The following is a 994,806-nucleotide window of genomic DNA, read 5'->3' as shown; positions in this document are numbered from 1 at the left end:
GCTTAATTAATTCTCTAAAATCCTTTAGCGTGTGAAATATTCGTTTAATTATAACCGGTATTATTATATCAATATTTCGAAATGAGAATATAGCAGTGCAACGTGAAAATGATGAAACCGATCCTATTTACAAAATCAAGTTAATTTTTATAACTGAATCATAACTTTTCCTCGCTGTACTTTCGATTAAAATGCATTTACATAGTACTGCCAAATGTAATTGTATACCTCCGAAATTGGAAATTTTTAATAAAATTGCTCGAGTTAGTTTAGCGAAAAAGTACATACAGTTTCTGTTGAAAAGTTCGTTCCAATTGGTTTACTATGTACGTTAAATTGTCTAAATTACCATTGAACGATTACTTGTTTCAACGTAGACTCGGCTGAAAGTGTTGAAAGTATCTAATTGTTTGATAAAATTTTATAAAGAATGATTTATTCAACTTCCGATATTTTACTTTATTCTAACTTTGAACTTACGTTACTGTTCCTACGTTGTTGCGTAGCTACTTCTTATTTCCGATATACATAAATATTATAAATAATATAATACTTATACACATAAATACTATGTACTGTATCGAATTTCATATTTCGTTATGAATCGTTTAAAACGTATCGTTCGAATTTGTGAATTTGAGAGTTTCCAGTAGTAGGCGGACGTGTGCATAATATATAAAAAGCGTAAGATCAGTCATGTCTGTCAGACATGTTTCAGTCGTTATTTGCACGGAACGCAGTTGAGGAATGCGTTCAATTTCCTTTACGTGCCACCTGGAAGCATTTCAGTGGGAAGATTCTTCAAGGAGCTTTCGTTTTTCGGTCCACAGAGCTTCGAAGTTACGGAAACCGTTCAGGGATCGTTTAGAACTCATCAATCCAGCTCTAGAATTACGGTTGGAAACTTTGGAAAGCTGAGAATTTAATTATTGAAGAAATTTAATTTGTATATCGAGTATACTCCTCGGTGATCCGGCTTTAGCGTCGGCAAATGAAATATTTTTCATTTTATCGATGCAGACAACTTTCATCTGTACGTGAAATTAGTTTCCTACTTTGTGCGCTCTACTTCTCTTTTCGTAAATTTTAATATCTATGTTTAGTATAATATTCGATAAAAATTTACTCTGCTCTTCGCCGTTTTCATCTTCTAATTATATTATAAATCTATTGTTTTGTTCGCGTCATACGTGCTTTGTATTCTAAAACACGTATTAGGGTATTTATTAGAACTTTTCAATAAATGTAACGAATAGGAGTGCACTGGAACTGGAATAAACCGTGACATTTCGTATTTGGTCATAGATATTCGAATTGTGCTGTCTAATCGAGCTTGCTAAGACAGCGATATAAGAGAAGCATGGCAAATATACGCTTTGTACAACGCTGAGAATCTATTAGTGGAACTTGTTATTAAATCCTTGGGGCAAGCAATCTCGCCTAAATGGCAACCACATATGTTTCCTTTCACGAATTCACTACACAACGTAGCTTCAAGACTTACTGTAAGATCTTAAGCGTAGAAACAAAACGATTGACATGACTGCGGCATGCTGTTAAATTGCGTGTTGAAATCCCGTGCAATTGCCGCTGTATGACCTGTGACCTGTGAACGTTGTGATCCAATACACATCGATATTTTCTAAGTAAAGATCTTTCGGTTTTGAAAATTTTGTTAATTAAAGGAAGTAGATGTATCGTACATTTCTTATTGCTAGAGTTTGTCTTACATTCAACTGTTTTACAGGATATTATGTGATAGTATTCTATTAGTAGGATGATATCCAAAGGCACGTTTAGATCAAACGAGCAAGAACACGAAACGAGAGCAAAAACATGCGCTCGTGCTCACGTAGTGTACTTGACCATCCAGCAATCTGCTCGTAAACTCATTTACACAGCTCAATCTTTTACGATGAACGCGAGCGAACGATTCGGCGAACAAACGCTAAATGGCAAAACAACGAATGGCTCGTTTATACTTTAGTTTTATTAAAGCGAAGGAAGAACGAGCATTCCCTCGCTAGATCTTTAAGTGCATCTTTAGAAATAATTTTAATCGTCGCGGAAACGCAGCCAAATTCTCTGAAACGTTAAAATTATCCACAGGAATGTGTGATACTAGTTGGTAGAGCGCCTCGTAACTTTGCTTCGCTATGTTCTAGCAATTATAACGTTAAGGTTTCCATGTAGTTCGCGAAGCCGATCATAATAGCAAATAATTATGATACCATTGCATCAATTATAATTTCATTAATTATATTCAACGTCATGTTAATTAAATAAATCGTAAATTGGATTGAACGGACAATTGGAATTTTTGGAAATGTTAGAAATCTAATATACATAATTCGCCAACTCTGATATTTCGGAATTAGCGATGTGACTGTAATTGGAAATCTTTTCGCGACAGAATCGAACGCTAAGATGTGGTTTTAAATAAAGCTGTTATCCCTGCAATAGTAATTTCGTCTGAATTCATTCGGTGCTAGTGCGGCGAGTTACTGTGGCTTTTCGTTGGTTGCCAGAAATCTCAAAGTTGCATATATATATAACGCAGAATAGTTTGTTCTCTGTTTCCGCCTGGAATACTTTCTGCATAGTTCTGGCGAATTACGCCGGCTTGTAATAGGTACAGCCAACAGTGCGATTTAAATAGTTTGAAAAGATTTCCCTTGGAAAAATTGGATAAGAGCTTCCTTAGCATTCCCTTTGATGGTCTCGTGCTTTGCACTCTGTCCAGTCTTACATCTACCGTCTCCTTGAATCACCATTTTCTGCTTCTATCTCTTTTCCTTTTCACAGTCGTTTCCCATTTTACCTTTGTAAGTATTTCTTTTTTGGTATTACGCGAAGAAAGAACGAACCGAATTGTAGTTGAGGTTCATGGAATGTAAGGGATGTATAAAAATAGATAAATTGGAGATATCTAATCGAACTGATAGGCGTACAGGATGTACAGTGACTATAAAAGGTATTTGTACATGCCCTTATTTTCCAATAAAGCGTCTTTTCTTAGCAGGTCTTACTTTTCGTTTTCACAATATCGTTTTGCTGTAGCCACATGAAAGTATTGCTAAATTGCACGAAATCTAATCTACTTGAATTGAATTAATTGCTAATATAAATTCTATGATAAATACAACGGTGTATAAATACCTTTTATCATCTCAGTATATAAATTGTACGCTTTAAATTCGTTCGATTTACTCGATGCGAAAGCATGTACGTTGTTAAGTAAGTAAGTCTTCTCACACTGATACATAAGTTATCGCGAATTTTCTCTTCCTCGTTTTATGTATAATTACGTTTTCCATAAATAAACGCAATGTGCTTTATTATCGCCCATCTGTCAGCTCGCACACGTATAGTCGTCGTACACATATGTTTATCTAAAATTGAACAAATAGCCACCAAATTAATTAAGCATATATATAATCCCAGACAAATTTATGATTAAATTTGATTCCATTACACATACGTTACAATTATCTTTCGATGTTTATACCACATCTAAACGACTGGTATTTCATCGAAATATCCCAATAATTTAACGAAAGCCTGTTGTCCAATTAAATACTAATTTAATGAAAAGAAGTTGTTGGAGAAACTTTGCACTTCATCGAGTCAATTGTGAAAGGCTCGTTTCTTTTTCTTAGAATTCAATGGTATTGTATGACACGGAATCGTAGATCTTCTGACAGTCGATTAAATGTCATCGCTGGAAATAAAAGTGGAGATCGGTTGTGTAACGTTACCAATGACTGATCTTTGCAGGTAGCGATCGGTTTAATGGATAAATTTTTCCCCCGAGTGATTTTAGCGGCGCAACCAATGTGGATAGCTTCGACTTTCTGCGAGTGCATTCTGGGTAGGTAATTTTTTCCGGCACGTCGAGCGTTTGCAGGCTGGCTCGAATTGAACTGGGAATTACGCGGCCCCCAATTAAATTTCTCCATTGGTCCGCCAGTGTGATTCGAAATCGATACTACGTACCTCGAGTGACATCGTGTAATAATGTCGATGAGCTGACTCGTCGGGTACGAACATGTGAGAAGAAAAAAAAATGGAGAGAGACGGAGTCAGAGACAAAGATGGAACGAGAGAATTTTTCTCTCGGCCCGGGAAATCTTCAGTGTTGATGTCGAATGGAAATTCTGTAATAGTCTTGTCGAGCCACGGTTTTTCGGTTCATTGAAAATTTCTAATGTTCGTCACGCCGTGATTGCAGTCTGATTTTAATATTAGTGAAACCTTTTTAGGGATAAGCGTGATAAACGCGATCACGTTGAAGAAACCGCATTGCGGTTTGCAATGTTGCCATCCAATAGAAAATTTATTTGTGATGCTTCAAGGAAGATCTAGCATTTCTCCCTTTCTTTTTGTTTTCAAGAATATGAGAATTTCGTCAACTTTGTAATACGTTTAAGAAGTATTGTTAATCTTCCATACGTATTGTGTTTATTTTCTATCCACTAATACGTAAAATTAATCGATTATTTTTCTGATAAATAAAGGTATAAAACGATATAGTCCACTGGATTACAAACAGGGACAGTTGTATAATTTTGTTTTCACTTTACTGCTGACAATCGAATTGCTTATTGCGGAAATAATTCAATGCCGTTCCAAAATAAAATTATCGGAGATACAGAAGGGTGTCGTTGAAATTAATTGTTCGTAACGAAACGTGCTTAAGTTATATTATGGCATATTTAATTACACCACGTTATAATCGTAATAATAATCGCATCATATATTAATTTTACCATCCGGTAGAATCAATTGATTTCTTCGAAAGCTAAATACGATATAATTGGAATATTTAAAAAGAAAAAAGCATCGTAAACAGCCGCTAAGGCACGAAGCGAAAATTAAGACATTTTAACTGAAGACGAAGACTTTCGCGTTAACTAGGATTTTATGAAATTATGATATTTATGTTTGTCAGAATAATATATTTATGCGACTGCCCTTCCTTCCGTAGAATGAATGTTTCTCGTTACAACGTGATGCAACTCCGTTGGACGGTTCTATTACTAATTTAACTTCCGACAGTACGCCGCCAGCGGCGAAGTTAAATCGAACCCGAATGAAGGTCTTCAGCGCGTTGCTGCCACAACGACGAGAATTCAGTCAGACCATTAGAATGAAAACCTCAGAGTTCGTTATGGTTGCAAGAAAGAAAGGAAAAGATTTTTGGCGACAGGCGCTTTCAATACTTGTTGACGTTTTATCCATTTCCGCTGCGTAATCTGACACTTTTCTCTGCTTGTAAAACACCGGTGTATGTATATTTGACAAATGTCAGAAACGAAACAAATAATTTTTCACAAATTTCTAGTAACATCAAATTTTTCCCGAATATTTTAAGATTAATGAAAATCGTTCCAACGATTCTTTCTCCATATTTAGCATGTTGTCAACCAAGATGGTTATCGATGATTCACTGTTACGCCCCGAGGTTTACTATAGGCCGTGTTCCTAACCGTCTTCCTTGGTAACACGGTATCGCAGACAGATCGTCTTACATGGCCGGCGAAATATAGCCAAAGTAGCGATAAACGCACAGCTGTCGTCAAGTAGTGAGTTCTAGAAACATCGATTCGCCTTTGGTTCGTTATTTTACACAAAGAAGGTGGCATACGTGATCATAAGCGCGAACGGTTGCGAGACCCGAGCGTGGTGGGGGTCGTCTGCCAGAGAAGACAAAGGAAAAAATTGAAGGGCAGTTAGTATCACTTGAGGATTCAAACGGAATGCATCGAGAGGTTTAGACGAATAAAATCCAGGTCGCTTAGTCTAACGAATACATCGAGAAATATCATAAAGTCGGGTCGAATTGTAATAACAAACTAATTGTATCATCGATAAATCATTTGTAACGTGTTTATTATAATTTTAAACATTGTTGGAGATAGAAGCTTATATTAACCCTGTTAATTCAGTGTTACAATCATTTGAACTACCTCTGTTATCCTAATCGAAACAGGGGAACGACTGATTCGTGACGTCGATTATCTGAATCGTAGCGAGAATTTACGCCTCTCGCTGACGCGTTTTCCTCGCGAACGGTCGTAACATTCACGCTACTAAGTTTATAAGAAAATTATACCAAATTTTTGAGATGATTAAAATAAGATAAATTTCATGGACTAACAAATTTTCAACAATGTGTATGATTTAGATAATATCGTTAGAAAGAAGTTCACACATACAACGTAATATCTTGTAAAAATATATAAAATTCGTCTGGCAGTCGACGTGTTAAAATCGTTTGCTGCAGAGAACGAATTGGAACAGGACGATGACACGCAGCTTTCGGACATGAGTTTTGAGCGTGTTCTTCGATGTTTCTCAGTCGTCTGAGAAATAACAGACTATTTCATCTTAACACGAGCGCGAGATTTTACGGATTGCCCTAAACATCATCGTAACGCATGTTACGAGAATTTCATCGTTGTTGCGCGAAATTGGACACTTGTTGATTCATCCTTTATCAATAGCAGTCGTTCACAGATTCGCTTTTTTACTTACACGATCAACGAGCAATTATGCGGCCTACGCGCTAGGAGATTGAAAATAGGAAAGGATAAAAAGTATACTGCAGTACATTATACTGATAACGTTCTCGTACTCGTTGTCCAACGTGTTATATTCGCAAGTTTCGCGTAATTGAATTCGACGTTCGCGATAGCTGGCGAAACTTTGTGATTTATAATCGGGGCGGGTCGCAATGTTTTAGACGAAAAAGAGACAAGAGGAAATTGTTAATGGTTGGACGCGAACGTTCGCACGACCATCGGGGAAACCGCTTTTCGCAACAACTCGACAATCGAACAACTCGAAGAGCTAAAATCTGCGCGACAAAGGCTAGTTTGGTGTAACTCCTTTAAATGAAAATTCAATTCTCGTCAAAGGTTGTCGCTTTTTATGTCTCCGCTTAACGATTTCTCTTTGACGCGGTTTTCCATATGCATTTGTTATACGTTCAGACCGTTTTGCAAGGCTGCGGTCGACGATAAGTTGGAGTTGTTAACATACCATAAACTACAACCAAGGGAATATCGACTTTTTACAGAAACTCGCCATGTATCGTGTAACAATTAAAATCTTATGATTATAATCGATTAATTAAGACTACTCGTTAGCTTTGAACTTTCGACGATAAGAATATGATTATGAAACAATTGGATATTCTACGAAAAATGCAATACGAACCGTAGGGTGAAAGGAACAACGCGGAAAATTCTCATTGGAATTTTTTGAAATTTAGATTTTGGCACGATCTAGACAGATCGTTAACAGGACGAAAAAGTTTTTGGCATCGTTCCCTCGTAAATCAATGACGCTAATGCCTGGATTACCGTGGGCTCCACTTGTAGGGTGTTAATGTAACGGTTGTTACAATATATGCAATAGAGATTCAGCAGTGGCGCTTACTTAGCTTGTACAGTTTTCGATTTGCATATATAGACAAGCGCCCTCTTTCCATGTTCATCTGGAATTCGTGTATTTTTAGTCATACGCGCGTAGCTTTAAAAGTTGCTAATTTTTGCTGATCGCAGGATATTTCTACCTTATCTGCGTAAGTAGTTTCACTGAAATTTAACGAAACGACGAAACGCAAACTTTGCGTTTGGTGTCGCGAAGCGCGATACGAAGGACTGTTTTATTTGGATAATACGTCTTTTTATTGATCAAAGAACGTGTTCGATTCGATATCTTGGTAATCTTAATGTCTCATAACGTACAAGCTGCGATGAAACTCGATATCGATGTTTCGTAAATTTTTGAAAAAAGATTTCGCTGTCGACGGCGGAAGTTTCTTTAAAGCAGGCAGAGAATGTGCGAGGATCAATCTGGCTAACACGGTTCGCCATTCTTCGATTCGTCCTGGCTGATCCATCAGGAACCGTGAAATTCGTCCTCCCGCAAAGAAGGAGCTTAATCCAAATTGAAGAATAATATCGCTGGTTAATCCTGGCCCGAGGAGCCAGGAGAGATTCGTGAGAAGAAAGCCGCTGAAACACCGACCGGGAATACGAATATCTCGCGGATTTAAATATTTCGAAATGGCAAGCAGACGTTCGACACGAACAGAGTGAAACGACGAGTATGGTCGAAACGACGATAAGCGTTTCTCGTCGGCCTACTCTTTATTCTTCCCATGGCTCTATTCAGTTTTCTTTTGCTTGCTTCCGCGACACCGTTCGTCTGTTTAAAACCATCTTTAACGATCTTATCTCCCCGGAGCTTATAAACGGTTCCGAAGCTTTAATCGAAATGCCCTTTACCCTGCATTTCCCTGTAAACGACCCTCTGAAGCGGATGAAAAGTGTCATTTGCGTTTAAAGAGGATCGTAATCAAGTGAACACATTTCCCTCGTACAGATATGCATGGTTAAAACTGATTTTAATTCGTTGTACGATAATTTTGCTTCGCTATTTGCCTGTCTTCCACGTATTAATGTGCTTCGCGTATTATTACGTCGTGTTATTGATTGCGTCGCATGATTTTGCAATTACATTTACATGTGATTATGGAGACGCGTCTTTATTTAAGTCATGTTTAACAATACAATTTCATTCTACGACGAGTCGCAAAATTATTCGCATGGATACGCCAGTATCTATAACCGCACTGGAAATATTCGCTATATTACTTGAATATTAAACGCATTACGGCTAGCTACCTCTCTTATTCGCTACTTACGAACGAAAATTACAGAGATTAATATTATAAACATCGATGCTTTCGAATTGCTGGAAATAAACCGATATACAAAGGAAAGGGAGGAAAATTCAGGGGAAATTGCTCGGTAACTCGGATATCACCCTTTTGCTTCGTACTTTTACAGAAGATTCTGCGTGTATGAATACTTTGCCTCGGCTCCTATTAAAGAAACTTCCGCCGTGCTAATGGAATCCTTTTCTCTTCTTTTTTTTTTTTTTTTTTTTTTTATTTTACAAAACACCATATTGTGTTTGATTAGAGCTTGTACGTTATTAGTAGATTGCGGATTTTTATGCAAATTTATATTTTTAAGGATGTATGTAATTAAGAAGGAAATCATGTAAGTGTAATAGAAAGCACTATAATTTGGACATTTCATACATTTCTTTTATATTATGTTCATTCTGTGGAAATTTATACTTTGAAATTTCCTACGAATAAATGAAAATTCGCAGTCTAGTTATTAGAAATTATGATTGGGAAAGCATCGAATCAGTTACGCAGAATACCACCAGTCATTCCCGGACGTGTCATGTGCGTTCTATATCGGCATCAAAGTTATAAGAGCGGAGACCTATAAAGTAGTTCCGTGTTATTGGCGTCGCAAGCCTCTGATCTTTGTGGAACATTAAAACGTGCTTGACGCTGGCATTAAAAGCGTTTTTTGCGAGATTTATGAGGACTTTGGGGGATATAACACGTTTAATGTTATTGTAATGTTCTATTATTTTTTGTTCGGCTCTTTGAAATATATCGCGTCTGAAGAAACGAACTTTTGGTTCAGAGTACTTTCGATATTATATCGTGTTTTACTTTGAAGTAAAACGCAAGAAAGAGAGATAGGTTGAATAGCACTTGAGAAAAAATTGGTTTGAAATTAAGTTTAAAGAAGAAAAATAGAAAGATGACATATTTTTTAAAGAGTTCGAATAATTAATTAACATATTTGTCTCATTTTTTCTCGAATATATACTATGGTTTCCTTTAACATCATACATTCGTTTGATAAACGTCGTAGAATTTTCTTTGAGGAAAAACATGCTACTCGGACAAAAAGGATAGGTAATATTGCTTGCACGAGAAGTATTTGTGAGTAAAAACAAAGAAGAAAATGAACAATTTTCACATTTCGTTCATATAAAAATTTCCTATTAAGCTACGACTTATTTACCATATGTCAAAAATTTGTGTAAACTGCGTTCAATAAAGATTGGCTGTTTAATTCTAAACGACGCTACTGAAATCAATATTTTTATTGCCTGTGAAAATATGAAACTTAAACGGACAAATAGTGGTATGGAGAATTGCGTCGCGGTTAAGTTACAGCATGTGATACTATTATACCGGAGTTATTATTCCATACCAAACTATTCACGGAACTGTGGGTCCTGCTGTAAGTATAGGTGACTACTAAACAAGTTAGAGGACACAGTTCGGAGGTCCACCGCGAATTACCAACTCGATCCCAAATATCAGAAACGCAAAATTGCCTTCTACCTGTTGTATTCGCGATAACGACGTTTCTCTTGGATGATAATTTAAATTTCGGTGAAATTCCCCGCGTTCTAGTGGTCGATATTGTCCGATCGGAATTTCTCCAGCATTTTTCCTACCTTATTAAAGTACTTTCTATAGTTGCGCGATGCGACAAGAATGTATTAATTCACGGAAGTTGGACATACATTTTTAGTTGAAATAATAGCCACGGTACGAAGATAATATAGATATTTAATTTCAGTTTTCCTCTCTTTACGATCTTTTTTTCGTTAGACCCTTTAATCTTCATTTCCGATGCCCCTCTTTATACGACGTAAAAATTTTTACGATAATTTATTACCTTGAAATTTTAGACGACCTAATTCCCTTTTCTGGGATTGATAATAAATTTCTCTAAATTTGACAAATTATTTCCGTCGTCTTAATCAATTCCGGCCAGTTATTGACTTAACACACTTTCTTACTTCGTCGCAAATCTATGGGGCGTGAGAAGATAATAAACAATAGCATTTTTTGGCAAATAAAAATGAAAAAGACTACTTAAAAGAGAAACGTAGAGAAAATTCAACGTTATACGTATTTTTGTTATTTCTTGCTCGTGCCTGGTGCCCTTTTTCCTACTTCTGTCGCAGTTCTTTACGAATATCCGTAATAAGTTATCCTTTTTTTATTATTCTCGCGTTCGCTTAATTCTTTTTATTATAGTCGACGAGTCTGTAGTTTCGGTTTTCTCTGTAGAACAAAACATCTTTCCACTCCGTCTGGTCGCGAAGTAGCTGGAAGCGAGAAACCCGGCGATAATTTGTCGCGAGGATCTTTGCGAGGGCCATTCTTCTTTTCTTGCAATTTTAAATGTTTCGCGACGTATTTCTTCGTGGTTTCTACTGCTTACGCTAATAAAACCACCAAGTGTCATTTTAAGCCCTTTTCGTCCAAGCGACTTAAGTAAAAAGAAAGGGGAAAGAAAGAGGGCGCGGGAAGGCAACGAGGAAGGATGGACAAAACGAAAAATGAGTAGGAAGAAGCCGACGACATTGCACCTGAATGTTCGGGAGAAAATTTATAATATTCCGTTGTATTTCATTAGGGTATTCTTTCGGGGTTTTACGACGTTTTCCCATGGCGACGGTAAATCGTTCGACGCCATGGAAATTACTGTTCAGAACTATAAAACGTGACGACAGAACGTGACACGTGCTCAACGAGTTTATTTTATAACTAACGTAAATGGATCTTTAGTCGTGGTTTCTACGCGCTCGACCGTCCGCGATATTGCCAGTACGCAAAAAATTTTTATTAGTTGCGCGATAACTCACCGGGAAAATTCACTTCTAAAACGTTTACGGAACGAGCTACCTAAATATACGCTATTAAATTTCATCGTTGCTCAACTTCTTGCATTTAATGGTGAATACTTCGAACGAAAGAAACAACGCATACCTTCCTTTCTGTAGCTTCTGTAGCTGTAGATTTCAAAGAAATTCCTACCGATTTTGTATAATTGTTACGCCGCTAGTTCGACAGAAATTCGAGCAATAGGAGCAATGAAATTCTTGTTAATATCGACAACGGATGTTCATGGTTGAGGAGTTGGCTTCGCGTTCTTGTATCTCCATTAACAAATCCAGGGATGAGAACGCTAATATCGCTCATTAAGCTCAGAAGGAATAACGAGATTAAAATTTTAACAAGCTTAACATGCGCATGGATGCGGTGGTAAATTAATTGTAAAGTTCATCGAGAGGAATTCTCGTTTAATATTCGGCTGGTTGGCCGGCCATGCGTCTGTTTGTAAAAAGGGACAGTTCAATTTTCACGGATAAGTGATCCGCGTACGATGTGCAATTGTCTCGCACGTTCAAGCTAAAACTTGGGATTACGGAAAATTGAATAATACAAGCGTTAGGATTTGTTCAAGCAACGATCGTCATACATGCTTAGAGTTTAATATCATCCTACGTAAACACGAGATTTTTATTGCGACGTTGAATGTATGAGTTCTTTGTTTGTCTTAAGGATATCTTTGTATAAATTCCAAGCCGCAGTTCGAAATATTTTTGAGGTTCCCCTTTCCATGAATATCCTAACACCTATGTGCAAATAGAAGCATACATACTTTCTAGAGAATTAATTCGATCAATTTTCCCAAGAAACAAGTTCGTTCCTCTCGCACGTAGCGAAGCTTCCGCGAGTCCACTCGTTTCCATCGATGGCCTCCGAGCAAACTTCTCCCATGGACGTTATATTTGCGTTTCTTCAACATATTTGTGTTTCGACAACACGGAGAGGGAGAGAGACACGAAATTCCTGCACGCGGCGTGGATATTCTCTCCAATGCACCCGTAGGACGGGAAACTCGTGCGCGCGAATCCACAGGAATTATTGTAGCGACGATAAATGGCGGCGCGCCTTGCTTTTCCTCGGGCGGCGAGGCGCGAGTGTATCTCGTAAGTGATTTACATCGTTCCCCAATTTCGGGTCTTTGCAGTAAGTACACTTAGGGACGTTATTCTATCTCTCGCTCTCTACCGAGCCGCTGGGTGCTGGCAGCAGTGGCGGCGACGCGGGGTGCCGTGCATTCTGCAGGCTGCTGTTTCGCAAGCACACCGAGTGGAGCGTTGGGTGTTGGGCGGCGGAAGGCGGAAGGTGGTCGTGATAACGGCCTCGAGGAGCTGGAGATTCGGGTGCGCGTAGCGCATGGAAGAGGGTTGGTTGCTCGGAGGGTTGTAGGGTGGTAGATTGCTCCCACCGCCGTTGGGTTTCTTGTAAGCCGGTAATCTTCGGTAAGTAACAAAACACGTGGCTGAGCTTAGGACCCCGGCACTCGAGAAATTCTCTTGGCAGCTCTATGCATGTATATCGGTCTGTCGTAATGCGGCATTTGACATCGCTCGCGTATAAAGATTTCTACACGTTCGCTGCTCGAGATTCTTTTCTTGCTCGCGGAGACATCGCGAATCGCGACGCGCCAGTGGATTTACATTGATAATTAGACTACGGATTTTTATGGAAATTGATATTTTCATAGTTACAAGTAACGAAGTAGAACTTACGTAGAGATTCGTTTTAATTATTCGTGAAAATTGTAACGACTACTCTGGATATTTTATATTGTTTACCATGTAATATGCATTCTGTGCGTGTTTGTATGTTTAAATTTCTCAGAGATGCATAGAAATCCGCAATCTACCGATCACTCTATTAGCGTCGGTCTTACGAATTGCTTTTTAACGTTTTATTTATTTGTTGCAGTATCGAGATGATATTTTCGTTGTGGGAATATACACAGAATATAGAATTAGTTTTTACTCCGTGTAAAATGTTTGTTTAATGTTAGGACAATGCTATTGAGCAGAAGCTCCTACTGTTGACGCGTAAAAGATGAAACGTGATATCGAAAAAGCACAGGTTCGATAGCCAGCGAACTAACAGCAGCAAGGTAGTAGGTTCCTAGACAACAACGTATTCGAAACATGTTTCAATTCGAAACATATATGTAGAATATAGAGTATCTAGAGGAAGGGTTGGAGGCAGCAGGGGTACGAAGAGCGACGAATTAATCCTCCGCTGTTGGTATTAAAACCGAATGTATTTATAACTCCTAAACCGTTGTGCTTCCTAAAGGAATCCTCCGTGCAGTTTCCAAGTTCTCTTGCACTTCTAGGAACGTTGTCTGTTTATTTGGAACGCGAGATTTATCACCTCGTTCGAATTTTATACCTTCGCTCTCTCAGCTCTGTTTTATACGATATAATGATTAATGTCACGCGACAAGAATATAACTTTTCGAATAGAACAGGAGAAGAGTATTGACTGTTAGCCTATCTTTTATAGAAATACGATATCTCGGCGGAAAGGATACTAATTAGCGGGAACAAAATTTTCCGTCATTCGCATATTATCGTAGTCTTTGAGGCAAAAAACATTTTCTTTTGTGAAATATTACGAAGCTAACGAAAACAACTACATAATCTATCCGTTCGATTTTCGACCGCGTGATATTGAAAAGGATTAACTTGCAAATAATGGATGCGCAATGTGCAATGAACGCGCTTTGGCGAAAGTTGCGTTTGTCAAGTTACCGTGGGTATAAATACGTGGCGTTGTTTTATTTATACAAGTATCGTGTTTCGGTTTACCAATTAAGGCGAAGAACAATTTATCATCATATTTATATTCGTTTTAATGATCGTAAAAATATGGTAGCAAAATATGAAACATGAATCGATTGATATCGATACCGGTCTGACTTTCGGCACAAAAGTAAAAGCAAAATGTAAGTTCATTTTATAGGAGAACAAATAAAAAAATCACGATTCCCAATTACTAATTTTTGTCACAGCGTGATAATTTGATCCACGTTCGTGGAAATAGAGCGCTATCAGTGTCTCGTATTTCCCGTAATTATAGACAAAAGCTCGCAAATAACGATGTAAATGGCGCATGATTATAACCGAGGCTTCGTGCATCACTTATAATGTGAAAGAGGAATGAAACTGTTGGTAAAGAGGCAACACAGTGGGTGATGCTAGGTACAACAGTAAACACGACAGATTATCCAGGCCATTGCTTAGTAAATCTAGCAGATCCTAGCAAATTGTGCTCGTTTCTCAGATTTGGTGTATACTGGTCTGATATTTAAACGGGACGACTGATCCGGCAACATGAACAAGATTCTACGTATAAACAGTAACGACTCGTTTAATGAGGGAGATCGTTAATCAAATATCTGGTAACCATTGCATTGTGCTCGTGTGCATGCATTGAAAAGTCTTAGAGAACGGCTACGTTTAACGAGTTGCTGTTGAAGATATTAAATTCAGTCGGTTTTCAATCAGCGATCGTAAATTGCCAAAGTGAATACGGATCGCATTCAATTTTTGTCGGTTCTCGTTGAAATCAACATTTTCCAATTTTTCAGCGACTTTTTGTTCGCTCGCGAATACACGTAATTTTGCGCTATTCATTATTTACACGTTTCTAATTTTGTCAAACGCTATGAAATAATTAACCATGTAATTAAATCGCGAATCTTTTCATTTTTCATCGAGTCAAAATTTGCGTTGGAAATGTTTTCACAGCGATGAAAGGATCCTCGGGATAATAACGGAGTAATTTGTTTTTAACAAGATTCCTCTCATCAAGTCCTGTATGCTCCTCTTTTTTCTTTCTTTTTTTTTATTTCACAAATGTATCACATTCGTGCCGTGACGAATTGAGATTCATTATTAAAACAAGCCTTTTTTTTTTTTTTAATTTGCGTTCAGTAAGAAACTGTCATAATTAAAACTAGATTTGTTTTCTGTCACAATTTGGTATCTACTTTAATTGCGGGTTTATAAATTGGCATAACAATCTACTATCCGCGATACGAATGCAAATTAGAACGATATGGAGGTTACCCGTCAACTATCAGATTATCTTGAAAACTTTCCACAGTTTTTCCACAAAATGTTAATACTAATATCGAGTGCCCAGATAGTTGACTTAAAACGAGAATGGAAGGACGACGAAGGAAGACAAAACGTGCCATTAGTACAATCGTTACTATTGCTATCGACCTATCATTGACGATGGATACATACTTTCAGTTCCTTCTCCATCTCTAACTTCTTCGCTCTCTTATACTCGCGGATCACTTCCCGAAATCGTTCGAAGCCTTCGAGCTCGTGTTCGAGCGGTGTTTGAATGCCGGAATCAATTGCGTTAGAGATTACCGCGTTTGATTCAATTCCTAGTTCTGGCTGAGCTTAATTTATTATCGTTCTGCCTAACGCTCGAACTGTTTGGTCATGGACTTTGGCTTCGTCGTGGGTTGTACGTGTTTCTGTGTACATTTACAAGCTCGCATGGATACACGTACGATTTATAATCGCGTAAAACGTGTTGTTAACCCGGCAGGTTACGTGTTAGAATTCGCACACGATCATTTTTTCAACACAGATCATGGTAAATCGGGGTTTCATTACCTGCGATACACGATGACTCGCGAAGTGTACTTCGTACAGTTACTGTAGAAAATTGTTACGTATGTAAAACATTTTGAAATTTCACGAGCACTATAACGAAATGCGATTGCCGTGTTTATGTTTAGCAAAAAAATTACCTACGCAGTATGAATAATCAGGTTAAACGTGTAATAAATGTTAAAGGTGGACTGAACACCGAGACTCATTAATATTGTGGATAATTACTCGTTTAAATGCATACTTTTTCATCTCTACAAAATATATACTTGCATTAAATATAACCTTTATGGACATTTTTAGAATCGTTTAAAAACCAATACAATCGTAATAGTCGGGTGTGATTGTGATGCAAGTAAAATTTCAAAATGTTTAGTATACCAATCAAATACTATAAGTGTACGAATACCTTCGAATGAGTTACTGTACGTTAAAAAGATAGCTTTCACAAAAATCTATAAAATCTACTTCACAAGTACAAAATCTATTTTTCTACAAAGTATAAGAAAGGATCAGCTGTTTGATATCCTATTTACGTATAGAAACACCAATACATTCTTCTTACAAAAGAATACCGAGCTTGATGCGTTCTATGTATTTTGCCAAGGGCAAAACGGGCGCCACTGAGAAACACGAGTTAAAAGTTCTTGCAATTGTAAAAGCTTTGAAGAAGTTTCGTCTTTACTCGCTAGGTATTCCCTTCAAGATCGTAACTGATTGCGAGGTGCTTTTGCTCGCAACATATAACCCGAAGAAGTTTGCTTCTTCAAAAGTATGATTATAAATATACTAGAGCATGAACTAACGATAACGAGCATTTTGCTATTGATCAAGAACGACACCAATACATCAGTAACTTACAATAGCGAGATATAGTATAGAGTATAGGCTATACAGCACGTGAAAAGACAAGCCACGAAGTTCGGCAGTTCTCCACCGAATTATTTCCAATTGAAACAACAATTTTAACTTCAAAGACACCGCAAGGTATTATTGCTATCGAAAAGGCATTTAACGTAGTTCGATTGAAGGCAGCATGCTAAAAGGAAATGGTCATCTAGAAAGGTTAAATCAAATACTGAACGCTGCATTCAAAGAATCGTATCGTTGTCTAATTCAGTAGAATAGACCAACAAAGCTTTTACCATGTACTTTGAAATTTCCACGCACTTACGAAGAAGTGATAAGATTAAATTGTACCTAATATCTAATTTCGCGACCAAGTGAATTTTTAGTTTCTTTGATAAGTCGGATAATTCGATTGTATGTAGACTTTTGTGATCGTTCGTATACGTAGAAAATTGAAATAATTTTTTTAGAAACAGAGTTACATTCCATCATACATCAAGACGTTAACATTTTGCCTACGCTTTCGAAAACTCCCACCGGCCTCCCATATTCGTACCTGGAACTTTCATAGTATCAACTCGTTGGGAATGGGATGAAAAATTTTTCATAGTTTGCCCAAAAGTTCTTCCACACTTACATATTTCACTGAATTCGGAGCGGGATCTACGCCATTCTTACGCCTTATACAGTTATATCCCTGTTAGAGTTTCGTAGCTAAGTTGCTCGGTTGATAAGTTGCTGTAATATTTTCTTGTTTTACGTAGGTTGAAAAGTCTCCTCTGGTTTAATGTCATCGTGGTTTAGCAACGTCGACTTTATCTCAGCGTTTGATACTAATGAAGCATCTCTATTATATCGACATACCTATACAGATATAGCTATGGTCTCGCGTCGTGCTTAACATAGCATTTTCTCCGCCAGTCTTTCGAATCTAACAAGTTCAGACTCGTGTCCGTTGTTTGTATTGACTGTTTCTCGATATGCCAGGACGAACTACTCCCACCCACAGTTCTTCGTATCTTCCCTATGGATTTACTTCGGACGGTGTATTCGAGCTGTTTTCTCCGCTTTGATAAATTTTGTTCTCTGCATTTTTCCAATATTCTTTTCTGCAAGCTTCAGTATCCTTCTAGCAGGAAAATAACTATATCTAATAAGGGACATACTGTTTCTTCTCGATTAAACTTTTCCAATTTTTGCAATATATTACTTAAAGAAAGAAAATTACTTAAAGAAAGACATTCTTTGTATGGAAAATTACGATAATCGTCGTTCGATGGCTATTGTCTGTGTCTGAACATTTTTTTGAACGTTTTTACGACGAAGAACGAATCGATCGAAGTTCCTCATTTCTTTTTTCAACGAACTGTATCAGGATGAGTTAGAATGAAATTTTGCTCCACACGCATCTGTAATACATTTCTATCAAGCTTCGTTGGCTTTTTTTTTTGCATAACATTCAATCGAGGTACCATCATTTCCATTGGAAATTTTAGATATTTTATCAATTTTGAAAAATATTTTATCGATGCTGTTTCCTTTACTCTCGTTTGTTCTTCTGTCTGTTATCTCTCTCGAACAACAGAGCAATCAACTTTCCATCCGTCGTTTCTTCTTAATAACGAAAAATTTCATGTAAACCATGAATAGTTCCAACGCATTAATAACAAGCCGGAATATTCAGAATAAACGTCCATCTTACAGGTAATGCATTGTTCGGTGTACCGTGTTCCAATAATCGTTTCCCGATGAAGATCGATTCACGCACAATCGACGCTATGGTACAATGAACGGCGTTTCGTTCGATATTAATTCTCCAGCGTTTAATTTCTATACGATGCGAATTTCGAGCGTCAAAGTTGGTACGACCTTGGAAAGTGCATAATAAGAAGAGATCGGTGAGAAGGACAAAGGATGATTTTATGTCTACCGTTCTATTCGCAACCGATGGAAAGCGGAAGTTGTTCGTACGGCGTCCGCTGGAATAGCGCGGGTCGAGAGGTTGACGCGAAGTCCCAGCAATTAACACGAACGTTTAATTAAGCATCCCCTAGCTAGGTGCACGTAGACGCTGTTATTCTCACATACCTAAAGCAGAGATATATCGTTACTACTAACAATTATTCTAGCCCGAAAGCTAGGTAGAAAGGGAGCAAGTCTATCTTAGGGGCGTCGGAATTAATAGCGGGACGCAAGTTCCATTCCGCTTTGTATTTATCTAAGCGTGCTTCTTATAAGTGAACATCCACCCTCGTTGTTCGCCTCTATCCTGACCGACCGGGAAGGTGCTACCTTAGACCATTCGACGCCAGCTCAGATACTTATCGGCTCGTTTCCCTCAATGCTATCGAGCCAGGCTACATTCCATCGTAATAGCGTTACATTTTTCAAATCCTTTTGGATGGATAAATAATTCAACGCCATTTCGTTAAATACCTTATTCGTACATTCTATCTACACTGGCTCGTAAAAGTATTCGTGCAACTGTTACCGTAGAAAACTGTTACGCGTGTACGTGGTGCGTGTGTACGAAACATTATGAAATTTCATCTGTGCTATAATATAAGACGCGACTGTCACGATTAAGTTGACAAAATTTGAAGCCATTGTGAAAAAATATATAGAATTTGGTGCTAGATATTTACTTCATACTTCTATTTAATAAAAATTTACTTTACGTTATATTATGTTTAGTATAGTTGTAATTTCGACCAATCGCGGGGAGACGTAATCGCAAGGAGAGACGTCAACGGGGGTCGTAAATCCCCGTTACGATTATAACAATCGACACCACGAATTGATCGATCCCCTGATTTCCGTTGAGATAATAGGGGTGATTGAGGTTGTATAACCCTGGGATTCACAGAATTATAAATTATATATTTCCAGCACTTAGATTACACTGACGTAGAGAAATAAGCAATTAACAACTTGTCGCACGAAGCTAAGATAGATATATGCGTTAGAGCAGGGCTCTTATAATTAGATTTAGTGTATTAGTGGACGTAGCACTATGAGATTTAGGAGAGGAAATGTATGCTCGACAATACCGAGACCGGCTCTCGCGTTATGCTTAGACTGCCCCGCTGGGCATTAGCGTATACTTAGTAGTTGACTTTTCCACCGATGTAGAAGAAGTGAAGTTGAGTGACGATGCTGTGTCCGAGGAAAGCTAAGGATGGGTGTGTCTAGCGCACGGGACCATCGGATTTGTTGGTGCCGATGTTATTTAGGAGAGTGAGGGAATAGGCTTCGTTTTTAATTGGTTAAACGAAGGGTCTTAACTGCCCTCGAGAGAAAGTGGTTAGTGGGAGGAAAGTTGCAGCGTGCGTGAGAAAAACCAACTTTCCCTTGTCCAGCCGTGGTAGACAATAGTGTTTAGAAATTCCTCGGAACCAGATGTTTGTTTTGTTTAAAGGACCTTTGCAGGCAAGTGACTCGGGTTTATGACGGATGCTTAAGGCTATTGAGGGTACGCCGTACGGAAGAGCGGACATCTGGTGTCCGTCTGGCCCGCGGTGTGTGACCTGGGCCAGGCAGAGAGTCGCCCGGCGTAACAATAGTTATAACAAAAGTTTACTAATACGTTCGGAAAAAGTATCGGTAAGTGTACGAACGCTTTCGTGAACAACTGTATATTTTGTTATATTTGAAATAAGGAAACGATCGATAAAAATTCGACAAGATAAGGCGAGATAATTTATTAAATTCATACTTGAATTGATAATCCAGTGACTTTTGTTATTTAAAGTGATTGCAAATACCATAGGGCCTTTTACGTCTCGTAGTCGAGGATATTCCGCAAGAGAAATATAGTGCCTTTTTAACGTGGCATCTGAGGGTTGAAAAGCGGTTGTCACGCTAATTGCATCACGTATTTCCATCCCGCATGCCTTAGAGGCAGAATACCATTTTAATTACTCCAGCAATTCTGCTTTCGTTATCAGCATCCAGTTGCGAAAGTTCGTATTTAGAAGAACGTTTTTATATTTGATTTAGCGTATAGCGAGATAAAAATTAATGTTAGTCTGTTAACGTTTTTAACAAGTTTGAATTCTTTCATCCGTTATTTATTAAACGATTATTCAGAAGATAAAATTACACGATTGTCTGGTCTGAGTAATTATGCAGAGGAATTAATATTAAATATAGTTGTTGTGAAATCGAAAAATAAAGAAAGAATTATTTCGCATTTCGTACTTTACATGAAAATACAAATATCTTTCTGTAATGTTATACACATACACTTTTAATATTCTATAATCATTAGAAATTCCACGAGGACATTTCGTTCGGTATAATTAGTAAAAGTGTGGCTGCGTCTTCCAATTACAATTGTCTCTTTTATCACGTTCATCCTCGTATTCACCGAAAATCATACAAGAGACGTTCCTTGCTAAGTAAATTTCCTCTAATTTATAAATTATAATTGGAGAGCGAGGTTTGTCTTGAAACGTATATTAATTATAAAATAGCGGTCGAAATTAAATTTGAGAAACCATCAAACGAAGTGGTAATGCATCTGTTTTATTTCTTGACACCAGTTTTAATTAAATTTGAATACTACTTCATTAAATTAAGACTTGTGTACATTTATATGTGTTTTAAATAATTATTCCACCGAAATTCTAATTTATTCATAATTCTTCGTTATATATCTAGAGACGCGTTAAAAGTATAAATAAACGATGCTATTGGGTTGGCAACTAAGTGATTGCGGATTTTGTCATTAGGTGGTTGCCAACCCAATACATCAAACGATGTTATACGATTTAAATATGTATATTACCATCGGCATGTTACATGTTTTTGTCGGTAAATTTTCCCAGACAATGTTAAATCGATAGATCGTAGATTTATCTATCCGTTATTACCTAATAAACCGACGTAATAATTTGTTCGCTGATTATATACTAAATCGTACATTTATGGGAGCATTGTTCAACGTATCCAATTTAATCCTCGATAAATAGATACGAGTGCCATGGCGCAAAATCATTGGGAATTAATTGCGCTGTGTTAAATTGAAATAACATTAAAAAATTGATAATACAATTTAACTTAATCTCCCGTGGTGTCGTATTGCGCGCTTCAATTTCGTTCCATTCAAACGTTCACTCAACAATTTCGAAACTACAAAAGATCAGTTGGCCACTTTGCAGCTCGTTATTCGAAATTCGTTACGATTCACGCAACTTTGCAGGGAAAAATGATTTTCTTCGTTTCCTTTTTCTTCTTCGACGTTATATCGCCATGTAAATTATTGGCTCGCAACGAAATACTCGTTGCGTCTACTCCGTTTCGTCGGAACGAAATACTCGTTAATTTATTAATGGAATACTTAACGTCGTATGATTTACCTGCTAAATTACGACGTTTGATTTAGTTGGGGTGTAAAATAAGATTCTCCACTGATTTATGGGCTAACGCAGTACTGTTTGTGCAAAGTACAATACTCGCTTTGCGCGAAATCGCATCAACAGAACGTGATTTGGCAAACAGAATAAACGATAATGCGATAACGCAGAATGGCTGGCGAGAGATTGTTATCCTCTCTCCCCTCTTTCTCTCTCTCTTTCATCTATCTACGTTTCGTACGTTTGATACGTTAAGATATCGTACACGAGTTTGAATAATGAAATGAAATATGAAAATTTCCCCGTACAATTTATTTCATCTCTAAAACATCTTCTGGTCAGTGCATTTAATGTAAATGGTGTAGCGTTTCTTGAATACGGCAGGGTGTACATACTAACAGTAAGCAGAGGGAGAACGCAGCTCCGATTTGGCATTTCGATCCCCTTGATCCTGGTCGATCCTTCATTCAGATACACAGCTCTGATACGGCCGGATATCCTGTGCGCGTTATGGACAGGCTGATCCTGACACACGATGCGCATTACGCAGGGGAACTGTTCCCGTGCTTTGTACAACCGACGATGGCTATTCACCGCGATCTCTTACGCGTTCTCAATGAAACTGATTACGGTAGTAGCCCGATAGGATCAGAAAATTGCAGCCGCGTCTTTATATAACGCAGTTACAAAATCGCTTAAAGACTCTATGTACAGTGGCTTACGAAAGTAGTCGTATACTTGTCAACACCTTTTTTGAACCTATTATATGTCTTACATTATGCGTTTCGAGATTTCATTAGCAGTGAAACGATATTCAATTATCGTGATTATGTTGGTAAACTTTTAAATAATTTTGAAAATGTATGCACAAGTTACAAGATAGTATATATTTTCTAGAGATCATAAAAGTGCTCAAGCAAGCAACCGTCCACGATATTAAGAAGTCTCATATATTCAATAAGATCGTATATTAACATTTGTAATTCTTACCGTCCACTAATTTTTTTTATCAAATATAAGCTTGCGATTAATATCTCGCTGCAACTATAAATATTTTCAGATTGGATTCAAATTTTGTCAATATGGATACCAATCGTGTCTGATTATGATACTAATGAAATTTCAATATGTTTTATGTAACATGCACAGTATGTATGGTTAGATACACGAGAAAATTTTTTATAGTAAGCTTGTAATAAATATCTTACAATTTCTATGTACGCTTTCAGATTCGTTTCAAATTTGACCAACTATTACAATTACCTGTAACAACGTTATACTAGCAATGAAATTTTCAAATATTTTGTATAACACGTTCGTAAAAGATTCCTATTAGCGTTCAGATACTTTCACGAGCCACTGTAAATGCCGTTGAACCGTAAAACGTATCAATGATGTTGCCGATTTACTTAGGCTGTGTAATTTGAAAATGGATTTAAACATCGATGCAGCAATTTGATTGCCAAGTTTGCGATATAGTTAGATACATGCATCGATTTGAATTACTTCCTACCGCTTTGGCGATATTAATGTGGTAGCGTTAATGTCATCGTATGCGGTGATACTTGCGCGTAACGTTATTAATACGGTAATCTTATTATTGCAGTGATGTGATTAATGCTGCATTAGTGAAATCCGATTAAGATTTATTAGGTGCGACATCAAATGTGAGTATTACTGTGAAATATTCGACTGGTCTGTATCTATTCCATCATAAATGCTATTTGTTACACGTCTTGTTCTTCTTTCTTCTATTTTATAATTCTAATTACGATACTTCAAATTTACAAGAATTTGATCGTGCTTCGACTTATCATCGAATATCGGACATTTTAATAAAGCGAAGTATTTGTTTGAAATGTATCATTTAAAATACAGAAAATGTAACGAGTTATTATCGATGGCATATCGCTTACCATTCTTGCAGCAAAAAATTGATAGTTTCCCGTATTATCTCGCTTATCATAAATAATTTTGTAGAAAATACATGATGGATGACAACAGTGAGATAAGCAGCTTTCACTCTCTGACAGAGCCTCTCCAAGATGTGTTATAGATAATAAACTAAGTAAGTAGCTTTGTCGTTCCGCCAGTGTTCGTTATTCTGCTGGTGACACATTAGGATAGTAATCTCCACTGTGAGCTATAATCTTCAATTAGTTTAAGTGGATCAGGCTTCTTATCTTCGTGGTCGTGTAAAATCTTCGATTTTACATTAATTTAAACGTTTCAAGATTTTTAGATCTTAACTTTCAAAGATAGTCGCTTGAGAATTTATTTAATATTAGTTACTCGTTTGATGGATTATCTGGAAAAGTGCAAGTACTCCGAGCAGCGTTCTTTGATAGTATTCGTTTTTCTTTTACACACTATTGCGTGTAATCGATTGTATTCATCTATTCGTTATATTCGAAGAGATCGAAGATATTCGTTCGTTTCGATGCGATGTCTCGATAGTCGAATCATATCGTCTCCTCAAATTTCCTCGCTGTTATTCGCCATGGACGTGTTAGCCGAAAATTTAAAACGCCTCCATCCTTAAAAATCATCTCACGAAGTGATAGAAAGAAAAAGTGGCATAAACAACGCTTTATTCATAGTTTCGATCATCGGTATTTTCGTTGTTTCAGCCAGCACATTTGGGGAATATTTTTTATTGCTTTTACGCTATTCCATGTTTCACCTGAAATCATTTTTACGAGAAATTGCTTCCCATCGATAACCTTTATGCTTCAAGATTTCCCGGAACAAGTCGTAAAGGTACATGCATCGAACAACTAAGAGTTTCAGTTTGGCACGTTTCTGTTTTCGCAACGACTGGTTTTTTTCGACCATTCTCATATTAAATACCCAAGTTGGGATGAAATTACTCCCCGGCCTATCGTAAAATGGCCTTTATTGCTCGTTTACTGTTGGTTAGTCTTGGAAACACGATACTCCGTAGTCTCAGCACGACACCGGAAAGCTTAGCATCGTCTTTGCCATTCCCTTAGGCTCCACCTTTTTCCCACTTTTATGAAACAATATGTAACTTTGTATAATGCTACGCTAGCTTTCGTCGTCTTATTTATGGGTCAAGGATTTATCCTGGCTTCCAGATGAAGGAGAGCAGGCTGAATCGAAAAAGAAGTGGGAATTTATGCGAGGATGTTGTTATCTTTAATTCTTCTCTCTCTCTCTTTCACTTCCTTTCTCCTTGTCTCTCTCTTTTCTATTGAAATTTATTATGCAATTTTAAATACGATAATGGACGTAACAGCAGTCAGTCACTAAATAACGAGTGCTGTAACTATTAATAAGAGAGATAACTGTTGAGGTTATTCGATGTGTAAACAGAGAAAATTCGTGGATAAATTGTAAGGCAGAAAATATATTTAAATAGAAGTGTAATTATAAGTAAGAATACAATTTGAGCTGGTCCAGATCCGCACGCTGGCTGTGTTGCCCAATAACTGAAAAACCCCGAAGCCAACGTCACCTGTCTACTGTTTATAGTCTGACTTCGTTGCAGTCTTTTGTCTACGCGCTGTCGATGGCTTCAGTGCTTGAGAAAACTAAAAAAAACCAGATGTAGAGTTTTCTTAGAAGTGGTAACCACTTCAACAATAACACTCAGTCATAATTTTTCTTTAGCCGTAGTGCCGTCTCAACTCCGGACTTCGAATGAATCAGATTCCTGTTACTTTCTTTTGGCCAAAAATTCGACAACTTAATACGCGTCAGAACATTGCCAAAGCGTTTAGTTACAACAAGTTAAAGTTCTTTAGTAGCAATCGAGTTTCTTCCTCCGCGATTATTAATCCTTATTAATTCTTTCATGGTATCGCGTATAAATCATTAACGTGCAATTCTGCTGGGAAATAGATCTTTACAGATCCAGATAAAGAAGCAGCAATGTTTCACTACGATCTTCACAGTAAGCATAAATTTATCTTCAGAAAATAAAGCATTACGAAACCTTTTCTCGTTTCGTGTGCCTTCGACTTTGATCATCCGAGACTTTGAAGCAGTGGCTTCGTAACATACAGATAGCATTCTTCGAATCCAGATAAAATGAGTAATAAGTGGCAGGAAGGTGAGTCTATTTTGTTAGTCGGGCAAGTTGGACGCGTCAAAGAGACCCAAGGTGAACCTCAAAGTACTTTATCGAATGGTAAGAAAGTGGCGATATAGGAGAAGGAACGCAAAGGGTCATCGATGGGTTGCGAAGAGTGCCGATATGAAGAAAGGATGTAGATAAGGAAAGGAGGATGAGAGAAAACGAATTTTATAGGAGAAAGAATCGCACATTAGTTCCACGACATTGGCTTTCAGATAGCTCCTTTGCTACGTGCAGTTGCCTCGAAATTAAATATCCTTAGTCATGTACAGTGTTCGAAATATTACATTTTTCTTTACGAACGTGTCACAGAGAAGTTAAGGATATATCAAGTCGAGTAATAAGTTCGTTCATCTGACGCTCACGTATATCGAAGAATGTTATAAAAATTGTTTAACGAATACAAAAGTACAGGTATTTGGATTTTCTAACGATGAATGTACAGTGGCTACAAAAAGAATTGGCAGATCATCGTATTTATTGTAGCATTTCGCAGTATATTGGTAACTGGTGGTACAAGCAGAAAGGGGGTGATTCTACGCGAAAAAAGAAGTTGAAAATATAGAATAAAAATTTTTCGTTTGAGGCTTTGTTTTCGAGAAAATCAACTCGTACGTATATTATCGTATTATTATAGATTTAGTATCATTTAGAAAGTACACTCATATGACTACAAAAACTTGATGCCTAGTATGAAAATGAAATATAGAAATTGATAAAAAACTCTTCGTTGGAAAATAAGTGTGCGTGTCTCGATAGCTCTGTAGCCGCTGAGGTGGGATAAATAAACTATTCCTTGATAGTTAGATTTTATGTGAAAGTAAGGTAAGATAAAGAGACGAGCTGTTTTAAAAAAACTGCGAATAAATTTATTGTTCAACCTGATACTTCGTAGAGTTGATAAATTTCAACGTTACACCCCTCAGTTTCTAATTTCTATCATTTTGTATGACACTTTATTCGATATCGAAGAGAGATCGAGCCTGATAAATTACACTCGCAATTTACTATTATTATCAGTCACGTTCGTAATTCTTAATTTGTGGAAACCGAAGTTGGACGTTATCGTTCTTTCGAAGAACATCTTTGTCTTTCGATCGTTGGAAACAGTCGTAAGCGCGTTTCTTGTCGCGATACCGACGTTACCGTAAGTGTACTCGAACAGACGGATATAAAGTCGAAACAATTGCTTTTTACGATGAGTACGTTCCTGGAATATCGGCAGCGAACGAGCTTGTTGCCCCCATAATGTTCCGGTATCTGTTTCAGCTTCATTATCCATTCGTTTCTAAAGCGGCCGAGTACTTTCCTACTCTCTGTTTACCGAATGTTCTCCACCTATTTATGACATCACGTGCTTGTGATTAATTTAACGGCACAGTTTCGACGACGTTTCGCGAATGCCAAACACCCGAGTACCGTAAGATCGCCTTATTGTTTTTTCCGGTTGGTGATACCATTAAGTTCGCGATAGGTGAAGATGGACGAACCGGGGAAAACATTTAACGAGTATCATCAACTCGAGTATCGGTACTTGTGATGATAGAGCCGGATAACAAAACGAAGATTAATTTAATGGAGAAGACGAGTATAATAGACGAATTTTTTTGACGTATTAGATGGAATTTATAAGCGCGCGGTGTTACGATAGAGACTTCGCGTTAGATTTCAACTTATCAAGTTCCCTATGTAATATTTCGCAACATGATACACGTGTAATATACGATCGGAATTATATGACATTTGATAAATAATTATTATAAATTACTTATATTTTATCGCATATTTTGTCAAAAGATATTTAAAAATAAACCGCTATTATATTTTGTAGTGTCAATAATAATACTTTGTTACGAAAGAATAAAACAATATTCACTGGAAAATTAACGCTCTGGTAGCGCCATTCTTTCTCATGGGGTAATTAACGAGTGTGAAAGCCCCGTTAAAAAACTTCATCGGAGAACTTTCCACCGCTTGTTTCCTCGGATCGTTCCTTTTCCTTTTGTAACTTTTTGCTCCCCGTTGTTGCTAATGAATCCAGCCGAAAACCCCCTCCGTGTTAGCGATAACATCCGAGCGTCCGTCTTACGGTTTTCGGCGAAATCGTTTTCATTTAACAGCGCGAATATCTACAGTGTGAATCGTAGTACAGAGGAAGAAAAGGGGGAGATTATTTTAATCCTGGTTATAAAACGTATAAAAGGGGAAGGATCGAATTCGAATGGCTTAAAAGGCGACTTTATAGGTGGGAACCACGGTAAGCAAACTAAAGGAAAGATAAGCAGTTAATCCATTACCGGTTAATTGAAGTGAATGTGAAGTATCTCCAGTTCGCCTCCGCCGGTTCGTCGCAGAATCCGCGAAGGTAGCAGGCCCAGGGAGCCAGAGTTAATTTATAAAACAAAGAGTAACTATAATTATTATCGCAGTGCCGGACGAGAAAGGGCTGAGGTGAAATTGTGGCCAGAGGTGGGGCACGATGGTAAAATGGTAGGAGGTCGTGGTGCTCTCTGCCAATTAAAACTTACGAACTCGAGCCAGTTTCTAGCTATCTCCCTTCCTCGTCGTTTTCACCCCTCCGTGTTCTCTGTCCCCGTCGCTTCTCTTTCTCGTTTTCTAATCGGTTTTCGAGACTTGCGCCAGGATCTAGCGCCCGGCCTATCGATGTCTCGTTATAGTAGTTTAACTTTAATTGCGCCCTTCCACCGTTCGATGCTGCCTCACAACCGGATGCTGCTTCCAATGTACACTTCCGTCGCCCGGGGTACGGCAACGCTTTATGAGGGCTGATGTCGAACGTTAAGCTGATTGGAGTTTCCGCATAAAAATCTGACTGTCGAGTGAACCACGTTGCAGTTAGGATACTATGCAGCTTGTTTATTATCGAACTCTAATAACGAGTTTCAAGCTAAACTCCAACTAAAATGTTTGCCGAAGTTTTAATGGAACTCTCGTTTGATCGATGTGTTTGACAGAAATCGAGGATATACTTTCTTCTGTTGAATCTCGGTTCATCTAACTTTCGGATTCCATGTACAGTAGAGCCTTGTCCGAACGGAATGTTTCCTGCTAACAGATGCTTTCTCGCTATCGTTATAAATAATAATTTCTTGTTTAATCGATACGGTGAATGAACCGGTTTAATGGAGGATGAACTGTTTACACCGCGGTCACCGAACGTTGAAATAGTGGACGTTGCAGCGTCCATCGAAGCGTAACATTGTAATGCATACTAGCAGTCATACAAGCTACGTCCGTCAAATTTGACGTTCGTTGTAGCGGCGATAACAAACGACAAACGTTCGACGTTTGTCAACCTATCTGCACGGACCTTGTTGCATTTTACCTATTTTTACGGATTTAGCCGCGCGAACGGTAAATTCATATTCGTTCTCAGGAAACTTTGATGCTACATGGCGCGCTATTTTTTTGAGCTATATAGACGATACATCATAGTACAATTTTATTCGCAATGAATGCTACTTTTTCAATGATAGTTTATCACATAGTAGTTTATCTTTGGCAGATTAATTGAAACATATTTCGTGGATAAATGCAGGCAAAACTGATGGACCGTCACGAGTTATCCAACGTTATTTCGCAAATGTTCAAAATTTATTGGAAACAAGTTTGGTGAATTTTCAAGTTCATAAAGTTAGAAGAGATCCAAAATTCTAAGTTCTAAGAAGTTCGAACAGCTTCGAAGATTAAAACTGCGCAGTTCAGAAAGTTCGCCAAAGTTGAAAACCCATTTGATTACACGAGCTAATCAAAAATGATCTTTACGTAGCGATTTCTATCTAATCTCTTTGTGTTTTGTGTTACAGAACATACTGACAAGTAGAATGAGACTCTAAGCTGCGATTATTCTTAACGAAAGACGTAAGTATTAAACCCATACGTAGATCTCAACAACGTGTTTTCGAAGTAGTGTTTAGCCTCGATAAAATATTAAAATATAACAGATATAACGCAAGTCTAATTGCATTTATCGACATATAATTGCATAATTAAGGATTGTTAATGATTAGGATAAGATTTCTTTTAAACGAATGCAGTAAATATCATCTTGTAGAGTAGTGGAAAATAATCGGAAGAAAGTTTAACCAAGAAAGTGCAGACAAGCTATTTTACCTTGCTTACCAAGTTTACGAGAGATGTAGAATAAGCTATCTCCCATAATCCTTCCTTCATTAGTTGGGATCTCTTGATGATTTAAACTTTGCATATTAGAACGACGCCTTAATAATCTCAATTCCTTGTACCATGTTAATGTGCAAATTTTTCTTTTATAAACTATTACTTCGAAAGGCACGATCCAGCGTAGAATATATACAACAATAGGATATATGTATGGTATATATTCGAAAATCAATTTAAACGAGTTATAATATGTTGTTTTACGTAATTATGTTGCTCACGAAAAAGCCAACCATTTCAGTTCGATTTTACTGTAGTTTTCAAATTAAAAATGTGTTTTGCCAAAAATAAGCAAGTGTGGGAACACTTTTGAACGATACTGTATATTCGCTACCATATGCGATAGAAGGTTGGTTGCACTCTCATCTTATAACTAAAAACCCGCCAAAGTGCAATTACTGTAACTGTATTCTGTCCGCAGATTATTCTCTTAATTGTAGTAGCGTCTCCCGATGTAGAATTAAATTCGATGTTTCAAATGAGATTCAGACGCGTAAAAATCATAAAAATCAACGTGAACATTTTCTTCATTTTCTCAAAGATATTCATCTGTATCACCAGTTACGATATTGTAACATACCGACTTGGTTCTAACTTACACTATATCCCGTTAATCTAACTTCAGATTAGTCGTACTGTATCGTACTCCAATTGTACCATATAGACGCTATAACTTATGTTTGTAACTTGCCTTGTTCCATTTTACACTTCGTTGTTTTCTATATTCCTGTTATGTATTTTGTCAGTCGCAGTTGCTAATAATCACGAAGATACCACCTTAATTAAAATAAATAATAATAATAAAGTTGGTGGATACAGGCAAATGAACGTATAAGGTTTTCATTTTCCCTTTTCCTCGGATCGATTTCAATCGCGTGGCTATTGGTGATTCCAATACGGTGGAACATCGAGCGTAAATCAAAGACACATCCGGGCCCGATTATATTCGACAGAGGCTCCCTCGATTTCTTCCGACAGCGACGGTTCTGTCCTCGTTCTAGTTTTGTCCCGGGGATCCATCGTCGGCAGGAAGCAATTCGTAGTTTTCCAATCAGAGAACGAGACAGCCGCGCTCATTTTCCAGGGAGTACGCGAGTTGCATTATATCTGGAAACCGGAAGCGGTCGATCAGAGAAGACCGCGGTAGAACTCCCAAGCTGAAGAGAAACCCCGCACGTTTCTCGTTCCCGTTTTCTTTTCCCGCGGGAACGCTATCCGTGATATTATCTCTATTGTTCCTTTAATCGAGAAAATCAAGCTTTTTTTCGGCCGGTCGGTATTTCTATGTCAAGCGGTGAATTGGCTCTTTCGTCGATTAATAGTCCTGTACGTTACGAAGGTATGCGTAACTGATTGTTGGCAAGCGGCTTAAGCACGGGTACGGTGATTATTCGATGATTTCTTACGCGTTTATGCGAAATTTAGAGATGCAAAAACAAGATACGAAGAATGCGTACAGCGGCTCAAAAATGTATCGACGTTCCTATTTTCTAACGAAACGCTTTCTCGTGAGGCTCTACGTTTCGTTTTCATGATATCAAATGTTTGTATTCGTATAAGACGTACTACACTAAATAATATGAAACTTAATATAGCTGAATCCTATTCGTTAGTATAGTATCATGCTATGATAAGTACAGTGGTGTGACAATACTTTTCGTAGCCAGCGTATAACGTGTAACGATACACGAAATATGCAAAGCAGAGCAGCGGTTATAATTTTTAACGATTAAAACGAGTTTCTGTTTAAGTTCCACTTCTTTGGTTGCGTTCATGAAACTATCAATTTACATAAATGTTGGCAAGCGATTACAACTTAATATTTGTTTGTAAATGTTAGATATCTTTTTAGTTTTGTTTCTTGCTACAGCAACCATGCTTTATCGACTTTACGCTACAAAAACAATAAGTTAAGCATTTCGTTATATCGTTGCTGATACTTGAGAAAATTCGCTCGGAACTTAGAAAGATCCGCAGGTAAGAAGAGCTTGGTTTTGCCGTGAATGCACGTGATCTGTACTAAAGTTGTGCAAGTTGTATAAATATCAGATATAGTTGTGTGCACACTGTGTTCGATGGTTAAATCGACAAACTTTGCCAGAATATTCGAGAAATCGTTGGAAACGAAAGACGTTTTACAAACGATGGATCGGTTCAGCTCTGTTAACGAAATATGGATCGATATGCCGATACTTTGCAGTTATCGGGTTAGGAGATTATATTCTCGTTCTGATTGAAACGAGCTGTTCTTGTTTGCAGTGTTTGTGTTCTATAGCGATAAGAGTAAAATATTGACTTAGCTAATGATGTCCTTATGCAAGGCAGCGGTGCTAACATCGTCACTTACTCCACTCGTCCTTTAAGTACTCGCGATGTCGCACCGAGGAGAGTGTGCCGCGCAGTTTGGCATAAGTTCGTCGAGTTTTCCATTCCAGATATACAGCTGTTGCAACTGAAATGAAATTTCAGAGTCTCTCTATATTTGCTTTATAATTTATTTGTATCAAACTAGTTCGATCCTGGACTTTAAACTTTCACCGTGGTTAGATGGCGTATTTCTGATTTTTCCAACTTCGATCGTGTTTTTGCTGGTACGTTGCATTTTATTCTGATGTTTTTCGGAACTGTCTTGAAAAGGTAGACTGGAACGTTAACGAAACGGTGGGAATGGAACGCAAAATATTAACGAAAATACGATGTAAAGTATAATTCTTAGTATAATTCTACTTTATAATTTTTCCATATGCACTTTGAACAAAATAGGCTCAAGATTACGTTTTCGCACGGTCGTGCCAACATTTGATACCGATATTTCTTTTCCATTGTTCAGCAGCGGAAGACGAGAGAATCTTCGCTGTCCTTTTTTGTCGATCGTTCGTTATAGCGATTCAGTCAGCGGAATCGGTTTCCAACTCATTTCAACCGATAAAAAATTCCGAGTGAAAAATCGTAGCCGCCTAAAAAGCTGAGGTATTTGCATTTTGATTTTTTTATGCCGCGCCTGCAATTTCACGCTCGTGTTTCGGAATAGACTATTCTGTTGTCATATTGCACGTTCAAAAGGTACCAACAATATGCCAATCGTTTCGTATTTCCTTTGAATGATATCGCGTATTCTGTCGCCTTTTTTTTCAAATTTCGTTCCTATGTATTTTAGGGAAATTAGAAGATGGGCACTTCACAGTCTGTAGGAATATTACGATACTTCATGATGCGATAATAAATTGGAGAAAGAGACATTTTCTCTTTCCAATCGTTGCACCCTTGCATATCATGTCACCGCGATAATAGTTATTAATATTAATAACAAATGAAGTTGAAAATCCCATTGAACGTAACATTATTTTATCATCTGATGAAACGAAATCTCTGAGAGACAGTTGTTTTGCTTACAGGATATCACGTATCTGGTCGTATAATAAAACAAAAAGATCTTTTCAGGTCAACTTTTTTTCAAAAAAACGGAGGTCCGAATAAAAAAATGGTATTCAACGGTATCAATTTGTTCTTTTCACCCAGAATCAACCCTTTTCAGGGATGCACTTGTTACACGATACCCTTTGCGTATCACTGGGATACCTTGTATTATAAAAGCAAAAACTCCAATTTCTTGTTAAAGTTCTAGAGTATCGTATAAATTCTAAACGGCGTTAATAACTTTAAATAAAGCATAGCACGAGCTATTAATTTTGTCATTTCATTAGTAATTCCTATTTCAGTAGAATGATATATTTTCTCTGTTTCCATTGTGACAGAAAACGTGAAAAATATTGTCTCTAAGTATTCTTGAAAAGAAGTATATATATACAGGGTGGTTGGTAACTGGTGGTACAAGCGGAAAGGGGGTGATTCTACGCGAAAAAAGAAGTCGAAAATATAGAATAAAAATTTTTCGTTCGAGGCTTTGATTTCGAGAAAATCGACTTTGAATTTTCGCTCGGTACGCGTGCACTTTATCACGTCTCGTTATAACGGATCGTTGTCTCGATGGAAAAATTAAAAAAAAATTTTTTATTCTATATTTTCGACTTCTTTTTTCGCGTAGAATCACCCCCTTTCCGCTTATATCACCAGTTACCAACCACCCTGTATAATATATGAAATATATAAAATATATATAAAATCACCAGCAACTATGCCATCAATCGATTTAATTATTTTCATTGAAATAATTCCAATGCCGATTACTCGATCGGTGAAAGTATTTCTTCGGCGAAAATCGAGGCCCGATAGATTTATCGCGCGTCGCTTTAAATCCTGCATCGCAAATCCCTCTTCGAACGACAATTGATCGAGCCCAGTTTCATCTGCGATAAAACTTTTAGCAATAAAGTTTGCGTCGGTAAGAGGTAGTCCATGAAGCAGGCGATACGAAAGAGTGAAGCGGCTAAAATGAAATTCTATACGTATGTACACGTGGAGGATGGGGCTGTGGTGATAAACGCGTTAGACAGAAGCAATTGGAATCCAAAGTGTTCCATCTGAGTTCTCCTACCGAACGACCATAACCTCGTTTCCGGAGATAATGTGTGGCTTGCCTTCGACTATTCTCGAAATTGTCGTGTATCGTGTTCTGATCCTGGCCCGCAGTGCCTCGAATAACCATTGTCGGCGATCCGCACTGTTCGCGAAATTTCCTAATACGTGGATCGTGTGGCCCTTTCATCGGTTACGCTCTACAAACGAGTTTTGCTAATAATGGAAAAGTCCAGTCTAGAGGAAATATCGGCGATATATTTTTATTTTTCGACAACGTTATTGGAGCAGCTTGTGGAACATAATAGAACGGTTTTCTGACGGAATCTACTGCCGTCTCTGTGAAGTGAAAAATGAGATAAATAAGACGTTTAAGTTGCTTGAAAAAATTACGAGCATTCGAACACTCCTGGGAACTTTTTACGTATATACTGTACGTACAAAACATTTGGAAATCCATTAGCTTTGCGACGGGACACGGATATCGTAATTGTATTGACAAAATTTGAAACGAATCTGACAATGTATATAAAAGTTTCAGGAAATTTTCTGAAAGCATACATTTCGCAAAAATTACCGAAACATTAAAACAGTTAATTATTCGATATATTAATGAGCCACGATATTTAGCGAGGATATCATCAACGCTGATCGTATGTTTCAAACTATTATTTATTAATGCTGTATACTAATTTTTCACTAAGTACGCGTTTGCGATAAATCGTCTCGTTACTTTTCTATACATTTTCGAATTAGTTTCAAATCTTATTGTTATAATTACGATAGCCGTGTCTCATTACAGTGTTAACAAATTTTTCAAAGAGTTTCGTACGACACGCGTGACGTGTTTATAAAAATTTTCCGTGCTAACTGTTCGAATACTTTCGTGTGCTACTGTATACCTTCCGAGTGCTTCGTAAAACCTTCTGAAAAATATTTATTCATAAGGCAGCAATCGCTTTTAATTCAATTGGAAAAGTTTGCTTCCTTTTATAAAATCTTTCTTAGTAATGTATACGAGTTCGAGCCACATTTGAGTCAAGAGAAACGAAAGGTAGATTGGAGCTACTAAAGGTAGTTGAAGTACTTTCGTCGATTACGAAAATTCCCGGTACAGGTTGCACGAATCGTCGTAGATGTATAGTTTGTCTGAAAGTTCCGAATACCGGGCGGGATTAACGAAGAACTTACACGAAAGGTTAATAATTTCACAATAGGGTTCGGCATTCCTCGCCTTGTCCCATAGTTTTGCCTCGTTACCATGCAAACTAATCCGAGCTATCATACCGTTTAGCCTCGTTAGTTGTAGCTCGACGAAAAAAGCATCGTTTACCTTGGAAAATCGGTCGCTTAGTTTTTTTACGACGCGTACGGTAAACTTCATTACTATCCGAAAAGTTGCTGCGACACGTTGCAAATTTCTATGAGTTCGTTTTTAGAAAATACCGATTCGGGAAATTCCTGCTATTGATTATTTCCTTTTCGTGAAAAAGAAGTATTTACAGATACCTAAAAGATTTTCTCAGATTTCATAACTCTCTTAGATGCGCTGAAACTACTTGGAACTTTTCTAAAATCTTCTCAGATTTTCCGATAGGATTCTTGGACGTTCGAGACTACCCTTAAGGGTCTATCAATGTTCCATATTTTGCGTGTATTGAACGAATTCTTGAATCTCTGCGAAACTAAATCTCGCTTATTCAGCCTTTCATTTTCTGCCACTCAGTTATTCAAGACTCGGTTATTTTTTAATTAAAGATGTAGTTGATTCGCAGGCATTTCATCTTTTGCGTCGAACGAGACTCAGAAATTGCGTTTCTAATTAGCGATACATACGTAAGTTCTCGTGCCGACATTACGGCGTAATGCGTTCAACATCGAGAGGCATTCCTCTATTGCTATTCATACGTCTTTCGACGTCTGCTTAGAAATTAATAAGCATAGCATCGACTTATTCGAGCGAGACTAAGCAACGGGATAACATGCTGTTGCTACGACCGTGTGGCAAATATTTCCCTTCATACGTAATTTCTCCTAAAGATGCTTAGTCCGAGGAAATATGCGTATAAATCAAACCTTGACAAATTAAATGATCAGGTAATGAAGATAATACAGGTATCACCGAAGTTCCTTTAAATATATAGCTTGTTTACAGAAAGATATAGAAGTGAAATACAACGATTGATGAAGGAAAATTTTTAATCGATATTGCTATGAATCTTATTATCTTTTGTACTAAAAATTCTTTTATCATATTGGTAACAATCATCTATTTTGTAGCCTACGTTATATTTACTCATTGCTCTTATCAAATACGAATTCATTTCGTAAAATTGCCTGGTCTTTTTATGCTTCTCATATAATTTCGTAAATGTTCTTTTTCCCGCCACTATACACAAGGTACTATAGTTCGTTTAGACTTTGTCGATAGCTACTTGCACTACCTATCTACTTATTTCTGTCGCCGTCCGTGGATACGATATAACCGAAATGGAGGAGTTTGTAACGCCGTAAATAATAAAAGTACCATTGGCTGTGGTGATCGTTTGTTATTATGAGTATTTCGACACGTTTTGTAGGCATTCGACTTGGAGCTCCGTTCGAGAATTTATATATCCTGGGTTGGCCGTTTCGCGGACGTAGCTCGATTGTGGCAACATAAGTTACCAGCGGAGAAACTTGGCCAATAAATAATTCTTTGGTAAGGTGTCCGCTACTCGAGCGGAGACGGAGCGGAATACGCGAGGGGTGGCTAGCTGGTTGGCTAGCGAAACGATACGATGGCGAGGGCGTATCGAGAATAAAAAGAGCGGCGGAGGGGAGAGAAATAAGGAAATAAGAAATTCGACGGGAGCGTGGCAACAACAAGGGCAACAACAATAAATAGGACGATGGATTTCGTACGCGATGCCGCGAGTTTCCACGCCGCTTTTATATAAATAACCCGGAGACGAAGGTTCAATGTTGCTCGTAAAACTGAATTATGTTCTCCTTTTCCCTGCCTTTTCCATTTCCTTCGTATTTTCCTCCTGTTACTCAGACTCATCCGTGATTGTTACCCGCTGGGTTTGTGATTATTCTGTGTGTGGCCGAGTAGATGCGAATTACGTGTCTCTTTCTTTACGAGAGTGATTTATAGTATCTTAGAAAATGCTGGTTTCTAAGTAAATGCTGAATCGAACTTTCTACGATATGGAATGTAAATATGTATGATATATATCGTTCAATCGATCGATCAATATCAATGATATCGATGATAAATTTAATAAACGATCCGCTTATTCGTAACACTTATTGGGAAATTGGGATAGATTTTGTACCTCGATCAGTATCTTACGCTACAAGATGCATGTAATGCAAATGGAATAACACATTCAGCGATAACATAATCAGACAGTAAAATCAGCGAAGAGGATCCAGTTTGTATTAAATATCAGGAGGTGTCCCAATACTCTGTACTTGAACATCTGACTTGGAAACTCGAAGGTCTCGTATTCCCCTTGTTAGCCCAATTAGTCGTTGTACAAAGCCCCGTGAATAAAATGTTTTCGCTTGAGAGATAAACGAAGTATGCACATCGCTGCCTTCGGTGCTTCTATGGGTGAAAAGTCTGCTTTTCAAAGCGGCTTTAAGTGAACATTGATAGACATCCATTCATGGACACTGTTTCACGATAGCGTATTTTACTCCTATATTGTGTAGCAAGTTTTCGATAAATTTCAGCTTTCGATATACCTTCGAGGTACAAAATATGAATCACAGGAAAGCTGTTCTTCCTCCAATAATGGTGCAGCCATTTTGATGTTTCTATACGCAATTCCGATATATAATACGTACTCGATAATCGTAATTGAATATGCGCCTCCTTGACGATGTAATCGCTGAACGAGAAAGTATATAAATTGAAGCGAGAGGGCGTTAACGAGATACGTCTTCTTTTAAGATTTCGTTCTTGAATCTCGTCACCGAAATAGGCGATCCATTATTCATTGGAAACTCGAATTTTTACGACATAGTTTGTGGAATATTTGGCTAAAAGAATTTGGATCGGTGCATAAGATCGACTAGGACGAGATAGAAAAAGTAGAATATTCGGGTTGGCGTGACGAAGCCGTTTCGCATAGACGCGTAGACGAGTTTCGCATCGACTGACACCAGCCCGGAGTAATAGATTCCTTTCTCATTCTGTGCTCGTTACGGCATCACGATATCGTTCCTCTTCTTCCGCTTTTCCACAGCGAGATGAGCCGTGCTGTACATCGGTTGGAGTGCAGAATCACCATCGTAAAAACTAGTCGTTCCCTTCAATGCGCATTTGTCAGCTGAAGATGCAGGCAGCATTGTCGAGTTTGCAACGCTCTATTGTTTGCGTACCCTTGTTTCAGAATGAGAAGCTTCATAGAGCGTAGAGACGTTGGCGAACATTACATTTCTGATACTGTAATCTCGTTTCGCGAGCAACTCTCGCGAAACAGCTTCGCGTTCGAGAGGCAAATTATACAATAATCGATGGTTTATTATTTAATAACGTTCAAAGAGAAAACAGAACGCTAGCAAACGACTATTTAGCCGTGTAGAAAACGGCAACTCGAAACGCTCGAGTTTGTTGAAAATCACGATATTGTTACAAACGACGACCAACGATGCGTTAACGCGCATCGTTTCCGTTTTATTTTCGCTTTCAGTGCGTTTGAAGCACAGCACCGGGGCAATATCAGCTAAATTAATCATGTTATAAATTAGGCTGCACAATTTCCTTGTGTAAATGCGTTTCAAAGTAATTTCTTATTCAGCGTGTAGAATTACGAGAATAACGAAGTCTGAATGTAGTTTTGGAACGAAGCGTTCTAATTGCGCGAGAATAATCGGAATACTTTGTTTCAGTCATTTTAATTTCTGCTTTGCATAAAGGAATATTTCGCAGAAAGTATGATACGAATGTAACATCGAACGAATAACGGATGTAAATTTGTAATTAATTAAATATAACAATTTGAAATTTCAAACAGAGGCTTAGCCGCATAAGTTGCGACTTAGAGAAGTCTTTGGCGTCGTAATAAACTCTACGAGCAAATTTCCACACGATCGCGAGAATTTCATCGCGCTATTTACAAGTTTGACGAAGGTCCGCGCGAACTGTCCGCAGATTTTAGCTCGGCGCTGATACAACCGAGAATAAAAGCGAGGAAACGGCATCCAGCTGGATTAAGCCGTCGAATTAAAAGGAACGACGTGGCAAGTTCGCGAGGAATTATCTAAACCTCTAATCTGTATTTCGACGAACTTTCCAGTGAAATCGTTGCTAGCGTTCATCAGTCTAGTGTAGGACAAACATTTCGAGGTAAAGATGTACAAGAAAGGGAAGGAAAGCTCGTAACAGGAGATTTCCATTTAGAGAGATTTTCACGAAACCTCTGGGGCTGATATCAAACTGTAAGGGCTCACGCGAAATAACACGGTTGGAAAGCGTTTCTTTCCAAATCTAGAATCGTTGTCCGGACAGATTGCGTGAACCTCATCGCCTTTGTGTTAGAGAAATTTCCTACATCGTCCGTCTGTGTAAACAGTTTAGATAGAGGAAATATTTCGGTTCCCAATTTGTTAGCTTTAATAGAAGACAATTGCGAATAGGCATCAGGTTTCGTCTTACGACGATGTTGCTTTACTCTTGTAATTTCTATAAAAATGGAACGTTGGATACTCGAATATTTGTGCAAGAAAAAGGTATAAAAGAATAAAAATAATGGCCGGCAGTGTATTTTATAGCGTCGATGATAATCACCGTTCAAGATATTTAGAAATGTCAAGCGTGTCGATTAAATACGACCGTATCACAGATTACTAAATCTTCGATAATGCGTCACGTAACAACCTAGTGGACTATCTCGTGTGATTAATTCGCCATAATTCGCGTATAAACCGCGTATTAAACGAGACTACGGATGTGTAAGCGAGTACGTGGCACAACGTGCACACCTTAAAATCTATGAACCCATAAATTTATCTTGTGGGGCAAAAAATACGTAGCCCTTGATTCCAAGGCATTATGTCGTAAACGGTTCTATCGCAAAATCTTCAAATCGTAAATGTAAGAGTGTAGGCGGTATTCATAAAAGCGGAGTTCGCTGCTTACGGAAATTGTAGCGCTGTTCGGATACGTGTCCCTCGAACAGGTTGAACGTTGGCCAGGGGTGAGTTTCAAAGGGCGGTTCGAGTCCATTTATTATCCCCATTATCATGCCAGTGAACTCTGTCTCTCTATTCCCGGGGGAATAAGCTATGCGTCTATAGATATAGTATCGCGTTAGCCCTTTTCTCTCGACAATGCTGCCGTTCGTAGCTTGTTTCGTTGTCGAAGTATAATCAACAGTGTCGATACTCTGGCACCATGTTCGATCAAGTTTTGCCAACCGATTCCTGGTACACTCTATTCTCCGTAGTTCGATGACACGAGAGCTTTCTCGCTATTTAATGCCTTCTGAACGATGGTAATTTGCTTGGCAATCGCTAAAATTTACAATGGGATTGTATTAACCGTAATTAAAGGACTTATTGTTTCCATAAATGCCGATATAAATGCTGTGTAATTTATTCGTTATTTCGTTTTCTTTATTAGGAATTGTAGTTTTATTTTCTTTATATGTATTTCTTTCTTCTTTCGATTTCATATGTAATTATTAGATGACGGATTTTTACGAATTTATGGAAAATTTAGAGACGTCAAGATTTACATAACGCATCCGATACATCGAAGTATATGAAATATTCAGAGTAACATAAGACTCGTTACATTTTTTATTAATTTCCATCATGAAAATACGAATTTACATAAAAATCTGCGGTCTAATGTTTATCTTTTAATAAATAGAACGAATGACGCGACTTACTCCTTTCGACTTATTTATGTAACGTCTGGTTAATTTCCCGAGTTTTCCATAAAAACCTGTACAGCCACGGAACCATTTCGTTTTATTACTTCCGAGAGAACGAGCTTATGAGTTTATGTGAAATCATAAATTGGACGGACAAAGCTTCCCTCCGGTAAAGTATTGACGAGTTACCGTGTATTGTGTGTCTAAATAAATTCTTGAGCGATAGAATTGTTTGATAAATAAATGAATATTTCTCGTACACGAATACCAGTTGCATACGTACTATCGATAAAGATCTATAGGTTTATTCAATTTATAAATCGTTGGTTCGTCTATTGTTAAGGAACTTGATCTGATAATACAACATACTATGAAAATTCCTTCAACGAGCGCAGATTCAGCCTTTGATGTTTAAGAAATGTAATTCTCTCTCTCTCTCTCTCTCTTTCTCTCTCTCTGGGCAAATCTAATTAACATAACGCATTCTTTTCTTGGAATCAAGACAGCCCCACAGACAAGCGCTTTAATATCGCATTTCGCGCGTCTCTGACACAATCCGAAAGTCCCGTATGAACAGCTAATATATACAACAGTGCGTGAAGTTCGTCTATCGACTAATTTACTATCATATCATAGTACATGTGGAAACGTCGCGCGAATCAAATTTGATTGTACACCTGTTGTGAACCACCACGTACTCTGGTAATACCGAGCATAGTAGGAAATGGGATATCACTCGCTGAAAACGTCTTGTGTATCGAAAGATTCAGTCGAGGAGAAAAATAAATAGAGAGGCAATTGCAATTACGTATTAATGAAGTTTAATCGAACTAGCACCAGTGTTATGTGCTTAAATTTGATTTACTCTATTTCCTTACTTTAGTAATAATAATTGAATATATTATATTTATAATTTAATTTATAATTATAATATTCATATTTAGAATTTATATAATTTATATTTGTATTTTCGTGCAAACAAGTCATACTTAACGAAACTTCATTGATATCTGGTTTCTGTATATGTACCTCTAATAGATCTTTCTTGAAACATTGACATGATTTTCATATTAACGTAATTCTTATGCGCCAGGAATCACAGTGAACTAGCTTAAGAAGTATGTTCCGGTATATTCGAGTAAAAGAATAGATTTTCGCAAGGAACGTTCTTCTTTGGGAAATGTCCAGTGGTAATTCTCATCGAGGGTATTTCTATGGCATTTTCTCTAGCAAAGTGAAAGCTCGAATAAATTTTTCACCCGGGGCATAAATATTTCTTATTCAATTCGATTCACTGGTTTAATACCGTCGCGCCAAGTCTTCCAAAGTGAATTACAGTTAACATTTCCCTATCGATCCGCCGAGTGTAATAAATCCCCCTTTTTTGTACTGTCTGCAAAGGGATGCATCCCGAAAGCGATGGAAGATAAAATATCCGCGGAAGTTTCTGTCTCATTACCGATAAAAGGAGACACGAATGGCGGCACATTTGCGAAGGTACTGGCCTGGAGGAAGCTCCGGTGAATAAAATAAAGGGAGCAATAGGGCCGTGGTGATTGGCTCGTTGAAACAGCGGTATGGGTGAAACCGTTCGATGGAAATTGCCGGTAGCAGCGTAACGCCAAGCTAAATTAATAATTTTCCCTGGCTCCAGTACCCAACATTTCGATAATATAGAAAATTTATAACGTCGCGTAAACCACGCTTTTTCGCCGTACAGCCCTTTCTTCGCTACTTCCATTGCGCTTTTACGAGGCTAGCCAGCTATCGACCACGTGAAAACTTCGTGTTCACCATTTACGCCTATCTTTACGACTTTCTTCCGTCCGATCACGATAGCCGTCATCATGATCTTCAGTAAAACTACATGTTCAAAAATTAAAGAATTTCTTCCTTGTTAGGGACACTGTAATCAGTGGAAGACAGGTTCGAGTATAATACTACGTAGATAGTAGGTTTGCAGTATTTCTCCAATTCTATCGTCAGTTCAATTTATTGATTAATTTATTGAATATATGTACAACTTGAATAGTTTATAAATAACAATAAAATACATTTACGAAATTAGAAGGTTCATTTCGGGGAAATATTTCGCGTTCTATTTATTACAGTGTTAGGAGAAATTTAGAAGTTTTATGACGAACGATAAAAAAATGTGCTTCGGAGGTCAATGAAAATTTGTATTTAAATAGTTTCGCCTCTTCTTCGTGGAAGATATCTTTTTAAATTTCCAAGATAAGCTCGATAATTAGTCTCAGTAAACTACTCATTATGATCAATTTAGGCGAATGAAATCGACGTGCTAGTACAGGTGCTGGTACAAATGAGACCGTTTAAGGTTAAGCAGCATCATTAAAAGAAGTCAATAATCGCGAGGCTTTTTGCACGTCCGTGTCGTGCAATCTAGCGTTAACCTTTTAACGACACAAATTTTCTTCGCGTTTCTCCATGGCCGTGTTATTTTTCTGTTATCGAACAAATATACCGCGAACATATCACTGTTATTTCGTTAAACGTTGCAACAGGGCGAGCAAATTTCCTATCGTCGGTAATCTATTACAACCTGCTTGTCAGAAAAAAACATGCCTGTGGTACATGCGAAGTTGCACTTGCTTTGTTTCGGATAACAGCGACGAAACCACAGAAAATATACATCATGGAATAAAAAGTATTTTCATGTATGAAGCGGTAAATTTAAGGTAAGTCATCGAATAAAAGAGTTTCAATAAATATACAACCGTAGTTATACATGTATCTCGTAACTTTTTTTTTCGTTTTTTCGTTTTTAATTCGTTTTTGTATTTTTTATTACATCGAATAGCAAGTTTTATTACATAAAATCTATCTATTCATTTATCTCGCTTCTTTAAAAATATACATACATGTATTTATCCTTCATCGAAAAATTCAAATACGTATATTTTTACATTGTTTAAACAATGTTTATAAACTTACTTATTACCTTAGGAGGAACAAACTTATTACCTTAAAAAACTTTAATTCAAACATACGTATTAATATGTCTTGTTCTTAAGTAGTAAGACCATACAGTAGTAAGACTATACGATTAGCTCAGACAATGTTCAATCGGACCTCAGTTCTAGTTTCTACTATTAAATGATTTGAGTCACTGTAATATAACGACACGAGCATAAATATAAGGTGACCTATTTTTAATATGTTGTACAAAAACTATCTGCCATTAGTATATCAGTTTTTTCATTACGCTGATGGAACCCGCTTATGTTATTCTTATTCGTCATAAAACTTCCACCTCCACGTGTTCCGCGTACCAAATATTTCTCTATTTTACACATCCCATAATGTTCATCCTGACTGGTTGTTTTCTGAACGGTTGTTGCCATTACTCGTTGTTCCTGTCCTCTCCTTTACGGTTCATCTCTCCGGTTTTGCCACACGTTCGCCAGTTCTTCAGCTCGCTGTGCACGTGGCGCTGAAATTTATCCCCTAGTAAAGTGACTCTATGCGAACAGCTAGCTGACATTAAGTATTATGAAGGGCCCGTGATGCATGCGTGCATCAGCTATATCTAACGTGAAACAATAAATTGTGCAATTTAATCGTGGCGCGAAGGAATTCCGATTACGCGGCTTCATTACTTTACGAAGGAAAAAGGCGAGGAATATACCCTTGGCTCCGTTGCTCTCGTCGTACCTTATCTTATTCATCTGTTTATTACTCGATCCTGCAAATTTGCCATTACTCTCGCGAAGCCAGTCCGGTAAAATCACCGTGAATGCAACTTTGTTGAAACATCGTTCGCGAAGTTAAACAAAGTCCGGTTTTAAATTTCTAATTTACGTTACTTGAATGGATCATTTGAAGAATCTCCTTGTGCTTGGAAGGTTAAGATCTCCGAGGAAAGAAACTGAATTTCTTCTTACTTCGGTGTCCATCTTGAACGATTCTTCGTGAAGAAACTTTAATCTGCGTTTCTGTTGGTTTACCGTTCGTTTTTATCGCTTTGATAAATTCTCACGTTTAATACTTGGTAGAAAAGCTCGTATGAGTTACGATTAATTTACGCCTCATCTCAACATCCTGTGTTTATGTTGCAAAAGTTTGTTTACTCGATATTATATCCTGAGTCAAGAAAAGATGTTAATAAACATAGTTAGGAACTGCTGATTAGGAGATTAGAGAGCGTCGGGATGAGGAAGGTAGATTCTTGTCAGGCCTCGGGCGATATGCTTGCACGCATTCCCCTATTATTTAATTCAAGCACAACGAGTTTAACAAAGTTCAATATTTCTAATAAGGAACATTTTTCTTCAAAGCACCCTGTCACTTGCAGATGTCGCGAATCGTAATAATTTCATTGTATCGATATATTGATTGTAAAATCTAATCGAGAACGAGGCTTTGAAAAATCCGAGAAACAAAGCCTCGGACAAATCAAACTTATCCGATACGTCTGATTTACTTTTCATCGACAGTGTCATTTCCGTCATGTCGTCATCTTTGTCTTTACGTTTCCAGCGTAGTCGATATTTCATCGTTCCAGATCTAGAAAAATGTAGATAGAAAAATTTAAATAGAAGAAATCAAATAAACGAGTTTATTTAAAATGTCAGGCACTCGTATACAAGTTGAACACAACTGCGACAATCCCTTTGTAAAAATATACTTGCGTGACTCTTGGTGTTCAAAGTTTGCGAAAGCGCGAAGATCCGTTTTGTCGACATAATCGGCAGACTTGTGACGCAACTTTTCTCATAAACGATCACCTTCAGCCGACCACGGAGCGGATAGTTGAAAAGGTATTGAAAAGGCGCGAAGTTCATATACACGTGCAAAGATCCACGTTGGCATTGGCCACCACGTCGGCAGTTTTTCCGTTGCGCGTTGCCATTGTTCTTCGTCTTCGTCTCTTTTCTTTGGCTCGTTCCCTAGATCCATCTTTTTTCTCTGACTTTCTCTTTGTCCATCTTTTTTCCTGCCCGAAACCCTCCTGTATACATGGTGGCAGAATTTATTCTCCTGTAAAATAGCCGGCCGTGAACATCGGCCTGGCAGCAGTACCGCGTGCAATTATGTAAAAACTATGCTAATAGAAATTGCATAGAAAAATCCATTTATAGCGGCGGGCAAGAGCGGCTAGGCTGTTCGTAAGGGGTACAGGAAGAAAGGGGATCGGACGATCCCTACCCAACGAAAGGGGTAAGGGTTTCGGTGTAATGAAAAAAACTGGCGAAATTATGCAAATACGATAATGTATGCAAAATGGACTGAATACCGGTTAAACTTGCTGGAATCGATATGCGCCTTTCACAGCTTTTGTTTCTTCTCGCCATTGGCTATTTCTTCTCATTCGGTATTTAACGTCCAGCCGTTTTATAATACGCGCTACTTTTCATTTATTTATTCAACACATGCAGATTTGTGGCAAATGAGAAATACACGTGCGTAAATGTCCGATAATGTCGTTTTGTGATTATCAATACAAATGGACATCACGGGGATTCGTTTCATTTATTAAAAATTCTAACATGTACTCTACTTTGGATCACTCGTATACTTCTGTATGGTATGGGTCTTTATTATTTTGTGTAATTTTGTGTAAATTCATAGAAATCCGTAATTACGATAAATTATACACGACAAAATTGGCGAGCAATTTTCTTTTTAATTGAAACGATATTCGCATATTCGTCGAACAACAAGAATTGTAGGATAAGGATTCGGGTAATAAAAGTTTTGACGTATAATTATCAACTAGTTGTCGGACTTCTCAAAGATTTCTTTAAAATTGTACTGCACGGAACAACGTAAAAGGAAATCTGAAGAGGCTAAGTCTGGGAAGTACGTCGGTTGTAATACGACTTCCCATTGTGGCTCTATTAGCGTTAACCGAGTGCTATTATAACATGGAAACTAGCATTATCGTGTTGTAGGATTATTTGATCCAGTTCTTTTTACACAACATTCAATTTCTCGTTAAAACCGCATCGTTTGTCAACTACGTAGGTTTACACTGACATTCTGACCTTGTTATAGAAGCTCATAGTACATAATCTCATGCATATTCCATTAAATACATATACAAGAGTACCTTGTGACCATAGATGTTTCATCTTGGCTGTGACACAGAACGTTCACCAGGATTTAGCCATGATCTGTTGCGATTAGAATTGTTATGGAAAATCCGTTTTTTGTGGTCAACCACGGTTTGATACAAAAAGGATTTATGCTTGTATCGATTCAAAAGTGTAAGAGAATTTTGTCAATTTTATTGGTTCTAGGACGATTTCTCATCCCGCACAAGCGTCTAGTTTTTTTGAAAATCTGACTAATACAGAATCTTTGGCTAATTGCACGCTCTGTCCAATTGAAGCACCTTCGACAATCTTTTATTTTACGATCGCCTGATTCTACGATGACCTGGAAGATTCAGATTTTAAAACGTGGAGAATTCTAAAATTGCGCAAACTTTCGGTTATTGTCCCTTCACCGCATCTTCTATAAATAATTGTTGCCGTTTTATAGCAGCAGCTTCGTAATTTCACTGTATCAACAAAAATATCGTTCGGAGATAATTCAAAACGTGTTTGCCTCGGTCGTATTCTCGACATTGTACAGAGAGGAATTTTCGTTACCTACATGCTTCAAGATTACTATGTGAAATAAATGATACCGCATTCCACGACGTGCAGAAAAAGGACGGAAGAAAAATTCCGAGCATTCGGTGTGTTCAGGCTGCGTTTTCACAGAAGACGTACTTCGCTTCAGTGCTGCATTCATAACGAAGTGTTAAGCCAGACGCTCTGAACAGACGTTCGAGATGAGCACTTGTAACGCGACTTCCGTAACAGTATGTAAGTACTAAATAGCGAACGTTGCTCGAGTCTACTAGCGAAACTCGTGTCAAACTTTTCATTGGAAACAGCGAAGAAACGAACCGACTAATTTATAAACGCGTTTCTACCGTTTGCTTTTGCCAGATCTCGTAGGTTTACAATTCTGCAATTACCGAGTACATTTTCAGGCAACTCGACTCGATATGCCAGTATACACTGATAAGAGCGTTATCGTGGGATTCGTTAAGGCAACTGGCCAGACTAGTGTAAATTTACAAACGTTGTTCGCGTGCAGTTTTCATTGTAAATAAACACATAACAAAAACGGCAATGAGAAAATAGATACCACCAGGCTGCGATGTACAGAGAGCACGTTTACACGTGGCACGTCGAGCTTTGCGAAGAAGTTCGCACGCTCACCGTGTAATGGACGATTATAAGCATGAATATGTAAATGGCATTTAGGGTGCAAACGGTCTTCAATGCCAGTAGCACGCGCTCGTACTTCAGCTCTTTCATGGCGTTGCACCTTAATAACGTCACCTTAGTCACATGCTTGATGTACGTCGTGTTCGCCCCGCCACTGAATGAAGAATGGCCGACCATATGGAAAATTTTCACGATTTTTTCCATCTCTGAACATGTACGGGGAAAATGAGGGATAAAACGTGATTTTAGACAGTTTGTTGAACGATTTCTCGCACGAACATTTAAAACTAAGATAATCGTTCGTACGATCAAACGAGATAATTTCATATATTCGAGTTAAACACAGTTTCGTCTTCCACAAGCGCCTACTTCTAACTCGTCGAATAAATTAATAGAAAATATTTCAGCGTTTAATAGTTTCCGAAGCTGCACTTTGGGAGTGTAATTGCTCCTAATCTTCGTTCCTGCGTCGTTAACATACCTTGCCTTGAAAGGGGAGGGAAGGTGGTGCAACTACTTGCCCTGTATCCGGTTGTAGACAGAACTTCGATAACGATATGCAGTTTCCTATAGATTCCAACTCTTCGTCAAGCGCATCAATTTCCATGAATCGTTATTCAATTCGAAGTCCTATATTCGGCGAATAAATCTAAATTCCGTCGTATTAAAACTTTCATCGTAACTGATAAATACGTATCAATCGTATTATTCCAATTATTATTAATTAAATGTCGCAGTTTGGAAGTTCTACCTTCAAGTTGGTAACTCTGTTTGATAGAATTTCAACATCTGGAATTCGAATCTCAGCTTGTTTCGTATTTTACACAAAATTGCAAACTGTCCCGTGTTCGTTGCGAATACATCGTAACGTTTTAAGATTATCCCGCTACGTCCAAGTTTCGGAGTTTTAATTCGAATCATCAGCGAAAGGTCGTGAAGTACAACTTAATTCGACGTGATCCCGTGGGCTAGTTACGGTTGAACTAATTTCGAAGGAACGGACTTATCGCTGTTGAACTGGCTCGTTGGAGCAAACCTTTAACCGAGATGCCCTCGCAGTTTCTTCCGACATTACTGAAAACGAAATAAAACGAAAACGGTGTTCGAGAAGAGCCGGTACTTTCACATGATTACGTCCAGCTTGTGCCCACTTGAGTTGCTTAATTAACTCCCTTATCCTTCGTAAATGTCAAGAGGACAATACTTGGAGAATCGTATTCCCATTGTCTTGGTAATTTTACAAGACCACGTGTCTTTTATGACTCTGGATTTCGAACTACTCTCTACGTCGAGTTCTGCTTGCTTTTCAACGGTTGAATGTCTTCATCTGTCTATGAAGAACATCCTATGTAATTGCCTCTCATAAAACATATAATGGTTATTAAGTAATTACAAGTATAATTGCTCGCTCTTCGATAAAATAAATTTAGTCGTTAAATGTTTAATTTAAATAAAAAATATTCTTTAGGAGAGACAAACATCTACATCTTTGTTCCTTACAATATCACTGCCATTATTATACAGCTTTATCGTTTAATGCAGAAGGACTTTTGATATTACGTAGAAAACATTCGAATTAATTTTTTTTTGTTTTTTAAAGAATATATTCTAATTTATATTCTCTTTTGGTCCTATTTGAATAGTTAAAATCAAATCATGTAAAATAGCGCGTAAGCGAAAAGTTAGAAGAATGCACGATTGAATATTATTGATTCGTACTACTGATTCGTAGAAAGTGCACTGCGTGATATTCTATAGTCAGATAAATGTTACGATCCTACGTAAAATATTAACAACGTGTCGAGTAATTCGTTTTCTGTACACTCGGTCTATTGGAACATTTTGGTCTAATAACGTTGGAAATTTATAATTAACAGAAATGGCGAAGTATCGATGCTTGGCGGGTTAGGATGCAGCAACGACGCCGTTTGAAAAGGCAGTTTGTGAAAGGACTTCGACAGAATAAAAAGTAACGAGGGTGACATTCGCCGCAAAGGGTCAAAGCATCCTTGCTATTGCGAAAGTAGAATAGGACCATGTCTGTCTGCGTGACAACGAATATCCTTCGAGGGAAGGAAAATGTCAGACCTCGTCTAGACGAAACCTTCACGAGAAATATACGACGCTCGTTTCATTCATTTACAAAATGTCTTCCTCCTTTATTCATGGAGAATTTCACTGAAAATTTGTGCTGAAATACGCTGTCTTACTTTTGTTTAAATTTACGATTAAATTTATATTTAGCTAGTGGTTAACGGCAACGAGCGTATTAGTTTCGTGGAATCCGAGAGAATTCAAATATTCGAATTATGGTGAGCAACTTACAACAGAGAAACTCTATATAGCGTAACAAAATTACTACGTTAATAAGTAATGTTTTAATGTATATATTTCTGTGATAGTATAGCGTCAGGTTTTTCCATAGAAAATGTACACGCAACAATAAAGAGAACGTTTTTGCCTTATGGCTTCAGCTAAAAACGCGATACCCGATCACAATTTTTTTCGTCGGCGGCAGCGTATGTGCGTACGCATAGATCTACGCGCAAAACGGGATTATATGTAATTTGCTGCGAGGACGGTCACACGCGTTCCGATGGATTCCAGGGATTTACATGTATCATCGAAGCGAGAAATAATCGCACTTTGTAAAACTTCGATGTATACCTGGAATGAACTGTATTTTATCCTCTTTTTATGTTTTTTTTTAAATACTTCTCGCTTTCATCCTCTGGTTTGATTTGCATTTAAAAGAGTCACACGCGTCGGACAAAATATTCATTACACGCTTTTGTATGTGTAAATTAATTCATATCCTGGTAATATTAATAACTCTGTATATTGATTCTTATCATCCTACTGACAATCTATATCTCTACCTGTATCACCATTTTAAATTCGCGAAATTTCTTTAATTATCAATTATGATGTATCGTATTAAAGATATTTTGGTTCAGTCAAAGATTCGATATACGAAAATACATTTTTAAGAGGTACTACATACTAGATTTCCAAGTTTATCGAATTGTACGGAACTGAGAGTCGTGGATGCATCAAACTGTCACTTAATAAAGCTCTATTGGTTTACCTCAAATTATCTCCCTGGAAACTCGATGCGGGAGTATCGAAGGTTCCCAATTGTAGCGGCTATCGTTAATTGAATGGAGTATTAGCTCCATCAAGAATTCAGTTGAATGACACGTAGCTATTAGGCATTGATGTCAGTTCAATAGCGATACATCCATTGTGGCTTTTTTCACAGTCTTTGCTATACGATCTAAACGCGAAACGTTGTTATATATTTCATTACTGTCTTAAGTAAGTAAGCGGTTTTATCGAAGAAATAGTTAAGAAATAAGGGGATTAACAAAGAGACCAGCATCGCTTATGCTCCTCTAAATAGAATTCGATACGTTCATTCGGAAGTTATTGCACGTTCTACGTGTCCATCCATTCACGATATTTTAGTTATATAAAAATCTACTGCTCTCTTCATATTCCGTCAGTGATATCGCCAATTCCGACGTACGGTAAAAATTGTTGCTTCAGTTCGGCTGAAAATGAATTAACGCGATTCTGTGCACGCACTAACGAACTGTGCGCGAGCTTTTCTTTATCGGTCGACTATTGATTCACGAAACGACAGGCCAATACCGTTCATATCCGTAGTGCAACTCAGACCGGCGTTCCTGTCCGCTTTCCAGGGAATTCGCGGGAATTCGCATTGCACGGTTTCGCGGTATATCGGCGATTTACGAGGCGCCAGAACTTCGACTTTCTCTCTCTTTCTCTTCGCAGCGCACTAGCACGGTGTAACGTACAGTTTGCGTGGGAGAGCCACGGAAAGAGGAACCAGTAGTCGGACAATGGGCAATTTTCCGTACAGACGAGAAGTTTCGTGGTGGGCCTTGGCGACGATTAGATAGGCGTCGGTGTAATGGCGGCAGGTCCAATCTGCATTTGTAATGACGAACGTGGAAGGTGACACAGTGTCTGACCTCGGTGCAGGGACATCGGCCATCTATTAACCCCTAGGGCCACACGAACCCTGCCTGAGTCGTCTGCTTCTCTGTCACGGGGAACCACCCCGGGCAACCCGGTCCGTTCCAACCCTGTTCGCTACCGCGGCCTCTTAACGACCCCCTCCCCCTCCCAACTACCGCCATCGTTCACCATTCTCCGGCTACAATCCTGTCTTCCAAAGGCTCCACGTATATTCGTTACTAGAATATGCGCGTCTCCTCTGTACTTCGAACGCTTTCCATTAAATACATTGGTCCTCTCTTTGTTACCTTGCGTTCGTGTAATTGGCAAACATTTCCACCGGCGATGATACGACACGTGGAATCTCGGAAAGAGCGAGAGAGAAAAGATTCGAGTGGAATAAAACGATAGCTTTGAATATTTTAGAAAATTGCTAAATAGATGTAGTTGATCTATTACAGTATAAAAAATGTCTCATTATCAAGATGTATCGGAAAATGGGCTGAAATAATAGAACGTCTCAGATAGAAAATTATTAATTAAATACATCTGCGTCAAGTTTGTATATTACAATTACATTTTTAGTTACCGATACAATTTTATTTGTGCAGGTAAATTATTGCGACAGGCGTACTTTTTCATTTGGACGAAGCTCGAACGATATTGATTTATCGTTGAAGTTGGCGGTAATTCTGTCTACGCTACGAACGACCGTAATGAGATTTTACCAATGCCAGATTTCCATGTATTCGACCAAAAGGCGATATCAATTAATTATTATCCTTGCTATTGGATTGCGCTTCTGCAAGTTTACTACCACGCACGATCTCTGATCCTCGAATCTCGGATCCTTTGGTATTCACCGCGAATTCGCAAGTTAAACTGAGCCCTTACGTCCGTTTCTCCGCAAAGCTCGCATGATCGTGCACGAATATCGCTTATACCTATCGGTTGCCACCGATAGAGGACATATGAATTAATGAGAGGAATAATCGACATGGAAACGAATTATTAATTTTGAGTCGTAACACTGATATATATAATATACAATAATACTCATATAAATAGAGTAAATTCATGAAGAATATCCGTTTCCTTATAATTTACTTACGACATTTAATATATCATCTCCGAGATTGTGAACGACTATTACCGAGAACTACGGAGAAAATTCTTTTATTAGAAGAGTTAAAAATAACAATTCTAACACCTGTAGCTCATAATAACATATATAGCACCGATTTGACTGTTTTATAATGTAAGCAATCGAATCGGACAACAATTCGTTCTATGTTGCTAATTATTATCCGTAATTTCAGTATCGTAATTCGGTATAATTGATTCGAAAAGGACTGCGCAAATATACACGTAGACGATATATAATGACAATACGCTTTTCTTATTGTTCTGTGGTTACAGTGGTCGTGGATAGATGTTCCTTTAATTAAGGTTTTATCTGCAATCTATTTTGATTCCTCTGTTTACGTTCGGTGTAATCACTGAATTGCGTTAATTAAGTAACCAATCATAGATATTAACAGACCCACGTTATGCAATTATAGTTACATAACATTAAATATCGTACATGTTGGTGTTCGCTTATTTGCTTGCAACAAAGTTGTAAGACGAAGACCCAAACAACCAAAGAAAGAAGAAAAAAATCGTTCAAAACGTATACTTTTACATTCATCTTAACTTTCATTTACGATTATACATTATGATTCAAATGTTAAGGTTTCTCATTCGAATGCGTAAATAATTTAATTTTTTGTGTTTCGAGGAGAAAGTTCATTGTGATTCCGAAGCACAGAATTCAGAGCAGCTTCTCGTAGATAATCGATGGAAATGTCGAAGAGACGATCGTTATGGTAGATCGTTTGGCTCTGTGCCCCGCGTCATTTGCGTTTAGTTAAAGGATCTACGGAAAGCTCTGGTGTCCTTTAATACATTAGAAAGTATAATGCTTATGTTTTATAGATACCGCGTAGGCAATACATACGTGTACAAACACATATGCGGAAGTCAGTTTTGTGGTATGCGATTTTTGACTCTATGTACACGAATGACGTAGCTTCGTACGCTGATCAATTTGCGTTATTTCTTTCCACATTTTTCTTCTCGTTTCAGCTTTGCTTCGAAAGAAAATTTACATATGTCAGATATAAACGTATTTATGTATTATAGATCTATATGCATGTGGACACTTGCATGCAAAGATGTTACCGCATTTATGCAAATGAAATTTGTTTCGCTACCGTGATAAAATTTGTCTCTTTTAATTAACTTTAATTAATTCTTCCTTGTACGTTATATTTTACGTCATTATTTGTTCTGTTAACTACTATACTCTTTAAATGCAATATACGCTGTTTAAAGGAAATAGTATGGAATCCCGATATATGCACAATATTTTCATACTGGTTTTATAACAATACCTAGTTGTACGTTTTAATTACGGTATGAAACTTTAACTAGGTCAGTTTTAGCAATATGTAGTTAGTTTTCGCAACATACATGAAATCGCAAACATCGTTCCAATATTTGTTAAAATCAAATCATTTTTAACGTGAATAATTTGTTCGAAGGTTCTTTCGTATGATTTTAATCCTTCCATTGCACTCGTCAAAATAAACTAAATGTAGCGTATCAAATAATTTATGATATAAAATTAAATTACCTTCGATTATCGTATAAACTTCCAGAGTATCGTTTTTCTCGATGCAAATAATACTCGACGAACTTTGATTTTGCAAAGTGACACAGCAACGTTCCACGGCGTTAAGATGAAACATCGAAGGCGGAGTTGAGCAGCCCTCATCAGGACCAGTATTGCCATGATAGCACAGTTACTCGTCAAATATTTACCGTAGGTGATGCTGGCACAGAGGGATCTTCTGATCCTCACGATACACCAGGTCAGGAGAAGGGAAGATAAAGTTGCATAAAATATATTTCATCGACTATTATCCTTTCTTATATTTCCTACATACGTATCGTTGCACTAATTTCATTTAACTTGGACAAATAATTTTAAAATATCGTTTACTATACAGCATACGATATTTTTTATGAAATGTCCAATTCTCGAAGAATCATCAAATCACAAAGGTTCCTGGTTTCATCCTAAACAGACGTTATATTATCGACGAGTATGTTGAATCGGTTTGATCGTATCGAGATATCGCGTCGAATTCGTGCTTTGAGTATATTGAGGTAGTACATGATGTCTAAATAGGGTGAATGACGTAGATTTGTACGAGTAAACCGCGGGAACCGCAAGGTGCGTTTGATTATCGTAAATAACCGTGTTTCTCGTTATCGAATAAATGGCAGACTTCAAAGCAACGACGAGGTGATAGATAGAAAAATGGCCATGCAGTTTGGGTCGAATGGACAGGTGTCTAGACATTAAACATTCGGAGTCCGTTTCGGTCCGTTCTATGAGCGTCCACAAGCAAAGGACTTTGAAGTGTACAAAGGTCGCGCACCTTACACGAACGTGGTACAGTGCGTTGATTGGAGGGATCAAAGCCAGTACGGTGAGCTAGTATTTAATCATCCAACCGCTGAAGAATACATCTACTGCCAATTGAAACCTCTGTCAGAGTTCAACACGTTTTTCACGTTGCCTCTTTCTTCCATTTTTTCATCTTTGCTCCTTTCCGCCATTATGCACGTGTTTGCTCTTACATTCGATCGTTTTTATCTGTTGAAGAGATTAGTTGAAATAAACCGAGCCACAAAAGGTGATACAAGAATGAAAGTGAATAATCTATATATTATTTATGATTTATTGCTATTGTGTGACGTTACGATAATATTATTCAAAGATTTACACAAAGCATATGTCACGTTATATCGATTATTCACATATAGTATATATATATATTTAAATTGTCAACATATGTAATTGTACGTTGTTTGCGGAAACATTACTGTTACTCGTGTACACATGCGAACGTATATGCACGCGTATGAATATATGGATCAATGTATTCTATTCTTATAATGTCAACACCTACTTTCGTATATACTTAATTGCACACATGCGTTGTTGCGTTATTAAGTGCATACAAATATGTTGGAATGTTCGGTATTAAAGGAACATTGTCATTTCTCACAATATTCTGCCACTTTGTCGTACAGGTATTTCACGAGTTTCAACGTTGAAGTGCACTACTACGATTTTCGTATTAATTATTCTCGATTATCGGAAATTCATAAATTTTACGTCATACGTTTTCCGAATACCTTGCATCGTATCGCGCTTCTATAGCACTCTTTCTCCGTCCATTTCGATAAAAATAGAATGATACTCGTTATGAAAAGTACTTTGAAAGTGCAAGGAGAACGAGTAATTCGCATTGGCCTGCATATTCCCTCTGTTATCAGGTCCGCTTTTTACATGTTCAACTGGCGGGGATCGCATCAGCGTTTCGGCTTTCATTTACGCGCGCAAGCGTACTATTAGGTTAAAATTTACGACAAAGTTCGGACAGATACGGCTGCCGTTTCATTGAACTTCAGCATCGGCATCGATGATGGTTAAGCTGGACGGTCATTGGCACAGCGAGCGACAATGAATTTTACGCACGGTGAAATCGTTTGTCTGCACGGCCAGATTCGGTACTTGATTCGGAGGTAGGAAACCACCTTTTTTGCCTCTGCCTTTCGTCTCTTTCAAGTTCCTCCTTTTTTTCTTTTTCACCCAGCGAAAAATACCGTTCGCTAGCCATTGGCTAGCGCGCCCGTAAATTGGTTACCGGACTTCTCTGCGTCGAGAATTCGAGCTTTCGACACCCACAGACTCTAGTGGACAGGTAAACTGTGGACTCATTGTTCTGTTTTATCGATTCACGGATTTCTGTCACCTTCTGAGACTTTGTAGAATAAATTTCTCACAGTTTACACGATAGGATCAAAATTGGCAAAGAAGCGCGGAATATTTGCAGTAATGTTCAAATAGAAATAGAAGTAGTTAGATGGAACGATTCGTTTAGCTGCATTTGATATTTGTATTTCTATTCATTACTAATTCCGCTAGCAGTCGATAAATTTAACAACAAATTGCATTCGACCGAGGCCGTGTGAAAGTACTCATCGATTATGAGATTTTGCCTTTCTTTCGATAGTAGAACGTAGAAGCAGTTCTTGTCGATACTGTGAAACAATGTTCAAACGTGAGGTATTCGGCTCGTTATTCAAAAAGAGAAAAGAGTATAAAAGACTTAAGAAAAAAAGGTTTTATTAACGCCATTGCGAAATGGTAGGAAAGTAATCAGGGGATCAACGTCGCATCGTGGGATTCTTTTGTAAGCACGTCCGCAGCAAGCACAATTAATAAAACAGAAGTAGTGGCGTAAAGCCACGATCGAGAATTATATTTCCACCGATTAATTATGTTGTGGCGACACCGTGAACCCCGTCTATCCGCCCATCGATCTTCGTGCACGTTCGGCGACGTCCGGCAGCGATCGTCCGGATTCGCGGGTAACTCGCAAGCGCTGAAAGGGCGGTGGGGCTCGCGAAGTTTCGGTTGCGGCGCTTTCGTTCATTCGTCGTTCTGCGCCCGGTGCGCATGATTATCGTGAATACGTGTGTTCGCGGTTCGGTTTTAACGTGTGTCGCGTGTTACCCTGCACGATCGATCGTCTCTGAAAATAATAGTACTCGTAAAATTGATTCTTGATCGTCGACGTAAGAACCATTACCATCGTGTCAAAGAAAAGTGCATCGTTCAGAGGTGAAAGGACAATTCGAACGTGAAAAGTGTTCGGAACGATATCTGGTTTGAGGTTATAGTGTTAGGCAGCGTATTTCGATAAGGAAGGTGCAAGGATCGGGATCTTCGAGTTATATATCGTATAGTGATTTTGAATGAATTTCGACGTATTATCGATCGAATGGATGATACGAAACAGTAAGATAAGTGCGTACGAAGGACGAGAATATTGACGTGCTGGCGCAATGTGATTTTTTCAAATACAGGAAATGCCGCGATTCCGTTGGGCATTGTGAAAGGTCAGGTTAGTTGCGAGCGATCGACGCGAGTACTTTGAAGATCACGTGTTCAGTGTGAAGTTACATGTATATGAATTGTTCGTGTTAGATTTGAATGCGCGTCCCTCTGTGTTTTGCGACAAGTACGTTCTCGAAAAGAAGAATCCTGAATCTGGAAACAATCCAATTGAAGTTAATACCATTGCATGTAACAAGTCGACCGAGCGGATTCACAGTAATTCAACTCGGCGTATAGCGCGACGTACAAAGCCAGACACCGTGTTTCAAACGTCGCATATGCAAGTTCATTTTAATTAATCATTCTTCTTTAGTTTTTGTACGCGTATCGCAATTCCATTATTAATATTTTGAATTATTTTTTCGCAGAAAGGTATCGCACGTTCTCCAATTAACCCCAAAATCCACTCAAACGTGACCTCAATAACCAAATTGAAACGCGAGATCATTTGAAGTCTTTCTCGCAATTTCTCTCGTAATATAATTATTTGCATGTATTTCTCGAGTAATTTAACATTGTCCTTCCAAATTCATTCGCTTCATACGTTGTGTTTTGTGTTACGTGTTTCCTTTGTTTTTTCTCGTTTCGAGATGTAGCTATAAACGTTTTATTTCAAATGCTTTGGAATTAAAATTCTCAAGCAAGGAAATTCTTTGTTCGCGATGTGTTCCGTATAAACAATGATAATGTAATACAGATGAATATTCATCACGACAGATGAAATGTTTTAGACTTCCGCGGACCATCGTTCTTTTGCTTCTTCGCGAATGAAACCGACCACCTCTAACACGTAGGTATTTCATAAAACGTCGCTCCATCTTGCTTTCGAGTAAACCGATCTTGCTGATATTTACAAAAGATCGGGTTTTGCGATCGATAGAATACTGCAACAAGGAAGTACCGTCGGAAAATCGAGGAGATAAAAAATGATAAACATGGAGGAAAACGAATTTAAACATGACGATTTCTGGATAAATTTATTATTTCGGTTTATTATTAAGCTTGAAACAGAATACTGTGCTTTCAATTTCACACGCTATTTCGTTATTTTCAATTAACAGAAAAGTCATTAGTCGTTGGTCGGAAATTGTTATTTTTAGCAATAGAAATATATTTTATTCGAACAAAAGCTGATAGCTTAGCTTGATTAAATCTTAATAGATAGATAGATAGAAATGTTTACAAATTTCAAAAATTAAGAGGTCAGATTCTTCGAAGTGGACCAGTAATTTATAATTAAGATAGTTAATTAGCATCGCTGCTCTAGCATGAATTTATAAAACACCCTTCAATTACAGCAACGAATCTCGTTCGTTGTCTCATGTAAAGTCAAATCGAGCGGTACAATTTGTAATTAGATTCAAGAATGATCGTTTGTACGCTTTGTGTCGTGCGCTGTGATTCTAAATCTGAAAATATCGCGTTTGAAAATTAATTAAAAGGATTGACATCGTATCGAATGGTATCGTTTAAATACGCGTTCGTTCCGATTTGCACTAGGAAGATTGGCAATTTAGCAAACCGTTTCGTAGATATTCAGCGGGATTCGTTCGACTTTAACTGCTGCAGGGATCTCGATTAAAACGGAGCCACGTAACTGGTCTGCTTCCAAGCTTTAGAACACTTTGAAATGTCGCAAGAAATGAGCTCGAGCCTGTAGAAACGCGGACAGTGTCGCGGCATTTATATCCGGGACGTAGAAGAATAAAAGAAAAATTCATTTAAATTCGCGCGCTAAGTGACCTCGTTTCCACTTTTCGTCAACCATCCTTCTTTTTTTCTTTTTCATGAATTTATTCTGTCATTCTTTCGAATAAGAGCATATTTTGCGCATGATTGGCTGTAATTGGGAAATAAAATCGAACAACGCGTATAGCGATCTTTCCATTTATTACGTTCGTATTCTGAATTTAAGCTTCGAGTGGCATTTACGCATTGGTTGTATTTATTCTCAATTAGTGACGTCCTTGACCACGTTTTTGTGTAAACGTTCCACAAAGCGTCACGGCGTAGCTGTAGCAATACACACGGACAATAGAATTTAAATAAACATCGTTAATCAGTTGGTGTATCAGTGTAATGTCGTGTAACGAAGTGTAAACAACAAGTTTGCGAAACATCGACTGCCTTCGATGAATTTGTACACCGGTAACTGGATTACAGCGAAACATGTTTGTGTTTCGTTGAAGAAATTAGATTATCACGGGAGAAACTCATCTACGAATTAGCGAACCATTCAACCCATTGGTGATTTCGACGGATTGAATACTCGTCGTTCCAGAGTTGGTAAGTTTATAGATTATATGCTTGTTTTTAATATGATAGAGATTGATACCGATAGAGACGCGTGTAAAAGCCACCGCTTCTAATATTCTTTCATACTGAATCTTCTTTCTCGCACGCTAATTACCAAGCAGTTTTAGTATAAGATTAAGTATAATTGGAAAACCGAAGGGATATAACAAAGTTATGATATTCCGTTTTATGATATTAAGAGACTCTTGGTTATACCGAAGTTGCTTGAACTCATAGCGTATTACTCGACTGAATATTCCAGCTTCAATCTCTGTACATCAAAGGACTTTGGTTGATACATATTTTGCTACGGTTCTTTCATACCTTCTTTAATGAGATAATAAAATTTAGTACGCGTTATTTTAGGAAGATTTATTGCTATGAACTTACAGTCACGTTCAATTTTACACTATATATATGTATATATATATAGTGTCATTCATTTTGTGTAAAATAAATCATATAGTGTAAAATATAAAAGATCATTTTGTTGCCAACAGGATGTAAGAATTCGTCAGTGATATATTTTTCAGTATATGGAAATGAAAAAAATAGTCAGTAAATTTCAATTCGTTGTTATTTCGAAATAAATAACAATAAATAAATTAACGAACGAGATATATATATATATATATATATATATATATATATATATATCGAGGGAAAACTTTTTTAGCAAGTTTTATCATGATTTACTAGTTCCACTAGATATCTTGTTCGTTATTTTATTTATTGTCATATATTTCGAAATAACGACGAATTGAAATTTATTGACTATTTTCTTGACTTTCATATACTGAAAAATATATCACTGACGAATTCTTACATCCTGTTGGCAACAAAATGATCTTCTTCAAGGTATAAGCACACGCAGTAGCATACGAAATATGAACACAACGACTAATAGAATTTTTCTTTATGCATCGACCTTCTCTCGTACGAGAGATTTTTATTTTCATTGCTAATTGCTTATCTTTTGTGTACGCGAACGGGGAAATCGTTAAAAGTTAATGTAACAGGAACTGCATGAAGCGTAAAATCAAGCTTCGACGATATCTATGCGTATTTCAATCGATATGTAGCATAGTGAAGCGGGTTCAAAAAGAAGACAGCTTGATCGACGTAAAATGTATAAAAATGCAAAACCTTCTGGTGCACGACATGCTTTTCGTTGAAACGTTGAAACGAGGTTTTTCAAAAAAGAGAAGAAAAAAAAAGGGAAAAGGATAGAGAAGAATTTATCGTGTTTTGACCAAATACATTTGCGCCTGGCGCGAGCTGCATTTTTGACGTGCCTCCAAGACGATTTTCATTGAGATCGAATGTGTGAAATATTCATGTCCCTGGAGAGAAATAAAATCCATTTTACGTAGAGCGTCGCAAAACCGAATTTTTCTTCGCTTCTTTTCTCTTTTTCAGAAACTTTTGGGAAAATTAAATACGTTACTTATCTGGCGCTAGTCCCTCGGTTTGTCAGTGCCCCTTTAATGGAAAGAGTTCTTTAAAACCGGGTTAATGTGATCTTAATTAGTTGCATTTCATAAGTGCGCCTGTAAATGCGTAGATACTGAATAAAAGAGAAATAGGTAAACACAGGGCGCGGATAATTATAAAGGCTTAAGCTTTTACTCGAATACGGTCGTCGAGAAAGCTGCCTACGATTGCGGACTTTTTATCAGACGCACGCTACAAAATATTATTTTTCGGCTGCGTTTCCAAGTATAGACAAATAAATGAAATATTCACCGAGTATAATAAATAAAACTATCGTAAATAGATAAAAATAGTAAGCGATAAATAATATAATATAGCTAGATAAATGAAGTTTTTGCGATAAATAATATAAATCTACGAGTTAAAAGAATCACAGGAACAACGCGTACAGATTAATTCTTCGTGATTATAATTCGTTTCGGGGAATATACCTATAATACAATGAGAAACTATGAAGCGAGATAGATGATAAGGAACGTTAAAAGTGGCGCGAATATAAGCACAGATATGCGAAACTTCGAAGCGTGATTCGGCCAAGGTGTAGGAAATGAAGCATACAGAAGCCGGAGTACAGAACGTGCCAAGACTGTTTCGAAAGAGTTACTGGCAATGCTAATATCGGTAATACCAATACCAACCATGCAACCGTCGCGGTATTTCGACCCTAAAGCTACTGCAACCGTGCACTGGAATATGTCCAACGGATATACTTCAAGCTAGTCTTCTGTTTCCGGAGACTAGGCGATTGTTAAAGACAGAGCTGAATACGCGTGATGTACGATTGCTCTACGAGCAATCCGAATTAGACTTGTTTTATTTGCATTTCCTTTATCCTGGAAATTAAAGAAATTTTCATCAGGCTAAGAAATAGGTGTTATAAAGATTTAGATCGTTGAAAATTCTTGTTCGCGTATTAATCGCCGTACTATACCTACGTGAAAGAATACACGGCTATTATGTATAATATATCGTTTAGTTTAGAGTACTGGCACTCCAGCTTTGTCAGTTGTACGCAACTACGTTTTGAAATGCAATAAACTACAGGTGCAACGTATTTTCGCATATATTTTTGCGCATAATAAAAAAGTTACAAAGAGTTTGGGGTATTTCATTTTCGTATACTTGAGTTTCGGAGAAGTTCTTTGGCGAGATAAAACATTCGCATGAGATATGGCAAAGAAGTTGTACTATGGAGACGCAGCCAGTATTCATTTTCACGTTCCATTTCCTGATACTCGCTGCATAAGATGCTTTCAAGGGCCATTCAAAGTTTCTGAACATTGCGCTTCTCGTCACACTTTCTCGGTGAAAATAATCCAATTCGATAGCTCCGCGTCATTGATGTAATATCGTTGTCGAAGATATGGGCGTTTTTAATAAAATTATGCCAATTGTATCGCGCTCACATATTTATAGTTACCAAAGTTGCATCTGTCGTCGACGTTTCTCGCAAATTTTTTTTAATGAAATATTTAACGCGACTATGATTTTTAACTTTTATCAGGCAATAAATTACGTAAAATTACTTAACGCAGGAAGATAATTGACTATTGGGCATGATCAACGATAAAACGCAAGAGTAAGTCATTTCCTTCTTCATTTCACATATGGTGCTAGCTGCGTCACATAGGTGCTATAGCTCTCATCACGATATTCCGTTTTCATACAGAATCATAAAAGTACGATTATTAAATCAATATTATTGACATATTATTATTAGACATACTCTACTGTCTATGTACCACAGAACACTTTCTACACTTAGGATACATGCAAATAGATGTTAAAATTACAAGATCAACTTGATCCTTAGTAACCATATGTATCACAAGAAAACTATTTTACGCTACGACCGAAGCCTTTGTTCCCTGTTCTATTGTTAAAACTTGTATTAAAAGTTGCCAACTGTCCTGTGATTTGTGGACGGAGGTGTACGTACTTGTTACTTTATGTCCACGTGTTGTAGAAACTATATATAGCGATAGTCGTTTTGTGGCTTTTAACGGAACAAACAGCGACAAATAGGACTTGATTTAATTTCACTCAGTGTTTTGCGAATGTCCCACGCTGACCAGGACTGAAATTTTCGAGTGACAGCAGGCCAATTTTCAGGAGGGTTCGCCGAGTGGACGACAAACACGCTCTTTTGAATTTCCCTGCCGTTTCCATTCTACGAAGGATAGCGCCGGTAAGCATCTCGACCGACCGCTCCGCTGTTCGGATTTCAGCTTTTCGGATATAGCGAAGTTCATTGACAACGAGCCTCGAGTTGTTTATCTGTTCCGATCTCTGATCCTTTCGCGATTTCTGATATCGCGTTATGCCCTCCCCTGAACTTTTCACGTTCACTGACCTCATAAATCTTGTCTTTTTCACGTAGGAAACGTTAATAAGGATCAGCGGACACACTTTGTCATGTTCGTTGCACGTATAACGGCATTACTTCGTTAGGCTTTTAATGAGAAATTGCGCGTCGACGCGAACACGTGTAATACGATCAATATTTGCGCGAGATCAAAGATCCATTTGAACCCTTTTAAAGGGTAGAATAAATAACAAAACAAAATGAACTGGTAAAAACTTCTTTTCCACGAAACTTTGATGCTTATCGAACTTTAAAAAATGTGCATTCGTGGAAGATTAAATGTTAATCAAGGAAATAGAAGAAGGCATGGAGGGAGGCGATATAAACGCGAAATATTCAAATAACCCGAGACTCTCTAAGATCGTAACTAAAGCGGGATGGAATCATCTTCGTGGAAAATAATAGGCAAGATCACGGAATGATTGGCGTATAGCTTCATTGCTGTCTATCTGATCGATCGTACGCGTTAGACGTCACTTTTGTTCGGTCAAATACATAGCAGCTATAGGTAGGTATAGAAAGGTAGAATCCGTGCGGTAAATGTTGGTGGGTACGTTGGAGAATAACGGAGAGGAAATACGAGGACCTGGGATATCGGGTTGACACGGGAGGAAGGATTTTAATATAAAGTGCCAAGCGTTCCGAGTCCTCGGTTCCAAAGCCTCGACCAGGTTTTGACAGGCGAAAGCGTTCCCGCGTTGGTCGGATCTAGTTTCTTTTCCTTGTCTGTCTTCGATTCCTCGCATCCCTTTTATCACCGTCGTACCAACTCGATTTACGACGTACATAATTAGCGGATTACCAGCCACGTTCTCGCACTTCGTTCGAAAAATACAACGCTTATTGTAACGTCGTTGAAAAATTATTACGCCATTCGAATGCTCGAAACGACGTCTATCAAATTCGATACACGTTTGTAAACAGTAGCTGGGAGATCGTCTCTTTCGAGTAAGAACTTGTATACGTGTACTGTTTCTATAAAATGGTGTACACACAGCACGCAATAAATACGATAATGCACCTAGCTTTTATGGTTAACCTTTACAGCTTCTGCATCAAGCATTTTAAGCAAGAAGAGTCGCTCGTAAAAATCCTCGGATCTAGAGTTTAAACTGGGAAACGTATCCGCGCTTCTGTAACGTTTCCGAACGTAGCCGTAGCCGAAGCTTCGATGTTTGAAATGTTGGATCAATCTTTTTTTTTTTCCAGTTGATTAGCGAATTATTATTCTTCATTTCACTGAGAAACATAGCTCGTAGCGTCCTCCTCGTCTCTTATCTTCAGTTCATTTTCTTTATCTTCGTGCATCGTCTCTTTCCGGATAGCAATCGTCGTTTCCTAATCCTCGATACTTGCTCGCAATCCATCCACGGATCTGGTCTTTCTTCGTCCGATCGATCCACTTATTTTCCATTCCTTGTTGGGGCATGCTCTTCACCTTGCTTCGTTTCACCCAAGTCGATCTCGAAGCGATCTCTACGACGAGTTTCCGTTCGACTTCTGCTATCTTCATCCCGGCTCGACGCCTTCGGGGCTCGATAGCTCGGCCACTCTGAATTACCAATGAACATTCCGATCACGTTGTGCCGCGCATGCTTCTCGCGTTGAACGTTGGCCGAGCGGAGGCCGCTGTAAAAAACAAAGATCGACAAATGGAAAAAAATGCACGGGAGAGAAACGGGTGGCGTGGAAACGCCGGTTAATTCGATTCCGCAATCTGGTATATCTGTTTTTTAATCGAACTTTTTGGCCATGTAACTTTTACCATGGCGTGCGTGCTTCTCTGCGCGTTCAACACACGGCCATGTAGCCAGTTGCGCGACAAGCCAGTGAAACACGGTCGTTTTTCCCCTCAAATCGAGCACCGTTAGCCGAAATAAGATTTTTCGAGTAAAAGCGTCACGTTGAAAACACGAACGAAATTCGAATACGGCGAACCGATGGCGTGATTTGTTAATTGGTTCGCGTTTCTTCGAATATTCTCGCACACCTTGTTTTTTACGCATTCGCTGCCTAAATCGCGCGTACACCACTATAAATGGTGTTTCGTGCTTTTTTCAATACGTTCACTGTGTAAGACGCGTGCTCGAGTCGAGTTCTCTTTTCGATTTTTTTGGAAAAGAACGTGTCTGACAACGACAGTCCGCTATCGCTATAATATTTATAATTCCCTTCTTTCGTGTAGCAGTTGAAAGCGATATAGCGAGGTCGTAAAATCTGCCAGGCATTAAAGTTTACACGTTTGATGGCCGAAACACGCAAGTCGAGATATTTTAAGGAAGAGTTTGGTTTCGTTCAGAGCCGTTCCATGTCAATTGAGAACTACGTATTTCTGTCTTTCTATTCGTACGTAGATCGGCGGCAAAGAGTAGCTCGGCAGCTTTAGTCACGAGATGCGTCAGCCCTGAGTGTAACTAGATCAATCGGTATCATCGTTTAATGTTTCAATTTATAATCTCGCTATATATAGCCTACAACTGCACCTTGTACGCATATAGATTCGTAGTTGATACCGTATCTGTATCGTTTGTATTGAAATTCGTAACTGATATCGTCGTCGATTTACGTACTTCATCCGGAACATCGTTGCGAATAAAAACATTTAGCTGGCTCGTAAATGGATTTTTGTTAGATCCGGACACCGTGGACATACGAAATATACTTCTGAATAATGCGCAGTGACCTGGAGTTGCGGACACGGGAGGAAAGAGGAGCAGCAGGTGCACGGAATGTTTCCCTTGAAAAGAACGAAGTTTCCTATTAAAAATTCATTTTTCATCGGAAATCGAAACTGCTAAAAATTCGTCCGGTGTTCGTACGCTTTCCTGTATGTTACTGGCGCTTCGACGCGAGACACAGGAAGAGGAGCGGAGGAGGCGGAAGTAGAGGAAGAAAGGCAAACTTCTCTCTTTTCCACGCCGACGTTTCCTCAATTTCTGTGCCACGCCATGCACCTGCTTACCTGTTACCACATTCCTTTTCTCTCTCCATAACCGATCGCGAAAGCCTATTTTTCACCGATAAAAATCAATGGCACATTTTCGCGCGGCTCGTACGCCAGACACGTCGACATAAAAAGCACTTTCCCCACGAAGCCCCCCGTATTCGTTGGATCCCGTAAGGCGCTTAACCTCTTGACTTTCGTCGCCGTTCTATAGAGGCGCATGGTTTTGCTTCTTCGCGTCGTCGTTTCGTTTTCTTTTTCTTTTGCCGCGTTTTCGGCTTCCTTTCACGAAGATGCCTACCAGTGGCACTCGACCAAACGATGTACGATTCGCGTTCTCACGTGCTTCGTCCCTAGTTTGTCAGCAGCAAAGGAACCTCTAGGCACCGATGATTCTTCATCCTTTCGTGCCTCGGAAAAAGCGACGTTCGCTTTCTTTGATCTTTTCAAACTGTGTATCGCGTGTCTCGTCGTGTACTTCTGTTTCGATGATTATTCATTTCTTCTATAAATATGACAAATAAAAGTTCTACATTCTGAAACCTAGTTTACGGAAGAATTATTTTTTTATGAAATACAAATCCATTCGTTAATGGAATGTAAATTAAATCGACGAATTCAAAGGAACGGAGTATCGTAAAATTACATGATACGGTTACCATTGAAATAAGAGACCGCGGAAAGTGAGACACGTAACGTATTAATGTTCAACAGGTGAAACAGTTTAGCATTGTCCTCCGTGCATAAATTTTCGTAAACGTAACATAGCTTCTCGTTTTGTCAAGTATATTTTTAATTATGTTTATCTCGTACAGTTTCACGGTTTAAGGTCAGTTTTCCCTGTGCTCGCACATCTACCGTTTTAAACCCCTTTTTGTACAGACATCGTATTCGGTTACGACGTAAACGGCGAGGCAAATTATCGGCGAAGTATCGGTCATTTCGCAATATTGCGCTTCGCCCCTAATCGAGTTCGATCGCCGCGAATGGTTTCTTCGTCTCGTAACAATTTCAAGTTTTCACGATAAGCTCTGGTGTTCCGTTCGTTTTTCAAAGTACGCGCCGAAATGTTTGGAGCTGGTTTTGTTACATATTTTCGCTCGTACGGTGCTTGAGATCGTGTGTCAGCGTGCAGGCTGAATACTTGTCGACTTTTCGGGCGAACGTATTGCCAGGTCAGGGGTTGTCCTCTAGCGGGGGCTGAGCTGCGGCAAATTTTCCGCAAATTTGCCAGGAAATACTCTTTCTAGTCGGCAAAGGGGCGGCCCGTTGGCCAGGATGCCTGGACTTCAATTAAATTCCTGAAAGTTCTCAAGTCCACCGCGTGGTCGCGACGCGGTCGCGGACCGTCCATCCGACGGGAAATTTAATTAAAAAAGTGCAAACACGCAATTTTTTCAAAGTTCTCGCAAATAATTGCTCCTTGACGTTTGAAAGGAGATGCCGGCGCTTTGTTTGCACGCTGGTCAAATGATATCTCACAGGGATAACGTCTAATCTAAAGTCTATCCGATTCTTACCTTCCTAGCCTCGTGTGCTTTTACGTTCTCCAGGACAAGTTTTTCCTTGCGGTTCCGCTGAGAATGTCGCTAGTAAAATTTGTCTTGGTAGCGAGTAAGCAAGCACACAATTCCGGCAAACAAATCGCTTTCAATCATTCTACCGTGTATATTAATATTTGAAGTGTTCAAAATAATAGGACTATAGTACGTCCAGGCGAGTAATCGATTAATATGCTCGCGAACATTTGCAAACACTTTGCGTTGAAATATGTCGAAAACAAGGGCGTAAGCCTTTGCAGGTATTCGTCGATGTGGAAGACAATATAGAGTCATTTGTCTTTACTGAACGCACACAAACGCAAGCGACCATTTTCTTTAATGTATCGGCATTACTCCGACGCTCGTAAACGTTCGCGATTATTTGCTGTCCATCGCGTGTTTCCTGTTTCTATCGAAGTAAATTGCCATTAACGAACGTTCGCAAACATTTTGTTCGACCGATAGATACCTAGCTTTCGAGACTATATTATTGACACCATTTGTTTGCCCATGTCGTTAGCAAATACGACGTATCTATAATTTCTACGTTATCCTCTTTTAAACGAGATACTTTAAATTCCATTGTTTCATACGCAAGTCATTTCATTTACATTATTCGTACGTATACGATGGTGCTCTGATGCGGTTCGGTCGATCGATTCGCGTCGTGTCACCGCCGAGTCTTTCTGTCTTTAATTCCAGCTACTCGAACAGAGGGTAATTGCCATTCAAGGTACGTGTAACGCTTCTGTTTGGTTGTAAAACAATAAGACGCATCGCTGGAGAAAGTTCAACGATCAAGTCCGTTAGCTGGTCTCACTTTCGAACTTTTTGCAGAAAGATGTCGTTCGAGCACTTAACTAAATTTGTGGTCCGACGACTACCAACTTGGCCTCAACCTGGTAAACTTACTGCACGAGTTTAAAGATGTGTTAATTTAGACACGTTTCGAGGTTAGACTAGTCGTCGATAGGATTATTTAACTAACTAAACTGAACAAAAAGGCTCGAAACTACTTTTCGCTCTAGTTCGGAAGATTATGCGAGCGTAACATCGTACACGTAATAAATCCCATTGCGTAATCGCGATGGCATAAAGTCCGATAGAATAGAGACGCGATGGTGTAAGTGCCATTCGCTGTGATCGACGAGGATAATAAAACACGACAGAAAAGGGAAAAAATCGTTGGGAACCGATAACGATTTTATATGGAGTGGTAGAGATGCGAGCGATAGGACGTTTTCGTCGATGAATTTTGCGCGGAAACGTTTGAAATAGGCCGCATTCAATCCAGCCGTAGCGGGAATATTTTCCTTAACGTCCATCCGTAATGTCGATGAAACGGAAAGTTTGAAAGCAATGGCCCGATCGACGAGCGCTCCTTTAAACGCTCGCGAGATTCGTCCGCGAAATTTTCGCAAAATTGCACACTTCGCTTGGTTTTGCCTACTTTTCTCTCTTTCCCTCTCTCTCTCCCTCTCTCTCTCTCTCTCTTTCTCTCGTCCAAAGTCCTCGGGCGCCCAGAAAACTTTTATTTATTTATCCGCGTCACACACAGCGATACGGTTCGTCCTCGAGGAATATTATTAAAGCTGCCGGGGCTCCTGTTTGACTTGGAATGGCTGCCGTTGCTCGCTCGCGGGGTCTCCAAACTTTATTTGTATTCTGGCCGCGTTTCACCGCGACGCAATACGTCGAATGAGTGCGAAACAAGCTATACGAATTGACAACTGGGTTAGATACACCGACTGGTAACGAGCCGCCGTAATGCACGTGCAACCGCACACGAATCTACGTGACGCCTACCATCGGTTTATATTGGCAAGGCGCGCGCGATTCCGCGTCATATCGTGCGCGTTGTCGCGCCAATCACCCGCACCTAACGCTGCTGATCGCTGATCACGCGGCTATTGTTCCCGCTGGATAAAAGTAATTGCCCCCACCGAGAATTGCCGGCGATTCGTTAAAAGTAATTGTTTGCGCCGCTTTTCACGCTGGACCAAGCTAATTGCTTGTAAGATATATTTTTACCCGTGATTGGCCGTACGTACCATCGATTTTCACGAGTCAAAGGGAACGATCTCGAGGTATTATCTTTTATCGTTGGCCATTACGTTAAGTGCTTAGGCATATCGATCGCGCAACGATGGAATCTGCTTTGTTCTCTCTCTCTTTCTCTCTCTTTTTTTTCTTTTTCAATTTTGTCTCTTTTTTCATTTTATAATAAGTACGCACTTGGAATCTTGTTTCGAAGTCAAAGCTTAAATAACCGTGGAAACGTGCTTGAGCAATTAAAGGCTGCCTTTATGCATGGGTTTTTGAATACTTGAGAAGAAACGCATTTTAAGTTTCATAGGAGGAAGTGGATCCTTTGAAACACGACAAGGAAGTGCTTCAAGTGTACGCGCGCGTCCAAAAATGTGTTCCCCACGGCGCGGAAAGTGTACGTCATAACCCGTTCTGTAACGTGAGAAAGTAAATAAAATGTTTTATGCAAACGCGCGTGTAGTTACCCTGTTCGCTGTGCGCGTGTCACATTCGTTGCCCTCTGTCTCGTATTTCTTTGAAGCTTCGTCCCTTAAATCGCGCAATTACTTGCAGTAAAATATTTTTCCGTCCTTCTCACATACGGTCTCGCTAGTTGCTTGTTAGCGATCCGACACCACTCTGCTGTTGCCGATTATTAGCAACAGCGGAATGTCCATGAGGATTTCTTCACATGCAAAAAAAAAAAAAGAAAAATTTCGTTCGTGAAACTTGGAATTCCGATTAATTTTACCAAACTCTACGAATCAATGACGACGAACGAATGTGTACAATTTCCGAAGTATCGACCGCTTTTTTTCGTATAGAATTTTACGTTTATGATCGGTCGAACATCGATAGCACAGTTATCTAGAAACTTTAATATTCAAGTTGACGATCGAAATACATAGACCCGCGTTGTTATTAAATTCTCGAGCAACCGCTGGAAAAGTTGTAACAGTTAACTATTCCGAAGTTTTCGGTGAAAGATTTAAAGCGAAGTTTCGCCGCTAATAGCTTGCATCGGAACACGTTGTTTACGGTTCAAGCAAGAATCCTATTTGCATGATCAACTATGTGAATTAACCGCTTGATTACGACCGTAGTAGCTGTGATTCGTAAAACACGTTCCCGAGTCCGTACGATACTTGGGCTCTCGCAACTTTGTCATTGTTTCGCGTGCAATTTTAAGCCTATGTGAACAATACTGGAATATTGACGGTCCCATGATTCTGGCTCGTCGTGGTTTGTCTTCAATAGACGGCGTTTGACGATGCTGTTTCCACGTACTCTGCGTTTGACGAGTATACTCGTCGTCGCGTACTTTTCGCCACACGTTTTAGGCACACACTTTCGAAACAGGTCTCAACAGCTAACTGTTAACAGCTAACAGTTAATAATATATTCGTTCGATCGATTTTAGAGATTACGTTGGTCATACGGGCTACCTCTCAAGGCTTGTGGTTTACGGCCATGTTGTTTCACGATTCAGGAAGTAGCTAACGATACATTGAATTGCTACGCAAGCCTGAAATTTACATCGCGTTGCTTCCTGGTTGTGTAGCAGCGTGCGTGTCTTTACAACATTTGCACGACGGAATTAATGATGATCGTTGACAAGTTCCGTTGAACACGATAGCTTAAATTAGAGACAGCAGGTTTCATAGTGTCATTCATTGGATTATACCTCGATAAGCTACAAATAATATAAATAGTAGAGAAAATAGGGAAAATATTTTGAGTTAGTTTGAGATCGTTTGACTCGGAAGAAGCAGAGTTTCGACTATTCAATGTATACAGGATGGCTGGTAACTGGCGGTACAAGCGGAAAGAAGGTGATTCTACGCGAAAAAAGAAGTCGAAAATATAGAATAAAAGTTTTTCGTTCGAGGCTTTGTTTTCGAGAAAATCGACTTTGAATTTTCGCTCGGTACGCGAGCCACCCTGCATATTATTTATTATTTCTCAGTTGAATTTTCATTATGCCATCGACGAACGCAGTATTAGATAGTTGTAAACGTATGCGGTCAACTTGTACGAAATTCGTTTATTTAACTTTCTACGTTTTTAGTTGCACCAAGGTAACGATTTGATCGACTTACTGCAACTTGTACAGCGAGTTCTCGTACCGTTGTTGGAACATCCGTTTCTATCTTGGTCTTTAAAACATCGTTATCCAGAGACCTGTCCTGTTCACGAACTCTCTGTTCTTTAAGACGATATCGGATGTAGCACATCCTTGGCCACATGCGGGTTTAATGTTTCTTGCTAGTCATGTTTTTTGAAATATTGCTAGAGATTATATCGTCTTTCGTGAAATATTAATAGTCTCGTGTTCGATGATATATTTTGTAACATTATACTTTATAGTTTACGGAATTTGCATATTAAGAGATTTATAGCGGAATATGTATAGTGAAATACGAGCTGCAGTAACTATATCAAAAAGGTACAAAATTGAGGTATTATATCATAGAATTAATACAAGATAAAATTCACTGATTGATGGGTGGATTAAGTGAACTGACGCAGTAACAAATGCCTACATCATCCTGCACGCGTACGTATGGCATTTGCTTTAAATTTGTTACTCAAGTGCATACTGTCGTGTCACGCTTATCGGCCATGAGTAATGCGATTCGATATTGACGTTTATATCAATGTCGCAGACTTGATCGGAATTAAAAGAATTCGACTTTCTCAAGAATTAAACGTTCCCCGACGCGTTATTTCGTTCCATGTCCTCTTAGTTGTATACGTTTTTCATTTTTCATTTCACGTGTATGTATGCGAATATTGTAACACGTAGTGAATCGATAATTTGCATGGAAAATGTGTGTAATTCGTGCAAGACAAGATTCGATCACATTTAGTAGCATCTCAAGAATACTTAACGATTTGATTATTCTTTGGAGAACCACGGACGGAATGATCGCGGTGCGTGTATGAAATTAGAGTAAACATTGTTTATATGTGCTATTATTTGTTAATTATTCATAGAGGCAAAGGATTAGAGGAAATATCAATTCTCTCTAATCGAAAATTTCATGAGGCCATTTTCGATACGCAGGCGTAATGTTTAATCTACAATTTTTTCTACAGAACGTCGCGTAGAATGACTTACGTCTTCAAATTGTCATAATATTTTTCTCTACGACTTGTACGAGTTAAGCTGCTGCCCATGTATCGTTCGATTTCAGGATACCTGCGCACCCCGCTGCTTAGGCTGACCTACTTACGTTCGTGTAAGGAGGTTTGCTCGCGTGCAGGAGTATTTTGGCCGATTTCTAATTGCCAATAACTGAAAAACTAAGCCGAAAACGCAATCTTTTTATCCTTGATTTTCGTCTTATTTCAGCTTCAAGAACCGCCCTTTAAATTTTCTGATTTAATATACCGAGTATATTAGAATCTTCATCACTGCAGTCCAGCGTGGTATCTTCTCAACAAAAATATTATACTATATGCGTCTGAAATTTGCAATTGAGTTACGCTAGTAGCGGCAATTTCGATATAGTATCTCTTTTGAATACTTTTTGCTCAAAAACGCGGATGTTAACATGGTTCTATAAATTCCTGCAACTTGATTACTTTCTGACCGCAGTTTCATCGAATCCTTTGCAGCGTGGTACTGCATGTGCGTAACTATATTTTGAATGCATTGCAACGGTGCACATTGAAATTGTGGCTGTATGCGATTCGGGTTTCCAGCTACGTGGGAACGCACTCTACGAATAAAGTTAGAAATTCATAGCTGCAATGTTATTCGGGGAATTTGGGGGGGAGTAGATCGAGAACGGAGAACAATGGCAGGTTACGAGTAATCTTCTATATTGTCACTTCTCGCTTTAATCTTGAATCATCGCGATCTTTCCTTATTTGAAATTAGCATTTAAGTATTAAGCAAACAGTTTCTTACAGTTCTCTCAGAGTGGTCGTACGTTCTCAGATAAACAGCTAGGTAAAAGCTGGTACAGTCGAAAGAATCTTATCGTTAAAGTGTTAGTTTCCAATTGGGAAGGAAATGAGAATTCTTTATGGAAAGTTATAATTAAAGAAGGTAGTTTTCGTTTAATCAAGAAGTTCTTTCTCTGCTTGTCGTTGTGTTGAAATAAAGCTATATAGTTTGTAACGAATTAATCTTATCGCCGATCTGCTATCCGTTTAACGATGTATTCGTTGAACTTTCGATGAATTTTCGTATGAAAATGAGAGGCGATGATAAATAGCAAATGGATTTTCAAAATCAGTGTAAAACTCAATAAAAAAAAAAAAGCGAAGCAAGTATTTATCTTAACGTCGATAATGCGATAATAACGATAAGCAATCGGTAGTAGCAAGTCAAGGTCAGATGTCAAGCAGTTATACACAATGCATTCCTTTGTCACAAGCTAAATTCTACAAAGAGAGTTTCCTCTGTTTCTCTCGTTTTCTCTGAATGCGCTCGACACAATTTTTCCGATTCCACGTTTCAGTGGTTCTCAACTCGCCGCTAATAATATAGCTTGCTCGAACAGCCTCAACCAGCTGTACGAAATTCCTCTGTGTTTTGTGCCGTTGCTGGAGAGGCAACGTATTGTTAACCTTTCTGAGCGCATACAGGTCGGTACTCTGACCACTGCCCTCATCTCGGTCTTGAAAAGAAAACAGCAGGAATACGACCGTTAAATTAGTCAGGTCTTTCATTATTAGATTACTTCCAAGTTACCGTTCCTTCCTGACGGAACGAGGACGTTGTGTTTTGCTCGTGAACGTAATCGGATAAGTGGTTGTTTTGAATTGTTCAAGCAAGCAGCATTACGAATTAAAGAAACGAGGAACAAAATTCGATAATTTCGTTGGACCGAAGAAAATTGCAAATTAAATATCGCGTTAACGCTATAATTCTTCTCTTGGACGGCTCTCGCGTTATTATCTGAGAAACGGACAGTTTTGTCGAATTTTAGATTTTTAACTTTGCGAGGGACACCAGATTTTAAACACGAATCACGACATATTCGTGATTTATCAGGCTTCGATCGCGTTATTCAATACGTTGCGCTTTGTTTCGACGTTTCGCGTACATTTCACTTGAACTTTTCAGGGCTAACCCGAAGGAAGATCTTTTTAAACCCGAAGCATTGTCGCAAATATGTCAATTTTAATGATATTTACACACGAAATGTGCCTCGTTTGAAAACTTATTGTCAGCCGCGCCATAAACTCGAGAACAGAGAAGTCATTTATACGTATTATATCGTTTGCGTTTTTCTCAATTCTTCGATTACGATTCTTGGTTTACGATTAAAGGCTGCTGTTTTGCATTAGATATATCACGACGTGTAGTTTTCGACGTATAACCTTGAGTAGGATACGTAGGGCGTAGTATCAATCGTAGCATAAACCTGAGCTTACCTTGCTACGCTTGTCTCTGAACCACTACGAGCAAATTCCAGATTACCCTACGCCTCGGATAACATTTACATATGGCATACATTTGCCGTTCCAAACCAGCAGGCAGAGGATCTCCGTCGTTGCGGACCCACAACGATACAAATTTTGGTGAATAGGAATCATGCAGAATAACCGCAAGGTTAGCTTTCAAGACAATTGGCAGAGACATAAACGATATATAATATAAAACAGTATGATATAAATGGTGCGCAAATCTGTCCGTTCTCAAGTTTATGGCGTGTCTAACAACAAGTTTCCAAATGTAACATATTTCGTCTATAATATCGCGATAATCGAATACGTACAAGGAAAATCACACTGGAACTCCAAATAAAATGAAACAAATGGTCGATAAATCGTGTATTTTATATCGTTCATTCGATGAAACAAGTTGTTGAAAATTAATTTGATAAACAATGTTCGCGGCGAAGAAGATTAGCTCAGGCTTTATAACTTGCAGGGTACAAATACACTGGCGGCTTAAAGTTTTCAACGAGTTCGATATCTGTTACGGATTCGTAGATTAATCGAGATGAAGCGAGAATTTTGCACGGCTTTTAATTTTTTACGGTTGATATATTTCGATGTTTAAAAATTATACGGTTCGTACGTTAAAGATAATAATACAATGCCCAGAAAGCTTCAAACAGAACATCGCTGTAACATTTGAAAATTAAAAACATAAAATCCGGTATACGCGGGGGATTTCATTTTCAAAGAGCTCTCTGCGAAGAAAAATACGCAAGGCATTTTCAACTAATATTTTTGTGCTAATAAGTGTTCATGGAAATTAAACGCTCTAATTCCCCATCCAAACTTAATTTACAAATGCGAACAAGCAAGATACAGGATAAAATGAAATTTACCATATTAATTTTAAGTACAAAGTACGCGATTCTTTTAACAGTTACAATATTTTACTATTTAACAAACTACTTCAACAGTTTTCAAACTTTATCTTTCCAAAAGCAAGGTCCGCTTGTAAAAATGTTATTCCAATGTTGGTATTTCGATTTATTCTTGCGTGAAAAATCGCTCCTCCATTGTACCACATTCCACCGCCAATAACTACAAAGAATTTTTGAAGATATACAATATTATATAATTTTTATTATATAATTGTAGATATACAATAAAAAATAAAGAACATACAATTTGGCAAGTATGTGATGGATAAATCGGCAAAATAGACCGGCACTTTTCGCTGTAATTGGAGTAACACAAAAAAAGACTGAATTAATGAAACTAATTGTTAATTGAAATTATCGATAACAGTGCTAATTAAACGATACGTTCAATGATAATATGCTTCGTCGCACTCTTTTCACGGCAGTGAAGCCGATTCTATAAATTGCAGATAATTAAATGCCTTCTGCTACGATGTCTTTTTTTACGCGAGGAAATTCTCATGGACACCTCGCCGCTCTTCTGGGAAGCGACGGGGTAGTGCCTAACTTGCTAACTAAAACCCCACGGTGGCCTACCTGACGCTTAACAGAGTTGCCCCGGGACCTCTTTCGAATTGCTGCCGGAGCACTCCTGCGTCTTCTCCCATTCTGAGGAAGCCATTCCTCAGGTTTAGTTTGGCCATAGAGAGGGGTCACCCCTTTCAACACTATCTCCTGGGCCGTCGTGCAAGTCCGAGGAGGACCTAGGGCGCAAGGCCGCCGAGAGAAGTTCTCTCTGCCCGTTCCTTTGCGAGCATTACTTCTTCTCAATAGGAGCGGACTGCGAGCAATTCCTGTTGCCCTCTCAGCATCTTCCACAACTGACGGAGGGTCCGAACTCTTGCCAATCGTTAGTCGCGGGACATGGCAGGAAGCCTCTCACACCGGAAAAAACTCCAGCGTGTGCTGGGCCGTGTCCTCGGGCTCTCCGCAGTGGTGACAGGTGCTCGTCACCTCTCTTCCAATTTTCTGTAGGTACCAATTGTCGTGTTGAAACGTGCGGGAACGTGAACCGAGATACGAGGCAGACACATTGAACATGTTTTTCTATTATTCACAACTAACTCGAAAATCGAAGCCGATAGAACGTATGTTCGTACGACGCTTTTTCTCCTTTTTTTTTTTTTTACTTATTTTAACGTACGTTCATCTCGTGAAATATAGGCATGCATTTATGAAGCATCCTGCGCACGGAGGAAACAATCGTCGATTGCTCGCCGTAGATTTCGGCTTCCTCTAACAGGCGTGGCCCCGAAGCACAGCCAGCAAATTTCCGATTACCCTAGCCGGGCTAACATTTACATACGCCATACATTTGCCTCTCTATGTAGCGATCTGTAGGAAATCGCGGGGGCTCGCGTTGACCTCCATCGAGGAGAATCCTCTAGGAATCAAGACTACAGGCATCCATTCAGTCTGCACACCATTGGAACTGTCTGTGGCCAACAAAAATACCAAAACGTTTTATCGCTACGATAAATGGCAAAGCTGTATCGAGCTCGCAAATTACCAGGTTCTCGCCAGACGTTGCGATTTTCATTCTTTTTCTTCGTTGTTTCCGTCTTACGGAAACGCTTTCCCCTTTCATTGTGCAAACTTGGTTCTCCGACTGTCGATATTGTGAAAACGTTATTCCTCCTCGCGTAGCTTAAAAAAACATGCGCCAATTCGTCGATCGCGATGCACCGTCGTTGCACGATAAAACGTCTCGCAAAATTCGGGAGGCTGCAGGATGTTTCCTTCCTGGGAAAACTCCGCGCTACTTTGCTGTTGGGATTTCATTGATAATTAATGTGTTCACGCACGTACAACACCTTTGACGAATAAGCGCAGAAGCTGTACCTTCATCGCACCGCTTGCTGTCCTATGAATCTGGAAGAATACAGGAACCCGCGGCAGTCTGGAAATCTGTTGATCTGATCCCTTACGATCTGAAAATACCCTCCAGGCTTAGTACGCGCCAGACTTCTGCTATTTTCATCCTCATTTCGCTATCACGCTTCCAGTGACCGTACGATCACACTTTCTCCCTCTATACCATATTTTTAGAAATTCCGTCTCGCGTGACTTTCTGTCCAGTCATCGCTTACCCTACACATTGGTCTTTAAACGTATCATTTACCTTACAGCTCTTCGTAGCTTGAGCTATAGGAGCTCCTAAAGTCTCCAATCCATTACAGACATCCGTCTGAACAATACAAAAAAGAAAGTTGCCGTCAGTCCGAAAATTGCCGTCAATCGATTCATTTATTTCTTCAGGACGGTCAGTTACAGTTTTACAATTAATTTCGCATACAGTTTCATAATTAATTTCATACACAGTTTCTATTCCACGTAACTCGGTTCTCTTTTCTCGTCCAAACACTATTTTAATCAGAGACTATTTCAACGAACATATTTCGTATTCTTTATATAAATAGTAAATAAATAAATCTAATACCTACGAATTTCCGACTCACGATTTCAGAATGTTATCACGAGGACAGGGTTACCACGGGAACATCGAAGTTTGCTGAGGCAGTTAAAAGTTGGGCGGCGACGGTAGAGCCGGAATAGTTCGGTTACAGCCGAAAATGGCAATAAAATCTCGCGCGGCACTCGCGCCTAGGATGATTTATCCCTAACGAATTCGAAGATTCGGCTTTCTTGCTTGTGACGGTTCGACCGTTAAGATAACTGGCTTAATTGCCTCGTTCGCTGTGGTTCGCTCCCGGAGAGGCGAAATTGAAGACGACGAAGTTAGACGCTAACGAGCTTTGCGATCGGTTTCCTGCGTTTCCTGGCGAATTTTAGTTCTATATTCTAGAGTTGGGTCTCGTCATTGGATATATCTATCCTCCACTTTGATTTTGCATGTGTGTGGTTTCTTTTCTTTTCTTTTCTTTTTCTTTTGGCAAGACTGTATGTTTCTTTTTAACTTGAGAAACTACTGCACGATTAATTCGTTAAACAAATTTGTACGCCGAGACGCGACAATTGGCGAAATTATAAAAATTCTATGCATCGAAAGCGAAGCTTGGAACGTTGGAGAAATTGAAAAGCGAGTGGGACGATAGAGTGAAACGCGAGACAGATAATCGCGTGAAACGAGAAAGCGAAGCGAGGCAAATCGCGAGGACAAAAGACCGGGCCTTAGATTGAGTGCGAACTCGCTAAACAGACTGCGGCAAGTTGCCGCGTACACCTTCCTTCTATCTCGCCTTCCTGGTCTTCTCGCGTCAGGCGCATTTGCATTTGAAATCGAGATGAACCTTTGGATAAAAGGAACGCCCCGTTCCACCGTTATCTTCAAACACTCGTTTACTTGTATCGTGTGAAAGAAGGGGCCAGGAACGCTCGGTGTGGCCAGAGAACGAGAAAACACGAAGACAAAGAGGGATGAACGGCGTGGCTCGGAGACAGAGGAGACTGCGGAAATTTCGCAACTTTTCCCTGGCGCGACTATCCGCGCTGTAACTCGTACAGGTTTTCGCGAGCTCAACCTGCGCAGACTCTTCGAAGAAAGCAAGCAGACTGCACCCTATTGTTTAGCGCGGGAATGGATGCGAGCTTGGTGGAATACAAAATAGAGACGTGACCTACCTCGATCTTCGGAAGCGTCGATAGAGCCAGAGGTGATGAAATGGTGGAAGGAACGCTGCCAGATAAGAAGAAGAAAAAAAAAAAAATAAAGAAAGAGATCGGGGGAAGAACGCGTCGTGATGACGACACTCCGACGCATAACGTAAGATTCAGCAGTGAATATCGTTGTTCGTGATCGGACGGTGAAAGATATTGAGAAGCGATTTCGTTTTATGCTTAGATATCTTTTCTCAATTTTAAAACGTTACGGTGTGTTGGAATTTCATCGATGGTGTGCACATGTACACGTATAATACTCGCATTTTTATTGTATCTTGCTTGCTGAATCTGGAAAAACGCAGGAGCTGCGTCGTTCCGAAAATAGCGGTCAACCAACTCACAGCCACGCTCCGGAATAATTTTAACCCCGCTGTTCTTCTTGTTGCTTCTTCGCGTTTACATCTTTCCACGTTTGCATTTTTTTTCACGCGTATGTTTTTTCAGATATCTTTGTTCTTGGTTATTTTTACTCGTAAAAAGTATGGTGCACGCGAAAGACGATGAAATTATAGCGGACGTTGGGATCAAATATTTAAAAACTGTTTATATTCGAGCAGTATTTGTTAAGATGTGGCATCAATTTCGGGTCATACAGATCGGAGGAGAACAGCTGGATTAAATACAGTTTCGCAAATGATTTCACGCACACAGTTTCGCTCCATACCCAGTTTCCTTTCATCGTGCAAACACTATTTACGGAGAATTCCATTCCACTCACATTTTCTGTTCGTTATACCGTATAAATACAATAAAGAAATGCAACGCGGTGTGTCGACGTTGAGTTTGTACGAGTCATTTTTCGCGTTAAAAACCGACATTACCCGGGCGACAATCGACGACAGTACAATTGCATATCGACAAGCGTTTCCGTGGTGCGAAAAATCATTGGATTTCGACGGAGAATCGCGGCAAACCGAAAGTTGCTTGATAGAAGCTCCAGCAACTAAACCAATAAACGGTGGAAAATAGAAAAACGCGGGAGTTCGCAAAGTATCGTGTTCGATCTTAAAACTGAATGGAACGCTGATGAAAATCGTCAGGGGTGGTGGTTGCTGAGAGTAAACCGATTCCACAGGGGAAGGTAAAAGAGCCGAGGATATAAGAAGATGAAGAAAAGGGTAGAAAGATTTGGCAACAGAGGCGCGGATAAATAAAAGCGAGAGAAAGAAACGGCATGGAGGACTGTGCCAGAGTATACAACTACGTGTCGGGAAAGAAAATGAAGAGAGTCGAGTCTGCGCGGCTTCGTATCTGTTGTTCAAGCTACCGTAGAATCTAATGACGCGAAATTCCGGTTGCATTCGCACCGGTTTGAAGTTTTATCATTCGACTTGGCTGGAAATTTTTGAGCGATCGTTTCTCTGGCGCGCTCTGCGTGCAAACCTTCTTCCGCTCTCTTTGCTCTACCTTCTTTGCTCGTTGATGTTCTTTGACTGTTCGCTAGCCGTGATTGCTTCGTTGCGCTTGCTCTTTGCCGAGAAAGAGGAACGGAACGTCGCTGTTGGCGTAGCAGATCGAAAGGGAATGGCACGACTGACCAACTGTGGCTCAACGTTCAAATATTATAATGCTCATCGAGTGGTTTGTCGATCGAGAAACTCGCTTCAAAGCGCTGGCAAGTGTGGCGATAAATTCTGTTGATTTTAACGGCACTACCGGCAGGTAGCGATGCGAAATATCGCAAGGGAAAATAAAATTCCCCGACTATTCTGAGAGCTTTTATATGAAACGAGTTTTTTTCTCCTTGTCTGTAATAGCTTCGCTGTATTGTTTTTGACTCTAGTTCATAGAATAGAACGACGATATAAATTTCGAGCAATCGTGCGCGAAACTACAGACAGGAATCAGAATGCAGTTACAATAACGTTGTAAATTGAAAAAGAGGTCTGTGCACGAAATCGTTCGTGCTCAACATACATCCTAGAGCTGCAATCAACCGCACGGTCGTGTAACAGCGCTTTGCATGCAAGAAATTGGATCGCTGCAAAAGGTAATCTGATTCCGACCCTAAAAGAATGTCGTTAAAATCCTTTATTTCGCGCTGTCGTGCTACTAATCGCTTTATATCTAGACTCGCATCAGCATGCGACTGGCAACAATTTCCTTCCTTGAAACGCGTTGATATCTTACCACTGTTTCTTCCATGCTGGCTAGTAAAACCCTTATTTTCGACACAATGCAAATGAGCAATTAACGTAATTAGTTACATGTTGGAGATGGATATACGGCAAAATAGTTGTTAGCCTCTAAAAAGATATTGAAACATTATTCGAGAGATTTGTGATTTGAAAAGTCGGATAGACCATTGGAGAAAACAGTCGATCGAAAACAGTTTCTTCTGAGAGATTTTGTAACGGCAAGCATGAACATTTGTAATAATTTACTACATAAGTCGTAAGCTCTGTACTAGACTTAACTAGTAACTGTTATGGGTTGCCTTTCGATCGATTAATCTGTCGTCCGCAATTAACGAGAAACTTTTTTAATTAAATGAACCTTCACTTATAATTAATTTTCAACGTCTTACGATGAATACACGTTTTTCTCCTGTTGGTCTTCTTATTAGTTTCCGACGATTTATTTTCACGGTTCTTGATTACTTCTTAATCATTTCGCTGTGCAATTAATAATCAACTTTATAAACAGATTTTATCGTTCACCGTGAAAAGCAAGAATTTAATAATGAACAGTATGCACTTAATGCAAAATTTTAATAACGTATATTTAATCTTCAGCCGATGCAACAAACATTAAACAGTTTCCAATAATTTATAGATTTATATTTCAAAATGTCTGATCAATTTCATTTATTCACTTATGCCTAGCAATGTGCGATTAGATGTAGTAAGAATCGATGCGTATCGCGTAAGTAGAACGCTGCGTCAGTGATATAAGTCAACGTCTTATCAGTCATGTTGTATACCGCATTTATCAGGCATTGCGTTTCACGTTGGTCGAACGAAAAATTCTTGGAATGGAATGAAAAGACACTCTGTATAGTTTGCAGACAATTTTTATATTCCAATATAACGTATCAAAGCTATTATAGCGTCATACTCTTCTTCGCGAAGACTCGCAAAAGATATTCACCAGCGGTTTCTTCGACGTCCTCGTCTCGCAAGAATTTCTTTTCAGCGGGAAATTTTTTAACCGTGGAAATAAATGGAAGTCAGAGACAACTAAATCTAGCGAGGAAGGCGGATGTCGCAATAAATTGTACTTCGTTCATTTTGTACCTTGGAAGCTTGTACAAAGACGTTCGTTACCTCTCTAGAAGACGACTTTTCTTCGTTTTGTTAAATCTACGTCGATCGTTTCTAATCGTCGTAGCAAATATAACCTCACGACACAGGTTAATTTTCTCTAGCTCCTTCTCGTAGTTTGCTCTTAACTGACCTTATTCTCGAGTACATACTGTCACCTACTCCTCAGAAATACGCGCACAGTTCCTTACGAAACTAACCAGCTCTCTGGGCTGGCGCAACACTAAATAAATCAGAATTAAACACTGGAGCTAGCAAAATATTCAAATTTCACTCCAACGTGTCTATACACTTTAGACAAATACGTTCCAAAACCGTAACAAAACGCATTTCGATAAATGTTAGATCGATTAATAAATTTATTGGCGTTTCCTTGCAAGAACACAGGGGACGTGTTATTGCTTTCGTACAAAATGCGTCGGGAAGTACTTGATTTATCCCATCCGACTGTAAATGCATATACACCTGTGTGTTTAGGAAGATAATGTTCCGAGTTGCGTCAGCGGTTCGTGAACGTTACATTTCAGTCCTTCGAGACAGACACGAAACTCTGCCCTGTTCCATTAATCATCGTGAAACCTTAAAATCTAAAATAAATATAAGTCTTCCATAAAAAATTGCAATATATATATATATATATATCTTTAGATTCTTGAAATAATTTTTACATTTCTTGAAACTTTACATTAGTAGAAAGCCAGCGAATTTATTACTCCGTTCACTATATAATCATCAGCGTGCAAAATAATAGAAAGAAACGGCGATATCCACCCGCAATTACGTAACAATCAGCTAATGCACAATTCATTGGAATCTCTCTCACTTTTCTCGTTACCAATATTCCATACTCGCTAAGTCCGAGCACGTTCTTCCATCCGCCAATCCTATCGCGTTGTTTCTCCCGATGAATACGAGCAACGCATTAGTCCCGGAAGGCTGCATAATTACAAATGACGAAACTATTACGAGGTTCGCTGGAACTTTTGCGCGAACCAAGAGCCGAAAGCTCGACTATTCGCCGGTGTATGTAACGTGCACAGATACAACGCGCGTACAGGTACACGTACACGTACGCTGGACGAGCAGGACCTCAAGCTGACAAATTGTTATCGCGACGTTTCCAGGATAACGAAATACATAATTCAGCCAGCGTTAGTGGCGCGGAACATTCAGACGCCTCTAGGCTATTGTCGAAACGCTCGGCGCGACACGCTGCAACGAACGAAGGATTTTGTATCGTGGATTTTGTCAACGTTGCGTTGGTCGGGGGCGAATACGTCCAAAGTTTAACTGACAGCCGTTCAAGATGCGTATAGGAGATGGAAGAGGCGACGACGAGCACCAAAGCGTCCCGTCGTCAACACCAACGACGAAACCGCTCTAACACGGAATTAATTAATCATTTATTTAAGGACGGCAAAGAAGCGGCCGGTCGATGAATAAACGAGTCACCAGATTTATTAAAATATTACCGGATCGAATCGACTCTGTTGGAAATTGTTAATTTCTGCTGGAAATAGAATTTCCGATTGACCGTTGGGCTGCGTTCGAAGTATCGTAGATGGAGCGAAGTTTGCTTTCGAGAGATTTAATCGATCGTTTATTTATTCAGGCAGCGATGGAAATTGGTCGGAGCGGGAAATAATATTACGCGTAGATGTTGGTCTCCCTTTGCCATTTAATGTCTTTGACATCAGAAATGGGTTGTCGCCTAAATTTCGTGCTGGATACGGTGCATCTTACAACGACGTTCGTTGTTCCCTCGAAACCGCAATGTCAGACTCGCGCAGCGTCAAATAGAATTGTCGAAAGAATTTTTAAAGAGAGGAGGGGGCCGAAGAAATCCTCGCGTCGTACGTACAACGAGAGAAAAAAAGTGGAATTCCTGTCAAACGTCAAAGCGGAAATTATTTTTCGACGTCGTCCGCTAGGATGTTTCTTCTTCGCGTGACGTAAATGTGGCGGAAAAGCTGGCACGAAAAGACGCGGAATAAAGTGAAACGGTAGCGGGATACCTCATTCTCGGAATTTTCGGAAGCATTTCCGAGAACACACGTTCGAGCTTACTCGCTTCATTCCTTCGTTCTGCTCTGTCAAATTATTCAATTCATTTCCGCGCGGCTTCCAACTAACTCGAACTCCTCCGATTGTCTCCCACCCGCCTCCCTTCTTTCTCCTCGTGACTTTCAGCCCACACCAGTGACGTCCAACTTAAATTCAGATTTGCCCTTTCATCACGGATTTCACGTTATCGCTGTTATCGGAACAATGCCGAAGAGGTTGCTTCGTGTTCCACATGGAAAATAGACCGCACATAACTAATGCATTTCGGGTTCGTTGTCCTCGCGTTGCTTCGTTTCATCGATATGTGTATTCCGGATTTCTTTCCTTTAATACTTTAATATCCGCGATTTAATAAACGTTTCGTTATCGGAGGGATAATAAACGCAATTTTTTTCGTGTAAATATCTCTTATTATTTCGCGGAGTTTTTCTGCATTTATTTTTAAATTTATTTTTCTTTTTTTTAACATTTTAGCACACTATCTATTTTCTCTTAGCGTTCCGCGAACCCTCAGTTTATTTCGCAATAATATTCATGCAACGTGTAAGCGTTAGTCGAATATTTTTCTCAAGTATCTCGCTAATCGAAAATTCAGCGCTGATGGTCTTTTACTGTATTATTCACAGAATTTTCAATGGATAATTTGCAAGGGATTTTCGTCCGCTTTTGTACAGTGTCTGAAACGAACAGTGCATCGCGGTGATATACCGAGGTAATAGAGTTTCACCGTGTGTGTATATTTGAAGCATGCGAACGCGAATTGAGTTTGATCGGTGATAGTAATCAATTACTCGTGAAAGTAATTAATCACGATATAATCTTTTGACAATGAAACGCACAATCTCTTGTTTACGTACGGAAACCTCGACATTTTGTTTGAAATTCGTATTATGCGCTAAAAATACCCCTTTTATTTAATATATTCCGAGATAGTAAGGATTCATAGTGCACCGGGCGTATAACAATGAAGCAAATATTACCAGGGAGAGAATTTCTGATTGACGGTGCAGATGATATACGAGTTTCCTAACAAGATATCCTGTTGTTTCACGATGAATCGCGCAGATATTTGAATCGAAACGAGATTCCCTGGAATTTCGGTCGATGGTTGCATTCAAGGGGAACTGTAAATAGTTAGCGAGAACACGAGCGTTGTTTCCCGGAGAAAACTTAAAACGACTGCATCAGATCGAGTATAAACGAACTTTTTCCTATCGCCAATGTATACCGCGCTAATTATAGTTGACCAATAAATTCTAGTTAACCGGTCTTCCCAATTAAATTAATTATTTCTCACAGTTTTCGAACAATTGTCAAAAGGGAACGAATATCTTATAGGAATATCGTGACAGAGTATGTCTGTCCTGGAACGAATAAACGAAACATACATATACATATTTCAGGTCATCGAACGTTGCAAATAAAAGGAGATCGAGGTATAGGAACTGTTTTACAGGAACGGTTAAGCAACAAAAAGATCGAGGTAAATGGATAATTCCTCCAAGAGAGTGGTAGTTAACGGATGAAAAAAAATTCCAATTCGAAAGATATGAAAGCGGTTTTTCGTTTGGCCCGTGTAAATAACTGCGTCTGATTTATGGAGCGCATCACAGTGTAATTTAGGATAGGCGAGCTCAGCTTCTCCGTTGGGCGTAAAATACATACCGCGGAGAGGCTGCTCCTCGAAGCATGTTCACTCATTACCGTGACTTAAGGAGAAGCGAAGCCCGGGTAAAGGCGAAATTGAGTGAAACGAGATTAAAACTCGGAACGAAATACTGTGTAAATTCATTGCTTCGGGTGTCTGGCTCGATGAAAGGAGCGACCGTTGCACGCGGAGCAAGGAATTTCTGATAGCGTTAAAATGCACGTAACGAGCGCTCTGCTAGCTTCCCGTGTACCCTTCGTTGCCTTCATACCGCTCTCCTCTTTCAGCTTTTCTCCGTTGCGCGCGCGGTTCCTTCGATTGCTCGTTTTCTTTAATCGACGGATCCCTTGCAGTGGCTCACGGCTCAACGACGAACGCCTATTTCATTCGCCGGCTGCATTTAGTTTTTTCCCCTCCCCGTCAAGCATCGACTGTTTCAGTGTAAATTACATACATCACGGATATCTTCCGCTTCATCCAGTGTCCAGAGAATCGAAATTAAAAAGGAGCAAAGATCCATACATTTACGCGAAGTATCGCGCGTTTCTTTCCACCAGGAAAGATGCTCCACCGATATATCTTGATCTTTCGATACAAGTTTCGCTACTCTTTCGTCTTTAAAACGAAGCAACGATATCGTCGTTGTACGAAATGGCAACGACATTAGAAGTCGTCTATCGCTGTATGCGCGTGTCATTTTTATTTCGATTACGTAAAACACGGAGGTTGCGCGAGTCTGACGTTGTTTGTGCGTAAATTAAAAATATTTGGCTCGTTGTGGCTCGCAGAGTGAACGTGGTAATTGAATCGAGCAAAGCACGGAACAAATGAAATATCCGTTTTATTTCTGTTGCGCGTGGCTGCCACGCTCTGAAAATTCCAGCAGCTTCGCTTTCTCTGCAATTATACGTATACGCGATACTTTTCTGGCAATGGAGAACACAACTTACTTGCAACGCGTGTCTCGTTATATATCATAACGGCCGTGCAAACCTACCAAAGTGAAATACGAAGTTTCGCGAAGTTCCAAATCCCGCATGGAACGCTAACTACGTGAAATGTTTTCACTTGAAGCTCGAAAAACGGCGACAAGAATGTACTTGTTTCGCTTCGAGTGTGGGTTTATCGTTTTACCGGCGAGAGAATGAAACCGAACGTTTAAAATTTACGGCGCTCTATAGTTTTTACATCGATGGGAAATTTATACTTTACGTCGAATTCGAAAATGATAGGATAAATAAATGAATAACATTTCCAATTTTTACGGGAGGGCAGTGGAGTGGTCGTGAAACTGGAAGGTGATCGATTTCGAAGCAATCACCTTTAATGTTCGTACTCGATTCACTCGGAGTAAACTGTAATGGATGTGCTCGTCGATGTCTTTTAGAACTTAACACACCACCATTGATCAATAAAGCCCAGCTGCCATTAATGTCTAACCGAAAGCATCGAAATTTTTACGCTCCGTTCCCACATTTATCGTTATTAAGTTTTTTAATCCCGCACATATCGATGTAAATAGAATTAATTTCCACGTTCGAATAAAACGCATTAAATACGAACGTAAATATAAATTGACTTCTTTAATCATTTACCAAAGTAGAACGAATAACATTTTTTTCTCTTTTAGAAACGTTCGAGTAAATTTTAATTACGCGCGAAAATCGTGTTGCGTGTTGTGTCCTTACAAGGACTTCTGTTCACGCGAAAGTAACTATATTTTGTAAATATAACACGGAAATGTAGAAGATATAAAATAAAAAAAGGAAAGAAAGAAAATAAATGTCGAAAAATTTAATACAGCGGTACTCTGTTTTATATTTCTTACTGTACTAACATTTTGACTAAATTTCGTGCAGTATCCTATCGATTCGAGCGCGATCGAAATAATTTCGATAAACTATTTCTATTCCTTTTGCAATTTAACAAAGGGATGTCGAAATTGCAACTTCTTTTTGCAAAGCAGCTGTAATTCGGAATATATTTCTTATTCCATTGATATAACGATTCTGTCAAAGCGTTATTTTACGGTGTGCTTTAACGTAGAAATGTACGTGTGTGAATGTATGAAGGAATAAAAGGAGCGTTAGAAGTTCGGTACGGCGGCAATTTAGAACGTCCAAAGATAATGAAATGAAACAGAAAAGGACAAGGAAATTCCGCGCATGCAGGAAGTTGAAAGAAATGAAAAAAGGATGTGAAATGGGAGAGAAGAGCAGTGTCTGTATTAAGATAAGTGAGACTGGAATGGCTATTTGAAGAATGTTATTTGGAATACAGTTCTCGAATGCGAGTTCTCCGGATGTAAAAAATTTGTCACCATGTTTTGTTGCCTAAAAATGTCTTCTTGAATCATTTGTTGCCCATTTTGACGTAAACAGCATCGTGAAAAGGAAAAATCATCCTACAGGGAATGTTCGTGAATTTACAAAAAAAATTCAAGCCTTTGGGTAACGTAGACGTATATTTATTGTAATATTTAATAATTGAAAAAAGAAACGAATATGAAACGTTACATCGTACTCAATTTATTAAAAATAGGTAATGTACGCGTACAACATGTAAAATATAAACAACACGGGGAATTCAACAACTGCGACGTGCATAGTACAATTTTAATCTCTCTGTTTCTGAGTCAAAAAACTACATATCTGACGTTTCATGTCCGAGAGGTTTAATTAACTCCGTCAAAGAGCAGCAAGATTACTATTGCAAACGATCTCTGACAATTTTCAAACTCGACAGTATGAAAAATGTTGCACTTCAATCTCAAAGAATATGCCACACAATTTTCACGGTTATGTCGACAGGGGGGAAAAAAACGTCGCCGTTTGGCTGTCGCGAAATGTAGCGCCGTTTATTTTAATTGCAATAAAACGAATGGCTACTACTTCGTATTTAGATGAATAGATACCGTCGCGAATATACGCATATTCTGTTGCTGTTGCTGCTACTAAAAGTAAGATTATATCTGTCTGTTTAAAATGCGTATAAACTAGAATAATTTGAAATTATATCGGAGCGTAGCGAGTTGGAAGCAAAGTCGCGAGGTATCATCGATCTTGCCTTCAAATATTGTGCTTTAAATCCACGAGCGAATACGCTACAGAGGAAATGAATTTAGCTGAGAGAGTTAATGAACATCATATGGATCCCGGTGCACTTACAACCGCAAAATCAATTAGCAACGAATATAGCACTTGGCATCTAGGCCCTTCGTATAAAGGATCGTTCAAGGGTTATTACTAGAAGATCATAAATTGATAATATTATCTTCAGCGAGATATTCGAAGAGATGATTGCTGGCATTAACCCTGCGTTATGATCTTTGAATAATTACAGCGTGCATATTTTATTACGTATCCGTCTAATCCAATATTTCCACTGTTTCGTGTTCGCCTGTAATATCGACGAATTTCAGAATTATCATTCATACTCGTTCAACTTTACTTTCTCCTCTTCTTATTCTCATATACGTAGCGAGCTTCGTACTCTCTCTCTCTCTCTCTCTCTCTCTCGCAATAATCAGCAAATTACTCACGAAACGATAGACGGTGCGAAATGATCGATCTCCATTCGTACGGCTTTCATGGACATATCGAGCCTAGTCCTTTCTAAGGGAAGTCGATTTATGCGCGCTTGTAATTTTCATACGGGCATTGCGCACGCCGGTAGACGACGAAAGTTGGAAAATATCGACGCGCAGACGACCGAGGGTTATCGGTGGACGCGCGAGCTGACCCTGCAGGTTCTCGTGAATTCGCTAAAAGCTCGCCACGCTACCGCTTGTAATGCCTCCCGACACCTTAGATTGATTAAGCGGCAGACGGGTCGTTGCGCGGCAGCCAGCCCGCTGCTAAATGTCTCGCATCTGTCACCGAGCTTTTCTACGTTCGAGACGAGGCGAGGTGAAACGGGGAGAGGCGTGAAGAGGCGAAGCGAAGCGAAGCGAAGCAGGCGAGGTTCCCGCGTGCACTTACACGCTCGCATGTCATCTCGTCGAGGACCAAATCCAACAACCGGAGGAAAACGTACTTTGGTTGCATTCGCGGCCATTCTTCAGGCTGCCTGGCCACCCTGTTCGGACTGCCAGGCATCCAAGAAAATTTTCTCGCCGAGACGTCGACGCTGTTTCGAGCGTGCTACGCGAAATTGCGGGGCAATTGCACGCCCTTAGCTGCTACACGATTCTATTACGTGTTAGACTGCTATCCCGCGAGCTTTCGGTACCGTGAAACGCGGAATTATGTCCATTTACGTGAGACGATTCCTCAGTCGGGCTACATTATGTTTTAAAATTCGTTTTCTCCACTGGAGTGTCTTTCAAAGACTTTTAATAATAATTCCCGAACGTTTGAACGTGTCTTATTTCGTTTAAATGCCAAACGTTGTATATTTTACATATATTGTCGTTTCTAAGATTAGGTAACGGAATATTTAGAAATATTAGCTAGAACGTTGATAACATCTGCTCGCCGATATAACGCATGGAACTTGAACAGTCCTGCAGCCGAAGCCATAAGCTGCCAACCCCCGGACGTTGAGTTGGCAACATCTGTAGCCAAATTCCGAATCATTACCGCGGATGTGAGGAATTCACAACTCTGTGCTCCCAAAAGGAAATCGTTTGTAAAATCTGTCTGCATGGTAATGGTATTTCGTGTGTCTGTACGGTATAAATGTATTTTCTGTTTTCGTACGACCAATGTTAGTTTGAATCGCGTAGAATTCATTTTTTCTACGTATAAAACGTCGGAGGAAATCCAGTCGAACTAACTTTTTCTACGACTACGCGTATGAAACTTGATTAAATTTGTCAAAGCTTTAATTGCGATCTCGATTTCATTGTAAATCAGAGACGACCAGAATTTTGATCTTGAATTCTGTGAGAAGTTATTTGCTGGGTGAAAGCAGGGTAAAATGGATCTGTGCTCGCTTTTACAAGAATAATTTATACCATTCGCTCAGAGATATTTAATCTATGTTTGTAGTAAGATATCGACTAGTTTAATATAAAATAGCTTTGATAGCAAGGTAATATCTGTGACTATCACCGCTAAGTCTTCTTTTCTATGGGATTTTATCAGAGATTGAAGCGCGATTATATATTGTATTTTGAACAACGAGAAATTACACGAAGTAAAGTAGCAAAAATTTCGGAGAGTTCGTACCTCTGTGATCTAGTTAAAAATATAATTAACAAACATATAATGAACAGTTTTAGATCGATCAGCAACTTATCAAACCTATAATCTTCAATTAGGAAAAAGTATTTCGTTTTGGACTCAATTTCCAGTTAATACGTACACATCGCCGCAGTTGCCATTGGGCCAAAGTGGGAAGATGAAGAGGGCGAAGAAAAGTGAAACGGAGCAGAAAAGAATAAATTTTTCTCACGTTGAGGTCGTTTCCAATTTCGTGAATGTTTCGCCGCGTGCTGAATCGTCAAACAGCAAGCTTTAGCAGCAATTCAGTCAACGCTATTTGTCATTCTCCGGCTCTTTTTTCGTCCTTTGAATACCTCTTCCTCTGAGATCGGTTACTCGATCAAATACACGTTCGACGATTGAAAACACAGGCAAAACGAATTTTCCTCGCCGAATTCGAAATATGTATATTCGTATTATAAGAGATTGATCATTTTGATTCGATCAGTTTGTTTCCACTCTCGCCTTCTACGTACCAAATACAGAGAATTTAACACGAAAATAGAGATTCGTCCAAAGGATCTCTTTCATCGCTTTTCAACATCCTCGAGTCCGTTAATTACACAGCTTTTCCTAAAACTATCGAGCCAACGTATTCCGCGATTAGGCGTTCTATAGCTGGTAAAATAGCATCCGGAAGAACAAAGCAACGAGACGATTTGCTTTCTGCTGAAACTATAACTCTACGCGGTGCGATTTCACTCGGTAACAATTCAGTTCTCTGTGAAATCAACGAAAGGGGTTATCGGGAGTCGGCTAGTGGAACGGGTTTTCAAAACTCTGCTCACTTTCTACTCGGCTCGGTCATAAATTTTCATTGAAAAGTAACTTCCTAGACCAGGTTCCACGCGCTGGCTTTGCCACGGGATTACCGTGGCCCGTTTCTCTCATTGTTTTCATGACGTTACCATGATGGAAAGCAGGGCGGAGGAAGGACCGACTACGTCGAAGAATCGTCGTCTGTCCGAAGTTTCGCCAACCCCTTTCTGTCTCCCTTCGGTCGCAAGCGATTGTTCTCGAGCAGCGCCATAGAAAGCAACCAACCTCGGTGTCTCCTTCCTTTTTCACTTAAGTAATGGCTTGCCTCTGTTGCAATTTCTGGCTAATGGAACGATATCGTAGTTTTTCTGTTGACCCGTTCCGCGAACTCGAACGCGAGCGCGCAATGCGACGCACTACCGGACCACGTGGGGGGCTCTATCAGCATCGATGCTCTCGTTCGCTGTCTCTCTGTCTCTCTCTCTCTCTCTCTCTTTCTCTCTCTCTCTCGCTCTTCAGCCCGCGCACTATCCGTTTTCGAGTAATTGTTTCGTCGCGCTGTATGCAAATGTCTGCGAGCGAGGCCCGCATTTAACAAATTGCGAACCGGTTGCGCAAATTTTTTACTCAAGCAGCCTGAAGGACCGGGGTCAGAGGTGTGTAGGACGTATCTGTAGGTCTTTTAATTTCACACTTTTCATCATTTCCTTCTCTAAGCTATCATCGAATAAAACGGTCGCGTTGAAATTGATTTTTCTCGTTTCTGGTTTCTGGTCGCTCTTGTTTTGTCTGATTTCAAAATAACGCTTATAGTGTCCGATCGATAAATTTCTCATTGCTGTAGGTACGCGCAAACGCGAAGCAAATTTTTCAAGTGAATTTTTGCTACATGAAGTAATCCGTTTGTTTTTCCTCTTTTTAATTTTTTTTTTTTTTTTTTTTTTTTTTGAGGTAAATCCAAACACGAAATCGGAACTATAAGAGGATTTTAGTCGAGGTTTTAGTGTATTACGATGCAATAGCAGGTGCAAAATATTTGAAGTAATCGAGATTGGGATTGGTTATAAATACGACTAGGAAGATCCATATAGGTAGCGCATAGTACAGTAACTTTAGTATTTGAACGATATTAAATTTGCGATGAACAAACTTTTTACAAGTGACATTTTTCAACCGATATCGTACCGAGCTGCACGATGTATGGCAATTCACTGAAGCGAAGGTCTTCAATTTATCCGCTTCGAGATCAACTGAAACGTAAACGTCGTCGCGTACGAAACGCTAACAACCGCATCAATATTCCTGGAGAACGCGTAAACATATCGCGCGTGAATCAAACAGTTTGCAGTATATCCGCGTAGGATATCGCCAAGCGCGAGTCGTATTGGAATCTGCCTCGGTGTTCAACACAATCGTCGTCCGGGATATTAGTGTTCGTCATTGAACCGGGTTTGTACGGCGAACCGTCGCTTAAGGAACGTTAATCAGGACGATTCAGCGTGTAATTCGAATTCAGGCACATTCAATTCCGGGACGGATTGTCCGTGGCCGAAGCACCGTCCCGACGCAAACAACGGTGTGGGCGTCGGTCGATTCCTGCCGAAAATTAGAACGTCTCTTCTCCGTTGACTACGTCGTAGCTCGCGTGACGTTTATGGGATTTGTAACGTTCTGCTAGAGGCAGTATTACAAACGGTGACGTAGCATACCTATACAGCTGCTTGGTCATCCCACCTAAGCTCCTAACCCATCATCTTATATACGTTGCTCTATCCTGACAGTATCCTCGTGTATGTACGTCTGTGACAAACCACGCGCTGATAGCCGGACAATAAATTGTTCATATCAGCGGCCGTCAGTGACGTTCTGCCTTGACGAAAGCTTCTAAGCTCTCAGTGAAACAGGTTTTAATTGTTCACGCTTGCCGTTCGTTTCGTATTTGAAGGTCTTTGAACGATCGCCAAAGATTTAAAAAATCGTCAATGGCGTTCAAAGAAAATTCGAAGCTGCGACAGAACTCGATTTGTCGGAAACTTGCCGAAGGGCAAACAGTTTATGTAATTTTAGTCCATTAAGTTTCTCTATTATTTGTTATTTTTCGTTCGCATGATACGAGCTCACGATCGGACAAATAAATTCAGCCAGTGAAGGTCCGGTTAAACGGGCATTAATTAAAACTTCGTTTCGATAAACGAAGTTCTACTGTACGTTCGTTGTAAGAGAAATGTATTATTTTATTACGATCGGCGTCAGTAATGGTCGATTTAATTGGAAATAATTTAACGAACTAATAAAGCGGTATTTTTTTGTTCACTTTACGCATACGTTCATGATAAAAGAAACGACCTGTTAAATATATAATTACGAAATTTGTATTTCGAGCGTGCTTTTAATTAACGGCATAGTAGCCTGAATGGCGTAAAAATTAAAGTAGCTTACCAGCTTGTGCACGACATCATCCGGTGAAACTATTATTTAGAGCACTTTTGTACACGAAAAACACGGTTGTTCCCGGGTGGAATTATTTCTCGTTAATTTTTTAGAGGCGCTGGCCGTGGTTGTAACGAAGGGAAAATTTCTCCGCGACATTTTCACTGTACAAAAAACTACGCTGGTGTTGATCCAGAATAATTTGACACGGTCCTTTGCCGCTTCTTGTTAGCGTTTCAGGTCTCGTTTTTCTTCCATTTTCTGCTTCGTTGTCCAGAGTGTCCAGCAACCGAAGGATTTTTATATCGATAAACGACACGAAACTGGATTTTCATGAAATCGACTTCCCGCCGGAAATTGAACGATCCCTATCGATTTCCATCGTTCGCGCGCTTTAACTTTAACGTTTTCCAGTTAATTCTGTCTGCCGTGGATCGCGCCCATTCTGCCCGCGTGATTGAATAATTGCTTATTCGAGCGATCTGACGAGCATTGGATCAATTGCACGTTGCCGTATTTTCATGAAGCGTATCACGTTGTATCGTAAACGAAAGCTTGGCGATACTCTTATCCAATTAACTGGACCGTTGCATTCGTCTGGCGCGATTTTATATTTATAGAACGTTGTAGTCTGATTCATGAGAATCATGAAAATCACGCCTGATCAAGTTTACGTTAAAGGAAGGTAACAACGTGCGCTTTAATGACTTTTCTCCGTCAAAATTATCATCTAAATTTAAAACAATTTCAATGAAGCTTTTACACTTGTTTCTGCCCCCTCGTCTGTATAAAATGTATAACAAAATGTCAAGATACGAAATAACGTGGACGCGGCTAAAAATATTCTAGAAGTAACAAGAAACTTCCATTTAATATGGAAATAACTTTGAAAAGATCGATCGTACATTTTATATTTGTTATTATTATGTCATTTTTTAAATTATTATTTATTATATTATGTAATCGTTGTGTCCCTTTGGAGAAGACATCCGAGTTGTTTGTTAGATTTACGATGTTCCCTCGGGCGGGTCAGCAAAGGGGAATGCAAAGGGTTAATTTGTAGAATTAACGGAATAGTCGAAGTTTCGTCTGGCACCTCAATTGCAATTGACGTATCGCAAACCCTTGGAATGTCGAACTTAGCGGTGCATCATTACCTTGAGCTTTCTCTAACTCGGATGACCTGTGCTCCGCGCCAACATCCTCAGGGTGATGTTTTCCCGGTCGTCGCCAATGTTTAAGAAGTTAACTAATTCTTCGTCTGTCAGCGCTCAGCCACTTCTCCGGCTAGGAATTTGGTGCATTCTATCCTCGTGGAAAAGGATGGAGGACGACAAACTCTAGAGACACTTAGACATAGTTGTTCAAACCCTGGAGCAGATCGCATCGAATTTCAATCGCTAAATTGTACTCGCACGCTGTCACACAAATCGCTTTGAAAGTCGCGTACCGCTAAGTTATTTTTTCTTCTTTTAGATCTCACATTGAATATCCTGCGACGAGGTAGCGATCCTCGATACTATTGCGCAAGTATGTTGCTACTTCTTCCTTCGTACGTTTTTCTTATATCTCGTTTGTAATCAACGTTCAGAGAATCTGCACGAATTGAAAGACGCGTGCCTGATCGCTATGGAAAGAATCGCGGGGGAAAGGAACGGGAATTTCTAAGTTCGATTATAGTCGGCAACGTGGCGTCGTCGCTTTGGCGAGCCTGTACAGGTTGCAATCAGGACACAAGAGAAGCTCGATTGAGATTGACTGGATTTAAGGATCATTAGTAGACGCGCAGCTACACGTAGGTAGATGAGTAAGCTGATTGAGTTTATCGGATCGGCGAATTGCCAAGCGACTCCTTCGCGAAAAGGAGTCTCTTCCATTTCCTATTCTTGCCCGTTTTACGATTAGTCCTTGCCGACCGTTTCGTTTCTCTTTTCTCTGCCGCTCCCCTCTCTTTATCCGTGTCTTCCCGATAAAAGTTCAATAATCCCGCGGACTCGATGTAATCCAGCACCGTCGATAATCCCGGCTTTCGTTAATTTATTATTCACCGGACGGTGTACCGGTCGGTCGAGCACTTTACACTTCCACTTGAATCGAGTGGAACGAATGGTCTCGCTAAATTGCATAAAGAGAGGCTACTTCGTTGTACCTTTTCTCCATTTTTATTGCGATAACTTCTTCTCTCGGAGGAACAACCTCCTCCTTTCTTTCGTTCTGTCGTTTCAAGACGCCGTATTCTCGATGGTCGTTCACCTTTAATTAGTATACCTATCTCTTCACCGATATTCCTGCAGTTATATCATCGAGTTTGTTGTACGCGTGACTTCGTGGACAGAGCAAATATACGATCGTAACTTTTGATATCTTTTTTTTTTCTTTTTTGCAAATATGAAAGTAGTTCGATGGTCATCGTAAATTTAAAGGCAGCTTCGCTCGTACAATGTCCCGTTTGTGTGTACAGTGGTCGAACAAAGGAGATTCAATAGAACGCCGCAGAGGATTTTTTTCTTTGTGAGAATTGTTTTATAAGTTACAAGTTTTGTACTTCAAACGGCCGTGCTTTCTATGCGTTTAACAAGTAGAAAAAACAAATATGAAAACACCAAGCAACGAATTTGATTTCACGTTTATGCTCGTGCAGTACTTGCGTACCGCTATGGCATCGAGGCAAGAGTCGGCTGAACAAAGAGAGTTCAAAAGCTACGTAAATATAGAATTACGGATCACGCACGAAGGGGAATTTATATCGTTTAATTACACACATTGTAATAAAATAATGTTCGTATTATTGCTTTGTACAAGCTGTTTTAATTTACTGGAAACAGTCGAGCAAATATCAGGTATTGTTGAACGAGAACGCGTTTTTCTCTTGGTACGTTCTATCAGTTACAGCAGAAATATTTTTATGACAGATATGATGGAAGCGAGCAAAAATAAATGACGTGCCGTTCCGCGCCGCACCTTATATTCTACAGCTCGAAACGAGAAGGGAAACAAAATGTTTCTTTTCGTTTCGTTTGTTACCGATCTATTCGGTTTAATTAAACTTTCAATTTCTGCACCTGTGGTGTGCTTTCGTTCCGATCCTTCCGTTTCGATCGCACGTTCGAAGCAATTAAACAATCGCCATCAAATTTCCATTCAGAACATCCGGAAAAACACTTTATTATCAGCGTCGAATTAAACGAACTGGCGTTGTTACGATTATCCAATTATCCGTTCATTTTCTACTTTAGTATCAGTCGCTTTATGATGTATTCAGGTTTCACGCAACTTGACTTAACGTTGAGTATCCTTATTCAGAGGTTAACGAATCTATTAGGTTGTCCGAAAAGTTTCTTTCGCTTTATGAGGAAATAATAGACGCACAACGTTTTTTGTTTTATATTATTTTGTCGAATTACCTACGATCCATTTTCTTCTGTTGAGACAAACACCACGATGTTTCACAGACTTGGTTTCACGTTTGTACGAAGGTGTACTGTTGTAAAAAATACGTTTGCGAATGAAAGGTACTTTTCGAGCAACCTAATAGAATACGAGATACTAAGCGTCGAGAACCAATATCACGAAAATGATACTAACGATCATAGTGTCAAATGATAACAGATATCGTACGTATAGCGAGAGTAAAAAATGAGTATACACTTCGAAGGCGTGAAATTTATTAAAAAATTCTTACGCGTATGTTGCATAAATTGAAAATTCATTGAGAAGCTATAAAGTATGAAAATAAAGTAGAAATATAAATTAACAGTAAAATAGCATAACGCAGTAATAGTAAAAGATCTTCTTTAAACATCGCCGAAAACATTTTCTTCTGCTGCCACCACTTTTCGAAATATTTGCAACGATAGATTCAAATTCTGTAAGCGGTACATCAGAATGTTCCAAATGAAACTTCGCAAGCATCTAATCCATCCAGCTGATCTATCTAGGCCAAGAACGCAGATTTTAAGAACCCAGAACAAATCTTCGCGTTGTAACGTAGACCGCCGTGGGAGTTGCGTGAACGTAATTCTCGCGAATTATGTACCTCGGTCGTTTGTACGAGTACATATTTATCGGTACACGCGAGAGGAAGCGAAAAGTGCTCTCTCTTTGTACGCACAATTTTTAAAACTACCTACGAAGCTCTTACGGTCTCGTAAACAAGCACAGTTATCTCACGGTTGCCTCTCTAATTTTGTCCCGCTACGTGTATGTGTACAAGCGAACCAAGCCACTGTGTGTCGCAGCTTGCGCGCGAGTATGCAGCTTGCAGAGCGACTTTATTGTTTATCGTGGAGTCTACGACGAGGGAGGGTCGCGCAATGATGGCTGTTCAGTGTTCTCCTTCTATCGCTTTTCTCCGCGTTCGTTTCCAATGCTGGAAATTGAAGAGGACGCGCTGCAAACGCATCCTCGATCCCAGGGAATTAGCTTTCACCAAGTGTTTTTGAAAGTCTCGCCAGAGAGAAGACCGTCCGTGTCTGCCATCTATTTTCTTCGTTTTTACAATATGCTTTTCAGCGTTGACGCATGAAGAAGATAGTCGTATTGTTTACCTTTTTGTAGTCGATTTCGATGTTAGAAAACATGTACGAGTCGTAGAAGTAAAAAGAGTCGATTTTTACCATCTATTTTCTTCGTTTTTACTTTACTTTGTACCTTAGCGCGTACTTTCACATTCTTCGTTATGGGTGTGAACCCGAATGCGACACGTGAACTAAAAATCTCAAAGTTATGAAGGAATATATCATAGTAATCCATGTTACGCGCGTATGTAATGTTTCGCAACATAAAGAAGCATGTTGTACGACAATCTTTCGTTGGCATACAGCGTTGTATGAGACGAAACTAAGATTCGCAGGGAACGTGTTAAGCGGAGAAATATAATTAGAAATATAATTAGAGAGTATCAGCGATCTGATAAATTTGATTATCTTTGCTTCGTGACTCGTAAGGAAAATTTGATTGAATTTAATTCACGTCATTTAATCGTTGTAACATCAACTGCAATTGCATTCTCGCACTTAGGGGGTTATTACTATGGATATACGTCACTTAGCGAACATGTAACAATAGTAAAGTGCTGGCAGCGAACGTGAATTTGTAATTCAAATTGTCTCTTTCGTGCTCTGGCTGAGCAGTCGTGTGACGTGGAAAAGGTAAACAGCGCTGGTTGTCTGGTGAAAATGTACCTAAAGTGAGTTCTAATATAGTGAAATCCTTGATACTTTGTTTGCAACATAATGGAACAGCCGTGTAACCGAGTGCACTTGAAGCTTTTTGAAAATTTGGAACGTCCGAGCACGGAAGTCGTTTCGTGCACGAGTGGAAAATTTCGAATCCTTGAACGAAACCAAGAACCGTTTCATGTTTTTCAGCTGTACAACTTCCAACTAAGACTCAATTCCACTAAAAAGTTTCTAATACTTCAACGGAGTTAAGAATGCTTCGAAGAATTTCGTAATCCATAGCCATGTCGATGAAGAATTCCTTTGAACAAGGGAAGAAGATCGTCTTTTGATAATACGCGTTTGAATAATTAGATCTTTTGTCAGAAATTCGCCGCGAAGATGCCGCGTTTTCTTTTAATTGTAATTTCGATCGCGTTTCTTTGTAATTCGCGATCCTATCAAAGTTAAGCCGCGTTATACAACAAATATCGATATCGTTAACGACAGCAACGTTCGAATTCTTTGGAACAACAACACTTTGGATTGGAAAATTCTGGCAAATTTACAGATCAGTGGTAATGGAAGGGATTGGTTATCCCCGGTTTCACCGATCGGCCAGCGTGTCCGTTTCATTTATGACAGTAGCCGCGCATCTGTCTGCGCTGGATTTTTCGAATCGCGTGGTAGAAGCTCTTTACGAGGCTTTCGCTCGAATGGGCAATTATACTTTCGGCTACGAATGAAACGACCGCGTCAAACTGTCGGCTAGCGTCGAATTGGTTGCGTATGGCCAACGCTGAACGCCGATTTACTTGGCTGTTTTACGCGACTCCACGCATTCCAACTTAATTGGACAATTTAATGAAACGTTGGCCTCTGTCGATGCAAACAATACCTGAATTATAGCTTGTATCGTGTTAATTAAATTTTCTTACTCTCTCCACGTTTTTGACTTATCGCCGCCGTAAAATTGCCCCCCAGATGGACGATACTTTTCCATTAACATTGATGGATCAAAAGCTTTCTGATATGCATCGTTTATTTTCATTGGGAAATAGCAATATCGATGTTCTCGAAATCAGCTGGATTAAACGTGTAGGTTCGTTTTTATGAAGAAACGAACGGATGAATTCGTAATAGTCGGTTGTATCAAAATCAGTATAAGTACAAGAGATAGTGTATAATCCTATAAATGTATAGTATAACAGATAAAAAGAAAGAAAGATAGTGTATAAATATAACAATAATCCTAGAGAAGCATGTTTATACATTTGTATGGACGGATGTTACCGCAAACAGTAGTTAACCTTCTGATGTAATTCCGGCTGAGAATTACGAGAATCGGCAATAACAAACTGTCTCGATTTCGTTTGCCTCTAGACCTTGCAAACCAAAACAGTCGTTAGTATATAAAGGCACAATAATATAGGCTAAATATAAATTTCCGTTGACTTTTTCTTGTGCCGCTACATCAGCCCAATGGTAACGTTTTTGTTTTCTTTTTAATTTTGTGTTTTGTTTCTTTTTACAGAGGTTGTCGCGTACATACGGTCGAACGACTTTGCTCGTTACGTCGCAAAATATTTTCATGTCGTGGTCGGACAAACGTACCTTTTTTCATGTGCCAGAATTGACGATTTCACGTAAGTTGGTATCTTTTTTTTTTTTTTATGTGACCGCGAGAATTCGGCGGTTTATGGATTTCCCTATCGTTTCGATGCAAGGTAAAGCATCGGCCACATTATTGTTTAGGCCTTTTATATATCGGATATCGGTTGTGAATTGCCCGATATAATCTATATGTCCGAATTGGCGCGGCGAACACTTGTCGAGATGTTGGTTAAACGCGTACGTGAAGGGTTTGTGGTCAGTAAAAATCACGTAATTTCTCCCTTCCACGGCAAGTAGTTCGCGATCGTATGAGCTGTATTTTGTAATATAGGGAGTCAGGGAATTTGTAACGAATCCCAGTGGCTGCCACGCGTTGTTCACACGCTGCTGCAGAACCGCTCCTATGACGTAATCGGACGCGTCTTTCACGAGGTTGAACAGCTCGTCTGGTGCCGGATGCGCTAACATCGTGGCGTCAGTGGGGATGCGTTTCGACTCGCGGAAGGCGTTTTCGACTTGCTCCGACAACGTGAACGACCACGTTCGAGACGCCGCCGATTATTGAGGCTCAGCCTGGCGTGCACCGTGTCCTGGTCACGGTTTTGTCGTTCGCTGTCCGTGGCGTCCGTCGTGCTTACGTCCTTGTTGGTACTCGTCATTTTAACGCAACACGTTCACCTTTTTTTCGCTTTTGATCACGTCATGATCACCAATTTGAGGTGTTTTAAACGTGTAGATAGATTTAATAATGCAACGAGAGGATGAATTCGTAATAGTCAGTTGTATTATATCGACGAACGTTACGACAAGAAGTTAAAAGTTAAAGTTTTTATGTAACTCCGGCCGAAGGTTAAAAATAACGGCAATAACAATCTGTTCCGATTTCGTTTGCGTGTTTCGTTTCGACATTGTCAACCGAAACAATCGTTAGCATTCAAGGGCACAATGATATAGGTCTCTGTCAGATTCGAATTTTCCGTCGACTGTTTCTACGCTCATGTGCCGCTATGGTATAAATTCCAGCGACTGTCTGCGATGTTTGTCAGAGCGCGTATTGGTGTGGTCGCGAACAAGTGTGAAAGTGCTCTGGCCTAGTCATCAATCATGGACTCCGAAACAAATCCTACGTACGTGATACTTACCATCTTCATTGTCACTTAATTAACGGTTTGTGTCATAAACAACAATGTAGAAAGTCGCAAAAATTCACTAATTTCGTCAAGTTTCGCTGCTTCTCCGCCGAAAGTCCATTTCGATGTTTACGACACGTTTCATTTAATTCACATCGTAAGACCTAAAAACTTACCAACTTACCAACTTCGGCCGTTCGTCGCTTCTCAAGCGGGATCGAGAATCATCGAGTTACCACTTGGAGGCGCATACTTCGATAACACGAGCTGCGTCGTGTGGAGAGACTGGTTTCGCAGTATCATTAGCGAAACGGAGTCGGAAATGGATCTCACAACGTTTTGGATGCTTGCCGAGCCGGATGATGTCGGAGGACTGGGTGGACTATCGACTCTGAAAGACGTTTTTCGAGCTCGAAGATGGAAACGGCAAATGGACACGGGTAAGGCTATTCCGCCGAACTAAACGGGAAGCAACCTCGGCAATCGAGCGTATGAATCCCGTTGCTTGGACGTTGTGTTAGATTGGCGCGTTAAAAAATTTGAAAATTCCAGTAAATCCGTCTTGAACGGATAAGAAGGACACGAAGCGGAAGAAGTGGCGAAGGTTTGGACGGCGAGACGGTACTAAAATTCTTCGTGCCTCGAGGGTCGTTCTTCGACGTTTGCAGTATGGCGTTGGCTTGCTCCTCAAGACCACCAGCTGTCTCCATAGGATGGAAACGAGTCCCCGGGGATCCATCGAGGCGGCTTGCCAACCAATGGAAAATATTTTCTCCTCTATCTATGTCGGGGAAAGTTTATCGTTCGTTACCAGCGAATGGTTCCACCCCGGACGTCGTTCGTTGGCACGGCTGCTTGGACGTTTGACGAGCTGTTTGTTGGTTTGATACTTCCCCGCCGACGTCGTTGCTTCTCAAACCAGGTGAAATAGCAACTTACGTATCTTTATAGGTTTGTATAGGAGTTAATCATTGTTCGCATTATGTAAATTTATTTCATTTTATTAAGGGTTAGCATAGCTTATCTACCTCAGCTATATTTTGACAAACGAGATGTATCTTTTTACAGAACGTATCGAACTCCACAATTTATATCTCTGTAGGATCGTTTGTTAATATTTATTGTTGGTATTACGTTTTATTTCAAGGAAGAATATAAGTATCTTTCGAAACTGTAGCATCGGGATAACAGGGATAAGATAAATCTTAAATATGTACTTCGTAGGATCCTATATTGTCAGCACAGATTTCTGCTTTACTTGTAAATATCGCGATTTAAAGCGGACGAGATTTAGACCATCGAGTTCGTTTCTGGTTAAAAGTGTTTATAGACTTTCGCGAGGTCTGGTTGATCAAACCATTTACACAGTTAATCTGTGTATTCCAGGAACGGAGCTACTTAGAGATTTCTGAAGGTTCGAAAACGTGGAAACTTCGATCGAATCGTTTGACCGAACGCAGTTTAATGATCAGTATTAATCACAGAAAAATAGTCATATGTACATTTTCATATATTTTCTATATTTAAATATTAGTACAAAATCTGTTATCGCGCACTGTTATTTATTTTATATAGCTTTACAATGCACATAATTAGAAAATAATATAATTTAAAATAATACTTTGTAACATAAATATGGTGCTTCTAATTATGTTGTGTGAAATGAATAAGTGTAAATATTAGAAGCTAATTATAATCTGATGTAAAAGAAAGAAAGAAATGAACACAATTGAGGAAGAGCAATATGTCTACATATATATATATATATATATATATATATATATATATATATATATATATATAGAATAATGATATTTTGTCTGTAAGGTTCGAAAACTTGGAAACTTTGATCGAATCGTTTGACAGAATGGAGTTTAACGGCACGTACTAATCACAGAGCTAGTCATATGTACATTTTCATATTACTTTCTTTATTCAAATATTAGTACAAAATCTGTTATAGCGCACTGTTATTTATTTTATATAGTTTTTTACAATGCACATAATCAGAAAATAATATACCTTAAAATAATACTTTGTAACATAAATATGGTGCTTCTAATTATGTTGTGTGAAATGAATAAGTGTAAATATTAGGAGGTAATTATAATGTGATGTGAAAGAAACACAGACGTGAACATAATTGAGGAAGGCCAATATGTCTACATATATATATATATATATATATATATATAGGTAGAATAATGATATTTTGTCTGTAAGGTTCGAAAACTTGGAAACTTTGATCGAATCGTTTGACAGAATGGAGTTTAACGGCACGTACTAATCACAAAGCTAGTCATATGTACATTTTCATATACTTTCTTTATTTAGATATTAAATAAATATAAATATAAATATTAAATATTTAAATATTAAAATAATATACGTTAAAATAATACTTTGTAACATAAACATAATGCTTCTAATTATGTCGTGTGAAATGAATAAGTGAAAATATTAGAAAGTAATTATAATCTGATATGAAAGAAAGAAAGAAAGAAATGAACACAATTGAGGAAGAGCAATATGTCTACATATATATTTAGGTAGAATAATGATATTTTGCCTGTAAGAACATGTGCTGACTTATCATTTCACACAATTAGTACTTCGTAATTTGTAGAATTATATGTCGATCGAAGTAAATTACTTACTAAATGGGTAGCTGTCAGAGTTAAAAACACGTAACGAAGTATAGGCAGGGTTTATTGTCACAGGCTCGCGATCTTTGCTACACTTATGTCGTTGCGAATTGCATTTTTAACGGTACCTTTCTGTTCCTCCGTTTCTTTTAGATTTTTGGGTTTTGCATTGGGAACATTTTTCTTCCAACTTCGCAGCGGGCTTCGTAACTTTAAAGTCGTAATTTTCAAATCGCCGCACTCGCTTATCATTTTTTGACTGCTCGACGCGATGAGCTGCATTGATGAGCTGGTCAAAAGAAGTTATCGAGTTTCTGGAAATCTTCTTCTGAATCTGTGACTTCAATAACAAATAAATTATGTCGATGTGCACTCTTTTGGGTGAGGCCGAGGAAGTTCGGCGAAAAGAGCTTGTTTTTGCGTGATAAATATTTCGGTTGAAATATACGCATCCTTTTTTACAGTCGATTTTTTACGGTCGAATGTAAGGTTTCTTTATAGGCCGAAGGTTTTCCTGGCAAAAATGTTTCTTGTAACATTCTTGAAGCTTCTAACTATATGTAAACGTCCTCTTTCACTTCGGCGCACCATGTAGCGGCTTCCTCTTCCAGTAAAAGAGATAGTTCGTGCAGAGCTGTTTCATCGTTGATTCCCTCGACATCCTTGAAGTAGTTTCTGATTCCTTTTGTTATACAGGAACTGCTCGATTTGTAAGTGGTTGCTATTTCGCTAACAGCTACCATAGTTCCAATTTTTTATGCAGGAAATGTCCTTTATATACGTTTTCTTTCTCCGAAACTTCGTCGGTCAATTAAAAATTTGTGCGAACCCTAATTGAACCTTCTGTAGGTTGTTCGATCCGCTTAGATACTAGTGCAAGTACGTTCTTCGATTTGTACGTTAACGACAGTTAACAGGAAAATATTCGGACATTAGCATTATTTTCATTTGTACGTTTTGTTCTTGAAATAAACGCGAATAAACCAAAAATATTTTGTGGGATATTAAAATACAGTATACAAAGTGAGACCAGGCAACTGATACACCTGTTAAGGGGTGATTCTATGTAAAATTATAAAGTCTTGTCAAATGTTCAAACTCGATTTTCTCGGAAGCGAAACGACGTATGAAAAAATTTTATTGTACATTTCCGATTTATTGTCTCACGTGTCCGGTCTCACGCTATGTAGATATCAGAAAGAAGTTTTACTTGAAACAATATGTTGTTTAAATATTAAAAGAAAAGTTTATAACGATCAGAAAAATCTCACAGATAAGGAGGTAGAAGCTTCGTTTAAAAGAAAGAAGAAATAAAAACCATTGTTTCGTGAATAATTAGTGTTTTTTCATAAACAATTGAATTTGTGTCAGGGTACATTATGCAGAGCGACTAGGTCGAGCTTCACGATATGTCAAAGGGAACACTAGGGCCCTTTGGGAGGATCTCGTCCGAATAATGGGAATGACGACCGATTAATTGTGAGAAATACAGCCGCGATCAATTATAGAGAATTGTTAAGGAAATCGAGGAATTGTTAAGGAAATGTCGAGGATTTGGGAATACAAGTTATTGACTATATTTCATACACTACAGTTATACATCTATATTACACTCTAAAGAACGTCTTGCACGCACGCTTGTCGCCAACCGATTCTAGATTCTTCCTAGATTCTAGATTCTAGATTCTCCTTCATCCTAGATTCTTCTAACATCTGGCAACAGTCTTTTGTCTCCACTAAGACCTTGACGCCCTCTAACCCTTACACACACACTCTCATGTACAGTGTAAATGTATCACTTCCCTAACAAGAATATGAACAACACGACGAATATCTTATATCCTACATATTAAGTTAAATTATACGAAAAATATACATAAAAATATGTTTGTTATAAGGGGGCACGAATAAACTTTGTATAGTTTAATTCAAGTTACATGCTATACGTATACTACTCCATTAATTACAGCAAAACTGTAGATATTCAAAACCAGGACTAAATGATAGACAGTCGTGTATTAACTACGGCAACCTATAGTTTTCAAATAATACAGATAAATCCTTTTCTAGCTTCTAACATTCCCCGGCTGTACTTTTTCCAAGTTTTATACATTTTGAAATTTTATCGAGATATTTTGTGAAAGAAATTTATTATTATCATATTTTATTATTAATTTTTAAATTTATTATTATTATTATTATTTAAGAAGTATTATAATTACTTCGGATACCCGAAGGAATCATGTAATACAAGGGTTTAACAGGGAGTATTAACCACTTACGCCTCTGATAAACCGATTACAATAGATCGTTATTCAGAATAACCTAAGAAGCACTATATACCAAGGTTTCCATGTTCAATCTTTGTTGAGAAGCAGGGGTATATTAAATATCCCTATATGTTATACAAATTATTATACCAGTATACCAAATATACTATATCGACCAGATTCCTTTTCCAAAGCGACGACGAAATTATTTTATTATATTTAACATTTATTAATATTAATATTATTAAGAAATAATAATAATATTAATATAATTAATATTATTAAGAAATGTATTTAATAGAAATCATCTAACACTGACGAAACTTTCCGTTTTGTTGTTGTTGTTGCGAACTATTGTTATTATAATAGCTGTGAACTATTTCCATAATTAAAAAATCCATAGGTGTTTTGGATAGGCGATGCTGAACACCGAATAAATCGCAAACGTGCTCGTAATTGATAAGCATCTTCGTCGAATAATTAGTGGGATCGCGGAGAAAAATTGAACGCATTTAGTAATAAATTCGTGGGCAATGATTTCGAACGGACGCATATTCCTTCCGCGTTCGCAGATAATGCGTATAGCGTTTTCATTTTATTTCGAATAACGATTTCAACCGCTGCCTCGTATCGGTAAAGCATCAAATTTGCCCGATGTTTACACACAGGTTGACCGTACTCGCAGTGACTTTGGATAACCGTTATATTTAACAATAAAAATAGCGCGGTGTCCGCCATTAGTTTGAGCATCACGTAATGCTCGCACGGTGTAAATATTGTTCGCGTTATTCTTTGAAAAAAACCATTTGTCATTTTAATTTCCATTTCATAATAAAGCGAAACTCTGTCGAACGTTTGCCAGTTAGCTTAAACAAAAGTCAGACAAAAATTAGACGATCGATAAAATTTATTCGTCGTTTGTCGTTTGCAGCGAGAACGTGATCTTAAAATTTTCTGATTTCGATTTGATCGTCGAGTTTAAAGTTCTTTCGGTTCTCGATCTCGTGATTTTGATAAATTGCCGACGTTTTCGTTTAATCGTCATTCCGATCCCTTTCGAAACAGCAACACGCTTATGATAGCTTTATGCGACAGCTAAATTTGAACTTTATTGTCGTAACCATCGCTATCGTCATTATCATCATGGCTTAACTGATTGTGGTTGCACAAACGTAACGTGATGCTTTCATCAACCTATGTAAATCGTACATTACTCGTAATACCATAGACTGCAGTTTAACGTTCAACAACTATATGTAGGTACTTTGGAATAATAACGCTATGTTTGGCAATAAATTCCGTTGCTGTTATTACTTAAGAGACACATGCGCGTATGTAATTCGTGTTTATAATCTCCTAAAGTATTTCGTCGTTTGCGATAGCATACATTTTTACTTGAAAAGTTAAAAATTAATTGAAAAATTACGCGAAAAGATCAATTATTTCGGTATACATGAATACAAAATTCAATGAATATTTATTAGAATATTGAAAGACTCGTTTCATTTTTAAAACATCGTCGCGAGCTAAAGGATCTCCTTCTGTATATATTTAAATATTCGTGAATTCATAGGAAGAAGCTTTGAATCGTGTTATGCGTAATATTTAATAAGCTTTATTCCGTGGCGATAACATTGAATTTTTAAGTATCTTGTTCAATGATGGTGGGAAATATTCTTAATACAAAGTTAAGTACGGCTAATAGATCGTAGTACATAATGAAGCAACGTATTCTACATCGTGAGTGATGAATTGCTTCGTACGCTAAGTATCACACGTAGCCCATTAATACAAATCATTGCGGCATCTATAATTATCTCCAGTAACCAACCGTCCGTCAAGGCAAAGCTATTGTTTCAGCAAGGCCAATCTTGTGCCTATCTAACCGTTTCTCTCCTGTACCTTGCTCTTGTCCGGATCATGTTGCACTCACTGTAGAACCCATTGATTTTCAGGATGTCGGACATAGCTCTCGGTCACCCGCAAATAAACCTAATCACCACTAGGATGTTCTGAATTGTCAAGCCACCTTCAACACTAGTAGCGTCGAGTCCGAAATTAAATTAGTGTTGCAATCGTCAAGACGATACCTGTTGTTGATAACGTCCATGATCGTCGTTTAATTTGTCATTTCTGATTGAGATATGTATTTTGGGTTTATTTCGAGTCGAGAAGTCGAAATGATAAACAACGTACAGCGGCTACGAAAAGTATTACGCGTACTCGATCAGATTTGAATGTCATTTATCTGAAAATTATTTTCTCTCGTTTCGATCGTTCATAGGATCTCTTCGTTTATGCCGCGAAGTACTCTCTATAAAATTGTAAACTGTGCATTTTGAATTATTTCGAAAGCTACGTCAAAGTATCGTTTGCCTTTTTTCTTAAACGAATGGGATTTGTATGGACGTACTTGCATACGCGTGTAAGATAATAATTACAATTGACGCGATTACGCTGGATACATTTTACCAGATAAGTCACAGAAGCTAACGAAAATCAGATACAGCGATAGATTAATCTTATGCTCTTTGACTTTCACATGCGCTTGAGTCTTATCTGACATTCTGTACTTCTTCTTGTTTTAATCCGCTTACACGTTTGTGGGAAAGATGTACATACGTTTAATATGTATCTACTAGGAAATATAGCTCTGTTTCGTGGATGCATCAGATTACACTGATTCTGGAAGTACAATCCCTGAGTATTACAGTAATATCAGTGTACCAAGTATAAACGTAACAAATTTTTCAGCTATGAGTTTAATTCGGAGTGTATAATAATATTAGACCTGCATCGAGTGCTCTACCGATAAATCTAGACCATATGTCATTGAGTAAACCAAATAGAATTATGTCGATATATCATAATCTTGATCATAGTTCTTTTTAGATCATAGTAGCTTAAGAGCTAAGGGATTGAGGAATACTAAAAAATTACATACTATTTATTCTTCTATTAAACGAGTAATTTATTTACGAATTCATTTACAAACTCTAAAAATAAATGTTAAAACAACCAATACATCAGATTATTTCTAAGTACGGTGCATGAAAGTACAGATCAAGTACTTTCGCACTAAAATTTAAAAATCTACAAACTTCGTCTCGTGAATGTCTCGATCACGCAATAGATTAATTAGTAGGTTAATTATATTAATTACGTTAACTCTGAAAGTATGATCGTATTCGTCGATACATTTAAACAGATCGATACAATAGTCAATTCAATACAATTCATGCGAACTAGTCCATTTCGGTTTACATTCGGAGTAACTAAACCGGACGATCGATCAAGTCTGTCTAGAGGTCATCGAGGCTAGAAGCATTCTCGCTGCCAACATTGTTTACGTTCTTAATAACTTTTGAATTCTCTAACAGTGGACCACTGGTAACAACTGGGTTCAATTTCCGATTAATAATTACCGAAGCGTCGCACGCCAAGAAATAAAATTGCGAAGGGATAACTTTCTTCTTGGCGAAACGATTCACGTCGCAGGTGACGATGGTGTCCGCTGCGTGTAACTCGGGACACGGGTACACGTGCAGACCAAAGGCAACTTCTCAAAAAGGAAACATGGACTTCCTGGCTGCTCGTTCCTTGTAACAATGTCTTCTCGTCTCACCGGGATCTTTACGCTTTTCCACAGTAATGAGGGTAGATGGGGTACTGGAACGAGTAGATTTAATTTCCCTCGGTCCTTATACCCATCTTTCTCGTCTTTGCCAAGAGCTCGCAGTGGCAGTTACGTCGTCCTGCGCCTTTCCTCGTCTAATTGCTCTCCGGATCACAGCACCGTTGTCTTTCAAAGGCAGCCACCTTTGTTGCCGATCGTTTTCGATTTTTCCCATGGTTCTTCGGCATCCGTATCGTTAAAGCGGTATTGTATCACTGGTATCGTTCCATAGTCGGATCAGAGAAACGTGTAGACAGATTTTGAGAATCTAATAAAGATCATTTCGACTCGGTGAGTCCCGAATGATCGTTAATTACATCGATAATTCGTTGATAATTGGTTAATAACCGATTGAAAACTGGTTGATACCTGGTTGATAACTGGTCGACAACTGACCAGAAGCATTACCGAGATGCTTATGCTTATGGAAATTATTCTATAAATGGTATGAGCTGAGGTTAAAATCATCTAACGGAGTACGGGAAGTGTTTGGTGTCGGCAGGATATATTCCCTGTGACGGTCGACACGTCTACGTCGCCTACTTTTGTATTTATAACAGTCCACTTCGCGACTTCTCCCACTTTCGTCAAATTCTCTGTAGTGTGTGCAGAATTTTGTTGGTTTCCCAGAGGATATTAATGAATTAAAGCCGTATCTCTCAAATCGTTGCAGTCTCCTTTTATATCTCGAATATTCCACGCGACGAGCTGCGCAGATCAGCTGATCGAAAGTAACTATCGTCTCTCTTGGTATTTTCTTCCGGACTTTCGACTTCAGTAATGAATAGATCATGTCGATCTGAACTTCTTCGGAGTGGGTTCGAGGAAGTTCGTCGAAAAGAGCCCGTTTTTGTTTAATGAACATTTCTGTTGGAATATGATCATCCTGTTTTACGGAGAATATTTGGTGGTATATCTCGTATGGTTGTCTTTTGATCGAGAACTTTCGTTGTAATAGTTTTAAAGCTTCGGACCATATGTGAACATCCCTTTTCATATTGGCCCACCATATAGCGGCTTCTCCTTCCAGTAAAAGAGATAGTTCTTGCAAAGCTGTTTCATCTTTGATTCCCTCTATATCCTTATACAGCGTGATATTTAAGATGAAGTTGTCCACGTCGTGTGCATCTCCATTGAACCGTGCTGTATAACCTACGAAACTACCGACTTTTGGCGCTGTCGATGGTTGTAGTGTCATGGCTCTGGTCATGAAACGGGATAGCTGGTCCTCTTGCATATCGCGGTTCGTGGCTACGCCCAAATTTGCCTAAAAAAAGAATTTCTCTGGTAATTATATGTTTCCATCTTTGAAAACTCGTAATTTTCTAACAACTTAATTTTGTAAATACCTCGCCAAAACTCTTAAATGGCTCCGCGAAACTAGCAAATACCTGCGAAGCAGAATCCTGTTCCATTTGCTCCTCAACATCCATGATCGTTGCTCGAAGAAATTTCTGATTGTTTTCTTTATATAAAAATTGCTCGATTTGAAAGCGGTTGCTATTCACTGACTGCTACGGTCAATCCAATTTCTTATGCAGGAAACGTCCTTTATATACGTTTCCTTTTCCTGAAAATTCGTCGGTCAATTAGAAATTTGTGCGAACCCCAATTGAACCTTTCGTAGTGCAAGTACGTTCTTTGATTTGTACGTTAACGATAGGTAACAGGAAAATATTCGGACATTAGCATTATTTTCATTAGCATTTTTACGTTTTGTTTTTGAAATGAACGTGAATAAAAGCAAAAATATTTTGTGGTATATTAAAATACAGTATACAAAGTGAGACCAGGCAAGTGATACATATTGTTAAGGGGTGATTCTATGTAAAATAATTAGTCAGATCGCGGAGAAAAATTGAACGCGTTTCATAATAAATTTGTGGGTAATGATTTCGAACGGACGCATATTCCTTCCGCGTTCGCAGATAATGCGTATAGCGTTTTCATTTTATTTCGAATAACGATTTCAACCGTTGCCTCGTATCGGCGATTTAATATTCTTGACTTAATCCTCGCGCGAGCATGAATAGTGAATAGTAGGAAGTAATAACTGTTCCTCCGAAAGTTTCTTGAATCTCTTTTTCAAATCTGGTGTACGAGTAGCGTTGTTCGTAACTCTGTTTCGTAGACAAAATTCACTCCCGCTTATTTTATTATTTCGTCATCGATCGTACTCTGAAAGAATCGAGTTGCTCGACGTGCGATTACTCGAGGGAGTTGGCGTGTCCTCTACGCGGCTGTCAAGAATATGCGAACCTACGTGACCATGTTTCGGTGGATCTTTGTAAACACGTTCTATTTACTTTTCTCGCGGTTCCCGAAGCTTCTCAGATGCTCGGCCGTACAGGCCATAACTCGGTTTCATGATCAAATTGTCTACCCTTCGTAGAATGTGATTCACGCGGGAGAAACGTAATGTAACTCTCGGATCAGTGGCTACCGGGGAAGAATCTTCGTCATCCACGCGTGGAAAAAGTTGGAGCCACTGGACACGTGTTACGAGCCTGCGTTTTTGAAACTTTCGCTCCACCCCTCCCCCTCCCCCTCCCCCGAATCGGACACACGGAACGGCGCGCCGGACGACAAATGAACGAACTTTTTGCTTCCGAGGACAGATAGGTCTTCTCGGCTGGAAGCTTATCGCCTCTTCCGCTCTGCATCTGTTTCCAGGGCTGTCTTACTTTTTTCACTATTTTTTCGTGTCATTTGTTGTTGGATCTTGGCACAAAACTAATATTCGTTGCGCACATATACGCGGATGTCGTATAGGTATTTATGAATTTCATACGCTTCTTCTCCTTTAGACGGATTTTCACTCGCAACACACTTTTTCGCTCGTTGCAATATGTTTGCGCTGGAATGCGTCGATCGATAGGGTTCGTTTATTTTTGCTGCTACGTTAGGTTCTAAACGAAGTTGTGTGGCATTTGACTTTACTTGAAAAGTATGGGCGTAAAGGCGTGACCGTGGATGTACCAGGTAAACAATGTCGGCAGCAAGTGCGGGATAAGAGCGAGACGCGAGAGTACGAAGTATGAAAACAGACGCGAGTGGTAATAGCGAGAAGTCGTCGAGTGAGTTGTAACGGCACGGGTATACGAACGAAGAACGAAGTTTGATTTAGAAGCTTTCGAGTCTTTATCTCGTTAAAGCAGAGATAAGATCTTAACGGAGACGTTAACGTCGACAAGAGTTCTAACGCATCTGATCCTAACTTGTTACTAATTTTTCTTGAGAACTGTTTCCTTAGTTGTGTCAATTTCGTAACACCTCCACGATAACTATATTTCCCATCGTTGCGAGAATTTATAGGCGCAAGAGAGATCGAATAAACCAGAATTCTAGGAATTTTGATTTTACCAATAAATACATGGTCGAATAATCAACAGAAACAAGATGTTTGAAGCAATAAACCGTACGAGTACGAGATTTCTTGTCTTTGTTGCAAACGTGTTGTCGCAGTCGCGGCTTTGTTTAAAACTGAGAGAATAAAAGGGATTACAATTTCGAGATGCATATGGAACGTACGAGCGTAGCGCGTATTTGCGCGTACGTAACGTTAACATTTTTCCGTGCTTTTATTCAAATCCGACATCAACGTCCAACGATACGATACAGTTGATTCGCCATGTAACGTTGGAATCTAAACGTTGGAAACGTCGAAAAATCGACCGATTTTTCAGCCGAACGTTTCAGAAACCGTCAGTCATGACGCGCAGTTATCATCTGATTGTCAGACTGATCGATAGAGCAGAAGCAACAATATCTCCGCAGACTGACCGGATTTCCTCTAAACGGACCGCGACGGATAATCGGGCCGATCGACAGGCAGCCAGACCTGCCAGCTAGGAATTCGAATCGCGGTGGTACATATTCGCGATTCGATCGTCGAGAGATTCCAGTCGGTACTTCCAGTCGTTCCAGTTAGTCGATGCTGGAGAGTAGAACGTTGCCACGCTGCCATTCGTCTGGTATTTGGTCAGGGCTTCTCGTTCGGTCGCGGCTTACACTTGCAAATGTATTCGTAGCTGGCCCTGGCATTAGCGCCGACCAGTGCGTTCAAATTGTTCTCCGAACTGTCACAGCTGTCGCGTTTCGTCGCGTCGTCGCCAGATATGGGTGAGAGGAAAGCGACGAAGGGTATCATCGGATACCTCCGTCCGCCTGCTTATATTCGAACGCGAACGCGAACCACCGAGAAGAGCAAATCCTGGCTTATCCTTCAGACGGATTATGAATTAGAGAGATGAACGAGAGATTTACCGAACCGGAGTTTTCTCCTCGCGCTATTTACCGACTCGTCGGGGTGACCCTTGTCATCGAGATTGCCAACCGACGAGAAAACTCGAGTGGAGTAGTGCCGACGATATTTTTACGTCGTTTTTGGATCGTTACATCTCTGCCAATGAAGCAAATACGTTACACGATCGATAAATTTGAACTGCGAAATTTTCTTGCTATAACTTTATCAATAAAATGTGTTTAATAAATAGGAAAAATAACGAAAACGAAAAAACGATACAAAATAGCAGGTTAGATTCTATTTTAAGAAATAACCAGAAGTCACGTTCTTATCACGAATATCATGTATGAGAACCATTTCTGGAGATCTATTTTGGGTTAGTGCTCTTCTTCTACAACTCCTCGTTGGATTTCTTGACGAGCCTCTTTTCCTCGGTTCTCATTACCTGTTTTTATTCTACCCTCCCAACGTCAGTAACTTGTTAGACCATTGTTGTTGTCGCGGCATGATATTTTTTAACAATCGCATTTACGTACTGTATGCGAGAAGAAAATCTCTTTAGTGGTTTAAATAACGCTGGTAATAACACCCCTTCGTATCGTAGTAAATATCAAGTTTTGGCCGTGCAACGTATCTCTTGAAGGAGTCGTTAAACCGCAACATAGACAGGCGATGTTCTAATCCGATCCTATTAAGTTCCTTCGTATTATGCTGGCATGCGTTCAAGAAGAACGAAACCTCGACGGTTTCACGACGCGGTTCATCGAGGTTCGGTCAGGGTCGATATTAGCGGTCTCATGAAATTTACGACCGATAGAAAATTTTGTGCCTTCGGTCTGGCACTGGGCCCGCGTAACGCGAAACTACACCGAGATGGAAGCAATCCCTTACGCCGCTACTTACTTTTACGAGTTCGAATGCGAGTGGCGCGATTCTCAAAATCAAAGTTTATTCTTCTCTCGCGGCATACCGCGTCGCGTCATTCGTCTACGATCTACGAATTTTCGCGAGATATCCTTCATTTTCTACCTTTCGATAGACAAACACGCTTGGAAGGTACGCTCCGCGAGGATTTTCCCTTGCCGAAGATTCTCGTCGATGAATAACAACTGGAAAAAGGTTAGCGGATTCCAGCGAGGTGAAGGTGAACGTCTCCGAAGAGAACGTTTCGTCGCGTTTGCTTTAAATTTACGTAAGATTGGATTGCCAGCGTTCCGGTTGAAAGACACTGAAATTCACGCTGAAGCAGTCCGGTCCAATCAGAAACTTTCTCACTTGATCCGAACGCTTAACCGTTACAACCCTGATGAAACGATCCGAGAAGTTTTACATCCGAAACATTTCACCGGCATTTTTCCTGGCTCAGGCGATCAGGTTGGATGATCTAGCACTTCCGTTGGCAGATTCTATAGAGCCGTGAGAGAATCCATTCGCTTAATGCTCGTTCGCTCGCTCTGTCGCCTTCCTTCCTGTTCTATTCCACGAATCGCGGCAACCTGCAGGCGCGTCTCCTACTTCTTCGCCACGTTCGTTTTCCCTTTCTCGGAGTTATCAGCAACTTTCCACTTTAACTAACAACAATTCGGCAAGCAAACAATTAAGCTTCCTCCGCGGAACGGAAAGTTGGCGCGTCGTCGCGTCGCGTCGCGTCGCGTTGAGTCGAGTCGAGTCGCGATGGAGTTCCGTTTGTCAGCCGGTGTGGCCGTGTCACAAAGGACCGGAGTGCACGAAATTAAAGTATTAACGAGCCACGACGTTTTCCCGTGGGTTCTCCACCTAGATAAGACACTGACAGACAGAAACTAGTTTCGTGACTCAACTTGCCTCCACTAAAACTTAACCTCCGGCTGGACCTGAATTCTTCATGAGACCCGATAGCATCGTAAGTTGTCGAGATCTTATGCACCGCTGTTCTAGACGGCAGTTAGGCTTATCTGCATCCAGAATTGATAATGGCCAATCGAACTTGCGCCACGCCGCGTCTTCCACGGAATATGTGCTCCGGTTGAATTTGAATTATCGCCACGCTAACGTTTTATGAAGCCATTACAGTTACCTCGGTTGATTGGCGATCTTACAACGATGCATCGATTTCATAGCGATTAAAATTAATTTGGTACCTTAGAACGATAATCTAGTCGGTGAATACGATAAAGATATGGTTCTGTTAGAATCCAATGACGTGATTTCCAACGACTAGCGATAGGGTAGCGATATTTTTCTCGATCGAGTAGCACGGTGTCCGATATGACGTAAATGGCGCGCATGGATGTTCGATCAACCGGCTTGTAACGAACCAACTAATTCGGCCGGCTTATCGTTGATACCGTAAACCTCAAACCTCAATCGTCGTATGAAAGTTACAAATAACCGTCCGATCGTCCCGCGTACAGCAGTCGAGATCGATCGGTGGCGATGCGCCGCATTATGCACTTCCGTAAACAAGTTCTCATTAAAGGGACCAGGGAATAATTTTCGAAATCGTTGAATGGCAAGCGATGCAACCGACGTAATCTACGGCTGAATCAGAGACGTTGGTGATGTACGATTGTTATGGTATTATCGCGAGTGCAACCATTAGCCGCGGATCAATTGCATTCGAGTAAGTCCAATCGGTGATTACGAGCTCGCATGGAAACTGCGCAATCCTAGTATGATCCGACGGAATGCCGGTAATTCCCAGGATGCGCTTCCATCGTTCCACTCTGCATACTGACTGAGCGTTCGATTCGCAAGTTTGCCCGGTTTTCGTTCGTTCCTGTTTCTCCGAATCGATCACTTTCGAGCTCTGGCAATCGTATTCGCCAGCGGATGATGCCTGCGAGCACGCTGGCCGCGATGCCGCCATTAAAGATCGTCTATAGTGCTAAACATCGACGCGGCGTACGACGCGACGTTGGAGATATATCGCGTATCCTAGTCTCGAGTGAAACGGTGCCGTTTTAATGCCTCCATCGACGCAGGATCGACAACGCGATGTCACTCGTACCGATATTGAACACTGGAAACTTCCGACTGCTTCTATTTACCGCGATCCATCCGCGGTATATAACTAAACAGAAACTCATCGGACAAGACAGACGCGCTTATTCCGGTGCGCGAATATGAATCATCGAAGCAAGCAATCGCGTACGATTCAAACAGATCTAGCGCCAGTTACGAAAAACTTTCACGGTATAACCATTTACGTGTAACCAGATGCTTCCCTGCTTATTTATCATTCTTGTTGGTAATCCGGTGCGCGACGATAAACGAAGGGGTCTGGAGGCAATTTTTCAGCGTTACCTTGTTCGTAGTTAAGAAACTCGTATTTTACAATTAGAGTTCGAGACGAAATACGCGTTGTAATAGGGAGATACGCAGCAACATGATAATATAGACGATATACGCATTGGAATGGCAGAGCTTCCTACGCATGTACGTCGAGATAGATCTATAACTTTATAGAATATTCGATAGATAGATTCTATAACTTTATCATTCAGAGTTGTTTATCTTGCAAATTCTAGTTTACAAATTTTTCAAGAGATCGTGTTTCCATATTACGACGCTTTAAGGATGAGAGTGCAAGTACGGTACGTCACTATCTTCAACGAGGGTTGAATAAGCCATTACTCGAAGCGTATTATCCTTTTCCGTTAATTAAAATCTACGTAATGCGCCGGCTCTGTTCTCTCGTTTCTCGTAGATGATTCATGTATTATTCGGCTAGAAGAGGCGGGTTGCACGGCAGAGGCACAAGGATTTCAACGTTGCGGCGGTGGTGCGCGATAATTGAATCACGCGATATAAGGCTGTACTTATGGCTTGTCGACGTTCGCCACAATAGCTGCTTGTAATGTTGACCTATAGGAGCTTCCGTTTCTTTGAACTTATTTACTCGCTGTATACAATGGCGTTTGTATCCTCTATAAGTGGCTTTTCACCGGGCACGTTTAGACGAGCGCGAGCGACGCGACAGGGGGAAACGGATGTAGCGTAATTGAATGCGAATACATGGTCGAAGATTCTCCTCCGATCTTTCTGATTTCCGGCAGACTTGCGTTTATGTCTCTAACAAAAACTTGAAGGACTATTCCCGAACACCGCTTTGCCAAACGACAGAGATCATCGAGAATCATATTCTCCCCTTTTATTCTTCTTGTCGTATGTGTTATCCCTTCTTTCTTTTTTTTTTTTTTTTTTTCGTTTGTTCGTCAATGCAAACCGTATTCGTCGAACCATATACACTTTCGAGATCCTCGTCCCATGGCTAAACGTCGCATGGCGAGGTGGATGTTAGCCGATTTAATTGGTAAAAATTAATTCTGTTATTTTTGTCGGTGATTATCGATCTATTTGTGATAACATTTAGACGGTATAAGGACAGTAAATCAGTATGATCAGTTTCTTACAGTTCAATCGTTACTACATGTAACTAAATATAATTACGTGTACGTATATATAAAATAGGTTTCATTTATTTATTAAATTTAACGTATTAAAAAATTTATGTTTAATTTCCTTCGGTCTGCTCCAAGTATTCTTCGCAGTTTAAAATGTAATACTTGACAAATTCTAATCTTTCGTTAATATTATTATCTCGTTCTCTGCTACGTTATATCAACGACTATTTGTTATAATCATAACGATTATAGGAACACGCGATACACGCGATTACATGGAAAATTATTTTCCCCATCTTGTAACGTTAAAACCTTCCTTTTGCCTGCAGCGGCTTTTACAAAACTGTCGATTGGCTAGATCGAGCAAATGCTCCCACTGTGTGTCGTTACTGCACGTCGGTCTTAGAAACGAGAGATTAATTGATCTTCCTTTATCCGAACTGCCTCCTCCATGGGCCACTACTTACGCTCGGCTGGCGACGGTCTACGGCAAATCGCGGAGGGCAAAGTGAAATAGAAGTTCCATTTCTCAAGTTCGATGCATCATAGGTTTGATTTATAGCGTGGAGATCGCGGATGCTGGGGATGATAAGTTGACGGGCGTTACATCGTAGCGTCATAGGTTGAACGGCAGCGATCTACGCGAGAATTGGAAATCCTAGTCGCGTTGCAGTTCCACGAAGATAACGCGGAACAAAGAAGAACAAAAAGACCGTCGGATAGTGCTGCGTTCGATACGCCAATAATTTTCGCTACGTTGCGTACGCGTCCATTGATACGAGCAAAACGTCTAGTGTTTGCCTATCAATAGGCGGCCGATATAACGGCAAACTAGTAGGTTGAACGGCGGTATCGTTGGAACCACGCGTTTGTCCACTAATTCCTGTGATTTTCTAATTATTACAAAATATTTGCTACGGAAAGTTATAAGCTAAGTTCTCTTGGCTAAGCTAAATTTTGTACAATCATTTATCGAGAGCAAAATTCAGTAGACAGATAGTGGAAGTAGATATCGTACTTAATGGAGTTCGCAAAAATATAAATGTAACTTTAATTATTTTCCAAATAATGTAGAATAAGGATATATATCTAAGCAAATAACACTAGTACTAGTTCGATCGAATTTCATAGATGTTTGCGCTACTTGTCGATTTATTGCTGTCCCCGACTGTACATTGAAACTGAATTTCGATCGTCGATGTGGTGGTAATAGTATGATTTGACCACAGCTAACACAGTTAACAGTAAGGTTTACTCGTGTGCAAGGGCCACATATCGAGATAATTACTTTTAACGTGGTGATTAATTCTACAAGATATAACGCTGCAATTACTATCAAGTAGGTAGCCGACCAGACTCGAATTAGTTACTCCATTGCGTATTCGTGGTTGCTTCGGATTGTAAAACTTAGCAGCGTGCTTCATTGTACGCGCAATCTTGAAAATAATTGATATACCGTTTCTGTGTTATAGACGTGGACAATAAGAATTATAATTTATCCATGGGAGGGTAGTTTGGTAAAGTTCTCGAGAATCGAGCGACTAGGGCGAAACGTACCTAAACGCGAAGCGAGACGGGTAGAAAGCGAACGGGAGGAGCGAAAGGAATTAACAGCACGACGAACAGTTAATTGTTCGGCCGCGAACAAAATGCAGTTAAAATTTTCTCGCGCGGTCAGCACTTTCTGCAATACGCGCCAGGAGGACGCGAAATAATTCAACTGCTTGCATAATTAGCTCGGCCGGTTAGATTTAACGAGGGCAATAACGCTACTACCTCGTTCTACGACCACTTAGAATATTAAACGATAAAGCACTGACAAGTCCACTTTCGCACCGATAGCTACCGCCTCGTGTTCACCGACGCGAGCCGCTTGTCGCTTTGATCTCTAATAAATTTTCTCGGAAACATTGTACGTAACGTGGAGTCTGCGTTTTTAACGACGTAACTACGGTAGAGCTTACACAGAGCGATCGTCGCCTTTTAGAAGTCGAAAAGGAAATTTACGAACGTTATTCGTGATATTGTAGGAAGGATGATTTATTCGCGCCATCGTAACGATGGTTCTTCCTCTCGTTGTTTTTCTCTTTAGGTATGTTAACGCGAGAACTTGATACTTGGACCTGTGATAAAATGTCAGAAAAGGGGTGCACGCAATGCGAGTTCTGCGTTTTTACGACTTAATTACGACAGAGGGTAGATTATATCTGCCACCTTCGTAAACTGCTAAAAAGGTTTAAGAGGTGGTGTTTGTAACTTTATAACGGCCGTTAAATTCTTCGTTTACATCGCCTTTTATTTTGTTTTTACGTTGCTTTGACTTTTCCTATATTTCAGTTTACGTTCGTACGAAATTCTCCTAGATATTTTGTCGTCGACGTTTCTTCGGAAAACGCGATACTGTAGAACGAGAACGTTAGTTCTCGAAATAACTTTTATCTTTTTTGCTTTACACGAACATTTGATATATTTGTTTTATGAATATTCGGTAATTATGGTTTGATGTTATTCGAAACATGTAATTTTGTTTCTCCATTGTGTGCTCCTCTAAAGCTTTTAATCGTAATTATAAAAAGCACGAAAACCTGACCGTTGTTAACATTAATAGCAACTGTAATTATTAGAATAAATATGGTTTGCAAATCAAACAATATTTGCATATTATTCGTTGCACGTTGCAAGATATCAAGCAGAAATATCGGTTTCATTACGATTCCCTTAATACGATATAACAAGAAAAACCGTCTGGAAAATAAGCGAACGTACTCTTGAAAGGAAATTTGATTTAGAATTAAGTACAGTGTTTTTCTTTCATCAATCATGTATTATAATATGATTTTAAACTAGCATGTAATGTTCGCTATCGCAACGTTTACTGGTTTCATGTTAATAACTCTTTATCGCTTCTCTCGCGCCGCGAGCCACAATCTCACGCAGTTTTCCTGTTCCTATTCCGTGTAATATTTAATGTTTAAAGAAATTTCCAGAAGTTTCCTAGCTACGTGCCTTATCTTGCCTCTCGATTCTCGTTTTTTAACTCTGTTCCGCATCTCACAGTCTCATCTACTTAACTAAGCTAAAAAAAGAATTTCACCAGAAGGTTCGTACGAGTCGTTTCAGACTTCGTCATGATGAATAAAAGAGCTTGTTAAATAGTGGAAAAATTATAAAATATACACCTTGTCTCGTATCTTGTACGAAGCGTGACAGAATTCTTCTTTATATTATTTAACGCGTTAACGTTTCATCGAAAGTTTGCCTTTACCAAACGAAAGACGATCGTCCTTTGCGTAAAAAATTAAATCAATTTTTATACGTCTTTTCTTCGTTTACATCGATCCGTTATAATTTGATTTCTGTTCTATTTGCTCGATTATGTAATTTCTCTCATATTATGTAATTTCTTCGTTTACATCGATCCGTTATAATCTGAATTTTGTTCTATTTGCTCGATTATGTAATTTCTCTCATAAGGGATTTTGGAATGATAAGACTCTCTAATTTCAAAAGGATTCCGTGTTATAATAATACACTCGGGGTTTCTTTTTCTTTTCTCTTTTCAGATGTAGATTGGATCGAGGAATTAAACCGTGGCATTTAAAGAGCTCCGCGCAGAAGGGAAAAGAATCGAAAGTTCTTCCTATAAAAGACGTTCTTTCGATAGGGAAAAGGCGATCAAACGTAGGATAATGCGAAATATATCAGTCCACGTTTAAATGAAATATTTTCCACGCTGTCTAAATACGCAAATATTCCTTTAACATCGGTCGAACAATTGTATATTTTCTTTGTTAAATATTTAGAAATTGTTATAAATAACGGAGCAAAAATTGAAAAATGCTGTGCGCACTTTTATCTGCTGATCGTTTGTGCAGTCATTGTAAATAAAAGCTAACCGGAAATTATCTAAAATACTGCAGCGAAAGCTACTGTATGTGCTTGGCGATATTAATTGACAGGTCGATATCTGCAAATGAAAATTAATTTTATGTCGTTTCGCAAATACACAACTTTTATCGCCTGCGCGTACGCGAATATATAAAAATATCTCGATGAAACTCCGAGCTTAAAAATCAACAATACGCATTTCATGCAGAATCGTTCTATAGACATGCCATTTCCTGTGGCGTTTCAGCGAGCTAGCACTAAATAGTTGAACTAAATTAGATTAACGACGTATCGAGAAATCGCGTCGCTTCCTCTATTAACTCGTTCCCTATTATGCTTGTTGCAGACTCTCACACGGCTGCCACGTGAAATTGAGATTTCCCGTGACCGTTTGCATTTCTAACTGCACTCTATGCAAATTGCAAGCCAGTCGCGTGTCGTTTCAGATATCAGGCTTAAACCGTTGTGTGTTAATTCGCAACGGGGCGTACAAGTGTCTGTGTTTATTAGCCCCGGAACTTATCAGCGGTAATGTTGCACGGCGATTGTTAGTGCTGGGCTTATTTCCAACTTGCGTTCCCCTTTCTTTTCTCCTCTTCTTATTTTTCTTATTCCATGCTCTCCTTTTTTTCATCGTCGTCTACCCGATAAGAAGCCAGCGTTCTATCATCGTAATAACGCTGGTTCGCGTATCGTGCGTTTTTTCTCCGCGACAGATCAATTTGCAGACCGCCTGCTGGTTGCCCGATTCAGCCGAGGAAAAGAACCGCGCAAAAAGCTGGTTACACTTGCCATCGATCGATATTAACGCTAAATGCAGCCGCTCGCGTCGACCTCCGTGCCATTCAAAACTCTCCATTTTTTTCGCCAACTCCGATAAGATTACCGCGAACCAGCCAACTTCCAGCTCGGCCCGATTAGCCTAAATTAGCGGTGCTGAAGTTGGCGATCCTGGTAGTATTTTTCGATATCCACGGCATTTGTTTCCGTTTTCCACGGACGTTTAAAAGTTCTCTTTCTTCTCTACAATAGAACGCGTTTCTGCTCGACCAGATGGTTTATAAATTCTTGAAATTTATTTCCTACTTTATGGAATAACTCTGAACGTCTATTTAAGAAAATTATATATCGTCTACGTATGTTACGTACTAGATTCCACGTTGATCGCGTACAATAGATCGTTCGAAGGAATTATTTCATGGTTCGAAAATTCTATTGGTTGATAGCTGATAGACGAATTTATTCGAGAATAAAATCGTCCGATATCTACGGGTTTTGGCTCGTATTACTTTCGGGTGTTTGTCTACATTCTAGAGCAATAGTTGAAATATCGATATCCTGAAATTCGAGAGTTTTCCCTTTCCTATCACGTTCGAGAATTATACGCGTTTATGATACTTTGCTGTATCCTGTGCGTGCTGTTCTTCAATTACTCATTGGCAAGAATTATACTACGAAAACACGAGAGTTTCTCTGACAAGAGTTTCGTTGGAGGATAAAGATCTGTGCCGATGCTGTTTGCAATCGTCGTAAAGGCAAAAGCAAAGCCAATTTTGCGCTAGCGTGTTGATTAATTTCCAAGTAATCTCTATGTACCTCTAAGCGACTTCATGCGGCTTCCTAGAAACGCGGCATGGTCTTACGTATCAATTTTAAGCCGAACAAATTAGAACGACACACGCGAGACTTGGATAAACTTGCTCCATTCTTTACTCGCGTTTGATAACACCTTAGCACTCCATCATCGTAATGACGTTCTCACGTACCAAAGGCTAAACCACGTATCTCTGACGGAAACTAATTTGCACGTAACTGCGTGCTTCTCTTATCGAACCAACGGGGAACAGTAAAAGGCCGATTACGCTTTCTTGAAACTGATATCGCCGATGTGGAGTGCATCCACGAAGCCCGATGTATTATTCAGGACGATGCCTTTTTTTACATAATTTGACCGAAAGAAATATGTCCATAAAGTTGTTTGATCGAGGCGAGGAAAAAGAGCCGATCTATGTAGCCAGGGTTGGTCGGAGTACCTATATACCGTACGTCGATAAAGCACCAACGCGCGTATAGCGTTTGAAGAAAGTTGTAAAGTCAAATTTTCCTTTTTAGCGAATTACGAATTTATTGTCTTTCCCGTTTCGTAGCATTTTTATGTTATTCTTTGAGAGATTCGTTATTTTTGCTGGCTTGCGACGGTTTCATATTTTATATATTATTTATTTTATCCTGATGCCATGATCGAGTATCATGTTGCATCGGTAGAACAAGGTGGACGATGCTTTTTCTTTGATGATCTTAACGAAGAATGAAATTAAATCGAAATGCTTCTTCGTAGTAACATTTCTCCTTTTTTTACGCTCGACATTCTGAAGCGTTTTACATATTTTACTTGTTTTACGTTTCCTACGGACTCTATAGTCATAATGATATATAGGGTGATTAGTAACTGGTGGTACAAGCAGAAAGGGGGTGATTCTACGCGAAAAAAGAAGTCGAAAATATAGAATAAAAATTTTTCGTTCGAGGCTTTATTTTCGAGAAAATCGACTTTGAATTTTCGCTCGGTACGCGTGTAGTACGTTATAACGGATCTCACTGTAGATCGTTGTCTCGATGGAAAAATTAAAAAAAAAGAAATTAAAAAAAATTTTTATTCTATATTTTTTACTTCTTTTTTTCGCGTAGAATCACCCCCTTTCCGCTTGTACCGCCAATTACCAACTACCCTGTATATCTCGTTGTAACAATCGCGTCGAATGGAAAATTAAACGCGCGCGAAGAATTCGGATCGATCTCTTTATCAAACAAACTGTAGCTGCGCAATCTTGTCGTCGTTGCGGTGAAAATGACGCCGATCGGGGGAAAATAACGACGCGAATTCAAATACGGTAGTTCAAAAGACTGTTTTGAATTTCGATTAATTGCGGGACGTAGTAGCCGCGTATTGGTTACCAACACCTACATTCTCAATCACGCGCAACTTCTGTTGTCGCTAATTATCGTTCATTGTCAGTCGCTGATAATTACGATTAAAACCGTCTCTTTCATTAGTAGCGAAATATGCTTGTTTAGTTGGATCAATAAGTACCACGGTAAATTTGCACTTTTCCGTAATTACAATTCACTCGTGTGAAGCCAGGCGACAATTTTTATCCCATGGCAAACTAGAATTTGCAAACAGGACCAAGATTCTGCAAATATTTTCACGCTGCTTTCGGCATTATTTTGTATCGATGTATTCGAGTAAAGTTAAGTTCAGTTCACTGATCGAAACAAACGAGCGTTCGTGCAAACGATATTTCCGGGATTTCTAAATAGTTAAATTTTTCGTGATGTTTGTCGTTGATTCTTGGTAATTGCTAGCGACGATCTTGCAAAATTTTAAGTCTACGTTTTCTTCTTTCGGGAACGCGCAAACGTTCATTTTCCTATCCACTCGTTTGTGGTTCGATGGTGGTCGAAATGACACGAAAGATAAATAGAGCCGCGAAAACGTTACCAAAGAAAAAAATGCGAAAATTCTGGCCGACGAAGATCGTTGCATTGATTGTCTCGGCTATTCAAGATCTTCGCGAGACAAAGGGATCAACGCCTAGCAAAATTATTGGCTATATCAGTTATGGTTCTAACGTGGACGATGGGAAGGTTAAGCGACAAGTGAGTTTATAATCGGAGATATAATAAAAATGATATATTATAGTAACCGATATAAAAACTGTAATATATTAACCGTGCTATCGAAAAGAATCGAACCGTTATATTACGCGTTTTTTTTTTATTATTTCTGCTTGAATCGGGTTTGTTTAAATAATACGTTACTCGCTGACCGAACATTGTACTACGGAGAGTTACGATCGCCTGTAATGTTTCATACGTATAATATTTTATATTATACTTTCAAGTTAAACGAGAAAGTTCGAGTTCCTGCGATATAGATTTTCATTTAACTCGTTCAACGATGTTTCATACCCACCCTTGATTTACGTTTGCTTAATTAAAGGTAAAATCAGTCTTGAAAAGAGGTTTAAAATACGGTATACTAAGAAGGTACCGAGGGCACTATTTCCTTCCTACCTGCGACGAATTAGACCGTGCAAATCGTATCGCCTTGAGATTTGCTAAATTACCGTTGCCCTCTGCATATTCCACGAAATCGAACGTGCTATTTCCCGGTAAAATCGCACCAATGGCAAGTCAGAGAAAGACGGGCAAGTCTACCGCAAAATTGCGAAGAACGAAACGACTTGGGAAACCTCGTCCAATATTAATCTCTCCTACCACTAGTTTAACGAACGCAGTTTGCAACGCTGACGAATTATGAACAATGGGTCGAAATATTTACTAGAAAATTAAAGGAGAGCGTTGTTTGTCCGTTACCATAACGAAAAATCTGCGATGTTAATAATTGTATCGTTCTATCGTAACCATTTTTTCACGGATCAATAGTTGTAAAAATTGTTGAATAATTGAAATATATTGGATGGAATTTTGCTCGTATAAATAACTCGATAAGCGTCTGAATTTTTTCGTATTTTGTTAATTAGTTGTTTCATATAGTATCTGTATTGGAAAAGCCACAGTACAATAAGTTTTAATAAATCTTTGAATTTAATATGCTGATAATAGATTTGAAAATAGTAATATTATCTGTCTAAAATTTATTTGAAATTGTAACCGCGGTAACATTTTTACAACGTTGTCCGTTACCTACTCATTAAAAAATGTTGGTTTAATTATATTGCAAATTGAATGCTTGCTACTGTAATGAAAACTTGTACATCACAGATCTCATTAAAAGTATTGAAACGAAACTGCAATAGAATGTGCGTTGTTTTGAATGTATTAAATGCGTAATTGGAAAAATAAATTACTATATGAAAAACGTAATCTCTAATTGTCGTCTTTTTATCAATCGATGGTATTATCGATCGATATTGATATCGATCGATATCTTCTTTCAGGTATATACGTGAAAGCTCATTTAACTCTCAACTAGTAAACTATTAATATGTTTCCCTAACTAATATAAACACAACAATTTGAATTTGCAAACAAAGCCGTTACCACAAGTATCATTTGTTGCCTGACACGCATTCTCGCAGTATACAAAGTTAACCACTTGCCGCGCACGTCCGAATGTTTTTGTTCCAAAATTGCCAACGACGTGTTATAAATATATCAGAACAAATTTTACAAAGTGCATGTATTGCTAATTATTATTAAAAACGTGGAAAGGTGTCTGCTAGTAACTACTAGTTATTTACTAGTCTTACAACCATGCAAATGGGGTATTTTTCAAGGAATATGTCACCCGCAAAGAAGTTAAAAAAAATCCACAAAGAATGCAAGACAGTCAGATACCTGGGCATGACCTTGGACAGGAGACTAACCTTAAAAAACCACTTTACAGACAAAACGAAGCACCTAAAGGACAAACTCAAAAAATTCTATTGGCTCACTGACCGACGCTCCAAACTAAACACACAGAATATAATTATCCTCTATAAGACCGTAATAAAACCTGTCTGGACCTACGGAATCCAACTATGGGCAACAGCAAGTAATTCCAACATTGAAATACTTTAACGCTTCCAATCGAAAACTCTAGGATCCATTATAGATGCACCCTGGTATGTCACCAACGAACTAATACATCGCGACCTCAAGATACCAACAGCCAAAGAGGAAATAGCAAAATATAGCGACAGATATAGCAAAAGAGTCAACAAACATCGAAACCCCCTAATTACTGGACTACTTGATACGTCGGACCAGATCCGCAGGCTGAAGAGACACTACCCGCTAGACCTAAACGCTAGATTCAATTAGTTATCTAAATTAATTAATATTTACTTATTTATAATACATACTTATAAATTATACTTATCTATAATAAGTATTAACGTATTATAAATAATTAGCCCCATGTCATTGCGCCATGCCAGAAAAAATTACTGAAAATTCTCAACGCGAGAATTGATTGTAAATTTTAATAAATAAAAAGAAAAAAAGAATGCAAGGAATGACTTGCAGCGTTACATCCAGAATGCCTCGAAATATACCATGTTACGTCGGGCGACACTCTACTTAGACCAGGCCACGCATCGCGGGCAAGATGGGAACCAGATGTCCGCTCATCCTTACTGCGTAATCTCAATAGTCTCAAAGACACATCATAACACATCTCAAGAACTTGCTAGCTAAGGTCCTTCAGACCGAACGAACATTTCTTTATTGAATCGTTTCTAAAGCTTATTGTTACTACGGGAAAGTTAGTTTTCTCAGATATGATGCTTCCCACTAGCAACTCTTTCCCCCCGGGGCGGTTAGCACCCTTTCTCAACCCAACCAACCTAGAAAATGAACCAACTGACAGGCAAATCTTCCCCTCACTCATAGTCAACATGTCATTATCGGGCTTCTATACTTAAATCAACCACTTAACTTGTACATACGCGTCAGTGTAATTATCATACCTTCTTTACAAAGTTGTTGGAATAAACATTAAGTTATACCTGTTAATTCAGTGTAATCTCAATTGAACCACCGCTATTATCCTAACCGAAATAGGGGATCGATCATTTCGTGGCGTCGATTATCTAATCGTAACGGGAATTTACGACTCCCGTTGACGTGCTTTCTCGCGATCGCGTCTCTCCGCGAGTGGTCGAAACATACCATATTGTACAAAATTATTAATAAACAAAATTAGCATTCGTATCTGTGCATAATTTTCTGTGGAAGACTCTACCGAGTAAACAATCAAACTCAGGCAAACAATAACTGATAATAGCAAAAAAAAAAGCGCGTTGCAAAAATCAAAAAGAAAGATCACCCCGTTCGATCACGCAGCGATGTACTTTACAGAGGGGAAATCTCCCTGTTCGGTCGGCTAAGTGTTAAGTAACGCTTCACGACAAGTTACAGTGTAGCGTTCTGGCACGCGCACCTGTAACTTCTTTGCGAAAGCAAGTGGTTAAATGCAGTGCAAACGTAGCGTGAACGCATCATAATAAAATTATTTCGTAGTAATTACGAAGTAAAATTCGAAATTAGGGGACATCTTATCGAGAACAAGAGAATAGACATGGAAGTTGAAGAAAGACCAGCCATTTAAAAGATTTCATTGTTGGAAAGATTTCGATGCTTTAGGAGACTAAGTAAAGTGGCTAGCGATCCTAGATAGAAATAGAGAACGCCGATGAAACGGATGAATCGTTTTCTATTACGATATATCGATCGGGCACGTCCCGGTTGGTCCGCGTTTCTTTTGCTTCTTCGTTCGGCACGCGGTCGGAGAATTAAGCGAAATGAGGAACGAGCATTTTTCGTAGATTGCATCGAGCGCGGAGGCGGTGGCGGTCGACCGGTTGTGCGCCATTTATAAAACTTTCGAGCGCGTTATCCGACCCGATAAACTTAATAGCTTCCCAAATTTACGAGATTTGGCATAACGTTGGGGAAAATTTCGGACCGCTGCGTTGGCGCGACTGTATTCTTAACTCGCTATACTCCAATTTGCGTATTTTCTTATTCGAACAACTTTATGTAGGTGCTATCACGCGGACGAACTCTTAACGATAGGTATACCGTGTTTGTAAAATAAGAAAATTAATTACTAAAAGGTTAGTAAATAAGAAATAATACGAAATTCACTACTACTACTTTAGAAATCTTATATTCTCTCCTCGGTGCGTGATCTCTAAGAGTTATTTTAAGTTTAAAAACTTTTAATTTTAATTTTATACAATTTTTTTTTATTATAATTTAACCGGAAGCAATGGTTATTTAACGTAAACTAAATGCAGTAATGTCATATAACTAAAACAACTTAAATGGATGGTCTACAACTCAACTCACAATTTACAATGAATAACTTGGTAACTTAAAAATTGCTACTTACAGCGATATAATCACTCGTGTACAGCTAGTACTCGTGCAGTTATTCTCAGAAATTATCGTTAATGCAATGCCCACGATACTGTCCACAATACTCTCTTCACTACTGTTTATCACACTACTTTCAATACTATTTGCAAGATTCTCTACAGCACTGGTCACTATTGCTTCACCTATGAGACTGTCTCAAAGACTCTTCACCACTGTAAGGGCTACCTTACTTATATACCTTGTTACCCCCAGCATGTACACGAATTTGGTTGGCTCATTGCTAGGTACGCCTTCTTTACTTACCCTTTCTATTGAAAGACAGGTATAAGGCCCATTGGTGCCTCCCACCTTTCAGTACATCCCTTCATACCGGGTTTTCCAGTAATTTTCCCCCAAACTACGTTATAGTGTGTAGGTCAGTAGTAGAACATGTAATAAATGGTAACAGTCATGTTTTAATGAATTTATCTCATCCCCCCCCCTCATTTATCCCCGTGGTACTCAAGCGAGATTTCGCGCGATTCACTTATTTTTTGCGATTATCAATTATTTCATATTGTTTCTTCGCATTGCTAAATAATTGTTCTATGTTGTTACGTTCCGGGACCTACTATGAATCATAATCCATCCCTCAGTCAACATGGTGACTATCCATATAAACGTGCTTATTCGGATCTGCAACAATTCTAAAAAATTTAATAAAGAAATAATTTCGATCTCGGATATGGACCATGTTACGGCGGTTCTCAGAAATTTGGTCGATCTGGCTGCCAAAAAAATAGCAAAAAGTTATTAACGATAAAGGGAAATTATTTCTATCATTGAACTGTTTTCGTTCTTTTTAAATGAAACTTTGATTATACCCAAAAGTCGGAAAAAATTGCACACCTGCAAATGAAACAAAGCTAGCATTGAACAAATACTTCCCATATGTCATACATTTAAGCCTTGTTATACACTTAAGACGATCCTTGTTACATCAACGCTTTCAGCACTTTCATTGCTTCGTACCTACAATACATAGGAATTTTCCCCGATACTACACAATTTAAATAAATGAATCATATTTCAACATATCTATACATTTTACCGAAGATCGAAATCAAAGTTTTATCATGTATAAATACTTTCTTAACCACTGTAATTAATTTTATAGTAGAGGGAATATTAAAGTATTTAATTTAGCGTTGTTCACGGTCCTTTCCATTAAATTCGATTATATATTCTTTTATTATTTTAATTCAATTCAAATATATACAGGGTGGTTGGTAACTGGTAGTACAAGCGGAAAGGGGGTGATTCTACGCGAAAAAAGAAGTCGAAAATATAGAAAAAAGATTTTTTAATTTTTTTTTTTTTAATTTTTCCATCGAGACAACGATCTACAGTGAGATCCGTTATAACGAGACGTGATGAAGTGCACGCCTACCGAGCGAAAATTCAAAGTACATTTTCTCAAAAACAAAGCCTTAAACGAAAAATTTTTATTCTATATTTCAGACTTCTTTTTCTGCGTAGAATCACCCCTTTTCCACTTGTACCACCAGTTACCAACCACTCTGTATATTTTACAGACAATAGATAATACAAAGCTTGTTACAGTGCAAATTGTAGCGTTGAGATGAATTTAATTTTGTAGTCATACGGTTTTATTTCGCAGAATATAACGGCTATTTAGTATGTGAGAAACGGTTTTCCAATAATATCCAGCTGAAGTATGTAAGTGAATATTTCTCTGATAATTATATCACTTTCATTACTGTACCATTAGGCTAGTACAATTCTTGATTTCATATAGTCGTCGCTATTGTTCGGGATTTGGAGTGGCCGTCCGTAACTCGGACAGCACCTCACTTATTTTTGGCAAAATTCGAATTTCCATTAACTTATTATAAATAATTAGCCATGTCGCTGCGCCACGCCAGAAAAAATTGCTGAATATTCTCAATGCGAGAATTGATTGTAAATTTTTATAAATAAATAAAAAAAAAGAAATCCAAATTTCCTACCTAGCAAGTTGCAAACTTTACAATGGGGACTGCGTCGGCAGATAAATTTGGGTAAGCACTAGAGTACACATCTGGTATGAATTAGTGACGTCTCAGAATATACCTCCACAAGGGTACGCAATTAGAAGGATACACAATTACAACAAGATTAGAAAGGTTTTCATCCCATAAAGACCATTGAAATAAAGGAAACCCGGGGCCGCTTTCTAACCTATGACTTTTCATGAAACATGCATACGATATATTCTTCGATACTTACTTATAGTTTGCTTTCTTTCTTTTTTTTTCTAAGAAATATTTATAGTCTGTCCCGCCTACCACGGGCGGTCAATTTGACCGCTCGATAAAATATTTTGCAATAAATAAATGCAATCAACACAAAGAAAAGGCTATGTCAAGGTCAGATGATAAACAAAATCAGTAATAACAAATAACTGTTACGTCTATAACCTTGTCTTAAACCATCCCTCGATGAAGATAACCACCAGGTGTCAAAACTCAGGCTCATAATAGTCCATAAATAAAATTTAGCATCTTTTACTGTCAATTGCTAAGAACATTCTAAAATTCGAGAAGTTTCTTAGGGTCGTTGCCCATTCCGATGAAACAAAAGAAAAGCGGGTTTTTCCCACGGTCAACGGCACCTTCGAGTAATTGCACCTTCGAGTAACCGTTAGTGGACGGCCAGCACCTATCAATATTTTCATATAATTGTCGCCGTCACAGACCATATTCTTGCTTGCTATCGTCCTTTCCATTAGAATATATCTCATTTTGTTAGTAAAAAAAAAAGAAAATAAAGTTTATAATATTTTTAACGATATGTCAGGTGCGACAGCATATGCTAAACAGCATATAATAAAAGGACAAGCAAAGACGGTATTTTATCTTATCATTGATCACCGTATAAGGAATCATATGATAAAATATACGGAAGAAAAAGCATTTAGAATATCGGGGACTAAGTGGAAACTAGATACAACAAAATTATATCCAGATTGCCTGACCTACCATAAACACCTGGTCGGGGAGCTAGGCGGCCCTGCACGGCAGCCCCGGGGTGGGGCGTGATGTGCGGTGGCCGTTGGTAAGTACGACGCTACCCTGCGTCCCCCCACAACTCGAGGGGCGTCCCTCGCCCCCCACGAAGGACGCCCCTCGGGTTGTGGGGGGACGCAGGGTAGCCTCGTACTTACCGACGGCCACCGCACATCCACTTAGGGTGTCCATGAGGATTTCGCCATGTAAGAAAAAAAAAAAAAAGAAAGATGCAATAAAATTAGATGCATTTATTGCTCTGCTATATGTCCGCGGTGCATATGAGGCAAAGAATTTAGATGTCTCATATTTGTGAAATAAAATTTGGGGTGCTGCATTTTTTTAAAAGCAACGAGCAGGAATGATTTTGCTGGAATTACGAGGTTTATACGATTTGATAAGAAGAGCGAAAAACGCGAACGTTTACGAACCAATAAATTCGCAATGGTATCTACAGTATGGAATTTATAGAGAGGCAATTTATAGAGAATTCACAAAATTGTTGTAAACCTGGTGCATACGTTATTGTTATATCGATAACCTGACTGATGGTCACCTAGTTGAGAATTCGCAACAGCTATCGATATTGGAATTTCAAAGTTGTTCGTAAAGTAATTCGTAAAAATATGAAAATAAAAATGAAATATTTTAAACGATTCCTAAAATAATCAGTCAATGGTCCCTCTTCAAACTGTTTTACCTATCAATTGAAAGAACGTTATAAATTTAGATAGAGCGTGTTTTAATTGAGAAAAACGTTACATTATACAAACTGAAGACGAGTGCTATAACAACATTGTTCTTTTATTAAACCGCGTTAACGGAAGGCTGCCTTTAATTATGAAATTCAACGTTGAAGCGTATACTTTCACGGAATAGAGGATCAAGTTACACTTTCGGTTCAACATGGCGATACCAAACGCAGCATTGAAATTTCAAAGAGTAGCAACTGAGTTTTTTTTTACAAGAGAACGAGTTGCAATAAAATTTCAAAGACTCGTAGAGAACATTTGAGCGCCGAAGTAAAATTAAATATCGTACCTGTTGGAATACAACGATATTAATCGCATACAGATGAGGTGATTGATCGAACGGATCTTTCCCTTCGTTGCGCAGCGATATCCCTACTAGCGTGCGTTCGTGAGATGTACCGCTGCGGCTAGCACGTGCACGCTCTTTCGAGAATTCGTACGAGACGGCGTAACGCTTTGTATCGAGAAGCTGCTAGAATCTTCCGTGGCATGTGACGTCACACAGACATTTACGCAGGTCACACTTTTTACTGCATAGGGAGTGGGTGTTAGGTCAAAATCTTTTCAAGGACCATGGGTCACTAAGTCCAGTCAGTCTGAGAATAACTAGCCAACTGTCTATATTCCACAACACACTTATATTTCCTGTAATAATTGTTTAATAAATATCGCATAATATTATTTCAACACAAACATTGCGTCTTCCGCAGATTATTAATCTTAATTTCGAGATTAAATTTTAACAGTACCTATAGATATGTACAGCGCGCTGTAACGACCGAAGGAAAGCTTAAAGAATGAAAATGGGCCAAAACGCTGTAATTTTACAAAGTTGAATTGTAAATGAAAAGGGGAACGAATGTATAATATAATCATAAGCATCAATTTTAAACTTTCTTCTATCCGCCACTGCATGTATAATGTATATGCATATGTATGTATGTATGATATCGTAACTGTGCGATACGAAACAGAAGAGTTACTACTGATATCCTGTAATTAAAATTTTACCAAAATAAATAATTTCTTTATTTGTTGCAAGATGAAACGGTTCTGAGCAAACTCCGAATATGACAAAGAAAAATATTTCGTGTCTTATGCTTGGTATAATTTCACTCTAAATATCTTTCATCGTCCGGATGTTCCTTTTACTCAGAAATTGAGTTCGCGGTCAAGCTAAATCGATAAGCATCGCTGTAAATGTTTCTGTTTTTCTTCGCACGTTAAAAGGGCTTGAGGGAATATCTTGCATCCGCCATTTCGAGAGAATAATGCTGGTATTTTTCATCAGTTCTTCAGAGACAGACTATTCTCAAGTGCAAAATTTCCATTTTTCTCTTTTTTCTCCTGAAACGAATTAAAATATCTATTCTCTCGACAGCAAAAATGATACGCGTTAAGAAAATCGATAGACTATCACGCTTTTAATTTTTCCACAAGCTAACGAATTCGATTTTGCAATAGCTTCGGTGATTTTTGTTCCTTCGTCTGTATCATTATCCGCAAATAACGCGAAAGCAGCGACAAAGTAAAATTCAGTCGCGACATTATTGAAATTATCCGAGGGAACAGAAAAATAAATTCAACGACATCCGGGGACGTACGAAAGAAGAAGAGGCGACGAGATGCGCTGTATTTTGGTTAAACCCGTAGCTACTTCTACGTTCTATTTAGACTTGGAGCGTTCCTGTCGAATAAAATCCGTACATGTCAAAAGCAGGAAATACTTGGGAGAATTTTCGTGCTCGCTCTCGAAAGGATATTGCATGCGGAAAATGACCAATGGTGGTACGAACACGCCGCTATGACTGCTAGTTGCAGAGGACTGTGGGGTATCAGACGGGCGAAGTGAATAGCATTAGTGTGAACTCCAGGGCGCTCGGTGGTTCCGCAACTGCAATTGCGTGGCTCGTATCGATCGATGTAATTCTGACTCATCTAGCTTTTGTTCCGGCAAGAAGACTATTGTGCCGGCTTTTCTCCGCCTCTTAATTCGATTTTCTCTCTTACGATAGTTTTACCGAAATATCTACGGTCATGTTTTATCAGTCGTCTTTTGGCGGTATTCGTCAAAAATTCTTGTAGATCAACATAAAAAAAAGTGGTAAATCATACAAATACATTACCGATCTCGCTATCGAAACAATATAATGGAAAACTTTGAAGAAATTGGCTAGTAGTCTTGAGAAGAGATTAAAGGAAACGCGTCGTTGGGGTTCTCGTTACGAGATTCGAATGTAGCAACTCTTTGAGATACCGGTTTAGTCTGTGAAATACGTCACATTCCGATTGCTAATAAAGATACAATATATCAAATGAAAATTTCGCACGATTGCTTAACGCGTTGAACGGCGAATCATTTTCACGTGATTTTCGATTCGAGCTATGCAGGCCATGAATAGCCAACCGTATTGTTCGTTTTATACGTATTAATTATGCATCGACCGATTGTATTCTCAAGCATCTCCGGGTCAAGTTTTGTTTTACGCGGAATGATTAGAGCGGCGTAGAGGAAAAGTGCAGCGTACGCGGCATTCAACGTGTCAAATGGGAAGTAAATATCGCAATTAAACGGAAAGAAATGCATACGCTAGGAATAAGCGGAGATTCCGAATAATCAATCGATAGCTTGCCGGCATTAAAGACGTCGCTATTAATCGCGAGATTCCTTTGAACGACGTAATTCAGTGTTTCAAATTAATAAATGCTGGAACAGAGTTCGTGGAGTTTCTAACAGCGTTGCAGAGTTCTCACAGATGCAACAATATGGTTCACGCTAAGTAATGGAATTCTAACTGGCTGGGAACGCGTTGCGCCCCAAAGACGGTTGTCTTGCATTTCATAAAAGCCATATCTCCGAAGTAGGAACGCGTGTTTGTCTGTGGATTTTGGTTGCTCAGAAAGTCCACCCGCGGTAAATATCGATAAATATCGTTGCATAAGAATTTATTTTTCGCTTTAATAAAGCATGTTCACGCGATTATGCAACGTGTTATAAACATCAATGAAAAGATCTTAAGTTCGCAAATTCTGTTTTAATAGAAAAGAGAATTTTCGCGTTCCCTCTGTCTGCATTTAAATGCAAAGTCCGGCGCTAATTGCTCCACGTTTAAATGCAAAACTGCATTAGACGCGTGGAAGGATGAAAACTCTTTCCCATCTAATAATCCATTTGCTTCTTAATATTGTTTCGATGATAACAATGCAAACATAGGCTGTTCAAAATCGAGCTGTGCTATCGAATACTTATACATATTTCAAAGACGATTTTCTTCATTTTCCGATATTAATTGAGAAAGTGTAATCGGGTCGATTATAAAATACAAAATGTATGACGTGGGTGTGTTTACGATGCGTTAATTAGTGCTATATGAGCAACGCGATTAAGCTTTAATTCGTCTTTTGTTTACGTACACAGAGGAGCGATCGCGTACTGCATCGAATGGTTCATAGGGAGCTCTCACAATGGAATAGAATGGGATAGTGATCGCATTATTGTCGTAATTGTGTCTGATCAAAAGCTATTGCTCTGATTTCAAGTAATTCTATAATTTATCTCGTTGATCGGTACGACTTTCCTTGGTACGAACGTGAATCAGGTATTAATTTATTCATTTCTTCGTAAAACGACAATATTTTCTATAGCGCGTAACTATGTACGTATTATAATATTTGATGCTTACGTGAAACTAATTCAGTTGCGTAAAACGCTTTGATAGACCTTTCCAAGATATTCAAGCCCAGTTTTAATCTTGAAACGTTTGCCTCGAGGATTGCCAATTTACTCGGTCAAATTATATTTTCAATTATCTTTTTTATTTAATTTTTTACCTTCTTTGGTTAAACAAATTGCTTGCTTTCAGCAAAACGAGAAAGAAGAAAATTAAACGAAATACGAAGCAGATAACCGTGACTTCCTACAATCGCATCTTTATTTAAACGAATTCCGTTGTTTCGGAATCTTGTCTCGAAACTTATCCAGAAGCTCATCCCTCTATTTACTGAAACTACGTAATTTCAGTGAACATAAATAGATATTCCCTTTCTTAGCAAATTCAATATTGTCTACAACAAAACCCAACTTCTCATACTAAATTCCTTTATTCTAGCTGACAATCGCGTTAACAAAACGGACGTGAAGTTAAGATTTATTACTATATATATATAACAAGAAAAGTTGTACTTATCAACATGAGAACAAGACGCATGGAAATATACTTTCTGCCTGATAAAAGTGTGTAATTGCAAAAACACTGGCTCACGCGGTTTCTTGAATCACGAAACCTTTCTCATCTCTCGCTCTCTCTCTCTCTCTCTCTCTCTCTTTCTCTTTCTGCTTCTCGGAACTTATTTTTTAATTAAGGATTTAATTAACGTTGTAATTTTACGATGCATCTCTCGAGAGAATTATTCGGAACGTAATTGTGGAAAGTGAGGCGAGTATTTTCGCGTCCAAGACCTTGGTCCATAGGTTCGAGGGAGGAAGTTCATCGTGATTCATTAAACGCGAGAATATGCGTTGCGCTTCGCGAAGTAAAAATTGCGCGGCAAGGAAATTGCATAGAGAAAACCGAGTCACGTTTTCTTCGAAGACGTAGCGGCATAGTAAACTACGGAACTTTATTGACAACTTAATCGCATCGGTTGTTAATAGTTTTCGTTTCCCGAAACTTCTCAAAAATTCCAAACTTTTAACAACATTTTACGTCTAGCGAACCATCGTCTTAAGCTAAGAAAACGAAAACTAAGTGCAATCGATCTTTTATTTCCATCTTTTCAATGTTCAATGGTATTTCGAAACGATGTCTTTGTTTGTAGACACGTATTAAGCGAAAGTATTGAACCGTGAATGCTTTTAACGTTCAAGGTGGACGTACATTATCAATACAGAGTAATATTATGTTTAGTTCATTTATTTGTACTGTTTAATATTCATTAAGAAAAGAAGACACTGAATCAGCGTATGGATAGCATTACATGGGGTAAATCCGCTTTCTTGTCTAACATTTTTCTTTTATTTATTTATTTACATCTTACAATTTGTCCAGTAGAACATTTGGTAAAATATTATAGCTTAGTGATATAGTAATATAACATGTGGATGGCTACCTCCAGTGGGATACCATCTTCGACTGTTTAACATTTGTACAGTCTTAGGGACCATAAATATGAAATGACTAAGTTTTAGGATGGGACTGCAATAAAGGTAAGGAAACAATTGGGTTTACGTAGAGGATTACGGGAGGTAACTAACGGTACAAATCCGAGTATTTTTCTATAGAAACAAATACGCGCAGATGTTCGATTTTCCTGCGTACAACAAATTAGTTTCGCAATATTCACGTATAGATGAAACGAGGTGTTCACAAATCAATGTGGTTGATTGCATTTTTTGAAACTTTTACAATTTTTGTACCAAGCATTTTTTACTGAAGCTTATGTTACATAATTACATCGATTTTCGTTGCGTTTTATTTTGTGGAGTCAAATTGGAGTGATTTGGAAAATAACCGACTCGAACAATTAACTAATCAAATAATATAGATAAATAAATAACGAAATTGAACGCCGAAATGCGGATATAGAATAAAATCTCGACGAATGAAATACAATTAATTAAGAACTTTGTTGCCACTGGTAAATTAAAAATATCGACCGCATGTTACGTTTCATTTAGTTTTCCACGGTTGATACGTGATATCTCTGCAAAATAAAAAAAGATTCCAGTGTATCATTACATGTAATACCTTCCGCTATTTTCTGCCTTCCTTCCGCTCTCCCACTTTTATTTTTCTTCTTTTTTTTTTATATGTTTTTTAATAACATCATAATAACGACGACACGTAAACGCAGTCTCGTGTCTAACGGCGAACGCTTTTTGTTGTATACTCAAAGGCCGTTCTTCCATTGCAGTGTTCGTACGTGTAATGACATTCCAGAATGTAATTTACGGCCGTGTGCGGCTTGCAAGCCCGGCATTTTTGCTTTTTGCGCTTCGTGTCAGAACTGTTCGCGTTTCATAGTTTTAAAGGTCGGATGCAAAAATATTTTTCGTTAGTTATTTCTTTAGGGTGCGTTTGTGTGTGTATTTGTCTGTACATACTGGTTTCGAAGTACACAGAATGCAAAGGAAGAAATAAAGGAGAGGAGGAAAAGAGGAGACCGCTTTGAAGCAGGGTTGTTCTAAACGTAACGAGACGGGCGAATAAAATTAATTATCTTTTTTATTTATACTCGACACTGTTCATTCTCTTTAATTAACAATTTCATTGCTACGGAATATACAGTCGGCGAAACAAGCGTCATCGCTTAATGGAATATACGAAACGAAATGCGCGCTTTTTGGCAGAAATCTATTAGAAACACGGTTGCATAATGCATCGCTGCTTTATTTCTCTGGTGGCTGAGTGTACATTGCCACGGTTACATATGTAAAAATGTATATAATGTGCGCTCCTACATTGGCATGCACCATGCCACTATGTGCCGTTTTATTATACGGTCTACGCATACCGGATACATGCTAGCCGAAGATGGAAATTTTCTGTTATCCACAAAGACTAGACTAGACTGGCCGTGGTTCACGGTGTCTCGCTAGATAACGAAATTTCCCTCTGTATTTCATATCAGAAATATATTTATATAGGTCTGTCTTTTAGCAGGATTTCAATATCTTTGAACTATCAAACTTTATGGTTGATTCATGCAAAAAAAGATCTCTCCATTGTAGTAATTCTTTCAGAGGTTTCTGATGTCATTGCTTTATTCTTCGCCTAGTGTATTATATTTTATTTCAGCATCGTTTCGAAACTGTTGACATATTTTTTTTTTTTTTTTTTTTTTTTTGTAGAAAGGAATTACTTTCGTAAATATAAAAAAAAAAATTTCTACGTCTGGTGATTCATGCGCAGCGAACGACGTGTCTTCAAAGAAAAACCATTGACAATTTTAGTATTTCTGGCACGGATACGCAGCTGGCTATGAAAATTTCAAGATCTTAGTTCATCAGGCGGTAAGCTTATTTAAGGAACACGCATTTCGTAGTCAAAAATCCAGCGTTCCAGCGTGAAAAGCGCAAGCCATGGTTGGTTGCTAATTCGAATTTCCTTTCTCATTCTGGCTGGGCAGCGGGTACTTTGTACGCAACAACACTCGTTACCTCTCTGCGCTCGTATTTCGTCCTTCTTCGACCTGCATCCTTCTCTTTCATTCCCACGCAAGCCGCTAAAATTAAAGCGCTCTGGTGTAATGAAGTTAAGGTTTCGGCACATTCCTCCATTTTGCCTTCACCGTTGCCGCGGAATGAACAAGAAACCAGCTAGAAGAACCTGGATAAAGAAACGGGAAATTGTAGGCAAAAGACAGAGTTAACTTTAGGATAGCGTTTATATCCCGCCGACTGGAAGCGGGATATCCTCCTCGAAGCGGTACATTCGTCAAGTTGTGGTCACCTAACCGTGTTACCTCGTCTCGTCCGCCACTGTTAGCTTTGCCAATTTGCTATTTTTCTTTTTTCTTTTGATTGCCACGCGAATATACAGACTGGGAATTTTGATGAATTTGCAGCAAATTTGAAAACGCAAAATCCACATAATATAAAAAAATATCTAGGTAAAAATATCTAGTAATATACTTGTATAATACTTGGTAGACGAAACGGTACACCAACAGTATCCCAGTATTCCACCGTGGTTCTACCATTTTAATTATATTCTGAAAAATAAAAATTTGCATAAAAATACGCGTTCTACTTCTATACGTTTTACCCTGGCAGCCGCAATAGTTTGAAATACGCTATACCGTAACATTTCATTTTTGCAAGATATTCTATTTGCGTGCTTTTTTCCCCCGTCGATATTACCTAAGTTATTCACGTTGTTGAAAATTTGTTACTCCAAGAAATTTATTTTAATCATCCTAAAAACTGTAGTAACGTGGACTATCGATGGCCACCGTAATAGTTAACGTTGTTAAACGATGGAGGACGAGGTCGAGGGGAAAATTCTTCGTACAGGTTGATCATAAAATGTGTTCAGATAACCGACAGAAACGAAGACTGTAAGGCTCTTAAAGTTTTTAAAGACTGACGTTCATTTTCGCGTTATAAATGGCCCTTTTAATGCTTCACATTTTTCTACGGATTCTCCGATTTTCAGTCAACTACTTACTAAACAATCTAGAACAAAAATATTAGAAAACCTTCTTAAACTCTATTATGTTTCACTGTGAATTTCTATTTCCGTTTCGTTAAAATTTCCTTAGTAATATTCGTTTATTTTTACATAGAAACAAACTTCGCGAATTCAAGGCACATATTTGAAAGAAACAACCGATAAAAATACACGAAAGAAATCGGGGTTACAGGTAAAACCATAAAGAAATATACAGTTAGGGTTCTTAGAGGAAGCCGTACTACGGCAGGTTAGTAATGTATAGTTAAGCGTCGGTACGAACACAGAATGACTCCGACCACTTTCTAAATTCTCTTAAGCCGGGTAAGTGAAAAAGGGGAAGACCGAAGAAGTACTTTCGTGATTTGTTAATACCCACTGGATTTTATGGTGGATTTAGCAGAGAATGTTTCTTAGTGATTTATGTTCGATTGTGCACCACGAAGTTACTGCATTTCTTGCGCCGTCCTACTACATGTAACGAAATAAAATGCTTTTAATGATCAGTGCAAGTACATTTAAGGAAGTGTACTCATCGACCGTTCATCTATCCGTTTGGTCGACTTCCTATTTAAAAATTCGTTCGCAGGTAACGAGTTCGTTGAGTCGAGATGGAAGCCACTCGGATAAATTTTGTTCGATTGAATTTCAATTCTTTACTTGATTTAAGCCATTTCTACAATTCCAAATTCGTTGGCTGCGATTGATCGATTCATTCGCTCGTAAAATTTGGGAACATACGGGTAACGATGAATGCTACCGAGCCAGATCGCAGAAATATTTGAAAAAGATAAAGAGATGCGCGTGATCGGTTTCCCGCAGAATATTCGGTTCGCTAGCCAAGAGCGAACGCAACGGAGAGACGAACGTCTCGACAAAAACAGGAATAATTGCCACGTGACATGAGATACCGATGTCAGTCGGAAGTGGGGTAGTTTTCCGGAAGAGTTGAAATGCGGTGAACGGTGACGCGAACGAAAGCAGAAATCGAAAATATAAACCGGGTTCCATAAGTCAGGCTGGCGGACGTGGTCGACGCGGTACGTCGATGCATTACATAGCGCGTCCCGTAAAAAGGATCGATGCTGCGGCTGCCTCTCAAGGGGTTGTAGTTAGTGGCGTAATTTTGCCGGAAACGGGTGCGTCGTTTCCCGCGGCGAATCACATTTGTCAACCGGTTGTTTTCGTTGCTCCATTTTTCGCAGAGTCCAGCCTACTCTACTCTACTCCACTCTACTCTACTGTACTCTACTCTACTCTACTCTACTCTACTCTACTCTACTCTACTCTACTCTACTCTACTCTACTCTACTCTACTCTACTCTACTCTACTCTACTCTACTCTATTCTCCTCTGGTATGACCCAGTGTGCTCAGCTCTACTGAGCTCTGGTTTTGGTCTGCCAGCTCGCTTTGCCTCGCTCCGTACCGATTCATTGCGCTCGTCTTGAAAAGGCAGCTGACCTGGCCTTTCTTTCTTTCTGTCGGAGGGATATAATAATTCTACATTTTGCCGGCGCGTCGACGTCGCCGCGAGGAATAAAACATCGGCAGCAGCAGCCGACCAACCAAATCGACTTTCCGATCTCGCTCATCTATCCAAGGGGAGATCGATTGGCTGCATTTCGGCCGCGGGCAGAAAACCACGCGAAACTCGCTGCCATTAAATAAACACTGACTGCTTTATGCGGCACTGATCACTTTTTCCCCGGGCCAACCCAGCCCGGGATAAATTTACGTTCGTTCGTGAATCGGTCGCACAGCCGTACCATTTCGCGAACACCAGATTTTAACCGTTGATTTATTCGATTCTCATTTGAACAGCCGCTGCTGCTCTCGCTAGGTGTGCACGAAGTTAAAGGTAACCCGGCCCAACTTACCAAACGTATTGCACGAACGTTTAACTGCTGAACGCTTTGACGAATGTTCGATACGTGCGCGAAAGTGATCGCTATGCCTGAAATCTCCGGCCAGAACGCAGCTTTACACGCAGAACGCTGGTGAAATTTCGGAACGATCGCTGGAAGAGCGATTCCTTTCGCACAAATAAATCAGCAATTGCGAAATACTCCTTTTTCTTCGAGCGAGTATTTGTTTTTTTTCTTTTTCTTTTTTTTTCTTTTTGGAGTGGAAACGTTGTCGAAAGACCGACTTGGATATCGTATTTTCTTCCGATTCTTTTTATATATTGTTGCTTTATTCTTTTTACAGTTGCTTCTTTTTAATTACTTGGTTCTATAATATCGTTGTTGCTTGAAATACATTTCCAGGCTATACCTTTGTCCCACTGTAATTTTTTTCCTCGTGAAAATTCAATTAAGCAAGCATGTTAATTTTTAATTATGTCGTCATCAAAAATTCTTCCATTTAATAATTGGATACGAGTTAATTCGCCTGCCCCTATTTCGCACCTTCTTTCATTGTCGAAATAATCGACGTTGCCACGTTTCGTATTTTAATATGTAAATTTGAATTTGTAATTTAAATTAACTTAAAATTAACTTGACACCGGTGGAACTGAAGTTACTCTTATGGACACATTATTTGAAAATTATTCATCCGATTGAGATGAACTTTTTGTCACGAATAAAGCATACGATGTATATTAACGAAGCGGTAAAATTATATGAATATCTTCTGGCAGAATGTGCGATGAAATAAATAAAACGAGTAGCAGTGTTAATAAAATTTCGCTTAGGTGTTCGAACGCTACGTAAAAATACTTTTAACTATCGCTTCAGTGAAAATCATAATTTCACGATTTAGTTAGAAACCAGGAAAAAGTTGTGCAACTTGATAAATGTTTCATACGCGTGCATTATTTATCATGGACTATTTAATTTTTCATCGAGTATTTAAAGCTCGGAGAAAAGAGATTTTTGTCAATACTCGAATCTACCATTATTGTTAATATTATATACAACTATTTACCTATTCGATTTATTTCATCCAACATTGGAAGTTGAGGGAAAATGTTTCAGCGTGAAACTGCTTGTAACGTTATAATTATATTTACCTAAGAAAATGAAATATCTCGCTAGTTAAAAATTGGCTTATTACAGATATTATGTCAAATATTTTTTTAAGTAATTGGCAATTTCTTATTAAAAAGCAAACTATTCGAATATAGGCAGTTCTTCATAAATAAAGAGGAGCAAATTGAAGGAAAATTTTTCTATAAAGGTATGTTATACGAGACGTCTGAATTGAAACCGAGTTGTATGCGAGTCTTTCGAGCAGAAATTTAAAACTACTTTGCTGAAATATTCTCTCTGCCACGATAGCCTTGTAACGCGTGATAAAGGTAGATCTCCTCGTTAAAGTATGAAAGGCCACGATCCTTTCATGACACAAAATTGTTCTGTTCGCTAACAGATGAAAGGTAATTCAGAAGATTCGTGTTTTCGCGCGTTTTCTTTCTTTTTTTTTTCTTTCTCTCTCTTTCTCTATACGAACGTGACAGTGATAACTGTCACGAGCGCACGGTTATTCGATGCACGAAACGGTTACAAGATATCGCACGGACGGCTCTTGTTAATCCAATATGTACATTTACGACATAAATCAGACAAGCCAGCAAGCGGGTGATATTTTCTTCGATAGTGAAAAATGAAACACACTCCGTAAATGAGATATCGAACAAAGCTGCAGCAGAAAGCAGAAATGCCGCGAAAACGCTGACAGAGATTCATGACTGCGTTGAAAAGAACGAACAATTAGTCGGCTACGTTCCGCGATAAAATATCTGTTGGCAACTGATACGTTTTCTACCAATTAATTCGCGAATTTTGGATTATTTATCATGCCGTGTTCTAGCTTTCAAGCACCAACTATAAATTTCACTGCGGCTAGGCTGTATTTCCATAAAAGTGATTAACATTTTCAAGCTAACGCAACACGACGTGCCATCGTTATCGAATATCATCTCGGTCGCATATATCACTTCTCCAAAATCCACCCGTTTACGACGAAACATTGATTTCTTCTAGTAAACATATAAGTCGAAAATAACCTTCCACTTTGACGTATCCGTAGTACGTATTTATCAAATTTTTAATCAATAATTTATTTAGCGAGCGAGTAATTTTTTCCATTTCCGTAAAAACTATCGATCATGTTCTACTTAAACTGTTATCTTTCGTGTCACCTAAATATCAAGAGGATTCGATGCCGTTTCGCCAGATCATCAGGAACTCGAAAACTTTTCCAACGGACCGAACAAAAATAATTAGCCGTTAATGAACGAGTTCTTCTAGTCGTGATTCTCGTTTGACTCGGTCTGATTCTCGTTCTCAAAGGAATTTCGAATGTTTCATGCTGTCGAACAAATTGCGATCAAAGGTTTGCCAATCCGCTTTTGTAAGTGTTTTCACAGATCTGTTTGACGGTTAACTTTTACTTATATCATGCATTTGATTATCGTGATTTGCATGTTTATCAATGCACGATGTTTATTCAGCTCTTTTTTAAAGTGTGAGCGTAAAAAATCCATCACCCTCTACCTGTTATACGGCGTAATTTCCTTGCAGCATTTTCACAAGCAACTTAACCACAACTTTATTAACTATCTTGTTATGACGTTTTGCATTAAAAAGTTGATCCATTTCCCATGGCGCGGATAAAGCTTCCTCTTACAAACTTCCTACTTGTTTACGGTTAGAATAAAAAAGTTTAAGATTCTATTAATACAAGCTTAAGAACGTGTTGATATGATTTGCGGAAGAACGAAACACTCGCACGCTTCGTTCGCGTATTTTAACGAAGACACGAGCAACAAGAGTAAACATTTAATTCTCAGTATCGATTCGTTCGGTCTGCATTGAAAATTTCAATGATATTCGACGCTTTTTGGTTTAACCGATTTATCTTCTCTTACATAAATGTAGCTAGCCACGCACGATAGTATCGCACATCATTGTCTCTATTTTACACGTGCAAATAAAATAAAACAAAGTAGGTCGACCTATATTCCGTCCGGCTGAATTATTCGAAACAGTTTACAGGCACGGGTTTAACATACTTCGCGTCGCAAACATTTACACGAAATAAATAAAAGCCATGGAAATCTATCGATATACAGTGTGCCCGAAGTTTTCTTCTGACCCGACAGTTCGTTATTATTTCGTATTTTTATCGTAAATTTTTAACGAAGCGTTTGTTCATAGAATATGCTAGTACCATTTGGCAGAAAAAACTGGAACACGCTGTATGATTTATAGCGATTTTTGCAGATTTAAATAACTTAAAGAATATTAAACGATTTAAAAATTTGCAATCAACGTTTTATTCTATTATCCTTGAGGCGAGAATTTGAGCAGGATTACCCAGAATTCTGTAAATTTAATCAGTAGGATAGTTTCTTTCGTCGATATTTCACCGTCACTTTTCCATTAGACGAGAATATAGAATTTTCGATAAGCGATGATCGGTTACGAATACGATAAAAAGGTGTAAAAAGGTATGAATCTACTTGACAAGGAAAGTGCTAGCGGATTAGACGTCGAGAGTATTGTACAGATTAATTACGAAGCCATTGGAGAACAAGTTTCGATAGATCATGCTGTATAATTAATCGTTCTTGCTCTGAAAAGACGAGACGAGATTCTTGAAAGTAACGATTCCTCTGTTCTACGTTAATTACACAGCATTCATTAGTTAAATGGGAATTTGGTTCATTGTTTTCTTATCACTTTGAACGGTTCGCCTCTGCTGCAAACCGGAATGATTTTCAATTCTTTTGGACTCGATCGACTGTCTGGATTGCTATTTGCTTTCCATTAAAGGAAAATTCACTTTTCATGGTAGTCTACGTGATTTCTCGTAATAAAATAGATTAAAAATATACACGTTTCTATCTCTGTGAAAAAATTTACCGCATTTCCATGGAGTCTCTCTCAAAAAATGAGCTACAGTTTTTCTATATGTAAAGTAATATTTTCGAAAGAAAATGGCTCGTACGGCGAAGTGAAAGATGATAAAGGGAAAGGGAATTGACAGAGAAAATATTACCTTAAAATATTACGTAAACACATTGCGACGACAAACATTCTTACATAGGTTCTTTGAAATTGAAGTTATGCTTTGCCGCCTTAAATTTCATATTCACTGTTTTCAAGTATTTGCAAGTAGTAGCGCCAGCATCCGAGTTTTCGTCACAATCAACCCAGTATATATTATGTGTTAATATAAGAAAATAATGTTATATCATCGCCAAATAAATGCAAATATCCAAAAAGGTAGACGCGAAATCTTGACAATATCATACCATACGTTATACGATATCTGGACTGCGTTCCATCCACATCTTCGCTGGAGAACCGCGCAAACTGTAACAATATCAAACGCACGATTGTCTCTTAAATCGTCTGCCTGTAGGATTCTTTGAATTTCACGAATAATAAAGACACCAAGATAATAGCCTTTCGAACCCTCGCTGTAATATTATAAAGTCAATCGTTCGTTCGAATAGAATGACCGTTTGTACGATCGCGAATGACCAACGAGAGATTTTTCTAACGTGTTTCGTCTGCCTTTGTGTCTAGAACGATTCGTAGACCGCGTCGTTCGGTTGACTGACGTGCAAAATCAATCTTTTAGGAACGTCTCGCATTTTTATTCGTTTATTCGGGCTGGCACGGAGGACGATGTATCGCAACTGAGGCGCGCGAGGCAGCAGACGAGAGGAAAGAAAAATGCTCGCTCGGACGGCGCACCGGGATCTCGAGGAATTCCGCAATGTCAGGAGGATTCCTGCGGGACCCCCGGAGTCACCCAATCCGCGAGAATATTCCCCGATAAAATATTCTTAACTGAGCGCGCAGTCGTGTTTGCGCAAAGGGCGGTGGCCTGCTCGACTCAAGACATTCGACCGTGCGCCTCCTTTTCGTCTCCTTTTTCTATCGGTTATTCGATCCTTATCTTCCTTCAGTTTCTAGATTACGCGGCATCAACTGGAGAACCTTGCACGGAGAACGCGAACCTTCCGTGAGAACGGAATTCCAATCCAATGAATTTATCGCTTTCCATTTGACACTGCTTCGATCTCATTCTCATTCTCCTGGCAAGCACCAGATTTATTTGCTTTTCGTTTATTAAAAAATATTCTTCCATCGAATCGGTATCTCGTACTTGGTTGATTATACTTACACCACTATGTTATAAACAGTAGAAACTCGTTCATGCGGGCCACTAATAATAATAATGTTAGAATTTAATCTCGAAATTAAGATTAATAATCTGCGGAAGACACAATGTTTGTGTTGAAATAATATTACGTGGTATTTATTAAACAAAAATTACAGGAAATATAAGTGAGCGTTGTAGAATGTTGACAGTTGGCTATTTATTCTCAGGCTGACTGGACTTAGTGACCCATGGTCCTTGAAAAGATTTTAAACCCCCACTCTCTATGCAGTAAAGAGTGCGACCTGAGTAGATGTCTGTGTGACGTCACATGCCAAGGAACCTTTTAGCAGCTTCTCGATACAAGGCGCTGCGCCGTCAAGGTGCGATACCGACGTGCCCAATGTTCCATCAATATCCTTACGCTTCTTCCGCCGAATTCTCGGAAGAGCCTGCACGCGCCAGCCGCCGCGGTACGTCTAACGAACGTACGCTAGTGGGGATATCGTTGGGCAACGAAGGGAAGAATCCGTTCGATCAATCACCTCATCTGTATGCGATTAATATCGTTGTATTCCAACAAATAGTAACAATCGATTGTACAAGCGGTTATTACCGAGTCTCTATTATTCAAACTACGACCGAGAATAATTTTGTAATACGCGCAAACACTTATTCTTGTAACGAATGTACAGGGTGGTTGGTAACTGGCGGTACAAGCGGGAAGGGGGTGATTCTACGCGAAAAAAGAAGTCGAAAATATAGAATAAAAATTTTTTTTTATTTTTTTTTTAATTTTTCCATCGAGACAACGATCTACAGTGAGATCCGTTATAACGTACCGCGCGCGTACCGAGCGAAAATTCAAAGTCAATTTTCTCGAAAACAAAGCCTCGAACGAAAAATTTGTATTCTATATGTCGGAGACGAAAGGACGCCGGAGCCGTCCCTCTGGAACTTCGGGAAAATCCGTAAAATTGCAACTAAAGTTTACAGTCGTAATTAAACAATTTGCCGTCATCCTGCCCAATTGTACTTGTTTCCGATTTGTGATAATGAACTTGGGCTTAAGGCGACCACCAGTCGCCGAACGTAGCCGCGGTCAACGGGACGGGCGTTCCGTCCAACAAAGGCGCGGAGTTACAGTATGACCCTCATTAAAAGAAATACCCATAGAGGTACTTGACAGTAAAACATTCCAACGGTCCCTTCGGGCAATGAATACCAGATGTGGAGGCACGTACACAGCACAAGCCCAGCCAGCCTGGAGACCCGCTATAAAACCTGGGTCTTCGGCAATTAAGATTTTTGCAAACGGACAGGCAGCTTTTGTCCCAAATCGATCAATCGACAGCGACGCCGATCGGAGGAGCTGGCGTACCTAGATACACTACCAGAGGTTGTCTCGGTGGTGACGTTGGGACGAACATTCATTCCTTCGGGAGATCTCATCGACGAAGGGACCAACACCCCTTGATCCGCGAGTAGTACACGTTCGAGTCAGTGTCAGTCTATCTCTCCTCCCGTTGACCGCGGATTCGTTACCGGACCTAAGACCAACGTCGCTAACATCGCAAGTGCCCAATCACCGCTGTTGATTGTCGAATCAGTGGTGTCCCCCCTCGTAGCATCAGGCCGCGTCTTCGTTATCACACAACGATGGCCAACTCCAAGGGAGGTCTATCAAACGCCCACAACCCTGTTCCTGACTCTTCTCCGACATATATTTTCGACTTCTTTTTTCGCGTAGAATCGCCCCCTTTCCGCTTGTACCACCAATTAACAACCACCCTGTATATCACTATATTAACGAGTATATTCTATAAGGTTGTTTAGTTTCATTCGATATAAATTCTCTGTCAAAGAAGGAACAATCGCAATCGTGGCACTGAAATTTCAATATGTAGATATGAGTCTGAAGATGAAAAAATGCATATAATATATAGAAATGTGTAAAGTATTCAAAATAGAGTATTTGTTATAATATTTGATGGCGGATGAAACAAATTTCTATTTAAATTTCATTTGTTTAGTTATGTTCGTAAAAATAAAATAATGCATAGAAACCTGTAATTTACTAGTATTTACTGGAACTAATAAGAAGAGCCGGAGAGGAAGAGATAACAATCAGAGCTATTCGGTTTTCCGAACTGTCTTGTCCAGGTAAACTGTCTGTTCGGATAAACGGCGCTTTACTGTACTTCTTCTTTAAATCTATTTTTCACGTAAAAATTTTTAATTAAACGTTCGCTTGTACCAAATTGCTCCTTCTATGTTATTAAGACCGTTATAAAGGCTGGAGGGTCAGCACATTCCGCCAGCAGACGCGTTTATAATTTATAATACCTAAATGTCGAGCAGTCGCATGCAACAAATTTTCGCTCTCAAGCGTGGAATAATCTAGGATCCAACTTTCTCCAGCCACCTAAAATTCCCAACCACTGTCGTATAAACAACAGTCAACTACTCCTTACCACTACCTACGTCCCAGACAACCGATGGAAACATTCGTAATTTTGCTATGTAAAAAGCTTTTTACTTTCTCGGGATAGAATGTAATTTAATTTTGAAGCATTCAAACGTTTACGATGAGTAAACGACATATTCGTGATTCCTCGCGTCTCCATCATAATAAATTGCGCTTTGTCTCAATGTTTCGCGCACATTCCTAGCTAGACCTAAAGAATGTAAATATTTACCGAAGAGCTAAATAATTCCGTCAGGATATTTTAAGGACATTTAAAGTATCTAAATACAGATATTCTTTATTACAATATTTACATTACATACATTATTACAATACATTTAATACATTATTACAATATTTACAAGTCTCTCGCTCTCTCCCTCCCCCTCTCTCTCTTTATATACCATGACCTACGCCCTTTGTATTATCTCGCATATCATGCTGCATTGTGCCTTCGTTTTCCTACAGGTAAGCGCTTGTAGCTTCGGAGGTTTGGAGAGCAAAGGTTGCGCCTGATCGGTTTTTTATCTGAACCCGACAACGTCTACGCTCGTGCAAATTTAAACAGAATTGAACTGAAGTTAAAGAATGTCGAGGAAACGTTGAAACAGAGCGCCGATAAAAACACGATTGACAACCGGAGAGCCGCAAGTATGTAATTTAGTTTACGGCGTGAATGCATTTTAGCGAGTCAGGTCTGACTTTTTATACTTCGTATCACTAGCAAGTTAAACCAGTGGAACGGCAAAAATCGATTGGCCGTCGGGAATGGAAACAGGTGATATATCAAATGTCGGATTACCGATGGTAATAAAAAAGCACGAGGATCGGAGAAACGGAAAAAGAAAAAACTATAGCAAGAGAAATGTCTTAAGAATACGAAAAGACGTTTGCTTTCCGTCAAAGCGTTCCACGTTTTTGCTTCTCCGTGAACGTCGGCTTTTGTCTGGTCGCAGCAATGTTTGATTGTATTCGACGAGGAACGCGGAAAGGCAAATGCAGCGAGGAAGAAAGAAAGAGAGCAACTCGCTGGAAAATGGTCCTCGTTCTCTGCGAGTCGTGGTGTTTTTATTGGCTTTATCGACAATTTTCCGCCTCGACTTACCAACCAAATTGTCTATTATGTCGAACGCCAGGTAGTTGTGGACATTACAACGTGAAAACCGGCGAGGAGGCATAGTTGTCAGCGAAGGATGATGGCGAATTCGTACGAGCGAACAATGCAACGAGAAACGCGACTATGACATTTTTGTAGGATCAAATTTTTATTCTTCCACGCGGAAACACTTGAAATATTCGTGAAAGAACGTTGATCGAATAACAGCTGCAAATATCGAACATGGAAAATTGAATTTACAAACGTTGCGGTAGTTATGCGAATTCATAGAATCGGGTGTCAAATTAATTTCCCGCTAAAAATTATACGCAGTAGAACCACGTGCGTAAATAAGAGAATAAAATTCGATCGTTTTTATTAAGCGTACGTAAATAGTAGTTTTTAACACGAACCCATTGCTACTCGCGTTTATATCTTTCATTAATAATTTTATCAAATCGCACCAATAGCATTTTCGTAATTTGCATTGTTAAACGGTTGATTGATGTTTAATTTAAAAATGAAATTAAAAGCAAGCTCTGAAGAGCGAGACCAACCAATGAAACGAAACGATATAATCGCTTGGTTATACAAATTAAAATGTACGAACCATGAGTTATTAGCATCGAAATTCAATTTTTCATGATATTGAGGTGGCGTTAAACGTGTTAGGTTATTAAGGAGACGAGTGGTAAAATGTAATGGTCGATGTATTTTAAAAGCACTTTGAATACAAATACAGAGATAGTGTATGTCGATCGCAACTGTCTCTCGCTCGATTCTATCGTAGAACTCGCTCTGATAATTCGCTATGCTGATCGCTATGAAGACTCTCGTAATGATACTGACTGATAATACTCGATGAGGATATTGATACTGATTTCTAGAGAGCATGTTCGTCTATTTACAACTACAGTTGTTGTTACAAAAGTTCGAATGTAATTCCGGTTGGCGATTACAAATAACGATGATAATTCTTTGATCTGGAGTTCATTATTTTTTGAAACTATCAGATCGAAATAGCGTTAACACTCTAAGGCACTAGAATATTTTAAATTCTAATTCCAAATTCCAAGTTTCATCAGTTCGTGCAACGATAGAAAGATCGACGAATCGATCTCGATAATAATTACAGCAATTGACAAATGACTCGTCGAGACTACATCGAAACGTCACTGAAGTTAAAAGAGGACAATTTTAGAAGCGTCGTAGCAGCGAGATAAAAGATTTTCATGAAAATTCCGTAAAGAGCTCGGTAAATCGATATTATTTTCTTTGTTAAATTGGTTTTCAGGAATAAAGCACAGCTCGTTAGAATAATCGTGGAACGTTCGTGAGGCAGAACGATAGAACAGAAGTCACATACGCAGCATCTGTCAGTGACTCGGTCGGCCGAAAATGCTCGCTCGTTTCTCGGACGAATCGTTTGCGGCTTATTAGCTTCTGTTCCCGCGCTATTCGTTTCTGTCAAGTACGAATGGGTCCCCTACTTGATAAATTATCCTGCAATTTCGGAAATCGTTTTCATCAGTAGCAGTCTATCGCCAACACTTCGACTGCACAACCGTTAAATTGCTAGAGGTGTTTTAAGTGTACACACGAGGCCAGCGAACAAGCTGTACGGTGCATACAGAACAACACGAGAATTGCTTCATTATCGCTGTTTATTCACCGCTCGGAAAATAACTCTATTCAAAGGATGAGTAACACGGTTTCTACGGCAAACAGCCGCTGACAAATCGAGCCTTTGTTTTCCATCGTTGTCGATCTCGGTCATATTTTGTCTAAAAACTTGAACGTTATTGTCTCTCGATTGAGTTCGTTTCTGCAGTTTTCTATTCGATCGACTGCTAATAATCGTGCAAGATGACAATCGAGTACGTTTCGCCCTATATCCTCGTTAATTAACGTGAAATCGTTGTTAGCGTTTCTCAACCTCGTGCCATTTATCAACTTTGTGTTTACGTTGTCGGCAAACGTAAAATTAGTCATCACTTGAGAAACGAGTTTTAATCGTCGGTCGAGCGTACTCTCTTTACATTATTAGCCAATATAAAACATTTGTAGAACGCGATTTCAAAGAATTTGAAGTAATCGAATATTTAATTGGCCGTGTACGTTGTTATTCGATGATTAGTAAGGAAAGTCCATCGAATTCGACATATCGTGGATGCTTCACGAAGAAAGGTATCTCGTGCTTCATCCACAGCGAATTATACTTATACTGACGTTTATTCGTCCATGTTCAAAAATGATTTTGCTTGTTCGGGAAAATGGAACAGGTTTTAATTAGCGTATCGATGATAGGCAACGGTTGATCATTTCGAACAAAATAGATAGCTGCGTAACGTGTAAGATTTCGCTGGTATTTCATCGGCGATGGTATTGTAATGATATTACGGCAGCGGGAAGTCGGCGAGTACCGGTGGAGATGACGAATCACGGTATGGAAGCAGACAGGAATATGTTTCGGGTGTTCGTTTATGTAAATTGCCACTTACCGAGGAAATCGTTTGCGGGCTCTATTACCGCGGAATAAAATACATAACGAGGCGGCAGGTAGAAACGAGCAGACCAAGGAAGAACGTGAATACGCCTGGCAGAAACCTACACTGAACGGAGAACACGAGGCCGTGTGTACAGAGTGTGTTTCACGAGCTGTATAATGAGCAGACATTGGGAGGTTTTCTCATTCGATAATACCTCTGAGTGAATAATTTTCATTTTAAAGGGGAACCCAGTCATTTTGTTCTTTTCTTCTTCTCGGCCGTTTTAACAGGGACTAAATCCTAGAATGAGCTTTATAAAGCAACTAAATTTATCCAACACCTAACGGATATCACGTTTCAGAGAAATTAAATACTCGTTTCTTTCAGCAATTATACCACACACAGGATCTCACGTTCTCCAGTGGCTCATTGTAGATCACTGAAACGCTATAAACGCATGCATAACGAGTAAACATCGAGAGATCTTTCTTCGTTCGACGATACTTCCTCTCGGCGAATGATCTTCGTTTTAAAGGTGATTTCGTTCTTCTCTTTCCCCCGGCCGTCCTAACAGGACCTAAATTTTACGACGAGCTTTATGAAGTAACTTTTCGTCAACAACTAACGGATATTATATTTCAGAGAAACGAATGATCCGTTTCCTGCTGCAATTACGCTATACACGCAATCTCAGGTTTTTAGCGGCTTATTGTAGATCACGGAAACGCTATCGCAGCCGATGTTCTTGCATTGCTAGCTATATCCTTAGCAGCCGCAGAGTCATAAATCATGGTTGCATTCAAGCTTGTCCCTTGCGATAGACCGACCTTCCACGAAAGGACAAGTTGAATCCCTTCTCGAGCAATTACGTTTCTGGAAATCCAAGGTGATGAGCTTCTAAGGTGATGAAGTTACACGCTGAAAACGATGCAATTTGCCGCTACTACGAGAGAAGACGCGAACCAGCGTAATAGTTATCCGCCAAACAATTATCGTTGTAGAAAATTAATGACGAGTTTTCGATGCTCGAAACGTATCAAATCGCGAAGGTTGAAATCGATACGGGAAGGTTCTATATATACAAATTGTCGTTCTCAACAGGTGTCGTGTAATTATTTCAAATGAATTAAGTTAACGATCGTTAGCGTGTCTTTGGTATCGTGTACCGAGTAGAAATGAATTCGATTAACGTCGATTCGATCCGTCACGATACGACATGCATATTCATTGATGCAACGCCCATCGCGGAAAGATGCGACACGATGATAGGTTCGTAGGTGAATTCCGCGAAATTGCAATGCCACTGACAAAATGGAGCGATGGTATTTTATCCGACGCGTTCGCGAATACGAGGAGCGAACGGACGAGGATCGCTCGTATATCCGTCTCTTCAGGAAACAGCTAGATGTATACTCGAAAAATTGCAAATAACAACGCTCGTTGTCGAGGAAAATACTATATTTCGCTACGTTTTCGAATTTGCGAATGTACTCGTTTTTGTACACGGTTAGAAATGTTTCTTCGTTATTTTTGTTCAAATCCGATAGAGTTCAGTTTTTAATAGAACGTGTACCTATGTTCGGTAGAATTTAGCGTAGATTTATTTTTCCAAGCGCTTTTACGCAAGAGGCTATTCTGTTAAAACAATTTCACAAAGTATTTTATGCGCTGTGAAAGTTGGAACGGTTCACCGGGCTCGCGCCACGTCAAAAATCGAGATCCGTTTCGTCGTTTATCTTTTGACGAATAACACGTTACACCCGGCCACTTATTTCATCCTTCAGACAGTCTGTACTCATTCATCAACTTTCACAAAACATGATATGTTATCCTTCCCTGACATTTTTACGTTTCAAGGACCTCGCAATTTTATCGAGTGGCTGGAATGTGTCATCTTCCGGTGTAGAAGCTTGTCACGGACACACAATTTTCCATAGTACTTCCATTGCCCTCTTGTTTAGAACAAATTTATGGATGAAGTCGATATTAATGATAATCAAATGCACATAATTCCTCTCGCCGACCAGAGGTCGTGACTGCGCTTTAATAATTTTCTGACACCATTTTGTTCCGTCGACGTACGTCGAGACGACGATAGTGTAAATTTTCATTAATATATCAACACAAAGGTACAAAAATGAAACTTGTAAACGTTGCGACAATAAAAAATTATAGTCCGTCCCGATGAAAAATGTACGTTTAAACATGCTCGCGCCTCGTTTCATCTCGAATATTAACCGATAAATATTATCGCAAAGAAATCAGCAATTATTCTTCACAAATTGTACGTGAAACATCGAATTACAACACCGTTTTTAAGTATACCAGCAGATATCAGTTGGTCGCTGTTCCATTTAAATGGAAACCTCTATCGTGGAAATTTATACATTCGTAGAACCGGATGAAAAATAATTATCTCGCGCGGTAGGAAGAGAAACAGTGGGACGAAATAAAAAAGAATTGATAGCGAATTTTTAATTCGATTTTGAACACGCTTTCTATTTAAAAAACGATAAATATCGATACATAGGAAAGTGTACAGTTAAACGCCAACGAATTCGACAATGTTGCTCGTATTTCCGAAACGTTCGCCGAAAGAGAAATTACACGCGAGTTGCCGCATAATTTCGTGTAACGAGCGGAAAGTATAGCCTTTGATGTGAGCGGAATAGCGTACGAGACAAGAGGTAGCCAGGCCACAAAAGGAATAAAAAGGCTAAATAGAGGGGAGGCTGCGCTAAGACTTAACCCTTATGTTAAGTTTATGAGAGGGCAGGCTGCAAGCACTGGAAATAGGTGCGCGAGGTCGAGGGAAAAACGCGTAGACGCGCCCCACCGACGGGGAGTTAAGCTGGTGTAAGCTGCCTGCGAAATTATGAGAGGGATAATGCTCCGAGATCTCTTCTGGAGAGATAGTCGCGACTGGAATGTGGCACGTGCCACATACTTTTACCACTTTGGACAATAACCGGAGCTTGAATTTATTTTCTAACATTATTTTACCGACTCTTTTCTCGCTGGCGCATCTGAATTACGGAAACCAGGCTTCACCTTTTCCAGCTAACCGGTTCCAATTTTATCGTATTCCTTGATACTGCCACTATCTACGGGAACGATAAACGTGAATAATAGAAAGCCAGATATCCGACGTATTTCAACAAAATCACTATCGCGTGAAGTACGATAGGGTTCATGTAACAGACATCTTTATTGTACGATGATATCGTGACGATACCATTACACGATTATTTTTATGATTTCGATATTTCCTTTCGTATATTCGATGTAACATTCAATTTTTGCAAACTGTTACATAGGGTGTCCTGCCTGCAAAATGCAATCTGAACGTCTTCTTTGCTTTCAATATGATGTTTGTTATAGGAAACGTGTATTCTTTTTATTGCATCTTGCGGCAGACGAGAAAATACATTCGAATACTTTGAGGTGATCATGAACATCAAAAGAACGATGATATTGTAAGATAGTGTTGTTGAATTGTAGGTATGTGAAGTCGCGGTTTATGTTATTAAACGTTCAAAGCGATGATTTTTCGTTTTTAATCTTACCGATTTGTCTTTAGCTTTTTAATTGTTTTCATGTACGATGAACGCGATTTGCGATTGACAAATCGTTCTTTCTACAGCCATGTAGCTTCTTTTGTGCACTCGACATTTTGCCTCGACATAGATGTAAATCAGATCAAATCTCTCTTGTTTCGAATAATTATCTATCGCGGAACGTTTACCGATACAGTAACGATCGCTATGTAATCAGCTAGCTAGAGAATGGCCCTTGTTTATATCTGTTGATAAACGTAAATTAATGCATTCAATAATTCATTGTTCTCCACTCTCTTTACCAACGAACATCATTTCGAACATTTAATAACCTAAATCGTAAGCCCACGTACCATCCAAATATTGCCCTACAGTATCATCGTTTTAGTATTCAAAATCATCCGAGCATATTCGGATCTATTTTCTCGTCTGCAATTTGCTACGAGATGCAATAGAAAAAAAATACACGTTGCCTGTAGAAAGAATGACAACGATCTCGAAAATCTAAAAAAAGAAAGAGTTTTTCTTCCATGGTGTTCCTCTCCGGAAATCCTTTAAATCTTGCTACAGACATTTTCCATGACGATGAAGACCAAGGAGACGTTCAAACGGCCTCTTTCAGCTAAAATTATAGCTATAGAAAATTTTTGGTCCATTTTGTCTTATTTTAATCGCTCTAAAACATTCGGCAACACGAGGGTCATCGACGACCGTCGTGGTAGTCAACGCGTCAAGCGACGAAGGATAAGGTCCAGGGGAAAATTCCTTGCAGAAGTTAATCATGAAATATATTTCAATAATGGACAGTAGCGAACTGTACGACTGAAGTAGTAAAAAAGTAACGAAAATCTTTTCTTTCCATACTAAAATTAATAATCAACATTCGCGAATATCGCTGTTGGATTTGAACCTTCTCAAAACGATCGTGAAACGATCGATGGTCGGGTACGGTTTATATTGTCGGAGTTAGTACCGCGCCAGCGGAATTCCGAAACGGCTCGTATATTTTTTCATTCGCCGTATCTATAGCTCTGTACTGGAAAGGCCGCAGCATCTTGCGACGATAGCAGCGTAAATCGCGTTCATCGTATCGCGATAACGCGTTGCTACGATCGCGTTCAACGTTTATCTACGAATTCAAGATGTCGAAGCCGGTGGAAAATTCTATTACGGAAGATTTCTACGTTACAAATACAGCGGCTAGCATGCAGATTGACTTTAACTAGCCTCGCTTAATGAAACAGTCCTGTGGCTAATCGTGTCAATAAGAGGGATCCTATGGCGTTAGTAGGCAATTGTTATGGTTATTGTGTCGAGTTTCCTCGATGAAATTGTCTATTCATGCAAATGAAACTGACTAGAATAATCTTCGGACGATAATCGTCCTCGTGAATTTCAGTTCAGAACGTATATTATCGTAATTATATATATCGCTAAGTATATAGAGGATATTAATTGAAAGCCGCGTAAAATAAAAGATCATTATGATTAGAATTTAGTCTTATGGAAATACGTATCTACGACATTAAAAAGGAGCACCTGAAGCTATTTACGATCGATCATCGATTTATCATATATGCAAATTCAATTTGATCGTTATACTCGTATAAGGAAACTTTTATTCCCGTATAAACTGAAGAACGATTAATTATTTCTCAGATATTAATCGCGTTTGTAGCACCATTTGTTTTCCGTTCGTTCGCGCGAGATTTAAACATTTTATCCTAATTATTCGCCGATCAAAGAGCTCGTTTTGTTACCTTTGATATTATTCACCGTTTAATCTAATCGTGTGAATTTTCTGAAAAGCAGCAAGGATTAAGCGACGGGGGCGATTGGCAATCAATTACAAACGGCAATCATCGCGCGATTACTTGCACCACCAGACGCGAGATCGTTCTCATATAAATCACGCGACAGCCTCAGCCGAAATGGGAAGCTATGAAATCGCTGGCCATGCTGTCTTGCATGTATGTACCCGCCCCTCTATCCGATTTACGGATCTCCGTTCCGTTATCCGCCTCCCCTTACTTTAGTATCTGGCTCCTTCTCACTTTCGCCTGTACAACGGAGAAACCGAGGAACCGCAGATTCCAAGCCTGCATTGACGAGACGTCAGCCCCAGATGCTACCTTCCCTTGTACCGATTCCACCCCTAATTTCTGTCAACGTAGCGCCAACGTCGAATCCGATTAGATTGTTGTCATTAGTTTCGGACAACTGGCAATTCGAAGATTATTTTAGGTTTACACCGAACCTTGCTTTAACTATAATATTTTCTGCCTATACTTTATTGCCGTCTCCAAGGAATCCATTAAAATCAGCAGATGTTCGTATTATTTATGAATTTTGTATTTATGAATTTCTTTGCTTTGCAAGTTCACGCTGCTTTAAAAGACATCGTGTTACGAGTGGTTGAATTCTACTCGACAGTCACTTTCGACATAGAAAAATATATATGACGTTCCATTCAAAAAGTTGCATTCGTTCTATTCGCGTTTCCGAAAAACATCGGAAACGTGAAAGATTGACGCGCATTGTGTCACGTCGTTCGGAAAATATCGTAAAGCTCTTTCCTCTTTCGTTCCTTTCCCGTACTTATCGTTTATCGTAGAAACGGTAACCAACGATGATACGAAAATCATGTACATCGTCTCCCATCGGAATTCGAAATATTTTTCCACAGATTCATTGCCCTGGTTGTGCGGTTCAATTTTTTCGAGTCGCAGGATCGTGTTAAGCCATAATTGCAGCGTTATTAGTCTCGAACCGTACCGTATGACGCTCGAGGCGAATTTTTTCCCTCCAGCGTTCAGCAATTAACTTCTACGATCAATGGAACAAGTGTACCGCGTGAAACGTGCAAAACGATCTAATTATCATTATACTGAAAATCCACTATCTCCGTTTTCATAGTTCCCATTCACCGGTACTAATTACCGGTGATTCAACCGCACGTTACGCAGCCCCTGTATTCGTTCGAAAGGAGACGCGCTCAAGGGAAAGCTTTTCTCCAGCGATTTCGCGACAGAGACGTTTTCGACCGGCTGGAAACTAGACGCGGCTCGTTTCGACAATGAGGAGAAGCCGAATAATGGCCGTGGCACGGCCCTTTTTTCATCTGTGCAATCACGGCGATCGATTAACACGGACGCGCGTTGGTGTCTGGCTGTCCTCTGCGGAACAGCGCTATAAATTTTCTCTGTGCTGCGCTTCGACGGGGAATTCAATTTTCTTCCTGACGAACAACTACATTTCCCTCTCTGGGCCTTGTTATTTTTATTTCCCATTCTTCTGGCGTTTCTTTTCCCTAACTTGACGAAGAATTTTTTTTAGAATACCCACGAATTCATGAATAATTTAGGCAGGCGAATCTGTAACGGTTAATATTCTTTTTGCTGCGATTTTTTAGTTTAGTTCTTAAAACCGTTCTTACGGAATTTAATCGTCGATTTGATAATCGCACTTGTACAGTACGAAAATGAATTAATTTCAAAACGATTCAAACGTTGCTTCGCTGGTTATTTACGCTTTTATAATTATTCGTTTTATTATTTATAGTTAGGACGAATATTTCCCGTCGTATTTACAGTTGTTTTCATCGTTAACTCGAAACAGCATAAATCACACTGCCTGATTTATAAGCTTCATTTTTAGCTTCTCTGATTAAAATTGGTTTTTGTCTGCCTAACTATCATGTTGTTTCCGAAACGTTTTACTAGCATCGCGTGGCACGCCATTTTGAAAATATTATTTTATTTATCATGTCTGTCTAACCAACGTTGAATTTCCTCGGGGTATTTTCGTGTAACAAAGATATCGATTTTCCGAATTAACCGCATTAAAGCATAGTTCTAGGGAAACATTTTATCTCGTTTCAATCTGCAACAAAGCAACGTTTTCTACAAATAGCTGCATGTACAAATCGTAGAAGAGAATCGAGTGTACGTGCATCGAAGAATATAATTGGATCGAAAACGTATCGAGAACATAGTAGGATTAAATTCTTCTAGAAATTGCAATTATGTATATCATTGTTGCCTCCTCATCCATTTCTATAATTATCTATTATAAAATAAAGTTAGATTTTCCATCGTTATATCCTATAAAATCACATCTTAGATCCTTTTACTAAATTCTTCTAACAATGCTGACTTTTTCGTCTATTTCCGCGTACCGAAGCAATTTTTCATTCTTTCCACGTTTTTGTTGAAATTTTGCTTTGCTTCAAAGAATTAAAGTAACGCACAGCGATAAAAGCTATTGGATGATATTCTAGAAACTCGGAAGGTTGTTCAAGAATTTCTGGAGATTTTTTTAAAACGCAAAAACCTAAAAAGCCGCAAAGTTTTAAACGCCTCAGTATGCGCTAGTAAAACCAAAGTTGCAGACGGAAGGATAATTACCAATTATCGAGTTAAGTTAGATTCGCCATTGTTACATAGTTAATCTACAAAAAATAAAATTTCACGCCCGTTTACTAAATTCGCCTAACAATCACGACTATATCGTCGTTACTTTTTCGTCTATTTCTATAATTACCCTTGATAACAGAGTAAAATTAGATTCGTCATTATCACGTTCCATGAAACGAGTCTCAGAGCCGCCTTAGCGTGTCACATCGACCTCTTAATTTCCATTAGAAGGAAAAGTGAGCACAATAAATTGCTCTCGGTTGGTATCTCGACGTTACACCCTGACGTAAAACATTGAAGCGCCGTGATACATCTTAACACACTCCTGAATGCGTTCCATGAATTACGAGGAAACAATTATTATCAGGCCACGACAAAGAGTTAAATCTCGCAGTGCACTTTTGTCCTCCTAAGTCGCGCAAACGTCCTTTCAAGAGGCCATGAGCCATTTCCTCTTGGTCTTTCGTCTTAACTGAACAAAAAAGCTATTTGCATCGCATAAAAGACCGGCTTGATGGAAGGTGCAAATAGGATGAAGATAAGGGCCGTCATTAGCCAGGCTAGAAACAAGTTCGTGGAAAAAGTAAGAGGCAGAAAGTAGGGAAAATAAAATTTCTTCCACGATTATGGTGTATTCCCATATAAGCGATCTTATCGTGTCTGGTCAGGTTTAGCGACTGCTGCATACTTTAGGACCATCCACCGAATTTTTCGATGATACCTTTTTATCGCGCGATACATTTCAGCGGAGGTTCGTGACCGATATACATACTCGAGTCACGCGCCTGGAAAGTTTCAATTTTGATCCTAACACACTTTTTTCACGGCCTTTCTTGCGTCTCTGTGCCTCCGACGCCTAACGTGTTACAGTTTTATCGCGTTATAGTTGTTCCAAATCTTGCAGCGACTTACTTTTGGGACGTAAACATAAAACTATGGGAGATGAATAAAAAAAAAAAAAATATTTGGCGATGATGAAGCTGTTTACGAAAGATTTGTTTTATCGTCATTTAGAAAAGTGAAGATATTGAGAAGACATTCCCGTAATATTATGCAGTAAGTGGACAAGTATAACACCTGTCGATAAAAGTTTATCGAATATTCTTTTATCGAAGGTATCGGCTTCTTGGAATAGTTTATGCAGCAGTTGATCGGAAAAGCATCCTTTCAGCGAAACGCCTTTGGATCACATTTTACCGAGTGGTCAGTAAGGGCCAGTGGTCCGGAAAAATACTTTGAGACGCGAAGATGGTTGGTATGCAGCCAAACTGCGAGAGTTTCGTATGCGGCTCGCACTATACACTTCTCTAGTACTTTAAAGTACGAGCAACACAGTCCATGACTCCTTAACTACGAAAAACGGTACAAACTCGCACACCATGTTGAAAGTTTTGCAAAGGCAATTGAGAATTCTCGACAAAACTCACGAGACGTGTAACAGAGACGGAGAAGCGCGGATAATTTTTTGTATCAACTGCGGAAGAGATTTTTTTTTCTTCCTTCGATATCGGTTACTCGTTAGCACGTTGTATTTCATCGTCCAATTGCGTTTATATTCTTTCAAATCGTAACAATTATTCGATTCCGTGTGAGAGCCGGATATTAATTGTATAGAACGTGGCTACGTTTCGAGCATCTTTCCGTTGTCAAAAACACGCGAATCGCGGTCTTGTTTCCTAAGGCTGCTTTAATCGATTCGTTAAACTCGGTAAAAATTCGTCTCTCTGGCTGCGACACGATCTTTTCATGTCAGGCATCGATTTTCTCGTTGCAACATGACGCCCTCGATAATAAAACGGTCTCTTCAACTTTTTTCCACTCGACCAGGCATTCCGCCCTCTTCGTTCTTCTAGCTGCTGAATAAGCTGAAGTTAAATAATGATTCCGGGAACAGGACACGCTCGCTCAGCCACATCTTCGAATAATATAACGGGTCTGTCGCTGAACGATGAACCAATAATTTCGGATTGCTGTACCGTGTGCGAGTGTGGAGTGTCGTCTCTTCCTTGCAAGGATTCTCCGCTCGTACCGTGACGGTCTTTTCCTTTAAAACCCTGTCTCGGCAAATACCGAGTACGGCCTTTTCCACCGATACGAGTTTTCGCCTATCCTTCGTACCCGTTCGCCTATTTCCAGTCAATAGGATTCGTCCACCCTCGTTACACGACACACCGAGGGTAAAGCTGATCGAGGTGAAGAACGACTTTCGCCAAGGACAATGTTGTCATTTTTCTTCGTCGAGCCAAGAAATTGATTACTTTCATATCCGTGCATAATAAATCGCGGGTTAAGCTCCGTTCCCGGGTGTCTAATGCCGTAACATTCTTTACAATTGTAAACGAAAACAGATGGTCTTCGTTTTTTAAATCAGGCGTCGTACTAGGAACATGGTTGCGAGAGGATTGAAACGAATCGAACGACCGTGTCGTTAAATGATAGAGCACGGAACTTTATTGGCAACAACACTGAAAGAAAAGCCGTAATATAAATGTGAAATATGAAGTCTTGATATAGCTAAGGTATACTAATAATCGAAACTGTTGTAAAAGATGTATACTCTAAGTTGTAATTTATTGCCAATGCTATATTAGCAACTGTAAATCAATGTGACAGCGCGCATCGTTTTAATAATCCTTCCACGCACGTTATATAATGCAGAGAATCAGGAAGAAGCGTTCCTTAAATTTTGCTTATGGGGTGCGTTACCATAACAACGCCGCTATCAATCATTCGGACATAATCTGGGTAACATCCTGAATAATTCCGGAAAATGGAATCTCTACCAGATGTGGCCCAATCTTTTAAATTTACCGTAATAATTGTGCACTGAAACAAAAAAAAAAAAAAAAAATATACATATATATGTATATATATGAAGTTTTGCAATACAATTTTAGTACGTAACGTGGATTTTAGTAACGCAAGTAAATTAAGAGTAACTTTGAGTCCTTCGTATTCCTATTCTTTTACTTTATCCAATCCGCGTATCATAGATAACACGCAATTTCTTCTTGATAGAATTTTCTTTTAACGATCTTTGATGTTTCCAGTCACGTTCAGCCCATACAAAATTTCATTACAACAAATGTTCACGAAGGAAGCGATAGTTGCGCTACATATCGTTCTCAAACGCATTATCCATCCTCTATATCCTCGCAATATTTATTCCACTGTAGCCTTCCACTCAGCTCTCCCTTAGCATGGGAATAAATTCGTCTGCAACTAACACGAGGGTCGACAGTGTGGTCGACAAAGTGCGAAAATCGATTTTCCGCACCCTACCACGAATGAAAACTTCCGGCCTTTAAAGAGTCTCATTATTTTCCTGCCAGGAACGATCGTTCCTAGTCGAATTCGACCACCCTCATCTCTCTTTCTCTCTCCCTTCGCCAGTTCTCGTCGACGCCGAGAGATCGAGGGACGTGGACCGACGTGGAGGGGGATGAGATTGATAAATTATCGGCTTGAAAAATGCAAAACCGATACTCCCACACCCGCCATGACTGCAAGCTTATATACGTACACGGTTGAGTGGTTGTTTTGTGTGCGTGCGTCCGCGCGCGCGTCCGCATAACCCAGCGTGCGAGAGTAAGTTGCCTGTGCGATGAATTCAGGCGAACTCGTGTTCTGCACATAAATTCCGACGCGCTGCCGCGTCGGCTGTCATACGAAGGCGCGTTGAAAAACTACAGGCTGTATCACCAGTGCATCCTTCATTTTTTTCACCCTAACACGCTGTGTTGCCGTGGTTGAACGTTGGCTGACTTGGAGCACACTGACGATCGGGCCGTGAATTAAAATATTGTTGCCGAATTTTCGCAGCCGACACTATATAAAATACCAAAGATTTTTGCGCTTTTTGCATTCGCCACTGCTTACTCCGATTGGAATTTCAAGTTTCCAGCTACGGTCTCTCCATTCCAAGCGCACAAATTTCACGTTTCAACGTCGATCTTGCTCTGTGAATGCTTTCCTGTCGCCATTCGACGGCTGATAAAAACCAAACTATTCCATGCAATCTGCATTTTTCCTGTAATCACTGTTATAAATAGGATACGAAATGTTGGCGTTAAAATTTCGCGAGAACGGCGAAACTTGGGGATCGTGGACGGGAAAGCAAAACAAAAAGTGAATTAAACGCGGAAATGCGCACCGCTCAGAATGGCGCATGTGCATACAACCAAGATTGAAAGCTCAGGAATACGCTGATTTATAAAACGCCGCGGTAGAACGGAACGCTGTTCTCTATGTTGTTAATGGTTCTCCGTAATTTGTATAAATTGCCGGGAAATTTATGTTTTTCCGTCGGTTCCCCGACCGGAGAACGCTTTATTTAATCGAACGAAAACTCATTTTCTCTATCCGCGTTTTATTGTTCGTGTTCCGTTGTTCGTGTTCCGTTGTCCGCATCGTGCTATGTCGTTTATCATTGTTTTCCTATCGCCGCTTATTAGCCAGGTGGAGATAGGAGAGAAGCTAAAGTGAACGTTTATTCGTTCTTTCGAGAGGAATCATTACGATGTTCTTAATTAATAAATATCTCGTATCCATCTCCTATGCATTTTTATACGATGAAATTATTCGGTTGAAATGAGCAAATAAGGATGGAAAACCCATATTTCAATAAATAATGAAAACACAGGCACAGACGTGAATTTGGAAATATACGAAATATTTGATAAAACAGACAGTTTGTACGAACAGAGTATGATTAAATTATTAAAACCGTTATGGCGCATATTAAATAAAAAATGAAGAAGTTATTCGCGAGATGATTATATTGGAAGAACAAATTACGTATTAATTTATTCCAGAAATAATTGAATATTTTTGTACTTTGAATACGAATAAAATAATAATCATTGTTATCGCATAATCAACGATCATAATAATAATCACAGGCGGAGATGATTCTTTTTAATATAAATATTGACGATAATTCGCGTTGCGTCGAATAATTCTCTAGAATTTTCGTGCATAATATTTCACCTCTGAATTTTACCGCTCCCTTTAACGTACGAAATATTTCATGCGTAGAAATTTCAGTTTTAATACTGCAAATAACGCAGAGAAATTGCGCAACGCACTTTTACAAATATTTCTTCCGCGCGTTTGTTACCAGGCAAAGAAATGGAACGGGTTACGTAAATAGGGCAAAGTGCGTGTGCATCGTTACGTAGATCAGAAAGATATCAAAGGAACAGTTGGAAAGCTTCATCGATACCGCTCTTTCGTATCGTAGCTGCATTATGAACGTATCACCGTTCATGTCAGAACCCTTGGCTTCGAATTCTCCTCTGCCGTTCATCGCAATAAAAGGCACTGAGCTCCTTTTAGTCTTCGAGTATCGATACGTTGAAAAAGAGCGCGCTGAAGATCGTTTATTGTTTCATTGTCAGGAAGCAGTGATACAAATATGGTGGAACGAATAATCGATAACGGTTACTGGTTGTACTCTAAAGCACAAATAATCTAAGTTGAACGATTAAATAAGTTAATCACTTAATTTATTTAAACGCTATAATCAACGAAAAGGAATCTTTGAATCTTCAGCCTCAAAATCTCTTGGCGCAACTAAACGTACTAAAACTCCAATTTTTTACACATAAAATCATCGTGTTGACACAACCGTGAGTCCAACACCGATCGAGAAATAGTTCACGATACTCAACGATTATATCGTATTTTGCAGTTTGATTTGCAGTTTGATTGATCTGTCATAACAGATGACAGATTATTCGATATTCTTGCAAACTCGTCAAATACGTACAACCAATGTACTTGAATTCCTAATATGGTTAACACGAATTTTCAAACATTTTTCATTGTGGGTTTCAACCTGGTTAAATATACTACTGTAACGCAATGCAGATCTCCGATGTCTGCAAACTACATTCGGTAAACAAATTTACTAGAACCTTAAAATTATAACACGTTACGCTGACAATGATAAATATAGCTTTCAGGGCAAGTTTTACTACATTCTTAAGCTTCGTACATCCACGAACGTTGTCTGCGGACAATCCGCGCATACGGTTGTCCAATATCCGTGTTCAAGCCTGTACTGATATCTCAACGTCCCTGCTCGTCCAACTGCGTAAACTCGCGATCATCATTTATACGACATATACGTGTAGTTTTCGGTCGATGAAGAAATAGACGAGGAAGATTAACGGAATGTTTCTAGATCTGCAAATTATCGAGAACATTTTATTAATTCTGTTACCATTTATGAATTTCTATAGTTCTATCTTACTCCGGTTCTAGCAGATAGAAAGAGTTTTTAACGTTTCAAGAAGATGTTTAATAAATGTGAAAATTAAAACGAGATATCATGCGATAATCAATAAGATTATTTTTCATATTTTGTTCAAACTGCCAAGGTGCTGTTTAACGTAAGAAACCTATAGTTGAGTAAAAAATGAGCAAAAAAACGTAACATAGTTAATATGAGAAAGGAGTCTGTATAAGCTAAATGTAGACGAGGAGAGAAAGAGAACAGTCTCGAGTTTTTCTAGTAAAAATTTGTCATCTCGTTATTTCCTGTCCGATCAATCGTTCTTTCCACGAGGTTTATGTGGCATGCGAAGCACACGAGGACGGACAAGAGACACGCGTTGCTCGACGGTGCTATTCACGTTCGATCATGCAGTTAGAGGCTGCATTCGTAGGTGATAACCGAATCGAATGAAACGCGACGTAATTCGATTTTCCTGGTGCTCGTTGAAGCGGTTTTCTAGTCCTTCTATTGGACAGTGTTTCCTGTACGACGATCTGTGTACACACCGATACCGACGTTCTCTCATAACTCATAGTTACGACCTACCAGAGGAGATAATAACTCTAAAACTCTTGTTTATGCCTCTGCGAGCGATTTGCCTAGTGAATCATGGTTAATTTTGATAAACACCAACAGAGTGTATTTCTCCGATAACAGGCTTGATTTGTATCCTTTTATTACACTGATTGATCGCGTTCGCCGCATTAGTCGTTTATATTATCCCGGATATATCGGAAATTAAATCGCTTTCTGAAAAGAAATCTGACGTTTGAATCGCGGTCGTGTTTGCGTGATATAATTTTCGGTGAAACGTACGTTTTGCCGTAGCCGTCTGACGTGCCGTTGCACCTAAGATGAAACATCCGATTAAAAAAAAAAAAAAAAGAAAGGAAAGAAAAGGAAAACGTAGCTCCGAGTACGCGTACATCATCTCCTGTTTGGATTTCAATTTTCTCAACCTTCAACGTTCTTAATTAATTGAACATTTAATATCAAAGGTCGTAATTCGCGTCTAATTCAATTCGCTTTCCTTTTGCTCGCTATCAATTTCGTTCAATGCATTCGAACTTAAAACGTACTCATTACATTTAACCTAATCGTCAAATCCTTGAACTATTTTCGCTTGGCTCGCAAAACGCCGGTATAATTAATGAGACGCGGCAATAACACAAGGAATGAATTATATAAAGGAACCAATTGAAAATTTAGCAAGTCGTACAGCGTGACTGCTCGTTGAAATTCTAAAGCCTTTGACGAAGGTCGCGTACCGGTGAAACGAAGTAACGTCAAACGTCATCAAGGTGTTTGTCGGTCTAATTTCACGCACCCTACGCAAATAGCCTTTTATCTCAAAGAAAATGCGCTATTTTCGTAAAATTGAGAAGCCAATACGGCCAATACACGATGAACGTCTAAAGCGATGCACGTCCAAAGAAGCTAATAATAACGCCGGATATCATCGTGAAAGTTTATCGGATGCTACAACTATGATGTATATCGCGTCAGCCACGTAGATGGATCTTTGCCCCAGATTCCTCCTCGGCTCGCTCATTAACGCCGAAAAATTTCAAGTGGTTAAATTTCAATGTAACGAGGCATTTATGATTTCTCATTCGGTGAATCTTATTAAAACAGCTTTTTGTAGTTCAAGTATTATACAGCTATCGTACGGTTATCCTGCCTTTTCAATTCTACGAGAAAATGAATAGTACGGTAGTCCGCAATAATTACAAGGATTTAAATGATGTAGCTGAACTTCTACTGTTTAAAGCGTGTATACGTAGCGAAGTAAATTAAACTTTTCTGCAGTTCGCGTTGTGTGACTATTCTGTCTTTAAAGTCCCGTTACAAATCCACGAGCAATGTCGGCTGCGTTTTCAGTGAAACTCGAGTCTCGCTGAATGGCAAGTATGTAGTTCAACTATAATGGTACGTGCAACAAACTGTACCGTTCTCTTGGACGCGCGCAAAGCTCTAGAAAAGGGTGGTTTAAAAAGGGATGCTCGATAAAATTTAACAATTTTCTTATGATACCGAGTTTATATCACCGAGAACGAAGAGCCACGAGAGTTTTGCTCCGAACGAAAAAGGTGAAAATCGATAGCACGCAGGTCACATCGATGCTACGAAATCCTTGAAAGCTCCGAATCGCGCAATCACGCAACAACGCGAATGCAACTTACATCGCGGTCGATTACACGCGATATCGTAAAACTTTGGAACAGTGGCGCGCGTACGGCAGAATGCATGGTAACAGTTGACACAGTTTTTGCTAGGCACTCTGGTATGGTGGGTCAGTGAGTTCGCAACAAAAACGAGCACTATGGTCGCCGGTGTCCGCGCTTGGTGTCAGACCGCAACAAAACCAATGCCTCGAAAACAGTTTCGCCTAAAGTGAGCGATGAAACGAAACACGCTTCCGTTGATAACGACCGCTTCAAAACAAAATACCGAGGCGCAGGAATATCACAAGCCACTTGCAGCTGTCTCCGCCACTCGAGCCTCTAAAGGACTCTATCGAGCGTCCCTCTTTCTTCTCTTTCTCTTTCTCTCTCTCCCCCTCTCTCTCTCTCTTCTCACCTGTAATTCATCCACGCAGTTTGCACCGGAGGGAACTCGAATTTATGTCTAGGTCGTCCTGTTGAGAAAACTGCGCGCGATAAATTTGCCCTTCTTAAGTGCTTTAAACGTCACTCGACGCTAGATTAAGTTGCGCATGAAACAAAAGGAAGCTTCGAGCAGCCGAGCGAAGGTAAAATGAGAATGAGTAAACAGAAAGGCTTTAGTCGTTTATTTTTATGGTCGTTACGCGTTTATAGTAATTTTGAAAAGTTATCGACGGGACGGTATGATTAGTTTTCAATATCTTCCAAGGGATTATTATAGCAATTCAACAGACGGAACTGTATTTGGACGAGCAGTTCGTGTAACTGGAACTCACGTAAGAAATAACGTAGAGAAATACGCTGTCAACTGTACGTATTAGAAGAGCTATCGATACTTCGTACAAATCGAATGCTTCTCACGGTTTCCATTTCCTATTTATTTTATTCTAAATTTGTTATTTCATACGCGTCGCACGTGTCGTATGTCGTAGAGTACCGAATAAAGTTATTTTTGTGTAGGTTGAAGTTAGCTCCAATTCGAACCGGAGGGTTTCAAACTTGGAAATCTGTGAAATTACGGCAAAAGGAAAAAGAAATGTAAACGGTCTCTCGTTTTTCTCAAAAATATGCAAATCTTTCTTCGATACGATATTGTTTTAAGTCCGTGGATCCGCTTAAGATTCGCTAACTTGCTGGACTTTCCGAGAATTCCTGGAGAAAATTGAACTATTTCTCCGCGTTGTCATTCTCTATGCTCTTTCAACGGGCTGCCTTTCAGATATTTCCAGGTCTTTAGGATTTAAGACAGCCCCGGCTTGTCGAGTGTGTCCTTACGATTGTTATTTCAAGACCGTCCAAAGCAATCGTGTTCGTGTTATTTCAGGACCTCGGCTTCCTGGCTTCGGTCTCCTAGAAAACCTCGTGATATTTCCACCATTCGAGTCTTTGTTTGCCACAGAGATATTTTCGTTTCCAAATCGGAAGTGGAAGTGAATGTCGCATTATCCTGTAATAAATTATTCCTTCTCCCTTTATGGTCGCGATACTTCATAAATTTTGTATTACACAAATAGGAAATTATTGGTATTAATTACCTAATGATTAATTATTAATCATCTTGTACTATTCTATTATATCATATGACGTTTTATACAAAATTCGGTCAATTTCATTCGAGGGGGAAGAATTCAATTTCGAAATAGACACGCGTGTATTTCTCCTTCGTTACGTTCTCCTGCCCGAAAATTCAACGCTGCCTGAGATTCTTGGATCACGTACTACGCATTGAAATAATTTCTGAAATCCGATTACGACGTGCGTACTGTACGCACGGTTTGAACGTGGTAGCGCACCTTAATCCTACGAGCGCGTCATGCCGTTTAGCACCATGTATTTGCAGGTAATCGGATCGATCTTACGGGGTCACGTAGGCAGATTTCAATTTTATCGCCTTTCCAGTATTCCCGTTTGAATTAGTCATTAACACATTTGCCGCCACCAACGCATACAGCTGTCTTGAAGTACGTTGCTTCGCCTTACAGATTACGTATATTCCCTTTTATCAGAAATGTCTTTACATCAAATAATAACGTTTCTTCTAACGCACTGTCCATTGTTCCTTTCGTCTTTCCATTATCCTCGGTTGAAACGCGTGAAATGAAACGCTCGACAAAATATTTAAAAAATGTCGATTAAGGAAGATTGAAAACTGTTTTAAAGTATTGTAACAGCGCAGCTAACTGGAATAATTGGATGCACGATAAGCTTCTTGGTTAATACGATACAACTAATTATTATTAAGTGTACTTTACCTAGAATGTTTGATTACATAGTCGGTATTACGGCGTGCGTGATCACTATTAATATCATTGACCATGCAGAACCGTTCGTCAGAATAATATAGTGGAACACAGAGCTCGTGTTACGATCAAATTAACAACTATTAGTGATAATTACGATAATTGACGACATAGTTGTTGATGTAGTCAGTGATTAGGAAGAAACGATAGTAATTCAACTACCATTGCTGCGCGATTATATATCCTACTCTCGTATTTTGATATCCGAATCCGTTAGATGAAATTACACTTAATCGCTAATGGAATTCATTATCTATTTACTATTCTATTCATATCTATCATATTCTATTTACTATTTACCACGTTTCCGCGATTAAGCGTTTATTATATTCGTATCTCTTAGAAATTACTTCGTCTTTCTTTTTTTTTTTTTTGTTTTTGATACTGTCTAAATATTTTATTCCGCAATCACTATCGTACAAAGTAACAAAAAAATGTAACAAAGGTACTGAATTTGAAATTCGTTTTTAAAATCCGACTAAAATACACGACGAAACCACAGATAATCGTAAAATTTTTAATTGCTCTTTCAAAAATACAAACTTGATATGCTTTTATTAAAAAATAGCTGGGCAAAACCCTTTGCAGAATGAACATCGTTGTGCAATTTTTATTGTTGCGTTACAATCACAGACCTATCGTTTCGCTGAATATAGTTGCAACAAATCAGATCAAGTTACAATCGACGATATTGAAAACTATTACGTCGAAGAGGAATTTATCAACTTGTTATTAGTAATACTGGATAAGATACGTGTTAATTAAAATTGACGAATTATCGAAAGAAGCTGCGCAATGCTACAACGAGAAACTTACACGCCACACACGTGTACGTTATATTCCTATACACACTCGCATCAGTCAATCAATCATGTCAGCAGCAGAGCTTGCTGCACAACGTGTATTGGTTTTTTCCCTCGAACCACACTTTGCCTATCCTGCACCGTCATCTTATTTATAGCATTTCAATCTCGCTTCTCAATAATTGACGTACACTATAATTCAGGTCTACTGTGTATTTTTCTACGTAGCTGACGAATATTAACCTGCCGTTCTCGATGAAACTCTATTTTAGGTCAAGCGGTATTTCGACATTGATAGATAAGGTGCGATAATTGCTGTTATACTCTTACATGCTCCTTGATAACGATTACTCTACTTTGATTATTTTATATATTTTTTGCATATTACGTATGTGCATTTTTTGCGCTTTTGAAACCTTCCAACTTGCCATGAACGCATACAAATCCTCGGTCTACTTGTAAGTTACGATCTTGTAGATTATTTTCTTCGGAATTTATCAGTCTGATTTTACAATTTTAACAGCCATGTATACCTAGCGTAAGTGTAATAAGTATCCAGTAACTCACAAACGTCGGTATAAGTAGAATTTCGCCCTTTTCGCGATGTTCGCTGCTGCAATGCAAAGTACATTGGCGCGTGAATCATGCAACAGAAATGGCCGGTAATTCATCGGGCCGTTATGTAGGGCGACGTAAATCGAGAAGATTGTGACAATGAATCAGCGCAGCTTTATGGCTCTCCATGTAATTAAGTCGTATCCGATAAGCATTAAGTATGCAAACGCGAAGCAAATCCACATTTCGTGCCACTATTCGCCGCTTGTAATCGGATCATCCCGCCTTGAATCCTACGCGATTCGTTCGACCCTTGTAAATTTTCCCCTTCGATCTTAATTCCACATTCTTTTTCGTTCATTTTCCATGGTTGCACGTGAAATGTCGGTTTCCCTGAATTTCAGATTCCTAAGCTTAAACGTACCAATAAATATCACACTTTAAATCTGAGCAGCAAGTAAGCACGGTAAATATTGAATTTCAGATGATAAATCTGATATTTGATTGTCAGGGATTCCACTAAAGGTTCAGCTATTAGGTTGTCCGAAAAGTGTCTTTCTTTTACAGACACGTCTTTTACAACGACGTATCTTTATACAAACATAAAACCTAATCTGTCGAACGTTGTGATTTTTATTTTGATAGAACAAAATGGATCCTTCCTTATAAAACGAAAGAAACTTTTCGGACGACCTAACAGTTTCTCATGAAAGTATACGAACGGTTAGGAGAGAATTTTTTGATGAATATGTACATTATACGGAACGTTCGGAGATTTCGTTACAGAGCTAATAAATTTTAAGATATCCTGTACAATAAACGAAAGGTTTCTAAAAGTGTTAGAATACTTTGGCCAACCACTCTATCTACATATGCTTCGTTGCCCGTTGTGTCAACTCGTTTATTGAATTATGTTGCACGAGCTTCGAATGTACCTAGTTCATAATGTAAAGCTACATAAGTACTTGTTTGAGACGAATGTTGCAAACTAGTTGGCCAAGTGGACTCTCTATACTTGGATAATCCTTCCAAGCCTGTGAACATCCTGTTTACTTTGATAGTTGGAAGTTGGAAGTGTAGTAGTGGCGTTACAAGTCATTGGAGATATTAGGTCGAAGGATAAATAAATATTTATCTCTATACGTATTAACGCTTCTTTTTATTAAAATTAATTCCGTAAAATTCATAATTATGGTTACTAATTTTCTCTAATTAATCAGTTTTTTTCCCCATATTTTTCAGGGAATTGATTACGTGTCTGCTTGGAAAAGGATCCGTATTAATAGACTCACGGAATGGTAAGTTCCCACGGCTTTTAATTTCGCGAAGTAACGAGGCTTTAATTCATAAAGGGTTGCCTCCAACTGGCTGGGACTTTAACGAGGACATTAAAGTGGTTTCGAGTCATGCCGGAACTGGTACGCATTCCGTCCTTCAGGGAGGCTGCCAGCTGTTAAACATTGCACGGAAGAATTTTTTAACATGACGAACGAACTCCTTTAATTTCATGTAATGAAATGCGTGAACTGTTACTCCAAATTAAAACTGCTTCCGCGTTATCTCGCGAATTGTTAGCAGTTTCTGCCGCTTTTGAATCTCATCTAGCTCGCCGTTCCGCTTTATTTTCACGAAATTCTAGTTGGCGAAAAAAATTGTCCCCGATGTTATTATAAAAATGTTCGCTTTCTCGAATTACCCACCCTATTTAAAAATTCATGTATTTACACGCTCGATATTTCAAGGTTTATCGATCCTATCAATTTTATATCGTCTTTAAAGTTAGCAAAAGTTACGCGGGCTATATCGAAGCTCGTAACTTTTTCTCCTAGTACGTTATACCTTTTCTGCGGTACGCCGGTCGAGAAACAAGTTCATTGGAGAAACAAAATTTTTATCTCGAGTTTTTATTTCATTATATTCGCGAAATGATTACGAACTCGTGACAAGAAGTTTGATGAAAGCAGCCCGTAACTCGGCGCAAGTTAGAGAGAGGCTGCCTAGAGATGAAACCATCTAGAAATTAACCTACTTAAAACTACTAACGATAGATCGTAATTCTTGCTTTCTCAAAGTGACACCGTTCCTATCGAATATAAACTTCTCCATTAATGCTTCGGTACATTGATTAACGAACGAGTATACACTGTATACAACATAACGACCGCTAAAAGAGAGCGTCGCGCCGGAAATGGAAAGTTTCAACGTTATTAAGAAAATTACATTAGATAGAATTACGGTGATGAAATATTCGTCCTTCTCCTTCGATAAGCTCTGTACTTTGCGCTTTATTCGTTTTCCAGTGAAAACCATTTTCAGAGGTAGGAATAATTGGCTTGGTAATAACATATAACGCGATTATGTAGATACAAGGTGTGTAAAACAGAGGTAAATGACGTTATTTTATCCATGATGTTAGAACGCAATAAAAATAACGATTTATGAAAATAATAATTTCGCCTGGTTGTCGATAAAGAGGTACAGATTTGGAAAACGATGCAGTGCTATTAGTACTTTGCTATTTAATCTGATATATTATGGCTTGTAATTAATAATACGTAACCTGTCTCATTCTTCTTATTCCTATGGCCATGGTTTTAATTTATAGTTATTAAAAAAGCGATACAATGTATTTCATTCGTGAGATATTTATTTATTTATTTTTAATTTTCTCTGTGGCGCTTTATACCTATCAGCACGGTATTCTAAAATGCTTCGGGCGGTGATGACGCTTAGACAGACAGCAGGAAATAATTTGCGCCGCGTGTATCCGTAAAATACGACTCTAGAGATGCGCGCAGCTTACCGTTGCGAGTCGATGCTTATCAACAATTGTCGTTAACTATGTCGTAACTTGGTATTCCCAAACGTTGGGCACCGGTAAATTACCAATTGCTACGCATTAGTGACGTAAACTTCTCCCACGGGTGCATAGAAGTGCTCCCCTTAGCGAACAATAATGAGGCCAATGAATGCGACAGTAGCACCTTGCCAATGTGTTCCTGTTGTTATTTTCATTTTCTTTGAATACGCAATTTAACCAGTGGCACACTCGCTACTATCCATCAAGCGATTAAAAAATTGAAAAACGTGAAGCATGAAACCGTATAAATGTCCAAAGAACCAAATTTTTCGATTAATCTACAATCTAATCGTCTTCGTCACCTTCCGTTGCACGTCCCTAATTTAATTGGATTCATACTTTATAATGGTAGCTCGTTTACTAGAAGACACGATGTGGCCACGAACACCGGTTTCGCAAATAGCAGTTGAAATTACACGCGGTCGTGCAATTACAAGGGTTAAGACGTTTCCTGTAACTGTGTTCTTGCAGTCAGTCGTATAGCAGCAACCTCTTAAAGGCGACGAACAATTAGTTTCGACCGTTCGGATGTTGATTCAACGTTACGTACCGAAGTCGGTCTTCTTCCATTCAGCCTGCGACATCGACGTCTACCTGTTCCTTTCTCGCTTGTTCCTTTCTTTCCCATTTCTCCGTATCCTCTATTTTACTCCGTTACTCTTTCTTCGTGCAGCTTCGACCGCCTTTTCCATCGGCTTGACTCCACCGGAAGTACGCCGAGGCTGACCCACATTCGACAACAATGGCCACACTCAACTGGCTGCACTCGCCTCAATCGTCGTAGCCTAGGCAGAAGTTGCCTCGTTTCGGTCTCGATTTTCCAAACGACTTTCCATTCTCTCTTCCTCTCTTTTTCTCTCCTTCTATTTCTTTCTTGTCCCTCGTTTTCACTCCCTAAGGCTACTCGCATTCCTATTTTTCAATAATTTCAAGCGCGCCTCCACCTAATTTCAATCTTTTCTTCATCGGCAACGAACTTCCTCCGCCTGTTGAAGAATTGATTTCATCCTGGGTCGCTGGAAATCGGAAGTTCCACTTTAAAGCCATTCATCGTGTCCGCGGGAAGTTTTCTGATCGATGGCGTTGCTTATTACCCATGTAGATGCACGGACTACCCGCAATTAAAATTGAAAAGATGTGATCTAAATTTAATAGATGATATTTCGATGAAAATTGCTACCAGGTTGTTAGTCGGTCGTCGTGCTTTAACATTCATTAGCGATGACAGTTACTTTTCTGTGAATCAATCATTTTGTGAACGATGGTTGACACTTGACGTCGAATCTATCAACTTGTTAGGCTCGATAGACGAATTTTGTATTCTACCAAATGATTTTATATCACGGAGAGAAATAGTGGATTTTCTTAATATTGAAAACTATGTCTTCTCTATGTTCGATTAAAGGGTTTCTACGATCGTTCGCATCATCGGTTAGCATTTCAATCGATTCATAATAAAAACGAGAATAACAATTCTTCTCGATACGCAATACTCGTTTCCCTTTGTGTAAAACTTTTATCGTGATGATCGATAGTCGTCGTATTATCGCTAATTTATCGAACGGAGTTGTCATTCATTTTGTCAAGATAATGGACGTTTCATTGTACTCGGTTATGCTTGATACTATACCGCATATTTAACTATATCGTTAACGTGATTTTACTTTTATACTATTTTTAAGTTAATATAAGTTTACTATATAAAGTTTGTAAAATATTTTCTCAACTCTCAGTTTTCCCAAATGTTCTCTCTCGATACTAAATGCCATTGTAGAAAAAAACATTCGGCGTAACGAAGAATCTTCGATGTGTATTCTATTGTAGTATATATTATTTACATCTGACACACACTCACACACGCTCTTTGTACTTAATTTTCAATTAGCAATTTAGTTTAACGAGTCTGGGAAACGGTTACAACTGTTCAATAAAGCAAGAAAATCGACGATATAGTTTCACACCTGCATTAAACATTTTTGGAACATAGAAGAGGAGAATGCCGAGGATTTCGTGGTAATACATCAGTGTGTCAAGCGCTTAACATCTTCATCCTCTAAATTATCCTTTCCCACTTCTCCATTTCCATTTTCCCTTTCATTGTTCCGGTTACTGTTATTCCCTTTCGTCCTTTTTTGTTTTCGTTCCATTCTATTCTACATGTCTCTTCTTCTTCTTTGAACTTTTCATCTTTCTCCGTTTTATCTATCGCGTACGTACCCGTTCCTTTCCATTCCGCCCCTCGTTTTCTCTTTTATTCTCTTACCACCGTTAGATTAAACCTATCGCTTCTTGTTCATTACTCTACCATTGCCTCATACCATCGCTACTTGCCGCAATTCTCACAGCACATTTCTATCAAACAACGATAACCCAAAAATTTCGGTACACTTATGGTATACTCGTACCTCTCGAACCTTTCTTTTGCTACACGACGCTACTCATCGACACCATAGAAAGGCCCTGTCGCAATTCACCAAAGGCCAGTCTTGGTGTATTCTCACGTGGAATAAAATTACGAAAATGATAATTTTTGAACGATCAGCGAACAGCAGTTAATTTCTCATAACCTTTCGTAACGGTAGACCGCAGTCCTGGTACACCCGCGGCGTATAATCTTCGTTCGTTTGCGCACGAACGCAAGGAACAACATTTGGAACGAGACAGGGACGCGGTCGAATACACGTGCTGATGAAGCACGGTGTAGCGTTGATTAAAGAACTGCTGGTATGTTTCGCAGACGCGGACGATGTTCCGAAAATAACATTCTAAGCGTTCTGAAATACGTCGTGTTGGGTAGAGAGGCAGTAAATTATCGCGGCGAGAACGCGGCGTTATTCGGCGACGAGAGATACCCGTTTCAGGTAAAGCAAACGCAGTCAATTTCACAATCTAGTCGATCTGCCGGTGACTCAGCTACGAGTCCGCGTCGTTTCGTCTTATCAACGGTATTTTTCGCGCGCTTCGAGTGTCGTCGAATTAAATTTCACATCATACGTCGTAAATTGGCTGGCTTCGCCCCGTTACCGCGTCCATTCGGAACGCGAATTTATCGTTCCATTAATTTGACATTTAATTTTCCACGATAACGACGGCGTTCGCGCAATTTCTGTCTGATGCCCGGTTGCTGGCGGCCACTTCTGAATTACTCCTACCGAATTTGTCGCCGACAATTCGTTGGCCGTGCAATTTCGTTTCGCCGTATTATCGATGTAGCCTCCGCGCCCTGGAATACAGCTGACTCTTTGAATTTACCTTGGCTGCCCGCTCCACGACGCCCCCAACCCTTCACCTCGTCCCCTATACTCCCTTTCCCCTAAACCTTGCTCTTCGTCCCGCTTGTCACCCGGCAAATCCTCGTTTTATGATTACGATCTTTCGCGCGGACTTTCGCCATTCTCGTTAATTATCGCGGCCTGCGTACTTTCCGTGACACACATTTCCATCGCGTCGAATTATTTTGTTCGACGAATTGGAACCATACGGGAAACGGAATTTCAATTACCTACATCCTCGGAAATGAACTTTCAGCTACCTATACACCGTTGTTGTTCAACGCACTGCCCGGAGCTACGTTTATTTGCTTTATCGAAATTTATTACATTCCTGTAGAATTTCGTTTATCTTACTCGAGCAATATCTGCCGTGATAAAGTACAGTTAATATCGCGCAATGAAAATTGATTAACATATTTACGCGTTTTAAGTGGGTAGACGTGAAATTTCAACAGGGGGTGTTTATTCAAATTTCAAAAGCGATGCTCGAATATCTTTTAGTAGAACAAATATCGATATCAAACGATGAAATTTACTTTTTTTAGTTGGATCGTCTGCGTTTCGTGTTGTTGAAGTTGTGTGCGTGTTTCAGCGACAAAAACTTTCCTCGAAAGTGGAGCAAATAACGTTCATCGTAGCCAGTTCCAAGTATATTAATACAGTTTTATATTTAACTTTGTAAAATTTTGTATGCAAATACACGCAACTAGTTCACGTTCGACGATACATGTCGTATAAAGGAAACGGCATTAAAGTAGAAGCATTCCGATATTTGCTTTACGAGCGATATATCGCAAATCTCTTTCACTGTTACCACGCACAATAGTAGAACTTACTTATTTATACTTTTCCTCTTTGTTACTTATACTATTCTTTACAATTGTATTACTATTATGTTCCACTGCTTTCGTTGATTATTTAATTGTATTTTATAAATAACTCCATGGATCAGATTCGAATTTTTTCTCTTCTTTCTTCTCGACTTTCTTACTAAATTCGTCAAAAGCTTCTTTGCCGAAATTTACGATTCGCTACATTCTTACAACATTTACAAATATTTTCTGCTTATTCTTAACCATTATTTAGCGCCAATACATAATTCCGACGTCGGTTAATTAACGTCGTTTCTTTCCCAAAATTTTAGGACATTCCAACCTACTATTAAGTCGTACACGAAAATTTACGACGTTTGCTTTTCTTGGAACTCGGTTCACTCGTAAATTTTCTACCTACCTTTCGCCATCGCAACTTCAGTGTCGATTTAATTAACCTTTCAACGTAAACGAGTCGGAATGATTCGTACAATCGGGACGAGGCATAGACGCGACAGTGGCGGTGGAAAAGTTGCACCCCGAAAGCGGAGAAACGCGTATACTCGGAGTTTCTTGTCGCCAGTTCAACGCAATGTCGCGCTGCAGTCGAAGAGACTAGCGGCAGCGTTTCGTGTGCGGAATTGTTCGTGACTTTGCCACGAACTCTGGCAGTCGGGAGCACGTCCCCGTGAAATGATCACCGCGATTCGAGACGTGATCCGAGAGCCGAGAAGCTTCGCTATGGTTCTCCTTAAATTTTCCCTACTTTTCGTCCGTCGATGTTCGTTCAGTTTTATAGTCGTCCTGACGCGACCCGCTTTCACTCGCGAAATCCTGCCAATGGCTACGTGTGGTCATCGAAATCTCTGTGACCGACTCATCGACAAACTGTCGAATTGAAAATGGTTCGAATCATTTGGGAAAAACAGCTCTTTTTAAGCAATTATCGAACGATCGCGCTATATTCGTTGTGCTTCTTCATTCATTTAGCGACATCGGTGTGTACTGAACGAAGGACATATGTAAATACTAATTATATATGATATATGTAAATATGTAAATATTTAGTCACAAAAGTCTACATGCCCATCGTGAACATGGAACGTAATAGTAAAAACGTTAGCTTCGCTCTGTATGGCGCGCGTATTGTTAAAATGTAACGTAGTTAGTTCATTTTCAATTTTATTAATAAAAGAGAAGTAAAAAAAAGATCCGAAATAGAGTGTTGCAAAAATTACGCACGCCTATTGTGTGTACATGAAGTCATAGAAATAGTATTTTCTTTGATAAGTGAATTAAGTAAAATTGGATAAATGATGGAAAGTTAAAGTTAAGTAAAATAATAATAGAGAGCTTCACATTGTATTCACATTCATATAGAGTGGATTAATATCAGGTATATTTAAGGTATATAATTGCTTCTTTCTTTCTAGTCAGCTATTTTGGGTAAATAAAATAGGAACATTGGAAAATATTTCGAAGCAGAAAATGAATTCTGTTTCCTATGAAAGTTTTAATAACTTATCCAGGTGTTCCGTTTTATTCGTAAATAATGTTCTCTAAATTGCAAGTACAGAATGTTTAAAAATTCGCTCATTATCGTCCGATGCATTCATTATAAAACTGCGCTTTAAATAATAGGTAACGTTAAAAGCGCTTGAAACGTAAATTACACGTATAACCTATATTTTTTATACCTTTTAACAGCTAAATTTTTCAAGTTTTCCTCCGCAACCAACCTTTCCCGAACGACGTATTCTATTAGTTATTATTGCATGATAGATATCTCGATATGGCGAAATATTATCCACAGTATAACGTTTATAAATATTTACAGAGAAGTTTTTATTTTATTTCTTCTTTGCTCTTCAATTATAACAATAAACCTATGAATTTCAATTCAATTTGCGTTCGTTACTTTTTATTCGGCAATTGTATAGATGGAATGATCGATTGAAATTTGTGGACGATGTTAACGAATTTGTGTGAATGAAATGTTGCCTGTTCGGGAAATATCAGATTTACAACACGCCGATGATTTTTCTATATTTATAATTCTGGTGCTTCCGATCGTTTGACATTTTTTTTGGCGGGCGTGGATTAAAAATCACGATTTGTCCCGTTATTTTTTTCTTCTTTTTTTTTTTTTTGTTCGACGCAAATGGATGTTAGCGTTTAATGAATTCTGTGTGTTGAAACATGGACAAGATTTCGGACGCAAAAGTTGGAGGATCGTAACAGGAAGTACACAAACGAATATAATTGATTGAAATTCGAGGACGTTTAATTACAATAGGTAAGAATTTTTCGCGACTCGTCGACGATATTACGATATGGCAAACGCTTCGAACCCGAGGGAGTTCTCATAATGACATAAATGTTTCAGTTTTCCGTGGTGCGAGGAAAATTCGAAAATTCCACGATAATAGGACGCGACGATGCATGTCCATGCATTGTAAATTTAATACAAGTTTTATGCGTGAAATTAAAATTTTGATTAAACGTTGAATCGTTCCGGGAACGCAACACAGACGAAACCAAGCTACGTACCACTGAAAACGTAATGTTTTGATTAATATTTATTAGCCTGTCCTGAAATATCTACAATCGATAATATTCAAACTCAGAGTAAAATCGATCGATATGATATATTTACTCGCTTGGTGATATTCTTTCTCTCGTCGTTTCGTTCTCATCGAAGAATAGGTACACAGCGATTATTATAATTGTTTCGCGTGTTTTTCGCTATTCTGTGTTTCTGCTAATTATCCAAAAGCTCGCATACGATGTACGTAAAGTTCTATCAATTTGCGAAATTCGGCCCCTAGAATTGTATTCTAATAGAATTCTTGTTAATAAATACAAATAAAGGGTACAATCACGCTATCACCGGCGACTATCGAGTGAGAACAAACGTTCTAAACTAACAATAAAAATTCTCTTTTGTTTTGTGTATCCCAGGCGCTCGAACGAAAGGGGAACTATATGATACACTGAAAAGAATAACCGCGTCTGGGGAATACAAAGGACGTAAAGCCATCTTCAAAGACTTCGCCCAAAACTGGGTCGTACTCGTTACACGTTCGATTGATTTGCAGCTTCGCGCTTATTTGGTAAGCCCTTTTCTCCTTTCTGTTTGCTATCCTTTCGTACTGTCCCACCCTAATTTTACTTTACTGACAAGGAACACTTGAAAGGAATCTTGCCAACTTTCGTAGAATGTCGTTAAAAGCGAATTGTTTGTTATCAAACTATTTAATTGAATGGTGCAAAACGATGTAACAAGTAGACCGAGGATTTTTATGCAAATTAAATCTACGCTATCAAATATCGTAGAAAGCGTGTATTTTATATCGTTTCCTACTATATCGTTCGCAGTATGATAATAACTATTCGAAAATGAATTCTAAAACTTGGCCATTTCATTTTATTTAAACCTCGTTATTTCGTTATTGAACATGTCGACCGCCATGCGAATTTTGTAGACGTATTTTGTTTCCTGGGAGCCTCGGCAGATTGAAATATACTGCACCGTAACATTTAATTTTTGCAAGATGTTATATATCGTATTTGCACACTTTTTCTCTGGCAATGTTTGTTAAGTTATTCGCATCGTTGACCATTTTTTAGCAAACGAAGTTGACCTTATTTCGGATATTCTAAACGATTTAGTAACATGGGTAATCGATGACCACCGTGCCATCCAACGTCTCAAACTTCGTTATTCATTTTCTATTCTTTTCTTTTTTTTATGTGTGTTTTTACTACTGTCAATTTTTCTTCGTACACGTTTCTATTACCTCGATTCGATTTTTCTTGCGCACCGTGTAAGAACTTGGCTGGAAGTTGAATGTGCGTTTCTATCTGGCAGCTGGTTTCCGGGATGCTGATACGAAAAAAGTCTGACGTTGTCGCGACGCCGCGTTTTTCCATCGAACGACACATTGGCACCGAACACGCAGATTTCCGGTTACCGCTGATTAATCTATGCATTGTACCAAACTGCTGGACCGTTCCAACTGGATTTAGTTACGACAATAAAATTCCATTTCAATTGAAAATAATACCTGCCCATCGGGACTCGGACCATCAACATTATCGATTAATAATTAATCGACTTGAAACGCGTGGCTCAAAATGCTATCGTGCCGATTAATCGTGGAATATATATTTTCAGGATGACTTTTCAACGAGCTTCCGTTTAAACATCGCGTTCACGGCTTAATTTAATGACCTCTACACTCGACAATGCGAAAAGGGATTAACGTTATCTCATCAAACTTGCTGACAGACAAAATGTCTCGCTCGACTCGCGCACACATCGTGTTTCGCTTTATTATCTTGACAGATTTTTACTCTGTTTGTTTATTGCAAACGATCTTTCCGCTACGAGTCATTTAAAGCGGTTCATCAAGCAGCTGACTTTCAATGGAGTTTCGACAAAGCTTTCATGACCGTAAACCGAATTCCCTTGTAACAAATCCATCGACATTGACAGTTTCACCAGCACGTATACCACCGTTGGTTGGTTTCCAAGTTAGTTTCGGGCACGTACAGCGTATAACTTTAAAGTAGCTGCTATTAATACAGGATTCAGTCGTTTTTCAAACGGTTTCTCGGTTCCTGGAAGGCACGAGCGAGGTTGTAGAAACGGGAGTTTCAGCAACCACCTTGTGTATTACACATTATTCGTATGTGACGTGACGTATAAATTTCTCGTCCAAACATCAGCCATAATTCCATACGCATTCGCGTGTTGTAACGTTACCAGACAATCGTAGAGAATTATATTCCAAAGTAAAGTATATATATGTGGGATAGTGTAACGTCAGGGAAGGACGTGGCGTGAGGGGAATTGTTTATTAACGTTGTCAAGATATGTTAATGTTGTCAAGCAGTGTTGTGAGCGTTACCAAGGTATGAGCAAAATAGGGATAAGGGAAAGGTATAAGGGAAGGTATAAGGGAAAAATGAGCATGGAAAATGCTGTCAGAGTTGAATTTATCGTGGTCGTGTGAAGTTCGTTGTGTTGTTGTGTCGTAGAATTAGTGAGAAACGAATACGCGAAACGCGGTATTATATTCGATTTCGTGTGAGTGCAACGATATTGTATTTATCATACTGTTTTCTATAAACTTATAATATAATATTCCTACATATACATATAGTATAGTAAATAACGGAAGTTTTCAATAAATGAAGCATTTTATTATAAATTTTATAATAAAAAACTTAGATAAAGTAAATTTTATAAAAAGTATGTGATTATTAATCGAGTGTCGCGTGTTAGACTTGCTTTGCTTTCATTATATACACATGCACGTTTCTTTTCCTCTAATTTATGAATTGACAATGTTTTATGCGTGAACCTGGCTGATTGCAAAGCTGTCCTGACGCGAAACGATGATTGAATACCGTTTATTTACTTCAGCAGTTATGGCCACCGTCCTAATTAATATTCATACGTCTAGGCGCATAAATCACGTTATGTGAATCACTCTATTACAATTCGGCCGTATACTTGCTATTCATGACCCTGAGTCGCAATCAATATAACTCAATTGTCGTATTTCATCGATTCTTCGAAATACCAATTGCGCGTCACGATAATTTCCATCTGCGCGTTGTGGAAATATTTTCCCCATTATACAGTCAATCACGAAACTCTACATACGAATTTTGTGTATTCGACGTGCCGAAGGAACTAAAAACGTGATTTGTCGCAAAATTATTTATTCCATTGTTATTAACGTTTTTCTACAGATGATTAAACCAAATAAAAACATTTAATTCGCTAAGATTCTCGGGATAACGTTGCATCGGAAATTACAAAATCCTTTAGTGTTTTCTACGCTACGAAGATGGCAGGATATTAATACAATACGAATCCTATTATTTTCGTGATTTCACGTCGACGTATTTTATATTCTTTTCCTTCTTCTTTCTAAGTAAAGGTGGTAGATTTGGACGATATATGTATTTCGTAACGCGTGCAGAAAATCCGTGGGACTAACATTCTTGTCACGGTATTTTATATTCAAGGAACGTACATGAACCGTAAACTTTTGTGACCAACTGTATACATCGTCCTCAGTCCTCAACCCGAAATCCAATGAAACAAAAACGACAAAAATTCCAAGTATACGCAAAACGTTATCGACAGTCTCATCGCGCGAAATCGAACGCTTAATTGAAAACGAATGCCGAAGAATTATCAGGTAAAATAACGTGCGGACTTTGGAAGCGAGTGAGAAGAGGAATTTCAAAGCGTAACGCAGCCGATTTACGAAACGGGCGTAGTTTCACGGCGAAACGATCGCGAAAAGCATGGATAACATTCTATCACGGTGTTCTGCTCGCGATAGTTGGGAAAGTGAACGAGACTTTACAGGTACTTCACTGGATAAGTGGGATTCCGCGCATTTCTTCGGCAACCCCTTCCGGGGTTGCTCGAACATTGTAAAATGCCTTCCGAGTTTCGACGTTGCCACGATTTATTTATTCGCGCTGGTAAAATCTGCCGGAATAGAGGACAGACGATGCTAGCCACTTTTTCATTTTCCTCGGCAAACTTTTCACGCGATCCTGCAGGAAATTGTCGACCGGTAAGTCCGAGCGTTCCTTTCGTTTTCCTCTTTTCGCTGGAGTTCCCTCGTCATTGCCCGTTTCTCGAACTTTGGATCGTGACGATCTTTTATCACATCTCGTGATAGAAATAAAAATACGCTGCCTTTTGTCCCCTTTAGAAAACTCTTGCCATAGGAGGGACGAGAGATTCGCGAGGCATAGGGCAGACTGGAGCGTTAAATTAGCATCACAAAGGCTGGCGACAGTTTCCGAACAGGTCGGGCGAATCTTGGTCGGCTGATAACGAAGGAATACGTAAACGCGTTAGAAGCAAACCTCTATTATCCGAATAGCCAACCATCCGAACGTTCCATTATCCGAACATTCAATTATCCTAACGCTTCTGCAGCGTCATATTCTATGTTCCCTGGAAACGGAAACATTACTCATAGTTTTGATTGCAGTCTGTGTGTACACAATTTAATATGAATTCTCCTAGTCGGATGTAATAGAATGGATTCTACTCAACAAATGACAACTTAACCGACGAATACACCGAGGGTAATATCGTATACTACCTATGCTTCGAATTATCAACCTACGTACAAACTATGGTAGCAGGTTTAATAATTATTATATATTATTCATTTGCAAGTACCAAAAAGCAGTCAATACGATCGAAAATATTCTGACGTGGAAATTAGAAATTTCAGGGATGGTTTCCAGTGGTTATGGTTCAGAGTGTTGGATAGCTTTCTTAAATTAACAAATGAAAATATCGAGTCGATATAGAAGGACCGCGGAGACTATCATTTAATAATGTTAAGCACTTTCCTAGTTTTGTAATTAATACGAGAAAATTGAGAAGTTTCTTTTCGTAGAAATTTTCAGTATCAAGCACCTTTCGGTACTTCGCCGTGTGAGACGAACTTCGATATCAGAGCGTAAAGAAAATAAACGTTGCGAAATGAAATTTTCTCTATCCTGTGGTAGACATATCAATTTCTTATCAATGTTCGCATCGTAATTAAATTCCGGTAAATTATCCGACATACTGGAATTCGTAGCTGACAAATGTGAAAAATCTGCTTTCTCCTGTTAAGACGAAAATGCAATATTATCTCGCGGTAAATTTTTTTTTACGACTTTAAGCAAGTTCTTTATGTACGATCCTGTATCCGAATTGCTTTTCTTTCTCGGAAACTTCTTTTAAGACTATCTGTTCTAGCGAAATTACTTTGTACCCATAAAACTAGACCATACATTATTCCGATAACGTCGAAACACATCCTAACTAATGCAAAGCAACGAGGAAAGTAATTAATTTTAAGTTTTATGATCTTTAAAAGCCACGCTAAGATCATTCGTTCTATTATTTAATTTCTCTCCAGTCATTAGATTGCCGACCTTTATCCACCTACGAGAAATTTGAAAATGCAAAAATGGGTAAAATGCAAATAATTTGTAAAAATGTATAACATACCTCGAATATGATAATAGTCTTTGTGATATCTAACAGGAAAATCAAGTTTCTATCTCCGTCTTCTTAATTATATTCATGAAAATGTGAATTTGCATAAAAATCTGCAGTCCACTTATCATCAGTCAGCTTAAACTAAGAGAACGTTTACCATCTAATTCACATATTTGAAATTTGCGTCGTTAATTCGTGTAAGGAGATTGCGGCATCGGTTCCCTGCATTCCGAATGACGAATTTCAGTAACGAATAGAAGTTTCTGAAACTGGCAGTGATTTCGGGGTTACAAAAGGATCAGAGTCTGCAAATAAACTCGAAACCGTTCGTGAAACGGATCCTTCGGCCTCGAAGTGGTTTCGAGTACTCGAGATTTCTCTTCGCAATAGTGAAATATCGATTCCACCTCGGAGTAATGGAATTCCGGAGGTAAATTTATGAGCAACCGGCCAAACGCACCAGTTGGACAGTGACTTAGAAATGGAAGCTTCCTCTAAAGAACGACATGGTCACTGTAAAAACTACGTCCTGTATTCCGAATAATTTAAGAGAATATAAGAAAAAAATTTTCCGGATAATTCGAGAAAACACTAAGAAGCGAAAAGATCGCTTCTTGAAAAAGATCCTTTGATATGTTGATAGATGCTATTTTATAATTTCACCCGAAGGAAATCAATTTGTAGCGGTGACTCGCGAAAGTATTTGAACGCTTATCGCAGAAAATCTTTATGCTCACGTTGCATGCGTCACGTAAGAAATTACAAATTTTCATTGGCGTTATAACGAGACACGCCTATCACGATTGATATTTTGAATTTTTATTCGTTGAATATCGAGGATTATGAATATAATGCGAAATATATATTTACATTTAATATTTTATAACTTTCATATATATTTTCTGATATGTTGGAAACTTTATCAATGTAATCATAATACTCGTGTCTCGTTACAATGTTAACGAAATTGCAAAATGTTTCTTATAACGCACGCGATTTATTCGTAAAAAAGTATCTATCTGTAAGAGTTTGAATAGTATAATAATATAAGTATAATAGTATAATATAGTAGATCTATAGTATATTTCCAAACAAAGAATTGCGATTTCTTAGATATGCACGGTACGAGAAGGAAATAAATTTCGGACTGGGAACGCTTCCAAATTTGAATTTCCACGATGTAGAGGCTTGAATGAAAATTATTCATACCTTGGGAAGCAAACTTGCTAACTTCTCGTTTGCGTTCGAAGCAAGTTTCTTATCCTTGGTTCTTCGTTGTTAAAAGTTCCGTATAAACGCGAAAGAATACGATTGTTCTAGATTATAAAGTTATCCGCCCTTCCGTTTTCTACGCCACATTTAATTCCGTTTCGATCGCGTGTTATCGCGCTTGATGAGCTTGTATTTATTTACGATTCCAATTACGAGAATTAATGTTTGTCTTTACGCGTGATAAAACTTGAGCGAAAGAGCCGGACGAAAGGCATAATTTAAATTCATAACGTCATCGATGCGATGCGTATTAATATCAGACTGTTTCAACAGCCAATTTTGGTTCGTCGAAAATACCTAATTTTCACGTAGAATACATACAGATTAATTTTCGTCCGATCTAATTTTATTTATTAATTCCGGCGTCGAATTCAACGATCGTAAGAAAAACATTTTATTTCGAAACACAAAGTGCGATAGTTGTTAGTCAAATTCGAATTTTCTGTGACAGTCGCATATTCATGGCATAAATTTGAATATTCAGTTTTCGAGGGTATTTCTAGGAAACTTACGAGAATAGTGTTGAAACACTACCAGTGCAACTAGCTAACAAGTAGCAAGATTCATCGACCAAATGGACATCGTATTTGCCTTTGGTCCCGTGTTAATCTTTCGGTATTAAGCACAGGTTGCGGTTTAATATCCTGTTTTTGCGGCGTACTATCACAGAACGATCGATATCCAGAAGCTTGTGTACTCTATACTGTTTATAATAAGATATCGAGACCCGTTACTTGTATCGTATTTGACTTATCAGTAGTACAACTCAAGCATTCCCGACTTTATAGAATTTCGGTAAGTTGAGAAAGTTCTCTGCTACGTAACATCGATGGATGCTTCTTGATATTAACAAATAGTCAATTTCGTGTAAGAGATAATCATATATTATTTCAATTTTATATATGTAAATTACAAAATTCTTCAATTAATCGAAACATTGCATTTGGTTTAGTAACGACATCCGCTTTTATATAATTTGACTAAATTGAAGAAGTTTCTCCACGTGTACGTAAAATCGATGGATCGTTCTGTATATCAAACGATTGACAATTTTATACAACTAATAATCGTATGTTATTTAAATCTCGTATATAAACTATAAAATTATTCAGTTAGTTAAAATATTGTCAAACAGAAATCGCACGTAAAAGCTAGAAATATTGGCCACCTGATCAATTGCGTTTCATAAATCTTCATTTGAAATAGCCGTTCAATCTTTGGTCAACAAATTCCAGTCATCAAAGTAAATAATTTCAGTAATACGCGAAGCTTTCAATATCTATTGGTGGAAGGATCGCAGACGATGTCCGGAATGGCCCACAAATTGTTCCCATTTTTCGACCGATAATCAAGCTATAAATTTCACGGTCTTTCGCTTATTTTCGGCTCATCGGCAGACAGCAGAAACAAACTTAATAATTACGGCTGTGTGAGCGACGCGTGTACTTTTCGCAGCGGATGTCCACCGCTTTTACGAATGCCAGAATTAATCGCTACTATCGACGCAATTAACCGCCTCGCTACGAGCCGCGTAAATGTTTTTTGATAATAGTTTAATCCTCTGGAGCCGTTAATTAAACGATTTCTCGATACGCAAGCGCGAAAATTCCGATTCCGTGGCGTAATTTCGTTGCCGGCAACCAAAAAGGGAGACTAAAATTCGCAAATATCTTGCGGGCTTATTAATATTTACATTACCGCAAAATAATGCAAGACTATTTGCCAAATTATCGCACGAAATTACATATTTGCCGAATTAACGTGACCCAATTATCGCAGTCGATAACGAAATAGAATGTAAATGAACGAACAGGCCGAGTAAAACAATTTCTGAGATGTTGTTCGCGTTGAAATTAAATTCAATCGCGAGATCTGTTATTCCGTCGTTGTAGGAATCGTACGTTGTAGAAACGGTGCCAACTCCTACGCAGTTTAATAATATGATTGATATCTTCTATACAGGACACGGGAAACGGTGACCAACCTCAGAAACAAACCAAACAAACTCGTTTGAACCAGTTTTCATTTCACAGTTCGTTGATATACGCCGTTTTCTGTGACAGGGATTTTTGGATACACTTGGAAAACTAATTCTTTACTTGCAGAGATTCGTTTCTATGTTATCGATTTTATTTTGAGATTGGATTGTTCGCAATGATGGTAAGAAAATTTAAAAAAAATCGAAGGATAACGTGTTTCAATAGAATTAACATTTTATCAAATAACATACGCATCGTTACTTTCAGTGGCATTTTTACCATTTATCGGTGGCTTCGCAATTTTGCTAAATACACAGTACACAGTACGTCAATTGTCAAAAATATTACGGACTTTTCGAATAGACTAGTAGAAAACGTTGTTACACGTCACGGTTTTCCGTGACTGTTTTCACGAAATTGTATCGATCGGATATATTTTTCTGTAGCGTACGGTTGGTTTCGTAATGGAATTACCAGATTTTCGACTTCTTTTAGAATTATTCTTATTTAGAATTATAAAACACTATTGTTACGATGGCGAAATGGGCGTGAGTTTCTCTTGTAACAGCTAAAAGGATCGTAACACGTATTTTCAACGAACTGTTAATTAAGACGAACGTTTCTGCTCTTAATTAAGAGTAATACAGTTGAACACAATAAAGAACAAAAACCATTGGAGTTTTCATTGCTAATAAGGGTTGCCCACTCCGAGGATTCAAAAAACGAGCCGTATATGCTGAACGAATTCTTCATTTTCTCTTTAATTTCCATTCTTTTCTCTGTATTTCTGTGCAAAATATTAACCCATCGACGTTAAAACTCGAATAATCACATTACACGCTGTCGAAATTTTCGCAATGCAGCAACGTCATGGCACGAACGTTGTCAATTAACGATTTAGTAATAATTTAAACAATTTTCGTATTGCATTTCGTGATAAATTCCCCTCTGACGGATTCTTTTAATCGCCAAATATGTATTGTCAAACTGTCCTCTATTTTCGTACACTGTTCGTACAATGAATAAATCTGACGTATTACGTCAACCGAATATGCTTTCTATCGCTAAATATGTTTCGATAATTTTTACTTAACGAACTGCGTCATTATTGCAGTGGAAAATGAATCCGTTAACAATAATCCGTTTACACGTATTTATTAATATGTTGCTTTGTAAAATACAAGTATCTATTGCCATTTATTTTTCTCCCAGTGAACTCTGTGCCTGTTTTCTCAAATCATGCATTCGTTTTATCATCGAGATTTTACCATTTCTTTTCATAAATTGTAACAATAATGAGGAAAAACATCTGGTACGAGTTAAATTTCTCCTCACCAGTGAATAGAACATCCCACCCCCCTCCCCCTCCTTTTCTTCCTTTGTTGCATCCATTGCTTTGCACATTGTTCATTGTAAAAGTTGTTCTTTGTGTCGCTTTATTAATAGAGAGTTTCGTTTTTGAAATTTTTCGCCTGCGCTTCAACAAATTGTAGATACATTTCCGTCTTCTTTCGATTGTTCTCGAAATTGTGAAAATAGTTCAATTTGGATTTTTCGACCCGATGAACCTCGTAATGTCCGTTTCGTTGAATGTATTTCCGCGAAAAAGATACAACAAGACGGAAGGTAAAACAATGCAGCATACATCGTCCATTGTAAACTCAAAAGAAAATGAGTTTCCTCGCTGGTAATTACTAGACTGCGAATTTTTATGCATTTATGGAAAACGTGGAGATGCAAAAATACGCCCAGTGCGTATAATGTACGACGATATATTATCCAAAGTAGATTACTAATTACGATATTTAATAGACGAAGCACGCTTGTATTTAGATTTCGTTTCTCTAGTTCGTAACGTTCGTAAAAATATAAAAATGGATATGAATCCGGAATCTGTTAATTACTCCTTTTGCGATGTTTTTTTGTTCACTAACTGACACGTCACAAACTACCGAAGCTTGTCCGATTAAATTCGCTGTTATTCTACTTATCGTTAGCACAGAAGAAAGCGAAACTCAACTATCAGGTTGTCCGAAAAGTTTCTTTCGCTTTATGAGGAAATAATAGACGCACAAGGTTTTTTGTTTTATATTATTTTGTCGAATTACGTACGATCCATTTCGTTTCGTTCTGAGATAAACACCGCGACATTTCACAGACTTGGTTTCACGTTTGTACGAAGGTGCACTGTTGTAAAAAATACACAAAAAGAAAGACACTTTTCGGACAATCTAATACAAAATATTTGAACCAATCGTTTACAATGTCTCGGAACGTGTAGACAACCACGAATTAGAAGCTTGGCCACGGTCGAACGAGGTGAATGTTCTCGCATAGCAGGATTTGCGATAAATTCTCCCTTTCATTGGGAAAGAAATCGCGTGGTGAGTGTTAGTCGAGTCTTCTATACCATTAGAAGATTCATTGTATTTCTTTCCTTGCCGCCCACTCGGCGTTACGTCCGTCGTTAATCTTCTGAGAAACTCTGGGGGGATTCATTAACTATAGCGAACATCCGCCAGTCACTGGAGGCAGTCCAGAAATCAGGGTATATATGAGTTTTTCCACGCTCGCCAGCCCAAAGAGACTAAACTCTCGCTACTCCTTGTTTCTCTCGCTTCAACACCGTACATCCTGCTTTTCCTCGCTTTCTTACGAAACCAATTGCCAGCGAAGGAGCGCAAAACTTTCGGAATAATCGAATTCTCCTCGCCGTTTCTTCGCGTTTTTTGCGCGCTGGCCCCATTTCGGCGCTATATTTTCCACGGAACTGCGTTTCGCTGACGAAATTTCTGTATTCAGGAAACGTGATGTTAATTCCACCGAGTTCATGAAATCTCCTCCCATTATATTTTATTATATCATATCGTACTTTATATAATATTTTATGCGTCATATCCTCATATCCCTGTCGTATTATATTTTTTATTCGTTATTTGAAATAACCTTTTAATCAAAAACTAAGACGACTACACGGAGAAATTGATGAGAGTTTCGTTTTAAACAGCGCTTATTCTTATCTTTTCGTTTAACTTGAAACTACGACCGAAGAAAGAGTTTAGTGGGCAAGACAACTTTCGGCAAGAAATGAAATAGTTATAGTCTTTTAATGGAAATTTCAACACCAAGCTCTCTACAAAGACGATAAGGATTTCGCTAATGAGCGAGATCCTTGAAACTTGCAGCTACAACTTGTAAGTTACAAGATTCTTACAATAACCGAGTGAAACATGATCGTTATCGCAGGGGATGCTTTTTATTGGTCCTTCGCGCTGTCCAATTCATCGGCGATCTAACGAGGAACCAGCTTGAATTAATTCTTTCTTCTTGCTTCTGTCCATTTACAATTCGTCTCGAGGCAATTCGCCAACTTTGTCGATCGAGTAGGGGACGTTACTCGAATTGCAGCGAATAAACGCAACTTTTATCGACGATAGTTGCGAGTAATTGGTAATACTTTTTCTTATTTTAACGACGGATTACTTATTCATTGTAGTTTCATTGAAAATTCTTTCGCAGTTTTAGAATGTAATTAAAACTGAAGATAATGAAAGGCGATCTTAACACAGCTAGTTGCATTTTGCGTAATTAATTCGCATTACAAAACCAAAAACGTTCCCATTCTAGCTGCACGTTAACTTATTCTATGAATATGAAAGCGTCGAGGAAATAAAAAAGATGCAAAGTGAGAAGAGAAGTGCAAGCATCGCATCTGATAAACCTTCATGCTCTTGAGAAGAGAAGTTGAAATTTTTGTAGTAGAATGAATTTAATTAAAACGTAGGTTTCTGCAACATAATATCCGATTTACAGACCTCGTTGTTGCATCTGAAAAATTCATACGAGTGTAACTTCCGAAGGAAATGAGATCCGAAAACTTCACAAATTAGAGCTACCTGGGCAAAGTTCTGCTAATTTATCTCATCGTCCTTCAAAAATTGATTACGAATTTCTTATAATTCTCTTTTCATTCCTTGTCACGCAATATCCTATTAATTTCTGTTATTTTATCGTCGTGTATCATTCCGTTAAACGAAACTTTGTCGAACGAGTCGTCGTTTGAATCTGCAAACTGGAATTTCCTAAGAGAAAAATATCGTAATTTTTCACCGCATAAAGTCGTTTGAAACTCTTTTCTCGTGTTCGCTATAATTAGAGTCACCCTTGTCGAAGTTTAACTATACCAGTGATCTTTAATTCAGACGAAAAACTGAGTTCGTGAGGGTCGTACAGGGCGCACGGGAAGAAAACCTGAAAGAATGCAAGTAGGAAGCGGCGAAAAACGTAGGCTGACGATGTCGATCCAAGAGACTAATCAAGTCCGACGGAGCCTTCGCTCGTTCCTTATGCGTTGCTCGTTCGCATAAACGCTTCGTTGCACGTTCGTGTTATTAATTACGGTCTCTCCTCGTCCCTCCGATGCTTCAGCCTGTTTTTAGTTTTAACGTAGTTTAGTTAACACGTGACGACGTTGCGAACAAAATACAGTTCATAGAACGACGATACCAAAAACGCCGATGTCCAAGCTTCAGCAACGAAAATTAAAAAAAAAAAAAAGGAAAACAAATCTCGTTTTTTGAATTTCACGTTCCAGCGATTCTCCGTCAACGTTCTTGTCGTCGAATTCATTTGACGCGAAAGTAACGAGGTAAACGCTATAAATCAACGAGCGCTTTTCCATTTTCGCAGCGGTGTTTTTCGCTGGTACGTCTGAATGTAAGTTACTGGCGTTATAATATCTGCAAAAAATCCATCCACCCCGCGGAAAAGCTGGGAAATAGTGACAATGTCATTGGAATTAATGTGGACGAGACAGGTACCGGCCGGAGTTCATTTATTGTCTGTAAAAGCTCTCTATTCGTCATTGTCGTATATACGGTCAAAACAATGTACGCATTCAGCGAGGCCGTGAGGGGCGTGATGGGAGCATGGGAAATGGTCCAGGTCGGTGGAACAGGGATTGTACGATGATAAATAAATCAACGAATCGCCAGGCGGACCCTTGCGATCCTTCTTCACGGTGAAGCACGCGCGTTTATTAACGGGCCGACAATTTTTTTTCAACTCCTGCAATCTGTTGGTCCCTTGAAACCGATGAGCCACGTTCGAAGAAAAATGTACAGTAAAACGCTGCTATCAGCGTTGACCTACGGTTATCTATTTCAGTTCCGCTTGAATATTATTCGCGCTATGTTATCTCGTTGCGGTATTCTAAATACTCGGTCGACGGTATAGTTGACATTATTCTTTAAAAATAGTCTTTTTCGGAAATAGAGTTTTAACAGATAAGAAGAGATTTTCGAGGGAAATCCTTGGAAGTTTGGTGGAAGGGAAAAAGTTTTTTCCGTGGTAACCAACGAATATACACCGAACGTAATTAAATTACAAACCACTTAACTTGTTGCTGAACTTGAGATTAATCCGAGATTACTTTGCAGCGGAGAAACAGTATTATTCTATTACCCCGTTATTGTTTCCTTTATCTTGCATGCAATCGTGTTGGTTTCACGATGTATGGTAATTGAACAACACCGGCTACTTTGCACGCCGCTTATAATCCGTTTTTTCTTAAGACGAGCTTAAGCGCTTCTGCTCGCCTAAAAGCTAAATACCAGAAGGGGAAAGGAATTCAAATTAATTCGGTGAATAAATTAAAGTGTTTCTAAGGAGGCTAATACGATTCGATTTAACATTCATCCGTAATCTATATATAAACATCGTGTATCCAAAATACAATCTGTTTTCTCATTAGCTCTGAAATTACATTGAAGAGGGATCATAAATCATTGGAGTGGGAAAAGTCACGTACAAAATGGCAATTCGCTGGAAGAATGACGAACAATCGTAAGTTGGTTGGATGCCGCGACAAATTTCGCTGCATGTTTCATCAAATTGCCACGTAGGAAAGATGCAAGTTGCTTTCCGATCTTCAACCTAAATTCACTTCGCCTGCTTCTCTCCGGCCCCTGGATTCGCTCGATCCCTTCATCTTGTCGCGTCTCCTTAATTCTGCAGGGGCGTTGCAGTAGAAAGTTTTGCTGGCAAAGCCAGACCAGCTTCTCGAGCGTTTATTTTTGGATCCTTCAACCTTCGTCGCGTTCCGTGTTCCCTCTTTCTTTACTGTTTGCTAAATCCGTAATAACGATGCGCCCCGTTTGAAGTACTCGTCTTAAACCATTTCATACGGAAGTCCTTTTTCCGGCCGGAATACGTGGCGAGCTAGAATACCCGACATAACCTTTCGAACAACTTTGCCAGCAACTTTCTGAAAAACACATTTATAAACTCTTAGCTGGAGTCTGCTATCGCGCCTCTCTCTATTATTCGATATGATGAACGCGAGAACGTTTGTGGCCTCGACTGTTTTCCTCCTTTTACTCGTCTTCTACTGGCTCTCGCTTCGGACGATATTCTCCTCCGCTCGTGTTTCTTTATTAGCACGCTTCGAGAGTCCGCCCTTTGAGACTCGCTTTAGACTCTTTTTCTCCAACTTTTCTGCTCGCTGAAGATTTCCCTTTGCATCGCCGCATCTTGCTTACACATGCATTGCTTCGAGAAGATGCAGGCCGTCGAGTGGTTTGCCGCTCGGTTCTCTTCCTTTCCAATCCTAGAATATCGTTTCTTCGCGGTTGTAAATTTTCCAGAGACCGAACGAAGCAGAATCTTTTGTTCCGACAAAGACGAATACCTCAATTCTATTTTGACCCCTTTGCATCTGCACGAAAGCGGATGTCGCACGAAATAGTCTTTACTCATTTAGGTATCTTGGTCGAACAGTTTCCTTACGACTTCGAGCTGTTGGTTCGATGCTTCTTTGCACGCCTCCTACGTCTTTCCGTTACTAAAATTTCTACGAAATTTCATTTCTACGAAAGGAATGTCATACTTATAATGTCGGGTTTCCATTGACACGATTTATAGAACAATCGTAAACCAGAAACAGTGTTTTTCAAGTATACGTTCTACTTTCCGCATTGTCGACGGCAACTATTCACTTTCCGTTTCTTTTCTGTTTCATTTCGACAACCATTTTCGTTCTCGCGATAACAAGATGTTCTTTCTTCGTTGCGAACATCGTCGGAAGTTTCGCTAGTGAAAAATGCTTAGAGTCGCGTGAAAAACAAACGGGAACAAGCGTTTCTTATCTTCGGTTCGAGAAGAATGCTGGCCGGAAATTCAATTCCAACCATACCATCGCGATCTCGCGTAATACCCGCTTCAAGACCGGCTGAATGTTAACGCCTCAACAACTAGCAGGAACTCTCGTGGTCTCTGTTCATCCCCCTTGCGTTGTAAGAGACTTAGCAAGGCGAAACGTTAGCGCGACGCCGGACAGAGGCGAATTCCGCAGCTGATTAAGGGAATTAGGCGGCCGTTCCAGCGAGTCCTGCGGACTCCATTTAACCGAGCTGCAACTGGAACTCGTGCCGCGTCACTATTCATCGTCTACCGCTACGGTTCTCCAACTATTCCCGAAGCGACAGGTGCCAGTTGTTGGATAAGCTGCGCCGTTTGAGCAACCGCCGACGAATGGACCATAATTCTCGCGGGGCTCCATGCCAGAGAGATTCGTCCCGCGGATCCTTATAGATTCATCGATCCTTTTGTACGATATTCCTCCCGAAGTTTATCAGAGACGATCGTATCCCGGTCGTACGACGTGCCAAAACTTTACGACTACTACGTGGCGACGTCGTGTCCGAATTGCGTTCATAGAACTTCGGGTTACCGTCGAGGTACATACCTGAAACTCGGATATAAAATCCAAGTCGTCGTTTCCAGCATCATCGTCGGTAGCATCAAAAAATCGTTGATGTACAAATTCTTCTAATTTTATCCGTCACAAAAATGCACTATCTTTTACAAGGAAATTCTTTCTCGGCCATGTGATAAAATATTTCTCTTTTCTAATTCTAATGTTACTTCTTATAGTTTTGACACGATATGATGCGAAGCACGAGATAAGCAGCGAATGAAAGCAAGTGTTTTTATAAATACGAAAACGTTATCGTTTGTTAGTAGAAAAAATGTGTTAAAGATGGTTGGTTGTTAAGTACGTGTTTGTGATAAGAACGTCTATATATTTTTCGGTATTTTCGCGCTCCTTTATTCCTCACGTTTTAATCGTCTGTGCGTAACTTGCGCGAGCAATTGCAATAAACTGCTATTAAGTTTGAGAAAATTGAGGATTAACGGTAATTATCAATTAATTATTCGTACGTTTACTTAATTGATCGATGAACAACTAATACTGGAGAGATCAGCTGATATTGGACAGGTGAGCTAATAGTGGAGACGCGAACTAATATCCAAAAGGTATTCAAAGTTTTGGAATCTCGACTCGCCGTCCATCGGTGGTATCCCTTCGCATTAATTTGTCCGACGTAACAAGTAATGAATCCATGCAGGGGCATGAGTTATTGCATAAGCTCGTCCAACGTATCCCAAACAATGTCCCTACTCTCGGCAAACACAAATCTCTACGTTGTCACGACCCTCGAGGTCCATTAAAGTAACCATCATCGCCCTCGACGGATATCCCAACCGGTCGAAATGGATCTCTACGTTGGCCACGTTCTGTCTCGCCGATATCAAAAGCACACCGCAAAACTAGCTTCACAATTAGTCGCGAACCAAAGCACGCGTTGATGCTGGCTGCTGGTCTGGCTATTCCGCGAGCTACGCCCAGAAAGCGTCCAGGATCCCGGGATTTCCATGTAATTGCATTTGCGTCATCCCAACGGGGCCATGAAACGAGAATGCCATTATCCAGCCTGAACTTGTCCGAAACCGCGTGCGAATGAATCTAAGGTAAACGATGGTCTAGAGCGGTAAACGCGGCCTGGGAACCTCACTGAGCCAGCAACGCATCAATTTCATCGCGCCGACATGATCCTTCGGTCTCTAGCTTCGATAGCACTGATTGGAGTTTGACTTGCAGCGGGAGTCAACATTACGATTCGCTTGGAATCGTAGAAAGGAAATCTGCTAAGCTGCTTTGACGGAAGATAAATTAGTTGGCAAATTATAAGTAGGAAAATTCAGCACGACTTCGTTCTTTATTGCAGCTATGGTAGAATATCGCGACACGATAAAATTTGGTTTTAAAAGTCAGCGTACAATGGGAAGAATTTTCTTTTTTTAATTTGAGGAGATCGATATATTAGGTCGTCCGAAAAGTCTCTTTCGTTTTATAAGGAAATAATGCATGCACGACGTTTTATATTATTTTATATTATTTTATCGAATTACGTATGATCTATTTTGTTCTATCAAAATGAAGATCACGACGTTCGACAGATTACGTTTCATGTTTGTATAAAGATGCGTCGTTGTAGTAAAAGACGTGTCTGTAAAAGAAAGACATTTTTCGGACAACCTGATACTTGTTGTTAGCTCATCTGGTTATCAAGGTATAGTAAGATAGGGAAATATCTAGAACATTGATCATGAGATTATTGCGAGTGATTCCATTAGCGTGTCATTAATTCATATATTCTTAGTAACAAGCAAAGATCGTTGATAAAAATCGATCAAAATGTGTGGTGAACCATATGGGAAGTTATGTAGATGTATACTTATTCCGAAGGTTGTAACGCAAACTGGTAAAAAATTCACCGAATAAAAAGAGGAGACGATACAAAAGCGAACATCGTATTATAATATCACGTTTTTTTAGAACGTGATTTCAGAGGATTTAAAAATATATTTACCCATTGTGCTTTATCTTTGAAAATACATTATTCGGTATTTATTAACTATCTCAAAAAAATATCGTACAGCTTTGGTCAGTTTTTCCAGTTATTTTTGAATTGTTTGGCTGAACAACGCACGTGTATTTCACATCGTCCGAAAGCTTTTTCCATGCTCATACGATAATACATTTTTCATTTATTCTGCTTTTCCGTTGTCCATTCTGTCTCAGCAGATAAAGTTTCGAAATGAAAAATATTTTCTGCGACATCGTAATATATCGATCGAAAGGTATGGCTAATTCCTTAAATAAAATTTTACTTCCACGAATTATTAATATCAACGTATACTATCAAACGTTTATTCAGATAATCAGAAATTTAACGTAGGTCGCGTTTATTACTCGCAACCAGAATGAAAAAAATACTTACGGTAAAAGTTTCGGTATGCGGCTCGCTCATAAAACTAGGTTGAACAGTGAAATAACCGAGTAAGAATACAACTGCGCATGTTATGCGTATAATATTAGTGCGGAATTTTTCCAACGTCCAACAAACACTGCAACTACGTACAAGTTAAAATTGAACAAGTTTTTACCGTTCCACGCAGCCGAAACTGAAATTTAGTTCTAAAATATCGTTCAATAGTTATTTCACGTTCTCTCTACGGTCCATGGATGTCGATACGCGTGTTATTCGTTCAAGTTATGGGATATTTTGTTGTAAATTATTAGCGAAAAAGGACCAAGGAGCGCGATATCTTTTGTACAGGTTATTGCATCCAACGTATTGAGTTTCGTACTGCTGCAAGCATTTAAAAGATTAGTTTTATACGCGCACTTTTGTACGCGAAACCGTATTTTATGTAAAAAATATCCTTTTCAATTTCTCGATGTGCGTTAATCGAATTGTCGCGCATAACTTCGGATCGGATTTTGATCACCTACGATGCTAATACTATAGCTATATAAGTAATTTCCGCGCGACGATTGCTTGAAAATTGGAAATATTAAAATGAAAATATTTCGTTCGATATCGATTCGAGAAAAGATCGAAACGCGATGGAATTTATTCGCGTGGCGACGCCGCAAAATTAAGCAGCTAATTTATGAACAGAATTCGGCCACAACCTTTATGCAAACACTTCCCATCAGCTATTTAACCGAGGCAGATTAGCATACCGAAATAAAATTACCATCTCGCTCGTCGGGTGTTTCCCGCGTGAAACTTTTTCGATCCTTAGGGGCGGTCGAACTTTCATCCAGCCTGGGATACCGTTTCTTTGCCGCGCCGATATCTCTTCTGCAAGTTCGCTGGGAACTACGGAAACGAGCATGAAAAAAGAAAAGAACAGGATGAACCTTCGGTAAAAGTGATAAAAGAAGGAAAGAAACCGCGCAACGAAAATCTGGAAAAGTTGTAGCTTCTGGGCTTTCCGATCTCCATTTTCGATCTTCTTCTTCTTCTTCGTTTTCTCTGGCGTTTCGTGGTAATTAGCGATCGGAGATCCGTAGGGAGGTAATTATACTCTGGCTGATTGCAACAGCAACGTTGGAATGGCGCCATTACGTGTTGCGCAATTGCCACCTTCTCCTTCCGTTCTTCTCGACGTTCTCGCCGACGCATTCCGCAGCCCCCTTCGTTTCTATCGCGGCTCAAAGAAACGAAGTAAACACTCGGAACGACGCGAGCTACGGCCTTTTGTCGCCGCGAAACCACGCTGCTCGGGGAGATGACAAAGCTCGCCGTACCGCGTTGCTGCACGAAAAAAAGAAAATCTCGTTGCAACAATTAACTCTTTGTCGGATGTCGCTACAGTGACGCCATTCAGAATTTGTCTTCGATCGGTAAATACGTATTAAGATAGTTGCCTGGCGCGTATGACACCGAAGAAAAATATGCCGACTACAAAAGGTAAACGCAGCAGTTATCAACGTTTACGACGAATTCCTCGATGTTTTTAACGATGCGCGTAAAAGAATTGTTATTTCGCTCGAGAATCAACTGCACCTGGACACTACATAGAAGCAGGTACGATTCATTAAAACGGGTTTATCGTGAGGATTATCGAGATCGCTTTTCCCATGGCAATGTGTTTTTGATGGATGTACTCTCATCGAATAACTTGTCGCCGTACGGTCCGATTGAATTTTTGCGTATTGACGATTTTCACGTGACCGATGATGTCGAAACTCAGTGTGACAAATTATCAGTAGATTGGCTTTCAATGGAAAGACTGATAGAAGTGTCATCGGTGAGGCGGTTGTCGCTATTTCACAATCAATTTACCGTCGTTCAAAAGCCATTTTATTGCTGCAATCCATATATTGCTCGTGTCTCCGAAAGTTTACAAGCGAGAGAAAAGAGATTGGAAAGTAGAGCGAAGAAAAACCATTATTAATCGGCGGCACGACGTGACAGACCTGAAACACTTTTGTTGGTCGATCGCTTATGAAAATTGTAACTGCGACAATGAAATGCCGATCTCCTGGGATTTTCGCACGCAAATTTTCTACCGCGAAACATATTCAGATCTTCTTCCTCTTAACGGCAGAATAAGACGAATATTCGTTAATTTTCTTCCATCAGCTTGCGATAAGTCCGTATGAATCCCGGTTCGAGCAAATAGGCAGGAAATCCACTTATTCTCGGGAATAGCCTCTCGGTAATGGAATGTAGCATACTCTGTTCACGTTTCACGCAGAAAGCGCCAGCTTTCTTTCCGCGAATCATGGACCGAAGAATTTAATCGAGCCTTGACTAGTCGAGGTTTGCGGTAATGGCGCCGCGAAGCAAATGGCAGACAGATAAGTCGAAGATTCAAAGAGGAGACGAAGAACGTGACGAGACGAGGGAAAAAGAGGAAAGAAATACACAGGAGCGGAATGTCGAAGCCGAAAGAGAACGGAAGAAAAACGAGGCAGAGGATGAACGGATATCGCGTCGACGATCTTATTAGAGATCCTTCAGCGTGGTCTGCCAAACGAGTTATTTAAGTTGGATGGGAAAGAGAGCAGACGAGCGAAGGAAATGAAGACGATGATGAAGATAAAGGAGAACGGAAAGACGGAGAAACGGAATTAAAGCTTGCCGATGATGGGGGCGAGCTCGTATCATAAAGAGGCGAGGCTCTTTCCTGTCTGCGTCTCTTTATCAGCGCCACCGTTTTAAGGGATATATTAATTAAGAAGCTGTATGATTTAATAACGTCGCAATTACCGAAGTAGCTTGCTCGACCGCTATAACGTATACCGGTTCAGCCTCTACCTCGAGATTCCTTTGGCCAATCTTCATGCAAATTGCTGCCTTGCGAATCTCCCAAGGCTTAGAAACAACCTAAGTGCCCGCTGCACCTGTTGTTAAGTTTGTATACTACGACTCGTCTTATTTTGCCATCATCTTCGATTTCTCAATTCTAAGGGTAAACTTTAGAAGTGTTTGTTTTCTTTAATCCTTCAGCCATGCACGATTTTTATATATCTATACATCTAATTTATTTAGAGTTTATTTATTTGTATAGATCTATCACAAGGAGGTCCTTGCTTCGATACAAAAATCGCAAAGGGAAATTAACAGATCGACTAGATATTATTTATTGACAGAATAAGTAGAGGTGATTTCACGTGATAAATCTATACAAATAAATAAATTCTAAGTAAATTAGAGGTATAGATATATAAAAATCGTGCATGGCTGAAGGATTAAAGGAAACAAACACTCCTAAAGTTTATCCTTAGAATTGAGAGATCGAGGATGGTGGCAAGATAAGACGAATCGAAGTATACATACTTAACACTTAAACAGCGGACACTTAGGTTGTTTCTAAGTCTTGGGAGATTCGCAAAGTAGCAATTTGCATAACAGGCGTCCACCGTGACTAAAAAATGTAATATCGCTAACGCCTTTCTGCGACATTATCCTTTGGATTTTTACGCTTTTGTTGTCTTCTTTTATTTTCTATTTACATCTTCAATCGCGATACGATATTCGCACTCGACGATTAACATTTTTCACATTGACGATGGATTGCTCTTTTAATTCTTCGGAAGCTGTATTAATGCGACGAAGCAGCTGTTACCGTGTTATATTCAATTTGGGAGTCGCATAAACGAAGTACCCGAATTCGACGTTAATCCGTAATTCGCTTTCATGCATAATCTGTCGCTTTATATCAGAACAATAGACAAAACATCGATGATGCTCCATGCGATTTACTTGAAGCTTTAAATTTATGTATAATAAACGTCATTTCATGGTGCGTTTAACCACTGAATTCTGAAAGATATAATAAACGTCGAACAATACATTTTGTGCGATTAATATGATTTTCAGAAGCTATAACGAAGTTACGTATGGTATTAGAACATAGCTCTCCATCGTGTTCACGGAGTTCGTTAAAATTACATCTTTCATGGTATTGGTAAAAGTTCATTAAAATGTTCGTTAAAAAAGTTCATTATAATACTTTCAACATTTTTCATCGGTATACAGCGTGTAATTGTTATACGACGGTAGCTATTATATTTTTCGGTACGATATGTGTTATTGAAATCGTGTACAAAAAGGATGAAAACGAAAATGAAAAATCTCATTAAAATATCATCCACTATTTTTCATGAAAATGCAATTTCACCTTCCTGTGTCATGAAATACGATGAGAATGAAAAATAGCGAGTTCGTTTTAAAACATGTCAATTGGAACTTTCATCTTGATGATTAAAAATTCGTTGTATTAACGAAACGCGTATAACGATTACTATTGTTAATAAAGATTTCTCTTAAAATGTATGGTGAATTTTCAAATGTATATGAACATTATCCGGGATATTTTGACATTTAAAATTCAGTCACTCGCGATAAACATCCATCTCGGATAACGTAACTAGCGATATTAATAAAGAGATTATATTGATTAAATCGCGTGTATAATTCGTACGTAAAATAGGCGAATATCTCGTGGAAATATCTTCCATATTAACGATACGCGCAAAACCTTCGTGATATACACGATGGCGCCTAAAACAGAATTGTTTCGTGCTCAATCGAGGATATTGGAGATGCAACGGATACAAAGGTCTTGTTATAATGACAATGAAACGTCGCAACGAGCTTTCCAAAGATCAAGGCGCACGACAATGAGGTTGCGAACGAAGCCATGGAGATCAAACAGGAGCAGCAGGCCGACGCATCGAATTCAAGAACCGTCTCCTCCAGGCACAGACAGCCAGCCTTTCTCCAACAGAGAGCGAAGTAAATCATCCGGGTCTTAAACGAATCGCGGTCGAGGAGATTCTAGATGAGGTTAGCCAAGAAAAGACAAACCATCGCCGTCTCGGCTAGCAGACTAGAGGAATCCATGGATTAACCTCACCCAGCCTTTCCCCACCTTTCCACGCTATACCTTCCTCACGGCAACCATGCTTCCTTATCCGTCGTACTAATATTGGCGCAGCAAACTGTTTGGGCCACAAGAGAAGAAGCTGAATAGCGTCTGTTACATCCTGCTTCTCCCGTAGGACCTGTACGCCCTCCGCGGGATTCGCACAAACCACTTCTCCCGTTCCGCTTCAACCTTATGGTCCTCTCGATGTCTTCTAACAGAGAACTTGTTCTCTCTCTATCTCTATCTATCTATCTTTTTCTCTTGCCTCGATGCCCTTAAGTTCCGCAAAGTGAAATTTACAGCGTACTCGATGGCGTGTTCCGTGCATGGAGTTCGCTATAGAGGGCGTTAGAATCTTGCTTAATATTCTGCAAGGTCCCTTGGGTCATCTTACCTTCACAAAGGTGGCTGAACTAAACGTGACTGGTGACGGGAAGAATCTGTCGCGAGTGCGGTAAGATTTCGAGTACACGCGCTTTCGAAATTTTCCAACGCACACGTGAGCCACGATCCTCAACGTCCCAATTATTTGGAGAATGGATTAGTTTGAAATACGAGCCGCTCGCAGGCCAAAGTGGTTAATTTCGCTTTTCGAAGTTGTTTAACCCTCGGTGCGAAAACATTTGATCGATGATTATCCGCGATAATTTCATCAATTTTCTCTAGTTCTTGTATCGTGCAGTGAACCGAGTTGGCAAATAAGCGGCTCGTATTTTACTAGGTAAGGAACGAACAAGGATGAAAATAAATTGACGAAGAAATATTACAGAAGGTAACGCTAGTCTCTCCCTTTCTCCCTCTTCTCTCTCCCTCTCTCTCTCTCTCTCTCTCTCTCTCTCTCTGCGTTAGCAAAAAAATTCGAGGACTGTTTTCTGCGAGAAAAGGACTTTATCGTAGATATAAAAATCGTTGTAGGAGTAGAATTTCCTCGGAGATTCGAAGAAGATATTTGCGGGCTTCGAGATAATGGACGCCGATATAACGAAGGCAATTTTATTAAAACGTCGAAGCACGCGATTCGATTTATGGCGCAATTCAAACTCTTCCCGCGACGCTTTATGCGGTGACCGCGGGAGTTAATTTCAGAAGATTTTCAATAGCCCGATTTACGAACGGTCGGGACGAATTTACGCGCGACTCTATTTGAAAATTGCATCGCAGAAGTTGAAAACACGAGCACCGAAGGAATCTCGGTAGCTTGGAAAGAAAAAGGAGAAAATTCGACGAGGCAACATTCTCGCGTTGTTCTTAGCGTTTCGATCACAGCGATTCCTTTGAAAGGAATCGGAATTCCTTCCTTGGCGGTGGGTTCTAAGCAGGAATAATCCTGAAATAATTAACAGCATGGAATTCGATGAGGAGGCTTTTGATCGAACGAGCTTACGTGCGTAGAATATGCGGCAGGTACAAGGTCGATAAAAAGAGGCTGATAAAGGCGCATAAAGGGAGAGGAGCTTTGCCTGGTTCAATCTCCTCGTATGGAAACTGATATTCTATAAAGCGTCGTGCTGCAGTACACTCTTTCAGTCCTTTGGAAAACGCATCTGTAATGCATGATGACAAAGAAAGGGGATTACGTCAAGGGGGAGGGGAAAAAAATAAAATGAAACGAATAACGATAGCAGCCGGAGAGATGCGCTGTACACTCTCTTTTCACTTCTCCTTTCTCTCCCGTCAGGCTAACCTCTTTCTTCCCCTTTCTATTGTTACGTAGACATCGTTTTCTCGCTTATTTACGTGCCTTTCGGACAGTTTTATTCGCTTTTAGTCTTTCTGCAAATTGGAGTAGCCACTTCGTTTCATGCACGTGTATACCACTGTCCTTCGTTTTATCCTTTTCCCTTCCTCTCTCTCTCTCTTTCTCTCCTTTGCATCTACTTTCCTAGCCTTGTTACTGCTTCTCGTGCCGCACCTCGGATGCTGTTTGTTATTTGCTTATCTTACCGTCGCCATTCGTCCCCATTTTCTCCACTTTATTATACTTTTTCTGCGTATCAAAGGGGAAAAGAAACGGCGACACGCTAAGTTGAGCGTTGAAACATTTGCTGGCAGAATAACAGGACAACTACTGAAATTTTCAACGTCGGAAATTTCGGATATTTGCCTTATTTATTACACGATTAAAGCGCGTATAAGTCTGAACGACAAGTTCTTCGCATTTCGTGACACGAATAATGTACGTGACGAACGTGAAGATTGGTATAGCCGAATATGCCCGGTGTCCTATTTTTAATCAGCACGAGAGAACGGTGTCAAGATTATTGGTTGTATTACAGAGCGAATTAAATAATCAGGTTGCGGATTTTTATGCAGATTCCTTTGTCAAATCAATACCTTCGTACCATTTGCTTAATTCCTTTATGCAAAGAGTAAGATCTAGATTTACCTACTAAATATCATAAAGAATATTATACTTCGAATGTTTTGATATGTTTCTGTATTTTTTATATCTTTCAATTTCTCATAATTGCATAAAAATATACGATCTGTAAATTATGTTTACCGCGTTTCAATGGAATTCCACGACGACTAGTTCTTCTTCCAATTGACAATAAGTTTACAGACGCGAAGACATATCCAATAAAAATTCGTTTCTACGTTCACGCATTGATAAGATGATAATGTTCTCATACATTAGTAAATGTATTGTAGACGATAAGACAATTCGTTGTTGTAACATATTCCGATCAGCCGCTCTAAATGGACTTGTAGTATACATTTCAACTGCAGACGCACGCGTGCACACTTATGCAACGGATGTGACATTATATCCAGTATTGAGTAAATACATGCGTCGGTGACACGCCTCGCTCAATGTACGGTTCGTCGATGTACCGTTGCGAGTTATTATGTGACTCGTATAAACCCATACCAATGTACCTGGCCACCTATGTATGTTCGCCCTATGCTCGAAATTTGGGAATGCTCGTAATGTACCACGTGCAACTACCGGTACAATCGCTGAGACGGGGCTCGACGTGTGGCCATAGAGAGGTTAGACAGAATCGTATTGTGCAACGCGCAGACTGCGCTAAATTCAAATACACGCCAACCGAATTTCGTTCTGGCTGCGAACAAGCTCGGTTTCCTAGCATCGCGTAGTAAAATCTAAAAATTCTCTTCATCCCGTTTAACGCGTTGATTGCCACGCGAATTTTATATATCTTGCCGTGGCAGCTGAAATACACCGAAATATACGTACTACAACGTAACATTTCATTTTTGCGTATTTTTTCTCTCACTATGTTATCCGGATCGTTCGCGTTATTTATCATTTTTTAAGCGGTGGAATTATCTCATTATGATCATCCTAAATTTAGTAACGTGAGTCATCGATCACCACTGTGGCAGTCAACGTGTTTAGAATATACTTAATTATACCTCGATTATTAAACGTTGGTAAATTATATTTTCCTTGGAAAAGAAAACAACGAATCTTTCTGGACGACATCGCGGAGAAATTTTCCCAGTTATTACTTAAGAAGTATCTCGATTCATGAAGAACAAATGGCACAATAGGTATTGAATAATAAAAACTAAACGTTCTCTTCATTTCATTAAAAAAGTCAGATTTTAATTTACATCTTGATTATAAAATGTTTGTATATAAATCGTCCGAGTTGTTTCAGTTACATCCTGTATATTACATTTTCTGTAAAACGCTTCTTAGCAAAGGAAACAACAAATCATCCTGGACGGCATTGTCAAGATATTTCTCGAGTTGTTAACTCGGAAACATCCTGATTCAACGAGAAAGAGGTACAAGCGGTATTCGAGTCTTTAACGCGTTGCCGACCCTTGTCAGTTTTCCTTTATTTCGGTCGATCTTTCTTCCGCAACGATCATCCCTCGCTCTTCGCTCGCGGGATTTCGCTTCACGTTTACACGACGTGGTAAATAAGGATTTAGTCGATTCGCCACCTTGATCTCGCTATCTGAACGGCTGGAAGCAGCTAAAAGTTTCTATGATAAACGATTCTGTCTCGATGTTAAAAACTACCCGACCCTCGCCGGTTCCTCCTTTCTCTTCCGAGTTTCACGCTTATCGTTGTTTCGTTCGTTTTCCATCAACTTGTCGAGCATGAAAAATTACCGAAAAGCACACGAAGGACTTTGCCAGTACGTTTGCTAAACAAGCTATTAAATCTGGTAATCCGGAGTTGGAAAATTTTCTCAATTTCCAAAATGCTATTCCAATCATAGCTGAATGCCGTGCGAGATTAATATTTGCCAAATTTCAAAATTTCGATTTGACTTTGCAAAAGTTAGTTCTTCGAGCAATTTTCGAAATTTCAGAGTTCGAGTTTCTATTAGTTGCTTTGGGTCCATACCTTTCCTTCCGTTTTGGTAATTTACCTTCCCTTCATATTCCATAAATCGGTTCTATCACAGTTAGCGGTATATATCTGAACATATTGCCGGATTTAAGCGAATAGATTTCGCAACTAAGGTACAAGACGATAGATTGATCAAATAAAAAGATGTTTCCCATTCTTTCCTAACAAATATTGAAATAATTTATTGTCTAGGGAATTTCATAATTTCTTTTTTCCAAGACGAGAAAACAATAGTCGTTCCGATTTATACTTTTTCCGATAGTAAGTTCGCTAATGGTTTTATCATGTTTTCATAAAAAGAAATCCATTTCCAAATTAACGGTTGGTAGCAGCTGCCACTCATACGGTGAATCGCACGAACCACTTTAATAAAATAAAGTAACTGGAGATATCCTTAAGTGGAACGCCAATACATAGCGCGAGTGAAATATCCGTATCATTTGACCGACACTTATTCGTCTTGATTTCCTTCCGTCGTAGAAACGATTCTCGTTCCATGGTGGTAACATCCGTCACAAACAAGCCGTAAACTACGTACGTGGTTGCCTAGCCGACTGGGCAATTGGTACAGTGAAAACTAAGTTAGACTCGAAGGTCCTCGAAATGGAGTTACCTTTACAAACCCAGTCGTGGTCAGTGTCAGTACTCGCAATCCGCTTGTTCTGACGTATTAGCGAAACATAAGCATTCTACAAATTTTGAGACGGCTAATGTTTCGTCGTTAATTGCTCTAGAAATATCCTCGTTAGAACTGTCGCGGCTTCATTTATTACTCTTCACATTTATAGCATTGCTTTACTATTTATTCGAAATATTCTTTTGCGTTCTTTCATACACTTTTCATAATACACTCGTACTTTTTACTTTTATTTTAGAGTTTGACACGGCATATCACTTTCATTCGAAGCTGTACGGGTACAAGAATTTGTAAAATACCTTCAATTAGAAAATCCGAAAAATCTCGTCCCTTATCTCCACGGATACGTGTTTTAATCTCGAACTCTTTAACTGGAAAACGATCTTGAGAACGTCGGACGCGTAATAACGGCAGAAGACTAAAGATGGAATTAATTCGATGTAAATACCCGGGATAGATCATCGGGAATAGCTTCCGAGCGAGCGGATGCGCAAAGTCGGTGTTCCGACACTCGAGCGATCACGATCCCCTAATGAACAGGTCCGTAAAATCGACGAGGGTGAAATGATCCCTAAACGATGAACGGCATTCGCGAGGCATTCTCGGCACGAGGGTGGCCGAAGCATCGGTATTCATCCTTCGGCACGTATCCGTCGGAGTAGATTGACCTCCTGAGAAAAATCACGGCTCGTGTCCGTGACTATATTCCGACGATCTCCACTCGACTTTCTACTCGAAACGGTCGAGCTCTTGCTCGTCGAAGACCGCACGCGGTCTGCCGTGACTCTTTTAGCGATTCAATTTTCTTAGGATAGCGGACACGTCGCATAGCTCGGAATTGACTGAATAAGATATACTCGTCCTGAATCGAGAAGCTAGAAGCTAGAAGCGCGGAATGAAAGGGCTTGAATAGGCCCTTGCCCGAGGTATCATCGTACTTATTCGCCATGGAATCGGTCACGAGGCACGAAGCCAGCCTAGAATTTACCGCTTACTCGACCGTTTTAAATCCTTCTGGCGGACGAGCACCGACCATTTGCCCTTTACTTCGTCAGCCGTTTTTCACCCTCCGTTCGCCGATTCTTCTTCAGTTCCGACGTCGCGCCACTCGAACGCCCGACGACGAATTGCCGAGCCCGCTTCGCTTCCGCCTTGTTCTCGCTCGATTAATATTCCTGCGAAGCGCGAGACTCCAGGAAACGACGTCGCGCTTCTTTTTGCCATCCCCCGCCGATCCTGCAAGTCGGATGAAATCCCGACCTCATTACTAATCGGTCCTGTGAAAGTCGGTAATGGATTCAGGGGTCGCGGCGGGACGCGCTCCTGCTATGAATATTAAGTCTCAGATTTTCGGAAGACATTCCCGACCGCACCTCCACGATGATCCGCAGAGTCGAATAATTTTGTGGTTCGCACGTTTTCATTCAGAAATTTGCTCCATCGTGCTGCGGAATTTGAACCTTCGATTAAGATTAATTTCGCAAGCATCTGCTGTTCTTGCTACGTACGATCAATGGCATACTTCTAAATCTTCTTCTAAATCTACACGCTTCTAAATCTTGCTCGATAGTAAGTCGTTTCAAGTTCGATCGTTCGACTCCTCGTGCCCGTTTTATTTCATTTCACGATCGGACAGAAATTACTTCAAGTACGTATTAATTATCGTATTATACGCCGATACTAGGGAGTTTTCCTCGGCTACGAATACTAATACCTACGTAAAACGTATGTAAGCGTTGATTGATTATGGCATTTATGGATAGGCTAATGGATAGTTTAAAACTCAGCACTTGTAAAGCTATTTTGAATGCTTCATCAATAACGTCGTTATATCATAACGTAGCGACGTGTTTAATTTATCGGTTATATCTATATAATTTACACGTGTGTATGTTTATCGTAAACAGTTGTTACATACTAAACGCGTGGAAAACGCGTGACGTTGAGTAAAAGTCTCTGATGACGTGACTAACTTTCACGTAGTATTTTTTCCAACCTATGGAATCGTTTATGTTTTGACGTAAACGTGGTGAAAATCGGAGAGCCCTGCGAAGATACGCGATTATGCGATGTATATGTAAAGTTTCGAGTTTATCTAGAATGGCGAGGTAACAAATCATTTAAGTACATTACAACGCAATTAACGATTATCCGAATAATAACATTTTGATAAACGGCGACATGGCGAGCCCTTGATACGCGCACCGATGTAAAATCCATTAAACCAGTGAAAATTTGCGCTCAACTATGGCGATTGATAGAAGGCTTGAAATAATTATAAATCGATATTAAAATTTCACGATATTAGTGTTTGGAAATTAAGCAGCTTTTATCGAAGAGCAGGTTCGTTTGTCTACGTTAAAGATCAATTACCTTCGTCTGTTAAACGATAAACGAATCGTGTTTACTATTGAAAATTCATCTAATAAAAAATTACGCTATATAGAAGAGACGCCTCGGCAGATATTTGTTCATATTTTGCGATACAATTTGCCCGGTTATTAAACTTAAAATACGTTCCTTCGAACAACCGAGAATTTACTTGAAAATGATATTCATATTGATAGGAAACAGGAATTTCGAAGCAGATGTATTTTCTGCCTCGACGATCGAATGTACGTATAGCCTCGTAAATTACAACTTTACGCTCTTATGATTTCCCTAGATACGTTTATAGAGTTGTCGATACGCAGTCCGTGAATTATCGATACGTATTCACGGACCGCTTTAAACTGTATAATGTCTCCAATTAAAAACCAATCCGTTATGTTTCGCTGCGCAATCGATTTTATTTTTAAATCCTATATTTCGAAATTGCTCGCCTCGTCATCGAAATTTAAGAAATGTTATATTTCACGATAGAATGAGAATTCTCACGGGATCATTTGCCGAAATTGCTCAAAAATAAAAGCCGCTACGAACAGATAAAAATCGAGAGTGTTTTAGCGAAGTTATATAGGTAGGTGAATGCAATATCTCAAGCGTAACACATGGCGTATTATAAAGTCATAAAGGTTATTCAATTTCCCTTCAAGACACAAATGCAGTTCAAATAACTTTGATGTAGAAATTATTTCATGTACATAAATTCTCTGTACGATGTCGACTTCGAAATATTGCAAGAGAACGAGTGTAGCTTTAAATGGAGATACTTTCCACCAGTAAACTACTTTATCGTATCACCTATGCGATATAACCGCATGAAATTAAATTAATTTCCTCTCCCTACGAAAAGTATTTCTACGTTGTTGTATTCGCTATTGCATTTATATACTATTTAATTAAGTCTGTGTATATTAAATTTCGTATCATTTATGGATATACAAATGTTATGCTACTCGAGTAAAATATGGAATCTGATAAGAACACGCTTCATTGGAAAATAAAAGTACGTACTGTTAAAGTATAGAGAGGATTTGGAAAAACAAATAGTTTCAAATTTATTTACAAATTATTCAGCTCTCCGAAGGACTCGATAATCTACTCGCTTTGTTTGTTTGTTTTTTTCTGATTTCTTCTAATCACTCTTAATGGCTTTTTAATAACTTCTAACCCATTTTAATCGCTTTTGTCTCAACTAAAACTTGGACGTCCTTCAATGCTCACATACACTTTCACACGTTCAGTATAAATTTTTTTTTTCATTTATTTATTTGGATTTTACAATTTGTCCAGTAGGACATTTGGTAAAATATTATAGCGGTATACTAATATAACATGTGGGTGGCTACCCCCAGCGGGGTACCATCATCGTGTTTGTTAGGTTATGTCCTTTGTGAGATCTGTTGGGTGTTTCCTTTTTAATCTTCTTTTTATGCTTGATGTGTCGACCGTTTCCGCTGCCAGCCGGTTTGGGTGCGTTGCTAGTTCAGTATAAATGTACCATTTATTTACAAGTACCCTTTATAGCCACTGTATCGAGAGCCATTCTCCGATTACCAAGAACTATTGGCACGAAAAATTGCAAACATTTCCTTATCCTCGTCTTCTAATAATATACGTTATTTAAAAATACATTTCTTTCCTACATTTCGTGTAAACCGTAGGTAAAATGCTGAGATAAATCACGGCAGACTAAAACCGCGAATAGAGGCGACGAAGCAAGCTGTCCCTGGCGATTAAATATCCATTAGTCGGATCCAATCGGTAAGAGAACGAATTACATTGAAGGACGCGTTTCGCGAGGAATCGTACGTGCGATGTCACGGTTGTTAAGAGAATACTTTTGCCGGTGAAAGCCGTGGATGGTAAGATAGGTGGTGCAATAAATGTCACTACGGACAGAGCTTAAGGCTGACCATCACGGGCCGTTTGCCAAACGAACTTCTATCTTTAGTTTTGTCGATCGTTTTGCTCGTTTAGCAGGATCCAGGCCAGCTTTCTTGGCATTCGAAGCACCATATCCACCCTCTTTCGTCCAAGTATCGTTAGCATCGTCGCATCGAGGACACGTTCGTCTCACACCCTTAGGCTTAGTTTCGAAAGCTCTGGCTGTCGTCTGGAAAACACAAACCTCGCAGGAACGACCGCCAGCATCGTCAGGATACGGGCATCCGTTTCTCCAGTTTCTGGTCGAGCTAACCTCCCGATTCTATTTCGCTGTATCTTCAGTTGAACGTAAAGTTCGTGGCATCCGGTTCGTAAAGGAACTCAGTAAACTGTCGAGTTGCAAATTCGTATCGTCATGCCAAACGTGCTGGTCCGAAATCCGAACGAAACTATCCTACGGCTCGCCCGACACGTTCCAAAACGTTCGCCTCGCACGTGTATTTAACGAATTACTTGCTAGTTTGTTTTAATTTCGTTAACGTCTCTACCTGTACGTTTGCTTTCACTTCTCGAGGCGCGTTTCGGTTCGTTGCTGTTCGACTGTGAATATCGAGCTGTGATTCCTGCTATTTTCCAAACATTGTTATTTGCTAGGTTAGACGCACGCTCGGGAATTATCGGATTAACGCGCTTCATTCGTTCGCTCTATTTAGAACTTTTCTATTGTGATAAATTTGAAACGCAACGGAGAGGCAAAGCAACAGGGGAAACGAAGTCTGCAGATTATAATGGAACTTTCCTCCACCCGTATTCCAGTTATTGCAAAACTCTAATAAATTGTACTATTCCATTTTACTTTTCTAAAAACTTTATTTAGCGTTTTACGTTGTGAGGCACCTACGAGCTGGATTAACAGATTTGTAATTAAAAACAAACGAAGAACGAAACGAGCGGAAAGCATTGAATTTAAGTTAACGTGACAGCACTTATGGTCGCCAGTATACGATTTAATATTTTTACGTTTCACTCGTTGGAAGATATGACTGCAAGGACTGCAACATTTTTATATGTTACAAACACTTCAAGGGCATCGTGCAACGAGAATTTTTCTCCGAAGAACGATCAGTATGCAGCGAGGCTTTCAACCATACGTCTTACTTTGAATTTGTACCAAACTCTAAGGAGTTTCAAAGTTAAACGATCGAACTTTACTGCTATGTTCTACGAGTAAAAATAGGAAAAAATGTGTAAACGTAGATCCGGAAACGTCCTACTAAAAACTTGTAACGAGGATATTAAGCGCGAAAATACTGTTGGAAGGATGAGCGAGTATCGTAGAATAATTTGTCTGCTGTTTATGCTAAAAGCGAATCGATAAAGATGCTCGCTGAGGTGAGAATCAGGAGTAAAATACTCGCGGGAAATGTCAGATATCGAGCATGCTTGTTTTAGAGTGTCTCCGTAGCAGAGCATCTCAATAAGTATTTCTGACATATCACGTCTCAGGAGAGGATCCGACAATTCAAGTATATACTTGAGAACATTGCTTTCAAAACAGAAACTTCGATTTATCGACTATAAACTCCTCTGTGTTATCGTTCCATCTTCAAGAATGCTCACTTCTCTTATAATACAAACTTGTTAGGATATAACCAGCGATTTATCTTGGAAATTTCAATTCCGCGAGACTACAGGTTACATGTTGCTAAAGTCGCGAAGCCGTTTATATTGATAATTTAAAAAAATATTTAATTTGAAATCTATCTCTTTGCGAACTAATAAAGTATAGTCGCGTGAAAATTTCATTGAGCTATCTATGTTACGTAAGTGTTCGCCATTCTCAGCCTCTCAAAGTTCAGCTCCTAAGAACATTCTCCATGACAGTATCTGTCACTAACTTCCGCATTTCGGCTCGAATATTCTCTTTCAGCTACTCGATGGCCCTTAAGTTTATTTACGTATTTACACGTTGTCCTTGAGGCAACCTAAATGGAAAAAATCAGGAGCTGTCAAGTCCATCGATCGAAAGGTTTGATTGAAACTCAATTTCTGGAAATAGAACTTTATAATCTCAATTCGTCGAATAACGCCGTAACCTCCCATAATCGATCTTGCAGGTACAACTTCAGAAGTTCTCGAACGAAAGAAAAGAAATTCAATTAAAAAATATTATGAATACTTCTACCGATCTTTTCACGACTTCTGCACCACCCTGTTTATTTCAGCCTCTGAAACACGCGTTTCATGCCATGTATTTCCTTTTATTTGGTTTTCATTTCCAATTAAAATATTTCTTGAATCGAACTAATCGGGTTTTAGTACATGCAACTTATTGCCTCTCCAAGTTATGGAACCGTCTCGTAATGTTTCGCCGTTTACGTTCTATTTAACTAGTAATATAAAATTCGATTGAAAATTAATGATCAGTGTTCTTTCTTCTCTTTTTTTCGTTAACGTCGAATAAAATTAAAAATGTATGGATCTACGAATAAGCTTTGAACATACAGGTAAGTAATATTTATACGAATTTCGAAGTTGAAGGGTCGAATGTTTTTCGTACGACACAAGGTCCATACATTGGCTTTTCCATTACTATTTTTTACACAGCCAGCTAACGTCCGTTCCAGTTTTCGAGCAATTTTGGACTGTTTTGTCATTCGCGCATGTTGCTTGCTTCCCGTTACTCGTTTGTCATTTTACTTGTGCCAGAAATGTTTGACGTCAATGGCGATCTGAAATCCGAAAATTTTTGTTATTTCCAACGCGATACCATAGCCGTCGTCGAACGCTGGGAAAAACAATACTCGCGCCGTTTCAACGATTTTGACTTCCCTGAATTCGATATCAAAATAATCAAGCGTCTCTATCGTATTTCGTTTCTACTCGAAGCTTCGTACGCTACTTTCACCGAATCGCATCGGTGAAATGTTCATCAGAGAGCAGCATAGCGCTTCTCAAGAAGGAGTTCGACTAAACTTCGAGCTGCGCGATCGAATTTGTGAGAGGCTACCGCCGCTGGAAAAATTCGTAGAATCGTCGAATCGAATGACAATGGGCGAACGTGAACCGGTAGGAAAGTCGAACTGCGGCAAAGGTCTGGGGACCCGGAATTACAGTTTCGAAGGAGAGTAAAGCGAGTCGAATCCTCTTCTTCGCCACTCCCCCCATCTCCTTTACGTTCGTTTTGCAGGCTTGTCCCCAACGAGCGACGGCTTGTTTGTCGCAAGATGTCGACCGGATTTGTAAACCACCCTGTTCGAATCGACCGAATTATTCCTGGAACCGCGAGATAATTAAGGAAGTTTCACCGAGGACAATCCGTCTTGGCTGACTGCTTCTGTGGACTCGTCCCGTTGGAAAAGGGGTTGAGAAGACAGACTGGTTCGTAGCGATCTACGATCAACACTCTCTCTTTCGTCCCCCGCCCTCTGTTTCTCTTCTTCGCTCTCTCTCTCTCTCTCTCTCTTTCCTTCTTCCTCTGTCTTATCTTTCCCTTTCGCTCCTACCGTCTGGATGAACACCCCGTTCGATACGTCTTCTCGTTTGGCTAGCTTCGATCTACCAAGGGACAGGCGAGACGTGCTCGCGTCAAGAACTTCTTGAGATCTGCCTCGAACAATACTATACCTTAGTCCTTACTCGTGCACCTTGCAATTTCGCCTTGCAACTTTCTTGTATAGAAGAGGAAGGAGACCGACCGAGTCTGTGAAACGCAGAGTTCTGGTATTATGGTTTCACGGTAAAACATAGTGTGTCAAGCGTTTGATGAATTGTGATGGAAAATTGTGAGAAGTTCCCTTGGAAATTTAACTCTGTTTACAGGGAAATGAATGCGAATAAGTTGGACGTAGTTGGCGCGCTGTGTTCAGTTTGGATATGGCGAAACGGATATAGAAATAATTTTCAGTTTATTTTGTATTAATTGAAATAAATGATGATCCGCCAGCGATAAGTAGACCGTGGATTTTTACGAAAATATATATTTCTCAGAATGTAGTTTAAAAAGTAGAATATCGGTGGAAAATTGTTCTACCAAGTGATACAGAAAGCATTACGCTTTGAATATTTTATACATTTTTTTTATATTATGTGCATTTTGTGTAATTTTACGCTTTAAAATTTCCTATATGTAGATGCATAAAAATTCACAGTCCAGCGATAAGACTACGTAATATGCAATTTCCAATTATTCTTTGTGTTACTTTATTTTAGGTTACGTTATTTCCAGCACGATTGCCTTCGAATTTCTCCCGTTTCGCTCATCAAAGTTTCTCCGTTTTAAATGAACCCGTACAAAATTTACATTAAATACTAGGTTTCCCAGCGGAGGAAAAAAGAGAGCTAAATGCGACTCCGTCCGCTATTCTTGGTAAAAATGCAAACCAAGAAGCGCCGTTTCTGTGCGTGGGTGTATAAAAAAACAGGAGGTTATGGAGGTCGTGGTGGCATCAAAGTATGACCGAAGTACCTCCATCCTCGGTCTCGTTTATGGTCGAGCGTCTCGGAACCACAGAGTGCATCGTATAAGTGGTGACGGAAAAGGGAAATTTCATTTTGTATGGCGTCGTTTTCTTTTCCCATCCCGCTGTCCCTTTCTCACCGAAATTATCTGCGAACCGCTCTACACGCAGCGCTCTTTGCTCGTTAAAGCGGAATATCGAGCTGCATGCAACCTCTGCCTCTCGTTGGTTTTACACACGCGCACATGTTCACCTATCTACACACACTTGAAAAATCTTTGTACTGTTTGGCGACAAGATTTTAATATTATAGATGAGTAAAAAGCATAACGGCTTACGAAGTGTCTGTATAATGTTATTAAATCTACGAATAAAAATAAGAAGAAGAGACGTTGTACGCGTAGAAATAAGTTCAATGGAAGCAAAAGGGATGCATGGTGAAATATTAATTAATACTTTGAGTAACTATGACATGGATATTATGGAGAAAATTATCTCTATCAGGCCTGTAAGTACGAAACCGGAATTTGCCTATAGATGACCCCAGCTGATAATGTAGTTATCACTAAACTGCGTCATTGATGGCTTACTCACCAGACTTGGCTCCGTCCGATTACTATTTATTTGCATCGATAGGACACGCACTTTTTGACCAGCACTTCACTTCTTACGAAAATGTACGAAAATAGCTCGATGACTGGTTTGCCTCAAAAGAGCGGCAGTTTTTTTGGCGTGGCATCCACCAATTGCCAGACAGGTGGGAAAAATGTATAGCTAGCGATGGGCAATACTTCGAATAAAATATTTTTAATTATTTTCATACAATAAACGTGTAAAATTTTTTATACAAAGATTCTGGTTTCATATTTACACGCCTGGTATTTGTACGATCAAAAATCGAGATTTAGAAATCATTTTACGAATGCAGAATGACTGCATTTTTTTAGGGTTGTACAACCCCTGCACGTTCAATAGTAATAAATGTATTGCAAATAACAAATTAAGGGCACGCAATTTCGCCAACACGTGGGTTGCTCTCTTAGTGTACTCAAGTAAACTCTTCGAAAAGTACTTCGGATAATATTAACACGATAATTTCCACGATGATCATCAATGATCTACGTTCTATTAAATTATCTCAAAAATGATTAAAATACGACTAATTGAATTAAATACGACAAAATATTTTCAACGCTATGAGTGAGCTAGAGAACAGTTCCAGAGAGAATGCAATATTGTATTTTTCAAGAAATAAATGTTAAGGTGTAATATATTTCAATTTATTACAACTTCTATGGTGAAATACGTACAAAATATGTATAAAATTGCGTGACAGTCAAGGTAACTTGCCGCGCGGAGGTCATAATATCAGCGTCAAAGACTACGCATCGAAACAGAAAATGATGCTTCCGATAGAAATTTGCATGAAAAACATGACGTTAACCTTAATTGATCACTTCGGAGCGTTAAAACTAGCGTTTCAAACGAATAGACAGAGATATTGCATTTTACGCTTTATCACCCGTGCCTTTATCCCGTCAAGCTTCTTCCGCGTTTCATATTCCTTTCCTTGCCCACACCCATCATCCATTTTCCACGTTTATTTCTTTTTTCAAATATCGTAAAGGTTCATGCTTCGCGACTCCTGTTGCCCGTTTCACGCCCTCTCACCTTACGTTCTCCTATTTTCCCCTGTTTTTTTTTTTCTCCACCGCTTCAACGTTAGACGATTTCATAGAGACGCGTCGCACACGCTAACGTTCACCAGTTGTTCGACGCATCGTATTTCTGTCGCTGACAATAATTTCCATAATGTCGCGACCGTTCTTCTCCAGGAAACGTTGCCACTTTGAATCCATGAATTTCTGTGGCAATTTTTCCGCCGAATCGACCGCGTAGTTAAGATAATTTCAACTACAAGCACAGTGAACGAAGCGGAATGTGTCTTTACACATTCACGTTAGCAATTACATATTTCACTGCCAAAATGTTTCAGATTGAAATTCCTCGCTCGATTTATGGTATTTACAAACGTAAACTGTGGATGAGAAAATTTGTATAATTCGACGATACGTAAAGCGGGCGTTTTTCAATGAAAACCAAATACGTTCTCGAAAGAAATACCGTGCAAGAGAGAATCTTGGCAATGAAATCAAATATTGGATTGCTTTTATGGTATTGAAACAAGACGATAAAAAAGGAAGCTACCACTCTCTGTCGTACCATTTACGAATACCAAACTCTTTGGTTAACGATATTTTTCAATATTTTTTTATTAAATCCATATTAGCGATAAAACAGAAACGCAATTATTTCGCATCTTTCTAAACAGGCTCCTCTTATAATAGTATTAACTCTGATGCGATCCTCGACTTCCTTATACCTTAATCTTACCATTGTGTTAATAGAATAAAAGGTTTACAACTACTTAAGAAAATAATCGTAAGCAAAATATAATAATCGTCACGCATACGAATAACGATTCTTTCTTGTTTTCCTCAAACTTGAGACATTTTCTGGTACACGATAGAAAATTACGATTTGACTGAAAAAACGCAATAGGCTTAAAAAGAAACTCGTGGAAGATTTATCTGGATACATAAAGTTACGGTTCCCTATGTTATCGTACAAACACGACGTCTATTCTCGTACGCATGTTCCGAAACAACGTAACCCTGTCGCGAGGGTGAATATATTTACCAGCGAGCCTCTTTTAATCCAAATTTATAGTGACGTCACTATCACGTTACTTCTCGTGTCACTAGCTCGATTTCAACCGATCATACCCATTACTATTACTGTCACGGTATTTCATTGCGAACCGTCTTATCCTCTGTTGCTGCGGTAACGCGAATCAGTCTTAAAGCTTCCTGTTTTCCTATCCGACCACGGAGCCTCTTCCTTTGTAACGGCAACGCGAGCGAATTATTGCCCGCGTTTTTATTGCACGAGCTATTGCGTGTATGAAGACCGAGTCGGAAGACAACAAATTTTCTTTCGTATCTTTCCAGACGGGCTAGCAGGAAATGGGAAGCGAAGCTTTTGAAAAATAACTCGAGGCATTGCGGTGCTCCGGGAATCCCGTGACTCAACCATTCCATTGTCCGAAGAAGCCAGTAACAGCCGAAGGAGACGCAGGTATTTTTCAAGATTTTCCCAGTTCTGTTTTTCCCCTGTCTAGCCGCCGTTGTTCTTCTGCCAACGTTTTTCGTCGCCATCGTTCCACAGGTGCGGCCTTAAAAGTAAAGTCTTTCCGGTAACGTTAACCTCTTTCGTGCGGCGCTCGCTTGCCGCTTAGCACCGTTTGATACTCGATGGAACGAATCGTGATACTTTCTTCAACCGATCGAAATTCAATAATTATTTTTAAGTTGAGAAGTTTCGCAAGAGTTGATAGAACGAAACGTCCAGAACGACTAACCAGGAGGATATAAACAGTCGACTAAAGTGAACCGTAGTCTGCATAGCCGCGTTTACATTAGACAACTACAGTTGAAACAACCAATCAAAGATAGACGAACCAGCTATCCCTGATCGAACGATCGGAAGCTGCGTCAACTTGGTTGACGCTGTGTTTACACGGACGAATTTAAACTGTCTAACGTCGATCGACTCAGTTGCTCGATCAAAAGTTGCAGGACATAAACGAGGTTCCCGTAGGATGCGTTTGATGATCGCCGAATTTAGTCGACCGTCGATTATAATCGACGCTCGTACCAATCAGATTAAAACGGATCGGTACCGTTCGAAATGCCGCTCGTTTCGAGCGAGTAGATCGAGGAACGCAATAAACCAGCCTCTCAGCGATCGGTATTTAGAAGAAAGTATCGGTGAGATCGATCAGCGAAATTTTATTAGACCGTTCTCGGTAGATTGATCACAGGTCATATGACCATTTATTGTCCGTCGAAACAAAGTGATTCGGTCAGGACGAAAGTAGAGCGAAGCGTGAATGACATGCTCTGCAGAGTGGAATAAATTCGAACCTTTTGATCGCTGGCGCTTCTTTTATTCGTTCGATCGTTAAGGTGGTCGATTCGAAACGGATCGCTGGACACCCGCCCGATTTTCGTTTCTCCTTTTTTTTTCCGTGTTCATATCGCGACCGCTTCTGAAATTTAATCGCAGAGACCATTCTCTCAGTAATAGCGTCCTTCGTTTTTTTCATCGTGAACGAGCCGATTCTTGAACAATTTTGTTCCTCGTACCGTTGAATATATAACCAACCATCCCGCGTAAAGAAAAGTCACGAATTCTATTTAACGAATATTAATCTGCATCGAAAACTTTGTTACTAGATGTATGACGCTGAATATCTTTTATCTGGACACCCGTTATCGAAGCGTTTTATACCCGTACGTTTCTACATTTATAGGAAAAAGAGATGCAAGAATAAATGGAATATCCAAATTGGAGAATCGCGTAGAGTTGGAAACGATGGAACGGTATACAGGGAAAGAACAGTGCAGTCAAGGAAAATACATACCGCTCTCTATGAGATGATATTATTTCTTAAGATCTTACTTCGAATAACGCATTCCTTTGCCTAATCACCTTTTTACATCTCTATTGTATTTGCTAATCAAATTTGACCAAATATTTTAAAGAAATCCTACGTAGATTTCCATGAAATTTTCTTTAAAAATCGAACTAAACGGGAAATATCTGGAAACGTCAATGATTGGTAAGATAGTTACTATCGGAAATACGGCGTTCGATTGAGTAGCCGGATGCAGAGATGGTAACACGTGCAGAACGTATCAACGCATATCTTGGACAGTTCTATTTGTATTCATAGCCGATATGTTTCTTTTCCTTCTATTCGCGTTCAATACACTCCGGTCAGGAAAATAGGACCGCGTGAAACTCAACCGACATTTCGAGGCATTGTAGCTGAACGGGCACGACGCAAACTGAATACCACTCTAATGCCTACTCGAAACCTTGATACTGGTATTTACATGGATCCTACGAAAGCTTGGAGTCGATTCGATAGACATTCATGGCCGTGGCAATCGAACGTGTAACTATTCACGGGGGCTACCAACGGTCCGGTATTATCTTGACTGTTCGCCCCTCTCCGCTCGTGCCAACGATCCGAATATTCGATAGCGAAGAGATAGACCTCTTATGTTACTTTCTTTTTTGCCTATTCCATAGGTTTTCCATTGCGAAATTTTAACTTCGAATTATACGTTTCCATTTACCGTTCCAATCGATCCAACTTTTTAACCAGGAGTTTCAACTTCTTCAAAAGTTGATAGCGATAGATACTATTAAATATTATTAGTGAAATTAATAAGGAGATTAATTTTAAGGATAGGACCATTTGTTTAGCGAGTTTAGTCAGCGCGTAAATCACCAGTACTAATCGGCGGATTGCGATTTTTTATGCAAATTAATGTTTAATATTTATGAATATAAGAAAAGAAATACAACTTTATCGGTTTGTCGGTTAGAAAATTGTAACCAATACATGGGCGTAATTTTATGCGCGTAAATGCGTAAAAAGCAACGATCCATTCATTAGCTATGCTAAACTTGATCTTTTCATTGGCGAAAGCTACAGTGTTCTATATATTAGACGTTATCATAATTATTCGCGGCTGAGACTCCATAAACTGCTTTGGTTCGCAGGTTTTGGTTAACATTCCCTAGAGTGCGGGCGCTGTCAGAACTCGGCTAATTTAGCGAAATTAGACGTTGCCCGTTTTCAAACGGCACGGTACGAATGAGAATGGAAACGGAAACGTATGCATCGACTGAACCAACGGCTCCGTCGAACTTTTATCATAATTTTCTATTCGTGGTTCGTCAACGACCGCTCGGCTAGGTATCGTGACTCGAAGAACGGCTGGTGAAAAAAAAAAATAGTATTTTATGTGGTGCACGCGCGCCCGGAAACTGGATTCTCGCTGCAGGCTCTTTTTTATTCGTGCATCCGTGCTAACTTTTTACGAGGCTCACGAAGAATGGCTTCCGCCGCGATAAAATTCACGCGTCTAACTGTCCGTCTTTGTTTCCCGTCGTAGTCGTACGCCTGTTTTCTATGTACAGTTTCACACGCACACGCCGCGCGTTATGACATTCGAATCTTTCTTCTCGTTTTGTAAGAATCGTTCGCTAATCTAATATTAGGTCGTCGGAAAAGTTTCTTTCGTTTCGTAAGGCGATAATAGATGAGCAACAATTTTTGTTTTATATTATTTTATCGAATTAGGTATGATCAATTTCGTTCTAATTCTATTATTATGTTCGTGCATAATTCAATAAACTAGTATAAAACAAGAAACATTGTGCGTCTATTATTTCTTTATAAAACGAAAGAAACATTTCGGACAACCTCGCTCTTGAGAATAAGCCCGCGTTCTTCTGATAAATTCCGATTACTATCGCAAGAGTTGTTCTTTATCGATTCTTTATCAATTTCATATTTTTATTAACATAACTAAAAAAAATACAAACTTATACAGGGTGGTTGGTAACTGGTGGTAAGGGGGTGATTCTACGCGAAAAAAGAAGTCGAAAATATAGAATAAAAATTTTTCGTTCGAGGCTTTGTTTTCGAGAAAATCGACTTTGAATTTTTGCTCGGTACGCGTGCACTTTATCGCGTCTCGTTATAACGGATCTCACTGTAGATCGTTGTCTCGATGGAAAAATTAAAAAAAAAAGTAAAAAAATTTTATTCTATATTTTCGACTTCTTTTTTCACGTAGAATCACCCCCTTTCCGCTTGTACCACCAGTTACCAACCACCCTGTATAAAGATTTATTTCGTATACCTCATTCTGAATATAATTTATATTTTTGCATATTACGTGCATTTTCTAGATTTTTGCACTTTAAAGCTTCCCATAGATACATAAAAATCCACAATCTACTGACAAGAAACAGGAACCACGTATGATTCGTCGATTGAAAAAATCTATGAAACACAATTTAGTCAAAAATATTCTTAATTGTATGTGAGGATTTTCTTGTAGTCTTTCCAGTCTCGTACATCGCACAATGCCATAATTTACTAATATTTATATTAGTACAATCCTAACAGTTCTCTGCACATCGCTAGGAGTATGCCTCAATTTTCTATGCAGATTCGCAATAGAGTTTCTCGAATAGAATTCGCAAAGTAAACGAGATACTTTAAACTGCGAACAAGCAACGTTTTGTATACAACAGCAAAAATATTCGTATGTGTGTAAAATACGCTGTGAGGGGCAATATATTTCAAGAACACGCGAAGTACTACGATACGAGAAGTGCATAAAGTATAGTTCTGAATTCACACCTGGGTATCTTGGTTTTGTTCAAAATATACACGTACTTTTCGCGCACATAAGAGAAAAGCAAAGTGACGCATATATATGATGAATGGTAGAACACAAAAGCAAAATAGCAGCCGGAAAAATTTTAACAGTTTTGGTTTAGTTTTCGCATGAACTCTCTATTACTTTTCCCATTTCTTGCTTTTTCTAACGCGATGAACGTGCATTTGCTTCGATTTGGAGAGATCTCGAGTCGATGTTGCTTCTAAATGTGATCCTTCGATCGTATTTCGTATTTTCGTATCTGTGGTTTCGCGTGAGTTTTCTTACAAAAAAAAAAAAAAAAAAAAGAGGAGAAAAACGACAATAAAAATAGAATCAAGTTTTCCTTCACCGCACAAATTTGAATAGATTAGACTCGTTCAGGACAGGAAAGTGGCTCAAAAGATTATACTGCGGCATTAGTGCCAGGATTTACTGGCAGCCGCCATTTGCAGAGGGGAGGCTGTGTAACAACCATAATAAAATGACCAACTGACCACCGTAAGAGGGTCGTCTGGCAGGATTTCCGGATACATTTTCGGCTAATCTGGAAAATGGCTTCGTGGCACTTGAGCAACGTTACGAACGTTTCAGTTTTCATCGTATTTTCGTTAGATCTGTTTCGTACTCGTTAAGGATATGTATGCCAGTTTTTCGTGTATATATGTGTGTGTGCATTTAAACGTATTCGATATTCAATCGGAAAGAAATTCTTCTCAAAATGATACTGAGCAGGTAAAATCAATTTTTAAAAAATAGTCTCTTTGACCCTTTCATGCTCGATGTTTTTACACATTAACTTACTGTCTAAACTATATTTCCTTTGCGCTTAGAACTGTCTCGTTAGGATCGTATTATCGATTCTTTTGTGTTACAAATATCGATACAATAATCTTTTCAGCGTAAACAGAATTCATAATGAAGTTTAATTCGTGCTAACGTTTCAATGGCGAAATTGCTTATACGTATACAACTTGAATCTTCGGTGTAATACATTGGGTAGGACCACCTTGTTCCTTTAACATATGCAAGAAAACGTGGACAAAACTTGGTGAATGAATTATGTTAATTACATGACTTGTCTAAGCTAAATTACATATTCCAAGTTGCCGTAAATTCGTTAATTAAAGGCGGACCGTAAGCACAAACACGTAATATGCAACGTGTACCCGTTCTTGGAACTGCAGCGGTAAATCTTAAGTTAGATAAGTGAAACTCCTATGTACCTTTAACGCTAATAAGACGACTCCTTAACTGAACAATAACATTTACAGTAGATGTTAGGAATTCATACGTGCTTTTGCTGTTGCTTCCAAGTTGCGAGTATGAAAACGTCTTGGCAAAGTTGATAAAAGAAACGAGGTTGTCGCTAAAATCTAAAGTATTTGATTCTATTTATTATTCTAAAATCATATATAATTTATTTAAAATATATTTGAAATATATATAATTTATTTAAAATTATACAAAGTTATAATAGACAACATTTAATCGATCTTCAAGTAGGCTGATATTTATTATTATTGCGGTTTATTAAATATATCGGAAATGTCAGTTAACACTAGAGCGGTCAAAATTGTTGAGGTTGATTGATAGAATGAGTGGCTGAATTTGTAGTAGAAAAATATATTGAAATAAGTACAGGTATAGTGTATGCTAATCCAGATCCTCACTCTTACAGTGTTACAATACAATAGAAGAAGCTATGACAGGGAACACGTTCATATGTTTATAGTAAAGGACATTAGCAAAAACTTAATCTTGTAGTTCTAGCTAAAGGCTACAAGAAACAACAATAGAAATCTACTTATAGTTCTTTTGTTTCTAGACCTTGTAACCCAAAACGTAGTTTGTTGAGGTAATTATTTTAACAAAAATGACTAATTTGTGAATTTTTATAATAATTTTGTAAGTCCAAAACGGCGCATTTTTTAGATTCTGAATGATTCTTTTGATTCTTTTACTTTGAATTACGTATTTTTTATGTATCTTCCATCGTAATTTCTTTCGTATAAGTCTTGTATCTTAATCGTCGATAATTCTGGTCTTAAACTCTTTCCAATTTAATTCATTTCCATAAGATTGTAAATCTTCGCAGCACGTAGAAACTTCCAGAACCTATTTGCACCATCTATTTGCAATAATTTCTGCTTCGATATCGTGTGTGTACGCCGTATCGAAAAATTTCTAAATACATACATTATCAACAAAACCGGACACCCGTTACGCTGATGCTGTTTAACAATACAAAATATTTATTTCGATATAAATATCGCCTGATACCAGTGACCATAAGTATTCCGGATACTTTCGCGATTCGTCGTAAATATGCAACATAAGCCATAGAGGGCTGTTGACCATCCATGAATTTTCCGACGATATTCGCTTAGTTTTCCTTGTGCGTTTTCGACAAACTTTCCTAGACACCGTGTATCCCCGTGACACCGATATATGTATAAAGCGGAGCGGCTTTCCACGGCCATAAATTTCGCGAGAAATTTCGAAATCTTTGACAAAGTTTCTAGCGGCGTGTCGCTCGAGTTCCGCCTGTGAAATAAAAAGAGGTCAGATAATGCATAAGGTTTTTCAGGCTGGAGAAACGGGTGGCGTCCTCTCTCATTATTCTTGGTTCGGCCCGTGGGAAAATATTTGAATACTCTCGGCTTATCGTCGACTTTCACCTTCCGTAATATTACCTACCAATGAAGTTGGGGAAAGAGAGAGAGAGAGAGAGAGAGAGAGAGAGAGAGAGAGAGAAAGAGAGAAGAAAGGGAGGAACGGCAGAAGACGGACAACCAGATAGATTTACGACGACCGATTTGTCGGGGGAAAAGTTGTTCGTCTCTTGGCACGGACCACGCTCACCCCAGCCACCTCTAATGGACGCATTTTGAAATAACGAGCAAACAAAAACGAGAATGCATTTGCTTTTATGACTACCATCTGTCGCACCGACGACGATTTTTATTGAAAATTTCACGCTTTGAGGAGGAGGCGAACGGTAGTTGCAGTTTAATAAAAGCTACCCAATATTCAGCTTTCCCTATACTAGCAACATAAGGTGATGAATTCGACGCGAATGCCAGAGGGAACAGCTATTTCATTATAACCGAGATATTGTATCGAATTCCATTATTGTTTCCAGACTTGATATTTGTTTCTTACGTTTATTCGTGAATTTTGTATACATTGGTAATCTACCATTGGTAAAATAGCGTTAAAGTTCCGTACATGTATATAGAGGTATACATGAAAGTCTACGCTCATCTATAGAATTTAGTGTGTCTGACTTAGCGAAGAGATTGAAAGTGCACTTTGTCAGAAAATTATTTATCCTTATCACGAAAATCTGCAGAAATTACGAGATCATTAATTTCTTTGACTCTAAAGAGGTAACAGAATATTATTGACGCTATATAATATTAATCCTACTATTTTTATGATTTCATATAAATGCCAAGTGTATTGTAATCTTCGTAACATTGCAGCTTTTTACTCCTTTTTTCTTAATGACGAAAGTGAATAAATTGTGTTACATCTGAACAATCTGTGGCTTAATGTGCCAAAAATATTCGTAAAGCGAATTTTATATTTAAGCGATGTATGCAGATTTTTGCGACTGATTTGCAAATACGATTACCAAGATATACTAAAAGTTAATAAAGTTAGAATATAAAAGTTCACGGGGAAGAGACTGAAAAGCACCCAGTAAACTCGTGTCGTTCCTCGATTAATTACCTGTAGATAAGTATGCCGTGATTTATAGAACAAAGAGCAAGCAGATATTCCAACTTCTTTTTCTTCCTAACCACGATATAAAATTATAAATCTCGTATCCGACGTTTTATGGAAGAAAAACTGTAGATCGTCGCTAATTACCCAGAACGGTGTTCCGCTGATAAAATTTGAAATTCCTTATCTGAATCTGACGTCTGGCGGTGTGGCCAACGTAATACACGAGTAAACAGGGGTTAGGTTAACCAGGAAATTGCCTCTCACCCAGCAGACAGGTGTTTCCTGTCAGTCAGTAACGTCTCTGATGATTTCTAATCGCATCGGCGACATTTCCGATTAAGTTCACAGACTGTCGCTTTCTGATATCGATTTTATACTCAATATTATATCGCGTGACCATTCGGTGACGTAAGTTACATAATTGATCGTTCACACTCGATAACTTGTACTATCTACGGACTTGTACTATCATTGCAACACCTTTCTACGTTCCATTCAAGAATCTTGTTTTCTCGAAGACCGTTGGTACAGAATTTTCAATCTTTAAACATCCACTTGATCTTGATTAACTCGAACATCGCTAATTTAGAATTTGGGAGTTTCCAAAAATCCGCTTATCTCGATTAAAATACGAACAGTTAATTTGCAAGATCATTTTTGAAATCTCACGTATTATTTTATTAATTGTTAAATAGATATTCTTATGGTTATGCGATTAACTAGTTTTCCTGTTCGTCGGCGTGATTCCACGTACCTGGAATATAGTGGTGCGTCATGGGATTGTTTGCTTCTTTATGAAGTAGCTAGGTGGTTGTGAAGTAGTTCGATGATTTATTAAGCACCATCCTAAGAATGTGTTACGAACTCTCCGAACTTTAAGCATATAGTAATTTTGCAATGCTAGATCAGATTGGAATATCACACAAGAGTGCATCCCACGTATGTTTTATATACATAGAAGCATACTGGTTTCTTAGTGAGCTATTTGAATATTAAAGAGTAGATAGTGGAAGCCAGAGCGGAGAATATATTTGTAGAAGCGAAGAGAACTACTTTGGGGAATGTGTTTTTTGATATGTATACTTCTGTGGTTGCGAGATTGGAAGGTTCGTTATACTTTTGGTCACTGTAATTGCTAAAAGTATTGCCGTGCCACGGTATACTTTAGGTCGTAGAAGACAGATAAATCCAACTTCTTTTTTCCGCAGTTTATAGACGAAGTACAAAAACTTTTACGTAATGTGGAATATCGATAGAATTAAAATTTTCAGTTAACGACTTCTTTTGGTCGGCCATGTGGTTAATTTCTGAAGTTTATACTTTACAATGGCGAATGGCACACTCTCCTTTAAGTACATAGATATATCTATTCTCCAGGATATGTTAGAATCGAATATCACTGTGATCCGTTCTTAATAAAAAAATAATTGGAGAATTCGGAAACGCGTGATACAATTTCGATATGATGGTTGATTAAGCTATGAAAGGTAACAAGGAAGAAACTTCGATAAATTATGTCGAGTCGAGCTGGAATAGATCGTGGAACGTAGATTTCTAATTTCAACAATGAAAATGCAAGCAGAACGTAATTACGATTTACTATCGCTGCTAACAGACCCCGTAAATAAATTCCAAGACGAAAGTTTCCGAGATGAAATTAGCATCTACTAGACAGAATTAATTTAACCGGCAGTCCGTTAGATATTCTCGCTAGTCGTCGGGAAAAGATGGTTTCGAATTATATATTCCGACTGACTCGTACATGCAGCAAACATCTTGCAAATGCGACAATTATTATTGCATAAAGCGCAAAATCTATTTTATTTTCGTGCTGCTTTGACATTACAAATGTCGCGAAATCGAGCAATAACGTTATAAGCTATAGTTAAATTTGCCTACTAAAATTTAAAATACTACAAAATTTAAAATATTTTTACGCATAAGATAGCTATAATATTTCGGTATATAAAATAGGTACAATATTTGAAATAGACGAATTTAAACGAAGTGTACATAATCGACGTGGCAATATACGTCTGTTACTGCGGCGTCTATACACAGTGTACACACCGAAACGTCGTTTAATCGACTCTAATCAAGCGTAATCGAGTGAACATCGGTCCACACCGAACTGAACGTTCCCACGGGGTAAAATATTTTGAGAATAAGATTAACGAGAAGCAAACATGAGGTGTAATTAGAACGTTTTAACGACCAAAAACGCCCGAATCTACATTACATTTAGTACATGGCAACCTGATTGCTAGAATTTTCGAGGAGAAATTTGCGCGCAGTAATTTTTTATAGGGGAAGAATTCTCGCGCGAAATGTGTGCTACGTTACACGGTAAGTACTACCGTTCTTCGTATATACTTGCGTGGCACGTTTTTATAGAAAGTGTAATCACGCGAAACTCGAGGCAGGTTTAATTAAGACTAATTTAGTGTTCTTAAATTTTTAATGACGCGTTTACGAAAATTGCGCACATTTCCAAGTTAAAATTACTCGAAGATCTCTAGTTTCGTATTTTACGCAGTCGAAAGTTCATCGTTATCGTGTAATAACTTGGGATTATTTTAAGCTACTAATTATTGAAATCGAATAACGATGCTTTAATATCGGCAATGTTTCTGTATAGCTTCCATTGTGAATTCTGAATAAAATTATGAAAGTTTTGATACGATAGTTAATTTCAAAAATTGGACAGTGGGATTTTAATATCGGTAATGTTTCTGTACACTGTTCATTATAGGATCTCCGTAAAACTATGAGAGGCTTCGTACGATAATTATTGATTTCAAAAATTGCACAATGAAATTTTAATATCGGTAATGTATTTCTTTACCGTACATTATAGAATCGCAGTGAAATGAATTATGAAAATCTTGATACGATAACTCGAGCATTATATCGTATTAAAGATCAGCCATATTAATAACTACTATTATCAAGTTTGGACCGATAGATAAGCCAAGGATAAGAGAACAGCTCCGATGGTGACTCTTCGGACTAAACCAGATCACCATACCTCAAGTAGTTCCGGTAAGTCACTCACAGCCATTGCCCTTTGTGAGCCTAAGTAGCCATAACTCAAACTACAGGCTATATCACTTGGTAATATCCTGGTAATAAATTAAATCAGCGAAGATAATCCAGATGGACTCGGTTCAGGACCTATAGAGTTAGCCAGCGGTCGATATCGTAATGAAGAGTTTAACGTTTAGATGCAATGTCCCTTAACTTCTCGTATTCAAGTGTTATTCGTAATTAATGAATTACCATAAATCAAATTTACTATATCGCCAATATTGTAACATAGGAAAAGAAAGCAACTTTTTAAGTATATAAATTTATTATATAGGCTCAGCTTTGTTCTGAAGCTTCATCATGAATCTACACTCTGAAATAAGTATAAAATGTCCTATGAACGTATGTAATCTGATTATGAGTTTTCGAACTATTGATGATTATCGAAAATGTTCATAGATTCGTTATGTATTAATTTATTGAAACAAATAAAAATATTGGACGAGTTTTGTTCTTCTGAAAGATTAAAACTTCAGAGATTGCAGTCTTCCAGTAACGTTACTAAAATTTGTCTCGTCTTCTTGAAATATGTATTCGGAGCAACTGTACATTCGAAGGATCCAGGTCAATTGAGTTTCTTGGTAATTAAAGCTTCGTCTGATCTTTCGTGATTTCAAGCTTACATACGTTCTTGGCTCTATCATGTTGCAAGCGATAGAACGCGATGCTCCCTTACGTACACTTAAGCGCAAGCATACCTGTAAAATGATACAGATTCAGCTGTTCGCTATACAACTACGTAGACTGATATATGCGTACACAAAGGCGAAGATCTATGTACTACACATATACTCACCTAACAATGGGTACATAATAGATACGCGGTCGTCTATGAACGCATAAATCTTACGTGTATATTTGCCGAGGCAATACCACCGCTATAAACAGAGTTGTAGGCCACGACCCTTTCAGTTCGTTGTAGTATAAATTATACCCAATTTTATTACATCCAATTTTATTAGCATATAATATATATATATATTATATATTTGTTATTATATACGATATATAATTTATTATATATGTCATTATCTTGTTACATTTTTAATTATTTAATTTGTACTTTAACTTTTTTTTAATAGTTCTTTAATTGGAACTAGAATTTAGAGAATCTGTTATAACAGAGGGAATCTAATTTGTTGTATGTAAAAAGTTAGAAAATGACAGTATGTGTAATTTTAAATCTAAAAACTGTGAAGTTTTAAAATTACGAGAGTATAAAGATGCGAAAGAATATAGGAAATCTAGAATTCCATAGAGAAACTCGAACAACACGAAGCACGAATGTAATAAAATTACTTACACTTCTTCAAAATTTTACGTCATACGAGACATAAGATTTGGGAACTTCAAAGAATTTTATCCCTTGTTTTCAAGAAATCATATCTTTCAGACTGAGATCTTGCTTACTTCCATTTCTTAAACATCGACACAATTTGCAAACAACTGTTACAAAAATTCACCTCTGCGCAACTGTTTTTACGAAAATAGTGCAATGTACGTACATTTTTAATATCTTTGATCGGGAATTGCTAGATTAAAGGGTTACAATATAGAAATTTAGAAGAACGTATTATATCTGTTCTATCTTTCAGTAAAAATTGTCGTTCGTTCTAAGTGTTGTTTCTGCTCATGAATTTTACATCATTGTACCATTGAAAGCGATGCTATAAGACCATGAAAGCATTAAAATTCGAAACTTGCGATTTATTGCCACGTCTACTTATTTCGCCAGATTTAGCTGTCACTGACTTCCATCTGTTCCACAGTTGAAAAATCCCCTGCTAGAAGGAAATTCTCGTCAGATAAGGAAGTTAGGGAAATCGTTGGTGAATATTTTGTACCTTTTCACGAACTGAAGCGATGAGGTATTTATATTAAATTCTTGTAATATTGTAACAAAGCCAAATTATTTAGCTGACGTACCAAGCAATTTTCATAACGTGCTATAATATTCTATAATATTTTACTATGCAATAACATTTTATATTTAAGGCATGCATACACACTTTTACGATCGACTATAACTTCCTATGCCATTCCTGTCTATTCAAAGTAAATTCTTATAATAATAAAGTCAAGTTAATCAGCTAATATACCAAGCAATTTGCATAACGTAATAGGAAATTGCTTATGGCCTAATCGACTTCCTCTACATTAACTCGTAGGAAATAATGGCGCGATGCACGTGGAAAATGAATATCGCGCGCGTTAAATTGTTGCCGTTCCCGTGACCTACAAGAACGTCGGATACACGTCAGCTTCGTGTCTGTAGCATGAAACGCGCAAGTGATTTCTCACATCAGCGTATTTTTTCCGCGAGATACGATGTCCTCGTTCGTCTCTCGCAATTCACGCGTATAATCACGCACGCTGAGGAAAAGGAGGAATATTCAAAACATCGTTGCATCGATCGCGACTGATATTACGTTGTTCTCTCTGGCATGGCTTAGCGGAATCAGGCTGCAAACCGGTTACCGTGAACGCGGAAAGGAATTATTCAGAAAGACAAAGGAAAGGGGAAAGCGCGCGACGATTCAAGACGAAAGTTCGGGAAATGAGAGGAACCCTTTGAGAAAAAGAACGAGGGACATGTGAATTATAAAGAGCGCACCGGTTATTGTCCCGATTCTCTCGTTCGAAGGCTTAGCGTTTCAATGCTTTTATCGTCGTAGGCACGAAGACCTGCGGCGAACCGCGAGATTTTAACGATGATATTGTAGTTGTTGCTCTTTATGTTTGCTTAGTACAGGCTAAGCGTTCATCGTTGTCCGCGATTCGTCCTACTTATTCGATCTAATCCCCTTTAAAAGATAGGAAGCTGAGTGTTGCTTGCTTCGTCAATTCGCGATGGAACTAACGCGTTATCGTAAACATTTTGTCCTTGATTGAAAGAAATGATGCGATTGTTCTTCGTACAACGATAGAATCGTGGCAGACATATTTTTCGAAATAATTTCATCGAGATAAAATTAATCGTTAAGAAGAATGATAACATGAAGTTGTAATCTTCGTTTGAGTAAAAGATATATCGAGCTATCTCAAAAGTTTCTTTCGTTTTTGTAAGGAAATAATAGACGCATAATATTTTTTGTTTTATATTATTTTATTGAATTACGTATGATCCATTTTGTTCGATATAAATCGGAGTCAATTTTTTCGCGTATTGAAAGTCCAGTAAATTTCGTGCACTTTAAAGAGAAATATTCAACCCGTGAAATTTTCCTAAAATATTCCATGACGCAAGTACTTTTGCGTTTCTGGGCACAGGAAAAATTTTCATCCGGCGAAACTTCCGATTGAAATTAAAGCGAATGTTCCGTAAGAAGCCATTAAATGCCTGCAATTCCCGAGGGAATTTTTTCACGGTTTCGCATACAGAGATTTTTCAACACCGTTCTCGAGATTTTCCTGTATCGCTGGAAACAGCCTCTAAGGAAACCGGAGGCCGATCTTCTGTGTTACGAACTTACGTTAACCCTGGCTGGCTGGGTACCGTACACCGTAGATAACTACCGTAGTAGTATCTCGCAAGTAGTTCCAATAAAAACTTTCCTCGGAAGCCTCCCTTCATCCATCGTATATAGATCTTGTTCCATTTCGCGTAAAAAGAATTCTACCTTTCACTATTTCCGATCCGCGCCGCGCGATTCTGCACGAACTTTTTAATTCGTCTCCACGCGAGAAACCAACCTCACTCCTCTTATACTCTGCATCTCGTATTTCCTCTTTGACGTCGTTTCCGGTTTACTAAAATGCCGACGCTTCACTGCATTCCGATTCCCGACTCTTTGACCCTTCTTGGATAAAATTGTTACCGAACAAGTAATTGCTGTTCGCCTAGGATATTTTATTTTTGCAATATATGTGCATACATAGGGTGTTCAGTAATTGGCGATGGTACAATCGAGCGCAGAGTGATTCTTGATAAAAAAATAAGTCGAAAATTTAGGACGAAGTTGTCCGCATGCATTTTGCATGTGGGGCTTCGTTTTTGAGGAAAAGTATCTTGAAAAAAATGCCACACTGTTTCTGATCGTTTTGTACCTATAAACTCGTAATATTTTTGCATTAAATTATTATGCTATCCTTATAGTGCATTTTTCTTTATTCTTCGAAAACAAAAACACCGGTGGTTTTTACTTCTCCGAGTTTGAAAACTTTATTCCACAGTTTCGACTTTTTTTCACGAAAAATCACCAGTTGCTGAATAGATTGTGCCGTCAGTTATACGACACCCTATAGGTATACTACTCCGATTAGGAGATAATCTATTTGAAAACTCGCATCGACGCGACAGTACGAAGTATTTTTCTGAAAAGTTTCCTAATATTCGAAAGTCGAACGAAATCTAGAAAATATATTTCGCGTATTCGCAGACGTAGGGTTGTTTCGGGAAACTTGGGCGCCGCGTTTTGCTGCTGCTGTTAAAATCGAACGCTATTCAAATGTAATGAATCGAGAAGCCAGCGCAAGTCCGATAAACATTTGCGCTCTTAATTAGTTTCCAATTAGTTTTCTCAGAATTCACTTTGAAGCAAATGTTTAATCGAACGTTTAATGAAATTCGTATCAAGTGAAGATGCCCGTTTTCTGGTCAATGACTGGAAATTGATGGCCGTCTCTCGTGTCCATAAGGGGGACACGTCAGTAAGGAGAAAAAATATTTTTCGTGTACATAGCGTTAGAACCAAAGAACTTTTGACATGGAAATATTACCGGGCTGGACGAGAAAAATGAGAATGGTGTACAGGATGCGCCATTAAAATCGCATTTATTTATTGAAGCCACCGATGCGACGTGACGTCGGTCTCTTTCTTCTCCTACTCATTTTCAGGCGAACGCTACCGCGATATCGTATTGTTACTGGCGTGTCTATATATTCAGATACGATCATTATTGTATTGTTATCGTTCGTTTATTTTGGATTCTATACAAATTTCGTTTGGACCTGTAGGAATGCATTTGGAAAAATTTATCGTAACAAGGAAAGAATTCAACGTTCCGTTGGTATCGCGCGAAGAGGAAAATATCGTAGGTTTTCAGAAATAAAATCTCTTTCGGTATAATTATTTCCAGATATAAATTAACATATAAATTATTTAAATATATATTAATATTGTAATATCTTTGTAATCCACTGATTATAAATGGAATATTTAGTTCATCGATCGATTGTTAATCGCAGCGATTTCAATCGTCCTCCGCGTTTCAGCGTACTTTCTTAAAATTTTTAAAACAAGATTTAATTTTCTTAATTTGAAGACGAGTTTCTCTGTCTACCAGTTCCTTCCGCGTTTTATTAAAACCAAGGCCGAGATTAGCGCTCATCAGCCTTCGACATCCATCGCTGCAGATGCATTAAGGCTTTCAATTAAGAAGTTTTAATGACCAATTAAATATGACAATGCTGATGTCGGTTCAGATATCGTTATCTTAAGATTCATTCGCAAATGATATATAACATCAAGCTGCGGTGAAACATATTCGTTTTAATACTTTTTTCTTTAATGCTTTTCAAGTTCGATTCTTATTGTCAGTATATATTTTCGAACGAAGGAGAATGTTTTTGAAAACCTTCTCCGTAGTAGAATTTTTAAAGAACCAAGCAATATATTTGACGTTAAATGAGTATGTATCAAACAATGAATATCATTTTTTATGAATGTCATTTAAAAACAAGGTTCATCCCTTAATTACTCACTCAATTATATGAACAGGCCAAGAGAAGTGCTTTATATAGAACAAATGGATTGAAACCCTGTTTGTTGAACCAAGAATAACAATATGATATGCTGAATATTTTAATTGCCAATATCTGGAACTCACGCAAATGAGGACAGCAATATTACGCTAATGAATATTGGGGAATAAAATCGTTGACCTTAATTACTCGAGGAGTAATCAACAATAAAACAGAGAGGGAACGTTTCCATTGGAATTGCTCTTGTATCAACGTTCGCCATTGTGAAATTGCTTTTATTCAGTGCGACCTATGCATAGATCACCTAATTATTATCATGAATTTCGTTTAATCATTTCGAATAATTGTCACAAATCAAAGTATAGTATTTTGGATCATTATATTCTGTATAAACACAAAAATCTGACAAATAATAATTCTTCCTTATCGCGACTGATAGAAATAATTCTTTCACTGATGATCTTGCACGAATACAAAATCATGGTCGTTCCTTCGTAGTTCTAAACAAATTGTCGTATCTTATACGAGACCAACAAGTGTCCGCGTATTTATGACCCCATGTACGAGTTAAATATAGTCGATACAAAGAGTACCATAATTTTACAAAACAGGATAATCGTATTTGACAAGAGCAACGAATAAATATATCTAACACGTATCGCAAAATAAGCGACTGTCAGAAACACTGATGAAAAATAGCGAATACAAAGAGATAACGATACGCGCATGTATGATACCCAAATAAATTACTTGGCGACTTTAAACTTTCTTTTGTCCACTTAGTTGCGAGTATATCGAGTATCGTAGGAAGCGCAAAAAAAAGATTATATCGATCGACGTGAAGTTACTGAAGAAAATTGTCTAGAAGGTAGAGCACCGTTTCAAGGCGCTATACACACGCAATATTCTCCATGTAAATCGCAACAGGATTTCCCTTATCGTACGATACAATGGGAGTATAGTATCGAGGATGTTATCCAGGTTCTTTCGCGAGAAAAAGCATCGCGAGGTCAGCATCCCTGGAAAGAGAATATTCATCTTGCCGAGTTCCTTTTGCATCTCCATTTGCTCGCGCGTCTGCAGATGGATTTTCATCTGCTCGTCTGTGATACTCCGCCAAGAATATACCTGTAGGTACAAAGGATCCCGTGTGCATCGTTTGACCAATTACAGCGAAACGGAAACAGAACTTCCCACCGGTAATGTAATTCCTCGTCGCTTGGCGTTTGAGTTCCCTTGCAAGCCGCCGAGTAATTATCGCGGTGGAAACCTGTTAGGTTTTCGTTGTTGCGACCAGTCGTAACTTTCGCGCGGCTATTGACGTCGGTTTAATTAATAATCTAGTAATGGGAAATCGATTTCTTCCCACCGCGTTATCTGACGTAGTAAAACGTTCAACGTAATAGAACGTAATTAACCCATTAGCGTACAATTCCTTTTTCCTCTTGAACAGTAAAAAACGCGCAATTTTCCTTCCAGCGGATTTATTTCTTCGATATATAATAATTAGACCTCGTATATTTATGCAAGTTCGCGTTCTTACGGATATAATTGAAAACTTGGATATAAAAGACTGTTTATCTATTATATAATACAATATCAAATTATTATAAAGGGTACTATAGTCTGGATACTTTATATATCGTTGTATGTTGTGCCAATTCTATGTTAGGTTAATTCTGTGTGAGCATGAGCGTTAAGGGGTGTTTTATTAACGTAATAATAAAGTGATATTAATTCTGTTCGATTCTTTATGGCGATATTTCTAATTTGTTAATAGTTTGCAAACCTTCGGCCGAGACTGTGTATTTTTAATATGAATTCTCATTTTCGAGTCGATCAAAGTGAAATACTTTTCGGAAATTTAGAAAAGACGAAACGTATAGTGATTGTTGTAGGATCGTGAATGAAACGATATCGAGGAGGAAATGCGAAAATTTGATATACCGGTTTTGATTTTCGATCCATCGTGCCAAGGGACGTAAAGTTTAGTTGAAACTCTGTCTTGTTGCTAAATTCTATTTAGCTTGGTGAACTATGCATGGGCATAGACAGGAATGTTATACCCTTGTTTCGAAAAGGACACGTTGAAAGCGGTCACGTAACAACTGGGAAAATTGATTTTAGACACTTGGTCGATCAAAATTATTTCACAGGCATTTTGACTTTCAATTAGCTCGTGCAACAACTGCAGATATCTTCCAACTAATCTGCATCTATAGTGGCTGGAAAAAGTATTTATACACCGTTACATTTATTATATCATCTACATACTAATTACATAGCTCCAAGTATATTACATTTCGCATCATTTAATGGTACTTTCGTATGACTACAAAAATTCTACACTATATGAAAATTATATGAAAATTAAATGTAGAAGCAGGTAAAAAAGAAAAAAAAACATTTCGTTGAGAAACGAATGTGTGCGCAAGTACTTTCTGTGCTCACTGTACCTTACTTTTATCCTCGATATCTTTAATCGAATGAAAATGTCGACCAATGGAACGTCCCACTGGGAAATATGAAGTTTCCTAAACAACATTTGCAGATTTGGACACAAAAAAATTAAACACTTCGAAATTTCCTGAAGGAAATATCTGGAAAATTAAAGTAAAGTGTTATGGACAGAGTATGGAAATATCGAGACAATAATCAAATAGAAAATTACAATGAAATTGTATAGACAATGTTTCCCACATTGGCCATTGAAATTCGCATTTGAACTGTATCCAACGTTTCGAACAGGTTGGTTCGTGGAGAATTAGCTCCCGAAATGGCACCTAAGAATCAGTTTTCTCGATTTCAAACGCGATATAAAGGGATTAATTTCGACTACGTGGCGAATTCAATTACTCCGTACAGAGAATCGCAACCATTTATGGATACGGCCGAGTCTTGAATTTCACGTCCCTTTTCATCGTCTAAAGTTTTCTCGCTATATCGTACGTTAGCTCGATCTCTTTTTCGTCTCGAAAGTATCAGAGCATCTTTTCACCGGATGCTATCACTTGCACGACCAACGATAACATTCACGCAATCGTTGCCTTCGCAACAGTTTCTTTTCCAAAACGTTGAACATTCGTCCAATTTGTACGGTACAACGTGAGATCCGCTTAAAGCTATGGTTGTGACCATTGCCGTAGACGTTTCTTTTTTCCCCTTTATACAGATACATGCTTACTCGTGTTACTTTCTTTCCTAAGGCTGGTAGGTAGTTCGAAACTCCGACGGTGTGTGGTACTATGCGAGTTGACGGGCCTGGACGAAGGGCCGAAAATGCAGCAAGCAATTCGAAAGCGGATTAAATAACGAAATCCAAGCGGATTTCCGACGAACTCTCGCAGCGAGAAACGCTCATTCCTGAATCATGCGGACGTTCGTTTCGATCCCGCTTTTCCTGATGTCCCGCTATTTTCATTAGAAACGAATTGTTTAAACGTCTTTCTAAAATTTATTCGCGGGAGATGTCAGCGAAATCGCGCGAGATGTTTGGACATTGCTTTTAAAAAAGAACGACGATATATCTTGGACACTGCTTTTAAAACAAAACTATAAAATATCTCGAACATTGCTTAAAAAAAAGAAAAAACCATAAAATACCCTGGACATCGCTTTTAAAAAAGCGATAAAATATCTCCTTTCGAAACTAAAGACTTTCCAGAAAAGTTAAAGCTTTCGATGCTTTTTTATTCGGTTATACAGAAGAAATCTCGTCTACTTATTCCGCTAATAATTATATCTACATATTCTGTCGATTTCGGCTTTTGTTTTTGATATTAAGGGTTTCCTTATCAGATATACATTTGGCGCGCGCTTTTGCACGGAAAAATATGAAAATTGCCGGCGGTTGACGGATTAAGAAGTCTTTCTTGAAGTAGAATGCGCGGACTCGTATCAAACCGAGGGATTTAAATTCAAAACCTTTATCATATACTGAAAACCGTGGGAAGACATGAAAAGTTGTAACTGTATCTAGAATTTGTATGAAATATCTGTATTTGAAATTTTCTTAACTCTAAAGCATTCTCTGTGAGGTAGGAATAATGGCGTAATTGAAATGGCTTTTCTGGAAACGTGCCAGTCGCGGAAATCTGAGAAATTCTTTCGCTGGCACTGCGAGTTCCGTGTACAATAAACACGGATCTGCAAAACGACCAACGCTGGTTTCAAAACTAAATGGACGAAGTTGCGTTAAGTAATTAGTAATCACATTTAGCGAGCTAATACCGAACTTACCGTGACTTATCGCTATCGGCAATGTTCTATCGTTTATTCGGAAAATAACGTTTCATGACGCTACCCGTTTCTCATCTCGTCTGGTATCGGATGCCATTTGTTTTTCATACCATTTTTCCACTATCCACTCGATTTTGCTTCGAGTTGCGATAACAATACCGATAAGTATAATTCGTCGAACAACGAGGATCAATGGCCGGTAATGAAACAAAATCGAGCCCAAGAGATACGTGAAACGATTTAATAAATCTACCGTGCACTTTTAACTTATTTATTTTTTATTTATGCGCACTGGTTACACGCGCGAATAACCCTGATTTTCGGGATAACGAGGTTGTGAGCCAGTGCCAGTAATAAGACCCTCGAAATAGTGTTGTATATCAAGAAGGATGCCTTCGTTATTCCGCCGTTATGGGTTTTGTTCTTCTAACGAGGCCAAGTAATCTGTCCATCGTACTCCTCCCCGTACGGCTCTCGGATTCGTCTTAGACGCGATCTTCTACTTTATCGCGATAGAAAGGGAATTCTCGTGAACTCTAACGAGACCCACAACCATTCGACTGCGCTTAACGATGTATCTATGGATGGATTTTCTTCGTGTGAGAAACAGACAAACTACGAAGCTTAAAAACGAAAGAAGATAGCGTTGTCGATGAATTGGGAATTGAAATGGAACTACCGAGAGGAAACATAAATATTGCAGGAATTTACGACGTTTATAAATAGATGGATGGATGTTTCATCGTACGTATTTCTGTGACGGCCTGCTCGTTAGATATCTCGAACGTGTCACAGTCCAGAGAAATTGTTTTCCTCTTAATGAAAGGAATTTACACAAACTCTTCTAAAGCGTACTCGAATTTCATCGATATTCAATCTAGCCAATCGATCTATATTCTTTTCTCGATACTAGGAATACGAACGCGTCAGTGCATTACAAATGTAATAATGTTAGGGGAATTGTTCCGTTGCACATTGCAGAGAAGAAATTCGAATCGTCCAAGTAGAGGAAAGAATGTAACGAATTCGCATCGAGTTTAGAATCAAATTATTCGAGCGAGCTGCACTCTCGGAGGAAGAAAGGAATCAGGAAACAGCAACGTAGTTACGAAACAACGTGATTCGCATAATTTATTGTTAGATTCGACCGGGCTCCAGTTAATTACATACCTGGTACTGGCGGAGGCTGTTGAATCGAAACGTTCCCCTAGACTCTAGCCGTCTACAGTTTCGCTCGACTACTTTCAACGGACGTTCCTGTTTGAAATATGAAGAGGTTGTTGGGAAGTTACAAGGACGCGCCAAGTGCGCCACCTTTCACCTTCTGTTCCGCTACATTTCGCAGCCTAGAAAGTTATATTCACTGCCAAGAATGGTTTTATCCTCGCCAATTTCGAAGACACGATATTCCGGTACTTAAACCGACTCCTGAAGAATGAACGTCGTCCTAACAAGAAGTCTAAGTTACTCTGGTGGCGTGTCTCAATTCGTAAACAGCTTTAAAACTATGACTGTCAGAAGTTGAACGATTTGTCGTTTTAAGCACGTTCTTAATAAAGCTTAATGGAGCTTAATAAAACTTCGTTCGAACATAGCGGGGTAAATGAAGCTTGTAGAAGACTGACATTGGTTTCAGAGAAACTATCTTTTTAATTCTACGTTATTTATCGCGAGATAAAACTAAAAAGGATCTCTATTATTTTTATAAATATAAAAGAAATTCTATACGCAAGCTGCAGATGTTAAAAAAGTACAGGGGTGGTTTTGGGCGACATTTTTTTCTAAAAATGACACGCTATTATATATATATTTTTTGTTTATCTCTGGCGACGTAGTACCTGCATGTTTGGAGCTTAAAAAATTTTAATGATCTACAGTTGTGGAAATGAGCAACGCCCGAAAGATAAAATGTACGACTGATGTGTGCACGTGATGTTTGAATACACGCGTTCGCCGATTTCAGAGAAAATGAAAAATGATCTCGCGGCTTTTACGAAACGAATGCATATGGAGAAGTTTTATAGGTTAATGGTTATAAAAATATTACCTTTTCCAAAAGAAAAAGCGCTTAATCGATTTTATCATTAATCCCGTACGACGTACATTGCTCGCTTACAAAGAAAATTCAACTTGCGTGCACTGTTGGAGAGAAAACGGAAACGAAGGAATCGTTAAAGGTTGCGAAAGTTCATGAGAGATCAAAAGAAAAGAGGTGCTGTTAGCCTGAGGCACGATTACTCTCTCAACAAGTAAGGAGAATTACCCAGCCGCGTTTCTTGCCAGGCCTTTCTGTCACGAAAAACTTATACGATCAACTCACGGTTCGTACATCGTCTTAAAAAGCACGTGCACTCCTTATTTTTCTGCCCTCTATTAACCAGTTAATAGCTGACTGTTTTTTAAGAAGAAGAACATAGCGGCATCGTTGAAAGGGATTATCGATCGATAACGGAGAATTTAATTTCACGCGAAGCTACCAAAAAATTTAAATGTTTATTACTAGATTACCGATATTTATGGAAATTCATACTGTTACGAATATAATCTAGAAAATGCAACCTAGATAGAAAATTGTTTTAGCTACTAAATAATATAACCAGTGTTATGTTTTGAATATTTTATACATTTTTGCATATTATGCAGGTTCTGTGTATTTTTGCATCTATAAACTTTCGCAGCAGTGCATAAAATCCCATGGGCTAGTTATTAATGTGCTTTAATATATTCGTGTTCTATGGAAATACGCGCTACAAAATAATTTTAACGTTTTCAAAAGATTTCATACGTCTGGTTCGTTTGTATTTCATATGGTTCCTGACGATTTTAAAGGTTCACGGTATCAGAATCGAACGAAAAAAAGGCAAGCAAAATCGAAACAAACGACGTTATCAACTGATTTCGGACAACTATTTCGAAAATCCAATGAGAATTACAACGTGCTCCAGACACGGCTCTGTTTATTCAACGATTGCGCAACATTCAGCCGGAAAAATCGATTTCGCCGGTGTTGTGTATGCGACATTCACCTGGAATTGCGTCGAGTGCATGGCATAACGTGGCAAATATAAATTTTCAATTATTCTACGTCCTATCGAATTACTTTCCTCCATATCGGACAAACTTCCTACAATCTCGGATACCGCGACATCCTGCCGTCAAATCAATAATATTTACGTTAATGAGAAATTCGGAGACTTCTGTAGGAAGGTGGAAGATATTACGAAGCTGTCTATTCCTTCCTTCGGGAAACGAAATAATGCGACCTAGAAGCTGCTCGATCGATATCGGGGAGAAACAGGAAAATTGTTCTACCTCCTTGTCAGAATCCGAGTCTCGGATTATCGATAAATTTGTTACCTAAGAAACGGAGCGCGGATTTTCATGCTGATTCGTATTATTCGAAATATAATTAGAAGAGTAGAGACTCGAGTAAGATTGTTTTACCTATCAAGTATCGTAGAGCGTACTATATCTCGGCTAGTTCGCATGTTTTTTCATATCGCGAACATTCTCTGCAATTTTGCAGTTTCAAATTTCTTATTAATCCGTGAAAATCCATAATTTACTAATAAATCTCAATACCTGTGAATTATTGAATAAAGATAAAACAAGCTCGAGATGCGCACCAGTTTCACGAAGCGTTAGAAATTTAATAAGTTCGACAAGCTTTAACGAAGTTTCGAGTCTATGAGATTCCGAACATGTATTACAAGCTACAATCTTTGTACTGTTATACCGCGACGATTACACGACGCGACGACGCCACAAGGCTGTCCGTACTCTGCATATCAAACTAAAGCAGTACAGTCGGTTTTTGTTTGAAGCAAAGTTCGCTGAAATAAGCGTAGTAAGCGAATTTACGAGATTATTCCACGTACTTTGTTAAAAGTCAAAACAACGCAGGAATCGACGATGATAACTTTCCACGTGTTTTCACTGTCGCAATCAAATGAAATATCTGATTTCTCGCGATCGGAACTGTTTTATCCTTCAACAGGGTAGCGATATGGTTGCTTAAGTATCAATGAACGTATATTTCTCACCATTTTTCCTGAGAAATATTGTACGACTTACGCGACCCACATGGCTAAAGTTTGTCGCACGGAAAGGCAAAAATTGATTGGTTAGTTAAATTTTTTTATATTATCACTGTAGTGTACGCAAAGATTTGAAAATCATACACGAGGTAATACGAGGTATTGGTAATAGAATAGTTGAAGTAGTATCGCAAGATAAAATTCACTTTTCACGTATTTCCAGCGTTGGCAGTTTCGGTTCGTTGGACCTTTTCCTGTTGAAACTTATTCCTGTGGGAAATCGAATTTGTCGTTCATGGGCACGTGTACTTTGAACCCGAGAAAGGATTAAGAGCCGGAAGTGACGGTCTCGAAAAGTAAACGACGTCGTGTTCTTGAGGAAGGATGGAAAAAGTTTATCTTCGGTGGTTCGTCGAGTGAAAATTCAGTTTCGTGTAACGCGTTTAAGGAATCTCTCAGGCGAAATGTCGGCCCCTTTATGACGTTCAGAACTTTTTCCCTTTCAGCTCAACTGTGTGACCGCTCCTTAATTGCTTCATGAATGTTTAATTAATTAATTAGGCCTGTTGATAGTTCAAAGCCAGGCTAAATTAAAGTCGCGTTGCAAGAGTTGCTGGATTATTGAGTTTAAATCATGCAGAAAAAATATATATAACAAAGTTTGGATTAACTTTACGTTTAAAAAAATCTAGAAATTTTCTGTCGTCGATCATCGTTGAAATAAGATCATCTTTGCTATCTCACTACTTCTTCTCTAAGTTTTAGAGGTTGGTATCCATAGGGAAAATCTTGTACTTTGGGTTATATAACGAACATACAACATCAATCGTTCTATTATTATCATTTTCAAAGCTCCACGATATTAAACGCAAAATAGAACTACCGTTCGAACTCTATGTATTTTACAATAATTATAACCTGCTATCCGTACTTTCTCGTAACTCGATTAGTTTTAGTAAAAAAAATCGTGCTATTTTCCGATTAATATTTCGTATATTCATCAAGAAGTGATGAAATTAACGATAATTATTGGATGCCTGTAGTATGAAACTAAACAGAATTTCAATTTGTGTGCGTTGTTTATCAATATTTCTCGATTCGATAATATTAACATGAGAATTACATTATTCATATCCGTGTTTCATATTAATGATTTTAGGGATAATCGTATAATAATAAACGATCCTATAAATTCAATGGAAAAATGACGAATGTCAAGATACGTTTTTTTTACTATAAATCTAGTATTTTGTAAATTATATTAAAATATGTTGGACCATATTTTGTTATTTCAAATGATAACACTTCTGAAAATAATTATTAAATTGTCCACGATATTGGACAAGAATATCGAAAGAAAGACGTTAAAAGGTATCGGGAACTTGTCAGGGCATCGAGCTTTGTGGTTAAATTTGCAAAGTAGTTGGCAGAAGTTCACGGGAATCGCAGAGATTCGTTTTAATTTTGGACAAGCCGAAGGTCCTTTGGTATGCAGAATCTTGAATCGAGCTTAACCAGAGTGTCGTTGCTGCCGAAGGAACGAAATTTCACGAGTCGAGTTTCTCTGAAAAATTCAAACCAGAACGGGGATGATCGTCGTTGATATATTAACCGGGTTTCAATCTAAAATAATCTTTGCGACATCGAATCAATTTTCCTCCAATTCGTCTTGCAATTCTTCTCCTGTTTCTACGTTTCAAGCATGAAATCTATACTCAGCTACATATCTCGAAATATTCTTATTATTCAGTTCCATCGTAGATTTAGGGGAATTGCGTCGATTCTAAAAATAATCGAGTAACAATAATGATTTTCTATCTCAAACTGACGTACTGAAACGTTTAGTCGTTTGACTCTTCTACCGAGCTCAGGGTACATATATCCGCTTAAAATTAATTTAACAAATTAATCGTCAAAAATATTATAAAAGAAAGACTCTCTTCGTTCCTACAAATAATCGAGTAACAATATTTTTTTGTTTCAAACAAAAATCCTCAAAGATTCGCTGCTCTCAGTTATTCCATTTTTCTAGCAAACCGAGGATATATCTACTTAAAATTAATTTAACAAGTTTTTCAGTTTGTCACCTATTTTGTTCGCGACATTCTATTATTTCATGCCGTTTCACCGTGGAAAGTACGGCGACATTTCCCGAGTTAAGAGATAACTCGTCTCATTTATGAAAAAACTTTAAAGTACTACTTTGTGTTGGTGGTCAGATTGCAGAGAGTTACGCATTCACATCGCCGGTTCCTTCGCTTTTTCTTTTTCTCACCGAGCATCACTTGCACCGTGTCCTCCATCGGTGTTATGTAAATAATCTGAATATCTCTTTTTCACCGACGCCTGATATATTGTTTGCTTATTCGTGCCTCCGTATTTTGCATGTTTTACAATTTCTGTTCGCATCTTTGTTTTCGCATCCGGCCGTGTATTTACATTGCATATAAATCATATGCGCTCAAATGTTTGGCCTGTTGATTTTATTTCCATGTTGCACTGTTATTAAATTCTCCAAAGCAAAGGAACGAAATATCGTAAGCAACGTTTTCCTCTCAATGCGAGGTAATCTTGAAATTTACAAAAATATAAGAGAAAGGAAAAAATATCTTGCCAGGGCGGGACATATAACGTTAATGGGCTAATAAATTTCTACAAATCCTCATTAGAGAAACCAACGTAAATACAAGAAGCTTTTACATGAAACGAGATGTTTAATTTATAAATTACGTCTGACATGAACAGTAATGTTTGAACTGCAAATTATATTACAATTTCTTTAATGTAAAGAGATATCTAATTTATAAGGTATATATGATATTAATAATGATATTTGAACTATAAACTATATCGGTACAATGTTCATATTCTCTGGCATAACGTCGACTGCTCCTTTCAGCTGCTCTCAGATGTGTACAATTCTTTAACAGTGGAAATAATTCGCATCGCGATGTTTGCTTAATCCATTGGTATGCAGCAGTCAGCTGACTCGACGAGAGGATAGTGGAATGCTGAGTTCTGCAAACACGATTACGTTCGTGAGGATTATTACAGAAATAACTTAGCCACAGGTTACCTGATACTTACGTATTTCATTCACTTAATGTAATCGTCATTTTTTGAATCCTGAAAAATCCAACGAAAAAGATTATTCTCTTGAATCTTTTATTTTCTTACGGGATGATCTTATGCTTTTTAACTCGTTATAACCGACTTGCAGCCGGACCAGAATGATGATTTAACAATTCCAATGTATACTTTTAAGATGATTCAACATTTAACAACGATATATCTACGAATTAATATTTAATAACATAGCTCTGACTCGATTCTTATTTGAACTTCAATTAGATTCAACAAAATATCTTGTTTTTAATCTGTAGAGTTTTTACCTATTTACATTGCCCCGTCAGAAATTCTGAGATTAAAATTCTTCAAATCCGTTAATAACTTCGCAGATTTAATAACTTTCTGATATTGGTAAAGGAACATTCATAACTAGTTAGGAAGTTGCTGGTTATTACGTAAGGAAGCACGATCCAGCTAAGTTTTACCAAAGGATCAGACTAGCTGTTGATAATCCCCTTACGTTCGGTCTTAATCTGATTCGCTTTTTAAATCACAAGCTAATTATAATCGTTCCCGTATCCTGGATCTTCGCGCGCCAAAAGTACAAAACATTGCATATTACGTCTAATGGAAAAAACTAAGCGTTCGATATCAATTTTCTAGAATTTCCTGTCATCGGTCGAGGCAAGAACGTTTTCCTGTTTTTAAAAGTTTCTTTAAACCATCGCACAGAGAAGAGGAAAAAAGCTGACAGGATCTTATCGTCGGTCCTTTTGTTTTCTTCGCGATGGATATAGAGACCTCACCGGTGTCTTTAGAGCCGAAGAAAAGCGGCCGTGACAGCAAGTAATTTCTATGGTTAACTGTGGCAAGAAATCCGTAGGTACGTAGCTGTCCGTGACATTTAGTTCGCGTTAGCCGCGCAACTTTTATTACAAAGCGTGAAAAGTAAATAAGTTTCCGTGTTATTCATAGCAAGTGCATTTCAGTAATATATGCGGTGTCGGACGTTTAACAATCATAATAATTTATGAGACCATAGATGAAACCGCCGGTGGAAAGTTTAACGCGGCGTTAAAACGAGTTCTCTTATTACGATGTGATGTTATTTATTGGAAAATAAAACGAGGCCCAAGTCGCGCCTCGTGCTCATTTCTTCCGCTGTGACGCCAACTTCCTTTTTATCGTCTTCTCCGTGAAAACTGCTGCCATACGGTTTGTTATAACGTCAGAGTTCGCGTATATTTTTATATACTTTTACTTGGCGGCGAACGGTAATTAGCCTAATAAGAAGGAAAATAATGTTACAATTTATCGTAACATTAGAAATACAGTGGCGTGAAAATATTTCTGGCCGGAATAAATTCTTAACATTATATTCGAAAGTCTATATGTAAAAGAATTTTTAATGATGTTGAGTATAAGACTATGACAAACAAAAGAAAATAGCATAATACGCGAACACGGTTACATAGTTGTACAGTATTACTTAAAATTCTTGGAAATATCGCTTTCGAAATGTAAAGTGAAATATAAATATCCGTCTGGAAACTTGCGCACACGCCTGTATTTCAATTTCTTTAAATTTCTCGAAATTTCTAAAAAAAATTGTAGAATCCAAGTGGAGGAAATAGCGACGAGAAAAGATACTAAACGAGTCCTCAGAGTTTGCTTTCGTAGTCACAATTTTAGAAAACAGAATTCGATAATGCGGATCGTTTGAACAAGATGGCAAATGAAATGTTGCGTTTAACGCAAGGTTGGCCTTTGATGAGTTCAGTTCCTCTAATCTTAAATGTTTGAAATTTTTCATTGATAATCCTTTAGATGGCAGATTATTGCGTGAAATTAAAATTGATAAACTCATTTTATAATTTTCGTTGAGAGGATACAGTGTTGATGGAAAATAGCCAAATACACTGTAAGATAAGGACGAAGAAAGAATTTCTGTTTTAAGATTTCTCTAATACCCTAGAAATCCGGGACATAAATTTACGTTTCCATGTAATTAAAGCAAACCAAGAGCAAATGTATATCTTGGTGCAACATCGTAACGTGTGTTCGTTATCTTATGGTTAAAGCAAGCTTGCTAGAGTTCGTCTTCTGCAGACTTTATTCGCAAAAGCTAATACGATATGTTATTTCTGTGTTACCAATTGATCTTATGTTTATTCAAACATCTCATTGTCAGCCGTGCTATAGAACATGTTGGAAACAAACGTAATTCTCGGAAGTCAAACTGATCAACTTCGCCATCTATTAATTTGTTAACCTCATTACATAAACGTACGATTAATATTCATTTCTCAAGAAACAAATAACTTACTGGCATAAGTTTGTTGATAGTAAGAAAACCGTCTATAATGATGGTATACTCTAAGGTAAATTTGAAAAACAGTATCTGTAACACCATCATTTTCTCTTTAATACTTTTTAGCTTCTAATGTTGACCAATGTGAACGGTTCAAATATAAATCGTTCAAAGATAATATTTCTTCGTCAGACGATCGAAAATATCTGAGAAATGGTAACGACCGACACGATAAACTCTCTTTATATTTATATTTGCCAAGAGAGATATTCGCTTGGAAAGACAATATTTCTCTATGCAAGAAAGAAGAGGAATGTTCACTTTCTACAGGACGGTTGGTAAAATTTCTTCAGACCCTTTGGAAAAGTGTGAGCGGCACTGAAAGTCTTCAGAAGTAAAACTCGAGGAAAGTGATTATGACTTTTGATGGCCCGTGAAAGTTCGGGCATCAACAATAATTTTAACTTTGCCACGAGAATGGCAAAAGTTAGCGTGTTTTCTCAAACATGAGATTACATTGACCTGGTCGCTCGCGAGTATTCGATTCCCACTTTCCATGGAAATGTGATATCATTCGCATTCACATACTTAGCAACGAAACCACCTGCTAAAATAAAGCAAAGCAAAGAAATCCATAACGCTTATCGGCTGTTTGTTATTTCGACCGACAAGAAAAATAATGTTACTCGTCTCGATTAATTCGTAATGAAACGAACCTTCGTCCTTGATATAAGATGAACCTTTCTTCTCTCAATTTTATTTTTATTCCTTGTTTGTTTCTATTCCAAAATTGTTCCCACGAAATACGTCATTTTGACGATTATCAGGATGTTTGTAAGCTTGCGAAATCCAATGGTTAGGAAATGTCGCGTTCTGAGCGTAGATTTGAAGTACTAGAAAAGTTGGCTGGCCACTTTTGATTTATCTGTTGCTGCGGTCGAGCTGCCACGATTCCCGGACAACTTCTACCGAAAATAAAGAAGCGCGATTTCTCCTTCTTACCGCGACGTCCGACTATGTATCGACGGTTAGACGTTCGATATTTTTTGCGCGTATAAATGGATGCGTTTTATTTCCTCTGTAAAATATTTTCACAGTTTCGTTCACGATTTTTGAAAAGATTATTCAGAAACCAAACCGCTTGAAAAATTTAAACTCTCTGGTAATGCTTCGAACAACAATATGACAGGTTGAACGAGCTCGTGTTTGGATTCGTATCGCAATCTCTCCATCCATTTGCAATATTTTCATGAATATGTAATAACACGTGTTAAAATTGTGATTTTAACTTCCGACATAGGCAGACAAAGGAAGGTTTCAACGTGGCATCATAAAAGGGACGAATATCGTGGTATTAAAACAGATCGAATCAGTTACACTCTGAAACTACATTATTTAACTTTCGACAAGTTTCAGCTCTAAATCATTCAAATTTGCACGCAGTTTAGTAAAAGTTAGGTACTATTGGTCGTCCGAAAAGTTTCTTTCGTTTTATAGGGAAATAATAGATGCACAACATTTTTCGTTTTATATTATTTTATCGAGTCACGTATGATTCATTTTGTTCTATCAAGATAAAGATCACAACGTTTGACAGATTAGGTTTCACGTTTGTATAAAGATGCATCGTTGTAAAAGACTTGTCTGGAAAAGAAAGACACTTTTCACAACAACCTGATATAACAAAGAACGCACACTGTCGTTAAACAGTCAGGTAATTTCTAAAGAATGTACTGTTACTCGTCTTAACATTCGGGCACTGCAATATGTTTTAATTTATTGATTTATACCTCATCAAATTATGTTACAAATCTATGATACAAATCGGAACATAAAATTCCTAGGAATTCTATTACATCTGAATATTTAATAGAAATCATTTCATTTGAGAGACTCGATGGTTCGACATTTTTAGTAACAGAATATTTCGCACGAAAGTAATATGTTTATTTCTCAAATCATCCGATCGTATCTACCTCGCAATAGATTGAGAAGTGTCGTTTACGTGTAAAAATAGACTCGTACGTGCAATCACATTTTCAATATCGGTCGTGATTAACTGGATGTCTGAATTCCTATGCAACGTGGCTGAGAAAAATTGTTCGATAACGTCGGAATTATTGACACGCGAGTAGCTTGGAAAATAATAAAAGTTGGAGCAGAGAGAGAGAGAGAGAGAGAAAGAAAGAGAGCCAAGTCTGTATACAATTCTCTCAATACAAACGCGGCCGCGTTTCCAGTCGAAGAATCCGGGATATCTAGTGTCCACTCGATCACCGGTGAACTTTTCCACGGCTTCTATTTTTTGCGAAACTTTCTTGCCCTCCCCTTTGGCGGACTTGGTTCGAACTTTCCTCGGAAGAAGAGACCGCCGGGCTTAGCATCCAAAAGCGGGGCAAACGTAAGCAGAAAATACGAGAAGGAAGTCGATGCTGCAGAGAATCGCGAAAAGTTCATTCTGTGCCAATAAGAATGCATCTCGAGATTCGACAAGAGTCTGTATCGGTGAGGTTGCATAACTAACGAGTATCCCCCATCGTAAATCGGGCCGAACTTCGAGTCGGTTTTGTCAGAAAGACCAGGTGAAGATGAAGGCTGAAATTAATTTAAATATGGAAATTCTAGTTCTCATCTTACTCCTTTTTTCTTTTCTTTTTTTTCTTTTTTTTCGTTTTTCCTCCGAGTCGAGAAGATTTGTACCAGGTATTAGGTTGTCCGAAAAGTTTCTTTCGTTTTATAAGATGATAATAGACGAACAATAATTTCTTGTATTATTTTATTGAATTAGGTGTGATCCATTTCGTTCTATTTCTATTATTATATTCGTACATAATTCAATAAACTAATATAAAACAAAAAATATTGTGCGTCTATTATTTCCTTATAAAACGAAAGAAACATTTCGGACAACCTAATATATATGTAATAAAACACTAACAATAAGAGTGTCGATTAATCTGGATTAATATATTACGGTATTTACATGTGACAGTGGATACAGCAGAACAGATCGGGATCAATTATGATCTTTTGTTAGAAGATTTTAATGAAAAAAAAAACATTTTTGGAGATTGCACTAAACCAATGCTAAGAGTATTATAACAAAATCCGAAACAAATATAGGATTATTCGTTTACGATACAGAAGATCATTCAATTGATAGTTTTCGATTAAATGGAATGTTCGCGGTACGTAGCTTATCTGATGTAAATGCACATCGAAAATAGCCAGGATGAACAATATCAATTTCTTACAACACCAGATATACGCGTTTAGATGTACGCGTTTAAAGTAGCTGAAGACATCGCGACGCACCGATATTTTTTCATTGAACTTTCGACTCGTTGTGCAAATTATACCTGGCGTGGTTCCGTGACAAAATTGTAGCTCAAAGCCATCGCAGAAAAATAGTGAGTTGTTAGCTTAAGGAGCGAAGCTTCCAAAACTATTGGAACTTGGAAAAAATAATGACCCGGCCGGCAAAGACGAACACTACGAGAAAGAAACAAAGGAGGACCGGCGGCGTTTCGATAACTCAGCCTCACTTATCCAAATGGGAAAGAAGTCGTCAAAGGCGAGAAAGGGGAGAGAGAGAGAGAGAAAAAAAGAAAGAAAGATTAAAAGTATGAGAATGCAAAATGGACGGGAGCGGAGAGCAGAGGGTAAAGTTAAGTAAGGAGCTCGCTGAAAGAAGACGGAATTTTATTAAAATATTTAAGTAGCGAATCGCATTAGGGAAATGGCGACACTATTGTTCGCCTGAAATCTCATTATGGTCGAACGCTCGGCGAGGGTGAAACCTCGGCATACGAACTTTTCCATAGAAGTGGGAAGAACTAGCGCGACCTCGCTTAAGGGAGAACAGCCGAAGAAAGAGAAGAAGAAAGAAAAGGTGGGAATAGGTCACTCCGTCAAAATTTCCGGGGAATCGCGTGTCTCTTATGGGTTCCTCGCTCGAAGGTTTAAGGTGCTTTCCGTGTACTTACTTGCCTAGAGAAACTTGCTAATCTCCAACTCCCAAAGCATCATCGAGACTTGGATTAATTTATTGTCTCATTCAGACACCGAGAACTGTGATAACGGTAAGCATGGCTTAACCAACTTCTCCGAGGAAGCAGATGCAAATTTTAACGGTTAAACGTTTGTCCGTTATTAAATAGATCTTAGACCTTTGTTTATTCCATACAATTGAAATCGTATTACGTCTCAAATACAGCCTCGTATTAATACAGACTCTATTGTACAGAGTGTGCCAGGAGGAAACCGAATAACTTTGCCGGTATGTTTGAGTAGGTCATTCCGAATGAAACCAGATCATATACGTACACTATGGATGTTGGTTGATTCGATCTTCAGATAATAATCATTTACTTTGCTCAAGTATCACGCACAATCACCGGATTTAACGCCTTTCGGTTACTTCTCCTAGGATTATATGAAAACAATAGAAACTCAGAGACCAGAAACCAGAAACGCGCGAAGAACTGATACGAGCAATACGCGCTGCAAGAAGCTGCAGAAATAGCGGCATCAGAAATGGGATTGAGAATGGTCAATAAAACTTCGAATGGATTTGTGTTTACGGGAAGAAGGTCGTCACTTTGAGCACCTCCTTTAGCTTATGATAAAAGAGGATAAGAAATATATGAACAATAATAAAAAATTACTGTTCTACTGCAATTATGTGAATGTAAAATTTATTTGTTGGAATAAGCGAAAAACAGGCGAACCAAAACCCATAGTTTATGCAACTTCTTTTCACTCAGAATGACCTAGCAAACATACTGGTAAAATTATTCGGTTTCCTCCTGGGACACGCGGTATATGAAAAAGAGAATTTTCTACTAACTTCTAAACTGTACAGTCAGGGATAAAATCTATGAAATAAAAGAGACTGCCGTCTCGAAGCCGGAAAATTGAACGTACGAAATAAAATCTTAATATTCGCGAAAATAAATTGTAAGGTACTCGGTTAAAAATCTCAATTTCTCGGAAACTGCTGGAAACTTAATAAAATTTTCAAATACCAACGAAAATACGATCTCGCCCTGTGCGAGAAATTTCATCCGAATTACTTCCACTCTAGCTAATTCTCTCGGAATTGACGGTTCGTTATATACCTCTAACGTCGATCGATTTAATAAAAGATGCCTTATCGATGTTCGCGGATCTTACACTTTTCCCGTTCAAGTGGAACTCGATATTGAAACGATGCCCGTAATCGTAAGGAGAATCAATGGAAATATTTCGAACGATGGAAACATGTAGATTCTTCTCTGGTAACCGCTATACGTACAGTTAGACGTTTATCGTAAAACGTACACTGTCGGCCATAAATATTAAGTCACTTGCTCGTTACGTTTATTGAAAAAGTTCAACAAATCTTCCGTTCTTTGGTGTTTTACGCGAAGAGGCAATTAAAATCACGAAGGGGATAAAAGTAGTGAAAAATATCCGATTTGTTCTAAACGTCAGCAGAGAGTTTGATACTTATGGTTGACAGCGTAAACCATGGAAGGCATAGAATTTGACGGTGTTGGAAACAAAGGCGATCGATCGATATCGCTTTATCTGAAAAGTATCGGATAGAAATCGACAAGTGAAAATGGCAATTTAATTCAACGATCGACCAATCGGACTATCAGCCTGAATTCTATTCAACGTGTACACGGTTTTGCCCGTAGGCCAACTGCATGATCATAATCAAGAAGCCAGGTACGTAATCCTGCGGAACCGGTGCCCTATGTACACACCAGTTTACTCCGAACAAAGCATAAATCACAAAGCGCCGAACATTCGTTATACGGTATGCGGACCATGAAATACACGGACTCCCCGTTTCTCTGCGCGTTTATGTGCACACGCACGTAGTTATGCCCAGTATCTCTGTACATGGAGTGCGTTACGCTCAGCCAAGCAAATTCATCCGATTGGATTCAGAATTATTCGTAGCAACAAAGGAGTCAGTAACTAAACGGAGAATGACTGGGCGTATCGTTGATTTTTATCAATTTTCACAAAACAATGCGAAGCATGTTACTGTAGCTTCTTGCGGCGATGCTGAATTTAACTCTTCGTCCGAATTACAAATCTTTCGGGCGTAACAACTCGCAGTGGTTTATGAGGCTATTCGAACACGTACACTATGTACATATTGTTATTATAATGTTAATTATCATTGTAAAATAATTGTACAATCGCCAACAATAATTGTGACTATTTTTCTTTTGATGATCTTTGCGAAGCGTATGTATCCAAGAAATATCTTGCATCTTCGATGTTCATTCTTAGATCCGTTTCATATTTCATCGATGTAATCATAGCCGTGTCTCGTTACAGAGCTAACAAAATTTCAAAATATTTTGTCCACTATATTCGCAAAAAGTTTCTATAGATATTCGAATACTATCGCGAACGACTGTATTTCATTTCGAAAGAAGAGGGTTGAGTAACTGTTTCCATGCGAGTGCTTACGCACCTATGATATTCTCCAGCAACGATTGTATCAATGGTTAAAGCAATTATACGATTTAGCGAATAATTCAAGAAAGAAATAATGGTACACGCTGTAAGAGGTTGAATTATTAGATCCCAGAATAGTTATTAAATTAGTGATTCGTTGGCAAACATTTGGACACTCAGCGAGGTACACGTAGATCAAAGCAGCAGTGATCTGCAACAAACGGAAATTAGTGCGTTCAAGTGGAAATCTGACGCTGACTTCTCCGGTCGCCTTGCACCAATTATACCTTTCTAAGAGGATCACGAAAGTGCATGCCTTCTACAAACCGATCCTTTGTGCTGGAAACAATAACAACTCACCGCAGTTATCCAATTCTCTGTTGGATGGGTGAATAATCAAATTACAGTGTTATTTGGATTTCCTTGTTTCCGCATGCTGTGAGACGAAACACTTGGTTATTCGGTTAACCATTAATTAATATCCAACAGAACGTGCTCTCTGTATGTTACAATTTTCCAATGGAAAAAGTTAATTCTTCTCTTGTTCTCTTGATTAATCTCTCTTGAACGTTTGTGTTCGTTAGTGTCACGTCAACAAATGGATTTCGTTCGGATCGTATTTTAGAATCAGAGTTATTATATTATTTATCGGCCGAGTCTCGTATATTTTATTTAGAAACGTGTAATTAAAATCTGTCTTCGGCAATCTATATTCAATTAAACAAAATGGATAAATTTACGATCGTTTTATCGCGTACAAAACTGGTACCTACCGTTTTCCAATAACAACTATAAATTTATCGTCAACGTAATAACTATTCATGTTATACTTTTCAAAATAGAGGAAAATACATCGGCGGCGTGTGTATGCGAGAAAAGTGCGAAATAGGAAAATATCGTTTAAAATATCGCCAATCATCGATGAATTTGACCGCCGTGAAACGAACTTGTATTATTTTTATAAATCCGGCTTAGCCGAAGCGTAAAATTGGCCATTACAAAACGTCCCTCGACATTCGTTTTTCATATTAACTTTGTTCTACTGATTTCATTAACGAAGTTAACGCTGCTTCACGTATGATGAGACAGGAAAGCGAAGCGTGCTTGATTATCGATCGCTTAAATGAACTGTAAACGTTTACCAAAGTATTTTAGCTAATTTCGTGAACGTTTTCCGACACTTCTCAAAGCGTGCTCGCTGAAGTGCCTCTGAAAATGCAAGATTAATTGCAAGGTTAATAAACTAAAGGTGCATGTATAATGTTAAAACACTGAAAGCTGTAATTAGATTGTAAATGAAGTGGGAGTGTTTGAAAGGCATTTATAAAAATTGACTGGTCAACGAGCTTTTATTTCAAACTGTTATTAGAAGTCAACGAAAAGATTCGGTTCTTGTATTAAACGCTATTTCTAAAATATTCAATTTATGCTTTAAGATAAAATTTTGTTCGAAGGTTTCTTGATAAATAGTCTTCGAAAAATATAACTTTCGACGTATCATATCCATTTTTTATATCGTAGAATGATAATTTTATAGAGCGACGAATAAAAAGTAAAGAAAATTTCAGGTTTCGAATTCCACAACTGCAATTACCACGGACAATTTTTCACCGTGGATAGTCTGCGACACGACATTTCAGTACAGTGTCGTCGGCGACGTTTAAATCCCATTTATTTGATTGCTTCTCGTTTAATTGAGCTATCCCTCGCAAAATAGGATTTCGCCAAATGGATTTTCTCGTTGAAACCTTAAAAAGTGCGCGTTTATATGCGAGAAACGTGGTCGGAGAAATCGATTGAAAATCAAATGTTCGTCTGACCGTCAAGGTAGAGATATGCCCTTTTCATTCCTTTTCAACGCGTTACTGGGATATCGTTTGACTGTTGGAGTTGTCTCGGATGAAATCAATATAGCGAAAGGCATTCTTATGGAATAGCACGAGACGCTTCGAACAATACCGCATAGAAAGTCACGAATTTAAAATTGCTGACTTAACCGAGCTATTTCCATCGGTTTTACTGTTTCTTAATTTAACATTTGTATGTTAATTTAAGTATTATCTTAGTCGGTAAAAATCAGTTTACATAAAAATATTCTGCTTCTTGGAGACTTTTTCAAGGAAGAATATTAAGTGAATAAAAAGTAGAGAAAATATAGAAAATGAAACGTAAACGAAATAGAATAAGATAGAAAAGAATCTTTCTTGATATTATATGAAATTAATACATACGGATTTATATATTTTTATGATAGAAATTTCAAAACTTTCAACTTTCGATAATGAGAATGCTAATTGATTAAACTTAATTATACCAACATGCATAATCATCGATAGGAATTTTCAAATCTCTATCTGTATTCGTATGAACAGTTCGAAGTTCAGAAATTATGGTATATATTTCTCTAAAAAATATTCTAGTTAAGAAAGCAAACTTTGTAGCGGAATTCAGGCGCGACATAATTATTAATTAGCTTTTAATTAGTACAATACACACAGCCTTGTAATTTGCAAAGGTCAGAAGAAACATGTAGGGTAGTTGCGTTAGAGTAAATAATGTAGCACGTAGAAGAGTGCTCTTCATTAAAATTTCAATGGGAAGTCCTTTTGAAATTATGGAATTTCGTTTTAAGCATTTTTTCATGCTTTGTCCACGAATCGAGATAATGGACTTCCCGTTCACGTGAAATGAGGGAAAGCAGCATTGCTTCTTTCACTGCGTCTTCTCTCTCTCTCTCTCTCATTAGCATTCGTAACGCAATACTTCTGACTGGACTCACTCATTTCTCTTGCACTTTACCGTCTCTCTTTTCCGTTCTACTCTCGGACGAACTTCTGGTTCGCGTCAATTAAGAAAGAATTTGAGACTGTACCAGACTTTTTTTCTTATCCTCGTCAACTTCAAACGAACAGCAAAATTATTTAAGTCTTTTTATCTCTGACCGTCCACCGCTTCCGAACGCCTTATTTCAATCCTCGATCGATATAAAATAAGCGTTCGCCTGAAAATGCAACCTGGAATGCGCAATTATATTCGGCAGATTGTATCAATATTAGATCGTTTAATTAATTTCTTTATGAATATTGAATCTAGGCCAAATTGCACGCAGAGGTAATCAAGTTCTAGCGTCGCATATGTAATCCGCGTTCGCGTAAATTAAAAGCGATCGCTAGTTTAATATTTAATCGTTAAACCTGTTTTTATCGTTTCTTCTTTTGCCTAACATTTGCTAATATATCTGACAATAATTGTTAAATGATTATTAATTTTTGAACGATATGGAGATTTCAGGCATAGAATTATTATGTTATAATATTCTACGTACTTTGATTATACATTGTGCGTGGGAATTGACGTCTAAGACACGGGTGTGCACGTTTTGGACAGCTATACGCCTGTGTGAGATATAGACATGCAGGTTATTACGTTATTAGTATATTAAAGCGGTTAAACAATGTACGTCAAACACGTATATATGTAACATTGGTATAAATACAAACATAAATTTAATTAAATTAAATCAATTTAATATTAGGTTAAGTAAAAAGTTCTGAGCGTTTTTCGCTAGATGTCTTTAGTGAGCCATATCTCACGATGTGCACATCGCATCGAGTCATAGTATACACCGATTTCAAGGTGATATTACGCATCAAAAAGGTTCTTTGTCAGTTTTGTGTTCGGTGAAGCCAGTTGTGTGTTACAGCGTTCGAAAATGGAGATAAAAAAAGAGAAAATTCGATACATTCTTCAGTACCACTACGACCAAGGTGAAAAGGCGGAGCAGGCGGCCAAAAAAATTTGTGCTGTTTATGGACCCAGTACAGTATCGAATGCAACAGCAAAGCGGTGGTTCCAACGATTCCGTTCTGGTAATATGGACGTCGAAGATGAGGCACGCTCTGGTAGGCCAATCGTCGAAAATGTGGATAAAATCATGGAAATCGTCGAGTCGGACCGGCATGTGAGCACTTATTCCATTGCCCAGGAACTGAAGATTAGCCAGAAAACCGTTTGGAACCATTTGCATAAGGCTGGTCTCAAGAAGAAGCTCGACGTATGGGTGCCACATGAATTGACGCAAAAGAACCTTTTGGACCGAATTGATGCCTGCGATTCTTTGTTGAGACGTAACGAAATCGACCCATTTTTGAAGCGGATGGTGACTGGCGATGAAAAATGGGTCACATACGAGAACAACAGCCGAAAAAGATCGTGGTCCAATCGCGGTGGGCCGGCCCAAACGATCGCCAAGCGTGGATTAACGGCCAAGAAGGTTTTATTGTGTGTTTGGTGGGATTGGAAGGGAATCATCCATTATGAGCTGCTCCCATCGGGGCAAACACTTAATTCGGACCTCTATTGTCAACAACTGACCAGACTGAAGCAGGCGATCGACCAGAAGCGGCCAGAATTGGCCAATAGGAAAGGTGTTGTGTTCCATCAAGACAACGCCAGGCCGCACACATCTTTAACGACGCGTCAGAAGCTCCGAGAGCTTGGCTGGGAGGTTCTATCGCATCCGCCGTACAGTCCAGACCTGGCACCAAGCGATTATCACCTTTTTAAGTTTTTGCAAAATTTTCTTGATGGTACAAAACTGGCCTCAAGAGAGGCTTGTGAAAATGAGCTGGTCAAGTTTTTTACCAATAGGGACGAGGACTTCTTCAACCGCGGAATTATGAAATTGCCTTCAAAATGGACAAAAGTAATCGAACAAAACGGCGCATATTTAATCTAAATCGAATAATCTTGACTATGTTAATTTCATCGTCGAAATAAAGCGAAAAAGCGCTCAGAACTTTTTACTTCACCTAATAATACAATATTATATTATGTTACACGTATAATGCAATAGCTCATATTTGATTGAATACCACGTACAAACGAAGCTATTTTTGCGAATGAAAAGCCCATTATTGTACGAATATCGTAAAACACATTAAAGCATACAGCATCGCTAACTTTTTCCAATTCGTTGTGTTCGTTTGCAAGGTGTTTCGACAATTACCTGAAAAGCTTACACGAAACTGAAATGGAAACTATCGAACATTAAATAAAGCGTCAATGAGAAAATTTCTTTCGAAAGTCCGTAAGAACCAGGGCAAAGATATTTTTCAAGATATTACTGTATCGATAAACCAAAATACTTAGATCATTTTTAATTACCTCCATATACGGATTTCGGATTGATTTCAAATTTCACTAATACAATCACGATAATCGTGCCTCGTTGCGATACCAACGAAATTTCGCAAACGTTCTATAATCCCCGTAATACGTTAAAATTGAATATATAAAAATTGTCCATGGCGAGCGTTCGAATACTTTGACCAGCTACCATATGCCATTGCGCTTATTTAACGATCCAAGCCCACAAACGAGAATGATAATGACACGAACAGCGATGTGGAAGCACTGTTGCGTCATCTATTACGAAGGACGATCGTTTCACATGATATTTTATTACCGTTGCAGCAAACGAAGTCCGGAAGAGCCAACCTTCGGTACGCGAGCAAGCTAGAATTGGTTAGAGAGCTTTGCACACCGTGGCGAAAGTTTTGTCGATGTCAGGCAACTTCCGGTGAAGTTGCCGCGCGACATTGGCGCTCCGTGTTCCCTGGATCGTCGAACCATTTAATAGACTTACGTTTACACTCATCTCTATAGACACTGGGAGAGAAAGAGACGCACGGAACGGTGGAATATGCATGGGCTTAAATGGCAGGTTGATACTGTAACATATAGCTCAAAGCTAGCTCAAACGCAAAATTGCTCGTCTGATGGAGAGGAATCGTACTCGGATGCTGGTTCGGTAACGATCCCGTTTACCGAACAGTCTCACAAGTAACGAGCAACTCTCTTTTGATCGTTTGGATTTTGTTGCGGATGATGGGCTGCATGTTACGCTAGAACAAAGTTGAGTCTTATTATTGGAGTTGCGAAGGTGATTAACGGAAGTTTAGGGAGTTGCTCGTGTTTCAAATTCGATAATAGCTACCAACTGTTTGCAGAATCTTTTCTATGCATTGTATTCGTACACGTGTTTATAAAATTGTTTGAACATTTACTATAGAAAACATTGGCGTATATACTGTGTGTGTTGTACGAAACGTTTCGAAGTTACGTTGAAACCAAGCTGAAAATGTACATATCGCAGAAGCTACAAAATATTTCATGCAAACATGTATTTAGTAAAAATTAATATACAGCACGAATAGCTATTTCAAGCATATTTTGCAACAATGTAGGTAGTTGGCTGTTTAAGTGGTTTTGTGGTCTCTACAAACTATGTATTTACTTGCACAAAATAGCTTGTAGCTTCCGTGTACATTTTCGCATCTGTTTCAGACTTTACCGATATAATCATGACGGTCTAGTCTGATCGTTACGAAATGTTTCGTGTAATGTACATGACATCTTCGTAAAATATCGCTACATCTGTTGAAATACTTTCGTGAGCTACCGTGTGTTGGCAAATACAATTAGTCAAAAAAGAATACGTTGATTGCACGTTCACTTACAAAATATCTTGCTGACTGGATGCAGTCGCGACAGGATGTGAACGCAGAGTTTTTACTGTCCGGCAACGATTTTGCCGCGCAAGTATCGCAAACTGAGTTCGCAGGAATCCCGCTACGCTGCTATGCGGTCGGTGTTAATGCAGTCCGCAACAAATGACAAACAACAAGCTGCGTCAACGCGGCTAGGCGGCCGCAGGAGCAAAATTCGCGACGATGCGACGCAACTCGGCTCGGCTCGGCTCCGCTTACCAGCGACATGGATGCACAAACAAGAGTGAGAAGACCTCGATTTTGGCGGGAGAAAGGGAAACGAATAGGTTGAGGGTTACCCATGCAACGTGTAAACGCGCGCACCCTGGAAATTTGCAAGTAAATGGCAATTAATCAGTGTCCGTATGAATGGGCCGGCGCCGTTAATTTGTCATTTCGCGCCGCGACAATTTGTATGTGACTGTCAACATCGTCGAGTTCGACCTCGTGCCATGCTCGCAATAATATATAATACGTATAGAAATATATATCTGTGTACGTATGTGAGTGTAAATAATATATGCACGTATTCGCGCGTCTTTTGCACGTGTCGGAGGACAACGCGCAATTTTTTGATCGAAATTTCCCGATATGAATGAAAGTATCGATAGCGTGTTAGGAAGATTTGTTAACACGTTGACAACCACGCGAATTTTATGAAGCTCTAGAAACAGCAATAAATTGAGATATAACGTAAGTACTACACCGTGGCGTTTAATTTTCGCGAAACATTATATCGTATTTGCGTGCTTTTTCTTTTGACTATGTCATTACGGTGGCTGCCGATGATATTCGTATACTTTTTCTGAACTAATTACACGCGTTGTACGAAACATTTTAAAATCTCATTGGCATCGTAATGACACCCTATTACCATGATCATATCGATACAATTTTTAACGATTTTAAAAATGTATACCCCAGTTGCAAAATATTTTGTTGTTATTTCTATACTCAGAGGTAAGATCAGAATAGTTGTTATTTTATTGAATGGATAAATCTATCACACCGTTCTGAGATAAAAAAACCTTTATTGCACGCGCTTACAGAAAAACTAGGGATAAAAACGAAAGGGCAGCCTATCGATTAAATCTATCAATTGTAATTAGGATAATCCTCTGGTTACTATTTCTTATAACTAACGCATCTGCATATGGATGGCGAGCACGAACTCACGTTGTCATTTTCAACGTATTTAATACAGATATATATTTTGTAGAGATCAGAAAAATATTTAAACACGCAATCGTTCATAATATTAATAAGTCTCGGTATTCCGTGAAATCATTTTAAATATCTTTTATACGTTTGAAGCAATTATTCATGCGATATATTAATTTTTCACCAACTGTAAGCTTGCAGTGAGTATCTTGCAAATTTTATGTAGACTTTCAGATCGAGTTCAAATTTTGCCAACGTAATTATAGCAGTCGCGTCTCATTACAGCGTTAATTTTCATTCAACAATTTATTACGGTATAAACCTAAAAGCGTTTTCCGACAAGAGTACGAATATTTTTGCCATCCATTGTCGGTCATTCGTATCGTTGAGAATTACCAGGTTCATGAAGTTTATCTCACTTTGATCGCTGCAGAAAATTTAGTAATAATAAATTTAGGCTACCGATGATAACCATGACAGTCAATATGCGAATCTAATGAAACATCATCGATTAAATTCTGACTGTTATGATCCATGTGTGGCAAGTTTAACGTTATAAAATATTCTGCAAAAGTGGTTTGGAAGATATATGTGTGTCAGGAAATATTAATTCAGTAGCTGAGCTGGCTTTAACACGCCAGTTCACCACCTACACGTTCACGTCGATGCACGGTCCTGGTTTCACGGCTGTTGACTCGGTTTACGCGGTAATGCAATAAATATTTTTGTAACTCCGAACACGCGGAATCGTTTGAAATCGCAATAACAGGCCAAGTAGCTGACGATACGTGGGAAAAGTTGAAAACGAAGTTTTACAGGCAACAGGGACGCTCGTTTCTATAAATTTTTCGTCGAATATCAGTAAATATACATCTCTATCTGGTTATTCCGTGAAAACTTCATCGCGTCCTCTGAATTCCTGATCAAACGCTTTTTCTACGGACGACGGAGAGAATCGATCCACCGGGTAGGATTATGTTCAAATACCTTGAATAAGAAGAAATTCACGTCACTAGTTTGGTAGAAGTTGCCTCTCTTCCCTGCGAGATCGTCGGGTTTCTTTATTTTCGAAATTATAGAAGACGCGTCCATTGATTTTCTCGAACGTGAAACGCTCGATGGAAAGAAAAACGATAGGAAGGATATTTGAAATGTTGGTTCTCTGGATAAAATTTCTACTTCGTAAGGAACCTTGCTCGGAACGTAGCTAGGATTTTCACCGAATTTATGTGCGCACGTTTACGTTTCTATTTTTACACGAATCTGATGGTTTATTGTTCCTCGGCGTTATTTGTCGCAGCGAAAAGCGTTGAAAGGAATGAAATCTCTTAATCCTCTGGACACATCTTAGAAAGTATTTCTATGTAAAATTGTAATATTTGTGTATAATTCCTTTCGAAGTAGAACGGGGCTTGTTAAGAGAAAGGGTAGAATTATGATTTTACAATTGGCCAGTTGCCTATAATGAAAAGTCAATCTCTTTCTTAAGCGAGTGAATTGAAATTACATTTTCCTCGACATTCGTCTCGTTGACATTAAAGTATAAGAGTATAATATCGTTGAGTAAGTAATAATGAGCTTTCTTTCATCGCATTTTATCTCAACAAGCAATGGAGAACGATATTAATAGGTACAAATTCATTTCTTTCCCGATTATGATCTCGGCGATATTACTGCGATAGAAAAGAAAAGCCAAAATAATAAATATGTACAAATAAAAAAAATTGTTAAATAAGAATTACCGTTTTAACAAGCCGTTTTAAGGATTGTTCTAAAAACAATTCGCCATTCGCTGGTAATTTCTCTGCTTCTCTGTTCCTTCGATGAAACTTTCCTGTTCCCTCTTCTTTCGCCAATTCGGTTTTTTTCTCTGCTTTTGCGGTACTTTCCGTCGGTGGAACGACAAAATGAAAGTTTCACAGCGGGTGAAATCGTTCAAGTGTCTCGTACAGCGCTTTTCGCGCTTCGAGTGAACAGAAAAGCTTCGATAAAGTTTCGAGATATTTCGAAATCGTTCCCACCTATCGTATAGACGTTAAGAGCGAAGAAAATCGCGAATCGTACGCTTCGAATTGCGAGGGGTAAAATACGTCATTATCTACGATTACGGATATCGCAGCTTGAACGACATCTTTGGAACATCGTTTCCGAGAACGAAATCAATGTTCCGATGTTGTAATACATACTCTATAATCGTGGAATATGAAATCTCCGATTTAGAATAATTTCATTGAGATTCGATTCTTCGTATATTCTTCAATAACAGCATTTTTCTCATTCGATATTTAGTCGACTAGTATGACAGATCATTTCGATGAAATTCGAACAGCTGAAACAGCCTGTATAAATAGTTCATTGGTACGATAGTTATTATTATTACATCGGGGATTTTTATGCAAGTTCGTGCTTGTATTAACATAACAAAGAAAACTTGGTCTACGTAAACATTTATCTCGCCCATTAAATATCAATAACAAGCACCTACCTAACTCTGAATATTTTTTTTTTTTTTTATGTTTTTACACATTACGTGGATTTTATACGTTCTAGAAAATACTTCGCATTAAATATTTTTTATGTTTATACATAAAAAACATACATTTTTGTGATTTTACATTTTTCACGAACGAATAAAAATCCGCGGTCTAAATAGTTCATCGGTATAATATTTATTATTGAAACTAAAACGGGGTCGATGTGATTCTCACGTTTTATATTTCGTGAAAATAACAAGCTTTCTTATTTAATCACGAGTCTGAATAGGATTTCCAATAGATTTCCACGATTCGTACCATGTTTCCTTCTTTTTGACCGTGCTCCTTGTTTAACCACGACTCTAATCCGTACGTGTACAATTCTAATAGGAGTGCAATTAGAATATTCGATATACTTAATGGCGTTATTCAAACTGCGGCTTGAATCGGCGTTAACAACAGCGCCAGCTATAAACAGAATCCGATTCAGCCGGGTCTATCGTCAGCGTTTCCCGAGCGTCTGTGTTACCGCGCAGCGATTCTCCCGTTATATAGGAAAATCTAATTAATTTCCGTTTTGTAATGCCGAATTAACGAATTTCTCGGTGGTGGCGTCGTAACGAGCCTGGACCTGGTGGCGCGCGGCTTCAAACGCAATCCGGAGCACGTAATTCGGCTTACTTCCGCTAATGAAGGAGGCCTGCAGCGACACAAGCGAACGCATGGACGTAGGTCAATTTCGACGTTGCATCTAGAATAATATGAGCAACGGAGCTCTGAGAGACGACGAATCGATCCACGTGCCGGACAATTCGAATTCATTCGGTTAATTCCACCGGCTGATTCGGCAGGTTTGCACGGCCAGGGGTCCTCTGCAAACGAGAGCAAATTATTGTCATACCGACGATAATTGAGCATAGCCTGCTAATAAACTGAACCGAATTGCCGACTCTTCGCGAGCGGCCGGGATTCGACCAATTGTGGCCACCGACCGAGACTCCCGCCGTCCAATAACACTCTCTCCCCGTTTATAGTAAACGCCGCGTTGCGTTTACATCAGAAATTACCGGGCCGATTTGCCCGCCCCATAAACGGGAAATACCACTTAAATGGAAAAACCTGCCACGGAACGCGTTCCCTCTTTTGTTGTTGTTCGTTACAACGATGCAGATCGAATGATCGGATTCCAATCTTGTTTAATATCTCCGGTCGTTTTCGTTATCGAAATTGCGGAGTTAGGAAACTCGATAGCGTCCTAATCTTGGAAGTTTCACCAGATTCGTAACAAGGCTGCGCATTTCCGTGCAAATTCATATTTTTGTGAATATAGTAATTAGGAAAATGGAACCCAATTAGAAGATGTTTTATCTATCGACCATTACAGGAAGCGCTATACTTTGGATATTTTATAGGTAGATAATATCTTCGGTGTTTTGACTTGTTGAGGTTGTCTGATTGAAGAACGAGTGGATGAATTTGTAATAGAAAAGTATATTGAAATAATTAAACATATAAGTATAAGTATAATGTATAAGTTATATGCTGATTCAGATCCTTACTTTCTTAGTGTTACTAGACAATGAAATGATAGGGAGCACGTTCATATATTTATAGCAAAAGGACATTACCAAAAAAGTTAAGCTCATAGCTTTGGCTAGAGACTACAGGGAACATAAATAGAAATCTGTTTATTAGTTCTTTCCTTCCTAGACCTTGCAATCCAAAACATAATGTATATTCAAGGGTACAATAATATGCACCTTTTCTTATTTAGAATATTTCTGCGTAATAGCAGTCTCCAGGTCACGGATTAATACATAAATAAAGATGTAGAGTTTTTCTTGAAGTAGTTACTTCAACATGACTATTTTCCTTGCGAATTACACGGGATTCAGCTTTTTTTGTCTATTTTTTCCACTATTCCTACTTTATACCTGGTAATTGATTGCTATATTATACAGGGTGGTTGGTAACTGGTGGTACAAGCGGTGATTCTACGCGAAAAAAGAAGTCGAAAATATAGAATAAAAATTTTTCGTTCGAGGCTTTGTTTTCGAGAAAATCGACTTTGAATTTTCGCTCGGTACGCGTGCACTTTATCACGTCTCGTTATAACGGATCTCACTGTAGATCGTTGTCTCGATGGAAAAATTTAAAAAAAGAAAGAAAAAGAAATTAAAAAAAAATTTTATTCTATATTTCCGACTTCTTTTCTCGCGTAGAATCACCCCCTTTCCGCTTGTACCACCAGTTACCAACCACCCTGTATATTCGCTCTCTAGCAACGATTAGAATACGAATCAATCATCTTCTGTTGACCTGTAGATACCTATTTATACTGAATCTAAACATATTAACTTGGTCTATCACACCGATAACTATGATAAACTACAATTCTATTATACTTTATAGCGCAAGTAAACTTTTAGAAACTTAACATTAACCAAACAGTTTAACCACTAATCAATATTATTTTGGATACCCTATATATGTCTTCGTATTATCTGTCTTCATATTTCAAATCTTCTATAAATACATAAAAATCCGCAGTTTATTCACGATGGTACGTGCAATATTATCTTTTCAAATCAAAGATAGAAAAGTTTCTGAATACAAAGGGGCAATAGAAAATCATGATATTTTTGGTGAAAAATTGATAGAATTATTTCTATTCATATGGAATTAAGCGGGAAATAGAATTATAATCCAAATACATTAATACCTTCGGATCAGTAGCCTTTAGAATGTCGCTATACATTATGAAATCAGCCACGTGTTAAGTGGTTTCGACTGTAGACTGTCGAGTACTCAAATAATCTGCTGAAACGTTTATCAACAAAATTCAGTTACCGATTATGTGTCGATACGAATAGAGGTAACGCACACGATAAACTGACGTGGTTTGGCAACTCTTTGTAATAGAACTAATAGCGATAGTCACTGTCGCTTGACAAGATCCAGCGCGCATTAATGTGACATCGACGAGCGGTCGGCCAATAATATCACGTTTACATGCTACAACGTAACATCCGTGTGTAATGTAGCGCGCCGATGGTAAATAGTATAACATTTATACCGGCAATTAACTTCTAATTAGTCTGGTACTACACACACGCGCCGGTTTACATTTACGCTGCCCCTCTAATCTATACCATGTACAACTTCTTTTCATAAGCTTCACATACGTATCGCGATTCTTGAAAATGAGGCAAATTACCTTCCTTTTTCGATGCGGTATAAAAGAATCTCACGCAATACGATTAACTTCGTTTTACAAAATATTCAAGTTAGAAAATTTACCGCAAATATTCAGACGTCAAACCATTGCGCGAGACACAGCCATGCAATCATTTTTAATCAATATTTTGTACTGATAAACAATCACGTTTTCGCGTTCACAAAATCAATCGTCCTCTTTCGTTTATTATCTTCTATTTTGCATTTTATCCTATCAATTTAGTATTTGTTTATTAATATTATGGTATTGGACTGTAGATATTATAGATGCAAAAAAAGAAAGGAAATATATTACTACAGAGGCAAGGAACAATATTTCGTTGAAAAAAGTTGTACATTTTTACAACATTCCAAAGAATTTCATAAATTCCACATAAATTCCTCATAAATTCCAATTTATTTCATAAATTCAATACAAATCGATATTTATCAGTTTGAACGGAATTGTACATAGGTACGTCTGTTCGTCGAGAGCTGACGAGAATCTTAACCAGACAGGAATCCGGAAAAAATTGGAACGAGTTTTCAGGACGAAGTAAGCTTCCTTGCATCGCTAATTTTGGAAAATACGAGCATACGCTCTCGTCTGATGCCATCGCGTAACCGCATTCTCTAACAAGCTAAATCGAGAAAGGACTCTCCCGAACGGATACGCCTTCGCAAGTATCGTTGGTTACGTACAGAAGGGAATTTCATCTCGGAACACAAATTTCAACCTTGTTCCATTTTGTAGCGTTACACATCGGTTCGTTGTGCCCATATTCACCAGGTTGTGTACGAGAAAGCAAGCACACCATTTTGAAAGAATGTCATAAGTCGTAGATTATTTTTTTTTTTTTTTCACGCTCCGCAACCATCTTGTGTGCCATGCTGTTATCTCCGCTTCTATTATCTTTGCTCTTTTCTGCTTTTCTTTATGCCGTTTCCTGAATGTCGCGTCATTGTCCTTTTCATTTTAACCGAAGAGCATCCCATCTTTTGTTCTTTCGACAAATTTTTAAAGGATTTATTTTCTTCTGCAATCTCCGAATTCATTTTACCTCCAGACTTTTTTTGCACATCGTAATGACGAATAAAAACTAAGAAACATAATAATTCTTACTCTATTGCCCCCTTATTTTGTGTTTTCGACATCCACGTAGGTCCTGTTATTTTATCCGAGAGATTACGAATAGGGCAAGAAATCTGGATTACCGCGAACGTAAATATCAATTTTCACGTAACGGAATGCAAATTATCGTTCTCGTAACCTGGAATTATTACGCACGCGTTTATATAAAGATTCAACGCGTAACGCACTTTCCTCCTGAATCGTCTCGTTTTCCTCCGATTTTAAAGAAGAAAATAAAATACGTCTACAATATTTTATATAAAATCATTTGCTTGAACAAGTTTCTCGTGCCTGAAAACCATATTTCCGTATCTCGATTTATTTTTGTCATATTCGAGGATATTTTCGTCGAGTATCTATTACCTACACGCTTGCAAATATTCCGCCAAGTATAACGCAAGTATTCCACTTCGCATTGTAGTTGAAGTTGGCCTGAAACCTCGCTTCGAAATTCACAGAAAACCGTGTCCTGGCCGAGAGCACGAAGATCCGTGGTCGCGAACACAATAATGGATCAATACCACTTACCTAACGCTACATTGTTCGTGGTTCTCGGTTCTTCCGAATAACCCAACTGTCTCTGTCTCCTTTTATTTCATACGCGGTTGTGTCCGCCGTTTAGAAGCTTGAAAACAGAGGAACGGCTACGTGAAACAACAGAAATTGTCTGCAAGTTGCGACACTTTTTCTCGAGGTTGTTCCACCTGCTTATGGCTTTCGCACACGTGTAAATGCACGGTACGGTGTACGTGCGGAAATATCGATGCGCTCGTGTGCACCGAAACGATGGTGATAAAGTTTGGCAAACAGCTGCGAGGAATGTATCGTCGTTATTTGTCCAAGTGCGATAGTTTTTTGTCGTTCCTTTCCCAGTCGACGTCTAACGATGTTTCATCACGTTCAGTTCTTGTTCGAATGCCTCTGAGGTTAACCGAATGGACTTTCGTAAAAAGGTTACAAATGCAAGTACTTCGAGTAACGACTCGTTTGGGCTTGGTTTATCAATCGAACTGGGTGCATCCGACGACTCTTGATCGACCCAAAATTCCGTTCCTGTTGGAGCGTTCTTAACAATCATTCGTAGAAATTTATTTAATATTTTTTAAATTTACGTTTTAACCAGTAATTTAATTCTGCTTAAAGAGATCTGTTCTTTCTCTTAATTGTTCTCTTAGCGAAGCGTTCTTATCGAAGTCGGAATGTTCTTTGTAATTATTACTATCAGGAATTTGTATTACGTTTAATCGGTAATTTAATTTTATTCAGAGAAATTAATTCTTTACATTTTTTAGATAATCTGTTCTTTCGCCGAAGCATTCGTCGAAGCGTTCTTTATCAATATTCGTAGGAATTTAAATTACATTTGATCGGTAGTTTACTTTTGTTTAAAAATATTTCTTTCTTTCACGGTTTAGATATTCTGCTCTTTTGTTGAAGTTTTTATCGATGTGTTCTTAACGATTGTTAGTAGATATTTTTACATTACATTCAATTGATTTAACTTTAATTTATTTTAACTTAATTTCATTTTGTTTAAAGGGATTTATCATTTTCGCTTTTTAGATAATCTGTTCTTTTTCTCTGGGCGGATGCATAATGCGCCTCGTCGAAAGGCAGGCTGTATGTCGCTAATTTGAATTGTAGAATTCCCGTAATTAACGACACCTCAGCATCATGCATCTACATTCAAGGACTGTAGCTCACGTGCTGATGTCGTTAGCTCTACGAGCAAGATTATAACACGGCAATTGCCAATGAACAGGCGACGACGCGACGCGTCCCTAATTAGTTCGAGAATCTTGATTAAAGGTCGTAGTCTTTCAGATTGTCACAGCTGCAAGCATCGTCGATAACAATTGAAAAATCGGCCGCTTTGTTTGAAACTCTTTTTCATTTTCTTATCACAAGCGCACATTATCTAGTTTCTAAACGCCTTATTTATTAAAACCTTAAATAATCTTAAATATTAAAACAGCTACTACGTTACATTTGCTGGAAAATTTCAATGAATTTTACTTTTTTTTTTTTTTTGGTATTTTACATCAAGAGCAGATATGATGCGAACAAAACCGTAAAATACTAAAATAAGTAAAAAATAAAAGTAGTAGAAAACATTCAATTTGTACCATCAACGGGCACCGTAATTATGGTCGACAGCGTATTTTAATAGATTTTTAATGATTAGATTCGGAACAATCGTATTAACGTCATCGACGAAAAACGGTTTAACAAAAGCGTTGAAGCAGGAAATATGGAAATAATTCGGAGAAAATCTTATGAAACACAATAAGTGCTTTAAATTCAAAACGGGCCACGTTGTATCACCATGTGTATACCCTATTTTCCATTGATCCCGACTAGTTTGAATATCATGACGGTGCCAGCTTAATGAAATTTTCGAATGCCTGTATTGCCACTGCCATAAATTTTCCATCGCCGACTGTGATTTCGTTGGTCGCTGTACGAAATCGTACAAATTTGAAGGGAAATCGAGACAAAAGCTAATATTACTCCATTTTCGTTTTATCGTATGGAAGCGGAACATCGAAGGCTACTACGAATTTATCACATCTATAATTTATTGATTCGCATAAATGTTTATTTCACACGAGTCCAGATAACCGAGAAATTTATTCATTCTTTAATTGGTTTATTTTTTTAGCACGCGATATTTTATTAAAATTAACAATTCTTTCCTTCGAATCTTTCCACGTTTAATAAAATATTCTCAGTCGTTTTTAAATTTAATCAAAAGAAATTTTCCTATTCTCTCCTATCGGTAGAGAATGATATTTCGGATACGATGCTGTCGTAAGTTTATCACAATAAAAATAGATAGAGGGAAGACTGGCAGCCAGCCGGATATCGAATTCCGTATAGTCAGCAGATAGGGGTTTAAAAAGTCGTATCGCGTGCTCATAAACCAAAGTTATTTTGACACTTACCTGGCGTTGCTCTATTTGCTAGAAAATTTGCTCCACTTTGCTTAGCGAGAAATTACCTCTCTTTCTCTCTCGGCTCTCTGTCATCCTCTATCTGTGTTCACCACCCCCGAAGCCACCAGCATCCACCTCGCATCTCAGCCTCATCCAATTCCCATTGCTTGTAGTGGTGCGACGCGGCTATTCGAGCAAAAGCGACCGGGTAAATATCTTGCAGTGACGGTAAACGGAATTGAATAAACATTTTTCAGCAAATAGAACCGACAATGGTACGAATTTAAAAGTCGCTGAGACGAGCACAGGTGGTTCTCCCGCCAGCGTAGAAGCGCCGAACGGAGAAATTGCATTTCACCCTTCTTGCTTCCCTTCTATCGTCTACCAGCTATGCCGTCTTCCCCTTTCCGTGCCTTTCACCTTTCTTTCCACCTTTCGTTTTTCTTTTGCACGCGCGGTCACCGCCGGTTCCCTTTCCGTTTCCGCGAACGACGCCAACCCCCATAAAGTCACACGGCCATGATTCTCAACGATGAACTGGTCGGTCGGTGCACTCGACACTCTGAGCCAGTTATCTCCCGATTCTCGCTGGAAATTGGTTATAAATGCTAATGTACGAGCCAGCTGCGGCGCAATCTCCGATGGTGGAAGCTCTCGGAGGTAAAACGCAGCCGACGTGCAATTTTAAGGTCGGTACGTCGTGGCATTCGTCGCGTCGAAAGACGAATACTCGACTGTTGGCGAAGGAAGCGGAGGTGTTCGGAGGTGCGCTCCAATTTAGGAAGTTAGGAAAGTATGCTGGGATCGCTTTGCGTACGAGAGAGAGGCAGTGTTAACAAAATGTCGAAGCGAATGCCAAGGATAGCTATCCTTGTTACGTAAGTTGTCTGAAAGAACATCCGGAGATCTAAGAACAAGGGCGAGGAATTTAGAAATTTCGCCAGCAAGATGAATATCGAACGAAGTTACAAAAAATTGATAAGTACGTGCTTTGATAAAAATAGATGTTAACGTCGAGAAATGTATTATATTATTTCCATGTGAACAACGTTCCACGTCGTATTTTGCACCTAACTGTGCGAAGAACGCAAGGTGCATCGTTAGAACGACGAAATGATGTAGATATCATTAGTCGAATTGCGGAGTTTTACTCGCTTGTGAAAAATTTGTAGATGTAAAAATCCATAGAATGCACGTAATATGCAAAAATATATATTCAAAGTACAGTAACCTTTATAACGTTTAACGGACAAAATAATTCTTTTATCGAAGTTGTAGTTTCTCGATTATATTGAGAAAAATATGTATTCGCACAAATGTCCACGACGTAATTATTATATAGCCGAGAAATAACTCTGGCGAAATAAAAATCGTGCACCGATTTGGTCGACAAAAATTGCACGTTCAGGGGTTAAAGCTTTGTAAAAGGTGTTACGAATCCCATAAATCAATGTAAATAACCCTGAATCGTTTGGCCGTGGTTCGACTAGGTCCTGAGCCGCGATAAACCATAAAATTGGAACGAGTCGTCTTCGATCGTTCGCAATAAAGGAAGGAGGAAGGAAAAGGGCAAGAAACTATCGCTCGTTTACGAGGATACACAAGGATGTTCGTAAACGGGCTGTAAAGGCAGAAAACGAAGAGAAAAGCGAGAGAATAGGTGTGGAACGGGTTGGAAATCGGAACGGAAGTGGAAAAGGTGAGGATCCATGGAAGCGCCGTCGCGGGGGCCGATTTACGATCGCGAGTCTGCTTCGATAGTTTGTTCTCAAGGCAGACCGTTTCTCCGCCTGTAAAAAGCAAGATCGAGAACATCGATCAGGACAGACTATAAATTAGCATCGAGTTAGTATCCGACGAGTTCAAATTCATTGTCTCTTCTTTTATGTTTGCGGGATCGGGTTTCGATGTGTTTGTGGTCGTTTGTTTGCTCGGAACGCGAATCGGTAACTGGATGCGGCCAATTTTCCTGTTCAAATACGGCTGCGCGTGTCTGCGAATGCTCGGTTGTGAACTACATTGGTTTCCAGGTGCCGAGTAGAAAAGAAGCCTGGCGAACGCTAAATCCTTGGAAACCTTTCTCTACGGGTATCGGGATTTTCAAAAACCGAGGTTTTCAGAAGAAAACCAGCGAAACAGGTTTTATCGCTGGTATCGAATTTTGAAAGGTTCGGCTCACGCGCGTCGAAAGCACAGAGGAATCGAGGGAATAACATTACTACTGCTAACTAGCTCGAATCTCTCCCTTAAACGATCGCGATAGGAAAATCGAAAAGTCGAAGAATCTTTTTACTCGTCGTCGATCTATTTGCTTACGAGGTAAAATTACTTTTTAACCTTTTTTTTTGTTGCGAACTTAGATTTTTATATTTGACCGTATCTATGAATAGACTGTATCTGTATACTAAATAGCAGTACTAAATTTTACCTGATATTTACTAAGCATTCCGATACATCCTGTAATATATATTTTAGAGAAATACATAATTTTTAGCATTCGCCTCTTATTAGGTTTATAAAATTTGTCTTTGAAATTGGTTTTCCAATAATCTGCATTAATTTCCCAAAGCTGTTATTCCTGATTTCAAGTGGCGTTCGCTCATCGATTCGTTAAGTTCGTTCCATCGCTTCTCGATAGAGATTAATTCAAGAGATTGTATCGAGATTAATATCAACGAGATTACCAGTGATTTTTATCGCGAAAATGACGAATAATTTTTCATCGTTTTCCAACGGAATGTAATGTCTGACAAATCAGCTTCGTACTTCCTCCAATTAGATAAAAACGAAGGTAGTAGATAAAGGGAAACTGCTAAAGATCGGTGCAACGTAACTTCATAGACTGTATCTTTTTTTTTTTCTTTTTTGACGGCTGTACCGGCCGTATCACATTTCGGGAAGAATCAGAGATCCAACACTAGCCACAATGGGTTCGATATACCGGAGAAGACAGTTGAATTCGAGGTGGACGCCGGACGTTGAATTATCGAGGCAGGCCCTTTGGGAAATCGTGGAGGAGTTCTTTGGAATTTCTGTTGCCTCGTGTGCCTCCTTCGGTTACCGGAGAACCTTCCAGCGGAGGGACCATAATCGATGATCATCCTCAAATCCACTAATACAGAACTCGCGAGATCGTACAAAAGAAAGCGTAGGAAGGTTGCCAGATAAAAATGGAGGGAAGTACGGCCGGCATGGTGAATCAAGGGAGAGGAAAAGTCGATTCGTCTTAAACGGAAACCGTGACGGGTATAGCGCGATTTCTCCAGGCTTCGACATCCATAAATGCATCGCAAGATCAACCGGTTTAAAGCCCTTGGAGTTCTTGATATCCACGCGTGATTCAGGATCTGTGAGCGACTCGATGTTCAGTGATATTTAAATTCGAAGATTCCACGGAAGATTTTGTACCTTATACAGAAATGTATAGCGACGGTTCTGGCGTCACTGTTGAAATCTAGGAACGCTTCCGTGGTATTTTTAATATCGTCGTAACACAGAGCTATCGAAATTCTTCGACGATCGCAGCGAGGATCGCAGCAACAACATTTTGAATAAAGGCGAATAATAAAATCGTGATATTAATAATCGACAGAATCACGGCTTTATCGCTGATAGTTGCGTACGCGCGTCTCTTTCTACGACGAAAATATACGCTATTGAAAGGAAACGTAATCCAAACGGAAATATATTTAATGTATTTATTGATTTGTAATTTTATCATTTAGTTTCGTTTCTCGATAAAAGCCTCTTAGAAGCCAAACTGATCAACTACGCTTATTATAGGGTTTATCCATTTTCGCATTATCCAGATACGGAATTATTATTCATGGTTATTTTTATAAATTTATTCAACGAGATAACACGAATAATCGTAAATTCTAAGGAAGAATTAAAAAATAATATTTTCGATTCTCATTCTTCTATGCGTTTTAATTTATGGGGTCGGTCAACATAGATGTAGACGACTCGTATATTGAAACATTAAGCGTTTTAACAGCACTCTGCTGCAGAACAAAGAAAAGCAAGTATAAAATCCATTCAACGAATTCAACCTTCTTGCTTTTGTTTGCAGATTACCTCGATCGTGCGAGAGGAAAACGTCGCCAGGTTCGCGCGTCGCGGTCCGCTGATTTATTCGCCAGGCTCTGGAATGAATACACGAGGATGGCACGGCGTACAGGACACGAGCAAATTAGCGGATCGAGTGTGACCGAGTTAAGCGGCTTTTCGCGGTGAGTTTTGCTCCTGCACGTGAGCCGACGATGCGTTAAATCGACGAGCTACGACCGGACGAACGAGACTAGAAGGAAAAAGGAGGAAGCAAGAAATAAATAAATGCAACGAGGATGATAAACTATAACGACGCGCATCGTGAAAGATTCGTGCGAAACGCAGGACCACGCAGTCGCGAAATGCATCGAGAATACTTATTCCGGAGATCTTGTTTGTCAGAATGAAGCCTTGAAGTTGTCATCCACTTGCTTGCCGGTTGCGTTTCCGTCTGCATCTCGCGGCTCTACTTGCAGCTACGTTTCCTCTTTTCCATCTTTTCTTCGCGGACGAGAGCGAAGAAGAGCGAGAAACGAGAGAGCGAGAGAAGAGAGAGAATGGGAAAAGCAGGAACTGATAGCTTTACATTCAACCGGTACGAAGAAAAGTTTAAGTGACTCATGCAGACACTCTTGGAATTCACTCTACGCCGTTATTTAAGTTTCCATTTTACCGCTAACAGAGAAAAAGGCGTCGCCGTCGTCGTCGTCGTCGTCGTCGTCGTGTAGGGGAAGTGCTCCTACGTGTGTCACAGTGTCGTGGTTTCCGTTCGTGACACCGGATCGGATTTAATCGATTGGTACGCGCGTCGTCGAGAGACAACTCGATACTGTACGAACATCGCCTCTTCTCCACGAGACTCGAACGAGAGAGTTTCAAAATTGAAATTGTTTAACGACGTATCAAAGACAGGAGGGACCACCGAAGGAAAAATTGGTCGCAAAGGATAATCGCAAATTGCAGGCAAGCACGGTAAAACATCGCCTAACCGATGGCAAGATGTTGAAATTGAACAACGCTCTTAAGGCTCGTAAAGCAGAATTATGCGTTGCATAACGTCGGCGGATTCTTTAATAAGATCGAGTTCGACGTTATTGCACCGGCACCCATAAATATCTCTTAAACGTATGCGTACCTTAAGAGGGCAATATCCCCGAAAACGAGGATCGAGCCTTTCGATTTCGTTCTCGATAGAGAGCCTCATCCCGAGGTAGAACTAATATCCCAGAAAATATCTCAAACATCGATTTTGTCCATAGAATTCCGGGCCGCGTTCCAGTCAGGACAGCCGTCCTCTAGAAAAATGACGGGAGTGCCCGGTTCGCATACGATCGAACGTTCCCTCGGATCCTACGAAATCCCTTCGTGATCTGCTTCCGTCGAACGACCATTTTCTAAGAGGATAATAAAAATTGGCGGTGACCGTAATCGGAGTATCCCGTCATCCCGTCACGACTGTCCTTTTATTTCGAAAGTAGCAACTTTCGAGCCTGGTTTAAACGTTTCTGTCATAAACATTTCAGCGCGAGTCGTTCACAGCGTTCTGCCGTACCGCGTGCCCAATGGAGTGTTTCGAACCGCGACTCGTTCGCAACGAAGAATCCGACACTTCGACGACTTTTATTTACGCGATACCGTTAAAAGGAATGGATTCGCGGAGATCGCGCAGACGATCGCGCAGAAAATCGTCGAGAAAGCTATCCACGATCAATGTCAACGACTCGATCGCCTCCAAGTAAATTGCCCGACTCGAGTATGCCCACCGAGTCGTTCGTATTTTTAGGAGAAAAAATCGGCCCGACAACCTACCGGATGATCTCTAGTTGGTATCGAACACAAATATAAGAAAGGAGAGACGATCGTTTTACTCTTACCGTGGAGGAGTGACGTTACGACTCTCACGCGAGGTCAGCTCGAGGGATTTCGAAGAAGATTAGAAGGCCGTTCTTATCTCCCTATTTCTCTTCCTCGCCATCGGTTCCCTCTATCAGCGACCTGAGCTGACAAATGCGAACGACAGGCCGTGCTAAGGTACAGTTCGACAAATGATAGTCAGAGGACAGAATTGGGTGATCCGGTAGGAAGGGAAAAAATAGAATGGAGAAGGACAGCGCGAGACATTACAGAGCTTACGAGGGCTTCAAGCCCGCGAACAATGGCAATACATCGTCCTTGAAGAGGTCCACATCGGACCGCTCGAAAACACATCCGTCGAGACAAGTGAGGTGCCTTTGCTTCGGCGGAGTGCCGGACAAGGCCAGCCAGCACTCCTTTCTCAAAGGTTGTATTATAAACCTTGGAATATGTGCCCTCCTCGTGGCTTACACTTTACTGGGTAGCTTCATCTTCCTTGCCATCGAGGGCGGTACCGATGCCGGGATACAACAAAGGACACTTGCTACCACAATAGCAGAGAATCAGCCTACCAGACGGAATACCACCGCTTGGCTAAAGCAAGTGAGTGCACAACTATTGATTTCCACCCGGCGGTTTTTCTTCCCTTTTTTTCCTCCCGCTTTTTTCTTTTTTTTTTCATTTTGCCTTTCATTGTTGCATTTTTACGGTTCACATGGCTTGAATATTTGTCACTTGCCACGTAACGATTCACGCTGTTACGAACGAACGCTCTTTCTCTCGAGCTATGTTTCATAAATTAAAGCGAAATAAATCTTATATTACTTGCTATTACGACCGTTTCAAACCATTTTGTTGCTTTCCATTCTATAGATTTCAGAGAAATTTTTTCATGATATCGGAATTTTTGCCCATCCACCTATTTTGTACAAAATATTTTTTACTGAAAAATACACAGGCAATAAATCGAGTGGTTAACGGTAAAGATAAAATCGAAAAGACTTTACCGAAAAATCATCCAATTAGCAATTGATCTTTCTTTTGAAAAGAACCATATCCGCGTTTGAATCAATGCCATTGCATTAACGTTGCTCGCGTGTAGTATCGGTGATGACGCGCTGCTTCAAATAAGCATGACGGTATTTGATTTTTTCCCCAATTATCGCTTAAGCGAAACGGTAACGAATTTCGACTTATCGTTGCATCTTTGATCAGAATCCCGTTTTCCTACCTGAGATGACCTCAGTGAACCTGAATCAATCGAATTATCGGTGCGTTCTAGCGTTGGTGCTCCGTTTCAACGAAGTTTTATCGATTGGTCGTCGCCAACTAGTTTCTTCCTTCTTTAAAGTGATACTCGTTCCGTAGAGTCTTCTGGGTGGAAAAGATATTTCCAGTTTCTCTTCGTTTTATCCATATCTATCATGCGCTGTTATTCTTCGACGCTGATAAATTCCAATGAAAATTTTTCTTCCACGCGATTGTTCCTTTCCTTAAATCTGCAACGTTGCGTAAGCGCGTACGTACTTGAAACATATTTTCGCCAAATCGTATTTGTATTATTTTAACGAGGATATTTTTTCTTTTCTTTTGCTATTAAGGTTAATCACGAAGCACGAGCGAAGACGGTGGAAAACATATGGATAATTACGGAGAGTTTGAATATTCTTTACCGTGAGAACTGGACGAGGCTGGCTGCCCAGGAAATCGCACGTTTTCAGGATCAACTGGTGAAGAGGATCACCGAAGACATGATGGCGACCCAGAACGCCGGAACATATGTCGGAAGTTCCACTAGTGATACCGTGACAGAAAGACGGATACCGGAATACGAGTGGAACTTCGCCAAAGCCTTTTTATATTCTCTCACGGTGCTGACGACGATCGGTAAGTGTTTCAAGTAGAATTATACGACGTTATAAGTACGCTTTGATTTTTATCCAGAATACGTGACATACGATATTAATATTTGTTGCGTCGATTCTATATGTGTATTTATATTACATTGATACAATAGCTAGAACGATGAGATCAAGTATGACACAAGTAGAACATTGGCCAACTAGATTTTAATCCTCTATGAGTATTTCAGGATAATTTTGCCAGAGATTTCTCATTCTCGAAAAATCATTTTTCTTGGTTTGTAATTTTCATGTTTTAGGTTGCCCGAAAAGTTTCTTTCGTTTTATAAGGAAATAATAGACGGACAATATTTTTTGTTTTATATTAATTTATTGAATTATGCATGAACATGATAATAGAAATATAACGAAATGGATCATATCTAATTCAACAAAATAATACAAGAAATTGTTGTTCGTCTATTATCATCTTATAAAACAAAAGAAACTTTTCGGACAACTTAATAGAATGTAATCTCATGCATTAACAATTCATTATACATAAATACATTTGCGTCGTAGATACATAAGTAGGACACATGGTACTTTCCTAGCTATCACGAAGAATTTCTCTACTTTGAAGACTTATACCACGCGTTAAATCAAAAACGTGTTACTACAATTTTCGACTTCCAGTCATCGATTTTTCATAGTAACGATCGATACGTCTGATCGACGACCAATCCCGTATATGTCTAGAGTTTTGCGCGTAACAAAGACCAAATACCTGTTCGACAACTGAGAAAATATATCGTGCAATAACGTATGCAGTTACTCGCTTTTGACTTTATCTATGCGGTCGTAAAGTCGCTTTGGTAACTTATCATCGATCTCTAGTCTCTGGTATGGCTAAATTTTATGAAAGATTCCAGTTATTCGTCTACCACGGCGCAGATTTAAATTAGCAGAGTACGAAGATACGGTACGCTATAAATCTGACAAAGCAAATTTAAACGCAAGCCGATTCCTTATCGCACGGCTCTGTTGTAAAATCTTTTACTGTTCACCTATAAAACGTTTCGAGTCTGACGGTAGCTAAGCGAAATTACATCAGGTCAAAGTACTGCGCGAGATAAAAATCAGAACATTGATCGAGCAGCGAGAGTTGCAAATCCAAGATGCAAAGGCAACATCGCGATTCCAAAATTCGCAAATGACGAAGTATCTTACATTGCACAATTTCTGCGTATCGTCGCTTGACACATTAAGGGCCAAAGATTTGTTGACGCAACGTTTCGTTCGTAATTTTTCTCCGATCGATTTACGTTATTCAGATCTGTTTCTCTAACCTAATGGCTGTGAAAAGGGATCCCTTTGCAAATAGTATTTTTTGCCACTGTTTCTTCTGTCTAGATTGTTCAATTGCACGAGATTTAACCCCTTAACCTACAACTACGGGCATAGCCCGTGGTACGATGATCGTGCCGAGCGTATATATTACGGGCATAGCCTGTAGTAGATAATCGGACCAAACGTAAATATTACGGGCATAGCCCGCAGTACGATGATCGGGCCAAATATAATATACAGGGTGGTTGGTAACTGCTGGTACAAGCGGAAAGGGGATGATTCTATATTTTCGACTTCTTTTTTCGCGTAGAATCACCCCCTTTCCGCTTGTACCACCAGTTACCAACCACCCTGTATAATAGCTTGTTTACATTTTCGGCCCAAAATTCTCGAACGTAAATCGTAGGTTAGGAGGTTAAAGAAGTTGAAATATGTATAGTATTATGATCTCGCGTATTACGTATTTCTTGATCCCTAATAGATAAAGACATTGACTGCCACGCCAATTTTATATATTTTGTTGTAACAATAGATTCCTACACCGTGAAACGTCTAATTTTAGCCAAACATTACACCGACAATGTTATCTAAGTCATTCGTCGCATTGAAAATTGTTTAGTCCGTGAAACTTATCCTATTTTGATTATCCTAAAAAAAAAAACATCACGATATGATAATCAACGTGTTAAATCTTTTATCTGGAAATATTAGGTTGGCAACTAAGTGATTGCGGATTTTGTCATTAGGCGATATTAGGGTTGGCAGTCACTTAGTTGCCAAGCCAATATAAGTCCCCGTATTTATGTAAGTTAATTCTTGACACGCTCCGAACGAACGTAAGCGAGATTCACGAGTCCACAAAATTCGGAAATAACGTAGCCACGGTGTACGGAACGTTGCGCGCATTCCGTTAAAAATGAAGTATAATTTGCAATCGGAAGCTACATTAAAACATAAGGGCGAAAAAATTTCGACGCGTCAGATCGGTCTTGGCATCAATCGAAACAGCGAGCATCGAGATTTCGCGGATGATATCTCTGTTTGAAGGTAACACGCTCTCTCGTAAATACAAAATGAAACGACAGAGAATTTTACATTCGAACGATTCCTGATAAAACGTATCGGTTTCGCGCGCGGAAAACGCGACAGACATGCGGCGAAGGGATACGGGGATGGAGGCAGGAGAAAAAAATAGGATAGAAGCAACAAGAGTCGGTGGTTACGAGGTCGAAAGGGTGAACCAGAGGCCGGTATAGCGAGCATCAATTTTCAAGGCAAACAAAGTCCAACATTAACGTGTAATGGCCGTGCCGTGGACTGGACTACTGTTGTCCGCTTTACATGTCAGAATACTCGGCATACATATACGCAAACCGACAATTCCAAATCGTTCGACTTGCCGGCGTTCGAACCGAGTGACGTCACGTCCGATCGTTTACTCTGGTTATTACTGAAACAGATTGGAAGTCTATGAGTTTTGTGGATATTGCAAAAAAGGGGAGAGAAAGAGAGGGAGCAGGAGGAACAAGAGGGAAAAGTAAATAAAAGAGTCGCGAAATGAGTGAACCGTACGCGCAGCAATAATCAGGTAGGATACGGAACAGCTTATCAAATTATTCTTCCTGTAGCCATATGTCTCTCATTTTCTTCTTTTCTTCTTTTTTTTTTTTTTTTTTAATGTATTGGCGATTTCTTTCACGACGAAAATTCGATAATACGCGATGTAATTAAAACTTTTATCGGTGCAGCATCATATGCTACTGTTCAGAAGTGTCAATCAATTGAAAAGGTTTTTGTAGTATCCATACTTTCGAGGCAATATCTGACACATATCAATATCAGCGTCCTGAAATATCAAATTCGAGTATTTGCGATTTTATCAAGCCATGATTTTCAATCGGGGCTCAAATATTTTTCAAACATGTAATATCTGACTATTTAGTTAAGAGCACTGACCTCTTTTCCCCTCGGATTGTCAAACAATAATAATAATAGCTATCCGGCGTGAATGTGTCATCTTGAACCAAATATGATATACCTTTTGGTCTACCACGGAAATTACGCGTGTCGTGGGATGAAAAAATTTGGAAATCGCTGTTGTAAAGCATCAAACCAATACATAAAGTATCGATAATTTTGTTAGGTAATAAACAGAGATATCGATACTTCCATGAAGTATCAACTATACATATTGACTCGATGTTTGTATCGGTTTGCTATTGCTCGGAAAACATTCGTATTGAAAATTGATATCAGTAATCCGAAAGTTACGATATCTTCCGATATTTCTCGCGCAGTTGTTGAAACATCATCGATATGTGTCGGTATCGATTCGATGGTTGTTTACGAACGGTAGTGCGAGCCTGATGAAATTTATACCATGTTTGGTTTAATCGTTAGCGTGATGTCCGTTAGCATCGAATTAACGTTCGAATGCCATTTGGCGAAGGGAAGGTGTTCTTTAGAGATTGGCGGGGCGGCGGGGTCCGGTCGACTTTAAAATACGTATAACCTGCACACTGAATGATTCGCGTTTTAAAAAGCGTAGATTTTTGTTGCACCGAGAGGTGATTGAAGCTGAATGGGTTCTGTGCCGTGAAATCCCGGCGAGAACTATCGTTTTTGTAGTCGCTGGGTATTGAGTCATTGAAAACGTGCTCGTTCTTTTTTTGTTTTCAGCCTTTTTACGTTGTTGGGATGGCTGTTCATTTAACGCATAGGTTTGATGGTCAAATGAAGAGGATTTTTTTGTACAATTAGCTATGTACTTGGCCGAAATTCGGAATCGTATATAGATAATATGCGATATTTATTTCTTTCGTTTATTATATGATATCCATTTTTTAAATTAATTATGATAAATAAATCGTTGAAGACAGAATTGATTCAATTCTGGATACTTGCAATAAATTGCGAGACCATTGCACTATTGCAATAGAAAAAAAGGATGTTTTGTGGAACATTAAACTTGGAATGATCAATATGGTGGATGAAGCGAAATAAATTATCGATGATCATAAATCATGCAGAAACAAAAGAGAACGCTTTATCGTTCAAATAATTTTTATCGAAGCTTTTGATCTAAAGCGGAGATGGGATACAGGTATGGCAAAATATAAATTCTTATCTTTTATAAATGTTTCAGTTTCGTATTTTCACGATTTATCGCGTATCGCCTTGTTTTCCCATTCAATTTCTCAATCGAGCATCTCTTTTACAGATATCCATTGCTATTCGAACTCAGCTTGTTTTCGTAGGTTTGTTTCAACGAAGAACAGTTTCATTCCGATCTACGACCAATTCAAAAATATCTACCATTTTTTTCAAATACGTCTACCAGTTGTTTCGCCAACAAATTTTAGTTTCGCAATCACGCAATTCGTGTTTACGAGCCTTTTCAGACTTTATATTTCAAAACCGAATTTTTCCACCGTGATCGGGATTTGCAACATACCGTAAACCAACATGGCACGTATAAAACAAATTTCAATGACTATACGCAGCGTTCAAAATCGCCGGAACAAAAATTTAAAAACTTATTCCATTTAAAAACGTTTGATAAATGTCGCTTCGACGTGTCCATTTTTAACACCTACTATCTACAAACGTTATTAATGGAAACATGTAAAATTTCCGATCTTCGAAGTCAGTTTTAAAACATTAAAGATTCACATTGTCAAAGATTCATTAATGACTTTCTGATGTTAGCCAAGCGTTTCATCCGACTACCACCTTTGTATCAGTTCGTAAATTCTTTTATTTCCATTGCCTCTAATTTACTCTTTTCTCTTTTTCTTCCTTCCTTCTCATTCAGCTTCCTTTAAACGACTCTTCAATTTTTTTCTCTTTCTGCTCTCAACTCCTATTCCTTTCTTTTTATCCTTTTCTCTGGCTATAGATCATCTTTTAATCTTTTGTCGATCTTTTGTATAACTCCTAACTTCGCTATCTTTATTTCCTGTTTTCCAAATGAAAAGAGTCAACTTAGTAGTCGCATTTGGCAGCAATATTTAGAAGCAATAAAATAAATAAATAAATAAGTAGCGCCGATATACTAGGTCGCTTAGAGTAAAGGTGCAGCGTAGGTTTGTATTATCTATACCCAAATGCTGCATAGTCATCACATTAATTATAAACACGTTATCTCGCCTTTGAATTTCCAGACCCCCCAAGAGTAGAGTTATAAATACAGTTATAAATACTCGTTACGTTACAGACCTCAGGCAAATCTATGACACCTATGAGATCGTAAATTTAAATATGCATTTTCAAACATATACATGGCGAACAAACATAAGCATCAAGAGGAAAAGTATTTAAGAATTAAATTCCAGTCTATCTTCGTCATGACGGTTGCAAATCGCAGAGAAGCAAGCGGAAGTAGTCTAGGAACAATTTACTGAAAAAGGAAACGTCACAGGAAATTAATTCGTTTCCAGAATTCTCCAACTTATCGGCTCTACTTTCGTTCATGTCCGCCACCTTCCTGTACCGGAAACCACTCAACTTCTTGTCAGCAATGGTGTCCGGCCGTAGTTTGTCTCTTTCTCTTCTAACTTTTTCAATAGCTTCCAGTTAATTACTGTGGGCATCGTGGAATTTTGCATCGACCTGCTCGAGCGCAAGTATAATGGTCGAAACGAGCGTCGCTACCTGCGAGATTTCGATACAGTATAACGTCGATAAAACATATTTAATCTTATAGAACACACGTTGAGCCTGAGAGACCTATGTCGTTTTGTTTTATGATACGAAATGTGCATTGCTCTAACTACACCCTTTTACTCGAATGTATTGAACAGTTAATACTAATAAAAAAATATATATCTTTGCATTTTGACGGTTATTTTCCACGCGAAGACCGATAAAATAATAACCGAGGAGAGACGAGTAATAAACTTATCAGGCTTGACACGTGCACCATAGAGTTAACAAGTTTGTATCGTGCGTGCCAAGTCATGGGTAACGTGAAATTGAAAATGGGAAATCACGTTACGTTTATTGTGAAAAACCTTTATTCCCATTGCGTACAACTATTCCGAGACGCGATAAATATTTTCCTTTTCCATTTCAAAAGCTCATAACTTAACACGTACTCTGTTTACTTGGGGGGTTTGGAAATATCGGTCTTGATATGTACGTAGCTAATATTTCTAGGTGCCAGAAGTGAACTTGCAAGCTTTACACGTAGGAAGTAATGTCCAGCGTGTATGTATTATTAACACCAATAAACCTGTCTGCTGTGCCGGATATGATTAAATCAGTTCGACAAAAAAAGCTATTCACCGAGGTTCGCGAGAACAGCATCGAGTGCTTTTCGGTGATAGTACGTTGAAATCTGGCGCCTGATGGCCGATGAAAAAGGTTGGAGATAGACACGGTACATTCTCTGGATGAGCTAGGACTCGCGTAATACGTACGACCGCATTCAAGAAACTTGACAAACCTGCGCTTAAAACGACTTTATTTATTTTCTTCCTTTTTTTTTTTCTTATCTTTACTCGTAGAATATGCTATTACTACCTCGTGCAAAGAACCTGAGACACCCTGTACGTTTCATGCAGTTTTTCTCGAGTTTCAACCATATTTTAATCTTCTTAAAATGTCAGCGCGTAGATAAACTACTTTTAAAACGCTTATGAAATTAAAGATTTCATTATGAAAGTACGATAAACTAAATGTTCTGGCAAAAGGTACGCGTCGTTCGTGCGAAAAATTGCGTTAAGTGCATGAGCTGGTTGATAAAGGGAAGGATAAACGGAATAAACGAAACAGAGCAATTTGTATTTGCGTGTAGCAATTAATTATGTCCTCGAGAACAGTTGAGCGGGAACATAGTCGGTGTTATTTGTCGCATAGCCGGCAGCCATCGCTAAAGTAACTCCTACTTTTCCCGGGAAAAGTTTTCGTTGACGGGGGCCGCCACGGTGTCGTCTTCGCTCAGAGTAACGAACTTTTTAATTGGTTGCTGCTCTACTCGAAAAACTCGATCGTTTTCCGTGTCCCAACGACGAGTGGCTGCCTATGAAACGATACAAAGCGAGTCTCATAACGAGAACTTATAAGTCTGTTTAATAAATAAAGTTTTGATACGATTCACAGCGCGTATGATTATGCCGTTGCTTCCACGTTACTTTCGCCATAACTTCTGCAATTACCCGATTTTTCATCCGGCTGAAGGAACCGCTGCAACGAGTTTGGATCCGGTAAATTTCTTACGAATCGCTAAAAAGTATCACGGTGAAGTCGAATGAAAAAATAAGACGCATTTGAAAAAATGATTACGTTGTTCGTTGACACATGGCGAGTTAATAGAACACGATGGTAAATCAAAAGTATTACGCGTACAAACATAACGCAAACTATTCATAATTTTTTATTCTGAGAAATTCACGCGGTACACAATGTATTCCAATGAGCGAAGTCGCTCGTACTTTACCTCGCGATACGAATTACGACACGCATTTATCTAAATTAGAAGTTTACTTTTGAAAATTACTCTCACGATATTTACGCGCCATTTAAAGCGCTAATTATCCTGCTCTTCGAGTTTCCAACGATCGATCAACCTGTGAAACAATTGCCAAGCGTAAACAATGTTTCATCGTGCTATTTCCGGTGACGGTCTCATTCAGACACTTTATCGATCCGCGGTACGCAAGACGAGCCGCACCCACGATGCATCCGGGCGAAACATTTCGTTTCTCGTGGTACTGAGAATTTTCCATAATTATTCGAGACCCGAAGGAAAGCCAGTTTTCGGTTCACAAAAAGATTTCGACGGCGGGAAGTTGACATTCCATTAAAGGCGCATAGTCAGGCAAACAGGCCCCTGGCGTTGTAAACGGCTACGAAGACCGGGTTCGTTCTTTAAACACGTCTTCGTTCCCATCTTACTCGCTATGTTTCGTGCTATTCACGTCTTTCAAACTTTTGTCCATTTCAATTTCGAATTTTGAGAGACTTCGATATCACGTAATTAGCGATTGCAAGATACGCTTAACGCTGTTACTTCTCGCACTGTTTTACAGTCGACCCTCCTCTAGAAACCATGCTAAGCTTATCAGATCATGTTACATAGAATCGTGTAGCAATTTTTGCAACATGTTATATCGATACCTTCTTCAATTATAAGATGATCGAGTCTAAATGTTTTCGTGGCTGGTGTCACGTTCGTATGATTTTGCTTGCCAGTGATTATGGTAGCGAACAGAGGCTACAAACGGTATCGATATGCAACCTTATTTTTCAACGAAGCGTTCATTTTCATATTTCTCATATTTCATATTTTTCTATATTTCATTTCCATAGCATCAAATTTTTGTAATCGTATAGAAACAACTACGAAATTACGTGAAATTTAATATTCTTTGGCCTAATTAATTAGTCTGCGAAGGATATAATAAATACAGTAGTGTGCCGATACTTTTTCTAACCATTTGTACAAGTCGCGTAAAAATTATTGCAAAATAAAACAGATGTTTGCGGAACACTGAGAAAAGGCAGAGTTGTGTCAATAAATTACTTTTAACTTCTATATTCATTTACAGATTCCTTTCAATTTTTATCGATATAATCCCTTGCTCGTTACGATATAATGAGATTTCAAAGTGTTCTGTATAATATGCATATTATATATAATTTAATAACGTAAAAAGTTTCTGAAATCGAAATCATCCGTTTGTACTTGTCGATACAAAGCCGTATGAATATTTCGTCGATTACCTCTTTATAGTCTAGACTTACGTAGTCAGAAAATAGTCTGAGCGGTGCTGCTGGACCAGGACCAAGAGGCGAAGTATACAGATCCGGAGGATCAAACTCGATTTTTATCCCCGTCGTAAGATACTCGTTGCATATCACTTATTCCGTATTCTTAGTCCACTTTATCGGCGAGGATTCTCGAAATGGAATTTTCAGGATCAAATATCTCATCCTTTTCGTCAATGGCACGTGCATGACAAAGTCCCAAAGATCTACCACGTGTTTATCTGCAAGATTGATATTTTCATGGAAGTAAAAGCTATTGTCGATAGATCCTACGAAGTTCTCGATTTACTCGAATTTTACTGGCAGAGCGATCCCTTTTGTTATTTTTTTGAACGTAACATTTCGTTAGTTTCGATAGGAAGAAATATAAACTGAGAACTACAGAAGAGAGCAACTTGTAGATATTAGGTTGTCCCAAAAGTTTCTTTCGTTTTATGGGCTGATGATATAAAACAGAAATTCTTGTTCATCTATTGTTTTATTGAATTGATCCATTTCGTTATATTTCTATTATTATGTTCGTATATAATTCGATAAACTAATATAAAACAAAAAATATTCTGCGTCTATTATTTCCTTGTAAAACGAAAGAAACTTTTCGGACCACCTAATATTATGGTAAAAAATATGTTAATAAAAAGTGTAGTACGTATTAATATAATTGAACTGATACGACGAAATAGGACACGTTCGAAGTTGTTCGATTTTCAGGATGTAATATAATATTGTATTTGGTTGATAGTAAATTACTATTAGCTGGAAAAATCTAAATCGAATGTCAGAGTGACCGAGGGATCCAAAGCGTAAAATACTTCAGCTTTCGCGGATCCAGCAGGATTTTATCCTCTCTAAGCTCGAGCATCACCTATTCATGTATTTTTTCCACTGTGTCTACTTCACGTGCACGTTCTCTAACATAGAATTTCAAGCACTTCTATTGAAAACTGTTTGACAGTATCCAATTTTCAAAAAATACTTTATTTCGCGTAAACAAACATTTTACTCTGAAATAAATATTCCAAAGCGAATTTCAATTATAATCAACGGCTATGAATTTAAGAACTAACGACACAGGGATAGAATTTCCTTCCAACCAAGTACGTCGAATTTAAGCGAAATTCCTTGTGGCTCTAGCAAAACTTTCGGACCCTCGAAAAATCCCGGTGATGCATATGTATGTGTACCGAAATATTTTTCTCTTATAAGTTGTTTCTCCCAACAACGCAAAACGAAGAAAGAAAGGGCTTACATTTTCTTCTCGAAATATTCCACGCGAAAATATTTTCTAGAAATATTTTAGTCGCAATCAGCCGTGTTGCTTGTCGGGCATAGAATAGCTGCGATCCGCGCGATTTCAGGTTTTATCGTGACCAGTCCCTTTCGTCCTGGACGATCTTCGAAGAAACGATAGTCGAAGGAAAAGTCCATTAATCATCTTGCGTGGTTACTTTCGCGTCATCGTAATCTCCGTTCTTTCGTTACCCTGTTCGCCATCAAAGTAGTCGCCGTATTCTTGTTGACCTTTTTGGCTCGCGTATCCCAGCTTCTTCTGCAGCACGTCCCACTTTTTCCTCTTTACTCCCATTCTTTTTGTCAGGGACACTAGCATTTTGCACTGGCAGTATAATTTCTTTCCGCGTTTCCCGTCGACCCGTGCGTTTCACTTCGAAAGAACGCGGGAATAGAAAACGAAAGGGACGTAGTAGGCGAGACATTGTGAGAACGACGATGGAAACACGATGCCAGGAACGCAACGCCAGCGGAGGTGCCGACGATGTCGACGGCGTCGACCACCGAGGATCGAGTCACGCGTTCGCGAGAAGACCAAAGGCAGCTTTTCATACCCGGCAGTATCGCGAATTTTAATCAGAGGACTCGAGGCGTCCTAAGACGACCGGGACTTTCGACTTTTCCGCGACTCGTTAATGGATTGCTAGACGAGAAGAGGTCGCAGACTAATCGCAATTTCGTTCTTCGTTTCGGGCCACGTTAGCTTGTCGACCTCTTTTGTTTCCGTTGCCCGCCTCTGTAAACCATGCCTTTTCTCAACACGGCTGATCGCACTTCAATATTGCAAATCGGTGCTTGGCCCGGGATCGCCTGTATCGTGGAAAACTCAATAGCAACGAAGAATTGGAAAATAGTCAACGCTCTATAAAAGAACGAAAACTACGAATTAAGGGAATAGGATGGGGAAATTGAGAAGTATCGAGTGCTTAAGAAAGAATCGCGAGTTTGCAGGAACAAAACGAGGAGGAATCGAGCTAAAATTTCCAAGATTTTCCAAGAGTGGAAAGATTTATTTCGAAATTTTAGGCGAGATAGTTCGTTTTGCGTATAAAAATCTAATAAAAATAACGAAAAAGCTCTGTATCTGTTTAATAACTTCAAACAGTGGTTTGTTCGAAGGAAAAGGGAAATATAACGATAAAAAGTAATTGGTATTATGTACGTTTAAAACACTTGATTATTATTGCTTCGTTCCTTTGTTTCGTATCGCGAGCATTAATCAAGTTCGATAAAACTGGAACGAAGTAGGTAAAGGGAAGAGAAAGGAGTTTGAAGGGATCGTTGAGAAGTCTCGAGATGGCAAAGAGGTCTTTCGCTCCTTCTTTTCGTGTTTCGTTGGATTCGAATCACGCCTGTCTCCTTCTCGTCTTTGCTCATTCTTTTTCTTACTTTTTCTTTCGTGCACTGTTCGGTTCGCTTCTTGTCTTTCAGGTATTGCGGCACGTCAGCTTCTTCAGACGTTCTCTACACTATCCTTTCCCCCATTCTTTCACCCCTCGCTACCGTAAAATTGCTATTTTCATTTTCTATTTTCTCTGGCACCTGCAACGAAGCGATACAACCGCGGATTCTAACCGATCTCCGATTTTACGTGCGCCGATAGACGTTCCGCGTAATTCCAAACGCTTTCTTTCTTCTTACAGCTAATGAAAATAATTGTATATCCTAATCGTGTTACAAGTTGCAGCGTTATCATCCTCGATATAGCGGTACGATGAAATTACGAAGGAAATTACGAAGAATTAGAATATGTATCGATTTCTTGAAAAATGAATAGATCGAAATTTACTTCCGATCGAAAGGTACTTCGTGAAAGGGCACGTCCTGTGTCCGAAAACATCAAAAATTTCTTCCCTGGAACGTGAGATAAAAGCTAGTGAATGAGCCGCACGTTGCTCTTTCGAAAGAATCGATCTAAAGGTAAAAGCAAAGACACGAAAACCAGCTCTTCGTGGTAAAAATATGAAGTTTGTCAACGCGTACGAAAAATAGACGATCGAATACTGGAAAGGAATCGTACACTCTGATGAAACAAAAGCTCTTAAATGAAAAATCCTAGAATTAATATTTGTTTTATCTACGCTGACTATTGGCTCACGATAGAATCGCCAAAGGTAACATCGATTGTCTATCAAAATTTCTCCGGCATTCGTAAAATCGTCTCTCATTCTCCACGCGTATCTCCACAGCTATAGACCATTGATCAAAGGGGAAATTGCTCTTTATAGTCAGACACTCGTATATGAGAAAACGTCGACGCGCGAGAAGCTAGCGAATAAATGTAATAAAACATAATGAAACCCGTGACACGCTGACCATTCCGAAAACGTTGACACTTTTATTTTCCATTCGCGTGGTGGCAAAGTATTTCAGGATCTTCGTCTAGCGTCGTGGTGATAGTAGTACATATCCGTCGACGTCAACGTCAAACGCCACGAGAAGATGGATTTCCTCTTTCTCTTTCTATACTTCGGCAACGGGAATGGTAATATGTACGAATGATCGATCGTTGCCAGAGTGGAATTGTGCACCTCGCAGGATATATTTTTTAATCTCGTTTCCCCTTCCCTATCCCCCGTCATCTTCTCTATCGCAGCCGCCTTAACGTCTTCTTTCTTTACGACGTGTCTAGCCGTAGATAACTTTCCGATTACGCGTCCTCTTCCAAAGGATCGCGCCTCGTAAATTCTACATAGAATAGATGAAACGAACGGCCTCGAAATATATTTCTTGTAATCTACTCTGTCTCGTAAAATGTACGCGGTTCGTGTGGCATTTTGCGCGATCCTAGCGATTTTTCTCGCTTCTGTCGCAACTATTCGATAGCTACGAACAAGAAAATTTCTTTCGATCTTCCCTTTCCTACACGTTCGCCTTTTTTCCCAATCTTTTTTCCTCTTTTCGCTCCTTTTTACGTATATCTCCGCTCGTCGTTCTCTCTTCGGTTCCCAACTTTTGTTTGCTCCTAAAAAGACACGAATAGGTAAAGTTGTAACAGCACGACGAGAACGTTGTTGTAAGCACGGTGCAAATAAACTTTGTTTGCCGAAGAAATCGAAGTTTAATGGAACGCCTTCGCGCTGTGCGCACGCATGAAACATAGCAATATCGCGAGTTTATTTGATATAATTCCAGGATATGCGAAAGATGAAAGGACGATTCTTTGATCGAAGGCTGAATCGAAATTTTCGTGACTCGTCAATAATTAACGACTAAAGATTAACGATACGATCGTTCCATCGTTACAAACGAACAAACTGCAAGTATACGCATCCATCATAATGCAATAGTAATAGCATCATAAATTATCGAAATACAGCATCGATTGTTTTTCAATCGGCGAATGAAACCGCGAACGTTTGTCACTCTCGTTTTAAAGGAATCCAACGATAAATTTCAAGTTACTTTGGTAATTGATGGACGATCATGAAAATACAATTTACGGGAATAACGTTCCTGGACAAACAAGTGCTTTAAAACAGATGGAAGGACAAGCGAACATTGCTTTGTAGAAAAATTGCCATAGGGTTGAACGATGTCGGAGAGAGGAAAACGAGTAGAAAATGAAGATAGTCGTCTTTGATTAATGTCATGGACTTCTCGCGAAAGAATGTGGAACAACGCTTGGCGCGAAAACGCGTTGCTATTTAATTCTAATAAATTTCCAAGTTAACTTATCCTGAAATTGTTTATTACGATTCCGTTTCCAAGAAAAATACTCCTTTTTATTGATATCACAAACAGAGAGTTTTATGAATATAATTTAAAAACTGCAACCTGAATAGAAATTTGTTTTACCTGCTAAATATGACAAATACTACATTTCGCATATTTGATACATTTTTGCCTACTATGTGCATTCTGTGCGTGCATCGAACCTCTAAATTTCCAATAAACGCGTAAAAGTCTACAGGATAATTATAAGAAAAAGGAAAAGTAGTTTGCAGTTAGACGTTAAATATAACATTGTGCATACGTTTTAACTTCAACATATGTAGGTTGATTTAAACTTCGTTAAAATTTCTGTACGCGTGAGAACACTTAACTATCATTCATTATAATCCGCGGACGTAAGACCGGAATATAGTGGGCACGCAATAACTCAAATTATACGGCCATAAAATATCGTAATAATCTTGCGAGGATAAGTTTCCTGATATCGATATAAATATCATAGCCCGTATTATACGGCACACAAGCCTGTATAATACCATAAAAATTATTGCAAGCAAATCCAGCAACTGCCGCGTAATACCATAACAGTATATTTTACAAAAATAGGCAGCCTCGTGGATACAGCTGCATTCCAACGGACGCATTAACCATCCATCTAAATGCTTTATTTCTTCGTGTAATCTTCCCCATAAAAACTTTACCGTGTAATCCGGCCAGTTTCCCCTAACGTTTCGCACAGACGGCGCTACCCTTCCCTTGACTTTTTTAACTGCATTAGCGAACAATGGCCGTACAAATTCATAAACAATGAACCGATACGTTCGAAGGATAGACGTACGGTATACCGTGCACAAGAATTATTCCAAATATCTTTAATCCAATTTTATTCTCCGATCTTGTCTCGAGGATTCATAAACGTAAGAAAACGTAAAAAATTTCGTTGATAGACGTCGATAGAAAGAATAGTTAGCGTTGATTAAGACAAATAAAAAAGCAATAATTCAAAGTGGATAAAAGTGGATCCTGCAGATTACGTGTTGTCGATAAGCGTGTCCGTTCAACGTTAAAATGTTCGAACGATCGAAATATGCGTTCCCATTCTAATAGTTTCTATAGATTTTTCGAAGTGTTGGTTATTTGTTAGAGATAAATATGAAACTCGAGTGATTCAGACGTATTCGACGTTTCAGTTTAAATATAACGGAGGAGAAATAACGTCGTTTCATCCCAGGTATGGCAAGAAGCGAAGAATTAACAATAAACAAACATTCCTCGACTGTAACTTCAAAAATGTATAAAAAATATCGATCTTTTAATTGAATTGCACCAGGCATGTTTTTTTACACCAGGAGCTTTCAGTTCGATTTTACGCAAAATTACAACTATACAAATTTTTACTTTTCCATTTTTTTTTTTTTTTTTTTTTTTTTTTTGTAAAATGTTTGCTTCTCTCGCGAGTATAAAATATATGACAAATTGGAAAGAATTTCATCATTATGTTTCATACGTTCCGGTTAAAAATTCGATTCGATGTCGATATCGGAGCAATTTCAAAATACCGCTATCGTTTACGTCCAACGTTTCGATCAATTTCGCCTCAAGTGGTAGCCGTGGTCAAATGGTTGAAAGGGAAGAAAAGGAGTAGCAATTGAAGCTGATAATGCAAATGCGCGTGAAACTGAGAGGAGAAGGAAACTTCCAAGGTGAGATTCGGTAAGCAACAGTACCACCGGAAGTCCTACGGATACGATACTGCCGGAAATATCGTCGAAATATGCTAAGAGCCGACCAGGCCGCCTTCACGGTCTTAGCATAACAACGGCCTGGCATTCGGCGCAAAACTTCTGAATATGCAAGAGGCAGTCAGCCCCTGGAATTAAAACGAGATCCACCTTCGTTCTCGTTCCTTCTGTTTCTCACTCTCGTTTCCTGTCGCGTTGTTTCGGCGTGGCCGCGAAACATCGAAACGTATCGACGAAATATCTCTCGCTGCTTGTCGGCACCTCGCTAAGAACGCCAATCTCACGCCACCAGCAACTCAAAGAGCACCACTTGCTTCGGATATTGTTCACCTAAGTGAGATAAACGGCAAGCACCGAGTCTGAATAATTTTCGTTCCGTTTACTCAACCGTCTGATATTAGCCTCCGATGGACGTATCTTTCGTTTTTATGGAATTAAAAGTACTACTTGTCAAAATTGTAACAGTAATTTATTTATAATTCGTCTAAATTAGAATGTTGAACGTCAAAAACCAAAATGAACGTAACTCCAGTTTTTCTTATTCATCAATTTCATTACGTTAGGTAATACGATTATCGTTGAAAAGAATTTGTATTTGTAACGTGGCTCTTTTTTAATGTTTGATATGTACGTAGAGTTTTAAAAAAGACTTGATAAGGATCAAACGAAAAATGAAAAGCTTATTTTTCTGTCTGCAACGAGCAACAAACAAAGATTCTTACTTTATTAAGTGTCATGCCTTTCCATCGAATTTGCATGGGAACTAGCTCGGCTCCACCCTGCGCGGCTTTCGCCGTTCAAAAGAAGCGCAAATAAGGTTGTGAAGTTGCACACGGCCAACGGTGAAGAAGTCGAACGAGACTACGTGGAACCGGCACCGTGAGTTTACAGCCATTAACATGGCAATGGCGATTGTTACGGCACACTGGTTCGTTGGCATGGTCGAACGACAACTTTGTCCTGGACGACGACGGCTGCGGCTGCGAGAACGTAGAACTTGTACACCCTAGGGAATACATTAGCCGTAATCTCCACCTTCGCCCTGGAAAATAGCGCCTCCGCCATACCTACCACGTTCCTATACTTGAATATCCAAGCCATAATTTGGTTCTGAAAAGTTTCTTCTTTTATTGCATGGAAACGATATTCTAAGTTTAAACTAGCTAGACTCAAAGACGGTTGATCGAATGTTGCGTAATTGAATCGCGTTTCGTTAGAAACGAACAAATGTCTAGAAATTATAATACTTTCATAGAATCGTTATTCGGTCAACCATAATTTCATCGAGACAGACAATAAGAGTATTTTGCTGAAACATTCGAGTTTAACAATTTCTGTGAAAGTTGAATAGTTCGAGTAATTTAATTCCAACTGCTCGGTGACAAACGTAGATAACTTGGCCTTAGATCGAAAGAGGTCTTCAAAACTTCTACCTTAAAAAAGCTGTAAAAACTTTGCGCGAATTTCTGAATCCATGAAATTTCCCAACTTTTAATCCTGACCTTTGCCGTTCCGCGACAAAGTACATGGCTCGATTAATCGTATCTCCTGAGAACTTAAATCAACTCTATGTGAAAGAAACGCTGCATACGATGGCTACAAAAGGTATTTCTACCTACTCTTATTTTTCAACTATGCGCCTTTTTCTAGCTGGTTTTACCTTTCATCTTCACAGTATCAATCTTTTGTGAATGTACCTCTAAATGACACGATATTTAATACACTGGAACCTAATTAACTAGTACATACATAGGTGCTATACTAAATACGATGACGTTCGAATGTTTCTTTGCATATTATTTATTACTCCAGTATGAACTTTGCAAGCAACCAATAGTTTCATCGATCGATATCCAAAGGCTGGAAATATCCAAGAGTATAGTCATTCTGTTAGAAAATTGATAGTACATTATCTGGAAATTACACGTTCCAGATACAGTCGGAAACGTATTCTCGGTGTGCATCAGTATAAAAGAGCCGCGACGTCGCCTGGCCCAGATTTTTACTCATCCGTATTTCGAACTCGGTAGGAGAATTATCGGCCGTGTCCCCAATTTATAGACGGCTAATAAAACCGTATGTCGAGCTCCAAGTAATTGGAAGACCGAACAATAAAAATGAATGGGTTTGTTAAAAACCGCGGCTGAAAAATATATGTTCGGGGAGAAGCTGGTGCTTCGAAGCGACATTTCAAATGCAGATCAGTACCGGATGTAGATCCAAATGAACCAATCTGCCAATGACGCAATCCTGTGGCGACGTTGACGTATAACCACTGTTCGAAATGCGTTTTTTCTACGAGCTGGTTCCGCCGATTAAAAAATTTTTATCGTCGGATGCTGGGTTTATGAGCGCACTCATAGAACACACCTGCCAGAAAATGCGTTGCGCTGAAAGCCGAATGTCAGGATTCGTAGTAATTCCGTTTGTCTATTCTGTTTGGTAATCTCTCTTCTTCTTTTTTTTTTTTTTTTTTTTGCTTTTTGCAAATTTTTGACGAGAATAAAGATACGTTTGAAAAAGACGAATCTTTTCTAGATGACCGTTGTAAAATAATTTCAACGCTTTCTCTTTATGCTTGGACATTTGTCGGTGCGTATAGTGGCGGACGGAAGAAAATGAAAAAGTAGGTGATAAGGAAAGATAGGACAATTTTACAAGATGAAATTGTAATTGAGGAAAACAGCAAACAGATGTAATACTAGGATAGATAACTATTATCAAGTTTGTTAAAAGTGTCTACTAATCATACTCCCAGGCATCAGGTTTACTTCACAAACCGAGATCCTTTTTATGTCCAAGCAAATGTGAAGAGTGTGGGTTCCTCGCAAACAAGCAGGTAACGTACGTTTGATCTGCTTTGTAAAAAAAGTTGCAGGATGGGTAACTGGTGTTTTAATCTCAATTTAGAAGGTTTCCAAGAATTTTTTCCAAGATTTCTTACCCACTGAAAAACGTGTCGGACATGGATGACCCTCGTTTACGGTTCGTGATAACCGTAAAAACGTTTACGGTATAAAATTTAGACTTTCCTTTATTTGCCACTGTATGTAAGTGTACGATATTTGCTTGGGAAACAAGCCGAATAGGACAATAAAAAACCAATGATTTCATGACGACTCTTATGAAGTAAGTATAAATTCAATATACAAGTTTACTGCCATAGTTCCAAGGGATTTCCGCTGGAAGAAATAGAAAGAAACGAGGGGAAACGAAAAACACATTCGTTCGCGGTTCTTCTCGTATAAAGTTCATTGGCTAAATAAAAATATATTATTAGACGGAAGCGTTAGCCGTAATTTGCCACGGACTCTTCTTTCGTCGAACTTTTGTCGTTGTGAACATAAACGGAGAATGAGTTACAATAGAAGGGACGAGGAAGAAATATCGCGTCTGTTTCTTATTCCGTTCACGGCCAGTCTCAATCTAGAACAGCGTCGGACCGACACAACCAAAGGGACCGAAGAATCGAAACCACGACCCGATAAACTTCCAAGGCGAATGCTTCCTTAATGCTCGAGATACACCGTCGGTCTGGAAGTTATATCGTGGCTCTGCGAAAATAAACTCACCCCTTTCTCGCGACTCGCCGCATTGATGGCGCCTAACCCCTCGATCCATTCAGTTGCGACTAGTCTGGTCACCCGTCCTCTTCCAATGCGAAATATTCTTTTGTTCGCGAAAACATACCGAGTTGTGTAACGATACACTTCTCGTTACAATATTACGTGTCTTGCAATTTTATTCAAATCACTGGACTGCGGATTTTTATGCAAATGTGGGGAATTTGAACAAGAATGCACGCATTGCATATAACGCATAAAAATATACGAAATATCTGAAGCAGAGTACTCGTTACGATACTAAGTGGATAAAGCGAATCTCTGGTTAGATTCCTTTTGTTTAATTGTATTCGTAAAAATGTAATTTTGTATAAATATCTACAGTCTACCAATTATTCTCTGGTTGACTACGGATTTTTAAGGAAATTCATATTTTTGAGAATACGGTTAAACATGTATACAAATATCATACAAAGACACCATACTTTGGATATTTTATACGTTCTTCGTGCATTCCGTGGAATTTTACACTTTCACGTTTCCTATGAATGCAAATAAAAAGCTGTGGTCCACTTTTTAGAATTCGTCGGACGAGATTTTCACGCTGTTTCGCTCTGAAATGTTTGGACTGTCTGAACTTGGATTGTTTAAAGGTTTCATTATGTTGTTTCGGGATACTAACCTTTAACGTTTGTCGTCGGTAAAAGAAGATATTGGTTAACTTTTCAGCAAACTTTTCGCCAGCGAATTGTATTATATTATATATAAATATTAAATATCGTTGTGAACTTATTGTGAATTTATTATGCGATCTAATGCTTGAGGGAGGTGGCGCGAGCACGATGGTGAAATATGAAATAACGTTCTGAAACCAGATGAAGTTGTGTGTCTTTGGACGAACAGCGGCGGAATGGTCGAACAGGGTAAACGATTCACGGCGAACAGCAAAGTGGACAGAAAAACAGGAAAAGACAGGAGATAGCGGGAAGAACGGTGAACGAAGCGTGTGGTAATAATTCGGGGCACGTCCCACCGATGGATTCGCATAGATAACTCGAAACCTGTAATTACCTGTCCGATACAAAATCGATGTCAAAGCGAAAAGACTGGGGACACGGAGGTCGTGAGTGGACGTGATCGAGAACAAACACTGGGCGCGAGAGTTCGAGAGGAACGAATGTACGTGATTTGCTATTCCGACAGTCGAGCATCGGCGTGCTTTCACGACCCTACAGATTTTTCGTAGAGGGATTATTGAAGCACTTTCGGAAGGGTGAAGTGTTGTAGCAGTGTATGCGATCAATTGATGGTATTACGTATTGCCTCTTTGAGGCAAACGCGCCACATAGCTAGTCAATGCCGGAATCGAGAGAAAAGTGATGCGAGAAAATCTAAATTAACCCGGGGGTAACAATTTACCAGACTGTGAAATTGATAAAGAAAAAAAAACAGCTTTCATGTGAAAGGTATTACAGAGAAAGAGAGAGAGAAGAGGAGGACAGAGGGAGAAAGAGGGAGGGAGGGAGGGGAAGAGAGAGAGAGAGGAATTATGGGAAAAGCGTTTCGAACACTTCATACCATTTATTTATTATTCTTTGTTTTTTACTGGTTTTCATATCTCATAGTTGCAACATGTCGACTAAAGCTTCGATTCGATTCCGATACTTAAGCATTTGGTTTGTACCTTTTACACAATTTACGTGACGTGAAATATTTGGAACGGAGGTCTTGAAATATTTATTAAAGAGAGATGCAATTTTTGTTGAAAATGAAACAAGTCTAGCAAAAGCTTTATCAGAATTTTAGGTATATCGAACTTGCAGGTATTGCAGCTTTTTTTGCATAAAAATAAATGTTTATGCGAGTGAATGGAATGGAAACGAGCGGTACTTATTGCTTTTTAAAAGTTTACTAGCTAGTGGATTATAACGTTGAACATCGCAAATATAATAATATTATGTACTTCGTATTATCGACATCGAAGTAACAATCATGAAGCATCAAAGAAGAATCGTTCGATTTCGTTATATCAATCACCGTAATCCGCGTCGGACGTTAAAGAATGAACATTCTCTTAGACATCTTTTTCTCCGGCTGTATCCGACTATCTTCCCGATGGATCTTCGATTTCCGCTTCCTTTTTCGTTTCACCACGCAGAAAAGAAAGTTCAATTGATATTATCGATTACTGCAGGATCACCAACGAGATCAGACTTTTCCATTGAAAAGTGGATACTTCTAACTTCTATCGTTCTTCGTTTACGAAATAAATACTCGTTTGTCGCTACTCTTCTATTCCTCAATTTTTCATACCGTTTTCAAATTTGCCGTGTTCGCTTTAATCCCGCCACGATCGTATTTTTCGTTTAACAACAAAACCGTTTGGCCACGCCGTTTTTATTTTTGTATCGTTATTAACTTTATTCGAAATGAAATCAATTTTCCTCCTACAGGTTCGTAAATGGAACGTAAATAAATAACTAACCTCGAAATGAAGTTAATTAATCCCTAAATAAATTTGATTAATCGAAACAATTTCCACCTGTCGAAATTCTATGATATTCCATTGACAGTTACAATTCATCGACGAATTTCGAATACGATCTCATGAAATTACGAATACATTGTTTTACGTCGAATCCTGGATAACGATCACTTGGCATCAGCGTGATAATAATTAATGAACGAATCATGCTTTGAACTCTGGTAATTACGCTATAATTGCACTAATTGTTCCGTAGCAACTCATAATGAGATTTGCTCGCCAGACTAGTTACTAACCTCCGATTGATTTGCACGAATTCATCCATTCGAAATCATCGACCTATTCGAATCTCCTAATCGGACAAATGTATCGGTTATATTATAAATATCAAATTCCGTCCACTGTTTCTTGTTCTATTCGGAAGTTCGTTAACTATGCGAAAGAAAAGATAATTTCCTTCGTCTGTTTTTAAAACTGGACATTTTCGTGTTGGATTCAACATAGTTGTAAAGATAGGATTGAAACTCTTGTGAAAACAATTGTTTCGAAGAACATTTATTGGTATAAAGCTTCTATGAAAATAATTATAATTAATTTTTATTTCTACATGGGCGTTACAAAGTTTCTGACGTTTAGTTAAATAAATAAGATTATTACACAACATGCAGATAAAGTGGCTGCGGAAGTTCAAATATTTGCTGTAAACTTGAGTAAATGTTACATGTTTGTGGCTTTTGCTAATTATTCCCATAATTAACGTCTTCGCTGCAGAAGACGTACCAACTGAACTTCATCCGCAAACACGAATGTTTTCTATCTAGAAGCGTTAGAGATCATTCTATATGTATTTATAAACGTTTCGAACTGTGTACGAATGATTATTGCTTAAATGCAAATGCAAAAACGAAGTAACATGTGGTGAAATTTCTACTTAGAATTTTACGAAAAGAAAGGACGGCGTATTTTATTTCTTTGAATTTAATTCATTTATAATTTTATGAAACGCGAGAAACAAAAGAATCTCTTTGAAATTCTCAGAATAACAACGATGGTGCGGAGAAAAATACAAAAGAATAGGAACCTTTATTTCGAAAGCGGTTCCACTTTATTCCATGCGGAGTAAAATTCAGCAAAACTTTTGTGCGAAGCGACTTTATTGTCTTTAGCAAACCTTATACTTGCTAGTTTTATGTTCCACGAATAATCAAGATACGTATTTCTTATTTGCTTTGATAGAATTCCAACTGTATCTATTTCAATATAAAAACAATATCTACCAATTCGACGAGTCATTGGCAAAGTTCGAATAAAATTTGTTCATACTCTTCCGCAAGTAGCAACACTTACTTTTATGATTTTACGATTTTTCACTGTAAAACTTTCTATTTCATCTACTCTTTATCTTCTAGACTACAGATTTTTATATATTTATGGCAAATTTGATAGTAGAAAAATGAACACGCATAGAATATACGAAAATATACCAAATATCCAAAGTGTAGAGTTATAATATTTAGTAGATGAAACTTTCTATTCACGTTCCATTTCTTTATGTCGAGGAAAATATAAAAAATCATGGAAACCCGCATTCTACTTATCTCTATTCGCAAAACAAAATTTTACTTAACCCCTATAGTCACTTTAATTATTCTTAATATATCCTCGTTTGCGAGATAAGGCGAAGGCAGCACCGAAAAGTTTCTACGTGGAAGCGAATCGGTTCAAGTAGAGAAATTTCAGAAAATTTACATTGCGGTAAGTCCCGGTAGACAGTGAATATTATCCCGTAGCGAAAATGAGAGGTTGCTCTGCCTCGTTTCGGTTAGGTTCCTTCTTTGCGTTCGACGGTCTCCGCGGGATACCTTGAAGCGATGACACGTCAAAAACTCGCTGGATATTTGCTCGTGGCAAATATACCAAAGCTGGTACTGCCATGACGATTTTCGTGGCTATGCCTAGCAAGGGAAGTTTTACAGTGAGAAGTCATTAGAAAGTCTCCGAGGACGAGTGAAACAATTGTAGTCAATAACCCAAAGAACTCGCTCTCTGCGCAGACTGCTAAATGCAACATTTTACTGTTTTCGTAGCACCTCCGGGGTAGCTTCTGTATAGAATGAAATTGATCTTTCGCAAACAAACGGAGAAATTCATTTTCTGGTAATCTTGTACAATTTTCATGGACTAAACGATGACTATTCGCTCCTTCCTTGTCGAATAATGTTTACTTACTGTGATATTTCGTTCGATTTAAGTATTCACGATTAACAAGAACGAACAGTGTCTCTGTTATCGATTTAACTCTCGTGTCTGTATGAGACAGCTAAACACTTTTAACACATTTTTTATAAGAAAGATCTTTTTTTATTTTCAGTTCTTTATTTGTACCCTTTATACATAATCTTCGCAAGCAGTTTTATATCAAATAAATAACATTTGGCTTTCGCTACATTAAGCGACAAGCACTGTAGAAGCCATGTGCATTGTTATTATTATATAAGAAAGATAATCGTGTTTTCCTATTCATAGAACCACTCGCTCTCTTTCACTTCCTACCTCGTATTTTGTATCTCATCGTATTCGAAATGCAAGATATGAAATTAGGATTATAATAAAATATTACTAGTATACAGATAAAAAAAAGCAATTCAGCTAAGAAGATCGTGCATTTTGGACCGGTTATATTTTTCGAAAAAAATTGTACGTTAAAGGGTTAGAAGATCTTGCGATAGATGTGCAATCTAATGATAGAAACAGCATGAATCTTGCGTGTGTATACGTTGTCACACGAGGGATAAATAAAACGTGGTCTATTTTCTCGCGATGCACCCGTCAAAAGATTCTCCTCGGTTATTCAATTTGCTCCGACGACGCGTATTCGCCCGGCCCATAAATAATCATGAAACAACGTAGCGGCACGTAAAGAGCCGGCCAGTTTTTCCCACGAACGTTTAATCCTCGCGCATCGATAGTTCCGCGTACAAACGAGCTTGTGACACGACGCGTGTATCGCTCGTTGTTTAATCGCTTTCGCGCCGTTTTCAGGCTGTAATAAAGCGCGAAACCCGATTAACTCCGATACGGACCGATACAGAGATCATTCCTGATTTTTCGCGACTCGACTAAGCTGACCGAAACCTGGTGCGCAATGCGAACGAGAAATAAGAACGGATTCGCTGCGTTTACGCGCACGCGATGACAACGTTCACCAAGGTAATGAGGTACGGATAATTAAGCTCACCCTTTCGCGGACCTTCTTTTGTCCTGTGTACTTTCAAAATGATAGCAGACGTCGAGCAACGCATTGTACACGCGTTCCCTGTATTTTCCATGTTTTTCGTTATTGCATAATCGATTGTTACGTGTATTGTTACGATTGAAGAATTTTAAGACGAAATGAAACAAGTTTCTTTTTAATTAATCCCCTTATTTTATAGAATTTCATCATCTCGTCCCTTCATTCGGTTTCGTTTCGTCGTTGTTGTTTCTTTTTTCGTTGTTTCTTCAAGTACAATGTTCGCGTTCTCTATTAAAGAACAATTCACTCGTCTAACTCAGTGCACATTGGCGTTCAATGAATATACCCGAAACCAGTCCTACCAAGCTAACATTGTTCTGTCGTGGAATCTACGTTGCGACAGTAGCAAGCATAATCAACCGCTCAGCAAGTTCAACAAGCGATACTCGACAAATACATATTAATTATTGCTCCATATTCCCCATCTGCACCGTCTCCAATTCGATTGCCCACATAAATTCTGCATCGCAATAATGACCGCATAGGCCCCAGAATTCCACTATTCGGCTGACTTGTCATTCTCGTGATATACGTATTAATAGTATACAACGTGCTTAATGAACGATACACGCAATTTTGCTACGCCCAATACTGTTTCTCGTTAGAGGATTTCGAAATACTATGACGCGTCATTCTTTTTTCTTATTTGTCGTTATTTTAGTTTGATCTATCAACGTGTACATGTGTAACGATGTTGCGTATAATGTATATAACGTAATGATGCCTCTTAACCCCTTAACCTACAACCACGGGCATAGCCCGTGGTACGATGATACGAGCTAAACGTAAATATTACGGGCATTCTCAAACGTAAATCGTAGGTTAAGGGGTTAAAGGGAAGAAAGGAAGATATACGAAATCATTGAGAAGTTACGTGACAAAATATTAAAGATCCATTTAACGGCATTCGTTGGCATCGGCAGGAAGACGGAAGAAAGTTTGAAAAAAGTATAGTCAAACGGAATATACTCTCGAAGCAAATCGTTAACCGTTGCCAAGTGAAATATTTTTCACCTTAACAGCTATCAAATGCAGGCTTCTCCTTCTCGTTCCTAAGGCCTCAGCTTGGCTTAGCAACGCTGTGGCCTGTGCATCCTTAGAATAGGTAAAGCTCGCCAGGTTCAATGGAAAAGCACAAAGTAACGGAAATCGTTAACTTTGATGCCAATTTTCAAAGAGTTCCATTCGGGGTGAAAAGAGTGAACGCTATCGCTCGTACGGAAGAACACAACGCATTATGTCTTTTAAAACCTTCATAGTATTCCACGTTTTGTGCACGGTATCGCTTACCCTTCTTTCCACGTTGTGCCACGTCCTCGTTTAAAACACGGAACGATTTCGTAATTTCAAAAATTCCCTTTTTTCTATTTTCGGATTAGATGGAACTTTTCACCGAATCGCTATTCTACCTCTAAAAATACTATTGTTCATTTGTGCATATGTACATATATTTGTGTTTATTTATTTACTTATTTATTCATTTGTACTGCATTTATGTTTTATTTATTTTTGCAAATATAAATTCCCATAAATATTTACGGTCAAATGATAAAAATTAATTTTAATAACAAACACTTAGTAAGATTAAACTTTCGAAATATTTTTAAATAGAAAAAACACAGAAATACACATATATACATAAATATATTGCATGCAGACCTAGATATCGCGCAAGATCGATACAAAATATTCTGACCGAATTGCAACTCAAGATCGACGTAACGATCATCCTTCGCAGTAGCATCGATTGTCTGCTCAAAGAAAATAGGTCACGAATCGGTACGATAACGAGCGACATTATTTATTTTCAAATGGAATACTCCGGCTAGCCAATAGTTTTCTGCTGGAAACATTGCACTGGAAGCCCTAGTCGCAGATGGATGCTGCAAACATTCTACTGACATAGCAATGCGTTTCTATCAGAAGCTACACGCGTGTAAATTCAAATTTCCTACGAGCAAAATACACGGCTACCAGGTGAAAACTATGTCCATGACAACAACAACAACAACAACAACAACAACAGCAATAACGTACGTGAGAATATCGTCAAAATATGTGACGTAATAATATACCCGGAAGAGACAGAGTCGTGAATCAAATCCAGGATTAAAGCTCGACAAAATACAACACAATGTTGCATTTTTGTATCGATAATTTCAATGTGGCGCAGTCGCAGTCTACTTAAAAAAATACAAATTTAGCAAGAAGGAAAATATTAGCTGAAGCTTAATGATCGACTTCTTCGCGTTTTAACCTGAATTTTCAAACAGACTTTTTTTGTACGCATTCAGCGCCTTCGATTAATTCTCTTCTATTCGCATCGATCGATTCGATAATACGAAAGAGATACTATAACCGCGTCGTAGAAACGATAACATTTCTCAAGACAATAATCGTAAGCTATGGGACCGGAATTTTTATCCTGACGATAAAGAAATGCGATCGTTGCATGAACAGAAAGAAATCTTTGAAAGATTCGCACAGCAATCCCAAGTCTGACAGGTTCGATTCTCCTTCCGTCGATCGACACGAGATAGCAAGCGGAAAGCAAAGTGTGAACGCATCGTATCACCTTTCGTCGTGTGGGTTGTAGGTGAAGGTTAGAATCTCGACGGCCGAGCCGAAGGGTGGAAGAGAAAGGACGATGTGTAACAAGACAATCCAATATCCTAGCACCAGAAACGCCTCCGGAACTGACAGCTCTACTAGCTAGATGGAGGTTTTACCCTGCCACTCTGTTAACACCGACGTTGTCCTTTGTCATGTGTAAGCTTGCTCGAATCCTGATTAACAACCTGTCCTTGCTTACAAAATATCGAATCTGAATCGATAATAGCGATTTAAATTCTGTTGTCGTATAGCGACCGATAGAAAAGAAACCTATTTATATTTAACACGTCGACTGTCAAGTGAGTTTTATATATTTTGCCCTGAGAGTCGCGATAGTTTGGAATATAATAATAATGTTTAAGTTTTTGCAAAATATTATTATTATATTTGATATACCTTTTCTCTAACGATCGTGTTATCCACGAATGTCGACAATTTTTTAGCTTACAAACTTTATCTTATTTTAAAAATTTTAGTAAAATACCAATGTCTACCGTAAATACTAATACAAATAATTTAATTTCAAAGTTTTCCCGTTTCTCGTAATATTGCTTGAAAATATGGTTGCCGGTATACGTGATTGGAACGAGATACGCAAACACGAAGGCAACGCTTCCACTTTTCTTCTCGCGTCATACCCCGGCAACCAGTTAACCGAGGAACGTACGTGAATTTTCATAAAAATTAATGTCAATCCACAGGGCTCGTTTTAGGAAAGCTCCGACGGGCTCCGTGGCCTCTTTCCATTCATGCCAACAGCCCACCTCGTAATCACGTAGAACGACCTAACCTGGGACGACCTGTACTAACGTTACTGCCTCTCCTCTTTTTATCCCGCGTCTGAAAAATCGAGAAATATTCATCCCGAATGTATTATATGTGTGGATGACGGGAGTAGGTAAAAATGTCTTGTTTCTTGAGCACTTTAAAAATTTTGCTTCGATAAAAAAATCTGTTTTAGCTGATTTCACATTTTTCCATCGCGTTTCCCCGTGGAATTCAGAAGCTCGATCTTTTATTCGCTTAATTGTAAACACGATTTCGTTGGTCGAAATACGATCAGATTGATACATTTACCATAAATTTCAATTTATTCGAAAAAATGAAAAATAATTTTTATGAAAATCAAACACAGCGATAGACTAAAAATTTCAACATTCTGCTTTCTTTATTTTTTTACCTCGGAAGATAAAAAATAATTTTAACGAACATCAAGCACAGTGATATACTAGAAATTTCAATATTATTTTTCAATTTATTTTAAAGAGTAAAAAATAATCTCGACGAAAGTCGACCGCACCGATATAATAAACTACTTATTTCTTTATACTGAATTTAGTTCGTACGATTTCGTATCGTTGCACCAGTTGTACATAAATTCAGAGAGACAAAACCCGGTTGAACGTGGACAGATGGAAAGCGGAGAGAGGAATCGCGCTAATAGAAATGAGGTGAAATTAATTTATCACGCTCTAACAAACTCTCGAATCAAATAATACGAAATAAGGATTATATAGGTATAGAGGAGTGGTGGTCAGAGAGGAAATTAATCCGGTAAATCAAAGTGAGAGTCAAAGAGCCACAGGAGTGACAGAAGTGGGCGAAGTTAGGGGCGAAGGGTAGATAGGGGTGAGGCAAAGAAAGACAAAGGATAGGAGTAGGTTGAGTAGAAGGGGTTATTGGTATTATAGGTCCCTTTAGTTCTCCATTACCGTGGCGTAAGGTTATAAAACTTATTGGATGATAAAACGAGGGCATACCTATTCTCGTTGAAAATGCATCTTCGGTGAGTCACCGTTTGTGTCCGTTTCCGCGGCAGTTGTATGGTACCGCGTACTCAGTATGTGTGCTGATAATATTGATTCCGTGACAGGTTGCGTTCTGTATGATTTATCAGTTACGAGGTTGGATCATTCATCAATTCGCAATAGAAACTAAATTGTACGCGGTATTGTAATAATTATTCACGTATAAATAGATTAACAATCCTACCGTTCCATGATATTAACTCGTCGTACGAGAGAGATAGTAATCGAATAAAGAAGAAACACATTTTCGATTAAACTTCTAGAACTCTCTCTGAAACACTAGTGGGAAAAAGTTCTTCTACGCATTACAGTTTTCAAATTACAAATCAATTTCGTATCGGAAATGAAATACTTATTGATGTACAAATATTAGGTTGTCTCGAAAGTTTTATAAGGGAATGAGGGAATAAGGGAGGTACATGACATTTTTTGGTTTACATTATTTTATTTAATTATGTACGATCCATTTTATTCTATTACTACAAAATGGATCGTATAATAATTATCACGCATAATTCAATGGGACAACCTAATAGATCAGCTGTTCTACCGCTACGCTATATTAATTCATCGTAGATGAAGAATGATACCAAATGTTGAAGAAGAAAAGTGCAGGTATTGATTTAAAATTAAACTTCCGAATCTCTTGCTAAAATACTAAAGTTAGCGAATTAGAATTTTTTCGTTGCATTCGCTCGCGTTAAAACCGAAATGTTAGACATCCGGCCCCCAAACCGTTTCCTGTTGCATATTGTTAAAAGGGGCACGGTGACAGGTACAGTACACGGAACGCAAATAGCCGGACACAAATTCGAGACACTAAGAGGGGTTGGAAACATAGCAATGTAGGTCCGTGTTCTATGTTACTTGGACAGTACGACACGGTCTAGCTGCACAAGTTTTCTGCGAAGCGACAAACCTTGGTAGAAAACCTACACGTACCAAAGCAACATCTAACTTTCCGGGGAATTTCTGTTCCCTTCTTTTTTCACAGACAGAATAACATTCACTTTTTTCGTATTAATTATAACCAATAATTAACTGTACGTTTTATCTGTTTCCGGATCGCTGTATTCCTTTTCCTTTGCCATTCCATTTTCACTTGCAGGCAACTCGTAACAAATTGGAAGCTTTGCGACTCTCAGCAAGCCGACTTTTGCCGGACTGAAATATCTAAAGCAAATAAATCATCGGCCGCTATTGTTCGAAAACTACCGGAACGCGCAACTCAAAATTCAAATCGCCGACATTCGGCTACATACTAAGCGCAATTGATCGACGACACGCGCGACCCCCAGTGTCCAATTCCAATACATTTGACGTCGCGCGTGATTGTCTTTCCCCGGTGCAAACGTTCTCGTGAACCGAACGAACGAATGATCTTTGATCCGGCGTTCTTCGTTTCAAAAATAGCCCGATTTATCGGAGGCAATTCGAAGACCGAGCGGAACATCGATAAATCTAGAAAGAAGGGAAACGGAAGCGATACGATCGAGGCGTCCACGGACGCCTTTCTCCCATTATTCGGACACGGTGACGCGATAGAGACGAGGAAGAAACAGAGAAGAAGCAAGTAAAAGGAAAAGAGAGGAAGATTTGCCAGTTTTTGTATCCAGTTCGCGGGGTTAAAACCTATTTTCCGTGAATACGCGGAGTTTATTGACTGTCGCAAATCGCGTAGCTGAGCCCCTTGCTTGGCCCGTCGTGGTTATTGAGTTCGACCTGTTCTCGCCTATATACGTATACACACCGACGTCGACGCATACGTGTGTCCATAAGTAACGCACGTACGAGTCAGGCCCATAGCCGTGCGAGCATTACGACCACACGCTCAACTACTGACATTACGGTCACGTAGCAATATTCAAATAAACCGCGGTAGAAAGCAACGTGGCATAATAAGTTTCCCCCTCCGTCCATGCTATTCCATCCCCATTCGTCTCTTTTTCGTACCCCTTCGCTCTCCTCGCCCCTTGCGAGAAAGAATAATCAAGCCAGGCTGTACGTCCGGACCGGTGAAGTTTCCGATGGAAAACGGAGAAATATTACGATCTTCGACGTGTACAGGCGCTAGCTGTGGAAGCTTCAAGATTTTGGAAGGAAATTACTCGCAACTGATTTATAACACGGTACGCATTTTCGCGCTGGGCAGGCCCATTATTGCAGTATGGAAATTGCTTTACGCAAGCGTTGTTCAATGAATCGCCAAACTGGAGGCCTGAATGGAAGGCAATCTAATTGGTTTTATTAGAAGACGTTGATCGAACTAGGTAAATGATCTCTTGTCGATTATCAAAACTAGATCGAAGAACGTTTCGCGTATCGAACGCGTTAGCATTCGCACGTAATACCATCGCTCTATTTGTCGTTTTGTATAAGAGAGGGTGGTTTAAATGTCGGTTAAATGTTCGTGTTCCTTATTCTAGGAAAATAGATTATCGTATAATGTGAACCATTTATCGAGATTCGAAAATACGTAGATAATTTCTAACTAACGGTAAAATTTGTTCGTGCAATAGACTTTCAACTAAGAAATTTGTCTTTTTCTTTGTATCTTTCAACAATATCTGCTGCAAGTAATACGAATACTTGTACAATTTCATAATTTGTATTCTTTTCTCTGTGAAAAGTTACGAGTGGTGCTTCATCAAGACGATTATTCTCTTTTCGTGACGCGTTAAATTTCTTGCCGTGTTATAAAAATGCGTCGTTAGGAAGAAACTGTTTACGTATCTTTAAGCTACGGTGAACGGTTCATATTTTCATAGAATAAGCAACGCGACATTTAGATCATCGCTTCTTGCACAAAACAACGAATATATATAATGGTACTGCACCAAATATAGTAATGGTGCTGTTTCAAAATATTAATGCGAATAACTGTATCTATACAGTCGGTCGTTCGATTTTTGTAAGAGCAATTAGAGTGGGTAGAGATAATTTATTTGACGTTCTATTAACCAGGTATCCTTTGAAGAAAAAGCAGTATAACGATAGATGGTTGGTCGTTGTATGGATCGTACAGGTGCCGATAATTCTGTACGACTAGCGAGCGACGAGATAAAATGCGACAGTGCCTTGCCTCATGCAACGAATTAAATGGCAGGCCAGCCGCTCCGACGCAGATTGGAAAATTCGGAGCGCGGCGTGTACATTTCTCAGCCAATGTCAAATACACTGTCGGCATACGCGAAGGTAAACAAAAAAAATAGCGCGTGGGATCAAAACGAATTTCTGGTCCAGTCAAAATGATTTGAGCGAACGGTGTCGCTCTTGTCGTAACTCTATTTTCTTCTTTTTTCTTTTTACTTGCGACAGTTCTTTTCTTTTTTTCTCGACCCAATTCTTTCCATTGGTGGTCGCATTTAGTTCGAACACACTAACCTCGGATAATTTATTCATTGAACGTGACCAGTATTGTCGAAACATCAGTGGGCGCGTCATTTAACCGATTGCTAAATCGTGCTGTCGCGTCCGATCCAAAATAGAACTTGAAATAAAATCGAAAATAAAATTTTTAATCGCGGAAACCGGAAACCCTGCTGCTGCTACTACCGGAATTTAAATAACTTAATAACATTATACCATTTAGAGTACGTGGAGCCGCGAATTTTAAACAGATATATGTATATCAGATCGTAAAATCTCTACTCGTAGCATAACGTTCTATTGTGTTGAACAAAACGTTATCGAGAATGGTCGTTCTATGTACAGTTATTCAACTAGAATTAAATTACGAGCACGAGCGGTACGTGCGAAATCTTGTTTAAAATCTAGAAACTTAACAACCTTCTTGAATTAAATTTTGAGAAGTGATTAAATAAAATTAGTATCTTAAAATTATCGTAAAAATTAACATCTTATCATGCATCGGATAGCTTCCACGAAATATAATTAAACGAATCTCGTATATACGTTTCCGTTCTCCTCTTATCGATAGATGACTGTCTTCAGATTTTGCTGCTGTGTGCCAGCACATCGAAACCATCCGTGACTCTCGCATGCTTCGCATCGCTAATTGGATAGCGTTCTTAATTAAATTCTGTCGATTCATCGAAAATACGCGTGGTTATCGTCCCAATCGCGCCTGAATTTCGCATTCAGCGAATGATGCGTTTCACGATTTTACAAAAGTTCTGACTATTCCCCATTTTTACATGGAATAGCCGCGACTAGTATAGGTGCCGTTAGTATCAAAGGCTATCGTGGCGTCAAATAAATCAGGGCTAGCCTTTTGTATTGTAAAAGAATTTACGTATGGTAAAGACAGACACTTCTGCGCTCTGTTCGAAAACTCTCTTTGATCTACGTATTCATTGGATCGCGTGCAATCGTATGAATTGATGAAAGGGGAGAAAAATTGAAAAACGAAATACGGCGTACAATGCTTCGAAATACAATTAGAGAGGACCGGTTTTACGCTGTTCGTAATAACGAACGTTTTATTCGTTCCTTTTTCCTGGATACGTTTCTCACGATTCAATTTGCGTTAGGGGTTTGTTGTTAGATTTTGACCAGGGATCCACAGGCTCATAGATCAATCTGCGGTCGAAATATCATCGAAGGCGGCAGAAACAATGATGGAAACGACAAAAATCGTTGGAAGAACGAATAAAAAGTTATTGAGACGTATTGAAAGGTATCGCGATTTTTTAGAGTTGCGTAAAATGTAGAAACTTTTTAATATTTTAAATGTAAAAGATTTTAATATTTATATCTTAATAGCTCGTAATTTTTTAGATGAAATACTTTTAATCTGATATTTTAAATATACTGTATCGTGATCGTCAATTGTATAACTCGTTCGTCTTGGTGCTCGAAGCGAACGCTCTAAGCTAAGAGAAGCCACTTTTACTTTGAAACTCGGTTGCATGATCGGTTTGATAACCAGCGCCGCTTACAGTCGTTATCTTCTGCTTGAAAACCTCTTTTGCAAAAAGAACTCAGACAAGATAGTCTTTAGCGAGCTTACGTTTTTACGACGCATGCGGGTAGAATACAGCTTACGCCTTTACGTATAATCCCCTGTTTAGCCGGAAGGAGATTTGCCTTGAATATCACAGCATCGTATAAAAGCAGACGTACTCTTCAGACTTAGCTTTGCAATCTCGTATCGTATATCGTGATGTAAAGACCAAAAGTTACTTTACATCTCCGAACATTATATATACAATACCGCATCGGTAATATTAATTTGCATCGGTTGTTAAATTTGTACTGCGTCTTGTTTCGATGATGCAATGGAGGGCAAAAGAAAGATTAGAAAAAAATAGTTGTGATCGACGAAAAATATTAAATTACGAATAGGTGTAACGTAGATAACTGTTATCAACATGGTAAAACATAGTATCTAGTACAACAGAGTTGCTATTAATACAGCGTAGTTATTATAAACAAAATGAATTTTAATATTCGTCCCTGATGAATAATTTTCCCTGAATCGTTTCAAAAATATATTCTTTCGGAAGTCTATTATAACGAGCATCTCAACTCAATTAGTAACATAAACATATGTTGAAAAATTGATCATCGCGTGTCACATAGATTATTGACTGCATACGCGTGTACGACGTAAAATATTTTTTTTTTTTTATCTTTTTAGGTGGTTGTTTCTTGCTTTACGAGGAACTGGTAATGGGCAATATTTTCATAGCCACGTATTCACGTAATACAACTCATGCCATATTCCTGTCGGAAAAAAGTCTGCAAAAATTTCCGTCCAGCTTGCATTTCCTACGAAGCGTTGTGAAAAAGAAGCGAAAATATTTTCGATAGCGAAACTCGTTCGACGATAATGAACTTAATAATTCAATCGTATATTTGATGGGAACGATTTCTTCACGAGTAAGTAGCACTGAATATCAAGCGAATTAAATTACTAGAGGCTACCTTTCGATAAATTATCCTTTCGTACATAAATTAATAACTAAAATAACAAACAAGTTACAGGGGGAATAACAGTAGGATAACATAAAGTAGGATAAGATAAGTTAAGCTAGCTGTAACAAGTACCAGAGGAATAAGTGTTATAGTGTAAAAGAAAAATGGTATTGTTGTGCTGTGTAGAACCGAAAGACAAAATTTAAATAAAGTAATAATAAAAACTAACAGGTTACAAAGAAAATAAGAATGAAATACAACCATATCTATAAAGATCGGTATACTGCGGACTTTTACGCATTTATGCAAAATTTAGATGAAAAAATGTACAAGATGTACATAATATACAAAAATATACGTATGAAATGTTAAGGTTGACTGATAGAGTGGATGAATTTGTAATAGAAAAATATATTGAAATAAGTATAAGTATAAATACAGATATAGTGTATGCTGATATACAGATATACAGATATACTGATATGCAGATCATCACTCTTACAGTGTTTCGGTACAATAGAAGAAGCTATGATAGAGAACACGTTCCTATGTTTATGTCAAAGGACATTACCAAAAAGTTAACTTTGTGGTTCTAGCTGAAGGCTACAAGAAGCAGCAATAGAAATCTACTTATACTTCTTTTGTTTCTAGACCTTGTAACCCAAAACATAATTTATATTCAAGGGCACAATAATATGGACCTCTCCATACTTCGAATATTTTTGTTTCTCTTCGTAACAGCGTTCTCCAGGTCACAGATATACGAAAAGTAAAGATGTAGAGTTTTTCTTGAAGTAATTACTTCAACATGAAATATCCAAAATACAGTATTTATTTCGATGAACGAATTTCTGTCAATGTATCGTTATTTAAATTCTATCGGTAAAATTATGAATTTGAATAAATATTCGCTATCTCAAATGATCAGTTTGAAATCACGAAAAGCTTTAATTCACGGATAAAAAAAAGTCAATAGAATGGGAGACAAATACTTGTTCAAAGATAATTATAGATATCCGAGAGCTATGGAAAGAGCGGTTTGCTAAAAGCGTCCTACGCTTTTGATAACTGGAGTTTGAAGTTCAATAAAAGTGGTTCGCTGGACGATGTTTGTTCTCAACAAGTGCGACTATAGTTTGTCAGCTTTTCATATTTTCTTGTGGGACTGTGTTTCGATCTCTCCCTGGAGAGCGAAGGACGAGTAAACTTTCGGCAAAAAGAAAGAGGACAAGTAGTTGCTACCACGTGGTTAGACAGCGAGTTAAATAGAGAAAAGTTGGTTTTAGGAAAAGCCACCAAGATTCTCTGTATATTTGTATTATCTCTAGCTTGGCGACACTTTAACTAAGTTCTAGGTATTGATCAGCGTGTGCTTTACTTAGAAAATTATCTTGCCTTAGGTTTCGCAGCTTCCCATTAAAATCTTCTGGAAACATGCGACTCAAAGACAACAGCTTTCAGAGACTTAAATTAACATGGCCAATGTTTATCAAGCGCAGAATGTCAAACAACAGCGACAAAGAAACGTTCCATTTTCTGTGATAAATAGATCGTGCGTATCTATGCAGATACAAATTTACTTACACACTATAAATATCGTAATACTCTACGTTGGATATTTTATATATTTTGAATTATTCTACGCATTCTATGTATTATGTATCTCGCATAAATGCATAAAAATTCGCAGCCTGGCGATGAGGAATTAGTTAAGAATTACTCACCGTATGGTTTTACAGTATAAAGCGTGTTACAGCGGGGTTCGCGAACTATGAACTAGAAAAACATAAACGATCTGACAGGAACGATGATTTTTCTCAACATTTTTCGCAGTGTTTTAGATCTCTGCGCCAAACTGTTTTTTCCGTTGGGAGAAAATTTTTCCTGTTTTTTCAATCACAGATTTTCTCACAGCTGTTGTCAAAAAACAACTTGCAAATCATCTACACAAACACAGTTTATTAATCTGCTTGCATAGCGTTTCAACTTACAAACTACGCGTTCCTGTGTACGAAAGCAATTTGTAACATTTGCAGTTTTCGGAAAACACACAAGTATCAAACGACGTAATATCGCGTTTTTCTTTTTAAATCTTTCATCAAAGTTTCGCAGTTTAGCCGCTGCAACGTAAATATCTTAAAACAAAAACACAAAATTAAGTAGAATAATAAGAAACAGTAACAAACACGTGTATATTCTCTTTCGACTTTTCTGTTTCATACAAAATATCGTTAAGAGAAAATCACAACGAAAAGATCATTACACATAAATTGTTCACTATTAGTGTAGATGATGTTTAATAAAAAGAGATACGCACAGTGGTTCGTGAAAGTATTCGAGAACCTACCACGGAATTTCTTTATGAATCTATTATACGCATTATGTGAAATTTCGTTAATGCTCTAACGAGACAAGACTATCATGATTATAATAGTAACATTCGAAGCTAATCGAAAACGTATACAAAATCTACAAGACATTTACTACAAACTTAGTGAAAAATTATTATACGATATGAACCTCAAACGCGTAATTAATGGCAAAAATGGCCTCACTAAATAATATACTAAATAATTAATACAGCGAATAATTGTTCGTTCAAATACTTTGACGATCTTTGCGAAGTGTATGTTCCCAATAAATATCTCGTAACTTCTACGTACATTTTCAGATCTGTTTAAAAATTTACCGATACAATCACGCTGAGATTTGAAAATATTTTGTCAGATATATACATAAGAAGCTTCCAGAGATACTCGAACACTTGCACGAGCTTCTATATATCAAAAGCGTCGACGTGCACATTAAAACGAATACCGTGGAAATATTACAGCTTGCAATTTATTCCAAGTAGGCGTTAGCTTCTAGAAAGGGACGACCCAATCACGAAATAATTAGGCACTAAAGCGGCTTGCCTATTACACGAAGGGTAATATAATTAATGCCGATATTATACCTCGCACCCGTTCACTCGCACCCCGGCAGGGTTCTCTCCTCATATTCCCGGGAGATCCTGAAAATAAAATCCCAGGGATCATCCGGCCAGCCTCGTATGTATACAGAGAGGACGCCTGGCCCAGCGGCAAGCTTTTGCTGGATTTACGAGTGGATATTATGCAGATGGTACTTGTGGTAAACGTACTGACAGTGTAGTACTGCACGGATGAAAAAACAAAACTAGGGCGAGAATTAATTGATTTGCTTGTACGCTGTGGTTCGTAAATTGATATCTTTTCTTCTTAAAAATATTATATATATGCGTGTGTGTGTGTGTGTATATATCGACAGGTCGTATTTTATTCGACGGAAAAGATCGGGAGAAATTGTTTGAGTTTACGAATCTTAAAATCGATAGCGGCTAAAGAAAAATGTTGATATTAGAAAATCATTTTTTCGATGCTTCTCGTATAATTTGGATTTGGATTATATCGAAAGATTAATTTTTCAGAGAAATATCTTGTCGAATAAGTTGTGGAAACATTTTAGGCAGAAACGTGAGGGAATTAATATGCCTTTTACGTCCAACACGGTATAGAAACTGGACGCGTTAATTAGCCTGTGTAACGCGCCAATTTGTTTCAGTTTGCGCGACAAGTGAGCAAATTTTAATTATAAAGTAGACATTGTGTGGAAGAGTTTAATTGTTCTTTGGCTGGAAAAATTATCCAGTGGACTTCGTACCGTTTAGTTTCGCCACGTTTCGTTACACTAACGGCATCGTATTATCATAAATCCCATTTCCCCGCGTTAATTCAGTCCCTCGGGCGTGATATTCGGATGCAAACACACAAACCCGTCTAATTACAGAATGTATAGAAAAAAGGAACTTGTCGCGAAAATGAATTTTGTCCGCTTGAACCCAGCGATATTCAACGAACGATAGAAAATTCGGAGTTGTTTGACCACCTGTCCCGAGTACATTGCAAACACAAATACAAACCGGGTCGATTGCTTCTCACACAAAACAATTTGTCGACAGACGAAAATCAAAAAATATTTTTTCTATTTTACTTTAGAGTACAAACACTGCTTGATTTAGAGGACAAATAACATTCAACAATCCATTGATATTTTCTTTAAATCATTCCGATACATCGATAGGACGTCATTTGTATTCGAAATGCGGGTTAAACTTAAAGTATCGTTCCTGTATTAAAATATCAAAATCCTGCTACTGAAATAACCATATTGGAAAATTACAGAATGTTTACCACGAACTTGTTATGCTTTGGTTATTGCGAACTCTTTACATTCAGAATTTGAAAAAAGCGTTTCATTAAAAAGGAAACAACCAAAATACGTTTGCCAATTTGTTGTCTCTCTCTCTCTCTCTCTCTCTCTTTCCTTTCACAAACCGCTACAGCTTCCTGCGGATTTATGATTGTAATTCAGAGTAAAAAATTATTTTGGAACGCGTTTACCCATAGCATACAGATATATTTACGGCTGGCGTGGTAAACATTTTTACGTGTATACAAATGTAATACACTAGCGAACAATATAACATTCTAAACGCGTTTTCATAGTTTATCGAACAGTCGACGTTGAACAAAAAGTAATCCATATAATCTAATTACGTTATTTGATTAAAATTATGATAGCCTATCGGTATTTTTAATCCTCCATTTACAGGTCATCGTCAAGCTGAAATTTATCGTATGTTGTTTAATTTAATTCTACCCTTAAATCAAACGCTGAAAGTAATATATTTAAAGGCGAAGTGATAATGGTATTTAAGAGTGATTTAATTTTAGTATACAAATCGGTGTTGGCCTCTGATATACTGATCGTTAATTACACGCAGTATCGGATTAAATCTGCGACAAATTTGATTTCCCATCGAATTCGTTGGTTTTTAATACCTCATCCATTTATAAGCATTCATAGTGCAATATCAGTGGAGTTTTATTTGCACAAAAATACGGGAAAATCAATTTATTCTTCGATAAAAATCAAATATACATAAGGTACGGATAGAATAAAAATTCAGTGGAGAAAAAAGATATTTTAAATCTAATAGCTAGAAAATTACGAAAGAGTTTCGGTCCTTTCCAATCGGAGTAAATGTGTCAGTAGAAATTTCTATAAAACAATTAATTTCATAAACTATGGCAGCTTACATCTGGCGGAAGAAAATAAATGATTGACGCTTCAAATAACAAATTCAAGTTTCTGCAACGTCAGCTATTAATTCGTTGACAGTTAAAATTGATGAAATATTTTAACAACGAAACAAACAAAAAGGTCATAACGGGGGGCAAAACTGTGCAATTACTTTCTCGTACGAGAACAAATAAAATAAATACTGTTTAAATGGAACCCGTTATGTGCCTATTAAAATACTTAACATGTACGCTATTTTTAATAATGTCAAATTTCCTTTACAAAAAACATTTTTCTTCAAAATCATCTGATCCTTATTCGTAAGACAATACATTCTTTTTATATTTTTTTTTTTTTTTCTAAGGGTTCTTACATCTCTTCTTGAATTCGTATAGAAAAATCAATAATCTAGCAGAGAATAATCAAGCACGAGGAGAACGCTACAAACGTTCGATTTGCAAGTATGCGATAACTGGAAATGCTTTCACGAGAGCTATTCAGAAGCATTCTTAGGCAATTCGGAACAGTAAATATCATATAGAGAACGGAACAGTTTCCAACGCAAGACGATTTCCGTGTTTTCTGCACGAATGCTTTCTGGCTGCTGTAATTTTGCAACAGCACGTTCCATGCCATAGATTATAAATGTATTTTCAGGAACGAGTCGGTGATTCCTTCTATGTACTGGCAACATTGTTTTTACGTTATACCTTTAACCCTTGTACTTTGCAATCTCGTTCTTTTATGTAGCTTGCTCCACGGTTTTGATCGAGAGGGGTGTTTATTTTATACGTTTCAGTTGAACGTGTTTCGCACGAGTAACAATTATTAACGAACGTACTACTCGATAGAACTTAACCCAGATCATTTCTTCCAATAGTATGCGTTGTAACTACATTAAAAAAAAAATAAAAATAAAAGAAAAAAATACATATTCGACAAAATGGCTTTGCGAGGAGGATTAATAATCCATTTATTTAAAAAATAATACTTGATTAAAATGTACAAATTCGCTGCCATGTCGGATATTATTTTCAATTAATATTTGTAATCATGTTATACAATATTTTCGTAAATAAATATTTTGTACGTGTTTATTTAGAAATATTTATGTGCTATACATTTATTTGTTACTAACGCTATTTCTATATTATTTTACCACGAAATTACTTCGACGTTATCGCTTGTCAAAATAATTTCAACGCAGATTATGAAATTCAATAGGTTGTCGCTAGGAGGTACGCTATAAATATTTAACGTTTGAAAATCAGCTGTATCCTTGCAATATCATTTTCACGACGGTGACTTATGTTGCTTTAAAAAAATTGAAGTCTCTTTTTGTCTGTATACATGTGCGCTGATATAGAATTTCATTGACCCAGCTGGAACAAAACCTAGTTCACAACTCCGGTATAGTGCGCAGGCAGTAAATATACTTCGAGAGACAGTAACGATCGTTTGTCGGTTGCTGCGATTTCTAAGGCCATAAATATCGTCCTTGAACGTTTCCACGTCAGTAATCGTTGATCTGGATCGCACTAACCCTCCTCAATTTGTTCTTTAACGATCACCGTGGAAAAGTTATCACGGAAAGTAATTTGCCATTAGCGTCCTGCTCCAACTATACGTTACTGAAGTCTAAAACGAAACACACCGGTAAAGTAGTGCAACACGCTCGCAAAAGGGAACAACGACCACTGAGTATCGTGCATGACAAATTTAATTATTTCGAAATAGCGAGATATAATATTTAATGCATGACTGATGCATAATTTCGTACTCCTACCTCGAGGAATAATACCGTGTCGACGTTACTATTAATAATATCGACACATGACCGCCGCAGCTGCATTTGCAGCAGCTTCTGACGGAGACTAATGAACAGCAAGGGAAGAAGATGAACCGAGAGAGTTCCGAGAAGATCGATTTATTCTTATTACGAGGAGAACTTGTTTCGGTGTGGTGGACTACCGTTGGCTATGACATTCGGGTGTCGATCATTACTAAAGGCTACGAACATCTTCGTAAAGCTCAATAGCAACTGTAACGCTTATTTGATAGAAATACCAAGTAGAAATTATGAGAACGTATTGCCATTGAAGTAATTTTTAAATTATAAGCTTGAGGAAAAACATGTAATTTGCGAAGAGCGAACGTTATTTGCTATTTCCAATATCTACTGAAATTGTGAAAAGTTTCCATTGCAAGGCAAGATCCGCTCGTTGCTGATAACGTGAAAGGAAAACGGTACCGGGAGTTTCTCTTCTATTGAAAATGAAGCTGGTTAGAAAATGCCCGAAAATTGTAGATAATTACGTGGAACCTGGGTACAGAATGCGTGATATTTCATTCACTAAATAAATGTATATTTTCAACCATTTTCACGCAGAACAGTATGTATTCAAACTCTAGGAGTTTCCTTCGTAAAATCCTACGATCGTCGTATAACGTGAAATATTACGTGAAAATTCCTTCATTATAGCAAGGATCAACATTCGACAGAACCGTTTAATCGTAATGGAAGAAGATCAAGCCCGTTCTACAGCTTTTCTCGTACATACAAGTCGAGTAAATGGAAGGTGCGAAATATTGAGCTGCAAGTGATAATTCCCCCTCGCCGTTTAATTCCATCTAAGCCGGAATGAAGGTCGTTCGTATGAGAAAGTTTCAAGGGGAAGGTGTAGTAGAGTAGTTGCTGGAGGATAGTTTACACTGTCGACAGGCGACGCGATGGTGGTAAGAAAATGTCGTCTTGGGAAGGTGACAGATGAAAGGGTGCAAGAGGGAAGTATTAGGCAGAGACTTATTGTTCCAGTAATTAGTACCAATAGCAACCTCTCGGTGACACGAGGGAGAACGAAACGAAGTAGAGACTATCTCTAAGGTGTGGCTCGAGAAGAGCTCGAGAAGATTCCGTGTCGGTAAACATACAGACAGTAAATTTTTCTGAAATTCCACGGAATTTTCCTGCGCTCTTCGAGATTCTCGCCGACATCCGGTGACGCTTCTTATTACGTGGAGGAACGTGAAATTCATGGCTGTCGTTTAATTCCACGTGTTTTATTACGTCGCTCGTACCATTCTATATTTCTCTTTCAATTGTTTTATCGCTTTTAATATCGAAACGCGATTCTTCTTTTCGAGACTATTGCCGGCAACACGCGTGCTGCCACGCGATGAATATAATTTCAAAAATAACGTATTAACCCGACTCGTGTTCATTTTCCATCAGTGTTGGAGCACGGCTTCTCCGCGTATGGTAAACTCTCTCACATTCGCTTCATTCCCGGCGAGATTAATCGTTACAACTTTCTATAAGATCGATCTCGATAAACCGGCCCTTATTAAACCACATGTTAACTAATCTTGGACAAGATCCAAATTTATATGTAATAAACGATTCCTCTTCTCGCGAGTCCCGATATAGGTTAGAATATAACACGATATCTTTCGTGAAACTTTCTTGGTCACCGTCCAAATTTCCGCGACATACTCACGATGTCTCTAGAATTATTAACCTATTCGTATTTCACGGATGTAGATATCTTCTGTCTATCTTGCTGCACCCCACCGTACTCCCTCGAGAAGCCACGGATTACATAAATTTTATCCTCTCTTTCCTACCGTTTATATTCTTCCGCTTTTTACCAGCTCGCAGAATGTTGCAGACTCGTTTCTCGCCAGTCTATCTCCGATCTCGTCCGTATTTCGTAAAAAGTCGGCAATTTGCTTCGGCCCGTTCACTCGTAAAACGCTTGCTGCCGGTGTGAAAATCGCCACAATAACGGCAACCCCATAGCCGCCTGCGATGTATGTAGCTCCGAATAGCTTTCCACGTGATTTATACTCCGAACCTATCCCATCCTTATTCCCTTAGCTCGTTGTACTGTCGCGACTGTCGGCTTGCATTTACGTCAAATGAAAACGCCTTACGTGACGGAAGAGGAAACAATTAAAGACACATATGGTTTTCTTCTCCTTTCTCTCTTTTCGGTAGTATGTTGGAAGAATATTTTTATTATTTTATCTATATCTTAACCGAATTTTATTTTTCTATATCGTTACTGTCTAGAAATTCTACTTTATTCGAAGTCTTAGATTGGTCTTCGCTTAGTTCCGTAGCATACCGTTTCATCAGAATCTTGTTACCAAAGCTTCTATAAGTAATTTTCTTAAGTCATAATTTTATCGATCTGAAAGCATACAAGCTAGGAAATACATCGAGGTATCGGACGAGTCCCGAATGATTTATATTTTAACCCTATCGTCGACTTTATCCTTCGCCGTGACACCTTCAACACGTTCAGCCGAAGGACGTGCGTTTCCACGAAGTATGTACGTCTTGGCTGCCTGGGCGCGGCATAAGCCAACGTGCAAGATATATTTTATGGGGTAACATTTCCTTGACAGTGTCGGCGTGTAGAAGCAAAAGTATCTCATACATCAAGGCTGTGCATCATCTCAAACATTCTCTGTACTTCTTTCACATCTTTTCTATTTCATTTTATTCCTTGATTTTTATGGCTTTTTGTCTACTTCTTGAGTACTTCCATATTTTTCCTCTTTTCTTCTTTTTTTTTCTTCTTGCGTTCCTTTCTTCTTCTTTTCTACGCTTTATCGCCGCCTTTTTCATCCTTTACGTTTTCTTCGTTTTTCTCAATTCTTCCTCATACGACGTTTCCCTCGCTCTTGCGTTCACAGAACCCTTTTCATTTTTCCTTTTCGTCTCTTTCAGTTTTATTCACTTTACCACTTACATTCACTTCCTATTTACTTTTTTACCTTCTGTTTTTATCCATTTCCTTTCCGCGCCACTTTCTGTACGTATCTATTTACTTTAAAGACTCCAGCATCTAGTAGTTTCACAAACAGAAAATCCAACCTTGCGTATCGTGGCCCTCATTCAGCACGCATATTCCAGAGGCTAATCTTCTACACCGATTTACCGCGTTATAAAGGTAATATCACTTTTTCGTGGCAAGAATCTGACCTTTGGATTTCACTCTACGTTCCTTCTAACGTCCGAGAGCGTAACGTACTTTGCTTCTTGATTGCCCTGAATGGTAAAGCCAAGTCTCTGTCGAAAATGAACTCAACTCTCAAAGGAGAAAGTTTTAATTCGTTTGATCTTCCGTTTCTGAACGGTTAGTGCTCGTTAACATTAATCCAGCAAAAGGTATTAGTCGAGCATGTAGCTTCTTTCAATTTTCTTGTAACAGAAAAATGATGGGGGATATTTTCAGGAAGTAAAAGTGATTGCGGTGTATAAAGTAAAGCGAGGTGTATATGTACTTACATGAAGTACATAGCAACTTTAAAGAATAAATTTTATTAATTTAACCTAAGACTATAAACAGGTTTCCCTGGAGACCACATTTTAGAACTGCTCCAAGTCGCTGAATATTACATGTGTGCAACTAAAATTTATAACGGACATCCTGAGCAAATTGTAAAAGGTTATAATTAATTCAAGCTTGGTCTAAAAGTCCTTCATAAGACATTTAATCCTCGTCACAAAATCACTCTTTGGCTTGCTTTCCCCTTAACCTGACAAGGTTTTACCCCAGCTGTACCTTCGCAACGAGATAACCGTATTTTGTAATATCAAGCAATTTCTTTATTCTCCCCTTCTGTGTATCTTTTACCTCGAGAATGTTCCCTGTCCAATTCCTTTGAAACAATGGAGGCCCAAGCCTCAACGAAGCAAAGATGGCGCGAGGCCAAAGCACAGAGACCCAAAGGACCAGAAGTGCTATAAATGTGGAAAACGAGGCCACATGTCGTACCACTGACAAGAGGGAAGGGGAGATAACGAGGAGCAAAACCAAAGAGACAAAAGGGAGAGAGAATCAGAAGACAAATCGGGGTCCAAGGGCCTTATCACTACGTTAGCTTTATCGTCTACCAGCCACATGGGAAGGGACAGGATCAGCTAGCTTCACTCGGGGGCCTCAAGTCACATGACTCCGGACAGGCATCGGTTCGTGGACTTCGTGCCTGCAACTGGACAGATCAGGATTGGTAAGGGATACCTGGAGATCAAGGGAAAAGAAACGATCGTCGTGAAGATGACTAAGGCCTGTGGCGGGTCGATCCTTGTCGAACGCCCTGTGGGTACCTGAATTAGATGTGAATCAATCAAACAATTGGCAATTCTTGACGTGGTTACCCTAACCTCAACCTAACCCCAATCTAATACGTATTATGCCCGTTCTCCTAATACGGGTTATGCCCGATCACCTAATACGGGCAACGCCCCATACGGGCCATGCCCCAAACGGGCTATACACGATTCGGGCAATGCCCTATTAGGGCTATGCCCCAATCGAGCAATGCCCCATTCGGACTATGCTCCAATCGGGCTGTGCCCGACACGGGCTATGCCCCACTAGGGCTATGCCCCACTAGGGCTATGCCCCACTCGGGCTGTGCCCCTCCCAGGCTATGCCCCATTAGGGCTATGCCCCTCCCAGGCTATGCCCCATTTGGGCTATGCCCGTTCACCTAATACGGATTATGCCCTATCACGTAATACCAGCTACGTCCCATACGGGCTATGCCCGTTCATCTAATACGGGCTATGCCCATAGTTGTAGGTTAAAGGGTTTTTTGAGTTTTGTGTTTTCTGAGATTATCCGAGAAGAGACCACGTCATGGTCGACCAGAAGGGAATAGGTGATGTGGACAAGGATATGAAGCCGATCCTGAGAAAGCGGAATTATGAATATTGGAAGACAATGACGGAATCCTGGTTAGTTTTCCTGGGCTGCTGGAAAGCAGTAGAGCCAGGATTTACGGCAGCAGAAAGGTTGAGACCAGAATGCATGAGAATCGACAACAAGGCACGTGCGTACATTTTCCGGCATGTTCGCCCCGAGTATCTCGGGGATATTAGGACCTTGAAAACAGCGAGGGAATGCTGGAAAGCACTAGAAGACGTCCATGGGAGATCCTCGTCGATGGACATCGTTTTATACATGCCGGAACTGGGAACTATGGAGAAGACCCCCAGCATGGATATCTCCACATACTGCGGGAGGATCCACGACCTATGCGACAAGTTGTCCAGCGTAAGATTACAACTTGTCCTTTCCTTACAAGTTGTCCAACAATTTCTAAAAAATTTAAATGGACGCGTTTTTAAGCACACCAAGAATTTTACCGAGATATTCGGTTGTCCGAAAAGTGTCTTTCCTTTACAGACACGTCTTTTACAACGACGCACCTTTTTACAAATATGAAACCTAATCTGTCGAACGTTGTAATCTTTATCTTGATAGAACAAAATGTATCATACGTAATTCGATAAAATAATATAAAACGGGAAGTGTTGTGCATCCATTATTTCCTTATAAAACGAAAGAAACTTTTCGGACGACCTAATAATGTCTGCAAAATATTGCATTCGCTCACTTTTCTCCGACGATCTTATGTAAACCACGATTGTGAAAATTTGTCAGTCCACAAAACTTACCTTACTTTAATCGTTCTAACAGATTTAATAACGCGGTCCACCGATGACCGCCGATGATCGCCGTGACAGTCGACGCGTTGATCGAAATATTCTAGAAATCGTTAGGAAGATAGTGAGCAGAATTAAAAAATTCCTTCGTAGTATAAAAAGCGGGTTGCTTCAGCGCGAAGAGCAATTTTACAAGATACGACCTAATACCGCCGTTACTAGCAAGCCGACAACCGATAGATGGTCAAGAAACTCTCACAGAGAGATACGAGCCGTACATTCTCTCATCCCCTCGCCCTGGTTGGTCGGATCAGGAAATCAATATAAATCACCTGTCCGCAAACAGCTCGACCAAAGTTGGCTCGGAATCGAAGCGCACACATCTTGAATCGCGCAGCAGCGGCTCACAACTAAATAACATGCTCGCCAGCCGGCTGCTAGACGATACAGCAGCCGCTGTCCCAGATCGTAATATCGCTTTAATTATGTGCGCCGTATTTGCGCCAGGCCGCGTTATTAATTTCGGGTCCTCGCGTAGAGAGACTTAGCGTTACGACCTCGGGGGATACGTCGGGGATCCCGACGAACCTGTACCACGGAATGGCGTCGACAACCGGGACAAGGGGCGATCGGGGACAAGGGATAAACGAAAGGGGGTTGCTAGCTTCTCTCTCAGGATGCTAGTCGGTTGCGCACAACGCGCGATGCGTTCGCCTAACACGGTACACGGCTCATCCTCGAGATGTTATTGCACGACGAAAGAGGCACGTCCTGCTGTATGCAAATTATTTCGAGCGGTAAATTAAACAGCTGAAAACCGGCACGTAAATAAGTCGACTGCGTCAACGAAACTCGTTGGCTCTTTCTTGCGCGCACGCGTTCCCTCGCCTCACCTCGCCTCGACCACCAACATAAATCATCGCGTACGAGTGGATTCTGATTGCGAGAAACAGCGCGCTGATATTCCGGATGTATTCTCGGAAATGAGTTTTTCGGCCTGGTATTGTTTCGTCGACGAGCCAGGACCACGGGCTACCATCATCCGGAAGAAAAGCTCCACCATCGATATCAAACGCCAGTTTTATGGTCATTGCAAAGTCGCTCGTTTTCTTCTTCTTCATAGATTATTTACGTGTTCCAGTGAAGGTATAATTTATTCGTACGTATTCAAGAGATAAAACGAAATGCTCGTGTTAAGTGATTAATAACAGTAAAATGCACTGCGCTTGCTTATTTCTTGAGAAGGTATGGTTGGCTTGCTGTATTACGAACAAGTTAAATGGCAAAGATTTGGTCGCTTGTGATCGTCATATCTGCGTGTAACAGAAAATTATTTATAAGACGGTTTAACGGATTCTTGAAAATGCGATAACGAAACTGAAATTTGTAATTGCCAAGCTCTATAAAATAATTTTGCTATTTAGCAAACTCTTCGGCTGCAGATTTCTTGATTTTCTAATCATAAGCCAGATAAAGAAGTACTTCTTAATGTGATAGGAAGATTGTCGATATTGATACAGTCAGCGGTGAATAAATTGCAAATATATGTACTAGTACTGGTACAATATATAGCAAAATGTATTATTGCCATGTTATTTAAAAAGTAGGTAGCTACGATTTATGATACGATGATAATAATAAGATAACAAGTGTTATTTCCAGTTAATAATTCCTCGTTAATTTGCTCAGTTTGATAACATTCACCTAATGTTACTACAAATCGATCATAATGCCAGGATCGATTGTTCTGCGGAAGATGCGTTTAATAACAAACTCTTATGTTTCCTCGCACGCAATCTACTTTCCCCACAGACCTATTCAACTCATTTAAACCCTGTAACAGTCCGTGCCGCCTAGAATTAGACTCCATCAATTAAAGCATTATTCTCCATGCGAAACTTTTCCTCCCTAGCGTAATCTCTTCTGCGTAAAACACGAAATGACTGCTATCCATTCTCCGAACGGCATTTCCACTTTCCGCGGTAACACGGTTCCACACATAGCTTCCTCTAATCCTAATTTATTCTCCTTTGCTCCAGTTATGAAACTTGTAAAAAAGAAAAGGGCTGAGTTGGAAGATTTTCTCTTCTAATTGACGCATTAGATCGCCGCTTTGCTTTGTAGCAATCTTAGCATTCAACTTTTTCTTCCAAGATTATTCTCAATCTCCGTTAACAGCGAAGACTGTTGTTAATTACAATCGCGCATTTGCAATTTTATTTAGAAACCAATTAGAGATGAATTTTTATCAATGTAACAAATGATTGTCTATTCTCTGATATTACATCGTTTTGATTGCGTGTTGCGAAGTCAATAATTATGCTGGGAGATGAAGGTTTCGTTGCACGGAGCATTCCATGAACTATAAAAAAAAGACTATAAAAAAGGCCATAAAAAAACCTGGAAGGGTGAAAATTTGTACAAAGCACGACACCTTTTTGCCAAAGCACGTCGCGTATACAAGTTAAAGACGATACGTCGATAGTATCGTAAGCGAGTAAGCGAGACACGCGAATTATTATGCTTTCGCTGCTGATCGTACAGACGTAAATTAGTCAGAAGCCTAATCAACGGTGTGTAGCCAACATTTATTATTTCTTACCGATGTAATTTCTGTTCGTTTTCCAGACAGTTTGGTCGGCCATCTCGCGGAAAATGCAGCCGCGGATTGCGGTCATCGTGCAAAATAAATAATCCCCGGAGTCTCTCTTCCGTTTCTCGTTCCGTTCCGCTTCGCGTGCTCCGTGTCTGTTACCTTTTTTATCGTGATACCGTCATCTCGTTACATCGTCCAGGTTTATCCTCCCTCTCTATATTCCACTTTTCCCTTTTATACGTTGCTGGATGTAATATGCTGTCGTTGAAAAGCGACGAATGAAAAGTTGTTTCCTCGTTTGCCGGGATTCTGGCGAGAAAAATACTTTGACAGCTATGGAAGAATAACAGCCTTTCGAAAGTAAAGGAACAATCGTCCATAGACTTGCGTTTCTAACCAGATAAACAGTCGACGTTGTTAGATAGCGAGAATCCCGTGAAAAGAGAATTTCACGCAATCCCACCTATTCACGGATGATACTTTTGAAATAAGAAAAAGAGAGAAACCGACGTTAATTTATTGGCGAACTGAAGGTGGCAATTAATAACACGAGATATTACCCTACGAACTCCAAAGCAAACTACGACGAAGATTAAAGTTTAAAGACCTCGAAGGTACTTTTTTTTACAGGCAATTTATGCTATATTTATTTAGCCGATGATGGCGTTCACTCATGCATCTTATAGCCTGTCTCGTCACCTGGTAATTCAGAGTATTTTTCCCAGTAGCACAAACAGACGATCTTTACATGACGACGCTGATGCGATTTTAATACGATTTCAGTAGAAATACCGGAGATTCATCGCACGAAGTAAAGCGTTTCGTTGTTTCTGTTATTTCGAGGAATAAATATGGTGCAACTTTTCGTAGGACGAAACAATTTGTAGATTAAAATTTTAGTAGTCATTATGAGCAAATAGTAAGAAACTTTTTTATTGAAACTTAAACAAGTAATCGGAAAGCTAGCGTGGTAATACCATATAGACTAGCGTACTAAAACACAGCGTATCGTAATTTCAATGGAGATAAAGATCGATCATATTAATAACGTAATTCGCAATTATAGCGTTAGCGGCCAATTAACCTAATAGATCCTATTACGAGCAATTATGAGAATCCACTCTAAATTCGCTAATGGTACACAACCGTAAAATGATAAGTACGAAATCAACTATCCTGTGGAAAGAAACTAAGAAAGACAGAACGAGCAAGAATTTGTGGAAACAATTTTAAAATAAAAATTTCGTTTGTCCATTTATGCGTGACATTTATTTTGCCCTACTTTCGTATTAAGTTATTAAGAGATACACGTTCCAAATGATTAAATCGAACGTATAATAAATACATGTGTGTAACGAAAGCTAAATGCTTCTGCAGCTCTTTTAAAATACATTAATAATATTTTGATTACAACCGTAAATTAATATGGCATAAATGCTGAAGTATTCACACATGTTAAAACGAGGACACATCTAGCGACTAAATAGCAGCTATTTCACTCGACGTTGCATTTCGAAACGTTCCACTTGAAGTTCAATTAAAACGTTCATGCTCTCTTGAACTCGTGTCGAAACGAAACATTCAGGCAGCCATCATTACTATCGTATCACGATTTACGACGATGCTTTCGAGTTCTTCGAAGGAGTCATTAACGGATGAAAACTTTCGGTTGGCGTAACATTTACGAAAGGTGGCGAAACTTGCAGATCTATTTAGCGCGCATTACAGAGATGCAGCACAACGTCAGGAGCAGTAGTTGTTGCGAACTTTACTTCGCAACATCGTGTCATCCTGTTTTCCACAACGTTTCCGGAGTTTGATTATCGATACGTAGCACGCAACTTGGCGTAAGAACGTTTAATTGATTTCTCATCGTACGTTGTTACTGTCGACTAAATATCGTTGATCGTTAATTTGCAAATATGGAATAAAACTTGCGTATTAATTCACAACTCTTGCGTAGCGTCATTTACAGTCTGCACATTGTATTTAAAGATATATCTTGTACACGGATACGCGTTAATTATCTCTCGTTAACGATATAATTTTAACGTTGTTAGTTAAAAAATTATATGACTCGTTCTCCCAATTTATATTTGTCTGTTAATATAAAACTGGCATGATGGTAAAAAATCACTTGCTATTTTCATTTGAAAACGCGCGATTCATTTTCGATAATCGAAGATTGAAGCAAAATTGCTGAAAGTTCGAGGAACTAACACTTTCTCGATAATTACGGCATTTGTACTTAAAACTGAAAGCAGACGTTCGACTTATTGTTAGCTAAGTAGAATGTCTTGAACTTTCTGTGCTTTACGAGATCCTGCAGCATAGTGGCATCCAATCGGAGTATTTTCTTCTAACACCTTCGCATTTATAAAGGATCAAGATGCTTGTCAAAGCTGATTTATTCGATGCACAAGTTTTACACAAAAAAATCTTAAAACTTTGTTTTATTCCCTCTGTTAAAAAGAATCGATAACGATGACACAGATTTATAAGATGCAATGACATTAGATATTAAAAGAATTACTATAAAACCGAAAACTCTTATTGAGTTAGGATACCGTTGCATAAATAAAACGCTTTTCAACAATTTCACTTTTTCAACGATATTATAAAAAATCTATTTATAGTTTATTATCTGAGAAATCTTTGTTACTTCGAAATAGGTGAGAGTCTAACTAATTGTCAGACATAACCAAGTCATCGTAAACAAGTTTCTTGAACTTGGACTTGAATTTAAACGGACCAAACAGCTTATCGAACTTGAACATGTTCACGCGAATTTCTCGAGTCCCGCTTCGTATCGTATCAAACAGAAACGAACCTGTCTCATTAACATTTAACTTCTTTTACCATAACCGATCTTAGTATCGTACAACGTGGACTTGGCATTTTATTACCAACTATGTTCATTTATTTGTGTATATCAAATATTCTTAAATTAATTTTAATTTATATATATATATATATATATATATATATATATATATATATTTATTAGTTCTAATAGGGTGTGATTATTTAAAAAGAAAAGTATTTGTTTGCGATATGCATTTATCTGCTGGCGAATCGATAACTTTCAAAACTTTACGCCAAGTTTTTCTACTAACACACTTGCGAAGTCTGTTGCGTGACTTTAATCAGAAAATCTGCATAAATATGCATAGCATCTCATATGTATTCAGCTCGCATTAAGAAAATCGGATATGAATATGCGTCGCTCGACGAACATTAAGTTTCTTCAACACCTCTGATTAACACGCGAACCCTTTCAATCTAACAATAATTACGGCATTAACATACGCGGCAAGGAAGAATAATTAAAGCGTTTCGACGCGTAAAAATAACGTAAAAATTGTATCGGAATTCCCACGACCAACATCGTACGTCGATTCGCATAAAGAAATTTCTCAAGATGCCTAAAATTTCCATTGTCTTCGTACTATTGAACGTCACAGATTGTTTTCAATATCTTTTCCGAACGATCCCACTGCGTTACCGGTTCCCGCACAGACGCAATATCGAATATTTTAATAAAAGATGGCCCTCCTTTTCCTACATTTTCGCGATTTGAATAGCGAGCACGTAACTCGCTCCGCTACTGCAAAGAAACTTCGAAACAGAGAAGAACTGACGATAGAATTCGTCGGCCAGATATAAACTTGGATATTAAACCTTCGCATTGTTTCTTTTTTATTTTTTTAATTCGCGTTCCGATTACTCGAAGATCTCAATTTATACATCACATACAGTAGCTAGTAAAGATATTTATATTAATTAATTAGATCCAAGTACATCAAGTTTCGTACAACTTGTACTTTCGTATTGATACCTTTATATATTAGTAAAATATAAAAATTGAATTTTTATGGCTACGAAAATGAAATTAAAAATACGTCTCGCATATTCCGCACGTTCTTCGTTTTATCTCTAAATATTCTGTGATAATCTGGGATTTTACGTTGGATATCTTGATCGTTCCAAAGTAAATACCTAAATCAACGACAACACTGTGATTAGCCAAACGATAAGTTCCAACGTCCGATCGATATCTCGAATCTAAGAAACATATCCAATATGAACGATGGACAGATTCGTTCCACCAACCGAATGCCCCGAGTCCATACTATTGCCACTAGACCAATAAAACTGGAGCTGACAATCTGGCGTGGTCTCTAACAAATGGTAACAGATAACAGGTACGAAAAGGGTCACACCATCGTGAATGATAAGGCGAAACGACAGTGACGAATAGGCTTTCGCGTAGTTTCGCGAGGTTTCTACGACTACAGTTCCATCGACGATGCACTCGAAGCCGCTATCATGCACGGTCCACAGCAATTCCAATAGGCGATCCATTATCTTAAGCGGCGTCAGCCCGATCGATTCGCGCCTCCGCTTTTTCCAACTTCGTTCCTCACCTATCGGAAAATGTCTAGCCTTTTTCCCTCCGGCTCTTCATTTTCACCGACCACTATATTTTTTTCGACCAGCTTACGAGATATTAACCGACATTCGCTCGCGAATATTTCGCTCTCTATGTAAATTTAAACACCCATTTCGTGACCTCTGTTACCTGATATTACGATTAATTGTCGGTAGAAACGGCTGGCGATATCAAATTATTGAACTTTCATGAGGTTCTATCCTGAAAAGAGCGAGTATCGTTTTTAAGCAGACCAAAGGACGTGAAAATGATGTAACGGTGGATAATTGTATGTTATATGTTTCTCTTTTCTTAACCCTTAGATTTCATTCTGTTTGTTATGCTTTCTATATTAATAGAAAGGATTAATCGATTCGATTCTTTCAGATTAAAACGAACGAGGATTTCCATTGAAACGACTAACGATGTTGTTGCAGGTTGCGGCAGCATAGCTCCAAAATCCACGTGGGGTAAAATCGCGACCACGGGCTACGCTAGTCTGGGTATTCCTTTGACCTTGGTTTACTTATCAAGTGCCGGAGGCCTTTTATCCAGATGCGCCAGAGGTGTTTTCACTCGTGCTCTTTGTTGCTGCCTTTGTTCGAATTGTGGCTATTGTTGCTACGATGAACGAAGAATGGAGGTGAGTGCGTAAATCGTAATCGTTTCTCGAGTCGAATTCTTTTATATCTCGAGGGGAGAAAGGCGAGAAAAGTATCGCGGTAGATTTTCGTAAAGCGATACAGGGTCAACGTTTCACAGAGATATTGCCGAAGTAAATAGAAAAGTGTCTGCCTTTTGTCAATCTTAAAAATTGCTTTGAAATTGGCGTGAATGCAGGAGAAAGAAAGGCGAATGAGAAAGAAACGGCAGCAGGAGGAACTGGCGCAGCAGCAGCAGCAATTGCAGTTGCAGGAACCCTTTTACGTTCGTGCGAACGCGTCAACGTTTACGAGCACAGTGGAAATTAAGACCAGCCCGAAGGACGAAGTGTCGAGTCTTGGCTCTGGTGACAGACCCAACGTTACTATACTCGCACCAATCAGCATTTGTCTGGGTGCAATGCTCTGCTACATTGTGGCAGGAGCTTTTACTCTGCACAAGTTAGACGGCTGGTCCTTTGTGGGTACGTGAAAAAGAGATTTCTCTTAAAAGATTTATGCTTTAACCGCACTTTTAAAGTCCCATCATCTATATGTATACCAGTAATGTATAATTTTATACCAGCAACGTATAATTTATATGTACATACAGGGTGGTTGGTAACTGGTGGTACGAGCGGAAAGGGGGTGATTCTACGTGAAAAAAGAAGTCGAAAATATAGAATAAACATTTTTCGTTTGAGGCTTTGTTTTCGAGAAAATCGACTTTGAATTTTCGCTCGGTACGCGTGCGGTACGTTATAACGGATCTCACTGTAGATCGTTGTCTCGATGGAAAAATTTAAAAAAAAAAATTAAAAAAATTTTTATTCTATATTTTCGACTTCTTTTTTCACGTAGAATCACCCCCTTTCCGCTCGTACCACCAGTTACCAACCACCCTGTATAATGAATTACACGGCTACTTTTAATTCGATGAAAAGTTTTTCGTACCGAAAATAATCATCGAAATGAACCAATTTGTTCAGATACGATCGTACATTTAATTGAAAATTATGTTGTAAAAATTGTTCACCTAATTGAATTACATCCTACAAGCGTACGATCTAATATCGATATACGTAGCTCGGTATTATATAACTAAAGTTGGTGTTTCGTGTTTAACTGTAGATGCGAGTTACTTCTGCTTCATGAGCCTGAGCACGATCGGGTTCGGTGATATGGTTCCCGGTTCCTATCCCCGCCAAAGCCTTTACGAGTCGAGGAATGTAACCATTTGGTTCTGTTCTTTCTACATAATGTCTGGAATGGCGCTGACTGCGATGTGCTTCAACATCCTGCACGATGAAATCGTTCACAGGCTTAGTCATCAGTCGGAGAAACAAGAACCAGTGAAAGCCAGCCCGAGTGTGGACGAACTATCGAGCGATCCTCTCACATTAACCTCGTGACAATTTCCGTCTGGCAACTTGTGCCACAGGAACGGCACCGATGACAACGATATATGTGGAACAGAACCGCCAACCAACTTGTTCACCCATGAGAACGAAATTAATATCCTAAAGGATTCTTTCAATCAGGTAGACGTCACTAGAGACTGCAAGCCAATTTTGAAACTCGAGGATCACGTTCCGCCGATTCCTGGTGTCTACATGTTGCCGAAGGTCGACGAAGAGGTTGAAGAAAACACCGAAATGTAAAACTTTGTCTTCTCGTAGTGAGAAAAGTATGTTGCATAGAAATAACGAAGCAAAGGACGACCTGTTTAGATAGGTTCGTTCTCGAGAACGCTCTCGTGGAACACGACGTTGTTCGAGATTGATAGGTACCCTTAATACATCGTATATATTATAAATAGAGAGGTAATCATTCAATCACAGTGACATAGTGTGCGCTTCGACGATTGACGGGGAAATTGGATGAAACGCTTTCATCGATACGACCGTCGATACCGGTTTCGAGGTTGATTTATTTCGAAAATAGTAACTCGTTATCCTCTATATATTTTTTCTCTTTCTTTTCATAAATTAACGTTTTCGTAACAGGAACTGATGCTTCGCACGTAGGAAGATCCTTTGGTTGAAAAACGTTTCCAGTTATTCGTTCGAAGAAATAGATATATCGTTAGCGATCGATGGACTGTCTTCGCGTAGAGTTGCCGGGATTTAATGTTATTCGGTGCAAACGAATATTTATGCGTACGAAGTACGACATAAATGAGGTGTTTTAAATCTTCGTCGCACACGATAGATGCGGCAATTTCAAAGAAAGTACGCGACGATGTTCGAAAAACGGTTGGAATGTCGTTTCCAATATTAACGAGACGAAAGAGATTCTCAGTTTAAGACAAACGAACGAATTAACGTTATTTTCCTGTGATTTATTTCGCACTTTTTTTCCTCTAGAATAAATACGTATAATACGTGTAATTTCGAACGCTGTCAATTATAAAAATTAGTATTGGATGAAAACCAATGTCGCAAATAAATATGTATTTGCGAGAGAAGTTTAACGAATTAGCAAACTTTCTTTCCGTAAAAATATGTTAAATGTTGAAAAACATTTTACTCGATTCGATAAACAAAGCGAGCGAAATAATGGTAACGTAAATGAGATTGGTCCAATTCGACGAGATATATAATACATATGCTTGTATATATCAAGTTTAATAAGACCAGCAATTACATTATGCGAGTTCTAAGTAAGATATCCTCGGGATATACGAAGTGTTTCCTAAATGTTCTAGGAAATTCCTAAACTTCCTGCAGACGTTCCTACGTTAATTCTGGTTTACTCTTAATGAACATTCATCCCATATTAGTAGAATGTGAAATCCGTGTTTTCGTCTAAACAGCTATCGAATATAAGAATAAACGGAAAAGAGAGGATTATTTTGCAAATACATATATCGAATAATATAAGATTGTACATATACATGCAACACCAACAGATACATACTTGTAAATATATTTTGGTTCTTTGGTCTAATAAGAAAGCAACATGGGATCAGAAATACAGTTTCTCGCGTCTCTTATTCAGCAGTCTCGATAATTTCTATGATTTATTTATGACTTGGAAATGACATTCTAACTTATTATGAGATCGACTTAATATTTCTACACACCTATTTAGATAGAAATTCGTAACAGTTTTTATATTTCTGCATTTAAACGCTCATAAAATAAACACATTCTTGTCCATAATGTATCTGAATGGATTGATGCGTCTAGTCGTGTAGTGCATAATGAAACTTTCATTCATACGTCACTCTTTTATACATGTATTGCACCATCATTGATCAATTATTCATACGCTAACAATTCTTTCATAACGACACTGCCAAAATAAGTAAGTATTACCCAGGAAAATTGATATAAAAATAAGTAAATCGTTATATATATATATATACATACATATATCTGTAAGTATATTTTATGACAAACACATTTTTCTAAAAGAACCGGACGATGTTTCAATGTAAGTTTAACTTTTGTACATATCTATTTTATTGTCGACTTTTACTGGAACTATTCTATATCTTTTAATATTTCGAACGATTATTTATGCGATGATTTTACAAAACCAGGTAATACTTTGAAAGATAAACGCCAATTGTTTTTAACGTACCATCGTGCGGCCATTGACTAGACGCAGAAATCAATCGAACGAAAATCATATTTGAATTCTGTGCTCAAGAACAATAACTAAAATACTGTTGCGATTAGGCACTAATTTTTAAGAGTATCGCATATAAAACTATTCACACTGTTTAATATCGGTATATTCGTGATAGAGTATGAGATTATGGAGTGCGTAATGTATAGCTGTAAATTAGCTGTAAAATATTACTCTCGTCAAGTATCGAGCAGACTTTAAAAAAATATAAAGCACTTACAGGTTGCTCTCTTCTGCGTAAGAAAACAGTTCTTTGTACTATTGCACGTCATAGTTACGCCATACCAGATAAGCATAATTTACATTTGTTAATTAAACTCGTTTAGTTAATATCAAAAAATGGAAGCTATCGGGATGATCGATCGCTAGAATTGTTTCCAAGATTATGAATTATTCATAACAAATAACTATTCACATATGCATGTGTCGTATGCACGTTCAAGCCTCTGAATCTCGTATGTTTTATTCAGATATTTTATTTAAATATTAAACAAAACACAACATAGCTACGTTATAAAAACTTGTATATAACGAAATACTCTACTCGACGAAAGAACTGAATAATCTGGCCTGCAAAAGATCGAACCGCAACCAAACTAACGCATAGTCTGCTCTGTACCAGCGACGAATGAACCGCGTGCAGTAGCAACCTACACGAGTGTTTTTCTGTTTCTTGTAACATATCATAAGATGTAAGAACGTTAAAAGTTAAAAGTTTTTACGCTGAAAAAAAGAGAGGGGAAACTGGAACGATCGACGAACAATAACGTTGAAACTACGAATTCCGAATCGCACGTTCTGGTTGCGCAACAAATAGACAAGCGAGTTTCGTAACGTTGTCTAATGACAATCGATATTATCTTGAGCAGTTGCCTAGAGTTATCGTTATCACTTTGTTGGTGATTCGATAGAGAATCGTGGACGGTAGCCAAGACAAAGTTTGCTTTGGTGTTTGCACCGGACCATCCAGCCATCGATCCAACCTGGCTGACCGAGCAAACTTCCTCGCACTCGTTCCATTCATTTTGAAGGGCCACACGCGTTTCTCCAAGCTGACGCTTGGACAATTTGTTGCGGCAAACCACTTGTAACTTTTCTTCGATTTGTATGACCTTTGGATATACATATTATTGAACGTACCGATAATTTCATCTAATACTAAATATAATAAAAAAAAAAAGTAGTCCTGCAGAAAGTTAGATGGAATTAAAAATTACATCAACGAGTTCTTTTCCTTTTGTTATATTATAGTAGAATGTTTTGATGGAATAACAATTTCTTGAACGATAAATATTGCCATCGGTGAAATCGTACACAATTACAGTTGGTTTGATAGAGAAGAAATAAAATGCGCGTAGTACTCGAAGCGAAAGTTAAGAAGATGATAAGACCAAGGAAGAATTTACAGACCAGTTGTACCCATTCGTAAATTATATAAAATTTGATACCAGAACGTAAGGAAGCACGTTTCACAAAGTATACCACGAACTTTCAGTTCTATGAATCAAAGATTTACATATACAGTTTCATACTTCGTATTAAAATTATACAACAAATATTCCACGAAGATAGCAATTTCATTAAAAAATTCCTTTCTTAAGTTTTATTGCCGTTGTTTCTTTCTGCTCATCGAAACGTTAAAAAGAAAGAGATCTTATTTTGTTTCTTCGTCTCTTTACCTTATCTCTGAGAACTAACATAAAAATTCAATTATGAAGTTTACAAGGTAATAGCTTACAAAGAGAAGCAATTTGCTTCGTGTGACGCTATCTTCAGCTTCAATGTGAATTCCCATTAGAGAAATCTCCAATTCGACTTTTCTTATTTTATAAGATTTTCCTCTTATGTGTCTCCTGATTTCACGCCCTTGCGTTCTGGTTTCTCTCCTCATTCCTCAGGGAAATATGACTCGACTCAAAGTACTCGTCGACCACCACGAAACTTTAGTACGACAGTTTGCGAGAGAAAAAAAAAAGAACATGTTCAACGGATTTCTGATTAATAAACCGCAGTTTCTCCAAGAAAAAAGAAAGAAAGAGATGACAGAGATTTGATGCTTTGTCAATCAATTTCACGTATTTGATACTTTTGTTACGTGCACTTAAAACGATATAATAATCTGCATTGATAATTTATTAAACATTCGAATTCAAAGTTTTCGAAAACATTCATCTGTACCATTGAATTCCATTGATGGTCATATTTAACGAATAATACTGTCAATGAGTATAAAGTCAATTACACCGCAACATATTCTCAATTAATAACAAACGAGTTTATACAAAAGGGCTCTTGAATCTCCTAGAATGGTACTTGCAAATTGCTTTGTATCTCTATACAAATGAACGAAAGTTTCTGTAAAAACCAGTGAAATCAAAATGATAAAGGACGAAAAATATTCATTTCGTTTCTTCGATAACGATAACGTGTGTCGTATAGGATTATAACTAATTTGCATATTTTCTGCGAACTAGAATTTTCAAAAGGAACACGTAATACCAAAGTACACGTTCGTCGATTGCTCAAACGAGGAATTAACTAAACCATTAGCGATAGGAAGAACATTGAAAAGTAGAAAAAGAATGGAAATGGCTGATTCAATGTTCGCGTTTGTCGAATCGGCGGGATTTGCTTCTGCCGTCCTTCCGTACTAGCGAATCCTATACAAAATTGCAACGTAATTGTAATTCGAACGCAGCTACACGTTTCTACGAGCGAAACTCGATCTTCGAAAATATCATTTAATTAATATGAAAATGTCATGAAAAATGGTAATTGGAATGAACGAACATGTCGCTAATAGAGACCCCTAAGAATCGAGCGACGTGGCTGAACTTTTCTATATTACCTTGTATATAATATTAAACGTTGTACGATATTAATACCGACAGTTAACGTTTAATGTTAGAAGAGTACTATTGAAACATTAGAATTTCTATTTTCACTCTCGATCGACTTTGTCCAAATAAGAGTTGCACGTTTCTAAGCGTGAATCGCTATACGCTACACCCGAGAAATTAAGAGAACGACAAACACGATAGGAAATATCATTGGAGATTTCTCGTACACGATAATCATGATCCGAAGAAATAGTTACGTGCACTTCGTAGCAGTTTTGTATTATCTGTTCCCACCTGGAATGTAAATCTTTGTATAGTGAAACTTGCGTGTCATAATTTTTATTGGCGAAGATTAAATGGAAAAATTTTCTTTATTTTCTGTCTCGCCGTGGCAGAATTGGTGATGTGTGTACGTATGATACGCGTGTATGTGTATGTGCGCATTCTCGAATAACAAATTTGCGACAAGTTTATTTGATTAGCAAATTTTACATCTCAAATTAACGAAAGTCAAAGTAAAAGAGCAGCTACGTTTTCTTTGTACTATTGTTCTTCTCAAGTTTATGCATTCGTTTGTGATTCTCAAAGTTTATGCATTCGTAATAATCTATTTTGTTTATTAACAAATGAGAAATGTATTCGTTCTTTACTTCTACATCACTTTTATGTTTCAGCTTTCCGATGAGACTGTTTGTAACGATGTTTCTTCGATTTTTTGAAAAGTATACATGTAAAAAGATATGAGAGGAAAGAGCGTGTGCGAAAAAAAGAGAAATAGAACGTGACAAACAACAGGAGAACCGAGGAGTACCATGAACCTATCGTTTGAATTGGTGTCATGTAACAAATATAAGAATCAATTAATACTTTGTAAATAGTTAAGAAATTGGACACTATGGAAGTGCATTCATCGTCACTGTAAAATACATGAAAAAAACGAATTGCTGGATATTGTACGTCTGTATAACCGTTTGTCGGACAATGTATCTTATATTACAGAATAATAAAACAAAAAAGACTTATCAAAATCTTAATTTCCTCTTTTAAACTGATTGCCCTTCCCTTCATAAAGGAACGAAAAGTTAAAATTGAAATGTTAATGCAAGCTGCCAAAATCGCGTAATACAAGAAATCGTTAATTCAATCTATATAGACGTACATTTTAGACGCGTAATATACATACGTATGAATCTTTATTTCTTCTACGCTGATAATTTACGATTTCATAATCGTATACACAAACCTTTAGACCGCTGGACATGAAGAAATATTTCATTATCACGTCTATTCTGTCCTTCATCGATGACCGCAATATTTTGTATTTACTTCTAATTGCATCAGCTTCCATGTTTGAATTGAATATGCGACACTTTATGGAATTCCGTTTGGTTGAACCTGTCGCGTATTTGTATTTATTTGAACCATATAATTGAAATTAATATAATAAGAACTTGCCAAGAGAATTCTCTTTACTACTTACGATTTCTCGTTCATATAATAGCAGTTCACGTTCAAACAAAATGAATTCGATGATTGGAAGTTTCTTTAATCTTGTTTAAACGGAATAATTACTACACTCGACGAGATCGTTTGATTTTTTCCCCTAATCATCATTTCTATATTCTAGAGGGCGTAATAAAACCTCTGAATGGTCGATATTGTAGAACACATGATACGGTATACCGTAGTCGTACCAGAATCGATTCAATTACTCGTCGGTAATGTAACTCCTATATTCGCCGTGGCATATCGTAGAGGGCGTAAACAGCTCTCTAATCTTTTCCGAGATCGGTATTTTAGAACGTGGAACAAGTCCCACATAATGTCAGATCTATATTATATTTTAGTCAATGGTTAAATATAAATGATTTTACAATTAAAATAGTTTCCTTAACAACCGACAGCCGTTTAATCTTGTCCTGTACCTATACTTACTATTTCGAAATCTATTATTTTTCTTTAACAATACTATTTAATATCTTTCAGTGACACTAACTTAGAAAACATAATATTACATAATTCTATTAATTTTCTATTTACTTACATAGTTCTGTTTATTTATTTATGAAGCGAATTTAATTATGTGACTTTACTTACTGATTATTTTGTGATTAATTACTGTAACATACTTATTAAATGGCTCAAAACATAGTAATTAGTAATCATCAATTAATGAATATAAATTATATAAATAAATAGTAACTAAAATCTGATATGAAATATTTATTTACAATAATTTAGTTGTATAAAAATCTCGAAAATCTAATATTTCTATTGTTATACTTCCTATAAATATAATAGAATAACTTAAATGTACATATATCTCTACAGGAAGAATTCATTGATATTGAAAATCATGCACATAAATCCTATTAGGATTCAAGATCAAAAACGGAGAGAAAATTAAAAACACACAGAAAAAATATATTTTGTTTCCTTGATAAATGTAGTGTCATATGTACAATGCCATTATTGATTATATAAATTAGTCTTGGTGTTGTCTTCATTTTGTTTGTTTCTGAAGTACTATTCTGGAGTTTTCCACTTTTTTTTCTTTTGTAATTTAATATATTTGTATTTTAAAATATCAACTTTAAACTCTACTTTAACAATTCCTTTACCCAAATTGAATAATTCAAAACGAATTGCTCTTCATCCAATAAACAATGGACTTGTTATAAACTTGATTGAGCATATAAAGGAATAGGAATGAGAGACTGTTTTTACTTAATGATCATGACAATGTAATGATGCATATTCGGGTGACATCATGACATCTACCATTCCTTTTTATGCTCATCCATTGATACGCCTCCAGGACCTAAAGATACTATCATTAAAAGGCCACCAATCACTGATAATGTCTGTAAAAATTGAGATATATATTTAACACTTTTAATTGATAACATTGATAAAGGTAACAATGGTTGAATTTTACCTGGAAAAAGTCATATTTAAGGAAGTCCCTAAGAGCCTTATACTCTGGAATGGTCCACCATGCATTATGGTAAAGGTTCAGTGCAGATAATATTAAGACAAGTAACAATGCACTGAGTTTGGTTTTATATCCAATAGTGACTAATACCATCAAACTGCTTCCAAGAATATCTTGCATGATTTGGAGGAATGATATTTCGAAGCGAATTAACGTGGTAAACATAAACGCTAATAAAATTCTACCAGCTAATTGCAAGAGATTTTTAGGTTTATTATCTCCAAGACTTGGTACACCAGCAAATAATGATCTTCCTTCTACTCTTGATTCAGCCAGAACCAGAAGGAGTGCTCCTATCAATGCTAGGTTTCTAAATAGAAATGTTACGTCCCACAAAATATTGTAAGCCAGTGTCTGGAGAACTACTATGAAAAACAAGATTCCACAAGCAATGCTGACTTTCCATCTTCCAATAACCATGACACAACCACCAAGTTGTCCAATTAAATTAATCAAGACAAACATTGTAGCTAAGACTGTACCACAATTCCAACTACTGTTCATAAAATCTTTCTGTTCTGACCATTGAAACCACATTCTCAATCCATCTTCCAAAAATGTGGCTATAAGACATAATCTTGCAAGAGTTGGCAGTATATGCTTTCCATTGCGAATTACCTATTGTTAAAAAAGAATAATAAGTGAATAAATAATTCATACTTAAACATACTAATATATATATGTCTTGAAATCTTTTATTTCTCATTAGTATTTTACATATTTGTCAATATTGCATAAAGCAAACTAAATAAATTTATACAGAATAAATAAATATTTCTTACAGATTTAATGTTATTAACAAAAGTATCATATAAATAGAAAAATGAAGTAAGGTTAAACATTAATGTTCTAGATAACTTTTAATCTTTATTATCTCAATTTATTTAAACTAAATTGTTCACCTAATCAAATCGGTGAAAGCAACGGAATTCGTAACAGACACGTACATATATCCTTAAAAATCCTGATGCATAACCTTTAATTTTATAAGGTAGAGACAACAATGTAGGAAAGTTTACAATATTCAGCAATATTAAAAAAGCCTTATATTAACAAATAATCAGGAATAAAAAAAATGTAAATTAAAATATGTGAATGTACATAAGAATCGTGTCACGATGACGTTGACAGGAGTACATCTGTGCTCCTACAGGATTTCTATGGGTGTTCTATTACGAGTTCCTTTGCAGTAGCAGACTTATTCGTAAAAGAGAAATAAATCAAGCACGGTGGCCTGTAAATTCACCTGATCTGCGATTTCTTCCGCTTTTGAGATCACCTCCTGCGAGATCAGCATCTTGTTTTATTTAAAAATCAAAAAAGTACCCATACACTAACATATACACACGTGCGCGCACGCAAGTGATACCGATAGAAACGACTAGACGAAGACAGAGAAGAAGAGGGAGAGACAGAGAAAATCAGAGAAACACGGAACAACTAGGCTTACTGCTCTACACGACTGTATAAATGGTATTCTCACAAGTCTTCTGAATGATGTGGAGTTCGAAGTACGCGTCACTTCCGGCATACGTGGTCGGACAATACATTCCGTGATGTTTTTTGAAAGTACAAAAATCAATTACTTAAATTATATGTATTTTTGATTTTCTGAAAGTTACCTGTTATTACTTGCCATCATTTTCTAATTTTATTCTTCTCTTTTAAAAACCGTTAATTTTTAACGATATTTGTTTCGTATTTCGAATACTTATACCACTATCGATGACATAACCATCTGATTTTAAGAATATTACTAAATAAATAAATTTTGATGATATAAGTCAATGAAATCAAACTGCAGAATTTATTTGTACTAATAATACGATTGGTTGTAAAATGTTCTTTTATTTTTATGTTTCTATCCCAATTGAACAATTTTGTTTATCATACATAATTGTGATTGTTTAGAATTAAATATTTTATATATTACAATATAAAATTCGCGCCCACTTTTAAGCTGAAAATACAATTCTGTTGATATACTCCATTTTTATTGAGATGTGTATATACACTAAAATAATGTGCATGTATATTAACCTGTATATCTTTAAAATATGATATATTTTTCAAACGTATGTAAAATGTTTATAAAAAATATGCATATGTCGTCTTCCAAATTATCCAGCATTAAAAAGCCATCATAAAGATTTCATTGAAGAAATTATAATTTTTGATAGATTATAAAGGTTAAAAATATTAATTGCATTTTTATGTACAGTATTTAGATCGTAATTGTTTGATTTTGCTAATTAAGTATAGTGTTTTTTTAACCATAAAATCAAATTTGTATGCACTGTGAAAAGAAGTTTCAATTTAGAACTGAACCATATGAAAATACTACCGAAGCGCCATTGTAATCATGCGTTGACAACTGGAACTAGTGCATAGACCTTTGTAAATGTAGGATATGTTTTTTATTGTGTTATGTTGTGTAAAGGTAAAAAAATAAATTCAAGATATATCAAAGTGGATGAAAGATGTGTAACATTATTGAAGAATTAAAATTCGAATGATTTCGGAACATATTGTGTCTGATATCAATAATATTTTACATCGTAAAAAGAAAATAAAATTTTTTATAAAACATGTTACTGTTACGATTTATTTTTCGTATTACTCAAATAACATTTATAGAACTAGTTTCATAATCAGAAATACTGCAATTATTTACAATACGTTTAAGCGAGGTAATAAAAAATATAATTTTCACTTAGAGCATGTTGTAAATAGATTTTGGATATTCCACGTTCTTTTCACACAAGGACAACTATTGGTACCTCTAGGGAAGTTATATTTTATTTAAGTTATTATTTTTTATGAGAATTTTTGTTCAGAAATTTTATATCAATTTAATCTTCTATTTCATACATATTGTATCATAATTAACAAAATTAATTAATTGCCATTAAAGATGCATGCCGTAGCTTTATTCTTTATTCCAGAGTGATCAGCATGGCACAAAAAGAAACTACTAATCTAATTAGAGAAGATTTTGATGCTGGCCCATCGAGCTATGATGAAATTATTCCTGGTTTGTTTCTTGGGAATCTTACAGCTGCTACAGATATCGAATGGTTAAAGGAAACTAAAATAAATTATATACTCACAGTAGATTCATGTCCACTTCCAAGAAAAATCCAAGGACTTCTACCAAATTTGATTATAAAATACATACAAGTTACTGATATGCCACGCGAAGATCTTTTAACTCACTTTGAAGATTCTTATGAGTTTATAGATCATTCTCTACAGCAGAATGAAAAAATTTTGGTACACTGCTATTTTGGTATTTCTAGATCAGCTACAATCGTTATTGCATATTTAATGAAAAAATATAAAAAAAGTTTCTACGATGCGTTTGAAGCAGTAAAAGAAAAGAGACGCTTTGTGGGACCTAACGCTGGTTTTTTAGCACAGTTGAAGCTTTATGAAGAAATGGGTTTTGGAGTAGATAATACTAACGTACAATTCAAAATGTATAAATTACAAATTGCAGGTGATAAGATGCGAAAGGCGAAAATTTTACCACAAAATTGTGCAGATTTGATAAAATCAGATCCTGCTCTTGCTACGGTACATCCAGAGCCAACAGTATATCGCTGTAAAAAGTGTAGAAGAATCATAGCAAGTGCTAGCAATGTTTTGCCACATATGCCAAACGAAAGACAAATCTGGAGACATATAAGTACAAGAAAAGCGTCGCGCGAATTGTTGGAACCGCTACAGAAACGAGAGCAGCAACCTGCAGAATTTTGTACAAAAATATTGTTTGTGGAGCCGCTAGCTTGGATGCCTGATATAACGCACAATGTCGAGGGGAAATTGAATTGTCCAAAATGTAATACAAAGCTAGGCTCTTTTAGTTGGATAGCGGGTAGTCAATGTCCATGTGGCAGCAAAATAGCACCTGCATTTTATTTGGTTCCTTCAAAAGTAGATTGGAGCAATGCTGTGCAAAATGTACAAGTAACTGTATAGTACTAAACTGTATCTCTATAATTAAGATCTTTTGGACGGATGACTAGGATGTAATAACTAATATGTAAGAAGAAATTTTTGGAATCTTTTTACGTGGTTCTAGCTCGATTAACGTTATAATATACGTGTGACCAATGTACTTAGGAAATTTATATTCTAATTTTGTGCCAATGTTCTTACATTATATGTGAACATATTCGTTTTACGACTATAACTTTACATATTTCTTGCCGCAACGAGTACACGACCCGTTCTTCCACAGAAAGAGATCGATCATTGTATTTATACATCTTGCTTTTTTCTATGATTAACATACATAATATAATAACATTGTAGACTAACATATAACATTTCCTGTATAGATGTCTTGTATTAAGCAGATAATACATAGATGATTTTTATTATTTATTAAGCTATTTCAGTTCTACAAAATAACGTTTCGAGTTATTTCCATTACCCTGTATTTCGTGCTTAAATCCTAATTTCTATGCAACCATGTTCGATCTGTTGGTCCTTTATATTATATCAACTTCTTTTTCTTACATTGACTTAAACGATGCCGTTAAAATCTTTGGTATTTTATAAATCGCTATCACTTGAAATTTAAAAAGGGATATTATTATGCAAAGAGAGAGTGGGAGAGAGAAAGCTACATGCTTGCGTGCATGGCAGAATACGCGGTTCCGTATGGATGTGCTCTGAATCGTAACGCGTTTAAACTGCTCATCGTAGATCCTTCGAGTCCCCCGTGAATTTCTGTTTGATGATACGGAGGAAGATTGACATTTCCTAAATTTCCATTGATAAATCCATGGCAGGTAGAAGCTTGCATAGAGGTATAGTGTTGCGACGATCTCCAGTATTCGCTGTAGGGATACTGCGCTACCTGAGAAGTCTGTAGAGTATCCGAGTTGTTTTCCTGCGTGTGCGTTATTCTGATAGGTCGTAAAGGTAAAGTGGTTTCCACTTCTCTGTTCGAGGAAACGCCTCGGTTAATAGCAGAACTCCTTTCGTTTCGGCGAAACTTGGCGCGTCTATTTTGAAACCATACCTATGAGTAAAATTTCCAAATGTTCAGTTTCGCGAGAGTATTTATACTAGTAAAAATATTTTGCTTCGCCGAGATCGAAGAAAATCGCGTCTATTTGAGATCGTCGAGGTTCGTATCTTGAAACAGATAGAGGCAACATTTTTACGAAAATATTTTAATTAAAGGCCATGAAACGAAAATATCATTGTGGTAAGCTGTAATTGTCGAACGAAGAGAAAAAAGAGAAGAAGAAACGAACGGACATAAGAAGGGATGCGGCAAGTGAAGACGGGACAGCGTGACGGCTCCTGGCAACCGTACAGTCCACGGCAGACAGACGAATGGACAGACATCAGCGGGAGACGAGGGACGTAGCAGCAGCACCAGTAGTGGATGGATCGACTCGTGTAAACGAAAAGTGTGCTTTCTGCACAACCGTGTAAGAGTCACCACACACGTGCTAGATACGCGACGTATCGTACAGCATACGTCGTATGCCAAGCACAGATGCCGCTGGAACGACGCAACTATCCTGCCAAGCTAATCATAGCTCCTTGCCCCTGACAACCTGTCTCCTCTGATTTTCTGCTTAGCTATCCGCGGCGACCTCCATCCTCTTTCCTTCCTTTTTTTCACTTTTTCTTCTTCTCTTTCCTATACCTCCGTCTGCCTGTCTGCCTTCCTTCTAACGTTGCCCACCATAATCCCAAGAAACATGTGTGAACTTGGCCCACCAAGCGATACGATACTTTTTCTCCTTTACATGCTACCACGATACTTTTTCTCTTCCACAAAGCAAAAATCATCATCGAATGCCTCTACTGTACTTGAAAATACATCTTTCTTTTCTTATTCCATTCAGTTCTTTTCTTACTTTCAAGTTCAAAGATGCTGTTGCCATTACCTGCACTCTGGCTTCCGATAGAGATACACGCGTTGCAAGTTCTTCTCGAACGAAAGCATCCGGATAATGCGTCCTTTCAAACACCCTCTCCAACGCGGCTAATTGTTGCGCCGAGAATGTTGTCCTACTCCTTCTGGGTCGCCTACACGTAGGTGTCGTGGAACTTTCGTTGCACTCTGTAAAATATAAGCGTATCATTTGCCACAATCACTTTATCGCAATGACTTCATCTACAATACGCCGGTCAAACTGTTACACCGATTGCCTAAATTGTTATTTGCGCGGAGTTACTTGGAAGAAAGTGAAAATTCGAGTGAAATATTTCAAGATGCTGTCCGCGATAGGCAAGTAACGCTTCTAAAAAGGAAAAAGAGCAAAGAAGAGAAGCAGCACAGGCGCGGCTATTCTTGAATGACTTCACTGTACTTGAGCATTCATCAAAGCGGTATAATCTGAACAGCATGACTGGAAATGCGTGATTTCGATGGAATCAAGCTCATCGTGGATCGTGGATTAAACGTGAAAACTCGTCATGCGTGTACACGCGGGCCTGCCTCTCAGCGAAACGCGCGATCACGAATCGCGTTTAATTTTCTACGTTTCGTTACATAAGCGTTTGTACGAATCCTAACGTCTCGATCGCGAATACCCTGGATTCTTACCTAACGAATTAGTTGGTGTCGACAGTAAGCGCGAGACCGTGAAATCTTGCGGAGTATGAGGATTCGTCATTTGTGAAACTATCACGCTGTTGTTTTCTTCTTGTCCCGAATTTGCACACAACATTGTTCTCTTTTCGTTTAAGAAATAAACCTCTTTAGTCGAATAGCGATGGACGAACGAATCGAATCGAATCGAATAGATAAATTACGAGCTTCGATTATTGCACAAATATATTTCTTATTCTTAAAATTGATTACTTGAACATATTGAAGTAAATACGCGATAATGTTGTAGATGAGTTGCTTAAAACATTGTTAGATAACATTTCCTGCTCCCTAATTTTCAGTTTAGAAACAAATGTTTTATGAATTAATCAGGCTGTTCATTCAAGACGTAACAATTATTTATGAACGCCGAAGACCGAATGCGTAGTTTTTTCCTGAAAATCTTGGTCGAAGCGTGGCAGAGTAATTAAGGCTCATGCCACGTGCCAATCGGCTCAATGTGGTTCCAATGTGCTTGAAGAACTTTTTATACTTTTCCAGCAAATATTACGCTCCTTTATCGTTGCCCTATTCGGTTTAAATCTTTTAAGCAATTAAAATATCAGAATAACGACCAACAATGTTTTCAATATTTTAACACTAACATTTACATTTGTTAGGTGCTTTTCACAGTAAAAATTTTCGTAGTGAATTTTTATCGAGTATATTATCAACGGCTGCGATCATGGTCGTTACGATCAATTATAATTCGTTTCAGTTTCTGCGGGTCTTGCAAGAAAGGGGTAACTCAGGTCGAAACGCGTATACCTGTACCTTTCTTTTTTCTTTTGCATCGAATGCCAACTAGGAATATGTAAATTAGATAATATAAAAACGAACCGTATACTGCTCCAATTATCGTATTATACGAACATCAAATTCCTCCTCGTAGGATCCGCACTTACTCTAAATCGATTCTTTATGCTAACAGTATATAATAAATGTACATTTTGTCACTCGGTGCTTGGCGATGAAAGCGTTTCGCTGTAGGTCTATAAATCAATTGCTCTTTTGGACGTTTTACGATCTTGTGACATTAATCGTCGATCATTTGAATAGCAAGGAATATCTCTCGTGAGCGCAAAGGCTCGGATGAATCTATAAGCGTGTATTATATCTAATACAATATCTAACAAGCGCGTCTGATTTAACGAATTGTAAAGACTGTTCTATTTCAATCCTTTCGAATAAAATTCGCAGTAACTGTCATTGTACGGATAGATGATAGTATCCAAGAAAGTCTTCGTCACGAGCACTCTGTACGGACAAGATCGTTTTGAACGAACGTTCTCGACGATAAGATTCGTTTCCAACGACGATGTTGCCAAAAGATTAACGTTGTCCCGTACGTAAACGAAAATATACGTATACATGCGACGATCACCCACTATAAAATTGCGAAGCGTGTTCGATCGCGGTAACGTTTCGTTCAAGTTCGAGCGTTGGTTTCATCCGAATCACGCGTAAATCACAACTAGCCGATCGACTTTGCCGGAAGATCGTTTCGTGAAACCGTGAAACGAAGCCATCGTATTAGTTGATGCGGCGAGATGCCAACTGACTTGGCCGAGTTAAAACGTACTTGAAGATCCTCCTCAGCCTCTTCATTTGTCTTTCCTCTTCGTTCATTCTCCTCCCGCCCTCTTGCGTGCCCCTCGTTCTGTCGCTCCTTCCTCTTCTCTCATTTCGCATCTCGTTCTTCCTTTTACGCAGGGAGACACGCACGCAGGAGAGGAGAGAAATAGAGAATTTTAAGAGTAGGTGGAGATTTCCTCGGCAAGCTCCACCTTCATTAGATGCTCATTGGTTTCTAAACGGTAGCACGGCTTTCCGATGTTTTCTGGATGCAACCCCTGGCAATTTAAAAGTACGTACGCGTGCGTTGTCTGTTATCCAGAAATTTTTCCATCGTCGGAACGATAATTTTATTTTCTAAAAAGTGGCAATGAATCTCGTTGCAAGTTTTCGCAATGAATTTGCGAAAGGAACGGACCATTCCCGGTTCGTTTGCATCGAATCACATCGGTCGATTAAATTCTATAAATTGATCGATAAACATATAGTGACATACAGTATAAGCGCGGCGTTTTGATATTACAAGAAGAGAGAATAAGCAAGAGGCGCCGGCGTCATGATGGTTTCGATTTTCAGGGACACGCTAAACTACGCTTCTTTATGCGCCGGAACATTGGTCTTGTTCATAGCCGCGGCTTGACTCTCGTTACACAAGGGTGTCGAGTAACAATTTCGCCCTAACGCGAGTTCCCCATCCTTCCCCTTATTCCCGACTTTCTTCTACTTTCTTCTTCGAAAGTAACAATTTCTTGCTCCCTACTCCTGATTCGAATTAACCGAATTACCAAGCTTTTTCATCTTTGCGTAACGACTACTCGCTGAAGAAACGGATATCTCAAATTTTACGACGATTCTTCTTTTTCTTGTATTTTTACAACATTCATAAAAATGATATAACAGTCTGCATTCTTTTGATGTTTGAACCGCCGACGGCAACCGCGTCGTAACAGCGCAGTGTCGTGAAAATCGCGAGACTAATCGCAGAACTCGAGCTATTGGTTATTGGAGAATTCAATGGACAAGAAGGGGAGGAATTCGAGAAGAAAAGACAGTACAGCTTTATCGAGAAAATGCTGCGAAAATCAATGAAAAAGTGTTGCAGTACGAAGTGGCGACAGCTGACCGCGTTATATCTATACCTCGACGTAGAACGAGCGTTCCCGGCTCTCAGCAACAATTATATTCCCGGCGATTTTATTTATACGAGGCTTTTACGAGCGCAGTCATTCTTGCTGTCAACCGTGCTGGCCCAATAAAACGCGACCGTGCATCCGTTCTTTCGCTACCCACTTTCCACGTTCGCTTAGACCGAACTATTTCCCTCGAAATAAACGGCAAACCACATTATGCGTCGCGTTCGTGAATTCAACGATTTGATTCAACGATATTCGTTTTACAAGACGGAGATCGCGCGATATTTAAAAGTATGCTCGCGATTCTCGAATCGTCGGCTGCAGCTAAATCAAAAAGTATTCGACGTCTCGTAGTCGGAATGAAAAAGAATAAAAAAGAAAAAAAAATGGGAGGGAGGGAAACGAAGGAATCTCGCGAGTCAGGAGACCGGCAATAAAATAGTCAGAGGTTCGTTTTTGGTGTTCCAGTCGCGATGAGACGGACGGGTGCGTCGCGACGCGGTGACACGTACACGTCGCACGTCGCGCGACGCCTAAGGAAAATTATGAGCCAAGCCTGGACACTTCACCGTGCCTTTGTCATCCTCTTTATCTTCGCGAGACTACCCGCGACTACGACACACGGTAACTCCTCTCTCTGCTTTGTTCTCTTTCATTCTCACCCCTTTTTGTTTTCTTCCCTCTTCTTCTTTTTCTACGCCCGCAAACCAGTAACCGCGATGGAGTTTACAAATCCACGAAAGAACTTGAAATTCTTCACGATGCACTTTTCTGGTATTTTCGTAATGCGATGCGCGACGATGAACGACTCGAGAAATCCGTCTCTTGGATGCGAACAATTTCTGCTAAGATTTCGACAAGCAATGCTTCGCACGCCTAAATATACAGGCTATGCTTGTTTGCGTATTTGAGAAGAAATTCGATGCTAGAAAATCCTATGATCAATCCAGTTCTATTAGAAACGCGTGGATTTTAGGCGATCGTAAGAGATCTCGGCATGCGTCAAGACGGATCAGTGTCCGACGTTGTGTAACGCAAAGAGGGGAAATCACAGATGCAGTTTTGACCACCGTGACAGTGATCGTTGCTTGACAACTCCCGAAATAGCTTCCATATGTGTACTTTGGAGAAATAGTCTTCACGGTATTTTCCATATATTTCCATATTCTTGGTTGCCCTTTCTTTCTTCACGGCCCGCCGTGCAACAATTATGTCGCCTGGCACTTGCACCACGCGATCAACTTCTTCGTATCTACATAAGTTTCTTGACACATATGTTACGTAAACGATTTTGACCACGATGAGAATATGAAATTGGCTCGACTTCCCGTTGTATGAGAGTGCAACGCGTACTTTGCGTTTATACTGTATTATATTTTCCACTTTCTTTCTCCCTTGACTTTTGATCGTCCACGAACATAACTGTCGACTTTTTCCATGTTTCTTCTTCGCTTACTCCACGTGTTTCGTGTTTGTCACTATTTTAAACTCGCTTCTGTAAGTTCACAAGCTTTGTTCTAAAGCGTATCTCGAATACCAACGTATCACGAATTTCCAAGCCCCCTCGGGTTTATCGAAATTCTGGAAATTTTCATAATCGCGATCAGCTACTGTAATTCATCCGTGTCCGCGAGAATCCGTTTTGCTTAGGCCATTTCTAAAGCGATTTTTATCCCACGGGGAGAAAACTCGTGAATTTACGATAATCACCTGACGACCAACTTTCAACTTCCGAATTCTTTTTTGAAATCTGCCTCTCGTCGGCCGAGTACGAGTGTCGAAGGGTGACACTTAACGTCCCGTGACGCCTTAAATCTACCTATAGAAGGAGATTCTCGTTTGGTAGCGAGGAGAGGACAAACAACTCGCCGAAAACCACGGAAAGCAAAAACGCTGCGATAGTGGTCATCGGGCACCGTGAAGACATTCGATTAACAGCGATGAAAAGAGATTCGGGGGTCTGCGAGACGGATTTCGTACTTCTTGACTAAGCGACGGTTACGTTCTCATCGGAGGAGACGACGACTGTCACGGTATTTGCGGTCAGGTTGCCACGAAATTGTCAACGGAGTCGAAAGGGAAAGTGTATAACACGATAACGACGAATGTTTCAAAGGAAAACGAGAAAGACTCGAACGTGGTCTGTCGGAGGAAGAAACATATCATGCTTCGGTTTCTTCGGTTCGTTCGAGCAATTACAAGGGTCGTGCGTCATTCTTGCCAATTAGGCGGAGGAAGCGTCGACGATGCAGTGGAAAAGCCGCTGTTTCAACGTTTACTCTCTTTTCTTCTCCCTCTACCGATTTTCTTGCTCGCTCCTCTGACGACTGGAAGAAGATAATTTTACTCGTGCTACCCCCTGGTCCGAGATCTGTCATCGGTTATGTTCCTCTATGCGGAGACAACCCGCCGTTTCTGTTTTTCTCCTTCGAGCATCATCGAGCTTTTATTATTCTACCTTATAGACGATAATTGCCAATGGATGAAAAACGTGAACGACGTAAGAATATAAGACCTGCGGTTCAAAGTAAAAGCGTCAACGACGCTTAGAGGCGCTAACGATCGTTAAAGACTACTTCTGGACCGACGAAACGTTGAAAGCAAAACGCATCGGCGCTTTGCTTAAACGTAAAGGGTTAACATTTCGTGGAACGAAGGAAACGTCATTCTGGCTGGGCAACCGGCGTTCATCCGCGGCGGCACTGGGAGGCACGAAAATCCCCCTTTGGTTAACAGAGCGTGATCCCCATTACCCGTCGTGCCACCCGCTCCATCGCCATGCCACCGGTCACAAGTAAATTACGCATTCATGCTATTCCAAGTTGGATTACATTGCTCATTGTAATGTATGTCAAGGGTTGACCATCTCGACTGACGCAGGAGGGGGTGACTGCGCCTGGAACAACGCAAGGGTCAACGTGGTGGTTAGCAGACCCCTCTGGACTTTGGTCTGCCTATCTAATTACACCTTCTTATCATTAGCGTTTATCCTGTCAACGTTATTATAATTACGTAACTACGAATTTATTATTCATGACGGAACGTTGACAGTTACCGTGTGTACAAGATAGACGCATGGGGTAATTTCAAGGATAATAGCCAGGCCAGCGATGAAAAGAATTCGACGGGCAAAAGTTGATCGACGATCGACGGGTCGCGAATCTTCGTCAGCCAGTTTTCCATCTTTCCAGTTTTGCCTCGAAATTTTACACGTTCGTCGAATCAAGACGCACCACTGCTTTTTCTCCTGCCATATTTTCATATTATGTGGCAATATTTTCATTCTTTTTGATATTTATTTGGACCGTCAGACTCAATCGATTACTCGTCGCCCAACCTTTGCTAATACAGCGCCATATGGCGCAACTGAGCGAGATGTTGCGAAATCATTGCCCTTAATTTTTTGGACATAATCGATTGCGAGCGCGCATTCAATGGATAATGGAAGACTGATCGGAGTTAGCTTTTTCAATGCAGTCACTGGTTTCGTTTCGTTACGGTACTCCGATCGAATAAATTACTCTCTGGTGACTGGTGTATTTTTTCTGAATCCAAGCGCGTTGCTTTCGAGCGTGATAGCGAACGATAATGACATAAAGTTTCTCGATGATTCGAACGAACGCGTGCGAGATAACGGTAAAACGACGATTCGACGTGTTACAACCTAAGTCTTCGTTAACGTTTGATCTATGATGCGTTTGCCAACTTTCCACCGCTTCCACTGGTTTACGAACTCGTACGAAGCTCGTCGTAAATTCTAATTACAAAGAGATTCCTTTGCGAATCTCGATCCAGCTGTTCCTAGGATTTGCTTGGTTTTCAGAATTTCGAAGGGAAGAAGACAGCAGAGGAGATAGAGATGAAAGAAAATGGTAACACGTAGGACTTTATATACGGGGATAATACGATACAATGACGATGAATAGCCAAATCGACAATGAAAGATTTGATTCGAGAATAAGGGCTCATTATCGCGTTTTGGCTCCTTCTACATGTCGGATCTCCCGCGGAGAGCGTCAACTATTTTTCGACCTGCCCTTTCATACGGTTTCTTCCTTCTCCCAAACAACTTTCCTGTCCCTGCTCGCTTACCAGTAAATTTTTCTTGCGATTTACGCGCAGCGGGATCGTGACGTCTATCTAATCTTCTCTAACTAGGAGAAAAAAAAATTGACAAATTGGGTGATACTTGCTTTAATCTCACTCGATAACGACGCTTCCCTACGACCTGTTTTCCCATACACTCGTCCTTCGATCAGCCTTTCTTGGTCATGTGGTTATTCTATTGCCATCACTGAACTCTTGCCAGTAACCCAGTTGAGATTAAATTTATGGTCAATCCTCCAGCATCCTCTTAAACGGTGATTATATTCTATACCGCGTGAGCTGAAATCTCCTCATCTTGCGTAGATTCTATCTACAAAGTCTAGAATATATAGAATGTTTATTTCTTAAGAGCAGAAGTTTATATTCTCACAAAACTTGGAAATAAAACACGACAAAAATTGCAAGAGGTTCGTTCATCCTTTTGTACGACAAGCTTCTTATGTATAATAGTTTCGTTTGGAGGCAAGACGAGAGGAACCCACGAGGAACCGTAATATCTGTTGGCGGTACAATCGAATGATTTTGTTCTTCTTGTTTGTTCGAGAGGTGATACGGTTCGCGGCGCTTCTCCCGGTTGCATTTTATTTTCGTAACGGAAGCAGAATCCTCGTGTTCGTAAGTCGAGAGAGATGCTCCCATGGGAGAGTTAGCTTTGCTAACCGTCTCCTTCGATATATCCCGTGGCAGGGAGAAAAAGAGAGAAAGAGAGAGAGAAAGAGACCCGCACGTGTGCTACTCGACTAGCCGGATTTTTTCTATCTTTTCCACGAATTAACTTTACTTGAAATGGCGAAACGAATGTCGAACAGGCAATATATAACAGTAAATAGTTTTAAATGGAAATATTATGTAAGAATTACAGGGATATAAGATGAGAGATAAGGAAAGATAAGATGAATATAGTATGGTTTCAAGTTCACCTGTTACTAAGGCTGTATGCATTTTCGCTTTCAAAGATACACGTAATATTTCCCAGATCATTTTCGAAAATTGGCCTCATAGATTGACTTTGAATAGGTTCTTTCTTGCTCAACCCTTTGATCGCGAACGAGGTCCAGACTCTCAAGGAACATGAAAAGCACGAAGAGGGGTCGATAATATCTTCACAACTGGGACAGTATTTGAAAACAACCCCCATGAACGAGCTCTCGAGTCTCTTCAGGAAACCCTACTGCTTTTGTGACTACTGGGATGTACAGAACCGTTTCATAGACAAATTCTTCCTGCGAAATCAGGGTTCGCGGATATTAAAGGGGTTGATGAAACGTTCGAACCCTGTTCGAACGATCATCGAGACATCCCTTGCGACCAACTGAAAAACGATTCCTCGTGCTCCGATCAAATTTCCGAGACAATTTTTATATTAACGGCAACACGGTGACATTTCACGCGCAAGCATAATCTACCATGCGATCTTGATTATTCTATCAATATCTTCGCTGACAGATCAACATTTTTCATATTTCCTTAATATAATTCTCGATACAAAATTCATATGGTCATTCGTGTTTACTATGAAAGTTTACTATGAAAACTCGCCTGTTTTATCAATATCTTTACTGGGTAAAGGCTAAAAGTCTCACGTACTTTATTAACATAATTTTCGATAAAAAATTCATAAAGCCATTCATATTGCGGAAGGGTTAAATGACGCTGTTTGTCGTTCGAGGAGGAAGGATTGCAATCTGGTCACTTTATTCGCGAAACGTTGCCGACTCTTTTGAAAAATAAGCCTCTCAGCCGATTACGCGACACGTTTTACGAACATAAATGCACGTTGCCTCCGCCCCTCCCTCCAAAGCCACAACCGATTTAACCGATAAGGGGGTCGAAACACTTTCGTGCATGGAACTCTAATCTCTCGATCGCAACAAATACCGCCGCCGTTCCCTCCTTTTGACTTTCTATCCAAATTCATTTAATCGAAACACCGGCCGCTTGACTCGTAATGGGCGTACATGGGCCCTGCGAGTCGAAGCTATCTCGCTTGTTCCACGGTAGGATAGGTCGATGGAACCTTTACGTTCCAGAGAATGCCGCGCATAAATTAGGATCGATCGACGTTGCCGCAGCTACGATGGATTAACGTGGTTAATACTGGAACGAAGCATGAATCAGGATTACCACCTGCCACGATTTATGACCACGTGCATTGTTCTGTTACACGCTACTTTTTGGCAAGAGGAAAGACCGAGATCGTGCATGAATATTCAATTTCATCGACGGCTGGTCACAGCTCTGATCGACCTGTGTTTTACATTTTTGATATCGCGTTTTGATTAGTTTCACACACAACGGTTTCACTCTTTGATAAAACGCGTCCTGGGAACATGACGAAATTTTATCTCGTTTATCTTATTTATAGACACGAGTTAATGCACAGCTTCGGATATACGAACTTACAACTGAGCCTGTACTATCAGCTGCTATTTTCTATTGTAACGACCAACTGTTACCGGGTCTACTCAATTATCCGAATTACTTTGTCTCTTGTTCTCGTGTCTCTGTCCACATAAACGAGATTCCGCGTGTATTTTCATCTGGAAGTTTTCTACAACGATGTCACGATCGACGATAGTTCACGGTAGAAACTCATGATCGTTCTTGTATTTTCTCAATACGCGAGCGAAAGTAAGATCATAATTCCAGAAGGTTCGATTCGGGTGTCAAGGGTGGCGGTGAAAGTAAGAGACAATAAGTTAGGAAAAAAATGTTGCGCAGGCAGTAGAATGGCGCCTGCCTCCTGGAAAAGAAATCCTTCGGTCGGCTTAACGGCTTAGAAATAACGATACAATAGCCGATTACAGTGGCAAAGGGAACTCCTATCTCCCCCGTATTGGGCTTCTAATAAATACTTCTGCGACCTTTTTCTCTCAGTTGTCTCGTTCCCATCGTGACATGTTTATTGCCACGTAACTCTTAATCAGAACCGGCTAATTGATCTTTTTCCATAGCTAACTTGTACGATCTCTGAGAATTTACTATCGTTGGACAGGATAGAAATGCAAATTACGCCTTTCCCTGGTAATTTATCGATCGGTATAAAGAAAAAAGCAAGGAAAATCGTCGTGTTCTATGATAATAATTCTCTAGCGCAGCTGTCTTTGTATTCTTTAGGTTGCTCGCGTGTGTGTCATTTCCGCAGCTGCCATATTAATTATTCTAGATTTTTCGTCGATGTTTAGTTTGTGGAATGTTGCTACCAAGACAACGAAACGTTTCGGTTTATTATCGAGACCATACGGAGATCGTAACAAAAAGCGAGAAAGATTGGGTCAGTTTCGTTCAAACGACATCTTCAATGGAACGTATGATTGAAGAATTTATACCAGCTTTATGGAGAGAAATTTCTTACAAAGATGTCAATCAAATCGTCGCCTCGCCCCAAAGTATAGGAGGATTAGATCGGTTTCGGAAAATAAAATACGATATCGGGTAGGTCTCTGGTGACCTATAGCTCGCGTGCTGTTAATTCGAATAGCAAGAAAGCTAAACAAGAACGTGTTTAGCGGGGCTTTCACTACGAAGGACGAAATACCGTTTAATGGGACGTGCTTTTCGATAGGTGCATGATGGACGTGGGAATTTAAAAAGTTATATTTCTATAAGCTCGAACGTGTCAAAGAAGAAAGAGAGGGGAAATAAAAATAGAAAGATACAGAGGAAGAGAACAAGAGGAAGAAAGAAAGAATGCGAAGCGGAAGAAAACGAGGTTTCTCCCTTCTATCGGTCCCATTCGCCTACTCTTGAAAAAAATCTCGTCGATTCGTTTCCAGTCGCACGATTCCGGACAATCGCGCCTCGCTCTAATTTGGCAAAGGTAGGTACCTTCTGCTCCCGCTTCAGGAAACTTGAGAAAAACTAGGGTGAATCATCGAGGTGTGTGTCCTCTTGCGGAGGTTTTTTTCGAAGCATAGGAAATTCGAGGCAAAAAATCTATTTTAGAACGAGGTTTCTTTCCCCTTTTCTCGTGTCAAACGAGAGGGGTAGAGTCGTTAGAATCGCTTTGTCGAACGCATAAGACGATGTCACAGGTATTTTCGTGCAATTTTTCTTAAACCATTGACCGTTGTTTATGATCGATCGAAGAGAAACCTACATAATTATACTGTTTTAGAACGACAAAAGTGATTCTTCAATTCGTTATGCCTCCATCCCGTCCGTCTTCAAAACTGTCCTTTTTCCAATTATCTCTTTTTTCTATCTAATTAAAAGATTGCTCTATTGCATTGACGATTTATAAATATTTATGTACGATTAAACGCGTGGATTCTAAAAATACGATAATCCGAAAGCGAACATATTTCGTTTAACCCTGCAGCCGCGTAAGTCGTAAGTTGATAATCAAAAATATTTCCATTTCCTATATAAAATATTTCTCCACCTATTTTGACTTTCTTTTTATTGCATTAAAAGTCCCCTAATGACAAACTTGTGCATGATGCAAATATAAAATATGGAAGTCACCATGAGCTGGATGAGCGCCCGTATTTATAAAAGTTCCTCGATTTCATTTCAAAGTATCTAATTACTTGGCCTGAACCAGGTGCATCAGAGTTTATACATCCGATTCATAGATACGTTTCCCTCCCTTATTCGTTGCTACACGTTATCGACTGGGCTTTAATTACGAGTCAAGGGTTCTCGTCTCTTGAGCTTCTTTGTTCGATCTTGAAACGCGTGGCTACGCGTCGTGCATAAGAGCAAAAGAAATAAGCCGTCTCTAATTACGAGCGAGGATATGCGGGACCTTGTGTCCGCATCGACATTCGCCAGCCAGTAATGAAACCGCTTTATTCTTCGGGATCCCTGTTCGATATTCTTTCTTGCACGCTTCGCTCTTATGTAAAAACTCATACAAGCACCTACAAACGCAGCTGTCCCGCAGCTATGAAACCGTGAAACGGTTCCAATTTCGTTTCAACGTTTTCCTCTACTTTTGCCCTCTCTTCTCGTGGCTTCTCTCATGCGAGTCATCCGACAGTTTTCGACTTTCCAGTAGGAGACAAGGAAATACTCTTTGTGTAAATAGCATCTCGCCACTCACTTTCCCGGAGAAGATTCCAGATAAAAATGAAAAGTACCACACGATAGAGATGTCTTTACGCTTTCGCGTTTTACTTATGGCAATTTGCGCGGGTACTGCAGAAAAATGGAAACGACTGCCTCGAAGTTTAGATACTTGCAAATTCTCGAAAGAAGTTACGAAGAGTAGCGAGAAAGACTTGGCTATGAAAAATATTGACACACCGCTCTATTTATCGTAGCGTTTACAAAGCGATTAATCATTTAATAGTACTTTTTATCTAATTACAAAAATGTTATACTACGAAAATGGAATGTATAGAACCTGATAAAAGAAAAAAAAACGATTCATTAGAAAGTAAGGGTATGCGCCAATATCTTTTATAGCTGCTGTAAATATCGCTTTTTTGAAGAAGTTGTCAGCTGTAGAAAGGAACTTGTTGGATCTATAAAAGGAACTTCCATAGACGGACCTATAGAAGCAGCCGAGATCGAGCGACTCGTGCCCGAAAAAATAAGACGAATACGTTGTCGTAATTGGACCGTGCGTCTTTGAAGCAAGGAGCAGAGGTCCCTCAGCACGCGCGGGGGAGTACACAAAAGAATCGGATTGTTCTCTCAAGAGCTGTTGTATCGAAAGGCGGCTGCTTCTCTTAAAAGTAACGGCCGGAAGATTGTCACGTGCCTGAGAAAAATTCCTCCTTTCTACCGGTGTGTATTGACAACGCTCGTTACCAGAAACTATGTTTGTCGAATAATTTTGCTGACAGCGCAAGTGGTTCCTTCTCTTTTCGAAGGAATATCGAGCGATTGTGTAAATACCGAACATTTGCGGTATACCTCAGATTCATCGGCCCTGACCAGAAAAGGCTTTCAACGCGGACGTGTCTGTGTAAGATATACGTAGGTATACCTTTACCTGGTCCATCGAGGGGTCGAACCTTAAGGCTCTCTATGGAGAAAACAACCGTGAGATTAGAAATCACGCGACGGACCTACCACTCTGACGTGGGTTCGTTGTAACTTTGTAAACAGATCGCGTTGATACCTTTCTCTTGCACGAGCCACAGATGCATTCAAAACGGCAACGGGTGCTACGCGTACTGAATTGCACAGAGTACATGCGATAAATCGTTCAGATTGTAATCTAACTTCCTGCTCGAAACCCTAGGTGATCTCGATTGCTATATTCCGTCGAGTGGTTAAACGTTTCGTGCATGCAAAAATAACTGCACGTTTGTTTCTTCTCGCAAAAAGTCACCCTTATCTGATCCGTTCAGGACCAAAGTGCTAATTATTCCAGTTTGCCAAATTTTTTAAACTAACGCGTCAAAGCATATGTCACAGGCACAAGTGTCTAAATTTTGATCAACAGGATAAGCACGCTAATATTTTCTACAATGCTGTCTTTTGTTCATGATTCTGACGATTCAAATCGATCTCACCTCTTTTTCGCTCCCTTGCCTGAGATCTGAATATCACTTTAAAGCTAATAATTCTGACTTACACTATTTTGCCCATCAAAGATATAATCTCGTCAATTTCTCCTATTTTACGATCTATAGGGTTCCCACAATTTAACCGATTCGCCGAATAAGCAGCTCACTTACCCAGGGTTTCCTTCCTCTTTTGTAAATATTATCTCCGATCTTTGTCGTTCGTGACTTTGCACGGTAGTTGAACAAATTGGTGAGAAGATCATGAAATTAAATAAGAAATACGATAATCTGTGATACAGTATGGCAACAAGGTTCCTACCTAGAAAATGTTTATCGGCGTCCCGTTATCGGTCGCTAACATTCCGATGGTTCACAATCCTGAAACACCCACCAGCACCTTCGAGCCGCGGATCATCGAACGTCTACCTGGGGCGAGTGGAGTGGCTGGCGTGGATCAGGTCACGGCTTCAGAGTGGGGATATGAGTATAGTACAGACTGTATAGAGCAAGAGACAGCCGGTCTCTCCTGTTTCGTAGCCTCACCTAGGGACCCTTTCCTACATAAGGCCCACGTCCTCACCCCACCACGTCAGTAGAGAACCAGCCGTTGAAGTGCCACGATCCGACACCTCTTCGCCGCGTTGCTGCACCTTTCGTTTCCTCGCGATCCGCGTTTTCTCTTCGTCAGCGTCGATAGTTTCCTCTTATCACTAACGTGGATTATGTGCTGCGACGCTGAAATCTGTGTACGAAAAAAGTGACTGATACCGGAGCTGATTTTGGATGTACGAGTCGAATCCTGCTGCTCAAGGACACACGGTGAATAGCTTCTCTTTTTTGTGCCGGTACCAGATCTTCCAGGAGGCGGCCTTTCTTTACGAACAAAGTTGCCAGATATTTCCGTTCGAGTAGTCTGGCTTCGAACAGGCTGAATTTTTTGAAATTAACAGCGATGGATAAAAGAAAGTTTAAAAATGTCAATAACTTTTGTACTAAACATTTTCGACTATATTGGTGACAGTTAGATGTACGTTATATTCATTCGCTACTCTTGTAGAATATAATTCCATTTTGGAAAATTATGGTACTTTTTCGTATCATTTCGATCTTGAACTTTCTTTTGTTTGCCGCTATAGTCTCGAGTAACTTGAAAAATGTTGCACGTTTTGCATACGAGGATCTTATGCAACGATCGATGTTTATCGTTTATGGAATTCGATGGTATTTTCTTCAATTAGTATCTCGTTTTTAACATATGTTTTAGAAGTGGATGTTTCTCTTCGAATCAATCGAAGACATTTCGGTAACCGCGATATCAGACGATTCCGAATTGTTAACGACTTGAATCAATAACTACTCTTCTATAAATATAATGATTATCGTCATTTCCTACCGAAGAAGGAAGACTTCTTACGTGTGTCAGTCTTTAACAGAATAATTGCGCGTAATTTATTTATTTTTATTTATACTACTTAGACGTACTCATAATTGATTTCCACTACGTCCAAGTTCTATGGATAAAGTTCGAAGATGGTTTATTGGAAATCATCTGAAGTGATTTATAAGACTCTAAAGAAAAACGAAAAGAGGAGGAAGTACCGTGACTTTGTCTCCTAAACATAAGAATAATTAAAAAAATCTCGCTGCGACTAACGAAACTGTTTGATCAATGCAAAAAATAGGCAAACGATTAATCGCGAAGAGGTTCGAATCGAATGAAATCGGAATACAAGTAGAAGCGCGATCCAACAAAAGGGTTAAGGTCATTCTTACGTAGCTGCAATCGAATTTGGTAGCTCCTTGGACAAAGTCAAGTACTCTCTCGAACGCTGTGATGTTAGAAGCTCGTCTAATTGTAAGACTGCACGATCCGGTAGTACGAGTCGCTTGGTTAGTGCACTGTAAAGCGACGGCGAATGAGAGAAATGGAAAAAAAGAAGGAAAGTGACCGCGCGTGGCTCCGGTCGGTACATCTGTCAAAGAATGGAAAAAGAGAGAAGAACCGAGGAAAGAGGTTGGAAGAGAGGAGGAATAAGAAGAAGAAGGATAAAAAAAACACTGAAAGGGACTCGTAACGAAGGAACCAGCAAAGCTAGTCGTGGGTCCTATACAAACTTTCCTGTCGAAGTTCCAGGGACCCCGTGGGTCCACCTCGAGGAACCTTTTCTCGAGGATCCCTCTATTTAAATGGCCAGGCGTTTGTTCACCAGGACTCGTTTCGTTCTATTGTTCCCGCCTTATTTTCGAGGCGCGTCCTGAATGTCCGCAGCCTGCTTTAGCCCGTCGCTAAAGGGTAAGCGGTTACGAAACGTGGTCCCGACTTCCTTTACAATTTGCAAATTTCCAGTTTAATTTCAATTCGCCATTAACCAAACGCGTTTCTTTTGTTGTCTATTCCGTCGTTGATATCCTTCTATTTCTTATTCCTTGCGCCCAGGGCGGACCGTTTTTTTCTTTTGCTGGAACCGACTCTTTCATCGTCGAATCAAAGATGTGTGAGATTGGATCTGAGAGTTGCCGGTATCGTCTATGCAAATAGTCCACGCTATTGCCAAGACGACCTTAGAATTTAATGGGAGGAACGTAACCACGTGCAGTGGAGAAGCAGAAACCCCAAGTGTATAAACAAAGACTATCCACCCCTGTAGGATACTGAAGGTCGATCGGTGGTGACTAAGACTGTGGATGTTTACGTTTATGCAAATAAGCAGAAATAGGCAAGCGCATATGCAAATACAGAAATGTATAAAATATCATGGATATTGGAATTCACATTACGTTTAAAAGATAGATATGCCTACTTTTGTTCAAGTGTCTGTAAAAAACGAATTTGTATAAATATCCGCCGTCTGGTTGCAACGACAGATGAAAAATCGGAAAGCACAAAGCTGCAAGATCGCAGTGGTACCTATATTACGTAAGTTTGCGATCTCGAAGGGAAGGAAATGCAGCAGAGAAAATCGGAAACAGGAGGAAGGACAAAACCCGGGACAGGTGTGCTTCGAAATAGAGCGCGAACCGAAAGTCTGTCTTCTGGACGCGTTTCCTCTCCAGGTTTCCCGGCCCTGCTCTGATTCTTCGATCTCCCTTCCTTCCTTCGATCTTGTTCGTCTCGCTCTGTTGCCAAAAACCGAGTACGTCGGTGCTGTGAATGCGCGTTTGATTGTCCTCGACTGGCTCTCTTATGAAATCCCCCTGACCCCTTGGTTTAGTCGTTTCTTCTTTCTTGCCTCGTGCATCCGCTCGTCTCTCTCACCTTACTCGTTCCCTCCCCACCGAGAACTATGCTCGACGAGACACGGGACCATTTCGAGAGAAACGTCACCAGCAAAAGGTGTGTCTGGGGTCAATTCAATATAAATCAGAACCGAGTCTCGGAGCTAAGCTAAGCCGAGCGAAGAGCGCGGATGAAGCCGAAGAAGAAAAAGGAAGGCTCGACGGATGGGAAGGGGAAGGGGGTGTTCGCTACGATGAATAGACTATTTTTAGGGAGCGCTCACGATCTGTACGCAGCCCGTATACTCTTTGTGCGTGTAGCTGTCGCGTTAGTGTGTTTGCGACGTTTTCAAAAGGGATTAGGTACCAAGTGCTCACCTGCCCTTCCTTCGTTTTTCGTCTTCCTCTTACTTCTTCTACACACGCGGATATCTCTGTCACGGTGCAACTCCGAGCTTCTTGGCAACGACTTTCCCTTTATCTTTCGAATCCACGATTTTTATCTTCCACGTTGGAACGATCATCTTCCTGTTCGGTTGTCTCGAGTATCTTCGCGCGCGGAACACCGAAGAGAGGTTCGTTGCAAATCGCACGCAAACGTTTTCAGTGATTTTCTCTGCGACCAGGGAAGCGAGTTGATATCTCTCTTGAAATCATACCCATTGCACGATCTTCGAAATTATCGGGTCCATTGGGTCGAACGAATGTGCCGCGATTTATTTCGCAAGAACGAGTAGCATCGGTTCTTCCGTGGATGTCCCTTCATGCGTGGAAGGGGGCTGTCCCGATCGAGACTCGTGCTAAGAATCTTGGTGTTTCTTGTTTTCCTCGGGGCTGCTCGCGAAAGGAGCCGAATCGTGACCGTTAATGCCTTCTTCTTTATTCTCCTCGAGCCGTGAATAATCGCATTGTGCCAGCGGTTTTCGCGATGCATCTGTTTCGCGTTTCACGCGAATTAATCGCGCGGCTGGCGACGGCGGTAAATAGGGGGACTCCCAGCTGATTTTGTATTGCCTTCGCGTTATCTCATTCCCATTACCCTGTTTCGTCTGCTGCGACTCTCGGTGTTGTTCAGTGACGTGCGAAATCCTTTCGAATGTAAAGTACATCGAAACACGTTTAAACGAAGCGTATTATCGATTCCATTCGAATGTGGCGCGAAGATTCGCTAGATGGACGATAATAAAGAAATCAGGTCGGTAGATAATAAAGGGGACTCGGACCTCTTCGGTTAATTCTCATCCTCGAGAAGAGTTCAATGTCGAAGTCGTTAAAAACAGCTTTTACAGCATACATTAAGGAAAAGAGGGGTCTGGCGTGCTTGTAAGCATGTTAAGGTTTTTAACCGTCGCTCTATTTTATTCCTTTCCTCGGTTGAAGGAAAGTGCTCAGCTCGATCCTGTCTTGTTCTTCGCGGGGTCTATGCAGAGGGTTAGGTAAGGGAGTCCGTATAAGTAAGGGGGCGCAAAAAAGGATTAAACCTGATCGGAGGGGCCACCCAGCCACCCCTCTCCTTTTTACATTTAGGATACGATCCAAGAACGTAGCAAGTATCGACGACCTGGCGCGGATGCTTTACAACCTATAAAAGCGACAGATATGGGTCATGTTTTATCCAAACTGCGCGGACTAAAGCGCCTGGAACAATTTAATGTTATAGTTTCCCACTTGCTACTCGTTCATCGAACGAAAACACCTTCCCCGAAATTACCTCGTTCCGTTCGTACGATGATTTAACTCTTCGCTTTAAGGAAGTTACGATCCCGGATTTTAAACTTTCACGATGCTTAGACGACGTATTTGTGGTTCTTCGAGTTTCGCCCGTGTTCTTGTTGGTACGTTTTTTGGGGCTGCCCCGAAGAAGCGAATTGAAATGTTTGTGAAACTTCGGAAGAAACCGCAACGTGTTAATAAAAGCACGAGCGAGACCCGGAAAACCACAAATACCTTAATGCAAGGCACACTCAATATTTCGTCCTAATTGCTTCATACTCATCAAGCTACTTTCGAACAGTGTTCGTAATTTCGATCTGCCTTTATATTTTGGTTAAATCAAGTCGATATATTTTTATTAAATCAAGACGTGTTATCGAGTACAACGTTATAACGTACTTTCCGAGTAAGGGTCCGACTAAATCAGAGTATATTTCAACATCCCTCATCGAACCCCTTTTTTCAGCACTTGTTTCCTTTGGTTCACAGTACGCGTTAGCTTCGAACAACGAAAGTCTCCTTCCTATGGCGGTCATTTGTCGTTTGACCACATATATCGGCGATCGTTAGATGAGACGATAAGAGCTACAGGTGAACTGTAAGTCCCCTTTTCTAGACGCAGCGCCCCGCAAGCACTTAAGATTTATCTTTGACTTGTAATTACGTCACGAGCTTGCAGCTGCTTATTAAGGGGTCAGAATATATATTTTTTGCAATCAGTTGTGTTTTCACCGCAGAGTATATCAGATTCTTCGTACAAATGATAATGTATCTGCTGATTCTTTAGAATAAAAATATGCTTCTGTATGCTATACACTATCAGCCACGAGTGTTCTACTCGTTCAATGTATTGGAAAAATAACAAACCTTACTTTACTTAGTATTTAACACTACGCACACGTGGTGCAAACACTAACAGTTTTATAGTGAAATGCCCGGAAAATAAAATCGGTGGAAGATTCAATTTGTAAGAAATTCAGTTTTCAATGTTCGATTTGTACCAAATATCGTTCTTGTGGTTTGATACTTATGGCTGGCAGTGTATATAATGGTTCTATTCGTTTCCGCGAATACTATGTTAAAACACAAGGACGCATTTCTAATAAAAAGCATACGCAAACAGCTTAACCGAAGTTTCAAGCTGCCGTGTCGCCTTCCACTCGAAGCACAATCGAGAAACACGACCTAGATCGCAGGTGCAGCGCGCTCGACGACTTTGTAATTACATTCGAGATTCATTGCTAGTGCAAATCGCAGGGCATTATGCAAAGAGCATAACGCACATACCGCTTTCCGTTTCTTGTTCAGCTCCGTATGTACGCCGTCTGGAACATACGAAACGTTTTAAAGGTTCCGCGCGTGTCGCGCGACTGGTTTTCTTCCCTTAAAACATTCGACCAGACCGCGTGTGCAATCTTTAAAAACGTATCGTCGGTTAAATCCTTGGAAGCGCTTCTTCAATACGTTCCGGTTGTACTTTTCAACCGATTCGAACGTAAGGGTCGTCTCCCGTTTTTAATCTCCCAATCGCAAACGCTCAAGGAGAACCAGTTGCGCTTTCGTCGCAACTTCTTTGCTTCCACTTTAGCAAGTATCGAGTTAATTATTTAAACATAAGCACAGAATGCTTAATGTAGCGTTCGCGTTGTTTCTCACGATGGCGGAGGCAATATCGCGAGCTTAACGCTCGTTGCGCGCGAAATACAGTAGACGTACGAGACAGGGTCGCGAAAGATACCGAACGTAATACGTTAAAGCAAGACGGCTGAAAATAAGCGAAGATAACGATCGTGTTTCGTTGACGGTGTTTCGACACCAAGCGAACTATCGTGCTTTGCGGGACCAGATGGAAGGCACGCTATACGTGATCGCCACCATATGGGCAGGTGCCCATGCTGTTTTACCAGCGACCGTATATACGTAGCCGAGGGGTTGCACATAACGTTGCACATGTACGTGTACAAGCACGAGAACGTGACGCTGCACGGAGAACGCACAGGTAGACCAGGTCTCGAAAGTACGTGAACGCGCGTATAGTGGAAAAGTGCGTGTTACGATAGAAGAACGCGTGCGTGGCATGGCAACAGACTGTATGTAAATGAATGCATTTTTATACCTAATTCACAATACAGTACGCCCCACCCTGCAGAAGGAACCGTTAAAAGTGAAAACCCAATACGTACTGCTACTGCTGCTGCTGACACTTTTCTGTTACACTTGCTTCCAACGTTAGAAACTTGCAACAACGTAACACACATTTTACGTTGTTAACAAGATTAGTTACACGCTACTTTCTACACATACCTCTGTACCTACACTCGCACTAAATGATTCACGAACGTATTGGAAGATTTATCGCAGAAAACTTTTGCGCAAACTTCATTAACTTTTACACGTGCTTCGCTAATGAGTCGTAGAAATAAAGGAAATTGCGGAGGAGCAAGGGAGGAATTCGAGTTGTGCTAACAGAGCGAAAGTCAATCGTTCTAATCGAATCAATGATTACTTGGTTCAGCGAATTTTGGACGGACAGCCTTCTCCATGTCATCGATTCCATTTGTTCGTTAGTTCCATCGCTTTAGTTTGGCAAATCTCTTTTACTACGAGCAACACTGCATGTGCCTATGAATAGTCTTAGCCTGGCATTTAACCGTTCGTTAAGGCAAGCGTTAAGTCGTGAAATAGAATCAGGTGTATGGGTTTCACCTGTTTTACTGTTTCCCGTATGCCATGACAGGTGCATCTGCTAGTTTCGTCACTGTTTTTCTGTTGTTCTTCTGGTTTTTCTCTCTTCTTTCCTTTTTTTTGTCACCACTTTTGACCTGTTGTCCAATTAAAACCGGACATTTATTTTCGGCAGCCCGTATGGTTGATACAATTCTACCGACACCCTCCTTCTTCCTGCGATTGTATCCCTTTAACGCAAGATCGTGCGATATCCTGTTTCTTTGCGTCACGTGCACGCCTTACGTAATTTCTCCTTCATATTCACGTGCAATCTGAATAACTGAAAAATTCATACTCTCTGGGATAAAAAAATTTTGCAAAAATGTTCGATTTGACGGATTTATTTGTCGATGTTTGATCTAATCTAATTTTATTCCAATAACTTTTATCTAATCCGACTTCTCTTCCATGTTCGCGAAGAATCCGTGTAATCGAAAAATACATAAAATTCAGTGGAACATTTTGATTGTTAAAAATAAATTTCGTTTTATCGACGACAGTCTGAAATTCTGCAGTATCGTTTGGTTTCGTGTATGTAATCGAAACGGCGGTCGTCCGTGGTTCAGTATCGCGGTTAAATCGATAAAGTTGTTGTAAGCTTTTTAGCGGAAGGGTGGAAAGGGTTAGACGCGTTCCGCTTAGTTAGGGATTTGCTTTTTGCCTTTAGAGATGCTGAAGTGGACGGTTTCGAGATCATTGTCAGCGAGCAGCTCGACGCCTCACGGTCCACCTAACTTGAACAAGGCGCCCCGTAGGCCTTTTCGAGATCTATCTAACACGCCTCCCGCTGCTGGGACGAAAACTCGGGGTGTACCTGGTCAAAATGCCGAAAATATATCGGCGAGAACGACGCCGGTTCGTCGAAGAAGATGCAGGAGCCACGGTAGCGACCTGAGAACGTACTTTCAGGTATCGAACTCGTCTCATTCGAATTTTTATTTGTCGCGTCTATCCTGTTCCTTCTCAATAAAGTCTCGTTTCCACCGAAGAATCGACATCGAGTAACTTTTTGTTGCTTCAGTGCGAACAAAATGTTTCTATAAGATGCTATTTGTTGAAAATATCTCGGCACACGTAGCAACAAGAGAAGAAGACAATGTTGCTCGATGTGACTTCGGCAGAGACGACGCTTTATGAAGCGACATCGCTGAAAATCACGACCCAGATTTTGCGTGGAAAATTAAGAGGTGGAAAATAGAAGTTGGAAGGCGAGATAAGCCGTATCGTTTGGTTTCAGGCAACGAAGCCTAATTTGCGCGCGAACAAACGTCAATCGATGTCACAGCAACCGGGGAAATCATCGATCTCGGAGAGTTTTTATCAAAGCACGCCAAGGGTCGACGCCGATATCGGCCCGTTAACGTTTTTTCCCCCGGGCAGCAAGTGCTCGACAGCTCTGACCCTGCCAACCGATCCGGCGCTCTTTATGAAAACTAGAACAAAGAATTTCCAAAGTGACAACGAGCTACCACAAAACATCGTGAACGAGGCCAGGGCGAATCTCCAATCGCACGTCTCTGACTTTTTTCAACAAATTTCGATGGCCACCAGCCCCGAAGACGTGATGGAGGCTGAGTCCGTACCCTTCTCGAACAATCGAGTTTATTCTCAGAACGAGAGGAAAACAAAGTTCGCGGATTGTTCGAAAATATCATATTTACCGAAACTGGCGAAGATCACGAAAATTCACGCTCGATGCAAGACACCGTACCACAGCAAGACTTCCTCTGCTGTGAACTCTTTGAAAGGCAATGGTCATAGTCAAACGCCCTTAGCTGGGAAACTTTCGAATCTGGCTATCGACCAAGACTTACCTAAATTTGAGAACATGGACAACGCGGTTACGGAAGTTCTCAACAGGTAAGAGACTCGTAAAACTTTGGACTTCGCAGGTCCTCTGTTACCCAAAATCCCTTTTCAACGTTCTTTGTTACTTTTCTATTTACTGTCTTCTTTTTTTTTTTATCTTTTATTATCATCCTTGTCGTCCAGGGAGCAGGAAATAAATTTTACTGGCAAAACCGTGGCGGAAATTCTTTTGGGAGACGTGGAAGAAAGGAAGAAGGTTCTCGGGAGTAGTTGCGAGGAAGAAAACTTCTCCGCATCCGATCATACTTACGAGACGATCGTGGAACGAGACGAAACCGTGGCCGAGGAAGCTACGACTCACAACGATAGTTCCATCTCTTCGGCTAGTCAACTGTTGGAGGATCCATCGCCGATGTCTTGGGCGTTTACCTCGCCTACGAACGATCTCGATGGAGAATTCACTTTGAAGAGACAGCGAGGCATACGGAGGAAGCGGCATCGGAAGGATACCGAGAAAATCTCCGATGGAAAGCGAGCAAAGAGACGATCGTCTAGTCACAGCCCGTCCACTGGCACGAAATCAGCAACCACGCAAAACACCTTGATGGAAGCTGTGAATCCAAACGTGAAGAAACTCGCCTTGGAGACCGACTTGGACACTACTTTGGACGAGAAATGCGTGTTCGAACCGAAAGGTCTGTTCTGTGAACTCGACGATCGCAAGGACGAGGAAGTTGGAAAGAAAGCGAATACTTGGGATCTGGATAGTCCAAAATCGACTCTTACCGATGACTTTCATAGTTCGAAATCGTTTCTGAACTCGGTGTCCAACACACCGGAGACTCCGCTGGTCGCGACTGTCAGACGATGCCTCAAGTTCAGCCCGGAAAGCGAACCTCCGAGACAAAATTGTCACGGATCGATCGAGATCGAGTATTCCGTCGTGGGCGATCAAATACACGTTCGAGGTAAGTATAGGAAATCAAGGGGAAGATAGTTGTTGGAAGGTTTCTCGTTTCAGGCACGCATAGGTTACGCTATACTTTGTACGTTTATTTTGATAAAATTCGAATCGCGCGAGTAAATCTCCGAAGAAGTAACGATCAAACCCATGAGATACATTAATCTTATCGGAAAGAAATTCACGAGGGTATCCGCGCCGCGAAGACGTCCCTGAAACAATGTTGCGAAAAGGCATGCGCCAGTCACGTGCCACGAGAGGGGGTGTTTCAGTTGGCACCCCGCGATAGACGACTGTGCCAGTAACCCACAGACCCTCCTGGCAATTGGCTCCCGGTTAGTAAGCCTACCAACATTGATTCTTCGCGGTACACATCCTTGCGTAAACAAGCCTCGAAAAATCTCCGAGACTTGCCCTTCTTCAGCTTCTTCGTTCACACGCTTCCGAGTACCTAAATTCTGCTAAGAAATTTCGTTGAACCATCGTGCTGTAGCTTGCCAATCACATCGATTTTCCAATCGGTTCGTATCTTTTGTTTCTCGTATCCGTTCGTTTGGCAGAACGAGGAGGAATCACTCGGAGTGGAAGCGTGTTGCAGCAAGTAGAGGAGTGCCGCATTGGTCAGGCACCAGCGATGCGCGTAGTGCGTGCAACGGAACGGTCAGCCGGAAGGAGAACGAGTCCTCGTTCGTTCCAACTTCTTTCACCCCCTTCCGTGAACGATACGTTCTCTAATAACTCGAATATCGTACGCGGTTCAAGCGTGTGACCGATCTCGCGACAGAAAACATAAAGACGATCGAAAAAGGCTGGTGCCCTGACGAGACTGTCTTTTTATTTCGTGCAGTGATAAGGTGCAAGGACCTACGGAGGGCATACGAGGGTCCAGTTCACGCTTACGTGAAGGCGAGTTTGAAGAATACGAACGGTGAGGGAGTGGTGAAGAGAACAGCGGTACACAGAGCCACACCGAATCCCGTTTTCCACGAGACCTTGATACTACCCTGCCCGGTGAACAACAATCACTACACCAGCAAGCCCACGTCCCTGGACATCGCGGTCTGGCACAGGGATCGTCGTGCAAGGTGAGCATGCTCGAAAAAGAAAGTGTGCACGTAGTAAAAGAGGGGCTCGGAGGTTGAGATAGCAGACGTAGCCTCGTCGTAGACGGTCGAAACGTGCTCGACCCCGGAACGATTTGCTGTCGGTTTGTCGGCTGCCGGGAATCGACACGCGAGCCGTTCTCTCTTTCTCTCTCTGTCTGTCTGTCTGTCTGTCTGTCTCTCTCTCTCTCTCTTTCGAGAACATCTTCGCGTTATTCTCAACGTTGCCTTGACTCATAATCGCACGATTCGCTATCGTGCCTTTCGACTATCCGGTAACACTTTCCAAATGATAATCGGTTAACCCGGTAACGATAGTTAGTGCCGCTTCGTACACGGCGCGAGATACTAATCTCACGCAATCCACCTTTGCGTGCATTCCGGCAGAATGTTTGGGAATATTTATAGAACGTTCGCCATCAAGTTTCCAGAAAGGAGTAACGTCAGTTATATGGTTAGACGCGTCGTCGAATATTCATATTAGAATCTCCTGCATGCTGTTCGTGTGCAACGATACATGGATGCACGCGTTTATCAGTGGCGTAGCTACAACGAAAAAGTGTCCTGTCGATGTTCGTCAAAGACATTGATCGTCTATATTCTCCTACCACGACGAATTAAAAATTCATACGAACGAACAAATACAACGGACGAAGCCGTTTCCACGAAGGGACAATCAAGCGACTGTATCATTCCGCGATGAAAAGGCACAGAAGTAGGCGCTGTCTCTGAGGAAAAAATATTGAGGTCAAGAACTACGGCTTGGTCTCGTTAGTGGAAGACGAACGAGCTAAGCAACCCTGCTCCCAATGTTCTCGGCCATCCTATCGCGTCTCCTTTTTAAACGCGATTCGAAACTCTTTACTTCGTTTTTATTATCTTCGAATACAATCGTTCGACGTTCGAATTTCTGCAAAGTAAGATTATGTCGCCACACGATGGCCACGTTCGGGTGGAAATACGATAATTTACCGGTCGATAAGAGACAGCTCGAATCCAGATAATTTTACGTGGGTTCGGAAGCAACGGTCCATCCGAATATCAAAACGAATTTCTGGGCTATGTGCGGATTTCTTGCGGTAGGAGGGGAATCGATTCTCTGGAAGCATGCGCACCGTGTTCACCACGTGCACTCGCGAACATCCGCGCGTCTCTGTAATGGTATACGGGAAACAACACAGAAACTGTCTGCCTTTTCCTTTTCCCTCTACCTAATGTAAATAGTTAAAACTTGTACGTGTGTGTGTGTGTGTGTATGTGCGCCGTTTATCTAGCGACTACACAGTCGTCTGTCGTACGTTTCGACTAACACCGATACTGCTGTCCAATGCAAGCTGATACACGATACACCAATAAGATACACGACGCTGTGTACACATAGCCAATATAACACGCGTATATTCACGCATGTTTTCGTTTTTCGCATTTCAGACGTAGCGAGCTGCTGGGCTGTATGACTCTACCCCTACCTCTGTCTCAAGATAAGGTAAATATGTCTGAACGTTTTAATTTTTTAATCGCAAGCTACGTATTTACGGAGATAGGTTCGAATCGGTTGCACTCGGTTTAAGACGGAAGAAACACGAAAATAACGTTCGGATTTGATAGCGTCACGGCAAGGAGGAAGTTTAATACGTGACTGTACGTCAGCTGTTTGCTAGGATTTGTAAGTCTTCCTGGCTTAAGGTCAGGGCTAAGCTCGTTACGAAGCAAGTAAGTGGAACGTTGCCTGGCAAAGATTCACTTGCGCTTTGACCTCGTTAAAGGTGGCAGGTGGCAGGTGTCGTCGCGATATCTCGCTAATTTAATCGAAATCGTTCGTTTACGTTGTTCCACGACACGCGAGCAAGAGATGATCGTGGTGGCCATTTACTGTGTGGTATTCTTCGTGGTTGGAGTTTTGCTGAAAATATTCATGTTCTGTTGAGAGGAAGAGAACGTATCGGCGACGGGGTTGAATTTTTGTCGTTTAATTTAGTTTACAGTCGCGTATTAATCGTCGATGGGGATGGATTTTCGGTTTAAAATACGATTTCACGCCCTAGAGAGAGAACTCGTAATAAAGATTCGCGGAAAGTTTCTATCGCGAATTAACATCGTGTTGGTGTTCACGGTAACTTGGATCGAGACGCAAACATACGAATCGTCGTATTTTCGATAATTTACGTTTCACTGAACGACTATTCATTTTTAGGAAGCGACATGGCATCCGCTAGAGGCAGGAACCGGTCGGAACACGAGCAACCCTTATGCCGGTTTGCCACAAGATTGCGGAGTTTCGCCACCCCTGTCGAAGGACGGAGAGCCAGATAATAATAATTCAGGAGCGGAAGACCTGACGTATTTGAGGCATCTCGAATTAGAGCCTATCGATCCTTTGACTGGCTTACCCCTGCATCCGGGTTTTACTGCTAGAGGCGGCAGAACACCATGCACCGTTACGAGGAGACTGATAAGGCAAACTGCGGCTAATCAGGTGAGTTTCTTTTTTCCTTTCGCAACAACGTGTCTTCCATCTGCACGATTATACAGAGAGACCTGTCTCCACTACACGACGATGTACATATCGGAAAGTTATAGTCGTTTCACGCAATTACCCCAACAGAATCACAGGGGTCCTCTTACTAGCAGGGTTTAAGTAGGCCTTTTCTGAAAGTCTGCTTTGTCCACGGCATTAGCTAAACGAGTCTCGTGCCGAGCTCTGTCGAAACTCTCTCCTTTGTAGCAAACGCGTGGAAAGCCCTCCCATGGCTCTTCGATATTTCTTCCGATCGTTATTATTTCCCCTGTACCCGTCCTTTTCTAACACTTTTGACAGAACGTTTCTTCCACTGTAGGTTCCATGGGGATTTTCGCTCTCCTGGGGAAGACCGCCCCGCGTGGAACGCGTGGACCCTGGCAGCCCGGCGGAACGATCCGGTCTGAGGCCAGGTGATCACGTAGTCTTCGTCGATATGACGAACGTAGTGACGCGATCACGGGAAGAGATTCTTGGACTGATCCAGGCGGCCACGAATCAACTGATTTTGGAAGTTTATCGTAAGGGCAACGTTCATTCGTCGATGCACCGGCCTAACTCGATGAACGTTAGTCTGCAGCAATCGATCGGTGGCGGACATCATGCGGTTGCGTTTAACGCCGAGGTCGGTACAGGCGTCCTAGTCTGAACATAGCAAACTCGTATCGAAGTTGTTTCGTTCGAATGATCGGAGGACGATTTGCTCGGATATGCGCGGTCGAAAAGGCTTTGGTTGCTCGTGATTTCGCTTGACTTACTTTTACTTTTCATATCATTCTTCCATTCGCGGTTTCGACTAGATTAATGGACTTTGTTGAAATCGCAGAGTAGCGTTGATCAAAATGTTTTGCGTGCTAGTTTAATAAGTTGTATCGAATTGAAAATTCGCTTTGAATTCGAATCGATCGGATGTTACCTACTCCTTGAACGAAGTTCTCGCAAGCCGCAGCGGGCTGCATTTTCTTTCGAGCTTATTTTTATGTTTCACGTTGCACGCCATGTCGCGCGATACTCGTGTACATTCTTTTCCGTGACTATCTTGTATTTTGCTGCGAACGCGTAATGTATAGCGCGTGTCCGTTTCCTTTGTCGGTGGACACGGTTAAGTTATGATACAGTTATGTTTTATTATGTAACTTGAACGGTTGTCTTTCTTTTTTTTGTTGCTCAACAAGTTCTGTTTAAAAGCATTTCTCGTATTTTATTTATTTATTTCATCCCTATCCCCTTAATGCTAAGACACGTCTTGCGTTGCGTCGTCTGAACAATCCGATTGGAGATACATAGAATCCGCTTGCAGAGCATGAACCGAGAACAACGATAGATTTACGTAAAAATTGTCTGCATGCGATGCCGCACAATTGCAAACCTTTTCCTCGTTTAAAATCGAACGAATGCCACGGCTTTTGCGATTGAACGCGTTCAGGTGTTTCCAAACCTCGCCCCGGATGCACCACCGGAGGAGGAGTTGTCCGTGCGTGAAACACGGTACTGGGGAATCCTGAAAAGCGGTCAAACGCGTTTTCTGGCGCCTTTAGCCGAGAGACGCGATGTTCTCTCCGCGGCGGATTACTTGATCCTCTTCCAAAATCTCGACGAGTTGCTCAAGATCTCCGAGGAAATTCGAGACGAAGGTGGCGGAGTCGAGAGTTACTTGTGTAGAGTTCCAAGAATCACCGCTGCCTATAGAAGATACTTAAGCGGGTTACAACGCGCGTGTTGCCTGTTGGTCGCCCTTAGACGAAACACGGCATTCGCGAAGCTCGTCTGCGAGCCTGCTGTACCGCACAAGAGACGACCCGATTTGACGGGTGTCTTGCTCTTGCCTCTGGAGCATTACAGGTTCGTTTCAAATTCATAAATCCTCGTATGCTTGAAATCTTGCTCGCTATACGTCGTGTATTCGTTCGAAATGTCCTTAGAGAGATGACGAGACTGTTGGGTCTGGCATCGCCAAGGAATTGCCAGCAAGCCAGAGATCTATCTCAGGGATACAGAGAAGCGACGGCTAACGCCGGTGTGATGGAACCACCGCGCGATACCGGTAGACCTTTGCTCAGTCTGCAAGAAGTTGAATCTCGACTGGTTTTCGCGAGATGCAAACCGTTCACGTTGGCCATGCCCGGTAGACAATGGTGCGTCTTGAAAAAGTATCGAAAAGATCAGAATGAGGCTGTGGTTACAGTGGTTAAATGTTCCGAAGTACCGTCGCTCTGACGAACGATACGCCTGAAGATAAGTAAAGAATAAGAAACCAAATGTATACGTATATTCGTCAGAATCTATATACACACGGTGCGTTTATTATTTATCATTTGTTATAGCATTCACATATCAATCAATTAGATTGAAGTATATCAAACCATCTAGTAGTATTTTCATACGACTACAGGAATTTGATATTATGATAAATAAAAAATACTTTTTCTAACTATTATACCTCATTGTTGTAGTATATTCGCCAATACACGTAACCACAGCCTGAAAGTGGCTCTGGCATCGTATAAAAGATTACGTGCATCTTCGCAGGTTATTCGGTGGTGCGCTCGCAAAAGTGGAGGGTCGAGCACGACTGCAACCCTCATGGGCCTTACTTCTCACCGACCTTCTCGTATTCGCTCGGGTTTCCCGAGATCGCGTTCTATTCGTAACCGAAGAGCCTCTACGACTATCGAACATCGCCGAGGCTTGTTTCACCGTCCGCAAAAGACCCACTGAATTTCGACTGCAAATCGCTATCAATCCTTCCGGAAGCTCGGAGAACGGTCACGTGGAGGTGAATAGCGGTGGCTGCAGCCCTCACAGTCGTCCGCGACGACGAGTTTTAGTTTTGCGTGCACCGACACCAGAACTGAAGGCCGTTTGGCACAATCTTCTTCAGCGACAGATGTAAGTAGCCTTTACTCGCATCGAGATGCGCAAGTTTCGAGGAATTCTGATAGGTACGATTCACGGACAGTTTGAATAGCTTTTTAAAGGAACGCTATAAAGATATGGTTTACCGTCACGTACCATGTTCAGAGCTCAACGAGACTCCGACAAGCTCGTCACATCGAAACGTTCGGTAGTTTCGCTTGTCTGTACTAATTCGTTATATTTTAGAATCTATGTAAATACAGGCTATGGTGGAACACCGAGTCAGGACAGTCCAGAAGAAAGTCCCATCACCGGTAGCAATTTCACCAACGCAGCGATTAGGGAGCCTACGGAAAGTTCGCAAGTGAGTAAACGAATGATAAACAATTGAGGATTAACTCGAAATCGAGTAAATTATTTACGTATTCTCAATTCGGACAGACTACCAGGGAGTCGCAGAAACAGGACGAGGAAAAGGAATCGCGCTCCGTTGACAGTATTGACAGTATCGTCAAAAGTTCAACGGGAGACAATCATCTGGCGCAATGGGTGCGCAATTCCCATCAAATTCCTCCACCGGATAACGAGGAAGTTCCTATCGAGGAATGGACGGCCGAGGAGTTGGCGGCACGTGCCCCGAAAGAAACCAGCAACGAGCCGAGTCGAGAACGAACCGCGACAGCGGAGGATGTTGTAACGGAAATAATGAGTTCGGATATAGAGCAACAGAGTACAGCTTCGAGCGCGAGCCTCAGTACCGTCAAATCCAACAGCGTAAACACGAAGAAAAATGGCAGCCTCGCATCTTCCAAGGAAAATTCCACCAGCTCGATCAACATTTGCAGACGATGTCACAGGTAATAGGAAAATAGATTTTGCTGAAGAACTCAAAATGATAGAAATAAGTAGTAAATGAAATGTCCACTGATAGACGCGCGTGCAATTGTAGATCGGGTTGTCCAACACCGCCTTTGACGAGAGATCCGTTTTCCCCGTTGCCTCCGAAGATCTCAGTTGTCCCGCCAACGCCTGACTTCTGCACCAGGCATCGACTTAGAAATGGATTGCACGATAGCCCAGGAAGGAACAGCCCATCTTACACTCCGGCCGATGGCAACACAGAAGATGGGAGCGAAGACGACCTTGATTGCGATGGCGAGCCACCGTACAGGTAAAGTTTAACGCGAAAGCAAGTTCGAAAGATCGTTCGATGATAATGGTATTTCGTGAATTTCCAGAGTTCTAAGAAGATTCGGTACGGTGAGCAGTTTGGATCAGGACGACGAGCTCGAAGAGCAAGCAGACGATGACAATCGAGATTCCGAGTCTCCACCTACGGGTTTAAGAGCGTGGACGGCTCGAGCAAGCAGTTACGTAGTCAGTAAGAGATCATCGTTACTGGAACAACTCGGCGAAGGCATAGGTGGATACCTTCTTCAATCTCCGGTCCCCCCTGAAAGAACGGAATTTTCGTTGGACCCGAACGACGAGGAAGGAACGACGTCCGGAGCTACCTCGGGGGACGATATCTGGGGAACTCCAACCTCTGGCGGCCCCGACGACGAAAGCTTCACCGCGAGCTCGGTAATGATACAAACCATTTTACGGTAATACGATAGCATTCGAAGGTATCGCTAGGAACACGACCGATTCAACGACACGAAAGATTCCCGAGTCTGATTGAAAATCGATTACGCGCGCGCGATATTCTTACTTTCTCTTCAGCTTCGCTTCTTTCGCCGATCTCACGGCTTTTGTAAAAGCTTGTCACTTACATTATACCGCAAAACAGTCGATGGTCGTATTGCGATCTAAAACCGTGGGAGGTTAAAAAGAGACCGTTTGTATTTTCATTCAGTTTCAATTAAAGTAAATAACGGGATCGAACGAGGCAATAAAATTAGAGGAAGAGAAAGAGAGAGAGAGAGAGAGAGAGTAAACGATTTAAATCAGTTAGTAAGAGACAAAAATTAGTTGGTAAGCTTCGCACGCATCTGCATGACAATGCTTGCCCTTTTGTTTGCAAAGAATCACTAGCCCCAACTGTGCCTGACTTCCCTAGCCGCCGCCCATCGGTTCAGGCAACGTCGTTACTTTTGGCGAAGATAACTACGGCCTAAACCTGTCGGTGGAGGACGAGGTCGACCAGGAGTCTGAGAACGACGACTGCAATTTGTCGGAACTGAACATGGATCAGTTACTCGGCAGTGGAAGTCTCAGCTCGCTGCGGTGTTTCCTGGGCAGGCAAAGGTTAGAGCCACTCCCGGAGGAGGAAGATTCGTCTGGAAGCGCGAAGGATCAAGTCGGATGGTGGTGACAGCGGTTTCAAACGGCGACGTCGAAGAACGTCGGCATGAGTTCCGATGGGAATGACAGGGATCGTATCTTCGCCAGATTGAGCCAGGAGGATGAAGAGTTCCGGAGAAAGATAGTGAATCTTCATAGAAAGTTGTCGGACGTCGAAGATACTTGCACGACCGAGGTTACGTCGTCGGATATTTCGAAGGAGGCGGAACGTTTGAAGGAACTGGAATCGGTCGCGCGAAGGGCGGAGGAGACTAGAGAGAGCAGAAATGCCGAAAGAATCGAAGCCGAACAAGCAGAGAGGGAAGGATATTTGTCGGCGGAACTCAGAGACACGAGGGATCGTCGATATACACACGAGCGAAGAAGACGGATGGAATTGTTCGGAATTCGACGAAAAACAGGCAAACTCGACGAGGATTCGGAAGATCAGAACGACACCAGCCCTTCTAGAACGGAGAAAAATTTCTTATACAGATTGAGAATAAAACGACGCAGCATGAAGCTGTTTAGTTTCTTAAGCGGAAAGGCCGCGGATAGATCGCAAGAAGAACGTGCCGCGAGACTACTAAGGATGTATATGCCTGAAAAGGGATCCAAAGCACAAAACACTATTTCTATTCATCATACGTCCAGAGACAGACGATTTTGGAAACTGCGAAGTCGAAGACGAACAAATTCCTCTTAAATGCAAAGAGATGTGCCACCTTCGGAGAACGGTCGATACAGGAAGGAGAAAGGAAACGATAGAACAATCGCCGTTTCTTTGTTATTAGAATTTCCAGTATTCGAGTTATCGAAGTTTTTTGAATTCTATTTAAGCACGTACAAGTTCAGACTTGTTTTCATAGAATCTAGCGTAACGATACGAAAGGTTAGGTTTACAATTTCGAGTCTAGACTATTTCTTCGTCTCGTAAACGATTTCAAAGTACGCCCCGGTACTTTCGTCGAAAACGATTAGTCGAGTAAAAAGTTGCAGAACGCGAGAGTCGCGTTCCGTATTGTAGCGTGCTTGTCAGATTTTTAACGGAACGATTTTTTTCAAGAGATTTAAAACGGTCTAGTGAAACGTTTTCGATATATATATCTTTAAGATGTTTCGTTTAAAGCGTAAGACTGCTCGTCGATCTAGTCTCGCTCATTAAAATATAGACGAAGTTTGTTTCATTTTTGGAACACTGTATCTCAGTAGGTCCGCACGACTGACGCAAAGCGGCACTCATCTTCCACCATAGATCTTGCTCGAACATACGAAACCAAAAGAAATTGTAAAAAAATAAAAAAAAAGTGGAAAAAAATTGAAATTTTAACATTACTGTTGGTAGGTTGTAACATGGCCAAGTGGCTGTAATCAATATACAAAATAAAGTATATTATTTGTTCACTGGCTGTTTCCCTATTTCCACTCCTGCGGTATCTTACGATAGCATAATTTTAATATTGATTTATGAATTACTGATTTATTTTTTACGTATAATACTTGGTTTTCATGGTAATCCAGCAATATAAAGTATCCAATTTTCTAGTATTGTAAATTGTTCCATTTTTGTCTATACATATATGTACAGGGTGATTTTTCTGTTAATTAAATCAAAGTAATAAAAATTTTACTTATTTTAACAACAAAGAATATCTTTATTTATTTAAAGAATATAAATAATCGTGTTACTAGTGAAATCTGCTGCAAATTATTTGCAAAGTGTTCTCTAATTGAATAAAGAAAACTAAGATTTATACGACGCGATGTGGCGATCAACGTATTTACAGTCAGTTGCATGTTGTATTTTAGTTTCACAGTACCGTGAGTAGTGAGAGGTTATAATCATAAGAGAATCATTTATTAAAGGCATAGTGACTAAAAGTATGACAATAGTAACGCGAATTATATTGAAATTGAGTGCTGCAACTGGCGTAGGTTTTGCTGGTTGGTGTTTGGGGAAGTTTTCAGAACAGAAACGACATTTGAATGCAGATATAAAAAACAGTGGAAGTCATATTATTTCGAATGTAAACATCAAAGAAATGCCCGGTTTACCTTTATTTGGAACTGTTTCTGCAGCAGTTCCTATGGAAGTTGATACAAATATGGGTTCAAAATTGTCATCGACAGCTACAAGAGTATCAGAAGTAAGTTATTTCAGTCATACTTAACCTCGATAAGTAAAGATAAACAGTATGAAAAAATTTACCTTTATTACATTTACCGCTTATTATGATAATGCTATTTTTTTCTATTCTGTTACTCACGGTTTATTTATGAAATCCTGTAGAATAAAAAAGGAAAAGTAAAAGTAAAATGATTTTCATTTTTTACAGATTATGAAGTATGGTTTCCCTGGATTGGATCATGTTAGATCTTACGAAGATTTTGTCCTTTCTTATGATAGAAGAAATAGGGTAGCTCATTGGGTCTTTGAACACTTAAATAAAGATAGGTTACAACCCAATGAGGAGATATCACGTAGTAAGTGTGAATTCAAACCTGATCCAAGTATACATCCTTTTTTTAGGTAAATATTTGGAGTTTCAAACTATATAGAATATTTTTTAATTAATGTTTTAATAATTTTATTGATAATCAGATCAGAAAATCATGATTACAAAGGCAGTGGATACGATCGTGGACATTTAGCAGCAGCTGGGAATCACAAGTGTGCTCAAAGTCACATAGATCAGACATTTTTCCTAACGAACATGGCACCGCAAGTAGGTGTGGGTTTCAATAGGGATTCTTGGAATAGATTGGAAAAATATGTTAGGCACTTAACCAAAGTTTATAAGGATGTATATGTTTGTACTGGTCCTTTATATTTGCCAAAGTGAGCAAAACTTTGTTACTCTGTGTAATTTTCTTTTTTTAAATATTTCAATTAAATACACGATGATTACAGAATAGAGGCTAATGGGAAAAAATATGTTCGATATGAAGTTATTGGCACAAATCATGTAGCAGTACCTACTCATTTTTATAAAATAGTTGTTGGCGAAACATATGATTCTAAATTAGAAATGGAAGCATTTGTAATGCCAAATACTCCTATAGATGACAGTGTACCTCTAACAAATTTCCAGGTAAATTAATAATATATCAAAATCAGAATTTTATGATATATCCTATATGAATAATCGTGATATATATATCGTGACAGGTACCACCAGAAAGTATAGAACGGGCTGCTGGACTTTTATTTTTTGATAAGATCTCACGTGATAAATTAAGTAAAATAAATGGAAAAAGTATTCGATAACCACAACACGAAGGTAAGGGGCAAAAATTGAAATAGATAGAATATTCTATTTCATCTGAATTTTGTAGATACATGAAATTAATTTAATTGAGAGTAAATATATATTTACAAAATAGAAGAGATTTTAGTAAATGATAATATGTATTTACCGATCACTTAAACATCTCTTTAAAAAAAAATTGTACCTGAAAATTTTAAACCTTTTATGTATCCCCTATATAGTAACAAATGTACATATAGAAATATACTTTGTATGACTTGTATATGAACTCTTTCTATATGTATTTTATAAAAAGGGAAGATAAATACTATGTTGAAATATTTAAATTTTTATTGTTTTTGTACATTTAGTTTAAATTGTAATAATTATTTATGCACAATATTGCATGTTGTCACAAAATAAGTACTCACGTGAAAAGCGCATGCACACGTAATTTTTAGTACTCAAAATTTCAGTCTTGCAGAAAACATTAATGATATTCACTTTATAATACACATTGAACAAAAGTTATTCTTCATAACTTACAATAAAAGTGATTACTCCTATCATTTCAAGTATAAATTCTCCACATAATTGTGTTTTTGATTGATACCACATTATATGTATAATGCAGCGATTACTATAGTGGATACATCATTCACATCGTGATACTACGATACATGCTTAAAACAAGCATGCTTAGTATTCTGCAATTATTTCAATACATATTCTCTGATTAAAAATTCTTTTTCTACGATGCACACATCAATACGATAAATAGACATTTCTGCTAATCTCGGTCCTATAAGACGAAAGGATAGTACACCTTGGTCAGTATATATGAAAAACATAGTACCAACAATATGTTAACTCTCATTTCTGTAAAGAATAATTATTCTTGGCTATTGAAAAACGATGACACAGTTTTTATTTACGGTTGTATCGTTTATATTTTAATAGACAAGAAAATTCTTCGCTATTACTTTGGTCGTGGTATTAAGTAATTACATACAAAATAATTCATCATTAAATACTATATTCATAATATAAAATGCTAATGGTAGAATCATTATTGATATTTTCAACGTATCTAATCTATGTACAAATTGAACCAGCACAACGTGTCGATACTGACGAGCGAGTAAATGCACGTACAGTGATTAACGCGTAGCGTGATAACTACCCTTTACAACAATGAAGTCCAAGTTTTTCTCGCGAGTAAACTGGATAGCTTCTACTCCCACGTATCATCTTTTTGTTTTAACAGCGAGGTAGAAAAAGAGGAGCCATATATAGATTTCCTGATCTCTTAATGAACTCCCGTTTTTCTATAATGACAACACGTGAAAGGAAACAAGATCGCGTAAAGGATTCTATCTGTGAACAGCGTTGCTTTACAATATTTTTACAAAGTTCCGGCATCTTCACGACGATTCAAATAATAAAAACACTACGCTGTATTGATATTTAACAGTATTTGTATCATGATTGCCCAAAGTTTAACGAGTAAAACAGTAGTAATGAATATCATTATGCTTTAGAGATCTCGATGTAACGTCTGTGTTCAACACAATTTTGCAATGTACATTTTCGATGCTTTAAATTTACCGCTTATAAATAAAAGCTTTAAGTAGGATCAATTAGGCACTAAAATGGACGGGTTTCGTTTCTTAGGAGCTTCTTCCGAGTATTGCTTAAGTTAAGGACACTTAATGAAGTTTTAAGTACACTTTGTATAACTATATGATTTGTTCAAACCAACAGCACGATTAATATATAAATTCTATGGTACATTTCTCATCTCACTGCTCGCGATAAATTTTTTTCTTTTTTTAAATTCTTTTCTCAATAATTTTCTTGTATATCCCATTTTGACTTCTACCTTATAATCAACTTTTAATTTTACAGGCAGTTTTAATACGTTTCATCTTCAGCGTCGCTTTCGGATGTCTTCAAATCAGTTATCATGTCCCAAATTGCTCATTCAACTCCTTATGTCAATGTGACAGCTGCGTGATATGGTAGCATGGACTAGAAAACGCGCGATGAAACCCCGTATATTTTCATTGATCGTTTGGAAGCAGTTTCGCCGTGAGAACAACACTCCTTTCTCTCTTTAAACAACAAATACTGCGATAACGATGCATATTCCCGGCAGACTAGGATTTTTCGAGACGCGAAACATTCATGCTATGTTCCACCGTCACGAAATAAATTCTTAGATTAATCTCTCTTCCGGTGGTGGCTTCATCACATTGTCCATTTCTACACGCGGATTACTGAATTCTTGAGCGCTTGGACTGTATGTTCCTCGAGTAGCACGTTTCTTTCTAGCCATCATGAATAACGCAACTAAAGAACCTGCTGCAATAATGAACAGGCATCCGACGATAGGACCAACGATTACCGCTATATCGAGCGCTTGACTACCCAAAAAGTTTTCCGTCTAAAATAGAACACAACATTTATCGCTCGTAATTGTATGTGAAAGAAATTATTATTCTAAAATATTAGAATGTACCTCTGTACAGTTTTGTCCGGTATAGTCCGGTGTGCATTGACACTTGTAACCGCCGTCATCTCCACATTTGCACGTACCTCCATTTTGACAATAATCCTGTTAAGGGAAGGAATGTGAGATATAAGAAAACTAATCGTCGGTGTAGCGAGTAAGAGAAATTATCCGAGAAACAGTACCGCTCTACAAGGATCCATCATTCCGCAATTGTATCCGCAATAACCTGGATCGCAAATGCACTGGTAAGTTCCTGGTAAATTTTCGCACCGTCCCTGACCACAATCGGTCGTTGACAGTACACATTCGTCTATATCAAACGAACAATCCTGTCCTATATAACCGGTGTCGTTACAATCACACACGAAACTATCTACACCGTCGTAGCATTTTCCATCGTTTTTGCATGGTATATTTCCTTCTGCATCTGGCGCGCAGTCATCTATATTAATCTCGCAATACGGTCCAGAATAGCCGGGTAGACAAGTACATCGAGGTGTCTAGTAATTTAAAGTAATAGATTATTACATATTACAAACAATTATACATTAAATCATAGAGGATGAGGGAATAAAAGTATTCGTTTTTATAAGACGAATAAAACTCTCATTGTATAAGCCTGATATGCTATATACCTGATGCAAGTAATCGCATCTACCGCCGTTTTGGCACTTTCGTGCAATGCAATAAGGAGTATCACAGATTGAACCTTCGTAACCAGTCGTACAAGTACAAGTGAAGTTGTCGCTAGTTTGTGGATTTACAATATCTGCGCAACTACCACCGTTTTTGCAAGGTTGATTTTCACAAGTAATTAGACGAAAGTTCTCACATCTCTCGCCAGTAAATTGATCTGGACATTCGCAACGGAAATACCCAGGAAGATTTATACATACACCGTCGTGCTGACAAGGGCTAAGGGTTACGCACTCGTTTATGTCACTGTCGCATCTGAAATAAAGATAAGCACCTAAGATAGCGTAAATTTAGTTTTTTCTGATTTTCGATAAGAAACGAGTGTATTGGAATTTGATATAATAGATTATGTTATATACTAACAACCATCCCTGCCAGCCGCTATTACACACACACGTATAATTAGCGATTCCATCGATGCATGTTGCTCCATTCTTGCATTTATTATCGATACATTCGTCGATGTTAAGGGAACAATCGTCTTTTGCGTATCCAGCCGGGCATTCGCAAATGTAACTGTTTGCTTTATCAAAACAGTAGCCGTCATTTTTGCAATCGGAGTCGAAGCAAAGTTGACAGCCAATACTGTCATGATACGTTGAATTATTTTCTTGTAATGCTAAGTATTCTAAGGGTGTAAAATTGGCGTTTTGATATACTTCTTCGTACGTGAAGTAATGCAAAAGCATACTACCAATTCTTACTTCACCCAAGCATCCTTTAAAAGCTTCTCCTATAAAATAGAAGACGTATTTTCTAGTCACAATGCAAATAAAAATATATAATAAATATTACGTAAATATTACGCGTATAATTAAAAAATATTTATGTACGCTAATATATTACCTGACATTACATTGTAAGGCGGAGAAGCGGTGGTCAATGTACGTTCAGTAAAATCTATCGAATTTTCATTAATACCGCTTTTATTTTCTAGGATCTGTTTCCCAGGGCCGATCGTTATGTAACTATGTTTATTCGATAAAACAGAGCCGAGTCCACCAAGAGTGACCGTTCCGGTAATTAATAAATCATACCACAAAAGAAAACTAAAGTTCGGGCTAACGTGCGATGCATATTCGTCGTTGGAATTTGCATATCCGCATTCCATAGAATTATTGCTCAACCTTAATACGATAGACGTCCAATTACCATCAGGTTCGGCTTTACCAAACGTTAGTATTCCTTGATTCTGCAAGTTCAAGCGCCAAGATACCGTAACCTTGTCCTTGTAAACGGAAACGGTAAAATGCTGATCGCCTATACGAGGCGCAATATGCATTAACGTGCCACCGGTATTCGATCGATACGTAATCTGAATGGTATCGATCGTCGAGTCGGTCACATTTTTCTCTTCAACCTGATTATAAACGTAGGTGAAAGAAGTCGTGACACCGTTAAAAGTAGCATTAGCGATGCACTCGTAACCATCGTCTAGATTTTGACATTTCGATCCAGAAGGACAGTCCTGCAGTTGACAGAATTCCATTTCCTGGCAAGTTTTGCCGGTATATCCTCGTGGACATTGACACCAAAAGTCGTTCCACGTAACGTGGCAAGTTCCATTGTGATCGCATGGACTACTCACGCATACGTTGTCGGATATCACACCCTTAAGAATTTTGTCATTATCGAAAGTCACGTTACCAAATTGTATTGGGGTGGGAATATCGTTTGCCTATAAAATATTTTTTTATATTACCGCTAAAATATTGTACTGTAATTTATCACGTGCGATATAATTTTTAGCGAAATTTTGTAATATCGTATCACGCAGATCGAATTGAAAAACGTATCGTTACCTTTAGAGGAAAGAATTCGACCACCATAGTCTCAATGCCATTCGATATTTGAACGTCTTGAATGATTCCTTTGAAGTTAACTTGCGGTACTTGCGGTACTTCTATCTGGCGATTGTCAACTTGCCGTATGTATCTGGATGCTTGTGGCATGCCACCCAAGTATAGTACAGTTACGTTCAATTGACCGGACGCGCTGATAGTTTTTCGGAAATATTCGGTACCGTTAATCTTCACTTGCACCAATGTTACGTTTCTAATTACTTGTATTAGATGATTGTTTCCATCGTTTAATTTTACACCGCCAACGGTGTATGCCTCTGAACCGTTAAATTGAATCCTAACGAGTAATTCGCCTCCTTCTAGTTGAGCTGCTATATAAGTTTTCTCCTGAGGTTTAAGATCCGTTTGTGGATTCGGTTCTGTTCCTAGATAAAATATATCACCCCTATCTTGTCTCGTGCGAATGAACATGGAAATATCGACGATCGATCTAACTGCTCGTCTAGCCATATCGGACACTTTTACGGTTACGTATCCGTTTGTGATATTCTCATATCCGAACGTCGCTGCTGTCATGTTGTATTGACAGGTATGGCCAAGATATGGTCTCTCACATTTACAGGAAAAGTCACGCCACCTGTCCGTGCAGTGGCCACCGTTTTTACAACGATTTGGCGAACATTGGGCTTCGCGAGGACATCCTGGCTCAACGTCCTCCATGTATACGGTTTTTGATGAGGTACCAGAGTACACCTGAATTATGACAATTAGGAAATTTTTCATAATTTTGATAAGCTCGTACGACAAATATTTCTTACTTAATATCTTAATTTAAAATTCCATAAATTCAATGTATTTTAATGTGACTACGTATATCGTTTATGATCAGAAGATATCGAACGTACCCACTCTCCGTTAATGACTACATCCTCGGTGCAACCCACAAAGAAAGATGGGCCATGGGTTAACCGCCGCAGATAATTGGTCGTACCGCCGACATAAGTCATCGGGAAAGATGTATGATTTGAATTGGAACCTTCGTTTAGACTAATGGGATAGATCGTTTGTTCCTCGTTAGCCGAGAGTACTAGATGCGTAGCGTTGATCGCTACAAACACTTTTTGCCAAGTGGAGTCGTTCAATTCACTGCCGATAAATACGCCCTCCCATTTGTTCAGAAGGCTCGAGTGCAAATTTAGCTTGCCATTAACGAGTTCAAGGATATAAAACGTCGAGCCCTTTCCGATGGCCAGTAATCCATTTGGTAGAGTCGTTCGAAAGCGAAATTGTATGTCGTATCCTTCGTCTCGAGTGGTATTCACTAAAACGTATGAGCTGCCGTTCAAAGACATTGTCGTTACCTATGAAAAAAAAAACAAAAGGAAACGGTATGAATTGGAAGCCAGCAGAAAATTGCGACCTGTACGTTTACGCACCTTCTTCTGTGTCGCGTATTCATGCGTAAGGCAATACAAGGAGCGTGATCAAGTGAGATAAGCGATGAATTTAAGAAATCGAAACAACTTGTGAATTTGCAGGAAGAAAAGAAATGGCAAGTCAAAATACGTAAATATAAACGATGCTTACGTAGTCGCAAATTTCTCCGTGATATCCATTCGGGCAGGTACAGTTGAATTTATGTATCGTTTCATCGACGAGGTATGGCCAACAAGTTCCACCGTTTTGACAAGCATTTCCTTGACAACCGATCAGCTCTACCGAACAATTTTTACCACCGTATTCTGGCTCACAAGTGCAGGTGTAATCAGCTCTTCCATCGGTACACACGCCGTGCTCGCAGGGTGAATATCTTTTACACTCGTCGATATCGTGTTGACAATGATCGCCTTCATATCCCTCGTCACATTCGCAAGTGTAACCACCAATACGGTCTACGCAGGTTCCAGCTTGGCATGGATTACTATCGCACTCGTTGATATTTACTTCGCAGTTTTTCCCCGTAACACCTTGTACGCAAAGACATTCGTATCTGAAAATAAATTGTCAAAAGTACAGTTAGTTCTTCTTTCTTCGGATTATTGATTATTCTTTGTCCTTTTACTTCGAGTATCACGATGCTTACCCACTCGCATTCGCATAGCTGAACTCTTGGTTGAATATCGAAGGTAACGTCAACGCGTCACTCTTGTACAATTCCATGTTAGATCTTTCCAAGCAAGTACCATTATACTGACAAGGTGAACTCTCGCATTCGTTTATATCGACTTCGCAATTTTTGCCAGTATAGCCGGCGTAACACTGGCATTTGTAATTCTTGACATCGTCTATGCAATGAGCACCGTTCACACAGGGTCCTGACCGGCAGTCGTCGATATTTTTCTCACAATGTACACCCTCAAAACCGGTGTCGGCACAGTCACAGGTGTAATTGTTTATACCGTCTATACATTGGCCATGATTTAAACAGGGCAATGGTTCACAATCGTCGATATTTATCTCACAGTTTAATCCACGGAAACCAGGTGAACAAATACACATGTAACTAGCGATCTCATCGACGCAGGTTGCCCCGTTTAAACAAGGATTGCTTTCGCATTCGTTCACATCCACGTCGCATGTTTTCCCGGAATAACCAGCTGGACACTGACACTCGAACGTGTTAATACCATCGATACACGTAGCGTTATTTTTACACGGACCGCATAAGCATTCGTCAATGTCGATGTCGCAGTGATCTCCGGAAAATCCCGGTCTGCAGAAGCAATTATAGCTGCCATTTGTATTCACGCAAATACCGTTGTTACATAATGAGCTACCTTCTACCTCGCATTCGTTCACATCCTCCTCGCAAAATTTTCCTATGAATTTGAGTAATCGATTAGTGGCTACCAGTTAATCGACGATCGAATGGAAAGCTTGAACAAGGCTCTAGAGCACATTTGGCACATTTTTGGGGGGAAACCAGGTTGTTTCGCGAGCCCAACTCCTAACGCGTTTCTTGTGTTCGACGCGTATATTAAAACGAACGACAGGGACTGTAGGACCGTGCTTTGCTATTAATTCAACCATTGACCAAAATGTGCCATCGATCCTTGTTCGAGATTTCACTTCTCAATTTAACATATGAAAATTGAGGAAAATAATTACATCAACAAAAACTTCTTATTGAATTTGAATAAAATATATCTTGTATAAATTCTGTTTAATAAAATGTACCTTTGAAACCATCTCTGCATTTGCATTCAAAACCCTGTTCTCCGCGATCGATACACGTGCCGCTGTTACAAGGTTTCGTCGCGCAATGGTCAACGATAAGGGTACAATTGGGATCTCTGTAACCCTCGCGACATTTACACTCGTAACCAGCGATACCATCAACGCAAACTTTCCCATCAGGGCATAGCACATCGACGCAATCGTCCACATTCACGTCACAAATCTTGCCTTCAAAGCCGCGAGGGCACTCGCAAACGAATTCTCGTCGAGACCTTGGTATCAGCGTGCAATTCCCATTATTCTGGCAAGGATTTGACGCGCACGCATTGTACTCGCGTTCGCAATTTTCATCCATGAAGTCTTTCGTACAGTTGCATATGTATCCATTGATTCGATCGATACAAGTACCACCGTTTTGACAAGGTTGTGATAAGCACTCGTCCACATTGATCTGACAATTTTTACCTAGTGACATTAAGATTGGTTTTATTAAACGATATTTGTGTTCCGTTTATAGAACAATTTAAAAGCAAATAACAGGTATTTCGTTCGCTTGTGACAAAGTTCCGTCGTTTAGAAAATAAGAAATATCTGTTATTTGCATTCTCGATTCATCCTCTCCACTCTAGATAGCGAAATTAAAATTAAAATATAACGTAGAGATAATTCGCGGATGATTCGTTCGTTGATGGAGGAATAAGCGCGAGTAGTTAGAATATCCAATCCTTGATGCAGAGTAGATGAAACAAATTCGAGCGGCAATGGATGAATGTCAGTCACGCATTACGTATATGGTAAAACGAGTATTATCGTAGAATTTGACAAGCAAAGCTTCGTGCAAGAGTTCGCGAATAAATTGATTACCAGTGTATCCTGGAAGACATTGACAGTAGTAGCTATTCTGTTGATCGATGCAGATGCCGCCGTTACGACAGGGATCACTGGAGCACTCGTCGACGTCGATGGAACACTCGGGGCCTGTCCATCCTGGCTCGCAGGTGCAATAATAACCGCCGGGCTGTTCGAAGCGAGACGTAACAAACAAAGCAAGAGGCCACATAGAGATATATTCGACGGGACGCGGTTGATTAATCGGCTGGGTGTGCATGCAAAGCGATTTGCAAATGTCTGACTCACATAATCGTGACAAGCGGAAGCTTGTTTGCAAGGTAGATCGCGACAAGTGATCGGATCCTTGCATTGAGGTCCTGTCCAAAATCTTGGGCACTGACACATAACACCAAAACGCGTCTCGAGGCAACTGCCTCCGTTGTAGCAAGCGGAACACCAATCAGAGGCGGGTGATAGACATGTCGTTCCTAATGGTCCACGCGTTACGCAAAGACAATACGAAACATTTAACAAAGAAATACGAAAAAGGATTAGTGAAGTAAAGGAGACGATGATCTAGAGAGACGTTAATCACGATACAAACGTATTCTCGACAACAACAATTTTACGTAATTTTCCACTTTCGGTTAAAATAGACTTTATTCTGGATAAAACAGACGTAACAGACGCACACGGTGAGCGTAACGATGACGTAAATGGTGATAGCGATTAACAGACCGCGGATGTTTGTGCATTTACGTGCAACTCGATTATGCAAAAAATCTATAAAATAGTCAAACTTTGCGTACTCGTTATGATATTTGGTAAACGATAAACAAATTTCTCGCGTAGAATCTAATTGGAAAATATGAATTTGCATAAACATCGGTAGTCTGGTTTAAATTCGTTTTAAAAAAAAAAAAAAAAAAAAAAAAAGAACGAACGAATTCCTTTATACATTGAGATTTCAACACATTCGTTATATTTACAATTTCAAGCTGTGTCTTACGCTTTCACTAATAGGAATTTAATCTATTACTCACCTTTCCATTCCGGCGGACAAGTACAGTTGAATCCGTCTTTGTTACTTGAGCATACTCCGCCATTACTACATGGATTACTGGCACAATAATTGATGGTGCAGTTCGGAGGATTGCCCATGAATCCAGGATTACAGACGCATTGTGGCCCATGTGCGTCTTCTACACAGATGCTATTCGGCGGGCATGCCGCGTTCTCGCACAAACTCTTAAGCTCGCAGTGTCGACCGGCGTATCCGGATGGACAATTACAATGATAGGAACCAACGTCGTCCACGCAATCGGCATCGTGCATGCAAGGATTCGACAAGCACTCGTTTAAGTTCAATTCACAATTTTGACCCTCGAAACCGTTCGGACAGTGACAGATGTAGCCACCGTAATTATCATAGCACACGCCGTTATTCAAGCAGGGATTCGCCAAGCATTCGTCGATGTCAATTTCGCAATTACCACCTTCGTATCTGTAATAGGATGAAAACGATTAATAATTCGCTATAATTTTTCTGCCTCGACAGGTTTATCTTTCAACCGTTACAAAACGGTTGTTGATTAGATATCGAATACATGCATATATCGAAGATAATTACATTTTTCTACTAAGCGTGTGGGTTCTCATTCGAACATTAAAACTGTGGAACTTGGTTCGTTCATTTTTTGTATCTAATACGTTTATTATATACTAACAATAAGATGTTATTTCTCTTCTTTAGGTCTTGAAAGTTTCAAGCTTGTATTTCTGAACGTGTATGATGCGAAATGTACCAATGTATTTTATACATTCCAAAGAGATCACGTTTTTCGAAGCGTCGATAAAAGAATTATTGCCAGACGGTGCAGAGAAATGTGCAAATAAATCGACAAGGAATTTAATCGGTAGTTTCATAATGTACAGTGTACTACAGAGATGACAAACTAAAACGAGAGTATACGTAAACTGCTTGAGACTTTCCCACGAGTTATTTAATACGACGTAAACGCCAGAGACGTACCCCGTTCTATCGCATATGCAGGTATAATTGTTGATACCATCGATGCAAACTCCACCGTGTCTGCAAGGATTCGGTGAGCATTCGTTAAAATTGGTTTCGCAATTTTTCCCCGTCCAACCAGGCAGACACTCGCACTTATATTCGCTTTCGGTGAGCGCTATGCAAACACCTTCGTTTCTGCATGGACTTTGTTCGCAAAGTCGTACACCGAGCTGCGATTCGCAGTAAATTCCGGTAAAGCCTGGCTTGCAGGTACAGCTAAAGTCCCCTTTCGAGTCTTCGTTGCATGTGCCACCGTTGCGGCAAGGGCTGCTCATGCATGGCGGACCTGACAAATTTTATACAGATAAAATACTTTAGCATTTATCGGGAAACAGCGATTCTAATAGCTCTAATAGCGAAAGAGTGTGACGCCAGTGCTCCCGAAATCCAAACGCCTGTTGTCAGATAAAAGAGCCCATAATAAAAGAAAACGCGATAGGATTGGCAACTCGAAACTTATATTTGACAAGCAGATAGGAATGTTAGTATACAGTTCTTATTTATAGAAACCCCGGCAAATGTATGGTGTTCCAGGTAGTTAGTGTCTTCGGCATGCTAATTTTCTTTAGCTCGTGATTGAAATAAAATAACGTGGAACGAGATGTTCGAGCAGAATATCCACCGTGCAAACCCGTTTCTTATAAACACTCGGCTTTAATTGGGAATTAAAGACGTGTTATTCGTGATATGTGATTCGTCGCGATATTCTGTGTATGTATGTCATTCAAAAAAGGCAGACAGATGATGAAATTCATGCAAAGATTATAGACGAAAGTTAAAAAAGAGAATTCATGGCCGACTGAATCGTAATCGATATTTCAAAGCTTAATTTAGACATTAATATTTCCAATCACGATTGTATTATAAAAGGAACAAACAACGAGAAACTAAAATAAATACAACACGATTCGTTACGATGTGTTTAACCGTGGACTTGCTTTTCAAAATTTCTATGCTAAGCAACGTAATTCTATTTACGGTGAAGATATTACGATTGTAATTTATGATAACGCGTATTTCTACAAGGCCATGGATCTATTTCTATCTTTCGCTCTGTGCCAGAATCCCGTATTCGACGTCAATGTCTACCGTTGTCAATTTGACAGTTGTTGCCGGAATATCGGGCGTAACAGTGACACTCGTAACGATCCTGCCGTGACACGCATTTACCATGCATCATGCATGGCTCGTGATGGCAGAAATCCATGGTGGTGATTGCACTTGATCCTACACCACCGTTAAGTCCGCTCGTACCACCTGAAAGTTTCGTAGGAAAATCTGCCATGCAATCTGCTACTTGTATCATAAATCGCACATACGACCTCACATACGAGTAGTCTGAGAGTTTACGCAGGAACCAACTAAATATACGTGATTTTCACTCCGAAAGGTGTGCAGTGATCCAAAAATCTACGGCTTAGTACTGGATTTTTCGTCTACGGAAATTCTATTCTGTGGTTCAATTGCTCGATTCCGCTTGTAATTGAACCAAACAAAGGAAAATGTGTTATTTCGCACGTATTTAGTATCTAGTCAATTTCTACATTCTCAATATCTTTCTTCCTTACTCGGCAAGACATCCTAAATATTATAAATATTAATATTCGTTTGAAAGAACGTTGAAATCCTTACATCCTTTGTTCTCCGCAGGACAGGGGCCAAAGATAGCTCCGTTATTGATGGAATCGTTAAAAAGAATACCAGGACCTTGGAGGATACATCCTCTGAACGCTTCTCCCACGATAAGGGAGCCATTCATATCGTAATCGGGCAGCGTAAGGATCGCAGCATTGTACGTTGCATTAGCAATTACCTAAACAGAATCAGTCAAAAAATCAGCGTTGTAACGAGAGATAAGAATATAGCTTTGGAGTCTCAGATCCGCCAAAGAGGTAAAAATTACTTTTTTAATTACTCTTTTTAAAAAAGAAAAAAAAACGTAAGTCGAATGATCTCGACAATGGAAGGGGAGAGTAAAAAACATTTTTTAAGATCACGTTTTTCATTTCATAAAGTTTCGAAAACATCGATGTACGACTTCAATGGGAAACATTATAATTCAAGCTTTTAATATATCATAATAATTTAATCTTTTAATTTAATTGATCGTCAAATCGTTGAATTTATTAAACAGATATAATTCGTCGCTAGATATGGGAAATTTATTATAACGAGGATTCTTTTATCTTGAAAAAAGTGTTGATTACCTGCGTGTGTCCTGCTGCGTTTAAAGTGAGATTTCCGAGTCTAAAGAGGATATTGACGTTGTGCCAAACATTATTCAGTAATCTGGCGTTTAGCCTCGCTTTGTATCGTTGTTGATCGATGATGGCCGCGAACAGAAGTCCATCCGGGGTCACTTCCAGACTAATCGAATCCTCGTTGTATTTCTGCATGAAAAGTCGACCTCCTTCGCATGTTCGAAAACTCAAACCGCTATGCCCATGCACGGACACGAACGAGCTCAGTTTGAGGAACGCCGACCCATTGAAATAGGCTTCCCTGGAACGTTCATCGTAGTTTTTGTGTCTGGAATCTTGCGGCGCTTCGTCGGTGACTACTAATAAGCTCGTAAGTACTAGAACATCAAGTAGTAAAACGAAATATATTACGTTACCTGCATAAAATTTCTTTCGTGGTAATAAGAAATATAATAACTTTTATAACGGGGAATAGAAATTGTACGTCTTTCAGTATGTCAGATATCGTAGATATTCGAACATTTACAGATATTGACCGAAAGTAGGAAAGGAAGGACGGTGTAACCGATTATGTGAGTGTTCCAATTTCTGTTATCGCTATTAACTATGTAGGTTGAAATTTCGGTAAGATAATGTACGCTTGTATTGGATTCTAATCGACATGTGTACACGAAAGATTTGATTTCTCTGCTCACTGAAACGTTCAATTTAGGTTACTGAATTGCATCCTCTTCGATAAACTAGTCGAATGGTTGTTCGAATTCCTAGTTTTATTCGATATTGAACGAATTCCATATATTTAGTTACACTTTTTTCTTTATCCGAGTTCTGGTTTATTTACGACGTTTCTTTTTATATCTCTGTAGCTTGCGTGGCCTCGTGCTATAGAATATTTATTAAGAGAGTAAGTTTTCCAATTTAAGCTTTATCATTAGGTATTTTAAAAATACAAACATCCGTAACTTTCCAAGCAAGGCGGTTGATGAAGTCCACTGCACCCACAGGAGGATCGATGGTAACCAATAAATAATGCATGAGATGCATCTGCACGCCCTCGTAAGGTTGTATAGTTAGGAGAGACTCGTTTAAGGTGGACATTACGGTTATACACCGGCGAAAATTCGTCGAAATCACGAACCTTGGTTAATTACTACTACAACGTATTGATTATTCACGCGGAATGTTTATCACGTGAAAAATAAATTTCAGAACAGATAAAACAGATATTTTCCATTTATTTATTTATATATATATATATACATATCGCTATATTATATTTATATATAATCATCATCATTTATTTATATATGTAGATAAATTATGTTTAGATAAACTAATCCAGGTAAATGGAATTAATCGCACTTTTTTTGAAATTAAAGTGCGCATGTTACACGCCAGGTTGCCATGGGAAAACAGAATTTAAGATAACATTATAATTCGATAGAGTTAACGTCGCGTATCTGGCCTTGTCTGCCTACACTTTGAAATAATTCAATACATACATCCTTCGAATGTATCGAGTACATGGAAAAAAATTAAATGTTACTCGAATGACTAATAATGGGAAAAAGGCAAAAGTGTGTTGGAGTGCGATTACATAGTGAGAGAGTTTGTTGGAAAGGAAAAAATGGCATACACCTGGTATGAACCTATGTACGTACACGATCGTAGAAAGAAATCATAAACGATTTATAAAGAACACGATGATAATAGTTCTTACTTCTTACATTGTCAATAATTAGGAAAATTCCGAAGTATCTTTTCTTATATTTAACGGTACAATTAACAAGTTATTTTACGTGTATACAGCGAAATTGATCAATCGTAAGTTTTATGACAACCGATAATAATATGGAAATTATTCGAAGTGAGATCGGTTCCAATACATACATATATACATATATATGTTAACTGATAAAAGTACTTCGCTGTATGCTGTCTCCTCTGTATTTTCATAAGACCTTGAATAACACGTCTCTGATGAACTATTCTTTCGTACGATCGTTCCCTAATTTACATATTCTGATGTTGACATAATAAACAGAAACGTTGTATCTCGCACAGAATTGCCGGTGTTATCATGATATTTCAGTGAACGTCGTTAATGAATTGCAGAACAGCTTGATCGAAATATCTATGTCTATATATAGCGTCGTTACGAAGATAACTTTGGGATAAAAAATGAAAATTTACGTAAGCACAGACAAAAAAAAAAAAAAAAAATAGAAGAAGAAATATCAAAGTGGCGGTTAAATCATCGTAATCGTAACAAAATTATTCATGCTCGAATCTAAGGAAGCAACAGTAAGGTATCTTTAATTAAGATTCATATCGTGCTGGCTCCTAGAGTTTTTCCACGATTCCTCTCGCATGAGCGCACGCGACGCGTTCGAGAATGAATACATGGCAGGAACTCACGAGTTTGCGTGATTGGCATATAAAATACGCACAGAGAAGACAGTTGTACTTTACGTATGTTGTCTTAGACACAATGGGGAACACACCGTGATGTGAACAATTGCAACGATGTAGACTTGAGAACATTGAGAAAAATCATGGAAAGTATAGTTAATTCTATAATATGTTCGAACGTTACTATATTATAGGAATATTCCCAATTTCTTATATATCTTAGTTGTAATTGGCGATTATCGTTAGAGATAGAGATAATTAGCAATTATACTAATCGGTACTTTTGTCCGATAAAAATGAATTCGATAAAAGTTGCCTACGACTATAGCATTAGAAATGCTACTTTACTCAATTTCTAAAAAAAAAAAAAAGAAAAAAAGAAAAAAAGAAAAGAAAAGGAAGAAAAAGTTGCAAAACGAGATCTAATTACTTGATATCTTGAAGTGGATGTTACTCCGATTATACCGTATAAGTAGAAACGGTTTATGGAAACTACTGATCGTGAGACAACGCAGAAAACAACCGGAAGTAACTTCCTTTTCTTTAGAACGACGAGACGCAACGACAAATATGGTGACGTGCCTCTGGTTTTGCAGGTCTCAACTCAACGATGAATCGATAGAAAGACGTTCTGTTTCGTGACTATGCAGGCGTTGAAGTCTCTTCTCCGCGCAGATCAACGGAGGAAGATTTCTCAGAAATTCGTCGGGTATTTGTCACACTTCTGAAGTTGAATGATTCAGAATAGAATATCGCTAGAGAGTAGCGATTGAAATAAAAAGAAAGAACTATAATATAAGCAAAAATGTAACCAAGACGTTTATCAAGATTATTATTATCGAACCTTTTCCCATAATTTCAAAATATCGAGTCGATTAATTTTTGATACAAATAAAATTAGAAATTAAATGTATCTAGCTATTCGAACGCTATACATAAAAGTGACGCGCTATCGTTAATTTTACGTTATAAATCCGATAGCTTTTTTATTACTTCGATTGAATAATATTTGGATCAACCGTAATTGACTAACTATATCTACCGTTTCAAAATACCTATTAGTTGTTCAAGCAACAACAAATCATTAAGATTAAGAAGAAAATGATTTATCTACTTTATATATTAGAAAGGAGTTTACTGTTAGAAAGCATAACGGATCGGACAGGCTACGTAAAATTTCACGATTCGTTTGGCATCTCGATGATTGGAAGAATTCCTTCTTATTAACAGCAAGCATGTTTTGTTACAACGAGTTGCAACAATTTGTGAAATACATTCTATGCGTCATAAAATATTTTATTTCTTCTGTCAAAGTAATGATCGACAAACGTGAAAACCCATTAAGGATTATACAATGTCCAACTAATTAAACCGACTAATAGATTCCTATTATGCGAGCATACCAATAGAATTTCTTAACACGGTGAATATCTTTGTTGGTATGTATTCACATATGAGTACAATATTATGTGACTCAACGGCTTAGCGAGTCTTGCCACGCCTTCGTTGGTCACGAGTAACTTTCTTTGTTGCTTTGTAGGAAGCTACTTATTCGAGATACTGTATACTAATACTCGTAAAGTAATAGATGCAACGATAGTAAATATGTAGTACAAGAAGAGTGGGTTAAGCAACAGACAAGTGGAAAATAAAATATACACGATGTAACGCGTGCCGATAGATTATCTCTTTTTATTACAGTAAATACGTCGAACGCGAGTTTAATTATTTAAAATAAATATTTATGACGAAAGGCTTAAATTCAGTGACGCAGAGAGATGCAATTATTCGAAGAAATAGTATTTTACAAGCCACCGCTACTCTGCTACGATTCTAAATACTTTTTTCGTTTAATTTTAAAATAAGTACGACTTAATAATCCAGAAGTTACTTTAGTATGTTGTTAATGTATTTACGCTTTAATCACGAATTGTTTCATAACGTGATATTATGGTTGAATAATGTGATTGATAATTTTATTAAGAAGCAGGTACGAGCTGTGATGAATTTCAACAAACAGAATTTATCGCGGCGTGCACTCGGTACGTATAGTGGTCGCGTGAGTTGTTTTACTAACAAACCCGTATCTTAGCCTCTCTTTTTGTTCGACGATCTTCTTGTACTTCGTAATTTGCCAATCATGCATGAACAGTGTAATATTTAATATTAGTTTAATCCCTGTAAAGTCACGCACGATACGAGTAATAGCAATTTGTTATAGTAGTATATACTAGAAAATAGTAAATATTTGTTTGAATCGTTGAATCGTAATTGAAATATCAATAATTTCTATACGCAAGTAACGAATAGTAGAAAAAATGTATTGTACGCACGATTCGTACTCATCTATCGTAAAACGAATGCTGATAGAGGAGAACATTATGTGTCGTTAACGTCAAAAAACAGGTTATGGTTTCGATGACTCACTGTCTCGGCTTTGTAATATGTAGATGCAAAGAACTCTTCGTCCCGATCTCCACCGGTTATACTTTCAACGTAATCGTTGAATTCCTATACGTGGTTGGATCGAAAGACATCATTTGCGGTTTATTTTTACCTTTCGACAAGACGAGAATCAACCGCTTTCCTTTAAGAATAGAGGTGTAGCCGAATGAGGATTTATTCGAAACTGTTTAACCTCGTGGCTCACTTACGACTTGTAGAGCACAGAAATCCAATTAGGGAAGAAAGAGTCTTTTATTTCAAGGATGAGATGCAAACGTATGTAGAACGGACTATTCGCCTAATAGAAAATTCATAGACAAACGTAATTAACATCTAAATAGCCGGTTTTTACGTTTGCAAGTTGTAGCATTTTCGTATTAAATCGCTACGCGAATTTTTGCTATCGATATTTTAACGTAAAAAAGTCAACGTGAGTGGAAAAAAGGTTAAAGATGTACGAAGGATTATTTTCTGATTCAAAGTCTGTTGATGTAAATTGATGGTGTAACCGTGTATTATCGAAATAATTTAACGATAAACTGTCGATTGTAACGATAATAGGTATTTTCGTTTTAATTGAACTGATTTCAGTTCGCTTTGAAGCGATCTTCGTTTTTGAACGCACACACATTTTAACGCAAACGGATGTCATATGCACGTAACACTCCATCATGTTCGTAACAAAACAAAAATCTATTTCTTAACAACCCGAGTTGATGAAAACCAATTTTTCCTGACACAAAAATGTTGAACGACAAACATACAAGGGATTATAATTGAGTGCAACCGTGGCTTAAATATCGCGTCAAGTTTTTCACGTAGCTATGAAATTTATATAAAAACCGCGTACAGATCAATCTTCTTTATTTTTTATTTACAGTTTTCATTATAATACACCAGTTTTTTATATTTTCCGTTATACATAATTGTATTTCCTAAAAAGATGATAAGCGTTTCCATTCATTTTCGTTCGCCCGTATTCGCTCTGTACAGATATCTCGACATAACATAGCCGTGTACACTTACGCCCACCGTCCGATATATGCAATTTCAGTTCGCTACAATCTACAATCGTGGTCTCGTATTCGATCGGCGGAACCATAGGGTTTAAGTTCACCAGATTCTGAAAATTACCATTGCTCTTACTTAATGGGATGCTCCGGTATTCGCAGAGTACTCATTTTCTACAAAATCCAATCGTAAATGTCGAAGTTCAAATTTTACATAGCGGTACGGTTGTACAGACCGGCTGAAAAATTTTCACGGAAACACGAAAAGCGGACAATAGAGGATGGAATCCTCTTCTGAAAAAGTTCGTTTCTCTTTTTCGACCCTATGGGGAAACGGACCTTGAAAATTTCTCTGCTTTGTAATCGTACGACGATTTCGAAAACACCCTGTGTAGAGGCGACGTTGAAAAGTATAGGAGAGGTAGTAGGACAGGTAGTAGGACAGGTAGTTACAGTGAAAATCAGTGTAGGTTTTGCTAACTGAACGTAGATGGTTCCCACGGACCATAGATCCTCGCCTTCGGGCTCTTTCAGAGGAAAATTACCGATACGTCAAACAAGAATGTATTATACAATTTTCTGCGAGAAATTTCCATTCTCGTCTTCGCTTTCTCGTACCATTTCCTTTTCCATATCTTTATCAATCGATTTAGCAATCATCCCGTAACTCCACTAATTTGAGAAACGAATTGAATTTACAGACTAATTACCTCGAAACTTTAACTTAATCACGTTTCATTATCTCTAAACCAACACGAAGATTCTAAGTATTTGTGTTAGAGCAAAGATAGCAAACGATAACGAAGAAATTATCAAGAGCTCGGAACCGCTAGGACTTTCGACTTTATTTCAAAGGTTCTACCTGAGCACTTTCAATGCGCAAGCTGCGCCGTAGAATTTTACGTAACGTCATGCCTCGCTCATACTTGGAAATGACTGGCGATGGCCTTGCGCGACAGGCTCCGCCATTGATCAGACTCGCCAAATTTCAAGGAAAGGAACACGTCGTGCTGAACGTTAATTTCACCTTCCGGGTTACGCCTGTTTTGTCGGTGGAAAATGCATTCCTATCGGATTACGTTGGCATACCGTGCTGCTGTGATCGGTTCTATAGATCGGTGAATGGGTTTCATTCATTTGAACAGTGGTTCTCACGGGATCCGCTATGTTTCCGAGGTATGTAGAGACCAGATGTCAGGATAAAGCGAAACCACCGTCAAGAGGGAGGAGAATTGTCGACACGGTGAGAGACAGACTCAAAGAATAGGAGAGGCCTTTGAGCAAGCGAGAGGGAGAGACGGTGGATTTCGAAATGACAGAAAAGGGAGTATAGAGGATTAATAGAGAAGGAAGGAGAATAGAGGGCGAGAAAGGAAGAAAAGGCGAGGAGTACCGCAAGTAGATTCCGCGTGTATAATGACAGGCAACTGCATTTTCAATCGCGTTCTCCTGCATAAAAATGCTCGAGACCGACGTGCGCTGAACTTTATCGTGTGTACACAATTTTCCATGAGTGGACGCGCCTTTGATTGACATGCATCGATTGCATAATACAACGCATGGTCGCGCATTGACGTTTAAGAAAGGATTGGATGAAAAATAGAGGAAAAAATATACGCTTGAAAAATTCGATAACGTCATATTCGTTTTTGGGAAATATGCCTGGTTTATTCGATATTTCTATCGAGTTGTTAATTATTTATTGTTTATTAATACAGCCATATATTTATATATATTCGATAACGATAACCATGCATTATTATTGGATATTGTGAATTATAAATCTGGTCGATGGAAATGCAACGGTACATGGAATACATTAATCGCCTTTGTGCAAGTTTCATTAATAAGTCTTTCGTTCTCTCTTTTCAATAAAATCTGTGACAAATTATGATTTTCTATTGTTAATGGAGAAAAGTAAATGTGTTAAACACGAGTTTTACGTGTAGAAAGCGAAACTAGATAAAGACATAGGTGACGCTAATTTTGTCTTTTAATTTCACCTTTTAACGTAGGAATCTGTCAACGGCAACTCCGTAAATTGTAAAGAATCTTTTTCGAAATCTATGTTTGTTTATTACTCAATTTTATTTAATTAATTCTCTTCGATCGATTTTACTCGCATGTATTATTGTTAAAATAGAAATAACGTGTAATTATGAAATACGCGACGCTCAAGTTGCGAAGCAAAGGCAACTTTCTCAACAATTTGTGAGAAAACTGCGCCTTTGGGAATTCGTAATCAGCTTATGGAATATCTTTGCCGATCTAAAATGTACACCTTTCTATTAATATTTTCCTCGTTTCATACATTTTTTAAGCTATACTTTGCCATGTTTAATACCCTTTTAAAGAGTTAAATAACGTGTATAATTAACGCTGAATGCAGTCTTATAAACACGATCGTTACAAAATTTAATGAATTTACTTTGGAAACTGCCAGGTGCACGCTCGCCAAGGAACGCTTTGAAAACACATTCACACATCCAAATACATACGTGCGATGAATACAGCACGGTCTATGTTACATTAGATAATAACAATTTCTTTAACTACAGAATGAAACTATCGCCGCTAGTCTAAGCAATAGCTTGAGATAATACTTCTAGAAATGCGTACGCGATTCGGACGAACTTACTATTCTCATCGAAATATATTTTAACAGAAGCTCTCATCGACTAACTTTACTTTCAGATCGTCCATAGTTATTGTCATTATCGGCCGTTAAAAAAAATTAACGTGATTATATCTGACAAAGACTTTTCTATCGCAGGGAGAAGTCTCGAACCTTTTGATGTTCGCTCGACGACTGATTGAAACCGATCATCAACGGTTCGATATCGAAGAACGTTTAGATTATCGGCGCTCGGTCGGCCACGAACGCCGATCACTGAAACGAGTCCTCGAGGAAGGTTTTCGCGTTTTATCGTCCACACTATCTTCTCAACGATTGCCAGATTGTGGGAAGAAATCCCTCGAGGATCAAAACTATAGATCGATTTGCGCAAAATAGAAACAAGATGAAACTTATGAGAAAAATGTCTGTCGTCGAGAAGCAGATTGGAATAACGACCTTGGTATACTGCAGCGTGCATGGTTACAATGCTGAGCGAAAGGCGCGTTACTAGAGCTTCCGGTTCTCTGTGATGTCTCGAGAGCACGTTTCGAGCAACGCTGCGTATATTCGCTGCACGACATCTCCCTTTCGTAACGGTATAAACTTTTACCACAGCTTCTCAGGATCATCGGTGTGGATCAGTGACCGACCCGACGCCACGACAACGACCCATGAAATCGCTGCCTGGTCGAAGGCTCGACCAGAACACTGTCGCGTACACTCCGGGGTTGTAACCATGAAGGTTACACACTTTGGATTCCTCGTTTCTCTTCTTTTTCTGCATTTCAATATGCCATACAGCCCGGATTTCATTGAAACTTTTACGTCCCGGATTCATTCGCAAGACAACTAAGCGAAGCCACGTTATTCTGTTTTAAGCTTAGTAGCTTTTAGAACTTTTTTTACTCGCAGTACGATTTCAAGGATGAAGTTTTAGTCGAGTTGACGAACAATTACGTTCATTATGATGGTTTTCGGAACTTGAGAGAAGCGACGATAACTATATAACGTAAGTTTAAATGGACGTGTGAATATTATCTTTAACGTAGAATGTCCAGGTGATTGTCATTATTAAAGCGTTGCTAATTCGCGATATAATTATCGTAAAGCAATTTTTATCTTCAATTACGTTTCGTGCTAAGAATCTTCAACTTTACTTTCACCTACTTATTAATACATAAATGTTCGGAACATGATTTTACACCGTGTATGCGTTACATAAACCGTTGTTTTCTAGTTATTCACCTTTACAGATTAGCCGATAGAACGAAGAAAACGGTAAGTCCTTATTTTCACAGTTATGCTTTTTAAACGTTGAATCAATCTCCATATGTAATATACCTGTATCTCTTAACAAGCGTGGAGGAAACGCTCGATATACGAAGATCTACACGTGTTAAAAACTTGGAACTAAAACTAAAGAAAAGGAAAAAACGAATGGAATATATGTATAAATGTTCTAATTAATAATTCGCTGTAGAATAACATAAGTAACAGTGTACAACTTTCTACGTGAAAAAATATTTGAATTTATATTTGAGATACATTCGAGATATATCAGAGATAAATTTAACAAAGCAGATGGAAGAGAATGATCGTCTGTCTGAAATTTCAGCGCTGATATTTTAATCATACGCCGAAGGCATAACTCTCGTAACGTGCCAATTATTCTAGCGAAGAAGAAGAATAAAACCAAGGTATAATAATGCCAAGATTTGGACTGGTTGGCTAAATCGCGAGCGTATTGAAATAATACCTTCCATATACATATACGCGCCACGTACCACGTACCATTGTCTTCTGCCTCACCTTTAAAAACGACACGCTCTGAAAAAAAAGCTATTCCGAGTGTGTGACACTCGAACGAAGAATGACACGGGAACTAAGGGAAAAAAGGGTGTCGTTTCTTACATATGAGAGACTTGCATTTTAAACGGCGACCGCTTTGCATTATGTATAGGCGAAATTTTACAACGATAAAAACCCCACATGCGATCGTTGATCATTGTAATTTATTTCTCTCGGTTGACCGACATTATGTTAGTTAATTTAAAAGTGGGTAGTAAGTGAATGAATTTAGATTACGGTAAAATTATAAGTTTGTAACTTGATAGTACGTTTCTCGATTTAATAACCATCTTAATATATGGCGGCAACTATCAAGTATCAGTTTGATATAAATAAACACGTAAGTACGATTAGTACAACTACAGAAAGCATAAAGTATAATTAGTAACAAGTAATCGCGAGTGTAAACGAAGAAATATGATGAACGACAGATTCGAAGCTAATACATACGTATATATGCATGTATGTATATATATGTTATACGGAACGTATAAATGAAATACCCAAGTGTGTGCTTTATTTGAAAAGTGTGACACGCGATGAATGGAATTCGCGAAAATCGTTTTATGAATTTATCTGAATGTGAAGTTTCGTTGAATAGAATTCACAAAGGAAATCTGTGAAAGTATCGGTTTTCCAAGTGAAACATATCAACACACATACGTGCATATGCGTTCCGCGAATAACAAAGCTACTTCGGTCGATGTAGAAAGTTCGCGTAGGGCTTCAGTTTGAATGGGCACCGTTTTCTGTAGGGTATTAAATGGGATACGACTGTCTCGTAATATCGATAGAAAGCTAATATGCTATCGCAAATTATATGAATTTTAGTTATCGAACAACCGATACGATTATACAATCGATTATACAATTTGCACACGTATCGCGTCTTTTTTTTTCAGTTCTAGCTGTAAATCCTTCGTCTGATAAAATCTGGCACAGGGTTGTGCAGAAGAAAAAGTGGCACAAGGATACGCAGAACTCGGTATTTTTTCTTTTTTTTTTTTTTTTTGTATTCGTGCGCCTCATTTCGCGTTTGACGAAAGGAAAAAAAACAGAATAGTTGGAAATCTTGCTTGATTTTCCAACCACGTCGACGCTTCGGTCAACGTAAACGGAAACTCAACGGTACGAGACGCTATTGCCCTACTTTAATACGGTTAAATCATAAAACCAGTCTTCCTATTGTTAGAAAAATTAGAGCCGCAATGAGTCACGATACCAAGATGCCTTCTGGGTTTCACGCGGTTTATCTAAATGCACGCAAAACGCATTTACATTTCAATGGCGTATTCGTAGGTAATCCTAAGAGCCTACAGAAATTCCTTTGAATTGATAAGGAGAATCCAACAGCCGCTTCAATAGAATTTCTTCGTTACGAGACATACCTGTTTATACGTTCGTTCAAGAGAAACCAATTTGGTATATGACACGCGTAAAGGTGTGAACTTTGCTTGTGTCGTATCACACGAAAGTAGCTATATTTTCATCTTTGTAAAACGATAAGCGTATCTGAAGCTGAACTGTAAGGCCTGATACGTATAACAGGCACGTGTTGTTTTGTAGCCTAACAATATATGTTTAGATTTAGAGAACGAGATCGTACCATGACGCAATGTATACTATTCAATCACATGTTAATCCGTTTTTCAATAAAATGAACGTAAATCAAGAGCAATCGATCGCGACGATATCTCTGTTTTTTGTTAAATTACAGAATCGGTGTAATTTAAAGATAGAAATGAAGTTTAATATAATTAATAGACGATTGATTAATTAAGTAATTTGTTTTCACGGTACAGTACGTGATTTGTAAGAAATCTTTTAGGCGATAAATTTCATTCACAAGTTTATCGACGATTGGATGCATTACAAGAGGAAATCGGAGCGAAACAATTGTTATACAGGCATAAGATTGAAATGAGCGTCGCCCTAATACCGCAGGTTTCGATAACATTTTCTGTACATATACATTTCTGTATGTACATTCTGTACATTTTCTGTTTCTACAACGTTGCTCGGTGTGCGATGCGGGTCGATGGAAATTATTTCGTGTGTTGCACATTTACGTCGCGACGCCACGTACATCAGCATAATTGCTATACGTAGACGAGTTATGTGGTCTGGTTGAATCCAACGAATCGCAAGAGGCACAAATATGTAATTACTGTGGCGAGAGAATTATTTAATAATTAAGTGAACGGACAAATACGTAAATTGTAGAAAAACGATCAAATACAATAAGTCGAACATCTACCCGTCGAAACTGTTTCATTGACATTAATAAACTAGTGTCACGATTACGACCAAATCATTTTGTAGAGAAAGAAGTTTTTCTGATCGCAACTTTGTGACGAATATTGGTTTAATAGTTTCGAAGGAGGATATGTAACAACATGGAGCATTTAATTTAATTTATTTAGCATTTAATTTATGTAGAGCTGAAAAGAATTATCAGAGAAAATTGAATGGGTTAAAAATTAATTCTTCTTTTTTTTTTGCACTACTTTGATAGGCATCGGGTCACTTTATATAGGTATAACATGCAAGTGATTCATATCGAGTTACAGAAGGAGCGATCTCATATAATATTTCAACTCATTCGTTTCGTATTAGCAATGATATTTCCTCTTGAATTGAATATAAATTACGAGAGCGCCTCGAAATTGCATTATATTTAATTCTCGAAAAAAACAAGATATTCCCAATTTTCTAATCAACCTAAATTCAGTGTACAAATAATATTTCTTACTTTTATCTATGATAGTGGCAACTGCATAGTACGAGAGACGTTTCTACGAAAATTTAAAGCCTGGTTTCCCTCTTGAGACATAGAAAAACAAGATTACGAATAATGCCATCGAAAGTCCAGGGACAAGAAAGTAGAGAAGACAATAATACTAAATGTAGCACATGGCCTCTGAGAACCTCTCTAGTGTCCTGTCCCCGTGAAGAAAAACCTTTTCCGAAACTGAAGAACCATTCAAGATTTGTCTAGTGCTTCATTCTGATGATAACCAGACGACTGGGGCTATCGATGCACGAAGCGCATCTAAGTAAGCGCGTTTCTAAGTAAGATTTACAAGATTTTCAAATACATGTCCAAATTTCGAGATCTTCAAGTTCTTACGTATTTAACGCAATACGAATATTATCGAAGAAATAAAATCGTACGTTATTACTTTAATGTATAATATTATTGTTTAAGGATCAACGATGACATATTTTTTTTGGTTACAAATGTTCGTTTCAGTAACGTTAATAGAACGTAAAATAAGGTATAATAAAAGTTGTTTGGAGCATAATAACGAGGAAACGGTTTACCTCGTACAAAGCGTATAAGGAAGCCAGAGAATCCAGGAAGTAATGACTAATACAGTTACAGTAAAGTTAATCAAACCTACCGTTAAAGGAACGTAACTTGGGTATTCTACGACATTCTACACGTTACTGTAATAACAAGGGCATCGGTATTGCTACTGATATATAAAAAGATCAACGATATTCGTCGACTGATACGCAGTAAGTATTGCGTGAAAAATTCCTTAGAGGTATCGGAGGAAGAACAGAAAAAAAGGAAGAAGAAGAATCGCAAGGAAACATCCTGGGAAAGATACGAGGATAAAGCCAGGAATAAAGAATAGGAAAACTACCACTGCATGTACACGTAATAGTAACCATTTGAAACGTCATTAAAAAAGTAATCTGGAATGTTAAAAAGTAAAAAAGATGAAAATCAAAGACAAGCATGGAATCCGTGTCACCAATTACATCGAGTTCTTCATTAGCGTAACTTATGTCAGCGACAATATCTAATCATCGTGGCAAAGCCACATACGAAATGAACATAGAGGTGAAATAAAATAGCCAGAACTACGTTCTCTCTATTCGTTGCGCTTCGATGACCCCGAAAAAATGCAATCTGCTGGAATGTTGAAGTTGCATTCGACGAATGCATGTAACACCAAAGAAGGAGCCCAATGCACATGGAATCAGCTAATTCGAATTATATCGAACGGTATCCAGCTTCGAAAATCTTCCACACGTTAATACAGAAATAATAAGTCGGATGATCGTCGTTCGTTAATGTCGAAGCATTGTTGAAACCGACACTAATGAATCCGTGAAAACGAACCATAAATTATCGCTTCAGCTGATAAAACATTTTCGTATCATCTTTATCTTCGTACTCGATAAAAAGAATTGGATTGTTGAGAATTTCCCGATTAAAATGCACGTATCTCCGTTTATTTATTTCCACATTTATTTCAATTTCTATTGCGAGTTAAATAAAAGTAATTTCGTTAATACTCGGCTAATGGGAAATCTTTAAATGCTTCAACTGGAATTTAAACGTATTAACTGTTTCTAATTATAGTTATGAGCCATTATCATTCAAATATATTATCTCGCGTCGATAAATAACATTTTTTCTTATAAAGACAATGGTATCGTTCTAACCAAATTCACTCTTTCTTTATCGATCCTTTAATGTCCGTAAGTACCATACAATACATACGCAAGAATGTTTATCAGTTTCTTGCTTGTACTACCTCAAAGAATTAGAAGAGATGAGAGACTCGATAACAACGATTTGTTCCATACATTAGTCACAACAGAGAAGCAGATACTATACGTTTTCTTTTAGAAACGAAATAGCTTCGTTTCCTTTAACGATTCAATGGTAATCGCTTTTTCAAGGAGTACGTTATTTTTCGTCAAATTACTCGAAGCAAATGCGGTCGAATGTAGCGTCGCGTCGGCTGCGGAAGAAACGGTCGCGGTAAAATTTCTCAGACGTTGAATAAAACGATGCACTTGTTACGGAATCTACTCCACTCTTTTTACGCTGACGATAAGAAGAAAGGAAAAATGATTATGGCTAGCATCGTCCGGCAGGTATAACGACGAATGTGGAACCTCTGTTCTGCGCAGTAGGTTTGCATGTATAGAGTATATAAAATGCGTGTGTCGTTTGAGGCACGCACCTGAGCGTGAAGCGAGGGACCAACGTTAATGCACCGACCTGGCTTCCACCTGCGCTAGACGAGTCGAAATGTTTTTCCTTTACTAAGAAATCCGTAGGTACGCCGATCCTTTGGACGCCGTGTACTTAGGCACGATCCCTCAATGAGAGAAAATGCATTCCAGCCAAAAATTCTGACCGCCATAAATTTCCTATGTTATAGACATGCGCATAAAATATTCCTAACGATTCGCGTTAATCTCGAGAATCGCTCAAGCTAATTAGCATTAATCGAGAGCAAAAAGCGTAGAAACTGACTCCGTTCTTGCGGCGCTAGACGCTGTTTTCAGTTAGCGAAGACTTTTAAAAGCTTTCACGAATGAAATTACGAACACAAGAGATGATATAAAGGGAAAGTAACCTAGAATACTCGAGACTAATTAATAAGCGTGATAAAATTTCGTATAGGATAAAACTGCGCTACGTTTTTACGCGTAAAGGAATAGCAAAGGGAAGCGGTTGAACAACGCAAGATATCGCGATTGTAAGACGATCGATATCCTACTGGTCTGTTTTACGAATACGACATCATACAGGTATATCGAGGCATGAACTTTTCCCTTGTTAGATGCGTCTTTCACGTGCCGATAATTACGCGTGCAACATTCTAATGCTTGGATTAATAGGTTTGATTTGTGAAACAGAAATAGCGTCTTACGTGTCTTTCCGTGATTACTTCGGTTGTTAATAGGCTACCTGGTCATTGCACCAACATTATCGACCAGACACTCGTAATTCCGTATTTCCTTCTTTTACTTATGAAGCGCTATAGCCAGCGATCGAGTAAATCGAAATAATATTTCAGAGCTAAGAATCACAAGAGGAAACTTGGACGCTGTTTGATGCCGGATGCTGGAGACTTCAACACGCCGAGCAAGATCCAGCGATCGTTATTTTACATATAATGCATTTAATTCTATTCAATAGCAAATATATATATATATTTATATATATATAGGTATATATACCTATACAACTGTATACAAGTTACGAAAGCAATACATGAAGAAGAACAACAAAGAGGAGGAATATTTGAAAGATACCTAGACAAATGTCCGACAAGTTCGAGGAAAGGAAGGCTTAAAGGTACGTAGAATTCATAAGAAGCGAGAAGACGTTTATTTTAGTCTATCCTGGTGTAGATAAAGCAGTAACAGTACTTCAGGTAGACTGTAGACGATCAGGTGTGCGGAACGGTTTGGCAGGGCGGTCTCCCCACCTGTCACGAATTCAATGCTACTGAGTTCATCGTTTGCGTTGATCCACGTAGAAATTTGAACGACAACGCAGCATAGGTTACCCGCCACTAGATCAAAAAATCAATACACGATCGAAAACAGTTTATTTATTCGTACGGCGTTCAGCGATTTAATTTAACTCGATAAAATTGAAAGGTTTGACGTTCTGCGTTCTAGATCTTGGGTCGTAAAGCGAGTTGCAGGGGCCGTAGCGACAAGCAGAGAGAAACACGGAGTAAGAAACGACGCGCGAATGGCGAACATGCCCGGGGCCTTACTCACCTGCCACGACGTATCGCGCCCGCATTGTCGTTGACCGGTCTAAAGATCTGCAATCGAACTCGAGGACACCCGCACTTACGGCGTCTCTTGTTGCACATTCACTCGCGAGACATCCTCGGTCACCGCACTCGTCCCTTTTATTTTACAGTGATTTAGGAAAGACGCACGCTTTTGCTTTTCACGCACTATAGAGCGGCACTGGTCGCTTCGCTCCTTCACGTAATACATCCACCCGCACCGACTATGACCGTCGAGAAACACACACCGAGCGAGACTGCGGCGGCTCTTCTGGAGAACGTTCGGTTGCTATTGTGAAATCTCCCTCCATCGACTCTGAGCACCATCGCCACGGCACTAGCATGCTACGGCCCTGTGTCGTTACCAACACCGGCTGGATCGCTTCTATGTCTATCTTTCTCTTGATCCTACTGCCAGGTGCGGACCAATCGATCGAACTCTGACAATTTTTCAATGCATTTTAATCCAAATTCAGTATAATTGGATATCGTAGTATGCCACATCAATAATATACAAGTTTTGAATATTACGATTAATATACATGAAAATATCTTACGAATTATTATGAAATTATCAATGCATATTTTCATATTTGTTTTTAAACGATTATAGTTGTATGAAGCATTACTCGGGTACGAGATACTAATATAAAAATTGGATATTTCGGTGAAATAGAAAATCCTGTTGTAAAAATGTGAGTATAAGCATAATTACTTATCTTAAAACAATTCAGATATCACTTCACATTAAATAAGAGTTTTTACCTTGTTTGATAAGTTTCAACGTTTAAAAATATGTTTATTGATATGTACAATAGAAGTAAGAAAATGATATGAGATCCTAGTTATTTGTTTTGAAATGAAAATAAAAAAAAACACCTCTTACCGTGACAATGCCGTTAGACATTGCCGTGACCAGGATTCGAACCTGGGTTACTACGGCCACAACGTAGGGTCCTAACCACTAGACGATCACGGCTAACAGAGGACTTGTAAAACGTTTCTTTTTGGATAGTTTTATATGTTACAACAATACGATCTTAAACTCTTTTATATATTTCGTATTACAAATTATTTAATATGATTATTGGATTACTCTAGGATACTTAATAATAATATTAAGTAAAATAAGCGAATGGTGATAGTGACTATGACTTTTGAAGATTATATTGCCCTCTATGTATACGCTTACAATCATCATATCTTACCGACTGATTTTTAAATTGTTATTATCTTTACTATATCTTATATAATTTAAAAAAGAAACTATTACAAAAGATCAAGTGAATTATCCTTGCTTTTTAAAATACTGTAATTTATTAAGATATTTTCGATAATTAAATTATATATTTGTTAATAATTGTTAATACTATTATAAGCCTAAATATTATGCATTAGTTTTTCAACTACAATTTGTAATATATTTAATTGTTTAATATAATTATATATTTACTGAAATAGAATATAATAGATAATGCATTTTGCAGGGGAATAAGTCATAAATACGCATGTTTATATAATGAAATAATAATTAGTTGTAATTACGTTAATAAGGAGTAATCTGCTCGGTTATTCATTTTTGTCCCACCCTTTTAGTTTCTTTACACTTCCGGTTCCGATCTTCCGGTTTCTCTCTGACAAGCTACTTTTCTTATATTGCTTATATGTCGAATTTGGCAGTTCAAACTATTTTGCGCGCAGAAAACAAAATCAGTGTGTTACGATACAAACGAAAAGCATAAAAAATTGTATGAGACTTAGATATAACGGAAAAGGGAATTCTGTTCGTGTAATACGAAAGCGAGATTTCTCGCTTTTATTATCTAGTATTCACGTCATGGTTGCTATGAAAATGTCACTTCACTGGTGATTCATTTGTTCATTAGCTGGCATTTCTTCTGTTTTTTAATAGAACATAATGTAAGTACATACAGACTGTTTCATTGTTATCAAATTTGAATTACGAATAAGTAACGTTGTGTATTGTATTAGTGTTTATTTGTGTGCTGTATTTGTGTACATAGTGATGTAGTTAAAGAAGGTTAAGTAGGTTAGAAAGGAGAATAAATATTCCTGTTATCAAAATGTTACATTTATAAAAACTGTTACGTGTAATGAAAAGTAAAAGAGTCTTGAAATATCTAAAATTTTATAGGTTTATTCCTATATTTATATACAACTTTCGTTGTTAAACATTTACCACGATGAAATAACAGGAAATCTTTATTTATAACTCCATCGAAAATATTTTTCGTTCGCGTAATCGATAATTAATGACAGTAAAACAGCTTTTTGTACGTATTTTTCGTAATTTATACTACATAAAATAGTAATTTTCGTAATTTTATGAGAAATATAATTATCTTATAATTGTACAATGCAACCTCTTGTTACTCCAATATCTTATCATTCCAATAACATTATTTATACTAAAAACATTTTATATTTAGGATGATGGAAGAACCATTGAGTCAAGGTGCTTCACCATCTGGTGATAGTAATTTTTCTGGAAGCGGAGAATTAAGTTCCACTACTATAATGAGTATAGATGAAAGAATGTTGGATGTTAGCTCACGGCATTCTTTAAATGTTCTTAGAACACCTCCAACCAAGAAGGCAAAACGAGTGAGATTTTTTAGAAATGGAGATAAATTTTATACTGGTATTGTGATGGCTGTGACTCCAGAAAGATATCGCAGTTTTGATAGTTTAGCATCGGATTTAACAAGAGCTTTAATATCAAGCGTGACTCTACCTAATGGTGTTAGAGCAATTTATACTATGGATGGGAAAAAAGTTCAAAGTATTAATGATTTAGAAGATGGTAAATGTTATGTGGTTTCTGGCCAAGGAGAAATTTTTAAGAAAGTGGAATATTCATCTACCAAAGTAAGAAGAGGTAGTTCTTTATCTGGATTACCTCAATCCCCAGCAGGTACTGGTAGACAAATAAGTGCAATACCACTGTGCGTAAAAGCAAAAATAGTCACTTTAATAAGACATGGTACAAAACCTCGTAAAGTTGTACGTCTTTTACTAAATAAAAGAAATGCTCCAAGCTTAGAACATGCAATGGAAGCAATTACGGAAGCTGTTAAGTTAGATTCTGGAGCAGTAAGAAAAGTCTATACACTCTCAGGGCAACAAGTTACCTCATTGGAACAATTTTTTGAAAATGATGATATCTTTATAGCTTATGGGCCTGAGAAGTCAAATCAGGAAGATTTTGAATTAGATTTTGAAGAATCTAAGAGTGTGCAAAGCTTCCGAAGATGTCCATGGACATCAAAGAGACAAATTGGTCCAATGCCAAGAATGCCACGTAAATCTGGAAAAAAAGTGCTTACTACACCTCAAGTGAGGACACCGAGTCCTTCTTCGTTAATATTACCACAACCACTACGTTTACACTATGCAGTAGGACATGTAATTGGAGAAGGTAACTTTGCAATTGTTAGGCATTGCTCTCATAAGTGAGTATTATAAGAAATTGTAGAATATTAATAGCTAAAAATAATAAAAAATCTATCTAAAAATATTTTATAGATCTACAGGTGCAGAATACGCAATGAAAATTGTAGATAAGTATAAATGTCAAGGTAAAGAAACAATGTGGGCAAGCGAAGTATCAATTTTACGACAAGTTTGTCATCCAAATATTATTAATTTAATCGCGGAACAAGAAACTACTGATCAACTGTTTTTAGTCATGGAGCTTGTAAAAGTACATTTGTTCACAAATATTTCTATTTTAAATATCAAAAATTGAAATTTATATCAAGAGAATACTCCGAATTTGCGTTATTTTAGGGTGGTGATTTGTTTGATGCTATTGCTGCAGCAACAAAATTTTCCGAAAGTGAGGCTAGTGTAATGATTGGACATTTAACATCTGCATTAGCTTACTTGCATTCACACCAAATAGTACACCGTGATGTTAAACCTGAAAACCTTTTAGTTGAAATGGATGGAAATCATGTTAGATGTTTAAAGTTATGCGATTTTGGACTTGCTCAAGTTGTAAGGGAACCTTTGTACACAGTTTGTGGTACACCTACTTATGTAGCACCAGAAATACTTGCAGAAACAGGATATGGTTTGAAAGTAAATTTATTTTCTAATTAGATATATACAATTTATTAATATAATTTTAGAAATATGAAAGACAAAATAAATTTATACCATTTTAGATTGATGTATGGGCAGCTGGAGTAATACTGTATATCTTACTTTGTGGCTTTCCACCATTTGCTTCTCCTGAAAATAAGCAAGAAGAATTATTTGAGCGTATTTTAAGCGGCCAGTATGACTTTAGATCTCCATTTTGGGATGAGATTTCAGATTCTGCTAAACAATTAATATCGAATATGCTCCAAACACAACCTGAACTGAGATTTAGTGCAGAAGATGTACTTGATCATCCATGGCTAGCGGTAATTGTCATTATATATTCTATAATAGAAAATTTATTTTATTATCTTGCATGGCTTACCATATTTTTTTTTTTAATTGATATAAGATCGTACTAGTAGTAGCCACATGGAGAATTCTTCTTTTGATTATATACATATACAATTTTTTAATTATTTATAATTTCTTATCAATTTGCTTATTAATTATAAATTCACTGCCATGCAAAATATGCTCACTTACTATATGGCTTCATTCTTAGTTACTTGAACACAATGCTAGGAAGGCTTCTGTAGTGGTTTGCTGTATCTGTAGCAGTGCTTTTGTTTTTCTTTTGTCCCGCCTCTGTATATCAGCAGAGCTTTCTAGGCGAACAGACCACAGCATCAACACCTACCAACGCGCCGGAGCAACACTGGTATCAGCGTGAGCCGATAAAGTTGGCAATTTTTGAATTTGACTTCTTCAAAAATCCAGTTCAGGGTGATAATTCGCAAGATGAAGTTCGTGATGCTCCTGATAGCAGGACAAATGTTAAAAACAACCGGAGTGAAGTTTTATCATCAATCGAATCAAACAGCATTGATTTATTTTACAACAAAGTTCAGAAAAATTAAGTTATGCCGAAGTTGATTTTTATAACAGAAACTCAAATGATAAGACTTGTGTCTTCAGTCAATCAATGAACGATCTTATGAACAATTTAAATAAAAACCAAGTTTACTCTACCATTTAAAAATCATCGCATAGTAAAACTTGTTTGAACAGTATTCAGATGGTTAATTCAGTGTTATTAGATAGCTATTAAAATACTCTTAGAATTCAAATTATCGTGAATTGTGAAGATAATTCACTTCAAGAACATATGTCTACTTCCAATAGAAAATAAACTAATTTCTTTACAAGAATTCATAATATTTCACGTATTATGTTGAATATATGAATCAGCAGCATACCTTTAAAAAACTTAGTTCAACTAATTTTGTGACAATAGGACAGAAATATAAGTAGGAACGTCTATGAAAATTTAACGACTTGTGAAAATATTGCTCCAACTCTTAAAAGCTAAGATGTAAAAAACCTATCATAGTTTTTTAATTAATTGGTAATTTAATTAGTAGTAATAGCGATAACACGGTTAAGCAACTTTGCAACTATTCAATGTTACATGAAAACAAAGATCAAGTTCTGAACTCCAAGATCAAGTGAAAATTCTGGAAATGCTAGTTTCTATTGTGATCAAGAACCGGAAAATGATAGTGTGTGTGATCTACATGAAACTAGGTGTGTAAATGAAGTTTTATAGTTGAATCATACAAAAAGTCTTTTTTATAAGCATGAAAAGTAAACAACAGAAGTATCACAAGCTCCAACAATTACACACAATTATCACAAGTTCTAAGTAATGTACAACAGCTCCCAAAAGAATTCGAACGCCTACATTTGCGACTTTCAACGAGCAAAATATATGTTAAAGTGAAACACTTGAGACAATACTGAATTTTTTTAATCTGGAGATTATATCAGTAAAATTATGAAATATTTTAACGATATACACAGTGCATTTATTACAAACACGATTCATCTGTGGATCATAAAAGTATTCACACGTACAAACGCATGCATATATTACCATTGACTATGTATTATCTTATATTAACATTTAGTTCTTTCACCTCTGGCTGTAACAATATCTTTAACTTTGTTTTCTATACTATGAAGTAATTTTTTGCGATATTTACAATAGAATTCCATATTTTTATAAATCTTTCTTTGAATACTTCTTTCCTATTTATTATACATATAATTATGTAATGACCTACTGATTTCAGACCATAAATGTTATTTATAATCAATGTCTGGGTTTTATGAGTATTTAGGATGCAGGGTATATTATGTAGTATCTATTCTTTTAAGATTCAGTCCGTATGCCTCGGAAGTAAGAATGTATTAATAAGCCTAATTTTTCTGCACTCTGTTTTAGACTCTCTTAACATATATGTAAATATGTATTTCTTAAAAATTCCATCGATAAATAATAAATTTCCAGTACCATTGGCTGCCACACGACCTCGCACCATGACAGAATCATCTCCATGCTTTACTGTTCGACGTAAGTTTCGTATTTCTATTTCGATATTCGATTTTCTTTACGTATAATTGCATTCATCTATTAAAAAATGTTAGATTTACTTTCGTTCGTTTTCACTGCTGTGATTCCAACTTCTTCGTACTCGTAGCTTCTGCAGTTCGATAAGTACACGTAAGAATAATACGGAATTAGCTAAACATAAACGATTTTTTACTTTGTCATAGAGATTCGTTGTAAACATAGCTTAATTCTAAGCGTTCGAATACTTTTGTGATCTATCAATAGGTATAACACTGAATGCTGAGAAGATGACTAGGCAAAGAAGTGCGGATCTGATTGGTCATTTCTGATAGACTCAATAACACCTACCGATCTGTGCTTGTAATTACCATACTGTAAATATTGTATATGTCATTAAATTGAATTCTAATTTTACCGATATAATTTTGAGATTTCCCTTTTGCTACAGATATATTGCATTGAATACGTGCTCCAGTTTAATGTATACACATGTTTCCTGGTTAAAACTTAAGCATTCGAATACTTTCGTGAGTCATTGTATTTCAAACCTTAGAAACAGTTTATCAAAGCGATATTCAAATATGAAATAGCCAAAAAGTAATGTAAATCCAAGAACTGCTGGAAGAAATAAAAAGTTTAATCGTTTTTCATCGTACCACACAGTAGAGAATTTGGAATTCGTTGTAAGCGAGAGAGTGACTCCTTATTATCAGAGTGTGTAGAAAATGTTTTTCTACATATGGATTGTGAGATGAAAAACGGAGAGAGAAAGGTATGGAAACTAAGAAAAATATATATGCAAGATTAATCAGAAATATAATGAAACATCGTTAGGTATAAATAGATAGAAAGACGACGTTACAACATAGAATTCAATTACAAGAAAAATATAAAATGTCGAAGGTCAGTTTTAGATAGTACAGCAGCTGCCAGTAGATGCAAGTTGAGCAAGCAGTGTGTTCACATCAGATTTAACATTGTAAATCCAATTTTAACGACCGATAGAAGAATATTATCGTAATTAGATATATTTATACGATAAAATACGAATTATATACGTGAAAATTATCGCGGAACTAATCCGTTGAAGAGTCCAAAGTTTTAAGTAATAATTACTTTAACGTAAGTGCACAAAGTCGATTTAACCAAGGAGGTGACGTCATTTGTTCGTAGCTCTCGAAGACATTGATCGCGAATCAATAATTCAGATTAGAACAGGTGAGCATCACACATAAACAAGACATGCCAAATGCATTTAAGTAGCTTATCTTATATTTGATATCTATTGTATGTAGTTCAAGTATTGAATTAAACTATATGTAGAAATTGCTTTATCCTTATCAAGTTGTAAGTAATTAGAGGAACATTAGTGAGGCGAAAATCGTATCGATAATAGAAAAATCCTTGTGACAAGTGACAGAGGGCGACAGTGCGAGAAATTACGAATATTTGTGTAGCTTGTTGCATATGCTTGCTCAAAGGTAATTCAACTATCGCTAGGATAAATATTTTTATAAAGCATCGCGCGTGAGGTATTATTAAGAGCAATAAAAGCGAAGCTGGTGATAATTAGATCAAGGAACCTTAGAAAACATAGTATTGGGTATGATAATCAGTAAAGAAGAATTTATTCGATACATAATGCTTTTCATATGAAATTATTTTTGTAGAAATTACGTATAGTAAATTTTACGTGCATTTTTCTCCCTTTGTCGCTTGATGATACTTTTGTAGTTACCCCGCTACAATTTCCATATTTTTTAATGGAATCATTACTATGTACTATAACGATGTACATATATAATAAGTAAGAAGTTTATAAAATATTATTTATATATATATATAAGCATTACCATTATTGCTATTCATTTTCATAATTTGTATTGTACGTATGAAAAATTAATTTATCACAATACTTCATACTACAATCGATTTATATATCGTACTTTTTTATCGTTAGCACGATTAATTCGTACATGTATACGCGGTATTATACAGATCAATGCTGTCCATGGTTGAAGCTCCTCGCGTGGCTTTGTCCCATCTTCCGCGCTATCGCCATGAACTAACGAAAGAAATCAGAGAAAAGAAACCGAACAGACTTAGTACGATCCTTGTCATTTTTCATAAATCTCGTTCGTAAACTAAACCATGAAACTTTGATTTTTGCGGGAAGCATTTGTATCAGATGCGTGTGTATAGTGCATCGGTTAGGCGTCCCTGTATCATAGTGACAAAGTCAAAGCAGGAGAGACTCTCCAAGCTTCGTAGCTTATCGTGGACAGCATTGGACGTAGATTATAGAAATTTAGAAGTGATTTATGCCAAATATCAGATGGATTATTTATATTACTACGTACATGTATAAGTATTTACATACAAGATAAATCCCGTATCGACATTTGTTGCTACATTCTTTACTTCTTTTTCATTTTTGTCGCTATATATACATACATATATATACATCTATTACATATACGCGTATATTTTCGACTTGTCTGTAAATTGTACTCTTCTTATTTCTGTCAGAAAAATGAATTAAAGCAACAAATATGATAAAAAGTGACCAAATAATAAGCTTGATTCATAATCACTTTGAAAACCATATTTCGTAAAATATGTTTATAAAATATATTTATCTTTATACAGCAAGGTATCGTACTTTGAGCGTGGATATCGTTGTTCGTCCAAGTACAAAGAGTTGTGAAATTATACGGTTAGTGAATTTGCAAAAATCTTGCGACGACGATCGCCAGCTATATCTGATGCTCGTAAGGGACGAGTCACTCCGAGCGGAAGTGCCGGTACGCGACGCTGACGATCAGTATAGCGAGTTCAGTAGTAGGCTCGCGCGCCTACCGTGAGGGTGGCTGCTCGGCACGCAGCCTGCAGCTCGCCTTTCTCGTGTTTCTCTCCTGTTCCATTACTATCGTTTTTTTCTTTTTTTTATCGATACAAGCCGTCCTTTATATTAACAACATGTTTTCCAATGGATAAACTTTCTGTTAAACCGTTAACTAAACATATCGTAACAAGTGCGTGTGTGCATCGAAGTGTGTTTAGAAAAATTAATACATATCAACGATAGCTGACGAAACAAAGTTCACTGTGTAGTGTAAATTAGCATCGACGCTGCTCTGATCAGGTGAGAAATTAATCAAATACAAATTTTAATAATGTTTTCAGCGAAATTAGTAGACATTTACTTTCTTATCTCTGTTAGTTGCCTTCGAACAAAGTTCTTTTTTTTTTTGTATATTACGACTATTGATGCACCTTAACGACTTTGAGATTATTTTATATATATATGTATGAAGATTAAGTAATAATTGCTTATAAAAATATGTAATTAGGTTAAATATTTACGCCTATATCCGTATTATATCTCGTTTTGTATTTTTCTATTTTTCTATTTAATGTTTAAATTCAATTTCAATACTCGATATTAATCTATCAATAATTTAGTTTGATTTCCATAGATATACTAATTTTTAATTGGTATTCTCACCGCGCTTTCCTGAGTCAAAAGTCATTTATTTTACTCTCGAACTTAAGCTTGATTTAAATAGTTGGTACTGTAAAAATACTGTTACGCTCTGATTAGCATGCAATATCGATTAATGTTAACGGTCACAGTATGAAATCTACTATCAGAATAGAAGCGTACATTTTTCTGATGTTGCGAGATGCGTAGTTTTGAATTATTTTTACTTCAATATCGCGTATTGTGTATTAATTTAGGGTATTTAATTTATCTTTATCATTGTATTTTACTTTCTATGTTACGATTTATTATCCTCGAAAGAATATATCTCGAACGAAAGCAAATAATTTTGCAAATAAATGTACTTATATGTAACGACAATTGGTCGAGCGCAGAAAAGATATTTTATATGCTTGAATTTTACAAACCTGAAGAAGTATTTAGTATTTAGTCACGAAGTGCAACACGATCCTTATTCCGTGCTGGATTAACTGTTCCAAAGTTTGAAAGAAACGCTGGTAATTTGCCAACGTATTCTTTTCCTCTACTATTAAAAATGAATGTATGGTATTCGGTGATCACGATCGTTTCATCGTTTTATTCAACAGCTTTGTCGTTATTGAATCTGAAGGCGATCGATCTCGCCAAATTTGGCGAATTCTCAACACGGTGTACAGCCTTTTTTCATGTCAATGACGTTTTCGTGAGGTAATTGCATATACACGCACGCACTTATATAAATACAACACTGGCAGAAGATATTTCGTGTTCACTCTCTTCTTCGCTCGTTAAATTCTCGTTTCGTAATCTCTTATTCAGCCAATTGTAATAATTATGCAAAATTAAAGGTGTACCGAGCTCTTTGTTCTTTAAGGTTTGTGACTCGCGTAAGATGTTTGCGTAGAAATTTCTGTTCTATTTCATAGCGAAGCTTTCGACGTAAAATACGTTCTCACTTCTGGCTTATGTTTGGTTTAGGCGGAGTTAACGTTTGATCCGTAAGCAGTACGTAAACAAACTTCAAAATAATCATACAAGCTTATCGCTTATCAGGTACACAGAAGCGTAGATGCAGGTCACGTTTGTTTTTGCACGTTCACCGAACGTAAATACGTAGTCGACTTGGCCTTGCCTCTGCATTTCGTGTTTAAAAGAAACGTGCTACAACGTATCGAACTACACGCAATTTTTTTATCAATATTTAAAATAGCGGATTAATCGTTTGGCCGATCGAAACGTTCTCAATTACTGTTTTGTAAATTTTCATTCGTGTCGAAAGTCATTCGCCAAGCAGATTTCGTAATCCCGAATGACGCGGAACATTAAAAAATATTCATCTTTTATCGTACTGCTTGCGTACGAATTTAAAATACAATACGTGTTATTGTTATCATTTTTTCCTCGTAATACACGTTCATTTACACTAATTCGAAATTACTTTGACGAAAGACGACGAATAGACCGCAACTGATGTTCATTATCAGACGAATAGACGCGATTCTTGCAAACGTTTGTCCTACTTTCTTAAATTACATATCTGCGAATCAGCCTTTCATCTACGCTGTATTATCCTGATCATATTAGAGTCATACTAGAGTTTTAATTATCCGCAATAGTATCTCAGAGACAAGCTACAAGTTCTGTGTACATAGTCGAAGAAATCAAAGTAGCAGGCCCGATCGTGTCCAGTTGGAGAAGAACACGGCGCGCTCTTCCGGCATGGTACTCGACGCGGACATTTAACGCATCAGCGTTAATTTGTTAGCCTGACTGTTAGTTAGGTTTGGTTAGCGTGCCTGCCGTGCGTATTTAACGCGCACGCATTAAACACATTCAGAGTGATGAATGTTCTAGCATTCGTTTCCCGTATAATTGCCAGAGTAACATCTCTGTGCCTTTGTTTTCTCCTTTTCCCCCGAGCGCTGTACTTCGTCTCGTGTGTTTTTTTCACTTTTCGTCTTATCTGCTCGGACAAGAATCTGTTAGGCTAAAACTATCTTCCTTTCGTTAGCTTTTATTCTTTCTTGGATAATGAAATGTCATTTTACTACTGCATTTTACCTTTGTTGCACCTTTCTAACAGATTTGATGAATTTTACAACTTATATATTTCGCGACAAAGGAAGTAGATTGAACAATTTTACGAGTTCGTCGTATCGGAACGATACGTCGTATAATAATTTTACGATAGTTTTATTAGATTGTCTAAAGTTATTGCATCTAACTACAGTGCTGCAGCAGGCAAAACGTATCGTAAAAATGTCTCATTGTTTCGAAGAGAATTCACGTATGTAATCATAAAATACGCCATGATACGGATAACGGTATTCGTGTTTTATGGGATTCGCGTTGTGGATGGCCAAAGGTTGTGATGATTTATCTGGTTTGGGATCTTCGCGATCCCGAACCCTACGCTCGTAATCATTGTTTCGGGCCATATTCTCGGCTATCTTTTCAATATCCGAAAAAAATTGCGATACTCGGACACTTAAACGGCATAATGGAGAGTGCACGGAAACTGTCGTGCAGACGATCCACGGTGCCGATAGCGAAAGAACACGGCCAATAACATCGTTAGACCGGTCAAGCTGGTAAAATGTCGTTGAATTACATTCGACATTTTTCAGATTCCAGTGCTCAACTTTTAATCCCGACGATTTTTCTTCTGTAAGAACGTGTGACGTTTCCTTAAAGACTTAAACTTTGTTTCTGGCTTCGAATACAGCTTCCTAATAATGTTCCTTAAATCGATCATCGATGTGTTTCCAAGACTACTGCTCGATCACGTTGATCGTCGAATTCATCACGATTGGCTGTAACAAATTTATCGTCGATAATCTGTCCTGCGAGTCCATGAGAAAAATGACTTAGATCGCTCACGTTATCCAACATTTCCGTGGCGCGCACCTTCATAAATCACCTTTCATCATTTCTTTCAACATGTTGCGTTCTATGTACACGCATTTAAGAGTCTGTATCAACGACAACGGCATACATAATGAGACGCATAAACAATGGGTAAATGCTTTTTCGTTCTCGCTCCCTCACTGTGGTCGGCGCTGCACAGTGGAGATACAAAGGCTGCTCGACCGACAACGGCACTTTATGGGGCTCATAAAGCGATAAAGACATCCGTACAAATGTACACGCTTCGGATGTCGTGTAACACACCATGCACTTCCGCGCTATCTCACCTGAGAAATGTTCTTGTAAGAAGAGTGTGTCTCGTGTTTTTAGCTTGGCCGGAGTAAATGGACTAGAAACGTAGGTGCACGTAGGGAGAACGGTTTGGAGAAATGGAAGTATCTCGATGTGAGATTCTTAATCGTATCAAAGAGGTAACAATATCTTTCGTACGGTCGTTTTCCTTTAACGAAGTTTTCCGTAAGTATCGTAAGTAATTAAGTACCGCGCGTAATTGATATCGTAAACGATAACAGGAATATTTCCGTGACAATCTCAAAGGAAAGAGCTTAGAGTTTCGAACGAAATGCAGCTTTTTTTACTATCGTATATGAAGCTATATGGGAAACTACGGCGTTGAAAGAAGCATTGGGCTATAAAAAGAAGTGGTACAGAACGAAATTTGAAGGCGAAATAACCAAAAGGAATTTTTCGAGTACAAAAGGTCAACGAGTTTGGCTTGCTTGACCCCGCTATTAAATCATACAAGAAAAGATTCCTTCGTTGGTGGTCTTCGTATCGTCCAGTTTTATTAATGGTGAGCTCGCCGAGAACAATCTTGCGGAGTTATCGCGTTTATTTATACGTAGGTATTCGCTAAATTCGATGTTCATATTCGATAAAATACTACTGGACAGCGACGATAAATTAACCGCTCGATGCTTTTGTTGGAATACAACTCGTATATATTGTAAAATGTCAAAACGATGCTTATATAAATATTCAAACTGATACTTATCGTAACTAACGTACGGAAAGAAGTATAATTTTCAGTGTAGTTAAGCGTTCGTTAGTAGCGTAGTTAAGATCAAAGCTTCTCGCTGGATGCAACGCATCGACCATGTTTTGCATTTCCGAATATCTCAACGGGGTGCAACAGAGTTTGTGGGATCACGGTACGGGACATTGCGTGTGTCGCGGCATAATCGTAGAGACTGCTGGGACTAAATACAAAGGCTAGTCAAGATTGAGATAGAGCGTAATTTACTCACTCCGACGACTCTTAATCGTTTGCGTTACTACTTGTCGCGTACTTAAGATCGACGGTGTCATCCGAAATGCTACTTTACCGTGTCATATTTTGTTTCTTTTTTCTCTATTTTATCCTTCACGTAAGAAACATATTCCAGCTTAATATGAACATTTTTATTAAGAGAGGAGAAGAAACGTTAATTTTCCAAGACGTTGGTAATTTTCTTTATACGCTTTATACGACCGGTTCCATTCATCGTGATTAATGCAATAAATTTTCGATGGTAGCAAAATATTGGAATCTGTCGTTTCGGATCTCGGTGACACGTAACGGATGAGATTACTCGGAATTTATTAGCAACCACCCTGCTGCTTCCAAATTGTGCCGGGTGTCAAATCGAATTTCCTCGGTTACATCCGGCTAGTGAATCACCATTTCCCAACATGAACACCGTAGTCTGTTTCCTTCTTTCCCCCTTGTTTTTATATCTTCGCGTCCAGATTTTTCTTTTCTATCCGCTAATCTCTAGGTTTAAATAAACTCCTTGGAATAGTGAACTGCCCGTGTAAGATTTGTCGAAGAAAAGGTCGAAGAAAGAAGAGGAGGCGAAGGAGTTTGGAATAGGGCGTGTTGTAGGTCCGTAGGTAGATAAATGGCCCGCTCTGCTGAACTTCTCTGATAGAGATATTAATCTTTCTCAAGGAATCTTCTCCTCCGTTATATCGTCGCTCTCCGTCCTTCAGCGTTGACCAATATCCTTGTCCTCCTCTGCCATCTTCGGTAATATCGTTATCCGTCTTTCCAAATCTTTCGTCTCTCTTTCGGACGTTCCGCATGCTCGTAAGCTATCTCTCTCTATTTTTCGCAAGTACAACGGTATGAAAAGTAGAATACCATATGTCCATGTCAGAGGGGAGGAACTCGAGACACGACAGGCGGATCGGGCAACCTTGTTCCTAAAAGTCAATCCTCAAAGACTTCCATCGTGCAAATAACTTTTGTTTACCGTGTTCTCGTATGTATGACGGTCCGATTTTTCATACGTGTTAGATTTAAAGCGTACGCGTGTTTTCTTAAAAAAAAAGCGATAACTCAGCATTGGTAAAGTAGCGTTAACAAAAGATTTGTAGGCCTTTCGGTGGGAAGAAGATATCGCAATCTTGTGCCGTTAAGGAAACTTGAAAGTCGCTTATGTAATACTTTTCATTCATTGCTGTTCGTATATACAAGATGGTCGCATGAAACGATTGTATCTCTCCTTTTATGGTTCGTACAAAAGCTACAAAGGCGCGTGCAAATGTTTCTTTACCATTAACGCGTGATACCATCGTAGAACAAATTTTTGCATACGGATATCGGAAAAACGTTGGAACAACGAACCGTATAATATATTTTAATTGTCTGCAAAGTAAAGCTCCTAAGTATTAATAAAACGTGAGTGAGCAGCGGTTTTCTCCAATGTCCAGGATATGTATCCGGTGGGTGATTATAGCGGTGGGCATTGGTGTTGCGTTGTTCGTGACGCAGCGGTGTCGTTATAGGCAGGTGTGAGGAGGTCCATGGTTTCCACACATGGAAATAAATGCACTGCGTTAATACATACGTACGCACGAGTACACGGTAGTAGTGGGCAGAATGCGTGTGCGCACACGCGTGCGAAAACGCATAAATATACAAGAGAAACACGTTCACCTACACTATCGCGCGTCGGTGAACGACTAAGTGGGAACAATATAGTGTTCCATGGGGATGCATGGTGTGGCACAGAGCGTGGAATCGCCGAGGTGGGGACAGATCGATAGCAAAAGGGGCCTTCCAGACCTTATGGTGCCTCCTCCACCTCCTATTCCTCCTTCTCTTCCTGTTCGTTCTCTACCTTGTTCCGTTCTATGAAATTAACGTCCGTTTGTATCCTAGTTTTTCCAAGTTTCCAGAGCATTCTGCTCGATCGTGTTCGATCAGTGTGCAATCGAATGCCACTGTTAAATTACGTTCGCGTATAAAATTCACATACGCTCTCGCGAATGGTACTATTTCTAGTCTGTTTGGCGAGATTTGAAGAAAATTCAACTCTTTTTACCGTAATTATAAATATTGTATTACTAGAATTTCCAACGTTTACGCGTATTATATCTTTTAACGCCTAAATTTCATTCCTTGAGAACGTTTTGAAATTATTAAAGAGCAATTTTGTCAATTGTCGAAATCCTCAGATGTTTCCAAACGAAGTTAACTCTATCGATGCTTGATAGAAATGATAATTGCACGAGCTTATAGTTTTAAGAAAATAACGGTGTGACCGTTGGGTCTACAGGAGGTTACATGAGAAACGATCTGGTATCCAATGGCGTGCCAAGGGAACGGGGTTCGGATATAGTGATTAAAGCGATACTTCCGCTGGTCGTTATCGAGCCGCGAAGATAGCATCGCGGTTCTCGATCACTGTCAGGACGCGAACCCCCCCGACACCATACCAGAAAATCCCCATACCGATGTACTACTGTTATGGGAATCTCCTTAAATTCCAAACTTGGCTTCTTTGCCTCGCCGTTTGTTTGTCGGTGAACTTTCTAATTAATGGGAACACGCGTTATCTATTCGCGGTGTGTTTTACACGCTCTTAAACGATTTTTTATCGAGGGAAAGGAACAGGTAATTAGAACGTTGAGTTCGATATATTTTATCTTCTAGGAAAATTTACCATTGTAAAAAACGTTCATTAAATGATTGGATTGTTGACCTTATCGTAACAATGTAAATATGCGTACGCCAGCGATTTAAAGCAGAGGCGAATGTACATGTTGCAATAAACTCGTACGATTTCATGGCGTACGAGCAATTAAACTTGCCGAGGCCTTGATCACCTCTGTTAATGAGAATTGCACTCGAGACTGGAATATTTTACTTTCTACTGTTTTATTCCACCGGTCAATTGAGCGTAACGATGTTTCGGTATATCGCTACCATAATAATTAAGTATTTCTTTTGCAGAGACTAATTGGTTTCACGTTATTTTAATCGATCCGTATAATTGCACAGACCGTAATTAAGCAAGAGAGGTATTCATTCGCAATATCATATAAAAATCATACTTTATCTTATAAAACGATCATATTTCTATTTATTTATAATCGTATTTATACCTTACTTACTGTAACTTCTCTATGTTGTTTATTGTTTGTCTAATACGTGTGTACTACGATCCACAAAACCATAAAATAGACGCCGTAACTAATCTTTCGACACGCTATTAGTCTATTTACGACGCTATAATATGTATCTGAAGTTGTACAACGCATCCAGGGGTGGTAAGACTGTGGAAACAACGAAGAGGAGGGGTGCAAACATACGAAGCACGTTCTCGTGCGCAAGAAGCGGAAGCTGATAGAGAGAGAGAGAGAGAGAGATAGAATGTATTAAAATATGAGAGTACTTGGTCAGCGGCCGCGTGTACGCGCGTTCAACAGTTCGAACATCGGAGTTTATGGTGTGCAGTATCATGGGAGGCAGGGTAGGCGGGTGTCGAGCCTCATTAGACAGCACGAGACCCCGTGCATCGTGAGGGGTTGCCGCATGGGACTCGATGGAAGTGCGTACGACGAACCGGAAACTAACGACGTTACCCCCTCTATCCTATCGACCTTTCTTTTGCGCTTACGTTTTCGATTCTTGTGTTCGATCGACAGATGTACATCATGGAAGAGAATCGTTTGTTTTAAGGGTTTACCCGTGAATCGACGCGCGGTCAAACACGATAAAAAGCGAATAATATAGCAGTCTTCGTCTGGTCTTCGTCTCTTTCTATTGGGGAATTTCAAGCGCCAACCAGACGAATGTTGTTATTTCTGTCTGTAATTTAAATACATCGCATTTAAATACATCGACGTTTGTAATTAAATAAAATCAAGATACGATTATACGAAAAATCATTTAAGAAGCTTCTTGTATTATCGATTAACGCATTCCTTTATTAATATTTTTGTTACTTCGACATTCGAAATATAATTTGGTATTCAGGCTTAGCGTATATAATGTCGCATATAGCGACGGACAGCATCCATAGAGAGCTTATGCGCGCTTATGCGTTCGAATATAATGTAAGAGATTTGGGCGTAATATCGGAGGTTGTAAATAGGCGCGATAGCAAATTGGCGAGTTCATTTGTCGTGTATTAACGGTGTTTATACTCGCAGCCTGCGGGGACAACGCGATCGTCGTTAATCACGACAAATTCGCCGTGATTAATTATGCTTTTCGCTCGATTAGCTTTCCGTATCGCGAGAGTGCTCCCTCTGTCTCTTTCGGTTGTTGAATATTCGTCCTCTCCGATTTTTCTTCGTCTCTCTTTCTCTCTACGCGGTACTCCTCTCCCTATCCTTCTTCCTTAACCCCTGTTTTCCCTCTCTCTCTTTTGTCAACGAATAATCGGCGAACGCCGCGTTTTGTCGTCCAACGATCAGACCCTCGACGCTCGCGTTTCACCTCTGTTTTATTCCGAGTTGAAAGAGCGCGCGATGTTATCCTTGAACAAGACTTCAAGTATCGTAAAAGGCGCGGCTCTCTTTGATGATCCACGAACGATCGCGGCAAACCCAATTGCTTTCGTTATCGATCAGACTTTTGCAGGTTTAAGACCGTCGTTTGTTGGAGGCTCCTCTCTTTATAATTTATAATTTACGAGGTCTTCGGCAAGCTTAATCTCTTCGTCGTTATGCATCCTCATTGTTATGTCATGTTCTTTATCGCGTAACCAAATATTTGTTTTTTTACGTTTGATATTGTTTTTCAATCAATTACATTCGCGAATATAGCACGGACGAAGAAATCGTGTTTTCGATGGAAACAACGAATACACGAAAGATAGTTGGCTACTCGAGCGATATATTCGATGGATTTTCGTTCTAGAAGAATATCAGGAAAACAAGGTGGTTCTCGAAAGAGACGAGAAACTTCGTCCCTTCGACCGGATGTGTCATTTGGTACCTGGGTCACGTAGCTCTTCGTATTGACAGGCCGACCAGCCAACCAGCCACCCTCTACCCTTCTCTCGTCTGCTCCGACTCTTGTTTCAGGCCTAGCTTTATCCAGATTCCGCGGAACAATTGCGTCCTCTTTTTGCTTTCGCAGGATAACGCAGAGGATTATTGCTCGTTCTACTTACTCTTATCACTAGTCGAGATTTTTATATTGTTTGAAATCTATGTTAAGAAAGAATCAAATGTGTGTGTGTGTGTGTGTGAGTAAATTTGTAGACCACTTTATATTAATTTAGTATATAAGACATTTAAATATTTTGCTTAAATTTCCCCTGCTTCTACTTGTTCTACTAAATTTAACTTTCGTTACGCGTATCAAAGCAGAGTAAGTAACGCTTAGTTCTGTTTGCTTACAGAGTATTTAGTGTAGCAGATATGGTACAGCGATGAGCCTGCAGGCACAGGCTCAAGCACAACGCTCTGCGAGGTACTCCCCTCAGGAGACCATCAAGGTAAGAAATTACGTTTATATCGACTTTTCTCCTAGCCATGTTCGCGATGGTAAAGTCAGAATGTCGAATATCACGACAAAGATTCAATCGTGTCAGTGCGACGTAAAATCAGGAGGATGAACAAGCTTGTCAGTCGATCGACACTTCGAAAAAGTAGAAATATCAGTTTAATCATCGAGATTAAAGAACATGTTTACGATTATTCCAGCCAAATTGGAAACAATAGCTCCGACGCAAATTACATTCGTTTTCCTCGACGAGTTTTAACGTAATTAACACGAACACTCTGTTCGGTGGTTGGTATCGTCACTACGTTGACTACAATTCAGTCCTCTCCTCGTTCATCATTGGGGTTAATCCTGTACGTGTTCGAGTGTACGCGACCTTGTATTACTTCCTGCGTACTCTGAATTCTGGTTTGACGGAGCATCGGAGGGGAAAAGAGTTTGTAATTTCGTGGCTATAATTATTGGTGTGAACATGGAATTCCACGCTATTGTACGCTGCTGAGGAATTCGCAGAAAAATTTAGCGGACGCTCCAAAAATGTGGATCGTTTTGATCGATTTCAAACGACTTTCGAATACACCTCGAATAGTATTTGTCGTTTAAAATAGCGCGTAGAAATTGATTATCGAATCCGTGATTCTTTCTTTTTCTCCTTTTTTTTTGTAGCTGTCCATTACCGGATTCCATTAGAAATTATCCATTTGTTTTGGAGACGAAATATTTAGTCTCCGTTTGCTGCGCACACGGAAGGTGGAATTTAACGGAATTAAGTTTCTTCTTTCCTACAGCTGTAACGCAATTAACAGAGGGATATTCTTATGCGATAATGTCTGGCCGTTAACTACGTTCCCATCCCTTTCTTAACGTTAATCTCCAGTCTAAACGGTTAATACCGTGCGCCCTTTATTTTAATTCTCCAGACTTACGGAAAAACTCTGTCTTTCTGCTGCTACTCACAGCAAACCAACATTTATATAATTGAAATTCTTCATCGCGATAACGCATCCATTGTTATTAAAATTAGGATTAGTGTATTTAGTGTATTAGTGTATTAGTGTATTAAAATTTGTATTAGTGTATTAGGATGAGAATATTATATCGTACAATATACTGCACATATTTGTCTATTACATAAACTTGTAAACCGACTAATCGGATGAATAATAATCACCAATACACATACAACCCTTTAAATTGATAACAAACAGAGATGCATGGTAAGATATAAATTGCGCGCAAAAGTTGCCGATTATTATATGTTAAACCTTCATAGATTTACAATTAAGCCCGCATAGTGCCATTTTCTTTTATTTTACACGCTATACGACTGTTTATACGTGCAATATGTTACGAAGACTTTTATCGCTTTCCAACGGTGTACACGGCAAAGAGAGAGAGAGAGAGAGAGAGAGAGAGAGAGAGAGAGAAAGAGAGAGTGAAAGAGAAGGAAGAAAAAAAGGAGAGAACGCGGGAATTCTCCGCAATGGCATGGAGGTACCAAGCATAATTTTCCACATGAATGCACTGCCGACTCGTCGCTTTTTCCTAATGACTGTCTTAATTAATATCCACCTAGGCGCGGTTGCGTCGAGCTGTCTGTACGCGATCGCGACCTTGTCGTCCCCTCTTCGTACCACGGATAATTTTCCGCGCGAATGACCGAACTTCACTCTCGTTCGTCGTCGGCGAGCCGTTGGCCGTCCTCGCTGCTCTTTTTTCCACCTTCTGCGTTCGACGTCAGTCGGTGTCGAGGGCCTTTACACGACTCAAGCAGACCTCGTGCGGATGACAAAATGCTAAAATTGCCGCGCTTCCGTGACGCTGTTCTATCGCGCCATTCAAAGCGATTATCGATCTTTCGATAAATATTCCATTAAAATTAGAAGTTGGCCTCTGAACTTTGAACAATTGACTCGCATCTTTAGATTCGAAATTTTCACGATGTTCGTTGGACGAATTGTATCTGTGCTTCTTTGAGTATCAATCGCGTTTCGCGAGAGCGTGGTGAGCTTCGTCGTGGTTCATTGAAACATTCGCGAAACGCAGGAATAAAATGCAACGTATTATCAAAAGCACGATGGAAACTCGAAGAACTGGAAATATGTGTGTCGTTCATTTGCATCGTTAACGTTACTTAACGTACCGGACGTATGCTTGTAAACGAAAGAATATTTAGAGCATCGAAAGAAACAGGTTGTTGAGAGTACAAAACGGTGTATGGGAAGTACGAGCAAGCAGGGAATGTTTGCTCTCAGCTGTGTGCCAACTCGTTCGCTGCTTGTACGCTCTCAATACGCGTAACTGATTTCTGCCATGGAAAAGAAGCTAAACCCAGTTTACCTTAATTTATATCCGCAGAGTTATTCGTTAAAGATATCAAATAACGATTCGTAAGAATACCTTCGCGTTATTATAGTCTATGGGTTGGTAAAACAGTAAAGAAGAAACGTAAATTAATTTTTGCGGAGTTTGAAAAATCAACGAACCTTTGAACGTATCACTTCTCTGCTAAACCGACGATACGATTCGTACATTCGATCGACGCGAGAATAAATCAAAAGAACGCTTTCAGTCGGCCCTCAAAATTGACAATTTTTTAGATACAGCGGCTACAGAAAGTATTTGCACGTATTTTCCAATAAAACGGTTTTTTCATCAGGATCCACGTTTCATTTTCGTAGTATGAAATCTTTGCAAATGTGTGAAAGTACTACTAAACGATACGCAATTTAATATACTCGGATCTGATTAATTAGTATGTAAATACTACGATAAACACGATGACGAGCAAATACTTTTCTTAATCACCGTACGTCACTCTTCCGGTGATCTTAACGATAGGTCCATCTACCATACCAACCATAGGTCCATCGTACCGACGATAGATGCGAAAGTGAAACGAAATTATGGTCTCAGCGGATGTTCTTTTCCGGGAGACAAAAGCGTGTGGCTAACTGGTCTCAGCAAAGCTGCCGCTAAATGGTCGAGGTTTTCCAGCGGTGGTTTCGTTCCCTACTCCTCTCGGACGAGTGGTAAGCTACACAGACGAAGACGAAGAGATTTTGGGTGTCGAGTGAGCCACGCCCCGGCCATGAGGACGAGATGATACCATTTTGCAACCCTCTTGGTAGCTGGCTGAATCCCTCGGGACCACCTCCGTCCCTCCGTTGCGTAGATAATTAAAGATACAACGCCTACCTCTCGCAACACGCCGAAGAGAGGGCATTCTCTGCTGCAAGATCCGGCAACACTCGGAGGGTGAGAAAGCGCTAAATTGGCTTACGCGCGCAGAATCTTGCCATGCGTCATACAACGTGCCTTTACCGCGAAAACTTCTGCCTGGATGAAGATTCCACGCTGCGGCTTTCCCAAAATCCCTGTCGAATTTTCGCTGCCTCGGTCGATTATTTCTTTTGCTAAATTTACCGAAAAATACGTAGATGCGTACGACGAAGCTCTGTCTCCTCTTGCGACATAGAAACGGTTGGCAAAAGTGATCGCTGCCTTTCGAGGGGTTATCTGTACATTTTAGTATGCTGGGCTGTATTAAACCGACATGCTTTCTCGTCTGTTTCTGTTTCGTTCTATACGAAGGTTTTGCGAACTTAATTGACTCGTAGACAATTCAATTATTTTTTGAAAATTAACACGCGAAGTTCTCTTGGAAAATATTTACGTCAGAAATATCGATTTCTTAAAAGAGTTCGCACAACTTTATGGATTTGTCAGATATTGCTCATATCTCTGGATCAAATGAATCGCTCCCTTTTTTAGCTACGTTGTATTAAAGTACACCCTCTCAACCACTAAATAACATCAAAATCGGGAAATCAGGCAAATTATACTTATCTATATTGTAATCTTTATTTATTGAAAGTTAAGTCCTAGTTGAAAAGGAAAGAATCTATAAAAATACTCGGATATTCACCGTTGTAACTTACAAACTGTTACCGATCACGAAAAATATCATCAAAATATATTTCAACAAAGCCCGTCTTTCTTGCAAGAGGTGTCCCTTCGTTCAAGTCTGTCAAGTATTCGTTCCGTACCTACATGCGAAATGTCAGTAGACTATCGTCAGACTATCTATCGTACGCGAATATTGCCAGTTCCATAGTCTTAGAGGATAGGAAGAATATACGCTTAATGGAGAATGGAGAATGGAGAAACGCACCGTAAGATCTCGCGAGTGTCAACGTAAAAATTATTGCATAAGGGAGAGGAACGTGGGGTGAAAAGCCGACTTGGGGATGCGTACCTTGCCTCGTGTGAATGCCCTTCGAGCGTATTTGCACGGTCAGGCATCGATTAGCCATTCGAGGATCGACCTAACCATCGTTCCGGAATTGCCTCGATATCTCCGTGAATGCTTCTCTCAGGCACTCTGCCCCCGATGCGAGTTTCTCGCAACATATTGAGCACACACAGAACAGGAGGGTGGTTATCGTTGTAGCATCGATATCGCGAATACGACTCGAGATATCGTCATGAGACAATTTCATACGACTGTTCGTTTCGCTTCGATTAGAGTCAAGTTTTATTTCTGTGGACGCGCGGATCGTTCCACGACGAGACGCTCTCCTCGAATACGAGAATTCTCTAGAAGTAAAGTTTCATTTTCGGCTTCCAGTTTTCGTTCAACGCAACACTTAATAACCGTCGAGACAGAGTCTGCAGTCCTGTTACCAAAATTATTAACTAGCGGGCTATGGATTAAGTTGGAGCTGCTTCCAGAGGATCTACGAAGATATATTTAACCTCGTAGATGATAGGTCTTCCGATTATGGAATTTATGAATATCTTAGTCAACGTGCGTGAACATTTGTCGTCGAATTTTAACCGCTGATTATGGAAATTAAACACTTAGCGCTAGAATTATCGACGATTAAACGTATAAGACTTTGAATCAACTACAAAATAATACACTCGAGGCAAGCTTTTACCCATATACTATGTACAATACAATAATAACTAACACGTTTAATATTTTAGAAAAAGTCGTTGAAAATCCCGAAACTGCACCGTTGTAAATCTATGATATCGTTATGAAAAATTATAAATTGGTCATGTCGGGGCTAGTAGTTCTGGCGTTAAATTCTCCTCTGGCTGAATAAATATAAGACATGTTCTGTAATCTATGAAAACGATTTTTGAAGAAATGCGATTTATAGAACCATCTGAACGAAGGTTTGAGGTTATTTTTTAAATCGTGTACACAAAAGTAGGGAAGTTGAGGAGTGGCGAGATAAGGTGCTCCCCAAGTTTTTCGCGTTGCCGAATTTTCCGCGCCCATGCCCACGTGCCACGATAAGCCTTTAATCGAAGATTAATATTACCGGGGTTGTTTGGTAGAACCCCTGTCACGCATCGCGATTAAGGGCAGACCTTACGTGCCGTGAGCTATTCTTTCTCTCTTCTGCAGATTTCTTTCTACATTTGCCTTTCTTTACGTTTCTTTCGGCGTATCATAAATACGCAATATCCTTTCCTCGTCTTCTAACCTTTATTTTCTTAAATTTTTATACATATGTTTCGTCCGAAAAGTTTCTTTCGTTTTATAAGGAAATAATGGACGCACAATATTTCTCGTTTTATATTATTTTATCGAATTACGTACGATCCATTTGGTTCTATCAAAATAAAGATCACAACGTTCGGCAGATTAGGTTTCATGTTTGTATAAAAATACGTCGTTGTAAACGACGTGTGTGTAAGAGAAGGATATTTTTCGAACTTAATACATATATCGGCTCATTCGTCGAAAGTTCTGTCTGTCTGTTTTTAATCAGAAGTTTGACATGGAAAGAGAGAAAAGCATTATGAGTTCAACCATCAACGTATTGCTTTTAGATCTTTATCGCAATTCCTGCTAATATACAGGGTGGTTGATAACTGGTGGTACAAGCGGAAAGGGGGTGATTCTACGCGAAAAAAGAAGTCGAAGATATAGAATAAAAATTTTTCGTTTGAGGCTTTGTTTTCGAGAAAATCGACTTTGAATTTTCACTGTAGATCGTTGTCTCGATGGAAAAATTAAAAAAAAAAATTTAAAAAAATTTTTATTCTATATTTTCGACTTCTTTTTTCGCGTAGAATCACCCCCTTTCCGCTTGTACCACCAGTTATCAACCACCCTGTAGATAATTTCAGGATCATTCTACTCGTGTCGTTTTAGTGACACGCGATCTTACTATCTTTTTCAATAAAAAACAAACAGTTCCTGAGCTAAGAAAATTTTCTTATCTTAAATGTTTTTTTTTTTTTATTAAATGTATTTCGATGGCAGTTTCGTTTAAAGTGCCGATTTACAACGAGAAATAGTTGTCACGAAACTAGCACATTTCCTCTGGTAATTTGAATATCAGGCTCGTAGGAACGAGAGATATATAAGGAAATTCCGGTATCGCGATAGGTGAATAAAGGCGGTCGTAAATCAAAAGTCGATATTAATTGCCATATCAACACTAGGGAGACATGTTTACATATGCACCCCGGGTATTTCACTAATTATTCCCTTCTTAAATATCTCATAAATCATCGTGCAATTAGTGATAAGTACTTACGTGTAGAATTGTACGACGTATTTACGTGAAACTAGACACTGACTGTAGGACACGTAATGACACTATTACGGTTAATGTGTACGTCCTTGAAATTTCGATCAAAGGCTTTTCGTGTCCCTAATATCACTCGTTATCGTATTACCTCCTCTAGGGGCCAAAGCATAAGAAGGAAATTGAACTCACATCGAACTAGTAGTTAAATAACGATCAAATATCGTGCACGAAAATCTTTCCGTGCGTATAACTTAATTTATACGTATAATTATGCGTGTGAAAATTTAATATACCTAAGTAATTCTCCAACGCTCGAAGATAAACGACAATCGTTTATAAAGCGAGGAGAAACGCATCGATTATGAATAATTAGTTGTTGCGAATAAAAAATATCGTCTCGCTTCGCTCGAACAGCTGAATAACAGATTCAGTGAATTTTAACTCGCAATGGAATTACTAAGTAAACTTTACCCATGAAACCTTCGAATCTTCCGAATTTGATCGTTCCATTACCCCCCTCTCGACTTAGTCAAGGTTACGAAGTTCTAAACTTATCGCGCTATCGAGTCTTCTTTACCCCTTTACCCTGGCGCGCGGCACATTATTATGCATCCCCACGCTACCAAACTACAACTTTAATCATATTAAAACTAACGTCGGCCCCTTAACATGATAATATTATGAATATTACTCGGAATTAGGATAAACTTCGAAGTAGATCGAACATCAACCCTCCAATCTCTTTCGACAGATTCTTGTAACTTCTCGTTAAACGTATGTCTATCGGTACAACGTGATTTCTTTTGATTGCGAAGTTGTAAGAAAGCGTTGTTGATATATGGAACCTCGAAAGTTCTCCAACCTAAGCCCTCTTTCGCTCGCACTTTCCTCCTCGATTTCTTCCACTCTTTTCTGTTCTCACTTTCGTTGTCGTAAGAATTGAGAATCAATACCAGTGGAGTTTCTGCAACTTTACGCGAGGACTGCGGGGGAGGGGGAGGGGGTGGGACCACCCGTGCTTCTAGAATTCGGGGCAGGGGGGGGTGTTTCCAGGATATTTATGTGACAGCAGCTGTAACGTTCCAACCCCAGGGCTCGTTGGCTGGTTGGCTCAGGCTGTTTCAAATTCTAAGCCCTAATACCGCTTCTTTGGGGTACCTCGGGAAATATCGCGGGCCAAAGCAAGAAAAAAGAAAGATTCCACGTGCTACTCACCCCAGCGTGACATTATTTTGCTAAGAATGTATTGGAGAACCGCATATTTCTAGCTCTTAGGGGGGCCGTTAGTAAATCATCGTAGATAATTTCTGCCGCGATATATTAACCTTTGTCGTGATCCTGAAATTTACCGCAGTGATGTTATATTGCATCGTAAATAGAAATGATGCGACGACAATTTGACGAAAATTGTTGCACGATACAAAGGAAAACTAGCGTCCTGAATAATTGTAATTCTAATATTTTACGTCGTAATGTACATTTAGGCAAACGATTATAAAATCTGTCTCGTAAATGAGGCGGAACGAGCGAAGTGTTATGTAGTTGTTATATACTGTCGATGTTCAGTGTACTTGTGTACCTTATGTACGACCTGTTCATAATTTTCAATTAAAAGTAATAGCAAAGATAATGGCGAACCCATGTATAGCGATATATTCGTAAAGGGAGAACAGCGCTTTGAGTCTCGATTGGGAAAATTTACTGTAAGTGTTTCGTATTCTATTTCACGCTTATAGAACCGACGCTTCTCAGTATTGTACAATAAGTTGTTGTAATCTAAAAATCACATTTATCGAATTATCGATGAGATTGTATATCGACAATATCGTATGGACGCTCGTTACGATGGTCGAACAAGGAGAACAAGTAGTATAAGTTAATCTATAGTCAGACGTCCAACGATAAATCACCCATTGTCTATACTAGTAAGTAGAAAATATTGGCAATGAAAATAATTATCTACAACGGTAGTAATATCGTTTCATTTTGTCATCGTTCGAGATGAAACAAGAGGGGCAAAAAATGAGAGAATGTAGGGAATTAATAAAAAACCAGGTTGTCGTTATCAACGGTTACACATACGCATGAATTATCGTATCGCTTTGTGCAACAGAAAGTAACGAGCAAAAAGCGGTCTGCGTGTAAATTCTCGAAAGTTTTGCTGGAAGGCGAAGGGAGAGCTAGTGAAGGCATGCGTGATACTATGTAACGTAAGGGTAGAGAGTCGAGAGGGGTATGAAAGGCAAAGGAAAGATAGTGGCCAGCCATAAAACCGAACGATACTGTCCTTTCCCATGTTATAACGAGTCTTCGATACTCGAGTTTCGTTTACCCACTTGTTCGCGTGTTAATGACCATTGGAGAACACGAAATGAAAAATTGAATATTAGTGGCAGATAAACACGCTACAGGATCAGGGATCAAGATCAATTAATTCTCGGCGGTTTCTGACGACGGCATCGACGTACACGTGCGTGAGCGCAATCTTGTTCAAACAATTAGTCTTTCTGCGAGACGTTGAAACGCACGGTTGTTCCTTTGAAATGCTCGTCGGAGGAAATGAGTGCGCGCATTTAGGCCGATAATATTCTTTCACCGATCTTACCATGCCGGAACGTTGACAATAAAATTATTATTCTATGAATTTGTTGTCGTTCAAATATTAAAGTTTATTGTATAAACTAAAATATGTTGAAATTCTTTTTCAAAATACGTTATCCAACATCGACCAGAGCTTCGTTGACGGCTTCCGATGCTAAAGCGAGAAAAAAAGCGCTACAGGACGATTAATCTTGTCACGGTTAATTTCGTTTTAATTCGTCCGGCGATTCAACCGTAAATCAAACGGTATGTCTAGGTTCGTGATATCAAACGGGACGGAATTCGTCAACACCGGATCCGCGACTGCTAATGCGGTTTCCTCCGTCACAGGGAGCGGAAAGTGAAACGAAACGTCCTGGTGAATAAGCGAAACGAGAGAAAAAGCAAAAGCTGGCGACACGCGGAACGATCCCCTTGAAAGTTTAAAGTCAACTTTCGCTTTTCCAGCGTCGATCCGCTGGTAATGCCCTCCTGCTCGGCGTGCCGTTCTCCATTCCCCTATCTCCAGGAGTCAAGGTAATACTCGGCCGCAATAAACGCGGCTCACGGACTAAACTTTTCCTGGAACGGGACGCGCATGATCTAACAGCCACGTGGGAAAATCCGCCCCCTCGCTTCGTGCCGTTTCGTCGACGTGAAAACGCTGTATCGCGAGGGGGCGCATCGTTTTCTGCCGTTTCATAGAACAGGACCGTTTCCTCTTTTTCCCTCTTTTTTTTTATTCCTCTCTCGAGTACGTGACCGAGAATTCAGATGTGATTTCACTTTGGCACTAGGCTTAGGCGCTAACAGATCCTTTCAACCGATCCTTGTAATGTATTTTTTAGAAACTCGTCCAGTCTTATCTTCATCTGTTAACTATTATTTCATCGTATTTTAATATGGTAGATTATCGTTAAAATCTGTTACTTATTCGTTAATACGATTTATCTGATAATTAATCGAGTTTATGTGAACGTTGCGTCATAGATTTCTAGCTTGACAACGTCACGTGTCTGAGTCACCATCGTACTTCCTTTGCAGTATGCATATTATATTCGACCTACATTTCTATATGGATAGAGAAAGAACGATAGTTATGACAAAATTGCTTTCTGCCAGATGGTATTCTATGACGTGCTCCTTTTTTGGGAAACCCGCAGGTAGTTTGAACGTGGAGGGTGCGCGCGTGCGGGACAAAAGTTTCTCGGTGCTTCGAATTAATGGCAAATCCATAGTGGGAGCAGAGCGCGCGTAAGCTCGGTCCGACCTTGCCTCGTAAGCGCGATCTTCCGCTCGTGTTTAGTGCTTCGAAAGCTCCATCTCTCGAGATACGTCGGTAAACTACGTCGGAAACTTAACTCTCTTCTGCACGAGCGTAGCTTATCCATCGAGCTTTTGACCGTCGTCGATAAACGTGTTTCACATGGAATGATCATATTTTGAAATTACATGGTCCATAATAAAAATAGACTGCGAATGTTTACCCGAATTTATATTTTTAACAAGATAACTAAACAGAGATTTGTTTCATCTGTTAAATATCGTAACGAGTTCTTTGATTGGGATATCTTATATATTTTTGGATATCATGCGCATCGTGTACATTTTTGCATCGTCGAATTTCCCATAATCGCGTAAAAGTTCGCAGTTTTACAATAAACAAAAGCAAATCAATTTCACAAAAATGTAACCAGCATGTTTGCTTCGTTAAATCGAAACACGTTAATAATATTCGTTTGTCGCTATTGCAAACTTCATAACTAAATTACCCAAGATTTTATTATTATCATCGATCAATGAACTTTGAAGGAACAAAGTTTCTTGTGCAACAATCTGGTACCGGAGATCTACGGTCTTAAACACGTCAGCCTAATTATTCCGATCGTGATGTATCATTCTAATCACGTACAAAGGGTGCAGCCTGGAAGGCACGTCTCCTATTAAGGCTCGTTTGCCTCCCAGATTCAATTTACTCGTTCGATCACGGCAATATTGTAGTTGGAATTGTATAATATTCGATGCGTTTACGCGAGCAAAGCATGAGGCTAAATGATGCATGCACGCGTGCACAGCTTAAGCTGATTCAAGGGGATGAGAAGGGGAGGGAATTGGCAAGCGATGCAGAGTATCACGGGGGATGCTTATTCCTGTGTGCAACACACGGGGGTGCAAGCTTAATCTTCGGACGAGCCAGGCGGGTAACCTATAACGGGATGTGTCGGGATTATAAGTTGTAAGCTCCGACCCGCGAAATCCCATTCGTTAATACACGAGCTTGTGGTCAACCCGCAAGTGGATCGAGATTTTTTGTTGTTCGACTAGCTCTCTTTTGCGTGCGAACCTCGGGGATTATCTTCATCGCGACAGCGTTGATGAAAGTATTAAGCAATTTTAATGATAAATTTCTCAGCGGCGTTTAATTCTTTAACCCTTAAGCGCATGATCTTCTCCAAATGGATTGAACGTTTCTTGAATCGATCGGGTAACAATAAAATATTTTAAAAGGAATAACAATGATAAAAAAAAATAAGACGAATAATAAAACAGATGGTTATACAAAATGATTATATGTACTTATATTATATTATGTGATTGTATAACAGCTAAGAGTAATTTGTTTCGTGGATAGAGCTGGAAAATTAAGTTAACGCATTCAACCTTAGAGGGAAAGAAACGAATCCATGTCTAGACGAAGAAGGGTTGGCTTATTCTCAAAAGTAATGATTTAAGACCTATTTGGCACGGATCGTTTATTTCCTGAAAACTCGAGGCCAGGAGGACTTTGTTTCAGTGGGGAGGTTTGATTCATTCTTGGAGTATGACTAGCTTCCTCAGTATGAGTCACGTTTTCAATTAAAAATTACTGTTCTGACATTATGGAGATTAAACCATCTTGTTAAATTTCTTTTTAATTAGAAAGAACATATTCCTTTCGTCATATTAAAAAAAAAAAAAAAAAATGATAACGAGCTACTGTTTGTTTCATGAATCTATTCGAGATATACTATGGTTTCTCATATTTGTGGATTACATTTTATGATGTTTCTGTCCCCGTGATCGGGGAATGGCAATGGACGTAGTTTGATGGAGGAGACCACGATGTTGGCGCTGAAGGTCCATTATGCTACCGCGATCCCTCGCAAAATCGACGTCAAAATATATCCCACGCAATCCTGCGTAGCATGAACCCTTCATTTTCAACGCTTAAGCGCGCATACCGAATTTCCAATATTTTTCATTAAACTTATGCTTTGACCGATAATAATTACATATATACTACTATATCATCTAGGCTTTAAATAAAGAGAAATATAATTTGAAATCGTTAATCATACGACAAACAACATTTTACGAAATTAGAAGAAAACAATTGTTCATAAAACTAACGTTAAAACATTTTAAGATATTACGCGTTTATACATATAGTTAAAAATGCACCAATGCAATTTACAAAACGTGTCCGTATCGGTCTCCTATTTTTACGGTCCAGATGAAGAGTTAGGGGATGTGTCTTGTGGTGACTGGTTCGTGGTATGGGGTTTCAAGACCCTGTTACGGCTGTCGGATAGACCGATGAGATTTTATCCAAATGATATTCATGAGCAGCGCGCATTACGCTACGAAAACAATAAGATGGAACCCGTCGGATAAGCAGAAGTATCTATTATCACTGACTCAACTAACGATAACATACTTTTAAAACCGCATTCGAATACTGAGATTTCTTATTTGATCTTCCCTTGCGTTTTAATATATTTACATTTTGACATACTTTGATTGGAACAAAATCTCATTAATTAAACACACAAAAGGAAAGGTAAAATATAAATATTTATTGCGTACATCTAATTGTGTATATCTATACGTATATACTCATTCTTTACATTTGATTTTCACGAACGTCATAACGAAATTCACACATCTCTTTTTCATCAGTTTTTGTTCTCGTTGATTAGAATCTCCATTATGCTCTGTCAAATAAAATTGTTTCTATTCCATTGCGCACCGCCTAGATATAACAGTAAGCGTTTCTCTCAACACATGTTTGAACGAAAGGGTTTGTATAGCGGTAGACGGACGTGTCTTGTGGAATTCATAACAACGTATTGGTAAGAACGAGTGTTGCTCGTTGCAATATGGTACGATCATGCACCAACCCCGTAGCCGAATGTAATTAGTTTTTAGCCCCAAAGCTATGATAGGGGGCTGGACTAGGCGCCTAGGGTCCCATGGACTTTTCCATGTGCACCCACTTATACTCCTAGCGCCCGATCTAACGCTGGAGGGTGGTTGTGTGCCTAGGGGTGGTTTCAGTTTGCCCGAGGCACCCTCGGCAAGTGCATCTATTGTCTGAGTGCAAGAACCCAAAAATACGCTTATCTGTTTCATTGACGGCCGAGTCGAACTTCGTGATTCCTTTCAACGCCTCTGGTAGACGAGTTTTTACGTTCTTTCGCCTTTTTCTTTCGATTACTCGCGCTCTTACTGCTTCGGTATTTATAGAGTTTCTAGAGTGTGAAGCAAAGCGAATTAAAGTGATTGGATATCTGTATGTGATCGATACTGTGAGTTCTCTTTTTCAAAGGGAATTAAGAAGTCGAAGTTAGTGATGGACTAAATCTGCTTTGTAATTAAGTGAAACGTCGAATGGAATAAAAGTGAAAAGTAATTTACTTGATTATAAATATGACGGTGTTTCGGGATATCTTTCGTAGTAACTGTGATTACCGTGCTTGATAAGAATAAAGATGGGAAAGTGTCAGCAGAATTTCCGTTTTGATACGGATATCAAGTAATTAATGTGATTAAATTATTCCCTAATTACCGGCTACATATTTTTCCTTTCGTTTAATTTTGTTTCGAAGGTGCGATAACTTTGAGAAAGTTATAATGGCTATTCAAACGTTATGTTATTTATTTTTACACAGTTTCTCATTGAACATAAAATTACCTAAGCGTCATCAGAACTTCCGATTCGATACAGACATAAAATAAAGTAATACGTTAGTGATAATCAAATATGGAAAAAGATATTAACATGTCGTCAAAGAGAAGAACTTTCCACGTGGATTGGGATTCTCCCAGTCATGAAACCGGTACTGTAAAAAGGAGGCCCACGTCCTTGAATACATCGGTTCCGATCTCGAGCAATTGCTTTGAAAATGTAGAATATTACGAAGTAAAAGATTGTATTGGTGGTTACGGCCTAAGGCTTCTAAAATCGTTCGATAGCCGATTGCTAGGATATGAGAACGTCGTATCCGAATTCTTTTCAAGCAAGCGCAGATCAAACGAAATGGAAGATACCGCCATTAAAGATAATGGAAACGGTTTAGAGCACCCTCGTTCTTGCGCAACCCCTTGCGAGGGAGATACGCGTAGAAAGAACGAAGATGCTGAAAAATTTCAGGATTTGCCATCTAATATAAAATCTTTCAGCGAGGAACGAAATTTACCTTGCAACTGGATCGAAGAAACATTATCATGTTCGTATAATTCACTTTTAGAGAATTCGAATGACACAACGAAAGAAGAAAGTACGGAATTTATTAGCAAAATAAGAAAGCACGTGGAAACTCAAGAAGACAGTGCCAATAAAATTAAAAGTATCAGAATGGAAGATTCTATTAATTCATTATTTGAATTAACCGTAACAAATGACATAGAGGATTCAGGCCAAGAGTTGTCGAACGAAAGTTCGAAAGTTAATACAAAGAAGGATTTTGATTTGAAGTTATATCGAGAATCTTTCGAATGGAAATCAAAGGTATCGAAAGTTATGAAGGTTTCCGGAGCGAAGCGGAAGTTAGATACGATCAAGACAAAAAGTTTGATTCCAAAAGCAAGACCGAAGAAACAGATTTCGAATGGACGAGGTCTTGTAAATTCTAGTTCGGAAAGTTCGGGCATAGGTTCCCCTCTGTCGCCTTTATCGCCGTTAAAGGATACATCGACTAACGTAAAGGATATATCAGCAACTTCGATCAAGAGCAGTGGCAGCAAAAGTTCCGGATTCGGATCTCCAGATTCACCGTTGTCCCCGGAGAGTCAGAAATATACAGCGTTTTACTTGATTGAGGAGCAATTGGAAAAATTGCGAAACTGCCCTTGCGAGAAACGACAAGCTCGGGTAAACTTTTTCTTTTCTACAATTTACATATCAAGTATCGTTATTGTCGTTCATTAATTGTAATTAGAAACTGAGTAAATTCTAACCTTTATGAGATGTATGTTTGCAGTAGATACCTTGCAATTTCCATATTTACGTAATATACATCTTGGAATTTGTTTCAAAACATTGTCAATATAACATTCGCGATGTTATTATAAGGTTTCTGAAAGTTTTATATAACACAAATAGCATGTTCGTTAAAAGTTCCCCGTTAAAAATAGTCAAACGCTTCTATGAGTCACTATACCTACATGTATAGTTATACAATCGTAACAATATATTCCACGAAGTGAAGATCTACGAACGTTTAGCCAATTGTACGTCACGAAAAATCGGAAGGTCTAGTAATACTTACGGAGACAGCTATAAATCTTATGAGTCACGTTCCAGGGGCGAAGCAAGTCCCGTGGGTGTGCAACCACGTGGTGCAAAGGAATTACGTTCACCCTCTTTCGACGATGCGTTTCTCCACAAGCTACGGCGCGGCGCGATCATATGCGTGTAAAGCGTGCGTGCTTCTCATTCATGAGGATGGTTCCTCGCTAGCGTTAACCTTGCATTCCTGTTTCTTTCTGCTAGACCCTTCACGAGATCCGACATACCGTTCAAGCTTCCCATTAAAGAGAAAGGCTATTAGTGTTGTTATTTCTTACCGAGGGATGGCGACACTTCACACTTCGTAAATACGTATACGTTACACACTATCGGTCTAAGATATATTCGATAAAACAAAAAATAAATAAATTTGTTTGAGATTGCTTAAACGGTGTGCTAAATTAATTATATTTTATCAGACCCTTGCACATTTTCAATAACGTTTCAGTTATGAGAAGAAAATAAGTCGAATATGAGCTTACCTAAGCATATTGAATTCGAATCACGTATGGTTTCCCGCGAAATTAATATCTTCAAAATCGAATAGATCCTCGATACGGCGTCAGTAGTCGATAGAGATTGGTTTTCGTCGAGTATGGAAGGAAGCAATTCCCTCCTAAGACGTTTGTCCTGCTCGTAAGGAATTCGAATATCCTTCTTAGGTGAACCGAGCTCATCGACCATTTATTCCGCGTGGTTCACCACCCTCAGTCGCGAAACCACGTACGGGAGATATAACGCGGTTATTCGTGCACCGTCCAAATGTGCCACGGCATTCTTTTTCTTTCGAGTGATATCGACTCTGTAGGCGAATCTCCTTCTTTTATTTCCTGTTTCGTATTTGTTGAGCCCTCGGGACGATTATAACTAAACCTTCGTGTGCCGGAGTAGAGACAGGTAAGATCAACTAGTCACGAGAGCTTTCTGTATAAGGGAATACATCTTTTTATTCGTACACTTTCAAACTTGTCACGAATGTTGTACCAGCTTGTGCAATGTTTTATCGTTTAAATTAATCATCAAGAGTTATTAAATTATTCTCGTTTTCTTCGCTACTAACGATAAGAAATGTATGTATTACATTGACGTAATCTTGTTTTATGCATCCTAACCTTTAACGTTTCTATCTATTTATGCAACAAATTTCTAACTTCGTCGATGCTAAAGATATCTGTACTAAAGAGATTTATTGATTTATATGAAATATTTATCCGGAATTTGAATATCATCAATTAAATTCCGAGCTATTTTTAATTTTCAGCTTGAAACAAAAGTCTGTTATAATTATGTATCTACTAAATAGAACGCCATCGGCTGCGCGCGCATTTCACATATATCTACATCTTTATCGAAAGTAACGTTTTGAACGAAACATTTTTATTTAACATTTTTTAATTACTTTTATATTTATATGTTCAAATATTAAGTTATCTTTTATATTTCCATAGTTCTTAATAATAATGTTAACTGGTTTTTATCGTGTTTATCGTCATGTTATACATATAAGGTATCATTGTTGTTTGAACCAGTACAACAAAGATTCAGTTTAAATAAAATGATTTGGCAACGAAATTGCAATTGAAACGATAAAGATATAATACCGCGTATATTATGCGTTCAACAAGTTGTAGAACGAGTATTACTAGACAAGTAGTTCACTGGATTGATCTAATGGGTTCATTAAGTATAACGTATAAAAACCAGTTAAATAATCGATGCTTCTATCGATGAAAGTTTCGATCGAACGAAAGCGAATGAGGATCGTATATGAGGGGTCTTTGTGTACAGAGGGATTCACTTTCATGTGGAAAAAGTGATTCGTAATAATCCCGAAGCCAGTGACATGGCAATAACGTTTTCCGTAAGCCACCCTTTGCGTAGTCGGAAGTTGGTAGCGGTTGTCATCGGCTTCTCGATAATTTCCATGTTTCTTCGACTGTGTAGGCAGTGCTTTCTAATCGAAATAATTGGGAGCCCCTGATCCAAAGGGCTAAGCCACAGGGTCGTTGGTCTGCGTTATTATATTGAATTCGTGGAAACGAGAAAGTAAGTCGCCGGGAAGGCCATTGAATGGGAAACTAGAAATCGGGAAGCAGACAAGCATAAGCTTGGTGTGGCTTTATTAATTATTTCGAGGGCTCTCTTTAATCACCCCTTCGCCACCATGTGTGCCTATACAGATGCGAAGGTATCGATTTTTTTTGTTTACTGATAAAAGAAACTTGCTATATTATAAATTTTTTTGCTATCATGAAATTTTTATAATACTTTTTCCTCGCTACTATTCGTCGTTAGTCCTGTAAAGTTTCTTCTAACAATACCCATTTTAATGAAAAATTTCATAACAAAGTGTTTGAATAAAAAATAGAGTGGACCTTTGATAAAACCATAAAGCCATAAAGTTCAAATTAATATTATTAATAACCTAATATTTAAAAAAAACTAATTAACAAACTTATAGTTTAATAAAGTAATATATCAATGATTAATAAACTAATACTTTATTGCGTGAAAATATCTTTATTTTTCTAATTCGTATTGAAATAACAACATTATCTCTGTCTATAAATCGTATTGGGTCGTACAGTTAACCCTACTCGCGTAACTAGGAAATCTGGTTAGATGGTCATGGGTTACTTATCATGCATCCAAAATCTTCTGGTGCGCTGAGCATTCGCTATCAATATGTAGATCCAGTCAGGGTTACGGTTTGCTTGCACTGTACCGACACTCGTCACGTTGTCGTACGAAGGGGGACTTCTTCGAGGGTGGAACGTTTTCATGTACCTTTTCCATACCGACGCCGATTCCACAGTCATCACCAGGAGACCAACAGCCTTCTCTTTTTTCTCGAGTGCTTTTATAATATTCACCCCCGTGTACACACGCCTCGCTTGTGATTTTTCTTGCTCGAACCCCTCTCGAAAATAGCACCGACGCGACGATCGGAGATCGGGGAAACCACCTTTCGATATTGACCCTTGAAGCTTTTGTCGGTCTCCTTATCGCGGTTTTTCCTCTCGCCAACAGGAACCGCGAAAAATAAGTATGTACCTAGACGTTTTAGAATGGTGCTTTCTTACAAGTATGTCGTCGATCTTTCGATTTCTTTAACAACTCGGTATAATAGAGGAACATCGTTGCGGTGCTTCTTATATGATAAAAAGAAAGAGCATACAGAGGAGAACGATTTCCAACGCTAGAATTTGTAATACATGGTAAACATTTAAATTATCTTTGCAGTTTAGAGATAAGAAAATATGAGTGGGAAGAGCTTTGTTTTTACGCAATGTTTGCTAATATCATCGGGTAACACTTTTTCTTTTTGCATTGAAACGAAGTTTTGAATTAATACGAACATAAAAGAGTAGGTTTTTTTAGAACCATTTATTTTAGTTAGTTTGATTTTAATAAACCAATTTTTTGAACTATTATAAGCTGAATGTTTTTTTTCGTTTCTCAAGGCGAACTATTAAATTCTGTACGTACGTATTACTTTTTGATATTCGTCAAATATACAGGGTGGTTGTTAACTGGTGGTACAAGCCGAAAGGGGAGATTCTACGCCAAAAAAGAAGTCGAAAATATAGAATAAAAATTTTTTTTTAATTTTTCCATCGAGACAACGATCTACAGTGAGATCCGTTATAACGTACCGCACGCGTACCGAGCGAAAGTTCAAAGTCGATTTTCTCGAAAACAAAGCCTCGAACGAAAAATTTTTATTCTATGTTTTCGACTTCTTTTTTCGCGTAGAATCACCCGCTTTCCGCTTGTACCACCAGTTACCAACCACCCTGTATAGCAAAGCAAAATTGAAGCAAAATTAAAAGAGAATAAACACACGGATATGTAACTTCTACGTCATACAACGTATAGGGAATCGATGAGGCTATCGTATTCCCACGTTGTTCAAAGGAATTCGTAGTCAGCTATTACCTGGCACGTGCGTGAAAATTCGGTAGAAAGGTGTCAAGTAACTTTGTAAAGTTACTGGTTGGAAATTTCGTGGCAGTGCCGTAAGTGAAATAATTGCGGCTTCTCGCCGCTTCTCATTTGGTCGCGCTTCGCCGTGCGAACATTGTTGTAGATTCGATGACGCGATGTGCGCCCGCGCACAAGCGCGCCACGGTTACGTCGTCCTGTGGCGCATCGGACGCTTTGAAACACCGTCAGTCCTGCCGAGGATCCTTCTAAGGGTGCTCGTTCTATACACTTGGAGGATCGTACGATATAATTTCCAAAAGACGGTTCGCGATTTCGTTCCTTCGTTACTCCTCCTTCGTGCAAAGAAACGTTTTCCTAGGTCATTGTATAGTTCTCTCTTCTCTTTTTCGCGAAGTATGTCCATTTATATACATGAAACTGATAATTGATTCTCTTTGAGAACATCATCGATGAAATTTTTATAAATATAATTTATCGACCTTTATATGTGTGCAATATTATTTTTACACTTTCATAGAATAATCATGACACGCGTATACGTGAGATAGCAAGAGATAAAAAATTGTGTGAGTGAAGAATTAGAACGACAGCAGGAAAAAAGACGAATGGAACGTTCGAAAAAGCAAGCACAAAGTATCGATGATTTATCGGGAAATTTTCAGTGGTTCGAAACGATTTTTGCCACGTTGCAATGTGGTCACGATGTCCGGTGCATCAGGACTCAAGCCATCCGTGATATTACCTAGGAACAATAACGGCGCGAGGAGTAAAATTTGCAAATTGACTTCGCCGAAATCTCTGATATCGCCTTTAACTGGAAATTCGTCGAAGAAGTCGCAAGAATCCGCCACGGATTCTCCATCGTCCAGTCCCGCCAAGTCTTCCGTGTCGTCGACATCGCCACGTCGAAGTGTTCAAAGCGTGGAATCCAGTAAAAAGTCGCCTAAAAGATATTTGCAGCAGGAGGAGCGACAGCAAACGTCGCAGGTGCAACCGTATTGTCCGAAAGCTTCTCCGAAACGTTCACCTAGGAGATACATATCTGTGTTTGAGGAAGATTTTCTACAAGACGAGATGGTTCTCGGGCTTCGTGTCTCTTCCACGGGTGGTGGAAACGAGCCAGGAATGTCGTTTTTAGAATTCGAGTCGCTTTACACGTTAGAAAAGGAGTTGATGCAATCGCGACAAGATGTAGGTCAAGTGGACGACAAGTGCATCTTTGGTGGGTGGTTTGGTAGACGAGGCCTTTACACCGAGCTACCCGAACCGCTGTACCAACAAGCGATCGCCGCGGCAACTACTACATCATCCCAGATCCCAACAGAGGGATTCAGCTTCGCACCTGGGTGGTCCCTGAATGTTGAACACTTCTATCAGTGGCAGAATCGGGGCAAAACTACGCAGCAGGTATTGAATTTTCCAAAATTCCAACGTTATTCGAAACGTTCTCGAGAAGACGCGATGTTAATACGAACGAGAAGAATGAACAGGCTGTACGATTTCATAAAATTAAAGACCAAAAGATTGATACACCATGTACGTACGATGTGAATAAGTCTCATCCATATTCGATAAATCAATATCTTTGCTTCACATGTATGGAGTTATTTGATTGGTTTTAACATACTGTATATACTATCTAGATCATTTCTATCGCGTATCTTCTGGATTACTTGTATTTCATCGTTGCTAATTTTCCGGATAAGTAAATCTATGCGTATCTATACCTTATGGAAGAAGTTATAAAAGTATTTGGAAAACGGAAAGCTATAATTGACGCGGTTACCCGAATTCTGGAATTGGAAATGAGCTGTCAAGAGCACACGTCGTCGTTTGTCTCTTCGCCGGGCTAGAGGTTGATGCGCGAGATCCCGTTTGCTGTGGGTCGCGTTACGAATTAATTGAAAAACGAAAGCAATCTCGCCAAAGCTTGCCGTCAGTCGCGCACGAATTGCGAACTCGAATACATTTAACGCGAATCGCTTCTCTCTTCTGTTATTCTATTTGTTCCTTTTGCCTCTCTGGCTGCGCGCTTAGTTATCCGTATTTATGCGTGACATTTTCCGTGTTACCTCCTCGATTTCGATTCCGCGCGTTATTCGTCTCGTTTCCCCCATTCTATTCATTTCCTTTTTCCTTTTTTTTCTTTCTTTTTTTTTTTGTTTTCCACTGGCCCTCCATCTTTCTGCTGGCTGTTGCTCATTGGTTATTCGTACCCTCTCTTCCTCCGTATCGCTCTATCTCTATCCGTTGGCCAGTCCGTTTCCTGTTCTCTTTCGCGTTTCATCCCTCGAGGCAGATTCGAGCAAGAACCGATTTTCACGTCCCTCATCGAGCTAATTTCGGCAACCAAGCTGCAAATTTGCGGTACGACGCTATCGAGTTTTACTTCATTTCACTTGTGCCGCGGGCAATTTATACGATGGTACTTTGTTCTCGTCATTTTCGGCCTGGAATTGATAAAAGTGATGGGACGTTCGGCCTCTGCGATTTACGAGTTCCTCTCTGCACCGTGATTGCACTTCGATTTGAAATATTTAGCGGGTAAAGCTCCGGTCAAATTTGCTAAATAATCGTCTTTTTTCACAATCAACGACTCGTTATTCACGTTATTCGAAATAAATTTATTCACAGTTATATCCTGCATTTTACTCCAGGTGATAAAAATGCACCGTGTACTACGAACCAGGGTAAAAGTGTAGTTTCTTAAAAATATCAAGCGATTTGATTCGATCGAAATCGAGTTGTTCTTATTTTCTCAATTTTTAATTTTAATTTCCTCTACATCATTGGCAATTTTTCGACAAAGGAAATTTAAAGATTCTCAAAAAGAGGAGCGGTTGGTGAGATTATCGAATACGTTGCCCGGGGGTGTGAAGGTGCTTTGATCACCCCCAGAATCCTAAGTTTCACGTCTCGATTTGCTCTCTCACGGTGTTTACTTTAAGGGATGCCACTGGCTACCAGCATCTTTCGGTACGAAGGAGGACTGCACTTCTCTTCCTTATATATATTGCAAGGGAATTGCTCTTTGTTCCTCTCTGGGCCGACGAACGAGGATGAAGTTGTTTTCATTACCGGAAAGTTTCACAGCCGGATCGTTCCTGTGATCAAAGGAGAAATTGACTTTGTTTATTAACCGTCACGACCCTGCTCTGCTTTAAAGTAATTAGCGGAATATGTGCGAAACACATTGAGGAAATCACAGCGTAATTCTGGCTACAAAGGAACGCGGGGTGATAATACAAACTCTATAATACCAAGTGCTTTATATTATACTTTGTAGTAGACAGAAAGTTAAAAGCAGCCACAGTTAGCTTTTTAGTATACTGATATCCGTTACGATAATGACAATAATAGTGATAATGATATAACAATTTTCGTTAATTTGGATAATTTTTAGTTAAATTTGTAGTTACAGTTTTAATTTTTCTAATATTCGTCGATACTCTTCTTCGTTTCTGAAAAAGATGCTTTCTTTTTTATCAGTTCCGATGATCATCTATTTGATGTAAAATTTTGTTTCGAAAATCAGACAGAAATGATAGATGTATCGCGTTTATTTCACAGGTTTGTGAAAACAATACGTGATCACGCTGTAGTGATCGATGATGGGATTACACGGCAAAGTACACAGGTGTTTCGTTGTACACTGTACGCTGTACACGTTCAGAAAGGCGTGACTGAAGAGGGTGGGATAAAAAGAAATAAAGGAAAAAAACGCGTGCATTGGATGTTGGTCGAATGCCAGATCATCGAAACGTAAATTACCGGTAGTAGAAGAGGAAAAGCAGAATTTGTAGGGTATAGAATCGTTGGAATATCTGCCTCTTCCGGTCGATTACACCAAACAATATGCTCGCTTGTGTATCTGTTTAATCGCTGCACTTACTTACAGCAGTGTAATTTAACGCGTGTTGGGAAAGTACGCATTGCGCTTTGTACTATGTACAAGGTAGATATATGTAGGTAATAATTGTAAGATAACAGGTTCAATGCCTCCTACTGACTTTTGGTCTATACTGAATCCAACGATGAGGACGAACGAGTATCAAATTTTCGATTAATCTATCAATTATTCGAAATTATTGAATTTCATTGATCAACATAAATATTTGCTGCTGTACTATCAGAACGTTTTATTACGTTACGTCACGATATATATATTAAAATATTATAAAATGTTATTATACAAAGTATCGTATAAAATCATCGAAATCGAAACGTTTTACTTTTTCTTACTGTAGGAAATAAATGTCACGATTGCTAGTAGTGATATTTATCGAGACTGTAATGTCGTGTGTCAGCTACATAGACGCCTTTAGGAATTTATATCTACAAGTATAAAGAACCATGAGTCAGCGAGAACCAACGATTGAATTAAAGATCTATTTTGTCGGTAAGATAGTTGAACAGGCAGAGATATGCGCTTTGCCTTGGGGTAGGTTCGCTCCCGTCGAGTTCAGCCGAGTTACATGTAGGTACGTGCTTACGCGACCTAAATCATTTATCGTCCAATTGCCAATTTGCAGCCCCAGGAAAATTGCTTTGCCACCAGGGTATCCACCCTCTTTCTGCGTGCTTCGTTCCTCTTATTCTTCTTTTCTATTTATGGAATTTCATCTTCTTCCTCTTCCAATTTTTCATTTTCGAACGGTAATAAATATTTTCGTGAATTTCGTTTCTTATTATTTATATTATAAGCTTGCTCTTAAAAAGTTCGAGGTTTCTTCGAATACAATGCACGTTAAAATTTCTCCGCTCAGGAAGAAAAGGATTCTAAAGGTTAAGATAGGTCGACGCGATAGAATAAACTCGTGGTTAATAGCTAATGTAATTCACCACGTGGTTCGCATTTCCAGTTCCTCCGATTTTTAAATGCCACGCTTTCCACGAAGAAATTGAAAACAAACTACCGTCGATAAATTCTTTTAACAACACTAGCAAATATATGAAAATCACTAACTTTACAATCGAATAACATACGTGGATACAACCCTTCAGATTCCATTTACTGATAGTCTACCTCGTTCCAATATTTTCCAATGTTCACAATGTTTCGCTAGAATCCATGTCAAAAATAGGAAAGTAAAGCCGTTTTACTTTTATTTGATGTGTGTAACGCGTAATGTTTTTCTTTCTGTGTTCGACCCAACGTTGTCAGCCAGAACATACAAATATCCGTAATCCTTGTGTATTATCCGTGATACGTTCCACGTCTATAGAAGCGAGGCAACGAGCTCGAAAAAATAATCGAGAAATATGCGCGCCAGAGGATGTCCTGATGAAATAAATACTCGTACGTCACTGGTATGCACCGCTTCCGGACTATAAATTTCGTATCGATATCGGATGTCCCTTTGGGCTATCGTATCTCATTCGTTGTCCCGATTGTTCATCCTTTCGTTTTCTTTTTTCTTTCCTTTTTTCAATGTTGTTCGCACTTTGTTACCGTGCAACTGGAAGAGTAGAGGGTTAGTTTTCGTTGAACGAGGAATGGCAACGCGATCGAATTTCCCGTTGAAGCCAGTTTTAGTTAGTCACTGAATCGTCTCGTAATCTTTGAAATTCGATCTTCGTAAACGGATTATTCGTCAAATTATAACAATGATAATATATCGGTGAAGTTTCCCGGAGAATAGAATTAGTATTTTTGTTTCGCGAATACAAAGTTCAACGTCAAAAATATAATCAAATTGCAAAAAGAATATTAGTGACATGGCCATATCAATGCTCAACGAACTGTGCTATAACCTTTGTATATGCAACGAACGATGTAGAGATTTTCGTAAAATATTGCATTTTATGTACGATTCAACTTCAACTTTTACAGTACTGCCAACGTAGTTTTCACTTTGTGCTTCTGCGGTTGTTCTTTGAGGGCATTTTATATCGCTGGAAAAGCGGAGGCACGTACTTTAAGAGAGTCGTGACGTGTCACGTGATGAGAATATAACGTTCGTTTCACGTCACAGTACGCCCTTCGTTTACGTAGCGAAGCAGAAGAGGGGACCCTTCCCTCCCTCTTTAGGGTAAGAAAATGTCCTTGTAGAATGGCACTACTCCGCGCTTAGATCTTGACGAAAGCATCTGCAATAGTGAGCAATAATGTCAAATCTCTTGGAAAGATTCAATGAAGAATTCTAGCAAATTAACAGCACTTTCCATTGTCCCCTAGTTAATACCCAATTGTATTTTAAAATTTATTAGACGTTGCAACTTTCTTCAGTCTGACAAGCAATCTCGTATATGTCAATTTACTTCAATGAAAGTGAAGGAAATTAAAAGCTGAATAAAGCTTCGATGTCCTTATTTAAAGTGGATACAAGTAAAATCTTTATGTCATTACAAACATTGAATGATACTAATGAATAATTAAAATGACAGATAAGCAATTAAAATAAGTGTATCCGTCAATTAGCCGGCTTGTTGACTATCGCCGAGTTCCAGCCATTCAGACATGAATCAGAACGGGGTGTGTCATCAATCGGCAATTAAAGAGTGACACGTTCTTTCCCCGAATGACGACGAGTTCGTTTACTCGGTGATGCAGAAGGGAGGATCCTTCCTCTTCTGGTATGTCCTGAGGGCAAAGGGGGGCGCAGTAAAATGCCGGTGCTACTCTCGAATCAGACACGAGCATTAGATCTGGTTCCCGCAGCGTGGCAACCCTCAACAAACGTCGAAGCTCGTTAGAGCTTTTTGGAGTAAGTTAGCAAGCGTGTCTGTGCGCGTCTTCCATACAACTGACGATACGTGAGACGAAAGAATTATTGCAATTTCGGCGTGACGCTCGTCGAATTCGTAATGTCGTGCGCGGCTCCTTTCCGCGAACGGCACGCGTCTGCCGTACAGATTCGAGCAGAATAGTAGATCCGACTCTCCACCGCGAGATTTCTAACTGCTTGACAGGAATTTATATCAATTTTTAAGCTGCCTGAAATCGTACGGGTTGAATAGCCCGACTACCTGGAATCGTGGATTTGTAACGTTATTCTAAGAATCAGGGACATAACAAATCGGCAGAAGTAAAAATAGAAAGACGAATACGCTTATCTTTCTTTTTTTTTTCTTATCAGTGGATTGTCCCTATACGGACTGTCGCGGGTTTCATATTTATTTATTTCTTCGTTGTACGAAGGATTAACCGCGGCAAAATTAGCCTTCTAGTGCAATCAGATACTATACACTATCGTCATAGATTTACATGATTCATTAGAGATGTCAATTTAAGAGTTCGCGTTTACGAAACGGCAGCTCCGATATTTAAATTCCAGCTATTTATTCGAAGAAAATGAAAGGTGTATGTTTCATATTCAAAAGTGCGAAAGTTTATTACTACGAATTTATAATGTGCATGAAGAAATAATTTGTATAATTCTAACTTAATTTTCGTTTTACTCAAAACTATCGGAAACTGCTCATTATGACAGGCCCTTCAGTTACAAAAGAGAAGTTTCGTTTCATTTACGTTTAGTTTCAATGCTTATCTAAATTTTATAAAGAATTCCCCTGATCTTCTCGCCTGTCAGATATTCTATCATTTTTCGCGAATCGGTCCACGCCAGAAATCGCTCGCGCTCTCTTCGTTCCGGAGAACGATCGAGAAATAAATAACAGGAACAGGATCTAACAGAAGCGATGAAAAGGTTACACGTTCTCGGTACGAGCGCATGTGGGACCAAGCAAGGAGTCGTCCCATGAGCGAAAGTATTGTCGCCACTCGTTTTCGCGGCTACACGCGTACACGTGCGCCGTAAAGCAGCTTAAGGATCGTTAAGACGGCCTCGTGTGGGCTAGTTCTCGCACAGGATGCCCACACGATGCGCACAATGTACAATAGCAGGGTAGGGCCTGGTTGCATCGTTGGTTACAGCCTGTGATCCAGGTATATTTAGCTCGCGTGCATCGTAATGACGCGTAGGTGTAACTCATTCATAAAACATAAACCATGTGGCGCCGTTCGAGCCGATAAAAAGAAGAGGAGACGTTGATTTTTGCCGCTGTTTGGGGGAATTAAGACGATTATTGTCAACTCGATCGCTAGATGTTTACGATTGTATATCGCGATTTAGGGTGGTTGGATCTCGACTTCTGAAAGTTCAGGTGTCTGAAAGTTAGCCTCCCGAGAAACTTATAATTAATGTTATATGATAGTACTCTCGATAGTTTCGGTGAATTAATGTTGTCGAGTTTAACTAACGTGCTATTGAAGTATGTTTATTAATTTGGCGTAACTATGCTTCATAAGGTATATTATTCTAGTTTGAAACGAATGAGAAGAATATAGCGAAAAGAATTATACTGGAAACATAAATACCTTGTTCAGTACCTAAAAACATAAATATCTTGGTCGGTTTGCAGTAAAAATATTTCAATTTGTTCAAGCATACAAATTAAAAAGCTTAACCTTTCGGTCGAGCGTAAATGATTATCTCGTATTCTTCGTGTCTGAAGAATGCTTATAGTACGAGGTAAAGCGAGAGAAACACGAGACAAATGATATACGCAATCTCCGTTGCAGAGGGTTATAATTCTTATTGGATTGCCCGTAAGGTGGACCACCGAGTCTCGAAAATAAGTCGTAAAAGTGGACAAGGACTCAGATACGGGTTTCATGAAAGTTGCCGCGTAAAAATAACTTGTTCCTTCCGGATTTTCGTAGTCATGACAACGAGTTTCCTCGAATCTCGAGAGGGTACGATACGTTTTATGCCACACTGCAGGACACGTACACTTCTCATCCTGAGGAAAGAGGGTGCATCCTCCGTTCGTTCGTTCGTTCTTTGGGGGACGATAACTCGGTTACGAAGGTTCTCAACTCGAGCAACTTTAATTTCTGTCAGGTATCAAATAGGAAAAAATATTACCATCAATTTTAGTTCTTTTGCAATTTTATCATGCACGATTCAATATCGTTTTTTAAATTGTAGCAATTCTCTTCACGAATAGCATAATTTTATTAGATAAAATCATAACACTTCCGTCTTAGAAAGTGGTTCACTTTTGCAATTAATTTTTGCAAATATCTAAAAGTAGATAATCTTTTAGACATATCACTAGCAAGCCAACGTGTACGTTGCATTTGGATTATCATAGCTTTGGATAGCTTTCGAGGGAAGAAGAGTGGAGTAACTAAAATAAATAGAAGGAAAAGTGACGATTCGTCCATATTTTGGTTTCCTTGATTTGCAAATAAAGCGAGGGGTCTTTGCGAATATGCGCGGCAACGTATACAGGGAGAAATGGTAAATATAGAAATAAAAGGTAGAACGAAAGGGAAAAATGGGCACTGACAGAGGGTGGGTCAGCACGTGGTTCATTTGCAACGAGTAGTTCAGAGAGAAAGAAAAATTCAGGGCGATGACCGTAGGAAAACAAAGAGAACAACGAGCACCAAGTGCAGCTTTCGTATGTGCATAAATTTTAACGTCTGCACGGCTTCCCCGCGCATTTATCACCCAAATAGAATTTTTACGATTAATGAACGCACTTCTAATTATCTCTCTTTTTATGTACTCGAACGTACGAATTGAACCTGTGTATACGTAAAAGCAATTTATCCACCGTTAAATTGAATACACTTGCTTGTAAATTTCAGATAATGTTTGATTTATACCGAATATAAATAAAATTAATTCATAAAACTCATCTCAATATTTTATTGCTCAAAATGTTGTCCTCCCTTTTTTTTATCATTTACTCATTTACTTTTTTGTATCGTTTATTTCGTTCTTCTCTTTATGGCTTACGGTTTATATCTTGTCTTGTCTCCTTTTACACCTACAGTTATACAAAGTTAATTGACTCGGGATGGTAGAAGCGCGCCATATTCTCTTTTTAATTAGCTCATCTGTATGACAATCACTTAAAATAATATTCAGTGAAATGGAATTTTATCGAAATTAATATATAGCGCGATTCCTAAACCATTTTTCACAGACCAAAAGAAACGAATCTATTTCGCATTATCTTCCGAAATTACACTCATTTACGTGTAGATTGCTTCCGTGTTCGCTATCGGTTCGCTCGATAAACATTTTTTCCAGGTTCGGTAATCAACGTCATATCGGACAAAGAGGATAATTTTATCTCGTTCAGAGGATTATTTGTTCACGATCGTTACTCCGCCCTACCACCCTCTGTCGCTCTGCAACGTCTTTTTCATTTCGACTGACTGGCCCGTCTCGATATCGTGGCCAAGGCAAACCTAATTTCATCGCCCCATTCTCTTGGCGCCCATCGAGTAGCCCCTTCATAATCGGACGACAAAGGCGGAGCCACCCCTTTTCCGCCTTTCAATCTCTCTCTTTCAACTCGCACTCTCTTTCTCTCTGTCTGTCTCTCTGTCTCTCTGTCTGTCTCTCTCTCTCTCTCTCTCTGTTCGTCCATTCTATGCCCATACGTATCCTCTTTCCTCTTTCGCACTCTCGTTCTCTCTCACGAAAGGATCAGTCCAGTATCCATTTTTGCAAAAGTGGCATATATGAAGCATCCCCTAAATTTTGAGGGAGTCACCAGTTTCGCTACTGCCTTTTAACGATTTCATTTACCCGCTATGATTCTTGAAACGATGGGGAGCAGAGGTGTCATTGCGGCCCGGTTTCATGTATTCGGGATCGACCGTGTCAAGAGCGAAATTCATTTGTACCGCCAGGTTGACGTTTCAAAGTGGAAACTGGAAAATTTCGTTTGTATTATTTCGACGTGGGGGAGAAACGCATCTGGCCATTTTAAACGGAAACTTGTTAAATCCATACTACGTATCTTCTTTCGTTAAATATTGATCGTAAGTTATCAATGAAAAGTCGAAATGTTTTGCATTCGAAGCGACGAGTTTTCTCGTAAATAAAACTAATCACGCGAAACATCTGTCGTTTTGCAACAAACAATTGTAATTGCAATTTTTCAAAGAAAATTATTGTTTAGCGAATTATGAACTTTTTGTCTCATCTGTTACGTACCAATTTCATTTATTCCTCGAGAAACTCTATTACTCTTGGCTTGGAATTTCTCTCGTCAAATACATTTCTTAGTTCTCACGATGCACTTCAAGCATCGTTGTCAATCAATACAGTGAATCGAAGTGTTTTAGCGATTTTAACAAAGAATTAAACAAATCAAAATATTCTTTCCTCGTTGCTGATATCTCCTGCGCTGATATCTCGCGATAGTTAAGCCTCGAGACATTCTGAATAAGCTCTTCTCATATTTGCTTCAATATCAGCCGAAAGAAAATTTATATCGCTACATGATGGAAGCGCGTGGAAAGTTGACTATGGCGCATCGTAAATCAGGCACACGTATGATGAGAATGAGTCACAGGAATGAAAGGGAGGATCGGGTGCATTGACACGGCCGTTGTTATTTATCGTTCGAACGAAATTTATCGTTGGTTAAGATATCTTTGAAAGCAGAAACGCATGAGCAATTACCTAGACGGCGAGCCTGGGAACCGTGTACGCAGGGCTGATCGATATTCGACTTGGCGTCGATTATCGTGCAGGTTGCCACGGGTAGGTGCGTATAGGCGCGTTAAAAGGCAACACGATGGCCGGCATTACAATTAATGATGGTGCTCGTATGTGAATCGTACGGAATAGCAATCGATAGTACAGCACCTGTCAAGAATGCTCAAGGTTACCCTCATCGCTGTCATTGTCCACACGGCGAAATTCCCGCCGGGTTTCCCGGTCCTCCTCTTTTTCAATCGGCCGCCGACAAAACAACCAACGATGCCCATTTGCATTTAATGGGTTTTGCTAGTTTGAAAATTAAAATGAGACGCTTGTCAACCGGTGCGATAGCAACGTTAATATTTGCACAATCGAGCTGATTATTTCGCGCCTAGTTGTACGAGTTGTATTCGGAAGCCACATCGGTCAACTCCATAAATCGAAAAGTATAGAGAATCGATGGTGTTATATAACACTGTTTATCTTTCATTTCTTTTGGAATTCATTTCTCGAGATTTTATTATTTTTTAGGAAATAAATGAAAACTGGAGTTGATCAGTTTTTTGGCTTTTGAAAGGCTCGTATCAAAAACGATAATCTCATGAATTTAGCAGTGAATACACATTCGTATTCTTCGTACGAAATGTGTAGCTTATTTTACAAGTACGAGCGCACACGCGTTATGACGTACCTGAATAAATAATTCGATATAAAAAAATCTATTGATTCTAAAAGAAAGGTAATTAAATTTTTTCATGTTAAAAGACTAATGGTACGAATCTAAGCGTGAAACAGTAAGTAAAATGCGAGTGTAATCCAAATCAAAATAAAGCCAGCGAATTTGGCGTAAGTCAAGAAATAGAGCGGCATTTTTACAGTTTTACGAGCGGCCAAACTAATCGGCAATCTAAGATCGTTTATTGACGAATTTATAGCTTTTTCTCGATTCTGTTAATTTACGGAACAATAGCCACGCAGCGCCGTTTGCTCATTGTACTCTGTTTCCAGTTAAGTTGAATTAAAACGACTTATAATCGAGCTCTCGTCTCGAGATCCTCTCTTCTCCCTTTTTCTCTCTAGCTACTTTCGTTCCTATTTTCATCCCTCGTCCACGTCGCGTTATTTTCGCTCGAACAGAAAAGATATTATCTTCTTGGAAGACGATGGGATCCGCAGTAATTTTTATTAGCTTCTCCTTATGCGATTAGTTTTCCCTACCTTATTAACATTCGCTTGAACTTTTATCTTTTTCAAATTTTCTTGTCGAATCGACTAGCATTCTATTCTTAAAACAATTCCTATCTTCTAAATCACTTTATTAAAAATGGTAATTACGTTACACCTTTTATTATAAAGACATCATTGCCGGGATAATTAAATAACTAAATAAGAAAACACGAGTTGACTTCTACATTACAGAGACTCGATCATAAATTCGTAAAGTAGAATATAATCGTAACTTGATTTACACAACTTGAGGAAATATAAAACACAGATAATATTAATCACATTTACAACATTTCGATTAACATTTCACTTCCGCGTGTCCAACCACAATGGATACAGTTACTTCGAATTACTCACCAATTGTTATCGTCGATTCATTCTGAGAAAACGTTCACGCTGCTGCCTGTATTTCATTTCTTTCAACGTACGAAAGTTGTATTCACTGTCTGATAGAAACTACTCGCAATAATTGCTCAGGAAATCCCGTGTCGCGTCGAACGCTCGACAAAAGGAAACCGAATGTAACAACGTTCGGTCGAAAGAGAAGAATGGGACGCAGCAACGAGATAGAATTGAAGCATTAAAAAGGAAAAAGAGAAAAAAACGATGAAGAAGCGGCGGAAAAAGGGTGTGAGAGAGGAAGATGGAAGGAGAAGGAGCGAGAGTACGTACGCATAGAGAAGTGTGCGCGACGCGCGTATTCAGTTACGTCCGGTGCGTCGCGCCGTCGAGACGCGCCGTTTCGGCAACAAGTTTCGTCCGCGTGCGCTTCACGATGCGTTTCCACGCGTGTTTTCGTTGTCTCGTGGTTACCTTCGCAACTTTGCTTGACAAACTACATCAACTACACAATCATCGACGATTACTTTTCGTTTCTGTCAAACGATTATTAATTAGCTATTAATTAACAACGAAAAGAAAAAGGCGAATAAAGATCTGGTGGTCGTTAGTAGATCGAAGAGACGTACAGTGTCGATGAAGTTTCTAGAATTCTTGAATGAAGGTATTAAAGGAGGGATAACGAATGAACAACAGACGAATATTATTCTGTTGGATTTCTTTCGTTAATTTCTAAAGTGATTGGATAATAATATAGCAGCGAAAAAGGCACAAGTGGATTACCGTTTCTGTTTACATGGGGTGGCGACGGTCAGCAAAATTGAATAATTGGATAATACGAAATGGGATAAGTTGGAGTGGTTGAAGTCTTTCTGCGGTGCTCTTAAAACAATGCGCGACTTAGTTGCCGCTACTTGAGAAGCGTCATCGATCGTTTCTCATTCGACGCTCAGAGATCTCCCGATTCTATCGGTTCGCCATTCTCCTGGAGAACCGACCAAGTGCTATTTCATTTAATTTCGCCGTGTCTCGCTTTTCATCGAGCGCAAATAGTTTGGCAGTTCTTCCTTCGAAAACTTTAAAAGTGTTCTGGGAACGATAAAAAATATGAGAAGTATCAAGGCCGAGTGATTGAATGACAAAGAACTTGTAACGATAAAACTTGAAATCTTTCCGTAAAACGGATATAAATCGTTTAATGGTTGTGATAATGGTTAGTCTTGAAATTAGTTGAGTTTGCTGGTTGATGTTTATTTCGTCCAAGAGTTAATCGTTATAATACCGTAATTAATCGTTGTATTAGTCCTATCAGTTGGCTTATCAAATTTTTATCAAGCAGTAAAAATTTGTATAGAAGCTGAAGCTGTAATTTTAATCGATCGAAGCTCAGTTGCGCTCCTTTCGCTTTCGTAAAGAAAGAAAATTGTGAGAACGTAGACGAGAGTGTAACCTCGACAGAGCTTTGAACTTGTATATTGTTCGCATCGTTACACGTTGCTTGTTGCACGTCTGATGCACCACCGATGCGGTTCTAAGTGCACGAAGTCGAAAGAAACGTGACGACACGCCTCGTGAGACACGCACGTGCATCGAGGACAGCGAGATCGTTCCATTAATAGATGGAGAAACACGACCGATCGATCGTCTAGGCATGTTGATCGGTCAGAACCAAATATTTCGAGCAGACTCCTAAAGGGACCGTATTGTGCTTCAAAAATTAATTACTGCACTATTACGCACAGGCAATTATCGAACATATCCCATAGCTCGATTGTGTCAGTTTAATTATTAGTTTCGTGTATTGTTACAAAACGAAAGGTGAAAGGTACAAAGAATGACAGGAGTGTTTGTGCCGGACAAACGAAGCTTTATCGAGGTCCAATCAGCGTGAATTTAACGCGACGTGCTAATGATTTATAGCCGACTGTGTCCCGTAATGAAAATTGGTGGCACCTAATCATTACGTTGGTAAATCGTTACAAATATGCCGTTAATCGACAGGAAATCATATCGCGATTCGAAGATCAGCACGGATGACGAATGTTAAGTGTAATTACGGCCAGTAGTTCCACGAGGTTACATCGTTGGAGTGTTCGTGGCGCTCAATTCGAAGCGATAATTAGTGATTCCATGGTGAAGTCCCGGTATAGTGCGTGAATTAATGCGATTTGGATGACGTTAACGACTGTTGGCATCGACGTCATGGCGTGTATTAGAGCACCAAGATCCGTCTGTGGATCGACCGACGACATCAAGGCTGATTCGACCCGCAATGTCATACAGGTACCAGGCCTCTGTTATCGCGCACGCATGCCGATGTCTACTCGAGTAAACTGCGAATTTGTAAAGCGTCCGCGGTTCCATTGTGTCCGTCCCCGAAACGCCAGGTGCGATCATAGAACCATCAGATGTACGATTCGGCTGCTATATCGTCTTATCTATATCATATTTTTTTATATTTTTGATGATGAATATATTGTGATGAAATATTCGTAGGGAAATTCGTAATAAGATATTTTCTTCAAATAATCATGATAAATTCTACGAGAATATATGTTTGCTATACATTGTAGGGGTAGCGAAGTACCGTAAAAAATTGAAGTACTATTGTCACAAACTGTTCTCTTTTCGGTTCTCTCTCTCTCTCTCTCTTTCTTCTCGGTATATTCTGTATTGGAAAAAACGAAAGCGCGTAAAGAATGGTTCTCGTTTGTATACCGATTAGAGAGCGTGAAAGACACGTGCTCTATTTGCGAGTCACCAAATTGCTCGTTTCAAAGGTAGATATACTCGTGAAACTAGCCTCGCGAGTTTCCAAGTAACGAAATCGTTACTGGAAATCGCCGGCCAACCTATAAAGCTGCTCGCTAGGGTTCTGTGTAATAATGAAAATTAGAATCTGCGTGGTGACCCGAAATTATGAAGGAAGTTCATCCTGCTTCTCTCTTTGCTACGTTCAAAAATAATACGGTGTCTCGACTGGTTCGGGGTTAAGACGTGTGTGTTCCCGCGCTCGAATACACGTCAGAAGTACACCAGTCACACACGAGGCACACGAACATTTTCGTTAGCGCACGCACATAGACGAAACGAACGTGCACAGTGTTGAACTGGTAGACGAATCGTGTATGTAAATATACGCGTGTCTCTGTAGAATACGAATGCGCGCACATGCGTGCATCAACTCATAGGTGCAAACAGAGAAACACAATTTCACGTTAATGTGTGTGTGCGTGTGCGTACGCGCGCCAGCGTGTTGTGTGTGTGTAGACACAGGCACATTCATTTACGCGGGCTAACAGAGGAGAGGACCAATGTACGTGTCTCTGTATGTGTGTCTATTCGCGTGTGTATGTATACGTATGATTCGGTACGCACGGTGACTAATTCCTTTCCACCGTCAAGCTCCATCCTCTCCCGACCTATCTCCTTGTCTGGCCAGTTCTATTCTTCCTATTCGCCTCTTCTTTCTCCTCGAGCGTCTCTCGGGATTTTACACGCGAAAAATATCGGTGTACAGCCAAAACAATAAACTCTCGGTGCATCTATCCCGACGGGATACCCTTTCGCGATTTGCCTTTTCTTTTCAGAGGAAAGAAGCTCGACTGCGGGACCGGCCTTTTCTTTATACACTGCACCGCGGAGGAGATTTTCGCTCTTGGCGAAGGAAAGAGTGTAGAGCGCGCCTTCCGGCTGCTCGAGGTGATTAGGAACAGTTCTTGAGAGTGTACGTGTCGACTGAAGGAAGTCTTAATTGACTGTTTCGGTGCTTTTTCAACGTGTGTCCTTCGTTAAGATAATGGCAAAATAATAGACGGATATAAATGGACACGTGGAAATATAAATTTTTTGGCCACCGTTTTCTTTGATTAATTAAAGGTATGAGAAATTTTAAAGGAATTTCATAGAAGTTTCATAGGGGAATAAATTTTACGTTTAATTGGCCGTTCATCGCTTTTACGATATCTTACGAACGGAGTTAGGTTCCTTGTCTTAGTGAATTACGGTTCCCTATGTAATCGATGGTTTAATTACTTTTCGCTTATAACTTCGGTACGTGGTAAATGATCTTTGTAGCTTTGCATTTTGTAGCTTTTTATTATGCGCAGCAGTCGTGCGAGCGATGTAATCGATTGGAATTCCGATTTCATGAAATTCAACGAAATCAATTATCATTAAGTACGCAGAGGTTGATTTAATCGTAATGTCTCTGATAGACAGAACGCACCTGCAACTCAAACGCGTTGCTCGTAAAGTATCGCTCTGTAGGCAGAACGATAAAACTATGCATAGCTTGCAAACAGGGGGCTATATACATACTTGGATAGGCTTTGCGTGCACCGCAGTTAATAAACGTAAGTGTGCGCCTACATGGTTGCAATAGGCAAGAGATAACGTTTCTATATCGGCTGACGTGCGAACGCGTGATTAGAATACGAATGAAAATATCGTGCTCCTTTTGATGATGATGACGAAAATCTATGGACAGACCGTCCAATTTTGACGTCAGATTTCTATCACTGTGCTATAAATTATATTTATAATATAGCAGATCGGTAACGTTATACATTTTTTAACATATCCTTATTCGCTACAAAATTATTATTTTCAAATTTTATTTTGGTTTTTTTTGTTAAGCAACCAGTGTAATCCGCATACACGTGCAGTCCGTAATCTCTATAGTTCTTATTGAAATTCTATAAATACGTATATTAATTGGCGAAAAATTTATTTTGATTTGTAGAAACGAGATTGTATCAGACATTGAATTAACTTGTTAAATTTAAAAACACCATATCAAATTAACGTGAACTATTTTTTGTGCAGATCTATACCGACTGGGCGAATTACTATTTGGAGAGAGGTGGGTGCAAGAGAAGGGTGACAGATCTTCAGTCGGACCTTTGTGACGGTGTTCTTCTAGCTGACCTAGTTGAAGCAGTCAGTAAGTGAATTCCATTATTACATTGATAACCGTACATTTGGAAGTCAATGAGATTGGTGCCAATAATAAAGTGGCAAGTAACAGTACTCAATGGCCGAATCGTTTATGGTATTGGACAGTTACCCATAACACATAAATCGTCAGTAAAGTCGTTAGTTCGTGGGGTAACGTGGTCACGTGCTATACGCGAACACCATATGTGATGTACCTCGATAAATTCACGATTTGCTGCCCGTTAACCAGCAGAGGACATCTTTGTATTAATTATCGTATATTTCTCGTTGCAGCCAATCAAAAGGTGATTGACGTAAATAGAAAGCCGAGGAACGCTCAACAAATGGTAAGCTTCTTTTTACAAATTTTTGCGCGTCTACAGTTCTAGACTATTATACAGTGGCTATGAAACATTGATACGTCATTCGAATTATAGTATTGCCTTTATACACAAATTAATTAGATCCAAGTAAACGAAATTTCCTGTCGTTTAATGGTACTTCGATATGATTACACAAATTTGATACTGTGGAAATGAAATGTAAAACCTGATAAAAAAGAATCACTTTATTGGAAAATAAAAGTATGTGTCGATATTTTTTTCTAGCCATCGTAGATTGGTTTCATAATTAATTACTGGAGAAATGTGAATCAATTTCTGTGTACTCTGTCTGTCTGGGCATTAATATCACTCAAAATAACGCGTAATGATTCCTAAGATTGGTAACGTTTATCCGCTTATCGGCGGATGTTAAAGTATTATTTTTGGAATATTTCATACGTAGAAGGAAAGTACAAAAACTTTAGCGTGAAGCGAATGAGACTCGATCACCACAGCATGCAGACGTTTACGACTTGTCTTTTAAAAATAGAAAGCCTATAACTGCATTCGGGGTACATAGATAAAATCTGGACGAATGTGCCACTCATCTGCAGTTGCGCCATAGAAATATAAAATATTAATTCTACTTGTAAAGAAAAGAAAGATTTCTATATTATATTTTCATTTCGTAATACGTTTTTTAGAATGTTATATTCTTTAAATTTGCTTCGATATTATCGTTTATTCGACTCAATGAATTTGTTATTTTCATTGTGAGAAATCTGAGAAAAATCGCCATGGTCTCAGATACAATTTTTGATACTTTATAAAGTAACCCAATTATTCTATAATATAAGGCATCGCAGAATATTTTTAATGATTTGAATTCGATCAAAAACTATGTGTACTATGTTTCACGACAAGAATACGCGATTACCTTATCGAGTCAAAAGCCTATTAGAAACGTTGTTGTGATCTTCTTAGTCAGATTGGTTAGTCGTTGCATCTTGGATCTCGCTACTTTTCAATTCTAATGTCGAAGCCGTAGCGAAAGGACTAAGGGAAAGATCGGAGAAATGTGAATGGACAGACGAAGTGAGTACAGACGAGCATTTTATGAATCCCAACTACATCTCGGTGAAAACGAGCTGTGTCACATCCGGATAGAGCGACAAAGTCGAGTTGCACTTTGTGGGATAATGCCTCGTCGTGTTTTCTATTTGCATAATCTCGATAGAATGTGGTGCAGGTCGAAGATGACCGAAGATAACATTTGTAATGTAAAGTAGCAACTACGTATCTCGAAAAAGGTTGTATATTTCTAATAATCCGATTTGTGATAAATTACATTTACAAATTATAATTTCTTCAATGTGAAGACAAAAGGAAAAGTGTTAGGATGAAAGGTTTATGTTCACGGTAATTCTGTTTAATTAAATATTTTAGCAACGAGTTTATTTTATATCTTGCTTGAATCGGAGATTTTATGTTTGATACTTCCACGTTTAATATCATCGTTTAACGTCTGAGTACACTGTTCTTGGTAATTGTACAATAGACGAAAATTACATAAATTAATATACTAACTCGGTTGGTCCTTAATTCTAACGAGGCCATTTCCCATTTTCATAACCAGAGTCAATGGTTCGTTGTAGCTTGGTATCTTAAATGGCTCATTGTCAGCCGGAGTCAGCTGCGTTTAAACATCTCGCGTAGTTTCGCGATTTTAATGGATTTTATTTCTAACAAGCAGTACTTGTCCTGCGACAATAGAAAGAGGAATAATCTTCGCGATGTAATTACGTAATAATAGTTATATCCGCGTAGATGTGTAGGCGTAATAGGTAGTGCCTGTGACTGTGTCCAATCCATAATTAGTACGTGATCTTCGCTGTACGATGTAAGAAGTGATTTAAGTAATGCGAAACTTACAAAGCATCAAATTAGTTATATCTTATTATAGTCGCAAATATTTGTAAAAATCTTTTAATATGTAACTATGCGTCTACCTATACGATTTAACGTACTTCTCGCGAAAGATATGGATAGTTTCTATCAGAAAATGTGAAGAGCTAAATGTTAGAAAATTTAATTTGTTTCGGTCAGTACGTGTCTCGCCTGCCGATAGTGTCAAAAATTGTCTTTACAGAGTTTAGGAAGTTGTTCGATGTTCAACATATTACTTAACCATTCGATGACCTAGTAAAGTTGCAGCAAAGTTACTTTAAACGTCTTAGAATAGAGCTCTCGGGTAATCTCTTTAAAACTTTTTCAACGTTCATGCCAACATGACGTCTAGCCTAAATATTCACAAATAGCATCTACCTCAGAAGATGTTTGGTTGGAAACTTAATTAAACGAGGATCATTTCCTCAAATCGTTCCACTTATCGATGCTATTTAAAAATATTATTAACAAAGAAAACTACAATTGATTCATTGCCACAAATATTTTACGCAGTACATTTTGGGAATTTTCCGAAAATTCTGCTACCCTTTGCTATACTAAACGAGCGCGATCCGTGGCAGACGTACGCTTTCCAATTTCGCGGTGTCGAGGGTGGACGAAGGAAAGAAGAAGGGCTCCGGTCTATAATTAAAGCAACGAGGTTGCGTCTGTGCTCGGTGCCACGCGGCTATACGTGTACACACGAAAACGTGCCCAAATGTAACGCGTATACGCGTTGAGGTATATGCACGGCAAAGCGCGAAACCCGAATCACGTGTTTTTCTTCAAGGTTCGCTCACGCAGCACGCGACTTACAGCACGTCACTTTACAGGCCACAGTAACTCCTGCGACACGTCCCAGTCGTAAACCAAAGGGAACGCGTACTTTCTAAGCTTTTTCCACGATAAACAGGAAACCGTTGATTGCTCCAAACCTATGTTCTAGTTTGTCAGTTAAACTTTGCGTGTCTCGCCAAATCATTGTTCCAAATTTAAATTATCCTCGTTAAAAGAGGATTACTCCACGGTGCTTCGTTATAGTTACCATAGGCATTCTAATTTCCGAATAATATAATCTATTTTTCTTTTTATATTTTCTAACATTTTCGATATAGAATATTCGTAAAAGTATAATAAATTTTATATAGGATATCTATAAGAGAGTAATATTATAAGATTTTTTGATAATGTTTATATCGAAGGAAGTTATATCACTGGTTCTTGTCACTTTTCAATATAAATGTAAAACAAACCGTACACAGACCTAATATTGTTCAAGGCAGGGCTCTTATCACGAAGGATAAACACGATATACAAATAGGGAAACTTTGATAAATAATGGGATCGGTGTTTTTAAAAAGGAAAGAGCGAATTTGTTTTCTTTCAAGAAGTTATTGTTTCCTTTTTATCGCGAGATTAGTCAAGTGAAAGAGGTTGGTGTTGTTTTTAAAAGAGTCATCGACCAAACCGGAATCGGTGGCTAGCATCGCATCTCTGACCATCCGAGCCGGTCCATCGAGATCTATTTCTATTTCACGGAGAGTCCACTCCCGTGAGTGTGAGTCATTCGGCGTATACGTTATTAGTCAACCAGCCGTCTTTTAACGATACCGCGCTAATAAATTATAAATATAAGCAACGCTTTAGAAATAAATAAATGGATTACGTTACGGTAGCTATGAGAAAACTTTATTAGAGAAGCGCGGCTCCGCTTTGATAGCCATAAAAATATCACATTTTACAAGCTCGCGTTAACTACGGTAATTGATAATTAAAGTCTTCTACTTCTTTATATCGTTCATCGTATTTTTCTCCTGAGAAACGTGTTAGTCTTTTACGACGGGATTCTGAGGAAGCTTAACAAAGACTAGTTCAATCATGAACGTTCTAAGAAAGTAATACGAAAGTTTATTACATGAAACTTTATAGAATGTGGTTATTTGAAACAAACCTTTTCTATAAAATCTATATAATTGAAACGGTATATATTTGGTATGCAACGGTGTAAATTCTTGAAGAATTATAGTGATAATACACGATACGACATTATTATCAAAATAATAATTAATTTTGCGAACAGCATACGTATAGATGAAAGATAATTTGATAAACGTTATTTCGTAAATATTTGAAGTAATAGTTAATCGAATAGCTTTGTTACGAAAGAATATGGACAAAAACCACATCCAAGTGCAAATATACTTACCCAATCGCCCGTATGTCCTTGTCTAGCAAGTCAACGAAAATGCTCGCCACAGGTGTCCCAGATATAGACGCGATATTTACACGGCAGGTTGGAAGAGAGATCGAGAGAACAGCAGAGAAACATGGGTGTGGTTTCCTGGGAAGAAATTTTGGTTGGAAATGGTTCTTCCTCTTCCTTTGGAAATAAAGTAATTTACGGTGCAACGTTCAAACAAATGTACACTGGCAACTATATTCTTCGTGAAATAGTTTAGACTTGAACAATGTTCAATTTCTTTTCGTTCATATTTACTTTTCGGTCAATTATTACTAGTCTTAGTGTTCGCATACGGGATATATTGATAGTATGTGGCTAGCTAATCATTACAAAGGAACGTGGGAATGAGAAAAATGTGAAGAAGAACTAGGCATTGCACCCACACAACATGCAATTTCCAACTATCCTTCTCGTCATCTTTCTCGGCTATAATTCTATCTCCTGTTCTTTGGTTAATTAGTGTCCAGCAGAGCAAGATTCCTCTTTGTAAGAGCTCATCTGTCAGCTTCTATTGGTTGTCACGCGAACCTCTATAAATTTTCTTTGTCTACAAATTAAAACTTCTTCGGTCATAACTCCTATGCAGTTTTACTTAGTGTCTGAACAAATAGCAATAAAGATGAAACGTCCAGTTTTCGCAAGAAAACTCTCACGTGCTGATCAAATATTTCGCGATAAGATACGCTTGGTATTTCGTAATGTTTTCTAGGGCGTTGAACGCAACTTCGAGATATGTCAGATATGTACAGACCCTTGCAGTTAACAGATAAGTGTGTCTACTTTAATCTAGTTGTCAATTGTAATTGATGTAACACTGACTTTGATATTAATCGAATATATTTCATCGTCATCAAACTTTAAATCTTTGCTGAGAAATTTTCCTGGTGCCGCAAAATACGAACCCTCGTAAATAAAATAAGCGACGTCGAAGCTAGTTTCTGGCAACTCATGCAAAATGCACGCAGGGTAGAAAACGCGTTGACCGCTCTCGGCTCATGAATTTCCATCCAATTTACTTGGTTATTGTGTGTCGTAGGAGTTACTCCTTGCAGGATCCGGTCCGAGAGGGTGGTCCTGTTTTCCTATGCTCTCTTTTTCCCACGAAAGTACAACATCAAATTAGGGAATATTTCAGAACTTCACAATGTAACTGCATATCGAGTAAAATGGAAACCTCATTGGCTTTCCAAATTGCCCGTGTATTATGCTGCAATCCTTACAAATAAACGGAAACTAGTTGTCGGAATTCATGATAATTTTCGAATAAAAAGAACAGCAAAATATTGCCAGAGCCATTTTGCACAATCGAACTAATACTGTTAGTAAAATCTTACAGCAACAAATTTGATAATAACGGCAATAAATTTGATAAATGTCTACAAGTGAATTCGATAAATTACGAGACAACCGATTTTCCTATTCGGCGTGAAATTGTAAAATCGTACAACGTAAGATCTAAAGTTCAGAAATTGTACGTTGTAAACTGAACGACGGAAATCCACGCTCCAAAACTCGTCACTTGTCGATTCGCTATTACTATTTAACAAAGTATTGTGCAAGAGGGTCCCAGTATTGCGCTTCATCGGATCGAAAATGTCTTCTACCGTTCATAAAGGCTATATATAGGGAAGCTTCTATCGAAACCCATGTCGAGAAAGCTTTGGAAACGCGCGAAGTAGTCGAACCTTTCATCGGCAAGGACCGCAGTTACCGTAGCAAATTGCAAATACCGTGAAAGATTTCGATGATAAAAAAAGGTAAAGAGGGATAAGACCTCAAAAGTTTCGGCTCGTTATTTTTATGGCAAACTGCTTCATCGCGGTACGAACTGACCCCACGTTACGAGCACCGGCCACGTGGATACCTGCTTTTAAGGCTCGTATACGCAACCAGCTACTACTCCACTCCCACTACCTGCTTATTTCTACTTCCCACTTTTATCCGCCGTCTCCTTCTTTCTCCGCATCCTGCTAACATACACTCTTCCATCTCCCAACCCGACCAATTGCGGTGTAGCTTACCTCTACCTCGTGTCTGCGTTCTCTGTCTCTTGTCGGTTAGTGTCTCACGAGTGATCCGGTAGCGTGGATGCTGTGCCGATCTCGCTGGAAACTTTGCGTCGTGCCGGGAAACGCATACGCGATATGTATCTTTGAGAAAGTTATACAGAATGTAATAAAATAATATCGTCAGTTTTAACGGACATACATTGTCCGAATTGAGTTTCACGTAACTGGTATTCCCTCTTTTTTTTTTTTCTTTTTAGATTTCATAATAAGTTTTACAGTGAGTGATCTTTGAACGTCGGTTAGTTGGAAAATTATCGATATTTTCTTATCTGTTACGTGTCGTTAACGTTTAAGAAGGACTACCGTTGTAAAAATGTTTGACGGCGACAAATTTGGAAATTAGATAGTGCTTGTTCGATGCTGTATTTTTACAAGATATCGAGAATTAATGGTAATAGCAAGAGCAAATAGTAAGAGCAAATAGCAAAAGCAAATAGCAAAAATACATTCGGACTCGGCTACTGGATGCGTTATATCTGTGGCCTCTATCTATCATCAAGTAGTACCCGACGAGTGGTGGTCTGTTAGTACGGATGCTGCAACAGTTTCCCGAGTTATATTTTCGCGCCAGTGTCGGTAAACACGAGATATCGTACGAGAGTGTTCTTGAAGTTTCAGAATTGAATGAAACAGCGCAGTAAAGAGAGACGAGTAAAATCGAATATCCTGTAAATGAAATACTCGAATTAACCACGAAGGATTAAAAATAAGGGGCCAGTTGAAATGAAAATTTATGTCACGAGATTCTAAATATCGTTGGATTTAAAAAAAGAAAAACAGCATCTGGACGCGTTTTCGTTGGATGGATATTTCGTTTCACGTTACAACTCCAATTTTTCTGCGTTGCGCGAGATAAATGAAACTCGCTGGAGGAAGACGTAGGTCAAATGGAAAAGGATGGACCTTGGATTTTTGTAATCCTCGTAACGTGAATGGTATTACGTTTTATGTTCGCGATAAAATTTTCAGCCCTTGCTGAAACGACGTTGACAAATGGAACCATTTCACTCGATACTAGAAGAGATGTTTCGGGAAGGAAGCTCAAGAACGAGGAAGATTTGATACTCAAGCTCGTAACGCCTTAACGCTGTAACATAGAAACGATTCGATCAAAATGAAATATCAAAGAATCGTCAGAAGACGAAAAACGTGACGAGGATGAGAAACGATGGGAGATCGTACGAAATGTATAATCGAGGGTGCGCGATATTTAGTACGGTGTTCATGGTGTAAAGGATACTTTGAAAACGATACGACGATCAATCGTCCTGTTTCTCGTGACGCGGGTTTGTTCGCGTTGGCTTGCCACCTTATTCGATCTCTCGACGAGGAACTCTCTTTAAGGGACCACGGTTCCAGTGTCCCAGAACAAAGAGAGGTTATTGCTATAAAAGAGAAAGAGAGAAGGAAGCAAAACGTCCGAGAATCTCCTTAAGAAGGTTTATAAATAGGCATGGCCAGTCGAAGCGATATTTTCGCTCTCTCGGTGAAGCGACAATGAATTGGTCACGACCACTGTGACGATAAATGCCCTTCGTGGCTACTCCTTAACAAGATTCGCTGCAAACTACGAACGAAATAACGATTTTCGATGCACAACGTAGAAATCGAAGCCTGTAGTTGCGAAAGAGCGTGTTGAAATTTCTTATTATTTCGAGTCGAACGTAGTTCGCGGAGAAATCCGTTGCGATTGTTTTGACAGTGTGCGTTCGTAAATTCTTAAACTGTTGTCGTTCGCGAATTATACAACGGTGATTCAAGAACAGCTTCAGTGGATCGAAATAGACTTTGATCTCCGTAAAGTGTCTCTATTGTCGCCACGATGGATATCTGGAATCGGAAAAAGTTTGACGTACGAATCGAGCACGATAAAGAGTTCTTTGACGCTAACAGGTAAATTTTTTTCTTAGTTTCGATATTTAAATTACCGAATGTATAGCATCGGCGCTGTAAGGAAATAAGCTTCTATTACTTAGAATGTTAGGTAAAATAGAATTACGTTATGGCGAATAACATATTCGCCGTGGACGATAATGACGATTCTTAACGAAGTTGTCCGTTTCTGCCTCGACCTTAGCCAGATCTGACACGATCGCATGTGCAGCGGTCGAACGACAGGAAAGTGTTTGCTCCGCGTCATTGAGCTGGTCGTACAATTTTAATTCCACTGGTAATAGAAATAATTAGCGTCGTCAAGACCGTAATTTCAATTTAAATCTCTATGCCACATACCGAGAGTAAGACTCGAGCAAGAGAGACCTGGGATTTCGAGGCAAACGAAATAATACGAAATAAGTGGGTCGCTCTTAATCTTCGCGCAGCCTTACTCCGCTCGTTGCAATTAAACAAGAAACGTTATCATTTTTATTAATTTAAATAAATGTTCCTTCGTTGCTAATCCTTGAAACTGAAATTATTAAGAGCTTATTTGACGAATAAGCTGTTCGTCTTATTACACGTGTTCGTTAAATGTTTGCCATCGCGTTGGAGATTTACTCGAAGAATGTCGAAGCTACATTATTCGACGTTAGTATTTAATCGTCGACAGTAAACATACGAACGATCGGTATTTCTGTACCATCGAGTCGCTGCTTCAAATGAACGTAAAATAAATTACATAACCGCAGCGAGTGTCGCACAGGTCGCTCGTCCGTGTGCAGATTAATCTGCGTGTTCGTGCTTCTCGTCGAAAGACTGGCATACCTATTGCACTTATACGATCTTACGTAAGTGATCCTACTTCCGTCGTTCCAAGGACTTAATGCTACGTAAGGATCACCTGGGATCGGAAGAAATAATATCTTCAAATGGAATGAAAAAAAAAAAAGAAAAATGATATCGTTACATATAACGACAGGGTATATAACCATCAGGCGATCCTTATGCATCATTAAATTCTTGGAAGGATGGAAGTAGGGTCGCTATAATAAGTGATAGAACTTTCAACGAAAGAGTTTACAACTCGACGTAAACTTGGAACGATAAGCCTACTTACTGTAAAAGTCAGGAACGAAAAGTACCCAATTTCTTGAACGCTTGTAAGACAAGGAACCGGAAAGATACGGAAGAGACATTAACAGATTTATTATTTGGTAACCTCGTTATTCGTATGAAAAAAATCTTAACGCGATCGTGATTATTTTGTAATAGTTACAAAAAGATGGAACAAAAAGAGGCGGGATAGAAAAGGAAAAGAAGGTTACGACCGACATCGATGAACAACGCGTCAACTTTTACTCGGTTAGGCTGCGGTTTTACTTTTTACGTTGCAACAACAACGGCCTTCAGAAACGCCGGTCGCGTTGAAACGAATTCCAGCGCTTCCGGTATTCTTGGGCGGGAAACGTTCACGCTACGAAGCGAACGACACAGCGGTTTCGAGCTGTCTGAAACACAGTCACGTTTCTTTAGATCAGCTCTTTCGAAACGATTGTATTGTACGTACACACGTATTATTCCCGTGCCTCTGAATATTCACATAAACACAAATACGCACAAGTTCGTGCATATTCCTATTTAATTTTCACATCGGTATATGTGTCAACGTATAAGATGAAATATGATAGGATTTTAGAAGGTGCATTCATTACTTGGGCGTTTTACGCGGATGCTTGTTTTCCAGGTAAAATGTACGATAACCCTGTACATATACGCGAACATATCTGGTTTCTGGTATGTATCTACGGTTATTACGAACGTGCCAGAAGAGCAATTCTGTACGACGATTATTCGAAATAACAGCGTAAATGCAAATGAGAATAACTTGCACGTTAAATGATATTCGGCGTATTTCAATTTATAGTATTATTAGAGTGCTATGCGCAGTGTATCTAATGACGTTATGCAGATATAATCTTTATCGTCTCGGGACTTGTTTCAACGTCATAAAAATTATGACAGACAATTCGACTAGACATGTTTTTAGTTGCACATTCCGTGAAACGGGGATAAAATTAACGCCCGTTCTTTGGATCATTTTCGACCGAATCGAGTTTCTCTATCGTTGGAAAATTTCTTAAATTTTTCGACAGATAAGAAAGAACCGTTATCGATATGATTTTTTTGATAAAAGCCCTCAATTCGGTTGAAACGAAAACGAATTTGAGACATAAAAAATTGCAGGATCGCAACAAGATTGAAGTGTAGAAATTGTGTGAAGCCAGTGTTTTAATTTAATTAATTATACCCAAGCGTAAATTGAACGATATAATAAAAACGAAGTTAACGACGAGTACGACGATACTTTTTATAGCAGCGGTCGTGGCAAAGAATAAAAGGGGAAAATCAACGAAAGCGCGGTTAAATGTTATTCGCCACGCATTATTTCTACAGGTTGAACATTTTCATGGGTGGCGGAAACGCGAAGCGCAGCCAGCTTTTAACGCGTTTGTGTTGGCCTGTGAGCGCGATGCAATTTCATTGAAATTTGTTGGATAGGTCGGTTGCAAATTTTTCGTCAGGCCGGGGCCGCGGGGCAATCGTGGACAGAAACGAAACTCGAGTGCAATTAGTCAGACTATGGCTCATCGACTCGCGGTATTTTACACAGGTGTGCACGTACGCGGAATTGCGGCGGCCGCGTGCATCGATGCATGATCGTCGAATCGCTCCTCTTTCTCTCCTATCTGTATTTTCAACGAAAAGCAACTCTTGCGTTCGTGTTACCAACGAATTAGTATCTCGTTAACACGGCATCCCGTGTTCGCGTCGTTGTGTCCTTGCGCCTCCTGCGTGCATGTATTGTTTGCGCTCGTTACATTTATACCGAAACCTGGAAAAATATCGTACGAAATTACCGCTATCTCGTTGAAATATCGCTTTAATACGGCTAACGTAACAGCTAACGCGGGAGAAATAACAAAACTCGCAGCTTTCGAATAATTGTTGCAACAAATATTATTTAGCGAATATTTTTTAGCTATGTATCTTTCCAGAGCGCAGGTAGGCTACGCTGTTCGACTGAAATCTTTCTCGTTAAAGAAATTTCTCGTAGTTGCATCGATCAGTTATTTAAAAAGGAATTAAACTCCTGTGAGTTCACCTGCTGATAATTATAGATGAATTAGTAATTGTAGAAAAGATATACACAGATATTTCTGTGTTTTCTCGTAAACTTCTTTGAAAAGAGATACAGCGTTTGTGAAATAAGAATTGGAGCATGCACTTCGTTATTAGGTTTTCGCGAGACTAAACGAAGCATAACAGCGGCACCTTGTTAAGAAACAGAACATAAAGTAAAGTTCTCGAAGAATCGTGCAAACAGACGTAGACAATGACTTTACAGCGTGTTTGTAGGCGTTAAACAGCCGTGGCTTCGTCATATTGTACAAAAATCCGGTGTCGCCTAGTAACAATGCTCACGCGTGCTTTTTACGTGCATTGTTGTCGACACGCGTTGAAAGCGCGGTAGGAAAAACGCTATGACGTCGTTGACGAATGAGGAAGAAAGGCTGCAAAGCCCTGTGACGGGAAATGCGAACGAAAAAAAGAACGAGAATAGGAGAGAACGAAGCGGCGCCGGAACACTTCGCGTCTGCTGCATCGAATGCGTACGAGCATTTTAAACCTCAATGAAAGTCAGAGGAAAACGCGTCTCGATCGCTATACCTGTAACATTGTTTCGCTGTATGAATCGCAAAGTGTAAAACAATAGTACGAGTCCAAACGGAAAACGTTCGATCGCTACCTTCGTTATATTTCAAGTTTGAAAAATAAGATTCTGAAATCCTTGAAAATTTATCGCATTTTTATCATATCATGTTCGTCGATATTAAATTATGTTATTATTAGACGGAATAAATTTCTAAATTTCGTTCGTTTAATGAAAAAGTTAACATTGTATAAAGAATGACAAATCCTTTTATTGCGGTCGTTACTAAAGGGTTAAAATCCTCGAAGAACAGCAGGAGGGCGTTTACCAGACTTTCTTGAACTTGGTCACAGACGTAATAAAGTGACGAAGTTACGATCTTCGCCATACTCTTTAAGCCAACTGTCGCAGGGGTGGCGGCATACTTAAATGGCTGGAAGCTTAAAGCGTTAATAGTTGCGTACGAAGAAATATTTCCACGTCGTCGCGCAGCAACGTTGCTCAGATACGTATCGTCCATCGCTATTATTCATACAGTATATCAGATCTCTTTGCTATTACGTATACATATATGTACATACGTCTGTTCCATCTCGAGATCTCCTTCGGTCCCGTTCCGTTCGTGTCGCTCTTAACGATCCAACCAATCAATCGAGATTCCGCATAATCGTTGGCTACATTGCGTATGCATCCCCATTTTCGGTCCCGTTACGCTCCTCTTCCCATCTTTCGTTCTTTCTTCGTTCTTCTCCTTTCCCGCCTCTCTCTTTCTCTCTCTGTCTCTGTCTCTCTCTCTCTCTTTGTAATTTTACTGGGCGGACGCTGAAATTCACACGAGAAGCCAGCCAACGAGAGAAAAAAGAATTCCTGAGCCGCGTAAGCCAGTTCGTAAAGCTGCTTAATACGAGCCATTAAGGTGACAAATTCCAGGAATCATAATAATTCTTTATCGTTGACAAGAAAAAAAAAGCATAATAAAAGGGTGGTTTTATAGCTCGTCACGAACACTTACTTGGTACTTGCTTCTGTGTCGGAAAGTTAAGTGAAAGTCCGAGTTGCGTCAGTCGAATATACAAAATTCATTGTCCTATCGAGACCAGCACGAAATTATGATAATGCACAAGTGTAATTACGTATCTCACATAATAGTATACTCTGCATGTGAATGTTACTTAAGATGGCAATCACTGTAATAAGTGTTTCAGATATTATTTTTAAGATATCCTTTTAGCACGTTATAACTTCAGCTGGTCTCGTATCAGAGATGTAGTGAACGTATCGAATGCATTTTATGTGTTAAATACCAGAGTCATTTAGCACATGGGTATTTTTCTAGAACTGATTTTAGCATTTCTTTCGAGCATTTATTTCCAACTAATTCGCGATAATGTATAATACAATGAGAGAAGTAGTACGAATGATTCAGAGATAAGTAATTCCACTGGAAGAAACGGTGTCTATCTCGCGAAAGAAGTTTTTCAGTTTTCGTTAATGGAAATGTGAAAGTTTAATGTGTTCACGAAACGCATTGGATATGATTCAACGACCGATTGCGTAATTTCGTCGTGTGAACAATCGTCCGGGTGCTCACGGTGCGTTTGCATATCTCTCGCGAATCAAGCGGTTTCAGCTTCGTACGTATGTGTGTAACCACAGGAACATTAACAGAATTGAATGATATGTGTAAATTGTGCTGACGGACGATCGAACGATTAACAATAATTTGGTCAGCGCGATGATTTCGTCATTATCGTATCGTTGTCCTTGAAGGAAATTTCGCCTGATAAAATGCCTTGCATTCGCCGTATGACATTTATATTTTTATACTAAAAATATTCAAATTGATTTGTTTCGAGATTCTTATCAATATTCGCATGTTCTACAACGACGATTAAAACTTCTACTAAATATTCCCTGCTTCGAAATCGAACGAAGGTTCGAAGAATAATTTACACAGGTGTGAAAATGCAGTTTTATGATTTTGCAATACTCTTCCTAAGAAATTGGACGCTTTGTAATCCGCCAAGTACTGTCTGCGATCTTTTCTTAGTATCGTTCAGCTGGCCAAGGTGAATCGAATTCGCGCACTTGCGCGGCCGCTGGCTGATCCAGGAAAACCTGATAAAGTAACGCGAGCCGTTCAAGAAGGCCCAACCGATTACGGAGCCCAAGGCGATTATTAGCTGCCGCTCGATATTCCTTTTTTTTCGCCGCCGAGCCGCCCATTTTTTCTCGCAGATTACGCCATCACCGTTATGCACATTCCATGAATTCCATGGGTCGTTGGGATCGTTAAACCCGTCTCTTCTCTGCCTCCGTCACCTAGATCGATTCGCTAGCCCCCGTATTCCATTCGATGACTCACATCGAGGAAACAAAGAAAGTAAATTGGTCTTTCTTTTGTCTAAGTCTAATATAGGATACGTAGCTGTTATTACGTATCGAGTATTTATTAAGCAAGTGATACAGAGCGTTCGACCGAGATCACCATGAGCTGTGTCAAATAGAGGATATGGAGAAGCGTGTAGCTTATGACAGTGACACCTGCGGTTACAACCTGAGAAAAATTAGCCGTAAGAAATTTAATGCAGGGCACGAGTTTCGCAAGTCTGGTTTCGCGTTGCATTACTATGTGGAACTGTTCGTATGTAAAGTACTGTAACGACCACAAAGCTCGTATAAATTTAACTCGTCAGTGTTTGAGCATGATTAGTATCGTTTCTATTTGCAGAGTCCACTATTCTTCGTAAATATTACAACGAACCATGAATTTTCTATTATTATTTAATTAACATCCGGTGTTTCGATCCTGAATTGATTATACGTTCTCGCATATAAATTTGATGAAATGCTAAGTAAACAATAGTCCAAATGAACTGTGCAATCGATTCGCACTCGCTTGCTTACTGTTACCTGCCAACAGTGTTTCCTACGGTACGATTGCCAACTTGATAAGCTTCGAGCACACGGAATGAAAGTTATTCTTTGCAAATTAAGTATTTCCCACGCATAGTTACACGCATAGCATGCAATTTAGCGATATTAATGACTAAGAAAATTTCAAACAAGACAAATTTATCGTGTAATTAGTAAATCCATCTCGTAGCTTATATTTGCATCTCCGTCGTTCGCTCTTAACGTCGATTTTCTTTTAATCGCACGTTTAGAAGCAATATACCGTGGAATTTGAATTTTTTGGTAATTGGTTGAGTCGATATGCGGCGACAATTATGCTCCTTGTTCGATCAATGTGTTTTAGAAACGCTTATGTAGTTACCGATGATAGTTACCTTCTAATTAGCAGGATAATCGTTTAACATTTTCATTTCCCATGTTGAAAAGGCCCGAATATAGGCATTGTCTCAGGAAATGGGTTAGACCTGTTAGGAATCTCCCCGTTGCTCGAATGCAACTCACGTGAAATCGTCTGGCAGGAGCTTCGCGGAAACTCAACCTGAATTCCAATTCTCTAACCTATTCAGCGAGACAACCACCGTATCGTTAGTTCCAACGTAATTATCCATTTAATCCATTTAATCGAATTACACGTTTCGATACCTTTATTTTAGATTTCTCTTAATTGGCAAGAGCATTCTCTTCGATCGAAGATATCGATTTTCTACGATAGATATTCACGTATGTTTGGAGTTTAATAAATTGAACTTTTTTTGTAAGAAATTTGTGCAACACTATTTTGATCCGAGAAAACTGTAGTCTTTTGTAAGTAATAGTAACGTACGAGTATTCACGAGTACGAGTATAAATGAAAAATATTTGAAATCCTACGTACCTTAACGTGTAGCGAAATATCGTGGAATGAATTTATTATTTTCTTTGTTTTCTCCGGGTAGGGAATCAAAGCAAACGCCAACGGCAATTTTCCAAGTGGAGAGTACGAGCGTTTCAAACGACTGGGACAAGCACGCGAGAAATGTCTTTCTCCCTGATATTTGCATGTTCATATCTCTCGATATCCTTTGCCGATCACACTGTAAAATTCTGTCGCTCGAACTTTGAATTTCTGTTGTCGGCTTATGCAAATGAACGCAAGCCATCGTTTCACCGTTTAGATATTCATATAACTATTTATGAGACAATTTGTCTCGCAGAATTTCCTTTACTCCTAGAAATTGCTATATTTCCTAGCACGGTAGCAAATTTATACATTAATATAAATAGTTACTCCATAAAATACTCCATGAAACGATGTAATAAAGTTGTATATCGCAATAATACCAATTCTTGTTGTAGGTCGTTCGATAAATATAATAAAAAATTTTTTATTAACGAATATCATTGACGCAAGTTGAGTGTATATAATTAACTGTCCTCTCTTTTTATTTTTTTTTTTTTTTTGGACTATCAAATGTCACACGTAAATGTCATACTGGGCTCTTTCGAATTCTTAACGTTATATAACGTTATACATATTTTTGTATACTGAATCCATCAACGTTATACTTTCCACGTGTACAATGGATCTTTTTGTGTATTTTCTTGTAGCTACTATGCTTGCATAATTCCTTCAACAAGTGCAACTCATCGACGATTTTTCGATGACTTTGCAACAGCTCTCCCTCTCTTTCTTCTCTCTCTCTCTCTCTCTCTTTCTTTCTCTTCTCCCAATCATAACGTACTTTCGAAGACTTGAGACAGCCAACAGACTATTTTGCCACGTGCTAACGTACGCCCAAATCTCTACGTGACATCACGTATACTAATTTCTGCGGATATTTTTAAAATTATCCCCAGATCGTAGTTAATACACTAGGATGAACGTCCGATCTCTTGCGATCGATCCTTAGGCACTTTGCCACGCAGTCTACGGCTACGACACAGTTTGACTCGCGCTTATCGTATATCACAATTGTAGTGTTTTCACTGGGTATAGCTTAGATAGCTTCGATGTTATATTTTTAGAAAAAGAGGAAATAACCGCGATCGCTGTGCTGTTCGTTCGCGTTTCCTCTTCCCCTTTTTCACTTCCTTACTCTCACGGTAATTATGAAACAAGGTCTGCATGCAACAGCGACTTGAAAAAGCACATGGCCCGTGACAAGAAAAGCCGGCCTATATCCGACAGATAAATGCGATGGCTGTTTAGCACCGAGGAAAGTCCCGAAGGCACGAGCCATCTCTAAAAATAATCGGTCTATCGGCTTCTTGTGTACCACGAAGCACCGAGATTAGGGGTAGTCCCTGCGCGTCAGCCAACTTTTCTTCCGTTTATGGAGTCAATAAAACGGGAAAGTTACAACTGCCGAACTTTATAATATCGTCTTTTTACGATCGTCGAGTGAGAGTTTACCAACCACTTGGATAAACAAGAAGGTGACGCGATAAGTGGAAAATTATTCAAGAAAAGAATTCTCGACTAGCGTAATAAATTTGTTCGACTTTGTTAAACGTATTATAGCGAATTTTTGAACGAACGTTCGAATATAAGAAAACGAATGTTCCACGATTCGTATATCAATTGTACGAGAGGATGACGTATATCGCTATTCCAGTCAACGATTTGTCAGTACATAATTTATATCGCTTGGTAACTAGCATTTTGACTTGCACGACTTATACCTGTACAGCGTATATGAACCAGGTATAATACTTTATGTTCATAAAATTTGTTATACCGTTAACGCGGCATTGCATAAGACGTAATTATGTCATGTTGCGAGATGCGCACTTAAGTGATTTATAGTTTGATTAAAAACACAGAGCGCTGGAAAAGGTAACCGCATCGAGTGCCCGATGGCTATTACGAAAAGGAACTTGTTACGTTAAGGACAAGAAACTTTTGCATCTTGAAATATCTTGATAACTGCCGCACCGTACACGCGTATAAAGAGAGCAATATTTCCTTTTCGTCGACAAGCTACGGGGAGTTTCGGTTTAACGGTACTATCGTCTTGTCAGTGGTAAAATTGACAGTCGAACAGATCCATTAAAATGATAACGTAAATAAGAGACTTTAACGAACGACTATCGATAAGCAAATTTCTCCTTCTATTCGATAAGGATCAAGAGAATTGTATCGTGCCGTTCCATATTAAACGATATTTAACGAGGCACGAAGTATTATTCTTTAATCGTCCGTTTGCGCTATTCATGGGAACCCATATCTTTTAAATTGGTAATTAATTTTTGATCTATTCTTTGATATCTTTGTTCGTTAATAACTTTGTCGCCAATAAAATTGCATTCCTATGATATAGTGTAAATTAATATAATTCCTCGGCGATACAAAGATAAGGGAAATATGTTATATATATATATATATTAAACAGATACTTTGTTCCAAGAAGTTTGCTTATTCTGCAAGAACGATCTCAAGCCTTTCGCAGAGTCTTCTCGTGTAAGCAAAAAATTGGTGGTATGGTTAATCGTGACTGTAGCTTTCTTTCTTCGATCACTTTTTTGTGTCCTACCAAAATATATCTCTCCGTTGAGCCCTGATATAAAAGAGTATTCGAATATTGAAACGATATTTGAATATCGGATAGCGAGACGCGTATTTACATTTTCACAGAAGAAATGTAATATAATTTTCATACGTAAAGAGCAAACACGTAAGATTCCATCGCCAGACTGTCCGGTCTCTGACAGCAAGTATCATTAAATTACATTACAAGTCGTTCTATTCCATTTCACCGGACGTTTTCTTATTCAGCGATTCGTCGCACGATTTAATCGTGTTAACTGGACACTACGAATTCAAACGTTCATTGTGTTAACTCTTGGGCCCGGTGATGGCGTTCAGCCAAATAAAAGACGGTCACTTCGGTAATTTTCATCTTTAAATGCCACAGTACACACGCGATCTATCATCGCGAAAATAGCATGTGTCTTACTCGTTACAAAGCGTTCTATAAGCTGCGGCAAAATTTGCAAATTATAAAAATTCAAATATTTATATTTCTTTTAATTATATAACGTTAGAGCTTTCGTTGTTCCATTACAAGTAGGCAAAAAGTGGATAAAATTGTTACCCTGCTGCTTGTTTAATGTACGTGTCAGAAATGATTATAGTAGCACGATAAATCGTGTCTTTACATGGAAAATACGATGTTGGTGATTAAAGTTTTGCTACATGTTTTACGATTGGACCAGGCACATCGCTAATAATCAGGTACTGACGGGTGTTCTGATCCGGAACCAAAGAAACCTCGAAAGTAACGTGTAGCTTTAGGCGACATCGCAAGAGCAGGGATCAGCCAAAGGCATAAACCTTGTCGGCGCAATTCATCGTTGAAATCCTGTCGCTGTTGAAAACGACGTTTCAACGTTGAAAATGTTGGGGACGGTTCGTGCAAAGATCGTACGAAACAATTCTCGTTTAAACCTCCATATAATAATTAAATATATACCAAAGAGTATTAAGTATCTATTAACGTTGATCGCTAAATAATATAACTGCTGATATTTATAATCGTCGAAGCGTCATGCCGTGAGACTTTTATCTCTAAACAAATTCTTATCAAGTACCCAACAAATTATATTTAAACGGTGAATCAATATTTTTGACGATAGCCTATCGATTTAAGGAAGCACTTTATTTTGCAAGATATCTCCATTTGGCACTTTGTGAAAATACAAGTATAACAGAGCGTAGTAAATATTCCGCTCGTCTTTTTCGATAACTCGTTAATCCATTAAAGGGACAACGTTGCGTTAACAACGTTTTATTTATAACTTTTTCTCCGTTACTCTGCATTGAATTCTGCTTTTTAAGAGTGTGATTGCAAAAAGAAATTCGAACGACCATTATATCTTGTTCCATCGACACTTGTATCATACGACACTATGATAAACTCGAATTATGAAAATCTTGTTCGTATTCTGAATCGATGCCGTTGCGTTTACTTTAAAGCGTTGTCTCAATGCTTGCACCTTTAATGGGCCAAAACCTCGGGAACCTTGTGAACGCAGTGTATAAGTTTCCAATTAAATCAACGAGGAAGATCACAGTGGAAACTGGTCTGTCAATGTGACTCAACCGATCATCCGTGTAAATCTGATTTTTACGTGGATCGTGGCTACCACTTATCGTTCCAACGAGGATCTCTATTCCACTCACGTATCCGCGAGATGCATTCAACGAAAAACGGAAGGACAGGGGAAAAAATGAAATTATCTCTCTGCGAGTTTCGATTTCTGAAGCGCCGATGCCGCCAAGCGACGACACCGGTTCCCCACGTCAGATATCAGATCCTCCTCGTCGGTTTCTTGCGCAATCGGCTCCTTCGACTTTTGTCTCGTACGATCGCGCGACGCGTAGGTATACCAAGCGTGCGCTCCATAAGGGTGTGTCGATAAACCCATATTTGAAGTATGTAATGAACTTGCTTGTAATAAAAAAAAAAGAGACGAAAAAGGTCAGTTGGAAAATTGGTTGAGTCAGCTTCTTGTTGTGCCACGATAAAAGAATCTCGAACGTGAGATTCGTTCGTATCAAGTATAATTAAACGAAGGCGATGTTTGACTTTGATCGTCGATGAAAAAGGCAGATTGGAAATTGAGATTTAAAATACGATATGCATATTCATGACGTAAAATGAACTCGATCGACAAGGGTATAGTATCAATTTCTTATTTTTCCATGTAGAAAGATGTAAGAAAATCTGTTGCTGGAGTAACGTCGTAATCTGTTTCGATCGATCGTTATAAATTAAGATCAAATTATAGTTAGAAATGAAACGAAGACTAAGATTAATAATAATTAACGAAACCGTCTGATAAATTAAGAAACCATCGTATTACGTTCGACGATCGCAGTAAATTAAATCACGAGAGTCATGAAAATGGTTTTATAAAAGATATAGTAACAGATATAGGAAGGTCCATAGAAATAAATAAAAGCTGGATCGAGTAAACGAGCGCGCAAGATGTAGCAAGAAATCGGTAGATTGGCGATACGCATGAAATCGAAAGCCGAAGAGAGACAGGCTACGAAGACGTTTCTTACGTTTCTTCTTTTTCGTTTCCTTGTTGTGTAGCGGAGAGGCGAGGACGTTACCATAAGGAGACATCTCTTGCCATCTTTGGCTCTGTAGCCGTTCTCCTTCCTCGAGCACGGTTTCTGAATTACAAACCTGATTCAATGTACACGCCATTCGGCCGATTTGAGGGACACGTAGCATCGTCGATCCGTTGATTGCATCTACCAATGGACTCGGTTAATTGGATACGCGTGATTCGATGGGAATTTTGACTCAGCCTGCGTTGCTCGCCATCGATATTCGTCATACGAATGGCGCAAGCTATTCTTAATACAGCGCGCGTAATACCATTTCACGGCTTTCCTTCGGTTTTATAGTTAGGCATAGTTGGAGCAAGTACGTCCAAAAATATGTCAGCTATTCGAGCTATGCGTCGAAACGACTTCGATCATCTGAGCCTTTCTCGTACAACAAGTTTCCAACTAACAACGTTAGTGAAATTACAACAAACGAGTGGCGTTCGATTTCTCTAGAAACAAATAACTCACTTTCGTAAGATTACCCATCGTAGTAAAAAGTGCATCATCGTCGCTTTTCTCTGCTTTCCAATGTACTCAGTTCGTCGATATTGCTTCCAAGCGATTCATGTACATCGCGAGCTTAGATTCGTAGTACAGACAAAGTCGGGGAAACTCTGTGGCTCAAAATACGACGAAAATCAAGAATAAGTAAATCGCGTCGAAAGTTTCATTCTCGAGGCCAAATTTTCTCCAAAACGAGACTTCGAGCGAAACAAATCTTATTCCACATCTTCGACTTATCTTCGCTTTATCCGTAGAGTAACGTCCCGCCAATTATCCATTGCTATCGAATCGTATGTGATACACGTATCTAAAAAGTGGTAGTTTGGAGAATCGAAGGAATTGGAAGAAAATATCCAACGATCAACGTGGAGAATAGAACAACCTGTTGGATGCACCTTCGACCCTTTATTAGGAAGCACGATGTCTCCCTTAAGAGCAACGTTTTCTTTTTTCGCTGTCGAAGGTTCGCACGAGTACACGTTCGACGGAGACGGTCGACGACATAGACAGAGAAATGCATTAAAAAGCGCCATCGCCATTTACGGCTGTCATCTCGCGTGGATAACCCGTGAGTGCTCCGAGAGGGTTCCGATGTGTCGCGTTGCGATCTCGTGGACGACGCAAATCTGTACCGCGTGTATTCACAAAGGTCTGCGTCAACTTCGACAAAAGCTCGCAACCCTTTATCTTGTCGAGTCTTACTTTCGATTGAGATTTCATTTCAAAGCTTCGTCGTTAATGGAGTCTGATAAGGGTTTGGGGAACGTGCGTTCCTCCGAAACGAGGTTTCAATGGTTGCTCAGCATCAAAGACTGTTTGATTTATTTGTTGCTAGAAGATTAATGATTCATCGTCGCTTGGAAATTCTGCGCTATTGAACATCCTATGGTTAAAAGTATTTCTCTTGATTGGGAATGTAAAAAGAAGGACAAATGGAAATTTGGAAACGTATACCGCGTATACGATTAGACCATGAATTCTTATGCAAATGGTTACGCATACAAGTCTCGAAAGGACTAGAATTAAAATAGACATTCGTTTCACCTACTAACAGTCCTGGATGTTTTCCCTTCTTTTACACCTTTAAATTTCTCGTAAATGCATGAAAAACCTTCGCAATCTACGTATAATATAGTTACGATAGAAGATCGATTCTTCGAAATACGTATCGGATGTCAAAGGAGAAATAAATTCTCGATAGAGCCCAAAAGATCTTCCGTCAATTTTCCATTGTTTGCTATTTCAATTCTTTGATTACACGTTATGTACGCCCGAGTACACGATAGAGTCTATAATTTCATAAAAATAGTAAATGAAGATATATGAAAATTACGAAAGAGAAGGATAAAATGGGAATAAAAGGTAGGCAAAAGTAAGAGCATGTTCTGTCAATTACTCGATCCACGTTTTCACGGTTTTCCTGAATTCTGTTTCTCTGTCGGATGTCCGCGGGCATGGCACCCCATCGTTGTTGGTCGCATGTAGCTCGTACGAACACACAGGCAATCTAGTTGTTACCTACGCGTGGGCACCCAGGGTATTGTCGGGTGAGTCATCTCTCTCTCTACCATAGCTCGTGTATACCTCTCACCACCCCGTGTGTGCAGCGTGTGCAGTATAGTACGGTTTGTTTTCTGGGTAAAAGCCGGAGCCGCCGTGGCTCTTAAGAACAATGGAAACAAAAGAGGCAGGCCGGCACGCGTGCTAGCACAAGGTAGCCATGGTCACGGCGGTCACGTTTCGTAGAATGTTGTGTCGTATATGTACACCGTGCTGCCGCGTCCTTTATGTACACCTACACCACGCTCCTGTACCTTCCTCGCGTTGCTCTACCCTCGAAACTATGTACGCCGATATGCACCAGTCACCTCGATACGTCTACCGTGTCTTGGATTCTCGACTATTGCTCCCAAACGACACCAGAGACGACGTTAACCCGTACTTTCCTCTCACTTTCCCCTTTCGTGTGGTTTACGTCCATTCTATTGACTTGGCAACTAAGTGATTGCGGTTTTTGTCATTAGATGCTATTGAGAAAATCCGCGATCGCTTAATTGCCAAGCCAATAGATGGAACGTTCGACACTTTTGCTACCGCTTATGGCGGAATATTAATTTTTCACGAAATGTACGAAATAGATATATGTTTGGTTACGTTTTGTATCGTTGTTCAACTCGTAAATATCGTGCGAGTAGAATTTACTTTGGTGGAAATGCATAGATTAATTTTTAATCCTTGGTTTCTTACTCGAATCGTTGATAATCGAGGCAACGTAAATTGTACACTTTTTCGTTGTAAATTACATATTTCATCTCGCTTTCTCTACTTAATATACTCGTGCTTTCTCAAGTTTCACGAGAAAAGTATGTATATAAATTAATGCAACGTAAATTCTTCGTTATTTTATTGTTAATTACTTGGTTTCTTTCGTTTCTTACTTTCCCTATTTTGCATAGTACTTTCGTCGATTTAACGAAAGAAGTAAGAAATCTGACGACTACGAAAGAAATCCATTTGAAGTAAAGAGCTTAGAGCGTCAACCGATATTTCAGTCCCATTGAACTGTCACGTCAGTCATCAGAGATCTTTTCTCTCGCAGTTGTGAATCCAATTACAAACGGAATGTAAGACCACAGTCCTAGATAATGTTTCAACATCAACTGGATCGAATTCTGCATCGACATCCTTCACCGCGCCAAATTTAATATTGGATGAGGCGAATTTAAATTGAAAGCGCGCGTTACGCAACTGTCTTTCGACTTAGGCCACCGACTAGCTACGGGCATATCCTTGGGGATCTGTTGAAAGGAAGGAAAAAAAGAAAGAAATTTTCGATCGATTCGCATGGTGTACACGAGTACACATCGGTTCATAGCGTGATCGATGACGAGGTTTTACGTGTGTTGCGCAGGTCGAGAACGTGAGCCTGTGCGTAGGAGCGCTCCGAGCTCTTGGGGCGGACGTGGGCTCCGTGAATCCTGGCGAATTGGCTGCAGGATCAACCCTCTGGCCGGTCCTCGCCCTTCTTTTCGCCCTCTCGCGATACAAGCAGAGAGCCAAACAGCTTCAAGACATGCCTAGGTAAGTTTCAACGCAGATTCCTTCTTACCGACTGTCAATGTAGATAATCCCAGTGGTTTGTATCTACCGCGGATAAGTTAGATTTCCTGTACTAACAGTCGATAACTGCGTGTCGTATCGATTGCAGATAAATTCGGAATTATCGAAACGTTACCATCAAACGCAAAGGAAGAATGTCTTCTAAAAAGGATAATGCACGTAGTTCTTTAATATATTTTTAACTGATTTGATTGGATATCGAATACATTTCGTTTATAGATTTCGCCAATGATTTTTAGCCTCGTTTCGAAGGTAAACTGTACATCCAAATTTTCCGATACGATCGACCAGTAGCTTCCAGTAGATGGCCTTCTTTCCTTTCGCCTTTCTTATCGTTAGAAAGAAATACGACGAACAATTTCCACGTTACAAACGTCACTGTAGCACGAAACTACGAAAATATTCGTTATATTTGTAAAGTTACATGTTTGTTAATTTAGAAGACAGGAAATCGCATAAAAGACATTTGTATCGAGCTCTCTCGTATCGAGAGGTAAATTTTCAGTGACCATCGGCGTTCAATCTCAATTTCAATTTTCATCTCATCGTTATCGATCGGCATACATCGCGATAAGTAAACGTTCGTGTCGTGCCTTCGACTCATTACGGGAAAATTTTCGCGCACTTAGATCTCATCGTACTTTTATTCTTGGCGAGTTCGAATCGATACCGACGTCCCGTCAGACGAACGACCTGACGGCGTGCTCATTAACGTCCGCGTTAATCAAGCTGTACGCGTGCTCACACCACCGAACGAACGCGAATATCACGCTATATACATGCAGGAAGTGGCACGACTGTGTTTTACACAGCTGTATTTCGCGTAGTAACGTAATTGCGGGCTCCTCGGAGTTTCAAATATTTTAATTACTCCCGTCCGCGGTTAATTGCTCCCGCGGCTCGCCAGAGTATACCAAGGAGCCCCACTGACTTGCCGTTTTTCTTAATTCGCGTTTCCCGTGAGTCGCGACTGTCAAGGTCGTTATTTTTAAACCCACGCGCAAACTCACGCCTACGCGGGGCAGACTTTTCGCGGAGGTTGTGCTTTTCACCGAACGAACGAGACGATATTAATCTTCGTTACGTATCCCGGCGACAATTTTTCCTACGGTTGCTCGATATTTCAAACCGGCCGTTTTAAGAAACTTCGTATTACGACGTCGCTCGTAATTTGCATTTCCGTCTTTATCGGAAAATCGATAGCGTTCGAATAGAAACGTTTATTTCTCTCTTTTCTCTATTTGCATCCGAAAAATCGTACTCGCGCCACTCACGTGCAAGATAGTTGAAACGAATTAATGAAAAATCGTAACGTTCGAGCAAAATGGAAGAAGAAGGATCCCGCAGGGAAATTCGTGGCGAGTGGAATGCGAGGTTCGTCGTCTAATGGACCGTGTAACGATTCTTCGGCGGAATGGAGAAACGTAAACCGTCGGAACCTTTAGGAACGCTCGACATTAACATATTAACAATGCTCCATTATGCCCACGACTGAGTGTAGACCGTGGTCGTTGTGTTACGCTCGCCACACAATATAACCACACGTATACATCGAAACTCCCCCCGCAACACAAACCAGCCAACGTGGGTGTATTATGGCTCTGGCCCGTATAACAAGAATATAACGGGTAACCAAAAAATTCTATTCCATATTTTCCAGCCGATATATTACCCGTCACGAAAGCTCCTTAAATAAGAATTCTGTCCTTTCCATATACCCTTTGATCTTTCTGCTACTTGGTTCGTACTTTCTAAATATTTACAAATATCTCGTTTGGCAGCATCTCGTACGAACAAGACAAGTAGAGGAAACGTACGTCTGTTATTCAGGCGAGTTTCGGTTCATCGACTTGAAACTCTCGGTCGTTGCTTGTCAATTCGACGCGTTACGACAAATACCCTGGCACGATGCTGATGCGGCAAATTTTGCGTTTGCACAAAATTTGATATCTTTTATTTGTAATTAAAGAATATGCAAAGTTGTGATCTGATACAGCAGGGTATCACGTGTATGTGAATTTCTTGTCAAAGGCAATATATTTACACGCTTGTTATATTTACAAACATTTACGAACTCTCGAGTAGTATGTTTCCATACGTAACACATAATGTGCTCTTTCAAACAAGCTTGCACGAAGCTTATTAATCGACCTAATCCATCTAATGTTTGTTTGACGCTAAGGGGCCGGCGAGGATCAAGTATAACAACTAAAGTATCCGAAACGTAAACTAATAATTCTATACCGTACTTCTAAAAACACACACAGCAACAAAAAAAAAAAAAATAATCGATATAATCGATTAATTTAATCAGGAAAAATTCACTGGTCTGGCGAAACCGTGTTACTCCGCTACGATATACGATACCAATGCGTGGATGGGAGGCATGCAAACTATCGTCGTTGGCTATCGGTACGAACCCATGAAACCGTACGAGACGTTCGAATCTGTAATTAAGTGGACTTCTCGAGCCACTCTGTAGAAAGCTACTCGTGCACCGTTTATACGATTTGTACACACGCTTGCGTGCAAGTAGAGGAGACACGCGCTCAACTCTTTGCGTACGAGGCTCATACTGGCGTACACAGGGTGTATTGTCGAGTCTCGGTACAATACTGTGCGCGTGCACGTGCTCCAGCTATGCCAGCATTATCATAAAAATGATTGAAAAATCCAGAATGGTAAGCGCTCGTGTGGGATTGGCCGGCTCTTACGGAAGTGGTGCGGTGCGATTGGTCGCATGGATGCAGTGGGGAAATCCACGGAGGCTGTGGGGTACTGGTGTATAGAAGATAAAGGGAGAGTGAGAGGAAGAGAGAGAGAGAGAGAGAGAGAGAACGACGAACAGCACGGGAAGGCGAAGAGAGCGAAACGCGGTTGTCGGACGATTCGAGGGCGAAGAACGAAGAGGGGTTCATGGGGGTGAAAGCGAACAGACGAGGAGGGATGAACCTGGGCTTTCGCGTCGTGAAGAATAGAGAGGGTGGAGAATGGAAGGAGAGAAGAAGACAGAACGGAAGATAGAGAGAACACGAACGGAGAAGCTTGGTGCGAGGACGAAGGAGAAACGGATAGATAGGAATATTGCGAAGAAGAGATGAAACGTGTATACCAGAGACCCTGCTAAAGGGAAGGTATATCGCATCTGTATGGGGATCCAGAGAAGAGAAAGGGAGGAAGAACGAACGAGAGAGTCTGGGGTAACCAGAAGCGGGGAAGAGAACAGGGAACAGAAAATGAGAGAGAGAGAGAGAGAGAGAGAACGCGATGGGGATTGCTCGAATGAATAGTGGGGGCAAGGGCGAGAGAGGGAGAGAGCGAAAGAGAGAAGCCACGTGCTATGGGAACAGGAATGGTTCTCTCTCGGCGGGCCTCAGTTTGAAACGGGCCATCAACGATGCCTACACACCATGGCCACAGTATGACCGTGGAACAGCTCGCCATAAGGCATCGTCGTTGCTTCGGTGGAAGTGTAGTGTAGTGAACGAGGTTCCGTTCGGGACAACCGCTTTCGATTCCTGTTTCTGTTCGTGGATCGTGCGAATCGAGAGAACTGGCCCACGTAAACAAAGAGCGAAACAACACGTTGAGAAATATGCTTGCTTCGGAAAGGATCCGTACGTCGATTCGTTTCGAGAATATTGGGTCGATGTGCGCGATGATCCGCTCACGGTTCTCACGGTTGCACCGAGACAACGAGATCGACGGTTCGACGATCGATTCGTAGCGGCTGATCGAGAAACAATGAGATGGTTTTTGCCAAACAAATTGCAAAACGATGTACGGTTGCGTGCGCAACGACGCTTCCTGAAATGTTGTTTGCTTGGTCGCTAAGGGAATCAACATCGCTCCGTTAATAACCGGTTCATCGAGAGATAAATATAGTAACCGCTTCGAGAAAATCGGTAAAGATGTACCGGTTGTCGTCGGTGGTTCTCTGGAATTAGCGACTCGAGCGAAACCGCAGGATCGCCAGCTTCGACCGACCATGCGATTCGTTACATCCAGAGATTTACGGATGAGAGTAATTATAAATTACGAGCGCGGCTAAAGTCGTAAAATCGTTTATCAACGGTCGAATGAACGGCGATGATGGATTCGCGTGAATCCCACTAATCGCAGCAAACGGTGCTGTATATTTGCGCGAACGCAGCCAACGTATATGAATCAAGATGCAGGAAACGAATCATAAAGCCTAACAATAGTGTAACGGTGTAAGAAGAAATCGTAAGCGTGCGAATCGTCGATTCGACGAACCTAAACGAAAGATCGAAGTTAAAGGCGAAAGATATCGCGAGCGATATCGAACGACGAACCGAATGAATCACAGCCGGCCGCGATTCTCTTTCCGATCGCGTTCTTCCTCCGCGTTCATCGATCCACACACGCGACAGAGAATTTGGCAAAGAGCGACGCGACCGAACGTTCGTTTTTCGAACAAGTTGAAACGTTGCTAAAAGCTGTCCCTACCTATTTGTTTATTTACCAAAGCGAGCGCGTTGCGTTGCGTCGCGTCGCGTCTACCGGTTGATTCATCGGGACACTTTTGACCGTCAGAAGTGTCAGTGCACGCAAGAAGTGCTACTATTTCGGATCGCGCGGAGACACGACCGAACTAGCCTGGAAATCGCTGCAAAATGGGAAACAGCGGAAGTAGCGGCGGGGCCAGCAGGAAGGCACGCAGCTTGCCAAATTCACCGGAAGCGCACAGGTATCGTTCTTCGTGATTCGATTTCAGTTTCTCGACCCTTTCGCCGCCACTTCTCCCGATACTTCCACCAACCGAAAACCGGTTATTTCGTTTGCGAATCTTTCCCACCTCCTTCCTCGCGTTTCCTCCGATTTTTCTTTGTGAATTCCAACCAAGCCGGATTCCAAATAAATTATGTACGACGTGTTTAAATATCTTTGTTCGCTTCGGCTCACGATCGGCTAACGCGATGCCTCCTCGACCGAATAGATTACCATGCGATCTTACGTATGTATAATACATACTTAGTTTGCGGATTGAACTTTCACGATGACCGCCTTGCAAGCCCAAGTGTGTTCTATGTTTCCACGCGGCTTCTGGATTTCACGATCTACCCGTATCACGGCAACGAATACGTCTTGTGGTTCGGATTAACTATAGCCTTCGAACGTTAAACGTTTTACGACTAACATTTACGCGAATTGCAGCATGGTGAATTTATTACGACAAGAAGGAAAACGACCTGCTCCTCGTAAACGATACTCTGTTTGAATTCCATTTGTCTGGACTCGTCGGAAGTCAAATAGTTTGTACCGATGATTTTCAAGCTTTTCTATCTCACAACGCGTAAACTAATTACTAAAATTCGACCGCACCCACGAGATACCTCGTATTTGCTTCAACACGGAGCGCTCACACCGGACGACCGTATACGTGGTTTTTACTTGATCATCCAATGGAGAAAACGTCAGTGTCTCTGACTAAACAATCGAGTATTGCGTGTTTGAAAAATTCTTGCGACACGCCAGTCGCAAATCGCGGGTTTATACGATAAGAGTTCATCGATTCTTCGCGTTGCCTATAATTTTTCGCTCGAGTAACAGCAGATAACTCGAGTAACTCGAGTAACAAAATATACGAATCGGTAGCAACTAAATTTTCGAGTATCGAGAAGTATTCTCGTAGAGCTAAGTGATCTTAGAGAAGAGCGAACGGAAAGAACTGTAAAAATGAGAATCACCCGGCGTGTATAATTACGCGATACAGACGAATAAGACATGCTCGGTCACGATCTATATTGAGAGAGGAAAAATTCAAAACCAGATACCCCGCCTCGTGTTCCGAGTGGCCATCGCCACGGGGCCCCGAAGACCGGTTAGGCCTTGACTGCAGGTCGCACCTCGACACCTTCTGTACGAGAACCTCCGACGCGAACACGCGATTCGATGAGAACATTCTGTCACGGCATCTTTCCAATTGTAGATCACCTGCGTTTCACACGAGCGACAAAAAAAAAAGAAAAAAGAAGAAACTTCTATACTGTTATTTCTTAGCAAAGAGGATCTTTCTGTCGATCGACGCCAATGTCCGTTGCCAGTATTCGCGTTGCAAATCATCGTTAATAAAAGGATAGGACAGACATTGAATATTCTCCGACGATCGATATCCGATTACCGAACAAACGTTGAAACGTGAAAATCCAGTTTGGATTAAGAATATTGCGCGTACAGTATGTGCGCGCAAAATGAAGTGGCGTAGAACGAACTGTAATCTAGAATTAATTTCATCCTTTAATTGATTTCTTGCTTTACAAAGGACATTCGTTTCAACGCAACGCTGTATTTTTAGTTGCGTCGATCAACCAACTACATTATTCTTACGCTTCTTCGAAAAAATATCTGTCTCTTAACACGCGTGAAACGACTTCTGTCACGTGTATAACAAATCGTACGTCGACCATAATGTTCCGTTATCTATTCGAAACATTTTTACGATACTTCTGGTGTTCTCGCAGTGCTCACGTAATACGAACAATAACGTTACGTCGAAATTGCTTCGATCGTTGTTACACTTACCTAGAAAAATCTTGTTTAACAAACAATTGGTTGCAACGATGTTTGTCGATATAAATCTGAACCAAAGTATATCGTCGAAAATAATAATAATAATAATAATAATAATAATAATAAGAACGATAATAATAATGATGATGATGGTGATGGTGATAATAATAATAATAAAAATAGCTATAACTTGTACGTTCGATCAAAACGTTAACGTTATAGCAGCTTAGAAAGACGATTCTGAGACGAGCCGAATTCGGGGGTGAAAAAAAGCTTAGGCGGCATTAGGAGGGACGAGTTGGGGAGACCCTAATAATTTTTAGGGACCACGAATCCCACGACCCTCGAATTCTACGCACCTGGCATTCGATCGACGAAAACCAAAGTTTCCTTTTAGAGAGCGAAAGGCATAGACAAACGTCGTATTTACGTTATTTTTGCCAGATGAAGCTAACTCGTCGAGCCAATGCTCCGACGGTGTATCACACAATGGAGCTAAAAAATCGGTTTTGCGAAATTCTGTCGTAAACGAAGTCCTGGCTGTTCCGTGGGAGAACCGGTCTGTTGGCACGACGCCTTTCGAATAAACTTCGCTGCACGCGAAGCAACTCGATTTCTGTGCAATTCAAATGCATCAAGTTCCTATTAAATGGCTGCCTTTGTTCTGGTTCATGTGTCCTCCCCGGAATCAATGGAGTTTCATATTTTGTAACACGACCTTCGTCGCGTACCCGCGGACGTGATAACGCCGATACAATGCTCGCGTACAAAATTCGTGTTTCGCTCTGCAACCTCGATATTTTTGCCCGTATAGCTCGGCCAAGTGTTCCGTTGCTTTGTGCTCGTTGCGATGTGTCAAACAGATGCGAATCAAACGGTTCTTGCGGAACGGTAGTGCGCCATTTTTAGTTAAATACGTGACTAAAAAGCTAGAATTAAAATACAAGTATACGAATATCAGATAACGATCGATTAAAATACGATCGATGGTATTTTAACGAAAAAGTCTGGTCGCGAAAGATGTCTGTTTCGGACAGTGAGATGACAATAAGTTTGTATATAGTCGGTCATTGAACGAGCCGTATGTAAAATAGGAAGAATTTAGAGGACTGGCAGATATTTAAGGCTGATAAAATGAGAAACGTCGACGTAAGTATCAATAAATCGTATCGCGGTAATTACAATCCCATCGCATCGTTTGTCTCGTATACGTAGCTGCGCTTTCTAACAGAGGAATATCGATTAGCGACAAAGCTGCCGGTATCTACCGATTGTCGAACGAACGTAGTCGCAAGATTTATGAAACGGAAGGAACGTTCGACCGAAAGATTAATCATCTGACGAAAAACGTAGGAGAGAATAAAGTGTATCGTGGCGTATTAAAGGAAACAAGAAACGGAAGAAACTAGTGGAAGAGAAAAAAAAGGACAAAGAAAAGAAAAAAAGAAGCTGAGCACGGGTCGGTTATTCGCGAAGCACGTGGCACAGCACGGGTCGCGATACCGAACAGATACTTTCTCTTTCTTTCTCGCGTATTTCCTTTTTCCTTGCCCTTTCGTCTCTCCTTTTTCACCGACTACGCCTGTAAGTCGACCCGTTTGATTTATTATTCGCGACTCGTGCGATTATTTCACGCGGGGCCCATCGTTCCTCTCCCTTCGTTTCGCCGTCGTCGTCTCCCTTTCCCTTCGTTTGTTAGCTGAAATTCTCTTTATTTAGCGAACGAGTTCAAAGACATCGGAGAGACGAGCGTGAGTCCATGTTTTCGATGTGAATGGCCGCAGAAATAGATTCTCGAGTACGTTTTCGCTCCTGTTAGCGATCGCCTCGTTAAAGTGCGTAGTTCGACGTCGAAAGATCGATCCGACGATTACGCGGCGCTCAATGCGATGTCACCGTTGCCTCTGTAACGTTTCGCCTTTGAATTTCCTGCTTTTCAACGAAAGCCGATCGGTACGCGATGTTCGAAAAACGCTGCGAACTCTGTTTCGCTGATTTGACACGACTCGTTAGAAGGGCAGATGGAGAGCTTGTAATTAAAACGCATGGTCCTCGCGTTACGCAACGTTCGAATACGTCGAACGAGGCTCATCGAACAAAAGGACTCGATTATTTTGGTCAACGCGAGGAGACTGAACGATCCTTTAGACCCTCTCACTTCTTGCCTTTATATCTAATTATCCGTACAATTGTACGACACAAATTTAATTAAGGTTCGAATCGATTCGAGTAATCGATTAATAATGGCAAAATTTGATTCGTTACAAACCACTCGTATCGTTGGCAGAAAGCTTTAGTCAAACCTGTGATTATCGTTAAAATAGTATCGATTTTAATACGTTTCGATATAGTAGGAATGTTAAATGAAAATTTATAAGAACAAGGTAATCTATCGAGTAACATCGACGAACAAGATCACCAAATATTTTAGATGGATTTGTAATATTTTAGAAATTCCGTGTATATTTGTCGATTACTTTGCCGAAGGTATATATCGTAAGTGTACACGCGATAAAACTGTTACTCGAACTTCTCGAATACTCGAACGTATTCTTCGTAATACAAACACTCGAGGGAAAGTCACTTCCCGCTGGCAAAACGTGCCTCCCCGAATGTCATAATTAAGTGTAACCTTTCGACGGTCTCTTGTCGCGAACAAAGAGCAGCGTTCGATCGTTTCGAAGCGAAGATCCGGCCGTGCCCTGAGAACTCGCGGCCGACCAACCTTTTTGTTCGGTGGTTCACTTAGGTATTTGCCGTTCCTTAAATCAAAGCCTTTGCATCCTGTTACACGTAAAACGCGTACGACCGGCAATTTTTTCCAACGATATTCACTTATCGATGTTACTTTAATGTTTCTTCAAAATTATCTTGGCTATGATGAAAAGGCGGTAATATCACGTGAGTCGGTCGACAGTCACGAGAAAATTACAGTGCGCAACTCAAGATCGTGGACGCGATGTCTTTCTGATGAAAATTAATGCTTTTTGTAACCAGTTTTATAAATAGAACGAAATTACATCTAACAGTACCGATATATTCTTGCCTAACTGGACCGACTTGCTGTTACGTTTATGACTGTGGATTTTTATAGAAATTCATGTTTCTTTTGGACAAGAAAACGAAAATATAAACGCTAAATACGTGGGTTTGTTTCGCGTTTCGTTATTAGGTAAAAACGTAATAATTAATGTAATTAATTCTCGTAGAGATTTTTTCGTTCGCGATCTCACGTTATAGATCGCGTACAGTTTCTTGAACTCGATTATTTTCGTAAGACGAAACAATATTTATGAGTTCGATGATTACAGGCAATCGATGATTGTTTTTATTCGAGTCGAAGCGATTCTTGGAAAAGGTCTCAGCTGGATTTCGTTAACTCGATATTGCTCGCGAGTTACGTTCAATTTACGCGACCTTTTAATACCTAAAAAAATATTCGGAAAGGAAAAATATTGCTCGATCAGAAGGCAGTTTTCTTTTGCCAAATGGCGATGTATATTAAGCGACGTTAGTCATCGGAAGGCTGAATACACCCGCGTGTAATAAACGCTTGTCCCGCGTCCTTGCGTTTCTCAACGTGGGGAATAATAAGCGGTGCTCTGGACGCTTGTGATAATAATATCGTCCGCGTGGAATAGTGCGTCGGCCTTCCTGGTAGAACACCGTCCTTTTTCTCGAGATTATCTAAATTTATCTCGTGCTCTGGAACAACGTGCAACGGCTCCTTCGGCTTAACGTACTTTCTCCTCGTGCTCCTTTCAACCACTCGAGAATCGGCCTTATAGCCTCCTCGCGAAGAGTAATTATTCCACTTCGAATTAATTATCGAGGCTTTTTCGCGTAAATCATCGAGATCCTGAGATGCACGCTCTCGATACGTGGAAGTCTTAAACACGAGTGTCTGGCGTGCATCGAAACCCATTTATACTTTTACCTCGTTCTATGCGGTTTCGCTATGCAGCCAGTCGCGAAAGATCGCGCACACCTGTCGAATTTTGTGTATCTGACTTGCCAAAGAAACTAAAAACGAGGTTAAAATTACTCATATTTTCACACGTACGATATGTGTTTTAACGCGTCGGCAAAATTCCTGGAGCTAACGATTTTACTATATCTCTTTGATCGATAACTTTAGTGGCTAATCTTTTTAATTAACTTAATTAATCTTTTTTTATTCTACGGTAGCTCAATCTTATTATCGATTACATGTGCTTCCTAAGAACAACAAAATTTATTATTTTAGATAAAACCGAACGGTTTCCGCGTAATCTCAACTTATCAGGTCGTTGCACTTAAACCGATCTTCTTCGCAAATGTGTAAACGCGCAATCCTTTATACGAAATTGACGTCTCTAGTTAATTTCAAAATAACTTTACATTTGGCTCGTATCCACCGATGACACACAACATTTCCTAATACCACGAATGAATTAGCTATTCACGCGAAGCATTCGAGTAACACGCTTGTCACGCGAACCTTCTCTTATATACCTTGCTACTTGACGCAGATTTATATCACAACGTTATGCTGTTTCTCTTACGTTCATTTAATTGCAGATGAATTACTTCAACGGATGATCAAGCGTTTGTTATTTTTTCAAGTATACCATAGTTGTATACCTCGTTTATCTTTTGTTCTCTTTTTTATTTTTCGACAATTATGTTTCGCTATAATTTACATCTTAATTTTCAGCTTATTTAATATGCTAATTTTATTCAAACTTAACGATCTTATGCTCCTTTGCTTCTACCATGCCGGTGAATACATCAGAGCCTTTCCTCGGATTTTAAGCAGATATTTCTCTTGAGATATTCAGTTTAGCTACATTTTCATGCAAATTTCTGTCCAGCGACGTACAAGCCTTATTTCGTTAACATATTGTATATTTGCCTTTCTTTAAGAGCAAATCGAATTAGAGTAAGACAAATGTTACCGACATTTTATTTGGAAAAGCACTTACCTTTTTTATTAGTTTAACCTTTTAGAAGCGTAGTACACACACACACACAGGCGCGCGCGTATATACATATATATTTCTGAAAGATGCTCGTGCAGCGATATCTGAAACGTTGGATTATATATCCCACGTTTTAAAATATACCATTTCAAATCTTATTGCCTCGTAACAATGATCATCAATTTTGAATATAGGTGCATAAATGTGATACTTTTCGAATTCTGTTTACTCGAGCTGTATCTCCTTAACAAATTGCAAATATTATTGCAAGCGATATCTAGCAAGAATGATTGCTTTTGGTAGGTAAAGTTTCTGTGCACGTTGCCGCAATTTGCATTTGTATACGGTTTATCGTTTCTATACGGTTGAAAAATCATCCGCCTAAAGATCGTGGCAACTTCCAACGAGGTTTTCTGTGTGGGGCTTTCACTGTCGTTGCAAACTGGTCCTCAAAAGAACTGGTTAAGCGTGCAATTACCCCTAATATCGTGTATAAATTACCAGATTCATTCACGCGAACTATTCAGTCGCGTTAAATCTACTAAATCCGAATTGAGCTTATTTACAATATAAATTTATGTCGGTTCCTAAAATGCGAAAATCTCGAATAGCATAGAAATGGCTGCCGATATACGTAGATGAAAATATAGCCAGAAATCCTGTTCGACACGATACCTTAATTATTAGAAAAACTTCGCTAAATGCAGTTCAGGTTTCACGCGAACCGGTTGAATCTGTAATTAACAAGTGTTATTTATGTTCTAATTTTGCAAAAAAAAAAAGAAGAGAAAAAGGAATCAAATACGAGAAACACCAGATGAATTAAAGCATACAAGCAATGGGTCGATCTTTTATTTTTCATAAAATATTTATATTCGGAAACGTACGCTACCGACCTTCCATACGATCGTCGATTCTTCGCAATTTTCAGATTCCTTAAAATTAAATCCGTTAAAAGATCCAACTTCTGTTCGTTCTTATTCTTCTTCGTCTTCTCTACTTACGCGATTAACACGTACATCTGCTCGTTCTCTTATTTTCGGTGAACCACGTCAACTATCGCGTCGCGTTTTTCGTATAGCATTAAGAGTCTGCTTATGACAAACCTCCAACGAGATACGAATTCCATCCACGATTTTGTACAGGGAAATATGAAAGTCGGCGGCGCGGTTGAGAAGAGGGGCAAAGTACAAAACGAGGAAGGAAGACGCGGTGGAAAGTATGGCAATTAGTAGAATCAGTCCGTGACATCGGTTGACCTCTGGCTACGGTTATCTGCGCTAGGTGCAGAACTATCCACGTAAATGGCGCGCCATAGTCCGATATAGTTAAGCACATAGCAGAGGAGAGTTTCTAACGGCACTTTTGCCTAAGCGCAGAACACCGGGGTTAGGTTGGACTCTCGGGCAGATAAAAGCTGCGCCAGATGCCTATCGACGCCACGCGGCACCCGGCGACATTCCTTCTAATTGCTTCGAAACTAGCGGGCTCGATCCGCGCCGATTTTTCGAATTCACCGACCAATTAGATCTGGCCACGAAGACACGATCGGGCTTCGAGGTGGGGTGCCTGCGTCGTTCGCGCTTTCACGAACTCACCTCGCAGCTACGCCTCTCCAGTCTCCAGACTACTCGTCTCGTTCAGGTAAAACCGTAATTTTACGCGCTGCTCCACCGTCCAACTCTGTTATTTATCGCCGTTAACTCGTTAACGATCTCGATTTTTTATGGGCGATCGACGTTACGTATGCCGCGCCACGAGAGCACTGAAAACAGCTCGCTGGCGAAGGCAGTATTCTTCGCGATTTTTCCCCGCCGACAAACACAGCTCCGAGGTGAAGTATTTTTCGTTTGAATAGGAAATTTAGAAGCTCGCTTTTTAAACAGCTATTATCTACCGTGGTATTACGTGTTTCGTAAGAGATATTAGATCTAGTCGATATATTATCGCTGTGGAAAATCTCTATGGATAGTCGGAGATGTCGAGTATCGTTGGAAGGGAGAAATTCCAGCGGTTAAACGTTTAATCGTATAAATAAACGAATTATGGGTTACTAGCGTGAAAGGCATAAGACACTCCATTTTAAATATAAACTCGGAGTTTATCGGGACGATGTGAAAATATTCGTCTTAACGATACGTTCTAATTAATCAAATTGAGTTGCACGTGTAGTTTGTAAACGTATCGTGCATGCGTTTCGTCATACGCGCATCGCGTAACATATGTACGTCGCTTCGATACTTGTGCATGGTATCGGAGATAAGAATCTCGTTACATTTTCCAAGAATCCTATCACTTTTCGGAAGTGCGTGCTTGACGCTTGAAGTAGCAGGGATGAGAAATCGGATATCGATCCTCGAGGGTCTCCCATCGGATATGGAAGCCAGAAGCTTGAGTAATTAACGGAACCCCATTCCCCTTTGCCCGTAGCTACGTATACGGGTGCATACGTATCTACATGCCTGTGTCTGCATTAATTGTCTCCGCGACGTGTCAATATCGCGCGACTGCACGAAACACAAGTAGCGTTTGTGTGCGTGCCCGTTCACGCGAGTTGCATATGAAATTCTTGAAACGTGATCGACCAGTCGCGTTAACAACTTGTAGAACTAAAGGAGCAGCGTATCGAGTCGATAACAAGTTTGCTAATTAATAGATTTTATTTCGGCATGTGACGACTCATCGCCGTTGTATCGTGTGTCACGTGACGAGGCGAGTTGAGCGTGAAATCGCGGTAAATAGAATAGCTGTAAGTTTGATGACAAATTTTTTCAGCACGTTTTCAAATTTACGGATCAGAAATAGGTGTATTATTTATAAATAGACTACGGGATTTTATGGAAATCCACATTTTTACGAATATAACCGAGAAGATGAAACCTGGTTAGGAAATTCTTTTTCTCGCTAAATATCTATAGAGACTACTATACTCTGGATATCTTACACCATTTTGCAAATTATTTATATTCTGCGCATTTTTCCACTTTCAAATTTCTCACGACAATGTACGGTCTACTCGTAACCGCACAAGCATTAATCTTTCAACTGATATTCACTACGACGTTTTCTTTTATCCGGAGTAGCGATCCACCTTTCAAGTTAAGAACTCTTTTCCTATCGTTCTATGTATTATACGTCTGAAAAGAAATGTCAATTAGCGAGCGATTAATGTCGTAGATAGTCGCAATCGAGCTTCCAATCAAGTGTCTATAGTTGTCGTATTTGACCGTCGAACTCTGTTTAAGCCGCTTAGAGCTTTCAAATACCGTTCTATCTCGTTAGGTTCGCGACACTTGCCGATATCCGCGTAAGGATGTACTTCGCTAAGCGCAAGCTTAGAAGTTTTACGCCCTTGGTGCCTGATCCTTGATGCTCCGAGCTTCATAGTATTTTCGATGACGTACCACCATTCGAAGAAACGTCGTTTGCTTACAAACGACGGACAAAGACATCGTAAAGATGATGTTTACAGCCGAGGCACGTCATATCTTGCCATATTAATATGTCGGCCGGTTGCAGACAAGTCGGCAGAAATTGCAAAACGTGAGAGCAATGGCGCTGCCGTTCGCAACACCAGCCGGGGACATTAATTCCTGATATTACCCTCGTAAATATTCGCGAAACGCTCTATCCCGGCCTTCTTCGTAAGATTGAAACGCTTTTTTCTTTCGTTTGACGCGAATCCAGCGTCCCTACCATCGCAGGCCCAGCTCGCGGAAAGGATTTCAATTTTTTTTGATCAGTCGACCTTCTACCGCCGATATATCACGCTACAAATCTCACACGCTGTTGCGCCCAACGAATCTACGGCAGAGAAAAACCCGTAAATCTCGATGGGCCGCCGCGTCGTTTCTCTTTCACAGAATACGAATGATTTGAAAACCATTCTTCCGTCGATATTTGCTCGGGCTCGTGATGTATCGGCCGACTACTGAATTCATAGAATATCTCGTTTGGATAGATATCAGCGATATCGATACAGCGATGTATTACGGTGAAACAAAAAATGCGGACACCGAAGACCCGTGAAACGTTAACGCCGACTACTTGACCAATTTTACATTTTTTATCTGTGGCATCGGAATATTTTCGCTTTCGCGTAAAACAGGTTACGAATTATTTTTTAGCTAGTTTCTTACGCTATCTATGCTGATTGCTTTAATGCTAATCGTCAAAACTACCGTCGTAGTTATAAGTACGTTACAGCTAGTATTCGTCTATTGGGTTGGCAACTAAGCGATTGCGGATTTTATCATTAGATGGTAATGAATACATCCGGTGTTGAGCCGAATAAATATCCATATAGATAGGAAAGTGTGGTAGTAAAAGTTGACGATGTATTATGTCTGACCAATGTCCGGATCTACTGCGATGTCGAACTTACCGATTAAATAGTAATTACGATACTGTAGAGAGACTTGAAAAATTTAATCTACATAATATATAATTAAGCATATATATATATACGTTATAAACACTATGGAAGACAAATTTCCTTTAAGAAATTTGTCGGCGTATGGAAGATGTAATTATTATTTCCTTGTGTAGAGGTGAACTCCATTAAGTTAAATATAGGAGTAAGTATTTTAAACACTGTCGAGAAATGGTAGCCTTGTGTCTTATCTTTTCCGAACATGCCGTGAAAGGAGAAAAGTGTATTGCGTACAAGCAGATGAAAATAAAAGATAAAAATTATATAGTTTGAAACGAAGTACGCGTGTGGTAGTCGTATTTACTCGTTTTCCTGCCATTTCATTTGTTCGTGTTTTCTCGTGTTAACTAAATAGAAACTGAATAGAAGTATTTAATTTAATATTGAAAGCTAAATCAACGATCCACGGTGCTCGTATTTATATCTACGTTATCTCAGCGCAGTTTCGAACGTGTGGGTAGATGATTCGTTTTTAAGGAGAATAACCGGTTCTCTATGGATTCTTACGAGCAATATCGTCCAGTCGACACGACTCTCGTATCCTCGTATATCCTGAGGGAACGTTCGGGATGTATCTCGCTTATCAGTACAAATACAGTTCCAATAAACATCTGGCCATCCTTTATGCATTATAATACGGGCATAACCATGTCATTTGAAATTTTTAATCTAGTCGTAAAAGGAGGTCGGCGATTAACGCGTCTTGTTGGGACAATTTATCCTGAGGCTTGAAAATAATCGCAGCTTACGTATATCCTGTAAAATAGAGGCTTAACAACGCGTTCATACGCATATCATGTATATTAATCAATGCTTGTCCGAGTAGCGTGAGCTGAAATAGATATTTCGTTAAAAAGATGAACGCATCAAGGGCTGGTTTCTGAAACAGCACGTCTACGATACCGTAAAAATTATTCGAGAATTAATTATCATCGTCGTTCAGCAAGATTATAAATTACAATTTTAATCTGTGAAATACTGTCCTTTGTTAGCTGGTATGCTACGCTACTCGCTGGACGTTTGCAAAATTTTATACGCACGCAGGTGCGATATTTCCGCAATAGAATAAATTTCAATTGATTTTAATTTTAATTTAACAAATATCTACGTCTATGTTCGTCAAATTTAGTTTCCCCTCGAGGGAGAGAGAGAGAGAGAGAGAGAGAGAGAGAGCAGATAGATTCCACGTATTCGCTGACATCTCAATGAAAACATCCCAAAACGAGAACAAACGAATTCTTTTAGTCCTGGTTTCCAGGAAAGCGGCGCTTTTATTGGTTGATTCATCAACAAAGGGGATAAGAAATCTGGCTGAATAATGGCGCGTGTAGGAGAATTGGGAAAAAGCCGGGGCTTCTTTGAGTACCTACGAGCCGACGTCATCGTTTTAACCAAATATTTACCGTTCACTGATGACGCGACCACGACCGATGCACCCAGTGTTGTTAACTTGCTGCAGACAAACCATACATTTTACGTTTCCACGAGTTACTTCTCAGTTAGTTTCGCGAACGCTGTGTGTCTCATGGGTTTTGCCTCCGGTGTCTTCCCTTTCCTTTTCTTCGACGTTTTCCTCTTGTTTTATTCCCACGGAAGCATCTATTCTTCGTTGCGTTCTTTCACTCGATAAATAATTTCTAACCCACTTGCAAACGTATTTCTGTCCTGTTAAATACGCAGTATATACGCTGCTGCGTATAACAACTAACGAGAACATTGGAGCATAGTATTCGTTAAGTATTCGTTAGTACCCTATGAAAATTCCGATATATTCCTTTGAAATGCAGATGTTAATTGTTCTCGCGATAAAAGCCACAAAATTATGCGTGACGAACTAACAGGGCGGATGTGGCGGCATTTGAAGAGGTGAAAATGATTTTTTCCGCATTACTATTCGAGATACCTCGCTTATTAAAATTTGTATCACCCTCTCGTCACCGGGTTGCTGATTCAAAGAAGTTCTGCAGACCGATTTCACGGCACCCTACACCAGAACGAAAAGGAAAGTACGACGATGCTTCGAGGAGAAAAAAGTATTCCGTCGAAGGGAACGCCGTGTGCTACGAACGCGAAACGACCACCAACGAGACTCTCCCTCTTCGTGTTTTCGTTTACCAGCGTTTTCTTTGGGCCACGTTAACGCCCTCGTCGAGTTTCCTTCTTTTTTCCCCCTGGCTTCGCTCTCTTTCTTCTCCCTCTTGTTGCTCCTCCGTCTCTTTCTTTCGTTAGTCTTGCTTTTTCCCACTCGAGAGCATATGATTTCGGTATGCGATCCGGTTGCACGTTTATACCAAAGCTACACCGATGAAGAATTTCCGTCGGCGTTCCAACGAGCTCTGCTCTAATCGTTCGGCCTGATTTTCCGTTCACGCGGCGCACGTGCCGTGTCTGAACACATGCGAGTATTATTCCCTTGCTAGCCAAGTGACGCGATGCGGTCGAGATTACCTCGGTGAGCAGAGAGAGAGAGAGTAATTAAGTGGCATAATTACCGGATGGTTATCTGTACTTCCGTTTCGACGAGTCGACGCGACGGCGTGAAATTTCATCGTCGCGTTACGCGTCGCTGCCGTAATGCTTTGCAGCTTTTGATGCGATTCGTCGGCCTGCTTGAAAAGCTTAAGTACAGCCTCTGGCCTTTGGAAAACAAACAGTTCTCGGAAAGGCAGTTTCGACCAGATCCGTGGAACAATAATTGCACGGTCAACAGTCGTGACCGTGAACGTGATGAAGCATCGTCGGTAGTCGCTTGCCTATCGTCAACTATCGTCATGGAAGCTGCTCCATAATCGTCAAAAGATACAAAACAGTCAAAAATAGGAGACAATCTCTTTAGCGCAGAAGGATGTAATTTGTAGAGTATGGTGAGAGAAGATCACCAATGCTTTAAGTACTAATTTTTATAATTATGAGAACCACGAGAACGAATCTGGTCTGATATTAAACACTTACGTTGAATAACTGAATCTCCACCCATTTGACGTTGAAAAATTTGAAGGTTTTGTAATTTCTGATGTAATTCTATCCCGAGAATCTTCCGAGTTAAATGCTCCTTAATCTTTTAAATTTCTTTCGGAGATACATCAATAATAATCGTAGCGACGCGCAAGCGTAAGTAATTTCGCGACGTGGTGCGTTTTTCATTTCGATGCAAATCAAATACAAGAACGGAGTTAGGTATATGATGAAAGAAGGAATGTTTAGGAAACTAGCTACTTACAAAGTAACAGGTAGATACGACCATCGTTTGGGACCAGAAACGATTTCAGTCTGAATAACAGTAACGACCCCATTGGGACGATGCTTTCTAAATTGATCTCTTTGTTCCAGATTGCCGTCTCCGTACAATAAGCAGTCGGCAGTGGGTGGTGCAGGTGGCGGACCCGGCGCTGGAACGACGAGTATACCCTTACCTGCCACCGTAGCCGCCACCAGGAGATGTCCTCCAGACAAGGTTAGGCCCGCTCCAACGCCGACGCATCAATCACAACTTGGTAAGTTCCCTTGTTTCAAGCGGAAACTTCGCTAAGTATCGATTGGCTGTACTTGCAACAGCCTCGACGCGTTTAATTTTCCAAAGGTGTCCGTGCATCAAGATTATTGAGCTTTACGATTACTTTAATTAATTACGAGGATAGGTAACATTTTGCTAGTAGAGAGTTTTTTAGTTAATTAACTTGAATTGGTTAGTTTAACGTCGATATATACTTTGCTCGATAAACTTTGATTTGTACTACGTTAGATGGTAATATGTTGACGTAACTAATATATTAAATTACGAAGTTTCGGGTGCACTTAAGACAACTTAAGCGATATTTATGGCCACCTTGGGATTTATAGTAGTCGCATACGTTACAGCTTCGTGATATAATAATAAAATATCATTTAAAATACGGACGACGAACTAATAGGGGAATTAAAAAAGAATTTGACATTTTGCACGAATGTTGTTCATATTTTTCAGTTTTCGAATCGCCGTGCTTCCCGTGCGAGATAAATATTTAACAAATAAGATAGAGAAATAAAATAGAGGATTAAACTAAGGAGAAATTTGACATCTATCGATGTATTGAGAAGAATTATATGCATAAAAAAAATATAGTATTCGCAATAAAGCTACAATATATTAGAAGTTACTTCTGAGGATAGAGTAGTGTCCTTTCAATGCGAAGGATTAGCAGAAAACAACTGTCTGGTCTGTATCCTCTTCGCTTTATTTCAAATATTTTCTAACGCCAATAAGAAGAGAAATTTTATAGTATTCCAATAAAAGTAAAGACATTAACCTACATAAAAGAATGTAAGATAATGCGAACGTTATCAAGAGTATTCGAAGTAACAAGCAGGGGAGAAAGAAAAAGTGAAAAGTCAAGATTAGATTATGCAAAAGAAACGACATTGTTTTTTCCAAGTCCCCCTCTACTTATGGCGCGAATTGCTTTTTATGGAAAGTCATTAGCGACCGAATATCCTGAACAGTTATCGCAAAGTAACATCCTGCCATGATCTTTTAGTGCCTGCAGTTTATCTGTTTCTGGCATTCCCTTTTATTTTCTCGACGCGACTGTCAGTTTTCCCCTCGCGATACTTCACGTTTCTCCTTTGTTGCTTCTCTCGCGATTGATGTGTCTAGCTTTCCACGTATTTGTTCGCGTCGAATTTTTCACCAACGCGTTTTCGGCATATTTGTTTACGAGAAAGATATTTTATTTTAACGTTATAAAAGAAAATTCTTTATAGATTCAGTGAAGATACAAGAGATGTTTTTTTAATATAGAAAGTATAATCATTTTCATTACATTAGCTCCATCACAATCATCTATCTAATTAAAGTTGATTAATATAAGTTTCCTGAAACTTTCTCAAAAAGCAAAGTCAAATCGTATTATTTCTACATATAGTCTACCTAATCGAGAAGTAATTTACTCATCTTCTTTCTTTAAAAATATACGTCCTTTATCGCAAATCTCAAATTCCTGTATCTATTCATTCTTTAAAACACTTTTTACGACATTCTTCGAAATGCATACATTACCGATAAGCGAGCGAATCTATTACTCGATCCAATGTATTACAAATCGGTAGTTCTATCGTTCGATTTTTTAATTAAAATTAAAATTTCACCGAGTCCCATAATTTCTACCTATACCGTTTATTAAACGCGCTTCAAATGAACGAATTTCTTAAGATCTCGAGGTAACACGTGGAATTTATTCTTAAAGACACGAAGATTCGTGGAGGGTGGCAAGCGGCACAGTAGATTCGGTACCGTGTTAAGGACACCCCATTAGCCATTAGTCCTGTGAATGGCTTTTAGCAACCCTTTGCGCATTTCTGGCTGCCACGAGAGATCTGGACCACCATGGAAACTGGCTTCCATGGGGTACGCGACCCTGTGTCCCTTTTAAATATATGAGCTCTCTTGTACGAACGTCGACTTCTCTCTCTCTCTCTCTCTCTTTCCTTTTCACCCCCATACACTCATACACATTTCCCTCTGTTGTACATACACATACGGTATTGCCCCCTCTATCGTGGTTACATGCACGCATATCAGTCGTTCTATTTCGTGCAAGTGTAGCTAACCGTGTTGAACAAAAGTGCGCCGTATCTGCACCAGTTTCTAACTGTGTTAGTATTTGTTGTAGCATGTATATGCGTGTATATACCTCGGTCACCCTATTTCGTACGCTCGTGGCTCGAATAGCGTGTTCTCATCGTACTAACACGTATACATACACATCGCGAAACTCCGTTAGGTCCAGTCGACAAGTACGACTGATAGCGAGTACGCGTGTGTACGCGCTTGCACACGTACGTATTATGGCGGGTAACTTGTATAGACGATGATATTACCTACATCTATGGTGGCCGAGAGGAGGTAGGTAGCCCGCTACGAGATGGGGTGGCACCCCATAGTTTATACTTTACTCTCAACTCCCACGTTTCCAGGGCGGCCACGGGCAGATGTGCACGCCGATTTACAGTGGTCCTCAACCTACGGGAATAGTCACCCTGTTTAGCGCGAAAAATGACACGACTGGTGCACGTCTTCTATAATATGCGAAATATTACTCTGCGAAACGAGAGACTCGATTCGTTAGATAGAAATCATCGTGGTCTTAAGATTAGAAAGGATCGAATTTGAATAGATTCTAATTCTTTTAAATCCAACAATGATAGCAAAATATTTTCAACGATTAAATATTTAAATTATACAAAGGAAGGGAGAGAAAGACGTTTTAATGATGCACGGGTAATAATTTCGCTTGATACGATACGTAGAAGAATATGTTATTCGTACGAGCGTAAATATATTCATCGTAATGGCCAAACGAGAAATAAATTTCTTCCATGAGGTAGAATTAATTTGCTTCTCGAGCGAGGCACAAATTTATGAAAATGACTACAGTCGACTACAATGGTCCTGACACCTGAATTAAACCTGTCAATTATTAGCTTGTTCTGCGTTTAGTTTGCATAACATCTTATCTCGTTACACAATGCTCTGTAGTCGACAAATGCGTTTATGAATAAAACATATTCCGCTTAATGTACAATGCAAATTGATACAAAGAAATTTACCTCTTCGACAGAAATCGAATCACGTCCGTCGCACAATGGAAAACAAATTTCGAATACAAAACGTTTTCTAAACGCGAATTGCTTTCTTCGTGGATATATAAGTTTGCTTACCCCAGTTGTTTACACGGTTGAGGATCGCTGGTAAGTTTGAAGGGGATGCAGTTCTCTCATATATATCGTGGCTGTATCAAAGCCAGCGTGTTGCGAGCGGCTGGATACAGAATGTCTTTCGGTTCGAAATAGACTTCCACGTCCTATAACGTGTTCATAATATATGTACGAGCACGCATAAGCGTGCGTACGTGCGTAGACAAGACGTGCCGTCGTTCGTGGTTTACGATATTATTTTAGGAGCCCTTCGTCGCTTTTATTCTTTCCTTTCCATCGTTCATCCAGCAAGCGGTAGAGTAGACGGTCTAGGCGACAGACTCTACACGTCTAGGTCATGGTTTTGATTTATGCTGTTTTAGATGGGTTCTAGAGCGTTCTCCCTTGATAAGACAATTTCTGGAATGTAGGAGATGTATCGCTTACGTACAGGAAGAGTAGATTTCCTAGAGAGATTTTAGATTTAGGGTTTGTGTTTTCTTTCGACGATGTATCGTGCTGTTTTCACCGTTATCGTTGTTTGCCTTAGATTACGGCTAGGTTGCTTAATTGCGGTATATCTAGCTTCAATTTGTCTCGTTTCGTTTCATTTCTACCAATCACGAAACAGGAATTGTTAATTCCATCTTCCTCGTTGATGGAAATGTTAATTGTGGTGTTTCTATCTGATCGTGAGTATACCGAGAAATTACACGGTCAGGAATATTTTACGCGACGCATGAATTAAACCTAAATAAGTATGTGTAGAGTAGATGTATAATAAAAACTTATGGCCCTTGAAACTCTGTTAGTTCATTCAACGGGCGGAACAGTAAAAATCGGTTGCCAAGAGAAGTTCTCCAACGAAGAAAATGGTAGATACGCTTTGTCAAGTGCTATTCAGCTGGCAACCGGAGAGAGTTAATAAAAACATTTCGATAACTTTCAACAACACACTTCCATCGGTTTGAAGCTGCTCGAATTGACGGTCAGATTGCATATTCTTGTATTGCTCTCACTACTATTCCATGTATACAAAAACGGAATACGTTTCTGCTGAAAAGAGTATTCAAATAACAAGATAGACATTGGAATATTCAAAAAGTAGTACTTATATATCAACAGAAATGTTTTACGTTTCACAATTTTTTATCCAATACGTAATTATTGTAATCTTTAATAGACCCTTCTTAAAAAAAAAAAAAAAATATCGATTCAACGAATATGGAGGAATTTGTAGGCGAATGAATACTTTTATTTGATATTTGAATGTGATTGCAAATCGATTCAGTGGCGCGAACAGTCCGCTTGAATTAGAACCGAATTATCCTGCACGGCCCCTTCGGGAAATCTTTCCCCAGAAATCATCGTTTTCATAAAGCGGACGTTCGGCGGCGCAGTCGCGTGCAGTGACAGCTTAACTCCCGCCACCCCGAAAGCTCGATAAATTTTATGGCTGTTCTGTATCCGACTACTGGAACCCCACCAACATCTTTTGTAACTCTCGTCTATCTCTCCGAGCCGAGGGTACAAAGTTGCAGCTGCTACTCCCTTTTCGTACGAAAAAAGTACTCTCGATTTTTGTTGTTTTGGCTAAAATAATTTAGCACCCCTCAGGAATAAGCAACATAAAAGATATTAAAATACCGTGTCGTAACTTTCTCGTTAGTCGTTCGTTGCTTTGCTGGTGTTGCAGAGTTCTATTATAAAGATATGAAAATTATTGAAATCGATGGCTTTTAATTAAATAGTGAATTTTCACTGTCAACGTTAAAACCCATGAACATTTTTAATTCCGAGATCAGCATATTTATGTAAATAATTCTGCTACTTGAAACGTACGCTTCATGAACCTGCTGATATAATGCTTTATTGGCGGAAACTTACATCATAAATGAGCTTATGTACGTATATTCAGCCACATGTGTATACGCTTATGGGTACATAAGATTACTTGCTTGGAAGCACATGTACATATGTATCAAATTCGTGCGCAGTGTGGTATTTACTTCAATTAGCGAAGGTATTACGAAGGATTACCAGAGGTCCAGAAATGAAATGCTATCGCACAGGCAAGCTTATTGATCAAGCTTACTTTGAATCCCCTAAGAAATCTACTATAAACAGAATCTGCACTGAAGTAAGAAGAGCAAATGTTTTCTCGCCGAAACGAAGTAAATTAAATCAGCTTAAAGTCATCTAATTTATCTTATTCCCACGTAAAATGTGTACATCGAACGAAAAAAAGAGTCAAGGGCATTGCACGTTTTTCCGGCATGATGTGATCTCATCTTGCGACAGCTAATTCCTCAGGAATTCGATAAGGATGCTCAGGCGGAAAAGAAAAAAAAGCGAAAGCATCTGCATTTGTCAACAGCTGGAACACTCGAATAATTGTAGTACTATCGTTAAACAGCGTTGCTTAACGCGAACAGGAAGTGCCTATCCGCTATAAAAGGATCAGATCGAATAGGTTTCGAGGTTCTCATCGTTTTATCCTTTGATTTAATTTTTTATACGAACTTTTTGATAAGAAGAATCAAGAGAAGAAGCACGATGAATACAATGGGTAATATGCATAATATTGTAGTGCCACGTTCGAATGAATAAAACTAGATGAAAATAAACGTGCGAAAATCAAACAGACTGAACAAGAGCATGCATGCTCGTAGATATTTGTTTCAATTACAGTGGAATTACATAGAGTAAATCGTTTTTGCCGGCAAACGAATCCCTCGTTGGGTACGAGCTTAGCATAAGCCTTGTAATCCTGTAGGAATCTCCCAAAGAGACATCTTGGACCGCGACAGAGAACGAAGTGAAAAAAGAAAAACGGTCTCGTGTTCGTCAGTGTCGATATCGGCTGTCTCTTTCGTATCGTCTTTTGCTAGACAGAGAGGAACATAGAGACGAAGGGATATAGAGAGGGTTCAAAACGAAGAAGGATACGATGAGGGACGGTAAACGAAGGAAGAGAAAGGAAACGGGAGAGAGGCACCGAGAAAGACAACGAGAGAAAATTGAAGTCGCGAAGCACACGTAAGACCTGCACCCGGTCTTTAACCCCGAAGCACCCGAGAAATCAGTGGCTCTCACAACATTTAAAGGGATCTCGATCCACTTGCCGTGAAATTTGTCAAGATGGCTTGACACGGGATGGTTTATGGAACGAAATTCTGTTTCATTCCCACTGATCTTGAGAGATATTTGATAAAAATATTAGCTGAAAACATTCCCCTTTTGAATCGCGATTTAATAGTACAATTTTACTGGATAATTATTTCACCCTCGTTTCTACCCACCAGACGATTTTTTCATTCTAGTAAATCACTCTAACGACGTATACTGCAGTCAGAAGATTGCTTGTTCGCGTAGAGGTCTGTTTGCTCTTTCCTTCTTTCTCAGTTTCATTTTTTATTGCCTTGCCGCTCTTGGCGCTGCACGCTAAATTGCGTACCCCGTTAGAGGCAATACGCGAGTGCACTTGGAGAGAGGGAAATATTTGTCATATGGCTCACTTTGCGCTAGTAAACGTCGTTTACGTAGAGAACCACTGACTAGATGCTCTAAGACCCTTAAATCTTTCTTTCTCTGTTTCATCTCCCTTGCTCGCGTTCGACCGAGTTAAAAATACTATACCTACTCGTGTAGTGCACCGGCTCAGCGCACAGGTTTTTGAAAATTGCCCCTCGATAACGCCGCTCTGGCCGAGGGGATGAAACGATGCCAGGTTCATGGCCAGGTTCTTTTTTTCAACAGAATCCTTTGTGATTGTTAAATGTGGTGATGAACCGAGAAGATTTAATTATCCTTCTAACTCGCTACGTCAAATATTCTTTTGTTACGACGTGCAAGAGAGTCTCGTAACTCGTGAAAGGGTTGGTCGTGATAAAAATCTGCAGTTGTCCTTGACGTTCGTGTCACGCTAGTTGCACCCACGCACATGAAAGCGTCTTTCACTTGTTAGATGTAACTTTATAGTCTGTTTACAATTAACTTTATAATCTACTCTGCTTTAAATTTAATGTCTCTGCGATTCGTTCTTTCTTAATGAAAAACTATTTAGTAGCAGCTGATCTTCGTTAAAATTGATGGGAAATTTCGAGACGATCTCGTACCGAGTAATACAGATCTTTAAATTACATTTGCAAAGTCTTGCTCTGTGTTATCACTGCGTGCGTACGTACCGTACGGTGTCCCGGGAAGCACAAAACAACTTACTCGTTAGAAACAAAAAGGGCAAGAATCATTCGCTTCCTAAGCGAAGAGAGAAAGGAGAAAGATCGCAGACCCGAAGAAACTGTGCTAATTATAAGTACAAGCTTTTTCACAGTTTAGCGCTCGTTATTTATTCGTTTTGAGTCATTCTGTAAAACCAGGAACAGTTCGTATTCCTCTATCTCCATCTGTTGGTAACGGAAAACCGGAAAACATAATCAAAGTAAAAAGCTAAAAATACATCACTTAAATACATACTTAATGTCAGCAATTGCTGAAACGTCTCTGCTAAATATACAATTTTTATCTCGCGTGCAGTGTCTGTAAAAAAATTGACATGCTTCCTTATTTTCCAATGAAGCGTTTTTTTTTTATCACGTTCTGTACACTTCGTGTTCGTAGTATCAAATTTTTGTAGCCATACGAAGATACTGCTAAATGATACGAAATTTAATTCTACTTGGACCTAATTAACTAACTTATAAACGCTGTAATAAATACAACGATGGTGGGAATATTTTGTGTAGCCATTGTATAAATATACGAGGTAGTCTACCTAACTTTATCACCTGGAATATCTCGTTTGTCTTTGATAATATTAAAAAATGTTTCAGGTACATGTTGAAATGAAATCACATATTTTTTAATACGTTGGTGGATGCAGCTCGACGTTCTCTATAAAAGCTTGTAGCTTGAAGATTTTGTAATATTTTTAATATTACGCTGCATTAAGTATATTACATTATATTACATATTATATTACATTTTTAATATTACAGGCGAGATATTCCCGGCGATAAAGTTAGGTGGACCGGTCTGTGTATATATATACATATATAAACTTGTACCTATACAACTTGCTAGACTACCTAGAGTGTCATGGGAGATACTATCCTAAGTATCATGCTAACTATCCGGGTACTTACTACCTTCGTTGCCAGGGTTTATACGGTTCTTCCTACAACCGTGACGCTTATTTAATCACGCGCTGTACGCGCATATAGATGCATTACTTCCTTCAAGCTATCCTTTCACTTGGTCATTTTTGCACGTATGCAGCCTTACAGTAGATTATCGCGATTTTTCATAGAATATTACGAGGTTAATCGTTGCTTCTTGCGCGCTAAGGGTACACTTTTATCGTTAACAATAAGTCCACCTAAACAACTGTAATCGTTTACTGGCCACTGCATGGATCTTTTTGCACCATGCAGCAATTCGTCTCATGATTTCTTATCAATATGGAGGAGCACCGTTAATGTCGTCTATGCAAACAAAAGCATAGCGGTGCACTCGATATCGACTGTGCATTTCTATTATTTCTATTGTTGCTTTCATTAGATTATGCACGCAACATACGCTCCTCGTCAGCATATTTATAGTAATCTAGGTTACCATTGAATTCGTTTACTTCTAAGGGAATGTATAATTTATTTTAGTCTCTCATCGGATAAGCTCGTAATTGCATATATATCTCATTTTTATCAGAGCTCGTTAAATAGCGTACAGAACATGAAGGTAGCCGCGTTTAACTTCTTTGATAAAAGACAAAGAAGCTAGGAGAAATAGAACAGAGCAGGAGACAGAAGATAGGAAACAGAAAGAGTATACGCGTAGACACCCTTAATTACTCAGATTTTACGTAAAAGTAAAAGATATTGTAAAAGATACTTGATAGTCCTTTGATCACTTTCCTTGCGATATCGAGTCATGCTCGTGATACTTAACGAATACACATTGCATTTAAACAAAGTTTGGTTCCGACGCTAATTTCATTCTTCGCTCACGCTATTGATTAGAAAATATGCGTAGTTGTTCGATAGTTCGAATAACAAAATAATCAATGTTTTCCGTATCGAATAGAAGTTATATGTAATTATTAAATATTTGAACAAAACAATCAGTATTTCCTTTGTGACAGTATTTTTAATTACACCCTCATTGTACAGTAATTACTCTTACAGAATTACAGTTACATAGTTAAATGTTAGTTTGTTATTAAATTACTGGTTAGATAGTTTCCATTGATCCTCGAGGAAATTTAGTTTACGCACTGACCACACATCGTTAACCATTCGATAATGAAATACATCACTATCATAATTAACCGCATTGTTAACCTCGCAGCACTTGGCGCCTTCAATTTACTTCTACCTCGTTATCTGTACGCGGTTGCTCGTAAATCGCGTAATTCCATGTTCGTATTATCGCAAGCGTCGAACGTATAGAACGTGGATTCAAGCACGTATGCAGTGAATAGACAGTAGAAGCACAATACGAGATGAAACCAACCATAATGTATTATACCAGGATCTCTATTAGAGAGAAGATAGACGGACGAGGCGGATGAAAAATGAAGTGGTATGTGTTGTAGGTTGAATAGCGCTAGCACCGCTGTTCCGGGCAAGTCTTTATTTCCCCGAACGTATCCCGAGAATGTGCTATGCTAAAAATTTGTTAGCAACCTTTTTCCATCTTCTGTTGGAACAACGTACAGCTTTTGTCGGTATATTTTATGTCCAGTCACTTAATCTTAAACAAATCCTGCTACGTTCTGTCGGTCATTTTCCACGCAATTATATTTTCCTAAGAATAAAAAATATCTTTACTATTTGAACAAAATATAGGAAACGTTTTATCGGTATGCGTGATTTCTTATCTCAATCTGACGTTAAATATCTTCTTCGAACATTACAAATCGTTTTTATTTATCAAAATAAGAAGATGATTGAGAGAAATATAATAGTTCGAAGATTATTATTATCGAAATTATTATCAATGATACGGCAAATATTGAATTAAGCGCAGTTCGTTTAATAAAACCTCTTCGCGTTTACCGTTGCGAACCGGTACTTCGAATTTGATCGAAGAAACGTCGAATTATAACGCAGTGTGTAAATATTCCGACTACTCCACCTACGCTGTAATACATAATTTTGTTAGAAGGATATGTATAAATGACGTAATATAAAAATGATAATTGAGAAAATAATAATTTAGCAAATATATGGCAAGAATATTTTTTATTTTGACATTCACTATTTTTATCTGAATAAGCGCGAAAATTTCTGGGTGGCGACGCGTGTACGAATCTTGCTGACGCGGGTTTCGCTCCCTTTGCTAACAGCCCCTGCAATAATCGGCACGTTGGCCTCCTGCGGGTCGTTTGTTATGCAAACAGACTCTTTCATTTTTTATCGAAGCGAAATCTTGACAAGGTATGTTCGATGAGCCCGTATCGTCGAATATCAATTGAAAAAAATCAAATCGCTTCGCTGAATCGATATGCGATTTTTAAAGTTTCGTTGGATCGTCAAATTCGATCGTCGCTTACGAATTCGTAATCTGGTCGTGCCAAAAAGAAATATCGTTCGAAAGGTTCAAGTCTACTTGTTAATTGTTACGTATAATAGAAAGCAAAAACGAACATATTTCAAATAGAATGATATTTATGTAAGTAAAATTAACCAATCACTTCTGATTCTTGAGAAATTATTCAAAATAATCATATAAGTAATATTTGGCCAACACTCAGGCGGATTGGTGCTCGCTGCCGCGTCAAAGAAGCAAAAAGCAAGGATACGAAAGTGTATGAAACGAGTTCGCGCCTCGTCGGCACGTCTACTCTCTTTGTTTCGACGAAAAGCTCGGAAGATCTCAGTGTCTTCTATGGTGTAGATTCGCCGCGACTTTTACCCTCGACAATTTCGAGCCCCCTGCTTTCGCGGCCCTTAACCTTTCCCATCCATCCCATCCCTGTACGAACACGTATCGCACGAAGTTGGTGCTCAGGTGCGTGGCCGAAGCTGGAGTGTCACCAAGAGGGAATACGAGCGACTTTCTAAAGACACAAACTGTATTGACAGCGCACCCGCTTTTCTCCTGGAAATACGTGCTCTCATTCGTAAAAAAATCCTATACATTATACGAGGAAAGCTGCGTGCGCGTTATAACGAGTGCTACCTTGATCGACAATACGCGCGTGCGCCAGTTTCACTTCGCGAATCCTATAATTGTGCAGTGCAGCATTCAGTTATTATATTAAATCTGACGTAAAGAAAGACTCGCAGTGGTTGATAATAAAAAAGAAAAGATAAAGAGGAATTAATACGAAGTAGTAACAATTTTTATATTAAAATTATACAAAATCTTCTAAAATAATACAACTTATTTCGTTCAACTTTTACGAGACTAACGAGACAACACAAACGTTTTAAGGCAAATTTCAAGAAAATTGCTGCACAGTTCAATTTTTCTGGCGCCATTGAAACCTACCAAGTGCATAACTCTAAATTTGAAGATTACGATTAATTTATATTTTTAAATAACAAATTTATTAAAGCTTAAGTATACTATAGTCTGCATTATTATAACGCTGCGTGCATTGTTAAACAAACCTGGCTCGAATGGTTTAAAGGCACAATAAATTTTTATATCGACGGTTGAACAAATCTACGTGAACCAGCTATTCGCGACAGAAGAAAAGTATCGGTGAAACCTCGAAGCCAACCCTTGGCGAATAACGTTGACGTTGTATAGATTTTTCAGCGCATAGCAACACGCATCTTTCCACACGCCCGTTTCCTTTAATACGTGGCTCATATTCAGCCGTGTACCTACCGATACGTTTGTGTATAGATTTTACGCTTGCACGCGAACGATCGCGGTCTGTGTGCATTTGTGTAACACCGTCGCGATTCTCGCCGGTTCACCCCTCGAACCAGTGCGCAATCCCGCGTGCATTTATCGCATCCTCGAAAAGATGCGCCACGAATCAGGACTGTCGCAGAGGGTTCGAGGGCAAATGAAACGTCGGAAATAAAAATCAGTTTGACGTCGGGGCGGATCGCGTTGACACGCGAATTAACTAAAGGCGAGTTCCTTACTTTGCGGCGTACAGGGTACCGGGATGATAGGGAAGCAAGCACAAGGCACAAACATTTTCTTTTAGCTCTTTGTTCGGATTCGAGAGACAAAAGGTGAGACGTGCACAATGTGTTACTTCTCTATACATTTGTATTCGTTGTCGGCACATCGTTAATAATTCGTCGTGAAGCATAAACGTTTGTCTTGCATTACTCTCGTGCATTTCGCACTGCACAGTTTAGTTTACTATTGAAATAAAATACGAATAGAGAAAGTAAAGGTATGAGACGAAGGAATTGAATTAGATCAGACTAAGATGATTAAACTGTGATATAAATTCGTGAATCGTAATATGAGCTCGTATCCATTGTCAGCACGTCGTTAATAATCTGACAAGAAGCGTAAACGTTTCTCTCGTATTAGTCCCGTGTATTTTTCATTGTACGGTTCAGTTTATTATTGAAATGAAACACGAGCAGAAAAAGTAGAGGTATAAAACGGATGAATTGAATTGGATTATAATATAAATTGATATCTTGTTTCAGTCGTGTTTGAGTTAACTGTTACGTTGAATTTGTGGCAAAGTTCGTTCGCCTAAACCATCAGTTATCGAATAGTGGCCTTTCTTCTAATACGAACGATGTTCCACGATGATGAATGCGCTGCTTGTACGGCTGTGTTTTTGTATTCACGGAATGGTTACAAAAGAATGTTCTCGCCCTCCAATAGACGGTTTTATTTTTTAATTTCACCCTTTGTAAAGTATGAATGGGACAGCTTTTCTTCTATTGCTGGCGAGTTGCGTTTTATTTGACAGCATAGAAAGAGGTTTCCAGCTTTTCGTTTTAAAAAATTACACATTTTCCATGAACAGGACAATTGACTCGGAGTTGGTGTATTCGAATCGATAGTCAAAAATTTCGACGTACATAGGAATGACATTTTGATTCGCTTTTTAGCTCAACAATTTTCCGCTGTTTTTCCTGACGATTTCTGCGACGGTTAATTCGTAAAACTCGAAACTTGTCCAAACGCACTGAATGCAAAGCGCGCGTGCGAGTGTTCGATCAAACCAACACCTACAAACATCTAGGTGTCTAGCAAATACGTATGAATTTTTGTACAATACGACGCGAATCTCGCAGCCGTTTGAAGTTTAACATCGAATACGTCAGTGATAAAAATCAGTTCCTTTTCAGCGAAACCGAATATCGTCATAGTTTGGGATATGCGTCCTCTTTCACCTCTAACAAACTTGATTTTACGAGCGTGAATGAAATCGTTTCAATTTTGTGTTTACGGTCGACGGTGTAGCCATATAGTTCTCGCGACACTGAACACGTGTTCCCTAAACTCCGACATCGGTAATGTTACTAGCGATGCCATCTCAAATTGAACTTATATTGATAATTTGTTAAACTACACGAGAGATCTCGTACCGTTTAATAATCCATTTATCAGTGGAACGAGAAAAAATTCTATTTTCTATTGAAAATTAGTTTCGTATAATTTCGCGTAATAAAAATTTCGTACCGTGTTAAGTTATATTAAACTTCAGCCACTGATAAAACTACAAAGGCGAACATCAAAAAGCTTCAATCTCGTGGCTTTCTTTCATCCGCCAAGAAATCATTCCTGCCACAGAATATTTGCAACATTTTTTTGTGCTACTAAATTTTCATAACCACGGCGTTTGCCAATAGGAAAGCTTGGTTCACAAGCTGCGACGTGAACGCGTACGTATATACGGAGCACGTACACAGGTCGTCCAGGATGGCTACGACGAAACGGATGAAAAGGTAGACACATAGAGAAAATACTGCAGGGCGAGGGCCAGAACTCTTTGAACCCTCTCTCTGTATTTTCCTGTAGCGTTCTTTCTCTTGCTTCTTCCATGTTGTCGTTTGCACGGCCTTTCGCTCTCTCTCTCTTTCTTGCTTTTTTCTGCCAGTGCTCCTCTGGTAGCTCTCGAGCGTCTACGGTTTTACTGGTTATACCAGGAGCCAACGACGCCGTCGTGCTGCATTTCCATTATCGAATTCCTCGCAGTCGTTCGTCGCCCACGGTCGTTTATGGTCGCGCGAGAGGGTGACATGTTCTGCGTAAGATTTATCCGCGAACGAAGTCACGAGGAAAGCTGTGCTTGTCATCGAACCGACCTCCAAGGTAGGACTTATTCCGCTGCATCTTTTATTTTGTCCAGCCCTCTTTCACCGATGCTTCCCATTTATTTCGATTACGCTTCCCTCTTTGTCCTTTGTTTACGTCTTATCTCACCGATGAACGCGTTAACCCTGCGAATGCTTTTGTCCGCACGAGTCTTTTCTTTTATTTCCTCCGACGTGCGCTCTGTCAAAGAGAAATTTAGATTAGCGAGTGCTACCGATATTCATCCTGTGTATGACTTTCTTTCATCTCGCTAGTTTTTACAAGAGTGACAAAATATAGCGCGTTTTTTGTGAATAGTCACATACGCAACTTCGTTTATTTGTTTATTTATTTTTTTTTTTTTTTACGATTTTTTCTCTGTTGCTTCTCGAGTTGCGTCGCACGTGGAATATATACCTATTCGACGAACAATTGCCATTTGGTTCGCGCGTTCCCAATGCGTAGGATGTTTCGAGTGAAAAATGTGTTTGCATTCCTGACCATGTTCCACGATTTTATTTTCCTGGAAAAAAGGGTGCTGCCGCTGCACCGTTGAACGAGAAAAGATAGAAACTGGCGCCAAGGTTTATTTCTCTTGGTTGTCACGGTCGTTGTTGTGATTTTCTTCTTTCACGTTCTATTCTCGATCGCTATCTTCTGAACTACAAATATTCTGCTGTTCTTTTTCTTCTTTCTTTCTCCTTTTTTACGTCTATTCTATCTTGTACAGAGTCAGTCTACGCCTCGATTTTCCTACCACGTATTTCTCTTTATTTGCTCTTGCAAGTTTGTAGATTTTCAAATAACAAGTGCTTTCGCGTTCTCATCTTCTAGTGCGTATTATTTCACGCATAGAACATCGGTAATTTTGTGACAGCTAAAAAAACTCCGTGGTTGTTTAAACAAATACTCCTTCTTACCTTTAATCTGGCATTCCACGTGGAAATCTGTGTCCGATATCCTTTGCTCTTCTTGAATTCACCACTGTCGTGCTCCGTACTCAAATAGTCAACCAACCACTTGTAGATTCAATAGGCGAAATAAGGTGACTGTTTCGCAACGTTACGTGTACTTTCCTTTTACGAATTTTTACTCGCTTTTATTCCTTACTGCTCTATGCTTATACATTTTTCTTACGTTTAGTATTTACAAACCTCCCTTACAATTATAAAATTACCTACACGTTTCCGTAATTAACGTTACATCTTAACCATATTTTTAATGAATTCATTATGAATTAAAAGTCGTTGCATTTTGCTTTCGTCCACGTAAGGTAAACTCCTCCATGCTTCCCAACAACGTCCAATTAATTAACATTTAATTAGATCTGTCATCGCATAAGAGTAACATTAGATTTCGCTGTTCTCGCTAAAACGCTTAAATCGAAAAGATCGTAGAAACAAAAGAGAGCAACCGAGATGGACGAAGTTGTAAAACTGGGTCAGTATCGTGGGACGAATGATCGAACTTTGAAAAGACGCGTGAACCTCCACTTGAGTGGCGTTCATTGGTATTTCATCCGTATCGCATTGCACTTCTCTATTCTTACCTGTGCCCACGTGCGAACGCACGTAACAGCGCGTGTCGTGTACGCGTCAAGACGTTCTGAAAAGGACACGCAGTCGACACGTGTATCTGACAGAGAAGAGAGGGGTTGATCGTTGAAAAGCAGGAGATTCCAGGAGGGTAGCTCAAAGAGAGAGGAAGAGAGAGAGGTGGGCGAGCAAAGGGAGGACAAATAAGGGAATCTAGGAAAAAAGGGAGAGATTGCAATTTGCTGAACTTCACTGTGAAACGAGACAGCTGAGTGACGGCGAGGCTCGTCGTGCTTGGGAAAAAAAATCGCTGGCTGTGTTACGTCACTCCACCGATGAAAGTACATTCTTTTTCCTTTTCCTATCTGTCTTTTTTATTCTTTTCTTTTTTATTTTTTGTTTCACGACGCGTGATACGATTTTCGACGTTGTTTTATTACCGCTGAATCGAGTGGTGCACCGATAGAATTTGAATAATTCGCTGGAAATTACGAGGCGACCAGGGAGCGAGGAGTTGAGGAAACGATCGATAGCAGGCCAATCCTGTTTATCGCTCCATTTATAATTCAGCCTTTAATTAGCAGCTAAAGCAGAGAATTTCACTTGTTATTTTTACCAACAATTCTTGCACCTGCCGCTATGTGCACCGCAAATATTCGAAAAACGAAGCGGAGAGTGTTGCGAAATGTGGAAACGGCGCCCGACGTCTAAACTGCGATACAACTACGTTTCTTTTTAATTTAGAACGTTTAGATCAACTTTATTAATACAGAACTTCTTCGTCGATCCCTTTTATTTTATTCGATGAATTCATCTTGGCCTTTTTCTTCGATCTGCTGCTATCCTTCGGCAATTTCAAGAGGCTCGATTTGTTCGTAGTTCTCTTCAATCCTGCCATTCTAACTCGTTTCTTTCTGCATTCTTCGTACACGTCTCTTTCCGATCAGTGAACTTCCTTTCTTCCAAGTTGAAGCGTCGCTGCGATGAAAATAAAACTTGAAATAAAGAAGGTTTCTCAAAGGATGGGATATATATTTTCCGTTTCCTTCTTCTTTTTCATTTTTCTTTCTTTCTTTTTTTCTTTTTTACGAACCCAACGATGTATCCTGGACATTCATTTCTGATTTCAATGCGATCCTTCGTTCCTCGTGCTTCCTTTCAATTCACCTCGGCAAAGACCGGATATTCCTTTTCTCCAACTTATCGATTCTCGAGTTTTTCAAGTGAGAAATAGACGATAATGATCCACGTCCTCCGTTGCTGACCGACAGAATGGGGCTGCCGATTCGTTTGCTAAATTTATTTGCAAGTCAATGTTAGAATCCCACGGGATTTCTGTGATCCTCGATACCGACATAAATGTTGAATAAATAACTTGTACTCTACAGATATTTCATAAAACTATCTCTTACTTATACAGATGGAAGTTGAAAGGATAGCAGTTATTAAGATATCGATTGTTGTCAGAAGATATCTTCTGTCACTGTACGTTGCACAAGTTCTTGATTAAAGGGAAACTCGGTTAATATTCGTATTGTCCATTAAAATATCGAACATTAATCTACCAAACACAAATGTACGAAATCTCTACGTATCGATTAGAATTTCATGTCCCGCGCAATCTCGAAATCTTAATTCCACTGCTCTCGGTATCTTGTTTAATTAAATTTCGCTTCTCAGTGGTTAAATTCATTGACGATATTCCTTCGAGAAAGAGAATATTTATTCAAGATAACGAGGTATTATATCCCGATGGTGTGAGTAAAGACCGCCGCTAAGCTTTGATCCGGATTTTTCGATTTCCGCCCTCATCCGTGCGTTTCCTCGAGCTTCTATTATTCCTGCACGTTAGTGAATTTGAGGGAGCGTAGAAGACAGGCTTGAAAATCCACAGAACGATATTTCCGATATGGTTAGTAGTCAGGATACTCTCCCCTAACCGTATAATCTGCACCTAAGCAACGATGCAAGGGATGGTACAGGCCTTTTTCACCATCCTTCGCTATCGAGTGTACACGCACGCCAGCCTTCTTTATGCGCATTTTTCTGCCCGTATTTCTACGCATATTTATGCAGCATGCGATCCACCGCATATAAACGAGGTGCAAAGTCTGAATTTTATATAAAATTGCGGATACGTATACATAAAAATTTCACATCGACGCTTCGCTATACTTCTCGTGAAGGATAGCTTTTTTTTTAAATCCTGCCATACCGTTCTGAATACGTGTAAGTTTCCTGATAATTTATATTTTACATTATATTTTCAATATATTTCTTTAGAAATTAGCGTTTAAAGTTTGTAAAAGCGTTACGCATCGATGCGTCGTATGAAGAAAGGAAAAATTGTAATAATTGGAACTTTGGATAATTCTTACGTGATTCGTCTATGGTTTGTAACAAACGATCCAGTGGCCAAGTGTATTCGTGCAGCATGCAACTTGTCAATTCGCGGACAAAAGAGCGTACACTTTTCGTAGAGTAGTTCCATTTATTTACACCGCGGGTACCAACAGCTGCTAGCGACGTTAACTCCATCTTGTTTCCTTCGGAGCTTTCCCCTACCCTTCATCGTCACTCTAGTGAAAGGCGATCAGTTGGTGGAAATAAAAAATTAGGGGATGTTTCTTCGTCTGGATATTGGATCTTCGTCCGTGATTTCTGACGCGGAATTCAAGGGTGAAAATCAATTTAAACCTCGGGAACGCGTTACACAACTGGTTCTTCTCTCTTCGAATCTTGTTATATCCTCAGGAACATACGTGCATCGATGTACGATATAATTCGAATGTTTAACAGTTTACTCACAGAAGTGTTTAAAAGACGGAAGAATCCTTCTCGAAGCAAGACAATGAAATTTAATAAGCAGCGATTAAATCCCAGATCAAGACTGCTATTGTGCGGTCACCTCTCGCTGAAAATTAAGATAAGAGAACAATGAATAAGGATGAAGTCTGAACGAAAAAAGATTGGTGCAAAGGAAGCGAAATTAAATTGGAAGATGGAGGGAAAAGGGAGAGGTAACGAGAGAGAAGAGCAGTAAGAGCTAACAAAAAGTAATGCAAGGCATGGTAGGGGCTTCCCAATAGCAAAATAATAGGAAATGGAAAGAAAACATAACGGTTCACGAAAATGATGTGACAAGATGAAAAACGATAATGATCGCGATGCAAAGATATTATAATGGAAGTTGCAGACGTGCGCGTGCGAATACGATACTTTAAATTCCGTTTTCCGCTCCGGGCAAAGTGCAAACGCGCGGTACACAGCCACATTTACAACTCATAATCAGAAATTGAATGAACAAAACTTCTGTTACGCCGGAAGTAGGTATATTACAACGCTCTCCTCGGGCTAAAATGAATTTTAATTTACCACTTCTATGGTAGCTTGTTCGTGGTTCGCGTGCTGCAGGCTAAATTGAGAAATAAAGACGCGAGAAAAATTTAATTTCGTTATTATATGCAAGGTCGGACGTGTAAAAAGAATTGCCAGATCTAGGAACAAGACTTGAAATTAGAGAAAATCACGGACTATTACGCGGTAGTTTATATTAATTGCTATACTTATTATTCATTTATGCGCGTTTAATTATACGTATTTGTATTTAATGCCGACCTTATTTTCTGCGGTAGCAGTAATTTAATGAACATTTCTTTTTTTTTTACAAAGATATTTATCGTCCATTCGCGTGTCTGGAACCGATCAGAGAATTATACACGAAAATATCTACTAATCCCATAATCAATTTGTATCGGAAATATCTATCGTAATTTCTGTAACGTGCGAAAAATTAGATTTCGTGCATGCATGAATAGAACCATACCCTCTGTCCATCGGTTTCTCACAGTGGCATGAAGCATCACGTCCACGATGAGATCCAACCCAAACCGGAAAGCAACATCATTTATATGCGCAATTTTTCATGCGCGAGATAGGTTCGAGCGACGAAGCAGAAAGGAATGCGCGGATTAATGGGATTCAATTTTTAAAGCGAATCTCCTTTTTGCACCTGTTCAATCGATCGCTGAGTTTAATGCACGGCCGATGTTATATCACCACTTACACGGTTGAATTGATTTTCGAACACGGTTCGATCGCACGCAAACGTATACCTACAGTTGCGTATCTGACTTATGGGAAAATTAGACGATGCGAATGTATATCGTGTCGGTCAGTAAATTTAGGAAACTTTGCTAAAATTTATCAGTTTCGAGAATACTTGAGTTCTTGTCAAATCAGAAAAATACGTGCAGAGAACACCGAATTAAAGACTCTTGACTTGACCAATACAGTAACTAAACTAACATAAGATTTAGAATTCTTACGACGATACATGAATCGTTGTAGATATATTTCCTATTTTAAAATCTATTCTTAGAATTTAATCTTAAAGCTAAGATAAATAATCTGTGGAAGACACAGTGTTTATGTTGAAATAATATTAGGTGATATTTATTAAACAGAATTACAGAACCAAATGTATTTAAAATATAAGTGAGTGATATAAATATAAAACATAAGTGAGTGATATGGTATAATTAACAAAGTGTGCAGATGAAGAACTTATGGATTGTTGACAGTTGGCCAGTTACTCTCAGACTGACTGTACGTAGTGACACATGGTCCCTTAAAAGATTTTGAACCCCACTCTCTATACAGTAGTGAGTATGACCTGTGTAAGTGTCCTGTTCAAATGCCTGTGTAGATGTCTGTATAAGATCAACATCGTTGTATCCCAACATCTATTATATAGACAATACGTATTAATCAATAGGTAAATAATTATATCCAAAATCCACAATGAAACAACTTCCTCCTTTTTTTTTTAATTTTACATTTACAATACAATTTTACAACGTCACATGGTCATTTTAATCCACAGTGAAAGGGTTAGAAACGGGTATCCTTCGACTGGAACTGCATGAAATAGGACGAGTTTCACCTAACGTCTACAATACTAGAATATAAAATCGTAGATTGCCAGGAACACTATAGATGATAGTATGCATGTATCACGAACGTGAAAGTAGAAAGTCTTATATACTTTGAAAAATATGCTTAAACATCGTTCATCTCGAACGTCTATTAAATTTCAAAATTACCATGTTTAACAATGCGATAGCGCCAGTAACAGATTTCGTAGCTCGATTTGGTCGACGAAGACAATTATGCGGCCATCTAATCGAATTCTAGAGACCTTGCTACAAAGTCTGAATTATCATGACACGTATGTTATTAACGATAATGTATCCTCTATTAAAATATGAAATACGACACGATAAGAACGCCATTCAGCTATATGGATTTTATCACATTGGACATGATATTTTTGTAACATCACACCCTCTACGATTCCCCATCGAATTAAGAGTCTAGATCGCAAGACACGATAGACTTGCTGCAAATGGATTTGGCGGTGAATAGAAAATACTCGATTCACGATGTGCTCCAGCGTTGTCAGAATGCAATTTCGTTGCGATGCCCACAAGGGAATTGAAAATATAATATGCGTCGGATATCGTCGCTGGTGATCTTGTTGCGGAGCAACCCCCTAAAAGGGGGTCGCGACCACAAGAATCATCCAGATTCATCTGCAAATATTCAATTTGTTGAAAAACAGATCGGAAACGTTGATTCTTCGTAATGTTTTTTCATATCAACATTTTCATAACACATCGTTGATATAGTAGGATATAATGTGATACCGTAATATAATATAACGATATAATATCGCGATTTTTATTCGGTGTGCCGCAAGAATTTTGTAAAAATTGCGATACCTGGCTACTAGCGTGGAGCACTGACCTTTTTCCATAAATTGTCGAATAAAAACAATGATCGAATACAATGTATTTTTAATGCGTCACACAGAATTTTGTTAATGAGCTTATACGTGTCATATATAAAATGGAAAAAAGTTAAAAATCGTTAACATAATATAATATGATAGAATTTCATTATGTTGGAGAAAAGAAAAAAAAAATACATAGAAAAGAGACCAAAACTCACGATGGTCTTATGAGTCAACTACCTCCTGACAATATTCAGGTCTTAAGCTGATCCCACAGGACCGTGACAGAAGAGGCTCCGCTTTGTTGAACTCATCCCCGACTCTAATTCGTATCGACGACCGCACGTGCGTGAATTCCCCGAAGGAGAAAAAAACACGTGCGCGAAATCGGTGAAGCCGATAGCAAAATTGAAACGAGAGGAAACTCCTATCGTTTGTATCACCAAGGAAGGCGTTTACGAGGTTCGAGCCAATCCTATTATCATCTTCAACTTCCTCCATTTCCTTAAAATCCCTCGATCGCCTCGTAATTTCATTAACAGCTACTCTTTAACGAAAAGATTCGAAGAATTAAAATTTAATTCAATAAGTTAATTAAAAAATTAAATTAAAAATTAGAATTTAACTCTGCTACGATTCTCCAATTGTCATATTTCCATCTCTTGCCCCAACTTTAGCAAAGAAATAGAATTTATGATGTTTCAAGAGGTTGTTTAAAAATAAAATTGAAACAAGAAATCATACACGCGTGCAACTTGTCAGGAGATATAACGGTTTATATAATTGGAGTTCGTATAATAGAATCTCACCAATTCTTCTCATGAACAATTATTTCTCACGTAACAAGAATTCGTTTTCAGGCGAGTGAATTCAAGCAGCTAAAGTTCAATGGGTCGAGCATCGAGTAAAATTTTGCTCGAATAAACCGTCGCAATAAGACCTTTCCCTCCAAACTACAAATATTTTTTAATAGTTAGAAAAGTATAATTGGATCGATAATGACCGAAAGAAAGTAGCAGGATTACGTTGGAAACATCGTGAATCCTCTCTATCAACTTGTCGTTCCTCTGTGGATCAGAGATGTCAATAGACAACGAAGTGCAACGAGAAAGAAATTGATGACTGCGCTTTCGAGCAACCGTAATACGATCGACTGACACATGCGACTAATTACAATCTAATCTTCTAATTGAGATTCGAGCTGCAGCACTGGAACCCTCGCGCATTCGCTCACCGTTATCCATACCAACCGCACAAAAGCTCAGAAATAGCAGATGAGAGGCGTCGCGTCGCGTCGAAACAGACGTCAGAAGAGGCGTTAGAACGAGAAGAAGCTTCGTGCTCGATTCGACGGTTAGTCGATAATAGAGTTTTCCGTGGAAAAGGGTCGGTTAGTCATCTCGAAGATGGTCGATGGTGCGGTTCTCGTAGAAGCTGAACGAAAATTCTAAGGGCTCTAATCCCCATCTTAGACTCACACGGGGTGGCCTGACCGTAATTCGACTCCTTAACTAATCATTTTAGCTCTCCTCTGCCCAACGTTTTTCCCTCCCGTTCGCTTCAAAGGCCGCCTTTGACCTCGCGTTTCTGCTTACAAGCAGATAAACTTTTATTTCTCTGTCGCGAGGATAACGGATTGATTAAAACTTCTCTGCCGATCAAAGCGTTCGTTAGGTAGATTGGTTTGAAAAATACTCCACGGTCGTTCATGAGCAAATGTTGTTAACGATCGTGATAACCACTAAACGTACTCGTTTAATTTGATGTTCGTATAATTTTACCGAGTTATCGATCTTCGTATTTTGTTGAGTCTACGTTATCCCGAAATTTCAACTGTAGGTAGATGAATTACGTTTTTGGTATAGACGCAGAAACATTCGCGATGTAATAACGCATCGTCCTGTGAAAGAATCGCGTCAATAATCTTTCAAACAGTTCACGATTCCTAGACTTACGAAGGTTGATCATTTCTATTCTTTAAATGACCGTACGTATTCGTAATATTATTGCTCTTAAAGGCTTTCACCTTGTGCACTTAAGCGTGTAATCATAGAATGAATCGTAGTGCTTTATCTTAAGCGTAACTCGATATAACGGAGGTGGGAACAGAAAACAGAAACTGATATTTCCAACTATAACATACGTGGGAGTAAGTCGTCTCATATGGCAATCTAAGAACGTTTACACTCAGTTTGTCTCGCAGCGATGGAAAACGCCTTTGTTAGCCGTTACTTTTTCTCTATTTGCTGTGTACGATATCACGCAATAATCGTATCATTTTCGTTTGTTCTTGGAAATTTTTTATCAAATATATTCGATAAATTGTTACGTTATCAAATTATGCGAACGGAGCAGAATCAAATAAATAGTATCGATGACATTCCCCGAACTTTTAATCTTAGCATTAACGTAACGACGTTCTCTCTTTACCGTATGACGATGTTATTGAAATTTTTTAATTCCCTGTCAACAACTATACTTACGTACGTATAACTTCGTAGCAGGCTTAACTCTTCACGCAAGAAATGAAAGGATTCGAATTCGTTACGTTGTATTTGTTTTAGACCTGACTGTCTAATTACGTATAATAATTTGATGAAGAGCTAAGTGCATGTTCGACGAGCGTGGAGAAATCGTTTTGCCGCTAATCTTCGCTGATCTTCCGTTCCCGGCAAATCCTCCGGTGTGCCAATGGAGTTCCGTACACATATCGCATGCACCGCACGCTTCTCAGTGACTCTCAACTGGCGCTAACTCTCCTTTAATTGAACTGCGCGTTTAGCTATCGTAAGAATGACGCATAACTGTCGATAGTCGGTAAGAAAGGAACAATAACCTAGAAGATATCTGTTCATCGCATCCGAGTCCTTCCCCAACGAGCTTAGATCCCGAAACGATCAATATTAGAAAAATACGAAAGATCAATTAGAAATTGGCGTACCAATCGAGTTAATCGAGTGAAAACTACGTGATAAATAAAGCGGTAATTCATCAAACAAGCCGTCGCAGTTCGATTCGATGGCAGACCACGAACATATTCTACAAACGCAGTGATTGTTCCTCTCATCGGGCGCGCATTATCGAGCTTTCTGAGAAAATAAGTAATCTGCGTGTTTCTGGTTACATCTGTTCAGTAGAAAGTATCGAAAGTGGAAAGAAGAAGGAAACGAGAGGCAAGAGATAAAAAGAGAGAAGTCAGTGTCTCTCAGAGAGTCACCACTGAAGTTAATCGCTTTGGCCTGTCAATCGTACATTCACACGATTACATACGCATGCATACGCATGGGTCGCTCGAGGCACACGCTCGCACACACAAATATGCAACACACACACAAACACACATACAGAGAACACGCTCGTACACCACGTAGACTCGATGCAATGCCCTTATGAGTTCGTACACCGTTAAAGACGCACTAATGCAACCGCTGCTCGTTGCTCCCTCGTGCATCGATGCACTCTCGCCACGAAGCGTACCAGCGAAACAAAAGGAGGGAGGAGAGCGTAGAGTGGAACAGTATGGAGCTGTACCGCATTCGCATGAAATGCAAGTGCGAGTTTACGTTAGAACGAGAACACGGGAGGACGCATCGCCCATAATCGGTCGATCGCACGAAATTCGGTTAAAAGTGTAACCGCCGCCACCGTAAAAACGTCGTGAGAGCCCCTGTGCACGTGACATTTGACTCGTGATTCTTGATTTACGATGGCAGTTTAGTGCGAGTTCGGTAAGCTATTTGATCGTTCTATCAAACTGTGCGATATCGAGAAATCTTTCTTCTCTTTGTCTGATTTTTTACGGCGTTTTGTCCAGCGTCACGATTGTTAAAGATTCGCCGCGTTTATTTTGCACGTTTTCTAACCGAGAAACGAGAAATAGACAGCGTGTCTCTGTAAATAAGAAAATGTTTATCTACTCGGGGAAAAACAATTTTTTAGTAGGTCTCCGCCGCGAGTATATTTAAAGTGGGATGAGAGGTAAAATTAGAACAACGTGAAGTTTGAAGCACTGTGCTTGGAGGAAATACAAGAACGAGTTCGCACGCGTTCGCTGCCATGAGAGCGCAACAAGTCTTGCCTAGCACGCACGTTGCGGAATTTCGCAGCCCTTTGCATCCCAGGTTCCTCCCATTCTATTGTCCCTGGATGCCATGCTCCTTAATTTCAACTTCTTACTCTTTCGACTGTCGTATATTATTATATATATCTTCAGTATTGTCTAAACTCGTAAAATAATTTAGAAACGCGTAAAGTCTGAAAAACATCAGAAATAATTTCACATGGTTTCCGGTTAAATATTCGTCTACATAGAAGCACGTAATGTACAGGCTGCGCATATTTATGCCAATTCATGCCTTTGATAACGGTGAAATACGAAATATACTTTACTCCTTAAATATTATAACAAATACGTACTTTACCTTGCACGCCGTGTATACACGTTTCTTCATATTACGCAAATATACATTCTCTGCATTTTTGCATGTTTCTCATAAATGCACGGACAACCGCAGCCTGGTAATAAAATACTAACCTGCAATATTCAACATCTATCCTTCAAAACGCTGGTACATGGAATACATAATACACGAGCATGATTGAAAAACACCTGGCGCTTTGAATAGAGTAGGGATAAAGAGAAAAAAGAGTACTGGCATGGGAGAGCATGATAGTGCAGGTGGTTTCTATGTCCTGGTATATCCTGGTCAATATTTGAGAATTCGGGGCGCGCGAATGTCGTTAATATCTTGCAGGATCGATCGGTCGTGCTCCGACTTCCGATGAATCATTTTCATGACAGGCAACCTCTAATGCCTGGTCACGTTTTAACTTCTCTATCTCGTCTCTTCCCCTGCCTCTTCTTTGTCAGCGATGCCTCGATTCGCTGATAATAAAAAAATCGAATTTATTACGACACCCCGTGACTGAAGCTTTTCGTAAGGCGCTAAGAGTTCCGGCTGAGATACAAATCTCCGTACTCTTACAATAGCCAATTGATTTATAGTTTACTCGGTATTATCATTTAATTGACGATGACTCGCCGAAGTAGTCGAATGGATATATTATGTACGTTGTATGAAATTGTTTAAAATTCCATTGGTACCATTACGCAATTATAATTATATACATTCGTAATTATAGTTTGAAACGAAGCTGAAAACGTGTATAGAAATTGGAAGATATTTAGTGGAATCACGCATTTTGCAAAAATTCTAAATTATTAATTATACCAGTAAGCCTAGATACGTTTAGCGAGGCCATCTCTAACACAAATCGTGCAACACTAATCTTCATGTAGCTTACGATCAAAATGTAGATTGAATATGGGTGTTGTCGTGCACGAACAGTACGTAAGTGCTACATATAGAAAAAGTGAAAGAGACAAGGACAAGTAAGCTGTGCTAATTTTATGTAAGCGACGTAACTACGTTGCCTTAAAAAGCGAAGCGCGACTAAGGCGATTATCTCTTAACAGTAAAATCCAAGCATGCAATGTACCCATCATACGAAATTTGAAATAAAACGAAACCTCTGCCTTGACATTTCTCCGCTTTATTTCATCCTGTTTGAGATCAACGTATACAATCGTTGGAATCCTAAATCCCGTTTTAATTGCGCTCTTTCCTTTTGTTTGGCTCCATGCGTATTTAAATTCCAATGGCAACACAACGAAAGAATGCGATTCACCGATTCGCCGGCACGCATGGTATCCGATTATGAATGCGACTACGCATGGTCGCGCTCGTTATACGATGGCTGATCGATAGAGGGTTAAACTAATAACGACGCCCCTCGCAAATAGCCTTGCAACATCGTAAGATTTCTTCATTCTCAGCCACGAACCGTTTATCTCGTATCCAGTTGATTTGTGTCGCGTACGTAGTTTGACAATTGAGCTGATCGACCGGCCAGAATTACGGCGGTTATTACGGCGAATCAGTGTCAGCACCGGTGCCAATGAAGAACGATCGCGGTTGTCGAGATTACCGTAACGAGTACCGATCGAACGTGTGACCGGCGCGCTCGAATTAACTTAAGTAAATAGAGGAATTGATTTAAGCCACACGATCCTTAATGTGATTCATCGCGAGGAAACTACGTTGTCCGAGTTTGTTACACGCGTAACGTGGACGCGAGTTCTCAGAGCTTGCAGCAAATTAAACGTACGACCATTCTAAATTATAAATTGAGCTCGATTGAATCCGCGCGTTGGCTCTTTAGTTACGTAAACATGCTCTTCTCGGATACTTGGAAAATACATCAAATTAAACGGTTTGCGAAACTAATTTCAAACACGTGTTATCGCTGAGAATGGAATGTGAAATTATCGCGCGAAAGTAATAAATCACGAAGGCCTGGATAAGTTAGAAAGTTGATATTTTGAGTGATGCGAATACCAGAATACCATAATCGAAGATAATAAGAAAATAGATAGTAATTCGATGGAATGACGATAAGAATTTCAAAAAGGAAATAAGTAGCAATTAAATTAAATAAGCTAACTTGCAGATATAACTAAGTAATAATCTAATTGATTTGTTCGACCAATCCGAGTTAACGATTCCAAAGTTCTGAGTTACGAGCAAATAATTAATTGCTTCGTGGTTATTCTCCTGTGCTGAATTTAATTATCATACATGCGATGTTGAATTATTTAGTATCGTCGTTCGTCTAACCGAACGAGTTGCTCTGGCTTATATTAATAAGTCACTCGGTCTTTCTGCTAATTACGGGTGTGCAACAATAGAATGACACGAGTAATAAATTACATAACTTCTGCCAGCTGGCAGTAGCGTGGATCAGGATAACGCAGCTGTTTCATGATCTAGATTAAAATTTATCAGGGATCTTCATTGCGACAATTTAGGTACACTGTAAAGTGTATCGCGTAATTTTCTATTTGCAGTAATCGGTCGTCTATCCAATTCTTTTTCAAAAATAGCCTTGGATAATTCATCCGTATATATATTTCCTAATTTCTCCTTTCATACCAACTAATTAATTAGCTTTTTTTATTGAGAATTATTCTCCGAAATAAATACGACAAAACCTCTGTTATCTGAACGTATCTTTTTTAAAGTCACGCGTAGAAGAAAAATGTGTTTTAATCCATAAATTTCTACAACGGAACGACTATAATATTATCTCTGTATCACATGGCAGAAAGTATCTTTCCGTATTGCGATACACAAGGCTGAAAAACAGCTACTATTATTTTAACTTAATCTTTCGTATGTAGCGGTTTTAATGTCCTTTGTGTCCGTCGAATGATATAACTACTATGTTTTCATGCAAGATGATCTATTAATTCGACGTGTTATAACTTTGTCCCATGATAACGTAAATTACTTGGTGGAAACAATGTCTGCGATTACAGTAGTGACAGATTGAGCAACGAGCAGTAGCGGATTAATCTCCTTGCATGGTAAATGCACGCTGTCACGTGTATGTACCATAGCAGGCCTGCGGTTTATTTTGTCTACAAACAGCGTATACTTCCCAGACACAGCTACGGAGTCGAGGCCTGGTACAGTATTGCGACTGTGCTCGGTTAATGAGCCAACCGATCGTCGTTTTATTGAGACGCGGCCAATGACAGTGTGAATACTGTTAGAAAAAGACCAGACGAATTATAAGCGTTTATCGTCGATCGTTTAATTAAATGTTACGAGTGCACTTAGTGCGGATATTTTCTCGAATATCGAAAATTTTATCATTATTGGGATTCAGAGTAGCTGATGGTTCTTCGTCTATTGTGAACGTGATCCTTCATCTCCTTTTTTTCAGAGTATTTACTACGACTATTACATCCGCTATTTCACTGCATCGATGCTCGCTCAACTCGATTGTTGGTTAAAGATGATATCTTTTCATGTTTTAAAGCAAACAGCGATATTCCAAGGAACGATTAAACAAGATCAATGATTTTCTGTTTCAGGTGGTTTAAAACATGGAAACGGTGGCATAGGCAGTGCAAGCAGTTCGAGAAGCACAAGTCCGAGTCAGCAACAGTCACCTCAAAGCGGACTCTCTTTCATTCCTCAGCCCAGAAATCAGAATTCTACGAATAGACAACCTGCAGCTACTACCCCAAGGTAAATATCAATTTTTCCTAACGATACAGCATACATTGGCTGCTATATATATATACTTTTTATCCTTCATTTTCTCAATTTCTTTTCATCATATCTTTCTTCGCAGTAACACAATTGTTAAACTGTCTATCATTTGTTATCGAGCATAATGTAGACTCGATAATGTTTTCCTATCGTTGCGTCGTTCATATTATTTGCTATTTCTCACAATCTGAATAATGGCATCGAAGAACTAATCATCGAACATTAAATCGTTTCAGCCCTCGAACGTCTACGGTGGGCAAACCCAGCGGCGTAAGGACTGCTCAACAATCGCCATACGCCACCACGGGAGCTCCCACCCAGCAAAACAAGAACTCCGTCTTAGACAAATTCAAACTCTTCAACAACAAAGAGAAGAATCAAGATCGAGGTAAAGCTTCGTCCGGTGTGTCGAAACGTACATCCAGTTCTTCCGGCTTTTCCTCGGCGAGATCGGAACACTCCGATAGCTCGACGTCGCTGTGCGATCAGAGCAAGTTGCAAGTGGAATCGCCCAAGAGTCGTGCGCTGAAATCGAAGCTGCAATCGACCAAGCCGGCGAAACAGGCGAGTCCGAAGACAGTGAGAAAAGAGCAGAGCAAAGCTCAAAGTAAAATAGCACGGACGAAGGGTGCACCTGATAAATTGGTCGGCTATAATCCGCCCTTGGAAGATGTCAAGCCAACCAGTAAAATCGGTGGCGTGGGGGCCAAACCGGCCGTGGACAAAAAGTCCTCGAATCTCCACGATCTGTTGAAGCAACAGCCTAGCAGTCAACTGCAGAAACCGAATCCTTCCGTATTGATGCCTCCTAAGCAAATCGCTCCGCAAGACGCGAAGAACTTTGGCAGCTTGAAGAACGACTCGTCGAAACAGTCGCCCAGACCCAAGATGGAGCTGCCAGCCAAGATACCCGACACGAAAGTTCATCTGCAAAACATGAAGGTTCCACCGAACGGATTGAACAAGGACGTTCTAGCGCAGAAAGTATTATTGAGCAATACGAATGGAATGATCAAGCAGACCGAGCACGAAGAAATCGTCATCACCAACGAGAATAGTTCTACGATCGATCACACGTTGTCTATGAACCAAGCGAATTTGTGCGACCAAAAGTCGACGGTCGAGAAGCAAAAGGAGATCGGTGAGAACGTACTGACGAATAATCAAGCGGCACCCGTGGAAAATAGCAATCCATCGAAGCAACAAAATACGAGCCTGCCCGTGAAAGCTCGAATTCCAAACGAAGTACACGAGACAGAAAGGATAAATGGAAAGCAAACACCGCCCGTTTCTCCTCGTAACAGCCCGGAAACACCGATGGATGTAAAAATGGCAAGCATTCAAGAGAACCCGGCAGCTGCTGCAACAACTCACGTTAACGTTCCTCCTCACGGGCAAGTTTCGAACGCGCTAAATTTTGGAGCGAATAAGCAGCCACCGGTTCTTAATAGTCCACTGCAAGGTTCAACCTTGGGCGCTTCCGGGAGCCCAGGTTCCAGCATTCCGAAGCCCACGGCCTTGGTGAAAGGCACTTCGAAACCACCGAAGGAAAACAACATGCCAGGCGCACCGACGCCCACAAAATTAAAGGCAGACGCTTTGCATCGTAAGCTCGATCCGAACACGGTTGCAATGGTGTCACCAATGCCAAGTATCTCGGACCTGATGTCCGAGAGCTCTCATAGTAATTCTAATAGTACTGGTCAGAGTAATTCCAGCGACAGCAGCGTTATTTATAGGCCCAGCAGCGAAAGTGGCAGCGAAATCAAAACCATACCTAACAGGAAAATTGACACAACCTTCGAACAAATGGAGAAGGTCAGTAACACTGTCGATACGTCGATACGTATTCCTCGGACGAACGATGTATTTAACTTCGGTAAAATATTACTTGACGCTTTTATAGTAGGCGATAGGCGGCAAGTATTTAACTGTCAGCGATTTTAGACGATTGCAAGGACTCGTCTTTGCTGTAATAGTGTACAATTCGCACAAAAATTATTGCGGAATAAAACAAGCGTTATCAAGGAAAAAATAGAGATACGCCAGAAAAATGTTGTATGTTTAAAAGAAAATTTAATAAATTTCAAAGAGAACACAACAGAATTCCGCAGAAAGAATAAGAGATCTTTAAACGAAAAGTCGCGTGTCCGCCAATGTAGTCCAAAGCACCTACTGTGAAAACGTTGAGTAATTACGTATTATGCACGGCTGCTGATAAACCTTGCATAGTTAGCGTAATCTAAAATAAGTGTTAAATGCAGGATCAGGCGTTAATTTAGTCTATTTTATAGGTTTTGTCAGAAAGTTCAACGTGCGGTGGAGGTTCTATGGGTGACGACGAAGCAGAGATGACAGTGAAGCCTATGCAGCCTCTACTTCGCGGTTACACGCCGGGTGCAAGGGCCCTTCAGACCTTACCAAGCAGAACAACAGCGCGACAGTACACGATTCTTCATTCTTCTTCTCATCATCATGTCGGTCACGATTACGCGGACATCGACGTCGCCTCCGGTTATCTGAGCGACGGGGAGGTTCTTCGAGGTGGCATGACCGTTGGTAGTAGAACTATATCCGACTTGTGCGATGGTTACATGTCCGAGGGCGGTGCCTCGTTGTACGCACGCAGAATCAATCCGTCTTACGGCCACGATCACGAGAGGTAAGTTTATAGAAACGTTCATTTTTATCTAAATATTTCGATTACGTTTATTCGACTGTCTAAATTAGTTGAAATTAAATTTTAGTTAAAAAGCAGTTAAACGAAATTTACGGATTACCGCTGAGAAACAATACATGCTTCGCTAATCTATCATTCGGTTTCATTTAAGTCGGCTCGAGATTGTACTTATTTGTTATTAAAAATCCAACTTCACAGTGTTTATTTTTTGTTTACTTTTAGTAACATAAACTTTTAAATTAATATCCTTTGATGCAAGGAAGATGAAAAGATTTCAAATCGCCTGAAAAGTCTCCAAGACAAAGCACGCTACGTTATACGTGTTTTCGTCCATTTATTTCCACGAGGGCATCTTGTTGCTTCTTGGTGCACGTGTTTCAATGGCACGTCGAGTGAGTCATAGTTCCCCCATGAACGTAAAATGTAAGCCGCCAGATTTGTCAGCGCACGTGGGCCCAATTGCGGATTCTAACCGATGAATATAATTTTATTAGCGGACAAAGCGTTGCCGTTCTTCAAGAAATTGTTTGGAAATTTTCATTCCTCCTATTCAATCGTTCTCTACTCGCGCTTTATTTAAGAAAACGTAAATCAACCTCTAAAATTCGAACAAAATTCTTACATATACGTCATAGTTAATTAGCGAAAAAACGATATTTTTCACCCAACTATTTATTACCTTACAATACAATTGTGGAAACGATTGCTAATTTCATTTTAAACATCAAGGAGATACTTAAGTAATATTAAGTTATTCTAGCGCGAATCACTCGACGAAGTAGATTAACGATGTCTGAATCAGACTTAATACGGCATGCACCAAGTAGCGATGCTACTACTAACGGCCTTTAATTAGACGAAATTTGCAGGGGCTAATTTCGTACGGGCCTCCAATTACTCAGCTCTTCGCAGCTTAGCACGGTTATCTTTGGTTGCTTCGATTGAATTAAGAAAGCCTTGTCGAGATGCTGGTTAATTAACTTTTCTATGCTTCACTTTTATCCATTCTTCTAGTCTCTCATCGAGTTACCTTACCTGAAAATCCACTAGTTTTCTGTTAATTTCAGACCGTTTCGAAAGTGTTTGTGTCTAAATTACGTTCACGTAATTACGAACGCGTAATAAGTTCGTGAGATTTGTGTTATTAACATTCGCCGAACGAAAAGTAAAAGTGAAAATCTATTAAACTTGAACGCCCGAAACGCTTAAAATATTTAGTTATCAGATAATTCCGCTTAGTATATATTTGGTGTACCTTTACGGAATATTTTTCCTATTGTGACCAACCAATCAAAATCGGAGAATTTCGTTACGACGGAAGTGTCGAAGGATGGAAAGAAAATTTGACTGGAAGCAGAGGAGAATTGGCAATGGAGAAAAAAGCGGAAATGGGTCAGTGGTGATCATTTCGATTAGATTCACCGCATTGAGTTTGGATTCGTCTCGGTCGAATAGAATCTCATTGAAGCGTAGGTCGTTTTATCCAGCTCGTTCGACTATTCAATCTCATTTGATTTCCTTCGAACGTGTCGTCCATGTAAAGTGTATTGGACGAACGACAATAATTTCTCGCGAATGCCCTATATTACAACTCGGTCCAGCAGATAAGAAATTCCACTGCAATTTTCGCAGGAATATAGAACACGGCCATCGTTCGTAAGGAAACTCCGGTTGTATCGATAATAGCGAGGAAACAGCGAGTTAACGATTGTGATGCGCTCCATGCGACGAGAATAATCATAACGGAAATGTTCTAGCGCCATACTCGTAATTTTGTACGAATATCACGTATCGCGTTGACAATCTTGGCGAAAGTTGCTTCGAATATTAATATTTTTAGAATTATATTCTATAGAGATTTTTACATAATCAGAATCCATCGATTCATTCAATATCGCGTCCCTGCGCACATAAGGACCTTCGTTAACATATTGCTAGCAGATCGAGGGGATTTCCCCATTTCACTTAGCGAGGCACTGAACTCTATTGACGTAACAATAGAAACTTGTAATTCCTTCATAGACTACTACCAACCAAAGCATAATGAAATATTCATATCTCCGTCTCATCCAATCCACAAAATCGTTTCCATATTAATTTAGGATACAGACAGTTCCCAATCTCAGTATACGCTATAACGGCCAACGAACATACAATTCTTTGGTGAACTACTGGATTGTGTTCCTTCTTTCCGAGCCTGTTCGATTCTTAGGTTTCCATTTTATAAGAAAAGCGGAGACACGAAACAGTTAGATCGGATGAAAAAGAAAAAAAAAAGAACTCAGTGAACGTCCCACCTAGAGTGACTTCGAGTGGATTATCCCGATTATATCGAGAAACGCCTTGAATTTAAAGCGCGCATCTATAGAGCCGTGCCCCGTGGCAATTTGCCCTCTGTACCGATATTCGAAACCTCGACACGATCCAGACACTTGTATGGCTATACAGTACATGCGACCTAGGCGAAAAACGTATTATCGGCAGTCGTTCGATTCATTTTCCGATAATAGAGACAAATTGTTCGATCGATGCAATTTGTTACAATTTGTTACAATTTGTTATAAATGGATAAATGGATAAAATGCCATTTCAAACGGAACGAGTATTATTGCAATTGTAGCAATAAAAAGATGCTTAGGCTTTTATCACACTTAAACTAGCCTATTAAAAACAAAAATTTATATGCCATAGATATATTTCAGTTTCAGCTTGTTTCATAGTTAAGGTCGTAGCACCATTTATCGATGATTCTAAAGTTAGAGTATTTGATTCTATTTATTTTACTACATTCTGTATGATATTTCCTATCCTCTCGGACTGAAACGATCGTTTCTTTACTCTGTCATCATACCGTTTACTATTTCAACTTCTCGATTGGTATCGTGACACTTTAGGACGCTTCAATTTTCCACGGTAATTTACTCAGCCAACGACAGTCGCTCGTCGAACAGAAATACTGCGGAGTATTGCGGAGCGTTCTGAAGGTAACGTTCAAGCCAAACAAGCAGAAACATAGACCGAGAACAGCAGCATTCGCTCGTGCTCGTTTAGTGTAAACGGCCGTCTAGCAATTTGTTCGTAGAATTATTTACACCGAAAGAGCTTCGCTGCGAATATACGTTCGTTAAAATTAGACCGTGCACCTTCTACCAGAATGCTCGATAGTTATTTCCAGTTCGATCCTTACTTACATCAGCGACGACGACGTTTGACGAAATTGTAAGGCGGTATATTATAAAATGGATCGCAGTAATGACGTCTAACGAAGAAATTGTAAGAAATCCTACTATAAAATAAATTATACGATAATCGAATCGTATTAGATCATTCGGATGTTTGATTTCCTATTCGGCGAACAATCGCCACTCTGCGAAAAATAGCTCGCTTACGCTTTAATTTCGCTAAGCACAGACGAATACGAGAGATTGCTCGTCGTTAGGCTGAAAGGTACCTTTAGGATACCCACGCGAGTCTTGGTAGTAGGCCAACGGAATAGCCGCTAGGCCGCAGGAACAGCGGTGTTTTCGTAATACGCCAAACAGCCGGAGGCGTATCATGGACCCTCTCCAGGCTTGCTAACTCGTTTGGCACAAGCAAGCCGCGTATCATCCGCTTGAAACCCAACGCGCTTTTCGGAAATTCAATATACTTGCCCCCGTCTTCTGGCTCGACCCTCTATATATCCTTCCACTATCGTCGTGAACCCCATAAAGCAGGGCGAGCGCACAACAAAGAAGGCAAGTTCTGAGAGCCATATTCCAACGATTACGAATCCTCCAACAATGCTAGAGAACATTATCTCTCGCTTATCCCTTAGCATTCGTGCTTTTAATTCTTTTCTACCGAATACTGTCGCTTCTACAGCTTCGTATTTGCTCCTTTTTTCTTTTTTCTTTTTATTGTGTCCGGGGAGAATTGCATTCGACTGTATTCAGAGCGGCTAACGATTATACTGTGAATATTCGCGCAAATTCAAATTTTTCTGACCACAACTGACCAAAAGTGGAAGCCGCATAAGCAAAAGTTTTTATTTTATTTGCTGAATATCGTAGTGAGTGCTATATTTGGAATATTTTATATATTCTTGCGTATTATGCGCAACCTGTGCATTTTCCACTTTCAAATATCCCATAATTGCATAAAAATCCGCAGTCCACTAACGAGTTCGAAGAAAATTCGTGCCAGGAAATAAGGCAAGGGGCGAGAGCTGGCTTTCAGCACGTCATTTACGGTACCTTTAAACACAATATTTATTCTAGAATTGACACGAAATTAGGATACCGTCGAGGTTCTATTTAATTTTATCTTAATGCAGTTTCCAAGTTTGATTACTGCTCCCATGTGTGGGTATGTGGTTCCTCGTTCTATTTAATTACGGGCTTTACGCGATGAAGACAGAGTCGACGGAATTTTGACTCGCCAAGGTGGAGGTTAAACCCTCCAGGTGTTCCTAATTGCAATCATCAAACATTGAGAAAATGATGTTTACTCTTCCCTTAGTTCTTCCTCTTTTATCCCTGTTAAATCTCTTTAGTACGTCTGATCCTTCCTAACAAAAATTTATGACTTTTGTCACAGTAATCCATAAACCGTATAAAGTCCTATTAATTCAAAGCGTTAAAGAGGAACGATGTAACGACGAGTTGCGCATGCGATGCGCTGTAAGAATTATTGCAAATAACGTAATATGCGAGAAAGAATTTATTCTACATGAAATTGTAATGTGATAAAAGAGCGAAGATTATGTGAAAAACGCAATATGAAAGTGAACGAATAAATTGCCACTGTGACGTACAGAATATTTCGTGGAAATAACGAATAACCAAAAGACGAATAAAAGTAGAGCAATCGGTGAGTACAGAATTAGCCAGTACATTTCAAACAATGTTCAGCAGGTGTATGTAAATACGATTGCCGTTTGAAATGTCAAGACAATTATCGAGGAATCGCAGGTACATAATAGAGAATACGTTCGGCTTCAGCATCGAACAATAATGGATTGAAACAAACAGCAAAGCGAGAAATCAATTTAAACTACCGAGAAGAGACGTGGCATTCGACGTAGACGTATACAGAAAGATAAACGTCTTTGTCTTTTGCAGACGTTGCTTCGTATTGTCCCTTTCAGTTGACAAAATGGTAAGCGCACGATCAGAGGATTCGTGTGTTGCCAAATTTTGACGTCATGCGTTGCAACCTGCAACGCCTTTTTTCTTCGACTAATTTTAAAACGTTGTCGACAACAATTTTAACCCCTTAACCTACGATTTACGTTCGAGAATTTTGGGCCGAAAATGTAAAGCTATTATATATTATATTATATTTGACCCGATCATCGTACTACGGGCTATGCCCGTAGGTGTACGTTATGGGGTTAAATCAATATAGAATGCACTTATTTACGTATAAATCATTAAAGCATCGAACGACGACGATTTGTAGAAACCAATATCCACCAACATGGCGAATTTACGCGCTAAACCACGCGTTCGATGTAATTATCCTGATAGATCGCTAAATTACTTCGCACGGAAATACTATAACTCTTTGACCGGTTGTAATAGTACACTTAATCCTTCTAATTGTTTCATAAATCACGAATTGCAACTTTCCGGATAATATGTGTTCATAGGGTATTGATTTAAATGGTCGGCTTTCGAGGCATTTGAATTTAAAATTGAAACTGCGATTGAGACTTTTTGCCTAGATGCATAATTCATAGCAGAGATGTCTAGGTTTTGTATGGTAATGCGGATTATGAAGTATTCTCTGCTAGAATATGTCAGAATCCTAGACTGGCGTAAAAATTGCACGGTATAACTTGCAACGCGCAGCGTTCGCGATTTCATCGTCATCATTCGTCTGATTAAAGACAAATAAAAAGAACCGCGAGTAGACGTGCATTCGTTTGACCATTACCATGTAATTCCATCTCTTTCAAACGAAATTTTCATTCGCCTTTGATCAAACAAACTTTTACTTAACCCGCCTCTGTCAATAAAAAATTCCAAAGTGTGGATTTCTATCGTACGAGCAAAAGCTCATAGTGGGAGGTATCAGAGTTAATACAAAGTCCAATTATACCAACTGTTTGTTCGCCGACAAATGTATACGTACAAACGGAGTTCTGCTGTACTCGAAACATTGCGCGGAAAGAGTCTCATTTCTGATCCCAAAATAAAAAAGAAAGTAAGAAATGATAAAGAAAACAAAAAAGAGGTAGAGATAGAAGAAGAGACCGGATCGAGTAACTGGAAGGAGACGTTGGCGCAGTAGAGAAAGTTTGTCTGTAAGAAAAAAAATTGGTGGTGAGTCGGTATCTAGATTCTAGATGAAGACGAGGACGTGTCGTCGCGAGACGATACGGAGTGAGATTGGCACGACGCTTGCGTGGGCGGCGTGACGTCACGTGGATCGATCCGTCGGCGGCGGTTTCGCTGGTGCGATCTGCCGGCGACGTTGCTAAACCTGGCAGAGGGCAGCTTAAGGCGCCACCAAGGGTGGTTCTTGCGCGACAGCTGAGAAGGGCGCGGAGGGTTGCACTCGGGGGTCGGTTTGACGGGAGAGACCTATCCGTAGCGTAGCGCGTAGTGGCGAGGGGTGGGGAGCATCGTCGAGAACGAACGAAACGTACGTACGTACACGAACGACGGGAAGTCGTGGTTAGCGATAGTTCTCCGGGGACTGAGGAGCCGGCTACTCTTCGCCACGTTCCCGTCCACACTTTTTGTTTCATATTTTCTCCCAATTTACACGTTCCCGGATTCGCACACGAAACCAACCACCGTCGGCCGGTTTCGAACCAACGAACCGAAATATTGTGATGTTCCGCGGAAACATCGGCCGCGTGAGGAGTGTACGCGTTAAGAACGTTGCCGAGTGACGTCCTATACGGAGGAGGTGAACCACGATTTCCGAGACGCAAGTTCAGGGTAATCCTTCGTTCCGTTTACATTTTCTTTTGTCTCGCTGAGTTTCAACGTTTCGTCCTTTTCGCTGGCCTGATCACCGGATATCGGTGCGTCCGGGTGTCAAGGTTAGGAAGTTTTAGGGGATGAATGACCTGTCACGAGTGTTATTTTGTCGCGGACCTTCCGGTTACCGTCCGATTCGAGAGACAGCAGAATGAGATATTTTATTTGCAACGTTCTATGTAAAGTGACGGATATTGCACGGTTTTGTGAGTTGAGAAAATGAAAATGACGATAGTATATAAAATTTGACGGGAGGGTGGTAGTTTTATTGTACGATATTTGCTTGAGAAAGTGAGAATGAAAAATTATATGGTCGAATTTACGCGAATGAAAATATATTCGAGGAATCGTTCGATCTCGTATTCCGAAGAAAGTAAACGTCGATAGCCCCGTTGAGTTGTCTTTGACATCGATTGAGATGCTATACTTTTCAATAATTCCATAGAATAGATTTTTCCGTGCCGTCTATATTTTCTCTGTATCTTCGAGTAGTTCTCGCTACTTGGAGAACTGTACATTATACATTTGTACGGACATAAGAATAACAAGAGAATCGCTATGATACTAAGAAAACAGCCATCGTGTTCGAATTATCTCGGTACGAAAATATTGATATAATATTATTACGAAGGGTCGTTAATATCGAGACAAGACGATCGTTCATTGTAACCATCGCATCTTACCGAAAAGAAAGGTAAGAAAGAATGGACGAAAATCTTGAAATGTTGATGAGAACACAGCTGTAACTTTCACCGTCTTTTCTCTACCTTTACTTTCCTTCGATCTATCTTTAAGGAAATAAAATCTTTTCGATGGAACTCGTGTTAAAGGTATTGAAAGAACATCGCTACACTTTTACTTTTCGTGACTTTACTTTTTAAATTCTTTGGTAATTCACGCGCTCTTCCCAATTATCTAAAATAAAATCTTTCATAATGCAAGGCCATCGACGAATATTTTTGTTCGAAATGGAGCAACGAGTTTCATGTCACCTTCGATTATCGTTAGATCGTAATGTTTAAGACAGCTTAATCTTGATTAAATTAAATTTATTTCACGCGAGATATAAAGTATTGAAAACGATAAAGATCAGATTTGAAGAAAGTCGACTAGACTTAAAGTAAATTCCCGTATCGTTCGATATAACATGTACAGCTTACTGTTCGGCATCGTATATTGATTACGAAATCTGAAACAGTAAACAATTATATTACGTTTCACGCGACGCGTACGGCGTCACGGATAATTACAACGGTATGAGAGAAACGCTAGTCGAAGAAAGCTTGTAAAGAAATGTCGGAAAAGCATTATTAGAAGCAGAACGCGTTAATCACATTAGTTGGTAAAGTCTTGCGACAGCAGTGCGCTCACGTAAGCACAGTAATCCTAATCCTAGGCGCGTGATTCGTGAATTATTAATCGCACGAGCCACGAGACTTTCCAAGATTTGCATCAGCAAATTTGTTGCTCGGAGACTTGTCTAAATGCAAAGTAAACATACATATCACACCTGCGATCGGACGCTCAGCAACCGACTTATACTACTTATAAACTAATTAGTCAACGTCCCAGCCGTGCAGAATCTCCAGATCTTTTACGTCAGCTTAACAACCGCTATTGATTTCATTTCTTTATTCTCTTTGTTCAACATCTTGCCTCCTTTATCCGCATCTAATCACATTGGTATTTTAAGTATCATACCATAAGAACACGATAATAAATCATCGTAGTTTGACTGAAAAATTTGCCAATGTTCTCCCGCCTCACGTTACATATAATAGCTGGAGTTTCGAGTTAAATCACGCGACCTATACAGACTTTTAAAATGCCACGAGCACAGAGTCAAGTTTTAACGTGGTATATATAAATCAACGCGTTTACCTTCAGATTACAGGTCGCGACGTTGCCAAGAAGGAAACGTTGATTCGTTAAGTTTTTGTGCAATTTTAATTGGCGACAATCACGAAAGTCGTCTGGCACAAAGGGGACGAGGTGGACGCGCGGACAGCGTCACATCGATTTAGAACAGCTCGCAGGACAGACATTGTCGGCCAAATGGATTGACTCGCGGATCTAATCTCGCTAATAGAGCAATTTCTATATGATTCGAATCCTCCCTCGTTTGACACGATTCATACTGCCATGGTAACTACGGTGCTTTTTCAACCGCCTGCAACATTCTGTCGGAGATTCCTTACAAAAAAGCCAACTACGCTCGTCGTTGTCTAGGTACATGCAGCTTTTATATTCCGCGTGTTAACTCATCCGGTGTGTCTTTAAATAGAAAAGCTCTGGTATGGCTGGTACTAGTCTATTCGTTGCTTGAAAATCTTCTTCCAAAGGATAAGTTATCCTACAGTGGGTACTCCGGTACTTGGGTACCAAGGTACTCTGCAATTATTTTTCTAAGAAAATTTTATTTACTAACATCTATAGAAAGATATCGATCAAATGAGATTTATCGCGACAAAGAAGCGCAGTTAGGTAACTTGAAAATCCCAAGAAAAAAGAATGGTTACCTCACGTCAAAGCTTATTTAAGTTTATGAGGAATTACGACAATATACGTAAAGGGGCAAACGAAGCAAAACTTGGCATAATTTTTAATTGAATATTTTTTAGAGCGGTGTGGCGTTGAGCGTAAACATTAACGAGAGTCGCACGTGCTTTTTTTTTAGATACGTGGGTGGTTCGAGGCGAGAATTGTCAGGGGTGAAAGAACTGGTGACCTCGAGAAGGGTGCAGAAGAGACCCTCGGCAAACGTTGTAAGGTCGGATGGAGGTTGCATCGGGAGCAGTCCAGGAAGTGGCAGCGTCATCGCAGGCGGCTTGTTAGGCGGTTGCAGCGGTGGCAACGACGCCTTAGCGGAGTTAACCATCGAGGACCTGGCATCTATTCCCGCCGGAAATCACACCTCCGCCAATCACACAGGCCATTCCTCTCATCACAAGGTCAGCGAACTTAGCTAAATCGATATTTCGTCGGTGGTATTTATCCTTTAAATAAACGCCAAAGTATAACCGTTGCCAAACAGGATAATGGCGAATGGAAATATTGTTTACGGGTTCGTTACACGCATAGTTAATTATTCGCCAGTGCAGAATTGTTGTTTAATGGAAGCTCAATTATGTACACGATGGTTGATGCTTTCCAAAGAACAGTGAATTACAAATATTTGCTTGTAATTTCATTTTATACAATATCTTCCTTTCGTCGACTCGTGGCAATAGCGGTAATTACATTTGCATAATGCACAGTTTAAATGTGTCGTTACATTGGATATTTTGATCTAAAATACTACGTATTTAATTTGTTAATTAGGGTACCACCGAATACGCATTTCTCTTCTGGGTCCGTGTTTCTGATAATTCTACGTTATAATATATTTTAGTCTGTTTATATGCGTGCAATTTCTGAAAACATCGTTAGGATGAACGAATAATTTTATATATGGAATAATTGTCTGGTATTTATAAAGTAGCTGGAATAATATTCATCAGAATATTCCCCTGTACATACTTAGCGATCGATGACTCCACTTTGGTGACAAAGATGGCATGAAAATATCGCGATTCGTTGAACAGGTTGATCATTTTTGAGTGAAAATTGGAGGGGCGCGGTTATGATGGTAAATGAGACAGATAGGTACGAACGTGCGCAACAAATGCCACGATTTTCTCCCTTTGTTCATACGCTCCATCATTTCCAATCAAAGTAATCCGCCAATAGCTTGTTCATTAAACACGCAACGATAAACACGACGTACCAATTCGGTCGACGTATCAATTAGGGTTTTATTAATCAGTTGACATCGGATTGCTCGGCAAACATTGGTTGCAATTAATTAAGCTTACAATTAAATCGGAGTTCCGGTGAATCAATTCCTTTGGAAAAAAAAGAATGGTAACGAGCTGGAACAATACGAATTACCACAGGCTTTTACGTATACGCTCGCATCTACAGAATGAGAGAGAGAGAGAGAGAAAGAGAGAGAGGAAAAGAGAAGGGTTGATTCGCGAGTCATTGCGGTTTCTTGGAACAAATCTCTATAATTGACAAACAATTGCTCGCAGCCGACAATATAAGAACTACTCGACGTATAATAATTATTCAAGACGCATTACGTTGTGTCGTCTAATTATTGAATAGATGCGTGCACGGTCTCACCGAAACGTAGGTCGGCAACGCATAAGCGCGGATGCGAGTTCGTGCGCAAACAATGAAATTACAAAGCATTTCGCTTCTACATATGCGTCAGCTGTTGCGTCGTGCAGCTGCCGTATACTGGGTGGTTCATTTTAAATGTTCTACGTTCAGGCGATTGGAAATCAAGTTACGGCAAAAATCGAATTAAAATGCCACCGTCGCTTTGACAATTTGCCTGTACATTTTTCTCCATTGATCTCGAACCCGAGAATTTGTTGTTTGATGGCGCAGATGAAAACCCCGGGAATCAGCCTGTTTTAACAACGAGAAACAAAAATATTGCTCCAAACTTTTTGTGCTATGTTGATGCACACGAAGCACATTGTGCGTAAAATCATGTACAATCTAGTAAACGTTACTTTGCCTTTTGTCCCCATAAAAACCGTGTATTTGCAATTTTAAAATCATTAAAAAAAGACGAGAAAATGCCAAAGGATAATATCGTGAAAATGGAACGCCCGACGTAACAGCTTTACACAAAAGCCAGCAATCGAACGCGCGAATATTTCTACGTTCCTCGACAAGATAATGGCGTTACTGGAAAACGACATATGGTTTTATCGCGCAACGTATTTACATGACAAACAGCAGAAATTTCTCGTTGGTTGAACGCCGGTATTTTCCATCGGATAAACTGCATTCCCATGCGTGGATTCGTCAGGGGCGCATAACGCGTGCATCAAGGCACTGAGCGAATCAAAGTGTCTTTAATCGCGGGAGCAATCTTCTAGGTGATCTGTACCCTTTCAAACTGGGACTTTCCCTCGCTCCGGCTATTCTCTACCGCTCTCAACTTTTTTTTTTCCTATTGGTTGGTCAATCGGTTTCTCGTCCCCCGCTTCTTTTACCCGTTCCAATTTAACTTGCGCCTTGTGTATCGCGCGTTTATTTTCTCCCCTTTTATTCCCTCTTAATATACGGCGGTGCATCGCATCGCTGTAACGCTGCATGTTGCAGAGCGCTTGCATTTGACCCCCCTTTCCCTAATAGCCCCATTCACAGCGTGATCTCCCTTTTTCTCTCTCGCATAGTGCATAGCGCAATGCCGTATGTTGTCGGAAGTTTAGATGTTTCGTACGCGCGCATCCTGCACCATCCACCCAATGAATAAGAGGCTTAGAGGACCCCTGAGATATCTCGAGGCAACTTTCCAAGCCACTCTTATCGTAGCAAATAAAGAAGAAAGGAAAACGGAGAAAGGCAACGAGTATTCGACTCTCCGGCATTGTCCTTCGATTTGTCCACGTCGTTTCTTATATCTTTCCTATCTTACCTATTTTTTTTTCTTTCAAATTTTTTATCCTTTCACGGACGACCACGTCTTTATTCCTCTTCGCCGATATTCCCGACGGTCGCTGTTTTCTTCAGTTTCCCGAAGGAAACGTTTCCTCGGGAGATTCGTCAAAATATTTCGACAGATAGAAACAACATTCTTTGTGAAAACAGTTTCTTCGTGATACTCGTAAAGAAGCAGTTCTTTTCAGGCTTTGTCCATCAATCGAGGAAATGGCAAATTTTACTACAATGTTTTTAACTTAAATTTGATTAGTGTGTTTGAAAAGTTGAATCAAACATCTAAAATTTTGCTAAATCTCTAATACTGGCAGTTGAAATTTTACACCATCGTTGGTTGAATTTATATCGGGATACCACGACGAAAATAAAGGCTTCGGGGATCGGTATCGATTCTCAGTCCTTTCCGGGGGACGTTCTTTCATATTTTATCCTTTTGCTTCCGGCTGGTTGACTTTCTTTAGCTCTCTTTTCCTTTCTTTTTCTTTTTCTTTTTTCTTTATTTCTCTTTTCGTCCCCCCCAAAGGCGAGAAAGGATTTGTGAAATCTTTGGAGAAACGTCTCTGTCGAGACGAAAGGCGCGAACAGCGTTTGGTGCATTCGGTCGCGTAATACAAAAAGGAACGCGTTTTGCACGAATTGGGAAGAAGGGGAAGGATTAGTGTACGCGTTGCTGTGAGTTATGCAGACGGGTCACGGCAGGTCGTCGAATGGAATCGATATCTGCTCGCTGAAATAATAACCGTTCTCTTTTCCCGACTATTCCTACTCCCTTTGACGGTCTCTGTCGTTCGTAGGCAACAGTTATCGCGAACAAAATGTAGCTATAGATGCACGCGAGGGAGGACCGTTTCGCTTCGGGCCATTTTCACGTTGCCTGCATCTATCATTGATAATACGCACGTGCTGGCTGATCATCAACCACCTTCGGAGCTTCTCACTTTCATATTCAGCCCACTGTGTTCCGCTAATTAGAAGCGTTGTCTTCTTTTTTTCAGATTGTATCATACCCTGTAATGATCGTTAATAAACTGCGGTTGTCTATGTAAATTCGTATTTTTATAGATATAATTAAAGAAATAGAAGTCAGGTAGACGATTGTCCTACTTGCCAAATATTACAGAGAGTAGTACAATATTTGTGCAAATTACGTGTACTCCGTGCATTTTTTGTACTTTTAAAACAGAGTTCCTAGTCCAATCATTAGTAAATCGCGGATATTTATACAAATTCATATCTTTACGAGCATAATTTAAAAATATCGAATCTATATAGGGAATTGTTTCATCTATTAAACGTTGTAACGAGTACTACGCTTTGGATATTTTGTATATTTTTGCATATTATATTTGCGTTTCTGCATTTTTGCATCTTCCAATTTATAAATGCATAAAAATCCACGGTTTAATCTTTGGTACTTAACCATATTTATTTGGATGGAATTTAAAAGGAATAATCTAGCGCGGTTTACATAAATTTACATAAATTTGAATACGTGTTCGTATTTCTAGTTCATTTTGTAGGATTGTCGTTAATTCGATACAACCTTCCTTCGCGTCGATATCCCAAGGTAAAACTTGACGATACGTTGAATCGAATTTGTCGTGTGGCAAATGATACACGATGGTTTGTTTCTTTCGCCGAGACAAGTAGGGAAGTTCTTGCAGCCTTTTAGTCTGGGCACAAAGTGGACGTAGAGTGATGCAGCGCAGTATATGCAACCGCATTTTTGCGCGTAAAATTTCTACGTTACAAGATGCATATTAAGCGCAGAGTGACGCAGCGCAGCATAAGCTCGGAGGAAGTAGCATGCTCTGCGTTATACAGCAGTTTATGTTCCAACTTCTTGTAGTTTTAGACGTCCGAAGACATCGTTCGTGTTGATCTAGGAAATCTATATTTAAAATTTAAACTTCATTCAGATATGATAGGAGCTATTTTGCTGTTTGTACAGTATCGATAAAAAAAACTATGAGAAATGGCAGAGATACGCTGTTGGGCTGAATCTGACTGTGATAAAAATCCAGCTGTATAACTTGATGACCGTGCGGCGCAAGAAATTGCTTTTCACGTGCAACCTAACGCAGCTTATATAATTTTCGTTTATTTAAAAAAAAAAAACCTATGGTATGCTACGTTATTGTATATTTAGCTTAACAAAAGTGAAGGAAAATTGCGAAAGAATAATAAAGAATAATGGAATAACGGGTAATAATATTCCCACTGCATTTTTTATTGTACAATTGGTTGGCAAATTGAAAATTGTACGAGAGAAGTTTCCCGCGTTCCGAATTTTGCGATATTTCCGTAATTTATGTTCTTTCTCGAGTTTGGTTTATCTCTTTCGCGTAATTACCCTATTAAACCGAGTAAGACGTAAAGGGTATACGTTTCGCTTTTCCACAGTTATTTCATCTTTCTATGAATACCCATTCAGCCAGTGGCTGGTTTATTCTGTTCGAAATATTTGCATGGTAATGTAAGAGCATTACGAATAAATAAAACTGCTCATTAGCCGAATTACAATCGTCGTTAATGAGCGGCAATTTTCACTTAAACGCAGAAAATGTTCTGCCTTTAGAGGCAAATAGATCGATCTCTCTTTTCAACTGATAATTTGAGACCTCCCTACGTTAATAATTGTTTTATACAAATTAGTAGGTTTAACGTACCGTCGAATAAAGTGACTTATCGTTGATAAAAACGAAAATTTCTCTCTACGTGCGTTCCATAGCTGCACACACGAATGCAATAATTATATTGAAATCTTGAACTATCCAACTTAAAAGCAATATTCAATCGGATTACTCTTTCTTGTCTTTGGCATTAATTAATTCTCGATAATATTGGAATATCTATATCGTCGATGTGAAAATATATATTTAAAAATTCTGTGCTGTTTATGCAAATCGTTAAAAAAAGAAGGGAATGGTAGACTTCAACCCCTTCGCTGCTATTTTCAGATATCCATTTTGTGGTCATTTTAGATGATCAGTTAAGCCGAGTTAAAGGGTTCTCCGATATGATACCGTTCCCCTTGAAAAGTTAGTTCCTTCTATAGTCGATAATCCGTATAGGATAATCCTCGATTTTCCTGGTTCGAGTCGGAAATCCCTGACCGACCCGAAATGTAATCAGTTTTCACGTAACGTTTCTTTTCCGCCTTTTGAACCCTGCCACTTTTCCCCCAGATAAAGCAAAAAGGGTGAAAGACGATGGGGTGTGGCTCGCGTGGCACCTTATCATTTACAAGACAATGTTCCTTTTACTCTACTTTGCCTGCAAATCGCGTTATTTAAATACCGACATAGATTACATTAGTCAGCACACGCCGCAAAGTAGCCAAGTTTTTCGATCGTTTCTATATCTTGCAATTAATAGAGATTTTATACGTATCGATGTATTACATATCGTCATAGATTTTATAGTTATTGAAAGGTAATAAATTTGTTATACTTTAATATTCTTTTTTTCTATTTCATTACAAAAGATATTCTACAAGTACAAAGAACGTATTTCTATTAATTTTGATACTTACGTACTTGTGTATTGATTTATCATCTAGATACTAATTAGATTTTCAATGTTTACCATCTTCACAGATTTACAGATAGGATAAATAGATCAGATAATTTTGCGCTATATTTTCATCTTTTCCAACTCCAACCTAACTGGCATTTACCATCGCAACTCTACATCTGGCTTACGATTATTTTAAAACTCGAAATAAATTACTCTGCCCCTTTTTTTTTAACCAGATACAATTTACATTCTTTCTCTCTAATTTACATTGTCTACCATTTCGACTCATCCGCAACAGCGCAGGAAAAAAACATCCAATCTTGCGAAAGGAAATTACGCGTGAACGTACCACATGATAATAAAGAGTCGGTGACTCGTTGGTGTTTTGGTCGGTGATACTTTTTGCGGCAGCCTGTACACAACCAATGTAGTATTCGGTAGCCGGGCGTTAGTAAGTAGTATCGTGGCATAAAGTGGGGAGCAGAGTCGGTGAGCAATGGATCGTCGACCCTCGCAGTCGGCAGTTAACGTTCGTCCGACTCATGAAAACGTGACGTTCGTCGAAGGTGGTGAAAAATGTCAACGGTGTTGAAAAAACAATTTTTCGTAAATTTCTCACGGTGAAAGCTGTGCTACCGCGCCGTGCTCGAGGCGTTTTCATTCGCTACGATTCCTACCAAAAAGAAAGAGAGAGAGAGAGAGAGAGAGTGAGAGAAAAAAAGAAGGCCAACTAAATGACGCACATTCGAGGAACCCTCGATGAAATCATCTAATTCGCTGAGAGACGAAGGAACCCTATAATTTTCTAAGATGGATATTCTACCTCCGTAATGAATATTTAGTGGTGTTCCGTGCTGTGGATCGGTTTCACGCCTTGCTGTTTTCATTGCAAAGTGACTCTTAGCTGAATAGGGAAAGAGTTTCACGGTACTGTTTGCACGGTTGCGGTTAATGAAGAGCCGCTTTCAAATTTCGTGTTTTTAGACGAAACGTGGCGAGAAATCATTTGCCGCACAGCTATGTTTCTGCCGTGTTATTTAAGGAGAAGCAGCTTTAATATTCTTAGCTTTTCTAACATAACATTATTATCGTTGTTTCATATTTTTTTACCTTCTACAAGAAACTTAATTCCACGGAAACTTTAATTCTTCCATATATTTGCATAGAGCGAAAGATTCGCTTATTTTAAACCATGTAAAACTTAATGTCACGTTTGTAAATTCAAATTAAATGCTTTGATTAGACAAATATCGAGAGGTATTTGAAATTCGTGTTGAATGAAGAGTGTCTGGAACAAATAGGCACCCCAGTTAAATTGCACTAGTCGTCGAGGGTAACAAGGGTGGTTCTGCTCGAGGGCTATCCCTTAATTATCCCGTGCAATGACGCATTCGATGTTCACACAGGTATTCCACCGTTATCGATCCTTCGAAACTCGTAGACACGTGTATCAGCGAGCATACGCAGTACCGGCTGTCAAGAACACTTTACGAAGCTGGCCGAATTAATTTTACGAGTGGTACGTGTTCAGTGCGTGTAAAGCTACGTGAATAATCATCCAATGTGACAGGAACGAGTGTAATTAACTATAATCATTCTGTTAAACCGGTCGCGAACGATCAAGTAACGATACAACAACTGTATGCGTGCGTTTGTATGAAATTAAAGGACGCTATTAGCGTACAGTTTGGAATACGTGACACATCGATCAAAGTAGAAGAATGGTGAGTTTACTTACGAGGAAAGATTTCAAAGTTAGGTTTTATCACTTTACGAGAAAAATGTTATCGTTATTCCAGATAGTTTTCAGGCTCATAAAATTTTTTTTCACATTTTTTCCGTGTAGTTGGAGCGCCGTTCGACTGCACCCTGGCGCTGTCTGAACGATAACATTTGCTCCGTTAGAAAAAGGAATGTTTTCACGAGAACATTTCTGAAAATAAACTAACTGGAAACGAAAGAATGAAAAACGTAGCCGACGTTGGCGTCTTCTACTCGAAACAAGGCACCGTTTGTTTGAATTTTTGTGGCAGTAGTGTCATCCAAAGATAAAAGAATCGGCCGATATTTGTTATTCTTCGATCGTTTCTTCATGTAAAGTTAGAAATTACCGTCGACGAGAACCGTGTTTCGGTCGAACTGCGAACACGTTTCTAAGGGGCAGTAAGAGAAAAAGCTGCGTTTGACCCACGGGGATCTTTTGTCTCGCTTATGGTCTCCTCGTAGTACGTTTACGATCCGGGTAGTAAAAACCCGAGGTACCGTTTCTAACCCCGTGAGTCATTTGATACGCGATATAACTCCGCGTGGTAAATGAAGGGATTGGAGAGAATCAGAAACGGAGCAGCAGCGGAAAGATCGATGAATGTTGGTTGGGTCCATTTGTTGGATCGTTTAAAGCGATTCGATTGATTGCATCGCGTGAAAGTGGTTGTCGAACGAGGCTTGACAGTACGTGGAACAATATCACGAGTTTTTCGCTATTTTGACACTTCGTGGATTGTTCGTTTTTATGAATCGTAAAATCTGCCAGTCTGTAATAAACGTAGGTGGATAGGAGGCTGTAAAAAGAACGTCATAAAGGAGAATACATAACCGAAAAGGAGGAAAATAATATTAACATTGATGTGAAGATTAAACTATTCATTGCAAGAATAAATACTGAACTTTTATTTCTGTGTCGTATAAAAAAAATAGTGTTTCAGAAGGAAAGTGAACATTTAATTGGAAATTTTAAAAAAAGGGAAAGAAACGAAGAATAAAATATTCGACTTCTAGCATTCTCGTAACTCAAACAGTAAAGGTCATACAGCAGTGCAAAAAGATCTTGTACTCCTTCGAGCAGTTGCCGCGCCGTTCCGGCGCCCTCTTCTGAATCATGCTATGAGGGTTCTGATTCTCGCAAACCGCGCGCTCGAGAATCGATAGTAGTGAAATTAACTTTACCGAAAGTCCTTGACCCAGGTCGCGAGTTTGATTGCAGCGGCACCGATGATATCCTATTACGCGTTTAAAGGCTACCGACAAGAATTTCGCAATAAAATATTTTAGAAATATTCTAGCAGGATTATTCCACTGAAATTACATTTATAGCGACGCCTCTTTACACTTTAATTTGATATTACTATCAACACGACAATACTTACAATAATAATAACAAGTTGTGTTATTTATAATAATTCGTCGAGTTTTTTCAAGCGTGTTTTAATCAGAAAAAATTGTTTGTTTCCTTAAACAGAGGGTGCCGGGTGGTGGAGGCGTGATTGTGGGGGGTGGCGGTAATTCGGCCACCCCCCAGGGTGCACAACAGGGGAGTAACCTGGTATACCGTGTGGTGAGCTCCAGACATCCTGGTCATCATCCGCACGTGAAAAAGTCGGACAGTTCTCAGCAAACGGACAACTCGGCGTTCAAACATCAGCAACAGCCAGGCTTGAATAGCTCGACGAACAGCAGCTCAAACAGCCAGCAATGGAAAAAATATATCGAGGCTGGAGCTGCAAGGGATCGGGAGAGAGACAAGGAGGCTGCACCTCCGAGTCCTAATCCCTCCAGGCGATCTCAGGTAAACATTTATACAGTTTTGTTCGTTTTTACGTCGTTGCATCACCGGACAATATTGATTTTTTGAGATAGTCGGTTTAGCGAGCTTAATGCAGTCTTTGAATTTTATTTCTGTAGAAATTTCTTTTTAGAATTTCCCGATCCTCGAGCTTACGATTTAAGTTCCAATAACGCGTGCCATAAACAACGACAAGATCGGTCACACGTCGAACCAACATCACGGTTTGGCTGAGCGTTCAAAGTTGTGCGAATCGCACATGTCTTTTGATATGTAAATGCATGTGTAAGGTACAACTAATTTTATTTTGCAAGATGTTTGATAAATAATTACTATCAATTGATCGTTGAACAAGAAAGATTTATTATCTTGAAGTGAATATAATGAATCAACAACAACGACGTACCACGTCTCTCACACGTGTTGTTTATGTTTGACCCGATCGACGTACCACGTCTTTCACACGATATTGTAGGTTAAGAGGCTAACCCCTTTAGATACTTTCATGTTCTGACTGAATAATTTCTCTTTCAGGAGAAACATCGGAAACAGGCCATGGCCGAGTATGCGAACGGCGAAAAACCACAGAAAGTTTCATCGGGAACATCGACGAGCGGCAGCAGCAAAGTTAGAGGTGTACCACAGAGTTTCGGATATGTTAAGAGACACAGCGCTGGCACCAGCCCCAGTCCCAACGGAGTTCAAAATGGTGGCAAAGATTCGACGAGAACTGCTCAAGTTAGCGCAGTTCCAAGAACGAAGGTAAGATCGCTCAGTTTCTTTTTAATTTTCTACACGGCGTTATATTAGACGAGCATTAATTAACGGATCTTTTGTTTTCGTGTGACATTGCAGGTCAAAGTATCCGGTGGTACTCAAACATGTACCACAGAACTTCAAGCCAACTCTTCCACGTCGAATCAAGGACATCATTATAAGAGTTACAGCCTCACAGGTCCTAGCGCCAGCCAACTTTCTCAATCAGTGCGAGATCGTCTTATGCTCGGATCGCAAAGTTTACCAAAGCCTGGTAGCCCAGAATTCACGGCGCTATTTGCATCCGCGCATCATCGCGAAAGAGGATCCGGTGCAGGACCAACGGCTACTTCCTTCTCACCGCGGGTACTCAAACCATCAGATGGAAGTCTCAGCGATACGTGCAGCAATTACGCGGCCCCTGATCTGCAAGGATATTACACTCCCAATAGTCCGTATACTACATCTTGGATGAGACACAGCAACACGTACACGCCAAGTGGACGTTCTCAAGGCAAGTTTTTATGCCGTTTCAAACATATTTTAGGTCAACTCAAGTGTCGCTACTTTAGCTTGTCATTTTTATAAACTTTACGTTTTACTACTGTCAGAAAATATTGAAATAACTTTAGGTCAAAGACTAGTTTTTGAATTATTTATTTTGAAAGGAAAAATTTGCCTAATTTCAGGAATGGGATTGTGCGAAGCTGACAGCGTAGAATCATTAGGATCGCATCGGGCAAGCTTAACACACGCTCGCTTGTTGATACATCAGAGAGACTCGACAGGATCTCCAGCTCCACCGAGACTTAATAGAAGCAATTCTATTAGGTAAATTTACAGAGTAGTTTATTCGCTGCATTAATTTTCACGATATTACATCAAATTTTGTTACAAGTCATTTGCATTCATCCATATGTATAGATGCATGACTAGAGGATGCAAATTTTTCACCACATTTTTTCAAACGATCAGTTTCAGCTTTTTTCTGATTCTTTTTCTAATTAACCACTCTATGACAGCGATTGCTCGTTTACGGTGAAATAACGCAGATCATTTGATACCGTTCTAGCCATCTGCGGGACAGGACATTCCCAAGGTAGTGCGAAAATCTAGAATACACATTCGTCGAGCCTGTTTTCCATGCATAAGTATTGAAAGAACGAAACCTTCGAGGGTTTTGTACCCTACACGTATACACGAGTGCCAATTATACGCACTAAAAACACACATATCCATGTGCACTTACTTCTGTCGAGTTTTACATTTGTATTATTGATTTTAAATACTTTAGTTATTATTTTGTTAAGTCGATTCTATTTTTCCTTGTATTTCGTATTTGTGATTGATATGTGCTTCTTATCCAAACGCATGTCGTTCCTCGACTAGTGTGGTGCGGATTAAAACGGTAACAGACATAACGTGCGTCTTTCTCTCAATTTATCGTTTTTCCTGTCCAGAGTATGCGCACTTCTCGTTAAGTGCTAATTAATTATTTACTCATTCCTCGTTTATCAATGACTTGATCCTCGCCATACGAGTTAAGGATTAAGGCTTATTTGCACAGCGAAAGGAAACATTTTACGAATATGTAAAGCTCGAAGGTTCTTTTTGCTAAAAATATCTTCGACGCTACGATGTACCTGCGTTTAATTCTGTTTGAAATACTTTTCCGTGAAAGTCAACTTTTTTATCGTTTATTCGTCCTCTTTCGCTGTGCTATTACAGAACCGTACGAGTGTATACACGATCGAGAAGCGGCACTCGACATTCAGACTAAAGGGAATTTATCTTTTAATTAGGAGCCTCTTCTAGATCGACTAATTACGTATACACTCGTTAGGTAGACGGGCGTGTTTCCATCGACGTCCTAAGTCAACCGAATACCAGATGCAAAGAACTACTCTTGTCTGACGAATCGATCGATCTATGTGGAATTTTTCCGTTGAATTAACTTTAACGAGCTCTCTCTCTCTCTCTCTCTCTCTCTCTCTCGCGTGCGCGCGCGCGGTACGAAGCACGTCAATTTCTTCGCATCTGAACATTTTCATTTCAAGGACACGCATACACGTATACGCGATTGTATTCAGGAATGGAATATGCTTTTCTCCGAGATTAATCTAATTTCTGAATGCAACCAAGCGTAACAAGCTATAAATATTCAGTAATTGTGCTTTCTATCGTTTGAAAGAAAATACTTAGGTAATCTCGTGTGTATGGAAGATACAAACACTTTCTATAACGTGAACGAGATTTTGTAAATTATTTGAACGTCTTCTCTTCTTTCAACATCGATATTAGACGTTTATCGATGCACGTTGCGCGCTTTCTATTCTTCGAAGATGCAAACAGTTCGTTAAACAATCGTGACAATTATTATATATCGAATATCGTTTCATCGCATCAACAACTACGGTATCGTAGTAATAATTTCGAGTACAGAAATATTTAACGATACAATAGGATCGATTGAAAGAACTTTTTGCCTATCTTCGAAGGCATTTACGATATAATACCGCAACGTTTCTTTCTACCAACTATTCAGATGTTTAAACCTCTGTTTTCGCAGATCCACGAAAAGCGAAAAAATGTATCCGTCAATGTTAGCTAGAGGAAGTGGGGCTTCGTCTTCCGTTGGCGAGGAAGTCGGAGTCGGAATAGGAATGGGCGTAGGCGTTGAACCATATTACAGCGTTCCTGTAGGATCTACCGGGTGTACGGGACAACACTGGTCTCAACCGACGTCTCCAACGCCTACGCACACTTCTCGGCAACCACCTAATCTTTACCAACACGTGCATAAGGACGACGATAGTAAGTTTCCGTTTAAAGTTATCGTTATTTTTTTAAACATCATTTTTACCAACCGTCGAAGATACGGCATGTTCTGTTACATAACTTATCGAGGAATTAACACCAAAGTAAACTCGGAGGAACGTCACAGAAACGCGTAACACGATAGCGTGCATTTTCGACATAGAGATACGCACAAGTTTCCTGCGATGTCGCTTTTCATTTCCAACCTTTTGTCAAAAATAAATGGGAAAAGGAGAACTTTCTCTTTTTTTGCCTTCAGTCCACGGTTCTTCCGTATCTTTGGTATCGACAGCAAGCAGCCTATACAGTTCAGCCGAGGAGAAACAGGCACACGAGCTGAGAAAATTACGACGAGAACTCGTGGACGCTCAAGAGAAGGTTCACTCGTTGACTAGCCAACTGTCGACAAATGTGAGTACATATTAGATCGATTATCGTAGCGATAAAGCAAGCTTGACGTATATTAACTACCTGCTACTGTTCGCTTTGAGTTGTTCGTATTTTGTAATTTCTGTACCGGTCTATTAAACTGACGTCATCGTGATATACAGTTTCTCAAGGCGGATCTATCCTACTCCGACGAAACAAGATACGTTCGTTCTTATTGTATCAAACGAATTGGTGCAAATGATTAATCATAATTAATCGAACGAGCCAACGGTTAGCAAAGTTATCATTTCATAGTCACGGTTTGCTTTAACGAGCTAGATCCGACCAAACCTGTTGGTACAATTTTCTCCATAGAACACCCATATATCATTCTTGCAATGGTTTATATACATTAGCAAAGTCCATTACCTTTGTTTTGCTTGCTAAATGTATTTATACGTTACGTAACGTGGAAAACGATGAATAACGCGTATACAGAAATTAAGTGTTAAAAGGACCTTCTGAATTCCATTATACGCATGCTTTTAAATAGATAAACGAATAGCAACTGTGTTCAAGGTAATCGTTTCCTTTCTTGTCAACGCATTTTAGAATACAATGGTTGGCGTAAAAGAATATTTTTACGCTAACTTTTCGTTTCAAAATCATCGATAACTTTCTAATTGTAATTTATACCTATTTGTTGTGATATTACTTATAGAGAAAAAGTATCGAGATAAAAAGGAAACGTGAATAATTTAAATCATCTGAAAGACAGAAAACGCAAATTCCACGAAATTACATCTTTTTCTTTTAAAACTTTTCTCTTAAAATCGAAATTTTATAACGTCGTTGCCGTATATATCGAAACAGAACGCGAGTTTCCTATCAAAAGAAGGAAACTTATAACTCGCTTCGACGATTTACGAAACCGATGAAACGTTGAAACGATTTCAAACGACCCGCGTTGTACCACACAACGAAAGCGTCCGTACAGCTGAATGGCTGTTCACCAGGGAAGATCAGTGGCCTCAACCAATCGGACGCAAAGCGGCCACTTACGGGCATCTTGGATCACCGTAGCGTGGATCGGTAGTCAGTTTACATTCAGTTTGTGCCGAGACGCGCTACTTTAAACGTCGTATGTTACTTTATACACGTCGTGAATACAAATAAACGCTCGATGTGTTTGTTGATCGAAAGTGAACGATCGAATACATCATGGTTCGGCTTAGTGGAAAAAAGTGGTAGCAGATTATTAGCGCGAAAAATTGATTCGTGTTCTGTCAACGTCTTCGGATGGTGATCAATCGGCGTCTCGATCGGCGGCTGGATCGATGTGCGTGAAACGCAGTCTTCCAACGCGGCAAAGTGGTTGAAAGAAAAGTAATCGAAATGGAGTCGTTTGTCTGGTTTGATTTTTACGAATGTAAATGGTGATCCAGTCGTCTCCTCTCCATAACTTATCGACCACGGTTCGTTCATTTTATAAATTATCAGACATTATCGTTTTACGCTCGTGACACTTCCTACATAGATTTGTTTACCATTTTAATTCTTATCTTCTCGATATCAGCGCAGAAGTTGCCTAGATAAAAGAAAAGTTCGTATTGTATACGGTAACGTTCTTGAAAAATTGAACAGGCGATAGTCCGTGTAATCCTCTGAATTATAACTCACGCGTGTATAGCTCAAAAAATGGTAAATTATATTGTTTCCCTGAGTATGTTTTAGGCAGTAAATTTAGATCGTGCAAGCAGGATAGACGATAAAAACTTGTTAGGATACGATAATTCGAACTGTGTGACGCAGCTTGAAAAAGGAGACCTTCGAGCCGAAGCAAGTCTCATCGGCAAGTTATATGGGATACACATGCTGAGATACAAATTACGAGCAAATCGGCCGCCTCATTTGAACGCGATCTTAGCCCGTTAACGAGCGCGTAATCGCGATACGATCGTCAAGTATATCGCGGATCGATTAACTTCCGAACCAAACCACGCACATTTGCATACAGATTTTGTGTTTCTCGTGATTGGATTAACAAGATAATAGTTACACTTCCGATTTCGATTTTTACACATGAGACATAACGAGTATCGCGACAAGTAGCTTAGAAGGCTTTAGGACACGATTGTTAGCAAAAAAGAAAAATATATTTTTCTATTAATTTTTCATTTCAAAATCATCGATATTCTTCTAAATATAATTTGTATCTTTTTGGTAGAACTTCTAGTAAAAACATACATATGGGTGAAAATCCTGGTTTTCTAAATCAAGTATACATGAAAGAGGAAGCGGAAAAGATGATATTATGAACTCATCAACCTTCTTCTAACATTTAGCGGTATTAGAATCATGAGAGGGTCGGTAACTATAATGGTCGCAAGCTATTGACGAGAAGTTAGAAACAACAGTAGGCTAAAAATATTACGTAAAATTGAAGGAGCGTTGTTTTATCTTGCAAATCCTTTCGCTACAAAGAAAAGTCATAAGGATTTCTTTAGGTCGTAGAGCGAGAATAACGAGAGAAATGTTTTACTTTAGTGTTATTTCTCTTACCGGTAATTTACCAACTTGGTATGTATATATACATTAAAGACATCAACATCACGGTATCGCATTGGATCTCTACAAATGTTGAAAAAAGTAACAGTTCAGCCCCCGAAGTTCGTTTACCTCTGGATGGATATCTATATAGAACATGTTCAGCACAATGATCACGCACGGTTACAAGAAGATACAAATGATTTACACTAGTCTCGTTGCTCGACACGCTATGAACCCTTTCGACGATGCGTTTAGAATACGTAAAAACGAGCTATCGGTGGCACGACTCGAGGACATTTGGTTGTAAGTGGGCAATTTTCTGAAGAAATAGGAAATTTTCGATATCGGATGCGCGATCGTTGTTCGTGAATCGTCGGACACAAGAGTCGCATATATGGTAGGAAAGAAGCGCGTCGAGGATAGTTCCTAGGAAACGAGGGATCTAACTCGAGTTGCGATCATTTTTGCGCTACTATATGCGACCAGTATCCAACATTCCCGACGCGTACACCTTCGTCCACTATCGTCCTACCTTATTTTCTTCTCTTTGTCTTTTTCTCGCGTTTCCGTTTCTGTCATCGACTGGTGCGGCAGTCGGGTCGACCGTCCGTCACTCGTGCGACCGGTCGACGACGTACCGACTACCGAGCAATTGCGATGACTCCTGCCAACGGGAAAAGAACTGTCTGTGTGGACTCGGAACTCGCGATCTTTCCTTCCACCATCGCCATTTATAGTTATTGACGCCTTGTATAGTTGTTAATGGTTCCTTGTTATGCCGATCGTCCACGCGGTTCACCGACATATCCTTTCTTCGATGATGTATAAATTTTAATAATAATAGACGCGCAGTTATCGAAATCGATCGCTCTAATGTTGGCAGTAAACGACTTATGTATTCATTTAGGGCGGCGATCTTCGAGTTTTCCTCGTCTTGCTAATTACTGGTTAATAAAATTACTCTTCGCTGGTTACTACGATTCTGTGGCACATCAGAAAATATATTATATGTTATATTATATACAGAGTGGTTGGTAACTGGCGGTACAAGCGGAAAGGGGGTGATTCTACGTGAAAAAAGAAGTCGAAAATATAGAATAAAAATTTTTCGTTTGAGGCTTTGTTTTCGAGAAAATCGATTTTAAATTTTCGCTCGGTACGCGTGCGAAAAAAATTTTAAAAAATTTGTATTCTATATTTTCGACTTCTTTTTTCGCGTAAAATCACCCCCTTTCCGCTTGTACCATCAATTACCAACCACCCTGTATAATATATATATGTGATATTTTTCAAGACACGTTGTTTCGACGTTTGTTATAATTTTATTCGACAATACAAGGGAAAAGAGACTAGTGCCTCTGACTAAATAGTTAGGTATTTTAAAGGCATATTTAAAAAATTCCTGCGCCACACCTGTAGATCTCTCGTGGCAAAGCAATAGGCCGCGGCACACTGGTTGAAAATCGCTGATTTAGGGAGTTGAACTAGTTTTCAACGGTTATCTCTAAACGAGCAGTCAGGAATTCTGATTTAAACGATATGTTGGTCACTGTTTAGTAATTGATATTCATCGAGATGATAATTGAAAGAAATTCTAGAAACCTCGATTTAAGTAGCTCGGAATTCTGAGCCGAACGGTTACTTGTTTAGTGGGTGAACATAGGCTGTATTAATGAGAACGTTCACGTAAAAGAAATAAATAGAGGCTTTTAATTTTTTAACTTTAAAGTATGAAAATTATCACGCATCGGCTATCTCGTTAATTTCTAAATGATGTTCTCGGTGATACGAGCTTACATATTTACGTGTTCCGGTCTACTCGCTAAGAAAGAAATACGAAATATAGGAGAAACATTATATTTACCATTTTTAATGTACTGGTAAGAAATCGGGTAATTATTAAAGTATAAGGTAATTTTTAACAAGCCTTTCACAATAATATGAATTATTAAAACTGTGAAATTCTTTTTGAACGAAATTCAACGATATCCGTTCTCGATGCCAGAGAATTATTAATCGGATGTTTTGCAGGAAATCAAATTTCCTTAGCGATTTTTTACGAAACTTTATGTTGCGCCTACCGTTACAGAAATTTTCTCAAAAATAAAACGCATCGATTTTGCTCCTCTGAAGCTAAAATCGTTCAAATGACACGAGCCATAATTAACGGTACAGCTAATGCAGCAAACACGTGCAGTGTTCCGAAAGACTTTCGCTCGTTTTGTTTATGCGCGTAACATTCTGGGCAATTTTGGATGAATCATTACGAAGCAACGAGAAAGTTCTTTTTCTTGCAGGATAGATCCAACGACTTCTATCTAACTGCCGTCGAATGCAAGTTTCTATCTCGAATGCAACGTAAATACGCTCGTGCCGATTTTTTTTCTTACCGGTAAAAGCTGTGGACAAATTAGGCCTTATCTGATAAAAAGAAGTGTAGCAATTGGTTGTTATGACAAGCATTATGAAGAAATATCGTAGCTACTTACGTGGGAAAATGACTAATTATATTGTTCACGCGCTCGGTGTTTCGCCATTGACAATCTTTTGCTAGTAATCGAAATTCCAATAGATGCTTTTAGCCGGAAACCAGGCAACATATATTAAATAGCAGGACTTTCTAGACCAATCGACATGGTTGGAAATACCTCATATACGGCGTTCCTATCAATCTAATATCATACGAAACGACCCTTATGTAACTTATTAATAAGAGTCGATGGAGATTTACTATCTGTGTCTGTCAACCGATCGATCAGATATCAGTTTTGATTTTTCAGTGCATTTCTCGATTTAACTATCGATAGTTCCTTATATTTTTCTTATATCTTCCTACGTTATGTATTCTTTTAATGACGTTTTAAACTTTATTTAAATATTACAGTCCAGAATTTTATCCGCTTGCAAACTAGGTCGTTTCGTCAGTTTATTGTACTCGTATCGCTTTTACTAGCTGAACATTCTTCCAGGAAACTATTCGGAGTTTAGAGTTGATACTAAAAAGAAATTGAAATCCCGAGAGTAGATAATTAGTTTGTTGTATGTAAATTAGTTACAATGAACGTACATCGAGCCGATTTTCACGAATCGAGATTTCGTCTAGTTCCCAAACCATTTATATCTGTTTTCTTCTTGTTAAAATTGCTCTTCTACGAGGAAAGTTAGAGATTTGCACTGGAAGATGAAAGCCGTGAAAGTAAATTCATGTGACATGGTCGCAACAAAGATGTAACGATCTTTTTAAACCTAATTCTTTCTTCTTCGATACGAATCGATCTTCCGGTCTTCCCGGATAAAATAAGTTTTTTATAATTTGCCAACTAAATTGCCTCTTTTACTGTTTTACGCGTAAATGAAATATAATTCCGAAAAAGCCAAGGCCATAATTCGTAGATTTTATCGTTACAACTGGTCGATAATTTAAGCGGCGTATATTATGCATCGGCAGATGGTAGAGCTTAAATGAGTCAGCGAACTATAAAAATTTGCGGAGGCGATTATCAAATCCAACGACGTGAAGGATGTGTCCTGATGGGTCGTAACGTAAATCGTGCGATGCGTTTTAATTTATAACGTTTTAAAATTAGGATAGCCTGTGGAAACTTAAACAAATATTTGAATTCGACGCTATTTTTAGATCTTGATGTTCATTGAAGTATGAATGGTAATTAATGCCTTCACGGTCGATAATTCTAGAGCATATTTACAAATGTAACGCGCGCCTTATGAGCAAAGAAAGTTTACAAAACATCAAATTATTCTATGTAAAATCGTGAGATTATAAGAGAAGCTTATATAATTTATAATTTTTCAATCTGCTGATATTATTAGTTAGTAAATTATTGTACAAGAGGATCGCAATGATGGACGCGTGATCACGTTCGTAATGATGAAATTACATAAACTACCGTTCGTGGCATACTTTGATATTCCGACCAAATCTGAAAAACGTGGAGACGACTTCTTGTCGCAATTGAACAAACATTGTAGAGAAGAGTCGTCCCTTCGGTGCATCGTTCGTTTTCGTTTTTTCCTCACATAAGTACAGACGACTGGAGATTTACGGCCTCGGCTGACCCTATGCTTTTACAACTTCGGTTGGAATAATCGATTCTCGGCCTTAGGACACCGTACCACTCCCCCGTGAAAAATACGTCCACTATTCTTCGTAGGGCGTCGGACCCGGCATCTTGAAACTCAGATTTGTCATCGGTCTTGCTCGTAAATCGAACACCGTTCTCTGATGTCACGAACTTTTTTAAAATATCGTTAAGCGTAGCGACAACTACGCGACAAGATGTTTGCCGTGTGCGAAATTTTCTAGATTCTCGTCGTTTTCGCTGTAACAGAATATGATGGCCTTTCACATTTTATTCGAAGAGGATGAAATTCAAGAGAAAGAAGAGAGGAGACTTCGAAGGAATTGAAACCTCTGATTCGATTTATAAAATTATACAGTGACAGTCGAAAATGAATTTTAAAAATTCGTATAACATTGCCTTAACTACAAATTCTTACCTATGTTTCTTACTATTAATTTGTATATCTCTACGTCGTGTCTCTTCGATCAATTTTCAATTTATGCAACGTACGCGTAAGAATTTTGAAATAAATTTCGTATCTTCCAGGTGTATGCTCATCTTCGACTCTCATCTCGTTCTAAAGAAAAAGCATCTACAGTTAGTTTATCGCGAGAAACGAAGATGCAAACAAAAGAAGCAAAGAATATCTGTGTCAAAGTCAAGCCATGACTGCGATCTGTAATGGCTATAATTGAGTGGCTTTTACCTTTTAGCTAAAACGCCTGCATTTTCCTCTCTTAAGACCAATGGAAAATCTGTTATCTAGAGTCATTAATTACAAGAAAAGTTTCTAGATGGACGATAAGTGGCAACGTTGTTCAGGATATATCGCTAGCCCAGATACAACCTCGTTTCTGCTGTATTAGCAATTCTAGTGTATGACGGTATTTTTCTTACAATATTGTTGCGTCATATGATAGTCCAACGCGCATATTTACAATTAATCGTCGGCATAACGTGACACGCGCGACTTTACAACTTGTGCGCAGTTTCCGGTCTGTCCGGTAAGATTCCTCGTTTCTTTTGCCAGCGGGGAAACTTATTTCTTCCAAGGAAACTTTATTTGAAATTCGTATTGACTTAATAAAAATCTGGATTTCTACGCGTGCCGACTATAAAATCTGCTTTTATCGAGCTTACAGCGATTCTGTATAGTCGTCGAAGTAAATTTGGTAAGAATTCTGCGCTTACCCGGAAGGCCAAAATACGTAATTGATATCGCAAACGAGAGACATTCTAAACACATTCAAACGTAAAACGAGTCTCCAATGAACTTCTACGTTTTTAATTATGTTCCTGATAATATACGATGATAATATAATGATAATCGATAATGATGATGACTGATAATATATAACGACGACGATTCGGCAAACTACTGTTGCGAAAGCGATAGATTTCGTGAAATCTAAATTCTTATTATTTGATAAAATCCTTGGATAACACATAGGTCTCGTAGATAATAGTTACGCATACCACATTTTTTTCTATACACGTTTTTGCATACGTAATTATACGATGCATATATTTGCAATTATTAACCACACCCGTTACGCGATGCTGCAAACGAAGACGACGAAACGTTGTCTCGTAACATCTGTTTCCTTCAGCTTTTGTTGCTTCTTTCACCGTGTTTCTTGCGTTGCTGCTTGCTTTCTTTGTTGCAATTGAATTTCCATTGCACCGCATTTTGAAAAATTTCCTAGTCGATTATCTTTCCCGATGTTGATAGAACTCGAAGAAGACGATTTTTGAAATGCCTTATTGAGGACAGCAATTAATATTTATTACCTTTATTACGCCTTATTAAAAATTATTAGTGTTCGTTAAAAATTAATGGGAAGTCGCTCGTCGTCGTTGGAGGGTATGCCTAGCTTTAGATTTTTTATGTTCGCGGCTGCATTGTCGCGTAGGAATAAATTAAACTCCTCTCGTCTCTAACATTAAGCAGCTTTGTGCTTTATGAAACTTAATTTCTACTCGAGTATAGAGTTCATTTTTACGGCCTTGTTTTATGGTGTCCTCTATTTACGTTCCGTATAATCTACGGTTTGTGCCGTGTGCTTCTCTTATTTGTATCTCTTTCTCCAGACAATTTTCTTTAGCTACGTTTTGCAAGTTTATACAATGATTGCGGAGCATGTGTTACGCAAGCCTGCGAAACAAATTCTTCGAACTCAAATACATCCCTTCACGGGTCGCAATCTCATGACCTAAAATTCATTTTTCTCCCTAACTGTACTATTAATATTCTCATCGTAAGAAATTCTCTGCTTGAAAAATAAAATCTGAAATATTTTGTCATTCTAATATTCTCATTCGTATACTCGAATATTAAATAGTTGCGTGTTTCGTAAATAACCGTCCACGAATGGTATCCAGCGGTATTTTATTCGTGTTCGAGATAACATCTTGTGTAAAACATTCTTCCTTTAAATAAATAAAAGAAAAAAAAAGGTGATTCAAAAGTAAGCATAGATGGATTTTCGTACTCGCAGAAAGGACATAAAAAAATAGCAATTCACTGTATCCTCGATACGTCTATCATCGTCGTTATTCCAAAGGAGAAAAGAAATGGGCAGAAGATGCTTGTTATTTGTGAAACGAAGTATCGATTGCGTTATTTCAACCGTCTGGTGAAGTTAAACCAAGAAACTCATCGGTGGTACGCTGCAAGCGGCGCCACGCATAACGAGCGTTTTCATACGCTTTATTGATATTCCATTGACAACCTATTGGCACCCAGGGGCGTATAGCTGGTGGAACCGGCACGACTTCATGAACTTGCCTCGAAAGACAACTTGTACTGACCGCGTGGGAGTTCCGTTAATCCGTAGGAACCGAACGAGAACCTCCACTGGCGCAGGAAGTCATAAACTCTAATTGTTACCATTGTTCCTTATCGAGAAGATGGTTGTTAATCCCTTTGTGTTTCCGTAATGACCAGGCCTTTGATCTGGAAAATAGCAATTCCACAAGATTTTGGTAATTGTCCATCCCTCGAACTTTTGTTTCGTGGTAATTGATATGTCGTTAGGTGCGTAAACAAACTGAAGATTTATACTTATGTGCATTCGTTGCTACTCCATTGTCGTCATTCTCACACACGTTCAGTATTTCGCTCGATACTTTGTTACTTATTGCATAGGACTTCACTTGAGAATCGATAAAAATATCTGGTTCGTCCATTTTGACGAAGTATAGTACTTTTCATTCGTCAGTCAACATATTCGTTTAACAACGTTGGCTACCATCGTGCTATATGATCCATGATACAGATTTTTTTAGAACGATTAGGGTACGATAAATTTCATGGACAACAAATCGACAACAATGTACATAATTTAGATAACATTGCCAGAAAAAAATGTGCGGATATGATGTAATATTTTGCAACAATTAAATGTTACGCTGTAGTAGTACATTTCAATCTGTTGAAGCTGCCAGAGCAAATATATGTATATATAGGCTAACGTGTTAATAATTAAAATCATGTATATTTCAAAGCAAATTTAGTCACATTTAGAGAAACCACTAGCTATGATTACTAAATAATAATTATTAAAATGAATAAAATATCGATGCTTTTTTTATGCTCCCGATATTTTAAATAAATTTTTACATAACATCGATAAATAAAAAAAAATCGGAAACGTAAGAATCTTCTTAGGAACATGTTAAGCGTGTAGCAATAAGAAAGTACAAATGGAAGCTTCCTATTTCCTGAAAGTATTCGCGCTTCTTGATCTCTTCTTCTCGATGAGCATCGTTCGAGTACTATTGTTTTTCTCATAAGGAAAGAAACTTCTTGGCTCGATGTTGTTTATCGGATAAAAAGTTCTCCGAACGATAACAGATAGGAAGAAGAGATGTCGATCGAAGATTGCGAAAAAAAAAAGAGGATAAAAAGGATGCCAAGCTCTACGCCAATGGTTGGAAGGGTCTGGCCCGGATCCTGCAGGCTCTTTTGACACGAGTATACCAGCTCGGCTTTTATCCGTGTTTTTCTTTCGTCAGAGCAACCCCGATTTCTTCTTTTCCTCGGGCTGGCCTGCCTCCAGCCTCGAACTCGTTTCTTTCCTTCCAAAGCGGACAAAATCGCCGGTGAATTAGACGATTATGCCTGTCGAAACCAGCGAGGGCGACATCTCGACAATTGCAAACTTCCTTTTACCTCCTTCAAATCCCATCTTGCGCTCGGAATCATACACTTTTAAGAACGAGCAATTACGCCAGACCTCGATAAAGGATTCTTTCGTTTTTTGTTACTGCGATTCCTCGTAAACTTGCACGTACCGTGAAACGAAGCAGAGAATGTCCCGGGAACACGGCCAAACACGGACACATGTTGGATATTAGCCTCCGCTATGTCGTTCCTGAGAATTTTTGGCAATTTCCAGAATTTCTTTAACGACAATAGTTGATTCTCTGAAACCTATAGCAATCGCACTGCGAATATTTATGCAGATTCATATTTTTATGATAGGAATTTGTTCCGTTAAGTATTGGAACATGTACTATATACTTTGGACATTTTATATATATATCGCGTGTCACGCGCATTCTACGTGCCTCTGCACCCTTAAATTTGCAGAGTACAAATCTGCAGAGTAATAATAATAGAAGTAACTAACATGTGTTTTCGTAATAAAAATAAACATGCTGTTTAAATGAAGGGCTGTAATTGTGTAGTTCCCTTGAAGTAAAACGGAACCATAACTATAACAATTTTGTACGGATTCCCTCGTTTAATAATGGGGAATGCGTTGCAGAGAAGTTGCAATTACAAATCAGCCTAATAATATTCTTTACAACGCAGATATACACGTATCTCCCATAATCTCTGACGATTTAGTATTTACGCAACACCACGCTACAGATATGAGATTCATCGAAAACGGACATTAAGCTCGAATTAACTTTTTCTTTGCCTTTACATCACGATTCAAATACCGAATAACGATGTACTTGGACGATAAAACGACGAATCAACGCGTACCTTTGTCAATTTGCTCGCATTCGATGTCTGAGAAACATGCGAATAAGCTTCGCGTCATTAACGATTTATAAAAGGAGCTTCGAAGCCGCTGCACGCGCATTGTTCTCGATCGTACGTCGGCATGCAATAAATCGACGAAAAAAGAAAAAGGTCCAAGGACAGAAGGTTACTCACTTTGACATCAAACGATGATAAACAAGAAGTTGCGATTCGCGACGTGTCGCAAACCAGAGGCCGTTCGATCAAATCCGGCTTCTTCCGACTAGTCGAGAATAGACGGGGAATAAAGGAATAGGAGAATTTGCCTGGGACAATATCAGTAACATATTTGAAGTCGCGGATCGTTGAAAGGAAATTTATGGAGTCTCTTGTACCATCGAACTAATGTTAGATCTGTGCGTGTGTTAAATTTTTTTTCATTGTAAAACTCGCGCAACGCGTTGCTTGTACAAAAGGTACTCGCTCGTAACTCTGATGCATAAAAATATCAACAGGAGCGTTCGATTTGCAACTTGTTGTTTACTCGCTGATACCACGAATTGATAAATTATGGTGCAGAAAGGGCTTGAGAATTACGAAATCGATAAAAACTTTTGACACGTATTACCAATTCGACATCATTGGCGTAAATTAAAGGTGTACCGTAATAGCCTTGGCTTGAATACAAGAATCCATAAAAGTATCTCTTTAATGTGATTTGAATCGTAATTCAGGTTTATGAGGTCGAGAAATGACGGGCGTAAAAACGACTGACGTCGACGGGAATAATACCGTGATAAATATTACGAAGGTGATATAAATCTCTTTCTACCGATACCGATGATATTTGTATCTGTAAACGTTGTTCTACATATGTCCGGAGATTTACTTTTATCTTTCTTTACGTTGCCACACGTATAAAAGGAAAAGAGTATCTCAATATATGCTTCTAATTGCACGATCTTTAATATAACGTTCATATTACGCTATCGTGGCATGTAACGTTGATATAATGACACTAGGTGCAAGGTAGAGGGAGAAAGGAAGTAAGAGAAAGAGAAAGGAAAGTCGCTTTTTGTCCTGGGGTCTACTACATATGTATGTATGACATATATATATATGATGAACCCATCCATAAGGCTACCAAGCAAGCGTTGGCCTTAATCACGGGAACAGTAGAACCAGGTCAGGCATTACTTCTATGAAGACCGAACGAATAGTTCGATAGAGACTTTTGACAATTGTCACCTTGATCCGAGACTGAGCGAGAACCAGGAATATTCGCTTTTTCGATGAAGCAACGAACCGAACGTCTCTCGTCTTTATTAAGACGATTGTTATAAGGCACAGAATATTGGAAAAGGAAGATTCTGTAACCGAGAGAATTAATTTTTTTTCGGCCAACATCGAACGATAGTATGATAAACGATTCGGTCGTGATTCGAGCGCGTCTGCGTAAGAAGGACCGTCCAATTCTTGCCGTCAACGTCGACAATGGCAGCGGTAACAATAAGTGTGACAATAATAATGATAATTCATCGTCCCCCGTGGTTGGTGAGTTTAATTCGTCAACTTGCGCGTGTATATGCGAGGAATGGGCAAAGGCCCCGAGAAGGCGCAGAGAAGAAGATCCCGGGACTTGATTGAAGCCAACTGGCCGGCCAATCCCGTACTCCGGCTTATTAAAACTCGTGCCGTTGTTTTGTCTTTTGTCTCTCCTTTTAATGTCCGGCATTAACTAGCCGCCTCGAACCCGCGCGTCCGTCTTTGTAACCATTTCTTTTGACCCTCCCTTCTGCTCGCTTCCCTCTGCTTCTTACCTTTTTCTCTGCCTGCGTTCAACCGATGAAACCGTAGGCTCGATCTACAACTGGGACAAATTCCTTTCGTTTCGTTATTTCGCTAAGCTATCGTCTAATTTTATTTATCTTATCCAACTCGCTAGTAGATTGCAAATAAGATTATAGAAGGTTTGTTTCCTCCGATGAAATTATTTCAATAGAGGATCGTATCGTTGAAAGCCACCAATGGAAATCGTTTCTTAGTCCGGACGCGTTTTTCTTGGATCTGTGTGAAGTGGATGTTACGGTTGAGTAAGATATTAGTAAAGCATAGATAGATTTGTAATGTTTGATTCGCAAGTGTTTGATTTAATTTTACTACTCTTTGCATAAAATATTTTAGAAAAAAAAAAGAAGGTATCGGAAGAGACGGAAACGCGAAGAGATAGCTAGAACATCAGAGTTAAATCGGTTTTCACTGTTCTGTGTATTTATCAATGCCGATAAATAATATATGCTTGACAATACCGATATCAGTGCGGAGATCGAGGAAAAACATGTCAGCTATATCGTAGTTGTTCGCATGCACGACGTAGTTCTGTTATCAAAAATCGTTCGCTGTTTCGTAGAAAATTCGCTCGAAGAATTTTAATCAGCACTGCCCTACATGAGATGCACTAAGTATAATTTACATGATAATAAGCTTTAATTATGCAAATGTGTTGCATCATTGGTGTCTAAAGGGAATGAACATCAGCCTGGTATTGTCTTAATATTCTCCGAGTTACAGTTTTTCTTTCTTGTCGATGACGATTTCGCGTGCCATCAGTCTGACGAAACCTGTGGAATTCCGTGCACTTGATTACGCTGAGATTCATTCGCCATGAGACATTAATTTCATAACAGGAACTGCACCTGCGGCTACGATTTCCCATTAAATCCTTGATCACTCGTGCTTCCATGAAAATGGAAAAATTTGCCATTACCATTGTAATGCGGACACGTTGAATAGAAAGCAATCCACACCCCGGTGAAGCCACACGGTATATCTCCGAATTAAACGTGAATTCTCGATGTGAAATTGGCAGCTCAATTCGGTCAATCTATCGAAGACTATATAGACCGTAATTTAGAGGAGTAATTGGAAATCTAGAAAGCGATGAAATTATAACAATAGCTGAAATTCGGATAGCCATCGATTTAATCTCCGCAGCTTACATTTCCACGATTTTCATTTTAATTAAACATACATATATATATATATAACGTCTTTAAAATGAATATCTATATTCTTCGAAATGTTCATACATATACATTAACGTCAGGTGAATGATGTATAAATAATTGCCACTACCAAAGTAATTTATTATAGCAACCCTCATTACGCATAATCTGTCGCTATCACTTTTATATGTATTTATATTAGTGACAGACGAACGATCTATAATAATCATTGATACGGAAGTGTATTTATTATAGCAACCTCCATTATGCGTAATTTGTCGGTATCTTAATTAAATTTTATAATCCTCCAGTTATGTTCTTATCTAACAGAGAACTAAATTATATATTCGTCCCCACGTTTATCGACGTTGCACACTCTTTCCCATCTAATGCAGCATCGAACAGCTAGAAAATTATAAAAGATCATTCGGTCGATATCGTTCCCTCATTTTTTCCGCGTTCTTTCGTCCCCCGTTATCGGTAGATATCTCGATGAAGTCGTGAGCGATTAACGGAGGGTTGTTGACCTCACGGTGATTAATAAAAGAATTCCCCGAGTTGATCGATAGGGACACCAGCGTTCTTGTTCTTCCACGTTCCCCTATACCTACCGTTCTTCCATGAAAAGAAATATACATACATATACTCTGGGTTTAGCTGCGCGCTGTTTTTACCCGAAGGCGGCTATCATCGCGGGAAAAAGTGGTAGGTGACGAGACGAAGCAGGAACGAGAGAGAAATAAAGGCGGTGCGCCGAGTTCTTTGCTTGGATTTTGTTTCGCGTAAATTCCACGCGCGTTCTCCACAGCAAATCGATGATCTTCGCTCTGCGATCTTTATCGCGATGATTCGTCTTTCAATATTCATAGCTCGCTCGAATATGCATTCTGTTTCGCGAGTTAAACAATTTCCATTTTTTTGCTCCTTCGTTAACACCTATGTCTGTGTTCGTTTTTCATAATGCAACAGAGATAACGATAACAAATTTTTAAAGCAATGGTAGGAGAATAGTGACTAGATACGAGACACGGATCCGTTGAATTCTTTCTAACGTGATATATACTAATGTTTAAAAAAAGGAATTAGTATAATGGACAATTATAAGATAAGAACGCGTATTCTATTATTATTGTTATATTATCGTAATAACCATCCTTCAGGCTCTGTATTATGCACGAAAATTAGATATATCGACCTTGAAATGAACTAGGTTCCTAAAATTATACGTCGTTAGTTAGAAATGTGTCAAACGCTGAAAGGCGTAAGAAAGAACTTGGGAACTAGGTGTTGAACTCGATGCACTTCTTTACCCAGTAGGTATATTACATGGTCTCTTAATCATGACACATTGGCTACAAAGCATAGGAGTTCCGCTCTATTCTCATGAAAAATGAGAACCTATGGTTTTTTACTTTCAGTTTTCACACGACGGAAGAACACGCACTGGGCGTGTGTTCGTCACGAACTATATACTTCCGGCTTCACGATTTTAATTACAATTAACCACACATGTCTCTTACGTCGCATGACGCGTCTATTTATTCGCATTTCCTTTATCCCTCTTTTTTTACCTACAATGCATCGTTGTCTGGCCCGATAAGATAATTCATCCTATCTACTCGCGGCATTACGATCCACACTTTTTATCTCTTCTCTTCCTCGGACTCGTTATTAACACGAGGAAGTTCCTCCGCACAGCTGGAACATGCAGCAGGAATTCGAAGCATATGCGCGAGCAAAAGTATGAGAAATATTTATTTCGATATTTCAAGTACGCAGGTTTCTTATATTGTCGCGATATATCGTAATATTGTTACCAAGCAATATCGTTATAAAATATTGCACTACGATTAGAAACATGAAATTTCGATATCAACGACGTTATAAATAGCAATCCCTTTATTTTACTCGATACCTTTAAATTAACGATAAAATCGTAGAATCTGAGTGGAAGAAATAGTCAAGAAAAAGATATCAAGCTTATCCTTGGAATTCCTTTTCACAGTTACAATGTTAAAGAACAGAGTTCCGTAATATCAATTGGTTGAAACTAAAAAAGGAAGAAAATTACAAATAAAATTAACGCGACGTTGAATCCTAACGGATCAAGTTACTTTTATAATTTATATAGTTCCTCGACGTTTTGTTAGTACGTTATGCATCGTGGTCAAGTTTTCGGAATTCTTAAACGCTACTCCTCCCCGGAACATTAACGAACGATTACGTAACTCACTTTGTAACGCAAAACACTTGCGCGACTTGGCGTCAATTAATTCCCATCGAGGAGACGTTTCATCAAGGTCCTGACATTTAACGGAATCACCAGATTCCTCGAAAATAAGCAGTAAGACAAACGACGAGAAACGACGCTGCGCTATCAATCTCGTTGCTCCTGTACGAAACACTGTGCCGCTATCCATCAACGGGAAATTCAAATATGACCGAGGAAAAAGGTGAAACGAAGAACGAGTGAAGAAAATACCCTAACGATACGAAGAACGTGACGTATCGACGTCTTCGAAATATTAATATTTATGAGCGTCTTCCTGCAAAGAGAATGCACCTGCGTTGCGTGTATGCTTGTGCACGTACGCCGCAACAAAGCTGCAACGTCGAACATACACGCGTGCATTCTTTTTTTTCAAGCTTTCAAACGTGTGCAACGTTTCTTCGTCCTACCGAGAAACCTTCGCTTCCCATCTTTTCTGCGCGAGAAACTCTGAATAGCCGCCAGGGATCCGAGAAAAGGAAAAGTCTACTCTGGGGATTACTTATAATATCAATGAAATTATACCGACACCTGTTCGCTGTCCCAACCATTCCGCGTCTACGGACGAGATATGTTGCGACGTAATGTCGTTTACGCTGTGTACCGGATATGTTCGATATTAATATACAGATATCACTAATTTCATATTCAGATATTAAAGGAAAGTAGATAGACACGTAAAAAAACAAAATAACATTTTATTCGTTGGTCTTCTTGATCAATTAATATCATCGAATTCCGTGCTTTACGCTTGATATTTTATTCGCTGCTATCTTTTCCCGGATCCTGGAAATTTGTAAAATTCAAAGGAATTGAAGCGTTTATGACGTTGTGATAAATTATATCGTATTGCTTGGTCCTTAGTCAATCAAAGGTAATTTTACCATTAAATATACCGATATTACGATCAATGATTAATGTCAGGAAATTCTTTTAATGTTTTAGTAATCACTTCACATCGAATAAGTATCTACTGATTTATGAAAACGTATATATTACTTACACAGATAATTTGAGACATATTTAATTACTCTACTAAACTATATATTATAGACAACAAATGGTAATCAGGGCTTGACACGAACAGTAGAAACGTTCGAAGGAATTACTATCAGATTATTATTACCGGAATGGAAGTTCGCATCAAACGTATCGAGTAGACGCAGCAAGGTGCATGGGGATTTTCTTCTCCGCCATTTTAGTGCCATTACTCGCTGCTCCCGGAAACTTCCCGGTTCGAAGTTAACGTCGCGTACGGTCGACTAGCTCGCAATAAAATTGGACATAAAATAAAATAAAGACGAAGCAAAACAGTATGGAGGATGGGAGATTTAAACGGTCTGCAATTATCGAGATCAGCAGAATATTTCTCACAGTCGAGAAGCAAACCATTTTAACGAATAATTCGTCCGCTTTATACAGCACATTTTGTAACATTCGCATACTTTGACTATCGTCCATCTTATCGTTTATTAGCTTTATAAAAGAATCTTAGGTTTCGTTCAAACAACAACAAAGTATCATGCCGACAAGCTATATTCGAATTACCATTTTAAAGTAGCGTTGAGCGCTGTTAATCCGTTGCTAAAACTATTCAGAAACGTATCCAATACGCTGCTAATATTACACGATCTTTAAATATAGACGTCCTTTACGACTCTTCCGTTGATTCTGCAAAACCACCACACCTTCTACGTCATTTTTGTTGTGTTTTTTCATCTTTCGTGCAATCAATATTCCATCAGGTACTAGTCCCGATGAATAACAATCACGGTTTTTTTATTGCGTCGCGCAAAAAGCTATAGTTCAATAGGATTACATATCGTAGTACTTGTACGTGCCACACACGTGAATAACGTAGAGCCATATTATGCTAATCGCTACGAGGTGAAGTATCGTTTGTTGGTAGACTTCGATTCGTGCAATGTAAATGCTTTGAAATAATTCTTTGGCTTCAACGAATTGGTGACCCGTGATGTAACGGGTCGAATTAACGGGAAGAATTTAGGATAGCTACTATACAGCTGGTCGTTGTGATAGCAGAAACGTTTGTAGAAATGGCACGTCTAATGGCACGGCAAACTGGTTTATCTGAAACGCTAATCGATACATATTTATAGCGGACATAAAGTCTCGAGTGTGCATAATTTACTTTTAATACTTGTGGACATAGCGGCAGTATCTTTATCGCCTAGAGAAATTAATAACATCGACTTTGCATGTCTTTTCATGGTTAGCGAACCATTATAGCTAATCAATTTTTCCCAGTGTAAAACAAGTCACTGTTAAAACCGTGATAACATTGAATTACGGAATGGACTTATTTAAAGAGCAAAGTGTATTTAAAAATGATTTATACATTTATATGCTGTTAGATACTGATCTATCTAATTAATAAACGAGAGATATAAAGTTAACTTATACTTTTTCTAACAGCCTTTATCTATTTGAACAAAGTTTGCTATCTTTTATCATTTTTTGAAGAGCGTGTTGTTATAAATTAGTACAATCGAAACAAAATGTAGCGAATTACATTGACATATGACATTCTGGTGTGACTCGTCACAGAAACAATCAGATATCGTCTCAATTCAAGTCGATGCGCGTCAAGACTTCATTTTCATCCGCTTAAATAATTCAACTCTCGATCGTACTCTCTAGTCACCAGGTAGTCGCATTAAATTGCAAAATGTTCGCGACAAAAAGGTGGTCTTGGCTCGGCTGGCCCGTGACTTTAACGTTCTCTTAAATACGAACCTAATTCGAGTTGAGTGGAATCCAGCCTACGAAAGCAGATGGACATCCAATGAACCAGTTTTAATTTCGATGACTGCGATTAAGCGCTTCTTTCGAACAATCGAATTCTGCATACGGATCGCGCGTTCTACGTGACAAGAAGAAATATTTAACTTGTCACGAGGCAAAGATTTCTGCCGCTGATAAAAGTACATTTAATAATAACGATAAGAGAAGCTTCGTTTTCATCGAGGAACCAACGAATGGTAAATTCTTCTTGAATTAGAATTTGTTGAATCGAAATACGCGATGAATTATTATTATCCCCGAGATATTTTTACATTATGGTTGATTGAGATAGAAATGCTCGTGTCAAAGTAACACCAATGAATGCTCGTTCGATAAAAGTAATTTAAACGTACAACTAATAAATCTTTGAATTGACAAGCTCGTCGAAATTTTAAGATGCTTAACTTTACTGATATTGTTCAAAGTTTTTATAGCCTGTCTCTAACTATTACGTCTGAAGTACTCTGAATCGTCGTATCGGAAATTACAGTCTGATGCCGCTAGATAAATGATTAGCGAGTAGCATAAAGCCCCTTAGTTGATTTAGGTCAGTGACTATCGTTGTTACTCTCTGTAACTGGAACATATGCTTATGAATTCTCTTACGATAATACTATAAATATGCGTACGCAAATATCCTATAATCGCTCTCTAACAAGTACATACAATTTACGTTATATTTACGTTACGCAAATATTTGTTTACAAAATTTCCTCGCTAAAATCGTAACACTCGGGGCGAAGATTCTTTAAAATTAAGATCAATCTTCTACAAAGAAAACGCGAGGTTCTTTATTCGACGTTTAAACGCCGTTGTAAAGCCCACTATGTTAAACCCGATAAAGCCGCAATAAAATTACGGTAGCACAATAAATCTACCTATCTAGTCACGGAATTAAGATAAGTCATTATCTTGCGCGTTTATGTTTCAATTCCGAAGAAAGATTCGTCACCTAATCTTTCTCGACGTTTACAGTTTTCCATTTGCGACAGTTTCGCCTTGAAACCGATTCGTTAAACGATCGTAATAATCGTTTTTGCCAGCGTAATGATTTTCTTCGAGAAGCTATAAAGTTGAAACGTTACGTCATCTCGCACGAGACCCAATTTAGTTATCAATGATGCTATTGCTACAGCTGTTACCGTCATGACCTCCTATTTGTAATCTTCTTTAAACTATGCGATTGTAAATGCCACACGCTACTGATAAACTCGTTGCTACAGCGGTGCCATTATCCTTCGGTTTCGCAATCTGTCTCCTCTTTGTTATATAAAACGGCCCGTGCCACACATTTTTGTTTGTTCGTTAAACGATGAATAGCAGAAGTTGATCGTCACCACAATGTGGCAATAGTGTTTCGTCTCAAGTTACTTAAATTAAGTCGTTAGCGTGATATAGTTAAGTGTAGGTGCAGAGAAATGTATGTCATACCACGAAGAACGTTTCTTGCACAGATTGGAACGTGATTAGAAATTCGACTTACCCCAATTATTCAACGTCTGAGTTCTATTTATTCAAGATCCTTGCGCAGTAAAAAGTTGCACCTATCAATCGCCTTCGTTATTTTAGAAAATACTTGAAAGAGCATCGCTGACACGACTAATGTCTGTGCAATTATCTCATTCGAATTATATAGAGCACATCAAATAGGAATAACAAGGAACATGGTTAATTACCAAAACCCCTTCTAAATATCTTTCTCTTCGCGATCCATCAAAATCACAGCTGATCTTTTAATTTCCACGTTTCTCCCTTCACAGTTGGTCTTAATAGCTATTTCTCACATACATATGGATTCTTTTAAGCGCATACGCATCTTCCCATGCGCTAACTAGGCTAAAGAGAGATTAAACTTAATTCTATAATACAGAACCCGTAATACTTATTTCTCGGTAATTACGGATTGCTAAACGAGAGATTTCAGGGTATTCCTCGTTGTAATTTTCTTTTCAAAATGTCTCTGGTAGCTCCCTTTATGGAAGTGTCACGGGAGTAACGTTGTATTAGTAAAATCATCGGACAAACGAATCCGTCTAATGCGAGATGAATTATTTTCACAGAATCGTTCCACTTCGTTTGGAATTTGAATGAAAAACAGATTCGATAGAAATGTTGTGTGTATCGAAGACATTCTAACAAATGATATGTGGTGATTGACGATAGCTCGCTGTTCCTTGGCCGCCACTATTACGGCAAGAATGCCAAAGACTCCATCCGACACATAGTAAACCGTCACCGATGGATCTGAACGTGTGTTCGCGTCGAGTTCACGACGGCTATGCGACCATAAGGTCGCGAGGTCGCAGCCGACCTCGAGCCGTCTACAGATCCGACTCGGAAGAGCTTCTCAAGGAAGCTGGAGGCCCTTACGCTCTTCCTCGGCTCTCGAATTTTCCCATAGCTCCGGACGATCTCCAACAGGTACCGAGATGGACCGATTTCGGCAAAGATTGCCTGCTAATCGAGAATTACGGGACGTTACGAGGCTCGAAGAAAGTAAACTCGCCGGATGAGCGCAAGCTGGTAACCATGAACACATTCAGCAAGGCCGACCAAGGACGCAGCTATCTGCAGAACGACTACGTCCAGCAAACCGATGATGCGCGAGTGAACGGTCAAGGACAGCTGAACACGTTCTCAGCTAGGAACGAATCGAACGAAACGAAACAAGATTCGACTCAAAATGGCTCGGCGGATCGCCTGTACGATACCGTATGCACAGAGGAATGCTCAAACGATCGCGCTACTTTGCATTCTTTTCGATCGAAGAACGATGCTTTTACACGAGACGATCGGTTAACCGATTCTTTTCAATCTACCGTGATACTCGATTCTAACTTAAAGAAATTGAAGGAGATGGAAAACTTCGTGAGCAATTCAGACCCGATAAGAAGAAGCGGAAGAAGGAGCTTCGATATTAAGAAGGATGACGCGAAGTTCAAGAGGCCTGTTCTCGTTGATAACAAAAGAATCAGCAATACCAAAGACAGACAACCGATCTACGCGGTTCCGAACATTTTGTCGAAGTCGAGGCGCGATCGACGAATCGCCGTCGTTGATGGGAATTACGTTCCGAGCGGTGATCTTTACCGCACCACGGCCAAGTATATCGAAGATATTAACAAGAACATCGCGGAGATCGACAAGAGTTACGAGGAACTGAAGTCGTCCTCGAACTCGAAGAATTCTGCCTATGGTGTGATCAACAAGATCGCCAAAGGGGAACTCGATCGATCCTGCAATCTTTACGGCTACGCGAGGAAAAGGGACATGGCACCGATGCCTCCCATATCTTGCGACTTTGGGGAGAACTTCGAGGAGAAGACGGAGAAGCAAGTAGATTCCGATAATAAGACAGAATGTTTGGATAGCACTTTGATTTTCAAAAGTAGGCCAAATTCCTTCGGTAAACTTCCACCCAAGTTGCTTCCAAGATCTTCCTCGATAGAAAACACTTCGAGACACTCAACAGGATCCACGACGACGTCGTCGACGAAGTCGACCGAATCTTTATACGCGATTAGCGAAACGCTAACGAACGAAGTTGGACAAAATGGCGAGCTAAAGTCGAGTCTTCAAAATAACACGTCGAAAAATCCGATTAATTGTAAACAGGATCCGATAAGTACGGAAGGATCCGACGAACTCGAGTCGAAGGACGAAATGTCTTCCACCGACGACGACAGACCAACGATCGTTCGATCCGTGGATCGTTTACCAGTCACCAGCTCGATTCGAAGGAATCGTTCTAGGGTCGACTCTGCGGACAGATCCTATTTAAAAAGAGATCGAATTTTAACCGTATCCAAGTACGATAACATTCGTCGACCAAACGATATGACGGAGAAAAATCTGTACAATTCACGGTTTGAGGCGAAGCTGAACGACAATAACAATCTAGAAAGAAGATACGATACCTTACCCTCTCGGAGATCGAGAGCTTCCTCGAGACCTCTTCACAAATCCAGCGAAGACGTTCTCGATGGTGAACGACATGTCCGTGTCAGATCGTCCTCCCTTCATAGGCCTTGCACCAGCAATATCGACGTCAGCGATCGAAACGACGAATCCTTCGATAGACGAAAGAACTTCGAAAACTTCTTCAACAGTACCAGAGCTCTTCCATTCTACCTGATGGATGCCACCGATCTCATACTACACGGCCAAATAGACAGAACCAGTCGCAGCTTCCAGAGGCAAGATCATTTCCTCAGATCTTCCTACGGTAGAACCAGGCACAATTCCTTGGAATCGGAAGAACCAGAAGACAAAGATAACGACGATAATTGCCGGCACAGCGGTTTCGCCACTTTGCCTAGAAGAGGAAATCTCTCGAAAGATCAGGCATCTAACGATCCTCTTAGACGTTTGTCCGGTAACGTGCCGATCCTCGAGCCGCTTTACGAGCACGCAGTCAGCGATCCAGTTAAACCGAGAAGCACCGAGAACATCATTCCTTGGTGGGAACTAGCAACTAGGAAGTACAGGCATCGAAGTTGCCCGTCATTGCAGGTAACGCAAAGGAAAATTTCGTCCGGTTGCGTCCGGTATCAACGGTCGATAGAAAAAATGTTTCGTTGATTAATAAATAGATCAAATAAGATGTACTCGTTTATTTAGATTTCTTACGATCGGTATAACCAATATCGATGGTATCATAGCACCGGTCATAAATATTTGATTACTTCGTGTAATGTTAGTTGAGATTGTATTGCTTTTATTTGTTAAATCATATGCGTCTTACGAAGTAAAATTTATTAGAGTCTTGCAATAAATGCGACGAATAGGTGCTCTAATACGAGTAATTATGGTCATCGGTGTAAGTATTTAATTATTGGTATAAGCCAATGTCGATTTAAAATCTTAGAAAGGACTAGTCGCAAGATCTTTTATGTTTTAAAAAAAGGTGTTAACATCGAATTGAGGAAGACACATTACAAGAAGTTTTTTTATATTTTTTTCATTGATGCATAGTATGGGGTGGTCTATCGCAATCATTCGACTCACGCTACCACTTAATGTCTATTCGATCGGGTTCATTGGTCTTAGCGCCTTTCACGCGTCAGAATAGACCTTCAGCGTTGCTAATTATAAGATGGCTCTTGATAAATCACACATATCAATTCGATTCTTAAGGACTAACGCTATTGTGTCCTCTTAAGTCATCATTAATGGCACTGCGAATAGAAAAGTGTGCGATAGTTGCAAATTATTTTAATTGCGACTTCAATCTGGTTGTAATTAAAGCGGGTTTACAATACAATAATTCGTATTATATATTTATTAGATATAACGAGTGAATCATGCCAAACTTCGAAATCACTTGCGATTAAAAAAGAAAGATAAAATTAATTCATGGTTAAGGTATCGTCAGTCTTCGTTTATTTTAAAGAGCTTGTACTAAAGGCCAATTAAATATGATTTAACGCATAACACGAAATAAAAATTGATATTTTAATTAACTTAATTCGCTTCGTAATAAAGTAAATCTTCTGTTTTCGATGATACGTCTAAATTTTATTATTAGCTCATCAAATTCAAATATCGGAGAGACGACGTTTCATATGCATCGATATAATAATAAATAATTTAATCGCTTCGTCTTAAGAGAACGTGAATCTGTATATTTCAATTATTTACCTGCGATTAGCAGACTCGCACGATCGTAGCTGGCAAATTGTTCACGGTAAAAGAAACACGTTTAAGTCGCTGGTGTTTCGAAGGAAAAGGAAATGAATAAATTCGAACGCGGGTACTCTCGGTCGTCAAGGCGATCTACGTGATTTATTTCGCCTTATGTCACTGCTTAAACTGCTGCGGGTAGGTGGAGGTACTCGAATAATAAATTCGATAATAAGACGTCACGGGTGGAGCCGTCAAACGAAATTAAACCGAGCGCATACCATTGAACCATTAGAAAGACGATGTGTAACAAAGCGTAGGTTGACAATGCCACTCGTGGTCCCGATTGAATAATTATATGCTCGTATCCCGAGCCTCTTCTGTATCCTCTTTAAACTCGATCCTGTTTCGGATCACGCTCCTCTCCTCTCGTGAGTCGCATTAATATAACATTTCTGTGAAACTCAATTTCCTACTCTTTGTTCTCGAAAAAGGATCGTGCACACCGTTATCCAAAATCGACGTCGTTTGCTTTTGTCATTACGATTATTAACTCTTCGTTAGACAAACATATTTTTTCACACTCTGCAGGAAAATTGAACCGTTCGCATTCAAGCTTCGTTTCTTTACCGTTCTAGACGTATTCGAAAATATAAAATAATTCTGGGACACATTTATTACGGACGACAACCTGAATGTTCTCTTATCTTTCTAGGATAAAAAATCTCGAAGTACTCTGGTAGTTTCTGATAAAGTTTTTTTTTTTTGGTGCACGAACGATTAGTTACATAAAATTGCATTTCTTCGAGTACCAATCTCGCCTCGATATTAAAACTATCATAAAGAAAACGAAATGAACGCGATATTAATTTTATTCTAAAAACGACTAATCAGCTTGCAGATAAATATTAAACGTAGGTACTAAAATAGTAGATAGCGAAGTGGTAAACCGCGTGCTTGAAAAGATGCCAAAGGAAAGGGGACGTTACATATTGAGGGTAATACAGAAGATTTTCATAAAACATCTGTTAACGATTGCGACAGAAATGTAGCGGTCGAAATTCACGTCACGGTTGTTCCCTTTGTAACGTGACTTTCGTTTCTAGAACTATGTTCGAGAGATTGTTATTTGTCCCCAAAACTATTTGGACCTCTTGACCAACATGGAGGCAGTAAATCAACGCCTCGCAGAACCTTAGCTTTATCCGGTAGCAGGCCCTTTTAGAATTTTTTCCTGGAAAAGAAATTCCATATATCTGCAGCAGGTAGTTGTCCTAAAGAAACATTCGACTCCCTAGTTCTAGTGCATCTATCGATTATCGATCTTCAACCAATGATACGTCTGTACATTTGCAGATGTTCTCAGTATTTTTATCTCACGGTCAAATATTTTAGTTTCTCAGTGCTACGATTGGTTGGATTTCTTATTAAAGATAAGTTTAAAATACTGCTTATCGTTTGGAACGTATTTATTCAACTATGTGTAGCGTTTCGTCGACCATCAGATATAATTAATATCCTTAGGGACGTTAGTTGACATAATCGATAACACGTACACGATTTTCACAGCGAATCGTCGGTGAAATGTTCTGTTCTTGGAACTTTTCCACCATTGTTCTTCCATTTATAGTTGTCGAATGTACAAACCGACAGCTGACGCGTATAACACGTGTATTCGTTATGGACAGTTTGTAATAACGTTATTTAACTCTTCAGCAATCATTGTCATTTAACGCTAGAATCACCGAAGCAGTCAAAATGACAGGAATCAGACTTTTCATCGTTACAATTCCTTTTAATATACAAGTATCTTTTGGCAATATTAATGTTTAGCTATATTGAGATAGAAACGTTATTACATCATTGATTATTGTTGACGTTATGCTTCTTTAAGTACTGTGTATTATGTAGAATCCATTTAGCTCGGTAGCTTTAGCGTTAAATCATGCGTGGATACACGAACAAGTATTACAGTTCGAGCATAAATTACTTGGAGTCTACGAGAGGAAAGTAAGTTATTAAATAACTTTGTAACGTACCATATATATGGTAATTCCAATGTGTAACAGCTGTACGGAGGAAACACGTGGTCCTTGCACATTGCTCTTTTGGAATTTATCTTATTAAAGTTGACTACGGTAGACGTAGAATAAAATGTTATCGGTTACGTACATAATAATTATAGTGTATAGTAGGGTGTAAATAAATATTCTAGTAGAAGCAGCACAGCGAAAATGGGCTCCAGTAAAGAACTCTTGCTAAAACAACCTATTCAATTACCCGCGTACACTCGAAACCTCTTTGCTTCCACTTGTAACTCTGGCATAGAGTGCATTCTCTTGACTACTTCAACTGCTTCACCGAGAAACGACCTTTCGTCCATTTTTTCAACTACTACTATTTCTTCCTTTTTTTCTTATTTCCACAAATACGGACGAGATACGTTCTTTCGCATTCCATCTTTTAATTAGAAACTTCCTAATTATTTTAATCACTTCGAGTGACTCGTTGAAAAGTGTGTGCAACGTTAGAATCAATATCAACTAATTAATTGGGCATTCCAATGATCAATACTAGAGACTTGACATTTATGCTCGAATCATGCAATTCAATTTTGTTTCAACCAAATAGAATCCTTTCTGACCGTATTTTTATTTGTACTAAGAAAATTGGACTAGTTTTCGTCCTAAATATCGAACCCTCCTAAGGAACTACGAAAGGGGAAGCTAGGGAAACGTTCCATGCTATTTATGATATCATTTGTTGTATAGATTTCCTAGGTAGTTTTCTTCGTTCAAAGATTGGAAAAGTAGCTCGTGAATAAGTCATGATTATGTAGGTATAGGAAGGTCTATCGTTAAGGATCTCGAACCTATGTTTTCCCACTGACCCACGGGTCAAAATATTCAACAGCACGTGGGGCCAGGGAAAGCCGAAAACATATAAAACTGTCGCTGGGATTTGTGGTAAGCCACTTCACTCGTTTAGGACACGTTGGATACCGTGCTCTGTTGTAAATGTCCCCAACTCCCCCGCAAGACGAGGATTTATCGTTTCATGGTTCACTTAAACGTTTTGGCCCGATATTGTGTGCAAGTGATGTTCAGTGGCGCAGAAAACATTTTTTTTTCCAGGGTGAGGTTCCAGTCTTAATATTATATAACGTGGCTACAAATAGTATTTGCAACGAAACGGATTTTTAATCAGAATTTACATTTCATTTTCATAGTATCAATTTGTTTTAATCGTATGAAAGTATTACTAAATTTTTTTTTATTTGGAAGTAGTTTACAATCAATTCTCATTGAGAATTATAAGTAAATTATTCCAGCGTGTTACTATAACGTGAATAATAAGTGATTATCGTATATTTGATTCTACCTGAATCTAATGTTTAAATCTAGAGGGTAATGTCTTTTTAGCCTGCGGATCTGATCCGTCGTCAAGTAATTGAGTAACTAGTGGGTTCTGGTAGTTGTTAATTATTATATTATATCTATTACTGAATTTGAATATTTCTTCTTTAACTGTAGGTATCTTAAGGCCGTGATGTATCGTTTCGTTGGTAACATACCAAGGTGCATCTATTAAAGATCTTAGAGTTTTTGATTGAAATCGTTGAAGAATTTCTATGTTGGAATTACTCGCTGTTCCCCATAGTTGGATCCCATAGGTGCAAACAGGGAAGTACTACTAAATGATGCGAAGTTTAATATACTTGGACCTAACAGTTAGCACGTAAATGTTATAATAGATATAACGATGTACAATTATTTACTGTAGCCACTGTATATCTACTATATATTAATTCAATTTGATATACGGAGACATTCTTTGAGATGTCACAGTCACGTCCACCTGTAACCTTGTGTTATCGTACATTCTTTGTACACGAGTCAATCTCAAGCACTCGGATATTCTTATAATCTGACCCATCGGGTATTCTCATATCTGTTCCAAACGCTTCTCACGTATACATATAAAACTCGAACATATTACTTATTAAAATATCCACGTCGGTTCCTTTATACGATACTAGTACTATAAACTTTATACGATTTAGTGCTTCCAATATATTTTTACAAGTATACAAGCACTAACCATAGCTGGTTGCGACTAATTGCTAGTCTTATGTGTGCCAAAATTTTACGCAATCCCTAAACGTACGCATATTCATGCGAATAATGATCGAAGCTCTGATTATCGAGGTCCATTTCACATTTTACCTACTTTCTGATTGACGTACAGACGAATAGGTTTGCAACAAGAGAGGATAATTCATATTTGCATCATATCCCTAATATTATTAAGTTAACTGTGATTGGACTAAGGAAACAACAAAAAATCACTCTAAAATGCATAATTAAAAAGTCTGACACATTTTACAACATCCTCGTTCGGACATTTGAACAACTTTGACTTGATGAAAAATTACAAAGCTGAAATAGTGTTGTACTGTAACATTTTCAGAGATAAAAGGCTAAAGATTCACTCACGAGGCGTACTGTGTCGAATGTATCGAATAGAGAAGCTCGAACGGCCCTGATCTTATTAAGTCGGTGTCCCGTGAAATCGTACGAAACCCTAACTAAGATGGAAATTCAATTAACCGAGTGATGAGTACCGTGCCGGTCGGCTTTCACGCAAACATCTTCGAAAACGGTGTTACGTGTTAGACTTCTGGTAAAACTTGATCGAATCTATCGTTTAATTGCACGTTGGACCTACAGAGATGCAATCTCGCAGATGCATTAGTCTATTAGAGGTTCAACGTGGCGCGTTAGCACGCCCGGAGAAAGTTGCGGTAGAATCGCGAAAAGCTTGTAAGAGGATTAGATATAATACCTGCAGGTTAATGGAACGTAGAAATGATCGCTTAATGCATTCTATTGGATAAATTCTAAAATTACCACGCTTTTTTTTATCGCGAGAGCAAGAGAAAACCTTATTTCCGAAGTTGGAAGTGTTCGGGAATTTGCACAGCTTTTTATACAAGAAGAAAAATCTTTATGTGCCCTGTTGCAAACGAAATCAATTAAAAATGGTAGGTTGTAGTAAAATGGAAGAAAGAAAAGAAATGTCTAGTTTGCATCAATTATAGCTCGTAAGCATGTAAACATTTTGGTCTGATTTGTATACTAACAAGACGTAAATATTAGTAAGATATATGAATTCGTAACAAATTAATTATCGGAAGGTCTATTTATTTATTTAAAAGATCTATTTTCTCGCGAAACCAAGAGATTCAGACGTCATACGAAATTGAAATTATTTAGTTGAAACGTTCTCAATGGTACATTAAAATAAACGACTCGTCGAAGTATTAACTGGAACAATTAATCATGATAGTTTGTCTATCAATTTTGAAGAATCTGCTCTGTGTTATTTATAGCTTGGCGATCAGATTAGCTGGCGATAACGAAGTGTTTCCAAATAAAAAAATTATTCCATAATGTTTGACATTTCTAAATATCATTATAAAAAAACAAATAAGTTACTAAACTAGCTGAAACCTGTAACTAAATTGCATTCTGCCAAAAAGAAGCAAGTATCGACATTCCTTTCAGCGGTAGCGTACGTAGTTATGGTTCAAAGATTCGCGTAAAGAACCCAATGGAGAAGTTACCGTATCTTGCGCTAGGTCTTGCACATGTGCCAATACTCATTGCTGTGTGCACTTACATGCACTGGGGTATACTATTTCGTGATGGAGAATCGTTCTTCTGCAGCCTGGGAACTGTTAGCCCAGTTAGCTTGGGTCGTAACGCTTCGAAGATTATGCCATGTTCACATCTCGTGCTATCTGGTTTCGTATGCCCCATGAGACATTCGTATGGAAAGCAAACTTACGACCCGTTCAATGTTTCTCTGCCATCGTTTTTCAACCGATATTGCACGGGAGCTTGTACTAGAAATTCGAAGATTTTTCACTGAAAATCACAAATAGAACTGTCAATCTCTAACCAACTGACTTAAAACGAGGAAGGAAAATTAAGACCAGTTAAGAGCTCGACTAGGAATAAGAGTGTGGAAGGAAAATACGAAGAATAAGAAACATAATAAGAAAAGTTAAGAAAGTAGATTGGCATGAAAAAAAGACGTAACCGTACTTTCTACGTTTTTTGTAACTCTGTGTAATTTATATTGGATTAACCAATGGAAATTATCTTCGACGATCTATAAAATTGTAGAGAATTCCTTTTACCACTTTAGCTTTTTTTCTGTACCTTCTCCCAGTTCCTGTCTCGAATCGAAGATATTTCCATTTTTCCTGCATAGATTTTCTCTTCGGTTCGTTATCTAATAATCGACTAGATATATTCCTTATGGAAATAACGAGTCACTGTGTTCGCTAAAAGTGAACTCGCGCGGATAATCACGACACAGATTTATGACACGTGAAACTCCGCGCGTGTTCATACGTGACACTTCGTTACCTGCATCCTTCGATATTTCCTACATCAATAGAAACCACATTTCGCGACCCAAAAACTATATTAACCACGAGAACCATTGTATCGAGTAGGTGCTGCTCGGATTTCAATTTCGCTGTCTACGATATTTTCGACATTCACGATATTTACACCATCTGTATCGTCTAGTCTTACTGGATAAATATTTTTTAATGGATTTATCATCATTTCGAAATGATAATAAATAAAATTCGCAAACATAAAACGATTGTATACGCTGATCATAAGTGCCACCCACATTTAATGAACAAATTTAATCAATTTTACTTCGTTTAGTATTTTGCATTATAAGACGTGTATAACGTGAATAAAATTACAGATTTATCAGAAAATAAGTAGATTTCTAAATCTCGTCTTTCTAAATATCATCAAGTGCTGTAATTCCTATGATCGGCAGTGTATAAACGTGGACAGTCAATTTAAAATAACGTTAACAATGCAAAGAGTTATGGTATACTATACGCATAGACATCGCGTGAAAATGTAAATACTTCGTTTTATTAAAAAATACTTAACGATTCGATGTTCTACGTGCGTGCATAGTGAAAAGGGTATTTATATTCCAGTCCAATGTTTTTCTCGCAGGCAAGATGGATTAAAAGGTAGATTTTAATATTCATGCCTGTAAATTCCTCTTCAGAAATACAGAAACTCTGGGGTACAACATCAACGCGATTCTTTTAAGGGAAACAAGGCACGTCACTGTGCAGAACGATGCATTTTACGCGCATCGTCGGCACGTACGTTTTTGCCACAGCAGCTTCCGGTCCAGTTTTTAGTCACTAGCTTCGTTTCAACTCGCTCGATCCCTCGTCAAACTCGATACACGAGGTAAACTGAAACTTTTCTTCTTTCGATCTTATCGAACGAAGAAAGTTTAAATTACCAAATGTCAAGTTTAAACTATTCAAGAATTTTCGAATACCTAAGTGCGTACACGCTTGCGTATGACGCGAGGATTCTGAATTACGTTCTCCTTATAATATATGCGTAAGTGCCGGTTTTACTTTTCATAGTTTATGATTAATTGAAAAGAAACTTGAAATTTACAGAGTCGTTTATACACATTTTCATTTTATCGAGACAGAGAGGGATGGTGTAGTGGTATATTTTCGACTCTTCGACGAATTAAAATTATACAACTGGAGTCTTTTATAATATCGATAAATAACGAGTAGAGAAACATATATCAAGGAGTTTATTCACACATTTATCTGAAATTTCTTCGTTAGTTTCAATGTATTCGTTCGGGATAAACTACTGAACTAGAATCAGGTTTATGAAACATTAAGTTGAAACATCGAAGTATCTAGAATTTCACAAAATTAGAAAGTACAGAAACACGAGGAAAAGTTACGAGTTTCATGATCAACAATTAAGTCATTTCCTACTATCATTTGCCGCAAGAAGAACATTTATCCATTAATATCGGTCTTATCGCAATAGTATCATATTAATTTTCTATCTCTTTTATCTCTTGCAAAACGTACAACTGGATCTTACAAACATCCTGTATGTGGCAACCGTATAATTAGTTTTACGAGCATAATCTTATCAATACTATAATTAAATCTATGATGGGCTGTGTTTTCACATAAATGTGTCCTTGGAATATAATTTTCAACGAAAAGCACAGATATTTAGCGAGTGTTTTATGGATCACAAATAGAGATAGATCGAAAGGGAAATTCTGCTGATTTCAAGCGTATTTATAGCTTTCGTTTTCAATGGAAATCGTTGGTCGAGTATCGTCACGGTTAATAACGATGCTGCATCGTAGAGGGTACGTGTCTCGAATATCAATGATTCGCGTCTAGTTACGAATTACGTACAACGCGCTTCCATGTGAGTCATGTATTTGCGTGCAATTAGCGGAGAATTGCGCGAAACATCGCTGCACCCTCTGCACGCGGCTCCGTTGTGTTGCGTTTGTAGAGAACAACGTTTAATTCATGGTAAAGCTAAAACGACGGAAGGATGAAAGCAGCTTAATCGCTGCTTTTCGCCGTATTAGAATTTCCTCGATGCCACCTACCAAGCTATTATTAGAAACGAAAATCCTTCTCTACGATGATTCTCGCAAATCGTTTTATGCGAAATACTTTATGGAAAATTATAAGAAATTCATATTCAAAAAATGTATATCGCTACACTCAACAAATGAAAAAGAGATCTCGCGACTGAAGTAAAACTTCTAATTTTATCTTTCGATCAAAATAGATTCGCGAATCGAGGCGAAGAGTAACCTGTTCCTCTACGATGATTTATGCGAATCGTCTTATATGAAATACCATGGAGAATCATATGTGTGAACCCACACCTTGAAAAATATGCATTATTAGACTCGGCAAATGAAAAAGAAATCTCACAATTGAAGTAGATGCATAGATCGCAGCAAGAAATAATCTGTTCCAATTAAACGCATATTTTAATGTCTATATTTTCAAGCCACGCGTTTAATGTACATAGTATTTGATATCTTCAAGATATCATCCCTGAAGCAGAGATAAAGATAGAACGGTATCATCCACTAGAGAATTTTCGTTTCGAAAGCGTGGTCGATAGCGGTATCGCGACTGGTTTCTCGACACAACTTTGACTTTTTTCCCCATTACGGAGCATCTCTTATGAGGAAATCGTACGAGCTTATCGAAGAATCCTACACGATAGATGCAGATTAGTATTGGACGCAGATTTGGTACAATTAAGAGCGGCGTATTCGTCGTGGGTAGAAGCGAGTCGAAATGAAACCGCAAAAGAGAACGGTGAAAGATGATCTACGACTAGGTTTTTCGCAGGGTGTATTATATCAAGGAAGACGAGACAGTGGGAAACTAAGGCAAGTGCGATCAGCATTTCGAGGCCGATAAATTACTATTTTTTTAGGCACTCTACAGACGCTACGTTCTACAGATGTTAGAAAACGTGTACTTATTTTTTTCTTCCTGAGACGCGAGCAAAGTGAATTTTATTATACGAAGCACACATCTCTTGTCTGAGTATCCATTTGCTCGAGAGTTTTTACCCATTTCTACTGCCGCTTACAAAAAGTACTTCAAAGCGTGCAATCTGTAGTTATATATCTCTTTAAATTAAGGACCGAGCAATAATAATGCGTAAAAGCTTTCCTACAAATGCCCCATAAGTATATAGCAATAGCAGATGCGTTACAAAGGTCCAACTACGCGAATCGGAGATACAAAACGAATGTCTATAATTGGAGAAAATTCATCGTGACATTATGAAATATGTATCTCAATTCCTTCAAATTTCATAAAACAGCAGTATCTTCACAGACGAACAAAACATCGTGCAAATTCCTGAAATTCCCTTCCGCAATTGCGATTTGAATCGAGTAAAATTCAACGATACAAATTGACTAAAGAGAGATTACGAATATAAAATGTTTCGCGTTAACTTTGGTCCTTAAGATAAAATAAGTTTCAACAAAATTTGTCGGGAGAAGTACGCAAATACAATATAATATTTTGCAAAAGTTTGATATCACAGCGTAGTATATCTGTTGCTCCCAAGGAAAAATATACAGAATTTGTGTGATAGTCGATACGTTAATAACGAATTAAATAACATACAGAGATTTTCGTATGCATTTGTAAGATCAGCTCGGTGAAAGAAGAAGAAGAAGAAGAACGACAACAACAACAACGTGACACTTTCCAAATCGATCGAGAGCGAGCCCGACCATGGCAGTTATCTGTGGCAGATAAGTTGAAACGTGTAGGCGTCGCATGCATCAGAATCGACGATCGTCCGTGGGTCGTTTATTAAACGTAGGAGTTTGAACGATCGCGAGAAAAGGAAATTAAAGAACGATGTTATCACTGGGTACACTTGTTACTTTACTCTGATCATTAAGCCTGGAAATCAAAACGAACTAATCTTCGACGAGGTTGACACGCCATGCTAATATAGATGCTAGCTGCTAATCCAACGTCCCTGCTCTGCGTTTCTAGATACGAGATTTAAAACTCAAGTTTGACACACCTATGACAAACAGAGTAGCCGTATCGCGTTCAATCCGACCAATATTTAAATGTAGAATGTCTACCTCAACGCGTGAATATTTATGAATTAAATTCGCACGAAGGTTATAAATTATCTTCTTCCTCGAGGATTAATTACTAGCTTCATTCTTATATTTACCATCTCCGTTAATTGAGATTTACGTCTTAATTGGTGCATTATTATGTGGTATATCATGATAGAAAAATAAAAGTTTTTCCCTATCTTATGTAAAGATTTATGGTCAGAATTTCGAACTCACTTTGAAACGAACTCGTATAGAAGCTTAATTAACGTCTTCGATTTAATATGTTTCAATTCTTTTAAATTGTTAAGCATCTTCCTGTATAAACTATAGAACGCTAAGGGGAATTAATAAAATACAGATAATAACGTTATTTACGATTGTGTTCAACGTGTATTACAGGACGCGACACGAGCAATATAAGATCGTTTATTTATTTAGCGACGAAGCCCAAAGAAACCGTTCGAGGTGCGCTTCGACAGAATGTTCGAGGAAGGTGCAAAGCCGACATGTAGGTGGACTGCACTTACGTGCATATCGTATACGTCTGATACGATAAAGAAATATATTTCTACGGATACGGTTGACACATTCGGCGGTAGGTGAAGCAGTATAGCGATCGCGTTAGAGTCACGCGTGGGAGCGCATCGCATACTTATGCTCGTCCAAGATCTTTCGAGGGATTTACTGGTCTTCTTAGTAGCTTCAACTCGTTCGAGATTTCCGTTCTTGTGTAGCAAACGCTTACTTTACTGACGGCACTGGAAGCAGTTCTGATCCGAACAACTATACTTATTCTGAGCTATATATACATACTGTGGAAGATCTTGAATTCGAAATTTTCAAGTTAAAGTCTTTGATAAATCACAGACCATCGGATAAAGAAATGTTTGTTCGTAGAAATAAATAATTGCGGTATGATATCACTGTTTAAAATCACTGAACCTTGGACATTGACTCGAACAATATTAACAATACGAGTGGAGGTTGACATTCCGACAAAAGAGGGAACATCGCGTGTCTGACAACCTGCAATCATCGTTGCAAGCGCGAAAGCTCGTTCCGTATCCTACGTTATGAAGCGAAAAGCTACGACAATGAAGGAGTCCTGAGATAGGTCCGAGAAAATTACCGTGTTGCCGCTTTACAGGCGGAATAATTTCTCTGGTATTACGCGTAGAAATGTTGCTCATCCACGCGTCCTTTACCCTTCTTTCTTCTCGTTTCCTCTTCGTAGTTTCTCGTCGAAATTTCTCGGTTACATCGTGAGAATCACGTTTACAATATTTCGAATTTCACGTTTTATCTTATGTCGTCCTACAATGAATTAACTCGTAATATTTCTAACGCTTATTATTTGTAATACTCGTAATGCTTGGAAGAAAGATACTTATGAAAATATCAAAGTCATTTAGGTTTGAAAATGAGTTTGTAAAATAACAAATTCACATTTTATAGTTGTATCTGTATTTCTATAGACACGTGAGATCTTTCAAACGATTATTTATCCTTTGAAATAAGTGAGTATGAAACAGTTGGTGACCACAATAAGAGCACCCCGTGGAGTAGAAGATGACCGTGTGATGTATACGTTCTGATGTTTGTTTATCCAGACACCGGATACATGGAATTTTCTCCTTCCCCGTGTATTCTCTTTCCTTCATTATTATTCCCATTCTTCTTACGAAAAGCGTCCAGAAAAATTGAAAGAGCAACGTGTAGGTCGCATTGTGGGTCAGCTCGCCTACGTCTTGGATACGAGGTTGGACGCTCATCCGACCATGTTACTTTACCAAGGGTACTTGATAGACTGGAATAAATAACTGCGGGAAGGAAATCGTGATAGGATATGACGTTTCTCTGTGTCATAGATAAAAAGAAATCTAATTGCTTTCCAAGCGATAGCGTAATCTTAATTACGTTTGGTATATACCCTGTTGATAAAAAAATTGCACGAGTCAAATAATTATGTCGAAGCAAATGAAAAAGGTTAAATTATGTCCAAGCCATTCTTTCGAAACTACGAACACTTTATCGATACACGAGAGCTAAAGAAATCAGAAACCTTCTTCGTATCCAGACATATTTACAGCCGAGAGGATCATTTTACCGCAAGCGTAGAATTTTCGTCGCTTTCTATCTTTATGAAAATCAGTTTTTATTGTGGCTACTTGCTACGCATGGCCACTCGACGGAAGTAAAAAAAAATATGAATTATCGTCTCGCTATTGAGCACAGGAAGGAAAATTAGATGACCGAGATCGATAGGTGGGAAATAGCTGCCCGGCTGTAACACTCGACTCGTTATCCGAGTCCCATGTTCTGTTTCAAAAGCTTCCTGATAAAATTATTAGGACGTAGAAGATTCATAGGATGCTCTTGTCTGATTATTTCGCTGATCTCTTCAAACGTTTTAGGATAGAAGATAAACGAGATGAATATTATTTTATCTGTCATCGTTATTTTTTAAGCACGCTCAATTTTATTCGATACGCTTTATAATCATTTTTACGAGTAACGTTCGCTGTTTCTCATTACCCTGTGAATTTTTCTGTTACAGGCTCATGTAGTGTCCGCGTTCGAGCAATCTTTGTCCAACATGACACAACGTTTACAACAACTTACTGCAACGGCGGAAAAGAAAGTAAGCGATCTATTACCGACCTAATAGTTTTCAACACTTTCTAAACGAGCATATAAAATCACCGATATAAAAACAATATCACATCGAATTCTATCGACTAAATTTGTACTTCAAATAGGAGTTTCATCGTAAAGGACCGCTATTCAAATATGAAGTCTCTAACGGTGCAACGATAGCACGAAATTTAAAGGGATGAACATTTCCACCTTGAACCATTGATTTTCCATATACAAAGATGCCATGAATCACATACGACAGAAATGAACGATCATCTCCCTATACCTTTCCCCTATTTATAAGCTAACCTTCGTAGTTACGATTTCTCGAAAACCTGGCATCTTATTTCAAATTGTTAAGATGCACGCAAATCGAAACCTCGACCAAACGATTAATCGCTCGCTGTTTCCAAAATCGCCTCCAAATCAAAGATTAAATCGCCCAGGTGACTTGAAAATCATGCAATTATTATCCTCTTACCCTGATAATAAGGTTAAGCTATTAAACGGTCTCACCATGATTCCCATCCCTGCAGAAGACGCAAAGGCTCTCGGTCTTCGAGTTCCAGATTCCGACAGCTTTAAATCAAATTCGACCTCGTTTAAAGGCCCTGCTCGCCTATCCAGTCCCAAGTCCACTAGAAAAAGATCGAACGACGATAGCAAACTCAAGAAAGACGTTAAGCGTCATCGAAATATGGACGTGAAAACGTCGAAGAAGCTACCGGATTTAAAGCAAGAACAAAAGGCTCAACGAACCGCTACGTTAGAAACGCTGAGTATTTTACACGCGAAATTGGAACGAGGGCTGAAAAATATTTCGAACAGGACGAAAGCGCGACCAAAATTTCATCCGGATACTCCAAGGGACTCCGGTACCCCAGCGAATTCAAGTCCGACCACGATACGCACATCCGGCCGTAAATCGACAATCGGCGGTAAACTGAGGAAAAAATCGTCGACCTCCCAGGGAAACAAGCCAGACAAACTTAGGAAAGAATCGAGCTCAAAATCCACAAAACAATTGTTCAGCATGGCTGAATCGTGGAGCAGCGACTCCGTGGTCAGTCATTCGGATAACTGTGCCTGCTGTCACAGCCGAGAGCCTTGCCCCTTTCACGGAAGCGACTTCTACGGAAAATAAAACTACTCTGTTTGTTCTATCATCTGAGAAATTTCCATGCTTTACTAACGAATGCGCAAATAAGTCGATGTAGTTACTAGGAGATATACGATGAAGTTTGAAGAAAATCTCGTAATTTACTGTAAACCAAAGGTTAGAGTCCGAAGTGAAATTAAGTAACGAGTTGTGAAATAGATACAAATTTAGATGTTTTATTCGACTAATTATGCTGTCAAGTGCAAGATGCATTTTACTGTACAAAGTACGCTGGTATGATCGTCGGTATAAGGATTATTTCTTATATTTTTTTCAGATAGCGATACAATCATTCATTAAATCGCGTAGCTACCGTCGTAGTACAACTTGCATTCGTGTTGTTGAAAGATAGAAATAAAATATGAAGACAAACTGCATGCGTAATACTATCACAGTTTCGTACAGTTATATGGAAGAAAAGGAAAGTTTCTTTTTTTTATGCTCCTTTCTCTAATATCGTTTCTATGTGTTCATAAATCTTTCGGTGCAACAATATATCACGAATCGCACAGTCACTCGTGACGCGCGTATTTACTCGAAACTTTCTTAACTTGTACAAGCGTACCGGCATTCTTTGCAAATCACCAGATAAAATCTGCGATCTGCGGTCGAGAAAAGAAAAAGCAATATTACTACAATTTACCTGTTAATTTCAGGATTCCGAACTTCAAGAATTAAGAGAAACTATCGAAAGGCTTCGCAAGCAAAGCGCGGAAGCTGGTTTAAACAACGGACCACCCGCGAACAACGGTCGCCGTCACACCCTCGGCGATTCCGATTCTGGGACGACAGGCTGCACTGGTAACAGCAACCATCAGGGTGCTTCGATGGCGAGACAGTTGTCCGCGGATAGTGTCACTTCGTTGAACTCGTTGAGCAGCGCCTGTTCGGCCAGCAGCCATCACAAGAAGAAAGGTTGGCTTCGTAGCTCGTTTTCAAAGGCTTTCTCGAGATCACGGAAGAACAGGCATGGCTCCGTTTCCGACGCCGAAGATTGCAAGGAGAGCGCTAGCGGAGACCTGAGCGCACCGAACAGCCCTAGATTGCCGAGCGCCTCCAAACACGACTCTTCCCGAGCTCAAGGTACTCGAAGTAACGGACAGAAATCACCCGAAGTGGAGAATCCATTGACCGGAAGCAAAAGCAGTTCGGCCTTGTACAAAAAAGAGGACGAAGACGTGGTGGAACTGAAGAAACAGCTCAGGGAAAAGGATCTTGTGTTAACAGATATTAGACTCGAGGCTCTGTCATCGGCGCATCAACTGGAATCGTTGAAAGACACTGTTATCAAGATGAGGGTAAACATATTTTTAATCTTGTGGAAAAATTCTTAGATTTTCAACTTTCTTGTACGACATGAAAGAATCAAATTTTCTTTACAGAACGAAATGCTTAATCTGAAGCAAAACAACGAGCGTCTGCAGAGATTAGTAACGTCAAAATCCTTAACATCCTCCCAGTCGTCACTGCCTAGCGATCCAGACAGACGTTTCAGCATGACAGAAGTAGCTTCCACTGTTGCTGCGCTTTCGAATGGCGATACCAGTACGACGGCAGACCAGTTAGAAGATTTAAATGTACCGGAACACCCAGTAGTCCCATCAACCACCTCAACTACAGGAGAACCAACTTTGGAACAAGATACGGATGGGAAAAGGATTAACGTTGCCATTTATCTAGGTAGCGAGAAAAATTTCAACTATAATCTCGTAACTGGAAGCACGTCGGATGGCAGCATCGGTGAACCTCCTCATTGTATTATCGCGAGCGTTTGCATCAGCAACAAAACTACATGGGACTCCCTTGATTCTACTGTAAGGCGATGCTTCAAGGAGTACGTTTCGAGAGTCGATCCTGTGACAAACTTGGGTCTGGGAGTCGAATGCGTCGCTGCTTATCACCTTGGAGAAGCTTCTAGGTATGTGTATTATAATAACTATTTTTTCTTACCGATGTGTATACTGATATTTTATTTTATAAAAATACCCCGAAACACTTACACGTATATTTTTGTAATATCTTCTGATATAGGTGTACCACGGATTCCCAGCATCCAGAGTTACTTCCTTGCGGTTACTTGATCGGCCACGTGAAAACCATTTATCTGGTGCTTTCCGGTTACTCATGGCTGGCTGTGGATACTCTCATACCACGGTCCATTGTGCAGCGATTGATATCTCTGCTAACTGAACATCGTAGAGTCATTCTGTGCGGACCCAGTGGTACCGGCAAGAGTTATTTAGCTGGAAAATTAGCTCATGCGTTGGTCGATGCCGATAACGATACAAAGGATGCCACGGCGGTAGCCACGTTCAATGTGGACCACAAGTCCAGCAAAGAACTCAGGCAATATCTCGCGCATATCGCCGAAAGATGTGATTCAAACGCAGCTGACGAACTACCAAGGGTAATCATCCTCGAGAACTTGCAGCACGCCGCATCTTTAGGAGAATTATTTAGTGGCCTGCTTGGTACTAGACATTCATCTTGTCCAGCTATTATTGGCACCATGAGTCAGGCCACTTGTAGTACCACGAATCTTCAGTTACATCACAATTTTAGGTACATCTTATCATCTAACTTACCCTTTAACGAGAGACAGCCCACTTGTCGTATATTTTTATTAGCGCTTCTTTTTTTCTGCAACGAATATCTTATTTTCAGGTGGGTGCTTTGCGCTAATCACATGGAACCAGTTAAGGGATTCTTAGGACGTTATCTCAGGCGGAAGCTGTTGGAACACGAGTTGCGTGAGTGCGGCGGAACTAGAAACGCAGAAATGGCAGCAGTTGTCGAATGGTTGCCCCGGGTGTGGCTACATCTCAACAAGTTCCTAGAAACCCATAGCAGTTCCGATGTGACAATAGGTAAGATCATTAACAATATTTATACTCAGTTCAGTAATATCGGCTTCATCATAGACATATGAAATTAAACGTATAACTTCTAGGACCGCGACTATTTCTGTCCTGTCCGATGGAAGTAACGGGTTCTCAAGTATGGTTTACGGACTTATGGAACTACTCTGTAGTACCTTATCTGGTAGAAGCAGTCAGAGAAGGTTTAACACTTTACGGTAGACGCGTGAGTGGAAATGGAAATGGAGATTCATCCTGGGAAGACCCGGCTCAATTTATCACATCGAGTTATCCCTGGATTTCTACGCACGCGGTACACGGTGGTAGCGATGCTCTTCTTCGTTTACGACCTGAGGACGTTGGCTACGATGTTGTTACGTCTGGACACACTTCCGGAGTCGGCGCATCTAGTGTGAAAAGCCTTGGTAGCACACATAGCGATACAGAAGGAGATCCACTAGTTAGTATCTTCACTTTTAATAAATTTAACTCTTGAATGATACAACATGGAAATCAGTATTAGAAGTTCTACTTATTTATTAAGTTCATTGAATATTATGTTTAGCGCTTCCTGAATCTCGTGATATGATAATTAATTAAAATTTCTCTTTGTTACAGCTGAATATGTTGATGAGGTTACAGGAAGCAGCCAATTATTCGAGTCCTCATAGCAACGACAGTGACTCGGTTACCTCCCTTGACTCGTCGCACACTCGACAGTCCGAAGATTTAAGTTCATCGACATCTTCGTCGAGAGGCGTAGAATCAGCACTTTAATTCAATTCTGCTCTCATTAATGAAAATGAAACACAACTTCTGAATATAATCGTGCATCAGGCCAGTTTGTAATATTCAGTTTGAAGAATAACAATTTATACCTATTTGGCCGTATGAGAATAAATGCATACGAAAATTTGAAATGAAAAAAAAGAAGGAAAAGAATCAAAAATAAATTTTGAATACCTTTAGGATATAAATCTTCTCTTTCTAACTTTTTACGACAAAAAAATATCAAATGTTAAACGATCGAGCTATAAGCGAGGACTAAGGTATTTTCAGCAGTGCGTGATATGATACTCTTTATAAAACATGTCCTTCCATTTGCTCTTACACGAGGCGACAATGTGCATTACAAATGAAATTAAAAATGTCGAGAAAAATTTTTCAATGCCTACAGCTGGCCTATATTTATTCTAGATCTTTATGTGCGTCATGCACTTCGGTGTGATATGTAATTAAATAAGTAAGAGACAAGCAAGCGATACTTCTATGTTCTTTGAATATACCGACGTATGAACGCATACGTCGTCACGCGATGCAATAATCTACGCTGCCGTTACGGAAGTACGAGTCTATTTTAAACAGATACATTTCTATGATCAAATCAAATACGATTAAGTGTAGCTTAACGCGAATCTACTCGAGAAATTTGGATGGAATATACAACAGTATTATCATAGGGCGTAAAAATAAAGGGCTTCGAACTGAGCCAAGATTTAGGATCGAGGAACCACCATTCCTCACGTCCACTACTTTCAGGTAATAGCTTATCGTATTCGATATACGGATCTCATGGACGGACCGCTCAACAGAGTATTGTTTCGCCTTCAGAAATACAGCGCAGTTCGAAGTGAGTATGTACTGATGGGTGTGCGTGCAAAAATAGTCTATTTATACATACTTTGCTACGAAATCTCTATTTAATTAAAAAATGTTAATATAATATATTATATATATATACACACACAACCTAACGATGATGGCGCTAAATTTATGTTACGAATAAAGTTTATAATTAGCCAGTAAGATACGTGAGTAATATTCTGGTCATGTAACATTGTAAATACAAAATACGAATGGAATGTACGATGACGCTAGATGCAAATTTGATTCGAAGTCCCATAGTAGCCTGCAAGATCAATTTTGGTTATGGCGTGTAAAGTGTATAAAAGAAAAAAGAGACGGAAAGCAAAGGAATTGAATGCTTTATGTGCAATTTATCAGATTGCAACGTACCAACTGCCAGAAGCCAAAATAACAGAAAATAGCACAGGCTACGCCGAATATACATAGTGTACATGTTTGATAAACCTTGAAGTCGATTTCAGATTTCGATCAGTATCACAATGTCCATGAATACGATGTGCATGTAATAATTATACAGTCACATTTACAGGTTTTTTACGTTTGTACCGTATTTATACGCTGTACGACGCTGCACTGGACCTTTATCCAAATAACGATAATTATTGTGTCATCAAATAAATCACACTAAACTTCATATGGTTGGATTAATTCGACCGTTCTTTTTAACCAACTTCATCTTCCACATTGTACGGTAATCGTATGTACAATCCTTTACCTAGGTATTAATGATAAATTGAATGAAATTACATAGGCAAAGCTGTTTTATTTAGATCAAAGATATACATACACTGTACTTGTGCATAAATATGAAGTAATAAGAGTATTAAGTAGTAAATATAAATAATCCAGCAATATTTTACTAAGTCTTAAATTTCAACGAACTTTACTGGAATGACATTAAAAAAGTATTGTTTGCACCTATATCATTTATAAAATATGAATGTGTTCCTAACATCTTAAGCATTAAAGTTCATACTAAATATTGGATAAAATATATACATATATATATATATATATATATATATATATATATATATATAGGCTACCGATGGTCTAAAATAACGTTGGAAGCATACTTCTTATTTTTCAAACAATATTCTACAACTGCATAAATAGTAAGTAGTCTTCTATCCATGGCACTTAAATGAGCTTCTGTAATAAGGGGTTGAACACCAGCCATTACGGATTCATGAGCAGCAAGTCTTGCAAGAGCTATGCTTAATGTACCACCACTAAATAATTTCAAACGATCCCATGTAGTTTTGTGAATCCTAAAATGAAAGTAGAGTTAATAATTCTGAAAAACTTAGAACTTTAATGAAGACATTGCACTTTTTATTATAAATAAACAAGATTAATACATATATAAATACGCACATACAACACTGATACAAAGGTGCTAAAATATCAAAATGATCTATATCAGGATTTCCAAGACTTTTCCCATTATCAATTAACAACACAGCTGGATTATGAAAATTATTCTGTGCTAATTCGTAATGATGGCGATCACCATTATCCATCAAAAAGTCAAAAATCGCAGTATCTACTAAATCTAAAAGCCTGCTCGACGATTGCGGAGAATATGCTTTAGTGTCTTTCACCTAAAAAATCGAATATTTCCATGTTATTATTGAGAAAAAAGAAAAAGAAAAATAGACTTGTTGCATACGTTTATCTAATAGACTTACTTTTTCACAATAGTTATCATCTGTTTCCCATGCTGCAAGCTTGTTTTTTTTATATGTCCTTTGCCATGGATGACGATGTTTTACAAGTCTTAGATATCGTGGTAACCAAGAAATTAAAGCACCTTCTAAAATATCTCCTACTCCACACACTGGATCCACGGGAGAGCAATAATGACAAACACCATACAAACAAGTATCATTACCATCTTGATACATAGTAGCATAAAGTTCAGGCGTTGCACGAGGCCGAATTTCATTCCTTAAGTCAACTAAAAAGATTTAATACAAAATACTAAAATTTTTTGCACGCAATCTATATAAAATTATATATATATAAATTTTTACTAGAATTTCTATAGGAATATACGTTTTCTTATAACAGTAAGCGGCACTCTTCTTAAGGCCAGTAAGGAAGATAAATAGAACGCTACTACTTCGGCATTGTGTCGATCTTTTCCATGATAAACAGGTCCTCGAATAATAGCGTCCCTAGAATACCATTGAGGCTTGAACATCGCCTTCGTTCCGTGTTCTAAAGTTAGCATCAATTTCAATTGCGTACCAAGTGGTGCGTTATCTGCACGCATCACTTTTGATTTACGCAAGATATCTAAAATTGTTCCTAATTCAGGCGCAACCGGTGGTATTAACTGATGGGCATCAGGCCACTAAAATATCAATTATTAAAATAGTTTACAATAAAAAGATATTTTATATTATTCGTTCTAGACACATCTCGATACAATACTAACATTATTGTTAGGTATACTCCATATATTTTGAACAGCATTAGGCATTATCCTTAATTCAGTAAATAATCTTTCCAATACTATTACATAGCTAGTATTTTTGCTTAAAATATCTTGACGGTAATAACTGTATTTCCTCTTTAATCTTTTTATCATATCTTTCGCAACTGATTTTTGCGAAACTTGTAAATTTTGTTCCGCTTGAGATATTAACTGTTCCTGTTCCGGCTTTAATTGCGAAATAGGCATGCCTTTAGAAGAAGTTTTGTGCGACGAGCTCTCTACAATCATTCGAATAAAATATACATTGACGCTAAGGACAAGAATCAAAAGACCGCCCAAAGCGATGAGAGCACAGCGTCGGCCAATCATCTGTGAACAAAATGTCAATTGAATAAACGTAACATAGATGGCGCACTACAGGTTTACTTGAATATTATAACAGGGCGACTATATGGCTTGAAGATCAATCTATACTTACGCCATTTTTGTTCTTGTGAATTCTTTTTTCAATATAATTTCCCTAACATATAATAAACATTTTAATGCATGTATATGTACTAAAAGGAGTCTGTGAAGACTAAACTGATTAATATCGATAATACAAAATCAATTTTCTAAATCAAATGTAACGATTTTATCTAAGAGATTCTATGAAACAAGTGTTAAAATACTGTAACATGTAACATAACGACACAGTTTTAACGAAGCTGTACATATATGAGTTACGAATTGAATTCAAAGAATACTGAAAAGCTGTTTTGTAAAGAAAAACATCTATTTATATCACCTTTGAAAATTGGCCACGCAGTTGCTGTCACCTGATAATAAATATTTCCTTCATGTTTTGATGAAACCTCTGCTTAGTCGCATCCAACTATGATGGGACGGCAAGTATGCGTCGCCATTTTTAACTTCAAACCAAAGTACTCACGCGCCGTAAAGCACTGTATTAGTATCAGAAATTGTTGTGAATGAACATTAATTTAAAAGATAATAAAAAATATCGATTTTATAGCATTCTTTAATTTTGGAAACATAAATACAATTTGTTACATTACACATATATTAAGAAGAAATCCATTTGAAACATTTTCTGTAATTATATACATATACGTTCGTATATACATTTACATGAAAAAAAAAAATTATATTACATATGCAGGATAAGGAATTGTGGAAAACAATAGTTATAATCTTGGATTTATTTTATAAAACATGTAAACTACATGGCAGAATATAATCGAATTAAATTTAGGCTATACTAAATGAAGTAATCCGTTCAAAACGCGGTGGTGTTCGTACGGTTTCGGCTCTAAATCGTTTTCATTTCTATAGTTACACCCCTCGTACAAACATTTATGTCGATATATACATTCCAGAGCATATTTTATTCTCTTCGTTGTCTTTTCTCTTTCTCGAGCAAGTTCTGCTGCATGCTAATCATAGGGTGATCCTCTTCTGTAATTAATGCTACTAGAAGTCTATAATTAAAAAATATATAAAAGCACATATATTTCGCCTATGACGATTCTTTATCACGATAACGCCCATTTCTATCTCTATGTGATCTTCGTCTCAAGTTACGACTTCTATGTTCTCTTTGTCTCCGACTTCTCGATCACGGCTGTTTGATCGTCTGCAATGTCGATCCCTTTCTCGATCTCTTCGACACGTTCTCGTTCTTTCCCCTTATACGATCTCGCTCACGATCCCGTCTCTGTATTTGTCCTTGCGGTCTTCATCAGATCTAGAAAACATTATTCAAAGGGAAGTAATGCGGAATAACGAATAACGTTTTTAAAAATATCAACCTGTACAAGTGCATACATATGTTGCACTTATTTACAATGGAAGATACCAAGAAATTATTCATCTTAAACACCTCGATATTACATATTTGTGTAGACTTTAGTGTTGATAGATATTTAAAAATCTTGCATTCCTTGATATCCAATATAAAAAGATTAGTGTACAGTTATTGAGATAATGAATATCGAGATGACTTCTAAAAAATTCGAAATTATGTAACTTATGAATGTTGCTCTTGCAAAGAAATTCAGTAAATTCAATATTCAGAATCTAAATAGCACATATAAGTATAAAAACAAGTTCATTGCACTAAATTTATAAAGCCAGCGAATAACTGTACAAGAATCAAATAAGAACATACACATGTACTAAAGAAACTGAATGATGATACACTGAGATCAAGAGTATTTTCCAGGAGATGGTACGCCTTTAATCTTCACCCAATTTTCTAACAAGTTCATAGAATATTATTATTAACCTTATACAAATTAGTAACGTGATTGTATTCAGGCTCACGTAGACGCAATCTGGCCTGCCAGTGACTTTATGTTCTCTCTTTCTAGCCTCACTCCACTGGAGCTTCGCTATCTGGTATATGCCGTGGTTGATTCCATGAGGTGAGATTGCCGTTATCTTTCCTACTACTGCTATTACTATATTTTCCATGACTATTTAGGTAATAGGTGGCTTTGCATTTCGGGCATTCATAGATTGTTAGAAACTCTTTCTGCTAATCGATGTTCGAGTTCTTTTGTATAGGCACTGGTGCCTTGGAAATAACGTTGAAAAACCACTTCAATTTGGGTAAGAAATTGTTTGAGAATATCACCCATCTTCATTACTTGTCCTCCACCAGCTTTTACATCTAACTCATCTTCATCTTCTAAGTAATCACTATACCAACTAAATAAATCTGCAGGTGGTTGTGTATATCTGTTAACACCAATAATAATATATGTACAATACATCAAATTATTAGAACATTTCTTTAAAGTAAAATCTAATATCATAATATTCTTACCTAATATACATAAATCCTAATGCCCGAATATATGGTGAATCAAGGTGATTGATAAGACCATTTAATTGTTTCCGTGTTAACCTCAAGGTGAAGAGTTTATATAGTAGACAATAAGCCGTTGAGACAATTCCACCAGCACCGACTCGGACCTGCATGAACCGGCTAAATTTACACCCCTATGTCATCAATCACATTCATATTATATTATAATTTATTGACCGAGAACATGCTACTCTGCAATTAACTGTGGTATTAAGTGAGACTGTCTGCTCAATGTTTGCATTCGACAAGTTCCAGCCCAATATTTTGATACTGATGCCTGATTATTTAATAATAGCAGTGAAAAGTCTAAAAACATTTGTGAACTTTCACTTTGAATGATTTACTTCTAATTACTTCCCACCTTCTTTGTTCTTAATAGCAGTTCTCTCATTTCATAGAACATCCAGGTCCTTTTAAAGTGCTATGTAAATTTGACTGTTTCTATACACACATGGTAAATATCTCTATGATTGCCAGTTTTATGTCAATAAATAACAATTAAAATGAACCATGTACAAGAAAACATACTCACACCTCCACACATGCCAGTCTGCCCTGCTGTTTTTCTGCTTCCTTTCTCCCATGGTTCCAAATGAGACACCTTATAGTAAATTTCATCGATAACCTCATGGTATGTTTTCAGTTCATATAAATTCACTTTAAAATAATGTGACGATTGTATATTGGTTAAAATTAGTGGATTTAAATTCATAGTTCTTTCATTTCCCCCATAGAGGTAATATATTCGATTTTTACCCTCCTTTTGAGTTGGACGACGTTCTTCATCGCAACCACTGGAATTGTTCCATGGTGAACCTATGTACAAGTGTTTCATTTATGTATCTGCCGAATCACGTAATAGTAATAGTAATCAACATACATAGATACTGGTGGAATAGAGGTTAAGTGTATCGTAATGATCAGAACGGGCCACAAAATACCTCGTCTCTTCGTCAAACATTATAAAAATAAGGAATTAAAAAAGAACACAAAAATACAATATATATTTGCTTACCATCAGCTCCTTCCGCCTCTTGCACTTGCATGTTTGTTTCGTAAACTTACAAGTCTTACAATGAACTGAATAGAACAAATTCACCATACAACCACACACCACGTTACGTTTCACAAAAGGTTTACAAAGTTCATAAATACAACAAAGAATAAATGTTTTATATGTTGAAAATAATCAAATACAAGTTTTAAAAACTCGCATAACGCTTTTTCTGCAAGTATATGGAAAACTGACGTCAACGGAAGCGAAAAAAGATACAGTACTGTAATGCGCATGCCTACAAAATGGCCTACAAAACATCCGGTTTCATTCGCATGGTATTATTCTCATTTATAATTACACAAGTAATTTAAGTAACCAAATTGTCCTTTGTTGGTTCTTCAGTCTCTGAGTAGATCGTCATAAAAATGACTGAAATGTAATCATATAATAACTTTTGTAGATCTTAATGAACGGACATTGTGATAAAATAGATATTATATGTACCTATTGCAAATGATATTTCAATATTTTAAACCATGATCGCGTGTTTTAAACTACACGTGAAATTACACAAGGAACATCGGGATCTTCAAACACAATATTTATAATTAAATTATTTTGTAACCCTCTATTACAAAAATACAATAAACTACATTTAGTTTGTACTTAATATACGTATTTTCTAAACTTCTTTTAATATAAAAAACGAACGTGTGATCTAAAGATTACATGTTATATTTGAAATGCGATAACAAAAGAGTAACACTTTCCCTAGAAAACATATTGTTACTAGAATACGGTAATACAGGCCACATAGTAGGCAATATTTACAAATTCAAAATTAATATTTTAATAAATTTAATAAATAACATGTTTTAGATTTGTTCATGATATACTTTTTCATTGAAAATATATTTCATTAAAAATTATATTTAATTTAGCATGATAATATTGGATTGGCAACTAAGTGATTGCGGATTTTGTCAATAGGTGGTCTTAGCACATTCTTTTGTTTTGTCAATGCTTCAAAGCACCTAACCTATATTGTTTTCTTGTTGTTTGGACTTCCACCTTTAATTTAGTAAAAAAATTGTATCGATTGGTTATTTAGTTTCGTTTTTATGCCAATTTAAAAATGAAGGAACAAGACGTGCATTTCAGACATATTTTATTGTATTATTTCCGAAAAGGCAAGAATGCATCGCAAGCACATAAAAAGTTATGTGCCGTATATGGGAATGAAGCTTTGAAAGAAAGGCAGTGTCAAAATTGGTTTGCCAAATTTCGTTCTGGTGATTTTTCAGTGAAAAATGCTCAACGATCTGGCCGCCCAGTTGAAGTTGATGAGAGCCATATTAAGGCTATTATCGATTCAGATCGTCATAGTACAACGCGTGAGATTGCAGAGAAGCTCAATGTATCGCATACATGCATTCAAAAAAAATTAAAACAGCTTGGCCATGTCAAGAAACTCGATTTATCGGTCCCTCATCAGCTTAAGGAAATTCATTTGATGCAACGCATTAGCATCTGCGATTCACTTCTGAGACGCAACGAAATTGATCCATTTCTGAAACGACTGATTACTGGCGACGAAAAGTGGATAGTTTATACAGCCCAGGCGACACCAGAAGCTGAGATTCACCAAGAAAAGATTATGCTGTCAGTTTGGTGGGATTATAAAGGAATTCTGTACTTTGAACTTTTATCAAGAAATCAAACGATTAATTCAAACGAGTACGTTCAACAACTTGTCAAACTAAGCGATGCAGTTCAAAAAATGCGGCCAGAATTGGCAAATTGTAAGGGTGTCATTTTCCAGCATGATAATGCAAACCTCTACACATCTTTGGTCGCTCGTAAATTATTGGAACTAGGTTGGGATGTGTTGTCACATCCACCAAATAGCCCTGACCTTGCACCTTCAGATTATCATTTATTTCATTCCATGCAGAACTCCTTAAATAGTACAATTTTTAATGACGCTGATGATGTAAAATCACATTTAATTCAGTTTTTTGCTGGCAAAGATCAGAAGTTTTATGAAGATGGAATTATGAAACTGCCTGAAAGATGGCAAAAGGTCATCGATAAAAACGGACAATATCTAATTGAATAAAGTTATATTTTTAAACAAAAATTTTGAATTTTCCTTCTTATTTAAAATACGCAATCACTTAGTTGTCAATCCAATAGTTAACAAACATTACATTGCATATATGTAGTTTATAGCGCTGTATCAAAATTATTGTTAAATATAGAAATGAAGATATTGTAATTTTTATTTGTAACATATTAATAGAAACATAAAAGTTAATTATAAAGTTGTACAAATTATTATATTAAAATATATGTATAAAAGTTTCTATAGAATTTTTTATTTTATATTATAGAAGTAAGCAGATGAATAAATAACTGTATGACGGACAGCTGAGTTTGTTTACCACGTGATACTTGATATGTATATGACACACGTTTTTAAAACGTCAATGTTACGTTCATTCTTATATGATTTTTAATAATTGTGTTGATTCTATGATAAATAAATTGTCTTTTAATATGTTCGTAATATCTAATTCGTACCGAAAAGTACATTTTTGCAGAATGTTACTCATGGCATACAATTTATAACTGTTTTTCGGAATAAACATGTAGGTTATTTTGAATATTTGTCATAAAGAATAGTTCATATGTTAATATATATTACAATAACACGATAAGTTATATAATCGTAAAACAAAATATCAAAATTATAATAACAATCATGTTAAAATTTAATCGATGTAACAAGAAATTGAAGCACATATACTGCATTCCTTATTGGGAATTTATGCAGATAAAAAGATTCACACATCAACGTGATATAAAGGTAAAAAACGTATATTTTCTATTACATCTATGTAACATTAGTCCTATGTGTTTTGGTATGAAAATTACATTCAGACATTTACTAGTGTTTTCAAATTCCTTATGAATACATTCATTCTTCAATGTAATTATAATAAAAATTTCTGTTTAAGTATAGAATTATCTATTATTATAATTATTATGTATATATATGTTTAGTAAAATATATATACATTGAACCTCTTCAATTAAAATGTTACTTGACATAAATAATCTATATACTCTTTATTGCACTTCAAGAAATGGTATCAAACGTTAGAAGTTGCAGAAGATTGTGAAGATGAGACACTAAGATTAGCATTTGTTTATCAAGCAAAGAGATTCCATCCAGACAGTGGTACATCAGAAGCTAATGCAGTCAAGTTTTCTGAGGTATGAGATATCTTGTATTACTAATAAAGATCATTTAATATTGCGAGTTATAATACACTTGTAATATAATTTTTCACAGATTGAAACTGCTTATAGACAGATTCGTAAAGCAAGAATAAAAGATAAAGAAAAGAGCACGAACTTACCTGAAGTGGAAGAATTTGATATTAAAGTACATATGCAACATTAAACAATATATATATTACATATTATTTTTTTCCTGATCTAATATATATATATTCATGTTTTAGCATACAGCTCCACAGCATCGTCATTATTTAGTTTATAACATAGGAGTTGGAACACATAGCAAAAGACAAAAGTTATATGCAATAGAAAGAGCTCAAAAGGCGGTTGACAATGTATTAGAACATAGATTAAAAAAATTACAAGCTGAAGAACGTAATACATTAGTTGGAATGGATAAACAACGTGCCAAAGATATTAAAACACGTTTTGGTATGGATCGTTTAGTAGAAGATTTAATTCAAGAAGCAATGAATAAAGGTGAATTTAAAGATCTACCAGGCATGGGTAAACCATTGAAAGAAAATACAAATACTCGAAGTCCATATGTTGATTTTGTTACTTACAAATTAAATGAGGTATGATAAATTAATATAAATTAGAAATTTACAATAAATTATATGCAGAATATTAAATTGTAGATACTAATAGAAAATGGATTTACTCCAGAATGGATACAATTATCTAAAGAAATAAGAGAAGAAATACAACATTTGCAGAAACAATTAATAAACGCCCGTAATAATGTGGGAGATCTTCCATTAAATTACACAGATGAAGAAACTTGGAGGAACATTGTAGAAAATTTTAGGTCTGAAACAAAACGAATAAATAGTAAAATCGATAAGTATAATTTATTAGTACCTATACTTCAGAAACAAATGCTTCATACTAAATTAGAAGATCTTGCAAACGAGGCACTTTCAACACCACCACAAAAAACAATTAAAATAGATAATTCAATAAAAGTACATTCTAATGCTCCTATCAAAGACGAAGACACTTTATTTGGAATGATATTTTCAATTTTTAAATAAGAAAGTATCATAGAAAACATACTGTTTTATTGTATTACATTATTTTACTACATTTCTTTTAAAAAATCTTGATACTTCTATACTGATTTACTACTATTGATAGAAAATTTAATATATATATACAAATTAAAAAAATATATATATATTATATATAAATGTACCAAATGATACATAAAATAATTACATAATATCTTGAGTTCAATAATTCCATGTAATGGAATTATCTTCGTTTAACTGTATCCTTCCCGTAGCTAAATGTTTTAGAGCTAGTGGGAAGATACAATGTTCAACCGTCTTCACTCGCTCTTGAAGAGTTTCTATAGTATCATGTGGCAGTACAGGTACTGCTGCTTGTTCAATGATTGCTCCAGAATCTATATCGGGCTGAAAATTATTTTTAATAATATAAAAGAATTCTTTAATGTAAAGAAAAATTTCTAATATAACATATATCATACTTCCACGAAATGCACTGTACATCCAGAAACACGTACTCCAGCTGCTAAAACATCTCTATGTGCATGTGCACCTTTAAATGATGGTAATAATGAAGGATGCACATTTATTAAGGCACCACGCCATTGATTTACAAAATTATCTGATAAAATGCGCATGAAACCAGCAAGACAGACTATTTCAACTCCAAAAGCATTGAGTTCAACATTCATTGCTGCATCGAATGCGTCTCGATTAGGATAATCCGTATGTTTAATAACCTATGATTACATATTGAAATGACTTATGGATGAAAGGTAAAGAAATGTACAAAATTTTAAAAACAACAATTACCACCGTCTTAATACCAGCTTTTTCAGCTCGTTTAAGTCCTTCAACATTTGGTTTATTAGATATTACTATAACAATTTCTGCGCCAATATGTTGAGATCGATCTTTAGTTGCATCAATTAGTGATTGTAAATTGGTTCCGCTACCGGATATCAAAACACCCACTTTTTTTAAAGGCTTACTTAATTGTGAAATTATATCTGGTATGTATTGTCTCATTTTCAATTCTAACGCTTCCTCAAAATTTTTAACGTGTATTCTAGTCTGATTTTCTGCAATATTTAATGTGTATAAATATAAATAAAAGTATTTTTGATAAAATAATTTTAAATGGAGCTTACTTTTATAATTAATTATATGTCCAATAATCTTAGCATTTTCTATTTGTAATTTACTTAACACTTTGTCTTTATCTCTTTCCGAACAAATTAGGATAGCTCCAATGCCACAATTAAACGTTCTTAACATTTCTTCTTTATTAACTTCTCCTATGAAATATATAGATATTTTAAAATATATATAAGGATAAAATAAATTTATACGTTAAAATTTGAATAACATTTGCGTTTTCTTACCTACAGTTGCCAACCAAGCAAAAATTGGTTGAATAATCCACGTCTTTGCATCTAAAACTACTCCCATATCTTTTGGTAAAATTCTTGGGATATTTTCTGTCAGACCTCCTCCAGTAATATGCGCAAATGCTTTTACTAAATTCGTGCGCAAAGCAGGAATTACTCCTTTTACGTAAATTTTCGTTGGTTCTAACAATTCTTCGCCTTTAAAGAGCAATAGATGTAAATAAACTTCTGTTTTTATAGTAGGAAAAATACCATAGATAAAGAAACAAAACAAATACCGATTGTACGATTATTTTCAGAAAAAGGTGCCACATCTGAATATTTTTTATTTGCTAATTTTAAAATTTTTCGAACAAGACTGAATCCATTACTATGCACACCACTTGATGATAAGCCAATTACAATATCACCTTCTTTTATGTCATTTACACGTGGAAGCAAATCATTTCTTTCAACTATTCCCACAGCAAAACCGGCTAAATCGTATTCTTCGTTGAAATACATATCTGGCATCTCTGCTGTTTCCCCGCCTATCTAGATCCATTATTTACGTATAATATTCTTACTTAATCAATATATTAGAGGAAAAGATTAAAAAGTACACTTATTTTTGCTTACCAATGAACATCCAGCTTTTCTACATCCTTCACTTATTCCATTTATAACATTGCTAGCTATATCAACGTTTAATTTACCACAAGCAAAATAATCCAGAAAGAATAAAGGTTCAGCACCATGTGCAAGAACATCATTTACACACATAGCCACTAAATCTATGCCCACTGTATTATGTTTTTTGCATTCAAACGCTATCTGCAAAATTGATAGATTTTACACATTGTTATTATATTGGAATTATTATTACTTATACATTATAGAAATACATCTATACATTATGTAATCTTTTAAATTTCTTATAAATATCTATATACCTTTAATTTAGTTCCAACACCATCGGTTCCAGATATTAAGATTGGATCTTTATAACCAGTAGCTTTTATGTCAAATAAACCACCAAAACTACCAATCGAACCCATTGTACCTAAACGTTGTGTCGAGTAAGTTGTTGATTTAATAGCTGAAACTAATGAATTTCCAGCTTCTATGTCCACACCACTACTTTTATATGTCAATTGTCCATTGTGCAATATAGACCTGGTAATATTACTTGATTAAATCTTTCTTTTCTTCTATATAATTTTTATTACATGATACCTTGCTATTCCTTTATGTGCTATATCTGTTCTAAATTGCTTTCCTTCGAATGATATGATTTGGGCGGCACGTGTTGCTTTAGCAGCAGCCAAAGCCAATGAAGGTGCTAAACTTACAGTAATTAAAACTCTTCCACCTAATAAATAAACAAACAGACAAATATTACTGAACTCGTATATATATCTATATACGAATTGACACAACCAGATACCGTTCAACAAAATATACCGTTGGTTAATAACTCTCCTTCAGAAGAGATACTTGTGCCACTATGGAAAACAAATTGATTTGTTTCACACGAAATATCATTGACACCTATTATAACTTGACCCTTTGATGATGATACTGGATATCCTCGAGATGCTAAAATAACACCAACAGCAAACAGATTTTCTTCCCATATAACTTCAGATTCAACTAAAGAACCCTCACAACAGGTCTGTATCAATAAATATTAAATTAATTCTCTAATTCCTTCATTAATCCATGCATTTATTAATTCATAGTTATAATTTCTCATATTAAAATAAAAAATAACCTTCATAATACTAAATAAATCTGATTTCAACAATGGTAACACTACTTGTGTTTCAGGATCTCCAAATCTACAGTTAAATTCTAGAACTTTTGGTCCTTCTTTTGTTAACATTAATCCAGCGTATAATACACCTATATTTTTAAAAATAATAAATTTTTTTAAATTTGTTTCTGTAAAATGTATTATAAATTATAATATAGCTCTAATATCTGATACAAACCAACAAATGAAATTTGTTCTTGTCTAAGACCGTCAACAGTTTTTTGTAAGATGTCTGCTTTCACTACTTCGTAATCTGCTTTGTTTAACAATGGACATGGGCAATAAGCACCCATACCACCTGTATTTGGTCCTGTATCTCCATCAAATATTCTTTTATGATCTTGTGCAGGTGCCATTGGCACAATAGTTTTCCCTGTAGAAAAAAAGGAGTTTTTGCATAATAAAATTACAATAATTTTGATTAAAAATTGTTTTTATACCATCTGTAAATGCAAGTACAGATACTTCTTCTCCTTCTAATAATTCTTCTACAACTATTGATTCACCAGCAGACCCAAATTTTCTGTCTGTTAATATTTCATCTATAGCTTTACAAGCTTCTTCTTTATCTTTTGCTACTATGACTCCTTTTCCAGCTGCTAAACCTGAAGCCTTTATTACAAGTGCTGGAAATGGTGCACTATAATAAATTATTATATATTTAATAATTTTTCTTAAAATTTACCTATAAATATAATTTTTTAATATACCTTTCAACAAATTTCTTTGCTTCTTCTGCATTTACAAATCCCTTCCATCTTGCAGTAGGAATTTGACATTTATCCATGAATTCTTTTGCCCAGTATTTATCCGCTTCAATTTTAGATGCTGCTTTTTGTGGACCAAAACAATTAATACCTACATTCTTTAATTCATCTGCTAATCCATTAGCCAAATATTCTTCTGGGCCAATAATTACCAAATTTATTTTATTATCTTTGCTCCATGTTGCTACTTCCTACGTAATAAAAAATCCTAGCATAATTTTATTTAATTCATTCGTATAATTATATAGTCCAATTCATAAAATAATAAAAATATACCTTATTATCTTTAACATTTAATTTCACTAGAGAAACTTTGTCAACTGATGAAATTCCACTATTTCCGGGAGAAACATAAATTTTATTTACCTAGAAATTTTATTAATTTTATTTACCTATATAATAATATATTATATTTAAGACACTTACATAAGGAGATTGTGAAAGTTTCCAAGCAATAGCATGTTCTCTACCACCACTACCAATAACTAAAACCGCATACTGCATACTGCCTAAAGAATATTAAATTTTATATTAATGATGAATGAATTGTAAAAAGATGTAACATAATAAGAGTATATACAAACAAATAAGCTTATCAAATTTTGTATAATACTATTTACATATGTACATAATACCACATTATACATATTATGTATAAATATTTACTATATATTAAATAAAAACAAAATATTCATAAATTCATTACAAGATCATTTCGTGATAGTATTACCAATATTATTCGATATTATAAACTATCTACATAATACAATAAATTTATAACCTCCGTATTTATTATCTTTCGGAAAGTTTTTGCACTTTTTTAAGAATATTAAGCCCTGAATGTAGTAAAGCTCTTTTTATTGCTTTATTGGCTTCCTAATTTAATACACGTGATTCAAAATTGTATTTGATGTGATTCCCACTACTTAAGCAATAACGTGTTTCTTGGAGCAACAGGTGGTAAACAAGTAAAGTTGAAACGTTTAATCGTTCTTGCTTATATCTGTATAACTATGAAAATTTTAACGAATTGCTGTAGCTTGATTCGCAGGAAGACTGCTTCTTTGCGGGGGTTACTCCATTATAACTCGTGTGTAACAGACGATAACTTCTGACCTTTTAAAATAGCTCGAGATATTTAAAATATTATGCCGCGGAACAAATGTTGAGCAACAGTATAAATAAAGATTAATGTTCAAATAAATGAAATTTATTGCTTTAAAATATGAGACATAATGTTTTCATTATTTTAGGATCAGATATTAGGTATTTTAATAATATTATTATTTAATAATTATACTTTTAGTAAATAAAAACATATGAATATTGCAAAATGATCATCCATGTATGAATATAACTTTATGTCATAAATTGCGGTACTGCAAAATCAACAAACCTTGGCGTTGCATATCCATATCAAACGTTGTACGTCAATGAAATACTATCATTTGTTTTCACGAATTATCGTGAATTTGTAATCGTGTGGTTGCATACTTGTAATCTTATAATTTTTATACAATTCATGTGTTTATTGGATCTAACTTTAATTCAAAAACATATGATACTGCTATTTTTATTTCATTATTTCTATATTATCTAGCATTATATAAATTATGTGTATAACATAATAATTTTTTTCTCTTAATGTGAACAAATCGTCAAAGAACAACTATGAAGTTCTTTCAAATGATGACATTTTGTTTCTATTTTATCTAAGAATTACACTGTCACTACAAAACAAAATGATAAAAAGATTAGAAAAACGAAATATGCCTTTATAATCTCAAGTGATACTTATAAAAGCTTTTTCATAAAACTTCTACAAGTACAATGTTCAACTTCAATATTATCAGCCATGCGAGCCGATTTTGGTTTTGTACAATTGTATCTCTTCGACGAGGCATGCGTCAAAATAGTCGTTTTTCAAGCCATAGATTTTTGTCCAGTGCAGGAAAGGCAGAAAAGCAACCATCTGAGACAGAAAACATAATTAACGCCGAAATCGCCGTTATGAAAGAATGCAAAACACCTCCAGAAGTTAGCAACCATAAATGTTACAGTTATATTAAAAATTCATATTTATTAATAAAAGCTTTTTTCATTTCCTCTGTACTTCTTTTTTCATTTCATAAATTTTATTACGCATTGAATTATAAAATTTTCTCTCTTCTTATCATTAATCCATATTTAGGATCGGAAGGTACCGGAAAAGCCCAGACTGCAGACTGTTCGAGTATATCGTTGGAATCCTGAAAAACCAAACGTAAAACCTTTCATGCAACAATTCAGTGTGGATTTAAATAAATGCGGCACCATGGTATTAGATGTATTGGCATTAATAAAAGCAGAGCATGACCCCACGTTATCCTATCGAAGATCCTGTCGCGAGGGAATTTGCGGAAGTTGTTCGATGAATATAAATGGTGTTAATACCTTGGCTTGCATCACGTAATGCGAGAAAAATACCTTTTTTTGTTGTTTCATAATGATAGTATGCATACATTACTCATATCTGCCTGAATCATAATAATTATTCAAAAAATTGTAACACTCATTGTCAGACGAAGTAAAGTAAATAGTTTATAATATTTTTTATCCTAAATCCGTATAGTATCCTATCTTTTTATTCTTAGAAAAGTGAAGGAATCGCCAAAACCTATAGTCATATATCCTTTACCGCACTCATACGTAATTAGAGACTTAGTAACGGATATGGAACAATTTCTGAAACAATACCAGCATATTGAACCATTTTTAAAACGTCCCGGAGAAGACAATTTTCTTGGTTTACGACAAATCCTACAAAGTCCAAAAGATAGAGATAAACTTAATGGTTTATACGAGTGCATCCTCTGTGGATGTTGTACTTATTCTTGTCCACCGTATTGGTGGCTTGGTGATAAGTTTTTAGGTCCTGCAACTCTTCTGCAGGTACATGAATTATTCGTTACAGAAAAGAATGTCCTATACGTAATATTCAATACACCATGAAATATTTTTATCGTGCAGGCTTATAGGTGGATAATAGATTCACGTGACATGGGACATAAAGAAAGACTTAGTAAATTACGTGATTTTTATTCCGTATATCGATGTCATACTATTTTCAATTGTACAAAAACTTGTCCGAAGGTATGAAGTGCACAACGTTATATAAAGAGTAGAAATTCAAATATTGTTAATAACTTATATATTATTATTATGTGGCTAATTCTTTCAAGGCCCTAAATCCCGGAAAAGCAATAGCTCAAATAAAACGATTGTTAGCGGGACTAACAAAAAAGGAACGGCCAGACATGGAAACTCCACTTCCAAATCCATGTAACGGCGAAGGACAGTACCAATGCAGAGAGGAATAGATGGAAAAAGGAAAACATGATTAATGAAACATTATTCTTGATACGATTTGTAATTGTATATAAACCGGTATTTCTTATTACATATAAGGTTTTATTTGTTTTTCAATGAAAAATTATCAAGATAAGATTTCATGAGAAAATTAAATTTCTTTTTATATTAACACGTACGGAAATTTTAGTAAAAAAGAATATATTTCATAGATTTTTAATAATTACAAGCGTAAAAAAATATAAAACATGAAAATAATTTCTTATAACTATTATTTGTACAATGTTTTGGTGCATATCAGTTACAAAGTTTCTCTATTATATTTTTAATTTTATTATTAAATTAATTTTATTTATATTATAACTGTGTACTTGAAAATTAAATCAATTTAAAATATAATTATTTTAATTTGTTCTTCTTTATTAACCTAATGAAAATAATTGAAGTTGGTCTTTCATGTTATGTATAAATGTGGACAACTTTTGTCGACTAATTAGTCAATTTATATGATAAATAATAAATAGAACAAATAGATTAGAGGTCAATGATTTTTGAAATAATGATATTATCTAGAACTAGAGGGAAGTAACATAATTATAGATGTAACCTCGCTCTTTTAATTAAATTGTGATGCTGTTCATTCTTGTATTGAGTGTTACTGGAAATATTTTGCGGCGCTACGTTTTCGTCATTTTCTTTCGATAATAAGGTATCAACAGTCTCTCGAAGTTCACGATCTTGTAACCAAGGATGTAATAGAACTTGTTTGATTGTAATCCTTTTTCTCGGATTTACTGTCATCATACTCTTAATCTAAAAAGATTATTAGAAAATTATTATTATTATTATTATTTTTTATTTAGAAAAATCATTATTAGAAAATAGAATTATTTCTATTCGTGTATCTTGCAATAACATTTCATCAAATACTACTATACCAGATCTATAGCTTTGTTTGTTACATGTCCAAATTTGGAAGGAGGAAAACCATAACGTCCACACTTTATTTGATCTTGCAAACTCATATTCTTGTCGTAACAATTGAAAGGTACTGAACCACTTAAACAAGCATACAATATTACTCCCAAACTCCATACATCAACCTAGTTAAATTAAAAAATATGAAACATCTTATTTCTTCTAGATATTTGTTGCATATACATACTTGATTCGTGTAAGAACCACGTCCAATAGTAGACAATATCTCAGGTGCAACATACATAGGGGTCCCACAAAATGTCTTCATCATAGTTTGTGCATCAACTAACTTTGATAAACCAAAGTCTGATACCTTTGCTAATGTAACATCTGAATTGCTAGCTAATAATATGTTTTCTGGCTGTAAATGTGACCAAAGAATATTTATTCACTATTTATATTGTACCGAAATATCACAGATATTTAAGAAAAACTCATACCTTCAAATCTCTATGAGTTATACCACAATCATGTAGATAACTAACAGCTAATACAACTTGATAAAAAATCAATTTTGCATGTTTTTCTGATAATCTTCCCCTGCTTCTTATTCTTTCAAAAAGTTCACCACCTTCCATTAATTCCAAAACTATGTATACTGCTTTTGGAGTATCTACAATTTCTACCATTCGAATTATGCAAGGCTAAAGAATAAAGTACATATTAATACATTCTATATCAGGTTAGTAATTTATATATTCACTTACATGTTTCAAGGCTTTTAATATTTTAACTTCATTCATAATTTTCTCAGGATCATTCAACGGATGCTTTTGTCCATTTGTTGTGCCACCTATTTTCATAATAGTTTTCATAGCAAATTTTTGACAACCTATTTTATTAAATACCATATTCACTTCTCCACATGCCCCAGATCCTAATTTACATGACACTGTATATTTATCTTTGAGTTCTGGAGGAAGATTGTTGCTTTCACATGCTGTAGTACTCATGAATATATAAACTGTAGCAAATATTGTATTATATAGTGCAAATAAAATGTGAGATTTATGTATAATATATACATGCTTATTATAAGATATAATTTATTTACCAGTGACTACAGGTTGTGCTAAAGATATTATATCGTTACTTTCGAGTATTATCTTATTCCCACGGCCTATTTTTTTTTTATTAACAAAAGTTCCATTTTGGCTTAAGTCTTCTAAATATACTATGGCATCATTATCATTACCAATATATTCTCTAGTTATTTTAAAGTGTATCTTACTCATTACGCTAAGCCATTTTGGTTTTAATTCATTGCTAGTAACACAAATATCACAGGATTCTGCTCGACCAAGAGTATAAACATCTTTGGTCATTTCTATGAAAGTAAATGGAATTAACATAGGTAACACAATAAATATCATATATTATAAATTATATAAACTTGCACATAATACACAATATTAAATAAATATATATTCTTACCCATTGTCTTAAAAGGTAATTTGATAGGACATAATCTGCCCCATACAGTCGTGGTTTTCTCTTGTGATGACTCTTGTGGAGTCAAATATATTGCATCCACACTTTGTGTAGCAGGTAATGTCAAAACAATTTGTTCATCGTTCATAGTTATAAATTACTTGGTTCAATACAAACCAAAAATATTTTTAAACTACGTCAAGGTTTTAGATAATGAAAAATAATAAAATTAAGAAGAAATTAAATATAAACAGAATCAGTTATAATATTAGTGTTTGATCGTAATTCTGTAGAAAATGGTGTTTTAAAACAATATTAAGTTTATGTCAGAAATTTACAAACATTAATTTTGAAAATATTTCATTACTCTCTTTACAGAATTAAGTACAACAAAATTAAATTGCGATTGCACAGCATTAATCCATAACGTAACAACGTAACTCACAAAATAAATAAACACGTGAAACTGCGGCTCCGACAATGAATTTGAAGTACATTGTAAGTTTGTAGAGAGAAATTTGAATCTTTTATGTCGATAAATTAGGTATCTGCTACATCTATTTATGTATAATCAGGTATAATTAATTTTTAAGATTCAATATACATATTTTAGTATTAATAGAGCTATAGACGCCTTTATTATAAGTTTTTTGTCAGAAATTTTTACTTACGTGCTTTATTTATTCTATAGATCGTATTATAAATGTGTTTACATATTATAAATGTATTGCGAGTACACGTATAATTTATAAAATCATAGAGAAACTTTCAATCATCCAATGAATTTTTCATTGAACATTATGTACATGTAAATACATATTAAAGTCAAATATTAATGTATGTCAATAATATTTTATACAACTAAAAAGTGATAATTATATTATTAATATTTATGACATTAAAAAATGTGTAAGTAAACAATTATAATGTATTATCTATATTTTCTATCAGTTATTTTTTTATTAAAATAATATCCTGAATTGTCTATTGTACATTACTTTGTTATTTAATTTTGTATTTCTTATAAATAAGTATTAACTTTTTGATAATTAAAAATTCAGTATTGTTAATATATACAATAACAACGCGTATGTAAATTTTTATTATATGAAACAAAATATAAAAATAATAATAAATTGAAGAAAAAAGATAATCCATGAAATCAAATAAGTTGTAATCTATTAAAAATAAGGTATTATTATTTATTACACATAAGCAAACAATTAATCACAGTATAGAAAAAAGCAATTTGCTTCAGTGGTAAATAATAAAAATATCCTTTCGTACTAGATGTCATAAGTAGAATGCAGGTTCTAGGAATATAATAAACATTTTTCATATTGTAGAATTTAATTGACAGTATGAAATTATATATAGTCGGATAAAAAATTTGAATGTTTTTATGACTTCGAACCGCAAGTTTAGATATAATAAAAAGGTAAATCTTAACAATAACTTCACAAACTGGCACTGGTTGAAATATGTATAGTTTTTGTAAGCATGTACGAAATTTTATGGTAAATTTACTAGTTGTAATTAATGATATATTTCTAATAATAATATTGTGATTAGCATTATTATCACTTTAATTAGAATTCGTTATTTTGGCAACTTACGGTTCAACGGAAATTTTACATTTCTTTACATAGCCGTGATTGTACAGCTTAATCGACATAGGTTTACCACGATGTCACAATTGATTCACATATATTTCGTTTTCATTTTTTACTGGCATTACGTTTAACGATTGTAGCATATATATATATATATATACATACATACATACATACATACATACATACATATATATATAAATATATCATGTATTTGACTTTACAAAAATTTATTTATGTATATTTACGAAAGTAAGAAAATACGAAACGCCACTAAGGAATTATTATTCAATGATAAACGTAAACATTTTAAATTACAGGCTTTTAGGTATAAAGGGTAGGGCTAACTCTTGAGCAGGAGGAACAGGGAAGTTAAGTTTATAACTATCAATATTAAGGTAATAATCGTACAGATAATTTTTTTGCATTATGTATATGTGTAAATTAGTTTTTTAGTTGTTTATTATGTAAAAGGTGAGCTGCGTGTATTTCCTTTATGTTCTTCGTATCAATGGATGGTACGTCAGTGGCGGTGGTATAAACTTCATAGAGATGTGTGATTTTATCTTTTATTGTCACACATACTCTGCCTCCCTTTTTCTGCTTAAGAATGGGTCAGGCTATATCCGTTTTTAGTGGCACTGTTGTCCATTAGCTTAATGCAGAGCATCGGTTTCTTTCTTACAGTGCTTACGGCTTCCCTAGGGAGAAATAAGAAAAAAGTTTATTCAAACACACTCATTATTATATATTATTTTGTTGAATAATTTAATTGGTAAAAACGTTATAGAACTTACCAGAATTAAATAAGTCTTTCCATTTGAATAATTGTTCATCTCCTACAAACACTCCTCTTGGCTCTTTCTGACACACCTCGCCACCTTTCTCTTGAATTCTGCATAGCTTTCCCTCCACTCTTTCTACAGTATTGCAATTAATATCAGTAAAAACAGTTGAAATGATATAGTAATCTAAATTTGTACAATACAGAATATTACTTACGGCAGCATCCACATTAGCAGGACTTTCATCATTAGGATCTGCAAGCATACTAATAACACTTATGAGAATAGTCTCAACTGTGTGAACTGGTAACCACCGTTCTGATGCTTTTTCATAGCCCCACTTATCATCTCCAGGTTCATGTAAAATCGATATGCATACATTACCGTTCTTTTCGACTATAAATATAAAATTACATTACAATTTTTATTTTGTTATATAACATATATAAAAATCTTACTGTTAAAGAAAAAGTCTTACTGTTTGGATGCCATATTTCTGTTATGAACTTCATTCTCGGTGGCCTAAGTGGATATTCTTTTGGAAACTGTAAGTGTGCTTTGAAAAACCCACCTTCACTAAAATGTAAAAAAATATTTGTAAAAATATGTATGATATGCACATATGTATGTATGATATTATATATTATAAAATAAACAAATTAGTATCTTACTATAATGTGTCTGGAGGTCCAATAATGAGTACTTCCCACTGATATATGTCATTGTCGTCTATGAGGCCTGCTGAAAACCCTTCTACTGGGTTTTTATTTAATTCTATAGAAGAGAAGAAAATTTAAATCAAGTTTTTGTATTTTTAAATAATTTTCTCATGAAATTGAACTTGAAAAATATTTTGGATTAATAAGAATTTCATATATCTAAAATGCGGAACAATAAAATAATATTAAAACACTGGAAATATGCTTGAATCAGCAAGCACAGAACAGTCCAAAAATAAATACGATTGATCATTCTTTGAATCGATAATAAAAACATCGAAAGAAATCGTCAATACAAAGAAACATTGGTCTGGATACATCAAAAGGATACTTTTGTTATTCAGTGTTGTTTAGGTTAGGTCAAATTGAAACGCACAAAGCAACCGTCATATACCCACGGGGTTAGCGAGACAAAGGTGACACGATATTTCATGTAAAATTCAACGATAAAGATTAATTAACAAAGAAGAACGAAATCACGATAAATGGTAGGAGCAAATTTTCAGGAATTTCATTGTTTCATTCGTTGCCTTAGAAGTAATACAGTAGTTATGGTTCGAAGATTGACCTTCGGTGGTCGTTGCACGGCATGGTTTTCTCTGTCTTTTTTTTAGTCGAAACCGCGTTGTATTCGGTGACGCGCGAAATGCTATAAATAACGTTGCCTGCAATTATTTTCGGTAACAGCGTAAACGGCCTTCGTCGTGCATGAAAATCGTTCATAAGAAAATTTAGACCCGATACGGATGTAACTACTAGTAAACGCGATATTAAATGCTAGGTTAAAGTTATTCATGGGAGGTACACTACGGTTCCGTAGCCGTATTGATTTTCACGCCCTAATCAGGCGCAGGGCCATCGTGAGACTACGGAAGGCTTAATCGGTGCTCACATAAGGTTACAGAGGTTTCGAGAAAGTGATATTTCGACAGAAAAAATGTTCACAAAAGCCAATCTCAAGGGTCGAATCACAACGATGATGAGATCGCACGAGTTTGGGGTATGAGAACGGTTCCGGCTTTTCGTTCAACTCGAATTTGAGGCACCGATCACACTTAGCACTTATACTGGCTTTGCTGGATACCTGCTAATTGTTTTCGTAGTAGAAGCGCGGACTGTGGCTCTGACATTAATAAAAGTTCCGTTAAATAAGACTAAAGCTGAAAACAATCACTTTTGCTTGACTGGAAAGATGGCTAGGTACGTCGCGGAAGCAATGACTGCGCATGCGCTACTGCTTAAACATATGTTCTTCCGTCTTTCCTATGCGCCGGTCTGATTAAACAGCTACGCATTCTGTTGGAGATTTTGCAAATATTACGGATCTTTTCGCTGTCGATAAGTAGTTTCCAGTAATTAAAAGATAATAAAAATATCAACGAAAGACAGATTGGACCTAACATCTGATGTAATTTTGTGTCACGCTATTGACTAAGGACCTCGTCTGTGGTCACACGTTTTAGGGATTCCAGAATACACTTACCATTTTAATATCATTCCCAACGTTACCGATTCAGCGTAGGATAAGATTGCAACGCTTGTAGCGATTAGAATTGGAACTAAATTTTAATGTGACATCCTGGACTTAAAATTATGTAATCATTGACTAAGGGCAGGTCTTCGTCGCTGTTGTGATCTTAACAGTCCTTGGTCAATGATATACATAATTCCTATATTCGCCGTAGCAAATCGCAGAGGGCGTAAGAAACATTGGTTTCTTCGAGGTCGATACTTTAGAAAGTGGGTAAAAATTGGTTTTCCTTTTGTTAACAGATAAAATACTAGAAATGCAGAGGATGAATCGGTGTATGCGAGGAGAACTTTAAACAATTAGATCGTACAAGTTCCTTCGATTAAGCGATACTAACGTAAAATGTCTTATAGCCGAAGTTAAAATAAATGTAATCTTTAAATCATATTACTTACACGTAATATTCAATTAGTACATACGTAAGTTACAGTGCCATCTTACACAATTTTATAGGAAGTGCGTCTAATGCGATGTACCTTATATAGATTACATATTATATCATATTATAAAATTATATTTATTTGTAAATTGTTCTATATTTCTTTCAATCTATCGAATAAATCAATTTTCCTAAAGGGAATGTTTCAACCGTTATCAACATAAAACTTTCGTACGTAATACCGCAAGTCGTGCAATAGTCTCACAAAATAATTCTTACTAGTTATTCATTTATACGTACAAATTGCTATTGTGATACGTCTTATATAACTAAGACATAGGTAGCCTAGAAACGATAATGAGCATAAGAAACGTAATGTAACGAATGTAATATAGAAGGATACGGTCAGAGAATACGAAGCAGAAGGCACGCAAGAAGTAAAATCGAACGATTCGATCAAATTAAAAAGAAATATTCCTTCGATTTCAATCATTAACGATCTTGTAACCTTATTTTACGCTGAATCTGAGAAACGTTGAAGCGGATCGTTCGATATCTTAACTATTCTCCGGCCTACTTTGCAACGAGGATTCGATTTAAAGGGACCGCAAAGCAAACGTACGATCTCATCCTATTATCTGATGACGCGGTTCAACGCTGGGATCTATGGAAATCCAGGGCGTGGCTTTAATAATGCCAAACGATCGAGAAACGCGGAGCAAGGAAAAAACTTGGAGAAGTTCAGCTCCTCTTAGGGAGATAGCCACCACTCCTGCAGTTGTCCGTTACCTTCGGATTGGTTCCCACCTTTTTACGAGGATAAACGACCCGGCGACGAAAGTGCCGACGATTTCCTCTAAACCGATCATCGCTCGGTACCCATCGATGTAATATAGGGCGAAGGAGCTCCGAGTGAGAAACATTTCTTCACGGGAATCGGCTTTGATTCATACTTCGCTAGCAGGCTCACTTTTTTTTCCTTTATTTTTTCCAACCGGAATTTACCGGAGAAACGGATTAGGTTTATCGAACCGAGGGAATAGACGTTAGGGTGGGAATTTGGTTAGTAACGAGGGATATTTTAGAAGACTTACGATTAAGTAACGACAAGGGTATATACAAAAATGTTACGAGGAAATTTCATATATATCGGATAAATTAGAAAATATATATTTGCAAAAATAGGGAAAGTAAAATATGCAGGGTGGATTATTTTTTTCTACCTTCAATAGCAGCGAATATAATTTTGAGACTGGATTTATGCGTGATATTATTTGACACTTGTATATTTATAAATCCTACGTTTTCTTTTGTTCCTTAAAAATACTGTACGGTACTTACCGTTACTTAAAAACACATAACGTGCTACACGTAATCCATTCTGGTAACAAAGCAAGTATTCTACCATGAAAGAATTTCATCGCCAGATTTTATTGCTGGTCATCTTTTCCTCGATACCTGCAATAGCGGATAATACAATTTTATTGTTCGATTTAAGCGAATCACCTGTGTATTTATAAATTCTATATCTTCTTCCTTTCATTGAAAAGCTGTATTACTTATTGTTAGCCGGAAAATCACGATATAATGCGTGTCCGACGATAAACCGAGTATCCCTACCGTAGAGGAATTTCGTCGACGATGCATGGAGCGACGATCACGACTTTTTTAATCTGTCGGTTTATTCGTCAGTTTAAACAGCAAGATCGACACGAGGGCGACACAATATCCGTCGAAGGAAATATTAAAAGAGTCATTTCCACGTCCCTTCAATTTCAGCCGCATGAGAAGCCGATTAATAGCCGGGGATAATATCCGATCTCGATTCGTCAAAAATACGTGGAATTACCTGTGGCAAGAGCGAGAGAAAACATTGGAAGAAGTAGAAAAGCGACATGACACGAACGTCTGATACGATTCATAGTGATCATACATACTGGTACGATTAACAGTTACCTAAGTACCTACAAGTTGGAAAGTATCGAAAGATGTCGAGATCAATATTCGATATTAATGCCTTTTCAAACGATATCTAATTCTATTAGGTTGTCTGAAAAGTTTCTTTCGTTTCATAAGGTGATCATAGATGAACCACAATTTCTGTTTTATATTATTATATCGAATTAGGTGTGATCCATTTCGTTCTATCTCTGTTATTATGTTCGTGCATAATTCAATGAACTAATATAAAACAAAAAACATTGTGCGTCTATTATTTCCTTATAAAACGAAAGAAACATTTCGGACGACCTATATAAACGATCTGATTCTATAGCAATGGAATAGATATCGATATTATGGCCGATATTTGAGAATAGATTTTTAAGCTACTTTATAAATAATAAGATAACAAGTAAATACATAAATATAAGTACGCGTAAGTAAGCTCATAGATGGTTAATATCCAGTCCCTTGTAAAGCTTAATTGTTTAAATCGATTAATAATACAGCGCTGACTATCAGCCAGTATTAATTCACACGTTATAGAGGATAGCAAAGGAATTTTAACGTGTTCGATATGCCAGAGTATTTCTGTGATTCCTATCGTGACCAATTGCAAAATGATCTTTTTCTTTCTTGCTTTTGCTTCAAAAATGTCTAGAACACTCGCTAGAATGTTAAAAATTATTTAGAAAAGACGACGTCGATATCGACGTTATCGCTGATGGGCTACTTCCTCTTCGATACGTGTACTTATTAACGCGTTAATAAATACACCATTCATACTCCGTTTCTACAGTATCAATAGATACTTCAACAGAAATATCAAATCGATACCGATATTTAAATACGAAGAGCAACTTTTGCGCAAGCAAACTGGCATACCGATAGGTAGGCAGAGCGATATCAATGCCAAGACTAGTAACGAGGATAAAACAAGCATTCTATAGAATACAGGAAAAAGACGAAGAAATCCCATGGCGAAGCAACGGTGCAGCCAGTGATTTGCGACTGGTCCTTCGGGTATTTCCGTGGCCCCGTCAAAATAAATTGTTGTTTCCCCTTGTGAATTAGAGGAGGACGGACCTGGTAGCCGCGAATGCCTCAAACAATATCGTTAGTACCTTCGAGACTTGAGGGAGATCTCCTCTTCTCTTCCACGCCGCCCCTTTTCTTTCTCTTCTTCTCTTTCTTCTCCACGATTCTATTGTTCGCCGTCTCGCTTCGACCACGTCCAGCACTGAAATTTATGATACGTCGCGCATTTATATGCCCACACCCTCCATAAATTTTACTTTACGCGCATGTAAGTGGCTCCACTTTTGTTCATAGATTCCTTCGACTGTCAGATTTATGCCCACGTACGTGCTACGGTTCGATGGCCGAGACACGGTAGAGGCGGGCACGGAAAGGGAAGGATACTGTCCTGCCATCGAACGATAAAGCTACCGAATTGCCGTGATAATATACCGCGACATCGAAAGTCGGTTATGCGTAGAATTTCTATGGTTTTTCTAACGCGAGATGTTTTCAAATGTTGGGATCGGAGAACGTACAGTAACCACGAAAACAAGAGAGAGAAAGAGATTTAATAAAGACGGAACGAAATCGTTCATAGAACGCGGATTTTATGGAAATTTGTATCTCCGTAAACGATAATCGAAGGAATAAAACCTGTACGATCTATATGCTGGCTCTATTTATTTCTCTTCAGTCGGCTGATTACTCTTCTCAGAATTTTTCACACAATTGCGATACGACCACAAGTCATAAATAAACTATGGCTCTGCATGCGAATTTACGTTTTTATAGATTCTAACAAAAGGCTGCAACTCGAATAAAACCATATACTCTAGGTATCTTCTAATTACAATTCGATAAGACTCTAATATTTAATATTTGATTCTAGTACCTAAATTTTAAGAATCGGATAAATCTCATCCAAATGAGATCACTTAAATACCTGCTTCGTTTATTGTTGTATGGAAAAGAAACTACTGAAATGAAGAAGCTCGAACATCTTATGGATGTGCTCTTCAGGAACAGCGGTAACGATATCTCAAAGTATCTAAAGAGATGACGAGGAATAAAAGGAAAGGAGATACGGCGAATGGCGGGATAATTCGAAGTTCGTATTCCTTTTCGTGGCGAAACTCGATCGGCTCTCCCGCTACTTAGAACACCGGAAAAATGCTGATGATCCCGAGATACCGAGTGTCCTGTTAGCGAAACAACTTTGCCTGGCCAGAGGTAAATTGAAATTGGACGCAGTGACGCGAATTATTATAATCCTGGGGTCGCTTGGAAGCCCTCGGGCGTTTATCCCCGGACCTCTCTTCTTTCCACCACCGATGTAGCTGTATAAAATTTCGAGCCAACGTGCAACGTTTTCATCCACGTCCTCGTGGCTATCTCTCGCGTACACACGCCACTGATCAAAAGTCGCGCGTGAACGGTGTGAAACAGGGACGTTTGGCTGCTTAATTTTTCGCCAGACCACTGCGGACGTTGCAGTTATTTTACCGCGGTCAATCGGCACGGAAATAATCTTTGCGATATGGTTCTTTTTATATTTATTTTTAACCTTTCGAATTTTCTTTTATAACGGTTAAATAACGTAAGATCTCTCCACTGTACAGGTTGTTTCAGCAGCAACGGTACGATCAGCAAGGTGGCGATTCTACTTGAAAGAAGGAACAATTCAAGTCGAAAATATAGAATAAAGTTTCGTCGAGATTCTCGAGAAAATGGAGCTTGAAAATCGAGATTCGTGACAGCGCTAATGAGATTTCAAAATACCCCATAACCAGACAGCGGGATTTTTATGCATTTTTATGCAAAGTTTGAAGGTACAAAAGTGCAGGACAGAGTGCATACATAATGGAGAAAAATACGCGAAACTTGCAAAGTGGTGTATTTTTCATAATTTTTTCCTAGACGAAACAAATGTTCATCTACGTTTTATTTCTACCCTTGTATCCATAGAAACATAAATTTGCACAAAAATCCCCAGTCTACCTATAACGCGTTTAATTCTACTTATAAATGATGTCTACGAGTAATCGAATATTTTCGCCAGTTTGTATACGTACCTACGTATACTGAAGACACCAAGGCTCAAGGTCAGCCTTTAGGAGTTTAGAGGAAAAGCAATCCTGGCGATGAAGTATAGATAAGAATGAAATATATCGTAAGAGGCTCCAGGGGCAGCTGTCTGGCGACGATTTCGCATTCGACAAGCTAAAAGATTCACTTCGAACGCAGCAGACCGTTCCCTCCGGTGGTTGCCGGTTAAACGAGAAAAGTCGCGCGTTTGCGGCTGAATTTTCGAGCGATATTTCCGGTTCGCCTGAAGGGTCGTCTGGTCCAGGGGCAACCGTCGATGTATCAAACGTTTCACGTTTCTACATACGTATTTACACATCGTTCTTACGGTATAGCAATCAACTACGTATCATAAAAGAGCAATTTTCAATTCGCAGATTGCTTCTCGATTCGACGATTGTTTTACGTTTACGTATATTTTGTCACTTAGTTATATACTTGCCATTTAGGTATATTTTGTTTCATATTTTCAGATCCATTTCAAATTTCTGTTATCGCGCACGCGTTAACGTTTGACGTTTTTATACGACAATGAAAGCTCGTTGATACGATACAAAAATAAAAGATAAAGTGGCACGGAAGGAAAGATTAAAAGAAGATAAAATTCCGTAATAATTACAATCGAAGTAAATTAATAACGAAGCATCAAGACAATCGACGATAAGAATATCTTCGGATGAACCATTCAAATCATATTTATTACGAATTTAGGATCGCTGAAGTTCTGCTGATGTTTTTCGTCTATCCACCGATGGTAGGTATTTATTTAACGTTCTAAACACGTTTAAACAGCTGAACATACGAAATATCGATCTTTCGCAGGATCTGTCTACCGAAATAGGCGAGCCTCGGCACAGAGGCGGTTTAGTCCTTTGGAGTAAATGTTCCCATTAGGCTGCGGCGGGCAAACGACGAAAGGAGGAAATCCTGCGACGATAAACTACCGGCAGGATGAACCGGCTCGCGCACGCTGCAGTTTAATGTTCGACGTTGCTATGTTGCAGCGACGCATTGCTAAACTGCATGTACCAAAGCGTGACGGGCGTTCTATATTAGCCAGAGCCGTTTCTTCCGTGTCGCGAAGGATTCCGTCTGCTTTTTACGACACCCTGCCTTCTCGTAAAATTCTCGATTCGTTATGGACACTGTACGTGAACGTGTTGTACTGTCATAAATATTTGCTGCAACTCTGTAAGTATTCTAACGTATATTTACGTTCCCGACGTGCACGGAATTGATTAACCACGATGTCGCGTTTACCGCTTATTTTCTTTTCTTTTTATCGATTTAATTTTTCCAATATAGCGTAGAGACTGTGGTCTCTGAACGCCACTGCGCATTTATTCACTGCGAGATTCGATGCTAATCTACGTGTCGTTCAAGTTTAATCTCCTTCATGGTGAGGATTAAAAACGATGCGTGATAATACATCAACGACACACAACGCGTAAAAGGAGTTGAAAATTAAAGGATTTTCCGTTTCTTAAGACCGAAGCTTTTTAAAATGGATGCAACTGTTTCGGACTATTTTTGTGTTTTTTTCCTTGCTGCCTGCTCGTCACTTTGATACTTTCAATCTCAAGATCTTCATGCTACGAAAATTCTCGTATGTTTACGATTGTGACGTATCATGACACTCCGCAAATTTCTGTAAATTTATTAGGATAACGTTTCACGACAGTATGAAGTATATAGGAAATTTCCAACGTTATAATTTGCTGATAACACTAGTAAATTGAAGAGTATCTGGAATTTTAAGTACAATTTTTCGTCGAATAATAGTAAAAAGATCGATTCAACCTACGATGCCAACTTCCGAAAGGTCAAAAGCTATCAAGAACGAGTCTCTCGTCTGTATTAACGTTAACAGAAATACGAAAAATGCTGAAAAGATAACTTCCACGGTAAGAAAATAACTTCCAAGTTGTATGGCGTTACAGAAGGGTTTAAGTACGGTAATTGGTGATGCGTCTCGATTCAACCGCCGCTATTACATTTAATTATCACCCTTACCGCTGCGTTTAACCATTATCAGAATCTCGGATGGTAGTAGAAACGCGTGAAAATGCAGCTCGCCGTTTCCATGATTTCCAGCGTGATTCTCGCGGAGCGGCAATCGCTTTAATGATCTCACGGTACGCCATTAACTAAGCGTTCTGAAGGGCCAGCTTCCTAGACGAGCCAACGTCCCTTGATGGCGTCCTGTGACACAACGTACGAGCCCTTTTCAACGCTCCAACCTTCCATAAAGTCCCCCTCGGTCCTGTTACATGCATACGCACACATAGTGATGCCGCAGTCGATGCTGCAAGACAGGTGAACCTTCCATGCCGTGAAGTACGAAGTATTGATCTGGCTGGAAAGTCTTTAACTTTGTTAATGTAAAATTCATAATTTGCTATATTGATTCGTAACAAGGAAATAGAAATTTAGTAAAATTCTCAAAGTATCGCAAAGTATTTGATAACTATGTTTCACCAATATACCGATCGGACTATCATAGTCGCGCGTAGAATATGCAGTCGATAGTCGATGACGAGTGATAACAGAAATTTTCACGGCGCGAAGTACAAAGCACCGATCGGACTGAAAAGTCTTCGATTAATTCGATAATTCGCCACGTTGATTCGCGAACGAGAAAGCGGAGATTTAATAAAATCGTCAAAATATTGCGCGTCTGATAATTATATCTTATTAATACACCGTTAATACGGTGCTATTTTAATTTGAATTTCGATTAAATCAGTTACCATCTCAGCAAGCTGAAAATCAGATTCCGCAAGGAAGAACGGCTACCATTTTGACATTTGATCTCTGCACCGCGGTTGCAGGATTTCTATTTTCTTGCCTCACGGAAGCTCGCGAGGGCTTTCAGGTTTTAACGGTTTTGCACACGGAGGGTTGAAGATCCCGGACGTCGTGCTTTACGAAAGAGAAAGAGAGAGAACAATGGAGAAAAGGAGAAAACAGCGGGCAAGGCATCCCTACGTTTTCGTAACAAACGTTTCGACCACGTTTCCGTTATATCGCATCCGTGTGAGTTCAGGATGACGAAGCAACTGTGCAACAATGTTTGCTTCCTCTTGCCAGGGTATAACGCTCGTGACGGCGCCCTTTTCTTGCGTGCTCGATGATTCTGATCTAGATGCACATAGAAGTTGCGTCGAGTATTAGAACAACTTCTTTTACGGCGTTGTTTGTCTCTCAAATTTTGCATGCGTCGCTTCTTTTCCTTTTTATTGATCGCTTGAAGGATCGCTTTCGGCACAGTTGAGGTTACATAAAGATGTTAGAATTTTTGATACTGTCTGGTAAAAGGATTTGGATTTTTAGATTCTCTGGTGGTTCTCCGAAGCAGACGATATTTCGTTAAATCGACACGTATCCACAACTGAACGCGTCTCCTGTGTATATCGTTGTTTAGTAGCGTGGTTGTCTCGATAGAAAAGTTTGTGATTCTGTATAGTTGGAATTTCTTGAAAAATGTAGCGCAACTCGGTGATCGTTCGGGCAGTTTTTCTTAATTATTCGCCACTTACCTGTGTTTATTACGTATTTTTTTCTATAGGTTCGTTGTATTACCTTCTGTCTTTCTTTATTGAAAAATTCGACTTGTTATCTAAAGAATTTTACTGAAAAATTCTTCACTAATAACGAATTTTTGGTCGAAATAAAATTCCCCAGCGGCGCGTCAGTCATCGGTGCGTTGCATCAAACTTTTGCGTTTTCAGCGAAACGATCGGTTCTTTCATTAAAAACATTCCTTTCGTTATTGAAATTTTTCTCCTGTCTTTTATATAATCATGTTATTGAAAGTTCTCTCGCGGAATATTCAGCTGTAACGAGACTACCTTTTTTTTGACCGACGAAACGTAAACGGTGCGGCGGTCTGTAAATTATAATGTAAAAAGTTTAATTAAAAGTCGATGTATTTTCATATAATTACAATTAATTTCTATCCTATATCATTTTCGTAGAATAAATATAGGATAAAGATCTCTCGTAATTTAATCTTCCTTCGTTAAAATTTCTCTATACTTCCGCAACATTGTTATATACGTGTATCGTTACAATTTCTTCTTTTTAATCACCAACTGGCACAAAGATCGCAGAATTAAAAAAAGATAGATGTATCATATTTCCCCTGTGTGGTCTTCGATTCTACTATTTCCATAACGGTATTTGTCGTTATAAAAAAAAAAAAAGCGGAAATTTTAACTACAGTGGCCACAAAAAATATCTTTTGGCAAGTCCTACTTTTCCTTCTCAATTTCTTCTAGTCGTATGAAAGTACTACTGTATAACGTGAAATTTAATATACTGCAATCTAATTAATTAAATTAGCATAAGAACTATATAACAAGTACAACGATGTATAAAGCGCAAATAGTTTTTGTAGCCGCTGTAAATGTTATCACAGGAATCATCATGTTTCTGTGAATTTAACCGAATTTGCCGGCATTCGAACGACATCCTCTGGCATCGAAGACGTTCGAGGGAAGCTATCGACTCCTCAGATTCATAATGCGTCGCACGCGCATCGAGTCAATCCGATTACACGGCTGAACGGAGTTAAACACGCTCCTCAACCCACATTTCGGATGACGTTTACGCATGGTCGCGCCTCGGCTTATGGGGAACCTGTCTCGACTGTATTTCCAGTTGTTTCTTTTCGCTAATCCTCCAATCGGGTTACGCGTGAGCTACTCTGACATCGGTGACTTCCAATTCTATACTATGGAATCTGTAATTCCTATAGAGAATCACTAAACAATATACGAATCGTATGAAAATTGTATTATTCTCGAGAATTGTCCCGGGAGTTGTCTCAGTTCGTTATTACATCAGAATTCTTTACATTGGAAATACTAGAGATTTATTATTATTTTCATACTTTCCTTAATGCTTTCGGAACGGGATGTTCCTTTAAATTGCGAGAAAATATCTTTTCATGAATTATTAATGAAATTCTTCTAAGAATGAAGCTAAATTAAATTTGAAATGTTTCTGACACGAAGATCACGCAATGAATCAATGACGCAAGCAGAAGACAGATATCAGTCGTCAACATATACATCGGGTTAATGTAAAATTGTCCGAACAATCATCGACTTGTTCTCTGCTGCAAGAAACGAAAATTGTCGCAAAATTGAGGCCAAGTGAAATTTGAAATTTTCTATCGATACAATCGCATTGACTGAGTCGATGAGAACGTGGTAGACAAGTATCAGCCGTAGATATACGCGTTAGTGAAAATTTGTCTCGACGATCATTGACTTTTACTACTGTAAAAGTACGACACTTTCGTAAACGAAACGATACCTGAAATTTGTTATCGATGCAATCGTAAACGGAATCAACGACGCACGCTGAAAATATGTATCAGGTTTTTGATACACGTCGAATTAATAAAAATTGTCTGAACAATCACCGACTTATACTACTGCAAAGAGCAAACTTTTGGTAGGCAAGACTAAATTAAATCTGGAATTTTTCTATCACAATGCTGGAAGTTGGTAGAAAAGGGAAACGTGTTGCAGAGGGGAAAATAACGCAGTAAACAGAAGAAGGTAAAAAGGGGAAGAGGAGGAAAGAGAGAGAGAGAGAGGCAGAAAGTTCGTTTAATTAGGAACGAGTCTACGTGGAAAACGTGGGTACAAGGATGGAAGTATCCTGAATACGTAATCAACTTGTGTTTCTACTTCGGGCCACTGACTTTCTCGTCACCACGTTATCTCGTCAACGAACGACCTAAGAAACTTGATAATTCAAGATACAATGACGGCAAGTTCAGAAGAAAGTGGTTATTTAAGGATGTTACAGTCATTAGACGGATATTATATCATTACGATATTAAGTCTGAGATAAGCTTCCTTTGAAGTTAAAATCCGAGCAAATTGAAAATTGGGAATCTCGATTAAGGAAAGTTGGTATGGATAATTAAAATTAAAGAGACTTGACAGTTTGGGAGATTGAAAAATCAAAGTGGGTATTACGTAGTTGATTTTATTACAGAAAAAAGGAGCGTGGAAAGATGATTAATAAGATTAAAGATAAATATGTAAATAAAGATACAAAGATACATATTCTGATAAATATTCAAATCGTTTATTAAGTATATTGAAAATGAAAAAAACGTTCATTTTACCGTGAATTACATCGTAACAAGCATTTAGGGGTTAATCAAGTAATAATTAAGTTAATGATTGATTTTAGGCGGTGAATTGAAGGGATATGGTTGTGGGAAGGTCAGTGATTTGAGGGTAATTTGGTTAGCTGGAGCTATTGGAATGTACCCCTTGGGAAGATAATCGAGGTTACTATTGATTGAAAGATTTGTAGATTTTGGGTTGTGGTTTATCAAACTGTTTCGTGATTTATTTGATCAATATTGACTATTATCGATCCCGTACACCTATTCACTGAAATTTGTATTACGAATACGCTATTTCCTCGATTTAGAATCTGGGGTTTAGAAACAATTTAGATATCTGGAAATTCATACTCGAGAGAATCTCCAGTAAAAATATTTTTCGATCAAAAAGAAGAGAAAAAGAAGAAAGAGAAAGAAAGAAAATTGAAGACGAATAATTGAATCAAACGCGAGCAATAAGAAGATATCATATCCATTGTGCTATGAAACAAAGTGACTCTGTCTATTGCAAATTCGATAGAAACATTCCATTGTGACCTTTTGTCATGTTCCGATTGTCAATTTCCAAATGATCGTGAAATGTAAAATTCTGAAAGGATCGAGCGGTTATTTTTCACGGTTCGACGAGATACAGAAAGTTTGCATGGGCGAACAGAAATGTGGGAGTTCCGTGACACTCTACCCTCTTTGGATCCCGGCTAAAGCAAACATTTCCACAGGGGGTTTGAAGTTTGAAGTTCCGCGAAACGGAAACAACAACGAGACCTCTCAATTACTCTAATTGCGTGCTTGAAAAAACCAACCTGAACAACGACCAAACTTTGAACGATTCTTCATTAAATCCTCGTCCAACGGCATACCGTTCGACAATCGCGTTTCTGCTTTTCACCATGCGCATCTTTGACATTACTGCACCGACGTCATTTTACTTCGACATAATACCTTTAAATTATCAAATGTTATATCGTAGAACAATAAAGTGCTTAATAGTATCGTTGAAGAATATCAGCCAATAGCATAATCAATTTGCGAGAAAAATTGACAATTTTTAAGTACCTGCGAAAATTGACTCGAAGACTGAACTATTTTCTACAAGTTCCTCGATAGAGTTATGCTATTTGACAAGAAGAATGTCACGATCCAATAATGTCACGTTTCACTAAAGATCCTCGAAACGCAAGACTGTTACCTACGAAGACGAAAAAATTCTTTTCATCGACGAATGACCAATTTATTAATGATTCTCCATTATGGACTAATTTTTTGAAAATGTTAAAGCATACGAAATATAAAAATCATTGTAACGTACCAAGTATAATACTCAACAAGCGAGATAACTGTTTATCTAGATTCCACTTCTTTAATTATAATCTTACAAAAATATAAATTTGCATGAATATTCGCAACTCAGTCATTACATATAGCGCCGCACTTACCGCATATTGTCATTACACGCAAGAAACTATCGATATCTCTCGTATAATGTGTATCAAATGATAGATGCGTGTGTTTAAGCGACAGACTACGAGAACGTATGCCGGCAGAGAGCAAGGTACCCGTTTTATAGACGATTATTGATTTCGTGGAGGGATACGGTATCGAAAGCCCATAAAAACGGATTTACGGGTGCCGCGGATATAATGGTCGACGGGGTGGTTCTCGTGGCAGGGTTAAATCGCGCGTTCCACGCTCCTCTGTTCGCGAAACGACTACGTTTCTGCAAAAACTCTCGACACACACTGTGAGTCGCGTTTTCTATCCGTCGATTGTTCGCTGAATGGTCCCGGATTACCGCAGCCGGGGTAGTTCTGGGAAATGGGAGGAGGAAGTGACGAAAGGATGAATGTTGAACGAACAACGATCCTGCCGATGATCGATGGTATTATGTTTCGAGTAATACTTTTGATGGCTGTGTCGAAGTTCGGACGAGAATTGTTTGTAGATTTGTCGTATCGATTTTATTTATCGCTAAGTAAATAGGATTTATTGGGTAATCTTTTATGAATGAGGTTTCGTGATTTCTTGTTCGTTGAAAGTGATGGGTTGGGCATCGAAACCCAATTGAATTTTACTTCGCGAACTTTCCTCGCCAATATTGAATTTTGGAAGAGGAATTGTATCGATTGTTTTGGCACGAAGTTCCATCGAATAATATCTTTTGCGAACCTTTTACGATATCCTTTCTACGAACAACCTTTATTCGATTATTTATAAGGATTTAATTACAAGCAAGATACCAGGAATAAGCAATCGATTACACGATAAATATACACGATCCCGCTAAGTACTCCCTTATTAGCAACCGCAACTAAATTCTCAACTCGAGCGTAATAGATTCGAACGATGTTAAAGGGATAAGTCGATATCAGCAAATACGAAACTCTACAAAAATTCGGATATAATTCGTAAAACGATCGATTCTCAAACCTCGACGTGTCACACGAAACTAACATAAAACCAAAGATAAAAATTCACCACCCGATATACACGATCTTCCTTAACACCCTTTTATCAACACCTAGACCGAATTCTCACTTCAAATCTAATACTCCGGAACAAAATCTCTCAAAATAATTGATTCCCGATGTACGTACAAATTCACCTACGACAACTCACGAAACGATTAATCGCATCGACTGACGAAGAAAGTAAAAATAAAAAGCCATCATCTTCCAAAGCGCCTGCTTGTTAGAGCTTCCATCAAAGTTTCAACTCGCGAGGCGCGTCATCGATGTTATCCCTTGTCCATATCAGGAGACGTCCGGAGATCTTGCAGGTGTGCGTGCTCGCATGCAGCTGCGCGTGCACGGTGGTTACAAGGGGCGTGCATCTGCACGTGCACGCGCAGGGGAGCGTTAACGGACGCGTTGATGCACCGCCGGCGGCATCCTCCATCCACTTGTCGGGTAATTGCGTTATGTATTGACTCGGTTTACCGGAGCGAATAGGGGAAGGTTCCCGTGTGAGGGACGTCGACGCGTGGAAGGGGGATGGGAGTTGCATATTAATTATCCGATCATTCCGATGCTTAACGAGCCACCACATCGTGCTTGGGACTACGTCGAGCTTTTTCGCGCTTGCGTTGATCACAAGGTATTGTTCGTTCGCGGTTCGCTTGGCTGCTTTGATCGTGCTAAGTTGTAAGAGTGGTTTATGCGTTTGGAGCGGCACGGGTACAGTCGGCTGAACGCGTTCAGGTTCGTGGTTATCCGACGAACGGTTCGATAGAAAATTTGAAAAGACGAGAATGAAAGAAAGGTCGAACAGAATACGCGAGGTACAAGAAGTTCGAACATTTAAATTTAAAAGTTGCGTATAAATTGAGAAAAATCTGAATTTGAGTCTGAATAAAAAAGCTTTGTGCGCGGCTTCGTATTTCGAATCTGAATTCAGCTGGAATCTCGATTTGCATCTAAACGTGAATTTACATTAAAAAAAAAAAAAGAAATAAAACAAACTTAATAAAATCTCTTTCGCCTCTATTATGCATGTATCGCTTGAAAACTTTCGATTCTCCGATCGTGTTCACCGGCAGTTAACGTTTTGAGAAAGGTCAACATCACAAATCGAAATGTAGAATGCAAAATCACGTTTCGCAATATTCCGACATACGATACAATCGAATATTCGTTGGACGATCGAACAAGCGCAAGGTGTCGCTAATAGCACGTTCGACGATGCAAATTGCTGTTCTTGCATCGCGTTTACGATCTAGTCAATAATTCAAATCGCACGACGGCCAGAATCTGAAACATCCCTTTCTCTGTTTTTCTTCCTATTGTTTGCCAGCAAGCTTCGTAAATAATTCAATTGCATGGGCGTCCACGCGGCAAAGACGAGAAATTTAACGACATTACACGACCACAAGTACGATAAGATTATCGAAGGCTGATCGAAATATTCAGATTTGCCGTTAATTTCCTCGAGGAAGAGCCGGACGACCGACTGATCTAGCGATTTCAGATTCACGGAGACTTCTCGCGGAACTTCGAAATTGCCTTTCTATTTCCGGTGTGGAAGCGTCGCGACGCCAATGCGAAAATATCTGAAATTCATGAATCTATCGGCAACGAGACGTGCCGGGTTTAAAATTCCAATCATATTCAAAATAAATAATCAAATATGCATTTCATCGATCGGTCCTGTTATTCGTTTATTTCGACCGCGTTTACGTAAGTTTAATTGAAAACCCCATCCAACTGGAATAAAACGTCTGAGAATCTATTCGTTCGAATGCACCACGATCCTATCCACTGAGAATCAGTAGTTCGTAGGATTTGTAGTTTGTAGGTGTTAAATACGTGTAATCCCTAAATGTCCTAAACTACTAGTAAACCCTATAATCTTTTGATATTTGTATAATCAATCTTCAATCTTGACAAACGTTAACGATAATTTTATCAAAGAAATGTACATACACATCTTGATGACTCGTGTGAACTATAATTTTCCGTATGTGATCGATAAACGCAATGATACTTATCAACGAGACTGTATAACGTAAGAAAGCAAGAACATTGCGAATATCGTCGAAAAACGGTTAGAAACTGCGAAATTTCACGTGTTTCGTGAAAATTCTTCCAACTATAACCACATTTTACTAATTCTTCCCTTTCTTTTTTTTTATGTCGTTTTCTTTTTGCGTCCAGGCTACGAACCAGCCATATTTTTCAGCAATAAACAACGAAAACTTTTATCCCGGCATGATATACAACGAGCGAAGTAAATGCGCACGTTGCCGTGCTCCGGAATACTTTATGAAAATACCGCGTTGCGATTCTGTAACCGAAGGAACGTTTGTTTAAACAACTCAGCGGTCGTTTGTTTGGCAAACGATACCGGAACGCTACCGGAAAACGAAAGCTTTAGGCTGAGAATTAATTCGATGATTGATATAATATTTAAAGAAAAAGCGATTATTTCCAGGGAGAAAGGGAATGTTTCTGAGAAATACAAATGTTCTATGAGGAAAATTTGTATCGGTTTAATTTCATCTATTCTATTGGTGGAATTCTTATGAAAAAATGATTATCATTAATGAATCGAAACGTCATACATGTCGCTGAGATAGTCTCAACCGAAAACAAATACGTAGATTTATCGCTTCATTTACTTCGTAACTTAAGAAAGTGCGATATCAGATACGAAAGTGTTAAATTCGACAAATTTGAAACCAGTTTTCGTTTCTCAAAGTAAAGATACCTGCTTTCGCTATTCTTCCAGTTATATTACACGAATCGAGAGAAGAAAATATTCCTTCGATGCTAATAAAAATTTAAAGATGTCCCACATTCGAAAGGCAAAAAAGGAAATGAAAAGGAAAAGGAAAGAGAATTACTTCAAAGCCAGCTATTTCACATACGGAAGGGAAATTCGAACCGGGAATGGAATATGATTCTTTTCGATACTTCTACGAGAAAAATTCCGGCATCTCGGGGATCGAGTCGTTCCTTTTAGAAATTCTTTCGTCGCCGCGCCGGTCGCCGGCAAGATAAGCCGGTGCGATGGAAGCGCCAGGCGGAAGCTACGCCTTCCTCTGGATCGCGCCACGTAAACCGTAGCAGATATGCAAATGCGTCGTCGCGGCCGCTTTCTGCTAATTCGTTTTGCGTACTCCGCGCTCGAAATGCGATTTCGCGCAAATTCCTCGTTGTTATCATTCATTTTCCTACGCGTTACGCCTTGTCTCGCTACTAAAAATCTCCTACGAACGATTACTACACGCGAAATATCAAACATACTCCTATTTGGCCTTAATTTGCGAGCAATCTTTCTACTGTGTATTAAAATGTTTATGTTTATGTTTACTGTGTTAAAATGGTGCGCCGCAATAACTACGTTGCTGAAATATAATTTTGAAGGGAATCGTTTTGTGTGAATTCTGGATATATGTAATTATTTACCAGTTGGTTAATAGGAACTTTGCATATGATGGATTTTACAATGGAAAATACACAATGATTCGTGTATCTTCCTAGCAGTTGTGAATGTTAACGTTTGAAAAGCGAACACACAGTGTGGAAGGGTTAAACTACAATAATTAAGCGGCTATAGTGTTTGGCGAACAGAGAACCGACGCGTTCCTGTAGATCTCCTCTGTTTTAAAAGCGACGGTTCGTTCTTCTGCGTCGTTCGTACTGTACTCTCAATCCTGACATTTGACTCTTTGCGACACAGAATACTTTCTAACAAGGAAAATGATTAGTTAATCGTGCAAGGTAATTTTCGCAGATAATTCGTATATTTAAACTGAAATCGAACCGTGTCCATTGTTAACTATAAATATAAATGTAATTATTTATGTAATTATTTATTTAAATATAAATGTAATTGAAACACGTCATGTTGAAAACACGTACCAGTGAGCAGCACCAGAAATCAAAAAGAATAGAAGAACAATTCTAGCGTTAACGAAGTGTCGGTCAGGCAAAGTAGGTCACACATGATCGGCCTGGTCGCTGCGAACCTATGCAAATGCGGCAGGTTTTTTCCGTCGCTTGCAGCTTTAACGGAGCGCGCACAGTGTACAAAGACAACTCGCTCGGGATCAAGTTACGTGATATGCTTGAATTCGCGAAAACGATACCTCCATGGGGACTCGACGTTATAAAAAATACCACGAAGAAACGAAACGAAGGAACGATAAACTAGAAAAAAAGATAAGGCGGAATGTGAAATTGTTTATATTTCCGTCGGTCAGAAGCAGCCGCCGAAAGATTAGCGAGCGCGACACGGCGATAAAACACGAGCGAAAGAATTATCGTTTCGATGGAAGGTAGAAATAAAATTCCAAGAGCCGCAAGAATAATGTCAAGAGATTGCGTAAAACAGAGGAATGATTCATCTGGAAACTGTAAATTACGATTTAATTACGTTCACGAGATTATCGAAGCGTTTATTCTCTTTGACAATCCGCACGTTCCCCGTTTCCCCTTCAGAAACTTCAGGGAACGTTATCCCGTTCGTTTGCTTTGTTCCCTGGCCCTTAATTAAAAACCGTTCGATCTACAGGAATACCGATTGTTCCCAGGGAAAATCCATTTTTGCTATCATTTTATCATTCGATTTTATCTACGCGCGCGCACACATTCTTTGGATCGTACGAGTTTGTACGTACTCGGTCGAACTAATTTTTGGGACAAATTGGGAGAGAAAGGCGTTAGTTGTTCGTGTATTTCTGATTGTACGGAACTAACGGGGATAATATAACAAGGAAGAAGGAGTAACAATACATAGCGAATTTCGTACCTCTTGATAAAATTTTAATTTCGATCCGAATTTAATTCTGAACTACCGATTACTAGTTTTCTTTATTTCGATTAAATTTCTAAAACAATACGATTGTAGTTTATTTCATTTTATGTATAAGTTCTTGCATTCGTTGAAAAACAGAATAATTGGAAGCTAACGTTTGATAATATACGTGGAGGTATTAATTGCACGGGAAATTCGTTTCGATTAAAAAAGACAAATTGAATTTCGAGGATTCGCAAATTAAATTTGTAAAACATTAGAAAGTTATTCAGTTACTGTGAATTTCCGATAAAAATGCATTAAAAGTCGTACATTAACTTTTTCACTCGAGAATAAATTTATATCATTCGCGTTTCAAAAATGTATCTTTTTAAGTGCATTTTCTGATTTATTTGTAATTCTGTTTTACATTCGGAGCAAAATAGATGATCGAACGTTTACTCACATTTTACACCGAATATTTCTGATGATTAAACGCGTATAAACGAGCCGAACAATGGTAGGATTTGCGTTTGCTCGTGTGTTCATTATTTACAGCGCTGATATTATAATCGTCAGCTCTTTTGTTATACGAGTCCCTAACATCCGCGGTTTGTTCGCGGATGTCTGTCATTTCTGCACAATGTGCCCGGCCTGTCCACTTTGTTCCGACTGAATAGGTACACGCGACGTTATTTTACGTGGAACCTAATTGGCGCCAGAAAATTACTACTGAAAGAATTCGCGGAATGTTCAAGTACCTACCTTGTAACCAGTTTTTTCCCCGAGTCCCTTTTCGAATTGCCATTTTTTACATACAGTGTATCGCATGAACAATTGGTTTCACATTCTTCAAAGTATTCCGGATAAGACTCCTATACGCGTACAAAGTAAATTATGCATCAGAATAATTTCTAATTTGTGCGTTAGTAGAAAGACCAATGCGTCCAAAAGTTCTATCTGCGTCTTATTTTTTGTTTCAACGGGCTGTTTTATTTTTTACGACAAACGCAACCAACGAACAGGCAATGCGAAACGATCGATCAACAGTCAACGGACAACAGCACTAAATTACAAAAAATAAGAATTCGTTCGACTCGCGATACAACTTGGAGCTGTATGGACTCGTTCAAATCTCAAACGATATCAAAACCAATCCTAGATCGTTTGATCCGGTCAGAAACTTACAGGAGATGCACAGTAGCAAAGAAAAGGGAGAATGCACGGAGAGGATGACGGAAGGTCCAGCACCGCGTAAAACTGTGAAGCGAGACCGACATCGTAATTTACTCTTTATGGCCAGACTTCGCTAAATCCCTTCTGGTATTCTCTACTACTCGCATACACACGGACTTCGCTTGTTTGTGACCATGTCTGCGCTACCTATTCTTCTCTATAAAATCGTGCGTCCAGGCATGTGTGTGTGTGTCTGTTTGTAAGGGTGACATCACGCGAGTAGTTTCAGTGAGAAAGGTGGAGTGAAGTACGAGGAGAAATAAACCGCGCGAGACGGGAAACATGATGGTTACCTAGCGAGAATAATGACCGGCGATTTTTGGTCGGAATTCGAATTTAAGTCGGAACACCAGGGTTGATGGTGTGGAGTGATCTGTTGTAGTTATAGTTCTCTCTATGGACTGCTGTATATCGGGAAGAATTTAAGGATTGGCCATATAACAAAGAGCTTTATTTTCGAAATATCGATGGTATTGGAACAGAACGACAGATTTTCAAGCAGACATTTCTACCTGGAATTCGAACTTAGATAAAGACGATACGGTCTGTTCGTTCTACGAACTGTAGCAAGCTCATAAAACGTAAGTATCGAAGATATAGTGGAAATTTTCGAATAGAAACATTCTTGATGAAAATTCGTAATTAAGGTGTGTAAAGTAACTTGTAGTGGTTACAGTTCGTTCTACAAACTAGGATAAGAACTCGAGATATAGCGCGGATCTTTATCTCGAACATTTTGCTAATACAGGAACAAGATTATGGATTATCCGATAGATAATGGAAGTACATGTAATTCGGTTTCAAGAGCGAGTAGGAAGGATTTCTAAGTTAAGAGACGTCGCAGTAGCAACGATGCTAGAATCGAGAGGCAATAGCAACGATATACGAATTGAGGGATCCGATATTCGAAGCGGAACACATAGCAGAAGTGTCGGTAAACTTGCGGAGGTTTCGTAACTATGAGCTTGATAGCGATCTCTCGAACTTTGTAAATTTGGTAGCTCAGATTTCGGATTTAAGAAACTACTGTTACCATTGCAGATACTCAAAGCAGGGATCCTAGTAGCGACAATTTCCAATTTCCAAATATTCAATGTATCCTGTTATCGATATTGGAGAACAGTTAGAGATTCTGGTTCTAGAGGTTTGATAACCGTAGAACCGCAAGATAAGATAGCAATTTAAAAGTTTTCTTTGTCCGCAACAGTAAGCGTGCATTATTTTTCTTCATTTAGATATTGCTTGCCTCGTTTGTTATTTACGAATATCTTTCGAATAATTATGGTGAAACACTTGAGATAATCAGTTCTTTATGGACTTGATAAATTTATTTTCAAAGGGGTTAAGCTGATGAATTCATCAGCGACGTATTTTTAAATTATTTTGGATTGGAAATCTTGAATAATCTAACAGCGACCGGGAGGAGATTTAGAAATCGTCCACTCGATAATTATCTATGGTACGATAATCTGTCTGAATTGAAGATTTCGAATGTCTAATAACAATTTGCAAACTTGCTGACACGAAATTGTCAATTGTCTAAAACTCCAAAATCTCTTCCGCCAATTATCCTCAGTTTAAAAAACCTGTCAACCTCGATTTTCTAAGCCAGAAACCCATCAAACTCTTTATATTCGACTCTAGAAACCACAAGATCTCACGCAAATGAACGACGCTCATAAAAATAAAAGTGCTAACGAACATTCGAAAAATGACTCGTGCAAAGTCTCGCTTCGCAGAAGCGCCGGTTATCGGTCGTCATTTTTCTAAGCAGAAAGAAACGTTCGATAGCCGAAGCCATAAAGGAGGTTGGAATTATCGAACAACGGTAAAGGTAAGCGATAAATTCGAAGCAGCAGCTCTAACTGCATCGCCCATTCGCCGGGTCTTTCCAATTTCTCAAACGACACCCCGAGCTTCGAGCCACCCCCTTTCATCCCTTATGTTCCTGTAATTCTTTCATCGAGTCGGCAACCCAGCGGAAGTTGCACGATCTTTACGACTTCCTCCTTTCCTCTTTTGAAAACTGCAGCCCTTCGTTACACTCGAACAAACTTCCATCTTGCATCCAAAGCTTCTTCGTCTCCGTGTATATAAGCTCGTGTTCCCTCTGGTCTGACGACTGCAAGAACGAGCCATAATTGCCGCCCGGTAATTAGCATGCATTGTTCCTGGCGGAGGGCCGGGCTTCTTAATGCAAACGTCAGAACAGTTTGATTTCACGACGAGAATAGGATTTCTGGCGAACCGTGAGACGGTGTCACGCATTCGAATTCGCTGGAATTCGTGTGAAGGGCTCGTGGAAGGCTCGGGAGAAAAGACTGGGCTTTGCTGATGCGATTTCTCGAGGAGCTTGTGAATAGCTTCGAGGCGAGCCTATTGTTTTCTTCGATGGCAGTAGGTTTGGCTTTCGCGAAACGGAATCATTCTACTTTTATCAAGGGTAGTTTACAACGTGAATTTTGCTGTTTCGTTTGTTCATTGTGACGGAAAGAAAAGTTTTTACAACTCGACAATTTTCCACTCCAATTTTCCACTCCATTTTATACACCAATAATGATTTAGAGAAATTCAACGATTTTACATTCCGATACTTACTACCCCGATTTTATACTCCGCTTTGTACAGTAGATAGAACTCAACAACAAGCTGGATAGACGATAAAAAAATGAATTAAAAAAAGGAAATGATTTCCCTCTTTACACGGTACGCTCTAATATTCCCACGAAAATGTAGAATCTTACCTGAAGCGAACCTCTCCTCGAAAACTGCGATAGCCTTCTGCAGTTTCTCCGAAGGTTGTATATGATATTTCCGGTAGTTTGCGTTGCGACGCGGTTCCCTATTATCCAAGGCTGGCTTTCGATCGCGCAGAGCGTTTTGTACTCGCGGCACGAAAGCCTCCTTACTCTTAATCCTTAATTAACCCCAATTCGAACCGATCCACGGCAAGTAGTTCCAGTTCAATTCGAACTTTAATCTGAACCTCGAGCGGCATTTCGAGTAACTAGCACAGAAACGGAGCGTCGTGTTTTCCCTCTTCCTATTTGGACACCGACGCGCCATCGACGAAACAATAGTTCCAACTTCGAAAACGGAAGAGCACCGGAAAAATATGCTTCGTCCGAGAACTCTGGTTTCCATGATATCGTGGGCTATTTAAAAGAATATACGGGACCTTTATCGCGGTATGATATTTTCGATCTTTTACGATATAGCGAGAAATGTACGAAAGCAAAACGTAGTTAGAATAGATCCAATGGTAATCCATTCTGACATTCGATTCTGCTGCCTAATTAACGTTAGTTATTCATCGAGGCTGATGCAATTCGCTTGCATATTGTATCGATTGTGGCATTGCTTTGACATAACATTGCTAATCACTATCGAGCTTCATGGTGTTCGGTAACAACCACGCTATCCTATCGTTCGCATGAAAATAGCGCTAGATATCGATATTTCCGCAAGATGAAAATTGAATTTCGTTAAATCAATCGATCGATTAATTAGACAACGAGAGAAAATTAGGAAATTGACAATCGCGTTACATCGAAGTATATCCGAGTAAGGTATTTCCATCGAGGTGTGATCGAAACTGTTGTTTGTTAAGAGGAAATCGTTAAGAGTAACAGCAATAATAAAATTATTACGGTGAATTTTTGTTTGACTATTTAATCTTCTTTTCCAAACCTTTGTACATCTCTTATCCTTTACATAAAAAAAAAAAAAAAAAAATCTTCAAAAATGTCCAACCCTATCCTTTCTATTTAATAGCTTTGTAACGCGCGTAGCCGGAATCTAAACACAACAGGATCCGAAATGGTGTCACAAGCGTCAGGAGGCTATATAGAGAGCACCATCCTCTCGATTTCGGATACTTTCGACGTGGCCACCGGGCCGTGGTCGATATAAATCCAAAGTTTCGTGGACACGAACGGGCCGGGATCGTCGGCGAATGTATTCCCGCGCGTTAGGAAATGGAACTGTTGCCCGCAAATACCTATCCACGGCCCTTAGTTTATGATACCACATTCTACAAGGCCGGGTAATATACGTACGGGAAGCGGGATAGTTGCAGCAGCGCGTACACCCGAAACTCGATAGCGCAATTCGATGCATTGATCCGCCAAAGCTTCGGGTAACTACGTATACACTGCACGACAGGCAAATAGTGTCTGTCTCTCGTGTTCAAAGACAAGAGATCAATCGATTCTGGGCATCGTACTCTCTCACGCTCTCTCTCTTTCTCTCTCTCTCTCTCTCTTCCTCTTTGCCCTCTCTCACTTTCCAACCCTATGTTGGAGCACGAGTCCCTAGCTCAGAGGAAGACTCACGTCGCCATCAATAATTCACTCTGTAATTAACTTCGGAGACGAAAGGATGATCTGAAAGCGTTGAAGTTTGGAGATAATTAGGCAGGCAGAAGTCTTTTCTTGTTTCAGTTGTTCGTAGTTGTTTCACCATATAATTAACCATAAGTAAGAAAATTTCTCGGTTATAGAGAGTGTTCGTTTCAATTGTATACTAAAGTTTATCCAAGCAGTATTTTTGTCGGTGTGAACGAACGTGAAACGAGTACGTAAAAATTCGAAACGTAGAATTCTAAATGGAAGCAACGCTATAAAATAATTTTCAAGGGAATCACGAAGAAGTGCAAATGTTGCAATTTCGAACGCTGAAAGATCGTCGATCGATGAATATTAAAAAATATTTGTGACCTATTGCCACGAGGTAAAGTGATATTACGCGATATATTAACGTGTAGTGGTACGTGTTTATACAATATCCGACATATTATCAACGAATTTCCTACCTAAGAGATCATTTCTATAAAACATCAGTTCCGAAATTACAACGCGGTCATAGCCATCGATGACGTGTCCCGACAGCCGTTTTTACAACATCAAAGAGCAAAGTTAATTTACTATTTCCAGATCTTGACGTTTCGCGCTCGAACGGGAGCGAACAAAATCAAGAGCAAACGATCGAACTCCCTAATTAAAGAGAGAAACATCGTGGAACACGCGTCGCTTACGCACTTTGATTCGTCTCTTTTGACAAGCAATCAGCTTTCGTCTTTCACCACTCTGAAACACCTCTTTGAGAGTGGCACAGACCATGTTGAAATGGACGGGGAGAGGGGAGAGGCGACCGAGGCTCTTTTGTAATTTAAATAAAGCGCGACCCGGCGCGATTTAACATTCTAATTGCACGGTCAGGTAAACCGACGAAACAGAATGTCGACTGTTTCACCATTCGAAACACGAGATCGAGTATCCTGGATACGCGAGGCGTGTAACGATATTTGTTTTTTCCTCTCTCGTATTCTCTCTTCTTTTTTATTCCGCCTCTAATCCTTTCGAAGTGCTTACAAGAGCTTGCAGAACGCGGCAAATCGATCGATCCTCCCCATCATTTCAAACCGTTTCACGAGTCTGACGCGACGGATCAGACGATCGTCCGACAATATTTTTGAACAAACGGATTCCCCTCGCCGGGCGATAACTTTCCACGCGTAATCCCGATTTCCATTATCTGCTTCCCCGTGAAAACGAAAAACCGGAGGATTCGTCTGTTTTCATAGATCTCTTCAAGATTGATTTATAACGTTGCTTTTAATGTTAATCGATAAGGGAGAAATTAGTTTCTTTTTTCTTCCGATTCGCGTGTTCTCTTCACATTCTTGTTTTATTGGACAAAGGGACTTTTAAAATCTTTTACCTTTAAAATCGAAGTGCCTTGCCTTTCTGCTTCTCTAAAAAGTTTTGCTTTTGTATCTTTTACCCTCGTTATTCTCGTTTTAATACAATACAAGGATTTTTATTGTCTTAGTTAGTTAGCCGTTAGATAGAGGAGAAATTGTTCCTTTTTTTTCATATTCTTATGTCATAATTTCAGTTCCATTTTAATAGACAAAGGGACTCCTTAATAACTTTTAAACGTCGAGTAATTTCACCGAATTTTCCATTCTATTTATTTTACGTGAGAGAATATTGTTATTTAAATATATTTCATGAATGAGCGAATTTCTAGAACGACGGCTGCGAACCACCCTCTGTATTAACTCCAAGAGTCACTTGTTTAGAGAAGAAATTCAGTGGCAGTTTAGGATATGAGGTTCGATTCCGGATGAAATACGAGTCTGGACGAATTCCAACGATACACCCGACTTTCCCGCATGAAACATCCATAGGGAATAAATAAGTCATAAAAACGTATTATCGTTTCGAAACACACTACTACATCCAATAAAATAAAACAATTCCGAAACGATTAAATAATTACTGCACCATTGAATTAAAACCATTGAATTATCAAAGTGTTTACAGCAAATGTCGACTGCAGCTGATATTCTTCGCGTTATTCATCTATTCTAGAAACGATATTTGAAGAATGTTGAATTTCTTTACTCGATTCTTTACTCGTGTTTATAAATTTTTACTGGAAATCTATTTCTAATATTAATTTTCCAATAAACGATCGCCCAAGAAAGAATTCTGGAAAACTATGATCAAGACACGTCAAGATCTTAATATCGATGAATTTCTCAAAAGACGAACGTTCCTTTATCGACTATCGCTGTCACGATAAATTTCCTAAATTGCCAGCGTTCTCTCGCATAATCGAACTAACATTATGAGCGAAACTTTACAAGTCTGCTACGGTACTAATAAGTTCTCTTGTAGATAGTGCAGTAACGAGTTAGACAGTAAACCAAACGATTTACACATTGCAAATTATCTAATTCTCCTATTTGACGTGTAATTATACAAATTTCTAAAAGCAGTGCGAAATTTCCAACCTGTCGATTCACTAATATTAATATTATCAGTAGATGAATCGCGATGCAAGAGAGCGGAAAAAACACGTGGACAAAGAATCTCCGTTGCAGCTGGTCGCTGAATCGAGGATCGCAAGCATCCGCTTGGTTTTGTTGGCGACGCGTCGCGAGGGCGCGATTTACTCTTTGAAACAGCTTCGGGGATAGAGAGAGCCGCGAGAGGCGGAGAGGTTTTATTAATGCTCTTCTCTCGTCGTACAATCGCGGGGAACCTATACCAGACACTCGAGCCATCGCGAGCATGTAAATTAATTTTCTGATCTGGACGTGTGTACCCGCCGGGCTGGATGGCTTTTGTGTCCCGCGCATCACCGTTTAAACTCGGCATCGATCGCGTCGTATGCGCCGACGGATCGCCCCATGGTTATTAAAACAATTGCTTAATACGCGTAACTGCGCAACGCGCGTTAAATAAATGATCACCCATCCTTCTCGCCAGGCTAAAGCTCCGGGCAAAAATCATTCTGCCCGTGTCCTGTCGATTTTGTTGGAAATTCATGAGCCATGGCCATCGAGCTACTGTGTTTGCGTTTCAATGAAAGGGTTACCGGGCTGGAATTACACGATTCTTAGAGAGAGGGAAATATCTGCTTTAGATATATTTCCTGGCAGTTTGGGATTTTGAAAATTACCGTGGAATAATTAGTTGAGTTTTGATATTATAGTACGATACTACTATTGGAAGGGTTGGAGTTACACCACCTTGTAGCGAAATATCTCTTTGTTGAAGTTTAGTCGAGGTTCTTCAGGTGCTTGGGATATTTTTCATTATCCTGGAACAGTTATCTCATTTTTAGTGGCACGATATCGTTAACGAAAGGCTCTCGGAGTTTACGAGATTTTTGTCATCTAGAGAGGGATATATCGATACTTCTTTCTTGGGATTTGATCGACGTGTATGAAATTGAAAATTTCTGCAGGTACTGCCAAAGGCTAACGCTAGCTAGGCTAACGTTATCAACGTTCCATTGCTTGTTTAAATCATCCCGTTTACGTCTGTTATCTCGTCTTCAAATAACGACGATTCTTAATAAGTCGACGTACTCTCTTTCTCTTGTCATCATGCGCGATCCTTAGAGAACATCGTTCAAAAAATCGTTCAATTAGTGTTTGTTTCTGGTTCGAAGCGACAGACCCTTGGAGAGATTTTCTTTTTCAGACTTCTTCCACAGGCGAAAGGCAAGAAGGGCTTTGTGTGCCAGGTAACGACACTCGAATCCAGCCAGTTACCGCGTATTTCGCATTGGCATGTAGCTACGGCACGTCGGCCATGCTCGAGCTGCGGTGTGACGGACCATTGTGCGGTTTCCTACGGCAAATATCGTGCGCGCTCCGGAGCACGTGGACAAACACACACCATCGCGACGCACGTAGGATGCACGCGTGCCCACGCAGAGCGAACACACGTGTACACGAGCCAGGATCTCGCATGCTTTGTCCTCTCGATTATCGATCGTGCTATTGAACGCTATCGAACTAGCATTGGACACCTTTGTCATCAAACCTCGTGGAAATCGGCCAACCTCCCACAAAACCGTTCCGCCGCCAACGTTCCATCATGGTTTTCGGGGTTTCCATCGGTGGGCTTCCGGACGGTGGATGTTTCTTTGATGGGTTGGTCGACGAAGTGGTACGGAGGATAATTTTGTTATAACGGTTTGAGTGCTGATGGTAGTTGGTAATTCAAGTAATTATAGCGACAAGGGTCTCCATGGCTTCTAGGGAATTTTCATGATCGGGAATTCGATTGGGAGAGTCTTGGGATAGTTGAAGGAAGAATTGTCAAAGCAAAAAAAAAAAAAAAAAAAGAAAACGTTGAAGCAATGGATGGTTATTGCGAATTGGGTTTTTGCATGTATACGTTGATTTGGAATATTTGGAATTTTGAGAAGCGACCAGAAAATTTGACGTAAAAGAGATGTAGAGAGCGTGTTTGTAAGAGATGAGAGATGTGAGAGAGACGAAGAACGTGGGTAAAATTTGAAGAAAGTTTAAGGAGTATACTTCTTTGGGGACCGCACCTTGTTTTTAATAATTTTGTGTGAAAGTGAATAAATTTATACACGCGTAAGTCAAAGTATCAGATCTAAGTTGATCTAAGAACAAATTGTAAAAAAACCTATTAAGTTGTCCGTAACTATTGAAAGAATATCAGCAGAAAGTAGATTGAGTAGAGTGTCGGTAAGCCGTGATGGAGAGACACGAGGGTCAGAAATTCGGCGGGAAAACGACTAGTTCGGAGTGGAAACACGTGCTCTCTAGGTTCCATATGTATCGTATAAGTAGCATGACAGCTGTTGGAGCATCCACTCGAATTAGCTTTCGGTTTGGTCGCGAATCGTTAGCCGATTGCTTCGCGAAGCGTGAAAATCGGTTTCGGCTACTCAAGGGACCGTGGTAAAACGCTTCCTCGTGACAATTTCCTGCTCGATGGGAGTAACGTTAATAGCCACGGACATCTGGAAGTTGTTCGACCGGACAATGTTCCGTGTCGATCGGTTCCACTACTTTATTTATCCCAATCTCGTTCTAGAAATTTAACGAAACTAATTTGACGATCGAAATTCCTCTCACAGAGAATGTTATATATGTAACAGGCGACGTCTATCGTCACGATGAAATTTGTCAAAAAGAGAAGTTTCAACTTAAAAGTCGCGAAAGTTCAAATTCCCTGATTCTCAAATGGAAATTAGATCTTCGTTACGACATAAACCGATATTGCAGAAGATTCTCAGAGTTAGAAACTTTTCTAAGGAGCAAACAACACGACCAAGGGTCGCCACTTTCCTTCCTTCGAAGTAGATACGAAACGGAGCTGATCGAAGCGCAAGAAACTCTAAACGGCAATGAAAGACCGAATACCGAAACCCGTTGCAGATAATCCTCTTCGATTTCGTTGCTCTTTCCCTCTCTCGTTCTAACCAGTTTGTTCTTCGCGAGGAGGAGAAAGTTCCTACGGCACGCGAGTTTGATCTCCTTACCTTTTATTCCCTTCTTCTCTTCCGTTTGCCTTCGAGAAATACGCGGAAATAGCTGGTCGATCAAACTCCACCGATATAACGTTTCGTTCATCTACTTTTCCTGCACTGATTGCCAACTCTGAATTTTTTCTTTATATCGTTTTTCTCTAGCGAGGTTTAGTAAGCTTAATGGCGTCGATTCTTAACACACTCTGTTTTTTGTCGATTTCACACGGCCTTTTTGCTCGTTTCTATAAACTGAAGTTAAGTATAAATTGCAATAAAATCGGATTGCATCTTTGTCTCGTAAAAGTTTGACTTTACTTGCGACTCAACCTGTAAATGGTCTTTCGCTTGAAAGTTGGAATTCTTTTGCTTTTCATCGTTGTACTTTCATGTTTTAACACTGTTACGTCGAATTCTCGATGATAACTCGATGATAACTGGCTATTCGTACATATGCATATACGAGATCTTCCAGCTCAGAGACTTAAACGTATTATACCGATTATGAGAATAGCAACGTAGTTAGACTCTATGCTTTAAAAATTCTGAATTATGTATGCTAATACTCTAAGTGAAAATTACTTAGAGTATTTGCTGTACTAAAAAACAAGGCGTAGCAACGCTATGAAATACGAATATTTTATAAGCAATGCTCACAAAATAATCACGAGATTCTTAAACCTTATCTACTCAGAGCACAGTCTGAAGCGTAGCTTTAACAATGTATTTTAATTTAAATCAATATCTCAATTGATTTCGATGATGTAGCATTATAAAGTATACGTAATTGTAGATCTATAGAACTATGAATAGCAGGCAGCAGTGGCCTGACCTATATCTTTTCCGAGAAATGTGTATGTCTAGTACTTAGTAGTAACAGTAAAAGAAAGCGCAGACGCTGTCTGTCACTGACCAGCGCACCACCAAAGAGTTACGATTGGTTCGTGACGCGACGCGAATAAGAGGTCTTATTGAAAAATTCGATTCTCTTCGAACGATGATATCTCAGCAACGAGTAGTCGGATCGAAATGAAACGAAAAGCATTTTGCAGAAGGAGCTTTACTTTTCACGATCATTCCTACTGGATTTAAGGATCGTCATTAGTTTCGCAACAGCTACTGCTTAAACTTTTAGAAATATTGATAGGTATTGCCAGGGTATTTAAGGTTTGTCGAAACGAACGTGTATATTTTTTGAACGATATCTTTTGTAAGCGTATTGCTGACAATTTTCATAGTAATTACAATGCGAGATTATGTGTATTTTGCAAAATTTCGAATAAGAAAGTGAAGGCGGAATGGCAATATAAGCAATGGTTCAAATCGAGTCCAATTCAATGTAGTTCCAGAAAGAATTTAAAAAAGAAAACGATCGTATCTTTAATGCTTATTATATGCTTAAGGCGGTTCTTCATGCCAGGTATTAATTTTTTAATAAATATGTGGTTGGCAATTAAATTGTTGAAGTGGTCACCACTTCTAAAAAAAACTCTACATCTGGTCTTTTTAGTTTTCTCAAGCACTGAAGCCATCGACAGCGTATAGACAATAGACTGGGGCGAAGGCATACCCTAGACAGTAGACAGGCGACGATGGCTTCGGGGTTTTCAGTTATAGATCGGGACCAGCTTAAATTATATTCCTACTTGTACTTACATTTCTGTATTAAAATATATTTTCTACTTTACAATTTATCCACGCGTTCCTCTGTTCATACATCTAATAACCTCAACATAAATGATTGCGGATTTTGTCATCACCACCTAATAACAAAATCTGCAATCACTTAGTTACCAACTCAATACAATCTCACACTAATCTTACATTGTATCGATATAATCATGGCGATCGTGTCTCATTCTAGTGGTAATGGAACTACAAAATGTTTTATACAATATATACAGTATATACATAAAAGTTTTCTATGGTAAGTATTCAAAGGTATTCATAGGTATATATATTTTCCAGTAGATTCAAGAAACTTGGAAATTCTCGGTGATTCTAGACTACCGTACTTAAAACGATCCATCCATCGCGAATGAGACGTCTCTTTCGATTCCGTGCGGTGTGTCGCACGAGTCACGCGAAACGAGTAGGAAAAAAGGCAGCAGACTTCAGAAATACGTCGCGCAGCAACGTAACTCTCTCTCGTTAGACTTTGATCCGCGAGCAGGCTGGTTCAAAGCGTTGAATACCGCTTTCCAATTTATCGTAGGACGTTCGTTGGCTCAAAAGAACCCAAAAGCCGCGGCTGTAGATCATTTTTCGCTACACCGTCTGCCGCGACCAACGTTGTCATCGGCCTTTCAAAAAGGTGAACAGGGCTGACGCCTGATTCTCACACAAAGGCAACGAGACATCGTACTCAGAAATATGCATTTCGCCGCGAACTCCGTGACAAATTGTCGTAACGAGAATATATACGGTATTAAACACATAATTTCCGATAAAATTGTTCCCTAAAGGTTCTTACACGAAAGGAGCATCTGACATAATTAAACATGTTCCTTAACGGCTAAAACACGCTTCTAAGATCTTCAAAATACGCAACTGTCGATAAAACCTTTGCCATAAAATCTGTAACATCTCTCATAATGGACAAACGTATATCGTAATTAAAAAAACTAACGTAATTCTTCTTCGCATGGTAATAATTAAAAGGAACTTTGAAAATTCCATTACCCATTTTTGCGCTATTCTGCTGTTCCAACCATACGCCTCGTCATTCTCCGCAAGCTATATCAACGGAATAAAGTCATCGCTTGGTGTGCGTCTGTTGTTCTTCCGACAACCTTGCTATTACTCCACCCTCTGGCTCTATAAACTACAGTTATGGCAGCGGCACGCGCCACTTCCGTCGTCCTCGCGAAAACAAATACCTACCCGTCTCTCTGTTATCTATCCGTGATACAAGTTTTCGCCTAGGTAGCTAATTAACGCGTTTCTGCGTGTCGCTCTTTTCTAGTTGCAGTTGCAATTACGAGCGAAATTTCATTCACGCACACGTACGTATAGAATAAGTACGTAGATGCGTGTGTATGTGAGCACGCGCACGTGTGTGTGTACGAACGCGTGTAACTCAGCTCGGTAACTTTGTCTATCTCGCGCTGTTCCGCGCGTGTCAAAATTATTATCTCGTTAGTCGCAAGTTTTCGGGCGGCGCGGCGGCGCCAGGACACGTTCAAACTTCCGGTAAGCGACCGGAAGCGCGGCAGCGCCGGCGAATATTCGCGGTGGCTTGCGAGAGAAATCAGAAACCGTTGACGTTTTGCGAGAATTAACGCGAGCTCGATTCGACGAACCGAGAGGCATAGCGGCGGCCATGAAAATGCCGCACGTCCACCGTTAATAAATATTGGACATCTGCCCAGCTCGTACGAAACGTAATAATCGAAACGTATTTTTGGGGAAGTTCGTTAATTGATCAGAATCTTGGAATTTGTATATTATTAATTGACCAAAATTTTGGAACTTGTATCTTAACTAATCAGAATTTTAAATCTCGTGCATTAATTGATCAGAATTTTCGGCTTTGTATATGATCGGTGAGATTTTCATCGTTTGATATGAAATTTATTTCGTGCTTCCGTAGGTAATGCGGATGCGAAATTGTTTAAGGCAGCGATCGAGTAAATAGGAAATTAAATACAGATTTTTATTCTATCGGGTTGCAACTAAATGATTGTGGATTTTGTCATTAGGTGGTATTGACAAAATCCGCGATCGCTTAGTTACCAACCCAATAGTACTGTATGTATACTGTATCTATACTGAGTTCCTTATAATTTAAAAGTTAAATAAACGAAAGAACTTGTCGAAGGTTTTGAACAATAAATATTTCAAATTTCCCTTATTTGTTGTAAGTGTCGCAATACTTATAAACGAGAGTGTACCTTTCGCGTCGTTCATTTTCCTTCTCTCTCTGTTGTTCTTTGATGTTGCTTCCATGGCAAAATGAGATTTCTGGTTGAACGATATATTAACGGATTATCGATGTTACGTTTCGTAATTGGCATTCGTACCGTTGGCCGTTCTCGTACTCGCGACATCACGCGCCGCCGGATGTCAATTATAATTATTGCCACCGCATGGTGCGTGCCCCGGAAGTTTGTGGGAAACTCGATGTAATTTCCGCGGTGTTTTTGGACCTGCTTTGAACGATTACCGTTATCCAAGATTTGAGGTTGCGTTAGTATTACAAATTCATTTTTCGAAGTTCCGTGTCGAAAATTCAGTTTGCGACGAAATAATTGTACGAAACGGTACGAGAGAAGATGGAACTTGATATTTATGTCCGGAATATTTGAAATTGAAGCGAGGGATATTCTAATGATCGAAATAAAAATGAGGAAAATAGAATTTCAAATACAATAAAAATTGAATAAAACTTTAACGTTACTTGTAAGGATAAAGTTTGAAAGTTACGGGATACTATAGTCTTGAAAACTATCTTAACTTTTAACGAAGAAGATTACAAAGACCAGTTATTACTTTAAAGTCAAAATATAATTTTATCACGAGACGGACAGCACACTTTTGTTAAATTTCCTAGATTTTACGAGAAAGAGAGGATCTACTAAGAATCACGAAGAGGCTCTACGTCTCTGCACTCTTAATTAAAATTTTGGACTTTTTCCTAGGCATAAAGGAGCGAGCATATTGACACAGGAAATGCGCGCAAGTTCTTAATCTCAAAAATTGCGTTGGAGTCACGTCCGTATCGTAAATCCAATCTCTATCCGCGGCATTAACACCAACTTAATTTTGCCCGAGTTAACAGGCAACGAGTTAAGTTAATTACGTCATTATACGAGTCTACTCCTTTATCCAACTAGAAAATTAATCTCAAGTACCATTTCAACATACTAATGTTCGTAGAATTATCCTTATTTTTCTACGTTGGTGTCTTAGTCACGTCATTATGTGGATTAATTTGCTCTAATGTAACAAATTAATTTAAAAGTATGCGTTTCAACATGCTGAACACATACATAAAATTCTTTCCTTTTTACATTATTGCGCAATTAAATTTCTTCTTAACATAAAAATTAATCTCAGACAGTTACTGTTTGTCATATTAAACTACGTAAAATTGAGCACTCTCTCTCTCTCTCTCTCTCTTTATGTAGTCAGCTTCTTATTCAGAAAAGGAGAAAGAAAATAAAACCGATAGTTTGTTCATCATTTTACAATTCCGCTCCACTTTCAACGGACGAAACTTTCGTACGATCGAATTTTGCTTCAACGAAATTGAACTAGCTCAGTTTCTATCTAACCAACGTGCAATTTGCAGAATTCATTAATAAACCGATATGCGTACCGTGATGGAAGAGAATTCTCGGTGAAAATTTGCCGACGGTTACCCTTTTCATCGGTGATTTTTCGACGCCTACAAAAGTTTCCAAGCACGTAAATCCGGATATTGATCCGGCACTTGCCAAGGTATTTTTACGTTATCTCTGTTCGCGCGAACTTCAACCGGTCAGTTGCGTATTTTACATTTGAATGCGGAGGCTTGTTTTGCTGATATTCCGTTGGTAAATTCGTAATTGAAAAGACGCGAATCGCAAATTCTCTCTCTTTTTTGTTCCGTACTGTTGTGTCCAGAATTATTCCACTGGTTTCGTTGCAAAAACCATATCGATTCGATTAAAACGTGTTGTCAGTATTGAAAGTATTGAAAAAAATGCAACTACAGCGAGATTTGCGAGTAAGTTGTAATAGGATTTTTTGAATATCAGTAACGTATACATTTAGCTGTGTTTGTACGTGTCTCTTTTAGTTTGATTTCAAAATCTGCTCAATTTTCCGAAGAAGCTGTATTTTGTCCTAATAAAAATCGTCAAATAACTATAATTTATAATATAAAAAGGAAAAGGTAGAGAGAAAGGAAACTGGAATCTTTTACACTCTTCTATGCATCTATAACTCCTCATCAAACTCTATAATTCTTCATCAAACTAGCTTCAAATCAGCCAGTACCAAAATTTATCCAACTAAAGAAGCAAATAAAGTCTGAATCAACTGTCAAAGAGAAAAAAAGGAGAAAGAAAAAAAACCAGCAACCTTCTGCATTATTACATTCACCCATTACTCTTCATCGAACTCCATAATTCTTCATCAAACTACCTTCAAACCAGCCAGCACCAAAAATTCAGCAGAAATTGTCCACTCCATTCGAGTACGAAAAAAAATCTGTATCAAATAAAAAAAGAAAGAAAGAAAGAAGTACGCTTTACATTATTCTATCCACCTACTACTCGTTGTCAAACAGCGGCATTCTTCGTCAATCCACGTCCAAAATGTGTAGCCAGCGCCAAAATTCAGATGAAGCTATTCGTCGCATTAATGAACGAAATAAAGTTTGGCTAACGTAAGAGGGAGTGAACGAAAGGAGGTATCGATATCGGCTGGAAAATCCATCGGTGAAAGCGTAGAAGCGGCACGGCTGTCGTTACTGGAGAGACCTCTTTCCTGTTCCACGGTGTCTCGCACCCTCGGGACGTATAGAAAATGGGGGAACGGAGGGGTTGCTCACCTCTTCCTATTACCTCGAGTGACATCCAGGCTAATATCCTTCCACTTCCTGTCACTTCATCCCGCTGTGTCTATTCCCTTCGAGGCTGTGCACGCTCGCACGCCAACGTTTGTGTATGTTTGTGCATGTGCTCGCCAGTTTGTGTACGATCCTCACTCCCACGGGAATATTCGAGGGACCGCCACGTGGAAAAAGGATGTCGCCGCTTTTGCGAGTCGAACAAAAATTCCCTCTAGCGATTTTCGCTCTCTTTCTAACTCTACCATAATCATAGTCCTTCACGGCGATGTCCTCTTTCTTCTTCAACGACGACAAGCTGAATGATGGGAAAAAGCTAAACACACGCGATGCAATTACATCTGTTACGCTCAGAACGGCGGACTTGTGATCGATTGTTTTAGGCCGCTACATTCGATATGTCGCAAGAATTTTGAAAACACCCGATGTACCTGACTCTCACGACTTGGATCGTCAAATAAAAATGCAGTCTCGGGTCAAATACAGTATACTTTCTACTGTTAATTTAATAAATTTTAGTAATTTATGTGCACCATAAGATGGAGAGAAAATCGCTGGCCCGCAGATCAATTTCGTATTGCGATTTGCTTTCGTTCGACAGTCATTTACACGCGTGTAACTGTTGAAAAATTGAAATATCTGCCGTGCGACTGGACATCGCGTACTGTGACGCAGGACGCGATTTAGAAGACCAAAAAAGGAAAACGAGGACAGAATACTCGTCAAAATAAAAGAAAAGAATAATAAAAATGAAGACAAAGATAGTAGTTGAAATGAAAATTAAAAAAGAAGAAAGAAAGGAAAAATACAAAGAAGATTTCTCGCAGTAAAAAGAGGAAAGAAGAATACGTTCACCGGTAGTTAAGCCAGCGTGTCACCTTTGCACGTTGGATTTCGATTTCGCGTGTATAGAAAAAGTTTCGAGGCGGCACGGCGGCAGCAGCCAGCCATACACCCCTAACGGTAGATCCAATCCCATCCTTTGATCCTCGCTTTGCATTTTAATGACCTATCGTCTGGCTGGCTTTAACTCGTCGTCGGTTGGTCACAAAAAAAGAGGACGAATAAAAAAAAGGCACCCTCTCTACAAGGAGAATATTTTGTCGGCTACGCGAGCCGCGTTTTCGAAGCAAGCTGTTTTGAAATGCTTTCGATCCTACGTGAAAATAATCGACAGGTAGTTTGCACTAAAGGAAAACGAACAGTAGAGAAAACGATAGTACGTATACGTACTGAAACGTACAGAGAATCACAAGGATTAAACAAAATGGCGAATTCGGTACATATATTTAATAAATCAAATATCATGTCTATCTGTCACTTCGCAAGAACCTTCTTAATCCGCTTTACTAGAATCATTAATTTTATTACTCCATATTAGTTTCTAAAAATTAATTTAGTAGCGTCATAATATTCTATTACACGCAATTATGTTGATTACGAAGGACACAATCATTGGAGTAAAATAAATTTTGTAATTAAAACAGGTTCTGTTAAAAATAAGCACGTGAAGTACATAAGCACATACAATAAGCACGTAAGTTCAAATACCTTCTTTATCATTTTATCATAGGCCCCTAGATCCTCTTTTAAAAAAACACTTCTCAATTATTCTTTTCTCTTCTTCGATCATATTCCTCGTAAATTCCAATACAAATTTTTTTCGAGTCCTGTCAATTGTTAATTAGGTACGGTGGATGATTGGAGGGTAGGTAGACGCGATTATCCTGTTCCCGATCGTCGTTGGTTATTGTAGAAACGAGTCGACCGGATGGCGGGGAAGTTTTAACGAACCAGCCGCTTTAAAAACCGGAATCGATGTAACACACCGTGTACGATTGTCGACGAGGGGCATATGCGAGAGCTCGCGTGTCCGACGTACCCCCTAATTAACGTTCTCCAGTGTTCCCTCATTTGCGAGCCAATTCGACCCACCGGGATCAAACTTTAGAATTACTTCTTTGAGCACGCGATAAACCGACTCCGGGGAATTTTCCTCTCTACCCTCTTCGAGCACTAAACCCTCTCTTTTTAAATTTTCTCTTCGCGAACGAATCATTTTCGCGGTAATTTAGCCTTTTGGAATTAATTATTTCTTTTTTAATTACGTCTGTACATACACATTTCACGATATCGTTATATCGTTTTACATATATAATTATGATCGGTAATGCGCATCATTCGTCGTTACAATCTCTCAATTAGAAACCATTCTTGAAAAATTATAACCTTCTACGCTACTAATTTGTCCACGCGATCGCTAATACACCGGAAACTGGGAAATTTTTCAACGTCGAAATGCAAATCCCAACCAACTCGTGAGAGATGGGAAACGTTGATCTCATTTCCACCCCATAGTATCGATAATTTCCGTTCTTCTGCCTCCAATGCCGTGATAATGAGCCAAACAAAAAGTACATCGCTCGGCATGCGCAACGGAGAAATTATGCTCGTAAATAACAGCGCGAACTCGCGGATCCTTTATTAATGGCCAACGATTGCATACGTTTTCAGATTGCGCGCTATTAAACGGCATTTCTCTCAATAATTATCATATATACCTGTGGACCAGGGTTCGAAGGTCGAGATCCTAATTAACGCGAGTCCACGTTTCTCATTTTCCAGGCAATCGGCCACGCAGTCGCGCCAACACCGAACTTTCGTAACCGAGCCCTTTCGCGAAACTGGACCGGACCACCCTCGCTCGTTAAATCGTAACGGACCAGCTGCGTTCTCGTCATTGTCCTCGAAGCTAATCGACGTGTTCTAATGTCCTGTTCGCTCGTTTTCCTACGACAATTAAGCTGCTGTTCGGAAACTTCCCCTCTGGCTGCCTCTTACGCTTCCTTGGAAGTATATTTATATACGCGCCTATACAGGTAAAATGTACGCTTTCTCAGTGGGTTTAATTCGAGCTTGTCGAACGCGGTACTTTGTGGCTTTTCTTCTGGTTGAAAGATGGAAGTTTTGATGGGAGAGGGGATAGGGACTATAACGTGACGGTATTACCTAATTTCTGAAGCATCGTGGCTCTTTTGTTATGTATATTAATTTTGCTAGAACTTTCGGGTTATCATGTGCTGGCTTTCATTTATTTTTCACACAGTTATATTTCTTCGTTGTTAAAACATTTTTTTAATTCGACAAGTAAATGAACGCTTTAATGGAATTATTCAATTGAATTGTTTTAAGTTTACGCCAAACGTTATATCAATTGGAATGTAGAAAAGGGGTTAAGTGGAAATAAATAATCATTTACCAATAAAAACATACTTACGTACCACTGAGAAACATACTGTCAGTATAAACTATGTTTCGTAACAGGAATTATCTATATTTTGCAAAAGATATAATACCGTAAAAGATAACTTTCAATAATGATTTTATAAAAGAACGTAGTATGTATTGCTACATACGTACATGATAATAATTGTTCGCTTGTGTGAATCAAAGGGGTATCAGCATTACACCGTCGCTTTGTAATTTTCGTAATAAATTATAAAACGCATTACCAGGCTATTAGCAATAAAACCAGCTATCATTTAATACAATATCGGATCAACAGATATCCGATAACCGTTTATTGCAACCGAACGCATCGATGCAGAACATAGCCATACGGGTTTCCTCTTTCCTTTCTGATGTCGCTAATTGTCGCGTTTCAGTATGCTGATACGTTCCAAGTGTCTTTTTTTTTTAATTGTGTTTGCCTCGTCGCGTCGTCGCAATTAAAATCTATATCTCCACAAACCAATCGTTATCGCAAAAACACGATGCTAATTATAAGCATGACAATGGTTTATCTTTATTCGTATAATAGTGCGGGCATAAACATTTCTATAGATTACGAGTGACTGAGAAACAAGTAAACTTTTATGTAAAATTAATGGAAGCAACTGGAGATGTAATTTGGGGAATCCATTCCATTCCATTGTAATTAGAAAAAGAAATGGTAAATCATAAACCAAAAACGAATTCAAAGGATTTTTTCTTCCAAACAATCGAAAAAGATTAAAAGACGCCTCATTTCTTTGTTTGCTTTGTTTCGTGGGTCTTCGACGACATGCCTCTCATAGAATCCATTTTATATCGCATCCACGCTATAATTAATATTAAAAAGAAAATAGTAATCATAAATCAGGAACAAATTCAAAGATTCTCCTTTACTTGTTCCTTCCAGACAACTTAAGGAGATTAAAGCACGTTTCACTGCCTTATTGCTCCGTTTTCGTAGCTTTATGTATCTCTAGAAACATCCTGGACGCCATCATCCTATTTGGTATCTTGCGTCAAGGAGCCAGAGTACTTCCGGTGGTTCGCGAACGAGAAAGCGCTAATTAGAGCGTCGACTGCCAGCCACTCTGGCTCGTAGACAATAATTATCGCGAGAAATTCACGGTGGGTAAAGGACCAGCGGTAAAACCCGTGGTGTCGTTTTGAAACGCGGATTTCAACCGCAAAACCGGATGCTAACAACGTTTTAACGTTCGCCGCGAAAAATCGTCGACGCTTTTGTTCCGTCGTCGGAGGGCAGGGAGAACTTCAATTTTTTAGCCGGTAGCCGATGTAATTTTTGATCGAAATTAAAGTGCTTTCGAAGAACCATTCTCTTTACCAGGGGGAAATGGACAAAAAACGGGGACAAAATAAAAGCACGAACAGAACATTCATCTATAAGCGAGTACGCGTTTCTGTTATATATTTATATTGTTTTTTAGTTTTAGTTTTCATACGCAGCTAAAAACTAACGTTTAAGTTTCGATGCAGTGGAAAATTAAAATGTTCGTCGAAACCATGGGATTGAATTAAAAAGATAAACGATTTTGCAAAATCGCGAGATTGAACGGCAATTCAGTAGAATGAGACGCGCGCGCAACTTTGGTCAGACATTGCTGTACGAACGTTAGGCTGCAGGCAGATTATTTTCTGTATTACACTATATTAGTGTTATTTGAGAGTCAATTATCGGCACACAATATATATTTATTAATCTATTTATCAATTTCCCTATTTATTCATTAATTTTATTAAGAAAATGTTGAAAATTCTAAGGGCGAACGTGATGCTTCGTTTGGAGTTTTGGAGCAGTTTTACAAAGTTTTTTACAACGTTCGTTTGTTGGACAGGTCTTTTGTTATTTATCAGAAGGAAATTATACATTATTGAACACAGGCCATTGTATGATCACGTGGAATCCCGTTTGATCTACATACATTACGCGCGAATATCAACCCCTGTAACCAAATGAGCACCGATAATTGCTCCAGTCGCATTAATTACTAAGTCGATATTCAAATTCGCCCGCTACATTATAATAGGTTTTTGTTTAGCGTCACACACGCGCGACACGTCCAATAATTGCATAAATTATTTTCATTGCTCGTTTCATTAATTTATCGTCCACACGTTGAACATTCAAAAGAAAAATAATCCTGAGAACTGTAGCAAACGATAAAAATAGACGTCGTACTTTATTCCATCTTCCACGTTTCTCTAATCAAAATTAAACTAATTTAAATGATACTATTTCCCGTGCATTTTTCAACCCATACACCTGCGTAGTCTATCGATCGATTAAATGAAAAACTTTCTTACACAGAGAGAGATCAATCGAGCCTGACATTGGAAACTTTCACCGAGAAAGCTAATGGAGGTTCGCCGGTCGGTTTTGTTTTGTCCCGACGTTTCGAAATGGGGGAAATAAGCGTCGGTATCCCCGAACAAGTAATTTAGTCCCATGTCTTCCGGCTTAATTACCCTTGGTCGGTGGCTCTGTAGCGTTGCGTATTCGTTTGTCCCGAGCGCAATTACGTAAGCGCATATCCCGTGTCAAAGGGCCAGAAAGAGATGAAATGGCAAAGAGAAACGGGATAGAGAATTGACCGTTTTCAGGTTGGACGTCGTCCTAGTTGGGAATTTTTCCCACGACTTGCCGTGTACGGCCGGAAACTGCTCCGACCAACAGAGGCAAACGTCAGAGAAGAAACTGTAATACGCTCGTTAGCATGGTCATCTAAATGCAAAAGTGTCTGCAAGAGAGGATGCTCCTTGTAACTAGTTGCGACTTTAATTTCATTCCTTCCTTCCGTATCTGGTTCTGTATTTGAAAAATGCCAGTTCAATAGCCCTTCTGGAATTTTTCTAGGATCTTGTGGACGTTATTGCTACTTTATTTTAATTGATCGTGTAGTAATAATATTCAATGATAGTAGTTGGCGAATAGTTAGCGATTAATCGAAATGGGAATGCTTGATAAATGATTAGACTAGAAAAGCGACTAGAAAATTGTTTGACAATGTTGGAGAACGTTCGAAATATCTAGAAATTTCAATATTGGGAAATGAAGGAAGGATTAGAGGATAATAGGTGGCTGCAAAATCAAGCAATCGATAGTTTTTCATCCTATATTTTGCATAAATCTACTATCCGTTTCGATGAACCACTTCCGAAAATCAACTCGCACCATATAATACAACTTGCAATGTGTAGCTACATACTGAAACAAGTTTCTCATTTCCAATTTAGATATTTCCACTATACTTTTCTTCTACCTTGTTCTATTTCACTAAACGCAAATTCACCAAAACTGTTCCCAAGCGCTAAATCAAATATCGCTAAAACTGTTTCTTGCAATTATATCTCTTGCGAGCAACCTAAATACACGTACAAATGGTTTCATCGTCGATAAATATCCTGCCCGAACGTACAATTTCTCCCTCGGCACCGGCGTTATTGTGTTTCTTTCACGACACGACGAGTCGATATGTCCTTTCCCCCGTGTTTTATCTTCCAAACGAAATAAAATTCGATGGATATTCCCTCTTGGCCCGAGAAAATTTTTAGTCTTCCGCGGCACGTTGACCAAATAGTTTTTAGTTTCGTTCACACCGCGCAATATCTTTTTTGGAAGGATGGCTATGTGTGAAAAAATTAACTAATATTAATTAAAAATTTAATTGATCTACATTCAGACACGTGAATCTCAAATTGTATAAAATTGATACTAATTGATAAAAGTTATAACTTGTTACTTTCATTTGGAAATTTAAAGTTTCGAAGATGACAAATTTTGCGAATTAAGAAATTCCTAAATTTACCGATTTATTGCGTAAGTTAATAAATTTGGAGGCGTGCAAATATTAAAAAGTGAGCAAATGCAAGTTTGAAAATTTAAAAATTAACAGGTTCGAGGTGCTAAAGCATAAAATGTTGTTAGCTTTCCCGGGCACGACAACTAACCAGCTTTTACTGGACCAAGTAAACAACCGGTGACAGTTAGAAAAATATTCTTTTGCGATATTTTTCCGGTCGTAGCGTACACGGCATGAAATAATAGGTCGCGACAAGTTTGACTAGCTGGTCGACTTGCAAACACCTGGACATCGAAAAACTGACTGGTGCTCTGTGTACACGTATAGGCTAAGTCGCGTTCGTTTCGTTTTAACTTTGTCGCTGGAAATAATTAGCGGATCGTTCGCTCAAACGAGCATGTCGTTTTACAGGTATGCAGTACACCGACTGTACGACGCTGCATTTTAATTGGTACGTTGAAAATTTGCGTAACGTTTGATATAATTGGAGGATCGTTTGCGAACTGGTCACTTTGGTCTCGTACTTGTGCAAAGGTGTATTAACGTTTGCTGCTAATCAACTGAGTATTAAAGTATTTTAAACTGCTGTTTTTAACAAATATTTAGGCTATATCTTAGATTAATTTTTCAATAGCTGTAACTTAAAACTAAAGCCGAGACTTTAAAGTATACAAATTTCAAGGTTAAAATTTTGTAAATATAAAACTTCGTAAATTTACAGATTAACGGATCTAAATGCTTCAGGCTTAAAAAATTAAAAACTCGGATTTGGATTAAAAATTCAAAAAATAAAATTTAGAATGTTGTTCACCGTTTAAAACAAAACAAAATTATCTTCGCGAACGATTTCCTTATACGAATAGCAGAATGTCAAATAATATAAAATTAAATTCAATACTGCATACTGTACACATTGTACACGCGTTTCGATAGTTACAAAATAGCACGTACAATATGGAACATACATTTGCTACGAAACAGCATTATTAACTATAATTATGATTATTTGTTCAAACAGTGTTGATAGCCGCTAATGTAATATTTTACAAGTTTCGACAGGCTGAGTCGATTAAACATTCAGCACAAATATCACTATATTAAATAGACCCTATCTGATTTCCCAATATTTAGCTCATTGTACTGAATTACGTAGAAATGCGATCGTTTCCTCGTAAGTAACTTCGTTCGGTTTGATCAATTATAATAGCGAACTTGATCTCCTAAATTCATTAATTATTGTCACCGACAACAACACTGTCATGTAATCTATTTATAATTGCCAGAGGTTAAAACATTCAAATATAAGAATGTGACATTTAAAGTATACGTTCTAATATTCCATAATGCTTTGTATTAGGTTGTTCGAAAAGTTTCTTTTATTTTATGAGGAAATAATAGGCGCACAATGTTTTTCGGTTTATATTAGTTTATTGAATTATGCACGAAAATAATAATAGAAATAGAACGAAATGGATCATACCTAATTCAATAAAATAACATAAAACAGAAATTGTTGTTGCGACACTCAACTAACTAGCGACCAGTCAGGCACAACTGATCGGTTGGTATCGCGAGCCTTGAACGTTATTAGCGTCCAAGGTGGAGGATTATAATAAATGTAAAGAGCGAGGTTTAGTTCACCTTATTTATTCCACTCAATACTCTGATTATAACTGTCTTTTAGTTCATTGGTTATACTGTTCCACTCAGTACTCTGAATACACCTGTCTTTTAGTTCACTGGTTATACTGTTAAATATAATTGTCACTGACTGAATACTGTTATATGTTGACTCTTAGAATACTGGTGCAAGAGTGACTCTTGGTGATGTTGCTGTCGTAGAGGAAAGTTCGTGGTGGGTGTGTCTCAAGTCTGTTCCTAACTGATCATTGGGTAAAGACGTATGTTTGAGGATGGGCTGGCCGCCCTAATGAAGGTTCGCGCGCGGGTGACCTTACTCTTGGGGAAGACTCGCGTTTCCGGTCTTCCTGAGATGTACCATAAAATATAGAAGTTACGTACCTTATGGGTTTTTTCCGTGGGGTCCTAAAGTACCTTGACTGTTCAATAGGCCCACTGTTTATGATGGGTCCGCACTAGGGTAGATCCTTGACGGTCGTCCTGCTCGAGGATCGCATCTGGTTCACATAAAGCGTCGCGGTAATTACCAGGTGGCCACTCCAAATCCCAAACAATTGTTGTTCATCTATTATCATCTTATAGAAAGAAAGAAATTTTTCGGATAACCTAATAAATGAAGTGTTTTCAACTCACCATTGCAAATCCATATCGTTCCTCTATTTATTCGCGATAAAAACAATGCTTAACAAAATCTTCTCTCCATGGTAGTAAATTCCTTAATATTGGAATAATTCTTTAGCCAAGAGACGCCCAATAATCGTTATTATACATGAACGTACATATGTACACGTAATAAACTGTGCATCGCAGCAACAGCAGCTTTGCTAACACGCTCGTAAGCAAGTCCACACCGTTCGTAAACGTTCGACAAACTGATTCGTTCTATGTAAGGTGGAAGGAAACGGAGAATGGAGGCGAGCGTGCATCATGAATGTCGTTATCGGTGTTGTCGCAGCGTGATTTCAACTTTGTTCGAGCGATTTGACACTGAATGGCCGTGGGCAAAATTGATCTCAACCCCCCGTTGCGCAACTTCCTATCCCGTCTTACCGATTTCCATTATATTAAACGGAGCTCGAACTTGGCGGACCAATTTTCCGCGAGTTACTATCGTTAATTGTGCATTGTATTCGCCTAATCCATGCATTTTCGTGCATCGATATTTTCTTGATTAAATAGCTTTATGTAAATTCACTCTCGACTACGGTGGAAATTGAGTTTCCGAAGATGGAAATTGACTATATAGACTGTGGCAAAGAAGTGGCGGGAAAATTTGAATTTAAATGGGAATAGAGGTGCGGGTGATATTTCTTTTAGAACGAAATCGCGTGATGTAAAAAAGAAGAAAGAACGTAGTTTCAGTTATCGAACAGATTATTATTTTTCAAATAGAAAGATTTTATGGAAGAAGAAGTTAGTGTTGGTATTTTGAAAGAAGAACTTTCTCGATCAGTTTCTTCTCTCCTTCCATTTTGTTGATAATTCCTGTTGGATAAAATTATGGTATCGTTCAATTAAAAAAAAGGAAGAAAAAAGCAGAAAAAAATCATCATATCCATCCATTTGATTAAAGTTTGCCTGAAATCTTTAAGATTTCTTACGCTTAACCGAACCCTGAAATCTGCGACAAAGAGGAAGTGTGCGACAATGGAGGGAAAAAAGTAGGGAGAAAGAAAGGAGGAAAGGAAACTCAAAGAGCGTCTTAACATTCGACGTCGACACAATTGTCCATCCGTTCATGGTCGGACTTTAAGCGAGCAAGTCCCCTCTAAATCCTGTGAAATCCCCGGTAGAGAAGTTTACGAATGCTCGACGTTAACGACTCGCTTCTCGAGTACTCCCGTATTGCCAGCTTAATCGCGCGTCATTCCGCTCAAAAATGCCTCGCGACTACGCTGCAAACGACTCGACTATGCACCACCTGGGGATCGTTTTCACCAGTTCTGGTAAATACTCGTCGAATCGAATTTAGGGGTAATTAAATTCCACCGAAAGGGTGAATCATTCGACGGCTATCCAGATCGAGTTTGGGAGAGACATGGATGTTTTGGTGTTCATTGCTCGATCGAGGGTAAAGTGCTCTACGTCGATGGATATTTACATTCCTGTTTACAAGTATTTATCCATTTCATCGATGTACCTACAATCGAACAAGGTTGCTGTAAACACGTACTTTATTGAGAAAATATCGATAAAATTATCGCCTATTAGTCGGTTTGTTCGGAAGTTATTTATTTTTTAGTCTGTTAAAATTGCTCAAGTAAATATTTAACAAGCGATAGTGCACGTAGGTATTCTAAAACATTGAGTATTTCGGATCGTTGATATAAATCGGCAAACACAATTTGTCAGTTTATCGAATATCTTAACAAAGTCGGAAGAAAGTGTAGGCGAGGTGAAAAATCCTAAATGGCAATATATCGAATGGTACCGATGTCTTTTCAAATATCTTGTGGATTGTCGATATGAATCAGAAAATTTGATAATGAATATTTGCCTACTCAAGAATAATTATTATATACACGTATATCGCATACCTATATATACTTATGAAAAGAAACATCGTACAAAGTATATTATTAAATCCTAATATGCTGTTATATTTCATTAGTATACTCCTTTTACTAAAATTTATTTATATTCTTTTATATATAATAAATGTTTGTATTTATACGTAATAAATCTTCAAATATCCATCTCCCAATCTTTCAGCCTCTAATTCTCACAACCCTCTCATCTAACGTATAATCCCAGGACCAACCGTAATCCAACCGATCGCAACTTAGCAACCTCCTCTAACCGCACGAAACGAATCATAAACAACCCTAAATCCCCCGTAAAACCTCGTCTCCGTTACAGGATGCTGGACCAAACTAAAGACCCAACAAACACACGCCGACAAACAGAATCAGACACCAAGACCCACCTAAATAAGGAAGATAACAAAGGAATCCCCGGTTTCATCCGTTATATGTCCTGAATAGCTGTAGGATCGCTGTCTGGGAAATTAATTCGAGGCTAAACGAATCCGAGGATCACCGAGGGTTGGCGAACCAGTAGGGAAAAGGGGAAACGGAATGTTGAGTCAGACGTTACCTGTTTTATGATAGATTGAAAACGATTGTTATTTTCAATCATTCGAGTATTGGAAACCAATTGATAATTTAGAAGAATTTTGATAAAATTTCGCAGATTTAATTAAAAGTATTCGACGGGTGTTTTATCTTTAATTCCAAACCGTCCATGTTTAGGGGTTGAAAGCTACACCAAAGTTCAGAGTTATTTTCATTAGTTTCGATCTCTAAATTTTCAGCAGGTTTCAATAACTTCACAACATCGAACTTTAGTATATAGAATTTTGAAAATATTTTTAAACATCTTCTTTATTTCAAACGAAACTTCCAGATTATACTTTATAGATTCAATAGTTGGAAATTTGGTGTCTACGAAATACGATAATCAACAAAACCTTGAATAATAATTTGCTCGTGATATTCGACTTACACGAACGTTCAATTACTTCTGTACATTCAATTTACTACTAATATTTTCACGCGTTTTAATTGAAACTTCGCAACCACGGGAAATCGTTGAAAGTTGCGTGGACGTAGAAGACGGACAAGTGGACTGGCTTGTAATTTACATCGTTAGGGTATCTCGTTTGATAGTAGCGCTCAAGTAACGCCAGGAAAGTGTACCGGAGATCGATTCGAGGGTTGTGGCCGTGTAATACGGAACATCCGCGTGCGTTCGTGGCCCTGGAATTCGCCGCAAGGATCGTGAAATCCTGTTACAGTCGGCTTGCTGGATGGCCATTTAGCGAGACAGACGTTCCGCCCACGGATTAGAGGCTAGAACGACAGGACGTTTGACTCGGAGACAATCTATTGTCGGATAAAGGCGAAAGATAGGAAGAGAGGAAGGGGACGAGAGACGTTCCTATCGGAATCCACTTTGCAGACGGATACCAGGGAATTTTGAATGTCCTGCGCAAGAAACCGATCCTCCGCATCGACAGTTCCGACTGTATTTATGGTTGCAGGCTGACCAGTACGCTTCGACTTCGAACCAGTATGCGAGTAGAAATAGGGGATGAGGACATGTTCGATGTTTGGATTTATCTTTCGATTACATTGGTGAAATAATAGTGGATTTTATATAGTAAGTCGAAGTAAGTGGATCACAGTATTTCGTTCATTCTGTGACATTGTCGAATTTTTAAAGATTCTTCTGTTCTAAATCTTCCGTTTAGTATCGATTATTAAATTAACATTCACGATCGACTGAATAGAAAAAACCGCGAAAATTATTGCACTATATATTCTCTTGTTTAACGTTTGTCCTTAAAAATTTCATCGTGTAAAATCAATATTCGATTGATCGAATATCAACGATTTAAAAAATTACCGTACCATTTTCTTCGGTATTTGTCTCTAAAATATCACCTACAAAAATTATTTTGTCATTCTTAATATTCATAGTTTAGTACTCGCGGAGAACGGTATGTCCATTCAAAGAATCGTTAACGGAATAGAAGTATACGTGGTCGGTTGAAAGCGTAAAGCAAGTAACTGGTCGTGAATGGTCCTTAGGAATTTATTAAAGTACATCCGGCGAATTTACGAGTACGAGAACAACATAATCCCAGGGAACTCGTGCAGAAATTTCCTTGTCGATCGAGCGGCAGGGCTTAAACGGCCGAGTCTCTCTCATACGATAAAGTAGAAAAGTGGATCGTGCGCCGCTCGCATTCCGTGGAAATTGAGCTTGCGGCGAACGGCCGCGTTTTTCCGCTTTATTCTCCACCCTCTCTCTCCTCCTTCTCCATTTTCCACCTTTGTTCTTCGCGTTTCTTCGCGCGATTCTTTCATACCTCTCTCAACCCTATCCCCTTGATCGTTTTCTACAATCTTTTTTCACTTCCTTTTTCCCTCACTTTCGTCGTGGAATTAATTTTGATCTCCAGGAATTAACGTAGAATCGGCGATTCTCGAAGCTTGCAAATTTTTTCGAACTATTCAGATTTCTACGGAATATTCAAAAAATGTTTCGCCTTCGATGCTCAATGGTTTCACTGTTTCATTGACAGAAATTTATGACTCGTGAATTAGAAAAAATGGAAGTTTTTAAACGATTTTCCGAGGTTGATGCTTCGCGTAATCGTTAAGTGGGAACTAATAATTTCGAAATTAATGCTTCGCTCTTGAGAAGTTTACGTGGAATCGACAAATTTCGATGATTGGTAACTTTTAATCTTCCAAGATTTCGGAGGAATATCTGAAAAATTTTTCGTCCGCAAGTGTTATAGCTTCATTGGGAAACATTTATCATTCATCGATCGTAAATGGAAATGCGAGAGATTAAGAATTTTAAGGATTTTTCGCCATTAATTAAAAATCCACTTGGGTCTCTTAAAGATTCGTTGAGATTTGTTTTTGATATGGTTGTTTAGTGGAAATTTGTTAACGGTGGATAAATTTCGCTCGAGATTTATTTGATCGGTGAGTTTATTGGACCGAGCGCTTGGATTAATTGCCAAGTGAAATATAGAGGCGTATCGTAGACGCTTTGTGCGGGCAATACCTTTTCCATAAAGGAAGAATGTAGTTTAATATCGAGATATCGCTATGTACCTTTAATTGCGTTCGCCTCGATGTTTAATATTTCCTCAGAGGAATTCTCCTTCTATTTCTGTTCTATGTTATATATATATATTCTATGTTATCCAATAAAAGCGATTGTGGAGGATATATATGTATAACACTTTTCAAATTGAATGAAATTTATTTATTTTAATTAGACTAATTAGGTTATTTTATTATTATCTAAATTATTTTATCATTATATCAATACACATAGGATGGAAAAACTGGAGACTGAAATAAATTTTTATATATACATATAGATTTCATTTCTTTAGCTATATTTATAAAAATATGAAAAAGCATAAAAATTCTCAGTGTAGGTGACGTCATTTCGCGATTCTTTAACTAAATTGTGTACCAAAACAGTGGAACGGCAGCCTCGTTTTTGGAAAGCCTACCTCTGATCGTGGTTCTTTCGCCGACAACGCGTAACCGCGGCAATTTCCACAGGCTGTTAGCGAGGCGGCAACGTGGGTAAGGTGGCGGAAGGTGGTAAAGGGATGCACACGAGCGAGCCTCTCGTCGACGTTAATTAAGAGGCATTAAGAGACTCTGGGACGACGCTGGTCGTCGGCCCTTTAATATCTGTCGGTCGGCAACCGAGCCGTAACCGGCGATTTTCCGCCCACCGGCTGACCCAGATTTTCCCCTGTCTCTCACGCCATTCATAACGAGACTCAATCCCTTTTCTGAATCCTCTCGCGTTTCTTTTCCAACTTTCTTTGTTTTTTACCCTTTTCTCCCCTTTCCTCTCTTTGTACGCGCGCTTCTTTCAGCTTTCGTCGCTTCGAATGCCACTTTCTGAAACCGAGGATGGACTAATCGTGTGTGTTTCACACCGACTTATTTCTCCTCTATGTGATTTGTAAATACTAAAAGGCTTGCCATTTTGGTACGAAATATTCGGATGAAATATCGGCTTAACAATTAGTTTTAATCTAATTATCGATTATGGTCGAATATTTGTTTCGGTTAGCGCGATATTTCTTACCATAGTAGTTGAAACGTCGTAATATTTGGCCTCTGGGCATTGTCACGTTGACTGTTTTGATATTTGGTAGTTTATAGTGTTTCGCTGTGGTTATGATGGGGTTAATGCTGTTTTGAAGATTATTTTGTTCATTGGTTTGTTCTCTGTTCTTTCCCGCCATGAAAGTAACTCCACAGTGAAAGGAGTATTGTGTAATATTACAACTCAATATATTTCTCTAACAAATAATGACACCCTCTTTCACCAAAAACTTTGTTTCCCTTTTGTCTGCACGAGACAAAGGAAACTTTCGTTTATACCGCAACGCACGTGGTCAACCCCATTTTCACAGACGTTTTAATTAGTTTCTACTTCATTAAAAGAACTCCATCTCGAAACAAGGTGGACAAACCTTTACGCTATTTTGTTTCAGAAACCCAACGCCTGCTTTGAACTCGCGAAAGCTGATTTTTCGACCGAGTCCTTTACCTCTAAAAACTGATCTTCAAGATAAATCAAATCTTCTTTTTTCCTTTCAAGTTTCACAGATTAAAATCCTTTTTCTTCTCTTCTGGAGCATCGCATTAAAATTTGAAAAAAGAACGTGTCAGTAACATAGGGATTTATCGATGCGAAAGAAAGCTCCGAAGATAGACCATCGCGACATTTCTCTGCGTTTTAAATAATTTTTTAAACAACACATTAGATCTATTTATACGTATCACTCGCATCTTCCTATTATTAGAATTACTCTTGAATATTAGCAACTCGGCAGTTATATTTCCATAAAAAAAATTCAAACTTTCCTATAATTTTTAACCTTCTTTCCATCTATGACCTTCGCAAGCTGACACCCAATTCCCATTAATTTAATCGAATCACATGAACGATCATAAAGCTTCGTCTGCAGTTTCCGTAGATCGATCGTTACGGGCTGAATTTTCCACGAGTTTCGGTTAATTCCACGGAATTCCGTGATTATATGCCGCTCGCGGCGGTAGCCTGCTCTCTTCTGCTCGAAATCGCGGCGATTTCACACCTCGACAATCAACTGGCCACGCATCTACCCGTACGTAGCCGTTCGTCTTTTACCAACCGACCAATCCTCGATCCGCTCCAACTAGTTCGAAACTAGTTCGAGCTGACGTCGTTATTCCGGCTTCGTTCGTTCATCGACCGCCACGAGGCTTTTAGCGGCTCTCTTTTTTGGCGGGCCAGTCCTATGCAGTTGATAAGTTTCGCGACTGGAATCATCTGCTCCTGATTACCTACCATTTCGACCGTTAATTTCATACTGTCACGATTTCAGAAGCAATTTACTTGATGGTAATCGAGAGACTTTATTTCAAACGTTGGATTTCACTGTGTTGGTGGTGGAATGATAATTTGTGGAAGAAGAAAACTTTTCTATTATTGGTAATGAAATGGTGATTTTTTAAAGATACGACGTTTTCTATATATCAGTGACGGTATTAGTGGCGATTTTTTAAAGGATCGAGGTTTCCTATGTAAAATTGATGGAACGGTAATTTTTGAGTTATCGTTCTACGAAAGCCTTGAAACGAGCTAAGAATTCAAATAGATCCAACTAAAGTTACAATTGTAAAGGCAAACAATGCATTAATTCGCTTCGCTACGAACATCTTTCAATGATTTGATATTACGATAAACAATATTTTCTAAGTTACAAGTTCCATGGGAAAATACATATTCAATCCCCCAAATCTATGTAACATCTAATCTAATATTTATGAAAACAGTTGCGTACGTTCAACCATGAACAATTTGTCGCTCGAAAAACCGTGCAATTCCGACAAAACGAATCTCGAATTTGCGCTCGTACGAACAAGTTACACTTCAGAGCACGTCGATGCGTAAACAGTAGGAACGATTTGTTTCTCCTTCCTCGAGAGGCCGTGTAACTTTAAACGATGAATCCTTTTCTCTCCCTCTCTCTCTCTCTCCTTCTCTCTTTTCCCCTATATATACTCGATTACCAGGACGATGCAGCTTGGATAATAAAGATTTTCGGCTGGATTCCCTATTGTTCGGGCGCTTGTACGCCGATAACGGCCGCTTTTCACCGCTTCGTTCCACGACCAAGCTTTTGTTCACAGTTTTCCCCCCGAAATTACCGTGAAATACGTTTCAGTCCTGTAACTGGTCTGCCTGGCTGTTTAAATCTATTCCACAGCATTATTTTTACCGCTACCTCGACTGTAAAATCTATACATGTATCTGCTTTTTATCTGTGTATACGTGCATGTGGATGCATATATATATGTATATATATACACACATCCACGATCAATTTAGTGGCTTTACCTTCTGTCATGAAAGTTGATTGAGTTGCCGCGGAATTGATTGAATTTTTTTTCCGCCCGCGGCTCAGACCGAATCAACAACTATCCGGAGAATTCGGCTAGGTCCTATTCAATATTGCGTTCTCATGGTGAAACAGAGTTGATATTGGAAAAGAAGTTGATATAGTTAGAGAGGAGAGACAACGTTTTGATGCGCATAAGAAAAATGATAGAGTTATAATGAAAACTTGTACGTCTATGTCGTATAAAATATTATAACCGGAATTATACTGTCATAAAAGAGCGTTTACAAGTGTGTTCCTCTGTCGTTTTAGGTCTCTGTAGGATTCTTTTTACGAAGAACCCATAAAATCTTTGGTAACGACTTCTCGCACGTATATTCATTTTTATATTCATCTCAGTAAGAATATTCATCGATTATTAAATAAAAAGTGGCGAAAGTTGTGTAAATTATATGCGACCCAACAGATCTTGAAGAAGACAAGAAAGACGTGTTCTACTGTCTGACACGATTCAGATTATTCTACTTACGTGGCTATAACGTGAATCGCAATTTAGTTCCCGAAACTTAAGAAACAGGAAGATGATAAGGTTTGAACGCCAATTTGTTCGTCTTATTCTTTGTATCTTGCGCCCGCAAGAAATAATTTCGGGACTTTTAAGTTTCCATGAGCGCCACGGCGAAAGCTCGAAGAAAGCACGGTGATAACGTTATCGATCAATGTTGGCTAGCTGCTAATTCGACCGTATTACACCGAGGAACTGTCTGGCCAAGGAAAAACAAGGAGTAAAGGCCAGGAAGAGCAAACCGTAGCTACATTTTCCGTGGCGAGGCTCGCTGGCAACAAGGAGGAAACAAGCACTTCCTTCTTGGTCTTATCGGGCTCTTTGCCCGTTCAAAACAGACGTCGGCCCTACGAAATTACTGTACGTGTGCGCACACAGTTCCTCCGTGTCTGCTATTTCACTCGTTGCTCGTCCATCTGACTTCAGATCCCTATTATCCTGTATTTTATATCTTAATACTTTTCTGCCAGTCTACCAGTTTTTATTCTACGCTAACGTGCAGATTTTTGTTTTGATAAATGAAGGAAGAACGAACGAAGAGGAAGTTGTTATTTTATATCGAATTAATTACAGCCCCGCTTCGAATCTGGAATTTTCTCCTCGATTTAGAGTTTCCCAGTGTCGATGGTGATATTTCAGAATCACCATATACATTCACTTTTCCTAATGAGAATCCGATATCTCATTGATTTCGTACATGAGCATCAAATATTATTATAGATAGTAGTGAGATTACCATTCCAAAAAATTAGCCAATAGTTACTATTTTGAAACTCGTACAATGGTTGATAGTAAGACGTGTTTTGGTAAGAAGACATAAAGAAGTGTTGCGGGTTGCGTTTCATCGGGATAAGAGTCCTTTGTTACTTTTTCGAATCTGATACGTAAAAACAGATCGAGAGTCATCTACACCAAAGTATTATGTTTCTCACAACGCATTTCAAACTATAAAGGACAAGGAAGAATGCGAAGAAAGACGCTGGTTACGCAAGAAATTCATTCTTTCGTCGCGAGTATAAGGAAGCGACTAGGAACGAAGGGAGATGGAAAATAATGCAATCTAGTCTGGAAGAATGGAAGAAACTAAAGAAACAAAAGAAGCAGTGGTGGAAGGGCAGTGATGAAATTAGTAGAAAAACAGTAGAGAGGACCGTGGATTGAAACGAAAGAAATAAAAGGAAAGAGGGCAACGAGGAAGACAGCAGCGGGGAAAATGGGGATGAAAAGACGATCTAACGCGGAGTTTGACTCGTCGGATGACAAGGTTACTTTCACGGGGATCGAGCAGTGGACTGGCGAAAAGAACCGCGTAAAACATTTTCCTCGATCCATTGAAGTCGTTTCAAAACGGCCGAAGAAGCTTCAATCTCGACGGGCTAAACAAGAAAATCCTATCGGGGAAAAAAGTGGCGAAATCCCGTGCTTCTTTTTCGCTAGAATTAATTCCACTTTGTTTCTTAAACAGTGTAGGATATAGAAATTTATTTATTACCATCCTACTTGTTATGTTAAGACCAATAAATGATTACTAATCTGTCATATATCTTTTTTAATTCTTATACATATATAATGATCGAAAACATTTGGGTCTTGATTTTGTATAAATACAAAATCTTGATTGATTTGTCTTCTTGGACCAATTGGAACTAATTATCGCGTTTTATACGAAACCAGGAAATCTTTTAATATTAATGAACACGCGAATGGATGAAAGATAGATTAGAGACTCAAGGAATTAAATCCTCTTTGACAGCACGAAATTTCATTACATAAACCGATACGTTTTGTTCAAGTAGACGCATCACAATAGCATGATTCAACGATCACAGCAACACTGATTCGAAAAACACTTTCGACTACATCGACTTTGCTCGAGAAGCTACAGAGACTATCACACGGCACGGTTACAATAACTGGAACGATTCTGGCGTTTCGCGGTGTCTGGTTGCTAGAGTTCGTCGATTTCAATAGAACCGGGGACAAAAACCTGGCTGAAATCTCCTTAGTACGTGAAAAGGAAAAGTATAACACGATATCGTTTCGGTGGACCAGAGATAAGGGATAAAAGGAGAAACGAGAGATTAATCGACCCGAAAGCGGTGACTCGATTACGAGTAAATTGGATCTTTCGTTTCGCGATTCCTCCCTTTCCTTTTCTCTTTACCCCTCCCATCCTCTCACTCCACTTCTGCTTCGTTTCCTTTTCTTTCTCGTCTCTTCTTTTTTTCCTAAGAAATGGTGGAGAAGCGAAGGGGCTGCAAACTGGATTCAAGTGGCCATTAAACCTCTTCGAAGTAACTGCTGGGACTCGTTCGTTTCGACAATTTCCACGGGCTTTTACGAGCCCTGCCACGCCGACGAATTATATTAAACAAAGCGATTTCTAACGAAATATCTTTGCTCGTCGGATGAGAACGTTTATTATCGCGGATGATCGTGTTTCGAACGATTACTCGCGATTATTTCTTTCGCGGTGTGGTATTTTTTTTGCATAATTATTATCGGTATCGTTAAGGGATGAATCTAGCGAGAGAGAAATGGAGTAATTTTTGGAGACTCTGCGAATGAAGATTTTTTAACCCTTTAAGATGTGAGAGTAATTTGAAATTAGTACAATAACAATTAATGGGATACTATTATTTGTAATATATAGTAGTGTTGGAACTAATGGATAATTTGATTAAATATTGTGAACATATAGAGAAGAGTAATATTTACTAATTGTTATATCCATATTTTACTAAATAAAGGTAAAAATTCAGAGAGCGTAAGAAACTTCTATTTAGCTATATTCATAAAAACATGAATATACATAAACATCCAGGGTCGATCAATCTCAATTTTGATAAATAGTTCCATATTTCTTGATATTTTGGAAAGAACAATGCTCTGGCGAACATGTATTTTTCCATCGGTTTGTTCCGGTTTTCGGCACAGTTGGACCGAGTTTTTCATGCGAGATCAGGGTCGCTTGTCGTATTTCCGGTGCATCCTCCGAGATTGAAAGCTGCTCTCTTTATGCATTTTCTCTGGCAAAAACATGGCCAGGGAAATGGTATGGAAAAAAACAATCGATGGAGATAGCAGAAAAAGATGAAGGGGAAAATGAAAAAAAAAATCAGGGAAGGAGAAACGAGATCGCAGTACATCGTCATACACCGTGCAACCACTTCGATCGATGAACCAGCACGGTCGGATGAGTCATAAGATTAAAAATGAGATGAAAGGAAACTCATCTGCTAGATGCGTCTGAAAATTTCTTCTTCTCTGCTGTTTCATTTCTTTCTTATTAATTGTCTGTCGATTTTCTTTTCTCTTCTATTACAACTTCAAAAATTCGTAAATGAAACAATTTGGAAGATATACACTTGTATAAGGTTCGTACAGAGTCTCAATGTTGATACAATGCGAAAGATATCAAAGAATCACGCGCAAGCTCAATATCAAAATGTACTCTTCGAATTTGCACGTTGGCGTCAAGTTATTGTTATAACTCTAACAATCCGATGATTTATATTTTAGCCGTGTAAAGATCTACCTCGAGGAAGACGAAGGACGAACGGAATTAAGGATCAGCTATTAGGATGAGTTTCTGGTCCCCTGAGGGTACAACGGTACCGAACCGCAATTCACGCGGAGGTATTTACCGATCGAAAGAAAAGGAAACGCGGGCATGTTTATACGACGGGGCTTGTCCCAAGGGCCATGCAAATACCACCGGAGAAACTCTTACAGGTATTCGGCGTTATCTGAAAACGATTACCAGGATAAGGGACAGAGGGAAATGTATGGACCGCGTGTAATTCTCCACGGATAATCGCGCTCGTTAATGCGTACAGCTTCCTTCCCCTTTACAGCGTTGTTTTGCTTTATGTAAATTGGCGAATGGCCGTTTGGTAATTTGGTTAGAGGGACCGTTCTAACGATAGACTATGCTTGGCAAACAAAATTGGGATAAGGGGTGGCGTACTATATTACTATTTTTTGTGATATTCTGGCTTAAAGGTTGGATAATATTATTCTGGATAATATATATCTAAAATAATTGCGTTTGTAATTTGGAAAAATAATGTGAGAATTTCTACTGCGTTATCTCTGGAAAGGTGGAAGGATGGGGCCACAAAATAGTTTCAATATCGAGTAAAATTACGGTTACGATTGAAAACGTTTAAAGAGTAATTGTAGAATATTATAATTCATAGAACTAAACGAAGGCACTCGATGATGCAAAAGAGCAAGTACAGTTAAGTGGAGCTAATGCGATAATCTTCCCCTGCTGTTCATCGCGAACGAAATTTACCGAACATATGCATGTTAATTTCACTAATTCTTTCGTAGCTTGCTACTACACGGTCTAATGAAGATTACACAAGGGCGTTTAAACACCGATTGCAGTTATTACTTCATATCGTTGCTCGTTTGTTAATTAAGTGGAAATTATTGTGCTTAATATTACCACAAACGTAGCAAACAAATTGGTTTCCTGCAAATTAGGATGGTAATATCGGCTATTCTAAACAGAATCGATTAATTTTCACCTGGCTTGGAATTATTCTAAAAACTGGCGATTCTCGTTTATAGAATATTTCTTGGATGCCATGAACGTATCTATTAAAATAAAATAACATTAAAATGGAAGACATTTCATACATCCGATTAATAATTTTTAGAATCGTTGTAATTTGATTCTGTAATCGACTCGTTCTATTTTATTTTACGAAATTACCAACAACTTTGGCTATGGGAGAAAAAACTTGTGTCTCGTAATTATAGACTCGTGTCACCTGTAGCACGATACGGCTTAGTTTCCGAACTAAAGAATTTGTTATTTGCGAACTAAGGTTAAAGGATATCATAACAAGCAGCTTTACGGTAGAAGATACAACCATTGACTTGCTCTACTTAGAAGGCTCTGTAATCAAAGTTTCAGCAATGCATGAGATATTGTTGACTTGTACTACTTGATGATCCCGGCTCTACGTGGCAACGTGATTTTGTTTCTTGTCTTGTAATCAAAAGTCTTTGTTACTGATTCGTTCCACTTGCGTTTCATGTAAGATCCTCAAGGCAATTCACGTTTAATTTTGACACACGATAAACCAACATGATAAAATAAAATATTTAATTAAAAATATTCTGTTCAAGACATAAGCGTTTTTTTCCACAGAAAATCCCCAGTCTTTAAACAAATCCCCGCAAACTAGCCTTTAAGAATCATCGAGGCTGCATTACCAACCACTGAAACCAACTGCGAAATTGAAATTGAACAGGCGCGGTCGTTCTTCTCGGTTTCCGATAACCAGAAGAAGCCAGGACGTTCGTTCAACAGGGATCATCCCGAAGTTAGTTTTGAAGAAGATCTCGACGATGCGGCAAATCGTCGGGAGGAGAAACGAGCCATAAGAAAGTTTTGTCGTAGATAATGCGGCCGTCGAACGACTTCGACTCGATCACGACCGCTTTCTATGGAGTTTCTGTTCGTCAAAACTGCACCATGTCGTACACGAATTATCAAGAGATAGAAGAGAGACAGACAGAAAGCGATCAACGTGTCGAAAAAGGCGTGCAACACCGAGAAGCGCGGGAACGTTTTCAGGACACAAGGCACAATAGGCGGTCACAAAAGGACGCTGGTAAACCGACCCTCTCTTCCCTCCACGAGAACCCAGACGTCATAATTTTCCTCAGGAGTTTCGCCGTTCGTTGTCAGTGCTCTCTTATCTCCTTCCCTCCTATTTCGTCCCATTATTTTCTTATTTTCGCTGAAAAACAAACTAATCGGAGCGCGGTTCGAAAGCAGCCGTCAAAAAAGTTTTTCTAGCTTGAAAAGCCTTTCAGATTCTTCGGGTGAATAGCGGTGAACTTTGAGTTCAGTGAAGTGATTTGAAGATGTTGGCGGAAGTGGAAGTGACGACGCGACGCTCTGACGTCGAGATAGTTTCAGAAGATTCAGCGACGACTTGATAAACTTGATCGTTATGGATCTGTGTAAGAAGGATTTTGATTGTGGCGAAGTCTTGCTTTCATTTATGTTAACTCAGTATTTGGAAGTGATAGTTCATTTAAGTGAAACTTATCACGTATTGTTTTGTATGTTACTATTAGACTGATTTATAAGAAATTTAAATGCGCAAAAATAATCAGAATGTACTCGTTATGATATTTAAAAGCTCTGTTTTGAATTCTATTTCATTAGTTGCGTGTATAAAAATACAAACTTGCATGAACATCCGCAGTCCGGTGATCACTTTTGTTATTAAGTAGGTGTGAAATATGTTTGAGAACACCTGGAGATTATTAGGCGTTGAACTTTGTTATTGCTCGATCGTGGAGACCCTAAAAGTCATGGACCTTGGAGTTTCCAAATCAGCAAGCTCGTAATACCCTCGAGAACATCTAAGAGTCATGGAACCAATTTCAGGACTGGCCTCAGACCACATGATATTCTATTATACAAACTTTGATATTTCACAAACTTTGCGTGATTCGAGGTGGATCTCGAGTGATCGTTAGATACAAGATCCTACAATTCTGGACAAGTTCCACGTTTCTCAGTTCATGAAGGTCGAAATTTTACGACATGTAGATGGTCTTAACGTACCTAAATACGTTCTAGTTTTAGAGATTCGACGGGAATTTCGAGATTCTACGTCCCTTGGGTGGTTTTAATACATCCTAAGTCTGGTTGATTAAAGTGCTCGATATCCTTCGTTCATAGAATGATGTTACACGAGTTCTGCCTTTAATTATTCATAAAGATAGATGATCTTGAGTATATTCTTCGTGGAGTTCAAGATTTACGTGTTAATCTGTAATAAAACTCAAGATTTTACAATCTGTTGCTAGTCTTCGTACAAATAGGCTCTTTCTGCTTTCCAAGATGAATCCTTACGTCTTTAAGATAGAAGTCTGGATCTGTTCCACAATTCCGATTGTTCTGCTTACTAATGGATCATGATTACAAATGGATCATCACTCCATAATCGGCCTTCTAAAAGCTCATAATGAGAAGATAACACTGCGTACAGTTTGAAATACTTGCTTACTTACTTAGAGAAACTGACGCGTAGATTATGGTTGTCGTTTCATTTAGTTTCATCTTAAGCTCGCGAGACTCTGTGCTCTCTCGTACCACGACGAAATGGAAGTAACAGCTCGATACGATTTTGCACTGTAATATATTATTTACTAAATTCTATCTCATACTTTTCTCTCTCTTTCGATAAATACAATTTCAATTTTGGAGCTGCCTGAAATTTCCACGTGATAGATCAAGACACAGAAAGTTCAAGTATTTGAGCTTGTAACTTGCGGCTAATTAAACAGCCTTGCTTCTCGCCGTACAAAAAGCACATATTTGTTACTTTACTTTAGCTTTAGCACTTCTCCCTCCCCTTTCTTCCATCCTTCTCTATTCTAACCTAACTTCTCCCTTACTTTTCCTCCATTCTTTTGTATTCTAAGCTAACTTTTTGATGTTCTTTTAGCCTCTTTCCCCGCGTTTCTTTCGCCTTCTTTCCTTTTCGCCCTCTTTTTTCTACACGCTGGCCCCTTCCATTCGCATTTTTCATCCGTTTCTCCTGGCTAGCTTCTTTGAAATTTCCCTCTGGTTTTGCAGAGGATTCCTTGCAACCCTTCCAACTCGTCCTCTATTTTTTCCACATTTCTGTCCGCTTCCTGCTTGCTCGCGGTGTATTTAGTTTTTTTCCCTCCTTCTGTCTGCACTCCTTGTTTCCTTTTTTTTCATTTCTGTCCGATTTTTCTCTGTTGGTTTTGTTTCATGTCGGTTTTTGGCACACACACACACACACACACCACACACACCCTCTCTCTCTCGCTTATTTTGGCCTGTCTCTGTTCATTTTTGCGTTACAGAGTAATACGCGATTTCGACAGCAACACGGAAATCGAACATTGAAACAAGCCGATTGAAAGGTCTCGAACGAACTACCACGGGAATCGCAGTAACAGGGATACGGATGTAATAAAATAGAAACTGACGAAGAGGATACGTGAGATAGTAAACCGAACTGCAAAGGCAAATTGAAATGAATCAATTAATAAATTCGATGAAATGTATCGTGCCACTCGTTCTGTCGTTTTCTGCAAACAAACTAACAGTGTGGATGTTTATCTTGAAAAATCCAGATAAATCTTATCTTTCCTCGTGATCGTACGAATTCGGTTGAAATGGGTGAGTGACGTTTGGAAAACCCATAGGTATTTGTTGAGTGAAAAAGGGTTTGCAAGCGATTGTTGGTCGAATTGAAAGAATGTTAAAGTGAATTTAGTTCATGCTCGCGTTTTATCACTTTTGTGCAACGGTTAAATGAATTTCAATAATTGTTTTATCAACGACAGAGTAAAATTATTTTTCACATTTATTCAGATATGTGTAATTTTGTGTGCTACACTGGATTAGCCACGTAGTAGTGACACACATAAACGAGTATGAGTGTGTGTGGGAGTATGCATGCACAGTGTCTCGTAAAACAGGAGAATACAGCTGGTGAGACAAAAAGAGTGCTGAGACGCGTGAATGTGTATCTACGAATATCTTGTAGATCGCATATTGAATAAATATGAAACTATTTTAATATTATTTCTACACGTAATGTGAGTGTTCCCATACATTTATTTTGGCGACTAAGATTCACAATCTTTAACAACGTTATACACATCATATTATCACATATTGGTCCCATTATCTTTAACAAGTAATTCATTTTATATTAAGGTAAATAAAAATTACCGATATCTAGATAGAATCTGATATCTCGAATAAGGATCGACTATATCGAAAAGACAAAGTGAAATCCTTTAAACTTCAATTCCAACTAATACGTGCGAAATGCATTCGACAAATGCAGTACTACGTATAGAGGACTTGGAAAGTCTTGGAATAAACGCTTCGTACTAAAGCCATTTCTGTTCCAATCAAATATTTCAAGATAAATTCTCGTTCGACGAATAAAATAGCGTTATATGAGGATCGATAAATCCGATTCTACTTCGACTTTTCGTTCGAGCCTCGATAAAGATGTATTTGATTTTGATTGGAATTCAGAAAACGCGTGAAATTGGCGAGAACACGGTCCAAGTTTCAGTAGATGGCACAAGTTTCGAATATCTTCGGTTTCCCAAAACTTTTCTATTATATTTTTCTGTGTGAAAATTGCCACGGTGGAGGATGGTGTCAGAGAAAGTTCCTGTTTATCCAACGAAAGAAAGCCCGAAGTAACGACTCGGATGTAAATAGCCGGTATTTAAACAGAGAATCTCTTTCTGATATTAAATCGGGTTTTCATATTAATTAATTCTTCGACTGTCGTGGAACGAGGACTTTCAAAGATAGAAATTTGAGTTTTATTAAAAAAAGAACGAAGTTTCTGAAACGAGACTAAACGAGTATATACGTGTTCTTAAATAAAACTAATGTAAAAGCTGTAAGTTCTATTTGCTCGCAGTATCGAAGAACGAATTGCATATATCTTATGTAGTTTTATTGGGATTTATTTTATTTAGATTTGTAATTCTTTATCCTTTATATTACTTGCTCGATGGAGTTTCACAATCCTCTGTACTTTTTTATTTCACTTAAGTTCTAAAAATAATAAAGAGGGACGAATAGATAGAATCGAACATAATAAAGATTAGTCAAAATTAGTATGAGACTGGGAAAAAACAATAATCAATAGCTTCATTTTGGTTAATACCTACAAATATATATGACATAATATAAAGTAGTATCTATAAAGTATCTAGACATAGCCAGCTCATACTTGTTCAAATTTACAAGCAAGATCCATGATGGGAAACTTCAATTCGTCGATGTAAAGAATTCCTCCCTTTTTTTGCCTGATAATATATAATACGAAAAAGAAACATTTATTGCCCGAAATTATTTACAGAAATGAATCTCATCTGCTTCATTAAAAAACTAGCCTCTTTCACACCAAAAGTTATTTCAAACAATTAAATCATCAAAGATCTATATATATAACTTCACACATTACACCACCAAATTAAAACAGCAGCAAAATTATAGCACGGAAAAAGGTCTCCTTTATCCAACGCACTTTATGAATCATAAGAGAAAGCGTTTCCCATTGTTTCGACCCCGCCATGCCTCTACACCACCACGCGACAGACATTGTTCCGGGAAATAATAAAATCCCTTTGGTCGTCTAGCGTCTAGTTCGCTCTTCGTTTTGCATCGCGATCCAGTTACCCGTATTTCACCTGACAAATATTAATCTCGGAAGTGGTAAAAGGGTCGACCACCCCCGTTTACTCCCTTCACCCCGGTGCCCGGGTCTAGAAACTCTCGTGCATCCATCGAACGGAACGATATTATCGAGAAATTGGAAGTTACGGCCGTACGAAAATGAAAGGCGAGGCATTCCGAATGGACTCGAACGCGTATCGCCCGCCGATCTAATTACCAATGGACGAATTCGATCGCGAGAATTCGGTTCATTACCTTCCACGGTAATTTAAATTCAGTTCCTGGTTACAGGGAATGAAAAGAAAAAAGGAAAGAAGGGATTAATCTCGGGAATGAATCAAACGAAATTCTACGAACGAGCCCCCAATTAATTTCCGTCTTCGTGGAATAGCATCAAGGTTGCCTACCTAATTGTAAGTAACAATGAGTAATAGTTGGAAGAAACGATAGAGATATATTATAATTAATTAATTATGCCAGTATTGAATTTATAATTAAAGAAGTAGTTAATCTATAATTGCACAAGTATGGAAATTATTATATGTATTTCGATAATCGATAACTGTGTTTGCGCTGGGCAGAACAGATTACAAGTCTAAGTAATAGTACATATTGTATTATCAAAATTCAACCTTAGAGCGGTTAGTCGAGATGCTCGTGATAAAAACGACTTGCCAAATTTGTTCACTTTTTGAAAATGGGAAGTAATCAGAAGCTGAAGTCACAACACGGTGAAATGGACATAAAAGGTGGTCTATACGTTGATTTATTTTCGAACGAAAACTAGTCGCTTTTATAAAGATCTTTGTTACGAGATTCACAACTTCGCGATTTAATTAGATATGCGATTTTATTATAGACACACTTATAATTAATGCTTATAATTATTAATTAATATAATTAATAAAATATATTGGAAAGAAATAAAAAATGTTAAAGTATTTTTTGTTTTCCTACGAAAAGAAAAACGAAGGACAATGACTGCTTTTATTAACAATTCTTTAATTCGTTAATACGTTATTCTGCATATAAAAATACTCTTATATTTACGTCTCTAAATAAGAAACGTTATAACTGACTACTTTCCACCGTTCAAAACGAATAGAGTCAGTCGTAAGAGACAGAAAAAGAAGAAACATATAATACGTCCGTGCGAATTCGTTGTCCAACGCCTCATAAGGGACAGAGATCGACTGGTCGGCCACATTGGGAGTGGGAAACCTTTTTACGCGGCTGTTTCGCATGAGAACGGTAACGGAACACGATTTACGAGTGGAAAATAGAGGCACCAGCGAAAAGCTTTTAGTCCTTCGTACGTCAGCAAATATGTGACTAACCCGAAGCTCGGGGGTGCACGGACCCGCTTTCATCCACCTGTGTAATCGTTCCCTCTGCGCGTCCCTTGACCATTCTAACCGTCGTTCCTTCCGTGTTCCACCGAAATCATATCCTAACCTTTCGTTCTCATCTGTGCCTTTCACTTTGTTTTCCACCCTTTACGTTCGATCTCTCCTTTGTCACTGCCGATGAGCATCAAATAAGCTTTAGACGTTGTCTTATCGGTGCAAGATTCCTGAATGATTAAGTTTAGTAATGGAATTTGACAAAGAGAACATATTTTCTGACGGAAATAACATATTTTAACGATTCTACGCGTCTACTTGTTCTTAGAATTAGTTGTGTTTCATTTTATGTCGCTATTCATAATAAAACATATCTCGATAAAGATGGTAATGGGTAAAAAGGTTTTTGAAAAATATAAATAAGCCAGTGCAAAACGCTTCGAAAAATTCTATAAAACGTTTTCCATGTGTCATACACGCTTCCGACAGGTAATCGCGATTAATTAACATTTAAACACTGGCTTTTAAATCATAAGTCAACATTTTGCACGGGATTACGCGAAGTAACGTTAAAAGGAAATTAACGTGGAAAACGCGACAATTATCTCATCGGTGAACGACTGTTGAAGCGTTATTACCGATATATGAGCGCCGGAGGCAGTGAAACGAGCAATTTCTACTTTCATCGCGACTTTCATTTCTGGCTTTTCGTGGCTAGACGACCGCTGAATTTCGAGAAGTTCCGTCCCAAAGGAAATTCCACGATTTTCGACCAACTTTCTTAACCACTTCCTCTGCAAGGATCGTAGATTTATGAGATGTTATCAAATAATGTTTCACCTCGAGCGTCGTCCTGGAATGATACGATTTAATTATTAACGTGTGGACCAGCCAAGGAAACTTTGATGAAATTTCAAGCGAATATTTGCGCAAGCTGGCTGAATTTAAGATTATATTAATACTCAGAATAATAGAAGAAATTATCGAAAACCGCGACGATTCTGGATGAGAGAGAAATTGTATTTATCTATATGTATAAATATGATTGAAAACGTTGTTGTAATATCGAATATAGAAACTCTTTATAACGTAAGATTTCATTAAGATAATTTCATTTAGATCGTCCCAAAAGCTTCTCTCGTTTTATAAGAAAATAATAGACGCATAATATTTTTTGTTTTATATTATTTTACTGAATTACGTACGGTCCATTTTGTTTCAATAGAATAATGTTGAAATTTCTCCATAATAAAGCAAAAAATGCTGTGCATCTATTATTTTGTTATAAAACGAAAGAAACAACTTAATAGTTCTTAAAGGCTTTCCAATTTTTTAATAATTGCGCAGGTTTACCTAAGTTTTTATTAACTTACTTATGAATGGGAATGTACGTATGTACACGTTCTCTGTAATATATCTCTCGTCAAATATATCAAATAAATCAATCATACAAAATTCAAGTTCTAAAAACACCGCTAACATCACGATAGAAGTCATAAATCCAAGCGTAGCTCGAGGTTCGAGCGTTAAAATAGGGAACATTTAACGCAACACGTAGAGGATTAACAGAATGTGGTGAGAAAATCGGAGGCAACGATTTGTCGACGGATCGTTCCACGGTTGTTTTTTCGTTAAAACGCCGACAAGTACAGCCGTGGAACGCGTGAAATTGGTAGTTTCGTCGTACGAACGACAGCTTTTCGAACGAAAGCCGGAACGAGATTTCCTTTTTTTCCTCTTCTCCAAATGATTTCCAATTGAAAAACTCTTCTGGCTAGCCAGCCAGCCAGTCAGTCAGAGTCGGCTGTCTTGTCGATCGAAAAGTCGCGAATAAATTCAACGAAGCATAACGTCCGACGAAATCGAAAAAGGGAACACGTTCAATTTGTGAAGAAGGGAAAAGAAGGGAAAAATAACAATTACCGGGAAAGAAGGAAGCGACGCGTACGGGACCTCGTTCCGGCAATTATTTCCTCGAAAAGAACCGGCTGCTTTATTAAATCGCGCAATTTTTCATCTCCCGGCTGGTGTACGTTCATCTCTTCCCTTCCTCAACGAGGAACCGTCCACCAAGGGATAGATAAATAGCGAGATAATGTCCGTAGAATGAGACAGCAAGAGTAGAATTAACGTTTTCCTTCGTCCGTGATTTTTTGCAGCCGTACACCCGCGACATTTTGTCCTCCATTTTTCTTCGATTTTCTTCTTCTTTTTTTGTTTACAAATGTTCTTCTTTTTCTTTTTTAAGATACATTCCATTTGTACTTCTGAAACTCTACTTTTTATTTGGACTACGTAACGAGTCCGACCCAAGTCCATTTCGTTTTGAGTTTTCACTGTTTAAGTATAATATTGCCTTAGAGAAATTCCTCCTTTCTTCGTCCCCTTTTTTTCTTCGTTTCTTTCCTTTTCATCCGTCCATTACACCTATCTTCTTTCTTTTTTCCCTTTTTGTCCCCCTTCCTTTCCTCCTTTTTCTTCCTTCTTATTCTTCTCTTTAGCTGTACTATTCTTTCCACACTTTCTTCGTGTTTGTAACTTCGCAAACATCATCTATGTTTGAAATACTTAGTTCATAAAAGGCATGGAACATACACAGAGACAGTAAAATTGCACTGAATGCTAAAACCGAATAATTAAAAACTAATAATATCCATAGTATCTATAGTATCTGTAATATTTATTGAGACATAACACCGATTTCGAGTTATGTAATTTTGAGGAGAACAACAGGATTATACCTGCAAATGCCTTATACATACAAGAAGCCAAATTGCACGAATCGAATAAATATTCCTAGAACAGGTATCAACGGAGAAATGTCAATATTTTTCTGCGTCTTCATTGTTCTTCGTCATAATGCCAATTCTTCGTTTAATTGCCTGCGCCATATAAAGGAGCCATATAAAGTAATGGTAACGCAATACACTTGGTCATCGCGGACATACGTACACTTATAAACATGCCAGACTGTATCAATAAAGTTTCGTTTTACAGGATAGAATGGCCTGCTATAAAGCTAGGTTTCCACTAGCTCTCATCGCGTCTCGCGTTTCGCATCTACTTCCTCCGATATGTATTCACGTTTGCATATGCATCAGTGTCGATCACGAAACCTTGAAATAGTTCCGCCCGTTCATTATCATCCGGTAATAATATTCTAGATTGGCAGCTGTTAATGCTTCCAATTCTCATTGCTTCATTCTGTTTCATCGCTGTTTTTTCTTTTTTACACACACACGCTAGTAAAAATTGAAATTGCTCTTTCAATGCTATGTATACTCTCGGCTAAAGTTCTCGGCTAAAAGTTCGGACTGTGATTTACAGAAACTAGGAATTTCTAAAAAAATCCATCTCAGAATTCTGTTAGCTTAGAAAATTCTTTTGTAAAAATTTTACCATAACGGCATATTTTGCAATATTTATTTCGCATTAATAATAAAATTGCCAGATTAATAATTTCAAAATTGATGTTGCGTATGTCAGCAGTAATTTTTCCATAGATCTTTTACTACCAAGTTTTCCAAGCGCCCAAAGAAGGAGAAAACTGACGTTCTTCAATTCCTAGATTCGATTCCTAGATTTTATAAGATATGTAATGATTCGAAGATTTTGGCGGATAGCGTGTTCCAAACAAGAAACGTAACGTCTCCCATTTCGTTTTAATTCAATGTTGAATGGCGCGCAATGAGTGAAACGCATTAAGGCGAACATTAAAGCGACTGGCATCCGAATATCGGTGGTAGAAAATTAAACCAAGGAACGAAATCGTTTGCAAGAAATCTCCGGCGAGAAGCTGATAACCGACCTTCCTAAATTCCCTCTTACCCAGTTTCATCCCCGATTACTCTGTTTCCCCTGTTGGGTACTCTGGGGAGAACGATTCAAGAGCGGCTAACCAGAAATCCATACGCAAATGTAGTCCAATGCCGCGATCAACCATACCAAATGGCCTTTCCTATTAATTTGCGTTGTTCATTTGTTTTAGAGAATTACGAGCCACTTTTCTTTTCTATGTAAATCCTGGGACGTACTTTTGTATAGAAATTTTAGGCTACTTACGATAGCGGTCTCATAACAGCAATTGATCACATTTTTAAGAAATATCTCTACACGATGTTACATAAAAACGAATCTTTAAACATTCACTCAATAGCGTTATTTTTTGTGATCTTTCTTGATTCATCGATTTTTTTACGAATCGGTACATTAATAAATAGAGACTTAAGTTAAACGTTAAGAAAGAAGTATAGAATCATTTAGGACGAGCCACAGGAAGAACGAGATTCTAAAACGTAAATAAATTGTTTGAAACATGAAAAACCGATTGTACGATTACGGATTTATTGAAAAATTATTTGACATGGTCCTTGGAAAAACTCTTCCTATCGAGAAGGCAATAGATACAAAATATTCATCTAATAGAATGAAGAACGACTGACTTGTAATTTATGAAATCCATTTGTATAGATTTTTGTTCTACTACGAAGATTGTTATGTTGTTATTTGTAAAAAAATAAGAATTTTTCAGAATTGGAATTGTCGAATTATTCACATAAATAAAGTTCTATGCCAATATGATAGTGATTGAATGGCCTTAAAAACGAATGACACAGAGAATAGAAATTATCGTACACGATGCAACAGTAAGGCCAAGGATAAGCTATCGAAATTTTTTCGTATCGCACATTCTTCTTGGTACATTAACTTACAAACGTTCGTACGAACGACGATATTTCGCGTAACAAATGGTTCGCTCGTGGAAACAGATAAACTCGAAGAAAAGTTGGATCGCGAGAATTACAAGGGAATCTTGTAGCCTTGTATATTATCGCGAGTCTCATTACCGGATTCCTGCAAATTCGTAGCAGCATCTTCCTTTAAGCTCGCAACGAGGAATCTTTTTACCGTATTGGAACTCTTTAAGTTACTGAAGTAACTTTAATTTTCAATTCGCAGATCTTCGACTAATTCGAATCGCAGATTACTCCGAGAGAAAAATCTTACTGGTAATTAATATACTTCTCCACAGTCGTTTGTAACAAATATTTAATTTCAAGAAATATAATTCAAAACATTTCAGAGATTGAAAAATTCGTAAACTTGGAAATTCCAACATTTGACAAAATAGAAACGAAATCCTTGGAACTCCCTCTAGATAGCATTATTAGCCTCTAAAGTAGTAATTAAATTCGCAAATATATTACGCAATTTCTATCACACGTTCTTCGTTATCTCATTTACCTGTAATATAGACATCCACGTATACTTATCGAATATCGATACAATATGATATTAACGTGTATGACCCATGCATATCAAATGTAGGCAAACAATTTCCACGTTTTACGCGAAAGACCGTAACAGCGCGAGGTCGAGCCTGAATCACAGATACCTCGTGTTCGAATTAATTTCTCTGTCAGCAAAATTGGAGAAATCGCAAATAGCGCGACACGCAGATGCCCAGACAGCGGGTTGGCGTTGCTCCCGACATCGGAGCCGAATGTCGGCTGAGCCGAAGCAGAGATTCCGTGAGTTCTTCGCGGCTGTTTACACGAGATATGGGTATCACTGGGCATTAACTGGGGCGGTGGCTGTGCTTGGATATTAATTTTCGAGACGCGTCTAATCTTGCATAATATGCGCGTGATTAAATAGCGCGACGCCGCCTCCTACGCTCTATTCGTCCTTTCCCTGCGTCGTGTCGTGCCTTTTTGTCTTCCACCGTCGTCTCTTAACCGTTTGTTCCTCTTGTATCCCACCGAGAGTTCCGTCGCGTTTAGTCTAACGCGTTTTCAGGTAAGGAGGGTTTCAGGTTCGAAATGGTTGCTCGTTGCTTGAATGTTCGCCATGCAAGTGCGTGAGGAATTATGTATTATACCATGCGAAGAGAAATTCTAGAATAGGTGAGTCTTAGCGAGAAGGAAGATTTTGATTCGAAGGTGAATGTGTTTGAAATTTGTAGAAAATGATGTAGGTATACCGTACTCGTTACATTCAAGTTCGGATAAGTTCTTTAACAAAATTATTTTTCTCCTTTTTTTATGGATAAATCGTTAGAGAGGTATAATCTGTTAATTGTTATTTGGAAATTCGATGAATAATATGTATCACGTATAATCTTTCGTGTATTTGAATTGTTACACGTTATACATGTAATAGACGAAGATAGATACTACTTACTTTATGATTTTGTATTATTTATATTTTTAGTAGCGAATTTACGATGCAATTTACTATCGAAGAAAATTCTCAACATACATCGATTCATATTTATTTCAACGGAAGATTTGGTATCTACTTCAAAGAAAATATTGATCCTGATGGCTAATGGCTTACACCTACCAAGTCACCCGATACAAAGCCATAAATCTTGATATTCCTAGGAAGATAAGGAAAATGGATCGAAAAAGTTGTCACCAATTTTCCATCGAATTTTCAATAACACAAAGCCACCTGACTTTACATCGAATATCTGAAAACGTCGCAGGCATTTTTCATAGTGTGAGACAATCTCTCCTTTGCTTCTCGACGTCCCATTTATCAAACTCGTAGACATACGCTACAGGTTATTTCGAGTTAACCTATCAGTGATTATGATTGTCGCTGAAGACTTGAATCAAGGTTTTCGTCGTATAATATGAAATATTTAATGCAATTTTGTTACCCTTGGTTTTTGTCTTATCTCGAGCCATCTCCCTCGCTTCAAGTGTACCACGAATTTAGAACCAGGTTGTAATTCCGTAACTATGTAATTTCTCGTTACTCTACATTAAAATTATACAATATGCATATAATGTAACAAAATAATATCACGAATATATCGGAAAAAAGCGTACGAATTAGAAACAATCGAGGCATCGTAACCGACGATCCGCTATTGAAGGGTTAATAACATTGGAAAAATCGATTGGTTCGACGAGGCATGATACAAATTGACGAGGCAACGCGGATAAAAAAATATGAATCGTCGAATTTCCACGTACGCGTGGCGATCGACGACGCGCGCCGAGCCGATTTTCGTTGGAAAACTCGCGCAATCCCCGTTGCGCCATTAATTTTAACGATTCGATCTCGCTGCATGGAAATAAAATTATACGGCCGTGCAATAATCCGGGCCGTGGAAAGGGAGAGAGATCACGCGTCGCAAACACGGCCCTGATTGATACCTGACGCGAAAATTTCGCGTTTACATCGCGAATGCGATTACCTGTGCTGGATGTCGGTACGAGAACCGTCTACACGTCATGGGATTGCACACGCACGACATTAAACTTGTAAATAGAATTATAGAATCGCCGGAATATTACGGTCGGTCACATCTGAAACGATTGTGCTACGTGATTACATCGCGGGATGAAATTTTCACCAAGCAAACGCCCGGAAGAAACGAATTCCCGACGGAGACGCGAAGGATGCAAACTTTTCGGTCACGATTTGTCTAGTGACTTTCTGTCGCTGCCAAGAAATCCTCCGCCGAAGAAATGCACGAGAAACGCGACGTGCGTTTCTTAGCGGCGCAAAAGGGGCTTCCCAAGCTTCCTACTGTTGTCTGCTGACTTAATATCGAGGATTACCCACCGGTGAGTATCGGGTTTTGTGTACGGTGGTGTTTATGGAGTGATGTGCGAGATTTGAGACACAGTGGCTCGCGAAAGTAGTGGAACATTTCTAGACATTTTTTATGTATGTATGATACAAAATATTCTAAATCTCATTTGCGATGTAACGAAACGTGGCTATCACACGATTACATTGGTAAAGTTTGAAACTGATCTGAATATATACAGAGAAGTTATAAAATATTTGTTGGAAGCATACACTTGGCAAAGATCGCCAAAATAATTAAACGGTCAATTAATCGCTATTTAATAAGTTACGATATGTATTGAGATCCGCGGTGAATAGCGAATATGAAATATATAATGTAAGCAATCTGAAGATAAGATTAATAGAAATCTCAGAATAAGTCGATTCCAAACCATCATATTTGGTCGAACTATCAGTTGTTTATTAAGACACAGAAAGCAGTTTTAGTTTACTCTTTAGAATCTTAAAAAGTACAAAAAATTATATCTGCTTCTATTCAACAAACTCCATTAAAACCTAAATCCCAAAACCACTATCGAATTTCTTAAACCTCCATCTCCCCACTATCACCAAATTTCCCTGCACTAGTATATAACACTATTCATCAATCATTCCTCAATCGAGCCACAAAAGTTGCCAACTCCAAAACTGCTTCGAAACTCGGTCTAATAATTCAAACCGCTGCAACGCTTCGATCGTAAACCTACTCCTTAGCATCGTCCATCCAGTTGGTCTAATCGCATGGTAGTCGCAACAGAGAGAGAGCCACGGATCGATCGTGAGAAAGAGGTTGGGTGTGTTACCTCGTTGAAAAAGCGACGATCCATCAAGCGGATCGTATTTTCGCGGAGATCGGGCGGATCGTTTTTACGAAATTGCGTCGCGTTCTTTGTCGATCGATTTGCGTGGCGAACAGAGAGACAGAGGAATGCAAGTGGAAAGGAAGCGGAAGAAGGGGTGAGAGTAACTGTTCCCACGGACGACGACGCGTAAATTATGATTCATCTGGCAGACGACGAAGCGCGAAAGGGTTGGTCGGGAACCGATGAAAGAGAATCCAACCGTCATGTCAGGGGACGTACACCGCGAAGTCGCGGAGTGTCTCGTTAATGGGTGCGACCCGAGGGCGTCGAACGAAGCCTCGATTCGACGTGTGCACGCGCGAGCAAGCTTCCGTCTGCCGCGCGGATTTGCGTCAACTGTCGATAAACCCGCGCTTGCAAAGTTACGAGAACTTTATTTCTAGGGAAATCTTCTTTGCAGCAGAGATTGCCTCTTTCCTGGGAACTAGCATGCTCTTATTTACTTTGCGTTGTAGAAGAATGGCCACTGGGAACGACAACAGAGTTTGTAAAAGAATTAGATGTTTGATTGTTTATTTTATTTGCTTCTTGGTGAACAGAAAGGTGTTTCATAGCAACGGAGCGATTAAAAAGGATTTTGACTATTTCTAATTGTTATTAATTTGTACTTAAATAGAAACTCGTTCAAGATTCCATAAATTAACTAAGACTAAATTAATTAAGAGCCTTGGTCTTTCTATTTCATCTTCGTAGTAAATAAATTCTAATGTGCGTGGGGAAAAAACCCTAGAAATTCCTTTCTACGCTACGGGAGATTCTATAAAACGAAATAAATTTTGGTTTTAATTAGTAATTCATCGTTAATTTGGTAAAACACTTTGGCAAAATTCACATAGTTAAATAGAAACGAATGATTTTCTGAACTTCTTCGGCTTCTCATATCTGTAATCCATATATCGTATCGTTTAATTAAAGAACCCCGATAATTTGATTTCTTTCAACGTTTTCAATTCCTAAGAAAATTCTATCCAGAGGAGCGTACAATCTCATTTTCGCCACGACCGCGACGAACCGCTAATGGTATCGCAATAATTAATTTCGCGGTAGAATTGTATGACTTACGCGAAGCCGGAGGTAAGAAAGAAACAGCCGAAAGTAACAAGCGCGGAAAATAAGAGAATTGTTCGCGAATATTCTTATTTTTCCTCTCTGCCCCTTTCTTCTACCTTTCTTTTTTTTGTTGTTTTTCATTTCTAAGTATTTTTCTGCCACGAGAAAAGTATCTCATGGGCACGCTGGAATCTTTCAAAAACACGCTCGCGACACGGAAGAATAACGCGAAACAGAATTCGCGGCAGGATTACACGGCGGTGGTAAAAATTAATAAGAGGTACGATGTAAACATGTGCCACTGTGATACTCTAGGGAGGCGTAATTAATTCGAGACTTTTCTCCATAATCTGCATGGATCATCAAATAAGATTAGACCAACCAAATGTATGCAGCATTCGGTGTACATATTTCGCGGAAAATATTCATCAGTTTTACTAATAATCAGAGCTTCGGAAAATGTTAAGTAATTTGTATCGAGTATAAAATTTGGTGAAAACGGCGCAGGATTGTAATATTTATGCCGTAATTTAATGTTGCATCGCATAATCGTTTAATTATTGATAACAATTAACATTAATGTAAATTTAATTTTATCCTGTATGTCATACACGTATCTGTATATATCGTTGGTTCCTGGTATTATGATTGACGGCGTTGAAAGGCGAAACACGATAAATTATTTGAAGATAATAATAAATTTTTCCACGCAGAGCGTCCTTTTCTATTTTTGCAAAGAGTGCTTATACATTTTTCTTCCCGTGTATCAATGTGATATACGAGAGAACGAGGGCTTATAAATCCAGTTAAATCAGAGGGAAACGTATCGCGAGCTATGGAAACACATATTTGCGCGTAACGGAAGCACGCTCACGCGCGGGGGCTGGTTTATCGAAATACGAGTATGACAAAAGTAACACAAAACCCATTCAAAGCCGGCTTTTATGTACTGCCTCGCACAACATTTGCATACGCTTTTGCTACCTTCGACCTTTCCTAGATATTACCGACGCGAAATCCAGCCTCCTTGGCGAGGAAACGAAAGTAGCGCATATTAGAGTCATCTCTGGTTACTTTAATACCACTGGAATAGCGAAATATCACGAATTATAAAATATTCTAGTAACCTGATGTAAAAGAAGTTTCTCTTTAATTCTACAGTTGGAACGTAATAATGAAAAAAGGAAAATAATTTGAATGTGTTATTAAATATATTTACGTATCTGTAACTGTACGTTATACGTGGCGTTTACAATAAAGAATGAAGGTTATATAATATGAACGATATATCAAAATTAGATACCACAAAAATTGCAGAAGCTTCTTAAAGTAATCCAATGCTCGGTCTAACATTCTATGTTTGTAATTAAATGCTCAATACAAATCAATTATAACGACGCTACTCCAGTTTCTCAGAACTCGTGCAAACATCCTACTATGTGATCCTACTATAATCAGCTTGGTACACGAGATTTCATTAAAAAAAACTCCCTAGAAATAATCAATTAAACGGATAACAGGTAAATCCGGATGCAAAGCTCGGCCACGTGAAACGTAGTTTATTCAAAAGAGCGGCGAGCCATCGATGAATTGTCAGCTTTAATTCACGGTAAGCGCTCTCGAAGTACTCCGCTCTCCGCTATACTCCGGCTCGCAATAAATGCAATTTAAAAATGTAAATTTCCCCGCCGGCTACCTATGAGCTTTCCCTCGGTTACTCTTTTTATTTTTCCTCTTTGTCTTCTTCTACCGACGATCCTCTAGCATCGCCTCCTCACCGCACCTTTTTACGATTTTTCTCCCCTTTGAATTTCGAATGAACGAACGACCGAGTCGGGAAAAATTCGCGATTCAACGGCGCAATTAAAATTTAATGCCCGCTGATACGTGGGCGGGTATAATTTCCGAGCCACGGTCTCGTTAATACGGCGAATTTTACGCAACAAAACGGATTACATGTTGGCACGCGATTAAAAATAATTTTCCTTTTATTAGAATACTCCACCATGCCTATATCCATGGCTTGAGGTATTCATTGACTGGTATCCGGTTACGCGTTCTTCAAATTTACGATCTCTTTTCGCCTGCATGACACATAACCTCACGTCCGTGTGTATAGGTATGTGCGAGCGCGTTTCGAATGGACAAAACGAGAAAAAAAAAAGGAAAAAAAGGAAAAAATGCGAGATTGGCGGTACGTAACGACACGCTTGCACTATGTAGCCCGTGAAAATCAGTAAAATGTTCGGACCACTTTTCATCTCGTCGTCATGATGCGCTGCGGTCCAAGTGTATCTTTCGACAGGCTCGTAAAAAATGCGCTCTTTGAGTCCCCTCCAACCCATTGTTCACGTATTTGATTATACTTGTGTCGGTGTCACACTAGATTTTAGAATACCTCGTTCTTTTATCGGAAAAAATGACGCCTATTTTATATACTGAAAATCTAAATTAATAATAAATTTAATGTTAATCAAGAAGGAACATCGATTGGATGTTGGACGAGAATGTACAGCGTTTGGGATTACATATTATTAATGCTTGTTTCTAAGATGATGTAATTTATGACGTAATAACGGAAGAGGCGGGAATTTCAAATATTGTCAAAGCAGCCCTGACGTGTTAGCTACCGAGCGATTACACGCATTAACGTTAATGCACATTCAGGTTTAATAAATATTAAAGCTCGCGAGTGTAGGCCCGTCGTTAATTAATATTAACGTTAATATACTTTACCCTCATATTATCTTCAAAAGTATAAACGTATATTTAAAACAGAAATAAACACATACCTAATACTTGCCACATTTCGAATGAAGAAATATTTGGCTTCTAAAGTGTTTGCATGATAATAAAATTTAATCATACTGCTTTTATACCGCGTTCAAAATTCCTGTACTATATATTTAATCAGTAAAAAATCGAACTTTTAATTAGCTACAAATTCATAGCAGGTCATAGCCAGCCATGGATCACGTCCATAAATACTAATAACAAGATTTAATTAATATAATATCCAGAGCCCATGTGCACCTGGTAGATACCATGTGCTCGTAGAAATGTTAATTTCAGACGAAGAAGGGTCAATATAAAGAGCAGGAACAGGACAACTTGCATGGAAGCTTAACTCCCCTCAAGAGGATAATAAATATAAATACACACTTCTAAAGGTGAAGTTACTTCATCATCGGTTAATTGCGACACTCAAAACGGCTTTCGCGTTGCTCTATGCATAGAAGGTGACCAATTTTAATCTATCAGTACGAATCATTAATAAAATACTCGCTGCGCTACATAATAGTTTAGGCAACAATTGAATAGTTTTAAGGAATGTATAGGCTGGTGAAATTAGTTTTCTTGTAAATGGAAGCGATATGTAGATGATATGTAGAAATACGATTTCTTAAATGGAATCATCTAATTTTCAATACAATAATCGATGTAACTCATTATTTCCAACAGAATTAATATTAAGCTATTTACGTTAAAAAATCATTAAAACGATATAAAAATTCGACGAATTTTTTTTCGAGCGATGTAAATTAATATGAGAAAAACTTTGTAAAATGAAATAAAGTTAAAGTAATTTAGAAAAAGTTGTTCATCTCTAGCTAAGAACATGGAAATGTTTCAAGTTGCGATGCACATTCGTTAAGTTAAATTTAAAATTTGATAAAGCAGGGCATGCATCATATTACGTAAACATTGCTTCTTAACTTCGCACAATATACATATTAATTATATTGGTAATTACCATTTAATGCATGCAACTTCACAAAATGAAAAACAGTTGAAATAATTAAAAAAAAATTTCTTCATCTCTAAAAACATGAAAATAGATCACGAAACATGAAACGTTCGTTAGGTTGATTTCGAATGACGAAATGCAACCTGCGCAATATAGACGAAAAATCATTTCTCAGCGATGTGATGAGAAATCTCATTTAAAGATTAAATTTCTAACGGGTGAACTTTGCTCCTTACCTTATAACTCATCTCACCACGTGTTAGCGTTACTTGCGAATCTGGTAGCGTGTGCGAAAGGAAGGTTAGGGAAGAGAGTCGGTCGCCGGAACATGCTGATTACAGAAAACCTGCCGCGTTCGTCGGGAACCGTACGTATACCTATCCACGAGATGTTTCTTGCAGCATCAGCTTGTTCGACGATCATACCAGGGTTCGATGCTCCTTTTCACCACGATCGTTATTAACTTTTTACACGTCTATGGTAATCATGTCACTCCGTTCAGAAACTGTCGAAGCAAAGAAGATTAGATCACCAACATCCACCCACCGTCTCTATTGTATGTACTCGCGACTCGCGAACTCGTGACACTAACTGCACTATACTATCATTTTCGATACCCGCGAATTACGATTGAAATTTAAACGCGATATTATACATGCGACATGTAACCTCGATATTTTTATTTATTCTATAAAATTATTATTTTTAAGAGCACACGATTATTAATATTGGTCAATTCCAATTGACGATATGTGTGTATTATTCTTAATCTGATTCGATACTTTTGTGGCAATATTTAAACTGACCAATAGGAGACGTTGAAACAATAACATCATTGGTGAAAGCATATAGGTAATAATACGGTACGTCACAACACGAAACACGATCCATGATTGGCTTTCGCGTTCTGTCCTCTAATTGGCCGATTTAGAATTCCGTTTGTAATGGATGCGTGGTGTTTGTTTGTCTCGAGTGGATTAACTTTTTCATTATTAAGTAGTTTTAAAGAATAGTGTAAATAACGACCAGTGTTCATCGTGTTCCGAAATCATTCTTCGTATCGATGTTGTAAATATTTATTCAAAATATCTGACTTTAATCGCACACGGTCAATATATTGTCAATATTCTCCACTCACCGTACAGTACATAAGCATAGTATTAATACCCGGATCGATTTTTCAATATTCGCCAACCTTCAATTTCAATATTAATATTTCAATATTAATGTTATTATCATAAAGATATAAAGATAATACGCAGCAAGTTATTTCTTACCGTGTAACTGAATTCGATATAGACACAAAGAGAACGTGCGTAGAAGCCCCTTCTATCCTTGTCTAATGAGGTATACACATCGACGCCGTTCGCTGATCGGTAATACACTTATGTATATATTTACTGTACGATTGTGCATACGTTAGTAGCAAGGGGCCTCTGTAACGTTTTGTTTTTATTCCTATATTACACTTTTAGTTCGCTCACGCGTCCTATGTTGATACACATCTCTATGTTTATTATTGATCGTGTCTGAGCTTCTATAAGGCTATGATTACATCGTATGGATCATAGATTTTTTATTTTTGTTACTACTAAAATCATACAGATGATTTAGACAAAATTAATGTTGCTTTTTATCGAGATGATTACGTATATATATATATCATATAACACATACATTATATGTCTATATATATATACATTTATATTGGATTATATTATATACATATATTACACATGTCACACATATCACATCACATATGTATACATTATGTATTACATATATATTCATATATGTATTTGATTGACGTATTTGTATTCGATATATTTGATTGACGTATTCATATTCGATATATTTGATTGACGTATTCGCCAGAACGTGCATCTACAGCGACCCTATCATAACAGGCTTAACACGTTGAACACCACAATTTTGCGATTTCCAAATTAAACCACGTGTGTGCCGACAATACTACTCACTGTTATTTGCTTTAACCGAAAATGTCTCGAATAGAAAGTTCATCATAGATACTACAAGATACTATAAGATACTACATACTACTAGATACTACAAGACTAACGTGGTTAACGTGGTATTGAACGTGTTAAAATAATCATCGATCGCGTGTCAGTTTTCCGTACAATCATTCGAATGACGTAGTATATACTCCGTCACTTGTTATTAATTTCCGCGTTCTAGATATCGTGTTTCACTTTTGTCCGCGTGTCGATCGTCTCTGATCGCCACGCCACTTCAGCAACAACAGAGCGCTTCGGACACGATCTCGCGTATCCCGTGAGTTAACAGGCGTCGTTATTAATTTCCCACGCGCGCGTGTTACAATTTTGGACTTAAACGCGGAACACGTACGATGAGAACGCGTTGATCCTTGTCGCGAGCGTGCAGCGCGGTGTGAAACTGTCTTCGTTGCGCGCGCAACGCGTGCTGTTGACCCATCGTCATGGCAACCGTGCGACGAGTCTACACTCGTCCAAGGTGGATGGACTGCGGCCTGACGCGACCGAACAGAAGTCAGTGCACGCGCGGACGTCAAGCCGTATGTTCATGTTCTCTCTGTGCGAAATCGGAGTGACGTTTGACTTTGCCTGCGTCGTTCGTACTGCCGGTTTAGAGTGCTTGTGTTTTCTGTATCACTGGACGAGAGGGGGATCCTTAAGGCCGGCATTCATCGTGGCTAGACAGATCATGGAGTGACTGTTCGTCGATCGCACAAATAAGGTATGTGTACATCTAATTACAATTTATATTTTTGTCGATACTTACTGGCGCGGGGTTTTTATCGAACCGAAAGTTACTAGGCTAAGAAGGTTCTCGTGACACGGTTAACATTAGAACTATCGACGAGTAACGTACAACACTTGTAACAACGAAGTCAAAATAAAAGCTATGCATTTTCAAAAACCTACTGCTGCAAATCTAGAATAATTATATGAAAAAATTAAGAATTGATTGTTATGATTACGGTGATATATAGTTCTAGTATTAAAAAATGTGCACGCGATAATATCGTTACGAGATCGTTGACTAACGCTTACTCGTCAGGTGGTAAAATTGAAACGATAAAACTGATAGGTTATTGAAAACGTTTTCGCGGAACATGGCAGGGCATATATTGTAAAAAGAACTAAGTGGCTTATGTGTGGATTCAGCAACCAATATTATATCGATACTTCGTTCGATAACATATCTCGATCATGATTCTCTTATACAATTTTATAAATATTATTAACAAATTTATTAACAAAATGACAAGTTATAGGTTATCATTATTAATTAACTCTTTTGCATAGGGATTTCTCTATTTAAAAGTAAATCGTACAAATTACAAATTATCACATTCTACTCGACTATCTATTTTTATTTTATTTATTCAAATTCCATATGTATATATATATATTCATTTTTGTAAAATTGTAAAAGTATAAAAGAATTCATAATCTATAATTTTTAACTTGTCAACTCACTGATATTGTTAGAATTAAATAATTGTGCAAGACGGTCCATAAAACGCGCGAAAAGAAAAAGAAAAGATGGCTTCCTATTCAAATTTAGGCGCGAAATGATTAATCCAATATTCTTTACACGGAATATTGTTACACGACGAAAATTCGCAACGATATACGTTTCAATACCTAGAAATGTATAACTATCGTCTGTAGGACGACACCGTGATGCGTCGGAATACGTTAATGGAAACGAATGTTTCTCAAGTGCTTCAGTCTCTGTCAACCATCGGTCGAGTGGTTCTCTCTGCTTTTAGTTTTTGAAGATCGAGTTAGAAGTGAGTGCGCCGTTTATCAGGTTACGATGAAAGCGACGTTATCCTCGGGCTGAATGCACTTTCGTGATTTTTTCCCCCGTCGTTTCGATTTTGAACGGGGATAAAAAAGCTTTTCACCTGGACCATCGATCCTTTTAAATAATCCTCGCGTTGTTCGCGTAGACATAACCATGGCTTTTTTGTCCGATTTTGGAGAACTTGGACATTCAGAAAATTGCCAGCCCGTTTTTCTAAAGTAGAATAAATTATACTTATTCTTGAATAATTCGGAAAAATTTTTATACAGAAGTTCATTTCATAAAAATATATTTCATTTTAAGCTCAGTTTATTCTGTTTTTCTTTTTAAACTAAATACACTAAAACGATCTCGATCATGTAGTAGAATAAATAGTAGGTATATTTATAAAATGGTAATTGGATTTCAAAATTGTATATCTTAATCTCATCATTTTTGGTGGAAAAAAAGTTGGCTAAAATATTTTTAAATTTCTATCCCATCATCTCCATAAGGTTATTTTCTTTATGAACATCTACTGTGAAATTGTTATGTATTTCTCTATAAAATAATGTTCTCCAATTTTATCAATCCTCATGCAATAATTCTCTGTAGCTTGTTTCAAATCTCATACGATTCTCTATCTTCTGATATGTTGCAACATTCTAACAATAATAATAATAATAATAATAATAATAATAATAATAATAATAATAATAATAATAATAATAATATTTATTAATTTCGGCTTTTGCTGTCTCGAATTACATGTCTTAATTGTTTATCCATACAAATCTTCACGTACATATTTATGAATTATAGAGCGACACTTATAAGTTATTAATAAACCTACATATATGCTACTTATTCATAGCTTTGATTTAGTTTTGCACTTTCATTTTCCTTTTTCTCTAAGGAGCGAATCCAGTTGACTGCCTATTCACAATATTTTCCTTCTACAATTCCTTTCATATTACCTCTCAATTTCTCCATTCTCTTGCACTTCGTTACACGGTGTTTCAACTTTCCTTCCCTATCATTACATAATTCTCACCTCTTTTTATCTTCCTCTAACAAAAATCTATTCGGTCTCTCGAAGTTGCCGCATCTTACCCTTGCTATTCTTTTTTTGACTATCGTCTTCACCACGTTTACCTAGATATTCTGGCCTAGCTTCGTATCCAATTCATAGCACTGTAATAGCAAACTCCTTCATAAAATCTCCCTATTAAATCTTCAGTATTTTAAACATTAAATCACATCCTCCACGTATATTTACGCTACGCAAATATCATATGTGTATATTCGACTCGTGAATCGAAACGAAACATCGAGTATTCATAGAAGGATTGAGATGTGGTATCGAGTGAACCGGAAGTTGTTTAGAGGCTCATGAAGTTGCCGAGCAACACCACCAGTCTAATTCAAACGATGTAATTCGACGCAAGATCGTTGGACCAGTTGGCGGTACACACAAAATGGCGTCTATCAACGGGATGCGGCTTGGTTTAAAAGAGCTTGGCCAAATTTCGGCTTGATGGAAACTGTAGACGCGCCGACTTCCGCTTTACTTTAGCGTTTCAAGGTTACCACCGCAAAGACGCGCTCTAGTCTAAATAGTTCCTTTCCGAATAAGCTCGTCTCCACCGCCTTTGTTTTCGTTCCACCTTCACCGTTCAAAAGGATCCGTGGTTGCTCAAAGCGAGAAGAAGCTTCTGCAGTATTCCGTTCACGAACCCTCGTATGCATTTGTATCCGACCCATAGTCGTTTGTCCATTTAGGCGACACGACAAACCCGAAACAAGACTGCAGCACGTCTTTTCTCTGTAGTCTAAACGAATTTCGAACGCGATCGTAATAAAAATTTCTATTCTCCAACCTTTCGACAACTTTACTCGTTTGTGTGAGAAAAAGGGTTACTATTTTTGCAATTTGATGGAAGTTTAACCCCTTAACCCACGATTTACGTTCGAGAATTTTGGGCCGAAAACGTAAACAAGCTATTATATATTATATTATATATTATATTTGGCCCGATCATCGTACTACGGGCTATACCCGTAGTTGTAGGTTAAGGAGTTAATGATGAAAAGGGAATTATTGGAGCAAGAATAGAAAGAATGAGAGAAAAAGAAAGGATTGATCTTTGGTTCAGGGCTAGTGGATTTATTAGTAAGGCTCTGTTTATTAATAATGTCTCTTTATGCAATACTATGGATAGGATATCTTGTACTTTTATTTTGTTAATAGGATGATAAATATGAAAGGGTTAACTCTTGGAATTTTTCTTTACTTGTGAAAGAGAAAGGTTTGCAGTCTTCTTATTGTAATGGGAGTTTGACGTTGTAATAAAAGGGAGCATAGAGATGGAGAACAGGAAAAATGAAGGGGAAGTAAAGGGAGGGTGATCTTCCATCTAGGAGTGGTAGACATATTAGTAAGATTTATGAGCAAGCACATGTCCTAGACATGGGAACGTTGGTAGTGACATCATACCTTTTAGACACATTGGAACACATGTTTGTATGAACATGATAATTATAATTAGCCAAGGACTTGTGAAAATTATGTCAATGTAAATTCCTATACCTAATAGCGAAAGTGCATGCGTCACAGAGGAAATAGAAACTATTAATTGCTATAAGCGGATTGCTCGTGTAATGTATAGCTAATATGATACATACGTTAATACGATACATTAATATTATAATACAAATAAGGTAAGAGGATAGATCCCATAAAAGATATAAAAAATTTTACAAGATTATCTAAATGTATGAGTACATAAATTTTGTACTTGTACTTCCATGTTGTATATTGTATATAAGCTGTATTATATGTATTGGTGACCTATATTATATGATAGAGAAATAAAATATTTATTAAATGTAAAATAAAATAAAAGTATTGGTTTCCATAATTTGCTCTTCATTTACAGTTAATTACTTCGATATAATTTTGTTACATACACAAATGAAGAATATAAAAATTCTTATTTGTCTTTCGGTGAAGGAAACTTTATCACACTAATTAAGTAATTTCGATAGGTTAGTATCACCGTCTTTTATTTTTATATCGAAATGCGTAATTCGTTCGGTTTCAAGTACTGTTTACCAAGCTTAAATTTGCACGCATTTGTTTATGTTAAAGTAATTAGGTCAGAATTAATATCGGTTGCGATACGGTAATTAACGAGGGTACTTCGACGTGCCCTGTTTGCGAAATACGGTCTCGTAATATTTGAAAATAGTAGGGAATATTTTGTACCAAAATAGTAATTTTCGTTAAATTACAGATTAAAAGTGCGATAATTTATTTTCATTTCATATTTAGTGGCTTAATTCTGTTATTTCGTAATCTAAATTACAATCAAATGTAAATTAATGATCTTAAATCACAATATATTATATACCATATTTACATTTATAAAAATTAAAACTAAACCAGTTGAAATTGATTTATTCTTATTAATACTGGGTTGTTTGGATTACTGGGTCGATTTATTTGTAATAACAATCCAATAATAATATTACTTCCACAGAGATAATTTCCTCCCCAAATAAACTAAAGTCTCGCTGCAAGATGAAATAAACTCTCGCTCATACAGAAAATTTGCTCAAATTAGACTATCATCGAAGCGATTAAAAATTGAATATCGCAAGATTTTCACTTCTATTCGCAATTCGATCGAAAGAAGAAGAAGAAAAGAAAAAGGAAGAACGTGTTCGATAGTATGGTTGGATAGGATAGGATAGGATAGGATGGTCGAGGCTTATTGTTCGTCGTAATGCAGAGTTTTCTATAGGTTGAATCGTTCGTGAATTTTTTTTCTCTGATTGGAAAGGTACATGGAGCAGTATGCATAAGAATCGAAATTAAGGGTAACTGAGGATCATATTAAGGGCGGGATGGGCCGAGTGGTGTGTTTCGATGAATGTGGTCGGAAAAACAGATTCGCTTCGAATTGGAACTCTTTGTTCGTTCGTGGTAGGTTGTTTTATTAATTGAGATATCCGGGTCACTAAAGATTCCTTTCTTTAGGGGCTAATTGAATCGAAAGGCTCCTGCCAGCCTGAGCGGTGCACTGACTTATTTGCCAGCCCAAAAAATTCATATTTTCATGATCTTTGCTAAATGGATAATAAATTGGTTCCTAAACAGATATTCCTCTCGTCCAGCAAATGCACGACGAGTATACTCGACGTATTAAGGAATCTTTACGTATCTCCTTACGTCTTTATGTATTTTATGTACACTTTATTGGTTTGGCAACTAAGGAATGCGGATTAGTCGGTATTGACAAAAACCGCACCTACTCATTTGCCAGCCTGAGCGGTGCACCGACTTACTTGCCAGCCTGAGCGGCGAAGAAAGGATCTTGGTCATCTTTGATTATCCATTAATCTTTCAATTTTATATAATAGACAAACTGAAGAAGAGAATTGGTTGATCATATTTCATATCTAGAATTCAAACTTTAACCTTTTAATTATCATATATTTTTATTATCATTCAGTGTGTCTTATAACTAGATCGTGGATTTATCCCTAAATATCATAAAGCTAAATTATTGTGATCGCAGTAATACCCAATAGATATATAAGTTTTAGATATAAACAATTCGTTTTATAATTCTAATAATTTTTGCCAAAACCTATTTAAGTCTAATTTAAATATTCTATACATGAATAATTATAATTGGAATGATATTATAAAAACGAACAACTCCGCGCAATTACATCTCTATCTGAATAGGAGTCAATGTTAATTTTATCAGACGTAGGAAATTTCAGTATAATCGTAAAAAGTTGTAAAGTAATTTCAGTAATAGCGAAAAAGAAAATCTCTATAATTTGCCATTTTGGTAGATTTGGCAGTCTTAACTTTAAATATTCTAGAAAATATAAAAGTCCTTTGAAGATAGCAGGGACAACGATAAAAGAGGAAGTCGAAGTATTTTCGGTTTGGCCGGTTTATTCGATCACAAAAAGGTTAAAACGAGTCGTGCATTGCTTCACCGGAAATATTTGCCTTGGGAGGAGAAAATATTTAGCTAGAGCAGAGAAAAGCCAGAGGGTTTGATGGGGTTGGAACCGCGACTTTGCGTTTGCCGAAAACGCGGCGAGGGGAATGGGGAAAAATCCTCGCCCCGATAAATTTCGAATGTTTACGAAACGGACCGGGAATTTGCAACACGCGAAACTTCGGCTTGTTGCTCTCTCGTCATGGTGAAAAATTGCGCGCGGCTTTCCCTCGAAATTCATCGATACACCGGAGGGTCGACGTCGTTTATTAAACGATTTCACGCTGGACCGAGCTGCATCGCGATTTTATAATATCCATACGGACGATATATGGACTGTGCCCGTGTACGAATACAAATTTCGTTCATTTCGATGGACTTGGTGGTTCGTGAAAATGTGCTCTACCATCGGTATCTAACGGAACCTATCAGCTTCGTTAATTTCGAAAGGAAAGTGTTTTTTTCTTTTGTTTCCAAAGAATAGAAAAACTCTATTTCATATCGATTAATAAAAGTGATTTAGAAAATGTTGTAGTTTAAACAGAAAATGATAGCTGCCATTTATATCTTGTTTAATACATTAAGATTTAAACAAGTAGCTCCACCATTCAGTAAGTTAAGTAAATCAATAAAAACCAACTAAAAATCCACCAAGATTAAATCATCGTTCGAAACGTGCTATAAATTCACAGTGATATCAATATTCCTAGTAGTAAACTTTTTCATTATTGAATAGGTAACCTTTGAATATGGAACCTATATCTTGCTTCCTCTTCCAATAAAGACAATTTAAATATTGGAACTGCTACAAGGTGTCACGTAACTGAGCTGCGGAGTTTTCTTTGTCATAAATTACTTATCTGCTTTATTTCTATATTTATTTGTTTAAATTTTCACCTGTTATAAATCGATTGAATAAGTTTTACGATTTTTAGAAAATTTCTATTGCGTGAGAATCACAGACTTCGTACAATTTTAACAGTCGACCTCGATATTTCCTAACTACACGAGATCCAGGCATGAAATCAAAATTTTCAAGCTAAGAACAACTTAATTTTCATAAACATAAAACGCTACCCATTCTAATTAAACTTCATCTTCCGCTTCGAAATTTGACGATCAAATTAATTGCCTGCTCGCTGCTGACTCTAATTTCTTCGTCTATATTGAGAGTTAGCGAGCAATCGCACCTCAGAGGAAGCACTAAACTCGTTCTCTCTTCACTAGGATCTGTTCTTTCGCGTGGCATTCGATTGAAATTAGAGAAACGAAAGGGGATGCACTTTCATCGATTCGCAATCGGCGCGAGAGTTGTTTCGTCGTCTCCGGAATCAAAGAGGCGAAAGTCTCGTCGTCTCGTTACCGTGAGAGTCGAGAACAACTGCGTTCCTTTTTTCTCTTCACCCTTTTGTTCCGTCCCTTTCTACTTCTCGTTCTTTGTCAACCGAAGACCGAAAGAGTTAGGTGGGGGTTGAAGAAGGGAGTAGCAGGGAATGGTAGGGGAGGAAATGCGATTTGTCGTGAAAACTGTCGTTATTCGCGCTCGCTGTCATCTCGACAACGATCATCGTTTCGATTGCACGCCGATCGACTGCGTTTATTTAGGCGCTGCTATTATTGGACGGTATTCCTTTGATTGCACGTGCGACTCATCATTGGTATTAAGTGTAGAGGATAGAGTATGATGAACTCGAGCAGCTTATACAGCGTTTCGAGTTGGAGAAGAAAGTTAATGGATATTTAGAGTCAAAGAGAGAAGTCTGTTTCAGTAGAAAATTAATGGAGAAAAGGGAGATTCTTTTAGTAATTAATCAGGACTTTAGGCTATGTATTTTGATGCATAGTATGATATAGATTGTAGATTTATATATTTATGCAACGATTAATTTTATTACGTTGTTTATTAATGATTAGAAGAAACTTTAGAGAAATGATATTTTATGCGCATCAAACATACTATAATATTCATATGTGATACAATTTTTAATCAATTGATTACTAAAAAAGAATGTGGCTTTGTGTGGTTCGTGCATTAATCAAATATAGACGGAATAAAAAGATTTCGTTTAATGCAATAACGGTACAGTTTTTAATTGATAAAAATTTCAACCCTGATGAAGGTAGCTGCAACACCGATGAAACGTTGGAATAAAAGAACTATTGTACACGGCTTAAATCCGAAATCTCAGATTAACAATTCTAGAAAGTTTCGTTTGTTTCGCATACGGCTCTTTTTCCAATAATAAATACAGAATATTTGCCTTTAGCATTTATTATCTATCGTTTCGAATGATTCTAATAGTATGCCGTGTCACTGAATTGAATGTTACGGGATGACTGTTAAGTAACACATTTCTTCATAATGAAGACTATTATAACGCAGTTGAGAGTATGATGTCGAAGTTCCTGATGATTCACAGGTGAAGTATGTACATCGTAGAACAGGCTTGCAAACTAGGAATTAGTGTTAGGTAATCGGTATGCAAAGTATGAGATGACGAATGCAAGTGAATACTAATTAAGAAGAGAACTTCAGCTCAAGAGGATTGAAATGCGAATGAACGCCTGTATTTATGTCACTGGCTTTATATTGCCAACGTCATTTGTAGCAGTACCTATGTACTTAGCATAAGGGAATTATTATGGAAAAGAGAATATCAAATTTCGAATATTGGAGTTTATGAGAAACCTACATTTTGATGTAGTATTCTGCCAGTTTCGATATTAAATTTGATATGTATTTCGTAATATATTCTCGTTCGATGCAACAAATAAAATAAGTATACAGAACTTGTATTGTATATGTAATTGTTACGCCACGAGGCTTACCACAGGCTGTATTTTCTAATCGTCGCTCGCGGTCCTACAACGTCGCAGGCAAACCGTCTTATCTGCCCGCCGGATCATATACAATGTATCGACGAGAGTGTCACGTAAAATAACAAAATAAAAAAAGGAATTTGAGGTAAAAAATAAAAAAAGAAAACTTTATTTTTTTTCTAACATCAATACACTTTACAATCTACTTCCGAACTCTAGGCGTGACTTTCTAAGACTGACTCTTATGATTTTACTTTCGATCGGATCCGATTACTTTCTTTTGTCATCCCTCAACATCCCCACCGTCCATGCATTTGCTAGGCGTCCGCGATCGTTTCCACGTGCTCTTTCTTCTAGAACCTTCGGTGGAAGGACCGTTGGGATGTTGATGGTTCATTAGGCACTTCAGCGATATACATTGTCGCCGAGTGCCGCCACATCTTTATCTCTATCGTCAGTCCGTCGGATTTGAAGTATGCCGGTCGTGACAAGAGCATAGTTGTCGCCAAGCAGCGAGCTCTAGAAACGTCGATTTTTGACCGTTACGTTTTTCACACTAGAAGAGGCATACGTGATCATAGGCGCGAGCGGTGGCGTGACCCGAGCATAATGGGGGTCGTCTTCCAAATGAGACAAAGGAATAATCTAAGGGCGTTCAGTTCCTTCTGACGAGTCAAACGTGACACTTCGACAAATCTGACGAGCAAACGAATTTATCTAGAGATATCGCAAAGTCGAGTCAAATTTCTGTAACATCTTCATCATATTATTGTAAAATATATTGTTCTATGTTAACCTGTTAATACAGTGTTACATTCATTAAACCACTTCTGTTATCCTAACCGAAACAGGGGAACGACTATTTCGCGGCGTCGATTAACATAATCGTAGCGAGAATTTACGCCTCTCGCTGACGCGTTCTCCTAGCGACCGCGTCTCTCCGCGAACGGTCGTAACAGTAATGGATAACAAAATAATATTTTAACAGTGGAACAACCAAAGCTTGCTTTTATTTATTTTTCTGTAATTACTCGGAACATGTAGGTATTTTTAATTATTGTATATTTTTATTTTCTACTTTTATTCATTATTTATTTTATGTTTTTCATTCAAGTTACTATGCTAACAATATACGTTTTCGTTTTATAATTTTTGTAGTATTTCATTTAAAGGAAATCTTGAATACCAACGTGAACTATGCTTACCTATTTCAAAACACAATAGCTCCTTTGATACTGAAAGAACGCTGACAATAAAACATAAGCGTAGAGCATATTTCAAACACCTTTCGTATACAAAGTTTCCATGATTCTGAAATTTCCTGACAAAGAACTCCTGACATCTGTCTTTCTGGCTTTTCATACGTCGTTAAGATTGGTTGAGAAGCCTCTGTCTCGCCGCGAACAAGAAATATATTGCTCTTTCTGAGCAAGTGCAAGACTCCTTCGTATTTTGAAAGCACCGACCACCACCAAGAAATTCCCTCCTCTTCATACAATGAATCTCTTCTGTATTCTCTACTGTGGCTATACAAATTTTTCTTCGCCTTTCTATAGCTTCTTTTTTTTATTAGCTTCATCCATAAGTCAAACGATGAAGCGTAGTAGCTAATTTTATAAGCAGCAAACAAATTTGTCTGTTTTTAAATTTCTATGTTTCTTTGCTCTGAAATGTAGAATTTTTATTATTTTTATCAATTCTCGAGCATGCATGGATCTAATTTTAGATGAAAGGGCAATAAGTCATGGTTCCTTGTATCGTAGTACATCGTATAATATAGTTACATCATATCAATTTTATTTACCATTTGATATTATTTACTATACAGTATGTATAAGTTCTTCCTCGCTTTCCTATAATTCCTTCAGTGGATATGAAATATAAATGTTTGACAGCGAGTAAAAATTTGCTATTTTCGTATTTGCTTGCTTCAAAATATTGAAATTTCGTTATTTTTATCTAACGTGAGATATCTATATATCCACAGAAAAAAGATGAGGAAGGATGTTCGGCAAATTCCACTCCTTCTTCAAATTAACATTTCAAGATATGATCAACGGAACGGTAATATTTATAGAAAGATCTGGATCGCTTCCAATCCAAGTAAACTGACTTGCTTTTTCCTCGATGCCAGATAGGAAGCCGTGAAATTATTATTTTCTTTTTTTTTGCGGACCTCTCTACAAATTACGAGGTCGTGCCGTTCCGCGAGTCGACGACGAACGAATCCAAAACGAAAACACGTTCTTCCTCTAATGAGTAAGCGTTTATCTTTGCTTCCATCGACAACCGATCTATTATGCCACCGAGCTTTCTCTCGTTTCCCTTTTAGTTTAACTACGTTCCTCGGTTTTGTCACTGTTTTACGATATTAATCCAATTCCTGTAGAAAGTATATCGGTAAATAAACGACACCCCTAATTTAAAGCGTAGGCTAAATTTTCAACGAGAGTTGCAATTTCGAGAAAACCGATTTCGAAAATTCATTGCACACGCGGGGCCAAAATACACACCAGTCAAATGGGAATATAGAACAACCTGGAAAACTCATAAAGAACTTTACGATGTATACTATGAACCCAAGAGAAATTTCTGCTAAATACTTTATTTATTACCTTGAATAAGGTGTATTGTTCTCAATAAGATAGACACAAGATCAATATTTTAATTCTTTGCTTACAGATTCTCCTATGAGCGACACAACAAATCGTAGAATACTAGTCGTCATTTAGGTAACATATTTGTAAAGAGTTGGAAACCATCCCCCTAATCTCTCAAAAATATTCTTCCTTTTCAAAGACCTTCGAATGTAACAATTAAAGTTGTCCTAAACCTTTAAGAGAGTCGTTCATGCAATTGATCAAATCAATATATTTTTGAAGATATTAATTATGTACGAGTTAAAGAAATTAAAAAGTCCACAAAGCAGAACTGTTCTATTTAACTTTTTAGAAGCTGATTATTATTTAGAAAGAGTTACCTTACAGACGATAGATATATCGCAAAGGTACCCTACCAAAATTGAAGAGCTAAAGGCAGCATGCGCTTGGCTAACAGCAGCGCGCGTACTTTTCCTTGCAGCTGTATCCACGGTGAGCGAAATAACTGCAAATATTTTCTCAAACGGATCGCGACGGCGATTTCTCAAATATATCTGACCAACTATCCGGTGTGCGCGATGTTCCGACGTACCTACTATTTGCAGCGGACAGTGGAAAAGCTTTAAGCTCGATCTGGCATCGGACCAATTTCGCGTCGATCGCGACCCCGTACACGTTTCACCGTTGCCGACCGCGCTCTGGGGGTGAGACAACCAAAAAAAAAAAAAAAAAAAAAAGAAAAAAAAGGAAACGGAGCTCGTGAATAACCCCATTGGCGTGTAATCAGTGCACGGGAGTGTCCAGGGGCGCTTTATTAAACCGATATGAGTTTTTCGACCACTTTTGATTTACCCACCGATTTCGACCCGTTTACCGCATCGACAATATTATCTCCGCGAGGCTCGTTAAAAAAAGCAATCGTTCCAAGCTATGGAGAGAGTAGAAGCTCGTGAATTTCCCTGGAATTGATATTCCATTTATAGAATCAAGTCTATTATGTTTCGGAGTATCGTGGTTGAGGATTGTATTTGATGGGATTCTTAGAGTTTGGTTGGGGTTCGATGGGACGTGGATTTGGTAAATTTTCTTGTAATCGAAGGAATGAGATTTTTATAATATATGAAATTTTAGTGATTTTTCTGGTGATTAAATGAAATGTATCACTCATAAATTGGCTCACGTTTCGGATATTCGTGTAGAAGAGAAACACAAATTGCTCGTTGTTTCGTATTTTTGGTTTCATAAGACATGGATTTGTTAGATTTTGTCTATGATCTATGTTTTGGATTTTCGTAGTCAAGAAAAAAAATTCGTTCTTTGCTTTGTATTTTTGAGAATTAAAGTCAAGGGTTTTTCTATTTCTCTTGTTTTTAGTGAAATGTAAATCTGTTGGATTTCATTCAGGTTAAAGAAACATTTTTCTTCAATAGTATATGCAAATGGAAACTCGTAAATTTTTGTCGAATTAACGTTTTAAATTAATGTTCGCTGCAGGACAATCCTTCTCCCGTCTTTTTTATTTATTTTGTAAAATATAAATTTGTTGAATGTTTGAATAAATCTGGATGAATATATTATAACATTTCGTATTTTTTACATGCCGGCTTTATTTTTACTTCCACCTTACTCATCTTTATGAATCTGATTTTATAATTCAAAATTAGATTCATAGCTTACGTCGCGAGAAACATTTTCATGAAATGTCTCCGCGTAAATGTAATATAACACTAACTAAAAGTTTGGAATTATATACTACATGTTGTTTAAACCAGAAATCAGATGGAATCTTTTCGTTGCAATATTTTTTTATTGACAATCTATCGAAATAAATTAATTTAATAAAATTAGTAAGAGATATAGATATATACGAAACTGTACATCTTTGTTTCTATAAAAGTAAATAACAAATATTGTTATCTTTCTCTAGATTATTTTACGTCTCATTTTAAATCTGACAATTTTGTATTTTTTAGTACAACTGTAAAAATAATTCCAAACAACGACTTCAAGTCTTAAATTGGTAATAAATCATATTACGAAGTTGTTTATAAAAGAACAATAATTATCACTCTTAAACGAGTTAAAAAAGATAGCAGCATCAGTCATTTTTAATTAATCTGCATTTAATTCTATATATTTGTACCACGTTCTCTTTAGAAGAGGGTGGAAGGTCGAAACATAATGGATCGCTATCTCTGGCGGGATGTCGTGATCCCGGCTTTTCTTTGGCCGCAATTAGTCGCCAGTACCGAAGGGGTTCCATGAGAATCCCCTTAAGATGGGGAGATTTCGTGGCGCGTAACCACCAAGGACCAGCTTAACTTCGCGAAACATAATTAAACCGCCTTAAAGTTTTCCATTCCGTGTTAATTCCTGCTTTTATCAGTGCTGGTTTGGTCTGTAAAACGCCTTTTTAAATATCGTGCCAAATTCCTATCTTTAGTAGCCCTGTTGAATAATATGGCTCGTAGACCAGCCGGTGTAAATTTTTACTTGAAAAATCGTATACTTTTGTAACGAAAAGGGTTTCCCTTCATTATTTTATTTTGGAAGTTGATCAATTCGAAAGATTTTAATCGATTAAGGATTAATACTTTTAATTTTTGTTTCTCGTTATATCTTCATTTTAGATTTAATCCGACGTTTTTTATATGCATACGATTCATGCGTTTTTCACACGTATGTTTTCGTATGCGATTCAAGTAACATTCGATAATCAGTTTACCAAATCCGTCTTCCTTCGCCTGAAGTATTGCGTTGGCAACTAAGTGATTGCGGCTTTTGTCAATACCACCTAATGACAAAATCCGCGATCACTTACTTGCCAACCCAATAGTTCGTACTATCAAGCACTCGATAAATTATTTTCAGAATCCATCGAATAGTTGGATATATTTTCGAATATATGAAACTTATAAATTCATGTTTCCATTTGATGAAACATTCAGCGACGTGCAAAGATCCTCGTTTATTATTTATGATTAACTCTGCCGTGGCGAGTGAATCCGCTCGGCAACGGCACTAATTTCAATTGTAATAAGGTTATCCGACGCGGTGTAGAACAGCGTAATTCGAAGGATGCTAGACGCCGAGTAAATTTGGACGAGCACGTGCGTCCGCGCAGATGTTGCCGAATGACGACATGTATAAACTTGGAATTTAGAGTATGATGGAAACAGTCTGGAATCGGTAGACGGTATCAAGAGCTTTCGCAGTTGCCTATGGTGTCATCGCCGTTGCTATCCAATCCGGAGTTAGAAGCTCCCGGTTACGTATTTCTGTTAGTACGTAAATCCATCGTGTTTCCGGAACTGGGAAATTGATTGCTCTATAAATCGTTTCAAACATATTGTGTAGATGTATTACTGTTCTTTCTCATATGTTTCGGATAGATATTTAGTGAATTTCACAATTTGATCGTGTATTTTAGGTAGCGGGTATTTTCTATGTTTTAAATTTGTTGTATGTTTAAGCTACCGGATAGTATATTTTAGGGATTAGATATTTTACGAAGTTTATTCTCCTTTATCACTTTAAATATCGGACAGGCAATATGTTCGAATTTTTTATACCTTTGTATGTATTATAGATTTTTTAACTTTTCAAACATTAAATATATGCCAGATAATTTGTCAACTCACTAGCTTTCTTTTAAATCGGTACCTATTTTAAACTTTTCCAAATATATTTTTGAAATTTGGTATTTTATGAGCTTGATCTTTTTACCCGGTTTAAGTATTAAATAATCTGCGTACCACAAATTTGTCGTACATATTGGGTTGGCAACTAAGTGATTGCGGATTTGGCATTACCATCCAATGACAAAATCCGCAATCACTTAGTCGCCAACCCAATAGAAGAGGCTTTACTCGTATTGGTAATTTGTAAAATTTCAGTAATATTAGTTTAATGGTGCAAGAGAGTTCGATGTTTACATATGTACTGCGTTTACCATCTCAACTTCTCAATCGTCGGTGAGAGTGAATCGTCCTGGATAAATTGGTTTCACGGAACGACAGAGGGTTGCCCGAAGAATTATATTTTTCCAGGAGTAATCTTGTTTTCCTGCACGATCCCCTTACGTCTAAAAATTAGATTCTTTCTCGGAGAATGGCTCGTTCCGGCCATTTTATGTCTTTCAATTTCGATCGACTTCTTCCTTACGTTCGAAGGAAAGCTTCCGAGGGATGATTTGCATACACGAAATGCTCGCTTGGGATTCGTTTGTATGTGTACGCCGTGGGGGTTGGAATTAATTCGGGGGTTCCGAATTGCTGTTACGCTTTGATGCTGCGATTGTACACGAACCTTGATAACTGTGAACGTAAATTGTTTTGAGAGATGGGATGGACTACAGGGTGTGTTTCGATTCTCATGAAAACTGGTGTATGTAAATATCTATCACATTGCGATATAACAAATATTCGAGTTCGTTATATAAATTTTTCCAACCGTCTTTTCCAACAAATATTTCTATCTTTCTATACGTTATTTTATATATACGTATAAAGTTTAAAATCTGAATGCGAAAGATGCGCCGCTTTGTCAAAACGACTGTTTACCGACTAAACTCTCGCGATTAATTAAAAATTCTTGGTTTCTCGATGAAACTCGCCTAAACTTTTCGCGAAATAAACCTCTCACGTTCCATTCTACAGTTGCAAAATATAACGATAAAAACAATAGAGCACGCGAAATTCGTTCCACATACGTCTAATATAATAATAGAAAAGAAACAAAAAGTCGGAGAGAGAACGGAGTCGTTAACCGGACCGAGTTCGCTCTCGAAAGTCGAAAGTTCTTTCGGAGTCGCTCTCGAGTCGCGCGAACGCGACAAAAAGCCGAGCTAAGTACGAGACAAAGAAGGCCTTCACCAACTTTCCTTATCAATGCATCAAGCGGTTGGCCTGGACGATAGAATTACCCCACGAGACTTTTTCCACTTTTCTTGCGGCCATGGCCTGCACAATGGGGCCTGCCAGCGAACGGTACATGGGAATACTAAATTTTAAAAGTAAGCCCCGGCAACCGCGAAATTTATAGCCGGCGCGACTACAAGTTTACAATTACACGGAAGAACGAGGACGGGGGAATCCGCATCTTAATCCCCTTTTTATCTCTGTCCTATCTTCATCCGTTCCACTTCTCCCCCTGTTCGTCCCCTTTTGGCCAGCTATCCGTGACGCTTCGAGGATAATTTGCTGACCAAGTCATCTCCCTATCCGCCTTCATTTGTGAGGATACATACAGATGCGAGACGAGTAATGATCGTAGTATAGAAATTGGATCTTGGGATTACGGGAAAATAGATAGATTTTCCTATGTATGAAAATTAATCGATCGACTCCATCGTCTCTGGTTTATTAGGCTAATTCTCGCTTTACGAAACTATCGATGAGTTACTGTATGTTTGAGTTGGATGTGTTACTTTGTACTTTGATCGATAGCATGTAATCGTAACTGTAAGTTAAGATATAATTTTGAAATCTTATAAGTTTCTTTATCGTATGCCGCGTTTGTTACGCTAGACAAATTATTTCTTTTTTTTTTATCATTTACATCGTGTGCCATTTCAACTTCTCAGTTCACTCGCCCATTTTCCTTTCTCCCGTTTGGATATCTGTAAGAGTCTTTCATTCGAATTTTTTCCATTCACGCGGAAAACGAGATTCGCGTTACAGTCGATAGTCAGACGGTATAATTTTCGCGAAAGCGATGTCCTTTGCTCTCCGCAGAGAAAAATGTTCTTTCTTTAATGACGTGTCACTGGCGCGAACTTAGGGGTCTGCTTTCTATTAAAACTTACTCACGGGATTGTTTTCCAACGAAGACTTCTCGTTGGAAACCCCTCAACCCCTCCACTGGCGAAACTCCTCGCTTCGAGGTTCTTGGTTTCAGAAGCGTTGATGAAGGGGGAAGTCGAGGTTTGATAACGATCGCGATCTCGAGAGGTAAATACACTGGTTTACGAAACTATTCCACCACTTACCGTAGAAAACTTTCACGCTCATATTGTGTGTGTTGTATAAAACAGTTTGTTGAAAACATTTGTAACTTCGTTTTCACCGTAACCTGCTCCAACCATTAGGATTATACCGTAGGACTCGTTATATATTCGTAAAAGATTTGTATAGGTGTGCGAATACTTTCACGAGCTACTATAACGTTGACGAAATAAATCTTCGAGGAAAAAGGACTACGATATTTAAATTTCTTTCGAAAGATCGTAAAGAAGAGATAAATGTGGAAATATTTCTTTTAGGAAATGATGTGATTTAAAACATATGAAAATGTACACGTTCTTTGATACGAAATATGCTGAAAGAACTTCAAAAGGAAGCAGTACTCATAGTTGAGGAGTTAATATTTCTAGTACCTAGCGCGTTTCAAAGGTGCCGGCTAAATATAAAGAAAATAAAAGCACGATGTTTCCATAATTCCTCCGATGTTTTTCGTTTTTTTAATTTGCTGTTACGTCGAAATATCCTCCATCTTTCGCCTTTGAATCTAAGAACGTTTCCCGTCTAACCTTTGAAAGTCAAATTTAGAATACAAACTTTTTATATCTTTTGTAGCCTCTAGAAACGAAAAGAGGAAATTTCTCTTAATTTCTTTCAACGATGGGGCATATTAATGGTAGACGAATGTGTTAAAGGATATAATTTAAACAAAATCATTATTCACGATAGATTTTTCAACGATCTGCTTAATTCACTTCTTGATAATCACTTTAGAGGTAAACAAACATCGCGCATCGCAATAACAATTGCTTCGTCAATTTTCTAATTTGAGATAACTCCAAGTACCAACGAAGAGAGAGAGAGGGAGACATAACTGTTAACGAGGCTTGCGATAATTCAAACGGACGAGAACAGAAGTTAAACTTGTTCGACTCTGTTGGTCCCCCGAGCCACTAAAGCCGCCCTGCGAAATCATTTGGCTAACGAATCGCGTAGTTTCCCATTGAAACGCCTTCGTTTCCGTCTTGACTGCACCGACGAACAAGTTCCACCTCGCTCCACTACTCTCCTTTCGGAATGATTCTCGAAAAATACTCTTCCTCTCTTTTTATCAAGTCTCGACCTTCGACAAACTTTCTCTCGGTCGGCGCAACTTTCCTCGCCAACTTCACTCTCTTCCAGCTTCTCTGCCTTCTTCACCTCGTCTGCGAGATCGAGAACGAGCCTCGACGTTCAATGTTCTTAACAAGTTCCTTAAGCTTTTGTTTCACGTATGGTTCAAATCTACTCTCCTATTCTTCCAACCTTCTTTGACTTCTTTAACTTTTTGATTTTGTTTGGTCCCCGTTCGTTAGTTTCTAATATTACGCAATTGGCCGAGTATTTGTAAGAAATTATCGAAAAGAAAAGGAAAATAGATAAAATGCCACGAAACCACAAGGAAAGACAACTATCGTCCCTTAGAAATAGCTAAAACGAAAACAAATAGCATGTAGTATTCCAAGGTTAAAGAAGATGTAAACTTCTACGATGAAAATTTTCGTCTCAAACGATGTAGTTTATTTTTGATTCTGCGATGTTTAGTTTTGATAGAAAAATATTTAACCGGGTTAAAAGAGGACAATTCGAACTCTTCGAAGACTTCGGTACCGAGTAATGGGAGCGAGATAAGATCCTTGGGTGTTCTTGAATGTTCATTGTTCCGGGTTTTCTTGAATACATAATGTGAGATTCAGAAGTTTTCTTCCATGGAACATAGAGCGCAACGTAGCTCTCGTTATACGAAGGCTTTTTATTCTTCTCGAAAAAATATGCTGATTTATTTACACGAAGAAGAGTAAGTTTCGCGAAGAAGTTTTTTAACGGAATTTCCTGTAAGAGGTTGTTAAACAGAAAGATGACTTTCGCGAACTATGTAATTCCTTTTACCTTGTTAGCCGATCTTTCCTGTTTGCATTATTTTATACAATTTTACAAAGTTTAAAAATTGTATTTCACGAAGTTTCGAAATTGTATTTACCGAAGAAAATCGATCCAAGTTTCGCGATACATTTGTACCGAGACCAAGCAAATCATATTGGCTATTAAAAATTAGAAAGAAATTTTTTTTTTTACAAAATTGAAAAAATGTTACTATCATATGCTTGTGCACTAGTTAACCAGAAGCTTAAATCGATGATATGCACGTATATGTAAAATAAAATAAATAATATGCTGATTTGTAATTAAAAATGTATTCTGCTCCGTTTCAAACTGATTATCAGTTTTTTAATACAACATCAACGACGCAGAGAGAAATCTATCCCGACAAGAATAAAAGCGGAAGCATCCTCGTCTGCCAAGTATTCGGCGGATTCGTCGGCTAATTTCGAACCGTTTAATTAACCACCGCGCCGTTTCAATTTCTGCTCCTCGGCGCGCTGCATAATCGAAAACGATAAATCCCACAGAATCGCACGTTTCACCATCCAATCGCCCTTAGTTCTCAACGACAATCGACCAACAGCATCGCGAAACAATATCGCGGCCGAGCCATCGAATAACTAGCGAAATTTTATTTTTGCAATCTCTACGCGATATAGTGGTCAATTTTCAAAGCGAAGTGGTAATACAAATAGAAATTAAATTGATTTCATTAAATCAAACACGCATCCCATCTAATATGCTTTATGTTAACATTTTTTCATTTAATATATTTCATATGGAAATCTAAGTTATGCCGTTTATGTTCGTAAAACTATAAAAACGTAACAACCGTTCTCTCTTCGTTCTTCCTGCAAGATTCAACCCCTAATCCCAAACACCATAACGTCGGTCACGTGGAATCTTTTATCTGAGAAGCTTCGGTGCTGCTGCAACCATTTCCGCCATGTCGTCGTCCTATGGACGAGCTTCTTAAAGTAGTCGGAAATTCGACGTGTCTAGGTTAGTCTGCGTGTCTGGTTTTCTTCTGAAAAGGCTAGAAGATAGCGGAGGAACGAAATGCGCTGGAGGAACAGAGAATTTCCTTGGTAGCTTCTTTTTAGCTAGATCTCCATTGGCGGAGGTTTTCTCTCCGCTAAAGCGTCGAAGAGAGATGTTTATCGGGCAGGCTGCAAAAGGAGTTAGGTTGCCGGGGATCGTCTCTTTTGCCACCTACGAGGGTGTCTTCACTCTGATATTTACGTTCTCCTTTCCTGGGAATATTCTTCCCTTACGTGGTTACTTCTTTTTCGCGGTCTGTTAGTTGAAAAGTGTTACAAGCAGAAGAGAATATTCTTCGAGCTCCTCGAGTAAAAAAGACTTTCAATTTGTTCCCGTTTTTTCTTTTAGCTTTTGGTTTGGCGAACGCTTAGGAGAAATGGAGGGAAAATTCCGCGAATAGATACGGGGGAATAATTTGTGGAAATTTGATCAGCATAATATCATAGTACGATTCAACCAACTGTATTAGGTTTTAACGTATGAAATGTCTGATTTTGAAGGGAATCGTTCTTTACTGAATTCTAAAACTGTATTATTTAATGTAAACCGTTTATACATGTATGTGAACGTTACGTGTCAGTGTACATTAGCGTTAAAAAATTGAATTTGTACACGAAAGACGCAGTTCTCAACTCTAATGTGCTATACAGTGATACATCTGCAAACATACAAATATTTATACGAAAATTTCATGCATGATATTGTAGATATAGCTTAAATATACGGTGAAAAAAAAGAATGCTTTCGAGATAAATGATATAAAAGAGACAGCATAGTTTTACACAATTTTACATCCATAGAGACATTAGTTAACATATAATAAAGTCTAGTTTGCAGAATAAGTGACGTTTACCTATTACTATTTGCGGTGTTCGAATCGTATTCCCTCATTTAACAGCGGACCAATAATAAACAGTCTAATATTGTTAGCAACGATTCGCATAGTTCTATTACACGCGTTGACCGAATTTCACCGCTTATGTGTGGAGCTACGATCAGCCTCAATATTTGTATTGATTCGAGTGCGAACGATCCAACGCCGATTAATTAGCAAAATGTGTATTTGTTTCCAAGTTAATGCAACAAGATCGCCCGGAATCGCTTGCGTTGTTTCATTTAGGGGCGCACCCGACGACCATCGATCCTCTATCGCTCGAGTATCGACAAACAAAACTCTGTCAAGCGACTCTATCGCTAATATAGACGAACGGAACTACGTACAACCAGAAGATACGATAATCGATCCTTCGTAATATCTGCGCAAGCTATTTTTCATTTTTATTTCAATTTTATTGTACGCTTCATCAAAATATTAGAGACATAGGTGTGGAAAATTTCAAAAAAATTCAACGTGGACGATTATTTTAGAGAAGCAAGTGTAATAATTACCGTGTCTAATAAAAGAAGAAAATAGAATAGGTGTTTTATATTTTAGAACGTGTTAAATTTGGTGTATATCTTCTTCTAATTTTTTACACATTCTTCATTTCATAAAACGTTAGAGAAGCAGATAAAAAATTTTATTCAAATAATCTTCATAGAAGAGCAGATTAAGGTGCTTTAATTAGTACTGGGTACAAAAGCACGTTCGTTTTGTCAATTATACTAATTAAAATTCTCCTAGTCTTTCAAAAAGGGGTAAAAAATTATACCTACCTCGAGACACATTTTTTCACTTTTTCTTCCGATTATTCCCCTTATTTCGTATATCTGTGTTAAATTTATCATTATCCTCTAAAATAGGAATCTTTACAATTTTCTTTTTTACTACAAATCTTCAAGTAAAATCACTTCTTTTCAATATATGTACATACGATCACGAAAGTACTTGAACGCTTGTAAACATCTTTTATGAATATATAATATATGTGTTGTATAAAACAATTTAAAATTTTATTAGCGCTGTCTCGATTATATCGATCAAATTTGAAATCGGTCTGAATCGTAAGATTCTCGAGCCACTGTATATTCTTCTGGAAGACTTCACTACCCTCGGAGCTTGGGTTTAAAAACAAAATACTTGGCCGAATCACTCCGTAATCCTGAAATAGGATACAAATTTTGTCCCGTATATCGTCGGTCGTTCGGTATTCGAGAAAATACGAGGTAATTTTTGTTAAACGAGTCGGTCTGTTTACCGAAAACTTGTGACAAGGCGAAGTAGAGGAAGAAGAAGAAGAAGAAAATGAGGAGGGTTGAGAGACTCGTCTCTCGAAAACTTGTCATATCTTGGCTGGCATAAATTTTACCTTTTCGTACCCCCCTCCTATCTGCGATAAATGTTACGAAACAAGCAATTTCGTCGTTTCAACCCCCGAACAAAACTTTAACCCCCTTCTGACATTCTTCCTTTCTCGTCCGATTCGTATTCGTCGACAAACCGCGAAATTTGCAAGTAAATGAACGAGGGGAAAGCCGAAACGTCCGTCTTACCGGGACTTGCCTTCTTCTTTCCACTAGTGGGACAATTTAGACGAAGCAAGGACGAATTTACGTCTCTTGCAGGGCAGCGTTCGGAATAATTATTATAATTTCAGGTCGGTTTTATAACGTGCACGTGGATCTTTTCTGTTTTTTTGCGAGATATGTTTCTCATATGTTTGATACATGTAGATTCTTGGTTGTTTCGATTAGTTTCATTTGTCTTTAGGATAACCGTTAATTTTTTAACGCTTAATAAAGAATTCCAAGCATTTTTCTGGTTTCAATATTAATGGAGATCGGTGTAATTTAGAATCTAATCGATTTACAGATATTGCCAAATTGAAATACTATATGTGTGTGTATGTAAAAACGAAGAAAATAACTTATACCAGCCAGTCTGTCATTTAGTCTTATTTAGTCTATAAACGCTTCTAACATCTACTTAAAAATATAGACAAGTCAAACAGTTAGCGAATCATTTAAAATTCTAGAGAGTTAAGAATCGAACAAAAGACAGTAAGCCAGAGAAGAAAAACGGGAGTGAAAATCGAAAAGGGAATGAAAGAAGGAGACAAGCTCGACCGGCAGAGCACTAATTAATCGTCGAAACTTTTAACGGACCTTCACCCTCTACCGGGCTCTCTGTTTCTCTTTCATCCGATTGTTTCGACCCTCTCGCCTCTATCTTTCGCCTTTCCTCGCTACGTTCGGTTCGCCCCACTTTTTTGTTTCGCCTTTTTTTTCCCGATTTTTTCCCTCTTTTGTTTTGTTTTTGTCTGTGTGTATTCGTTTCACCGTGCTCGACTTTGCGACACGGTTGCGTCGCGACGCCAGGATTTATACGGCTATCGAGTACAGGGTGTCGGCTCTCTGAATTTTGGATCGCTGGTTTGGGAACGCGACATACCGACCGGTTAATTGGACGTAGATTTTTTCCACTGCTTTCCGCGTATATTTTTTAATTTCAAGGTTTGCGCTTGACGCGAATGGCAAGTAGAAGATGGATGCCACTTTTTGGATAGAACAGACAGGCAGAATTTATTCTTTGTAAGTAGGACATTTATTTTGAGCAATTCCTGTTTTAAATGAAATTTGGAATTAATTATTCTCGTGTTATTGATCATTATTACATATGTTGTTGTATATTTCGAATTAATTATTCTCGCGAAATTAATATTTTTGTGGCCATATTTTACATTTAGTTCCACGCTCGATCTTATACAGATATTCAATTTTATCGAGACACGGTATTTTCTGTATTTAATATTCTATTACTCATCTACTCGTATTTGTCCCAACCACAGTATTTCCTGTATTTAACGTTCGGTTATTTGGTTATCCATTTTCTTCAAAACATTAATCGGTGTTCTTGAAATGTGGCATCCTTTTAAAGAGATTTTAATTCTTTCTGTCTTGAAAATGTATTAAAGTATTGTCGAATGAAATATGCTTAAAACGATGATATTTACTTACGAATATCGCTGTTGTTTAGTTCTATGTATTATACTTTTGTTTTATTGATCGTACTATATAATGATAAAGTATGCGATAATTTCGTATGAATTATTTTAATATTTTTTTCCACAATATCTTCCCTAGTTAACAAAAGCCTCCTCGTCATTCATTCCGTTTACCTTAATTTTCGCCTTTGTCTCGAACCATTCCGTTCCCTTTCCGCTGGTTCACTTAGTCTTCCACCTCGGTCTTTACGAACATCGGCCAAACTATTTGTCACTCAGCGCCGTGAAACGTCCCGAAAACATAAATTTCCACTGACGAGAGACAACTTTCCAACTTCTCTTGTCGACCATGCTGTCAACGGGATTCTTTGGCCTGGAAAGTCAACTCGCGGATTAACCGGTCAGCTGGAAGCTACAGGAAACGCAATTTCTAATTTGTTCTGTTTCTGTTTCCATCCTTTTTGTCTGGCGATTAATCACCGAGCTTGAGCTGAAATATAGCGCGAATATCAGTAGCTATAACATTATAATAATATAATATTCTATAAAAAGAACTATTCTCATTTAGAAATAATAAATATTCCAATCTGTCTTTCTTAAATAAAATCTTTTTTCGATCAATTTATTCTTCAATGATTTGTTTTAACAAATTTAATCTGTAAAATCAGTCTCTTAGATTCATATAACATTTTTACATAAACATCCCACTGTAATTTCCGCAAGTTTGAAATTTCACTTCAAATAAACACAAGCGTGTGATTTTTCAAGGATACCCTGTAATCATCTCCTTAAATTTTTCTTAATAATTTGCTAGACTTTCCAATTAATAATCTCCAATTAATGCTCGTATACACCACCAGAATTAAGATTAAAATTAGCGAAATTAATTTTACTAGCCTATAACTTCGATTACATTTTGTTCTACTTGGTTAACATCTCGAGAAACACGCGAAATAACGCCGTTACACGCGACAACGTGGAGTACACGCGTGTATTCTTCCTGGAATAATAACAAATGTTGCGAGTCTTCATCAAAAAGGAGAGTCGAGAAAGGGCTTTGTTTGACCTTTTGGCCATTACGATGATAATCAATGTAATTAAGCTTGGCGTCGTAACAGAGCAGGCAAAGGTATACAATGATTACGGTTGACTGTTCCAAGATTAAACGCCGAATGACGAGGAACGAGATTAAATAGAGTTTTCATCGGTGAGGAAAGGAAGAGACAGAGGACGGCTTGCTCTTCTTTAAATAGAATCTTCGCGAAAAGACTTGGGCGCAATTAAAACGGCTATTAACGTGGCTACGCGTTATAGAAGATCTGTGAATTATCGTTTGGTACAGGTTTAATAAATCGTTTTATTACACGTGAAACTCGCAAGAGGAAAATATGACAAGTACATTTTTCTCCATCTTTTTAATTTTAATGTCGTGCCATTAAAATTACACGTTGTTATAACTAAAATGTAGTATTTTGACGCGATATAGGCAAGAACGTAATTTCTTGTTTTTTTTTTAATAACGACAACCTTCAGATTGAATTCCGTAGTTTAGTCGTTTGGAAAGTCTGTTAAATCACGTGGAAATTACTTGCATAAAATATATGAATGTTCATCGATGAAGATTTATTGATATTTGAAAAAGCTGAAATAGATGAAAGTTTCCTTTAAAAAAGGACGTTCCATATGTATGTTTCGGGCAGAAATTTTCAATTGTGCGCGTCTCGAGGATAAGAGAAGAACGAGAGTAAAAGAGGGCATACAAAGCAAGTGTATTTTTCATTTCGATCGAGTTTCCCGAGCCGCGGGAGGGATCATGCAATTTGAATGACAATTAACGTGGTTTTACTTCACCGAAGGGAATACGACTACGTAGGATTATGCAAATCCTATGGTATAAAGACGTCGTCTTTCACGCGGATAAACGGCGTACTCGATGCCGCGAAGCTTAAACCGCGATCGGAAATAGGCTGATTTCTTTCAGTTGAATCGACAGGAAGCGAAAGTATCTTTTCTTGGAAAATTTCGTTAGTGAATAACGTGGATTTGTTACTGTACGAACCTTAGACTTGGTAATTTAGTTGAGAAAGAAAACCTTTAAAGCTTCTTTATATGGAAACTTGGAATAAAATTACTATTTTAATGATTTTATGGTTATCAAATTATGAAAAATAAAAGATATACAATGATAGTATAACGTCATACTAGTTTTGTCATTTAATATTGCAATTTATAATATCGCTATATAACTTCTATAAACTTTCTATTTCATACTACCGAAGCAAATGCAACGAGACGCAAGTATCGTAATAATCTCACCATACTAATTTGTACTTTGGATCAGACGAATGGGGTATTTAGGTTTTAATTAACTTAAAATGGGACATACGACCAAGTTACAGCATGCTTGCACATAAAATTTCAACGTCGATTCCGTCGTCTGGTCCTCTTCGTCATCAATGCTGGAAACGTTGGAAGGGACATTAATTTCCGGTCTCTCGTTGGCGTTCCTTCTTATGACCATCTTTATGTCGCTCCGACTGAATGAGATCGAAATTACACGAGTTAGTTCTATCGCAAGGTGCATGCAAAATGAGCCATTCCTCTTCTTATCGCGTAGAATACTAATAAGAGCATAGATTCATACTATCATTATTTTATAATTATTTATGATGAATTTTTACATCTGTACGTGGTTGTCAGTTCAGTTTCTAATAGAACACTCGTCGATTGTAAATCATTATCGTGTATAGTCAGCCTGATAATTAGCAGACTAGTAGATTTAAAGCAGACTTATTAATGGACACTAAGTCGTAAATAATTGTGCGAAACTACACGTGCTGTAGTAGAATATCATCGATTATAAACGATCGTCACATATAGTCACACGATCAATGACGATCAGTCACAGACCATTAAATTCACATATTATCATCGACAAGCGGTAATAGCAGTCTATAGTCACGTATAGTCACTTACAGTCAGGGCTACAGTTACCGCTAGCAACGTTCTACCACATTACGTCTGCGGTCAATGACACGAAACCTTCTAATTAGTAATATTCGTTGCTTTTTATTCACCATACGTACCAAAATGTATCCTGTCGGGAATTTCGGCGGTTTTAATGAAACCGCACTGGCGTTCTACCGTGCTCATTTGGAGCGGAACAACCGGAACAGTTATTTCAATTATCGTGTATCATAGTTGGCCAGCCAATTTTTACATTGTCCGCAGAGAACATTTGTAATGGAAACGAACGAAATACCGAATTATCGAGCGAATTTGCGAATATTTTCAACAGTTGTACGCATCGAGAATTTACAAGCTGACTTTGTTTTAGAATTGTCACCTGTTGTTTTATTAATAGTATTATATCGAGGCAAGTATAATGCCATCAGCTTATCATATAAATGTCCATGTATATCATGTAACCAGTGCTTTTGGTAATTCTTCTTCATGAATTACCCGTGATATAATTGAGTTGTTGTCGTCTTTGTTTTTGTTTTTCTATAAAGAATTGAACATTAATCGTATAACTTGTGCATCGAAATTGAGAAATTTGCACGAAGCAGAGTTGATCAGCTTGAATTTTTATTACAACTCGCTATTCTACGCTAATTCATTTATAATTTGGCAGTCTATCCGACCGAGACAATTTCATGAAATAAAACTGTAGGGTATGGAGGAAAAATTAATCTAGTTCGGTGTAATAGCACCCCGGTGAAAACTGGAACTTTATCCATGAATTTTCTCAAGCAAATCGAGCCTTTCGAATGTCATTTCGCGTTCTTCGCTCCGAGGTTTACGTTACACGGCGGAGCCCTAATGGCACTTAAATCGTCTCCGACATAATTCAGTTCCAATAATCGTTCCGATCGTTAATATGTCGTTCCTGCGATCCCGTTAATTCCCCATCGTGAGACCCAACGTATCTACAATCGATTACGTGCAATGGAAGCATAAAAACAAGAGTAATCACACGGTAAGATCATAATGTGGATTACGTGTGAAAAGAATCCATCGTGTCGTTTCGTGCATCGTAACTGTATTTTGTACTCTGCAAGTTCGAACGTGTATATGTTCCTTTCCCTTGAGTCCATTCTCACTCGAATATTTGTATTCTTCTGTTTAACCTACTAACCGAGTCTAACTAGAAATTTCTATAATTATAGGAAAAAGTTGCTAACAAAGAAGAATCGCTTTTAATCAAGCTAATTTCAGTCCTTGCAAATGTAAATAAGATAGATATTTAATTGTAATAAAAAGAATCGATATGTTTAAAAATATACCACTCGTAAATAAAGAAATCGTTATGTCCAAGTCGAAGCTGCAGGCTGAAATTTGACCGAACATTTATTTCCCATCTTGCGATGGAAATTTTTTAAAACTCAAGTGTCCTGCGAAACCCTATGGTTTAGATGGTTAGATTCATTACTTTTCCTCTTTCATAGCAATTTTTAATTGAACAATCCCTCGAAACCATAGATTCGTTTGCTCCTCGATAATAATTTTTAATTCAAGATTCCGTGGAAAGCTCTGGATGCACGAGCACCAAGTGACGGGATGGCCAAAAAAGACGTCATTAAAACTTCATCAGGCAGCCATGAAAGGGCTCCTCTTGCGTATCAGGGGAAAGAAACGTTCGACACGAGAAATAAATTACTTAGGAAGTGCAGAGCGCGCGCGCTGTAATTCCCTGACGTTGGACAAAAAAGGGGCAATTGATCGCGGAAGATTTAGCAAACGTGCTCTACCCAACGGGGTAAACACTCCCGCAGGAGGTATCCCCGTCTGGCGATAACTCTTCGCCTCTCATAAATTACCGGTTCGACGATTTATCAGAGGCGACCGTCGAAATTCCTTAACTACGTGCCCCGTCGGTGAAAGAGCTCCATTTCCTTGCTGTCGCTGTCGGGTCATTCGGCGTTCCGATCATTCGAGGCATAATTCACTGCGAATGATCGTTAATGTTCCGCCTCCGTGGTTTCATTAATTTCCCTCTGGAACTTGTGCCACTCTCTTCCTCTCTCTGTGTGATGGGTTCGTGTGATCGAGGCATGGGACAGAGAAAGGGAATCGTAGGAATTATGAAGCAGAAGTAATGAAAAATTTGCTGAGAAATAGTAGAATAGTTAGAAATTAGAGACAGGTTGAAGTGTAGGAGAAATCGGAACAGGACAGAGAGAACAGATAGATATAGAAATATAGATATGAGACGTAGATCGAAATTTTTATGTTCCCATCAAGAGGAGGGTCATTAACGTTTTAAGAAACTTTGTGGTAAAATAAAAAATTTTCTTTCGTATCTTACCATCTTTGATATCGTATTTTAACTCGTAGTTTTCGAAATCTGAAAAAGTTTCATAAACGATAACATTTTTACCGATTTGCTGAAGAATGAAAAGAACGATGGTATCTCTTTGTACTTTGATTTATTTCGACTAGCGGTTAGGTGGAATAAAAAAAAGCGATTCAAGCGTGCGATAAAAATGCCAAGACTGGAGCAACGATCAAAAGATTCTAGAAGAGTATAAATTGATCTTAAAGAGGAGCAAAACTTGATCAGAAAAAGAAGATAAGCGAGAATCGCGTAAACAGATAAATTAACTCTTAGCAGCGACTAAAAAACAAGAAAAGCGACACGTACAGAAACTTGCGAGAGAACTCGTAGCAAAAGGAAAATTAGGGTCTTAGGTACAATAAGATTGCACGAAACATCCGACGGAAAAAAATTGCCCAGCACGCGATGCTACTTAAAGGCGAAGCAGACGTAAAAATCTCGCAAAAAGGGAAGCATCCGGACAAGGGGAGGTAGGTGAAGCTCGTCTCGTTTCACTAAACAAGAACAAAGAAGGAAACTAGATAGAGAAACGTAGCGTTGGCGATAAAAACCGGTAGAAAATGGTGGAAAAGGCGTGGAAGAGGCGAAGGCAGACAAAAACGGAAATACGTAGCGACAGATAAAGAGCGTGGCGATAAGCAGTCGTGATAGGTGGGTCACGGTAAGGGATTCAGAAACAAAGAAACAAGATATACGCTCGACAGGGACGATCCCAAGCGAAGCAATAAGGATAGAGGGGAGAAAACGACGAGAGATAGGAAGAGGAATGGAGACAGCAGGGGTTGGGAAAGGGGGGGGGTGGTTGGTTGGTGCTTGGTAGGGTAGAACTTAGCCAGAGGTGGAGTGTGAGGCTGAGGGAGAGAGAGATGGAGAGATAGTCACTATCAATTTTCCTCTAATGGGAGTGCAGCAGCGTAACGAGGTCGTAGGAGAGGGTTGGAGAGTGTCGCGAGTGATCGCACTCGCGGTAACGAACTCAGGACACATTGTGTCGGTGACGTTAATGACGTAACGAGAGAATCGACGACGATGCCGGTGCTAGCTCGGCATCCTCGGATTTTCCCCAAATTTACCACGATTGCCTCTTTACTTGGGCCCCTCCACCAACCGCAGAACTACAGGGTGTTTCAATAATCGTAGAACAATCGACAAGAGAGAACTGTTTCTACGCGAGGAGATGAGTCGAAAATATAGAATACAATTTTCTCGCAGGACGTTTCGTTTCCCAGGAAATCGAGTTCGAAGATTTGTCAGGTATACTTGAACTTGACTAATTTCGGGATTGGACAGCAGCGAATAATTGACAGGAGGTTATTCAAATGTGTGAAAATAAGTCGAAAGTGTAAATTCTTTCAGTGAACGCTTCATTTTCTAAGAAAATTAAATTAAAAAAAAAAAGATGAAGTATGCGGATACATTGAACACGTTGAGATTCTACTTCGTTGGGAACGAGATCTTGCCGACTGTACGGTGAATATTGGGACAGCCTGTGTAGTACCGTGTTGCATGTCAGGGGATGATCTCTTCCGAAGATTTCGAACTCGGCGGAGACTTGAGACTGATGAAGGCAGGTGATGCTTTTAATTAATGAAGAGAGGATGTTTTGTAATTGATGGTAAATATTAAGCAGTTACTTTGGATGGTAATGGAGGAGAATTAAAGGATCTAAAGAGACCACAGAAGGGGTGATAGCGAGAATTCGAGGTATTCGCGGAGCAGTTGATGAGAGATCGGGGATCCTGGGAGTATAGATTAATTGCCGATTTAAAGTTATGTGTGTAAATTTGCATTTTATGTTTATATACACTTCCCAGTTAATATAACATTTTTAGAGTGAAACTAATATTTGTTTTTGTGTGCCGTATTGTTCGGGACGTTAATTGTACAGATAATATTCTATTACATTTATATTATATTGCACATCGTATATTAAATTAATATTACATTATGTTTATATTAATTTTTATAGAATATTATATCAATCTATTATGAGACAACGTTGCGTTGTGAATCGAGCTCTCGTTATTATTATATTAATAATTTCGCGTTTACAACCTTTAATTAAAAATCTTCAAATTGTGCAAATTTCCATTATAATTAACGCCACGGTTACACAGCTTGAAATATCTAATTTCAATTTTTACATTCAATTTTTCGATGTTTTTCTATTATATCCTTTGCTGTACCATTATTCTTCCATATCTCATGTTTACACAGTCGGTAATCGATGCGTGACCTACATGTATATATACATAGAATATATACGTACATAGAGTTTTGTTATCAAGATCAAAAGACTACGTGTATGCATCTAAAATTACAAAGTAATGGAATTTGCAAGGCTTTTTCTTGCGTTAAATGAAGATTTCATTTAACATGGTGATAGCAGTCCTAGCGATGACACTCGTTCAACGCATATGCTCATCCTTATCTGCAAGACTCGCAGAAAGATATCAAAATTACTTGTCATTTACGAGGCAAATCAGAGACGACTCCAACCATGAAAAAAGCCGATAAGGCTGACGAGATGTGGGGATACTTTTAAAAGTTTCTGACGATCATCGGTTGAAACGAGGGAGGGGTGGGTGGTGATGGGTTGAATAATATCGCAAACGAGCTGACGACGCTAATGACGTAACGACGTGGCGCTCTGGGAGAGGTCAGCCAGGTTCGAGCTGCGCCGATTTTCCCTGAAATTCCTCTTGGAACCCGTGAAACTGTTGGTGCGTGGCGAGCGGCAAACGGGCGAAAGTAAGCGATACCGGGAACTGGAAAACGGGCTGACGTTTATGCCAGCGTCACACACCGTTCCCAGTTGTACATTTGACAAATAAAATTTGCGTCCCGTCTGCGAATGGCAATTGTGAACGAGCTGGCAGCAAACCGTGACACGTTTCGTTTACGCATGTTCGTACAACCTCGACGAAAGGTATAAAATTACTCTCGTTCCACCAACGTTGCTTTATTGGGGATCGCGTTTGAACCCTGTTGCGCGCTGTTTCTGCTGACTATCAAAGGCTGGCTGACTTTTTCTTTCACAAAGCCTTTCGAAGATTTTTTTTTTTAAAGTTCTATATAATTTGGGGTAATTAGTAGGAGTGAGATGAATTTTAGTATGTTTTAGACATATTCTTAATTTAAATAAATTAATTGCGATATGAGATGATTTTATTATACAACTTTGTGGTTTAATTAGATGTCATTTTCTTGCGATATAATTACGGATAGATTCATAGAGATCGTGTAATACGATGTATATTTTGTTTAAAAATTCCAAAATGTATGCAAAAGAAATGAAAAATGCCAAAGTATTCGTTTACTATTCTTGCGATTTTGACACACAGTAAAGCGTTTCCGTGGACATTTTTGGAAATTCTATGTAATTAGATTTTCTGAGAATTGCGTGGAATGTTTCTTTTCTTGAATTCTAAGAGGAATTAATTGTAATGGGGAAACTAGGTGAGGAACATCGAGCAATCGTTCTTTCGTGAAATATTCTCAAATTCACTAGCAACTTTCTTACACCGTACCTTTTCAGTAATTGTCGGTTGGTAACTTTCTCCGTCCCAAGGGTGGCATTACAACCCTACTACAGACGACGAAGTGCTTGCTTCCTACTCTTGAATCTGCGTTTCAGACTAATCAAGAATTACGAGTTACTCGCGTTGCAACTGTTTCATACTTGCAGCTAGTTTTTTCTTTTTAGTTCAAGCACCAAGTGCTCCTGCTAGATTTCCTCGAAAAATTTCTTTACTTCAACTCCAGTATATCTATCATGTTTAGAATTCATTTTTTGAATCATTTTAGAAAGATAATCGTAAAGCAATTTTATCAGATCGTAATATATGCAATGTCCATTTATTTTTTTTTTTTTGGTTAAAATAAACGAACTTTAGTTTTTCGTCAAAATAAATATTTTAAGGGAAGTACCATTTTCGAAAAATATTTTCGTTCTGGATTTTATAAAATCTTCAAAGGTGGATCTTCCTTGATCTTCATTTAGTTAGAATCCCTAAACAGAATGCTAATAGAAGACTAACGACGAATTCATCGATAGCAATCTTTCAAAAAATTAAAGATTACATTAGTATTAAATGCAGATTTGATCATAGAATGGCGGATATTTTATGTGTTGCGACCTTATTATATGTTACAATTTCTGGTAGTAGAGTTGATCAGAACTCGTTGTCGAGCTACCTTAAAGGGCTGAGGAATTTTTACGAAGCATCAAAGTATTATACGTTCCACGTTAATTCTACGTTAATTCCGCGACGACTCCTAAGACGTGCATCTGGAGAAAAAAAGTAAAATGAAAAGAAACGTGTGTGGAAGGGTGAAACGGACTTTTGCAGCCGGAAGGCATGCTCATGCGTACACTTTCGCGGTAATTGAACAAGAGTCGGCCTTTTACTGGGTACTTTTCTGCCTGGCTCAAAGGAAATCCCTTATTTTCCGAGTGAACGCTTGAAAGCTTATAATTAAAAAATCGTGGGAATTTGCTTTGTGCTTTTGCCACGAGGTAACTAGAACGATGATCGGGTTGCTTCGTTGAGAAAAGTACTATAGTGATATCTTTGTCTCTTATGTGTTAGTCGTCTGTCTTCGAAGAATGTACCGTGACTTACTCTTCGCAACAAGGTAGGTGGCTAGTCAAGCAACGACGTAATTTCGCTTGTATCATTTTTATAACGAACAACTTCATATATTTTTCATTTAGCAGTCTCTCTTACTCCAATAATCTTAAACAATAAATTTAAACAATGATATTACAAATAAATGAGATTTCAATTTTTCGATATGTCAGATCCATCGATATTTCGACATTTTCTAATATTTCATTCGCTCTTTCACCCGCAAAAGTACAGTGAACGTTGAAGTAAAAATCTTCGAGTGCAACATGGACTACACATTGCAACGATCTAACAAACAAAATGGAAAATATACGAAGAAACCCTCCCGCGACCAGTTTTTCTAGAACGTCGTAATCTAGTTTTTCTGGAGTCATAGTAGGAGGCTCGACTTGGTAGAATTAACGGGGTTCGTAACCCTTTGGCGAGGACCTGGAGCACGCGAAATACCGCAACCCCCTCGGGCTGGTGCGGCCGATGAAAAAGCGTGCACCGTTGGTTGAAGTGTCAGCTAATGGCGATAAGTCGCCACCCCGGAAACGAGCATTTTTGCAGGAACCTGGTGACTTCAGCAGTTTCATTCTTCCTCTTCCTGTTGCGTGTGAAAATACGAGCGACTCTCCGCCCTCGGGGTCTGTGCCACAATTGCCACGACGAAATCGTGTAGCCGCTACTTTTTCACTTCGTTGCTACTGGCTTTCCTTTTCTTTTTCTTTTTTTTTCTTCTTTCACCTTCGAAGGATCGGGGGTGTGGGCGTTGGAACAATTAATTTGTTCGAATTAGCGCTATGACGATCCAAGTAATTCTCTGGTAATTGTTGGATCTTGTGGGGTGAGTTTGATCGATCTGTAGATTGGGAATTAGGTTTTTTTTTAAGTTAATTCGTTTCTCGGTGGACAATTTACGCGATGAAAGGATTATTGGCCGTCAATCCTGTTGTTTTTGTTTTGTTCCGTGAAAGTTAGGTGTGTTCGAAGCGATTCGTTTTTTAGTGGATGATATATCTCGTAGAAAGGATTATTATTTTCTTCTTGTTTAATAAAACAGTTGAATATTGATTTAGGATTTGGGATTTTATTCGTGACATAGTTTATTGCAAAAAAATTGAAATCGTTTATTTTATGAGTATGTTAATTTAAAACAATTAGACTTTTCCTACTGAACCATCGAACTAAATCGTATCAAAGTTGTGAGAAACATGACCCAGATACTAGGAATAAAAATATTCGTCGTAACAACCCAGAGAAATATTTCACTAAACAGTCATAAGACGAGAATTATAATAATTTATTCTTCATCTCTTATTTATTTCTTCCTTCTTAAATTTCCGGATACGATCTATTGAATTGGCAACTAAGCGATTGCGGATTTTGTCAATACCGCCTAATGACAAAATCCGCAATCACTTACTTGCCAACCCAATACATTTTGCCATTTCGTTGCTTTTACTTCCATAACTGTTTTTGATGCGTGGGTTGGGAAATAGTAGGAAGAGAAAAAAAAGGGAACGAAATCGTCTAGGTTACTGTTTGCTCTGTAGATGGAAAGGGCTGGAAAGTTGGGGTAAGAGGAAGCACTGCCGGAAGTTGTCCGGTTCGTGACCATGGCTCTATCGCTTTGAACTTGCAATTTTTATTTGTTCCATCGAGCTTTACGCTTCCGTTACGAGCCATGATATAAAGCGTGCGTTTGCATCATTAAGGGTCCCGAGGATAACGACGTATCGCGTTGAAAACACGCACAAATACTGGTGCCGTTTAAAAATATCGCCTCCTGTTAAATGCACCCCGGAAATTGCTCGTTACCAGAGGTTTTTCAAGCTCACGTCGATCCTTCATCTTTTAATATCCGCTCTAGGTAGTATTATCAGAATTTAAGGATGTAAATATCGCTGGGATTTTTGTTGAATTTTTTATTCGTATACAATAGGTCTTAAGTGTGAATTTAATTAAAAATACGGTGAAAAATTGTTCTTAGGGTTAATCCAGATTGCTTCAATAAAGACCAAGTATGTAAAAAGCAAAAGATTACAAAGGCTTAATTTCTATAATGGAAGATTATGATCGTGAAAATAATAAAAACACGTAGATAAGATATATAAAAAAATCATCGCACAAAAATCTCCCAAACATCAGAGAAGGATGTACGAAGGAAAATTCTTCAAGGAAAAATCTTCGAGGGAGTTTTCCTTTAATAAATCCCGAACAAAATCCATAACACTGCAGCACACTTTCTCATCGTCGATCACAGATGCCTGTCGTTGTAAACCCACTTCCTGAACGAACCTCTCAACCTCTGAACGCGTAAAACCATTTATCTCAACCAGCCACTGTTACGAACCTTTTAATCGTCATTCTCATCTTCGCATGCCGTTAATTTCGCGCGCAATTCTCGTCCATAACGTTTGTGCACTGGATGCAAAAGCGTTGGTTGGCTCCCATTGGAAAACGCTTTCTCATTGATTCTTCCACCCCTGTAGCCACAAATGTGCAGCACTCCAGTCGTTAATATTTAATCGTTAATTTTATTCGATCGGTAAACACACATACACGTGCATACGTGTAGAAAGAGGGAGTGAGAAAGGGGGGGATTGGAAATGGGTGAATAATGGGCCTCGACGGGATGCGATATTCTTCCGATTTTTCTTCACCCGTGGTAAAATCACTGGCACGATGACTCGCGCCCGATTATACGCCAGCTCCGCCGTTTTTTTTTCATTTACGTTCTCCGGGGAAATACCGTTAATTTTTAACGACACCCCCGACGGGCATCCGTTACGGGTGAACGAGCCCGGGAAACGACATCGAAATTTCCCGCAAAAATCCACGTACTTGGACAACGCTCGATTTATACTCCTAGCGAATGCGAATTGGGACTGAGCCTTTAAAAACCGTGAAAATCGTTGAAATTTTACCTTGTTCGTGATAGAATTTTCGTTTTTTCCCCCCTTTTTTCGTTCCGATGAGCTGTGATCTTGTTAGGAGACTGAATAACGGACTCCGCTTTTTTGAAAATGTGCGTGTTAGGGCGTTAAAGCAGGGACAGGTATGGCAATGGTTGGACTTTGAACGACAGTAGTTAGTTTGTAGAATTTTTGAATGAGCAGGTGGATTTCAAAATAGCGATACTATTTATCTGTTCCGCTGAGCTGTGATCTCGTTGAAACAACGAACAATCCACTTTGCTAAAATTATTTTACATCTTTACGAATAATTAAAAAGCTTGCTTACTACTTCTTTTAACGTTGCTCGTACTTAAGGTATAGATACTTATGATACATTTCTATATGAGAATTGCAGGAGCTAAAAATATTATTTAACCTCCATCTGATTCGACGTTTTCCCTCTTTTTTAATCGCTCTCTGTTCTTTTGTCCTTTCTTCGCTGCTCGTTTGCTCGTCAGATTATTCACCGCGATGAGATATGGTAGTGGGCCCATACTTCTTCCAGTACTTCAGCGTTTCATTAAAATCATTAACGAGACTAAGTAAGGGAGAAATAAATATTGCGTCGATAGAGATATTAATGAGAGCCAACCGGAAAGCCTCAAGGGCTGCAGTCTCTCTATTCGCCCCGCGAGTAATTCATTATTCTCTTTTCTCAGCGGAGCGGGTGTGCAATTGTAGCGATTACTTGCGATTCTTTGTTACGTAGATGAAAGATTGGTTTAGCATCGAGTATCGCTCGAATGAACGAAGCTATGTAAAATAACTTATTAACGGATTATGTTATTTAATTAAATAGCAATATAATAACAGCAATATATACATGTACAAAATAAATAGTAGTTACGAGAATAATTAAAAGAGTAGCAGCAATCAAAAGAATATTGGCGAATTGAAAGTGGGATTACATTATATTGTGCATTTTATCGCGCAATAAAAACGTACTAAAACATACTAAAATTTATAGAGGATTCAACTATAGAATTTAATTTTATATTATTTTTAAATTAATCGCTCGTCGCGTATCATTTTACTGTTCTAGCTTCCATGGCCATAATATACCAAATTAATTTATTACGAAAAGTCGATATCGCGGTGAACATGAAATTGATGAATTTTTGTCTCAACGAAGTTCCAATATGGTTACGAAAAATTTGTCTACAGGATTTAAATTTTAATTTTATTCGGAATTTAATTGTCCGTCATTTTATTTCGCGATGTTTAAAACGTGAAAAATCTCACGATGAAAAATCCAAATCGTATTATTTGTTATAATATCCAGCGTAGTGAAACACTACCTCAACTTCGATCCTGTTTCTTCATTTCTATTCATAAACATATAAGTTTATATAAGTTTATATAAGTTTTCTACTTTGATGTCTCATTGAGTGACTCTTGGCCCGATTATTCCTGGTGAAACGCATGCCACGAGGGATTGTAACGGAAGTAAAGGAGACGTTGGATCGAAGGGATGGGGTAGGACTGTCTGGAAGGCGAAGGGAAGACTTAGTTATCCAGGAAAGGGGTCGCGGAACGGGATTCTCTGGTTCCCAGTCAGCACTCAGACGCGCTTACCTGATCTGCCACCCTTTTGTCGTCGTTCGCGATGAAAGGGATGCTTCACTGGCTGCCACCGACTTTTTAATCGACTACGGGCGTTTTGCACCAACGATAGGTACCCTTTCTTTCGTAGAGTAGAGTAGTTCGTCGATATGTTGCACTACTTTTTCTTTTTCATTGATAGATCGGCAGACTCATTCCGTTTGTATGGTTCCAGAGGAATTAACGTAGTATCGAGCTTTTTTCTAGGCGTCAGAGATCATGAACCTCACATATAGCGAACGATAATGGTTGGAATTTAGAGAAGAAAGAGGCTCTGCTTGCTTGAAGAGAAAATTTAATGCGACAGAATTTGATTTTGAATATGGTTGTGTAGGGAGAGCATTTCTAAATTTAATCTACATGGCTAGAGCATTCGAGCTAATACGAAAGAAACAGACGCTTGCGTCTTTATCGTAACATTAGTATTTGTCTAAAATATTTGTTGTCTCTAATATTAGTATTTGTCTCGTATAAAACAACGCTAACCCAAGTTTTATCGAAATCAAATTAATTCAAGTCTTAATAATTCCATTATTTCTACTCCGATCAACTCGCAACCCAGAACACGCAAAAGTCTCAAACAAGTATTTTCTTCGTTGGCATTAGAACACCGAAAGGGGCGCCTGAATCTCAGCGGGAAACATAAGAACACGGTGGCGCATCCGGGCTTATATTTACGCGTGCACGGTGTAGGGAATTAGAATCGTAAGGTAGCCTTTTTACTAGCTGGAATTTTCCGGCGCGGCGCCATGATTCGAGTATACCAGGGGTGCACCGGAAGTTACCCCGCCTGACCGAACTGCAAAATTCACCAAGCATTCTACCTATCCTTACCTCGGTAGAGGGAAGCTTTACTTCGTAAAGCGTGGAACTACCTCTTAAAAATTCTGCGATCGGTCCTTCTCATAAAAATAAAATTCCCCCCGTGCTACCCCTTAGACCTCGAAGGGTTGACTGTCTGGAGAATCGAAGCTCTCGATAATTACGACCCTTGCGCGCTAGTTTCACCAGTGAACTTTTTATTTTCGTTGCTTCGGCGCACATATCCAACGTCGTGTTTGCCTTCCTTTCTTATTTTCCGTCTTCTTCCTTGTTCTCATGCTTTGCTTTCTGTTCGCGAAAAGAGACTTCATTACACAGGGTGCAACAACGGCGAGCAAAGGGGGCCAGAGGTCCCTTTAGCTTTGCTCCTTTGGCCGAGGATGTTGCAGCAACTAATTAGAGTGGGATGAAATTTAATTAAATTAACCTAATTAAACGAATCGCGGGAAACGTCGGTGCAGTGTCAGTCGAGATAAAGGGCGGATAGAAGGTGGATGAGGATCGTTCGCGTCGAAGCTCGAGCTTAAATAATTAATCGACGATACCTTCCTCCTGTCGCTCTCGACGCTCGTTACCCTTTTTGCAATAATCTCTTTGTGCGTTGATATGCGATCTATGGCTCGATAATGTGATTCGCAAACTATTATTCTGTTTTTCCTTCCTCTTTTTTTTGTTTTTGTTTTTTTTTTGTTGACGTGAAAAATAAATTAAATTGGTCGAATATTTGGAAACATCGTATTTTCTGGAAATTGGAACTTGTAATTGATGGATCGGGAAAATTTGGTTGGTTTTTGTCATTGGTGAATATATTTTAACAATGTTGTCGAACTACGTAATCATATTACTTGATGATAGGTCTCGATGAATCGCGATGTTTGCTGTTGTTAATTAATGAATTATTGGAAAGAGTATTGAGCTGTAAATATTGGCAATGGGTTGTTGGGTACTTTCGATCTTTAATTGTTCAAATATTTACGATATTTACACGATCTTTCTTGTAGATAAAACTTTTAACACTTTTTTCTGTCACTCCATAGGAAACAATTTGTAAATTTTTTTATTTATGTATTTAATTTATCCTCGTGTTTTTTAAATATATATTACTTTTTTATTTTTACGTCTTACTTCCTCTACTGTTTTTTATTTTCTGTAGGTACCAAGACATTTGTAAAATAAGCAAGCAAATAAATAAATTTCCTCTGTCGCAATGCACAATAGTATACTTGCTCAACAGGCATTCATTTTTATAGACTCTTTGTCTCAGCAATATGCTTGAATATTTAAAAAAATCGTGCAACAATGTATTGATATAACGAACCTTCAGAATTGTTTCTTTTGAAATTTACTTTATTACAAACTGCGTAATAACGGTTTAGTAATTTATATACGAACACCAGCGTATATCGTGTTCCTCCACCGTTCCTCGTATCCGATTATGCGTGTCACGTGTATCAGAAGCCTGGAAATGGTCACCGGGAAATTCGAGCGACTCCCTGGCAAATAATTACAGGAGCTCGGCTCACGAATTATCGACGATCAAGGTAAATATTTTGCTAGAGCACGAAAATCGCTTCCGGACGGCATTATAGCGTAAAGAGTGCAGTTTCAAGAATTCTTATTTACGTGATCCGTGTCGAAAATTCTCGAGGAAAACAGTAATTTGCACGAACCGTGACCAATTATATAATTCTTTCATTAGAACGTTTTCTTACAATTATTTATACGCAATAATAATAATGATAATAATAATAATACGATTATTTTCACTCTTTCTGTATAATTTACGAAGTTAACGAACAGATAATTAATTTTATAATGAATATATTAACGCTTTGTTCCTAATGAATAACGAGGATTGAAATTTTGAAACTAAGTTTTAATTCATCTTATACTTCTCACTTCTCTTCAGGAAATTTTGATAAAATTTGCCAAATTCATGTAGACATGCAAGCGCGAGAAGGTAACCGCTCTTCTTCTAATGGCGTGCTTTTCATTTCACTACTTGCTTTTCCTCACGGCTTACACTTTCGTAGGCAAATCATTAACGCCGTTTTAATCTCGCGCCGCGTGAAACGAATAAATTGATACTTTCTCACCTGTAGTTTTTTTCTTAATTGAAATCTGAAATGAAACTCAAATAACCAGAATTAAACAGCAGATAGAACCCGATAGTAACTGAAACCACTTGTGTTGAAAATTGGTTTGGAAAGTGTGATTTCAAGAGAGTTTCAGCGATCGTGGGATATTTTTATCGATATTGGCTGAGAGTAATAGTATTAAAAGAAAAGCGAAACGTTTGTAAAATTGTTCCAATGAACTCTTTATTTGTTATTGCTAATCCACTTAACGAAACTAATTGACGCTTATCATCTAAACTCGCTTTAATTCTCCATAAAGAAACATTCTAATAACGAAATAAATTGAATGTTTTCGATCGCATGAAATAATTAGGAACACGATATCTTTCTGCCAATTGTTTATCGCGTTAAATTTTTAAGTTAACGAGGAACAGAACGAGGAGAACGAAAATTACGAATTCATTGAGAAGAATTGGAACATAGAAAAACAAAAGGAGAAATCTATCGTAATAAATCTCGCGATGATAAACGTGAAACGAGCATAATACTAATAATGATGTAATGCAAAGAAATCGAGCATTGTTGAGAGCGAATTCGTTGGCGAGAGAAAACTCATTTAAATTTGAAAACATCGAACATCCGGATGAAAATTAATGAACGCTCTCTAGTGACTGCGATCCAACGTTCGCAAAAGAAGTGGAAAAAAAGCAGCGGTAAAAATGAAAACTAGAAAGTATGGACGGGTATGGACCGATTCAATCGTGTCTGGTTGATTGCAGTGGAATCGACACTCGTGAAAGTTGCGCACTTGGAGAGTTTCGATGCTTCAAGATCGACTCTGGTATCCGATAAACCTGCGCCTAGCTTTGTTGGCCTGAAAAATTAAAGTTGCATCCTATTGGTTCGCGCTATCGATCAATTCATTCAGAAGGATAGCATACGATAGTCGAATTAATCTGAATATTTGGGTGCTTCAAAGCGAGTTTCTAAACATTTTCAAAGATTTATCTTGGAATCTTTTAACCTGGCTATGCGAGTAATTTTCTTGGCGTGTTTGATTTTCAATAAATGGGAGAATTCTTTACATTGTTGTATCAAATAAATTCAAAATGAATTGTGTAAAATGTCAGAAAAATTGTGGTATAAATCTAGTACGCGAATAATTTGAACAAGCAATTTCCGCTTCAAAAATTCCTCTTCGTCATTCTTTTCGTATCTTCGTTTAGTAAAACGTAATTCATTAACGCGCAAACCCCATTAACTCGCGTACAAAGTATCGAAATACCTGTTCCCTGCATTTCGAAAGCTAAAACATTTGCCTATCGTCGATTACCGATTTTAACCAACCTCCAATAAAAATGCAAATTATACGATAAGAAGCCAGACAACGCTATTTATTATTCGGAAGAAAACCTGACGAAACAAGGAACAAACGAACGATAAATTATTATGCTGGAAATTGTTCAAATCGCCAAATCGATAAATAAAAATTTACAAAAATAGAAGTAGTCCGGTTTCCAGGATACTCAATCGTTAGCAGGATAATACGAAAAATTATAATCTGGTCAAGGTGTAACTCTCGTGAAAACATCGGTTTCTCGCTAGACGACAGGGAGGGGGAGAAGCCAGCGAATTAACGATCGCTGAGAGCGTCGCTTCTTTATCCCCGTAGGACACAAAGGGGACGAACCCCTTTTTTTTCCGTGGCCGTTTCTTTGCCCGCACTTTCCCTTTCAACGCCGGACGAAAGGACAACAAGCAAAAAGCGTACGCAGCCGCAGGCATCGTCCCTCTGTCCTCCTTTTTCATCGTTGTTCGTTTATTTTCCTTAGCTTTCAACCGGCTCTGTTTCCGCCCTTCGTTTTCACCACTTGACCCCGAGTATATTTGCCGGCCATGTTTGTGTTCGTTCGCTCGTGTTAGATATCAGCCCGCCTGGAAACGTAAATATTAATACGTTCGCCTGGTGGACCTCTTTCAAAGCGATAAATCTCTCCTAATGGCTATATTAGCCACATAAATCAGCAGAATCAGTTCCAGTTTTCCGACTGCTGGGAAAACGCCACCGTGAATCGTGCCCTTCAGCCTTTGGATCTAAATTTTTAATGGCGTTCTTTCGAAGATTTACGCCCCCTCGCGGAATTTTTTCGCCACTAACGGTGTAGCGTGCACCGGTGTTGTTGCCTTTGAGTAGTTTCGCGGATGATTAGTTGGCTTTTCTGCAGGATAGGCAATATGGGAAATGGGCGATGTGAAAAAGGTTTCATGAATTTTGTTTTATTTCCGACTGACGCTACTTAAGAAGATTCGCTAGGATTCTACAGAATTTTATTCCGTTTCTATTCGATCGATTTATCAGCATTTAAAACACTTAGCGTCTAAAATATTCAGTATGTGAAATATTTAGTACTTAGAGTTGACTATTTCTTTCGCGGTAGACTACTTTTGCAAAGAGGAAAACGAGGATGAAAAGAAATATTCGTAATCTATCAACATGCAAAATGTCAATAACACGGACGATTCAAACGAAGGAAGCGGCTCTCTTTAATAGAAATCGCTTAATTACCCGCTATTTATCTTGCAAAACACAGAAAAAGGTCGTCAGGATCGTAGAATCGAGTTAATTAGTCGCTAAGTTCGTTCGTGCCGTTGTGTTTCTCTGAATTTCTCCACGAACTGTGACTGCATCCACTTTTTCACCACAGATTACGCGTTACAGTTAGGGGTTGAAAGAGAATTTCCACGTCGACGAAGCTGTAACTCGTCACCAATGTCGTCTGAGACGCTCTTCCTCGTTTCTAGCTTACCTCGTCACGCAAAGGTGATACCAGGTATTCTCGTATCTCGGCGAAGGGAACTAATCTGGCTTCATCGAAGTCACTCGACGTACGAAAGCATCTTCTAAAGTTAGCACCTATACCGCGAAGAAGGGGTGAAGCTCCTCGTGATCCTCTTCGATCTCGTAATTGCCGGGCTTTTCCAGATCTCGGAAATCTTGTCCAAGATTCGTCGGTTCTTCGATCGCGACTCGGATCTTCTTCGATTTTATAAGAGACGCGAGTAACTTCGATTGACTTGCTCCTTGTAGCTTAGGAAATTCGAAAATGGATTGGAGAGCAGTTTCTAACTATGGTTTCTTTCCAATGGAATTTTGAAGATTTTTAAAATCGATGGCCATTTGCAAATTTTGATAACATTTCGTTGTTCAATGGCAAATACTGCGATTATTAGATTATGGGCGCAAAATGAAGAAACAAACGTAAATAGAAACGGTTCGATGAATTTTATATAATTTCTGGTATTGTAATTTTTACCAAGTCCATGACGTCGTAGTTACTAAATAAATAATAGCATAGAAAATAGTCTCGTTTCTTTGTTTACTTGTTCGGAAACGGAAAGCTCGAATACACCGATCAAAGTCAATCGAAGTTTTCTCTTTCGACATCGAAAGTTTCGGACCGAGTTAACGCCTTCGTCAAAACACGGGGCTACTCCCCTCTTCCTTTTCTTCTTTGGTAATTGCCGGTACCTTCTGGATCTTCTGCCGAGACTCTCGACCACGGTGTACTCGGATAAGATTTTTCTGGCGCGTTGCCAACTCTTGATTCTCTGACCCGAAAATCCGCGAAGAGCTTCGTTACTCGCCGAATAAAAATCTTTCTCTTCTTCTACGCGCACGCACGTGCATGGATATTCATTGTCAGACATATTATTACGAAATAATGATTCAAAGAAAAATTGAGTAATTTCGAAGAAACGATATTTTGCTTTAACGAGGTTTCTTTTTTCTAGATCGTGCAAACGAGTAAAAAGCATAGGTTTTTTTTCTCAAACATGGAATCCTATAATTTTTAATGCGATAACCGACGCAGCTCGTTATTTCGTATAAAGAAGAATATAGCTATTTATATCGAAAAACCATTTGCGTACTGGTTTGAAAACAGGGGCTTATTTCGTAGTTGAAACTTTAACGAATGTGCTCAAATATCTTTTCTTTTATTTTTATGTCCATACGTCTATACTTTTTAAACAAATTCGAAACCCGCCAAATGACGAACTCCCTATATAATTTCACCTGGAATATATTATATTTCATTTCACAAGATCTCTGGCGTGGATGTAAAATAATAATCAATTTAGCGTGGAACGAATCATTAATCAAATACTTTAAGTTTAATATTACGAAGTGGTAGTTAGTAGGCGTTTCGCTGTTGGTTAACAGCCGTAAATTGAAGTGGGGCACTCTGTATGTGTATGTATATGTGTGTGCATGTAGATAGAGAGAAAGAAAGAGAAAGAGGGTGAAGTGCAATAAGGTGGAAGCGAAGGAAGTTTTTTAGCGGATGCAAGAACAAGATTCAAAAGTTTTCTGGAGCTCATCTGCTGTCCATGGAAAATTGTATTCGAGCTTCTTATCGTATCCGTGCCTTCGCTGCCGCCTCGTTCGTTTTGGCTCATTGCATCGTGATTTCCCGAGAACGATCCGCCATTCATGCTCTTTGCTTCCGCTTATCTTGCCAATAGTATTTATCGTGCTTCATATTTATGATTTGGATGAATCTTCTTGTAGAGATATCTTTCTATTAGAGGAATACTTTTTATCAATAATACGACCTAGTTAGTTTCGAGTCGAACCTTTCATCGCGACTGGCTATTTCCAGTAAGAATTAGCGTAATATGGTTTTAGTAATATGGTTAAACAATTAAGTAATAGTTAGATGTGGATATAACAGATGTATTATTTTCTTACCATATTAATTTGTATGTATGAGAAGGATATTATACGCGACTCGAAAACAATTATAATTTCATTTCTACGCGAAGGAATTTAAAGGAAAAAATGCAACTTAATTAATTTGTTCCATCATACGATGTAACGATTCTGAGTAATATTACCGCGATAAATTACTTCACGGCGAATTCACGGAATAATTGAATTTACGTAAAATCGAGGAATAAGCGTGAAAAATTCGTTTAAATTGAACATGTACGAAACAGATTGGAAGAAAGGCAGAAATTTGTTACGAAGCGTTACACGCTACTTTGGATTAGCTCTCTATTCTTAGCGTACAAAATACTTCAAACTATTTTCTACCTTCTATCTAACATACGATAAATAAATATCTATTAGCAAATTACAGCAAAGCAAATTACATAGCCTGATTCAAACATGTTTGCGATTTGAACAATCTCCCCACTCAAGAACATCTACAACTGCCTGTATCTAATTCCACAACTACCCTTAATAAAATCCCCTAAAGTAGCCCCGAAAATACACGAAGCATTGCTGGCTTAAACACAAAGGGAACAAAGAACAATAGCGGCCTCCTTAATTATTTACAATCACGGCAGGCTTCTCTAAAACTCGGAGAAACTGGAGGAAATTTTAGGGAAACGTGACAAAAGGTAGAAGGAACAGGAAACACTTTTGTAGAATCCACGAAAGGCGACAGATCCCGCAGAAGGTCTCGAATTTATCTGCTACACGTTCTTCATAACGTTGACAATGGCGATTCCCCGGGGACGTGGTTGATTCCCGTAACGGGATAGACCGGGAGAAAGCGTGTTTTCTTCTATTACGAGATCGCCTCTCGCCTCGCCCACCAAATCCTTTTCTTCCTTTACCAAATTCCGTTCTTCGCGACGCAAACCCCTCGCGTGATTCCGTGGAATCGGGCGTTGGCGGTCTTCCAGGAACACCCTTGCCCCGGTATACGTCGTTAAAAGGATTCACGAGCCTCTGGCCTGGCAATAACAAGTTCGAGGGAAACGATGAAGTATAATATGAACGCGATCTACTATCTGCTACAACACGTCGCAACGTGAATAGATCAATTTACGCGAGAGAAATGTTCACTTCTAACGAAACAATGACTGACGCGACCATTCACTCTGCAACGTTGTGTGCGCGATGTTTTAACGAGTTGCGAATTTCTACTTGCTCGAGATGTATGACGAGCGAGACAGGAGACGGGCGTGAGAATGTTGCGGAAGAATATTTAGAGATGGATGAGAAGATAGTCTTGGAAGTTGTATTTATTGGTACACGAAAGCGTTTGAACACCCATCGTTAGGAAATTTTTACGTATTGTATCGGAAAATCATGAGACATTTATCGCAAACACACATATATATATCTAGTAAAAAATTAATATTCAGGATGAATGATCATTTTGAACATATAGCGAGTGTTAAACGTGATCCCACTGATTTTCGAGTTTCATCAATGTAACGAACCTGTTACCGTAATAGACATTTCTCGGATCTTTGCGAAATATATATCTGTGCCAAATATCTTGCAATCACTGTAAATGATTTCAGATTTGTTTCAAAAATCGCGATAGTCTCACAACAGTGCCAACGAAATTTTAAAATGTTTTATATAACACGTACAATATAAACGTGAAAGTTTCCTGTGGTAAATATTCGAATATTTTTATTATGAGCTACCGTGTATTCTTGGTAGGTTCAAGGAATCTAATAAGTAAAAAATCAGAATATTTTTTCAATAGCATTTCCAATTTTCAAACAAATTTCCACATAATTTAACCGTAAAGGTCTTGTCACGATACCATGCAAATACGATAATATACGTGTGTGTGTAGAAAAATTACGAACGCTATCAGAAGCTCGGTACAAGGATTGGCAGCGGGTTTCGCATTTTCGGCGAGGAACGGTCGTGTTTATCGCTGGCCTTTGGCACTTTAGATTACCGGGGTTTGGCAGTTTGCAAGATAGATAGCTGGATGGAACCGCGTACTGACAACGAGGCATCGCACATGTCCAATCTCTGGATAAATAGAGACGCGCATCAAGAATTTCCGTAGCGTCGTTTCCGCCTGCAACGGCCATTTTCCACGAGCTCCGAATTTCCTGCAGCAAATGCTCGATACTCGAATTTTAAATCAAGATTTATTCTACACGAAACAACTTTATAAATCGTTTCTACGTAATTTAGATCAGTAGTTTTCGATTTTTTACGGTTCGCCTATCTCCTGAAAATGTATATGAAACTGGCGTACTTCACGCGTACATAGATAAAACTATAGTTCTAGTACAACAGCGAGAGTAACACGAAACGTGTGTACATATTCAATTTTTCATACTTCAATTACATATATCGATAAGCAAAAAGAAATCACTTGAGAAATCGCAGTGGGTACGTTTTTACATTTTTGTTTGCAATTACAAGTTGATGTGATATTGATTATCGAACAATCTGATTTCTCTATGATATTGTTTGAATATTTTCCGAAAATGTTTATACCTTTGATTCTGCTTGACAAAATTCTGCCATTCTGTCCGTATGTCACGAACAGCTGTGATCAGTATAGACGTAGAATTAAACGCAGGACGACCTTGTTACTACGATTCGTTCGGTCAGCTCAATAAATCGTTTAAATTTCGAATCTGACCGTCTTATACGAGGAATAATCGGTCGGTGGAACGTGGTACGATGGATGAAAAAGCGAGATTCCGATGGCGCGTTCTTGTCACGTTTTCGACTCATTGGATGGCCCGTGGTCGATAACGAGAAAGATTTCCGACCGGGCAGAGGAACGATTTCCCGTTGGCACGGCCACGGTTACTCTGCCCACGAATTTCCGACGTCGAAGCCGCTCGTTTTCCGAACCTCGTTTACCGAGGAATCGGTTGCCAAAGCTTCCTCTGTTCTACTACCGATCTTCAGAGAAAATATTCGCGACTAAATGCACTGATAAAGGGATTCACGTTCCGAGACAATTCTGACCGATAAAGAATCGCATAGAATGTTGAAAAACGAAACTAAGATGTAGAGAAAATTCGGCGAGCAGAAATTCATAACGATCTTATCAGGGCAATTAAGTTATACTTATAGAGCACGTTTTCATATTACAATCACGAGTAGCAGTTTGTTGGAACAACGAGAATTTTAGGATGGATATTTACGTAGAAAAGTAAACTATCGTGATTCGGTAAATTTTCAAGTGAACGTTAAAACGAAACCCGCGATTTCATAAATATGAAATTAATGATAAAACGGTATATTGCGATTCGATAAATCATAGGGGCCGAATTTTGATACGAAATATAATTCCGTACATTTTAAACGGATTACTATGAAATGTAGAATTTTGAATGTGAAATTGCATTATCGTGGAATTTCCGATTAAAGCATTGGAAATTTTTTATTTTAACAGCTGACTCTGTACACATTTCTAAAGTTGTCATTAATTGTGTTATAGAGAAAATGAAGCCGTGCTTATAATACAGGGCTTGATTGTCATTTCCGAGAACACCAAGCTTCACATGATTAAAGAAACTTATACTCTCCAGTTCCAAGAAGCTGAAACTTTAATCAGAGTTCCTGAAACTCGTCTGTTCCCATTCAATAACGAATTGAATAGCGTGTCACAATCGTGAATGCGACAGTTCACATCAGAAACTTAAAATATCTCAATTAATAGCAACCTCTGTAATATATTGTATTTAATATCTCCCGTTATCTAATTGTTTGTAATTAATTCGCGTGACTCGTTGCACCAAAGAAACAGAGACGAGAAAATGAACAGCTTCCAATTAACGATAACGCCATAGACGAGTATTATATGAAACGAAGTATGGATTTATTAATAACCAGCACTGATCAAATTTATTAAACACAAATAATCGTCCAGTATGCAAACTTTTTAATAAATGGGATAATTCAGAATAAAATAATATATCATTATTAAACGAATAACCGTATTACACTATAATCGTTGCTTTAATTTACAATGTATATACTTATATTATACATTTTATTTATTCAGAAATTTATATCTATTTATAAATATTTCTCCATATTTTCTTTCTCTTCTGTAATTTATACGCAGAATCTTTTGGAGATATCAAGATTCTCAAGAAATTCTTAATATTAATGTTTTACAAATTCTTCTATTTACACGATTCGAACAATTTAATAAAATGAAATTATTATCACGATTTTACGATATAGAATGGTTACACACGTTATAAATCATTCGACCTAAATTAATTCCATGACACTTCATCTAACTCAATAGCAAGCATAAGAAATTTTCCATTCCAATTTCCAACCCTCCGTAATCGCGAGGTGCAATTTCTCTCCCTCTTTGCATAAACCCCTTCGTTACATACCATAAACGTCAGCTACTAAACGCAAAAATCGTCAGTTTCCTCGAATAAATTCTAACAGTAAGATATATCCTTTATTCCCAACTTAAATATTATACCATTTCACCATTTTAATACGGTACTAAAATTATTCAATAATTTCGATATCAGCGTACGCTAAAATCCTACAAGTAACATCTTCTATCGAACATCTTTTACACATTTTTTTCATCAAATATCATCCCCGGAGATTGTTCGGTATTTGCCTTATTAACGTAATTTAAATAATTTCTCAACCCAGACGAGTTTCAAAAAAATCTCTCATCGCGATCCCTTCGCGACCGCAAACTAATTTCTCTTGCTTGTTCCGTAAACTCCTTCCACATTCCATAAACCTCACCCCCCTTACACATCGTAAACTACCGCCGCCAAGCGCAAAAATCGCCGAATCTTTCGTCCAAGTAAATTTCGTCCTCGTTTAGTCGTCCTAACTTATACAACGTTGTACGTAGCAGCGACGTTGTAATTCATCGTTGCTTTCTCTGCGAGAGGTTCGCGGGTGATAAAGATAGTCCGGACGAGAAAAATGGACAGACTCGGTGATGGTGGCAGTAACGTCGCGCTATACACACAGCCAGTGGTTGCAAGCGAGTGTATGGTAATACTAGTTGCTCGGGAAATTGTCGTAGAAAAGCGTCTGGTATCCTTTGCCAAGCGCATAGAGATGACTGCGATATATTAGCGCAACGTCTACGAGAATTTTTCGCGTTCTTTCGTGCCACTCGCATTTTCTACGAGCTTCTGTTTCTGCACTCGAAGAGAGGGAAATATCTTTTTCTGTTTGGTTTCGTTGTGTGGCCCAATTTGCTTTATTTACACGAGAAACTGTGGATTTCGTGTATTTTATTAAGTAAGTGAATTTTCTCGGATCCACAGTTATTGTTTCTTACAAAAGTAAACGTACAACTTTAACGAAGTTAACTCGATCATGTAAAAATACGTATATGATTTTAACGAAGTTGGTTTGATGGAACGAACATATTATTACGCCAAGTGGACGAAAACACGTAATTTCAAACCAGCAAGGTAATTAAAAGCATGTTATTCTATATTTTTTATTTAGTTTTCTGTATGGAACTATTCACATCTCTGTTTGTTTAAGGAGTAGAGAAATTGTAGAAATACGAGGTAAGGTCGTGAGGTCAGTGCCTTTTGGCTCCTTAGAGTGGCTTTTGGTAGGAGATCGTGGTGTTTGATATGCAAGAGGTTTATAGATGGCAAGGGTTGTAATATGATAGTAGACGGAGTCTGAGTTTGGAAACTTGGAGGTTTTCATATGGATTTTGTATGTGCTGCCTCGGTATGTTCTATTTTTCCTTTACAAGAAACTTCGGTAGGAAGATTAATACGATAGAATTATTAGAAAAACACATGTTACTAGTAATTTGAATTTTTTTATCATTTTCTTAATTCTGTATACATATACCTGTATGCAGATATATTATATTAATAGCAATCTTGGCTTGGAGTGTTAGGGAAAATTTCACGTAAAATTCTCGGTTAACTCTATACGAAAACATCTACTCTCCGAGTAATTTCTAATTCGACTTCCACGTCGTCCTCCTTCCATGGTGTAATAATCACCAACTATGCTTGTCGCGCAGATAATCAAACTTAATCAAACTCTATCAAGTAGACTTTACCGGTGTCTTTGACATCATAGTACAGAGAGGGACGCATAGAGTTTCCTGATTCATAGGATGCGTAAACAGCGGAGAGATCTCGCGTGCAAGATTCTACGAGTGTTTGATCGCCGGCAGTATCCTTTATACTCTCTGTCGAGGAAACGATGAACCTACCTTTCATTAATTAAATATTCTCAGGCAAATTTATCACAGAAGGGAAGTCCAAATTCAAAGCGTAAAATAAGAAGAAAATATGACGCTTTGACAGTGGCTCTTCCAGTTCGTCTATTTCGCCGTGCAGACTGCATATATGCATACATACACGGCCCGTACATAATGCAGTATGCAAATTCAGTGGCCGAACCAATAGCCAACCATCCAACCACTTCCAAAGATCCCTCCACTGTGCAACCATTCCTCTGCTATGCTTCTTCCGCGTTATTAACTCGGCCTAAGGTCCGCGACCCAGTTTCGCTACCCTCGTCTCGAACAAAAGGAACCAGAGGGGGTTGTTAAGATGTCGGCGGCACGTCGGGCCTCGAGCTATTACGACCCACACCTTTGGTTTTCGATACACCAGAGGCAACTATCTTCTGGCATACTAGTCCCGGATTTGGATAAGGCAACTATTATAGTCTGTTAGGTTTGTAGGTCTCGAGGCCAGATCGAGTTTGGAAGATTTTCTTTTTCTTTTTACATTAAATTTTTATATTTGGATTATTGAATTTATATGTTTATGAGAGAAATCAATTGGTTCTATTAAGTCTGATAGATGTTTTTGTAGAGTAAAATGTTCTCTTTGTTTTTGCGACTGATCTTCCTTTTTATTTTGATTCAAGTATATTGACTTTATATACGAAGGAAACAAATTAATTTCTTGATCGAATAAACGTTTCGGTTCTATTATTAATGATAATGTCGATCTGTTTTCATACTTGCTCTATATACTCTTCGAACAATCCCTAAATCAAATCCAATTTTGTAAAAACTTGGTGCACACAAAATTCCATCTTAACTCTCGACCAACTTCCGAGTATAAGATACTCCTCTGTGTACTACTTAAAACTTGAATCGCTTCTAGCTGCAGTGTTGTAAATTTTTTAATATCACGAAAGTATCGAGTATGAGCTCTTAATCAGCTAAGATTCTAAAGGGAAAGCATAAAGCAAAGCAGCGATTAAAATTAATTTTTCTTTACGCTTCTCTTTAAAAGTAATCTCCTTGTCCTATAATCGGGACGATTAATTGTTCTCCAACGCAAAAACTTGGCAACAGTTTCTCGAAGCGGAGAGGCTGCACGCACGACGATAAGACGGCTACGATTACCGTAATAGAAAATACTTTCCCTGGACGAATCCTTAATCAATTTCAGAGCCCGATAACTTCGATTAATCGCGAAGAAGAGAAAGACAGAGACAGGAACAGAGAGAGAGAGAGAGAGAGAGAGAGAGGGGCGAAGGGATTGAAAGAAATCTAGGTGAAGAGCGCATCGTGGCGAATCAACGAAATCCCCTGGAATAAAGGCCGGTAGAGTTGGTTCGCGCTCAGAAATTAATTCCCGGACTCATTAAAGTAATTAAAACCGGCGGGGCTGCGGGGTTAAGGGAGAGACAAGGGATAAAGTGAGATCAGAAACTATAATGAAGGAGGCTCGCGGAAGAACTTGGAACAGGCTAGAAAAGTGTAAAGCACACCTGGGGTGCTTTGACTAATTCGAATGTTCCAACTGAAAGTAGAAACAAGAAGAATAGGAATTAATCGGACGAATTTTATTTACAACGTTTCGCGATAGATATTCGATTCGCTTCGCGCGAAATTTCCTTTCTTAAATCAGCGTTACGTTTTTCTTGAAATTCTTCATTTCCAACTAAAAATTATATTCGGTAAGAATAGTTTGATTCGAATGCTACACCTGCGTCTTAAAATGCTAAACTTATGAAATAATGATTATAAAGCAGAGATCATAAAATGGAAAAAGATTTAGTATCATTAAGAAAGATGTGTCTCATATGTGGGGATTTAAGGCTTTATATTCAAGTAACTTACTGCCATAACATTGTGAATAAACTTTAGTATTATCAAAGCTTTATAGCGTGTGTGCTGTACAGACGATTGACGTACCATCCAACAGTCTCTCGCGTACTATCAGTGGTTCTAACTGTGAAACAAATGAAATTTCTCAAAACTTCTTGGAGACTCTATTTCTAAAAAAAAAAAAGATCTGGTTGCGGAACTCTTTATTTTTTTCACACGGAACGCTTTAAAGGGTCAGCTTCGTTTCTGACTATTAACAGAGCTCCGGTATGGTGTCTGGAAAAGAAACTAGTCCGGGTTAAAGCGGAAACGGGCAAGTAATTTCGTTTCAGCCGCGGCTCGAAATTCCTACGCGTTTCGTGGCAAGGAAAGACGCGCGGCGCCCTGTGGCCACGTATTTCCGGAATGCGGCGAAAGACGAGTGAACAGAAAGTACGAGACAGACAAGGGCCGAGGCCGAAAGAACACCAAGCGGCGTGCAGCCGAGTTGAAAATAAACTGAAAAGCGTGGTCGAGCTGCACGCGAAACACTTTTCGCCTGACTTTGTACTGCTTAGAGTTCCAGACCAGCTACGAACCAGCCAACCTTCTTTTCCTGTTTTTTCATTGCTCGTCGTGAAAATGAACGAGATGAACGGGATTAAAAAGCCTTAGCCTAGTAATTTTATGATTATTTTGGTGGTTTCAAACGAATCCGTGGTATTCGGAGTAAAGTATTTTAGGAATTTTGTTCTATTTTGTGCGTACAGATTATGGTTTGGCATAAAGTTCACCATTTCTAAATTCTATTCATAATTACATTTATATTTTGACAGATTAACATTTTATCAACTATAAATGTTTAATGAAAATATATGCATAGGTAACAAATTTGTTAATTTATATGCAAGAAACCATCAAATGATATCAAACAAACGAATAAAATTGCCGTTATATCAAAGAATTCGTAATTTAATTAATTCTTCAAATTTAAAAAATCCTTTTACGAATATATTTTAATCAGCGAAAAAACACGATGAATTTAAAAGTATAGCAACCACCCTCTGACTATTAGCACACTTAGAAATTATTTTTCCTACTTCAATTACAGTTTTCGCTATTTATTATGTTTATTTACTCAACCTAAAATATTATCAGCTACGATCACGCTAACCTAGCTGCAGGGCCATTCAATTCTTTCCAGTGTACACTTTACTCTTCTCTAGTATCTTCTATCGTCTTTACATTCAGATCTTCAGTTAGCTTTTCCATTCGACAAAAGTGGCTTGCACCAGCTCGAATCCCTTCATTCTCTCTTTTGGCTCGCGTCTCCCTTTCACTTGGTGACTCTCTGCTTCGTGGTGTTCCGTCACAGATGAGCCAGCACCGGAAGCCACTCGTGGAACCTCAATATCTTATCAGTGGTCTCCTCGTCCCAGAAAAGTACACGAGAAGTGAAGCCGCCACGTAAAACTCGGCTAGCCCACTTGGCCTCTCTTCTCTGCCTCTTTCTTCTCTGTTTCTTCTTTCTCTTCGTGTTCTTCTTCTTTTCCTTGGTCTATCTTTATTCTCGACGCCCTGGCCCTCGTATCGTTCGCTTTCCAGTTTATTTTTGACTTCGCCACTTCTCGACGTCGTTCCTCTTTCTTATCGCCACTCCACCACTTTTCAGTTTCCTTCGACCACGTTCGACCGGCATCTCTCTCTCTCTCTTTCTCTCTCTGTCACGTTCCCGTTTCATAGATCGTCGCTTAACCCGCTGCCACACGGGCACGTCTTCTTGATGAAACACTGTGCTCCCGTGTCCTGGATCTACGGAAGGCGGAGTACAGGGTAGGAAAGTATGTGTTGGAAGTTCTCGGCAGCGTTACGAACATCGTTCAGTTTCGAGGAATTTTTTTCGTACGAGGAATTTTTGTAAAATTTTGCGGAATTATCGAGAATCATGTTCAGGAGTAATTGGGATATTTCGGAATTTTTAGGATTTCGTACGAATTTTTCAGTAATTTTATGAATTTCTGGAATATCTGGATTTTGGCCAGCTACGAAGAGTTGTATAGAATTTTTGGTTATCGTGAATTTGAACAAATTTTTTCCGGATTCTTTACAAGTGGTGGAAATCTTGTAGAGTATTTATTTGAATTTTATTAGATTTGTCTGGAAGAATTCTCAGAATTTTCAGGGATTTTCTAGAACTTTTCGAAATTGTCAAGGAATTCTAACAGCTGTTAGAAGTTCCGCGGAACTTTTGAGTATCGGTATTTTTTACAATTTTACCATTCGTTTTCACGTTTCTAACACATTTGACCTTAACTAATCCCAGTTACCTACTCCCACCAATCTAAATTTACAATACGTATCGTTTTCAACATTTTCCTGAAACCACCCTAGGATATTCGCGTAATTTCAACGAAACCGCGTTTAATTAATTCCAGCCGCGATCACTAACAAGAGATATCTCCTCTCCTTCCCACCCTCCCTCCCTCTCTCTCTCTCTGCTTTCAATTGATTAAATGATTCACAAATTTATCCTGTCAAGTTTTATTTTTCAACACATTTCCACGGTAGCTCGCTCTACCATTCGCTTCAGCTCGCAATCAATAAGATCCACGGCTTTTCACCTAAGATCTAAGAATATCTGGTTTGGATCTGCTTTGAATCCTTCCTTCTTTCTTCCGTTTTCTTCGAAAGTCAGTCGTGATTTAATTTCATCTCACCCGTAGAAGCTCGATACCTCGTTGCCCCTCGTTTGAGCTGTTGGTTGCTTGCGAACAAGGGCGCGAGAAAATTCAACCGCCCTGTACCACTGATCTCGCGGTCCTTTCCAGTTAATTTTCGACTTACCTCGCTGCAATCGCGCGCCAAAACTCTGTTACACCTTTATCCTTGTCTTTTATACTCAGTGTTTGCACTCCGCAACGATTTTCCACTAACTTGAACTTCAGCTAACGTTAGAAGGCAGTCCGGTTAAGAGAAAAAGCGTAGAATGGAGGATCGTTGGTTGTTTGATCTGATTTCCTTGGCTCGTCTTGTGGATTAGGCAGATGGTACTTTTGTATTCTTGGTGATTGGACTCGGGGATGAAACGAGATTTCCGAAACTGACCTGATTTCTTCGGTATTACGTGTATATACTGCAATTGTTCGCTGCAGTTCTAATTAAAGTTAGCCTTCGTGCAGTTATTCTTATTTAATTTCGACCGTGTTGAATTTCGCTGATTTGAATATTAATTTAAATGTAGACAAATCTCGCTGAGATTTGTGTATTTTAGTAGAAAAAGTTTTGATATGGAAAGGAGCAACTCGATAAAAATATTGTCTCGAACGATCGTTTTGAGTAGCATAACAACGTAATTGTTAGTAAAATGTAGATATTCTGAAGTAAAGGTGAACAATTCTAATGTTCAGAGTATACTCGCGTATATGCTATCTGATTTAATATTACGCTGTGTTGCGTATTTAATCGGAACCAAACTAAATGCAATTAGATACGATTAAACTTTACCAAATTTGACATGTTCTTACGTATGCGTACAGACGATATGCATGGAGAGTTCGGGTCTAGCTGCACCTGATCTAACTCCACGCGGTCTAATTGGATTGTATCGGATCAAACCTGACGCGATTTGACCTAACATAACTAGATTGCATCGTACCTAATTTAGACCTGATCAGTTTGACTTGAGAATGAATCGACGACGTATGAATGTGTGATACGTTGCAGCGTGTCGAATTGCAAATGTATAATCCCTACACAATTTCTGCTGAAAATTTCTTCTTATCTTTATTCTGCATTTTTACGCCGCTTTAACCTTAAGTTTCTTCAGTCATTTTCAACCCATCGCAACGAAAATTATATTTTTCTAACATCAAAGAACATCGTGAGTTCGAGCAAAATATGAAAAAATTGTTACTGGTATGCATAATTTCTCCTTTCAATTTTATATTCATTCTCTTCGGCATTAAAAATTCTATTTATCCGCTAAAATAGAAGCAAGACTGAAATACAAAAGGCCACGATGGTAGCCCATCGGCTATCAATGTAAAGAAGACTACCTTACTCTGCAAATCATCCAATTTAAGATCCATCAATCTTCGATCTAAATTTCTCCGATATCTCAGCCCTCTTAGAAATCTTAGACCTCGTTAAAATCTTCGTTCGACCATTGATTCCAAGCTGCTCGATTTTGGCGTGGAAAAAATTTGCCGAAATACGCGGATCTGAAACCTCTTTCTTTCAACTGGAACCTCTTCCCCTGAAGAGCAAGTCTCGTGGAGCGTTTTCGTTTTTTTTAAGCGGCTTTCGGCGGCAAATAGAGGCCGCGCCAGAAGCGGATCGCAAAGCGGACCGCTTCAGCTACGTCCGGATTTCATTCTCCCGGTCTCTTTCGTTCACCTTGCTTCGTGCATCTCTGGTTGCTTGTTGACCCAGCTCCCGGCGATTCTCATCGAGAGGAAAATAAACGAGCCACTTCATTCGTGATTTCGCGGCGAGGATTTTATTGGCGTCCTGGCCCCACGGGAAACCAGTATTTCTTTACCGGTGGCCGCTTTTACTTGCACTTCACAGCGGATGCAACTCAGCCAACGTAGCACGCCGTGTACGGTCAAAGGTCGTGTAACGAATTGATACAGCGTATTCGAAAGATCGAGTGTTATTGCTACAGTAGTTTCATATTCACCTCGTGTCGTTTCAAAAAGAATCGAAAACGTAGAAGCTAAGAGTACGTTGACGTTAAGCGACTGATTTAACCGTTGCTTTTATCTAAATACTGTAACGAGTATTTTACTATGGATATTTTGCATAAATGCGCCAACGTCCACGGTTTAGTCGTTATACGCGATGCTAAAGCTAAAAGATCTTTAACATAAGCATCTCATAAGCATTTTATAAAGCCACGTTTCTTGCAAGAAAATGCTTACGCGCTAACACATTTTCATCAGATTAAAAAACTTCCCCGTAGTATTTATTCCATGCAAGTAACCCTTATAATTGGTAGAAATTTTACAGGATTAGCGTGAAGAATTGACACAGCGCATTTAGGGAGTCTGATTGGTGAAAGAAGTTTCATGAAACTACAGAGTGTCTGTTTTATTTGGACACTGTGAAATATTTCATAAATTGTTTCTATTCCTGTTTGTATTCGTTAAACCAGAAAACTACATGATTTTGTTGATCTTATCTTACTGTTGGTTTGTACCAACTCACGACTCTCATTCTGTATTACTTCGTACTTGGAAACTAGAGAATAGCAGACTGGTTTTTGAGGTATAGACTAATCGCTTGGGTATACACGAGTTATATTCATGAGAGCTTCTGCTCGAGCATCATCCTGACCTGACCTCCACTGTCAGGACATCTAGCAAGCATTGCTCATGAATCTATTATCAGGCGTCAGACCAAACACGATGTATGCCATTTCTCCTTATTGCTTGCTTTCGTTACTCTGCAAATTAAATTAATTCTTTCACATATTTTCTTCTTTTAAATTAAATTAATTCTTTCACTTCTTTTCCTTTGCAGGTGAGTGGACATACGGAAACGTTGTAATTAACATTGAGGAAGAATCTTCAGTTTCGACGTCGTGTCTGGTTCGTATACTTTGTACATATAAATACGAATACTGGACCTCTATATCCACTTTCATGGGTGTTAACAACTTTCGAAGACTTTGGCCCATTGGCTATCATGTTTCCTTCACGATGTCTTGAGCAAATTCCTGAGGAAAGTTCTGGCCAGCGGCTCCAACTGTAAGCATAAGTTTCAAATCATCCCCTTGGAGAGATTATCATCCCTTTGATCTTATTTAGGTAGTGGCCAGGTATTACTAACTTTACCTATTCCCGTCATTTCGTTGAGTCTCATCGTTTCACAGTATCAATCGATCAATAAGAAAATTTTGACAAAATTCCACATCCTTCCATAATTTCATCTATAATTTCAATTCGATAATTTGATTCTATGATTTGAGAAAGTTACAAACCACGAGTACACGGTACTTAACGATTTAAGGTAGTCGGAAAACTTGATTTAACGCCACGGCCCTTAGAAATACTTCGCGAACTTTGTCATTATTAATCACTGTCGCTATTATCGCATCCTTCATCGAAATTTCCAACAGAAACATAGTTTGCCAAATATTTCTAACAAACATACAATCTTCCAGTATTTTTCTCTAATAATTCACTCCACAAACTGATCATCGCCAGTGAAAAGAAACGAGAAATACTTATCATCCTTTTCACGTCGAAAATCCCACGTGTCTGTGCAAACCGCTGACGGTTCTACACTTTCGATCAAAAACACCTTCTACCAAACACACCGGTATTTTTCTATAATAATTTACTCGGCGAATTAATCATCGCCATCGTAAAAGAAATAAAAACGCTTTATCTGTCACGTCTGAAATCTCTCGTTTCCTGAACGGAACCCCGTTTCTGACCGGAAGTAAAAAAGTTCAATACCTCAGGCTGTCTGGCAGGGGGATCGTCCGTAAGCGAACGAGATTATGCTACCGTTCCCCATTTATTTCTTACACATGGAATTTGCTAGGCAAAGCTGTCCCATTCGTCGGATCGACAGCTCGACTTTTCGCTGCAACCTTTCGTCGCGCCCCTCGTTTCAATCCTCTCTCGGTCTCCTTCGCTTTTTTCAACTGGGATTCGGAGATTCGCCTCGTGGAATTCGTCGATTCCTCTTGACGGAAGGCTCGATCTATCGACGGAACTATTCGTCGGAACCGTCTCGAGATATCCAAGGCCCGGGTTCCTCGAAATCGTTCGAAATGATTCTGAGAAATGGATGTTCCTGGAAGACGATCGAAATGATTGAAATCGTCCCCGTGATCGATCTCTCGGTTATCCTTTTTGTCGCGTTCGTCATTTTTATCCGGCGTAAATAATTGCTGTAAATGCACGGGATGGATTTATAGCTTCACTGGCTAAATGTTCGAGTTGGTCTATATATAATATCTAAAAATATTATATACTTTTATTTTATCGGACTGCTAGAAGAAAGACGCAAGCAACTTTCTTAAAAAATCGGTTTGAAATAGGAAGTTCGAATTAAGAAATTATTAGTAACTCTACAATTTACAATCTTACATTTACAATTTAGAAAACAGCTTGTAGATCTCGAAGGTGTACAATGAAATTTTGTTTATGGTATATCGCTTAATTTTCCGTGAAAAACAGCTTTGTATTAGACAAAATAACGGCACTGTTAGAAAATGGTTCGCTTAATTTTTAACGAAATAATAGCTGCTTTGTAAGTCATCAAGCCCACTGTGTATAAAGATAGTTAGTACTGTATCTACAGAAACCTTATAATCGATCGCAATATCAATAATCAATTGCAATATCATCGTCGTCGCTTATTCGCATTTCCTCTGCGATTCTCAAATCGTCATAAAACAACAATTTCCCTTAAACTCTCTTCGATATCCAGCCAAACTCCCAACAAAACTCTTCGACCACCGAAACGATCATCGCTATATTCCCTCAGCAATATCCACCCCCTGTTCAAAATCAATCTTAACTCCAGCGAAGACGAGCCATTTCATCCACCCCGAGGTTCGAAGAAACTTGACCGGAACAAGCCTTCCGTTTCCTGTCTTAGTGAAAAATAAAACGATTTCGGCTGGTTGTTCAGGGGTCGTAATCAGCAGTTGGTCCGACGAAAAAGTTACGCCGCGTCTCGGTGACGCAGAGATTCGTCTTATCTTCCGGCGGACGATTATACATATACGTTGCACACGGCGCATCGGGTGCGGCGGCGCACAGCCGCGTAGACAGTTGGAAACTCGATCTTTTTCTGTCAAGAACTTTCCAGGGGTTCGACTGCAATTTCAGTCCGCGAAACGAGTTTCCTCTTCCTCCTGTTCCTCCTCTCTTCGTCGACCAGAGTACGGCCGCGCGTGCACGTGTTTCCCTATAGATCTTCATCGAGTTGCCCGCCCTCAGTTCCACGAGAACTGCCACGTTGCCCTGGCAGAATTTCGTAACAGCTCGTGTGCATCCACGGCTTGCACGCAAATCGCGAACTCCTATCGTAATGTTATTTAATAGTTGGACGTTTTCAATCTTTGGTTCGCCGTACAGTTGTACACGTTCGCTTGTAGCTACACAGTTAGCTACAAAAAGTATATTTGTACAGTACGCGTTATAGCGTCAATGTATTAATTAATTTGATTCGAGTATATGAAATTTCTTGAGGAAGTAAACGTAACCAGTGTATATGCGACTCACGATACCACGCAGCTTGATATTCAATTACAGAAAATAATTTTGTAGAAAATATCGGTAAAAATAAGCAGCAGAGATGTATAAATAGAGTTTGAATATAGTTTGCTTCCTCTTTATATCCTTGTTCGCGCGATGAAAGCTTTATCACTGTGGATTGCTCGATTACAAGGTACGAAACGTGTTAAGCGGAAAATGTGCAGAAACTAGTAGATAAATTGCTTTAAAACTGAGTAATTTAAAGTGGTGCAGGGTATGACAGGCTGTTAATTAATGAAGTTATACACAGCGTTTCAGCGGGTGTTCGATTCAAGCTGTAACTCACTCGATATGGATAGTTATGATTAATATTTGGTATCTTGTTATTATTCGGACGATTATTTGTAAATGTATTCGTAAATCGCCAAATCGATTACGATATACATCTTTTCAGTTCTCACTATTATCAGTGATATCGATCGTTGCAGTTTCTATGTATGAATCAATGTCAACGAAATTCTTACTGTTCATCTTTCTTTTATATTCTTAATTCCTAGATAAAAACATAATTAAAGAGAAACAACGAAATACTTGTTCTTCTAGAACACGTGAAAATTCTATCTTCTAAATTAATCAAAATGTCGATATGATAAGTTGAAGAGATATTAAAGAGACTTTAATTAGCACTTTTATATTATTTATCTAACATTATTCAAATTACGTGTTGTTTGAAATATGCACTTGCATTTCACGTTCACACGTCGCAACATGTTGCTTATCTCACGTAGGAAATCGATTGTTTTCACTTCATAAAGGAGGAGAGAGCAAGAATAAAGTCACGAATGGTGGAAAATAGAATTCGAATGAATTCCAGCACAAAATTAGAAAACACGATGAAAAGCAACGAAAATGTGGTCCACTCGGATTTTATTATTATATATATTGCTACATATAATTGTACGAATATTGCTACATATAAAAGTACGAAAATCAAAAGTACAAAAACAAAGGAATAAAATATCCAATTACAAAATAACAATTTTCCTTTAAACATCACAGGAAAAATTCTAAGGAAAGAGACGAATGCAAATTGCACGGATACTTTCTGTATAAGCGAACAGTGATAGTCATTCTTAAATACGTAACAATTTCCGTATCGAAATATACGCCGCTCCTTCCGTATGCAAATTCGATGTTAATTCGAGATTTGCGGCCGGGACCGAAATTTAATGGAAACAAACGAATCGTTGGCTCCGCCGGGAGGCCGGATTAGTTGTGTTAATAGGAATATTTAGGTAACGCGCCACGTAGGAATCGCGGTAATTATTACTCTGATGAGAATATTATCTGGAAACTCGTCTGCGCGCGGCCGTAGCCTGACGAAACTTAAATCTGCGTCCCTGCCAGGTTTCATGACAACTTCTGTATGCATGCGGGTCGCAGATTGCACCGCTGAATGTTCTCGATTGCCCGTTTCTGTGCTAGGTTTCCTCGCCGGTAGCTAGTTACCGACAAATAGTCATAAATAATGGAATAATATCCACGCAAATATAAAAGTCACAAAAAGTTAACGAATGCTTGCATTGTTATCGAGGAACAACGTTAATTAAATTAATAGAATTGAAAGAAATCTTCGTACTACGTCTTCTATCAACGTCAACGATACCGTATCTAAATTATCGACAAATCCATCATCTGTCAGCAATCACCAGGAAAATTGATATTGCCTGGCAATAAAAGACAAACTCGTCAAAATAACACACATAATTTCATATACCATAGACACGTTGTAAAATCGACTTATTTCTCCAGACAAGTTTGTTATTTGACAGTTTTTCAGCATTCGCGCCTAAAACACCGTATAACGTAATATATCGTGCCAATTGAAATTCTCTCATAACGCTTACTCCATCTAAACAATTCTGCAATTCCAAACAAAGCATTCGATCGTGAAAAATCACCTTAACCGATACATACATAAACCAAATATATCCAATCCCTAAAATGCAAATGGCCAAGCCATGAGCGTCCTCGATGGCTCGTTTCCCCGCCGCGCACCTCATACATCCCTCGATCTCTCGCGTAATATCCACATGCGTGTACACATCTATACATCCAGAGGCGATGCACACGCACACGTTGAACACAGCCGAGATGGACACCATCCCATGCAGGGATCCGTACGGTCCAACGACGTGTGAACGGCTTAAGCCATTACAGCGGCCGGCTGCTCAGGCGCGTGTTCACGTTAATTCCACTGTATGGTGGCGTATGATCGTGGAATTTACATAACGCGGCCGCGTTGAGTGCGTGAACGACGAAACAACCTACCAATTATTAACATTGACTGCCAACACCTCGCATCGATATTTGCACGAAGGTTACATTTCACCGAGTTTCTCGAGAACGTGTCGGCTTATGCTGTGGGTAGCGTTGGTACGCGAGTTCGAGCATTTGGTCTACACATTTATATTTATATTATATTAGGCAGTTGTGGCGTAAACTAATTCAGTTGTTATTGCTAATAATATCGCGTAACACGTGTCACGTATATTCAAATATACAGGATGGTTGGTAACTGGCGGTACAAGCGGAAAGGGGGTGATTCTACGCGAAAAAAGAAGTCGAAAATATAGAATAAAAATTTTTCGTTTGAGGCTTTGTTTCCGAGAAAAACGACTTTGAATTTTCGCTCGGTACGCGTGCACTTTATCGCGTCTCGTTATAACGGATCTCACTGTAGATCGTTATCTCGATGGAAAAATTTAAAAAAAAAAGAAAAAGAATTTTTATTCTATATTTTCGACTTCTTTTTTCGCGTAGAATCACCGCCTTTCCGTTTCTACCACCGGTTACCAACCACCTTGTATATGTACGATACAATAGTATAATATCATAAGTGATAACGTGGAGAAATGACCGAAACGAAGAAATAACAGGTAATTTATTCTCTATCGTAAGAATAAGAGTCGGTGAGAACGAAGTTTTTACAGAATTTGGTTATCGTCAGCGGGTTACATCAAAATCAAAAATATACCTAACAAAATTTCTTTCGTTCGTTTTGTTCTTGACTTTTTCACTCGCAAATGCCGTAGAGAATATAGGGAACGTAGAATGTATCATCATTCGCATTGTTTGATGCAAAACGCACACAGTACATTATCAGTAGTATTCGATATACATCTAGACTGACGGTGCGTCATTTATTACATTTCCTAGGACAAGTCACACGTGATATATCGTTCATTACATTCGGTAGCGTGGATCGTATGCAGTGCATTTAATTACATTCGATGCTGCAAAACGTATATGCTACGTATTCCATTGTATTCTATGGTATAAGACTATAAGATAGGTAGGTTGCGTGCTCAATTATACCCAAGAATGCATGATGCGCCCTTCGAATGAACTAAGCCGCTCACCCACTAATCGCATAGATGGCTCACGATCTCGAGCATTCTGCTCGACTACTAGATACGCGGCTTAACTCTCCAATTCCTATAAGTTCGGATTACGCGGCAATATGGAAGACCTTGCTAATTTCTATCTCTATTAATCGAAGATAGTCCACTTGGTTAATTTATTTTTATATACGTGTAAAATATTTTTCTTTCGTTCTTACTAGAAGTTATACATTTCTGTTTACCGTATTTTATTACTTCAACGAATAACAGAAATCTTAATTCTACAGGGTGGTTGGTAACTGGTGATACAAACGGAAAGGGGGCGATTCTACGCGAAAAAAGAAGTCAAAAATATAGAATAAAAATTTTTTTTTTAATTTTTCCATCCAGATAACGATCTACAGTGAGATCCGTTATAACGAGACGCGATAAAGTGCACGCGTGCCGAGCGAAAATTCAAAGTCGTTTTTCTCGAAAACAAAGCCTCGAACGAAAAATTTTTATTGTATATTTCCGACTTCTTTTTTCGCGTAGAATCACCCCCTTTCCGCTTGCACCACCAGTTACCAACCACCCTGTATAACGGAGACAAACATGTCCCGAAGCAGCGTTGTTATACTGTTCTCTACTATACTGTTTGTACATGTATTACGAAAAGGTTTAAAAAGAGAATTTGAGCAATCATATAAATAATTTTATATTAAAATTAGACCCCGAATTATTTAGATCTCGTACATCGAATACATTATTGTCGGTCAGAGATTCATAAGGGATGTAGAGATCGATCGTGCGGTTGCTTGCTTCGCAATGCGTGTTCTTTGATGCAAAGGGTAGAGGAATAATAAGCAGAGAGAGAGAGAGAGAGAGGGAGAGAGAGAGAGAGAGAGGACGTGTGTGTGCGTGCATTATGCAACGATACGTGTTGCAAGGGTTCGTGTGCATTATTGTTTGTAAGTTCCAGCAGCGCATTGTTGCGGCAGGTGTAATTGGAATTATCGAGGAAGGTTGGCTAGTGAATTTCTGAGCTTCTACGAGGAATCGAGCTGGAGTGAATTTTTGGTGGTTGGAGTGTTTCCTGAATTGTTACATGCTTGTTTCAATAGCTTTACGTACATTTGCGTTTTCAGTTCTGCCTGTAGGGCTCAAAGTTTCTGTTTTAGTTAATTCCACTAATATTGGGAGAGATTTCATCTATTTCATTTAGACGAAACTATCGTCATCGAGAAATTTTAACTTTGTATATCGAAGAAGAATTCTTTAAAAAATTTTTTTCGATTATACCAAATTCTCCTTTGGTGAAATAAAATTTAGCGCTTTTGACATTTTAGCCTCTGTGAATAATCTTCTTTTTTTTTCTTTAAGCAACTGCTGTTTAGAATTTTACAAATTCATGAAATTAACCAAAATTCCTATAGAAAGTGCAACAACAAGGACTTTATCCAGATATTTGAGAAAAAACAATGTACCAAATCGGGGTTTACAAATAATATCATAACTCGTAGCAATCGACGTAATCGAACGTGACAGTGTTTGATAGAATTCAATCTCGTGCTCTTCGGCCATGTTCCGCATCCGATAATATAGGAAAAAAACATGATTAATTCCGATTCCAACAGCAGCATGTGTAACGTTTCCAACAATATCTGTCAATATTGTCGTTGTGTCTAGATTTCAGCGAATCGTCCACGCGATGAATTTAATCCTACAATTCGTGTGATATATTTTTCAATTTTCGTTCAAACGGCATCCCTTCGTATTTAGAGTACTGCGTATCGAGAGCCTTTAGTCTCTAATCCACTTTGTAAAGATCCTTTATAACGAACGATAAACCATTGTATCGTTGCAAATCAAATATAAACTGCTCTTCTGCCTACTGATGTATTTACCGAGAGACTGAAGCGTATATTCAATGCATTCGGAATTAGAACTTACATGATTCGTACAAAAGGTATTTAATTCGTGTTATGTTTCATTATCCATGGACAATATTACAAGCAAAATTTCAATTAGCCGTATGAAAATTACGATCTGAATGATATCTCTTGGTTACAATCAGTTCCAATAATTAAAACGTTATCAGTATTTAAAACGAAACAACGATAAAATACAGAATAGAAAATAACTTGTATATTTAGAACAAATTTTTAAGTCAAAATCAAGTACGATCGTGCAATAATTTATAATGTCCGTCCAAAATAATCGTACTAACGACACTATCAGGGAAAAATTGAAACGTTTGCAATTAAATTTGCATTTTCCTATAGCGATTTAAATGCGCGGCATTCCTCGTAAACCCTTCATACTTGCATCGAATGAACTCTCTAGATAACCAGGAACCGTATTCGCGTAATAACGCTAGCCCGTTACGAATAACAGTCGCGGTACCGTATATAACGCGGCACGACGCCGTGATCGAGTATACGATTGTTGCGAAGGGGATGATGCGTGGATTATACGCGCGCGAGTTGCCCCATAGGCGCGCGTTCTCGCGCTAATAAACGCGCGCGAGCAGGCTAACGATTACGAGCCGAGGCTCGTATTGTTCGCCACTCGGAAACAATGCAACAATGGCCTAGCCAGAGAGTAGATTTAGTGATGCTCGCGCGTTCACGTTCCACTGTAATGATACTTTCGACAGGAAGCTTGACTGTTGCTTCCTAAAGTCAGATAAATCAGATACATTTATATCGGCACCGTTTAACGTTACGGTATTATCGCCTGTTAATCAAGATTTAACCGAACTTTTCTTTTTATTATACCTTTATCCCAATTCTAAATCGAACGTTTTAATTCAATTCCTATCAGGTTGCGATATATATATAAACTGTACGATTTTGTTTCATCAATTTTCAAACAAATATATTTACTTTCATAAATGTATCGTAATGTACGAGGTTGTAGATTAGAATTTTCCCTTTCATTCATGATTTTAGTTCTTTCTTTCTTTCTTACTTTTTTTTTTAGTAAACGTAATTTATAGTTATTTTACATTTCTTCAATTACGTTAACGAAACTATGGATTTGATCTTTCATCATTACATAAAGGTACGTGAAATCCATTTCCATCTTTACCTATCTTTTCTCACGCAAAATGTATAATAATTCTCAGCATACACTCGAATCAAAATTAACGCTCCAAAAACGTAATTACACTCTAAACCCACCCCTTATTTCCAGCAAATATATATATGTAGGTACTATCGATTGCGAAATCTAGATGTGTTCCAGGGTTCACCGATTGCCCTAGAATTCCAGTCACGATGAAGAATTCGATTTAATTCCGAATAATTATCGCATTTGCATAATCGTCTGAACACGGAAAACTGATAGCGCGCGACCCTTCCCTTCCCCCTCTAATGACATGTAGTCGCGGCCAGGGCACACGGAGTTCGTCCTCGTGGTATCGATATTTCTGGCACGTATTATATCGCGTTACGTGATCCAAAAATTTACGCGCAACGCTCACTATGTCGTCGAAGAACGGTCCGGTGAAACCGTAAAACGCGAAGGACGTGCTCGGGCACAAAGGGTTAGTCCGAGAGACGTTGGCACCACTGGATTCACGGGTAATTGTTATGGGATGCCGTTTAAAGGCGATAGAATCGAGCGCTGTAAGGAATTAGAATTAAGCGCAGAGGAATCGCAATCCACCGCTTTGTCTCTTGCTCCACGTTTCCTTAGTCGGTTTAGGATCGAGATTTGGGCATTGATTTTGATTAGATTACATTAAACGAGTAGCATGAGACGTTAGATTTCTGGAAAAGTGTGATTTGGCGAATTTTAGTTTGGTATATTGTGGGTTAGAGTATGTTTTATTATTCATTCGAATAATGAAAGACCAAAGACTCGTTTGGAATGTTGAAGTGCCTAATTTGGACAGGTAAAAAGGCCATAAAATTTTAATACGAATGATTAAATAGAGGAGAACAGAGGACAAAAATGATTTGATTCTATCGTTGCTATTGGTATATCAAACTCGTATAAAGTTATATAGGTGAACGTAAATAAGATAGATAAGATAAATAAGTAGTTGTAAACGAAACTAGGTGAAAATGTAAGTAGTAGTTGTGTAGTTGGTCAGACGCTGGGCTCCAAATAGGAATACCAAAGTTCGAATCCTGATGATGACAGAAATTTTCCAGCAAATTTTACTAAGTTTTTCATACAAAATTAAACGTAGAATATAAATGGGGTTAAATTATTTGCGATAAATAAATTACACAAAATTGATAATCAAATTTAATTAGAGTGGTAAAATATAAAATTTTCTGGAAAACGTTGTTTCAAGCACAAAATAGGGAATGTGTAATTGAATAAACTTTGAATGTAGGGAGATTGTGAAAGCATTAATAATTGGAAAGGAATATTGAGGTGTACATTCACTGAATGAATTTACATTCAATCTCACACTGAATCTACATTTAAAAAGAAAATAGGACATTTAAACGGAATTAAAATTGAATTAACTCTTGAACGTTATTCAGCGAAATATACGTACACAGGAATTACATCCACGAAAAACGTATACAAGCACACATTAAAAGCTTGCGATACAAATTACAAAAAAGAAAGAAGAAAAAACATGCTAACTAAATAGAAAAAAATTCTTGTTATTACTAATAAAAGAAGAATACGTATACTATATTTGTACAAAATAAGGATTCTTTATGAATCATCGTTGTATATCGTAAAAAATGAAGTCGTCCCATAATCTAAAACTTTTGGACAACATTACAAGAAAAATAAATCCTCATCCTACTAGAGAAAAAGACGAAGAAAAGAATGAAATTCCTTCATTTCTTGGCTACGAAACATGTTATTCAGTTGAAATGAATGGAAGAAAAAAAGCTGGCTCACTGGAGAATGTAAGAACGGACACAGCCATCGTAAAGAGTTAAAACAGTTCAATTACGATGCATTTCTCGGAAGTACGGCCGCAATGCTCCCGGCTGAAATGTCTTTTCAGCGAGCTATACATATAGAGACGGGAGAACGGAGGAAAAAAATACGTCGACTTTGTTAGGTAATGAAAGGGCGAGGTCTGTGAAAGCTTCGCGACGCAGCTCGCGGCAATGAAGTTTTAAGACGCGGCTCTGACATCTAACAACCGTTTTCATCGACTGTTGCAAACCATCGTGTCGAGGCACAAACGAGATATGTCGTTAAAAGCAGCTCGACGTCCTGCAAATTAAAACTGTTCTGAAAGATCTTCTTCGTGTTAGAGACAATCTGTTTTAAGAACTGTTGAAGGCAGTTAGTCCGAATCCATTCTTCCCTTGGACTTGTGAAATTTTTGACTCTCAGATTTTAGTAAAAATAATCTCGCGTAATAGTGCAATGAAGTGTTTGAATGGAGCGTAATATTTGTTTTATCGCGATCAATAAAACACACAAAATTTGAGATTTTTTAAGATAATCAAGTCGTTAGTCTGCGATAAAACACAAGATATATGAGTCTTGTGAGCGCCTTTTGAACATTCTGACGAATAATTAACACGGAATTCGTTCAAAATCTTGCAATCGAATACATACCTCGGTCATTCTACTTGCCTTTCAAACCAAAAATTTGTAGAGAGCGCTCTGGTGGATGTTAAACGCGAGACGCGAGAAGAAAACGAAAATAAGGACGAGTATCGAGCGAGAGTAACAGCTTTCTTGAAATTATGTCACTTAACCGCGCGGCAAGTCGAGGTAATCACTGGAAGAACAACAAAGAAGATGTAAATATCTGTTGTCTCTATTTTCTGTTGTTTCTTACCCGCCGCTTTGAATAATCCCTTCGCTTGTTTCCGAAACCCGTTGCCACCGCTGAATCCACGGGATTCCGGTGCTTCTTACCTTAGGCGCTTACTTTCCACCACCAAGTTGACGATGAAAGAAGTGGCTTCGCGCAACAAGATCGGATATTCATGAGTCACTACTTGCTCGAACATTGTTCTGTGTATTGTTGAGTGATTTGTTCCGTCTTTCACTGTACATCTCTTCCATTTCTACTCTACGATATTCTATGATAAAAGATCTCTTTTGAACGGTACGATGAACTCTATTTCAATCGTTATTTCAATCAATTATCAAAATTCTTGGATGCCTTAAACACGCGTATTTTCATCGTTCCAGCATTCAGCGCTTTATATCTGTCAAGAAGATTTGACAATGATGGTCTATCAAACCTTGCAAGACCAATCCAATACAATTGAACGTACAATAGTACAACAAATAACTCAATCTCTGAAACGTTAACCATCGAACACTCGAACTTGCCGAATCAACGGAACCATATTTCTTCCAAGGTTAGAAAATTATATTACAAAAGAGAAAAAGGCGCGCTAGTGGTAGGATTTCTTCCACGGATGATCGAACGTATCGATAATCATCGAGCAATTCCTTCGAAGCAAACTGAAAGAGGATTATTAATCACCGGAAATTACGCTCTGGCGATCTACGAACAGAAAATGGAAGACGAAAGTTGCTTCGAATCGAGGAACAAACGACGTGATGGTGAAAAGAAGGGCGGGAAGAGGAGACGAAAAAAAAGATGGGAAAGAAAACGGCGGAAATGGAAGGAAGAAAGGCACCGGGTGTATACACAGAAGGACTGGCGAAGAAGTCCATAGAAAGCCGGAATAGAGGAAAAACACGAGCTTCTCTCGCTTCCTCGAGACGGCTCGTCGTGTCTTCTTCTTTTTCCATCCCCCTTTAGCCGATAAAAGAATCCTCGAGAAGAGCTGCGAGTCTATGGAGACTGGACGACGAAACCTGATTGGATTATTTGCTTACTATCCCTTCGGAAGCCTCTGTACAGGGTGTTTTTAAAATGTTTGCTCAAGCCTTCCCTCCTGCTTTCCTTTTCTTTTCCCTTCTTCTACCATTGGAAAGTTAAAGAGCTCGTGATGTAAATTTTTTCTCTATTAAAATCTTCTCACTTTGCATTATGTTTCTGGGGCTTTATAGTGTGGTCTTTTTTACCTATGTTTGATATTTTTTGAAAGAGCAGAAAAAAACGATAATTGGATCAGAAATGTCAAGAAACCCTTCTATATTGAACTTTGTTTTCAAAATGTTCGTTCAACCTTCTATTATTTTTCTTTTCCTTTTTTCTTCTTCTTTTTCTTTCTTTTTTCTCTTTCCTTTTTCTTTTTTTTATGGGAAAGTTAGAAGGTTAATGATACGAATTTTTCTGCATTGAATCTTTTGGCTAGTATTTTGGCCATTTTGTATTTGGTTTTGTCATACGAAAATACTAAAATAATCTGATAAGAAAGAGTTATTGATAATTTACCATAAAACTTGTCAAGGCATTTTCGTGCCATTTAAGAGAATATAAAGCGGTACAAGGATATTTTTGGAGATAGTTATTTTATGAGGTGTTATCGTGGCTCGTTGAACATAATGGCAACTAGCTATTTGAGAACGAACTATTCGAAATATTCCCGAATAAAAGACCTAGATACAAAGTGCACGCAGATTCTCTAAATAGTCCTCATTTATCACTCCAATGACTAGCCATATTCTTCACTGCTCGAGCTTGGAAAACTGGAGAGATTGCGCTTGATGAGTCAGTTGTTACGTAATTGGTTGTTGCACAGCATCATAGTATCTGCTTAAGGATAAAAGAAAAGAGTATAAAACTCTTTCGACATCAAATGAGACTACGCTTGGGTTGCATATGTTCTAACAATTTGAACCTAATAAATAATATTATTTTCTAAAATTCAGTCTGATTTCTAAGAATATGTACGTACTTTTTGCTTGTTTAATTGCTTGAAATAAATAAAGTTCTCGTCGAATGTCGAAACAGTGTTCTCGTGGCTGTTGTTCGGATACTTTTTATATTCGCTGCATTTCAATCTCGCTTTCATCTCAACATACAAAAATTGTAACTGTTCTAAGAAGATATTTAACATAAAATCGAGGCGGGAAATCATATTTTCATATTTTGTCTAAACTTGATATTTTTCTCTACTGCGTAGAAAAGTATAATTCTTATCATTTTGTTAGTGAGAAACGAGAAAGTATCGGTTTTGTTTCAATTACGGAATGCATTTAAATGTTCATGCTAATTAATTAACTGGAAACGCTATGATGGATCGAATGTATGTAATGAAGAACTTAATTGGCAAATCGAGTAGTTCTGAACTTTGAAGAACTTCGCGTTATCGAGTTTCCTCGGTGTAATATGTCTGCTTTTCGTCGCGTTCTCACTAACAATAAGTCTTTGAACGAGAGCAAATATACTAGCTTCCGTTTAAAAGTTGCTAGCGATTAAAATGTTTGCGACAGACGTACGTAATATTTCATCTTCAAGAATACTTGAATTCTAACGTTCAATCCAGCTTCCAAGAATTTTTCAATCCACGAGTTTCATTTAATCTGTCCTACATTTAACAGTTTCAGTACAATTGTTCTCTATTTACGTTGAGATTATTAATATTCGCATTAATCCGACATCCCTTTGCCAAAATTAGTCGCCATAACTACTTTTGGACTAAAATGCAAAAGCACGATTAAATTTCACTTTTAATATAGAATTTCCACTTCCTTAATTTCATCTATAATTTTCATATCATTCTTGTTCATTATCTGTTGCTGGTAATATGAATTCTTTAATATAAATTTCCACATTTGTGTCATTATTCATCATTCCATATTATATAAATTTGCCAACCCGCAAGTTATAACTTCAACGATTTAAAACCTGTATAAAATGTTTCAACGATTCCATCAACATCCTCAAATTTCACTCGTTAAATTCGTTTCAACCTTTCATAATCCATTGTTACAAATATTTTCTTACTCTCCGAGGAAAAATTCCTCGTAACCTTCTTTTAGAGTACGTTCACGAACTAGTTGGGTCTCGTCTCGTCTCGTCTCGTCTCGTCTCGTCTCGCTGGAATTTGAACGATAACTGCTCCTTCGAGTTACATTGACGAAAGTGCCGACGAGAATGGCTCTAATCTTTGGTGTTGCCTCGTCCATGGAAAGCTTCTGCTCGCGAATAAGGAAAGGTACGTGCTCGATTCACGAGCCTCCCCCTTCTCGAGATGATACCTTCTTACAATCCTCTCCTCTATCGCGTTTACGATGCACCGTTATACTGTTCTTGCGAACGGTCGATTATTAAATTTTCCTCTCGTTCCCAGGACGCTTCGTGACTTCCATTCGATGGGATACGGTGGTTTTTATTAGGAATCTACTCGTTCGTCGAGGACAATATCGCTGTGTGTAGGTCAATTCGGGGTCACATGGATTTTTACAGCGAAAAGGATAGAATTTAGGATGATACAGCTGTAACGAGTAAAAGTGAAGCTTTTCACGCTTGTGTGTTGGTTAAGTAGAAAAAGAGAGAAAAATTGAATGGATTTTGGTACAGTAATTTTAGGAGATATTATTTAATTTGATATCTTTGGAAGTATTTAAAAGGAAATTAAAGAATGAGAAATTTCACTTTATTGGTATTCTTCTACAGTTAAGTATTTTATTCTATGTTTTTCTTATTCTTTTAATATTTGTTGAGTCGCTCGTTCTCGACACAATGCAAAGCATCGTTAAATTAACACACAAAAATTGCGATTAAAGAGCATACATTGACCAATTTACTAATTTTTCAACGATCAATTTATATGGCCAGTAAAACGAATCGTATTGAAATAAAAATTAGGTAAAAAAGGTAATCCGAAAAATCCAAGTATGCGTACAGAGTAGAAAAAGGGACAGCATTTTATCAAGCCTAATACCGTCCCATTAGAAAATCCTTTTCCATCGATAATAAACGAGTCCCTTAACAAGCAGCCGATGTCCCACGGGAGTGATTTAGCTTTTACATTAACGACGCATTAACGAGGAGCCAGGACGATGCCAAAATCCCTCTCTGTTTCTCTCCCCCGTTCGTCGATTCGCCTCTAAATCAATTATGATAATTGGCCGGCAATAAATCGTTTATTACTTGAACGAATCGTTCGTCGTTGGAACGGAGCGTCGATTTCGCCATGCAACCGAACGATCAAGACTTCCGGCTGCGCTTTTTTAATCAACCGGAAAAATTGCGTTTCTAGCATCGCATCGTGCAAAATATTGGAAAATCAGCGAAACCGGAGCAACTGTTTTATTAATCTCATCTCCCCTACTGTTGCGGCAATTAGAGGGATTCGGCAATCAAACTGTTTTCCGGCACAAATTGTTCGGAAATAAATTGACACAGGGGAGTAGCACGATCGGTTAGGGGTGCGATCGATGGGTTGGTTCCTTCTATGGTTTTTCTGTAATTGGAAGATTTGCGGAAAATCGGGAGGGATAAAGGTGTGTATTATGTTCAGACGATCTTATTTAGGGGTAATTTTATGTGTTATCGTTTGAATTATTTGTTTGTGCAAGATAAGAGGGACAAATATCGATAGTATTTTTTATAGATAAATATTCACAGGAGATATTTCGATGGTATTTATTTAATTCACAAAATGAACATGGAAAAATTTTACTTAAATGGAGTACTTTAGGATACGAATAATTTATTACGTAGCTATGTATATTATATTTTTTCAATTTCACCAGCGATTCAGTTGAAAATATCAACGAAATTTAAATGTACTCTTCCTTCGTTATTATTTCCTTCTCGTTGTGTTGCTTCTCTTACCTCAAAATAAATCTACTAGACGATCTATTACGCGAAACACGGCGCAACTATAACCCTTCGTTGGCAAAACTAATTTAAAATCCATCGTCCAATTTCATCTTGAACAATCGAACCCTCTTCGGAGGAGAAAAAAAAAAAAGAATGGTCTCGAGTCTCAGCAGCTAGAACACATTTATCCGACGCGAAACAAAAGCCACCCCCGGGCGTTCTCTCGCTTCTTTACCTTTTCCCCTCGCTTTAACCGGGCGCCCTCTTAGGTGGAAATTAAATTTTACATCTCGCTCGTGTCCAACTTTTCTCGTCGCTCCTCGTGGCGTTGTCAGGCGTTAAGAGAAGAAACGAAACTTCCTCGTCCCTTCTCCATCGGTTCTCGAGTGTATCCAGGCTTCGCGAGAATTTTTCTACGGGTCTTCCAACCTTTTCAGCCGCTGGCGAGCCATTGAATTATGTATACGGAATAAATAAAGCCGGTTGAACGAAATTGGACGCGGCACACGCGTGGTTCCAGGCCCAAGGGCAATTTGAATTTCCCGCCCCTTCGCGACCAGCTTTCGCGGAATTTTACTGTGCTACCGAGTAGAAAGCAGCTGCTGCAAATGTTGTACAAATCAATGTGTAAAGAACGTATGATTCGCGTTTGATGAAAGTCGAATTACGAAGGGATGGAAAATTTGTTGTAATTAGGCGAGCGAAGTTTCAAGATTAAGGGTGTTTAATATATTCGAGATTGGAAGTCTGTCAGCCTCTCGCACGATAATTATAGCAATAATATCGATGGATTGGCAAGTGAGAAGTCGTAGATTGTATTGTAAATTTATGTTACATAAACGGAGTACCAATTTAGTTTACAATTTCACAGATGAATATGTTTTATATTTTATTTACTATAAAATATAAAACAACGACAAGGATTCTGTGATTCAGCATTTTTTAAAGTATAAAAGGAACACCGAAAAAAGTAAAATTGCGGTACTTCCAATGCTAAGTTCAAAGCATTTTCTCGAAATTCGAAGAAATTTTACGAGGAACTTGCTTACGAAATCGCATGCCTAAGTATTATAGCCATTCCTACTGAGAGAATTTTAAGGAAAAGAGTCACGTCAGACGCGAATTTTGCTGGAAGAAACGTAAGACGAGGAAAGAAATTTTTGTTAAGCACAGTTTCCGGATAGTTCTCATTTTTCCAACGAAAAATTTTCAACGGCCGCGTATTACAGGCGAGTCTCGCGTACCCAACTTGCAGACACCGTGTTCCAGTTTTCAGAAATTCACGATATTGGTTCACCGTCTGGACCGTAGCACTTTCCTTTTGGCAAATATCATGTTTTCTCACAATTTTCTGCTCGTTAACCGTGGCCCATTCACGCCTCTCGTAATGTCGCGAATTTTCAAACAGATATACCGCTATATCTCACCGAACGCCGCATTATGATCTATCCAGGGAATCGTTATTCCCTATGATGATCCGTTTTCCAACGATTCATAAGTAATCTGGAATGTTTGAAAGTCTAATATTTTGTTACAGAAGTTGGAAAATTTATAGTTTGGCTTGAGATTTCTATGTAAATTTATACTTTTATGAATGCAAGTAAAGAAATGCAGCTTGGATAGTTTTATCCAATAAATATCACAGTGAATATCGTACTTTGCGTATTTTATATATTTCTTTGTATCGTGTGCATTCCACGAGCGTGCAATTTCACATAAATGCACGAACATCTGCGTATAAATGAATATGAATAACCTTCTTTGTTAATAATTTGGAAACGGGTTATCTTTCGTTTTAATTGAATTTCGAGTGGAGTTTAATCGTTACGCGATTGATTATTTCTTTGATAATTTTTGAAGCTGGATCTTCTTTAAGGATTTTTTGTTTGCCAAGTGTTTGGTATTATTTTTCATCGTCCTTTATTAATCGTAGATGGAATTTAATTTAGCAGCAATCCAGACCTGACAAATAGTAGCGCTGTATAATGTCACGCGAACGTTGAATACGCATTCGTTTAGAAAGTATTGTTTTATTTGCTTAGCACATTGTACTGTAAAATGATAAAAGTTATGATTAAAATTTAATCGATATGCGAATCAACTACGATTTCGTTTCCTTCAGTAAACAAAATTTTGTAACTTATACAGAAAAGCTTAATGTTAGCGTAGTTAATACTTTTATTGAAATTGGACGTCTGCTTTGAGAGATTTAATGGAAATCCAAACGAACATATTATGAAAGTACGTACTAACTTAACGTCAGTCGAATCGAATGCGAGGTCCGACTAAAATCTAGCCTGAACTAATCCACGTGAAATCTTACCTGAGATCTAACTTAGGTGAGTTCTAATCTACACCTGATCCAGATCTAACCCACCCTAATCCAGTACAAGTTACACACACCCAAGTAAAACCTAATCCTGCTCTGCGGAAACTCTAAATAATATCCGAGTTGCTCTAATTCCAACTTTTGTCCAAGATTTATCACTGCTTTCTCTACGTACTCTAAAACCAAGAAAGCAAATAAAATATCAAATTCGTAGAAATAAGAAGAGCAGTGAATCTAACAACAACACCATCCGATATAAATTACGCTGTTAAAGTTGAAATTTCTACGACAATTCGAACATCAAATTCGATTTTAGAAATGCAGAGTTTCTTCATTACCACCTAATGACAAAATCCGCAATCACTTAGTTGCCAAGCCAATACAACCATCCAAGAAATGCACCAAAATCTTAGACGTAGACCTATTTGATATTGCTAGAAAACAGGAAATAATAGGCGGATATTCCAATTTGTTGCTTGGGAAAATTAAATCGGTAGGACTAAACCGCGGATCCTGGTGGCTCGTTACACCCGGTTATCGACGTCCGTGACCCAAGTTGCGCGATCCAGAAACGTCGTTCGAAGTGGCGTCGTTATGGCGACTGGAATAACGAAGGAAACACTCCGTTGCCACCATCTTCCTGGATATTGAATATTGCTCTTAAATTTATCAAGTAAACGGTTCCCTTTGCTTCGATTAAATCGGTCGTAAAATTGATCTTTATATTTTTGGAATTTGCGGTAAATTGAATCGATGCGAGCAGAGTGGTAAGTTGGGCGGCGAATAACGGTAATTATATGGGTTGTTTTATGGCACGTTTGGGAGTAATTAGCTGATGAAATTGCTTCGGTTAATGTATAGCGTAATTCGCGTTGTCCGTAGAAAAATTCCATACGCAATGGGATTCTGTCATACTTGTGAAAGATTGCGCGTAAAAATTAATATGCACCGAATTATTGTCGAAAGCTGAATCAACGGTAAAGTGTGTAGAATGGCAAAAAGCAAAATGAAACGAGCAAAAGGGGAAAAAAGAAGAAAGAGGAAAGAAGCGAAGAGAGAAAAACGTACACGTTCCATCGATCTTCTTCTCGCGAAGACAACCCTCTTAAGCCTCATCCTTGGAAATTTGCGATGAGTTTTGCAAGCAAAGGGAACTCGAGGGGAAGAAAACAAAGGGCCAGAAAGAAGCGTGCACACGGGCGACCAAGTTCTCTGGGGAGGAATTCGTAGCAGAGAAGTAAAGCTGCCCCAGAGTGGTGGGCTAGCCGCGTTCCCTTGAATTACTGGCGTCTCAGCGCCCAGGGAAAAATACAACCCGACCAGGGATCGCGTAAATACCGAATGAGACTCGAAACTACGAATGAACAACGAACTTTCTTTTTACTCTGTCTCGTTTGTAAGATGCGCGTACGATAACCCCGCGGTGTCCTTTCATAACTTACGTTTAAAGATTTTAGGCAAGCTTCCGATTTTTTCCCCCAACTTCTTCATTTGGAACAGAGCAGCGGTTGCGTTCGAACGATCTTCTGGATTTATGGCGAATACATCGTAGAATAAATTGGTTTTTGAATATCGTATTATCGATCCTCCTTCTTCTTGGATTTTATTCTGTTTGACGATATTAAAAGAGACAAAATTTCAGTAGAAAAAGAAGGGAGGCAGGAGACAAACGAATATGTAATTTACTATTGTTATTATTATCGCTGTGCGCGTTACAACAAACATCGTTCCAAATCTTTTTTATAATACAAAACACACGTTACAATCCCCGATAAATTGGATCACACCGAACCAACGTGATTCACGCGGATAACGGCGACATCGCATCACAGAGGAGGATCGTTGGCTGACATTTTGCAAGCATAATCGAGGGAAAATCCATCGAACTGTCGGAGTACCGACATTGTGCGCGATACGCTTTGCCTAAATGCGATTTTCTATTGTTACCAGTCCGCGTATTGTCCGTTATTTAATTACAGAAAATTAGCAACGACAAATGACCGGCTCATTAATGTGCAATCCAGTGATATTTGATAATCCCTTCGCGTTTGAGCAACCTGTGTTTGTTATAGGTACAGTACAGTGAAACGTTGCCAACGATTCGTTCGCGGCTGACGATGATTATTCTAGCGAATTTGCATCCTTCGATACAATCCTGGCTTTTTCTACATAAAGTAACGTGTATTATATTACAGAAATTATTATCAAAAAGATATTATATGTTAATGATTAAAAGAATTAATCTATGAATAATACGTTATAAACAGAGTATTATAGGTGAAAAATCTTTGGTGAAGAATCGTTGCTGCAAAGAATAAAAATTTATTATTGTAAAATTGGAAACATAACTCGCTCGCACCGGTGCAACTTTAAAATTGATCGCGTCGAACGATAATGCGAAGGAAGCGTATCAGCAAAGAACGTATCTTCCGATTCAGGCAACCTGATCAACCGATCGACTTCCGGTAATTTATGAGATGTCGAGAGTCGCGAGGATTCACAATTAAAGCGATCGACGCTCATTGGTCGTTTAATATTTATAACATAATCGGATTAATCGGTGAATAAATGTTGGCGGCACGATATTATTGATAAAGTCGGGAGGAGGTGGATATAAATTAACGGTGTCAGCCGGTAGCAGATAAAATTGTAAAGTAGCTTAATTCCGTCGTTGCAAATTACCGTCATCCAGATCGCTGCGATCGATGGGAAAAAATCGTGTTGTCGCAAATCAATTTTGCTTCGTTTAGTAATTCGTGTGAACAGCGTTTTACATATCGAAAAATAAAAGAACAACGACAAGTGGATAAAAAAATGAAAGCAACATGAAAATTAACAGGGAAAATTATTTATAAAATTGCGAGCTATCGCACCGATATAACTGTAAAACGTAATTTGAAAAGATATGAGAATCGCGATCGCACGTCTGTTCCATCTTTTTCTCTGTTTTAAATAGATTCTTGGAAATTAAACCAGACAACAAGGGAGAACGAAAAACAAAGTAGATTTTAGAGTGGAAAACACGTATGAAAATATTTACGCCCTTTTATCGCGAAACAACGCGATCTGATGATACGTGTTGTTTGTTTGCGTTGTTAATATTTCATGGTGGAACACGGAAATTCGTCTGGTTGATACAGGAAAGAAAAAAGAAAAGAAAGAAAAATATAGGAAAGGAGAAAATTGAGAGAATGTAAAAATCCCGGAACTCTGATTTTATATATAAATTTATTAAACTTACGAATTTGTAAACTTGCATGATTACTTTTCTAAGTTCGATAAACTCATTGTGTAATTTGTAAATACATCTTGATACATGTACGAATAAAATATGTCAATTTTAGTCTTTCCTTTGGGAAGGAGTTGAAAAATTAATGACAGGATGATCTAAATTGCATACGGAGAGAGGTTGAAGCTTATGTTCTATTTATTGAATACACGCGCATGCTCGAATCAGCAGCACTGCTACTCTTAATTAATTAACCGATCGAGTTCACGTGCGCAGCGGAAATGCCAATTAGTGTCCTCTCGTTTCTACGATTTCGTCCAATTGAAATTGCTCGGCGATCCCTTATTACGCGAATTTAGTTAAATTATTTTTTGCAAAAGTACGACGTTTCGGTTACACCGGATTTGCTTCGTTCCACCAATATTTTGATTTTATTAAGGTAGAATCCACGTTATTAAAGGTTAATCCACGTTATAGCAAGTTCTTGTCAACGTTAATACGCCAGTTCTGTTGCGCTTTATGTGCTTTGTTCGTTTTGCTAATGTCACGACTATTTTTCGTAGTAATCCTCCGTTTCTTTATACCGAAATTATTCTATTTGTCTCCTCGAAATATCGCATAATTTCTGTGGTTTCCATTTGCACCACGACTGCTTCATTTTTTTTTCGTAATTATATTAATTCAGCCAACGATACGTTCTTTTAATCACATTTCGTATATCTTATCGGTCTCGTTGGTACTTTCCACGATTTCCGTAGCAAATTCTTTTTGGCAGAGGTACACACTTTCGTTTGCACTGAGTTTGCTTTATTGGTTTCCCGTGTATTTTCTGTGACTTTTGTGGTGGATCCTTCTTGGCAAAGATGCACTGCTCCCTTCGTACTAAGTTTACAGTATTGGTTTCGTCAGTATCATCTGTGATGCTCGTGGGAAATTCCCTTTATCGGTTACTGTTTCCAAAAAAAAAAAAAATACTATTGGAAATGTATAGTTGCAGGTTTTGAGAACTCTTTACTCGTGTAATATTAATTCGTCGTTTAGAAGTGAAATTAATTCAATCTTTGTCAAGATGATCTTAATAATCGAAACAAACACGATAGATTTACAATAAATCAACTTGTGTCTTCTTCGTTTCAGGTATTGAAAACTAGAAGTCTCTTACAAACATACGTGAAAAACGAAATAGCATAAGAACTGTAAGTAACAACTTTATTACTTAAAGAACAGCTACAGTCTATCCCATTTTTATCAGCTTCAAAATTCAATCTTGAAAATGGCACACAAATCTTTCACAAACTTGAAATTCTACCATCGATCAATCCATAACCCTTTTCGATACTAATGGCAAAACGATAAATAATTGAAAAAACAAAACTACCCTGACATGTTTTCTGGGCGAACCTCGAATAACGCGAAATTCTAAAAATCTTTCAATTTAATCAAACTTTCGTAAAACCTTCCAAGGGAAACAGAAAATCCATTGAAAATTAGAATCACCTTAGCAATGATGGTCGATCGGGCAACGACAATTATTGGACGGGTTTGCTCGACTGTGGCAACACACTCGAGCGAAACACGAGACGGGCCGGATGAGCGGCGTTAACCGGATAACGCGGAAAATTGAAAGGATGAGTTATTGACAGAGGTGGTCGCCAGCCCCGTTTTCCCGCTACCGCCTTTACCGCCGTGGAAATATGTGACATGATGTTCTATTACTTTTTAACGCGCTACTAACCGTGGATCATCGTTGACCTGTGCTCCATTCACCGGAAACCAGCCGTTTCTCCGGACGATCGCGCGCTTTTTCGCGCCTAGATGCCCGTCACCAAGATACAGATGGATTCGATCGCGTCAATGATCGTTCCAACGTTTTGTTCTTGATGGAAGGGACGGGCATTTCTACAGTGATTTATTCCCTCTCTGAATTTTCGGGAAATATATGTGCGCTCAGAAGATAGTTTAGGCGAGCATTTGATTTATGGACCGACAAATATATCGAGTTCTTACAATGCGAATTACTTTCGTGAGAAATTTGCGTTTCGTTCTTCTGCTTTTACTTTTTGTAGTTTCATGTTAAGAATAAGAAGTTTCTGTATATCGTCGGAATCATGATCCTTTCTGGAATTTTTCTTTCAATAACGAGTAGAGTAACGCGATAATGCAGATTATGATGCATTTAAATTCGAATAAATAAAATAAATATCATTTTATAAACGAGATATAAAATTTCATTTGCAATGTAATTCTATATTTCAACAAGCTTCTGTGCTGTCGTGTCTTGAAAAATGTTTTATTCCGTTATGGAGGTATTTACAAAATTGTGCGATACCATTTGTTTGAAGAAAATAATATTTTTGTAATTTACGTGATATTTAACGAGTGGAATGTTTATAATATTCTTCTGCTTTTGTATTCTTTTTTTTTTTTTTTTGTAATATTATGGAAGTGAAATTTTAAGTTGAGATCTTAAGGGATTAGCGAGCATGATTTAACGAAGCTTTTTTTGTTAGAGGAGCAGGTTTTCAGGTTGCGAATGATGAGATATTACGAATAATATTATAGTATTTTTTAGCTTAGGTTATTGTTATTATTACGTAACGCAATACAATTGTACATATTAATTATTCATCAGAGAATCGTTACAAAATTGGTAATAAATTAATAACAATGTACGTATATGTTTACAGATACAATAGAATCTGCTTATGCAAACTATATTGCAGATAATTAATTTACAATAATTCCGGTAGTAATATCGACAAAGAGGAAATATAAATACTTTATGTATTACAATATTACAGTAATACGTAACGCGAACTATAAACTGGGGTTGCATATGTGTGACTTTATGCATAACACAAATTCCAGCGAATCAAAAACGCATAGTTTATGGATCAAACTTTCCCAACTCCCTGTCGTAAATCATACGAAAGCAACACAGAGCCTAACAAACACACATCATTTTAATGCAAAATGTAACTTTCAATTTTTCTATTCAGTCGATTTACATTATTCCTTGATCGATTCGTATTATTATGCAATAACAACGCAAAACTAATTACAATTGCAAAGCAACGTAAAAAATACTTTATTTACGACTTTTAACAATATGTGAATTCTATCTTAAAATTGTCGAATCTACGAATTTCGAGGCTGTCTAATTTCTAAATTATTGAATCTCTGGATATACAGCATATTGAACATTCAAGTGTTCAAATATTAAGATCTTGAAATATTCAAATTATCTGATCCTGAAATCTTCAAGCTCCTGAATACACAAATTTCTAAACTCTTAAATATTCAAATTTTCATTACCTTCCGTTCTGTAACGCTACATTTACGCAACATTAACGTATAAAATGTTACCTCTCAGCCCTTAATGATCCTAATTGGCCTCAACGATCCTTGAAAATACGTCGTTTCCAGCACACGTCCGCATATGTATAAATATGCATAGCAAAATGGAAAAATTTCCAGTTGGAAACGAGAAAAGACGAGGTGGAAGAAGAAGGAGGAGCGGTCGTTTGGTCCAGCTTCACTGGCAAGAAATCGCGATGGATGGATGAAAAAGAGGCAGAGTTCCACCACTGTGGAACAGCGAGAGCGATCGCGAATTTCGCCGATTTTCTCGGGCATAAATCCACCGCGTTTTTTACAACGACGACTCGCGCTTTTTAATAAAACCATTCGACCACTGGTCCACCTGATGAAATATCGTCTCCAGCCCGGGTTCTCAGCCTACGCGTTCTCGGTTACCCCTTCTTCCGCTCACCCACCTGCGTACCAACGCCAACACATACCCGATGCATCGGCCGACCTCTTTCCGATTCGCTGCTTCCTGGTAAAATTCCTATTTGAGAGTGTTCGATTGTCGCTAGATCTGTTTGTAAATACAGTGCTGGATGAAAGGAAGTTTTACGCCATTGTGGGTGTAATCGGCTCAATTTTAATGAAGACGATATCGAACGATTAAAACACGATACATAATCAAAATAAATAATGGAAAATATTCAGTTTCTATCGTGAATGATACGTTGGTGGATAATAAAAATGTGGGAGTAAATATATTACACATATGTCAACGTCAGAAATATTCAACATTGAATATAAATTAAAAAAGAAACATGCGAATAAAGATATTAATACGCTATATGCAAACGATGGTTCATTGACAATTATTTAAGATATGTAACGTTTAATATAAACGATACCTTACTGAATAATCGAAACGAAATATTCTACAGAAGCATCGGCAAATTATATTACATTTAAGAGATAGCACGATCCAAACGATTTTTTTATTTCAATTATCACATTAAAAAATCTCCACTTTTTCATTCTGCACGCTGTAAGTTGGTGCAGTCACCCTTCCAATTTTCACTCCTTCATCCTGTAGAATCGCGAATTTCGCGAGGTTCAGCCGGATTTTCATGCTATCCCGCGTGTGTTCGTCTTTCACGCGAGCTCGAACGATCAAGCTCGGGCACGGGGCTCAGACCTCGTAATTTCCGCGGAATCGCAATTTTCCCTCGCGCCGGAAACGTTTAAATCCCTCCGTCCCGCCCATTAATGCCATACGTTCTTTCAGACTCGTTATGAATATTCTCACCTGCGCGCACGTGCGACCGCGTTTCCATAGAGCGAAAAGACAGGCGAAAAAGAAAAAAATCGACATAACGAAAAGAAAGAATAGAAAAAAATTGAAAAAAAAGAAGGTGGAAGCACGCGTCGTGACGCCTGGCCGTCGCGAATTTTAATTCGTCTCGCTCGTATTTATCGCGTCGCGCGTGGTCTCGCGTTTGTCGTCCCGAATTGCGGATATGTTAATTTTCTTGGCGAGATCTGCTCCGTTTTTTTCTGTTTTAGTTGTACTTTATTTAACACATTTTCTGTTTTTAACGTATAAAATTAGGTTTTACTGTAAAATTGCGTTATTACATGAAAACACTGCTAATGATAATTACGCTTATAAAATACTTGAAATTGCAACACGTCTTTTTCGGCGTATAAAAATAAAATAATTATTTACTTAGTCGTTGAAATCATTTTAATATTACAACTATTGACAAAAGAAAAATCTATCTTGCAAGTAACAATATATGTATACTCTATATTGTAAAATAGAATGTTATAGAAAAATTGTAGAAGAAAACTCTTATTAATACGTAATATAGTTCGAAAAAAAAAACACTTGAAAGCTACACTTTAATTAGAAATAGCTACGGTATTATTTTGCCAGTTTAGTCGATTCTTATGATGTTTGTGTTATCATATTTATTTTATGTTTTGATTGTGATCGTTTAAATCACGAATCTGCAAACGAACTAAAATATCCTATTCGAACGTTTGTCTCGCACCAGATGACCGTTTTTCCTTTTTAATTTCATATGAAACGTTCGTTGTCATAAATATATTTCAATATGAATTTCGTAGTCCATATATTCGTACTCGTGACAAATGCCTGCGGCAACCAGTAAATTGCTACTACAAAAGCGTTAATATTCTCTTTGTTCGGTTGTTCTTCGATATGCTGAATAATTAGCATGATTACGTGACTTTGATCAGAATAAAAAGAAAAACAAAAAGGATAAAACAGAGTGTATGATTACTTTTTAAGTCCTTTGACATACTGTGGGGATGTTGCAAGTAGAAATTATTAGCACGTTAATGGATTGAAATCGCGGCCAATGAATTCTGTCCCTTTTTTGAATTATTTATCAACGTTTCGAGAATTCTATTTCCATGGAAAACACGCGAAAGAATAATTTTCTTTATTTTCTATTATTATTTCAGATTATATTTATATGTAGTCCTTCGAAATCGATAGTTCTATTATTTAACAAGTGGAATATATGATATCTCGGTAATCTCCTCCTTTTTAATTCTCTTCAAATTTTATTTTTTATAAGTTCCAAAGATTATATGGTTTAATTCTCCTAAATCTTCAAATAATATTATGTTAAACGTTAAACAGCTTATTTGCTAGTTGGTTGAAGTTGCATAGGAAATTGAGACGGAACCTAAGCTTAGAGTATCATCGTTGTTATACTAAATTTGTCATGCAATATTCATTGTTTTAATTTACATACATTAGCGTCTCTATTGTCAGAATGCCATTTAACCGAACGATCGATTATTGGATCACGGTTTAATGGAAAATTTGGGAGTGGTAAGGAAACTGGGAGGAATTGTTACGTTTTTATTTATAGCGTTTGTTCATGTTGAATACATTAACAAATCGATTATCTTCTTTCGCACCAGGACAAAGATACCTAATTATCCAAACAGGGTGTGTCATAATTGCATCGAATAATCAAAATTCTATTACAGTTCACGTTTGATGTTACGCGTGCGTGTCTATAAATTAATAATTAATTAAACACAATGCATGTACTTCGGTAAAATTCATCTCAAATTTTCAAACAATCTGAAAAGTGTATTTCTCTTACCAATAATTGATTAAAAATAATTTCTCTCGTACACTGAAATACAAATTCGATTCTGAATGGGCCAACAGAAACAAAGAAAGGGATGTTCTTCTTATCGAAACTGAAAAATTAAAAGTTCCCACCCTGTTACGTATTTGGTGTAAGAGAAACGACATAATTCTAGAGACAGTAAGTAACATTTTACATTATCGACGAACAAAAGAAGAAGGGAAAGCGAGGAAAAAGATGGAAATATATATATATATATATATATATATTTCCGATATATATATATATATATATATATATATATCGGATGGTCAAGTAGAACGGGACATTCCGGTAATTAAACGTAGCAGATGGTGAGCGAATAGGCGCAGCAGCATGAGCGAGAGAAAGCTTTCGAAAAAACGCTGGGGTTCAGCCTCCGGTAGCCCAGTTGAATTTAAATTCCTTATCGATCGCTCGATCCAGACCCGGGGATCGTTTATTTTTATCTGGTTCGTAGCGTATTGCTGATTGCACGATTTCGACGCTCGAATTTCTATCGAATTCGCAACTTGTTGATTCATTTATAGGATTTGGCAATCGCCGCTATGCCACGCCAACTTTGCACATCATACCTTTTGGCAACGACCCGATGCAACGATTGCGCAACGAGAAACGCTACAATTTTCCATACCACAATTTTTTCTTTTTTTTTTTTTTTTTTTAATCATTCGATTGTTTTTCTTCCGAGGATGAACTTTTTCACTGGGAGATAAAATGCGAAATACGAAATATTTGAGCGATCCTTTTTGTGGGTGGTGAGAGTGTTATGTAAATTCCGTACAATTGGTTTGGATTTTTTCCCCTTTTCGTTTTAACTGACGTGAATAGCGATTTTTTTTATCTTCCTCTCGATTCTGTTGTAGCAATATAGTTATTAAAGGTGCGAGATACTGTAGGATTAAATTGGTTATGTGCTTTTTTTATCGTGAGAAACCGTAGTATCTCGTATTTCTTTATCTCTGACAAATGTCTCTTATTTGGTAGATGTAATCGTTCTTGCGACGACAGGTAAAACACAGTATCTTAATCGATGAGTAAAATATTTTGATTATTCGTAATAATATTTATAATACTATAGGCATGTTATTAATTTTACGGAATTGTTAGATGCATTCGTAAAATATTAACTTTTCCCAATGTGAACGTACCTTCGTACGAATTATCTTTTGCAAGGAGAAGTGGGCCGTGTATAGTCAGACACATCGTGCAACGTGCGTACTGATTTTCCAATATGATTGTCATTTTAGAAATATTCTTGCATCCCGAATCCAACTACGAAATCTATAATTCCTTTAAGATCTCCATTATTATTAAGAAGGCCCTGTAAAAAAAAAGAGAAATATTAAAATATTATACAAAACTTATATTTCTTACTGGAATTTCCAATAATATCAAATTCATATTCATCACGAGTGTATATTTTCAAATTATAATCCAAATAATTCGACCTACCTCTCGATTTACCATAAGAAGACGATATACACGATATCAAAACACGATATCAAAACACGATATAATTTAATCAACAGAATCAATTTCATCGACGATTTGTCTGTCAATCAATTCATAATCTATCATTGACTCTAATAATTTCGCATCTGCCCAAAAACAATATCACTTTTTCTCATTTCGACGACCAGACAGACATCACGAGTTCCCATTTCAACCCTAACCAGCCTCCGTAGCTTCGTCTACTTACATCTGCAATCCGAATTCAATAAGCGGCCTGGCAAAAGGACGACTTCGACGATCGATCAACGGACCAACGAAAACGTAATGAAATACCTTTCGGATCTTAAATTCGGCTCGCGTCCGTGTCCGTGAGATACCATCGGTTTTTTCCCCCTTCTTTTTCCTTTTCTTTGAAAGAAAAGGAAACTTCGACTGGAACAATTTGCGATAGCATGGGTAAACTGGTTGGTTTTTTGGCGTTTCTTCAGGAAAGAGAAGAGATATGGGGAAAATGGAAAATAGGATGTGGCGAAGTAGCGGAAAAAAATTGTTGAAAAGAAAGTGACGATGCCGGGGATTGGAAATGAGAAAGGGAACAAGAAAAAGATTAGGTGCAAAGAAAGCAGATATTGAAATAGGGGAGGGGAGAATGGAGATAGGAGAGGAATGAAACACAGGAAGATAATAGAAAAGGTAGGAATTGGAAGTTTCAAGATGATTGAAGCAGCGTAAAAGAATTTTTAAGCAGAAAGAAATAGACGAGGAAAAAGCACGGGAGAGGAGATTGGAACAGAAAAGGTGGAAATTAAGAAAAAAGCTAATTGCAAGAAAGAGGAAGATCGAAACGGAAGAAGTGGACATTTAAAAAGAACTAATCGTAAGAAAGAAAAATATTGAAACGGAGAACTGAAAATTCGGAACAAAGACGAGTGGAAAAAGGCGAAGAAAAATACGGTGAATTATAAAATTAAGAAGAATGGAGAATACAGGGGAAGGGGAAAAGGAAGAAATAAGATAATGAAAGGAAACGAAGACGGAGAGGTAGAATAGGATAGTGTGGGAATGTTAATTGAATATTAAAAGGTAAAAAGAAGATGGAAAGGAGGGAAGCGTAAAATAGCGACGGGAAAAAGAGGAAACGGAAGAACGAAACATAGCGATAGTGAAAAATAGAGAAGGTGGATGGGAGAAGAGTAGGAATCCGCGAGCAAGTCGGAAAAGAGAGCAAGCGAAATAACGAAAAACGGTATTTCCGGAGAGAAAGTGAAACAGCGAAATAATAAAAAAATGGCGAAGGCGAAGAGAAATACTAAAATTGTAAAAGCATCGAAGTCAGATAAATGAAACATGACGAAAAAGCATGTCTGAGGCAGGACATATTAAAACGGATTAAACCGTGAAAGAGCAGCCAAGACAAAATAATAAAATCGAAGAAAGAACTAAACGTAAGAAGAAACGAAAGTGTTGAAAAGAAAGAATGAAAATTGGAGAACGCGACGAAGAAAATATATAGGAAATAAAAAATATTTAGATACTAGAAATGGAATTAGAAAATAGAAAATATCAAAGAAATTTCTATTGGAGAAGGAAGAAACGAAGCAACGAACAGAAAACAGAAAAAACGTATCTAAGGAAATAAATATCGAAAAAGAAAAAGTGACAATTAAGACAAGAAGAATGGGAACGAAGATGAATTCTAAAACGAAGGAAGATAAGAAACGTTGGCCGAATGTGTGCCGCACGTTCGGATATAAAGGCGAGCCGGGTCATAGCAAGTAATAGTAGCTCGTAAAGTTCACATACGCGGAGACAGACGGACCGTGATTCAACGAATACGTCTTTCTTATTATCGCTTAAGGATCGAACGTGGTTCACGAGATGTCCTAGATTCATCGAAGCGCAACCTTCGTATCGTCAGTTTCTTGCAGCAGAAAATTTCGGGAAAGAAAAGTCGTCACGACGTTAGATACACGGTGACGTTCTTCCCTCGCTTTCCTTTTTAGATTTATGATACTATTTTCCCTTCTTTTTTCCTCTTATTTTTGAAACGTATAGCGAACAACCGATCCGTTACATTCTCAGCCAAGATTTCTCCTAATATTTGTCTTTTATACGAAGCCGGATTAGGTAACGAACTTCTCGTCTCCCGAAGAGTCAAGAAATCTTCAGATTTCTTGTAATCGGCAAAACATACGGTTCTATTTATCTCTGGATTTCAGTTCGACTAACCGACTAGTTACTTAAGTACGGAGAATCGGATCTTGTTGACGTACTCGAAATGGTTGTTAATATTTAATTTTTTAAGTTAAATATCCTTCTATCTTCTACTTGAAAATTATTTTTCCTCGATTCGTTATTTACATTGAAACGGTAGCTATATTTTGTATATTCCAATTGGGAGACTTTTTTAATTTCTCGCTGCTGTTCTTCTAAATGACGTAGCTTCTCGATGAATCGTTCATGATCTTCACATAAATACAACGAGATTTCATTGAGAAGATTACCGCATATTTAATATATACTTATCAGCAAATATTTAACACGAATCTTCAAAGCAGGTATTTAAAGGAAATTCTGTCGGAAACGAATGTATACATTTTTTATACATTCAATATCCTACATATTCTAAACGTGTACTCTACGACGACAAACTATCATTGTTCCTCCTTAGCAGACGTTGGCTTTTAACATTTATTTCGTTCTTTATAGTTACTCGGGAAGATTAATTTTACAACTCGTCCATATCCATTTTCTATGATATCAAAGCGCCATTAATCTTCCACCAGTGGCTCTTGCGCTACGAAAATGGACCGTGTCCATTTTCTGTGATACCAACCTACCATTAGGTTTCTGCAACACATCAACCGGAAATCTATTTCTCCCAATAGCTATTCTCGACGTACACGTCTTTCCATCCTCTTTCCCCTGGACGAGAGTTCTTAATCTTGGAACTGACGTCATTCGGCGTTCGTTCGATTATTCATCGACGCGCCTGCTCCAAGTTATCCGCGAGGATCAGCTTTTATCTTCTTTTCCTTTAAACATCGTGAAACATTTTTTAAACGTCTGATAGCTGGAAAATTACACGGAATGTACGCTATTTGAGATATTAATAAAACAGAAAAAAATCCAAAATTATACGAGGTCAAAACAATTTATTAATATTTTATAATATTAACTTTGATAAACTCAAATAAAGCTCAAAGTTCAGCACTTGAATTTTCAAAAAGCTGATCCAGCAAATATTTTAACACGTACGTACGTTAAACTACGTTTATATCTATGTCACATGCGTTACATAAAACTAATATTTGCCCAATATAGCGAGTTTCATGACCGCGAGAAAATGAAATTTCAAGATGATTCAAGATTCGTATAACGCACATAATATATTCGTAAAACGTACTTACAAGTGTTGCGATACTCTTGCGAACCTGTGTATACGATAAATCCAGAACATAAAAATATATGAAATATAATAATGCAACAACACGTCGTTGATACCGTTCGATAGCCTCGCGCTATCAACCTCCGTATATCGATATCCCTTTTCACGAACATTATTCTCTAAAGTCTAGCCGTACACTACGGCCGAGAAATTACGAACTTTCACGATCGACGTCCCGTCGAAATTGACTTTATCGATAAGTCTACCACCAGGCCGCACAATATGCGCTCTAATACGAAAGTAATTTACGAAGGCGGACCAAAACTGGTCGTCTGATTGATTTATGCATGGCCGCGCGGGATGTTCCATTACCTAATTCCCAGGGCCGATTTAGGTCACGATGTACACTATCGTGCATAAGCATTTCGATACTTGCAAATTATCGCAGGTACAAGGAATATACTTGTTAAATGGATCTTTTTAATTTGATTTCGCCTCTATTATATTGTTTCAGGCAATTACTATGGAATAATGAAATTTTCGAACAAATACTCCTGCCATTTGTATACTAAAGAGAATTAAAGAAGAGAAAGCCAACATTCGGTGTTGTATTATCTACAATTCGTAAAATTTTTAATAAAAGAACCTTTCTTCTTTGATATTCATTAGAATTTTCATAGTATTTTTTGTTTTTTGTTGCAAAGTGTATCGATTAATTTTTTGGACCATGTACGTAGAATCTTATTGTTAATTAAACCATATCGATACCTTGCTTTGCAAAGGGCATTAATAAAGTCTTTGAGTTGCGTAGAATTTTCGAAACGGAAAAAGAGACGTTTGCAAACTGAACGAAATATTTATACGTCATCTGCAACGAACAAATTTGTACGAAATGTTAATCCAACATCGCTTATCTAATTGCTATTTGTTTGGTATAATTTTCTAAAAGCTGAACAAGCAAGAGCCACAAAACGATTCACCGACACAGCAACCGATGCTTAAGTAAATCCCGGCAAGTAGTATTAGTCAGTATACAGGCAGACGCACAGCTCTTCGCTAAATCAAACATTTCCCCTACGTCTTACGCTGCTCCGTTACAGTCAATTCCTCTTATCACGATCAAAAGGCATTATAATCAAAAGTTCTGAAAATATTCACAACACGTACAGCGACGAGCATATAAATTGGAGAAATGATTGATTTAATTCAATTTAATTATTGCTCGACATAGAAATGTGCGGGAAGTTCTGTATGTTTTCAGCGCTTCGAAGTACAAATAACGAATATTACGGAAACAAGATAGAAGTAAAATTATTCGTAATGCAATGAATACGAATATCACTGCTCGCTATAGAAAAGGAAAGAAAGGATCGTGACGAGTAATCGCGTGATACTATTAAATTAAGAATTATGATAATTAGTCGGAATTAAAAATTGTTGTTAACAATAACTAGTAAAAATGATTAAACGTACAAGGCTAATTGTTATTCTCCTCCGTTCTTACTACGCTTCTCCGCATAAAAATTGTCACTCGGTATATCTTTCGCCGCAAATTATAACAAACGCAACGGTTAACCAACTTCCATTCCACTTGATTCTACATATGTGGTACATACATCCCACGGATATTAATTTCATCTCTACCCTGGCAACGTTAAAACACAGGATTTGTACAATACAAAACGATGAAATGACGTTTCGCGAAAGCTGGTTCCCCCGTTCGCATGCAACGCTCTCCATGATACATGATCATCAGAAATAATGGAGCAGCGTGTGCGTAGCGACAGGTTGGCCCGATAGAAGCTGCTGCTCGTAGCGGTCGAATCGATTTGATTACAGCGAATGATCGAATGCAAATTAGCGGGGCGAGGATATGATCGGCGATCTCTCCCTGGTGGCCCGTTTTCCAGATTTCCAGGCTCGCCTCCAACGTTTCCCCTTCCTTCCCTATCTACCCTATTTCCACTCCGCGTGGCCCAATTTCTGACTGGTCTCGCGGCATCCGATGGCACCGTTGTTCCCCGAGCCGTGTAATTTCCGCGAAAGTCGAAACAATTGGCCTGCGTCGGAGTTGTGAATGGATATGGTGCGAGATGGATCGTTACCTCAGCCAGATATACGCGTAGATGGAGGACCTTTGTTTCTCTGAATCGTTGATAAACAGTAGATTCGTGCTTTGCGTGGGATGGGGAAGGTGTCTTTGCGATAGAATATTTGGCGCAGATGTTGAGCTTGCAATTTCGAGTGGCACAGAGATGCAGAAGGATTGTCAGCGAGGGATGATGGAGCGGAGAAAAAGATTCCGACAGAAGCTGTTAACGGGGGTGTAAAGCGAGGGGGTGCAGAGTGGCGGGATGAGGAAGATAAGGATTGTAGAGTAGAGCGAAGAGATAACGAAAGCTTAGGCAAGATGCGAGTATTTACGAAAATTGCATGAATTCTCACTCGACGGATTGATATATCGTTTAGTCGTCGTTTACATCGCACCAGTGGAAGGTTAAAAGTGGGCGAGAAATAAAAATAGAAGACTGGAAGGTTAAAGTCGAGTTGAGAAGAAAATAGAAATGAAAGGATTGGTGGTAAGAGATTGGAATACGGATGATTTCGACACGGGGTTTACGAAACACAGATTTTTTAAATAAACGGCGTACAAAACAATATGAAAAGAAAACATATGAACGATGACGGAGGTAACTATTTCCACGTTATATGTCGTGAAGAAAATTACACAGCAAATATAACACGAAGCTAAGCCATCCAGCAAGATATATGCAAAAATGAGAAAGTAGAAAGTAAAAATTCAACTTTGGAGGAAGATCGTAAAGCACAGATTTCTCTCTAAATCTACGACTACCAAAGGAATAATTCGAAAAACAGTTGAAGAATATAGAAACGTAGGTAGAGAAAAAGATAGGGTTCCTATTTTTGTGGAAAAGGGACTATGATAAGAGAAAAGAGAAAGAGAAAAGAATTAACGGACGAAAAGAGACAGACAGACAGGCGCGAACTTCAAAAGATAATGACGTATATAGTTTGGGTAGCAAGTAGAATGAAGACGCTTCTTTATTTTATAGTCGTAATTACGCGTTCAATGTTAAACGAGGATGAAGAAGTATTTATTTTTCAGTAATAATTACAAGCTTTAAGAGAGAAGAACGCGAGAGGACCGAACAATATACCGAGGGATTGGCTTCTACTTTATTCGTTGCCTCGCCTCTTTCTGAACAATGAGTGACGAATAAATAAATGACGAATGCCAGACGAAAAGAGGGCGAGAGGGGATGGAACGGCTTTTGTTTTGCACAGCAATTTCGCGTTCATTAAGCGGCAAACAAACAAAAGCTGCCAGTTGAGAGGAAAACGAATAAGCTTTCTGATAAAAAGGAGAATGAAGAGAAAAAGAACTCGCAGGGATAACATGCAGAAATAAGTTAGAGGCAAACGTACGTACATACGTTCGTACAGTTGCGCGTGAAAGTATTTCAACACTTGTAGAATGTTTTACAAATACATTATGAGTGTTTACGAGTGATACGAGACATTTTGAAATTTCTAATTGATTTATATAACACGTACGGTATAAACATAAAAGTTTTCTACGCTAAGTATACAAATTTATACTAAAACGATAATAAACGTACACCAAATATACTGCAGCTTCTGTGTACATTTGCAGATCGTTTCAAACTTTATCAGCATAATCGTAACAATCGTGTCCCTGTACAGTGTTAATGAAATTTCAAAATATTTAATACGAAACACGGACAATATGTACATAGAATTTTTCTATAGTTTCGAATACTTTTGTCAGTTACTGTATACGTGTATATAATACTGTTAACAGTTGTAGAGAGATGGACACAATAGAGGAAGAAGAGAATTTTACAACGTTGCCTGAGCTGAAAATCGCTGCTCTTTGCCAAATGGGTTAAACAAACGGTACACGATGATGTGTACGCCTAATGAATGTGTTCTTATGAAACTTTCAAGATCTCGTTAGCATTCGTCGAGAGGATTTGATTGTTTTTACGTCGGCGTAATTTACGAGCATTTCGATGTTTTCCTTTTTCGAATCCACTCGACGACGAACGAAACATACGCGCGTCATCCCTGTTATATTTAATGAATAATCCCGGGCTTCTTTGCCGTATTTCACGTTTAATTTCCGCGATTTTGATACGAATAAATCTACCAATACTTCTATACGAAAGCACGCTAATAAGTAACTGGAAAAAATTAACAGTCTTCTCGTTTCCCTTTAATAACGACAGACCTGTGTTTTTTTCTTAATTAAAAATTTAGGTATTGTTTCGTTTGTTAAATGCTTTTATTAAGATTTTGAGAATTCGAATTTACGATCGCGTATTTCGACACACATTAATTACCTTATTCTCACTCAACAAACAATTAATTAGCCCTAATCTATTCTCTAGCTTAAGTCACCGTCACGACAAATTTCCATTACTTAAAAGTCTATAATCAACGCTTTTACTACAATAAACGCGGAGCACTATTTTAGTAGTAAAACTTACAATAAATTCACTTACGTCGCTATGATTCTCAATCCTTTACCCAAAGGCTGAAACAAGTTTATCATTTAAGTTCCATTTCTTTAATAGTTTCCGATTTGTAAAAATATAAATTTGCATCAAGATTCGCGTTCCAATGATGAATAAGTATCCGAAAACTTTTAAAAAGATATATACGTTTGCTTCACAAATGCAGTATCCCAATCAACTCCAATCTACCCTCACCCTTACCTGGCCACAGACTATAAAAGCGCGAGCAGTTCATTAAAACGACTTTGCCGCTTGAAAAATAAACCGAATCCCCTTCGTGCTCCCCCGATCCCAGCCCCTGAGTGAAACAATATGTTTCCCAAGAATTGCTCGTATAACAGAAACGGCGAGGGGTCTCGTGTAGCCCCGAGCAACGAGAGAAACGTTCAATTGGAACGGTTTCACGGAACGAAAAAAAAAGAGGGGGGTGGTGCACGGCGAAAGCCCTTTTTTTTAATCTGTCGATATTCACTCGACGACAAATTGCGACGATAGGAGCAACGGGAGGAGCAGTCCTCTCCTTTCACGTACTTTCCGTATACCAGGCCATTTATCGCCGATAATTACACAGCTGCATCCTCGCAACCCCTAACCAGGCTTATTTTTACTTTCCACGGTAATCGAGTTAATTACCGTTGGTTTATTACGTAGACGACGCGAGTTACGATACGACGTTGCCGAGGCTTTCTATACTTAGATTTGTTCAATGATGGACGTGTTATACAGAAGCGAAGAAAAGTATCGACGCGGACCATATTTTGTAAAATGTAACTTTCGAATGTGAAGTTGAAATACGTCATAGTTCGTAAGATTAAAAATAAATAAGAAAAGATATGTCGTTTAGAGGGTGAAATTTCAATTACCGTAAAATCGATACAAGAATCGTAGAATCATTTTGGAACAGACGTAGAATATAATATAATTGTCAAAAAAATGAATAATAACGAAAACACTTAATTAACCCCCAAAACTACTACTTGCTTCGTTCTAAACAATCGCAAGATCTAGACAATTTCGTAACGAGAACAAGTAATCTAACGTAACTGCGTCTGACTGCAAACTTCCGTTTCTACTTGCTTCTCGCTCAGTTTAAAAGAAACGAACAATAAGAAACACACGTAATCTTCTAATCAAAATATCTGCGTAATAAGTGAAAGTGACTGTGTCTGGTTACAAACTTGCAATTTTATTTCCAAAGAATACGCAATAAGAAACACGTCAAATTTGACAGAAGAATCGCTACCAATTTCATTCCAAAGGAATAATTACAAGAATTTGCCGTTGTCTTAAGCTTAAGCTGAAGCAGTCGTGTCTGATTATAAGCTTCCAGTTCTACTTACTGCTCGCTGCTTTCTGCTTTACGTCTCCATCTACTTTCTCCATTTATGTTCCTGACACAGACTTCTTTCCTCTCGTACCTCAAATGGAATTCCGTTCCTCTATCAAAGAAAAACGTGTCTCTATGCACACGGAGGAAACGAAACGGTCGACGATAAAAATTGTGGGTCACAAGAGCACGTTCCCGGCCGTCAATAATATTTAGTAATCGCATTTATCATTGAGTCTTGGCGGACTCTCCTCCCGATATCAACAAAAATGGTAAAAGGGAAGCGTTCAGTGGACCAGCTATCGCACACTTCGTACCCTCTCTTCCCTCTCTATATTTATTCTGCTTTCCTCTTTCTCGCTCGATCGTTTTAAAGCTTTGCTCTCACGAACGCGGCTTTTATTTCTCGACGATAGTAAAAAAAAGACTTTTCTCCAGGTATCGCGTATTATTCGCCAGATATTCTTTGCACCGTTTGCACTCTTTTAATTTCACCTGGAATCAGAGAGTAGACCAATTCTTTGATTCGAACGAGTTTGCAAAAAGGGGAACTGTTGGACTGAATTATTCTCAGAGTCGTGCTAATAACGAAAGTTTGTTTGACGGATATTTGAGTTGAGGCGAATGGCAGACAGTTAGAGGTTCAGGCTGTGAATCGCGTTCTCTGTATTGTAGTTCGTCGTACATCGTTTAAAGCAATATTTGCGAAGATTAGATTTAAAAATACAGCTTACGCTTTGCGCCCGTTGAATAATAAGAAGAGTTTGTAACAGACCAAAATATTTTTGATATTAATTTTTCCAGCAGTATTTCTGAAGTTTAGTTTGAAAAAAAACGTGCGATCAGCACGACGTTACACTTACCAACAAGTAAATAAAAAGAATTGCATTTCGTGGATGAACTTTTTATCTTTCTTCAATATATCCAGAAACTTATCTCCTACCGAACACGATCAAACGTGAAAAGCTACGTCATTTCTCTTCTACAATTATCGTCTTGTAGGATCTTATACTGCAATTAGTTTATTTACAATAAATGGACTAAACGGATGTTGATTAAACAGGAAACGATGGTTGTTTAACGTGAACTAATCGCAATAACGTATTATAATTAAGACAACTAGATAATTAATTCGCAACACTCGTCACCACGGATTTTCAACTCTCTCTCGACAACGCTAGCAACACCATCTCGACAACGCTAGCAACACCATCTCGACAACGCAATTCGCACTCTCTGAGTTCTCAACTAACACTGTTGTTAATTCGTTTATCGTCCCTTAGCAACCCCTTGTCTTTTGTCTTAGCCCCATCACGCACATGCTCTGCATCCGCTTGTTTATAATTCGCCCCCTCCCCACGCCCCTCATCCACGATATTACAGTCTTATACGATAATTTCAAGTATCATCGACTCCTTACGATCGTCTCAAATCCATGTTCACGCCTTCAATAGCCATCAAGCATTAATACGTTCCAAGAATTATCTGGAAAATACCAAACGAGTTTAGAATGTCAAAATATTGTAAAGTTGTTCTTTCCAAGAAAATGAAATTTTCACTAATTCCTACGATGTATAAAGCATATCACGCGGTAGCATATCGCATTGCACCATTGGTAGAGGCACTCGCACGCGTTCTTCCTTTCTGTTTCGATCGGCTGGATGATGAAGGCCGAATAGAAGGGAAGGAATCTGGAAAAATATCACGGTCGCGAGATCAAACGGAATGGATGGCACGACTCGCTAACCCCCTCGTCCCGTCCATTGGCCAGATAGCAGAGACAGATATACAGCAGAATGGGTGTGTTCATATATGGATGCAACCCTCGTGCGTGTACTATCGAGGGTTCGAGGGTGAAATGAGAAGCGAAACCGGTGAAACGTCGACGGGGTGAAAGAGATATAAAGGGGTTGAATCGCAGGGTTCAAGACAGATATTTTACTTTGGCAAAGATTTTAGAATATGAAAGAATTTTGAATATGAATTGTGAAGGATTTTGGGGACGAGTGTTGGTTAAAGAAGATCGTTAAACATTTTAATTTGAAAAAGTTTTAGAATAATTTCAGAAATATTTTCTAGAGATCTTGGAAATAACGTCGATGGTAGTTTTTGAGGAGTTAATTAAGGAAACATTTTTCAATTTAATTTGATCGAATTATTTTTAAGTATTAAATAAAGTTGGAGATATTTGCAAATGCTAGTATCAATTACGTACGATTAAATTCGTCAAAATGAAATTTCATATGTACTAATATGGTATTTTTTAATAGCAAGAAATTTCGAGTATTTTACAATAACAAGCGCGTATTAATTGAAGCTCGGGACAATCTGCGACGTATTACAATTATAATATTTCGTGGAATATTTGGAAATTTCTATTTTTGGTAGCTAGAAGTTTCTAATTATTTGTAATAATTTGTGAATACAGATCGATTGAAATTCTGGTAATTGCTACCACGAGATAATTACAGTCCTTATTGAATAATAGAGTGTTTGGAAATTTGTATTTATTCTTAATTGTACAAGTTACGTGTACTCGCGAATCTGTGTGTCTTTAAAATTTTATTTTACACTTTATATCAATAAATTTTTGAATAAAAGCTGAAAGATTCTAATAAATAAAGAATCGTAACGAAATTGCAATATTTTTATAGGCTTCGATTCTAATTCCTTGGCAATAAGTAAAAATTACGATATTAAAATTAAAAGAATTAATAAAACTATGATTCCTCCCTTTACTTTAATTACGATTCTCTTCTCCTATAAGGTAGTGAAATCCTTATTATAGAATTTTAATAATCTCTTGAACAATCTTCGGCAACAAGAAGTTTCTAATTTGTAATAACGAGTATATTAAAAAGTCGAGGATCGTCTCGAATATTTCCAAGAAGGAGAAGAAGAAAGGAAAACAAGGTGAAATTGCTGGAAGCTTCGATATGAATTTAATGCGATACTCGAAGAAGGTCTCCAGCGGTCCCGATATTTCGAGAATTTCGAGACGCTCCGACGTGGGAGGACACTCGAAAACAAATAATGGGCAGAATCAAGTGTCCGTCACTTGGCCTAAGTGAAAAAGGTATCGAAGAACCAATGAAAGGACAAGAAAAGTGGAAAAATGAAAAGGAAGCAGCCTGCCTTCGGATAAAAGGAATACAGTATCGACTGAAAGCTTACTCTTGCTCGCTACGTTGCATCCTGGGAATTAATATAAAACGTACCTCGAAACACTGTGCTATCTCGACCCATATAAAATGGAAAAAGTAATAAGGAGGGAGAAACAATTTCCGAATAACAATTTAATTTAACGAATTTCATTTAACTAACGGAATTTATGTAGAATGGAAATTGGATATAGATATCTGAAAAGTATTTTATTAAAAAATTAAAGAAGTTACGATACCGGTCACTTTCTCTAGGGAAATTTCAGATAATAAGTTAAATAACAATTTATAACAAGTGTTATGATTCAACAAAGGTCTTCAAACAGATTTAAATCCGCCATAAACAGAAGAGAAAGGTATTTCGCGTATCAACAGATTCGCGAGCTGAAAAAGCTTGAAAAGACTTTCCTTCTGCTGATGAAAAAATTTTCGAATAACAACCAGATATCAACGGCGAACAAAAATAACGAGATCGACGTAATATGTAAATTCCGTTTAAATATAGAAAACCGTGTAGGCTGGAAAATTCTAGAAGCAAATATTTCTTCTTCCAAAAAAAGCATATCGTAAAATTTATTAATTTAAAATATAGTATTAAGCTGTTGTACGATGGACGTCACTTTTCAATATCATATCGTTCCAATTGTTTTAAAACGAAGAAACACTTCTAATAATTGCTATCAGTGTTAATTTGTTCAAAAGGTTTCAGTCTACTGCACAATCAAATATAAATCTACTGTATTCTATTTCTTTCAGAGTGCAAAGCGCAAAAATGATTTCTGGATATTTTTTGTCTTTTTTCGGGGACAAAACTAAAATCAACAAATACCTATATTGATGGAAAAAGAAAAAAATATATTTCGTTTCGAATGGTTCTTACTTTGATTACAAATTTTTATTTAAAAGCAAATTATACTATTGAGACTATTAACGTTTATTTTAACGTTTACTTTAACGTCCAAATTAACGTTAACCTAATACAGTTGCAAAAAAAATTATATTAATTCAGGTGATAAAATCGTTGATTAATAATATCCATTTCGAGATAACTTACACATAGCTATCGATACGATTTATTTGAAAAACATTATTTTCTATGAGCTTAGCTTGTTTTCAACAAAAATATCCATCGATTCAACTAACGCATAGTACTTTTTTCAGAGATTAAAAGTTCTCATTGTAAAACAAAAATTATACTCGTTATTACTGTTGAGGTTATTCGATGTGTAAACAGAGGAAACTCGTGGATAAATTGTAAGGCAGAAAATATATTTAAATAGAAGTGTAATTATAAGTAAGAATACAATTTGAGCTGGTCCAGATCCGCACGCTAGCTGTGTTACCCAATAATTGAAAACCCCGAAGCCAACGTCGCCTGTCTACCGTTTATGGTCTGACTTCGTCGCAGTCTTTTGTCTACGCGCTGTCGATAGCTTCAGTGCTTGAGAAAACTAAAAAGAGCAGATGTAGAGTTTTCTTAGAAGTGGTGACCACTTCAACAATTACAAACAACATCTAATAGAAATCACAAAATTCTCCCATTGCAACGAATCGTACAAAATCAACAGATACAAGAAACTACAGAATCTGTCGAAACTTTCCAACGTAACGCGATAACACAAGAATCTGTAATCGCGTTCCAAAAAGAATTCATCTTGCTTTCTTGCAGGAAAGTCGAAAGCTGGGACGATCTTTCGGTCGAAAGGAAACTTTCGAACTTTAGCGTAGAGTCCACGTACCGTAGAGCAATACAAGCGAGAGACGCATCAGAGACAAAGAGCAAGAACGTGCAGCTTAGAAAGAGAAAGATAGAAAGACACAGGAAAGAGGATTTCAATCTATAAATATAAACCATTCGGCCAATTCCAGCTGCTCTTCGTTCCCTTTATTGGATGCCGATAGTAGCTGCGAATCCTCTCCGCACGGCTTCCCCTTTGAACTTCCCTTTTTGTCTCTATCGTGTCTCGATCCTCTGTTATCATTTTGCCTTCATCTCACCCTCTTTCCACCCTCTCGAAACTTTCTGTGTCCATTCTGTGTCCTTATACTGCCCCGAGACGATTCGTGTTGCGTATACATTATTCAAAGTTAAATCGAACGTTCTTTATATTAGCATCGTGGATTTACAGATGAGATACGATTTTTGTTATGTCAGTTTTTTTTTTTCATTACTTTTCTCGATAAATACTTTCACCTTTCTGTAGGTCGTTTAAACACGTTAAGCGGATCACGCATTAAATAAAAATTTCTACATTTACGCTTACGCTTTTTACATTTACATTCATTTTTGCTGTTTTTTTTTTTAACATTTATTTACCCTTACTACGATTTAAAGTAGGTCGAGTTTAATTCTTCCGAATGGAATGGAATTATTTATCGAGTATTGTATGAATTATCTTGAGCAGAAATAAAAATAATTGATATAACAGAATATAGAAAAGTGCGTTGAAACCTAGAGAATTTGGAAATTAAAAAGTTGTTACGTGTAAAAAATTGGAAATCCAAGTGGCGAGTTAACAGGTTAAAACGAAAATACTCCCTTTCGCATATGATTTTAATGTTTGAATTTTCATATGTACAAATGTGTTTTTCTTCGGTCGAATGAAATATTAAAAATCGGATATTTCGTACGCTCAATGTTTTTTTTAATATTACTCTTCGTTAATACGTTGATGGTTCACTCGTTTGTGATTCGTGATAATAGCGAGGCAATGCTCTTATCGTACAGTACCACGAAATAATGTGATGAAATTAGTCACAAAATTAAACTAAATATATGTTCGATGTCGAGACAAACAAATTGACAAATATAAGAGCGCTATCTCCGTTTGAATGGGTCCTAAAATATCGATTAACGTTGAATCTTCGTTTGAGAGTAATTTACAAAATAAAGACTTTAACGAGTTGTCCACCGTGCCTGTCGTTACACGCGGTAATTGTTAATTGATATCAAATAGGGGTTGTTTGCCACGGTTTTTTGGAAATTGTTGAAAATGATGGTAGAACAGAACAAATGGGAGGGCGGATGGAGGTAATGCTGGTTGTTTGAGGGTAGTAATCGATTTTTCAAAGGGAGGTTCAATTGACTGGTACTTCGAGAGATCCTGCAAATGAAAAAAATTGGAAACGGATTAAAGAGATAATTGCAACGGTGATATCTCTATTAAAATAGAGTAATTAATTAATATTACAATTTCAAAATAGAGCCTGATATTGGAGCTGTTTTATTAAGAAAAATATTTTTTTATCTGGAATTTGGAATATTTTGGTATTTTTAGTCCGAATTTCTTAATAAAATAGAACGTTTTAAATGATTAAAAAAATATCCTACTATTTAGATCGTCAACTATACAATAATTTCAGAGCTTCAAAATACTAAGTCTTCGTCGTCTTCTATCTTTCTCATTTAAAAAACTGTTTACTTTGGCAAAAAATTGAGAAAAGTCGGAAATTTCGTTCGTCAACACTAAGGAAAGGAAGCTGTACGATCATAAGCCCCTGTTCAGCGAATCTTTCCACGAGAGGAAGATCAATAATTACAGTTCTTTCCATCGTTTCCGCTTTCTTTCGCAGTGGAAAGGGTGGCAATTAACTCCTCCGGAAACATGACGGCTTTGACGAAGTTCAAATAATAATTAGCCACTCGAATTTCCGTCTCGAACCTTTCAGTCCATACAGAGACAAGCGTTCTATGCTTCGTTTTTATTTTACGAAGAAATTCAAGAAACAATGCATTTCCCTTTTTAATAGAAATCACACACGCGTGAATGAATACATAAATTAACAATTAGACTTGTAAACTGAGAAAAATAATAAAATAAACGATATTACCTTCTCTCCTTAGATATATACAATTATTATCGGAGAATATTTCGTCTTCTCATTATCTTTCTACTGTTGCACGTTTTTTAATAAACTTATATAACCCGTAACAAATACAAATAATTGTAGTGGTAATAGGAGTAATACGAATAAACTATAGTTAGATGATATATACGTATATTATAGCGATTTGTTTGTATTATTATTATTTTGTGGAAATAAATTATTAGCAGCTAATCTATACAAAAAATTATTTTTCATATGTTCAACAAGAATTTCTTCTATTTTCATTTATTTTATAGATTGCACTATCATCAAACAATTTCTTTTCACAGTAATTATTATCTCTTAACTTCCTTCGTCAGAGTGAAAAAAACTTTTATCAACTGTAATTTCTTTCCTGATGAGCAAGAAACATTGAATAATAAAGAGTTAATTGTTACTTAATTTTCCTTCAACCTGAAACAAATATAACAACCAACGTAAAACAGGATAAGCATTTAACAAAATTTGCATTCTTCGAAACGAACAAACTTTTTATACACCTACAACGACTCTACAGATAATTTTTGTAAACTTCGTAATTTGTAATTCCACGTTTAATACAACGCTAAAGAATTTTCCAACTGATACTAAAGATTTTAAGTGTTTTGATATTAAACCATTAATACAGTATATATTATCTATTAAGCATCGTATAACAGTATATCGTATTTTCAAAATTGAAACATTTGCTCGATCTTTTTTTATTACCAAAGTTGAACTTCTTTCTTCTCCGTCGTTATTTATCGTCAATAAGCGATTTCAAACTTTTGATTAGCGACATGTAATCGAATCATTTATAGTATATTTATCTTTGTGCCTTCTAAAAGCAAAGATATCTTCCTCTGCTTTAAACGTTCATGTTAAATATACGCGTAATTACGCCGGAGATGCCGCAGCTTCCGTTTATGGTATTCGAGAAAATGAAGTCGTTTCGAGGGGTGGAGGGTGAAAAAACTTGGAAGAATTCGTCGTGAGGCAAATCCGTGGAAAAAGATTTCGCGGATGCAAAGTTTCCGGCGACATGTTTGGCGATAAAAGATCGCGGAAGAAAATAAGCTTTTTGGAACTGGCGGCGAGCTTGGAACACGATACGAAGGTGGAAAGTAGCAGCAGTTCAATTTCAAGAGAAACGGGAACGATCGTCGTTAATAAACTTTTTACCACGGCTATTCTTCTCCTTTTTCATCGACGTTCGAAATTCCTGTGTTCCTCTTCGTATTCGTTTACTTCCTTCTACGTTTACTCGTTGTTTCTTTTGGAATTTTTGGTTCGTAGGTTTTCCACTGTCGAAGGAGAGCTATAAACATTGCAGTGAAAGAGTTGCCAACAATATTTGTGTACCTGCCTGAATGGATACGTAATATCGTAATCTCTCGAGAATTCATAAAGATCGATGGACAAAATAATTGACGAAACGAGGAAAAAGTTCTTATAAATCAGCATAGGCCTGTCGTGTAAGTAATTAAAGAGATTAAAAAGATCGTGTATTTCGTACGTGTATCGCTATAGCGTTAAAAAAGTGACGAATGAACATTTTCCACAGTATCTAAAAAGATGTATCCAATCAGCCTTCTGAACCGTATTCCATTTTTCGTCCGTGTCTCAGCCTCAGCGAGACAAAAACTTCCTTAAAGCTCGCCCTCCACCTAAATAAGGAAAAGAAGCAGTTTTTCATATCCAACGGGAGCCGTGGCTGCTAATTGAACGCGGCGAGTCGGTCGATTAGCTTGCGTCGTGGGTGTAATTGCGCAGCGAGGACTCGCGGCAGACTAAACGTTAATTTAATTAAACATCCCTTGGCTTAACCCTCATCAGTTCTTCACCAGAAGAATATTCTTGGCGCTTGTAGCACCTGGTTACTTGCCCCGAGTTGCTTTTCCTCGAGAACCTCCGGACGATTAATCAAATTAAACGTCCGATTTCCGGCTGGAGTCCCTCTCTCGCGTTAACGAGCCCTGTTTTCGCTTCTCCTTAACTTGACGTTCGAAACGCGATCGGAGGGTGACTTGTCGTGACTCCTAAAAATCTTCGAACATTTGCACAGTGATTAAGAAAAATTGTGGCGTGCCATTGTATTTGTTACAATATTAATATAGTAATTAATTCGCTCCAAATATAAATTTCGTAACAAAGTTTAAAAATGAAGCGTAGAATCTGATTAAAAAAAAAAAAGGTTCATCAAAAAATAAGAATATGTTCCAGTACCTTTACAATGTTATATATTTTGAAATTTTATCAACGTTGTAATGCGACACGGCTGTCGTAATTATATCGATATCGAATATCGAATGCCGAGGCGTATCGATATAACGGGTAATCGTTTGTTTAAATATTTTAAACACTTGATTCTTTACAAAATACATTATACTTTACAGAATTGTTTCGAACTTGGCCAATATATTCGCGAAACGATGGTCGTGTTTCGTTACTGTGCTAATAAAATTCCAAAATGTTTCCCATAACAAGTAATATATTCGTAAGAGTCTTCTACTTGGAGGTATTCGAATTTTTTCTTTTTTCTTTTTGTAAGCAGGTGCACGTCGATCGAATACTTTTCAATGGAAACAAGTGTTCCCGATTTTTCTGCCAGCTTTTCGTCGTGCAAAAGCGTAATTGGACACGTTCCATGCTGAGAAGAGACGAACGATGCTTCCAAGTATCGGGAAAGAGTTCTCCGATGAAAGAACTTTTCTACCGGAATTAAGGACACGAAGCTAAGGATGGGTCGTACGAGCAAGTTTTCGGGAGCAACGACTCGATGATTTAATTTCGACTTGTTGTCCAGAGTTTTGATAAATTGTCGGTGGTTTGTCGATGTTTGGGGATTATTGTGTTTACGCATTGATGTAGATTTCGTGTAATAATTTAGATAAGAAGGACAAAGTTTTATTATCCAGTGTCTTGTTTATCAATGTCTTCGACTCCTCCTATTATCATTTATATCCTTATTAATCGATATCTTCGATTATCATATTGGAAAAGTCACGACATTTTGTATAAAAGCAACGACATCGTCAGAATATTTACGAGGGGTTTCGAGGTATTTTCAGACTATCAAGCAGCGTATAATCGAATTTAATATTTGCCAAATAATCTAGAACAGTTTCATTTACATTTTCTCGAGTTAATGCTAACGAACAACTATAAGTGGTACTTTAAATAATCCTAAATAACTCCTGATATTACATTAAACGTTTAATCGGCCATAATCGGCGTAACACACCATAAAAGCATAGAAGACAAATCTGACAAAATCGAATCGATCAACAAAATCAAATAAAATCAACCCTTAAATTTTCGCAACTTCAATCGACAAAATTCAAAAGTTTCTACTATATTCGATTTTATCCTCGACAAGAACAATTGGTTTTCTCTTCTGTTTATATTCAACTGTAGTTCTCGTGGCACGGTGCGGTACGCAGTGAACAAAGATGGAAATAATCATCGTCCGATTTTGATCTTATCGTTCGATGATATCATTCTGTGGGTAACGTAAACGTGAGCTATAATTCCCTGGAGATACAGCACTGTGAAAAGTGAGAACGTGGTTCGCAAACGTGCGAACGTGCAAACGTGCGAACGTTGTCCGCGAACGTGGGTACCTGGTCTGTGAACGTGGACTGCGAACGTGCGAACGTGGCCAGCGAATTTTGATTTTTGTCTGATTCAAATGCCGCATGTGCGTTGCGTCGTGACGAAAAATATCGAAAAATATTCTTTTTCCACGAAAATCCATTTCGTATTCCGGCGATGATCGTCTGGTAAATTCCCAAAGGACAGCTACCCTTTATCCTCGGCGACAGCTTGACAAACACTGATTACGGGAAACCGAGAAAGCGCCGAGATAAAGCACGGCATCGTCGATTTCCTTTATCAGCCTAAATTGCCCTCGTTATCGAAAAGTATTCCGCCGGCGTCTCTTGGCTTGCCACAGCCTATTTTACCCCCCACACCAACCTCGACGCCAACCGCGGCCAAGGAACATCAGGCGTCACGTTTGCCATGAGAAATTCATTTCCACGTGCTCACAGATGATCTGGATTTAAGAAATTTCCCGATGAATATTAGACAATCTCGTTAAACGATTTATCAATCGAGATTCTTCGATATTTTAATTTTGAATTCGCGTTACAAATCTTTTCACGGGTGTTTGTGCATTTTTAGGAAATTTCAATTTTCACAAATTTCATTTCATTTCATTTCAATTAAACGACAGATGCTCGTTGCGCTACAATACATTACAAAGTGCGAATATATCAGAAAAGTTTGAACAAAGAATTGTTTAACGTGCCAAAACGGACGGAGAGAAGATGCAGTGAAAGACAAAAATTATTTGCGATCGAACACGTTCTATGGACAGAGTTATTAGATTTAGAAGTACATTTACTTGATAAAAATGTATCAACTTTTCTAAGTGTCTCGCAGGGACGTACAAAATTTAATAATTTAAGCAGCGATGGACAGTAAACAACATCATTTGTCAACTTAAAGAGGAGGATCGAGGCGACCGCCGTCCTACGTGATTCGTACGATATTAAATTTAGTTTACGTAAAATTCACGTACATTACACCTTACTGGAAGGCTGTAAATCGTAAAAATTGTACCAATTGCAAAGCCAATTATACGACACCCTAAGAAACCCTTCCCGAAATTTTACCTCCAAAAAGAATTCCATTCACGTACCTCGACATCTACTCCTTCAGTTCAAAGAAATTTCAATATTAATATTTATCAAATCTATTATCATCGGGTACGAACGATTCTATTCGCCTACTCGCAAAGTGCAGTTTCTAAATTTTCCCTAATTACATCCCTTTCGCATTGAGATTCTCCGATATCCATTCACGTGAGCCGTTATACAGCACAAAAAGGTTCGTCTCGAAATTTTGTGCTGAAAAAAAGGGAATTCCGTTCACGTATGCCAGTATTCTCCGAGTTCAAAGAAAGCCAACGTTTCCGGTTCGAAAACGTATCGATCGATTCCTTTCCCCGATGCATCCCATTACGTGTTTTCGCCCGTTTTACATCAGTCTCGTGTCGCCTTTTGCACCACTGACAGAGGAATACCCTTTTCACGGCGCCGTGTCGGCTGAATACTCGTCCCGTTCTATCCTATTTATCGCGAGCGTACGCGGGAGAGTAAAAAATGGAGTAAAAAAGGTGGTTGGAACGTAGTATCGGGCGACGATATAGCGATCGCTTGTCAATCATGGTCTTGCCGCGCCGAGTAGACGAGGAATTTACGATTCCATCCAGTAGAGTGACTTCGTTCGTGCCCATTTTCATTAGTAACTGAGGCATCGTGCTCTGCTATCGGAAAAAGATGGTCGTGAATTCGTGTGATATCGTTAACGACGCGATGAGAATTTGTGACTGTTCGGTTCTTCGCGTAAACAATGGAGAAATGTGGGAGTTGAGAAACAGTTCTCGCGCAATTTGGTAACGTAGATGTGATGAGGGTTGGGAAGTTTGTAAAAAGGAGCTGATAAAAGGAGGTTTGAGAAGCTTTTGTGTTTAAAGATACTCGACGATTCAGGGAATATCGTAGTTTATGTATTTTTGGAGTTGTAGAAATTCGTATTTGTTTTTTTTTTTTTTTTTGTTCTTTATAGTGTAGCGATTGAATTGGATTGTGGTTAATTTGACATATGTTTTGTTATTTATATATTCTGAATTCAGGGACGACGAGAATTCAGTAGATTTTATCGTAACGACGATCGAATTGATACACAGTTGTACGATGAAATTGTATTTGATGGACAGTAGCGAGAACAAGACTCGGTAGTATGAGAAAATTGCTGCTTTTTATCGCTGGTGAAGGCACTACGTTAATTTTCCTCTGGTTTATGATTCTACGATGTGTTATACATACGATCGTGTACGAGTAGTATAACGAGGGAAAAGCAGCAAAAAATCTATTTGAGAGAGGAGAAACGAGGAAAGCATAGCGGGTGGCTGACCAATGAGGCTAATACCACTGCGAACCTTAAGATCCCAGCTTTAAGTCGACGAATCCGTATTTTTCCTGAAAATTTAGCGACGAATTTTACAATTTAGTTTTATATAAAAACAAACAATGGATGAGTTAAACTTGATGATAACGTGATTAATTTCTGCACCTTCAGAAAATCTAATTAACCTAATTAACTTTGTGGGAAAAACGTTTATCTAAACGATGTATACTTTACAGAATTTAGAGAACACGAAAATTCGAATTATAATAATTCTGATATATTGAACAATCTTAATGCTCCGATTACATAATCGATTAATAACAATACGATCTTGAGAAAAAATTCATCAGTTTCAACTTTGCAAAATTCTTTCGTATTATTCGGGAATTCGATCGAAAATTTGTTGAAACAACTAGCAACAACATCGAGAGGAAAAGGCGTGCGTAAGGGCGGAAATTTAAATTGGAAATTAACTTTCGATTCGGCAGTTGTGCCACAAAGACGGTAAATGAGCACACTAGGTACGAGGTTTCGAAACGACGCACAGTTCGCGGTAGGTTAATCGTGAAAAGCGATTGCACACCATGGCGAATCGCAGTCGCGTTTCCATCGAACTTTCGAGCTCCGGTAGCGGCGGCTAAGAGAACGTGATTTCAACGAGACCGTGTCTTATCCCGAGATCAATTCGCTTGATCCCACAAAGCGTTCAGTGGATTCGACGGCGAAACGAACCACGAGCTGGACGCGCTGACCGATAGTACGATGTTGATGTTTAACGATCAGCATTACAGGTGTACCATTTACGGTTACGGTTTACGGGAATTTTCAAAATTAATAAGAAACGTGCCATCTGGTTAAAAATCGATACCCATTAATAGTGTTAATTTTAACATTTAATGAGTGAAACAAATACTGTTTAGTTTCATTATATACAGGGTGGTTGGTAACTGATGGTACAAGCGGAAAGGGGGTGATTCTACGCGAAAACAGAAGTCGAAAATATAGAATAAAAAAATTTTTTTTTAATTTTTCCATCGAGACAACGATCTACAGTGAGATCCCTCATAACGTACCGCACGCGTACCGAGCGAAAATTCAAAGTCAATTGTCTCGAAAACAAAGCTTCAAACGAAAAATTTTTATTCTATATTTTCGACTTCTTTTTTCGCGTAGAATCACCCCCTTTCCGCTTGTACCACCAGTTACCAACCACCCTGTATATTAATAATAACGTAATTATTCTTTTTTATTGATTTACGTAATAAGAATTTGGATGTCATTTTGTAAATGAGCTTTCCCCGCTTCATGATTTCTTCGATACACATTTTATACTTTAATCGCGTATAATTCTATCTCTAAACTCGACCCATAATAAAATCAAATTACATAGGAAATAATCTAACGATTCCCGCCGGTGAGTACACGTAATTCCCAACATTATATCATTGTTAGGAAACGTTATAACAATTGATTTACACCGACAAAATTGATTTACTGTAAATAATAATCGGCCCCATAACAGAAGTTTACAAAATGTTCGATCTAGTTGGCGAGTTGTAACACGCTCCCATGGGACGTTAATTGAATATTAATCGCACAGAATGTCGGACGTTAATTAGCCGGCCACGTGTGTTCACGCTGTCCCTGGTAATCCATCGTCGATCGAGCACAACTCGTGTCTCGATCGATCTCGTTTTACAGTAGTTAGACAGTTTTCGAACAGAGTGGCGGCCAGCTTTCGATTCTTGTTGGCCTGCATTGAATCGATAAATTAATAGCGATCATCGTGCCGACGTTTTCGTCACTGTTTGCTCTGTGATAGCGGTGTCGAGTGTCCGTTGCTAGCATCCGATTCCATGGTGTCGATACGAGGTATTGATTTAACAGGGCCTGCGGACGCTTTGAACTACGACACCTGGCATCCCTGAAACTCGAGTCAAACTTCACGTTCCCGTTGTTCTTTACCTGCTTGATCAACCGACCAACCCGTTACACTGGTATTCGATTCTGATTCCGGTTGGTCCTCGATCGTACATTCCAGTCTTAACCGCTTACGATTTCTGTAACTAGATTTTTATGCACTTTTATGCACAAAGCGGGAAACTATAGGAAAATTCTACAAGATTTGTACAAAATTATACACAATTTTCTACCGACGTTCTTTTCTTTTAATTCTATTTTTAAAAGTATGATTTTGCGTGAGAATCCAAAAGTTTAGTGACGTCATACAGTCATACAGCTGACGAAAGTATTCGAACATCGCTGAAAGCTTTTTACGCGTAGCATACTTGTTGAACGTCGTTTTGAATTTCGTCATTAGCGTTGTAACGAGACACGTCTGTCGCGATTACATCGCTTACATTTGAAACGGATCAGAAAACGCATATAGAAGTGTTTTATCGTAAGCGTACATCTCGTAAAGATCATAGAAGTATTTGAACTGTCGGTTATTCGGTACGTTAATAAGCCAGGATATCTAGTAAGATGATATTTTGTTCGCTGTATGTCACGTTTACGTACGACGAAACGATCTCTCAGCCACAAAGACAACGTTCGACAGCGTGTACGCGAATCCATCGACTTTTCTCCTGACGTCGTCGTCACCTGGAAACGCTCGAACTCTCGGGACGAGAAGTTTCTAAAAGCCCTGTCTTAAGTGTTGGAAAGTTAAAAATAAACGCCGTGACCGGACGTATCCTTCTGGTGAAACTTTTTATCGAATCGATGGGGCAGCGATGGCCCTGAAGAGGGTCAGCAGGATGAAGCTCGATTGAAAAGCTGCGAGATAACAAGCGTACTTTTCTTTAATGGACGCGTTAGCGGAATGATCGCTGCTGACGTTAAGTTCTTTCAGCGACAATACTCGTGACACGAAGTATTTCGTTGGATCCGAGAGACGAAGTTGGAATTTGTTTGATAATTCTTCGTAAGGTTCGATTGAAAAGCTGGTAAATAATAGTTTTGTCGGATTAAAGCGTCAAGTTAATAACTTTGTAGTATTTGCAACAGATATCGGCGATTGTTTCGTGATTTTTCTTACGTCACGATAACTAGAAGACAACTAATTTTTGCAACTGAGTTCGTAACTAGATTCTCAGCATTTATGTAAAAGGAAAATGATTAAGAAAGATGAATTATCTCTTAATATCTGGGAAAAAAGCGTTATGTAATATCTTCTATTATTCCTCGTGTACCTGTATCAATGCTTAAAAACAGCTACTAGGATAAATCCCACGGTTTTACTTAAATTTTACTTCCAACACAAATACCAATTATTTCGAACGAATTTACATTCCTCGTTCCTTACACTTGTCTCTCAATCTCAGTCGAGAACGTCGAATCGAATCGAATTCGTCGTCGATGTATCTTCCTTTGAGAGCAGACTAATCACAACAAATTAATACCAGTATCTTTATTGCATTCGTTGTCTATAACGAAATAACCCCGACATGTAGTTTCTCGTTAGAATGAGAACGTAAAAAATATTAAGGAAGAGAAGAGAGCAGAGGTAGATACGCCGAAGGAAAATACAGGGAAGCAGAGAGCGAAAGAAACACAGTGTGGTCGTCCGTTTAAGCGGTTTAATTACTCGGCTGTAAGCGCGCTTCATTAAAAGCACGGCATTTAATTTACTCGCTACACCTGCTCGCTGCAACCGAAACGGCCAATTAAGATTCCTAATTTCGCTGTTATCGCGCGATCGTCCGTTGTGGATTCCCTGGATCGATCCAAGGGCCGCTGTGACTCGTCGAAACCGACACCTTCACACCGGGAAAACGATCGACGTTCCATGGCTAAGAGAGAACTCGAGAACCACGTAATAATATCGTGATCGACCGACATCGACACGCAAAACACCGTGTACTAATTGGAGTTGCGACTAATTAGTTGTAGTTAGTCGACTATCCTCTTCGTCTCAACGCGAATATCCGATTTTACTTATTTCTGTCGCTGACCTTCGATTCGATCGATACCTCGTTGCATTGCATACCTCAATTGCAGCAAAATATTTGTAGTTGGGCTTCTGTAGGTTTTCTCGAATTTAGAAATGAAACGACGAATGTATAGCATGTTTGTTTTAACGAGTACCGTGCGCGTCGCAAACAAAGTCAACCTTATGGAAAAATTTTAGTTCATACTTCCTTGCGACATTTTTCTGCCAGTAAATTGTACCTCTAAACTCGGCAAACATTTTTAAAGCAAAAGGATCAACGTCGACGTCCAACTTGAAGTAAAATATCTTTGAGATCTGCCTCCCTGCAAGGTAAATCTTACTTTTCCAAGAGAGTAAATATGATTTTAGAGTAAACCTTCTATTCTTCAAACGATTGTGCTCGAACCAAACGGTAGACACAGTTTCGACGAAAAGTATTGAAAGCCGATCTATGTACGATAATGGTCATAGTACATTTATATCTTGAGAGTGGTCGTTAACATGTTATCAATTTTCAAATTCTCAAAGTTTCGCAACATCGAATTTGTCAATTTTTTAAATTCGAAATATTTAAATGTCTAGATTATCAGATCTCATTTTTAAATTTCCAAATTATCAAATTTCCTAGTGTCTCTAAAGCTTTCAGGTTTTCAAACACTCAAATTTTCAATTATGTTACTATTATTTATCGTTACTATTCGTTCAACGATATTCCTTTTACGGACAACTTTTACGGACTCTGTCTCTCTCTCCCTCTCTCTCTCTCTCTCTCTCTCTCTATTTCTCTCTCTCTCTTTCTCTATTTCATCGAATCTTAATTAATTAAAGACAATTTTAGCAAAAGCAGGATTTCACACAAATGATGAATTATCACCAGCTAAGAACGGATTATTCGAAAGGTCCCAAGAGGGTGGCTGTCGTCGGAGTTGTGTAGAGATAGTGTGTCAGAGGTGGAGGATGAAGGCTAGTTTCCAGGCGCGCAGATGCTTTGGCCCATCCGATCGAGCTTTCTCACCTCGGCTATAATCATGTTAATTAATTGGCTGCCGGTTCACCTTGCTGGCTGCGGTTCGCGAGGGATACGTTGCGGTCTGACCGTTGGTTGGCCAGCTTGTCTCTAGTCTCGGAGGCCAGCCCTGCTCCCGGATGATGCACAATTGTTGTCCCACCCGATCATCTCTTCCCTTCCATGAAAGAGGAATTACTGTGTCATTGTTCTCTGATTGAGCCGTAATTTTGCCACTAAAGGAAACCTGAGTGGCCATTTAACCTCGCGGAAACCTTCGCCAGGTTATTGGCCGGCCACGATTAGCAAAATATCGCGGACAGTAAGGTAATACCGTACAATGACGTAGATTAGTTTTCAAAAATCCCCGTAAAGTAACTTCTCCTGCAATTTGCAAAACGTTCTTTCACATTTCGAAAAATCGTACAAAAATTATTCCACCTCTTCTCTATGTACAATATTTCTACTACACCCAACCCAGAACAACCTGCTCGTTGTCAATTTTTCTCACCCGAAAAAATCTCATAAACGCACCTTTGCTTCGACTAGCAAAACAACAAATTTGCAAAAATATCTTGGCTCCTGAAAATCATACAGAAAGTATCCACTACGCGTATTTGCAGTCTTGCGCCTCTTATTTTACACACGCTATTCCTACTACGACTGCCAAGAACTTCTTCTCCATCCACCTTTCACCCTAAAAAGCCCCATAAACTCACCTTTCCGCCAATTTGCAAAAACACTCGCCCGTACTTCCAAAAGTGACGCAAAAATTATCTGCCCTATCCATCTACGATCTCCAACCTCCTTTTTATTCGTAATATTCCCAGTACAATTCTGCGGGATACCTTGCCAACGATTTCTCACTTTCAGATGCCCCATAAATTCACTATTCCTGCAATTTTCCTCTCCGCACGATGATCCTTCGCCTCCGATAAAACCGACGAAACGGACGAGGCGATCCCAGGCTGCGAATTAACGGCGTAGCGCACGCACGACAGGAGAAAGTCCTCTGGTGCGAAGCGAAATGGACGAAACGCAAACGGGCATAGATTCCGGGGCAGCCGTGCGTGTTAATGACCACATGCCGGTGGTCGCCGCGTTTCACCGACCGATGAACAGCCTCGGAAAGAGCCTCGCCCATTAGCACCCTCCTTCTGCCTCGATTCGCCCTTTCTAACCCTGCCGCTGCATCTCCTGCTTCTTCGGGCAAACTCCACCGCAGATTTCCAACCGAGATTTTCCCCGGGATTTCTGGAATTTATCGACTGTTTGCAAGAGGGTATAAACTCGCCAGGGCGGATCGTCCGAGCGATTTTTCGCAGGCTGCCTTTCAAATGGCTGCATGAAATTGCACGATGACTCCGGAGGATTGTAAAATCGGGCAGCAGCGCGGTTATAACAGGCCAAATTTTGAATCGGCGACGAAACGGAGCCGGATTACTGCGGTTCTACCTGCATTTTCCTATACGTACTCCTTGAGTTCTCGGTTTTAGAGTTTTTCGAGAATTTAGACGGTGCTCGGCAATTGGGGAGTTTGGGGAGCGGAAGGGTGGAAAGTAGAGCGTTTGGAAATTTGTGACGTATCGCGTCGGGAATTTAAATAAGATTCGGGGATTAGAAAGTTTAAAAATTTTGGGAACGTTAGTGTACGATTGGACATTTCAATATTTGACTATTTAAAAGCGTGAAATTTCGAAACGTTAAAAACGCTCTCAGCTTCAGAGGTGTTGAAATTTTGCAACTCGATATGCTTTGAAATCTTGAAAATTCAGAAATTTCGAGATTTGAAAGTTGGAAATATTGGAAATTTGGCAGCTGGAAACTTTCGCACCTTGACAATTTTCCAACTAGACACTTTGAAAGTTTGAAAATATGAATATTTAAAAAGTTGAAAGTTCGAGTATTTAAAAATCGCTATATCTGCCGCTGTATTTTTTGTATTTTAGAAATATCGATCCTTTAAAAGTAGTCTGGAAGATATCTCGGGGCAAGGACTATCCTAAAAACTGTAAATTCCAGGAAAGTAACGGTTCTGGGAGATACTTCCTTACTTAACGCACTCCTTAAGACATTTTCTCTGCTTGTTACTCCAGGACAGGGCAGTTAACTCTTAGATAACATTGTTTAACGAGATGTTTCTGGTGGCAATGGAAAAACGGTGTAATGGAAGTGTACGTTCTGCGAGAAAAGTAGTTCGGAAAGATACACTTGGCGTTTTCCTCGAATTTCGGAAGATAAAGAAAGAGACAAATTTAGATGATATTGTTTGAAAGATAACGTTCTATTTTATAGAACAAAATTCTGCCATACAAATTCTAATAACAATTTCAATTCTACTTGAATTCCTCCAATTTATTATCATTGTAACTGAAACATTGAAATCATCGGGATTATTCCTATAAATGATTATGAAATTTATATCTTAACTTAGATGAAAACCATACATCAATGCACCATCCAATGCAACCAGTGTTTAAAACATTTCAGAAAACAAAATTATATTGTATTTGACTTCATCAACAAAATTTTATAGATTTTATAACTCAAACGTTTAAATTTGTAGATTAAAAGTAAATAAAGATCGTACTCGTCGTATCATTTAAAACATAGCGTATTTTACAAAGTAAAATCATGTTGGTTTGGAAAGATTGTCCCAATATTTAGCTGCAGAATTTTGCTTCGTATAAATTTCGTACGATTCCAATTTTACATGATTCGAATTTAATGTATAAATCTTATAACTCAAATATTTCGAAATCAACAGCATCGATGTGAATCTTAATCGTGCTATAATATTAACACTCCACAGCTTCAAAATTCACAATATTTCATATTTTGAGAAGCAAAATTGAAATGTGCGGTCAATTTCCGTTTCTACTTTGCGTGTAAAAATTCCCATTCCGCTTCCAATGTATATACATTTTATTTATAAACTCGATTATTCGAGTCCTTTCATATTACAATTTAATCGTCAAAAAATCGTAAAAATTACAGCTTACAGTTTATAGCTGCAAAATTCAAAGTATCTCGCGCTATAAAAATCGAAAAATCGCATTAATTTGAAAATTAACTTCTCATATTCTCTTTACGTTCTTTATACTTCGCAACAAGACCGAAGCAACAAGGTCGAATAAATGGGATACCAAGAGGACTCGTTTCTGCGAAAAAGCACGAACACTATAGGAGAAATTCGGGATTCTGATACACTTGTTATCTTGAGGTTGTCTCGCGTGGAAGATCGATGAAGCTGGTGATGAACAGGGACATTCGGAGAACATTGCTCCAGAGGATGTCTTCTGTGCTAGCGTCACGGTGCAAGTGTAAATTCTATGAGAAGGGAGAGAGAATAGTTCTGAACAACACACTTGTTACTTTCCGTAAGTTCCATGAGAGGGCTCGATGGAACCTGATGATGAACCGAAACGTTTCGGAGACGAGATGCTCTCTGCAGTTGTTGAATTCGGAAAGACGGTCGTAGGAAACCGCGAAATCCCATCATCTAACCATTGCCCAGAGCGTACTAAACCCCTAATCTATTATCATTATTAAATTCACATTACGAGAGATACGATAAAGTCGTTAATCGTGTCATTTTCTGTTGACGGTAATTTCTAATCGCTGAAATTAATAAACAACGAAGAAGGTTCTGTCGTTTCTCTTATGACAGAAAAGGATAATGCGGAAATATAGGAAAACGTAATCTTATTTACCAAAATTTGTTACATTTAATAAGCCTTACTTTGATGGGTTTTTTAATTGAAGAAAATCGGTTAGCTTGTCAAAGACGAGGAGAATTATTATTGTAAAGAAGAAGACTCTTTTACGCTTATGGTGCAAATCTTACAAAAATGGACAATGCCAAAAATTGATTCTTCTTTTTCTGTTTGATTACAGGTAAGAAGCTGTTTTAACCGAAAAATCGAGTCATTTGAGACGGAGGATTGGAGACGCTTATTGTCGAATATCGGGTAAGTATCATATACAATAATAATTCTAACGAAATCATGAGATCATTGTGTTCACTAATGATATACAATATCGATCACAATTAATACTTTCCTAACACAGTCTTCTGTATTTCTAGAATTCTATCTTTAACCGCACTCGATCCTCGCACGTACTTTATCTTGATTCGACAGTTATATTTCCTATGATATATGCAATAACTTTTTGTTATACACGTACAACGCGGACGGTTTTATGATGTTGAAGATACTTGTATAATGCAATTTCATCTTTTCTCTTCTCGTTATATCGGGTTCTTATCGTCGTGTGGCTTTAAACGAACAAAGATTCGCAACAACAGGAATATCGAGTTTCTTGATACGGAACAACGTCAAATCACCATAAACAAAGCATCCCCCGCTGAAAAAAAAATAGACTGGAGCCAAATTTATCAACTCCGTGTAACCCCAAAATTCCCAAGCGAGAGAAGGCAAAATAAAATTCAAATCTTCCTCATTTTTCACGCATTGTACCCAAGAACGTTTCCATCGCTATCAACTGCAGAAGAAAATTCGTGTCGTATCGTTGCTCGGGAAATTCCATCGTGGAACGCTTATCGTTCCTTCTTCTCCATCGCCGGCACGTTCCGAATTGCCAGGTCGTTTTCAAGCCGAGGCGACAAAGCGACTCGTCGCTTAAGTTTTCCCCAGTCGTCGTAAGAAAAGCTTTTCCATCTGGCGACGCGTGACACCCGTTTTATCCGTTATCCTCCCTTCTGTCTACCGTTTTGGACGTCAGCCAAAACTTATTAATTTACTCTACTTTCCGTTCGACGTCCCTTTTCTGACTGGCTGACGCCCCACTCGTTAATTTTCTACAACAAGTAAGTTTACGCGAGCTTCACGAAACAGGAAAGCTGCACCGTTGAAGTTTTTCTTACGGTCAAAGGTTAGTAGCGGAAAAATATAACAAGTCGGATTTTTCATATTTTACAGAGGAACAATTTTTTCGTTCGATGTATGCTATCTATCAAATTCACATTGTTAATTTCGTTTTCTTGACTCGACTTCGATACTAAACGTGTGTATATCTTTGCCATTTTCAAACATTTCAAAAATATCGTTCGTTATAACATCGATCAACCGATTTGCTATGAAACTTCGTAGGTCCTTCAACTATTTCTCAAACACTCGTATCTTTGGATTTAACATGTCCTCTTCCCAGTCATATTAAAATATATTAAAATATGTACTCTCTTCTAGCCGTCAAGTAGCATAGTAGAAATCTGAAAATCAACCAAAATTATACTAACGGTATCCCATAATGAACAACGATCTTGATTATTCTGTGCGATTGAATTGTAAGATGTCGACGCTTAGGCGAGGTCGAATAATCGTCGTTTTGCTTATCATTGATCCTGCGGATCAAAAAGGTGTCCTCGTTTTTTATGGATCGTATTCTGTCCGTACGTTATTAGCGTGGTCCAATAGTTGGAACACGATGTTCTTATTTCCACTGCGCGATTCTTCTTGTTATCGTGTTGCTCCCTGTTCCGTCTTGTTTCGCTCGTAACTTCGACCAAGTTGTTTTTCTTCTTCTGGAGTCGGGGAAAGGGTGATTTTCCCGTTCCTTTGGATGTACCGTTAGTCTCGTTGTTTTTTGGTTGTTTGCTCGTTTCGATCGTTTCAGCGTAGTTCTGTGGAACAAAGGCTATTTTTAGGGACGAAGAAACAGCCTTTTAACGTTACTCATCGTTTTGATCCTGACTACTGATTCACTTATTTCTATTGGTAATTGTCCCCAAGACTTTAAAAAATAGCCTTAACAAAAGAACGAACTCTTTGCAAAATTCTGCTTGTAAAAAGTTACTTTAATTATCTTCATCCGCAACTATTCCGCAGATGTAAAAAAGATGTTGTGAGAAATGCTTTTCTACAAAGATCGCATATATAGAACATTGTGCGTCAACGATTGCCTTCAATTGCGATCGTTTCCGTGGTCGATCACAAAGAAGAGAAAAAAAGAACACCAAGGAAATAGGCTGGAAATTGTTTATCGAAAAATCTGACCTGTTTTCCGGCAGCAGCATGGCGATAAAAATTCTCAGCCAGGAAGCACGATTTGTGACAAACTGCCCGTTTCTTTTTCTTCCTCTATTCGTAAAACTTAGGAGAGGGCAGGGACGAGAAGGAGAAGAAGTGGATCGAGCACATTGTTCGCGGAGCTCGAACCTCTTTCTTTTCCTAGCCCCACCCTCGACGAATTTGTCAGGCGTCGTAAATTCGATGAGAGGCGCCGCTAGACGAGGTCGATTCTGTCGATTTACGGCTACCCATTAAGACGCTATTTACTCGTTTATGGGTTAACCGAGACCCGCTCGATACGTTTATTCCACGTTGGAAAACACAACCAGACGTACACTCAGAAGTACGAGGATTACTTATTTTAATAAAAGTAATGATCTGTCCAACTCGATCGCGTTGAATTAGTCGAAATCGTGTTCTGTTTGGAAGAACCTTTCTACTGCGTATACAATGAGAATGCAAAATGAAGACACGAAAATTCAGAAACTCTTATGCGTATGTTTCATAGATTGAAAATTCATTGACAAGATACAGCATACGTAGGAATAGAAATTAATAGTTAAAAAACGTAGAGTAAAAATATTGCGCGTGAATATTATGCATTCCACTTAGAAACTTCAAAATACCTTTGCGTCGCATAAAACGGCAGAGTAACGCAAAATCTGCTACTTTAACGTTAACTATTAGGTTGGCAACTAAGTGATTGCGGGTTTTGTCATCAGGTGGTATTGACAAAATCCGCAATCACTTAGTTGCCAACCGAATATGTTCCTTTGAACGCAGTGAAACGTTTGTCCGAAACAGTTGTTCACATTAGAAGCAGTGTGACTTAAATTTAACGATAGGAAAACACGACTAAGAAAAGGGCTATTTACATAAAAAAGAACATTTTCTACCGAGGAACATCAACATTTTTACAAATGGAACGAGAGATATATTTTTATCACCACGACAGTGTACGATAAAAAGACCTTGGATAGCCAGGCACTCTTCTTCCGCACCCTTATCTCAAGCACACGTTCCACTTCTAACGATCGAAACTCTGTTACCCGTGCACACACATTCACTTGAAATTTCCGTTCTTGTAAAACCTCCCAGGACATCTACTTTTCTTGCGAATAATTTAATTAAGGATAAAGATTTAGGAAAATCTGACTTACAAATTCGATAACGCGATAGGGACGTTGACAAGTATTTCAGTAGATTTTCAAATTTTTTGAAAGTCTTGAAACTTCAAGAACCGAGCTGCCGACTTACAAAGTTAAGAAAGTCGAGCGGAATGTTCTCTAAGGATCGCCGCGGTTATATTTACTTAACATTTTTATCGCTGATATTATACGCGAATATTAAAGTAGAACGTTATATTTGGGAATATTTGTCTTTGGCGTGTTTTCCTTGCCTCGTTATTGTCTTTTCGTCTAAACGCCATAGATTATTCGTTTATTATGGAAGAAAATTGTGATTAAAAGCAGGTTAAAAAAACCCATCGGTCTGACTAAACAGTAAAAAAATAAAAAACGTCACGTTTCGATATGAAGAAAATTTCTCTATTTTATGGAAAAAGGTAATTAAGAAAAGAAGGTCTGTATTCCAGTGAACGTGATCTATTGTAGCAGGTCTCCAGCAGTAGTCTATAAAAGAAGGAAATTCCCATTCATTCTTCCCTATCGACCAAATAAAACGTGAAAACCGAGCAAACTCGCAACCGAAACGAGAACGAGCAATTCCATCCGTCACGGTTGACGCGAATCTCAAAAAGTTGCTGTCGAAACGCGACGAATGCGATTATCATAGTCGCAACATTGTTGATTTATGGGATTTACAAGAGCGGTATATATAGAGAGAGAAATATTGAAACATCGAACAGGACGTTGGAAAACGGTGGAAGCACCGGTGATTTTGGCCGACTGGCTTCGACAAATATCGAATTTGATAAGTGTTTATGACGCGTGATAGCGCTCACGATATTAAGCCGCGGCCGATAAATTAATCCGCGTCTCTCACGTTCGCTTCACGTTTTGTGCTCGAAACCGCGTTACGAAACGACGACACCGCATCGACCGCACGTTTTTTTTCCTTTTGCTATTCCTTTTTTTCTTTTTTCTTCCTGTTTTTTGCTTTTCCTGTTTTTGTTTTCTCCTCTGCCCTCGACACTCATTTCGATTAATTCGTTTCGACAGAAACGCACGGTTTTGAATATTCACGATCGGCGGTTGTACACGTTGTCGAGTTTCGTGTTCAATTCGACGAAAACACAAAACGATGGCGGCAGCAAGTTAACTAACAAGTGGCATGAATAAAGATTAAAAGAGGGATGATGGCCTGCGTGCCGAGAAATATTTCGGTCGTTACAGGGTAGTTTGATGGGGATGTTGATGGGCGGGGCTTTTATTGTTGTTGATTCTTTTAGAAGGGGTGCGTTACATGGAATAGATTGGTTAAGGTTCCTGACAGGTATTTGGAACGCTGTAGTCGACTAACGTTTGTTACAAAATTATACTTCGATCGATGGAACAACAATTCCCTGTTTTCAAGCTTTTTGAAAGTGGAAGCTTTTATCGTTATTGGCGTTGTTTAAAATTTTTGTACTGGATAAATGTTAGGATAAATGGACGAAGGGTAGTTTCAAGAGATGTTGGTTGCGCGATTATCAAAATAACGTTTGTTGAAAATTAAGATACAGGCCACAAAATATGTATTTTCTAAGGCTTTTTGTAAGTGTAGCCTTTATTGTTTTAACATTGTTTAAAAATAGCGGAAGGTGACTTCTATGTATAAGAATTCAGCATCCATATTTTTATGTATAAATTCTTGTTCCTTTTTAGCTTGTTAAATTTTATTGCACATTATTCCAATCGAAAATCTACAAATAATTCAAGGAAGAAGAGAGAAGAATTGGTATTTATTTGCTTAATATTGAGAATGCCAAATTAAATTAAATGAACTGCTAAATTAAATTAACGAATGCTAAAGAATGCCAAAGGAGGAACAGAGGATTAAGAGATTTTATGGAAAAATTTAAATCATCCTTTCCAATCATCTAAAATGTGCAAATGAAATTCTCAATTCAAATAACTCTATCGGTATCTAATATATAATTTCGCAGTTGTGCGATTTGGCGAGCTCATATTTCTAACGATGTAATCCATACGGGCGTGTAACAACGTGCAACTCCACACTCGTATACATTGCATCATTAGAAATACAAACCTACCGAATCTCACAACGTCACTAGTTCAAAGTCCCATGATATCTCGTCGAAGCTTACGTTAGGTTCAATCGCGTATTTTGTTTCAAAGCTATCGTCTATCGATTTTGCCGATGTAATCAAGCAGTTATATCTCGTTACGAAACTTCAAAATGTTTGATATAACGCATACGATACTCGCATGATAAAAGTTTATACTACTTGCATTATATAATATTTTCGTGAGTCACGTAAGTAACGAACACGAAGCTAAACAAAATTGAATAACCAACACATGCCACGGGTTATGTCTATTCGTTGTTCGCTCGCGGTTCACCACGGCGGTCTGCCGCGCGTTTATCGACGAGACAGAGAAGCCAGCGGAGCGACTATCGGAATTACGAGTGCCATTAAGAGCGGTCGAAGGTTCACGGAAAACGGCCGCGTCAAGGCCCGTTTACGAGCGACGCCGGCGTCTCCGGCGTCCTGCTGACGGAAGAGAATCGAGTTTAAGCGCTTTCACCGGTCGCACCGAGCAGCCTTTTACCGCGAACTCCTGTGTTGCGGCCTGCTGAAAAAAATCTATAACGCGTGTAAGTGTGCAATCGTTGCTGGGAAGCTTTAAAGGCCCGTGTTCAACGTCTCCTCTAACGTCGTTCCCATAAGCTCGTCTTTGCGTTGTTAGGGGGATATCATAATGCCACGCTGTCGTTTCCTTTATACGAGATAAAGGGTTCCAGTATTGTATATTACGTATACGCTTAATTTGAATTTTACGTGGTGCGTCAGAGACGACGAATACTCTTGTGATTCGTTGGAAATTGCAAAGTTACTTTAATGTAAGACAGATTCTATCCTATCGTTCTAGAAATACATTGAAATTTCATATTGATATCGCTAATTCCGCGGTAGAAAAATAAATTTCACAGGCTAACGTAGAATCGATTGACTGTGGGTAATTTTCAACCGAATCGTATTTCTCTGTCGCTAGAGGATTCTTAAATTTGGGGAAAAATATTCGAAGAAGAATCTCTCTGATCGATTCTCGTTTCGATTTCACTCGACAAAATTGTCTCGAAGGATTGAAAGAACTGTCAGGGAAATTTTCCTCCATTGAAAGTAAAGACGCATTAAGATACAAACAATTCTCACGAGACGCGAAGAATCTCCATTTCCACGCGCGTTACTTACGACGAAAAAGGAGAAAACATTGCGGCGAAATGTGCGGTGGATAGAAAGGCCACGAAACAGCGGTTTAATTACCAAAGCGAGAGATTTTTCGAAATTCATCGTCCAACGATCCCTGTGCAAATTGCCCCTTAAACGACTCTCTAATTACGCTTCTTGGCCGGCTATAATCGTTACCTTTTACCCGCCAACTTTGTCGTATTATCCGAGGCTAGAAGAACTTTCCGACTTATCGATAAACTTTTCGGTTACTGCATACTTTTATCGAGCACGTGGAACGACGACAATTCCCTCCCCTCCTCTTGCACCCTCGCGAAGGAGATTCATTAAAAATGTCAATTAGAGCTTCGCTCCGATTCACCGAGGAATGTGCAATAAAGAAATTTCCGCTTCCTATCCCAGATGTCTTCCGGTTTCGTCCAGAAGATTCGTTTCGTTTCTTTTTCTTTTCGCGAATTTCAGGAAACGATGTTTCCCATTGAAATTGCGAAATTTAAATATGAAAGGTATGTATTTCGAGATAAGAGAATAGTAATAGTCGGTTGATATTGGAGCGGAAGACTGATATTGTTGTTTAGAGACTTTTGCAACTTTGTTCATTTGTTTAAGCGAGTTGTATGTTTATTTTATGGAATCTTATTGGAAACAGGCGTAAAGAAGGGATCGATGTATAATACAGTTCGTCTTAATACAGTTGTTGCTGTTAGTTGGTTTTAATATGAAGGGCGTAAAAATATTCTGGAGGTTTTGATTTAGATTAAACGATCTAGAGGGCATTGCTCTCGCGTTGTTCAAATTTTAGGATGAATAGAAAATCTTCGATGAAAAATCAGGCAGCGAATAATTATCGAAATGGGGAGCTCGTTCGCATAATAGCGTTCGCGTGTGCTCGCGTTATGCGTTTCGATATCCGCGCTCTTTTCAGTTTCTTTTGTTTGCCAGTATTCTGTCGTCTATCCGTTTTCTTTTCTTCGTTTTAGCAGAGTTCGATGAATTACGAACATTTCATAGATTCGGAGGTACCTGGACTTTTATATTTAAAATATAACTATACATATATTTCTAATTTTTATATTTTCAATCAGAAATGGGGTAATATTTGAGGTGTTGATAACGCGATTAAGGAGTTTGGAGATTAGATGGTTGGACGGTGAGTGGAAGTTTGAAGACCTGAGAGGTTAAATATTTGAGATCGGAAATTTGAGATTAGTAAGCTTGAGGATGTTTGAACTGTGGCAAAACTTGCAGATTTGGTGATTTACAAGGGTGTTCGTAAGTTGAGTAGATGAAAAATTCGAGCGCCCGAGGAACAAAGGTTTCTTTGAATATCTGAATCTTCGGAAATTTGGAAATTTGAATATCCAAAAATTTGCTAGTTGGAATAAATTGCAATCGTGCGAATGAATGTCTTAAAATCGTCGAATCTCGTATCGTTCGTGCCAAAATTCACTATTCACGAGCGCAATATCATTATCATTGTCATTTCCAAAGTCCTGAAAGGTTATGATTGCCAATTACGATATTTTATCTTTCACGCGCGTTATCTTCGACCAATGTGTATCACTTCACTGCAGCGAACCCGAAGATCCGACAATTTATCACCATTAACGTCGACAAGTATTGCCATAATATCGCATTCAAGTGGAGTTTCGATTTATCGATACCAAAGCAACAATTCTATTCTACAATGCATTCGCGCGTCTCATCGATTTTTAATACTTATCGTATCGTGAAAAATAGATTATCCTCAAGTAGCCTACTAATTTACGTATTTCCTGTTACCTCCTCCCTGAGAATTTTTCATCGAACTGTTTACGAGATGATCGAGCTAATTGACCTATCGATTGACTACTTAACGAGTCTTTAAATAGAATACGTATCGTGTACATTAATATTCATTGCAGTTTATTAAATTTTAATAACATCAGCGAAACGTACTCGTTTTCCGATTTCATGGACCGAACGTCCAGGAATAAAATTTAATATTTCAAAACGGTCAGCGTGATGATCAGTTCAACGCGATATCGAATTGCTGGTCATAATTATTGTACTTTACGATGAAATTAAATGCACGACATATTCTTCAAAGGAAATTATTGTAATATTCAAGCAAATTTTAGTAGCACGCGTTAGTTTTGCGTAAGATAGGTCAACAGTGTGGTTGATTTCCGACGAAAAGGAACAAAAATCTGGTCACTGGTATCCAAAATATTTTTATCCTTAACACCGGTAAAAGTTCCATTTTCTTTCGCACGATGGCTGCAAAGTTCGCGTCGCGACGCTTTTATTCGAGCGTTTCGCCAACGGTGCCTATATTCGTGGTTTTACCATGGCACCTTGCGTTAAAACGGCTCCGAATCCCATAGGTGACACCGGTCTGCGACGTTCCAGCCACCCGCGGTGATTATTTTCGCTAACTGTCGCGGTTAAACGTCCCCATTAAATGCCTTCGACCAAAATGTCCTCCACCACTGTCCGTCCACCTTGATTGTCCATTTTACGCTTGAACCGCGTTAATATGGAACGAGTACGATGTGAAAATGATTTCCCTGCATAGGAATATTTTATTCTTGGCATTCTGAAAAGTACGTGATTGCAACATGGTTAAAACGACGGTTGCCATTGGAATTTAATTAGTACAGATTAGAAGACTTGAATAGAACGAATAGAATTAATGCTAATTTCTAAAAATTACTACAAATGAAATAAATTATTATAGAATTATATAAGATAAAGATAGAATTAATAGTAATGAAGAAAGATAAAAATATTTTAAAATAGGATTGTAATAGAACGTTAAAAGAGAAATTTTTGAAAACGTTGAATCTACAAGGAGTAACTATCTTTCGTAAATGTGTTTGAACAAACACTGATACTGCAGGATGTGGAATTATTTTCCTAGTTGTATGTGTGGTTCTGGCATTGTAGAAAATTTCCAGTCGATAAAATTGAACAACAACGTTACTTTAATTCAATGGATTAATTAGTCATTGTTCGTAACTACGTAGATGTGGTTACGTAAGATGAATTTTGGAACAACGTCTCTGGGCACGTGGCCCGATATTAATAAGAAAAAGTTGAGGCGGTTTAAATTTCCAAACTTTCGAAGCATATATCTTTCTCGCACACTTTAGCTACAGTGCATTAAATCTCGAGCAGGATACTTCTTCTGCTGTAAGCTAGTTTTTGAAACATGTTGCACCACTAAAATCTCTAAAGTGATTCCTGAAATGTCTCGTATATTCTGTGTTGTTAATCATCCACCCTAAAAAATCGCAGAATTTGTTTCTAAATATCCTACGCGAAAGGAACATCGGCTAACTTCCTCTAAAACTAGATACGATACATTTTATTTCTATTCTTCTATATATCAATCATTATAGTTTACATCTGCGATAAGTATTATAGATGTCTTTTAAGCGTCCCAATACCCAAGCATACTTCGCTAACGTTTATTTCCTAAACTCGAAGCGAAGTATCGTAATTATCGCAAATTTTACGTAAATTATGTAGTATCGTGAACGAGGGGCCTGGGGGGTGTTGGGCGAATTATAAACAAGCGGTTGCGGAACATGTGCATGGTGGGGCTAAGACAAAAGACGCGAGGCCAAGACAAAAGACAAGGGGTTGCTAAGGGACAAAAACGAATTAACAGCCATTGTGAGCTGAGACCCCAGAGAATGCGGATTGCGTTGTCGAGAGTGTGTTGCTAGCGTTGTCGAGAGAGTGTGGTCCGCGTGAGAGAGAGCGTTGGATCCGTGGTGACGAGAGTTGCAAATTAACTATCTAGTTGTCTTAATTATAATACGTTATTGCGATTAGTTCGCGTTAAACAACCATCGTTTCCAGTTTAACCAACATCTGTTTAATCCATTTATTGTAAATAAACTGATTGTAATGAAGATCCTACAATTATTATTCACAATTGTTATTCAAATTATTATATTGGTCTCACCAAACGTCGGAATCGCTGAAAATCTCGTTTGAAGCGTCCTTCGTAACCATTACCCCGAAAATCTTATGCAACGAGTGAACCACCAATTCATGAACTTCTATCACGGAGACTGATGGCTTAGTATACTCCTAAAGGGTTGATTTATAGCGTGACCTGTAGCGTCGCCTGGCGAACTTTCAAATTCAACTCTCCGATGGCTTGCAACATGTTCCAGAGTGCAACGTGAATCACTCAGGCCACCCAGGAGCAACTCGCTCGTTTTTCCTTGCTGCAGTTTAACCAGCCAACTTCCACCACGCAATTAGACAATTCCATCAACCTTGTAACCACTTTCTAAGCGGCCCTGGAAAGTTAGCACGCGCGGCTCGCGTAAATTACACGCGTCTGTCTCGTGACGTGGCGATCCCTGACAGATTCGTAATTCACCCAGTGGACACCTAACTTGTAGGTCAGCGGCTCGACCCTGTCACGCGTTGTATTTGTTCAAGCGTCAGCAATAGCCAGTTTCGAGCCGGGTTACTACCACGCAAACGCCATTTTCCTCTTACTTTTACCATTTTCAATCTTTCATAGACATTTCGGTCGTTCGTTTCAATTTCGTTTAAATACGATCGAGAACTTCTCGTTTCTAGGACAAAGGAAAACTCGGAGTTCGTGCCCGCATCTTGCGAGGGAACATACCCTATGTATAAATCGTTGATTTCAATGAAACTTACGAGCGATGTAGTTCCAGGAAAAATAGCTCACGCGTGTACCTTTTTCAACGTGCTCGCATTCGAACGGGAGAAAACAGCTTCCAAAATTGGAAACACATTTCACGGAATATCTCGGAAAATATTAGGTTTGAAGAGTTGTTCAAATGTTTGTCGTTTAACGAAGAATCGACAATGTTCTTCGGCTACCAGTAATTGACCCATCGCACACTATTCATCGCAGAGAAACTATTCGTACTGTTTGCTTTTTATCATTGTACGAGCCATCTACGACCAAACTTGCTAACTCCACATTTTTAAATTTCTAAAATTTTGATATCAAAAGTACTTGATCGATGCTTGTCCTATATAATCTATCGCCGATCTTGTCTATTTTCTGTTCCGTGCAGTTACTCGATCTGGCAAATAAGCGGTTCGTGTATCGTATTTTATTTCATTAAACGTTACGTCAGTTTCACGTAAGAAGACACTTGATCCTCGTGGAACAGCCTGTCCCGCGTGTACGTATTTATCGTATCATCTTCTACGATAAGTATTTACCTTGATAAGCCAATTTAGGTCAGCGTTTTCGATTACTACTACCGCGAGTCACACTCATCCACGGTGACACAGTGTGAAACGACGAAAAGACGTGCTGGAAAGCGAGCAACATTTGCATGCTAACGACGCGCGTCAAGGATGCGTTCGGAATATTCGCGGTGAAGGCGAGATAATGGGATTAGCGGCACCGTAATGGTGGCACTGGATGCGCGCGAGGTTATGCCCGTATATGTGTAACCGAAGTCGATGGGGAATTGAATTCGTTGGAATCGCGTGTTCGAGCGCCATTCGATTTATTGTAATCGCGTTGTTACCTCCCGTGGAACAATCTGTGACGGTGTACTTATGTGTCGAATACCATCGAAATGGGGGTGTTTCCGTGGATTTTGCTTGATCAGGTTGTTCGTTTGTGAATATTTATATACGGTATATTAAATATTGTACATTATTTTACATATTTATATTATATACAATATCTGTGGATATTTTAGGGGAGAAATTTGTTGGATGAATTGGTAGGAATCGAGGTATTTAGGGTAAGAAACGGGGTATCTGGGATAGAAATCGCACGTTTGTTAAGTTATATTTGTATTTTATTTATTCTATTACGCTTATTATTATGTTATTATATTATACTTCTTATATTTACCAATGGAAATTTATTTTAATATTCTTGTTACCAAAGATTTTGCTACTGAATATCCGTCATTATTGTACCTATTGTTATTATTAAAGTTGGTATTATATAGTTTTTATGATCTCAGAACATGGAGTTTCATTTGTAAGATAATAATAGATCAATAAATATACAAATATTCTACTATTACGTATTTTTTAAACACCAGTCATTTTGACTATCTTTGGTAGAGATAGCCACGTCTCATATGCCGGTAGTTCTAGTATAATATTAAGTTTAGTAGATTTAAGCGTCGTAGATTAACAGATTAACGTATGATGAAGTTATGAGGTTTTTGGAGGTTGAAAGGCAAGGTTTACTTTATACGTTGGGAAATTTATTCTTTGATAAGGAATTTTGGTGAGTAAATGATATATAGGTCAATGTAAAGTTCTTAAAATTGTGGGTTTGGCGGTCGATAAGGGAGATTTAACGTATGATAGTTCGACAAATGTACTGCTTTGTGTTAAATGTTGGGATTATAACAGATCATCGTACACGTAGTCGAGATTGAAAAAAGAGACTGATTTAAATTTTTCAAAGGATTTTTCGCTTAAGAAGATTATAAAATAATTGTTATATCTTCGAGCGATTGATTATTCGTTTGCACGAATATGAGATATGTTCTAGATATTTCTTAATCTTTATAACGTAAACTGAAAACCATAGTAGTGGAAACTGAGCAGCACCTTTCCTCACCTTTCCTCCTTCGAGTTCTTAATCGAAAGCCGCAACTCGGTGAAACCTTTGAATCGAATCGGACTACTAGTTGCGGATCTACACCGCTGAATGCTTGATACTAGCTACGCGATAACACGTTGTAGCATCGTACGTTGGGCCGGAAAGCAGGGATTAATATTCGGAAGAATCGCCGCGTTCGTTCAAATTAAAGTTCCACGACGAACAAACGACTTCGGCAAACGAAAATTAAAAGCGGCTAGATGTGACAAACGATTGTATCTGGAAATTACAAATTCTTTGAAAATTTAGATACTCGATGTTTTATTTTCTGTAACAGTAAATTCACACAGAAGAGAAGAAATAACCCCGAACCTCGTAACCTTCTCGTTCGATAAATTGATCGCTCAAAGAAAGAAATCCATCCAGCTTTCGTTACAAAAGTTGCCTAATTTTTCTTTCAAAATATCTTCCGCGAAAGAGAGAAACAAAATACAAGATATCAAATTTCCAAGCGTATTTCCCTCGAATCGTCCAGCACAAAAGAATGCTGCTCGCCATTATACCACGATTCTGTTCCTCTTCTCCGCCTTATATAGCCTTCAAAGTTCCTTTAACCCAACAAAGAGCAAGAAAAGTCAAAAATCAAATTCCCAAACATATTTCCCACCAAATCGTCCACCACAAAAGAATGCAAGCCACTATACCGCGATTCTCCTCTCTTCTCCGGGCCTTAAACACCCTTCGAAAATTCCTTCAACCCACAAAGAAAGAGCAAAAACTAGCAAAACCACCCTCCTCGCCCGATCCAAAAGCATCGCCGCGTGATTTACATGTTTGCGGCGTTGTTCTCGCTAGGAGAGGGATTCCTCGCGAACCTTCCACCACTGTATCAATGTTTTCTCAGAACGTTTACAGCATCACAGACTACTAGATTGTTTGCCAACGTCCAAACAGCGGTTATGCACGGGGTGTCTCACCCTATTGCACGTCCTTGTATATGCGTATAAGTTTGTATTTCACGTACGTATGTGTACGTGTGTGTGTTAACTTTGTACGAGAGTCCGAAGATTCATCGGCTAAAGTGCACTCTTAATACCCGGAAAAAGGAATTTCCTGCTTCCTCCTTTATTTATTTACGAGCCCAGTTCCTTTTCTCCTCTCTTGCCTTCCGCGAGCAGCGCTAATGTAACGAGAGAGGAATCGAGCACAACGATTTATGCGGTCGTGCTGGTTTGCTAGATAAGGGTTCAGCGGTGTATTCTGGTGAGAAAAGTGTACGGTGAAGTTGCTGTAATCCACGTATCGGGATTTGGTCGTTTTGGTTAGTAATTGCAGTGCTTGGGAAAGTTGTACGTCGGTGATCCTGTGTTTAGAAGTGAATTAAAAGTGGGAATTTAGGATTGCCTCGAAAGTATCCGGACGTTTACTGCCGAGAGAATATTTACGGATATATCGTGTTGCGTGAAAGTTCTTAAATTTTCTGAAGATTATATATGGAAGCGTTAGGCATCGTGATAGTATTGGCAAATCAAAGCTTGAAAGTGGATATGTAAGTTATGGAAAACGTTCGCTGTAATCATACCCTTAGGGGAAGAATATCGATACACAGCGCGTGTGAATAGCGAAAGTTTTATTTTTTTATCATATTACTATTTTTCCAGAAAGTGATATTATCGGCATGGATTCTGATTTCGCAATTTCAATGATAAAAGCGTAAGAGAATTGCGAAACATGGTGTAGAAAAGAAGTAATCGTTAAGAATCTAAGAAAAGAGCGTAGTTCAATTAGAAAATACGGTGCAAACACGAAAAAGAAGTTGGCGCGATAAAAAGATATTCGATAAATAAAAACAATTCAGCAAGTAAGAGGAAACGGTAAAACGTATTAAAGAAGAAAGAAATTCCTGCGATAAAAGATGGAATTAAATGTACAGAGGATACTAGAAACCTACAAGTCCGGCAGATAAATTTACCAAGCGATAAAACTTCGATACATCGTACGAAAGGCAACTTTCTCGATCATTCAACGGCCTCGCAACAATCCCCTAACTATACCCGAAAATTCATGCTCCAACAACTCATCTCAAGTTGGCTTTTACTCTCGGAAACATTCGTTTTATGTGTGTTCTCATTGCACGCGCAAAAGTCGTGTTCTAACTCGGGAAGAAGAGGTCCAGAGTAACAATGGCTGCCGTGCTATGATCGATGACAGCAAAGGTACAGGAATAAACGCTGTGTAGCCGCGTGTTTGCGAATAGTGGAGCGTCGTCATGCACCTTTGCACAAGGGAATGCACAAACAGGACGAACGACGTTGTACAAACTTGACAATTCCGACCTGTAACGCTGCCTCTCATTAGCAACTTATAAAACATTGTTTTATTCTCGTTGAGAGCAAAATTCAAGTAACGATAATCTAACTCTCATCATTTCTCTAAATATTTATTTTGTACGTATCGATCGAAAGTCTCCACGTCACTGTGTAAATAACTGTAAATAAATGGAAAAGCTGCTTTTAACAAACGTTTTATATAGTATATAGCATGTATAGATAATAAATATACAAAACACGATATAAATGGTCAATACTGTTGAGAATTGTGAATCTTAATTACCGAAATACAAGTAGAGGAACGCTAAAGTTACACTTGGAATTCGTATTAAAATAGTTTTAGATTTATTTAATAAACGATTTCCAGGATCTCCGTCGATATACATTTCCATGCGACTCGGCACTCTCTTTGTCTCGCCATCTTTCATACCACACTACCAACGGAACAGTTACATTCATCTGTTTTTCGAGACACACGCACTTCCACACACTCATATTCACATACGCGTGTCACTACTACGCGGCCAATCTAATTTAGCACACAAAATTATACATATCTCAATAAATACAATCTCTCAAAATCATTTAGAAACTTCTCCAACAAATACGAATGTCTAGGAGAGCAACTAAATAATCTACGACACAGCCAACTATGAAATTGAAAAGATGTTGAACGATCGGTTACATGGAAAAATCGCAACATATAACGACGTGGAGGATGGAGGATCAAGTTTCGAGATGGATGGTATATGGAGGTTGTGAAGGGCTTTGAAAACGTCGCTGGAGTTACGTGACGCCGCTGCAGGAAAGTTGGCGAACGGGGTAGACCGTATATTCGCGATAAAACGTCGAAAGTTAACGAGTGGTCCTGTGTTTCAATGACCGGTCCATTACTGTTGAACGATCGTACGTTGGGTAAACGTCGCCCGTTTCCCTTATTTCGTGACGTAAAGCCGCGGGAAATTGGGTGAACGCGATGGAAGCGTTGCGCTTCCGGCGATCGATCGTAAAACTTTCGAATTAATTTCTCTTCGAGAACGCGTACACAATGCATCTGCAGAAAAAAGGAAAAGGGAAAAATATGTAAAAATGGAACGGCTGGAAAATTGACAATTCTTTTAAATTTAAAATAATTAAGGATAAATAAGGGAAGAAATTTAATTTAGAGGGTGGGAATTTAAATTGTCATAGAAAATTAAGTTAGGTTTGTTTTAAAATTCGCAGGTGCTCTGTTGACGTTTAAATTCTACTGGCAAGTTAAATGAAATCTTTACAGAGTTTAAAGCGTGCTTGTGATTTATGTATATATAAGCTGAGGAATATTGCGAATAATGTCTGAAAATTCTATAGGGTGCGGCTAAGAGTTATAAAAATCCCACTTTAATTCTTGATGAATAAGTACAGTGAATAGAGGGTGTAATATAAAACCGTCGAAAATTCATGTATCCAAGATATAGAGCACAGGAGTAAATGGAAGGTCGAAAGTGGCTTGTGTCGTAGCTGTAGGTAAGATGTTTCTCTGCAACCCTCAAAGATCCTGCTTTTCCTTTGAGTGTATTGTAACATATTTAACGTGGGTGAGATTAAAGATTAAACCATCAATTTAAAGAATAGCCCATTACGTAACAGTTATAATTTCAAACTCCACAGACGCACGCAACGACAAAAACGAATAAATAAGAAAGTAACAGATATCGTTAATAAATACAAACGTTACGTATTCCTTTAAAAATATCCCTCAAGGAACGAAGAAAACTTCAGCTGCTCGAGAAGAATTCATTAATGCGAGAAGACGCATAAATCTTACGGCAGCGCTTACAACAACAACAACCTTATGAATTGAAACTATAATGAAACTGAATAAATTTAAAGACGTTCAAATAATTTTCACACCGAATAGAAAATCCTCGGATACTCTCAAAATCTCACTAATCCATCGAACCATTTGAAGAATGTTTCTCGTTAAATTCTTTCGAACAAATGACCGAATTGCCGGAATTCGCGAATATCACGATATATCCAAAAATATATGACAAACAAAAAGAGAAATCTAGGTATTACAAAAAGTATACGTGCTATTGATTCGTCAACTATTAACATCCCTTATTTTTCCGCCATTTTTCAATCTTCCAAAACAGAAACCAGAATATCACAACGTATTTCAAAAGTAGCATGTTACGGCTGGAATTTCATCGTCCATTAAGTCGAACTTGCTGAAAGCGAATTACACGAAACATGGCTCGTTCGAGCGTAATTGCTAGGCGGTAGGTCGCGTGTTTCTCCGCACATTTTTCGCTATGGGAGAAAGAAACATGGCGGAGCAGCAGCGTCTAGGATAGCCAGCGAGTTCCTCGCGGCAGTTAAGATGACAGATCGAAGGGAATCGAGTTCGCTCGTGTGCAACGGCGAGCCAGAAAACAAGTAGAGTGGAAAGCGGGCCGCAATTGCGCCGGTCCCATCGTGATTTAATGCAACGCGACTGGCAACGATCTTATCTGGCCGAAAGGTCGACCCATCCCAAGGGAAAGCATCGCCGGATTGCGACTCGAGAGAATTCGGGAACGTTCGATCCACCTAGTCGATAAATTATTCCGTCGTCAACTTTCGTCGAGTCGTTCCTTCGTTTCTTTACTATTTGCAGCACACGAATACGGTAGAAAGAGCCCCATAACAGGAAATACGTTTCTCCTTGTACGAATTCGCCGCACTTGAAACATGTCCATTCGGAAGGCCCTTTAAACTATCAAATATGTCACGGACTTCCAATTAATCCTATTAATCCAAGCAATCTCGCAATGTATCGCGATTGCCATTAAATCGAGGTATTTTCTAGATTTCGAATTCTCTAAAATCCCTCGCATTTAAAAGCTATCTGTTTTTGGGAACGTTGGCCCCAAACGTTGGACAGTAAACAGTGGATATTTGGACACAGTAGAGTTTGGGAATAACGTTGAACGTAGAACGGATCTAGACATTTGTCTTAGGACAACAATTTTCTAACGAGTAGCGAAATTTGTTCCATTCGTCGAAACTGAAGCAAGCACTCGCGAAACGGAAGATTCGCCTGGCCGGGAGGATTTGATTCGAAGATAAACGAGTGGAAGTAATCCGTGCAAAAATATAACCATAGCGGTGGAATTGTGAAGACTGAAACATGGGACAGTCTGCTTTGAAATATTCATTAAACCTTTCATTACTTTGATGAAACAATGTTTCGTGGCAAGAGACGTAGCCTTCCCTTGATTACAACCGAGTCGGAATAATTTAATAAACGTAATGTCGCTCTAATCCCGCGCAATCACGATTTACAGACGCGCGTGGGCCCTCGAGGCAAGGTTGGTCGAGTAAGAAAGCCATGGGACTATAGGTCGATTCACATACAGGTACTTAAGTAAAGTATCGGTCGTAAATATTAGATAGATCTTTCGTAAATTAAATAGATCTTTCTGATTTTATTTCCCAGCTATCTCATTGTATATCTATTATTTTAATAGCATCACATGCTCTTCATGGTACAGGATATTATACTTATGGCTGGCTGTGTATATAGCGATGGGGTCTGAAACTACAGCTGCGCTAATTACATTACATTGTGATTTATGTATTTTCAATATAATTTAATTATACGCTATAATTAAAATACTATACAAATTATGTAATTCAAACTTTTCTATCGATCCAATTGCTAATTACCGAGTTCAATTGAATTACAATGCAAATAAAGTACGATATAATTGAATTACATCTCGGAAATCTGAAGAAGTGAGATAAATATTTTATAAATATTAAAATTTTTCATGTCTATGTATATGTCATTTCCAATTCATATACGATTCCATCTCGTGTTTATGTCTTTCAATTACATTATTCGATTGTACTTTGATGTAGTACTTCAATTGCAATTACCAATTCCATCGTAATGTAATTGAGCGATAGGTCTGAATTACGAATTACATGTAATTCTCATTACGAGTGCGATGTAATTAAATTACTTTGTAATTATAATTTATGCAATAATTCGCTCGTAATTCCGCGCAACACCATCTGGAACATTTCGAGTCGTTCCGAATCGCGACGTATCGTACATGTGACGACAAATTCGAGTCGTTTCGAACATAGTTCGAAGCGTAAAACTCTTGAAAGTCTTGATAGACTCGCTAGACTCAACGACCAGACTTTGACGTAAGTATCACTTGTCTGCGATTTATAGGTCTCAACAAAAAAATTGTTATCTTTTACGAAACGTGCCACGATATATATTAGCAGCTGCGATATTTGCGCGATAAATATTTACGGATCAAATATTTGACCGAGCTTCCATGGAAGTTAGAAAAATGGTGAAATAAATGGCCTTGTGTAAATAGCGTCATGTAAAAACGTCTAGGTTCCTTTTCTACCGAAACGTTGGCCTCGTGTGCTTCTGTGTGGTTGCTACGTGGATGTATAGCGAGATTTAGAGTCGAACAATTGAAATAGGTACGATAAACGAGAAAATATTTGACTTTGAAGTTAATTAGTTATGTTAATTGGATTGTGTTTCTGCGATTGTATTTCGCGGTATAATGGAATTTGCAGGAATGATTCCGTGCATTTCACATTGTTGACATCGAATTAACGAACGTTTCAATGCTGTTATTGTTATAACGTATATAGCAGGATATGGAATTCGTTAAATTGTTTCGTTCTTCCCTCCATTATTCGTTTTTATGTTCCAGGTAGAAAGAAGTATTTGTTAAACGAATGCTACGTGCCTTTTAGAATTTTGCTAGAGTCGAAAAAAATAATACCTCAAATTCTCGAATTCCAATATGTTTTAAGATTCTCTCAAAACACGCATTAAAAATTCGAAATTCTTCAAATATGCAAAAATTTCATAAAATTCGCAAATTTCCTCTGAAAATTTCTTAAATCCCATCGCGAGACGAATTGGAACCGGGCACGGGGACACCCACAGACTTCCGGTCGTGGTTGAACCGTTTAATTTCCCTCTAACCAGTCGTCCTCAATTCGAGGACGACCTAGAGTAATTTTGCTACAGTAGCAGGTCAAGTTGAACTGGTAGATAAACTGGATTGATCGCGTTAGAAGCCCGTTGCTATTTCTGCGGCAACCTTGGGTCACGGTTACATAATTTATGTCAAAGACCAAGCGATCGCCAACGATTTTCACATGCTTTACAGTCGTTGAACACGATTTGTGCTAACGTGAATGGCCCGATTTGAAAAAGCGTCGCTTTCAGTAGACGGTCGATCGCGAGTCGATAAGGCGCGTTCATCGTCTATTTCCGCTTTACGTAATACTGTCCCAGTTTTGTCTTTGATAGGTCTCTTTTGTACGGAAATTCTGCGTTAGTTTCAGTTTACTTGATAGTTCGCGTCTGTTGCGGGCTGATGAAGGATGACAGAATGGTTTAGTGTGCCTGTGGTCGATGGCATCTTGATAGGGTGTGATCGTAATCGAATTTGGAAATCGAGTAAATTGTGTGCAAGCAACAAAATTCGAATGTTCAGTCGGTTTAGTCGTGTTTTGTGGAACATTTGTGAATTTTTCTCATTCATTTGGATTACTGCAATTAATACAGCTTACGGAATTCGTGAATTCTCTTGTTATATTTGGGTACTGTAGTTGAAGGATACGAAATTTAGAAATTTTTGGATCCAATTTTACCTACGACCATTGAACAGTATGGAATTTTTATATTTCTTATCAGTTTTAGCTACTGAAATTGAAAGTTACAAAATGTCTAAACTGTTTTATTAATCTTGACTATTATGATTCGAATTGCAAGCAATCTTTAACTGAAAATTAATAGCATTGTTCCTGAGAATAGAACGAATAGTAACTGTGATTTATGATTATGCATATTTTTAAATTAATGAAAGACTTGTGGATATCCCTATTGAATCTAATTATGTCACAGCGTGTACCACAATTAATTCTGTTACAACGCACGATCTAATATCGTCGTAGCCTAAATTTTACGACAATAATTCATACGATTTTGATTGATTAAAAAGACTAGAAATTCTCAAGATCCCGATGCTTGTCGCTATAATGACAATCTCCCGTGCTTTTATTCAATTCAGCTGAATTCAGGAAGTTATAAACAACAATTACGAATCTGCAAAATGCATGCTTATAAACCTGGTATATAATAGATGAAATCCGTTAGTATCGTTTTGTCTGTACGGAATGTAATTGGCTGTAACACTGAAAACTCTACCAAACAAGTAGTATAACATGTTCGTGTATATACATCAATTAACGTAGATTCCGGCAGTGTTTGTCACACTTACGCGATATACCGTGGAACACGACAATTTCCAGTCATATTTGTACCCGACAATTAGAACTAAACTCGGCGAACAATAATCTAACCAGGTGAAATAACCTAAAATTGAACCCACAAAGTTGTGCCACATAGAGGACCATGGTGACTCTGATCAATCGGTGTTTGTCGTGCATACATATGTACATGGGATATGTGCATTTCTCTTGGTATTTGTGCTTGACAATCAGAGCTGAAGTAACATTTGTGTCGGGGAGGTAGAAACAGGCGAAAATTGGTAAATCATCGCGTAATGCGTAACACGAGGCACGGCACGTCGCCTTCGTGTCAACGTACAAATTATTAAATTCTATGAATTCTTTAAAACCTCATCATAGATGTATGATATTGTGCGTGTTATTACACAAACACTTTAACAATTCTCTTTATACGTTTCTACGTACATTACAAATTTCTTCGTATGCCTTTAGCCGAGATTCAAGTTTCTGGCGGCCCATATTCCTGTCAATTTCCTGGAGTATTGATAGATTTTACGACCTACATATATCGTAGTTATATATGTACAAGCATATCCAGTACAACAATGCATTATTGGTTTGCCGCAGTGCCTGCTATGGCATTATTTTTACATCCCAAAATCCTGCTTGTAAACAGTAATGTAAAAATATCATATACAAAGGATTCAGTGGGAAAGATATCTTTTCCAAAGAGGAAAATAGACGTGAACATCGTATCTATCTAGTTTCTGCAATAATCCAATCAGCCATTCCCCATTCTTCGATGATCAAAGAATTTCTAAGACACCGTAAGTAGGTACAAGGCTTTATTTTAATATATTCTTAATATTTTTCAAATATTAAAATTATTTCCGATTAAAAATCGTCTCACTTTTTCATCGAATCTGCCGCGTAAGTGATATTTCATTAAAAAGAATCTAAAAGATTACAGATACTATACGTAACAGAGCCCGTGCGGTATAATCTATCGATTAGGATATCCATTAGGATATCCCTAGGAGACGAATATAATGCACATATATCGGGCTAAGTGGACTCTTTTTTACTACGAACGAAAATTGGGATCGAAGTGATTGCTCTTGGTCCATGCCAGAAACAGGCTAAAATTGGTTAAAATTGCTTGAATTACGGAACGCGGTTTCGATCACGATAGACTGAGCTGAACTCGATTAGCGAGTGGGCTGAAGTGGAGCATGAACTGGACCGGTGTTCCACTTCGTGAGTGTTTGAAATTTGCGCGCACCGGAGGATCAATCGAACGGGAAAAATCACGACGTCGAGATATCGAGTGTCAGCAGCTTGCTCGTTCCACGTTCCAGTTAATTTTTCCTAGTAGGTACAAGTAACATTTTTTATTATTGGTTTACTGTTTCTTTTTTTTTCTTTCTTTTTTAACTACACATTTATCACACATAAGTGAATTTGAACGTCCAATTTGGATATTCAGATATCAATCGTGATGAAAAGGATCTTTCGAGATTGACAATAAGCACTTGCATACATTAATTACCTAGCGCTTAGCTGCTGGATTTCTTAACGAATTTTTTAAGAACTTTTTAATGAATCTTACGATCTTACGGTCGCATATAACCTAATGCGTCCTATTTTAATGCATTTTTAATATTTGAAATTCAATTAATATCATCAAACTCATCACTGTCAAAAATCATCTACTACCTTTTCCAATAAAAAATTTGCTATTTCTATGTACCACCTTCTCTAGTGATTCTTGTGTAAGTATTATCGCGTTACTAAATCAAGAAGATTAGACGTATATAGATAACACGTGCATTATAATCTCTGTGATATATCTCTGTGAGGCGAGTTATTTTTAACTTGAAGAATTTATTACTAAACTGGATCTTCCAGCGACTTTCTAGGAACATTAATTTTTATCATCATCAGTTTCAATGATGAAAGCTAACTCCTGTAACGATCGTTAAACAACCATCTAAATTCCATTCTAACCGCGAAACCAAAGGAAGCCCCATTGGAGAATCCAACCGGCAACTGAAAGTCATCCTGTTAAATTCTGGAAACGATCTCACGAGCGAAATAGAGGGAAGCCAGTCTATTCGAAGGGTTCGTGTCACTGGACACGAAAGATCGCGTGCACCAGGAAAAATGCAAAAATTAATCGAGAGATGGGCTAAAGTACCGGAGTGTAAGCTCGAGGCAAATCGAAACACGTTGAGTGGAAATTGTCGGATGAGGTTTTCCAACGTGCAGACCGCTCGTTTATTTAATCGCTCATTCGCGCGATCAATTATCGGCCACCGTCCCCCGATTAATCATCATCGTTCATTGCGAAAATCGCCGAGGGATGATGAAACACTGGCAAAGGTAAACGATTGTACAAAATTTCAGGGGAAAATGCTTTCGCGCGTGCAGAGGAAAAAATGTCGAATAAAAAAGATGGAATTCGTACATAAATTTTTCATTGTGATATATCCGTAGTATTTTATAATTGCGCTTCAGGGTTTATTCGTACTTTTGTCCAATTGTCCTACAAAGAACGTATTTAGTGATCGTGATTATTCAGATGACTATTTAAAATGTGCGAATGTAAATGATACGAGTTAGAAATTTAAGAAACAATAACACCGCTTCTGGGAAAAATTAAGAAACTCGCAAAAGCGTTTCAAAAATTCTGACGAATATTTCCAACTAGCCGGATCCTCAAAATTTCCGACAGCTAGGAAATTCCTAAATCAAACAAGTCCTAAAACTAAAACTGCCCGCGAACCGGGTCACGTCCAACTTCCGCAAGCCTCCCAATTCCCATCGGTAATCGTGGTTTCGCGAGGTATCAATTTATGTTCCTATAAATCATCCATCTACCTGATGCATTCGAAATAGTTTGAAAAACTTCGAAAAAATTGCAAGTTATATTTAAGGAGAAAAAAAGAAGAAAAGTATGCATAAAATTAAATTCTTTAAAAGAATGCTTCTTTTCACGTAGAACGATCATACACGGGAATTTTCTATATCTAATCTTCGTTTTTTGGGAGAATTCTATGTAAACGTGATTTCTGTTGGGAAAACTTTTTGCTAAAAATATAGACGAGTTTTCTCACAGAAATTCTCCCGCGAATATAATCCCCGTCCATTCGTTGCAATTGATCAATTAATTACTTATTCTTGCAAGTAATTTCGACAAACTTTTTCTTTGTATATACAGCGTAAGTCTCGAATAACTCAGAATTTGTTGTCCGAAGATTCGGAACATTCAACGACCTACCAGGGGCATTTATTAATTCTTCGAATAATTCTTTAATTAAAATATTCGAACGATTCGGAGGTTCGTTAAATCATGTAGTGTTCTAATTTTTTATTTTCGCATTCACTCATTTATAATAGATGAAAGAAAAACACGGAAAGAGTTGGTTTAAAATTGGAAATTATTTAGCCTTTGTGCACGATCACGATTTTGATTTGCGGTTGTCGTCGTTTCGACTAAAGCATTTCGGCGCGGCAAAGGCCTCGTGACAGAAAGTCGATAGGAACGTTGCTGAAAATTAATGAGCCAATCGTGTGTATCCCCACGCTGCTCGAGTTGCTGGCATAATTAATGATCCCGTTATTTGTAGTTTCTTCGGTTCTCATTGAACTCCCGTCGGTTTTCCCAGATCGATTCTGGTTCTTTCGATGAAATCGATCGATTAAATTAACACGTTGCTTGCCACGATGGTCGTCGGTGTCTGGCGTTGCTATATCTTTTAAGTGAGTGATTAAAGTAACATAAATTTCTAGGATTAGAAGATTCGTAACAGTGTTAATGACTAGTATGATATTTTGCAAAAATTGAATTGGCGCGGTATATTTCAATCTACCGTGACTCGCAAGGAAAAAATATATCAAATTGGCATGACAGTCAACGTGTTAACAGAATTTATTTGACAAATATTGAATGAAAAATTGTATGGTTAAAGTCACACGACAGCTAAACTGATTGATCAACTTCATCGAGGTTAATCGTTTAATCTGCGAAAAAATTGACGCTGCAACTGCTAACGGTTAAAGTATAAAATTTCTTACGGAAATCTTAGCCATACTCGCGCGACTCTCTACGAACTTTTAGGTTCTAGAAAAAATTACAACTCCTATGATCGATTTAATTTGCTGGAGTTTTGAAATTACCATGTGATAATGACAGGTTTATATAGAAAACACTCGGTGGTTTTAGAAGCGTTCATTTTAGAAGCGACCATAGATCGGTTTGCCCTCTGTTCCTCATGAATTGCTAAACTTCGCCAAAGTCGTAACTTCGCTCTAGCGGTTACTTTCCGAAAGTATTATTCATCGTCTTGCTCACCTTCTATATTAAAGTCCACTGACCAAAATCCTAGCGTCTGCAGACTTTAAAGTAGAAAAGTATCGAGAAATTCTTTGTTTGTTTAAAGCCTCTAGCAACCGAGAAGTTTTACCATGCTCTAAATCGAACCAACTTTCACGTTCTGAAACGAATAAGTTCCTAGATTTGTGTGCATTTTAAATAACTCGCTCGTATTCAGATGATTAATTAGAATATTTTTGGAATACTCTAACCCTTTGATTTACAATTTGTCTTTTTAGCAGCTATTTAAACGAAGTATTTTTAATGCTGCGATACCTGTGTGTTGAATAGAAAACAAAATAATTCGCGAACTGCAAAGTAGTTTAAAGCAACTTTTGTTCTAAAAACGTAACAGGCCATTGTTGAATTGAAACTATATGCCGCGTGGGAGTTACGGATATTATCTGCGAGACAAGAAATTCAGACAAACCATGCAGAATTTCGTGACAGTGAAATACGTCGTATTTGTACAAAAGTATGTACTTACGCGAATGAATAAACGAAATAGTAAGACGTAAATATTTCGTAGAAAATGACGATGAACAAGTCTCTTTTAATATGACACTTTCTCAAACAGCTCTTTAACAACGAACAACGAATCTCTTTTGAGGTAAAACTTGAGAATGACTCGCTTCCTTATTGACGATTCCCAACCATCTTCGAATCGGTTACAAAAATACCCTGAACCACCTTCAATTTGGAAACTCAAGTGAAGTAATTAGCTCCAAATCAACCGAAATACCGTAGGCCGATAAGTACATATTCTAAAAATACAAAAGACCTCCGAAATCTAGAAAAATCTAGAAAAGTACCGTACGTAAACCATCATCGAAGAATCCTCCTCGATGTTTCTAAAACAAACCCAACAAATAATAAGCCTATCATGGCAGAACTGTTAAATGTCGCGAACATATTCTTAAAACGCTTACAGATGGTCCAGTTCACCCAGAACGCTTCACTCCGTCAACAAACTACGCAAATTATTTTAAAAAAAGACCTCATCACCTTCATCAAAGAATAAAAAAAGAGGAGAAGCTGGACATTGCGAAAATAAATCTGAACAATATTAATCTTAGCACGAAAAAAAAGAAAGAAAAAATAACGGTAATCGCAAAATATTCTTAAATCCATTAAAAATCATCTACTTACGAAATACCTCGTTTCATTGGAACAAGCTATGTACATTAGCTGCTTGAAAAACCTCCCTTGCTATCGAAGACAGCAAGAGACAGAATAAAAAGAATATTGTACGTTATTATTCAGCGTTTCGAGCTCAAAAAACGTGGAAGATCAAAGAAAGGACGAAGGACAACAGAGCATCAGGATAAAAGGAAAAATCCTCGCAGGTTGTAGCAACAGAGAGGAAGAGGCCGGTCGTCACGCGTGAAAGGGCAGTTGGAACGACTTGGACGTGGTCGATTATCGGTGATCAAGCACGTTGCGGTCATTGACGCGTGTTGTACGCGGGTGGAGTCGCATTGTTCTTCGTGCAGCCTGGGAGAGGCCTTAATTACGCCGCTCCTCGTACGTCGTGCGTGTACGTTTGATTTGCGTGGCTGGGCGGCCGTTACGTTAATTACGCGCGGACAAGTACACGCTCGCATCGGTCACGTCGATGCTTCATCCGAACGATGAACTCTCCTCGTTGAGAAACCTCGGTCGAATCGTCTTATCTTTTACTCTCTTTTCGCCGCTTCAATTTTTCTACCTGGTTTCTTTTTTCTTGGCTAGAATTTTTCTGAAATATTTTTGGTATTTTACACGTATACGTGTCACATACATACATGTATCTAGGATCGTCGTGATAACATGTACGTTTTAATAAATCCGATGATAGATTCGCTCGTGCATTACAAAATACGGTAAGAGGCAGAGGAAGAGAAGAGAAAACATCGATTGAAGAAAGTCACGTCGATCTAAAGACGCGATAGAAGAACGAGATGTTTAGAAATAAAATGATAAAGCTAATGGAAGAAGGTATTTAAAAATACGTTTAATACCATTAATGTCGATTTAACGAAGTATGAAATTTTAATAGAATCGCAACGAGTTTTAGGTAGAAAGATATTTGATACAATAAAACCTCTAACAAGTAAAACATTATATCAAATGCTGCACATACCTCGGCGAACAAAAATAACCTGCCAGATTTATTGCACGCTCGAACAACCACGTAAAACACGGTATGATGAAACATGGCCATTAGACGTTTCAATTTGTTCCATGTTACCAGGCACAGTGTCTCATAATCACGTATTAACGTCGTTATAACGTCACGTGAGCGAAAACATTATGCCGAAAAAAGGCGAAACACCAGGGTGAAAAAGCGAAGAAAAGGAATGGGATGAAACAAATAATGGAAGCAGGTGTACCGTGAAATAACCAGGAATTAAAATTCAAGGCTACTGAATGTTAAAAAACTACGTTTCGCATTCGTCGAGTGGTCGAACAAAATGAAACCTGCGCGATTAACGCGACAAAGAGGGGAAAAGAAAAAAGAAGTACGACGATACAACCTGCGACGGTGCACAATTTCTCTCTCTCTCTCTCTCTCTCTCTCTCTCTGCTTTCGCGCAGAATTCATTTACCAAAGCTGGAGAGGGTGAGAATCGCGCTATACCACCGCAACGAGATCATTTATCAACGAAACAAAACGATCGGTCGTTGCAATAATGAACATCAAACGTTGTGTCACACGTTGGCTCGTGGTCGAGTTAGTCCGAGGCGAGGAAATAGGGCGACAGAGGATGAGGAAGGGTGGATAGACGTTGATTTAAGCAATGTGCGCCAGCGAATCTTCATTTTCCTGGAAGTTTGAGTTTCAGGCGATTGTCGATGATCGTATCCCCGTGTTAAACATCGTATTGAAATAGAAAGATCAAAGAAAGAGGTGTATTCGAAGACCACAAGGAATAACCACGATAAAGCTTCCTCTGACACAGTTAAAAGAAAACGTTAAATCGTCCAATTAGAATCGAGGATAAAATAGATGAAATTATTGATCCATTGTCATTTCGCGTTTTAAAAATAAAATAAAAATAAGCATACCTAGTATCGTTTCTCTCTAGTTTTCTATTTATATACAGAGTTGATCGATATGTCTTTTCCCTCAAACGACAATGAAATATAACGAAGAAATATAACGAATTTTCCATAACGACAAATACAGAACGCTATTTTACAAAATATATTACAGCAGCAGAGAACTTGCACCACTGCGATTCTTAACCTCGCAAATGAGAAAATGATTCCGGACGTTGTGCGGGTGGTGTATCTCCGTGATCTTCGTAGTCAAAGATCGATTCGATTCGACTCGACTCCACTCGAGGCCATGGGTATATACAGAGGTAGAGACAGAGGCAGAAGGGCTGTGAAACGGGCGAAATCGTCTGGTTTCGACTATGAGCCCCAATAATTCAGAGGCAAATTCTATGGTGGCTCGACAACACTGGCCGAACAAAGACCGCTGCTGGAACGGACAAAGGGATCACCAGGATTGACCCCGGCGAAAGTTCTCGTCTCTGTCTCCTGTTCTCGCCACTCTTCCCTCTTTGCTCCTTTCTAGTCGGTGGCGTGGTTCTCTGTGTCACTATGGCTCTCTGTCTCTCGCTTCGCTTTCCACAAAACGAACCTCTGTCCTCCGCAACTACGTTCCTGTACCTCGTGAACCTGTGGACAAATGAATGCGTCGCAACCGTGGTTGGATTAAAGAGTGAACGATGCTGGAGTGAACCGTTGCGAGGCCGAGGGTTGGAATGGTGCGAGAAAGGCGAGACCGTGGAAAATGCTTTGAGGGTCGAAAATGGTGCTCGATGTTCTCTCTTTTTATGGACAATTTAATACTTGATGTTTCTTTGGTTAATTAGGACAACTTGGGATTTTCGCAAAGATTCTATCGCAGGATTTCCTATAATGGAATTACTACCGATGGTAGATATTCACGAGAAAAGTTATTTAGGGTAGCAAATGGTAGCTTCGCGTTTAGGGTTAATTCGATTAATTAACCGACGAATATATCGATGTTGACTAAACGAATCCCTGTTCGGTTGTATTAATCTACTTATAAGATTATTAATGGAAAATCCATTTCTAATTTTGAATATTCTCACGTATTACATACATTCTTCTACGTGTTTGCACATTTAAATTCACCATAAATTTATAAGTATCCGCAGTACATAAAACACCGTCGCCTATAATGCCGCTTGGCAGAGTCAGGAGCTCGGAAATTTATCGAAGACGATAGTTCCAACAAGAAGACCAAAATGTTGAAATACGGGGACGCTATACTTAAAACCGCGAGCAAATTAATGCCTACTAGCTGGCGAGCAATAAAGTGTGGCTTAAATTAAAGCGACTTCAGGGAACCATTCGCTGCTAACTATTCGTCTAGATAGCCTATTCGCGCTAATTATATATTCCATTGCTTTTGCCTTTCTATTCTCCTCTCCGATCCTTTTCGTCTCGAAACGAGTTTTGTTTAATCGATATTCATCCCAGTCACGTCGATTCGATTTTGCTTGCGACTTCCTCTTCTTCTTCTTTTACGTTTTTCAATTTTCATAGAAGCATTTATCGAGAAAAGTAGGAATCGTGGGTAAAAAGAAAGCACGATAAATGAAGAAAGAAGGCAGTGGTTCATAAATTACGATTAGTCGAGCTTGCGGCGAAATCATCGCAATAACGGGACAATGATCGAACGACGATTCAGTCTGGCGAAACGTAGTTATTTTTCTATCATCGTTACGTGTTCCTCTCTGTTTCTCTCGCGTGAAGCTTTTCGTTTATTAATATTCAAGGGGGTATTCTGGTCTAGAAATGTAAAAAAATCGAAACATTTTTTTTCCATATTTCCAAAGTTTAGACATTCGAGAATATGCCCTTGAGAGAATTTTTCAAAATTTCAATTATTTTATGAATTACAGCCATTTTTGTGACGCAGAATCTGCCCCGGTCCGACCGGGACCAATGTGCAATAAACGGTAGACGCTGGCCGAGTACCTACGTCTCAAAACTTTAAACGCGTTTTTCTCGAAACTACTTTTTTCGAGTTGGCGTGCACGATATCTCAAGTTCTAATGAACGGATTTATTTTAAATTTGGTCTGAATATTCCTTATATACTCCTCTATCGTCCGGACCACGCTCGGCTCAAAATCTTTAATATTACTATTTTTTTAAACGTTCGGAATTGTCAAAAAAAACGTGCGGAATAAGAATTTTTTTTCAAACGGCCGTCATTTTGTGAAAAAATGTTGTATTGACTTTTCCAAGGTTCAGACGATAGCGGCATCCATACTAATTAAGAATCCGTTCGCATTTTTTGTTTCGGATGACCAGAAGGGTTGATATCATGCACGCCACGGCACCCCATTTTTTTGACAGCACCCACTTTGCCAGCTCATAACTTTTTAAATATTGAGTTTTTTTTCAGTGAATTTTCTACGTAATCTCGAAATATCAATAAACAAATGCTAAACAGAAGGATAGCAAAAATATTTTTTGTTTCGCTTGTACAGAGCTTCAAAAATCGCCCGAAATTCATGCCTCTAGACCAGAATACCCCCTTAAAATGCCACTTCGAATCAAAATAATAAAATATTTCAGTTTCTACGTTTTTGTTAAAAAAATCATTCGTGCTTTCATTTCCGAACCAAATACTCTGTCGATATTTAAAATACCATGACTATATCGATTTGAATTTTTCTTCTAACTGATAGCCTTAATCTTCGATCATCGAATTCAGAAAATCCAGGATAAATATCTTTTTATCGTTTGAAATGTCATCCTCCGGACCAGAGAATGTATCAGCTTATTTTAACTAATTCTATTCAATTAATTTTAACCATTAAATTATCCAAAAGAGATCTCTCTGGTTCTATGATTAACAGGAGTTGGTGATCTCTTTTTGCAGACCAGGCCGTCATGGACGTTGAGGCAGCGCTGCTGGAGAACTCTCCAACACTGTCGACGATCTCGTCGGATTGCACCGACACCACATATTCCGGCCCCGGCTCGCCCTATTCCCCGGAATCGCCGATCATCGTCACCTCCTCGTACAAGAAGACAAAGGATGACGAGATCACGCCTAGACCGACGCCCAGGCACCCGCTACCGCCCCGGAAGCCCAACTTCCGGATACGACCGCCCTACCTTATGATCTGCATCAGCATCATAGAGGTAACTCTAATAAATCCACTCGTTTGTTCATCTTTCAGAAACTTTATCTATCGATCGATAATTTCATCCTAAATAGACTGTGTAGAATATTTATGCGAATTCATATTTTTAAAGGCACGGATAAAGAATTAAAACTACCTAAAAAAAAAAAAAAAAAAATGTGTTCTACTCTAAACGTTCGAAAGTTAAATAAATTTAAATGAAAAATTTATGTTTGAAATTAAGTTTAGAATAGTTTGGGTAGCTTGTTTCTCGTGTTTCATATATTTCTGCATTTGTGCGAACGCTTCTTCGTATTTACATTTGTACACCGATATAAATGTAATCGCGCGACTATTCGCAGTCTGTTAATAGATTAGAATTTTGAAATATGTGCGTCCGTGAGCGTAACTATGGGACGTTTGTTAGAATGATTTCGAGCTAGAGCAAGGATGTTTGCGAATGAATGGCGAAGTTCGAGTGGAACTCACGATTTCGGTAATTTGATTTGGAAATAGACGTGTTCTTGAATGGTTTGCGAGACTTCGCCGTGATTCATAATTGAGCACTGATTAATGGTTTTTGGGATGGTTGGTGAACCGTTTGAGTGCAGTGCAATTTACAAATGGAGGTGAAAATTAATTACAAGATAAAGATTGTTTTAATCCAACCAAATGGAAGCCTCGAACGAGAGTCTAAGTGTACGTTCGGCGATATTATTTTGCGGAAGAGCGGTTTTTAAGTTCCACTTACTTTCACTCCATCAGTTTTAAATATCCAGCGTTCTTCTCGTGTTCTACGTTACGTCGCTTGCTGACGAAATATCTGCAACTTTCGCATGTGTTAGAATGATAGTCGCTGTACCGTGAAATTTTCGTTCCCGTTTTCCCACCCTCGACAGCAAACAATTCTACAGAAGCGAGAAATCGACGAAAAGAGGTCGCGCCTCTATCGACAATTACAAAAGGAAGCTCTCGATCTCTAGCAAAAATAAAGAGTCCTCCGCGTCGATATTATTCCGCGTGACGTCGAATCCGGCAAACCGGATGCTCACCGAAAAACGTGAATGCATCGCACGATTCGTCCGAGCTCGAAAAATTTCCCATTAGCCGGGCTAATGCGTCGTTGAGGCTGTTCTGCGACAAGGACGAGACGATGGGAATCTCTCTCAATTATTCGCACGAGTTCACGAAGGAATATCGTACTGGTATTTCAAGAAACTCTAGCTCGACTTGAACGGGGAAGAAAAAATAAAAGAAGGGAAGAGGAACGAAGACGAAGAAGAAAGAGGGGAAAAAATGGAGTCGAGACGTTCCTCAGTCTGTTCTATATCTTTCTTTTTTCGTGCTTTCGCGTTCCTCCGTCGGATTCTTCTCTCTGGCTCGATAATAATTCCAGTGAGCTTATTCGAGCACTTCCGGAAGCTCGCCGGTACGAGCAGCGAACGTGGCGGATAAAATGCGCCGAGTTAAAGCCACCAAGTTAAATGCACCTTTCTTTCCTCGCTCAGTTTCACGCAATAAAACAGAAGTTAACGCTGTCGACGGAGTTAATGAAACGGCGCGAGATCGGCGGTTGAAAAGAATGGCGGCCCGCGATGCGGAGGTCCGATTTCCACGCGATAATCGAGCAGATAACAGCGACAGAACGATTATCTTGCGGGATGTTCTGCAATGGATATTGCGAGCGTCCTGAATTTCATCGTTCAAAGTTTTCACACCTGTCGCAAGGAAGCGAATTAATTTACACGTTCAGGAAATTTTAGAACGGACGATTTTCTGTTTTCTTTTAGGGAACGTTCTCGAATAGATACCGAAAATCCTCTGAATTTAGTGTTTTTTAAAGTTTCCAAAATCGTTAGAGGAGAAAAATTCTGTTGATTCGGGCGATTGCTAATTTGAAAATTTGGAAATTAGAATGAGCAACGTCTTTTCATCTTCTTTTGGTTCTTCGTTTTAAACAATGTTCTCGAACGGGTATCACAGCTACTGTCTTAATAAATTTGGTCTTTTAAGACTCTCAAGATAGATCTCTGCCTGTTCCTTCGCATCATTAGTCTCAGTTGTGAAGTTTGATAATTCGATATTGATAGTAGACGTAAACAGTGGCTAATGGGTTTTTTTAAGTCGATATCCAAGAGAATGATAAGAGATATTTCTTGGTTGTAAAAAAGATAAGCGGAAAGTATTATGGGAATATTTAAAGTCATAACGGTTGGTCCAAGTTAGTCAACTTCGTGACAAAAGATACAAGATTAATCTTGAATAAGAGCGAAAATTTGTACAGTTCCATTTAAGTTAGGAAATGCTTTTCACGATCCAAAGTACGTAGTATGTTTAATAATTACATTTCTTGTAACGACTTTCACGTTCGCTCGCGCAAGAGACATTAATATTTAATATTTATTTTACAAACGATGCACAATTGCGTACAAAGGCAATGTTTATTACGTAACTTGTTGAAAATTGACGTTCGAGTTGGACGCCACCTCATTCAGAGCTTTTACACCTGCCTGCATTCACCAAAGGCAATAATAATAACGAATAAATTACATTTTCCCCTCATTTTTCATCCTATCAAAATGTACGATATTGTCAATTATCCCGCAGGTAGAAAGAAGCAAATTTCCACTTTGCCGCAATTGAACAAGTACGTTCGTTAGATTCGAGCTGTAAATATAAATGATCTACATATTACTATCATTTTATACTAAATCAAGATACAACGTATTTTCAGCTACTCAAAGTTACAAAAAAAACACGCTATTCTACAGTTACTTTTGTGGCAATTGACCAGAAAATTCCACTCGATCGATCGATTTCTGCATATACTTTGCCACGGAACCAATTCCTCTCTCTCTCTCTCTCTTTCTCTCTCGTACGAAACAGGTTCCAGCAAAAGGCGAATAATCCAAAACCGCGTAAAATTCCTGTTCCTCAAGCAATAAAGGGATATTCGACGAGCTGTGCTCGACCCGCAGAGAACAGCCCTCTCTGGTAAAATCAGAGTTGGCGCGGTGGCTGATTCGTCGAAACAGGGAGGAATCTAATCGGCGTGCAGGTCCAGTTTCGCGCGATGAAACGAACGATAACGTTTTCCAGCCGTGTGGACCTTTAATGAAAACGCTGAGATAGCGGAAACGGTGATATCCTGGTTGAAACGCTCGGCGAAAAGTCAACTTCCGTTTCGGTAATAATCGTGCCACCGACGCGACTGTTCGCTTCGCGTTCTTCGCGTGTAATAACGCCACCAGGAGAGGATGTAGGATAACGAACGCTATAAATCAGAAGTAAAAACGTGTACCTGTAAATATAGCTCGTTAGAGAGTTCTGATAAATCACTAGAAACTTCCCATCGAAGAGTGGAAGTCTCCTAACGCCAGCACAATCGCCGTTAATCGCTGGATACCAATTTTTCAATCGTAACTGCTCGTATCTGTTGTAGAAACGACGACAAATTGATGAATTTCCGATGCACATAGAAAACCGAAGGATTAGTGCGTGGAAAGGACTTTCGAATGTTTGAATTATCGCATGTTTCCGTTGAGAATTTTGGATCTTAATGGCCGAAATAATGTTATAGAAACACTAAATTTATACTTAGAATTTATATCAGAATAGTTATATATTTATTTGATAAACGATTTCAAAGATATTCGTCGATACACATTTGCACGCGTCTCGGCATTTTCTTCCATACCAGACTGTTAACTGAACAGTTTACGTTCCTTTGTTTTCGAGACGCCGCGTACACGCATACTTTCACACACTGATATTCACATACATGTATACACTACTACGCAGCTAATCTAGTCTGGCACATAACATTATACGTATCTCAATAATTTCAATTGATAACGATAAATGGTATTAAAAAGATTGGAGAACGTTTGAAAGTTTTTGTCACGATTATAGAATCTCGTAGTTTTCTACTTTATTTGTTACAGTAAAAATATTGGATGCGTTATTTGTATTCGTGTTCACGTTTTATCGAATATCGCTCGCTAATAAATGTACTTTCTCTTTCTTTTTTCTCTTCTTTTTTCAAATAAATTGAAGCGTAAAGTTTTATAGTTAAGCAGAGAAGCGAAAAATACTCGTATACATTTGTTTCCGTAGGCGGCCGACAGTTTATGATTTATTTAATGGAAGAAACCAAAACGAAACTGGTACACGACCAATCCATGAACTTTATCGTTCTCTCGAGCGATGTTATATCTCGGCAACACTGACCATACATCCTACAGGCGCATTTTTTTCTTCAGATCGAGTCTCTCGTCGGATATAAAATTTCACGATAGAAATTTCAAACAGAAATGAAAGATTGAAAGTACGAGATTCCTATTGGATTGTCTGTCGTTACAGTAGTACAATAGTTTCGATCGATTGTGCGTTAAACTCGATTCACGGATCTCCTGGGAGATCATTTTGTATCTATGATATAGGGTAACAACGTGAGACAATATCGATCTATTCATTGTTTTAATATTTAGGTCACTTGAAATATCGAGAATATACGGTGAACTATTTTTCTTATTTTTATCCGTTTCTAATTATTTTTATTTATTTTATATTTATCGTTTTGCATAGATAAAATTCATGATATTATTAGTAATAAAATGTCAAATTCATATCATATAATTGATCTATAATTTTAGCGAGCTTGAAACGTCGATAACATGACTTTTAAAATATTAGAGCAATTTTCATTTTCTATCGTTATCGTTTTCAAGTATCAGTTTTGCTATTTCTGACTATTGTATATTTGTTTTGTTTTTTTTCTCTCTCTAAAATCTGTGGAATTTTAGCAAACTCTAAATATCAGAAATACGTTTTGATATACTTTTTTCCTTAATCGTTACATTCTCTCATATTACTATTTCCATTCGTCAGTACCAACTTTACCTTAAATTGCAACTATTAAAACGCATAGATCTTCTAGAACGCATTTGCCTTTCGTTATTTCCCTTTTATCAAGAACCATGGGTTCCATGAAACAGAATCTTCTTTATTCGTAATTGTTCGGCTGTAATATCCGATAATTTTTAATCAAATCCATCTCGATGCTTGCTGTACGCAGGAATTTTCAGATTTATTACTTCGAGCGATCCGATGGTCCTGAAAACCTCGCGAAACTCGCTGTATAATCAGAACCCGGTCGAATCGAGAGAAATCGTCCGATGACGACAGGTGTTTCTAGCCTGACAACTATATGCCTCCGACAACCATCCAGTTTCGGCAGGAAAAAAAAAAGAGAGGAAAAAAATAGAAAAAAAAGGATTGATGTTCTCGTGGATGTTTTGACGTGCTTCGTGTTCCGTGGAAATTTATTCGTTGACCATCCCGATAAATGGCGAGGAAATTCGTTTTATGAATAATTTCGTTCGAACAGACTAGTCCCAGCTGTTCTACGATCGCCGAAATAATTGGAAAAGCTGTTTATTGGCGTTCGTGCTCGTCCATTTATATCCGCGAAATTCCTGACAGACACTGTGTACCGATATTCTTTTAAAGTTCGTCATTCATATTCCAGTCTATAAATCTTTTATTAGAGATTCCTGCGTAATTCGATGTTATTACGAACCCTTCGATCATAAGATCCCATTTCAATCGAAGAAATGACAACAAACGTCCACTTAATCACGTTCAAACACGCGTAATACGTCTCTCAGGCTCCGAACGAGACTGTCCGACCTCGAAACTTATCGTAAAACGTGCTCCTCCTTCTCATTATTCAGAAACTTCTAGCTTTTCTTATCGTCCATCCGCGAAACTGGAAATTCAAGCGCACATGCCCATGTATCAAAGTTTCCGTGGCAATTTTCATAGCGCATATTTACTCGACAGTTTAGCTCAGACTTACGACACGCCGGCAGCTCGTTGGACCACAAATCGTACAAAATCTCGTATCTCTTTCTCCACTCCTCTCGCCCCTGTTCGCTACGATCTTTTCGCTCTTTTCCGCGGAGGAACGTTTCTTCTTACGTTTGACCTGACGCGTTCACGCCCCGGATCGCGACACAAGGTTTCCCCCGCGTAAATCATCCGGCGATGCGGATACACGCCGCTTTCGTGCCCCCCTTTTCCCTTTTATCTTTACGTCCCAGCTTTTACGACCACTGTGTGCCTTCCAGTCGCGGCACGTTGTTTAATGTAAATAACGTAAGACGAAAGATTCGAAGAGTTGGAAATTAGAAAATTGCAAATTACAGGATTTGGAAATTTGAATATCTGAATATTTGGAGACTCGAAGATATTCGGAGGTGCAGGAATTTGAAAATTTGAGAATCGTTTTTAATCTTTATTGGATGATGTTCAAACTACGTTGAAATATCCATGATCAAAATAAGATTCGTCCTTAGCTTAGCAAAGATATTTTCGATATAGTTTTACTGTCGTAATTACCTACGATTGTTGATATTATTAGAAAAAGCAAGAATATTGAAATTTCCACGTGGCAAACTCTATTCGGTTCATCGACTGAACCAAAGGAGCAAAAACTCGAACGCGCATTATCGATGAACAACCTAACGAATAATTAATTCCATTGGCGTATGGAAATTCGACCAGGCAAAATGGTAATTAATCAAAACTGCTTGTTTAATGCCGAATAAACTGCCGTCGCGTCGTTGTCAGCCTTTAAATAATGAACGATCCGAATATTCCTAGCGTTATTATGAATGATAATTGACGCCGTGCACGGTGCGCTTAGCTGCGAGAAAAGACGCTGTGTTATCGCGAAACCAGCCGTATAATTCGTTCATTGTCGTGAAAATGGCTGGCGTAGCGTAACGCCGTGAGTTTAATTGGAATTAAGATTTTCTGAAAACCTTCGTTTCTTATAACATCGTGCAACGTCCAACTGATATTCCTTGCCAAATCCTTAGAACCAACGTTTCACCGAGTCCAACAAATTACAACCACAACGATACAAAACAATTGAAATTCAATCTCAAACTTTCTATATTTCTTACGACAAACGAAACTCATCCTTAAAACACTTTCCATCGTATCGTACGGATCGTACAAATTCTACACAGTGTCGATACCATACGATACTATCCAAATATGATTTTTATAAAATCGCTGTATCCTTTGTCAAAGCCCAGCCTTAAAACACATTTCACTAGAAAATTCAAATATCAGTCTCGATTTTCAAACGCTGTATACTAGAACTTACCCTTGCAAACACGTAACGCTACACGTTATCACGCATCCTGTACGCTAAATAGCATGACATCGACGATTAAAATGCATTCTGGATGACGACAGATAGCCGTTCACTGCCTGGGAGACGAGGCGACGTTGCGCAGGTGGTTGGTCTACGATCCACGTCAGAGGGTGCAGGGCTGGAGGTTCGTCTCGTACATGCTGCTGCACTCGAACGCGCTTCACCTTGCGTTGAACGTAGTCATCCAACTGGTGCTCGCCACTCCGCTCGAGGTGAGTTAATTAAACTAATTGTCGACCAGCCAGCCTCGTTCGTTGGCTACTCTCTTTCTCTTTTCTCATTCGCAATGCTCGGCAAAGTGTATCTTTGGGTGAACCGATCGATCGCGTTCAAAGGGGCTGCGTATCGAGTAAAAAGTCATTATCGAAAGAACACAAAGGCATGGAAAGAACGGCAGGTGGAATTTAACATTAGAACTATCGAGGGATAAAACTTACGTCAGGGAAATTAAAGCGTAATGTATGGACGAGTGTACACAGGCTATCGGTATTTTTGTCTAGTCATTCGCGATATTGGCATTTAAACAACGTTTGAATTAATGGTTCTTCGATGTAGATAGACGAACGTTGTTTCGATTAAGAATTATACTGGTTCTGTTTAAAATGTAAAACATACGCGATCTTTATTTATAACCTACGATATCTTCCTCAGTCTTCCGTTATTTTTTGCGAAATATTTTCTCCTAACGAGCCATCGTTTATCCGTAGATTTCGCAAAAAAGTCACGGAAAATTCGCGATATTTGCCGTCGTAAATCTAGAAAATTTGTACGAGTCGAATCATTACAGATTGGTCATTTCGGCGTTGGTAAATTTGTAAAATTTTTACGGAAAATAACGGATTGCTTATTTATTGATCGGTCAAATATATATAAAATTTCTATGGGAAGTGATGAATGAGTTATTCGAAACACTCTGATAGTTCTAATATTAAATGGATGGAAAATTTTACACTGGCTAATTGATCGAAATTTATCATCCCTTTTAATTCTTTTTCTCTCGCATTTTGTCATTGTCTACATTTTTTAGTTAATCGATTAATATTCGACGAACGAAGAGAGAATTTCGTATTAGAAAGAATGTTTTCTAAGGGCATAGAAAATATGTCGAACGAACGAAAGACGATATCGGTGGTCGTAGGTGGAACAGGGTCGAATAGGGGTGGCAACGATCTACTTAGGAGGTGGTGTTTGCGGAGCCCTTGGAGCATCTCTTCTCCAACCGAGCCTCTTCTTGGTCGGCGCTTCTGCGGGTGTCTATGCTTTACTTACCAGTCATCTGGCGCATCTCTACCTGGTTAGTTACAAATTATATTATTCTGCTATTATTGACATACGTATGCGTATAAAATAAAATTTATCTATGCGGAAGTTGTCGATTCCTTTTTATCTTTCTTTGCATCCTTATTGTACCTTATTGAAGTAACGTTTCAAATCGAAAGTTTTAAATCTACACTTACACACATAGAAGAAAACTCTGCTTGTAGACGACTAGGTAACGATTGTTCAACTTGCTTCGTACAATTTTAATTTGCTCGAACTTGCCACATTCTACTACAATCTTCTACAACGAACTCTAACACAACCGTCTAGTTTCGTTCGTCTTTTATTATTTGTAACGTCACCGACATACTTGCCAGATAATTAAAAGAAGATGTTCCATGTCGTTTACAATCACCTTAGTTGCCCAGAAGTTCGTAATCTTGTTGCAAATACACCATGATCCAACTTTCTGCAACTTCGTTACGCCGCGTCTACTGCTGCGTTTTTAGTTTTAATGCCATCAAGATTTCCTTAAAAACGAAACCTTGCGACATCTTCTCGAATTAATACCGCTTCGATCCAATTTCCCTTAACGCGATCAAACACGAACAACTTTTATCTACCAACCACTCGTCGAACATTGACTCATGACTCTTCTCTGTCTTTAATTTCCAGTGTCACGGAGAACTCCGCTACGCCGGCTGGCGTCTAGGTGCCGTGTTACTCTTAGCAAGCGCAGACGTCGCGTCACTTCCAATTCCAGCACTGCTCGGTTGCGGTAGAGTCGGTTGGGCAGCTCACGTGGCTGGCGCCCTGGCAGGGCCACTCCTAGGCCTGGCAGTGTTCCCGAATCAAAGCAAGAAAGACGCTAGAGGACGAAGATTCGTGAGGTTCGTGCGACTTCTAAGCGCGATCAGCGTGATGCTGCTCGTGGTTGGCGCCATTTTGGGCAACATCTACGTGATCGCGTTGCCACAGCTGAGGAAGCCCTCCTGACAGAGGATCGAGCTGCTCGTCAAGCTCTGCAGACGGTCCTTCCTCATCGTCAAGATCAGAGAGGCCGCCGAGAGCGTTTTCGAGTAGGAAATCGCGCAACTCGCTGGCAATGGGAAAATTTTTACGACGTTGCTCGGACCCAGGGAAAGAAATGATCGTCGTCGAAGTTGGGATCGCGTGAAATTATGAGAAAAGAAAAAAGAAAAAAAAGAAGGAAGAAAAAGGAACAGAATTGGAAGATAACGTTAAAGACGAAGAACTTTCGAAACTAAAAATTTCTCGAATTTGCAAGCAAAAGTAATACGGAATTGTAAATGGAACTGAGAAGCATCGTTGAAAAAATATGTCGGCGAATGTATTACGGTGAGGTGAGAATTTGTAGATTGTTATTGCGATACGCGTGGAAGAAAAATTGTTGTTCGAACTGCGCAAATGGGTGAACAATTAGATGGAAGGAAAAATAAGACGTTGGATATAAATGAAACGGAACAGAAAAGCATCGTGCTCTGTTAAAGGGCAAGTGGTGGATGTACAACGTGGACGTAAATCGATTGGAGCAGCTACTCGCAGACTGTTGTTGCGATACGCGTGGAATAACAAATTTTGTACACCGTGCAAATGGGTAAACAATTAAATGGAGAGAAGAGTAAGAAGCTCGTGGGAGGTATTACGATTGAAGACTATTTGCAAGTCGTTGTTGCGATACGCATGGAAGAAGAGATGCTTCGAACTGTTCAGTTGAGTGAATAATTAGGTTGAAGGAGTAGAAGGCTTCTTATTTGCAGCGATTGTCGGATATAAAATTGAGAAGAAGAAAATTGAAGATGGAAGGAAATGTATCTATCGAAGGAAGAAGAGAGCAGAAGAGGGACAAAGATACATGTACGTTAATCTTATTAAGAACTTGGCTAAACTTAGAGTTTATCAAGCCGAGAAAAGCGTGCGTTTAATTACAAAAGGAGAAAGACTTTCCGCAACAAATATTTAAATATTTAAGGGAACGAAAATCGCTGAGGAATTAAAACCGAGTAAACGGTCCAGCGATTTCTATCGAAATAATATTTACCTTTACCGAAACTGCCAGAAGAGAACCACTCACCGAATGAATCGCCTAAAATAGATAAAAAATAAAAATAAAGAAAAAGCAAGATCAATCGATCAACCAAAAAAAAAAAAAAATAAATAAACAAATAAATAAATAAATATAAAAAGCGAGAGCAATCTAAACCAATCTTAGGGAGAGAAAGAAGGAAGAAAATTGCCTGAAATTCCAGCTGGCTCGATTCAAGTTTCTTCGACTGTATCGACAGGAATGATCAAGGGTCTCCTTTTCGAAAGAACTATAGCATCCTGTCTGCGTTTAGTATACTTCTCTGCAAGGTCTAGCCGTTCTTCAATTTCTGCCTGATGTATTCGGCTAGCGGGAAGGAGCAGAAAGATATTCTGGAAATTTACGTTGGCCAAGCTGTCTCTAATCGTGGGATTACGAGAGGTCGTTGCTCGTGGCCAACGTTTGTTCCAACGGCTGACGAATCGACGTCGTTTCGACGAAGAATGGACGTGTCGTATAAATCGCTTATATCGCGATTCTTTATTGCACTCATCAATGTTAAGACGCCAAGATGAATAGGAAACTTCGACTTGACGCTTTTTGGTGTTTGTTTGGATGAAAGCGGAGGAGCTGGTTTCTGGAAGAGGCGTAGAATTCTATTTGGAGATGGATGTAGAACTCTCGATTGTACGAGGATTGAAAAGAAACGGGGAGAAGGAATTGACGGGACTGGGATTGTTTAACGGTGAACGTAGAACTTTTAATTGCACCCTCGACGAACGGAGAAAAGATAGAAAGAAGAAATTGAAAGAGTTGCACCGTATAATGATGGGATCAGTAAGTTTGACCATGTGTTTGATAAATAGCAGAATGTTGAAAGTAGAGATCAAGGAAACTACTGATTTGGTTCTTCGATAATGCGTGCCATGTGAAACGATGGATTTGGTTGTTCAACTTTAGACCTTAACTTTCAACGAAGGAGGAATAAATTGAAAGGAGAAATTGAAGGGAATAGATCGTCGAGAGTTAAAACTTGGTGATATAGTTTCAATTTACTTCAGTTCCTAGGTGGATGAAGAACAGATTGAAATCGGAAGTTAGACAGTGTTCGATAATGAGTGTGATCGATAATAATAAAATACTCTTTGCTGATTACTCAGTGGCTATGCAGAAAAGATTGGACGAAAGCTGAAGAAAATAGACTATTGGAAAATAAATTTCGTATATAATTTCAATTTTCTTTTTAGTTCTCGATGGATGGAAAAAAGATTAAAAGCAAAGGTCGAAGAAAGCAGACTATTCAAAGATAAACTGATACGAACGTTCGACCTTAGCCCCTGGTAGAATAAAGGAAAAGTTAAAAGCATAGCTTTTCGCACTTTTGCTGTACATTTAGCGGACGAAGAAAACGTGAAACGTTCGTCTTTCTTAGGCAAAAGAAACGATAGAAGGAAAAGTCAAAAAGATTAAAGAAGTTGGACTTCTTAGAGATCGCTGTAGAACTTTAGACTGTACTTGATGTAAAGAGAAACTGTACAATCGAGTGGAGAATCAAAGGTATGAATCTTGTTTTGTGTTCTCGTTCGACGAAACGGTGAGTGAAAGACTGATTCGTGAAAGTTCGGAGGTGAGAGAGAAAGAAGAGCGTTTAATAGGTGGATAAGATGATTTTGTTGAATCGAAGCGTTCAGGACAATGGCACGAGAACTGTAACGAATGATGTCGATCGGCAGATAGTTGCCGAGGCGACGACTGTACAATTGACTAGTAGTAAGCCTGAAATCCGTTGATTGGTAACGTATTGGTAGACCGTTGTTTCTGGTAGCGCGAAAATCGATGAACAAGAGAGACATTATGCTGCGTGTACTTTTCCAAAAGAAGTCGTTTTTCAAGTTCACTTCATTTATGGACACATCGGATAATTTTTCAATCAAGAAATACCTGTTGTACAAATTGCATGCCGTAATTTCCAAGCTTTTTCCCTATTTTCTCTTTTTTTCATTATCGAAGAATCTTTAAATCCTAAAGCTTTAAGATGAAAACAGAGTTTCTTGTAAAGACAATTTTCCTCCATAAATTATGTATTTTACTCTTGCAAATTTGCTATAAAAAAGCAACACTTTCACGATTGTAATAATTGTCCTTCATACTTGAACACCTACTATTAGAAATTCCTTTGTTAATTAGAAATATCTTTAATTCGACAATTTTATTATCTTGGCGATTTGAAAATTGACGTTCGTTGATTTTTGTGCGTATCCAGGAATAAATAGGGATAAATAGTTGATAAGGATGTTCTAAGATAATTCTTCGCTATAAAATACCGATTAAAGTAACGATAAGTTGGGTATTCGTTATTTAAAAAGCGGCTGCGAACGACGAATTTCTCTTATCACTCTTTTTTCCCAGCCGATACCGTGGATGAAACCGGGAGAGAAAATTGCGCGACTCGAGAAATGCATTTCACGATCCCTCGATTCGTCGTCCCAACGATGCGTTTTCCCGTTAAGGTGGATGGTCGTCGAGTCGAGGACGTCGTTGTCGTCAAAGATGACGCGTCGCGGAACGACCTGATTTTCTTCTGAAAAATCGCACGACTACCATTCGAAAGTTATATGTCTCGATCTACTATAATTTTTCGCGTTCGAATCGTTTTATATTCAAAAATTTATTTCCTCTTATCTATCTGTGGTTTTCTTTGCTTTTGAGTTTCTGAGTATTATATCGTAGATTTACACGTGTGAATTTTAATTGAAACGCAATTTTAATCGTCCAAAGTATTATCCCAATATTCTTCCGATTTCTTGAACTTTCCTTAGACTTTGTTTTTATATATTTTCATCTTCGATTTCCATTATGTATTTTCATCTGTCGTAGTTGCTAGATCAGATTTACTTCTCGCGCTTTTTCAAGTACTTCTCGTGCGCATTCGATTTACCGCCTTTGCGCTCCGATTCTTTCATTTGACAATCACTACGTTAAAATGTTGCTCGTCTGTCTCAGAAAGCAAATGTATTCTCGATTCAACAATTAGGACGTAGTCCTCTACGTAAATCCATAAATAAATTGCCACTTTGTATTTGCCACATGATATTCACGAGCCTAAATCCGAGAAAGTTCTTCTAAAATATGCTCAAGGACATGACCCAAGTTTCCCAAAACGGGATCAAAATTAACTTTCTAAACTTCCAAATTTGCAAACACTGCCAGTGTTCCGTCCCCCTATAACACAGACATACGCAAGACATTTCCTCCATAATGGAAGATTTCTCGATCTTTAATATTTCTATGGTTTACTATAAATAATAGAGATAGTAAGTCTATCGTAGAGTTAATATTGATTTTTATATAATGCGATACTATAAAGAAGAGAGAAAGAGATGAATGAAAAGACAGGAGGAGTTGGCATTTCGTTCTGGAGCTACTAATGGACTCATTAGTAAGGTTTCCCAGGAGGCTCGTGCCTTAGACACGAGGACGGTACGACGGAGGTGACACACCGCGCGCTCCTCTGGCGATTCACAGGACGCATTTGCATGAACAGGATGCTTAGACGACGAATTTCAGAGAATTGCCCTGTTGCCACGAATTTCTCTGATGGCGAGTGTACAAGGACCACCGCAATACAGTTTCCCAACTGACCACAATTTTCCCTCAATAATGTATCACTCGTGTCTTCTTCTTCCTCGTCCTCTACGATTCTTCATCTATAATACGAATACTCGATAGAAATTGACTGATTTTTCTTCTCTATCCAAAACTTTAAGCCATCCTGCTCGTTGCATTGTTTAAAAGAAACAATTTTATTGATACACTGCCCATACCGGTGATCTTCGCCACACGGATATATTTATTCACTCCTCCGTGGTCCAATATATTAAAAGATGAAGCAAATCTCTTCAATGATTAATTTAAATTAAGATTTAAATTAAGAACCCTGGAATTTTGCTTCTTCGGTCGTGTTCATAAAACTACGAGTTTACCTAAATATCCACCGAAGGACCAAGGAGTATTCAGCTTATGGTATTCTTAAGGACGTTTCCATTTCCATAAACCTTATACAATTGGCGAATTTCAGCTGAATCGCTGCAATTTCTTTTCATAATGGACAATTTTATTGATACACTGCCCATATCGGTGATGTTCGCCACACGGATATATTTATTCACTCCTCCGTGGTGCAATATATTAAAAGATGAAGCAAATCTCTTCAATGATTAATTTAAATTAATATTTAAATTAAGAACCCTGGAATTCTGCTTCTTCGGTCGTGTTCATAAAACTACGAGTTTACCTAAATATCCACCAAAGGACCAAGGAGTATTCAGCTTATGGTATTCTTAAGGACGTTTCCATTTCCATAAACTTTATACAATTGGCGAATTTCAGCTGAATCGCTGCAATTTCTTTTCGTAATGGACAATTTTATTGATACACTGCCCATATCGGTGATCTTCGCCACACGGATATATTTATTCACTCCTCCGTGGAGCAATATATTAAAAGATGAAGCAAATCTCTTCAATGATTAATTTAAATTAAGATTTAAATTAAGAACCCTGGAATTCTGCTTCTTCGGTCGTGTTCATAAAACTACGAGTTTACCTAAATATCCACCAAAGGACCAAGGAGTATTCAGCTTATGGTATTCTTAAGGACGTTTCCATTTCCATAAACTTTATACAATTGGCGAATTTCAGCTGAATCGCTGCAATTTTTTTTTCGTAATCGCGATATTAAGAGAATACAAATTTTATAATGTAACTTTACCCCCCCCCCAAAAAAAAATATTCCAAATGAAATATCGCGTCAACGTTAGCACTCGAGTTTAATTTGCTGATAACCAGAACAAACTATCTTTTGAAAATTCCCACCTAGAAGTCGTCAAACCCTACAACTTCGAGAATTCGTAATCAAAATTAACGTTTCGAAAATGAATCTTCGTATCGCGATCGGCAACTTGAGTCATGTCACACATCCAAATGAGAGACGCTGTCGCAAAGGTGGAGAGAGCGCAAAGGGGTTGTTACTCAGCCTATCCTCGGCAACTTGCAGCCAGAAATCATTCGAGTAATCCTATCCCACTGAATCGATCGGTGAGAGTATATCATTCGCGAGTATGCGATGAGAGAATAGAAGAGACGACGGAATAGGAGAATTTAATGGAGGTAAACGCGCGCAGAAAATTCCGAGAAACGCGGAAACGACGCGTGGGGTGTTCACGCGTACGCGAATGCGAACGTGGGCAGAATTTCGAACGCGGCTCTTAGTTGCTTCTCCTTGCCCCGCGTATCCTTTCTTTTTCCACGTCCAGAGCAGAGAAATTAAAAATCTCCGTTGTCCCGCGCGCTTTTACATTTACGACGTTCTAATCTTTAATTCTACGCGGAAAGTGTTTTTCCGCGATTCTCGCTTCTATGAAAATTCCACGGCAATTTGACCTCTTGTCTTGCGACGTCAAGACATAAACTATGCGAAAATTACAGATTTGATTCAACAAGAGAAGGTTTCGTAATGTTCGAAACAATGGATAGTTGAGATTTTCGTTTTGGTTTCAAACCTGCAGATTGTGGAAATTGTGAACTTATTTTTTATCGATAGGTGTTGTTAAGATGTTGCGCTGGTATGGACGATTATGTTAATCTGAGACAATTTTTGGTGGAAAAAAGCACGATTTATTAAGTTATTATAATTCGAATTATTAAGATCGTAAGGGATCGTTAAACGTAAGGGGTTAAATGAGAGTGATTGCACTTTTATCGGTTAATTAACCCTCTATAACCATCGCTTGTTTTGTTTTTTTTTTTTTTTTTAGTTTTCGTATATGATAAAAAAGATTCTAGTTAATCGTTGAATTTTTGTTTTAACGTAATAATCGAAGGCTAAGAATTATTACTAATAAATTGTTTAACAATCGTTTTCTAAGATGATCGTTTGATGGCTTAAGGAAATAGAGTAAGATTTAGAGAGTGTAGATATACGAATAAACAATTTTTGAGTCTCAATTTTACGGTGTTATAGAGGGTCGAAGGAATTTAATTAGCGTTATCTGTAAGAATATAATTGTTACGTTTGACAATGGAATTTTTGGCAAAGGAATTGTGCAATGGAAGAGGATAATTACTGTGATCAGTAATGGAAAATTCGTTCGAGGAATTGGCTAATTAATCGAAGTATGCGTGTGATAGAAGAAACATGGGAAGGGAAAGTAATTATTATCACAGACTATTTTACTAAAAATAATCGACGGACTAAGAAAACGACTCGTAGTTGAACTTTCAGGCAACAAATTGCCCGTCGACCAATTCTTGTGCAGTAGAACACGGACAGAGAAAAGGGATGAAAGGATCAGATCTTTGAAGGCTGTTAGGGGATAAGAAGCGCTGTTAAAATGCTCTTCCTTGGATTCTTTTCATCAAATCCAGAAAACGTATCGTAGATTTTCAAGAATTCCGATTTTCAACCGATTCGAAGCAAAAAGAGCCGAGACGAGAAAAGAATTTCCGCGTCTCTAACGAAAAGAAACTAAAAGTTGGTGAATTTAAGTGGAAAATCTCCGATAAAACGTCTAATTAATTTTGTTAGAAGCTCGTTGAGAATTTTAAACGGCGGAAAAGTAAATCGAAGATCTTGAAAACCGGCTGGATACGAACGATAAAAAGGAATTCAAGCTTTTCGAGCAAATGAAAGGAATATTCTCATTCGAGAGCCCGATTTATGGTTTAATCGCGTTTCCTTTGGTTAAGCCGCGACGATGCATTAACGATGCTGCCAAAACCGGAAAACAATACATTTATAACTGTACGTAGTACTTACTCGATAGTAAAGTAGCGCGCCGAATCGTGTTCAGATTACCCACAAATTTTCTAAAATTCGTCTTTTCGTATTTACGCCTCGATGAAACGTGCAATCGATAATACAAAATTCGTGAAACAAATTTTTCAAATATTTTCATCGACTAACAATTTATCCCTATCCACTGATTTTATTCCCACGTATTACTAAAGATAAGAGAAGAAGTGGCTGCTCCATTAGACAATAAGATTTACGTCCAAGATATTTTTGTTCTTTCATTATTCAAATAATATTATTCAGGAAAATAATCTTTTAAGGAGATAAAAGAACGTCGAATCAAGAAGCGGAAAGATCTTAAGGATATTTGTAAAGTCAACCGCTTTTCACCGTAATTTTCAATGACGATTATTTGTGGGCAATCCGAATGGAAGAAGATGTGTTCTCTCCGGCAATTTAGTCGATCACTGTACCTATGTATTTGTTTATCGATATTATTATACACTTACAGATATACAGACAGGTATACAGACACACACGAGGCGAACTGGCTGTGATTATGTTAGTGTTACGAAACCTACGTCGACACGATTAATAATTATAATAATAATAATAGTAATGATAATACGAATATATCTGTAAATACAACCGACTAATTGGATATAAATATAAATACGATTATATACGCTGTGATTTGATCACGGGCATATTTAACGGAGGGTTGTCACCTCTCCACTGTGTATCGAAACAATCGATTGCCTGCAATAAAGTCGAAATCGTTCCACGGTTCCCGTAATCCTGTTGCCTTTTACCTTCAACAAACACACGCTACGGCCCGATTTAGTCCAATTTTGCGGATAATTTCCTGTGATAAATGATTGATAGCTGGAACGATCGATGTTTCGTGACGATGGTCGAACGATTAGGAGAAGATCGAATGTGATTCGACCGGAAGGTAAGAGAATTTTTACGTAAATTCTTGCTATTATACTTCTCCGTCGAATTGACGAAGAAAGCAGCAAAATTTTGGTGATTCCAACAGACACTCTAGGACATATCGATTTGCTTCTTCTACCAAATCAAACCTACGACTATCAAAATCAATTAAATAATAAATAACGTTAAAATAATAAATAGCGGACACGTTAATGAACCACGTATGAACTATATAGTGACTAATTAATATGTAAATTACGTATCGTAATCTAAATTACAAGAACATTACGCGAAACAGTTCGATTTAGTTCTTCGAAACTGTAAAAAAATACTTTCGAACGCGTCGAATGATCGACAAATAGTTGGAACATTTCTAACTGCGAAAACATCAAATGTAATGCCACTTTTTCCCTTAAAACTGCTTAAAGGATTAGCGAAAAAATTACGATGCTGAGTTCCGTAAATGTTTATTACGACAATCGTACAATAAAACATATATATATATATATATATATATATGTTTGTGTATATATATATACATATATAAGTACAAGCCTCTGTGCGGCATTCGGCGCGAATTTACGGCCTTGCTAACGCGATACAGAAACGATTACGCTTTCCCGTGATCCGTTTCCGGCACGGTGTCCTTACAATTCTTAAAACGACGAAAGAAAGTTGAAGAGAAGGGAAGAAACGAAAGGATCGAAGAGGAAGAAAGGAAAAAGCGAAGAAAGAAAGGTTCACGGAGGAATCGTTCTACTAATTCGATTACAGCGTCGCTTGTCTCCATTGATTACGTTCGATTAATTACTAACTAAGCTTACGATCTAAATGATAGCACGTGACAGTAAGTTAACTCGTTTCTAAATCGATAAACGACGCGGAAGAACTTTCGACGAAATCGATGAAAATCCGATCGTAGATCGATCGTTTTATAGCACCGCAGCGTACGAATCACGACAGATTATAATTAATTATGTCCACTCAGTATACGGGGTCTAATGAATAAAAAAATAACATACAGGTTAAATACACCTATGGTGATCGCGATGCCACTGATAAAACCACGAATTATTGTAACAAAGAGCTTTGTAGCTTGAAATAAATAGAATTATTGGCAATCGTTCCGAGATTCGCTTGTTTTGTTTTGTTTTGTTTTTTTTTTTTTTTAATCTTTTTATCCTAATTTCTTTTACTTAATCGTTTGCAATCAATTACTATAACAGGCTATCAACAGCTTCGGTTGAAATCGTAGGGTCGAAGTTTGATGATTTTTTTGAAAAGATTGATACGTTTTAAACATTTTTGTCGTAACGTTCGATCAAAATTCTTTAAGTTATCTTTCATAGAGGAGGAACTAACATGAAACTTTTAATGGAAATTGTAGCGTCGAAGAAAGGGCTCCGGCGTAATATTGAATGTGCCTGTAATAATGCTTCCTAAGCATTTTTCAGTCACGACAAGTTCTTATTATAGTCAAATAGGCTGCAATCCCCTTCTCATATTTGCATAAAAGGGTATTATTAATGGGATTATTATTGGTGGCAATCACTGCCACAATATTAAGCATAATCTTAATATATCGAAATGAAAAGGTGACGAAGATCTTTGTGAAAATAATTATAATCCAAGGAATAATTTACTACCCTCTTGGCACAAAACCACCTAGACACGTATAAATCAGAGGCACGTCTTTAAACACGCGAATAACGTGAAACCCATTGAAAATGATTATGAAAATAATAACAAAGATAAAGAATAAGGTCAATCAAATCGGAAACCCAAAATAAACTTAATACCAAACATCAAGCGTTTTGGTCTATAGTTCTCTAATAAATTTTTATTCCAAATGTCGTGCAAAAATTACGCCTCCAAATCGGAATATTCCTTTAACCAAAGCGACAAATGAAATTCCACGAGCAAATTATCTTAAAACCCAACGTCTCGATAATTTCAGCCGCCAAGATTTTGTTCCATTTCAGAAACTGTGTCTCTGCCGCTTAACCGATTCATTCGAAGTCTATCGAAATCGCACGAATAAATCAAAACGGAACACGGACCACCCTTGTAGCAGGCTAATTCCCGGTTAACGGGGAGAAAATGGGGATTGGGGCGGCAACTTCCGTCTTTATCCACTTATCCTTGCAGAGCACGGAACCGCTATCCCTCAAAATTACATCCTGATCGATCTTCGCAAAACTGTGGATCCTTGCCAGATGAGTAACGTTCCATAGGCCGGCCAATGGACGAGAGTCGAAGAGTTTCCTACCTCCTTCCATTTGGACAAAATTCCTATCCAGCCAAGTGGGCGAAGAAAATATAATTGAAAGATACGATTTTCGAGTGATCGCAAAGGGTTGGTTAAATTAGGGGGTGAATTAAAGTGTATTACTTGGTGAAATTGACTTTGGATGGGATTTGAAGAGCGAGCGAATTTTAGGGAAAAGGAGACGAATGTTGCCCCCGAGGTGATTAATGAATTTGATTGCAGTTGGTTGGAATAGGTTGAAGTACAGTTTAGATAGTAGATTAAGGTTCGAGTATTTGTTTCTAATCTAGGTTTAATTGTAATCAAAATTGTTCCTGGATCAGAGATTTATAGACGTAAAGTTTAATTGAGAGCCAATTGTAATTGTAATTCGTTTTAAATTAGGATTAGGTTCCAATTTACATTTGATCAAAGAGCGTTTAATCAAAGAATTTGGATTAAGAATGCTCAGGTTGAAACTATACATAAATTTCTTTTTTATGATCTTTACTGAATCAAAATTATTCAGATAGTCCAAATAAGTGACCGATAAATATAGAATTTTAAATATCAAAATCATTTTATTGGATGCGTAAATTAATTCAGTGACTAAATGGGTTGTGAAATAGCTGTTATTGTGTGACACATCTACATGCATATAAGGAAACTTCCAAGCGTGCAACATCACGGAATTGCAGTTAAAATTACTCTGTAACGTCGTGGTTACGAGGTTTCTAACGTGGATCATAGATTGCTATTATAAGGATACGTAATGAGAGAGAGAGAGAGAGAGAGAGAGACTTCGAATCTCGGAATGTGCCTCAAATTTTGTCAATTATTCAGAATTCCCTTCGTGGCATCGCCTTACAACAAGCTAATCATTGAACGAAACAGAGAGCTATAATTCCGATTCGAGGAATTAACACATTCACCGCTCACTGTAAATACTTTCACTCGAGAAATAAAGAATAATTTTCCATAATTAAAGAATAAAATTTTCATCAAGATTTCTTCGCAAAAGTCAAACTATCCAGTCAAAAATACAACTAGTTTAAGAGCAACTGACATGTTTTTCGTTTTTTACTAAAAACATTCAACGCTGACATACTTTAATCGATATAATTTAACATTAACGCATTAACTTTGCGATAATGGAAGACAATTCCAAATTCTTCCTACCTTCTCGCGTTCACCTTCTCTTTACCCGTCACTCTCGAAAATTTACTCCAACAATATAACAATCGACAGTTCTTCGCAAGCCACATACTCCGTAGCTCGAACTGAGATCCTCCATACCTTTCCTCAAACTATCCCTTGGAAACGTATCGAGGCAGCAGTGAATCTATTAACTCGAACGAACCTAATTGCAAGGAAAACAGCTTGGCCCGAGCACGGCCAACTTCGATCAACACTTGAGCTGCTTGCACTGTACCCCGATCTCCGTGCACCTGCACTCTAGACAAGGTCCAGAGAGCTCGGTAATGATCCTTCCAACGCGATACATCCTTCCGTAGATATTACATCCAGCCAATTTTAGCAAGCTAGCTACCGACATAGGAATTTCATTCTCTAGAACCTTAGACGGCGTTCCAGTCTCTGTCACATGATCCTCCATCTTCTCGCTCACTTTGGAAGACACTTTGTCATCCTCTGATTGGTCACTAACGTTTGCAGTCGATCTGCTAGTAGTCGATGTCTCTGTCGTCTTTGTATCTTTATTATTCTCATTGTTACTTGTATCTGAAGAGAATAACAGATCCAGAACAGTATCCAGAGAAAATATAGGTTCATCCAGCTCTGTATTAGCTCCGGAAGATGGTTTGATCGTAGTCGAGTGAAATTTAGAATTATTAACTTTTGTCAAAGAATCTCCGAGCTTCGACTCAGACGAGATATTAGCGTCGTTGATTTGCGAAGTATTTAATTTCACGAGATCAGAGTTCGTTGTATTAAAAGAAGAGATAGCATGTTCTTCTTGTTTCTTGGTAGTATGATCCATGGTTGAGGAAGCAACCTTTTTGGGAATCGTTTCGGAAACACGATCCAAAGTTTGTTCAGTTTCTTTGGTGTTGTAATTTGAAGCGATTGCTTCTTTTATATGTCCATCTTGACTCAGATTATATTTATTCTTGGTGATTAGTCTGGTTGGATCTTCTTCTGGTCTGTACGGTGGACGTAGGAGAGATAATTTATCCACGAAATCAAAGTTTGCTTGCAGAGGCTTTAGAGTGCTGGTACTCGATGGCCTTGAAGTGGTGATTCCATGTTCTACCAGGTAAGGAATCATGTCCTCGATCAGGGAAGGCAGATCAGGAGCTGGTTCTGTCTTTATCACGTCGCGGAATGGGTCTGGAAATATTATCGGCTGATGTAGCGATGGTGCAGTGGCGTCCGCACGGTCTAACACAACCGTTGGTGATTCTTCTGCTTCTACTGGAAGTAATCGAAATGTTAGAGTCGATACGTGATAGAATTGTTATTGATTAAATTGTATTTGAAAAACATTTTAACTCTCCAACGTAATCTTTTTGGAAATAGGAAGATGCTAGAGAATTATGGGATTTGGATTAGCGAATGTATAAATGACGAAGAAATGCTTATAATAATTGTTTGAGGTAAGGTAAACTGAGAGGACAAACAGTCTAGAAATAACAAAATAATATAATTTTTCTCTTATCTGAGAAAAATTCGCTTGATCATAATTAATACAATATATCAAACCTCGCCTATTTACTCCCCAGACAAAAGATTGAGGATTAAACAAGATATAATTCCATTTCTTCTGTGTTAAATCAATAATGTACCAATTAATTGTTGAGCAGAAATACATCTCACAGTGAGATCTACTTTTTCTTAGAAAATTAAAATTGAAACAAGGCGAACAGCAAAGGTAATTCAAACAATTTTTAAAGAAATATTCTTCTATCAAAGGTTTTTTCAAAGACTTCTTCGTCGTGTAAAATTTTTCGTACCACAGACGATTTTTCCGCAACACGTCTCTTCGGTGTTGATCCTTCTACATCCGATCTTCAGAGGTGGACATTTTTCCGTGGAGCACACTACCTCGCCGTAGTAGCACATGCAAATCACGCAGATACTGCTGCTCGGCACAATCTCCCCGTGACGGTACTCCATATTCTCGAAGAGACAGTTGCTGGCTGAGATTTATGAAACAAAAGCGGAGAATCTCGTTGAACTCGCCAGCTTCGAAATTTTCTCGGCCGCCTGAATCTTAAAATTATTTTTAAATTATAATCTAGCTCTCTATAACGCGAATTGTTCCTCCGCTTGTGAAACAGCCAAGAAATTACTTGAAATTGCAATTTTTTACTTCAATGAAAAAGCTAGCAATAAAAATTTACGACTGTCGTAGATAGATTGTTCGATGACAATATGATGTACATAGCGGTGCAATTAGATGCGAGCTCAATGGATTCGCGTGACGCAACTAATAGAGCGGAAAATACGTTGTAATAAGAAAAAGCTGAATTCGAAGAGATAAATTAGACGTTCGTTACCATCGCTTTTACGATGAGGATTGGTGATTGGCGCCGGAACCACGGTGACGCCTGTTCCGATTTCCAGATTCAGATCGGTGGAATGGTAAGGGGCGTCGAAATAGGGCGGCTCCCTTGGCACGAATCCACCTTATGGAAAACAAATCCAGTTCAAAGTAGAAACACGGAAGAAGCTATTAATGTTACATTCAGAAACGAGAACTATAGGGAATTCACTTGCGGTACAACTTGTTAAATTGTAACGCCTTCAATTAATTATCAGTAGGATGTACCGAATACCTAAAAGATAAGAAATGTTCAAAGAAAACAACTGATCAAGGCATTTATTTCTTAGTATTCATTATTCTATATTCAAAAGAATATGCATGCAATTTATATTACACGTCTGTAATGTTCCCAGTACCACGAAGCAAAACGGGAAAAACAAGTTAAAACTTCTACGAAATAGTAAAGTAAGAATAAAAGTAGAAGCTTCTAAGGTCCCATTAATGAAACCGCAAGCAGCTGTTAAAAACTCATTGAGCAGGAAAAAGAGACGAAAAAAATAAGGGAAGAAAAACGTAAAAGCGTTACTCCTCGAAGGTGTCACCGCGAGAAGAATCGTGGTTTACGGTGGACGTAAAACGCGAACGAGGGTGGCAGAATGTATCCGTGGGACGAGTTTAAAATATGACCCACCTTCGGTCTCCACTGGCGGGCTGAATCTGTTTTCCTGAGTGGCGATATCGTAAAATCCGGAGGTGTCGGTGGGCCGTAGCTCCGGAGGCACTACCACCGAACCGGAAGGATATCCGGTAACCGGGGACGGGACTGTCTTGTCTTTCACCAACGCGTCCGCCGCCACAAACGGAATTATCCTGTATGGAAACGCATAAATCCAACCATTTCTCATTTCTTTCAACCACTTATCCTAAATTTGTTCCGCAGTTTTCTTCGTTCTTGGAATTTGGAAAATTACTCAGAAATGCATCTTAAATTTTGCTTAACTCGAATTTTGAAATGAGATTTTGAAGATTGATGCTAAGAACTGGTCCATCTTGTATAATTTTACCAGTCACAAGTTGATAAGAAAACAAACGAAGAAAAGAAAATGAAGGTTTCCTTTATAGGAAACTTTTACTAATCCCCAATGATCTGGTTATCCTGTTTGGCGGAAAATTGTTTTCAAGTAGAACGAAATTTATTCTCAGTTCTATTATTCGTTCTCGGGAATGCGAAGATTAGGAATCTGACTAAGAAACAAGGTGTATATCTAATTGCGAAATATTCTATACTCTCTACATATGTAGAATATTCTAATACTATTTTAAGTATCCTCTCTTTTAATATTTACGACACTGTATAAACCTTCGTTAAACGTTTCAATAAAAATTAATTTTCCAGTATCATCCTCGATCCTCTCTTCCATCTACGAAAAGAACGAATATTAAACATATCAATAATTTTAAAGAATCTTCCATTATTACGTTTAATCGATACGTTTCTAATATCAACAGTCTGTCCCAAATTTCTGTCCACAATTTCTCAGTAACTTGATGAACCAGTATTTACCTTACCTAACATTGGGTAACGACGGCGGCAACGTTGGCTCGCTATAATCGTAATCATAATCCTCGCCCTTCTCACGGTGAGTGATGTTCAGGATAGCCTCGACATCCGGCGGGATCGATCTAATCGGGTTGATGGTCACACCATGTATGTGACCTACCGAGACGTTCGTTTTCACAGTCACGTTCATCACCAGAATGTCGTCCGGCATTAGTACGGTGGATGACGTCCTGGTGACGGACCCTTTGCCCATCGACTCCGTGGTCTGCACTGGTTCCACCTAATGGCAACAGGTTATATGGTTTTGACTCTATCCGCGAATTGATATCGACTGCTTGTCAAACTAGACGTTAATCGATCAACGATTGTCAAGTCAACGGCGTGTAACGTGCCTAATATTTTAAGAGACACGCGTAGAGCAACGATCCTATGATTTTTCATAAATTTAGAAAGTTTCTTTCCTCTTAACTTTCGATTACGCAAATTTTTATAGAAATCCCTCCATTTCTCACTTTGTCTCTAATCCTACGAATGTCTACATAGTTCGCTGCTAAACTCGTGATTCAACTAAATTTGCATCAAATATTTTTAAATATCACGAAGTAAGAATACCTATACCGTCCTTGAGATTTTCAATTACATAAATATTAATAAAAATATTAATAAAAATCCCTTTCGTTTCTCGTCTTATATGAAATCCTACCAATGCCTACATCGTGTACTCTTCAGGTCACGTTCAAATAAATTTTCGACAAGCATTTCACAATATTAAAAAAGAAGAAACGCCTATAGTGTCTTTATCCAATTTCCGATTACGCAAATGTTAATCAAAATTGTTCTATTTCCCGTCAATCGAGTATAAACCATCCGGAGTTTGGGTAATATTTTCCAAGAGATCGAGCCAAGGGAGTCTCGCTTGTATCCACTGGAGTATCCTCGATTTATTTGTTATCCTCGAGCGATTTGTTTGCACACTAACCGTCGAGTTGGCGTGCTCGAAATCCTGCTCGAGCTTTCCGCTCGTCGACGGGGTCGTATTCTTGTTCCTCACGGTCACGTTGTGCATCTTCTCCTCCTCTGACTCGTGTAACTCCGTCACTGTATCGATCCCGCTCGCTTCCGGTAACAGGGTCGTTGATTCCTTAGTCGCCGTCGTCGTAGTCGTGGTGGTCGTCCTAGTCGTAGTGGTCGTCGTATCGTCCTGCGACGACAGATCCTCGATCACGTTGATCGTCGTCGACTCGCCAACGCTGTTCGTCGAGAAAATCGTCGACGAGTCATTCGAGAAATCGTCATCCTTGATCGACAAAGTTGATTCCAGCGTGGTCGAGTCCACGCTCGTCGTTGACTGTAAAACGATGTTTATCTATACGGCCTCTTTTCTTTTTTAGTTTCCGTCGATGTAATATCAAAGATATTAGAAATATCTAGAATGTTAGAAATCTGAGAAAAATAGGAAAGATCTGTCTCGTGTCTACTTTGCGAACGTTTCACGAATTTCTTCGTATTACTCAAGAATTACCTCTTCGACGATGACGGGAGTGGTAGTGACGATTGCCGGGCTAGATTTCACGTAGTCCACCGTCTCGAGGATCTCGTTGTCCATAATGTCGGTCTCGAAGGTGGATGGCCAGGATGTAGAATCGGTGGAGACCGAAGATTCCTCCACGACCTGCCTCGTACTAGAATCGATTCGTTCCTCGACTACTCGATGACCGCGTCCCTCGACCAGAGCATTCGCGTGGGTTAGGTTTGTCTGATCAACTGCCGGCTGCATGGAATATTCGCCATTATCAGTTTCGTTGCTATATAATCTTGATCACCGATAGAAAGGAATGGCTATCAGTGCTTCGTATGAATAGCGAATTAATTGGAAATGGTCAGTGATAGAGTTATTCGGTTGTTAAGCGAACGAGTTATTAAGTGATCGAATTGTCGAGTTCACGACTCATTGGATATTGAGAATCGTCGAGCAATTAAATCGTAGAGATTCGCGTTATGCAAGCATTGTACCATTAAACGTACTAATGGATCACGGGGTATTACGACAGTTTGAGATAGATCGGAGTTAGATAGGACGATCTGACAGATATACGGATTTACGATATACGAAACATAGGAAATATCACGAGATATAAATAATTTAGAAAATATTCATATTGATATAAATTCGTGTAAACGTGTACGATCTACCTATTAACTATCGTGACAATATTTCTGAAAGTTGCGCGACAAGACAATGCTCGTTGTCAGTGCACTTCCAAATTTATCAAAATTAACAAGCAGACATAAATGTCAACCGTTTGTCAATAAAAAATATCGACGATTGAACGATCAATAAGGCAGTTTATCTTAACCGGACGCGTCTGATCGTCTGATAGGCACGAACCCCGATTTCACCTGTCATCCATCGTCATAAAAGACGGTTTGGTTGGTACGTGGCCGATGCCACGTGATTTACAAGCGGGATGGAATTTAATTAATGCAATCCTGCCACGAGCGGACGCCGTGTCAGACGTTTAACTTAGTTAGTCGAGGAACGCAACGCTATGCATTCCTCGCCGAGAGATCCGTCCTCCTCGATGAATCGACTCTGTTCTCATATTTGTTAGCCGACTGTTACCCGTTCGAAACAATTATACGATCATTTGTCTCGACGATTTTGTCGCTTAACGTTCGATGCTTCGGAAACTGTTCGTGAAACGGAAGATGGATTAGCGTTTCAGCTTCTTGCGTTCCTCTCCTCAGCTATTTGTAATTAAAAGGATATTATAGTCGCTGTATTAGAACGTGTGCAGCGTGCGTTGAAGTTCACGAGATATTGATCAGGTGATGGAGTGGAAAATTCACGAGATACTGGTCAGGTGATGGAATGGAAAATTCAAATTTGAGAAAATGATCGTGTCGTTTTGAATAACTTCGTTGTAACGTTGAGTAGGAAATGGAAAAAATGACGAGGTGAAATTCATTTGACGCTAGAAGTACCAAGTTGAAATTTACGAGAAGATGATCTCTTATTTATTAAGAAAATGATCGTCTCGTATTGGTCGGTTTGTTCCAATAACTTTTAAGCGTCGATTAGCGAACAGAAGGAATTATTTAAATACGTTAAAAAGTTAGTTATTCGTTATATGAGAATGCCCGAAAAGATTAAAAATAGGAAATGAATGAAAAACGTACAAAGAAATTGGTCTCCTTGCGAAACTTGGCGTAGTCCTTGCTGATGAACGCGTACGAGGCGTAGTTCTGGGTGGCCTTAACCTCGATGCTACCGCCTTGAACGTTTAATCTGTCAGTTTCTTATGGCATTCGGGCTAAAACACCTAGGTGGTAATCAGGGTTGTGAAAGAGCACAGGGTTTTTGCTGGGCGCCCCACCCGGCTTATGTGTTTCCGTCTTTTCTTTCCCGACTCCTCTAATAAGCAACACGGAAGGAAATTGGAACGATCGTTCGCCTCCTGTGTCCGGAAGTGCTGCCTAAAGTCAGCTCGTTCAAGAAACTACAAGATTTTTCCCAGAAATAATATCTTTTTCTACCTTCCTCTACGGTTTACCAACGACAAATATTTATTTCACTTTAATTTCATCCAAAATGTATTTCACTAACTTGAAATCTTATTTTAATAAGTTTTGATTAAATATCTGTGGAAAGACCGTTGGTGGTTGATAATTAAATTTCGAGGAATATCATTATCGTGGTTTTTCGAGCTGAAAGGAAAAATGAAAATTAATTTCACTAAAAAAAATGTATTTTAATAAAATCTTGTAAGACTTTATGTTAATAGGTTGCTACAAATTTCCGTAGCATGATCCTTGGCATTTGATAATTAAACTTTGAGCAATGTCGTTATTGCGACTCTTTTACGGCCGAAACGAAAAATTGAGGTTGAGATAAAAATTCCAATCTTTTCCAGAACCATGAAATCGCCGAGGATATTATCCTTTTCACGGAATCCGGATACTCAACCGAGCATTTAAATTTAATGATTTTCCACGCGATTCCACGCTTCCTGCGCGATTTCCTAATTCAATCCAACTTCCGCCGTTTCGTGACGTTTTCAAGCTTACGAGATTAAGTCTGGAATTTTTATGAAAAACGGCATAGTTATTTGCGCGTTTAATTCTTTTCGCGAAACAATAAAACGTAAAAAAGGGACAAAGAATTAAAATTTGTTGTTTTCCAGAAAATGGAAACTCTCTGTTCGAATTTATTTAATTCTGGCCGATTCGCTTCAATTCGAGAGTATTACGATGTTCAAAAAAATATATAAAGCTTTTCATATTCCCATTCAGTGACCTGTTGGCCATTTCACGTTCTCATTCGCTAACTCGATTCAAAACTTATTCGTCCGTACCCAGGGTTTCCTGCTAAAAAATTCACTCGATGCCTCCGGAGAAATCCTCCAACTTCAACTCCAATATCTTCGTAGTAACAAACCATCGATTTCATACCCCATCTTCGCGCCCTACCAAAACTAACTTTGCCCATGAATTCCCTGGTACCAATTTCAACGACTAGCCCAATCGATCAAAAACGAGGTTTGATTTACGATTTTCTATCTTATCCTTGATCGTGCAAGGATCTTTTCGTCGTCTGTTTAGCAGCGAATCCTCAACAGATCGTTTCAATGACGATCCATCGTTTTAAATCGATAATCTTCATGGGTGAATTCAAAGTGCCTTTTATCCTTTTCGATTTTCAAGGAAATGCAAGATTTTTCTACGTACAAAATTCAATAGCATTTCGTTAGAAGAAACAAGAAAATGAACTAAAGAAACGATAAAAGCTAGATGCGTGCACTGTCCAGTATCGTTATCAACAATCTCAAAAGTAACTTTCAGATAAAAATGGTTCCATTTTGCGCAGCGAGAATTGACGATTGTTAGTATGAAATTTAACGAGCTTGCTAGATGAAATTTTTCCATTTCTCTCGATATATTTCCGCCAGTCCTGTCGTCGTTTGAAGCAAAGGAAACTGTTATATTTGTTAAATTAATTTCAGTATCCCTATTTTCCTAGGGAATAGAATCGTAGCCGAAAAGAAAGAAGAAAAGTTATACGCGAATTAAAAAGTTCAACGTGGAAGCGTAAAAGATGCAACTAATAAAAATCGTCTCTAATGAAAATCCTCTCTAAACCGAATATTATTTGACAAAAGAGAGGCTTCAGCCGTGTCACAACGACAGAGTAATTTAAGATACGCGATTTACCACGTGTACGATCGTTATCGAGGAAGAAGCGACGATAGCATCGGTGTGAAGCATGATTGACTCAGAGACAGGTTACTCGTCTTAGGGTGAGAGTAATTGGTCACGAACCGGAAAACACAATCCGGGCGTGTCAGTCGGGCGGGGCAAAATCGCGGCAACCCTGATGCGAAGGCATTACGACTCACTGCAGTTATAGGTGGATGGACAGCAGTGTCCCTCGCGTACGATCGGGCTGCAGCCTTGAAGAGGAGGTGCACAAGCAAGAGGCACGCAACGTACCGCGCCCATCGCGCAGAAACAGTTATCACAGGCGGCCTTCCATTCGATGTCCCGAACCATCTCACCCTCCTCGTACACTCTCGAACCCACGCGACACCCTGTGAACCAAACCTTTTTGTTAGCTGAAGAATTTAAACGATAAATTACGCAACTGGTCGTAACATACAACGGTTACAAAGAGCATTTGGCACACCAGTCTATTTGCTATAACACTTACATACTAATTAATTAAATTTCGTACTCTCGCGTGACTACAAAAATTTGACACTATTCGAGCGAATAGAATCTGTTAAACCTGTTTAAAAAACGTTTCGTTGGATGATAAGGATCCGTGGCGTTTATACGACTATTTCGTTGATTTATTCAGTCGTTGGGTATATTTGTTAACAGCCCTTATCCTACAAAAATCCCTTAAATCCGACACATTTGATACGCACGACTTTCAAATCGAATACATACGCTATACTTGAAGTCTCAATCTATTACAGCCCTATTCTCGGAAATCGAAACAGGATCACTTCGCTAATCCGCTAATTTAACTTTCCGATCACCTCTCGTTCGGTTCGAAACGCCGAAACGGTTCCGAGGGTAGCAGTTTCGAAATCTGCTCTCCGGAAGCTGTCATAAAGCAACGAACAGCCAATCTCCTTGCGCCATCGCCGAATACGGCGATTGGACAAAAAGGACGTAGGAAGTCAATATCGATCGACGAGACGATCCTAACTTAAGTTCTATCGAGAAGATACCGCCCTGAGGCCGTTATTAGACGCCTTGCTGTCGATCGATGACGAGAAGCGAACAATGGGACCCGGTGTTCGATCGTTATTCAGTGTTTTCACGGCGGACTTGCAGTGGACGAGACTTTAGGCGATGCCAGAGGAGGCTAGTTTCGAGGATAGTTTGCTGGCAACTGTGCGGGATTAAGTCGGCGCGCGGCGGTTCGAATGGACTTCTAATGGGGTGGAAACGAGGCTTTGGAGGGAGGTTTAAGTTTTGAGCGGCCGCGTGTAACTGGCCGTTAAATGGACAAGCAACGGCATCCGAGAGTGTTGGTCTTTTGGTAAATGCTGAAAGGGGTATGTGGTTTCTGAGGGTGGAAAAGTAAAGTCACGATATAGCAGCTCGATGCTGGAATATGTAAACTGATTCTCTACATAGACGTGAATAGCCTTGTGTATAATATCTCTGAAAAATATATATAAATATAAATATAAAAAATCTCAAAGGGATGAATGTATCGGAAATACGAAGAATTCTGACAGAGAAAATGAGTATATTTCAGGTATCATTTTTGCCAGGTAAAGACACGGTATAAGTACATTCTTTATATGTGGATACGATTAGGTTTCTGTTTAGTACTTTGTCATACGTAATATAAAAGAAAGGAATATACAGGGTGGTTGGTAACTGGTGGTACAAGCGGAAAGGGGGTGATTCTACGCGAAAAAAGAAGTCGAAAATATAGAATAAAAATTTCTTTTTTAATTTTTCCATCGAGACAACGATCTACAGTGAGATCCGTTATAACGAGACGCGATAAAGTGCACGCGTACCGAGCGAAAATTCAAAGTCGATTTTCTCGAAAACAAAGCCTCGAACGAAAAATGTTTATTCTATATTTTCGACTTCTTTTTTCGCGTAGAATCGCCCCCTTTCCGCTTGTACCACCAGTTACCAACCACCCTGTATAATATAGATGTATTGAAAATATGTAGAATCCAGACAGGTGAAATGGATACGCTTCGCGTGTAATTCTTTATGAGCGGAGACACGGTATCTCGATAGCGAAACGAGCAGAACGATTCTCTATTGATTTGGTAAAGTAGATTTTTTGTTTTCGCAGGTTAAATATGAAAAAGGCAACGTGAAAGATGAATTTAAATAAAAAAAAAAAAAAACAATCTGTCGATAGAATTTAAAAAATGAACTAGAAATGGCAAATTGAAATGTCAATTGCACAAACCCAATCAAAATAATTCCAAAAGAACACACAATAGTACACTTAAAAAAGATCAATCAAAAAGCTTGTAACGAAACGTTGTAAAATGAAAAAAGCGTACGAAAGTTGCGCGATAAAATTGTGTGGAAATACTTTTAATACGAAAATACAGATAAAAGTACTTTTTCGAAACGAATGATAATAATGAAGAAGGAGTAGAAAAATCCAGCAGATAAAAACGTCAGCTCTAAGTAACTGCAGGGATGTAGTGTCGAAAGCAAAAATTCGCGGAAGTAAAACAAATGTTGCACGTCGTCGTTTCACGCGTCAGATTTTCCGGGAAACATGATTTCTCATTTCCACGGAAGAAAAGGGTGGCCGCCGTCGTAAAATTGAATGAAACTGGGCGTTAAGTGAACGAGCGGAGAAACGGCGGCCGCTGTCGTGGTGGAAATCTTTTCGAAGCACGAAGTGTCACGGGATAACGTAACGTCGACTGGCAGAGCGAACTATTATTGCATTAAAACGTTTCCCTTCAACTTTCTAACGCGCGTGCGTGTGTGTGTATGTACGTGTTACGTACATTATCCTCCATAAGTACCAAATTTGATCATCTTTATTATATGGGAAACGTGGAAAACACAGTCAAAATAGGTAGAAATTTCCGCTTGTAATATCTAACATATGAAATATAAACGTCTAGAAGTAGGTTGAGAAAGATTAGAAACGACGTTATATCTTACTGCTAGGGTTAACTTGCATCAAGTTATTGCCTAGCGCGATAGATACGTAGATACACGAAATATTTAATAAAATTCACCTATTTATCGGTAATTGTTTATTTGTTAGTGAGAACTTCATATTTAATATTTCCAATAATATAATATTATGGTGATATGAATTGGCCGTTAATTTTTCATAACGACTCGCTTTTAGTCCTACCAAGTAACCAGGTACTTTTACAGGGTTTTAAAAAAATGAACGATATTTTTAAACTGTGGCAATATACAAAAATATAAATACTGTGGATGAGCGTAAGAGAAGCGAATACATCAAAGTCTTTAAATGTTTCGTCGAATATCCGGTATACGAATCGAACGCTCTTTAAAATTCGACTTTCGAGTTAATTCGGTATTTCCAATCGCCTATTTATGCTCAACGTGTAGGTTAGTGATCGTCTGGCAAACAGAAGCAGTCGGTTCGGTTCCGTCTTTTCTGAAAAGCCGCTCAGACAGAGCCGGTCCTCTATCCGGTGAAAGTTGCGACGAAAAGTTTAACGCGATAAAAAGGAAAGTTTGCTTCGGTCGCTGTATCAGCCGCTTTGGAAGAAGCCGACTGGCTCTCTCCCTCCATTCGGCTTGCTGGCCGAGTTTAAATTTAAGCTCAGCTTATGAGGAAAAATCGCATCGCAGCGCAAAATCAGCGAGACGTTGCATGGCGAACTTTAATCCCTTTAAATTGCGTCAGGTTTTATCGCGTACCGAGTACCATCTAATTATCCTTACGAAAGGCTTTTTAAGAATTCCTCTTTCGTCTCTCTTTTTCTGCCCGTTATGAGAACCACTTTTTGTTCCGCATCTTAGTTATAATTGAGAAAAGTTTTACTACGCATACGTGCAATACATATACGTACAATACTGTCTACGGAATGCTAAAACAAGCGCGAAGGATATTGATCGTACGGGTACTATTCTGGACTTCAAGCCAATGAAGAAAGTCCCTGCATAAAAGCTTCCTTCGACGCTTATTTTTCAAACTATAAAAAATTTAGTTTTACACTAGAGATAAACTACTAGATCAGTGGAACCGGCTAACGAACGATCCATTGTATCTCTGAATTAAAAATATTTCTTATATGTTGCATATTAAAATACTCTTTTTTTAACCACCAATTTTACAATCCTTCGCACACGAAAGCAAATACTTCAAAGACGTAAGATTGAAAACTTCGGGAAGCAGAAACTTCCGGAGCTAAAATCTTTCGAAAATTGCAGGGGTGAAAATGATAGTTGCGTACTCCGTTTGATTCAATGAATAATTCGTAATTGCAATTGCTTTCGAAACCTTTGAGATTCGAACGTACGGCTTCTTGACTCAGCTTCTTCCATGCAAAAAAAAGGAGAAAGAAAAGAAAAAGGGGGAATAAATGAAACGTTTCACTCACCGTTTCCCGTGATCGGCGCCAGCGTCGACGAATGGAGATCTTAAAGAACAGAGAAGAAGAGAATGCGGTATGAGTTATTATTTGGATTCGCGGCGAATGAAGACTACACTCACGGGTGCAATTGTAGGCAACCGGGCAGCAGGAGTGCGGGGCATACAGTGGAGTGCATCCTGGCAGGGGCAGCAGGCACTTTGGTCTGATGCATTTTCTCGCTCCAGAGATGCAGTAGCAGTATTCGCATCTACGTGAGCCCATCATCGCCGAGCCAGGCCCGTATCTCACGCCCTCATGCAGGCAACCTGATTGTTAACACCACCGACCATCAGCCTGATGTTGAATCTTTTAACTGCAACCACTCTCGAACGTGGTCTGCTTTGAGAAAGCAACTTTACTTCTTACTCGCGCTATATGTACCTTTCAGAGCTATACTATTGAATATTCTGAAAGAATACATTGCTTATCTATGTTAAAAAAAAAAAAACTGTTAATAAATGTCGTTGAGTCTCATTTCAGTGGGACTTGAAGATATTTTCAAAAAAAAGAAGATGCACCGATATCTTTCTGAATCAATGAATACCTCGTAATTGTAATTTTTTGCGGATTTATAATTCCAAATCCTTAAGTCTAAGGTCTTAGGATCGTGAGATTTTTTAATCTCGAAAAGTAAAACCATTTGAACATTGTAAGGAGTGAAATGATAGTGACCTATAAGATAAAGAATAAGAAGGAAAAGAAAAGATAGATAAAGAACCTAGTTCGCAATTCTAATTTGCGATTGTAGCTTGTAGAATTATTAAAAAGATTGCACACAGGGTAGAAATAACAGGAATGGGTAGCAAACGTTCGCAGAAATTAAAATCCTACAAGCCTTAATGGTAAGTTTGCTAAATTGTGGGGCCAGATAGCAGCAACTCTAAATCATAGGTTATAGGAGCGATAATTTTCAAGTCGTAAACTGTAATACCAATGAAGTGGAGGGTAATAACAGCACTAGCCCTCGAATAGTAGGCCGCGGTAGCATATCGTAGATTATGATAACAACGAAGAAGGTGTAAACCACAGTTTCCCTTACGTCGTAAAGCACAACGACCATTCTCCACTCTATAAACTTGCTAAAAATAAGTGCAAGCACATCAGTTTCGGAAAACTTAGTGGCAATGTTAACAATCTTATTCCGATAGCGATATTTCAACGCCTATTCGATTACTATTCTCTAATACCATAACAAGTTGCAAGAACAATATCCAACATCAATATAATCGTTGCCCAGCGAGTTTCGGGTGTCTCTAAATTCCCTCTGTCTACAGTTCTGCGATGATTACCTTGAAAACGAGAGTTCTGAGGTTCCTCAAGCTTCTCTTCTGCCTCCACGTGAACGTTAGACCTTCGTAGCATGTTCATGGCGTCACCTGAAAATGTTCATTCGTCTTTAACTCTCTGTATCCTGAATAAATTGTTTATTAGAGCTTTTTTATTGAAACTAATAATATCTAGTATTAGCAAAGAAATAACTCGGTTCAAATACAAAGGTGTATGCCGAATAAATAAAATAAAATTATTATATTATATCGTTTTCATCGTTCTTTGCTAATATTACATGTTATTTTACATTATATAATTCCAATTTAGAACAGATTGGTTTCGCGATGTATAACATAACCGAGCGAAGTTGAGACATTTTTCATAATCGTACTAACGTGTCTCGCTGCAAATTAATTCTGGGCAACAGACGTTCTCTCCTGGCGAACGAACGCGACATCCGGTGGGTGGTGGGTTTGGCAGTCGTGGACAAACTCGAAGACGACATCTCAGCGCACCGTCACTGCACCTGCACTGCAAGCAGGGCTCGGACGTGACCACCGACGTGCCCTCTTCGTATCTGCGACCCTCGTACCTGCAACCTGCGACAGATCGTTCCGTTTCAATGACCACACTGTCCAGAACGTGTAGCATAACATAGTTTATACACCACCATGCAAAAATGTAAAATCACTTTTCCAATTTTATTTGTATCAGATGACGTGGCGAACTTTATCATTAATTAAAAATTCGTTTCGTAAATTACGGATCATAATGTCTCGTTCTTTGATGCAACTTTTTACTAGGAAACGACACATATGTATATTAATAATTTATCAAAGAAAGAACATTTTAGTAATTATATTTATTCGGATTCTTGGATTTTATGGAATTCGAAATCTTCGCAAGAAATGTCTACAAGAGTACTTTCATGACACTGTGCATTCCTAAGCACGTACAGTTATAGAAACAATTTCTGATTCTCTGACTAATAGCTTTACACGAACACAGGTTACAAGCGAACAAAATTAACGACGATACACGCGTCTGATGGAACATAACATAAAATGAAAATGTAATAAAGGAAAGGTAAACTAGCGTCTGTTTAAATTTAATTTCAGTTGTCGAAATTGCGATGTTTCCAATCTTATTTGATTTCGGTATCCAAATTTTATTTGAAATATGGAAAATAAATAGGAGCACTCGGTATATCGTATTAACGAGTAAATTTACGAATGAACACGAGGATTAATTTTAAAATACCGATAATACTTATTACTATAAATAAAGGTAATCTGTGATTGGATATAGAAAAAATAAGCATTTACGAATCAATATTTCCACGTTATCAATTTGTGTCGATGAAGAAGGATAAAAAAATAAAAACGAACATTCAATCCAATTTATCGTATCATCAGTCCTCAAACGTTACTCTGCTCTGCGAAAAATATTTTAAATTTGCAAATAAGGGAATTTTAAATACCAAAGTGGAGCGAAATTAATACCTTAAAATTGATATTTCGGACACAAAACTGGGCCAACATTAATACTCTAAACTACGAAACCCGTCCAAAAGAAAAATTAAACATTCAAAAAGACAAAAAGGACATTTAATTCCATTTATTGTATCATCGATTCCGAAACACAATCACAAGCAAATGAAAATTTAACTGTATAAAATGAGATAAAAATCATATAAAATACAATACACACGAAACGAATCAAAATTAATCAGTAAAAAAGGATAGAAGGGAAACTAAGTGTTCAAAATGCAAAAGCGATTTAAACTATACATCGCTTTATTTTCTAGTAGATCGCTTCTAGCTCGATTCGATGGTGAATGACTCATTTTGCTCGAATTTCCAGGTGAATTTTCGACGCACCGGAAGCGTGACCGGTTTCCCTTTCAAAACCTATTCCACCAAGTGAATAGGATTACGCGGAATCACCGCGGAATAATTTGTAATGGAGCTGTGCACGCTAGAATAACGCGATCGTGAAATAACCCCTGACTGCCTCGTAACGATTTTTTCGGTTTGAACAAAAAAAAAAAAAAATTCGTTGTTGGCCTTTGTTCGACGCGCAGGATCGAACAAAAGGGGAAAATAAAAAAGATATAAAAAATAGAGAGAGAGCGTAGAACCGTCAGAGTGGCTTAAAGTGCAACGCAGCCCTGCGATAAATTCATTTCCGAGCCACTGAAGGTGTATGGCGTGCCCAATTTGTAGCTAAATGTGGCTCAAGACAAGGGATCCCGTCAATGAGGATAATAGGATTTCAGTGTGAAAGATACCACAAGATGGAAATGAATGTGAATGTTTATCGCGTGACACGTGAAACTGATTTATTCGCGGAGAGTAGATTATCGAATGTGTTGCGAATTATAGAGACATTGATACATGGAAATTGGATGATGAGAATCGATAGTAATATGATGTAACGTCGAATGATTTTTCTTTTTGCATATTGAAAAAACATTCGAGGTGTAATTTTTTCAGTAAGAAGGTTTAATGAGGGATACAGATGTATTAGTAATGTATTAATGGTCGAATGAATGAGGACAGGTACTTTTATCGAGTGGAATGGCCACGCGATTGTGTGTCTGCCCAGGACTGATCGTTTCTACTTGCTGTATTCTTACTGCGAAATCCATGAGTTTAAAGTATTTGAACAAATAAATCGAGATGAAATAGGGAAAATACATTGCTAGAAATAGTCAAGAAGTCAAGTTTCTAAATATTTTCACAAAATCCACTGCAGGACTTTGTAAATGCATTATTTTATAAATATTTCCACCGACGTATTCGAACATTCTGTGTAACATCTATTCGACGAAACGATTCGCTAAATCTTCTTATCCACGATTAATCGGAAGATTAATTCTCCAAATGAAATTCTCCAAATGAAATCAAAGTCGCTGAGACAAAACTTTCGTAAATTTTCCCTTCGTGCAAGTAACGGAGGGAAGAAACAAAGTTGCACTATCGATTTTTTGTGTGGGAATTTCTTCCTTGCATTCCTAACGACTTCGAGAAAACAAGCAGAAAGTTGAGGAAATGACAACAAAAAGAATTAGGACGCCATTAGTTGTAAGAACCGGTAAAGCTCATATGGAAGAAACTAGTCTATTGTTGGGTCCATAAAAGAACAGAATCAAGTTGCCTAGTGCAAAGCGGACAATGGCAAAGGAACGGACGTGTCTTGGAAAAACGATCTCATTTTCAGAAAAGAATCGAATGAGAAATTTGTTGTAAGGAACTTCAAATTGCCCTTCGAGCGTCGGTGTGCAAAGATTACAGGAAGGGTCGTCGAAGTCATAGTGAATAAAGTTACTATTCGAGATAGTCCTATACAATTTACTCTAACTATGGAGAAACTATTGCACAACACTGATCGTTTTTATCCTATTAATTTACTTTACTTTACCCCCTTCCCCTCGCTACGGGACTGCGGATTCCTACGCATTTTTAAATTTTCTAAACAAACGTAAAACAAAATGAAATTTAAATAAAAGCTCGTTTCATCTATCAAATATTACAGTACATATTCTATTTCGAATGTTTTTTTTTATTTTTCCATATCATACGCATCGTGCGCATTTCTATACCTTTAAATTTCACAAAAATCAGAAAAATTCGTAGTCCACTGATCGCTTTGAATTTCCAATTTCGATGAAATACGAATAAAGACAATTTACACGGCCTTTTTCTTTCTTTTGCATTCGTATACAAAACGGAAAGTGTGAGTTACCATTTACAGGTACAATGGTCGCCACCATCACCTTGTACCAGAGACAAAGGTTATCCAGCGTGAGTACCCGGCAGCCTTGGTACCCGGTCTCTCGCGTGTGTGAAACGTCACGTTACACGCGTTATGCTCTCTTGCCGGCGGCTGAACGCCAGATCGGTCGAGAGACGGTGGTTCGTGGAAGGAGAAAGGTTGAAGGAAACGGCGAGAGGATCAGAGGGAAATCACGAAGGCAACTAGGGAAAGGAACCACACGGTGTACCAAAGGCGCCGGAGGAAGGGTGCATAGGAAGTCGAGGGCAGAGTTCGCTCCATTCATAGCTTCGTATGCACACGCCACACTCGAATGCACACGTGCACCGCTGCGTTTGACGGCGATGCGTGCATCGTGATGCCGGCCAGTGACTCTCAAGGCCGAGCACTGCTCAAGACCCGCCTCTATAATTAGCCGAGTCAAGGTTTTTCATTCTGATTCTCCTGCATTTCGCCGTATTCGATCGTTCAGACTTCGAGAATTTGTTGGTTTTCGGGATCTTGGGGCTTCTTTTATAAGCGTAACGATCGTATCGATAGCCTCTAAGTGCTTAGCATAACTGTGAAGTTATAGAAATTATTTGTATAGCAAGTTGGGACGTATTTGCTATATTCTTTGGAGTTTTGCTTAGTTAGAGTGATTGAGGTAAATATGACGATCGTTTGTATAGTCTTCGTGCTATGGAAATATTTAGATTGCTAAATAATAGAATATTCGTCCCAGCGTGGAAAGAATAAATTTCTAATTGCGATATTTATTAGCTACTCGGAACCTCGTTTTATCATTTACGTACTCTGTGTACGTAAATAATAGCAGTAGTACGAATTGGACTGAATGTTATCAGGGCTTTGCGATATCTTGCGAGAGTGCCATCACGGATGTTGGTAAAGTCTCTTTCGCGAATCCTCGTATGTCGATCCTTATCTAATATTAGAAACTGGATTGCAATATTCGTAGACAGCAATTAAAATGGTCAGAGTTTATGCAACAGCCGTGGTATAATGAATTTTCACAGAAGAGAAAACAAAGACTAACAGGAATGTTCATAAACCGTACTGTATCTTATTACATCCTTTCCGTCCTAACAATCTTCCTTCGCATAAATTATACTTATCTTCGATAATTTTGTGTTTGTAATCACGACAATGTGTCGTGATCTGAGCTATAATGAGAATATAGAGATTATGATCGAATGGATAACGGGGTCTGTGCCTCTGTCTCGAACAAATTATTGTTCATAAAATTACAGGAAGTAATACCGATCGAAAAACTGAACAATTAATTTCCTCCTTCCTTCCTCCTTCGTCATATTCCTCTGTCTTACATTTTTCTAGGTTAATTCGAGTTTCATCCGTATAAATTTAAAAAGAAGAAAAAACACGCTACTTTCTCAGGCAAAGAGCTATCCTGTAAAAATTGCTTTTTCTACGAAAAGGGAAGGATACTGTCCCCTGTAAAAAAAAGGTATTCGCCCTTTTTTAAGCAGTGCTTTCTTCCCAACAAACTGCTTTCTTTCCTCGAGGGCAATCTTTATAGACTCTACTCCTTTGAGAACGCTATCAAAGAAGAGGATATTGGTAAACTCGATGGCAAACCTTTATTACATTAAATTTAAAGAGGCCACTTTTCGTTGTTAGAGAACCATTTGCATAATCGATGTTACTATCGAATAACACACGGTTACTTGCTATGCGGGCTCAACGGGCTTAACACGGCGTAACCACAATTTTATCTCGATCACATTGGATGATTTAAGTTTCTTACATAGTAATTATTTCCTTAAACATTTCTTTTCGACGTGAGATTCAGTTCTCAGGATACTGAAAGCAATATACAAAATTACAGAATTACAAAATTTTCCAATAATCGTATTTCAACAATATAGGATCCAATTTCCAAACCATTTAAGAGTCGTATTTTATTTCGACAAAACATCGACCATCCTTATTCGATCCAATTTAATTTCCTAAACCACTCAGCTACGAAATCACTTAAATGATTCGTACCCCAAAAACCGATATATCTAGAGCTTCTAACCATCGAATCACTTTTGCCAAAAACCCAAAGTTCATCCTTTACATCCTCGAGAACTCTTTCGCCCAATCGAATTCAGTATCCCAAACTATTCGAAAAAACGTATCCTGAAGACCTAAAGTAATCCAATAATTCGCGAAGAAGAAATAAGTCAAGAAGCAAAATCACCATAGAGGTTCCTCGGCACTTTCGACCGAAGAAAGGCATCGCGAAGATGGGCCGCGAGGGTGCGCTTTTAATTAAAACATGGCGCTGGGAGAAGGACGATCGGCCGGTTATTAATCGGACACGATCACGCGATATTTCCTCGCGATACGTACGCCAGCCGGCACGAATTTATCGTCGCGCCACGGCTGATTTATCAGCCGGAATCCGATTTATCAGCGCGACGCAGCCGCGCGAGATCCTCGCGATCCAGACGCGGATTGGTCAATCTGCTCGATTCATCGCGACGCCGGCCCACTTTTTTTGCGTTTTCATCCACCCCTCGCTCTCTATATTTCCATCTTGTTAAGAACACACAGCTGGTCTGGCGCTCTGACAATTTTGAGATCGAGATCGTTCTGATTTGTTGTCGAATTGGACATGACGTGTTCCGAATTGAGGTTAGGTTCATTCACCTCTCGCTGCGTTTCGTACGTTCAGATTTGAATCGTTGAGGATTTCTGATTTCTTGATTTCTCGGGATTGAACAGTTGAGATAATTCTGAACGATACCAATATAAAATACCAACATTTGATATTGGAAATAATGGCGTAACATTAATTTTCCAGCAAATGAAATTTTATTTAAAATACTCCAGACGAATCATCTTTATTGATTCGTTAATTAAATTCCCAACCATCATTCGTTGGTAACTCGTTTGCTTTCCAAAGTAAATGATTCGCGAATTTTGTGCAGAAAATCTCTATCCTCTTCGCAAACATTATTTCATCGTTGCTTCAATTTCCGGTGAATATTTCGGAGCTTCTTCGTTTTTCGTAGCTCGGTTCGACAAATCGAATCGCGGACTTCCGGCTATTGCCGGAAGCGCAACTCGCCAGACTCTACCTCTGGACGATTGGTCGTCTTTCGAAATTGAGTTCAATCATACGTATGTATATTTGTACAAATTGAAATACGTAGTGGAAATTACCCTGTTTTGAACCAGTTCGAGTGGATTTAACTTGCATGTTTGCATTTGGATATGATACTTTGGAATAGGTTAAAACGTTTAGTTAATATATTGTCGGTCGTTGAATTAGCATCATTTATCAACAATTTCGCTGAATTATTTCTAATATCTTTGTTTACATAATATTTGCATTTCCCGCTCAAATTTTATCCAGGCCTCAAAACCATTTTAATCCTCGTGAAAGAATCAAATCCTCTGACAAATGAAATATCGTATAATTCCATTGACACAGAGAGCAATAGAAACAGTGACTATTTTCATCTCTCCAGCTTCGTAATTAAATAAATCCTTTCGCCTTGAATTTGATAAACTTGCAAGGGCCACAGGATAGAATAAAAAAAGCCAAAGTTTCTATCTAATGTTATTCCCACCGTATACATATGTGAAAACACATGGTGAGAACTATATTCGTGTACCGTGTTCGTACACGGTGAAAACATTTCATCGGGAAGAAAGAGACGGCGAATAATCCGACAGAAATGTTTACCAGCCTTCGCTGTTGTTATTAATTTAACGTTTTTCCCTCTCGGTTGGCTAATTCGTTCGAGCTCTCGAAAGTGATGTAATTTCACACTGCGATGATTTATCCGAGCGTGGGAAAGTTGGTGATTTATCGAAATTCCCCGCGAATTTTCAATAGCTTACACAAAGCTTTGTAATTGCATCGACGATTCCTTTTTTGCAACGTTTCTGTTCGAATGCCTCATCGTGTCGTTCGAAACGATTATTAAAAACCGTTTGTTTTTCCCTTTCTAAAGAAACGAGATTTAAAACGAACGAGGAGATCGGGCACGCTTTAATTCCATTGATTTAGATTCTCCGCAACGCCAGCATGCTTTAATAATTATATCGTTCGCAACGTTTCGTTTGGATCCCCCGGGAGATTCTTTTCACGGTTTGTAAATACTTTGTGCATATCAACAGTCCTAATCGAATTAGAATCACGTACAGAAATTTCATTTCTCTAGCTACGATACGAAAACCACACGAGCGAAAAATACGATAGGTTCGTTTTGGTTCGACTATTTCATTCTTATATCGCTAGCTGGCTAAAAACAAGCATTTTATTAAATTAATTAATGAATAGTAACCTGCGTGATTGAGGTTATGAACATTTTTTTGATATTCAAAAGGATAATACGAAAGGCATATTTCAAATTAATTAACGGCTGTAAATGAAGTGTAATAAGATCCTTGAACGTTGTCACCAGAAAATGGCATTAGATGGTACTTCGAAGAATTAGATGTTGTGTCCTGAAAGTAATTAATATAGAAGGCATAAAAAGTATGAAACTCGGTGGTTGGAATGGTTTCAGATGCTTGGTAATACCCTTGAGCAATTATTAGACTGCGCATTTGCATGGCTACCAACGAATATAGAGTAAAATGAAGTCATTATTTTAATGGAATTCGAATGGTCGACTTGCTTTTCCATACATTTCTTTTGTTGCAACATTAAATACAATGAACTTGAATATTAGCTTTTAAAACTAGATAGTTATGAAATGTTAAATATTGATAAAAACACTCTGTTATTTTCTGTCTCCGTTGTAATTCAACAAACTCGTGTCCCATTTTCATGAAAATATTATGTTCTATAAAAACTTAGTCGGAAATGCTTCGAGTTTTATGAAACATCAGGTATTGTAGAAAATTGTGCAAAATTATCAAGGACTGAAAAGAGAATTTATGTATAGAATCAGAATGGAATTATGTGAAAGCGATACGTTTCTGTTAATGGATAATTTTAATTTCAAGGGAAGAGGAAGAAATTTGAAAATGACGCCGTAATTCCAATCCACCATCGAGATTTATCAAGATGATCGTTTGTTAACGAATTTGTGGTCCACGAAATTCAGCGATTATCGACCGAAGTTTTATTACGTGAAAGTGGCGAGATAGCATTATGCATATCCGGAAACTGATTGGAAACGATAAATGACCGACCATATTGAGCGGTCTATTAAACGAATTCGTTTCAATTTCCCACGTTAAATCCGTTATTTTCACGTTGCATTTCGATTAACAGACAGAAATTCTTAATAGTGTGAAAATTAATACAAAATGAGAATCTTAATAAGATATACAATGTTAAAAACTTGGGAAAACAAATGCCAGAAAATTCCCTGAAGTAAAAATATGTTAAACGTATATAACATTCGTATATAGCAGCTTGCAAAATGTAAAATATTAAATCTTCGCGAGGAATGTTTTCTTAAAGTCTCGTACAATTCAGAAGAGAAATATGTAAATCTGAAAGCAAATTAAATGTACACATAGTAATTTAACATATTTATTACTCATAATACACGAATAGTAATAAATCAAATATATTTAGTTGATATGTTAGCATTCAGACATAATTAAAGATATTAAAATATTATGTGTATATTTGATAACTATTGATTACTAGAAACGATCCAGTTCAATTTCCATGGTGCGTTTGCACGAAGCACCTGTGAAACGAAATCTACGCCTAGTTCGAAAAATCTGTGTTGCAACAGTCCATAACAATATTTCAACTTTGCAACAATGAAACGTCCTCCCTCCTCGATAAATATTCCTACGCATATGAATCAATCAACTAGAAAAAAAGGACTGAGAGAACTGATAGAAACAAAGTGATTTAGGAAGTTTGTGAACGAAAATTTCTTCAACCAGCATAAATGATTTGGACTTTTTCATTTTTACATATATTCTCGATCGATGTTTCAATATTTTCCAATATTCCCAGCAACAGGTGATCGATATCCAATAGTATGTTTTTTGGGACATGGAAATACACATCTAGCACGGAATAGAAGGAACCGAAAGGCTGGACGGCCCCGTTCAAAGTTGAAAGAAAATTGTACGCGTGATGCATCAGATTCGACGTTGAAACATACTCGTGTATTCTGTGATCATTGTCACACGCTCCCTTCGAACAATACGCACGGGCTAAAGGGGGATATTGTATTCGACATTGATCCATAAATTAGCGGTGCAACGTAAGCTCCCGGAAGTGCTTAGCGCGGTGCTTCATCATATGACACGGGACAACGCAATATTGTTATACAGTCCGATTAAAATATCAAATGTCGCGTTTCAGTTATCAAATTTAATATCATACACGCGATAGAAAGATGAATTTCATTACCTAAGAGAGAGAGAGAGAGAGAGAGAGAGAAAACTTTGCTGCCCAAATTGCCCAGTAAGTTTTAATTCTAATTTACAGTGGCTCCAAAAATGACACGAAATGCGAATAAAATAATATAGCAAGCTGAAATAGATTCTTCGAGTTAATTTCGAATTTGTATTTATTTGTATATTTGTATTTATTTATACTAATTTCTATGATCTATTTTATAACTCATAAATCGACGGTTTAAAAATATTTCATTATATTTGGAAAAATCATGCGTTTAAGCGTTAAGATCGTCTAAGGAATTTATTACTTGGTTCGTGAAAAGCAACTTCTCCATAAGCAGTACGCATCTTAATGGCTGTTTATGCTGAACTTTTACCTTTCAGGTCGGTTAGATAGAAGATAAGTATGAATAATGGCACATGTTATTTTCTGACAATAATTTAACATCATAACGATTTCTATCTTTATTAGCATAGAACACAGTATTAATTCTAAGCGAACGGTAATTGCAATTACCGTTACAAAGACCGACAAACAGAGACACTAGCGTTAATATCGAATTAGCGTGAATAATTTTCTCCCCGGCGATATTGACATCGATACGTTGTGATCAAAGTTAATAGTTTAATCACTTCGTATTAGAACTCGCGGCTACGCCACAGGGTTTCAGAGTGTATCTCTGTTTTCCATTCCTCGATATTACTGCTGAATTTCATATTGGCGCCGATATCTGCCAGATAGTCCATATCTCTCTTTCTCTCTTTCAGCTAGTGAAAATTTGCGTTAAAATTATCGCAAAATCTGATCACGAACGTTTATCATCGATCGGATAAATTAAACGCGTATACCGAAATTTTATTAGAAATTTTATCGTTATTAACCGTCGATTGGTGTCGCTGAGTCATTAACGATTATAACAATTTTGTTTAAATCTTTGGGTCAGATTATTTCGATCTTAATTTATACCCTGGCGTACTACGCCGTATCATTCGTGCTCTTTATCGCGTACAATAGAGAATGAAAATTAAAATTAACTTTCATAAAATTAATTAAATAACCTGACTCAAAATGATATATGATTCAACGGTCAACGATGCTAAGTGACGGCTCGTTCGTTTTTCTTCTTCACAGTGTTTTATCGTTAACTCGATTAAGACATTTGTTAACCACAAAAATTATAAGGAGTAGTCTACTTCGAATATTTTATGTATTTCCATGTATTTTACCTACACGCGTTCTTTGCATTTGTATACTTTCAAATGTTTCGTAAATTGCATAAGACTGCATAAAATCCGCAGTCTAATTATTAGCAGTGCCATTATCGTCACGAAGAGTAATCAAAAAACGCGAGCAACGCCATCAACGAAGGCGTGACGTAGAAAAGGGGTTGTTAGAAGCTTGCAAGAAATAGAAAGGAAATTGGCACGTAGGATGGCCGATCCGAAATATTGGCAAGGTAAAACGCTACTCGGACACTGACAAATCGTCCATTGTTGCGCAGACTATGACGCGCCCCTTAATCAAGCCGGATAAATACGAGAAGCACGCTTTAGGGATAACGGGACCGCTTCCTGTCTGGAGAACAAGAGGGAGAGAAAGAGATATGGAAAATGGCACTTCTTCCATGGTCGGCCAATTCAGCTTTGAGTTCGATGATCACGATGGTAATGGTATTGTTGGCATTTTGGTAAAATAATACAATACGTCGAGAAAAATTCTGATTAATTCAGAAACGTACTTTTTCCAATTGCTTTTCGATAGTTTTTTAAATTTTTTATTAGAAAGTTTGGACACGCATAGAAAAAGTATATTCGTTTCTGGCTTGTATTTCGATAGTTTTTAAATGTTTGATTAAAAAAATTTGAACATGCGTGAAAAAGGTATTCGTTCTTGCTTTGAGAGGATAAAAAAAATATTAGTTACTGATTTTTTGAAGGGTGATCTATATTGAAAATCCGTAGTTGAAAAATTCCAATTGCTTCGTAGACGTATGTTTTAGCAATGTTGTTCTGTTATTTTTCTAACTTTCGATTAAAAACTTTAGGTACAAGTAGAAAAGAAGGCATTACTTTTCTAACTTAGTTTTTACTATTTTTTGACAAAGTTTATTTATACTGGGTTTTCAAATACTTTAGTCGCTGTACGCTCGTTCTTTGATCAGAAGGCACGTGAAATTATTTGAAACGAAAAGACGACATAGATTAAAAGGAAGGATCAGGTTTTTTTTTCTTTTTTTGCTTCTTCGGAGAATCGCGAGCTGGATGGTGGTCGATTTAATTCGCGAAATCGACGATACTGTCTTGCACGCTTGGATGGTTTCGATTTCTGCCAATCGCTCCTCGTGTCCCCTTGGGCAGAATAAAGAAAAAAACAAGACGTAACTACGAATCTTTATTCCGTGGAACATAACAGAGATATGATTTCGACGAAGTCATTCGAATATGGGGCGGAATCACGTTTCGAAATGTTTTTCACAATCTTCCTTCAAACTTCTCCTTTACCGTGTCTATCGTTCTTATTCTGTTTTTTTTTTTTTTTTTATCTCGAAAGAAAATTTGATTTTGGTTCACGAGGACGATTTTTAATGGAAATATACAATGGCTGACGAAGGTATTTGATAGTTTATTTTACAAATTTGTAATTTAACGAACATACCGAAAGAAATGAGACCTAAGCAAAGATTTGATTTTCATCTGGAACGCCGTACTTTTAGAAATCTTTTTACAAAAACCTGTACATCGTTTAAATCGAAGTTCGAATCTTTCATTTCCGAAGCTGAAATATATTGATAACTAGTTATTGACAGCTGCCTTAGAACCGAAGGGCAATTTCTTAAGTGGAAGCCCGGTTAGCTTGTTCCGCCCATTTTAAATAGCTGAGATCGGAGATAATGGAAATTTCAATTATCAGTCGATGCTTCATAGGCTCAATTAACGGCGATAAAATTCTAATTAAAGAACGAACGTGCCATTATTAATAACAAATTAAAAGGGACGTAACTCAACAATTTCCTTCGGATATTACCATCTTTATCCTTTATATGTTTTCTTCCCTATTTTACATCCTAATTTCCTCAATCTCAAAGACGTACTACAAATGGCTTTCTTCCAATCAAAAATATCCTACAAAAATAAAATTGGCGTGTAAATGAAGGAACAGGGTTATTAGTTCTCAAGAGAGTTAAACGAAGTACGTGTATAGTCGTAAAGGAAATGTTGGAAATCGATTCAAGACTTTTTCTTGCTGCGATCGGCAGCATTGTTGTATTAAAATAATCGCTTATAAATTTTCATGATAAACGTGTTAATCATGTTTATAAATTCGCACGATAAATATGGGGAAACTAGCAGGTATTTCTGAATTAATCAGACATTAACTTAGATAATAATCCATGATAATAAAATTCGTTCTGAGAATCTCGCGAATACTCGTTCCATGAAAAATTCCAATCCCCCCATTTTTATGGGATATTAATATCTGCAAATCGCTGGATCACATTTTATCACACACTATCGTTCTCGAGTGGGAACTATCATGATCGCAACCAGTTTCTCATTCACGATGAAACACATCCTGGGAATAACTCTCGATAATTTTCAACGTCGAAATTTTCCGACGCGATTAGAAAAATCGAGTTAAAACCAAGCATCGACTAACGCTATATTCACTTACACCAATATGATATTCAGCATGCCGTGTGAACCGTTCAGCAGTTATAACGTTTAACCCTGTAAATTGAAAGATAGAGAGAAGTAACGTTACCAACATTATTATCCAAATTGACTTTGCCATTTACTGTTATTATACGCCACTTCCTTGTAGTAAATGGACTTGTGGTGGTAACTCATCTGTGTGGATGTGTATGTTTAGAAATTAAATATTAATCTGTACTCGTGTAATGAAATTGAGAAATTTACAAACAATGAAATTGATCACCTAGTGGCTTTTGAATATCTCAGCTGATCTATTCTCTGAAAGAACGCTAACTTGATCCAAGATAATAATTAATCTCGATTCTAGTATCAATTCAATTGAATTCTTGATTCAAGTGTCGATTTCAAGGTAAACTCTCGTCTGGTTTTCCGGTATCGATCGTTGTTCGTTAACGTTGCTCGCGCTTATCGCAACCGCACTGTCCGACCGCGGAAAATATTTCGTAATACGCGACCGCGTATTAGTTTATTGGAAAACTATGGTAATCGCAATGATCCCTGCTTGAGCGGCAATTACACGGACGGCTTCCGAAACCGCGGAACCGAGGCTTTTAGATAGGCAACGATCCGGGACCAGCGATCGGCTCGAATTAACGCGTATACGCAAACCAAGATTCCTAAATCGCGCGAACGAAACCCGCTGGAAAATCGGCCAAGCCGCACGAACCATCGATCTCTCGGTGAAACACGTTTGTTTGTACCCACGTTCCTGTATCGTTGTGTAATATTCCACACCTCACTGAATATTTTCCACGTGTAAATTGTATGTTTTTGTTTCCCTCGCTTGAAATATCGAGACTCGATCAGAAATTGTTGTGTCATGCGTGTCTGTATTTGTAGGTTTTCCGTTCAAGGTAAAAAGGTAATAATTGGTAGGGGATGATAAATTATAATTGTTCGGAAACGCTCGTATTGCATTTTGAATAATTTGCGTGAATAAGTACTGTTTTTCATCGCTAAATAATTTTTCACGTTTGAGAGGAATACATATGACGTTTTATTGTCGATTTTCTACCGTTGAAAGAAATATCGGAGAATGGTTAATATTGGTGATTTCGCGTTTCAGTTTTATTTCACAGGCTGTTTTTAAATCATTAAAAACTCTCTTGCTTGTTATTTGCCATTGTGTAATAAGGTTTTCGTTTAAGATTCAATAAATTAATATGGTTAAATTTTTATCTCAAAGAAGCTTCTAATAAGAAATTTGTTTCACAGCGATGACCTATTGCTCGAAAATAATTCGTCTCGGAATTGCTACTGCGGAATTGTAAGATGATGGCAAGAAACGGTAATTTAGGGTAGAAAATTGATATAAAGCGTAGAAGGTTGCATTGGAAAACTAACGAGTCATTGAATATAAAAGGTTTTGAAATTGAAAATTGGCACGCGATTACACGTGGTAGAAGAAGAAAGTCAATGTGTGACGAGAGGCAGAAGTTTTCGAAAATAGACGTCGATATGCGACGAAGGAAAATGTCTGTGAATTAAAATTTCACATAAATAGATGTAAGAAGAAGGTTCTAAAACTGAAAGGTGATGCACGACAGCAGCAAAAAGTAGCTGTTTAGGTTAGAAAATTGATATAAAGTATTATATAAAGGGTAGCCTGTGCTAGAAGCAATGTGTAATGGGAGGAAAAAGTTTCTAAGGATAAAAATGGATATGTGATAAAGAAAAATGTTATTTCAGGTAAAACTTGGTTTGTGGTCGAAAGTAAAGGCTTTTTCGGCTTGAAAGAAGGTATACGATAGTAGAAAAAAAGTAATTTAGAGTATAAAACAGAAATAGAATAGATGCGGCAGTAGATGATTGATAGAAAATGTCCATTAAATTGCAATCTGTGATGTTTGATTAAAAAAAAAAATAATAAAAATAAACCATCTATCTCGCGATTGGGAAAAACATATTTTCGATTGAAAGTATAATACGAAGCAATGAATGGAACCTTCTGAAGTTGAAAATTGATACACGACGAAAGTAACTGTTTTTTTTTTTTTTTTTTTTTTGAAATTAGAAATCCACCTCGCGTTATAAGAGTAAAGTTTATAGAATTGGTAATTGACATAATTTTACTTATCTCTACCATATTTTTCAATTTTGTATAATAATTGAAACTGTCTCACGCAGTCCTATCAAATTCGAACGATTTCGATCTCATTCTAACGTCTGTCGTAAAATCTCAGCAAAATAAAAAGAAATGAAACAAAGATTAACATTGTATTCCGTGAATATGCCGTGCAAGATTCTTCGTTGCTCCATCCAATGAAATCATCGATGAGAAATTCGCATGAGGAAACGAATAAAATCTTAAACGAACCGAAATTTTAAACGAAATTCTACGCCAATGAGACACGTACACGGCTACAACTTTCGTAGCCTGTCTCACGAGTCACTTTCGAAGGTATATACGAGCAACCGGGCGATGAATGGACCGGAACAGGTTCTGAATCTTATGCAATGATAAATGAGTGACCCCGCGGCATCGGCTTCACCTGCACACCTGGACGGCCCTCTCGAAGGAAAGGTGTGTGCGTGTCGACGTTAACGCGCCGCTCAATGGGTCCTCGCCGAACCAACATCCACGTGAATTAATCGATCAAATAATCGTTTCCGGGAATCGCGGCGAAACTCACCGCCGGACGTTGTGGGAACTCACGACTCGCGTTGGCTTCTCGAGGAATTTAATCCTCCACTTTCGCTTATCTACGCGACCCTCTCGCCTACGTAATTGCACGTACAAGGAAAGATCTGTGGTCTTCTTGAGAAACCTTATGCGTACTAATGCTGCTAATGCTCGTTTAACAAATTTGATGATCTTATGGTCTAGAGATAAAACGAAATGAATATTATTCACTGTTATATCGAAAAGAATTTGTTGATCTAGCTGTTTCGTATAATACGAAATATGCAGAATGCGAGTTCGTCTGTATAAAACTCTCCATTTCCATTATCCTCTTCTCAAAAACAATTTCCATCCTCGTATCCGAAAATTATTAAAAATCTCTCCCCCAGCAACCGCTTTCTATTTTCTCCGCTCATTTCGCGAACCACGTTATACAAAACGAAAAAGAAAGAAGAAAATAAAACAGAACTAGACAGAATCCAATATAGGAGGAACAAAAAGATCGGTGATAATCCCATCGACGAGCGTTGAACGGAACATTTCACAGCGTACGAGGCAGTTACCTATTAAAGGTATCGCGCAAACGCTTTACCGATGAAAAAAGCCCGTTGGAAACCGGCCGGAAACAAAGTGCGTCCTCCGTATCAATGGAAGCGCGGCCGGAAGCTGTGCACGGGCATCAACGCGCTCGTACCTTCTCTGTCCGGCGTGTCAATAAAGCTTCGCCCAATATTTTCATCTTTGCGCTGGCTACGTGTCACTGTCGTCTCGCTGTCTAACACGATATATCTTTATCAACGATGTTACGACACGACAGGTACCGCGCAAACGTGTTCGTTTATTAAAAAGAAAGAAAAAAAAAGCGAGAGGGGAATAAAAAGAGGAACATAGAGCGAAGAGAGGAAGAAACGAGCAGAAAGCGTGCGTTAATTTTAGCGAAGTTGATGTAACGGGCCGTGACCAATGTCGGCTTTCCTTACAGCCGGATGGCCTTCGAATAGTCACGCTGCTGTTTGAAAATTTCTTCTTCCGTAATTTTTACACCATTCGGTGATTCGAAAAAATTCACTCGGTTTGTAAACGAATCGAGGATTTTAAATTGCCAGAGACGTTACAAACTGAGGAAGGCGCTGCGGATGTTAAAGAATTGGAAACGAAAGTTTTAGACATTTTCTTCGGCAAAATATCTACCAAAGCGTTAAATGCAATTTCCTTTTCGAAATTCTGAAATTCCCTCAAGCTTTAACTATCTATCTGCGCGCTTCTTAAATCCATTGCAAAATTCCATAGGAAATTTTTAAGCATTAGAACGATCATTTTAGAATTCTTGAACTTGGAATATCTTTCCTACAAATCATAAGGATGACGAACGTTGCGATTTTTGTACCGCAAACACCAGATTTCTGAAACCTTAACGATTACACGTGCATCTCGAGTATGAAATGTACGATTGAAAATAATTCTTTAGAACTCCGAAAGTACCGAAGGTTTTCCACTTGCTCTGAACAAAATATATCATTGAAATAGAGCGTTTTTTTTTTGCATTATCCATCAATGCGGATCGGTTATTCGATATTTCGGATACGTCCGTCTACACCAAATTTCAAACGGACGTGACTGGTGGCGCGTTGAACTCGTCGCTACCTTCGACCCCGCTAGACAGCTGACTGATTTGTAAACTGAATAATTCATGCCGAGAATAATTAGGCGTTTTATGCCTGCCGCGACCACTAACGCGATTCAATTCGCGTGGTTATCGCTCCGCGTACGGGCAGAACGGTTTCCCTTCGAGACTGTACAAGGTCGGTGACCCTTCGGATTAAGAGTCGAAGTGCGAACGAAAATCAGTTGATATCGGCGACAGTATGCAGATCTCTCTTTGCACAATTCCGATAATTTAAATGAAATTTGATAAAATGATAAAACGCTGTGCAAAAGAAGGAAAGTGAAGCGGAAAAATTATAAAATATCTGTTTCCTTTGTTTGGAATAAATATGCTTTCGTTTCCCATCGGAATAGCATTATTAAGGCTTTGTGCTTGAAAATAATTTTGCAGTGTAACATTTTGAAACCAAAGGTTTCTCTTTCGAAACTGCTTTTGCAGTGTAACATTTTGAAACCAAAGGTTTCTCTTTCGAAAAGAAGAAGTCCAAAAATATTTATAAATTTGTTCGCATAGTATTCTTCTTCCCTTTTTATTGGTAAAAGCAGCACGAGAAACAATTTTCATGACTGTGACGGCGCCAATGGAACACAAAGGGTTATTGAAAGTACCGTTTCGTCGAAGCCGACATACTTGCCATCGAGTGCCATACAGTGTTACTATTATTTTCAGAAAATATTCTTCCTCTGTATTCCATAAAATTTCTACAGATATTTATTTTTAAAGCTGGCATTGCTAAAAAAAAAAAAAAAAAAGAAAGGAAGAAAAGGGAAAGAAGGGTATGAAGGAATAATATGTCCTTGAAGATATAGCGCGTTTCATCTGTATCATTAACTGTTATATCGGAGAATGATAGAAAAGCGTATGAACATTGTTAGGCGAAAGCCATCGAAACTGGAACTTTCCTCGAGTGTCCAATTACCTTTTCAACTATGTACACGATACTGTGCCACTTTTCGATCCGGCCAATCCCGTAATGGTATCGACCTCCTAACAATTTGAAACTCGACACGCAATTAAAACGAAAAGTACAAGCCAAACTAGAAATGAACATAAAGAAAAGAAACATTAAGAAACGTAGTATAAAAAGAGTTACACAGATGTACAAGAAGAAACTTTAAACTTCAGCAACAGCTTCAATCGACGATCGTTCGTTATCGTACCATGTGTATGTACGTGTACGTGTACGCGTACGTGTATGTGCGTGCGTGTATGTGTACACAAGGATGGAGGAAGAGGTGGGCTGAAGTTGGAACGGAAGGAACTTTGGCCTCGCGAGTCCCATCCAGCAGCCCGAAAATTATGGCCACCTTCCATTGTAGTAATTCAAAAGATGGTGGTGATTTGTTGTTGAAGAGAAATCGTTGCGCTCGAACTTAATTTACAGCATGGTCCCGCTGCCGGCAGGAATTAAAGCGTCCAGTTCCACTGACGGCTTTCAAGGGGGCTGAACAAAGCGTCCAACGACTCGGAAACAGCTTGTCGTTCCTTTACGCTTTATAATACTCTACGCGATACGCGCGAGTCTTTATTCTTCTCTCTGCCTGATATCCAATTAATTTTCACGTAATTTTAATTTTAATCCAAATTTTAGGAAATTATATACTTCTTTAGCGCGATGAATATCGGATATACAGCGAAGAAAATTAAATGATCCAACTGGCGCGTTTCGCTGATGCTAGCGCAAGTACGTATGTTCATCAGCAGGTAATTAGAGGAAAAATATTTTCTCTCCGACGAGGTAATTAAAGCTCCTCTTTGTTAGTTTTCGGCTTTTAGAGACACGTTTCGCCTGTTCAATTTCAAATTGAAGATTTCGGTAGATTAACTCGGCGTGTTGTGGTCGCGTTCGAACTTCCCCGCGATTACGGCATACGTGATAATTGGCATTAAGAGCCGAGAACTATACACAGATACTAGGTGATTTTTTATATAGTCACTGTTAAACTGCAATTTTGCTAAGAGTCGCTTTTGTACGAATCTTTTATACAAATACAGAACTTAACGACCATTTTTAAAGGACTTGCGTGCCTCGGTCTAACAGATTCTTTCTTCTTAGAAGAAAGTAGAAGAAGTAGAAGATACTTCTTCTTAGTTGCAAAATACATTAAACCAAGAAAACCATCAAACATGTGCTCCCTCGTGATCTAATCTTTGTATTAAAAACTTCATTCGCAAAGTTGGAATATGCTAAAATCCAACCCTATCTATTATCTATCCCTATATTCACAGTATAAAACAGACATTCGATTCCATATCACGATATCAAGTTTCCGAAACGGGAAGTCGACTAAAACGAGCCGTAAAATCCTTAAGGTAACCGGCGCAATTGCTGACTGAGAAGAAGATTACGCGAGAAGGAAGCGAGAGGAAATGGTTCGAGGCGTTTTCCTTACCGCGAGTAAATATTCCTCGCGACCTCGCTAGGATCAGAAGAATCGAAAGCGAAAAGAAGGGGCTGAGGAACAATCGTTCAACCCCGGGCATAACCGGCGAGAGCGAATCTCGCGTTTTATCGAATATCGATCAGATTTCTTCGCCGTTGTTGTTTCTGCGGCTGGTCCCGCGTTTGATTTTCTTTCCCCGCCACCCGCCGTTTGCGGAAGATTCGGTACGAATGAGAAATCAGAATAACGGGAGAGGAGAAGCGGTTTGTTTAAAGGGTAGAGGAAAATCAAGTATTTCGCCCGATGTTTGCGGGCAAACACGATCCGCCTATCCTTTATGCAAACCGCGCTTTCTCGAATTATTTTGCAGAGACCATTGCACACGCGTGTACGCAAGCTGCGGAATATTATATGCCTCGACGAAAAACACCAGAGAGGCGCGTTTTCATCGAAATCGCGGACCAAATGCGTGTATGAAATGATACCGTTGAATAAGATAACGGGAATTAAGAATTCTTGCTGCCATCGCTTCTAAAAGTCAAGAATCTTTCGAGTTAATAATCGTCCGAGACATCCTTCTTTTAATAACAGCGGATAGAGGAAAATTTGGAATATTAAATTCAATATATTATACAAGAATCAATAACAGTTTGATATATATACATCAGGTGGTCCGAGAAGCTTCTTTCGTTTTATAAGGAAATAATGGATACACATTTTCCGTTTTATATTATTTTATCGAACTGCGTATGATCCATTTTGTTCTATCAAAATAAAGATCACAACGTTCGACAGATTAGGTTTCATGTTTGTATAAAGATACATCGTTGTAAAAGACGTGTCTGTAAAAGAAAGACACTTTTCCGAAAACCTAATGCACCAAACTACAACAGCTTCTAACCCTTGACACATTGCAAATATAAAAAACATTAAACAGAGAATCATTTTTATACGGGACTTGTATCTTGCCAGGGAAAGTTAGCCTATGCCAACGCTTATACCGATAAACAATCGCCGATATAATAAACAATTTGTAACATCATTTGGCGAAAGAGCAGAGTACGACCATCGTTGAAATTGCAAACTCCGAAAATTGACGATCGAAAGTGGTGTTAAAAGCAAGCGATGCCGATGACTTAATGCAGCATAATTTTCACGAATAGAAAACTATAAATTAGTGGATCGGAACCGGTAGATCATCGCGGAATATTTCAAACGCGTTCGCCAGTTTCTCTGTCCACACTTCGCTTCCCACGTTCCCCACTTGGTTGCCCCTTGTTCTTGTTGACTCAGGTCAGCCTTAAGGTCTTTGAAATTATACGACCGCCATACGGCGAACATCTCGTGACTATTCACCAAGTGTGTAACCACCTCGCCGCCGAGCAAGCAAGAATTCCGCTCACGGACGGACAGTTGGATCGTTTGATCGGCAGAAATGTTACGTAATATACCTCGCCGGCTGCCCAGGCTCGAGATCCTCTTCTCTCGTTCGAGTATGCCGGCGCGGCGTCGCTTTCGACGAAACTGGTCCCACGACTTTCGCGAACGTTTGGATAACAGTTCGACTGTGATCGTGTTTCCTCCCGAATATCTCTAAACTTTGCGACTTTTTTATATTCTCTGGAGAAATTTGTTTATATCCTCTAAAGGATATCGTTGTTGTCGTACACAAACCACGCTCAGTATAGTTAGAATAAGCATAAATGGACGTCGTACTGGTGAAATGAAGTTAACGCTTGTTGCGACGAAAATTAAACTGTAGCGTACGTTTCGAAGATTTTATTGAAAACCTGTTTTAGCGGAACTAACGTTTGATGTTAGGATTCTGGTCGGTTTATGGGCGGCAGTGTAACGCGTGTAATTATACGAGGAAGCAGTCAAGTAATTTAAGAGTGTATTTTTAACAGCAGGTGATCTTACACTTTTTGTCTTGAATTTGAATATTAATAATATGTAGGACGCTTTTCGTGAGATTAACTTTGACTTTTATCGAGATTAAAGTACTCTCATACGGAAAGTGCGGTATAAATAATATCGAAGTTTTTATCGAAAAGGAAGGTGTGAATTGGATAGAGGAATAGCTCGAGAAATTGGAATATTCTGTAATGATTCTCTGGTTTGGAAGGATTAGAAAATCGAGAAGGACAACAGTGACCCAGTGTAGACAGATCCTTCATACCGAGGTGTGCTCGCCGAGCCACGTTTCGTGAATACCAAATTAGCGCCTAGTTAACTTCCGACGAAGAAAGTCGTTTGCATGTTGCACACGAACTACCTTCTCGCGTGCGTGCAATTTCATGCCGGCCAACAACGGTTATGACTTCATTCCATCCTCTGAATCTCGATTTCGAAATTCGTCAGCATCTCTATATTCGCTAATTAGCTGCCTTGATAAAGGATCTTGAAATAGCGTCAAACGTCCTTTATAATATATCACATTCTTAATGGAAGCGACTATTTTGAGCGTGTAAAGAAGAGCTTTAAGATCTTCGATTTCTACTCTTTTAATTTTCAATCTTGCAATTTTTAACGCGTTTGACTTAAAATTTTCAACGCGTCCATTCTTTTTTATTTTCCAAGACACGGACGCTTTTTAACGACTGAAATATTTTCCTTGGTTAAGTTTAACTCCAACAAGACCAGTGTTTCCAATTTCTTTGTCCTTTTTAAGAGAAATTGACACTATTAGCGCAGCGATCGTTTTAAACGTGCAAATAAAATTGAAACATGCGCGATACCTGCAATTTTTAGCTTTCGAAAAGGCTTTGAGAATCGTGTCAGTAAGCTAAGTGCTTGTCTAAATAGCGAAACTCTCGAGCAGAACAAAGGCTTCCTCCGCGAGCAACTAATTTTCAAGGAATCGACCGAGTGGAATCGGTCCTTTGACGATCGTAAGAGTGACTCGCAATTAAACGCAATGCAAATCTTTTCCTAAACGTTCTTAACAGAGTCTTGTACAGCCACGAAGAAGCTCTTCGCCGAACCGAGACAAGAACGTCGAAAAGAAACAAACGATCGCAATAATCGCAATTGTCCCAATTTTTTAATCACCCGAAGCCAGAGTCGATTTCTTTGACCAGTCGAACGGGACATTTAGCTTCGTCTTTGAGCGAAACAGAAATCCAACGAACGATGAATAAGAACACTTTCTTATTCGATCTTTCGTGATGGTCGTTATGGCCTAGGAAGAGCGACTAATCGAAGATGGATAATTAAGTCGCCATCGACTTTATCGCGGATTCAGGGAAATTCTTTGATCTAAAGTGCGTTGTTAGAGCCGATCGAATCGCGTTGAAGACCACGTTGCGAATGCTGGTCGTAATCGAATGAATGTTTACCGTGTCTTGGAATTTATACGTTTGCGTAATATATTACGAAGAGGAGAGAAATAAGAAGATTAGAGTAATCGCTTTTATACACAGAAGTAATCATGTTTGCACGATTAACGAATTGTTAATTGAAAGTAAATAATTGATCTATAGTTATAGGGGAAGATTATTAAGAAGCAACAGATTTGAAATACATAAACTGCGATAGGATGGAAACAATATGTGATGGAAATAATTAAAAATGAAAGGTCGCTCGTTACTTAATCGTTAAACGCTTGAAACCACTAAAACGAGATAAATAAATTTCCAATCCATCGAAGATGAAGAAGAGGAACAATGGTGCGATTCGATCATTGTCATACGCCAAGAAGGCGAACCGATTTAATTGATTCGCCGACCGATTCGTCAACGAGCTCGACGGCATTTTAATCGCGGTCGTCTTCGATGAAACCCGACAGATTTATAAATAGTCCGCCTGCGTTTTCACGTTCTTCGAGCGAATTTTAAAGAAGCCGGTCGCCGCTTTAGTATACATCGCACTAATTAGATCGGTTAGACTGCCTCCACTTTACATGCTATATTGCGGCACAAGAGAGGGATTCGCGCGAGAAGAAGGAGAAAAGCGGTCGGTTTCACGATTCGATCGATCCAAAGTCCGATCAGGTATGAACGAGCGTTCGTTCTACGAATTTTCATAGAACACGTTCGAATTTCGCGTCGATGTCACCAGTCATATTTCCTTCGTCCTTGCTCTTATTCTTTGATCGTCTATGGATACGTGAACCAGCAGCTAAATTATTATTGCGACGACTTTATATGTTATGGGGGACTGTATATTGATATTGCGAGTGATTTATCGAATTACAGGAGGATTTTCCGTTACCTACATATTCAAACGTGTATCATACATATAATTTCTACACTTGTACGTATATACATGTGGAATTACGAATATTTGTATGCACGTGGACGTGGATTTACGATGTTGTTCTTTCACTCGCGGGGAGACACGATCGTGTAGAAGCGCATCAACAGGAGTCGTAAATTCCTGTTACGATTGTTCAATCGACGCCGCGAGATGATCGATCCCCTATTACGTTTAGGTTAATAGAGGTGGTTCATTGAAGTGCACACTGCTGGTGAAGGGTTTCAGTTGTGTTTTATTGAGATACTGTATATAAACTGCGTGGTGAATTAACAGAAACCCGGGTACGGTTGGACTCGGTTAGAACGTAAGATCAAGGGAAGAGAGGGCGAGAGCGTAAGCGCGAATCGTTGCTGCGAACTGAGACTTCCCGAGGTTGCTGACTGAGTGACTCACTGACCGACTGCTCACCGATTCACTGACTGACTGGCTGGCTGCTGACTGATTCCCCCTTAGTTTTCCCCGAAGGAAAGCTTGATGCCGATTGGTCGTGACCCCGCTAAAGAAGCAGGACCTGAGGACTTTCTCACCCGTGTCCGGGGTGATTTTATTGCTGGGGAAAACCAGTCGTTTCTGTCCTATGTGTATGTGTTGGGTTTTCTCGTTCGGTGACTACCTGCCTTTTCCGAGCCTTTTTAATAGCCTAACAAACTCAAGGATTTTGCTAATCCGGACATAAACCGAAATGCTTCTAGACAACTAGATTGCTCGACACACATCTGGAAACAATTTAGCCAGAAGGTGACGTTTTATGGCCGGTCCTTGAGTTTATTGGGGGTCTGGAAGCAGGTAGGTGGGCCGCTGGCCGCCTGGTAGCGTTGGCTGGGGTTCCGCTGCTCCATGCGACGCAACATCCTCCCCCCGTTGAGAGGGCACCGATCAAATTCTGCCTGTGAGTTCGATGGGGGTGTGCTCTGCCTCCTTCGAGGTCAGCGATTGTCCGGGCGCTTCTGGATCTGATTGGAATGGCAGGGGGACCAGCCGCTTGACGCCGCGGTCCAGGAGGTTCGATGAAGTCTGCACAGTCGCTGTTCGGATTACGCCATCGGCTCCGGGATGGACCTTGACTACCCGTCCCAAGGGCCAGCACGTCGAGGGAACGTTGTCTTCTCTGAGCAGGACGATTGCACCTTCGTGTAGGTTATGTCCACCCTTGGTCCATTTGCTGCGGTTGTTTAATTGGTTGAGGTACTCCTTGTGCCAGCGTTCCCAAAAATGCTGTTTCATCTTTTGGATATGCTGCCATCTGGAGAGTCGGTTGGAGGGAGTGTCCCTGAAATCTCGCTCACGCACACTCATTAGTGATTCACCGATGAGGAAGTGACCAGGAGTGAGGACGAGGAGATCCTTGGGATCCGTGGATATGGGTGTTAATGGTCGGGAGTTGAGGACGGCTTCGATCTCTATGATCAGTGTATTGAATTGCTCGAAAGTGAGCAATTCATGACCTGCGACGCGTCTGAAGTGATGCTTAAAGGATTTCACCGCTGCCTCCCATAGTCCCCCGAAGTGTGGAGACTGAGGGGGTATGAAGCGCCATTCTATGTGTTTGTCTGCGAGGAATGCTTGCACTTTTGAGTGGTGATCGTCCGAGTGTAGAAGGTCGTACAGTTCCCGTAAGTCGTTCTTTGCCCCGACGAAATTTGTACCATTGTCCGAATGGATTGTCGAGCAAAACCCTCGCCGAGCGATGAATCTGCGAAGAGCGGCGATAAAGGTTTCGCTCGTGAGATCGCCAACGAGCTCGATGTGTACCGCCTTCACGGCTAGGCATACGAAGATCGCAACGTATACCTTGACCTGTCGGCGGTTACGATCTCTTGTCTCCTTTATGTAGAAGGGTCCACAATAGTCCACGCCGACATTCGCGAATGGTCGAGACTCTGTCACTCGCGCTTCCGGCAAATCACCCATGATGTATTCTACTGACGGTGGATGGGCGCGGCAGCAGCGGACGCAGTTCTTGATCGTGCGCCAGACTTGACTTCGGCCGTCGACGGGCCAATATCGTTGTCTGACAGCGTACAACGTAGCCTGTGTCCCGGAGTGCAGGTGAATCTGGTGTGTATGCTCGATAATCCGAGCTGTGATGGATGCTTTGGGTAGCAATATTGGGTGTTTTTGACCGAAAGTCATCGACGAATGCCTGAGTCGACCCCCGACTCGCAGGATCCCTTTCTGGTCAATGAAAGGATTGAGTCGCGTGAGTTTCCTTGTTAACGCTGCGTTCCGGTTCATGCGGAGCGTACGGATTTCCTCGGGGAAATGGATGCCTTGTAACAGTATGATTAATTTGTCGTGAGCGATGTGTAATTCCGTTGCGGTCAAGGGTGTCATTCGGTTCTGTTTCTGCCTCCAACGGAGGCAACGAGCGACGATCCGAATTAGCTTAGGCCAGGAGGAGTACCGTTCCAACAGGCTGCAATCGGCGGGAGCCGCGGATAGACAAGTTGCCGTTTTTTGTTCTAACAACTCCGTTTGTGGTATTGGGGTCCAGGTCGGCCAGGAATCTTCCGATTGTTGGAGCCACTCTGGACCATGCTGCCAAATGGTCGGGCGGAGAAATTCTTCGGGTGTTTGGCCTCGCGATATTAGATCCGCGGGATTGTCGTGGGTGGGGACATGACGCCAACTGCCGATGCTGGTTTTTCTTTGGATCTCGGAGACCCTGTTGGCGACAAACGTCTTGAGTGTGTGGGGTGACGTGGTTAGCCAGTGGAGAACGATGGCGGAGTCGGTCCAATAGACCATACGAGTGATGCTGTGTGATAAGGCTTGATGTATGGTAGCCATCAGGGACGTAAGAAGGAAGGCTCCGCTCAGCTCGAGCCGCGGAATGGTTTGGGATTTTAGCGGGGCTACTTTTGACTTCGCGGTTAGCAGCTGGGTCCGTACGCGGCCGTCCGGATTAACGGTTCGGAGATAGACGCATGCGCCGTAGGCCTTCTCGCTGGCGTCGCAAAAGCCGTGCATTTCGATCTCAGTTGCGGAGTCAATGATCGCCTTGCGTGGGAATGTAATATTGTTCAAGAGTGGCAATTGAGAATAATACCTGTCCCACTCTGAATGGAGATCTGATGGGAGAGATTCGTCCCACTTGACTTTCACTGCCCAGACTCGCTGAAGCAGGATTTTCGCGCGGACGATCACTGGCGCGAGCAGCCCCAGAGGATCGTAGATTCGAGCGATTACGGAGCTGATCGATCGCTTCGTAACGCGGGGAATGTCTGCCTTGGCGTCAACCGAATAAATGAGTGAATCATCGGAGGACTTCCAGAAGACCCCAAGTGTTTTTAAGGGTTGAGACTCGCCCAGCTGTAGCTTCTGATTTATGTCCTGGTCAGATAGTCCGTTGAGTAGTGTCCGGTTGTTGGACGCCCATTTTCTGATTCTTAAACCTGCCAGTTGGAGGAGTTCGGTGAGTTCTGTGCGGATTGACAGCGCTTCGCCTATCGTATCCGCTCCGGTGAGAGCGTCGTCGACGTAAAAGTCCCGTAACAATACCGATGAAGCTCGCGGGAATCGGTGCCCTTCGTCGCTTGCCAATTGTCTGAGACACCGGATGGCTAGATAGGGTGCTGCAGACAGTCCGAACGTGACGGTGTTGATCTGATATGTTTCCAACTCGCCGTCGGAATTGCGCCATAAAATTTGCTGAAATCTTCGATCGGCCGGACGCACGAGGAATTGTCGGTACATCTTCTCGACATCGCCGGTGAGGACGTACTGGTGAGATCGGAATCTCAAGAGGATATCGAACAAATCCTCTTGCAGCTTCGGACCTGTATAAAGGGTGTCGTTCAACGAGACGCCGGTGGTACTGGGTGCGGATCCGTCAAACACAACGCGAAGTTTTGTGGATGTGCTCGAGTCCTTAACGACGCCGTGGTGTGGCAAGTAATAGTCGTTCTCCGGTTCGTGGCGTGATGCAACCTTGGTCATGTGGCCCAAGTCCAGGTACTCCTGAATGACCGCCCGATACGCTGTTTCGAACTGTTGATTTCGTCTGAATTGCTGCTGGAGAGAGGCGAGTCGTTTCATCGCCATTGCCTTGGATGATCCGAGTGACGAGATTTTGTCGTTAAAGGGGAGTGCGACGATGTATCGCCCATCGCTGGTGCGTTGGACGTGATTTTGAAAATGCTCCTCACATCGTCGATCCGCCTCCGATAAGTGTTTTACCTGAGGTCCCTCGTCGAGTTCCCAAAAGCGGGTGAGGTCCGTCTCTAGTTCCGTTGTGGAGGCATGGAAGACCCTGGCAGGTCCTGGGGAAGGTGGGCTCCCCCCGATGACCCACCCGAATCGCGTTTTTTGCAGGCGCAGATCGGGGCCGGTTGATGGGTTAAGATTTATCTGTCCGACACACAATGAGGCAACGGTGGGCCCTGAGCTCAACAAAATATCAATCGGGGATGGGACATGGAATGTTGGATCGGCTAGCGGGACATTCTTAGGTATCGTGATTGCGGAACGATCTATGAATTGGTCTGGGATCAGTGTCGAGATTGTTGGGAGGATTAGGAACGTCAGTGTGCGTCGGTAGGCTTGGTCAGAGGATGTGATCGTGGCTGTAATGTAACGCCTTGAAGTGACTGATAGGGTGTCAAGGGCTCCGATTGGCACCGAACATTGATATTGGGGGAGTTTTAGTGAGTTTGCAAGCCGCTCAGTTATGAAATTCATAGTGGAACCGGTATCTAACAGGGCTCGACAGCGCACTGGTTGGATTTTGTGGTTTAGGATTTTGACGCGTGCAGTGGTTAACAGGTCGTTGGATGGGGTTATGGTCCGTGAGTTGGTCTCCCTTGTTGCGCCTGCCCGTCTTAGTCATTGTCTGTTTTGTCGTTGGGAGTTGGATGATGAATTATTTGAATGGTATGACGGAGCTTTCCTTGTGCTTGGGGGCGTGGTGGGAGGCGTCTGCTTGCTCATTGGCGCGTCTGATCGATGTAGGAGCGTGTGATGGCGTTGATCACAGATGCGGCAAGAGCCAGAGGTGCAGTGTTGCAATTTGTGTCCTGGTAGCAGGCAATTCGTACACGCTGAGATTTCCTCGGCGGCTAGAATCCGTTCGTCGATCGTCTTCGTCCTAAAGGTGTTGCAGCGCCAAATTTTGTGTGGTCCATGGCAGATTGGACAGAGTGGCGGTGATCGTGAAGTGACAAATGCCTGCCCTCGTGGTGGGCGTGTCGTTCTTGCCGGTTCTATGACCTGACAGCGATCGTTCAAGAATTGCAAGAAGTCCGGGAACGTGGGGAATGGTGTGGACCTGATCTTTTCCTTCCATATTGAATCGGTTTCCCGATCCAGGTTGGCGGTACATAGGTACAAAAGCAGGGCATCTGCGGTTGGTTGTCCGATGGCGGCCAAGGCTTTGTAATGAGCTTCCAACTTGGTCGTGTAGGACTGCAAATCGCGATGTGCTATCCGTGATGAGGAGGCTGCGTCAAATATCTCCTGCAGGTGTCTCTCGACAATTTTAGCTGGTCTGTTATACCGTCGTTCTAATATTTCCCAGGCGACTGCGTAGTTAGCTGCCGCATTGCTTAATGACGCGATCGCTAGAGCTGCCCCATGCTTTAGGCAAGAACGGAGATACATCAGTCGCTTGCAGTCGTCTATGCGGGGGTTATCGTGGACCGTGGAGCGAAATTGATCCGCGAACCCCGGCCAATCTTCGTAGGCTCCAGCAAAGGTGGGGAGCTGAATTCTAGGCAAATCGACGGGTTCCGGCCATGACATGTCCGATGGCTTTGTTGCAAGATTTGTGGTGGTTGGTTCCGCTTGCTTGTTTGCCTTCTCAAGGATGGCGGACGCATGTCCGGCGATGGTGTAGAACTTCTGTTGTAGGTCAACCCGGTCCTTCAGTGTTTGACCCTCGTCTCTGTCGTCTAATTCGCATTGGCTCTTTTTGAACGATGCAAACTCTCCCTCTAAGTCTTGCAAATTACGCTGAATAGCATGCACGGGTGTCCCTTCCTCGTGATTGTTGAGCAATGTGCGAAACGCTTCTAATTCTTGTCTGAATCCTTCGCGTTTCCGCAGCAATTGCCGGACGCGTTCTTCCTGAGGGGGAGCCATGAGGGATTTCGACAATTTGAGCGAGCTTACCTTGTTGTTGCGTGGTAACTGGGGTGCACTCTTTCACTGACACGTATCCGGCTCGAAGGACCAAAATGTTCTTTCACTCGCGGGGAGACACGATCGTGTAGAAGCGCATCAACAGGAGTCGTAAATTCCTGTTACGATTGTTCAATCGACGCCGCGAGATGATCGATCCCCTATTACGTTTAGGTTAATAGAGGTGGTTCATTGAAGTGCACACTGCTGGTGAAGGGTTTCAGTTGTGTTTTATTGAGATACTGTATATAAACTGCGTGGTGAATTAACAGAAACCCGGGTACGGTTGGACTCGGTTAGAACGTAAGATCAAGGGAAGAGAGGGCGAGAGCGTAAGCGCGAATCGTTGCTGCGAACTGAGACTTCCCGAGGTTGCTGACTGAGTGACTCACTGACCGACTGCTCACCGATTCACTGACTGACTGGCTGGCTGCTGACTGATTCCCCCTTAGTTTTCCCCGAAGGAAAGCTTGATGCCGATTGGTCGTGACCCCGCTAAAGAAGCAGGACCTGAGGACTTTCTCACCCGTGTCCGGGGTGATTTTATTGCTGGGGAAAACCAGTCGTTTCTGTCCTATGTGTATGTGTTGGGTTTTCTCGTTCGGTGACTACCTGCCTTTTCCGAGCCTTTTTAATAGCCTAACAAACTCAAGGATTTTGCTAATCCGGACATAAACCGAAATGCTTCTAGACAACTAGATTGCTCGACACACATCTGGAAACAATTTAGCCAGAAGGTGACGTTTTATGGCCGGTCCTTGAGTTTATTGGGGGTCTGGAAGCAGGTAGGTGGGCCGCTGGCCGCCTGGTAGCGTTGGCTGGGGTTCCGCTGCTCCATGCGACGCAACAGATGTTGTTCACAATAAACGTGTTAATTACGCTAAAATACAGCTAATTACGTATCCTGTCATATTCACGATATAAAATAAATACCTACAATTCCAAATACAAGCTAAAGCCCTCCAACTAAATTATTATCGATACACGATTTGTCGAATTAGAGAAATGCTAGCGAAAAGTAATGGCTTTGGCGTTTTTTGAACAGGAAGGAAGAGAAAAACGATTAATCGCCGAACAGAGTAGAAATCGATTCGAATGTTTCTTAAGTTAGTATGAAATCGAATTGGGGGCAGGTTAAGTGGCTTCGATGGCGAGAATTAATGGTCGATATTGTCGAAATACGATTACGAACACAAAACACGTATCTCCGAGAAGCGATCGATTCTAGTTTTTTGATAAATAATAGACTGCCGATTGGTATTTATGCAAATTTGTATCGATATAATTAATTGCGAGGTATCGTTCGAGGAATATCCTAACTTTTTAATGTCCCAGCTTTCTTTAAGCATAGAAATTACTTAAGAATTTATCTCTAAGGAATCGCACGATTACTTATTAGCGCAGAGCATATCCAAAAATTATTGAAACGACGAAATTACATTTGTATTAGGAAATAAATCGGTAACAGATCCGACCAAAATTGTTCAGAATGGAATAATCGTCGCTGAGAAAACGAATACACTGACACGTTTCGCGGCTACGTGCGATTATGCGATTCGCTAAAATTCGTAATATGTTCCGCCGGTATTAATTATTATATTAATTATCAATATATCGGGGAGGCCGTCACACGCACCGGCAAATTTATAATTAAATGTATTCTGGACGGCAGCGGGATTGAACCGTCCCCTGTTCCGAATTAATTTTCAACGTCGAAACGCCTAACTTGTCACGTAAACGGCCTCCGGTCCAGGGCCATTCGATCGTGCGCAATTAACATGATCAAAGCTTTATGAATCACTAAACGAGACTTGTCCAACGTTCTCGCCGTACGTCGTGTATGCTTTTGTCGCGATCGATCGTTTCTGTAAATCGCTTCTGAAATTACCAGCGCAATCCTCTTTTCAATCGTAATCGATCGTAGCCTTGACAGATTTTTTGCCAAATATAATAATCAAATCTAGTCAAGTCTACTAAAATTTATTTAATAAATTCAATAATAAAAACTGTTGAAGTAATTACTTCAAGAAAAACTCTACATCTTTATTTATGTATATCCGTGACCTGGACATTGTTATTACGCAGAAATATTCTAAATAAGGAGCGGTGCATATTATTGTATCCTTGAGTATACATTATGTTTCGAGTTGCAAGGTTTAGGAACAAAAGAAATAATAAACAGATTTCTATTTACGTTCCCTGTAGCCTCTAACATAAGCTATAAGCTTAACTTTTTTGGTAATGTCCTTCTGCTATAAATATATGAACGCGCTCCCTATCATCCTTTTTTATTGTAACACTAAGATAGTAAGGATCTGAATCAGCATAAACTTATACTTTATTAATTATTTTAATTATTTCAATATACTTTTCTATTACAAATTCATCCACTCGTTCTTCGAGCAGTCAACCTCAACCTCAACAAAAATCAAACATCGAACAAAGCCGGAGGATAATTTCTCTTCAAAATCTTGCGTTTATCCGATGCAAAAATTTCGTTGACAAATCCAATCCGGAGGAGTAAATTACAAATTTTTATCGGTATCGGGAAATTTACGAAATTCGACGGTGCGGAAGTTCGAGTACGAAACAGGAGGAAATACCTGAGTGAAGTTATTTGCGATCAAAATCATTGACAAGATTTAATCGATTAAAATATTAGTTGTGCCTTCTCTAACCACCTTACGAAAAGTATAATTTAAAAGGATAATACTTTGACGTTTCGTAATAATCAATTAAAAGCGACGAAAACTTGATCCCGTTTTACGAGTTCATCGTCCTTGCCGATCGATTTGATCGACGAAATCATGCGTCACGATGACTGTACCTAATCTATCTTCCCTACCTATCAAATTCTTTATCGAAGTCTGCCGATTAAAAGACCAAGCATCTACACGAAGATATCTGGAAAGAAAGGATGAGTGTACACGTAAGAAAAAGCAGGGCAAGATTCTCAGCCGATCGCGGAGGTAAACATGCCATCCGACCATCAGCTGGCATTTAGTCAGAGGAGCGACAAGAACCGAGCTCATTCACGATTACGACGTGCAGCTTAGCCGTGAACACAGAGAGACACGACGGATACTTTGTACTAGTTTTTCCAGGCCGGCTCTCCACTAGCTGGCATTATTATGTGTTCTCGGTACGGGTAATTAGCCTGGACGCAGTAGCGTGTACACGTATATACCGGGTGACCATGGAGCACCAGGAAATCGTCGACCTACCGCTGCAACACGCTCGCTGCGACTTTCACGCTTCCCTCGTCTTTCCCTCCTTCTTTCTTTCTTTATTCGTCTCTTTTTTTTCCTCTTTGGTTTTTTTCAGGCGATTCGCTATTTGTACGGTCGATATAGAATGGCAAATGCCTCTGGAATGGCATTTGCTTTGTGATTTTCACAGGTGATTTTATTCGAAGGTTGAACGCGAGATTGACGATGTTCGAGACTCGAGAAGTTATAAATAAAATCGAACGTGTTGAGTTGAAAAATTGGGAATTCGATGGGCAGAAATTATCAGAGTATATATTGATTTCGGTGTTAATTGAGGAATTAAAATAATCAGCAACGTTGGTCAAGGTTTGGTTCAAATTAGGTCGCAAGCAGTATTTCAAAACATTAAATGTAATAATTAAAAGTTCGCGAATGGACTTACCGGTATACCGCGGTGTAAACGAATCAAAGGATGTTCTGATAAAAATTACAGATAGAACTGAATTTCCATCATAAATTAAGAATATGTGAACATCGATGGAAGCTTAAATATATTAATGAGAATTAAATATAAATGTTGAAATTTGGAATGTATCTGCTGATCAAAGTTTAAACGTATCAAATTATCGAAAGCCGCGTAATAAATCGTATGTAAAAATGTATCTATTTTCGCGCGTATAGATAAATAAATCTTTGAAGTAACAAAATTTTACAATAAATCACTTCAAAATTCCTAAGACCAAGGTTACGACAAATATATTCGTCGAGATGCAAATAAGCAATTGAATTTAGAAAATCGTTCGAAAGCAACCGATACAGCACCTCGCACGGAGAGTCGCGTTTATAATTTACTTCGTTTCAATTAAGTTTCGAAGATTCGTTCCGGTTAGACGAGTTAACAATGAAGCAACGTGGAAGCTAGCCAAAAGCTGGCAAGATGACAGAATCGAAATGGCGTAAGAACGACGCGACCGGTATGTTCGATTAAAACTTAATCTGGCATAAATGGAATCGATACAGAGAACCGCGGAAAGATCAGAGGCCTGCGTCTCCTATTCGATATTTGCCCTCGTGTGCAGCTGCGAAACCGGCCACGCCACTTTTATTTTATGAAAATGAACATTTCCATTCCATCCGTGGCCGATCGCAATGTCAAAGACGACCATGACGGCCGCGGAAAGTGAAAAGAATACCTTTCAAACTATTAACCACGGTTAAAACCCGTTCGAAAGTGTATTAATTGGTCGTTACAAGGGGACCAAGGACGCCATTTATTCCCCTTCCTGTCTCCCCACCTGCGTTTTCATGGAATGCGTGGACGATACACGAACGAAACACAGGAAAAGGATGTCGAGAGTTAAGAACGAAAATTGTTCTTGCGGTTTTCGATGCGATTTCACCAGAAACTTTGACTCTACATATTGTAAAGGAACTAAATAATCGATATTAGATATGCTTTTTGAATTTTTGCTATTATTCCGTCTATATGACGTACACATAAAAATAAAATTCTACGTTATAAGCGGGATAAAACCCGATCAATTAAATTTAAGTTGACGGGAGTAAGAAAAAATATGTGAACAAAATATTGAATTCTATCCTCGCGAGTTAAATACATTTGCTCAGAGGAAACTTCAGAATAGAAAAAAATTAATCGCCAAGGAAACTTGGACCCAGGAAAAGCGAGAATAAACATAAGGAAACGTAGAACTGGAGAAAACAGCGAATCGCCTTTCTTCTGCTCCGACGTTACTTTCTTTACTTAATTCTGCCTCTCAAAACTTTCCTGCTTTTAACCAAAATCTCTCCCATCAAGTTAGCGCCAAGTTAACCCGACAGTCGCGTTTCTTATCGTCATCGCGACGGTATTTACGCGCAAAAGCTCGACCAAGTTATTTCTTGAGGACTCTTGTTCCCCGAGGAACCAGCAAAGGGAGACGGTTCATCGAGGTCGAGTGCCGATTCGAGGGTAGAAAAACCGGGTCGAGTAAGATCGAAACGACCGCGAACTTCGTCCGAACGCGTTATATTATGCGACAGACTTTGCGGAGTGGCATCGGGACGCAAGAAGCGTCGTCCAGCTTGGCTACATTACGGGCCAGAAGTGGCTCTATCAGGACGAAGAACCGTAACAAGGAGTCCCGCGGGCGCGTTAATTAAGCTAGAAAGCTCGTTTTCGACGTTGTCTATCCGGGCTTGGCCAACTCGAAAATTCTCTGTTCATCGTGGTCTAAGAATAGCGATTTTATTCCGAGATATTCGAGAAAATATCCTTGTTATTCGTGAAACACTTGCTTTGTTTTCGATAAGAAAGATGTTTCGCGATTGGGGGTGAATTTATTTTATATTTAAAAAAAAAACTCGATATAGCCAAAACGACCGATCAGAGAAAACTGGTAAAAATTATCAGCTTTGCTGGTAAATAGGTTCCTTTGCAATTTTTTTAATTTCAAAAAATCGAAAGTATTTTTTTATGTTTGAAGTAATAGAAAATTAATCGAGCTTTTGACTAATTCGTATGGAAAAGGCAAAAATAAATTTGTAAATTTAAGAGAGCCGAATGAAAATTTTGCTGCTCTTAATGTTGAACGTAGGAGACCAAAATAACGATAAAAATTAAATTGAAGATATTGGAAGCGGAAAAGTAGGAGAAGAATTTCAATTTGACTTCTCGTAAAGGCAAAACCTGACAGCAACGTTGCAAGTATGTACCATTGAGGCTAAATAGAGCATACAAATCGAAAGGAAGATTGATGGAAAAGCTAAGATCAATGAATAACGGAGGCGAGTATCAGCCACGATACACGACCTTCCTCTCCTAATTATCCTAAACGTAGGTCGATATAATTTATCTCGCGACGTCTTTTCTATTAAAACTTTGGCCACTTGCACGAAGGATGTCAACGGATGAAGAAAACTGCTGAACCGAGACCGATCCGAGTGGAGAAACTCGATTTTAAAAGCTGAAATCCTCGTTTGCATAGATTACACGCTCCGCTAATAAATTTACCGAGAAACGCATATCTCGATGATTATTATTATATCAATTGGTATGTTAATAATCCTACAAAATGTGAGAACACTTATATACAAAGAATATATAAACAAGTAAAACGACAGACATAAGAAGAATAACTGTGTGAACGAATGAAAGAAACGAATATATCAAGCGATAAAAGAACACGTGTATAGGAACAAATATACGAAAAAAGAAAGAAGAAGAAACGTACGAGCAAGTAGAAACACACGTTAGAAAAACATACTTTCATTTCGTTGGTATTTCCTAATTTTCTTATCGTAAACCTTCAATTCCATTCGCATCGTAGGTGCCTCGCCGTAGAAAATGCTAAACGGATTAAAATTTCTTCAACTTTTTCAATAAATAAACAAGTCTGCGAATAAAACTGCTGATATTCTTACGGCTGGTAGCGTGTGTAGCTATCCCAATTGAGAATTTCGTGTCCGTAAGATCTCAATCTCAGAATCAATGACAGCCTGGCCAACCAAGTTAAAAACTAACCGGTGTGAAACATCCGGCGGAATCTTCGCTGGATCCGACGATATATCTCGCGTGAGCCAGATGTTTGGCTGCATACGCCACCTCCAATAAACCGGGATAGTTCCATATCGGTGGACGGCAGCGTATCCGGCAGTTGGCACGGAATCATTCTAAAATAGAAAGAAACGAGGAGTAGGAGAGGAGAGGAGAGGACTGGGAAGATCTGGTACAGTCTTGCAGCGAGAATGATATATAGATCCAGGCCTGATTCGGACGTACCATGTAAGATTCATTCACCAAGAATCGGCCGATCGTTCGGATAGGAACAGAAGAGAATCACTTAGCCGATCGTCGAGGGAACGGGACACACGAGATCGAATTCGAGAAAGGGCGGATTCACGAGGAAAGGGGAGAAAGAGAGAGAGAGAGAAAGATAGGGGAGAGGGGAAAAGAGAGGACGTCGCGAGAGATAATGGACGTCGGAGAAAAACCGGTGAAATCTCGCGAAAGATCGAGTGGACGAGTACCGTGAACGACGCGCGGATTTCGTGCGTGATGAGTGACGGCTAAAAAACAGGAAGAAAAAGAGGGAGAAAAAACGTGGTTCACAGTTGGATGGAAAATATGTCTTTGAGTTTGTTAATGCTCGCGTTCCGATGGCTGGATCGTTTTAGGACAAAATATTTGTAGAATAATTAGCTGAATCGTACAAATAAGCTTGCTATCGATTTTGAAAATCGTACGACGATTTTCCGTAAGAGTAATATCATAGAAACGACTGTTGCGGAAATAGAGCTGAAGTCGACGATTGCGGAAATAAAAGATTGTGCAACGCGTGTACTGGAAATGATAATAAACAGCACGAGATAACGAGATACAATTATTTCACGAAGCAGGTTTATTTAAAAAAATAGGACGTAATGTTTGTTTTGTAAATATTAGAAAAATGAAAGGAGTTTAAATTGGACTGATAGGAGTCGGTCTTAAGTCCATCCACCTCGAGCGATGGACAGAGCAAATTTTAAGGTTTCGACGAACATAGACGGAAATATATGGTGGAAATTGTTGTGGAAGGACGTTTCGAGTCTTGCGATGTTTGTGGCTTCTTGCGATGGTACACATAGATAGGTGTTGTACGATGGAACAGGATGGACAGCTGTCGGATTCGACGTTGCAGCGTTTCAGGAACCGATATGCATCAATCCGGAGACGATGGAACGTGGAGTATTTGATGCGATACTAGATCGTTTCGTTAGATAGTCAAACGTAGATTCTTTTGCTAAATGCTCTCGAGATAGCATCGTTATGTGAGCGACAGTACTAACGGAAATGAAATTATTAAGTTCGGGAACTCTGGCGGCTGATAGCATTTATCAAGAAACGTGTAACATGCTCTGTTTAACTGACAAATAAACTAGTACACGAACTTCGATACTACATTGGTATTAAATAAATTGGAAAAGTCTCAAGTACCATTGCGAATATTTAGCAAATTTCTCTTAAAATCAGTCACCGTATCAACATCCACCGAATGACAATAATTTGGCCCGATAATTTACAAAATTCTCTCGTTGTTCTGGATATTCCATTGCGGCGAGCCAACAGAGTCCTGAATGCACCAGAAGACATAACGCTTTCTAGAGCATACAGCGCGGCTTGAAATAATATATTTCCGCAGAAGTTTGAGACGCGCGGGCGCGAACGCGAGGCTCGTTGCGAGACAATAATTCCGCGTCCCGGAAGGGGACGAACGCGACACGAGCGAAACAGCTAAAGTTCTTAGACATTTACAGCGGCCGTATAACGCCGAAAGCGTGCGGTCTGCTAAGGTACGTAAACTCCTGTTGGCCTCCTGACTTGGTCCTATCGTTGAACCAACTATTCTTGGACATTCGCGACGCTTAACTGCACACGGTGCCCTTAGTTGAACATTCAAACGACGATTCCCCTGGATCGTTAGCCGAGGATCGAAAGTTGGAGAAGTAAACGAGAAACGATCGTAAAGTTCTACCTGAGATCGAGTAACGCGCGTTCGGTTTTCGATTCGATGATAGAAAAGAGAAAAGAAGGAAATCGCGTAATTTGCATCGACCACGCGAATCGGTCTAAATACATTTCCATTAATTAACCAGTTCGCTCTTTCAAGCTTTAAAAGCGAAGTTTTTAATTGATACGAAACAGTTTCTGGAGATAACGGTCGTTCGTTTCCCCGAAGTAACGCTTGATTTCACGTATTAAAATTTGAAGTACAAGGGAAAAGAATCGACAATTTCAACTGCAGATGGAAGCTTTGGTATCGTGTGTTTAAAAAATACCATCGAGAAACTAGTACGAGTACTTGAACGTACTAATTTTCGCAATAAATAGCTCGTAACATTTATATACATTTTCAAATTGATCCCAAATTCTGTCAATATAATCGTGACAGTGGTGTATCGTTACGATGCTAACCAAATTTCAAAACATTTTATGACACATACGATATAGACATAAAAGTTTTTTTATGATAAATGCCCAAATACTTCTGCGTTCCAGCGTAATCTCCCGGGAGCCTTTAGTTCCAAAGCGCACAAAATAATCTCTATCGTACGAAGGAACTTCCGTTCGCCAGATTAGATAGGAAGAACAACTGAATCACCCTATCTGGCCAGGTAGTCGGTCCTCGCACCGAAAAGGACAAACGGATCGTGTCCGAACCTCAAAAAAATCCGGAACACGATCGATCACGACGTATATGATCGATCGATCGATCGTCCTGCGGATGGATTCTGGTAACGTAATCGTGTCGGTACGTTAACCCTGATCCGCAAGAATTGCGCAACGAACGATCCACGTATCGAACAATGGCGTGTTTCGAGTGCTCCCACGACGAACGACGTGGGAAAACGCGTATACACGCGTGCTTTCGTTTCTGACATCTGCCGATGATACACCGATTAGAGAGACTTTCTTTCTCCGAGAGTCGATCGATATAGCGGCCAACAATAGCGTTTCGTTATTCTTCGTCCCTCTTTTGCTCTTTCTCTTTTTCGCCGGTCTGATCGCCAGCGATAAACTCTGAACCGTAATGAACGGGCTACGCGTACGAGGAAGTATTACTTCCCTCGTTACAGATCAGCCGCGTTTTAATCAATCCCTCGACGCGGCAAAGTACGGTTCGCCAAAATGGAACGAAGGTGATATCGGAGAAACGTTCTTTGCTTATCGTATGTTGAGTGGAGTGTTCGTTTCGAATACAACCGAATTTTATACGACATCGAGTTACTTGGAAATCGAACTCCATCAATTTTGTTTTCTGGATACAATTAAGAAAAGGACATTCCGCCTAGGATTTCGATAGGATTTGTGAAAAATGTAATGGAAAAAATGTAATAAAAGTAGTAATTTTTTGTTATATTCGTTAAGAACAGAAAAGCACTTCTACATTCTTCAATATTTTAAAAATGATAGATTCTATATTTTGCATGGAGAAAGACGATCGTATTTCCTTCGTTATCAAACTTGCTACTATGTTATACAACGATAATTAATGGATGGCGATAAAGTTGTAACGCGCGAGTTCTACAATTTCATCGATAAAATTACTACGATTCCTTAACAACCTTAAATAAAACTAATCGAAAGAACGAACACTCGTTCGATTAATCTTACGCAAAACGATTTATTAACGCTATTAAATTTGCGCTGCTTGTAACTTGTAAATGTTCACCGACACTAAGACTATCTTTAGTAACTTTATCCAAGACAAATTTAAAAAAAAAAGAAAACGGATAATAGAAACTACTCACCAGGTTTGATTTGCTGAGGTTTGGCCCTGGCCCATGAGGTGTGAAGCATGAAAAGCAGCAGGAAGGCGAGGATTGCTCCCAGGCTGGCCAGGCTCATCCTGTTCTTTCTGCTAGTCGACATCCACCCACGAAAGTAGACTTTCCAACGATTTCCACGATACTACGATTCGATGTGGATCGATCGAAACCGAGCAAACGTAGGGAAGCACGTTATTGACTGGACTACTGATCGACCTCGACTTTACCTGAAGTCGTACACCACGACGAGGACGAGGACGTGGATGAGATAAGCGTGCAACTCTCGAAGGAGGAGAGAACTGGCCTCTGTAGAGCGGCTAAGAGACCAGGCGAGGATCGAGTGAGTGAGGATGGACTGACAGACGTGCGGGCGTACGCACGAGTCAATGAAGTGAGTGGTACTCACCCGTAGAAGCCCTCACCTTACCCAACCCAGACCTCGTCCCCTCGCCTCTCTCGCACGTCTCCCTTTTACCTTGGCTCCCTTCTTTCCTCTTGTTCTTCCTTCTCTTCTTCTTCTTCTTCTTCTTCTTCTTCTTCTTCTTCTTCTTCTTCTTCTTCTTCTTCATCCGTTGAACCAAGATACTCGTTTCCTCTCAGACCAAGGAGTTTCTGTACAGACTCCTTTCTTCCTTGTCCGCGTGTATCCCAAGGAACGATCCGCCGTTCCATTTCTTCTTTTCTGATCTCCTCTCAGAATCGCCTCTTCGAATTTTTTCTTCTTCTTTCTGTACGTACCCTTTTTCTCCATCCGTGGATACGCTTTTTGCCGAGCTTCGAGTAATTAGCGTTTTGGACTTGAGTAGCGTGTCAATTTTTTCAGTTCTTCGTGTTCTCAGGTTGGCTCCTTTGGGAATCTTCTCCGTTTGGATCGGCCTAGCGCTTTCTTCCTCGTGGTTCTGAAGCTTCGTCTGTATCAGCCAAGTTACTGTATTCGAGTGGCCGAGGGTTAACAACGTTGCTGATTCGTGCGGAAACTAACACGTGCCGCCGGCTATCTTATGCAAAATCTAACGCGCGCCACCGGCTATTTTATGAAAAAAAAACTAACAATTTAACTTCGTCCGTGAAAACACGAGCTCGCTCGTGGCCGGTCATCGTTTTGTTTTGCATTTTGTACACGAATACACGAGTCTACTTGTGATCAATCGACAATGCGTTAAGTGAACTTGACTACCGAGGAGAAGCGTGGAAAATTGAAAGAATAACATTTCAAATCACGTGACCAACAGGTTTGCACTAGTAAATTGCTTTCGAGTAATGGAATTCAGGTAGCACGACTAACGTCTAGCGAATTAATATCTGGAACAGAACTTTCGCCACAAATCGTGTTTTGCTACTTGTACTTTCTGACAATATGCGACGATATACTTTCCTTAGAAGTGATAACTGTCTGAGATTTGCTTTTGCGTAAACGAACATCGAACACGTCGATTGTATGTTCATTTGTTTCATTATTAATCTACCATTGAAGTATATGACGTTAATGGAGGACGTATTAGACTGAATAAAACTTTACTGCAATTCATTTTCCCTGGGAAGTCGTGTTTCGCGACCTTCATTTTACATCAACCTTGTATCCCGATGTGAACCACACGATTCTATTTCAAGCCTGATCAATTCAAGTTACTGAGCTTACAGGAGAAAGTTGGGATTTTTCGCTTTAGAGAAAACGATATTTGAAAGATAAAATTGATTAAACAGAGACAGAGAAAGAGAGAGAGAGAACTTATGACAAGATAGTTTATTCAAGCGTGACTCTTAACAGGTTCAGTGTCACATGGACTCACGATTGTTGCCGGAAGTTGGTACTTCATTAAACGAGTAAAATCAGAAAATTAACACACGTTAAATTGTCATTTTCTTCTAATTAAACACTTTAGCGCTGCTTCTCTATGTAGGCTTAAGTTCTGATGAAATATGGGTAATATAAAGGTCGTCTCGTATGCCACGAATTAGCCATATTCTTTTGGAAGCTACCATGGTCTCTACGTTTACCATTTCTTTTGAAATAATTCGTACATTAAAAAATTTCCTGGATGGACTAAAAGATGTTCTTAAACTGTCGCAAATGTCAAGTTTACGTTTCCGTTAACTTTCATAGCACTTATTCCAAAATTTCAACTCAATTAGAAAAGTGATAGAAATATTCCAGTTATTCATTATGGCAAATAACAAAGTATATATTTAATAAAGATATTTAATATCTTCGTTTTAAATCTTCCTCACATCCAATATACGTATTTTATACCAGGTATATTCTTTAATGCGATTGTTAATTAACGATATATCAAAATTTAACGAATGATATTGATCTATCAAATTCTTAAGACGCACGAGCCTTATACCTTGCTGAATTTTCTTCATCAATAAGCAAGCATCGTTGCCGAATTTATTTCGTACCTTCTCTCCCGGATATGATGCACTTGCTCACCTCTCTGACCGCCACCTTTTGTTCACCTCCGATCCTTTTCTTTTTCTTATCATCCTCGGGTCGCTTCCTCCTCGTCCAGCGGACGGTCAAACGCACTCTGCCCTCCTCCGTATGGTCAGGATCCTCCGCCTCTCACTACGGTACCCTCGCCTCTTCCTGCTTTTCGTTTTTCTTCTCTCCCTCGACTCCTCGTTCCCCAGCCTGTGTCCCTTCTCTGCTTATCTGCACCCACCTTCGCGTACGATGCTCAACGTCGATGATCTTTCTCCGTCTCCTTCGCAAAGACACGACGCGCTTCTAGGTGCTAACAATACGCACTCCACGAGCGAAAGAAATTGGTTGCTCGAGAAGCTTCCAAATTTCGAAAATTTATCGCCGAATGTTCGAATCGACAATCCATTTCTGTTCCTTTGTTTAATTTGTCTTCCTCGATTTTTCTTGGTTCTTCAATTTTTACTGGCTCGTGATTTGGGAGCAACTGAATTTCTAATTTCGTTGGACGATATTTACGTTCGATTCGTAGCAGATTCTATTCTATTGCCACGGTGACCATTTAATTCTGAGCTTTTTATTCGCAAAATCGGCAAAACGCTTCCGGTGAAATATAGCGGTGGACATTTAATTCTGAGTATTTTTTAGTTTTGTACAATTAGCGAGATATTTGTAGCGATTCGTAACAAGGAAACGTACTATCAATTTTACTCGATTTAAGTTCCCTAATTTACCAAAAAAACTGTTCACTGTGCTGCCTACGCATACATTATACATACATAGGATTTACAATGTTACGAAACGAACAACATTTTCATTATTTTGTTACGATCTTTATGTAATATAACGTGAACTCAGTTCATCACTGCAAGACTTGCATAGACGACATTCGTTGTCTTCTTCCCACAGCTTTCTACCTTCTCTCTCTTTCTCTGTTTCTTTCTCTGGTTTCGCCTCTTTTTTAATTCATTCCTCTCGACCACGACTATCGGTGTGCCGGGAAACATCTGAAAAGATGAATTTCGCCCGGTGTCCCCATCCTATGCAAACATCCCGGTTATTTGTACGGTATTTCCGCATCTCAATAGAGAACGTTATTCCGTTTCGAAATCATTTTACTTGGTAATACGATTTTCTGTTTACTCTGTTTTCTTTCGCGTATGAAATTGCGCATGAAATTTCACGTTCCTCCCGAGTACGTCTCGCAATTTTCCTTTTTCATGTCGTATCTTCTTCTCTTCCTAAGTATGATAGAAATTATTTCCAAACAATTAACTCGGATGCGTCTACTATCCTCTTCCAGTAGAAGTATGATTCCAATTCCGTTTTTCAACTTGTGATAGCACACTTCGTACTTGATGCTATTCCTCGATCAATATAATTTTTGTAAACTCTTCGTTCTGAAATTATTTAACAGCCACAAATATTTATCTATAATTTTTTTATGACCATTATACGACAAATAAAAATTTCATACAAATATTCCGACTACAGATCGTCTTCTAATTCTATCTAAACCGATAAACAGTAACTTAACAGATTAATTAGCTTGCTGAAGTTTGAACGTATTCGAGTTAAACGGTCGATTCGCGCAATTTTTCAGTCAATTTTCGTTGATTTCTAAAAATGTATATTTTATATTTAGCACTCGAAGCAAAATCTTGTTTCGTCGTCCTTCGTCGCGATTCTCGGAGATCGTTGCCGTCATTAAAGCAAAAATATATAGCTAGAACAACGTCTAACCAGATTTTAAGTCATGCAGCAAAACGTATAACTTGGCGAGGAATGGCCAACCGCGAACAGGCAACTGGTGGTTGATGAAAAATGAAAATATCCTTGATCTATGCAGCGTGTCCAATGAAATCTAGTTTTACGTCTAGAAATCTCAGCACTCCGCTTTCTCACGTACCTCCTTCTTTGAACAATTTTGGGAATTCACTTTGTCAACTTTCACACGTTAGACTTAATTCGTGTAATTAAAGAATTCGTAGCTATGACGAACTTATTTAATGAAATCCTGCCTGATAATCCTATCCGATCCTAGATATCCTAAAGGATAAGCATCTACCTGTTCATGTAAGTAACCTGCTAACTAAATATCTAAATTAAATATTCTTCTATATCTCTTCTATTCTGCTCTTTTTCTTTTTTTTTTTTTTTTTGTTTTTTTGATGATCATGCGTCGTGGTAGTTGCCTATACATTTTTGTTTAACGATTCTCTTATCATAGAGAAATGTAAAAAGTGGTAACATCTTAATACATACTCCATACACGCAGTCGATATCTATATTTCCCAGAAACCTGTCCCTTGTACTCTTATCTCTTCCATCTAGAATTCCCATAACAGAGGACGAGGCACGATCTTTGTCAGAAAGTCAGCGAGGTTCGGTCTCGACCAGCAACCCCGCTAGACGATCTCTATTACGCAATCTCCGTTATCGGACATCGTGAAACCCCATGAAATTTTCTGAGGTAACCGGCGCAGCCACTCCATTGCCTAAGGCTTCGACAGAAATCGCCTGGAACCCGCTCAGAATTAAGGCGACATCGTGCTGCCATGTCGCGAACGTCTGTCACGATAAACCGAAAATGGAAGTTAATGATCTCTATCTAAAGACACTTTGCGATACGAAAAATCTGTGAGAAAAGTTCCTGAAATTCCTTGATATACTCTCAACGCTTTTTTTCTCTTTCAATCTCAGTGCCTATTAAGGTATCGTCGAATTCCTAACGACAACTTTAATCGTCATCAAGTACGGGTAAAGTCACTCTAACGAAAAGTTGATATTTCAGCAGACTCGCCATCCTCGTCTCGTCTTTAGTGCCAGAGTCAAACTAAGTTTCTCCCGGGTGGCAAGAACAGAACGATCGAGTCTGTAAATAATTCAATCATCAACTACTCTCAGCTAGAATTTACAGCACGCTCTGTTCTACGAAGCGGCGCGGCGTGAAAAACTTGCTCGTGGCTCGTTCCGTGTTCACCAAAAAGAGAAAAAAGAGGGACGAAGTTCGATCGGCTTGCAGCAACTGCACGCACTTTCGACCGAGCTTTGAAAGAATCGTGGGTGCCGTGTCGATCCATGGAAAAAGTATGTAACTTGACCGATAAGAAAAGCAAATCAACTTGCAGACGTAGAACACGAAGAAGAGCGTGCCGCGAACAAGTCTATCCATCTTCTTTCGTAGAAGCTGGCCAACTCAAACTATCTAGAGACTCGTGCACGCTCTTGAGAGTCGATAGGAGAGCAAAAAACGCGCGAGACGCAGCAACGATCAAACAGCATCTTAGAACAATCCCTTCATTTTTATTCCCAGTTCAACTAAGGATGGATCGGGCTTCCTAAGACTCGGCAGGCTCAAAGCGAGAATGCGACTTTTACAAAGCGCGTGGATTTTATTGGAGCAATCCGCTGGAAGAACGCAGCTCTTCGAATATTGATGTGCAGGAAATTCTATTACGATGGATTCTTGCAGCAGATGTACGTCTGTCTCTGCCTGTGATCGAATCTCTGCTTTTCGGTTGTTCTACAACTTGAAATTTGATATTTAGTGATTTGGAATTCAAGATTTCCCTTTGGCAATATAATCTTTCGAGACGTTCGAATGTTCTTTCTTATTCGTCCATCCTGTTATTTGAAGGATGGTTCAGTCTTTCTTCTTCCCAGATATTTTTTAGATTAGACGTTTCTCCAGAATCTGTAATTTAGTAGTCCGGATGATCCTCTAGAATTTGAGATTTTTCTCTGGTAATTGCAATTTCTTTGGAATTCTTTGCCTAGTTCCAGAAATACAACTCATTTTTTACTTACTATTTTTATTTGCTTATTACTTTGAAAGAAGGAGGAATATGTTGAATTTGACGCGGGTCGGATAACGCGATATCGTTTTCAATGGCAATTACAATTTTCGACAACGATACAAGCGGTACAGCGTTAAAAAGATTTGAAATTTTTCATTTTTCTTTTTTTGTCCTTCTCGCCTCTTTTGTCTTTTTTTGCCCCAATTGTTGGCCGTGCACCGAATTTTGCATTTTCCAGGCTACAAAAAGGTATTCCAACTGACTCCGCTCAATTTGCGAATACCGCTCCCTTTGAAGTCTCTCTTTCCGCAGGACGATCCCATTGAAAATCGCTGTCTGTCGGTGAAAAGCACGTGAAATGTCAAAAGTGCGGAACCAAAAGTACAACACGTGACTCGAAATTTCGGTCCGCCAAACGCGAATAGATTTTATTCTCTTCCAGCATCTATTTTTTTCTGTATCTTCTTCTACTATTCTATTCTCTTTTATTCCTTCAATTATAAACATCCTGATGCCATTCCGACTTTCTCGAATGAAAAAAAGAAAAAGAACCCGCCCCGAGCGCTTGTTTAGCTTTTTCAAGTAAACCTGGCTTTTGCTGCACGGTACGATCACAGGAAATCGAACAGCAATTTGGAAGAAGGAACAGAAAAGTTTGTTCGTGGTGAGAACAACTTCGTTGATAACGTTAACTCATCGTGAAGAACTTCGATTTTCAAGCTTCCTTCAGAATCGGATAATTAGGTTCTTGGCCACCAGCATCAAAAAGTTGCGTGCTCCCTTTGGAGCTGAATCGATTGTGGAACTGATTGTAGAATACAAATGAGAAAACGTGACTTTCATTCCGAGGTATTAAATTGTTCGGAAAATTCGTAGCAACAGTTAAGAAGAACTTAAAAGAAATGTATTTCCATTATACCTTTTGTACCTTTCGGCATCTATAAGTTCGCCAATCTTTTCTTCAAATATCGAACACGAATTTCTTCGAATAGCTTTTACAAGCTTTTAGTGTATTAAATTTATTAGTCGTATCTTTCCAATAAGTTCCCTAAAGGTCACGGTAAATGATAACGAGAATCCTATATTAACTTGCCTAGTGATTATCAAAACATTGTAATACGCTTTTAAGAATCGTTGAAAATAATAAGATCAGCACGCTCGAAGATACAAGAAACTTGATAATTTACCGCAATGTTTTGTAAACAATTTCTATCGACTAGGTCAAACGCTTGAATAGGTGAGAGATCATTTTTATAATTATTCGCCAGTAAATAATGTAACATAAATAAATACGATAATAATATAAACAATTGCCAAGTGACAATCGATTCCTTTTTTTTTTATTAATTATGCAAACTAACAAGATACACAATTTTATCCTAATATGTACGAAATCGTACAGATTTCTTCTACGTATTAAGAACTTGGATGAAAATCGAGTCAAAGTATAGATGCGTGGCGATCGATCGTCATGCGATTTCTCACCTGGTTCCATGATCTCTCCCGGACCTAGGCCAAAACAATCGATCGAAGTCGCTAATTTATATTCGCGCCAGCCCATTCACCACCAGAGGGGACACGGTTAATCGAGTTTGTCGTTAATTGAACGAACGCAATTCCTCCTGGTCGGCGCCGCCGACAGAGCCCCGCAGACAAACAGATAGACAGACAGTTTGTTCGGTCCGTTTGTTCGTTCGTAGCCGTGTCTACGTAGATGGCTAATTGTGACGTCCATGAGAGAGAGAGTGAAGAGATCGTTACGTCGTCCATCACCCATTTATGGCCGCGTAGCCACCTGCTTCTCTCGTCGTTTCGCATGAAGATAGAGCCGTTTCGAACGAAAACCCGACCTCCTGTGAGTATCGAGTATTTTGTAACGAGTCGCTACGGTATAGAATCTACACGATCAAGCAACTGGCCAGGATCAATTTCATTTTCTTCCTTTTTCTTCCTTTTTATCCCGTGTCGGTGTGCGTATACCTTTTTTCTATTACCGGATCTCGTTCCTCGAACGCTGCCGACACACGATGAAGATGATCGATGGGGACCCACGCGCGCGATCCACGAGACAGGATCAACTAGACGAAACTTAGCGGTGATCGTTTATTGATGACGCGTCGAGTGCCTCTGGAGCTTCGCTCTCTTGAATTGATAATACCGGGAATTAACGCGACCAAGAGCGCGAGTTTAAGGAGCCATGGAACGTGGTTTAAGGTTTCCTAGTGGAAATTCGAAGAGCTTGAGGTTGCACGGTGCGACAGATTAGAAAATTATTGCAACGCTTGGCTATAGCCTTTGATAAATAGATCGCGAATTTTTACGTATTATGGCGTTATGTAATGGTATATTAATATATATGTTAATATATAAAAATATAAAAAATGTAAATAAATAAAAATGTAAAAAATATTTTAAGTAGAGTAATGGTTATCGTGATTTTCAGGAGAAGCTCGAGAAGCTTAAGACGAGCAGGTGTAAGGGATTAAAAAATTATTATAACGCGTGTTAACACCACGAATAAACGTATGGTTTTGCAAATATTTTCTGTTCGTTTATTGCCCACGATCGACTCGTTCCTTTCTCTGTCCATTCTAATTAATTATGAAATCTTCTTCGCGTGTTTCATCCGATTACGTGAATTTCTTAGAGCATCTGTTCGCTTCTTCATAAAGCCTGCTGCTGGCATTCTGTTCTAATTGCACCGCACATATTTCATCTCTGGGACAAATATCTCGGTAGGTGCCGTGCAATCGAGCAGAGAGACGATGCCTTTTCTATTTGTCCTTTGAAATGGCGAACCTCCACGACCTGTCTTCCTCGATTTCGATTGTCAACCACATATATCATCCATGACAAATATCTTCTCTTGATGTTAGTAGAATCTTTGGTATCCTGCTTCTCGTTTCCTATCTTGTCGTTCACGTCTTCAGAATATTTTGTGTAAATTCTATGATGCGACAGTTAAGAAATTTAATAAGAATCTTTAACGGATAATATTGAGAATTAATATGCAGTAATCGATTGGTGGATAATTTAATGGATAACTAAATTAATATCGTATTAACACAAGTGGACTTAAATTGACTTCAAACGTGCAACCATTCAACGAAAGAGTTAATCTGACAAAATGATCGTAGCATGATTACGCTAATCTTTAATCGTGTTTGTTCAAAAACAGGTTCTCTAATACCAAAACCCACTAAATGCTACCACGATTATTGCACCATCGTTCTCGTTATAAACTGCGTTAAACCTTTTGCACCGTTCAATTCTAATGCACTCTAAATGTACCCAGCATAAACTACCATAAACTGCATCGTGATTAACCGAATTCGTGAACTATGAATCTCTGAACTGTGTGAATCTACAGTATCGTTCGAGAGAATCTTCCCTCGACTTATAACAGAAGATTCTTTTAAATTTCCACATATTATTTTAATTAATCTTCAATTATCAAAATGTATCATATTCAAAGGAATATTAATCTTCTTGCACAAAATTTATTTCTACGTACTAGGAGATAACAATAAAACGCTCGAATTCGTTCGAAATTATTAATCGTTACAATTTATCCGAATCTCTTTTACTCCGTGCAATGTAATATTATTCCACTTTAATCGTCAAAAGTACATACATTCTGTCGAATGAAATTCACGAAAATCGTTCTCAGCTAAATATCGCAAAATTAAATAGACCGGCATAGTTCGCACGGTCGTCTTTTTAAACCACGTCGAATTTTAAACCACGCGAATTTAAAAGAAAATTTCGTCGAACGTTTCCATCGATCGAAATTAAGTTCTACATGGAATCGAGTGGACAGACATAGAAGAAGGGATGAACGCAAGAAACACAGAGGAGTCAGAGAAGTCGGAAAAGTCGGAGATGAGGAAGAAAAGCAGCTTTAGCGTGCTAGCTTACTTATCAAAACGATACAATTACGACGCGGTAGTCGACGGTTTTACATAATGCATATCGAGCTACGGAGTAATGTTCAGTGCACGCACCGCGGTGGCACTAATTTCCGTGAATCAACAGCGCCAGGAAGCTCTTCTTGCGCGACCGCTCAAGGAGAAGTAACCGCGTAGTCACATCGGTGATTAGTGATGGGACCGATCATGGATCATTCAACGTCATAATCTTTGTCAAATCATCTCTTCTCGAGTCTGCTTATACCTTTAAATTTTTACCATCTTCGTTCCTCTATTATTTTGCAATTATATTTCTCTATCTTGAAATTTCCATTTTTAGGATTTTCAAACTCCTATTTTTATATCTTTCCAAACTTTGCTCTAGCTTTCTATGTGTCTATATCTAGAAAAATTCGCCGCTACTCCAGCTTCCATCTTCGTGTTTTGAGATTTACAAAGTTTCCTGTAGAATTGCATCTAACATGTACCTTCAGCGGCTTCATACACAACAACAATCGTTACACACAGCACTACGCTTCAGCTGTTCTTCTCTCTGTTTCTCTATTATTATAGAAATACCAGAAAGTAATTTCCTTCTCTGCGACATATATCTTCTGAGCTACCTCTCCTAACTTCGTATGGAAATTTTCTTTGTATTAACGTTGCTTAAAATATCGTACTCGACGATAGCAAACCACATGCAGATTAATTCAACGAAATACTGAAGGACTTTCCTAAGGAGGAAAATACAAAAGTTAATACTCAGACGTCAAAAACTTGCGAAAAATAGTGAAAAATATTCAATTTCCTACATACAACTTCTTAATAAAATACAAACCGATGTTCCTAGTATCCCTATAAATAGATATAATTTATGTATGTAAATGTCTTGTCAGAGTATCGTTCCAGCCTGAACATCGATACCAAACGATTTACGTGTGACTTCAACTTCTGAAAACTAACTCTTGAAATGAAGAGATTTTGGTCGGTATGACGCGCGAGGGTATTGGTCCCATCACTATCGGCGATGATCGGCAAGCACACGGCAGGCGGTCGGCTTCTTTCCCGCAGCTTCTTCACAGGGCGACTCTCGATCCATGTTTCATGAGGCTCCTCGTGCTCGAACTAGAGAGAGGGCCGGCCACGTACAGGCACTTACAAGCCGAGGGAGGCAGGCCGGTGTTCTGAATCACTGGTACTTAGGCGATTCTTTGTGATCGATGCACTCGCGACACCACGGCGCCACCCTTACCTTTTTCTTTTCGCGATTATTATTGTCTTTATCCACCGAGAGTGAGAAAGCTCGTTACGGATGTTGTACGAGTGTTCCTGGTCGAAATTGCTCGTTGCATTTCCGATATCATGAAGTCAATAAAGGAGGTATAAGGAGATCCTCTTAGTAGTAGGACAAGACGATGCTAATATTCAACAGAATGAGAACTCCTGTTGGAAGTTGGAGATTTTTCTGACGTATCGTAATGATTTTCATAATCCAAATTATTCACGTTTCTTAGATTAACGTTACGCTCTTCGTATTCGTCATTTGTCATTTTTATTGAAGATCGTATAGATTTACGACTCGCTCTTTGTAAAATGATACTTGTACGGAAATGAAACTTGTATTTTACCGTTGCATCGTTAAACTGAAAGATATACTTCTTCGTGACAAATTGAATATAAAGTCGAATATAAATTGATTAACAAATTTCTTGAAACGATTGTCATTTTGACCACTTGTTTCTAGCATTAGGAATTATTAATATAATATATATAAAGTGTAGTATAAACCTAAGTATCGTAAGTATAAACAGACATGTTTCCCTTTGAACACGAATGTGTAAATCAACATAGTACGTCGTATCTTTAAAAAAGATATTCCACCTAAAGAATCGACGATAGTTTCCAGCGCATCTAAACTTCATCCGAAAAGAAGGAAAAACGAACGACACATCGAAACCTAGAGCAACCACATTTATATAATGTATTTTATTTTGAGAAGCGACATTTCATTTTCACCAAAGCATTTTCTCTTTTCCTCGAGCCGACAAAGGGATGAGTCGGGTTGTCTACAAGCCCCAGGTACCCGGGTTAAACGAAAAATTCGCGCACGAAACGTGCGTGCACGGTTGCAATGGCCACGATGAATAATGGACAGGCGGAACATTTGAGGCAGGGATGTCGTGCAGGCCGAATTCGTAGAAGAGCATCGTCTCATACACGCGTCTACTGCGAAATACAGGTGCGTACGAGCAATATAATCCCGAGGATTTCAGGGAATCATCGACGAATTCGACGAAGCCTCCTTTGCGGTGGATGGCGAGAGGGTGTGCGTGACTTATGTTCGCCACTTGTCCCAAACGTGCGTTTGCGAAACGATCACCGATTTCTGATCGTTTGTCTCGCCCGATCGCCCATCGATCTACGCAAAGAACAGCTGAAAGTACATCTCTTGTTATCGCCCACTGAGTTCTCGGTAATCCAGATGAAATTACTCGAGATTTTGCAATTTTCTTTATGATCCTGTTTCTATGTAGCATAATTTAACAGGAAATAATTCCTTTGTTTTGTCTCGTGAAAATATTGAATTATTATTATTATTAATTGTTAGAATTTTAATTGAGATATTTGTTTGAGTAGTATAGTAGTAGAGTAGTATAGTTTGCGATATGTTGACATATAATTTTATAGTTCAATACGTTTGCTATGTTTAGTCAGACAGTATGACTGGAGCCAGCATTCTTTTAAATCTAATTTACCATGATGTTTCCAACAATATGAACAAGATTTACCTCACAATACCTTTTCCGATATAAAAAGTACGCTTTAAACTTCCGGGACGTCGATATACGAGGCAAAATTAGTCTAAATGTGTAATATATAAAAAATACCGCCAATATTTAAAAAACTTACTAGAAACGCATTAATAAACTCGTGTTTATACGCGAATATCGGTTCTTCCTAGTATATCATTTAAGTTCCGGAGGAAACGAGACGGGACGAACATCGGTATCGCATCGCGTAAAACGAGGATGAAAAATTCGTCTGACAGGAAGCCGATGATGCGTTGTTACAGCTGGCATATTCTTCGATCCTCGATACAACGTTCCGCGATGAGAGAAATTTAAACGAAACATGGAATGGGGTCAGGAACTGATGTTTGTGTAAACGCGGGGTTGGGCTTCCCCAAGTGGAAACTCGCATTAATCCATAGCTCGCTACTCACTTGATATGTACTACGTTTTTTTTTCCTCCTGCCGAGTTTTCTCCGTCGCTTTTCCGCCACCCCCTTTTCGCTTCATTTCTCTTTCGAACGTGCTATAACATCCTGCTACCTACTGCGCTGCGGTGGCATACGACTGAACAAACTGCTGCACAATCCGGCTGATACCGCGAGAAATTTCTGTATTTGTGTGCATGACAGCTTCGAAATTACTTGAATAATACATCTCATTTGGTGTATCTTTCTCTCCTCCTCTGCCTGTCGCTGAATTGCATTTTGTCTTTTTCTGAATTGGATCGAGTCTAATGCTTGCTATCGATAGAGTTTTAGTTATATTAAAATTTTGAGAAACTTAGTGCGGGGAATCCCTAAGTTTCAATATCTTAACGATTCTTTTTTGTTTCGTGTCTGTATACCGTAGATTAAATCTAATGTAAAGTTAAAATGGAAATGTGGCGTCACCTGGTATGTGAGGAGATAAAATCGTTTAACCTCTTTGCTAAGATTGTGATCCTTTCTATCTTTAAATTTAACGGTGAAACATCTTAACGAGGCTTGTAATTAAATTGAAATGTACAAGAAGCTTGTTCTTAAAAGTGAGCAAAATGTACGCGCTTTATCTTATCTTTAAGCGTTGATCTAAGGAACGAGCTACGTAATAGATACATCATCCAATCCCTTTATCATTTTAATTCCGCCTTAAATCCTCCTTACATTTCAGTTTCCCAACACATCATTCCCAATGTTACCGATTCAGTGTAGGAGAAGATTGTAAATGGTTTAATTCAAACCACTGACCAGGTACAACAGTTCTATACTTCGTCTATGATTCAAACCATGTATTGTGAAAAACGTAAGAAGTTATTATTATCAACAATTTATTAATATTATATCATTATACTATTAATAATAACTGTTAGTAACAATATAATATTATGTAATAAGTTTTAATTCGCGATTTCAAGTTTCGAGACTTGTCTGTACTATAACAGTATTATTTCCTGCAGTACCGACCGTCGACCTTACTGCATGCAGTTCGACTATAACCACTGTATCGGATACGCGTTTGAGTTTAAACAGGGGAACAAAGATGCATGCGACTCACCATTAGATGCAGATGTGATTCAGAGAACTTTGTCATCGATGCTGTAATAACTCAGAAAAAGTCAACATCGAGGCCGTCATCAAAGAGTATCATCGTTAAAGGAAACTAGGAAACCTGTAATAGAATGTGAAATATTATAATTTATTCTTAAAAACATAGTACTTCATATAGAAAGTTTCAGATAATGAATGAGATTGAAATTTTAATAATAATAAGAATTTTATAAAATTGAAAGTTCATTATTTTAGATATTATTTTAGTAAAAAAATTAATATTTTTAATTTTTCAAATTAATTATCATTGAAACAAAATATGAAGAATAGACTTACATTTTTAGCCTTTTGTAACGGCATTAGGTCTTGCCAAGATTATAGACAGGAGTGAAGATCGTGTGAATAATCTATAATAAAACGTGAAATGATTTATATCTTGTATATTGTTCTTATAAATAGTATTATGATTTAAAAAGCTTGATATAACGAAATAGAACTTTGTTGAATTTAGATCAAAATGATAAAAGATATAAATAAATTTATAAGATTAAAACCAATTACAAAATAAAATTTAAATTACAAATTTTACTCCAAGAAGTTATAATATATAAACTACCATGGTTTGGGGATGTCTTGATACCACGATCTTCGATAACGAATAACACTCCTCACCGTACATCCATCTATTTTTTTTTTTTTTGGCTGCAAATGTCTTACCATCTACAGAATACATTACGGCTATCAGTAGACCGTCAGAAGTTCTAACAACACAATCGAATATATGTTTGCCAACTTTTACAAATATAACAAATGATAAACTTTTTAAATGCAATTTAACGAACTTTAGTGCCTCAATTCCATTTCAATTTACGCCATTTTAGATTGTAGAGGGCGCATTGATACCTCTAATTTTTTATACATTTCGGGACATGGGACGCAAAGTCTCATAAGGTAATAATAGAATAAGTACTACGGTAAAAGAGAATAAGTACTTTCCAGCGTGACGCAATGTGGCGCGCATAACGTGATCAAGGCAGCACAATCGATTTAGTGATAGCGACTCTGTCTACTATAGGTTTTCCTAACCTCAAAGTAACGTATGAGCTGTGCGCGTAACGGAAAAATTAAAGTATTAAAATCAAACACAGGAGAAAGGAGATGGGCGATGCCGAACTTCAGGAAGAGGAAAGAGAAGTTCTTCTTTCGATATATGAAGGAGATTTGGCTTTTAAACAGTTGACACCTACTACATTTCAATACAAGGTTTGCTCTTTCCAAAAATTGTGAAATATAATCACGATTGTACTCTTAAATCATAAAATATAATTCTAATTTCTAATTTTAAAATAAATCAGTATCGATAACGAGTAGATCGTGTTTATTCAAATTTTATGACTTCTAAGTTATAATCCTTACATATTGTATAACATTGACTTTATATATAGTATGGAGAGGACAATGATATGAAATCATTTCTATTGGAAATTTCATGGGGCACAACATATCCATCAGAGAGGCCTACCATTAACATGAACACATTTTATAACAAGCACATGTAAGTGGAACCATGTTGTTCACTGACTATTCTTGCAGTCTGTTGCTTTTATTAAAGGTGAATGATTGGAATACAGTGTGCAAGAAGTAAAAGACAAGGTGCTGCAGCATTTGGAAGCAGAGGCGAATCAGTGGCTAGGAAGTGCTATGACTTATACGTTATTTCAATATGTACAAGAACATTATACTGAGTTGATCTCAGCACAACCAGACTCTGTAGTTGATCTAAACTTACAAACCAACCAGCTTAAGATAACAGATGAAAATCAACAGGTAAGAATTAGTTATGTTAAACTATAAATTTGTTTGATATATATGAAAGAGGACCAATTTCTTATGCAAAGTTGGAGGAAACAACAAAAAAGCCAAAGAAGGAACATTTAACTAAAGCTCAGAAGCGTAGACAATGGAATAAGGCAGATGGAAAAGGAGAAAGGCCACGAGGATGGGACTGGGTGGATATAGTAAAACATTTATCACAGACTGGCCCTAAACAGGAACAAGAGTCTTAGTTCAACTTCATTGAAATATTTGTACAGGTTAAAGGCTTGTTATATTTTTATAAATTATTGGAAATAAACTGGTTTCCATATCAGTTTTACTATAATATATCACCTGTGATAAAAATTTGTAAGAAAATATTTATAAATAATTTTCTCATTGCCAACAGATAGTTACAAGATATGCAAATAAAATTACTTAAATAATTAACAATTATAAAATTTTATCGAGGTAAATAATATGGAAGGAACGATATTTTAATTTCCGATGTCCTTGCGCTTCTTTTTTACCATTTTACGATTTTTTACAAAAATCTCCAACCTGCTACTGGTAATAGGTTTGTTTCTGTCATCCAGCCTAAAAAATAAAACAATATTTATATGAATAAAAAGAATACAAAACTTCTATCACATAACAATAGAATTATTTACCTTTACTTTCAAGGTCACTAATAAAGGCTTTGTATTCGCCCGAGATCAATAAATTCGTAGCGTAAATGCTCTCTATGGCTTTCGATGATTGTATGCGATTATTTGTATTAGAGTACCTTTTATTAAGTACATAAAGTCGCATTAAAGGATACGACAGATCGCTCACTTCAGGTTTTACGAAAACATCCTGAAGAAACATAATACTTCAAAATATAAGCATTAAAATTCATTTATATGATTTACTTACAAGTGGCACTTTTAAAGACATACAAATAAACAAGCCGCAAAGGCAAGCATGGAAATATGCTTCCAAGACATCATAAGGCTGCGCGTCTTTTTTAAGACATATAAAAATAGTTTTGTTTTGTACATCAATAGAAATCAAGTATTTTCTATCTAAGAAAAGCTTCAATGCAAGCTCGGTATCACTTGTTAAAATTATATCCTCTTTTATAAGAGCCGCGAGGGAAACACCTATTTTGATATTGAATCCACATATGCTCATTGCTGCAAAGATATAATTAAAGAGCAACAACATGTAGTAACTTAATGCTTGAAAGTAAAATACAACATCCTTACTCGGTTTTGTTAATAATAACACTGATTCCTTTTTGTTAACTTCTTCGGGTTTTGGAATGATTTCATTCGAAATATAACTTTTTACTATTAAAGCTAAGCGATCTTCGTTTAAAGAATTTAAGCATAATGCTTTTACAGCCATGTAATTTGCATATAGATGTATCATCACGAGGAAGAGATACAGTTCCATTATGTATCTACATACAGATTATAATACCATTGGTACATCGATAATATCGTTAGCACGCTTTTTAACAGAATTAAATTCACTTATTACGAAAACAATAGATATATGTAATTAAATATTTACCGTCCATTGTGAAAAATTGAAAGTATTAGAATACCAACAAAGGATGCTATTAAATTTACGCATGTTTCTTGACTTCCGTCTTTAGCAGATACATCTGCCAAATTATTTTGTAATGCCTGTAATGCAAATTAATATGTTATAACTAATAAAATCAAATCTGTTTTAGGCCTTTTGTACCTGATGCTGTGTAAGCGCTGCCCTTGTTGCCCCACCAGCAACACCAACAATCGATTTCATCGCCGTTGAAATGCACAATATTCCAAGTGAATAGGAAGAAAAATAGGGTAAGAATAATTCTAATCCCATTGCTAAATCATTAAGAATATCAGCAAAAAGCCTCCATTTTTTACATTGTCCATCTAAATCTGTCCTAATGAATGAAAGATAATTGCTGCTTTTGTAGAGATTAATTAGAAGTATTGTATTCCTATATATGATTTTATTTACCCATTCCACCATGCAAACACAATACGACCAATCATTCCAGTCCCATCTTTTAATATCCATGTTATAGCTGCTGCTAGCGGAGTAGCTGCCGCTTCACCTACACCTACCCCTTGCATGATAGAATGTGTTGTAAGTGTACCCATTATGGTACTTGCAAATGCCTATAACAAATAAAAGAGTAGTGATAATGGTGTAATTTCGTTCGTGAACAGTAGTTTCACTCATAAAATATAAATAACGTTTGCAGCTTTCTATGCAAACTAACCTGAACTGTATCCCATATTTGATAAGGAGTGTAATCAGGGTGAACGCTATCGGGATATCCTTGAGGTAAAAATACCTCTTTTACAATCGATATGAAACCAGAATAAAAAGACTTCGTTCTAGTTGTATCTGATAACAGTTCGGTTATCGATTGCTCGTCTGTAGACCAAAACGAACGATAGGTTAGGTAAACTAACAGTGATGTTTGTCATGTCAGAATACAGTTACCTTTTGATTTGACGAAAAACCTATCCTTCTCACCCCCGTAGGCCTCGCTGAATAGTAATCGTTCATGCATCTTGAAGTGCACCGAGATTACGTTGGTTTGATTTGAATGCACCGTGTGAAAACATATGCACTTTTATTAACGATCATAGTAGCTGTTACATCCTCTACGGGCGATTACACCTGCACTATAAATGCGACAAAATTCCCTAATATTCTACTCAGAAGATTTCATAATCGAATGTTTTTGAAAAAAAGCTTCCGTAATGTGTAAAAATGTACAAAGAAGACAACAAAAATACAGTTTTCTTTTTTTTTTACCAATCAATATTATGCCTTAATCTGATAATGATATTAAAATGAAAAATCTTCTGTTTCATTATTCGAACATTTTTTATATTTCACTTTTGCAATTTTTTCGAGACATTCATATCTGGTAAAATTATAGAAACGTCTTCGATTATTCCATTCAATTCGTTTATACAGGCATCCAATCTTCTTTTTACATTCATTGCATCAAATTTTACGTTCTTGTATAAATTAATCTTTTGCATTTTGTTGTGGAAGTCGGAAATTAGGTAGTTCCCACGAATTTCTGCACCACCACTCATTCGACTTGTCATCGAGTGTTTGAATGATTCACGTTCATCTTCCGTACTTTCTGGTAGGTCCCCTTTATATTCGGTCAGTTCGTTTTCCATCATTTTGATTTCTTGCAATGTTTCCTTTTTAGGTTCGTTTTTAATTAATTTACTCATCTGACGGCCTTTTCCTCGAACTGCGTTGTCTTCGCCATGTGCGTAAGTGTCTAATTGGAAAATGTGACCATTTTTCTGTTCTTTCATATTTTTTAATTTCACCTTTTCTACATCAGGATCAAAAATTGTGCGAATATTACTCTTGGATGAAAATTTCATTTTCTTATTCAATCTCAGATTATGCACCTTAGTATGCGATTCTGTTATGAAACAATTTAAAAAGTTTCGTTTCCTTTTACATTCCATTCTTAAGTCACACTGAACTCCGTGAGAAATTTTCTTTTTTCTTCTCTTCCGTACAATAGGCTTACAATCTGTTACTTGCAATTTTTCGTTCGTACAAACGTTATTTATGTCTTCTACATGGTTAGACGTTCTATCATCAATTTTCGTATATTCTGTCATATAATCATTTATCGAATTATTTTTAATGTGACTTGCAAGAACCTTTGAATTTTCTGGATCAGTAACTTTATCATATCCTACATTATTTGAGGAAATGTCAAATTCACTTCTGCAACAAGAAGAATGTCTGCAAGCAGTTTCAGTTTTCTGAAACAACTTTTTTTCTTTATCAAGACTGGCATTTTTAAGAGCACTGACCTCGTCCCGCAATTTTTGTACTTTAAGATTTACAACAGTTACAATTTCTGCAATCTTATTTAAACTATTTTCTCCATCTTGGGCCTTGCAATAACAACGATTTGGCGTTGCTTGTTCTGCGTTTGCTGACATGTTTATTGCTATTTTTATATGACGACATATTATACGTTCGAAATAAAAAGTCCAAAATTATAAAGTCTATTTTTTAACATGAAAAAGTAATTTTTCTTCTGTGTTACATTGGATGTTTGTTATATTTTTATATGAAAATAGGTTACAGGTCCCTTATGACATTATCATGAAGTAAATTGAGATTCGCACGTTGCTCATTTGTTTCTGTATTTAATTAAAAAATGCAATAAATACATATTTTTTTGGAAATTGCAAACATGCTGCATGTTTTATGAGGCGTAATATGTCCGAAAGGTATGTGAAGGAAATTTTAGAAAAGCTGGAAGAAATTGAGAAATTGCACGGGAAGTTGCGTCGTTTGGTACCTCGAGTAAAAGTCTATGAATCGGAAGGCACAAAGACTAATCAGTTCATTATGGAAAAAACGAACGATAATACAAGATATTTTCTGGAACAAAACCCTATCGATCTCTGTCAGAGATTAGAAATTGCAAGAGAAATGTCTAAAGACTTGATAACCAAAGTAAAGAAATTATGCGAACCCAATACAAAGACCAGAAAATATTTCAAAAAGTTTAAACATTATTCTAACAACAAATGGGAAAGTTTCAAAGACTATTTGTCGACCATGAATGCATCAGACATTATTTTCGGTAAAAAAAAAGCAATAATTAAAAATATAATAATAATTAATTGTTTAATATTCGAAATAGATAAATATACTTTATTCGGTTATCGTTATTACAATTTCTAGTAAGTAGAGGCTCTCAAACATCAGAAGCCAATTTACCTAGGATGATTTCAGGAAGAACGTCTTCAACTCCTATTCCAAGAGTAAGCCAGATTTTTGGAAGAAGAAGATCCACACTGAGAGATCTACCAGAACAGTTATTAGCGAGTTTTGGTTATTCTCGGGATTCTAACTCTGTAAATGAGAGTATAGTGTTAATGCACGACCATGCTTTAGGTAAAGATGAACCGCATAAGGTGCAGAAAATGTTGATCATTCCAGACCAGGAAACTGAAACATTGAGGGTCGTTGCATCCGCAAGAAGAGTCTCGGTAGGAGGTAGCGATAAACGGTCTTCATAAATCACCATGAGAATACATACCAACATTCAATTTGAGCAACGAGCATTTCTCTGATCATATCTAGGACATTGACGTGATCATGTTTTACAAACGATATCTATAACTTCCCTCGTAATCAACACTTGTAATAAAAGAGATTACAACGGACGTAAAATATAAGACATTGGATCCAAGAGAAAAATTAATATCATGTATATTAAATATATTAATATATTAAATTATAATATTTGTATATACAAAAATTGAACTGCAAATGTTTACTCCTTTATGGAAAATTTGAAAGTGCCAAAATCCACGTAACGCATGCTTCTATCGAGATTCTATTTTTCGAGTTATATTAACAACAATATGAATTTGCATAAACAATCCCAGTGAAGTAATTATATATACTGCGTATATTTAATATATATTTTTTATCTGTTTAAAACTTACCACCAGTGTTGCGAATATTTCGCATTACCGTACTATACTGCCATCTGAATCCGACTGGAGAATGAACATTGCCATACTCGAAGTGGCCAATGGAAAAGAACGGAAATGTTTGAACGAAACCTTAGAGTGCGTGGGCTGGCAGATGGGGGTACCGGAAAGGCGGGTTGCACAGGAAGTCACGGAGGTTCAAACATTACGATCACGAGTAAATCCTTCGATCGTGCTTAATTTAATCCCCTATGAATCGAGTTCGTTTGTAAATTAGAAGGAAACATCTAAACTTTAATATTACAGGTTTACGTTCAATAGTCATAACTTAGTATATCCGTTTACGTTTCATGTTTCCTTAATTTAATTGTCGTCTTTCCTTTGCCGTTTCCGAAACGATTGAAATATAATACAAACGACTTACGATTGCGCATGAAATTTAGAAAAGGATTTTGTAACGTAACTGCAACTTCAATGCTGCTTATGTACCATAACTAATCTCTTCGTTTTCGTTTCTAAACGATTAAGGTATGACGTGAACGTGTTGTGATCGCATATCTAATTAAAAAAAAGTTTTATAACAATTGCAAATTCAATGCTGTTTACGCACTATGAGTAATCGATTTCAACAGCGATCAAATAAATTCAGATATTACACCGCGGTTTGTACGGATTCCAATCGCATCGATGGACTATTAGAGACTTTGCAGAAAAATTGTGCCCGTAACGCGATTTTCTATGGCGTAAAAAGTGGAACTCTGACTTGCACATACTGAATTCTTGCTCGGGGCGATGAACAATCAGCACTGGTAATGGGTCTAACGGTTTTTCCTAGGGGGAAAAAAAATGTATTTTCAGACATAGAAGCAAGCATCACAGATATTTCTGTACGCCGAAAAACGAGCGATCTTTTTCTTTGCGAAAGAAACATTGCTTTGCTATTAATTTTTTAATCTCGATTTGGATAAAATATTTCGCGTTTGTACCTACGTTCAGTGTAATTAGAATATTTCGAAAACAACAGCAAGATTTGAATATGGGAGAGCGAAGAGAATCGTAACAGGATAAAACGTCTGCCAGTTTGAAGCTTCGCAAAGTGTATCACGGTATCAGGAGGATAACAGAGGCTTGGTTCTGAAAACAAGAAGCGTCTGATAAACAAACCGGGCGCACTTAAGCGAACCGGGTAAAAGTGCGAATAAACGAGCGTACGAAGAGCGTGCCGCCACCGTTCCCCGTACCCCTTCCTAGGCCCCCTGCTCGTTTTCCAGTCAACGACTTCGTCGGATGGTGTTGCACTTGCGTACACTGTTGCATGCGGGAAATATGGTGTGCCGCATACACGCACGTGGGACGCGAAGGTGGGGCTATGTCTCGCAAGCTATTCCTGTACACTGTACATTGTACACCATGAAGTCGCAAGTAGCATAACAACGCGGCCCTATTCGTCGTTGTGTACGTTTCGTCGCGGCAAACAGATAGGGTGGTGGATTGATAACGCAACGACATATTGGAATTTCGCGTTCTACTTTTTCAGCCGTTAGGGGTTCAGCTTGTAGGAACGTTTACAAGACTCCATATCCGTTTTCATTGATCGCCGATGGTTCTAACGAATCGAAGAGAGAAAGGATTTGTCGAGTCGCATTGAACGTCGTGTGATGTTGGTCGCTCGTTTCGTCGTTAACAAGTACAGAGCGAGCTCGACGATTCCTAGAATGACCGTCGTTGCTTCAATGTCCGTTTATGGTGCGAATGAAAGGACCAGAGGATTAAGGATTTTCCTTTTCAAATTTCGACCAGGCGAACGGACGAACACGTGTTTCGAAGCTTTATGTTATTCGTAGCTGGGTCTTCCTCGAGTAAAAGGTCAGCATGTTTGTACAGCGAGTCTGCTGCGAGCAAATTGAACGTCGGTGATTTGTCTACGTACGCGTGTAGGATGTAAATGCGTTAAGAAATTCGTGGAATGTTTTTAAACACCTGGCGAAGCTGCTAGAAGCCTTCGATATGAAAGCTACGAGACAGCGAGTTTACGAAGGAAAATTAATATCGCGACGGCACGGGGCACGCGACTCGACGAGTCACACGGTATTCTTCTCTTTTCCTTTCTTTCCTCTATCGTCTTTTGCCCCTCCCCACCGTTCCATAGTTTTGTAATGCCTCTCTGTCTCTGGCACTTCCTGTGTTCCGCCACGTTCACCTGACTGCCGGCACCTGCCTTCATAACTATCTAGGTGTACACAGTGTATAGAAGCGACCGCGTATCCTATGGGACTTTAGTTTCCCCGCTCGTTTCATCAGCCACGCTGTGCTCTCTGGCTTGTGCCTACTGGCGCACACCTGGAAACACGTCGAGTGCGCTACACGCAGTCGATGTTACGCTGTCGTTCACCACGGCTGGACTATCGAGCTTTTCCTCTCCCGCTGATAACAGTCGCTCCTCGAACCGGCGAACCTACCTATCGACCATTAGTGTCCTCCGCGACCACAACTGGTTTCGCTTCTCCGCAACTACCATTTGGATCGAGAGGTTCGAATTTAGAAGTATATATATTCGTTTAAGTAATTTCTCTAATTCCTCTAAGTTTCATATTTCTTCCATATCTTTCATCTCTTCTTTGAAATTCCTTTTTGTCCCTTCGTGTCCCTGGTTTTCTATACTGGGATTTCTTAAGAGCGAATCCCAAGGGACCGAAGGTCGGCTTAGATCTCGAATGCCAGGTATTAAAAAGTCTATTGCGAACGAACGAAAATTTTTCGTGCGAGGAAAGACAGTGGGGCCTTCGTTTAGATAGTTTCCATTGGAATCGTCGATATTGTTTAATTAATAGGCGACGTTTCTATTTTGCATGTTCTAATTGAGAAGAAGGAAGAATATTCCGTGGAACGTTTCAACGAGGATGGCGTAGAAATTGCTGGTTCCGAGGGAGCGTGCCGAGCGATCTTCTTCCGTTTTACGAGCCTATACTCGGCTCGGTATTCGCGAGTTCTTGCGGCAGTGAAGGATTGTTTAGTGTAATAACGCGTTTCTCGAAGCTTGAGAGGTGTATGTTCGTTGTAAAGTGACTGTTAAACTGTTTGCACGTGGAGCTGATTTGTTATCGTCGGGTTTAGTGCTCTAGAATGTCATCTGGATTTCGTAGTCGGTGAGTAAACCTTGCAACACACGTTTCTTAATAAGACCAACTGCGTTTTACTCTTCTTACTGCTCTACGGTAGTAGGTTAAAGTCAAAAAATTATATTCGTGAAAACTTTCTCTCCGCGTAAACCTTGCAACACACGTTTCTTGATAAACCCAACTATATTTTATTTTGCTTACTGTTAGTAGGATAAAATCAAAGAATTGAATTCCTGAAAACTTTCTCTCCGAGGATAGCGGATTAAAACCGATGCTTCTG

At 38.6% G+C, this 994,806-nt stretch overlaps 25 protein-coding genes, 4 long non-coding RNA genes and 1 other non-coding gene across 67 annotated transcripts in view; 16 read left to right on the top strand and 14 right to left on the bottom strand.

Annotated features, from left to right (window-relative positions):
- The first annotated feature begins 58,828 nt into the window (after window positions 1-58,828).
- LOC117205919 (TWiK family of potassium channels protein 7-like) lies at window positions 58,829-348,960 on the top strand. 8 transcript variants are annotated; one of them, XM_033444766.1, is made up of 10 exons: window positions 58,829-59,476; window positions 61,219-61,589; window positions 180,706-180,761; window positions 225,208-225,398; window positions 229,489-229,615; window positions 287,974-290,408; window positions 291,407-291,692; window positions 347,148-347,353; window positions 347,551-347,836; window positions 348,483-348,960. In XM_033444766.1, exons 6-10 carry the CDS (start codon window positions 290,049-290,051, stop codon window positions 348,761-348,763), a joined length of 1,419 nt encoding a protein of 472 aa, XP_033300657.1. In that variant the 5' UTR covers window positions 58,829-59,476; window positions 61,219-61,589; window positions 180,706-180,761; window positions 225,208-225,398; window positions 229,489-229,615; window positions 287,974-290,048; the 3' UTR covers window positions 348,764-348,960. The 8 variants fall into 8 exon arrangements, with proteins under 8 accessions (XP_033300657.1, XP_033300662.1, XP_033300661.1 ...); XM_033444771.1 differs by lacking the exon at window positions 225,208-225,398 and having other exon boundaries at window positions 58,829-59,027; window positions 61,263-61,589; XM_033444770.1 differs by lacking the exon at window positions 225,208-225,398 and having other exon boundaries at window positions 58,829-59,027.
- Window positions 114,270-115,266, bottom strand: LOC117206076 (activity-regulated cytoskeleton associated protein 2-like). Its single transcript, XM_033445074.1, has 2 exons — window positions 115,183-115,266; window positions 114,270-115,100 (listed from the first exon to the last, which is right to left on the bottom strand). The coding sequence occupies exons 1-2, from the start codon at window positions 115,264-115,266 to the stop codon at window positions 114,270-114,272; spliced, it is 915 nt and encodes a 304-aa protein (XP_033300965.1).
- On the top strand, window positions 129,650-131,197 carry LOC117205921. The gene is made up of 2 exons (XM_033444773.1): window positions 129,650-130,012; window positions 130,356-131,197. Exons 1-2 carry the CDS (start codon window positions 129,806-129,808, stop codon window positions 130,674-130,676), a joined length of 528 nt encoding a protein of 175 aa, XP_033300664.1. The 5' UTR covers window positions 129,650-129,805; the 3' UTR covers window positions 130,677-131,197.
- Window positions 348,961-356,230: 7,270 nt separating the features above from the next.
- LOC117205862 (surfeit locus protein 4 homolog) lies at window positions 356,231-358,336 on the bottom strand. The gene is made up of 3 exons (XM_033444647.1): window positions 358,069-358,336; window positions 356,766-357,440; window positions 356,231-356,691 (listed from the first exon to the last, which is right to left on the bottom strand). Exons 1-3 carry the CDS (start codon window positions 358,117-358,119, stop codon window positions 356,605-356,607), a joined length of 813 nt encoding a protein of 270 aa, XP_033300538.1. The 5' UTR covers window positions 358,120-358,336; the 3' UTR covers window positions 356,231-356,604.
- An 856-nt stretch (window positions 358,337-359,192) lies between these two features.
- On the top strand, window positions 359,193-361,211 carry LOC117205861 (dual specificity protein phosphatase MPK-4). 3 transcript variants are annotated; one of them, XM_033444646.1, is made up of 3 exons: window positions 359,193-359,512; window positions 359,768-359,856; window positions 359,935-361,211. In XM_033444646.1, exons 2-3 carry the CDS (start codon window positions 359,778-359,780, stop codon window positions 360,801-360,803), a joined length of 948 nt encoding a protein of 315 aa, XP_033300537.1. In that variant the 5' UTR covers window positions 359,193-359,512; window positions 359,768-359,777; the 3' UTR covers window positions 360,804-361,211. The 3 variants fall into 3 exon arrangements, with proteins under 3 accessions (XP_033300537.1, XP_033300535.1, XP_033300536.1); XM_033444644.1 differs by having other exon boundaries at window positions 359,768-361,211; XM_033444645.1 differs by having other exon boundaries at window positions 359,203-359,262; window positions 359,768-361,211.
- Window positions 361,195-365,020, bottom strand: LOC117205863 (dorsal root ganglia homeobox protein-like). Of its 2 annotated transcripts, none has more exons than XM_033444648.1 (3): window positions 363,400-365,020; window positions 362,738-362,913; window positions 361,195-361,774 (listed from the first exon to the last, which is right to left on the bottom strand). In XM_033444648.1, the coding sequence occupies exons 1-3, from the start codon at window positions 363,521-363,523 to the stop codon at window positions 361,343-361,345; spliced, it is 732 nt and encodes a 243-aa protein (XP_033300539.1). In that variant the 5' UTR covers window positions 363,524-365,020; the 3' UTR covers window positions 361,195-361,342. The 2 variants fall into 2 exon arrangements, with proteins under 2 accessions (XP_033300539.1, XP_033300540.1); XM_033444649.1 differs by having other exon boundaries at window positions 361,310-361,854; window positions 363,400-365,017.
- Window positions 365,021-370,352: 5,332 nt separating this feature from the next.
- LOC117205864 lies at window positions 370,353-387,100 on the bottom strand. Its single transcript, XR_004487304.1, has 3 exons — window positions 386,975-387,100; window positions 386,499-386,622; window positions 370,353-370,578 (listed from the first exon to the last, which is right to left on the bottom strand). It is a non-coding gene; the product is annotated as an uncharacterized LOC117205864 (long non-coding RNA).
- LOC117205860 lies at window positions 385,047-397,209 on the top strand. Of its 3 annotated transcripts, none has more exons than XM_033444641.1 (15): window positions 385,047-385,288; window positions 385,617-386,239; window positions 386,372-387,156; window positions 387,997-388,234; window positions 389,684-389,738; window positions 390,447-390,728; window positions 391,090-391,395; window positions 392,197-392,612; window positions 392,693-392,905; window positions 393,300-393,659; window positions 393,873-393,990; window positions 394,068-394,483; window positions 394,576-394,797; window positions 394,865-395,210; window positions 395,689-397,209. In XM_033444641.1, the coding sequence occupies exons 1-15, from the start codon at window positions 385,049-385,051 to the stop codon at window positions 395,941-395,943; spliced, it is 4,875 nt and encodes a 1,624-aa protein (XP_033300532.1). In that variant the 5' UTR covers window positions 385,047-385,048; the 3' UTR covers window positions 395,944-397,209. The 3 variants fall into 3 exon arrangements, with proteins under 3 accessions (XP_033300532.1, XP_033300531.1, XP_033300533.1); XM_033444640.1 differs by having other exon boundaries at window positions 394,558-394,797; XM_033444642.1 differs by having other exon boundaries at window positions 394,558-394,797; window positions 395,655-395,831.
- Window positions 397,210-397,702: 493 nt separating this feature from the next.
- On the top strand, window positions 397,703-399,313 carry LOC117206186 (endonuclease G, mitochondrial). Its single transcript, XM_033445318.1, has 5 exons — window positions 397,703-398,059; window positions 398,249-398,442; window positions 398,515-398,751; window positions 398,824-399,004; window positions 399,082-399,313. Exons 1-5 carry the CDS (start codon window positions 397,796-397,798, stop codon window positions 399,178-399,180), a joined length of 975 nt encoding a protein of 324 aa, XP_033301209.1. The 5' UTR covers window positions 397,703-397,795; the 3' UTR covers window positions 399,181-399,313.
- A 608-nt stretch (window positions 399,314-399,921) lies between these two features.
- LOC117206180 (protein crumbs) lies at window positions 399,922-429,678 on the bottom strand. Of its 4 annotated transcripts, XM_033445298.1 has the most exons (19): window positions 429,335-429,673; window positions 412,463-412,833; window positions 411,888-412,068; window positions 411,345-411,512; window positions 410,214-410,541; window positions 409,225-409,685; window positions 408,488-408,669; window positions 408,215-408,368; window positions 407,351-407,815; window positions 406,257-406,992; window positions 405,761-406,163; window positions 405,079-405,534; window positions 404,174-404,926; window positions 403,218-404,049; window positions 402,735-403,104; window positions 402,311-402,626; window positions 401,858-402,175; window positions 401,682-401,777; window positions 399,922-401,606 (listed from the first exon to the last, which is right to left on the bottom strand). In XM_033445298.1, the coding sequence occupies exons 1-19, from the start codon at window positions 429,357-429,359 to the stop codon at window positions 401,379-401,381; spliced, it is 6,843 nt and encodes a 2,280-aa protein (XP_033301189.1). In that variant the 5' UTR covers window positions 429,360-429,673; the 3' UTR covers window positions 399,922-401,378. The 4 variants fall into 4 exon arrangements, with proteins under 4 accessions (XP_033301189.1, XP_033301190.1, XP_033301191.1 ...); XM_033445299.1 differs by lacking the exon at window positions 411,345-411,512; XM_033445300.1 differs by lacking the exons at window positions 408,215-408,368; window positions 408,488-408,669 and having other exon boundaries at window positions 401,379-401,606; window positions 429,335-429,671.
- LOC117206191 lies at window positions 415,247-416,160 on the top strand. The gene is made up of 2 exons (XR_004487349.1): window positions 415,247-415,396; window positions 415,465-416,160. It is a non-coding gene; the product is annotated as an uncharacterized LOC117206191 (long non-coding RNA).
- Window positions 429,679-430,258: 580 nt separating the features above from the next.
- On the bottom strand, window positions 430,259-430,330 carry Trnah-gug. Its single transcript has one exon. It is a non-coding gene; the product is annotated as a tRNA-His (tRNA).
- A 637-nt stretch (window positions 430,331-430,967) lies between these two features.
- Window positions 430,968-438,283, top strand: LOC117206182 (serine/threonine-protein kinase GD17699-like). 7 transcript variants are annotated; one of them, XM_033445313.1, is made up of 7 exons: window positions 430,969-431,271; window positions 431,802-432,824; window positions 432,898-433,075; window positions 433,162-433,455; window positions 433,542-433,784; window positions 435,812-435,874; window positions 436,139-438,283. In XM_033445313.1, coding segments are annotated over exons 1-6 (1,773 nt in total). In that variant the 5' UTR covers window positions 430,969-431,269; the 3' UTR covers window positions 435,845-435,874; window positions 436,139-438,283. The 7 variants fall into 7 exon arrangements, with proteins under 7 accessions (XP_033301201.1, XP_033301204.1, XP_033301203.1 ...); XM_033445310.1 differs by having other exon boundaries at window positions 430,968-431,271; window positions 434,139-438,283; XM_033445312.1 differs by having other exon boundaries at window positions 435,812-438,283.
- A 589-nt stretch (window positions 438,284-438,872) lies between these two features.
- LOC117206179 (protein sickie) lies at window positions 438,873-631,648 on the top strand. Of its 8 annotated transcripts, XM_033445293.1 has the most exons (24): window positions 438,873-439,019; window positions 448,907-449,002; window positions 486,495-486,612; window positions 486,900-486,952; window positions 511,211-511,380; window positions 530,677-530,840; window positions 560,519-560,675; window positions 560,936-562,517; window positions 562,994-563,361; window positions 573,031-573,304; window positions 582,613-582,939; window positions 583,471-583,698; window positions 583,792-584,206; window positions 584,382-584,523; window positions 584,765-584,791; window positions 586,262-586,506; window positions 586,769-586,920; window positions 625,271-625,354; window positions 627,166-627,807; window positions 627,892-628,427; window positions 628,541-629,071; window positions 629,174-629,376; window positions 629,460-629,827; window positions 629,986-631,648. In XM_033445293.1, exons 2-24 carry the CDS (start codon window positions 448,937-448,939, stop codon window positions 630,142-630,144), a joined length of 7,011 nt encoding a protein of 2,336 aa, XP_033301184.1. In that variant the 5' UTR covers window positions 438,873-439,019; window positions 448,907-448,936; the 3' UTR covers window positions 630,145-631,648. The 8 variants fall into 8 exon arrangements, with proteins under 8 accessions (XP_033301184.1, XP_033301180.1, XP_033301181.1 ...); XM_033445289.1 differs by lacking the exons at window positions 438,873-439,019; window positions 448,907-449,002 and adding an exon at window positions 469,104-470,052; XM_033445291.1 differs by lacking the exons at window positions 438,873-439,019; window positions 448,907-449,002 and adding an exon at window positions 483,855-483,950.
- Window positions 625,361-627,146, top strand: LOC117206189. Its single transcript, XM_033445320.1, has 2 exons — window positions 625,361-625,796; window positions 625,887-627,146. The coding sequence occupies exons 1-2, from the start codon at window positions 625,712-625,714 to the stop codon at window positions 626,492-626,494; spliced, it is 693 nt and encodes a 230-aa protein (XP_033301211.1). The 5' UTR covers window positions 625,361-625,711; the 3' UTR covers window positions 626,495-627,146.
- A 104-nt stretch (window positions 631,649-631,752) lies between the features above and the next one.
- On the bottom strand, window positions 631,753-633,958 carry LOC117206183 (glycosaminoglycan xylosylkinase). Its single transcript, XM_033445314.1, is given in 9 exon segments — window positions 631,753-632,009; window positions 632,040-632,285; window positions 632,392-632,618; window positions 632,706-632,974; window positions 633,073-633,373; window positions 633,458-633,556; window positions 633,558-633,682; window positions 633,685-633,826; window positions 633,936-633,958. Coding segments are annotated over 7 exon segments (1,392 nt in total). The 5' UTR covers window positions 633,936-633,958; the 3' UTR covers window positions 631,753-632,009; window positions 632,040-632,056.
- Window positions 633,959-635,826: 1,868 nt separating this feature from the next.
- LOC117206187 (pre-mRNA-splicing factor 38B) lies at window positions 635,827-637,605 on the bottom strand. The gene is given in 6 exon segments (XM_033445319.1): window positions 635,827-635,941; window positions 635,944-635,982; window positions 635,985-636,199; window positions 636,288-636,448; window positions 636,862-637,145; window positions 637,345-637,605. Coding segments are annotated over 6 exon segments (840 nt in total). The 5' UTR covers window positions 637,376-637,605; the 3' UTR covers window positions 635,827-635,831.
- A 2,367-nt stretch (window positions 637,606-639,972) lies between these two features.
- On the top strand, window positions 639,973-642,132 carry LOC117206184 (dnaJ homolog subfamily C member 28). Its single transcript, XM_033445315.1, has 5 exons — window positions 639,973-640,195; window positions 640,474-640,605; window positions 640,685-640,777; window positions 640,857-641,210; window positions 641,274-642,132. The coding sequence occupies exons 1-5, from the start codon at window positions 640,091-640,093 to the stop codon at window positions 641,667-641,669; spliced, it is 1,080 nt and encodes a 359-aa protein (XP_033301206.1). The 5' UTR covers window positions 639,973-640,090; the 3' UTR covers window positions 641,670-642,132.
- Window positions 641,784-646,649, bottom strand: LOC117206181 (trifunctional purine biosynthetic protein adenosine-3). 4 transcript variants are annotated; one of them, XM_033445303.1, is made up of 17 exons: window positions 646,596-646,649; window positions 646,025-646,107; window positions 645,875-645,964; window positions 645,542-645,789; window positions 645,272-645,471; window positions 645,010-645,204; window positions 644,790-644,920; window positions 644,480-644,690; window positions 644,252-644,387; window positions 643,969-644,191; window positions 643,655-643,849; window positions 643,315-643,570; window positions 643,031-643,234; window positions 642,797-642,943; window positions 642,459-642,727; window positions 642,128-642,385; window positions 641,784-642,053 (listed from the first exon to the last, which is right to left on the bottom strand). In XM_033445303.1, the coding sequence occupies exons 2-17, from the start codon at window positions 646,100-646,102 to the stop codon at window positions 641,868-641,870; spliced, it is 3,027 nt and encodes a 1,008-aa protein (XP_033301194.1). In that variant the 5' UTR covers window positions 646,103-646,107; window positions 646,596-646,649; the 3' UTR covers window positions 641,784-641,867. The 4 variants fall into 4 exon arrangements, with proteins under 4 accessions (XP_033301194.1, XP_033301193.1, XP_033301195.1 ...); XM_033445302.1 differs by lacking the exon at window positions 646,596-646,649 and adding an exon at window positions 646,380-646,589; XM_033445304.1 differs by lacking the exon at window positions 646,596-646,649 and adding an exon at window positions 646,380-646,589 and having other exon boundaries at window positions 646,025-646,103.
- On the top strand, window positions 642,282-642,790 carry LOC117206190. Its single transcript, XR_004487348.1, has 2 exons — window positions 642,282-642,421; window positions 642,485-642,790. It is a non-coding gene; the product is annotated as an uncharacterized LOC117206190 (long non-coding RNA).
- Window positions 646,650-647,036: 387 nt separating the features above from the next.
- On the top strand, window positions 647,037-649,044 carry LOC117206185 (succinate dehydrogenase [ubiquinone] iron-sulfur subunit, mitochondrial-like). Its single transcript, XM_033445317.1, has 5 exons — window positions 647,037-647,635; window positions 647,790-648,046; window positions 648,232-648,529; window positions 648,608-648,730; window positions 648,820-649,044. The coding sequence occupies exons 1-5, from the start codon at window positions 647,429-647,431 to the stop codon at window positions 648,955-648,957; spliced, it is 1,023 nt and encodes a 340-aa protein (XP_033301208.1). The 5' UTR covers window positions 647,037-647,428; the 3' UTR covers window positions 648,958-649,044.
- A 174-nt stretch (window positions 649,045-649,218) lies between these two features.
- Window positions 649,219-651,503, bottom strand: LOC117206025 (ovarian-specific serine/threonine-protein kinase Lok-like). Its single transcript, XM_033444983.1, has 7 exons — window positions 651,359-651,503; window positions 650,979-651,251; window positions 650,632-650,888; window positions 650,365-650,568; window positions 650,112-650,285; window positions 649,885-650,049; window positions 649,219-649,759 (listed from the first exon to the last, which is right to left on the bottom strand). The coding sequence occupies exons 1-7, from the start codon at window positions 651,501-651,503 to the stop codon at window positions 649,541-649,543; spliced, it is 1,437 nt and encodes a 478-aa protein (XP_033300874.1). The 3' UTR covers window positions 649,219-649,540.
- A 1,678-nt stretch (window positions 651,504-653,181) lies between these two features.
- LOC117205989 (ubiquitin-conjugating enzyme E2 G1) lies at window positions 653,182-655,714 on the bottom strand. Of its 2 annotated transcripts, none has more exons than XM_033444888.1 (6): window positions 655,557-655,714; window positions 654,425-654,527; window positions 654,232-654,329; window positions 653,971-654,149; window positions 653,766-653,888; window positions 653,182-653,669 (listed from the first exon to the last, which is right to left on the bottom strand). In XM_033444888.1, the coding sequence occupies exons 1-5, from the start codon at window positions 655,600-655,602 to the stop codon at window positions 653,808-653,810; spliced, it is 507 nt and encodes a 168-aa protein (XP_033300779.1). In that variant the 5' UTR covers window positions 655,603-655,714; the 3' UTR covers window positions 653,182-653,669; window positions 653,766-653,807. The 2 variants fall into 2 exon arrangements, with proteins under 2 accessions (XP_033300779.1, XP_033300780.1); XM_033444889.1 differs by lacking the exon at window positions 655,557-655,714 and adding an exon at window positions 655,041-655,063.
- Window positions 655,715-735,587: 79,873 nt separating this feature from the next.
- Window positions 735,588-737,744, bottom strand: LOC117205894. Its single transcript, XR_004487308.1, has 4 exons — window positions 737,616-737,744; window positions 736,752-737,065; window positions 736,613-736,669; window positions 735,588-735,979 (listed from the first exon to the last, which is right to left on the bottom strand). It is a non-coding gene; the product is annotated as an uncharacterized LOC117205894 (long non-coding RNA).
- Window positions 737,745-737,829: 85 nt separating this feature from the next.
- Window positions 737,830-904,889, top strand: LOC117205893 (protein rhomboid). The gene is made up of 5 exons (XM_033444719.1): window positions 737,830-738,213; window positions 891,534-891,799; window positions 899,050-899,220; window positions 900,147-900,302; window positions 900,944-904,889. Exons 2-5 carry the CDS (start codon window positions 891,545-891,547, stop codon window positions 901,262-901,264), a joined length of 903 nt encoding a protein of 300 aa, XP_033300610.1. The 5' UTR covers window positions 737,830-738,213; window positions 891,534-891,544; the 3' UTR covers window positions 901,265-904,889.
- An 8,266-nt stretch (window positions 904,890-913,155) lies between these two features.
- On the bottom strand, window positions 913,156-970,050 carry LOC117205892. 2 transcript variants are annotated; one of them, XM_033444717.1, is made up of 14 exons: window positions 969,623-970,050; window positions 928,648-928,851; window positions 928,273-928,359; window positions 927,064-927,249; window positions 926,951-926,989; window positions 922,754-922,945; window positions 920,538-920,632; window positions 918,880-919,128; window positions 918,337-918,705; window positions 917,366-917,637; window positions 916,488-916,666; window positions 915,810-915,938; window positions 915,264-915,449; window positions 913,156-914,724 (listed from the first exon to the last, which is right to left on the bottom strand). In XM_033444717.1, exons 1-14 carry the CDS (start codon window positions 969,741-969,743, stop codon window positions 913,697-913,699), a joined length of 3,336 nt encoding a protein of 1,111 aa, XP_033300608.1. In that variant the 5' UTR covers window positions 969,744-970,050; the 3' UTR covers window positions 913,156-913,696. The 2 variants fall into 2 exon arrangements, with proteins under 2 accessions (XP_033300608.1, XP_033300609.1); XM_033444718.1 differs by having other exon boundaries at window positions 913,156-914,721.
- Window positions 970,051-985,008: 14,958 nt separating this feature from the next.
- LOC117205854 (RWD domain-containing protein 4) lies at window positions 985,009-988,338 on the top strand. 3 transcript variants are annotated; one of them, XM_033444630.1, is made up of 5 exons: window positions 985,009-985,354; window positions 985,537-985,646; window positions 985,723-985,918; window positions 985,990-986,184; window positions 987,633-988,338. In XM_033444630.1, exons 1-4 carry the CDS (start codon window positions 985,250-985,252, stop codon window positions 986,155-986,157), a joined length of 579 nt encoding a protein of 192 aa, XP_033300521.1. In that variant the 5' UTR covers window positions 985,009-985,249; the 3' UTR covers window positions 986,158-986,184; window positions 987,633-988,338. The 3 variants fall into 3 exon arrangements, with proteins under 3 accessions (XP_033300521.1, XP_033300522.1, XP_033300520.1); XM_033444631.1 differs by lacking the exon at window positions 987,633-988,338 and adding an exon at window positions 986,316-986,446; XM_033444629.1 differs by lacking the exon at window positions 987,633-988,338 and having other exon boundaries at window positions 985,009-985,042; window positions 985,167-985,354; window positions 985,990-986,240.
- LOC117205852 (RUS1 family protein C16orf58 homolog) lies at window positions 986,285-988,608 on the bottom strand. The gene is made up of 9 exons (XM_033444624.1): window positions 988,406-988,608; window positions 988,179-988,336; window positions 987,914-988,074; window positions 987,644-987,836; window positions 987,467-987,582; window positions 987,157-987,353; window positions 986,825-987,084; window positions 986,578-986,764; window positions 986,285-986,503 (listed from the first exon to the last, which is right to left on the bottom strand). Exons 1-9 carry the CDS (start codon window positions 988,473-988,475, stop codon window positions 986,451-986,453), a joined length of 1,395 nt encoding a protein of 464 aa, XP_033300515.1. The 5' UTR covers window positions 988,476-988,608; the 3' UTR covers window positions 986,285-986,450.
- The window catches only part of LOC117205853 (TNF receptor-associated factor 4), a 39,506-nt gene continuing 32,362 nt past the window's right edge, over window positions 987,663-994,806 (top strand). Inside the window, exons 1-2 of one of the 3 annotated variants that reach the window (XM_033444626.1) lie at window positions 993,664-993,937; window positions 994,274-994,553. The gene's annotated coding sequence lies outside the window, so the exon portion shown is untranslated. Of the gene's footprint in view, window positions 987,751-993,663; window positions 993,938-994,273; window positions 994,554-994,806 lie in introns of those variants that run through there. The other 2 variants (XM_033444628.1, XM_033444627.1) reach the window with 2 other exon arrangements.
- Window positions 990,125-991,155, top strand: LOC117205857. The gene is made up of 2 exons (XM_033444633.1): window positions 990,125-990,548; window positions 990,650-991,155. Exons 1-2 carry the CDS (start codon window positions 990,167-990,169, stop codon window positions 990,985-990,987), a joined length of 720 nt encoding a protein of 239 aa, XP_033300524.1. The 5' UTR covers window positions 990,125-990,166; the 3' UTR covers window positions 990,988-991,155.

Source organism: Bombus bifarius, unplaced genomic scaffold, assembly GCF_011952205.1.
Source record: "Bombus bifarius isolate JDL3187 unplaced genomic scaffold, Bbif_JDL3187 scf7180000007996, whole genome shotgun sequence".
Classification (NCBI taxonomy): domain Eukaryota; kingdom Metazoa; phylum Arthropoda; class Insecta; order Hymenoptera; family Apidae; genus Bombus; species Bombus bifarius.
This window is presented reverse-complemented; position numbering and strand designations above follow the sequence as displayed.

What these genes read in the sequence shown, in the direction of transcription:
- LOC117206076 (XM_033445074.1), bottom strand. Translation starts at nt 115,266, where the DNA reads ATGGATGTTGAGGAGCAAATGGAACAGGATTCTGCTTCGCAGGTATTT. An exon ending in CATTTAAGAGTTTTGGCGAG is followed by an intron (nt 115,101 to 115,182) that starts GTATTTACAAAA and finishes TTCTTTTTTTAG; the next exon opens with GCAAATTTGGGCGTAGCCAC.
- LOC117205921 (XM_033444773.1), top strand. Translation starts at nt 129,806, where the DNA reads ATGGTGGTCGAAATGACACGAAAGATAAATAGAGCCGCGAAAACGTTA. An exon ending in ATGGGAAGGTTAAGCGACAA is followed by an intron (nt 130,013 to 130,355) that starts GTGAGTTTATAA and finishes GCTTAATTAAAG; the next exon opens with GTAAAATCAGTCTTGAAAAG.
- LOC117205919 (XM_033444771.1), top strand. Translation starts at nt 290,049, where the DNA reads ATGGAGAAGGACAGCGCGAGACATTACAGAGCTTACGAGGGCTTCAAG. An exon ending in CCACCGCTTGGCTAAAGCAA is followed by an intron (nt 290,409 to 291,406) that starts GTGAGTGCACAA and finishes TTTGCTATTAAG; the next exon opens with GTTAATCACGAAGCACGAGC. An exon ending in CACGGTGCTGACGACGATCG is followed by an intron (nt 291,693 to 347,147) that starts GTAAGTGTTTCA and finishes ATGTTGTTGCAG; the next exon opens with GTTGCGGCAGCATAGCTCCA.
- LOC117205862 (XM_033444647.1), bottom strand. Translation starts at nt 358,119, where the DNA reads ATGCTGATCTCGCAGGAGGTGATCTCAAAAGCGGAAGAAATCGCAGAT. An exon ending in CGGAAGAAATCGCAGATCAG is followed by an intron (nt 357,441 to 358,068) that starts GTGAATTTACAG and finishes TTTTAACAATAG; the next exon opens with GTAATTCGCAATGGAAAGCA. An exon ending in TTAAATATGACTTTTTCCAG is followed by an intron (nt 356,692 to 356,765) that starts GTAAAATTCAAC and finishes CAATTTTTACAG; the next exon opens with ACATTATCAGTGATTGGTGG.
- LOC117205861 (XM_033444644.1), top strand. Translation starts at nt 359,778, where the DNA reads ATGGCACAAAAAGAAACTACTAATCTAATTAGAGAAGATTTTGATGCT.
- LOC117205863 (XM_033444648.1), bottom strand. Translation starts at nt 363,523, where the DNA reads ATGTTGTGTGCAAATTCGGGACAAGAAGAAAACAACAGCGTGATAGTT. An exon ending in GACACCAACTAATTCGTTAG is followed by an intron (nt 362,914 to 363,399) that starts GTAAGAATCCAG and finishes TATATTTTACAG; the next exon opens with AGTGCAACGAAAGTTCCACG. An exon ending in TATCGGAAGCCAGAGTGCAG is followed by an intron (nt 361,775 to 362,737) that starts GTAATGGCAACA and finishes TTCCTCGAACAG; the next exon opens with AGAAGTGGAAACCACTTTAC.
- LOC117205860 (XM_033444640.1), top strand. Translation starts at nt 385,049, where the DNA reads ATGCTGAAGTGGACGGTTTCGAGATCATTGTCAGCGAGCAGCTCGACG. An exon ending in GTTACGGAAGTTCTCAACAG is followed by an intron (nt 386,240 to 386,371) that starts GTAAGAGACTCG and finishes CTTGTCGTCCAG; the next exon opens with GGAGCAGGAAATAAATTTTA. An exon ending in CGATCAAATACACGTTCGAG is followed by an intron (nt 387,157 to 387,996) that starts GTAAGTATAGGA and finishes TATTTCGTGCAG; the next exon opens with TGATAAGGTGCAAGGACCTA.
- LOC117206186 (XM_033445318.1), top strand. Translation starts at nt 397,796, where the DNA reads ATGACAATAGTAACGCGAATTATATTGAAATTGAGTGCTGCAACTGGC. An exon ending in AGTATACATCCTTTTTTTAG is followed by an intron (nt 398,443 to 398,514) that starts GTAAATATTTGG and finishes ATTGATAATCAG; the next exon opens with ATCAGAAAATCATGATTACA. An exon ending in TACCTCTAACAAATTTCCAG is followed by an intron (nt 399,005 to 399,081) that starts GTAAATTAATAA and finishes ATATCGTGACAG; the next exon opens with GTACCACCAGAAAGTATAGA.
- LOC117206180 (XM_033445298.1), bottom strand. Translation starts at nt 429,359, where the DNA reads ATGCGGGCGCGATACGTCGTGGCAG. An exon ending in CAACTGTCAAATTGACAACG is followed by an intron (nt 410,542 to 411,344) that starts GTAGACATTGAC and finishes AAAATTTGTCAG; the next exon opens with GTCCGCCATGCATGAGCAGC. An exon ending in ACGGAGAAATTTGCGACTAC is followed by an intron (nt 405,535 to 405,760) that starts GTAAGCATCGTT and finishes TTTTTTTCATAG; the next exon opens with GTAACGACAATGTCTTTGAA.
- LOC117206182 (XM_033445307.1), top strand. An exon ending in AAACAGGATATGGTTTGAAA is followed by an intron (nt 433,456 to 433,541) that starts GTAAATTTATTT and finishes ATACCATTTTAG; the next exon opens with ATTGATGTATGGGCAGCTGG. An exon ending in TTGATCATCCATGGCTAGCG is followed by an intron (nt 433,785 to 434,117) that starts GTAATTGTCATT and finishes TCTGTATATCAG; the next exon opens with CAGAGCTTTCTAGGCGAACA.
- LOC117206179 (XM_033445289.1), top strand. Translation starts at nt 469,285, where the DNA reads ATGATTTATCGGGAAATTTTCAGTGGTTCGAAACGATTTTTGCCACGT. An exon ending in CAGCTTCAAGACATGCCTAG is followed by an intron (nt 511,381 to 530,676) that starts GTAAGTTTCAAC and finishes TCTTTGTTCCAG; the next exon opens with ATTGCCGTCTCCGTACAATA. An exon ending in GCCATTCCTCTCATCACAAG is followed by an intron (nt 573,305 to 582,612) that starts GTCAGCGAACTT and finishes TTCCTTAAACAG; the next exon opens with AGGGTGCCGGGTGGTGGAGG.
- LOC117206189 (XM_033445320.1), top strand. Translation starts at nt 625,712, where the DNA reads ATGCACGCAAATCGAAACCTCGACCAAACGATTAATCGCTCGCTGTTT. An exon ending in TCAAAGATTAAATCGCCCAG is followed by an intron (nt 625,797 to 625,886) that starts GTGACTTGAAAA and finishes CCATCCCTGCAG; the next exon opens with AAGACGCAAAGGCTCTCGGT.
- LOC117206184 (XM_033445315.1), top strand. Translation starts at nt 640,091, where the DNA reads ATGTTAAAATTTAATCGATGTAACAAGAAATTGAAGCACATATACTGC. An exon ending in CACATCAACGTGATATAAAG is followed by an intron (nt 640,196 to 640,473) that starts GTAAAAAACGTA and finishes TTGCACTTCAAG; the next exon opens with AAATGGTATCAAACGTTAGA. An exon ending in TGGAAGAATTTGATATTAAA is followed by an intron (nt 640,778 to 640,856) that starts GTACATATGCAA and finishes TTCATGTTTTAG; the next exon opens with CATACAGCTCCACAGCATCG.
- LOC117206181 (XM_033445303.1), bottom strand. Translation starts at nt 646,102, where the DNA reads ATGCAGTATGCGGTTTTAGTTATTGGTAGTGGTGGTAGAGAACATGCT. An exon ending in TGCTTGGTTGGCAACTGTAG is followed by an intron (nt 642,944 to 643,030) that starts GTAAGAAAACGC and finishes TATATTTCATAG; the next exon opens with GAGAAGTTAATAAAGAAGAA. An exon ending in ACATATAATTAATTATAAAA is followed by an intron (nt 642,728 to 642,796) that starts GTAAGCTCCATT and finishes TAAATATTGCAG; the next exon opens with AAAATCAGACTAGAATACAC.
- LOC117206185 (XM_033445317.1), top strand. Translation starts at nt 647,429, where the DNA reads ATGTTCAACTTCAATATTATCAGCCATGCGAGCCGATTTTGGTTTTGT. An exon ending in AATGCAAAACACCTCCAGAA is followed by an intron (nt 647,636 to 647,789) that starts GTTAGCAACCAT and finishes ATCCATATTTAG; the next exon opens with GATCGGAAGGTACCGGAAAA. An exon ending in AATACCTTGGCTTGCATCAC is followed by an intron (nt 648,047 to 648,231) that starts GTAATGCGAGAA and finishes TTTTATTCTTAG; the next exon opens with AAAAGTGAAGGAATCGCCAA.
- LOC117206025 (XM_033444983.1), bottom strand. Translation starts at nt 651,503, where the DNA reads ATGAACGATGAACAAATTGTTTTGACATTACCTGCTACACAAAGTGTG. An exon ending in ATTACCTTTTAAGACAATGG is followed by an intron (nt 651,252 to 651,358) that starts GTAAGAATATAT and finishes TTACTTTCATAG; the next exon opens with AAATGACCAAAGATGTTTAT. An exon ending in TAACTCATAGAGATTTGAAG is followed by an intron (nt 650,286 to 650,364) that starts GTATGAGTTTTT and finishes TCACATTTACAG; the next exon opens with CCAGAAAACATATTATTAGC.
- LOC117205989 (XM_033444888.1), bottom strand. Translation starts at nt 655,602, where the DNA reads ATGTCAGAGCCACAGTCCGCGCTTCTACTACGAAAACAATTAGCAG. An exon ending in GGACCTCCAGACACATTATA is followed by an intron (nt 654,330 to 654,424) that starts GTAAGATACTAA and finishes TTTACATTTTAG; the next exon opens with TGAAGGTGGGTTTTTCAAAG. An exon ending in CTGCTAATGTGGATGCTGCC is followed by an intron (nt 653,889 to 653,970) that starts GTAAGTAATATT and finishes GCAATACTGTAG; the next exon opens with AAAGAGTGGAGGGAAAGCTA.
- LOC117205893 (XM_033444719.1), top strand. Translation starts at nt 891,545, where the DNA reads ATGGACGTTGAGGCAGCGCTGCTGGAGAACTCTCCAACACTGTCGACG. An exon ending in TGCTCGCCACTCCGCTCGAG is followed by an intron (nt 899,221 to 900,146) that starts GTGAGTTAATTA and finishes CGGTGGTCGTAG; the next exon opens with GTGGAACAGGGTCGAATAGG. An exon ending in ATCTGGCGCATCTCTACCTG is followed by an intron (nt 900,303 to 900,943) that starts GTTAGTTACAAA and finishes TTTAATTTCCAG; the next exon opens with TGTCACGGAGAACTCCGCTA.
- LOC117205892 (XM_033444717.1), bottom strand. Translation starts at nt 969,743, where the DNA reads ATGTCGACTAGCAGAAAGAACAGGATGAGCCTGGCCAGCCTGGGAGCA. An exon ending in ACCTCAGCAAATCAAACCTG is followed by an intron (nt 928,852 to 969,622) that starts GTGAGTAGTTTC and finishes GATCTGTCGCAG; the next exon opens with GTTGCAGGTACGAGGGTCGC. An exon ending in ATTAATTTGCAGCGAGACAC is followed by an intron (nt 928,360 to 928,647) that starts GTTAGTACGATT and finishes GAACATTTTCAG; the next exon opens with GTGACGCCATGAACATGCTA.
- LOC117205854 (XM_033444630.1), top strand. Translation starts at nt 985,250, where the DNA reads ATGGGCGATGCCGAACTTCAGGAAGAGGAAAGAGAAGTTCTTCTTTCG. An exon ending in CTACTACATTTCAATACAAG is followed by an intron (nt 985,355 to 985,536) that starts GTTTGCTCTTTC and finishes CTTTATATATAG; the next exon opens with TATGGAGAGGACAATGATAT. An exon ending in ACATTTTATAACAAGCACAT is followed by an intron (nt 985,647 to 985,722) that starts GTAAGTGGAACC and finishes ATTGGAATACAG; the next exon opens with TGTGCAAGAAGTAAAAGACA.
- LOC117205852 (XM_033444624.1), bottom strand. Translation starts at nt 988,475, where the DNA reads ATGCATGAACGATTACTATTCAGCGAGGCCTACGGGGGTGAGAAGGAT. An exon ending in GTTATTATTAACAAAACCGA is followed by an intron (nt 987,085 to 987,156) that starts GTAAGGATGTTG and finishes ATATCTTTGCAG; the next exon opens with CAATGAGCATATGTGGATTC. An exon ending in TAGTGACCTTGAAAGTAAAG is followed by an intron (nt 986,504 to 986,577) that starts GTAAATAATTCT and finishes TTTATTTTTTAG; the next exon opens with GCTGGATGACAGAAACAAAC.
- LOC117205857 (XM_033444633.1), top strand. Translation starts at nt 990,167, where the DNA reads ATGAGGCGTAATATGTCCGAAAGGTATGTGAAGGAAATTTTAGAAAAG. An exon ending in TGCATCAGACATTATTTTCG is followed by an intron (nt 990,549 to 990,649) that starts GTAAAAAAAAAG and finishes TACAATTTCTAG; the next exon opens with TAAGTAGAGGCTCTCAAACA.